Genomic DNA, 1,153,433 nt, shown 5'->3' on the forward strand with positions numbered 1-1,153,433 from the left:
CACTAGTGCTACATTCATTTCTGCAGTAACTTCTACAGCCGTTGTCCTCTAATTTTCCGTCACAATCCTCTTCAATGACCGTTTGTCACGATCACTCAACACACACTTTCGTCCACGCTGTGACTTGGCGGCACATGTTTCTCCGCTTTTCCTGTATGCGGTATACATCTTCGATACGATTCCTCTTGAAACACCAGACACATCGGCTACCGCGTTTACAAAAGTGGCCACCAGAAGAGCAGCAACAATTTGCCCACGCTGTAAGTCATTTAGCTCCAACATAAAGCACTCGAAACTACGATGGTCACTTCAAAAGAAATGCACACTATTTTTTTAAAAATCCATCTTTTATTCTACATGTTTGAAACTTTTACAGTGTGTAGATAAATCCTTAGGAACAATATTTTAATTTCTTCACATAATTGCCATCCCTCTCAACTGCCTTACGCCATCTTGGAAGCAGTGCCTCTATACCCGCACGGTAAAATTCTGGACCAACCTGTTGGAGCCACTGTTTGGCAGCGTGCACAAGGGAGTCATCATCTTCAAACCTTGTTCCACAAAGAGAGTCTCTCAGTTTCCCAAAGAGATGATAGTCACATGGAGCCAGGTCAGGACTGAAAGGCGGGTGTTTCAGTGCTGTCCATCCGAGTTTTGTGATCGCTTCCACGGTTTTTTGACTGACATGTGGCCGTGCATTGTCGTGCAACAGCAAAACATCCAGTTTTTGCCGATGTGGTCGAACACGACTCAGTAGAGCTTGAAGATTCTTCAGTGTCGTCACATATGCATCAGAATTAATGGTGGTTCTACTTGGCACGATGTCCACAAGCAAGAGTCCTTCGGGATCGAAAAACACCGTAGCCATAACTTTTCCAGCAGAAGGTGTGGTTTTGAATTTATTTTTCTTGGGTGAATTCTCATGATGCTACTCCATTAATTGCCTCTTCGTCTCTGGTGAAAAATGGTGGATCCATGTCTCATCATCTGTCGCACTTCTTCCAAGGAATTCATTTCCACCATTCTCGTACTGTTCCAAAAGTTCGCTGCATACCGTTTTTCTTGTTTCTTTGTGAGCCACTGTCAACATCCTCGGGAACCCACCTGGCACAAACCTTTTTTACCGCCAACACTTTCACTATTCTGCAAACACTTCCTTCCCATATCCCAACGTAGTGTGACAATTCGTTCACTGTGATTCGTCTGTCAGCAGTCACCAATTCGTTAGCTCTCTGGAGTGTGTGCAGTACGAGGCCTGCTTCTGCGAGGACGGTCCTCAATGTTGCCGTGCCCGCTTTCATCACGTAACCAGCTTGCCCACCGACTAACTGTACAGCGATCGACAGCAGAAACTCCATACACCTTTTTCAACCTTGTAGATGTTTCCCACTGTCTCGTTTGCACAGCACACGAATTCTATGATAACACGTTGCTTCTGACGAACGTCAAGTGTAGCAGCCATCTTGAAGACATGCTGTGACGGCGCCACTCACGGGAACAGGTTGAACTAAGTTTGAAAACAAGCGGGAAGGATGTATCTACACACTATAAAACTTTCACACATGTAGAATGAAAACTGTATTTTTGCAAAAATAGAGTGCATTTCTTTTGGATTGACCCTCGTACATACAACACTGTTCTAACCATGACTGACATTTGCGACGTATTGGAGATATTGAACGGGTACCGTTCGTGGTCGAGTACAACAGCAGTACCTGCAGGCTTAGCTAGTACCTGAATGTACCGGGTAATCAAAAAGTCAGTATAAATTTGAAAACTGAATAAATCACGGAATAATGTAGATAGAGTGGTACCAATTGACACACATGCTTGGAATGACATGGGGTTTTATGAGAACCAAAACAATACAAAAGTTCAAAAGATGTCCGACAGATGGCGCTTCATCTGATCAGAATGGCAATAATTAGCATAACAAAGTAAGACAAAGCAAAGAAGATGTTCTTTACAGGAAATGCTCAATATGTCCACCATCATTCCTCAACAATAGCTGTAGTCGAGGAATAATGTTGTGAACAGCACTGTAAAGCATGTCCGGAGTTATGGTGAGGCATTGGCGGCGGATGTTGTCTTTCAGTGTCCCTAGAGATGTCTGTCGATCACGATACACTTGCGACTTCAGGTAACCCCAGAGCCAATAATCGCACGGACTGAGGTCTGGGGACCTGGGAGGCCAAGCATGGCGAAAGTGGCGGCTGAGCACACGATCATCACCAAACGACACGCGCTAGAGATCTTTCACGCGTCTAGCAATATGGGGTGGAGCGCCATCCTGCAGAAACATCGTAGGTTCCAGCAGGTGTTTATGAGCCAGGCTGGGGATGATGCGATTCTGAAACATATAGGCGTACCTCTCACCTGTCACGGTAGCAGTTACAAAACCAGAATCACGCATTTCTTCGAAGAAAAAAGGCCCGATAACGGTAGATGTGGTAAATCCAACCAATACCGTGACTTTCTCGTCGTGCAATGGAGTTTCCACGAGAGTTCTAGGATTTTCGGTAGCCCAGATTCTGCAGTTGTGCTCGTTGAGAGACCCTCGGAGCGGGAAATGAGCTTCGTCGGTCCATAACACGTTACTCAACCAATCGTCATCTTCTGCCATCTTTTGAAACGCCCCACCGCAAAAACCATCCGCTTCACTAAATCGCCAGGTAACAGTTCATGACGCCGACGGATTTTGTACGGATAGCATCGGAGGGTACGCCTCAGTGCCAACCAAACAGTAGTGTATGGAATGTCGGTGCAACGTGCGACTGCACGAGCGATGACTTCCCCGTGCATAGACGACCCCGCTACAGTCTCCATTTCTTGCTGAACTGTCTCAGCAGCACTACGCCTTGTGCTCGGTCGGCCACTACGGGGTCTATCGTCTAAACAACACGTGGCTTCTAACTTTGAAATCATTCTCGCCACAGCTGCAATTGTCAACGGACCTTTACCTGTTCGAATCCCCTTCCTATGGCGATAGGATCGTAACGCTGAACTAGCACATTCCCCATTCTGATAATACAGCTTCACTAAAAGCGCCTTTTCAGGTAACAAATGGTTCAAATGGCTCTGAACACTATGGGACTTAACTTCTGAGGTCATCAGTCCCCTAGAACTTAGAACTACTTAAACCTAACTAACCTAAGGACATCACACACATCCATGCCCGAGGCAGGATTCGAACCTGCGACCGTAGCGGTCACGCGGTTCCAATCTGAAGCGCCTAGAACCGCACGGCCGGCCTTTCAGGTAACGTCAACATGCTGCGACTGCTGGCGCATCTACACTCCTGGAAATTGAAATAAGAACACCGTGAATTCATTGTCCCAGGAAGGGGAAACTTTATTGACACATTCCTGGGGTCAGATACATCACATGATCACACTGACAGAACCACAGGCACATAGACACAGGCAACAGAGCATGCACAATGTCGGCACTAGTACAGTGTATATCCACCTTTCGCAGCAATGCAGGCTGCTATTCTCCCATGGAGACGATCGTAGAGATGCTGGATGTAGTCCTGTGGAATGGCTTGCCATGCCATTTCCACCTGGCGCCTCAGTTGGACCAGCGTTCGTGCTGGACGTGCAGACCGCGTGAGACGACGCTTCATCCAGTCCCAAACATGCTCAATGGGGGACAGATCCGGAGATCTTGCTGGCCAGGGTAGTTGACTTACACCTTCTAGAGCACGTTGGGTGGCACGGGATACATGCGGACGTGCATTGTCCTGTTGGAACAGCAAATTCCCTTGCCGGTCTAGGAATGGTAGAACGATGGGTTCGGTGACGGTTTGGATGTATCGTGCACTATTCAGTGTCCCCTCGACGATCACCAGTGGTGTACGGCCAGTGTAGGAGATCGCTCCCCACACCATGATGCCGGGTGTTGGCCCTGTGTGCCTCGGTCGTATGCAGTCCTGATTGTGGCGCTCACCTGCACGGCGCCAAACACGCATACGACCATCATTGGCACCAAGGCAGAAGCGACTCTCATCGCTGATGACGACACGTCTCCATTCGTCCCTCCATTCACGCCTGTCGCGACACCACTGGAGGCGGGCTGCACGATGTTGGGGCGTGAGCAGAAGACGGCCTAACGGTGTGCGGGACTGTAGCCCAGCTTCATGGAGACGGTTGCGAATGGTCCTCGCCGATACCCCAGGAGCAACAGTGTCCCTAATTTGCTGGGAAGTGGCGGTGCGGTCCCCTACGGCACTGCGTAGGATCCTACGGTCTTGGCGTGCATCCGTGCGTCGCTGCGGTCCGGTCCCAGGTCGACGGGCACGTGCACCTTCCGCCGACCACCGGCGACAACATCGACGTACTGTGGAGACCTCACGCCCCACGTGTTGAGCAATTCGGCGGTACGTCCACCCGGCCTCCCGCATGCCCACTATACGCCCTCGCTCAAAGTCCGTCAACTGCACATACGGTTCACGTCCACGCTGTCGCGGCATGCTACCAGTGTTAAAGACTGCGATGGAGCTCCGTATGCCACGGCAAACTGGCTGACACTGACGGCGGCGGTGCACAAATGCTGCTTAGCTAGCGCCATTCGACGGCCAACACCGCGGTTCCTGGTGTGTCCGCTGTGCCGTGCGTGTGATCATTGCTTGTACAGCCCTCTCGCAGTATCCGGAGCAAGTATGGTGGGTCTGACACACCGGTGTCAATGTGTTCTTTTTTCCATTTCCAGGAGTGTATTTATCTGTTTCTCTCTCTCTTTCTTTTTTTTCCTTTATTGTAATTTTAATACTTGTTGCAACAGGTCGGCTGGCAGCAGCAGTCTACGCTGCTCTTCAGCCTTAGAGTAGACAATGAGAAAACATAAAGAATACACATAATTGACATAATGGCGGGTAAAAAAAAGTAGACGCAGAATACAAAAACACGGAGCCGTTCACACTCGACGAGAATCCACACTACAAACTGTTGACACGATGCACAAAACTGATGATTTCGATGGCACATGTGAACGATGGAGTGTGACAGCTAACACTGAACACTTAAACGCGATGGCACACACGAGAAACGGATGGCGATAATCGGCGCGCGAATGTCCACATAACGTGTGCGAGTCTGGGGACCTGCCAAGAGAGGAAGGGGGAGGGGGAAGGGGAGAGGGGAGAGCAAAGATGCCAATGGCAGAGGGGTGAGAGGAGGAATGGGGGTGGGGGAACCCTGGGGGAGGAGCGGGGAGAAAGGGAGGAGGGAGGGAAGGGGGAGAGAAGGGAGTGAGCGTGCCCAAAGGGAAAAACAGAGGAAGAGTGAAGGACGATCAAAGTTGGTAGGAGGGGTAGATGGAGGGGAGGAGGGCATCATCAGGGAGAGGGAGCTGGCGGAAGCCACCTTGGGAGAGGGTATGGAGAGTGGAGAGATGGAGAGCAGGTGAGACGTGGAAGTACAGTCGTTGCACCAGACGGGGGCGGGAGAGGATGGGAGAGACCAGCAGGAGAGGAGGATCGAGCTTACGGGAGGTGTAGAGGATCTGTATCCGTTCGATGAAAAGGAGGAGGTGGGGGAAGGGAATTAGATCGTACAGGATCCGCGTGGGGGAGGGGAGACGGATACGATAGGCGAGGCGAAGAAGATGGCGTTCTAGGATCTGAAGGGATTTGTAAAAGGTAGGGGGAGCGGAGATCCAGGCAGGGTGGGCGTAGCAAAGGATAGGGCGAATGAGGGATTTATGGAGGATGGTGGAGAGGTCCAGACCCCAAGTAAGGCCGGAAAGGAGCTTGAGGAGACAGAGACGGGAGCGTGCCTTGGCTTGGATAGTCCAGAGGTGAGGGGTCCAGGAGAGGCGACGGTCGAGGGTGACACCGAAGTACTTAAGGGCGGGGGTGAGGGTGATAGGACGGCCATAGATGGTGATGTAGAAATCGAGGAGACGGAAGGAAGGGGTGGTTTTGCCCACAATGATTGCCTGGGTTTTGGAAGGATCTGTTTCTCTCACTCATTACAGCTCCTTTTGTACACGACTGTCATGCGCAGTCACTGATGTTTTGCTGCCAGCGCCATTTGTCGGACATTTTGCGAACTTTGTTTCTTTTCGGTTCTAATAAAACCCCATGTCATTCCAAGCATGTGTGCCAAGTTTTACCACTCTATCTACATTATTCCGTGGTTTATTAAGTTTTCAAATTTATACTGGCTTTTTGATCACCCGGTATGTTTAACCACATTGTTCTCGCAGTGCTTCCGTAATTGTGTCCAGTGCTTGTATACTTTTCCACACACAAAGTGTTCGACGGTTTTCAAGGTTATTAACATTACAAGTCAGAGGACGGTTCCTCGGCGTGTCTCGGCATGCAGTGGCCGGCGTGTGCTGCACGGAGGCGCGACCGGAGCCTCCTTGGCCGCCGGTGTCGCGCGTGCGCGCTGAGCCACTGGCTGTGGCGGTCTGCGCGGCGTCCGCCCGTGGCGGCTGCAGGCGGCAGGCGTCGCTGCGACTCGCTGGCGTTCGGGTCGGCTCTCCTCCGTTCGGACTCTCGCAGTAGCGGCGGCGGACGGCGATCCGGCGAGCGACATCGCGCGCGCGGCGACGGCGGCGGACTGCCCAGGTGAGTACCGTACAGCCCCTGGACTGCTCCGCTACCTGCTTCACAGAAACACCTCGCGACTTGCTTGTGCTGCTATTTGCACTTGTGTCTTCCGTTGTACAGTTATCTATATCTCTGCGTAGTCTTATCGAGAGCGGATACGCCCCTTTTACACTACTCTGCACGGCACCAACGGTCTCCCATGTTACAACTGCTTTACGACTTACGTTCGCGTTGCGATTTTTTTGCTTGTTGTCACACACATAACAAATGATTGAATTGAATCTTTGCATTCAGCTTCATTTCCGTATGCTAGGCAGTTGTGCTGACCTATAGGGTCAGTTTTACTTTCGTTAACAGAAGTGCTGATCATCTTGTCTTGACTTTCTAAATCTCTGTTTGCGTTGTAATTTACGCAGAAATACACAGAAAATTGAAATTGTTTTAACAATTTACGTACTTAAGGCTTACTCCGTTATCAACAATATTTAAGTGCAGTGTTTTTCATTTTTCCAGTTTAGGTGCACAGTTTCACTTTATTAAGTGGACGTATGGTTTTCCATACATACTACGAATCAAATTAAGAAAGATACATATAGAGGCAACAAGAGGAAATTCAATTAGGCTATGGCTACGAAGCGTGCGTAAGTCTTTACAGTTTTCTTATAAATCATAATGACATAACGCTGTCTCATTTTCAGTCAAACGTGACTTTAATGAGCGGTATGTTTATTCTTATCTGCTCGACTGTAGTTTACTGTAGCAGGCATTTCCGTCCGTGTGCCAAACCTGTCTTATTTCTAACAGTGCTGTTCTCTTTCCGGATAAATCTGGTGTAAGGGAAATTCCTATGCTTTCTGCAACTTTTTCTTATCAATCATTTTTGTTCGTGTGCAATTAAACCATTGTTCCCGATCTACTTATAACCCAGCGGAGTTGTTTATAGAGATCAGTTCTAAGGCTTCTTACAAATCTTAAGCACTGTCTTTTGACTAAATAAAACTGAAAAATGTAGCAGTATATTTATCAATCTGTATCAGATTAGTTTGGTGATCATTAGTGATGCTTAGAAATTGGTAATCCATAATTGTTCGGTTGACCACCTCTTTCTAACCAATGGTCCAGAAAACAACTGACTCAGACATTCCAAAACAACATTAGCAGCGTTTGTTTTACAGTCGCTTTTCTGCGACATTCCTTGGACGCCATAAATTTTTCGAGTTACTATTGCAGGTTTATTGATAATGAAAAAGTGTAAGAGTTGAAGATTATAAAAATTCGGTATTATTCCTTAACTGTTTTTCTGGTGTTGGACTGTGAATCGTGAATGCCTGAAGAATGTACCAGACTGTATCTAACATGACAGCCATGTAATTTCAACCCCAATTATACAGGGTACTTCAAGAACAGTTGAAAATGTTTTCAGAAGGTGGTAATATAGTCTAAACCGAATAAAACATTTCTAACAGCATGTGCCCACTATTTAATGGTTACAGAGATACATATGTTACACTGTAATACAAACCAATACTCGCAAATGGTATTAAGCAAAGGCAAATGATTCAGTCCGAAGATGCTTTTCATAAATTAATAAAATATTTGATATCCCTCCTGAAACAGTTTCTGTGTATATGGACTAGCCGCAAGTGTTTTTCGGTATTGATTTACACTTGCGGTTTTTTTAGTGAAATAGCTATACTGCATCGTCTGTGTATTTCAAACGTATTACGAATGTAGATTATTATATACCGTATCGTAAGTTATGGATTGACAAATTAGGATCTTTGCCTTCTAGCAGTTGTAAGTATACTGTACAGCCACAAATGTTTCGCCGCACTGATTAACGTACATATATAGCAGAGAGTGAAGTGATGAAATTGTCTTTGAGTGAAAGGCCTCAGCTGATTTTGATACAAAATTACAGCGATGTTGATTTATATTCAAAACATGCAGTTATGAGTCACAATCTGACAGTTTCCCCTACGATATCTGCGGAGGATAGTTCGCAAACTGCAGAACTTTCGGTATCCTGGCATTTCAGTGATATTTCCATAACTTACAAAGATCAGGTGTTCCGAAGAACTGAATTTTCAATGACTCAGCAACTCTCGCCAACTAATTTACTTTGAGGATCTTGTCCCTCTCCTATAATGATATTCCATAAACTTAGTTGTAAGTTAGCTACTATACTGTAAAATATCTAGTGTACTTCATTACTGCCATACACGAATATGGAGTTCACAGATTTTAGTCACATACGGAACAGACATTCTCTGAATTACAAAATTTTTTTGTGCCACCTATAAAATTCAGTTCTTAACGCATGACACCTTTTGAAATTTACCAATTCACTTATTTCAAAAACGGTAATTTCTGAGTGTAGCCCCATACCCCACTCCTCAAGGGTGAGTTAATCGTTAAGGTTGCATGAGCGGGAAAGTTTGAAAACTGAAATTTCAGACGACTTTCTGTCCGATGAGTTGTATCTCATTGTTCTATGGCTTTCTTTGGTGATACCCAAGTGAATCGGTTTGGTATATGGAATCTTTTCTCGCATGTCATTTGTTGTGTTGCAACTACAGTTATGTATCACAAATAACAAGGGCATGCACAATATTTTATGGAAAATGTACTTGCTCTTGCGCTGTTCTAAATAAATTACTTGTCAGGAAAGACACTTATTTTCCTTTCGAGTTGTGAGAAATACCCGCAATATTGTTTTTGCTTTAATGAATTTCCGCTCCACTATTTCGAATGACAGTCCAAGCACTAGTGCCGCTCAATTTAATCAGAAAAAAATGAAATGTTTGTTTCGGACAACACGGCAATCACAGAAGCAGCTAAGTCTTGGACCAAAATAAGATACATTTACCGGACGGTCGATATTGAATGTCCTAATGTGGAAACCAAGAACGAAACAACATTTATTCAAACGCGATGTGACGCCGAATGTGAAAGAAAATGAGTTAGAAGAAATAAAAAGAGAGAAAGCAGTAATGTATATGTTATCTTTTGTAGTAATAAATGTATCGCTTTTTATTTCAGTCTGAAGTTCTGAGGAGTGCGTTGATTGTATGTCCACGGGCTCTAGACGTCTTTTTGTAGCTGATGTTTACATTTTGTGGCTACAGCGATATCTTGTTCTTGTTTATACAGTATTATAAAACGTGAAGTTTTTAATGAATACAATGATAACAGTATTTTTGGAAACATTACACGGGCTACGTCATCTCGATTTAAACAATCTTTTCTGCATTCTGCCTCAGAAATAAGTCGTCAGCATCTGAATCACACGTTGGTGACGTATGGTATTTCAAAGTATTAGTAATGAAAACTATACTCTCCTAATTTTGATCGAAGAAGGTATAGGACCATATGTAAATAATACATGCTTGCTACCATTAAAGGTTGTACTAAGTTAAATCGTTGCTGTAGATGGGTACATAGGGCAGCAACTAGTCTCAAATTGCTTGTTTTACACGATTTGTTATATTAACTGTGTACTTCTTATTCTGTGTGCGTTATATATGTATAACTACTCAAACCTAACTAACCTAAGGGCATCACACACATCCATGCCCGAGGCAGGATTCGAATCTGCGACCGTAGCAGTCGCCCTGTTCCGGACTGAAGCGCGTAGAACCGCTCGGCCACCGCGGCCGGCCGAATACGATATTAACATAGCAGTAGATAACAATTAGTCTATGATATTATGATAGACCAGATGATGTGCGAAACGCCGAAACGCTTAGTTCAATGGGAAAGTAAAAGATAAAAAGCATAAATAGTAAATTATATGTGGCCCTACATTTTGATCATGAGATAGCGTGGATCACAATAAAGGTCTTTCTCAATATGTAAAAATCAAAACAGGCTACGATTGCAAATATTTGTATTATTGAATAAAACAAATACGAGTACTTGCGATTTACATGTTGTCAAACTTTGGACCTCTGTTACCTTCAAAGTGACCATGCGAGTCTCTATGAAGATTTTTTTTTCTCTTCACCCATATTTTGTTCAAAGATATTTGCAAATAATTTTTGATATTAATCTTTAAAATATACGCTTAAATGCCTACAAAAATATTGGCTGAAGACACGTTTATTACGACCGTGTTATATAAAATAACATATATATGTTATTTCTACATAGACTGTTGATCTATGATGCAAACTGAAATAGATTCCCAGTAAGACTGAACCGTCACCAACAGGCGTTTGCCATTTTGCGCAAACTTTGTCACGTTTTCTTACTACCAGATATGCACAGGAGGATTCAGAGTTCTGTCAATCATAAAGCCTCAGGCTGCACGTACGCTACAGTCTGGAACCGCGCGACCGCTACGGTCGCAGGTTCGAATGCTACCTCGGGCATGGATGTGTGTGATGTCCTTAGGTTAGTTAGGTTTAAGTAGTTCTAGGAGACTGATGACCTCAGAAGTTAAATCCCACAGTGCTCAGAGCTGACCCCCCCCCACCCCCCACCTTTTTTTTTTCCTGACATAACAAAGACCGTGTCTCCATCCTCTGATAAACAGCTCACACAGTGTTCGACTTTCCGGCTCTAGGAAAGAGGTCAGTAACATTCCAGTTTGTACTACCGTATTGTGTAAAATACATACATACAGCAAACACAATACGGAAGGTGCTGTTCGCGTGCGTCTACCGCTTATGATTAGCTCATTGACTACAAATGTGAACTCCTTTACGGTCACTCCAAAGAATTACCGCGCCGAGTGTCGGCTTGGTTTGCACTGATAGTACATGTTTTCTCAGTGTCTTTTCCCTGACGGAAAATATGTCAATTAAAGAACCGTCAGAAGACGTCTATAGCATTAATGAATGCTTGTGAGAACAGTGATGAAGCATTTCAGGGTTTCAGGGGATACTCTCGCACGGCGTAATAAATGAAATTGTTTGATATATGACTCAGTCACACATTAATTACCGGCAACCTTTAAGCAACTCATTATGCTGAACAGCTGCACTGCTTCTCGAAGGGAAATTTATCTTCCGTCACTCATAAATACCGAGATTTGTTAATTTGTTTCCGTCCAGTTTTTAATTAAAATATAACTCAGTATTCAAAGAGAGCCTGCTTGTTCGCTGACAGTTCTTTTTCTCATAGGGCTATTAAACCTTAGGTGAAGCTCTGTTTCCTTTCGAAGAGATAAAGATGCAAACTTGTATTTACTATTCAGTGAAATACGAGGCTGTGATTTTGTGTTACGGAACGTGATTTCTTAGTTTCATACGATATCTACGTCATTTTCCAACAGTATTTTTATATAGAAATTCAAATCTGTGATTTACAGAATCCATGACATTGCCTGAACTCTCACAGAAGCAAGGCATTAATTTGAAGCAATGTGATGGCAATGCACACACTGAGCGGTCACTGCACCTACCAAGTACTGCGATGACAAGATTCATCATTATTCTTACAAGAATAAATTAAAAACATATATATCTGGTTAGTACACAGTGTAATATGGGGTTTCTATGACACATATTCACTGTAAAAAAGTGGGACATTTGATTTGATGGACTCTGAATTTCGAACACCGATCTTTCCAAATTTCAGAAATATTAAATGGGATTAGTCTTATATCAAGTAGCTACAAAATTATATACGTTCACACTTTGAATATTACATAAAATGAGTGGGTGCTTGCAATTAATTTACTTCACCTGAGAATTTTCATTTTTTTCGCACAAAATTTTTCGTCTTGACCCGCACTTTATTATTTCGAATTTTAGTGGCTCGTTTAGGCTAACTGCCACCAACGGATCTGTGTAAAAGAAAAAGTATAAACTTAGGATACGTATGTGAATGAATACAGGCGGCGACAGTCACGGGTAAGAAGATAAATTGTTTAACAGCAATCAGGTGACGCTCAGAGTGCAGCAACACGTAATAATGCATATGAAACCCACAATTTGAGATACGTCAGTCATGGACTGTGCGGCTGATCCCGGTGGAGGTTCGAGGCCTCCCTCGCGCATGGGTGTGTGTGTTTGTCCCTAGGATAATTTAGGTTAAGTAGTGTGTAAGCTTAGGGACTGATGACCTTAGCAGTTAAGTCCCATAAGATTTCACACACACACATCTTTTGAGATAGGTACATAACTTAAACAACAAAAAGTACCACTTTTAGTTGGACACCTAAGTTGTATGTGTAGCGCAACTTCCCAATAGCACAGGAAAGGTTCAGTTAAGGAAAGGACTAGACCACAATATTCAAACATGATTGACATTATTACAATATAACCATCAGAGCAAGTTTCATCCCTTGGTACTTATTAAAAAAAAGACACACAGAGCATAACATTTTAACACAAAGTTTCTCATAAAAACATTACTTTAATTAAACATAGAAATCTCTAAAATAAATTGAAGCTGACAAGTAAATGACTTAAGAGTTATCTTCTGCAATAGTTCAATACAGGATCACTAAACAACATTAGACAAACTCGTGGTTTTAAAATTAAACCACTATCACGCAACTACAAATGCATCAAGAGATAACGGTCATAACTGGAGGCGTATACTTGAAGCAGGATTACACAGCTTTCCTTTCATTGTACATGAACTGTCCGCAGCTCGTGGCCGTGCGGTAGCGTTCTCGCTTCCCGCGCCCGGGTTCCCGGGTTCGATTCCCGGCGGGGTCAAGGATTTTCTCTGCCTCGTGATGACTGGGTGTTGTGTGTTGTCCTTAGGTTAGTTAGGTTTAAGTAGTTCTAAGTTCTAGGGGACTGATGACCATAGATGTTAAGTCCCATAGTGCTCAGAGCCATTTGAACCATTTTATACATGAACTGCCGCTCTTCGTACGAGCCCTTTTACTCTCCAACAGTCAACAGGCCCAGCTCACCTGTATCCTCAGGCAGGTTGTTGTACACTCTGGAGAGAACACAAAGTAACAACACCAGCTTCTGAAATATACAGACAGATGGTGTTAATTCAACAAGCATCAAAAACATGTGCATATGTGCTTCAGGGAGTACAGGCCAGACCATAATGACAATTTAAACTATGGCCTGGAAAACTTCAAGCATCCAGTTGGTCCAGTAAATAAAAAAAAATAACCGCACTTGATAAACCATCTAAACACGGGAATTTCACTGCTAAGGAAATCGTTCAGGACTGGCAGTTGGGAATACCTATAGCACAGATTGAAGTAGCTGACGAGAATCTTGAATGAGGCAAGAAGAGGCAGCAATACATTAAATGACGTTGTTACCACAGTTCATGGGCCTAAATTTTGCACACACACAAAAAAAAAAAAAAAAAAAAAAAAAAAACTGGCTCCAATGCCGTCATGAGCAGAATCAAGGCTGCCCACTCAGAGTCTCGTCAACCAGTGAACGTCAGAATCACCAGGACCATCAGCCTCAGTTCTACGGGTTGCCAGCTTATATTGCCGCCTTGCGTGCTTCCAAACACAGTGCATGCGCGACTCACGCCTCCTAGCGGCTCCGTTTTCACTCTCGCTTTTCGTGCCTCGCCTCAGGCGCTAACGAAATAGGCAAACTTTACGCCAGACGAGATCGTTAACCGCTAGGTCGATGTGCACACATCAGTATGTATAAACTGAGATGTCTCTTTAGACATCATGTACCTCTATTAAGCATGGAATAGAATACTGAGATCATTTAGTATTGTCGACTGTCGAGATTCCTATAATGCCTCACACTGTTTTGTGGCGTTCAGTATTGAGATGACACCCAGTATGTGTAATGTATTCTAGACAACGCTCTCTTCTCACAAGTCTTTGGTCTTGCTACAAAATTTCATATTGTTACGTTGTCACATATACATAACGTGTCGTACATAGTGATTACACTGAACTTCAATGAAGTCCTCTGGACGACAGTAGACTGTAGGACAAGTCATCTCAAGTATTTGTTTTCTTGATGGTCTGAAGTTTCTTTAAAAGGTGTAAATACTTCCACGTAGCCTGTCATCTCGGCGCAAATGCACTGGTGCGGCAAAAGTCAAGGGAAACCTCCTAATATCGCGTCGTACCTCCTTTTGCCCAACGTAGTGGAGAAACTCGACGTGACATGGACACAAAAAGTCGTTGGAAGTCCCGTGCAGAAATACTGAGCCATAATACCTCTGTAGTCGTCCATAATTGTGGAAGTGTAGCCGACGGATAAAAGTTCGATGGGACTCGTTCCGGGCAATCTCGGTGGCCACGTCATTCACTCGATTTGCCCAGAACGTTCTTTAAACAAATTGCAACACTTTAGTCCCGTGATATGAGATCATTGTTTGGGAATATGAATACTATGAAAGGCTGCGAATGGTCTCCAAGAAGCCGAAATATTACCGTCACTAACCAATGATTGGTTCAGTTGGACCAGAAGATCCAATCCGTTTCAGGTAAACACAGCCCACACCTTTATGGACGCACCCACAAGCTTGAAAGGACAATCTGGGTCCATGGCTTCGCAGGGCCTGCGCCACACTCGAACCTTACCATCAGATCTTAGCAACTGAAGCCGGGACTCATCTGACAGGCCACGGTTTTCTTGTCGTGTAGGGTCCAACTGTTATGGTCACGAGCCCAGGAGTGCCGCTGCAGGCGATGCCGTGCTGTTAGCAAAGGAAGTCGCGTCGGGCGTCTGCTGCCATGGTCCATTAACGCCAAATTTCACCACGCTGCCGTAGTGGGTTCCTTTATCGTACTTTCTACGGTGATTCCTGCAGTTATTTCACGGACTGTTGCTTTTCTACTAGCGCTGACAACTCTATGCAAAGGCCGCTGCTCTTGAACTGAGGGCCGTCGCCCAGTGCGATGTCCATGGTGAGAGGTAATGCTCGAAATTTGGTATTCTCGAGACACTCTTGACACTGTGGGTCTCGGAATACTGAATTCCCTAACGATTTCAGAATGGAATATCCCAGGCATTTATCTCCAATTACCACTCCGCGTTCAAAGTCAGTTAAATACCCGAAATTAATGGAAAGACCTTATTGGTACCAGGAACTGCTCTCACTACTTGTTAAGTCTTCAAGTCTTAACATCCCGGATGGCCTTGTGTGTTAACGATCCGCTTACAGGACACAGGGATGCGAACCTGGCTCGCCTGGTGGTGTAACGACGAGGGTCGTTGAGTCGGCCAGTCTGGATTTGGCTTGGCTCTGAGCACTATGGGACTTAACGTCTTAGGTCATCAGTCCCCCAGAACTTAGAACTACTTAAACCTAACTAACCTAAGGACACCACACACATCCATGCCCGAGGCAGGATTTGAACCTGCGACCGTAGCAGTCCCGCGGTTCCGGACTGTAGCGCCTAGAACCGCACGGCCACCACGGCCGGCAGTCTGGATTTGGTTTCTAGCCTGTTTGACACATCCTATTAAATGAGTATCAGGCTGGTGCCCATGTTCCATCTCAGCTATACGCTAAGCAAACTTCTAGAACCCGTTCTCACGTTGGCACATAGGATAATGAGGGCAGACATATGGGGTAGACAGATTCCATCTGTGGATGGGGTGGGGATGAAGACGCTGATGACCTTAAATCTTTAGTCTCTTCAAACTGTTAATCATCATATTTATCTTAGTCCTCATTGTTGTGACCGGTTTGATGTGACCGGCCACAAATTCCTCTATTGTGCTATTCATCTCAGAGTAGCACTTGCAACTTACGTACTCAGTCTGCTGGATGTAGCCTAATCTCTGTCTTCCCCTACAGTTTCTATCCTTTTTAGCTCCCTCTGGTACCATGGAAGTTATTCCGTGATGTCGTAACAGATACCCTACCATTCCGTACCTTCTTCTTGTTTGTGTTTTCTATGCATTCCTTTCCTCGACGATTCTGAGGAGAACTTTCTTATTCTTTATCTTACCCGTCCACCTAAGTTTGAACATCATTGGCGTCTGTTTCGGTTTTCGCTGAGTCCACGTCTGACTGCCATACAATACTGTGTATTAATAGTACATTCTTAGAAACTTCTTCTTGAAATTAAGACCTATATTCGGTACTAGTAGACTTCTCTCAGCTAGGGATGCCCTTTTTGCCACTGCTAATCCGTTTTTTTTATGTCCTCCTTGCTCTGTTCGTCATGGATTATTTTGCTGCGCAGGTAGCAGAATTCCTTAACTTCATCTTCTTCGTGATCACTAACTATGATGTCAACTTTCTCACTGTTGTCATTTTTGCTACATCTTATTACTTACGTCTTTCTTCGATTGAGTCTCAGTCTATATTCTGTATTCAGTAGACTGTTCATTCCATTCAACAGCTCCTTTGATTCTTCTTAACTTTCACTGAGGATAGCAATACCACCAGGCGAGTTTTAACATTGATATACTTTCACCTTGAGTTTTAATCCCACTCTTGAAATTGTCTTTCTTCATTACTTCTTCGGCGTATAGATTGAAAACCATGGGCGCAAGACTACATCTCTGCCTTACACTCTTTTTAATCTGTGCACATCGTTCTTGGTCTCCCCCTCTTACTGTTCCCTCTTGTGCATGTTGTATATCTTCGTCATTCCCTACAGCTTACCCCTATTTTCCTGAGGATATATAACATCTTGCACAATTTGATAGTGTTCAACGCTTTTTCTGTGTCGAGAAATCCTACGACAGTGTCTTGATTTTTCGTCAGCCTTGCAGTAGCAGCAGATTAACACCTATAATGTACATGAATGAAAATCACCAACAGCAGCACTGAAACATTGTCAGTACAAATACCGAAGGCCTGACAATACTTCGAATCAACTCATTCCAAAACAATGTGCGAGCTCGGCTTCCTCAACTGTTTTGATCTTCAGTGAAACTATATCGCGGATGTCAGCGCTCTATCATGATTTTTTGGATCAAAGTTTCGGCAGCAGTGGCTGCTGGCTGTCAAATGATGAACACTTTAAAACAAGGTTTAGATAAACATCAGAAAGTTAGGGACTCTTATATTTTGGAGATCACTGCAAAATGAAGAGGTGAATTATTTCGCAGGAGACTTTTTTTATGAAGTGTCAATATGATGTCACTGTATTTTTTTATATCCTAGTATTTACGAATTTTATTTCAAGTCATCTTAAGTTGTACGCGTGAGCAATTTGCATAAAGAAGTTTTCGGTTTACTTGACCCGTCAGAGTCTAGCAAAATTCCAAGCTTCCGATGGTTGCCTCCATCATTGTTGTCAGGGGCTAACCTAACTGTCGTGAACTGGCGAGGCTTCCACTTTCGTAGGCATCTGATTGGCTGTATTACGTCGCGATGACAACGAGGAAAGGTGCCTAGTATGGACGCAGAGGACGCCACCTATGTACGCGCCATTTCTGTATTGTCATCATGAGGTATCCAGCCAATCAGATGTCGTTCAAATGGTTCAAATGGCTCTGAGCACTATGGGACTTAACATCTATGGTCATCAGTCCCCTAGAACTTAGAACTACTTAAACCTAACTAACCTAAGGACATCACACAACACCCAGCCATCACGAGGCAGAGAAAATCCCTGACCCCGCCGGGAATCGAACCCGGGAACCCGGGCGTGGGAAGTCAGATGCCGTCCTGCGGCTATAAAGTGGAAGCCTCACCAGTTCCGAAAGTGAGTTTTTAGCCAATGATGATGAGGATGGGGGCAATCATCGAAAACTTGGAAATTTATCCGAATTTGACGCGGCAAGTAAACGGAAAACTTTTTTTACAAGGACTCCGTCGCGAAAAGCTTCGTAGCTGTATGCGGTTTGCTCGTAAATCTCCTGGCGGCAAGCGCTCCCCACGTTCTGCAGGCAAGCAGCAATAGGATTCACTACAAGGTCACAGAAACTATACATCCATAACCTTAATTTAGCTAGCGTTGCAGTATAGTACACATCTTCATGTTATTATGTGCAGCGGATCACGACTTTCAGAGATGGTTCTACTTACTACAGAAAACATATATCAGAGATGACCTAATGATGGTTCGAATTGAGAATAGGCAGTACTAGTCGAAAGAGGGTGGAGTGGTACAGAAAATCTTTCATATCGAAATAAATGAATAAGCCTGAAATAAGCCGAACAATGAAAAAGGACAAGTAAAATTCATCATTTTCTGGGCTGTAGTGATAGAAAATGAATATACATTTCGTTGTGCCTCGTCTTGTGATGTTCGGCTAATAAAAGACGTTTACATCTACATCTACATCTACATACATACTCCGAAATCCATCATACGGTGTGTGGCGGAGGGTACCTCGTTCCACAACTAGCATCTTCTCTCACTGTTCCACTCCCAAACAGAATTAGGGAAAAATGACTGCCTACATGCCTCTGTACGAGCCCTAATCTCTCTCATCTTATCTTTGGATCTTTCCGCGAAATGTAAGTTGGCCGCAGTAAAATTGCACTGCAGTCAGCCTCAAATGCTTGTTCTCTAAATTTCCTCAGTAGCGATCCCGAAAAGAACGCCTCCTTTCCTCTAGAGACTCCCACCCGTGTTCCTGAAGCATTTCCGTAACACTCGCGTGATAATCAAACCTACCAGTAACAAATCTAGCAGCCCGCCTCTGAATTGCTTCTATGTCCTCCCTCAATCCGACGTGATAGGGATCCCAAACGCTCGAGCAGTACTCAAGAATAGGTCGTATTAGTGTTTTATAAGCGGTCTCCTTTACAGATGAACCCAATCTTCCCAAAATTCTACCAATGAACTGAAGACGACTATCCGCCTTCCCCACAACTGCCATTACATTCTTGTCCCACTTCATATCGCTCTGCAATGTTACGCCCAAATATTTAATCGACATGACTGTGTCAAGCGGCACTACTAATGGAGTATTCATACATTACAGGATTCTTTTTCCTATTCATCTGCATTAATTTACATTTATCTGCATTTAGAGTTAGCTGTCATCAGCTTTTGAGCCCTACTCATAACGCTACAATGAAAGCGTACAGAATAAACTGCCACGTAGCGTAGCACAGCGAGAAACTGGCAGGTAAGCAGGATTGCCTTAGGCTGCTTGGATTGTGCATAGCTTGGCTTGGAAGGGATTGAGGAAGCCGGCGCTTTCTGTTGATAACGTGCGGCAGCTTGCCTGTGCGGGTAACAGGTAAGCTTGGGTAAGTTAAAACGTACTGTGTACACCTCTGGAGGTTATTAGCTCCCGGGCAACGCCCGCCTCTGTGCCCGTGTCGTATGTGGAACACCCTGTAATTTGGCATAAAGCCCTTCCGGCAGCCAGCGCATTTATAAATGTAGCCCTTCCCGTCGGCGCCTTCGGGCACGCACAGTGCTGTCAGCGGGATTCAGTTAATTGCCTGACTACCCGCGTTATCTGCTGCGGGGTCGGAGTTTAATCGCACGTATGGCACGGCGAGGCCATGGCGGCCGGGGCGGCGCGCCCGCCGGCTAAAACCGTCCGCTTATCTGCGCGCTCGAGGCCGCAAACCGCTGCCGCCACGGCCCACGCAGCGTTCTGTCCACTCAGTCACAGGGCACTCGGCGCGTGCTGTGCTGTACTGGGCTCAGCTGTACTCTGCAGCCTTGTTTGCGTGTTGTCTGCCCGGCCCGCCGCTGACATGGAGCTCCAGCTGCGTTATCGCTTCTAACTCGATTATCTGATTCTTCTCCTCCTTCTTCTTCGTCTGCTATGCCTTCCTCTATTCCTCGTCGTCACTGTCTTCCCTTGCCGTCGCCCACGTGCTACACATTATTCGTTTAAAACTAGCTCGACGACTCTGCTTCGCCTCCGCCACTCCCCGCCGCTCGCCGCCTCACACACGCACAAAAAAAAGCTCAAGCTGGTCCCTGTCCTTGAGGCCCATTACTGGCTTAAATGATGTCGCTGGCGTGTTTCACTCAACGCAAATGTCGGGAACAGCATTTGTCAAAAAGTACGAAAAATACTATTGCCGCCACTGTTTTTTTGTGATTTTAGGCACTGTTGAACATTCTTTTACGTTATATTAGAATAAATAAGCCCTCTGTCACAAATATTAAGCCAAAATTGACCAGGTTTCGACGCTACTATGAGCGTCGTATTCAGAATTAAAGTAACTGTTCTAAAACATATTAGGTATATAATACGTTAATAAAATCAAAGTAAGTACTGACTGGAAAGAGATGCAGTACTTAAAAGTCACATTTAAAAAAATCTAAGCCGGAAAGGTGACGTCATGAATAGTTGTAAATAAGATGGCGAGCTGCTAAGGGCTGCTCGTACTTGAGTGAACAAGGGTTGCAATTATATACCTAATATGTTTTAGATCAGTTAGTTTAATTCTGAAGAGGACGCTCAAAGTAGCGTCGAAACCTGGTCAATTTTGACTTAATATTTGTGACCAAGGGCTTATTTGTTCTAGTAATTCTGACACGGACACTGAACCTCAGCAGCTATGTTCGAAGGTTTACGATTCTTTTACGTGTTACACGTTTTCAGTTCTTGCAGGAACCGTTTGATTACTCGAAGTCGACAGCGTCCGTATGACATTTAGTTTTTAAAATTTAACGATGACGGAACGGCTCACGCACCACACCCATCTTCAGTAGCTTACTAAAGAGGACGATTCAAATATACAAAGGCACATACCTACTTAACTGGGTCAAAAACCTCGTACGCTGTCGTGATATTGGATACTGTAAAGCCGGCCGGAGTGGCCGTGCGGTTCTAGGCGCTACAGTCTGGAACCGAGCGACCGCTACTGTCGCAGGTTCGAATCCTGCCTCGGGCATGGATGTGTGTGATGTCCTTAGGTTAGTTTGGTTTAATTAGCTCTAAGTTCTAGGCGACTGATGACCTCAGAAGTTAAGTTGCGTAGTGCTGAGAGCCATTTGAACCATTTTGACCCATACTTTAAATATAGGGTTTCGATGCGCTTCAAATATGTTGTGGAGGCACTTACCCTGAGTATCTGGCTATCCGGTTTTTTTAGCGACGGACCTTGGTTTTTGAGAGTCTTGGTTTTTGAGTTCAGTGCACGTCTTGTATACCCGTAACATTACATATATTCCCACCAAGTAAGCGTGGCGCAGCGGTAAAGGTACATGGCTACCTCGCTGGAGGTACCGTGTTCGAGTCCTGTTCGTGCACTTTTTTTTCAAAATCGACCGAATTTTTCAGTTTTATTTTAAAGAATATGAACAACCAGTGTAAGGTGTGCGAAATTCTGCAGATATATTCAGTAATTAATTATTTCTGTCATCCAATATTACAAAATCTTATATTTCGTCAGCCACATTGCTTGATGTGCCAGAACAATATTGTGGGTGATATGTATCGTAGAAACAACTGCAGCACAAATTTTCGCAGCACCACGCGCATTTTATGATTTGGTTCAAATGGGTCTGAGCACTATGGGACTTAACATCTGAGGTTATCAGTCCCCTAGAACGTAGAACTACTTAAACCAGCTAACCTTAGGACATCACATACATCCATGCCCGAGGCAGGATTCGAACCTGTGACCGTAGCAGTCGCGAGGTTCCAGACTGAAGCGCCTAGAACCGCACGGCCACCCCGGCGCATTTTATGAAAGCAACCGTCTTGCAGGTACACGGTTTCTTCATGAGCGATACCGGGAAACACAATTCATTTGCATTCAAAAAAATTTATGTTTCATCCGTTAATTTCGATGCGAACCTTGCGCGTCTAATCATGCTTTCAAAATTAGGTGCGCTGAATTGATGTAGGATTAGCGAATGTAATTTTATCGAATCTTCCCTAGAAGCGATATCTCTATTGCCTTTCATCAAGTCGGGAGCATTCTGAATCATTCTCGTGAAGATTTTCACCTGTCGGTAAAAATAAACATCGCAGGGCTGGCAAAGTTGAATCGGTTTGCCCTCTCCACGAATCGATAATGTACAAAAAAAATTTCTGCCTCACGTCACAAGAATTACAGAACGCAAAAATTCTTCGTACACTAGTTTCGTGAACTTCCCGGACTTCGTGCAGGACACGACAACATTTCTGTATTGCCCAGTTAATTTATCTACTCGTTTTTGAACGTTAGGACCAAATTTCCCGGACGGTCCTCGCACACATAAAAAAAAAATGGGAGCGGGATTCGAACACAGCACCTCCACCGCGGTAGCCGTGAACCTTAACCGCTGAGCTACGCTGACTTACTGGAACATACGTAATGTTACGGGTACACAAAGCGCAAATTGAACTTCAAAATCGATTTTCTCAAAAACCGAGGCCCATCGCTAAAAAACCGGATAGCCAGGTACTCAGGGTAATTGCATCTACAACATATTTGAAGCGCATCAAAATCTGTGATTTACAGTATGGAGGGTCCCCTTGTTAGAAGTAGAGACAGATTCACGTTTGATGCCTTTCCCGACAGTGACGGCATCTTCCAGAGGAATAGCAGTCCGTGTTACAGGGCTGGTATCATCCTATGATGGTTTGAGACGCATGATACTGAACTCGCTTTGACGTCTTGGCAACCAGCTTCGCATGATCTCCGGTGGAACATACGTGTGGAAATTTACCGAGAACTTTTCGGGCCCGTGCTATGCAGAATCGCTGCTCTAGTAGTCTGGTCCCTTCAATCCCACAAACCAACCAACAATAGATCTAGACCCTCATGTCATCCTTTAACTTTACCTGGTGAGGATTCCAAACAATCGAGCAGTACTCAAGAATGGGTTGCACATGTGTTACACGCAGGTCTATTTATAGATAAACCACACTTTCTTCTGCCGGTACTCGCCATTGAGGACAATGGGGAATGCTTTTTTAAAAAAATGGCTCTGAGCACTATGGTACTTAACATCTATGGACATCAGTCCCCTAGAACTTAGAACTACTTAAACCTAACTAACCTAAGGACGTCACACAACAACCAGTCATCACGGCTCCCTGCTTATTTGTGGAGAGAATCTTTTCGGTCTGAAAGAAATTTATTACATTCGAACTCACGAGTATGTCCAGGAATTCCGCAGAAAATCGATGTTAAGAATTTTGACCTGTAACTTTGCGGGTGCGCTCTTTTATCCTTCGTGTATGGAAGAGTCACTGGTTTTGTTCTAGTCGCTTGGGACTTCGCGTCTCAAAATTAAAAGGACTGGAGCAGCGAACTGTACAGTACAACCAAGGTTTACGAGTTGATCTTTATGCATTTTAATGAATTCGTAACTGTAAAGAGACATCCAAATTCAAGAACGTCACAGGGCCATGTAACTTGCAGAAGGAATGTTTGCTACTTGTTCACCGTGTATGAAATTTCTGCCCAATCAGATGGAGAGTTATTGAAAATATTACGTTTATAATACATTTCTTTGCAGCTAGAACAGTGAAGCACTGAAATCAAAAGCGCAGTAGTAACAACATGCCCAACTCTATGTCAATTACTTTCTGTTTATTTTCCAAGGCTACCAATAGCAGAAGATACGGAAAACTAACACAGGTCATCACAGTGGAGATCCATATACAGATACTCATCGAGGAACACGCTACGATGCTTGATTTTACTTTTTTGTGGCTCCTTGTCAGTATCGAGTGAGGTTGACCGGTTTCTAAAGAGACAAAGAACAATTCGTAGCTCTTCAGTTAAATGAAAATCATGAAGCGTGCGAAGGATGTTGAGGACGGCGTATATAAAATACACTCCTGGAAATGGAAAAAAGAACACATTGACACCGGTGTGTCAGACCGACCATACTTGCTCCGGACACTGCGAGAGGGTTGTACAAGCAATGATCACACGCACGGCACAGCGGACACACCAGGAACCGCGGTGTTGGCCGTCGAATGGCGCTAGCTGCGCAGCATTTGTGCATCGCCGCCGTCAGTGTCAGCCAGTTTGCCGTGGCATACGGAGCTCCATCGCAGTCTTTAACACTGGTAGCATGCCGCGACAGCGTGGACGTGAACCGTATGAGCAGTTGACGGACTTTGAGCGAGGGCGTATAGTGGGCATGCGGGAGGCCGGGTGGACGTACCGCCGAATTGCTCAACACGTGGGGCGTGAGGTCTCCACAGTACATCGACGTTGTCGCCAGTGGTCGGCGGAAGGTGCACGTGCCCGTCGACCTGGGACCGGACCGCAGCGACGCACGGATGCACGCCAAGACCGTAGGATCCTACGCAGTGCCGTAGGGGACCGCACCGCCACTTCCCAGCAAATTAGGGACAATGTTGCTCCTGGGGTATCGGCGAGGACCATTCGCAACCGTCTCCATGAAGCTGGGCTACGGTCCCGCACACCGTTAGGCCGTCTTCCGCTCATGCCCCAACATCGTGCAGCCCGCCTCCAGTGGTGTCGCGACAGGCGTGAATGGGGGGACGAATGGAGACGTGTCGTCTTCAGCGATGAGAGTCGCTTCTGCCTTGGTGCCAATGATGGTCGTATGCGTGTTTGGCGCCGTGCAGGTGAGCGCCACAATCAGGACTGCATACGACCGAGGCACACAGGGCCAACACCCGGCATCATGGTGTGGGGAGCGATCTCCTACACTGGGCGTACACCACTGGTGATCGTCGAGGGGACACTGAATAGTGCACGGTACATCCAAACCGTCATCGAACCCATCGTTCTACCATTCCTAGACCGGCAAGGGAACTTGCTGTTCCAACAGGACAATGCACGTCCGCATGTATCCCGTGCCACCCAACGTGCTCTAGAAGGTGTAAGTCAACTACCCTGGCCAGCAAGATCTCCGGATCTGTCCCCTATTGAGCATGTTTGGGACTGGATGAAGCGTCGTCTCACGCGGTCTGCACGTCCAGCACGAACGCTGGTCCAACTGAGGCGCCAGGTGGAAATGGCATGGCAAGCCGTTCCACAGGACTACATCCAGCATCTCTACGATCGTCTCCACGGGAGAATAGCAGCCTGCATTGCTGCGAAAGGTGGATATACACTGTACTAGTGCCAACATTGTGCATGCTCTGTTGCCTGTGTCTATGTGCCTGTGGTTCTGTCAGTGTGATCATGTGATGTATCTGACCCCAGGAATGTGTCAATAAAGTTTCCCCTTCCTGGGACAATGAATTCACGGTGTTCTTATTTCAATTTCCAGGAGTGTACGTTGTGAATGTGGACGCTGTTATTGCTCTGTGCAAGGACGCTGGGGAGAAGACGAAAGATATTTGCACCGACGTTGTCACGAAAACTCAACTGTAGCAGAGGACACTTTAGAAATCGGACACGGAATTGTACTCGAAAACAACTCTGGATGCACGATTGCTATGATAGTGCAATAAAAGAATTAATTGACGCAATAATATCGGGAAACAACTTTTCTAGCACTAGGCTGAGCGCCACTGAAAACTCGGGAGGTAAAGCGGCTATACACGAAATAATAGAGCACATTTACAACCTTCGGGTGCGAATTATTGACATCAAAACAAGAAAACGTCCTAGAAAGTGCATTTTACGAAGTTCTGAAGCATTTAAATCCTGTAAAATATCCGATATTTACACTTATTTCCATGCATGCCGTCGCGACTGCAACATTTGTGGGCAGATGAAAATCCTCATGGTATAATTCGAAGTAAATAGTAGAATCAGGATAAGATTTAAGTTGGCTGGAATAACTGGATCCGGTACGACAGCATTTCTGCCGGACGGTCTTAAAGAGCTAGCAGTTCCACAATTTTTTTTTTTTTTCGTCTTCGCACGGATTAGATGTGGCTCACCACGAACTCTGTTTCTGTGCCAACATTTACTTACGTTCTCAAACATTTGTTGGATTTACTACGTGGCGTATTGTAGCAAGTCTGTTAAGAGATAGCTCCGATATTACAACATGCACACCAATTATTAATGGTTTATTAAAATTTGAACATGGTAAATACTTTGCAAACAAGTAATGTCCACACAGACAACATATAACTGATGCTGTCACTGACACTTGAAACATTTAGCACTCCATTAAAGAATGACAGTTTCACTTCAGAGTACAAACCTTCCACTGATATAAAATTCAGAATAATTGTACTATTTGCACTCAAGCGGATCTGTACTGCGTCGATAAGGTCGTTTTAAGCGATGGTTACAACTGATCGCTGTTTGCATAGAGAGTGGGCTGAGCGGCACTGCACTCGGATATAAATAACTTCCTGGTTGCGGGGGCGTAAGGAAACACTAGGGTGCTTGTCTACGTTGACTTCTCCGATTCGTTGCTGCGTTTGGCAGTGGTGTCGTCTTGAGGTACCAAGTTTTGCATAATATCTCACTTTGCGAACGACATCACATTCTACAAACTTCTGACTTCACCTGAAGTTTTACCCTCAACAGCTCCCTCATGTACCTTAGAAGTTATTCCTCGACGTCTTAATTCACGCCCTGTCATCATGTCCTTTTTGTCGATGTCTTCCACACATCCCTCCCCTCGTCGTTTCTCCGTAAGCATTCCGATACCTTAGAAGCAAAATAACACGTGACGAACAAAGCAAATCGGACATAAAAGTTGTCCAGCACAGGAATAGGCATGATTCATTGCCAAAAGAGGTATTTAACATTGACCTTAATTTGAGAAAATATCTGGGAACATACGTTTCGAACATTGAATTGTGTGGAAGTAAATCACAGACTAAGGGAAAACTGGAAGAGAAAATCAAAGCGTATTACCACTATATATTACTGTTGTCCTTCCTTGAAAACGGTTGTGTATGGTTGATACCGCCACTTCTACGCTGTTCTTCAAAACAGAGAAGGAAAATAAACTCGTGCATTTCAGGTGCTGGTGTCTAACTACTCAGAAATATTCCAGACAATCGTTGTGAATATTCTAAGCAGCATATTGCTTAATTAATAAATAAATCTGTTCATTTCTTCATTATAAGACGGGTAAAATAAAACTCGCCTGTAAGATGTTAATAATAATAATGATAATAATAACAATAACGACGCGCCACGAAAGATTTATCTGAATGAGACGGAAATCGGTAGATGTGATGTACACGTACAAACAAACAAATGAATGGATTTCCAGAAAAATAGGATTATTTATTCAAGAGAAAGAGCTTCATAAACTGAGCGAGTGAACAATGCTTTGGTCCCCCTCTGGCCCTTGTGCAAACAGTTATTCGGCTTGGCACTGATTGATAGAGTTCATTGGATGTCCTCCTGAGGAACATTGTGCCAAATTCTGTCCAATTGGGGCATTGGATCGTCAACGTCCCGAGATGGTTGGAGGGCCATACCCGTAATGCTGCCGGCAGGAGTGGCCGAGCGGTTCTAGGCGCTACAGTCTGGAACCGCGCGACCGCTACGGTCGCAGGTTCGAATCCTGCCTCGGGCATGGATGTGTTTGATGTCCTTAGTTACGTTTAATTAGTTCTAAGTTCTAGAGAACTGATGACCTCAGAAGTTAAGTCCCATAGTGCTTAGAGCCATTTGAACCCATAATGCTACAAACTTTCTCAGCTGAAGAAAGAGCCGGCGCACTCGCTCGCCACGGTGGGATTTGGAAAGCACGAAGACAGGCAGTAGTAACTGTCGCCGTGTGCGGCGGGCATTATTTTGCTGAAATATAAGCTCAGAATGACTCTCCATGAAGGGAAGGAAACGGCGCGTAGAATATTGCCGAGGTACTGCAGCGGCGCGGTGCGTTGCTGCTGCGTATAAGTTTCACTCACCTTGTGGTGCATCTTTTCTCACATACACACCTCCTTGAAGTTACTGAAATGCAGTTCTCAGCTGAAAAAGCTATAGAAAAGAGAACCGATGTACACCTCGTAACCACAATTCGTACTAAAACTTGTTTTGTCGGTGGAAGGTCAGTAATAGTTAAATGAGAGTATTTATGTGCGTAAAATTTCATTCTATTACCGTAAGCTTGCATACACGAGTTACTACGAAGCCTTACTCTAACAAGGGAACCTCCCCATTGCACCCCCCTCAGATTTAGTTGTAAGTTGGCACAGTGGATAGGCCTTGAAAAACTGAACACAGATCAATCGAGAAAACAGGAAGAAGTTGTGTGGAACTATGAAAAAAAATTAGTAAAATATACAAACTGAGTAGTCCATGCGAAGATAAGCAACATCAAGGACACAGGGCGTCAGGGAGCGCCGTGGTCCCGTGGTTAGCGAGAGCTGCTGCGGAACGAGAGGTCCTAGGTTCAAGTCTTCCGTCGAGTGAAAAGTTTAATTTTTTATTTTCAGTTTATGTGAGAAACTCTTATGTTTTCATCACTTTTTTGGGAGTGATTATCACATCCACAAGAAAACCTAAATCGGGCAAGGTAGAAGAATCTTTTTACCCATTCGCTAAGTGTACAAGTTAGGTGGGTCGATAACATATTCCTGTCATGTGACGCACATGCCGTCACCAGTGTCGTGTAGATTATATCAGACGTGTTTTCCCGTGGAGGAAACGGTTGACCTATGACCTTGTGATCAAATGTTTTCGGTTCCCATTGGAGAGGTACGTCCTTTCGTCTACTAATGGCACGGTTTTGCGGTGCGGTCGCAAAACACAGACACTAAACTTATTGCAGTGAACAGAGACGTCAATGAACGAACGGACAGATCATAACTTTGCGAAAATAAAGAAAGTAAAATTTTCAGTCGAGGGAAGACTTGAACCAACGACCTCTCGTTCCGCTGCTACTCACGCTAACCACGGGACCATGGCGCTCCTGAGCATACGATCTCCTTGATCTTGTCTATCTTGCACATGGACTACTCAGTTTGTATATTTTACTAATTTTTTCACGGTTCCACACAACTTCTTCCTGTTTTCTCGATTGATCTGTGTTCAGTTTTTCAAGGCCCATCCACTGTCCCACCTTATAACTACATCTGAGGGGGGTGCGATGGGGAGGTTCCCTTGTAAGTACAAAGTCTGAAAAGTCCACATGCACACATCATTCATAACCATAACCCGTTCAGTTAATTATTAACTACCCTTCACAGAAAATTTACACACGGGCTGTTTCTTTTAAAATAGCTCACACGGATGTTGCTATAATCTCACGAAATAAAATGTTCACGCTCGCGAGTAACACACCACGCGGAATTTAGTTATTTAAAATATCACCAAGTTCTGAATTTCACACCATGTGTTAAATCGAACTCTCTTCCGCACTTTACGGCACTTCTCAAACATTTTGGTACCGAAATATCACAATATAAACATTTTCGTACCGAAATATCACAATATTAATAATTTTCATCAGAGCATCTATCAATCGGTCTGATAACTATGAGATCTAAGCTCTGACTCTGTTCTTTTCTCTGCACATAAGAAGTTTCTAGATCTCAGAGTACGCGTGAATATGTTGATTCTTTGATTGGCAGAGAAACATCACAGCCAATAGGAAAGCAGCGTCAAACCTTCTCACTTCCGTGAACGTATGGGGAACCAATCAAAATTTGTCAGTGTTGGTTCCAGCAGGTGGTCGGATGCCCTTACTGCCGCTCCACCCCTCCCCCCCTCCCGCCAGGATTGAATTAGTTTACCCCAGCTGTCTATTTTAGGCCATGGAATAGTGCGAACGTTTTCAAATGTCTAAGAATCGTGTAACTGAAATGGAACTTGGGGACCAGCCTGCTATTCACCCATCAGGATGTGGAATACCGCCTAAAAACCACATCCAGGCTGGCCAGGATGCTGGCCCTCGTCGTTAATCCGCCGGACGGATTCGATCCGGGGCCGGCGCGCCTACCAGAGTCCAGGAATCAGCGCATTACCGTTCTCGGCTAACCTGGCGGGTCAAAATTTGCCATGAATGGAAACAGTAAATTAGCATAACAAATCGTGATAACCCACAAATATAGAATTAGTAAATTAGCATAACAAATCGTGATAACCCACAAATATAGAATTACTTCCTCCTTAAGAAAATTAGTTTACTGAAACCATAATCTGATTTCCCAAGTACCATAAAGTGACGGAACAAATTCCTCACTACGAATGACCAATTATAGTACAAAAACTTATCGTAAAGCATTATTTCACATTCACACCTTCATTCACTCTCGTAACTAAGCACAATTATAGTTGTTGTTGTGGTCTTCAGTCCTGAGACTGGTTTGATGCAGCTCTCCATGCTACTCTATCCTGTGCAAGCTTCTTTATCTCCCAGTACCTACTGCAGCCTACATCTTTCTGAATCTGCTTAGTGTATTCATCTCTCGGTCTCCTTCTACGATTTTTACGCTCCACGCTGCCTCCAATATTAAATTGGTGATCCCTCGATGTCTCAGAACATGTCCTACCAACCGATCCCTTCTTCTAGTCAAGTTGTGCCACAAACTCCTCTTCTCCCCAATTCTGTTCAATACCTCCTCATTAGCTATGTGATCTACCCATCTTATCTTCAGCAATCTTCTGTAGCACCACATTTCGAAAGCTTCTATTCTCTTCTTGTCCAAACTATTTATCGTCCACGTTTCACTTCCATACATGGCTACACTCCATACAAATACTTTCAGAAACGACTTCCTAACACTTAAATCAATACTCGATGTTAACAAATTTCTCTTCTTCATAAACGCTTTCCTTGCCATTGCCAGTCTACATTTTATATCCTCTCTACTTCGACCATCATCAGTTATTTTGCTCCCCAAATAGTAAAACTCCTTTACTACTTTAAGTGTCTCATTTCCTAATCTAATTCCCTAACCATCACCCGATTTAATTCGACTACATTCCATTATCCTCATTTTGCTTTTGTTGATGTTCATCTTATACCCTCCTTTCAAGACACTGTCCATTCCGTTCAACTGCTCTTCCATGTCCTTCGCTGTTTCTGACAGAATTACAATGTCATCGGCGAACCTCAAAGTTTATATTTCTTCTCCATGGATTTTAATACCTACTCCGAACTTTTCTTTTGTTTCCTTTACTGCTTGCTCAATATACAGATTGAATAGCATCGGGGAGAGGCTACAACCCTGTCTCACTCCCTTCCCAACCACTGCTTCCCTTTCATGCCCCTCGACTCTTTATAACTGCCATCTGCTTTCTGTACAAATTGTAAATAGCCTTTCGCTCCTTGTATTTTACCCCTGCCACCTTCAGAATTTGAAGTATTCCAATCAACATTGTCAAAAGCTTTCTGTAAGTCTACAAATGCTAGAAACGTAGGTTTGTCTTTCCTTAATCTTTCTTCTAAGATAAGTCGTAGGGTCAAGTGGTAATTAATAAACTATTAGAAAATTAAACAAACAGAATTGAAAATAAAAGTGACAATATGTTGACTGCAGCTGAAACAGTGTCCTGTGTGATCTCCCAGATCACACAGAATTTACATACACTCGGGCATCTGACGCCACCTGTTCTGAGCGTGACTGGTGTGCACGACTGTTCGCTGCTATCTCAGTAGGCACAATGTAAGGAGCTACGCCTCAGTACCGCTGTACTGTAAAGGTGCCATGGATGACAGCCGAAGGGGTTCTGCACGAAATGAAATAGTATCCCGAACATCACTCCTGGTTGTCGGCCCCTATGGCTGGCAACAGTCAGATTGGTACCCTATCGCCGTCTGGGCTGACCCCCGAAACGTCTTCGGCCTGGAATCACACTAACTGGAATGTAACTGTCTTTGGTGATATATTCCGGTTTGAACCCCGAATGCAAGCCAAGACGTGTCTCTAGACGCCCCAGACAGCGGTAGGATACCAAACTGACTTTCGGTCGCCATACGGCCCGACAGCCAAGTGCGATGTTTTGGAATGTCAGCTCATTTCACAGCAGGATCCGGTTGCTCGTCATCCGCGGTACCCCTATAGCACAGCGGCACGTGAGCAATATTCTACACCCTGTTTTGTTGCCCTTCATGTAGACCATCCTGGGCTTACATTTCAAGAAAATTCCCTCCCGCACACTACCAGAGTTTCAACTGCTTTTCTTCGCGTGTTTCAACTGCTCTTCTTCGCACGGTTGTCAAACCCTACCTTGGCAAGCAAGGTCGCTGTACTCTCCCCAATTCCGAATGTTTGGAGTATTATGGGTAGAGGCCTCTAACCATCTTGCGATTTTGACGATCTAACGAGCCAATTGGACGGAATTTGGGCATACCACAAATCAGTCAATTAATGCCAAGATAAATAATTGCTTATATAAGGGACAGACGTGGACCAACGTATAACTGACTGATTCAGTTTGTGAAGTTCTTTCTGCGGAATAAGTCATGTACCGATTTCCGTCCCAATCGGATAATTGCTTCATGGTGGGTGGATTTTTTTGCCTTTTCTTTTAGAGTGTATTTCAGGCACCTTAATTCAGGCAACCCAATTTACATCATCCGAACCTGGGGCTTATGATGTAAGTTGGGTTGCCTATCTTCAGATGCATGAAATATTTTTCGGGTCAGTTGTAGTTCGAACACTATTTGGTACCAAAAACATTTACTTTCAAATAGGGTAGCAATGAGCAAAAGTTCTATGACCATTGATTATCGAAATCATTTCACTTTGTAAACGCCATTGAGATTATATTAGCCCTTAAATCACATACAAGTATCAACATGGCAGAAACACTCACCATTCTCAAGAGATGGGTACTAAAAGAAGGTGGTATTTTCATTTTTCTCTCTATTAATCTTAATTTTTCGCTACCAGTTTCAGCCTTCTAACCCATTCTCAAGTGATTTAGTGTCTCTGTACACAAAGGAATGTATTATATTTCTTCCACTAATAGAAATGTAATGATGTGGATGTAAACATATTTAAATGCGTTTACCTGCAATAGAGAAAAATTGCCTCACATATTGAAATGTCAGCATCTTTAAAGCTGTTATCTATTCATTTTGTTTCGTAACTGCTGTCTTTCATGTTTAAAAGCCTGCAAACTTGATGTTTACAAAAGTTTCGTATTGATTAAAGAGTAAAGCTAAACATGGAATAAATGGAATAATAATTTAGAATACTATGAGTGTATACATATGCGTGCTGTTGAGGTAATATAATACATTTTTTTGTATAGAACCAGAAAATCACGTGAGAATGGCCTAGAAGGCTCAAACTAGTTGTGAACAAAAAAAAATTAATACAGTAAAAATGAAAAATGCCACCTTCTTTGAAAGAATTCATTGCTGTGGTACCGTCTATGAAGACGAAGAATATGGTACTGTCTGTGAATCAGTTACAAATTCCGAATGGCGATTAAGACAATTACCGACCCCTCGACTTCAAGGATATCTCACACCCATTCGAGATGTGGCTTACCTCGTGATCAACTAATGGTGAACATCTATTTCCCAGCATCATACTTCATAAGCTGGATAAAATCTCAGTTGAAATTCAAACACAAATTTGCTCTTCTGTTATCTCTTGGAATACCGTACTCCGCCAACATGCAGCCAATTCCCAACTCAAACCTAAAATGACTTAAAAACCATTATAATACTCAGTACGAACTATAAAAAAGCAAAGGAGGTGCGTTACTTGCGCTTTTTACCAATGCTAAATTGTATTTTGTTGCCGTCCGAATACACGGCAACGATCAGCTTCGTTGAATTGGGCGTTGTTTAGCATCCATGGCGCGCACTTCATCATTTCTCAGTTGAGAAATGATGAAGTTGATCAAAAGATGAGAGTATACTCTCTCTTATACTTCTGTAACAACAAAAGAATTTTTTTCTTTACTTCACAGTATATTATTATAAAATTCGCAGTTTGCAACACTTAGGTAGAAAAATTTTCCAATAATATTTAGCTTGACGTTCATTTGTAGATGAGGTTGCGCGACAGTTGACTTAGGTGACGTTATAGAACTACTTTTCATTCTGGCGCGTCACACGCCCCGTTACCAGCTGGCTAAGTATTTGGTTCTACTTTCAGGGTTAGGGATTGAAAAGTATTCATCATCATCATCATAATGCGTTAACGGCCCTTAAAGGCCTACAGCAGACAGTAAAGGCAAAAAGCACGCTACAGAGGGAAAACACGAAACAGCGCATTATAAAAAAATAATGAACGAACACATCAAAACAAGCAAAGTATTAAAAGGGAGACAAACAGTGACCACAGAGAAGATATCTACTGAAGATGGTTGTCCATCGTTGGCGGTCTTAGCTTCATCTTCCACTTCTGTCGACTCCACTTGTTGAAGGTTTAACAGTACTTGTTCGTTGCATCGTAGTATATTCCTATTGTCGTCATTTCAATTAGGCTTTCTCAGGACAGTTTACGTCTAGTTAGAAAGGGTTCGATGAGGTCGGAAATGCGGCCACACATCAGTAGCCTCTTCTGTCGTAATATTCGGCTAATATGTGGCTTTCCAATCCGCTTCTTGCGTTCTTCGTTCCCATTTGCCTTCCTTGGTGTTGTAGATGGGGTCGAAACATCTTACAAAGTACCTTCCTTTCAAAAGCACAGATTGTTTCTTCAGTTGTTGGTGATGTTGCGCAGGTATCAAAACCATATAACTTTCCCGGCCATACTAGTGCCATGTACATCTGAAACTCATTCTTCTCTAACAGTAGACTTGAATAAATTTTTCAGACTAAAAACATGCGATTAGCACTTCTTTCTACACTTCACTTTAATTAGTCAGTATTGAGCCCATGTGCTTGAAGTTTTTAAATCGTTTATAAGTATCCCCGTCAAAAACAAATGAGGGGAGAAGAGTTGGACGGGGTGATACGGGGTGATATTTTGTTTTATTATCATTCACCATGAGACCATTTTCTTCGCATTGTGGAAAAATCGGGAAGTATTAGCGGATACTTGCTCCAGTGTGTCGCCAACAATCACACCATCAGAAAATGAAAATTATTAATAATAAAATTCTTCGTATGCGTGCTTGAAACGCTGCGTTTATTTTAATTTGTAGTATGGGATTGCATTATATTCAAGAAACATTTACTCAGACTGGTAATTGTGAGGCCTATTATTGTCCCTCAGATTCAAAAGAACACTTCGACAATGACGAAATGTTGACGAAAAAAAAAAAAGGGCGGAGATTGGTTAGGAACTGTTAAGCGTACGTACATTCGTTACATCAGTCCTTGTTCTTTATGCACAGATTTCACAGATACGCAGCACCGAATACTTAATGTTTCCCTAGAGTGCTCGTTGTGGCGGCCACTTTTTAAAATGTGTCGCGGCTTTTGTTTTTGCTCAGCCTGCAAACAATAGCGCAGCCACAATATTTTATCTTTATCAACATTCCTTTAATGCGACGAAATTTTCGTGTTTCCGTTTTGATGCAACAGAACGTCGTTGAAAACTAAATGCTCTATTTTACCGTAGCGATAAACGTGATCTAAGCGAGAAACTTCAGTCCGTGAATACGTCGGCGAATTAATGGCTTCCATTTGCATTTTATGCTTTTGTCCACGAACAGAAATTATGCTGTTCCCCTTCCCAAAGCGCTCTCATTTGCAGTCGTACAACGTCCATCCTGGCGTTTCTGTTGCCCGGCAATAGAGCGTCAAAGGTTAATATTGCACTTATAGCGTAGTACGATTGGCTATCCATGAACAGCAGCCGTAGTCTGATGAAGAATGGCGTCCTTAGTAAGCACTGTGTATGTCAGGTACTTAAATTGTAATACAAAGGCGGAGTCGCTGATACGACGTATTCATGCTACCATTCGCTGCATGACAGGTAGCGATGTTTCGTTATCTGTGTCGACCGGTGGCCGGACTAAATCAGTGACTTAGGAGAAATATGTTTACGGTACATGCACTAGATAAACGCCGATCGACGATCAGTGTGGAAAAATTGTTTAGAATATTATTACTTTCCAGTACTCTGCTGGTTATAATTTAAAGATATTAGGGGTATCTTACACGAAAGATATTAGATGTACCTAACACGAAATACATTCCTCTGGAATATTTGGTTTCTGTGACAGCGCGATTGCTCTCGGCTGTTCAGAAATGGATGTTATACGTATGAATATTTTTCGCACAGTCCGATTCCACTAGAAAACTAGTCACAAGAATTTTTTTAAATTCTGCTTTTCAATATACTAAGTGCCTATAACAGCTCCACCTATGAATTCGTATAACGCGAAAGAAAGGTAAATTCGTTTAACATTCTCATTTCCTGCTATATTATTTTCCACAATAGACAGGGTTATTAAGCAAATAACACGTTCCACTGATTCCGGAAATTACTCACTAACTCCTAAATAAGCTTTTGTTCATTTCAGTCAATTCCGATATCTCCTGCAAAATGAAATATTTCCAGTATATTTTTAATAGGTTCGGAAATTTTAATTATCCGAACATAACCCGTATTACACACGGAAATACGTAGTCTTTCGGCCATAATATCAATGCAGACAACTTCACATGTTTGGTGAAAGACTCTGGACACTTTTATCACATTTATAAGTGAGCAGAAAATGAAGTAGACTTTTATGAACTTGTATATAGGTTCATAATTTTCAGTATGGCATCTACATCTACACTCGGCAAGACGCTACGAGGTGCATACGAGAAGGTACCCCGTTATTAGGGTTTCTTCCAGTTCCATTCACGTATGAAACGCGGGAAGTATTATTGTTTAAGTAACTCCGTGCGTACAGTAATTAATCTTTCCCCACTATCACTACGGGAGCGGTAAACAGGGGGTTGTAGTATATTCCTACAGTCATCATTTCAAGCAAGTTTTTGAAACATTGTCGATACGTTTTCACAGGATAGTTTAAATCTATCTCCAAATGGTTCAAATGGCTCTAAGCACTATGGGACTTAACATCTGAGGTCATCAGTCTCCTAGACTTAGAACTACTTATACCTAACTAATCTAAGAACATCACACACATCCACGCCCAAGCAGGACTCGAACCTGCGACCGTTGCAGCAGCGCGGTTCCGGACTGAAGCGCCTAGAACCGCTCGGTCACATCGGCCGGCTATCTATCTTCAAGAGACTGCCACTTCACCTTCTTCAGCATCTCTCCGACGCTGTCCGGCGTGTTGAACAAATCTGTAACCGGTAGTGCTGCCCTTCTCTGTATTCTATATTGTCCATTTTATACTGTTACAGGAAACAGTAAGCATAGCTCATTACGATGAACACTGAATGCATTAGCATTAGCTACAGATGTTGCTCGAAACAGTTTCGTTTGCCGGAAATGGACGAATTTGAACGGTGAACCGTACGAGTGTGTTGCCAGTTCAAAAGCGGTGTGTGGTTGGTTCCTGGCTTATACTAATGGCTTGAACTAGGACTCAGAACAGAGGATCCCTCTAACTACGGAATGAATCATACTTTTCAGTTCACATCTTATTTAAATAACCTAGCTTACAAAGCGGGTGGAATGTGTTTCTTTGATCAACATCAATGGACAAAAAGAAATTCCTGTATTCCTTACGGTTTCTAAAGTTTTGTTCGTTGTGCCTGTCCGCCCAACATACCAAAATTGTGTGTTGACATGTCAAGTACTTTATCCGACGTTTTCCCGCAAAAGCTGTATAGAATCACGTTTTGAGAGCTTGGCAATACAATTCCTATTACTTCAGCATCGACTATCATTTTACAGTCGCTATTGGTGATGTATGTCATTAGGATCTGCATTAAATGTCGTCCGATTCATACATTCTACACACCAACGTGAATAGTCGTTTTGTTGCCGCTTCCCCTAATGATCTTAGAAAGTCTGATAGAAACTTTTCTATTCCTTCTGCCTTATTTGATATTAAGTCTTCCAAAGCTCTCTTAAATTCTCTTCTAAATCGACTCCTGTTTCTTCTTCTATTACTTTTGTCAAATCTTCCCCCTTATAGAGGCCTTCAATGTACTTTTCCACCTATCTGCAGCATGTAACCGTGGAATTGCCGTTGCACTCTTAACGTTACCACTTTGCTTTTAATTTCACCGAAAGTTTTTTTGACTATCCTATATGCTGAGTCAGTCCTTCCGACAATCATTTCGTTTTCGATTTCTTCACATTTTTCAGGCAGCCATTTCGTCTTACCTTCTCTGCACTTCCTGCTTATTTCATTCCTCAGCGACTTGCATTTTTGTATCCTGAATATCCCTGAACGTTTTTGTACTTGCTTCTTTCATCGATCAACCAAAGTACCGATGGTTTCTTCACCGTTACATTCATTGTACCTATGTTTTTCTTTCCAACTTCTGTGATTTCCTTTTTTAAAGACATCCTTTCCTCTTCAACTGCACTGCCTACTGGGCTATTTCTTATTAGTGTATCTATCGCCTTAGAGAATTTCAAACATATCTCGTCCTCCTTCAGTACTTCTTTATTCCACTTGTTTGCGTTTTGATTCTTCCTGACTAATCTCTTGAACTTAAGCCTACTCTTCATCGCTATTACGTTGTGATCTGAGTCCATATCTGGTCCTGGATATGCCTTACAGTCCAGTATCTGATTTCGGAATCTTTGCCTGACCATGATGTAATTTAACTGAAATGTTCTCGTAACACCTCCTCCTCGTGTGATTCTTGAACAGAGTGTTCGCTATTGCTAGCTGAAATTTATTACAGAACTCAATTAGCCTCTCCCCTATCTTATTCCTTGTACCAAGCCCACATTCTCCTGCGACTTTTCCGTCTACTCCGTCCCCTATAATTGAATTCCAATCCTCCATGTTTTTTAGATTTCATCTCCCTTTACGTGCTGAATTACCCACTCAATATCCTCATACACTTTCTCCATCTCTTGCCGGCGGAAGTGGCCGTGCGGTTCTAGGCGCTGCAGTCTGGAACCGCGAGACCGCTACGGTCGCAGGTTCGAATACTGCGTCGGGCATGGATGTGTGTGATGTCCTTAGGTTAGTTAGATTTAACTAGTTCTAAGTTCTAGGGGACTAATGACCTCAGAAGTTGAGTCCCATAGTGCTCAGAGCCATTTTTTTTTCTCCATCTCTTTATCTCCACTGGGGGCCGAAATGCACAATAACCCTGGGTTCGGTGTGGGGCGGCGGTGGGGTGCGTGGACTTCCGTAGCCTGTTGTGGGGTTGTGTTCCACTGAGGGCTACGGCATGGACGAAGTCTCTCCGTCGTTTCTAGGTCCCCAGTTCCGTACAACACAATACAAGCATGTGGCTATAATTTTTTGGCTGGCCAGTGTATACCTTTCTACAGAAGAACGTCGTCTTCATTGCTCATTAATTTAAAGCTTTCTTTGATTCTAAAGTCAGCGACTAATCTTTAAACACACTTACTCATTACTTAGCTCTTTTAAGATTTTAACTGGACCACTTGTAAGCATGTGTTTTGATCTGAATTTAGGTCACTGCGGGATACCTTGCATTACATTTCTCCTCTATTGACAGAAAGACCTAATTCCACACCAGCTGCACTGGTTTTACTAACTGATCGTAACATGCCTACCATCACAAAATATGACTGTGTCACAGTCAAACTAAAATGAATTTTGTGCCGTGCTTCCGCATCGCTCAGCGGTTGCACCAAGGATGGAGCAGTTTTCTCACCTTGCGTAAATGTTACGAGGGAGAACGGAGGAGTCCAGGAGGCCGCGCAGCGCCATCGGCGTCGACAGGCGAGCGGCACAAGACGCTGGAGACTGACACATTCCTCTCACAAAGAGCAGTACATTTCTGCTGGTCGTCTTTGCTGTACTCATATCTTCGACATATTTTGACACGCCATGATAAGGATGAATATGAATTTTCTTACTGCGGGTTTCACTTCATCTACATCTACACACAAAGGCCACAATCTACTTTACGGCGCATGTCGGAGGATATCCTGTACAGTAGTGGTCATTTCCTTTCCTGTTCCATTCGCAAATAGAGCAAGGTGAAAGAGCCAAAATTTCTCTTACCTTATTTTCATGATCCTTATATGAAATCTACCTTGCTGGCAGTGGAATATTTCTGCAATCAGCTTCAAATGCTGGTCTATCTCGAAAAGAATTTTAGCTTCCTTCAGGCATTCCGATTTGAGTTCCCGAAACGTCTCTATAATACTTGCTTGTTATTCGAACCTACCGGTAACAAATCTAGCAGCGAGTCTCTGAATGGCTTCGATGTGTTCCTTCAATCTCACCTGGTGGCGATCCCAAACACTTGAGCAATACGCAAGAACAGGCCACAAGTGTACCGTATACGGTCTTCTATACAGGTGCACCAAACTTTCCTGAGAATCTCAAAGTAAAAGGGGGTCGACCGCTCGGCTTCCCTGCTACAAATCTTATATGTCCGTTCCATTTAATATCGCTTTGCAGTCGTTGCCTAGATATCTAATAGACGCGACTGTGTCAAGTAGTACAGTACTAACACCGTATTCGAATACTGCGGCTTTGTTTTTCCAACTCATCTGCCTTAATGTCATTTTAAGGCATTTAGAGCTAACTGCTTCGCATCACACCAACTAGAAATTTCGCCTAACTAATCCTGTATCCTCCTGCAGTCATTCAAGAGGACATCTTTCCTTCCAGCTCAGCATTATCAGCAAACATCCACAGATTTCTGCCCACCCTATCCGCCAGATCATTTATGTGAATAGATAATATTCCCTCTTGGCTCTTGTAAATGTTGTCTATTACCCGTCTCTCCATATAGCTTATCCCTACCTTCCTCAGAATTTCAAACATCTTGCATTACTTCGCATCGTCGAACGCCTTATCCAGGTCGACAAATTCAATGAATTCGTCCTGTTTTGTTTTCAGTCTGATTTCCATCATCAGCCGCAACGTCTAAACTGCCTCTGTGGTGCCTTAACTTTCCTAAAGTCAAATTGATTGTCATCTAACAGACCTTCAATTTTCTTTTTCATTCTTCTGTATATTATTCTTGTCAGCTACTTGGATACATGAGCTGTTAAGCTGACTGCGCAATACTTCCGAGACATGTCGGTTCTTGTTACCTTCGCAGTGGTGTAGATGATGTTTTCCCGAATGTCTCACTATGTATCACCAGTCTCATACATTCTACACACCAACGTCAACAGTCGTTTTGTCAACAGTTTCGCCAATGATTTTAGGAATTACGATGAAATATTATCTATGCCTTTCGCCTTATTTAATCTTAAGCCGTCCAAAGCTTTTTAAATTCTTATTCTTATACTGGACTCCCTATCTCTTCCCTGCCGAATCCTGTTTCTTCTTCTATCACATCATCAGATAAGTCCTTCTCCTCACAGAGGCCTTCAGTGTACTCTCTGCATCAATGAGCTCTCTCCTCAGCATTTAACAGTCGAATTCGCATTGCACTCTTAAATTTTACGCCCTTGCTTTTAATTTCAGCATAGGTCGTTTTGACTTTTCTATAGCTGAGTCAGTCCATCCGACAACCATTTCGTTTTGGATTTCTTCACATTTTAATGGATCCATTTCGTCTTACCTCCCCTGCATTTAGTATTTATTTTACTGCAAATTGATTGTATTTCGGTTTTTCTGAATTTCCCTGAGCTTTTTTGTGCTTCCTCCTTTCGTCAATCAGTTGAAGTATTTTTTCTCTTACCCTTGGTTTCTTCGTAGTTACCTTCGTCGTACCTGTTTGTCTTTGCAGCTTCAGTGATTGCGTTTTTTACAGAAATCCATTGCTCTTCAATTAAACTGCCTGCTGAGCTATTCATTATCGCAGTAACTCTAGCCTCAGAGAACTTCAAGTGTAGCTCTTCATTCCTTAGTACTTCCGTATCCCTCTTCTTTGCACATTGGTTCTTCCAGACTAGTCTCTTAAACTTTCTAAATACCTGTCACTGTCGGCTGGCGAATATGTAGCCGACAGCCAACCCACGCAAATCCGTTCGCTGGGATGGAAACAAACGTACGGTTTGTGGCACAGCATGATTTCATATCCAGCACTCTATGGATCTGAAAATGGCACTTCAGTCCTGCGGAAACCAGTAATCCAGTGTACATACCTACGCCAAAGCAATACCAAACTTTATATCAGAAGATTTCTTTACATTATCCTAAACTTCAGCCTAGCCTTCATCCTTACTAAATTGTCATCTGAGTCTTTATCTGCATCTGTGTACGCCTTGCAATTTACTACCTAAGTTCGGAATCTCTGCCTGATAATGATGTAATCTTGCTTATTCCGGCCAGGGCGCCACGGTATGGAAAGTCTGAAACTGTCCAGTACTGACTTTCGTTGTGTTAGCCAGTAGCAACGGATGTATAGCATTGAGTGTACTTGTTGCTCAGTGTATACTTTGCTGTGCCTTTTGGCACCATATTGTATGAATAATTACGATTAATAGCAAGGTATGTGGGTTAAAAATGGACCTGTCACCCAGAAGCCGGTCACCACTACAGTTGAATTTAATATCAATGCAGTTAAGGCGGGCGGAATAAAAAATTATCGAATTTCCTCACGATGTAATGTGATTGGAATCTTCTCGCACCTCTCGACCTTTTCCAAGTATGCCTCGAAGCATTTTGACCCGGTATTTGAATAAAGTAGCAAAATTTGTAAAAAAATCAACATGTCAAATGAATTTAAGTTCTTTATCATTGAGGAATGGAGCAATGGGCATTGTTGATGGTGGGGTGCATTCTTCCTTCTGCATCTCGAAGGCATCTAAAAAGAATGCCATGACTTCGGAATAAAATTGGCTCCTGGATGTTTTTACATTTACAAGCCTTAGTAATTTAACATCACCATCACTTCTGTCGCGTCTGTATCTGACAGAAGCTGGAGCAGCAGAATCATAGTTCTGAGACAATGGTCACATCACACGTAATTTGCGGTTGTTCAAAAGGTCACTGTTAAATGATCCGCAAATAATATAAGGACGCGTTTTGCTGATAGCAGGATGAAAGCAAAGTCTGAATGCGAACTGCTTCGGCACTTTGCCATGATATGCTGAGCTCGCAGTTCCAGCTAATTTTCTCACAGAAAAACATAATTCATGTATAGCTTAATAATTGCGTGTATAACTGTTTGTTATAAATGACAACACGAATATTATCCGTTTTTAACATATTTAATTATAAATCAAATCTATGTCTACTAAAGAGACACTTAGACAAAATAATTTGTTCGACGGAGGCAAGAGAAGCAGACAAAATTCTGTTTACTATGAGCATTTTCGCATCTCGTTATTTTTTAAAAACATTCGAAAATACAATTCCTCCTATTCGTTTCAACCATAGGCGAACATCTGTTATACTGTTGATCTGCATTTGCAGTTTATACCCGTTTTATTATGTGTTTCATAGACAACTTGAAATACTTCTTTAATTAAACAGTTCATATTTGCGCAGGAAAACTACTCTGAAATAATTTATACATAAAAAGAGATGAAATTCTTTAAGTAATGCTTCAACATTCATTTCTTGTCAATATTGAACAGTGTATTCGCTATTAGTAACTGATATTTATTACAGAACTCAAATAGTCTTCCTCCTCTCTCGTTTCTATTACCAAGCCCTTCATCTTCCGTTGCCTTTTATCCTACTCTGTCCCCTACAACCGCATTCCTATACGTTTTGACTATTATATTTTCGTCTCACCTCACGTGTTGAATTTCCCGTTCAGTATCTTCATATACTCTATCTCTTAATCCTCTACTTGTGGCGTTGGCATTTACACCTGATGTACTGTCATCGGTGTTGGTTTGCTGTTTATTCTGATGAGGAAAATCTTATCATTAAACTGTTTCCAGTAACTCACTCTCTGCCCTACCTTCGAATTCACAACGAATCCTACTCCCGCTATACCGCTTTCTGCTGCTGTTGATCATTTCTGACAATAATCCATTGAGCTCTTTGCATTTCAGTTCACTGACCCCACTATACCTAGATTGAGCATCTGCATTTCTCTTTTACGATATTCTGACTATCCTATTACATTCAGACTTCTAACAGAACGTTACACTTTCATTGGTTATCCAATCTTCATCCCATGGTCACCTCTCCCTTGGCATTCTACTCCTGGAGATCCAAACGGGAGGAATAAAAGACCTGCCCAGAATTTTTTGCCAATGGAGAGATCATCACGACACTTCTCCAGTTCCTAGCTACATATCCTCTGGATACTCATTATATGTCTTTAATGCAGTGGTTTCCATTGCCTTATGCATCCTCATGCCGTTGATCATTGCTGATTATTCCGCCTTTTAGGGGCTGTTTCCCGTCCTAACGGCAAGAGAGTGCTCTGAATCTCCGCTCCTCCATCCACTTTGACACGGCCACCACTGATGATGACATTTATTCACAGATTAAGCAGTGGCGAGGTCCGAACCCGGGACCAAGAACGTTTAGATTTCTATTTAAAGACGATACCCTATTTTTTTTCTTCATTTTGTTCGTAATGTTCTTGTCGTTTGGTATGGGCAGACTCTCCTTGAACACTTTTCTAATCAGACGGAAATTTAAGCGTACCTACTTTGAGTCTTTCATCCCCGTCTTTATTCACCGACGTCTTCATTCGCTATGCTACTGAGAAGATGTGTATTTGTCGTCTTTCGTGTCAGCTATCATATGATGTTTTGAAGGCTTATATCACTACAGAAATGTGTGGGAAATCTTATGGGACTTAACTGCTATGGTCATCAGTCCCTAAGCTTACACACTACTTAACCTAAATCATCCTAAGGACAAACACACAGTCCCATGCCCGAAGGAGGACTCGAACCTCCGCCGGGACCAACCGCACAGTGTATATATCACTGATGAGTCATTAAGTGACGTGTTTGTAATAAATCTTCAACGTGCAGTTGCCTTGAAGCAGCATACTAGTAGACACTGAGGTCTATGAAACAACATACTACCATAATAAGCAAGTCGATATGGCATCTGCAAACTTGAAGAAGATAGGACTACGGAAGTCAATATGGCGTCTGCAAAGCTGTAGAAGATACGAGTACAGCAATGACTGCCAGCGAAAACATACTTGTCTTTGTGAGAGGCATGAACCAGGCGCCAACGTTTACTCGAGCGGCTGCAGCGACGGCGGACAATCTTGTGGGGAGCAGCGCAGCAGCCGAGACTTCGGCCTTGCAAGACGATAGGCCGGCTGGTGGCTGGCTGCAAACACATAGCCGCCCCCCCAATATAAGGGCGGGCTGGTCCGTGTTGTCCCGGTGGGCGGGAAATAACTTCCTGGAGCGCACGGACGTGACTGCGCCTTGTGCTGTTCGCCCCGAACCCAGAACTGCCCAGGGAAACTCTCATATTTCACAGCGCCAGTTATATGTTGTTTTGATAGTTGATCGTTATTTCTCTGAAACTTCCGCATATATTATTTTTAAGATTGTGCGTTACATTGCTATCCACTTACAGACAACAGCACAGACACAAGTGCTAACATAGTGCTAACTTCCACGTTTGGATGCATTTTGTATTATTGGAAAGTTTTGACAGATTAATCTTGGGACTGCTAAAATATTCTTTAGAAAACTACCAAATGCACTGAGTTACTACCTTCGCTGATTTGGTGTTCTCGTGTTTTAGTTTTTTGTTACGAACTACCTGCTTAATATTATTCCGCATATGTCTGCTATGAAAAATATTTCCAGTTTTTATAAGAGTTATTGTGACTTCTTTCCACTTGCAGTCGAAATTTCACCTGCTAACCATTTTTACGCCAGTTATCAGAAAACTATTGAAAGGGCCATAGTTTGGAGTGAAGGCTGTTGTGATTACTGTGCTCATTCTATTAATCTTTTTGAAATAGTTTTGCGTAATATTTGTGGCACTTATCCACAATAGGAAAAGTATGTCGTTACAGCGTGTCACTGCTACATTGTATTTGTGACGTTACAATCCCCGGTTACTTCCACTCCACAGTCCATGTTGCTGTTATATGATCGTACCAAGTGGAGTCTGTCAGGTAGGAATGGAAAAGTGTGACTTGAAGCGTGCCCGTTGAAAGACCAACGGCAGCTGGCGACTGGCAACGCGCTAACAGCGAATGTAAGAGATACTGGTCATCGGTGTTGTGTACACTGCCTTTTATTTATTTTGTGTGTAGCTGGATTAGTCATGAACCTTTCTGTCTGGCATGGTCCATAATCCACATCTACATCCATACTCCGCAAGCCACATGACGGTGTGTGGCGAAGGGTACCTTGAGTACCTATATCGGTTCTCCCTTCTATTCCAGTCTCGTACTGTTCGTGGAAAGAAAGATTGTCGGTATGCTTCTGTGTGACCTCTAATCTTTCTGATCTTATCCTCATGGTCTCTTCGCGAGATATACGTAGGAGGGAGCAATATACTGTTTGACTCCTCGGTGAAGGTATGTTCTCGAAACTTCAACAAATGTTCGTACCGAGCTACTGAGCGTCTCTCTTGCAGAGTCTTCCACTGGAGTTTATCTATGATCTCCGTAACGCTTTCGCGATTACTTATGATTCTGTAACGAAGCGCGCTGCTCTCCGTTGGATCTTCTCTATCTCTACAATCAATCCTATCTGGTACGGAACCACACTGGTGAGCAGTATTCAAGCAGTGGGCGAACAAGTGTACTGTAACCTACTTCTATTGTTTTCGGACTGCATTTCCTTAGGATTCTTCCAATGAATCTCAGTCTGGCATCTGCTTTACCGACGATTAATTTTATATTGTCATTCTATTTTAAATCACTCCTAATTAACCTATGTGTGTTGCGAGGGATAATGTTATGGAGTTAAACATAGCATTTCAGTGCTTAAACGTTTGGTCATTTTTTTCTTCTGAGTACTTCAGTTATGTCATGGATTGTTTTGAATGGATTTTGAAAAGGGATTTAATTCTACTGTTACTGAGACGGTTAGCATAGCAATCATGAAGTGTTTCGCAGAATTATTTTTGCAAATGATTAACATGGAACAAGTTTAACTTTTTAACATTACTGTGCTTATTTTTATTAATTTCTTTTGGAAGTGTGTTACTTAATATCTTTGGGTAACAGTACTATATTGTGTCACTACTAAAACATATTTGTTTCTTCACAACCTCCATTTATTTCCACTCCACAGCCTACGTCGTTACCAATCCCCACTGTTTCACTTTAAAAGAAACTGTTTAATCCGTACTGCTTACCATCAACTATGGACTCTTTACATGTATTTATTAACAGGGGAAGCATAATAATTCGAATTGCAAAAACGGAATGAAATAGTCTTGAAATATGGAGATACGTGTGTTAAACTACTCATGAAAGTAGGTTATTATTGAAACTTTGCATTTCTGTCCTGTATCAGACGGTCAACGAATCTGAAGACTGCACACGCACGAGTCGCTGAATCAAGAATGCCGTGCAACAGAAAACTGTGACTAGCAAATCCTCAAGAGCCATAAGTGAGGTATTATTTGACAAATAGTTAACGTTTGCTGGAAACGATGAACATCAACACACGCAGTGCTTGCAGAGTACGTTCTTCCTATGATTTAGTGATAAGTCGTGGCAAGAATGTGGATAAAGTTACCCCTGTTGCTTTTCATGTTGGACTACTGCAGAGCGCATCCAGCAAAGTTCTGATATTATCCTCGACAAATGGGGTGTGGAATGATTTAACTGCCGTGCCTGCCCTGGTATTTAAAAAAGATAGCAAAAAAACGTTGCGCCTAAGCAGATTTACCGAAAGTATAGTTACCCTGTGTTTTACTAACGTAACGATAAACTAAAATAGTTACCGATTTATAGACAAGCTATTGAGCGCCTTTGGATTTGTACCTGATGAGCCTTATTTTATTAGTATTACCAATTCATAATATAGATCTTTCCGAAACAGTCGCAAAGTTACCACACTGAAGTAAGTAAGTTAACCGAATATAAGTGCGGTCGTATCTCACAACTATCACACAATGACGGTACCTCAAGATGAAGATGTAGTGTCTACGAAACAGACTGCAAATAAAATCAAGTCTAATAATGAAAGTTAGTGGAAACTAAATAGTATGAACATGGTCTTTATTCTCCGCTGCCAGCCGGTGTGGCCGAGCGGTTCTAGGTGCCACAGTCTGGAACCGCGAGACCGCTACGGTCGCAGGTTCGAATCCTGCCTCGGGCATGGATGTGTGTGATGTCCTTAGGTTAGTTAGGTTTACGTAGTTCTAAGTTCTAGAGGACTGATGACCTCAGAAGTTAAGTCCCATATTGCTCAGAGCCATTTTATTCTCCGCTATAAAAATCAGTTGGCCGTCATTTGCAATTAATCAGTGTGTTTCCGAAAATCAGGTTACAATTATCACGTACGTATTCCGAAACCTAATCCTTCAAATCCTATGACGTACATAAATGCTGCTCTTACGAGTGTAAAAGATTAGGTCCAACCTGTGTTACCAGATCCTGTTAATTTGTATGAATATTTATCTAGTAATTTTTCTGTTACCAGTTACATTTTTCTTTAATGGTTGTATAGAAACAAATTACGTATCCCGTTCTTTTCCTCCTTCTACAATTTCTTTCGTCTATTGCTTCTTCCACTACAAGTTCAGACGTTCCAGCACGGTTTCTTTGATACCGGTGCTTAAGTGGCAGAATGACATCCTATGGTTTGTAACATATTGGTTGTCACTTGATAACATGCTGAAATTTACTGTGTACAGAAAGAACTATTTCGATATTGTCGTTAGTAGCCATCAGTAGCAAACAACTGCTCGACACGGTTTTCTTATTAGCGTAGTCTACGTGCATTCAGATGCACTGTTTCGCCCGCACACACACACACACACACACATTATATGTTGAACATCAAGGGGAACAAGTATGACACTGTAGTGCTGCTAATTAGAGATGTCTTACCGGATAAAGCAACAAAGATAACCTTTCTTCCATGTGGCAGTTTCTACATGATTGTGCTAATACCCTAATCAAAAGATACCCCACTATTTACTCTTACGTGACTACATAACGCCAACGACCACCTTAAGAACATTAAGTGCACTGCGCTTGCTTTTAAATCGTGTAACTAATGAACAGAAGACTACAGTCATTATCAATTGTTCAAACATGCACAGTCCAGAAACTCATAATGCTTGCGTAAAAGGTAGTGTCACTCACTGATGAAATTCTGTAGCTTTTTGATTTATTCTATCATCCCTAGTTAGCGTAACTTTCGAAGCCAACAAGTCGGAACTAAAGAGAGTTGGCGTGCAAGATCTCGAAATTTGAATGAATGAAGTTTTAACATTACTGTACGCTGCCTTTGGCCGGAATCTATCAGCAGGTATGCCTTACAATCACAAAAAATTGAAATGGTTCTGTATTGTATCGGTATACGACAAAGCAGTGAGATAATTGAAGTTTATGGTGACTCTTGACACGCCTCTTTATTTTTTATTGGCTTTTATCTCTGTGCCCTTACATGCATCTACATACAATTTTTAATATTTATAACGTAATTTTTACGATTACTTAGCTGGTTTAGGTACGTCGGATACAACGATTTAGCTTAATTGCATCGACAGACAGAACTAGTTGCAACGAACGTTCATAATGAGACAATATGTGGTATTTCGTTAGGTCAGTTAAAAAAAAAAGAAAGAAACCGTAATATAGGGTACACACTACAGAACTAGATAACCAACAGATTTGCATTACTTGCAGAAGTACTACCAATAAGCACTCTGTACAGGTCTGAGCTCAGTGAGTTGACTTTGACTATATTAACTGGTCTAAATTAAAAGACAAACTCAGACATACAAGTTTCTTCTACATTTTGACAGTGTTTCATATGATTACATGGATCTGCCTTACACTTTTAATTTTTCTGGGCACAGTAAGGGAAACAGTTCCTTCTTTACCCCATATCTTTTGTTGCAAGGACTGTCACCACAGATGTTGGAAGAGGACATTTGAACGCCAAACGCCGAGTTGTATTGCCGACCCTTTTCTTCGATTGTAGCATCCAAAGAACAAATAGTTCACATCCTCCGCGATTCACAACACTGTGACTCAGCAGCAAGATGCGGTGTCGATGCTGTCTGAAGCATCCATAATTGATGATCAGTCGTGCTATGAAACAAACGTTTGCCGTAACACCTCTTCGCGTCCTGCGTGAAGTAGCTGACCGCGTCGAAGGCTTCTATCCAGTCACTCGTTGACCAGTCTGCTAAGGCAATGAAAGACAATAAAAGAAAAGCTGAAGTTTAAAATTTCGCGTTTAAGGAACCATTCATGTAGGAAAATCGTACCACAGTCGCACAGTATCCCATATGGAGAACATAGTAATAGATATCCTTGTCTAGAGAAGAAACTGGAAGACGTGAAGACAAATATGTCGCCAAGTGCAGGTGGGATAGCAGGCCGGTTTTACAGAGAATACTTTGCAGCACTGGTCCCTTATTTAGCTTGCATTTATGGCGGATCCAAAGCGAAAGAAGCGCAGGTGATTCCTCTGTATAAGAAGGGGAAAAGAACAGACCCGCAAAATTACAGATCAGTATCCTTAATATCGAATTGCAGTAGAATATACACAGTTTTCCTTGAGACGGAAAAACGTCTGTTCACAAATCAGTATGGATTTAGAAAGCATAGCTGGTGCGAAACTCAGCTTGACATTCCCGCGCACTATATCCTGCGACAGTGGGTGAAGCCCAACAGGCAGATTGCATATTCCTATATTTTTGGAAAGCGTACGATACTGTGCTCCATTGCAGACTGTTAACGAAGGTAGCAACATACGGAATAGGCTTACAGATGTGTGAGTTGCTGGAAGACTTCTTATGTAACAGAACTCATTGTCAGTATATTGTCCTCGACGGTGAGTTTTGATCAGAGGCAAGGGTAGCGTCAGGAGCGCCCCAGGGAAGTGTGACAGGACCGCTATTATTCTGTGTATACGAAAATGATCTGATGGACAGGGTGAGCAACAATGAACGGCTGTTTGCTGATGACGTTCTGCCGTACGGGAACGTGTAGTCGTTGAATGACTGCAGGAGGATACAAGATTATTTCCACAAAAATTATAATTGGTGTTATGAATGGCAGCTGGCTTTATCTGTATAAAAATGTAAGTTAATGCAGCTGAGCAGAGAAAAAAATCCCGTAATGTTCAAATACGGTATTAGCTTCATAGAGTCACGTCGATTAAATATTTAAGGGTAACGATGGAAAGCGATATGATATGGGAGGTACATATAAGGACGGTTGTAGGACAGGATGCTGTTCGGCTTCTGTTTATTTGGAGAGTTTTAGGAAAGTGTAGTTAATATGTAAAAAAGACCGCCTATAGAACACTAGTGCGACCCATGTTGAGCTCTGGTTGAGTGTGTGGAACCCCAACAGGTTGGATTAAAGGAACACATCGAAGCAATTCAGTGGTTGAACACTAGCTTTGTTATCGGTAGGTTCGATCAACGGGCGAGACTTCGTGAACTCAAATTGGAATCCCTGGAGGGAATAAAATGGTCTTCTTGCGAAACACTATCGAGATAATCAAAATATCCACGGGTGTACTGCCGGTCTACAGTGTCCAACGGGTACAATATTTCGGCGATCATACATACCGCCATAATCAGGTGAACTGACGGACTGAGCTCCTGTGAACGTGCCGGCACGGAGATCCGTACGCTGTGGCTGCACAGAGGGAAGTGGGTTCGGTCGCGGCGGCGGCCGATTTAAATACCCTCCGGCCGCAGCGCATTCCCTCCGCTGTCCGCGACCCGCGCCACGGTCGCGCGGTGGAACAGATTGCGACGGCGTCTGAGATGACGTCGGTGTGATGGCTCTGTTCGCCGTGGTCGTCACAAATATACGTTTTCTCGATTCACTCTTGATTAACCAGATCGCTGGTTCCCAAGCCTTGCTAAGACTATAGCCACAGTCACGGTTTATAAGGTCGTCATTGGTGCGAATTTCGATGTCTTCTCTAACAACGCAGTCCCAGTATGTCGACGTCTGAACCAGAATCCTCGTGCGTTCATACTCCATAGCGTGATTTTTCGACAAACAATGTTCAGCGACCGCCGACTTGCTCGGATACATCAGTCGAGTGTGCCTCTGGTTTTCACGGCATCGATGCTCGACGGTACGCATCGTCTGACCAATATATGACTTGCCACATTGGCACGGAATCTGGTACACGCTGGCCTTCTTCAAACCGTGGTCATCTTTGGCGCTCCCCACCAATGCGCGAGTTTTATTCGGAGGACAAAACACAGTTACGACCCGGTGTTTCTTCAAAATGCGGGCGATTTTCCCCGAGAGTGCGCCTGTATATGGAATAAACGCAATGTCTACCTCCTCCCTCGTAATTTCGTCCATCTCCACAGATTGTGCTGCAGTGGTTGGGCGGAGAGCACGTTGAATCTGCCACTCTGAGTACCCATTTTTTCGAAATACAGTTCTCAGATGTTCCAGTTCCTGGGGTAGGCTCTCTGCATCAGAGATAGTGCGCGCCCTGTGTACTAGAGTTTTAAGTACCCCATTCCTCTGTGAAGGGTGGTGGCAGCTGTTCAAATCAAATGGTTCTGAGCACTATGGGACTCAACTGCTGTGGTCATAAGTCCCCTAGAACGTAGAACTACTTAAACCTAACTAACCTAAGGACATCACACACATCCATGCCCGAGGCAGGATTCGAACCTTCGAGGAGGAAGCCCTGTCGTCATCCGAATGGAAACCTACTTGGTTTATCCGTTACGTGGACGACACGTTCGTCATCCGGCCACATGGTATGGATAAACTCCTTGCCTTCCTTACACATCTAAACTCCATACATCCCAACATCAAATTCAAAAAATGGTTCAAATGGCTCTGAGCACTATGGGACTTAACTTCTGTGGTCATCAGTCCCCTAGAACTTAGAACTACTTAAACCTAACTAACCTAAGGACATCACACACATCCATGCACGAAGCAGGATTCGAACCTGCGACCGTAGCGGTCGTGCGGTTCCAGACTGTAGCGCCTTTAACCGCTCGGCCACTCCGGCCGGCGGTGGCAGCTGTCTGCGTGCAGCAAATACAGATCAGTGTGCATTGTCTTCCGATACACTCCATGACCTAGGGTGCCTAGGTCAGCACTTCTCTTGACCAAGACGTCAAGGAGAGGTAATTTACCCTCCGTTTCAGTCTCCATAGTGAATTTGATGCCGGCCGGTGTGGCCGTGCGGTTAAAGGCGCTTCAGTCTGGAACCGCGTGACCGCTACGGTCGCAGGTTCGAATCCTGCTTCGGGCATGGATGTGTGTGATGTCCTTAGGTTAGTTAGGTTTAAGTAGTTCTAAGTTCTAGGGGACTGATGACCACAGAAGTTAAGTCCCATAGTGCTCAGAGCCATTTGAACCATTTTTTGAATTTGATGTTGGGATGTATGGAGTTTAGATGTGTAAGGAAGGCAAGGAGTTTATCCATACCATGTGGCCGGATGACGAACGTGTCGTCCACGTAACGGATAAACCAAGTAGGTTTCCATTCGGAAGTTCTCCATGTACAAATTTGCTACCACCGGTGAGAGTGGGCTACCCATGGCGACTCCCTCCGTTTGTTCGTAGTATTCTCCATTAAAAAGAAAATACGTGGAAGCCAAGACATGCCCTAAAAACTCAGTGGTCTTCTCGTCAAACTCCTGACTAATCAATTCTAGTGACTCTCGCAGGGGTACCCTCGTAAACAAGGAAACGACGTCAAAACTCACCATGATATCTGACTCATCCAACCTGATGCTATCAAGGCGTTTAACAAAATCCACGGAATTACGGATGTGATGAGGGCATTTACCCACATAAGGACTTAATATTCCCGTCAGGTATTTCGCCAACAAATATGTAGGTGCCCTGATGTTGCTGACAATGGGGCGTAATGGTACCCCCTCTTTGTGAACCTTTGGGAGTCCATATAGTCTAGGCGGTACCGGACCTTGGGGTAACAATTTCTTGGCGTCACGATCCGGCAAATCTGCGTCCTTGAGAAGCGACCTCGTCTTTTTCTCCACCTTCTTTGTAGGGTCAACGCTGATCTTCCAGTAGGAATCGTCATTTAGCAGGGTCTGCATCTTATCAGTGTAGTCCTTATGGGAGACAACAACTGTAGCATTGCCTTTGTCAGCCGGTAACCGGTAAGACAACAATTTCAGAGCGCTCCCTCAGATCACGAATGACCGCTCTCTCGTTACTGGTCATATTTGACTTCATCGGCTTGGATTTCGTCAACGCACGACAAGTTTCACGACGTATTTCCTCGTCTGATTCAGGCGGAAGTCGAGCTACAACCTATTCAACAGCATTAACAATTCCTGCGACCGGAGTGAACTTGGGGGTGGGAGCGAAGTTCAGACGTTTCTGCAAAACCGAGATCGCATCATCACTCAGCACCATGCCACTCAAATTGATGACAGTCTTGCACGGAACCTGCAGAGATGTTTTGTCAAGGAGACGTGAGAACTTAGCTGTTTAACGTCCCGTTGCCTTCTTATGGGCCGAATCAGCTGCAACCCAGGTGACACCATCAATCCAATCCCAGGAAAAAGAAGTGAAATTACAAGCCAGTTGCAAATGAAATTTCAGTAATTCCTGTGAGATAAACTCAAGGCTCCGGCGGGTGAATTGCACTCTCTCACGTACCAATGCGAGGCTGGCTCGTTTCTTGATTCTCTTAGCTGTTGCAGAATCGATGTGATGCATAACCTTAGCAAACTTTGGAACAACATTCTCGGAACGACATCTCTTTAGAAAGGCAAGAGTACTTAGCAGACGAAAACTACGGTGGCGCAACTTTCCAAATTTCTTCATGCTGCGGTACATCTCCTCCCCGTAAAGGTGTATGATGTGATTCTTGAGTTTCTTCCGGTGTATTTGATAATCAAAATATCCACGGGTGTACTGCCGGTCTACAGTGTCCAACGGGCACAATATTTCGGCGTTCATACATGTCGCCATCATCAGGTGAACTGACGGACTGAGCTCCTGTGAACGTGCCTGCACATAGATCCGTACGCTATGGCTGCTCAGAGGGAACTGGGTTCGGTCGCGGCGGCGGCCGATTTAAATACCCTCCGCCCGCGGCGCTCTCCCTTTGCCGTCGCAATCTGTTCCACCGCGCGACCGTGGATCTCTTTCATTGTCATTCGCAGCACCCTTACAGTACAACGGTATGTCGACGATAATGTCCCGTTATGTTGCCCTTCATGGCAAGCCACCCGTAGCTTACATTTCAGCAAGATAATGCCCCTCCTCACACGGAGAGAGTTTGTACTGCTTGTCTTCGTGCTTGCCAAACCCTGCCTTGGCGACAAGGTCGCCGGATCTCTCCACAGTTAAGAACTTTTGGAGCTTTATGGGCAGGGCCCTCGAACCATCTTGAGATTTTGATGTTCTAACGCGCCTATTGGACAGAATTTAGCACGATATCGCTCAGGAGCACATTCAATAACTCTATCAATCAATGACAAGGTGAAAAACTGTTTGCATAAGGGCCAGAGGTGTACCAACCCGCTATTGAGTTGCTCAGTTTGTGAAACTGTTTATCCTGAATGAATCATTAAGTTTTTCTGAAATTGTAATGATTTGTTTGTTTTTACATTTGTATCACATTTACCGATATCCATTCCATTCGGATAATTCCCTCGTGGTGCGTCGTATATTTTTGTCTTAGAGTGTACTTTCAGACATGTGTTTTCATTTGCTCCCTATTTAATGCCAGTTATCGCCTGTTTTACACTGATCATTCTCTCACATCTATTTATTATATCTCGAATATGTGGAGCCCAGCTTCGTCTGTTGTCATTGTCGAGACACGTATATTTATCACCTTTGTCGTATGTAAATGATAAAGGCCGAGTATTATTTGTTGCGCCTCTTATTGTTGCGCCTTGTACAAACACATTTGCTCAGCGATATGTAGAAACTGTTTACTCCTAGCCAGTTGCTGATCTGTCCATCCTTCTTTTGCCTACGTCAAAGTCGTCACTGATTGCATAAATGCACATGTCTTGTGGGTCCATTGAGAATCTGCATGGCATTTAGAACTGTCCTCCTGAATTGATCCATTTCATGTTCGTATGACAATCGTGGGACCCCGCGAACAGTAATATGGCGGAACGATAAATCATCATCACAATAGTCCACGATCCTGCCGCTTTCGAATTCCAATTCCAGCACGTACTGGTAGACGATTACGAAGGATAATACGATCATTACGCAAATAAACAACAATCACCTACTTTTTATGACTGAAACACCTATTCTTTACATGCAGAAAGCAGATGGCGTAACAGCCTACATATTTACTATGATTTCACCGACATACTGATTATTCAAGTATTCTAGCTTGTAATAAACTTCGTGGCATTTGTTGCCATCCGCCTTCATGATGTCGCAAATTTAGTGCCCACATTGGATTTACATTCACTGGCAGTCATTAAAATTATATGTGAAATACACTGAAGAGCCAAAGAAATTCGTACACCTGCCTAATATCGTGTAGGGCCCCCGCGAGCACCCAGAAGTGCCGCAACACGACGTGCCATGGACTCGACTAAGGTCTGAAGTAGTGCTGCAGGGAATTGACACAGCGAATCCTGCAGGTCTGTCCATAATCCGTTAAGAGTACGAAGGGGTGGAGATCTCTTCTGAACAGAACGTTGCAAGGCATCCCAGATATGCTCAATAATGTTCAGGTCTAACGAGTTTGGTGGCCAGCGGAAGTGTTTAAATTCTGAAGAGTGTTCCGGGAGTCACTCTGTAGCAATTTTGGACGTATGGGGTATCGCATTGTCCTGCTGGAATTGTCCGTCGGAGTGCACAATGGACATGAATGGATGCAGGGGATCAGACAGCATGCTTGCGTTTGTGTCGCCTGTCAAAGTCGTATCTAGACGTATCAGGGGTCCCACATCAATCAAACTGCACACGCACCTCACAATTACAGAGCCTCCACCAGCTTGAACAGTCCCCTGCTGAAATGCAGGGTCAATGGATTCATGAAGTTGTCTCCATACCCATCCATGTCCATCCGCTCGATACAATTTGAAACGAGACTCGTCCGACCAGTCAACATGTTTCCAGCCATCAACAGTCCAGTGTCGGTACTGACGGGCCCAGGTGAGGCGTAAAGCTTTGTGTCGTGCAGTCACCAAGGGTACACGAGTGGGCCTTCGGCTCCGAAAGCCTATATCGATGATGTTTCGTTGAATGGTTCGCACGTTGACACTTGTTCATGTCTCAGCATTAAAATCTGCAGCAATTTTCGGGAGAGTTGCGCTTCTGTCACGATGGACGATTCTCTTCAGTCGTCATTGGCCCTCTTCTTGCAGGATCCTTTTCCGACTGCAGCGATGTCGGAGATCTATGTTTTACCGGATTCCTGATATTCACGGTACAGTCGCGAAATGGTCGTACTGGAAAATCCCCACTTCATCTCTACCTTGGGGATCCTATGTGCCATCGCTCGTGCGCCGACTGTAACACCACGTTCTAGCTCACTTAAATCTTGATAATCTGCCATTGTAGCAGCAGTAACCGATCTAAGAATTGCACCAGACTCTTGCTGTCTTATATAGGCGTTGCCGACTGCAGCGCCGCATTCTGCCCGTTGATATATCTCTGTATTTCAATACTTTTCCCTATACAAGTTTCTTTTGCCTTTCAGTGTACTATAGTAATAAAAATGAAAGTTTTCTTGCAGTCTGTACACAAATACGTGTTACTTCCGAAATTATACACTACCTTTTAAGTACCTTCGATAGAAAGGACAAGTAATCAATTTTATTACGGTCAATGTAAAACTTTGGAGTTCAGATATGCAACATAAGCTGTTGTTATTTAAACACTTTCAGTGCACAGAAAGAAACATTGTCAGACAAACGTGGTCAGGCATATATTAAGTTACATGTAATTCTGGTAAAACACAGAACTCGCTGCAACGGGAGATTGAAACAATCAGTCACTAGAAACGTAGGACGTCCTTATAGAATACCGTTGATCGTGTGGAACGTTTCTGAACATGGACTCGCAATGAACATTGACCTGCACTTGACACAACTGCGTGTGCTATCTACATTTCTGAAACACAAAACGTAATAAATACGTGCTGGGCAAGTGATAAGCTATCGGTTACGAGGCGCCGACACGCGGCGTATGTTGTCAGAGGTCGTCTCCCTGCGATTCAGCAACAAGACCTACAGAAAGTCAGCGGAAACGGCCGTGTGCAGTTTTGTCTAGTAATATGGTCGTAATGAGCGTAAGCAAGGCAATGTTGGTAAGCAGTCTCAAAGGTCACGACAATATCGCATCAGACTCGCTTGGTTCAAGCGAACGGAATTGGGGCTCCGCTTTTAAACCAGTCTCAAGGGAACCGGTATTTGCCTGATCACGTTGAGGGGAAGCGAATCAGAACCCAAAGATTATCAACAAAAGTTAGTTACACGACGTCAGTTCACTATCATTTTTAGAAAGGTTTGTCCAAGATACGAGGGTTGATTGAAAAGTAATGCCTCTACCTTCGTTAATTGGGTTTGGATGGGGATATTTTAGTAAATCAAACGCAGAAATAATCCTTGGAATGTGATCTTTAATTACCAATATTCACTTTTCCATATAATCACCAGCTAGTTGGATACATTTTTGCCAACGATGAACAAGTTCTCTGAAGCCGTCGCGGATGAAGTCGACACTCCGTTGCCGCAACCACAGTCTCACAGTCCTCTCAACGTCTTCATCAAAAGCATAATGTCGTCCCCGCAGATAGTCTTTCATTATCGGGAACAGATGGAATTCAGGCGGTGCTACATCTGGACTGTATGGAGGATGCTGTACGGTGGTGAGTTTCTGAAGTTCTGCTGTGTGACACATGAAGTGTATGGTTCGGCATTGTCATGCTGCAGGAAAACATTTCCCTTTTCCTTTCGGACCCTTGTTAGCAGTCGTTTCAGAGTTCGCAGCGTTGTGATGTAACGCTCTGAATTTATTGTTGTTCCACGATCAAGGAAATCAACATGGATAACACCATCTGTGTTCCAGAACACTGTGGCCATGATTTTTCCAGCTGAGGACTGCGTCTTGAATTTCTTTTTCTGGGGCAGTCTTTGTGTCGATATTCCGTAGGCTGTCGTTTCGTCTCCGGGTCGTAATGGTGTGCCCTCCTGTCACAGTTGAATGAAGAAAGGCGTCTCCTACATTCTCGTAACCCGAGAGGAGTGCCTGGCAAATTTCAAGTCTGTGAGCTTTCATTTCAGGAGTCAGCATCTGGAGTACCCATCGTGCACAGGTCTTCCGACAGCCAAGCAAAGCAATAATGTGACCCACACGTTCTTGTGAAATACCGAATGTGCTGGCAGTTTCTGTCCGAGTGATACGACGATCGGCCTGAATGAATCTGTCAACATTTTGCTTGTGAAACTCGGTGGTTGATGTCACAGGACGTCCAACTCTTTGCTTGTCACGCAGGTGAGATGTTCCCGCCTCAATATCTTTAAACTTATTAGCTCAACGACGCACAGTTCTCACATCAACACAATCACCATAAACTGCTTCCATTCTCTGATGAATCTCCTTTGGGCTGACACCTTCTGCTGTCAAGAATTCAATGACTGCACGTTGCTTAAATCGCATTGACCGACCGCCTGTGCAGGGTTCCACACTTTGCACTGTAAGAACACAACCGTTCAATGATAAGGCTTCCCGCCAACTGGAGCTGTAGAGAAGTGGCTACGGAACAAGAAAGTACCTGCCGCATACCAATGCTGCCAACTACTGAAGAGTTACGATGGTGTAGGCATTACTTTTCAGTCAGCCATCGTGTATTACGCTTTCGGCAGCGTTTGAGAACACGTATTGTAGAGGTGGATGAAGAGACATTGTTGCTATACTTACTAACAACAGTGACGTCATAAAAATTTGACAGAGATCTGAGAAAGATGTGGATGTATGTCTACACAACTTCACAAACGAACTTTAAACTGACAGTAGCAGCACATAGAAAATTATTCTTATTACTTTTTAAGCCATCATTCTTCCGACTACTTTGAACACGCCCGATAGGAATTCCTCTCTTGTGCCAAACTCTTCATTTCAGAGTAACTCTTGCACCCACTTCAGTTATTTATTGGATGTATTCCAATCTCTGTCATCCCCTACAGTTTGTATCCTCTTCAGTTATTTCAAGCACAATGGAACTCAATTTCTGATGTCTTAACATATGTGCTCCCATCTTATTTGCTCTTCTCGTCAATGATTTCCTTATATTGCTTTCTTCACCAGTTCTTCGCCGAACCTCCTCATTCCTAATCTTATCGGTCCACGTAATTTTTGACGTCCCCTTACAGCACCACGTCTCAGCCGTTTCAATCTCTTCTTTTCATTATAATGCAACACTGTGCTCCAAACGCAAATATTCAGAAATTCCTTCCTTGCATGAAGGCCAATTTTTTATGCAAATTCCCATGGTCAGCAATGTCATCATTAAGTGTGCTAGTCTACTGTTTACGTCCTTGCTTCGTCCCCCATGTGTTATTTTCTTCCAAGCTAGAAGAATTCTTTCACGTCTCCTACGTCGCGGTCATCAGATACGATGTTAACTTGCTGGTAATCTCAGTTCTGCCGTTGGTTATTGCTTTCATCTTCCTTCGTTTTATCTCCAACCTATTTTCTGTATTCACTGGACTGTTCACGCTGTCAGCCAATCTTATCACTGATAAACTTTCACCCTCAAATTTTAAACTCACTCCAGATATTTTCCTTTATTTCTGTCATTACTTCTTCGATTTACAGATTGTTCAGTAAGAGCTACGGTCTGCATCTCTGTCTTGTACCCTTTTCAATCCGAGCTCTATATTCTATGTCTATCATTCCTAGTGTTACCTCATTTGTTTCTTGTACATGATGAGTATTACCGTCATTCCTTATAGCTTACACCAATTTTTCTCAGAATAATGAACATCTTGCACCTGTGCGTTTTTTTTTTTTTTGGTCGTCAAATCCTATGACCTAGCCCTGATCTTACTTCTACTGCCAAGCACACTGTTGCTTCTGTTGCCCGTCTGGCGCCTTTACCTTTTCTAAACCAAGCTAATCGTCATCTAAAAGATGTCAGTAACATGGATGCATGAGCCAATAAGCTGGTTGTGCGATAGTTATCAACTTAACACAGCCTTACTATAGTCGGGATTGTGTGGATGATATTTTTCAGAAAGTCTGTCGGTATATCGGTCTCGTAAGTTCTACACTTCCTCTTACAGTTTAACAGCCGATTTTCCGAATGATTTTTAACAATTCCGAGGGAACTTTGTTCGTTATTGACTTGATTGATCGTAATCACACAAACACACACTCACACACCCATACACACTTTTTGAAGATAACTTTGTGGCGTTCTGCCTCTCTATAGGAGATTACAGAACTTTTGTTTGTTTTGCCTATCTGCTCACGCGCTCCAGATCCTGAGCACCTCAAAAATTATTAAAATATTTGGTTCAAGTGAAAATTCGAGCAATAGGGGCCCAGTATTCCAGTACCCTCAAGTGCACAATGGTTCATCAGATTGATGGCGCTAATAATGTTATGACTACGACGAAGTTACAGATCTTCCGTACACGAAATCTCAAGTTTCTCTTCTGTCAGAGATTCCATAAATTCCAGAAAATGCTCTCATCAGTTCTAGTAATTATTTATCTCACAAGGAAATAAAACTGCTCAATATTAAACTTAAATCGGGTAAGTACACATCAATGTTTCCATAAAACCTGTAGCTACCAATGAAAGCGAAGTCAGCTACTGTAGCACCTATCAAATATATTCTGAATTATTCATAATGCACATACTGTGGCGAATATTTCCCGTGTTTATCCATTAGTATCTCTAATAGTTCAGCATTAACATTATTGCTTTCAGCTTCCTTCGGTTTACCCTCAACCTATATTCTCTTTTCATTAGACTGTTCACGTTATCAACCAGTTTTATCACTGATAACCTTTCACCCTGGGTGAATGAAAATCATTACGCCAGTCAGTCAGTTACATAAACGCAAGACTGGCTTTTAATAATATTTTTATTTCTTGCTCACCATTATCGGCATCCCGAGGCCCCATGGCTGCCGGAGTTTTGTCGCCCAGTTGCCACTACGCACGCACTAGTGGTCGGATACTGTGTCTCCCCAAAAGATTCAGGGAACTACATACTGCAATATGTTTTCTACTACAGCATTTTTCACACAGTAGCGCTTGACAAATCTCCTGCTTCTGGCTTGCCTAACCGCTCAGCAGTATTGTTCAATACATTCGCTAAGTTTGAAATAGATCAGTCTTGGTTGCAAATTGTTTATATCTATTTACTGGCAATGCCCTTGTGGGGCATCTTCAGATTAACGTAAGAAGCTATGTAGTGAGCCAACATCCATCCTTTAGTTCCAGCATACGGCATTAAGGTAAAAATTATATGGAAACATCGTCCTGTCGTCTTAAGGCAAATAAATGCACAAAGGACGTAATTCGGGACCACTCGCGTTCCGGCGTACTCAGCGTAGAGCGCTGCGTACAGCGAAAGAAATGTAAATATAATGCGGTCGAGAACACGTGGTACGTCAGAGCTCCCAGCCGGCCACAAAGACATTCTCCTGTCTTAATTCTTTGTACAAGGGTTAAAATTACGTAATAACGCTCGTCATAGGCCAACCGTTACAACTATTCGCTCTGTCCTCAGCGTTTAACAATGGAATTTCCATTACACTCCCAATGTTGTCACTCTTGCTTTTAATTTCACCGAAAGTTGATTAGCTTTTTGTACGCTGACACAATCCTTCCAATGACAATTTCTTAATCGGTTTCACATTTTTCCACCGGCCGTTTCGTCTGGGCTTTCCTGCACTTCCTATTTATTTAAATCCTAAGCGATTTATATTGCTGCATTCTTGAATTTCCCTGAACATTTTCGTAGTACCATCTTTCGTTGATCAGTTGAAGTATTTTTTGTGTTACGAAAGATTTCCTCGAAGTAACCTTCCTTGTACCTATGATTGTCTGTCCGACTTCTGTGCTTGCTCTTTTTAGAGATGTCCATGCCCTTTTAACTGACTCCCAGTGCGGTGTTCATTAGCACAGTATCTTCAGCTTTAGAGAATTCTTCAGCATCTGACATAATTTCACATTGATTCTTCAGGATGATTCTCTTGAACATCAGTCTGCTCTTCGATATTAATAAACGGTGATCTGAGTCTATATCTGCTTCTGTGTACGTCTTACACCGCAAAATCGTATTTTGGAATGCCTTTCTGGTCATGACGTCATCCATCTGGAATCATCCTCCATCTCTGGGCCTTTTCCAGGTCTACTTCCTTCTCTTATGAGTTTTTGTAGATAAAGACAAAGAGGAGGATAAGTAAATATGTTATCGATGATACTAAACGTAGTTGATACATACAGATGAGAAATTTAGCAAAATGCAGTAAGCGAAGCGACGTAAAATAACTTTTTTTAAAAGCATCTTCCAGTAATGCGATATCAAAAACCCAACTATTATCTCATTACTATCCAGAACACACATCCGTTACTTCCCAAACACATGTTTCCCACTCACAGTGCTGTTACGAACGGAAGTTTAATCTTGATCAAAATCTGATAAATGCAGATTGTATCTAGACTTGGAATTTATGAAAAAGAATATGAACGATCTTCTATGTCCACTTCACGAACAGCAGGAACGCCGTTCCTACCGTGATGCGACGAATCTTCTTTGATAAACGAATCAACACGATTGTTATTTTTGTCCTTCCTTCTCATTCCAGTCCGTCGGGCTCGATTCCCGGCTGCGTCCGGAATTTTCTCCGCTCAGGGACTGAGTGTTTTGTTGTCTTCATCATCATTTCATCCCCATCCGGCGCGCAGGTCGCCCAATGTGGCGTCAAATGTAATAAGACCTGCACCAAGGCGGCCGGACCTGCCCCTTAAGGAGCCTCCCGGTCAATGCCGCCAAACGCTCATTTCCATTTTCCATTCCAGTCCGTAAAGAAACGGTCATTGTACCGTTTCTACAACTATCCCGATTCCCCTAGCTTAAAAAAGTGAGCTCAGCTTTGCTAACATAAAACCACAAACGAGGGCTTGTGGTCGAGCTGTTTCAAAGCAGGCAGCAGCGATTTTCAATCCACGTCTACAGTTATGATAAGATATAGTAACAGTTGTTGAATATGTAACACAAAAATAAGCTTAGCAGCTCTTTATATGCATTCGTCGACATTAAGTGAAAGATATTATGTCATTATGTGTAACATACGTTGCATAACGACCCGCGGTCACACGGAAATTCCTTCCACTTCCTACACGTGGTGAATTATGTCAAGAAGACAACGACAATGTCTGAGATTAAACATTTCGTCGACGCCAGAGTAGTTGGTTACTTAGAACTTCTGACTTCCTGCCACAGTGTGTACAGGCTGGGACTCGGTCCTGTATACTTGATTTCTTGGACTGGACAAATGAAGGCAACAAACAGAAAGTAGAAAAAGATAAATTTTCAATTTAAAAATAAATTGAAGCTAATAAGTACCTTAGCAATATTTGATCGTAGTACCCCTACATATGAGTGATACTGAAAGAAACACTCGCTTGACGCTAAAACTTGTGACACTACTATAAACAAACAACGCTTGAGTGATTGACAGAACTCCTTCGAAGTTTTATGTTGAATACGGTAGCCCATAATTATAAAGAAGGCCTAAGTATCTCTGAAGGAGCACTCCTGTTTATAAAAAGAGTAAGATAAAAAACTGCGTAGAATTACAGGCCAATATACTTTGCATCCGATTATTGCCTAATTCTAGAACATATGACAATCGCGAACAACATAATGTTGTTGGAAAAAAACTCTCTTACAACTAGCAACGTTTCAGGAAAATCCATTAGTGAGAAATACAGTTCGCATGATGGGTTCCTGATATTTTGTGAATGGTAGATGCTGGTGACCACGTTAATCCTGTTTTTCAGGTTTTCGGTAAGACATATATCACTGTACCATTTTGTTGAGTAATACTCAAGGCATAACCGTACCGAGCTACTAACAAAATATTACATCCGGAATATTTTCTTTATAGAACCCAGTACATACATAGATGGTGAGTATTTAACAGAACCGCTCATGTTCTCGACGTATACGAACGATTATACCGCAGGGTCAGTGCAAACCAAGCCAGTTCCATGTTCATCCATTAATGCGTCTTGGTTTCCTTAAGACCTGCTTCCATTATCAAAGGCAATGTCAGTACTGTCTTTCTTGCCAAGTTTTGTTTCCTGAAGTCACAACCTTCGTTAAACACTTTATTTGCAAGTTTAATTTCAAAAATGGTTGAAATAGCTCTAAGCACTATGGGACTTAACATCTTAGGTCATCAGTCCCCTAGACTTAGAACTACTTAAACCTAACTAACCTAAGTGCAACACACACATCCATGACCGAGGCAGGATTCGAACTTGCGACCGTAGCAGCAGCGCGGTTCCGCACTCAAGCGCCTAGAACCGCTCGGCTACAGCGGCCGGTGAGTTTAGTTTCCCGAAAATCTATTTAAATTCGTCACCTAATCAATTTTGACTTCTAAGCACTTCTCGTGACGTTGCAGTAGCTTCTTCAACCCCTCTGCATAGAAGTCCTACATCTGGGAACTGAACCAGCGGACAACCGCTATCTTGAGTTTCTGTCATCTTCAAGCCACTGTCCACCAAACGTGCACGACAATTTCTTGCGAGGTTGAATTTGGATGGCACCTGTCAGTTAGATGTCCGTTCCTAAGTGCACATGGACTGAAATTGTTGACTCACACACCATAAAATCGACAAAAGAATGAAGTCGCGGAAAACGGTAGCCATTATTTAACGACTAGAATAACAACATTCCCTCATTTTTTTTTTCGATTTTCGCAAAGCTGAATGCTGCCACTGCACGGAATGTTGCGCTGCAGTGGGTTATCCACATCTCATTGCTCGTTACAATGAGGGACAAACCATGACCAAGTGGCATTCTTTGCTCTTTGCGTATCACTTTTCAGTACCCATCTTGCAGACCATTCTCTATAAAGCAAGTCTTGGTTATCGTGTAAGTATTAGAGCGTCTCCTCCCCCCCCCTCCCCCCCCATGAACCATGGACCTTGCCATTGGTGGGGAGGCTTGCGTGTCTCAAGGACACAGATAGCCGTACCGTTGGTGCAACCACAATGGAGGGGTATCTGTTGAGAGGCCAGACAAACGTGTGGTTCCTGAAGTGGGGCAGCAGCCTTTTCAGTAGTTGCAGGGGCAACAGTCTGGATGATTGACTGATCTGGCCTTGTAACACTAACCAAAACGGTCTTGCTGTGCTGGTACTGTGAATGGCTGAAAGCAAGGGGAAACTACAGCCGTAATTTTTCCCGAGGGCATGCAGCTTTACTGTATGGTTAAATGATGATGGCGTCCTCTTGGGTAAAATATTCCGGAGGTAAAATAGTCCCCCATTCGGATCTTCGAGCGGGGAAAACTTAACGTCGTTATCAGGAGAAAGAAAACTGGCGTTCAATGGATCGAAGCGTGGAATGTCAGATCCCTTAATCGGGCAGGTAGGTTAGAAAATTTAAAAAGGGAAATGGATAGGTTAAAGTTAGATATAGTGGGAATTAGTTCGTTGGAGGAGGAACAAGACTTTTGGTCAGGTAAATACAGGGTTATAAATACAAAATCAAATAGGGGTAATGCAGGAGTAGGTGTAATAATGAATAAAAAAATAGGAGTGCGGGTAAGCTGCTACAAACAGCATAGTGAACGTATTATAGTGGCCAAGATAGACACGAAGCCCATGCCTACTACAGTAGTACAAGTTTATATGCCAACTAGCTCTGCAGATGATGAAGAAATTGATGAAATGTATGATGAGATAAACGAAATTATTCAGGTAGTGAAGGGAGACGAAAATTTAACAGTCATGGGTGACTGGAATTCGAGAGGAGGAAAAGGGAGAGAAGGAACATAGTGGGTGAATATGGATTAGGGGAGAGAAATGAAAGAGGAAGCCGTCTGGTAGAATTTTGCACAGAGCATAACTTAATCATAGCTACACTTGGTTCGAGAATCATAAAAGAAAGTTGTATACATGGAAGAATCCTGGAGATACTAGAAGGTATCAGATAGATCATATAATGGTAAGACAGAGGTTTAGGAACCAGGTTTTACATTGTAAGACATTTCCAGGGGCAGATGTGGACTCTGACCACAATCTATTGGTTATGAACTGTAGACTAAAACTGAAGAAACTGCCAAAAGGTGGGAATTTAAGGAGATGGGACTTAAATAAACTGACAGAACCAGAGGTTGTACAGAGTTTCAGGGAGAGCATAAGGGAAAAATTGAGAGGAATGGGGGAAAGAAATACAGTAGAAGAAGAATGGGTAGCTCTGAGGGATGAAGTAGTGAAGGCAGCAAGGATCAGGGCTAGTAGAAATCCTTGGGTAACAGAAGAAATATTGAATTTCATTGATGAAAGGAGAAAATATAAAAACGCAGTAAATGAAGTAGGCAAAAAGGAATACAGACGTCTCAAAAATGAGATCGACAGGAAGTGCAAAATGGCTAAGCAGGCATGGCTAGAGGACAAACGTAAGGATGTAGATGCTTATCTCACTAGGGGTAAGATAGATACTGCTTACAGGAAAATTAAAGAAACCTTTGGAGAAAAGAGAACCACTTATATGAATATCAAGAGCTCAGATGGAAACCCAGTTCTAAGCAAAGAAGGGAAAGCAGGAAGGTGGAGGGAGTATATAGAGGGTCTATACAGGGGCGATGTTCTTGAGGAAAATATTATGGAAATGGAAGAGGATGTAGATGAAGATGAAATGGGAAATATGATACTGCGTGAAGAGTATGACAGAGCACTGAAAGACCTAAGTGGAAACAAGGCCCTGGGAGTAGACAACATTCCATTAGAACTACTGACAGCTTTGGGAGAACCAGTCCTGACAAAACTCTACCGTCTGGTGAGCAGGATGTGTGAGACAGGCGAATTTCTCTCAGACTTCAAGAAGAATATAATAATTCCAATCCCAAAGAAAGCAGGTGTTGACAAATGTGAAAATTACCGAACTATCAGTTTAATAATACTAACGCGAATTCTTTACCGACAAATGGAAATACTGGTAGAAGACGACCTCGGGGAAGATCAGTTTGGATTCCGTAGAAATGTTATTTCGTGAGGCAATACTGACCCTACGACTTATCTTAGAAGAAAGATTAAGGAAAGGCAAACATACGTTTCTAGCATTTGTAGACTTAGGGAAAGCTTTTGACAATGTTGACTGGAATACTCTCTTTCAAATTCTGAAGGTGGCAGGGGTAAAATACAGGGAGCGAAAGGCTATTTACAATTTGTAAAGAAACCAGATGGCAGTTATAAGAGTCGAGGGACATGAAAGGGAAGCAGTGGTTGGGAAGGGAGTGAGACAGGGTTGTAGCCTCTCCCCGATGCTATTCAATCTGTATATTGAGCAAGCAGTAAAGGAAACAAAAGAAAAGTTCGGAGTAGGTATTAAAATCCATGGAGAAGAAATAAAAACTTTGAGGTTCGCCGATGACATTGTAATTCTGTCAGAAACAGCAAAGGACTTGGAAGAGCAGTTGAACGGAATGGACAGTGTCTTGAAAGGAGGGTATAAGATGAACATCAACAAAAGCAAAACGAGGATAATGGAATGTAGTCGTATTAAGTCGGGTGATGCTGAGGGAATTAGATTAGGAAATGAGACACTTAAAGTAGTAAAGGAGTTTTACTATTTGGAGAGCAAAATAACTGATGATGGTCGAAGTAGAGAGGATATAAAATGTAGACTGGCAATGGCAAGGAAAGCGTTTCTGAAGAAGAGAAATTTGTTAACATCGAGTATTGATTTAAGTGTTAGGAAGTCGTTTCTGAAAGTATTTGTATGGAGTGTAGCCATGTATGGAAGCGAAACGTGGACGATAAATAGTTTGGACAAGAAGAGAATAGAAGCTTTCGAAATGTGGTGCTACAGAAGAATGCTGAAGATTAGATGGGTAGATCACATAACTAATGAGGAGGTATTGAATAGAATTGGGGAGAAGAGGAGTTTGTTGCACAACTTGACTAGAAGAAGGGATTGGTTGGTAGGACATGTTCTGAGGCATCAAGGGATCACCAATTTAGTACTGGAGGGCAGCATGGAGGGTAAAAATCGTAGAGGGAGACCAAGAGATGAATACACTAAGCCGATTAAGAAGGATGTAGGCTGCAGTAAGTACTGGGAGATCAAGAAGCTTGCACAGGATAGATTAGCATGGAGAGCTGCATCAAACCAGTCTCAGGACTGAAGACCACAACAAGAACAACAACAGTGGAGCGTCCAAAATGAAATTGATGAGACAAAGCACGAGGGAAAAATCGATCAGATCCCAGTTCTAGTCCACTTTTCCCATCACAGTCAAATGACTTCTAAACCAAATCATTGAATATGTGGATTCGTAGACATCCCGTAAAGCACGCTGCATTCGCGTTACTTTGTTCTGAACTGTCAAAATGTACATGTTGACAAGCAGTCCTTGCTTTGCGAATATGCTTCTTACGATCTACTGGCCGAGACTTCCGTCGCTTCTTGAAATACCGATTGATGTGACTGCTATAGAAATGATATAACGGCGCACGCGATGGAAGTAAAAAAAAAAATATATATTACGGCTGACAATTATTACTGTAAGAATTTTCGCAGTGTCAGTGAGGCTAGTTAGCGCAAAATCATGTAAGTACAGTGTTTCCACTGAAATTGTCACTGACCTGTTCTTAGCGTGCGTGCGTGTGTTTGTGTGTGTGTGTGTGTGTGTGTGTGTGTGTGTGTGTGTGTGTATGTGTGTGACTCTCGTTTTGGACTGAATTAAAGGCAATAAAAACAGGACATTACACAGAAACAGTTTAGAAACAGCAGTTAGAGGTGATGTGTGACTTCCACGTATTCCAGCCAGTAATAAAATGAAAACGGACATACCATTAATAATGGAAATTTTACATGACGAATAAAATTTTGTGCACTGGTTATGCAATACGTTTATTAAAAAGCCACTACTGTTTTCGCAACAGTAGAGATGCATCTTCATGTGACCTGTACAAGAAATTAAAACTCTGCGGAACTACACCATGTTCTTATGTCACGTGGAATTCATGACCCGGATTTTAGGATAATTCAGCTTATAGCTGATTCGAATGGATACGACGCAGACTTTATCCATATTATTAATAGAAATGTGTTGCAGAACATAAATGTAGGACATAATAAGGTGGGCACCGATGCAGCATCAAGAACATCAATTACGCTTGATCCAACATGTAACAGGCCTTATCCTGGTGGTAAGTGTTATTGGATACCTTATTACGGCAGTGTTTCTAGTACGGTTGGAAAGCGCCTGATCTCTAAGAATTGACCGTACTTCCGGCCTGTTTCGTCCCAAAGAGCAGTGGCCTAAAATTCAGGGATAGAGAGAAGACAAAGCGGGAAAACTTTAATTGAGCAGGTGTGTTTCGGATCACGTGTGACGATTGTGGTTCCAGGTATACAGGTATAATGGGAAGGAGCTGCGAGATTAGTTTTAGAGAGCACAGAAACAACTCGGGCTCAAAGTCAGCTCTAAGCATCCACTTACATGAAACAGGCCATTCAGTTACTAACCTACACTCAAATTTGCAGGTGCTGGATTACGCAAATAAGATTATTGCGCTCAACACCTTAGAGGAAGTTGAAATTTGCTGCTCGCTTTAAAACTTACCCGGAATTACTCTTAATGCGCAGACGGAGATGCACCGCAAAAACCTACTATCCAACTTTTATTGTTTAGGTAGGTACTATTTAGCATAACCATAGACCTACCTGCTGAATACCTACGGGACGCTTTATTCCTTTTTGTGATTCATGTTTTCGTAAGACTTAGTTTTATGTAATTTAATTCTCAACTAACGTAGCTGGACATCTTTAAAAATTTTCTTTATGTGCCCTGCAATACTACTGGCACACTCTACATGTACTGATTCTAAAAACAGTGCAATGTAACGCTCAAAAAATTCATGTTATTTGATTTTTTTCAGGGCTATATTATCTTGTGTTTCAAACTTTTTAATCGTTTTAGCGACGTATTCTTAGAAAAGGAAAAGTCCTAACGACAATCTACCTCGTTATAGGACATAAGTTGGACGCTCTGTAAAACCAACCCTCGCCTTTCTTGTCACAGAGAGCATCATTTCATTTCGGTCCGAGATTCGTGCTGCCATCATCTCGCATACGTGGCTCGTACTACCGACCTACCAGTACAGTTTACACCAGCGCGATGTACACTTCTGCGCTGTCTGCTGCATGGTGAGACATTCGGGACTCTATTATACCTGTTTGACGAAGTTAAGACATGTACACTGATGTTTTCAGTTAGTTACCGTAATTATACAAGAGTCAGAAATTTGAATAGGTTTACCCAGTTTCCTATGACTTACAGGTGCGCTGCGGTTCCAGTCAGTTTAATTATGGAAAACCGCTTTTAGCGAGGTATCTCTTTCTATCTTCAACTACAGGGCTTCGCTCTAAGCAATCACTTTGCCGCCCCATGACTAGTAAAAAAGACTGTGAATACGAAGATCTCATTGATATATGGCGCTTTATGGTAGTACACATCTGTTTCCAAACCATTTTAATATCGTTTTATTTCTTGCACAAATCACCTGAAGATGCGTCTCAACTGTTGCGAAACTGGATGTGACATTTTACTAAAAGTGTTTTAAAAGCCTTTTATCCTCTATGTAGAATTGTGGTTGCAGTTTCCCGAACTCCAAAATAAAAAAAGTAAAAGTCTTATAATTATTTGTCACACACCTGACTGGGCCTGCTGTAACTTGGAGAGACAGTCAGTTGAGTACGCAGATAAGAACGAGGCAGTGGCTGCCCACAAGTGATCATCATGCCAGCGGCCACGTGGCCGGAGGAGAGCAACAGGTGGCGGACGTAACTCGTGCCGTCCTCGCCCGCCACCACAGCTTCAGCAAGTGGCCGTCGTCTGTGCTGGTAGCTACACGTTGAAAACTCGAAAGTGCCAACTACCTGATAAGTATTCCACGAAATACAGTAATAGCGTGTGCTAATGTTTCTCTTTGAGGACCTCCCAATTTAAAAAGCCTCGTGATGTTACTTCAAGTTACATATTTCTCGTTGAGACTTCCTTTCACCAAGAATCTGGCATGAGAATACCACAGCCACACAATGTAAACTGACTTGACAGATTTGTCTTAACTTCTGAACTTCTGAACTGAAGTACGGCGTAGGTTATGATGGTAAAGAAACAATCATTTACCACAAGGGTCACTCCAAAAGAAATGCAAACTATTTTTTTTAATCGATCTTTTATTCTACATGTTTGAAAGTTTTACAGTGTATAGATACATCATTTAGGAACAATATTTTCATTTCTCCACATAATTTCCATTCCTCTCAACTGCCTTACGCCATCTGGGAACCAGCACCTGTATACCCGCACGATAAAATTCTGGACCAACCTGTTGGAGCCACTGTTTGGCAGCGTGCACAACGGAGTCATCATCTTCAAACCTTGTTCCACGAAGAGGAAGGGTGTTTCAGTGTTGTCCATCCGAGTTTTGTGATCGCTTCCATGGTTTCTTGACTGACATGTGGCCGTGCATTGTCGTGCAACACCAAAACATTCTGCTTTTGCCGATGTGGTCGAAGACGACTCAGTTGAGCTTCAAGTTTCTTCAGTGTAGTCAGGTATGCATCAGAATTTATGGTGGTTCTACTTGGCATGATGTCCACAAGCAAGAGTCCTTCGGAATCGAAAAACACAGTAGCCATAACTTTTCCAGCAGAAGATGTGGTTATTTTTTTTCCTTGGGTGAATTTACATGATGCCACTCCATTGATTACCTCTTCGTCTCTGGTGAAAAATGATGGAGACTTGTTTCATCACCTGTCACAATTCTTCCAAGAAATTCATCTCCACAATTCTCGTACTGTTCCAAAAGTTCGCTACATACCGTGTTTCTTGTTTCTTTGTGAGCCACTGTCAATATCCTGGGAACCCACCTGGTACAAACCTTTTTTAACGCCAACCCTTTTACTATTCTGCAAACACTTCCTTCCCCTATCCCAACGTAACGTGACAATTCGTTCACTGGGACGCGTCTGTCAGCAGCCTCCAATTCGTTAACTCTCTGCACATTGTCTGGAGTGTGTGCAGAACGAGGCCTGCCGCTGCAAGGACAATCCTCAATATTGCCGTGCCAGCTTTCATCACGTAACCTGCCTGCCCACCGACTAACTGTACTGTGATCGACAGCAGCATCTCCATACACCTTTTTCAACTTCTTGTGGATGTTTCCCACTGTCTCGTTTTCACAGCTCAGGAATTCTATGACAGAACATTGCTTCTGACGAACGTCAAGTGTAGCAGCCATCTTGAAGACACGCTGTGACGGCGCTACCAACGGGAACAGGTTGAACTAAGTTTGAAAATAAGCGGGAAGTATGTATCTACACACTGTAAAACCTTCACACATGCAGAATGAAAACTGTATTTTTACAAAAATAGTATGCATTTCTTTCGGAGTGGCCCTCGTATATATCCAGGCACAGCTTTTGACTAATGTAATCTTAGTACATCAACGGAATTCGTCTTGCTGCAATGTTAAGGAATCAGTAGGGCGCCAAACTTATGAATACATTTTCGTTCCTGTTTTGACTGTTAGCAACGTTTCCAGACATTTCCTCGTCGTCCAGTTTTCTGGACTTTCGAATACTGTCATCCTCCCGACGACGAGTAAAATCCTTCGCCACAACAATCTTATTTTTATGAATTTTATTTCGCCCAGCCGCAAGACACAGTTCTGATTACCCATTTCGTTTGCCAGGCAGAGATCTTTCGATCCAAGAAAGACAGTATGTAAGAGATGCCAACTGCCTTAAAAACATACAATACATAAAATATAAAAGATGTTAGAACACAGTTACAGCAGTCAACACCTCTAAAGTACGTACGTTCTGTATCAGTATGGCAGCTGTACACGCCTCCGCACTACAATTAAAAGAGACAACCAAGTACCATTAGCGTGCACAAAGGTCAGTACAGTTTACATCTCACAAAAAGTTATATTTAATGGCAGAAGAACCGAATGGGCGAGAAGTACAGGAAATTACCAGCCACGGTCGCCGAAATGCGATGACGACGTGCTGTGACGGGCGACAGGGAACAACTGGTCCAATGGCCGCTCCTGCAATCGCACCGTAGAATGCACTGGTTCATGTGGCGCTCAGCAACGGCTTCCAGCATGGCTGAAGACGATGACGTGCCCCCATTCTGGGCGTTCTTTTTCCTTTTTTTTCCTACCTCCTGATGTTGCAGTGGGGGCTAGGAGGGAGGGATGTGGTGTATTGCCTGGGGCATGTCCACTCAAAAGTAACGTAACAGCAGGTGAGAGCAGTGTTTTACGTTCTCTTAGAGCTGGTCTGGAAATCGCAGTTTTACCTGCGGACAAGGGCAGTGCTACCGCTGTTTCGAACAAGCAGGATTACATTCAAAAGATGGGTTGTAGGAAAGTTCCCTGTCGCAGGAAACTATCAAGAGTCTTATAATCCTGTTCCCCCTAGGTTATGTGGCCTTCCGAAACTCCACAAGGAAGGGGTTCCCCTTCGGCCGATTGTGAGTAACATTGGTGCTCCTACATAACAAATAGCAAAACGCCTCGACACACTGTTGATACCACTAGTAGATCGGTGTGAGCATTACACTAAGAACACAGCGGATTTCTTACGTCGATCAGAGGAAATGCGTTTGAATGACCCTGATATTCTAGTAAGTTTTGATATGGTCTGTCCTTTCACACGAGTTTCTCTGTCTAACTACCGTTGAATGAAATTAGGTATGGAGTTGAATTAATAAACCTATTTTGACATGTGTTGACTTCCATTTACTTTTTGTTCAATGACCAGTACCTTGAGCAGACACATGGAGTTGCATTGAGAAGCCCGTTGTCATCTATTCTAGCCAATTTGTGTATGCAAAACTTGGAGGAATGGGCCTTGTAATCGGCGGCTTTGAAAGCCACACATTTTTTCAGAGGTGTTGGTCTCACGGCACTGAGAACTTGAACACCCTTTTAGAACACCTAAATTCAATCCACCTCAACATTTCTTTCACAATGGGGGTGGAAAAGCATGGTTGCCTTCACTTCCTTGATGTGTTAGTCTAGAGGAGTGTTGATGCTACGATGGGACATGCCATTTATAGGAGAGTTTGTCAGCTGAGTTAGCCCACCTTGAGATCACCTTTCGTCAGAACGGTTGTAATGAAAGAGAGATCAGACGTGCGCTGCGCTATCGACTGACTGTGCACTGGGTGAGTAATGGCGGTACCGAGGTGACAGCAAGGTCTATGGCATTTTTACCTTCCGCAGGAAGCATTTCCAACAGAACTGGTCTTATTTTGCGGAAATATTATGTGAAGCATGACTTTTGACTTCCATCTAACATCCGTAAAGGACGATCTTGGTTTGCATAAGGCCGATGTTTACAGTTTTTCTACAATTTTCCTTGCAGTTGTGGCATGCGATGTATTGATCGCAGTATCTGGACTGTGGAGGACGGGTGTACTGGACATCAGAGTCACACACGCTTACAACAGCCGAGTAAATGTTCTGTTGCAGATAATTCGCCTCGCCACCGGCCATCTATGGTATATCATCATACGGAGATTCTGGCATGTATTTCAACTATTGGGACAATGTTATTAAAGAAGTAATTAAATTAAAATAGCAAATAACCTTATGAATAGAAATGGATGTTTTTGCTTAAATTCTTCGCAGATTGCTGCTCTGTCTCCCTTGTCAAAAATCAGAGGGGCAGAGTTAATGTTAGTGTTGGTTATTAATTTTCTCTGTTGATAACTGCTGACGTAAGTCATCTCTGGTTGTGTGATGGCGCTAGTGTTTACCGTTTCCTGTGTGTGCGTTATCTTAACAGATTTTTTTATTTTTTTTTGCAAACCGACGTTTCAAATTCTCTAGCATATCATTTACTTGCGGCACTTTTGCCTTTAAAGTGACAGGGTGTGCACCTGTCGAAAGATGGGTGGTTGTAGACGCCATCACCCGGCTGTATTCCCATAAGTTATTTGAACATTATGTACACCGGGAGAAACTCAGATCTTACGAAGGTTTCAGCTACACTGGACATATCTTTCAGCGCGCTGCTGCAGCTGTAACAAGTCATAACTTCGGTTTCTGAAGGCGCTGCTTCGCGTCTTCTGGTTTGTGAGCGTATTGAACATGCCATAAGAGTAATATGTGGTATCAGCAGTGATCAACATTTTAACTTTATATAAATTGACATTTCTGCAGCTTCAGTCACCAACTGAATTTGTAACATACTGTGAACTATTACAGTTCAAAATCGGTTACACTGACTAGCCAAACCATTATAACCGCCTTCTAAATACCATGTTGGTCAACATTCAGAACGCAGTATTCTGCGTGACATGGATCCGACGGGTCATTGGTTAGTTTTCGGAGGTAGTGTTCCAGATATATGCAACTGCAGTCTTTCTCAGCGTGTTCCACTGATGAATTCTTCTCGGGTTATAAGCCGAGTAGTGGCGTCGTCTTGTCGCAACGATTCGATGAGTTTCGTACCCATCATCTTCTGGCGAGAAGATGATGGGTACGAAACTCATCGAAACATTGCGACAAAACGACGCACCATTCGGCTGATAACCCGAGAAGAATTCATCAGTGTTCCAGACGTTTTTCACCGGATTCAGATCTGAGAAATCAGTGTCCAAGACATCAAAGCGACTTCCCTGTCCTACTCCTCCAGCCACTGTAGTACAATTCTGGCTTTGTGATACGGACAAGCTGGACGGTGCCATCACCGTAGAGATGAAGGCATATAGATAGCCCGCAATAATGTTCACATTGTTCACAGCTGTCACGATACCTTCAGTTACCACCAAAGGTCCCTTGAAAGCTCAACAGCATAATGCTCCCCCATCCGGCTTCCGACCTGACGCTCTGCATATTTCGAGCAGCCGTACGTCTGGAGGGCTGAGTATCTGGTGGAACGAGAAACGTGATTCACCCGACAAGCGAGATGTTTCCATTGATCCGTGGTCCGGTTTCGTTGATCCCACGCCCACTGCAGTCACATTAGACGACGTCGTTGGGTCAACACGGGATCAAGTAGAAGTGTCGTCTACTGCGCAGCCTCATGTTCAACAACGAGCACTGAAGAGTGTCTGCAGGTAAATCTGTTGTCAGACATGACACAGATCGTCGCCCATCCTTCTATATAGAATGGGCAAACCTACGATCCCCACGATCCGTGATGAGACGTGGCCGTCCAACTCCTTGTCGCATACTCTTGGTTTGACTACCGTTCAACTTCTTTTCATGAATGATCATGACAACAGCACACCAACTGTCGACCAACTGATTCCGAGGTTGTGGTTACCATTCGATGGCCCACAAACATCTGGCCTTTCTCAAAGTCACTTATATTGACGGATTTCCCATTTTCAGCTGTCTCTAGAACGATCCCCCATTCGTCTCTCCTCGGCGTATATACTTTCCTCGTGCCGTCATGAGGCCACTGTGCCACCAGGTGGCATTCAGCTACATTTTGGGCAATGGTCACAATGTTTTGACTCATCAGTGGATAATGTTCGGAAATTCGATCCTTGACGGAAGTACACTCGAAAAAATTATCCGACTGGAACGGAAATCGGTAGATTTGATACACATGTATAAAAAAACAAATCACCACCACATCAGAAAAATTGTATTGTTAATTGCCGAGAAAGAGCATCACAAATTGAGCACATCAACAACGCATTGTCCATCTGTAGCCCATATGCAACCAGTTATTCAGCTTGGCAGTGTTTCCTAGAGTTCTTGGATGTCCACCTGACCGTTGTCGTACCAAATTCTATCTAATTGTCGCATTAGATCGTTAAAATCCCGACATGGTTCGAGGACTCTGCCGATAGCCTTCTCAAATGGAGAGACTACCCACGACCTTGCTAGCAAGTAGGGTTTGACAAGCACGAAGACAAGCAGTATAAACTCTCCCCGTGTGCGGGCGGGCATTATCTTGCTGAAATGTAAACCAAGGATGGCTTGCGATGAAGGGCAACTAAACAGCGGATAGAATATCGTCGACGTACTGTTCTGCTGTAAGGGTTCCGTGGATGAAAACCAAAGGGGTCCCGCTGTGATATGTAATGGCATCCCAACGATCATTACTGTTTGTCGGGCCGTATGACGAGCGAGAGGCAGACTGGTACCCCACCACTGTCCGGTGCGACCCCAGATACGTCCTCGCTCGTCACTGGGGCACGTATCGAAGCGGGACTCATCCCTGAAGATAATTATAGTCCATTCAGTGAGTTCCAGGTCCAATGTGCTCGACACCACCGCAAACAGAGGTCAATAATAGTCTGCGCAAGGAGCATCGTGAGCTTGGCTCCCTTCCTGAGAGGAGCCTTTTAATGACCATTGAGGTCAATGGAACACTGGTTGCACGTAGGATCGATGACAACGATGAATCCGTGGCTCTGAGCGCCTCTCTGACGACTGCTCGCTCCTCACGTCCTGTCGTCTCTCTACGTCGATCGCTTCCTTCTCCACGTTGTGTTCGGCCATGGTTAACCCGTTTTTGCAAGCATTGTCGAATAGTGACAGCACTCCTATGAGTACAACAACATGTCCTCTGTCAAACGCTGACATGAGCGTATAGGGTTCACGCTCCTGTCTGCGAGGCATTATTACTCTCCAACTGAGTACACAGAACGATATTCACGAAGACTTTATGCCCTTGTAATGACACATTTCCTTTTTACTATCCTTCGCAGCTGCACGGTGAAATCGCGCTGGAGTGTCAGACATTCGTCCATCGGCCGCCAAATTTTAGAATATTGCATTTTCCGCCGATACCTGCAGGAATATCAATATGTGACCAGTTTTCATATGTACTTCGTATTGCGTGTATTCTTCTTTTTCAAACATGACTTACGATAACAAGTGTCTATACCTATATCAACATTACATCTCTGCAATTCACACTTAAGTGCCTGGCAGAGGGTTTAATCAACCACTTTCAGATAGTTTCTTCAGCGTTCCAATATCAAAGAGCATGCGGGAAAAACGAAGTCTTACATCTTTCCGTGCGAGTTGTGATTTATTTCATTATGAAGATCTCCCTAAGTAGGTGGATGCCAGCAAAATATTTTCGCATTCGGAGGACAAAGCTGGTGATCGAAATTTCGTGAAAACATCTCACCATGACGAAACACGGCTTTGTTTTAACGACTGCCACCGCAATCCGTGATATACGGCGCTAATATAAAACGAACTGTCCTTCTTTGAACATTTTAGATGTCGTCCATAAATCCTGTCTGCTGAGCAGACATTCAGAAGAGAACGGACAGTTGTAGCATGGGCAGCCCTTTAAATAGACGTGCTACATCTTGCGAATAAAACTGAGTCTTCGGTTCGCTTCCTCACAAAATTATTAATGTGGTCGTTCAAATTTAGGTTGTTCACAATTGTAATCCCTAGATATTTAGTTAGATTGACAGCCTTTAGATTAGTGTGATTTACTGAGTAACCTAACTTAACGGTTTCCTTTTTATTATAATCCCCTAACACTTTTAATTATTTCGAATGAATCACCACTTTTTTCTCCATGCAGATATCATATCTAAATCATTTTACAATTGGTTTTGATCATTAAATGACTTTACTAGACGATAAACGAGAATATCATTTGCAAATAACCTAAGAAGGCTGCTCATATTGTCACAAAAACGTTTATATAAATTAGGAACGGCAGAGGGCCTAAAGTACTTCATTGGGGGACGCCAGATACCAGTTCTGTTTCACTCAATGATTTCCCGCCAACAGCTACGATCTGTGACCGTTCTCACAGGAAATAATGAATCTACCGCCCAACTGAGACGATACTCCATAGGCATGCAATTTGATTAGAAGTCTCTTGGGAGGAATGCTATCAGAAGCCTTCTGGCAATATAGAAATATGGAATAAATTTGAGATCCTCTGTCGATAGCACTCCGCGTAAATAAAGAGATAGCTGTGTTTTACGAGAACGAAATTTTCTGAATCTGTGCTATGTGTCAACAGATAGTTGTATTCCATGGAATTAATAATATTCGAACATAGTATATGTTCCAAAACACTACTGTAATTCGACATCAGCGACGTGGGTCTATAATTCAGAGGATTCCTCCTATTTTCTAAGGGCCTATGCGACAAGAAATCAAGGTGGTACAGTGGCGAAAGCATTGATGTACAGCCTGGGAGCGCCAGGATCAAATCTCTTGTGGTTTTGTGTGATTCCCCTAAACTGTTTAATGCGAATGCTTGGATCGTTCCTTTGTAAAGATCATTGCTACTCGATCCTATCCGTTTCGAACCAGGTCACATGCTCCGTCTGTAATGACACTGTTCTTGGCGAGAGACTGAGCCCTAATGTTTCTCCCTTCCGGAACAGACTACAACTTACGTTTAAATGCAGACTGAAAATAATTTTGCATAGAAACTTGTGACGAAGTTAGTGGCGTACGGACTCACAATCGTTAAAGTCTTACCACTGTTGGATAGGCTGATTTACGAGGGTTATTCCAAAAGTAAGGTCCGGTTATAAAAAAAAAATTAAAACTAAAATGTTTTTTCAAAACAATTGTTTTATTTACATTCCTTACATCTTTATCTATTTTTCTACATAACTTCCATACTTATTTAAACATTTGTCACATCGTTCAACAAGCTTTTGAATGCCCATGTTATAGAAATCGGCCGCCTGTGACGATAACCAGTCCTTAACTGCTTCTTTCACTTCATCATCTGTGTCGAAGCGCTTGCCGCCGAGAAACTCCTTTAAGTAACGGAACAGGTGGAAATCACTTGACGAAAGGTCCGGACTGTAAGGAGGATGGTCCATCTGTTCCCATCCAAATTTCTTGATCAGAGCTTGCGTTTCATTTGCAGTGTGGGGTCTGGCACTGTCATGCAACAACAAGATTCCAGACGACAAAAGACCACGTCGCTTATTCTGGATTGCACGTCGAAGTTTAGTCAGGGTAGCGCAGTAGGCGGCTTTATTAATCGTTGTTCCTCTCTCCATAAAGTCGACTAACAATACTCCACGTCTATCCCAGAACACAGTCGCCATAACCTTACGTGTTGAGATTGTCTGCTTTGCCTTGACCTTGACTGGCGATGACGTGTGACGCCATTGCATTGACTGACGTTTAGACTCTGGAGTGATGTGAGAAACCCATGTCTCATCCCCTGTGACAACATTGTTTAAAAGACTGTCACCTTCCTTGTGATATCGCTCCAAAAAATCAAGAGCAAAAGCCATTCTTTTCATTCGTTGGGGCTCAGTAAGCAGCCTGGGAACCCAACGGGCACACAATTTGTGAAACTTCAAATGTTCAGACACAATTCTGTACAAAGTTGTTCTACTCACATTCGGAAAATGCATGTCTACGTCTGTAATAGTGAATCGGCGATCTTCACGAATTTTTTTTTCAACCGCATTGACCAAATCGTCTGAAATCACTGATGGTCGGCCACACCGTGGTTCATCTTGCACATTATCCCGTCCTTCATTAAAAGCTCGCACCCACTTGCGCACTTTACTGTCGCTCATTATGTTAGGACCGTGCACTTCAGTAATCTGCCGATGGATTTCCGCCGCTGAATTGTTTCTTGCAGACAAAAACCGTATCACTGCCCTTACTTCACAATCGGCGGGCTGATCAATTGTCTTAAACATTGTAAAGTGACACTGTGAACTACACTCAGCAACAGTAACAAAGCGAATGGCGGCGTTTGACGCGCAAGGCTTGCCGGGAGTCGGCGCGCATGCGTGTTTTGTCATTTGCGCCAAATTTCAATAGTTACGGCGAATCGGACCTTACTTTTGGAATAACCCTCGTATAAACTGTCGATAGATGTTACGTTTACCAAATAATCACGTTAAAAACCTTTCACAGAATTGCTCCTCATCATTAGGGGCAAACGTATTACTGATTTTAATATGTTACTAATTAGTGTCGCTGATATGAAATGACAATGCTAAAGGTGCGATTTTGCATACAGCACACGAGAAGGGCACCGTTTTCCTATATAGAGTGCCCCAAAGCCGGCCGCTGTGGTCGAGCGGTTCTAGGCGCTTCAGTCCGGAACCGCGCTGCTGCTACGGTCGTAGGTTCAAATCCTGCCTCGGGCATGGCTGTGTGTGATGTCCTTAGGTTAGTTAGGTTTAACTAGTTCTAAGTGTAGGGGACTGATGACCTCGGATGTTAAGTCCGACAGTGCTCAGAGCCATTTAAACCATTCATTTGAAGTGAGCCAAAGTGCTCTGTCAACGTAGCCTGCGTGGAACGGAGATATGTCGTTACGAAAATTAGCAGCAATGTGTGTTTCTGCTCGGTCAAGCGCACCGCATACCTCGTGCGAGCCGTCCGCTACGTGTCCTTCACAACTTCACTCCACCGTGTTATCTGCCGACGTTGCCGCAGTGCAGTGGCACACACAAGCGTCACCGTGCTCGTCATTTGACGATATAGTCTGACAAAACTCTCCACCCACAATGTGCTATCTCTTTTCACAGATGAAGGACTGGTAACCATTTTATCTCTGATGATAAGCAGCCAACAAAGCAGAAGCCCAGTTACGTATACCTTTGCGTGGAGCCTCCCACCGGAGGTTCGAGTCCTCCCTCGGGCATGGGTGTGCGTGTTGTTATTAGCGTAAGTTAGCATAAGTTAGTTTAAGTAGTGTGTAAGTCTAGGGACTGATGACCTCAGAAGTTAGGTTCCTTAGGAATTCACGCACATTTAAACATACGTATACTCATGATGTCTGAACACAGCAGGACAGCAGAAAATACACCACCATTATTTCCCTTCCACTGGCCCCATTGAGACAGGAGTATTAGACTGCGCTCTCTGTAAATCTCTCCAAAATAGCCCACATTTAACCTTCATTGATCAATTGAACAGTTTTTACTGAAATCAGTTGGGACGAATTTACGTGCTATGAGACTGATATTCCAAATACTCCTCTGTGATAGAACCGCGCGGGATTAGCCGAGCGCCGGCCGAGGTGGCCGTGCGGTTCTCGGCGCTACAGTCTGGAACTGCGCGACTGCTACGGTCGCAGGTTCGAATCCTGCCTCGGGCATGGATGTGTGTGATGTCCTTAGGTTAGTTAGGTTTATGTAGTTCTAAGTTCTAGGGGACTGATGACCTCAGAAGTTAAGTCCCATAGTGCTCAGAGCCATTTGAACCATTTGATTAGCCGAGCGGTCTAAGGCGCTGCAGCCATGGACTGTGCGGCTGGTCCCGGCGGAGGTTCGAGTCCTCCCTCGGTTATGGGTGTGTGTGTTTATCCTTAGGATAATTAAGTGGTGTGTAAACTTAGGGACTGATGACCTTAGCAGCTAAGTCCCATAAGATTTCACACACATTTGAACACTCCTCTGTACTACTGACAAGGATGAGATTGAGTCAATAGTTAAATCACTGAAGACTAAGGGCTGTCATGGATATGGTCGAGTATCTAGAAGAATACTAAAGTATTATCCTGTACAAGTTAATCTGTAATTTTTCCTTTAGGAATAGTCAGTTTCCTGAACGATTAAAGTACTCAGTAATAAAGCCTCTTTACATGAATGGGAAAGGAATAATGTAGACAAATTTAGACGTATTTATATGCTATCAGTGTTTGCTGAAGTTACTGAAAAGCTGTGTATGTAAGGATAATTGAACATTTCATTTAACATAATCTGCTGTCAAATGTACAGTTTGGTTTTAGAAGTGGATCAATAACTGAAAATGCTATTTTTTTTCTCTATGAGGTACTGGATGGATTAAACAAAAGGTTTTGAACGTTAGGCATTTTTTATTTAACTAAGGCATATGATTGTGTTGATCAAAATGTTGCTCCAGAAGTTGGAGGAAGTTGGACCATTATGGGATACATGGAGTAATTCACACCTGGTTCACCTCTTGCTTTATGAATAGACACCAAAAGGTCATTCTGCACTGTACTGATAACGGCTATGATATGAGATCCCAGTGAGGCACAGTTAATGGGAGGTGACTCAGGGATCAATGCTGGGGCTGCTCCTGTTCCATATTTATATAAATGATATTCTTTCTAATATTACAGGTGATTCTAAAATACTTCTGTTTGCTGATAACGCTAGCTTGGTAATGAAGGATGTTATGTGCAATGCTGCACTGTTTCAAGTAGTTCAGTTCAAGGCATAAGTTCTTGGGTAGCAGAAAATAAACTAACGCTAAGCCACAGTAAGTTTCTAACACACAGTTCAACAAAACCTGACGATTTAATTACACAGGAAGAGCACATGATTAATGAGACTGAACAGCTCAAATTTCTGGGTCTTCAGATAGACAGTAAACTGTCGAGGAAAGCTCATGTTCATAATCTTGTTCAGAGACTTAATGCTGTCATTTTTACAATCAGAACAGTATCTGAGTATAGTTCGATACGAAAAGTAGTCAACTTTGCCTATTTTAATTCGCTGATGACATATGGTATTATACTTTAGGGTAACTCTTCCCATTCTCGAAGGTTATTTTGTGCTCAGAAATGGGTGGTTCATTGGCCTGACGTTCGCCTCTCAATGCGTATATTCTTTCATGTCGTTTCTTGTTAACAATATCAGCGGATTCCCAAGAATTAGCAGCTTTCAATCACTTAATACGAGGCAGATATCCAGCCTACATTTGAATTGCACTTCCTTAAATCTTGTGCAGAAAGGCGTGCAGTATTCTGCTGCATCCATTTGCAATAAACCACCACAAGACTTAAAAATCTTTGTAGTAATCCACGCGCTATCAGATGTAAACTGAAGATTTTCCTCGTGGGTCACTCCTTCTATCATGTCGAGCAGTTCCTTGAAAAATTAAGCTGATTCCTGTGTTACACTGTCGATTGCGTTTACATGAACTTATACACTGAAGCGCCGAAGAAACTGGTATGGGTATGCGTATTCAAATACTAAGATATGTAAATAGACGGAACACGGCGCTGCGATCGGCAACGCCTATATAAGACAAGTGTCTGGCGCTGTTGTTAGATCGGTTACTGCTGCTACAGCGGCAGATTATCAACATTTAAGTGAGTTTAACCTGGTGTTTTAGGCGGCGAATAAGCGATGAGACACAGCGTCTCCGAGGTAGCGATGAAGTGGAGTTTTTTCCGTAAGACAATTTCACGAGTGTACTATGAATATCAGGAATCCGGTAAAACATCAAATCTCCGATATCGCTGAGGCCGGAAAAAGATCCTGCAAGAACGGGACCAATGACGACTGAAGAGAATCGTTCACCGTGACGGAAGTTCAACCCTTCCGCAAATTGCTGCAGATTTCAATGCTGGACCAACAAAAAGTGTCAGCATGCGAACCATTCAACGAAACATCATCGATATGGGTTCCCGGAGCCGAAGGCCCACTCGTGTACCCTCGATGACTGCACGACACAAAGTTTTACGCCTCCTCTTCATCCGTTAACATCGACATTGGACTTTTGATGACTGGAAACATGTTGCCTGGTCGGACGAGTCTCATTTCAAATTGTACCGAGCGATGGACGCGTACGGGTATGGAGACAATCTCATGAATCCATTGACCCTGCATGTCAGCTGCGGACTCTTCAAGCTGGTGGAGGCTCTGTGATGGTGTGGGGCTTACGACTCTAACAGGTGGCACCTGTCTGATCAACTGCATTCTTCACCTAGCAGGTGAAAACAGTACAATAAAGGCCTCTATAAGAGGAAATATTTGTTTGATGTGATAGAAGAAACGGGAGTCGATTTAGAAGAGACAGGGGCTCCAGTATTAGAATCAGAAATTAAGAGAGGTTTGGAGGTCTTAAGACCAAATGAGGCAGAAGGAAGAAGTGGCAACAAACCACTATTCACGTTGGTGTGTAGAATGTATGAGTCTGGTGACATACCACCTGACTTTCGGAAAAATATCATCCACACAATTCCGAACATTGCAAGAGCTTACTAGTGCGAGAATTATCGCACAATCAGTTTAAAACCTCATGCATCCAAATTTCTGACAATAATAATGTACAAAAAGACTGGAAAAGAAAATTGAGGATGTGTGAGGTGACGATCAGTCTGGCTTTATGAAAGGTAAAGGCATCAGGGATGCAATTCTGACGGTAGCAAGACTAAAGCAAAATCAAGACTCTTTCGCCGGCCGCGGTGGCCGTGCGGTTCTAGGCGCTCCAGTCCGGAACCGCGCTGCTGCTACGGTCGCAGGTTCGAATCCTGCCTCGGGCATGGGTGTGTGTGATGTCCTTAGGTTAGTTAGGTTTAAGTAGTTCTAAGTTCTAGGGGACTAATGACCACAGCAGTTGAGTCCCATAGTGCTCAGAGCCATTTGAACCAAGACCCTTTCACAGGATTTGTCGACCTGGAAAAAGCGTTCGAGAATGCAAAATAATGGTGTTAGAAATTCATAGAAAATTTGGAATGAGCTATAGGGAGAGACAGGTAATATACAATATGTACAAGAGCCAAGAGGGGATAATAAGGGTGGATGACCAAGAACGAAGTGCTCGGATTAAACAGGAAGTGCTGGGGAGTGAGTACCAGGTCACCAGCATTGTGAAGCCTAATGCAGGATTGGCTCAGGTGACTGTTAACATAGGGGAGTTATGTAGGGATTTTACTAAAGAGGATCAGGTAGTGATTGTGGGTGGGGCTGGTAATAGTATTGATAGGGATGGGGAGTATGACATAGATGGTGACCTGGAAAAGATAGCCACTCAGACTGGCAACACGAATGTGCATTTCGTGGAACTGTTTCAGCGTCACGATCGGCCTCATCTTAATACAGCCGTCAGGCGTAATAACATGAGACTTGGGGGTGCGCTGATGACAGAAAGCATGGGTCACATTTCAGTGGTGTCGGTGGAGTCTATCAGCAGGACGGGTTTCACTAGCCATGGCCTGCATCTCAACAGGTATGGGAAGGGGAGGTTGGCAAAGCTTATAGGTGACAGCATAGGTGGGGCTGGTGGGATCACTCATGGGAAAATTCCTGCAGTAGTGGGTGTTAGAGCTGCACCTTTTTTAGATTGAAGTCAGCTGTTAGTTATTCCTGCTTCAGGGAAGTCTCTCTAACAAAGGAACCACTTTTGACAAAGCTTAGGTATCCGAGTAATGAGGGAATTAGTATATTTCATCAAAATATACAAGGTATTAGAGATAAAGTTAGTGAACTGCTTATAGATGTTGACTCTGAAATTATTGGTATATCTGAACACTTCTTAAATAAGGAGATAATTCAGAGGCTTCCTTTACAAAGGATACAGGTTGGCTGGCAGCTTTTCGAGGAGCTCTTTGCGGTGTGGGGGAGTAGCCATGTATGTGAAAAACGGCATCCCATTTGAGTCAATTGATGTTTCAAAGTACTGCACTGAAAAGGTGTTTGAATGTTGTGCAGGTGTGGTTAAATTTAATGGAGCTAAGCTTCTAACTGTTGTCATTTATAGATCCCCGGACTCCGATTTCACAACATTTTTGCGAAAGCTAGAGGAGGTTCTTGGTTCACTTTATAGGAAATACAACAAGTTAGTTATATATGGTGACTTCAATATTAATTGTATAAGTGATTGTGCAAGGAAGAGGATGCTGGTAGACCTCCTTAATTCATATAATCTTATGCAAACCGTATTCTTTCCAACGAGAGTGCAAGGGAACAGTAGAACAACCATAGACAACATTTTTGTTCATTCCTCATTACTAGAAGGGCATTCTGTTAGCAAAAAGGTGAATGGCCTTTCAGATCATGGTGCACAAATTTGAACTCTAAAAGATTTTTGTGCTGCAACACGTGTTAAATATAGTCATCAGCTGTTTAGGAAAGCTGATCCAGTTGCTGTAGAGACCTTTGTAAACATTATCATGGAACAAGAGTGGCAAGATGTTTATAGCGCTGATACAGTAGACGATAAATATAATGCTTTTCTCAAGACTTTTCTCGTGCTCTTTGAATGTTGCTTCCCGTTAGAACGTTCAAAACAGGGTACTGGCACAAACAGGCAGCCTGGACGGCTGATTAGAGGGATAAGAATATCTTGTAGAACAAAGTGGCAATTATATCAAAACGTTAGAAACAGTCAAAATCTAAATGCAGCAGCCGATTACAAACAGTATTGTAAGGTGCTTAAAAATGTTATTAGGAAGGCAAAAAGTATGTGGTATGCAGATAGAATAGCTAAGTCTCAGGATAAAATTAAAACCATATGGTCAGTCGTAAAGGAAGTGGCTGGTCTGCAGAGACAGGTCGAGGATATAGAATCAGTACTTAGTGGGAATGTCCGTGTTACTGATACGTCGCATATACACTCCTGGAAATGGAAAAAAGAACACATTGACACCGGTGTGTCAGACCCACCATACTTGCTCCGGACACTGCGAGAGGGCTGTACAAGCAATGATCACACGCACGGCACAGCGGACACACCAGGAACCGCGGTGTTGGCCGTCGAATGGCGCTAGCTGCGCAGCATTTGTGCACCGCCGCCGTCAGTGTCAGCCAGTTTGCCGTGGCATACGGAGCTCCATCGCAGTCTTTAACACTGGTAGCATGCCGTGACAGCGTGGACGTGAACCGTATGTGCAGTTGACGGACTTTGAGCGAGGGCGTATAGTGGGCATGCGGGAGGTCGGGTGGACGTACCGCCGAATTGCTCAACACGTGGGGCGTGAGGTCTCCACAGTACATCGATGTTGTCGCCAGTGGTCGGCGGAAGGTGCACGTGCCCGTCGACCTGGGACCGGACCGCAGCGACGCACGGATGCACGCCAAGACCGTAGGATCCTACGCAGTGCCGTAGGGGACCGCACCGCCACTTCCCAGCAAATTAGGGACACTGTTGCTCCTGGGGTATCGGCGAGGACCATTCGCAACCGTCTCCATGAAGCTGGGCTACGGTCCCGCACACTGTTAGGCCGTCTTCCGCTCATGCCCCAACATCGTGCAGCCCGCCTCCAGTGGTGTCGCGACAGGCGTGAATGGACGGACGAATGGAGACGTGTCGTCTTCAGCGATGAGAGTCGCTTCTGCCTTGGTGCCAATGATGGTCGTATGCGTGTTTGGCGCCGTGCAGGTAAGCGCCACAATCAGGACTGCATACGACCGAGGCACACAGGGCCAACACCCGGCATCATGGTGTGGGGAGCGATCTCCTACACTGGCCGTACACCACTGGTGATCGTCGAGGGGACACTGAATAGTGCACGGTACATCCAAACTGTCATCGAACCCATCGTTCTACCATTCCTAGACCGGCAAGGGAACTTGCTGTTCCAACAGGACAATGCACGTCCGCATGTATCCCGTGCCACCCAACGTGCTCTAGAAGGTGTAAGTCAACTACCCTGGCCAGCAAGATCTCCGGATCTGTCCCCCATTGAGCATGTTTGGGACTGGATGAAGCGTCGTCTCACGCGGTCTGCACGTCCAGCACGAACGCTGGTCCAACTGAGGCGCCAGGTGGAAATGGCATGGCAAGCCGTTTCACAGGACTACATCCAGCATCTCTACGATCGTCTCCATGGGAGAATAGCAGCCTGCATTGCTGCGAAAGGTGGATATACACTGTACTAGTGCCGACATTGTGCATGCTCTGTTGCCTGTGTCTATGTGCCTGTGGTTCTGTCAGTGTGATCATGTGATGTATCTGACCCCAGGAATGTGTCAATAAAGTTTCCCCTTCCTGGGACAATGAATTCACGGTGTTCTTATTTCAATTTCCAGGAGTGTATGTACAGTATTTAATAATCACTTTCTGAATACAGCAGGTGAACTAAATAGAAACCTAGTCCCAACAGGAAATCATATAGCGCTCTTAGAAAAAAGTGTTCCGAGACTGTTATCTGAAATGCTCCTCCATGATACTGACAAGAGGGAGACTGAGTTAATAATTAAATTACTAAAGACCAAGAACTCTCATGGATATGGCGGGGTATCTAGCAGAATACTGAAGTATTGTTCTGTGTATGTTATCCCAGTTCTCAGCCATATCTGTAACTTTTCCTTTAGGAGTGGTCGGTTTCCTGACCGATTAAAGTACTCGGTAGTGAAGCCACTTTATAAAAAGGGAGACATTGATAATGTTGACAATTTTAGACCTATTTCTATGCCATCGGTGTTTGCTAAAGTTATCGAGAAGGTTGTATATACAAGGTTACTGGAGCATTTAAATTCACATTATTTGCTGTCAAATGTTCAGTTTGGTTTTAGAAATGGGGTAACAACTGAAAATGCTATATTCTCTTTTCTCTGTGAGGTTTTGGACGGATTAAATAAAAGGTTGCGAACGCTCGGTGTTTTCTTTGATTTAACGAAGGTTTTTGACTGTGTTGACCACAAAATATTACTGTAGAAGTTGGACCATTACGGAGTAAGGGGAGTAGCTTACAATTGGTTCGCCTCTTACTTTAAGAACAGAAAGCAGAGGGTAATTCTCCGCAATATTGAGAGTGGTAGTGATGTTCTGTCCCAATGGGGCACTGTTAAGTGGGGCATTCCCCAAGGGTTGGTGCTGGGGCCACTGCTGTTTCTTATTTATATAAATGATATGCCTTCTAGTATTACTGGTGATTCAAAAATATTTCTGTTTGCTGATGACACCAGCTTGATAGTGAAGGAATTTGTGTGTAATATTGAAACAGTATCAAATAATGTAGTTCATGAAATAAGTTTGTGGCTTGTAGGAAATAATTTGATGCTAAATCACAGTAAGACTCAGTTTTTACAGTTTCTAACTCACAATTCAACAAGAACCGATATTTTGATCAGACAGAATGGGCGTATTATAAGCGAGATGGAACAGTTCAAGTCCCTAGGCGTTCGGATAGATAGTAAGCTGTTGTGGAAAGCCCATGTCCAGGATCTTGTTCAGAAACTAAATGCTGCTTTATTTACCATTAGAACAGTATCTGAAATAAGTGACACTTCAACACGAAAAGTAGTCTACTTCGCATATTTTCATACGCTAATGTCATATGGTATTATTTTTTGGGGTAATTCTTCTGATTCAAAAAAAGTACTTTGGGCTCAAAAACGGGCTGTTCGAGCTATAAGTGGTGTAAGTTCGAGAACCTCTTGTCGACCCCTATTCAGTAGTCTGGGAATTCTGACATTGCCCTCACAGTATATATTTTCTTAAATGTCGTTTGTTGTTAGTAATATTAGCCTATTCCCAAGAGTTAGCAGCTTTCACTCAGTTAATACTAGGCAGAAATCCAATCTGCATGTGGAATTCACTTCCTTGACTCTTGCGCAGAAAGGAGTGCAGTATTCTGCTGTATCCATTTTCAATGAGCTACTACAAGAACTCAAAAATCTTAGCAGTAGCCCAATCTCTTTTAAGTCTAAACTAAAGAGTTTCCTCATGGCTCACTCCTTCTATTCTGTCGAGGAGCTCCAGGAAGAGCTAAAAAATTAAGCAAATTCCAGTGTTACATTGTTGATTTTCTTTATTTAAACTTACGACTTGTCACCTGAATATGTTTTTTTATATTTCATTTTATCTGTGTCTAATATCGTGGTATAATTTCATGTATTGACTCGTTCCATGACCATGGAGATTTCTCCTTAATTTTGTCCCACGGAACAATAAATGAATAAATAAATAAATAAAATAGAACAGAGTGTAAAACAGGGTTGCAGTCTTTCGCCCCTACCGTTCCGGCTATACGTCGAAGAAACAATGATGGAAATGAAAGAAAGGTTCAGGTAGAATTACTCATAAAATTCAAGTGAAACGACATCAATGATACGAATCGCTGATGACATTTCCATCCTGAGTGAAAGTGAAGAAGAATTATATGATCTGCTCAGTGGAATGAACAATGCAGAATATTGATTGAGAGTAAAGCGAAGAAAAGCGAAAGTAATGAGAAGTAGCAGAACTGAGAACACCGAGAAACTTAACATCAGGATTCATGGTCAGCGAGTAAATGAGGTTAGGAATTCTGTAACCTAGGAAGCAAAATAATCAGTGACGGATGGAGTAATGAGCACATCAACAGCAGACTACCACTGGCAAAAAGGGCATTACCGACCAAGAGAAACATAGTCCTTACTTTGAAGGAAGAATTTCTGAGCATGTACGTTTGGAGCACAGCATTGTATGGTTGAGAAACATGGACCGTGGGAAAACCGGAAGAGAATCGAAGCATTTGAGATGTGGTGCTACAGACGAATGTTGAAAATTAGGTGGATTAATAAGGTAAGGAATGAGGAGGTTCTCCGCAGAATCGGAGAGGGAAGGAATGTATGGAAAACAATGACAAGGAGAAGAGACAGGATGGTAGGACATCAGGGAATGACTTCCATGGTACTAGAGCGAGCTGTAAAGGGTAAAAACTGTAGAGGAAGGCAGATATTGAAATACACCCAGCAAATAATTCAGGACGTTGGTTGCTAATGCTACACTGAGATGAAGAGGTTGGTACAGGAGAGGAATTCGTGGCGGGCCGCATCAAACCAGCCAGGAGACTGATGTCTGAAACAAGTGACGTCACAAGCCACTAGAATAAAAGGAGCAGCTTCAGCTTAAGACGGGGAGTGATAGCAGTTGTGGTGTGAGCCTTGGCACGATGTCGATGGCTGAAGATATCAGACGTTATGACAGCTGCGGATGGGTGCGATTTTTATTGTGGTGTAGTGTTGTTTCCGCCTAGTGGGAAACTGGAAAAACTGATGCAACGAGACATTCCAGTGCAGTGCACTCGTCTTATGATTGTTGCACTGAACATTAACAAACAAACAATACTCAAAATTTAACTTCGTTATTCAAAACATTAAGTCACTTCAAATAAAAACTTGATCCGTTGACCGGCTACCATTAACAAACAATGACTATAGGACATGTGGATTTTGGATTGTATGTATTTAGTGGGGGTGGTCTCGTATTAATGGCGTTTCAAATCGAGATAACTAGATTTCCAGGGCTCTGCTAATTTTCTTTCTCATTCTCCTCAAACCGAGCTTGATCTATATCTCTAATGAATTCGCCATCGATACGACATTAGACTCTAATATGCCTTTCTCCTTATATGTATGTATGTTCCACATATTCTCCTAAGCCTCTCGATCGATTTCAACCACACTTGGTACGTATACTGTGATACTTACTGCGTGGATAGAAATAGCGTGGGGGTAAGAACCGGAAACCTCCTAATGGAGTGATAGTGATAATGTGGAGAGAGAAGGGGAGAGAAGATAGGTAGATAGAGAGGGGAAGGAGGGCATGGACACAGTTAGGACCGAGCGAGGTGGCGCAGTGGTTAGCACACTGGTCTCGCATTCGGGAGGGCGCCTGTTCAAAACCGCGTCCGGCCATCCTGATTTAGGTTTTGGGATTTCCCTAAATTGCTTCAGACAAATGCGAGGATGGTTTCTCCGAAAGGGCACGGTCGACTTTCTTCACCATCCTTCCCTAATCCGATGGAACCGACGACCTCGCTGTTTGGTCCCTTCCCCCACATCAACCAACCAACCAACACAGTTTGGGGGAGGACAGAGAGAGAAGGAGTGGGAAATGGACAGAAAAGGGAAGAGAAATGAGAGATGAGTGGGTTTACTGAGAAAGGAATGAGAGGAAGAGAGCCAGGAGGAAAAAAAGGTGGAGAGAGGGGGGAGGAGAAGATGAACAGAGAGGGGAGGAGGAAACAGAGAAAGGAAAGAAGAGGAGGTGGACAGAGATAGAGGAGAAGTTGGATAGAGGAAGGAAAAACGAGGTGGATTTTGAGAGGGGGTAGGAGGAGATAAAGGAGTGGTGAGAAGAGGAGGAGAGAGAGAGGGAGCAGAAAGAAATGGACAGAGAGAGGGGGTAGAAGCAAATGGACATAGAAGGGGTGGAGGAGAGAGAGGGGGAGGAGAGCGGACAGTGAAAAGGGGGAAGAGGAGGTGACTAAAGAGAGGGGGGAGGAGGAGACAGACATATAAACAGGAGGAGATGGATGGTGAGTGTGGGGAGGAGGAGGTGAAGAGACTGGTGTCTCTCGAAAACTTTGACAGTGGGAGTGACTTGTCTGTAGGAGCTTTTAATAAAAAGGTGAGGGATCCAAAATGGAAGGACATATAACGATATGTGTCATTGATTATCGAGAACACACAGTAGAGAGCGTTTTCACTAATTATTTGTATAAAAATGCCTCTTACATAGTTTAGTAACAATGTAGATCTTGGATACGCAACCCCTTTTCTACAGTATACTATTATTTTATCTCATATCACATTTTACCAGTAATTTATCCATAAAACTGACCATGGCTGCGGGTTGAATACCTTACGAAGCAGCCACTTTCGTACAGCATGATTTAGAATCTGATATAGCGCGATTTATACTAAAACACGTTTCGGTTTTTCATCAGTGTTTCTGTCTTCATCAGTAAAACGGTTTTGTCGACTGCATTTTGAACAATGCGTCTGCCCATATGAAATAACAATTTCTTGAACTATCACGTTTCTCACCTTGCGTGTTGTAATGGTACTTGAATTACGTAACTATTACGGCACCTCACCTGAACCTCTCGATACCAGTAATATTCTACTGTGTTTCTGTAAAGTAGTTGACATATTTCTGAGACAACATTCAGATTTGATTTCATTAATGTAGAAGTACTTGATTCATCGATATGTTTATATTGCAATGATATTATTCTTTTGTGTATTCTTTCCTTTGTCACTATGACCTTTGACGTACTTGTAACTCTGATTTTTGGGCGCGTAAGCGATTATTGATTAGTTGTTAGAGAGTCGGACCTTGAGAATGTCAAGTCTTGGACGTCATGTTGGAAAGACGCATATTGTGATCAGCTTATAAAATGTGAACTTTAACAGTGACAGTGAGGAAGATGTTTTCAAGTATGTTTTGTATTGTGAAGTGATGTTTTGTGTGTTACGTGATATTACAATAAAAGCAATTAAAAGGAAGTGTAACTTGAATTCGGAGTGCTGATCATTTTTTTACAGCACCATTGTCCTGCAAAAGTGTAATCTTCAAGAATGGTTTGTGAAGCTCATCTACCAAACTTTTGAATATAGCAGAATAAAGCCTAGGCCTCTTTGCATCCGAGCTTGGAATCATCACCATCTAGATTTTCGGCGACTGAGCCATCATTTTACAACGAGACCAGCGTGGAAAACACGAAAAGATGAGTGCCTAGTTTATTCATTATTACATGAAATGACTTTATTAACTGTGGTCTAATGACACCTGCCACATAATAACTTAGTTGTTGCCCGAAAATGAAGCATTTAGCAGCGTGAGCAACACCACAATCGTTATTAAATTTTGACCTTTGTTGTGGTAGGGTTGTTAGAGTGTCTACAGATAGTCTACCGTTAACTGCATCTGTTTTTATTCTGAAAGTTGCAGCTCCTGGTTATGCATTGATATGCATGAAATGCATAATTTTAGCTTCATTGATGCAGCTCAACATTCTTAATATGGTCGACTCATGTGTTTGTTTTGGTCAGAAATTACACATACAGTCAACATACATTTTGCCTGTACATCCAGAAATCACTTCTGAAGACAGCTGTGTTTGTTGTCTTAATATTGCCGATGATAATATGTTGAAAGCCCTTATGGCATTCCACAAGGATACTAGTCTTAGGTCAACTTCGCGTCGAGTTGTCTGAAAAGGTTATCGAAAGATTGCGTGAGAGTTGTCATCTTCGAAAAAAGTTCGACACTACAAGGAACTGGCCCGTGGGAGATCTGAGTACTAAAGAGAGAGGATGAGGGAGAGGGAGAGAGAGAGGGAGAGGGAGAGAGAGAGAGAGAGAGAGAGAGAGTGAGTGGGAGAGAGAGTATGTATGTGAGAGAGAGTGTGTGTTGGATAGATAGAAAGTCGAAATAGTTAGAGAGATGGAAAAATGTGGAAAATGTAATGTGTGAGATGTAATGATCACGTTTAATTACTTTAGTAATAGTAACTAAACAATTTCCTATCAGTAATGTCGCTTATTGGAATGGTTTTATTTCAGTTTATATTTTACGAACGAACTCTTAATCTTTCTCTAGTCTTTTTATTTAGGCTTGATGTTGCATCTACTTACAAATATGAACTACCGATGATATTAATGTCAAAGTCGCTGCGACCTTTAAAGTTATCGGAACGCTATTGACGTTCACTGGGGCGCGCCACACATGCCCCTCGAGCCCCGTCGTATTCTCTGCAGCGTTTACAATGGCTGTGTGCGCTGCGGGTCGCGCCGCATGAGCTGATCACCAACGTCGAGAGGGAAATGTACACGGAGCGCGCGACTAGTTCGGGTGACGTCACAGGCGAATCGTGCGTGTGAACGACGTATGTGTGAAATGTCAGCATTTATACTTGGGCTGCGCACGGAGTAACACTGATGTGATGCCCTGCTTCTAGCACAGCTGCCACCAGTCCACCCCACCCCCCTCTCCGCTCTTTTCAATTTCCGTAAAACTACCTTTCGGCAATTTTTTTTCTACGCAGCTGTAGCAAATTTTTTTAGTAGTTTTAGTAAGAATGAATCAATATTGGACGATACATTTTCAATCAATTATGTTGATGAAAAATATTGCACACAAATTAAAGGTATCATCGTAGTAAATAATTATCAGCTTCATAAAAAAAAAATGTATCCAACTATAGGTTTTAGCATGATGCATAATAAAGAACAGATTTTATTTACTCCTCATGAGTTATTAATAGTAAACAAATTACAATCTGAAAATAAAAGAAAATAAGCTTTAATTAAGAGTTGAGAAAATATCTCTTTCCAGGAATTGAGTTTTAATTATAATATTACGATGGGCATTCAGTAAGTAATGCAACACTTTTTTCTGAAGGTAGGTTGCTTTTATTCGTGATTACAATACACCGTATTACTCCCAACTTTCTTGCCTATATAGCTCTCCTTTTCAACACAGTCTCCGTCCAATATGACGGCTTGTCGTCACCTTATTGGGAGGTTCTCTACCACCACTCTACTCGTCGATGTCGGAGCCAACGCCCTGCTGAATCAGCGACCTTCCCATCATCTAAGTACTGCTCCCCGCGGAGTGTATCTTTCGTTGGGTCAGACGTGACAAAAAATGAAAACCTAAATCTATCAGTGTGAGTTCTATTTTTTATTATGCATTTCTCCCTATGTAGGTGGCAATCTACAAAATATTTTGGCAGTCGTTTCAGTAAGTTCGTGGATGAAATTTAGTGAAGACATCTTGCCGCAACGGAAAATACCTTTGGTTTATTAACTGCCACCTACCATTGGTTTAATAACTGCCGCTTGAAATCGGGTGTCATGTCGGTGAATTCTTTCCCCTATTTGGGGGTAATGCTGCAGCGTCTCCGCCAGATGTGGAACGCAGCAATAGCCTCCATAGAGGACCACAAAACAGGCACTCTCACTGTCGATTTGGCAACACAAACACTACGGTCAGTCGCCTCCCAGATGGCGCATGTAAGAGGAACTAATTTAAGCTTCCACTGCAGGATATTCAAATAGTCCATTCATCCGCCAATAGTTACTCTTGAAACTGCAGAGAGCGCTGAAACCTGGAACCATTGGATCAATTTGCCAAACAGACCGCAGTTGCACATTAATACGGCCAACATGATATCTAAGCGACCGGTTATGGTCCTGTTCACTTGCTGACGTTCCAGTCACCAGACAGTTAACGCCAAATGTCGAAGATCAATCGTAATGTAAGTCAAAGTGTTTATCTATTGAGAGACAGAGCTTATAAACTCTCTAAACTGCAGTCCAAATGAATTTCAGTTAGATTAGTTAGTAATCATTTGCCGTGCTGTGTTAGATTAGGTTCATAATTCTAGAACAGTGCCACGTCTTCTCACACAGTACAGTATATTTTAATGTACAAAAGTCCGTTAACATTTGAATATTCAATAGTTCACGGTATAATACACACATCAAATAAAGGTTTTGTATCACCCTGGTTCCCAGAACTCTTGAAGGTAGACGTTGACTGTGGATATTGCATCACAGACACAGTCCCTTTGACTGTTCAGATATGTCACTAAACCCGTCCAAAGATGTAACAATCACGCATGAGTAGCACCTTTTAGACGGAGGGGGGTCCGACAGCCGATCAGTTCGTCACTCCAGGAAGGAGGTACACGGCTCGTGTTGTCTGTAGTTCAACCAGGCCTAGACGGTCAATAGCGCGGTTCGATGGAGTCCGCGTTGTTACTTTGTGCCAGGAAGGGCTCTCAACAAGGGAATTGTGTCTAGGCGTCTCTGAATGAACCAAAGTGATGTTGTTCGGACATGGAGAAGATACAGACACACAGGAACTGTCGATGACATGCCTAGCTCATTCCGCCCAAGGGCTGCTACTACAGTGGATGACCGCTAACTACGGGTTATGGCTCGGAGGAACCCTGACAGCAACGCCACCATGTTGAATAATGCTTTTCGTGCAGCCACAGGACGTCGTGTTACGACTCAAGCTGTGCGCAATACGCTGAATGATGCGCAACTTCACTCCCGACGTCCATGGCGAGGTCCATGTTTGCAACCACGAGACCATGCAGGACGGCACAGATGGGCCCAACAACATGCCGAATGGACCGCTCAGGATTGGCATCACGTTCTCTTCAGCGATGAGTGTTCCATATCCTTTTAACCAGACGATCGTCGGTGTTTGGAGGCAACCCGGTCAGGCTGAATGCCTTAGACACACTGTCCAGCGAGTGCAGCAAGGTGCAGGTTCCCTGTTGTTTTGGGGTGGCAATATGTGGGGCCGATGTACGCCGCTGGTGGTTATGCAAGGCGCCATAATGGCTGTACGATAAGTGAACGCCATCTTCCGACCGATAGTGCAACCATATAGGCACCATATTGGCGGAGCATTCGTCTTCAACGACAACAATTCGCGTCCCCTTCGTGCACACCTTGTGAATGACTTCCTTCAGGATAACGACGTCGCTCGACTAGAGTGGCCAGCTTGTTCTCCAGACATGAACCCTGTCCAACATGCCTGAGATAGAATGAAAAGGGCTGTTTATGGACGACATGACCCACCAACTACTTTGAGGGATCCACGCCGAATCGCTGTTGAGGAGTGGGGCAGTCTGGACTAACAGTTCGTTGATGAACTTATGGATAGCATGCCACGGCGAATACAGGCATGCATCAATGCAAGAGGAAGTGCTCTTGGATATTAGAGATACCAGTGTGTACAGCGGTCTGGACCATCACCTCTGAAGGTCTCGCTGTATGGTGGTACAATATGCAATGTGTGGTTTTCATGAGCAATACAAAGGCTAGAAATAATGTTTATGTTGATCTCTCTTCCCATTTCCGCCGGACGAAGTGGCCGAGCGGTTCGAGGCGCTACAGTCTGGGACCGCGCGACCGCTACTGTCGCATGTTCGAATCCTGCCTCGGGCATGGATGTGTGTGATGTCCTTAGGTTAGTTAGGTTTAAGTAGTTCTAAGTTCTAGGAGACTGATGATGTCAGCAGTTAAGTCCCATAGTGCTCAGAGCCATTTGAACCATCATCAGTCCCCTAGATTTAGAACTACTTAAACCTAACCAACCTATGGACACCACACACATCCATGCCCGAGGCGGGATTCAAACCTGCGACCGTAGCAGCAGCGCGGCTCCGGACTTGAGCGCCTAGAACCACTCGGCCACAGCGGCCGGCTCATCACTCTACATTAATTATTTTTTGTTGTTTAGATTTTTTACCATCGGTGTACAAACGTCTTAAGCTGGAACCATCACATGGAAAATGTTATGAGGATGGCCAACCAAAGACTCCGTTTTATAGGCAGAATCCTTAGAGGATGCAACAGATCTTCTAAAGACAGCGACTGCTCTATGTTTGTCCGCCCTCTTCTACGTACTACTGAGCATTTAGGGATGCCTATAAGATAGCACTGACGAGGTCATCGAAAAATTTCGGAGTTCGTTTTGTATTTGTTGTATTCATTACTATGTTACGTACCACAGATAAAGGTAGCATGAGGCGAACCCCCAGCTACAAAGTTCAGTGTCTATAGAAAAGTGACCTATTTGCACACTTACCACAGTCAGGTCACAGGGAAATATAGGTGAAACAGAATAACAGCTGCGCCACATGAGAAACAAGAATAATAATTCTAAGTTCTAGGGGACTGATGACCTCAAAAGTTAAGTCCCACAGTGCTCAGAGCCATTTGAACAATTTTTTTTTGTAATCAGGGTGCACGGGATAGCCACGAGAGTGCTGCAGCTGTCACAGGAAGTCGGACCACGGACCATGTCTCCAGGAGTAAGTTCAGTGTGTCTGGCATACAGACAGGTTGGTTGCAGGCCCCCATCTGTCCTCCTTCCGACCAACATACGGTCAACACTGGTGCCAGGGCAGAACCACCTCTTATCAAACACAACAGACCTTCACCTATAGGGCATCTTGTTCGGAGCTGTAGCACTGTGGGGCCAAGTGCTGCTAAAATTGTTGCTGTAGATGCAGAACGATGCACAAGAGCCATACGCCGGACACGATGTTCATCCCTCTCGGTAGTGCCATGTGGTCGTCCGGAGCCCGTTCTTCTTGCGACCGCTGCCAGCAGTCATGCAGAGTGGCTATTTTCCTGCTGAGTCTCTCTGCGACATCGCTGAAGGAACATCCTGCTTCTCGTTGGCTTATTACACGACCTCGTTCAAACTCAGTGAGGTGCTGATAATGACATCATCGACAACTTCAAGTCATTCTTGTCAAACATCAAACGACCAATTCCAATCTCAAAGGTAACTAACACTCACAACCGTTACAGCATGTATTTAAAGGAAACCAGATTGCATCCTCATAGTGGCGCTACTAGCGCCACACTTACGCCACTGGCGTGAAATTTGAGTAGACATCATCTTCCAGGTGTAGAAACACGCCAACGAACCTTTGTTTATTTCACACAATTTTATATTTCTTTTTTCCATCAGAGTATTTGTAATCAGTAGTTGTTTGGCTCATTTGACAAGCTTTAAATTTCTGTGATTTAACGTGTAACCGATTTTATCAGATCTCTTGCGGAGGACCTCACATTTTTTTTTTACTGTTAACGGTTAATTTTTCCTTCTTGCACCGTGCAGATATTTTGTCTAAATAATTTTGCTACTGTTTTTGTTCTTCTGATGACTTTACTGGACAGAAAGTGGTAGCATCATTCGCAAAAAATCTAAAAGGGATGCTCGGATTGTCTCTTGAATCGTTGTTATACAATGAAGCGCCAAAGAAGCTGGTATAGGCATGCGTATTGGAATACAGAGATATGTAAACAGGCAGAATACGGCGCAGCTGTCGGCAACGCCTATATAAGAGAACAAGTATTTGGCGCAGTTGTTAGATCGGTTACTGCTGCTACAATGTCAGGTCATAAAGATTAATGTGAATTTGAAGGTGGTGTTACAGTCGACGCACGGGCGATGGGACACAGCACTCCCCAGGAAGCGATGAAGTGGGGATTTTTCCGTACGACCATTTCACGAGTGTACCGTGAATATCAGGAATCCGGAAAAACAAGAAATCTCCGACATCACTGCGGCCGGACAGCGACCCTGCAAGAGTGGGACCAACGACATATGAAGAGGTTCGTTCAACGTGACATAAGTACAACCCTTCGCAAACTGCCACAGATTTAAATGCTGGGTCATCAACAAGTGTCAGCATGCGTACCATTCAACGAAACATCATCGATATGGGCTTTCGGAGCCGAAGGCCTACTCGTATACCCTTGAAGACTACACGACATAAAGCTTTACGGCTCGCCTTCGCCCGTCGACACTGACTTTGGACTGCTGATGACTGGAAACATGTTACGTAGTCGGAACAGACTCGTTTCAGATTTTATCGAGAAGATAGCCGTGTATGGGTATGGAGACACACTCATGAATCCATGGATCCCTCATGTCAGCACGGGACTGTTCAAGACAGTGGAGGCTCTGTAACGGTTGGGGTGTGTGCAGTGGGAGTGATATGGGACGTATAGATTCGATTCTGACAGGTGACACGTACGTAAGCATCCTGTCCACCTAAATCCACTCATGTCCATCGTGCATTCAGACGGACTTGTGCAATTCCAGCAGAACGATGCGACATCCCATACGTCCGGAATTGCTACAGAGTCGCTCCAGGAACATTTTTTCTGAAATTGAACACTTCCGCTGACCACAAAACTTTCCAGACATGAACATTATTGAGCATATCTGGGATACCTTAAAACGTGCTGTTCAGAGAGATCTCCACCCCCTCGTAATCTTACAGATTTAAGGATAGCCTTGCAGGATGCATGGTGTCAGTTCCCTCCAGCACTACTTCAGACATTAGTCGAGTCTATGCCACGTGGTTTTGCGGCACTTCTGCGTGGTCGCAGGCGCTTCATTGTCGATCAGGAACAGCAGAGAGCCTGTGTAATTTCTTTGGTGAACCTTAGATATTTCTATTTCTCTCGATGCTCGTCAGTGAACGCACGCGTGATACATAATGCGAATGTAGCGGCGGCTACTGTGCGCCACAGTGAAGACCTATTTACCTTAGAGGTGTTTACCGAGGTGGAGCATTTCCTCCTCCTCCGTTGCTTGCATCTGTGAGCGACTTTCCGCAGCCCCCAGCTCCTTTATACTGGAGATCCGAAGTGACTCCAATTTCCTCCCTCCCATCAGCCTCTGCTCGCCGCTGCCGTCTGGAAAGGGGCAGCGAACCGCAGCCACCTGGCGTCCATCAGGCGCCGCGACGCCGACTCAGCTCCCCTTACAGTAGGGTCGGCTGACAGTTGTTCGCTCCTGTCGCCGGTGACGGTCGCAGGAAGACCTGGCAAAGTACGCGTGTCGCTTTCTGCGGCGTCACTCACCGCCAGTCGGGGGCTGATGCCATAAACACGCCTACTTAATTAACATATCCATAGTAGGCTGTAATGCGGTATTTATGCAATCGTGCGATTAGCTAATTTTGACGACGCGTCATTGTCAAGCACGTTTGCAACATCTGTATTTCATGTCATTTTCAATTACGAATAAAAAGTAGCCATATTCCGTCATTTTACCAAACGATCCACACTACAGTGACACCTTTTAAGATCTTATTCTGCACTTACCAAAGCAAAGCATGTGGAGGCTGTGGATATCAACAAATACAAAATTTTAAACACGCCTACGTCACCATGTCCAAATAGCTGTAAATTAACTCCGAAATACTGCTTTAATTCTATGATGGAAAGTTAATGGACAGTCACTGTTCAAGGCTTCTTTTCTTCATTTTTTCCAGTGACAAGGCGACGTCTTTCCAATGACAGGCTGAGTATAGTGTGTGTAATACATAGCTCCACAGAGTATGTTGTGACTGTATAAGATCTACCAATGTTCATTTGAAATCTGTGAATGTACTGATTTTGTGAATGATGTGTTTTTTTTTTCATCAGTCTTCTGGCTTGTTCTGTGCAGACCGGCATGAATTCCTCTCCTGTGCCAACCTGGTCATATCAGGGTAGGACTTACAACATACGTCCTCACTTATTTGTTGGGTGAATTCTGTCTTCCTCTGCAGCCTCTAGTACCATGGCAGTTATCTTGTAACGTCGCAACAGATATACTATCATCCCGCCATTCTTGGCAGTGTTTTCCATACAATGCTTTCAAAATGGTTCAAATGGCTCTGAGCACTATGGGACTTAACTTCTGTGGTCGTCAGTCCCCTAGAACTTAGAACTACTTAAACCTAACTAACCTAAGGACATCACACACATCCATGCCCAAGGCAGGATTCGAACCTGCGACCGTAGCGGTCGGGCGTTTCCAGACTGTAGCGCCTAGAACCGCTCGGCCACTCCGGCCGGCTACAGTGCTTTCCTCACCGGTTCTGCAGAGAACCTCCTCTTTCTTTTTGTTATCAGTCCACCAGATTTTCAACATTCTTCTGTAGTACCAAATCTCAAATTGTTCAATTATCTTCTGGTTTTCCCACACTCCATGTTTCACTACCATACAATACTTTGCTTAATATGTGCATTAGTAGAAACTTCTTACTCAAATTAAGGTTTGTGTTTGTTTCTGATCGAGTTCACTTGGCAAGAAATGTCCTTTTTGCCGTTTATAGTTTACTTTTTCTGCCATTCTTGCTTCGTCTGTCATTGGTTATTTTGCTGCCTAGATAGTAGAATTGCTTAATGTCATCTACTCAGTGACCACCAATCCTGATTTTAAGTTCCTCGCTGTTCTCCTTTCTGCTGCTTTTCATTACTTCCGTCTTTCTTCGGTTTACTCTCAATCTATATTCCATACTCATAAGACTGTTCATTCCATTCGACAGATCGTGTAACGCTTCCATATTTTCACTCAAGATAGCGATGTCATGAGTGAACCGGATAACTGATGTCCTTTCACCTTAAATTTTAATACCACTCTTGAACCTCTATTTTGTTTCCGTCTAAGTTTTTTCGATGTATAGATAGAACATACCGTGTATTACCCGTCTTATCCTACACCTTACCCACATTTTTTCGCAGAATTTGGAACATCTAGCATCAATCCTTTTTCGGGTTGACATGTCCTATGAACGTGGATTGATTTTTCTTCAGTCTTGCTTCCATTATGGACCGCAACATCACAATTGCCTCTTTGGAGCCTTTACCATTCATGAAACCTAACTGAACGTCATTTAAAAGATTCTTGTCAGCAGCTTGGATGCATGAGCTGTTAAGCTGGTTGATTATGCGGTAATTCGCGTACGTGTCGGCTATTGCTATTTTCGCATTTGTGTGGATGATGATTTTCTGAAAGTCTGAAGGCTATCGCCAGTCTCATACATTTTTCACACACACGGAACAGTCATTTTGTTGCCACTAATGAATTTAGAAAATACTATGGAATGTTATCAGTCCATTCTTAATTCCATAAATAATGAACAAAGACTCTGAGGAATGTTTGTTCATTATTATTCAGAACAGAACCGACAACATGAGGCGAAAGCACTGAATTATCTCGTTGCATCACTGCTGCCACCAACATACTAGGAGGAAACAAAACAGCAATGTTTCGGAAATGAGCACATCGGTAGCTGCCAAAGCGTCTGATGGCTACAGCCGTCGGCATCACGTCGAGACTCTAATAGCAACTACTGCGGATCTCCGCCTTTAGCTGAGGCTGCTGCCTTTATTCTAGTGCTTTGTCACGTCATTTCTACGGCGTCAAATGAATCCTACGTCCGAACTTAGGAGTATGTTATGAATCAAATAAAGGCTCATGTGATTTTGTTCTATGCTGTTGGCCAGCCATTTAGTGAACAAAATTGATATTTGGAGGTTCCTCACTTATTATGGGTTTTGAACGAATGCACATAGTGTTTGTAATAAAGTTTGTTGAACTGGTATGTGAAAGGGGGCTGCAAGTGGCAAGAATGTGAGAAACAAGAATCATTAGAAAAATGCCGAAATAAAAATGGAACAGAATGTTATCGTGACGTAAATCAAACAGTTCCGTTAAGAAACTGAAAGGCAAGGTATTACGAGAGACAGATGCTTTTTCATGGATCTTTCAATCAATTAACAGTAATTAAAACATTGTATTTCTAGTAAAATTAGTTGCCGGAACAGAAATTTTTGACCTCGTGATTCGATTGAAATTCCTGAGTTGCTTCAAAAGGCTTTTCTAAAACAGTGTCAAGACTGAGATAAGGAGTGCTCCCCACATGAGGATTTGCTGGATTAGGTCATGGAATCTATACCCCACAAAACTTACACTAATGGCCATTAAAATTGCTACACCACGAAGATGACATGCTACAGACGCGAAATTTAACCGACAGGAAGGAGATGCTGCGATATGCAAATGATCAGCTTTTCACAACATTCACACATGGTTGGCGCCGGTGGCGACACCTACAACGTGCTGACATGAGGAAAGTTTCCAACCAATTTATCATACACAAATAGCAGTTGACCGGCGTTGCCTGGTGAAACGTTGTTGTGATGCCTCGTGTAAGGAGGAGAAATGCGTACCATCACGTTTCCGACTAGGATAAAGGTCGGATTGTAGCCTATCGCGATTGCGGTTTATAGTATCGCGACATTGCTACTCGCATTGGTCGAGATCAAATGACTGTTAGCAGAATATGGAACCAGTGGGTTCAGGAGGGTAATACGGAACCCCGTGCTGGATCCCAACGGCCTCGTATCACTAACAGTTGAGATGTCAGGCATATTATCCGCATGGCTGTAACGGATCGTGCAGCCACGTCTCGATCCCTGAGTCAACAGATGGGGACGTTTGCAAGACAACAGCCATCTGCACGAACAGTTCGACGACGTTTGCAGCAGCATGGACTATCAGCTCAGAGCCCATGGCTGCGGTTACCCTTGACGCTGCATCACAGACAGGAGCGCCTGCGATAGTGTACTCAACGACGAACCTGGGTGCACGAATGTCAAAACGTCATTTTTTCGGATGAATTCAGGTTCTGTTTACAGCACAATGATGGTCGCATCCGTGTTTGACGACATCACGGTGAACGCACATTGGAAGCGTCTATTCGTCAACGCCATACTGACGTATCATCCGGCGTGATGGTATGAGTGCCATTGGTTACACGTCTCGGTCACCTCTTGTTCACATTGACGGCACTTTGAACAGTGGACGTTACATTTCAGATGTGCTGCGACCCGTGGCTCTGCCCTTCATTCGATCCCTGCGAAATTCTACATTTCAGCAGGATAATGCACGACCGCATGTTGCATTTCCGGTACGGGCCTTTCTGGATACAGAAAATGTTCGACTGCTGCCCTGGCCAGCACATTTTCCATATGTCTCACCAACTGTAAACGTCTGGTCAATGGTGGCCGAGCAACTGGTTCGTCACGATACACCAGTCACTACTCTTGACGAACTGTGGTATCGTGTTGAAGCTGCATGGGTAGCTGTAGCTGGACACACCATCCAAGCTCTGTTTGACTCAATGCCCAGGCGTATCAAGGCTGCTATTAAGCCCAGAGGTTGTTGTTCTGGCTACTGATTTCTCAGGATCTATGCACCCAAATTGCGTGAAAATGTAATCACATGTCGGGTCTAGTATAATATATTTGTCCAATGAATACCCGTTTATCATCTGCAGTTCCTCTTGGTGTAGCAATTTTAATGGGCAGTAGTGTATTTCCTCACTGCGAATTACGAAGTGGCTGTTCCGACTTCCAAGACATGGTAATGATGCTTGGGATACTTCTTATAAGAGATAACAAGAACGAAGAAAGCAAGGGATGGATAAACTCAAGCAATTCTATGTAGTGGCCAAAAGAATTTGTTATATCAGAAACACCATTAATTAAGAGGGGCGTTCAATAAGTAATGCAACGCTTTTTCTTTCTCGGTCAGTTCGGTTGGATGGATGTTGAATTTGTTGTGGGGCATCGTGGAATATTCCCGCTTCAGCCCGTGTAGTTTCACGAAGTTCCGATACGTGGCTGCGCTGCACGTAGCTTTGAAAATGGCGTCTTTAATGGAGGTGCATTCCAAGCAGAGATCTTTCATTCAGTTTCGTTTGCCGGAATATCTGAGCATCGCAGATATTCATAGGCGCTCGCAGAATATCTACGGAGACGTAGGGAACATAAGCACGGTGATATTTTTACTAAAGTTCAGTCTTGATCACATGTTTTAATGATATAGATAACCGGTTTCGGTTCTTTCTACAAAACCATCATCAGACCCATGGCTCCCTTAGGATGGTAGGCGGAGCTCTCCTCGCTGCTACGCAGATTTGACTGCGTAGCAGGGAGGAGAGCTCCGCCTACCATCCTAAGGGAGCCATGGGTCTGATGATGGTTTTGTAGAAAGAACCGAAACCGGTTATCTATATCATTAAAACATGTGATCAAGACTGAACTTTAGTCAAAATATAACAATTAATTTATCACTGCTTTCCAAAAATCTTTACCAAAATTGTGATAAGCACGGTGAGTCGTTGAGCGAGGCGTCTGTCATCATCGCAACAAGGTATCGCAAATATTTCCGATCTCCCGCGTGCCAGCTGACCACACACAGATGGAACGTGTGGACACTCTCACTCGAGGTGATCTATGGATCACAGTCAGATATCTCGCCGCACAACTGGACGTCTCTGTTGGCAGTGCTGACACACTTGTCCACCTGTTAGGGTGCTCAAAGGTGTGTGGCTGCTGGGTTCCTAGACACCTAACGGAAGACCATTAAGAACAACGAATGAACATCTTTGAGGAGTTGCTTGCGTATTACGAGGCTAATCGTGACAGTTTTTTTGTGGAACATTGTCACAAGCTATGAAACTGGGTTCATCATTAAGAAAAGTAAATGAAACAGCAATCAATGGATTGGCACCATATCACCTCTCCTCCCGAAAAAAAAAAAATAGTTCAAAACCTCCTTCATGGAGCAACTACCACTTTTGAAGTGTACTGTGCTACCCTCGGAAAACTGAATAAACTTCGCGACAAAAATGCAAACTAAGTTCTCCCGCTTGACGAGATCGCAAGGCCTCCCACAAGGCTGCGTACCTGAGTGGAGCTCACAAAACTTCATTGTACTGTTCTTTCTCATCCTCCCTACAACCCGTATCTCGTAACATTTAAAAAATACTTGAGTTCATATAAATTGAAGGCGGAGAGGGAAAGAAAGGAAAGGAAAGAGAGGAGATCACCGCTGTCAGCCGTATCGGGACATTACGCGGAATCAGCGGTGACGATTAAAAATGTGTACCGGACCAGGATTCGAACCTGGGATCTCCTACTTACTAGGCAGGTGTGTTAATCACTGCGGAACACAGCAGATACTAATTGCATGGACTATCTCACTACGCTTCACGGCCGATTCGCACTCCCATCGAGCTCCATCTATCCGCAGTCCTTACCCACTTCCTCCATGTTTTCCACAGGTGGTCAGGGGTATTTCCCCATTTTCACGAAGAAGGTCTAGCCATTTCTCAGATGGATGTATGAATTATATGAATGCATGGTGTCTGTTCTTTCTGAGATGTCCGCGAAAAACGCACCTGGTCTTGCCTGTCAGGTCTCTTGCACAGTATGGAGGCAATTTAGCTTCCCACAGTCCACTTCTTTAGTAGAAGGGAATGTGGTCCAGAACACCCTTCACACGGCTAATAACATGGGTCTTAGGAAGCGGAAACAATTTCTCCAAATCCCTCCTTAAGTGTCATCTTGACGACATGAATAAGCTCGTTCCACCTACCCAGTGCTTAGAAATTACTTTACAATTAGCAGACCGAACCTAATTTCTCTGCGTGGCATTCAGCAATGGCAATCTTTCTTATATGGAATTAGCTATCTGGGAAACAGAATTATAAAAAATAGCCTGTGTGATGCGCTCTCCTTGGAGGACTGGACGATAGATCTGTCTGTGGACGGTATAAGGAACATGAAACTATCCTCAGTAACAATGGTCACGTAAGATTATTTCATAAGACAAGTATTTACCTTCTTGATATTTAGTATACCATACGCTGCTCGATGATTGACGTCGCAGAGATTAGATACGGTTTGACAGGAAAGCAAAGCATAAATATTTCTGAAGAGGACATTTGAAGGCTGACTATATGTTTAACATCGACTTACAATTCCTTCGAAACGGAGCTCTTCCGTAGCCAGACGACAACGATTGAGTATTTTCAGTATTATTCAGTATTATTCAGTATTTTCCCAGTATATCTTCAAATGTATTTGGGGAAGCCACTTTCCTCACGATCACCAGACGAACATAATTTCCCTTGGACCTCAATGAATACAAGTAGAGTACGGTAGTAACTGTGTTACATCCTTCACAATTCCCATCCCACTCTTTGCCTGGAATAATAATAATGTCGTGTGACGTCGGGTAGACCGTTCGCCTGGTGCAAGTCTTTCGATTTGACGCCATTTCGGCGACTTGCGCATCGATGGGGATGAAGTGATGATGAGTAGGACAACACAACACCCAGCCCCTGAGCGGAGAAAAATCTCCGACCCAGCCGGGAACCGAACCCGGGCCATTAGGATTGACAGTCCGTCGCGCTGACCACTCTTTTTTTTTTTTTTTTTTTTTTTTTAAAATCTCATTCTGTTCGATGTTGTTCGTTGCATCGGCTCGAGGCGGACGTCGTAAGACGTTCGTTTAAGTTCGTTGTTGATCAATTAACTCAGTTTTTTTATTACAGAGGGCAGCTAACCCTCTGACCGAACACGCTGAGCTACCGTGCCGGCTACCTGGAACACGGTAGGGGCTATGAAAATGAATGGCAGCGCTTTGGTTTGAAGTCTGCTCTTCTGAAATTCTAATCCAGCCTTTTTTATAGCTGCGTCAGCTCCCGTACTAAATTCTTACCTCTCAGGTATCACAGTCACGTGTAAGACATGGCAGTAATCATAAGAAGGATACATTTTCAGCGACCGCACATGACAGCGCGTTTTCCTGGGCCACCAGAACGTGGGAGACCGGCACTTGCGCTGGAGCCGCTTGGAGGGGTGGGGACAGCGGATCTGCGATAGCTCGGCAGGTGCGGCTCCACCGTTCAATTTGGCGACCCTTACAGGACGGCAGGGATAAGACCCCAGTAAAGAGTTCGCCAGCCCCCTGGCTGGGAACTGCAAGGGCACCGCTGATGCCCCGCTGGTGGCCATAGAAAAGACTTGTCACATTATGTCTGCATGCTGAAGAGCTCTTAAATACCATAGTACAGATGCTGAATAGTAAAAAAAAAAAAAAAAAAAAAATCGTATGTGAAAGAGAAGTGTCTCATCCTGCGCTAAAGTATATGGCAGTGAGATTCATATTTAAAAATGTTTACATCTACATCCAAACGATTAGTCTACGATTCAGAATTAAGTGCCTGGCAGAGGGTTCGTCAAATCACCTTCAAGCTGTTTATTTACCAATCCACTCTCGAACAGCGCGGAGTAAAAATAAACACTTAAACCCTTCCGTGTGAGCAATTATTTGTTTTGCTATGATGATCATTTCTTCCTATGTAGGTGGGCGCCAACAAAGTATTTTCACACACTATGCGGAAAGCAGGTGACTGAAATTTCGTGCAAAGATTTAATGATTGCCACCCGAATTTGCGTATCATATACATCGCACTCCCTCCCCTATTTCGCGCTAATACAAAACGAGGTGTCCTTCTTTGAACATTTTCGACATCCTGTGTGAATCCCATCTGATGGGGATCCCGCACTGCACAACAATATTCAAGTAGGTGGCGAACAAGCATAGTGTAAACACTCTGTTCAGTAAACGTGTCGCGTTTTCTAAGTGTGCTGCCAATAAATCGCAGTCTTTGGTATACTTTCCCCAAAACATAATTTATGTTTAATTGCGTATGCTTCCGCAGCCAGTCAGTAGACATAAATGATTTCTGGGTATGGTCACAATGTATAAAACTACTGCAGCTGGAGAAAATCCAACGTTTCGGCCACGGTTGCAGCGGCCTTCTTCTGGATCTATTGACCCGCTCCAACCGTGGCGGAAACGTTGGATTTTCTCCAGCAGCAGTAGTTCTATACATTATTACGCGGTACCCTACCCAGAAAACTTTTATGTCGAGCCGGCCGGGGTAGCCGAGCGGTTCTAGGCGCTACAGTCTGGAACTGTTAGACGCTACGGTCGCAGGTTCGAATCCTGCCTCGGGCTTCACAGTGCTCAGAGCCATTTGAATCATTTTTATGTCGATTATTTATGTTCTCATTCCAGTTTAAGTTATTCGTCATAATGAACACTAAGTATTTAATTGAATTTACACCCTTTGGATATGTGTAACCGAAATGTAGAGGATATCTTTCGTTATTCATGTGGATGGCTTCACACTTCTCATTATTTAGAGTCAATTGCCATTTATGCACCATACGGATATTTGTCTAAATCATTTTTTCAATTGATTTTGATAAGCTGACGACTCTACTAGCCGCTAAATGGCAGCTTGTTCTGGAAGCAGTCTAAGCGGGCTGATCAGATTAGGTCCTAAATCGTTTATACAGGGTGGTCCAGTGATAGTGACCGGGTCAAATATGTCACGAGATAAGCATCAAACAAAAAAACTACAAACAACGAAACTCATCTAGCTTGAAGGGGGAAACCAGATGGCGCTATTGTTGGCCCGTTAGATGGCGCTGCCATGGGTCAAACGGATATCATGTACGTTTTTAAAAAAATAGAAACCCCCATTTTTTATTACGTATTCGTGTAGTACGTAAAGAAATATTAATGTTTTAGCTGGACCACTTTTTTCGCTTTGTGATAGATGGCGCTGTAATAGTCACAAACGTATAAGAACGTGGTATCACGTAACATTCCGCCACTGGGCACGGTATTTGCTTCGTAATACATTACCCGTGTTAAAATGGACCGTTTACCAATTACGGAAAAGGTCGATATCGTGTTGACGTATGGCTATTGAAAATGCCCAACGAGCGTGTGCTATGTATGCTGCTCGGTATTCTGGACGATATCATCCAAGTGTCCGGACCGTTCACCGGATAGTTACGTTATGTAAGCAAACAGAGAGTGCTGAGCCACATGTGAAACGTCAGCCACGATCTGCAACAAATGATGATGCCCAAGTAGGTGTTTCAGCTGCTGTCGCGGCTAATCCGCGCATCAGTAGCTGACAAATTGCGCGAGAACCGAGAATCTCAAAAACGTCGGTGTTGAGAAAGCTACATCCACATCGATTGCACCCATACCATATTTCTATGCAGAAGGAATTGCATGGCGACGACTTTGAACGTCGTGTACAGTTCTGCCACTGGGCACAAGAGAAATTAAAGGACGATGACAGATTTTTTGCACGCGTTCTATTTAGCGACGAAGCGTCATTCACCAACAGCGGTAACGTAAACCGGCATAATATGCACTATTGGACAACGGAAAATTCACGATGGCTGCGACAAGTGGAACACCAGCGACCTCGGCGGGTTAATGTATGGTGCGGCATTATGGGAGGAAGGGTAATTGGTCCCCATTTTATCGATGGTAATCTAAAATCGACCAACATATTGTTCTTGTTTATGATTTATATTGGCCGCTTTTAGATGTTCTTGTACAATAATGCTGATGTTTAAGGCTTGTCTTTCGAAACACGTAAATTCTACTTCTTTTTACACGCTAAAAAGGTGGTCGAGGCGACATTTTAATACTAACTTAATACTCCACACGTGGTAAATTTTTTTGCGGTTTGTTGGACAGAACAAAGCAATTACTTGGCAACGGAACTTAGCTCCGAATAATTTTTTTAGCACACACACTTCTACAACTAGGCTATGAATTCGCCATTGGAAACAATCGACTATTGTTGTAGGAGGCATTATATAACGAATCTGACACTGAAATCCTTAAGAAAATTAAATACTAGGAAAAGTACTAAGCAGGTTTTCTTAATTTGGAGGTATTCAATCGAATTATTAATTGTATTTAGTTAACAAAAGCAGATTTGGAACACCTGGCAGATTCTTTGCCGGGCAGGGACACGAACTTCAAGCCTTCCTTTTCAAGAGCAGTGCATACACTCACTGAGCTCTCCATGGACGACTCATCATCTCTCCTAATAAACAAATTTCACAGAAGCTCTTCAGTATATCTTGCATACTCGGTACAATTGAAGTTCCGATGATGAGTCATGGGTAGTGCCGCGTAACTCATTCTGTAAGACCATTTCCTACGAAAGACGAGCTTCCAGGTTCGAGTCTAGATCGAGAAGTCAGTTTTAATCTTCGCGGAAATTTCAAAATGGCACGCACTCCAGTCAGAGTGTGAGATTTCTGGGACCTCTCCATGGTACACATATAGCTGGGCGAGCACACCTCTCCATGATACACGTATAGCTTGACGAGCACATGAGATACAGCCTCTGCACAGCTTGGATGACATTAAAAATGTTAGGTGCAGCTTGTACACCATCGTGACCGCCACCACCTCTACCGAAAGTGTAACCCCTCGACTGACTGCTTTGATAAATGAATTTAGGAAATAAATATGTCACTCTAATAGTTCCTCCTCATTCGTTTTAAGCTGAAAGCAACTTCCATGCCGCCAACATCTGCATTAGAATGAACGCAGCAGTGTTAATTTGTGCCAGGCTGAAACAGTGTGTTGGTCTACTGTTCGAATTCTGATTCTCCCCCGTTGTGGCTAATGTACTATCGTCTGCCGTGCTCACTTCACTTACTAATTTGTGGTATCATCTGATGAGTAAAAATTATGTTCAGGAACAAAAACTACTTTGTTTTATATTGTTCTCTAAAGTGTCCTTTCCACGGGGACTGTTAGTCCAAAAATATATCGAAATGATACCCTGAGATGTTTAAATGGCTAAGAGGCAATGTGGCAAACAAACGGTAGCTTTTTCAGACTCGCCGTCCTGATTATACTAAGTTTAATGTGTCACAAATGATAAATGATAGATAAACAACATCCTAAGTCAATGGCGGCGGGAATGTGACAAAGAACGCTCGGTTATCCAAAATAAGACATTTCAGCTCAAGTTGTTCGTAGGTGAGTAGATTGACTGGTGTTATTATCGATAGCTACCTGAAATTCTGATGGCAGGCAGAGTTTTAGTTATGTTGTACATTATGAGCTTAATTTACTTCATATCTGGTAAAGCTGTTCCGTCTAAAAAAACGCTTGTCATATTAGTTCATTCGCTTCATTACATCGTAAAAATTTAATGCAGTGTACCTTGTATTGCAAGGATGTCCTGTCATTCGCTGATGCTCTTCTGGCGTCTGTTGAAACTAAGTGCCAAAGATAGAAAATGTTTTCATTTTTTTCTGGCCCACCTTGAAGTGCAGTCTGTGTACAAGTAAGTGTACAGCTTTTAGAAATACAGCATTTCCTTCTTCATAATATCGAACAAGCTAATGCCTAATTACACGTTTATTGTGTGCCCTTTGCTTCATTTTACTTGGCATACATATCTGAATACCTCTCAACTCGGCGTCGTATCCCTCCTTCCTTAATTCGCATACCACCACTTCTACAATTTTTTCTGCTCAATATTTGCTTGGATGTTCCGTTGCATTATCCGAGAGCACTTTCACACCTTTTTCTGTTTCATGACTAGTAAATTTAACGACTTCAACAACAAGGCGTCGACCCTGCCTGAGACGACGTTTTCCGCTATCACTTCTGTGCCTATACTACGACGAAACAACACGGGCTTCTTTGAACAGAAATGGAGGTGTGCGCAGTCAGGTGACCAAGTTGGCGCGCATTATGAGAGCGCCTATGCTTCTTTTCGTCGAGTGACAAACAGGGCAGCAGATCGACCGTGCAATGAAACTCTGTTCAACGGGTTCATCAAAAGCCTTGTTGGTGTACTTTCGCGTCATCTCATAAAATATTTAAGATTTTAAGATACTAAAGTAACTGACGTGTTGTAGCGGCTTTCGTCAGGGTAGAAACGCCGAAAAATTTAGTATTTTTGAATATTAAATATTTCATACGATGGTGTGACAGTGCACCAAGAAGAATTTTAATGGTTTTGACGCCGGCCGGGGAGCTACCTATTTATACCTGTTCAGCTGTGCTTGAAGAAGAAATAAACACCAAAGAAGAAGAAATTTGTAGTCACAGGCAGTCTCTGGGAGTATAACATTTGATATATCACTTAACGGCCTGCCCAAACAGTAGTCATAATTATGGTTGATTAATCTATCTGGTTTTCTGGCGAGTACGTCAAAGAAAGTGGATAGGGTGTATAACCCTACCACTACTATTGTAATTTAGTATGCTTTTACTTAAATAACAGGAAATCCTGTCTCTATGTTACCTCGTACACCACTATTACTAAATTTAGTTTAGTTTCCAAATAAAGTACACTATGGGAGGACTGTTCTGTTAATAAGAAAAGCTAATCAATAGAGTTACCCTTTCTACAGGATTTGCCCATGTGTTGTGTCTAATGGAAATTCAATTCTTTTCCTAAGATCTTCCCCAGCTCATAGAATGAAACGCAGTATGAATAGTATTATATTGGAGCAAGGACAACTAAATTCCAAATTCATTTAATGGTTTAAAACATGTACTAACAATCGCCAGCCTATCGAGGCAATGAAACAGTGAAGTACTGGAAAAGCAGAAGTATGAATTTTGCCTACTTTCTTGCTGCTGTGTAAGTTGCTTCTGCAAATAAATATTACACCACTTAAACAATGTTGGACTACACCCTTATACATTACGTTTTCAAAAGATAGAAAGCCCAGTAGATAACTTCAAAGAGGCCAGAAAAATTTGGCCAGAGGGGACCTTCAGAAAAGCACTTTCCATAATCAACAAACTTAAATTCTAAAATACTTAGATACTAAAGCTTACAGTTTTTATGCTGAACATTTCGCTTCAAGAAAACCTCTTTCTTATTGGAATTTAATTTCAAAAGCTATTGTTCTTTTAACTAACTCTGTATAGTTATTTAACAGATTCCAGTGACTTGGCTTCACTCTGATTGAATTTTACGTAAGCAAACTTTTACTATGACACTTTGCAATAGTTAAGAAAACTTTCTCATTATTTACACAAAAACAATTTAAATGGTGCCTCCTTATATTAACTTGGCACTTCGTAAGTCAGTAAAACAGGATACTCGGATTAATCAAACACCAGGAAGGGACCCTATATAGGTGTACAATTAGGATGAAAAAACAGACTGAACCAGTTTCTTTAAAGTCGACAAATGATTATTAAAACACATTTTCAATTAATTGTTCACGCTGTACAAAAGTAAAATACAGAAACAAAATGTTATCTGGTGGCTTAGGCTTGGGTGTGGCGAATAATTATGACGACTACACTACCCGCAGCTGAAGTCGTTCAGTGTTACTTACAGAAGCCCAAAAACTCGCAGCTATGCCGTAAGCCGTTTTTATCAGTTTTTTATCCGTCTGTTTCTATGAAACAGGTTGGCATATCAAGCTGAAATTTATGGCTCATACTAACGCCTATGGTTCCTTGGCGGTGTAAAAAATTGAAGCTTTTAAGACAGTGCAATCAAATGATTGGGTCATTTATGTCACCTACTTTGACACTCGCAAACTCACTTATCAAAACCCGTAAGGTATTTGCCGTTGCCCTAGAGTCACAAAATTCGATAAGAAGCAAGGTTTACAGAACACGTAAAGTAAAAAATCGGAAGCATATTAAATTTTATTTATAAGACGTAAAATATCTTTTGTCATTTGAACATACATATGCATTCATGTTTCAGTAAGTGGATAAAAAACATTTTATTAAATCTTGTGTCTCTACATGTATAAACTGAGGTTTCCTGCTCGCTTCTTTTTGTGTGTGTGATAGTCTGAGGAACTATTGTAAAAATTTTAATACGGTCTTGAAATCTCCAGGGCCAATATCTTGCCAGTATCTGTACGGATTACAAGCAAAAGTCGCTGAGATTCTTGATTCTCGTGATGCAATATATATATAGAACACTCAATGCGCGAGTCCTACCCGCACTTGACTAATTTCTTAATTTACGTTCACAGTTTTATTTGTTGATTCAGTTTTTATTCAACACATACATCTGACGGTTTTGTCCTTTGTATGTACACCATATGATATCGACTCTATGCACTAGCGTCTTTGCGATCTCAGCCTCGCACTCTTTGTATGTTTGCATCTTTGTCATTTTATCACCATTGAGATCCATCCACAACGTTTCCTACAAGACAGTTTGACTTTGGTGTTTATAGTGAATGTTTTCACTGTAATTTTAGCAACTTTTCGCTTGAGTTCAAGTCGCTTATGGGACAGTGGGCAGATTTTTATCCCACATGTATTTGGTTTTCGTGCTGTTGGGATGTTGGGAACTATGTTCCAACAGATTACAAATTTACCTTGTTGAGTGGGCCCCAACATTTCACGTAAGTACCTTCGAATGTTCATTTTTAGTCATCTGAAAATTTTCTTGACCATAGTGTAATTTTATTTGATGACACTGCTTTCAGAAATATAAACAATAACCATGTGTCGAAATTGCAATTTTCGTAAATAATATTATTAACAGCGGAATGACTTCAGTCTAAATATCAGTTAAATTTTTTCTTCGTTTTAACTGACCACAGTCAAAATATTGTTCATGTTTCATAAAAACACTATGTCGCCCCCTTTTATTTATTTTTACTTCTTTCTACGGTTAAAAGTAACACTATTAGTGGTGATTCAAAGTCAATCAAGAGCGTTGGTGACGAACTCTACCAGCCAACCATATTTTTAAGAAGCTTTGTTTTGGTGCCATTATCGACTTCGGGTTAAAATGTACATCTTCAGATGACTAATTTTTTTAAATTACATGATGTGTTCGTCGGTAGCAATCCGTCCGCTTCTGCCCTGGATGTTTTAGTTTTTAGTGCCGCTTAATACGGTATGCTGTATGGATGGGAGAAACAAGGCATTGTGCCTGCATTTGATGAAGTGTAAAGCGAAAACATGACGTGCACATACATTTGTTGTAATTGGATGGCGTCCGTCATGCCTTGGTCTTTATCCCTTTTCAGCAAGATACTCAAAGGATTTAAGTGTGCAGGGCATAGACGTAGTAAACAACCACTGTGGCACACAAAATTTTCACTATACTCCTTATGTCAGGTGCAACCTCAGAATTGTTCTTTGTATATAATGTTTTCGGTTACAACACGAAGACTGTCCACTATACAAAGAGATCACTTATCTCCCAATAAAAGATATCAGCCACCTTATGTTACATGTGGAGCGTACAGCACGTCACTAACAGAAACAATGCTTTCTCTGCAAGAGTAAACTCATTATTTAAGAACTGCTAGTTATTTTAAAGAAGGTTTTTTAGTAACTGGCAGTGGAATTTTGACAAAGTATAACAGAGCCATTAAATTGTATATAGCATTACACGATTTTCAGAACTTACAAGTGAACTGATCATTATAATTAAAAAGGCGGGGGAGGAGAGGGAATGGAAACTTATTTGCTCACTACGAGAATTCAGATTTAAGTAACTTACTACCGACAAGTTACTTTCAGTATATATTTATGTCTGTACTATTGTAACATGTCATAGCAAAAAATATTTGTTATTAGGCTGCACTAAGAGGCTATGGCTACTGCGCTGGTTTTTATCTCTGTCCATTTTCTTCTGTGGTAGAAAATTCGATCAACAAGCTGTTTTCCTAGTGCAGTAAGTAGAGTTCTGAGTGTCGGGAGTCCATGTTGTGTTTAGTTTATGTGAAAAGCCAAGCAAAATCTGTGTACAACAAGTGTAAGTGTATATAACTCATTCACTTCATATCTTAAAAATGTAGGTAAATTAGCATGTTGTTTACTACCTACACAAGACATAAAGTATTTATGAATACTCGAATATTCTTGAGCAACACAGGAGGGACGTCTTTATGCTGATGAATATATTACCGTAACTGCCACTCTAATCGCCAATCTATTATTTGAAAATTATTTCTTTAATCGATTTACATCAAAATAATAAGAAAAATACCTACTTCCGAGCACAGTGGCAATATTTTTTGAGAATTTCCAAATTTTTATTTGATTCCTAAAGGGGTATTTGTGCCAATTGTATACATGCAGATTACATTGTCATGAAAAAAATGCTGCTGTCATAATCAAGACTCACCAGAAATCAAGAAAAACTCACGATAACCAAAATATGCCTCGATCTGCTTTCAAAACTCTCGTATTTGTGATAAGAAGAAGTCAGTGGTGCGGGAAAATGAACAGATATGCTCAACACAAAGCACACACGGGATCACTTAAGGTTAACTGACACACACACACACACACACACACACACACACACACACACACACACACGCACACACACACACATACATTCACACACGACGTCTTATGAAAGGTGTGAAAGTCTTACTTCTCTCCTATACACACAAAAGGCATGTTCAGGTGGGTTAAGGTATGTGCTACGTAAATGGAGATCAAGGCAGCTAAAGCGTTAAAAGAGGCATCTCAAGATGTGCATGAAAGCCAGAAACCGGCAATGGCATTAAAATAAAACTTTAATAATGGAATTTTTAGCTGGTTGCGTTCTTCATCAAGAATACTTAACGGCCACGGAGTCCAACAAGACCCGGCAAGTAAAACATGAAATTTAGTTTCTTCCTTCAAACCTTTTCATACCCCTCTAGTACGTCGTTCTGTTTGATAACAAAATTTGCATATATCCTATTCATCATAAAGCTGTTCTTATACGTAGTTCACTATAACGAATTTCTACACACAGGAATTAATGGCATTAAATGGTAGTGAGAAAGTTGAAAATTTGTGCCGGACCAGGATTCGAACTCGAGTCTACTACATACTAGGCAGATGAGCTGACCACTGCGCCTTCCGGCCAATGTGGTCACCGTAACTGACTATCCTAACACACCTCCCGTAAGCCCCAATTTCTCAGCTTATCCTCATTACTCGTGGCATTCCACCAGTTCCTGTAAGAGATCGAGGATGGTGTGCATCGGCACTGAAGTGATCAACTGGTCGTCCTCAACATAATTATATATGTGGTGCCTGCTAGAACAGACACAATTTTGATGCTGCACCCGCTATGGATCAATGCTCGCAGAAATTAAGGACATTAACTGCCAGTGGGCATTGACTTAAATCAATGGGGAAAGCTGAAAATTTATGCCGGACGGGGATTCGAACCCACGTCTCCTGCGTACAGTAATCTGAGAAATGCGGCGGGTAATGAGGATAATGGACAAGGGGCACTAAATCAGTAGTGTGTGGAGAAGTTGAGAATTTGGGTATGACGGGGTAATCCTTATAGTTGCAATGACGACTATATCAGGATGGCGAAGTGGTCAGCTCATCTGCCTAGTAAGCAGGAGACATTAGTTCAGATCCCAGTTCGGTACAAATTTTGAACTCTCCGCATTGATTTAATCAATGCACACTCGCGGCAAATGTAATTAATTACTTTATGTATTGATTCATAGTGGCTTTGGAATCAGTAAAGTGTCTATTCTTTCGGATATGTCTGAAAAAGTAGACACTACATATATAATGAATCTGGACATATTATTCCCCAGTCATTCAGCAGCAGAAGATAGAAATACAATCCGCACTGAAATAGTTTGAGACTTCAAATCTGTGAGCAGCAGTAGTCTTGGCCGGCCGACTGGAATGAAGCTCACATTATCCTGGAAAGCAACAAAGAATGCTGATGGAGATCAGGAAGAGGGGAGTGGTGGCATCCCTGTTGGACAATACTTGAGTAATACTTTCGTAAACTTTCGCGGCCGGATTTTGGTGCAGGACTTCAATACACAGCTGAACATTAAGAAACAGCGAAATTTTGCTTGTGCTTATACAACATAGTGTGAAGGATACAGAAGGTATACAGCAGAGCTTCTGGAAAGTCTCGAATGTAAGAGAGATCTACTGCCAGATCTGAAGCCTCGATGACGGGTCGCGAGTAGTGACTAGATAGTGGATAACAAACGTCGGAAGAGGAAAGTACACGTATAACGGATACACCAGTCGATTACTATAGAGTAATACAAACGAAAATAAACTAGCTTTTAAGTTTAGTTACGTGAGTAGGACTAAAAAATAATGTCTTCTTTAATGTTAACACTAATCGTTCATCATGTATCTTATATACCTGTGAACTTAGTTCCACATTTCGATAAAAGTATCCTTCAAATGATCTTTGTAATGTGTAACTAATTAACTTCCTAGCACTGTCGCTAACTGGATTGCCCCCCGAAATGCAAGGTTCCCGTGTTCGAGTCCCTGTTTGGCACAGTTTTAATGTACGGAAGTTGAACCGGCTGACGAAAGGGACGTCAAGCTACTTAAAGTGAGGAGTTTTCGCAATCTCATTTAATGGCAATACTCACAGAACGTCTCAGACCAAGTACTATGCAAGTGATGGTTCACATGAGAACGTCATCAACCAGTAGGCTCAACATGAAAAGGAGAAACAATTTCGTAGCTCGTTGCAGTGGACGACGTCATTTATGTATGAACTTCCAGGAAAGACGACAATCGATCGTGGTGAAAGAGTCGAGGGCACTATATGAAATTGGAGAGAAAGAGACAGTACTTGATCTCACAGAGAATGTAATTCCGCCAACGTAACACTGAAGGCTAGAGGTCTTAACCCATCGCACAGCTAGTACCAGCATAGCAAAGAACTGTTGGCTTTGAAACGTAAAAAAGGCGAAAAGCTGCTGTGAAATATTCAGGAGCTCCAAATACGTAGCGAGAATTGGAGATGCGGAATAGCTAAGGGGAAAAGGCGGGGAGGTGTCGCCAGGGTAGAGCGAGCCCGCAGGTGGTGGGTTGGGAGGGGCGGCTTGGAAACGGGCCAAAGTAAAGTCTGGGTGAGCTCAGGCTACAGCCTCACACAGCACATAGTTTGCGTGCTCTTTCACGAAGCCAGGGGAAGTAGTCATCAATATACTCGTACCATAGGGCTATCAACCGAAATATTTCTGGCTCGATTGTTAGCAGCTCGCGGTCTAGTCACAAGATCTAGGCGAATGATCCACTACATCAGATTCACTGTATTCTACATAATACTCAGGACATACAGCGCGTGAGTTTAGTGGAAGAACTGATACAACTGTGGTAGCGCGATCGAGATATGGATCCATCTAGCGCGGAAACCAGCACTCCTTGATCGGACAACCAGCACTGATATAACTAGAGAAATGCTTCAACAAGACAAACTCCCATTTCCACCAGAAAAAAAGTCACATGTGGGACTTGTGGATAATTGGACACACAGCATCGTACGTGGGCGTAATAGAAAACAGACAAGCGAATATCTGTAACTGCCTTGCTTAGGATCCTATATGAATTTTGGGAGATCGCACAGGATCAAATCTACAAGAAGGCTTTTGGGAACATGCTCAGAATACTATTATTAAATACTCCCCACACACCTTATAATCGTCGGTGCCACACATCGTAAGATGAAGTCCGCTTGCAATAGTTAGACCAACTGAATACGATAAAGTGACACACACGACAAACATTGAAAGATGTTTCAGCAAGACGGAAATACACTGTGACAAAAGTCCTGCGATAGATGTATGTACATATACAGATCGCGGTAGTACGCGTACACAAGATATAGAAGGCAGTGAATTCCTCTAGTGCATGTGACCCACACCAAACGCCGAAAAACCTGAACTGGCAGACCCTTTTTAAGCTATTGGGTTGGTGGATAAGTTCGTATCGTTTTTCAGTAAGTTTAATAAACACAATAGATACACATTCAGAGACTTTAGTCACCAATAATACAGTACATTCTACTTCAAACAGTCTGCCAATGCTTGGGTAACTTTTCGATCACGTGGTTTCGAAGAGAAGAACTCGTTGAGCCATGTTGGGAGCGCATTTTCATACGGAAAAGAAGTACTTTGAAGGTTATTTGATAGAGAGCGAATAAACTGAATTAGGCGGGTGCGGAATGACATCTCAATCCAACTCTTGTATAGTGTTTTTTGTCATATTATTTTTGTAAATAAAAACTGACTTTTGTCTCTTCCAGACGCATCTTTAGAGGCATCTTCAGACGAATCAAGAATGGTACAGTTCTGTTTTGATATGCGATTTTGTAGATCGTTTAGAAACTTGTGGTAAGGTTCTATGGGACCAAACTGCAAAGGTCATCGGTCCCTGGGCCTACACACTAGTTAATGTAACTTAAACTAACTTACACTAAGGGCAACACACACAGACACCCATGCACGATGGGAGGACTCGAACCTCCGGCTGGGGGACAGCACGAAACGTGACGAGGCGCCTCGGACCACGCGGCTACCCCGCGCTGCTTTTGTAGATTATAAAACAGTTCACCTTTTGCTTGGTTGATACAGTTCATCGCGTCATGTTTGGCATATATGGAGAACAATGTGAATTTGTGTTGTGAAGTGAAAACTGTAAAGTCGGTGTGATATAGAAGAAAATGGTTCAAATGGCTCTGAGCACTATGGGACTCAACTGCTGAGGTCATTAGTCCCCTAGAACTTAGAACTAGTTAAACCTAACTAACCTAAGGACATCACAAACATCCATGCCCGTGATATAGAAGAACGGGATAAAATATGTCCTACTGTTGCTATGACTTTCTTTTATTTTATCCCATTCTTCTATATCACACCTACATTACAGTTTCCACTTCAAAACACAAATTCACATTGTTATCATCTAAATTATAAATACGTCTCTTTCGGTCAGAGGCATGCCCCACTACTGCTTACATTCTGCGGTACTATTCCAAAGAGTTTACAAAGCAAAAGAGTTTACATACTTTCTTGACTGAAAAAGAATCTTTACTAAGTTATATCATTAATTTGTAAATGAACCCACAAATAAATTGAATAATTCGCATTAGGTTGTGCAATTAATAATATGAATTTTAAGTAAGCCAGAAATTTCGTAATTTCAATTTTAACTGTTAGTACATATCGATTTAACACATTAATTTCTATTTATACATTTTAACCTGAAATATAATACATCGTATACAAAATCATATGAAAATCATATAGTTAAACAGCTGAGATAACGTTCGCCTATATTAGTTACTTGATATCGATTATATCTATAAAAAAAGGTAATGTTAGAGGAGGGTGTGCCACTACACGTACCTGATGCGGGTGATAGTCAAGCAAACAGACTTGTTTTCTGTCGGTCTGCCAGAGTGCGGGCCGGCCGCTGTGACCGAACGGTTCTAGGCGCTTCAGTCCGGAACCGCGCTGCTGCTACGGTCGCAGGTTCGAATCCTGCCTCGGGCATGGATGTGCGTGATGTCCTTAGGTTAGTTAGGTTTAATTAGTTCTAAGTTCTAGGGGACTGATGACCTCAGATGTTAAGTCTCATAGTGCTCAGAGCCATTTGAACCATTTTGAATCAGAGTGCGGGCTTGTGTTGTCGTGGAGTAGCATCGAATCACGCATTCTTCCTGGTCGCTGCTCCTGTACTGTGTCTGCAAAACGTCTCAGCTGTTGGCAGTAAATTTCAGCAGTAATGGTTACAACTCGAGGAAACAATTCGCAGGACACCACTCCGTCTCTAAATCAAATGGCTATGAGCACTATGGGACTTAACATCTGTGGTCATCAGTCCCTAGAACTTAGAACTACTTAAACCTAACTAACCTAAAGACATCACACACATCCATGCCCGAGGCAGGATTCGAACCTGCGACCGTAGCGGTCACGCAGTTCCAAACTGAATCGCCTAGAATGGCACGGCCACACCGGCCAGCAGACTCCGTTTCTGTTCCACCACATTACCTCTTGTGGATGCGTGGAGGTCTTTGCAAGGGAGGTTGCTGCTTTGTTTGGGCGCTGCCATTGTCTTCTTTTCGATATGTTTGCGTAAAGACACCAGTTTTCGTCACCAATGACGATACAGGACAGTAATGGACGGCGATGTTCACGAGCCAATTGATGACGAGCAAGCACAAATGCACATACGACTAACCGCTGATTGTTGTGAATTCCTCCATCCGCTGATTTTTGTGATTTTGGCATAGAGAATGGCGTACTCATGCACCCAACTTTTGAACCTTCCTCATTGGATACAAATGTCGCACGATGATGAAATGGCCGTAGTTCATTACATTTGCCAGTTCTCCAGTACACGTACGTGGATAATTGTGGATTAATGTGTTTAAACGATCTTCATCCAACTCAGAAGGTCTTCCTGAATGTGCAGAATCGCTGATGTCAGAACGATCCACCTTAAAACGGGAAAACCACTTTCTTGTAGTGCTCTCTCCAGTGAAGTTATCCTTATACACGGCGCAAATGTTTCTGGCAGCCTCTGCTGCTGTCACCCATTTATTGTTTCAAACCTCTTTTGAATTCATACAGAAGAATAAGTGGGAAATGTTCCGATTTCTCCACTTGGTTCTCCATTTTCTAGCGTCGACGGTTCCATAGGCTATCTTCAAATGATAAAATGACAATAAGTAAACCCAAAAAGCAACAGTGGTAACTCCAAACAAAAAGAGACAATCTATAAACAAACTCATAGCGACCGGAATACCAACAAGCAAAACAAAAACGCTATGAACTTTGCCTCCAACCTAATATCTATGTAATCTCTACATATATTGTCCATAATGGATTTGCGGTAACACAGGGCTGCTGAAACAGATGTTACCATTTACATTGGATTGACTTTTATTGTACTTTATTAATTATTCTTATTTCATTATTATTTTAATTTATTTAATATGAAAACACACACTCTGTACACAAGTCCAAACGAAGCTATTGCTTCTTCGACCTGTACTCCTTGGTTCTCAATGTACGTGCAAAATCTTTTCACCATGCAGACCCTAGCTTGTTCACACATTTCCGTAAAAATAGAGAGGACAACATGTGTTATGAGTCCTCTAAGGTCATTAATGTCACAGTGTTTAGCGTAGGATTTGGACCTAGTGGGGTTCAGGCTGGGGATGGTGGATATTTGGGCTCGGTTTCACAACTAATTTACTAAACATCAAATTGTCTTGGCAACAGAACATCAACAATTGAAAAAGAAACAGGATTAAAATCAGCTTTACCTCAACACACAGAATTGGGCAGTAATAATAATTAGAGTACGTGGGCCCTGACACAGACAAGAAACGATATTACATTTAACTTTTCCAATTAACTATAGGACATTATGACAACCCTCAGACTTAATTAAGATCACGCATATTGCTCACAGCTATGCATTTGTCTACGGATACTCTCATCACTAACTAGTCACTAGGACTAGTTACTAACAAGTATCTACAGCACTATCCTAGAACTGGGAGCTAACGACTATCCACAGCACTGTCTACACATATATCTCAGTACAATCCACTCTACCATGAAACATAAAACTGTATCAGTCACAGAACAAAATAACAGGGAAAGCACACTATCACAGCGTGCTAAAAATAAGATCACTTTCTCTCCAACGAAATACAGAAATCAAGAAATCAAGGACGCTCATGGCGAGTAATTAACAAAATACAAGCGGCTGTCTCTTTTAGAGAACACATTCGCTTGCCGGATGTGCCATCACTCAACAACCACAACACGTCGCAGTATAACCAAGGACTCCCCCACGTAACGGAGCAACGAAAGGTACTTAGCGATTGGGAAAAAAGCATGTCATTTCCGTTTTCAAGGAGGATCGTACGACAGACGCGCTTAATTATAGGTCATACCGTTGAAGTCAGTCTGTTGTAGAATTATGGAACATATTTTGTGCTCAAGAATTATGATTCTTTTGGCGAACTAAAATCTCCTCTACAGAAATCAATATGGGTTCTAGGAACATTGATGTTGCGAAACTAAGCTATCTCTGGTCTTCCATGAGACTCATACCGCTGTAGACAACGAGTTCAGGTTGATACCGTGTCTCTTATTTTTAGGAAAGGATTTGACACGCTGCCGTTTAACGGAACAAAAAAAAAATAAATAAAATAAAATAAAATATAAATAAGTAAATAAATAAAGCAAGGTTACCGAATACCAGATCAGATTTGAAGCTGGATCCAAGACTTCCTTGCTTTGACACTCCAGAATCGAAATCAGTAAAGGAAACTTCCGGAGTGCGCCAAGGAAATGTGATAGAACCGTTACTGTTTACAGCGAATAAAAGTGATCTAGTAGGAAGCGCCAGATGCTTTTTAAGACTGATAGCGGGTGACGCTATTGTCTATAACAAAGTAACAACGCCAGAAGACAGTATCGGTTAGCAGATTCACCTGCAGAGGATTGATGAAATGTACAGGCTCTGGCAGTTGCACACATACCGTAGCATAGTAATTCGGAATAACACAAGCACTGCGGTAGTGACTTTCAAGTAGAACGTCTCCCCTGTGCGAGAGTATACATAATGAATGTACGAGTACAGGTTGTAGACAGACTGACGACATATGGAAGTTTAGGTCTGGCTGTGACTCGTGCAGGGATAGCCTAAGGGACTACCGGCATGGTAGCTCAGCGTGGCGGTCACCGAGCTGCCTGGTCTCTGTAATAATAATAATAAAAAAAAAACAACTGAGTGAAGGGATCAACAACGAACCTCAACGGATGTCGTGTGACGTCCGCTACGACCAAATACAACGAACAATAACGAACAAAATGCAAAAAAAAAGGGTACGACGATCCCTCGCGGTAAGCAGAATATCCGGGTTCGAGTCCCGATCTGGCACAAATTTTCACTGTCCTCATTCCTTTATATAGCTGATAGTTTTCCATAATCGCAACTGCGAATAGTTTTAATGTGTCTGTCCTTTCTAAGACGAAAGTAAGCTATTATGCTCGAACAGTCCACGGGTATACTCTCGGTTCATGGTGTCATCGTCAGGTGGCGACATGTCTGATCGCCGAAATATTTTGCCCGTTGGACACCATGAACCGAGAGTATACCCGTGGACTGTTCGAGCAACAAATACGCCGGGAGAAACTGAAGAATCACGAAGCTATTATGAATTCAAAGGGTTTCCTTACCAGTTTCCTACAGCATCTGTATGTCTGTACGGGGAATATATAGAAAGGTACGAAATGCTTGGCAGTTGCCACAAGAAACAGATTACAAAAAAATGGTTCAAATGGCTCTGAGCACTATGGGACTTAACATCTATGGTCATCAGTCCCCTAGAACTTAAAACTACTTAAACCTAACTAACCTAAGGACATCACACAACACCCAGTCATCACGAGGCAGAGAAAATCTCTGACCCCGCCGGGAATCGAATAGATTACAGTTTACCATATCGGTCAGTGTGAAATACTCATCTCTGACACTGGAGATGACGATAGTGAATGGGCAAACTTTCCAAGTACAGTATTGGCCTGCGAGCCGAGCAGAGGCGTGAGAGAAGGGAGGCGTAGCTGTGGTTACACAGTTTGTGGAGGCTCCTTTTCTTAAAAATGCCCCATGAATTTATTTAAGAAGCTAAGTTTTTCCTCCAAATCCGAGGGCATAATTCAGTAAAATTTAATTTATTACGGTCTTTCCAGGGTGAATCACCAGTATAATGAGCCTAAAATAAAGCCCCCTGTCAAATTGAAGTTACCAGTGCCAAAAATCATAACTGGGACTCTAGAAATTACATCTGGCAGGATTCAAATGTATCGCTGATACAGCCACCTTTCACAAAACCATAGTACATACCAATATTAAAACAATGAATATTTGTGTCAGTTTCTCTCAAAAATTCAAAATAGAAAAATACTGCACACTTCACAAAATTACAGAAAATAAAATGAGAATATTTTTCCTCCAGGTCGCAATGTACAGTTATATCAATGAAATAAAATCTCAATATATTCTGTAAACAATAATCCAGACACTGCGGGTCATAACATTAACTTCCTAATAGTCTTTGAAGTAAAGTAACTGCAATAGCACTGACGCAGCTATAAATCAGTCAGTGCAGAACGAATGGAGTGCAACTACTGCTACAGTTTCAAATAGTTTTTTTTTCTTCAGAGACAAAGGCTCCTCCTTTTAAACCATTGTTGTGTACCCCTGCCACGATCAGACGAGTTTCCCGGATTGGGAAGCCGGGTGGTGACTCGGATGTTCTTTAGAGATTGTCGTGAAACAATTTCTTCCCAAAATTACTAATAGAATGATTTCTTTCCACTGTTCGGTCGTGTCCCACCACTCAGTAACTGTTTAGAAAAACATCATTCTTTCATTGCATTGGAAATTAATATTTCGGAGGGGGAAAAATATCGTATGTAACAGGATCCTTTCAGCGAAATCAAAATGTGTCTAAAAAGAGCCGTGCATGGAGCGTTCAGCTCTTCCACTAAATCGCCAAACGAACCTCAAAATTACAGGTACTGAAATACGATACTGCGGGATAGAAAATCAACTGAAATCGCTCAACAGAGGAAAAAGAAGGAACTGTACTTGCTGTGATACCTATAAGATTCCAGATAGAGTATGCAAGGAAACTTGCTCGTCTTCTGTCATCAGTGTGCTGTAGCGATCAGAAATATTCGCGGGTCACTTTCGTTTTCAAGACTACACGCACGAAACTATTTCCTACATCTCTGAAGTCATTCTGTTTTAGAATTTAGGAACAGATCTTATGGTCCCGTATTATGAATTTACGGACTATGCAAATAGCGATCGAGTGAAACGCAGGTCGCTCTGATCGTCCACGACACGCAGGAGGCCGTTTTCCATGACTTCCGGTAGGCACTTATTGCTCTTCCACGCTGTCATCTTACGAACAAAATACAAGCACACAGGACATGAGATCAGTTTTGTGATTAGACTGAAGTGGTCTAGCAAACAGAACACAGTATATCATTCTTAGCAGAGAGAGATCTTCAGGAACATCGAGCATTCAAGTAACTATTGTAGGTCAATTGCTTTTCGCAACATTCATGTATAAACGGCGCAGCGAATAACGTCGGAACTTCATGAGGCTTCTTGCGGGTGATACTGTTATGTATAGAGTGATAATAACGCTAGAAACTGTAGCGAGATGAAAGACGACATGCAGAGAATGTTTGCTGCAGGGATTACCGGTTGACCATCGACATAAACAAATGTAACCTACTGCGCGTAAACAGACGAAAAACCCATTATTGTACGATTACACGATTGCAGAACAGTCACTGGAAGCAGTCACATCCATAAAGTGTATGGGAGCACGCGTGCGGAGCGATTTAAAGTGAAACAAACACATAAACCTGACATTAAGTAAGGCAGATACTAGACTCAGTTTTATTGGAAGAATCCTCAGGCGGTGTAGTCTGTGCGCGAAGCAAGTAGTTTACAACTCCCTTGCTCGACTGGTACTTGATTGTGCTCGTCAGACCGTTATCCGTAGCAGTTAAGAGTGAGAGAGGAAAGTGACAAGGTTCAAAGAAGGGAAGCGCATTTCTTCACAGACTCATGTAGTAAACGCGAAAGTGTCACAGAGATGTTCATCTTACTCCCAGCAGCAGACGCTACAAGAGAGGCGTTGTTCATCACGGCGTGGCTTACTTTTAAAATTCTGAGAGCGTACGTTCCTAGAAATGTCAAGCGACATACTTACTGCTTCCTCTCACATACTCGTATATGCCGCGGACAGGGCAGGAAGGCAATATCAGAGAGATTCGTGCTCACACGGAGGCTTACTAGAATCGTTCTTCCTGCAGTATATTAGAGACTATAATAGGAAATGGGGTAAGTAACAGAGGTGTAAAAAGCATCCTCCCCCACACTCCACGAGACAGGTAGCTGAGCATGGATTACGTTGTACAGATTGCGGAGTATAGATGTAGACTTATAGTAGAGACTAGTTTCAAAATATCGCGACTTATTTCCTTGTCTTTCTTCAATTTGAGCTTTCTTCCATTGATCTTACAGTCTTTACGATCTTAAACGTCAATATTTCTGATTTAAATGAATGTAAATATATGACTCTTGTTGTCGCAGGCATTTATGGTCGAAATGAGTCCATTCAGGCAAAGGAAAAAAAATCTGTAACTAAGATGACGCAGTTTGACAAAGTGTAAAATGGAAAATTGTAAGATGATGCGAGAGGAAAGGCTTTTTTTTCTCGACACTATAGCTACTCGCGGGCACTATCAATGTGCCTATATAGCTGACCCAAAGAAAAGAAATATCATAAATCATGTAGTAGCTCATCTCAGAACGAAAAGGGATACGAGATGGGTGAGAAGCGAATGCGATGAATTGTAAGGTTCGCCTCAGCGGCTCTCTGCCGGTCGCGGTGTGTGCGTGTGCTGGCACCAGCTGGCGCCGGAATTCGATCCGGAGCAGCTGTATGCCATGCCATCAAGGCATACATCACCGACCGCGAAACCACAACCGGATGTCGCATCCGTAGGGAGACGCCGGCACAACAGGTAATGTGTCGCGAGTGGGAACAGGTTTATACATCTGGGACTGCATTTGACGTGCCTAAGTGGCTATCAAAGGATTAAAAGAAACCGCTCCAGAACTACGGCCTATTGAGACTTCGATTTATCGTAGGGCGATACTTGCTATGTCGGCTACTGTGGGAGTCAGCACCGCCACAAAGAAAGAAGGAGAGAAGATGCGATGGGCGGTGGCAGAAATCTTAAATGATCTGTACATACACTTGCAGACTAATAGAATTCTTTATTTCTAAGAAGGAAAGAAACATAACTTCGTGTTAAGAAGTGGCTTGATGTGCTTCCTGTGGCTCCTACATGCAGTCACTTTCCCCAGTTGCTATTCGCAGAACGCAGGATAAGTATCGTCTTCCTATTAATACTGATGCTTTCGAATCGACCGAATTGGATCCGGATGGCGATTGGCGGCTGCTTAGGTCAGCGTTGACAGAGGGCGCTGAACTATGTCCTCCGGGAGGTGTGGCTCTGCCTGCTATTTCCAATGGCGCGCGGGTCAGTGCCTTCTTGATGCCGTTTTGCGGCGCTGCGCTCGTCGTTGAGCAGTTGAGGCTTTACGACTGCACAGTACTGCTGCTCCCGTTGATCTGGATCCCATTACTGTCACGTGAATATGAAATCGAATGTTTTTAGGAGCGCCGTACACAACGCCATGCAGTATCTCAAAGATCCCTCACGACCAGCGCCCGAGAAGACAGAGGACAGCTATATTATTCACTTCGCTGTGCAGGTCGAACAGCCGCGTAATGTCGTTTGCATCAGGAAATGGGATCCCATTCACAAGGACCAGTGCGAGAACGTCTGCAGCAGCACCACGGACTGTAAGCACGGTGATCATTGAAGCTTCAGTAGTGATGCTGCCAAGGGAACACTGGACACAGGAGTGGCCACACGTAGTTTTACCAGACAAGTCCCAGTTCGGAGTAGAGAATCACGGTGGACGTATCCGCGTGCTGTGTCTCCGAGGAGAACAAATGTTGCCAGACTGCATTCGTCATCGTCATGCAGGTCCAGCAGAAGGAGTGATGGTTTTGGGGTGCGCATAACCAGTGTTTGGCATATTATACGTTACATTTCTGGCATGTTAAGGTCATTGGCTGAGTTGTGTCTTCTATGTCTCCATGACGTCACATTTCAACGAGATAATGTGGGATCACATATATCCCCTGTTGTTCTGATTAAAGACGTGGGCAGCACGTTCTCCAGAACACTATCTCATTGGAAACGTCTAAGGTTTACGAAAGAGTCTGGCACGCCGACACTCGCTAGCTACTAGGACTGATTATCTCTGGCACAGAGTTGAAGCGCCATGCAATGACATACCTGAATCTGTCGTACTCGATACACTGCCAGGTTAGGGCTATTGGTCTCCCAGAGGAGGCACACATGTAAGTCTACATCTCATCATCTACATCTGCATGATTACTCTGCAATTCACAATTAAGTGGTGCAGAGTGTCCATCGAACCACCTCCGAGCTATTTCTCTACCGTTCCCCTACCGAACGGCGCTGGAGGAAAACGAACACTTAAACCTTTCCGTGTGAGCTCTGATGTCTCTTATTTTAATACGATCATCACCACCGGAGGAGAAAGCTGCAGCTTTTAATTTCACGAGAAGATCCTACTGCAACGAAAAATGCGTTTGTTTTAATGACTGCCACCCCAATTCATATATCGTGTCTGTGGCCCTCTCCCCCCCACCCCAACCCCCTATTTCGTGATAGTACAAAACGAGCTGCCCTTCTTTGAACTTTCCGGTGTCGTCCGTTAAACTTATGTGTTGAGGTTCTCATACTGCGCAGCAATTCTCTAGCAGAGCGCGGGCAAGCATGGTACAAGCAGTGTCTCTAGTAGACCATTTACACTTTCTAAATGTTCTGCGTACAAATTGCTTTCCCCTCAACATTATCTATGTCATTTTTCTAATTTATTATTCGTAACTGTAATCCCTAAGTATTTAGCTGAATTTGTAGGTTTACCTTTTGTGTGATTGATTACGTAACCGAAACTTAGCTTATTTCTCTTATTACTCATATGGATGAATTCACACATTTCATTATTTGGAGCCAATTGCCAATTTTTACACAGTACAGCTATCTTGCCTAAATCATTTTGCAGTTGATTTTGATTAGCTGATAATTTTACAGGACGGTGAATTACAGCACCATCTTCAAGCAATCATAGAGGGCTGATCAGATTGTCTCCTCTGCCATTTATGTAGATAAGGAACAGCAGAGAGCGTATAGCACTTCTTTGGGGAGCACCAGGTGTTACTTTCGTTTTAATAGTTGATTCTTTGTCAATTACTACGAAATGTGGCCTTTCTGATAAGAACTCACGGATCCAGTCGCACAACTTAGGCGATGCTCCTCAGCCACAAAATTTGATTAGAAGTTACTTGTAAGGAACGGCGTCAAAAGCGTTCTGGAAATCTAACAAATCTGACATCTCCCATCGACAGCACTAATTTTTTTGTGAGAATAAAGAGCTAGGTCTGTTTACGTTATTTCCTGAATCCGTATTGGCTATTTGTCAATAAATCGTTTTCTTCAAGGTTGTTCATAAATGTTTGAACACAGTATACGTTCCAAAATCCTTCTGGAAATCGACAATAGTGTATTAGGACTGTTATTCAGTGGAATATTCCTATTTGCTTTCTTGGATATTGGGGTGACTTGAGCAACTTTCCAGTCATTAGCTAAGGACCCTCCCGACGGACGAGGAACAGTATATGAGTGCCAAGTATGATACTGTGTCAGCGTACTGTGAAAGAAACCTGACTGGTGTACAGTATGAACAGGAGACCTTGCCTTTACTGATTTAAGCTGCTTCGCTACACAGAGGATATCTACGTCTAGGTTACTCATTTTGGCAGTTGTTCTAGATTCGAATTCTGGAATATTTACTTAGTCCTCTTTGGTGAAGGCGTTTCGGAAACCCGTGTCTAGTAACTCTGTTGTAGTGACACTGCCATCAGCGATATCACCATTGCTATCGCAATGTGAAGGTATTGACTGCGTCTTGCCGCTTGTGTACTGACCATATGACCAGAATCTCTTTGGGTTTTCTATCAGATTTCGTTGTGGAAGATATTAAAAGCATCTCACATTGAAGTTCACGCTAAATTTCGAGCTTCTGTGAAACTTCGCATATCTTGGGGATGTAGTGTTCTTTTAAATATGGCACACTTTTCTGTTGCTTGTGCAACAACGTTTTACCCGTTTTGTGTACCATGGTAGATCAATACCATTGCTTATTAACTTATTTGGTATATATTCCTCAACTGCAGTCAATACTATTTCTTTGAACTCGAAGCACATCTGGTCTCCGCTTACAAACTCAGATCTAAGGGAGTGGAGACTGTCTCTCTAAAATGAATTACAGATTTAATCATGTATTCTTCCTCGTGTGCTGTGTTCGAACGATATCTGTAATTTAGTTTCTTGCTATCCTTCCTGATGTTGCTATTTTAATGGACAGCAAAAAATACGTTTCTACATCTAGATACATATTCCGCAAGCCACTGTATGATGCACTGTAGATGGTACCTTATATCATCAGTAGTCATTTCCTTTTCTGTTTTACTCGCAACTACAAGTAGAGCAAGGGAAAATCGACTGCCTATATGTCTCCATATGAGCCCTAGTTTCCTTTATCGTATCTTCCTGATCTGTACACGAAACATAGGTTCGCGGCAGTAGAATCGTTCTGCAATCAGCTTCAGATACCGCTTCTCTAAATTTTTTCAGTAGTAAATTACGCTGTAGGAAATAATGCAACAAACTCTAATTATTTTAGAAATTATTTTACTCTACAAAATGTGTGGCTGGTTGCAGTATTTCCTGCAGTGTAGTTTACGAAGATAATTGCGGTGTTCTCTGACCACAGTGGATAAAATAATTTCTGAATGGTGTTTCGGCAAAAGATCGTCGTCTTTCCTTCAGGGATTCTCATTCGAGTTCACGAAGCATTTCCGTTATACTCACGTATTGATCGAACCTTGTAAGATATCTAGCAGCCCGCCTCTGAGTTTCATCGATGTCTTCCTTTAGGCCGACCTGGAGGGGATCTCAAACACTCGACCATTACTCATAAATAGGTTACACTAGCAAGATGTGGAGCCACAGTCGCACTTGAAAACGGTGAGAAAAGCGGTAAAGTATTTGATAAAGGTGATAAAAGGTGACAAATTATTTCAATAAACTCTTATGGCACTAGCTATTATTTATTTATTTTAAAGAAAGCTGATGAAAGTGAAAAAGGAATGGATATCGTTACGGCTGATAATGTGTATGAGATCGTTAAATACGCGTGAAGAGAAGAACATCTCAAAAACGTAGTGAACGAAGATAGAACAAATCTTCTTTGACGTATTGTCGTTTGACTGTCGACTGGGGATCGTTGGACAATGTTTGTTTAATGGTTCTTCTGGCGTTTCTCAACCCGAGTTTCTGGCATCGTCAAAGGTGACTGGGGCCTTACCTCCGCATTTTGGGTAAACCGACAACAATATTTTTTGAGGGACATCATCTTTACGCCAATGACTGTTATAAGTTTTTATTACACTACTGCACTTTCGGCCTGAAGCCATTATCAAGTGCTACTGAAAAATACAGAATGTTTATGAATATTATTTTACAGATTCACTATCTGTTTTTTTTAAAGAGGTGGAGCCCCTCAACACCCACACCGGCATGATGGCCAACACAAAAGGTCTACTGCCATCTCTCCATAAGGGTTAGTATTCACTAAAGTGAGGTGTCGCAGGATGTGGGTACTGCGATGTTTGCGTACGTCTGGTTAAGGTTAACCATTAATACGCGCTCATCAGGAGATAGATTGGGTCGAAGTCGAACGAAGGGTAGCGGTTTGAAGGGCAGAGGGAAAAAAGTGCCAAGGCAAGAGCCAAGGGTGGTAAGAGCAGTAGCGGATGTCTTGCTGCCTGCGATAGATCGTGCAAGGATAGGCCTTGTTAGTAGTGGGTATCATGCATGTCGATACCTTGACGTTGTGCGGTTGTGTTGCTCGGAGGCTGGCGCTGGGTGCTGGTGTAGAGTCCTCGTTTAGCGTCAGCAACCTGCAACAGTTTTTGTGTCCCATAGGTCATATACCGGTTGCACAGTGTAGGGTAATGTTGGCAGTTTGTTTGTGCGTCAGCGGGCGAGCTCGTCGGAGTCCCTGCTGTGGCCTGTTGGTCGGCTCTAATAGCAGCTGGTAATTACCAGTCAGTGTTGCTGATATGCAGGGGCTTGCCGACGTTTGTCGCTTGTTTGCGTATGTTAGTTTACCATAGGTGGCTATGCCCTAGCTAGCAGTGTCTTTGGCCACTTGTGCTTCCCCCTATGGTTGTGATCGTAGTTTTCCAGAGTGAGGATGAAAGGACTGTTCGAGTGTCTCGAGTTCCTGTATAGTCGTGTGGCGTGTTTTTTGAATACTTCCTTGAGGGTATCAAGGCGGTATTCATCTTGAAGATCCACGGTGCGTGTGTAGCGTGGAGCGTTGCTAATGATTCGTATCACTTTGTTCTGTATGATCTGCAGGCGGCGCAGTCATGTAGGAGCTGCATATCCCCAGACGGGAGCTGCGTACTTCATCAGAGGTCTAATCAGTGTCATGTATATGGACCTCGACACCCTCCTGTTCAGTGTGCTTTCCGTGTTGAGCATTGGGTAGAGCTGTTTAGGCCTCGCGTGCGCTCGGTTGGCAACGTACTCGATGTGGTCCCCCCATGTAAGTTTCCGGTCCAGCCAGACACCTAAGTATCTGACTTTCTCTCGGAAACGTATTGGGCGTGTATGTAGTGTTATCGGTCTACAGTGTTGATATTTGCGCAGTAGTTTCGGTCTACGTGTGAATAGAACTGCTTCGCACTTGTCGACGTTTACTTTGATACGCCATCGCTCCAACCAAGGCTCAGCTGTTCTGAGTGCTGTCTGTATTCGTGAATTGATGTTCGACGGTTTCCAGTCACTATGTGTCGTCACTATGTGTCTTTTTTTTTCCTTTATTGAGTTTCGATTCCCCCTGAAGGGGGCGGGCTGGCAACAGCTTATTACGCCGCTCTGCAGCCTACAGAATTTGTTTTAAAAAGCTGAAGACAATAAAAAAATAACAGTTGGCGATGAAAACGGTGACTTAAAGGTAAAATGGCAGAAAATTCTGGAACTTAAAACATAAAACACAGGGTTGATGATGCTAATAAAATACACAGGGAGCAGAAAAATAATAGACAGACAATTAAAAAACACGGCGACAGTCTGGTTTCTGCTCGCAAGAGATATAAAATGCATACCCAGCGACAGCATGATTTCGCAACACTGTGGAAAGACGCACAACACTGAACACTCACTTAAACACTGCACTAAAAAGTTGGCACAAATATGGCATGCCACAGCCGAGAGCAGGTGGGGGGAAACTGGACAGATGACGGGGAAAAAAAGGGGGGAAGGAGAGGAAAAGTGAAGGGGGGAGGGGGGAAAGGAGCCGATGGAAGATGAGGATCCATAAGAGGTGTGAGGGGTGCTAAGCAGGCGTGCCAGGGAGTGGGGAAGGCAGAGGAGGGGAATACAAAAGGACTTGGGGGGCGGGGGGGGGGGGGGAGAAAGGAGATAGGGAGAGGTTAGGTGGGGAGAAAACACAGGATGGAAGGGGGGAGGAAGAGGGAGCTCAGGGAAAGGGCGGAGGAAAGGAAGGGGGTGAGGATCAGAGTTGATAGGAGGGATAAATCGAGGGAGAGAGGGCATCATCCGGGAAGCGGAGGGGCAGATATCCCGGCAGGACTGGCATAACAGAGGATGGGACGGATTAAGGATTTGTAGGTGTGGAGGATGGTAGAGGGGTGCAACCCCCATGTCCGGCCAGAGAGGAGTTTGAGGAGTCGAAGGCGGTTGTGGGCTTTGGATTGGATGGAGCGGAGATGAGGGATCCAGGTGAGGTGACGGTCAATGGTGAGGCCAAGGTAGGTGAGGGTGGGGGTGAGGCGGACAGGACGGGCCCAGACAGTAAGGGAGAAATCCAGGAGTCGGAAGGAGCGAGTGGTACGACCTACGATGATTGCCTGGGCCTTTGAAGGATTGATTTTCAGGAGCCACTGGTTACACCATGCAGCAAAACGGTCAAGGGGATTCTGGAGAAGGTGTTGGGACCGTTGGAGGGTAGGAGCGAGGGCGAGGAATGCGGTGTCATCAGCATATTGAAAGAGGTGTAGTGGTGGTGGGGGGGGGGGGGTTTGGGGCATATCTGCCGTGTACAGGAGGTAGAGGGGAGGGGATCACTATGTGTCGTTGTCATTCCTGTTAAATACATTCGTGCCGTTGTTACACAGTGCGATCACACGCATACAAACATCGTAGAACACCATAATCTGTAAATGCACATGTTCATTAATCCATCACTAGTCACACATGCATTAGACCACAGCAGATTACAGATATTGTTTTACTATGTGTGGAGCGCCATTGCAGTCCAACGACTGTACTAGGAAGCAAAGTATATGCCCTCGTTGCACAATTCTGAAGTCTGCTATAAAATCTTACGTGACTTATTCTTAAACCATAGTAGGATTATACATCAAATTACATACATAAGGGTTACACTTCATTATACATAAAATCTTCCGTGATTTATTTTTAAAACATCCTGAATAAACGTGAGGATTATAAGTCGAATAACATAGTTAAGGGTTGAACATCGTTACGCAAAACTGTAGGTATTCTTTTGCCCACTTCTGCTGTAAAATTTGTATAGGACGAACGTAATATGAAAATACAACACAGTACGTCTTCACTATGCCAATCACATAAAACGCTCTACCGGCATCGAAGGGTAAAATAATAACTCGCAGTCAGGTGTACAATAACCAAGCCGACAGAGGCAGTGAGATTCACGCAGTACCTCATGTGCTACCAAATCAGTAGCACGCCCCCCATGGAACCACCTTCACTCAAATCCGACAAACCTGGCGTAACATTTTGTTAGCTTTACATGCATTTTCAGTACATAAATTGTTCATCGGCATAGCAACGACAGTAATATGAAACTACAGTATACTACGTTTCTCTATGTCAATTATATATTTTTGACAATTTACATCTAAGTATCCAATATAGTCAATAAATGTCAAGCGGATTTTCTCTATCGTAAAACGGGCAGTTTCTCCGACAGAGGTATACGTACGGGGATCGCCGCGTGAAATCTCACTGCACCAGAAACTGGGGCTAAAGCTTCAAGAGCGTGTTTTAAATAGATTGGCGAGGATGTCGTATATAACGCTACTACGTCCGTCTCGTTTCTCGTAAACGCCAGACAAAATAGCCCAGTCTGCTAATGTACAGGGAAGAGAGAGCTCTTCAGCCACTCGAGCGCACGGCCCAGATTGCGACCTGTGTTCACAGAGAACTCCAGCTGTGTGATGCAACACCGAAGAAACTGCCGAGCTGTGTAGATAAATTACCCAATAAAGAAGGGGTATTTTACGTCGCTTTACCAAATTTAGGAAGCGTACTCTTTTGAAGTAATCGAGATTCCAAAGTGACGACTGCTACTCGTCAGTGTCACTGAACTTGTAAGTTTCCGCTTTGAAGTTCAGCAGCTTGTGTGATATTAAGCTACTGTTTTCATAATTTAAATTATCAGTATTGTAGAACCCATGAAAACACAACACCACAAAACTGACTGACTCTCCTGTTCTAGAACACAGGCCACTATACGTAATTCAACTACTTGCTAGAGATAACAGGTAAAAAATACAAGCACAGTGATATTGCGCATCGGTGGTTGAGTCAACCGTTTTCAGTTGAAGGTTTGTATGAGTTACGTACTTCGCACAAGAAAGGTTATGTTGCCAGTTAACGTACTAAACCACGTTTCCTAAATACGTTTTTCATTTTGTTTCTGTACAAAAAGTTATTTCCTGTGGTCAAGATAAACGATAAATAGAATTCCCTGTGTGTAAGGTCATTAAAATTCATGATCATTCAGATCCAACTAGTAAATCAGCGAAACTGAGGCACGTAGTCAGTACTACTACTATTACTATTTATTATTAATATTACTATTGACTACATGATTACGTATTTCTGCTCTGTTCGTTAGATGTGATGATACCTTCAAGGTCAAAACCAGTCATGAATTTTAATAAAGTAATATGTGGCTGAAACATTGATTTGTGTAATTTATCGAAACTGTTGACACCGGCTGCACAAGAGCAGCTTCACATATTGTAAAAATGAAGTACTAACAAAATCTCTATTTGATTTTCAGAAAGACTTTTCAACAACAAATAGTATATATGCTTTCACTGATCAATTATTAAATGCTTTGAATAATCGAACATCTCCCACTGGGATATTTTGTGATCTCTCAAAGGTTTTTGTCTTTGCGAATCATGAAATTCTTCTAGATAAGCTTACGTATTGTGGTATGAGTGGGACAGTGCACAAATGGTTTAATTCATATTTAACTCTAAGAATGCATAAGATCGAAATTAACAATACAGATAGTTTGCAAAAATCAGCATAATCCTCTAACCGGGGAGGTATCAAAACACACACAACAAACGAGAATTAGCTGTGGAAATTGTAAATAATGTCTTTCAGAAAGTTGTCAAGCGGTTCTATGCAAATGGACTCAAACTAAACTTTGAGAAAACTCAATATATACATTTGTGTACAGTAAGACACCATTGATGAATATAGACTTTGAACAGAAGTCTGTTGCTAGGCAGAATAATCAAAATATCTGGGTGTGTGAACTGATGAAAAATTGAACTGGAAGCAACACATTGATGCTCTGCTGAATCATTTAGGTTCAGCTACTTATGCTATTAGTGTATTGCAAATTTTGGTGATAAACGTATCAGTAAATTAGCCTAATATGCCTATTTTCATTCACTGCTTTCATATGGCATCATATTTTGGGGCAATTCATCATTAAGAGGAAAGGTATTCATTACACAAGAGGGTGTAATCAGAATAATAACTGGAGCACATCCATGATCAACTTGAAGACATTTTTTTAAGGAAGTCGGGATATTCACAGTACCTCCGCAATACACCTATTAACTTATGAAGTTTGTTATTAGTGAACCATCCCAATTCAAAAATAATAGCAAAGTTTATAGCTACAGCACTAGAAGAAAGGATGATCTTCACTATTCTGGGTTTAATCTGACTTCGACACAGAAAGGGGTGAATTGTGCTGCCACAAAAATCTTTGGCCATTTGCCAAACAGCATTAAAAGTCTGACAGATCGACAACCTGCATTTAAAAACAAATTTAAAGAATTTCTGAATGACAAATATGAAGTAAGAACTATGAAAAAACGTTAAACTGACACATTCGACATCATTACGAAATGTCGTATTCATGACCTATGCCAAAAGTCTTAATGTAATGTAATGCCACTTTATGATTTTTCCAGGTTAGTATCGGACAACCTGCCTCTATTCGGTGGCACGCTACAGAAGAAAAGTGAGGTAATCAGATTCATGGTACACTTTATTTGCTGTTGTCAATGTTTACGGTGCATTCACCATTGTGTACTTCGTTTTGTCAGGCATGAAATTCTGGAAGGCATGACATCAGCAACTATATGGTTTACCAAAACATGCAATAAACACTTTATTTTTGTGGCCATTTTGTGTGTAGTTGCTTTACTATTCCCGAGGGTATATATGTTCAGCCGATACAACTACAGGAAAATGCGTGTTTTCCTCACAAGACACGTTTCGCTTTATTGAAGTAAAGCATCAACAATGGTCTGTAATTAAATATACCTACAACTTGACTTGTTTTTAAGATCGAAAACCAATTCTTTAACAATTTGTTGGTATTTATTTATGGCAATTTCTGCCTGTCTTTTCACCGACATCAAGAAATGCTGTCTGCTAGCATGTCATTGATTTCTTCTTCATTACACACTGATACTTGTAATCTAATTTTTCGCTGCTTTGCAGAACTATGCATTGTTTTACAATTTAAACAGCACACTTTTTCGTACACCACTGTTTAATGTTTATTTGTATACTTCTAATTGTAAGTGTGTATTGTGTTTTCTACTGTTGCCAATATTTTCTCTACTTTGCCTTTGAACTACACTTTCTTTCTTTTCCTCTGTTGTTAATTATACGTATGTTATTCTATTTAATTGCGTTGCAATGTATTTATAAACTGTGTGAGAGTAATAAAGGAACAGTGGTGGACTTTTTTTTTTGTGAATAAATGGTAGAGGGAGAAGCGAAGACGAGTGCACGTAAGTGGAGAGTAGCGTGGTGGAGAGTGAGGTGGAGGAAAATGTGAGTAGCAAGAAGTGAAATAAAATTGGGTGTGAGGTGCTGAGTGGAGGAGGGTGACAAATGGAAAAGACCTTTTCTTTTTCATGTATTTTCTTTAGTTATTTTTCAGTGTCTTGTTTCCAATATTTATTTGGTAATTGAGCAACATTAGAAGAATGAGTAATTTCCATACACACAAAGCGTTAGCACAGAATAAATAGTAGCTGAATGACCAAATAAATATTGGAAACCGTACACTATATAAAATAATTGAAGAAATCACATGAAAAAGGAAAGGGCCTTTTCTATCCTTCATCGTCTCCCAATCTACAGCGCCCTCCCACCTCAACTCCCCCCCCCCCTCCCCCAATTTCATTTCACGTTTTGTTGCTCACCTTTTCCTCCAACTCACTACTACCACTTATGTCCACTCATCTTTGCTTCCCCGTCTCACACCTATTCACCATACAGAAAAAAAAAGAAAGCTGCATCACTGTTCCTTAATTACTCTTACATAGTATGTAAATACACAGCAACATAATTAAATGGAATAACACACATATAATTAACTACAGAGGAAAAGGAAAAGAATGTAGATCAAAGATAAACAAGTGGCAATGCTGGAACCACTATATTTATTTTCTACAAAATACAATGGACACTTAGAAGCATACAAATAAATAATAAACAGTTATGAATGAAAATGTGTGCTGTGTAAAACGTAAAAAATGCATGGTTATATAAGGTATCGAAAAATTAGACTACAAGTATCAGCGTTTAATAAAGAAAGAAACCAAAGATGTGCTAGCAGACGGCATTTCCTGTTGTCGGCGAAAAACCAAGCAGAAATTACCATAAGTAAAGACCAAGCAATTTTTAATGAACTGTTTTTAGATGTTAAAAACAAATCGGATTGTAAATATATTTAATTACAGACCACTGGTGATACTTTACTTCAACAAAGTGCAACGCATCTGATGACAAAAACAGGCGGTTTCATGTAGTTGTAATGACGAAACAAAAATACCATCAGGAAAATGCAATAACTAACAGAGAACAGTCGAAGTTTCAGTATTAATTTTCTCTATGATTTGACAGCTAGTTTCGAACAAAGCTTATTATCAAATCATCCAATAAGCTAAGCAATAATGTACATTACGACAGGCAGCCAGTTTTGATTATGGCTCAAAATTATGAAGTGCAACGTATTATGTGAAACGTCTATGTCCGAACTTAATGCTGGAAACAACATGTTATGACTTACTCGTGTGACACTTATAAGCTGAAACTTGTAACTTGAAACTGCAATCTTTTCCTCAGGTTTACCAGTTAGTCATCCTATCACGAGAAACTATCAACGGCGACACCTATTGACTCAAACCAGCCTTCCAACCGTGAAGACTTTGGAATGTGAGATATACACCTACATGAAGACTCTATAGTTCATAATTAAGCGCCTGGCAGAAGGCTCACTGAATCCCCTTCAAGCTACTTCCCTAATCTTTCCATGCGAGTTCTGTTTTCTCATGTTATATTACGATGACGATTTATCAATATGTAGGTAGGCGCCTACAAAATATTTTCACATTCTGTGGAGAAAAATTGGTGATTGAAATTTCGTGAAAATATCCTGCAACAAAGAAAAACGTCTTTGTTTTAATGATTGCGGAATCCACACTGCTCAGCATACCAGAAGAGATCGAACAAGCATGGTGCAAGCAGTCTGTTTGGTAGTCCTGTTGTGTCTTCTAAACGCTCTGTCAATAAATCGCTGTCTTTGATTCACCTTCCTCATAACATAATCTACGTCATTGTTCCATTTCAGTTATTCGTAACTTTTATCTTTAAGAAGTTCAAGAATTCAACAACCTTTAGATCTGTATGATTTATCGTGTAACCGAAATATACCGCATACCTTTTAGTGTTCATGTGGATGACTTCACACTTTTCATTGTTTAGAGTCAATTGTCACATGCAGATATGGTGTCTAAGTCATTTTACGATTCTTTTTGATCTTCTGATAACTTTACTAGACGGTAACCGTATCGTCCACAATCAGTCGAGGAGGGCTTTTTCAGCTTGTCTCCTAAATCGTTTGTATCAGTTGGGAGCGCCGGATATCACTTATGTTTTACTCGATGACATTCCATGAGTTACTACGAAATGTGACTCTTCTGACAGGAAATCATGAAACCACTCCCGTAACTGAGGCGAAACTCCGCAAGCACGCAATTTCATTAGAAGATGCTAGTGAGGAACGACGTGAAAAGCCTTCTGGAAATCTAAAAGTATGGAATCAATTTGAGATCTCCTGCCGATGGCAACAATTATTTTGTGTGAATAACGAGTTAGCTGTGTTTCACAAGGACGATATTTTCTGAAGCAGTGCTATTTGTCAATAAATAGTTTTCTTCTAGGTAGTTCATAATGTTCGAACACAGTTAGTGTTGCAAAAGCCTACTAAAAATTGACTTTAGCGGTATGGGTCTATAATCCAGTGGATTACTCCTACTTCCTTTATTGAGCATCGGTGTGATCCTTGCTACCTTTCAATCCGTAGGTACGGATCTCTCGCCCAGCGAGCGACTGTACAGGGGAAAGGCAAAATAATGTGGACGCCTGTACTTACTTGGGAATTGTTTATTGATAATGGGTTGGAACTCCATTTGCCCGTAATACAACTGCGATGCTTCTTGGCATACTGGCATATAATGATTGTATAGACTCCGGTGGAATGTTACGCTGCTCTTAGATCAGAACCTCTTCTATCTCCTGTTGTGACGAGGGAGGCGGAAGTCCGCTCTGGACTCTGCACTCTAGTACCGCCCACAGCGGTTCGATTATGTTCAAGTCCGGAGACTGTGATGGCCAGGGAAGACGCTGCAGTTCAGCTGCATGCTCCTCAAACCACGACTGTACTGTCCTGGCTGTGTGAATGGGTGCATTATTGTCCTGAAATATGGCATCACTGTTGGGAACAACATTTGAATCAAAGGGTGCACCTGATCATATAAAATGTTCATATAATCGTTGGCTGTAACACGGCCTTTGAGAGTAATGATGGGACCAGCAGAATACCATGATATGGATGCCCACACCATCATATTTCCACCTCCGTGCTTAATCTTTGGAATATAGCAATCAAGACTGTAGGCTTCTTTTGGCATTCTCCAGACGTAAACCCGGCCCGATGTTGAAAATAACGAAAACGTTGACACGGCAGACAATGTGATGTGTTTCCACTGATCAGCCGTCCAGGTTTTATGCTCCTGACACCATGATTTATGCTTCCTTGCGTTGGTTTCGGTATAGCAGCTCGTCCACACCATGATGTCTTTCCATATTTTGTGCAGGCTGCCATGACTGTTGAAACAATCAATAAGTTGGCTGTCTTGGTTACTGATGCTCCAGCTAACCGGGCCACCACAATATGCCATCTTTGGAACTCTGTTAGGCCTTTCATTGCAAGTGACCGGAGCCTCTGAATGTAAATACGAAGTGTGCATTGCTCGTAACCAAGCTGCACTGATGCCTAGTCCGTACTGAACACGCACAGTCCAGCGCGACACGTGCCTTACCTGCGTTGTTGACCGTCAGACACATTCATCCCATTACTACCACTGTTCTCATTATTTTGCCTATCCCCTGTATATAATTTGCTAAGTAAGGAGCTGGAAGTATTTTATCAGCGTGGCTATAGATAACTGCTAAATATAGAACTATTGTACCCGCATTCATTGAAAGGAATCTAATTGGTACACAACCTGGATCGGAGGAGTTCGAGGATATGTTCTCTTAAGTTACTCATGTTGGCAGCTATTCTTGATAGGAATGCTTGAAAATAAGTTCGTCTTCTTTGGCGAAGACATTTGGGAACTGCTATTTAGTGACACTATCATCTATAACGTTACCATTTCTGTTGCGGAGTGGAGGTACTGATTGTGTTTTATTGCTAGTGTACTTTACATAAGACCAGAAACTCTTTGGATTTTCTGACAGATTTAGAGACAGAGTTTCGTTGTGGAAACTATTAGAAGCATCTCGCATTGAAGTCGGCGTTAAATATCAAGCTTCTGTAAAAATTCGCCAATCTTGGAGAAGGTGCATCTTTTAAATTAGACAGGCTTTTTCCGTTGCTTCTGCAACAGTCTTCCGACATGCTTTGTGTATCATAGGAGATTAGTTGCATCTTTTATTAATTTGTTTGGTGTTTATCTCTCAATTTCCATCGATACTATTTATTTGAATCTAAGCCACATCTGATCTACGCTTCCATTGTTATGAAGGAGTGCAGACTGTATTTTAGGAAGGCGTCAAACGAATTTTTATCTGCTTTTTTAAATATATTTCGTTAATCTAAGCTCTTAATGTCAAGTAACTGATTGTACCGCAGTTCTACGCAGAAGTGAATACATTTTCTGTTACCCTAAAACAGAAGAGCTACTCGTGATGATCCTGTAATACAAATGTTACCTTCACAAAGAAAGATGATTTTTTCTGCAACAGCATGAAATGTAGCTGTCTGCATTTGCACTCTGAAGAAATCACACTTCTCTGTGTAGACCTGTAATAAATCACGCTTCTGCGTAATGTTGGTGTGAATGAGAAACCTATTGCACTGTAATAATTGCACTGAAACTAAGAAAACATACGTGTTTAAATGGCTTCATTTAAGTCTTGCGTCTATTGTGGAGTGAGAACTATCCTTCACGTGCCTTAACCTGTCCGAAATCCGAACTGATCATCGTCTAACAGATTCTGAATTTTCTTTTGCAAACTTCTTGTCAGCAACTTGGATGCATGAGGTGTTAAGCTGATTATTTAATACTTGTCGCACTTATCTGCGCGTGTAAATTACCTGGGGCGTAAAAAGTACCGCAGCTCCGCCGGAAGGAAGTAAGAAGTTTCAACGAACACTGTTCCCACTATTGCAAGAATAACGTATCACATCTGTTCAGTGACACGAAACTAACGAGAACTGTTACCAAGAATGGGAGATTGAAGAATTATAAGAGGCAACACACGGAAGAAGTTATGATTATCCTTTTCGTGGTTGATGGGACACGTACGTCCAACTGAAGTGATACGCAGTTTTGTGCGTTGAGACTTCTGAATCCCGTATTGGTCTAATACTACCACCTAGCGAGAAGCCTTCGGCCCTGTAAGCAAGCTCTACGGGCCATGGGGTCAATAAATAAAAGACTGTGAGCGATAAAATGGGACGGGACGTATCTATAGAAGGCACAGTGCGTCTGTTTGATGAAAATCATCTGAATTCACCATGTTCTCCGTTCTAAGAGTGAATTAACTAAATGCGTTTTGAAATATCACTACACTCCTCTGCTGATCTGTGCATAATTTGTACTTAGTGGGACGTACAAACCCTGCCTATCTACATTGAATAGAGGTAGTACTGATCCCCTTGGTACACAAAACATGTCACAACACTATTACAGAAGCAACGAAAAAGCATGCCATATTTAAAAGTACGACGAATCCGCAAGATTCCTTCACGAAAGAAGACGAAGCAAGTATTCCAAAATTCGAATCAAGAATAACTGCCAACATGAGTAACTTAAGCAGCTTAAAACAGGTAAGAATGGCAAGGCTTCCGGTCCAGATTGTATACCAGTCAGGATCCTTTCAGAGTATGCTGATACATTAGGTCCATACTTGGCAATCGTATACAGACTTTCGTTTGTAAAAAGATCCGCATTCAAAGAATGGAAATTTAAGCAACTCACACCAATATCCAAGAAAGGAAATATGTGTTATGCACTGGATAATAGGTGCATATCATTAACGTAATATAGACTGTGTTCGAACATTATGAATTACATCGAAAAAAAACGATTCATTGACAAACAGCCAACACAGATTCAGAAAAACTCGTTCTTATGAAACACATGTAGCTCTTTGTTCTCACTAAGTAATTAGTGATATCGACGGGGGATGTCAAATTAATTCCATATTTTTAGATTTCCAGAAGGCATTTGACACCTTCCTCATAAGCGACCTCTAATTAAGTTGCTTGCTATGTCGTATCGTATCAGTTATGCGACTGCTGTCGTGGGTTCCTGTCAGAAAGGTCAAAGTTCTGAGTAACTGACGGAAAGTCGTCAAGTAAAACAGAAGTAATATCTGGTGTTCCCAAGGAAGTGATTTAATCCTTCTCCTGTTCCTGGTCTACATAAACTACACAGAAGACAATCTGTGCAGCTCTCTTAGATTGTTTGCAGATGATACTGCGCTTACCATTTTGTAAAGTTATCAGATGATCAAAAAGAATTGCAAAATGGTTTGGCAATATATCTGCATGGTGCAAAAACTGGCAATTGACACGAATTAATTAATAGTGTGAAGTCATTCATATGAATAGTAAAAGAAATCAGCTAAATTTCAGTTACACGATAAATCACACAAATCTAAAGGTTCGAAACTCAGCTAAATAATTATTGATTACAATTACGAATAACTTAAATTGGAACCATTACATATGAATGTTATGGGGAAAACAAACCAAACACTTAGAAAATGTGACAGGTCTACTAAAGAGACTGTTTACATTATCCTTGTCCGCCTCTTCTGGAGTATTGCTGAGTGGTGTGGCATCTGCATCAGATAGAACTGACTGAGGACAAATGGTTCAAATGGCTCTGAGCACTATGGGACTCAACTGCTGAGGTCACAAGTCCCCTAGAACTTAGAACTACTTAAACCTAACTAACCTAAGGACATCACACACATCCATGCCTGAGGCAGGATACGAACCTGGGACCGTAGCAGTCGCGCGGGTCCGGACTGAGCGCCTTAACCGCGAGACCACCGCGGCAGGCTGACTGAGGATATCGGAAAAGTTCAAAGAAGGGGAGCTCGTTTTGTATTATCGCGAAACGGGGGAGAGAATGCCACGCATGTGATGCACGAGCTGAGGTGGCAATCATCAAAACAAAGGCGTTTTTCGTTGTGACAGGACCGTCTCATGAAATGTCAATCGCCAAATTTCTGCTCAGAGTGTGTAAATGTTTTGTTGGCGCCCACCTACATAGGAAGAAATGATCATTATAATGAAATAAGAGAAATCAGAGCTGGCATGGAAATATTTGAGTGTTCGAAAGTGGAACGGTAGAAAAGTAGTTTAAAGTGGTTCGATTAACCTTTTGCCAGGCACTTAATTGTGAACTGCACATTAATCATATAGATGCAGATGCAGGTGTAGAAACATTTGTTATGTGATGAGCCGTGCTCTTCTTCCTCTGGCGCATCGCCAGAGGGCGTCACGGAGCTTAGCGTACGATCGCTGGCGGCTCTCGGAGAGAACGGACGTGCTAGCGTACGGGCAGTTGGTGACAGGTGGCCCGCGTGGACGGCGGAGTTCAGTGAGCGGGATTATATCGTACGGTGAGCTGTTTTGCGGTGGGAAACCACACCTCGTCGCGGTTTGTGTTGCGACTCATCCAGAATGGCGGTGTGGCGATGTGCCTGGAGGCATGATGTTCTGCCGTTTGTATTATCGAGTTCCCAGCTTCTTGTGGTAGAATTGCTCTCCCCTTATGCATTGTTCCCTCCCCCCTCCCACCCCCCCCCACCCCCTTGAAGAGGACATGGTAGTTTAAACTGTGGCAGTCGGTCTGTGAAACTGTGGCCGTTGGTATTCGATGCCGCCTCACGCAGACTACTGGTTGCTAGTATGTGCCGGTTGTTTGCTATTTAGTTTGCTGCCCGCACAGCTCCACAGGCGAGTTTGCCTCCTGGTAGAGCGACGCTCACTGTTCGACAGTTTGAATCTGCCTGTGGTAGCGTGCGTGTGTGTTCACTGTTAAATGGTAGATCGTCAACTTGATCTGCAAGTTTGCATCTTGCGGATTCATGTCGTGGCTTTTTTGTAGTGTTCCCCAAAGTTTCCTGTTTTTGTTAACGTGCTCCGTTGACTCACAATTTTTTTTAAGGGCAAGACACAAGAAGAGTCTTCCGACAGAGCGCCGTTGACTGCTCAATCAGTTGAAAATACTGTTATTACCAAATGTTTTACAGCCACTAGCAGTTGTACTCTGGGCTTCTGACTTGGTTGATTACATAGTTTTAGTTTTTTAAAATAGATATACATATGTTGCTGTTTAAGCCCCTTTTATGTATGTGTATGTTCGGTCGCAGCAAGTCTTGCGGCTGATAATTAGCGTTGTCAGCAATATAACATAGTTCTAGTTATATATATATATATATATTGCTGTTTAAACTACCTTATTTTTAATGTGTGTATATGCTGAGTCGCAGCAGGTCTGGCGACTAAATATTACTGTTGTCAGTAACAATTGCTACGTGTTGCTTTAACGATCATCTTTTTGTAGTCCCTTATCTATGTCTGTTAATATTTAGAAGGTAAAATAAATCTGGGCATTTAATAATCTTACCCGCAGCAGGTTTACTTGGTAGCTTACGGCCATCAGCTATAGTATTCTGGCCTTGTTGCTTGTCTGAATACATTTTTCTAGTTTTATGTACATACGTACTGATTAAATGCCCTGGTTGTTGGTTTGATTGTGTAGTGACCATATCCTTTTATATATATTCTTCCAATTTATAGTTTGGGAAGACAAGAAACGTCTGTAATTATGATCATTGCAGGGCCGACATTGGTTTCCGATGTTCCGCACCTAACCGCGAACCTGTACCCTGTACCTTGGGCGCGTATTTGGGTTGAAAGAGTTGCCAATTCTGAGGCGCGCCACTCGCTATCTCTGTCTGAGCCTGTATTGCTCGATCCCCCGGAACTTTCCCTTGCCCTCCCACTCCCACTTGAGTAGGACCATATCATGTGATATGTCATGATCATTTTGAAATTTCAAGTCAAAAACTTGTGTGCAATATTTCACAATTCTAACTCTCACGAGAATAAATGTGTTTTGGAACTGATTCGTTTACCGAATTAGTAGCCTGATATAATCAATCCACAAACAAAAATTTAATTTTGGAAATCCTACGTTCACATGAAAAGATGGTGATGGGACACATGTTCCTCACCTCACTGATTTGCAGAATAATTCAGCTTAATTTCTTTTTGTCATGAAGACAGATTATTGATCATAAAGGCATTGTAAGCACGACAAGGTTAGGTTAACATACAAAATGTGAAAATGCCGTTCAACTACTATACAAAACATTTTCCGCGGTGAACCATTCTGGTACAATCACACTTGCTGCAATGGAATTCATTGTGTGTGAGTTTTGCTCACACTGCGGGTTCTGAATGCGAACTTGTGTAACTTAAATTAATTAGATGGAGAACCAGCTACTATACGTGTAAATCTGTTTCATGTGACACCTGCAATGAGACACACTGTCGGATACCGCGTTTACGTATTAGCTTAAAACATCACCTGGAATGGAAGTTTAGACCGTCATTACCATTTACAGCATCATAGTTTTCTAATCCATATTCGAGCGTATGGCTGATCCAGAAAATCATGGAATGTACCGCACTGAGGCATCCTAATGGCCTTAAAACGGCCAACCGCATACCAGTGAAGTGTGTTGCTGCTACTGCGCTTGTCGACGGACCATGTGTTTTCTGTGGTTGTAGACTCAATTTTAGTATTGACATTAATGATACATTCGATCATGGTAATGGTTGGCTCACTGAAGCCAAGGAATAGAAAAGCAACTGGAATTACTCAATAGAGGAAAGTCCACTGGACCTGACGGGATACCAATTCGATTCTACACAGAGTACGCGAAAGAAATTGCCCCCCTTCTAACAGCCGTGTACCGCAAGTCTCTAGAGGAACGGAGGGTTCCAAATGATTGAAAAAGAGCACAGGTAGTCCCAGTCTTCAAGAAGGGTCGTCGAGCAGATGCGCAAAACTATAGACCTATATCTCTGACGTCGATCTGTTGTAGAATTTTAGAACATGTTTTTTGCTCGAGTATCATGTCGTTTTTGGAAAACCAGAATCTACTATGTAGGAATCAATATGGATTCCGGAAACAGCGATCGTGTGAGACCCAACTCGCTTTATTTGTTCATGAGACCCAGAAAATATTAGATACAGGCTCCCAGGTAGATGCTATTTTTCTTGACTTCCGGAAGGCGTTCGGTACAGTTCCTCACTGTCGCCTGATAAACAAAGTAAGAGCCTACGGAATACCAGACCAGCTGTGTGGCTGGATTGAAGAGTTTTTAGCAAACAGAACACAGCATGTTGTTATCAATGGAGAGACGTCTACAGACGTTAAAGTAACCTCTGGCGTGCCACAGGGGAGTGTTATGGGACCATTGCTTTTCACAATATATATAAATGATCTAGTAGATAGTGTCGGTAGTTCCATGCGGCTTTTCGCGGATGATGCTGTAGTATACAGAGAAGTTGCAGCATTAGAAAATAGTAGCGAAATGCAGGAAGATCTGCAGCGGATAGGCACTTGGTGCAGGGAGTGGCAACTGTCCCTTAACATAAGCAAATGTAATGTATTGCGAATACATAGAAAGAAGGATCCTTTATTGTATGATTGTATGATAGCGGAACAAACACTGGTAGCAGTTACTTCTGTAAAATATCTGGGAGTATGCGTGCGGAACGATTTGAAGTGGAATGATCATATAAAATTAATTGTTGGTAAGGCGGGTACCAGGTTGAGATTCATTGGGAGAGTGCTTAGAAAATGTAGTCCATCAACAAAGGAGGTGGCTTACAAAACACTCGTTCGACCTATACTTGAGTATTGCTCATCAGTGTAGGATCCGTACCAGATCGGTTTGACGGAGGAGATAGAGAATATCCAAAGAAGAGCGGCGCGTTTCGTCACAGGGTTATTTGGTAACCGTGATAGCATTACGGAGATGTTTAATAAACTCAAGTGGCAGACTCTGCAAGAGAGGCGCTCTGCATCGCGGTGTAACTTGCTCGCCAGGTTTCGAGAGGGTGCGTTTCTGGATGAGGTATCGAATATATTGCTTCCCCCTACTTATACCTCCCGAGGAGATCACGAATGTAAAATTAGAGATATTAGAGCGCGCACGGAGGCTTTCAGACAGTCGTTCTTCCCGCGAAGCATACGCGACTGGAACAGGAAAAGGAGGTAATGACAGTGTCACGAAAAGTGCCCTCCGCCACACACCGTTGGGTGGCTTGCGGAGTATAAATGTAGATGTAGATGTACATGGAGGTACCGGAGTTCCTAACGTACCTGGACTTGAAAGTTTCGTTGTTAGAGACATTATTGCCGACCGTACCTACCATATGGCAGAACTTGCAAATAAAGACTTTGGTAAATCTGCTTATATGTCGCCTTCTGCATTGTCTTTGTATACTAGTAATAAGAGAAAAATATCTGTAAATGAGTCTGTATTCATTTGGGTTAAAGGTAAAGGAGTATGTGAATATGTAAAGTTTGATGGTGACTGTACGTTGTATTTTCATAAATAAATTCATCTCTATCTAAACTGATCTGTAGCGTCAGCCATTAACAGGACACGGGTACATCACGAACCGGGTGGCTCAAGGATGCAACAGTTTTTGAATGTCTTTCGTTGCACATTGGCCGTATTTACTTCATGCGGTCTGTTTCCAAAACTATAAACGTGGTCGTAGTGGCTTACCTTCAGTGTTCTGGCGGCCACAGTCATTAAAGCGAATGATAGAACAAGAGAATCGCTACCTAGTTTGCGTTTTCTGTCAAAAAGCAGAAGAAATCTATTTAAGCTGTGAGGTGCAAAGTCTACCAAAACGAAAAAAAATTCCATGCTTCTGCTTGTAAGACTTTGGCCAAGGCACTTCGCAATAATCGTGAATAGATTCTCCAAGTGAATGGCTGTGTTCTATCATAACAATGAAGGCTTACTCGACCAGATGTCTTAGCTGTTGAGGAGTCTTCCGGGTTGTATGAGATTTCGTCCAGAGCTGCGCTGGACATCTTCGGAGATGGTCCTGGTGACACTGAGTCTTGGCAGCTGACGAGTCGGACGTTGGAGAGCAACATACGAGTAGATACTGCGTAAAATTTGAGTGATCGAGTTTACTTGTGATCAGCTTATCTCTGCATAGATTATCCTTACTGATCACGTGTAAGCTCGACCACACCTACTTTAGACAGTACTTATGTCGCTCTCCGGCTCGTCACTCGGAGAGACTCAGTATCATCAGGACCACCTCCGAAGATGTCCAGAGCAGCTCTGGACGAAACCTCAGGAATCGAAAAGTTTCTTGGACCACGGCCTTACAAACAAAAAGACTCACCAACTACAGTGTTCTAACAGAAGCGAGAAGAAACTTTTTGCCCAAGAGGTTCTGGTGCTAACTATTTTGTATTTTCCATCTGCCTGACACAATTATCAAGTTTGACTAATGGAATACAAAGAGTTGATTAAAAAAAGAATTTCGTGTGTGTGTGTGTGTGTGTGTGTGTGTGTGTGTAGTTCGAGGAGTTCGAGGCAGTCACAGAAATGCATCATCAGTATGTACCAGGCAGGTAACGTCCACCACTGCTCATTAAAATTACAGCACTAAGAAGTATAGCAAATGATAAAAGTTTCGTATTGTGAATACATACTAAATTTCTAAGTGCGCTGAGTATGGATAACAGACGCAGGCAACCAAATCAATGCCACTTCAGCTGCATGCCGGAGTTCGTGGCTAGTCAGGGATGGCGTGCCAGTCTCTCGAAACTCATGGCAAATTGTCATCTTAGAATGTACGAGATGTCATGAGAACGTGCTGCACAGCTCAAGAGTCGAACATTTTCTGTGTCGAGATACGTCGGCTCAGCACGGGTAACATGCGCACTTTCATTTTGGCATTAGAAGATAACGTCACGGAGAACTCGACGAGAGAGCACAGTCACCAGTCCTAGAACATCTGAAAGGTAACGTGTGTTGTCAAAACTACCAGCTATGCAAACGCGTGGTTATATTGTGTACTCAGTGACACTCCGTACTATTACCGCAGGTAGCTGGCCCGTTTGAGGAATTCAGCCTAGCAACATCCGTGCTCCTCGGAGACACACAAACGAATTCGTCTATCGCTCTATCGCGGTGTCGTATGCAGAATCGGGACACGCCCGAAAAAAAAGTGCCATGTTGTCGCTGGGCCCACAACATCGGTTCCCATCTTCCAGCTGCCATGTTGACAGTCCGAGCTGCCAAAATGCAATAACACTCTTCACTTCGAACATTTCATGCTGTAAAGAGGAGTATTTACTACCTCAAGGCGCGTGACTTGCCTCAGCGATCTTGTACGGCCGTGCGAACTGTGTTTCCTCTCTTGCACTGGGGTCCGATTAAAACCGACACTTGACGACTGCCGCTTGCCGCTACAGCGCTGCCACATCAGCTGCTGCTCAGTTCAAGGCGACACGCAAACACGACGGGTCACGTCACGCGTGCTGAAGCGCTGTTCGTGTGGTTACTACCCAACATTTTATTCAAAGAAAGTAATAATTTATAGATTATACATTAGTTGATTGTCATTACTAGATTCCCAAGGCGTGCGATGCTCTAAATTAAGTGCAAAATATCCTGTTCTGTACCTCAACACAATCCTACATTTGATTACCTTCCATTAGCAACGTGGGTGCACTCAAAGACTGGGTATTCAAGGAACCGTGACTGACCCACGAACAACAGGGAACTGACATGCATTGAGACTAGAAAATAGTGCATTGATAATGGCTAGGCACTAGCCGAAATATGGATTTTCCAAATAAAACCTGAAGAAAAAAAAGACGACTGATTGCTGAGCTCTATAATTTACAATCTTAGATTTTACGAGGGCATAGTAATCTGGCATTAAGTAACCAAAGATGAAATGCGACAGACGACGAATTTTACAGCCCTGAACTTCCCCTCGAGTGCTAACTTAACTACAGTCTCGTGAAGTGCAAAGTATCCGAGAAAATGACGGTCAGCAACCTGCGGCAGGAATATTAATGGTGCAAATGGCTCTGAGCACTATGGGACTTAGCTTCTGAGGTCATCAGTCCCCTAGAACTTAGAACGACTTAAACCCAACTAACCTAAGGAGATCACACACATCCATGCCCGAGGCATGATTCGAACCGGCGACCGTAGCGGTTGCGCGGTTCCAGACTGTAGCGCCTAGAACCGCTCGACCACTTCGGCCGGCAGAAATATAAATCACGTTTGGTTTGTTCACGACGATTAAAACTGTCCTCTAGGAGCAAACTCAAGACAGCGAAATGTACCATCTCGCTTGAAAGTATCCTAACATTGGCTACACGACTTGACACGATAGCAACGGATGAGCAGTCCTGGTTCGCACTCGGATACAAGTTACAGTCAATACAGGCTGATTCCAAACCGTAACAGAACGATAAGAAGAAAAAATAAGAGCAAATAAAAAAGTCAATACGACGATGAAAATGAAGCGACAAAGGATTAAGTTAAAAAACTATATTTAAGACAAGTAGCTGAAAATAATCAAAATCAGAATCATTTTGATGAAGGTTAAAAAACATTGACCATGAGTAGACTCGAACCCATCACAATATGCACGTCAGGATTGCACGTTAACAAAATATTCAAATGTGTGTAAAATCTTATGGGACTTAACTGCTAAGGGCATCAGTCCCTAAGCTTACACACTACGTAACCTAAATTATGGTAAGTACATACACACACACCCATGCCCGTGGGAGGATTCGAACCTCCACCTGGACCAGCCGCACAGTCCATGACTGCAGCGCCATTAGACTGCTCGACTAATCCCGCGCCGCAGACTATAGTCGCACAGGCCGTATTCATAAGACCAACGCTACCATTAGTAGCACGAAACGATAAACTGCCATTTCGATGGACCACATTTTTCTCGATGTCAAATTTCGACACGTGCTGGTAGACGTTCGTCCTCCTTGTAGTAGATATAATACGATCTTGTCACATGTGACAAACATTGAAATGCGATCTCTAAATGAGAAACGCACTGCTTTATTTCCACCCATTTTGTGTGACTGCGCTCAGATGCTTATTGTATGCAGTAAGGAGAGTTTGACGTTTGTTACGTGCCGTCTTTATGGAGCTAGAATTACTAGCAGTACATTTCCACTTAATATACGCTGCTTGAAGATCACGACGTTAAAAAGCTAGCGTACAAAAAGAACTACCAGCTATTGTTGTTCCCAAATATCAGGTGGGAATTGTAAAAGACAGGGAGGCGGGTAATGCCTATGGTTCACTATACACGATGATCAGCAACAGTCTGAAAAGCTTGTAAGGCAGGCTGTACTGAGAAATAATTTTTAAGAAAGACATTTCATATGTTGCGACGTTTCCGAGCTACACCCATGTTCATAAAAGACAGAAGATCTTGAACGACTAGTTATAGGACATTCATATTCACAGGACATGTACATTAGTATGTTCTGCTGAAGTAATTAGAATATTAACCATGCCGGCCAATGTGTTCAAAGTCAACATAGATATCGAGGCGCACCAGCACCTATTGGGAAAATGTGCCAGCAGCTCTCGTTGTCGCTATAAACCAAAAGTAACGGATCAGAGTGACTTGAGCAGACGTGCGGGATCCCTTGAAGACATATGCGTGAACCATACTAACAAAACAATAAGTTTGAAAGAGGACGCATTATTCGTATGAGAGCATGTGATGCATCCATCCAGCAAACTCTGGGGCGAAGTGCTTCGACAGCGCAACGGGTGTATGCAGAATGGTTCCCACCCAGACCAGCCCCCCCCCCCCCCCCCCCCGGAGGTGACGAGAGAATCGACACCTCATCCGAGTGGCATTGCAGGACAGATCTGCGTCCTCCTTGGCTCTGGAGTAACGGCTGAATAGTATAACACAGCGTGCACTATCAGTCTATGCCGTTTGTTATGGTATGGGTTACGTGCGCGTCGTCCCCTTCTCCGCCTACCTTTGACGAATGTGCAGAAACATGCTAGACCGTAACGGTGTATGGAACGATGTCACTAGGAACAGGAACGACATTAAATAGTGCTTTCGGACGATTCCAGGTTCTCTACATCTACATCTACATCCATACCCCGCAAGCCACCGGACGGTGTGTGGCGGAGGGTACGTTGAGTACCTCTATCGGTACTAATCTCTCTTTGAAAATGGTGGCCGCATTCTGGTTCGCCGCTTGCAAGGCGAGTGGCATCACAGTCACTACATTCACACAAGACATACAGCACCAACTTAAGGCCTTATGGTATGTGGTGCTATTGGGTGCAATCAAAAACCACCCTTGGGACGTGTCCAGGGCACTGTCACCAGTGTGACCTACGTGAATGACATCCTGCGACTTGTAACTGTACACTTTCTGCACAACACTCCGGACAACATTTTTCAGCGAGATAATGCACGAGCACATGTTACTGGACGAACACATGCCTTCTTAGTGTGACAGGATGTCAGCCTTTTACACTGGCCCGCCAGATCACCAGACTTGCAACCAAGCGAAAATTTGTGGGATATGGTGAAACGACGGGAGCAGCGCTGTGAACCAATGCCAACCACAACAGAGGAACTTCGGAACGAAGTGAACGCAGTATGAATGGCTATACCGCATGACGCCAATGGGGCATTATACGCATCGATGCCATCACGTATGGGACCACTTTTTCAAATGCTCATATGCCTTTTGCAGAAGTGATAAATTTAAGCTAGGCTAGCAAAATCTAGGTTTGTTTGGTCTGAGGAAATCAAGGGAAGAACCAGTTGGGCGAAAATGTCTCTGGCAGGTTGCTTAAATTTGCGTGTAAGACTACCTGACTGACTAACTCCAATGCTAAATAGCTCAGAAAAGGAGAAACATATAGAATTTTATTGATTAAGAATGATTTCTCAGCTCAGTCTCTCTTGCAACATTCCTACAAGCTTTTCAGACTGTTTCTGATCACCCTGTAGATTCTCAGTCACAAAATGTACTGTGACGTCAGGAGTGCGCACGTGTATCTAGGTGTAGATACCTATTGTACTTCCTGCTTGTTCGCTCAGTGGGTCAAGCATGCAGACGATTCGGTGTCTTTTGCGTCTTTGACGATCAAATTTGTTCCCAAGATCCATAATGTCGTTTCGTCTTCTTCGGCAAATGAGACTCGTAACTCCGTTGAACATTTCCACTGAGGCAAGCAAATCTCGACTGACAAAGCCGTAAAACGAGCGTGGGGGCGAAGGGAATTCCCAGAGCTGCCGCCTCCGACGAACTGTCGTAAAATAGGACGTCAGTCACCAGCATACTACGAGGGTTGTTCGGAAAGTAAGGAACGATCGGTCGCGAAATGGAAACCACAGTGAAAACCACAAACGTTTTATTTGCAAGAGTTAGCTACACTTTCCAGATACCTCTCTACATAGTCGCCACTCCGACTCAGACATTTGGCGGAACGTTATACGAAATTTCCAACACCATCGTCATAAAATGCAGCCGCCTGTGCTTTCCGATAATTCCCTACACTGGCCTATAGTGCGCAGCCTGCGCCCAAGTGTTGGACGAGCCAAGTAGGGCTGTGTTGTGGGTGATCCAACATTTCGCGTCGGAAAGGCTGTTGGAGCGTCTTCACTGCCCCTGCAGAGTGCGGCCGAGAATTGCTATAAAGAGGGAAGTGCCTAGCAGTTGTGTTAGGAGGGCTGCATTCATTAAGGCGAAGCCCCTCAGGAGGCCCTCCTACTTGGCGGGAGACATCATTGTTCTAGGCACCTTTACTCTCCCACAGTGCGCTCACAACTGAAAAGAGCGTCTTGATGCGATCGACGGGCATACTAGAGACACTGCCCAAAACGTCGCTGAAAAGCCTCGTCGGACATTCATGGTGATTTCCATTTTGCGACCGATCGTTCCTCATTTTCCGAATAGCCCTCGTATTTCCCTGTGCACTTGCTGATTCCATAACTTTTTTTATCCTGTGACAACTGTGTGGGATGTAGGAACTACAAGGTTATTCTCGTTGGTGTCCTAGATCTAAACTATGAGCGACTAATAATTACATTTGCAAAAAAGAATTATAATCCTTCAAAATTCAATGTTTGATAATATAGATTTTAAAGTATGACTGCTGTAACGAATCGCTAGATTTCGCTAAAATCAGAGACAAAATTTTGTGCTTAAAACTCAGTTTATGTCTACATAACTAATTAATGTAGCTGCTGATTTTTTGTTGTTTGTTTTTTAAAAAATGCAAGGACGAGTTGTCTTCTTTACCTTCCTGTCCTCGGCCATTGGATGATTAGAAGATATAATAAGTGTGCTCTTGGGAATTGTTTGCAAATGTTTGATTTGAATGTACTGTATACATAACCATATGATCCTCTAATCGACGTAGTTGTTTTTTTTTTCGTCTTTTTCAACGTAATACATTAGTAGGAAGTGGACGGTCTGTCGACGCAATGATGGCAGGTGACGTCATTGTATTCACATTACAATGTACATTATAATCGCCTGTAGTCTATGTTTTTAACGAAGTCCGATTATCGTTGCTATCTTTGTCAAGTTGTCTTTTTGCATTAACGATAACAAGTACATAACAGGCGTCACCATGATTCCTATTTTCCATATACGACCTCCAGATATAAAAAGATCTCAACATTCCGACGAGAAAAGGTTTGATGGCACCACAGATAAACTAGGGCCATGTTATTAAATTTCTTGTTCTTTTCTTGTCTAGTAAGTAAAGCAACACTCTCCTTCTCCATACCTTTTTTTTTTTACCAAATCTTAAGCGTTAAATTATGTTTACTGACGACTTGCTATAGCACAGGACGGAAGTGTGAATACATACACCTAATAATTTTAAACACATACACAAAACATGTGACACTGAGGCAACATATCCTCGGCACATGTCATTAGGTGTAGTCTACTGGGCAGTGGTGACGTGGTGACTGTCTGATAGTATATTTTTGACCAACTGTTTGCTGTCAAATAGCCGGCGGTGGAATGACGATGTCACCTGCGAATAGTGTGACGATCTCTGTTGATTTGTTCGTATGCCACTGCGGCAGTAGTTATCTTAAAGTGCCGATAAGCATAGATGGATGTTCTTGCCCGTATCTTTAACAGTATGGAAGTGTCCTTTTACAATTGCTATAGACTGAAATTAGCTGACAGCGATGTAATTAAGAGTGATTGTATAAGAACCAAGATGGAAAATGGAATTGCCCTTCAATAAATTTGTGATCGTAGCACCTGAGATGAATAAACTTATCAGTTATAATCTCATTACCAAAGAATGAATGTCCTAATAAATTTCAAAACTATCGGACAATTTGACTGAGAACGAAAATCACTAAACATAAAAGCAAATGTCCCGATCGGCTAACTGACTCATCATCGCCCAACCCAAGACGCGAAGGATAAAAACTTGAAATTTGGAGAGGATGTTGATCTTATACTGTAGGCACCGTCTGACAAGCGAATTTTAGAAATTCCACGCCTACGGTGTTTTGAAAATATTTAGTTGTGAAAGCATTTTAAAGATAGATCTATGAAAATTTGTATTTGGCTTCTCGGTTAGAAATAAAGAAATACGTGTTTTAGTTCTTTTGGAAATTCAGTCCCTAATGTGGTGAAACAGGCAATGAAAAGTTGCATGAAAATATTTCACTGCGAAAGCATTTTCATAAGCTACATCTAGGAAAGTTGGTATTTGACTTCACGATTAGAAATAAAAATTTTTGGGAAATTCAGCGTTTAAGGGATCGAAATACGATGTGACTGATTCAGTGGCTCATCATGACCTTCTACAAATGCTAAGGATAGAAAATTGAAATTTGAAGAGGGTTTTGTTCTTATTCTGTGGGCATCTTTTCTTCTTTTGCCTTGTTAGGACCATTCAGGATCACATGTGGCTTGTTTTCCACGTCTTCTTTCTTCCCAATACCTCTTCATTCTCTCGCTTCTTCTGCTTCTTTCTTCTTCTGTTACGACAAATTCGATTTTGGTGTCCAGCCACTCTGGCCATCCACCAACCCTTTATACTTCTCCCTGTCCTGTACTACTGCCTGCAGATTCCTTTTTTTTATTCCTACAGCCTTCCAGTCATCTCTGACTTACTTCACCCAGTTGTTTCCCGTATGACATGTTGCATTCCATATCTTCTTAGTCAACCTCTCCTCGTTCATCCTCATGGCGTGGCCAACAAATCGTAACCTCCTCTTCCGTATCTCGCTCTATATGTGTTCAATATTTTCGTACAGTTCCTGTCGTGTTCTGTGTCCAGACATCCCCATGTTTTTTGGTTCTCCATACGTCTCTCAGAATTTTCCGCTTCTCCTTCTTCAACTGTGTACAAGCTCTCTTGCTGAGGGTAGTCATTTCTGATGCATACAGAGCAGCATTTCTTACAGTTGCTGTGTAATGTCGCAATTTGACATTCCGTGACAGATTTTTCTTGTCGTATGTTGTTTTCACCACATACTGAAGCTTCTGCAAAAGCTGTGCCCTGTCTACTGCGCTACTGTTGCTCTGTATGACACTAGTTAGCTTCTTCCCCAAATAGCGAAAATCGTTGACTTTCTCAACCACTTGGCCATCTAGCTTCCAGTGTTCAATGTCTTGGTCTTCTTACATGCAATCTTCACTCCGACCTTTTTTGCTGTTTCTTTTAAGAACGGATCTTTCGTAATTTCTCTACTAAGGGGATGTAATAGGGGATGAAAGGATAGTTGTAAATATGTTGTTAAGGCAGTTTTGAACGCAAAACCACAAACACTGCTATTTGGTTTCCCAGTCAGAATGAAAGAAATAGGTGCCTGAGCATTTTTGGAAGTTCAGCCGCTACGGAGGTAATGTAATGGATGAAGGTATAATAGTGGGTGAACGTTTCTTTTCTTTTTTAAATAATTATCAAAGAATTGCTACAATATTTTTAAAGATACTTCTATCAAAACTGGTATTTGACTTCTCGGTGGGAAATAAAAAGAAATACGTCTTTCAGTCGTTTTGGAAATTCAAATCCTAGGGGTGTGAAACAGTAGATGAAAATTTTTATGAAAATATATCGTTATAGTAGAGGATTTTTAAAACAAAATGTGTAGAAATGGGTATTTCACTTCTTGGTTGGAAACAAAGAAACTTGTTAGCGGATGAAAATTTCTATGGAAATGTAACCAAAAGAACAGGATTAACCAAAACCTTCCACTCCAGCTGCCAGCAACTCATTTTTGGACAGGAGAACATTCGGAAAACCTTGTGCTTCTACTGACCTTATTGGCATGAATAGTTTAGAAGACATAGCAAGTTGTGAACAACATAAAAATTCCACTAAAGGAAAACGAAAAAAATTGTGCAGGCGAGTCTACGAGAACGAAGCAGTGGGTGTTGAGTTAGTAAAAGTAAGCACCGATGGGCCCAAAAATTATGAAGACCTTAATAGCGTGTTGGGACCATTTACAGAAGGCCGTACAGCAGAAACTCTTCGTGGCGTGGATTCGAAGGGTCCTTGTTAGCTTGCCGGAGGTACGTAGCACCAGATGTCTATTCCCAGGTCACACATTTCGGCAGGTGAACGTCCCCCTTAGCGTAACGCTGCTTCCGCCAACCTGTATGTTTAGAGCAGCCGTTCGACTTGGTGGAGGCACATCCGGAAACGACCATCCACCTGGTGTAACAAGAAATATGATTCGTGCAAGCAGGCTATACGTTTCCGCTGATCCACGATCGAATCTCGATGATCCCGTGTCCACTGCAATCACATCTGACGACGTCGCTGGGTCAACATGGGAACAAGTGGGGGTCGCCTGCTATAGAGCTTTATGTTTAGCAACGTGCGCTGAACCGTGTGCTCTGAAACATTTGTATCTGCCCCTGAATTCTACTTGTGAGAGCCGCGACAGATCGCCGCCTACAGATAATCATCTATCCTACTTTACTAGGCAGGGAATTAACCATTATTGAACGCAGAATGGTAATTAGAGCGAGACGCGTGTGACATTCCATCGGAAATAGTTAGGGAATTCAATATGCCGAAATCCACAGTGTCAAAAGTCTGCCGAGAATACCGAATTTCGGGCATTACCTCTCACCACGGACATCGCAGTGGCCGATGGCCTTCACATTACGACCGAGAGTAGTGGAACATACAACGAACGTATCCGTTAGTGCAGTCCGGCGAAATTCGGCGTTAAAGGGCTACGGCAGAAGACTACTGACGCGACTGCCTTTGCTAACTGCACGACATCGCCTGCAGCGTCTCTCTGGGGCTCGTCACCATATTGTTTAGAGCCTAAACGACTGCAAAACTGTGACTTGGTCTGAGGAGTCCCGATTTCAGTTGGTAAGAGATGATGATATTGTTCAAGTGTAATATAGACGCCGCGAAGCAAGGGACTCAACTTGTCAGCTAGGCACTGTGCAAGCTGGTGGTGGCTGCATAAAAGTGTGGTCTGTTTTTAGATGGAACGGACAGGGACCTCTAGTCGAACTAGAACCGATGATTGACTGGAAGTGGTTATGTTCGGCCGCTTGGAGACGATTTGCATCCATGTACCGCATGTTCCCAAACAAGGGGAACATTGGGCCACAATTGTTCGCTATTGTCTCAAAGAAAATTCTGGACAAGTCGAGGTCGCCCAAGATGAATCCCAGCGAACATCTATGGGACATAGTCAGGAGATCAGTTCGTGCACAAAATCCTGCACTGACAACGCTTTCGCAATTGTGGACGGTTATAGAAGCAGCATGGCTCAATATTTCTGCAGGAATTTCCAGCGACTTGTTGAGTCCATACCACGTCGAGCTGTTCCACTTCCCCAGGCGAAAGGAGAGGTCCGACAGGGTATAAGGGTATTTCATGAGTTTTGTCACTTCAGTGTATAGCATTTGTGATCTGGAGACAGTGTCTACGTTTTGTATTTTTTTTTTAAATCATTATTCTTCTTTTTTGATGCAGCCCGCGACGAAATCCTCTCTTTTGTCAAACTCTTTATCTCATAGTATTACCCTAGGTCCTCAGTTATTTGCTGGATGTATTAGAATCTCTGTGTTTCTCTACAGTTTTTCCCTCTATATCTCCATTTAGTACCATGGAGGTTATTCGCCGATGTCTTAACACATGCCCTATCATCTTGCTCCTACTTATTGGCACAGTTTTTCGTATGTACCTTTCTTCGCCGATTCTGCGGAGACCGTCCTCATTCCCGGTCAGCCCACCTACTTTCCAACATTCTTCTGTAGCATGGCATTTCAAATGCTTCGATTCTGCCAGGAATGCTCTCTTTGCCTGTGCTAGTCTGTTTTTATGTCCTCCTTGATTCTTCTGTCATGGGGTATTTTGCTTCCTAGGTAGCAGAATTTCTTAATTTCATTTACTTCTTGATTACCTATTTTGATTTTAGGTTTCTCGCTACCCTCATTTCCACTGCTCCTCATTACTTTGGTATTTACCGCTTTACTCTTAATCCATATTCTTTACTCAGATTTTTCATTGCATTCAACAGATCCTGTAATTATTCTTCACTTTCAGTGAGGATAGCAATGTCATCAGTGGATCTTAGCATTGATATGCTTTCACCCTCAATTTTAATCCCAGCCTTGAACTTTTCTTTCATTTGAGTCATGTCTGCCCCCGGTAGCTGAATGGTCAACGTGACGGATTGTCAATCCTCTGGGCCCAGGTTCGATTCCCGGATGGGTCGGGGAATTTTCTCCGCCCAGGGACTGGGCGTTGTGCTGTCCTCATCATTATCCTATCATCCTCATCGACTGCAGGGCGCCGAAGTGGCGTCAAATTGAAAGATCAGCACCCTACGAACAATCTGCCCAACGGGGAGCCTAGGCATACGAATAAATCAAATTTGCGTCATAGCTTCATCGATGTATAAATTGAACAGTAGGGGCGAAAGACTACATTCCTGTGTTACACCCTTTTGAATCCAAGCACTTCGTTGTTGGTCTTCCAGTCATGTTCTTGTACGTACTATTACCCCTCTTTCCCTGTAGCCTACTCCATTTTTTCTCAGAGTTTGGAACATCTTGCACCATTTTTCATTGTCAAACGCTCATTATAGGCCGACAAACGCTAATAGCCTGTCTTGTTTTTTCTTCAATGTTGCTTTCAGTATCAAATGCAACGTCAGAACTGCCTGAGTGTCTCCTTTACCTTTCCTAAACCCAAACTGATCGTCATCCAACAGATCCTCAATTTTCCTTTCCATGCCTGCTTGCTTACGGCGAGTTTATTATTCAAGAAATTAGGGACTGACCGTCAGGGATTTGTGTGTTCTCTTCAACTAGTCTGCCCATCGTATAACACGAAAATCCCTGTACAAAAGATCAGTATTGTGGCTATTAGTATGAAATAACTAGTCAGAATAGAACTAACCCAGATAATGGGCCTACTAAGCAAGTGCCTCTCCTTCAGTACCTAGAGTGTAACACAACTTTGTAAAGTAACGGGGTCGCGGGACGTGCTCCGGACACAGCCGGCCGGCTTTGGCGCCTCAGTGGCGGGAGCAGCTGGCGACCGGCGCCACAGTGACGCACTCCTACGCTGTTTTTCTCAAAACTACCGTTGATGAACGGGCCGGCAATTCCTCCCACCCGTTTCCCCTTCAAGTGTCAAATGAGGGAGATTTTTCAGCCATACAGCGCTGCTATGAAACCAGACCATGCCGCGAAATCGCGAGTTCGTAAACAACGAGTGAATACCACAATTAGTAAATTAGAAAAAGACAGATAAAGCCTATTAACAAAATGAGATGTATGTCCTGAGCAAAAATTGATAAAATATTACTACATTTTGCAATAAATGGAAGAGTCCTGGTTTGTGTTCGGAGATGTGGCAATCGTCGGAACAGTTAACCCAGGTCTATATCCAACAGCTGGAGGCAGCAATGACACATCGGTGACTCAGTTTGCCAGTTTCCTATTGGAAAGGAAAACAAAAACTAGACCGTGTTTGTAGCGCACAGTTTCTGTATGCTGGACGCAGCTGCTTCGTGTGTCTACAATGCAATTTTGTAAACGTCTCCATGGCAACGCCTCTTCATAGCTCTATAGTGGCTATTGTTTCCGCCTAAAGCCGTTTGCGCTTCCTGCTTGAAAGCTGTCAAAAGCGCTGTCAGCTGTCAGGGACCTGACTCGCCTGTAGGAGTGCCTTAGTAGTAAAGAATAAGTGTAATGAAACTTCAAGCATGAAGCGGAATTTTTCCACGCATCGCATTGTGTAAGTAAATTTAGCGGTCGATTTGAATATTGTCTACGAAATACGTTGCGAAGAGAATTGGTAGAAAAAAGTAATAAAGTTAAAAGTCATGCACAATGTGGTAGTCGTTCACGCGTCTCAGTATTTATGACGTCATATCTTCTGAATTATGAATGGTGGCATGACATAATTTTGTGGTTGAATTTAGCGGTGTGTATGGATACTGTCTGCGAAATTTATTGCGAATAGAGTTAGTAACATAGTAGTAACAAACTTGAACATCCTTCATGCTTCGGCAGTTATTCATGGATGTTATTTGTACGATTCCTTTCCAAGTAAGTGTTTAGTTCTAGGAATACCTTGTATAAATGTGAATGTCTTGACTAATTGTAACAGGAAACTTTCGTTGATATTACATTTTCTCAAAGTATTAAAAATGCTTCTTGTGCGTTGCTAAGGAATGTTTCAATATGCTTCACGGTACAGTCCTCGAAACAACGAGACGATAAAAGTACGGCTTCATTGTTGGATATTAAAGTCGGCTGAAGTTTCTTTTATTCTTCTCTAGGCGATTCTAAGTGATTTATTCAAAAGTTAATTTGTTCGTATTATATTCCACCATCGATAGTTGCCTTACAAGGGGCTCATAATTATTTGCCATCTAGCAAACTGAGCCGGCAGGTGTGACCGAGCGGTTCTAGGCGCTTCAGTCTGGAACCGCGCTACCGCTACGGTCGCAGATTCGAATTCTGCCTCGGGCCTGGATGTGTGTAATGTCCTTAGGTTAGTTAGGTTTAAGTAGTTCTAAGTTCTAGTGTACTGATGACCTCAGACGTTAAGTCCCATAGTGCTTAGAGCCATTTGAACCTCGAAAACTGTGGGGCAGTATGTGTGGGAAGTAGAGGAGCTCATGGAGGCTGTTACAACCACCTAAGATAAGCTGGTAAAACAGACGGCTTGGTATCGTAAAAACTGATTAAGTACCATGAAATGTGTGGAATAGTCCGAAGAACGCTATATAGCAGAATATGGAAAGAAAAAGAGTACAATTAAACTAAGTTTTGTCTCTGTCAGCTTCTTCACGGCTCACAGACATTGTTGATAAAAGCTATGCATACTAGTAAGGCATGGGGATCAGAAATGATATTTTCGAGATACATGGAACGCTGCACGAAACTGCACAGATTTAAAAATAACGATATGGTGAAAGATCTGAATGTCTCTAAAATAGAAGACAGAATGGGAGATAGAATCAAAGTAAATAATGTAACATAGTTTCACAGCTCAATACGATGCGACAAGGAAGCATACCAACAAAAATCATCTACAATGAGTGGTAAAATGAAATTAAATGAAAAAATGAAAAAAGAAGAAGCTCAGAGGCAGTGGAACACTTTATTACATCTACGAAGTAGAAGCACGAATAATAAACCTGAAAGGTCAAGAAAGATGAAGTTATGTACCAGATATAAATTGCCATTGTCGTGGAAAACTTTCCCCAGTGATAGACACGGATATGGAAATGAAGGAAACGATTGTGAAACTGTTCGTCTGGAGTTCAGAATTGTATTGAAAGTAAAAGGTAGACCTTAGGAAATCGGGAGAATAAGAAACCAGGAACATTAAAAAAAAGTGATGCTATCGTAGAATGTTAAAAGTGCATAGGGTACGAAGTAGAGAAGACGTAAAAGGAATAGGCGAGAAAAAGAGTCGAAGACCCCATTTCCCGAAGGAGGCACAGTTAACTGGAACCGCAACTGGAACAGCAGAGTGGGTAACATGTAGCTTCATACGAATACAAGAATATGCAAAGTAGTGAGTAGTACGTAGGGAGTTCAGAAACTAAGTTACGCCTGTCGTCCTACGCTAAGACCACTGCGCAGGAAGAGTGCTGCATTGTCAGAAGAGAGTACATTTTTCGGGTGTTCCGCAGACGCAGCTCCACTACGGTACCGATAAGAGTTGCATCACAACGTGGAAGTGAAATGTTACGGAAACGTTTTCCGGAGTTGAAGAACGCGGAGCAGCAAGATTCTTGTGCGCAAGAAGTCTAATTTGCAGACAGATCCACCTTGAAATTCTAACATATATACGCCAAATGCAGTGTCGCCTCTAGCCGTGGTGAAACGGTGCCGACAATTTGACGAAGAGCGCACCGGCGTGGGTGACACTGGACCGCCTTACAGTTGAGACAGATTTGCACCACTGCAATTTATATCTTTTCGGCAAGCTGCAAGAGGATTGAGGGAGGGAGGAGAAGTGATTTCTGGACAACGAGCACGTTCACACAGCGGTTCTCGAATAACTAGGTGACCGAGAAGCGGATTTCTATAGTCGGGGAACTGAACGACCGGCAGAGGCTTGGTGACTATGTAAATAAGATACAAGTGTCTACCAGGACTGCAGAGATGCAGCTACAAATAAAAAATTATCAGTTGAATATATAAAGCATGTAAACGCGGCTACCATCATATTAAGTACTTTATTCATAAATTTCCGCCCGCATCTCGTGGTCGTGCGGTAGCGTTCTCGCTTCCCACGCCCGGGTTCCCGGGTTCGATTCCCGGCGGGGTCAGGGATTTTCTCTGCCTCGTGATGGCTGGGTGTTGTGTGCTGTCCTTACGTTAGTTAGGTTTAAGTAGTTCTAAGTTCTAGGGGACTTATGACCACAGCAGTTGAGTCCCATAGTGCTCAGAGCCATTTGAACCATAAATTTCCTTGTTGATCACACATGGTTTACAATTCACATTTGCCGGTTTCAGCTTACTGCCATCATCAACCCATTAAAAGTATTCACATACAGTACAACTATTAACGTCAACCAATCTGTACACATAGGTAAGTGATTAGTAACTTTATTATAACATGTAACTTAATATTTTCAGATGGAACATTAAAACTTTATAACTACCCCTCTTAATTCTTACACTGAGAAGAAAAGGTGAACTTGGATGGTCTACTGCATTTATACAGGGTGATTCACAAAGATATGCCTATACTTAGTTATTCTGTAAGTAAACCTAAAGAAAAAACTTCATATAAACATAGGTCCGCCAATGTTTAGTTACGGCTAATAAAAGATTTTGCCTCAAATTTAGCAACTTCGCCAATATGAAGCCATCGGAAAACTGTACGAGGTTGAAGTAAAGCGTGATTTCCATTTATTTTCTTGGTATTGGTTTATGAGGACAAAGTCAATACACGTGAGGCGTTACTTGCCGCCGCGCGGAGTGACCGGGCAGTTTGAAGGGCAATGTCACGGATTGCGCGGCCCCTCCCGCCGGAGACTTTTCTCGGGCATGGGTATGTGTATTGTTCTTAGCGTAAGTCAGTTTAAATTAGGTTAAGTAGTGAGTAAGTCTAGGAACCGATGACCTAAGCAGTTTGCGCTCGCGCGTTACCTGCTGCCATTGTGAATGCAATAGATGAAATTAAGAACAACCAAGTGAAACTGAAACGAGCATCAAAACCTGTTCATACACGGGCAGCTAAATGCATTGAATTCTGTGGAGACATTTTTGAACATTTATTGTGAATGTATTGTGAAATGGTATGTACACTGCACAACTTCCTTAACACTGAGTTATGTTTCTTCCTGTTTAACATGAATTCACGTGTGCTATGGTATTAACAAAAGCAGATTATCTGACAAATTCATACATTTATTACGTTATTACCATCATGTTTCCAAAATTCAATTTTCTAAAACTTCTGTTAAAAACTTTGCGCAATCGTCTGGAATTTAAAAAACGAATTGGGCTAAGTAGCTAATAAATTAAATATTTTACGAAATTACTTCTTTGCTTCTCTGGATGTTCTGGAAAACTACTGCTGATACACGTCTGTGGACATGTTTGATTAGATTCACCAGGTCAATAACAACAAAATAAACGGAAATCGTGCTTTACTTTAATCTCGTACAGTTTTGCGATGGCTTCATATTAGCGAAGTTGATAAACTTGAGGCAAAATCTTTATTAGCCTTAACTCCGTAACTAAACATTTGCGGAGCTATGTTTATATGAACTTTTTTCTTTAGTTTCACTTGTAGAATAACATATTAAAATATTTGCATATCTTCGTGAATCACCCAATATTACCAGATGATGCAGGAAGGTGCGTTCAAGGTGTAGCACTCTTGGCGCGGCGTGTTTGATAGCATCGTCAGGTTGCGGGTGTTGTGTGAAGGTGGCACTGGGTCTGGGCCTCCAACCTTAGTGGCAGTCCGAAGGAGTGCTATTGCGCTGAGGAGCTAAGTGTTAGGTGACCGCCGACCAGTATCTGAGGCGCCTTACATCAGGCCTAGCAGTGGACAAATCCACACACAGAGGATTTTTCTCAAACTTTTTGCTAACATTTACATGGGTTTGTCCATAATACTGTTTACCGTCTTGCAAGCTTCATCCTACAAACATAATTATTTGCTAGCAGGTTTCGTTGCTGCTTTGTAACATCCTATTTTCCCACAATAAAAGTAAAAATTCGCCAAGAAACTGACCTCTAAAAGCATCCTGCATTTGGTGTTTCCACGGCTCTCGGCGGCCGCAATCGGGCCGTCGGCTCAGGGAATCGAAGCCCGACTTCAAATGGTTCAAATGGCTCTGAGCACTATGGGACTTAACATCTATGGTCATCAGTCCCCTAGAACTTAGAACTACTTAAACCTAACTAACCTAAGGACATCACACAACACCCAGCCATCACGAGGCAGAGAAAATCCCTCACCCCGCCGGGAATCGAACCAGGGAACCCGGGCGTGGGAAGCGAGAACGGAAGCCCGACTAACGGGCATAAATAACATAGACAATGAGCAGACAGACCATTCTATGACAACCACCTGATGATGGTGGAAAGGTTATTCGCCAGAATATCGTGGAACTTAACGATCACATCCGGCTGGACACCCGAGAGCCCTGGAAGCAACACATACGTCGGGAAAGCCTCCGATCACATACTCCTGCATATTTCTCTTTTTGTGTCATCAGCCTTCTGACTGGCCTAATGCGGCACGCAACGAATGCTTCTCCGGTTCCAAACTCTTCATTTCACAGTAGCACTTGCACAAAACTTCCCTCTTTAGTTGCTGAATGCATTGGTTGGCTCTAAGCACTATGGGACTTAACATCTGTGGTCATCAGCCCCCTAGAACTTAGGACTACTTAAACGTAACTAACGTAAGGACATCACACACATCCATGCCCGAGGCAGGATTCGAACCTGCGACCGTAGCAGTCGCGCGGTTCCGGACTGAGCGCCTAGAACCGATAGACCACCGCGGCCGGCTGCTGAATGTATTTCAATTTCTGTCTTCCTCTATAGATTTTACTCTCTACAGCTACATTTAGCGTCACGGAAGTTATTCCCCAATGTCTTAACACATGTTATGTCATTTTTCCCTTCTCCTCTTCAGTGTTTTCATACGTTTCTTACGTCACCGATTATGGAGAGAATCTCTTCATTCCTTATCAGTCCAACTAATTTTCAACATTCTTCATTCTGTTTCTTGATGAGTAAGTATGATGTTAAACTTCCGATATTTTTATTTCTTGTACTTCTTATTACTTTCGTATTCCTTTGGTTTACTCGCAGTCCATATTCTGTACTTGTTTGACTGTTCTTTCCATTCAACCACTCCGTCTACAGGCCACAAGTGGTCCATCGGGACCATCCGACCGCCGCGTCATCCGCAGTGGAGGAAGCGGATAGGAGGGGCGTTGTGTCAGCACACCGCATTCCCGGCCGTTGTGATGGTATTCTTGACCGAAGCCGCTACTAGTCGGTCGAGTAGCTCCTCAATTGGCATCAGGTGGCTGAATGCACCCCGAAAAATGGCAACAGCGCATGGCGGCCCGGATGGTCACCCATCCAAGTGTCGGCCACGCCCGACAGCGCGTAACTTCGGAGATCTCAAGGCAACCGGTGTATCCACTGCGGCAAGGCCGTTGCTTTCTTTCCATATTCATACAATGTAAGCTTTCACGGCCGGTATTGTCTTCACTTAAAACTTCCGGGCAGATAGGCTGTGGTCGAAGTATAAAACTCTCTCCTGACGTTTCGTCTCCGACTACGGGAGACATCCTCGGAGGTAAAACGGCGAACTGCGAAGAGAACTTGAGGAAGCGCTGATTATATAAGCAGCACAGAGGGCGCCACAGTCGACCACGTGGCGTCAGCTATGAGATTGTCTCTGGTGGACCAACACACGAGTTAGCTAGACACCTTGCCTCAATGCTGCAGCCTTATGTTGGTAGGACGGACAGTCATATTAAAAATTCAGCTCATTTTATTGACAAGTTAAAGGAAACGAGCGTGGGTCCGGATGATATCCTCGTCAGTTTCGACGTTGTGTCGTTATTTACCATGGTTCCAGTAAACGAAGCTATCTTATGCATAGCGGATGTTTTTCCTACCGATATTGTGGCATTATTCCGACACTGCCTCACCGCAACCTACTTTCAATACAATAATGACTTTTATGAACAGATTGACGGGCTGGCTATGGGCAGTCCTCTCAGTCCTGCTGTGGCTAATTTATTTATGGAGACTTTTGAACAACGGGCGTTGCAGACTGCCAGTGAGAGACCAGCCAGATGGTATCGCTATGTCGATGACACGTTAGTAGTATGGACACACGGAGCAGAGGAGTTGGATACCTTCCAGACACATTTAAATAGCATTAATCCGAAAATCCAATTCACTATGGAGACAGAAAGGAATGGGCAATTGAATTTCCTGGATGTGTCTGTGATTAAACGACGGGACGGAACGTTGGGCCATAAGGTGTATAGAAAGCCCACACATACTGATCGTTACCTACATAAAGATTCAAACCACCGCCCTAGACAAAAAAGAGGTGTAATGAAAACTTTGATAGACAGGGCGTACAAACTTTGTGAACCTGTTTATATAAAAGATGAGATTGAACATCTACGGTCAACTTTCGTGAAGAATGGCTATTCCAGCAAGGATATAGATCGAACACTTCGCTCTAGGCAGAGAATCAGGAGCAACGACGAACAACAGTCGCCCAAGGGCAAAGTTTTTCTTCCGTTCATTAGTAAAGTCACAGATCGCATTGGGAAAGTTTTAGGCAAGCATGGGGTGGAAACTACTTTCAGACCAACTAGGAAAATAAAAGAATTTTTAAGGTCGGCAAAAGATGCACGCCACCCTTTGGCAACACCGGGGGTATATAAAATTCCTTGTAGTTGTGGACAGGTTTACATCGGTACCTCAAAGAGAAGTGTGAACACCCGTATTGTTGAACATAAGAGGAATTGCCGCCTGGGTCACACGGATAAATCGGCCGTAGCGGAACTTGTTTGCCAGGAAGGTGGTCATGAAATAAAATCCAGCGAGACAAGCGTCACCTCAAAAACCTCGCATTATTATGCACGCTTGTATAGAGAGGCTATCGAGATTAATAAACATCGTAATAATTTTAACAGGAAAGACGAAGGTGTTAAACTGGATAAAATTTGGATGTCAGCGTTGCACCGCAAGCGTGACGATCGATTACTTTCAATCGAGAATGTTGGCATCACCAGAGACAATCTCATAGCCGCCACGTGATCGACTGTGGCGCCCTCTGTACTGCTTATATAATCAGCGCTTTCTCGAGTTCTCTTCGCAGTTTGCCGTTTTACCTCCGAGGATGTCTCCCGTAGTCGGAGACGAAACGTCAGGAGACAGTTTTATAATTCGACCACGGCCTATCAGCCCGGAAGTTTTAAGTGAAGACATCCTGTAATTCATATTCAATGAAGATATCAATTGCAACAGTGAATCGTATCACTGATATCTTTTCGCGCTGAACTTTAATTCATTTATTACTGTCATTGCTCCTTCGATGTATAATTTGATTAATAGGGACGAAAGAGTACATCTCTGTCTTACACCCATTTTAATCCAAGCACTTCGTTCTTGACCTCTCTTCGTTCTTGTAAATATAGCCAATTACCCATCTTTGCCTGTAGCTTAGTCCTATTTACCTCATAATTTTACACTGTCGAATGCTTCTTCAAGGTCGACAAATCCTATGTACGTGGCTTGATCTATTGTAAATCTTGCTTCTGTTATCAACAATCGGAATGTCCGAACTTCCTCTCTGGTACTTTAACCTTTCCGAATCCAAAGTGATAATTTTCTAACATAACATCATTCTCTATTATTCTGTATATTGTTTTTACATTCAACCTAGATGCATGAGCTGTCAAGCCCATTGTGCGATAGTTCTTGCACTTATCTCGTCTTGTTATCTTCCGAATTGCGTGGATGATATTTTTCCGAAAGTCAAATGGTATGTCTCCAAGCCCATGGATTCTACACCAACACGAAGAGTGAAGTGGTTGCCACTTCCTCCAAATGATTTTAGAAATTCAGAAGGAATTACACCTATCCATTCAGCACTTTTAAATGATGATAATTAATCCTCTGTCTCTTTAACTTCGACTCCAGTTTCTTCTTCTGTCACGTCACCAGACACTCCCTTCCCTTCATCAAGGCCTTCCGCCTGCGAATCTGAGTGTCAACATAAATTGCTGTTATGGGTAAAGTGGTCTCGAGTTCAATACCCAGAGCTATCAAGGATTTTTCTTTAGCGGAAGGACCAGTGTAGGGTGCATTCAGGCTCATAATGACAACTGGGAACCTACTTAAATGCTGTAGACAGACAAAATCGTCAGAATTTTCTGGTGTGCAGCTGGGTCCCGTCGACATTCTTTTACGTCCAGAGACCTTCGGCCATCTTCAAGTGAGTAGAAAACTACTGAATAACCCAGCTGCATTCACGGTATTTATGCCGAATCTCTCGCATGTGAAATGTGCTGTTGTCTATTGGCGCACACGTCAGGCGCTGAAACGCGCAGGATGGCCCAGTTGTGTCCGCTGCCGTCGGTGGTGGAAGTAAGAGAGGATTTAATCATTCAGTATCGAATGACCCCGTCAATTCCGCTGTTACTGAATAATTTTTATCCAGTTGAAAGCCATTGACACTATTTATAAGATTATCGGCAAGACGTATTTCCACAGATTCTTTGATTACTGAATTTCAAAATATGGAAACTGGAGCTAAAAAAGACGCTAGCTAGATCGTTTGGTCCAGATGGAATTCCAGTTCGACTTTACAGGGAGTACAGTGCGGCTTGGCCCCTTACTTAGCTTGCCTTTATCACAAATCTCTCACCCACTGCGAAGTCCCAAGCGACTGAAACAAAAGCCAAGGTACTCCTGTTTGAAATGAAGGTGAAATAACGGACCTGCACGTCTATTGTCCAATATTCTTAACATAGGGTTTATGCAGAGTTCTTGGCCACATTCTGTGTTCTAATGCAATAAATTTTCTTGAGATAGAAAAACTTGTCTCCAGAAATCAGCACGGATTTAGGAAGCATCTGTCTTGCTACCCACGTCTCACATGTTATCGTGCGAACCGCGGATGAGGGGCAACAGGCAGATCCCATGATCCTGGATTTCCGGAAAGCGTTTGGCTCGGTGCCCCAGTGGAGACTGTTGACGAAGGTCCGAGCATACTGATTGGGTTCCGAGATATGCGAAAGGCTCGAAGACTTTTGAAGTGATAGAGCCCACTACCCTGTCCTCGACGACGAGTGTTCATCAGAGATAAGGGTATCATCAGCAGTGCTCCAAGGAAATGGGATAGGACCATTCTTATTCACCATGTACATAAGTAATCTGACTGGCAGGTTGAGCAGCAATTAACAGCAGTCTTCTGATTACCCTGTAGCGTACGGGGTTATATCGTTGTTGAATGACTGTGGGAGTATACAAGATGACTCAGAATTTCTAGGTTGTGTGATGAATCGCAGCTTGGTCTAAATGTAGAAAAATGCTATCTGATGTGGAAAAACAAACCTCTCTCGTTAGAATACAACATTACAAGTGCGGCGCTTGACACAGGTACACCGATTAAACATCTAGGCGGATCAGAGCAGAGCAATATGAACTGAACGGGCATGTCTCATAGGTTGTAGGGAAAGCAAATTGTCGTCTTCATTTTACTGAGAGAATTTTAGGAAAGTATGTATGAAGGAGCCGGCATGTGGAACATCCACTCCTGAGTAATGCTTGTGTGTTTTGGATCCCACCATGTCACATTAAAGGAAAACTTCCAAACAATTCAGAGGCTTAGTCTCAGATCTGTTACCGGTAGGTTCGATCAGCATGCTTGTATTACGGAGTTGCTCGTGAACTCAAACAGGAATCACTGGAGAGAAGACGATTTTTTTTGGCGAACTAATATTGAGGAAATTTAGAGACCCGGCATTTGAGGCCGGCTGCAGACCGAGTCTACTGCCACGGAAGCACATTTCGCATTAAGGACCCCAATTTAAGATGACAGAATTAGGGCTCTTACAGACGCTTATAGACATTCGTTTTTCTCTCGCTCTACTTAAAGTGGAACAAGGAAAGATATGACTAGTACTGGTATCTGGTATCTGGCTTGCGGAATATGCGTGTGGACATAGAAGTACCACACAGCAGGATGTATCTTTTTGATGAAGAATTTGGAACAGTCACCCTGTATCATAACGTATTTGGTCACTTTCGTGTCCTGAGAGTGGGCCGAAAGTCATTGCTAAAGGCTATTGACTGCTCAGTGTATAATACATATAACTGCGTGACCAGAGTCAGTTGACGTGATAGTTTTTCTGGGTATGATACCGCATTACTGTAAATAACTGTTACTGATGAACCAGCGTTTCGGCAACGGTTACAGTGTCACTTAGTTTTAATCATGACTGCTCTACTGATCATGACATTACGTCATAATTTTAAAGTATGAGAGTGTCTCTGGACAGTAAAAAAGGACACCAGCAGACACACAAGATGGGACTGTAACCGTGGCCGAAACTACGGTTTCGTCAGTAGTGCTGTGTCATAGCCAAATAACTTTCATGTTACGTAATGTACACAGACAAAATGCAATCAACTGAAAATGTATAATAACGAAGTGTGTACAGACTCCCTCATATCAGGCGCTTATCCGTTCACTGTCTCACAGCACCACGCCGCAGTTCATTTGCAGCTTCCTTTGGACTTATTTCTGAAGACAGGTTTTAACCAGGATTCACTGCCCAGTAAACCTATTATTGCTTTTATGTTAATTCTCTGTTGCCAATGTTTCATGCGCAGCTGCAATTAATATTATGTAGCTTAGGTAATCTCTGTTATACTGCTGTATTGTTTTTTTTCCCATATGTACTACAACGATAGAATAACTTTCTTGACTGTAAACTTAGTGTTTTGTTGGCCTTGTAGTCCGGAAACTAGGTCGTACAAATATAAATATTCTTGGAAAAGAATTGGGATTTTTTTCTAGACCCACCTGTTGCTTGGTAGGAGACAGCAGGCTTTTTTAATTTGCTGTAGTGTATCCACATAGTATTAATGATAACGACGGTGCTCAGCTTTTAAAAGTTTCCTCAATATTTTCCAGTTGTTCAGGAACGTCCTTCATTTTTCCTATTTCTGTTATTGCACAGGAAAAGAATGTATTCAAATAAAGAACACGGTAATAGCTTTGATAGTGTTGATACCTCATTAATAGGTTATCCTCTGCATCAGATTATTCTCATTACCTAGACATGTTCCATGGTCGCCTTCATTATATTAGCGAAAGAGTGTTATGTGTGAGTCCATAGTTGATAAAGTATTTTTCTGGAAATAGCAGGTCAAAACTACGTTTCTCTTTTTGCGATTAGCTCCCAGAGAGGATAAGGAGCAAAAATGGTCATAAGGCCCAAAATGCGTACCAGGTATGGCATACTCACTAGAAAGTGGAGATGAAAGGTCTTTGACAGCGACCCAGTGTCTGTATTCTCCTGCGGGCTACGGAGAATCTCCATGACAGCGAAACTTCAGTAGCCACTCAGCCTCAATGGATGGGCCGGGTATATTGGCGGTCACCTCGTGGGACCAATCGTCCTTTCACAGAACTTCACAGGTCATGCATACCGGCACTTCCTGCGGTTGACCTTTGCTATCCTGCTGGAAGGCGTGCCTTTGATGGTACAAAGGGTAACGTGGCTACTACATGATTGTGCTCCAGGTCTCTTCCCTGTTGAACTCTACTAGAGACAATACATTCCCATCTTTCTCTTCTTGTGTCACATGTACCTTCAGTCATCGAAATCTACACAGAAAATGTTTTTTGTCTCCACCTCCAAGTGGGACGCATTGTCGGCCATATATCCACATGAACATTTTTGTTCCTTACCCTCTCAGGTTAAGGAAGGGCAAACCTACGTTTGTAGCATCTGTAGACTTTGAGAAAGCTTTTGATAAAGTTGACTGGAATCCTTTCTTGGAAATTCTGAAGATGGCAGAGGTAAAATATAGGGAGCGAATGGCTATTTACTACTTGTACAAAAGCCAGCTGGCACTTATTAGGGTGAGGGGGATGAAAGGGGAGCAGTGGTTGAGAATGGTGTCAGACAGGGTTGTAGTCTATCCCTGATGTTATTCAATCTGTACACTGAACAAGCAGTAAAGGAAACCAAAGAAAAATTTGGACTAAGAACTAAAGTTCAGGTAGAAGAAATAAAAACTCTGAGGTTTGTCGATGACATTGTAATTCTGTCGGAGACAGCAAATGAAGAGCGGTTAAACGGAATGGACAGTGTTTTTAGGAAAGGAGGATATAAGATGAAGATCAACAAAAGCAAGGCAAGGATAATGGAATGTAATCGAATGAAAATCAGGTGATGCTGAGGAAATTAGATTAGCAAATCAGACACTTAAAGTCGTAGATTTGTTTTTCAATTTGTGCAGCAACATAACCGATGGTGGCCGAACTAAAGACGACATAAAATGTAGAACGGCAATGGTAAGAAGAGGGTTTCTAAAGATGAGAAATTTGTGACCACCGAATATAGATTCAAGTTTTGGGAAGTCTTTCTTGTAGTTATTTGTCTGGAGTGTAGCCATGTATGGAAATGAAACATGGACGACGAACGTTTTAGACAATAAAATGATAGAAGTCTTTGAAATGTGGTGCTACAGAAGTATGCTGAAGATTAGTTGGGTAGATCACGTAATAATAAGGAGGTACTTACTAGAACTGATGAGAAAAGAAATTTGTGGCGCAAAATGACTAGAATAAGGAATTGGTGGATGGAACAGTTTTTAAAACACCAAGGGATCACGAATTTAGCACTGGAGGGAAGCGTGGTGGGTAAAAATCGTAGAGGGAGACCAAGAGATGAACACAGTAAGCAGATTCAGAAAGATGGGGGTTGCAGTAGTTGTCTGGAACTGAAGAGGCTTGAACAAGGTAGAGTAGCGTGGAGAGCTGCATCAAACCAATCTTTGGAGTGATAACCACAACAACAACAGCAACAACAACCACGCTCAGGGATTGTTTGCTGTTGTTAGTCCCCATTTAGGAAAATCACCCTGCAGAAGGCTCTGGGTTTGAAATTGTCTCCTCCACTCCTTAGAGAGTGAAAAGTGACAACGTCCCATTGTGTACTGCATACATTAATGGCTACAAAATGTAATTTACCAAAATTTGTATCTTTATGCTGACACACACTGTTTACGTATCATTTTTAAACATCCGTGTGTGACAACTGGGCGGCTATCTGAAATTATTCACAAAAAAAAGAAATGTAAACTTACAAAATAAAAAGACTAATAGCTTAGCTGCGAAACTGCTACTTCCGGAAGAAACCTATAAATGTATCGACTACCTTCTCTGTTCATTTGCAGTGAGTTTCAACGAATTCCAGATTTCTTATCCGTTTCACAGTATTTGTAGAAGAGAGGTTAATGTACATTCAGTGGGCATAATGAGATTGTCGGCTCTCGAGCCGTCCGCGGTACCAGTGGCTGACAGGTGTTGGTGGCTGCGCTTCCGCGGTCCGGAAGCCGCACAGGCGCGTCGACCGACTGGTATCGATTGTCGCGACGGCAGGCAGGGGCTTCCCGGTGCCGCGCTGGCTCGCTGCCCGCCGACCTGTCGCAACAGACGCCCCGCCAACACCCGACACCGGCCACCGAGCGCCCGTTCCGGGGGCTCTCTGCTCTCGCTGACGGCAAGGTGGCGCTGTCAGATCAGTAAATAGCCGGCAGCAGATGAACTGAAGTTCCATTATTACCTTGTACACCATCTGTCGTGGAAAGTATGACAGAAAAGCCTCTTTCGACGATTTACAGTCATTTACAGTAACGTACTAGAATTATGGGTTCGGAAAGATCCTCGGTAACGTATTAGAATTTCTGGATTCGAAAATAGCCACTCCATTTTTCGTTGTGCTAACGTTTGGATTCTCATCTACTTACAAGATAACACTACAGAATCCACACATATTTGAAACCTGGTAGTCAAGGAAGGCAGGATACGGTTACGATTGTGGACGGGGCCGTAATCACATACTATTGGTTCCCTTTTGCAATTACACACATTTATTTTAAGACAGTAATTCCAGACTCTGCAGTAAATCAAGATATCACACGTTATTAATGAAAGAATAATTAATAGTGCTTTCAGTGCGTTACAATTTACCAAATGGGCATAAAATACAGACACAGCAAATAATGTTTTAAAAACAAGCCAATGTGATCCCAATTAGAATTTTAAGGCAAGTAACCACAGTCACGGCTGAAGGCTTTTAACGTCAAGAACGGCAATTATAAAAAAATTAACAAACATACTGTAAAACAGCAATGAAATAGCAAAGGTTAATTTAAAAAGACAAGCAACTGATCACCAAACAGGTGAGTCAAAATGATGATAAACTTGCTGGCACAACCATTTGAAGATTTAAAAATACACCAATGTCGGAACCGGTGGTCTGCAGAATACTGTACTTAGAGCGCCCAGAACGAGAAAGGAATCACTACTACCAGAGCAGAAGAGTCGCCAACTAACCCACAATCAAGAAAGCTGTCAAAACTACACGCCTCACTGGACAGCAGCGGCAAGGGGAGGAAGCGTACACTGTTGCAACGCCAAGAATGGCAATTATATAAAAAAAACTTAGAAACATACAATAAAACAGCAAATACAATAATAGATCACAAGTGCCAGTCACAGACGGTGCACAAGGAATCGACCTCTGAGTAGATTCGGCAAAAAACACTTTCACGAGAGAAGAGATAGGCAACCAAGAGTTGAATTCACTTCACAAGATGGTAACTCAGACTAGTGGCAGTCTAACGAATGACTATGATAATCTTGCTGAGGCTACCTGACGTCCAATAAACCAAATGCAAAGATTTAAAAATACACCAATGTCGGAACCGGTGGTCTGCAGAATACTGTACTTAGAGCGCCCAGAACGAGAAAGGAATCACTACCACCAGAGCAGAAGAGTCGCCAACTAACCCACAATCAAGAAAGCTGTCAAAACTACACGCCTCACTGGACAGCAGAGGCAAGGGGAGGAAGCGTACACTGTTACATACAGTAACCCCCAGGGCATGTCACTGTGGTGTTAGCGGCCACAAGGCAGGAAAATACCGCTGGTTGAACTCAACCAATAGTAACAAACTGAACGCAATAAATAGTAATTAGAAGTCCAGGAAAGCTAATCAGATACGCCTTCCCCAAGCACTCCACTCTGTGATCTTCGCCTCAGCAACACTACAAGCAGCAACACGAACCCAAGTCACTGGAGAATCGCAAGATCTCGCAGTAGTAGAGGTTTCTCTACTTGAATCCAAATGCACTCAACCTAAAGCTTGCAGGATCCGGTTACGATGAGGTCGTGCACCCTCGAGACCACAGGCCTTCAATCCGGCAGTCCTTGCAAGCCACCAGCGGTCCCGGCGTGTTTACACAAGCGCGGACCTGGCTGCTCCTGAGTTCCAAACCGAACTGTACATTGACACGAAACAGAATAACAACGGCGTCGCCCCAAAGATAACGCCACAGTTGCTCCATATCGATAACCGCCGCTGCTGCCACTAGCGGACAGGCAACGCTTGCGAAACCAATTGGCGCAAGTCAACACGAGAAGAAGACAAACAACCGCAACCATGTCAGCTAAACGATACGGTCTGGCCTCTAACAGAGGACGGATAACTACAAACAGCAAAAACGAGAGCCACAGAACGGCTCAGTATTATAAAAATAGAGGTATGTGCGTGTGTGTGTGTATAAGAGCGTGTATGCAGGATCCACTGCTCTGCCTAAACCACTGGACCGATTCAACCATCTTGGTGCACATATCCCTTACAGTCAGGTAACAATCGCTGTTGGGTAAGAACGATCTACCTATAAAAAGGGTGGGCATGAGGCTGACAAAGAAGACGATCCCAAGACGCGTGAATTCCAAGATTTTATTTACCCATTATTTGAGAATGAGAGTACTTGGTGATTTGCAACAAACTTTATACGTAATCTCAAACCTTAACGGATTTTTCCCCACTGACAACCCCTACAAAATGATGCAAGGAGACAACTTAATCGTTTACTACTTTTTCGCTGCTCGTGCATTAAAAGTACCGCATGAGACATGGCGTTATAATTTATTACTTATTCAATATTAACTGTATCCGCTTCTCATTTTGCAGAGAGAATGCATGTATAGCACTGAATGTAACTGCAAAATTGTATTACAGTACAACATATAGTTCAAGAGATACGACGTCATAAAGAATGAGATGTTTGAAAAACTACCACATCATGCATTACATTTAAATTTATTACTTCTTTGTTACTGACTATTCACAATAAATTTCCCCATGCAGTATCCACATATGCCGCTGGCAGCACCTACAAAGTTACACTACTGGCCATTAAAATTACTACACCAACAACAAATGCAGATGATAAACGGGTATTCGTTGGACAAATATATTATACTAGAACTGACACGTGATTAAATTTTCACGCAATTTGGGAGCATAGATCCTGAGAAATCAGTACCCAAAACAACCACCTCTGGCCGTAATAACGGCCTTGATACGCCTGGGCATTGAGTCAAACAGAGATTGGAGGGCGTGTACATGTTCAGCCACCCATTCAGCTTCAACACGATACCACAGTTCATCAAGAGTAGTGACTGGCGTATTGTGACGAGCCAGTTGCTCGGCCACCATCGACCAGACGTTTTCAGTTGGTGAGAGATGTGGACAATGTGCTGGCCAGGGCAGCAGTCGAACATTTTCTGTATCCGGAAAGGCCCATCCAGGACCTTCAACATGCAGTCGTGCGTTATCCTGCTGAAATGTAGGGTTTTGCAGGGATCGAATGAAAGGCAGGGCTACGGGTCGTAACACATCTGAAATATAACGTCCACTGTTCAAAGTGCCGTCAATGGGAACAAGAGGTGACCGAAAAGTGTAACCAATGGCACCCCATACCATCACGCCGGGTGATTCGCCAGTATGGCGCTGACGATTACACGCTTCCAATGTGCGTTCACCGCAATGTCGCCAAACACGGATGCGACCATCATGATGCTGTAAACAGATCCTGGATTCATCCGAAGAAATGACGTTTTGTCATTCGTGCACCCAGGTTCGTCGTTGAGTACACCATCGCAGGCGCTCCTGTCTGTGATGCTGCGTCGAGGGTAACCGCTGCCATGGTCTCCGAGCTGATAGTCCATGCTGCTGCAAACGTCGTCGAACTGTTGGTGCAGATGGTTGTTGTCTTGCAAACGTTCCCATCTGTTGACTCAGGGATCGAGACGTGGCTGCACGGTCCGTTACAGCCATGCGGATAAGATGCCTGTCATCTCGACTGCTATTGATACTAGTCCATATTCTGCTAACAGTCACTGGATCTCGACCAACGCGAGCAGCAATGTCACGATACATTAAACCGGATTCGCGACAGGCTAAAATACGACCTTTATCAAAGTCGGAAACGTAATGGTACGCATTTCTCCTCCTTACACGAGGCATCACAACAACGCTTCACCAGACAACGCCGGTCAACGGCTGTTTATTTATGAGGAATCGGTTGGAAACTTTCCTCATGTCAGCACGTTGTAGGTGTCGCCACCGGCGCCAACTTTGTGTGAATGCTCTGAAAAGCTAATCATTTGCATATCACAGCATGTTCTTCTTGGCGGTTATATTTCGCGTCTGTAGCACGTCATCTTCGTGGTGTAGCAATTTTAATGGTCAGTAGTGTATATGTTTGTACGATACAGAGTTCAGGAGATATGACGTCATAAACAGCGTGAAAATATATCATGTCGTACATGACGTTTAAATTTACTTCTTCACTGCTACTCAATACATTCGCAACACATTTTGCATACAGTGTCCACATATGATACTCACTGTCCCTACAAAATAATGTCATTGTGCGACACATACTTCAGGAGATACGACCTCATAAATATTTAAAAAAAAAAGACCAGACTCTCCACGATACTGGCGTGGACGTACAGCTATAAAAAGGTATCTGGGAAACGTCAAGTTTCTTTGCTAGTTTTGAAAAAAAAATTACAGGTTTCTTGCCACTTCATACTTGTATGTCATTTCAAGCTTTTGACGACTTTATCTGTCATCATCGGCAGGAATTTTCTGTTGGCTGGATGGTGCTTTATGTCTTAGCCTATATGTGCGCACTGAGGACCTCCTTTTGCTCGGCGTAATGCAGCAACTCCACGTGGCGTGGACCCAACAAGTCATTGGACGTCCACTGCAGATGTGTTGTACCGAGCTGCCTCTATAGCCGTCCATAATTGCGACAGAGTTGCCGTTGCAGGATTTTGTGCACGAACTCACCTCTAGATTATGTCCTATAAATGTTCGATGGGATTCTTGTCGAATAATGTGGGCGGCCAAGTCATTCGCTCGAACTGTGCAGACTACTCTTCAAACCAGTCACGAACAACTGTGGTCCAGTGACGTGGTGTATTGTCATTCATACCAATTTCATCGTTGTTTGGAAACTGAACGTCCACGAATCGCTGCAAATAGTCTCCAAGCCGCCGAAGATCCAGAAGACTCACTCCATTCGAAGTAAACACGGCCTGCAAAATTGTGGAGCCACCACCATCTTGCACAGTGCATTGATGACAACCCCATCGCTTCGTGGGGTCTGCGCCACATTCGAGCCTACCATCAGTTCCTACCAATGAAAACGGGAATCATCTGATCAGGCCACGCTTTTCCAGTCGTATGGGATCCAACCGCTACGCTCGTAAGCCCCCGGAGATATCGTGTTGTTAGCGAAGACACTCGCGTCGGTCGTCTGCTGCCACAGCCAATTAACGCCACATTTCATCAGTGTCCTAATGGATGTATTAGTCGTACCTCCCACACTGATTTCTGCTGTTATTTCAAGCAGTGTAGCTTGTCCGTTAGCACTATCTACGCACACGCCACTGATCCCGGTCATTAAATGAAGGCCGTCGGCCACTTCGTTGTCGGTGATGAGACGCATTGCCCACAATGTGGTATTCTCAGTGCACTCTTGATAGCGTGGATCGCAGGATACTGAATTCCCTAACGATTTTCGAAATGAAGTGTCCATGCGTCTAGCTACAACTACTATTTCGCGTTCGAAGTCTGTGAACTCCCGTCGTGCGGGCATAACCATTTCGGAAACTTTTTCACATGATTCATTCGAGTACAAACGAAAGCTTTAGAGTAAAACATAAGTGATTTCTGGCATTCCCCAAGGTAGTGTTATAGGCTCTCTGCTGTTCCTTATTTATGTAAACGACTTAGGGGACAATCTGAACAGCTGTCATAGGTTGTTGGCAGATGATAATGTCATTTATCATCTAGTAAAGGCGTTAATAAAGAAGACAAAACAAATTGCAAAATGACTTATAAAAGATATCTGCATGGTGATAAAATTGTCATTTGAATCTAAATAAGCACAAGTGTGAGGTTACCCACATGAGTGCTAAAAGGAATCGCTGAAACTTCGGTTACACGATATATAAGTCAAATCCAAAGGCCGTAAATTCAACTAAATATCTAGGAGGTATAACTACGAACAACTTAAATTGGAAAGAACACGCAGCAAAATTTGTGGGAAAGGCAAACCAAAGGCTGCGTTTTATTGGCAAAATACTTAGAAAATATAACGGAGCTACTAAAGAGACTGCCTACACTACACTTGTCTGTTCTCTTTTGGTGTATTGCTGCGCGGTCTGTGATTCTTACCAGGAGTACATCAAGAAAGTTCAAAGAAGAGCAGCGCGTTTTGTATTATCGCGAATAGGGGAGAGAGTGTCACTGGCATAATACAGGATTTCGGGTGTACATCATTAAAACAAAGACGGTTTTCGTTGCGGCGGAATCTCCTCACGAAATTTCGATCGTCAGTTTTCTCCTCCGAATGCGAAAATAGTTTGTTGACACTGACCTGCATGGGAAGAAACGATTATCATAATAAAATAAGGGAAATCAGAGCTTTCACGGAAAGATATAAGTGTTTGTTTTTTCCGCGCGCTGTTCGAGATTGGAGTAATACAGAGTTATTGCGAAAACACTTAAGTCTGTTTTGCGGAGTATCCATGCAGATGTATGTTGTAAGCCTTATTTAGTTGCTCTAAGGAGACGTCACGAAGTGATGGAACTGCCACATGCTAGCAGAGATTATGTCGACGTCTGTGATGGAGTAACATCGACCGCAGCAGTGATATCGTTGAGTAATGGATTACTCAGCTTGTTTCCACATTGCCCTCCAGTAGTGGACGGCTGTTTGTGTGCACGAGTAAGGCTATGGCCGCTGTCCTGATCAAAGCTATTGCTGTTCAACCTGATCTCAAAGGCGACATTGATGATCGGATCTCAGTAGGTAGATGCATGCGATAAGATATTCGTTTCATCTAAAATATTCGTATTTCTAGTTTACGAGGCTATGCTCTGCAACAGAACAGTACAGGATGATGGCATTACCATCAAAGCGAATGGAAATTTGACAAACATCAAGCCGGAAGTGAAAAAGATTTTGAATAATCATTTTTTAAATGTTGTAGAGAAAATAGGATCTAAATGTTCATTAGAAGAAGCAAGGCAGTAAATGGAAGAGGCCTTAGCCATACCATTTGACACAATTGAAATTCCACCCACCTCTCCTTCTGAAATTTGGAAGATAATAAAGTCTATCAAGAATAAAAGCTCACATGGAATTGATGGCATTTCCAGCAGGATAATAAAACCTTGTTCCCTAGAGATAAGTGGGTTTCTTAGCCACATATGTAATAGCTCTCTGAAGCAGGGTATTTTCCCAGATAGACTGAAGTATGCCATTGTTAAACCACTGCATAAAAAAGGGGATACGTCTGATGTCAACAAATACCGCCCAATCTCTTTTCTGACTGCCTTATCCAAAATTCTTGAAAAAGTAATGCATTGTAGGTGTTATTCAATGATACCCATTATTTACAGGATTAACTATAAATAATACATGATTAAAAATCCAATTTACAATTATATTTATTGGAGTAAACTTAACATTCTTCAACTTCACACCTTTGTAAAAACAAAGTTTTAAGAAAATGTCAGTTTGGTTTCCAGAAAGGTTTTTCAACGGAAAAAAGTAAATGGAATGACACCGTTAATAAATATAGACTTCGATCAGAAATCGGTAGCTAAGGTAGAATATTCAAAATTTCTAGGTGTATGCATTGATGAGGGGTTAAACTGGAAAAAACACTCTGAAGATCTGCTGAAACGTTTTTCAGCTAATTATGCTATTAGGGTCATTGCAAATTTTGGCGATATATATCTCAGTAAATTAGCTTACCACGCCTATTTTCATTCTCTGCTTTCGGGTTGGGATAACTCATCATTGAGTAAAAGAGTGTTCATTGCACATAAGGGTGTAATCAGAATAATTGCTGGAGCTCATCCAAGATCATCCAGCAGACACCTGTTTAAAGAGCCAGGGATCTTCACTGTAGCCTCACAATATATACATTCACTTATGAAATTTGTTATTAACAATCAGAACGAATGCAAAAGTAATAGCAGTGTGCATGGCTACAACACTAGGAGAAAGGATGATCTTCACTACACAAGGTTAAATCTAACTTTTTCTCAGAAGGGGGAAAATTATGCTGCCACAAAAGTCTTTGGTCACTTACCTAATAGCAACAAAAGTCTGACAGATAGCCATATAGCATTTAAAAGGAAATTAAAAGAATTTCTTAATGGCAACTCCTTCTACTCATTAGATGAATTTTTGGATTTAGTAAGTGGGTAATTTCCCCAACACCCAAAAATTAAAAAAAATTGAAAATATTAAGTGTCATGTAATATTTTGTGTAATTTAATATCTTGTATAGACACCTTTTATTAACCTGAGACGTTCCACATCATTACGAAGTGTCGTATTCATGACCTGTGGAACAAGTACTGAACTAATCTAATCTAATCTCGAAATCGCAATATTTAATGTATCGTCAGCGGTTCGAGCAGCGTTCGGAAATCGTACTTGTGGACTGACCAGTATAACTGCTGACGCTTTCAAAACGAATTTTATAAATTTTATGAAAAACCGCTTGTAGTAATATATACCCTTGGTGTCTGTGGTCTGGAAAAGTATGAAATTCTGTATCGTTCTAATCGTCTACATCTCGCCAGACGGTGGTGATGAATTCTTCTAAGTTGACACCCCCCGCAGAGCGTATCTGGATCTAAATGCACTGTAGATAGCTTAAAGAAATTAAGAACGGTTCAAGACCAAACAGTAGCAAATAGACTGACGGAAATGGTTCAAATGGCTCTGAGCACTATGGGACTTAGCATCGGTGGTCATCAGTCCCCTAGTACTTAGAACTACTTAAACCTAACTAACCTAAGGACATCACACACATTCATACCCGAGGCAGAATTCGAACCTGCGACCGTAGCGGTCACACGGTTCCAAACTGAAGCGCTTAGAACCACACGGCCACACCGGCCGGCCTGACGGAAATCCCACGCTTCTACTCTCACAAGGGAAGTGCGTGATCACAAACGCTCAGAACCGAACGAAGATGTGCTTATGACGTACAGTAAATAGCTCATCCTAAAGGCAGTGGTATGCGCTGTTCTCACGCAACACTGCGCTTCTTTTGAAAGATGGCTTATTCAGGTCTAAGACAGTAGTCTTGGTAACGCAAAGAAATAAAATATCAAGATAATATCAGCAAAAACACATCGAAGACAAGAATGGATTGGTAACCTCTTGGTGTATACTTCTTTAGGCAATGAGAGCTACACATAAGAAGGATCGTAGACTTTGTGTCACTTCAGTTTGAAAAACCACAAGTTACCCGACCGTCATTTCATCAACAGACTTCACTCTGTGTTATACAATCAACTTCCTGCACAGAAGTAAAATACCAAGCACAACATGCTTGGGAAAAGACGGGTTAAAATGTAATTGTAGCGTTAGATATTAGAGTTCTTCAGTGCAGAAGTGCTGATGAAAGTGAAAAAGTAGCTTTATTCAGATGGCTTTGTAAGTAGGCTGTTTAGTTTTTTATGTTGGTAAAGCCACGTAGCGCTCTGTATGAAAATCACTGGCTGTGCTGTGTGCAGTCTGTGGCTGGTGGGAATTGTTGTTTACTATTGTAGTGTTGGGCAGCTGGATGTGAACAGCGCGTAGCGTTGCGCAGTTGGAGGTGAGCCGCCAGCAGTGGTGGGTGTGGGGAGAGAGATGGTGGAGTTTTGAGAGCGGATGATCTGGACGTGTGTCCACCAGAGACAGTAAACTTGTAAGACTGGATGCCATGGACTGATATGTATTATGACTTTTGAACACTATTAAGGTAAATACATTGTTTGTTGTCTATCAAAATCTTTCATTTGCCAACTATGCCTATCAGTAGTTAGTGCCTTCAGTAGTTAGAATCTTTTATTTAGATGGGCAGTATTGGCGCTCGCTGTATTGCAGTAGTTCTAATAACGAAGATTTTTGTGAGCTAAGTGATTCATGAAAGGTATAGGTTATTGTTAGGGCCATTCTTCTGTAGGAATTATTGAAAGTCAGATTGCGTTGCGTTGAAAATATTTGCTGTCAGTTTAGTGTTGATCAGAATAGGTAAAGAGCGAACTGAGTACGTTCAGTTCTGCTCAGCTGTTTGAAAATCAAATAATGTAAGAGATTTATCAGCACAGTAATTCATTGATTTTTCTAAGGGGACGTTTCAGCTTTAATCAGACGATTCTACTGTTCAACCAAAGCCGGCCACGGTGGTCGTGCGGTTTTAGGCGCTGCAGTCCGGAACCGCGGGACTGCTACGGTCGCAGGGTCGAATCGTGCCTCGGGCATGGATGTGTGTGATGTCATTAGGTTAGTTAGGTTTAAGTAGTTCTAAGTTCTAGGGGACTGATGACCTAAGATGTTAAGTCCCATAGTGCTCAGAGCCATTTGAACCATTTTTTGTTCAACCAAAGCTCATATCGAAAGGGCTTCGACTCGCTCAAAAAGAAATTACACATCTTGCTATTTAATCTTACAATGTGGCAGAGTCCACGTTAACTGTACACAAGCAACTTACTCCAACTTTTGTATGACGGCTGCGCTGCACGCAGCCCGATATTTGTATCGTGTGGTCCATGGTTGCGTAATGTAATATATCACGTTGTAATTTGAACGAGTGAATTTATTTTGTTGTATGGGGGTGTAACAAATTGTATTTCCCAAATTCTGAAGATAGTCGTCGAGTGGAACATATTAAAATAAAGAAAAGGTTACATACGACTAGTGTGGCTGTCTTTAATATTAATTTGTAACGCTAGCTGTTTCCTTGCTGACAATACTTGGGCTCGCTGACGTGTTTCTTGAAATCGTCAAAATTTCTCTTAGACCTTGAATAGGCGATCATTCAAATGTCTCTTGTGGTAAGATGTGCTGCTTTGCGTGCGAATGGCTCAAAGTGAAACACACTAAGATGTCTGGTTTTTCAGTAGTAAACGATAAGTATGTAATCGTTGGTTATAGTGAGTAAAAAATGTATTTCAGTGCAACTTCTATAGTCAAACAAAGAAGTGATTGAAGAGCTTCATTTAAATTCAATGTGTACCTTTTTTAAACGTATTTGTCGGCAACGATCACGTGGCATGGAACAAAAAACAATCCTATTACACCATCACACATATTTGACGGAAATCTTTACAAGAAGTGTGTCTAAAATTCTCGGAATAAAGAGCAACTTTTTGAAAACATGCATTCCAAGAAATCGGGAGCCGTCAGTTAACTCAGATGGCGTTGCGTCTCAGCTGGAGCCGCTAATTAAATAGACCAAATCACTTCATTGCTTGTAATGGAAATCTGACTCGACGAAATAATTATCATGATAAATTTGCGTATGAAATCAATTTACAGACCGAAAAGAACTTACGCAGTTTAATATTAAAGTCTTCGTGGCTATCATGAAATGGCTACCAAGCATAGATCTGACCTCAAATGAATCATGTTCTTATATTCTTATTCTGAGAGGCAAGCGTGCATCAAAGAGCTTCGATGTATTGGAAATAACAGCCTACCAGTTGCTCAAGTGGTTCAAATGGCTCTGAGTACTATGGGACTTAACATCTGAAGTCATCAGTCCCCAAACCAGTTGCAAAATAGCAAAATATGCGTTTATTAAACATTAACCTCGGTTTAAACAGTTTTAGAACTGTCTTCTACGGAAAGTACTATACATGGAATCACATATTACCTACATTCTAAGTGGGAGTAATTGGTTCTGTCTGTTCATGTTAATGTGTACACAAAGCTCTACCGAAGAGAGCTACTACTTTCAAGTCACGTGTTTTAAATTGTGATTAAGTGGATGATACCGACATGTACTAGACAGAGTCAACGACTCCTACATTGGATATAGATATTATGCTATTCTACGTAGAATACCTTCTGAGGAAGACACTTTTAAAACTGTCGAAACCATGGTCAAGGTCATAAACAATATTTTGTAAGTGGTTGGCTGTAATTTCCAATTCATCGAAACTATTTTTATTGTTCCCTAAATCTACTCCGAAATACCGAAGGTCGCGATGTGTAAAGCGTTTACCTCGCTACCACGTCCAGCAAGCAGCGGCAGACCGACAGCAGGTAGCGGTCAGTCTAGTCGGGGCTGCGTCCAGAAACGTCCACCTGTGTCCGTCTAAGGGTCTGTCTGTCTGCTGCCTCGGCCAAGACACCAGTGACGTCAGCTAATACCAGCTCAACCCGGATTGCCATAAATGTCTACCCCACGCATGTGTTCAGGCACAAGGCTCTTTGGTTGAGATAGCTGACGGTAGTAGTAAAGGCGGAAACATAACGAAAGAATATAAACTCTGTGAGATTCCGAGCGAACGTTCTAGGTCACGCACTTTCCCTGTCGGTACAAGAGTTTAGAAACGACATTTAGTTTCTCACGCTTCTCGCGACTGTTGATAAATTGTTATCTCTATCTCATTTCCATCTTTCTCGGCTATGCTTTTCCGTTCTCACTCCTTCTGATTTTACTACCCGCATATGCCAACCTGACCAGCCATATCTAGATCCGGGGAGTTGCAGTGGCGGCAGTAACTTAAGCGAGGCTATTCACAGTTGAGCTCAGATGTCTGAGTGCCAGGTGTGTTAGACTAAGTCAAGCTAATAATCTAAATCATGTCGACTTTGATACACGTGCAGATAACCGCCGGAGTTCGTGTATTATTTGATTTATTTGGCATGTTTCCCTCATTAGAGGCGAGTATTCGTTGCCCTAGTGGCGGCACACCAGATGTTTAAAGCACTGCTTGGCGCGGTCGTCGATACAAGCCAGTGTGGTTTGGATCTTCTTCTTTTGGCGACATCTGTGTTCATCACAGATGTGTTGACGATAGTGACAAGCAGTGGTTTAAACCTCTAACGTGTTTATGAAATGTATTTTACCACTACTGTTACTTTTTACAAATTTTAATTAACACGATGTATTTCGGTGGCGTGCTGCCATCAGCTGCATTGCAGTTACATGTAGAGGTTCTTTTGTTGGGTGTGCAGCGGAGATTGAGTATCTAAATTTAACCATGTACAGGGTGACTGATTTATTCCATTTTATGTAGTGAGCTTTACAGGCATTGGACAAAGATGGGAAAACGCAGTGCATGCTTGAACATAAATACGGATAGTAGCCAAGCTTTCAGGTTGCGCTGATGTATTTGACCACGAAAGGCACCTGTGCCATGTTGTTAATGCTTTGCAAATGTCAGTCATGGTCAGAACAGTTTTATGCGTAGTTGTGAGAGCATTATAGCCAATTAACGCAAAATCGAACTTGGAAAAATTGTTGATGCTCGTACGGTGGATACTTCCGTAACCATGATAGCCGAAGTGTTTGATGTTTCAGGAGGTTTCTAAAGTATACAGGAAAAGCGGAAAAACTGCATCCAATAAGTCACAACGTGGACGAGTAAACGTCTTGAGTGACGTGACGGAGGCTCATTGAAGAAGATTGTGACGAAAAATAAGCAAGTACATGAGGAAGAAGTCACGTGGCGAATGGAATTACAAAACCATTCATCAGTGATACAAATGTCTATAAAAGGAAACAATGGTGCTGAAGCCATAAAACGAGCAATGGGCGAGCAGTACCTGGATGAGTCTTGTTGCACACCGTTTCCAACTGCTGGCCGACTTTGTGTCAAAAAATGGCTCTGAGCACTATGAGACTTAACATCTTAGGTCATCGGTCCCCTAGAACTTAGAACTACTTAAACCTAACTAACCTAAGGACATCACACACATCCATGCCCGACGCAGGATTCGAGCCTGCGACCGTAGCAGTCCCGCGATTCCGGACTGCAGCGCCTAGAACCGGATATTGTGTCCCAAGAGTGAAATATGGGAGGGGAGACGGGGGAGGGGGGGGGGTTATGATGGTTTGGACTGCCATATTGTGGTATTCCTTCGACCCGCCAGGTTAACCGAGAGCGCCAATGGGCTGCTTTCTGGCCTCGTGTAGGCGCGCCGGCCCCGGTTCAAATCCGCCCGGAGAATTACCGAAGAGGGCTGGTGTGCCGCCCAGCCTGGATGTGGTTTTTAGGTGGTTTTCCACATCCCTCTAGTTGAATATCGGGCTGGTCCCCACGTCCCGCCTCAATCACACGACTCGCAGACATCTGAAAACGTTCACACTCTTCCATGGATTACACTAGACGCAGACAGCTGGCGTACACAAATTCTGTCCCAGAGGGTATGCGGTGGTGGTAGGAAGGGCATCTGCCCACCCCTTAACATTAACATTGCCCAATCTGTACTAACCATACTGACCTTACGAAACTGCGGAATAAGGCATGAGCAAAAGAAGGAGATTGTGGTATTCCTTGGGCTCCGTGGTTTTTGTGCAAGGTTGCGTTACTGCCAAGGAATATGTGAGCAATGTAGCTGATCAGACTCATCCTCTGGTTCAATGTTAGTTCCAAGGCGATAGGACCCCTGACCTCTGTTCACACAGTTAGCATCCTCCAATACTGGTTTTGTGAGCTCGAGGATGAATTGTAGCATCTCCCCTGCTCACAACAGTCACCAGATCACAGTATCATGCAGCTTTATGGCATACTTTAGAGAGAAGGACGCATGATCACTGCCCACCACCATCACTGTTACCTGACATCTCCACTGTTCTCCAGGAAGAATGGTATAAGATTCGCTTGAAAACCATTTATCCATTTCGAGATGACTGGAAGCCGTTTTGAAAGCCAACAGTTTTCGTATACTGTTCTGGGCACTGTAATGTGTTGTGTTTTTGGGAATTCCGTATTTCTTTTCAGCTCCCCACATGCTTAAATCATTCCATTCTTGTTTGTACTTATATTCTTGCTGAAAGTTATGTGTCTGGCGCACATGCCACAGTAACGAGCGTCACTCCGTGACTTGTCAATTTCAAATGTTTACATTCCGAACTGATAAGAAAAACTTATTACTTTTGCTGCGATAGCACAAACAACGTAAATACCATATTTTTATATAAGCTGATGTATGTCATCGCACATATTAAACAGTATGATTATTTGCTATTTCTCGGTAATTTAATGATGTTAAGATATAATTTTTCAGTTAATTCTTTAAATTCAAATGTTCCACATCGAAGAAAAAATCTTTGAAGAAATTTACACTATTACTTTCTAACTTATCATTTATCAACCTGTTATCAGTGTAATGTGCAGTGAATGAAAATTTCTAGTTCTTCGTACAAGTCCATTTAGTGTTACTTGCCCGTTTTATGTAATATACCAAGATCATGGAATGGGTTGCCAGTGTCCTGAATGTGCGTGGCTACTGCTGATTTAGTAAACTTGTTTGGGTGGTAGGCGTTAATGTGTTCGTTGTACTTTTTTTGGAAGTCTCTCCCAATTTGTCTTACAAAGAGGGTTTGCATGTCCTACTCACCATTTTGTTTATGGTTGTCACCACACCATTGATCTGAGGAAGCCTGCATCTGGTAAGTGGAACCGGTCAAATAAATCAGATAATACGCCACCTACATTAATTACAAGTCCACTGCAGGCGATGTCTGCGTTTGCTAAGACTTGAACGCACCACTACTTAAAATGTGAGAGCAGAACAGCAGTGGCCATTCGACATACAGAAAGACGTCCAAGAGCCAAGGTCTTCGCTCCTACGCCACTTGAATGTGTGGACTACAGATTCTTTTGAGCAGGCCTACGGCCGTATTTATCATATACGAGTGGTCCCAGCTTACGCGGTCTGCGGTTTGCGGGAGCGCCCCTGAGGCCCAGGGCGTTAGCCTCAGTTTTTTCCGTGTGGTCAGCTGCTATCGTGACCGCAAGAACGGCAGCTGACACCGTAGTGCTAAACGGGAAGCACCGACAGAATTAATTAGTCCGCTGTGCATAAAGGAAGCAAGTGAGTGGCTTTTGCTCTGGTACTCAGCACAATCCCTAGGTACACTACTGGCCATTAAAATTGCTACACCACGAAGATGACGTGCTACAGACGCCAAATTTAACCAATAGGAACACGATGCTGTGATATGCAAATGATTAGCTTTTCAGAGCATTCAGACAAGGTTGGCGCCGGTGGCGACACCTACAACGTGCTGACATGAGGAAAGTTTCCAACCGATTTCTCATACACAAACAGCAGTTTCTAACATTCTGCGTGGTGTCTGTTTGTGCTATATCGTGTCTCCCTACCACTTTCGCGCAACGACGCTCTGAGCGTGTTTTTTAGGGAATTGACTGGTTTGAACCTGGGACCTGATGCTGGTAAGGAGACGCCAGACCACACATGACATGTAGAATTCAGAAGAGTTCAGTGAGACTAACGATGATATAACCAAATACTTAATGATTTCAGCGTCAGCTCCACTGCACTCCCAGTAAAAGAATCTTAATACTAACTAAATTTAGTGGAAGGGGTTCAAGGCTTTCCTATATTTAGTTACGTGGTAAAATAACGTCGAAAAAGCAGTTAAGTTTACCATTGGAAATTTTATTCTACTCACAAAACATTGTTTATAAATTGCACTATTGATAAAAGGAAATGTTTTAATACAGGATGGTAAAAACCAACTGCGTTCAACAAAAATGTGAACGAATATTCTCTGAATGGGTTTCCAAGTTCTACAATGGATCGAAGGATGGCCTATGCCATATCACATCTATAATCCAGGCTTAAATTAAGCTTCACAAGAGAGAAAACTATCAAAATGGTCTACAGTGACCCTCAATTATCTTTAATTACTTATCTAACTTGTCGTAAATTACAGTGGCTGATGTGGCTTCTCAATAACTATATAACAGAAAAATCATCGCGTTTCAGATTTTTACATCAAGTGGCAAATGTGAACACCATGAGCTTTAATTGACGATCGACACTAGTATTACGCAAAAAGGGGGTGTAACAGATGAGACTTCTGCAGTTCTGAGTGAAGCCTTATGCACTCAAAAATGCAGCATCGCGTGCGTTCATTACCTTGCCGGTGTTCGTCAGGGGGCGGCGGGCAGCACAGCTCTGCTCACTTCACCGTCTCGGAAGCAACTCTCTCCTAACTTCTCCTTACTACAATTTACCGAAGTTGGTTTTAAAAAAACTATCTGGCTGTGTTTTCATCTGACCAATCAGGGTCTCAATGTTAACCTTAAGCTCCACCTACAAAAGTTCTGTCTATCCAATGAGAAACGTTTTACTTTTCGTGGTGGGCCAATGTTTTTAAGGGTTGCAACGTAACAGAGACGCGAAAAAGTCTCACGCAAAAACTTGGAGCCAGTGTGGTCCTTTTAGCGTTATCGTAAGATCTATACTGTTCTTCTGGAGGGCTCTTACTTTTAACATGGGCTGGGGGGTGGTTTCTGATGTAACAGAGACGCGAAAAAGCCTCACGCTAAAACTTGCGGGTGGTGTGGGCCTTTTTGTGTTATCGTAAGATCTATACTGTTCATCTGGAGGGCTCTAGCTTTTAACATGGGCTGGGGGGTGGTCCTAACGTAACAGAGACGCGAAAAAGTCTTACGCTAAAACTTGCGGGTGGTGTGTGGTCCTAGCGGTTAGCTGGCGACGTGGGTGTCCGTCCCTTATCGTAGGGCTTTCCAGCTTAACACTGTTCTGCTCTCGGCTTCTGTTCTCGTTTCTCCCCTCGGAACTGCGTCTGTCTCACGGTGGGAAGGTATGACATGCATTTAGGCATTCTTGTGTTAATCTGTGATATTCCATTTGCTCCCTCGTTACTCGTATTACTTTGGTTAATTTAATGTCACGATTTATTCGGAGCTATGTGACATACTACTGGATTTGCTTATCATGTCTGGGTTTTCATGGAAGGTGTTGGATTTGCCTGACGCCTTACAAGTTGACCGGCGTTGCCTGGTGAAACGTTGTTGTGATGCCTCGTGTAAGGAGAAGAAATGCGTACCATCACGGTTCCGACTTCGATAAAGATTGGATTGTAGACTGTCGCGATTGCGGTTTATCGTATGGCGATATTGCTGCTCGCATTGGTCGAGATCCAATGACTGTTAGCAGAATATGGAATCGGTGGGTTCAGGAGGGTAATACGGAACGCCGTGCTGGATCTCGACGGCCTCGTATCACTTTCAGTCAAGATGACAGTCATCTTATCCGCATGGCTGTAACGGATCGTGCAGCCCCGTCTCGATCCCTGAGTCAACAGATGGGGACGTTTGCAAGACAACAACCATCTGCACGAACAGTTCGACGACGTTTGCAGCAACATGGACTATCAGCTCGAAGACCATGGCTGCGGTTACCCTTGACGCTGCATCACAGACAGGAGCGCCTGTGATGGTGTACTCAACGACGAACGTGGGTACACGAATGGCAAAACGTCATGTTTTCGGATGTATCCAGGTTATGTTTACAGTATGATGATGGTCGCATCCGTGTTTGGCGACATCGCGGTGAACTCACATTGGAAGCGTGTAATCGTCAGCGCCATACTGGCGTATCACCCGGCATGATGGTGTGGGGTGCCATTGGTTACACGTCTCGGTCACCTCTTATTCGCATTGACGGCACTTTGAACAGTGGACGTTACATTTCAGATGTATTACGACCCGTGGCTCTACCCTTCATTCGATCACTGCGAAACCCTACATTTCAGCAGGGCAATGCACAACCGCATGTTGCAGGTCCTGTACGGGCCTTTCTGGATACAGAAAATGTTCGACTGCTGCCCTGGCCAGCACATTCTCCACATCTCTCACCAACTGAAAACGTCTGGTCGATGGTGGCCGAGCAACTGGCTCGTCACAATACGCCAGTCACTACTCTTCATGAACTGTGGTATTGTGTTGAAGCTGCATGGGCAGCTGTACCTGTATACGCCATCCAAGCTCTGTTTGACTCAATGCCCAGGCGTATCAAGGCCGTTATTACGGCCAGAGGTGGTTGTTATGGGTACTGATTTCTCAGGATCTATGCACCCAAATTGCGTGTAAATGTAATCACATGCCAGTTTTAGTATAATATATTTGTCCAATGAATACCCGTTTATCATCTGCATTTTCTCTTTGTGTTGCAATTTTAATGGCCAGTAGTGTACATTTAGTATTGCGCAGGCGTTGCTGACTGTACACATAAGGATACACATTCCTTCAGTTGGCTACCTAGGCGATTTACGCCGTCCTCTTTTTATAATTATTGTTCACAATCTCTGTCTTCTCCTACTGTTTAGTATTGCGCAGGCGTTGCTGACTGTACATATAAGGATACACATTCCTTCAGTCGGCTACCTAGGCGATTTACGCCGTCCTATTTTTATAATTATTGTTCACAATCTCTGTCTTCTCCTACTGTTTTTATACTCTACAGCTCCCTCTAATACGACGGCAGTTATTTCCTCATGTTGTAACACGTGCCCTACCATTCCGTCTCTTCTTCTTTCCATGTATTCCTTTCCTCCCACCTAGCGAGTTGGTGCAGTGGTTACCACAATGCGCTCGCATCCGGGAGGATGGCGGTTCTAATCTTCGATCCACCATCCTGATTTAGGTTTTCCGTGATTTTCCTAAATCGCTTCAGGCACAGGCCGCGTTGGTTCCTTTGGAAGGGCACGGCCGACTTCCTTTCCCGTTCTTTCCTGAACCGATGGTATCGATGACCTCGCTGTTTGGTCCCCTCCCTGGAAGTCAATCAACCAACCAACATTCCCTCGCCGATTCTTGGGAGAACCTCCTCATTCTAGGCCTTATCATTCCATCTAATTTAAGCATTCTTCGGTAGCACCACATCTCATCTGCTTCGATTGTCTTCTGTTCCAGGTTTCCCACAGTCCACGTTTCACTGTCATACAACGCTTTGCTGCAGGCGTACATTATCAGAAATTTCTTCTTCAGATTAACGCTTATGTTTGATAATAGTAGCCTCCTCTTGGCCAGAATGGCCATTTTGCCAGTGTAAGCCTGCTAATTGTGTCCCTCTTGCTCCGTCCGTTTGCTGCCAAGATGGCAGAACACCTTAACTTCGTCTGCTTCGTGATCCCCTACTCCAATGTTAAGTTTTTCGCTGTTCCCATTGTCTCTTCTGCATGATGAGCTGTCCTTCTGACAATAGTTTATTTTTGATTTCTTCACTTTTTTGATGCAGCCATTTCACCTTAGCTTCTCTGCACTTCCTATGTGTTTCATTCCTAAGTGACTTGTTCTGAGTTTTTGTACTCCTGTAATGCCCTGAACATTTTTGTACATTCGTCTTTAGTCGTTCAACTGAAATGTTACTTCTGTTAGGTCTAGTTCCTTCACAGTTACCTTCCATGTACCTACGCATTGCTTTCCAACTCCTGAAATGCCCTGAACATTTTTGTACATTCGTCTTTGGTCGTTCAACTGAAATGTTACTTCTGTTAGGTCTAGTTCCTTCACAGTTACCTTCCATGTACCTACGCATTGCTTTCCAACTTCTGTGACTGGCCTTGTTAAACATGTTCGTCCCTCTTCAGCTGCCTACTGAGCTATTCATTATCACAGTATCTATATCCTTGTAGTGATGCAAGTGCATCTCTTGATCCCTTATGTCTCCGTATTCCATTCCTTTGCCCAATGTTTCTTCCTGGCCAGTTTCTTAAGATGCAGCCTACTGTCCATAATTACAAAATTGTGATCTAAGTCTTTATCTACTCCTGCCTACATCTTACAATGCAGTGTCTCAATAAGGAATCTCTGCCTCACGACGACGTAATCGAACTAACGTCTAGCCTAGGAGACCACATCATCGCTTCTGCGGATAAAATCACCTCGTACTTCGCTCATGAGAGTGTATCTGCCTATGCATCGTGCCTACGCAAGGTTGCGGTTTAGCGTCCAATCGACTTCGAGATCATTTGAGACTGAGCACAAACTAGGAATGTTTTGAGGGTGTAGAAACAAATTGGCCGTGCCTATCAAAGGAACCATCCCACCATTTTCCTGGAGTGATTTTGGGAGATAGCGGTAGACCTAAATTGAGGGGTCAGACGGAGATTTGAACCGTCGTCTTCGCGAATGCGAGGTCAGTGTGTTAACTACTGAGTCACCTCCCTCGATATATGCACCGTGAAGAAAAACAACGTAACAATGAGATCAGATTAGCCTGAGGGACGCCGAATGCAGCATAATTTCCTAGAGAACCACGGGTGAGATATGCCCTGCTATGGAGGGTTCTGGCCATTAAACGACAGACAACCGGGACGAGCGCATTGTCTGGTAAGCAGAATCGTTTGAGTGTGTTCGCAGTGCGATATGTCCAACTGTACTGCTGCTTACTGATATGCTGTACTAAAAGTTTATTTATGTCCTCTGTGCATTAGGAAAAATTAAAACCTGTAGCCTTCAGATTTCATTATTAATAACATTGCAGCTTTCAGTACTATATGTCGACTATCCTACTACCGCACAGCTAATTATTTTTACAAATTAGTGGCATTGTTGTTGTTGTGGTCTTCAGTCCTGAGACTGGTTTGATGCAGCTCACCATGCTACTCTATCCTGTGCAAGCTTCTTCATCTTCCAGTTCTTACTGCAACTTACATCCTTCTGAATCTGCGTAGTGTATTCATCTCTTGGTCTCCCTCTACGGTTTTTACCCTCCACGCTGCCCTCCAATGCTAATTTGTGACCCCGTGATGCCTCAGAACATGTCCTACCAACCGTTCCCTTCTTCTTGCCAAGTTGTGTCACAAATTCCTATTCTCCCCAATTCTGTTCAATACCTCCTTATTAGTTATGTGATCTACCCATCTAATCTTCAGCATTTTTCTGTAGCACCACATTTCGAAAACTTCTATTCTCTTCTTTTCCAAACTATTTATCGTCCATGTTTCACTTCCATACATGGCTACACTCCGTACAAATGCTTTCAGAAACGACTTCCTGACGCTTAAATCTATACTCGATGTTAATAAATTTTTCTTCTTCACAAACGATTTCCTTGCCATTGCCAGTCTACATTTTATATCCTCTCTACTTCGACCATCATCAGTTATTTTGCTCCCCAAATAGCAAAACTCCTTTACTACTTTAAATGTGTCATTTCCTATCTAATTCCCTCAGCATCACTCGTCTTAATTCGACTACAGTCCATTATCCTCGTTTTGCTTTTTATATCCTCCTTTCAAGTCACTGTCCATTCCGTTCAACTGCTCTTCCAAGTCCTTTGCTGTCTCTGACCGAATTACAATGTCATCGTCCAACCTCAAAGTTTTTGTTTTCTCTCCATGGACTTTAATACCTACTCCAAACTTTTCTTTTGTTTCCTTTACTGCTTGCTCAATATACAGATTGAATTAGTGGCATTAGGATACTTTAAGCGTAGCAGATTTAATTTTGAAACATATCCAGTGAAAATCACAGAAGATATACGAAAAAAATGGCTCTGAGCACTATGGGACTTAACATCTGTAGTCATCAGTCCCCTAGAACTTAGAACTACTTAAACCTAACTAACCTGAGGACATCACACACATCCATGCCCGAGGCAGGATTCGAACCTGCGACCGTAGCGGTCGCTCGGCTCCAGACTGCGCGCCTAGACCCGCTAGACCACCGCGACCGGCAGAAAATATACGCCTAAGGTAAACAGCCCTGGGTATAAATGTAAAGTTTTCGTCTACAGTTAGTATGAAAATCTTCAGCTACTTTATTTAGTCACTGTCATCTTTAGCATAACATGAATTAGCAAAGTCAAGCTATAATTTTAAATAGTATGATAAGGATATAACAGTGATCTGTTGTTGATCAGCAATTAGTAGACACAGTCAAGACTGCAGTCACCGCTGTAATCACACGCAGTTGTTCACCACGCCGCCATCTCCAACCAAGTGGTGCTCATAATCCCAAGGTGGAAAACTAAGCTTGCCAAAAACGGTCATTGTAACGAATGAGATATTCTGCGACCTTGACTATTATTACTAATTGAAGGGCAACTTAGTTTAATTCACACACTTCCGCACGCTCGTCCATCATTCGCTGTCGTTTAATGACCATAGTTCCGCAGTGATGCATTTCGAAACAATGGAAACTTCTTGATTCTACGTCTCCTACACTCCCTGACATTGTGTTTCTTTTTCTCCAACCTGGATATTTTTGTGATGCTTAAAACCATACATTTATTTACTCGTCAGAATGGATTACAAGTGCTCCAGAAATGGCGTGCAAATGCACATACAGTAAAAAAATTTGTGTAGGCCGTATAAAGAGGGTATACGTGGTCCGTTTAGGAACAAAACCGATGGCAGGATGTGTCATCACTGTCGTGAAAGAGATGTCGGTTTTGGAGTTGGCGGTTTTGGAGGAGCAACGATCACCATCTGGATGTGCGGACACGGTCGGCGACATGACGGAGTAAATCCAGGGACCCGAAGCGGCAAGCGGTGGCGGAAAGGAGCGCGAAGCGCAAGAGAATGGTACACTGAAGCTCCATCGGAGCGATTCATGTGACGGCGGCTCTGGGCCCGGTGACATTGTGCAGGCCACTGTGTTGACCAGATCACGCTGTCAGTAAGAACTCCTGGAGGATAAGGTAACCACTCAGTCAAACCGAGCGAGGTGGCGCAGTGGTTAGCACACTGGACTCGCATTCGGAAGGACGACGGTTCAATCCCGCGTCCGGCCATCCTGATTTAGGTTTTCCGTGATTTCCCTAAATCGCACCAGGCAAATGCTGGGATGGTTCCTTTCAAAGGGCACGGCCGACTTCCTTCCCCGTCCTTCCCTAATCCACTGAGACCGATGACCTCGCTGTTTGGTCTCTTCCCCCTAAACAACCCAACCCGACCCCCCCCCCCCCCAACTCAGTCAAAGCTGATGAGGCCAGCGGCGTAGAGCGCTTCGACGGTTAACAGGGGAGCTGCGGTTATGTCCACCGGGTGATCAAAAAGCCAGTATACATTTGAAAACTGAATAAATCACGGAATAATGTAGATAGAGAGGTAAAAATTGACACACATGCTTGGAATGCCACGGGGTTCAATTAGAACCAAAAAAATAAAAAATTTCAAAAAAATTTACGACAGATGATGCTTCGTCTGATCACAATAGCAATAATTAGCATAACAAAGTAAGACAAAGCAAAGATGATGTACTTTGCAGGAAATGCTCAATATGTCCACCATCATTCCTCAACAGTAGCTGTAGTCGAGGAATAATGTTGTGAACAGCACTGTAAAGCATGTCCTGAGTTACGGTGAGGCATTGGCGTCGGATGTTGTCTTTCAGCATCCCTAGAGATGTCGGTCGATCACGATACACTTGCGACCTCAGGTAACCCCAAAGCCGATAAGCGCACGGACTGAGGTCTGGGGACCTGGGAGGCCAAGTATGACGAAAGTGGCGGCTGAGCACACGATCATTATCCAAACGACGTGCGCAAGTGATCTTTCGCCGGCCGAGGTGGCCGAGCGGTTCTAGGCGCTACAGTTTGGAACCGCGCGACCGCTACGGTCGGAGGTCGAATCCTACCTCGGGCCTGGATGTGTGTGACGTCCTTAGGTTAGTTAGGTTTAAGTAGTTCTAAGTTCTAGGGGACTGATGACCTCAGAAGTTAAGTCCCATAGTGCTCAGAGCCATTTGAACCAAGAGATCTTTCACGCATTTAACAATATGGGGTGGAGCGCCATCCTGCATAAACATCGTACGTTCCAGCAGGTGTTTATCAGCTAGGCTGGGGATGATGCGATTCTGTAACATATCGGTGTACCTGTCACCCGTCACGGTAGCAGTTACAAAACCAGAATCACGCACTTCCTCGAAGAAAAAAGGCCCAATAACGGTAGATGTGCTAAATCCAACCCATACCGTGACTTTCTCGTCGTGCAATGGAGTTTCCACGAGAGTTCTAGGATTTTCGGTAGCCCAAATTCTGCAGTTGTGGGCGTTGACAGACCCTCGGAGCGTGAAATGATCTCGTCGGTTCACAACACGTTACTCAACCAATCGTCATCTTCCGCCATCTTTTGAAACACCCACACAGCAAATGCCCCCCGCTTCACTAAATCGCCAGGTAACAGTTCGTGATGCCGATGGATTTTGTGCGGATAGCATCGGAGGGTACGCCTAAGTGCCAACCAAACAGTAGTGTATGGAATGCCGCTGCGACGTGCGACTGCACGAGCGCTGACTTCCCCGTGCATAGACGAACCCGCTGCCGTCTCCATTTCTTCCTGAACTGTCTCAGCAGCATTACGCCTTGTGCTGGGTCGGCCACTACGGGGTCTATCGTCCCAACAACCCGTGGGTTCGAACTTTGTAACCATTCTCGCCACAGCTGCATTTCTCAACGGACATTTACCTGTTCGAATCCCTTTCCTATGACGATAAGATCGTAACGCTGAACTAGCACATTCCCCATTCCGATAATACAGCTTCACTAAAAGCGCCTTTTCAGGTAACGTCAACACGCTGTGACTGCTGGCACATCTGATTCTCTCTCTCGTTACAGCTCCTTTTATACACGATTGTCATGCGCAGTCACTGACGTTTTGCTGTCCAGTGCCGTCTGTCGGACATTTTGTGAGCGTATTTTTTTATTTGTTCTAATAAAACTCTATGTCATTCCAAGCATGCGTGTCAATTTTTACCTCTCTATCTACATTATTCAGTGGTTTATTAAGTTTTCAAATTTATATTGACTTTTTGATCACCCGGTACATTCGTACAGTCAGCTTTGGGTAACTGAATAGCCAATTACTGTTCCACTGAAACTTCTATTCCGGTTCGCAACGGCTGTAAACACATCAGTGTGTTGGTTGTTTTTTTTTTTTTCCTCTGCGTCCAACAGCGTTGCTTCAAACATGCCACAAGCGTTACGGCCTATTGTTTTCTTCACAGCCATGACAGCACCACTAAGTGGACTATGCCTGTTAATACAGACTAACGCCCGCATCTCGTGGTCGTGCGGTAGCGTTCTCGCTTCCCACGCCCGGGTTCCCGGGTTCGATTCCCGGCGGGGTCAGGGATTTTTCTCTGCCTCGTGATGGCTGGGTGTTGTGTGCTGTCCTTAGGTTAGTTAGGTTTAAGTAGTTCTAAGTTCTAGGGGACTTATGACCACAGCAGTTGAGTCCCATAGTGCTCAGAGCCATTTGAACCAATACAGACTACCCATGTTGGGTGCAGGCATCTACACTACAATACCTGACTTTCTGCCCATGGTAAAATAAAAATTAGTGGCTAGCTCTTGCCACGTGTACTTTGAGATATTAACCAAACGAAAAATGTACGACTTGTATTAACTATAATTATTAGTCTGCAAATAACTGTATACTGATTTATTTATTTATTTACACGTCTGGTTCCGTAGGATCAAATTGAGGAGCAGCTCTTCAACGTCTTGGAACGTGGCAGTACATGAAGTGAAGCATAAAAGTAGTAAGAGATAAAATAAGGAACTCCTCGACAGGATAGAAGCAGTGATCCACGAGGAAAATCTTGAAAGCTCGTGGATTACTGCTAAGATTTTTGAATTCTTGTGGTTTCCTGTTGAAAATGGATGCAGCACTATGCTGCACACCTTTTTGCAGGAGTTAAGGAAGTACGATCCAAATGCAGGTCGGATTTCTGCCGAGTATTAACTGAGTGAAAGCTGCTTATACTTGGGAATAAGCTGATATTATCAGCAAGAAACGACAGTATAGAATATATATATTGAGAGACCTATGTCAAAATACTCAGACTCCTTAGTAGGGGTTGACAAGAGGTTCGTGAACTTGCACCACTTATTGCCCGAGCCAAAAATATCCTATTAGAATAGGAAGAGTTACCCCAAAATATAATACCATACCTCATAAGCGAATGAAAATAAGCAAAGTAGATTAATTTTCGTGTCGAACGATCACTTACTTCAGACACCATTCGAATAGAATAAATGGCAGTATTAAGTCTTTGAACAAGATCCTGAACGTGGGCTTTCCATGACAGTTTACTATCTCTGTGAACACCTAGACATTTGAACCGTTCAGTTTCATTAAACACATGCCCATTAAAGCGTCGGGTTTTGTTGAATTGTGTGCCAGAAACCGTAAAAACTGAGTCTTATTGAGATTTAGCGTTAGTTTATTTTCTGTTATCCATGAACTTATGTCGTGAACTGCAGGTTTTGAATCCGAGTCAGTTTTGCAAACAACATCCTTCACTACCAAGTTAGTGTCATCAGCAAATAGAAATATTTTAGTTACCCATAACACTAAGAGGGCATATCATTTATATAAATAAGGAACAGGATTGGCCCCAACACTGATACCTGAGGCAATTTCCCCCCCCCCCCCACCACCACCATTTGACCGTACCTTACTCGGACCCCACATCACAGCCATTCTCAACACTGTGAATAATGACCTATTGCTGTCTGTTGTTTAAGTAAAAGGTGAACCAGTTGTGAGCTATTCCCCATATTCCGTAATGGTCCAATTTCTGGAGCATTATTTTGTGATCAGCACAGTCAAATTCCTTAGTCAAATAAAAAAATTTGCCTGGCGTTCGAAAACTTTTGTTTCATCCACCCAGTACTCCAGAGAGAAAAGAGAATATAGCATTTGCAGTTGTTTAACGACTTCTAAAGCCGAACTGTACATTTGATAGCAAATTATGTGATGTGAAATGATTAATTATCCTTGCATACACAGCCTTTACAATAGCTTTAGAAAACACTGATGGCAAAGAAATAGGTCTAAAATTGTCTACATTATCCCTTTCTCCATTTTTATAAAACGGCTTTACTACTGAGTACTGAGGAAACAGACAATTTCTAAAGGAAAAATTACAGTTATGGCTAAGTACAGGGTTAACATGTGCAGCACAGCATTTTAATATTCTGCTACGCACTCCATCATATCCATGAGAGTTCTCAGTTTTCAGTGATTTACCTATTGACTCAATGTCCCCCTTGTCAGTATCACAGAGTAGCATTTCAGACATCAGTCTCGGGAAGGCATATGCCAAGAGAGTTTTATGATTCCCTGTAGAAACTAAATTTTTGTTTAATTCACCAGCAATGCTCAGAAAATGATTGATAAATACTGTACATATAATTCCCACTTTGTTCTACATGATATCCTTATCCCACTTGCCAGCCACCCAGACTGCCTTTTACTGTTAGTACCCTGTTTAGAATGTTCTAATGGAAAACAACTCTCAAAGAGCATGAGAGATGTGTTATGGGAAGCATTGTACTTGTCATCTATGTTATCGGCACTATAACCATCCTGCCACTCCTGTTTCTTGACGAGGTTTAAAAAACTCTCTACTGCCGTTGGATTAACGTTCCTACATAGTTTTTGATTATATGTGACATTTGTTTGTGTTCAAAAGTCTTTTAGTGTTAAAATTTGTGCATCATGGTCTGAAAGGCCATTCACCCTTTTACTAACAGAACTCCCATCTAGTAATGAAGAATGAATAAAAATATTGTGTAGGGCTCTGCTACTGTTCCGCCGCAACCTAGTTGGAAAAGACAGTCTGCATCAGATCGTATGAATTTAGGAGATCTACCAACGTCTTTTCTCTTGCACAATCATATACAAAATTAATATAACTAATTTCTGGTAGTTCCTATAAAGTGAATGAAATAGGCTCTCTAGCTTGAACAGGAACACTCTGAAGTCAGAGTTAAGGGGCCTATAAGCAAAAACAATTAGAAGTTTAGTTTCAATAAATTCAACTGCCTCTGCACAACATTCAAATATCTGTTCAGTGCAATGCCGTGGTACGTCTACGGGCAAGTGGAATACTATTTTTCGTGTACATGGCCATTCCCCGACTCCGCAATAAACTATCTGAAAAACAGCCTCTGAACTGTCAAATTATTTAAGTGGTACTCCGATATTCCAATAATGTCAGAGTCAATATCTATAAGCAGATCACTAACTTTGTCATGTTGTTCAGTATATTGTCTTCAGTCACCAATAGAAATATCTGCACTTATACCAGTTGCACCGTCTCCTGAGAAGCCTTCTATAGTCCGTAGTAGTATGTCACGATAACCACAAGTGAACTCTGCCAATAAAGAATAAAAATCATGAAATACCGTTTTGGAACGAGAAAAGTATACCTTTATGTGTTTTGAACGTGGAAATATTAGTAATAAATATATTTCTGTGTAAGAAATACTAAGAACAACGGACTGTGAGTATATCGTGTAATAGAATTTGTATATAATTATGAGATACATACTTGAATGATTAAAATTATCATTCTGGTGTCAGCTCTCGAACCTGTTAGACGCTTTTGTATGAGGCTGCTTCGGGGAACGCACGAGTTTGTTAATTGTACGTAAGTTTTTTCACAATATATGTATAAAAGGTTTTTGTCCTGTTAATCCCATTTCATATCTCTCCCTCCACGTGAATATAATTAAGTAGAAATAATTAATTATCGCTAGAATACTAGTTTTATCATTGGACATCTGCCATTCTTTTGTCGTAGTGGCGCATTGGCAGCCATTACGTGAAATATAATTAATCACACAATTTTCGGGCTTCACCTGCAAGATAACAAAACTAAAAAAAGAAAAAAAAATTAAAATGTTTGCTATCAGGAGAAGAAAATATTTCTTGCAGAAAGGTTTTCTTTAACTATGCACGACGAACCCAAAGATAATTAATTATATGAGGCTCAGGCTTGCTTATGAGTAAATCAGTGCTCGGTAAAAATCTTGTTTTCATTGCCGTAAATATTATTCAAATCATAATTAACGGTATAAAAGGTCAGTGGTTAACAAAGAATTTACATAATATTGAGAGTAATAGTGCAGCTACGTAACTGATCTTGTCGTGTCTCCCTCTACGACAGTATTTAATAATCGGGTATTAACTGCTACAGTTTTTAACAAACCACGTATATTTTTGAGCTAGACGTGTGTGTGTGGACAATATAAATAAGTTGCTACATTCCAACCTAGTACCTTTACTGAGAATTATTTGCCTACGTAGCAACGTTGATGATCGTTAGCTTGTATTTTGGCCGCTACTACGAGTGTGCGAAATATACACGAGCTCGCGACTTATAAATATTTTCATCCACGATTCCAAATGTAACAACCCGATACCTTTTATAAAGGAAGATAGATAGATAGATAGATAGTTAGATAGAGAGAGAGAGAGAGAGAGAGAGAGAGAGAGAGAGAGAGAGAGAGAGAAACGATATATTCTTAGAGCCTGTGTCTCGTGGTTTCTTGATATCCTGCCCACCGCTACCTCAGTGGAATATTGGAATATTTTGTCAAACCTCGATCGCCAAGAAAGTGCCAGACACATAAGGACTGACCAATTCTTTGAGGACAGCTACAGTAAAATTATTGTACAAAGTCATTTTCGTACATCAATCTATGTAATAGAATTGCGTTCGCCACATGTGTTTAATGCACTATGTGATCAAAAGTATCCGGACACCCCCAAACACATACGCTTTTGATATTAGGTGCATTGTGCTGCCACCTACAGCCAGGTACTCCATATTAGCACCCTCAGTAGTCATTAGGCATCGTGGTGAGAGAGCAGAATGGGGCGCTTCGCGTGACTCACGGAATTCGAACGTGGTCAGGTGAATGGTTGTCACTTGTGTTATACGTCTGTACGCGAGATTTACACACTCCTAAACATCCCTTACTCCACTGTTTCCGATGTGATAGTGAAGTGGAAACTTAAAGGGACACGTACAGCACAAAAGCGTAAAGGCCGACCTCGTCTGTTGACTGTCAGAGACCGCCGACAGTTGAAGAGGGTCGTAATGTGTAATAGGCAGACATCTATCCACACCATCACACAGGAATTCCAAACTGCATCAGGATCCACTGCAAGTACTATGACAGTTAGCCGGGAGTAGATAAAACTTGAATTTCATGGTCGAGCAGCTGCTCATAAGCCACACATCACACCAGTAAATTCCAAACGACGCCTCGCTTGGTGTAAGGAGTGTAAACATTGGTGGACAGAACAGTGGGAAAACGTTGTGTGAGGCGACGAATCACGGTACACAATATGGCAATCCGATGGCAGGGCGTGGGTGTGTCGAATGCCCGGTGAATGTCATCTGTCAGCGTGTGTAGTGCCTATTTGGAGGCGGTGGTGTTGTGGTGTGGTCGTGTTTTTCATGGAGGGCCCTTGAGGCCCTTGTTGTTTTGCGTGGTACTATCAGAGTCAGGTGAACACAGGGTTATAAATACGAAATCAAATATGGGTAACGCAGGAGTAGCTTTAATAGTGAATGGGAAAATAGGAATGCGGGTAAGCTACTACAAACAGCATAGTCAACGCATTGTTGTGGCCAAGATAGATACGAGGTCCACGCCTACCACTGTAGTAGAAGTTTATATGCCAACTACCTCCACAGATGACGAAGAGATGGATGAAATGTATGATGAGATGAAAGAAATTATTCAGATAGTGAAGGGAGACGAAAATTTAATAGTCATGGGCGACTGGAACTCGACAGTAGGAAGAGGAAGAGAAGGAAACGTAGTAGGTGAATATGGAATGGGAGCAAAGAATGAAAGAGGAAGCCACCTGGTAGAATTTTGCACAGAGCATAATTTAATCATAGCTAACACTTGGTTCAAGAACCAGAAAAGAAGGTTGTATACATGGAAGAAGCCTGGAGACACCATAAGGTGTCAGATAGATTATATCATGGTAAGACAGAGATTCAGGAACCAGGTTTTAAATTGTAAGACATTTCCAGGGGCAGATATGGACTCTGACCACAATCTATTGGTTATGAACTGTAGATTAAAACTGAAGAAACTGCAAAAAGGTGGGAATTTGAGGAAATGGGATCTAGATAAACTGAAAGAACCGGAGGTTGTAGAGAGCTTCATGGAGAGCATTAGGGAACGATTGACAAGAATGGGGGAAAGAAATATAGTAGAAGAAGAATGGGTACCTTTGAGAAATGAAATAGTGAAGCTAGCAGAGGATCAAGTAGGTAAAAATACGAGGGCTAATAGAAATCCTTGGGTAACAGAAGAGATATTGAATTTAATTGATGAAAGGAGAAAATATAAAAAAGCAGTAAATGAAGCAGGCAAAAAGAATACAAACGTCCCAAAAATGAGATCGACAGGAAGAGCAAAATGGCTAAGCAGGGATGGCTAGAGGACAAATGTAAGGATGGATACGCGCATATCACTAGGGGTAAGATGGGTGCTGCTTACAGGAAAATTAAATAGATCTTTGGAGAAAAAAGAACCACTTGCATGAGTATCAAGAGTTCAGATGGAAGTTCTAAGCAAAGAAGGGAAAGCAGAAAGGTGGAAGGAGTACATAGATGGTCTATACAAGGGCGATGTTCTTCAGGACAATATTATAGAAATGGAAGAGAATGTAGATGAAGATGAAATAGGAGATGTGATACTGCTTGAATAGTTTGACAGAGCACTGAAAGACCTAAGTCGAAACGAGGCCCCGGGAGTAGACAACATTCCATTAGAACTACTGACAGCCTTGGGAGAGCCTGCACTAACAAAACTTTACCATATAGTGTCACGATGTGTGAGACAGGCGAAATAACCTCAGACTTCAAGAAGAATATAATAATTCCAATCCCAAAGAAAGGAGGTGTTGACAGATGTGAAAATTACCGAACTACCAGTTTAGTGAGCTACGGCTGCAAAATACTAACACGAATTCTTTACAGACGAATGGAGAAACTGGTAGAAGCCGATCTCGGGGAAGATCAGCTTGGATTCCGTAGAAAAGTTGGAACACGTGAGGCAATACTGGCCCTACGACTTATATTAGAAAATAGATTAAGGAAAGGCAAACCTACGTTTCTAGCATTTGTAGACTTAGAGAAAGCTTTTGACAATGTTGACTGGAATACTCTCTTTCAAATTCTGAAGGTGGCAGGGGTAAAATACAGGGAGCGAAAGGCTATTTACAATTTGTATCGGAACCAGATGAGAGCTATAAGAGTCGAGGGGCATGAAAGGGAAGCAGTGGTTGGGAAGGGAGTGAGACAGGGTTGTAGCCTATCCCCAATGTTATTCAATCTGTATATTGAGCAAGCAATAAAGGAAACAAAAGAAAATTCAGAGTAGGAAATAAAATCCATGGAGAAGAAATAAAAACTTTGAGGTTCGCCGATGACATCGTAGAGGGAGACTAAGAGATGAATACACTAAACAGATTCAGAAGGATGTAGGTTGCAGTAGGTACTGGGAGATGAAGAAGCTTGCTCAAGATAGAGTAGGATGGAGAGCTGCATCAGTCTGTCAGAGACAGCAAAGGACCTGGAAGAGCAGCTGAATGGAATGGACAGTGTCTTGTAAGGAGGACATAAGATGAACATCAACAAAAGCAAAACGATGAAAATGGAATGTAGTCGAATTAAATCGGGTGATGGTGCGGGAATTGGATTAGGAAATGAGACGCTTAAGGTAGTAAAGGAGTTTTGCTATTTGGGGAGGAAAATAACTTATGATGGTTGAAGTAAAGAGGATATAAAATGTAGACTGGCAATGGCAAGGAAAACGTTTCTGAAGGAGAGAAATTTGTTAACTTCGAGTATAGATTTAAGTGTCAGGAAGTCGTTTCTGAAAATATTTGTATGGAGTGTAGCCATGTACGGAAGTGAAACATGGGCGATGAATAATTTAGACAAGAAGAGAATAGAAGTTTTCGAAATGCGGTGCTACGAAGAATGCTGAAGATTAGATTTATAGATCACATAACTAATGAGGTGGTATTGAATAGAATTGGAGAGAGGAGTAATTTGTGGTACAACTTGACTAGAAGAAGGGATCGGTTGGTAGACATGTTCTGAGGCATCAAGGGATCACCAATTTAGTATTGGAGGGCAGCGTGGAGTGTAAAAATCGTAGAGGGAGACTAAGAGATGAATACACTAAACAGATTCAGAAGGATGTAGGTTGCAGTAGGTACTGGGAGATGAAGAAGCTTGCTCAGGATAGAGTAGGATGGAGAGCTGCATCAGTCTCTGGACTGAAGACCTCAACAACAACAACATCAATGTCACAGCACAGGCCTACATTGATGTTTTAAGCACCTTCTGGCTTCCCACTTTCGAAGAGCAGTTGGGGGATGACGCTTGCCTCTTTCACCGCGATCGAGTACCTGTTCATAATGCCTGGCCTGTGGCAGAGTTGTTACACGACAATAACATCCCTAAAATGGACTGGCCTGCACAGAGTTCTGACCTGTATTCTATAGAACACCTTTGGGATGTTTTGGAGCGCCGACTTCGTGCCAGGCTTCACCGACTGATATTGATACCTCTCGTCAGTGCAGCACCCCATGAAGAATGGGCTGCCATTCCCCAAGCAACCTTCCAGCACCTGGTTGGACGTGTGCCTGCGAGAGTGGAAGCTGTCATCAAGGCTAAGGGTGGGGCCAACACCATATTGAATTCCAGCATTACCGATGGAGGGCGCCACGAGCTTGTAAGCCATTTTCAGCCAGGTGACCGGATACTTTCGCTCACATTGTGTAAGTTGAAACACACACTGAGTAGCCAAAGCGTTATGATCACTGCCCGCTGCTAGATGGAAAGCCAACCGGTGGGGTTGCGCGTATGCGGTTTGGTAAGGAAAGAACGTACGTGGAGCAGAGAGGAATCATTCTAACAACGATGCGGCCCGTAGTTGGGGAAATCCGCTGACGTAAGCGACTCTGACGAAGGGAAGATTCCTAAGATTCAGCCCCTAGAGGCGATCATCTCGGAAACAGTGGATCTGATGGGCTGTTCGCGAGCCATGTAAAGTAGTTGAAGGGGAGTGAAATCACGAGTAGGCATCAGTGTGCTAGACACCCACACCACATCACAGAATACGGTATGCGAAGGCATGCCTACTCTGTAAAGCACGATAGGTCGCGATCTGTGGCGGATCAGGCAACAGAGCAGAATGCTGGTACAGAGAAAAAAGTGTTTCAGAGCACACGGCTCAGCGCACATTGTTTAACAATGGGCTGTGCACCAGGCGATCGCTGCGTCTTACCAAGTTGATCCAACGACATCGTCTAATGCGACTGCAGTGGACACGGCATATCGAGGCTGGGCCTTTGATCAATGGGAACGTGTAAGCTACTCGGATGAATTACATGTTTTGTTGTGTCCGGATACGCCGTCATCCAGACGAACGGCTGCCCGAAACAAGCACCGTGACGCGGACGCTGGTCAGTGGGTCAGTATTAAGCTTACGTGGGACCTGTGGTAGTAATCGAAGGCACTAAGGCAGATGTAGAACACTTGAACGTAACTTAGGATCACTAGAATCTCTTCACAGTCGATGTCCTCATGGTCGCGACCCATGTCCATGTTAAAAGGCTATCATCGTGATGCAGTGGTTTGTGCAGAATGTTAGTTAACACACATTCAGTTATCCACCAACACAATGGAACACATCTAGAACGATATAAGCTGCCAACACGAGCTCTTAGTTGACTGGAACTGTGTACCTTGCACATCTGGTGCCACCTACCTCTGGTGAAGTACCAAGAACTTACCGAATCAGCCGGCCTGAGTGGCCGAGCGGTTCTAGGCGCTTCAATCTGGAACCGCGCGACCGCTACGGTCGCAGGTTCGAATCCAGCCTCGGGCATGGGTGTGTGTGATGCCCTTAGGTTAGTTAGGTTTAAGTAGTTCTAAGTTCTATGGGACTGATGATCTTAGATGGTAAGTCCCATAGTGCTCAGAGCCATTTGAACCATTTTTTTCACCGAATCCATGCCATACAGAATTATTGCTGTGCTCTGTGTCAAAAGTGGAGCTGCACGAAGATGATCGTTTTTATGTCCTAGGTGTTATATTGTGGGAGTCATGAGGTTGCGAAAGCGTACTAACCTCCAAATTTTTGAACGTAGTCCATTCATTGGTCAGTGTGACAGCGTACTCGTTCCACACGCACGTCTTTTCAGGTGTTTTTAATGATCATTTCGCAAGTCCTGAGATGACTCTGCAAGTTGCTGCTCCAGTTCCTCAACAGTATCCACAAGGGTGCTGTACATATCACTTTCGAGATTATCCCACACAGAACAGTTCAGACAATTCAGCTCGGGTGATCTTTGAAGCCAAGGTACACGCACTGCTTGACCCATTCGTCCTGAACCATAATGGTGTGTTAGATGTCAACTTATATCAGCTGCGGAATGTGCCGATGCCCCATCATTAATATATCATTTCTCTTATCAGGAATTGTGAAAGAAATTAGAGCCCAATGAAATTGAAATCTAATCCTAAAAGTTTACATTTGAACACATTTGTTCTAAGATATGGTGAACAAAATCTTCCGCGCTGGCTGTCAAAATACTTTTATTAAAATGTCACTACCCGTTTTGCATCAACAGAGATGCTTCTTCAAGTGATCTCTACAAGAAATTGAAACATTACGGAATTACAATGGCTTGAGAACAGTTGTTTTATACCACAAAGGGGCATACGTCAATAAGAGCTGTGTAATCACAGGTTTCTAAATAGTTAAGGTGCAGCAGAGTGATTACTTGGAGCCAAGTACCGTCGTTCACCGTCAATATAGATACAAATAGCACGCTAAAACCGGTAGTCCAAAATTAAACTGTCTGGAACCGCGGGGCACCTATGAGTGGTTGGAAGCCGGATAAACCTATCTAAATTTCTGTCTGCTGTATAATGATGCGAACTAACTAAAAACGCTACATAAACATGCCTTAACGTCCAGAGACAGGTACAAAGAGCTTCAACGTATCATACCGCAGAATGCATAGAAGTGTGTAAGGTGGTTGCGTAAACAGTGTTGTTGGGTGGGTATTACTAATGAGAGGTGGCTCTAGGGCGAGTATCGGACTACACTAATGCTAATTAGTCTAACTTACGTACTATTATGTGTTCTGTAGTCGTAAATAATTCGTATTTTTAAAGACATTCGTGGTTAAAAACGATTAAGACATTTAAAATGCAAGATAAAATAATCTTGAAAAGTCTAGCTAATATCATGTATTTCTTTAATGCTACATTGTTCTATTTTTACAACCGCCTGAAGATGCGAAACCGATAGTGACTTTTTTATGCACCGTGTGGAGTATTGGCTGCAGTTGCCCGAGTTTAAAATAATATGTATTAACTTTGTCATCACATAAAGTCACGAAGGAGGTGAGCGACCATGTTTTACCGGGTCATACGTTGCTATTATTTATGGTAGATTGTGAACGATAATTATTAATAATGAAACATGTATTTGAACTAAACGCGTTAGAACACACAAAAAATGAGTTATTCTCTTTTCGTCAAACAAAGGTATTTCATGTGCTAATGACTTTCAATACATTTTCACTTCAGAAATGATTTGGTGATGATTCTTCATAAGAATCATCGTTATACATATTATCGCTCAGTGTATATAGAACTGGAAGGATAATCAGAATTGGTCGTATTTTTTTGTTTTATTATCCGCAAAATCGATTTTCGGTCACTTAATGACCATCCACAGTGCTGTAATATACAATTAAAATTGGTAGGCACTGGTATCAACAAGCTTAGAGCGATCACATAAACTGCTAACTCCATGGAGTCGCCAATCAATCTCTCAATGTGTTTTTTTGTCGGTACGCCGTATCTCCCGTATTGCTTAATCAAAATTAACAACTGAGACATCATTCTCAAGATTTCGTTCAGCACTAATGACGAAAAATACACATATGTTTAAAGTTATCGTTTTCGTTCAACAACCTTATTTTCAAATTTTTTGATATAAACAATGTAGAAATTGCCATATATTGACGATATATTTAGCTAACATGCACGGCAGCTGGTACAGCGTTTAGGATCTTTACGCAAGTCTGTTAGGAGAGTTCGTTCATTCACATCGATATAGAGAATTTAGAAGGTGTCATCTGTCGACAGGTTAATTTTAGGACATGCACAACAGCAGTTGGAATTGTTTGCTTGTGCACAACAGCGGTTGGAATTGTTTACTTTTTTTTAAGCAAGCGTTGTATAGCGCGCGAATAAACTGAATTACATTAATGTTCATCATCATTGATTACATCAACGTTCATCATTCGACTTAAAAGTTTTTTGGATATGGTACCGCGTCATATTGTATAAAACTACTGCTCGTTTTCCAGCAGTACTTTTATACAATATGACGTGGTACCATACCCTGAAAACTTTTATGTCGACTGACTCTGGCCGCGGAAGCCTACGCAATTATAAAGTTCATCACTTTTGTAACTGAATTTGTCTTACTTTTAATTTGTCATTACTGTACAGCGATTGCAACGTTATCTTACACTTCTCCAAACCTCAATGCCATTAATTTTCATCACCAGTAAAGGTAAAAGAAACATTTACTGCCGGGAATATTATTTATATTTTACTTACAAACAACAAAAACAGGTAAATGATTCAAATGGCTCTGAGCACTATGGGACTTAACATCTGAGGTCATCAGTCCCCTAGAACTTAGAAGTACTTAAACCTAACTAACCCAAGGACATCACACACATCCATGTCCGAGGAGGGATTCGAACCTGCGACCACAGTCGCAGAGGAGAGGGACACGCCTACCTAGAGGGCGTTCCACACCGCTGGAGGATATCACAGACAGCAGAAGAAGAAATGACAAAGTAACGAACAAAGGCAGCTTCGTCTTTAACGAGATAGAGAAACTCAGCGCAGTCGCAGATAAGACAGATTCAGTGCTCAGTCTGCAACAATAAGTGCGAGGAAAAATCTTCGTGTCACCAACATACCTCCTTTACCGCCGGCCGGGGTGGCCGAGCGGTTCTAGGCGCTACAGTCTCGAACCGCGTGACCGCTACGCTCGCAGGTTCGAATCCTGCCTTGGGCATGGATGTGTGTGATGTCCTTAGGTTAGTGAGGTTTAAGTAGTTCTAAGTTCTAGGGGACTGATGACCTCAGAAGTTAAGTCCTATAGTCCTCAGAGCCGTTTGAACTATTTGAACCTCCTTTACCTCCATCAAAACGTCAGTGCAAGATGACATCTACATCTAAAGTTCCAAAAACATACTGTTCTTCTTGTAAAGTATAGAAGTTTTAAGAAATAAATTTGATCTGACAAAGACAATGTCCGCATTTTATATGTTTCACAATTAACCACATGGTGATACCGATATTTTACAATGAGACTAACATTTTTTACTACTACTCAAAATATAATGCGTTCCATTAATAAATGCTTGCAGTTACTTATTTCACCATTACGATATTGCCTATGGATGACTGCTCATTCAAGTAGGTCAACTAGTTTACAAGTAGAGTCCGTGGCCCCTTTGCGTATTTCATGGTGAGGTCCACGCTTTATCGTGACTTTCGTTGCTGAAGTGCGAGCTGCACACAGTTTTGTACCAGGCAGCGATGAAACCACCTGTGAACGCGGTGTAAGGCGACGACAGGCAGTCTACAGTGGGAACAGAGCGGATTCCGAGAGTACACAGTCTGAGTTCGGACCGTGCGCGCTGTTTGTCCGACGAATTTCCCGCCGTGTGCCATAGTGTGCGAGCACTGACGCATTCAAACGTGGGATGTTGGGCAGCCACAGAGCTGTGTCCGCGCAGCTGTGGGCGCGCAGTGTTCCACTGCTGGACAGCCACAGAGAGCGTAACGTACGTGAAAGTCCGTTATGTGCCCGTACAAGAGAAACAAGCTGTCCCCGGAGGAAGTGACCGAAATAGTGATACGAAGAAACTCACACAGGCATACGTTTCACTTCGTATGTTTCTCGAGATACGCGCTTCTAAATATTTCTAACCATTAAGAAGTAGTCTGGTTTCGTAATGCATTGCCATGTGTTTATTAATATTATTTTTCAGACTACAAACTGACAACATTTCATTACACATTCTAAAAGTACACAATAAATTTACTGTAGCTGACAGTTGGTAGTGATCGGCAATAAAATTGTAAAACGTGTTTCAAGCTGTACTTCCTCACACAGAGGAGGTATGCTGCCATTGGAGAACTCAGTCGCACACTTGTAACTCAATTTCGTTTCTATTACATAATTCAAAAAAGTTCATGATTTTGTTCATAGCTGTAGTTCTGCAGATGCAGAATATTTCAACAAAGATAAAATGTCAGTCGTCAGCTGCACAAGAACACATTTATTTGGTTCACTTTACCAGTTTCGACAAGTGAAATAGACTCAAATCATTGTTAAGCTAACGTCAAAATAAGAATCGGACGGTAGTGTCCTTTGTCACAGAGTCAGTAAAACAGAGTGACATCTATGAAAGCACGTGATACGTGCGAAGAGCGGCAAACACTTAAATCTCAAATTACTCATCGTACATAGCATGTGCGAGAAAAGTCAGCCACCAAAAGTTCGATGGCTGACTTTTCTCGCACATACTGTGTACAATGTGAAATTTGAAACTTAAGTGTGTGTCACTCATCGTACGCATCATCATATACTCACGCAGAGTACGCAGAGCGGATGTTACACTGGCCGCTGTAGTTGTCACATTCGTTTGCTGCAAGTGTTTCGGATGCTCTGACTGCCCCATCTCATTCCTGTCATCCCCGTACCTTCGTCAAAGTAAAACGCCTCCCCTCGACTATTTGCCCTCCAATAGAAGCGTTATCTGTGGCGAAATGAGTGCTTACAACTGATTTAGGAGCTGTTGTTTTCCGAAAACTATCTTGCGGGAGGGGGAGGGGCTGCAGCAGTGATTTATATGTGAAATAAGCGACAGTATGAGTCCCGTTTATGGAAGGCCAGAGAATACTACGCAGTCAGCAACAAGAACTTACACTGCGCCATGTAATATTACGTCCTGATCACAGTTTTCATTGTATAAACTTTAAAATTTTACTCGCTTAGTCTATCAAGGTATTTTTAGAATCTTTAATGTAATACTCCGACTCGATTGCAGTTTTCACTATATAAACTGAACAGTTTTACGCGTTTCGGCTATCAAGCTGTCTTTAGAAGCTATCACCTATGAAGACAAGTGTGAGAAGTAGTTGTCTTACAGTACAAAATATCTCATACCACATTAAGAGGACATCAATGAAGAGAACATCAATGCACAGCAACTCCACAAAGAGTGTACAAGAGTACCATGGACCAGTGTTACTACTTAATCACATAGGCTATCTTTAGTAAAACAAACTGACAGTTAGGTGCCGTTAGTGCAGAAACGCTATCGAACATAGAATCTAAAAGTTTCAGTATTGTGTATATAGTCATTTTCTACAGAAATAAATATGATCTTTAGACGAAATGAAAGTAAATATCTCCTACAGTGACAGCGGAGCTAAAAACACATGCCATAAAAATTAGAACAAGTAAGCTTTTCAGAAAAAATGAAAACGCATGTAAAAGCTAAAATGGCGTAAACAGGAATGTTGTAACATATATTTATGACCTTATTACTAAAACATTTAGAAAGAGCTTTAAAATTATAAAATTAATATGACAACCATATCAATGTCCAACGATCTATTTTAATTTTAATATTTTGAAGCCTTTGCATAGCACAATACTAACACCTCTTCCTCTTTCTGACCTCAACATCTTACTCATTACAGAGGGATGCTGACTCAGTTTTTCAGGATAGCAAATGAGAAGTTGCGGTATAGAAAATGGCCCAGATATCACCAGTGTGTGTGGGTGTTTGATTGTGTAGTGAGTGATGTGTTATGAAGCAATGTGTGTATAGCGTGTGCAGTGACTGATAATGAGATATGAGTGAACAGTGTGGCATTACATTATTTAATAAGTTATTTGTAAAAACAAGTATTGTATACCTGGAGTAAATCTAATGATTGTCTCTAACTAGAAGTCTGTAAAGGTATGTGTATACGAATTAGCTTATTTTAAATTGATCTAATCTTATAAATACTTTGACATGTCCTACATCCTTGTAAAAAGAGATCTACGGATGAATAAAGCTACTACTACTACTTTGCTTTAGGTTGTAATTAACAACCCATCAGTATGACTAAACAAATTAAATGAACAGTCACACACTGGGTACCACAGATGTAGACTACAAACAGTATGCAAATGGAATGGAATGCCTTCATTTTGGACTCCAAAATGTGGTAAACAAAATTATTAAAACAATGACAACATGTAACAATAAAATTTATTATATATATATACTATACGTAAATTATAACAGAAATTTATCAAAGCCAATTTCACGGGGTGTAAATATGATTCAGAAATAGGGGTAAGTGTGGGGGAGGAGTTAACCATCATATATCACCACATCATGGAATCAGTGGTGGATGAAGGCGCAGCAGCTAGCTTGGTGTTAGCACGACGTGCCGATCTGCAGACAGGCCGGCGTGGTGTCACGTGCCTGTTGATTACAAACTGTGGCTTTTACCTCTACAGTTACGTGTTCTGGTGGCCATACGGATGACACTCAGAGTCGCTTATGTCCTGTCCACTGATTGCTCATTAATCGCACCCCAGTTGGAACTGCCACCTGGCCGCAGCAGCCACTTGCTATGCCCGAGGCTCGTACAGTGTCTTCTGCCGGCTGTGTCCAAGTTATATTTCGAGATGTAGGTCACCTAGCAGGAACATAATTGACTGATCATGCATCCCAATATTGGACCAACAGAAAAACCATCCGACAGAGTATGGAAGGATACTATCCCAGAAAAAGCTAATAGATGGTGGGATGAATACTGGAATCAGATGCAAAGTCTGTAAACAGAATAGCCGGCCGGACTGGCCATGCGGTTCTAGGCACTACAGTCTGGAACCGAGCGACCGCTACGTTCGCAGATTCGAATCCTGCCTCGGGCATGGATGTGTGTGATGTCCTTAGGTTAGTTAGGTTTAATTAGTTTTAAGTTCTAGGCGACTGATGACCACAGAAGTGAAGTCGTATAGCGCTCAGAGCCATTTGTAAACATAATAGGAAACAAAACCTCCAGAATGCAAAGCCAAAAGTTTGTAATTTCTTGCGAATCACTTAGTGTACTACAAATGAAAATCTCCTAAAAAATAAGACTTGAAAGGTCCATGAATATCCCTGTTTAGGAATTTTGTTCTTCTTCCCCTACTCTGGTCCACATTCAATCTTGTCGCAGTGCCGTCTTGTTACTGGTGTGAATTTTCATTGTCCCCTAAAGAATTATCAACGCTGGGAAACTTCACCCTGTCAGTCTTAGTTACACGGCGACAACGTTTCTCATCTCGTTTTGAAACGTCGCTGGATGGTTGCCGGAGCAGAGAATGGGAAGGCGGCACACTTTCTTAAGCAGCCTCACGCCATCTTGAATCGTGACACCAGCCATTGCCTAGGAAAAGTTCGCTAGGGAAACGTTTACGAATGCGTCCAGGTGTCCTCAGCATTTATAAGCTGCCAAGTAGACTGAAGCTCAACAGCGCGTGTTTTTTTCCGACTCATCAGCCTTCTGGCTTGTCTGATGTGCGGCTTGCCATGAATTCTTCTCCTGTACCGATCTCTTCATCTCAGAGTAGTCTTGCTATCTACGTCCTCAATTATTTGCTGGATATATTCCAATTTCCATCTTCCTCTACAGTTTTTGCCCTCTACAGCTCCCGCTAGTACCATGGAAGTCATTCTCTGATGTCTTAACAGATGTACTAACGTCCTGTCCCTTCTCCTTATCAGTGTTTTCCACCTATTCCTTTCCTCTCCGATTCCGTACCTTATCAGTTCACCTAATTTACAACAATCGTCAGTAGCGCCACATCCCAAATTCTTCGACTCTCTTCTTTTCCGGCTTTCCCAGAGTCCATGTTTCACTCCATAGAATGCTGTGCACCAAAACCACATTCTCAGAAATTTCTCCCTCAAATTATGGCTTATGCTTGATACTAGCAGACGTCTCTTGTCCAGGAATGCCCATTCTGTCAGTGGTAGCCTGCTTTTGATGTCCTCCTTGATCCGTCCTTCATTGGTTATTTTGCTGCCTAGGTGGTAGAATTCCTTAACTTCATCTACTTCGTGACCATCAATCCTGATGTTATGTTTCTCGCTCTTATCATTTCTGCTACTTCTCATTAATTTAGTCTTTCTTCGATTTACTCTCCATCCATATTCTGTACTGATTGGACTCTTCGTTCCATTCAGGAGATCATGTAATTCTTCTGCACATTCACTCAGGGTAGCAATATCATCAGCGAAACGTATCATTCATATCCTTTCACTTTCAGTTTTTATGCCAATCCTGAACTTTCCTTTTACCTCCATAATTGCTTTCTAGATGTATAGGTTGAGCATTAGGGGCGAAACACTACATTCCAATCGTATATTAACCGTTTCTCCCTACAGCTTCTCCTATTTTTTTTTAGAATTTTGAACACATTGCACCATTTTACGTTGTGGAACTCTTTTTCGGCGTCGAAAATTACTGTGAACGTGTCTTGGTTTTTCTTTTGACTTGCTTCCATTGTCAACCGCAACGTCAGCATTGTTTCTCTAGTGCCTTCACCTTTCGTAAAGCCAAACTGATCGTCATATAACAGATCCTCAAAATTCTTCTTCATATTACTCTTGTAAGGAACTTTGATGCATGAGCAATTAAGCTGATTGTGCGATAATTCTCGCACTTGTCAGCTCTAGCAGTCTTCGGAAATGTGTGGATGATATTTTTCCGAAAGTCTGATAGTATGTCCCCTGATTCATACGTTCTACACACCAACTTGGATAATCGATTTGCTGTCACTTCACCCACTGACCTTATAAGTTCTGATGGAGTCTTATCTATCCCTTATGCCTTATTTGATCTTAAGTCCTTCAAAGGTCTCTTAAGTTCTGATTATTTGTATCCCGTATCGCTTGTAAATCGACTCCTCTTTCTTCTCCTTTCACATCAGACAAATATTCCCCCTCATGGAGGGCTTAAATGTACTCTTTCCACCCATCCCCTCTCTCCTCTGCATTTAACAGTAGAATTTCAGTTGCACTCCTACTGTTATCACCATTACTTCTAATTTCACCGAAGGTTGTTTTCACTTTCCTACATGTTGACTCAGCCGTTATGATAATCATTTGTGTTTCGATTTCTTCGTATTTTCCCTGAAGCCATTTGTCTTAACTTCCATGTAGTTCCTATTTATTTCATTCCTCAGCGAATTGTATATCTGCATTCCTGAATTTCAATGAACATTGTACTTTCTTCTTTCTTCGATCAACTGAAGTAATTTTTCTTTTTATCCGTGGTTTGTTCGTAGTTACTTTCTTTGTAGCTATATTTATCTTTTTCTGTGACTGCCCTTTTCAGAGATGTCCATTCCTGTTCAACTGTACTGCCTACTGAGCCATCCCTTATGGCTGTATATATAGCATTAGAGAACTTCAAGTATATGTCGTCATTTCTTCGTACTTCCGTATCCCACTTCTTTGGTTATTGATTATTCTTGACTAATCTCTTAAGCTTCAGCCTTCTCTCCATCACTCTTACATTGTGATCTGAGTCTATATTTGCTCCTGGATACGCCTTACAATCGAGTGTCTGATTTCGGGATCTGTGCCTGACCATGATGTAATCTAACTGAAATCTTCCCGTATCACCAGTCTTTCTCCAAGTATACCTTCTCCTCTTGTTATTCTTGATCTGAGTATATTCGCGATTACTAGCTGAAATTTATTACAAAACTCAATTAGTCTTTCTCCTCTCTCATTCCTTGTCCCAGACCCATATCCTTCTGTAACTGTTTCTTCTACTTAGCTGATTATTAGATTCTCATCTCCCATTACTTACTTTATTACCGTTTCAATATCATCTATACTTTCTTTGTCTCTTCATCTTCAGCTTGCGATGACGGCCTGTATACCTGAACTGTCATTGTCAGTGTCGGTTTGCTGTCGATTCTGATAAGAACAACCGTATCACTGAACTGTTCACAGAAATGCACTCTCTGCCCTACCTTCCTATTCATAACGAATCCTACAGCTGCTTATACCATTTTGTGCTGCTGTTGATATTATCATCTACTCATCTGACCAGAAATCCTTGTCTTCTTCCCATTTAACAGCTGATAGGAAAGCCACTAAGCCATTCCTCAAATGTGTGACGTCCTTGGGAACTTGGCGGTGTCCCACAGTTGTCAGCCAACCTTTAAACAGAACCCCATTTTCAGAAGGAAGCACAGCACTTGTAGACCGCACCTGTCCGTTTTCTGCCACTTTGGAGAAGGTCCTATGATAACAAGGCGTGTCTTAAATGGAACTGTGCTGTTCACGAAGTGTTACAGAAAAAAGTATTACTCTGGAAGGAAAGTGCAAGCCGTGGACAATACCAGCTCGATGGTGATAGAGCTGTTGTGTGGGCAAATGTATTACACTGCCGGAGCGCACAGAAACTCTTTTTCTGTACAAATAATGTTATTAGCAGTCAGTTGATGCCAAGACGAGGAGATGTTAGCACATGTTCGTCTTAACAGAGGTGCACGAGGTCCAGGAGACGTCCCTAATTTACATAAAACATTCAGGAGATAACCTGAGCAGCCCTCAGACTATTTGTAGATGATGCTGTTATCTACATAAACATGGATACAAATCACATTTAAGTTCCTGGCACAGGCTTCATCGAACCACCTTCACAATTATCGTCTAGTAAAGTCGGGAGAAGATTAAAGCCAACTGCAAAATCAATTATACAGGACATCTGTTGTGCGAATAATGGCAATTGACTCTAAATAATGAAAATTGTGACGTCACTGACATAAGTGTAAAAGTAATCGCTACATTTCGGTTATACAACAAAGCACACACACCTGAAGTCAGTGAATTCAACTAATTACTTAATTATTATCATTACAAACAACTTAAACTGGTACGATGACACAGATAATGTTGTGCATAAAGCTAACCAAAGACTGCGTTATAGGGGTAGAACTTTTAGAAGATGCAACAGGTTTTTTAAAGAGACTGCCTACACTACAGTTGTCCGTCCTCTCGTGGAGTACTGCTGCATGGTGTGGGCCCACATCAGATATGACTGACGGAAGATATTGAAAAAGTTCGGAGAAGGGCAGCTCGTTTCGAAACAGGGGAGAGAGTGTCTCGGATATGATTCGCGACCTGGTGTGGAAGGCGTTTTTCATTGCGAAAGGACCTTTCCAAGGAGTTTAAATCACCAACTTTCTATTTCGAATGCGAAAATGTTTTCTTGGTGCCCGTCTACATGGGGAAAAACTATCATCGTAATAAAATAAGAGAAATCACAGCTCGCACGGAAAGAATTAAGTGTTTGTTTTCCCCGCGAGCTGTTCGAGAGTGGAACGGTAGGAAATGGTCAAATGTGTGTGAATTCCTAAGGGATCAAACTGCTGAGACCATGGGTCCCTAGATTTACACGCTACTTAAACTAACTTATGCTAAGAACAACACATACACCCCTGCCCGATGGAGGGTTCGAATCTCCGGCGGGAGGGGTAGCGCAATTCGTGACTTTGCGCCTCGAACCACGCGGCCACTCTACCAGGCGGCCCTCTACCAGGTACTTAGCTGTTAATTTCAGAATAGTCATGAGATGTAGGTACTGTTCATTATCTTAACATATAGTAAATGCAATCTTTGAGAGTGTGGTGGTACTGCATTTTAAAAGGTAAAAAAGGCTGAACAATACACAAATATGAAAGGAGCAAACAGGAAAAAATTAACATTATTCTCAAAACTGTGACTACGTAACAGTTGGCATTAACTAAAAATTGCATTTACTGTATGTTCCCTCACACTCCTCCATTTTCCTGCATTTATTCATTTCTGTTTATCTTATTGGCATTGCTTAATTTCCTGATATATCCTGTAGTTACATTAATAATTATTTTCTCTTTTAGTTGGTTTGTTTATCATTCTCCATGTTTTATACCTCCTAAAGTAGCCTTGCCAAATACTAATTTTATTTTATTGTATTGGTTTTGTTTATTAATATAAACTGTTATGTAAGTTTGCTGTACCCGTTTTTTGTTAAACTTTCTTCCTGCTTATTCCCTTTTTATTTATTTCCTGTTCAACTTTTTACTTTTCACATTGCATTACCAACACAATGTCAAAGATGTTATCTACTGCACGTTTCTGCTAAAAAAATCTAGATGTGTAACTTCTCCTCCAATGTTGTTTGCTGACAATATTCAAAACCGGTTAACACAATCATAGTAATACTGTAGAACAAAAGTAAACTAGTGGTTTTCATTTATTATAATATTGTTTTATCAAGAATCGACGATAGATTCAGGTAACATGACATACGAGGTCTGTCTAAAAAGTATCCGACCTTTGGCCAGAAAAAATATTTCGAATACTTGACGGGGTTGGAACCCTAATCCGCTTCAAAGTAGGCCCCTTGTGCTCACACACACTCTGACCACCGATCCTTCCACTGCTGGAAAAACCTCTGGAAGTCTTCTCTTGGAATGGTATTCAGCACCAGCTGCACTTTCTTCGGCCTTGGAGACTCGGGATGCTTCCATTGCGACGACTGTCTTTTTGTCCCTGGGTCGTACCCGTACACCCATGACTCATCTCTAGTTATCGCGGTGTTCAGAAACATAGGATCAGTGTTGGTGGTATCCAGAAGGTCCTGTGCAATGTCAAAACGGAGCTCTTTTTGTTCCGGCGACAACAAGTTGGGCACGAATTTCGCAGCCACTCGGTGTATGTTTTTATCATAATGCAAAATTGCATGTGCAGAAGCTTTACTCACTCCAACCTCTTGGGCAATCTCCCGCACAGTCAAACGACCATCTGCCATCACCAAATTTTGCACACTCTCAACAAGAGCAGCACTCCGAGCAGTTTGGGGCCTGCCAGAGCGCTAGTCACTCTCCGCTGATGTGCGGCCATTTTTGAATCTTTTGAACCACTTCTTAATTTGTGTTACAACCATCACATCTTCTCCAAACACTTGCTGAGTCTTACGAATTGTTTCGCTTTGAGAATCACCAAGCTTTTGACAAAATTTGATGCAGTATCTTTGCTCAATATGTTCAGTCATCTTGAGAGAATCGGTAATCCGACGAACACATTGCGTAGCACCTCACTCAGCGACCGACAGGCAGAGACTGAAGCGCTGGAAGGCGGGGGCAAAATTCACGCATGTCGCATAAAAGTTTCTTCCTTTACTGTGTACAGTGGCACCGCGCTGTCGTCTCTATTTTATTCGCGAAAATCAAAGGTCGGATACTTTTTGGACAGATCTCGTATACATACATAAAAAAAAGTGTTGCATCACCAGAGTTCCCAGAACTCTTGAAGATAGACGTTGACTGTGGACATTGTATCACAGACACAGTCCCTTTGACTGTTCAGAGATGTCACTAAACCCGCCCAAAGATGTAAACAACCATTCATGAGCAGCGCCTATTAGACGGAGGGGGTCCGACAGCCGATCAGTTCCAGTCATTCCACAAGGAAGGAGGTACACGGCTCGTGTTGTCTGTAGTTCAGCCAGTCAGTACCGCGGTTCGATCGCGTCCGCATTGTTACTTTGTGCCAGAAAGGGCTCTCAACAAGGGAAGTGTCCAGACGCCTCGGAGTGAGCCAAAGCGATGAGGAGATACGGAGACAGACAGGAACTGTCGTTGAAATGCCTCGCTCAGACCGCCCAAGGGCTACTGCTACAGTGGATGACCGCTACCTACGGATTATGACTCGGAGGAACCCTGACAGCAACGCCATCATGTTGACTAATGCTTTGCGTGCAGCCACGGGGCGTCGTGTTACGACTCAAACTGTGCGCAATAGGCTGCATGATGAGCAAGTTCAATCCCGACGTCCATGGCGAGGTCCATCTTTGCAACCACGAGACGATGCAGCGCGTTACAGATGGGCTCAACAAGAAGCTGAATGGACCGATGAGTGTCGCATATGCCTTCAACCAGACAATCGTCGGAGACGTGTTTGGAGGCAACCCAGTCAGGCTGAACGCCTTAGAAACACTGTCCAGCGAGTGCAGCAAGGTGAAGGTTCCCTGCTGTTTCGAGATGGCATTATGTGGAGCCGACGTGCGCCGCTGGTGCTTGTGGAAGGCACCGTAACGGCTGTACCATACGTCAATGCCATCCTCCGACCGATAGTGCAAGCATATTGGCATAATATTGGCGAGGCATTCGTCTTCATAATGGAGGTCAATTCGCGCCCCCGTCGTGCACATCTTGTGAATGACTTCTTTCAGGATAACGATATCGCTCGGCTAGAGCGACCAGCATGTTCTCCTGACATGAACCCTATGGTACATCAAATGGTTCAAATGGCTATGAGCACTATGGGACTCAACTGCTGAGGTCATTAGTCCCCTAGAACTTAGAACTAGTTAAACCTAACTAACCTAAGGACATCACAAACATCCATGCCCGAGGCAGGATTCGAACCTGCGACCGTAGCGGTCTTGCGGTTCCAGACTGCAGCGCCTTTAACTGCACGGCCACTTCGGCCAGCCCCTATGGTACATGCCTGGGATAGATAGAAAAGGGCTGTTTATGGACGACGTGACCCACCAGCAGCTCTGAGGGATCTTCGCCGAATCGCCGTTGAGGAGTGGGACTATCTGGTCCAACAGTGCCTTGATGAACTTGTGGATAGCATGTCACGACGAATACAGGCATGCATGAATGCAAGAGGACGTGCTACTGGGTATTAGAGGTACCGGTGTGTACAGAAAGCTGGATCACCACCTCTGAATGTCTCGCTGTATGGTGGCTCAACATCCAATGTGTGGTTTTCATGAGCAATAAAAAGTGCAGAAATGATGTTTATGTTGATCTCTATTCCAGTTTTCTGTACACGTTCCGGAACTCCCGGAATCGAGGTGATGCAAATTTTTTTTTATTTATTTTTTTATGGGCGTATATGCCCAACCAACACGGGATTCCATTCCCAATAAAACAATGCGCAGGCGTATGGATGCGTGGCAAGCTAGATCAGCCGATCTGTCTGTCCTTGACTTCTGTTTCCGACGAACATTAAATGGTGTGATCTACACAGAACAAAGTGAAAACCGAGTGAGATGAAAAATCGCTTCAGGCATGCCCTCCCTGAACTTGATGGGTCATATGTTGTTATGTGTGTTGTAGCTAGCTGTTTTAGACTTACCTGCAGTAAGGCACTATTCGGTCAGATGGTGATTTATTTTTGTTTCCTCTTTTTCTGTTTCAATATTTTGCTTCTTTTTTACCCTAAGGATTTTTTGTCTGAAGGGAGTATAGGATAACTGTTTTTTTACTATAGGGACTGTCAGTGGATCAAGTGTCGACAACGAAAAAGCAGTAATAAAGCACAATAGTAAGTTCATTGTTGATTATATAATGCGGTTGGTAACAGAAAGTAGTGAAGTAATGTACTAACTATTGAGTTGCTTAGGAATTGCACTGCAAAATTACAATCTTGCGGCTCACTAATTGCAGTAATTAAGCTAAATTAAAGGCCTTTCGTTTGGTCTGTGCTACGTTTTCTTAATCGGAAACGTTAGTGATGTGGCATAGATATTGTCGTGTTAGGAACTTGAGCCGGCCGAAGTGGCAGTGCGGTTAAAGGCGCTGCAGTCTGGAACCGCAAGACCGCTACGGTCGCAGGTTCGAATCCTGCCTCGGGCATGGATGTTTGTGATGTCCTTAGGTTAGTTAGGTTTAACTAGTTCTAAGTTCTAGGGGACTAATGACCTCAGCAGTTGAGTCCCATAGTGCTCAGAGCCATTTGAACCATTTTTTGTTAGGAACTTGGAAACTGAAACATCTTACCGTTTCGTAAATTCGTCTTGAAAGTGACACGGTATTGGGCTGTTTAGTACTCTGGCTACGTGTATTGTTTTCTAGCAGCCTCCAGTGCAGTTGATAACCAGAAGAAACATCGGGAAATCGTTAACCTTATGTTCGCCTCGTCTTTCTTGCCCGACTCCCTTCTCGTCTTGTGTCTCCCTGACCCACGATATGTGCTACCACCATGCAACAGCACTGGCAGAGAACGTAATGTTTGCTGGCCCTGTTATCAAATATCGTTAAAACAAATACCGCATTAGACTAATTTAGGAGCGCTCTACGCAAATGGAACGTAAAGATTCATGCTAATAATAATTTTGTCTGTGACTGGAAAGAAACCGATGTTTCCGTTGACACCGGGCATAGCAGGAAAGCTGCAATGACCATGGGTGGCCAAGCGGTTCTAGGCGCTACAGTCTGGAACCGCGCGACCGCTACGGTAGCAGGTTCGAATCCTGCCTCGGGCATGGATGTGTGTGATGTCCTTAGGTTAGTTAGGTTTAAGTAGTTCTAAGTTCTAGGGGACTGATGACCACAGCAGTTAAGTCCCATAGTGCTCAGAGCCATTTGAACCATTTGCAATGAGCAATATTTGTTTAGGCTGACTCAGCTAGACATTCTAACAATGTAATTGCAAATATGTGCCGAAACAGCAGAGAAAAAGCGGCCGACGACTCTATGTGTGTTCGTGTGCGTGTGCGTGTGTGTGTGTGTGTGTGTGTGTGTGTGTGAGTGCGAACGCGCGCTCGCGCGTCTCTAGGCGATGAAATACGAATTAGAACATAATATTTTCCGTTTTTATGCACAATTTAAGATGTAAATTCATTGTATAACATGATAAAAGGAATAGGATAGATAATTATTTAATTAACAAAAGCAAGAACTGGTTAGCCATCGCTGTAGCGCCAGAACTGTCGCGTGTTCGCGGAACTTGGTATGACGTCAGAGTCTTGCTGAAGTGTTTCGTGAATTCCTATCGGTTCCCCCCAGGGACACACATGTTGACGCGGCTCCCGCCATCACGCACTCCATTAGCTGTTATCTCGCCGTAGGCACTACTCTACTGTGTTGACAGGCAGCCCGACGGAGCCTCGGGCTACAACGTCACAATTACCATTTCATCGGTGCACACCACATACTATACGCTACGCAGTGAACAGAGAGCCACAGCCGTTCATATTTACATTTTCGCTATTCCAACTGGTTTGCAGGATATAGCTTAACGGATTTCATAACAAATAGGCATAATACTGATGAATCTGCCTCCTCTGCCGGCCGGAGTGGCCGTGCGGTTCTAGGCTCTAAAGTCTGGAACCGAGCGACCGCTACGGTCTCAGGTTCGAATTCTGCCTCGGGCATGGATGTGTGTCATGTCCTTTGGTTAGTTAAGTTTAATTAGTTCTACGTTCTAGGCGACTGATGACCTCAGAAGTTAAGTCGCATAGTGCTCAGAGCCATTTGAACCATTTTTCTGCCTCCTCTCAAGGGATATAATGGAAAACGCACGCAGTAATCACCTTTACTTCATTTATAGCTTCGGTTTTCTGTCAATGAATGATTTCGATGTGCATGTGCAAACGTTCAGATACCATATTCGATACGTTTGCTATCGGTACCAATACCTAAAACTGTGTGGATATCTCGATAACATCGCAGGAACATTATCGACGCTGACAGTATCTCGAGATACTAACTGGTTACTAGTTTCCAACATTTCCGGGACGCAAATTTTTTTATTAAATAGACAAGGCAAAGTATGGAAATACACTATGTTTTCAAGAATCAATTAAAGTATAAAAATAGGAACTTAAGGAGTAAAGGACAGGTACTGCAACTAGAAAGAGAATAGAGGTCTTCACATAAACTTTATACTCCCAAGACACACCATTTTCAAAGTGGGTTGTTGCAGGCTACCTTTGAAGACAAAAGCATGAACATGTACATATACAATGAGCTTCCAGAATGAGATTTTTACTCTGCAGAGGAGTGTTCGCTGATATGAAACTTCCTGGCAGATTAAAACTGTGTGTCGGACCGAGACTCGGATTAGGGACCTTTTCCTTTCGCGGGCAAGTGCTCTACCTACTGAGCTACCCAAGCACGACTCACGCCCCGTCCTCACGGCTTTACTTCCGCCAGTACCTCGCCTCCTACGTTCCAAACTTTGCAGAAGCTCTCCTCCTTTTACAATGAGCTTCATTTGTAAGAATGCTCTATTTTTGAATACAAGGCAAAATGCGAGAATTACGCGACATTTGTATGAACCAAATCAAGTACTATCAACAGCAGAGCAAATTTTCCATGTTACTTAAAAGAAATTAAAAGTAATACTTCAAGGTTGAAAGAAATGCTCAGATTAGGAAGTGTATAAAACAACTATGTAGTCTTTCGCTCTTACTGTTCAATCTATAAATCGGAAAAACAGTGGTGGAATTAAAGGAATGTTAATGAGTGCGATTAAAGCTTAGCTTAAAGGACATCAACGACATGATTCTCTGATGACATTGCTATCTTCAAACGAAAGTGAAGACCAATTGTAGGACCGAAAATGGCAAGGGCAGTGTACTGAACACACGTTATTGATTAATGTGAAACGTCCCCTTTGAACAATTATACAAGACTGTGCTTAAACTTACACACAATATTTTTAGCGCAAGGCAATCTGACTTTCAAAAATTCCTACAAAAGAATGGCCCTGACTAACATTAACCTATACCTTTCACAAATCACTTACCTCACCAAAAATCTTCGTTACTCGAATTACTGCAATACAGCGAGCGCCACTACTGCCAGTTAAATAAGAGATTCAAACTACTGAAGGCACTAACTACTAATAGGAATAGTTAGCAAATGAAAGATTTTAATAGAGAACAAACAATGTATTTACCTTAATAGTCATAATATAGATAGCAGTTCATGACATCTAGTCTTACAAATTTCAAAACTCCGCCATCTCTCTCCCCACATCCACCACTGCTGGCGGCTCACCTCCAACTGCACAACGCTAAGCGCTGTTAACAGCCAACTGCCCAACACTACAATGACAGACAACAATGCAAACTAGCCACAGACTGCACACAGCACAGCCAGTGATTTTCATACAGAGCGCTACATAACGTTGCCAATAAGAAAACATAAACAGCCTACTTACATAGCCCCCATGCTCCCCACAAAAAATTTTACAAATTGTTTTGGGCAGTGGCCAATAATGATTTGATAAAATTTTTCATAATTACAATAACAAAGATTTCAAATGCACACACTTATTGATACAATGTTGGTCTAAAGCTAAAATTTTCTCACAGTCCATAAAGACAGTCCTGATCATTCTCACAGTAAAATTGCAGTGTTTTTCTGAAAGTCTGTGCAGTAAAAGAAAATGCACATGGGAGTAGTGGATTTCCACGCATTCTTGAAGAAGTAGTGTTGTCCTTCCAACGGAAAGACAGTGCTGACTCTCGACATGCAGACAAGTAATGGGCCACAACGGAGCAAACCCACAGCAGAGTCATTCGAAGTTATGAAGAATATTGGTAGGCAGGTCATTACAGAGTAGACCCACCGTAGTCCTGGTAGAGATTACGGTATTGGTGGGCCACCAGAGGTGCAGACCCACTGTAGTCCTTGTAGAGATGGCCAGCAGCCATCTGTTGTGACTGTGCAGTTGCACAATCACCATTGAAGAGTCTTGTGGATAATATAGCAAGTCCATAACCACCACTTGTGCACTCACAAAGTGTTTGGAATTGTCCTTAGAACCAGCAATGCTGTTAACCAGTCCCTTGCTGACTTATCAAACAATACAGATAACATTTGTAGTAAAACAGGCTTTACAAAAGAATAGAAATAAACATGTACATCAGTGTTACAGGAATTATGACATAAGTAAATATATAAAATAATGAGAATAGTTTTCGAAACATTAATTTCACACTTGAGCATTGAAACAGAACAGAATAAATAATGTCTAAACATCTTTACGGAGAAAGTAACATAGTATTTGAAAAATTCTACAACATAAATCTTATTAGCTAAACACTTAAAGACAGGAAAAAGACAAATACACAAGGGTACATAAACACATAGTGGAATAATACAAAAGGAAAGACAGGGTTCGTTTTCAATGTGACATTTGGTACTACAGTCCAACCCAAAACTTCGTTCTGTAGATCTTTCCCCTTATTTCAACACTTGTTTCCACCAAAAAAATCCTATCCAAGCATGCTTTCTGTATTCTGTTCACATCCTCTTTCAAAATCCGTTTTTGGCCAAACCATTTTCTTATAGCTTTTCAATGCATTTCTTCCAATTCATCACAACTCGTTCTCTTATATAGCCTACCCCATCTTAAGCTAACTTAAATCTCCTGAGCTCAGATGCTAAACTAAGGGACGAGGCAATGCAGCAGCACAAAACAATTAACACAAACAGCAATGACAAAAAAATGGAAATTGGCAAAGTAAGCTACAGTAAATCTAAATTACCAAGCAAATGCAACATTATAACTAATATGAGCCAATGTGCAGCAACAAGAAAAATAAATCAGTAGTAAAACTAGCTTAACAGAGTAATACAAAGTGAAATTTAGCAGCACTATGCCTGGCAAACAGCAGCAGCAAATGCAATAACTTATATCTAAACATGACAAAGCTCAAGCAGAAAAAATGTTACAGTAAAAATGGCCATATTTAATACCTATGTCACATCTTAACACTAGAGTGATGCATCACGATAACTTACTCTACCAAAAAAATTACCAAGTACTTGAAAATAAAATTATGTATGCAGTTACTGTTATTAATCCCTTCTTATTGTTCTTTCGATTCCAAGTGATCCTATTTCGATGAATATGGATCATAAAATTATTATTTAATAGATCTGTTGGCAGAAAGTGTTCACATTAGCAAATGCACTAAATTTTATTTTATAAAGCCAGTGCTGCAACACAGCTGGAAACCAGATATTAAACAAAATGAGCAATCTCTCAACTAGAAAGACAACAGATGTAAAATGTTTCTCATCATTTCATTAGTCATTTTAGTAAATATAAATTAAGAGCTCCACAGTGTAATCATATGTTTTCAAGTTTGAGTGTGTCGTATTTGCGATGCTTTCTACAAAGGAACGTCAATAGCGAGGATAATGGCCTCTATTTTTCTCCACCTAATGGCTTTCTTTTGTCAGACGACTATCTCTCAGTTGGGTGCCCAAAACGCATTACGTCAAGGTGACCTACCTTCCTTACCGAAATATTTACGACATCAGTTTCCACTACAGTGACAGTCTCATATAAAAATTTAACAGGTCGAGAATTTGCGTTTCAAATGTGTAGAAACAAAATCCTGTAAATATAACAGCGTCCAAAAAATTTTCGTCGGCATTGTGAATACATTCACGCATTTACACACATTTCATAACTCTTAAAGGATTCTTGGTTTCCATAATAAATATGTAGCATAATCAAATTCCTCATATAGCATCAGCTTATTGATGATAAACATACCTCAACAGCATAATACACATCGTCGTCTTAATAATAACATCATAGCACCTCAGTCAAATCTCAAAATCGTCATAGCTTTTTGCAATAATATCAAAACCTAAAAAAAATTCTCTGCTCATTTCAATAGTGTCATCTACCTCAAACGTACTTTAAAAATCATAATCCCATACCAAACACATCATTCAAAGCTCTCATAGTATCACAATGGTTCCGAAAAAATATGAGCAGTTCACAAAGTACAGACAAAATACAATTTCGTAAGTGTGAAGTTATCCAATGGTGTAATTACATAAACATCTGTCACTGATGTAGTAAAATAAATGTTTGTCTCTCTCAGTTAAATGATCAGATAGCTGTGTAATTTATGTGTTAGAGAAATATGGTACCGATGTGTAAAGTTGTATAAGCAAATACCATATTAGCTAGGGCTCATTGTTCTTGCCAAACACATGGTACACAAAGTAAGCATGTACCCCCCTGCGGATTAATGTAATTACACCCTCAGGTGTTACAGATTACAGCAATGGAATGAAATGTATCACGGAAAACTTTCTTTGCATCATTGTACTTCAAATATCTTTAAAAATAAATGTTTTAAGTACAAAATTAATCACTCAGATGCGTGTACTGTAGCGCTAAACAGTGCGTCTTGTTGTAAGATAATCTCTGTGGAAGTGTCGTAGTTATCGTCCTCCGAAAACTAAGTTCTGCAGAAGTCAATGTACTTACCTCATGATAAACAAAAGTGAAATGCTTTGCGTATAGATATCTTAGTTATTACGTTTATTGCCGTGATGAAGAAAGTACTGTGCTGTAACGTATTGTTGTGCTACAGAAAAGGCTGTCTCATTGTAGCTATACCACAAAAGTTACTACTAAAACATGTTTCACTTTCCAGAATAATTCAGAAAAACTGTGCAGATATAAAACAGATACAGCACAAAAGCAACATTGTAAATTGTCACTCATTAGTAGCGTCGTGATAAAATCGTGTAGCTGTCACATAAACTAACCACTGCGTCATCTGGTATCTCACAGAAGGTACTTTAAATCCAGAATGTATTTTCAAGTAAACCAAAATGTAGCATTAAAATCTCATTAGCAGTACCAGTATATGTTCTAAGTATGTAAGCCTGATAGTCGTTACGTAATCGTGCAACTAACAAGCAAGAATGTACAAATAACAACACTGTGTCGTTTGCTCACTATAACAATGCATTCGTAATTTCTGTTTAAAAATGTTCCCTAGGTTCTAGGCTGGATAGTTAACTTCAAAACATTGTTGCATGTTAACAGTTTCTCAGTGTGACAAATTATACTAGTAGCTTGAAGTGAAAAGTTTTATGGCAAAGACTAAGTTAAAAAGCAGATTATCTTTCAATAAACGGTTTTACATGTGAAATGTTGTGTAAACTTTTACTCTTCCTAGTACGCAGAGTTTCAACTTCAACGCAATTATCGTGCGGTATACGTCGGTAAAGAATACTGGAATTTTTCTCAAGGTTAGCGTCTATGTTATTTTTCTCTGAGCCTGCCGGCGCACGTTGCCTGCGGTGCGAGTCATTCTCTGTCTCTCTGTTGGCGCGTGTCGTTATTGGGATTAGGAGACCTAACTTCTACAAATTCCCCTTGTCGAGAGGGCCCTGCTCTGTTTGAATCCCGCCAGTTCTGATGAAATTTAGCTCTGTCGTTACGATTATATCGTCTGTCGTCATGTCGGTAGATTCCATAGTTTCTTTCCAGTCGGTCATGTGGAGGAGAATTTCTCCCAGAATCGTAACTGCGCGGTGGACCGTTGCGTCTGAAATTGTTCTGTCTCACTTGATAATAATTATGTTGGTTCTCATATTGTCTGTTTCTATGATTGTCTCTGTCACACTCATTACTACAGAAATGCGATCTTTCTCTGTAACTATTATTACTCTGCCAACGGTTGTCATACGGGTGGTGTCTGTTTTGGTCACGATTTACGTTGTAAGAATATCCTTGTCGTGTATTATGTCTGTCATTACGGAATTGTGACAGATGTGACCTGTAATTGTTGTGCTCCTGTTTTTGCGTTCCGCGATTGTCAGTGTCAATTTCCAGTTCTTGTAACAGTCCCTGAAAAGCTTCAATGTCGTCTTTGCAACGTCCTGCTAAAATAATATGTCGTAAATGTTCAGGAAATTTCATTAAGCGAATGCGGATGAGTTCTGTGGGGCTGTATGGGTTTGAAAGATACTGATTCTTATGCAACATGTCTTAAAAATATTTCACAAGACTGGAAAATTCAGATTGTTCGAAATGTTTCATCATTATGATGCTATGTTTTACTCGGTCTTGTGTAGCTTCAGACCAATATGCTGAGAGGAAGGCATGATAAAATTCTCCTCCACTGTGGCAATCGTGAATGACCGATCGCATTCTTACAGCTGGTTCATTCTCTAAATAGCCACACATAAATTCTAATCTTGCTCTAATGACCAGTTGGGGGGGGGGGGGGGGAAGCAATGAGAGAATTGATGGAGCCACGCTTGTGGATGAATGTCGTTGCCAGAATTCTTAAATGTTTTGAATTTACGTGTAGTAATGAACAGCTTATAGTCAAAATCATCGTGTCGGCGAGTAGCATATCGGTCATTGTTACGTCGTGTCGGCGGTTCCATCTCAAAATTCGGTGCACCTTGCCAATTTCTTTCATAATTTCCGAAATGCCCTGTGTTATTATTTTGTGGCTTTTCCATATTTCTAAGACCCTCTTCCCGCGTTGGAGCGCGAGTGTCCTCTGAAATATGTAATTTTTGTATTACTTGTGCCAACTAATCTTGTACTTCCCGGATTTCTCTTTTGTGTTGCGTATTAATTTGATTCTGATTTTGTTTGAATTTCTTAATTTGTTCATACTCTTCTGTGTCAGTGATGGCTACAGGTCTTGTGTCATTCAGATCATCATCTACCTTTGCAGATATGTTAGTGAACTGATCCGAAAGTTCGGCTACCTTCTCCGATAGTGTACTTATTTCCTCAGTGTGTCTTTCTGAACCAAACTTCAGACTGTCCATTTGTGTGGAAATCGTATCTACTGTGTTCTTTAAGTTTTCCTGAGTTTTTACAAGTTACGTAACCGAATCGGTAGATGCAACTGAGTCAATTTTAGCTTGCAAGGTCTCATGATTTTCATGAACAATAGTTTGCAGTTCTCTTATGGCTAATTCGTGATTCTGTAATGTATTTTCATGCCGCGAAAAAATAGGTTGGAAATGCTCACAAATTTGTGTTTTTACGTCATTACAGACTTTTTGACATTTCAATTCGATTTTATGTAACTCAGTAGTTAAATCTTCACGTGTTTGTTCAAGTGTGGTGTCTAACTTCCGAAGATTTTGTTCCATTATGTCTAACTTTTGAAGCTTTTGCTGTGTTTGTCTCTGATTTTGTTCCAAGGTGTCTAACTTTTGAAGATTTTGTTCCATTGTGTCTAACTTTTGAAGATTTTGTTCCATTGTGTCTAACGTTTGAAGCTTTTGCTGTGTTTATCTCTGATTTTGTTCCATTGTTTCTAACTTTTGAAGCTTTTGTCCCATTTGTTGCATTAATTGTAATAACAATGCACTGGTGTCTGAAACATGTTCCTCAGTGCTTTTCGGCAGTGAATTTGCACCGGCAACATTCACATTTTGACAAGCGGAAAATGTGTTTTGACTCATTTGAGAAAACGGTGAGGACGCAAAACCTGAATCTACAGTATTTGCGAGACTGTGTCCTGTCATTTCGGATTCCTGAGGCGAGCTGTTGCCGACCGATCGATCGATAATGCTTCCCTGTTCACTAATTGTTTCACTGCCTACACCATTATTTGACGCCCGCTCCATTTCCCTATGCACAGTTACCAAATTACTACTTTGAACATTAGTTAATTCATTACATGGTGGCGTTAACACACTGCTTTCGTCTTCACTGTCATTTCTCAGTTTACTTTGGAGCCTAGTATTACGTTTTTCACACGCCATTATTGGCACAATATTTCATACTACAACACATAAAAACACAATTTGAAGAGCAAAAATAAGAGAACACATTAACATAGCACTGAAAATAATATCTGGTTAATTGCATGCGCAGCTGCGAAATACTTGGTGCAAATTTACCTGCGTACTACACCTGTTTAATGTACAACAATGAAAGACTGCAACTACAAAGGAGATTCTCTCTACAATTACGCGCTAGCAATAAACAAAATCTACACTAATTACACACACTACAAGAAAAAATCACAAGATTCCAGTGAGGTATCCTCGGCTAAGGGTCGACATATGAAACGTCCCCTTAGAAAAATTAATGAACGACTGTGTTTAAGCTGACACACAATATTTTTAGCGCAACGCAATCTGACTTTCAAAAATCCCTACAAAAGAATGGCCCTGACTAACATTAACCTATACCTTTCACAAATCACTTAGCTCACCAAAGATCTTCGTTACTCGAACTACTGCAATACAGCGAGCGCCACTACTGCCAGTTAAATAAAAGATTCAAACTACTGAAGGCACTAACTACTAATAGGCATAGTTAGCAAATGAAAGATTTTAATAGAGAACAAACAATGTATTTACCTTAATAGTCATAATATATATAGCAGTTCACGACATCTAGTCTTACAAATTTCAAAACTCCGCCATCTCTCTCCCCACATCCACCACTGCTGGCGGCTCACCTCCAACTGCGCAACGCTATGCGCTGTTAACAGCCAACTGCCCAACACTACAATGGCAGACAACAATGCAAACTAGCCGCAGACTGCACACAGCACAGCCAGTGATTTTCATACAGAGCGCTACGTAACGTTGCCAATAAGAAAACATAAACAGCCTACTTACAAATGTACTGAGAGTAGGAAATGAGAAGTAGCGGAAATGAGATTGCGGCAAATGTAAAAGCAAAATTCGAGACCAGACAGTACGCGAAATGAAGGAATTCTGCTACGTTGTAAGCAAAAGGACATAGAAATGTAAGTAAAATGTGGACTATCACAGACGAAGAGGACATTTCTAGACAAAAGAAGCGTGCTGGTATCAAAAATACGTTTTACCAGAGGTTGAAAACGCCGCTACAGTTGTAAAGTTGTTTTATTATCACATGATCCGTTTCTTCAGGTGTCGTAAATTGGTGCTGTGACCTCCGAGTGCCGCGGTGGACGAGCGCAGAGCACACCGCGCCTCGTACACGTCCACCGCGGCGCTCGGAGATCACAGCACCAAGTTTACGACACCTGAAGATGGGCGTATAAGAGCCCGAAACCGGTCGTGTGATAATAGAAGCGGTATTTTCAACCTCTGGTATAACGCTCAGTTGCGGATTTTCTTTCGACAGGGTTGTTTGGAAACATACGTTTTAATATGAGGAAAATATTTCTGCGAATGTGCTTTTGGAACACAGCATTGCATGGAAGTAATGCATGTATAATGAGTCTAGTGTTTTTTAAAACCTTCCGAACCTAGGGTGAAAAGTATGCGTGGGTGACACAAATTTTTACTTCTGTTATGAATTTTTAAATCTATGGAATATCACCCACGCTATCAGCTCACTTTTTTATAATTTTATTATTTGAAGTAATTAGGTGATTGGGAAAACTAAATTCCAGGAAAGTAAAGTAAGTTTAAACTTTCACATTTATTTTAAAATTCATCAGTGTTCAATAAAAAGGATAACACATGCTAAGTATGTCTCAGATCTGGTGCCTTATTTACTATTCTAAATTAATTAAGAAAAGTGTTACTCAGAGGAGGTTCAGTTAACATAAAACGTGATTTTCTAAGAATAGAAAACAAAGAATAGGCAACAGGATGGGATACCGCATTCAAACAAGCACACGAAGATAATTCAAGGGTACACAAAAGAAGAAACTGAACCATCACCAATCCATTCTATTTAAGCAACGAAATTCCACTCCTGGCGTAGTCGCGTTCCCATTGAATAACCACAGACTGGTATTGGGGCTTTAGACAAAGATCACGTGTTTCGATATATCCACAATCTTACCAAAATTCTCTATAAAAATCTTTCTAGAAATTGTGAAATAGGAAAACTGCTCGCGATAGCGATTAATTAACCTTGAATACGCGAAGTATTATGCAAAAGAGTAACTGAGGGCTAGTTTTGTTACTACAGCACATGTTCAACGTGCACAAGTACATTTACAGAAAAAGTGTAATACCACAACGATTTTAATGACGAAATCAAATCCAAACACATTAGTTACAAAAGAAACTTCCGAACTGCGTTAATAACGGCATAATATTGACCTGATGGCTCAAACAATTTTACGAGCACGTGGTACTGCTACGACAAAGCACAAATTATTAATTTCAAGAATTTCAACGAGAGAAAACACTTATACCCACATTCACACTAAAGAGCGATGATTTTAATCATTATTATGCCTCATGACAACGTGCTTCCACTTCCCTTTGTTGGAGTGGAAACAAGGCAACTACCGCAATACACTCCGAAACCAACACTGAAACACATTAGTTACAAAAGAAACTTCCGAACTGCGTTAATAACGGCATAATATTGACCTGATGGCTCAAACAATTTTACGAGCACGTGGTACTGCTACGACAAAGCACAAATTATTAATTTCAAGAATTTCAACGAGAGAAAACACTTATACGCACATTCACACTAAAGAGCGATGATTTTAATCAGAATTACGCCTCATGACAACGTGCTTCCACTTCCCTTTGTTGGAGTGGAAACAAGGCAACTACCGCAATACACTCCGAAACCAACACTGAAATCGCACTGCATTCCGATTTAAAATAATATATAAAATATTTTCGATGTAGATCTGTAAGAAACGTAATTAATCTCAGAAGTTAAGTCCCATAGTGCTCAGAGCCAAACGTAATTAATATTTCAGCAGGCTGAAAGCTTAAGAATTTCATTGTCCTTCGGACTTACCAAACACTCACTTAGCCAGAGATGTTACCTCTTGAGAAACTGTGTGCAGACTGGCTAGCGCGGACCCTGTCCGAGGGTGCCCCACAGATATAATAGGAAGTGAAGAGAGAGGTAGCTTCCTTTACCAACCTACCAAGGAACGGACAGAACCACACTACCTCTATGCCCTAGAAATAGTATCTACCTACTCAGACGTTGGTCCTACTGTTCTCTAGCAGACAGAACACCTCTGCTACCACCTAGTACGCAAATACAAGTACGATCATTCACCAGAAGTGAAGGAGATGACAATATCTTAAGACATCCTACACAATACGTAAAGAAGGCGGATGTGGGTTTCATACAAAATTGTATGATACGAAACGCATATAAAAATGTGTTTGAAAGTGTTGTATACATATAAAAATATGTCTGAAAGTGTTGTATGGCAAGTTGTTCTTGTTTATGTGTGAATATGACATCTTCTCCCAGATAAATTTAGAAATACCACAGTAAATTTAGAAGTGGAAATGAATGACGTGGACAACAATAAATCGCGGAGACTTTTCACATGTACTATGGAAAAACCGGAAAACAAGAGAATCCAAGCGTCTGGTGTGTGGTGCTATAGAAGGACGCAGAAGTGCTACTCTGAAATGAAGAAGAGGATTACTTTTTAAACGATTGATGAAAGCTTAATTTTTTGCCATTCGATAATTCTGGTAGTTATATTTTTTATATGATACCATAGTACTATCGATTTCTTGGTATTAAAACTCATACTTTGAGTATCGAAAAAAGTATCTGTGATAAATGACTATCGCTAGTTGATTCAGTCTTCATTTTTACAAGCTTCACGGAAGAAAAACCATTACAGGGTGATTATTGGCGGCAGGTACAAGTAACAACCAGAGAAAACCGTATCTGTAGCTAATAATCTGTCACCAGGCACTGTCAAGCTGAAGAGCAACCCAGTCGTGTACGGGATCCATGAGCAGCAATCAACCGCAAAGTAATCAGGCCGATATGGTGGTAGCTAAAGTAAGAACTGTTGTATTTAGGCCATGCAGTCCTTGTTTCGGCCCATATGAGATGTTGTTATTGTTGCTAGATTAGTGTAAATCTGGAAATTTGTGGTAAACTCCTATGGGACCAAATTGCTGGGGTCATCGGTCCCCAGGCTTACACAGTACATAATCTAACTTAAACTAAATTACGCTAAGGACAATACATACACTCATGCCCGAGGGAGGACTCGAACATCCGACGGGGGGAGCAGCAGCAAACGTGGCAAGACGCCCAGGATTAGTGTATGGTATCAATTTGCTGCCTGTAAATTACTCTGTAGCAAGGATATTGGAAGTGTCTCGTCATTAGTACGTTAGAAGGTCTTGTTATTTTGGCTACAAATGTGAGTGGAAACAACAGCTGGAGCGTGTTGCGAACGACCGCTTCCCACGAAACCACACTTGTGTAGCAACATCTCAAATGCAGTTTCCATATTCCGCCGTTTGTTCATTGTTAAACAACTTCTGTCTATTTTAAACGTAACTCAGATGTCTGTTGATGGAGACATGTGGTTGGAGACATGTGGATGGAGACATGTGTAGAAGGAAGTTATATATTTTTAGAAGAACTGGTAGAGCCTTTCGAGAACATAGCTGTTTCATAAAGGGTCGCAGATTCGCAACTAATAAAACCATCGCAGCAAGTTCTCTTAGGAGAACAACCGCAATTTAAAGATATTAGAAATGTATCGTAATCTGTTTAAAAAGTAATGTTAACTGTTGGAAAATTATCACGAGCTGCTGAAAACGTACACTATCTAATCAGGACGCGTCTTTGTAATGCGGAATTGTTGATTGGATGTAACGAGAAGTGGATGAACTAGTATAAAAGGAGATTACTGTGTGAGTAAGGGGGTGGAAAAAGCACAATGAGTAGGTCAGGAGAGCTCAGTAATTTCGATAGTGGGCTAGTCGTTGGATACCACCTGAGTAACAGATCCATCAGAGACATTCCGACCGCTACAATTCTTCCCAAGTTGACTGCTTGGGATATGACTGTGATGTGGAAAACAAAGGAACAACAACCGATAAACCAAGACGAGGTAGATCTCGTGCACTGACGGACTCAGGCATTTGTGAGTTCTACCTGCAGTCCAGCTAGCACAATCGCTGTGCGTAGGTAGTTGAAATGAATGGGATAGTCGGCCGGTGTGGCCGAGCTGTTCTAGGCGCTTCAGTCTGAAACCGCGCAACCGCTACGGTCGCAGGTTCGAATCCTGTCTCGGGCATGGATGTTTGTGATGTCCTTAGGTTAGTTAGGTCTAAGTAGTTCTAAGTTCTAGGGGACTGATTACCTCAGATGTTAAGTCACATAGCGCTCAGAGCCATTTGAACCATTTGAATGGGATACAATAATCGAGCAGCTCCTCACTAGCCACACACTTCTATAGTCAATGATAAGGGACATTAGAGGTGGTGTAAAGAGCGACAGCACTGGACACTGGATAACGGGAAACGAATAATTTGGATCCTTTGGCAGTCCGATGAAAGAGTTTGCGGTTGGAGACTTCCTGGAGAAAGTCCATTGCCACAATGCGTAGAGCCAACACAGCGGAGCTGAGGGGGTGGCGTTTCAGTACAGGAGAGCTTTTCGTAGTTAGGGTGTGGTGTCCTTATAGAGCTAACGCAAACACTACATTCAGAAGCATATGGACACGTTGTATAGCATTACATACGGAATAGCGTAAAAGAATAATTCGGAGTCGACGATCATATCAACATGACAATGCAGCTTGTGATGAAACATCACCTGTGAGTCAATGGTCTATGGACGATGACATTCCTGAACTGTACTGGCCAACCCGAAATCAATGGATCACTTTCGGGATGAGTTAGAACATTGGCTTAGCTGGACCCCAGAGTCCAACATCAGCACTTTCGCTGGTTTCGGCTTCTGAAGAGGAATGTTTGTCACCCTTCCACGATGATTGAGCTACCTCACTGAAACATCCCTAGCGGGGTTCAAGCTATAAATAAAGGCTAAGGGTGGATATACCCCACATTAGTGTCCACTAATATGTGTCCAGGTACTTTTAATCAGGTAGCGTATTTGCAATCTGATCAATAAATGACAGCAGTGGGGGCTGCCTATCTCCCAGACAACAACCTATTCTCATTACAATATAAAAACTTTCGTTTCCGCGTTGCTGGTGAAGATTAGCGCCTACTACAGGCCTATCTTTCTAATGACCTTTTATATGCTGCTTACCTACACGTTCTTGCTTGAGTTGTAGGTTACGGAGCTCAATTTAAGGATACAGCCGTCGGTTGTACAAGGTGTCCCAGAAGGAGGGACATGACAGGAACACTCATTCGAAGCAAAAACGTCTAGTGAACTTGGCCTCTAAAATGCCTACCTGAAGAGCTGCGAACACCTGTTCAGCAGAAGAGATGTCTGTCACAGAAGTGAAGAGCAGTAAGTGCTGATAACTCTTAAGGTTCACGCATTAGAGCTCATGTTTACTGCACATTTTCCATTGTTTTGGTCGATATTAGTACCTCTCAAAGGCCGGCCGCGGTGGTCTAGCGGTTCTAGGCGCGCAGTCCGGAACCGCGCGACTGCTACGGTCGCAGATTCGAATCCTGCCTCGGGCATGGATGTGTGTGATGTCCTTAGGTTAGTTAGGTTTAAGTAGTTCTAAGTTCTAGGGGACTGATGACCACAGTAGTTAAGTCCCATAGTGCTCAGAGACATTTGAACCATTTGAACCAAGTACCTCTCAAAATATGGAAATCAAAACTCTTGGGGTAGTAGAGATTTGTTTCACAGTATCAAAATGAAAAAGTACTCTTGGCTCTTAAGGTGTACACTTTAGAGCCTACGTATATTTGACTTTATTGCTTCAAATGGCCTTTCGTGTCATATCGCTGAACGTTGACAATTCCTCATGGCACACCCTGTGTACACGGAAAGATGCAATTTCTATGTCGTTGTTTTTATGGTAACGTGTTGTGAACGGATGCCTGTGTGACAGTTTGATTTATCACTGAATAACAAGTTGTGATCGTCGGACACCTAGCGCTGCCAAAAAGCTTGTATGGGTATGAACGTCCCAAGGGAAGGGGTGGTTTCATTGACGCCTTTTATGCCACCCCTGAGGTATTTACATGTCAATTCAAAGCGGCGGTGTGTCTGGAATGTCTTCCTCGGCCACTCACAACAAACTCGCGCGATTTAAACGCTGGAAGTCGCTGTTCTGACCCTCATCGCAGAGGCGTCAAAAGATGGGGTGAATTGAGCAGAATTTTGGTGGAATTTGATTCCAGTGTGACATCATTAACCCACTTTACACGTCATATGACCTTCTGAGCTCTAATTTTTTTTCGGATGTATTCGCGCCTGGCTGTTTCAAGCATCTTTGAGCCCGAGGACGACGCCGCAGCAGAAGATATCGTCAAGTCTTTGCACCGTTACAGAGGCTTGTTTCATTTGAGTCATATCTCAAGCTTATGCGTCGCAATGGGAGAAAATTATCGGATTTCGAAAAACTGGTCCTTTAATTCTATTGCGCAGTATAGTTGAAAGTGACAGAACCGTTCCTGGAAAAGTGCCAAGTGTTGAGGGAAAAATGTTAAGTTTACTCCAATAAATATAATTGTAAATTGGATTTTTAATCATGTATTATTTATAGTTAATCCTGTAAATAATGGCTATGAGAGGAATAAAGAGAATGAGAAAGCTGAAACCAGTGATAATGAAAGACAATGACAACGAGGAAGAGAGAGAGAGATGTGACAGTGAGAAGGAATGAATTAGATAGTGACAGTAAGAAGACGACAATGACAGTGATAGATGACAGTAGTAGTAGCCGGCCGCGGTGGCCGAGCTGTTCTAGGCGCTTTAGTCCGGAACCGCGCGGATGCTACGGTCGCAGGTTAGAATCCTGCCTCGGGCATGGATGTGTGTGATGTCCTTAGGTTAGTTAGCTTTAAGTAGTTCTAAGTTCTAGGGGACTGCTCAGAGCCATTTGAGCCAGTAGTAGTAGGACAGAACAAAGGAGACTGAGACTGTGAGACAGGAGACAATGACAGAGAGACGCAAAGAGATAATGAAAATGAGGTGGGCTAAATGAGTTAGTGCGAATGAACAAGTAGGAGTGGATGCGTATGGACAATTTACAGCGATGGACTATTGCGTGTGTGAGCGAGTTAACAGTTAGGGGAGCTTGTGGGAGTGACAGGCGAGATTTTAGGAACAGCTCGAATATGTTCGCAAGCCAAAATTTTTGGGTAAATTTTCATAGGTGCTGAGGAAGGTAGAATGAGGCAGCTGGTATCCCACTTTTCAGCATATTCGTCTTTCTTGTTCTCCGATAGGAGCATTTTTCCTCTGGTATAATACTGCATGTTTGTCTGTTTATGAATTGTGTATGGAATGCAGTCATTCCGTCACCCACATTTCAAAATTTGGCGGAAAGTATTTCACCTAAGAAATGAAACGCATAGCCAAAGCACTAACTGTGAAATTTGACAGACACAGAATCAGTATATAATGAGGTTTCAGTCTACTAGTAGCATATCATTAAATCTTCCCCACACTCCTCTTTCTGCCGTCCTCCGCCATCTCTCTCTCTCTCTCTCTTTCTCGTTGATGTGAATGGAAATTATTTTCCAAGCAAAAACAGTGCGATATGAACTAATTTACAAATCAACTTAATGTCAACAAAAAACGAAGACATTAATAAGAATTATCCTTTTGATACATCGATATTTCTAAGCGATACAGTTAGAGAATGTCCATTGCCAGCATTTCGTAGACATTTATTTAAAGAATCATTTGTCAGTGTCAAATGTTCTCTAACCAGCATTATGCTCTAGCCGACGTGTAAGGTAATGACTTTTGTGAGCGTTAATACTAACCTCCTGAGAGGCCTATTCGCACTTCTCTAAGCGTGAACGACATAAGTCAGTGTCTGTTTGGAGGGTGGTTTCATCTGGACTAGGTCTTAGACACTTTGCAACCACAGCGCTACTGTATCCAAAATCTGTTGTTCAATGTATAGCTTAGCAGCTGTATTAAAAAAATTAAATAAAAATAAAACAAACAAATAAACTAAATAAATAAATAAAGTAACCGCAAATACCGATCTGACACTATACCGTAACTGTCTGGTAAGATATTTGTTAAAGCAAGATACACCAGCGAGCAACTGAAACATCAAAAAGCAAATGGGATGAGAAAATTCAAGATATCTCAGGGCAGCTGAAGCTGACCATACAGGCGGCTCACAGAGTACGAGAATAAAGACAGTCGAAAGAATGTCCAGATAGCGATAAACATCAACGTCGAGGGCATTTGTCTTTTTCACAATTACAAGAATAAATAAGCCACACGGCACTGAACTGACGAAATATTTGGCTACAAGCCCAGCACCAATACTCTGTGTGATGATGTCGCATTTCTTTTTGCCTCGTTTTTATAACCTCCAGTAACATTCATTAAGAAAAGGTAATGAAACTTTTAAGGTTTAAAGTTAGTAATTTCTTCCTTACAGTTACAGCATCAGTAATAAAATCTCAGTATTCCCTACGCTCTGCGTGGTTGTCATACTTAGGACACAAGGCGGTTGTATCTTGTTGGCTTCCACATTGGAACTTTACTGTCATTCTGGTAGTCCTGACCAGCCCAGCGTACATTGTGTCGCAATCTGGATTCAAATCCAGTATTTTCTACACAGGGATTATACCGATGGGGCTACTTTCACAGGCGGGAAAAAAGACTTTCATTTTCCCTGCCACTGATATTGTGATCTTCTTCCGCCAGTGAAGTCGTTGGCTTTCTTACGAGGTTTTACTCTTCCACCTCGTCTTCTTGAATGACGACTTGGAATCGACTATTGACGGTAACTGATTACTGCTATAATTTTGATACAAGTTCTTACTCGAACAGCAGATTTTTTGAAATATATAGCGCTTCGAGTTCTCCAATGCTAGCAGTGCCAACTCCAAGGTGACGCCGTATATCTGATGATAATTGGAGTTCCACAATTTTAATAGCCCTCATCTACACATCCTCTCAAAGCAACGCATAAAATTTGTACCTGCAACGAATGTAATGGCACTGTTTGAGTCAGTAGCTATATGCTCTTCTGTGTAACATGAAAAAATGAAGTAAACATTATGAAAATATCTTTTCTTACAGCCTATTGTCACAAGGAACTTCGATTTCGATCGATTACGTCACATCTCCATATAAATACGTGCAGAAGAACCAGTGAGTTATTTGCGAATACTACAGCACCAGAAGCTAACTTTTGTCAGTGAGATATGGCGAATGAAACTATTCGAAGAAGATTAGGAGGCGTTGGAGAACGACATCAATCAAGTACAAGAGTGATATACGACAGGAAGACAGATTTTTATGTATGCTTCTGTGGATCGTGATCTGAGTATAGCTTTTGAACTCGTAATAAGCTTTTATAATTACTGTTTCATTATAACATTTATTTTTCCTTGACGTTAATCACGTATCATTTTTCTCATCCGATAAATATTTCGATTCTGTGGATTCAGAAAAGTGTACTAGAATATAAAATCCAGATTAAAATTTTTTTACATCTTTCAGTAATTGTCAGGCTCATCAAGAAACAGTTTCTACGCAAAAAGAGACAAGAAGTTTTATTTAGATAGATAGTAATTTGTAGCATTTGGTGTACGTAACAAAAACAGAAGAACTGTTTCTGTTTTAGATGTTGTAGAAACAAAATAAGTTAAATGACGATCAATAATAAGGCGAATAATACCGTCTAGATCGCTCTATAAATTGTAATTACATTAATAGTAACACTGATGTTTGCTTTGTAAGTTATAAGTTTTTTGGTGAGCAAACGTTTCCAAAAATATTTTTATCTTCTTAATTTCTTGCCCGTTCCAGCTTGACGTTTTACAACCAATGCCTGTAACCGTTTGTGGTCTTTTAATCTTAACTGCTGGTATCTAATAATGGCAATAGCTGAAATGTCGTAATAAATATTGAAATTTGAGCGATGTACACGATTTCATTTACAAAACATTCCTAATGAGCGCGGACACATAACGGAAATTTATTTCCTTTATTAATTCGTCGATCCGTCATTTTAAAGTGGTATCGTTCTGACGCAGCGACATTTTACCTGAAGCAGTTAGCCGGTCGTAATTTTACAAAATACTAATTGAAATATTGTGGCGTATATAGGTAACATATTGTTATGATTATAACTGCTTCCCTATCCATTGTTCGCGAAAGAGCGTTTATACAGGATCATCCGTATTGTCACGTCGTATCCTCAATCAATTCAAAATCTGAAAGCAAGGTCGTCAGTGAACAATAACGCTTAGCATTAAAAACATTCGTTTTACGAACACCAACATACAGACTGAACATTTTGTACAAACAAGGACTATTCCAGAATATGCAAACATCATCAACATAAATATTTCGAGAATCTTTCTGAAATGATAAATTCTAAATAAAAGTAATTGATAATGGCCGGATTTTAGCTACCGGCACGCGGCGTGGGAGATAACGAAGCTAACAGCTAGGCCACATTGCATGAAACAAAGCTTTTTACAATATTTATGGCACCATGCTAGTACAACAGTCATGTACTGTCGCAAATACTACTACGTCGAGATACAGCGCTGGTTTTCTTTGTGACAATATGATGTACTTAGCAGGTTTTAACGTAGTAATGTTCTTTCGATGAAGCAATAGTTAGAGACAGGGCACGAGCTGATATTGGAGATGTTTGTGGAAGGTCAGTCACACCCTTTCAAAGGAATCATCCCAGTATTCACCTTAATCCTTTTAGAGAAATCATGGTTGACGATATGAGTGCGACAAAGTTGTTGTACCCTATCTGGTCTGAAAATACATATTTCCGCTCGTTTATCGTTGACTCATTTGGTATCTCTATCTGAAGTGCCAGTAACATGGCCAGGAAAGAAAAATATCTTCCATGGGTCTTGTCAGGATGGTTTTATTTTTTATTTTTTTAAAATTTAAATAGTACTCCTGCTTGAGGTTTGTTAGATAAGAAAACTGGATCCCGAACAACAAACAGATTAATAAATGGGGATTGGGCAAACTGTAGAATTTCCCAATATCTTGAAAATCAGACTGCGGTAAAGTTGTTTTTCTTTTTTTAATTTGACTGAGAAATTTTATCAGCATAGAGAACTTTTGAATGGCAGTTACCTTTCCGGTATGTTGGCTGATATTTTTCTACATGATCTGGAAACGAAGCTCTTCATGAATAACTCATGGCTGGCACGAAAGGCAGTTATGTGGACGACACATTTCTAGTAATCAAGGAAAGGGAATAGCAATTATCCACCTTTCATTCTATTTCCAACCAACAACATACTAACTTTAAATAAGTAGACGATTGAGAAAGAAAGTAATAATAAAGTAAATCGCAAACCCACACGCACAGATCCGATAGTCAGAAATTATTCTAACCATCCGGTGTAGCACAAAAATCCTTTCTTTCACGTGGTGGTTACGTGTCTTTGAAAGCTATTCTTTCAATTAGTCAGACGACTGCAGCCAATGTTTATAAGAGCAATCTGGTAATGAAGATTTTTTGGTAGCGTAAACGGACCAAAGTTCCGCGTAAGGAGGCAAAGTGTATGACGCTGCAGTACCGTAGCCTCCCAACGAGAAAATTCGTATTGGCGTTTCCGCAGTGGTTTCATATAGCATTTCAAACGGGTGATCTTTTGAAGTACAGGTTAAAGCATAGATTGGAAAAGAAGGTAAGGAAGAATAGTATGAAGAAATATGACTCGTCTGGCGTCTATAGATTGAAATGTGCTACCTACGATAAATTTTACGTGGTCAGATGGGTAAATGTTTCACAGCCAGGGTTAAGAAGTATGTCAGTTTTAGTAAAAGGACGACTTTTGGTCCATATTTGCGTTATGAGGTTGACACAATTGGTAGCATAGAGAAGATAAAGATATATCATGTTGCCCCTAAAGGCTTAAAGCCTGACATTTCAAAGGAACCTGTGATCTGTAACAGCAAGAGTAAGGACCTGAATAAGCTGCTTAATGATCGGCCGGATTTTCAATACCATCGTCATTTTGCTCTTACCAAAAAGAAGTCTTACCCGGCCAAACGTCTTTCGATCGTAGTATACAGTTTGGGCGACACGTCTCCTTTACGAAAGTGATAGTATATGTATTACTTAGGCTTTTTGGTGAATCACTGTTTGGGGAAAATACGGCAAACAAGTAAGGAGCTTCATCCATTATAGTTATACAAGTAAAAAAAAAATCGTTCGTTTTCATTAAACCTGTGTTGTGTGACCACTGCTACTTGATACCAGTATAAAAAAATCATAGTAACGCCGCATAACATCTGTGGAAGTTTTATTTGTTTAATTTTATTCCTGTTTCACATTTAGATCGAGGAGACATTTGAGGCATTATACACGGGTGATTCAATTGCCTCCAGAGATAGGTCTTATATAATCTGTAACGCTTTCAGATACCACTCGCAAGATTTTCTAATTCTCCCGCTCAAGACGTCCAAACTGATAGTACCATGGGAAAAATATGAACAGTACCTATTTTTAGGAAATTTTTTAACGTAGTTAATTTTTTTCACGCGAATACGTTTTCGCTAGAGGCCGTGATTTCCAAAGTACTCAAGAAAAACGTATAAAAGTGACCTTCAAACGAGGTTTTCTTGAATAATTTGAAAACCACGGCGTCCAGCGAGAAAATATTCCGATACAAAATTAAAGTAAATTAAACTTCCTACAAAAAGGTTGTGTTCAATTTTTATAGGACTAACTGTTTGTGTATAGCGAGCGAGAGAATAATATGAAAATGTAACTTGTGGTTTTTCAAGGCGTTGCAAGTTGCATAAAACCTATACGTAGGGACAGGTGAATCACTGTATAAGTAAAATCGACGGGCTATAGGTAATATTCCCTCATCAATGTAACTTTCTACGTATGAAAAAATATACGCCTTATGTTGATTAGGTGTCATGCCCCATTGCATCGTCTTTGGCAGTAAACTACAAATGACAACTGTGATTTGACCATGGCTTTAAATTGAATAATACGTTTCCCTTAGGAGTACCGTCTACGTTGTTATATGGCGTTCCAAAGGTGGGAATTTAAGGAAATGGGACCTGGATAAACTGACTAAACTAGAGGTTGTACAGAGTTTCAGGGAGAGCATAAGGGAACAATTGAAGGGATGGGGGAAAGAAATACAGTAGAAAAAGAATGGGTAGCTTTGAGGGATTAAATAGTGAAGGCAGCAGAGGAACAAATAAGTAAAAAGACGAGGGCTAGTAGAGACCCTTGGGTAACGGAAGAAATATTGAATTTAATTGATGAAAGGAGAAAATATAAAAATGCAGTAAATGAAGCAGGCAGAAAGGAATACAAACGCCTCGCAAATAATATCGACAAGAAGTGCAAAATGGCTAAGCAGGGATGGCTAGAGGACAAATGTAAGGATGTAGAGGCTTATCTCACTAGGGGTGAAATAGATACTGCCTACAGGAAAATTAAAGAGACCTTTGGAGAAAGGAGAACCACTTGCATGAATATCAAATGCTTTGATGGAAACCCAGTTCTAAGCAAAGAAGGGAAAGCAGAAAGGTGGAAGGAGTATATAGAGGGTCTATACAAGGGTGATGTACTCGAGAACAATATTATGGAAATGGAAGAGGATGTAGATGAAGATGAAATGGGAGATACGATACTGCTTGAAGAGTTTGACAGAGCACTGAAAGACCTGAGTCGAAACAAGGCCCCCGGAGTAGACAACATTCCATTAGAACTACTGACAGCCTTGGGAAAGCCAGTCCTAACAAAACTCTACCATCTGGTGAGCAAGATGTATGAGACAGGCGAAATACCCTCAGACTTCAAGAAGAATGCAATAATTCCAATCCCAAAGAAACCAGGTGTTGACAGATGTGAAAATTACCGAACTATCATTTTAATAAGTCACAGCTGCAAAATACTAACGCAAATTCTTTACAGACGAATGGAAAAACTGATAGAAGCTGACCTCGGGGAAGATCAGTTTGGATTCCGTAGAAATGTTGGAACATGTGAGGCAATACTGACCTTACGACGTATCTTAGAAAATAGATTAAGGAAAGGCAAACCTACGTTTCTAGCGTTTGTAGACTTAGAGAAAGCTTTTGACAATGTTGATTGGAATAATCTCTTTCAAATTCAGAAGGTGGCAGGGGTAAAATACAGGGAGCGAAAGGCTATTTACAATTTGTACAGAAAGCAGATGGCAGTTATAAGAGTCGAGGGGTATGAAAGGGAAGCAGTGGTTGGGGAGGGAGTGAGACAGGGTTGTAGCCTATCGTCGATGTTATTCAATCTGTATAATTAGCAAGCAATAAAGAAAACAAAAGAAAAGTTCGGAGCAGGTATTAAAATCCATGGAGAAGAAATAAAAACTTTAGGCTTCGCCGATGACATTGTAATTCTGTCAGAGAGAGCAAAGGACTTGGAAGAGCAGTTGAACGGAATGGACAGTGTCTTGAAAGGAGGATATAAGATGAACATCAACAAAAGCAAAACGAGGAAATGGAATGTAGTCGAGTTAACTCGGGTGACGATGAGGAAATTAGATTAGGGAATGAGACACTTAAAGTGGTAAAGGAGTTTTGCTATTTGGGGAGCAAAATAACTGATGATGGTCGAAGTAGAGAGGATATAAAATGTAGCCTGGCAATAGTAAGGAAAGAGTTTCTGAAGAAGAAAAATTTGTTAACATCGAGTATAGATTTAAATGTCAGGAAGTCGTTTCAAAAAGAATTTGTATGGAGTGTAGCCATGTATGGAAGTGAAACGTGGACGATAAATAGTTTTAGACAAGAAGAGAATAGAAGCTTTCGAAATGTGGTGCTACAGAAAAAATGCTGAAGATTAGATGGGTAGATCACATAACTAATGAGGAGGTTTTGAATAGAACTGGGGAGAAATGGAGCTTGTGGCACAACTTGACTAGAAGAAGCGATCGGTTGGTAGGACATGTTCTGAGACATCGAGGGATCACCAATTTAGTATTGGAGGGCAGCGTGGAGGGTAAAAATGGTAGAGGGAGACCAGGAGATGAATACACTAAGCAGATTCAGAAGGATGTAGGTTGCAGCTGGTACTGGGAGGTGAAGAAGCCTACACAGGATAGAGTAGCATGGAGAGCTGCATCAAACCAGTCTCAGGACTGAAGACCACAACAACAACAACAGTCATTTCTCATAACATTTTCGTAAAATTTTTGTTTTACTACATGACGCCTATTTAGATTTGTTTAAGTATTCTACTATGTGATTACAGTTGCGTTGTAGTATAGTGCTGTATATTTAAACTGCGTGATGAGAATTTTATATTTTATTAATACACTGCAATTAGTTGTAAGTTTTAAGAAATAATTCTGTTATTTGGTTAACAATATGTAGTAATAGCATTGGCAGTTGAAACACGGTGTCTTAGAGTTGGCGTAGGTTCTCTTGCTACTTCTGGCGGTCTCTTGATTATTCACTTTTAAGCTGTTACAGCAGTAGAGTTGGTGCCGTTTGGCAAGAACCACTGATAATAGGCTGAAAATTGGTTTTTCCCTATTGTGGCTATATTTCAAATGTACTGGCGATATTGCCTGTCAGTATGTACGACGAAGATACGCAGTTTCGTGTATAAAAGCAAGGACCACATCTTCTGTACGTGAAACTGTTCAGTGTAAAGAAAGTTAATAACTACTGGTGTAATATGTTTGTAGCGGATGGTTTGATAGTGGACGTCATGTCCGACAACAGTCACCTCAAATAAAGGATTCTTTCCCACTGCAACTTCGACAGAATTACAAATAATAGTTCTAATAAAAGTAAGTTGCTGACCCAATTGTCCGCCATCAAGCTGGAAGTTCACAGATCTTGAGAGTTCATTTCTACAGCTGTAGAGCTTACGTTGATATCAGATTGAGACAAGTAATTTAGTGTGGTATAAATCTTCGAGCTACGAACATAAAGAAATATGGTATGAAGCTACTCGAAGACATTTGTCCTCATTTCATGGAGGAAACTGCTGCGATTTACTGAACTGGAGTGTCAGCGTTTCCTGAGCACGAATCGTCCCCTGCCTTATCGCGGTAACACTTTCAACAGCAACAAGGTCGTATTACCCGGTGGACAAAAGGACTTCACAGGACAAAAGATGTAACATAAAGGTAAATAGGACTGTGTTTCGCGTTCGATTTCATACGCCGCAATCTTGATATCTATCTAAGTCAGCAAGACGAAGCGTGCGCAGTCAGCTTGCCTCTTCGTTTTATCGAATGGTACGTAGAAGCAGAAGACCATCGAAATGTGATACATTCTGATAATTTTATTTGGTTTTTGGAAAGTATAAACACATCTATCATCCAAAACGAGATTTCTGATACAAAAAATGCTATCCGTTATTTCGGCAAGACTGATATATGCCACTGTTGTCAATGTGGACTAGGAGAGGATGCAGAAGGAAATCGACCGTGCACTTTCAAAGGAACCATCCCGGAATTTGCCTGGAGTGATTTAGGGAAATCACAAAAAAAACCTAACTCAGGATAGCCGGACTCGGGTTTGAACCGTCGTCCTCCCGAATGTGAGTCCAGTGTGCTAACCACTGCGCCAGCTCACTCAGTTGACAGTAAGACTGAAATTATGTTACAGACGGTACAGGACTCGAAGAATAGTTTGAACGAATGGATAGTATATTGAAAAGAAGCTGTAAGATGGTCATTAATAAAACTGAAACAAACATAACGAAGTATAGCAAAATTAAATCACGCTGTGTCAAGGAAATTAGATGAGGAAAGGAAATACTGAAGGTAGTCGGTGAATACTGTTATTCGGAAGCAAAAGAAGTGACAGAGTCCGAAACAGAGACGATATAAAATGCAGACTGGTAATGGCAAGAAAATCATTTCTGAGAAACAGAAATTTTTTTACGTATGATATAAAATTTTAAACGTTAGGAACTCTTTTCTCAATATACTTGCTTGCAGTGAAGTCTTCTACGGAAGTGAAACATCGACAATAAACTGTTCAGACGAGAACACATTTTGAAATATGGCGCTACCGAAGAACGCTTAAGATTAGATGCGGATGAGTTAACTCTTGAGGAGCTGTTGTATTGAACGGGGGCGAAAAGAAATATATTGCATAATGCAATTTAAACGAGGGCTTGGTTGACAGAACCCATCTTGTGGTATCAAGGAGTCGTCATTTTGACAATAGTGGGAGATGCGGACGGTGAGATGGGGGCCATTGTTGAGGGAGTGGGAAAACAGGATACAGTTGACACGCGCAAACGTTTGTAGCTTGCAGTAACTATACGGAGATAAAGAGGCTTGCACAAGATAGACTAGAGTGGTAAGTTCCTTCAAACCAGTCTTCGGACTGACTACTCAGCAACAATATCCGGATGCATCGTGGGACTCTGAAATGTGCGTAATGAAACGTAAATTCGCTGGCAAAGAAGAGACGATTCATAATGATCGTCGTCAGACTGAAATTCAACCATTGCTGCTAGCAGCGACACGTCCATAGGCGTCAGACCACACGATCACAGCACTGCGACTGTGGGGGGACTCACAATATCAATGTAACGTTGTTTGGCTGTTCTTAGACGCAGAAAGAAATCAGACTGGCTAGTTACAGAGTTTCTCGAAATGAAAGAAGATTTCCCTAGAACGTGTGGCGTGTGTGTGTGTGTGTGTGTGTGTGTGTGTGTGTGTGTGTGTGTGTGTGCGTGTGCTGCGACTGTATATGTGTGTCCGTCTGTGTGTAGGTGTGTGTGTGTGTGGGGGGGGGGGGGGGTTATTTGGCTTTGTTAAGATAAGTCGCAGAGGCTTTTTGGTCACTTGCAAGATGGCAGAATAAATGGTCAGATTCGCACCTTACATGAGACCTTTACAAATCGCAATGTGAAGGTGAAGATGACACCTAACGTATATCGACGGTTATGAGAACATTTGCCTATCAATATGTAATGCAAATAAGGATTACAGTCAATCGACAGTAATTAACACACCATTCCTATTCAATGCATGTCTTTGAGCGGAAGGTAGAACAGGGAACACGACTCGAGTCGCTATCAGTTTTGAAAAGCCAGCTCCACAGCGACGTAGCGAAACCGCGTTGCGGGAGTTACGCCGGCGATCACTTAAAAAGAGGTGGCAGGAAAGAGGACAGCGACCCCGGGCCAGGTGATTCAAGCTGGCGGGCCGCCTGTAGCGAGGGCATTGGTACAAGATCAGAGAAGAAGTTTTAGAAAACTGCGTTTCGAAATTCCAACGGGATATGAACAAAAGCAAGTGACGGATTTTCGTCCAGTGAGTGCGACACACAGAAAGGTCAATGTACTTTAGGTATCTAGAACGGTCACAAAACGTCCGATTGGCAGAAACTCACTAGGAAGGAGAATACTACCGAAGTTCCGACACAGTTTGATAGAAGGGACGATGCGATTGGTAGAGGGTGTTTTATAAAAAATAAGAGGAATGCCTGTATTGGTCGAAAAAAGCTGTGACGTGAAAAAGGAACTCAAGTGGAGGTAGGCAGTTCTGCCATAAGTAGGACAAGAGAGAAATTTTGTGGGACTCTTCTCTGAACTGGCGTCAAGTGCAGAACGGAGTACTTAACGCTCCATACGACGCAGAGAAGAAATTGGTGTGGACACTGCACTCACTGCGGCTGCACTCCAGCTAAAATTAGCTGTAGCAACGTTTAGCTCCAGCTATGGAGAAACGAACCCGCCAAATTAGTTAACTGTTCTTGCGAGAACTGAGAGGGCACTATAATATGCACGCTGTTCCAACCATGAGCGTGTATATCGCCACATAATGAGACTATGGCTGAATACATTTTTTCTCGCATAACGAGAAACATAGGGAAAGTTTCTGCTGGAAAGTTCAGCAAAGACCAAATTAGTTTTGTAGGAATTTCAGTGGAAGAGAGCGTCCTTACAGACAGCAGCACGCCGCAGCTTAAGGTAAATACCGCGTGCAGAGGCGTAAACTTTGTTGGTTCACCAGCTTGCGTCCACTGTAAACTCGAGCTGCGTTGGGTAATCTTGCCCTCAAATTTGTCACTTGACTAACCATCCACTGTAGACTTGATTGTCATCCTAAATAGTACCAAACTTTGATCCCGCATTGCTCGATTTCTGTAATACTGACCAACATCATAACGTATGTGTAGGAGCAATTTTGTAACGAAACGTCCAATTAGACTTTCATATTATTGTGCTTAGGATTAACATAAAGAAACTTCAAATTAAACTTTCATAATATTGTGCTTAAGATTAATGTTCTTTCAGAGAGTTAGTATTTAACATTGTTGTGAATAAACTTATTTCACTTTTTGATGTTGTCAAGATGCGTTGTTATCCATTGCGCTGTTTTTATGTTAGCGAATTGAAAACTGTGTGAAAAGCTGTAATTTGGTGATAAATATTGCGACATTAAACTTGTCATTTCAAGATAAAAGAAAAAAAAACCAACCCCCCCCCCCCTCAAAAAAAAAACCAAACCCCCCATACCTTACACACTATACTTACTTATTAATTACCTTTAATGTCAATGAAATTTATATATTAAATTTCTTAGCAGTTCGTGGCAAGGCAGTCCTGTATTGGCGCACCCAGAAGCCAATAAAACAAAATTAAGAAATGATATGGAAATACGAAGTGGAAGACAACAATGTCGCTAAACTCGAAGTTATCTTTTTTTATATATAGCTGAAAACATTAACAAGTCTTTAGTTGTAGAAACATCCGGGTGTCATGAAAGATATTGCTAACTGTTAAGTTACTTAACGTTACTTTACCTGTTACATGATTAGTTCCATGAAGGTGAAGTAGTTTGAGGTGGTGCTGTCTTTCAAACTTCCGTATACAGTAGCTAGAAGAAATGTCTTGCACCTAGGACGTTTAAAAAAAAGTGACTGCTAATACATTTTATTATTAATTGCAAACGCCGTATGTACTTTATTTTATGTAGACGATTAGCATACAAAATGAAAAGAGGCACATTATCCACAGGTGGTGCGGATACTGGAAGTCCTGACAGGCGGGAAACGTTGACGCATCCACGGGAACATCTGGAACGTGACTGCGGTAAGTACACACGACATTAGCTTCTGCTTTTAGAATAGCGTTTATATTTCAGCACAAATGTCTTTTCGTTCAATGTTTTTCCTTCACCATGTAAACTGACAATGCATGTCTTTTCAGTTGAACGCCTCTGATAGAGTGATTCAGCAGTAATTGTTAAGAAACACCATCCTAGAACTGAACTACTTGAGCTATGATACATTTTTAACAGTGCTATGTAGTTTTCTTCAGAATATGAGATACACAATGCGACCAGTCACTGAACTTAAGTTGTTATTTACGACGCTTTGCTGCATCATGCACAGCGCAGTTACGTTGCTCCGAGGAAAACCAACGATGTAGAAATATCTAAAACGATGTAACTTTATAGCCGTAGTTGTCGAGTGTTTTTGATAGGTTAATAAAAAATAAATACGAGGGTTGGAACTTTAATAGTGCCAACTATTTATTTACAGCTCGTAGAAAATAGATACGTGTTTCAAAGTTTTACTGACCTTCAAAGTAGGCACCAGTATTGTAAATACGCCGTTGCCAGCGATGTGGAAGTCGTAGGATACTCTTAGCAGTGCCAGTTGTGTTGACATTTCGAGCGGAGCGGTCTATTGGCCGACGAATTTGTAGCAGTTCTGAAGCGAATGCCGTGAATGTTTCCTTCAGTTTAGAAATCAAGTTGAACTCACGAGGGCTTAAGTAAGGGAGTGCAGTAGATGGTATAGCACTTAGCAGCCCCATACATCAAGCAGATCAGAAACAGCATGCACTGTACGTGCTTGAGCATTGTGCTGAAAAATGATGGTCAGGTCCCGCAGAAAGTGTCATCACTTCTGTCTCTAAGCTCGTCGTAGATCGTGTTTCAAAAATGAACAGCATCGAGACAGACGTGATGACACTTTCTGCAGAACCAGAGAACCTGACCATCATTTTGCAGCACAATGCTGAAGCACGTACAGTGCATGCTGTTAACAGATTTTTTTGACTGATGGGGTAGCTAAGTGCTAAACCACCTACTGCACTCCCCCGACTTAATCCCTCGTGAGTCCAACTAGATTTCTATACTGAAGGAAACACTTCATGGCATTCGCTACAGAACTGCCACATTCGTCGGGCAATAGACCGCTCCGCTCGAACTGTCAACACAACTGGCACTGCTAAGAGTATCCTACGACTTCCACATCGCTGCCAAAGGGTTATACACAATGATGGAGACTACTTTGAAGGCCAATAAAACTCTGATACACGTATCTATTTTCTACGAGCTGTAAATAAATAGTTGCCACTATTGAAGTTCCAGCCCCCGTATTTTGGAACCGACTTGGCTCAGCTGTAGTACTGTGTATCTCTGTTACGTACCTTCCACGGAACCTCTGCATTTGGCTTCACACACATTCATTGTTTCCACACTTTGTAGTAGAAGTTACAAATATTTTGCGTCTCATGGCTATCAGACATGTTATAGTCTGTTTCGACGAATCAAAAGCTAGATGAGCCATTTCATGTATCAATGGGGACTACTGAAGGCTTTTACCACCTAATATTGTCTTCGTGAATGTCACTTAATTTTCATAATGTAACTGGCTGATGAAACAATTAGATAAGACTTTCTGTAAAGTAGATTTTAGTATTCTAAGCTGTTAACGAGGATTTTAAGACTGAAGGGGGTATAATTTTTGGTGCACAGAATAAATTTATCCTGAATATGTATCCCCAAATACTGAAATTCTGAAGGTAGATAAGTTTTGCTTACTGGAAGTAAAATAAGCAACGGTGACCGAAGCGCAGCAGATACAAAATAGAGTTTCTGAAAGAATTTTAAAGATGAGTTTCGGAAAACTTTGAGAAGTCTGTCCTGAAGATAATTTGTTGTATAGTTTTACTGGATAGCTTTATGGAATTGGGGAGAAAAGAAATTCGTCGCACGACTTGACTAAAACAAGGGTACGTTCTGACATATCCTGAGCCATTAAGGAATAATTAATTTGGTAATGGAGGGATGCGTGTGTGTGTTTGTGGGGGGAGGGGGGGGGGGGGGACCGAGAGTGGAAGCAAAGCTTGACTGCAGGAAGTGAGTTCAAATGCTTGTGGATTGCAGTAGTTAGTGCTTTGCAAAGCTGAGGAGGCTTGCACACGCTAGACTAGCGAAGGTATCAGTACCAAACAGTCTTTGAGCTGTAGACTAAACTAACAACAATAAACCTTTTTAACCGAACATTGAGGATTGTGCTAGAAATATGTTGGTTATATCTTGGGCTACAAAAAATGCAATTAGTCGTTTGAAGAATAATTCATCTTCCATGGAGATTGACGAAATTTTTCTAACTAAGTTCTGTCGATTAATTTTCCCCAAAATTAGGGAATTTTTTCATATTTATTGATTCTGGCACATATTTGTTATTGCGATTATACTTCTTCCAGTTACAAGTAAAATAAGTGTTCTCTCCAGATTTTCGGAAGACCTTTCTTATGGAAGTGAACTGATACAAAGATAAGACTTTCTGAAAGATATAACCGCCATTTGATTATACAATAGGCTTTATTTACAATCTAGATCTCGACTTTAGCTATTATCAAGTGTTAAAACTGCAACAGATTGAAGCACAATAAAAGTACAAATATCAGATTAAGTACCAAAAATATAGCAGAGCAGACAGTTAAATCAATGTATGGGCTGCATGATTTGTTCTCTTACTTACAAAATATAAATCATTAGACTTGAGTAGAACCCAAGTACATGGTCAAAACATGTATACCTCGGTTATATAAACCAACTTTGTTAAAAGTAAATGCGAGGACATTTGTGTAATATCTAATTTACTGGCATTTATCATGATTCACCTGACTCGCTTATTGCACAACTTCATCAAGTGAGTCATGTTAATTGCCAGTTAATTAGCATATTACACATATATTCTCGCATGTACTTTTGACAAAATTGTTTTATATAACCGAAGATACATGTTATGATGACGAATTGGGTTCTATTCAAGTAAGTAACAGATCAAATCATGTACTTCATGTATTGATTTAACTCTTTGCCCTGCTATTTTTCTGACACTTTTTCTTATACTTGTACTTTTAGTATGCCACAGTCTGTTGAAGTTGTTTTACTTGATGATAGCCTAAGGCCGAAATCTAGATTGTGAAATGAAATCTTTTGTACAGTCAAACGGCGGTTATAACTTTCAGAAAGTTTTATATGACTTTGACTCCATGCAAAAGTACAACCAACAAAAACTGATGTTCACGGGCTCTTGTACCGAGCCAAACCACCCAGAATCTTTGGATGCGACGCTTCACCCTTATTTCTGAGCTCTTCTTTTGGCAAAAGGCTACACACTGGCTAATGCTAATAATATTTATGTCTTTCACAAAGATATTATTGACGCTTCTTTATTTTGATTTATAAATAACAGTACTTGAGTTGTAATTGCTGCTGTCTACCAATGGTGTTTCAGGTTTCACCGTACATAGGTATTGCTTTTTATCTTTCGCCTTGACAGTACGCGAACCTGTCAAATCCACGAACCAACCCGGTAGGTTAGTTTCGACTCTAATAATTTTCTGTTGATGCCAACCGCAGCTGAAGTAATCTATGTTTCTGAAATATACCCACCTTCTGCTGTATATGAACTTTTACAAGAACACGACTGGTTTCGTTATGCTAAATCACATCTTCAACCGTACATACGTCAGCAAAAAATTTAAGCCTTGTTACGGTAAGGTTGAATCCCCGTCCTTCCCATATTACTCGCGTATGTACCTCTGAAGATGTGATTTGACGCCACGAAACGGATAGTGTTCCTGCAAAAGTTCATTTACAGCTGAAAGCCTTTTATTTCAGAAACAGAACCACCCATTAAAGGATGCACATTTTGTAATCGTCACATATAATCTAAATAAATTGTGTTCAGCCGGTATAGGACAGCTGACTAGAAATTTTACCATTGATATAAATACGTAGCCTTATGCTGCCGGTGTCAATCTCATTGGGAACATTCTGGCCATATTGCGGCGACAGCTTGTACAATACTAGAGTACTGATCTGCACCAATGTCTTTGCCCTGAGGAAGACCGCCGAAATTCAACCGAAACGTAGGTACATTTTAGTATTCCAGTATTTTATAACATGACGTGGAAATATGCTTTTAACGGAAATTTTATTTTTATTGGCTTGCTCTTAGTCTATGACGGCAATGCCAGCATTACCCTCTTACGTGAGGCTTACTCTACTGCAAACTGCAAGTCATTTTATTGCTTTTTGGCAGTGAAAATAGTTCACTACCCTTCAACACTTTGGTCACTGAAGATGGTGTTTAACGCAGGTGTTGGCAGTTTTCCTGCACCACTTTCCAATGGAATTCTAGCACGTTGGCGATAACCGAGGCCAGATTTCGGAGTCTGCACGTACTTTCCAACATTAGGTCACATAAGCAGGTTATAGTCGCAGTAAGACCATTACTAAGTCGAGTAAGTCGCAAGGAGATAGCAGCAGTTAGTAGTACTCCCATTAACACTGAGATAACACTACTTTATTAGCCTCTGGCTGCACAGCGCTTGAACACGGCGTGGTAGTGGAGCCGGAGTGAGATTAAACACGAAACGAGTTATTATCTACAAAGCTGTCCACTTGAGAGTACCGTGCTCAGTAAATAGTTATTGTGGAAAAGACTTCATTAAAAAGTGTTTTAGAAAACCACAGCATGTGTTTCTGAATACGCACATCGTATTAAAAAGGATATCCATTTTCAAGTGCCTCTCAATCGTTTTGTTTCCGTAACATGACTGTCTTTCAGTTTCTTCGGCAAAACTATTGAAATTAAGAGAGATTTGAACGTAGCTTCCTGCTGCTTTTTTTACTCATGTATCTTAAACAATTTGTTTGGAACTGTTATCTAGCCATTTGTGGCCAAACAGGAAAGACAGCTTTTAATATATGCTCATTTATTCTTCAAGGGCCCGCGTATACTTCCTTAACGTGATTCAGTTACTTCGGTTTATTAACGTCACTAGATAAAAAGAATGAGGTCATAGGGTGGTATCTACAACTGTTAAAAAAGGAAAGAGTATTACAGTTCAACGTCAGTCGTCATTTAAGTCTTTAGATATTGAGCACAAGCCAAAATAGAAGAGGCCTTTTAACTGGTGAAAGGTCTCTGTTGGATTCCTTTCATGTTAATTTCTTAAATCTGTTGTCATTTACGGCATAAATTCCTCTTCTAAGTTTACTGTGGCGTTTCTCACTATCTGGCAGGAGACTGAGTAGTGGAACGTGTTACTTTTACACATATACAAGAACGATCTGTCACACTACTACACTTTAGAACACAGTTTATATGTAATTCATGTCACACAGTCTCATACGGAACCTACATCCACTTTCTTTTGTATACTGTATATGATAAGATACTGTCATCCCCCTTCCCTTCTGTGTGAGAGGATGAATGAGCAAATGTATTTGTAGTTGCATGCTGGATGGTAGCAGACAAGCCTGTCTGCTAGAGAACAGTAGGTCCAAAGTCGGAACAGGTAGCTACGCTTTCTAAAAGCAGAGAGGTTTCTATGCTTAGTATGGTCCTGTCCGTCCCTTGTCATATTGGTATAGGAAGCTGCCTCTCTGGTCACTTCCGTTTTGTATACGGAAGCACCCTTGGTAGGAGCCCAGGTCAGTCTGTCCGCGGCGAGCGTCTGAAGTGGTAAGATCTCCGGCTAAGTGTGTGTCTGCTAAGTCCGTAGGACAATGGATTTCTTAAGTTCAGCCTAACTGAAAATTTAATCACCTTTATTTCAGGTTTAGCTATAAAATATCTAGTGTTATCTTAAATTGCAACGCAGTGTGATTCGAGCGTACAGTTCAGAATATTCCAGTAGTTGCTTTGTCACTACTTTGTGAGTAAAGTGGAACCACGTGTTGATCAGTAACTCTAACTAAGATCATCAATCTTAAATGGGAATGTGCATGAGATTATAAAGTCTCGTCTTGACAATATTTTTCAATATAGCAACTTTTCTTTATGTTCAACCCACGTGGGGTGTACTTTGTGAGACCAGTACCACGTGCTTTTACAATTGTTTGACCCGTCAGGTTAATAGTAAGACGATAGTAACCAGTTCGAGGTTTTTCTTTTGTAAATTGCGTTTCTATGTAATTTATTTTAATTATCAGAATTATTGTGGAGTTACACTCTTTGTGTAAACCAAGTTGACCACGTGAAGCATGTGGTGTCAGCATCAAAGTAGCCCTCAGCTATTCTTTTTGGGAACATTTCACAGAGAGTTAGTATGGATTTAGTATACCAGTGTGTGGTAATTTCACGACGGACAGGATAGTGCTACGAGTGTAACTTCTTTGGGTGAAAATTGAATTGGTTGGTTGCGGTTAATATCCTCTTGGATATGTTTCAACGTTCTTCGTGTGTTATTTTATGAATGCAGTGCTGTATGTAGTCTCCCAGTCTTGGCTCCCTATTTGATGTGTTCCATAAGATTACAAACTCACATTTTCACAGTCGTAAATAAGGCACCAGCTTAGTTATGACTCAAGTTTAAATTGCTGAAATTTCAATCATCAATGTTAAAATAAATTTCCAAATATAAACTGGTTTATTTCTGTATATATATATATATATATATATATATATATATATATATATATATATATATATATATATATATAACCAAGCTAAAAGTAGGCGGTCCAACAACTTAAGCAACATGGTCCAAGGGGATAATTCGATTTCGAATATTAACGCGTCGGGACAGTTCCGAAAATGCAATGGGGAATACTTCAGACGAAATGGAAAACAGGACGAACGGGTTCACAGCAGAGCCAGAAATTAATTTGCCTCCTACTAACCAAATTGATTTGGCAGAACTCATGAAAGCCTTATTGCAACAAAATAAAGAAAACGCAGAGAAATCAGATAAATCGTTCCAAGAACAAAAAGAATCATCTGAAAAATCGATCCGAGAGCTAGGCGAACAAATGACAGAGAAATCTGAAAAATCAATCCGTGAGCTAGGCAAACAAATGACGCAGAAATCTGAAAAATCGATCCGCGAGCTAGGCGAACAAATAGACAAAAAACTAATCCACCAGACAAATAAAGTCGACAAGTCGATGCAGAGAGTGTCCGATGATATCTCACAAAGAATAAACAATCTGGCAAGTGAAATAAAAAGTGATATTATGAAAGAATTAGGCCGTACATTTGAACAAATCGATGATCGTCTGCAAGCCTTAGAACAGGGCAAGCGGAGGCGCGATGCGGAATCGAAAGAGAGAGAGGAACAGCTACTTAGGAATTTCCAAGCGCTGAGAAAAGAATGCCAAAGCAAACACCAGCAGGTACTCTCCAGGGTCCAGGAGGCGGAAATGCATTGTCCCGCGTCCGTTAGCAACACAGTAGCAGACAATAGTCAAGCGATTCATGCACTCGAACAGCAAGTAGAACAATTGAACCAGACTGGGGCAGAGGACAACAGACAAATACATGATAAGATTGCGGCATTAGCGGACATCGTAGGCACGATGAAGGTGACGGAGAGCGATAACAATACTATACAGGTAGCGGTCGCAGAGACCAAAGAAGTGCGTTCGCTTCTTAGATTTCAGAAGGGACAGTTCAAAGTGAACAGGCGGCACAAAGCTGTAACAGGCGAATTACAAGAACGCGTGGCGCATCTGGAAAGCCGCATGGGGTGTGATTCCGAACTCGCCAATAGCACTAAAAATAGCTGTACGAACAGTGCAGAGAGGGACTCCGGCCAAGAGGGAGATTTTGACGACAGGGAAGAATGTATTTTGAGGGGCAGACATGAGAAAAATAGAAACATTCAAGGGCCTCGCCGGGAGGAAATGAGGGGATTTGATTTCAAACATTTCCTTACGGTGAGAAAGTTTGAGATATTTCGAAATTCGCAAAAAGGAATACATTCACGAGCATGGCTCGAGCAATTTGAGTTTTGTCTTCCCCCCGACTGGGCAAGTTCACATAAGATAGAATATATGTGTGGCTATTTGGAAGGCGAACCGGCGATTCGCATGAGGTCGGCAGCATGTCACTGCAACTCCATTTGGGAGTTTCGACAAGCCTTTCTGTCCGACTATTGGTCGGAAGCGGCACAAGATAGGGTCAAACATGGCATAATTATGCTGCCAAATTTGAACCAGTCTGGTTTCGGCAGCCCAGCACGCCCATTCGACCACATGCTGCAGGCAAATCAATTTTTATACGACCCATATGGGCCTGCAGAACTAATTAGGATATGCATCACCAAATTGCCGATGCACTTGCGCCAAGTCATTCTTGCGGGACGATGCAAAGAGGACGTGGAAACGTTTAAGACACTTCTCCAAGAGTTGGAATACAATACAGTAGAATGCCCGCCTAATCAGGCACAAAGTTATTACAGGGCACAGCAGCGCGATCACAGTCGTGGCCGTAGTACTAATCAACGGCGTGACTGGTCGTCGCGACGCGAACGGAACAATAATCGGGACAGGCCGTATAGAAACTGGGGTAACAGTCGCGAACACAGGTGGAACAACGGAAATGATCGAGGACGTGGGCAGGATCGTGAACGCTACAGGTACGTCAACCAGAATCGATACTACGATGAACACGGTGGGAATAGGATTGTAGGCGGAGCACCACATCATGTTGAAATTCGGCCGGCCAACCCTAGACATAATCCAGCAAATGGAAATGGACAAAACCGGCAATGACAAATGATCAGCGCAGAAGGCGCCCAATCGGAACAATTGAGCGACATGGGTATATAGAGAGGACAGTGAGGAGTAGAGAGGACGGTGAGGAGAAAGAACTGATTAGTTTAAATTTGTGACATATGCATTTTTAATAATATGTTGGTAAAAATAATTATAAAGATGTTTCTGTGTGATTGATTGAAGTGATGTTTGCGGTTTTTTTTCCTTGTGCAATTAGGATTTAGGTTGGTTCAAATGTGAAGATAAAAGGTTTCTTTGTGAACAAGTGAAATGCTGTTTATGGTTTTTTTGTGTCGCTCCTGAGAGAAGCAATATCTGTGTTGAATTAATGCAAAACTCAGGGGAGTATCCGATCTGTGGGTATTGTGGGTCTGGTAAACCTGGGTCCCCAGCTGTTAGTAGCCTTGTTTCCGATTTTCTGCTTTCAGTGCTACTATCTATCTATTACTATTCTATATCTGTCAGTATAAATGAGGATCTCTTACAATAGTATGCGTGCTGTATGACTATTTTAAGTTAAGAGAACTCTGAGAAAGGAATGAGTAAGTTTGGAATCTTGAAAACAGGATGCAATAATACGATTGTTTAACCAATGGGTTCCCAATATACGCTAATATGGTAATATTGTTGATATATGTCTTTTTTGTTCTTTATAGCTGAGTACATAAAGTGCTGCCTGTGGATTTCGTAAGTAGATTGATTCCCTTCAAGGTGAAAGAAGAGTTGTGGCTTGTGTAATTTACGTGGCCCTGAAATAGTATTATGGCAGTCAAATGACGAGCAGTTTTCCAGCAAATGGAGAATGGAACGGAAATATGGATCCTTTTTGTAGTCTTGACTGATGTTGAGCCAGAGCCTGAAAAATTATTCTGCGTTAATACTTGTCCTAGAAAAGCGACGTTTATTTGTTTTGCTGGTGCTGTGAGCATTACAGCTTACTGTTTTCACTGGTGCGGGATGCACTGCAGCCTATATGAGTTGAATTGAAGAAATGTCCCTCTTGAAGGCAGAGGAAGATTAAATAATTTTGATTATGGGACCGAAGGAAAGCTTGGTTTAAGGTAATAAGGATGAAGCAAACCATCTGTCATTTAAACTACAGGAGGATTCGGATCTTTTGTGTCTGTTGTAAGTTCAATATGTTAAGATGATACTGTTTTACAGAATAGAGGTGACCACAATTTTGCCATTCACGAGAAATGAATCCAGAATGATCACCACAGGCGAAATAACTGATTTGGAAGCGAAAGGTAACTTAAAGAAGGAACGAAATGGGTAAGAAAATGTAGTATAACCTGTATAATGAAAATATTTTTACCCTTCTCAGAGTCATCTGTGTGATTAATTCTTGCGATAACGTAATTTTAGATGAAATTTTCTTACTGTTTTATGTGTGAATATATGAGTATGATAAATGTATAATTGCGAGTCTCTTATCAGGTGTGTCAACTGGTATAAATGTTTTGGCGTGTAAATAACCATTATTCTTTTTACTGTGTATGTTTAAGGAAAGTAGCTTGTTGGATTAACTTGTAGTGGATAGAAGTAGAATTTTGGGTAATACATGTTTATGGGTAGTTAGTTTGTAGTATAGACAACAGGTGTGCATGTGTGTGTGTGTAAATAACATGTGAACCCTATGCTGTCCTGTTTTGGCGTGTAAATAACCATTATTCTTTTTACTGTGTATGTTTAAGGAAAGTAGCTTGTTGGATTAACTTGTAGTGGATAGAAGTAGAATTTTGGGTAATACATGTTTATGGGTAGTTAGTTTGTAGTATAGACAACAGGTGTGCATGTGTGTGTGTGTAAATAACATGTGAACCCTATGCTGTCCTGTCCTATACTTGCACAAGGCATAATCCTATTCATTTTAGTGAATTAATAAGTAGCATTTGATTTATTAAAACACAAGTGAACCACATTAGTGATGTGGATTTAGATATTATATTGTCAGGTCATTTAATTTTTATTTTATATACTGTCAAGTAATTTCACTATAATTTTTTATATTGTCATTTAACTTTTATTTTTATATTATCGATTCATCTAACTTTTTTATTAAAAAAAATTAAGTCTCACTTTTGTTCTAAAAGATTGTGAAAGGCAATACTAAGTGGTATTATGTATGACATTTTGTAATCACATAACTATGATGAATAATTTATGTGAATGCAGTTGAGAACTTGAAAGCGAACCGGCTAAACTCTTACGGGACAGCGGGAGCAGCGAGGAGGAGGACTAGTTGTAAACAGGCGGGTTTCCCAGCAGGACACACTGTCAACCGGGCCACTTCAGGAGTGCGGTCGACAACAATGGAAGGGTATGCGGCAAACACTTTCCCTTGCACCCGGAGCTAATGGCCGGCCGCACCAGAGCAACCCTTCGTGGATGCGATGACCTGAGATAGGGGAGCGGTCCACGCGTGGAAATCCATCTGCTGGCAACGCACCACACGCACATGACCGTGGCGAGACGGGCGCGGTGAAACGACAGAAGACAGGGGATAAAGGGGCGCGGAGCCTTTTGACAGGTACTGTCCAGAGAAAATGGCAGACTTCAACGACGCCTATCAACATTTCCTGATGGATGCCCACTGTCAAGCGACAGTAAACCATGGTTCGATGTTCTCTGGTCGCTGAGAGTGGCACAAAGAAGAGCCATTAAGTGTCATCCTTGCCCAGGAATATCAACCTGGCGTGTCAAACGAGGATACCGCACGAATTTGACAACACAAATATGGAACCAAATCGAGATGTATGTGACATGGGCCACCAAGAGAAACTTCGTGAGGGGGCAGAGACGACGGGATTGCACGCAACAGATGGACAAAAATCCTTACTGACAGCTGCGGCGACGAACTCCCCCCCCCCCCTCCACCCCTTACATTGTGCCTCGGAACAATGGAACTACTGAGTGTGTCAGTGAACAGTGATTATACGGTTCTTAGTTCAATGCATATAGGTGTGTTTCTGCCACAGAAACTTTGACTCGTGTGTTTTGCAGGGGTTCGATTTATTGGTGTTTATTAGACTGACTCTTGTATTTTGCAGGTGTTCTATTTATTGTTTTTTTTTTAGACTTTGACTCTTGTATTTTGCAAGTGTTTTATTTATTGGTGTTTTTTTTTTAGATGTTGACTATTGTAATTTCAGAGCTGTTTTATTGATCAATGTTTGTTCTTGTGTGATGTATTAGATTTGTGATATTTTGTTTCGTAAATTCATTCCTGTGGCATTGCTTCGTTTATCAGTCAGATAGCTATTCATTCTCATTGGACTGTGATCGATTAGCCTTTGCATGGGGCATATTTATAGTGAAAACCCCATAAGGGTTACAATCACATAATTATTGTAGTTTCAGTATAATGACACAGTGCTCATTGTTTGCTATGTAACTGAAATATAGTAGAGTGATTAAATTAGTGCCACACAGTTATTTTAATTCTACAAATTATTAGTTTTATAAGATATAGAATTTTTTTGTGATAACCACTTTGTAAAACATGTTTTTTTTCTCCTATCATTTTATTTGCTTTTGCGGATTGTGCAGTGTAATGTTCTGCTGTATAATACTGATGTTATTTTCATGTTTTTTTAATTGCTGTGGCACCTTTGCTATTTTCATAAAGTTTACTTGTTAATAAACAGTCATAAATTTTCCTGTGATCAGTTGGCTGTTGCAATGAGCAAATACTGGTGAACTCCATAAGGGTAACAACCAGAAATTGTTTTCATATTAATGACACAGGAACCACTGTTTTTACTTGCTGACCGAATTAGGTCTACACTATCTTTTAAATAGGTGTCACAGATTGTATTTTTCTCCTTGAAATTGGTAGATTCTAAAGATGTATTGAAATTATTGTGTTTTAGCAAGAAGCTGGTGACCTTTTGCCTTTTCTTTACATTTTTGGTTTAAGTTTGGTGTGAGAAGCCTGCTTGGGAATGTCCTAGCATGGCCAGAAAATTCCCTGCACAGTATTTTCCCAGAGCGTTGGGGTTATGAAAGGTCTCTGTTGGATTCCTTTCATGTTAATTTCTTAAATCTGTTGTCATTTACGGCATAGATTCCTCTTCTAAATTTACTGTGGCGTTTCTGACTATCTGGGAGGAGACTGAGTAGTGGAACGTGTTACTTTTACACATAAACAAGAACGATCTGTCACACTACTACACTTTAAAACACAGTTTATATGTAATTCATGTCACACAGTCTCATACGGAACCTACATCCACTTTCTTTTATATACTGTATATGATAAGATACTGTCATCCCCCTTCCCTTCTGTGTGAGAGGATGAATGAGCAAATGTATTTGTAGTTGCATGCTGGATGGTAGCAGACAAGCCTGTCTGCTAGAGAACAGTAGGACCAATGTAGGAACAGGTAGCTATGCTTCCTAAAAGCAGAGAGGTTTCTATGCTTAGTATGGTCCTGTCCGTCCCTTGTCATGTTGGTATGGGAAGCTGCCTCTCTGGTCACTTCCGTTTTGTATACAGAAGCACCCTTGGTAGGAGCCCATGTCAGTCTGTCCGCGGCGAGCGTCTGAAGTGGTAAGATCTCCGGCTAAGTACGTGTCTGCTAAGTCCGTAGTACAACGGATTTCTTAAGTTCAGCCTAACTGAAAATTTAATCACCTTTATTTCAGGTTTAGCTATAAAATATCTAGTGTTATCTTAAGTTGCAACGCAGTGTGATTCGAGTGTACAGTTCAGAATATTCCAGTAGTTGCTTTGTCACTACTTTGTGAGTAAAATGGAACCACGTGTTGATCAGTAACTCTAACTAAGATCATCAATCTTAAATGGGAATGTTCGTGAGATTATAAAGTCTCGACTTGACAATATTTTTCAATATAGCAACTTTTCTTTATGTTCAACCCAGGTGGGGTGTACCTTGTGAGACCAGTACCACGTGCTTTTACAATTGTTTGACCCATCAGGTTAATAGTAAGACGACAGTAACCAGTTCGAGGTTTTTCTTTTGTAAATTGCGTTTCTATGTAATTTATTTTAATTATCAGAATTATTGTGGAGTTACACTCTTTGTGTAAACCAAGTTGACCACGTGAAGCATGTGGTGTCAGCATCAAAGTAGCCCTCAGCTATTCTTTTTGGGAACATTTCACAGAGAGTTAGTATGGATTTAGTATACCAGTGTGTGGTAATTTCGTGACAGACAGGATTGTGCTACGAACGTAACTTCTTTGGGTGAAAATTGAATCAGTTGGTTGCGGTTAATTTCCTCTTGGATATGATTCAACGTTCTTCGTGTGTTATTTTATGAATGCAGTGTTGTATGTAGTCTCCCAATCTTGGCTCCCTATTTGATGTGTTCCATAAGATTACAAACTCACATTTTCACAGTCGTAAATAAGGCACCAGCTTAGTTATGACTCAAGTTTAATATGCTGAAATTTCAATGATCAATGTTAATATAAATTTCCAAATGTAAACGGATTTTTTCTTATATATATATATATATATATATATATATATATATATATAATCACCAGTTGTCGTATGACTATTAAAAGATTATAATTGATGTTAGTCTGGTTGGGAATTTGGTAAGCTAGACTGGATACCTGGTGGAACAGTTGCACAGTAATGCAAGGTTAACTTCCCCAGACAACGCACAGCTTTTAACCCGCTTTTATTGTCTATCAGCACCGCTTTCAGAACAAATTAAGCAACAACGTTACACTGGAATCACACCAGAATTCACTACTTGTGATTTAGAGGATATTTACTTCCCCGATTTTATATGCTTCTTCACTGCATTTTTAGACAATGTATCGTTTGTAATAGTCACCACCACTTTCCTGGTCGGTCAATATATCTTTCTCCATTAGGATTAAACATTTGTTCATTCTCTGCCAATGTTCATTTCGTCTTTATGTTTTCTTCTAAATTTAATCTGCCTGGACATGGTGGCAGAACAGTAATTGGACGTAGCTCTATATTTTTTCTACATCCTTTTGCGCGTGTCAGGCCTAATTTATGCATTTTTTTATGTCGTGATACCGCTTATTGCTATTCACACTCAAGATGATTAAATTCGTTTACCGGTAGAGTATACCATAATTTAAAAAAAATTCTAGTTTTAGGAGGAGTTTTGCATAAAATATTGTATTGTATTTAATGTAATGTTATAAAATAATATAATGTGTTAATATTTTCGTTCTATACTCAGCACATTTGGTATTCTAAAAGTATATATGAGGCTATTATATTCTACTGTCTGGAATACTGACACATTAAATTACTGTTGGAAGCCTTCGGAAAACTTGTTCCTTTGTTTTTACTAAATCATTTTTTCACATTTATGGTATATCGATATTACATTTGATTTACTCCATTTTTTTCTAATCATCTGCTTTCAATGCATATTTCAAACAGTCTATTATATAACGCACCAGACAAGTAAAGCGGCTGCTTTCTGATCTTTTGTGGCTTCCATTGGTGTAAACGTCTATTCTAGAACCCTTATATTTTCTATTAAAATTTCTTCGTTAGTCAAAATTCTTTCATCAAATCAAACTTTCAAGAAAATGACTCAGCATTCCTGTCTTTTGGCATTATAAAAATGAACACCACCCCATTCTTTGTAGTGTGTTACACATTAGCATCTGCACATTCATGAACGATAATTATCTGTTAAGTTGATAATACAGCACTTCATGGCTTATTGTTGGCCGATCCAGTTAAGTCTTTTTTCTGTATGTACGTTATGGTTGTTCGTGGTATTTTCACGTGGGTCTTTATAAATGTCATTTACTTTTTTATGATCACTTCTTCAACTTCTGGTGGCCAAATTTTTAAAACTCATTTTTAACATACTTATTTATCACCTATAATGTTTCCTTTAGTGGTTCCTTTCTAGCGCTTTCAGTACATTGTAACCTCCCCACCGAAATTTTAAAGACTTGATAAATAATAAATGGGAGCCAAGTGCAACCTCCCTGCAATGAAATCTATGGACAAAGACAATTAAATGTGAAAAATCGCAATCTGACTCAAGATGTAAGCTCCCACAAAAATAATAAAAGATTCAATGCTAATGAAACTTCAGTGACAATGAAAACTAAATTAGACCGAAATGTCGGTCTTTGCCCCTGTGCAAAAAATCAGAATTAATTTCTTACCTCATTGAAACTGCTAACAGACTGCCCACAGACTGCACTGGCCTACTGCTACCGACAGAGTACCCACAGACTACTGCTCGCAACACTCGCGTGGTCTAGCGCAGACTAGGAATGACAAATAGCTCTCTGGTCAGAGACTCTGCAATGCCTCGCCATCGCCGCCACACAACATACGTGTTTCATAACCCTCCAATGGGGGGGCAAAAATTTCGCAGCGATGGTGAGTCATTTGGACTTGCCAAGCGCGGCAAAATTTTTTCTGTAATTAATCAACTTCTACAATTTACAGAATATTTAGATGTAGTACATGAATTAAATGTTGTGCACATGCACCGAGTACAAAACATTTCAGACAAAGACAAAATGTGAGTACAAAACATAGTAGCAAATCAGAAAACTGTATATACAAATTATTTGACAGATAACAAAGTGCACACGCACTGAAAAAATTCTTTAGCATTTTCAGAACAAATAAACAGAATGGCAAAAAATCATGTTGACAAGTGACATGAGTGCACATGCACTGCAGTTGAGAACATATCAGCAAATGACGAAATGTATATACAATGAGTAACAAATGACATAAGTGTATACGCACTGAAGTAATGAACATATCAGGAAATCATAAAAGGTATACAGAACGAATACAAATCATATTGAAAAATGAGAAAAGTGCACAGGCACTGCAGTTCAGTAGAAAACATATTAACACATAACATAAGTGCACATGCACTGAAAAACTTTTGAACATTTTCATAACAAATAAACGCAAAGGAAAAAAAATCATTTTGTCAACTGACATGAGTGTACATGAAGTGAAGTTGAGAATATATCAGCAAATCACAAAATGTATTAATAAACGGCAAAAAAATACACACGCACTGTATATGACTTTTTCGTTTTACAAGAATTAGGGAAGGAATAGGAAGGATTGCATCATGGTTGTAGCACTTAGGTTGCACGAAGCTGCACTAAAAGTCCATATCTTTCCACAGAAGTGCAACACCAAGTGAGACAATTTGCAGTTCTTTTCCCAGAAGTATTTATCAGCGTATCCAAGACACTGAAATGTCGTAGTAATATTTCCTATTATCATTTAGGCAGTACATCAGGTACACCAAACAGTGGGACCATAATAACGTCTTCATCCCTCACGGTGGTGGACAGAATGTCGTGTCTACACCACGCTCTTACAAGGCACACCAACGTAGAATTAGTGCAAAAACCAAATATAGTGCTCCATGATCTTGAGGATGGACAGGACAAATAGATATTGCAGTAATTCAGGGTAGTTAGCTCATAAGGTGAAGGACATTAAGTCACATAATAGGCTTCATTGAGAATTACAGTAGTAGTTTGCGGCATTCATAGCCCAGTTATTGAACATTTCTGTACCAAGTATGTAGTATTACAGAATAATGTTCATAAAATTAAATTATTGGCATCACGGGTAATCGTATTACAATAAACAGCGGCAGTCTTTGGCCAGTTACAAAGCATATTTAGTATGACAGAATAATGTTCATCAGAAGTCTTCATTGAAAAAAAAGAGTCAATTATTGGCCTAGCATTAACATAATACATTGAGTTATACAAATTATTGGCACTCATTGGCCAGGTACCAAAACATGAAAAGTTATCATTGAAAACAGGAGCTAATTAATGGCATAATTAATAACATAATTCATTTAGTGACATTAATTATTGGCACTCAGTGGCCAGTTATAGAACATGAAAAATCATCTTGAAAACAGGAGCTAATTAATGGCATAATTAATAACATAATTCATTTAGTGAGATTAATTATTAGCACTCAGTGGCCAGCAAGTATTGAATCGTATAAAACATTGTTCATCATTCAGTATTATTCAGATCATTAAGAAGTCAATTTTAAAAATCAGTTAATTACAGTCATAGCATTAATAATCATGGGCATTATAAGTAGTCTGATTACAATAAACAGTGGCAGTTATTAGCCAGTTACAAAGCATTATTTTATATATTTTTTTTGTATCATTAAGAAGTCATTACTGAAGTGACATACTATTCAGAGCTGATCAGTATTATTCAGAATTCTCTTAAACTAGTAACATATTTGGGACTGGTAATACATTTTTTTGTTAGCAATGCATTGCTTAGGGTAATTATAGGGGAAAGCAAGAAGAAAAAAATTTGTTTCTGGTTTGTTGGTATAAATGAAGATGTGTAACGTCATATGTCATAAGTCAGCTGTGGCAAGATTATGAAACAAGTAGAGTATATGTAATCACATTCATAGATTTAATGAACAACTGTTTATAGCACAGTAATCTCATAAATAATGTCTCCTGCAAAAAATGTATAAAAACGGATTATTAAGCTGAAAAGAGAAATGCATTTTATGCTGAATAGTAGTGAACTTCGAATTAACAGGTAGTGAAATGTGTATAAAAAATGTGTTCCATAGCTGTCCTTTCCAAAACCTTCAGTCATTATACTATGCAATATAACACCTGCTGTCAAAACGAACTGCAACAAATACTTAAATAACTACATAGCATAAATATAACTTCAACATTATCCTCATCTGCAAAGAAAACTTCATTATCCATATCATCATAACTCCATTATCACCATCACCTGTAAAGAAAAACTTCATTATTCATAGTAGCATATTCTTCATCATTATTCATCAGCATTCATTATCATATGCAAAAAAAATTACTTCATTACTCATTACACAACTATTCCTTATCTCTAGCATATTTCATCACTTAAAACTAAGATGTGTAGTTCTGTCTGACAGCTTGCATCAATCACCTTGTATTCTGAAAGAAAAAATTAGTTAAGACTGCTATTCTACGATGTGTATAGTATATTCTTGTTAATGCTTGTTAATTCTGATCCATTTACTCTTCCTCACTAGGTTTGCATCTTCTTTCGATCACTTCGAAGGTGAAATTCCCATTCCTTTACGCATCATTTCTTTCTGAAATTGATGAACAAAGATTAATGTCTTGCATTTAAATCATATACCCACTAAATAATGACTGGTTTATGGTGACATAATTAAGCATACAGCATAAAATGACAGAAAACGTAATATGTCAAAGGCATAGACAGTGTTCAAAGGCAAAAATGTACAGAGAATATCACAATGCAGCAGCAAAAAGAAAAATGTAAAACAGTCACGATGTTGAGATATCATAGGGCAAAAAATGTCAAAGTCAACTGGTGTGTGTTATACCTTCACCATTTCATAATGCATACGAACAAAACATGAAATAATCGTATATATACAAGAAAGAAAAAATGTGATGTTCGTTGTGTTCAGCTTGTATGTAGTGTAGTTAATAGAGGCGATAATTAAAGCCTTTAATGGAGAAAAAATGTAATGAAATTAACATGTCATTAGATAACATTGCATAATTATTCATAAAATACGTAAGTGTCTCTGGAAAAAAAAAAAATGTGCACAGTCTGATATATAACAAGAAAAGCGACCTGCTAACCTTACCTTGCCGGGCACTTGCCAAGAAAAATACGATAATCATCAGTAGTTAACTATGTAATTATAATTGCATAAGTGCTCATAAGATGTGTAAATTCATCTGGAAAATATGCACGGTCTGATATGTAACGACAAGAAAAGCGACCTGCTAACCTTACCTTGCCGGGCACTTGCCAAGAAAAAGACGATAATCATCAGTAATTAGTCATGTGAATATAATTGCATAAGTGGTCATAAAGATTAGTAAATGGCATCATAGCATGTTACATCATAAAGTGGTTTCATTCAATAAACGGTTTAATGTTTGAGATATGGTGATTGCCTTTCGATTTTCTGGTTCTCAAAGTTTCGACGTGTACAACATTGGGGTGAGGGATGCTGCGAATCCGATATGGACCTGCGTATAGAAGTTCAAATTTACTGCACTTACCTTTTATTCTGCTGGATAAATAGTGTGTACGTACTAATATCTTCTGTCCAACGTGAAAGTCTCGGCGTGTACAAAACTGTTTTTGCTGTCTTCTCCGGCGCTCTGCGGCACGTTTGATGTTGTTCAGTGCAATGTTAATTATTTCATGGTGTCGTAGGCGACGACTTGTAGGGAAGTTTACTAATTCTGTGATTTTGTTTGGTGGTTCAACATTTTTCAGTATAACAGATGGAGATAGCATAGTGGATTCATTTGGAATCGAATTAATTACATCTTGGAATGAGAATATGTGTGTGTCCCAATCAATATGTCTTTTGTGGCAGTATATTCTACACAGCTTACCAATTTCTTTCATTAATCTTTCACAAGGGTTCGAAGAAGCATGATACTTAGATATATAGATCGGAGAAATGTTTCTAGCTCGTAACACACGTGTCCATGTAGCAGAACGAAATTGTGATCCATTGTCAGAAATTACTTTCAACACATGCCCTACATGAGATAGAAAATGTATAACAAATGCTTTCGAAACAGTTTTAGCTGTAGCTTTGCGTAACGGAGTGAAAGTAACAAATTTTGAAGTGAGTTCAACAGCGACAAAGATGTAGCAAAAGCCTCTATTAGTCCTCGGAATCGGACCAAAAATGTCTACAGCGGCCATGTGTCTTAATTTAACAGGTACAATGGGATATAAAGGAGGAATATGTGAAGTGGTGTCTGACTTAGCTTTCTGGCAAATTTTACATGATGCTAAAACTCGTCGTATACGTTTCTCCATGTTGGTAAAATAACAGTTCTGTCTCAGTATAAGAAAACATTTTCTTGCTCCGTAATGTGCGTAACTTAAATGAGTGTACCAGATTAATTTGTTAACCAGTTCGTCAGGAACGCATAATAACCAATTGTTGCTGTCTGGATGAGAGCGGCGAAACAGAATGTCATTGCGTACAATGTAGTGGTTCCTAATCGTAACATTATTCTTATCTTGCCAGAGGTGTTTAATTTCTTTCCACACGTTGTCTTTATTTTGCTCTTGTGCTATATCCTGTAATGACGACGAAATAAAATTTTCAAATGCAACTTGCTGAATGTAAATGACACTGAAATTTGCTTTGCAGAAGTTGGTTGCGATGTCATGCTGATTGTTGCTGAGAGAACGGGATAGTGCGTCTGCTATAACATTTTGTGTGCCGGGAATGTGAACTATTGTAAAATTAAATTCTTGTAAATAAAGTTTCCATCTGCTTAATCTGTCGTGAGTGAATTTAGCCGAAAGTAAAAATAGTATCGCTCTGTGGTCTGTGTAAACGGTGGTGTGTCTGCCATAAAGAAAGTGCTGAAATCTCGTAAAAGCTCAAACATCACATAATGTTTCAAGTTCTGTAACAGAATAATTTCGCTCAGCAGGTGACAGAATGCGGCTTGCAAATGCGATGTTTTTAATTACTGTTGAACCATCTTCTTCAATTTCCTGGAAAATGTGTACGCCTAAAGCGGTGTTGGAACTGTCGGTGGAAATGGAAAAATTTCTGGTAAGGTCTGGGTGCGATAAAAGTGGTGCATTCAACAGAGCATGTTTCAGGTTCATGAATTCAGAATGTGCTTGCTTATCCCAAGACCAAATACTGTTTTTGCCTGTCAATTGGCATAATCTAGGTGTGTCTAAAGCAGAGTGATGAATAAATTTACGAAAAAAGTTAATTAACCCCAAAAAACTGCGTAGTTGTTTCTTCGTCGTAGGAACAGTAATGTCACGTAGAGCTTGAAGTTTTTCCGGATCAGGTGCAATACCTTCTGCTGAAATTACGTGTCCAACAAATTTTATAGAAGTTTTGCCAAAGTGCGATTTACTGAGGTTAACGGTGAGTCCTTGTGCATGAAAAATTTGTAACAGTCGTTCTAAAATCATATTGTGTTCAGCCCAGTTAGCTTCTGCAATAAGAATATCGTCTACGTACGTCGTAATTCTGTCATTAAGTTCTGTCGGAAGTATTGTGTTCAAACCGCGAATAAAAGCTGCTGAAGAAATAGTTAAGCCGAATGGTAATTTGCAAAATTGATAACAGTCGCCAAAACAAAGAAAAGCTGTGTACTTTCTGCAATTCGGATGAAGCTGTATTTGCCAAAATCCCGATTTCAAATCTAGTGTAGAATAAATAGCCGTACCATGAAATTTCTGTAGAAGTTCCTCTAGTGTCTGTGGTCGATCTGTTTCATTAATAATAATGTCATTAATGTGACGTGAATCAAGTACAAGGCGAAGTGAGCCATCTTTTTCTTAACAATATGTAGCGGGTTTATGTACGGACTAACTGCCGGTTCTATAATTCCTTGGTCAAGCATATCCTGCAACTCTTTTTGAACTTGTTCTCTATGAATATATGGAATAGGATAATGCTTAGCTTTAAATGTGTCGTGCTGTTTGACTTGAAATTCATACATAAAGCCGGACATAGTACCAGGAACATTGTCAAAAACTGGAGCTTGCTGTAAAAGAATTTTGTGTAACTGCGTGCGTTCGTCGTCTGTATTTGCACTGCTCTCTTTAACTTTATCAGAAATCATTTGCATTACGTCGTAATCAGCTTCGTCTGGAGTATTATAGTTATGTACGTACGTATCCGTGAACAATGTGGGATTACAGTCTATGTTACGAGATACGGAAATGACCTCTGTGCGGTTAATTGTTTGCTCTTCCGCAGATAATCAGTGCTGAAATTCTAAAGCCAATTGTACATTTTCATCCTTTAACATTAAATAAGAATTTTGAAAATCAACCACTGCGTCCTGTTGTACGAGAAAATTAGTACCTAAAATAACGTCTGTTGTCAATAAAGGAACAATCCAAAAATTTGAGTGGAAAGTATGACCTCCAATACAAAATGATAAATGGGTCTGTAATTTAACGTCTACTCCTTTACTCGATACTGCTCCTTTTACTTTCGTCTTGCCTAAAGGTAATGTGGGATAAGTATTCTCTTTGTTGCACTCGTCGAAAGTTTCTTCATTTATTACTGACATAGGTGATCCGGAATCGATTACTGCTGAAAATTTCGATGAACCAATTTTAACTTCGATGACAGGATGTGAAATGATTTTTTGAACAAATGGTCTTTCCTGCAAAAGAGTGTCTCGGATGTCGTCAAAAGTAATAACATTTTCGTGAATAACATTCTGTGTGTCTAAAGTAGTGCATGTATTACTGGAAGATGCGGCTTGTACAGTATCTAGTCAGATTCTATCTGACGTGTAATTATTATCAGGAGGATGTTGTGGCATTTCTACTATTTGAACAGTTCTATTACTTCTTCCAGACGTATTACGTTCTGGATGGTACCTACTGTCGGGTTCATTCATGAGAATATGTTCTTGCGAATGATTTTGCTGTTGGTAAGACCGACTGTTATTATATGTATGCTGATAATTGTGCTCATCGTTTCTACGTCTGTCGTGATAGTCATTCCTATACGGTGCATTGCGATAGGAATTGAAATACTGTCTTCTCTGTACATAGTTGTTTCCTTGCTGCTATGCGTTACTATTTGTTGGATCTGGGACTATACGTGCACGCGGCGGAACATTAAAGCCTGGTTGACCTTGTGCATTACATTGTTGGTTAGGTATGCTAACCGGCTGGTTTTGATGTTGTTGTTGTGAAACACCTCTATTGTTACTAAAGTGTGGTTCCTGTTGCTGAAAATTTTCACGATATTGATAATTAGAATTTTGTCTGTTATTAAAGCTTTGGGAGTTGTCGTTCCTAAAGCGACTGTTACTTTTACTATTAAAATTACGTGACTGATTGTAATTACTGTAGGTTTGTTGGCCTTCGTTATTATATGAAAAATTTTTGTTTACAAAAGAATAATCAGATTGTTGTACTTCCAAGAGCTGTAACAGATCTCTGAATGCTGAAATATTTTCCTTTTGTTGACCCGTTAGAAGTGACACTCTTAATGACCGTGGTAATTTAGAAATGCATAATTGTATCAGTGCAGATTCACTATATGGTTCACTCAGGTATTGGTTTTGTTGCACCATGTGCTCAAAAAATTGCGTCACACTGGGAAAATTTGAGTTCTCGTAATTCGGCAGACTAATTAACTGATCTTTAATTCCGCGCTGTGTCGTTTTCGACCAATACGCAGACAGAAAAGCATTCTGAAATTCCTCTACTGAGTACCATTGCCTCGCGATCGGTCTCATACGAGTTGCTGGTTCGACTTCCAAAAAGCTGCAAATAAATTCAAGTTTATGCGTAACAGGCCAAGTCGGTGGAAAAGCAAAGCTAAATTGTTGAATCCAATCTAGTGGGTGAATCAGTGTTCTGTCATTCTTAAACACTTTAAATTTTATTACTGACAGAAAATGTTTGTAATCGAAATTATCGTCTCTGTGTGATGGAACAGGTTCAGGATTGTAAGAGAATTTGTTGAACTGTGGTTGTTCGGAATCAAAGTCCCGTACTCTCTGTAGATTACCCAAATTATACGCGCTGCGTGAATCTGACAAATGTTCGAAAAGTGGCGACTGCTGTGATGTGTTATTAACTGAAATATTTTTTATCTCTGCTACCTCTTGCTGTAAACTTGACAATTTTCTACGCAACGTGTTATTAGACGAATCGATCTCATTAATTGTCTGCTGTAAATTTTGAAATTCAGGTGTTTGGTTAAATGAAACCGGTGAAGTATCGTCTGATTTGTTATCATTATTAGTTTCAATAACGTCAATACGACTGGCCAGTTCATCACATTTTTCAGTCAGTATTTTTACCTGATCATCGGTTTTAGAATCAGACGTATTAATCTGTTTTTGCAACTTACGTGTAGTTTCGTTCAGTTTTTTAACATCAGCTTTGATGACATCGCAATCCTGTGTTAGTTGTAATTGTTCGAATCTGTCTGTCACTGTTTGAATATCTACTGCGTGTGTATCTGTTTTTGATTTAAGATCAGAAATTTCATCACGTAATTCCGCGTTCAACTGTTCGATAGTATTAATTTTGTCGGACACTGTAGTAATATTGTTGTCTACGTATGTTTTTGCTTTTGCAAACATTTTACGTTTGTCTTCCTGCCTCTGTGTAGTGATTGTTTCCATTACTTGACGTTTCACTTTATTTTGATCCTGAATAAATTTACGGAAACGCGTATCACTGTTTTGTATGTGAAGACTAAGACGTTCGTTAATTTGAGAGTTCTGTTGGTCGAATTTCGCGTCAATCTTTTCATCCATTGTGCGCGAAAGTTCTGCTGTCATTGCTTTAAACTCGTCGCGTAATTGTGTAGCCTTTTCAGAGCATTGTTTAGCGACTCCGCTAATTTCGTTTGTAAGTGTTTCTGTTGTAGCTGTTTGCATTTCCCTTAATTCTTGTGCAACAGATCTAATTTCTTCGCTACTTTTTCTTGAACAAGCCTCAATTTCCTCGCTTAACTGTTCCTTAGTGTCATGACACTGCGCGGCAACGGCTCTAATTTGTTCACTAAGCTGTCTGGAATTGTCGTCTAATTTTTCATTAAGCTGCCTGGAATTGTTGTCTAATTTTTCATTTAAGTGTTGTTTGAGTTTTTCGTTATCTTGTTTGACCTGTTCACTAAGTTTGTCTTGTTTTTCTTTCAATTGTTTGTTATCTTCACTCTGGTTGTTTTGTTTTTCAATAATTTGGTTAACTCGTTGCAGCAATAGTGCCATAATTTGATCCCAGCCAAATTTAGCATTTCTTTTCTCTGTGCTAATTAATGGTGGATCTGGAATTGTCTCGATTTGTGTGACCATTTGATCATTCTGTAATTTACAAAAAGTTTTATCAGTCGGATGTACACTGTCAGACACTATTTCGGAATTAAATAGATCCGTCGTACTTTCAGTACACTGTTCATTTTCACTAGAAAAATTTGTCTGTACATTATTTGAATTTTCTAAAACGGGTGTGTTAAGCTGGGCAGCGCTCATTACAATAGAGCTCCCCGCGTCATCAATTGTCGTCAAATTAACAGAAGAGACAATTGAGTTCGTTTGTTCATTATTAAGGTAAACGTCATCGTTATTGGTTGGAATGCACTGATTGTCAGTGAACGCAGGATTGTCATCATTACACTGCGTGTCACAAGTCCTATCGGTAAAGTTGTTTGAGTCGGTAATTTCATTCATAATACCTCGCGATACACTATTCACAGTCTTTCGCGGCATTTTTACAATAGTCACAATTATTCACAAAACAAATAAGCACAATGCAAAAACAACACACAAATACAACAGAGCAACGAATTGCCGTTGACCTGTAGAAAGAAAGTCACAAGATTAGTAAAAGCGTTGCGCCAAATCCTAATTACATCTCAGCAAATAAGAGCAGATATCTGACTGTTTTTCAAAAGATTCTCAACGAAATACGATCCTGGACTGGGTGTCGCCAAGTGTAACCTCCCCACCGAAATTTTAAAGACTTAATAAATAATAAATGGGAGCCAAGCGTAACCTCCCTGCAATGAAATCTACGGACAAAGACAATTAAATGTGAAAAATCGCAATCTGACTCAAGATGTAAGCTCCCACAAAAATAATAAAAGAGTCAATGCTAATGAAACTTCATTGACAATGAAAACTAAATTAGGCCGAAATGTCGGTCTTTGGCCCTGTGCAAAAAATCAGAATTAATTTCTTACCTCATTGAAACTGCATGTCAAATTTCTGCTCTTATTGTTGGCCACGGCTTGGAGGAAATGCATCGCAAGTAATATTTTTTTTTTTAATTTAACTGAAACTTTTCTTTAAAGGAAATGGAAGGAAATCGTTCGTTCAATTAAATAGTTCTTTTGTTAAAAAAATTGCTTTGAAATCAAAATTATTATTGGGGCAGTTGTTGAAAATTAATTACAATGAATAAACTTTACATTATCTGATGTGCGCAATGCAGCTTGGTTACCTTAATTAACAATATACCTCATTCAGCATCTTGACCAGAGACCCATGTCGACGCCTGCGACAGCGTCCCGCTCGCGACCGTACTCGACTACTAGTGCTAACAGACTGCCCACAGACTGCACTGGCCTACTGCTACCGACAGAGTACCCACAACACTCGCGCGGTCAAGCGCAGACTAGGAATGACAAATAGCTCTCTGGTCAGAGACTCTGCAATGCCTCGCCATCGCCGCCACACAACATACGTGTTTCAACATCACGAATGTTATGAGTCTATAACTTCTGTATTACCCTGTCAGGGTACTTTATCACTTCAATCTTACCATTTCTAAGACATTTGTGCCGGCCGAAGTGGCCGCGCGGTTCTGGCGCTGCAGTCTGGAACCGCGAGACCGCTACGGTCGCAGGTTCGAATCCTGCCTCGGGCATGGATGTGTGTGATGTCCTTAGGTTTGTTAGGTTTAACTAGTTCTAAGTTCTAGGGGACTAATGACCTCAGCAGTTGAGTCCCATAGTGCTCAGAGCCATTTGAACCATTTTTTTAAGACATTTGTAGAACGGAATCTCCTAGTTCCTAACCTAAATACACAGAGTAGTTAAAGCTGAATTCCGAATATGTATTTCCTAAAATAGCATACCTTCCCTTGCTTTTATCCGAGATATATAACATTAACCACATCAAATGTATTTACGCATGTGGCTATGCAATATGTGAATGAAATTCATACGCAGATTTGGTACTCTGATAACTTTATAAGTCAAGTTATACTGACATGTATTAAAAAAAAGAGAAGAACTGGTACTCATTCCGTTTGTGGAGATATAATAGGTTTTGTATGATGACTCGAATAAATTACGTCCAATACGGCTGGTAGTGATACGCATAGGACACATTAGAGAATATTGGAGCAATTGCGGACGACGTGCAGTGGCAAATGCCTCATTACAGGCAGTCAGTTGTAAGTAAAATGGTACATTTCAATAGATATCGAATTAATTATAATTTATTAATTAAAAAGTTGATGTACACTGGAATACTAAGCTTAACTTTCGCATGGTAACACTGTCAAGTAAAACAGTTCGATTACACTCGATAAAGCCTGGACCATACATTTTTGTGAAAGACAACGTACGATTACATGGAACAGCATAGGTGGAGCAGCACTTGGAACGAGACGATATTCGGCAAATGGACTGCGCTTTCACTTGACTAAACTCTCATAGAGCAAGAATGGGGTTCGTTGGGGAGAAGCACTGCAGCACATCCTCATGCATTAGCGACCTCCAGCAGTTGTCGACCGCGCTGGTTGAGGGATGGAAAGCCCTGTGACAGGAACTCCTTATCAACATTGTTGCCAGCATGGAGTTACATTTCATAGAATACATTGTGCTGATCACGCGCCTTCTTAAGAATCTTGTCTCGCCGTCTGTAATGACTAGACGAACGTCTTGAATCACCATGATTTCTCAGTAGTTATTGTTTTTGAGTGGATGTGTTATTTCTGTTCGTCGCATACCGTATTTCTTTCAGTTATCTACTGTTCTAAACTATAGTGGCTATTTTTCTATGTATTGTCCAAGTTTCATCGAAATATGTAACTCGGCAGTGAAATGTCGACAAAAGTAGCTTTCTTCCTTAAATTTTCGTCAGTATATTAATATTAACATACTCAAAAGTATCCGAACGATCTGAATAGGGTTTGGCCTGACTTGTATTCAGCTCACATAATCCAGCTTTCTTGAAGATACTCTAATCTAATTTCGGTTAAGTCGATTGACTGTACAAAATGGGTTTTACAGGACACCACTAGAGATCATTGCTCTGTAAGGGTATCAGTCTAGATGCAAATGCGCTAATGCAAGCATCAGGAAGACATTATTAGAGATGACACAGAGTTTAACGCTTGTGTACCCAAATTTATTATAATAAATAACATTTAAAGCAGCAAGTCTCGACTTGAAACTACATGGCTATAATTTTTTTCTTACTGGACTATGATACACTACTCCTATGTAGCAACTATTATCCCTGTTAACTAACAACACAAGCTTTTCAACATGGTTTCAGTCAGTGGTAACAAACTCTGCACATGTTTGAACTTGAAGTAACATGACGTGAGGTTCGGGCAAGACTGGGATTCGAACCCATCACATAATCGAACTGTAAATTAAGCACAGTCCAACATTAGACATCAGATCTTTTTCAGTTGTAGTGAGATGACTGAAACTGAAATAACGAGACGAAAATTTTTGCTCTACTGGGATTCAAACCCGGCACCTACTGATGTCATTTTCTAGGCACAAACAGACGTATAATATACTTCTGTTTCACCAGTGGTGAGATGTGCGCATGTCTGAACTGGGAATAACGTCACGAAAAGTTCTCTGCTGACTGAGAGTCGAGCACTGCATGAATCTTTGCTGTTGATAACACACAAACAGACGTTAAACAGTGAATTCATTACCACGAGTAGCTAGGAGTGACATATTAGAACCTGAAGTGACATTACGAAATTGTGTCTGACAGGGAGTTGAAAGACGCATCTATGTTATTGTTGAGATTGCACGAAGTGACATTAAAAAAATCATAATTCTTTGTCACGTATGGTTTGGTAGCTCAAGGTGCAGCTTTTAATGACATGATGAATATTTTTGTACTGGTTATAGAATGAAGGCTTCCACGACCGGATGACGTAGCTGCTGGTAAACCTTTTGAGATGTGAGGTCGTGGTCCAGCGCTGAAATAAAACATCGTAAGCGGGGCTTGGAGAAAAAGAGGTAAAGAGATTTTTGAAATCAAGGAACAGAAGACCGAAGGACAAGGATGAAACGCAACGACGGAGAAATATAGTGTCCCTCCCTTTTATTAAAAAAGCAACGGATCAGATCGATAAGATTTTACAGGAACATGACATCAGACTGGTCTTTAGACGAAAAAAGAAAATAAGTCAATTACTCCGATCTGTCAAGGATAAATGCCCTCCTCTGCCGACATGTGGTGTACACGAAATTGGGCGTGTACGTGTGGTAAAGTTTATATTGGAACTGCCAAGAAGAGCGTAATTACACGGCTAAAAGAGCACAAAAGTCTTTGCCGACTGGGAAAAATAGAGAAATCAGCTGTAGCGGAGCATGCTCTTCAGTCAGGAAACCACGAAATGAAGTTTTCTGAAACACAAATTTTATGTACAACGTTAAATTATTATCCACGACTATGTGGAGGAACCATTCAAATTGATAAGCATCAGGATAATTTTAATAGGAAAGAGGAGACAATGTAACTTAGCGACATGTGGACATTAGCTCTGCTGAACCGCTAGACAATTTTATCTTTGACAAGACGGCAATTGATAGTTAAGTTTTATCTTTGACAAGGATTATCTCTGCTCGTCACATGTTACTTTGACCAAGCCCCCTTTTCTACAGTATATATGACGCTCTCGGACGTCCGACCGGTCAGTCGGCAACTCAGCGAAGGAGCGCCTCTGAGGATGTCCAGCGCAGGCCTGGACGAAACGTCAGGAAAAGAAGAGTTTTCTTGGACCACGACCTCACATCCCGAAAGTTTTACCAACAGCTATTTTTGTACTGGCCCAGGATTCGAACCCAGACACGCGCCTTTCGAGGAGACCTTGAGGTACATGAGTCTTGGGGAAACAACGAAACGATGGAACTGTATCATCCTGATACACTTTGACTATGACCATGTTACCCTCCATATATTAAAACATTTCTGTAATATGATGTTGCCATTGTGAAATGTTCGAAAATAAATAATCTTATAAGATAGTATTGTATCATGCATTTCTCCATGTACGAGTATATGTACGCTATTAACAATTGCCTGTAAAAAAGAAGTTACTGTACAACGTCAGAACTTAAATTTTTCACGTTTAGATCTAGGAGGTAGTAAATATAGCCAGCGGGAAGACTGAAGAGATAGAAATGAAGATTTCTTTACGCACTTTCGGATTGGAAGCTTGTAGTTCGTTAAGAGAGGAGGTAGAAAAGCTGACTAATTGTCTAGGTCTCCAACAAGATCTGTACCAAGATCTTATATATCTTCCCATTATAATACAAATCAGCTTTGTTAACACTTAGATAGCGAACCATCATTCCTCCACTATGCTCTCGTTGCCTTGATGATTGATAACACAGGTAATTCACAATGAAACATGAAATTAGTAGAAGAATCTGAGAGGAGTAGCCTACGTTATCGAAAGATTTTGATAACTGCTATGTAAAACTTTTTTCTGTTGTTTTAGAATCATTCTGACAGATGTGGCCCCCCACGAGTTTCTCTCCTCTGTCAACCTATTCAGAATAGTAACTGCAACCTACGTTCTCAATTATTTGCTGGATGTATTCCAATCTCTGTCTTGCTCTATTGCTTTTACCTCCTATAGCTTCCTCCAGTAACATCGAAGTTATTCCACCATGTCATGAAAGATAACCTATCATCCTGTTTTTCTCGTCAGTGTTTCCAGCATATTCCTTTCCTCGTCATTTCTACGGGGAACCTCCACGTTGCTTACCGAATCCGAATCAGTCCACCTAATTTGCATCATTCATTTTTAACACCAAGTCTCAAATGCTTCGATTCTTTCCTGGTTTTTCCACAGTCGATATTTCACTAGCATAAAAATCTGTGCTCCAAACGTACTTTCTCAGAAATTTGTTCTTCAAATTACGACCTATTTTTGATGCTATTAGACTATTACACTATGCCATTTTCACCACTCCTCTTTGCTCCCTCCATATGGTATATTTTGCTGCATAACTAGCAGAATTCCTTAACTTCATGTACCTCATGACCCTCAGTCCCGATGTTAAGATTCTCGCTATTCTCATTTCTGCTACTTCTCATTACTGTCATCTTTGCTTAGTTTACCGTCAATCCATATTCTGTACTCATTAGACAGCTCATTCTATTCAGCAAATCATGTAACTCTTCCGCTCTTACACTGAGGATAGCAATGTCACCACCGTATCTTATCACTGATATTCTTTCACCTTGACTTTTAATCCCACACTTGAATATTTCTTTTATTTCTCTCACTGCTTCGTCAGTGTATAGATTGAACGGTAGGGACGAAAGACAACATCCCTACCTTACACCCTTTTTAATCTGAGAACTTCATTCTGGGGCTTTCACTACTATTATTCCCTCTTGGCTGTTGTACATGTTGTGTACGACCCGTATCTCTATAAAAGCTTACCCCTGTTTCCCTCAGTATTTCGAAAATCTTGCGCCATTTTACACTGTCAAATGGTTTCTCCAGATGGACAAAACCTGTAAACGTGTCCTGATTTTTCTTTAGCCTTGCTTCCACCATCAACTTCAACGTCAGGATTGCCTTTTTGGTGCCTTTAACTTTCCCAGAGCCAAACTGATCGTCATCTAACACACCTTCAGTTTCCTTTTTCCATTCTTCTGTATATTGTTGCCGTGGTGGCCAAGCGGTTAAACGCGCTACAGACTGGAACCGCGCGGCCGCTACGGTCCCAGGTTCGAATCCTGCCTCGGGCATGGATGTGTGTGATGTCCTTAGGTTAGTTAGGTTTAAGTAGTTCTAAGTTCTAGGGGACTGATGACCTTAGAAGTTCGGTCCCATAGTGCTCAGAGCCATTTGATTTTGTATATTGTTCTTGTCAATAGCATGAATGTAAGAGCTGTTAAGCCGATTCAGCAATAGTTCTAGCACTTGTCGGCTCTTTCAGTCTTCGTAATTGCGTGATGATGTTTTTCCAAAGTCTGGTGGTATTTGCCAGTCAACATTGTAATCACCAAAGTGATTAGTCATTTTGTTGGCACTTCCCCCAATGATTTAAAAATTTCGATGCAGTGTGTGCACCCCCTGAGGCTTCTTTGATCTAAGTCGTCCAAAGACATTTTAAGTTCTGATTCTAATACTCGAGCCCCTATCAAATTTCTGTCGTCTCCTTCATTTATGTGTACTTCATGTATAGGCATTCAGTGTTATCTGAGTGTCTGCACAAGAAGTGCATATGAGGCCTGAAGAAGGCATACTGAAATGCAGAAACTGGTTGTCAAAATAAAATAAAAATTCTCAAAACGTACGGCTTTTTGGCGATTTTCCTTGATGATTATTTAACCAGACGCTGATCTATGTCCAGAATGGATCAACACAGATTGCAGAGGAAGATTATAGGTGCCTTTAAGCTACATTTAAATCTGCAGCAATGCAATGAGAGACAATTACGGGGGTTTCAAAAATTGGTCCTTTATTTATACTGCACAGTCCACATCCCTATGTTACGTTACAGCAAAATCGGGGGAATGCCGGACATTTGCCACACCGGACATTTGCCACGCCGTACATTTGCCACACTTGCCCCTTCGCCAGGTAGCGATCCCTCAGGTAAGGGACACCCTACCTCGTACTTCTTCTGTCCGCTTTCAAACCACCGTCTCCACATCTTACTCGATACAACCAGTACGTAAGGGACCTTCTTCTTCGACATCTTGGCGAAATACAGAGCTTCTTTTCCGAAATCGAAATATTTATATCTTTTGGGAAACGAAAGCAATTCCGATCATTATGTCAGTATGTAATTAGTTCTGCCAAGTATAAATATAGATCCCTCTGTCTGTACGTTAAAGGAACGCTGTAAACAGAATGCGAATGTACGCTAATAATTTCTTTTTGATAGCTTCATTTGTGCCCACTTTAATTACTACAACTGCATGCCCAAAAGACAATAAGGAAAGAAGAAATGGGTATACGAATGTTTGAACAGAAGAACGACATACTCCATATTAATTTACTCTCTAAAATACGATATCCCTTGCGGCGAAACATTAGTTAATGAAGTGTAGCGGGACAACATTCAAAACATGACTGAAAGTACGTTCATAATCAGAGATAAGAACATCTATGATTGACATGTCATCTAATGTCGACGTACAATTTTAGAATGTTAGAAACAAGGAAATGAAGTAATACAGAATGCTATGCTTGTACCGTACGATGTTGTTCTACATTGTTTCGCTCTGGTATTTACAGGGTCACAGAGAAAGCATCCTATAATTTAGGTTAAGTAGTGCGTAAGCTTAGGGACTGATGACCTTAGCAGTTAAGTCCCATAAGATTTCACACACATTTGAAGAAAGCATACTAGGTTTTGGATGGAAAAGCCGTAATTGTAATGACCTCCACTACAACAGAAACATGAAGCACAACTTAAGTAAAAATAATGTAATGTGTGTTCCAGCTCGCAAATGACATTGAAGCAGGTAGTTCCTGTGACTTAGTATGGGCAGAGGTTATATTCGACAACGGAAATAAATTAATAATTGGCTCCTTTTACCGACCCCCGGTCTCAGATGAAACAGTTGCTAAACAGTTTAAAGAAAACATGGGCCTCATCACAAATAGGTAAGCTATTCATATAATTATAGTTGGCAGTGACTTCAATCTACCTTCCGTTTGTTGACAAAAATACACTTTCAGAGTCCTATTGTAGATAGAAAACGACTTCCGTAATTGTTCTAAATGCTTTTATAAAAATTATTTTGAACAATTAGTCACGAGGCCATTCAAATTTTAAATGGTTACGAAAACACACTCGACCTCTTAGCCACAAATAATCCTGAGCATCACGACGGGTACAGGAATTAGTGAACACACAGTCGTTGCGAGGCTCAATTCCGTAACAAAGAAATTCACCAAAACTAAACGCGAAATATATATATTTATAAAAGCAACTAAAAATTCGATTGACGTCTTTCTAAGAGACAGTCTCCAATCCTTCGAAACTATGTAAGTGAAAACCATATGTGGCTTAAGTTCAAAGAAATAGTATCAACAGCACTCGAGAGATTCATACCAAATAAATTAATATCAGACGGAACTGATCCCCCATGGTACACAAAACACGACAGAAAGCTGCTGCAATGAGCACCGAAAAAGGCAAGTATAATTTAGACGAGCGCAAAATCTCCAAGATTTGCGAAGTTTTGCTGAGGCTCGAAATTTGGTGCGGATTTCAATGCGAGATGCATTTAATAGTTTCCACAACGAAACTCTCTCTAGAAATGTGGCGAAAAATCCACAGAGATTCTGGTCCTATGTTAAGAAAACCAACGGAAGGGCTCAGTAAGTGCCTCTACTGCGGGTCTGGCGGAGATTGAGGAGGAGGAGGAGGAGCAGGAGGAGGGGGACACAAGGGACCCAACCGTTCGGAGCAGGTAAAATCGTGGCAAATGTCCGCCGTGGCAAATGTCCGGACACCAAATCGGGGAACGGTCTTCCAATTACTGTTGCAAATTTCCTATTTAACGACTTCCAGGACAAACAAAAATTTTTCAGTAATCTCTACGAATACTGAGCGAATTTAAAAATTTAAACGTTGTCATAATCTACTCATTAAGAGCTATAATCTAAGTTAAAGGTCTATCACAGTAAATCAAGTATTACAGTTAGAAACTGTGTATATGTCTAGAGGAAGCGTAATTCATGGTGCGCAAATTACTCATACTGTATTCATCTAGAGCACTAAGCGGCTTGTAACAGACTTTATACAGGATTTCAAATGTTTGAGAAACATTTTATAGCTGTCACTCGCCACAAAATGACGAATGTAAAAAAGTCTATGGCTCACAATATTTTCACTGTTGATGCTGTACAATTTCAGCATCAGGCGTGATGGTTTAATTTATTAGTTCTTTGCTACCGATGCTATTTGCAGTACATTTTGCTGACAGTATCCATATATACCACTGAATGTAGCTGCGAAATTATATCAATGTACGGCTAATAGTTCAGAAGATACATATTGAGATGTGCGAAAAATTAGTCTTTGCTAAAAACGGAGCGCAAATTGCCCAGATAATGCTCATGGAGCATTTGATGATGAGAGCTCTTACCGCCTTTAAACATAATTTCGAACCTTTACAATTTTTTTCTCGCTTACACACCAAACGTCAAATATTTGACACTTCAATTTACTTGTAAAGTAATTAGACATTTGAAGCTGTTTTAGATATTTGAGTACGATTCTTTAAAGAAGTGGAGGTTTGCTGGTGCAGCAGTAAGTGCCTACGTCAGAATCAATTTGGTATCAGTTTAGCAGCTCTTAGGAATTCGTTCGCGCTGATTCAATGGCGCAACAGCAGTGACATATAAAGGGCGACTTTTATTGGAAGGGATTCGGCGAGAGGCGGGAAGGGAGTGAGGCGGAAGATGATGATGTGACACACAGTGTCTGGGATTTCTATCGGTCCCTCTCCCCCGACACATGAAAGCCTCCACGGCAGTGGGGCGCGTGGCGCCCATGCCCCCCACACTCTGCCCCACTCGGTCTTCAGCCGGCCTCAGCCCCCGGCGACATCCGCCCCACAAGCCCTTTCTTTGTGAGGACTTTCCGGTCGCCCTTTCTCAAGCGCGTCTTCACTGTCCGGCCCGGGGCTCTCGCTTTCAGGACTTCCGCCGTTCTCTGAAGGAAACGGTGCAGGTCAGGCGGCCGCTGGTTCTCTGCGTCACTGCCGCAAGCGTTCTCTCTCTAAAGACCTGCTATGTAGCTGGAGTAGTCTTCAGCTATAAGTTTAAGACAGTGATCCACGTACCTCTATAGTGTAAGGAAAGTTCAGGTAATCTCCGACCAACTATCCAACTCTCTCCCTTTCTCCAACTGCACTCATTCTCTTTTTGTGTAACTTACAAAATTTTGAAAAACCTCTGCAAAATTCTACTTCTTCATGCAGTACAGAGGGTGGTTGTATGTTACAGGACGATTTCGTAAGGCTGTATTTTGGCCACCCAAGAACATCTTACCTATTTAAGCAGTGACTCAGTATCTGAAACTTTGTTGTATAAGTGTGTTAAACATCTGTCTCAACATGGGCTGCAGAACGCTGTACCTCTATGAAGCAAATAACCTAGTTCACAATCTTCCTCTCATTTTTGATGCAGCAAACTATATTTATTAAAAGACAGTATTATTATCCGCCTTGGCTGTACTGCGCTCATAGTCAATTTCTTCATACGGTCAGCTGCTTTCGTTGATGTGTAATTTTTCAAGCGCTTGCTCATATCCTCATAATTTCACAACGTTGCCCAGTGCTAATTGCACAACGTCGCCCAGTGTACACTATGTGATAAAAAGTATCCTGCCACGTATTAGGGACATTCACGTGGGCTCCGTCCACCCTTGGCCTTCATGACAGTCTGAAATGGGGACACTTTCATCGAGGTGCCTGAACTTGACGTCTGTGAAAAAATTCTTCCCAAAGAGTCAAAACCAAAAACGGTAGTGGTGTTGGACGCTGGAGGTCTGGAACGAAATCGACGCTCTAATTCATCTCACGCTATTCCGCTGGGTTCTGGTACAGACTCTGCAGAGGCCAATGCCCTTAAGGAATGAAACTTCCTGACAGATTAAAACTGTGTGCCGGACCGAGATTCGAACTCGGAACCTTTGCCTTTCGAGGGCAAGTGCTCTACCAACTGAGCTACCCATGGACGACTCACGCCCCGTCATCACAGCTTTACTTCTGCCAGTACCTCGTGTCCTACCTTCCAAACTTTACAGAAGCTCTCCTGCTAACCATGCAGAACTAGCACTCCTGAAAGAAAGGATATTTCGGAGATATGGCTTAGCCACAGACTGGAGGACGTTTCCAGAGTAAGATTTTCACTCTGCAGCGGAGTGCGCGCTGATATGAAACTTCCTGACAGATTAAAACTGTGTGTCGGACCAAGACTCGAACTCGGGACCTTTGCCTTTCGCGGGCAAGTGCTCTACCAACTGAGCTACCCAAGCACGACTCACGCCCTGTCCTCACAGCTTCACTTCTGCCAGTACCACGTCTGTAAAGTTTGGAAGGTAGGAGACGAGGTACTGGCAGCAGTGATGCTGTTATGACGGGGCGTGAGTCGTGCTTGGGTAACTCAGTTGGTAGAGCACTTGCTCGCGAAAGGCAAAGGTCCCGAATTCGAGTCTCGGTCCGGCACACAGTTTTAATCTGTCTGGAAATTTCATATCAGTGCACACTCCGCTGGAGAGTGAAAATCTCATTCTGTAAACGTCCACCAGTCTGTGGCTAAGCCATGTCTCCGCAATATCCTTTCTTTCAGAAATGCTAGTTCTGCAAGGTTCGCAGGAGAGTTTCTGTAAAGTTTGGAATGTAGGAGACGAGGTACTGGCAGAAGTGAAGCTGTGAGGACGGAAGGTTCTCTTTGGCGAAGATCGATCGCTCCCTGTGAACAACTGTGCGTAAGACGCCTTTGTGCTGGGAGATTTACTGACTACTTATATCTCGTTTCGGCTTCACCAGGACATCAAAAACGTGGAGGACGACAGTCTGTTCTATCTCCACGGTAAACTGCATGTTATGGTGTAGCGAGCTGTGATGAAGAAATTCACCTACGCTGTCCCATTCGTTTGGCCAAACGAGGAACGTGTCATCTATACAATGGTAGAAAGAGGTTTGTTTTAGTGGGCTTGGTCCAGGGCCTTCTCTTCGAAATCGTCCATGAACAAATTCGACACAATATGATAGAGGACAAGGCATGGCAACGCTGTCCGTCTGTTCATAATAATTTCCATCGAACAGTAAGTAAGTTGCAGTAAGCACAAACTCGAAGGGGTTCTCAGGTCTCAAATTTCTTATCAACTCCATGGGGGTCCTCTAGAGGTACTCTAGTGAAGAGTTACATTATATCAAAACCCATAAACAGGCCACTGTCATTGAAACGAAGGTATTGTAGATGTTGTACAAAATGAATGGAATTCCGGAGCTGACGTTGGAATTTCCCCACACATGGATTCAGGAAAGTATTCATGTGTTTTTCCAACCAATATGTGGCTGCTGCTATATTGATAACTATGGGACGCATTGTAATGCCCTCTTTGTGGACGTTTGGCCGCCCAACAGTCGTAGTGGAGCAACTGCTCTTGGTTGAAGTTTCATAACAGTTTACGCATCGAAGGACTGTGAAGAAGTTTCTCTGCAAGACAAGTTGTGCATCTCCCTCCATTCGGCGTGTTCAAAAACTTTCTGTTTATGTTCTGCCCAGAAGGGCAACACAGTAGTGCCCTCTTGGTTAGCGGGAAGGACCACCAATTCTGGTTCGTCACGTAACTCGGGGACTGCCGCTCTTTCTGTCGATGAAATGTTTTTCTTCGGTGATGCAGTCCTCATCAACGCATAGCGCATTTCATGGCATATTTCGTCAATCGTCGATCTTGGTAGTAATGTTGGAGTTGGGATAAATATTTAGCCATTTCCCGAGCACCGACATTGGTGCATCGTTGCTTGTTCTTCCCGTAGGGTTCAGAGCAGTTTGCTTAAGCGGTTCTTGTGTGATTTTCTAAAGTGCTGTTACACGTTCATACATCGACATCTGTATAGTTGTAGATTTTCCTCGTCCTCTGTCCGCTTTTGACAGCGACAACCCACTCCCAAGAGGTGGGAGGATTACTAAAGGTATCTTTCAAAGGACGTTCAATAGTTTACCGAGGTGACATCCAGGCAGTGGCGAGTATGGAGGATTCTGTCTCTTACCAGTGCCAAATTGAATCGGTTTTTGATGCGAATGGCCGCTACTGTTCTTGCGTGAGAAGATATCTTGACGAACAATGGTATCAAATTTTTATCTCGATATCTAAGAGGGATTGTGAGTGAGCAGACCGGCAGCTAGTTCTTGTTCCGCTCCTTGTCCAGCATCTTCACTTATTGAAACATTTCCTCCCCGTAACAGTATCTGACATCCGTTCTGATGTTTCCCCGGCTTATTCCAACTTATGGAGTTCTCAGGCGTCCGCTCGGATCACGCCATACGTTTACCATGATGTTGTTGTTGTTGTTGTGGTCTTCAGTCCTGAGACTGGTTTGATGCTGCTCTCCATGCTACTCTATCCTGTGCAAGCCTCTTCATCTCCCAGTACCTACTGCAGCCTACATCCTTCTGAATCTTCTTAGTGTATTCATCTCTTGGTCTCCGTCTACGATTTTTACCCTCCACACTGCCCTCCAATACTAAATTGGTGATCCCTTGATGCCTCAGAACATGTCCTACTAACCGATTCATTCTTCTACTCAAGTTGTGCCAGAAACTCCTCTTCTCCCCACTTCTATTCAATACCACCTCGCCGGTCGAAGTGGCCGTGCGGTTTAAGGCGCTGCAGTCTGGAACCGCTAGACCGCTACGGTCGCAGGTTCGAATCCTGGCTCGGGCATGGATGTTTGTGATGTCCTTAGGTTAGTTAGGTTTAAGTGGTTCTAAGTTCTAGGGGACTAATGACCACAGCAGTTGAGTCCCATAGTGCTCAGAGCCATTTGAACCATTTTTGAATACCACCTCATTAGTTATGTAACCCACCAATCTAATCTTCTGTAACACCCCATTTCGAAAGCTTCTATTATCTTCTTGTCTAAACTGTTTATGGTCCATGTTTCACTCCCATAAATGGCTACACTCCATACAAATACATTCAGAAACGACTTCCTGACACTTAAGTCTATACTCGACGTTAACAAATTTCTCTTCTTCAGAAACGCTTTCCTTGCGATTGCCAGTCTACATTTTACATGCTCTCTACTTCGACCATCATGAGTTATTTCGCTCCCCAAACAGCAAAACTCCTTTACCACTGTGTCTCATTTCCTAACCTAATTCCCTCAGCACCACTCGATTTAATTCGACTACATTCCATTATCCTCGTTTTGCTTTTGTTGATGTTCATCTTATATCCTCCTTTCAAGACGCTGTCCATTCAGTTCAACTTTACCATGATATTTCGGCAAAAAGACCCATTTACGTCCTCACTAGTGTCCATCTCGTTTGTCAGCAATATACTTTTCGTGGAAGCCAAGATCGCTTTATTTTAACACCTTTATTCCAGTTACTAGTTTCGAAAGAACCGTGCAGTCATCTTGAGACTGGCGTTATAGTTGGTGTTTACGTTCACACACATATGTCATCCTTACTTTGAGAACCAAGTCTAAATACATGCTCACCACTGCCTGGATAACGCCTCGAAAAAGTACTGGATGTCCTTTGAAAGGTAGATTTAGCGCTCTCTCACCTCACGGGAGTTGGTTAACGATGTCATATGGGCCCAGGCCGACAGAGCACTAAGAAAATCTACAGCTATACAGATGTCGATGACACACGTATGTGAACATATGAGGCAAGTGTAACGCCAGTCTGAAGATAACAGTACGATTCTGTCAAACCTAGTAACTGAAACAAAGGTCTTAAAATCAAGTGATTTGGGCTTTCACATTATATTTATGTAAACTGAGATCGTCCCAATAACATGTGCAAGTTTGTTTCAGTTCGCACTGGGATACAGGATTCTGAGAAAATTAAAACAGAATGAGCGATTTATTTGCCCCATCAGTGGTAGATTTTGACTAACACCTACATTTCTTTTGTTACCTTGTTTCACACTACTAGGTTCAGTAAAGACTGCTCTAGACCTTTACAAACCAGAGATTTATCAAATCTGCTGCCAATACGGCAAGGCACGCGTTGGGGAAACTGTTCGCACGGTAAAAGAGGAGTGCCGTAAACTCCGCAGTGATCCATGCCACACCATCAAATCAGCTGTGGTTGACCACAGTATAAAGACTGATCATGCTATGGACTACATAACCAACATACTAAAAAAGAAAAAGAAAGTAAAAGGAAAAGAAGATTGCCCTGATCTAGTTTCAAATTTCCTGATCATTTCCTTAATTCTGCAATATGAGTGTTAGAGAATGATGTATTTGTTATACAGCATAGAGCGCATGAAAATTACTTAAGCCGACAAAATTTGGGAGGTTGTACGGGACACCACAACAAATGTTTTTCTCTAATGTCATCTTTTCCTTTGAGGATGTCTTAAACTGAAAACAGGAGTTTTCTCTGGATGAAAATTAATTAAACCAACAAAATACTTAATGTTGCATGGGACATTGAAAACACTTTTTCTGATGTGTTTTCGTGTGAGGCACAATTGTAGAAGGACATAGGACATCACATCTTGCTCACGGTAGACAAAAAGTAAATTAAACAATTTTTTTTGTTTATTACCAAGAGACAACAACATTAACACAACACAATTACTTCAAACATACCTCAACTGACTTGAAAAGAAAGGTTACACCTTCGGGTCATGCCCTGTCTAACACGGTCAAAGACTGCAGTAGTGTCCTTAATTTCTCCCGCTGAAGCTACTATTATCCGGTCAACTGTATCCTCTTCTCATTCAACTGGCGTTTTGTAAATAAGGTTGGGCATTTCTCCCACACAAGAAAGTCCTGAGGGGTCAAATCAAGAGATCGAGTAGGCCTTGAAACAGGACCACATATGCCAATCCACTTTCCTGGGAACTATCGGTTCAAAAATAAATGCACCGGAAAACTGAAGTGTTCCGGCGCCCCATTATGCTGGAACCACAAGCGATGTCTTGTAGCGAGTGGCAAGTCATTCAGCAACGCTGGCAATGCTCTAGCGAGGAAATAGTAATAACGCCTGCCATTTATCTCCTAGGTAGGAGATATGGCTCATTTAAATAGTCACCAACAACACCTGCCCACACATTCACGATGAAACGCGATTGATGAGGACGAGTAAATGCGACATGTGTTTCAACGTCACTCAAAACATTCAAATTGTAGATGTTGATGGTCCCATCCTAAAATATCATTGTATTCACTAGAGGTGTATCTCTCCATTAGTAAATATGTAGTGTGCTTGTTCCAGACATACAACTAAACGTGAATGTGAAACAGTTATTACAATTGAAGAGCGAAGTATGCCCTTTACTGGCATGACACGAACCGTTGCAACAACAAATCAGCCCTTCTGAGAATAGAAATAATCAGTCGTCATCTGCACAAATTTTTATTAAGTTAATTAATAAAAATTATTTGCAGCTTGTTTCTATTCTCAAAACGTGGTTCACAGCTATTGATTTTATACCCGTGAATAAAGTTTTAAAAAAATCAATCATTACGGCTCAAGAGCGAATACGCCATATTTCAGGTCAAATAATGGTCACTGGAAATCATGACACTAGAGAAAAATATTTGTTTTGACGTTTCTTACAACCTCCCAGAGTTTATCGGCTTAAATAATTTTTACCCTGTATATCAACAATGTCCAAAACCATATATTAAGATATATTTACTAAAATGAGAAACTGAGAAAGTTTCTCAGTTACGAAATTTAGATTTTCGTTGGTTCTTCCGTCTTCTGGTATTGCGAGATCACGATCTGTTAAACGGAGACAGCAGTCCTCTCGGCTCCTCAATATTAGCTCTTGTTGAGACAATATGTTTCTTAAAGCTGCAGCTGTCATTAACGAGATGACTTGCTGAATTCTGTCGACTACTCGTCAAGGGAAAATAGATTATCAGTATCTTCGATGAACTAAAATATATTTTAGGCGCATTAGATTTCTTCTTCACTAATAGGATCGAAAAGATCGTATGCAGTTTGGTGTGTGCGGAGCAGGTGGACTCGAGGCGTTCTACCTGTAGTCGCGCTGCTGCACCTTGAGTAAGCAGCTGTCATGGCGTTCTCTGTATGCACCTGTAGGCACAGGGTACCGGGTGGACCGAGCGTCGAGCGTCGGACTACCGACTTTCTTCTTCTTCACACACTAAGCGGCGCGCAACTACTGTATGACGAATACTAAACAGTACCGCTGCGTCTAGTCCTGTTGTTTTCCAATCTTGTGTGAGCTGGGCTTTACGGGCTAGCATATCGGACCGCCAAGTCCTCGCTCGAGCACGGCAGGCACAAACGGTGCCACGTTTCCTGTTTGCCATTTAATTTCTAAGGTGTAGGAAGGTGATCTGACACCGTACCTTGTGGATGGGTACCCCCATAATTATTGCTGTGGCGTCTTATGTTAAATGAAAAGTGACATTATCATAGTTACGAACACAGCAATTCAATGTATAACATCTGCGGAATTTAAAACAGTTTTTGATTTCTACATCTACATCTACATGACTACTCTGCAATTCACATTTAAGTGCTTGGCAGAGGGTTCATCGAACCACAATCATACTATCTCTCTACCATTCCACTCCCGAACAGCGCGCGGGAAACACGAACACCTAAACATTTCTGTCCGAGCTCTGATTTCTCTTATTTTATTTTGATGATCATTCCTACCTATGTAGGTTGGGCTCAAAAAAATATTTTCGCATTCGAAAGAGAAATTTGGTGACTGAAATTTCGTAAATAGATCTCGCCGCGACGAAAAACGTCTTTGCTGTAATGACTTCCATCCCAATTCACGTATCATATCTGCCGCACTCTCTCCTCTATTACGTGATAATACAAAACGAGCTGCCCTTTTTTGCACCCTTTCGATGTCCTCCGTCAATCACACCTGGTAAGGATCCCACACCGCGCAGCAATATTCTAACAGAGGACGAACGAGTGTAGTGTAAGCTGTCTCTTTAGTGGACTTGTTGCATCTTCTAAGTGTCCTGCCAATGAAATGCAACCTTTGGCTCGCCTTCCCCACAATATTATCTATGTGGCCTTTCCAAGTGAAGGTGTTCGTAATTTTAACACCCAGGTACTTAGTTGAATTGACAGCCTTGAGAATTATACTGTTTATCGAGTAATCAAATTCCAACGGATTTCTTTTGGAACTCATGTGGATCACCTCACACTTTTCGTTATTGTGCTTCAACTGCCACCTGCCACACCATACAGCAATCTTTTCTAAATCGCTTTTCAACTGATACTGGTCTTCGGATGACCTTACTAGACGGTAAATTGCAGCAGCATCTGCGAACAACCTAAGAGAACTGCTCAGATTGTCACCCGGGTCATTTATATAGATCAGGAACAGCAGAGGTCCCAGGACGCTTCCCTGGGGAACACCTGATATCACTTCAGTTTTACTCGATGATTTGCCGTCTATTACTACGAACTGCGGCCTTCCTGACAGGAAATCACGAATCCAGTCGCACAACTGAGACGATACCCCATAGGCCCGCAGCTTTATTAGAAGTCGCTTGTGAGGAACGGTGTCAAAAGCTTTCCGGAAATATAGAAATACGGAATCAACTTGAGATCCCCTGTCGATAGCGGCCATTACTTCATGCGAATAAAGAGCTAGCTGCGTTGCACAAGAACGATGTTTTCTGAAACCATGCTGATTACGTATCAATAGATCGTTCCCTTCGAGGTGATTCATAATGTTTGAATACAGTATATGCTCCAAAACCCTACTGCAAACCGACGTCAACTGTTTCACTAAAATAGATAAAATGGATTGTTTCAAACTCTACATATCTCCTGTAAAGCTATGATACTTCAGAAGCAGTGTGTCCACTCAAGTCTTTCTAATAATCCATCGGATTTTATGGCTGCTACAGTATTCCCATTTTCTTAGTTAGGGCTGTATTAGCTGCAGGTTTCGCTTGAAGTCATCCAAGGAGGATTAATCAATAGTTTACCGATCGACGGAAAAGTTTTAGATAGATTAGCTGTTGCTCTCGATGAAAACTGTAATATTTGTCAGTCAAGTAAATGCTAAACAGCAGGTCTTGAGATTTTTGTTGGGTGTTTTAGAAAAGTTGCGATAGAAGAACATTTCCTGTATTATCCTTAGCCCTAGTAATACTGACGCAATTTTCATAACACGCATTACCAAGGGGTGGGAGGGGGCTGTACTTTATGCCCACCCTACAAAAAACTGAAAAAATATTATTCGTTTTGGATGTTGACGTAATCAAGAACATAATTTTCAAAGACCTACTCATGTTTAAGTAGGGTACAGAACCTGAAAATATCTTTCAGCACACTTTTAACGATATCAATAGACTTTCAATAACATGTACTATCAACAACGGCTGCCGTACTTTATCCCCACAGAAAAAAAATTTAAAAAATACAAATTTCGTTAATCGGTGCAGGCTTTCATTCATAACTTACTGATTAAACAGATACTGATGCGTAAGTGAGGTCCTGAACCTGAAAATATTGAATATGACATTCGTCAGGGAAGTGAGACTTAAATTTTTCGGTGAACTTCAACTGAAAAATTTTAAAAAATATGGTGCCTGCAAAGAATTAATCAAAAACAACAAATATTTTTCTAAATTCTAAAATATAAAGTAACTGACTAGATTATAATAATTTCAAAAGGTGGACATAAAGTACCCGTCCCTTCCTCGGCATTGCGAGGGTTAAAGCACTCAGTTGAATTATTAAAAGAACTGTGGCTGCAGAGGACGGAGACAGTTCTGTACATTCTTTACAAAACTCATCAAATTAGCTTTGGACCTAGTAATCTGCAAACAGGAAAGTGACTGCTGAGACCTCTATTAGCAATAATAACCCTTTTGTCACGAAGACTGTGTAAAACCAAGTTTTAAAGCGTATTTGTGAAATGATTTTCTGCATATGGGGTACCACAGCCGTATATTTGTTAAAAGACACTTTGAAGTTTTCCATCTCGGCTGTTTTGTAATCGGATAATTGCACAATACATCGACATCTATAGTACTTCAAAATAGCCTGCAAGGCCGACACTGGCTAACCGTGCAAGATGTAATAAAGTGAATATTTCTCAAAACCAGGCACTGCATAAAACTTCAAAATAGCCTTTTAATACTTTTGAAAGCTAACTATATGCGTCTTGCACAGTGTGCACTTCATTTTCGTACTACACGCTATCCTCTTAACGTAATTCATTATTAATTTTCCTCTCCAAAAACATTTAAAGTTTCAACTGAAACATTGTTGATCTTTACTTGTACAATCACATTAGAAATCTAAACTGCTACTGTACCAGACACGTAACATATCCATAAGAGCTCGGTATAACATCCGAGACTCTGGCCAAAACGAGTACATTTTAGTGTTTTGTCTGTTCCTGTAAACTAATAGTAAAATGCTTCATACCGTAGCGGTTGTTAACTATCTAACTTCTGTAAGACGAGACAGGAATACCTCACCCTAAGAGTAGACCAAGTTAACGACCTTAGGTTGTATGTGGCTGCCAGTAGACTGGTGACCTCTGTAATACATTAAAATATATAAATTAGTGCCTTGGTCACATCATATTTTATTAAAATACGAAGGCAGCACCTACGGACGGACGTGTCGCTGCTGTAGTCGTTGGAAATGATGATGGCCGCAAAGCGGAAGCCGTTCGTAAATCTTGAGAAACTAACGAGTGTACAAAACACTGATTTATAAAAAGTAAACCAAGTGTCACCACTAACCTTACAGATGTGATCCACAAAGACATTAATAGCTGGCTTTATTAAATGTTTGTTATAGTTTATTTTGTTAGTTTTGTTTATTAATATAAATTATTGTGTACTTTACTGTGTACTCTCTTTATATTTATTCATTTTTCAGCTTTTTACTTTTTACAATTCATTATCACCACATTGTCAAAGATGTTGCTTACAATTCATTATCACCACACAGTCAAAGACGTCATTTACTGTGCATTTGTGGTTCAGTCTAGACGTGTAACTTCTTTTCCAACGTCGTTTACAAACAACGTCACTTCTTTGGCGACAATTGTCAGTAAATGTCTAATGATGGCCTTGTAAGCTGAAAACTAACACAATAAATTATTACTGTAGAACAAAAGCTAACTAGCGCTTTTCATTTGTTATATTTATGACGTTAAAACAATGTATAAGCTTTGCAGCAAGCAGCAGTTAAAATAAGACCCATTAATTCTACAAGAATTTACAACCTAAACATGTAAATATGTTTTTACAATAATTCAGTAATTCAGAGATATGGACTACAAACAGGAATCGATAATTCTATTGATTATAACTGAATTCGCCCTATATTGATCCATCTTTTGAGCATTATTTATAAGAAAATTGAGACGATCAGTTGAATAATAAATAGTGTAACAACGAACAGAAATTCAGCTATTTAACTCTTGACAAGCTCCCCTCAAAAATCAGATGTAGCGATACACCATTTCGTAAGAGTAAGATCCTTCAGTTTAAGAACAGCAGTAAAATTTACCTCGGAATCTCATGGTGCTGCAGCAATGGCCTGTCGGAGGACTTTGGAAAATTTCAAAATTATATCTTGAATGATTGATGAATCTGGTCATGCTTGTAATACCTTTAGCGAAAACTGAGTTTCATCGGAGAGAATACTGAAACGAAGAAACCTACATGAGGTATCTTCTTTATTAATGACGATTTATGTAAATATGGAAACGGAAATTGGAATTTGTGTGATTGAACTTCAGAGCTCAGAGAAAGATAATTACTAAACGTATAAATTGGGCTGCGACAATTTCCCCACAAATTAATCGCCCTGAAGCGCGAAGCTGATCCCAGTTGATTGAGAGTGATTTGGTGATCGGATGTCGATTATCCGGTTAACTAGTTTACAGGAAGGTCTGTCCAATGACGCTGTTTCCGCTTCTGATAATTTCGTGTCTTGCAATATCTGATAATTCCGCCAATCTACTTCCATGAAATTGTGTTCTAATAACTGGATCAGTGACGGCGGCACGCCAGTATTCATTTGGACAGCGGGAGTCCACAAATAGGCACTGCGGTAGCACACAGTAGTTGTCACCAACCCTTTGTGGAAGATGTTTTGTTAAATGTGTTTTCTTTCTCTTATCAATAACAGTTTACAATATCATGGTGTTCAAATCGCAGAAAGGTTATTCAGTTTAAAAGTAAGTCACTTAGCATTACTTACATCAACGACAAATTTACTTAAATCATAAGATTCAAGTCTGTTATTTGGTCCTCAGGAACGATACATAACAAGGAAAATAAAGAATACGTTATGTGAAATAATGTTCTGTAATTACAGCAAACGTAACACTGCTGTGGTCTTATGAGTGACGTTGCCGGTAACTTCGTGGGAGAACACACTACGTTTTCATAAGTTTGTGTTACACTTTTGAGCCTAGTAACACATTCTTTCCATGGTCTGCCTGCTTGTCAAAATAACATAGAGGTACGGGTTAAAAGTTAACTGAAAATACTATACCTTGAAGAACGGAAATTAGTATACAGTAACATCATCACAAAGTCATCCTAGAAAATGTGGCACGACAGTAAAACCTAAGGTAGAGTGACGGACAGCAAACGGTAGGCTCAGTGCATAGGCTGGGATGTCCAGATGAAGCTCCAACGTATTAAGTAAGATAGTGTTTGCTTCGTCTGTTCCTCTAATAATACTAATGGTATCAGATGAGTGTTTGTAACGCATGACATACAGTGTACCTCCTTCGCAGTTGTGGTATGTTATATGTGGGAAACAGATGTCTTCTTACATGTAACTCCATATTAAACTATTGTGGTACGGGGATCAAGAGATTGGATTTTTGGATAAATCGAGGTGCTTGCCATACGTGTCATGAAATCCGAAAATCATGGTGCACTCTCTCTGGCGGAGGGTACATGAAGTACTAGATTTCTTTCCCACACCCTTTTCTGTTTGTGGACAGTTTGCCGCAAAAACTTGTCAGCATGCAACTGAATAACCTCAATTCCATTTTTATGAACAACTACCACAAAACTGTGAATCTCTTAATTTTGTCTGCAAAACTACATTGCTGGACAACGGCCGCACACAGAAGAAATGATCGAACTGTCAGTGTAACTTCATACACGTAAGCACCATTGGTGGGTATACAAATGACTGAGAGTTGCAATTCTCTGTGAGAAGCAGAACGGCTACCAGAGTGTATCAATGTTGCTCGCGTTTATGTTTAAAGTTGTCCCAGGACTGACAGGATGTATAATTGCCATTAATAGTGTCACATATTCAATGATCACTATGAAGGACACGGAAATGTCACGCATTCTTGTGACAATCTCAGAGATGCCTCGTTGTACATCCCTATTAGACTGTTTAAATGAGTCCTGGAAGATCTATATTTGTGGTTCACTCGGATGTGACAGAGACCCGACCGACCACGTCTGACTTCCACACATCATAACGTCTTCACATCTGCGACTGCCATCCGAGAACAAGTAATGGACTCCTTCCAACGTTTTGTGCCACCCTGCACAATTGGTTGGAGACCAGCAGCTGCCCGACTAGGGAATTAGCGTCCGATGCACAGAATGTCGTTAATCCCACCACAGAAACTGCTGCGTTAGGTTTGGTGTTATGGCCGGGGAATATGGGCTACTGATAAATGATATAGCTCTCAGAAATTAACTGCTGTACAGCTACACTATTAATGCCAAACAGCTGGGGACAGCTTGTGCTGTAAAATTTCTAGGCGTAACTATCGAGAGCGACCATAAGTGGAATGACCACATAAAATAGATGACGGGAAAAGCAGATACCAGACTCAGGAAATGTCACTCAAACTCATCCACGACAGAAATGGTTTACAAGGCACTTTTTCACCCGATTCTCGAGTATTGTTCATCTATCTGGGATCCCTGTCAGATAGGACTGATAGAGGAGATAGAAAAGATCCAACGAAGAGCGGCGCATTTCGTCACGGAATCGTTTAGCTGGCGAGAGAGCGTTACGGAGGTGCTAAGCAAACTCCACTGGCAGACGTCACAAGAGAGGCGTTGTGCATCACGGAGAGATTTACTACTGAAATTTCGGGACAGCACTTTTCAGGAGTCGAACAACATATTACTTACCCCCACATATGTCTCGCGTATTGACCACGAGGAGAAAATTCGAGAAATTAGAGCCAATACTGAGGCTTACCGACAATCATTCTGCCCACGCACTATTCGCAAGTGGAACAGGGTTGGAGCGATCAGATAGTGTACCGAAGGTACCCTCCGCCACACACCGTAGGTGTTTAGTATGATGTAGATAGATGTGTTTAGCGATAAACCGCAGTACTACCCCGGCTGACGATCGTCCGCAAATAGGACGACTACGTGAAGGGAGCTCCTAGTCACGTAATGTTTTGCAGATTCACAGCGATTCTATTTCTAGCACCATGGAAGGCCATGACTTCAGGTGACAGCTGGTTCTGACTGAGGGAACTCTGGCACGTCAAGGACATCTTCGTTTTTATATGTTACCTCTCATGCGACACTATCGTAACTCAACTCGCTCCTGGCACCAGCATCCTCACTGTGCCATGGATTTTTCCTTGGTGGGAGTAATAGAACGTGCACCACGCACCATCGTGATATCAACTGAGGGGATGCTTGAGTGACAGGTAGTAGAATCACGGTCTGGAAAGACGAAAACGGTTGGTAGAAGTTGGTGCTGGCCCCATTCCCCTCCATACCACTTCCGATTGATGGGAAACGACAGAGCATGACAAGGAGGCCGATCGGCTTCGCGTGGTCCACTGGGTCTGATCACGGGGTTCCTTTTTTCTTAGATATGTATTGATTTTACTCTTTTTAGGGTTTTGTACTTCAGCCTGTAAAAACGAAACCCTTATAGAATCATTTTGGTGTCCGACTTTCTGTTGTCTGTCTGTCCGACTGTTCACATCACGTTTTCTTAGGTACGTCTAGACGTATCAAGTTGAAGTGTAAGTCACACATTAAGGTCTACGGTCCCTTAGTGATGCAAAAAAATGAAGCTCCTAAATCAATGTCGTAAAAAGATAGGGCCATTTATGTCACATATTTTGATACTCGCAAAATCACTCATCTAAACCTACAAGGTACTTCCTGTTGACTTAGAATCATGAAATTTGGCAAGAAGCAAGTTTTCACACTGCAACAAATGGAAAAAATTGTGAATATATATTCACACGAAAAAGCAATGTGTGGTGTGCGTACTGTAAGACCTTCGGTACACACATCATCAGATTATTTGACTTGTCGTTCTATGCGAGTGTCAGCGATATGTCTCGTGGTCTTATCGTGGCGTGTTTATCTTCTGCCGTTAGGTCAGACGATAAAAATGCCACTTGCACGCTTAGAGTAGCGGATTGATGGTGACCAACTTTAAACAGAACTTGATTAATTTTCACACACATTTATTAAAATAATAAAACATAGACATTACGTAACTTGATTCTGGATGCTGTTCACAATTGACAATCTGAAGTTCCTTTGGTCTTGGTACGTTAATCTTATTCTCACATATCTCTGATACTTGACAAAGTGTCTATTCATTTATCTTCATGGCTATGTACAGGAATATGGTAATCTTATTAGGCGCAGACTGAAACTTGACTATAGACTGGTACAGACTAATGCACACTGGTACAGACTAGTGCAGATTGACTAACCGGAGGTCTGTACACTCGTTGTAGTACCTCGTGCGTTCAGGTATCACTGCGCGAGTGTGATCTGCGAGGAGAAAAGGTTCTACGTTAGCAGCAATCTCATTGGCTGCGTGACATATTAATACGTGGATCGGCGGAAGCAGAATTTGGTCCGTCTCTAGGACAGCGCCATCTCGTAGTGCGGAGACGGACGAGCGCTGCGCCTGCGCTGTTGTGCTTAGTGGAGCGCGCTCTATTGGAAAAGTTGTGTACGCGCTGACTACGCGGAACTGTGTACACAACACAATGTTTCTGCCATCTCTTATCAGACTGTCTGTTTGTCAGTCTGTCCATATGTCACGACCACTTTTTCGCACGAATGGGTAGACGTATCTATTTGAAACTTATGACGCATACTAAAGTTAATGGTTCTTGGTGGTATAACAAGCATTAGCTTCAAGTGAATCCAATAAAAAAATACGGTCATTTATGTCAGATATTCTGATATTCGCAAACTCACATTTCAAAACTTATAGGGCACTTCCCCTTACAAAGATTTTTGAAAGATTTCGCAGTGCTAGCAGAAAAAAATTCGGAAACTGATCAATTCTAACTACGTTGTGGTTGTTGTCTTCAGTCCGAAGACTGAGAAGAAGAGGCTTGCACAGGATAGACTGGCATGGAAAGCTGCATCAAACCAAAGTAGCTACTGCAACCTACATCCTTCTGAATCTGCTTACTGTATTCATCTCTTGGTCTCCCTCTACCATTTTTACCCCACACACTTTCCTCCAATACAAAATTCGTGATTCCTGACTGTTTCTGAATGTGTCCTATCAATTAGTCCTTTATTCCAGTCCTGTTGCGCCACAAATTCCTTTTCTCATCAATTCTGTTGAGTACCTACTCATTATTCACGTGGACTACCTATCTAAACTTCAGCATTCTTCTATAATGCCACATTTCGAAAGTTTCTTTTCTTTTCTTATGTAAACTATTTTTCGTCCATGTTTGACTTCCATACGTGGCTACACTCCAGACAAATACCTTCAGGAAAGACTTCCAAACACTTAAATCTATATTCGGTGGTAACAAATTTCTCTTCTACAGAAAAGCTTTTCGTGCCCTTGTGAGTCTATCTACTTCTTTAAGTGCCTTATTTCCTAATCTAATTCCCTCGGCATCACCTATGTTTAATTCGACTACATTCCATTACCCTCGCTTTGCTTTTGTTGATGTTCATCTTACATCCTGCTTTCAAGACACTGTCCATTCTGTTCGTCTGCCAAGTCCTTTGCTGTCTCTGAAAGAATTAAAATGTTATCGGCAAACCTGAACGTTTATGTTTCTTCTTCCTGGAAATCAATTCCTACTGCAGATTTTTCTTCTGTTTCCTTTACTGTTTTCTCAATGTACAGGTGGAATAACATCGAGAATAGGCTACAACCCTATCTAACTCACTTCTGAATAACTGCTTCCCTTTCATGCCCCTCGACTCTTATAAGTGCCGGCTGGTTTCTGTACGAATTGTAAATAGCCTTTCGCTCCTCTATTTTACCCCTGCCACCTTTAGAATTTGGAAGAGAGTACTCCAGTCAACATTGTCCAAAGATTTCTCTAAGTCTACAAATTCTATAAACATAGGTTTGCCTTTCCTTAGACTATCTTCTATGAGAAGTCGCAGGGTTAGTATTGCTTCGAGCATTCCTACAATTCTCCGAAATCCAAACTGATATTCCCCTAGATAGGCTTCTGCCAGTTTTCCATTCTTCTGAAAGGAATCCGTGTTAGTATTTTGCAACCGTGGCTTATTAAACTGATAGTTCGGTGATTTTTTACACTTGTCAGCCCCTGATTTCTTTTGAATTGGAATTATTACATTCTTCTTGAAGTCTGAGGGTACTTCGCCTGTATCATACATCTTGCTCACCAGATGGAAGAGTTTCGTCATATCTGGCTCTCCCAAGACTATCAGTAGTTCTAACGGAATGTTATCTGCTCCTGGGGCCTTGATTAGACTTAGGTCTTCCAGTGCTCTGTCAAATTGTTCATGCAATACCATATTTCCCATCCCATCTTCATCTAAGTTTTCTTCCATTTCAATAATATTGCCTTGAAGTACATCTCCCTTGTATAGACACTCTATACGCTCCTTCCCCCTTTCTGCTTTCCCTTCTTTGCTTAGAACTGGTTTTCGATATGAGCCCTTGATATTCATACAGGCGGTTCTCTTTCCTCCAAAGATGTCTTTCAATTTTCCAGTAGGCGCCATGAATATTTCTGTAGTAATGTATGCTTCTAAATATTTACATATGTCCTCTAGCCTTTCCTGCTAAGCCATTTTGCACTTCCTATCAATCTCATTTTTTAAATGTTTTTATTGCCTTTCGCCTGCTTAATTTATTGCATTTTTATATTTTCTTCTTTCATCGATAAAATTCATTGTCTCGTGTGCTACCCAAGGTTTCTACTAGCCCTCGTGTTTCCCCTGTAATTGTCAAACTTTCCCTGACGATTCCTCTGAAACTCTCTACAATTTCTGATTCTTTCAGTTAATCTTTTTGCAGTTTCTGCAGCTTTAATCTGCAGTTCATAATCAATAAATTCTGGTTCAGAGTCTACATCGTCCCATGAAAATGTTTTACAATTTAGAATCTGGTTCAGAAATCTATTTTACCATTATATAATCAAAATCTATTTTACCATTATATAATCAATCTGAAACCTTCCGGTGTCTCTAGATCCTTTCCACGTAAACAATCTTGTTCCATGATTTTTAAACCAAGTGTTAGCTATGATTATGCATTGTGCAAAATTGTACCAGATGACTTCCTATTTCATTTCATTCCCCCAGGCCATATTCACTAACTATTTTTCCTTCTCCTCCTTTTCCTACTATCGAAATCCAGTAGCCCATGACTATTGAATTTTCTTCTCAACTATTTGAATAATTTTTTATCTCATCACATATTTCTTCGAAGTTATTAAACCTGCTCCTGCATTACCCCTATTTGATTTTGTATTCATAACCCTGTATTCACCTGACCAGAAGTTTTGTTCCTCCTGCCACCGAACTTCACTAACTCCCACTTTATCTAACTTTAACCTATCCATTTCGCTTTTTAAATTTTCTAACTTACCTGCCCCATTTAAGGTATCTGTCATTCCACGCTCCAATCCGTAAAACACCAGTTTTATTTCTCCTGAAAAAGACTTCCTCGTGAGTAGCCCCTGCCCGGATATCCGAATGGGGGACTATTTTACCTTCGGAGTATTTTCCCAAGAGGTCGCCGTTATCATTTAACTATACAGTAGAGCTGCATGTCTTCGTGAAAAACAGCTGTAGTTTCTCCTTCCTTTCAGCCGTTCGCAGTACCAGCAATGCAAGGCCGTTTTGCTTGATATTACAGGACCAGATCAGTCAGTTATCCAGACTATTGCCCCTGCAACTACCGAAAAGGCTGCTGCCCCTCTTCAGGAACCACTTTGCCTGTCCTCCACAGATACCACTCTGTTGTCGTTGCACCTAGGGTACCGTTATCTGTATCAATGAGGCGTGTAACCCACCACACCAACGGCAAGGTCAATGGTCCAACGGGAAAGTTTGTAACTATATAACATGACAATAATTTGTTTGTAACTATATCATACGAAAACAATTTTTCCTGACAAAAAGGGTCTTAACAGACGGAGAGACAGACAGATAGATAAAAAATGGAAAAAAAATCACACGAAATTAATTTTTTTGTCACTTGTTATCTGACTGTCTGTCTCTACGTCCTGTTAAGACCCATTTTTATCAGCGAATGGTAGACGTTTGAAGTGGAAATTTACGTTAGATTCTGAGGTCTATACTGTTTTGGTAGCGTAAAAATGTTATGCATCTAAGTCAATGCAATCAAAATATACAGCCATTTATGTCATATTTCGATAATAGCAAACACGGTCGTAAACGTAGAGGGTACTTCCCCTTTATGTAGGATTATAAAATTAGGCAAGAGGAAAGGTTTTACAGTACAAGAAAACGAAAGAAAAGAATCAGAAAATGGTTGAAAAAATATTTCTTTTGTCATTTGTTATTTTGCATCAAACTTGAAATTAGAACGTTCTCGAAACTCTTGGAATCGATGTGACCGATATCTTTCCAGTATCAGTGTCGATAACAGGCAGAATCGTCGAGGCCCTCGATTCCTGGAACGAATGAAGTGTCGATCTAAGTCTGCACGGAAACCTCAGTGCGCGAGTCATACGCGCACCTAGCCAACTTTTTCATCACAGGTTGACTGAACTGTAATGTATTACAACGTCTTAAGATGCTGAATGTTTACTTTGTGTTCTTAAAATTCTTAAAATGCATTTTCTATGCTTTTGTTGCAGATTGAGTTTGGCAGACAAGTAGCAGCCCGTTGCATTCAGTGTCAGTCATTCTACTGAGCTGGTAAGTTTTCCAGGCAAGATTCAACGCACAAGTAATCTCTGCAGATTTTACTCTTAAAATTGCTATTTGTACTCCAAGCTCAATGGTATGATATGATTTTACGGTGCGTACACCCACAAATTAGTCATACATATTAAAAAGGTTCTTTAAATATTTTTTTGAAAAACTTCTGGAAACCGCATTAGCTTTTGACAGTTTTTTATTCTAATATTATACACGACCGGTTTCATGTTATTGCAGTCGCACCTTCGGGTAAAATAATCTGCAAAAACGTACAAAGTGGATTACAAGCAAATTAATAATACCAAAAATCTGAGGTACTTAAACCAGGAAAAGAGGGAGTAAAATACCTGCGTAGCTAATTTAACAATACGCCCTTGTAACAGTGCGGTAATTGGCTTGAACTGTGTTGGTATATCTGCCCTATAGAGATTCTCGCTAGTAACGTTTACAATAATTATGAGAGAAAGCATGAGAACAGGAAGAAGCATGCACTCGTATTCATAAACTTCGTATTTTTCTGAAACTGTTTTATTATTGTGCAGAGTGGACTAAAGCACTTCAGAAGAAAATGTGTCACCCTTGTAATATATGGGCTGAGTCGGTAGGAAAGGCACATGCTTTGACAGATTATAGTATTAGAAATCGTGAACGAGAAGCCTCGTATAGGAATATGTGCTATTGCGTATTGTTTCCGAGATAGAACAAATTTAATGTTCTTGGTATTTTTTTCTGTATTATTCATTTTCACTGCTTACAACGCACCACAGCAGCATAATTGAAGTTGAGACGAACAGTTAGATGCAGGACACTTGTGGTCTATCAAGTTGGGGAACTACCTCACAGTGGCCTGCAAAAATCGAAGCTATAGATTTTCAATATTCTCGCGCTCTCTGCGCGCAAACTGTTATCCTCGGCAAAAATTAAATACGACCTTTTTCTGTAGAACATTTAATGTAGTGTAATTTAGTGCTGCGACACATTTTAATTGGAGCCTGCGGTTTTTGAGTCATTCGAGAAAAACTTACAAAAGTGTTATTAAATGTGTTCCGTCTCGGAAACAATTCGGATTATCTCACATGTCCATATGAATGTTTTGTTCAAAATCACCAACACTGTCATTTTTCACAGCATGTACCGTTCCTCCTGACTCATCCTGTATGTTGCCTATACAGGGCTAGCTACTGAAAGAAAAACACGACTTGAGGAGTAGAGTGTCAGGAATATTTAATATAAGCAATTATATAATATCTGTGAAGTTTACATTTTACTTCTTTTCTTGTAGCTAGGTTTACGATGGCATTCTGTTGGCAATCTCTTCAGACCTTATCCCTGGGCTTTTCCACTTCAGATCAAAGGTGCTTATCAGGATCTGTGGGTAGAGCGTAGCCACAGTGGTTTGTTAAGAGTGTATTATTTCATACTATTCTCTGTCTGCCACCCAAATTTATTGAAGGTTTCGCTACATAATTTGTACAGTTTTGTAACACCGCAGTTAGCATTCACGTAGTTCAACTATTGTTTTGTTATAGATATCCATTGTGCTGGCCAGCTGACACGTGAGTGCGCTTATCTCTTGGCTTAGGAGCGCCCTTCAGCAGGTGGTATTCTACCTGTTTAGGCTTATTCCTAACTTCTTGATATATGACATTTTGTTTCTATCTACGAGGGTTGAATGAAAAGTAATGCCTCCAACTTCGTTAATTGGATTTGGATAGGAATATTTTAATAAATCAAAGGCAGAAATAATCTTTAGAATGTGATCTTTAATTACCAATATTCATCAAAACAGTACGCAAGTTTTGTGATGGTGGTAACTGGCATTCCTGTTGTTCGCGTTTCCTACGACTGTAAATATATACCAGAACTGCACTTTCATTTAGTTCACAAAGGAAGAGCGTAATGATTCAGTCGTTTGCACCACAGAAATGAAATAACTCTGATACCCGCGAGGGTAGCCGAGAGCGCTAGATGTGCTGCTCCATGGACTAGGGTAGGCGCACCGGCCCCGGATCGAATCCGTCCGGGGGATTAACGACGACGGTCGGTGTGCCGGCCAGCCTGGATGTGGTCTTTAGGCGGTGTCCCACATCCCGCTAGGTGAATGCCGGGCTGGTCCCCACGTTCCGCCTCAGTTCCATGGCTTGCAGACATGTGAACATGTGCGCACTTTTCCTTGGATTACAATAGTTGCAGACAGTTGGGATACACTAATTTCGTCCTGGGGCGTACAGGGTGGCGGCAGGAAGGGCATCCGGCCACCCCTTAAACTAACTTTGCCAAATCCGTTTAACCATGCCGATCCTGCGTGACTTGGGAACAGGCACAAGCGAGAGAGAGAGAGAGAGAGAGAGAGAGAGAGAGAGAGAAAGAGAAAATGAAATAACTCTGATGCTGATGTTCAAGGGTCGTATTTTCATATATTCAATTTTTTGATCTATGCATGACATGCAACTCTAGTTCGGACGTAATAGTAGCTACATGGTTTCGGCAGGCGTATCACATACAGAATGTTATATCACCTAAGAATTTTTGGAAGTTCATTTTTTGATAAGAGTGAAACATCAATCTGGACTGACCAGTCCCTCGTTTACTACAACAACCAAGTACGACAGTTTAAGCTACAATCCCTTCCTGGAATTGCATCGGTCTCGAATGCTAGTGTCACCTATTTTAATATACAACTAAATGTTCTCGATATTTTGCCAGACCAGTAGTCTGTTTAGACACCTACTATGTGATTTTATAGTAACAGGTAAAACGAAGCTTCTTAACGATTCCAGTCAGTGATGCAAGACAAAGCTATTCTCTACCGCGTGTGCTGCGCTAGAATTGCACCTGAACTCTGGGTGTCTTGTACCGTTTTACTTGCTGTTGTGATTCTGACAAGATGCAACACGAACCTGGTCACGTGGCACACGCTTCCGTATTAACTGTTTGTTAGTAGAGCCTAGTTCAACATACAACAATTCCCTATGAGTCCAGAAATACTGAGCTTCCCTCTAGGGAACAAGGAAGCTGAACGTTGTCATTAATGGGGTATTGCCAATTCTGAACTCTAGCAGAATCTTTACTAGTAAAACCACATAATTTATTAATTAGTGGACATGTTATAAATTCACGATAACGCACCACCGAGTTCACACTTGCTGATTATCACAGAGGAGGACAGAGAAGAGAAAAAGTTTCTGCAGAATACCAAATCGAGAAATTTGAACTGTTACGTATTTTATCATCAGAAATCCTAAGCATGTGAAATCAAAGTAATCAATTTTGCGTCATCTTTCATTTCAAATGCCGAAATTACTGCGGTTACTCGGATAAAATGCTACTGGATGAATGTCAGGAAATTAATGCAGAGGTCGGGGAAGAGAGGACAAACTGACTTTAAAGTTTACTGCCATTTTATCTTAAAGAGTGAATGTGTGTTCTTTTATAAGAACAGTCTGATCTTTGGGAAAAATGTACTTTTTTAAAGGTGCCTAGTGCCAGTAGGCTTTTATGAGAGGGTACTCTGAATGTTGTGCTGAGTGGGTTTCTGATAAGGAAAGGTATCAAAACTTAGCTACAGAACAGAACATCGTTGTGGAATTTTAATGAGTCTTCGTGTTGAATATAAAATTCTGTTATTTGTTAGATGCAAATCCGAAAAATGATAGATATTTCTTCCAGAGCCTAGAATACCGACAGACGTGCTCCAGACCCTCGGGGAGAGGATTCAAGTTCTGTTGACCCACGTTATTCAGCACATTGTACAAACAGCGAAATGAATATTAATCAGAGGGACACGAGACGCCACTGTAAACCGCCTGCAACCCTCGCGTCCCTAATGAATTCCCGGCAGCAAGTAGCTACCGCCACGCCTGGCTGCAGCTGCTGGTATTTGTGCGGGCGGGTACTGTCAACAAGTACTTGCCGCTGAGTCTCCTCGTCGTGTGCTAGCCCCACGCCTTCAACCACTGTCACAAGCAAGCGCAGAAACAGCACACACGCACGTGAACGCAGGAGCAAGCATGCACGCACACGCACGAACGCGCGCACACAATATATATATATATATGGGTGATCAAAAAGTCAGTATAAATTTGAAAACAGAATAAATCACGGAATAATGTAGATAGAGAAGTACAAATTGACACACATGCTTGGAATAACATGGGGTTTTATTAGAACCAAAAATATACAAACGTTCAAAAAAGTCCGACAGAGGGCGCTTCATCTGATCAGAATAGCAATAATTAGCATAACAAAGTAAGACAAAGCAAAGATGATGTTCTTTACAGGAAATGCTCAATATCTCCACTATCATTCCTCAACAATAGCTGTAGTCGAGGAATAATTTTGTGAACAACACTGTAGGGCATGTCCGGAGTTATGGTGAGGCATTGGCGTCGGATGTTGTCTTTCAGCATCCATAGAGATGTCGGTCGATCACGATACACTTGCGACTTCAGGTACCCACAAAGCCAATAATCGCACGGACTGAGGTCTGGGGACCTGGGAGGCCAAGCATGACGAAAGTGGCGGCTGAGCACTCGATGATCACCAAACGACGAGCGCAAGAGATCTTTCACGCGTCTAGCAATATGCGGTGGAGCGCCATCCTGCATAAACATCGTACGTTCCAGCAGGTGTTTATCAGCCAGGCTGGGGATGATGCGATTTTGTGACATATCGGCGTACCTCTCACTCATCACGGTAGCAGTTTTTCTGTCCAGCGCCATCTGTCGGACATCTTGTGAACTTGTTTCTTTTTTTTTTTTTGTTCTAATAAAACCCCATGTCATTCCAAGCATGTGTGTCAATTTTTACCTCTCTATCTACATTATTCCGTGGTTTACTAAGTTTTCAAATTTATACTGACTTTTTGATCACCCTATATATATGCCGGTAATATCGCGTGCACTTGGTATAAAAGGGCAGGGCACTGGCGGAGCTGACATTTGTACTCAGATGAAAAGGTTGCCGACGTGATTATGGCCGTACTACGGGAATTAACAGACTCTGAACGCGGAATGGCAATTGGAGCTAGATGCATGGGACATTCCATTTCAGATGACATAGGCCATCAAATATTCCGAGATTCACAGTGTCTGTGCCGAGAATAACAGATTTTAGGCATTACCTCTGACATCGGACAACGTAGTGGCCGACGGCCTTCACTTAATGATTGAAAACAGCTACGTCTGCGTAGAGTCTGTAACGCCGCCATCCTTTGGACGCAAAGATGAAAAATATAAATCTAGTCCTCACACCCCGATACAAGCCCCAAGCCCATGATCCCTCTATACTAATACCGCATGACTAGTAGCAAGTAGACTGAAAAGAAAGTAATATAAAAAGAAATAATAAAGAATCTTAATAGCAAAGTAATTTAATGTTTTGAAAAAGAACAAAAAAGAAATAGAATCCATTAGTTTCAAGACAGAATTATAGTAGATCGCAAAGTAGTAAACTTGTAGGTCACGGAGTATAACAAGTACTTCAAAGAATACTCCTTGTGAGTACTCTTTGACGACACTGCGAAATACAGAAGTTAAATTTGTACATTGTTAATGTGCTTCATGTGTCGTAACTGAACTTGTGCTCTCGTACTTAATATTGGTAGGCGATACGAGATGGTTTGCTACATTTTGAAGGTTTGTGATCTGCTAGAAATGATTAAAAACTGGAAGAGGTAAATCAGCAAGTTTGAAAATATCTCTGAAGTAATTCAAGCTGGGAAAATAACCGAATATATTGTCTTAACTTGATTATTATCAACGAAAGTCTGAACTTAGACCCAATGCGATGGACAATTAATACATAGTACAACTGGTAGGAAGCGATGGATGGTGTAAAGTGTGAGGAATAAACCTGAATTGCGTTAAAGTAAGTAGCGTGATACGGATCTTGCTGTAAACTCTTTGGCTGAATTTACGTAACTACTTCCACCCATCTGAAAGGAAGTTTACTTCTTTAAGACAATTATAGGATGTGCATAGACTAGAATAAACCAACATAAAGTGAATTTACAGTGTTCGACATTTCTCTCAACTCATTTAATATTACGTGCTCATGAAACATTTATCTGTGTTACAGCATAGATTATCAACAGAGCGCAGCATTCATAGATATTCTTCGGCGCTCTAAAAAGTTACCGTACTGACTCAGACTATTTAGCGCACGTGAATTGTAAACTTTCATAGACAAACTCTGGGTGCATATAGATTGTTATCATGATTAGGGCAATAATCTCAGTTTGTATGCATTTACGTGTAGCTAGGCTCGTACACGTTGGGGAGCAAATATTCATCTGAGTAAGCCGGTACAACTAACACGCACTCGGCGTAAATACAGTGCAGCAAGACAATTCCTTTTTGTGACTTTCCTCGCAAACATTCTACCGCGAGCTAGGTGAAGCCTGAGCATCATTCATTAACAGTCAATCAATATAAAAGGGGTAGTTACCAGTAGTCAATGTTAGGGGACGAGCAACACTTGAAACAACGGCAGAGAGCAATGTGGGATGTACGGTGAACGTATCTGTTAGGACAGTTCGGCGAAATTTGACGTTAATGTGTTTTGGATGCAGACGTTCGAGTGCCTTTGCTAGCACTGCGACCTGCGACATGGCCCTCAGCGCCTCCCCTAGGCTCCTGATCTTTTCGGTTCGACCCTAGACTGGAAAACCGTGGCCTTGTCAGTTTAGTCCCGATTTCAGTTGGTAAGAGCTGATGGTAGGGTTCGAGTGTGGCACAGACCACACGAAGCCATGGATCCAAGTTGTTAACAACGCACTGTGCAAGTTGGTAGTGGCATCATAATGGCGTGGGCAAGAATGGACTGGGTCCTCTGGCCAAAGTGAATCGATCATTGATTGGCAATGGTTATTTCCGGGTACTTGGAGACCATTTCCAGCCGTTCTTGGACTTCATGTTCCCAAACAAAGATGGAATTTTTATGGATCGCAATGCGCCATATCAGAACATTGTGGACAGTTCCAGCGAATAATTTGGCCACCCAGATCGCCCGACATGAATCCCATCGAATATCTACGGGACATAATCGAGAGATCATTTCCTGCATAAAATCCTGTATCGGCAACGCTTCCGCAATTATGGACGGATAAAGAGACGGCATTGCCCAGTATTTCTGCAGAAGGTTTCCAACGACTTATTGAGTCCATGTCACGTAGAGTTACTACACTACTCCGGCCAAAGGAGGTCCGACCCATATTGGGAGGTATCCCATGACGTTTGTCACCTCAGTGTATACGTAAACACGTGGTCACCTGAAGTAATGAAACGATTGGTGGTTTCTTCGGTTGTTCGTATAGAGCGCTCAGAAGAAGAATCACATCCACGGGACGCATAAGGAGACACACATACTCGTCGTCACCGACTTCGTTCAAATTTATGATACATCCATGACTTGGCCACAAATGAAAGTGACTGAAGTGGGAGCTCCAGGTGGCCAAGCGTTTGGAAAAATAGAGCATTTTTGGAGCGGGTAACACGAGGCTTCAGCCATTTATATTAGCGTAGCTTCCAGGCAGCGGAAAGGGTACGAAACTGCAATACGTGGGTCGTGGGGTCCATTCCCTAAGTGCAAAATAATTTTTATTTTCAGTGTTCACTTTACTCGAAGACTCGTCCTCCACTTTTTCATATTACTCCCGACCTTCGACTTCTTTGGATCAAAACAACTCAGAGTCGCACACAACACGTACTCCGAAAAAAACTGTCACCATTTTCTCGTGTACGAGGGTTATTCGGAAGGTAAGGAAGGATAGGTCGCGAAATGGAATCCTCAGCGAAAATTCGATGAAGTTTTGCACAGGTTTGTTGGACAGTGTCTCTAGTATGCCCGTCGATCGCGTTACGTATTCTTCTTAGTTCTGAGCTCACTTGCTCCCGCCAAGTACGAGGGCCTGGTGAGAAATTTCGCCTGAAGCTATGCAACCAACATTACATAATTTTCTTCTTCAAGACAATTCTCAGCCGCATTCTGCAGGGGCAATGAAATGTGGTAGGACTTACAAGTATGGCTACGTTTCGTCTATGGGGCGCCAACTTAGGTTCGTCGCAATGTACCCCATGTTCCACAAAAGTATTTAATATCAATGCAGACAGGTATTTCTATGCAAAAATCTTGTAGGCACTCACGTAGTTTTTTAAGTTTCACATATTCGATTTTATTTACAAAAGAACATGGAAAAATCGAAAGTAAATTAATTTCAGAGCTTGACTGAGTTTTCTATGATCTTGGAGCTGGTTGAAAACCACGGTTAATTGCGTGTGTTATCTTTACAAAACCGTTAAAGTTCCACAGTATCTCAGACTATAGACTACACAATGCCTACACGCTGAAATCTAAGTGCGGTTTGTATCACACGCAACCAGAAAAATATCAAGTCCATCAGATGCCGAAAAATTTCTATGTCTGAAAGTGGGAACTCCGAATAATTCACACATATGAAGTCAACTATCGAACTTGACAACCTCTGAAATTCTTAATTTTAACCTTTTATAAACATATGGCACATCAAAGCACACGGAAATGTTCCGAGAAGTATTATGCTGTTATCAGTTTTTTGTCTGTTATTGTTTATTTATAAATAATAATTTCTTTGGTTTTCGTCCGATTTCGAATTTATAAGAGTAAATGTTAACAAACAATTTTAAATTATAAATTGGCTCTGGGCACTATGGGATTTAACATCTGAGGTCATCAGTCCCCCGGAACTTAGAACTACTTTAACCTAACTAACCTAAGGACATCACACACATCCATAACCTGAGGCAGGATTCGAACCCGCGACCGTAGCAGTCTCGCGGTTCCAGACTGAAGCGCCTAGAACCACTCGGCCACACTGGCCGGCTATATTATTTATTGGATAATTTCCTACATAGCTACAGTTTACAGTACTACCGCTACTTTTAATATTTCTCGTTTACTTAGTATCAAACGCAGTGTTGAACTGCGCGAAATCCACTTTACGGCCTCTCATTTAAATATGCGAATAATTGCAGTAGATCTACTATCAAAGTCAAATACAATTCTACAAGATGTATCCGCAGACGCTTAGCTTGTTGATATCGCATAATGCGTTGCCGAGATACTCACATTTACAGTAAGGGATTATTTATCACATTAATTTTACAATAACTTATAAACTAATGCGGGTATCCCAGGTGCGTCTTCACAGGCGTATACGTCCGTCTTTACCATTTCAAATGAGCCTACTGACTCTTCAGTGACACATGTGATTCAATATTTATTAATTTTGGGGTGAGCTTTAATTTTGCACTGGATGCGAAGAACGGCCATGAGAAACGAGCAGCCATTGTGCTGCGCAACGGACGGGTTTTCCACGTCACGCAGTCATCGTAGCGGCCGATGGAAGTCCAGAGGCAACCCCATCCGTGGAACATAATGTGAAAGTGGCCCCCCACATGCCCCTGTCCAGCTGATTTCAGCTGTCAACACGAATATGACCCAATCTTAACTGCCGCCTGTGCACCTGTGGTCGCGTGTTTGTGACTGAATAAAGTGTGTCTTCCCTCTACAAAGGCTGTCGTGTTACAGGCTGCATCAATATAGCGCTTTCCTGCCGATGTCAAAAGGCCACCGACCTTACTAGACAGACTCAGCGCATATTTTACAAGTCTAACAACTCATAAGAAGTTCTGACTCAGTGATATTCGAAACCTTATCTTTAAAACGCTTACCTAAGACTCGGTCGTTTCCAGCAGCAAACCACCTCTCGTCTCCCACACGCACGCTCCAAGACTGCGCGGTTACATCGCTTCCTGACGGATTGCCGGAAGCAGGACAGAACACTCCGATGATGCTCCTTGCATACGAGGCCGCTCACTTGCTTCTCAAAGATCTCCACAAGCACACACTCCAAGAGCTGGTGGCTCCGCTGCATGCTGCCAACTCCGGCGCGAACCACCCTGCGCTGACACAATGGACGCTGCACCCTTCAATCATCTATGTTGGCAGCCATGGCCCCAGTGCTGCCTCCAAGTTCCACTGTCACGCACAAGACTCCTAGAAAACCTAGAAAACTACAATCGCACCAAAAAGTATTGGCACAGTTACATTTTAGTGGTTATATGTTAAACGAAACATATATTTCAGAACAGAACCTAGACACGTGCCACTTTACATTACATAGGTTACAAATATGTCCAAATCACCTGTTCCTAATGTAACATACAGTGTTATGAAAATAAACATCGCTCCTCCGCATCCAAAAAAGTGTTGGCACACGCGCATGAGTCGGACAGTGTGTTAATGTTCACCTTCTAATAGCTAGTGCGCATACCTTTAGCATCTATAACAGCGCGTAAACGCCTAGGAATGCTTTGTATTAATTTCTTGATATCAGGGGTAATTTTCGACCATTCCTCCAGGATCACTTCCTACAAGTAGTTTTTACTGGACGGGCGCTTTCTTCTGACTTGAGTGTCGAGATGAGCCCACAGGTTCTCAATGGGGTTCAAATCAGGGCTCTGAGATGGTGTTAGAACCCTTCTGGGGGCATTGTACAGTAACCACTCCCGGATTTTCATGGCGGTATGTTTTGGGTCGTTGTCTTGCTGGAAATGAAACACCCCAGTCAGGCCGAATGCCTGTGCACTAGCGAGTAAATTACCTCGCAGCACGTCGATGTATCCCATATGATGCATTGTACCGTGGATAACAGCTAGATTTCCAACGCCGGATGCCCTCATACAGCCCCAGAGTATGATACCGTCCCCACCGTGTTTGACTGTGGGATGCATGTGTTTGATGTCGAGGTGCGTATTCGGCCTGCGCCAAATTGTTTTTCTTGCATCAAATCCGAACACATTGAACTTCGATTCATCACTAAATATCACAGTGTTCCAAAACTCCATCGGCTTGCTGATGTAGTCCTTGGCAAACTGCAGGCGTTTCTGCCAGTTAATTTCCGATATGTATGGCTTTTACCTGTGAGAACGTATATGCATGTCAGCCTCATTCAACACATTTCGTATAGTTTGAACACTAACCGTCTTGGAGGACTTTGTCTGAACGACCTCAGCAATAGTTGCTGCAGTTGTAGTAGGTTCCTTCCGAGCAAGTGCGATGATACGGCGACGCTCTTGGGTTGTAAGCACTTTTGAACGTCCAGGCCAACACATTTTTACTGTTGTTCCAGTCTCTTTATATTTATGAATGATGGCTCGTACCGTGTTGTAGCTAACAGACACCTCTGCTCTGATTCGTCGATAGCTTCTGCCTTGTGAATGGAGTAATACCACTCTCTCACGCAACGTCACTGAATGTTCCTTTTTATTTGGCCCCACGGTGACCACTATCGCACATTACAGCACCATACTAGCGACTGGGCCGTCAACAACACGCAGTGTCTATTGCTTCAGCAGATGGCGTTCCGGTACCTGAAAACCCAACAATATATAGAGAAGCCATGCTCTGTGCCAATACTTTTTGTGTGCAGAGGAGATACATGTTTGCCTTAACACTGCATTTCTTTGTTATTGATAGGCAATGTGGGCAGAATTGTAATGTCTGGTATGTTAGGTAGCATGTACATGTGCTGTGTACAGGAAGGTGCGGCGTTTGCAATCAGCAACGATAAATACGCACGTATGCCAACACTTTTTGGTGCGATTATATGTTCCATTGTGGGGCACATCGTATGTGAAGGATTGGAACTCACTTCGTTCAACTTACACCGGAGCAGAAAACTAATTAAGTCAGTCTTCATGAACGTTCAGGAAAGACCACCACCTCCTGATATCAGTGGCCCAGTGTGTTTATGTTTATCTTCAACCTATTTAACGTGGTGCAGCAAGTGTAATGAACAGACGGATCGAGTGGCAGTGGGTTCTCCCCCCCCCCCCCCACCCACCCGCGCTCCCCGCTCCCCATCCCCGCACACACACACACACACACACACACACACACACATTCATGTGGTAGTGGACATCTTCTTTATTCAAGCATCTGAGCGAACTGCCTAAACTCCACACAATTTTAGCTATGCTGTGCGTAGGCGACACATTCGTGATTCCAACACACGGAGAGGAGAGTTGCATGAGCTCTATCAGCACATCAAAAGTCTGCACTAGAATAAGAATTCCATTCGCGAACATGAAGGTCCGGAGAACTCAAACATCAACTTCAACACAAGATCTAATGCAGACGCATCGACAACACCTGGTACTTACACACAGATTCCCATCACATCAGGAAACGAAGCATTTCATCTTACATAAGTTAGCCGCTCGAACGCCCTACATCAGTGAGACAAGAATAGAAAGCGCTGCACAATACATTCCCAGCCAACGTACACAATAATAATAATAAGGAGAAGTTTTATGTTGGATGAAAAGTGAAAACCGAAAAAAAAAGCTTCCTGTGCTGTACTTACCATATGCCGAGGGCGACAGTGATCGAGTGGGCAAGGCACATGAAATCAGTTCACAAGAGAAGTCTCAGGCTCCGTGATTTGGTAGGCCCTGCTGAGGACGCAGGTAACGCCCACACATGCCATCCGTCGCACGGGAGATGCAAGTACAGGTACGGGATCCAGTGTAACTGGAGTACCATTTACACTTGGGAAACACTGGAAGGTTTGTTAGCACCCGCATAGCAGAGCACGAGCACTGTATTCTGTTCGGACTGCGCAACGCATCAGCACCAGCGGATCACCATCGCGATCGTGGACAGACTACAAATTTGAACAAGCACGAGCACTGGCGAGACAACAGTGAATGCGACACGAAACTTAACAGAGGCATTCGAATTCCTGAAGCAGCCTGATATTGTCAATAGGGGAAGCTGCTATGGCTCTCATCGTACTGGCTGACAGCAGTCGCAGTACGACGGACAGCGTTCGCTCGTAACCGGATAAGCAAACCTGCGTATGAAACTTCTTGGCAGGTTAAATCAGTGTGCCGGACCGAGACTCGAAATTGGGACCTTTGCCTTTCGCGGGCAAGTGCTCTACCAACTGAGCCACCCTAGCATGCCCCACGACCCGTCCTCACAGCATCAGTTCTGCCAGTACCTCATCTCCTACCTTCCAAACTTCACAGAAACTCCTCTGCGAACCTAGCAGAACTAGTACTCCTGGAAGAAAGGATATTGCGGAGACATGGCCTGTGGGACGTTTCCAGAATGAAACTTTCACTCTGCAGCGGAGTGTGCGCTGACATGAAGCTTCCTGGCAGATTAAAACTGTGTCCAGGTTCGCAGAAGAGCTTCTGAGAAGTTTGGGAGGTAGGAGACGCGGTACTGTCAGATTGAGGCTGTGAGGACTGGTCGTGAGGCGTCCTTGGGTAGCTCAGTTAACGCCGGCACGGTAGCTCAACGTGTTCGGTCAGAGAGCTGGCTGGCCGCTGTAATAAAAAAAAGAAAAAGAGTATAGCGATCAGCAACGAACTCAAGAGATGTCATCTGAGGGAAATCCGCTACGACAAAAAAAAAAAAAAAAAAAGAAAAAAAAAAGAAAAAAAATGCTAGTAGAGCACTTGCCCGAGTAAGGTAAAGGTCCCGAATTCGAGTCTCGGCCCGGAACACAGTTTTAATCTTGCCAGAAAGTTTCATATCAGCTCACACTCTGCTGCAGAGTGAAAGTTTCATTCTTTAAACCTGCGGATGCACATCTGGCGTCCTGTTTATGATTCTAACAGCAGGAATACACGGCCCCCAGAGGTTTGTCACTGTGGTACTGGGCTGCCAATAGTCAGAAAACCATACAACCTAGAAATAGTATGCGATACATCCCGTCACTCTTTCTTTATACCTACCATTGTTATCTTAGGGCCACGATACCGCCAGGAAAGAGATATATTGGGGTATCCACAGCCCACTGTGAGGGCGGTCGCTGGAACTTGCCCCAAAAGTCGGTACAGTGTATTATTTTAATGATTTTCAAAGATGACGCACTAGTGCCCCAGAATGCTCTTAGTGAGAAAAATAGTAATCGGAGATTAAATTTGCCGCCCAGTGGGCGACTTTTCTCAGTTTGGGAACGGCTATACCTACGGGAGTTTCCGCCCAGGAATCGATCCTGCGGCGTGTATTGGCAGTCTTCAGTGAGTGAGACAACCTGAGAGGTCGAGAGCGAAGTTCTGTGTGTGGAAATTGCCATGCCAAGAAAATACGACTATTTATTCCAAGGACAGAAATTATTTTTAACTCCAGTACTGCATCAAAATAATACAATTTGCAAAAGCTTATTGCCACGAGGATTAACAATATATACAAGGAAGTAATAATGAGGCACATTAGCACTAACAGAAGTTATAATATTGATTTAATATCCCGGGTTCGATTCCCGGAGGGGTCAGGGATTTTCTCTGCCTCGTGATGACTGGGTGTTGTGTGATGTGCTTAGGTTAGTTAGGTTTAAGTAGTTCTAAGTTCTAGGGGACTGATGACCATAGATGTTAAGTCCCATAGTGCTCAGAGCCATTTCAGCCAATGATTTAATACTGACAACCAGGAGCTCAACTTTGTCACGAAAACTGGACACGCACTCGGTGTAACTTACTTGACAGTTTCGCGCAGCAAAAACTGTTGGTCCACAAATCCGTTTGCTGCCTGGTCATTGTGTAGGGAATACGTAACAACTATAAGACTCAATTATAGTTTCTAGATGTTACAATAGATGAGAAATGGTTTACGCTTGGGCATCGGAGGAAAGTATAGCGGACACCAGATATTTTAATGAATAGTAATGAATGGTGTAGGCCGAAGTTTGCTAAGGAAGTTCGTCGAATGTGCAGTGTGAAAGGCTCTGAACAATTTGCGACTCGGATTGCTGGAACTCATGACGAGAACAATGGCAGATTTTCGCAAAGAGGAGCGCTGAATAGGAGCAGACGTCCCATAAATATCTTTCCCCTTCACTTGGTGTGTACCTCGTTACGAACATAAGTTAAAAGATAGAACGCAGTAACTTTGCTCGACCACAAAAGTTAGGAAAGAGAAGTAATAACTTTTCACCGCTCAGAAATCCACTTTTTTGATCGATAACTTTATCTTCGATTGCAGACGCTATGAAAGTGCGTTTGTTTTTTCATACTATTCATTTCACTAATAAGCTCAGCGTCACAATATTGTACCGAAACCGATCACTGAAGAGCTCACTCTCCAATTTATTTTCATACCTTACTGTTATTTCGTTTACCTTTCCATGTACTTCGACATATTACATATTGTGTGCTGCAGTGCTGTAGTATTACAGTTAGGTTTCACGTATCAGTTTATGGCTTGATACCCTCTACTGCGTAGCACTACGCTGCTTCTCCAGTGCCTAATTGCATGTATGAGTTATCTGAGAAGTGTCCAGGGGGCTGCCCGCCTGCAAGTGCCTAGGTCTCAGTCAGAGGTCTCTAAGAAGGTACATTTTTAAAGTGTTCAACCAATGTGTGCAGGTGGTACCGAGGGAGTTGCAAAACCGGACTGGGGGAGGGTACCTCTTGGGACTCTATTCACACACCTGATACTATGCCCCCCCCCTCCCCCCACCACCACCACACCATAACCACCATCACACCACAAGAGGGCGTGAAACGGGAGGGCTGCTTCGAGATAACATTCGAATTTCAACGAGCGGGTTTGAACGGTCCCTAGAGGTTCCACCCCATATAACAGACCAAAAAATTCAGTCGTACTACACTCCAGAGAGTCAGATCACGCTCAGTGAGGTTGCATACCCATGACATACTTGGAGAAGATTTGAATCGTCCCTAATGTGTCAGCATTCTCAAAAATTGTCAGTGTTGCACATTGCACTGAAAACTGTAATTCTCGAAAGCGACATGTGTGTAACTGAACACCCCAATGGAAGGAATATTTTCAATGACGTCATTAATGCCACCTCTTGACTCCTTTTCGTGTCAATTCTGAGTGACGTTGTGGGTTTTCCTCAGCCATCTGTAAGAAAACCGCGTGACTCCAACGCTTGGCGTCACTCTGCTTACTTCCATCGCAGAGGCGTCGAGAGGAGGGATGAGATTTGGGTAAGGGAGATGCTTGTGACGGCCTTCTCATATGTGTGAAACGTTCACGATGACGCTGAGTAAAACTGTAGTGACCTTGGTGCCACCATCCCACCTTACATCTCACACGAACTTCTGAGCTAAGGCCTTTTTTTTCGCATCTGCTAACATCTTGCCTTTTGATGCTTCGCCGAACCCAAGACTGTTTTCGGAAGGCGCGATGATTTGCACCTTCATTACAGATGAAGGTTGTAGGTAACTTTGAGCCCATTTTCAATCTTCTGCGTTGCAGTCGGGTAAAATCGTACTGTTTAAAAAAGCTAGCTTTTCATTATTATGCGGAGTGTATGTACTTGGGAAATAAAAATCCTGACTTGCATTTTTTTTCGGTCATCAGTCTTCTGGCTGGTTTGGTGCAACCCGCCACTAATTTCTCTCCTGTGCCAACCTTTCCATATCAGAGCAGAAACCTACTTCCTGAATTATTTACTGGACGTATCTAAATTTCTGTCTTCCTCTACAGTTTTTACCTTCTACAGCTTTCTTCAGTGCCATGGAAGTTATTCAATCATGTCTTAACAGTTGTCTCAGTGTTTTTCGTACACTCCTTTCCTCACAGATACTGGGGAAAACCCCTTCATTCCTTATTAGTCCATTCTAATTCTCAAATGCTTCTCTTAACCTCTGTTCCGGTTTTCCCACAGTCCATGTCTCACTGACATACAATGCTGTGCTCCAAGTTACATTCTCAGAAATTTCTTCCTCAAATGAAAACCTCAGAAATTTCATCCCCAAATTAAGGCCTATGTTTGATACTAGTAGACTTCTCTTGGCCAGGAATGCACTTTTTACCAGTGATTGTCTGCTTTTTATGTCCTCCTTGTTCCATTTCTCAATGGTTATTTTGCTGGCTACGTAGCACAATTCCTTACCTTCGCCTCCTTCGTGATCACCAGTTATGATGTTAAGTTTCTTGCTGTTCTCATTATGACACTTCTCATTAATTTTGTCCTTCTTCTATTTACTCTCAAACCATATTCGGTACTCATCAGACTGTTCATTCCGTTCAATAGTACCTGTAATTCCTTTTCACTGTCCCGAGGATAGCACTGTAATCAGCGAATCTTGAACCTATCTGTTTTTCCGTCAATGATTCTTCGACGTTTAGGTTGAACAACAGGGGCGAAAGACTTCATCACTGCCTATCACCCTTCTTAATCAATGCACTTAGTTCTTGGTCTGGCAGTCTTATTGTTTCGTCTTGGTTCTGGTACATATTGTATGCTATCCGTTATCCCCTGTAGCTTACCTCTGTTTTTGGTTCAAATGGCTCTGAGCACTATGGGACTCAACTGCTGTGGTCATTAGTCCCCTAGAACTTAGAACTACTTAAACCTAACTAACCTAAGGACATCACACACACCCATCCCCGAGGCAGGATTCGAACCTGCGACCGTAGCAGCAGCGCGGCTCCGGACTGGAGCGCCTTGAACCGCACGGCCACCGCGTTACCTCTGTTTTTCTCATCTATCATCTATCATCTTGCACCATTTTACATCGAACATTTCTTTAGGTCGACAGATCCCACGAACGTTTCTTGATTTTTTTTTTTCAGTCTTGCGACCGTTATCAACCGGAACGTCAGAACTGCCTTAAACGACGGCAAACTGATGGTCACCTAACAGATCTTCAGTTTGCTTTTCTATTCTTCCGTGCCTTATTCTTGTCATCAACTTGGATGCATTGGCTATTACGCTGATTGTGTGATAATACTCGCACTTGTGGCCCCTTGAAACCTTGGGTATTGTGTGGATGATGTTTTTCCGAAAGTCTGGTGGTATATTGCCAGTCTCGTACATTCTACACACCAACATGAACAATCGATTTGTTGCCACTTCCTCCAATGATTTTAGAAATTTCTATGGAATTTTATCCATCCCTTCTGCCTTATTTGATTATAAGTCCTCCAAAGCTCTTCTAAATTCTAATCTTAATACTTGATCCACTTTTTCTTCCTAACGACTCTTTCTTCTTCTATCTAGTCATCAGATAAATCGTCCCCACACAGAGACCCTCAGTGTTCTCTTTCCATCCATCCGTTTCTCTCTTCTGCATTTAACAGTGGAAATACTGTTGCGCTCTTTTTAATGCTACCATCCTTGCTTTTCTATATGCTGAGTCAGTCTTTTGACTATAATCGCTTTTCCGATTTCTTCATATTTTTCATGTAACTGTTTCGCTTTAGCTTCCCCGCACTTCCTAAGTGACTTGTATTTCTGTATTCCTCAATATCTCTGAACATTTTTATGCTTCCTATTTCTTGTGTTAACTATGTTTCCTTCGCAGTTTCTTGTCTTGCGCATATACTGTTCCTCGCAACTTTTGTGATGGCCCTTTTTAGGGATGACCATTCCTCTTCTACTGTACTGCCTACTGAGCTGTTCATTATAGCAGCACCTACTGAGCTGTTCATTATAGCAGCATCTACAGCTTCAGAGAACTTCAAGAGTATTTCTCCATTCCTTAGTAACTCCGTATCAAATTTCGTTGCTCACTGATTCTTCCTGAGTAGTCTCTTAGACTTCAGCCTACTCTTCGTCATGACCAAATTGTGATCTGCGCCCTTATCCACCCCTGGGTACCCCTTACAGTGCAATATCTGATTTCGGAATCTCTGCCTGAACATGACGTAATCTAACTGAAATCTTCCTGTACCTCCCAGCCTTCCCCAAGTATGCCTTCTCCTCTTGTAATTCTGAAAAGAGAAGTCGCTATTACTATGTAGCTGAAATTTATTGCATGACTCAGTCTTTATCCTCTCTCATTCCTGTTACCAAGCCCATATTCTCCTGTAACCATTTCTTCTGCTTCTTCCCCTACAACTGCATTCCACTCCCCCATGACTCTTAGATTTTCGTCGTCCTTTACCTTCTGAACTACTTGTTCAATATCTTCATACTTTCCCTTACTCGTCATTTCCTGCTTGCGACGTTGGCATGTATACGTGAACTATAGTTGTCGGTGTTGGTTTACTACCGCTTTACGGTAACAGACTCTCTGTCCTATCTTCCTACAGTTAACTAATGCTACTTCCGTTATTCCACTTTCCGCTGCTGTTGATATTACCCTATATTCGTCTTCCCAGATGTCCTTATCTTCTTTCCATTTCGCTTCACTGGCCCCCACTACGCCAAGACTGAGTTTTAGCGTTTCCCATTTCAGACTTTCTAGCTTCCCTGCCATGTTCAGACCTCTGAAATTCCACATCTCCCCCCCCCCCCCCTCCCCCCCCCCGACGCGCAGAACATTATCCTTCCGCTGGTTACTCAATATTTTCCTTTGGTCACCTCCCAATTGTGCCCCGTTATGCCTTGTGCATTACAAAAATCAGAACGTCTAAGCATTTTGATAAAATCAACTTGGTTGGACCGTTGTAAAATGTACTGTGTGAATATGCATTTATATTACACTGTAGCGGAGAAGGTGGATGCCTGTCTCCACCCTCGGTTTCCTTTCCATGATTTATACTGTTCTACCATAGAAATTACATGAAAATGTTAACTACGTAGTAGTACAATCTATTAGAACCAGCAGTTTTTGAATGAATCTGTAGTAACAACTCAGGCTATCTGATACACGTATTGTTATAAACAAGTTGTGGACAGCACATTGTAAAATCTCCTATTTAAGAAAACTCCTGCCGGTATGTTTGAGCTTCTTTGCTATGTTCTATCGATTTCAGAGTTAAAGTCTGCCGCAAGGGAAATACAGAAGAGTGCCTAGCGGAGAGAGATATACGTCTCTATTGTGGCAGACGATACATCTTAGTGAACCGCGTAATAAGAATTCTTTGTGTTACGGTAGGAGGATGGGGTTGTGCTCGTCTGCCCCAGTGTTAGCTTTTGTTAGTCCAGCTCTTTGTCACTCAGGGGACGCAGTGGGGACAGGTGAAGGATATTCAGAGAAGCGGACAGGAATCTGCTGTGGGTGTTTGGACGTAAATTTTTACTTGGTTTAGTTTCTGCAGGTTTTCATAATTTCTGTGACACACAAATGTGAGTGAAACGAGTAGACACGGATCCAAGTTCCATGCTGTGGGTGGGTAGTAACAACTGCTTAATATCATTAAATCAACCCCCCTCCCCTTCCCACCATCCTGCCAAGTAGAAATTGGGCTCCTGGACTTCTAGCGTACCACAGACGCATACTGTTTTAAAAATAATAACAATAAAATATATGAAATATTTTAATGCAATAATAATAATTCTTTTACATTAGCGCAAAGCATACGTCGTCGCTCATCAATGAGCGCTGTATTGATCGAACATAGACGATAGGCGGCAGTCTGGCCTGTGGATTGTTATAGGAGCCATCAGACAGGCTGGAGAGGCTACTCGACCGTTGGAGGACGTGAGTCTGCTAGGGGAAGCCTCGCGTGGCCATCCTATTGGATATATCGACAGATTATCCATTATTTAATGCCATATACTGAATCCAGAAGAACAGCCAGAAAGGGTCCTCACTGTATGCTTTGGTTGGTCTTGTGCAGTCACCAAATCATTTTGTAATAAAAATTCCTTCCAAATCTGCCAGACAGGTATCCATTTTGATACGAAATCTGGCTAATTGATTCTAGCAAATCCCCGTTTATTGTTAGTAGCTGTTTTTCAAACTTGTTTGTTTCCTTACCCGTAACATCTAAGTTAAACCGTTCGCGCAACAGAGCACTCACTTGTCCTCGTTAAACCTGGACTTTCCGCTGCCAGCTAGTCACTTCCCACTGGCTTGTTGAGCATGCCCCTGTATCGCTTCCCCCCGCTGCTCATGTACCCTCTTGCACGCATGCATCCTCCGGCATCCCAGCTACGGGGCAGAGACATGCACAGGACATACAATTGACAACTGAGCGCCTACGTTGTCATATGCCGACATCACAATGAAGATAAAAAATTTTGCAGTTCAGAGAAATATATCATTTGAACAGCATGAGAGATTAAAAATTTGAAAAGTAAGTATATGTGCCACGATGTTAGTTTAAGAACTGTAATAGCAACAAACTCTCACAATTTTGACATCATAATTTACACATTTCCCTGGGAACAATGGCTGTGGTCACAGGGCTGCAGAATGTGGCTATGCGAGGGTGTTTCTTCGAGACTCTTACGCCCTCTTTGGGAAAGTCAGTCTTCTCTCTTTCTTAGTGGAGGCACTTTCCCCTTTTGTCTTGGCCTACTCAGATTCTGTTCACCTCCGTAGCTGAGTGGTCATCATAGATGGCTGCTTAGAGGAGGACCTGTGCTGCTAAGGATTTTTCCTTCGCGGGAAGACGGGTACGGGAAGAACGGAGCCTCTTGATGCCGATTGAGGAGCTACCTGAATGATAAGTACGGCTTGGCGATCTTGATAGTCGGCCGGTAGAGCGGAATGCTGACCACAAAACTCTCCATACGGCATCCGTATGACACAGCAATACAGAGGATGAAATGACCGCATGTCGACAACCTTTGGGCTTTCAGCGCCTGGACGAGCAACTCTTATTCAGTTGCTTGTCGTTTGCCATTGACACCTATGGTCTCACAAACAGTGTCGGCTTGTTGTCACATGTACCGCCAGTCTGTGAGTATGCGCTCTTTGCTGGCGGCAACGTTGTCGGTCAGGTCGCAGGCCTATCTGCGTGGACAGGTCCCCATGTAGGAACGAAAAAGTACTAATGCTTTGTTATAACTAAAACTACAAGCGCTCTACTACACTAGCCTGGCGGGCAAAACTTAAGGCCAAAACTAACTTTCGCGTGATTGTCCATTGCCAAGTAACGTAGTTTGATGGAACTTGGACCTGCCATAGAAAGAGCTACTGCTGTGTAGCAAAGAAAGTAACTGAAAGAAACACGAGATGGGGCCAACAGAAATGACACTTTTATTTGAAGACAGTAATTGTACTGATGTCATCACGATTTATGATGGTCCTCTGGATACTACAGAATGCGGGATATGGTTCTTAATAGGGAATGTGGATCAGCACGGATGGCAGTTTATGATCTTAATCCAACTCCTATGCTGGCCACAGGGTTGGTAAGGTATTCTTGCGGTAGGGCGTCCCATTCCTCCGTCTGCGCCGGCCGCGGTGGTCTAGCGGTTCTAGGCGCGCAGTCCGAAACCGCGCGACTGCTACGGTCGCAGGTTCGAATCCTGCCTCGGGCATGGATGTGTGTGATGTCCTTAGGTTAGTTAGGTTTAAGTAGTTCTAAGTTCTAGGGGTCTGATGACCTCAGATGTTAAGTCCCATAGTGCTCAGAGCCATTTATTTGAACCTCCGTCTGTGCAGTTGACAACAGTTAAATGTGGTTGCAGTTGCAGCCACTGTTGACGTGGGCCCCTGCTTGCCTGCTGCACAATGTAGCAGTTATGTGCTCCTGTAATTGACCATGGTCAAACACCTCCGCCGGCCGAAGTGGCCGTGCGGTTAAAGGCGCTGCAGTCTGGAACCGCAAGACCGCTACGGTCGCAGGTTCGAATCCTGCCTCGGGCATGGACGTTTGTGATGTCCTTAGGTTAGTTAGGTTTAACTAGTTCTAAGTTCTAGGGGACTAATGACCTCAGCAGTTGAGTCCCATAGTGCTCAGAGCCATTTGAACCATTTTTTTCAAACACCTCCTCCCCTTCGGACAACCGTCCGTCTCTGTGGTTCAGATCGCTCTTCGTGAAACAATGGTGTGCGTAATACCAGACTTCTGGGCTACACTCATCACACTTCGTCCATCAAGTTTCCCGATGATTCTTCTCTGTATGAAGGCATCCAAATATGTTGTCTCCGGCCTAGGTTGTAATGAAGAACACCGCTACGGTGCACAGTAACTGCTCGGTGATTGGCACACACTGTCTTTTCCCGTTCCTTCAGGTATCTCGTTTGGCGGGGCCAGCCAGACTTTCCGCTATAGTCACACTGACTTCACACCATATGAGGCCCAGCTTTCTGTGTACGACTGGAAGACTTCTGGTAACATGCTCCCACTCTGTCCTGGATACCCCGGCTGCCCTCCTTACTCCATCCGTCTCTACTGCATGCACCCTGCTTCTCTGCCGCTCTCCCGAGGTCCATCCTTCTGCTCCATATGATAGTTACCTCCCGCTTCTGTTTGCAGAATCCTCCTCATTGTTTCTTTTGATATTACGCGGTTCCACAGAACTCTATTTGACATTTTAATCGCTTCTATCGCCTGCTGGGTCTTGCCTTCTACATCTGCTTCACAGCTTCCCAAGGAATGGGCAATTGATCCTAAGTGCACTACCGGCCATTAAAATTGCTACACCAAGAAGAAATGCAGATGATACATGGGTATTCATTGGACAAATATATTATACTAGAACTGACATGTGATTACATTTTCACGCAATTCGGGTGCATAGATCCTGAGAAATCAGTACCCAGAACAACCACCTCTGGCCGTAATAACTCATATTCTGTGTTGCTCATATTTATTCTAAGCAATCGTTCTAATACTTCCATTAACTTGTTTATCATATGTTTGACATCCTCTCTACTTTGTGCTATCAGTACCTAATAAACATCGGTAAATAATAATGAATAGATAGTACCCTCCTGGAAAGGAACCCCCGTATCTCAGTATCACTAATTCCACCGTGCCAGTATATACTGCATGTATATTTTAAACAAGGTCGGCGACATACTGCAGCCCGGTCTAAGTCCTCTCGATGTCTGGTATGTCCCACTCAACTTCTTCCCTACTGGTGCATACAACTGGTGGTATATTCTTTGAATGTGGAATATCTTGTGTGCTTCTACGCCTATATACGCCATCGCTTCCCACAGTCCGGTGATGGGTATAGAATCATAGTTATTTCTAAATCCATAAATACTAGATGTGCTTCCTGACTCTTAGAAGCACCTCCTCACTTATTTGTCTAAAGCTAGAAACATGATCCACACAACATCGTCCAAATGTAAAACATGAAAACATGCCTGTTCCTCTGGCATATTTCCCTCTATCTCGTTCTCCAACTTGTTTTCAGTACAGCAATAAAACATCTGTTGATAGAAGTCATAACATAAATTTTTCTATAATTATTTGGATGCTTCTTTTTTTTTGGTAGACAGCAGTTATGTATGATATACACCACTCTCTTGGTATTTCCTCTCACTCCACAATCTCATTGAAACATTTACATGTAACTCTCACCAATTGAGGGGGCCCATATTTCCAGAATTCCATCACAACTCCTCCTGGTTCACTTGCCTTTCTATTCTTGCCTTTTTCAGCATTTCTTTTCCTCTTTCTCTGGTATGGATTTGTATTACCTAATGTACTGCTCTCTTTTTTGCTCTTTTTTTTTGTAGTAGAAGTTCTTCAAAATACTCTTTCCACTGTCGAGTAAATATAGGTGAGTGGGGGATTGCTAGTCTTTTTCATCTTCCTTATCATCCTCTATGCCTCTGCCGCTCTCCTGTATCCAAGTGAATGCTCTATTTCACCACATACTCTTTCCTATTCTTCTTCCTTACATTTTGTTGTTAATTTCTTAATCCTCTTTCTATATACTTTGTACATATTCTAGTCCTCTTCACTCCCTGAGCTTAACCATAGTTTCTTCTTTTCCTCAACCATCTCCAGCAACTCCGTTGTTATTTATTCACTTCTTGCTCTTCTCTCCCTTTCCCTCCTGAAGCCTCATCCGCTGCTTCCTTAACTGTTTCAGGACACCGTGCACCTCAGTAACACTCCAGTCCTCCACTGTATCCAATCTTAGGTTTAATCTTTGCTAATACAAACTTTACATACTACCTTCCTGTAGCAGATGTATCTATATTCTGGATCATCTATAGTTATGCTTCCAGCATTCTCATCTTTCTCCACTTGTTTCATCTTGGTCTTAATCGGAAACAAATTTTGAAGTAACTATAAAATGATCGGAGCTACACTCTAATCCTCTTCGTACCCTCAAATTTGCACCTTTATTACCTGCTGCCTCCTGACATTTACATAACCCCTGATGGGCTGGCACATCTGCACTTGTGTATTTCTTTGTTCTGGAATTGGTCGTTCATAACAGCACACTGCATAACCTTACATAAATTAACCAACCGCCTTCAATTATTGTTTTCTGCATCCTCTCCCCACTGTCCTACAACGTTATCATTTGATCTGTTTCCAATTCATCCATTTACGTCCTCCATTAATAAAAATACACGTCCATATGGACATTCATCAACCACTCCTTGTAAGACATCGAAGAAATCCCTCTTCTTTCCGTCAGGCGCATCTTCGTTAGGGCCATGCACCCCAGTTAATTCCAATTTTATTCCAGGAATTTTGATGCTACACTGATTATCCTTTCATTAACTTATTTCTTGATTCCATTTTCTTTTCATGAAAACTGCTACTCCTAATCTTACTCTTTCAGTTTTTCCACTCCACTACAGCAACTGAATATAATTTCCAATCACTTCTCATTCAGTTTCCTTCCATTTCGTTCGTTGTTCGTTTCGTTACCAGTATATCGATCTTCAGTACTTCTGTTTCTTTAATAATATTCTCGATTTTTCGTGCAAACCCATGTACAGTCCATGCTCCACAAATCAGGGTCCTTGTACTTAACCAAAGTCGATGCCTTTAAATCTGTGTGGCTGTTTTTTTTTGTTTTTTTTTTTTTTGGTAACCGTAGTAAACCCTGTTTCTACTGGGGTGGGATGCCAACCTACACCGATCACCAACCAGGAAGATCGGAATTTTTCCTCAAGGCTTACTCCCCTAGAGAGGCTGCCTTGACTATGGCTAAGAATCGACCCCTACCCAATGTTACCATTTCAAGAAAATAAAATTCAGAATTGGATAAAGGAAAAGATGGGACGTTGTGAGACACTCTTTCTCTGGATCTTCCGCAACAGACCTGTCTGGTATTGGTGACCATGCCAGTAGCTACATTACCGTCGCCAAGCCCTCTGCTTCATTGGAACACGAAAATCCTATCGCCCGCTCGGACAGTGCTACTTCAAGTCGGTCTCTCCTGGAGAAGGAGTTTACAATTAAACTTTCCAAGCTATTCTGAGGGAGTTTACAATTAAACTTTTCAAACTATTCTGATTTGTGATTAGAATATCTTGCAACAGACTAAAGCTCCCCTCCATAAGACATGGCATAATGACACTAACGTGCGCAAAACATGGCAAAGGATTTAGTGTCAGATAAATCCTAAGCTAAATATTGGAATTTTTCCGAAACTACTTATGAGCAGTTAACACAGTTTAGTTTGAAACAGTGAGGATAGCACTGACTGCTCGGTAATTAATAAGTTATTACAAGTGACAACATATCGTTAGTCAAAAAGTTTCGAGAATCAAATAATATCAAATAGAGAACAGTTAAGATGGTGGTTATAGTGCTTCCATTGCTCTACACTGCCTGGCTCCCCCCCCCCCCCCTCACCCCCCCTCCAATAGAGTACCACGCACATAACGATTACAACCATGTGAAACTGTCACAAATATCCTTCCCTTGGAATCTTGTTGAACTCGCGCTTCACATTCGCTTGAATATCGTTTATATCGTCAAAGCGTTGACCCTTGGTGCGAATTTCTGCACTTCGTCGTTTTGTGGTAGATTCTTATTGATAACAGTAAGTCTCGTTACCCACGTTTTTTTTTTCAGGAAAGATATACCCGAATTTTGAATTTCGATCACGGCAGACGTTCTCGCGTCGTTGTTTTTGTTCGAGAGTCAAGGTGTACAGCACAGAATTTGTACAAACTTTTCTCTTCTTCTAAACATTCTGGAGAACGTCCTGAACAATTGATTCAGATACAGTGCTCCATTGCGATTTGTGACACAACACGTTGACACACAACAGCCACAGGTACACTTATTAACAGCGTCTGCACGGAACTGACGCGCTGAGTACATATCTTTTGTTTACATTTGTTAATTCTAGCAGCCACCGGAGTTACTGTGGTGACGTCGCTCACACGCCAGGAATAAAATGAGTACCGGAACTACTCGTGCAATTGGTGTACATCGTTTAATGACTAGATTAAAATATAATTACCTCTTCCTAAGAAGATCCGGAAATAATTAAGAACAGCTTAGCCGTGCAACAATTCTGACTTCGAATGTACTCATGAAAAGAATTTCAACTGCAGTGCTATGAGATGTAGGCCCCATCTTTAGGTGTATTGGATAGTATAGCATCAACATGTGCTATTATGGAGGTTTCTTGCGTCTGGTGCTAACGAAAACAATATTATATACGAGTTTATATATACATTACTATAAAATAGTAATATTTTACGTTTTATTTCATACATGAGTATTAATATTAAAAAAAGAAACATGTTGATAATAAGAAACAAGAGAACAGTGTTGTTGTATGTGGTTCTCACATCATTGTTTGATTCGAACGCAAAAAATTATATAACTACCCATAACATACATCAATAGGAAGGTAGGCAGGGAGTGAGTTACTTGGAAGAATTGAGTGATACGGTTCCTATCACAAGAATCGACAGCAAGCCAACGCCAACAAAGTTAGTCCGGTGTACAGTCTGACTTCACAAACAGAAAATGAAGAGAAAGGAAAGTGAAGTGAACGGGCAATTCAGTGCGTAACGGAAGATCGTAATTTAACAGTAATGGGCATTGAAAGGGGGGGGGGGGGAGGAATAGAGTCCACTACCATAACCCTTAACATCGGTTAGCAATTCAATTCTTGAACATGTTGTAAGTTCGAATATAATAAATTTCTTTTAGATGGAGAAGCATCTGTCTACAAGTCAGCACTGATCTAGAAAGTATCTCTCGTGCGAAACACAGCTTGTCTTTTTTGCACATCATATCCTGCGATCCTTAGACGTAGGGCAACAGATTCCGTATTCCTAGATTTTCGGAAAGTGGTTGACAACGGTGTCCCATTGCTGACCGTTAAGGAACGTCCGAGCATGGGGAATAGCTTCTCAGACATGTGAGTGGCTCGGATAAGTTTTAAGTAACAGAATTAAGTACTTTGTCCTGGAAAACGAGTTTTCATCAGAAACAAAAATATCTTCAAAAGGGCCACAAGCACTCGAGGTAAGACTGATCTTGTTATCTATAAATGTAAATGATCTGAAGGATAAGACGAGCAGCAATCTGCGACTGTTTGCTGCTGATGCTCTAGTATACGGGAGAGTATTGTTGTTGAGTGACAGTAAAACGATGACAGGTAGAAATTCTAGTTGTATTGATGAGTGGCAGCTATTCTAAACTTAGAAAACTGCAAGTTAATGCAGATGACTAGGAAAATCTATCCAGTGATATTCGAATACAGTATCAGTAGTGCTTTGCTTGACACTGTCAATTAAATATCTAGGCTTAACGTCGAAAATCGTATGGAATGGAACGAGCACTTAAAGTCATTACAATGAAAGACATTACTGATAATTTTAGGAATGTGTATCTCATCTATAAAGGAGATCGTATATAGAATAATGTGATAAATTCTTGAGTACGGCTCGAGTGCTTGAGAACCTCACTAGTTTGTGTTAAAGGTAGGCATCAAAGCATTTCAGAGGTGCATTGCTAAATTTGTTGTCCTTCGGTTCAACGTACACGTGAGTATTACCGAAATGCTTACAATAGCGAACTCAAAATGGAATCCCTGGAAGGAAGACGACATTCCTTTCGCAAAAAACTGTTAAGAAAATCAGAGAACTGGTGTTTGCAGCTGACAGCAGAGAGATTTTACTTCCGCCACACTAACGCATTACCTACATATCGGTGCCTATATACCGTCTTCGGAGTCGCTTTAGTTGCATACACGCTGCAGCATTTCTTTCAAACTGAAACTTTTTTATCGTCTCTTATACCTTTCGCGCAGAAACCACGAAAGCGAAATAAGAGGAATTACGGTTCGTATGGAGGCGAGGTATACAGACATCGTTTTTCCCTCGATCCACTTGAGAGTGTAACAAGAAATTTAACGTATAGTAGTGGCACAAGGTACCCTCCGCCATGTCCCATACGGTGGCTGTGGAAGATATATATAGATGTAGATGTAAAAGGAGTAGTAATGGCTCAGACTAATTGAGTTCTAGAAAAATTCCGTTAGTAAAAACGTATACATTGTTGAAGAATTGATAGAGATGTATTTGTAAAAGGTGGAAGACTGCGAAGATTGTATTTGTATTACATCATCGTCACACAGATATTGGACTGTAAGACGTACCAGGAACAAATGAGATTACAGTTTCGTTGATTTGGTGGAAGAGACCAAACAGCGAGGTCATCGGTCTCGTCGTATTAGGGTAGGATGGGGACGGAAGTCGGCCGTGCCCTATCAAAGGAACCATCCAGGTATTTGACTGAACCGATTTAGGGGAATCACAGAAAATCTAAGTCAGGATGGCCGTACGCGGGATTGAACCGTCGTCTTCCCGAATGCGTGTCTAGTGTACTAACAACTGCGCCACCTTGATCGGTGAGAACGCAGTTTAACAGTGGTGTAGACTGAACTTTAAGAGAATCATTCGGAATAATTACTGTGGGATAAAATGGAATATTGAAATACTGCGGTTTAACGAGATGTGTTTGAAATTGTGTAAGGCTGTAGATACAGTGTTGATGAATCCCACAGCAGGTAGATAAATTAAAGAGGAAGCTTTTAGAAAGGGTCATCACAGAAGCTGAACAAATAAAGTGCAAGGAAGGCACCTGTGAAGAAACCTTAAGTAACGGATGTAATATTGCAACAGATCGACGACAGAATACAGTACACAAATGTTCAGGGGAAGACAAGAATGCAGCAAAAGCAATATGACTTAAAAAGATCAACAAGTGCAGAAAAGCCAGCATGATTTGGTTGCAGAAAAAATGTGAAGAAATCGGGGTGGAAATAATCGTCGGAAGGACAGCTGAGGAACGAACGGATCTGTGGAAAGAATACCCTGAAAGTCCTATCTAACGACGTGATAAAAAAGGAAATGGGAATCGATAAGGAAGATACAGCAGATACAATGTGAGTTTAACAGATGTTTGGAAAACTTACTCTCAAATATGGTGGAAGGGTTGGATAAAATTTCTTCTGAATTTCTAAAATCATTGTGGGGTGTAGCAATAGAAAGGCTACTGACGTTGATGTATAGAATATACGAGACAGGAGAAATATGTACAACAAGAAAAATAACGTTAATGCAGTCCCAAAGATAAATGAGAAAACTGTTGCGCTATCAATTTAACGTCTTATAAACCGCAGTAGCTGCTGAGAATAATATACGGAAGAAAGGAAAAGGAAATTGAAGAGCTGTTACAAGACGATCAGTTATGAAAGGTAAAGTCACCAGAGTGGCAGTTCTGACGTTGCAGTCGATAATGGAATCATGTTTTAAAATATCAAGAGACGTTCTTTGGAGTAATTGAGCTAGAGAAAGCCTTAGATAATGTGAAATCGATGTAGATGTTTGACACTCTGAGAGAAATAGTTGTAAGCTGTAAGGGAAGTACGAGAATGTACAATAAGTACAAGAACTTAGAGGGAACGGTAAGTTCGAAAGATCAAGAAGGATACGCTCTGACCAAAAAGGTAGTAAAATGGGATAGTCTTCCGCCCCTGTTGCTTAATGCACTGTGTATAAAGAAGCAGCAATGACGGAAATGAAACGACTGAAGAGCTGGATGAAAAATCATGGTGAATGGATGTCAGTGAAGGTGAAGAACAATTACAGGACCTACTGAATGGAATGAAAATTCGAACGTGTACAGAGCATGGACTTGGGATAAAATAATATAAGCTGAAAGTAATGAGAAATAGCAGAAATAAGATTAACGATAACTCAATGCCAAAATTAATGATTACTAGGAAGTTAATTAATTGTAATACCTTGGAAGCTATATAACACATGATGTCATAAAAAGAGGACTAAGAAAGAACACTAACAGCGGCAAAACAAGCATTTCCGGTCATAGAAGATTATTATCAAACATGGACCTTAATTTGAGGAAGAAATTTATGAAAATCTGCATTGGGAGCGTAGCATTGTATGGTAATGAAACACGGACTGTAAAGAAAGGAGAAAAGAACTGAAGCTATTGAAGGATGTAGGAATTTAGGTGGAATAATAAGGTAAGGAATGAGGAGGGTCCTTGCAAAGTAGGAGAAGGAAAACGGTGACAAGATGCCATGCCAGGTTAATAAAACGTGTGATAAGACATCAGGGGATAAGTTCCATTGTACTAGGAGGGGGCTGCCGAGGGTAGAAACTGAGGGAAAGAATTCTTGGTTGAAAAATTTCGTATTTATTACTAAAAAGTAAAGATTTGTTTCACTAATGTTAGTTTATTAGGAAGCGGTTTTCGACTTATTAGGCCATCATGAAGCGACAAGATACTTAGCCGAGAACCGCTACGTAAAAAGCATATAGTAGAAATTCTCTACATTTAGGTTTTCAGCTTAAACATTAGAAATTACGTTACTAAAGAATAAGTCTGTTTTGGTGATGATTTTTGTGAACTAACGCAAAGTGAATGATATACAAGTCCCTCTAATTGTTGAGTAAAACAATACAAAGATACGAGAGAATAATGCCGATGATGCGCTAAGTGATGTGGGGAATGAGACTGTTTCATGGCAGTGGTGGAACTACAACAAACAGCTTTCGTATCTGGAAGTATAATAACCTGCTTGGAATCTTAAGAAGAGCACGATGGGAAGCAGTAACTTACAATATCTAAAAACCAAATCGCCGTAATGAAAGTGAAAATAACAACGAGAGCTCATTTTAAAAGTGGAAAGATATGTTTCCTTCTATTGCTGCTAAAATCTTGAAAAATGGAAGAAGTAAAACTAGTCGAGACCATCGACTGTGTGTTAGAATTTTAAAAAAAAGGAGAATAACTGTGTAGTTCTTTTTGCACAATATTTATAAGGCAACTTGCGTTGGTCATGAAAGCCAAAGTTCTACCCGTAGCTCAAGCTTCTTTAATCTGTTTGGAAGGGAAAAAAAACAATGTTAACGATACATTCATTTTACAGTCTATCTACTATACTATGATTAATCCGTTCTCTTTCGTATCCTTTCATCCAGTGTTGTAAGTTGACATTTACGCTTCTGTGGGATTAGGGTAAGCAGGGGACAGGATCAAGCGGATTGGAGCATTAATTCAGGTTCTGAGTCTCGCGCCCTTCCGTCGGAGGCTCGCGTCCTCCTTCGGGCATGGGTGTGTTTGTTGTCCTTAGCATAAGTTGGTTTAAGTTAGATTAAGTAGTGCGTAAGCCGAGGGACCGATGGCCTCAGCAGTTTGGTCCCATAGTCGTTACAACACATATCCAGTCCTGAAGGTTCGATGTTCCTGTCTTAACTGGTGTCTATACTTTGTTATCCTTCCCGTCTTTTATTCTGTACCTAGAACGTATGAAATGAAGTTATTTCATCTGAATACTTAACTGGGTAAAGTAACATTATTGTTTTCGTTCTACTAGTACTACGATATATGCTCTATAAACCATCTTTTCCCCTACAGAAAACTTTAATTTGTCCAAATAGTCAGCCGATATCGTTTACCTGGGTACATAAATATGATATTTATTGTAGGAGTAGGAACTGCTTTCGTTTCTTCTATGAACGTATAATGTTGTGACCGCGGACGCTGCGGTAATCCTATGGCACACTTTATATACATAAAAATTTTAGTAGTTTTTATATAATTAGTTATTATGGCGGTTAGGCCTCACCAGAATTCTCAGTGTTATTTTTTCTGCTATTTCTCATTACTTTCGTCTTTCTACCATTTACCCTACATCCATTTTCTGTACTCATTAGACTGTTGATTTCATTCAACATACCTTGCAATTCTTCCTCACTTTCAAAATGGTTCAAATGGCTCTGAGCACTATGGGACTCAACTGCTGAGGTCATTAGTCCCCTAGAACTTAGAACTAGTTAAACCTAACTAACCTAAGGACATCACAAACATCCATGCCCGAGGCAGGATTCGAACCTGCGACCGTAGCGGTCTTGCGGTTCCAGACTGCAGCGCCATTAACCGCACGGCCACTTCGGCCGGCTCCTCACTTTCACTGAGGATACCAATGTCATCAGCGAATTTGGTCATTGATATCCCTTCACCTTGAATTTTAATCATACTCTTGAACCTTCCTTTCATTTCCGTCACAGCTTCTTCGATGTATAGATTGTAACAGTGGAAGTAAAAGAATCAGTCCCTGCCTTAAACCTTTCTTAAGGCGAGAGTTTCGGTTTTGATCTTTCAGTCTTATTGTAACCTCTTTATCCTTGTTCATATTGTATATTACCCTTTTTTCCCTATAGCTTGCACCCATTTTTCTCAAAAGTTCGAACAGCTTCCACATTTTGCCACTGTAGAACGCTTTTTCCAAGTCGATAAATCCTATGGACGTATCTTGATTTTTTTGTCAACCTTGTTTCCATTATCAACCACATCGTCAGAACAGCCTCTCTGGCGTCTTTACCTTTCCTGTAGGCAAATATATCGTCGACTAACAGCTCCTAAACTTTTTCCCTTCTTGTGTATATTATTTTCGTCAGCATCTTTGCGGTAACTCTCGCGCTTCGCGGCTCTTACTATTTTCGGAATTTTGTGGATGATATTTTTCCAAAAGTCTGGTGGTATATCGCCTATTCCATTACAGATAAATGTGAATAGTCGTTTTGTTTCCACTTCCCCCAATGATTTTAGAAATTTCGATGGAATTTTATCTGTCCTTTCTGCCTTATTTGATTTGAAGTCCTGCAAAGCTCTTTTAAATTCTGATTTTAGTATTGGACACCTATCTTTCCTCTTCGTCTCTGGAAGTCAACGTCCACAAAAAGATAATATTCTTCTAGTATGTTACTGTACGTTTCGCATGAATTACTTTGTGTTTTGTAGACTCTCGTGCCGTTAATTGCTGTTGTATAGCTAGAAACTGAGGATAACAGAATTTAGGGAACGGAATTAAATGGAGGAAACTGAAAAAAATGATTTGAGGATAAACTTAATAGAGAGGAAATTTGTGCAAAACAAAAATAGAGTAGCTAGTCACTAAACATCAGAATCGGATATTAATTTTCGTAAAAATGAAATCTCTTGCATTGGAAGCAAGATAAATCAGGACTATCTAAGCAGGAGAGATTTTGGTGTTAATAGATGAGGAAAACGTTCTTCAACATCTAATATTTTTATAGAATGTAGGAAAACGTTTTCAAGGCAGTACGTCTGGAATTTATAACTACAGCACAATAAACTAAATGACTTGAGAATTAGTTGTGTTGGTGGATTCTAAGAGTTAAACGAAGGCATACAGTCCATAATCAACTGGTACTAGGAGGCTCTGAGGCGAAAAAAAACTGAGAAGACTTACGAGGAGAATGGACAGATTATTGGGATATTAGAAGGTGACGACTGGTAATGGAAATGTTTAGGATAGCGTCAAATGACTTACCACCTGAAAGAAGAAATTATACTTCAGCTGTTTTCACTTCACTGCGATAAAAATAACGCAGGTTCCCGGATGCATGAATGATAGTGGTTTTTCCGTCGTAATTTCCGTGACTGTTTGTGTGGGTGAGCAAGGGTGTGAACGAATGATAAATGAACAAGTTGACAAACAGGAAAAGGATGGGAGTTCCGCCCAATAACACAATGCCAGATTTGTTTTGGAAAGGAAATTACATTTCTACTGCTACGTAGACGGCGAGGTTAGCTTTTGTGATCGTTATCTGGCTGCCAAAAACAGCAACTAACTTTCCTGTAATGAAACACTGTGTACGACCACAACGGCAGTGTGTACATCACATACGAGTAAGATGTGTTCGACTATTTTTCTGTGGTATTACGACTGTCTTTTATATCAGATTAAAAAAGATTTTATGCTACTCGTTAAGAATTCTCTGTAGTAATCACCACGTTTCTTTTAGAACTAATGTAGATGATTTATAATATCTACACTACTGGCCATTAAAACTGCTCTACCGAGAAGAAATACAGATGATAAACGGGTATTCATTGGAGAAATATATTATACTAGAACTGACATGTGATTTCATTTTAACGCAATTGGGGTGCATAGATCCTGAGAAATCAGTACCCAGAACAGCCACCTCTGGCCGTAATAACGGCCTTGATACGCCTGGGCATTGAGTCAAACAGAGCTTGGATGGCGTGTACAGGTACAGCTGCAAATGCAGCTTCAACACGATACCACATTTCATCAAGAGTTGCTCGGCCACCATTGACCAGACGTTTACAATTGGTCAGATATCTGGAGTATGTGTTGGCCAGGGCAGCAGTCGAACATTTTCTGTAACCAGAAAGGCCGTACAGGACCTTCAACATGCGGTCGTGCATTATCCTGCTGAAATGTAGGGTTTCGCAGGGATAGAATGAAGGGTAGAGCCACGGGTCGTAACACATCTGAAACGAAATTTCCACTGTTCAAAGTGCCGTCAACGCGAACGTGAGGTGACCGAGACGTTTTACCAATGACACCCCATATCATCACGACGGGTGATACGCCAGTATGGCGATGATGAATACACGCTTCCAATGTGCGTTCACCGCGATGTCGCTAAACACGGATGCGACCATCATGATGCTGTATACAGCACCTGGATTCATCCGAAAAAATAACGTTTTGCCATTCGTGCACCCAGTTTCATCGTTGAGTGCACCATCACTTGCGCTCCTGTCTGTGATGCAGCGTCAAGGGTAACCGCAGCCATGGTCTCCGAGCTGATAGTCCATGCTGCTGCAAACGTCGTCGAACTGTTCGTGCAGATGGTTGTTGTCTTGCAAACGTCCCTATCTGTTGACTCTGGGATCGAGACGTGGCTGCACGATGGGTTACAGCCATGCGGATAACATGCCTGTCATCTCGACTGCTCGTGATACGATGCCGTTGGGATCCAGCACGGCGTTCCGTATTACCCTCCTGAACTCACCGATTCCATATTCTGCTAACAGTCATTGGATCTCGATCAACGCGAGCAGCAATGTCGCGAATCGATGAACTGCAATCGCGATAGGCTACAATCCGACCTTTATCAAAGTCGGAAACGTGATGGTACGCATTTCTCCTCGTTACACGAGGCATCACAACAACGTTTCACCAGGCAACGCCGGTCAACTGTTGTTTGTGTATGAGAAATCGGTTGGAAACTTTCGTCATGTCAGCACGTTGTAGGTATCGCCACCGGTGCCAACCTTGTGTGAATGCTCTGAAAAGCTAATAATTTGCATATCACAGCATGTTCTTCCTGTAGGTTAAATTTCGCGTCTGTAGCACGTCATCTTCGTGGTGTAGCAATTTTAATGGCCAGTAGTGTACGAACTTCTCAACATACACATTCTTATACCGCATAACTTTGAACAATCCGATACCGTACCTATAATGCAAAAACAAAATATTTATTGCCTCTTCCAATTCATATTCTATTGTTTCAGATTTCCTTAAAGTATGGTAAGAAAAAATTATTATCTATTTGTTTGGAGCGCTGGGATCAGTAAAACCCTGAGGTAAGAAAATATCTCATAATATCGTGTCGGGCCTTTTTTTGCCCTGTGTAGTGCAGCAACTCGACGTGGCGTGGACTCGACAAGTTACTGAAGGTCATCTGCAGAAATATTGAGCCATGCAGTCTCTACAGCCATCCATAATTCCGGAAGTGTTACCGGAGCAGGATCTTTTGAATGAGCTGATCTATTGATTATGTCCCATGTATATTCGATGCGATTCACGTCGGGTGACGTGGGTGGCCAAATTGTTCCCTCGAATTGTCCAGAATATTCTTCAAACCAAACGGAACAACTGCGGTCCGGTGACTGCGGTCTGCAATGTCATCCATAAGACGTTAATGGTTATTTTGGAACATGAGGGTCATGAACGCCTGTAAACGGTCTACAAATAGCGAACATAACCATTTACAGTCAATGATCGATTCAAATGGACCAGAGGATCCAGTCCAATCCATGCAAACACAGTCCACATCACTATGGATGCATGCAGCCTTGTTTATGGGTTCTTGAATTTGTGGGATCTGCGCCACCTACCATCAGCTCTTACCAACTGAATTCGGGACTCATCTGGCTAGGCCCCACTTTTCTAGAGGCCAACCAATATGGTCACAAGCACAAGAGAGGCGCTGCAGCCGATGTCGTGCTGATAACAAATGCACTCCAATAGGCCGTCTGCTGGAGTAGCCCATTAACGCCACATTTCGTCGCACTGTCCTGACATATACGGTTGCCGCATGTCCTACATTGATTTCTACTGTTATTTCACATAGTTTTGCTTGTCTGGTAGCACTGACAACTCTACGTGAATGCCGCTGCCCTCGGTCGTTAAATCAGGGCCGAAGGCCACTGCATTGTCCGCGGTGAGAGGTGATGTCTGAAATTCGGTATTCTTGGCACGGTCTTCACACTGTGGATCTCGGAATACTGAATTCTCTAACGATTTGTGAACTAGAATGCTCCATGCGTCTAGCTGATACTACCATTCCGCGTTCCAGTTTTCAACTGGTAAGCCGGTTCACCCTTTATGATATAAAACACAATCTGTTAAAACATGGTATACACATATCTGTACACAACAGCCAGCGCTGCACACTGGTGGGTCCTCTCCCCGGAGGAGGAATCCATACGTGAATGCCTTATCCAGAGGTTATTTCACATTTCACTTCCCAGCCGCTAGGTGGAACGTCATGATCGTGTCTTTTGTTTCACCGCAGCTCCTCCTCCCAAGGAACATGGTCCTGTGCGCCAACAGCAACTTAACTGCATGAACAGGGACTCATATCGGGAATTTGTATCATCCAAACCGGCATACGTAGCTGCTTCAGTAGGATGAATTACGAAATGATCTCGTATCCAACAGAACGACTGCTCCTTGCCCTGCTTCTGCAAGTGGGTCATCTGAATGAATGAATGGCTCATCTCAATGAATTTTTCTGCTGAGTACTTGTGATGGAAACCCTAAAGTGCACTAAGGGAGTGGTTGCAGCGTCCTTGCAGCAAGGTCGCATACAACTCAGCATCACGCAGTATGAATATTTTATGTATGGGAATCTTGATAGCATATTCTGGAAATAACACAGCACAACTAAGGGATTTAGCCATCAAAGTAAACTGCAACACGGATAAAACTCTCTGGAGCAACTATTTGAAAGCATAGTACGAGGTGTAATTACTTTTTTGTACACAGATGAATCGAAAATAATTTTTGGCCTCCTTATTAATCATGGCGGCGAACGACTCTTACTTCGATTAAGCAAAGAAATGTGGTCCACATCAAGAGCCACTAGGTCCTCCTACAGGCAAATTCTGAATGGCGTCGTTGCTCGCCGCCTGCTATTGAATAGTTTGCTCCATTGGAGAGCAAGTAGTAATATGAAACGCTGGTGACTATGGAGTAGATACATATGTACAAACCGGATGATTATGATTACTACGCAGCTACCCACGGACGTCCAGTGTGGGCTGTAATTATCGTATACCAACGAAACCTAGTAGATGGTGTCGCAAGTTCCATGCGGCTTTTCGCGGATGATGCTGTAGTATACAGAGAAGTTGCAGCATTAGAAAATTGTAGCGAAATGCAGGAAGATCTGCAGCGGATAGGCACTTGGTGCAGGGAGTGGCAACTGACCCTTAACATAGACAAATGTAATGTATTGCGAATACATAGAAAGAAGGATCCTTTATTGTATGATTATATGATAGCGGAACAAACACTGGTAGCAGTTACTTCTGTAAAATATCTGGGAGTATGCGTGCGGAACGATTTGAAGTGGAATGATCGTATAGAATTAATTGTTGGTAAGGCGGGTACCAGGTTGAGATTCATTGGGAGAGTGCTTAGAAAATGTAGTCCATCAACAAAGGAGGTGGCTTACAAAACACTCGTTCGACCTATACTTGAGTATTGCTCATCAGTGTGGGATCCGTACCAGATCGGTCTGACGGAGGAGATAGAGAAGATCCAAAGAAGAGCGGCGCGTTTCGTCACAGGGTTATTTGGTAACCGTGATAGCGTTACGGAGATGTTTAATAAACTCAAGTGGCAGACTCTGCAAGAGAGGCGCTCTGCATCGCGGTGTAGCTTGCTCGCCAGGTTTCGAGAGGGTGCGTTTCTGGATGAGGTATCGAATATATTGCTTCCCCCAACTTATACCTCCAGAGGAGATCACGAATGTAAAATTAGAGAGATTAGAGCGCGCACGGAGGCTTTCAGACAGTCGTTCTTCCCGCGAACCATACGCGACTGGAACAGGAAAGGGAGGTATTGACAGTGGTACGTAAAGTGCCCTCCGCCACACACTGTTGGGTGGCTTACGGAGTATCAATGTAGATGTAGATGTAGATGTAGAAACTTGGTAGAAGTTTTACTCCATTAATATGGAACCGATTACCCTTGGGACACGGGGAGGAAATTGGCGCGGTACAGCATCTCGTCGACGTCGCTCATGCCCATATTGAACACACTGTGTAAGCGATGGTTAATGATAACATCAATATTACGCCTTTTTCAGGTGTTTGACCTTTTCCGTCGATCTTCTAATCTATTGCATATGGAAAAATTTCTGTACCGGAACGCCTTTCTTGCATTCGAAACGCCGATATGCACCTGGTGGCCAACATTGGAACTAATTTTTTTCAGCGTGGATCGGTTCCGCATTAGCGGATTAGAATATCTACAAAGTGTCGCCGCCATACGATAATTACAGACCGCACTGGGACTCAGTGACAAGTTGCACTACAATCACGTGTTGAATCAAGAGAATCTTCCTTCGTATGAAGAGTGGTGGCTCGCAAAACTCGGCGCAGTGGCTGGGAATGGAATTGGTCTTACATGCAGTCAAAATATTTGCTCCATGGTGAACAATACTGGAGATTTTTAAGATATGAAAGGCTTGATGGGCTGTAAATCGAACATTCATAGTCAAAATGGGTTCGCACAAAAGCCACATAAAACTTGAGGAGACATATTCGGTTTGCTCCCCATGACCCGTGGCTGAGGTATTTTAATATATTCAATATTCAATAAATTCGAAATGGCTCTAAGCGCTATGGGACTTAACATGTAAGGTCATCAGTCCGCTAGACTTAGAACTACTTAAACCTAAGTAACTTAAGGACATCAGACACATCCACGCCCGAGGTAGGATTCGGACCTGCGACCGTAGCAGCAGCGCGGTTCCGGACTGAAGCGCCTAGAAACGCTCGCCCATAGCGACCGGCTTCATTAAATTCTTCAGGTGTGGTAGTCATGTCAGCCTCTTATCAAATGTGAGACCCAGGAATCACACTGATTTCTTATAGTTGAGAACAGTCCCTTCACAACAGGAACGGGAATGTTAAAAGAGTAACGGAAGGATCAAAATTAACCCAAACATATTTATCTGAAGGAAATTTAGAACCTGTACTAGCTGCCCTCTCCTCTGACTGTTTGACCGTTAATTACAGCTGACGAGTGGTTTTTATAAGCTTGGAGGAGGCACAAAATTTAGCATATTCGTCCAAAAGCAATGAACATCAAACATAAGACTCAATTGTATACATAACACCGTTGACTGTTATAGCGAACAGGGGCATGCTTTAAACAGTGTCTCGAGTTACAAAATTGGCATGGTCGAACTGTTCGGACCGAGGATCACCGTATTAATATGGGTAGGTGTCCTCGGAAGCCCGATTTATGATTCTATCCATATTATGTTTCCAATTTGTGTTGTAAGCCCTCTCTGGATCGAAGAGTTTTTCTCGGCAGTGCTGCCTGCCGAGGAAAGATTATTGTACTCCCGCCTCCAGCAGGATGGGGATAGCGACGGTTGGATGACATCTAATAGACGCATACAACTACTGTAATAGGAAATTTGGAGGTAAAAATTTTACATACACAACAATTGTAATAAGAAATCGGAAGGAAAGCTTTTGCATATACAATAAATGTAATAAAAAATTTGAGGATGAAATTTTTTAAAAATATTCAGAACAACCCATTGGTATTGCAAGCGGTTCGCACCTGGCGGTAGAACTCGTGGCACTCCACAAGAACGCGCCTTAGTAGTCCAAATTACCTGGTTATAGAACATACACCAGACTATTATTACAAACACAATAAAATTAACACTTGAAAATGGTCCAGATGGCTCTGAGTACTGTGGGACGTAACATCTGAGGTCATCAGTCCCCTGGAACTTAGAACTACTTAAACCTAACTAACATAAGGACATCACACATATCCATGCCCAAGGCAGGATTCGAACCTGAGGCCGTAGCGGTCACGCGGTTCCAGACTGAAGCGCCTAGAACCACTCACCCACACCGGCCGGCTAACACGTGCAATATAGCGTGCCAAAGAATAGCTAAATTTTATTCTCTGAGGATTACATTTTGGGATTAGCTGAAGCGTTTCCTTCATTACTGGTAGGGTTGGTTGATATGGGGGAGAGAACCAAACAGCGAGGTCATAGATCCCATCCCAAGGATGGAGAAGGAAGTCGGCCGTCCCCTTTCAAAGAAACCAGCCCAGCATATACCTGAAGCGATTTAGGAAAATCAAGAAAAAACCTATATCAGGATGGCCGGACGCGAGTTTGAACCATCGTCCTCCCGAATGCGAGTCCAGTGCGATACCCCTCTCGGTCCCCTCTGTTTTGCAATATAAAAAAGGAGAACAAAAAAATATCCTGGTACCAGGTGATATAGCAGAAAGCTACATTAACTTAACATATCTTTTCTTCATTTATGCTGGCCGGGGTAGCCGAGCGGTTCTAGGCGCTACAGTCTGCAACCGCGCGACCGCTAAGGTCGCAGGTTCGAATCCTGCCTCGGTCATGGATGTGTGTCATGCCCTTAAGTTAGTTAGGTTTAAGTAGTTCTAAGTTCTAGGGGACTGATGACCTCAGAAGTTAAGTCCCATGGTCTTCAGAGTCATTTGAACCATTTGATTTTCTCCATTTACAAGAAGGAGAAAGTGTTTTTAATTGTAAGACGAACACTACTCGGCTTAAACAGATAGTTCCATTAATACTGAGAAGGCCCAGGCTGGGTCAACTCCTTAAGGCACGCCGCAGGCAGACAAATGGATGGTTAAAGTCACACCAAATTTTACCCTGTTCACAAAGCCAAAATTTACTGAATGTCATTGTACGCCCTTATCCACTTGTCTTGCCACCCGACAAACGCAATAAACAGCAATAATGTCATTAGAAGAATGTTTTACAGCCGGAGACTGAACCTTTTCAACAAATCAAATGATTTAAATAGCAAGATGATAATTAGCGAATATCAGCTTTTCTCAGTGGTCCGCCCAGTTAACGAGTATTACCCAGACTAGCGCACCTCGCAAGATATTCGGGTGGTATACCGTGTCGTAACTGCAGTTACAACAGCGCTTCTGCACTGCACTGCTAAGTGTAAGCAACAAATTCAGGCTCCTCACTGGGTAATAAAGGAGAAACGTGAACATGCAACTTGCTGTCCCTTGGCGGCACGTAGAGAAGAACTCCGGCACAGACGGCGGTTTTCAGCACTCTTCCCGCGATACCGCTTACTACGGCGACACACGGCCCACACGCCCGCCGTCGAAATCGCAGCCATCAAAGCCGCACCTATGGTGCTCCGCACCCCACACGAGTTATCCAGCTGGGCACCATCTGCTTCCTTGGAGGACTGTCTGAGAGAGAGAGAGAGCTCGCTGGAGACCTCTTAGAAGACGCCCGTGGACGCCCTCTAGGCAAACATAAGCGTGCACGAAAGCCTAGCGCGCTTGGTCGTTTAGCGACACAGCTCAGTCTTCTTTCCTGTGGAGGCTGTGTCCCCTGAGCACACTTTCCAAATACGTCTCCTGTAGATACAGGCACAGGAGTTTTCCTTCTGCTAACAATTTAAATTCCTACCCATACGTTCTGAATCTGTGAATGTTCGACTGCAGAACAGGAGCCATATATCATGGTGATCTTGTCTTCCCCTTCTCTCCTGCTTCTAGGCTACCCTACCTCTGGTGGGGGAGGACTGAGAGGACTTTACCCACTCAGAGATCGATGTGCTTGACAGTCGTCATCACCTGAACATTTTAATATGTTTTAGTTGCGTCGATTCCGCCTTCTTAACATCACCCTTGGCTTTCTCCTCCAAATTTGATTATACAAATTCAGGGTGAAATTTGCCTTAAAATGCAGGATCTACGCCATATGCTTAATTGTTGCTTATCAGTCGGATCGATTGGATGACAGCAGCAGTTTCATTCAACGTTTCGCTTCCGGTTGCGCATTAGTAACAGCATTTTCTTTATTAGAATCGATTGGCGATGCGTGTGTGGAAGCAGTTACTTTTCAATAGCTTTTACTTTTCTTTTTTATTTAGAATACCACAGACACAAATATATTGAAGGACGATTCCATTTTCCACCCTGGCTGTTGTTTACATCAAGATCAGCTGAATCCGTCTGTTAGCCATTTTCAAGATCCTGCTCCTGTATTTTTAAATGTTTTTAGGTGAGGTTAGTAGCCGACCTCGGGGAAGATCAGTTTGGATTTCGTAGAAATATTGGAGCAAACTGACCCTAAGACTTATCTTAGAACACAGATTAAGGAAAGGCAAAACTACGTTTCTAACATTTGTAGACTTAGAGAAAACTTTTGACAATTCTGAAGGTGGCAGGGGTAAAATACAGGGAGCGAAAGACTATTTACAATTTGTATAGAAACCAGATGGCAGTTATAAGAGTCAAGGGGCATGAAAGGGAAGCAGTGGTTGGGAAGGGAGTGAGACAGGGTTGTAGCCTATCAACGATTTTATTCAATCTGTATACTGAGCAAGCAGTAAAGGAAAAAAAAAGAAAAATTCGGAGTAGCAATTACAATCCATGGAGAAGAAATAAAAACTTTAAGGTTTGCCGATGACATTGTAATTCTGTCAGAGACAGCAAGGGACCTGGAAGAGCAGTTGAACGGAATGGACAGTGTCTTGAACGGAGGATATAATATGAACATCAGCAAAAGCAAAACGAAGATAATGGAATGTGGTGAATTAAATCAGGTGATGCTGAGGGAATTAGATTAGGACATGAGAAACTTAAAGAAGTTAATGAATATTGCTATTTGGGGAGCAAAATAACTGATGGTCGAAGTAGAGTGGATATAAAATGTAGAGTGGCAATAGGAAGGAAAGCGTTTCTGAAGAAGAGAAATTTGTTAGCATTGAGTATAGATTTAAGTGTCAGGATGTCGTTTCTGAAAGTATTTGTATGGAGTGTAGCCATTTATGGTGCTACAGAATAATGCTGAAGATTAGATGGGTAGATCACATAACTAATGAAGGGGTACTGAATAGAATTGGGGAGAAGAGAAATTTGTGGCACAACTTGCCTAGAAGAAGGGATAAGTTGGTAAGACATGTTCTGAGACATCAAGGGATCACGAATTTAGTACTGGAATGCAGCGTGGAGGGTAAAAATCGTAGAGGGAGACCAGGAGATGAATACGCCAGGCAGATTCTGAAGGATGTAGGTTGCAGTAGGTACTGGGAGATGAAGGAACTTGCATAGAGTAGAATGGAGAGCTGCATCAAACCAGTCTCTGGACTGAAGACGACAAGAAGAACAAGTGATGTCAGTGTTCTACACTCGCCGATGCTTTAAAATAACAACTGTCGTGTTGTCATACATACTTAAACTATGGCAGTAGTTATTTTAAAGTGGTGCAAATTGTTCTCCCCGTGCTTTTAAGAACAATTGAACATGCATTTGAAAATGGCTCAAAGGTGAAATCAGCTGACTGTGGTGTATGTAACAGCCAGGCTGCAAAGTGGACTTGTCCTTCGTTACTTTCTTTTTTTTTTCTTTTTTCGTTTCCTTGAATTCTGCAAGAAGCCACTTTATAAAGAAATTGTCAGGACATTAAAACTGTGTGGGCCACCAGGACTCGAACTTGGGACCTCTGCCTTTCGCTGGCAAGTGCTCTACGAATTGTCACCATTTCTGAACGACTTGTATTGTGAAGATAAAGACACGGTACAAACAGAGACATCGTAAGCATCAATGATGTGGAGATACAGCACAAGGCTATGGATGAGTTACTGGGCTTACTTGCCCACGACAAGAGGTCATGCATGCAGTGTCACCATTAGACATGTCTCAGAGGGAGAAATATTCGACAGAGTGGCAAGATGTCGGCTTCACCCCTGCGGCAGTCCCGGAAACCACGGATCACGTTTCATCGATCAAACCACGTTGTTCATTGCTGCAGGAATGATGCATGTCTGCGAATAGTTAAATTTTTATACAGTGAAGTCCGATCATAGTAACAAACGCATTATGAACCCGCTGCATTTCAACCTCTGGGAGATTAATTCTTTTAAAAGCAGATAATTATCGTCAAGTGCGGTAGCAGCTATGTCACGATGCATTGGCATATAGTACTTACGAAACTATTTTCTTGTCGATTTGTGTCTGCACTATGGAAGTGATGACAGAGATTCCAGTGACAATGGAATTTATTTTAGACTTGTTCTAATACCGTTTCTGGTTTTCAGGAGAACTTCTTTGGGAAAGTATAAGTTGCTGTCTACCAAATCTTATGTTTAGGTAGACTCGCCAGGTATTTTGTAGTGACTATTCGCGTCTACTTCAAGTGAGATTTCTTTCCTGTGTGACAGGGGATTTTATGCGAATACAGTCTGATGTTCTGAAGCTGTCTTGGCGCTACCGACACTGATAAACGCTTCTGTCAGCCATGGAAGAAAAATCGGCAATTCAGTAGTCTTTCCTTTGTAAAGCTGCATGTCGAAGAAATACAACCTAACACGTCAGTGCACTTTTGCTCAAAACGAGCAGCCAGTGCTTGACAAATGGGGTGTGACGGCAGCGTTGGTAGCCCGACGTTTATTGGCGAGTTCCTCTCTGAGCGCAGCACTTCCTACTCCAGTGCGTTCCTCCATCCATCTGCTGGCTTCGCCATCAGTTAGGAATTTCATATGTGTCTGCGTCTAAGTATTTCTTGCTCGGTGCTCTTACAGTCCCGCTCTGAATATCTTGCCGTAGAGATCAATTCTCTGTATACTTTAATGATTAATTAGTATTTACCGCAATCTGCAACATCTTTATTCCTTGAACGTATTGAAGTTTTCTTTCCAATTTCGCTTCAACGAGAAGTTCTCTGCACCTCAGAGTTGGCATCTAGAAGCCGTAATTTGCTGAAGGTATTTCCGTATGTGCTGTTACTGTAGTATTACTTCCGTGGCTTTGTTTCTACAAGTGGTCAGCTTGAGGTCTGAACACGCTTTTAGGGTTTCATTTGCCCTGGTTGGTAAGAGAAGTTGAGCTGTCAAGATTCGATTTCCAATTAGCTGCTTTCTAACTTAATTCTCAAGATATCAAATTATAAAAGGCACTTTCGAGTAAGAGTACTACCTGTCCAAATTTAAAATTAGGATTTGTCTGCGTTACAACTAGTTATTCGTCATGTACCATATACTTAATACTGAAAACTTTACTCGTTTTACAAAGAAAATTTTCGATGTTAGATCGTTCCATGTGATGAAAATAGTCTCATATATAACTTGTTTTTCTGGTCCCTTTAATCCCACAAACCAACCAACAGACTTGCTTTACTCTAATACTTTTCAAGAAGTGTTCATTACAGTTCTAATAGACAGAAATTAATATTGTCACACTCCGCCTACGAAAACGTGCAACAAATATATAGCCTTAAAATCCTATTACACATGGAGTATCTTCTATTCACTAACAGTATTTCGATTATGTCCTTTGAACTCTTCTCCGTAGTTACCAAGAATCTTTCACACTGCACCACGCCGACTTAGACATTTAATATTAGTTTACATTCATACTATTAAGCAATTTCGGTCTAGAGGCGATTTTCGAGTACCATTTGTTAGCTGCGTGGCCATTAAAAGTTCACTATGGTAAATGTCGCCGATCTGGTCTCTTGATCGCGTATTTCTGAAACTTCTTGATTTAATATTTTTTTACGTAAACTGCAATAACAGAGGAGGGGAAACTTCTACGTTATTTGATTCTGAAACTGCTGAGTGAAACTGAACGTACTGAGCCTACTTTCTCTTTACTTATTCTTATCATTTCAACACTGCCCCACAATATTCTAGTGCAACCTGATTTCAAATATTAAATACAAAAGAATGGCCCTGAATTAGAAGAAATCCTAACAATAACCCTCATATATCATAAGTCACTCACCTCACAGAAAATCTTCATGACACGAACTACAACGATACAAGCGCCAATACTGCCTGCTAGATAAGGGATTCTAGCTATTGAAGGCTCTAACTATTAGTAGGCATGTGGTTAGCAAAGGAAAGATTTTGTTGGAGAGCAAACAATGTATTTAGCAGATTTTACCTTAATCAAGTGACAACCAGTTCAAAAAAATTATATAAACTTCAGTAATAAATCTCCATGACGGATACACATTCAGACCGTCATCTCGCGCTAAAACTGCAAACCTCGAACACTCCTAATTAGTAGCATCTAATCTCCATCACTGCTGACTACTCACTCCCAACTTCCATCACTGCTGGCTGTTCACCTCCAGCTTCCATCACCGCTGGGTGTTAATCTCCAACTACTAGTCCGACCAACCACAGAGTCTCTTACAGAGTGCGCACAGTGCTGTCAGAGTTATTAATGCAGAGCACTACATAGAGCTGCCAACATACAAACACATAAACAGGCTACTTAAAGTCGTTTTGCGTGCTTCACACAGAGAGTGTACAAGGGACAATCTAAAAGTATTTGAAAACGGTCGAAGTCCAAACCTGTGCAATAGGACAAAAATAGCTTAAAAATTAACAGTTGGCATGGAGTCACCTAGGAAATATTATTTCATTTTTCTTACGCGGGTATCACAGATGGTATTCAGTCCATTACAGCTACGATTTTTTAAAATTGCGGATTGGCTAACAGTCTACTAACATATTTTTTCAAAAATTCAGACTTAGACACATCATATATAAAACAATGAGACAAACTTAACATTTAAATCATAAATCCTGTACATGCTCTACTGAAATTGATTTGCTTATTGGCACATCAACTGCATCTACGTCAATATTTGAGGTGCGTCAGTGATTAAATGATGAAATTATTTTGAAGGTAAAGTTTAGTAACATAGCAATCTGTGCAGCCGATATAGATTTGGTTCTGTGACGTACGTCCAATGACGGTTCTGAAGTTTCCCATTTCTAATGCGAAGAAACCATAACATTTTTCTCAAATCCCGAATAACTCTGGTTCTAGGTAGTAATAAAGCGACTACTATGTATCGTAAATTAAGAAAAAAACATGCGAAACTAATTTATAACAGGAGCAAATGAAAGTACAGAATGCTAGGGTATTTATGTGAACCTAGGTGTAAGCACATAGAGGAACCAGTGTAATCGCAGATGTACTCACTACGACAGTAACGAACTAAAGCTGTCTGATTCCGGCTTAGTAATGTGAAGTGATTATGCGCATCTCCTGTGATTTCATAACCACTGAAATCAATTCAGCATCCCAAGGGGCAGGTAATCGTATCATGAATCCCTGTTTGGAGACAATCACGAAGGCTGTTAACACAGCCAGTCATCTTGAACTGAATGTTGTGGCACACAGCGCGACTCCAATATGGACTATACGTGCAATTATTCACATTTTAAGGACACGAAAAGTGCCACAAGATTAATTATTAAAAAAACTTGCTTACAGAAGTATATTCAAATACTTAAACAAATATTCACGAGGGTACAATTTTGTTAGGTAAAATTCCACATATAAACTACGCAGCATTTTACACACAGTTCAATAGTCATCCAAGGTGTGTTATAAAAAAAAAAAAAAAAAATCTGACTAGCTTAGTGCCCGCTGCTTCGCTTGCGTAAACTGGATATTCCGCTGAGCTCTTTTTTCTTGTTCTTTAATCGAATTTGTTGTTTAGACATACTGCGACAACTTCTAAACTTTTCACGATGATTAAGGCCGTCGATATATGACCTTTTCCGAATGTATTTCTGACCACAAAGTGATTGTGGTAGCTGGAGTCTAAGGTTTTGTTAGTCATGCCTTCAGCGTATTTCCATAGATATTTACATCACCTGAAACGTATTTATTGATAGGTAACCGTGAAGTAAAATATCAGTTCTCGTAGATTTAGCTTTATAAAGTAACGAAATATTTTCTAAAACTTTTCCCTCTCCGGTTTTACATCCTGAACGGGTTAAATTTCAAAAAACACTGAAATACTAATTGTTTTATTTCTAACTGAGAAACCAAATACAAATTTTTCGTGAATGATTTATTGGGAAATATGCACCCGCTATTTCACCCTCATAGGAGCTAATTGTCCAAAAATACTGAGACATTGTTTTTATTTCTGACTGAGAAAGCAAATACCAGTTTTCGTAATTATAGCATCAAAATAGCTTTAATAGTGACTTGTTTTCAAAAGACCTTTCATCCCCTATTTCACCTTCTTAGCAAAGGAATTTCGAACAAACGCATATAAACCGATGCCTACAATATTAGATCAAGACCCTCTCCACCCTGTCTTAACAGGCCAGTCGATTGCAAGATCAAGACTACTTCCTCCCACTTTCTTCCTACAACAGTTGGCTTAACAGGCCTGTCTGTGGTAAGATCAAGAACAGTCTAACATAGTTCCTTCTCATAAAAGTTAACTTACCAGTCTGTTAGTGGCTAAGTCAAGAATACTCACACGTGGTTTCTCCTTACAATAAATAGAGTAATAGGCATTTCGGTGGTAAGACCAAGAATAGTAACATGCAGATTCTTCTCATAACTGCTGACCTAACTGGTGTGTTTGAGGCAAAATCAAGAATAGTCTAAGTTTCTGCTTCTAACAGATGACTTAACCAGCTGACGGTGGTGAGTTCAAGACTAGCCTCTAACATAGTTTCTCGTCGTGAAACTTATCCTCACAGATACAGTTTATAGTCCATAATCTGTTGCTTAGCCTGTAATGGAGTACGTCGTTTCCGCTGTAGTACAAGGTTAACAGTCTACAGAGAAGTATATGACAGGAAAAGAAATGGTGAGTGGCATTACCGTCTCGAAGGGCGGCGACGAGTGACCGTAAGGGATATTGGATGTAGATATCATAGTGTTCAGCCTGGGTTTGTGCTGGTATCCATACTCCACAGAAGTTCTCAGTGATCTCTACACGTGTGTATGCAGCGGTAACACAAATCATGTTGTTCGTAGTATGAATTCTCTTCGAGTCACTAATCAAGAAAAAAAATGGTATTTGGAAGGTATTCTTCAGGATGTCTGTAATATCAGCTGAATTTAGCTGAGCTGCATGTTAATTCCGGTCTATTTTAAGGAGACAGTATATTCAGAATGTATCTTTCACTCTGCAGCTGTGTTTACGGTAACTGAAATGTCCTGCCAGCTTAAAACTGCGTGGCAGTTTGGGACTCGAAACAGTAGCCTTACCTATTGTGAATAACAGTCTTACCATCTGAACTATTCAAGTACGTCTCGCGACCGATAAAGTCAGCTTTAGTTCTGACAGTTTATTTCTTCGCAAGTCCTTTAATTCTAAGAGTGATACTCCAGAAAAGTATGCAGTAAAATTGCGTTTTAAGTGAACGCCAATTGTAAGCGACGTCTCTGTAGCGCAGTCGGTAGCCATGTGGCCCAGTAAACACGATATTTCGCTATCGAGTCCCTACATGTCATATAGCTTTAATGTGCCACGAAATATCCAGGAACTCTACTCGTACATTGTTCATATGCCGAATGTGTAGGTTTTAGTACCTCTTTAAACCAAATGTGACCATGTTATTGAGATTCGTCCATACGAAAGGATATTTATTGAAGCTGAAGCGTTTACGAGGTAATCAGCAAAAACTGAATTCCAGTTATAATTTCATGTGAGCTTATCTAACGTGGGTACGTTGGAATACAATAATAAATATATTACGCACACTGAGTTCTTCTTACGGGGTAGCCTCAAATGAGTAAGCCCATTTCGTAAAATGAAGAAACCATATAGCCGTTCCTGAATAAATAATCCCTTATCGCACACACGACAGGTTTCGGAACACTTACATTTCGATCATCTGGTGGAAAAAACAAAATCATTTAACCATCTGTGTGATCCTCACCCCATTGTTGTCATGGAACAAGAGTTCCGCGCCAAAACGATAAATGGGGGGAGGGGGATAAATTCCACAAAAACCGTTCCCCCGTTCATCCCGACCTTGAACGCTAATTGTTACATGATAGCATTGTGGCGAAGATGACCTCAGGTAGAACCCATAACTCACGAGGTTTTGTCTCTCACATCGCGCGAAGATTTTCGAACTCCCGCCTCCAAGACCAGTTCTAGTGGAATGCTTCTCTAATCCTAGTAGCTTCTTCATGCCACCAACCCTATAATGTTTTCTTGTCGGTTGCATTATCATCATCTTTGTTTGTTGTTGACAAGTCTTGTGGTCTCCTAGACCGTGCCTCGTGAATTACTGTGGTTGGTAGGTTCCTATGGGACCAAATTGCTGAGATTACACACTAGGTATTTCTATGAAGTATTTAAAATTACAATAATTAGAGAAAAAAGAGTAAAAGAGCATGTGGGATAGTATTAGTTCGGAGTGCGAGAGGTTGTGGTATGTGACTGCAAGGAGAAATGAGCGCCTTAGCCACAATAAAACATAAGCAGCTGGATAATTTTAGGTTGAGAGTTGTTAGCTTGGATCCTTGGGAGATGAATTAATCGAAACTCAGTTATAATTAAAAATGGCCTCCGGGTGAAAGAACTGAAATGATACCCAGCTGCTTCGGAAGCCTCAGTTAATTTCACCATTCGGAAACTTTACGTTACACACGAGAGCTCTCGGTGATTTATATTTCCGTTTCACGGCACTCCAACGGAAAATCTGCCTTTCTCCCGGTCTTAGTGTAATTAACTTGCTGTCTCCTCGATAGATTCCTCGTTTCATGCCTTGCCGCTCATTATCTCTGCATCTCCCCTGACCCTTTGCTCTACCTTCTTCCCCCATCCTCTCACCCGCAGTCCCCCAGCCTGTGTTTTCACTTATCCCCTCCCTTCCAGTATCCACGCACACAGGAGACAAACTCCGGTGACCGATAGCGACAGGTGGAGACGGAGGTATGTGAGCCACAGGCAGGCAGACAGCGAGCGACTCTGCTGACGCGGTAGGGGGAGCGGGTGTAATCCGCTAAGAGCGTCGCAGCCCGGCTAGCGTGGGCCGAGTTCCGGCTGCCCGGCCGCGACGCCACGCCACGCCCCACAGCGGCCGGCGTCCGTCGGACGCGCCTCGTCGCCGGCGTCTCTTAAGCCGCGCCAGTTAGGAGCGGCGAGTCGTAAAATGCCCGTGAGCCTCGTGCGACGCGCCACACCCGTCGCCGTCAGCAAACTCCGCGGAGCGTCTTCTGAACTTCTCGACCATAAGAGCGCTGCCATCACTACTGCGAAATAAGATTTCTGCAAACTTTTTATGACTTTGACGGGCGAAAAAGGCAAGCACTTTGGCGTATACACTGCTGGCGATTATAACTGTGACAACATGTAAGCGGCCTGCAACAAACGTTAAATTAATACAAAGTTGAACGGAATAACGCCGTCTACATCGTACGCTGCCTGACAAAAAAAGTGAAGCATCCAGAAGTCGTGGTCAGATGTCAGAGAACCAGGTGGCGTTCAATAAATAACGCAAACTACTTTACTGGGCATTAAAATTGCTACACCAAGAAGAAATGCAGATGATAAACTGGTATTTATTGGACAAATATGTTATAGTAGAACTGACATGTGATTACATTTTCACGCAATTTGGGTGCATAGATCCCGAGAGATCAGTACCTAGAACAACCACCTGGGCATTGAGTCAAACAGAGCATGGATGGCGTGTGCAGGTACAGCTGCCCATGCAGCTTCAACACGATACCACAGTTCATCAAGAGTAGTGACTGGTGTATTGTGACGAGCCAGTTCCTCTGCTACCACTGATCAGACGTTTCCAATTGGTGAGAGATCTGGAGAATGTGCCGGCCAGGGCAGCAGTAGAACATTTTCGGTATCCAGAAAGGCCCGTACAGGACCTAAAATATGCGGTCGTGCATTATCCTACTGAAATGTAGGGTTTCGCAGGGATCGAATGAAGGGAAGAGCCACGGGTCGCAACACAACTGAAATGTTACGTTCACTGTTCAACGTGCCGTCAATGCGAACAAGAGGTGACCCAGACGTGTAACCAATGGCACCCCATACCATCACGCCGGGTGATACGCCAGTATGGCCATGACAAATACACGCTTCCAATGTGCGTTCACCGCGATGTCACCACACACGGATGCGACCATCATGATGCTGTAAAAAGAACCTGGATTCATCCGAAAAAATTAAGTTATGCCCAGGTTCGTCGTTGAGTACACCATCGCAGGCATTCCTGTCTGTGATGCAGCGTCAAGGGTAACCGCAGCCATGGTCTCCGAGCTGATAGTCCGTGCTCCTGCAAACGTCGTCAAACTCTTCGTGCAGATGGTTGTTGTCCTGCAAACGTCCCCATCTGTTGACTCAGGGATCGAGGCGTGGCTGCACGATCCGTTACAGCCATGCGGATAAGATGCCTGACATCTCAACTGCTAGAGATACGAGGCCGTTGGGATCCAGCACGGCGTTCCGTAATACCCTCCTGAACCCACGGATTCCATATTCTGCCAACAGTCATTGGATCTCGACCAACGCGAGCAGCAATGTCGCGATACGATAAACCGCATTCGCGATAGGCTATAATCCGAGCTTTATCAAAGTCGGAAACGTGATGGTACGCATTTCTCCTCCTTACACGAGGCATCACAACAACGTTTCACCAGGCGACGCCGGTCAACTGCTGTTTGTGTATGAGAAATCGGTTGGAAACTTTCCTCATGTCAGCACGTTGTAGGTGTCGCCACCGGCGCCAACCTTGTCTGAATGCTCTGAAAAGCTAATCATTTGCATATCACACTATCTTCTTCCTGTCGGTTAAATTTCGCTTCTGTAGCACGTCATCTTCGTCGTGTAGCAATTTTAACGGCCAATAGTGTGAAATGGTTTCTTCTCGAGCAATATCGGTTGAAAATATACAGAATTTGTTGTGGGACATAGTGGAATATTCATGCTTCAGGCCCTTTAGTTTCATGAAGTTCCGATGGGTAGCGGTGCTACCGCAGCCTTTAAAATGGTGCCTATAATGGAGGTGTGTTCGAATCTGAGGGCTGTCATTGAATTTCCTTTGGCGGCAAACCAGAGCATCTCAGAAATTCATAGGGGTCTGCTGAATGTCTACAAAGACGTGGGGTAACGAACAAAAAACTGCGAGTCGTTGCGTTAGGCGTCTGTCATCATGACACCAACGTCGCGCAGACAAGTCCGATCTTCCGTGTACAGGAGCGCCGCAAAGACAGCTGTCTCTCCTGCAATGATGGAACTTGCAGACACTTTCATTCCCAGTGATGGACGGATTACAATCAAAAACCTCGCTGCTCAACTGGAAATCTCTTTTGTAGTGCTGACACATATGTCCACCAGTTGGAGTACTTACAGCTGTATATCCGTTGGGCTCCTCGCCGCCTGACGAAAGACCATAAAGAGACTATCTGGAACATTACGAGGCTGAGCGTGACAAATTCTTTGTCAAACATTGCCACACGTGGTGAAACATCAGTTCAGCAACTCTAACTGAAAACAAAACGGCAATACACAGAGTCGCACCAAATCACCTATGGTGCGAAGAAAAAATTCCAAGCCGCACCTGCATTCTAGGACTCTGAAGGGATTGTTGTGTTCTCTCTCATGGTGCAACGATCAAGTCTGAAATTTTTTGTGCTACCATGAGAAAACTGAAGAAACGACTTCAATGTGCTCGTCGCTACAAAAATGGAAACGAACTTCTTCTTCTCCGTAACAAAGTAAGGCCTCACACAGTCTGCGTACAGGATAGGAGATCACAAGGCTTCATTGAACTGTTCTTCTTCATCGCCCCCGCAACCCGAATTTCGCAACCTCTAACTCCCATCTGTTTGGCCCAAAGGACGCACACCCGGAGAAGCAGTACGTGGATGATGAGGAGGTTACTGCTGGGGCAAGACGTTGGCTCCGACATCGAATAATACGGTGGTGCCATGTTAGCATACAGACCATCCGCTTGTTCCCGACATGAATACCGGACCATTCTGCTGCTTACTGTATGTCGCGTCAATTACACAGCCTCCAACTGTCAAGGAACATACGGTGCCTGGTCAGAGAAACTGTCACTCATCATCTCCATCTACCGTGGCAACGATGCATTCCCGGACACATGTAAATAGAACCGTTTTTCTGCCATTTCCAGTCAGGAATGCGTCCATGCAGTTTGTCTGGTATGCTAATGTCCAACCAATATATCCACCAACCGTGCGTACGCGTATGGAGAATTGAGGGGCGTTCAATAAATAATACAATACATTTTTGTGAAAACAGAGTGGTCTTATTCAGAATTCCAAACCACCATATTATTTCCCTCTCTTTCGGATACAAAACTCTATTTTTCAATACAAATTCCGCTCAATCCAAGGGGATTTTCTTTGAGTCATCGGTCTTCAGACTGGTTTGATGCGGCTCGCCACGAATTCCTCTCTTGTGCCATCCTCTTCATCTCAGAGTAGCATTGCAACCTACGTCCACAATTATTTGCTAGATGTATTCCAATCTCTGTCTTTCTCTGCAGTTTTTGCCCTCTATAGCTCCCTCAAGTACCATGGAAGTTATTCCCTGATGTTGTAACAGATGTCCTTTCATCCTGTCCTTTCTCCTTGTCAGTGTTTCCCACATACTCCTTTCCTCTCCCATTTTGTGTAGAACCTCCTCATTCCTTACCTTACGAGTCCACCTAATTTTCAGCACTCGTCTGTAGCAGCACATTTCAAATGCTTGATTCTCTTCTGTTCCGATTCTCCCACAGTCCATGTTTCACTACCAAACAATGCTATGCTCCAAACATCCATTCTCAGAAATTTCTTCCTCAAATTAAGGTCTGTGTTTGATGTTGGTAGCCTTCCCTTGGCCAGGAATGCCCTTTTTGCCAGTACTAGTCTGCTTTTGATGTCCTCCTTGCTCCGTCCGTCATTCGTTATTTTGCTGCATAGGAACTGGAATTCCTTAACTTCATCTACTTCGTGGCCATCAATCCTGATGTTGACTTTCACGCTCTTCTCATTCCTGCTACTCCTCATTACTTTTGTCTTTCTTCGATTTACTCTCAACCCATATTCTGTTATCATTAGACAATCCATTATATTCAGGAAATTGTGTAATTCTGGTTCACTTTCACTCAAAGTAGCAATGTCTTCAGCGAATAGTCTCCCTATAGCTTAATCCCATTTTTCTCAGAATTTCGAACATCTTGCACCATTTTACATTGTTCAAAGCCTTTTCCAGGTCAATCCTATGAACGTGTCTTGATTTTCCTTCAGTCTTGCTTCCATTATTAACCGCAACACCAGACTTACCTCTCTCGTACCGTTTCCTTTCCTAAAGCCAAACTGTTTGTCATATAGAGCATCCTCAATTTTCTTTTCCATTATTCTGTATATTATTCTTACAAGCAACTTGGATGCATGAGCTGTTAACCTAATTGAACGATAATTCTCGCCTTCAATGTACTCTTTCCACCTATCCGCTCTCTCCTCTGCATTTAACAATGGAATTCCGATTGAACTCTTAATGTTACCATCTTTTCTTATAATTTCACCGAAGGTTGCTCTGAATTCCTATGTGCTGAGCCAGTCCTTCCGACAGTCATTTCTTTTCAGATTTCTTCACATTTTTCATGCAGCCATTTGGTCTTACCTTCTCTATACATCCTGTTTATTTCGTTCTTCAAGGACTTGTATTTATGAATTCCTGATTTCCCGGCGCGTTTTTGTACTTTCTTCTTTTATGGGTCAACTGTTTATCCACGGTTTCTTCGCAATTACCTTCTTTGAACCTAAGTTTTTCTTTCCAACTTTTGTGATTGCCCTTTCTAGTGATGTCCATTCCTCTTCAACTGTACTGCCTACTGAGCTATTCCTTGTCGCTGAATCTGCAGCCTTACAGAACCTCAAATGTGTCTCGTCATTCCTTAGTACTTCCGTATCCCACTTCTCTGAGAATTGATTCTTCCTGACTAACCTCTTAATCTTCAGCCTGCTTTTCATTACTACTACATTATGATCTGAATCTATATCTGTTCCTGGGTATGCCTTACAGTGCAGTATCTGATGATAGTGTTTGGCTTATGGGGCCCTCAACTGCGCAGTTATCAGCGGCCATACAAATACTCAGTCCAATCTCGCCACTTTTATGAATGATGATGAGAACACAAACACCCAGTAGCCGGGCGCAGAAAATCCCCAACCAGTCCGGGAAACGAACCCGGGACCCCATGATCCAGAGCGGCAACGCTAGCCACTAGACCGCGAGCTGTGGACAAATCAATCCGGTATCTGACTTCAGAATCTCTGTCTCACCTGATGTAATGTAACTGCAATGTTCCCGTATTATCAGGTCTTTTCCAAGTATACCTCCTCCTCTTGTGATTCTTGAACAGAGTAGTCACTGTTACTAGCTGAAATTTGCTGCAGAACTGAATTAATCTTTTCCTCTCCCATTCCTTGTGTGAAGCCCATATTTTCGACTAACTTCTTATTCTGATCCTTCCCCTACAACTACATGACTATTGGATTTTCATCTCTTTATACATACTGTTGTACTCTTTAAATATCTTCATATTCCTTCTCTATCTCTTCCTCTTCCACTTGCAATGTCGCCATGTATAACTAAACTATTGTTTTCGGTGTTGGTTTGCTGCCGATTCCAATGAGAACAATCCTATCACTGAACTATTCACAGTAGTACAGTCTCTCCCCTACCTTCCTATTCATAATGAATCCTACTTCCGTTATACCATTTTCTGCTTCTGTTCATATTACCCTATATTCATTGGACCAGAAATCCATGTCTTCTTTCTATTTCACTTCACCGATCCCTACTATACGTAGACCGAGCCTTTGCATTACCCTTTTCAGATTTTTCTAGCTTCCCTATCACGTTCAAGCTTTTGACATTCCGCGCCCCGTCTCTTAGAACGTTATCCTTTCGTTGGTTATTCGGTTATCTTTCTCTTATAACCTCCCTCTTGTTAGTCCCCTCCTGGCGATGCGAATGAGGGGCTAATCCGGAATCTTTTGCAATGGAGAGCTCATCATGTCAATTTTTCAGTTATAGCCCACATGTCCTGTGGATACAAGTTATTTGTCCTTAAACCAGTGGTTTCCATTGCCTTCTGCATCCTCATGCCTTTGACGATTGCCGGTTCCTCCGTATTTAGTGGCAGTTTCTTACCACAAAGGCAAGGGAGTACCCTGAACCTCTGTCCACTCCTCCGCCCTCTTTGATAAGGCTGTTGGCAGAATGAGTGGAAATTTTTACGCCAGGAGTCTTTGGCCACCAATGCTGATTATTAATCAGAATTTATGCTGTTGGCGGTTTTCGAACCCGAGACCGAGGACGTTTCGATTATTAATCAGAGATGCTACCGCTAGACCACGAGTGCAACGGCCTTACGCAATCTCTTTGTAGACTGATTGCATTTCCTTAGTACTCTACCAGTAAACCGAAGTATGCTACCTGCTTTACCCACGACTGAGTATATGTGATCGTTCCATTTCATCTCTCTATGAAGTGTAACACCAAGATAATTCTATGATCTGACCGATTCCAGCTGCGACTCATGGGATGCCAAGGTTTTCCTTTTTGAAGTGCACAATTATACAGATCTGAACATTTAAAGAAGTTCATTTATGAAGAGCTGACTGAATATTTGTGCAGCTTCGTTATAGGTAACTGCATCGTTTGTGAAAAGTCTGCGGTATCTATTAATTTTTTTCACAGTGCCATTAATACCCACCATGAACAGCAAGGGTCCAAAAACACTTCCCTGTGGCGGAGCATAAGTTACTTCTACACCTATCGACGACTCCCCATCCAAGATAACTTGCCTATGTCTTGTATATGTCTTGCCTAGCTAAAAATCCTCAATCCTGTCACATATTTCGCTTGATACCTCGTGAAAACCTACTTTTGATAATAAGCATAGGTGTGGTACTGAGTCAAATGCTTTTCAGAAATCGAGAAATACTCCATCTACGGGACTGCCTACCACCATGGCTTTTAATATGTCATGTGAGAAAAGTGCGAGTTGGGTTTCGCATGAGTCCATGACTTTTGGCATGGAAGAGGTCAATCTGTTCGAGGTACCTCATTACGCTTGAGCTCAGAATACGTTCTGAGATTCGAAATCAAACGTATGTCAATGACATTGGACTTTAGTTTTGTGGACCATTCTGCTAGATTACTAGTAGACGTGTGTGACCAATGCTTTCTTCCAACCTCGAGGCACCATTTCTTCTTTAATTTACCATTGCTTGTAGTTAACAGGGGAGCTAATTCAAATTGAGCATCTGATAGGCAGTTCATCAGGCCCAGGGGTTTAATTCAATTTTAACCATTTCAACAGTTCCTCAGCATCACTGAAAATAATATCTGCTTCACTCATCTTTTCAGTGATACGAACATTAAATTGAGGCAATACTCATCGATTTTTCTTCGTGAAGGCATGTTTGACAACAGAGTTACTCATTTATGATTTTGCCTATCTACTCTCAGTTTGAGTTTCTGTCTCGTCCGTGAGTGATTGGATCTGTTTTTGGTCATTAATAAACACTTTAACCATACTAGATTTACGCTTTAGATTAGACCTTGTGTAGTTAAAGAAGGTTGTGGCACGTCTTGGGCTAAATGCTAGACTGTGGTCTGCCACCATTTTATCAAGCTCCAAAAGCGTCATTTCACTGAAATCGTTATCGAAAGTTCTTTCCCGTTCCACTCAAATAAGTACATAGTTTCATTAGGTAAAGAACAATGGTGGTGTCATAATTCGGTGGCTATAAACTTTAAAAATTGCTTCAATTCGTTAGAAAATTTGCTTAGAGAAAACAACAAATCGATATATTATTTGTTGTTAATATACTTGTTTTTGTTCTTTGCTAATATAATTGTTCAGGACTGGCTTAGTTGCCACACCACGTACATACTAGATAACTCTTAGCAGGAATTAGCTCATATTCCAGAGTAGATCATCCCGTGCAAACTCTTACACACGGCACCGTTTACTTGAACGTAAGATGGATTGGTAAGCACAGTTAAGTGGGACACGATCATGAATACCACTGTGAAGGTTTTCTTATAAGCAGAAATTCGGATTGTTACATGGATAAATACATCTTTTCAGAGTAACAATAAATAAATTGGTTATCCACAGTCAAGTCCGAATTCTCACTTGGCTTTAAAAAGTCTACGAGAGGAGACGCCGTGTACCGCCAGTGCTGTCTCTGTCCCTGGCAACGTGAGTGGAGTGGCATCGTGCGCTGTGGTCCTCATAAATGATGAAGTATTAATCCCGTGGTACAGCGTCGCGCTGCTCTGCCCCCATTGTCCCACCGCAGCTATACACAAGCCGACTGCTTGCACCTTACAGGCGACATGAATGTTTGAACTGCCCACAGTATTTCACTGTACAATTTCAGTTTAATTGATGTTTAATTTCACGCAACTGTTCACTCGGTTAGAAAGGAAAATGAACGAAATTACACCACCACAGTTATAATAAAAGTAGCGAGCATTAGAACCAAAGTCTGATCTTTCAAATCTGTGCAGTATTCCAAAGGTAGAATGTCAATCCCTCTGCTACTGTTATCTACATATATTTGCAAGTAGAGCAGCACATGACGAGCAAAACACCATGCTGATCTGAAAAATATTTACTTTTATAATAAATATGATGACTGTACAACCCAATGCTTCTTGCGACAACCGAAATAGGGGAAAACCATCATCAGATAACATTTCTTGCCTTAATTAGTTTTGCCATAACTGATTTTGAGGCTAAGAATCAGCCAAGCAGTTTTCCAGAAGTAAGGTGGCGCTGTGCTTAGCCCAGTGGATCTTCATTCGGTTGGGCGACGGTTCAAATCCCTGTACGATCATCCAGACTTAGGTTTCTCGTGACTTCCCTAAATTGCTTTAGACAAAAGCCAGAACGATTTCCAACAGGAGAGCACGGCCTGTTTCCTTCCCAGTCCTTAACCAAACTTAGCTTGTTCTCCGTCTATAATACTTCGGTGTCGACGGGACTAAATCACTATATTCCTTCCAAAAGTGGTACGTCGTGCGCTGGACAACGAAAACAGTGATATTATTATTGACCCTTTTGATTATAATATTCCCCTGAGGAAGCTAGAATCATTAAGAGTAACAGGATTAGGAACTGAATGGTTGAGATCGTATCTGGAAAACAGGCTACCTTGGGTAGACGTATATAGAGGCCTCATAATTACTTACTACCTCCGATGTACACTATTCCTATGTACACTTACTCTTCAATTATACTGCTATTTTTTTGGAACCAGGAGCCTAAATATTCAGAGTACAGAAAAGAGCCACACAAATGATAATCAGAAATGTAATAAGGCGCATTGTAAAATACTTTTAAGAAGTTGGAGATTTTAGCTGCACCTTACGTGCACTTCTACCAATGCATTATGAAAATTAAGGAAAGCATCAGTAATTACTAAACTAAAGGCTCTATTCACTATCAAGAAACAGTAGCCTAGCTTCACTTAGACGTACCAAGTAAAATTAAGTGGAAAAATAAAAGCAAAAACAATTATTGTTTTCCCGCCTAAAATGTTTACAGTTTAAGACCGTTTTCCTCCGAAAACTTTTCCGTTTTATTTATAAACCGTCTAAAATGGTCGTTCTGTAAATCTGACATACATTTTGCTATTTATAGTTTTATAGTCATCATTCTGCTTTTGTACATATTCTGAATTCGACAGCTTATTTCCTCGTTGTTAACGGAGACTGAAGTCAAAATAAAACTTGATAACACATTGTATCCTCGATTTTTCAGATTTTACCAACCTGCCTTTCCTTTCGCTGCATTTACGTGTTCTGCGCTGCACTTTCAAGTTCACAAATGTTAGCTTCACAGAAATATTAAGTAGTTTCACCTTTACCGCGCTCAGAACAATGATTTTGTGTGTTCATTTTTTCGTGCAGGTTGTGTGTGTCACTAATCTTGTGAATACACACTGTCTGTACATACAAACAAATAACTGAAAGGAATCGAACAATACAGTATATTGACCAAGGAAATAACGAGAGAGATCAACATGTTGAAAAATACAGTTAAAGCAAAGGTCTTAAGTAAATGATACCTATGCAGTTAAGGATTTATATACTTTTTTTTACTTTACTGTCTTGATTGCAATATTTATTGAACAAAATAGCGGTTTCAGATATGCAATAACCATTTTCAGAATCTTTAATAGAAGCAAGAAGAAAGCAGTACTGCCCACTACATTGAAACGTTAAAAAACAAAACAGAAATCATTAAACACACACGATATACTTCTCATTCTGCTCCGCTGCAACAAGTCACAGACGTGTAAAAGTAACACGAGTCAAAGTTGCCACGCACGCTTCAGTCAGTGTATATGGGATGCAAAAGCTAGCCTAGAGATCGTTGATGTACGCATAATGCTGTGGCAAGTGCAACAGGCGCCACCGGCTACCCGCACAACGTACATTGAGGCGGCTGTACTCCAGCCCGCGCGAAGCGTATATTCAAACCGGCCAGCTTAGTGGCTGCTCAACAGCGGCCGTGACAGCAGCAGCTCCAAGGCGCCTGCGCAGCTCTGTTCAGCGCGTCCAGGCTGAACATTTCCTACTTCCGCCGAAACTAAGTTGCGCCAATCAAACAGAAGTGTCACTCCGCGAGACGACTGTTTAGGCTCCCGCCGCGATGGGCGCCGGCAGTATCAGTGCAACGAGCCGCTTCGGGAAGCGCTCGCCTAGACGATGGGCTACCACATTAACTCCTCTATTTACTTTTTGAGTTGCAAGTAAAAGTGTTTAATGATATACCTGGTGAACGTTTCGTGGGATACAACTGACGTAAGGGACGTAACAGATAACGTACAGATTATTTTACAAAATAATTAAAAGAAGATTCATTTAGAGGTTCTAAAAATATTCTCAGTTGGATTTAAGTAAGCAAAAGGCTTTTATATTGTACAATACGAAAATCTGTTAGTTTTCTGGCAATTTATAGTTGATTAAAATTCAGCAAATTGTTCAAAAATAAAATTTTATTACACAAATTATTTTAAAATCGAATATTTTATGATGACTCAAAATTAATTTAACAAAAGAGAAAGGCGGAGCAAACTTCGAGGACCTGTGTAGTAGGCTGTTTCACATAGTCAAATGTACAGGGTGAAAATTATTGAATTGTATGAAAAAGAAACGTAAATTAGTTACGAACTACGGTGTGCATACACTTTATTCAACATGTAAACGTCACTACAGATTTTCGGATTAAGGTTATAACATGTTCGAGTTGCCTGCCATTATTGGCGATGGTGTTGCGCAGAGAATACCGAAATCCTGCGCGACTCGCTGAGTTCTCGGGACATCGGTGCTGTCGATGACCTCCTGAATGGCTGTTTTCAGCTCAGCAGCCCCACAAAAAGGAGTCACATGTGCTCAGATCCGGAGAATATGGCGCCAAATCCTGGCCCACTCCAATTGCCTCTGGGACCCTAGATCCAGAATGCGGTCACTAAAGTGCTCCTCCAGGACCTCAAGCATTCTCTTGCTTCGATGGGGTCGAGCTCCGTCTTGTATAAACCTCATCATGCCGAAATCAGTTCATTTTGGATAGTGGGGATGAAATCATCTTCCAAAACCTTCACGTACCGTTAGCTAGCCACCGTGCCATCAAAGAATATCCCACCGATTATTCAGTGACTGGACATTGCACACCACACAGTCACCTCCTGAGGATGAAGAGACTTCTCGATTGCGAAATGCGGATTCTCAGTCCCCCAAATGCGCAAAATTTGACATTTTCACGTGCAAACGGCCAACAACAACTAGGCGCGTGCGCTTACTAACTCCCATCATGCCTAGCCGCAAACCATCCAGTTTGAACGTCCTAGCGCAAACCGTTCAGAATTTACGACGATTTTATTTCATATACTTCAATAATTGTCACCCTGCACATCGTGGTTAGAACAATAAGCGATAAGTAAATGCCGGCCGAAGTGGCCGTGCGGTTAAAGGCGCTGCAGTCTGGAACCGCAAGACCGCTACGGTCGCAGGTTCGAATCCTGCCTCGGGCATGCATGTTTGTGATGTCCTTAGGTTAGTCAGGTTTAACTAGTTCTAAGTTCTAGGGGACTAATGACCTCAGCAGTTGAGTCCCATAGTGCTCAGAGCCATTTGAACCATTTGATAAGTAAATGGGAATGAAATCTGGCGTGAAGTGACGTAAAAAGTAATTACAGAAACATTTCAATAAAAATACGAGAGAGAGTATTTTGTAGTGGGAAGATGGTGGAATGTATCGGTCGTCGCTAGATGGCGCTGGCTAGTCGCAGTTCCATGTTACTTCGTCTCAGCTACAGTTTTTGTTGTGCTATTCAAGGCAGCGGACGTTTCTGCAGGGAGCAGCGCGCTGTCCCGTGCGCCGTGCGCCCACACACAGTTGCAGGTGACGGCGGCAATGTTGACCTCCGATAAATTCGAAGACACACGATAACATTTTACAGTAGGGACTCAAATGTAAAGAAATAAGTTCTTCAAAATATCGAAATAAAAAATAAATGTTTCCACTGAAATCACTTTGCTCGTTAAGGACACTATCAGGATGCTGTCTCTTCAAGTTGATGAAATATGCTAAGGTATCTACTTTTAGGAGCGATGTGAAAAAGTTTCAGATGATGTTCTCTGTCCGTTAATCTATGTTTGTGATTTTATAAGAGATCACCAAACTCTATTTTATTGGAGATGCATCAGTATTCCTTCATCCTTGTTTCGAAAGTACGTCTCGTCTACCCAATCCAAAAGCAACTGCACTTATCACATGTGATTTTATAAACGCCTGAATCACAAAATTTACAGAGCTTCTGGTCAATTTTATGGCGAAGATGCAATTTAAATTTCGTGTTAGAGGCCCTCTGTTGGGTATCAATTCCGAAAATAATTTTCGACCTTTAAGACACATTGCCCTAATTCCACTGCGAGAAATTCTGTTTTCTTGCTGTCGTTGTTCTGACGTCTGCTTGCATGTATTGTCATTTTCTTTTTGGTCTTGTAATGAATGTTCATTACGTCATTACTTTTATGAGAAGTATATCGTATTTACGTTATAAATTCTGTTTTGTTTCTTAAACTTTGAATATAGTAGACAGAAAGGCTTTCTTGTTACTTCTGTTGTACATCTTGACGATGGCTATTGCATACACGAAACCGAAAACCTTATTCAGAAAACACTGCGTTTAAGGAAATTAAATAAAAAATATATAAAGCATCTGATCGCTTTCCATAGGGCCATATTATGTCAAATTTTACTCAATAAAAATTGTTGAAATAGCCTAAGTAATGATTCGTATAAAAATCAAACGGTTGGTGAAAATCTAGAAAGCGTCTCTTTCATTACAGCATACTTGCAGAGAAAAATGCACGCTGCTACGAAATTTTATATTCGAGATATGTGATGGAAAATGCTAATGTTCCTCATTTCAAAGTTTCTTTTATTGCATACAGATACAGTCTGAACTTTTCAGGCAGATGAATGGCAAAGCATATACACTCCTGGAAATTGAAATAAGAACACCGTGAATTCATTGTCCCAGGAAGGGGAAACTTTATTGACACATTCCTGGGGTCAGATACATCACATGATCACACTGACAGAACCACAGGCACATAGACACAGGCAACAGAGCATGCACAATGTCGGCACTAGTACAGTGTATATCCACCTTTCGCAGCAATGCAGGCTGCTATTCTCCCATGGAGACGATCGTAGAGATGCTGGATGTAGTCCTGTGGAACGGCTTGCCATGCCATTTCCACCTGGCGCCTCAGTTGGACCAGCGTTCGTGCTAGACGTGCAGACCGCGTGAGACGACGCTTCATCCAGTCCCAAACATGCTCAATGGGGGACAGATCCGGAGATCTTGCTGGCCAGGGTAGTTGACTTACACCTTCTAGAGCACGTTGGGTGGCACGGGATACATGCGGACGTGCATTGTCCTGTTGGAACAGCAAGTTCCCTTGCCGGTCTAGGAATGGTAGAACGATGGGTTCGATGACGGTTTGGATGTACCGTGCACTATTCAGTGTCCCCTCGACGATCACCAGTGGTGTACAGCCAGTGTAGGAGATCGCTCCCCACACCATGATGCCGGGTGTTGGCCTTGTGTGCCTCGGTCGTATGCAGTCCTGATTGCGGCGCTCACCTGCACGGCGCCAAACACGCATACGACCATCATTGGCACCAAGGCAGAAGCGACTCTCATCGCTGAAGACGACACGTCTCCATTCGTCCCTCCATTCACGCCTGTCGCGACACCACTGGAGGCGGGCTGCACGATGTTGGGGCGTGAGCGGAAGACGGCCTAACGGTGTGCGGGACCGTAGCCCAGCTTCATGGAGACGGTTGCGAATGGTCCTCGCCGATACCCCAGGAGCAACAGTGTCCCCAATTTGCTGGGAAGTGGCGGTGCGGTCCCCTACGGCACTGCGTAGGATCCTACGGTCTTGGCGTGCATCCGTGCGTCGCTGCGGTCCGGTCCCAGGTCGACGGCCACGTGCACCTTCCGCCGACCACTGGCGACAACATCGATGTACTGTGGAGACCTCACGCCCCACGTGTTGAGCAATTCGGCGGTACGTCCACCCGGCCTCCCGCATGCCCACTATACGCCCTCGCTCAAAGTCCGTCAACTGCACATACGGTTCACGTCCACGCTGTCGCGGCATGCTACCAGTGTTAAAGACTGCGATGGAGCTCCGTATGCCATGGCAAACTGGCTGACACTGACGGCGGCGGTGCACAAATGCTGCGCAGCTAGCGCCATTCGACGGCCAACACCGCGGTTCCTGGTGTGTCCGCTGTGCCGTGCGTGTGATCATTGCTTGTACAGCCCTCTCGCAGTGTCCGGAGCAAGTATGGTGGGTCTGACACACCGGTGTCAATGTGTTCTTTTTTCCATTTCCAGGAGTGTAGAATGTAACAGAGAGTCAGGTATATCATCGTGGCCCTGGTGCCCGCTGAAAGGATGTGTGAGTTGTGCATGCACAACTCGTGATGAGATGCGAATTAATAAAGAAACATAAGTAATGGTGTTAACTTGACTCGTAAGTAATTACACACCTCCATGTTTATTAACTTTTAATTATACTTCATTGTTACATTAACCTAACATTCCTTACAGTGTTGCAAATGATAAATTGCTGAAGAAACATTAAGTAACTGATTTTCTTGGCACTGATACCGATAACGACACGCAGACTAATATTTATGCTGTAAAGAAGAACAAAGTGATCGCACTGAGCAACATGACTCCAGATTTCCAGAAGTAGAGTGGTTAACGCTTTATGATATTCGTTCTCTAAATTGGTTCATCCGTTCGACCTTGAAGCAATCAGAAGGTATAGTTAGGACTTAGTGAAGTTCACGGACATTTCCGTTAGGAGACCTTATGTGCCGAGATTTATTTATTAATTAGTTAATTACATCGATTTTACCACATCTGACAAATATGAAAAACATTGTCGTAAATAAAAGCTGAAGTTAAAATTACACTGTTTCGAGTGTTATTCAGCCACGAATCCAACGCTACTACCATTACTTCACTTCGATCTCTAGCTCTCTGTGCTTAGCTTTTACTAATGGGTGTAATGTATCTGTGTGTGGTCAATCACAGACAGTGAATTAGACAGTGATTGAGAATACATTGGCCACGTATCGGCTTTTCATTACAAAGTGTTGCAGTAGTGTTAATGTATGTGACTGTAATCAAATAATGATGATCTGTACCAATCTGCTAACATATTTTTCTAGTTTCCTCTTGTGAAGGTAAAATTCAACGAGAAATGGAACAAAATGCTTTAGGTCTTCATCAGCGGTGCTTAACCTGTTATAACTGCCTTATGAAATGAAGTGACCGTATGATTTTATTGACCGAAAAACCCAGTCTGGGGTTGTTTGCCCGCCTGGTGGATTTGAGACCACTTCGGTGACTTACGTGTATATGAAGATGAGGTGAAATGATTAGCACAACACAAATATCCAGCACCCGAGTGAAGAAACTGTCGGACGTGGCCGGGAATCGAAACCGAGCCCCGCGACCTACAGGTAGGGATTGTAATCTCTACACTACGGGCTCATTTAAGGAAGCGATTGTTTCCTTTTCATCACATTTAATGATTTTATCTGTGTAATAACTCAAGGTACTATTTCAGAAACTGGGGCGTACTGCTCATAAGCTGTGATCTTGTCAATTCATTGGTAGCATCAAACCTTACGAGTGAACAGTTTCTGAGTCCTCGCAATCATCACTGTGTGGGTTTTGTCGTCGGACGCTCGTCTTGAACGTGTCTGGCCTCGACTCCTCTAGCTTCTCTCCCCCGCCCCTCCCCTCTCACCCCAACCTCACTGTAGACTGACCTTCCTCTTCGATGCAGAAGTTTTGCGCGTGGGCAGTCGGCCACTGTGCATACACACAACGAAATTTAACGTTCCTTTTTGCTCTGAACGTTTCCCTGCTTTTTCGTTTCCCACACTGATATTTCCTTCAAAAAACTCTCGATATCATCTTAGCTATTGAACTGTGAGCTGGGATAATTTTAAGTTCAGCCCATTCCTTCTGAGGAAGCTCTTTTCATTTCGGAAACTCTGGGAACACATTGCCGAAATGCAACGTAGCTGCACGGAAGGCGCTTGTCACATTGCAGAACATTACATGCAAAGACTTATGATCCTGTGATTCAAAGATTTTTTTGCTTATTTTAGATTTTCAATTACTGTAAATTTACTTCATACAAAACACACGTTCTTTTTTATATGTCCATTGAATTTCTCTAACCAGTGAAACAATAACCTTAGATACAGTATTTACGTTAACTTAACATTATTTAACACTTAACAATTTGGTGAGCAAGCTCTATGTAACAGTATTCACTCACCAGTGTCCAATGCCAGTACCGCAGCAGTTTAAATTAGAGACAGTGCTGTAATGTTAATTAATTAGTTCCACAACACGAGATATCAGGTAGAAACGTTGACAGTTTCAGAGGCAATGTGAAAACAGATGAATGATAAAAGTAGTATTCCAAAATAAAGAAAAGACTTATCAAATTACATTTTTAGTATTTCTTTGATAAATAAATTCTTACGCCGTAGTCAAACCGATTATAAATGTTGAACATAAACAAGCTTTGCAATTTACTTTACTGTACATTATTTGAACTGAACGAGGGCAGTCAGTGTGGAAGCGATTTGAAGCAGTCATGAGTAATTTTGAAGTGTATGGAGCTTAACTGGTCGCTTTAAACCATTCTACCTCGTGGTTAGTGCCCCTTTCCTCGTACTTAGGCCTCGTTTGGTGTCCCTCGACTATTTAAACTTATTGTGTCGAGCCCGTACCCTCATACCCCCAGCAGCAACCACTTCGATAATATTAGATGCTCCTCCTAACGTTAACCGAGTACTACATTGTGGTAGTACCTGTTGTGTCGTACTTTTGGTACAGCTACAGAAGGAGAGTTTACTCGTCGCCTCCCTCATCAGTTTATAGCGCACTGAGGAAAACACTATGAGAGAAGAACTGGTACACTGAAAACCATCAGTGACAGGAACACACACATTTATTGAGGAACACTCAACTTTGTACAAATCGGCTCAGGTAGCATATGCTGAAGTTCAGCTAATATTTCAGAAGCTAGACTAGTTAGTAAACAGTTCTTACCCCACTAGAACGTTCACTGAAGATGGGCTGGTGTGGATATGATAGAAGCACACGATGCGGCGCGAAGTACACAAGTAGGCGGGAAATGATCGTTTGGCATTGCTGGCCGGGAGGCCCCATCCCGGGAAGTTCGGCCGCCGGGTTGCAAGTCTTATTTCGGGTGACGCCACATTGGGTGACTTAGGCTTCGGAGATGATGAAATGATGATGGGGTCAGGACAACACCCAGTCCATGACCGGAGAAAATCTCCAGCCCGGCCGAGAATCGAACACGGGCCCGCTGCATAGTAGACAAGCACGTTACTAAGCAGCTAAGCAGACGTACTACACAAGTAGTAGGCCGTCTTCACGGTAGTCGAGCTGAACTGGAACTGCCCGTTCTGCTCTGGCGTCGGCGCATAGCACTTCTCTGGTGACGCCACCGCTGCCAATTCTTGATGCGTCAATTGCCTGACTATACGCCGTCTCTGGAGTGGGTTGTCGACCTATCAACGCCTGCGGTTCAACCAAGTGGTGCGTGCTGGGCTTTCGACATCAAATTATGCAAGGCATCTCCTACCTGTTTGCAGTACCTAATACAACGCAAAAGCATCTTCACACTGTTACATCGAAAAACTAATAGTGCAACGGTGAATGAGCTCTTTCTTTCAGCGTCAAGTGTCCCACATGGTGCGCTTGCCCCTCTGTGTTGCGGATACTTCGTTGCCATTACCCAGGCCAAGGGAAAACTTTCTCACTCGTGGCTGGCTTCTTCTCATTTCTGTGAATGGTTTTAACTATGATTTTAGTATAACCACATACATTTGGCCCAGCTTCTAACATACATGTATTATAATATTTTGTATCACATAGATGCTGTGTTAGTTACAACTGTTAAAGCGTTGCTTTCCCGCAGAATGTTTTGGCCGTAAAGAAAGCAGTCTGACTGTTACGCTATGTCCTCTCTTTGCTTCCAAACTCATCACGATATAAGGTACTGTGGTGGGTGCTGCGTTTATCCAATCCGACTGTCAGTGAGATGTCATCGTAACTTTATTATTATACGGGGGTAACTCAATTATTATCCGCAAAGCAGTTATAAAACTTTATTGTAATAAAATAGGAAACTTAAAAGAATATCATTTTTCGACATTTGCGTTTCAATGCATTTGGTCCATCGTTGTACAAGGTTGTACAAGCTTGCTGATGCCCCGATAAAAGAAGGTTCACGGTTGAGCTGCAACCCAGGAATGCACCGCTTCCTTAACTGCTTCCTCCGAGGCAAATCTACGGCCCCTTAATGCCTGTTTGAGTGGACGAAACAAGTGATAGTCGGAAGGAGCAAGATCGGGACTATATGGAGGATGATCCAGTACTTCAGATTTGAGTTTCTGGAGCATTTCAGCAGTCTGGGCAGCAGTATGCGGACGGGCATTGTCGTGCAACAACGCAACACCTTTTGGCAGCAAACCTCGCTTCGAATTGCAGGCTTTAGCGTGGCAGTAAGCCTCTTACTGTAACATACACTATTTAATGTTGTGCCCCTTTCTCCATAATGTTCCAGTACTGAACCGTCCCAAAAAACCGTAAACATCAGTTTTCGTGCGGACGGTTGGGTCTTGAACTTTTTCTTGCACGGCGAATATGGATGTTTCCATTCCATACTCTGACGTTTGCTCTCAGGCTCGTAATGATGGATCCACGTTTCGTCACCAGTAATGATCCTGTCTAAGAAGTTGTCCCCTTCGTTACCATAGCGATCCAAATGTTTTTTGCAGATGTCCCAGCGCGTTTGTTTATGCAACTGTGTTAGTTGTTTTGGGACCCATCTTACACAAACTTTATGATACCCAAGTCGGTTGCGGATGATTTCGTAGGTAGAACCGTGACTAATTTGCAGACGATGTGCCACTTCGCCAATAGTTAGTCGTCTGTCTAAGAGAGTCATTTCACGTGAATGTTCAATGGTTTCTTCATTTGTGGCGGTAAACGGTCGTCCGGCTCCTTCATCGTGCGATACACTTGTGCGACCATTTCGCAATTTTTCAACCCATTCGTAGATACTCCATGTGGAAAATCACTGTTCCCGTACTGTACCGAAAGCTTTACGCCTTCCGACCAGAAAAAAACGGATCACTGAACGTTGCTTTTCTTTGGTGCAAATGGACAGCGGAGCAGTCATGATGAACAGCACGGCAGCGATAACGGAACTAACTTGGCAGCTTGAAAATTGCAAAGATATAAATACATATAAACAAAGCATGCGTCATCAACGTAAAACGACAGTACTATCAAAATAAACAAAACTATGACTAAATTGCGGATAATAATTGACTTACCCTCGTATTATTAGCAGAAGCTCCATAAACTTTGTAGAAGAACTGCGAAAGCAGTCCTGAAAACGGATTGTAACAGCGGGAGGATGAGTACAGCTGTTTATAGCATGTAGAAGTCAAGATGTGGTGGTATTTATTGAGGAGCACATGGTGGACGACCACTGCTGCTACTGCTTATTCTGACGATGATGGTGATGACGATAACTGTTAAAAGGTGGCGATGAATGTTCACGCAGCACCAAGGAGACATACACCGCAGACCATTATGATTGCAACACCAGAAAAGATAGCAAACAACGAAATTTTACTTATGGTACATGTGCAGTGTAGCAGGAATAATACACTGATTGACAACTGCTAAGGAACAGAGACATTGTTCGACAGGCATAATCAGAGGCAATGATGGACCGTATGAAACGGAGTACATACCTAATAAAGATGGAGTGATATATTTAAAACCAAAATCGGTACAAATTTCACTACATTGGAAAGCAGGATAACAGAAATTAGCAACTTTCATATTTAACACAGGTCATAGTTCCAACATAAAGGTCATATATCGACATCCTCGATATAAGACTCAAGACAGATTACAGTTCAGCATGTTTCGCGGGAAGGGGGTGTTTGTCGAGAAACATGTCCGTCAAGAGCATCCCAGGCATGCCCTATAGGGTTTAAATCCGGAGAGTATGTGGGCCACTCCATATGTTCAATATCTTCACTTCCAGTTTGTCTGACACATCAGCTGCCCTGTGTGGACGGTTATTGTCGTCCATGAACAGGAAGTCGGGACCTACCACGCCCCCAATGAGACGGACATGATCCAGAATAATCTCTCTGGAATACTGCTGTGCTGCAAAGGTACTTCGTCCGAAGATATATTGTGGTGTTCAGCCAATATGCGTAATGGCTTCCCACATCATAATGTCTAGGGTATGACGTTCATGAACATTGTGTGGTGCGTAACGTGTACCCCTCTGCACACTAAATGGTGGACAGAATCACTTGCTGCAGTGAGGCAGGATTCCTCGGAAAATATCAGTAGGGACCGCGGTGTCGACCCCAGCTAACTTCTGCCCTACACCAACGAACTCTTTCCCGACGATTACGTGGTTGAAGTGGGATGAACATTAAAATAATCCTGATTTAATCTCTGTGCAATGGTTCTGGCAGAGACACGTGTATCAGAAGCAGTTGCAAGGCATGCAGCAATCTGACTACGAGTGAAATGTCTTATTTAGAAAAGTATTACAAGTTCAGGATTACGATTAAAAGTAACTTAAGGGCGCTTTTGGCGCTAGTAATTTAGAAACAGAAGGATAATCTCTTTTTTTTTGAAAAAATACAGATTCAGCATTTCAAAAAACTGGAGGAGCTCTTTGACGTTAGGAACTTTTCAAACAGGAAGGTAATAATACTCAAAATTTTACAAGTTCAACATTTTAAAATCTGAAAGCCCTTTGGCATTAGCACTTTCTCAAACAGGAACGGTAACAAAATTTTTAAGATAAACATGTTCAGTATTTCACCAATCTGGAAAGTATCTTTGCCACAACCAGTTTTTCAAGCAGAAAAGGCAACACTATTTTAAAATTTACAGATCCCGGATTACAATAAAATGATTTGGAGCTCCCTTGTGGAACAAAAAGGTAACAACGATTTTAAAATTTACAGGTCCAGCAATCCACAGTCAAGGGATTGAAAAATCTGCAAGTCAAACCAAATTTTAAGGCAGCAATAATAAGACAAGGCCGGGCTGGCGCAGGCAAGGCTTGACTAGGGTGGCCTAGGATAGCGAACAAATTCATTTAAACGTAAGTCCGAATGCCATAAAGATCAATAACTTAACTTATAGAGAGATGCCGTAGCAAGCGAGAAGGCCCCACCGCTACGAACAACTCGGGAAGTCGAGGGAAACAAACAGGCATATAATTCATGCAAGACTGAGAATCGAAAATAAGTAGATTCTCAACACAAGAATACCAAATGCAAACCCCGCCCAAGACATCAACCGAAAATCTGAGTTACAATGACTAGATAATTAAAACAATGGTGATTAACCAGTTAATAGTTTAACAGTAATGACCAAACTTAGCATTTAATTTCATTAAGCAGCCAGCTGTTAAGAAGGCCCCTCCCCCCCTCCCTCCAAAAAAAAAATTACTTAAGTAAACTTAAGATGTAACAAAAAATGTTTGAGCGCTAAAACCTAAACACGAGGTCAAACCAGTAACAAAATGTACAATAGCAAACAATAAATTTCTTCTTTTAAGCGAAGTGCTGGATGTCATCAAGATCTTGCAACGTGAACATAGGAGACGAGCCAACATTCATTGGGCTGCTGACATTTGCTTACCACGACCATGCCCGATGTTGCAATTCATGCACATGTCGAAGAAAGAACTTGCCACCTTTAGCGTCAGGCTCGATATTCGACCTCAGTGGTCACTAGTCCATGTGATGCCCTAGAACAAATTACAACAAATTAATTTCTCAGCCAAGCGATAATGACGAAGATCACTGAAATGCTGAACAAATTGCAACAAAAAGAAAAACACAGTTTAGAGACACTCAAATGTATCATCCATAAGGGGAGTTTGCACGGAAGGGGGAGGGGGATTTTGTAGCTTGAGTATGGAGTGACGAAGAATAGTTGGCAAACCAGCCTAACGGAAGCAAGTTCAGCACTGGAGCACATGTGCCAAAACCCATAAACAGAGGCCCACGTCTGCAGACAATCACAAATCCAAATGGTCAATCGGGCGCAACATCGTAGAGCCCAGCACTCCACACGGCCCCGTACAAGTAGCCGCCCACTTGGACGACCAACCGCCGATCAGCCCCCGTAATCGGACGCTCACCGTTCGTCACATGCTTCTCTCTCTCATCGCTCCACCGTCCGTCAAAACCTGCCTCCAGCTCCCTCTAACCAAAAAGCTAGCTACAAGAAGAGGAACCGCCACCCGATGGCGTAACAGGAAAATGGGTTGCGACAGTAAGCAAAGATATAACAGTTCGGACAACGAGGCGACACGGGTCGAAGTCAACATTCGGACCAACTCGGCATCTAAGTACGTTAGGACAGCACGGCAACAAGCGATCTTGCCCAATGTTGCTGATAGTGTCGGACCTCAAGGAGAGGGCACAACCTCTGATCTTCACATGTCTGAAATGTAGTGGCTTCTGTTGAAATTACAGTCTATCTGCAGCAGAGGTAATCGTGTTGTGTAACCAGGGTCGCTTCATACCATCACAGCAGGTGGCACGCCCCGTAACGATGTCGAATGTCATCAGTCCACGCGCGTATTCCTCAGAGCCTCCTCAAAAGGATTAAGTTTATCGTACTGCTTCTCCGATCTTTGTCTTAGGAAAGCGTTGTTAACAATTCAATAGCAGCTAAATAAAGGATGTTTTTAAAAAAGGACACACGGTTTTAACGGCTTGTAGCTTTTATTGCACTCAACCAACTATTATAACAGAGGTGGAAAGTACCGCTGCAGTTCCAAGGCTCTTTTTATTTAAAGTACGACTGGTTTCGGACTCTTACATGCCCATTATCAGGTGTTATACTGAAAATAAACAAAATACAGGAGCTAATAATACTTTTTACACGCAGCAGTACACAAAAAAGCAAAATAAGTTCCATATAACATTTAAAAGCGGTGGTTCGAGGTGAGGTAAAATCTACGTCAATGGCAAAGTGACGCCAGACAATACTATGGACGACAGCCTGCATAAAGAAATATGCTATGAACACCAGAACACTTTCACTTTGTTCTGTGATCCCAACCAGGCAGGATTGTTTGCAACAGTTATAAGTACTACATCAAATGGAGGAATAGCTCAAACAGATTTGTTTGCATACCTGTGCTCAATGGGAAGAGTATAGAACGATAGAGATTCACTAATGAAGACGTATTGAACGCGTAGACCCAAGAAATCAGTTCACAAGGCTAGCCGAGTATTAGTACTTCTACTGAGGTCTGTGTGGAGACTTTTTAGCAGACGCATACAAAAAATGTTCAGATGTGTGTGAAATCTTATGGGACTTAACTGCTAAGGTCATCAGTCCCTAAGCGTACACACTACTTAACCTAAATTATCCTAAAGACAAACACACACACACACACACACACACACACACACACACACACACACACACACACACACCCATGGCCGAGGGAGGGCTCGAACCTCCGCCGGGACCAGCCGCACAGTCCATGACTGCAGCGCATTCGACCACTCGGCTAACCCCGCGCGGCAGACGCATACATCTACGTTGTTATCGTCTGAAATTGTAATAAGCTCTGAGACCTACAAACTACGGTTAATGTATCAACTTTGCAAACGACATGTTGCTGCTGATTTTCTGGATCGTGTCGTCTTCAGTGTTGAATCGACATTTCACCTAAGTTGAAATGTAAGCACACATAATGTGCGCAACTGCGGGTCAGAAAATTCACACGAGATGTTACAATTGCAACGAGGCTCCTCCAAATTGAACGTTTTTGCGCCACATCCCGGCGGGAAGTCTATGGGCCTAATTTTTTTAGTCTTGGTATATCCATAATTGAAACGGACGACTTGGGATGTCAGCTAGTATAATATATGTTAAAAAATGACGAAATTCCTCCAGCTGTATTAAAGTGTTGGTTTTATTGGCAAATAGCATCGATGTTGTTACAACAGGTAGTTAACTGCCTGCCTTCCGCATGGAACACGCCTATCTCACCACTGGCTACTAGTGTTAGACACATAAGGTTGCTGTCAACAAGTATGGGCCTGAAGATGATGTTGTAACAACATCGAACTAGTTGCCAATAAAACCAACACTTTAATACAGCTGGAGGAATTTCGTCACTTTTTAACATAACTTCTTTAGGGAAGCAACTGTAATGCCTTTCTTATGTTTGTGCGCTGGAAGTATGGCTTTTTTCTCAATTAGAGGAACCCCATCCACGGAAAGATGGTGTCCCGCCTCACTGGCTGAACTCAGTACGCAACTGGGTAAATGACGTTGTATCCGCCCGCTGGATCAGCCGCAAGGGGCGGGATGACAGAGCTTGCGTTGCATCACCTATGCCTTTACACGCCATCTGACGCCATGCGGCTTTAATATTTCGGGACTCGTAAAGGATCATGTATATGTACTGCCGTTCCAGCTGATATACCGGATCTTAAGAACAGTTTTGTTACAACTGTTACTCCAGACACACTGATCAAGGGCTGGGAAGATCTCGCCTATCGACTGGATGTGTGACGAATGGTGCTATCATTGAACACTTGTAAGAAAAGCCGTTTGAGTTGCTCTTTAATGTAATGCATTCTTTATAATTGTAGCGAACGGCCTTGCCGCTGTGGTAACACCGGTCCCCGTCAGATCGCCGAAGTTAAGCTCTGTCGGGCTGGGCTAGCACTTGGATGGGTGACCATTCGGTCTGCCGAGCGCTGTTGGCAAGCGGGGTGCACTCAAACCTTGTGAGGCAAACTGAGGAACTACTTGATTGAGAAGTAGCGGCTCCAGTCTCGGAAACTGACATACGGCCGGGAGAGAGGTGTGCTGCCCCTCGAAATTCGCATCCTATGACTCCTGTGGGTTCTCGAAGACACGAACAACGATCGGTACCGTTGGGCCTTCACGGCCTGTTCGGCAGGAGTTTATAATTGTAAGTTAAATATATAAATGCTTCAGAGCCTTAAAACCGGTATATTCATTTTGAAATACCCTGTATTCGTGACAAGCAAGTAGACAAATTTTATTGCTGCTCGCTTCACGCGCAGCAATTTAAGGTACCCTCATAATTGCGTGCCTAAGCACACTCTCGGAAATAGCGATATATTCCTAAAAAAACGGCAGAAAGTTAGTATCAATAGGAAATAAAAACGTCACTTCTGGTCGTTTCACTTACAGGAGTTTCATCTTTCGATTCTTTAACGCCGCGCGGGATTAGCCGAGCGGTCTCGGAGCGCTGCAGTCATGGACTGTGAGGCTGGTCCGGCGGAGGTTCGAGTCCTCCCTCGGGCATGGGTATTTGTGTTTGTCCTGAGGATCATTTAGGTTAAGTAGCGTGTAAGCTTAGGGACTGATGACCTTAGCAGTTACGTCCCATAAGATTTCACACACATTTGAACATTTTTGATTCTTTAATCACACCGAAGTCACAAAACAGAAGAGCGTAAAACACTTCTGTTACAAGAATAAGAAAGAACTAGAATCTGTCACAAATGCGAAGTTGGAGAACAAATATTACTATGTAGCAGGTTACAAACCTACTCCCCTCGACTCCATAACAGCACGTCTCAATGAGCACACACAGCTCTGAGCATTATTATTTATCTTAAGATCTCCTAAAGGCTTTTTATCGCAGACGTTTCGTAAACTGACTTTTAATTGTAACAGATAGTATCAAAAGTGATGTTTGCGATAAGCCTTCAAAGAGCCGTAGGTTTGAAATGGCATTCTGTCATAGCACACAAATTACAACGCAGAAACAACAAACTACGATGAAATCCAAAGTAGTGAGCGAGGGACGTCACGTGACCCGACACGAATACCGCTGTCAGCTTCCTCAGTCTAGTCACTCGTCGTCATGCCACTGCTGTAGCATCTATCAAGATGTATTAGAATTATATTAATACCTTCAGCTGTTGACGGGCGTTGTTATATATCAACGGGGACGGGTGAAAATTTGTGCCCCGACCGGGACTCGAACCCGGCATCTTCTGCTTACATGGGAGACGCTATGCATCTGAGCCACCGAGGGCACAGAGGATTGTGCGACGCGCACGCCTCCAGACAGACCCACATTCTCACCTTATATGTCCACACACCACATTCGTAGTGTCCCATCCCAACACACTCATTACTCGTGGAAGACAGTCTTCCCAAGTCCCGTAAGAATTCGGGGAATATGTGTGTATCCGCACAGAAGAAGGAGGTCATGGCCGGTATTGCCAGAACTATACAGGGTCTTACAAAAAGGTACGGCCAAACTTTCAGGAAACATTCCTCACACACAAATAAAGAAAAGATGTTATGTGGACATGTGTCCGGAAACGCTTAATTTCCATGTTAGAGCTCATTTTAGTTTCGTCAGTATGTACTGTACGTCCTCGATTCACCGCCAGTTGGCCCAATTGAAGGAAGGTAATGTTATGGGGGCATTTGAAAGCTCTTGTCTACGCAACCCCGGTACCATATGTAGAGACTCTTCGTGCTCGTATTGTGGACGGCTGTGATAGAATACTCCATTCTCCAGGGCTGCATCAGCGCATCAGGGATTCCATGCGACGGAGGGTGCATGTGCATGCATGTATCGTCGCTAACGGAGGACATTTTGAACATTTCCTGTAACAAAGTGTTTGAAGTCACACTGGTACGTTCTGTTGCTGTGTGTTTCCATTCCATGATTAATGTGATTTGAAGAGAAGTAATAAAATGAGTGATTTGAAGAGAAGCATTAAAATGAGCTCTAACATAGAAAGTAAGCGTTTCCGGATACATGTCCACATAACATATTTTCTTTCTTTGCGTGTGAGGAATGTTTCCTGAAAGTTTGGCCGCACCTTTTTGTAACACCCTGTATACTTACATGGATATGATGTGCGTTCTTTCGGACATGTCCGACTTTCACGACAGTCAGCGCGCCTTCTCTGTTGCCTCTCCACGGGAAGCCGCAATAACAGACGTCGTACTGACAGCGCACGATTATTGAAACGTCGACACCCTGTTCTTGCAGATATTTGCCCTGCCGCAACAAGCCGATTTACTGATGCAAAGCACATGACGTAGCTATACGATTCTGCACGTCCGATCGAACAGTATGTCTCTCCGGTCGGGTAGTAGTCAATGAGATATTACAACCCGTCTTCCCGAAGCCATTGATTTCATATTCGCATCACAGTCATGGGATTCCGAACAACGCGAGCAGCAATATCACGGAACGATAAGCCGAATCAGCAATAGGGGACGATTCCGCCTCTGTCGAATTCCAACACGTGCTACTAACTGTTTCTCGATCTTACAGGAGTAGTAACGCAATCACCTGATGAACGGATAACCCCCTATTGCAATGTCCGAATGGGAAATACACTGTGTAATGTTTGGCTACGTTCAGAACGTGAATATACACTCCTGGAAATAGAAATAAGAACACCGTGAATTCATTGTCCCAGGAAGGGGAAACTTTATTGACACATTCCTGGGGTCAGATACATCACATGATCACACTGACAGAACCACAGGCACATAGACACAGGCAACAGAGCTTGCACAATGTCGGCACTAGTACAGTGTATATCCACCTTTCGCAGCAATGCAGGCTGCTATTCTCCCATGGAGACGATCGTAGAGATGCTGGATGTAGTCCTGTGGAACGGCTTGCCATGCCATTTCCACCTGGCGCCTCAGTTGGACCAGCGTTCGTGCTGGACGTGCAGACCGCGTGAGACGACGCTTCATCCAGTCCCAAACATGTTCAATGGGGGACAGATCCGGAGATCTTGCTGCCCAGGGTAGTTGACATACACCTTCTAGAGCACGTTGGGTGGCACGGGATACATGCGGACGTGCATTGTCCTGTTGGAACAGCAAGTTCCCTTGCCGGTCTAGGAATGGTAGAACGATGGGTTCGATGACGGTTTGGATGTACCGTGCACTATTCAGTGTCCCCTCGACGATCACCAGTGGTGTACGGCCAGTGTAGGAGATCGCTCCCCACACCATGATGCCGGGTGTTGGCCCTGTGTGCCTCGGTCGTATGCAGTCCTGATTGTGGCGCTCACCTGCACGGCGCCAAACACGCATACGACCATCATTGGCACCAAGGCAGAAGCGACTCTCATCGCTGAAGACGACACGTCTCCATTCGTCCCTCCATTCACGCCTGTCGCGACACCACTGGAGGCGGGCTGCACGATGTTGGGGCGTGAGCGGAAGACGGCCTAACGGTGTGCGGGATCGTAGCCCAGCTTCATGGGGACGGTTGCGAATGGTCCTCGCCGATACCCCAGGAGCAACAGTGTCCCTAATTTGCTGGGAAGTGGCGGTGCGGTCCCCTACGGCACTGCGTAGGATCCTACGGTCTTGGCGTGCATCCGTGCGTCGCTGCGGTCCGGTCCCAGGTCGACGGGCACGTGCACCTTCCGCCGACCACTGGCGACAACATCGATGTACTGTGGAGACCTCACGCCCCACGTGTTGAGCAATTCGGTGGTACGTCCACCCGGCCTCCCGCATGCCCACTATACGCCCTCGCTCAAAGTCCGTCAACTGCACATAAGGTTCACGTCCACGCTGTCGCGGCATGCTACCAGTGTTAAAGACTGCGATGGAGCTCCGTATGCCACGGCAAACTGGCTGACACTGACGGCGGCGGTGCACAAATGCTGCGCAGCTAGCGCCATTCGACGGCCAACACCGCGGTTCCTGGTGTGTCCGCTGTGTCGTGCGTGTGATCATTGCTTGTACAGCCCTCACGCAGTGTCCGGAGCAAGTATGGTGGGTCTGACACACCGGTGTCAATGTGTTCTTTTTTCCATTTCCAGGAGTGTACTTCACCCCTATTCGACACGCCGTGCAAGCCGCTTCACAGAGCTGCAGTTTTAATGGCCAGTAGTGAAAACTGTGTCTTCCGCAATTTCACTTTATTCCGAGACGGACAGAATACTAAAGTTTTTCTTGCACGAGCTTACTTTCAACACGAATAAATTTGCTGGTCAGTAGAAGCCGCCAACAGCGATCTTCGAGTAAATAGCGTGCCGCCTTCTGTTCCAAATTACAAGGGATCGTAATCTGCGAAGGCCGTAGACATTTGTGGACACAGAAATCGATGACATGCCCTGTAGTGCACGCTCTCAGCGGGTAAGCGTGTCTAGAAATACACACTTCCATCTAACGTTTTAACAGCTTCGCTGTTATCTTATTCTACGACCAAGGACGGGGTCATAAACCAGCGTATCACCACAGCATCTAATGCAGATGAAAATAAAATTCACTCAATAGCCCAGACAGTTGATGTAAGTATTTTGCACACAAACTGTTCGCAGTTTATACCACAAACGTTCCCCCGAACGCTCATATTGAGTCGGGTGTGGGAATCTCTAATGGGGTGCAACATTGAAAATTCATTTTATGTAACATTTTATGTGGAATGCGCTGGGTATGTTGAAGAATATGATACATTTAGATCCGTAGGGAAGGGTGAGAGCCAAATTATTAACGTTTATTTGTGGTAGTACTACATGGTTTTCTTGTGGGTTTTCAGACAATTTCTTATTGTTCATCCTCGCGTTTCACTTGTGCACGGCTTCATCTGTAAAATAATCTTTACCCCATTGACGACAATAGCTTCATAGTAATACGGAGCATACAGAGGATGCAGCGGAGATCATCCAAACGCACACAGAAAACATTTTTACTCACTCTGATGTGATTTCTCGCATATTTCCCATAAATTCGAAACACTGAATTTATCGCGATTTTCTTAAGTCTATAAGGCGAGATGTTGTATGGTTCGTTTGATGAGACTAAGGAGGATGATCTCCTTCCCCGTGCTTTCACAAGCGTCAGGTGGTGCTACGTCTCTCGAGTCCTTGTTGTCGGAACGGTCATTACTAGCTTCCATTTTCTTCCAACGAATGCACAGTGATTAATGCAGCGAACATATCATGCTTGCATAAGTTTAGCGCTTAGTAGCTATTAATACACTCTTCTTCACTGTTCTTAAAATTACCACGTCCGCCTCTCCTACCGCACTCTACACTGTTGCTGTAATTACTATGCCCATAATAATACTAGTCAAGGTGCACATTTGGTATATTCACGCCAAACACTGGCTTTTCCTAAGTATTCACTACGTCTCTAACTCTAAGGCTATTTTATCTCCTACCTGCCACCCTTCTTTCGCCCAAGTGTCTAATAATATATTCTCAGTTTTAAAGTAGGATTGCAGTCAACAACCGTGACGTTCTTCTGAACTACTGTTAACAATAATACGAACAGCATGACAGATCAAAAAGACAACTTTTTTTCGTTACTTCATTTAGACAAGTTTGAAAATAGTTACACCAGTTGAAATTTGAAAATAATATTCACTTTGTGCTCTAAAATGTCCAGCTACTTTATCCAAGGGGAAAAAAGAAGAAAGAACACCAACATATTTTCTCATTTACACCTACTTAATGTTGTGCAGATTTTTCTGTTCTACATACCTTTTTCTTATTTCTACCAAGACTATTTGTGTCCTAGAAGCAACGCCATCCTCCTATTAATTCTTAGCATCTCGTTTACTAGACAGCTCACGCGTAATACATTTGTCATAATTCTGCAAAATTCTTGTTTATTGTGTATATTTTAATCTATAATTTGACAGACCTACACGGCATGTGTGCTCATCTTTGTGTTGTTGCATGTGTAATTAATGAGACCAATTTTAAATTCGTGAACCGAAAACTTTTTCAGTGGTTTAGGATATAAAATATGCCAGTTGTCCCAGTGTGCACGCCATAGTACTCATTTCTATGCGTATATTTTGTACATGATCTTATTTATTCATTACGAATTTTTGTCTTATAGTGATTTCTAATATACTACTCTCGCGGCAAAACAAAATTGTTTCAAATTATGACACAAAATACGTATCGTCACTGCTATAAATGTATTTACAATTTTTTTAGATATCATGTAGCTTGGCTAATATTTTCTAAGTCATTAGCAGCAGATGAAACACACATAATGGAAGACAGATTGTTTTCCTTTGTCCGAAGTAGTTCTATGACGACAGCCATTACTAGCCCCAACAACAAAAGTGGTAAGGAAGGGAGAAAAATTAAGGTGCAAAGTCCTGTCGTCGACAACGAGGTCACTGGAATGAGAGAAGATGGCTATTTTTTCTTTTTTTTTTTAAAAAAAAAAAGAAAGAAAAATGGAGGCTTACGACGAGAAAATCAAAGAAATTAAAATTTGTGCGTGAGCTTACCGACTGTCGTCCGCACCATTTGGGAATGGATAAAGACACTGGGGAAAAGGTATTGGTCCCAAATACACTCTTCACCACACACCCTGAGGCGACTTCGTAGATGAAGATATCGATGTAAAACGGGATATATTCAACTTCACTGTAATCTTTATGATCATTCACAATATCTCTCTGTCATATGGAGCTATACTTCAAATGCAGAGGCTGTTTTATCAGTTATGGACCAAAGTCTGGACTAGCATATTACCTTTGTTGACGAAACATTTCTTAAAACTACGAGTACTTCATTTTTTCTTTGACATGTGTATTGCGTTATTTACTCTGTACAGATACTAACATTTTTACTTCGTGTGTTGGTATGTTCTCCCACTTAGCTTTACCTACCATTAAAGTAAACCAGGTGCAAAACACACACGATGACCCACAGAGCATTTACGATCAAAATTATGTAGGATCCTACAATGAGTACTTTGACATAAGAAAATAATGATCAGTAACGAATATTCAATATTTTTTGGCTTAAGCATTTTCCACCTTCGGACGGCAAAATCGCAAAATTATCTAATAACATTAATTCAGAGTGACAACAATATCATGTTGGCATTACGAGGAAAGAGAAGGCACGCGATGACAAGACAAATGAGGTTCACGACCCGAAAAAAAAAGACACGTTGACAGCTATATCTTAAGTCGTCATAAAATAGCTTCTATGGAACTAGAGTTATCCGCAGAGGGCAAATACTTTAGAAGAAAGCAGGGACTGCAATACATCCAATAAATAATCAAGTAAGTAATGTGCTGGTATGAGATGAAGAGGCTTGCAATGAAAAGTGAGTCTTGGCGGTTTGCATCAAACTAGGCTAAAAACTGATGAAAAAGATCTTATTGATCATGTTACTCTTATACGAAAAAGATCTTATTGACAACGTTACACTTATACCGGTGTTATTTTCGTCCTTTGTTTCATCACTGTCCACTATCAGTGGTCGTAACACTTCATTCAGTGTTACATCAGCTGGACACATTTCTATACTTTGATAGGCCATTTCTAGTTGTGCTCTCTGTCTCACACTCACCATAAGTAGTAATAATTGCCTAACTATTTTGTTTCGATGAAGCCGTGTACATACTGATTCAATGGATCAGTTTCTCTCTTCAGAGACCTTAGCCTCTAACATTCAATATGTCGCTTCACAAGAAATTATTTTAAGTCATTTTTATCTTGACATAAATAAATGAATTTCCTTTCGAGTTCCCATTGCCAACAGCGAATGTCGTCTAGAACAATAAACTCTGTTGCTGCTTATGTTTCTTTTCGGATTTTCCAGGTACTAGCCTGTCTGTTAGCTGACTAATGGCGAATAAAAGTGGCAAATGTTATTCCATCATCAAAAAATGGGGTATTCGACACAGTGCTGCGTTATAGTGAATAGAGGCCGAATTTTGGCTAATTTTAGAAATTAATTCGTTTTTCATAGATTAATAATGAGCATTCCACAGTTACCAAAATAGAAATTTTGCCATAATGTACGCATGTACGTGCGTGGTTTACTACGAACACAGAAAGACGTTTAAAAACAGTAATACGCACAAAGAATTCTATTAACGTGCAGTATCAAAATTCGAAGGCAGCACATAACAAAACAGGTCGTTAAAGAATTTAAGGCACACCACTACCTGAAACATTCGTATACTCGTGTAAACAGCGGATAGTATTACAAAGCGTAATGTGAATCTCTCGAACGAGCTTGGGATTTCCGTATATGCAGACTAAACCAAATTCAGAGAGGCTTAAGAGTTATCTTTGAGTACGATTACCAACCATTTATTCTATTCCACATTAACTCTTTCCCACGATTTCTCCAATGTGGAACCAAATTCATGTTTCTTACATCATCTGTATCTTCCAGATATTTGTAAAAAGCTACGAAATGGTCCAAATGTCATTCTTCAAATGCAACAACATACTAATGCCACAGTCAAAGCTTTTCCATATAGATTATCCCCAGACTCACTTTCATTTGTGCCTACAACGTTGTGTCAGTGCTTTTATGTACGGCATCGTAGCTGAGGGGACAGCACGCCGGCTTGTCATTGCCGGGGGGCCCGGCTTAGATTCCCGGCTGAGTTGGAGATTTTCTCCGCTCAGGAACTGAATGTTTACGTCTTCTTCCTCATCATCATTTCATTCTGATCGTCGCACAAGTCTCCGAAGTGGCTTCACCTCAAAAGACTTGCTTTACGCGATCGGGTCTACCCGCCGGAAGGCCCCCGCCCCACGACATTTCATTTCAGTGCTTTTATAAAAACATAACTGGAAATGAATACCGCTGTCAATGCATGTTTGTTAATTCATACTTTAACTGTTTGAAACACACTTACAAAATATGGGTAGGATTTTACATATTTGATATTTTACTAGTTTTCAATATATATATATATATATATATATATATATATATATATATATATATATATATATGGTGGTCCATCGAGAGTGAACGGGCCAAATATCACACGAAATAAGCATCAAACGAAAAAACTACAAAGAACGAAACTCGTCTAGCTTGAAGGGAGAAACCAGATGGCGCTATAGTTGGCCCTCTAGATGGCGCTGCCATAGGTCAAACGGATATCAACTGCATTCTTTTAAACAGGAACCCCCATTTTTATTACATATTCGTGTAGTACGTAAAGAAATATGAATGTTTTAGTTGGAACACTTTTTTCGCTTTCTGATAGATGGCACTGTAATAGTCAGAAACATATGGCTCACTATTTTAAACGAACAGTGGGTAACAGGTAGGTTTTCTTAAATTAAAATACAGGACGTAGGTACGTTTGAACATTTTATTTCGGTTGTTCCAATGTGATACATGTACCTTTGTCAACTTATCATTTCTGAGAACGCATGCTGTTACAGCATGATTACCTGTAAATACCACATTAATGCAATAAAGGCTCAAAATGATGTTCTTCAACCTCAATACATATGCAATACGTGTAACGACATTCCTCTCAACAGCGAGTAGTTCGCCTTCCGTAATGTTCGCATATGCATTGACAATGCGCTGACGCATATTGTCAGGCGTTGTCGGTTGATCACGACAGCAAATATCCTTCAACTTTCCCACAGAAAGAAATCCTGGGACGTCAGATCCGGTAAATGCGCGGGCCATGAAACATGCTATTCAATACCGCTTCAACCGCACGCGAGCTATGTGCCTGACATCCATCGTGTTGGAAGGACATCGCCATTTTGTCATGCAGTGAAACATCTTATAGTAACAACGGTAGAACATTACGTAGGAAATCAGCATACACTGCACGATTTAGATTGCTATCGATAAAATGGGAGCCAATTATCCCTCCTCCCATAATGCCGCACCATACATTAACCCGCCAAGGTCACTGATGTTCCACTTGTCGCAGCCGTCGTGGATTTTCCGTTGCCCAATTGTGCATATTATGCCGGTTTACGTTACCGCTGTTAGTGAATGACGCTTCGTCGCTAAATAGAATGAAGTGTTGGCATAAGAGCCAACACTGTGTTGCTAGAGGAGGCCGAAATGCACGCTTATAAGCTCACGCAGGCTGACGTGAGGTCTGGAATATTGCAAGGAAATGAGAGCTTAGAAAAACGGACGCAGTTGCTGTAATACTTAACTTTAATCCATAATTGTAGAACATCTCTCTTGACGGTACATGTCATAACCACAATATAAAATAATATCCAATGCTATGGCTCCTTGCTAGGTCGTAGCAAATGACGTAGCTGAAGGCTATGCTAACTACTGTCTCGGCAAATGAGAGCGTAGTTGTCAGTGATCCATCTCTGGCAAAGTCGGCTGTACAACTGGGGCGAGTGCCAGGACGTCTCTCTAGACCTGCCGTGTGGTGGCGCTCGGTCTGCAATCACTGACAGTGGCGACACGCGGGTCCGACGTATGCTAACGGACCGCGGCCGATTTAAAGGCTACCACCTAGCAAGTGTGGTGTCTGGCGGTGACACCACATTCCTCCCCCGCAAATCGGCGAACGGTTGTGTTATAAGGCTTCCGCCCGCCGTGGGGAGGACCCCATGTTGACGTATGCGACGAGGTGGGGAGCCTAGCAACAGGCGAGGCTGTGCCACCCGCACCCGGCCATTCGGTCCGAGGGGAGCTAGGAAACGCCTGAAAACCTAGTCCAGGGTGCACGCCAACATGCGGTGTATGCGCCCTTAGAGAGACAGGAGGGGCAAAGGTTCGACCTCCATCGGGGCGGGCAGCCGACGGGCGAAGACGACACCTGGTCCGGAGCCGGCAAGAGTTCCAAGTCGGAGGACAGCTGGTCACGGGAAGCGATCGGCGGCGCGTGACCCAGGGAGGCGCTTGGCGGCTGCAGGGAAGCGTCCACTGCGGGCGGCACCGGCGGGAGAACAGGCGGCGGCGGCGGCGGCGCGTCGCCATGGGGCAAAATGGAAGGCAGCGTCGGTAACACCTGGGGATGAGGTGAGCCAGTAGATGGGTCCCGAGGGCGCTGACCGGACGGCACCGTCGCTGAAAGCAGACGGGGAGCGGCAGAACCCGTGCGACGACAGAGGCGCAGCTGATTGAGATGCCGACGCACCTCACCAGAGGCCCCCAAAACCAGAGACATAGCGCGGCCGAGGCAGCGAAGAATGCGCCCTGCGAGCCAACGCCGTGCACCGCGATAGTTGCGATAGTATACAACGTCACCTGGAGCAAAAACAGGCGGCTGCCACTGCACAGGAACTTGATGCGGCGGATGCAGCAAAGACATCAATGTTCGATGAGGACGACCATGGAGCAACTCAGCCGGCGAGCGACCATCTCGGGGCTGAGAGCGATACGTGGACAAAAAGAGCAATAACGCGTCCTCCCGAGAATGCGACTCATTCGACTTCAACATCTGCGACTTGAAAGTCCGGACCAATCGTTCAGCGGCACCGTTTGACTGCGGCGAAAACGGCGCGGATGTCAGATGTTGAATACCATTGGCCTTGCAGAATGACTGAAATTCTGCGGACATGAATTGTGGGCTATTGTCGGAAACAATAGTCTGTGGAAGACCCTCAATGCAAAAGATAGCGGATGACGCTTGGATGGTGGCAGATGACGTCGTGGAAGACATCCGGACAACAAAAGGAAAGAATCTACCACAACCAACCATCGAGCATTCCAGAATGGACCAGCAAAATCGATCTGCAAGCGTTGCCAAGGGGAAGTGGCTTTCGGCCATGCAAAGAATTTCCGCGGTGGTGCGGATTGTTGTTCGGCACACGCCATGCAAGAAGAGCACATATTCTTTATATTAAAGATTAATTTCTTTGATAAAAATTTCAAGTTAGGCTATTAGTGTTGATTGCTGTTAGCAGCTGTATATTAAAATATTTATACAAACTCTCAGCCATAAGTTGCAATTTGGTAAGTTTGACTAGTTTCAGATTAACCTGATTAGTTCAGCTTAAGAGGCATTTGTTGATGTGGCAATATTACTGATGACAGGTTTTGTATTAATGATTTAAAAAGAATCTAAAATGTTCGTTTATTGGCAACTCCTTTTCAATCACAATTTCATTAAGGCAACTCTCACATTTCAGCTTCTTAATCACTGCATGAGCACAGTAGCCTGCAATGAAAGTTAAAGACGTTGCAATATCTTTCACTGAAAGAACATCGTCTACAGTTACACTGACTTCTATGTCTAATGTGTCTGTTTCTTCAACTTCAGAAAACATAAAATTTTTTATGGCCCCTGCTGTGATATTGCCATAGGAAGGAGAACATAAAACTAAAGGCATTACACTTTGAATTCGAAGCTTCTTTTCTGCTTCATAGACTTGTGTCACTGAAACATTGTATTGGGAACCTGCAAGCTGTCTATACTTTCCAAAACGCCGCTCAAGCTGTCAGTAAATAGCTCATACCTAGCTCTTCAGTACAGTATCGAGCAATCTCTACAACGGCATATGTTGTATGCTGAATAGCAAAAAATGTTTCTTTTGTGAGAAACCCACTTGACAAACCCTTTGCTTTCCACACATCAAGCCAGTCTAGAAAATCTAGCAAAAATTACATAGAAACGCTATCAGTTGTCAACGGATCCATATAAGGATTCTGTTTGTGTTTCCCTTTAAACACTGATTTCACATTCATGACATCAAACCATTTTGTTATTATTCGAATGTATTTTGCTGTTGATGGTGCATGTCTCAAATCAAATTTATCACTAGCTACCTCAAGGCCCTCTGACACATGTCGATCGAATATCTGCAACACTAGTTTCATGCTCTGTTTTTCTAACGATGTAGGGCAAAGTGATTTGAGAGACAATGTGTGACAATATTTTACTAAAGAAATGGAATCTATGTCATAAATCTGTTTCAGTGTTTTAAAAGAAGCTACCGAAAACTTATTTTCTTCCACTTCTTTTCTAACTGGAAACTGAGGATATAACTTATTTTTACCATCATTTTTTTGGCTCAGCCACACATTTCTTATGCATTTAACAATGTGTATGGCATCAATTAAAAAGAAAAGTTGGCGATTAGGATCAAATGGATGTTTAAAAACTATATTAACAGCTTTATCCAGAGAAAACATGGACATGGTTTTACTGTTGATTTTGTTGTTGTCAGTTACCACACAAAAAACCCTATAGCCTATTAGCTCAAGGCCATTTTTTATGGCCAGTAGAACATCGTATAATGCATTAGATGAAATGGTTTTCACCGGTAAAATGTGAACAACATCCCTGTACAAAGACTTAACACTCTGCAACATAAATACAAACGCTGAATTTGCAGCACATTCCGAGTTATATGACATGCCCAAAACACTACCTCCTTTATATTCCAAATAAGAATTTAGATGAATTTCATCTACACTCAAAACAACATTGACATCATCGCTGTTCAAGTATTGAAATTTCTGTCTTGCATAGGACAGGAAATTACTTCCCCCAAGCCTTTCGTGAGATGGATTCACATTAAATTTGCTGCAGATCCTACGCAGAGTGCTTGGATGTGGCATTTTCATTAATGAGCTGCTATGTAAAAAATTGGAAGCATGAGATGAAATTGAAAATAGCAAACAACACAGTATCATAAATGTAGAACTAAACCTATGATTAAATTTCTTTACATTTATGAGACTAACTTGTTCATATATAAAGTCTACCATCTCCTTTTCACTCTCCTGTAAACTGTCTTTCAGCACTCCTAGACTGTCTTTCACTATCTCTACAATACTATCTATAGAAGTTTCTGAGTGCCCACAACCTGTGCCTGAAAACTCCTACAGTACACTGACAATTTCATGGATATTGGTTACAATTACAGGAAAAGATCTTTTTGCTATTGTCTTAATTTGTACATCTTTCTTAAACAATGAAACATTTAAATTACTATCTATAACGACAGAATGTGTGATTAATGGTGCTGGATTTCTTATTATCTTTAAAAAACAAACAAAATCACTGTGTTTTTCGATCACACTCCACTCGTTGGGCAAATCCACTTCCTTCATACGCAACATCAACTCTTCTAAAGAACTGAAGCTGAAATTGTTTTCATAGTCCTTCTGTGATGCTAAACAATATTGTAACGCTGCAGCTAACTGCTCATTTTCAAGCCTTTGCTTTTTCTCCTCTGGCCCTTCACGTCTACTTTCTTCCTTTGAAAGGTAGGAAGGACAGTTTGGGAGTAATGATGGAACTGCATCTGGTCTCAAACGTGGTTTAAGAAGGGGGGCTCTTAATAACTGACCAGTCCTTTCATCCACAATTTGTGTTTCCCAAATAACATCATCCTTGTGGAAGTGAACATGACATACCTGTAATTAAAAATGAATAAAAAATGAAAAAGGTGCTTACAACTGAGTGTGATGACAATATTAATAGTGTGAAAACAATTTATGAATATAAAGTTAGTTTCTAGTTCTAAAATACAAATAGACTCCCAACTAAAATGCAGAAGAATACTCAAGTGATAAATGTGGCCATGGCATAGTAACTCTATAAAACAGTAACACTACAATATCAAAACACATGCAGTTACATGTCATGGCAACAAGCTCTTAAAGAGATGGTGAAATGAAGAAAGTACTTGCCCCATCAATAATTACAAACACTGACTAATGTTTGTAGCATAATTCAATAACAGTGATAATTTTTTTATAATTTAGCCTTGAAGCTCATATATTCACAAGAGGGGTGGGATTTTTGCTTAATGTCTTGCTCTATTTTCCCCCCCCACCCACCCCCCCAACCCCACACACACACCTCAGACACAAGAAAGCATGATGACACTAAACTCACACAGGTGTAATCCATAGAAGCAACTGTGACACAGTAACAGAATAATACAAAGTAATTGTCACACTGTGTAACCTTTAGAACTATGAAATCTTAAAGGTAGTGCTTTTTATCAGATATACACTGTTTTGCTTTTGATATCAGTTCATAACTTACATAAAAACTGACAGTATGATGAACTAATACATTGCCACTTATGTGCTACCTATTAGGCTAAACATGAGCCACTGGCATGTATCTGAAATTCCAGACCCAAAAAGTAAGAATTTGTAAAATCCACAAGTATTTTTTATTTTTTACATGTTTTCACAGTTTCTCCCTTTGCATTTTGTGATGGCCTGTTAATCCATTCATTTACTCATTCATTTTTCCTGTCTATGGTTCACTGTTAAGTCTAAAGCCTACTATATTCCCTAATAGTAACATTCCTTGCAATGACTTCAAATTCCCACCAATAATTTATTAAAAACGAGCGACTGAGACACTGTTTTTACTTCATTTTCAATTTCTGGGTACACCACATTACTTGTTTTTGAGCAGGCAACTTCCTAAAGACTTTTACAGCAAAAAGAAACACTAAATACAGAAGCAGAATACATCGAAAGTCGTCTGTATCTTAAGTGCACGTACTTAATTATAAACTGACTTTTATTCCTAACAACAGGCAGCATAAACAGTATGTATAAAGATATACTGAGATATTTAACTACGTAAGTATGACTGTGCTTAGACTATACTGGTTGAACTTACATAATACAGAATTCATATAACCTATACCAGCTAAACTGTAGAATTGCCAGGGCAAGAAAACGAAACGCTATTTTCTTCGGCACTTATTCAGTTAAGATCTCATATATTAGTCAAAATGTCGCTGACCTTCCTTACTGCATAAGTGCCTATTCTTTGTTAGCACACTTAACCTCTTTTAAGAAATAAACAAATCAAATACTCACTCTTGAACTTGAAGAAGGGGTGAAGTTATCTCTGCGAATACTTGACAACCATTTCTTCCTCGTTGCTTCATCCTCTGGAAATTTAAACAGGGTTACTCTTGGTCCACCGTCGTAATTTCCTCTACAATTCGGCACACAACAACGATACGGCATTTTGCAGGCAACGAAATTTTCACAGGCAAGAAAAACAGATCACCAGTTTAGTGCACAGAAACTAAACAACCAAATCACGTACACTAACGCAGGAACACCATACACTATAATAGTAAACTGACGCGAAACTCGCCGAACGACTATTCACAAGCACTGTTCCGTGAAACTGTTGAGGAAGGGACTATGTGTGTAGCCATCTTGTGACGTCACGCACTACGTAGACAGGCTTTCTTTTACAGGGGGTGCTGGATGTATGCCTTGGGCATTGAGTACATGGCCCAGATAGGGTAAGTCCCGAGCAAAAAACACACATTTGTCCTTCCGCAAGCGAAGACCATTTTGTCGCAATACCTGAAATAATGTTCGGAGATTGGCTAAACGTTCTTCTTCTGTCTTTCCGGAGATCACAATATCGTCCAGATAGTTTGCTGCAGTAGGGACCGACGCACAAACAGTTTGCAGATACTGCTGAAACAATGCAGGGGCGGATGCACACCCGAATGGTAGTCTTTTGAATCTGTACAGACCCAGATGCGTGTTAACCACCAAGACGCGCTGGGATTCGTCGTCCACTGGTATTTGCAAGTACGCATCTGCTAGGTCCAACTTCGAAAAATATTTACCCGGGCACAGTTTGTCAAAAAGATCTTCCGGGCGTGGTAAAGGAAAAGTTGCAATCACTAGTTGTGGATTCACTGCAGCTTTGAAGTCCACACAAAGTCTCAGTTTTCCAGAAGTTTTTGGCCAAATTACTAAGGGTGATGTCCAGAGAGAAGCCTGCACACGTTCAATTACACCTTGTGATTCCAAATCGCGTAATGTTTTTGCGACCTCATCACGCAATGCGTGGGGAACAGTGCGCGCTCTGAAAAATTTCGGTTGCACGTTTACTTTCAGTTCCAAATGTGCTTTATAGTTCTTAGCGCAACCAAGGCCCGGTGCAAAAATGTCTGCAAACTCTTCACATAGACAAGAAACACTGTCTGAAGGCACAGTCTGGTTCACTGATAGGACCTGATTGACTATAGACAAGTTAAACAACTGAAATAAATCTAAACCAAACAAATGCACTGCAGAAGAAGAACGAAGGACGTAAAATGACACAAGTTTTGTGTGTCCCTTGTATGTTGCAAGAAGGCTGCACTGTCCTAACACAGGGATATTCTGACCGGAATAACTATTTAACTTAACATTTGCGGGACGCAACGGAGGTGTGCCCACTTGTTTGTACGTGTCTTTATTGATCAATGAAACTGCAGCTCCGGTATCGAGATGGAATGGTATCACGTTGTCATTTATGACCAAATCTACAAAAAGTTTATTGTCCTGCTGACGACAAGAGCGACTGTCTCGTGCAACGTGAACAGACACTGGTACAGAAGCACGTGCTACTTGACGGGATTTCCTGCGATGTCGACGCACACTATTTCTGGGACGAACATAGTCACTGTTAGAGAGATTTCAGTGATTCCTGAGCAAAGTCAAGTGTGTCTTGCCTATCCAATACGTCTATCACTTGTTGAAGTGAGGGATTGACTAGTTTCAAAATTTGCTCTCTTATACGAACATCGGAAACGTTCTGTGCAATTGCATCACGTACCATAGTATCTGAATAAGGGAGTCCACATTCACACTCAAAAGCACAATCCCTAGTAAGGCCTTGCAAAGTTGCAACCCACTCCCTATTAGTTAGGACCGGCCGTACGTTTTGTACGAAAGAACGTATACCTTTTTGCAACTACATTGACTGATTCTTTGAAATATGCATCTGATGCCGACAAAATTTCTTCGTAGGACAGAGTTGCTACGTCGCGTCGGGGAAACAATTTCATTATCACACGGTAGGCGGACACACCTACACATGCCAACAAAAAAAGGCTGCCGCTCGTTACCTTGAATTCTGTAGGCGGCGAGATGGAATCCAAATTGGCGTGACCACTCCGTCCAGCTTTCCAGTGCCGCATCAAAAGAACGAAAAGGTGGTGCAACCGCATGTTGTGGCTGCGGTAGCGGTGGAGCGGCGGCGGCCGCATCGTTTCGCATTGCACGTTGACCCTGGACAAGCTGTCCAAGGGCATCCAACAAGGCCTGCGTCTGCTGATTCTGCAAGCGATAAAATTCGGACAGTACATCTGGAGATTGTGGCGAAGCCATGACACAAGTAAAGTAAGGAAGTCTAAAGAAGAAGACCGTTATGATACTCGTCGCCATATGAAGTGTTATCATAAGAGCCAACACTGTGTTCCTAGAGGAGGCCGAAATGCACGCTTATAAGCTCACGCAGGCTGGCGTGAGGTCTGGAACATTACAAGGAAATGAGAACTTAGAAAAACGGACCCAGTTGCTGTAATACTTAACTTTAATCCATAATTGTAGAACATCTCTCTTGACGGTACATGTTATAACCACAATATAAAATAATATCCAATGCTATGGCGCCTTGCTAGGTCGTAGCAAATGACGTAGCTGAAGGCTATGCTAACTATCGTCTCGGCAAATGAGAGCGTAGTTGTCAGTGATCCATCTCTGGCAAAGTCGGCTGTACAACTGGGGCGACTGCCAGGACGTCTCTCTAGACCTGCCGTGTGGTGGCGCTCGGTCTGCAATCATTGACAGTGGCGACACGCGGGTCCGACGTATACTAACGGACCGCGGCCGATTTAAAGGCTACCACCTAGCAAGTGTGGTGTCTGGCGGTGACACCACATAGAACGCGTGCAAAAAATCTGTCATCGTCCCGAAATTTCTCTTGTGCCCAGTGGCCAAACTGTACACGACGTTCAAAGTCGTCGCCATGCAATTCCTGGTGCATAGAAATATGGTACGGGTGCACTCGATGTTGATGTAGCATTCTCAACACCGACGTTTTTGAGATTCCCGATTCTCGCGCAATTTGTCTGCTACTGATGTGCGGATTAGCCGTGACAGCTAAAACACCTACTTGGGAATCATTTGTTTCAGGTCGTGGTTGACGTTTCACACGTGGCTGAACACTTCCTGTTTCCTTAAATAACGCAAATATCCGGCGAACCGTCTGGGCACTTGGATGATGTCGTCCAGAATACCGAGCAGCATACATAGCACGCGCCCGTTGGGCATTTTGATCACAATAGCTATACATCAACACGATATCTACCTTTTCCGCAATTGGTAAACGGTCCATTTTAACACGGGTAATGTATCACGAAGCAAATACCGTCCGCACTGGCGAAATGTTACGTGATACCACATACTTATACATTTGTGACTATTACAGCGCCATCTATCACAAAGCCAAAAAAGTGCTCCAACCAAAACATTAGTATTTCTTTACGTACTACACGAATGTGTAATAAAAAATGGGAGTTCCTATTTTAAAAACCGCAGTTGATATCCGTTTGACCTATGGCAGCGCCGTCTAGCGGCGAACCATAGTGCTATCTGGTTTCCTCCTTCAAGCTAGACGAGTTTCGTTCTTTGTAGTTTTTTCGTTTGATGCTTATTTCGTGAGATATTTGGAACGGTTACTATCAATGGAACTCCCTGTATATATCCTACAGCTCCTGTTTCAACCACACAATGTACAAATATCAACTGCTGTCTGGAAAGATTCACTATGGGTATAAGAACCAATCATTTATGAAAGGGAGAAAAACAATGTAGCTCACAACGCGGAAATAGCCATAATTTAGTAGTCCATTATTTGAGACTGAGAGCACTTAGGGACTTTCGACGGACTTTATACATAATTTCAAATCTTTACGAAACTGTTTCTAGCTGACGACCCCCACACACAATGAAGGAAGGAATAATGTTTATCACTTACTACATTTCGCTGTTCATACAGTATAACTGCCACATGAAGCACGACGTTTTAATTTATTGCTTCTTTAGTAGCGACTGTATTCGTTTTCAAACAGTATTCAGATGTTCCACTGTTGGATCGAGAAAAATTATATCATTATACGACACACTGTTGAGGAGATATGACGTCATAAACACGGAAGAGAGAGAGAGAGAGAGAGAGAGAGAGAGAGAGAGAGAGAGAGAGAGAGAGAAATTGTCGCGTCATGCATAACGTTTAAAGTTATTACTTCTTTGCTACTAAAGCTATTAGCAACACAGTTCTCAGTCACTATCCGCGTAAGACACTGAATGTATCTATAAAATTAAATCATTATACGACACACTGTTGAGGAGAAATGACGTCATAAACAATGAGCTGCGTAAAAACGAAACAGCAATGGAAAATTCGCTAGAGATACAGGTGAAATACGAGGGATATTCGGAAAATAAGTTCCTATAGGTCAAGAAATGGAAACCACTGTGAAAATCTAATAGAGCTTTGGACATATGTGTTCGATAGTGTCTCTAGTGTGCCTGTCGGTTCCATCACTTCGCTCTTTTCAGATCTGGCTACATGGTGAGCACATACAGATGCGTAGAAAATAGTGTCTCCCGCCAAGTATGAGGTCCTGGTGAGAGATTTCGCCTGATGTTACGCAGCCCACATTACAGAACTGTCATACGGTTGCTACTTCGTGACAATTCTCGGTTGCAATCTTCAGTGGCAATGAAAATGCTCCTGCAGCGTTTTCGATGGGAAGTGTTTGATCACCCGAACTACAGCCGGTAATTGGCTCCCTCTGTGTTTCATCTCTGCTCACATTAACTACTGGCTATGACGACAACATTTTCGCTCAGACTACGAGCTATACATGAGCGTAGAGAATTGGCGGAAAGCACAGGTGGCTGCCTTCTATGACGAGAGTACTGGGAAGTTGGCTCAACGCTACGACAAATGTCTAAGTCGGAGTGGTGACTATGTAGAGCAGTGGCTGGAAGCTGTAGCTAACAGTTGCAGATAAAGTATTTCTGATTATCACACTGGATTCCATTTTGTGATCAATTGGAACTCACTTTCCGAATAGCCCTAGTATGTGTACAGATATGAGTGAAATAAAATCCGTATGTGTGAAATACATTTGAAATATGCGTATGCTGGCAAATCCAAGAGTAAAGAGTTCATACTTAACCTCTGCAACAATGCTAATCATACTTGGTACACATATTAGTTACAATCTGGGAAGAAATACTAAGGGCTGAGAACCACCAGCCTCCAATCGGACTGAGTATGACAGCACGGAGAGAGACGGGAGGACAAGGAGATAGACAGACAGCGAGAGGGAAGGAGCTCATAGGCACAGATAAGTAGAGAGGTAGAGGAGGAGATGGACAGAGAAATAATCGAACAGACGGGGGAGGGGGGTGATAGAGGGGATGGATAGCGAGAGGAGGCGTAGGAGATGGACAGAGGAAGAGGGGGAGAGGAGGCGGTGGACTGATAGTAGATTAGGATAAACGGGTACCAAGGCAACGCTGGGTCATCAGCTAGTCTACAGTAAAGTCTGAAAACAAAACGGCTGCTGTAATATCCTATCAGATCGTGATAAGATTTAAAATTGGAGCAAAGACTGGCAAATTACTTTGAATATTCATGAATAAAAGCTCGTGTACTCCACAAAACTCGGGCACAAAATACTTGTGACTGAAACACAGTGAGTCACAACTAGAATCATTCAACACAGAATCACCTGGGCGTGAATATAGTGATGTGAAATGGATAGATCACACAGCCTCAGCTGTAGGCAAAGCAGGTGCCGCACAGTGGTTCATTGGTAGAATAATGAGGAAGCGCAATAAAGTCCATAATCGAGATTGCTTACATAACTCCCAACCTAAAATATTGCTCGAATGTGTGAGTCCCATATCTAGTACGACGAACAGGGAATACTGAACTGATACAAAGAAGAGCAGTTGTATTCTCTCATGTTGTCTGACCCCTAGAAGGGCATCACCATACAATTTCGAAGTCAATAAGAGCCGAAAAAGTGCGAGAATTATCGCACAATCAGTTCAACAGTTCGTGCATCCAAGATGAGGACAGGAATAATATACAGAAGAACAGAGAATAAAACTGAGGACCTGTTTTGCTTTGGGGAAGGTAAAGGTATCAGAGATGATGTTATGACGTTGCAGTTGATAATGGAAGCAAGACTGAAGAAAAATCGAGACACATTCATAGGATTCGTCGACCTGGGAAAAGAGTTCGACAATGTAAAATGGTACGAGATGTTCGAAATTCTGAGAAAAATGGGCGTAAGCTATACGGAAAGGCAGGTAGTATACAATATGTGTAAGAACCAAGAGGGAACAATAAGAGTGCGAGAAGAACGAAGTGATTGGATTAAAAAAGGTGTAAGACAGGGATGTAGTCTTTCGCCACTACTGTTCAATCTATACATCGAAGAAGCAATGAAGGAAACAAAAGAAGGGTTCGTGAGTGGGATTAAAATTCAGAGAGTAAGGAAACCAGTGATAAGATTCGTTGATGACGTTACCACCCTCAGTGAAAGTGAAGAACGACTGCAAGGTGTGTTGAATGGAATGAACAGTCTAATCAGTACAGAAAATCGATTGAGATTAAATCAAAGGAAAATGAAAGAAATGAGAAGTAGCACAAATGAGAACAGTGAGAAGATTAAAACTATACTTGGGGATCACGAGGTAGACGAAATTGAAGAATTCTGCTGCCTAGGCAGCAAAATAACCTATTACGAACGGAGCAAAGAGGACGTAAAAAGTAGGATATCACTGGCGATATAGGCATTCTGCTAGTATCGCGAATGCCTTAGTCTGAAGACTTAATATCCGAGAATGTACATCTGTATTGTACTAAAACATAGACCTTGGGGAAATCAGAATGGAAGAGAATGGAAGCATCTGAGATGTGGTGCTACAGACGAATATTTAAAGTTAGGTGGTTTAATAAGGTAAGGAATGAGGAAGTTCAGCGCAGAATTGGAGAGGGAAGGAATGTGTGGTGAACAGTGACAAGAAGGGACAGGATGGAAGGATGTCCGTTAAGATATTAGGGATTAACTTCCATGGTACTAGAGCGACCTGTAGGGTAAAAACTCTAGAGGAAGACAGAGACTGGAATACGCCTAGCAAGTAATTGAGAACGTAAGGTGGAATTGCTACTCTGAAATGAAAAGATTGGCAAAGGAGAGGAATTCGTGGCGGTCCTCATCAAACCAGTAAATTGTATGGAGGTATATGTCCCTCTCTTGATAAAAGCAGTCGTTACGCAACAAGACGGGCACGAAGGTGTAGTAACACAAAGACGCAGCCACTTAATCACTGTGACGAAGACGCATGTGCGACAAAGAAATATCCTTGCCCAAGCATCCTTAAATTAACAGCAGTACATTTTCTGTCACGTGGGAAGGAAGGCAACCCGGAGACTCGAAAGTGCAGCGGAGCGAGTAATAAGAACGCACTCCAGTAACGGCACCGGCTGACGGGAAGGTCAAATGTTTGTGGAAGAAAGTAGGGTGCATTCGACGCAAGGTCAGAGTAGCAATGCAAAATAAAAATCTGCAGTTCACAGAGAAACGTGCTGCTGGTAGTGCAATGACATAACCATGCATTTTACAGATGACATTTATTGGTGATAATACGAATAAAAACAGGCAACCTATTGAATCAAACGTTTAGATATTCTGAACGTCAGGTCATCGCTAAGGTTCTAAGCTGACGGCGTGGCGATCCCAAACATGAGAAACTAACTGCACTCCTGCAGCTAATGGTAACCAAACTATTATCTCTTAAATCATCACGTTTGAATCATATTGAGAGGGGAGTAAGTCTACAGGGTGAAAAGTATTTAAACCGACAAACTCTGGGAGGTTGTAGGGGACATCAAAGAAATATTTTTCCCTAATGTCATTTTTTCCTATGAGGAGTATTTAAACCGGTAGAGGAAGATTTCTCTGGCGGCAAATTAATTAAATCAAGAAACACTTTTCCATGTTTGTGACCAAGAGACAGCATATTAACACAACCAAATTTCAATTAATTAGATTTTGAAAAAATGCCTCCATTGACACGTAAATAAAGGTTACACCGTCGGATCATGTTCTTTCTGACACGGGCAAAAACCCCAGGAGTATCCTGAATTGTTCCTGCAGCTGCTACTATCTGGGCAACCAGATACTATTCTGATGCAACAGGAGTTGCGTAAACAAGGTTGCGCATCTCTCCCCACACAAAAAAGTCCAGAGGGGACATATATTGGGATCGAGCAGGCCATGGTACAAGACCATCTCTGCCAATCCACGTTTCTGGTAACCGTCGGTCCAGGAATCGAAGCACATGACGACTGAAATGTTCCGCCGACCCGTCATGCGTTGTCTTATAGGGAGCGGGACATCTTCCAGCAATTCTGGTAATGCTCTGGTGAGAAAATTGTAATTGTGCCTGCCATTTAAAGGTCTAGGTATCAGATACGGCCAAATTAAAGAGTCCCCAACAACACCGACCAATACACTAGAGAAGAACCGCAGTTGATGAGTGCTAGTAATTGTGCATTTGGGTTATCCTCACTCCAAATATGCGAATTGTGCATGTTGAAGACTCCATTACGCCCGAACGTTGCTTCATCGGTGAACAACACAGAGGATGGAAATGAAGGATGCATTTCACACTGTTCCAGGTACCACTGCGGAAACTGTGCTCTGGGTGGATAATCAGCTGGTTAAAGGTTGTGGACACGCTGTAAGTGAAATCGACGTAACAATTGCTCTCGAAGGACTGTTCTTACATTCGTCTGATTCATCCCCATGTTACGTGCGATTACACGAGTGCTGATTGAAGGATCCCGCTCCACATGGTGCAAAACAGCTTCCTCAAATTGCAGCGTTCTTACCGTGCGACGGTTGTCCCTGTCCAGGTAATCTGCTAAATGACCCGGTCTCACGCAGACGTTGGTACACACCAGCAAAGATCGTATGCTGCGGGATACGGCGATTAGGATATTGTTGTTGATAAACCCGCTGTGCAGCTCGTCCGTTGTGGTGCGCTACGTAGTACCCACCAACCATATCAGTGGACTCACTCCAGGTGTATCGCTCCATTAGTAAACAGAGACAATGCACTACTACACTGGTGGACAGCAGTTGGCTACAACTGAAGAGCGTAATACGGCCCCTAAAAACTGAAGATCGTAATACGGTCTCTAACAACTGAAGAGAGTAATACGACCTCCACCGGCTTAAATAATCCTCATAGGAAAAAATGACATTAGGGAAAAATATTTGTTTTGATGTCCCCTACGACCTCCCAGAGTTTGTCGGTTTAAATACTTTTCATCCTGTAGACTCAATCATTATACTGGATCATGTTGAGAAATTAATTGTATGAAATGATGAGGGGTACTAAATATGATGAAGAAACAGCGCCAGAATTATCGGCCTTAATACATCAACAGTTTGAAAGATTGAGGGCAAAGAGACTATTTGTATCCTTTTTTTCTTTAGGGCCAGCAGCGAAATATATGTCTGATTGTTTGAGTACATACACCATAGAATACATAATAAATAATCTTTATTTACGACAGACTGTTTCGGCTTAATCGCCATTTTCAAGTACCTGCAATTGCAGTCTTGGTGAGAATAGGTATGGATGCCAATGTCATTCGTATTAAAGTAACTGACTTGTACTCACGTCCAGAGTGATGTGCGTCGTTAGTGGACTGTTTTGTAACTGTCACTGTTTTATTAAGATCTTAAATGGTGTCAAGAGATTGAAATTAAATGTTAGTGGCGACGTGTCAACTCTTTGGGTGAATCACATTTTAGCTACACTAGGTCGATGCTCGTCTCCACAAACGCTGTCATCGAGGTGACTGCAGTTTAAAACGTGCAGCGCGCTACAGAAGTAGACTGGTGGGAGTAGTATTTGCTATGGGAGACATTCTCTTGCGCTTGCATGGGACCTGTGGTAATAACCGAAGATACGTTGACAGCTGCGAACCTCCTGCATCTCTTCTTGCTTGATGTCTTTCCCGACGGCGATGTCATCTTTCAGTAGTATATCTGGATTAGAAAATGAGAAACTAAAAGTAGTTCACTAGTTTCACTATTTGGGCAGAAAAATAACTTGATTGCCGAAGTACGGAAAAAATAAAGAACAGGCTGGCAACACCAAGCAACGAATTTCTGAAAACAAGGAACTGTTAAAGTCGAACACAAATTGAAGAGTTAGAAAGTCGTTTTGAAGGTGTTTGACGAGTTTAGCATGTACGGAAGTGAAGGTGGATGATAAACAGTCCAGACAAGCAACTTCCGAAATATGGTTGTTTATGTATTTTTTTACTAATACGGCATTTATAAAGGCAAAAATCGTATTAAGCGCTCAACAGATTGTATTAACTGCAATATTTCATAGCAATGTGCAGAACTACAATATTTATTACACTTTTTTGTAATTCTATACTATATTCCAAATATTCCGGAGCCAATCTGTGGCTGATTCAGTGTCCTTCAGTTCACCCTCGTGTCCAAGCAGTTTACAGACAAGTAAATGATCCACTCATTCGATTTCATCGCTCTCAAATTCAGAACTGTCCGATAGACATCATTCGTACATCAGTTACTTACGTGTCCCAACACTCGTTCTGAGACGATTCAAAGTTTTCCACAATTTCATCGGGAGATTGAATCAATTTTTGGTTCTTGTGTCGACTTAAAGCACATAGTTCTTTCCAAGATGTCTGAGAGAAAGGCTTTCAGTCCTTCGCCGATTTTCCGTAATAGGTGCTAGGCCCTGGAGTATATGGAGGTTTAGTGTAGCAAGGATATTTCTGTATGCTAATGTAACTAACAGTTATTTCATGATTTCAGAGGGCTCTAAGCTACGCGGGGAACCAAGCACATGGGGTGACTTTGGGCGTTCCTGAGATTATCCGCTTCGTCTCCTTCAGCTGGACGTTCACGGTAGCTATGTGTTTTATTTCTCTTTCGACGGGTGAACCCTATTGAGCGAAGCTACAGAGAAGAGGTAGTTCTGAAGTCCTCTATGTGTTCGCTCCACAACCACACCTCATTCGAGCCAAGACACAAAGGAATTAAAGACATTAACTGCCAGTGAGCATTCATTTATATCACTGGAGTAACTTGAAAATCTGAGCCACACCGGGATTCGAACCTTGGTCTCCCGTTTACGAGGCAGTTGCGCTGACCACTGCGCGATCCGGACACAGAGGCCACAACTGCAAGGTCTGCCTTATCACGCCTCCCGTCAGATCCAAACTCTCAACTTGTACCACACGTTATTGATGTAGTGCCCTGCTCATCAGCTTCATTGCTCGCGGCATCTCGCCGATTCCCGTCAGAGTTCGAACTTGGTGTGTACCTGCACTCAAGAGATCGTTAGCCGATTTCGCCTTTATGTATATGTGATGTATGTATGAGGTTCCAGCCAGTTTAGACAGGATAGCATTGCGGGACTTTAGTTTCTGTTTCGTATCTCCTAGATGTCAGCTACAGTCTAACTCATAGCTCGGAATGTTCTATCGAAGAATGCTGAAGTGTAGATGCGTACATTGAACAACTAAACAGAAGTACTGAATCGAATCGGGGAAACAAAAGTTTCTGGCACAAGTAAAAGAAGGCAGCGCTTGACGGACACACAAAAAATTTTAAAAAATTCTCAGTTTGGTAACAACCCAGAATTTAGTTAAACACAAAATTCAAATGTCAATTTAAAGAGCGTTGTCTCGATTGTTTTAAAATACAAAAATCCCATGAATGAAATTGTCTCGATTTTCTGGTTAGAGGCCCCCTTGAAATCACACAGTTCTTTAAATTCAGAAGTACGCGAGCGATATTAAAAGACCTTAAGTGACACGTAAATAGTAGAATATTACAGTGAAGGTACACTTCCTGGAATTCAGAAAAAAGTACGCCGTTTAGACGGGATTTGGAGAGACATGACTGTAGTCGGTGAAGTACCAGTGCGACCTCTGAGTTCCAGGTAGCCTGCACTGAACTACTGTGCGTGGTTCAGATTACCGCTGCGCGACCTAATTGTTCTGCCAGCCGGCATGAGGGCCACCGCCTGTTGCCTGGCAGCTCTGACGGCGCAGACGTGGACGGCTGACAGTCGCCTGTACGTCACCTGGGGCACTCTGCGGATTGCTCCCCAGTTGTGCCGTCACACAATGCAGATGCCAGCTCATTCAAAGCCACCGTCCCCTTTTATACCGGCGGCTCCCTCCGCCGCCACCTCCACGCGACCTGACCCCAACGGCGAAACGTCACTTACTGCAGGGAGAGCACACAACGAGAACGATAATATTAAAGGCGGTGGTTCATAGGAACCTATGTGTCAGAGGACGTGCAGCGCTCGTTGGTGTAGATGAATTGCTTGTAATCACTGCGACTTGTTTTAATGATGTCTTCTTCAGCCACGATACGTCAATAGTATTTAGTTGATTGAGATTTCACCAAGTTTTAAGACTGATATAACGGAGAGTCCCACGTGACTGAAACTCAATCTTCCTTCCTCCTTCCTTCCTTCCTTCCTACGTGACTGGACGAAATGTACACAGTCAATGCACTGTTTAAGTATATGTACACGACATGTCGTGGAGAACCAGAGTTGGCATCAACGTTGAAATCGATTTCTTTTCCAGTTGTGAACATATTTTATGTCAGCGTGAGATGACTTTTTTAGAGACAGATCTACTCATCTTAAGTAAATGGCATAGTGTTCAAAAGCACCATTCGTATGGTACGATCCATAAAATTGTAGACAGTGGAACCGCCGTTAGGCTGTGATTATTGGGTTTTGGAGAGACTTGGATATAATTCCTCGGCGTCACTTAATAAATAAAAGACCTAAAACGTCCGTCTAAATCACAAAACACGTACCATATGGTGTATGAATATGAAAATACGTGCCGTCCGGAGTGGCCGAGCGGTTCTAGGAGCTACAGTGTGGAACCGCGCGACCGCTACTGTCGCAGGTTCGAATCCTGCCTCGGGCATGGATGTGTGTGATGTCCTTAGGTTAGTTAGGTTTAAGTAGTTCTAAGTTCTAGGGGACTGATGACCTCAGAAGTTAAGTCCCATAGTGCTCAGAGCCATTTGAAGCATTTGAAAATACATGGACAGTCCACAAGAAACGTCTTCTGCACAACCTCTTCAATATTTCTAACACATAATTTTATGTATTAGCAGTGCGGACTTAGTGTTGCCGTCCCCATTACTTACATTCCGCTTTACTTTACCAATTTTTCAAACATTTTTTTTATCTTCGTTGTGTATTTTAGTTCCAAAAAATGAAAAGTGAAATAGCATGTCGAATCGTACTATTAATTTTTTTATGTTTCAGTGTTACTGATGCACTGGTTTTAATACAAAACAAATATTACTATTAATTCAAGGTATTTCTACTGCTCAAAAAAGATATGATCATATCCGGGTGGACATGATACAATGATTACTCGCCCATCACCAAGAAAATGGACTGCTCTACTGGTTCGATAGCTGTAGCTTCTTGAGACTGTCACAATACACTCGGAGCACATTTTCCTTAAGAATGTGATCAAATCATCGATATAACATGTCAACGTGTCTGACAAATTCCTTGAGCCGCAAAAATTAAAAGAATTGTAGTCATATCTGTATATCGTTTATTATTATGGCAGATTTATACCCTGTGCGTCTCAAGTATATGTCATTGTGTGGAAAAAGCTTTAACCGCGGACCGTAAGTCTAGATATCCAGACTTCCAGAAAACATGTGCAACGACTGCAAAAATGGGCATTAATAATTAATTTCAGTAATGAGATCCGCCAAGTACCCGAACACATGTATATTCAGTAACCCCTCCCCACCAAATCAAAGGACTCAACATCGGCTCCGATAAGCAAGAAGGCATGTGCGTTGCTTCGGACGAAAAACTGAATCATACCTCGGCGTATTTGCCAGTAATCTCGTTTGAAGTAGCCTCAGCTACTGTTTAGAACCCCCTACTTCGGAGGATGCTGTCACTGACTCAGCAAAGGTGACTGGAACACCTAACAGAGGACAGAGACCCAAAACTCTGACGTTTTTCTTGTTATGGCACTACCTGAACACCGGAGAGGATGTCCTTTAACAAATGAGAACAAGAATTGTGAATCTTTCTTCCATCCCCACTCCACCTCTCAGCACTGGAGGATGACCAAGGTGATTAACACGGGACCATCACTGATCGATCTGAGCCTATGCTCGGTATCAGCCAGCCACGATGCAATGTTTATCTCCCTGGCCGAAACGCAGCTGCGCACAGGATGCACATTGATCTTGTTGGATCATTCATGATATTTGTGAGGCTACCTGTGGATGACAACAACGTCAGCGAGTGCTATGATATGGTTTTAGCTTCATCAAGGGCGCTCCCGACTTGACAGTTTCTGCACTGCTGTCTAATGCCGCAGTCAATTCTTTTTGTCATTGCCACATAACAGAGCCAATAACTGTCCCATTAGCAGGGAATGACGTAACGTCCAGCAGGTAAGCAGTTGTACAGCATGGTCAACGGTGATACAGGAGCGTCTATTGGTGCTTCAAATTATGTGTTTGTTCTTTCTCATCTTTTATAGTTCATAACAGCTTGTGAGGCTTAGCAGTCGAATGTTAAAATTTAGAATGATGGTCAACTATCGTGCTCTGGCTGTGCCAATAATTACCGAAAGAACAGAAAAACTTCACATATGCACCTTCTAAAGATATCGCTTGTGAAGTAGTTATGCGTGATAAAGTGCGATAATTCCGTTTCTAGCAAGCACTCAGTGGTAATTCGACACCTTTTTAACGACACTACGTGGCATCTGTAAAGTTGATTAAAAGTACATGTTTCAGCAGTGAAAGTTCAGCAATTTTTCTCAACTTGTTAGGTTTATATTTGTAATTTTTGGGGGCAGTAAATTGGGATAAATCCAAGCTGTAGATTTGAAAAAGGGGGCTAAAATAATGGCATCTGTAGCTTAGTGACAACTAACTGCCCTTCACATCTCCCACAGCAATGGTGAATATCGAGAGTCGAAGAGCAAGTAAAATAATTTTTGATTGGCATTCAACAATAGCACTGTGGAATCCATATTGTGGGTAAGTGTTAATACTCTACATAATAACTACTACCAAGCGGAAAGTAACAAGGTGCAAATAAACCAAAAGAGCTCAAAACTGCTCCAGAAGTTCATATTTTAAACACAGACACTGAAAAGAGTTGTGCATTATTTCAGTTACTATAGCTTTGGTGCTTCTTACAAGACTTTAACACTTTTATTTGATAACATTTGTACTTATTTATCCCACAGAGCATATTCTACGGTCAGAAGTAAAAACGTGGCGGCTGGACGCATGTGTGGCTCATTTGGTCTGAAATATAATCAGTGTGCTTCGAAATATCTTGCATTAATCCTCATTTAGCTTTGTGCAATCGTTGTTTAAGTGAGGTGCCTTTTACTATAGCTCTCATTATTGCCACGCGATTATGTTTCTTGATAGTGAGCGGTGTAATTGTTTTAGCAGTCCCATAAGAGTGAAATGGTGTCTTCAGCGTTCTGATGTATTCTTTATACATTATGCCAAAATGCCTAGTGCTCAATCCCAGTAATCGCTTCCAGTTCTCATAGCGCAATTGGCACCATACATCCTTTCTGCTATTTTGTGCGTGCTTCTGCACCAAATGGTTGGTTTTGTTAAGTACCTCGTACAGTCACCACATATCCTACTTTGTGTGTTGATTTCAAATGTCGAAGTGCATCGTGTTTACGATTTTAACTGTACTAGCTTCTGTCTGAAGTTTACTGATAACTTCAAGGCGTAATTGCTTTGCCAGTTAGCTTTGGAAGTGACAGAAGGTACCTTGTAATCCTGCTTCCTGCCTAATGTCGTGTAATTGTACGTCGGACTCTACATTGGTGTTCACGCAGAATTCAAAACAATTCTGCCAGTATCATCGCTACATGCTGTTAGCATAATTTTGTCAGCAGGTAGTGTTTTCTCAAGTTTTATTTCAAGAACTGTGTATTCTCATATAAACATACGCAATATTTACTCTCAGCAGCAAAAGTTAGTAGGAAATAGTAAATTTGTGGTAAGATTTTATGGCACGAAACTGGTTAGGTCATTGGTCCCTAAGCTTACACACTACTTACTCTAACTTTAACTAACTTACGCTATGGATAGCATATACGCCCGTGCTCGAGGGAGGACTCTAACCGCGCGGACCGTGACAAGACGCCCTTAGACTGCGCTAATCAAGGTAAGAAGGTATTTCCAAACATTGCAGGGAGTTATTCTTTCCATCCTTGTGGCAGTTATTGACACACTCTTCCGACAATGAAGACTTAATGACAGTTATTGAGTGAACCGTTGGAGCTCCGTTTGAATGTTTAAATTCCTTAAGAAGTTTTTTTTTCCTTATTATTTCCATAAGCGTGATACTGAAGGAGCGCTTCGGCTGTTTTCTTTATTACAGACAAGCTGTTCCCGGAATTCACGGATGTTTGTGAATCACTTGATTGATGTCATAGTCGTAACGGCTATGATTTCCTGAGTTTTGGTTCCGCTTTATCATGAAGGAGCGTATCGTTCACTCAAGCGATATAACGCGGAACGTTGTGATAACAGAAAGCACAATTTACTCTTTAAAAAGCACGTATCTTTAACCGTAAAAAAAGAATTTAATTCTCAGTTATTTCATTTATATCACATGGATCATCAGGTAAAATTTGGAATAAGTATATTTATCGTCCTCCAAAACAATGTTAACTTGCTTCCGCATCAGAGCTTACTTATGTACCCTTGTGCAATGGTGCTCGACTCAGACGTACGCCGGTTCGAGTCCAAGTGGTGGAAAATATCCGCAACGTGTATTTGACCGGCAAGTGGAAGAGGCAAGAAATTTCCAATCACCTGTCTTTGCCCCAAAGTTCTGGATCAGATTCCAGACCTTTCCGCTGTGTCTCATGAAGTGAGGACATCCGCCACTGTTGAAGGTTCTCAGTTCGTCTGAAGGAGACGTTAAGGATGGCGGCATCCTTTGTGCTATTCGAACGTAGTCGCCTGTGTGCCAGCTTCGGGTTTCACTCTCTCCTCTTCATCCATAAGAACACCAATACCAACACTACACTGTACAAGCATCACAATCATCCGCAGGACACCAATACACACATGACACATCATAGCAGGTCAGAGAAAGGGAATGGCAAACCACCTCCACTAGGACCTTGCCTAAAACGGTGATGCAGGACTCTTGCATCTGTTCCCCTATGCTCGTTCCCTGAGAATGAGATTACTTTGACTTGAAGCAGTCTTAGAGCATTTACATCGCTGGAGTCTAATTTATGGCTACAGACGTAACCTGTAGTTCTTACCGTCATAACCAACATGTAAGGTCTTTGGGTGGAGCACGTGGTCACTACACTCTTCTAGCTGGCATCGAACTTCGAGACGGAGTAGTTGGTCATTAAATTCAGGATAAAAATGCTGAAAGTGGCACTTTTGACGCATCCCGAACAATTAATAAACAGCTCCTTCAATACCTGCCTGCCCGCCTCAGTGAACAGACTGGCCAAAATCTTGCACGGTGGCTGAATGTTGCTGGCCATCTTGCATTAATTTATCAAATATTGTCTCGCTCATTAGGTGAAATCCCGATGGACGTAAGATGTAGTCACAAATACCTGTTGGTACTAGCTTTTTGGAAGAGTACGAATTGCTTTCTCATGTGGTCATTATCTTTCCCGTTATCTTTTCCCACTACAGAGGGTGATTCCGTGATGATATTAAGAACTTTGAAGGATGATGGAGAAGGTTAAATGCATCTATCTGAAGCGAGGGACCCTGGCCCGGAAATGAAAGAGTTGGAAGTTATAAGCGAAAATCATTCTAATACCTCCGGCAGTGGATCTCTTCTATTGCAAGCTTTTTGCTTTCCATACTTTGGAGGAGGTACTATGGACCTAAACAACAGAAAAACGACAGAATGAAGGCTTTCACGACAAGATGACATTGCTGATGGTGAATCGTTCGGAGTATGAGCTCGTGGTCCACGAAACTCTTCTGTTGCTAACGTTTCGTCCAGAACTGCTTTGGACACGTTCAGAGTGCTGAACGACTCAACGGATGAGCAACGCCTCTGAAAAAGTCAAGCGCAGTTCTGGACGAAACGTTAGCAACAGAAGAGTTTCGTGGGTCACGATCTTATACCCCGAAAGGCTCACCTGCAACAAGAAAAAAAGTCCACAAACATGACCTCTGAAGTTGATACCTTAAGAGCTATGGGAAGTTGTTCATCTTCTCTGCTGTGACACACATCTCCTCCACTTAACAAGTTTTCACAGCTCTTAAGTTTAGAGCACATGTTTACTAGAAAGTTTCTTCTTGTTTGGTCCATACTACCTGCTCCCAAAACAATGAAAGCAAAGAGCTTGCTGTAGAAGATGTCCACTGTCAGAGGTATCAGAACGATTTTCTCTTATAATTTTCGATCCGGACGTTTCCGAACCAGGGTCGCTTAAGTTTGATACATTTGCCTTTCTGCATTATCCCTGAAATTTTGTAACACGATCATGAAAACACTCTAAGTGTCTATGAACTTACGAAGGATCTACGCTTGTTGTGTGGACTTGCAGCTGAAACTGAAAATAAATATAACGTAAGGTGCACAAATAGGCATAAAGACCCCTTAACGTTCGACTGTAAGACAGGCGAGGAATCAGTGGATATAGTAACAGCCCTAAAAGGATCTGAATAACAATCTAGATTTATCTAAAGGTGAATGACCATGTAGAACAAGTTGTAAGGGAAGCAAATGGCAGGCAGGTCCTTCGGAAGAATTCGAAAGACGGTTCATTCTCTAGTGAAAGAGATAGCGCAAGAGACCTCAAATAGGCCGAATCTTGAATAAGTCATGTTAGAAAGGATTAATGGAGGGAAGAGAGAAGATCAAAATAAGAGTCGTGCATTTTGCACACTGTCAAAATACGTGAAGTATACATTCGGTAAGGAGTCTCACATACATTTCGTGGAAAACTAGAGAACAGACATTCATTTTTCCAGGGCAGCATATGTGATTTCCCAGTCCGTCACACAGCAAAATATTGCATGCGGAATATAGATGCAATTTATAAATTACAGAGTGCATCAATATGTCGTCCTTTCCTTATTTGAGGTTTTATTTGGCAACTCCAGATTTCGGCTAGTGCCTAACCATTATCAAAGCACTATTTTCTAGCCTCGATGCATGTCAGTTCCCTGTTGTTCTGGTGTCAGCCACAGTTCTTTGAATACTACAATAGTATTCAAAAAACTGTGACTATAGTGCACTGATAACGATTAGGCACTAGCCGAAATCTGGATTTGCCAGATAATACCTGCAAAAATGGACGACTGATTGCTGCGCGCTATAGTTTATAAATCACATCACAGTCGCTGAGTGCACCCAGTTTCCTAATAGCAGGTAACCTGATATCAGGGCCAGAGATTTAGGGAACCGTAGGACTGACCTATGGTGCGGGCCCGACCAGGAGTTTTGTGTTATCTTCCCACAAGGATGGCATTTTAGAGCAGTTATCGGAATGAAAGCCTATACTACAGCATCAAAGGTTTATTAGTCAGTGGTACAGAATGTTGCTGCACAGTTTGTCACTTAGTGAATTATTAATGAGATTAAGAGACAAAAAGATCTGAAACCATTAGGGTATTCGACACAATTTATGAACATCGCTATTGCAATGGACAGACAGCAAACGTAATAGGATCGAGTGCCTGTTGACCTGCATGCTGACAGCATAGCTTCAGAATGGCCACTTCTGCCTCACAACCGTCTGTTTGGCAGCTGTGAGATGAAATCTTCCAGTACTGCAGCGAGAGCATAGTCAAGAATCTTATTCACCAACATTCTTTATTAACCCCAGCACCACAAAGCTCGGATCTGTCACATGGATGCCTAAGGCAGGGCAAAAATTGCCCTCACTTTCTTTCTACTTTTTAACATTTTGTTTGTTTTGTTTTGATTATTTAATGAACTAGGAATTTCTTTACCATGTTGCAACACAGTTTCATTAGTTATCAGATACATTAAAACATATACAAATACAATAAATAAAGCACTGTATATGAGAAATATTATTATATGTTTATCATGAAACTAACACTTTCATATGCATCAGACGTATATTAAGAAATCATAAAAGAACGTACAAAGGCAAACCACAAATAAGAAAACAAAAAATGAAAGTCAGAAATTACAATTGAGTTTTTCCTTCCTACCCACTTTCACTTTCAATTTCACTACCTTTGCATATAGATTGTTTGTGCAGAATGAGTGGAACACACATACTTGGAACACCTGCAACAAACTATAGACACTTTTGTCATCTTGTCTTTTTCCTTTTTACAGGTTTTACTCTTCAAACAGATGTGACATCTTCCTCTTGAATAAAATTCAACAGATTGAACAGTTGCAGTAATGCTGGGCAGTGTTTTCCTTAGAACACTTTCCATTGCAGAGATGATAGGCTTTTGTAAATCAGCGATATTCTTTGCTCTCTCTTCCACAGATGGCCTAACGAGCCGTTGACCTAATTCTAGCAGATACAGCCTTCTTACATTATGCTTCTTCTTCTTCCAGTTTGGGTTGTTTATCATGAAAATTGTTCCGGCATAGAGACAATCAATATCTATCAAGGTGAAAAAGAGAGAGAATGGCAACCTTCTCATTTTATTGAATGATGTCGCGTCACTTGATCAATGCGGTCTATGCCCCCTTTGGTTTCATTGTAGTAGAGATTGATATCTGTCTTTTTTTCTCTGTCGACTCATCCACCTTGTTATCATTGTGCTGTGTGGAAAGAAGTAGGAGATTCTTAGTAGCCTTCAGTTTGGAGACGTATGAAACCAAAGTTAGTGGTGCGTTGCCTATTTTCGGATCTGTGAAGAAGAACTTAGAGGAATATAGCTCTTGACCTGCGTCTTCTTTAGTTGTTCTGTTATGTGTTTTCCTTTACTCTCCAATGTTACCACCAAAATTAACTTGTCGTCATTGTAAAGTTCCTCGGCTAGGTCTCTGGATGTATAATGACGGTCTGTTGTCATATTTCTTCCACTTCCTGCCAGCGGATTCACTAGGCATCTAACAACTGTCTTTGCACTCCGTTCCTCGGCAGGTCGTTCATCCTTCCCTACATAGACCTCCACTTTTAGAACACACCAGGTGTGGGCATCTGATAACATCCTAATCAATATGCCATACTTTCCAGGCTTTTCTTTCATAAAGACCTTAAAGGGACATCTTCCTAGAAACAGGGAGAGCATTTAATCGATCGTTAGATCTGCACTTGGTACGTAGTATTTCACAAACATTTCGTCAATTTTGTTGAAAACTTCATGAAGGGGGCCAAACCTATCCTGCTTTCGTCTTTCGGTTCTTGTTTCTTTATCATCATATCTAACCAGGGACAGAAGTTCTCCACATCGAATACGACTCATTGTAACTATGCAGTTATTCTTTCCAAGTACTTTCCCCCATAAGTCCTCAAGCGGCAGTCTAGTGTCATTATTTGTGACCATGAGTATCAAAATACCAATGAAGGCGTACATTTCGTCTATATTTGTAAGTATTAAGTTCTTATTACGAGCTTATTGGTTTGTATAGTCCACGATAATCTTCATTATTTCGTGAGTTATTAAATTTTTGGAAAATTCTGACATACTAGAGGTCAAGCCTTCATGAGTCAAACCTTCACGAAAATTCACTATATTTTGTACTGACCTGCATACTTTCCTTGGAGGCGCCGTAATATATTCCCTACTGCTTTTTGCTGTAACAATTATGCTGCTCATCAGGTGATGATTCCGTGAACTTGACTCATTTTCAATTGCTTTGTCACTATCGTATGTCACAACTGTATCAACTTCTTCTGGATCACTTTCATCACCTTCACTTGCTTCCTTTATTATAGCTGACACCTCTTCATCTGTGAGAAACCTCTGATACCGAAGAGACATTTTATTAGATCTGCGAGTAATGTACAACTGCTCGAACAACAAAGGAGATTTATTTAAAACCAACAGTGGCAACACAATACAGCGGTTCCAACAGTCAGAAACTGCATTTCTTTCTGCCATACTGAGAAATTTTTTAATGTGAAAAGTAATGTCACCGATGTCTAAGGGGGGGCGGGGGGGGGGGGAGGGGGGAGGGACTGCCCGCACTTAAATTAAATATAATAGTTAGATTTAAATAATTCACAAAAATTATAAAATCATGACAGCACATACTCTACATTTTTTTCTACAACTACCTACATTCTTGCTTCTTCACTCCAAAAATGAGTTATATTACACAAATAAAACAAAAAAACAAATGCTGCGGGCAATTAATCGTTGGTTCCAGATAGGATGTCGACGACTGCAGTCAGTAGTCAGCTATGGCTGACGGGCGGTGAGTAAGTATATCAGTATACCAATGCAGTGGAAAGTTGCTACAATACAAGAGCCGTCTTGATGACGAAAAATAGTGGTCTGTTTGGCAGCTGGCATTCTTTTGGGAGTACTCACTACACAGCAAGCAGACCAGAGTGGCTTACAGGGGCTTGAAGTTAAACCTAGCACCCATGGAGACTGCCTGAAGTGTCAGACGAAGGCATCCAATGGCTGGTCTCGTTTCGGCGGTAGCAGTTCGAAACAGAGAACCGTCAGTGCTAGCTGACAGCTCTTAGATCGGTGACTAGGTAGTAGGTGATTGACCACAAATTTGATTAATGCCTGGTACAGGCACTGTTAGGGTATTAGCGGAAGTCGGAAATGCTCCTAATGGCTGAGTGTGAATCATTTACATTTGCTCCATCCATGCATGACATGAGCCTGCTTCCAATCATGCAACAGGCTGCAAGAGCGCAGCGTTGCACTACAACAAGGAACAATCCAGTCCATCGCTACAGAATATTACATGATAGTCGACCGACTGCCGTATCATCCTCAGTCATTCTTATCGTATGCACCATGGAGGGGCATGGGATAAATACACTGCATTTCTGGCCGTTGTCGACCTTCCGCCATCTCTCAATCTGGGAGCTCCTCAGTTAGCATCACGAGGCTGAGTACACCATGTTGCACCATGTTCCAGTCCTCCCACCAAGGAAATATCCCTGGCAGTACCAGGAATCGAACCGGATCCCTCGCATGAGGATCTGTCTCGTGGGGAACAATTGAAAACCTACTTTGTGCAGTCAGATGGGAATCTGAACAGCAACCATACCAAATGAAAATCTAGTGTGATAATTAACGTGCTATGTGGCAGATGACCCCTGTAATAAAATTGGGGAAGAGGGGAGTCATTAAGACCTGCGTCTTAGAATCGAGGCAATTATGGAAGAAATGAAAATAAGCCATGGCACATCTTGCACATGAAAAGGGTCGCGTCCCACTGAGTTCCGCAACTATTGACACGCGTTCACCTGATCATCATGGACAAATTTCGAGGGTAACACTACTTCCCTGAGACAAAAGAGTAAAGGAAACAGTGGAAACATGTGGATTTACCACCATCACAAACTGGCCAACCATGATAGCGCAAGGTGATCCTGAGTGTTTCAATGGGACTGTCATGGTAACATATTATGTTCGTGAGAGCTAAACCGTCACAGGAACATAATACTGAAACCGCCAAATGAGGTTACGTGAGAATGTGAAGACGTAGCGTCGCGGCAAGTGGTCCAAGGGATTCCTTTTACGCCAAGACAATGCTCCATCTCACGCTACACAGATGCTCACGTTGCATCTTTGTGCATTAAAATTTTGGCTCATCCCTTAGTCTCCTGACATGGCACCCGGTGGCTTCTCTTGGCTTCTTTCTATTTTCTCGGACGAAGAAACGATTGCGTGGTAGGCAGGATGACGACCAACCCAGCCAGTGGTAACCACTGTCGTGTTCAAAATGTCTTGCAAGCTGTTCAGCAATCAAAAAGTAGACTTACACATTGTCCAGTCTCATTAATGCGACCATCTCACAAAATCCTGAATAACCACCTTTTGCAGCGCGGAAGTCTGTGAAAGGTGCAGGAAGAGAGTCAATAAGTTTCTGGAACGTACCGTCAATGATGTGGAGCCAGTGACGTGGCCGGCTGCGGTTGAGGATATATGGCGCTGAAAGGCCGATCGAGATGGTCCAACTGATTCTCGACAGGTTTTAAATCCGTCGAGTTTGGTGGCCATCTGTGTACGGTAAACATATCTTGGTGCTCGGAGAACCACGCACGTACACCGTGAGCTATACGACACATTGCACTGTGCCGCTGGTAATTTCCATTGTGCTGAGGAGGAACAAACTGCATTTGAAGGTCGACAGGGCCTCTTCAAGGATAGAGGCATATTGTGTCTTCAGGAATGATGAGATCAACCAGGGAACGCTACGAAAACATTCCCTAGAACATAACAATCCCTACTGTGATCTTGGTGTTTGCAATCAGACGTTTCAAGGCGTAAACGTCAATGGGCATCTGTCTATTCAGTGGAAGTCCAGTTGCGGTTTTGGTGTGCAGTCTTCGGCGTACATCGCCGATGAATGGCACTGATGCATTAACAAGGCGCCTGCTATGGAGGCCCGTACATAGAAACGTTCATTGAATGATCAAATGGCTCTGAGCACTATGGAGCTTAACATCTGAGGTCATCAGTCCCCTAGACTTAGAACTACTTAAACCTAACTAACCTAAGGACATCACACACATCCAGGCCCGAGGCAGGATTCGAAACTGCGACCGTAGCAGCAGCGCGGTTCCGGACCGAAGCGCCTATAACCGCTCGGCCACAACAACCGGTACTGAATGATCCTTAGGGGAACGCTGTTGATAGCCCTTGGTTCACCTTGGAAATCAGTTTCTCAACAGTTGCACATCTCCACAGCCATTGTTCACCCCTGTCATCTATAGCCGGCGGTACAACACAGTTTGCCTTTGCGCTGTTTTCTGATAGCACCATTTTGCCGTACACGGTATACTTAAACCACGTATGCAAACGAACAGTTTACAAACTTTGTCGTTTCAGAAATGCTTCACCCTTTCCAGTGACCATGCAAATTTGGACGTCAGATAAAACGCTCCGTTTCTCATCACGTTGCCAAGTGCACTGTTTTCCGCCCTCCCCGACACGCTTTATAAATCTTACACTTCCAGTGCTGCCACCTGCTACCTGCGAGTGGCTATTGTACGTTGACAGCTATCGTAGAAGATGGTCACATTAATGTGACTGGACCTTGTGCCATCAAGGCCTCCGCCAAGTCATTGAGAAAAATGTGTGACATTAAAAGAGGGATCTGTAAAACAGGAATAACATCCCATTTCATGGTCGCAACTCTTTTATTTTTTATTTTCATTTTTTTTTCTTACAAGTCATAATCAGAAGTGTATGGCTAGTCATCGTATACAACACTGAGGAAGGCCACGTCAGACGGTGAGCCTTAAACACAACAAGAAAAGGAACAATCACCTTGGGTTGTTGTGATGGTTGCAGCCTCCTTCCTGGGGGTGGACGGATGCTGACGAGTGCCTGCTGTGTCAGGCAGGGAGGCGGGCGGCAGCAAGGCCGCTGATTGGTGACGCGCGCCGCATGACAAACGCCAGACGGAGGCGGGACCGCCCACGCATGCCGCGCTGCTGCTTCCACCAGGCACTGAGAGAGATCGATGGGCGACCCAGAAATGCGCGCCGGTAACTGCGGTTCCGCCCAGTTTTCGCTTCCCTGGACACCGGCAGTACCGTAAACAGGGCGAATCACGCGAGCCGGTCCACTGCTTTGACAGAAACCGTGAGACTGTAAACAACGGGAATTGCGGGACCCGGTGAAAAGGGCGACAAGTATTATTGGGGAAATGCACGTTCTTTGATCTCAGCGGGAGACCAGTGTGGGACATTTATGGTCCCACAAGGAGATTTCGTTCAGAGGGGAATTTGACGGTCACGGCCAGCAATGCTTGTAAACCTGTTTGTTAATAATTACGGGAAGATACTGTTGATAAAGTAAAAAAAGAACTGGTACAGATATCCGATGTAGAATGATACGATACTTCGCGTCGGCTACCCAAGCCCCTTACTGCAGTGATCTAAAAAAAAAAAAAAAAAAAAAAAAAAAAAAAAAAAAAAAAAAAAAAAAAAAAAAAACCGGTTCAAATGGCTCTGAGCACTATGGGACTTAACAGCTGAAGTCATCAGTCCCCTAGAACTTAGAACTACTTAAACCTAACTTACCTAAGGACATCACACACATCCATGCCCGGGGCAGCATTCGAACCTGCGACCGTAGCGCTCGCGTGGTTCCAGACTGAAGCCGACACTCTGGCCGGCGCAATGATCTACATCTATAGGGTGATTCCACAATGATGTTACAAACTTTTAGAGATGGTATAAGAGTGAATGCAAAAATTCGAAGTGAGGGATTATGGTCTGGGAGCGACCGAGTGGAGAGGTACAATCGAAAATAGTTATGATTAGTCTGGCAGTGGACTTCTACGGAAAGTTCTTTGCTCTCCATATTTTTCGAGCTGATAGTATGTATGAAAACAAGAGAAAAATCATCAGTAAACATAGTCTCTAAAGTGCTTACCTTAAGGGAGGATGTATTAAAATTTGTGAAAAATGTTGAAATTCTTTTGACACCAGATAGTTCTGTAGCATGTTACAGATTTTGTCTCCAGTTTTCATAGTTTTAATTGTACAACAAAGCTATCCTGTTACAATTAACGCCTAGTGCCACACCCCTTTTCTACATGACTCTGTCCTTAATTTTGATATTTTAATATTTCCTGCCATCAGAGAACACTTCTGTAGAATACCGAAAACTTTGAGCTCATTTACGAAGAGATTAATTACGATTTATTAAAGAAGTGCACACATTGTGGAAAACAAAACAATGAGTTTAAAAAACCCGAAGGAATACCATCATACGATGCTTGTATGTTAATTCATCGCAATACTGGAAGAATCAGGACCCTTAAGAGACTAGAATTTGATGGCGACTGCTTCACTGAAAACTTACTGAAGAAGATTGATGCTCTGCATGTTGTTATTTCTGAAATGTAAGTGAAAGATATTGCCAAAAGGGCACGCCAGGACTATCAGAATAGAAGAAAAGACCAAATGTATGGCAATGGCCAACATCAAGGTACTTCTTTTTGGCATAAATGGTAATAAAATATTTTTTCTGCATTTCCTGCAGCTTCTATTTTTTTCATGCATAAAGAACATTTTCTGCAGACCCATTGCAGATAAAAAGGTGAAATTTGCTAGAGACTTGGTGCATACAACAATACATCATCTTGTGCTGCAAAAGTTTTTGAAGTGCACTACAGTCAAATTTATTTGTATTATTGTGAAACTAAAATTGCTTTGTATCATAAACATAAAATTTAAAAAAAATTACGAGAGTCCAAAGACTGATATTAAAAATCGGGTACACAGATTTATTTATCTAATTACTAAATGATACGTAAAGTAAACTTTGAAAAAGAGTTCCTCATGTGACATTACGGATCTAAAAGTTTACAGCAACGCCCTGATCAATTTATTTGACAGAAAAACAGAAAAAACTAGATTATAACCAATAGCATAATGACAAGGGGTGCAAAATTTAGATAAATTATCTCTCGAACAGCAAACCTTACGTGAGCTTATATGTACCCACGTAATATCTCATATGTCCCCTGTTAAGAGCTATAAGCAGCTGTTCTTAGCTACTTTGAAAGACATCTCTTCTGCTGAACAAGTGCTCGTAGCTCTTAGGGTGGGCGCTTTAGAGCACAAGTTTACTGGACTTTTTTACTTGCTTTGGTCCAAATTAACTCCTCCCAGAATATGGAAAACAAAGATATGTAGTGAAAGTGGTCCACCGATAGAGGTATCACAAAGTTTTTGGTTGTAACGTTCGACTGGATCGTTGCCGGAGCAGGACCCTTTACCTCAAGTCGTCACGTTCATCTTTCTTCATCAGACAGAACTGAGCACTGCATCGTGTGTGCAGTGAGAATTTACTGTTAAGAATACAGTTTCCACGAGCTAATCAGAAAATTAAATCTCACCAAGAGAAATTGAGTATTTCGGTAACTAGCTAGTTCCATCCACGCTCCGTAAATTACGTAGCAGAGACTTTATTCAGACAGATTACTAATCCTCTAGCGTCATACTGCCGATCCCACGCAATAATGGCAGGGTCTGCCGCCTACATTAATACGTTAGAAATTTGACGCTTTGCTGGCGAATCTGTGCTGGCTCGGTGTTTGCAAGACTGGCGTAAACATGATTGTATTTCACTGCGTGGACTCGGTATCCAATTGTTTTAATGTGAATGAAAGTTATATAGTACTTACATTTATGTTGAAATATTTCCTCGCTGTTTTTAGCCTATATTTTGCATTTTGGTTCCCATAAGTGTTTTTATATGTTTCGTCGTCGGCAATAGCTAATTTTCCTCTGCTTCACCAATCCAATGAACGAGCCACACTTACATATAACAACCGCCTTGCCCCAGTGGTAACACCAGGGCCCGTCAGATTACCGAAGTTAAGAGCTGTCGGGATTGGACAGCACTTGGATAGCTGACCGTCAGGTTTGTCGAATGCTACTGGCAAAATGGGTGCACTCGGCCTTTAAAGGCCAAATTGGGGAACTTCTTGACTGAGAAGTAGCGGCACCGGGCACTAAAGCTGATAACGGCAGGGAGAGCGGTGTGCTGACCACATGTCCCTTCTTATCCGCATCCAGTGACGCATATGGTCTGAGGATGACACTGCGATCTGTGGGTACCTTTGGGCCTTCAAGACCTCTTTGGATGGAATGGTATCTTTTCGTTCCATCATGCTTATTCAAGTTTCTGGTGATCTTCGATGAAGGTCACATGTTTACGACTTGATTGGTGAGATCAAGACGAGCATGGAGCAGACGTCCCAACTAGGTGAGCAAACGCTGAACACTACCCGCAGGATTCCGGAACAGATGCTAGTGGATTTGGGCTGCCTCTTTCGCCAGTTCCGCCGTACCGATGATCTTCACTCGGAGAACAGAACGGGAAAAAGATGTTCGGAAGAACGCAAGAGAGGACACAGTGAACGTATGAAGATAATTTGGGAAGAACGAAGAAAGAAGAAGAAATCATGACTACTCAAGTTCAATAGCTCTCTTAAAAGGAAATAATGGAAAATAATAATAATATTCCTCCTTTAAGGCACATTCATCTTTCTTCATCGCTCCAGAAAGTTTGTAACGTCATCACGAACATGTGCATCTATACTCCTCGAGTCATCTTACTGTGTGTAGTGGAGGGCACCTCTTGCACCAGTATCATTTTTCCACGTTTTCTATTACACTGCCGATTCCAACAATGCCTTGGACTATGGTCTAATACTCATGAAACAAATGTCACGAGAAATATATCCGAATGGTTTTTGGCAACAACTGTCACTGAACTTCCGTATGACCTCTAATTTCTCGGCTTTTTTCGTCGTTGTAATTTCGCGACACGTATGTGAGAGGAAGTACATTTACGTTCATGAAAAACAGAATACCTTGAACGACTAGAGACAGGACATTCATTTTCACAGAGCATTTACATTAGTATGTTCTGAAGAAATTATTAGAAATTTGAACCATGTCGGCCCTCGGGTTCAAGGTCAACATCGATATCGCAGCGCAATATCACCTACCGGTAGAATGTGCCTCCGGCTCTGGTTGCCGCTACAACCAGAAAGTAACGGATACGACGTGCAGAATGCCTCGCAGATGTATGAGCGGACCGTACCGTCAAATCAGAAAGCTTTATGGAGGACGCATTATTGGCATGAGAGATGGTGATGCGTCGATCTGGGAAACTGCTGCTGGTGTGGGACGAAGTGTTTCGGCTCTGCAACGAGTGTGTGCAGAATGGTTCACGGAAGGCCGTAGAACACGACGGGATGGGTCAAGTCTTACCACTCATCCCCCCCCCCCCCCAACCCACCCCCCGAGAAAATTGACAGCTCATCCAAACGGCTTCGCAGGTTAGATCTACGTCCTCCTCGGCTCTGGAGCAATAGTGGAATAGCGTGGCACATTGTGCACTGTTAGGGGTGACAGCACGTCGCCGTTTATTACGGCGTGGGTTACGTGCGTGTCGTCCACTTCTCCGCCTTTGACGAATGTGCAGAAACATTCTATACGGTCATGTTGTATGGAACGGCGTACTTGGGGACAGGAATGGCATCAGATAGTGTTTTCTGACGAATGCGGTTCTGTTTGTTTGAAAATGATGGCCGCATTTTGGTTCGTCACAGACAGGGGGAGCGGCATCATAGTGACTCATTTCTCACCATACATACAGCAACAACTCAAGGCCTTACGGAATGACGTGCTACTGCGTACAATCTAAAATCGCAGTTGGTGCGAGTTCACGGCACTGCGATCAGTGTGACCTACCTGAATGACATCCTGCTGCCCATAGCCATACTCTTTCTGCACAACACCCTAGACGCCATTTTTCAGCAAGATAATGCAAGACTACATGTTTTGCTGCACGAACACGTGACTCCTTGGTGTCATGGTATCACGGGATTTCAGCCTTTTTCCTGACACGCCAGATCACCAGACTTGTCGCCAGTCGAAAATGTGTGCGATTTGGTGAAACGACGGGTGCTGCGCTGTGACCCAGTGCCAAACATCACAGATGAGCTTAGGAACCAGGTGAATGCAACACTGACGGCTATACAACACGGCGCGATTCGCAGCTTATACGCGTCGATACCATCGCGCATAGAATAAGTTATCAGGGCCCATGACGGACCCTATACCCGTTAGGCCACAGAACACATGCTGAATCTAGGTAACTGAAATGCTAATAACTTCTGCAGAACATACTAACGTACAAGTCCTGTGAATATGAACATCCTGTATCCAGTCATTCAAGGTGTTCTGTTTTTGTTTTGTTTTTTTTGTTTTTTAACATGAATGTAATGTGTTTGTCAGACATACGCTCTCGGAATTTCGACACTAACCCTCTTCGTGCTACATAACGTCTGTCTTGAAGTGACTGCCTGGGGTATTGGTTGAATATCTCCGCAACGTTTTCGCGTTAAGTAGACGATCACTTGACAAATCGTGTCGCTCTTCGTTGGATCTTCTCTTTATCTTCTGTGAATCCTATTTGTAAACGATCTCAGACTGATAAACAACACTCAAGAATCGGTCGAACAAGTGTTTTGTAATCCGCTTCTTTTGTGGATGAGCCGGCCGGTGTGGCCGAGCGGTTCTAGGCGCTTCAGTCTGGAACCGCTCGACCGCTACGGTCGCGGGTTCTAATCCTGCCTCTGGCATGGATGTGTGTGATGTCCTTAGGTTGGTTAGGTTTAAGTAGTTCTAAGTTCTAGAGGACTGATGACCTTAGATGTTGAGTCCCATAGTGCTCCGAGCCATTTCAACCATTTTTTTGCGGATAAATTACGTTTCCGCGCGATCCTTCCACTGAATTACAAACTGGGATGTGCTTTTTCTATAATTTCTGCAATTAGATCAAAACGGACGGTTACTCTTAGGTAATTTATAGTTTTAATTCTTTCCAGTCAGATTTCACCGATAATATAATCTACATCTGCATCTACATCTACATAGACACTCCGCATGTCACCGTAATGTGCGTGGCGGAGAGTACGCTATACCATTGTCGTTTCCGCTCCTGTTCCACTCGCAAATAGACTCTCTGTGCGCCTCCGTATGAGCCCTAATTTCTCGTATCTTACTTTCGTGGCCCTTACGCTTTAAGTATGTTGGCGCCAGCAGAATTGTTCGGCTGTCAGCTTCAAATGCCTGTTCTCTCAATTTTCGCGATAGCGTTACCCGAAAACAACGCCACCTTCCCACCAGGGATTCCCATTTGAGTTCCAAAGCGTCTCCGTAACACTTACGTTTTGTTCGGAACAACTGAAACGAATCTTTTCGCTAGTTTACGTGCAATGCGTTACATTTATTTGCTTCAATTGTCACCAATAATGGATCCTCCTTTTTTTTTTAAAAGAGGTGGAGCCCCTCCACGCCCACACCGGCATGATGGCCAACACAAAAGGTCTACTGCCATCTCTGCATAAGGGTTAGTATTCACTAAAGTGAGGTGTCGCAGGATGTGGGTACTGCGATGTTTGCGTACGTCTGGTTAGGATTAACCATTAATACGCGCTCATCTGAAGATAGATTGGTCGAAATCTGACGAAGGGTAGCGGTTTGAAGGGCAGAGGAGAAAAAGTGCCAAAGCAAGAGCCAAGGGAAAAAAACCTCTACGAAAGTTAGGTCGGGCGGCAAGAGCAGTAGCGGTTGTCTTTCTGCCTGCGATAGGCTGTGCAAGGATAGGCTTTGTTAGTAGTGGGTATCATGCATGTCGATACCTTGACGTTGTGCGTTTGTGCTGCTCGGCGGCTGGCGCTGGGTGCTGGTACAGAGTCCTCGTTCAGCGTCCTGCAGCCTGCAACAGTTAGGTTTGTTATCGGTCTTGTGTCCCAGAGGTCATATACCGGTTGCACAGTGTAAGGTAATGTTGGCAGTTTGTTTGTGCGTCTGTGGGCGAGCTCGTCGGTGTCCCTGCTGTGGCCTGTTGGTCGGCTCTAATAGCAGCTGGTAGTTGCCAGTCAGTGTTGCTGATATGCAGGGGCTTACCGGCGTTTGTCGCTGTTTGCGTATGTTAGTTTACCATAGGTGGTTATGCCCTAGCTAGCAGTGTCTTTGGCCGCTTGTGTTTCCACCTGTGGTTGTGATCGTAGTTTCTCAGAGTGAGGATGAAAGGATTGTTCGAGTGTCTCGAGTTCCTGTATAGTCGTGTGGCGTGTTTCTTGAATACTTCCTTGAGGGTATCAAGGCGGTATTCATGGTGAAGATCCACGGTGCGTGTGTAGCGTGGAGCATTGCTGATGATTCGTAGCACCTTGTTCTGTATGATCTGCAGGCGGCGAAGTCGTGTGGGAGCTGCATATCCCCAGACGGGAGCTGCGTACGTCATCAGAGGTCTAATCAGTGTCATGTATAAGGACCTCGACACCCTCCTATTCAGTGTGCTTTCCCTGTTGAGCATTGGGTAGAGCTGTTTGAGCCTCGCGTGCGCTCGGTTGGCAACGTATTCGATGTGGTCCCCCCATGTAAGTTTCCGGTCCAGCCAGACACCAAGGTATCTGACTTTCTCTCGGAAACGTATTGGGCGTGTATGTAGTGTTATCGGTCTACAGTGTTGGTGTTTGCGCAATAGTTTCGGTCTGCGTGTGAACAGAACTGCTTCGCACTTGTCGACGTTTACTTTAATACGCCATCGCTCCAGCCAAGGCTCAGCTGTTCTGAGTGCTGTCTGTATTCGTGAGTTGATGTTCGACGGTTTCCAGTCTTGCGCGAGGATGGCTGTGTCATCCGCGTAGACAGCTAACGTCGTGTTTCGTGTCGTTGGGAAGTCATTAATGTACAGGTTGAACAAGATGGGCCCTAGGATGCTTCCTTGGGGTACTCCAGTTTGGATACCGTGTTGTGTTGATTGTTTATCCTGCACGTTAGTGTTGAAACATCTGTTCGTGAGACATGAGTGTATGAGACGTACGAGTCCGTCTGGGAAACCAGCTTCGCTTAGTTTGCGTATGAGTCCGTTGTGCCAGAGACGATCGAAAGCCTTTTCGATGTCTAGGAACACGGCCCCTGTGGCTTTGTTCATGTTGTAGCCGTGTGTTATATGTTCGACTACGCGGAGGAGTTGTTGTGTTGTCGAGTGGTGATTCCTAAAGCCGAATTGCTCCGGTCTTAGGGTGTCGTTGGCGATGCAATGCCTAGTGATACGTTTTAGTATTACCTTCTCAACAATCTTGCTCAGCGAGCACAGCATACTGATAGGTCGGTAATTTTGTGGGAGGGAGTGGTCTTTCCCTGGCTTCCTGAACATCGGGACCTTGGCCGCCTTCCAAAAGTCAGGGAAGTGTTGGTGTGTCAGGATGGCATTCGTTAAGTGTGTGAGGTATTCTACGGCTTTATCCGTGAACTCCTGGAGGACACGGTTTTGAATGCCATCAGGCCGAGGGGCTTTTCTAGCGTTGGTGTGCTTGATAGCCCATGTGACTTCATTTGTGCTAGTACGTCTTATTTCGTTGCGCGAGGGCTGGGCTACAAGTCGTATAACCTCCTGGTCCGTTTCAAGTGTGAATGCTGGGTCTGAAGGAACCAGATTCGGCATGAAAGACGCCGCAAGTGTTGTGGCCATAAGCTCTGCATTCTCCGTCGCGGAGTAGGCTGGGCCGTATGGTCCTTGTAACGTGGGAATGTAATGTTTCTCGCTGGTGAAGTGTCTGGCCAGCTGCCACACGCCAGGACGTGTGGTATCCAGCCCAGCGAGTTTCTGTCCCCATTGTTCGTTTCTGAATGTTTGAATTTTATTCCGTATTATGCCCTGGAGTCTGTTGACGTGCAGTTTATAGAACGGGCGCCTGGTACGCTGCCAGTATCTCTTGAGGCGGTTCCTCATTGAGATAAGGCCCAGGATTTCCTGGGGCAGGGCCGTCGAGTGTTGTCTTGGTGTTGTAAATGGAATGGCGTTAGTCATTGCGTCTTGGACGGCAGTTGTGAGAGCCTCCACAGCCTCATCGATTTGCTGTGTGTTGTTAATTTCGTGGGTGTCAGGAATGCGACTATCAAGCGTTTCCTTGAACAGTGTCCAATTTGCACGCTTGTAGTTAAGCATCCTGCGTGGTTCGATGTCCTGCAGTGTCTCTTCCATGTGCAGTATTACAGGCATGTGGTCTGAGTCCAGATCGTTTTCAACCGTTAGGTTGAGTGTGCATGTGATGCCCTTTATGAGGGCTATGTCTAACACGTCTGGCCTATGTCGGGCCTGTGTAGGCACGAACGTGGGAACGTCCGGTCCAAGTATAATGTAGTTTCGGCCTAGTGCGTGTTCGTACAGTTTCTTGCCGTTGGAGGTTCGTATTCGTGAGTTCCAATCAGGGTGTTTTGCGTTGAGGTCTCCAGCGGCTATTACCCGCGGTGCTATGTTGAGTACTGTGCTGATATCGCGTGTTACTGTGTTTTTAGGAGGATTGTGTAGCGATACCGGTGTGGTGTTGGCTCCGTTGAACTTGACCCTGACGGCCGTAGCCTCTAGTCTTTCAAGTGCTGGGAGCTCGATGTTCGTGTGGTCTATGTCTCTGTGTATGATGATTGCCGTGCCGCCTCCCCTCCTGCCATCCGCTCGGTCGGTACGATAGACGCAATAACCTGGGAAGTTTAGTTGTTTGGGAGGCGTAAGAAGTGGTTCGTTCACAAGAGCGATTCGGATACCCTTTCGCTCCATGAACGCGGCCATCTCGGCTTTTTTGCTTGCGATCCCGTTGGCATTCCAAAACAGGATCTGTGTGATTGTGTTTAAGTCTGCGTTTCGGGGCTGGTGTGGTGTATTATCCATGTAGTAGTGTAAAAAGCGGTGTGATAGTGGCTTGGAAGCTAGTCCAGTTGAGCGCACCCGACATGAACTGCATGAAGAGTTTTGAGACACATCCCATAATCTTCGTGACTATTTCGGTGGTCGTGCGTCCGGGGAATAATGTTTCCATTATTCTCTGGAATGTTGTCGTAATGTTGGTCATGTCGGCCTGCGAGTTATTGGTCGTGTTAGCGGCCGCTTGTTCCAGTGTTGGCGTTTGGTGAGGGCTGGCCTGCGAGTCGGTTGTTCGTGTGGCAGTTGTGGGCGCCTGTGTATTCTGTATGGTGAGTGGGTGTGTAATGTGGGTTGTTGAGTTGGTGTCCGGGATGTACTCGTGGGTGTTGGTGTTCTGTTGCCTGTGTACTTGTTGTGGTGTGGTCGTGTTCCTCGTGCTGCGGCTGTTTCTCCTTCTCCTCCTCCTCTGGCGCTGTGGTTGTCCCTTTGTAGGTGCGTTTTCTGGAGCCTGTGGTGGGCTGCAGTTCGCGATCTCAGGGGGTAGGGTGGTGTTGTTGCTTGTTTCGTGTGGTGTGCCCGGTGCGGGTGTGGTGTCAGGTGTTGTGCTTGTCTGTTGTGTGTCTGTTGCTGGGGGTGTTTGCTGAGCGTGTTCTGAGCTCTGGGGCTCCTCTGACCGTCCCGCGCTGCTGGGGCTGCCAGCGACCACCCCAGCGAAGGATATTCCACTTCTTACTGGGCGCGGAGGTGGTTTTGGAACTGTGATGGCGGTAGGTTTCGCATGTTTCGCGATTTTGTGCCTCAGAGCTGCTTTGCAAGCAATGCACCCTCTGTAGTTTGCCGGATGGGCAGCACCACAGTTGGCGCACTTGCGAGTTTCTGTATGGGGGAGTTTGCAGCGTTAGGTTGTGTGACCGCCAGCGCAAATGCGGCAGCGGGGTGCGAGACCGCATCTGATACCCGCGTGCGCATAGCGCTGGCAGTTGTGGCATTGTTGGGGGGTGCGCGGCGTGTTGTAAATTTCTACATTTACGACCATGTGAAGAAATAGCTTTAACTTCAGCAGGTCGCGGGATTTGGCCGTGTCGGCCAACTCCGCCATGTAGTTATGAGACGGTCTCGCTGTGCCGAACTCTGACATTCGGTTTACCCGAATGCACTCCCACCCGAGAGCAGAGAGTGCATTGTGTACTGTGTCGGTCGGGGTTCGTGAGTCTATCCCCTTTATCACGTACTGCTGTGTTTTTTCCAGGACTGTCCTGTATGTGAAGTGTTCTTCCTTCCTTTCTTTGAGAAAGTTCAGTAGATTTGTGTAGTCTGCCTTGTTCGCCACGTACAGTGCGGCGTGTTCCCCGGTGAGCTTAGAGTAGTATGTTGTGGGGCTGTGCTGATTGTTAAATTACTTGTTTAGGAGACTTAGGTCTCCGTAGTTGTGAGTGATGACCGGTGGGAAGCCAGTCGCGGTGTTGTTTGTGTTCTGCGTAGCTGCTTGTATATTTGTGGTTGCTGCAGTCGCAGGGTTGTTTGTGTTGGTCCCTGTGTTGTTATTGTTGTTTGTTCGCGATGTAGATGGTGTTGGCAGCAGCGCTCGGCCGTTGCCTCGTGCGTTTGTGGGCTCACTTGTTTGCGTATTGGCTGCTGTTTGCGCCTTGGGCCGACCTGCTGCCACGGCCCGTCTTCATCTGTGTTTGTTGTGTCCTCTGTCGGCTCTGGATCCGGTTCCGTCGGTGCCTGGGCCGCCAGAGGTGAAATAGGGGGCATGTCCTTCTGTTGTTCAGCAGGTGCCTGTGTGTGTGTGGTGTGGGTGTTTCTGTCTGCGTCTCCGGAGGTCTTTCTCCATTTGACTACAATCTTACTGCGTTTTAACCTCCTATACAGGGTGTCCCAAGAGGAATCGTCATTATTCAAGGATATGACAGGAAGAAAGGAACTTCGTGTGGACATATGCCCCCTTGCGAATTGTTTCTTAGGTAGAACACAGTTCATGAACGAGTACAAGTGCTTTCCGCTAGTGGCGGGCACCTAGCTGTCTTATTCATCATACTTTTCTGACGTTTTATTCCACCCCTGTCTACCTCGTTGCTTTCACCCTCTTTGCTTGACATGTCTTTTACCATTACACTAGCCCGCTGAACGCGCTGCAGTCCATGGTGTGTTGTGAGTGAAGTAGTGCGAGGGATTCAAAGCATGTCAGAGAGAAACATCGGTTATCTGTATTTGTACACGCAGTAGCTGAAATGCCACACATCTACACCAGTTCTGTGAACTCGTGGCTCAAGTGCTTCCTGCCAAGACTTGGTCGCAACTCGCAGCCAAGTGTTCGAAGAAAGCACTTGAGATTCGAATTCACATCATACGGAAACATATGGCCCCAGTATGTCAATACCGATTATTTTTTAGAGGTGCATATGGGGCCTGAAGATGGCGTAATGAGTTGCTGAAACTGGCAGCTAAAATAAAGGGAAATAACATCTTAATCGCACGGCCGTTTGGAAAATTTCACTGCCAAATTTTTGACCGTCGCTGTCCCATGTCTACAATGGATAAACGGAGACTGCTCGATAACGTGTTGACAGGTTCAGTCATTGTAGAAGAGCAAATGACGCTACACAATTACTTGAATTTTTTACAAAATTCGTTTGTTGAACACCCAGCATAACGAGCACCTCCACATTTTACCAGAGATGTGAGGGAACGTCTCAACCGCACTTACCGAGATCACCAGGCCTTACGACATTGTTTTGGTTTATGGCCTTAAATGAAGTCTGAGGTGTACAAATGGAAGGTGAATACACGAGACAAGCTACTTGGTCGCATCACGGAGTCTGCTGCCCTCATTAGGGAACGTGCAGAGGTACTCAGACAAGCAGCACAACTTGCTCTCCCAAGGGTGCACAGATCCACTATATTTGGCGATGGGATATTCAAACACCTACTGAATTTTCTAATTTTGAGAATACTGAAAGGGCGGTCTGTAATTGTTGAGTTGTATCTTATACGCCATTTATAGTGAATTCGCGCTGTTTACAATGTGTCAGCATATATAAACAGATATGCTATTGTGTACCGTGTTTCTATAAGTAACAATCATCTGTGAGCAATATGTATGTGGACATAGACTTTTGCAAAAGGCGTTTTGCTTTAAATATTTTAGCGATGACAGAACTTTTATAACTGCTGATTTTTATCCACTTGACATCTTGTGTATGAGGTTCAGCGTAAAATGATCATGTTTAACAACAAAAGATTTTAAGACATGAAAATGACAGCATAGTCTATTGAAACCGATTGTCTTAATTAAAGAAATATACGATATTCGACCTTGGCTATTCAGTGGATTCCTCGAACACTTATTGAGAACTGTACAACAGTTGTAATGTGATGTGTACGACAATGCTTGAAGGCGAACGCCCTAATAATACGTTTTTTTCAACTGATACTTTTCAAAATGCATGTTTAGTAAATGTTATTCATGTGTGCATCTGACAATGTACTGAAACATACGGAAAAAATGTCAATGTACGTATCTTACCATGGAAGCCACTCGGAGTAGGGCATATGTCCATATGAAGATTTTACTTCAAATGTTCGTTCCTGCAATATTCTTGAATATTGACCATTGCCCCTGAGGCACCCCGTAGACAAAATCATCTGCGAAAAGTCGCATATAGCTCCCGACGATATCCAATAGATCACTTATACATATTGTAAACAGTATTGGTCCTGCAACGCTTCCATGGAGTACTCAAGGAGTTTCCTACATATCTGTCGACTTCATTAGTTCAAGAATAACACATAGAATTCCAGCTGTTAGAAAGTCCAGTGACGAATCTAGTACGATATTCGGTAAACTTTTATTATTTTTAATTTGGGACTGTACTGAATGCCTTACAGAAATCAAAGAACACGGAATCAGCCCGGACCCCTTTCTTCCATGACACTCTGCGTATCATGAGCGAAAAGAGCGAGCATTGCTTCTCACGTTTCATATTTACGAGAGTCATGTTGACTATTATAGAGGAAACTTCATATGCATGAACGTAGACCATGTCCCGCAACCCTACAACAAATTGTGTCGGCGTTATAGACCTATAATTACTTCGACTACTCTTCAAACAAACGCGAACGACTTGTGACTTTTTCCAATCATTTGGCACCCTTAGTTGTTCCGGAGATTCTAAAATAAACTGCTGCTAGATTTATGGCAAGTTCTTCTCCGCCCGGCTAGCCGCGCGATCTAACGCGCTGCTTCCCGTGCAGAAAGGCGTGCCGGTCCCCGGCACGAATCCGCCCAGCGGATTAGTATCGAGGTCCGTTGTGCCGGCCAGCCTGTGGATGGTTTTTAAGGTGGTTTTCCACCTACCTCGGCGAATGTGGGCTGGTTCACTTTATTCCGACACAGTTACACTGTGTCGGCGATTGCTGCACAAACACCATTTCCACGTACGCGTACACCATAATTGCTCAACTGCGCAAACATTTGGAGTTACACTCGTCTTGGTTCGGTGTGGGGCGGCGGTGCAGTGGGTGGCCTGTTAAGGGGTTGTGAACAATTTTGGGCTCATTCCACATATGACACAACTTCATATGAAACACTACTTACTCTCATGTTAATCTCAGTCTGGGGTCACAGTAGCCATATATTTTCAGTAGGAGAGATAAAGTCGAATGACAACACACTGGGAGTAATGTGTATGAAATGATCTTGATCTATCATCCTGTTCAACAGCTGCAGTTTCATCATGCTGAATTCGTGTTAATATTTCCGTATAAAGAAATATTGCTTCAAGATGAAGAACCGAAAATCGATAGAAGTCGGGACTGGCAGAGGATTGTGACTATTGTTAAAATAAATGTAGAAACCCCTAATATCTTTATAAGCACGCATTTAAAATTACATTAACATATGAACCACCCAGTCATCATCATCAGTTATCTGCTATATTAGCAGGTCCTTTGCCTCTCCATTTTCTGCGATCCATTGCTTCCTTCTTAAGGCTGCTGTATGTTGTACCGTCCATCATGTCATCCAGTATCTGGAATCTCTTCCTTCCGCGCTTCCTTTTCCCTTCTACATAACCTTCTAAAACTGTTTTTATCAGTCCACCCAGTACACGGATGAATACAACTCCTGCGATGTCTAATTTTGCAGTCAACAGCTGAAGTCTCGCTTTAATCGAACGTACAATTATGAACTAATCGTCACATGTGTAACAGATACATCTGAAGACTCGCAAGCATTATCTCCACAAACAAATGTCAGAAAATGTGCAGTGCATGTGGTGTGGAACAAATTCAGCTAGAAAGTACACTGAGAGCATCACCTGAACTTTCACAGGGCATCTTCATTCACTGGTCGCTAATTTCAGTTCAGTACCATTATGCAGATCATTATGCCTACACAAACACAAAAAAAAACAAAGCTTAAATGCAAGAATACAGCAGCCAAACGCCGTCAACTGGTATTCTGAACAACATTGATCTTGAAGAGAGGGCGAGTACAAATCAAGACAACTCAAATCAGCGCTGTGAATCGAAAAATATCGAAGTTCAAATTGGACACATCTTTCGTATGGGGTATTGGTATACGAACTACCTCCAGCGATTATAAGAACATAGAGCTCTAATTCGTCGTCATACACGTCCATGAGGATGATAAACCGTGGCGACAGATAGAACTGAGCATTACATCGTGTGTGCAGTGAGAATTTACTGTTAAGAATACAGTTTGCACGAGCTAATCAGAAAATTAAATCTCACCAAGAGAAATTGAGTATCTCGGTAACTAGCTAGTTCCATCTATGCTCCATAAATTACGTAGCAGAGATTTGATTCAGACAGATTACTAATCTTCCAGCGTCATACTGCCGCTCCCACGCGATAATGGCAGTGTCTGTCGACTAAATTAATACGTTAGAAATTTCAGGCTTTGCTGGTGAATCTGTGCTGGCTCGGTGTTTGCAAGCGTGGTGAAAACGTGATTGTATTTCACTGCGTGGGCACGGTATCCAGCTGTTTTAATGTGAATAAAAGTTATATTGTAGTTGCATTTATGCTGAAATCTTTCCTCACTGTTTTTAGCCTATTTTTGCATTTTGTTTCCCACAGGTGTTTTTATATATTTTGTTGTCGGCAGTAGCTAATTTTCCTCTGCTTCACCAATCCAATGAAAGAGCCACACTTACGTATATCAACGGCCTTGCCCCAGTGGTAACACCAGTCCCTGTCAGATCGCCGAAGTTAAGCACTTTCCGGATTGGACAGCACTTGGATAGTTGACCGTCAGGTTTGTCGAATGCTGTAGGCGAACTGGGTGCACTTGGCCCTTAAATGCCAAATTGGGGAACTACTTGACTGAGAAGCAGCGGCACCGGTCACGAAAGCTGATAACGGCTGTGTCCTGACCACATGCACCTTCTTATCCGCATCCACATCCAGTGACGCCTATGGGCTGAGGATGACACTGAGATCTGTCGGTACCTTTGTGGCTTCAAGATTTAAGACGTCTTCGAATGGAGTGGTAATAGGGTGGAGAAAATTGTGTCACTAAATGTTAACCCTGGATAGCTGATGCCAGTAGGAATTACTGATGTTGTGTAGGTCGACATCTCACAATTTTTAAACAATTGAAACTTGGCGCCACGAGCTCCGATTGCCCACGGGATTGCCCTGTTGCCGGATGTTCTGGACAACGCATGACCGCGAATGCTTTGCCTGCCGGAGATCGCGATTTATCCAAGGCGACCCACATGCTCAGTATTAGCGCTCCAGCCTTCCACTATGGAGATCTGAGGGCGAATCCGCCGGGGTCCCGAACCATCCATTGTGGTTTCGCGACACATCCATTGCAGTACCGGGAACAAACCCATCAACAGCTCGTAGTTCGCGTACAGAAAGTCTTTTACAATTGTGTCAACCCTGAGAAGGTCCTTTTTCGTAGCTAGGACATTGTTTACTTGAAGCAGGTGCTCGAATTGGCGACCCTCTGACGTGACACAAGCTTGGTAACGTCGAACTGTGTTTTGTCAAACTCTTTCAATGATTCCTGGTATTGCTCTGATGTGATTGGCGTGAATTCCTCTTCGTTTCTAGGTGGTTGGCGTCCAGGTTGGTGGACTAGAACTTTGAAGAATCTCCACAGGAAACAATCCGATGGTATTAGGTCTGGTGATTGCGTGGCCCATGTCCTACGAGCCGATTACCCGGCCGTCGAAGAGTTCATTTAAATATCCATGCACAGCATGATTGTCATGTGCGGGCGCCCCATCATGCTGCAACCACACGCCTAACCGTATGGCACGAAAACATCTTCCAGCGAACCGGGTAGAGTTTCTGGCAAAAGTGAAGGTAATTTGCCCCGGTAAACCGAGGAGGTAGACGGACGAGCCTAATCAGATGGTCACCCACAATGCCTGCCCAAATGTTAAGCGAAAATCGTTCCTGGTGTCCGCGGACGTACATGACTTGAGGATTTCCCATTGCCCACTAATGAACGTTTCGAGTGTTGTAAAGGCCATTCCGATGGAAGGTCCACTCGTCGGTAAACAACGCAATGGCGGGAAAGTCGGGATCTCGTGCAACATGTCGCAGAAACCACTGGCAAAACCCTAGCCCGTGTTCATAGCCCGCCACAGGATTTAGGTCTTGGACAGGGTGGAAACTAAATGGATGCTGGCCGTAATCCCTCAAAACCTCCCAGACTAACCAATGAGTGAACAATCTCCTCAGATGCATCATCCCGTCATGTTCGAGGGCTTCCAGCACAACATGATATCCCGCTAACGAGCCTGTTTCACCAAGTCGCCGGTGAATTGCTGTAAACGCTTGTGTGTGTGTGGGTAAACTATACCGTTCCTCTTACAATCACCGAGCTTCATGCGCATTACCGTTGGCTAGTCCATAAACAAAAACCGTACCCCGTTGTTCTTGATACGAATACTGTGCCGCCATGCTTACTGTATGACTAAAGCGCAGGTGACGTGTGTGTGTGTGTGTGTGTGTGTGTGTGTGTGTGTGCGCTCCGAAGCGAAGCTTACCTGTGAATACCTCTGACGTGAGGTGGAGACAAACAGCAAGGCCTATTCGACACATGTGCATATCACGCAGGGGCAGTGACGGGGCGAGGAAAGTCTGTATGTGTGAACCGACAACCATAGCGCTGCCCGTCAACCGACGAACGGCAACAGGGCAATGCCACAGCAAATAGGAGCGCGTTTCGCAAAGTTTCTGTAGTTTAAAAATGGTGTGTTGTCGACCTCCACAACATCAGTAATTTTTGGTCGTGCGGTAGCATTCTCGCTTCCCACGCCCGGGTTCCCGGGTTCGATTCCCGGCGGGGTCAGGGATTTTCTCTGCCTCGTGATGACTGGGTGTTGTGTGCTGTCCTTAGGTTAGTTAGGTTTAAGTAGTTCTAAGTTCTAGGGGACTGATGACTATAGCTGTTAAGTCCCATAGTGCTCAGAGCCATTTGAACCATCAGTAATTTTGGTTCCTACTGGCATCAGCTAGCCAGGGTTACAATTTCGTGTCAATTTTTCTCCACACTGTATGTGCATGTGTTTCTTCAGTGTCTTCGTATCTTCATGTCTACGAGCGCGAATGTCAACAGCAATGGACAGAGAGGCTACTTCTGTAGGACAGGAAAGACATTCTGGTCGGATGGGGACTGTGCTGCGATATTCAAGGTGGTGAAGGCGACTACTTGCATTAAGCATGGAAACCGGGGTCGAGACCCTCGTCTTTGAATTTATTTCATCGTCCGCATCCAGCTGATGCCGCTGGTGTCTCTCAATCCATGTAAACTAACAAGGGAACCTCCCCATCGCACCACCCTCAGATTTAGTTATAAGTTGGCACAGTGGATAGGCCTTGAAAAACTGAACACAGATCAATCGAGAAAACAGGAAGAAGTTGTGTGGAACTATGAAAAAATAAGCAAAATATACAAACTGAGTAGTCCATGCGCACGATAGGCAACATCAAGGTTAACAGAGCTTAGGATCGCCGTGGTCCCGTGGTTAGCGTGAGCAGCTGCGGTACGAAAGATCATTGGTTCAAGTCTTCCCTCCAGCGAAAAGTTTAATTTTTTATTTTCGCAAAGTTATGATCTGTTCGTTCGTTCATTTACGTCTCTGTTCACTGTAATAAGTTTAGTGTATGTGTTTTGCGACCGCACCGGTAAACCGTGCGATTAGTAGATGAAAGGACGTGCCTCTCCTATGGGAACCGAAAACATTTGATTGCAAGGTCATAGGTCAACCGATTCCTCCACAGGAAAACGCGTCTGATATATTCTATACGACACTGGTGACGGCATTTGCATCACATGACAGGAATATGTTGTCGACCCATCTAACTTGTACCCTTGGCGTATGGGTAAAAAGATTCTTTTACCTTACCCGATTTCGGTTTTCTTGTGCATGTGATAATCACTCCCAAAAAAGTGATGAAAACATAAGAGTTTGTCACATAAACTGAAAATAAAAAATTAAACTTTTCACTCGAGGGAAGACTTGAACCAAAGACCTCTCGTCTGGCAGCTGCTCACGCTACCACGGCACCACGGCGCTCCTAAGTGCTGCTAAACTTGATGCTGCCTATCTTGCGCATGGACTACTCAGTTTGTATATATTGCTTATTTTTTCGTAGTTGCACATAACTTCTTCCTGTTTTCTCGATTGATCTGTGTTCAGTTTTTCAAGGCCTATCCACTGTGCCAACTTATAACTAAATCTGAGGGGGGGTGCGATGGGGAGGTTCCCTTGTGAGGTGACAAAAGTCATGGGACAGCGATATGCGAATATACACATCGTGGTAGTATTGCGTAGACAAGGTGTAAGAGGACAGTGTGGGGGTCGAGCTGCCTTTTGTACTCAAGTGATTTATGGGAAAATGTTTCCAACGTGATTATGACCACACGACGGGGGTTAACAGGCTTCGCTCGCGGAATGGTTGTTGGAGTTAGACGCATGGGACATTCCATTTTGAAAGTTGTTAGGGAATTCAATATTCCGAGATCCATACTGTCAAGAGTTTGCCTAGAATTCTGCACTTCAGGCATTAGCTCTCACCACAGCCGACGCAGCGGCTGACAGCTTTCATTTAATGGTCGGGAGCAGCGGTGTTTGATTTTTTAAAAAAATGGAGTTGCCCGCGTTAACAAACCAGCAACACTGCGTAAAATAATCGCGGAAATCAGTGTGGGACGTACGAGAAACATATCCGTTAGGACAGTGAGGCCAAATTTGGCGTTAATGGGTGGCGCCTCTCCTGGGCTTGTGACAATATCAGTTGGACTGTAGGCGACTGGAAAACCGTGCCATGGTCAGATGAGTTTTAATTTTAGTTGGTGAGAGCTTAGAGCAGGGTTCAATTGTGGCGCAGAAGCAACGATGCCATGGAGCAAAGTTATCAAGAAGGCACACCGCAGGCTAGTGGTGGCTGAATAATGGTGTGGGCTGTTTACATGGAATAGAACCGATTGTTGTCTGTAAATGGTTATGTTCAGCTACTTGGAGATCGCCAAGGATGGAATGTTTATGGATGACTAAGCGCCGTATCACACGATTGGTGTGAAGAAAGTTCTTAACATATCGACCGAATGGTTTGTCCACCCAGGTCTCCTCGACTTGAGTCCCCTCAAAAGTTTAGGGGACGTAAACTAGAGGCCAGTACGTCTAAAAAACTCTGCACCGGCAACACTTCCGCAATTATGGACGACTGAAGGCGCAGCACAACTCGGTATTTCGGCAGGGGGCTTCCAACGACTTTTTGAGTCCATGCCACGTCGTGTTGCTGCACTGCACCGGGTGAAGGGAAATCAGACACGATTTTAGGAGGTATCTCATGACTTCTATTACCTCAGTGTAATGTTGTATCTACTGAGAGAGGGACGAAAGCTGCGGGGTCCTGTTACCGATATGGCGATCATTTAGGAAACCGCTATTTTGGATCAACTCCTAATTCCCGATATTATTCAATCTGTATATTGAGCAATCAGTAAAGGAAGCAAAAGAAAAATTCGGAGTAGGAATTAAAATCCTTGGAGAAGAAATAAAAACTTTGAGGTTCGCCGATGACATCGTCATTCTGTCAGAGACAGCAAAGGACCTGAAAGAGCAGTTGAACGGAATGGACAGTGTCTTGAAAGGAGGGTATAAGATTAACAGCAACAAAAGCAAAAAGAGGATAATGGAATGTAGTGGAATTAAATAGGGTGATGCTGCAGGAATTGGAGTAGGAAATGAGTCACTTAAAGTACTAAATGAATTTTGCTATTTGAGGAGCAAAATAACTAATGATGGTCGAAGTAGAGAGAATATAAAATGTAGACTGGTAATGGCAAGGAAAACGTTTCTGAAGAAGAGAAATTTGTTAACATCGAGTACAGATTTAAGTGTCAGGAAGTCGTTTCTGAAGGTATTTGTATGGAGTGTAGCCAGGTATGGAAGTGCAACGTGGAAGATAAATAGTTTAGACAAGAAGAGAGTAGAAACTTTCGAAATGTGGTGCTACAGAAGAATGCTGAAGATTAGATGGGTAGATCACATAACTAATGAGGAGGTATTGAATAGGATTGGGGAGAAGAGGAGTTTGTGGCACAACTTGACTAGAAGAACGGATCGGTTGGTAGGGCATATTCTGAGACATAAAGGGACCACCAATTTGGTATTGGACGGCAGCGTGGAGGGTAAAAATCGTAGAGGAAGACCAAGAGATAAATACACTAAACAGATTAAGAAGGATGTAGGTTGCAGTAGGTACTGGGAGATGAAGAAGCTTGCACAGGATAGAGTTGCATCGAGAGCTGCATCAAACAGGTCTCTGGACTGAAGACCACAACAACAACAACAACGAGATTATGCGATATATAAAACAGCCACAGAATTACGTGAAAACACATTGGATCTTTTAATTGCAGTATAGCTTTATTTATTCACGAGTTTGAAATTCATTCCTTACAGGTAATGTTAAAGCTGGTGGCGTTAACTCAGGCTGAACGCACTGAGATGGGTAGACCACATAACTAATGTGGAGGTATTGAATAGAATTGGAGAGAAGAGGAGTTTGTGGCACAACTTGACTAGAATCCGAGGCAGGATTCAAACCTACGACCGTAGCAGCAGCACGATTTCGGACTGAAGCGCCTAGAACCGCTCAGCCACAGCGGCCGCAAATAATTGATACTGCATTTGAAAATTACGAGTTGCGCTCTAAATAGCGGTTGTTTTTCAGCATAAATGATACTCAAGGTAGACGGAAAACGTTGTTTCTCCTATGACGTACTATTTAAGAATGAATATAAATTGTGTGTAGCGGAGAAATAAATAAATGAGATTTCAGATGCTGCTCAAATATCAAAACTCACTAGGTGGATCCATCTACGGTAACTGGGGCGTTGAAAGTGACGGTTCTTTATCACATACGTGGTCATCGTTTTGTTGGATCCTACTTAATTCAGGATAAAATGAAAACAGCCCATTATCTGCAGTTGATAGACGAAGGTGCACTAACGTAGCTGCTGCTTGAAGACGTGATATTTTCAGCTTTCTTTCAGAAGAAGGGTGATCCACCTTATTACGAGCTAGCTGTTAGAGAGCAACTGAACATCCAATTTCCCACGGAAAGCAGTGTGTATCTGTGAAGGCAGATGAATATGCCGTAAAGATAGAAAACTTGCACACCTCAGGGACCAAACTGCAGATGCCTGTGGTTGCTTTTCAGGATGTGTGCTGGTCGTAGACCATGAGGAATGGGTGAAGTGGATGACAATACCGCTACTACGTACGGAACAACACGTCACGTTCGTCTCGTATCCTCTACCATCAGCATTCTTTTTATATTTTGTGCAATGAGACGTAACTTTAGGATGAGCGATTCTACAGCCAAACGAAAATCTTTTGTTTCCCTCGTGTAATTCAGTGTCTGTTTGATATCTCACTTGAGCCTCCTTCTATTTGCATTTGAAAATTACGAGTTGCATTCTAAATGGTGGTTTCCAGAACGTCTGGGATGTTGGTTTATTTATTTCACTGGTTATATGATGATAAATATACTAAAAAAATACATCAATACAGTATGCAGAATAAAAGAAGTTGAAATAGGATAAAATATAGTATATGCCAATAAAACAAAACAAAACATCGCAGCAGATGAGTCGCATATTTACTATCTTCATATTCCAGCGTCCAGATTGGTGACCCATCCGAAGGATGGCTGTGTGACGTTGAGGAAGACAGCCAGGATACCATGAGAGGCACTTAGTTCACAGACACCTAGATTCTTAGTCCCATTGTCGCAGCTGCGGTTGCGTAGCTTTCCCCACTTGTGGCAATTGTGTGAACATATTACGTGCCACACTCTGAATCTGTTTACGCTTTTCCATACCTGGCGTGAAAGTTCAAAGCCCCTAGGTTTTTCTACTGGGTTGATATGGTCACGGTTCTCGGGGAAGGCACTATCACCCTAGCTCTAGTTCCATTTAGTATTCCAACTGAATTTGGTAGTTACCAGCTCTAGGGCTATTCTCAAGGAGGAGTTTCAAGAGCGAAGTCCATATGTTTTCGGAACTGGGCACCTTCGTGGATAGAAAGTAGAGGATTACTCTCTACGTTCGCATATTACTTCATCAAAGTTTCCGGCTTCCCCAGGAAAGATCAGGCAGTATGGTTATGTGCAGGAAGTCAGTATAGTGGTGTAGTCTTTACACAGCAATAATCCTCATAGCAGCAGTTATCTGAGTGTCTATTTTCTTTACTTGCTTGTTGGTTAATCACACTAGTGCGCAGTACTCGGCGGTTGAGTACACTAAGGCGAGAACAGAGGTTTATAGTTTACTCGGCGATGCTCCCCAGTTAGTGATGCAAAACCTCCGAATAAGACTGTTGCATGAGCTTATTTTATGGGATATGTTGTCAAGATATTTGTTAGAGTAACCCTTAAGTACTTTGGATGTTGCTGATAGGAGAGTTCAGTGTTATTCATATGATAAGTTTGTAACACAGCATCACTAGTTTTGCCCTTTCTCCTATGTCACACCACTTCATTTTTAATTTCTGTTTACCGACTTGTATTTGTCTCAGATGGATGGTTCCACAGCTATGAACCACTGTTGTTTAATAGTAAACCTGATACAATGTAGCAGCAGTGTTCGGATGGAATCCGAATTCGGTTCTGGAAAACGCACTCTACGGAATTGATCCCATACTTAAATTACATTTATCGCTAGTCTCTCACCCAGTGCAAAGTCCCAAGCGACTAGAAGAAAGCGCGGGTGTCCTCTGTGTATACGAAGATAAAAGAAAGTACACGACAAATTAGACCAATATCATTAACATCGGTATGCTGCGGGATTGTTGAATATATTCTGAGTTAGAATATAATAAATTTTCTAGAGCACAAAAAACTTCTGTCTTGGAATCAGACTTCCGAAAAGCATTTGGCGTGCCCCGCTGCAGGCTATTAACGAAGATACGAGCAACGAAACAGGTTCCTAGATATGTGAGTGGTTCGTGCTTAAGATATAGAACCCAGTTCGTTGTTCTCGATGGCGAGAGTTCATCAGAGACAAGGTTATCATCAGGAGTGCTTCAGCAAAATGTGATAGCTCAGCTGTTACTTTCTGTATATTGTAACCTCCCCACAGAATTTATGGAATGAAAATTTGAAATGGAACCAAGTGTAACCTCCTCACACAAAAATTAATGAATGATAATTACCATAAACGCACACAATAATATTAATTAAATTATGAACCATGAACGAAATGTAATCTCCTAACAGAAATAATAGTATCTGGTAAAATTTATAAGGACAGCAGCGCTGACCTTCGGCCCTGTATTCTGAATAAAACAAAAGCAAAATTCTTACCTCAATAAAAACTGCAACTATATCTGCTCTTATTTGTCGACACAGCTTCGTGCAATGCTGGCGTATATATATATTTTTGATTCTTGGAAGGAATGCATAGGAAAAATTCTTTAAATTGAAATGAATACTTTTCTTTAAAAGAGTTACTTTACAAAAAAAAAATTATTATTGGGGCATTTTTTCTGAACAAATTAAATTACAATTAACATACATTATTAAATATGCGCAAGGCTGCTTCTTTACCTTCTACAACAATACTCATCCTCCAGAGTCCTGACCAGAGTCGCGACCAGAGCACACAGCCGACGCATGCCGACTCCCTACTACCGTATCCGACTACTGCTGCAGACTCGCGCAGACAAGCGCAGACTGACTTCTACTGTCGACTCGCGCAGACTAGCGACAAGCAACAACTAACAATAAACTACTCTCTGGTCAGAGATTCTGTCATGCCTCGCCCATCGCCGGCGAAGCATACACCTTACATAACCCTCCACTGGGGGGGGGCAAAAATTTGGCAGCGATGGTGAGTCAATTGGACTTGCCATGAGCAACAAATTTTTCTTAATTAACTTTACAATCACAGAATATGTACATATATATAGGTGCAGAACACGAAATAAAATATAGTGCACACGTACTGAGTACAGAACATATCAGGCAATGACAAAATGTATACACAATGAGTACAAAACATATTAACAAATGGCAAAAGTGCACACGCACTGTAGTACAGAATATATCAGCAAATCACAAAATGTATATACAATAAATACAAATCATGTTAACAACATGACGAAAGTGCACACGCACTGTAATACAGAACATATCTGGGAATCACAAAAAAATGTATACATAATGAGTACAAATGACAAAGTGCACACGCACTGCAAAACTCTCTAGCATTTTTTACAACAAATAAACCTAATTAGTACAAATCATATTGACAAATGACAAAAGTGTACACGCACTGAAGTAGTGAACATATCAGGAAATCACAAATGTGTAGGCAACGAGTACAAATCATATTGAGAAATGACAAAAGTGCCCACGCACTGTAGTTCAGAACATATCAGCAAATCACAAAATGTATAAGCAATGAATACAAATCATGTTAACAAAATGACGAAAGTGCACACGCACTGTAATACAGAACATATCTGGGAATTACAAAATGTATACATTAACAAATGGCATAGAGTGCACACGCACTGTAAAACTCTCTAGCATTTTTTACAACAAATAAACATATCAAGGAGTGAAATAAAGTGCACATGCACTATAGAAGTCTTTAGTATTTTTAGGACAACTGACCTTATTAACAAATGAAAGGAAGTCCGCACGCACAGTATATGTCTTTATCATTTTACGAGAATTAGGAAAGGTATGGGAAGGATTGTTTCGTGGTTTTAGCAATTTAGGTTGCACGCAGCTGCACTGAAAGTCCATATCTTTCTACAGAAGCACAACACCAAGTGAGACAATCTGAAGTTCTTTTCCTTGAAATACTAATCAGTGTAGCCAAGACACTGACATGTCGTAATAATATTCCATGCTATCATTTTGGTAGTACTCTAGGTACACCAAACAGTGGGACCATAATAACATCTCCATCGCTCAAGGTGGTGGATAGCATGTCGTGTCAACACCATGTTCTTGTAAAGTAGACCAACGTAGAATTAGTGCAAAATCCAAATATAGTGCTCCATGATCATGAGGATAGACAGGACAAATGGATATTGCAGTAATTTCTGGTAATTAGGTCAGAAGGTGAAGGACATTAAGTCACATAGTAGTCTTCATTGAGAATTACACTAGTCTAACAACTGATTTGAGTAATTGGTGACACTCATCGCCCAGTTACTGAACATTTCTGTACCATGTATGTAGTATTACAGAATAATGTTCATAAAATTAACTGAATATAGTAATTATTGGCACTCATTGCCCAGTTACAAACCATCAGAAGTCATCATTCGAAACAGAAGCTAATGAATGGCATAGTATTAACATAATACACTTAATTATAGTAATCATTGGCATCATAGGTAATCTTATTACAATAAACAGTGGCATTCATTGGCCAGTTACAAAGCATTTTTTTTTTTGTATTATTCAGAAGTCATTATTGAAGTGACATACTATTCAGAGCTGATCAGTATTATTCAGAACTCTCTTAAATTAGTAGCATTATTTGGGACTGGTAATTATTTCGTTTGCTTTTGAGTTATTGCTGCAAATGAAGATGTGTAACGTCATTCGTCATGAGTCAGCTGTAGCACGGTTATGAAACAAGTAGAGTATATGTGATCACATTCATAAACGACATAGGTTTAATAAACGACTATTTATACCACATTAATTTCATGAATAATTTCTCCTGCAAACTATACAAAATGGATTATGAAACAGAAAGAAGAAATGCATATTATGATGAAAAGTAGTGAACTTCGAATTAACAGGTAGTGAAATGTGTATAAAAAATATATATGTTCTCTAGCTGTCCTTTCCAAAACCTTCAGTCATCATACCATACGATAGACGACATACTGTCAAAACGAACTGCAACAAATACTTAAATAACTACATAGCATCTCTTAACTAACAACAAATATATAAACTTCATCGTTATTTTCTTCTGCAAAGAAAAACTTCATTATCCATATCACCATAACTCCATTATTATCATCACCTGTAAAGAAAAACTTCATTATCCATAGTAGCATATTCTTCATCATTATTCATCACCATTCATTATCATCTGCAAAAGGGTCACTTCATTATTCATTATACAACTATTCCTTATTCCTATCATATTTCATCACTAAAACTAAGATGTATAGTTCTGTCTGACAGCCTGCATCAATCGCCTCGTATTCTGAAAGAAAAAATTAGTTAAGACTGCTATTCTACGATGTGTATAGTACAGGGTGTTTCAAAAATGACCGGTATATTTGAAACGGCAATAAAAACTAAACGAGCAGCGATAGAAATACACCGTTTGTTGCAATATGCTTGGGACAACAGTACATTTTCAGGCGGACAAACTTTCGAAATTACAGTAGTTACAATTTTCAACAACAGATGGCGCTGCAAGTGATGTGAAAGATATAGAAGACAACGCAGTCTGTGGGTGCGCCATTCTGTACGTCGTCTTTCTGCTGTAAGCGTGTGCTGTTCACAACGTGCAAGTGTGCTGTAGACAACATGGTTTATTCCTTAGAACAGAGGATTTTTCTGGTGTTGGAATTCCACCCCCTAGAACACAGTGTTGTTGCAACAAGACGCAGATTTCAACGGAGGTTTAATGCAACAAGGACCGAAAAGCGATACAATAAAGGATCTGTTTGAAAAATTTCAACGGACTGGGAACGTGACGGATGAACGTGCTGGAAAGGTAGGGCAACCGCGTACGGCAACCACAGAAGGCAACGCGCAGCTAGTGCGTCAGGTGATCCAACAGCGGCCTCGGGTTTCCGTTCGCCGTGCTGCAGCTGCGGTCCAAATGACGCCAACGTCCACGTATCGTATCATGCGCCAGAGTTTACACCTCTATCCACACAAAATTCAAACGCGGCAACCCCTCAGCGCCGCTACCATTGCTGCACGAGAGACATTCGCTAACGATATAGTGCACAGGATTGATGACGGCGATATGCATGTGGGCAGCATTTGGTTTACTGACGAAGCTTATTTTTACCTGGACGGCTTCGTCAATAAACAGAACTGGCGCATATGGGGAACCGAAAAGCCCCATGTTGCAGTCCCATCGTCCCTGCATCCTCAAAAAGTACTGGTCTGGGCCGCCATTTCTTCCAAAGGAATCATTGGCCCATTTTTCAGATCCGAAACGATTACTGCATCACGCTATCTGGACATTCTTCGTGAATTTGTGGCGGTACAAACTGCCTTAGACGACACTGCGAACACCTCGTGGTTTATGCAAGATGGTGCCCGGCCACATCGCACGGCCGACGTCTTTAATTTCCTGAATGAATATTTCGATGATCGTGTGATTGCTTTGGGCTATCCGAAACATACAGGAGGCGGCGTGGATTGGCCTCCCTATTCGCCAGACATGAACCCCTGTGACTTCTTTCTGTGGGGACACTTGAAAGACCAGGTGTACCGCCAGAATCCAGAAACAATTGAACAGCTGAAGCAGTACATCTCATCTGCATGTGAAGCCATTCCGCCAGACACGTTGTCAAAGGTTTCGGGTAATTTCATTCAGAGACTACGCCATATTATTGCTACGCATGGTGGATATGTGAAAAATATAGTACTATAGAATTTCCCAGACCGCAGCGCCATCTGTTGTTGAAAATTGAAACTACTGTAATTTCGAAAGTTTGTCTGCCTGAAAATGTACTGTTGTCCCAAGCATATTGCAACAAACGGTCTATTTCTATCGCTGATCGTTTAGTTTTTATTGCCGTTTCAAATATACCGGTCATTTTTGAAACACCCTGTATATTTTTGTTAATGCTTGTTAATTCTGATCCATTTACTCTTCATCACGAGGTATTGCATCCTCTTTCCTTCATTCCGAAGGTGAAATTCCCATTTCTGTTTAATTTATTTCGTTTACACGTTATTTCTTTCTGAAAATGATAAACAAAGATTAATGTCTTGCATTTAATTCATATACCCATTAGATAAAAACTGGTTTATAGTAACATAATTGAGCATACAGCGTAGCATGACAGAAAACGTAATATGTCAAAAACGTCGACAGTGTTCAGAAGCAAAAATGTACACAGTGTATCACAATGTAGCAGCAAAAAAAAGTAAAGTAGTCACGATGTTTAGCTATCATAAGGCAAAATGTTAAAGTCAACTGGTGTTTGTTATATCTTAAATATTTCATAGTACATACAAACAAAACGGGAAAACAATCATACATACATAGAAATGGAAAATATGCACAGTGTAGGGTGTATAACGACAAGAAATGTGATCTTGTTTGTGTACAGCTTGTATGTTGTGTAGTTAATAGAGGCGAGAATTGAAGACTTTAATAGAGAGAAAATTTGATAAAATTAATATATCACTAGATAGAATTGCATAATTATTCGTAAGATACGTAATTTTATCTGGAAAATGTGCACTCTCTGATGTGTAACGAGAAGAAAGGCGACCTGCTAACCTTACCTTGCCGGGAACTTCCCAAAAAAAAAAAAAAAAAAAAAAAAAAAAAAAAAAAAAAAAAAAAAAAAAAAAAAACGCCAATCATCAGTAAATAGTCACCTAAATATAATTGCATAAATTGTCATAATAATGTGTAAGTTCATCTGGAAATATATGCACGGTCTGATGTGTAACGACAAAAAAAGCGACCTGCTAACCTTACCTTGCCGGGCACTTGCCAAGAAAAAATGCGATAATCATCAGTAAGTCTTCATGTGGATATAATAGCATAACCGGTCATAAAAAATTAGGAAATGGCATTACAGTGTGATAAATCATAAAGTATTTTCATTCAATAAAAGGTTTGATGTTGGATACGTGGTGGTTCCCTTTGGTTTTTCTGGTTCTCAAAGTTTCGACGTGTACTACATTGGGGTGAGGAATGCTGCGAATCCGATATGGACCTGCGTATAGAAGTTCAAATTTACTGCACCTACCTTTTACTCTATTGGTTAAATAGTGTGTACGTACTAATATCTTCTGTCCAATGTGAAAGTCACGGCGTGTACAAACCTGTTTTTGCTGTCTTCTCCGGCGCTCTGCGGCACGTTTGATGTTGTTCAGCGCAGTGTCAATTATTTCATGATGTCGTAGTCGACGAGATGTAGGAAAGGTTACTAATTCTTTAATTTTGTTAGGTGGTTCAACATTTTTCAGTATAACAGACGGAGATAGCATAGTAGATTCATTTGGTATGGAATTAATTACATCTTGGAATGAGAGTATGTGTGTGTCCCAATCAATATGTTTTTTATGGGAGTAAATTCTACATAGTTTACCAATTTCTTTCATTAATCGTTCACAAGGGTTCGAAGAAGCATGGTACCTGGATATATATATCGGAGAAATGTTTCTAGCTCGTAACATACGTGTCCATATAGCAGATCGAAACTGTGGTCCATTGTCGGAAATTATTTTCAACACATGCCCTACATGAAATAAAAAGTGTTTTACAAATGCTTTCGAAACAGTTTTAGCAGTAGCTTTGCGTAACGGAGTGAAGGTAACAAATTTTGAAGTGAGTTCAACAGCGACAAAGATGTAGCAAAAACCTCTATTAGTTCTGGGAATTGGACCAAAATTGTCTACATCGATCATATGTCTCAATTTAACAGGTACAATGGGATGTAATGGAGGAATATGTGAAGTCGTATCTGGTTTAGCTTTCTGGCAGATATTACATCACGCTAAAACTCGTCGAATTCGCTTCTCCATGTTGGTAAAATAACAGTTCTGTCTCAGTATAAGAAAACATTTTCTAGCTCCGTAATGTGCGTAATTTAAATGAGTATACCAGATTAATTTGTTAACAAGTTCGTCAGGAATGCATAATAACCAATTGTTGCTGTCAGGATGAGAGCGGCGAAACAGAATGTCATTGCGTACAGTGCAATGGTTTCTAATGGTAACATTATTCCTATCTTACCAAAGGTGTTTAATCTCTTTCCATACGTTGTCTTTACTCTGCTCTTGTGCTATGTCTTGTAATGACGACGAAATGAAATTTTCAAATGCAACTTGTTGAATGTACATGACGCTGAAATTTGCTTTGCAGAAGTTGGTTGCGATGTCTTGCTGATTGTTGCTGAGAGAACGGGATAGTTCGTCTGCTACAATATTTTGTGTGCCGGGAATGTGAACAATTGTAAAATTAAATTCTTGCAGATAAAGTTTCCATCTACTTAATCTGTCGCGTGTAAATATAGTCGAAAGTAAAAATTGTATCGCTCTGTGGTCTGTGTAAACGGTCGTACGTCTTCCATAAAGAAAATGCCGAAATCTCATAAAAGCCCATACAACACATAATGTTTCAAGTTCTGTAACAGAATAATTGCGTTCAGCAGCTGACAGAAGGCGACTCGCAAAGGCTATGTTTTTAATTACTGTAGAACCATCTTCTTCAATTTCCTGAAAAATATGTACGCCTAAAGCGGTGTTAGAACTGTCGGTGGCAGTAGAAAAATTTCTGGTAAGATCTGGGTGCGAAAAAGTGGTGCATTCAACAAAGCTTCTTTCAGGTTCACAAATTCAGAATGTGCTTGCCTATCCCAAGACCATATAGTGTTTTTACCTGTCAATTGACATAATCTAGGGGTGTCTAAAGCAGAGTAATGAATAAATTTACGAAAAAAGTTAATTAAACCCAAAAAACTGCGTAGTTGTTTCTTCGTCGTAGGAACAGTAATGTCACGTAAAGCTTGAAGTTTTTCCGGGTCAGGCGTAATGCCCTCTGCTGAAATTACATGTCCAAGAAATTTTATAGTAGTTTTGCCAAAGTGCGATTTACTGAGATTAACTGTGAGTCCTTGTGCACGAAAAGTTTGCAACAGTTGTTCAAGAATCAGATTGCGTTCAGACCAATTAGCTTCTGCAATAAGAATGTCGTCTACGTACGTTGTGATTCTGTCTTTAAGTTCTGTCGGAAGTATTGTACTCAAACCGCGAATAAAAGGTGCTGAAGAAATAGTTAAATCGATAGGTAATTTACAAAATTGATAACAGTCACCAAAACAGAGAAATGCTGTGTACTTTCCGCAGTTCGGATGGAGCTGAATTTGCCAAAATCCCGATTTCAAATCTAATAGAGAATAAATAGCAGTACCATGAAATTTTTGTAGAAGTTCTTCTAGTGTTTGAGGGCGATCTGTTTCATTAATAATAATGTCATTGATGTGGCGCGAATCAAGTACGAGGCGAAGTGAGCCATCCTTTTTCTTAACAATATGGAGCGGGTTTATGTACGGACTAACTGCCGGTTCAATAATTCCTTGGTCAAGCATAGCTTGCAATTCTTTCTTAACCTGTTCTCTATGAATATATGGAATGGGATAATGTTTGGCTTTAAATGTGTCGTGCTGTTTAACTTGAAATTCATACATAAAACCGGACATAGTACCAGGAACGTTGTCAAAAACTGGAGCTTGCTGTAAAAGAATTTTGCGTAGTTGCGTGCGTTCGTCGTCTGTATTTGCACTGCTCTGTTTAACTTTATCAGAAATTATCTGTATAACGTCATAGTCGGCTTCGTCTGGAGTATTATAGTTGTGTACGTACGTATCTGTGAACAATGTGGAATTACAGTCTATGTTACGTGATGCGGAAATGACCTCTGTACGATTAATTGTTTGTTCTTCTACAGATAAAGAATGCTGAAATTCTAAAGCTAGTTGTACATTTTCATCCTTCAGCATTAAATAGGAATTTTGAAAGTCAATAATGGCATCGTGTTGTACCAGAAAATTCGTACCTAAAATAATGTCTGTTGTCGACAAGGGAACAATCCAAAAATTTGAGTGAAACGTATGACCTGCAATACAAAATGATAAATGTGTCTGTAATTTTACGTCTATTCCTTTAATAGATACTGCTCCTTTTACTTTAGTTTTCCCTAATGGTAACGTAGGATAAGTATTCTCTTTGTTACACTCGTTGAAAGTTTCTTCATTTATAACTGACATAGGTGATCCAGAATCGATTACTGCTGAAAATTTCGATGATCCAATTTTAACTTCGATGACAGGGTGTGAAATGGTTTTTTTGAACAACTGGTCTTTCCTGCAAAAGTGTGTCTCGGATGTCGTCAAAAGTAATAACATTTTCATGAACATTCTGCGTGTCAAAAGTAGTGCTTGCGTTGCTGGAAGATGCGACCTGTCCTGTATCTAGTCAAATTCTATCTGACGTGTTATTATTTTCAGGAGGATGCTGTGGCATTTCGACTATTTGAACTGTTCTGTTATTTATTCCAGACGTATTACGTTCTGGATGATGCCTACTGTCTGGTTCATTCATAATGATAAGTTGTTGCGGATGTTCTTGCTGCTGATAAGATCGACTGTTATTAATTGTACGCTGAAAATTGTACTCATTATTTTTACGTCTGTCGTGATAATCATTTCTATACGGTGCATTTCGATACGAATTGAAATAGTGTGCTTTCTGTACATACTGATTCCCTTGTTTCTGTGCGTTACTATTTGTTGGGGAAGACACTATACGCGTATGCGGCGAAACATTAAAGCTAGGTTGACCTTGTACATTACATTGTTGGTTAGGTATGCTAACCGGTTGGTTTTGTTGCTGTTGTTGGGAAAAACCTCTATTGTTACGAAAGCGTGGTTCCTGTTGCTGATAATTTTGACGATACTGATAATTAAAATTTTGTCTGTTATTAAAGTTCTGGTAGTTTTCGTTCCTGAAGCGTCTATTGGCTTTGCTATTGAAATTGCGTGGCTGGTCGTAATTGCTGCATGTTTGTTGACCTTGGTTATCATATGAAAAATTTTTGTTTATAACGGAATAATTCGATTGCTGCACTTCTAAAAGCTGTAACAGATTTCTGAATGCCGAAATATTTTCTTTCTGTTGACCCGTTAATAGTGACACTCTTAATGATCGTGGCAATTTAGAAATACATAATTGAATAAGTGCAGATTCACTGTATGGTTCACTTAAGTACTGGTTTTGTTGGACCATGTGTTCAAAAAATTGTGTGACACTGGGAAAATTTGAGTTCTCATAATTCGGTAAACTAATTAGTTGATCTTTAATTCTGCGCTGTGTCGTCTTCGACCAATACGCTGACAGAAAGGCATTCTGAAATTCTTCTACCGAGTAGCATTGTCTTGCGATCGGTCTCATACGAGTTGCTGGTTCGCCTTCCAAAAAACTGCAAATAAATTCAAGTTTGTGCATTACAGGCCAAGTTGGTGGAAAAGCAAAGCTAAATTGTTATATCCAATCCAAGGGGTGGATCTGTGTTCTGTCATTTTTAAATACTTTAAATTTTCTCACGGACAAATATTGCTTATAATCAACGTTCTCGTCACTGAATGTGTGAACAGGTTCACGATTACATAAGAATCTGTTTGTCTGTATCTTTTCGGATTTTAAGTCGCGTAGCTTTTCGGATTTTAAGTCGCGTAGTCTCCGTAAATTACTTAAGTTACACTGGCTGTACAAGTGTGAGAAATGTTCGGAATGGCGCGTATGCTGTGCTGTGTTATTGAGTGAAACATTTTTCATTTCTGTTACTTTAATACTTTCGTCAATTTGCTTGTTCTGTTGTTCACATTTCTTATCGACTTCCGTATCCAGAGTGTGTGAAAGTTCTGGTGACTTTAAACTAAACTCGTCGCGTATCTGTGTTGCGTTTTCTGAACATTGTTCAGTGACTGCATTAATTTCATCTCTCAGTGATTCTGTTGTCGCTGCATCTGTATTACTTAATTCTTGTGTAACAGATCTAGTTTCTTCACTATTGTTCATAGCACAAGTCTTAGTATCCTCACGTAATTGTTCTTTAGTATCATGACGTTGCAGGGTAACAGCTGTAATCTGTTCACTAAGCTGTCTGTTCTGTTCGTTAAGGTTGTCGTGTTTTTCATTCGACAGTTTGAAACTTTCATTAATTAGTTCGATCGACCTGTCATATTTTTTCATTGAGTTGTTTGCACGATTCATTAAGTTGTTTGTAATGGTTATCTAGCATTTCATTCCGCTGTTTGAAATGGTTGTCTATTTTTTCATTAAGTTGTTTAAAAAATGCCATAACTTGATCCAACCCAATATTACCCACTCTATTCTCTGTGCTGTTTGATGGCGTACCTGCAACTGTCACATTTTGTGTGACCATTTGGTCATTCTGTAATTTCTGAAAGGGTTTGCCAATCGGATGTGCACTATTGGTCACTACACCGGAATTAAATAAATCTGTCGTACTCTGATTACACTGTTAATTTTCATTATAAAAATTAATCTGTTTGTCGCGTAAATCCTGCAAACTGGGTGTGTCAAGCTGGACAGCGCTCAATGCAACAGAATGTCCCGCGTCATCAATTGTCGTCAAATTAACAGAGGACACAATTGAATTCATTTTTTCATCATTAGGATCAAAATCATTACAAGTGGTCGATACGCACTGATTGTCTGTGAATGGAGGATTGTCATCATTACACTGCGTGTCGCAAGTACTATCGGTCAAATAATTTGAGTCGGCTATTTCACTCATTGTACATTGCGATGTACTGTTAACAGTTTTTCGTGGCATTTTTCACTAGTCAAAAAATCCAAAAGTATTCACAAATGAAACAAACACAATGCAAAAATGCAACAAACACAAATACAACAAAGAACAAAAAATATTGCCAATGATCTGTGGAAGAAAGAGTGACAAATTAGTAAAATGCGTTGCGCCAGATGCAAACTACATTTAAGTAAATAAGAGCAGGTATATGACTACTTCTCAGAAGATTCACAAAGAAATACGATCCTGGCCGGATGTCGCCAAGTGTAACCTCCCCACTGAAATTATGGAATGAAAATTTGAAATGGAACCAAGTGTAACCTCCTCACACAAAAATTAATGAATGATAATTGACCATAAACCCACACAATAATATTAATTAAATAATGAACCATGAACGAAATGTAACCTCCTAACAGAAATAATAATATCTGGTAAAATTTATAAGGACAGCAGCGCTGACCTTCGGCCCTGTATTCTGAATAAAACAAAAGCAAAATTCTTACCCCAATAAAAACTGCAACTATATCTGCTCTTATTTATCGACACAGCTTCGTGCAATGCTGGCGTATATATATATTTTTGATTCTTGGAAGGAATGCATAGGAAAAATTATTTAAATTGATATGAATGCTTTTTCTTCAAAAGAGTGGAAATATTTATTAAATTGAAATGAATACTTTTCTTTAAAAGAGTTACTTTACAAAAAAAATTATTATTGGGGCATTTTTTCTGAACAAATTAAATTACAATTAACATACATTATTAAATATGCGCAAGGCTGCTTCTTTACCTTCTACAACAATACTCATCCTCCAGAGTCCTGACCAGAGTCGCGACCAGAGCACACAGCCGACGCATGCCGACTCCCTACTACCGTATCCGACTACTGCTGCAGACTCGCGCAGACAAGCGCAGACTGACTTCTACTGTCGACTCGCGCAGACTAGCGACAAGCAACAACTAACAATAAACTACTCTCTGGTCAGAGATTCTGTCATGCCTCGCCCATCGCCAGCGAAGCATACGCCTTACAATATACAGGTAAATGATCTGGCGGACAGGGAGGGAAGCAATCTGCGATTGTTTGATGATGCTGTGGTGTACGGAAGGTGTCATCGTTGAGTGATTGTAGGAGGACCAAAGGTCACTTAGACAAAATTTCTGGTCGGCTGTTTCTAAATGAAGAAAAATGTAGCTTAATGCAGATGAGTGGGAAAAACAAACTCGTGATGTTCGAATATAGCATTAGTAGTGTCCCGCTTGATACTGTCAATGTGTTTAAATATCTGGTTTTAACACTGCAAAGCGATATGGAATGGTACGAGTATATGAGCATTGTGGCAGGAAAATCGAATGGTCGACTTCAGTTTATTGCAAAATTTTTAGGAAAGTATGTCTTAACTGTGAAGGAAACCACATGCAGTACACTGTTGCGACCTTTTCTTGAGTACTGTTCAAGTGTTTGAGATCCGCACTGTTCCTATTAAAGAAAGATATGGAAACAATTAAAGCGCGCTGCCAGATTTGTTACCGGCGGATTCGAAAAACCCGCAAATGTTTCGGATGCTGCGGTAACTCAAATCGGAATCCCTGGAGGGAAGGTGACGATCTTTTCGAGGAACACGACTGAGAAAAGTGGAAGCTGACTCCTCCACGATTCTACTGCCGCCAGCTAAGACTTGATAAATTTTTTAAAAAATATCTTGAATCCGACACATCGATATTTCAGAAATATCATTATCGGCTCAAGATACATCGCCGGAAAAAAAATATTAACGACCTGCCTATAAAAGTCGGCTGCGCATTGTAAATATGCTGCCGATTTTAGAACTGTATATTTATTAGATACGGTACTGCGTGAAGAATTTGACAGATCACTGAAAGACCTGAGTCGAAACAAGGCCCCGGGAGTAGACAACATCCCATTAGAACTACTGACGACCTTGGGAGAGCCAGTCCTGACAAAACTATCATCTGGTGAGAAAGATGTATGAGACTGGTGAAATACACTGAGACTTCAAGAAGAATATAATAATTCCAATCCAAAAGAAAGCAGGTGTTGACAGATGTGAAAATTATCGAACTATCGGTTTAATAAGACACAGCTCCAAATTACTAGCGCGAATTCTTTACAGACGAATGGAAAATCTGGTAGAAGCCGACCTCGGAGAAGATCAGTTTGGATTCCGTAGAAATGTTGGAACACGTGAGGCAATACTGACCTTACGACTTATTTTAGAAGAAAGAGTAAGGAAAGGCAAACCTACGTATCTAGCATTTGTAGACTTAGAGAAAGCTGTTGACAATGTTGACTGGAATACTCTCTTTCAAATTCTAAAAGGGGGTAAAATACAGGGACCGAAAGGCTATTTACAATTTGTACAGAAACCAAATGGCCGTTATAAGAGTCGAGGGGCATGAAAGGGAAGCAGCGGTTGGGAAGGGAATGAGACAGGGTTGTAGCCTCTCACCGATGTTATTCAAATCTGTATATTGAGCCAGCAGTAAAGGAAACAAAAGAAAAATTCGGAGTAGGTATTAAAATCCATGGAGAAGAAATAAAAACTTCAGGGTTCGCGATGACACTGTAATTCTGTCGGAGACAGCAAAGGAATTGGAAGAGCAGTTGTACGGAATGGACAGTGTCTTGATAGGAGGATGAACATCAACAAAAGCAAAACGAGGATAATGGAATGTAGTCGAATTAAGTCGGGTGATGCTGAGGGAATTAGATTAGGAAATGAGACACTTAAAGTAGTAAAGGAGGCTTGCAATTTGGGGAGCAAAATAACTGATGATGGTCGAAGTTGAGAGGATATCAAATGTAGATTGGCTATAGCAAGGAAAGCGTTTCTGAAGAAGAGAAATTTGTTAACATCGATTACAGATTTAAGTGTCACGAAGTCGTTTCTGAAAGTATTTGTATGGAGTGTATGGAAGTGATACATGGATGATAAATAGTGTGGACAAGAAGACAATAGAAGCTTTTGAAATGTGGTGCTACAGAAGAATGCTCAAGATTAGATGAGTAGATCACATAACTAATGTGAGGGTATTGAATAGAATTGGGAGAAGAGGAGTTTTTGGCACAACTTGACAAGAAGAAGGGACCGGTTGGTGGGATATATTTTGAGGAATCAAGGGATCACAAATTTGGCATTTGTGGGCAGCGTGGAGGGTAAAAATCGTAGAGGGAGACCAAGAGATGAATACACTAAGCAGATTCAGAGGGATTTAAGCTGCAGTACGTACTGGGAGATGAAGAAGCTTGCACAGGATAGAGTAGCATGAAGAGCTGCATCCGACCAGTCTCAGGACTGAAGACAACAACAACGTCCAGTACATCAACAAAATATCAGACTGTCTATCCCTCTTAAAGCAAGAATTGAAAGGAAAACGATGCACGTTCACGCTTTGCGATAATCACTTGCTAACAATGGTAGCTGCATGTAAGTGGTACTATAACAAGTGTCCCATGGGTCTGTAGATCTGTTTCGTCATTTGTTGCATAATTCCAGAACATTTTATGTCAACTTCTCCAAATTGTTCAAATGTGTGTGAATCCGTATGGGACCAAACTGCTAAGGTCTTCGGTCCCTAGACTTACACACTACTTAAACTAGCTTATGCTAAAAACAACACACACACCCATGCCCGAGGAAGGACTCGAATCTCGGGCGGGAGAGGCCGCGAGATCAGTGTCATGCCGCCTCTAACCACGCGGCCACTTGAAGCGGCTTTTTTTTCGTTTCTGACAACCCCAGAGTAGTGTGAAAATGGCGCGGTGAAGGAAAACCTTTCATTTTGTGTTAGGAGCGCCGAGCGCCGATTACGTCAGAATTTTGCCTCACATATCACCGCCCGTCATATAGACAAATCTTGTCATTTAGGTTTTTGTTCACCATTTTTAGCATCTTTTTTGAAGAATGCCGATATGAGGAAATAGCACGCTAGCTGTGTTAAAAATTGTTTTTAACGCAGCTGGTGTGCTACTTCTTCACATCGAAAATCTTGTTATTCCATTCACACCGCCAATACAATCGAACTTGTTCTTTTGTGACACTTACACTTGTTTCACGCAGTCAGAGAGAAAAATAGGACATGATGAAAGTTCAAAAGGTAGTAATATTATGTTCTAGTACAGTTTCAAAAGAACAGCTTCAAATATTTAACGAAAAAAATATGATATAAAATTAAAATATCGGCACCCGATATTACAATTCTGATATCGATATATCGGTATATCATGGATTAGATGTCGGCACCATATATCGATATTTTTGGAAAGATTTTCGTAAATCGATTTATCGGTATTTTATCAGGAGCCCTACCGCCAACATACATTTCGCGAAAGGTCCACGAAGATACGTTACGGGGAGCTAACGCTCGAATGTAAATATACAGGCTTATTTGCGACATGTTTATTTGCGACTGGAACAGAATAGGAAATGACTGGTAGTGGCATAGGGCACCCTCTGGCACCCACCGTACGGTGTCTTGCCGAATACGTATGTAGATGTACATGCAAATCAGTGCCCACGAAATATAAGGTTTCGCGTTTGATTTCCACTCTCCCTCACAATTTTTACTCGCCCAGGAAATTTTATAATAGGCTGACAGCCCTTGTGTCACGAAGGTTTGAATGGCTGGCGGCTCTATGGTGGAACGTACAAGGTACACACGATGCCAAACGGCCATAAGGAAATAAGTGCATTTAGTGTGAGACGTAATTGGTGTCTCAAGATCAGGTGTTTTGTGTGTGTGTGTGTGTGTGTGTGTGTGAATGCATGTGTTGTTGCATACGACAGTGTTTCCCCTTTCGTGCTGTTCGTTAATTAACTGAATTTAATTTGTAGAAAATAAATTAGAATTTCTGAAACCAGAGACTTTCACTTTCAAATGCTTCGTCGTCAATGATTTTTTCCATCTGCTCTCTCCTTTACTCATTACGACCTCTGGAGCGCGCGGTAACGTTAATATGACAAGCGGTCTCGTAAAGCTTCCAAGTCAATGGCTGAGAGGCAGTGCAGATGGTAAGACCCGGCCAACGCCTGGAGTTTCCGCGAGACGAGCTGCCAGATGGCAACCAGCCAGGTTTGCAGGTCGTCTGTCAGAAACCCGCTGGAGGGCGTATCACCCTATACATAATGAATGGCTTTGAGGCCGCTGCCACTAACGGACCGAAATTTCTGCAGCCGTTCTTAATAGTACAGTAGGCGATGAACAGTATATACCAGAACAAAAGCTTCCCATAGGCGGAGCTACTGCATAATAATGATAATTTGATGGAGAGACCGGATACTGCGTCGTATCGGAGAAGAAAATATATTGCTCAACTTAATTATTCACCATCTTACCGACCTGTGGTAAGCCTTGGGGTTCCTGTGACACGGGTGCTGCGCCACTTCAGGTGCTGCGGCACTGAATGCTGGAAAACATAACGATGCTCCCAAGTTACTGTGCCCACCTGCTCAATAGCGAGTAGGTCTACTGAAGCGATAAGGAGCTGGCAGGGTGAGTGGTAGCGCGCTGTGCCAATCAAAGCATAAAAGCTTTAACATATGGACCACATCATACCAGCTGATAATAATTAAATATTAGCTGATATCTAAAATTTTGATACCAGCTAATAAAGGCACATCGCCGAAACGAGTTCTTCGTGTAACTTGTAGCAAATAGTGCAGCGAAAAGCTTGTAGTTAAAATGACATAATAACTTAAAAAACAATATTAATGGAGTACGGCCAACTGTAGGTTTACAGTAAATGTTGCGCCTCAAAATTGCACATACTGGAATACAGGCGAACGCCACTAAGTATTATAAAACCAGCGTTAAATCAGGATTATTGTACAACGGCCGGATACAAGTTGGAGACTGAAAACCGCCTCAAGCCGGTAGTAGCAAAGGTTTATCTTGCTTTCTTTAACCAAAAGGAAACACCATCAACGGCCAAGTACAATTTGGCACAGAACAAGCGCCTTAGAGCAAAACTGGAGTAGCAAATATATGCCGCTAACGTGATCCTAGATATCTAAGTAAAATATCAATAACACAGATAAAACGCCTTCTGGCGAGAATCAGTATTTTTTTTAAATGGAGGAAATGCTTAATAATCATAATTACAAGAAAGAATAACGGTTAAAGCCGTTGATCGGCAAGAATTAGTAAATAAAAAGTCCTTAAATTAACTTTCGCCCACTGCGACAGCAGAGTGAGGCAGAACATTAGATAACATCAGAAAACGGTGGCAATGTCATAAAGGGTCGAGCTCACCGAAAATGTGGCCGTAGAATTCAAAAGTAGCAATGGAAGCACGTAAGATAATTAGCTGGCTAGCTGCTTTAATAAAAGGAGACACATATCTTCATTAGCCGCTGCGTTCAGAAATTAAATAGTACGTCAAGGTGGCTCATTCTTTTGAATTAGATTTGAACTGAGGGACTTGACAGAAACCAAGCAGCAGTATACAGGAAGACCCCCCCTTCCAGGTTTCTTTACCATGTATGTATTTTTACACTAACAATAATAATAGTAATGCTATGCTTTCGTGCAACATACTAAATTATATTAATGAAGTTCCTACTAACACGGACACACGGACACCGACGTCCCCTCCCTTCCTACCCCCGCCCCCTTTCCCCCCTATACACACACACGACAAAATCAGCTTGACAGCATAGACAAGCACGTTAAATGCAAACTGGCAAGGAAGTTTTCAAGCAGATCTCTTAATAGCACAGCTCACTAAAAGAATAGCAGCGTGATACGCGAAGCTTGCGTGAACACCAACGAGCTATGCCCCTTCAATAAGTACGGCCACCTCTCGCCTGATGCAGCTAACAAGAAAACTAAAGAAATAACAAATGCATGCAGCAATTCACGATGTGTGCTAGAAACGGCCATGACGTAATACAGGTTGCCCACCGCTGTGGCCGAGCGGATCTAGGCGCTTCAGTCCAGAACCGCGCTGCTAGTGCGGTTGCAAGAGCAGGGGGAGAAGGAGGAGCGCGGTTGCAGGTTCGCATCCTGCCTCGGGCATGGATGTGTGTGATGTCCTTAAGTTAGTTACGTTTAATTAGTTCTACGTTCTAGGCGACTGATGACCTCAGAAGTTAAGTCGCATAGTGCTCAGAGCCATTTGAACCATTTTGCAACGGATCGTGCAGCCACGTCTCGATCCCTGAGTCAACAGATGGAGACGTTTGCAAGACAACAACCATCTGCACGAACAGTTCGACGACGTTTGCAGCAGCATGGACTATCAGTTCGGAGACCATGGCTGCGGTTACCCTTGTCGCGGGATCACAGACAGGAGCGCCTGCGATGGTGCGCTCAACGGCGAACCTGGGTGCAGGAATGGCAAAACGTCATTTTTTCGGGTGAATCCAGCTTCTGTTTGCAGCATCATGATGGTCGCATCCGTGTTTGACGACATCGCGGTGAACGCACATTGGAAGCGTGTATTCGTCATCGCCATACTGGCGTATCACCCGTCGTGATGGTATGGGGTGCCATTGGTTACACGTCTCGGTCACCTCTTGTTCGCATTGACGGCACTTTGAACAGTGGACGTTACATTTCAGATGTGTTACGACCGTGGCTCTACCCTTCAATCGATCCCTGCGAAACCCTGCATTTGAGCAGGATAACGCACGACCGCATGATGCAGGTCCTGTACGGGCCTTTGTGGATACGGAAAATGTTCGACTGCTGCCCTGGCCAGCACATTCTCCAGATCTCTCACCAATTGAAAACGTCTGGTCGATGGTGGCCGAGCAACTGGCTCGTCACAATACGCCAGTCACTAATCTTGATGATCTGTGGTATCGTGTTGAAGCTGCATGGGCAGCTGTGCCTGTTCACGCCATCCAAGCTCTGTCTGACTCAATGCCCAGGCGTACCAAGGCCGTTGTTACGGCCAGAGGTGGTTGTTCTGGGTACTGACTTTTCAGGATCTATGCACCCAAATTGTGTGTAAATGTAATCACTTGTCAGTTCTAGTATAATACATTTGTCCTCTGAATACCCGTTTGCCGGCCTTTGTGGCCAAGCGGTTCTGGCGCTTCAGTCTGGAACCGCGCGACCGCTACGGTCGCAGGTTCGAATCCTGCCTCGGGCATGGATGTGTGTGATGTCCTTAGGTTAGTTAGGTTTAACTAGTTCTAAGTTCTAGGGGACTGATGACCTCAGATGTTAAGTCCCATAGTGCTCAGAGCCATTTTTTTCTTAATACCCGTTTATCATCTGCATTTCTTCTTGGTGTAAAAATTTCAATGGCCAGTAGTGTAGTTGGCCAAGACGTCAATGTAACTTCACTGTCATGTTCCTCAAAATACTGCAGTTACATCCTGCACCAGGATGCAATAGTTAAAACGCCGAAGCTCTTCGTAGTAAGAGACCAGCTATTTAATGATATGAAATAAATGACTATTCACTTACTAAATGGACTTGTACATTTCTCCTCTATCTAGTTTCTAGTATTAGAAGACGCTACCAATGCTACGAGCTACAGCCGGAACTTGTTGACTAAGCTGAGAGCAACATCGATGAGCTGTGCAATTAACCTTACGTACACTGAATCTTACCAACTGACGACCTGTGATTCGACGTAAATCATAATTAATGGATCTGGGGATGAGGAGTCCAAACTAACTATCGAAAACAATAAAAAACTTACACAACGGTGATCCACACTACTGTTCGCATTGTCCACTGCAAGATTAAATGCGGTCTAGTGGCGCTGCGAGCACGTGACACGGTAAGGAAAGTACACGGGTCTGCAGAGCTTAGGGGCGAAAGTGACTTGCGCATGGTGAGTGACTGCCAAGTAACACAATTCGAAGAAACTTGGACAATACATAGAAAGAACTTTTGCAATATAGTACAAAAGGTAAGTGACGGAAATGAAAATTGAGATCCCCTGCTATACCCGTGGGACAGAACAGATAGTTTAATTTGTGGAAAGGGGCCAAAATGAGTGACTGTCAGTTGCACTCTAACATACTACTTTATTCATTTGACAAACATTACAAGAGTAAAGAAAACATTAAAAACAGAGCAAACCAAACATTAAATTTAGAACTTAATTCCCGGCTACATGTGCCATTGAATCTCACTCCTCAAGGGCAAAACAACTTTAATTTAAAATCTGCTGATTGCCAATAACTTAAGACCCAAAAATAAGAATTTGAATTTTAAAAGACAGAAGGCCTTATCCTAAAATTCCTTTAAATCACGCTGAAGGGCCGGCCGGGGTGGCCAAGAGGTTCTAGGCGCTACAGTCTGGAACCGCGCGACCGCTACGGTCACAGGTTCGAATCCTGCCTCGCGCTTGGATGTGTGTGATGTCCTTAGGTTAGTTAGGTTTAAGTACTTCTACGTTCTAGGACACTGATGACCTCAGAAGTTAACTCCCATAGTGCTTAGAGCCATTTGAACCAGGCAGGCTGAAGACCCAAACAATTTCACGCCTTAAGGGCAAAACAACTTTAATTTAAAAGTGGCTAGAAGCCACACAAATAAAACAATAAGGACAAATAAGAAAAGGCAGCACGTCCAACGGCGCTCAGAAGTTTCCAAGGGTCCGCCTGGAACTCAAACACTAACGCTCGCTAAGGTGAGACAGGCAGTCGTCCCAACAATTCTCAATCCGACGGCAACCCAACCGACAGACACTCAACGGACCAAGCGACAGGATAACTTCCACTCCACCCGACCAGCACACAACAGGTAGTTCAATGGAACAACGCAGAAGGTATTGGCGCCTACAACGAATTACACATTCGGCTGTCAAACTACAGGCCGTGCTGGACAGCCACAACACGACGAGGAAAATACACTTCCTGAATTTACGTCAGCGGCCAGGGCAGGTAACCGGAACGTTAACAGCCACAAGGCAGAAGATTCCGCTGGTGCACTTCAATTAAAAAATAATCAAGTTAAACTTGAGGGCGGATAGAATTTCGTCAACTTGAAAACACACGGTGTTGCTGGCGTGAATGTCCCAACACCCACAACGAAATTCAAACGTAACAGTGTGAACAGTTGGGGCGGGTTGGTAGATTAAGTAAAGACTCAACTTTCGTGTCCAGGATCGGTGAGCCACGGTCCTCGTAGCAATGGGAACAGCTCCTCACACTCCAGCCGCGAGTGAAAGCCGCCAACGGCCCCGGCCAGACACGTGCTCCGGAGACTTCCTCGCTGCTCCACGCCAACCGACCAACTCCCAGCAGACGGCACAGCCGGAAACTATAAGCGCAAGGCCAAATATAGTACAAGGGTGCGAATACCGATACACGCTGCTGCTGCGACTCGCGGAGAGAGAGGATAACAGCATAATCGCGATAACTGCGGGGGCTAATCACAGACTGGGTGTTGTGTGATGTCCTTAGGTTAGTTAGGTTTAAGTAGTTCCAAGTTCCAGGGGACTGATGACCGTAGATGTTAAGTCCCATAGTGCTCAGAGCCATTTGAACTATTTGAACTAATCACAAAATAGCAACCAAGGTTTAATGCAAACCACAACGCGAGCCAGTCACGGCTCACGAATGACACGAACAGGTATTATACTTCTGTTGAAAGACAACAATGGCACTCAATACGTCACGTTTCATGACGGTTCCCTGGACTTACAAAAGGCTGGACCTGGTTCTTAAAAGGGAGTGTGATCATCACGCACTTCAGTGAATGTTCTGCAAAGTGCTGTCTTTCTGGCGACATTGTTCAAATGGTTCAAATGGCTCTGAGCACTATGGGACTTAACATCTATGGTCATCAGTCCCCTAGAACTTAGAACTACTTAAACCTAACTAACCTAAGGACATCACACAACACCCAGCCATCACGAGGCAGAGAAAATCGCTGACCCCGCTGGGAATCGAACCCGGGAACCCGGGCGTGGGAAGCGAGAACGCTACCGCACGACCACGAGATGCGGGCGGTGACATTGTTGTTTTGGAGCTATGGTAGGGCGATCCATTCCTGCACCAGTGCTGAGGAAATCTGCTGGACCGCTGTTGGTGCATGAGGATACTCAACGCATCGTACACGTACTCCACGGGAAGTCGTGGGAACGGGCAAGCCAATCCATACGTTGAGTATTCTCGCGTTCCAAGAGCTCCCCTACCTGCGCTATTCGATGCGATCGTGTGCTGTCATATATAAAAAATGAAGTCAGAGTGGGATGTATCCCTGAAAAGATGCACTTAGGGAAGAGGTACAGTGTCAATAATGTTGACCGTTGAGATGAGGAGATCAGTACGTCCTTGCAACATTCTGTCTCCCCACACCTAGCTCCTGGACCACCAGAACGATTATGTTTGACAGTATTTCTGGATGCATTAACGTGTACTCACCTCTCACCGCATGAGGGTACGTTATGGACTCAGGAACGTTGTCAGACACGATCATGTTGGTGGTCCAGGTGTTAGGGTGTGGGAGGAGAGGCATAATGTTTCGTTGGTGTACCGACCTCCATATCAATGAACATGTTAATCTCATCGTTCAACGTTATTGCGACACTGTACTCCTCCTACTTGAGTGTAGTTTCAGGGATACATTCAGCCCTAACCTCATTTTTATGGATAACAACGGGCGAGTGCAATGAACAGGGAGGGGGGGGGGGAGCACTTGGAACGATAGGATATTTAGTGAATAGACTGGCCGTTCTCCCGAGTTAAATCTCATCATGCTCTTGTGGGATGCATTGGAGACACGTATTGCAGCACCTCCACCAATGACCATTTAGCTTTTGTCAACCGCGCTACAACCTACCAAAAGAACTCCTTCCAAACCTTGTGATCAACATGGGACATGTTGCAGAGGCTGCTTTACCGTCTACGGTGATCATACATGCTATTAAAGACCATGTTCCGGCTTTTGTAATGGCCGGGAAACCATCATGAATAGCGGCGAATTCAGTGTAATGATTGTCTTTGAAAATAAGCTTATTTCTTCTCGTTGGATTGTGCATTTCTTTTAGTTACCTTCTGTACTATAATGTAGCAGTTTTTTCTACGTACGGTCACAGTTTCATGGAGTTATGGTAGTCTGAAGTGACACGTTATGTGAAAGTATGCCGGCCGATGTGGCGCTTCAGGTTCTAGGGGCTTCAGTTTGGAACCGCGAGACCGCTACGGTCGCAGGTTCGAATCCTGCCTCGGTCATGGATGTGTGTGATGTCCTTAGGTTAGTTAGTTTTAAGTAGTTCTGAGTTCTAGGGGACTGATGACCTCAGATGTTAAGTCCCATAGTGCTCAGAGCCATTTGAACCAAGCCATTTTGTGAAAGTACCTTCCTCGATACGTTTCACATGCCAGTGAGTACCTAAAGTATGACGGTAATGGAATGAGAGCACAGGGCAGATGAAGATACAAAAGAATGCGAGAATCCAAATGAAAACGAGTAATGGAAATAAGAGAGAATTTGTCATTTACTTCAGTACTGACAGGAAATATGATTATGCTGTTTATTTCACAGAGAAGTTGGTAAGAAAAGTGTAGGAAGTGCATCACCATATTTTTATTTACAGGCACCAGAAATTATCGTTACAACAAACTTTTAAGAGGTGAGCTGGTTGAGTGCAGAACCACAAAAAATAACCTCACATGTCTGTTATCAATTTGAGTTTTGCGTCACCAGTCGCAAACGACATCAGCAACAGATCTCCCAAACGTGTTCTGATACCACAATCGTAAGGAGAAAGGACACTAACGAATCAATCAGCTGATGTCTGTTTATTTAAAGTGTCCACCGGAAATCATTCTGAGATTCTAAGTACATGCGGGCAATTGATTATACACTGAAGAGCCAAAGAAACAGGTACACGTGTCTAATATCGTGCAAGGCCTACGGGAGCACGCAGAAGTGCCACAACACGACGTGGCACGGACTCGACTAACGTCTTAAGTAGTGCTGGAGGGAGCTGACACCATGAATCCTGCAGGGCTGTCCACAAATCCGTAAGAGTACGAGGCGGTGGAGATCTCTTCTGAACAGTACGCTTCAAGGAATCCCAGATATGCTCAACAATATTCATGTCTAGGGAGTCTGGTGACCAGTGGAAGTGTTTAAACTCAGAAGAGTGTTCCTGGACCCACTTTGTAGCAATTCTGGACGTCTGGAGCGTCGCATTGACCTGTTGGAATTGCCAAAGTCTATCGCAATGCAGAGTGCGCATGATGGATGCAGGTGATCACACAGAATGCTTACGTTCCTGTCTCCTGTCAGAGGCGTATCTGGACGTTTCACTCCAACTGCACACGCCCCACACCATTACAGAGCCTCCTCCAGCTTGAACAGTCGCCTGCTGACACGCAAGGTCTATGTATTCATGATGTTACTTCCATACCCGTATATGTCCATCCACTCGATGCAATTTGAAACACTTGTCCGACCAGGCAACGTGCTTCCACTCATCAACATTCCAGTGTTGGTGTTGACAGGCCCAGGCGAGGCGTAAAGCTTTGTGTCGTGCAGTTATCAAGGGTACACGAGTGGGCCTGCGGCTAAGACAGCCCATATCGATGATGTTTCGTTGAATGGTTCGCACACTGACTGTTGTTGATGGCCCAACATTTTAATCTGCAGCAATTTGCGGAAGGGTTGCACTTCTGTTACGTTGGACGATTCTCTTCAGTCGTTGTTGGTCCCATTCTTGGAGGATCTTCTTCTGGCCACAGTGATGTCGGCGATTTGATGTTTTACCGCGTTCCTGATATTCACGGTACACTCGTGAAATGGTTGTATGGGAAAATCCCCACTTCATCACTACCTCGGAGATACTGCGTCAATCGCTGCTGCGCCGACTATAACAACACATCCAAAGTCGCTTAAATCGTGATAACCTGCCATTGTAGCCGCAGTAACCGATCTAACAAATGCGACAGAAACTTGTTGTTTTATATAGGCGTTGCCGAAAGCAGCGCTGTATCCTGCCTGTTTACATATCTTTGTATTTAAATAGGCATGCCGAGTGCAGTTACTTTGGCGCTTCAGTGTAATAAGAGTGCACGGTGCTGTGAAATTTTCTGACAAAGTAAATCAAGTGCTACACTGAGATTTAGCAAGGGCCCAGTACCACATGGAAGCTGTGAGCGTGTGGGTGTTATTCTGTCATTCTGCGCAACGGATTAATCTGAGATGTACCCTTTACCCTGTGGCTCCTGCAAGATGCAATTTCCGCCCCCACACTACTACAGAAGTCAGACAGACGCTCCTAACGTTCTAAAGAGAAATGTCTGAAAAACTTTCAGCAATAAATATCTTCTGGTGTCGTCCGCTGTAAGGAAATGACACAAAAATTCACAAAATTTCTTACGTAACTAGTGGGATACATGAAACTAACGAAAATTATTATTTATTTTGCTAAAATACTGAGAAATCACAATGGCACTTTTAGTTATGAACTGAACAAGTTATTTCCGTGTTCTTTTCGGAATGTGAAGTTACCTCTTATGGATAGGATTCGCTAATGAAATTTCTATTCAAAGTTTAAGATTGTTATTGATTTGGCAGAATGGCTGAGAGCCGTGTCTACTCAACTTGAATAATTATCCATTAGAATGTTGCTAGGTATGGTCGAGGCTGTCGCGTATGAAATGCAGTGAAGTGTACTGTTGTGGAGGAAATATGGGGCTCGCAAGAGCTGTAGCGCACAATACTGTAAGCTGCGATGACTGCTGTCTGCGCCTCTTGCTGCTGACAAATAAGATAACTCTCGTTCTGTCTGGATTGACTTTCGCCAATCAAACTCTCCCTACGCCTTGATGAAGTCAAGGACTCCTATTCGCCCCTAGTCTAACTATTGGCGTGGTACACCGGTCAGATAACCAGTCCACCGTGATGCCACTCAAAAATTCGCTTGCAGGCATTTAACTATAACTCTGTCTGTTCACACCGCACAATAAGTGTGGTGGCCATCACAGTGAACAACGCTTAATCACAAAGACTCAATATAGAGTTGCACTCCAATTCGATCTCAACAGAGGTTCTCTCCCAGTGAAGTACTGAGGAGAGACTTGTTCCTCGCTCTTTGAGTACACGCATGAGCGCACATGCTCTCGTTACATGTTCTTGCACCGAGAGCGACAATGGAACGGCCCCTCTCCATGCCAGATGTGAGGGGGTATATCTTTTGGTCTCTTCCATTCCTCCTTCAGCCCAAGGCGTCAGGAATATCGTCTGCCAATCAGCATTGCTCTTCTAAAACGGGAGAATGACATTTCATTTAAGGTGACCAATCCGGAAATCTGTAGCATCGGCGTTTGGCGTTTGCTGTCTCACTGTGAAAACCTCTGAAACTGCGTGCTATGTTCATAAAGAATGCGTAGGCTGTGTGCTCCCACACAATGTAGCGGAATTTGCTTCTAAGCCGAACATGGTGTTGTTCTGCCTTTCACTCGGGCAAACTTTGTCATTTCTACGGGTGGTCGCCCGGTGACATAGATAGGTTAACTCGTTCTCTGAAGGACCAGCCCCAGGCATGCGGTTTGCCTCTCCTGAACTAAAAGCCCCTGCGACCGTCGTGTCTTGAATGTGTGTGTAGGCCAGCCTCGAGTATTTCAATCTCGGTGCGCACTTGCGATTTACTAGTTATTTGCATATTGTATACATGAATGCATACAACATTGACTATCTTATCGAGTTTGGTTTTGAATGAAGCGTCTTGATGTGTGGAATATGATTGTGAGGGCGGAATATGCAAGCAATGAAGGTCAGGAGACCACGACGTCTTACAAAGCCATAAGCAGCAACTGACCAGGCCTGACTGACAACCGGCCTTCATATAGTTCTGCCAGTTTTTATAATCTCCAAACTCAACTGAAGCTGTCATGCATACCAAGCATGACCAACACGAGCTTTTATAACCGTTAAACCAAGACAAGAAATGTTGTATGTTCTAAATGGTTGCTGTCATTGTTACGGTCTTCACTCCAAAGACTGCTCTGATGCAGGTCTCCATGCTACTCTATCCAGTGCAAGCGTCTACATTTCCAAGCAATTACTGCAACCTATATCCCTCTGAATCTGCTTACTATATTCATCTCTAGGTCCACCTCTAAGATCTTTACCCTCCACGCTTCTAAATTGGTGATCCCTTAATGCCTCAGAATGTGTCCTGTCAACCGATTCCTTCCTCTAGTCAGGTTGTACCACAAATTTCTCTTGTCGCCTGTTTTAGTCAGAACCTCCCCATTAGATATGTGATGTACCCATATAATCTTCAGCATTCTTCTGTAGCACCACATTTCAAAAGCTTCTATTCTCTTCTTGTCTAAACCGTTTATCACCCATGTTTCACTTCCATATAGGGCTGCAATCCATACAAATACTTTCAGAAAGGATTTCCTGGTACTTACGTCTATATTCGATATTAACAAATTTCTTTTCTTCAGAAACGCTTTTCTCACCATTGTCAATCTACTTTTTATATCCTCTCTACATCGACCATCATCTGTCATTTTGCTCCCCAAATACCGAAACGCGTATACTACTTTAAGTGTCCCATGTCCTAGTCTATTTCCCTCAGCATCACCTGATTTAATTCGACTACTATCAAAAAAAAATGGTTCAAATGGCTCTGAGCACTTTGGGACTTAACATCTTAGGTCATCAGTCCCCTAGAACTTAGAACTACTTAAACCTAACTAACCTAAGGACATCACACACATCCATGCCCGAAGCAGGATGCGAACCTGCGACCGTAGCAGTCGCGCGGTTCCAGACTGAAGCGCCTAGAACCGCTCGGCCACTATGGCCGGCCGACTGCTATCCTCGTTTTGCTTTTGCTGATGTTCAACCTCCTTTCAATAAACTACCCATTCTGTTCTACTTCTCTCCCAACTCCTTTGCTGTCTCTGACTGAATCAAAATATCATCGGCAAACCTAAAAGTTTTTATTTCCTCTCAGTGTACTTTAATTCATGTTCCAAATTTCTCTTTTGATATCCTTTACTGCTGGCTCATTGTACGGATTGAATAACGTTGGGGTTAGGCTACAACCCTGTCTCAACCCCTTCTCAACCACTCCTTCCCTTTCGTGTCCCTCGACTCTAATAAGTGACTACTGGCTTCTGTACAAACTGTAAACAGCCTTTCCTCCCTGTATTTTACCCGTGCCACCGTCAGAATTTGAAGGAGTGTATTCCAGCCAACAGTGTCCAAAGCCTTCACCAAGCGTGCAAATGCTATAAACGTAGGTTTGCGTTTCTTTAACCGATCTCCTACGAGCGGTCGTAGAGTCAGTATTGCTTCGCGCGTTTCTTCATTTCTCCGGAATCCAAACTGATCTTCCCCGACGTCGGCCGCCGCTAGTTTTCCCAATCTTCGGTAAAGGATTTGTGTTAGTATTTCCCAGCGGTGGCTTTTAAACAAATAGTTCAGTAACTTTCTCACCTCTCAACACCCTCTTTCTTTGGAATTATATTATTCTTAAAGTCTGATGGTATTCCACCTGTCTGAGACATCTCGCTCATCAGATGGAAGAGTTTTTTCATGGCTGGCTCTCCCAAGGCCATCAGTAGTTCTACTGGAATTTTGTCTACTCTTGGGGCCTTGTTTCGACTCAAGTCCTTCCATGCTGTGTGAAATTCTTCTCGCAGTGTCATATCGCCCTTGTCATCTTTATCTTCGCTCGACGAAAGATCCGTACCCAAAGACTGGAAAGTTGAACAGGTCACACCAATATTCAAGAAAGGTAGTAGGAGTAATCTGCTAAATTACAGGCTCATATCGTTATCGTCGATATGCAGCAGGATTTTAGAACATACATTGTGTTCGAAAATAATGAGTTACCTCGAAGGAAACGATCTATTGACACGCAGTCATCATGGGTTTAGAAAACATCGTTCCTGTGAAATACACCTAGCTCTTTATTCACATGAAGTGTTGAGTGCTACTGACAAGGGATTTCAGATCGATTCCGTATTTCTGGATTTCCGGAAGGCTTTGACCACACAAGCGGCTCGTAGTGAAATTGGGTGCTTATGGAATATCGTCTCAGTTATGTGACTGGATATATGATTTCCTGTCAGAGAGGTCACAGTTCGTAGTAATCGACGGAAAGTCACCGAGTAAAACAAAAGTGATTTCTGGCGTTCTCCAAGGTAGTGTTACAGGCCCTTTGCTGTACCTTGTCTATATAAACGATTTGGGAGACAATATGAGCAGCCGTTTTCGGTTGTTTGCAGATGAAACTGTCGTTTATCGACTAATAAAGTCATCAGAAGATAAAAACAAACTGCAAAACGATTTAGAAGAAATATCAGAATGGTGCGAAAAGTGGCAGTTGACCTTAAATAACGAAAAGTGTGAGGTCATCCACATGAATGATAAAAGGAACTCGTTAAATTTCGGTTACACGATAAATCAGTGTTGTCTAAAAGCCGTAAATTCAACTAAATACCTAGGTATTTCAATTACGAACAACTTACATTGGAAGGAACACATAGAAAATGTTGTGGGGAAGGCTAACCAAAGACTGCGTTTTATTGGCAGAACATTTAGAAAATGTAACAGACCTACTAAGGGGACTGCGTACGCAACGCTTATCCGTCCTGTTTTAGAATACTGCCGCGCGGTGTGGGATCCTTACCAGATGGGACTGACGGAGTATATCGAAAAAGTTCAAAGAAAGGCAGCACGTTTTGTATTATCGCGAAATATGGGACAGAGTGTCAAAGAATTGATGCAGGATTTGGGATGGACATCATCAAAAGAAAGGCGTTTTTCTCGTTGCGACGGAATCTTCTCACGAAACTCCAATCGCCAACTTTCATCTCCGAATGCGAAAATATTTTGTTGACACCGACTTACATGAGGAGGAACGATCACCAACATAAAATAAGGCAAATCAGAGCTCGTACAGGAGATATAGGTGTTCGTTCTTTCCACGCGCTATACGAGATTGGAATAATAGAGAATTGTGAAGGTTGTTCGATGAACCCTCTGCCAGGCACTTAAATGTGATTTGCAGAGTATCCATGTAGATGTAGATGTAGATGTACGTCCTCTTCTATTTTCATAATATTGCCTCAAGTACATCTTCCTTGAATAGGCCCTCCATATACTCCTTACACCTTTCTGCTTTCCCTTCTCTGGTTAGAACTGGTTTTCTACCTGATCTCTTAATTTCATACAGGTGGTTGTCTTTTCTCCAAAAGTCTCTTTAATTTTCCTGTAGGCAGTATCTATCTTAACCCTTCTACATCCTTACATTTGTCCTCTAGCCATTCCTGCTTAGCCATTTTGCTCTTCCTGTTGATCTCAATTATTAGACGTGTGTATTCCCTTTCGTCTGTTTCGTTTATTGCAATTTTATATTTTCTCCTTTCATCGATTAAATTCAATATATCTTGTGTTACCGTAGGATTTCTAGTAGCCTTCGTCTTTTTATCTACTTGATCCTTTGCTGCCTTCCCTATTTTATCACCCAAAGCTATGCATTCTTCTCCTACTGTATTCATCTTCCCTGTTCTTGTCAATAGTTCTAAATTGTAAACATAGCTATATGACGAGACAGCGACTACCTGCATGGAGGCCTAATTGTTACGTAGATCAGCAGTAACCTTCCTTGCGTTTCAATGTCAATGTATACAGAGTGTCCCAGAAATGTTGCGACAAACTGCAAGAGCTTGTAGACGATGTCTTGAGGAACAAATCGAGGATAGGAAACGGCGTCTGGAAACGTCATCCGCTGACGCTACAGAGCGTCGAAAATATAAGCGCACACGCCACTAGGCCATCACTTCGGCAGCAAAAGTGACTTTGTACACTGACGGACCATAGGCGAAACGTCTCGTAGTGTTGTTGGCTATTCAGTGATCGCGACTGATTGCCATGGACTCTCGTGGAATAAGTGAAGCTACTGCTGCAAAGAAAGGCCTTGTATCCTATGAATGCTATGTTCCGTTGCATCGGTGGATGACGGTTTCGGACATGGATCGCATCTGAAGTTTATTTGTCTCCTGAAACCCTCTAAAATCTCCAGAGTTTCTCAGTGTACGGGAGAAATATAAACTGCAGACGGAAACCCCTATGATCCGTCAGTGTTCAAAGTCAGGTTTCCTGCTGAAGGGGTGACGTAGTGGCAGGTGCTGACGCCTATAACTACGACGCTCGGTAGCGTCGTTGATTGGCGTTTCTGGACACCGGTTCCTATGCTGAATTTGTTCCTCAAGTCACCCTCTACAAACCATGTCGCAAAATTTCAGAGATACCCTGTATACGTCATGGTTGATGTCATATGTTCATAAATAGGGTGACTGAAAAAGAAATGGGAGGATGATTTCTACGCTGAAGTTCTGCACCACAGTTGGCATGAAACTCTGAAAATAAATTATGAAGGAGGAAGTGGCGGTAAAACTTCCTGCGTTTCACTGTCGTGGAACTACCGCTCAACATTTCAGCTTTCTTATTGAACACACCGTTCACTGTTGTTTGGAATTGTTAAACCGTGACCCTACAATCGAGTAAGCAATATTTGTCATAAAAATTTTGTTTTTATTCAGGTGACACAATATTTGGTTATTTGATTTCATTCTTTTTATTAAAGTATAGACTGCAATACTGTTACGACTCCACAGTTATGGACCCAAGGAAAGTTCTCATCCAATTTTCCGTCAGCTGCTCGTTCCTCTCCAAAGTGCCGGCCGCCATCCAGAGTCGTAAAATTTACTGTCGCAGCAACTGGATTGTGGCCTGCAAGCTAGTAACCCCCACTCTCCTGTCACCCCCGATCGTCTGCACGCCGCGTCCACGCTTGGAGCAGTGACGCAGGCCACGGAAATGTTGCAAACTAAAATATCAGATATTCTTTGTACTACTTCACGTCAAAGTGAGCTCTGAATCAAACGCTTTGGCTATCAGCGCTGAAAGACGACTCCCAAGCTCATAGGAGAAGCTAAGCCAAAATGATATATGAACAAGACAAAAAAATTCTTTTAACTTAACTACTGAGATATTAATGAAAGACTGTAGTAACAATTTAAAACAGTGACATAGTTAAGAAGCAAAAGATAACTGAAGCATTTAAGTCTGCTGTTTGAAATTGTAAAATTCTACTGTAGAAAATTTGCTGTGGGGGAGGTCAGTACTTTAGAAAGACGAAGGTTCAGACATCTTATATCAGGGACGTATTCTCAGCAGACAAATGAAATTCAGAGCCATTGTTACAGCGTTAAGAGCAGTAACAAAATCGTCCTTCCAGCGAGTTCTTGAATCTCCAGGAGTTGTTTTACAAGATGGGGTTAGTTTCTTCCTTTAAGTGGCACAGTAAACGGCAGCCATCTTTACTTCTGAGGCCATTACGCACCGAATCATTGCAGCACAGAAATTACGATCTGTATTCCGTGTGGAGTCTCGACACGGTACCTGGATGGTCAGTGGTGGAAGTTTCAGTTGGGACCGGAGGCAACGACCCTCCATCGCCGGGCTGCGCTATTACGTCCAACTAGCTATTATCACTGCCAGGTATCTCGCTCACACAGTGGCGACCTTCCTCCTCTTGCCCTCTTCCGCCTACTTCTGTCAAAAAGAGCCAGCTCCGTATCTCTGCCACAACTCCTCTGCCACCACTACTCTGCCACCAATCCACTGCCACCAATCATCTGCCACGAATCCTCTGCCACCAATCCTCTGCCATGAATCCTCTACCGCGAATCCTCTGCCACGAATCCTCTGCCACTAATCCTCTGCCACCAATCCTCTGCCACCAATCCTCTACCCCCACCATGATGGTGCTTCACTCTGATTGTTACGTTAATATTTAAGGTCCTTGCGTGGTTCAGAGTAGTGCAAAAATTTAATCGTTATTCTCATTACATGAAATAAATAAATACTGTATTGTTCATAAGGGACAGCCAAATGAAACCGAAAGAGATGGAAGAAAGTAAGTAAACTTTTTATTATTTCAAAAGTAATTGCCATTAGTGTTACTACATTTATCCCACTGTGAGACAAGACGGGTCATTGCCTGCAAGGAAAAAAAGTTTGTGGTTGCCTGCGAAACAACTATTATACCCAGCCGTGCACCTATTCGTCCAATGCAAATCGGTAGTCGCGAATGTTTTCCTTCAGGGCTCCCAAAATACGGACGTCACATGGGGAGAAAATGTTCAAATGTGTGTGAATTCCTAAGGAACGAAATTTCTGAGGTCATCGGTCCATAGACTTACACACTACTTAAACTAACTTTAACTTACACTAAGGACAACATAGACACCCATGCTCGAGGGAGGACTCGAAGCTCGGGCGGAGGGCCCGCGCGATTCGAGATATGGCGCTTTTAACCGCGCCGCCACATCGCGCAGCCACTTGAGGAGAAAATTTGTGGAAAGTTCCCATGGGACCAAACTGCTGAGGTCATCGGTCCCTAGGCTTGCACACTACTTAATCTAGCTTTAACTTACGCTAAGGACAACACACACACGTATGCACGAGGGATGGCTCGAATCTCCGACGGGAGGAGCCGCGCGAACCGTGGCAATGCGCCCAAGATCTCGCGGCTAACATGGGGAGAGATCGGGGATGTATGGAGAAACTTCTGCAACATAATCGAAACAACCTTGGCAGTTAGTGGACGGGCATCATCCAGGATCGTTCCTAAGCGTTTGGACTTGATGGCGCGCTTCAATTTCTGCAAAGTATCAACGTACAGCCGTGCATTAATTGTGGCACCCTGTACCAGAAAGTCAATGAAGAGTGACACCTTGCAGTCAAAGAAATAGGTCATAATGACTTTCTCGCAGCCTGTTGTTTCGAATACGCTGCAAGAGTCTCGCTGCTAAGCCCTTACGCCGGCCGGAGTGGCCGAGCGGTTCTAGGCGCGACAGTCTGGAACCGCGCGACCGCTACGGTCGCAGGTTCGAATCCTGCATCGTGCATGGATGTGTGTGATGTACTTAGGTTAGTTAGGTTTAAGTAGTTCTAAGTCCTAGGGGACTGATGGCCTCAGTAGTTGAGTCCCATAGTGCTCAGAGCCATTTGAGCCAAGCCCTTACACGTGCTCACACTCCCGATCTTTCCCCATGGGATGTCCACATTTTTGGAGTCCTGAAGCAAGACATTTACAGCCGCCGATTCCCTTCGGACGAAGAAGTGAACGCCTGGGTACAATCGTAGTTCGTAGGCAACCGCAAAACTTTTCCACGAAGATACTGACCGTTGTGTCTCTCACAGTGGGACAAATGTATTACCAGTTACGGTAATTACTTTTAAATAGTAAACAAAATGGTTCAAATGGCTTTGAGCACTATGGGACTCAACTGCTGTGGTCATTAGTCCCCTAGAACTTAGAACTAGTTAAACCTAACTAACCTAAGGACATCACACACATTCATGCCCAAGGCAGGATTCGAACCTGCGACCGTAGCAGTCACGCGGTTCCAGACTGAAGCGCCTAGAACTGCTCTAACCCAAATTACCCTAAGGACAAACATACACACCCATGCTCGAGGGAGGACTCGAACCACCGCCGGGATCAGCCGCACAGTCCATGACTGAAGCGCCCTAGACTGCTCGGCTAATCCCGCGCGGCTATATACACTCCTGGAAATGGAAAAAAGAACACATTGACACCGGTGTGTCAGACCCACCATACTTGCTCCGGACACTGCGAGAGGGCTGTACAAGCAATGATCACACGCACGGCACAGCGGACACACCAGGAACCGCGGTGTTGGCCGTCGAATGGCGCTAGCTGCGCAGCATTTGTGCACCGCCGCCGTCAGTGTCAGCCAGTTTGCCGTGGCATACGGAGCTCCGTCGCAGTCTTTAACACTGGTAGCATGCCGCGACAGCGTGGACGTGGACCGTATGTGCAGTTGACGGACTTTGAGCGAGAGCGTATAGTGGGCATGCGGGAGGCCGGGTGGACGTACCGCCAGATTGCTCAACACGTGGGGCGTGAGGTCTCCACAGTACATCGATGTTGTCGCCAGTGGTCGGCGGAAGGTGCACGTGCCCGTCGACCTGGGACCGGACCGCAGCGACGCACGGATGCACGCCAAGACCGTAGGATCCTACGCAGTGCCGTAGGGGACCGCACCGCCACTTCCCAGCAAATTAGGGACACTGTTGCTCCTGGGGTATCGGCGAGGACCATTCGCAACCGTCTCCATGAAGCTGGGCTACGGTCCCGCACACCGTTAGGCCGTCTTCCGCTCACGCCCGAACATCGTGCAGCCCGCCTCCAGTGGTGTCGCGACAGGCGTGAATGGAGGGACGAATGGAGACGTGTCGTCTTCAGCGATGAGAGTCGCTTCTGCCTTGGTGCCAATGATGGTCGTATGCGTGTTTGGCACCGTGCAGGTGAGCGCCACAATCAGGACTGAATACGACTGAGGCACACAGGGCCAACACCCGGCATCATGGTGTGGGGAGCGATCTCCTACACTGGCCGTACACCACTGGTGATCGTCGAGGGGACACTGAATAGTGCACGGTACATCCAAACCGTCATCGAACCCATCGTTCTACCATTCCTAGACCGGCAAGGGAACTTGCTGTTCCAACAGGACAATGCACGTCCGCATGTATCCCGTGCCACCCAACGTGCTCTAGAAGGTGTAAGTCAACTACCCTGGCCAGCAAGATCTCCGGATCTGTCCCCCATTGAGCATGTTTGGACTGGATGAAGCGTCGTCTCACGCGGTCTGCACGTCCAGCACGAACGCTGGTCCAACTGAGGCGCCAGGTGGAAATGGCATGGCAAGCCGTTCCACACGACTACATACAGCATCTCTACGATCGTCTCCATGGGAGAATAGCAGCCTGCATTGCTGCGAAAGGTGGATATACACTGTACTAGTGCCGACATTGTGCATGCTCTGTTGCCTGTGTCTATGTGCCTGTGGTTCTGTCAGTGTGATCATGTGATGTATCTGACCCCAGGAATGTGTCAATAAAGTTTCCCCTTCCTGGGACAATGAATTCACGGTGTTCTTATTTCAATTTCCAGGAGTGTATATATATATATATATATATAAAATCTGAATTTGCCTCTCAGGTCTTCACACTCACCCCAACATCTCTCTGTGTGCTGCGTAAAAGGCTCCATGGCATCCATATTTGTGACCTCCAACACTACTGGACAATACCTGGCAACTATTGAAAAAAGTTGTTTCAGGTGTAGCAGAACCACTGCAACCGTATTACTTGCTTTACATCCATGCGAATCAGACCGGTTTGTGTTGACGACGATGCTGAGTGGATCTCTGAACTATGACGTGTTGTTTTCAGGCCAGTATCTGAGGATGCTCTCATTTGTAGAGTGATCTATTAATAAAGCACATAACATGCAATCTATAGCGGTTTATCTGAACATTAATTACAGACGATTGCAGTGTTCTCTGCAGGGAAAGCTTTCGTTTGCTGTGGAACATCAGAGTTCGATGATCCCCATGCTGGAAGAAAACTTATGATAAAGTAGAATAATAATACCCGTAAAGACGTTAGGTTATATAATGTAGGCTTTCACGGCCAGCATTTACTTCAGCTAAAACTGACAACCTGTGACGCCATGGTCGATATATAAAATTATTTGCCGACGTATCGTCTCTGACTGCGGCAGACATTTTCGAAGGTAAAACGATAACTGCCGTTAAAACCTCCGAAAACATTTCCTTGGAGTTGGAGGTGAAACTTCAGGAAATAGGTTTATAAAACGACAACGGCCTCTCAGCGCAGAAGTTTTAACTGAAGTGAAAAAAGGTCTTAGGATTGACACACAACATGGTTTCGAGTGATCTTACATCGCTGCTGACAATGTAACGTATAATCGTAGTGTGCGTTTTCGAGGATCGCTCCCTTACTGAGGCGTAGCTAGTACAGCCGCTGCACCCCATGCTGCCACCGCAATACAATAGTATTGCAGTCTCCCCGCTGTGTCTGGGCGAGTGGGCCAGCCTGTTGACTTGCAGATAGCGTAGCCCTCCCATCGACAAGTCGCTTTCCGTCAGCACAAGGCCGCGTGCCGCCGTCTCCCTGCCGATAGCTTGGAAGAGGAATGATCCCCAGCCAAGGCACTGCTCGTAGCCACCTTCCGCACAATGGATAGCAGCTGCGTCTGTGGACACCGCGTAACGTCCCCATAGAAAATTTTATGAATTACTGTGCTGATAAACCTCTTACGTTACCTGATTTTCAAACAGCTGAGCAGAACTGAACGTACTCAGTCATTTATCTCTTTACTTATTCTGATCAACACTAAACTGTCACACAATATTTTTAGCGCAACGCAGTCTGACTATCAATAATCCCTACAAAAGAATGGCCCTGACTAACAATAACCTATACGTTTCATGAATCACTTACCTCACAAAATCTTCGTTACTCGAACTACTGCAATACAGCGAGCGCCAATACTGCAAGCAAAATAAAGGTTTCTAACTACTGAAGGCACTAACTACTGAAAGGCATAGTTAGCAAATGAAAGATTTTGATAGAGAGTAAACAATGTATTTACCTTAATAGTGTTCAAAAGTCATCATATATATACATCAGTTCATGATATCCAGTATTTAAAATTTACTCTTTCTGATGGACACACGTCCAGATCGCCTGCTTTCAAAATTCTGCCATCTCTCTCCCCACATCCACCACTGCTGGCGGCTCACCTGCAACTGCGCAACGCTACGCGCTGTTCACATCCAACTGCCCAACACTACAATAGCAAATATTCCAACAATGCAAACCAGCCACAGACTTCACACAGCACAGTCAGTGATTTTCATATATTGCGCTACTTGGCGTTACCAACATAAAAACCTAAACAGCCTCAGCCACAGACTTCACACAGCACAGTCAGTGATTTTCATATAGAGCGCTACGTGGCGTTACCAACATAAAAACCTAAACAGCCTACTTACATAGCCCCCATGCTCCCCACAAAAATTGTTCTCATAAAGACAGTCCTGATCATTCATCACAATAGTAATCACAGTTTTCTTTTTTTTTCTCAAAGTCTGAGCAGAAAAAGAAAATGCACACGGAAGTAGTGGGTTTCCATGCAGTCTTGAAGAAGTCACATACTGCAAACATCACAGCCAGTGATTTTCATACAGAGCGCTACGTGACGTTACCAACATAAAAACGTAAACAGCCTACTTACAACCGTAATTGTCTCATGGACACTTAAAAGGATACCTCCTCTGCAGCGAATGTTGCACACAGGACTGCCTGCGTTAGTGTACTTCACTTCTGTCACTTTCATCGTATTACGGACGTGTGACAATTTTCTTGATTTATGAAGTAACATGCGGCCTGGAAGATTCAATGAGAAAAGAAGTGGGACACTGAAGTTCAAAATGGTTCAAATGGCTCTGAGAACTATGGGACTTAACGTCTGAGGTCCTCAGTCCCCTAGACTTAGAACTACTTAAACCTAACTAACCTAAGGACATCACACACATCCATGCCCGAGGCTGAATTCGAACCTGCGACCGTAGCGGTCGCGCGGTTCCAGACTGTAGCGCCTAGAACCGCGTCACTGAAGTAGTCAGGAACAATGAGATACATTTGAAGTTGTCTGAGGCTATAGATACTGCACTAATTAAAAACCATAGTAGGCAGTTCACGTGAAGAGAAATGGGCATCTCTAAAAAGTTCACTCACGTAGGAAGGACTCACACAGACATAGATAGAATGAAGATAACTCCGAAGAAACCCTGGTTGACAGAAGAAATACTTGGAGTGATCGATGAAAGAAGAAAGTACAAAAATGATCAGGGAAGAGCAGGAATACACAAATATAAATCCATTAGGGAGGAAGTAAATGAAAACTGTATGAAAGCCAGGACGAAATGGCTGCAGGAAGATGTAAAGAAATTGAAAAAGAATTGGTTGTGCTGAGGATTGATCCAGCATATAATAAAGTCAAAACAAACTTCGGTGAGATTGAAAGCATGAGATGTAACATTAAAAGTGCAGTAGGAATTCCGCTGCTAAACGCAGAGGAGAGAGTTGATATGTGGGAAGATTACTTTGAAGACTTCTTTCAGGAAGACACGGAGGATCCAGTATTAGAGCAAAAATTTGAAAGGGTTCATGATGACTTGAAATAAGGCAGAAGGAATAGACAGCAATCCATCAGAATTTCTAAGATCATTGGCGGGGAAGTGGCAACTAAGGGACTATTCAAGTTGATGCATAGACTATTCGAGTGTGGAGACATACCATGAGACTTTGCGAAAAATATCAGCGACACAATCCCGAAGACAGCAGATAAGAGCAAGGAATACCGCAGAATCAGGGAGACAACCATACATTCAAGTGGCCGACAAGACTTATACACAGAAGAATGGAAAATGAAATTGAAGATCTGTTACAAGGCGATCTGTTTGGCCTTCGAAAAGACAAGAGTAGCAGAGAGACATTGTAACATTGCGGTGGATGATGGAAACAAGACACGTTCATAGCATTTTTAGACCTGGAAAAAGCGTTTGACAGTGGGAATTAATGCAACGTATTCGAAATTCTGAGAAAAATAGGAGAAGTTTTAGGGAAGTACGGAATACAGTATGTGCAAGAACGAAGACGGAACAGTAAGAATGGTAGACCAAGAACTACGTGCTTGGATTAGAAAGAGTCTAAGACAAGGTCGTAGTCCTCCACCTATATTGTTCAATCCGTATATCGAAAAAGCAATCACCACCACACCCTCTCTCCATCCATCTCGTTCTCCCTTTCTCTCTGTTCATCTTCTCCTCCCCTCTCCCTATTCATCTCCTCCCCTTTCTGTTCTATGTCCATCTCCTCCTCACCCCTCACTCTGCCCATCTTCTTCTCTCTCCATTGTCTATTTCCCCCCTCCCTATTCGTATCTGTCTCCTCCTCCTATATGTGCGTATTTCCTCTTTCCACTTGCTTTCTGACCACCTTCTCGTCCTCCATCCTCTCTCTGCATGTTAACCCTAATAAGAGGCTGGTGGTTCTTACTCTTAAAGTATTTCTTTCCAGTCTCTAAGCAATATGTGCACCAAATTTAATTGAAACGTTCCAGGGATTTCGGATGAGCTTTTTACCAGTGGCTTTGCTCGCATAAAACAATCAAGACCAATTGGTAGGTACCGAAAGGCTTAGAATGGCCGACATCATTCCAGAATATTCCACAACGTTCACGACTGTTCTGGAATAACGTACAATGTTCTGCGATGTTCCGGGATGTTACCTAACATTTTAGAATCTTCCAGACTATTCTCAAACATTCCAGAACATTCCGGATCATTGTGGAACATTCTAAAACATTTTGGGATATTGTGGAATGCTCTCGAATAGTTTCCAACGTTGTGGAGTGTTTTCGAGTACTATAGAATGTTTTGGAATGATTTGGAATATTTTAAAAATGTATAGTGGGTGGAACTTCCCAGCCCTTACATCTTTAAAAGCACAGTCTTCAGATAAAAATGGGAACATTCTTCATGGCTAGGGATAGAGGACTACCTTACCATATAGCTCCCTTGATCGTACTGGTACACGTTTTGTGAATTTTAGCTGCACGCAAAATGTACATTTACTTATATATATATATATTATTAATTAAGAATAGGCGCCGAACTGTATCGTGAATGGCATATTTGTCGGCGGGAAAGGGGGAGGGAGGCGTAGGTTCAAATGTTCAAATGTGTGTGAGATCTTATGGGACTTAACTGCTAAGGTCATCAGTCTATAAGCTTACACACTACTTAACCTAAATTATCCTAAGGACAAACACACACACACATGCATGAGGGAGGACTCGAACCTCCTCCGGGATCAGCGGAGGCGTAGGGATGCGGTCGTGTACCTCTCACGGAAGGACAGGTTTCACTTACTAAACTCTCTTCTCTGGGATGGGGGAACGTTTTCGCTTCACATACTCTGTTGCGAAGGGTGTATCATATGACATACTATTCGAAAGATCATCATCATTGTGGACCATATGATTCCGTAAATAAGATAATCGGTCTTTATTTCATATCTGATCAAAGAAATTGTGTAAAGTATGAATGAAACTGACAGGTCGTTATTTGTTTGCAGGTAGTAGGAGAGTCTCACTCTTAGTGGGTGCGGAGCACTCGCTAACAGAGTGAGCCTGGCGTCGCGAGAGGAACACATTCAAACCAGTGGTAAGTGAGAGAAGAGTATCGGCAGAGTACAAATGTGAGTCAGATGTGCCGATGATGAATTTATACTGTTTTTTTTCTAAATATTAGCTATAATGCTACAATGTATGAATAACTATCGAAGTTTCATATATCAACCAGCTAAAGAATCATAGTGAAATATTTAGTTGTGAAGCCCCGTCTGATTATAGTTGCAGATATGTGGCTGTCAGATAAATATTATAAACGTATTTTCCACTGCTTAAGATTGAAAGTAACTTGTCACAGCATGTAATTGTGCATTTCCATTTCCTTGTCATAGCGCATAGGTGAGGAGACGTTGATTACTGGTATTTTAACCACGACTGCTGGTCTGGCGCACTCCTTAGCTGGGACTGGTTCGATAACCTCTCAATACCATGTTTTATATCGACATCTTGTTTGAGGTCTTCTCTGATTACGAGTGGCAGAGGTCATGCTCGAAAACATTTTTGAGTTGTGTACATAGTAACGATAAGTAACGATAGCAGCATGACTTGTATATATTGGTTTTATTTATACACAACCGGTTTCTGTGTTGCTATAGGCCATCATCAGGCATTTCTGTGACTTTGAGTGATGTTGGATTACAATGGAAATCATCTCCAGACCTTTTATAGAAGGTTCATAAATCATCGGCGTCCGCAAAATTTTTTGACCTCTGCCGTGTGTCTGGGTGCAGCTGAAGGACAGCTTGCATGTGCTAAATGCCGCCGAAGAGCATATTTTACTAACAAACTGGTCTTCACAAAAGCATGAGTTACTTTTCATTCAGACAGCATACACAAAATTCTGGTTGGAGATACATGTCCTCTAGACCATATGCTACGGTTTGATGTTCACTCTTCCACGAATTTTGTTCTCATAGTATTACGATTAATTTTACTGTCTGTCTTTGTAATAAATCTTCCGTAGGGTAAATCTGAGCCGGTTAGTAGCTGCTGTAAATGGTTTTCAAATATATATAGCTGGTGCTCTGTGTGAGAATTCCATCTTCATTATAAGGCACTGAACCATGCAGTTAATTGCTCTTGTCTCAATTTTGTAATATTTAACTTCCTGGCAGATTAAAACTGTGTGCCCCATGGAGACTCGAACTCGGGACCTTTACCATTCGCGGGCAAGTGCTCTACCATCTGAGCTACCGAAGTACGACTCACGCTCGGTACTCACAGCCTTGCTTCTGCCAGTATCTCGTCTCCTACCTTCCAAAATTTACAGAAGCTCTCCTGCTTTGGAAGGTAGGAGACGAGATACTGGCAGAAGTAAAGCTGTGAGTACCGGGCGTGAGTCGTGCTTCGGTAGCTCAGATGGTAGAGCACTTGCCCGCGAAAGACAAAGGTCCCGAGTTCAAGTCTCTGTCGGGCACACAGTTTTAATCTGCCAGGAAGTTTCATATCAGCGCACACTCCGCTGCAGAGTGAAAATCTCATTCTGGTTTGTAATATTTAGTTTGCTCGGAGGTGCATGTCTACAATCCTTGCACACACTGAAATCTCACTTTCACACTATCGCAATACTCTTCCAGAGAAGCCAAGACAACGGCACTGTCTATTGATAAAGTGGAGATCTTCTGCGCCATTTTGTATATCCAGCAGCGTGCTATGGTACTGGGATCCGAATGTGTGCCAGAGCTGTAGACATGCACCTGTAGACAAACTAAATATTAATTACTTTATTTTTGAGGTGGCAATTAAAACTGTATGACTGCCCCTCATCAGCTCCCTTGACCCTCCACTATTGACGTTATGTACAACAGGTTTAAGGACGATGCGAATTATACGAAATTGCAGTGCCTATGTTATTGAGAAGTACGATTTAGCACTGCAGCGACTACAGACGTCAAGAAATACACAAAATGTGTTTGCAGTTGCGAATATGAATCCTTTTCGGCTGTATACTGGAATGACAACAATGGAAATTTATTCCAGATCGGGACTTGAACCAGGATATCACGCTTTACGGGAGCGGTCGCTTTAACCGCCTTAGCCATCCGATCACAAATATCGGCTGGACCCAAACTCCCATATGTCGTCGTCAATGTGACGCAACCTACACTCGTACGTTAAGCATAATGCCGTCCAAGAAGGAAAAATTTGTCGAGAGTCGAGGGCCTTTTATTGACGAACAAATACGAAATGACAATGCATGTGTTATTAAGAAGTACGATGCAGTATGGAAGTCTGGGTCTGGATGTCATTCGTGATCGTAAAATGCGAAATCTGGCGTCCAGTCTTGGTCCGGAACAAACATCGCTGTCATGATTCCAATATGCAGCCGAAAGTGGTTCTTATTGCAATTGCGAATTCATGTCCTGTATTTCTTGATGTCTGTAGTCACTGTAGTGACTGTTCCTACTCCAAACCATGTACGTCCGAAGGCACTACCGTTTCGCATTTATTCGGCAATACCAGGCCCCGACTCTCAATAAATATGTCCATCCTAGACCAGAAATAAGTGACGCACGAGAGCGGTTTGCGACACACAGACGACGACATATGGTAGTTTGTGTCCGGCCGTGATTTGTGATCGGGTTGCTAAATCGGTTAAGGTGATCCCTCGTGTAAACCGGTTCGAGTCACGGTACGGCACATATTTTCACTGTCATCATTTTAATATACAGGCGAAGGTGGTTCATATTCGCAATTCCCTGTATTAATAAAGATGCTTCAGCTGTAGCGAATAACGCAATATATACACTACTGGCCATTAAAATTGCTACACCACGAAAATGACGTGACACAGACGCGAAATTTAACCGACAGGAAGAAGATGCTGTGATATGCAAATGATTAGTTTTTCAGAGCATTCACACAAGGTTGGCGCCGGTGGCGACACCTACAACGTGCTAACATGAGGAAAGTTTCCAACTGATTTCTCATACACAAACAGCAGTTGACCGGCGTTGCCTGGTGAAACGTTGCTGTGATGCCTCGAGTAAGGCAGATACTTGTGTACCATCGCGATTGCGGTTTATCGTATGGCGACACTGCTGCTCGCGTTGGTCGAGATCCAATGAGTGTTAGCAGAATATTGAATCGGTTGGTTGAGGAGGGTAATACGGAACGCCGTGCTGGATCCCAACGGCCTCGTATCACTAGCAGTTGAGATGACAGGCATCTTATCTGCATGGCTGTAACGAATCGAGCAGTCACGTCTCGATCCCTGAGTCAAGAGATGGGGACGTTTTCAAAACGTCATTTTTTCGGATGAATCCAGGTTCTGTTTGCAGCATCATGACGGTCGCATCCGTGTTAGGCGACATCGCGGAGAACGCACATTGGAAGCGTGTATTCGTCATCGCCATACTGGCGTATCACCCGGCGTGATGGTATGGGGTGCCATTGGTTACACGTCCCGGTCACCTCTTGTTCACATTGACGGCACTTTGAACAGTGGACGTTACATTTCAGATGTGTTACGACCCGTGGCTCTACCCTTCATTCGATCCCTCCGAAACCCCACATTTCAGCAGGATAATGCACGACCGCATGTTGAAAGTCCTGTACGGGCCTTTCTGGATACAGAAAATGTTCGACTGCTGCCATGGCCAGCACATTCTCCAGATCTCTCACCAATTGAAAACGTCTGGTCGATGGTGGCCGAGCAACTGGCTCGTGACAATACGCCGGTCACTACTCGTGATGAACTGTGGTATCGTGTTGTAGCTGCATTGGCAGCTGTACCTGTACACGCCATCCAAGCTCTGTTTGACTCAATGCCCAGGTCTATCAAGGCCGTTATTACGACCAGAGGTGAATTTTATGGGTACTGATTTCTCAGGATCTATGCACCCAAATTGCGTGAAAATGTAGTCAGGTGTCAGTTCTAGTATAATATATTAGTCCACTGAATACCCGTTTATTATCTACATTTCTTCTTGGTGTAGCAATTTTAATGGCCAGTAGTGTACATAGTGGAGATGAATAAGAATATGATACACCACAAATGAAGCACATTACCATGCCTAATACAGCATAGGAGAACAGTGATCATTCAAAACAGCTTCCAGTCTTTCCGAAATGGAGAAATACAGATCCTGTACGGTTTACGAGGGTATCTTATACCATTCTTCCTACAAAATATTGGCGTTTTCAGGTAACGATGATCCAGGAGAACAGCTATCACGCACCCGTCTATCCAGATTCAGATAATACTGAGTTCTAGTGACCACAGCGACCAGGACAAAAGTGACAACCCTTCCTTGTGCTCACCAGTCCTGGACGATAAAAACTATGCGAAGAGGGGCTCGATGCTACTGCGACACACAGTCACCATTGGGCAACAAATATGTACCATGTAATGGATCCGATCAGCCAAAATGGACACATAGTCCTTGGCAGTAATGCGACGTTTCAGAGCCCCCTAGGAATACCCCACGATATGGCTGCCAAATCATCAATACCGTCACCCCCCCCCCCCTCCCCCCACGCCCTCCTCAAGTCTCACTCTCGGCAGAAGGCTGTCTGCATCGTAGGGTTGGAACGTTGAACGACAGACTCAAACTCAGCGAAAAGTTGGAAACAGTATGAAACGAGACTCATTGCTCCATTGTCCAAGTTTTATTGCTTCTGCACGACCTTTTCCTGTTACAGGCATTTGAAACACTGATGTGCGTATTTCGGGTATTTTAATCACTGGTGTGTGGTTTTGAAATTCCATCTCGCCCTGCAATCCTCAGCTTATGGAACTCACTGCGTGTTGTTTTGGTACTGAATGGTTTCTCGAATGCAACTGCGGTGATGTTCCTCCTGTCGTCATCTTACTCTTTCAGCATAATCCTCTGCAATGATCGTCTGCAAAGATCAATCGACACACACCTTCTTCTACATTATGCGTTAACGGATGACGTTTTTTCACTTTCCCAAAGCTCGGTATAAATCATCCATTCAGTGCCTCTTGAAATGCCAGTCACTTCGGCTACCTTGGTTAGGGAAACAGTCACCGTACGATCACCAACAATTTCCTCAAGTTCTAATCTACTTAGCTCTAACATAATGCAATCACCTTTACACAGAACTCTGTTCTGACCACGACCGACACTTCGTTCGTGGCCAAATACAGCAGTACCACCACCTGCTGGTCTGGCTAGCATAAGTTATACACGGTGTCCGAAAAGTCTTTCCCTGATTACATAACTTGATAACTCAGGCTAGAAGTAAGATACAAATATGAAACTGGTGTCTAATTGTTTACAAACTACCAAAGTTTTTTTCACGCATCAGTATACATCCACATGAGCACCCTTGGTAGCATGTAGCACATCTAGGCGATATTCAATTTCCGTCCACACATGGCTAGCATAAGTTATACAGCGTGTCCGAAAAGTCTTTCCCTGATTACATAAATTGATAACTCAGGCTAGAAGTAAGATACAAATATGAAACTGGTGTCTAATTGTTTACAAACTACCAAAGTTTTTTTCATGCATCAGTAAACTTCCACATGAGCACCCTTGGTAGCACGTAGCACATCTAGGCGATATTCAATTTCCGTCCACACATTAGCCAACATCACTGGAGGGATCGATTCAACGACTGTGGTTATCCGTTGCCGCAGGGTTTCGTGATCTGGTACACGTGTTCGGTAGACCTCGTCCTTGACATAACCCCATAAAAATAAGTCTAATGGTGTTATGTCAGGAGAGCGTGGAGGCGAAACTGTTGGCCCATCACGACCAATCCATGGCCCAGGAAAGGTCGTATCGAGATAGGCACGGACGTCCAAACCCCAATGAGGCGTTGCATCGTCTTGCTGAAAGAAGACATCGGGATGATACTGAAGCAGCTGAGGAACAGCATACTGTTACCATACGTCCAGATACACTGCAGATGTGATGGTACCCTCAGCGAAGAAGAATGGCCCTATAATTCGATCGTGCAATAGCTTCACCTTTGGACTGCCTCTGGTGCCCTCCATGACCTCGTGAGGGTGTTGTGAACCCCAAATGCGCACATTATGGCGATTCACTACTCCAGTGACAAAAAAGGTCGCTTCGTCGGAAAAGGCAATTCGTCTGAGATAACCATCATCGTCCTCAAAACGTGATAGCATTTCGACCGCAAAGTTATATCGACGTATACTGTCATTGGGCAACAAGGCCTGAACGATTTGCACTTTGAATGCACGAAACAATAAACGTTTGTGTAAAATGTCATGGAGAGAGCTTTTTTTCATCTGTAATTCGCGTGAGACCCTGCGCACCGATTTCTTCGGACTTCGCAGAGAAGACTGCCTTACTGCTTCCACCCTGTCTGCTGAGGTTCTTGGTCGACCAGACCTCGGAAGGTCAGCAACCGATCCTGTGTTCCTGAACTTCTCATACCAGGCTTTAATGCTCTTGACATCAGGTGAATTCCTTCCAAATGTTGTCTGGAAGTGTCTCTGCACTGTGGTTGGTGATCGTGTCTCATGGTACCACAGGACACACTGTGCCTTCTCCTGATTGGGTAACATGGCTTCTTGGGCATTGCACCTCATCCACTACTTACGTACTGCGAACCTAAAACAGAAAAAACTTTGATAGTTGTAAACAATCGACACAAGTTTCATATTTGTGTCTTAGTTCTAGCCTGAGTTATCAATTTATGTAATTAGGGAAAGTCTTTTCGGACACCCACTTATCGCGGTGTTTCAGCATCTATGTCCAAGTCACCATCCAGTTTTGCAGCGCATACCGTTGCGAACATGCAGGAACAGAGTCAGCCAGGTTCTGGAAACTGCGCTAGGTTTCTCGGTTCAGGGTCCATGGTGCGAATAGCCCGATCGAGGCTGTTCCATGTCTTGAACAGTTAGATCGAGGTGTTCCCGCAGAGTCTCGATCCGGTTTGAAATGGCGGGCTGGTGGCCGAGAGAGTACGGTAAACTGATGTTCTTCTAACCACGCACGTACACTGCGAGTTGTGTGTAACGCGTTCCTTTATTATGCCTGCAGTTGCCATCGTGCAGTGGAAAAACAAATTCCATGTAGGAGTTGACATCGTCATCAAGGAGAGCTCCCTACTTGTGTTGATCCATTGTGCTTTCCAGAATGACAACTAAGGGAATACCACGAATATATTCCCCAGATCGTAACACTGCCTCCTCCGGTTTGCAGGCTGTCGGCCATCTGTCTGACGCAGCACAAAATGTGATTCACCAGAAAAGGTCACCTAGCGCCACTCAGTCGACGTTCAGTCACGGTAATGACGTGTGAATTCCTGGCTTCGTCAGCGATGAACAGCTGTTAGCATTGGCACATGATGCTACACACGCAGCACCATTCGCTGAACAGTTACGAGTAGACACCGTTGGTGGCCCCTTTGTTCATTTGGGTGTTCAGCTGCTCAACTGTTGCACGTCTACTCGCCTCTACACATATCCACAGCTGTCGTCTAAGGTCAGTAAACAGATCGCTTGCGGACCCACGTTGTAGTCTTCATTAGACGTGCCATCGCCAACTTATAATGGAAGGAGCGTAGATTACAAATTGGTGATAAGACGTTTGGAGTGTGCCAGATGAGAAGACGCTCGTTATAAAATCCTGTTTAGTGCCTTTGTGTGCTCTCCTGCCGAGATAAATGCGGGAACGATCGCAGATCCAACACATTGTCAACCTGCAGTGAAAGGAAAACTAAGCGGAGGAGGAGGTGATAAATGAATAGAACACACGATATCTATTCTTAAGTGATGACACACAGTTCTCCCAGTGAAAGAATTCCAGCCACAATAGACAGGATGTGGTTTTTGTGTCTTATAGCAAAAATTGTGTCCGACATAAACGTATTCACAAGGAGAGTGAACAATAAATAATTTACCGAAAACCGCTACAGTAGTAAAAATAATTTATTTCTAAAAAGAAAAGTACAACCCTGTTTCGGGACACGTGTCCCATCTTGAGGTGTATCTGAAAAAATTATAAACCAATAATAATGCGTATCCAAATGGTTAAGATAATCAAAGCTAAACAGAGCCACCACCACCGGAGCGACAACAACAACGACGACGATGAAGAGAAAAGCAAGAGCAATGCTTTTCTTTTCAAGCTTTAAATAAACGGATGAACAAGGGGGAAAATGTACCGAAGTTAGACCCCAGAAAAACAGGCCAACGATGTTCAACACTAACACTGAACTGCTGGTAGATATAATTCAAGGAAACATCAGATAGAATTTTTTCAGCAAGCAAACATGTTAGTAAGAGTAATACAATATGTTGATTAAGTGGCGGAGATGTATTGAAAATTCCTTTTTCTGAAATGTCTTCGGTGGTACCCTGTATTTGTTAGCTTCTCGTACTGGGAACTGTATTCTCAAGAGAAGAGATAATATTAACCATTATGTCGTTCTAGAAAAAGTTGTTTGTTTATTTACATTTAATACTGAACAGAAACTAGTCTAAGAGTTAATTGTAGAAAGCCCGTGAAAATCCAACGCTTTCGCTGCTGACATTGAATAACAGCGTTCGGGGAGAGAAGAAGAAACATTGTTTCCACGAGCTACTGACAGTGGGGAGAAGGGGAGAGGAAGACTCATGGCGCCATCCTCTTGGCGCCTCCTATGTGGCCTTGATAGGAGAAAAAGAATTGTTTTGTCCCGTGTCTACCTTCACAGTCGAACAAAGAAACGAAGAGAATGAGAAACGTCGGCGGACTTACCTGATATTTCAATCGGAGAACGGCCTCCTACCACATTTCAACAAAATTTAATGCTGCGCAGCGCTTACATCTCTCAAGGATTTATCGTCTTATCCTGGATGCGCAAAGATTGTTGAAGTTTATCTGTCTGCCACTCCACGTACTCAAAAAGAGATTAGTGTTAAATTTGTACCCAACGGATTGTCAGCTGAATACTGAGTTTTAGATATCTGTTTCATTTAAAGAAATAAAGCTCCAATTCTAGTATATTATTAGCTTTTATCATGTTAATGTAATGTAAGGTCTAGCTTCATGACCAACGAGATTTGCTCCACGATTTGATCCTACGGAATCAGACGAATAAAATAAATATTAAACAAATAATACCCATTTCCAAATATTTCACTGCGTGGCTAATGTACTGTTCGCGACGGAAGTGAAAATTATTCAACATGACTCTTTGCTTCTATAAAATAAATCCATTGAATGAACTTGTGAATTCTTAATCATCAAGAAAATCTCGAAGAAGAGTCTGTATTTGTATTTCGTCTTGTAAGGTTATATTGTAAAGTAATTTCCTTTGAAACCGGCGTGACCAACTCAGCAAATAACACACTGAATTATGTCGTTCACGGTGAGTGCTACAGTATTCATATTTTACAACAATTTACTCCTGGAGAAATTGGAATGTGTGAGCATGCTGATTATGTCATCCAATACATTCATTAAAATTTTCAGTGCTATGCTAGATGGAGGTCTCTTCCAAATTTCTTAAAGTAACTCTCTTCATGATCCGTTTTTCCTGCCTGTTCCTAATGTTTTCTACCCCCTTCTCATTGCATTGTCTTTAGAATTTCTCTTTTTCGCGAAGAACTCGAGTAATATTGGGAGTTCCTCTCGCTATAGACAAACTTCTTTGAATTTCGTATTATATTTTTCATCCCTTTCATATTGTACTTTTTTCTTATTTTCATCTCGAGGTTTATCGTTATTCCTTTCCACTCGTTTTAGGGTAACTGTGAAATTTTGTATTTTCTAAGATTCAACTAGCACAGACTAATAGGGTTACCTACGGTGCACACATTACAGAAGCGTTGGCCCCTTCGAGTGACCAAATGCAAGAACAGCCAGGTGTGTTCGCAAGTGTTCGTGGTTCTTTGAGAGTAGGCGCTGATGCACATATGAGGGAATCAGAAGCAAAGTGACATAAGTGCAATTCAGGTATTTTTGAGATGAATGGCTTTGAAGTTCACCTGGTTATATGTAAATTTGTTTCGACGGCACAACCTTGTAACTTTACAGAGATATACTATAGAATATACGTGTTGTGCAGACAAAAGATGACACAAGTTCATACCACCATTCTGGGTAGACAAAGGGCCTAAAATTAATTATATTGTTTTGATACGGAAAAGATTTAGTGGGAATGTAATAAAGGTGCACGTGAACACATTAATAATTTTATTATGCAGTAACTATTACACTTTTGAACATTTTAAATAACATAGTGTAACATTTTAGTCGTAGTCACTGTCCAGAAAGTAACTAGCAACATCTGTTAAATCTTCCGTGTCTGTTGTTACTTCCCTAGGCCCATAAACACCTTCTTCTTCATCGTGACGACGTTCTGCCCCTCCTCGTCGTCCTCGAAATCCTGAGCTGCTTTTACTTGAAGATTGTTCCTTATACTTCAGATTATCAAAGAAAGCGTGGTGAATTGGGGGAATGAAGCGTTTCAGCTCTTGCAGGTTCTTCCACTTAGCAAATGTTATGGTTAACTGAGCACTGTGCAGTGTTTTCAGTGCAGACTGTGGGAGTCACCCACGAAGTGGTTTGGAGAAGTCACCTCCATAAAATTCAACATCCCCATTGAAAGGAAACTTGAAATGTATGATGAGTGGACATTCCTTTTTTATGTGAATCCATCTAATTGACCGCCAGGCAAATGCACTCCTTTCGGTATCTCCTCGAACGGATGACTTGGTCAAGAGTTTCTTATAAATGATAGCTACAAAATTTGCCTGATTCATTTTGGTAACTGCGAACTGTTTGCTGGACCTTTTAAAGACCTATACCCAAACCTGAGGCACGTACGCAAGAGTTTCATTCCTCTTGCGTTTCTCAATAAGACAAAATCTTTATGACACTCGTTGAACGTGTGCCCAGGTTTTAAGAATTTGTGATGGACTGTTTCAATATGTGTGTTAGATATGCATCCAGTATTTGACAGTATTTACATTGAAATTTTGTCCAGAACAACAATATGAGTAATCTATGATGTGCTTAACGTCACAATCCAAAGATTTTACAAATTTCAACACACAAGAACCGATTTCCTGAGAACCTCTACAAGCAGTGGTTTCATCCCACATATACATATTGGCCTTGAAAGATACTAAGTTGTGAATGCCAAGATTATAAGCCCACAACTGTCAAAGGTAGAACACTTTGTTAGTAGAAAGGCGTGGATATGGCAGGGTTTTATGTAAATCGAAACACATCACCACAACATTATTCTGGTTTGACTCTCTTTTCTTGTCGTACAAGTTCGGCCTTGCAGTGATGGAGCATCTGCTCTCGCTGCACTTCTTTTGCTTCATCACTATTAGGGTCAGAGCTGCGTAACAAATTGTTATATTTGTCACATTTATTGCATGTATCAGTACTAAGACGGTGAAAACCTGAATTAAAACTGCCATTGAAAACATGCCTGTATGTCCACTCCTTCACAGGGTCTTCGGTTCTTTCCACACACATATCTGTTCGAAGTTGGTACATCATTGAAATATTGAGGCTTTCAGGCAAGAATGTTTTTTTTTTTTTTTGGTTCTGAATCCTGCTGTAATGTGAGATGTATGTGGGAAATGACTGAATATGTTCTTCAACAACCTGTAGTTTGGAAGCAGGTATTTTGTTTGATGATGCACTTTGCCCCTTCTGGGCCTTCAGTGATACTGTGCTGGTGGATTTATTGGACACGACTCTACTGGAGTGAACATTGATGAATCAAATGTCTTTAGAAGAAACTCTTTACAAACGTGTACACCATTAAGTTTTATAACAGTAACAAGTTTCCTTGTTGTGCCATTTCCCCTTCTTCCCCTTGGTTCTTTCAGTTAAACATAGTGTCCAGGAAAAGCAGTTTGTAAATTCCATGATCCAAGTGCCCAATATACAGTAAATAGCTCTTCACGCTTTCACTTTACGTTGTATTCCTCTGTGTCCAACATAGGATTTCCCATCATTTCGCAGCCGTTTTGCGACCTCACGCCTATGGTTAGCTGGATTTTGTAATCACTTTCTTGCCCTTCTATTAGAATTCTCATCAGGTGGTGAAGTACCATTAGCAGAATGTGAGGTTTCTAGTGACACAGAAGTTTCTCCTGACAATATACTTCTACAATGCACAATATCTGAAGATAGAGAAGATGCCGTTTTTACTAATGATTCAGCATCACTATCACTACGATCGCAATCCGATGGCCTGAAGTCGCTATCATTGGCAGATAGATGAAAAGAATCGGAACTGGACTCATCTACAATAAAACAAACACCATGACGTCATTTTCATCTGGTATTTAATTACACAATAATTCATCTAATATGACAATTTAGCGTACATCACAAGCTGATAAAACTGTCACTACTTGCTAGTAAAAGTACTCTTTCTCGGTATAACTACACACTATTTTAGGTGAATAACGCTTTTCCTACATTGGATACGTAGATGTACACAGTACATTACGAAACATTAATCAAAATCGAATCATAACCTCACACATTACCACAAAAAACCCACTTGCATCGTTGTACCGATTTTCTTCCGCATTCACAATCTATTAGCCAAATAACCATATTCACAATCTATTAGCCAAATAAGTTCACTCTATAAGACACTAAATTCGTATAATTCAATCAACAATAACTCACCTTGGTTCATTATGGTGAATAAATGCACGAACAGGAACAACGAACGTAAACAATGCACTTGCCTTACTTTTTCTTGGAGCCAAAACCTCAGTGCCGAAGTAGTACATGTATTCGGACTCCAGAGTGAAACTCTGAACAGAGCGTCCATATATTACTTTTCCTCACAACAGAATTAGTGTTCTAGAACATATGTGCACTTATCTCATTTTCTTCAAAAATCTCAATTATAACACTTTGCTCCTGACCCCCTCATGTAAGAAAGAGTGGTAATCAGATTGACATATAGACTGACTGACCCAAAGCTCAACAAGCACTTGATTCCGGACGTATGGAACATATTTTGCCATTTTTGACGAGTACTACCACCATAAGAATTGTGGTCGCTTTTTAAACGATCAGTATATTAATTTCGTTTCTATGAGTAATCTATTGTGGTACGATGAAAAAATAATGGGAGAACGATCACAAAGGGTGAAATAACGATACGTAGAGCGACTGGGTGCAGTGGTAAGGCACTGGACGCCTATTCTGGAGAACAGTGATTCAAATCCCCATTTCCCTTTTTCGCTTGAGGAAAGTACTGGGATGCGTCCTTTGAAAACGACTCCTCCGATTACTTTCCCTAACCTTCTCTAATCTCAATCCCATCTCCAATGATGTTGTCGTTGACAAAAGTCTCTTATTTTACTTGTTTATTTAATGTTGGGTTGACCCCCGCAAGATTAGGGCCACAAAAACCCTCTCTCATACGTAACCACACATTCTTCATAGTTTAAACTATGTAAATACACTATGTGATCAAACGTATTCGGAGACACCAAAAAAATACGTTTTTCATGCCACTTACTGCGAGGTACTCCATATTAGCGACCTCAGTAGTCATCAGACATCGTGAGAGAGCAGAATGCGGCGCTCCGCGGAACTAGCGGACTTCGAACGTGGTCAGTTGATAGGGTGTCACTTGTGTCATAAGTCTGTACGCGAGATTTCCGCATTCCTAAACATCCCTAGATCCACTGTTTCCGATGTGATAGTGAAGTGGAAACGTGAAGGGACACGTACAGCACAAAAACGTACAGGACCGATCTCGTCTGTTGACTGACAGAGACCACCGACAGTTGAAGAGGGTCGTAATGTCTAATAGGCAGACATCTATCCAGACCATCACACAGGAATTACAAACTGCATCAGGATCCACTGAAATTACTATTACAGTTAGACGGGACGTGATAAAACTTGGATTTCATGGTCGAGCGGCTGCTCGTAAGCGACACTGCACGCTGGTAAATGCCAAACGACGCCTTGGTTGGTATAAGGAGCGTAAACATTGGACGATTGAAAAGTGGAAAAACGGTGTGTGGAGTGATGAATCACGGCACTCAATGCGGCGAGCCGGTGGCAGGGTGTGGGTATGGCGAATGCCCGGTGAACGTCATCTGCCAGCGTGTGTAGTGCCAACAGTAAAATTCGGAGGCGGTGGTGTTAAGGCGTTGTCGTGTTTTTCATGGAGGGGGCGTGTTGTTTTGCGTGGCGTTGTCACAGCACAGGCCTACAATGATGTTTTAAGTACCTTCTTGTTTTCTACTTTTGAAGAGCAATTCGGGTATGGCTATTACATCTTTCAACATGATCGGGCACCTGTTCATAATGAACGGCCTGTGACGGAGTGCTTACTAGACAATAACATCCCTGCAATGGACTGCCCTTGCGCAGATTCCTGTAGAACACCTTTGCGATGTTTTGGAACGCCGACTTCGTGAGAGGCAACTGACATCGATACCTCTCCCCGGTGCAGCACTTCGTGAAGAACGGGCTGCCACTCTCCAAGAAACCCTCCAACACCTGATAGAACGTATGCCTGCGTGAATAGAAGCTGTCACCAAGGCTACGGATGGGTCAACACCATATTTAATTCCAGCATTACCGATTGAGGGCCCAACGAACTTTTAAGTCATTTTAAGCCAGGTGTTCGGGTACTTTTGATCACATAGTCTATAGCGACACAGGTGTAAGATAAACGTAAGCAGTGAAGAGTGGTTGGGTGGGAGGGCAAGGAAGTGGTGTGACTGAGAAACGAAAAGGCACGGAAGCATAACTGGGAGAGGATGGAAGAACTTTCTGTGATGTTTGACAAAAAGCGAGTCATATGAGTTAGTTTCGTAGGGAAAAGTTGAGATGATAAAGCAAAATAATTCAGCCTTTTTGAAAAAGGACTTATAGAATGCTTTTGTTTTATGAATGGTTACAGGTAGGACAGTGGTTAAGTGGGACGTTGTGATGCGATCAAGCCGAGATGACATACTTAATATCTCATGCACACTAAGAAGCGTAAGGATAACGTTAGTTAGATAACATGTCCTACTATGACCATCATAACTGGGCATATGAGGTGGATGTTGCAGATGTAATGCACAAAAAAATTCATGGTTAATTTTAACCATGTAAAATTTATACTACTGTACATTTTTGGATTATTCTGGAAGAGTGTGGCTCTGGAAGAATGAATACATCTGTGGAAATATGTACCTAAATTTCTCGAGGGTATAGAAACAGATGAGAGCATTCCTCTATTTTTTATTTATTTGTTGTTTTTTTTCATTTTGCCGCAGACTATATATTTTAAGTCTCATGAGCACCAATATTTGGACTTTTCATTGAATTACGGTCGTTTATTTTGTTATTTAAATTGTAGCACTGGTTTCACTATGCAACAATGTCTAAGAGAAGTTTGTTGTTAGATGTAAAAGTCGTTGTAGATTTAAGAACATGTAGTGTAACTCTAAGAATGACAGGGCACAATTTTCCCTTGACTATTGTTTAAAATCATCCTGTGTTACATCACACATGTGCTGACAGTCAATATATGTTATGTATTCCCTCTTTACCACTATCTTCTTCGTTTATCAAAAATCCCTTTATGTTTTTTTGGGGGGGGGGGGGTGGAGGGGGTAGGCAGGGAAGTGATAGTATTAGTATTCTCGCTAGTTTGATGCGATCCACAACAATTTCCTCTCGCATGCTTATCTCTTCATCTCAGAGAGGCTCTTGCACACAATATCTTCAATTGAAAATATTTCCATCTCTTGTCTCCCTCCTTCCCGCCCCCTCCCGCCACTGATGGGTCTACAAATGCTATGGAAGGTATCTCCTGACTTCGGAACACATGTCTTATTGTTTTGTCCTGTGTTATTGTCAGTGTTTTTTCCGTGTTTCCCATGTTCCTCTCGTTGGTGATCCTGCAGTAGAGATCTGAAATGGAGCAAGTACGAATTCAGTGTTGAGGGCTGCATACATTGGAAATCAAGGCGCCATCAATGTTATTCTACCTTATTCTGGGAGTATAATAAGTCTGAGAACAATAGAATGTGATCGCTTCCTACTCGTCAATTCGTTCCCGCTTACTGAAGCATACTGTACTGTACGGCTAGTCGTGACTTAGTACGGGAGATGAATTTACGATCTTGCTGCTGTAGTGTAGCACTGATAGTGCGAAAATGATCGATTTCTGGGACGAGCTGGCCTGTAAGAAAGTTATGTTTTGTGAGATTATAGAAGGTGTAAGACGAAATTTATGTGACGCAGTTGTGGAGGGTCGGTTGCGGTAGGAGCATACCCCTAGGATGCACAACAAATTCTGATACTCAACAGAATGAGAAATTACCCAAATGATAATGGTCAACGGAAAACGTCATATTAAAACGAATATTAATAGGGTTGGTCGTCTTCTACTCTTATTTTCCTCTCTCAGTTCTTGTACATATTGACCGAGCGGGGTGGCGCAGTGGTTAGACACTGGACTCGCATTCGGGAGGACGACGGTTCAACCCCGCGTCCGGCCATCCTGATTTAGGTTTTCCGTGATTTCCCTAAATCACTCCAGGCAAATGCCGGGATGGTTCCTCTGAAAGGGCACGGCCGACTTCCTTCCCAATCCTTCCCTAATCCGATGAGACCGATGACCACGCTGTCTGGTCTCCTTCCCCAAACCAACCAACCAACTTGTATATATTGTATATTATCCGTCATTCAATATAGTTCACCCATATGTTTCGCACAGTTTCGAACATCTTGCGTCATATTATATTTTCTAACACTTTTTCAAGATCGACAAATCGTATGAAAGTGTCTTGACATTGTTTAGTGGCCCACCGTTGTGGCCGAGCGGTTCTGGTCGCTTCAGTCTGGAACCGCGCGACCGCTATGGTCGCAGGTTCGAATCCTGCTTCGGGCATGGATGTGTGTGATGTCCTTAGGTTAGTTAGGTTTAAGTAGTTCTAAGTTCCAGGGGACTGATGACCTCAGAAGGTAAGTCCCATAGTGCTCAAAGCCATTTGAACATTTTATTTTTCTTGTTAAACTGACTGTGCAGTAATTTTCGCACTTGTCAGCTTTTGCAGGCTTCTGAATTTTGTGGACGATTGTTTTTCCGAAAGTCAGATGGTATATCGCCGGACTGATGTACTCTACAAACCAACATGAATACTCTTTTTATTGCCACATCTCCCAATGATTCAAGAAATTCTGATGGAATGTTCTAGTCTTATTTGATCTTAAGTCTTCAAAAGCTCTTAGCAATTCTGATTCTATTACAAGATCCCCTATCTCTTCTGTAAGGGTTCCTGTTTCTTCTTCTGTCATGTAAGCAGACGGTTCGTCTCCCTGATGGGGGCTTCCAGTGCACTCTTTCCACCTATCCACTCTCTTCTGGGCACTGAACAGTGGAATTCCCATTGCACTCAGTTTTTTAATGAGTGTGTTAATGTCGAAGACATCAAATACATTGCAGAAGTTTTTTAGCCTATAACTTTCTTTTGTGCTAAGTACGTTGAGCACACTCATTATATACTTATAAACTGTAAGACTTTGCCAACACAAGAAGGAAAAGCACCTCACCAGCCTATGGATCAAGAACAGTCAGCAAAACAAAGAACATACGATGAACACTGGATATTAGCTGAGCGTCGTCTCCATCAGGGTGTGTCAAGAGTCGCGCCTTGCTGATTACGAACTGACCTACAAGAGGACACACATTGTAGTGTAGTGGGGCATCCCAGCTGATGACAGCAGCAGAGGGGGCAATCAGCTCGCCTGATGAATGCTGCAGCGCCATCAGGCCACCAGGTACTGTGCGTTCAGACACCACTCCGGCGGCACGGGATGGCCGCTTTATTGGGCGATCAGAATGGGGTCGCTCACACACTGCCCGGAAACCAATTACATGTAAAATTGAAGTTTCCCAGGCCGCAGGAGTAGTTCCCCAAGTCCAGAGCTGGAGCACAGCTACCTCGGGCTATGATTTGTGGCTAAATCCTCTCCATTGTTTTCATGATTGTGTGCACCAGATAAAGGATATCATATAAAGAAGTAAACCTTGAATCCTCTCTGACAGTATAGATAAGTTCACTTTTTCTGTGTGATGGACGTCGGATCTGGCCAAGGGTAATTTTATGATTTCGTTCTTATTTACTTTTCTACGCAGTGTTTTAACAACTGTTGCTCAATTGCCCTAGATCTGTCAGTTGATTCATGTAGCACTGAAGAAAGCATTTTGTAAGTAACGACATTGTTGTTTGTTGTTGTGGTTTTCAGTCCGAAGAAAGGTTTGAGACAGCTCTCCATGCTATTCTATCCTGTGCGAGCCTTTTCGTCTCCGAATAACTACTGCAACCTACATACCTGTTGTTTACTGTATTCATCTCTTTGTCTCCCCTATGATTTTTAACCCCACACGTCCCTCCAGTATTAACGTATTGGCCCTCTAATGTTTCAAAATGTGTCCAGTCAACCGATCTCATCTTTTGGTCAAGTTGTGCCACACATTTCTTGTCTCTCCCATTCTATTTAGCACCTCATTAATTACGTGACCTACCCATCCGATCTTCAAATTTCTTTTGTAGCACTACATTTCGAAAACATCGATTCTCTTTATGTTTGTGCTTCTGTATACAGCTACACCTCAAATACTTTCGGAAAAGACTTCCTGACACTTAAATCTGTATTACACATTAACAAATGGCTCTTCTGCAGCAATGTTTTTCTTGCTATTGCCAGTCTACATTTTATATACTCTTTGCTTCGGTCGTCATCAGTTATTTTGCTGTTTCAGATAGCAAAACGTCTACTTTAAGTGTCTCGTTTGCTTATCTAATTCCCTTTGCATCACCTAATTTAATTCCAGTACGTTCCATTATCTTCGTTTTGCTTTTTTTGATACCCATCTTATATCCTCCTTTCAGGATAGTGTCCATTCCGTTCAACTGCTCTTCCAAGTCCTTTGATGTCAATGACAGAATCACAATGTAATCGACAAACCTTAAAGATTATATTTCCTCTACTTGAACTTCAACTCCTGCTCCAAATTTCCCTTTTATATCCTTTACTGCTTGATCATTGTACAGACTGAATAACATTGGGGATAGTCTACCATCCTGTCTCAGTCCTTTCTTACCCACTCCTTCCCTTTCTCCCCCTCGACTCTTATAACTGACATCTGATTTCTTGGTTGAAACTGAGGGTAGAATAGATGTACTATGCCTGTCTGAACATCATATAGTCACAGGCTTGGAAATGGTAAATGTCGGTGGATATAAACTTTCAGAACATGTAAGTAGAGACACTATGGAGACAGGAGGAGTTGCCACATATGTTAAAATCAGTCATAGTGTGAAAAATATGGAAACTAAAACATTTTGCGTAGAGCAACACATAGAATTATGTGCACGTGAGCCTAAACTAAATAAAGACACTTTTATAATTGTAGCCATGTATAGGTCCCCATTGGGAAATTTTCAACTATTTTTGAAAAACTTGGATTCTTTGTTGTGCTACCTGTCAGACAAAGGAAAGCAAATTATTGTTTGAGGTGCTTTCAATATAGATTTCCTGAAAGAGTCAGATAGAAAGCTCGAACTTGAAGTACTACTTGGTTCTTCCACTTTGACATCAGTTATTGATTTTCCTACTTGGGTGGTACAGGAAAGCAGCACACTGATAGATAAAGTTTTCATAGACCAAGATCAATTCAATCAAATAAAAACATTTCCTGTTAAGAGTGGTCGGTCTGATCACATTGCACAGCTAGTTGCAGTATATGATATAGCTCCTTACAGTAATGCAAAACAGTCCTCTAAAATAGTGCATTCCATTTAACACTTCAAAATTTTAGGGAAAGCTTGCAACGGTTAGACTGAGATGAGGTGTACAGGGAACATGATGCTAATTTAAAATTTAACCTTTTTCATGATACCTTTGTGAGTATATTTGAAAATAGTTTCCCCAAGAAAACAGTGAAATATAATTGTAAGAAACCATGCAGAATACCGTGGCTTGCCAAAGGGATAAAAATGTCTTGTAAACAGAAAAGGGAAATGTATCTTATAGCTAGGAGGCGTAATGATCCCAAAACAATAAAACATTATAAAAACTACTGCAGTCTATTAAGAAAAGTTATTAAAAAGTCCAGAAGTATGTGCATTATTTCTGAGATTAGCACATCTGATAATAAAATTAAAACAATTTGGGATATTGTGAAAAGGGAAACACGGCAACTGAGGGCACATGAATACTGTATTTCTATAAGACACAATGAAAAGTATGTTAACAAGAAGTCAGAAGTACAAAACATTTTTAATAATCATTTTTTTAGTGTTGTAAAGAAAATAGGTTCCAGCTATTCATTAGAAAATGAAAGGCAGTATATGGAAGAGGCAGCACCTACGCAATTTGATAAAATTTAAATTCAACCCACTTCTCCTATTGAAATTAGGAAAATAATAAATTCACTCAAAAGTAAAAGCTCACGTGGAATTGATGGCATTTCCAACAGAGTACTAAAAGCTTGTTCCCAAAAAATAAGTAGGATTCTCACCCACATATGTAGTAGCTCACCGAAATAGTGAAGTTTTACAGATAGAATGAAATATGCTATTGTTAAACCAATGCATAAAAGAGGGGATAGATCTGATACTAACAACTACTGCCCAATCTCACTTCTGACAGCTTTAACCAAAATTCTTGAAAAAGTAATGTATTCAAGAGTAGCGTCACATATTTGTAAAAATGAAGTGCTAACAAAATGTAAATTTAGTTTACAGAAAGGCTTTTCAACAGAAAACGCTATATATGCTTTCACCGATCAAATATTAAATGCAATGAATAAGCGAATATCACCCATTGGAATATATTGTGATCTCTCAAAGACTTTTGATAGTGTTAATCATGAAATTCTTCTAGATAAGCTTAAGTATTGTGATATGAGTGGGACAGTGCACAAATGGTTTAATTAATACTTAACTGGAAGAATGCAGAAAGTTGAAATTAACAGTACAGATAGTCAACAAAAACCAGCAGAATCCTCTAACTGCGGAGGTATAAAAAATGGTGTCCCACAGGGTTCAGTCTTGGGTCCCTTATAGTTTTTAATATATATTAATGATTTGCCACTCTGTATTCATGAAGATGCAAAGTTAGTTCTTTTTGATGATTAAACAAGTTAGTAATCACACCCAAGAAGCAAGAATCAGCTGAGAAAATTGCAAATAATGTCTTTCAAAAAATTATTAAGTGGTTCTCTGCAGAAGGACACTCACAAAATTTTGAGAAAACACAGTTTATACAATTCTGTACAGTAAATAGCATAACACCAATGGTAAATATAGACTATGAACGGAAGTCTATTTCTAAGGTAGAATACTAAAAATTTATGAGTCTGTGTATTGATGAGATATTGAATCGGAAGAAACACATTGATGATCTGCTGAAAAGGTTAGGTTCAGCTACTTATGCTATTAGGGTTATTGCAAATTTTGGTGATAAACGTATCAGTAAATTAGACTACTATGCCTATTTTCATTCATTGCTTTCATATGGCATCATATCAACCCACATATCCCTGGTCTGTATAGGAACCACCCAAAGGTAGTGTGAGGCCGAGTTTTATTGAATTTTCACTATGTCAAGGCAACAATAGGCCCGAGTGTCACAAGTTTTGGATGCAGCTTAGAAGCTGTAGTGTGCAGCGTGCATCTCATTGTAGGTGGTGTGGATGGTAGACGGGCAGGGAGAGGATTGTATTGTTTTGCTAGTGATGCTATGTAGCAAGTGCAGCAGTTCGTTGCCAGCCATACATCCGTTTCTGTAATGGAAGTTGAAACGGCATTCTTTATAAACATCGACGTTAGAATCAGAGGGATAGACTGCTGTGAGTAATCCTCATACCCACCTCCTCTTCCGCTGACGAAGGATTAACGATTGTTACCTTAGATCTCCGCTTAAGGGTGAGGGGATGGGGGGTGGTGGGCTGCGACGGAGGAGTATCGGTTAACGGGCCGGAAAAATGTGGTTCCTCAAGAAGGGCAGCACCCTTTTCGGTAGTTGTAGGGGCAACAGTCTGGATGACTGACTGATCTCGCCTTTCAGCAACTTAAGCGGCCTTGATATGCTGGTACTTCGACCAGCTGAAAGCAATGGAAAACAGCAACCGTAATTTTGCAACTCTACTGTGTGGTTAAATGACGACGGTGTCCTCTTAGGAGGTAAAACAGTCCCCCTTTCGGATCTCCAGACAGGGACAACTCAGGAGGATTTCGTCAAGGGGAGGAACAAAACTGGGGCTCTACGCATCAGAGCGTGGAATGCCAGATCCCTTAATCGGGCAGGTAGGTTCGAAAATTTAAAATAGGGAAATGGATAGATAGAAGTAAGATACAACAGGAATTAGTGAAGTTCGGTGGAAGGAGGAAAAAAAGTTCTGGTCAGGTGAATGTAGGGTTATAAATACATAATCAAATAGAGGTAATACATGAGCAAATTTAATAACGGATAAGAAAATAGGAATGCCGGTAAGCTACTATGAACAACATAGTGAGAGCATTATTGTAGCCAAGAAAGACACAAATCCAACTCCTACCACATTAGTAAAAGTTCATATGCCAGTTAGCTCCGCAGAAGATGAAGAGATTGAAGAAATGTATGATAAGGTTAAAGAAAGTATTCAGATAGTTAAGTGAGACGAAAATTTAACTGTGGAATTCGATAGTAGGAAAATGAGGAGAAAGAATAATAGTAGGCGAATATGGACTGGAAAAGTGTATGAAAGAGGAAGCTGCCTGGTAGAATTTTGCACAGTGCATAATTAAATATCGCCAACATTTGGTTTAAGAATGGTGAAAGAAGGTTTTGTACGTGCAAGAGAACTGGAGACACTGAGATTTCGGAGCTAGAGTTTATATAGTAAGACATTTCCAGGGGCAGATGTGGACTCTGAACACAATTTATTGATTATGAACAGTAAATTAAAAATTAGAACTGAAGACATTGCAGAAAGGCAGGAAATTAAGGAGACGGTATATGGATAAGTTGAAGGTAACTTAGGTTGTTGTGAGTTTCAGAGGGAACGTTAGGGACCGTTTGACAAGAACAGGGGAAAGGAATACCACAGAAGACGAAAGGGAAGCTGTAAGAGATGAAGTAGTGAAGGCAGCGGAGGATCAAATAAGTAAAAGGACAAGGTCTAGTAGAAATCTTTGGATAACAAGAGACATTGAATTTAATTTATGAAAGAAGAAAATACAAAAATATAAAAAATAAAGCAGGCGAAAGGAAATCCGAGCGTTAAAAAAATGCGATTAACAAGAAGTGCAAAATGGCTAAATAGGTGTTTCTAAAGGATAAATTTAAGGACTTAGAAGCATATTTATCTAGAGAAAAGATAGATACCGCCTACAGGAAAGTTACACAGGTCTTTAGAGAAAAGAGAGATCGTTGTATGAATATCAAGAACTCAGATGGAAAACAGTTCTAAACAAAGAAGGAAATGTGTACAGAATATATAGAGGGTCTATACAAGGAAGATGAAGGCAGTATTATAGAAATGGAAGAAGATGTAGATGAAGTTTAGATGGGAGATATGATATTACGAGAAGAATTTGACAGAGAACTGAAAAACCTAAGTCGAAACAAAGCCCTGGGAGTAGACGACATTCCGTCAGAACTACCAATAATCTTGGTGAGCCATCCATAACAAAACTCTTCCATCTGATGTTCCAGGTTTCATAAGACAGGCTAAATACTTTCAGACTTCAAGAAGAATGGGATAATTGCAATTCCAAAGAAAGCAGGTGCTGACAGGTGTGAATATTACCGAACTATCAGTTTAATACGTCATTGTTGCAAAAATACGAACAACAATTATTTATAGAAGAATGCAAAAAGTGGTAGAATCCGACCTTCGGAAAGGTCGATTTGGATTACGGAGAAATATAGGAATACGTGAGGCAGTACTGACCCTACGACTTATATTAGATGACAATTTAAGGAAAGGCAAACGTAAGTTTATAGGATTTGTGCACTTGGAGAAAGCTTTCGACAGTGTTGGCTGCAATACTGTCTTTGAAATTTTGAGGGTAGCAAGGATGAAGTACAGGGATCGAAAGGATATTTACAACTTGTACAGCAGCCGGACGGCAGTTATAAGGATCGAGGGGCATGAAAGGGAACAGTGATTGAGAACGGAGGGAGACAGAGTTGTAGTCTACCCCCGATGTTATTCGGGCTATACTTTGAGCAAGCTGTAAAGGAAACCAAAGAAAAATTTGGAGTAGCAATTAAAGCCCAATAAGAAGAAATACGATCTGTTAGGTTTGCCGATGACAGTACAGTTCTGTCAGAGACAGCAAGGAACTTGGAAGAACACTTGAATGAAATGTACAGTGTCTTGAAAGGAGGATATAAGGTGAACATAAAAAAATGAGTGCAGTCGAATTAAATTAGGTGATAGCGAGGAAACTGGCTTAGGAAACGAGACACGGAAAGTAGTGGCTGATTTTTACTATTGCTCAGCAAAATAACTAAAGGCGTCGGAAGTAGAAAAGATATAAAACGTAGACTGGGAATCTACTTCTACATCCACGTCTATCTGGGTACTCTACAAATCACGCTTAATTGCCTGGCAGAGGTTTCATGGAACACCTTAGTAATACATGTACATATTTCTGTGCGAGCTCTGATTTACTTTATTTTATTATGATGATCGTTTCTCCCTACGTAGGTCGACCTCAACAAAATACTTTCGCATTCGAAGGAGAAAGTTGGTGATTCGAATTTCGTGAGAGGATCCCGCAGTAACGAGAAACGCCTTTGTTTTAATGATATCCACATCAAATACTCTATCATGTCCATGACGCTCTCTCCCCTATTTCTCGATAATACACAACGTGCTACCCTTCTTTGAACTTTCGCGACGTACTCCCTTAAATTTGTCTGGTAAGAATCCCACACTACGCAGCAGTACTCCAGAAGAGGACGTTCAAGCGTAGTGTAGGCAGTCTCTTTAGTAGATCTGTTGTATCTTCTAATTGTTCTGCCAGCAAAACGCACTGTTTGGTTCGCCTTCCTCACCACATTTTGTCTCATGCTATTTCCAGTTTAAGTGATTCGTATTCATAGTTCATATGTATGTATGTTGGTTTTACGGCCCTTAGATTTGATTCATTTACCTTGTAACAGGAGTTTAACGGATTCTTCTTAGTCCTCACGTGGATGGCCTCACATTTTTTTATTATATAGGGTGAATTGGCAATTTTCGCACCATACAGATATCTTTTCTAAATCTTTTTGCAGTTTGTTTTGATCTTCTGATGATTTTAATAGGCAACAAACGACAGCACCGTCTGTAATCTAAGACGGCTGCTTATATTGTCTCCTAAATCGTTAATGCACATAAGGAACAGCAGAGGACCAATAACACTACCTTGGGGAACACTATCAATCCCTTCTGTTTTACTCTATCACTTACCGTTAGGAAATCACGAATACAGTGGCATAACTGAGATGATACTCCATAAGCACGCAGTTTGATTAAAAACCGCTTGTAAGGTAAGGTCTCAAGAGCTTTCACGAAATGGCAAGAAGATAAGTTTGTTATCATCAAATGTAGACATAAGTGCTAGGAATTCCTTTCTGAAGGCATTTGTCTGGAGGTCATGTATGGGAATATTGTTGGGAGCTAGGGGGGGGGGGGGGGGAGGGGTAAAAATTGGAGAAGGAGACCGAGACAAAAAGAAAGTAAGCTGATTCAGAAGGATGTAGGTTGCAGTAATTATACGTAGATGAAGAGGCTTTCACAGGATAGAGTAGCATGGAGAGCTTTGCACTGAAGACCGCAACAACAACAACAACAAAACATAATAATGTTGTAAAATGTTAGAAGAAAATGACAAACAGTGTACGGTATTTAAATATATCAGTGTAAGAGACGGCGAACGAGCTTGTATCCTCTACGCCTTTATTAGTCATTTACGTATGAGAGAATGAGAAACCAAAATCATCTCACATTTTGCGACACAACGAAGAAAGATACAAACTTATTTCAGCATTATGTTGTTTCAGCACACGCTGGAACATAAAGAAAAAATGTCTACTCGTTTCATATTTTACTCACTTGTATTTTAACTCATGAACAGTTTGGAGCGTTGATCGTTCCGGTCAAACCTTTTACAACTGAGAAATATATTTCGCCATCAAACGCTGGTTGCTAAGGGTTACGTGGATTCAGAGTAGTCTGTGCCGTTTTAGATCTTGATAAGATCTAAATATTGCTTTAAATTGTCAGAAATCTACTACTGTGCACCCTAGAAAAAATAGAAATCTAGTATCCTATTGCTACAATATCAATGACTCACAGCTGAAATCACTGTTGTCGTACAAATATCTGTGTATAATAACTGGGATGTGATCATATAGGCTCAGTCGTGGGTAAAGCACATAACAGACCTGTATTTATTTGTAAGATATTGCTTAGAAACACACGTGCTGCTAATTTTAAAATGTGGTTCAAGTATGCGGCACCCGTACCAAAGGCGACTAACTGGACGTATTGAAGGGAAGGCTGCACGAATAGTCACTGGTTCAGACGACAAGTATCCCCCGAAACCCTACTTAACCCGGGGCCCAGTAACCCAGTCGTAGTTGCCGGCTGTCTATTTAACGCCTTCTAGAGATAGAAAAATTAGAATTTCGATATTTCATTTACAAATTTAAAATTCTGTCATATTCTGCTCTTTAATGAGAGACGTACACGAAAGCTACCAGAATTATGAAAAACCTTTTATTGGTTCTTCATTTACCACATGCAACTGAAACTTCATTTCCTGAATATTAAGTTCCAGTTCCACTCGTAAGTGTGATAAAAATAATAATCGGCAAAAACTTCCAAAGTGCCGCGCCCCTTTCTTGTTCTGTATTTCCTCATATTACACAGGTCTGCAACATCAAAATTATTTCAAATTTATTAGGTGATTTTATAGTGTTTTAAAAGCTGATTTCGGGAAAAAAAGTGAAAAAATTCCATCACGTAGAGTTATGTCACAAACTGTTTGTCTAGTTGTAGCTTTTTTCGCTATTTCAGCACTCTAGCGAGCTTGAATTTTGGTTTTTGGAACCTCAAAAAACTGTTAATTAGCCCTTTTTATACTAGATATAAGCAAAATAAAGAGTAGTTAGGAGAAACAAGCAGTATTTTCATGTCAGTGTCTGTCTGTCGTGCTGCCTCTTCCACCGTCATCATCAGGCAGTGAGCTTCTACTATTGTCTTTCAGTTCATAGTACCTCTTCACTCTGTGCTGTTCAGGTGTTGTTACTAGTGCTTTAAAGTAGTAATTGTTTGTTGTGAAGTTGTTTTCTGGACAATGGACAATGGCTACCAGAGAACGTATAAACTCGACAGATTGGTTCCGCTACATTTGTGGTAACTATACCGTTAAAAACCAACAATGAAACAATTCAGATTTTATTGAAAAAGTATATTTCGCCTATTTTGGTGAAAAGTTAGGTGATCAAGATACGCCTTGGGCCCCACCCAAAGTTTTTTGAAGAACTGAAGCAACGTAAAAAGCAGTCCTTACGTTTTGGAATATCAATGGTTTGGAGGGAGCCCAAACACCATAATGATGACTGCTATTTTCGTTCTTGCAACGTATGAGGTTTCAATTTGAAAAACCAAAAGGATATTTCTTACCCTAACATTCAATCAGCCATTCACCCTGTTCCTCATGGACCTGAAGTACCAATACCGTCTCCTTTAGATTCTTTGGATGATATAGATGACCACGAGCCATTGGCTCACCAAAGTGATAGTGAAGAAGACAGAGATTGCTACGATCCTGGCACAACCGAACCCATTCCATTCTCACAATCTGAACTGAACGATTTAGTTAGAGACCTAATCCTTTCTAAAGAATCTGCATAGGTTTTAGTATCTAGATTGAAAGATAAACATATGTTGGTTCCGGGTACGTTCTTTTCTTGGTATCGATCGAGGGAAACCCGACCGCGGTGGCCGAGCGGTTCTAAGCGCTTCAGTCAGGAAACGCGTGACTGCTACGGTCGTAGGTTCGAATCCTGCCTCGGGTATGGATGTGTATGATGTCCTTTGGTTAGTTAGGTTTAAGTAGTTCTAAGTTCTAGGGAACTGATGACCTCAGATGTTAAGTCCCATAGTGCTCATAGCCATCTTTGATCCAAGGAAAAGGACAAGAAGGTGACCTGGTGTTTTTCAGTGATGTTCCTGGACTTGTGGCACGTTTCAAAATAGAATAAGCTCCTGATGAGTGGAGACGTTTTATTGATTCTTCAAAAACAAGCCTTAAAGCAGTACTTCTACACAATGGTAATAAGTATTTTTCTATACCAGTTGGACACTCCGTTCACTTAAAAGAATGTTACGAAAACCTTGAACTGGTTTCAAGCAAACTCTGCTACTGAGACCACAAATGAACACTATGTGGTGATTTAAAAGTGATTTCAACGCCGCTTGGTCAACAATGTGGCTATAGAAAGTTCGCTTGCTTTCTCTGTGAATGGGACAGTAGAGACATAAAGCAAAACTACATAAAGAAAGCTTGGCTCTTGAGAAAACCCTTACAGGTAGGGGATAAAAAGGTCGAGAGGAAAAGCCTTGTGGATCCGAAGAAGGTGTTACTTCCACCACTTCACATTAAGTTGGGGCCGATGAAATAATTTGTTAAGGCATTGCCAAAAAAAAGGGGGAGCGTTTCAGATATCTTTGTGGACAGTTTATTGGTTTATCCGAGGCAAAGCTAAAGGAAGGAATCTTTGTCGGACGATATATTGGAATACTAATGACAGATCCCAACTTTTTGGACGAAATGGAAACAAAAGAAAAGACAGCATGGACATCTTTTAAATTTGTTGTTACCGTTTTCCTAAGAAACAAAAGAGATCCAAACTACAAGACAGTCGTCACAGACATGCTCGACAACTTTGAGAAGCTGGGCTGTAACATGAGTATTAAAGTTCATTTTCTCCACTCACATCTTGACTGCTTCCCTGCAAACCTTTGAGTTGTAAGTGAAGAGCAGGGCGAAAGATTAGACCGAGATATCAAAGAAATGGAAAGAAGATATCAAGGAAGATGGAACGTCAACATGCTGCTGGATGATAAAAAGAGATGATCCTCAACGAATCCACAGCCGGAAAAGCAATAAAAGAAGCTTCGACAGAAAGCGAAAGCGTTATTATAAGGAAGTATGACCTTAAAGGGAAATGGAACTGTACTGGAAATGTAGTTTAGAACATGATGTATAAATAAAATAAAATTTTATAACGTTGGAAAAAATGTGACAAATTACTTAAATTTTATTTTTTTACCCAAAAATACTATCTTTTTTGTGAGAAAAACTATCGTGATAGAAAAAATTGATTGCATTTTTGTGGTCAGAGCAGAAAAGTACATAAAAGTCAGTTATCTAATTTCAACGAACTTTCAAAAAATATTTTTTGCAGACCTGTGTTATCTATTAGTGCCGCGTTTTCTTCTAGTTTTGTGTAATCACCAAGAAGGCTATGAAGCTTCATTACTGCCATTGATTTTGTAATCTTTGGCTGGTTTATGGTATCTGTTTGCAAGAGGTTGAAAATGAGTAAAGCTTACGAAAAGTTTGAGTAGAACTATTATCACAATCTCGTGCATGCAACGTCCTAGTAAAGTGTAATTACTACACTTTAATAATCTTGACAGGCTACGAACTCCACAGAGGCTATGATTTTGATATAGCTTTCACACAGTTAGTATTGAAGGAAATCTATAACAGGAAAATTGCTGCAGCTGACATTATTGCTACTCAGTTCGGAAATCAGATTAACTAAAGAAGGCAAGGAAAGGAAAGACTGCTTGAGGATGAAGAGGAGTATGCATATGGTTTGCACTAGTTTACTCACAGACAAGCGCTGTGAAATATTTGGTTCGGATTTCCCCTAACTTACACTTTGGAAACTTCATGTACCTTTTCCTTACAAGCCACTAATGTGTAAGTATTTACATTCAACATGTATCCAGTCAATACCATAGTTAAATATTCTGTGCAAGGCATTTACGTAAGAGAAAAGCCCTCACAGAGATTTGGGCAGATGTAAAAATCCAACATAAGAAGATATTAGAACTTTGATACACAGATTGCTGAAAAAGGAAAGTTTGTACTCGTCTTCTTAAAAAATATTCAATAGTTTATAATTAAAAATGTATAACGCCAATAAGCATGAAAACTTGTGTGTGAATGGATATAACATTTCTTAACAACTGTGGCATATTTAGTGACATTATCTTCGGAACTCTGGACTTTTAAACTGTTTTTCAAAGAATTGCCGTTTTGCATACGCCCCCCCCCCCCCTTAAGAGGTACAATATTGTGTTAAAGTTTTAAGACTGTACGACAGGTATTACAATGAAAGACAGTGTATGTGACTTGAGACAGTGTTATTCATAACGCACAAATTGCTCAAATTAAATTCACCCTGTGTTTGGGAATAAAAGCACTGAGCGACTTCTAACAAACTTTTCACATAATTTCAAACCGTTACGAAATTTCTTCTCCCTAACACAACCCACAAAATGACGAAAGGTAAAAAAGTTATCACTTACTACATTTTTTCTGTCCTTGCAGTAAAACTTAAGCATCAGGAATGACGTTTTAATGTATCACTTTTTTACCGATTACACTATTCGCATCACTTTTTGCAGACGGTATCCACGTATAGCACCGAATATAAGTCCAAAATAATATCATTGTACGACTCATGGTTCAAGAGATATTATGTCAGAAGCATTGGGATGCGTGACAACGTAGCTTTCGCGTAAAACGGATTGAACGTTACTAGGGCTATACTCTTCCATTGTTTGATAATAAGAACACTTAGCGTCTTACAGCACACTGTAAACATAATTTCAAACTTTTACTAAACTTTTTCTCAATTACCGTGCCTAACGTCAAATGTTTAACACAGTAACTCATTTGCAGAGTACTCGGGCCTTTGAAGCTGCTAATAAATGCTAATTCGGTTCCTTAAAGAATCGAGGGTTTACCGGTCTCTCTAGAAACAGTGGACTCGAGGATTGCATTACGTAAACTTACGTATAACTCCCATAGCGAACAGAATATTAGTCTGATTACAGCACACACATAGACATGTAACCTTTCTTGACGCACTCTATGCTCTGCGCAAAGATTTGAAGAGTTTGGCTGTAGATACAGAAACTTGTGGGAGATCATAACTACCCTTTACAGTAGCCCATAACTGCGAGCTCTGCTGGTGCTGTAATCGTCCAGTTGAGACCTCATGGACCAATTCATAGCTTCAAACTGTTCCTTACGATCTTGTCTCTTCTGTATTTCAGCTGACTGTTGCTAGTGAGCAAACGGAAAGGAGGTGTATAGACCAAGTTGATGCTAATACTTGGATGTGTGGTTTGTCTTCTTTCATTCTAAATATTGGAAATAGTCGCTTTGGTGTAACATTTCTGAGATTGTTGAGTCACTTTCACGTCACAATCTTACGTTCTGAAAATAGCCAAAGACGCCTTGTGTTCTGTAAATTATGAAAGTCGGCTTCATGTAACGATTTACTCTTGAATGTGTTAAAGTCGCCAAGACGTGAAACTTTCATGTTCCGGAAATTTTTAAAGTCGTTGTAAGGCAATTTTAGGTAGCATCGTATCGAGGAAGCAGAGTGCAGAAATGGGAAGAACAAAGGACTAAGCAAGGGTTGCACGTTTCTTGCACTGATACCATGACGCGATCCGCAGATATAAAGGTGGTTTGTTTTAACTTCAGACAGCTAAATATCTCCAAAACGATGCATCGTACGAAAAAAATTTTTTTGGTGGGAAGTTAATATTAGTAAAGGGGATCTATGTCTGTGCTAGAGGTGGTCGTCTAACAACCCCACCTGCTTGGGTGGGGTCACCTTCGTGCTTTCGAATGGGAACCTCTGGCTTTTAGAATAAATTCAGATTCTACGCCAAAAAATAGGTTCGGTTTACTCTAACCATTGTTTTTCATTCGTGGTAGATGGCGCTGTAATCGATAAATATCAAGTGCACCCATTTTTGCAATTAAGAATCGACCCACGTGATTCCACATTTCATTTACGATGTAAATGCAAACCTACGTGTTCTAACGGTTGATATTAATGTTAGAAATTTACTTCAGCGCTGCAAATTTGATTGTAGAGTACGATACAGCTAACCGTTTCTGTGTCTAGTTAGAAACTACGTTGATCCTGATCCACGAACAACGACGTAGGTTTAATTGATTTCTGGTTCCACTAGGATGCTTGATATACGTGGGTCCGCTTGCCTCTCACCATTGTGGCGCCCAATTTCAGTGACTTCTCGTTCCTCTCACCACTGGAATGTTTGATTCCGGTGAGTATCTGTGACAAGTGCGCCTGTTACTATCACTTCACCGACATTTTACCTTAATAAAATGGTTGTGGTTTGTATTCCGCTGGCCGCCGCTCAGAGGCCAGCGCGAGAGTTAGGGTGGTCGGATGGAAACATAATCGTACATCAAAATCAGTCTCCATCATGATGGCCGGGATTCGAGGGCGGCCACCAAAATCAAGCATTATCATGGTTTCGGGACTCACCACAGTCTACCCCGCATGGAATAGAGAAATACATTGCCATAAAAGTAGCTTATTAGGGAGAAATTTCAATGACTGGCCATATTATTTGTACTGTACAATCACATTTGTAGCACTCAAGTAATGTTTGAACATCAATATCAACCATTAGAACACAAAGGTTAATATTTATATCGTACTTGGAATGTATAACCAAATGTGTCTGCTCTTAACTGCAAATACGGACACACTGGATAATTGTCGATTACAGTGCCATCTGCCACGAATGGGAAACTATGGTTTGAGTAAACCGTGCGTATTTTTTGGTATAGTATCAGAGTATACAGCAATAATTGGTGGTTTTCATTTGAAAATACGAAACTGAGCCCGTCCACGCAGAGAGGTGATTATAAGGTAAGCCTGTTGTAGCACAGATCGATGTACACTTTAATAATATTGACGAATCATCTAGAACATTTCTGTTGTACGATGCTTCGTGTTCGAGATATTTAGTTGTCCTAAGTTAAGAGAAACAGCCCGTATAACAGTCAATAAGAAATTTGTCATCCTTAACGTTCAGGGCATACAGCTGCAGTAGTACATTTGTAAGAGAGATCAAAAAAATGACCGATACAGTTATGAAGCAAACTTCTGACCGTTATTGGGTCATTACGATATTTTGCTCGTCGATGGCCATGTGACTCAAGATATGGATAACTGAAGCAGTTCACCTGGGATTCCCGTGGAAGTGCGCATCTACGTGTGCACGCATTAGAGATGAAGTTTAGTAAGTAATTTAATTTCATGTAAACTATGTTAACGCATATTTTGAAGACGATCGGTGATACACTTTTCTGCAATACATATTGTGACAGAGATATGTAGAACACCTTTATTTTTTCAGTGTTAATTAGAGCTGGTGACCATAGTCACTAGACGGCAAACCTTTGATTTGTTGGCAAAAAATAAATTTTTATAATAGCTATGAGTCACTAGATTCATGCAGCTGAATCCGCATGAGTTATACGCCCAAAAGTAGTATTAATAAGTAATGACAAATGGAAAATTATTGAGAGTAAATCACATGTCCACTATTACACTACTTAACAAATTTAAACCTTTTTACTGCATCTGGTTTGTAAATGGGTGGATTTACCTAATTTTGGGGTGCTAAATACACTGGTAAAATCAATTTTTCTCTATGACGTCACATTTCCTAGAGACACAGCAAAATAAAAAATGGTAATAGTGAAAACTGACACAATTAAGTCAAACAAAAACACACATTCAGAATGTTTGAAATCAATACTATTTTGTATGCATATATGGGCATGATGCCAATAAGAGGTCCAGATTAGTTCAGAAGATATTTTCACCTTTAATCATCTTTGGTTTTTGACAAATGTGACGACAGAGCTCATCTTTTGTTTGCCATTTCATAACTCTCCCTAACATGACCCCAGCAGAAGTCACCCATCATCGAAGGTTTCCAGTGGCCTTGGTAACGGTGTTCCATGTTAAGAATGGCTTGGTGAAAGCGTTCACCAAGCTCATCGCATACGGCTCCCAAATTTTCTGGGAAGAAATCAAGGTGAGGATGCAAAAAGTCAACTTTAAGCGATAGTCTACACCCCATGTTCTTATAATTGTTCAACAGATCATTCACAATGATAAAGTTTTTGTCTTTTCTGTTACCGAAGAAGCCTTTTACAATTGCTTTAAAAAAAAGACCGAGCAGCTAATTGGATATCTGTGAGTCTGGTATCAAAGGTTGGATCTGTCAGCAATTTTCTTATTTGTGGTCCAACAAATATACTCTCTTTCAGCTTTGCCTCACTTAATTTGGGAAACTTTTCTGTTAACTGATTGAAGGCTTCACCTTCTATAGTCACAGCTTTTACAAAGTTGTTGAAACCGCCAAAGGCAAAACGAGGCAATTCCTTGACTGTATAGTGGTTTTCTGTGTCACGGCTGTCCTAAGAGCACAAAAAGCAGCAGTATTTATTCAATCCAGCCTGTAAACCTGTAAGGAGTGCAAAAACTTTTAAATCATAGCAAATCAGCCATTCATGATCCTTATATTTGATTGAATCTAGCAGCAAATCCATAGTTTCATAAGTTTCTTTCATGTCTACTGCGTAAGTCAAAGGTACCGATGGAAATCCATCGCCATTATGCCGTAGTACTGCTTTCAAGCTGGTTTTACTTTTGTCAATAAACAGTCACCACTCCTGTGGATTATATTGTACGCCTAGCTGCTCATCAGACCATTGACATCTCTATATACACACTTTGAATTCTGTATATCGAAATATTGAGCGAAGAAAGCACCTCTTGATCTCAAACGGGAAATTTTTGTCCCTGGAAATAGAAGGTTCCGTTGTTGCAGTCTCGACCCGAAGAGTTCAGCTTGTTGTTTCGAAAGTTTTAGATCGCGAAGCAAATCGTTCAGTTCCTTTTGATTAAAGTGCTGAGGAGAAGTGTTATGATATTGAGGGCAGCACTCTTCTATATTTTAATGCTTTCTGATTCACCTGACATTGTGTCTGATTCCGTGGCTTTCAAGTTGCAGACAAGAACAGGCAACCCCCCATCATGGGGCACAGGCAAATGCACTGAAGATACATTTGGATACTTTATTTTATATCTAGTTTTGCTTGAATGTCCCGAAATATTTGTAAGACAGGAGTAACAGTCTGAATAATGGTCTTCAGGCTCACACCACACCATCGGAACAGTGAATGGCATGACTCGGCATTTTCTTTTCAACCACTCGGTTAAGGCTTTAGTGCAGGTTATGCAGGCGATATGAGGAGCAAAATTTTTATCTTGATCCCTAACAGGACAATCAAAATAAAATTTATATGCCTTCTTAACCAAATCAGTGATTGGTTTTCTTTGGGCTTTTGGAGTGAATTTCTCACACACATAACAAAAGCTGTCGGGGTGCTTCAGACAGCAACGAGAATAACTAGTTGTCATTTTTCTTAGCGTAAGTTTCAAGCACAAAAAGTTTGTACTATCTCTCACAAGACACACTCACTGAGGATCTCCCTCACACCACTAGATTACCACACCAACCATTTACTGGCAATTTGTAGATCTTCTAGCTCTCCTCTGTAAATCAAAAACAAACAATTAAACATCAAAGCAGAAAAACAGCAAAAAGGGAAATACTGAATACGAAAAACGAAAAACCTTTAAAAACTCGAATATGGTAATTGCTAGAACATTTTGAAAGGTATATTCGGATTATACACACCAAAATACATATTGTTGATGTATCACATCCCAGATGCAAAATGGCTGTTGACTACTGTTATTACGTTTCATCTAAGCTGAACGTTGAGTCAACTAATGTACACTCCTGGAAATAGAAAAAAGAACACATTGACACCGGTGTGTCAGACCCACCATACTTGCTCCGGACACTGCGAGAGGGCTGTACAAGCAATGATCAGACGCACGGCACAGCGTACACACCAGGAACCGCGGTGTTGGCCGTCGAATGGCGCTAGCTGCGCAGCATTTGTGCACCGCTGCCGTCAGTGTCAGCCAGTTTGCCGTGGCATACGGAGCTCCATCGCAGTCTTTAACACTGGTAGCATGCCGCGACAGCGTGGACGTGAACCGTATGTGCAGTTGACGGACTTTGAGCGAGGGCGTATAGTGGGCATGCGGGAGGCCGGGTGGACGTACCGCCGAATTGCTCAACACGTGGGGCGTGAGGTCTCCACAGTACACCGATGTTGTCGCCAGTGGTTGGCGGAAGGTGCACGTGCCCGTCGACCTGGGACCGGACCGCAGCGACGCACGGATGCACGCCAAGACCGTAGGATCCTACGCAGTGCCGTAGGGGACCGCACCGCCACTTCCCAGCAAATTAGGGACACTGTTGCTCCTGGGGTATCGGCGAGGACCATTCGCAACCGTCTCCATGAAGCTGGGCTACGGTCCCGCACACCGTTAGGCCGTCTTCCGCTCACGCCCCAACATTGTGCAGCCCGCCTCCAGTGGTCTCGCGACAGGCGTGAATGGAGGGACGAATGGAGACGTGTCGTCTTCAGCGATGAGAGTCGCTTCTGCCTTGGTGCCAATGATGGTCGTATGCGTGTTTGGCGCCGTGCAGGTGAGCGCCACAATCAGGACTGCATACGACCGAGGCACACAGGGCCAACACCCGGCATCATGGTGTGGGGAGCGATCTCCTACACTGGCCGTACATCACTGGTGATCGTCGAGGGGACACTGAATAGTGCACGGTACACCCAAACCGTCATCGAACCCATCGTTCTACCATTCCTAGACCGGCAAGGGAACTTGCTGTTCCAACAGGACAATGCACGTCCGCATGTATCCCGTGCCACCCAACGTGCTCTAGAAGGTGTAAGTCAACTACCCTGGCCAGCAAGATCTCCGGATCTGTCCCCCATTGAGCATGTTTGGGACTGGATGAAGCGTCGTCTCACGCGGTCTGCGCGTCCAGCACGAACGCTGGTCCAACTGAGGCGCCAGGTGGAAATGGCATGGCAAGCCGTTCCACAGGACTACATCCAGCATCTCTACGATCGTCTCCATGGGAGAATAGCAGCCTGCATTGCTGCGAAAGGTGGATATACACTGTGCTAGTGCCGACATTGTGCATGCTCTTTTGCCTGTGTCTATGTGCCTGTGGTTCTGTCAGTGTGATCATGTGATGTATCTGACCCCAGGAATATGTCAATAAAGTTTCCCCTTCCTGGGACAATGAATTCACGGTGTTCTTATTTCAATTTCCAGGAGTGTATTTTCACATTAGAGTGTCTCATTCAGAAGTTCGACTTCCCTGTAATCCATCAGTCACATATCTCTTGTAATGTAGACAGGTAAAAAGTTTATGATGGACTTGACAGGATGTCTATGTAAAACTCACTATTTTCCCAAGAATAAGTGGTAAAAAGGGGGAGGGGGTATAATCCATTTCTTGGCAGAGAGCCGAAGCATTTACGAACAGTATACGTCAATGATCGCTCGCTGATGCCTCCACAGAATGTTGGACGTGTACATGTAGATGTCAGTGCTGCGACCGTTTGCCGTTACAGCTACAGAACATCTACTGTCATTCTTCTCAGAAGCGAACATCATATACGTAGTATCTTGGTTGGTTGGTTGGCTGATATGGAGGAGGAGACCAAACAGCGAGGTGATCGGTCACATCGGACTAGGAAATTATTAAGAAGGAAGTCGGCCGTGCCTTTTCAAAGGAACCATCCCGTCATTTGTCTGGAGTGATTTAAGGAAATCACGGAAAACCTAAATTAGGCAGGCTGAACGCGGGTTTGAACCGTAGTCGACGGCCAGTGTGGCCGAGCGGTTCTAGGCGCTTCAGTCTGGAACCGCGCGACCGCTAGGGTCGCAAGTTCGAATCCTGCCTCGGGCATGGATGTGTGTGATGTCCTTAGGTTAGTTAGGTTTAAGTCGTTCTAAGTTCTAGGGGACTGATGACCTCAGATGTTAAGTCCCATAGTGCTCAGAGCCATTTGAACCATTTTGAACCGTAATCCTCCCGAATGCGAGTTCAGTGTGCTAACCACAGTACCACCTCGATCGGTTTTAGTGTGTGAAGATCAGTTTACCTGCTACCGAAAGACCAAACAACCCGGCAGCAACCAAATCATCTTATGGAAGGAATGCCTTTCAGCAAGATAATGTCCCTTGCCATACAGCTATAGCTATCTAGAAATACATCGAAGGAAACTATCAAAACTTGTAAATATCTGGTCAACGAAATTTATTCTAATCTTATCACAGTATACTTTGTGGGACCACCTCGAACGTCGTGTCCTGTCTGTAAATCGTCCGTCATGGACCCTTGAACGACTGTGGAAAGCACTCAGACATAATGGTTGCATCGGCGGCGTGAGCCTAGCGGTGCCTGAATTGCATGCAGCTTCTTTAGTTGTTGCGTGTGTGAATACACTACTGGCCATTTGTTACGCTGAGATTAATGGGTAAAATGTTTGCACCGGAAGACCATGGAAGCAGTGGCAGGGAGTGAAGGTAAAAATGAAAAATATTTAGAAAATCAACAGATCAACAAGACCATTAAGTCTCTCAGTAGCGTCTCTGGCCAACAAGTGACTACGACATCCTGTTGGTATACTCGACGTTTGGATGATGATAATTGATTTCATACATAAGTATCAATGTTGGCAGCTTGACGAAAATTCTTAAAGTCCTTGACTAAAACAAAATACTCAGTTATCAAGCTCCTGTAGTTCTCTTTCAACGCCGGCCGTTGTGGCCGAGCGGTTCTAGGCGCTTGAGTCTGGAACCGCCTGACCTCTGCGGTCGCAGTTTCGAATCCTGCCTCTGGCATGCGTGTGTGTGATGTCCTTTGGTTAGTTAGGTTTAAGTAGTTCTAAGTTCTAGGGGACTGATGACCTCACATGTTAAGTCCCATAGTGCTCAGAGCCATTTCAACCATTTCTTATTCAACGTGAATACAATTCTTCAGATTGTCAACATAGATCGAATATTTCAGTCATACCAAGTGCCGGAAAATGTATAAAATCTGTTTCACATATGTGAGACGGTCTAAAAATTGCTCGGCTACGTGAGACCTTTTAGAGACATAAAGAGGACGTCGAAGAGGAGATAGCAACCATTTAGGAAAATAGCTGCTGTTTTCGGAAAGGTCAGCATTAGCAAGATGAGACAGGAAGGGGACATCGAAGAGGAGATAGCGGCCATTTAGAAAAAGAGCTGCTGTTTACGGAAAGGTCAGTATTAGCCATGACGAGTCTATCTCTCAGAAACTGTACGCTTTTAAATGGCAGCCAACTTCCGTGTGTAGCATGGCAATTGTTAAGGTTTGGATTCTGCATGCAAACTAGATTCGAAAATGACGCTGCTATTTACACGATTGGCTTTTACGTCAGGTCTACAGAGCCAAGAACGAAAGGTTTAGGTGGCATCCTGAAGTTTACAGTATACATGAGGGCAGGGAGAAAATAGTTAAGTTGCCAGATTGTTTGTCACAGTACATGGAGGAAATATCGAAGTAGTTGTACAAGGTAGCTGTAAATGAAATGAGGGAGGAAGGGGTATATCGACAGATAGGAAGAGGTGTGAAGGATTTTCTTCCTTTATTGTTATTTAATTCTTAAAAGGCGTAGGAAGGGGTCTAAAAACAGAATATGACTGCTCTTCAGTACAACCCTTTTGTTTTAATCTCGTGCTCCTAATAATAAGCATTAAAATATGAATATAAAGCAAATAATTTTAAATACATGACATCTTGTCCATGACAGAGTTTGAAAAGTGCCTTATTGTGGCTCTGCATTTGGCCAGCTTGTCGAATCGTTCAATATCCAAATTTGTGAGGCATTTGGACTTGACAGTGGCTTGATGTTGGATTGGATGATGAACATATGGGCAGGCGTAGTCGTCAAGTCTCCGTTCACTACGTCAGACCACCGAAACGGAGGATTGCCGTTTTGTGTACCAAGCACACTGTAACCATTTCACATCTGTCCCTGCCGTCCCAGAACAAGTAATGTCCTCCCATCAACATTCAACGTCATCTCCCAATCTTGGTCGAAGACTGACAACAGCCGGTCTTGGGAATTAGCGTCACATGCGTAGGCTGCTGCTAATACCGCAACACATATAGGGTGTTACAAAAAGGTACAGCCAAACTTTCAGGAAACATTCCTCACACACAAAGAAAGAAAATATGTTATGTGGACATGTGTCCGGAAACGCTTACTTTCCATGTAAGAACTCATTATATTACTTCTCTTCAAATCACATTCATCATGGAATGGAAACACACAGCAACAGAACGTACCAGCGTGACTTCAAACACTTTGTTACAGGAAATGTTCAAAATGTCCTCCGTTAGCGAGGACACATGAATCCACCCGCCGTCGCATGGAATCCCTGATGCGCTGATGCAGCCCTGGGGAATGACGTATTGTATCACAGCCGTCCACAATACGAGCACGAAGAGTCTCTACATTTGGTACCGGGCTTTCAAATGCCCCCATAAATGAAAGTCAAGAGGGTTGAGGTCAGGAGAGCGTGCAGGCCATGGAATTGGTCCGCCTCTACCAATCCATCGGTCACCGAATCTGTTTTTGAGAAGCGTACGAACACTTCGACTGAAATGTACAGGAGCTCCACCGTGCATGAACCACATGTTGTGTCGTACTTGTAAAGGCACATGTTCTAGCAGCACAGGTAGAGTATCCCGTATGAAATCATGATAACGTGCTTCATTGAGCATAGGTGGAAGAACATGGGGCCCAATCAAGACATCACCAACAATGCCTGCCCAAACGTTCACAGAAAATCTGTGTTGATGACGTGATTGCATAACTGCGTGCGGATTCTCATCAGCCCACACATGTTGATCGTGAAAATTTACAATTTGATCACGTTGGAATGAAGCCTCATCCGTAAAGAGAACATTTGCACTGAAATGAGGGTTGACACATTGTTGGATGAACCATTCGCAGAAGTGTACCCGTGGAGGCCAATCAGCTGCTGATAGTGCCTGCACACCCTGTACATAGTACGGAAACAACTGGTTCTCCCGTAGCACTCTCCATACAGTGACGTGGTCAACGTTACCTTGTACAGCAGCAACTTCTCTGACGCTGACTGCACGAAGAATTGCCTCGTCCATTGCAGGTGTCCTCATCGTTCTAGGTCTTCCCCAGTCGCGAGTCATAGGCTGGAATGTTCCGTGCTCCCTAAGACGCCGATCAATTGCTTCGAACGTCTTCCTGTCGGGACACCTTCGTTCTGGAAATCTGTCTCGATACACACGTACCGCGCCACGGCTATTGCCCCGTGCTAATCCATACATCAAATGGGCATCTGCCAACTCCGCATTTGTAAACATTGCACTGACTGCAATGAACACTAACCTGTTGATGCTACGTACTGATGTGCTTGATGCTAGTACTGTAGAGCAATGAGTCGCATGTCAACACAAGCACCGAAGTCAACATTACCTTCCTTCAATTGGGCCAACTGGCGGTGAATCGAGGAAGTACAGTACATATTGACGAAACTAAAATGGGCTCTAACATGGAAATTAAGCGTTTCCGGACACATGTCCACATAACATCTTTTCTTTATTTGTGTGTGAGAAATTTTTCCTGAAAGTTTGGCCGTACCTTTTTGTAACACCCTGTATAGAGGTTATTTCAGCGTTGCCGTCGAAGGAAGCATGGACTGCTGATGAAAAGCATCGCAATATGTTCAGGGATGAAACGCTGCTCTGCACTACACCGGGTGTCCACCATTGGCGAGGGTGGCGGCGACTAGGAGAGGTTCAATTCTTCCAGTGTTTTGGAGAGGCACAGCGTTGTTATTCCTAGCGCCATGGTGCGGGGAAGCCATCAGTTATGTTTACATGCCAAGCATGGTAGTTATTGGGGGAGGTCTGATGGCACAACTGTACATCAGGAACATCCTACGACATCATATGTTACGTCTCATGGAACAATATCTTGGTGCCATTTTTCAACAGGACAATGATCGTCCACGTAAGCTACGTGTCTCTAGAACTGTCTGCATGACATTGAGATACTCCTGTGGCCATCAGGCTGCCCACACCTGTCCCCAATAAAACATGTGTGGGACCAGCTCGGATGTATGGATATCCGAGACAAACTTGCGTCAGGAGAAGATACACTGCCACTCTTCCCAGCCGAATCAGAGCAGGGGGATGCAACGTCATGCTCATAACTGGCCACATACTAGCAAGGTCTGTATAAATTTGATATGATTTGGTAGTTAGGTAACATCACATACGCTCTTAACCCTTGAAGTTCCATTTCATCTCCTTCTTCCATTATAGGTGCTTCACGTTTTTTGTCTGGCGGTGTATCGTGGGCAGTGGATTGGAGTACACATGATAAGGCGTGTACGAAAACTAAGTTTACACTAAAGAATGTAAACGCGAGTAGGGCAGAGTAAATTGGTAGAAAGGTAGTAAAAATAGTCTAGTATCCAAATTGATTTAGATGACTGCATGGGAGTTCTAGTCATTAATACATTGAATTTCAAACGTGAATTACAAAAAAACTGCATACTTTTTGAATTCTGTTACTGAACGAGAATGAGAGGAAAAAAAAAGAGACATTTCACAATGCCATTATTATGCCCTCTGATTACTATGAAAAAAAGAAAAACCGGTAGTTCATATTTTCCTAACAAAAACGTATCTTCTTTGCAAAGTTACATTTCAATATTTGACTTGCAAGGGAAGTACCGCCTTTAGTGGCCTTATTGTTAAACGCGATTCTTTCTATAAGAAAGCAATTTCCAAGCAGATACCTTATTGTAAATACGTCCATTGTTCTATAAAGCTCCATTCAGGCTGGAGATTTATTAGTGGGGGAAAGTTACTCATTTGTTTTAAGAAGGATATCTAACTCTGCAATAATTGCAATTATTACTTACACCCCCCGCAGGTAATTCTGAGCAGAGTTCTCCTTTGGTATACGTACAGAACGGCTGGACTTGCAACGTTGCTATCACATGGTACACATGGGTTATTTTACTTGTGCTGCGGACCGAGCGAGGTGGCGCAGGATTTAGCAAACTGGACTTGCATTCGGGAGGACGACGGTTCAAACTCGCATCCAGTCACCCTGATTTAGGTTTTCCGTGATTTCCCGAAACCAACAAATGCCGGGATGGTTCCTATGAAAGGGCACGGCCGATTTCCTTACCCATCCTCTTCTAATCCGATGGGACAGATGACTTCGCCGTTTGGTCTCTCCCCCCAAATCAACCAATCAGTGCAGGCCGGTGTGGCCGTGCGGTTGTAGGCGCTTCAGGTTCGAATCCTGCCTCGGGCATGGATGTGTGTGATGGCCTTAGGTTAGTTAGGTTTAAGTAGTTCTAAGTTCTAGGGGCTGATGACCACAGCAGTTAAGTCCCATAGTGCTCAGAGCCATTTGAACCATCAACCAATCAGTCAACTTGTTCTGAAGTCCCTTGCAGCAGTTCAAACGAAAAAGGATTCTGAACCAATGGTTTACATTAAGAAACATGTGCATTGGACCATACATTGTCAGTTTACCTACAGAAGTTCAGTTAATCGATACACGCAGCTGATGATTTTCTCTCCTTAAAACTATGGACTGTGGAATTAAACTATGAATTGGTGTGCTGTATAACAACTTTAGTCTCAGAACTCAATGAAATGATTCGTTATGCGATTGTGTATTATATCAGGGAATTACGTAAAACTCCGAATGGAAATCAGATAGTGGCTTGAGTTTTTTCCTTTTGTTGGTATCTACACCTATGCAGTATCCCTAATAGACAAACCTAATCAGTCATACAAAAAGTGGAGAGACAGGTCTTTGTGTAGTTAAACTCCCATCGAACAGACCATGGAGGCCCATAGGGTACTGACCGGCCGCCGTGTCATCCTCAGCGCACAGGCGTCACTGGATGCGGACATGGAGCGGCATTTGGTCAGCTTACCGCTCTCCTGGCTGTATGTCAGTTTCCGAGACCGCACCCGCTACTTCTCACTCAGGTAGAACCTCAATTTGCCTCACAAGGGCTGCGTGCACCCTGCTAGCCAAAAGCGCTCGACAGACCGGATGGTCCCCCATGCAAGTGCTAGCCCAGCTCGACAGCGCTTAACTTCGGTGATCTGACGTTTTCAATTGGTGAGAGATCTGGAGAACGTGCTGGCCAGGGCAGCAGTCACACATTTTCTGTATCCAGAAAGGCCCGTAGAGGACCTGCAACATGCGGTCGTGCATTATCCTGCTGAAATGTAGGGTTTCGCAGGGATCGAATGAAGGGTAGAGCCACGGGTCGAAGACATCTGAAACGTAACGTCCACGGTTCTAAATGCCGTCAATGCGAACAAGAGGTGACCGAGACGTGTAACCAATGGCACCCCATACCATCACACCGGGTGATACGTCAGTATGGCGATGACGAATACACGCTACCAATGTGCGTTCACCGCGATGTCGCCAAACACGGATGCGAGCATCATGATGCTGTAAACAGAACCTTGATTCATCCGAAAAAATGACGTTTTGCCATTCGTGCACACAGTTTCGTCGTTGAGTACACCATCGCAGGCACTCCTGTCTGTGATGCAGCGTCAAGGGTAACCGCAGCCATGGTCTCCGAGCTGACAGTCCATGCTGCTGCAAACGTCGCTGAACTGTTCGTCGAGATGGTTGTTATCTTGCAAACGTCCCCATCTATTGACTCAGGGATCGAGACGTCGCTGCACGATCCAGTTCAGCCGTACGGATAAGATGCCTGTCATCTAGACTGCTAGTGATACGAGGCCGTTGGGATCCAGCACGGCGTTCCGTATTACCCTCCTGAACCCACAGATTCCATATTCTGCTAACAGTCATTGGATCTCGACCAACGCGAGCAGCAATGTCGCGATACGATAAACCGCAATCGCGATAGGCTATAATCCGACCTTTATCAAAGTCGGAAAAGTGATGGTACGCATTTCTCCTCCTTACACGAGGCATCACAACAACCTTTCACCAGTCAACGCCGGTCAACTGCTGTTTGTGTATGAGAAATCGGTTGGAAACTTTCCTCATGTCAGCACGTTGTAGGTTTCGCCACCGGCGCTAACCTTGTGTGAATGCTCTGAAAAGCTAATCATTTGCATAGCACAGCATCTTCTTCCTGTCGGTTAAATTTCGCGTCTCCAGCACGTCATCTTCGTGGTGTAGCAATTTTAATGGCAAGTAGTGTATTTTCTCATCGCACCTATGAGGCGAGTGGGATGAAATAACAATAAAATAAGAAAAACTCCGTGATCTGATTTTGAGGAAATAAAGCCTGTACGTTGCCCAGAGTTATATACAACTTACGAGTGAGAACAGCAAATTCGTTTAGTAGTTTTGAAGGTTAGTGTGTTCAAAACAGATAGACACGACGGCTTTACTCTCGGTAGCTCGATCACTGGCGTAATTCGATCAAGTCACACATATCTAGAGCCACTTTTCTTGCTATGAACCAGAGCCAAACGACTATTGCATCGTAACACTGACTTGTGCTCCTGAACAACTGACAGATGCCATCTCATTCGTGCAACTTTCTTCTGAGTTGCTCGTTTCAGATGCCAGAAAACTGCGTGTATTTTCGAATACGTGTCGCATTTGGTTCCACATAGGAGGAGCTCTCTTTCGATAGATTATTATTAATAATGGCTCTGAGCACTATGGGTAGATTATTATTATCTGAGTTATGTATCACTTTTTCATAGTGAGAAAAACCAACGCAGCTAGAGATTACAGTTGTAACATCGGGAAAGCGGCATGCAACGAACGTCCAATTAGTACAATATATACTACGTCCTTGGATATACAAATCATTGGTATCTCAGCGCTAACGCACAAAGAATCAAGCAGTAAACGTCATCTACTTTCTGTGTATAAGAAAAGATTACGCAGCGGGATTCTCATTCAGAAATAACATAGGAATGTTGATTGTGTGTGAGTTAGCTGTGTTGCGCCTAGTGTAAGAACGAGAAACATCTACCAGCACATATTGGGATTCGCTAGCGGGAGGATCGTGGCCTGTCGAGAGAACTTTATCTATCCGAAATACATTTGCTCACTTTGGTCGGGATTGCATGAGGACAGACACACTGTCCATTTGCCGGCCAGCATAATGCCTTGAGTCAAGAATAGGGCTTGTTTATATCAAGATTGGTACGACAACATCCGAATTACCACGGACTGTCAGCACAGCGACAACTGTTTCGGCTTCCCTTGATGTGGCAGCGGAGACATGTGTGTCGAATCTGACGCGGGAGTGGGCCCACATCTTATTTACGGACAAATCCGTGTACGCAAATGGCATACTTGTGTGTGGAGGCTCATAGGAGAACGTTTCCGGAATTCGTTACGATCATAAGTTCCCGGAACATGGTGCGATTGTGTGGAGTGTCACTGAGTACGCAATGATTACCTCTGGTCTTAAGGCCAATAATACAAGGCCTCATGTTGCCCGTTCTGGCTTGACCTACCTCCATAGAGAATGTGTTCGACTATTGCACTGATCAACACAGTCTCCAGATCTCTCAGCGGTTGAAATAATTTTGCTTTGGATTACCGACTGGATGCCACTGAGGTTGATGGACTCCACTGTCTGTTCCACAGATAAAATTTTTGAGCCGTGAGGAACGACGATGGGGCGTAGCTTCAAATGGTTCAAATGGCTCTGAGGCTATGGGACTTAACTTCTAAGGTCATCAGTCTCCTAGAACTTAGAACTACTTAAACCTAACTAACCTAAGGACATCACATACATCCATGCCCGAGGCACGATTCGAACCTGCGACCGTAGCGGTCGCGCTGTTACAGACTGTAGCGCATGGAACCGCTCGGCTACCCCGGCCGGCTGAGGCGTAGCGCGCCAGCAGAGTATGAAACGGTTGCCTAGCGAGTATAAACATTCGAGGATGCCGGAACACATCCAAGCGAGAAGTACATTGCCACAGACTGTGCGAGAGAGAGCGTTAGGGACACGTGATCCAGCGCCATGACGTCACTGCAAAAGAGGAGTGACTAAGTTCAGTTAATGGAGCAGTGTGGAGTAGATGCACTTGGAGGCTATGCAGAAACGCCATTCAGGCTCCACACTTCGCATAAAAGAACACTTAGAAGCTCTTAAACTAAACATTACTCTAGCAGAGAACTCACAGTCTCTGACGTGCTCTGGAGCACGTTCTGTCAACTGTACTGGGGGAATCATATCCTCGACCACTGTATAACCCTGCCCTTAATTCCATCCAGTGCTCAGAATCTGGTCATTCCGTCTGCATCAATGATACCCGTGGAAGGTCAGATCCGTTAGTTGCAGGTTAACCTGGTGATATACGATGAAGTACTGCCAGCTGCTGCCAATTTGGAGTCTACTTTTACGATTTTATATAACATTTTCGGAGAACCGCGATCTTATTGTGATAAAATTATTTAAAAGCCGTCTTGATCGCAGGCGATATTAACTTCTGACCCAATTCGGCCTTCTAATTACGAGCCATCATCAGAGTTTGCACCATCTGGTTGACGGCGGTGTCGAAATCGGTCGGAATTTACCATCGCCGAAGATCAAGACTGCTTTCAAATAATTCTACTTCTATGGGTCTGCTGTGGTGGGCAGAACTTCAACTCTGCGAACTGGTATCCGCGCTAGTGACAATGGTGAATGACTGCAGACGAGGACGAGGCCGATCTTCTGTGGATGAAGAAATGATGTGTCTGCCTGCAAGCTGTTCGACATGGGAGCAAGGTGTCTAGTCTATCTCTCTCTCTCTCTCATGCACACACACACACACACACACACACACACACACACACACACACACACACACAGACGCACGCTTGTGCGCGGTCGCACGCTCGGTTTCGATCGACGACTCTCGCTGTCGTGAAACGCTCAATCCAATAAAAAAAAAAAATTTTGTTTGATACCAAATGTAGTCGTACTTTAATTAATAATCATTTTTGTGTACCGAGAAAAACACTTTTTGGAAGTCACACAGACTGCTGAATATGGATTTATCGGCAAAAAAGGAAAAACTTTTGCCCTGCACCTACAAAAGGAACTGGAAAGATGGGAAAAAGACAAATGCAAGCAACAAATTAACAGCAAGGAAAAAAATTCCTATAATGGAAGGAATAACAGGCATTGAATCTTGTTATTACCGCTAAAAGCGGATTATAAGCGTTAGGATAGCACTAGTATCAGGCTGTCATTTCCATTCTAGCTAAAAACAAATGTGGAAACAACTAATACTACTTCGCGTTAAGGGTAAATGAATAAACGATGTAAGTGAATAACAGAGGAAATACGGACAGCAACGTGCTAAGTTTCACGTTAGTTGAAGAAGACACAGTTGAAAAGTAAAGGGTAGATCAATGTTTAACATTTTGCCAACGTCGACGCTCGGTGTGAGCTCGATGGGATGAGGTAGGAAAGCGAGTGTCATCTACCTCAGGACATATTGAGAAATTCACGTCACAAACATGGAATGTAAATAAGATTCGAAGCCAGTGTTCCTCCTCATTGTCTCGAGAAGTGAGGGTATGTGACACTATTGAAAGGTGCCCCGTCAAACGAAAGGTTAGCTCGGCGGCACACTTATCTGACCACACAAACAATGGGAACAGCTTCAGGGATGTCAGAAGTATTTTCACCAGGTCGCGAGCCACGCTAGTAAATCAAGACAAAGCTATTCTTAACATGGAAAAATTCGGAAATACGTGTGCAAGGATTGTTCAACATCCGGGATCCACTGTTCTGGGATTAACACTGGGCCACGGCGGATGTGAATCGGCGGTTGATGACCACCACATGCTGGAGGGTACTGTGTAACAGAATCTGGAACTGTCGGATTATCTTCAGATTCTCTGATCATAAATAATCACGATGAGACGGTTACACACAATGCTGTTCATTTATTTATAATGACAGCTTAGCCGCATTCAACACTGATGTATGAAATTATTGAAAGTTTGTTAAACGTTTCGGACCCGGTGTTTCTATTACTCTACTGCAACGCCAACTCCTCTAAAAAGGCAAAAAGACGCATTCTTGAGTCAAAGGAACTGGTAAACAGGCAGACTTGTCCTCAAATCATTTATTTGCTACCTTAGCGCCCGTTGCTTTGCTCACGTAGACTGTGATGTGCACGAAGTTTTTTTCAGCGAGTCTGTATCTTTTTTTCCTCATTGCTGACTTGTAAAACTAAAAAGTGTAGAAGAGTTATTGACCCTTTAATAGCTACCAGTAGCAGCTTAATTAAAGTATTCCGGTGCGTCTAATTTAATGTCACATACTGAATTACAGAAAGAAAGAAAGAAATCGGTTAAGCTCTCACTTTTTTGCTATGTAATTCTAACAAAACAGATTTGTCGTAGTTAATATTAACTAGCTTCCTTGATTCAGTTATCAAATTGCAACACCTGAGTTTTGGACTCTAATTAATGCCATGGAAAGATGTACGTCTGCTTTCATAATGAAATATTTACATAAAACTTTTCATCCTCTATTTTACCCCCTTAGGAACTGAATTTTCAATAACACTGAACTATGTATTTCCTTTCCCGAGCGGGAAGGCATGCCGGCCCGCGTCTCGTGGTCGTGCGGTAGCGTTCTCGCTTCCCACGCCCGGGTTCCCGGGTTCGATTCCCGGCGGGGTCAGGGATTTTCTCTACCTCGTGATGGCTGGGTGTTGTGTGCTGTCCTTAGGTTAGTTAGGTTTAAGTAGTTCTAAGTTCTAGGGGACTGATGACCATAGATGTTAAGTCCCATAGTGCTCAGAGCCATTTGAACCATTTGAAGGCATGCCGGTCCCCGGCACGAATCCGCCCAGCGGATTAGTATGGAAGTCCGGTGTGCCGGCCAGCCTGTGGATGGTTTTATGGCGGTTTTCCATCTACCTCGGCGAATGTGGGCTGGTTCCCCTCATTCCGCCTCAGTTACACTGTGTGGGCGATTTTTGTGCAAACACCGTTTCCAAGTACGCGTACATCATAATTATTCTACCACGCAAACATTTGACATTTGGTGTTACTCTCGTCTGGTATGACACGTTCCTAGTGTGTGTGCGTGCGTGTGTGTGTGTGTGTGTGTGTGTGTGGGGGGGGGGTGGTGAGGGGGGTGGGGGGGGGGGGGACGGAGGGGGGCACTTGTGGCCGGACCTAATAATAACTCTGGGTTCGGTGTGGAGTGGCGGTGGGGTGGGTGGACTACTGTGACCTGTTGTGGTGTTGTAAACCACTGAGGGCTACGGCGGGACGAAGCCTCTCCATCGTTTCTAGGTCCCCGGTTTAATACAATACAACGTATTCCTTATTTGAAACCAAGAAATCAAATAGCAGTATTCATAGACGTACCTTTAAAAAGCCTTAGTAGTTCTTCAGCAATGATTTGTTTTAAAAACAAACTTTCACCCACTATTTCACCACTTTAGAGAGTAAATTTCCAAAATGTCTAAAACATTTTATTTATTTATTTATTTATTTATTTTTGACCGAGACACCATATACCAATTCTTGTAGTTCTAAGTTCAGAATTGTGTTAATAGCGACATACAACATTTTCAAGAAACCTTTCATCCCGTTAGGGGTGGAATTTCGAAAAATGCTTTCTTAAACGGTCCCTGCTGCAGAAGATCAACATCCTCTCCGGATTTCATGATTTTTTCCTTAGCGGTTCGGGCTGGGCGATGATCAGTTAGTGACTCAAGTCAGGACATTTGCTTTTATGGAGAATAGTCAGAAGGTGTATGAAAAGCTTGTAAGGGTGCTGCAGGAGAGCTTGCGCTGAGACCTAATTGTTAAGAAAGATATTCGATACGTTGCGCTGATTCCGCGTCATTTAGCACTGAAATTAGCCAATCAGGTTGTCACGCACGTATATTCAAGCGAAAGTGTTGCCAGACATGTTCTTCTTTCGTTAGATTTCTTGAAACTGAACGTAGCTTTTGCTCATCTGGCCTACATTTATCACTTCCGAAGAAGGCACGTGTCAACTAGTTATGAGCATTTGAGCAAGAGGTAACTCGTGGCCCCACAGAGGTCTGCGTATTACCGCATTTTAGCGCGTGCAAGTGTTTGAATTTGCGCGCGCTGCGGCATGATTGGCCAACTTCAACGCTAAATGACTCAGAACCGACGCAACGTACGGAATTTTATAAGAATTTTTTCTCAGCACAGCCTCCCGTGCAGCACCCTTAGAAACTTTTCAGACTTTTCCGGATCACCCAGAATACAGAGATTTGCGTATTCACCAAATGAATTTTCGATAAAAGATACGAGCTGTAGCGTGCCGATTTAGCAGACTGTTCTCACATCAGAATTTCACGTCATGACGAACGATTGCAGCTGTAAAATAATCTCTGGGTGTCCTGTTTCTATAATAAACGTTGAAAATCCATTTTATGTGATAACAAGAGTATAATCTACCGGCTGGTAGATGTTGCTGTAGCTACTGCGGCTCACTTCTTTATATTTCCCGTTCAATTTGCATAACATGGGCATTTGGCGTGCCCATAAAAGTTAGTTCGCAGCGAGCAGTCCTGTTATTCGTTTCACGTGCCAGTCACTAACCTATTTCATCGGTTCTGGTGTAGATAGAGAGGCAATCAGAGCCAGTAATCAGGCGTCTATCGTGGCACTAACCGTGGTCGCCTTAACGTAGGGGCGGTAGCAATTTGCCTGTTATCACAGCAACCGCGGGGAAAGTCGCATTCATCTCCCCACCGGGAAGAAGCCGCAGATCCCCAGTGCAAACCGCGCAATGGTATGGTGAAGCAAGGGTCCACAACCGTTTATAAGTATTTGAAAGTGTTAAATACCGTTTACAGCTCTCAAAATATTTTTTTCGTTGCTACTAATGGCAACGAATGTAAAGAGAGCCGTAAGCGGTATTTGTCAGGATCGAATAGTAAATAAAAATTGGCCATGTCTGACTAGGACTCGCGCACTGAGTGTTCTGTACAAACTTCATTATCTGTGTAGACAGTTCACTCATTCCGGAATTCGAAGATCTCGACGATTTTTGCCTGTTATCGACAATGATACTGGCAAGATATCGTTCTCAGGTATTCCAAGACTTTCGAGAATGTTTTAAGTTCTTGTTTGAAGTAGATTAACGAATGACAAAAAAAATATTTTTCTTCTGGTATAATTAATAGTTTTCCGAGTCTCTTCCTTTACTTATACAGTGAAAGCTTTCTTCTTGTCAAATTTTATGATTCTAGACCAGCGGAATGTACCTCACAGCCTTTGATGAGTGATATGTGACATAAATGGCCGTCTCTTTTGATTATATTGACTTGTAAGCTTACATTTATTAGCTGAGAAGTGACTACAGCCCTTAGTATGTGATTCAAATTTCACCTTTATACGTCTGCCCGTTCCTGAGAAAAAGGGTCTTAATAGACAGACTGACAGAAAGACAGACAGATAAAAAACGACAATTTTTTTCATGTGCTTTCTTTTTTAATTACAGATTAACAGTCTTCAGAGTTTTTCCTTTACCTGTACTGAGGAAAATCTTGCATCTTATCAAATTTCATGATTACAGATCAACGAGAAGTACCTCGAACTTTTCATTAGTGAGTTTGCGAGAATGGTAATATGTGATATAAATGGCCATATATTTTGATTTATTTTACTTAGAAGCTTCATGTTCTACGCTACTGGCCATTAAAATTGCTACACCAAGAAGCAATGCAGATGATAAACGGGTATTCATTGGACAAATGTTTATACTAGAACTGACATGTGATTACATTTTCACGCAATTTGGGTGCATAGATCCTGAGAAATCTGTACCCAGAACAACCACCTCTGGCCGTAATAACGGCCTTGATACGCCTGGGCATTGAATCAACCAGAGCTTGGATGGCGTGTACAGGTACAGCTGCCCATGCAGCTTCAACCCGATACCACAGTTTATCAGGAGTAGTGGCTGGCGTATTGTGACGAGCCAGTTGCTCGGCCACCATTGACCAGACGTTTTCAATTGGTGAGAGATCTGGAGAATGTGCTGGCCAGGGCAGCAGTCACACATTTTCTGTATCCAGAAAGGCCCGTACAGGACCTGCAACCTGCGGTCGTGCATTATCCTGCTGAAATGTAGGGTTTTGCAGGGATTGGATGCAGGGTAGAGCCACGTGTAGTAACACATCTGAAATGTAACATCCACTGTTCAAAGTGCCGTCAATGCGAACAAGAGGTGACCGAGACTTGTAACCAATGGCACCCCATACCATCACACCGGGTGATACGCCAGTATGGCGATGACGAATACACGCTTCCAATGTGCGTTCACCGCGATGTCACCAAACACAGATGCGACCATCATGATGCTGTAAACAGAACCTGTATTCATCCGAAAAAATGACGTTTTGCGATTCGTGCATCCGGGTTCGTCTTTGAGTACACCATCGCAGGCGCTCCAGTCTGTGATGCAGCGTTAAGGGTAACCGCAGCCATGGTCTCCGAGCTGATAGTCCATGCTGCTGCAAACGTCGTCGAACTGTTCGTGCAGATGGTTGTTGTCTTACAAACGTCCCCATCTGTTGACTCAGGTATCGGGACGTGGCTGCACGACCCGTTACAGCCATGCGGATAAGATGCCTGTCATTTCGACTGCTAGTGATACGAGGCCGTTGGGATCCAGTACGGTGTTCCGTATTACCTTGCTGAACCCACCGTTTCCATATTCTGCTAAGTCATCGGATCTCGACCAACGCGAGCAGCAATGTCGCGATACGATAAACCGCAATCGCGATAGGCTACAGTCCGACCTTTATCAATGTCGGAAACGTGATGGTACGCATTTCTCCTCCTTACACGAGGCATCACAACAACGTTTCACCAGGCAACGCCGGTCAACTGCTGTTTGTGTATGAGAAATCGGTTGGAAACTTTCGTCACGTCAGCACGTTGTAGGTGTCGCCACCGGCGCCAACCTTGTGTGAATGCTCTGAAAAGCTAGTCATTTGCATATCACAGCATCTTCTTCCTGTCGGTTAAATTTCGCGTCTGAAGCGCATCATCTTCGTGGTGTAGCAATTTTAATGACCAGTAGTGTAACATCGCTAAGGGAACGTAGACTTTAATATGCAACGTATATTTGAAGTTGATACGTCTAAACGTTGTTGAGGAAAAGAATTTTGATCAGTCGGACAGACAGACAGGCAGACAAATAACGCTGTGATCCTACAAGAGTTCCGTTTTTACAGTCGGAGGTATGCAACCATAAAAAGGTCAATGTTCTCATTTTCCTGTCGAAGGAACGAACAGCTGGCTGTGCAGTTCTCTGCTGCATTTTCGAATGGGCAGGAGCACCTACAGTACAAGTATTCGTCATCGCTGCCAATGTAAACGCATCGTGCATCAGCTATGATAATTTTAATCCATGCAGCACTCTTTTTAACTGATGCGCTCTAATGTGGTGAAATGTTTTTTGATCTAATGTTACCTTCCTCTTATTTATGAGTGGTCTAACGGACTTCCCTTTCTGTCTCATGATTTAATTTAGTTGCTTGTCTTTTCAGCCTCATAAATATTCTGTTACACAGTGTTAGTTTTGTATTTGACTGCGACTGCACTGTTTCTTTGTTATATGACTTTTTGTACCAATAAAGTACTATCAAAGAAATTAAGCATGCCATTTACTCTTTTCGACAGTTTTGGCTTTGGAGACCGTAGAAAAGTGAGAAAGTATATGTAACTTTGTAGGTAATGCTTTACCGAAACAGACAACATTAAATGTCGAATTAACAGAAAAACGGAGGAACTATACGAAATCCAACATTATTCAGGTTCAGCATGTAAGCGCTTAAAAGTTACAACACCAATATAGAGTGGTACAGAACTCCGTGACAAATATTTCACACAGGACGTTTGTGGTCCAGCACCTCGAAAAATATGTTGAATTCACACCACATTTTATAGATGGCTAAAAGCACAGTGCATCCACCTGAGATAGTAAGAAAGAGGAGGTGTTCAACGTATTAGTAGCATTCAAAACGGACTTCGTCGTTTGCGTTGCCACGTCGTTTTAATAGTGCAAACCATGCATAGGAAATGAGAGAGACGAATGCGCAATGTATGAACAATGCTAAGGTACTAAGACAGAACGAATATTATGAAAAGTGTGTCAATATATGTGTGTGTGTATATATATTGTGTGTGAGTGGAACAGGTATTGGAAAAGTGATGACAGGTTCCTTACATCTAAATGCTAACATCTCAGAAGAAAGTAGCACGAGCACAAGTCATTGTTGTGACACAGTAGGCGTTTGGCTGAGGTTAAAACCCAGAAAAACGTCTCCAGAGGTGTGTGACTTGATCGAATTATGTCAACACTCGAGCTGCCTATATTAACAAGAAAGCTGTAAACCCGTAGTGTCTATCTGATGGATGTACAAATTGTCATTGGTGAAAGATTTGGGACTTTCTCGTGTAAATGGTTGTCAACAACAAAGCAATTAATTATGCCAGTTATCTCAATATTCCACGTTGTTTTATTTCTCGCTATCATTACTTAGACCAAACGGATCTCTTGTTATTTTGCTGTTTCGTAATTTGTTGACACATCCTTCAAATTTTCCTGGAGTAGTTATCTAGAAGCAAATACCCTACAACAACAACTCCTTGCAGTACGCACACTTTTCCTCCCAGATGCGACCTTACGACAAACAGCCTCTAGCTGACCTACTGAGAGATTAGATCCTAATTACAGCGGCACCAATGACTCTTTGGAGAGAAACTGTTGTGTGTTGTCCAACTTCCTGTTGTCCTATACAAAGCTATAGTATGAAGACCTCTATGTTACTTGATGTGATCTGATGTGCTCGTCTTAAAGTAACTGCAACCATCTAATCAAGAACTGTGCCAGGAAAAAGCAGCTGCAGATTACAAGACCATCTTCTTTTTTCAAATTTCTGTCTGTTACCACATGTCGAGTACGATCTACAATCCAGACGGTATTGAATTAAAAACGTCCGCCTTCTTGCTAGAGCAAAGTTTTGTTCTATTCCTCAAACATATTTCACCGCCTGTCACCTGCAATATTGGATAGTTACGGGAACATTTGTATGGAATGCATGGCTAAACCACAAACTCGAAACTAACATCACACCCAGAACTATACAAAACATCTTTACAGAAAGTGAGTATGTAACAGAATAGGAAGAAAGTAAAGATACAGGACACTTCCATGCAGGACTGACAAGAGAACTGACAGCAGAAGAAATCAGATAGATTATTAGAAAGAACAGGAACGCCATCAATGGCAGAAAGATAATCACAGTGGACGAAGTAGCCAAAGACATATATAAGAAACTGGAAACACACAGTGCAGTGTTCACAAAAGCAGGAAAGGAGAGAATGTTGGTCTTCATGTATGAAAAGTGCTGTAGAGGATTATACTGAGAAAAAGGTGCCATTTCAGTTTGCTAAAGTTACGTTACTGAGATTATTGACTGAAGAGCACTCTTTATGGAGGAAGACCCTGATGCTGATTCCCAGTGCAGGAAAAGTTTTCATCAGATCGCTGCCTATTTTCAAGTAATTGGTGAAGACAGAGTCAAATGCTGTCTGATAGTAGGGTGATAATTTATAAGGGTCCGGGATCCAGGAAAAGGATCAACGCTTCCGGATTTATAGAGTAACATGAACCAACCATACCTACAAGTGCACCTAATGGAAGATCGATATAAGACATATGGAAAGAAGCAGAGCGTACTTGCACTATTAAAGTGTTAGCTCGTAGCAACTTCTGAAAGAAGTATCCGCATGTTTCATAACTGGGAATCACTATGATGTTCATGTTCGTTGTTGTTAATAATACGAAGACAAAAGAATGCATCAAATGGATCAATTTATAAAGGCATCTAACAGCAGTAATATTAGAAGAGGAAATAAGTTTCTTCTTGCTAACGATGTGGGATAAGTAAAAGAAACAACGCAGTATTAGTGATATCACATATTCATTGAGTGCAGTACCAACATGTTTACTAGAGGTCACATGGCAAGAAATGTGCAGGATCCCAGCACAAATATGAAATGTTTAAAACGGTTATGGCCGCCTCATATGCTGCATATGTAACAAATATTAGAATCTACGTGAAACTTTTTCACCTTCATTCGCTACTATGAGGAAGATGTGAGGCGTGCATTGCATGAGTAACATTACTTCTGGAAATCAGAAATGAAAGGGTGCAGCCCCAATCTTTAATAATAATCTAGATCTAATTATTATTGATGGAATAAATTCTGTTTCTCATCCTATGGGATATTTTATTTGAATCAGCAAAATTGAAAATAATAGTTCCATTAGACAGTAAGAAGAGAATAGGTCTATTGCAGTGCTATTTCCAAAGCGTTCACGGACAACGACTTTACTTAGATAAAAAAATGGTTCAAATGGCTCTGAGCACTATGCGACTTAACTTCTGAGGTCATCAGTCGCCTAGAACTTAGAACTAATTAAACCTAACTAACCTAAGGACATCACACACATCCATGCCCGAGGCAGGATTCGAACCTGCGACCGTAGCGGTCGCTCGGTTCCAGACTGTAGCGCCTAGAACCGCACGGTCACTCCGGCCGGCGATTTTAGTTAGAGCTGCGAAGCTCCCACAACTATATCCAGCTTACGTAACAGAGTTTTCGCAGCCTTTTGTAACGGAATACGCAGCAGATAATAATTTAAGCCTCTTGAAGCATAGAGAAAGTAGGTTTCAGATATCTGCTATCCTATATGTATTTATACAATTTTGGGTCTTTCTCATTAGACGACGCCTTTTTGGTGGCATAAAACAAAACAAAATTCATAAGGTAAATATAGATCATGTTCGCGAAAATTGCCCTTTCTTTTACTGATTTTTTTTTACTTTAATGGCACCCTTAGAGTTATTTAGTAAAAGAGAAATGTTGGCTGTTACAGAAATAAACAATGTTGCAGTCGAAAAGCCATAAACTAAATCGCATATGCTTAGACTGAATGAAGCTGAATTTTCAAGTGCACACATCCATTGTGATGCATTCCAGCTGAACACTCGACGTCATTATTTAATTCGGATCCATGACTGCTGCTCCTCTTGTCTTCCATTTTCTTAATTCCAGTACTCTATGCCTGAAAGATCCAAAGAAAAGAAACTAAGGGAACCCATATCAAGAAATAACTAATTAGAGCCCCAGCACTTGGACGTCATTAATTCGTTTTCTTTACGCCACTGAAATTACAAGTAAAATATCAATCAACAAGCACATCTCTGACAACCATCAATTCTTCAAAAAAATAGTCGGCCGGTTTCTTCTTCAGTTCTTGGGGCAAAAACTTGAAGCTATCTCTTTTTAACAAAATCGAACCGATCGATGCCTCCTTTCCTTGACTATTCCATCTGATTCCGTAGATATGCTTCCTTCCCAACAGGTCTTTTTTTTTGACTTGTCGCTTTTCGCACTCATGATTTCCACATACGTATCTGTTTGCACCTCAGCAGAATCTCCGCAAGACTGTAAACAGAAGAATGGGGAGAATAAGACGAACCGCGCATTTAAGAATGGAAGGCTTCACAAATGTTGGTGGTTCAGTTGCAGGTGGCGAGTGTTTCGAAAACACAGTCGGTAAATTTAACTATTGCAGGGTTGTGTTTCAGCACACACTCCCCGTCTTCCCACACCCAGCCACCATGGATAGCTGCAATGAACTCATCCGTGAAGCATTCCGTCACCTCATTTGGACTCAAGAGAGGCAGCCAAAGAATATTTCAAGTAAGAACTTACTGTCCTTTTCGACAGGCTTAGGTCCTGTACCCTCCGCCAACGAGACCGAGCAAGGTGAAAACGAGAGATCCTGATATGTAAATTTGGATAAAGGCTGTTCACTGCTTCATGAATGTCCTGCTCAAGCGGCCGCTGCTGAACTCTTCATTATCATCTTCTGTGGAAGAGTCGACTGCCTTCTTTGTGGTATAGATGGGTGATGTTAGCAAATGTAGGACATGTTGAAATAGAAATGTGAAACACCCACGTCAGTAGCTAGTACATAAAAGTGATTAAAACAGAGTGGATGAACAGAACGACGTGTTTCTCGAACGTGAGTAAATGACAGTCGCAGTTCTCAAGTTTCGACAGCGAGAGTCGAGAGGCGATTATCGGATCAGTCGATAAGTCGATAAGCCGATAAGCCGGCTCGGTACGCACTTCATGTGGCAACATAATGAGGTGGAACCTGGTCTACACAGTCCACGCAGCTCACATGCAACCTAAAGGTTTCCTCTCCAGGGATTCCACATGTCTCTGTATACATTAACGAAAATTTGTGAGACTGTGAATTCAAAACGAATTCGGTTTTACGGGATTTCTTATGCTACCTATTTATAACCGCTGAAAGAATTAGGAACATGTTGGGCTATAATTCATTCCTAAACATGTCCTTACTTTGTTTCATGGAGTGTATCCCAAGCTTAAACAAAGAAAATGCACGCTGATGTTTCTATTGAAAAACTGTATGCTTCTGCTAAGAGCTGTCAGCTTCCTTTATTCGGAAGATAGATTGTTACATGTTAGTAGCATATAGTTGGAGTCAACTAAATTAAAGATAGCACGTGTGTTTCGTGCGACTCCCAGGGTCAACACAAAATGTTGTTTTATTCCAATTACAAACAAAGTTTGTTAAGTGCAGAGTGTTCGAGCGATAGAGTGACCTCGCAATAGTGTATCTCGTTAGTTCGATAGTTAGTTTTTGTTGTAAGACTTTGTACAATTTACTTCCAAATGTTTTTCACATATATATATATATATATATATATATATATATATATATATATATATATATGTGTGTGTGTGTGTGTGTGTGTGTGTGTGTGAAGCGATCCGCTGGAAAAATAACTTTCGGCGCCGCCATTGTGGTTTATCGGCGCGCTACTTCCTGCCCGCGCCCATCTTATCAATGACGTACATCCGCTATGCAGGCAGCAGCACGCTCATTTGACTCGAGGCAGCCGCACGAAGCACACAACCATGCCGTACCGCAGGAGGAGATATACAAGAAGATCAAGAATGCCTATCTATAAGACTGTGGATACATTTTCTATGACGCCTAACAATGTGTCCCAAGAAGAGCTACTGACTGGACCAATTACTTTTGTTGGAGCCAAAATTAATTTTTCATGTACTACACACACACACACACACACACACACACACACACACACACACACACACACACATATATATATATATATATATATATATATATATATATATATATGTGTGTGTGTGTGTGTGTGTGTGTGTATGTGTGTGTGTGTAGTACATGAAAAAATTTTCATGTACTACACACACACACACACACACACACACACACACACACACACACACACATATATATATATATATATATATATATATGTGTGTGTGTGTGTGTGTGTGTGTGTGTGTGTGTGTGTGTGTGTGTGTGTGTGTGTAGTACATGAAAACTTAATTTTGGCTCCAACAAAAGTAATTGGTCCAGTCAGTAGCTCTTCTTGGGACACATTGTTAGGCATCGTAGAAAATGTATCCACAGTCTTGTAGATAGGCATTCTTGATCTTCTTGTATATCTCCTCCTGCGGTATGGCATGGCTGTGTGTTTCGTGCGGCTGCCTCGAGTCATATATATATATATATATATATATATATATATATATATGTGTGTGTGTGTGTGTGTGTGTCTGTGTGTTGTGTGTCTGTGTCGGTGGTGAATGAGATAAACTACTTATCAGTTGCGATTAGGCAATGACTTATGGTAGTTGACGGTGCATTCTACTCGATGTAATCTGTTTCATTTCACATTTAGCATAATTTGGAGTCGTGTCTGGTAAGTTATCTCCTGAAACTGTAATCAGACAACAAAGCCATTTCAACTGTACCCAGCATCTGAATCAATTTGGTTTCAGGCCCACATTTGTTTCACGGACCCTTTACGGCTTTGGAATTGCTGAATATTGTGATTTCGTTTGCATGAGTACGGTTTAATGCCAGGACGAAGAAAGATTACAATTTCAATGTCTAGTCGATGACGGCGTCATTAGCTTCGAGCACAAGATAAGATTCGGGCAACGTTGAGGAGGCAAACTCGCATTGCCCTTTCAAAGGAACCATCCTGAAATTTGAGATTTACGGAAACAACAGAAAACCTAAATCATGAAGTCCGTACATTCATCTTCTGGTGGATGTTAAGATAACAGCTGTTGCTGTACCTTATTTTGCAACAACGATAACATCACCAGTGGTACTTACGGCTTTTATTCATGCGCATCTGGTTCCGATGTTGCAGTACACCATCTTCAGGCTCCTCAGTGACGCTGGGTGGTCACGTTCAAATCGGGAATCATTACAAAACTTTCTGTTGTAGATCCAAGACATCGTCGTTCGCTAAACTGGAGCTCCATGTGTCTATGGCATGTACAGTGACAACTGATATTCTGGAACCATACTCACCATAGACATTAAGAAGCTTTTATTTAGCGGACGACGATGTTTCGGAACTTCTACAGAAGAAATACAAATGACTCTCGGTATCAACGTGACCACCCAGGATCATAGAGCGGCTTGAAGATGGTTGACTGTAACACCGAAACCAGACGCGTATGAATAATAGGAATAATACCACTGGTGGTGTTATCTTTGCTACATATATAAAGTATAAATAAAAAAAACATGTAAATGTTTGTTTGTACAAAATCGTAAATTTCCGAAAATTCTTCTCCGATTCCTATGAAATTTTGACACAGCCTTGCATTCGAATACGTGTATGTTTTTATATATCTATGGGACGGCCATATGATATACAGGGTGTACATAAAGTCCGGGAACACTTTCAATTATTTATTGCACAAGAACCAAACATTGTACAGATATCATACATATGTCATTTTGAAGAGAAACCCAGTAAGTGTTTTTTTCATGTATACCGCTACAGCGTAGTTTAGTAATTTGCCAGTAGTCAGTGCTAGTCGCAAACATGGCGAGTTCAGGTGCGAAGCGGACTGTTCCGTGAAATGGACTCCCCGATCAACAGATCTTACTCCGTGTGATTTTTTTCTGTATGGATACATTAAAGATGTGGTGTATATACTGCCGCTACCACGTGATGTGGCAGAGCCCCGGGAGAGAATACGGAAAGCGACTGCCACAGTCGACGATGCCGTGCTGGGATGGGTATGGCAACAATTGGTTCAAATGGTTCAAATGGCTCTGAGCACTATGGGTCTTAACATCTGAGGTCATCAGTCCCCTAGAACTCAGAACTACTTAAACCTAACTAACCTAAGGACATCACACGCATCCATCCCCGAGGCAGCATTCGTACCTGCGACCGTAGCGGTCTCGCGGTTCCAGACTGAAGCGCCTAAAACCACTCGGCCACACAGGCCGGCGGCAAGAATTCGATTAACGTATTGACGTCTGCCGGGTCACTCATGGTTCGCACATCGAATGTTTGAAAAAAAAAAAAAAACTTTTACAGTTTCTCTACAAACTACAATATGTATGACATCTGCATAATCTTTAGTTCTTGTGGAATAAATGATTGAAAGTGTTCGCGGACTTTATGTACTCCCTGTATACTGTATATCAGGTTGGTACATTCGTTTGTAGCGTTTTTCCAAAAGTTGAATAAACTCAATAGATACACACAACAGGCACTTTAGTCTAAACTAAAAACTAAACTCCTCCCGAACAGGCCATGAAGGCCCAACGGTACAGACTGGCCGCCATGTCATCCTCAGCCAATAGGCGTCACTGGATGCGATCGATGTTAGTTTACGAGACCGGAGCCGCTACGTCTCAATCAAGTAGCTTCTCAGTTTGCCTTACAAGAGCTTAGTGCACTCCGCTTGCCAAAAGCGCTAGGCAGACAGGCAGACCGGACCCATCCAAGTGCCAGCCCGACCCCACAGCGCTTAACTTCGATGATCTGAAGCGAACTGCGGCATTAATGATATATTCTCCTTCAATATTTACAAATGTCTGCCAACGCTGGGGTAAAACTTTTATTCCGCAATTCTAAAAATTACATGGTTTCCCAGATATGAGGCATCACTGTATGAAGAAGGCCAGTAAATTCTGTAATCTAAACTACTTACGTAGAGAGGACTCCGCGCACCATTAAGACGTACACCGAGGTTAGTTGTGTGGTAATTGTAAAGTGGCCTCAGCGTAAACTCAAATAATGACATGGATAATTTAGTAGCGGCCGTTTGTATAAGCAAGCAATAACGATGACTTGAATTGCACCTTACCGGTATGTTACTTTATGATCTACTATTGTATAAAGCACATACGGCTATAAAATGTTTTGATTCATGGTTTCCAAACTGTTTTCTTATATGTTTTAGCGCTGAAATCTCGACATATCTGCTATAAACTCATTATTAGTGAAAGACTCCTGTATATTTCTGAATTTTCGCCGAATATTCTCTAGAGAGTTCAGTATGGAGATCCGTTGCTGCGGATGGGAACTATAACAGCGCTCATGTCGTGTATTCAGTTTTTGTTTCCTGTAGAGAATACCCCATATATCTGTGACTCGGACTGGAATGAAACTTCTGTTTACCTTGACAACAGTTTGAACTTTCGACAGTGTAAACTAGGTTGCCCGCTTAACCAAGCGCGCATCGCCCTGCATGCAAATAGCCTGAATATTAATAGCGTGGTAAGAATGCAACGTTAGCAGAAAAATGTGTGTGTAGTACTCAGCTTGGAGTTATACAACGAGAAGGAGATATTTGTGTCGTTTTCCTTTTACGTGAATTCGACACTGCAAATTCAGTTTTGTGTCCTTCTCCAGTGCTGGATTTTTATATATTGATTTGTAGCTTCTGTCTAATATTGCTTATAGCCTGTGTTATCAGCGTTTCTACATCTATCTTTACCACATTACCACTGTAACTGTCAATATATATGCTAACATTTTTATCACAGTGTCCAGCTTCGCGTTATGTACAGAGGAACTTCATACTTTTCGTCAACTAAGGTTTGCCACGTCTTTGCATAATCGATGGCGCTTTACAGTAAGTCCCTCTTGACTTAGTTTTACCTCTGGTAGCCCAATGGAGATAATGTCGGATTCATTTATTGAACCTTTCTACTTTTACAGTACTTATGCATTTGGAACTCAATTCTTTTCATTAAAAAGTATCGAAGCTTACACAGTGGAACACTAATGCGATGTGCCAAAGATAAGAACAATTATTTGATCATCGTAATACATTTAATACAATGAATCACTTACGCAGTGTGCCAAGGATATGTACAGGGTGTCCCGAAACTATTCATTCAATTTAATTCAGGATGTAGAACACATCGTAACAAATATATTTACATAGATACATATCGTCCCTGAAGGCAATATCTGAGGCTAGGGATGATACACGCAGCGGTCACTTCTATGTTAGTGACAATTTGTGAACAGTGACCGAGAGATCCACTGAAATGGAAACACCGTAACACATCACAACGAGACAGCCACGCCAGAAGAACAAAGTGAGTGACCGTTACAAAACATTTTCGTGCAAACATCAGACCAGCTTCCAAAGTTTTCTCTTCTTCCACAGGATGACCACAGCATTTTCGAAAAGACTATGTAACATCAGTATGACCTTATTGTAAAGTTGTTTTTGTAATGCCATTTAGCCTGAAGATGAAGTTTAGCCCTCGAAACATGTCGCTAAATAAATAAGTAGTACAATAGTTGACAAAGTTTATGACTGGTAGCGGTAATTTAGAAACACCTTTAACGGATTTCTTTTAGCACTCATGTAGCTGACCTAACACTTTTCGTTATTTAGGGTCAACTGCCAATTTTCGCACCATTCGGATATCTTTTCTAAATCGTCTTGCAGTTTGTTCTGATCCTCTGATGACTTTATTAGTCGATAAACGACAGCGTCATCTGCAAACAAACTAAGACGGCTACTCAGATTGTCTCCCAAATCGTTTATATAAGTAAGGAACAGCAAAGGACCCATTACACTACCTTGGGGAGCGCCAGAAATCGCTTCTGTTTTACTCGATGACTTTCCGTCAATTACTACGAACTGTGACCTCTCTGACAGGAAGTCACAAATGCAGTTACCTAACTGAGACGATGTTCCATAAGTACGCAATTTCACTATAAGCTGCTTGTGTGGTACAGTGTCAAAAGCCTTCTGGAAATCCAGAAATACGGAATCGATCTGAAATCCCTTGTCAAAAACACTCAACACTTCATGCGAATAAAGTGCTAGTTGTGTTTCACAAGAACGATGTTTTCTAAACCCACGTTGACTGTGTCTCAATTGACCGTTTTCTTCGAGGTAATTCACAATGTTCGAACACAATATAATTATGTTCCCAAATTCTGCATATCGACGTTAATGATAAGGGCCTGCAATTAAGTGCATTACTCCTACTACCTTTCTTGAATATTGGTGTGACCTGTGCAGTCTACCAATCTTTGGGTACAGATCTATCGTCGTGCGAACGGTTGTATATGATTGTCAAGTATGGAGCTAATGCATCAGAATACTCCGAAAGGAACCTAACTGTTATACAGTCTGGACCAGAAGACTTGTTTTTATTAAGTGATTTAAGTTGCTTCACTACTCCGAGAATATTTACTTGTACGTTACTCATGTTGGCAGTTCTTCTTGATTCGAATTCTGGAATATTTAGTTCGCCTTCGTTTGTGAAGGCAATTCGGAAGGCTGTGTTTAGTAACTCTGCTTTGCCAGCACTGTCCTCGATAGTAACTCCATTGTTATCGCGCAGAGAAGGCATTCATTGCTTCTTGCCGCTAACATACTTCACATACGATCAGAATCTCTTTGGATTTTCTGCACAGGTTTCGAGACAAAGTTTCGTTGTGGAAACTGTTATAAGCATCTCGCATTGAAGTCCGGGCTAAATTTCGAGCTTCTGTAAAAGACCGCCAATTTTGGGGATTTTAATTCTATTCAAATTTGGCATGTTCGTTTCGTTGTTTCTGAAACAGTGTTCTGGCCGTTTTGTGTACCAAGAAGGATCAGCACCGACGTTTGTTAATTTATTTGTTATAAATCTCTCAATTGTCGCTAACACTATGTCTGTATTCAAGCCACAACTTGTCTACAGTTATATTATTATTTTGGAAGGAGTGGAGATTGTCTCTCAGGAAGGCGTCGAGTGAATTTTTATCTGGTTTTTTGAACAGGTATATTTTTCCTTTATTTTTGGAGGATTTGCAGGTTACAGTACTCAATCTTGCTACGACAACCCTGTGTTCACTAATCACAGTATCCGTTTTGATGCTCCTTATTAACTCAGGATTATTTGTTGCTAAGAGGTCAAGTGTGTTCTCACAACCGTTTACTATTCGCCTGGGCTGGTGAACTAACTACTCGAAATAATTTTCAGAGAATGCGTTTAGCACAATTTCCGATGATGTTTTATGCGTACCCTCAGAATTAAACATGTATTTTCGCCATTATATCGAGGGTAAAAAAACTATAATCGTATGAGTCGGTACGTTTTTGAAATCAAACTAAAGTTTTCTTTGAACCTTTCAACAACTGTACCATCTGAATTGGGAAATCGGTAAAAGGTTCCAATTATTATTTTATTCTGATCTCCAACAATAAATAACCTCTGCCCATACTAACTCAAATAAACATAATCTGCGACTGATTGTTGAACCCTTCACTATTTGATTCGTGGCATTCTTTGTGTGCTGCATTGTCTGCATCGCCTCCTAGTGCTCTTGACGAGAATCCGCTGTCCAACAGCTTATAGCTGCACACCTTCAGGTTATCCAACAAGTATACACATGACCTTGTGTTTCCTTCATTTAATTTTCGCCTAATAGAAAACTGTCTTCCAGGAGAAAGACGGAGAGGCAACTGGACGCACTTACTACGGCTATTACGTTTCACCGACCTTAGTGGCTCACTGGTAAGACGCTACACGAACCCCGTCCAACCATCAGTGCTTCGGTTTCCTATTTTTCCCTAAAAGCAACCGACGGAAGTCTTCATTAGGAAAGGAAGCGACCAATTTCTTTCCCAATCCTTTCCCAAATTGAGGTTGTCTTTCATCACTAATGACCCCGATCTCGAGAAGACGTTAAGCTGTAATTTCCTGTTATATCCTTCAACATTGAGACGTCTAAAGGAATATACGAAAAAGACGATGCCACATTTTAGTGATCTGATCAGAACGAAAAAAAAAGACAGTTGTCGGAAAATATACGACCCAGAAATTAAAAAAAAAACAACTTAGTTTAAATCGCAAATATATGAATAAAACGTTTATTTGGTAACCTGCTTTTGCTATAAGGCCAAAAACCTAACCACTTCAACAGTTATATGTCGTTGAAAGTACATGTCAAAATTCTTAGTAAACTAGAATTACCTTCTTTGATCTTAATTCTAAAATATTGCAACAACAAAGCATAAACCAGCGTTTTTGGAGTCATAATATGGGCTTTTTACTTTATAGCCCGTAAATCGGTCAATATGTGGCAGAAGTAGAGAACTGTGGCCTCTTTTCAATTTTGTCGACGGAAAACATGTTATCTTACTGATCGTAAAAACAATGTGCGGTGTAGGAGATGCACAAAATACTAAAATCTCGCAGAACAGACGCGGATTTAAACAGTCGTCCTCTGGACTGCTAGTCCAGTTTCTTACTTTTGCTATACATCTTCACCCCTATACGAATTCAGCGATGGCCAGCATAAGAAACATGACGATGAGGTCAATTTTCTGTAAACGGTTATGTGGAGATGAAACCAATGTTTTTAAGTTGCACTGTATCACCCAGATTACTCAGTAGTTGTGTAGATAGTGAGCAACACATCGGCTGCTGCAGCTCTCACATTCGCTCTGTTTACTAATTCCGAATGGAATTGTCTGGTAATGGAAGTATTACGACGCTGTCGAAAACAAGTGTCAGAAGTGATTTATTTATCGCCATGACACTTGTACAGAGACCCCAATTATTCAATCGGCTGGGGAATACTAGGGTCACTGATAACAAGTCTTTTTGTTGACCTGCACTATCGAAAGTTCCTTAATTTTGTACTTTGACGTACTATCGACTCACCACATTTCAGATAGGTCCACTTCCTTCTTTTTCGATGTTGCTTCTGCCCACGTTTCATTTCCTTACCGTATCGTCATCCAAATGTAGAATGTGAAAATGTTCTCCCTGAAGAGTAACATCAACAGATATCTGTTGCTAGTGAACACGTTCTTTGTCTGTGTGACAGTCCGTTGCTTTTGCATTTTGTCTATGAGACAAAACTTTTCTGCTGTGCCTTTAGTATTTCTGCCCACTACTTCTGATACGAGCATCATTTTCAAGCAGCCAGCTACAGTCACCATGCAGTTTATATAATTCCCTGTTTTACTGTTAGCTATCTAAACCAACACGACCACGCTGTGACTATGTAGACTTCTTGCTATTGCTGTTTGTGTTGTCTCACCCTCGTTTCTTTGGTGTTCATTGGACCTAATGCATGTTTATATAACGTATTAAATTTTCTCACCTGCCAGAATCCAGTATTTACTCACTTGGTTACCCTACGCAGCTTGTACTGGAAGCCAATGGGGCTAAAACGCAAACTGAAACAAAAAAATATGTTTTTGACCATAATAAATTTATTCTTAGATTAGGTTTCGCCTTCTTCAAATATATCTGGTTCTCTTGCTTTACTCAGACCTGTTATAGTGAAGTTAAAGCACATCACTGGATTTTTTATTATCTTTTTATTAAATAACAGGAAAACTGCTCTTCACGTCTGTAAATTGTTATTGTTTGAGGGGGAACTTACCCAAAAATAAATTAATTTGTTGACAAACACGGAAACGAAGGTGAGCTGCAACTTCAAGACAATTTTCGTCCAATCTTAAGCTACATTATTTCTCAAAAATCCTGTGCACCCTAGTTCGACATTCTGCTAAAGTCGTCGTCCGTGTCAGCCACAGGAGTAATGTTATATGTGTGCCTTAGTGTTATTATCTGCTCCACTAACACTCCTAATTTTTATCCTTCGTGTATCCGCACCACCTCTTTATTACTGTATGTAGTGCTGATCCACTAACACTCCTAATTTTTATTCTTCCTGTATCCGCGTCATTCTTCGTGTATCCACGTCATCTCTTTATTACTGTATGTGATTTACGCAGGGGCTGTGACAAACCTAGACTTACTAACTCAACATGCAGTAGGGTATTTCGAATTTGTACTTTACAATTGCCTGTTCGGTTTCGCAGGAGAAATACCGGGTTCACCTCACGATCCTGAAACCCTTCTGTCCCTCTAAGTAGCAAAATGTTTTATTCGGGATCAAAAATTGGATAATTTTGGGCTCCAGTACACTCAAAGATGTTTAATACAGTGGCCTTTTTTTTCTTTCCGCAAAGCCAGTAAGTTGTCGTACATTATCACTTGAATCTCATTTTGTGCATCAGCTTGCAACATGTTATTCATGATTTCTCAATGCTGTGCTTTTATCGGGACCCAACACTGAATACTGTTCCATTTCTTTCACTGCAGAAATGCAAAAGACACCTTTCGACACCTTGTAATATACTTTGATTTTGAATACATCCATTATCTGTTTATTACTGAGATTTATTGTCAATTTACAACTACGTGCTGGTAGAAGATTTCCAGAATACTGATCATTTAGGCCAATATGAGCACAATCACTTGTTATAGAATGCCTTTTCGCGTGCAGGGGAAATGCTGTCACTTGTCATAATTTTACTTCGTTTGAATGGCTGACATTGGCGAAAAAGAAGTTCCTGATCAAACAGTAGAGCGTACCTCTGACCGTAAGTGTGCGTCTTTTCTTTGAAAGCTGTATCACTTATTCCTGATGCATTGGTCTACGCATTCTCCAGGTTAGGATTCGTTCAAACTTTTCTTTATGGATGTTGAATTCGGACATCAATTAGTAGTTACGCATCTGAGTGTTTCAAAATATTTTATTGTAGATAACTGGTGTTCACTGACGATCTGATGCTACCTGTATATACAGATCGCAAAAATCATTGAGTCTTGGGCATGAGAAAGTTAAATGTAACTGATTCCTCATCTGACATTAGCTCTACTGGAATATTGCACCCAGCTTACGATTGTGCCCAACCCGATGACCTATAGCTCCCTGGCAATAGATCTTTGGCAAAAACACAAGAGGTCACTCATTGATAAATCTAGTACACCAGAACTAATACGACCAACAATCTGGGTAATTAAGTCTCTCACTATCATTTCAGTAAAGTAGTGAATTATGCTAACATTTAGTCAGACAATAATGTGATATTTTGCGAATGAGAAAGCGACTTTAACTATAGCGTTACGGTAATATTTGAAGTGAAGCAGGAATAAAGTAGAACTCTCATGTTAGGTGATATGTGATTCAGTTTAGCGACGACCCGTTTCCAAGCACACTGACCACTTAAACGAATGAGAATCCTAATTTGCAGAAGAAAGTAAAATTAGAAAAAATGTTAAGCTCATTCATGTAAAACCATTTACTTTCTTACAGATCTTTCAACATCTTTCTTAATTTGATAGTCTTCCTGCTGATTCGGTGCCATCTACAATTTTTCCTATCTTGCAACAGCTTATTTATCTCTACCTAATTCGTACATACTGCACATTAGTCCTTTTTTTATTCCTACAGTTCATCCCCTCTGTAGCTTCACCCACTGTAAATTATTTTTAGGGTTCACAGTAGACGGTTCGCAAATTTATTGTTGTTTCCTCACCTATTCTTTCTGACATACGGAAATAAACGACTGCTAACTTTTTGTTCTTCAGTGCATTAAAGAGTCATTCAGAATAAGATTAGCTTTTAATTACGTCTCTACTTTGGCACAAAGACTTGCCACTCGTTATTTTGTTGCTGTAAAAGTGAATTCTGTATTAATGTGTTTCTCAGGATGCAGATGTTACGTTTATGTATCCAGTTAGGTTTTTGGGGAATTCAATGGTGAATACTACTCTGAATAAACACCTTACTATGCCATCCTGACTTGGTATTCATATTGATATTTGATATTGACAGTGAGTTGATTAATTGAAACCGCAGGTTGATCTTCGCACACCATTACTGTACACGAACACATCAGGTTACCTTGACAGTGCAGTCGCCTATCTTTTGGGGATAGTAAAATACTTACAGATGCGAGACACATCCACCACAGAGGCTCGCTGACCGACTTCGTAAATACTCTTTTCTTTAGCTAAGAACCCGATGATCATCGGTTTTTGCATCTAAAATAAACGTATTTCTTTACCTCTGACGACAGTGCTGTAAATGCCCTACTCTGAGTGCACACATCAGAAACACATAAAGAATTAGACGTTAGACCTGTAACTTGTAATGTAGAGAATTGATTGTGTATCCTCACACCATTGAGAAGTTGTTCCTTGGATGAAACTGTTTCGGACAGAAATGCTTTACAACTCCGTAAAATCGTTTCTACAAGAGCAGACATGTTGTATTAGAACCTTACAACAACTGTTGAAAGTTAAAATTGTTCATATATCTCACTCGTAACTTCGAGATGTAATCAATGTTATACCATAAAGCACCCAACCTTCTGAAGATATTCATCATGTAAGAGGTATTAAGTAATTAAACATTTATTCTGCTCTTCTTTCGTTGTTCCTACAAACGGATGAGGTACTGGGAGTTTAACAAAAAAATAGGTGGCAGTACGTGAAGCGCATGTAGAACACTATGACAGTTTCGTCACAGAAGAAGGATTATTGCAATCTGTGACGGTGATATCATGCCACCAAAGAACTTTTGCAATAACGCGCTTGGACGTCAGGAGAGCTGTGCGCTTTTGGTGTCAGTTGCCTACTGGCGTTTCTCCCAGCCGCCGTACGGCAGATAATCAATTTCACTACGTCTGGCACAACTATAAACTTGATGGAAACGTTGTGCCGGCTACTTCAAGTAACGTCCAGCAGCAACATTAAATAGAAATAGTTTTTCTATTGGCAGTGTCCAGACCACTTCTATAATGAGGATAATTGTTTTACATTTGGAATTCCAAGCATAATTCCCTACAAAAGTCCTAACAAAACAGTTATCTGCGTCAGTCACTCCTTATTATACCACGAAGCGTTTAGAGAGTTTACACTATGTTACTTTTTTGCTATCTGGATCCAGTGAGTGGTTTGTTGTAGTCCATGTTGGTACAAAAACGTATGACAGGCGCTTGTTATTACGAAGTCAGGCTTTTGTGCACTGGAACACATAGTGAATAATTCTGTCACTGTTCAAATTTTATAATCTTTGTGCCACATTACGCTGAAGAGTGTCTGTTATACGTTTTTGTACAAAATGAAACCACAGCAAACAATTGGCTGCATCCAGCTAGCAAAAATGTAACATAATATTATTGCTCCGCATGGAGATGAGAGTGTAAATTCCCGAAACCCGTGGTGGAATGAAAAAAAAAGTGATTGGCGCAGATAATTGTTTTATTTGAACTTTTATTGTCATAAATAGTCACAGTTCCTTACAACAGTTCAACATGGACAACATAATTTCACAATCCTTTTAGCTGGAAGTTTTCGAAACCATATTGCTTCTACCTCCAGTTATGTTATCAACGCGCCGATAGTGATGCATGCTGCAATTAGATTCAAGACTGTAGATGATTGTGAATCAAAGAATAGTTTCTTCACTTGATGATTCGTTATTTAGCTACAGCAGTACAGGTGTATCTCTGGCATAAAAATTAAACGAGTGGCCATAGGTGTTACTACACGTTCTGAAAGCAGTTATCAAATGCTATGATGCCTTCGCAATCCATAAGGAATATTTCAATGCCTTTGGGGTACAACTACTTAGCTACTTTGTATAATAGTTACTATTTAACTTTATACCCAACTCTTTGGTTTAATCATCGCCTTCTGGAAAATGCATTGCACAGGAATGTACAGGGAAACTCAGGCGAAATGGCTGCAGTTTAACGTGTGAAGAAATCGAAAAAGAAATAGTCGTCTGAGGTACTGACGGAGCATATAGAAAAATCAAAACAACCTACGCTCAAATTGAAAGAAAAGGTGCCAACATTAAGAGTGTAAGAAGATGGAAAGAACACCCTCAAGAAAGAGAGAGAGAGGAACTTGATGGAAAAAGAAACAGATGCTGATTTGTAATACATAGGACATCCACTGTTCGGTCAGAGATTAAAAGAGGTGTGGAACATTTGCTATTTACCTCAGCTTTGCCAGTCCAGATAGCCCCTGCAGTCCCCTAACCCTGGACCGCTTCTGAATCATTGGTCTTCAGCGGCTACCCATGCCGTGTAGGGCCTGACCCGAAGGGCCCTATCACCCTGCAGTGTCTTTCATAGCAGCTCTCTGCTGGCAGAGAAGCCAGACACAACGCATGTGACTAAATGGCGCCTGCCGCACCTGGCATTTGCTTCAATGGCGACGTTCTCCCGGAAGCTATGCCAGCTTGGCAGTGTTGGCAGTCAAGACTATACAGCAGAGCTGCCATGCGCTCTCTGCCGCTCACCCATACGTAGTTTTCTTCTAATTCCACGTGTGTATTGTGGATAGTTTTGGCGCCGAATCTTTTATCTACAAGATTCAGGTGCAAAAATGGCTCTGAGCTCTATGGGACTTAACATCTGTGGTCATCAGCCCCTAGAACTTAGAACTCCTTAAACCTAACTAACCTAAGGACATCACACACATCCATGCCCGAGGCGGGATTCGAACCTGCGACCGTAGTAGTCGCGCGGTTCCGGACTGAGGCGCCTAGAACCGCTCGGCCGACGTGCCTGGTCAAGATTCAGGTAAGACCTTCAATTTGAGACACTTTATCTCAGTACTATTCAGACCGTAAACGAAAAAAGAGTGTTGGGAACAAATTCTGGAAATTTTCAAAAGAAAAGAATCTATTTTGGAAGATTTCATTTTAGTAAAGATAAATATTTTGCATCTTAAGAGGATCATGTAGAACAAAACACTCATCGAATCTGTTTCTCATTGGATGTGCACGCCGTCCTTTTCTGCCTGAAAGCCTGGCGCATACATTATTCGTTAAAGAAGAGGAGAAAATATCCTGGGGCTTCTTTTGGTCGTAAACTGCACCGCAGAAAGTATGCAAAGACAAGATGAAGTGCATCCATAAGGAAGAAAGTATGGTATATTCAATCAAATGCCGTTTCTCAACACATTTGTAGGCATACGAGAACAAGAAATAAATAGAAAATGCTTACAGAAATGAAGACACAATGGTATCTACATTATTCCATTATAAAAAAAAAGCAGCTAAAAAGGTGACTGTAACCAGTTACATAAGGCGCTTAATGCAAGCCGAAGACGACAAAGGCAAATAATTTTTTACTGTCTCTACTGAATCCACTTCAAAATACTTCTAAGGAAACGAAATGACCACTACAATTAGAATAATAAGCGTCATAGATGAAGTACAGTTCGAAGAATACGCCCTTTTACGTTACAACGCATTTCCAGGACAATGGCCAGTTGAAGAACGTGGAAATTACCCTCCTTCAATTCGTTCACAACCTGTTCCTGATTTTCCACCCCAATCGGAAGAAATTCAGAACGCAGACAAATCACATCACTATCAGGGACGTAGAAGTTTTCCCCAAAATCTAATCGCAGACCGAAATAGCGGAGCTACGTCTCTTGCTGCAATGAGTATGGCTTACGTGTTTAATACGTCAGATGCAGGAGAATCATTTTAAGAAATAAGACAAGCAAACAAATTAGGCAACTCTCCAATGCTTTGTCTCAATATTGAGTTTTAGCTTACTACATAGTGCTTTTTAAATAAAAACTAAAAAAAAAAATCACTTCGAAATTTTCGTTACAGTGACAAATAAAATCATAAAAATCAATGCAAACAACTATTAATTAGCCGTTGATTATACCTTAACGGCAGTAACATATTTTCTCCCGGCTACATAACTTTTCTTAAAACAGTGTTCCTTTCCTTCAGTTCATCTCACCTCAGACCTCCAACAATTCATCAAATGAAATCTGACACTCACCTGGGGAAAAATTTATTACTAATTTTTAAATCATTCTATATGAATGAAATAACCCTTTGATGTCGCAGTGAGCAATGTAGGAATGTACCCAGGATAGTTCTACATCTACATTCTCCTTTTATTTCGACATCGCATACAAAGCACAGCCACTAGCTCTTCTACGTCCACATCGATACCGAGCACAGAGAAGAAATTTCTGCTGGCATCTCGAGCTGGCAGACCAGAGCGCTGCCAGCAGACGCGCCTGGCGTCCCAGGGCGATAGGGTCCTAAGCCTGCTGCGAGATCAACGCTACTTCAGAGCTTTTTTACACGCTTCTCTCAGCCTCTCTGAATCTATAAGCTCCACCTGAGATGCCTGGAAACACTCAAAATATTGTCCTGACCTTCTCTTTGGTTTCTCGACGAAATCAGCGACGTGCAGAGGAGGAAGATGCAACTATGTTGTCCTCTTCAGAACGAACTTTGACAGATGTCATTGTTACGCAGTTTGCTACACAACAGTAATACAGAAACGCAGAAATGTTGTAAAAAGGTGATTTGATAACCCAGCATTATGTTGATACTTCATAATTATATGACTGACGCTACCTACAAATTTCTCGATAAGTGCTCAATGTACCACGCTGTTAGTTTACGGTATTCACTGTCAGCAATTCTCTTTGACATTGAACCAATGCCCCAGTTTGCAAATGAAGAGTACCACATGATGATGGAATGTGCATCAACTGTGTTCACGTTATCATTATGAGTTAAGCCAGCATGCAGTCCGAATCTATAAAGCAATGGATTTTCTCATACTTACCTTTTTCCTTCGACATAACAAATGGCAGTATGTGTTAGCTGGACCCTTTAAACTCTCTGGTACGAGATAATTCGAAACCCAAATTAGTCTACTGCTTTGTCAATGGACAGGATCAGGATCTAGGTTATGATTGTAAGACGCAAATCATGGATGTTGGAAAAAAAGAAGAAAGAATTTGTAATGAACAAGAGGGAATCATAAAGTGCACTCAGCTGTAACTGGCAGAACCAGACAGATGCTAAAGGTCGCATGGCAATCTGCTGACGTTAGAGGGCTAGAAAGGCGACAGGCGAACTCAGTAGCTGGTCGAGCATCTTAGGGCACTTGAATATTTGAGCGGATCGGGTCCATGTATCTGAGCGTAACTGGACATTCAACAGGCTAGATCTCGTCCTGATATCCTAAGTAAGTTCGGGTGGACTCCAACGAAATACCAGGAACATTTGTATATCTCCTTTTCTATATTTCACTGCTACTGCACGCCAAAATTCACAGATAAGCTGTTGGAATCACTTAGGGTGGCTCACACGTAAGTAGCTCAGGTAGCTTAAATGGGAATCCTTGGAAGAAAGTCGACGTAGTTCTCACAAAACCCACTACAGCGGATTCAGAGAACCTTAATTCGAAGAATACTTCTTGACTATTTCAGTACCACCATCGTATATCTCGCCTAGAGTTAACGGGGAAACAGGTGAGAGTGGTCTGGGCGCGCACAAACACCTGTAGACAGTCACATTTCCTCACGTAATGGAAATGCCGTGTGGCTCGGGCCTCCCGTCGGGTAGCCCGAACGCCTGGTGCAAGTCTTGAGAGTTGACGCCACTTCGGCGACTTGCGTGTCCATGGGGATGATATGATGATGATGAGGACAACACAACACCCAGTCCCTGAGCGGAGAAAATCTCCGGCCCAGCCGGGAATCGAATCCGGGCCGTGAGGTATGACATGCCGTCGCGCTGAGCACTCAGCTACCAGGGGCGGACTCCTCGCGTAATAATCGAACGGAATTGCATAGGAAGTCATTAACATTGGTACGTTTTCCTCCGAGCAGTGTAAAATGGCTTTCGGCCTAAACAGGGTGTTAACTCATCTGCGAGAAACCCCTTTAAATTGGACAGATGACTTAAAAATAAATATCGTCAATTCTTTATATTCTTAATTACATAGACTTTCTTGTTGTTACGTGTTTCCTTTGTTTGTGTCGTTAGAATTTATGTATAGGCTGGATAGAGGACTTAAAAAAAGCATAGTAGTTCATGTATACATATCGTAGTTTTTATTTGTTTTATTACAGACGTATTTTTCGTTGTTAGTTGTTTGCTTTTTTCCCGTCTTTGACATTTATTTACGGACTGGACGTCTGTTTTCAGTTTAACAGTAGAGCAGCATACAGTGCATTTTCAATGGAACATTTAAATGTTTTGCTGGAAGAGGTTCCACTTCAGCAACGTCAGATCATGGGCTTCATTAACGATGGGTCACCACCTGATTTTGCTCTGCAAGTAACAACTCTAAAAAATCAGCGTTTCCCAAGTGTGTAGGTCGTTGGGCAGCAATAGCTTGGCCTGCTCGTTCTCCCGATCTCAATACAGTGGATTTATTTTGGGGGGGAATTTGAAGGTCATAGTGTATTTAAGACCAACAGCGAATGTTAAAATTCTTTGTCAACGTGTTCGAGAAGGATTTCAGCAGATACAGCAGACATCTGCAATATAGGATGAAGTAGTGAGACAATTCACAATGCGGCGTTTCTAACCTTGTGTTACCGTCACGGTAGACATTTTGTGCATTTTATTTTATTTAGCCATCAGAAGACATCGTCTGAAAGGAAAAGATACCTGCAAGACCAATCTGGAAATTAGAAAAAAAGACAGAGACGAAGCAAACCATTAACAACGAAAATATGTGTTAAGTAAATAAATGTACCGTACCATATATCTATATGAAATTTTCCCTCTCTCCGGAGGTTTCCCACTTGTAAGGTAGCACCCTATATATGTTTAAGTTAATCCTTAAGTCAAATCACATATTACATTGTGAATAAATCTGAAATTTACGTATCCCACATTGCTCCTCATAATGGTGCATCCCTAAAATGTACTGCTGTAGTTTATTCTTAATGATCTCGATCTAGTTATACATCTGTACTCTACAAGCCATCTTACGTTCTGTGGCGGAGGACACTTCTGTTACGACCACCTCTCCCCCACCACATTTTCCTTTTGCTCTTCCACTCACCAGTCGCCAGTGGGGAAAAAAGTATTGTTGGGAAACCTCAGCGTGACATCTAATTTCTGTAATTTTGTAGTCGTGATCATGTCTAGAAACCAATGTGGGAGAGAGTAAAACGTGTCACAATTCTTCTTGGAAGATAAGGTCTCGAAGTTTCAACGGTGAACCTCTCCTTGACGCATAACACGTGTCTTGTACGGTATGCCACTGGAGTTTGTTGAGCATCTCCGTAACGGTCTTCCACCGCGTAAACGTTTCCATAACGAAATCCGCCGCCCTTCGTTAGATCTTCTCCATCTCTTCAATTAGTCTTACTTGGTAAGGGCCTCGAACTGATAAACAGTACTCAAGAACTGATCTGACGAGTATTTTGTGAGTCATTTGTTTCGTAAATGACTAAGATTTCCTTAAGATTCTCCCAGTGAACCTCAGTCTGGTATATTCGTATGCTTTTCCTTCTGTTTTATGACGCCATTTACTTTAGGTCGCTCCAGATGGTAGCTACCACACAGATATTTTGCGGTAGTTACTGTTTCCATTGCTTTGTTGCCTGTATAGTAATCGAACAGCGGTGGATTCCATCGCTTGACATCGGGCAATTCACTACTTTCATATACGATCACTGTCAGTCCCCAATCCCCACAACAGCAGTCAACCCTCTTCCTGCGTCTCAGTACATTATGCCATTGCAACATTCCTTTCGACAACGTCATCTTGCGCGAACGGCCTCACGGAGTCTCCAGTAGGTCATTAATACAAATAGCCTCATAACACTTACATGGTGTACTTCGGAAAAAAGTTAAACGTTTTTTTCTTTAAAGTAGAATCACTTTCTTCTGTATCTACATCTAAGTGATTACTTTGCAATTCATAATTAAGTGCCTCGTAGAGGGTTTATCAAACCACCTTTAAGCTATTTTCCCCGTTCCACACTCATACGGCGAGTGCTTAAATCTTCCTCTGCGAGCTCTGATTTCTTTTACTGAAACATAATGATCATTTCTCCCTATGTAGATGGGCGCAACAGAATATTTTTGCGATCGGAGCAGGAAGTTGGTGCCGGCCAGAATGGCCGAGCGGTTCTAGGCGCTACAGTCTGGACCCGCGCGACCACTACGGTCGCAGGTTCGAATCCTGCCTCGGGCATGGATGTATGTGATGTCCTTAGGTTAGTTAGGTTTAAGTAGTTCTAAGTTCTAGGGGACCGATGACCTCAGCAATTAAGTCCCATAGTGCTCAGAGCCAGAGCCCAGGAAGTTGGTGATTGAAATTTCAAGAGAAGATCCTGCCACAACGAAGAATGCCTTTGTCGTAATGACTGCCACCCCAGGTCGCATATCCCATGTTTCGCGATAGCACAAAACGACTTGCCCTTCTCTGAACTTTTTCTATGTCCTTCGTCAGCTCCGTCTGGTGCGCATCCCCCACCGCACGGCAGTACTCCAGGAGCGCGGAGAAGCATGATGTAAGCTGTCTCTTTAGTATACATGTTGCACTTTCTGACTTTTCTGCCAGTAAACGGCAGTCTTTGGATTGCTTTCCCTACGGTATGTAATCTTTCCAATTTCACTTACTTGTAATAGTAATCACTAAGTATTCAATTGAATTTAATACCATTAGAATTAACTGATTTGTTGTGAAACCCAAATTTAGCAGATTTGTTTTAGTACTCATATGGATAACTTCATAATTTTCATTATTTAATACCAACTGCCACTTTTAGCACCATAGAGATATCTCATCTAAATCATTTTGCAAATTCGTTCTGATCATCTGATGACTTGAGAAGACGGTAAATAACAGAATCATCTGCATACAGTCGAAGAGGAACAAACAGATAGTCTCCTAAGTCGGTAATGTAGATCAGCAAAAGTAGAGGGCCTATAGCACTGTCTTGGGGAACGCCAGTTATTACTTCTGTTTTACTGGATGGTTTTCCGTCAGTTACCAAGAACAATCGCGTCAGGAGTCGTCTGAAAAGACGACATGGTTACGCCTATTTGTCCACTGGCGTTGTAGAGGGCATCATCGTGCTGACAGACCGTGCGTCTACCTGTTTAGATGCAAATAGGATCATTTCCGGTCTCCAGGTATGTGACATGGCTGTAAGATCCTCCTCGACAGAATGAACAATATGTATGCATGACCAAAGGAGCTTTGCATCGTAATTGGGAATAAGGCAGGCACTTTAATACCCTGTTTATCCGCCGACTCTGGGCGAGCGACTTTCAAGTAAAATGTCTCACCAGTACATGATTATACATAACGGACATACGGGTACAGATTCTAGATGCATGGTTGACAGCGTATGGTAGTTTGGATCTACCAGAGAATCGTGCACGGATAGCCATCCGGCCGGAGTGGACGAGCGGTTCTAGGCGCTACAGTCTGGATCCGCGCGACCGCTACGGTCGCAGGTTCGAATCCTGCCTCAGGCATGGGTGTGTGTGTGATGTCCTTCGGTTAGTTAGGTTTAAGTAGCTCTAAGTTATAGGGGAATGATGACCTCAGAAGTTAAGTCTCATAGTGCTCAGAGCCATTTGAACGGATAGCAAAATGGTAAGGCGACAGCTCGCTATTACCGGAAAATCCCGGTTCGAGTCCCGGTCTGGCACAAATTTTCATTGTCATTCCATTCTACAGCTGATGGTTGTCCATATTCACAACTGCGAATACATTTAATGTAATTCATAACGGCTGTAGTCGGTGCAGTGCCTGTTCTTTGCATGTCCAAAGGTACTTCGCATCGCAATTCGGAACAATACAGGCACTGCAATATCGTATCGAATAATATACTGTCCTCTGGGCACTGGCTGCGTGGGGCAGCTGACATCCTGCATGGCACTGAGTGTGGCCCTGCCTGGACACATCGACTTCATATTTGCATTGACAGCCGTGTGATCCTAACAAACGCAAGCAGCAATAATGCGGGATGTAAGCTGTAGCTTTGACTGGTCACGACCAAGTTGCTGTCGAATTACGGCACATGTTGGTACCCTAGCAGTAATCTTACGCGGTTTCCAAAAGAGAAAACCACTGTACAATCTTTCCTTATACAGAGCGATCGGAAATTCCCGTTACGAACTTCTAGGAATTGTAAAGGGAAATAGGTACATAACGTATTGAATGGGAATCCATGTCCGGAAACGTACCGTTTCCTTTCTAAGACGCTTGAGTTCAGATCCACATATGCTGAGGGGAAGAGAAAAGTCTCAGAGTTGCTTGTCCTGATATGTAGTAGGGTAGACTGAATGATGGGTACTACATCAGACGGTCATATGAAGACTTAAACTATGGAATATTTAATTTACGAGACTCCAGTCGAGACAGAGGAAGATCTGCTGACATGGGTTCTGGCCGCTGCACTAGAAACTGAAGAGACACCAGATGGGATGGAGAGCGTGTAAGGGAACGTGCTTCGTAGGTACAATGTTTGTTACAACGTTGGTTGCTGCTGCATCGAGCCGCTGTTGTAATGCATCAGCACTGTTTCGTATGTACAGTATGCTGGGTTCTTTTTTGCTTGCAATAATTTAAACACGTGATGTTTCAGTGTTAATACAAACAAATGTACTTAAGTTATAAATGCTTCCTTTCGAATTGTTACCTTATAATTGTACTCGGTCACGCCTAATTCGATCCCTCAAGCAGAAGTAGATGAGCTAAACCTGAACCCGTCGTATAACGCAAACGGTACGTTTCCGGTCATGGGCTCTTATTCACTCCGTCCTACAAGTCCTAGAAGTTTGTAACGGGAATTTCCGAACAGGCTGTATATGAAACGTAGCCTCACTGTTACTGGTTACATTGAATTGCTAATCATTTGCATATCCAAGTATGTTGTACACTTCACGCTGATTCACGTGTGTTGTATGCTGCGTTCATGGTGTACCGAAACTGAGGTCACCGGTTTACATGATTAACAATGAACTGATTGTATTAATGTGGTAGCAGCAGACTTCTGCGGTCACGCATTCATAGTTTCATTCGTTCGTTCATTCATTCATCATGGTCCGCAGATCCCCTAAAGAAGGAGAAACTTCAGGGATGTCTAGTGAGACACAGAAATGATAATAACTTCAACTATATGAGATTGCAGGCTTTCTCGGCGAATCTCGATGACAAAATCTTCTCGGGTTGACAGCCGAGTCAGTGTGTTGTTCTCCAGCAACGTTTCAGCAAGTTTCGTACTTGCCATCTTTAGGCGAAGACTTCGCCTGAAGATAGCAAGTAAGCAACTTGCTGAAACGTTGCTAGAGAACAATACATTGGCTGTCAACCCGAGAAGATTTTATCAACTTAAACTATGTTAGTCTACAAGTAATCGAGTAAGTTAGTAAGGAGGATGCTATTTTGAAAAATATTCTGTTGCCTGCTCAGTTTCAGTGTGTAGCTGCTGTTTATCTACTATCAGTGGCAAAATATTTATTTGGTAACAAGGGAATTTTGCAAAGAATTATTTTCTTACAATGTAAATACGCGATCGTATGTATACTACCTTACTACCTGCCAAATATATTTATAATAGACACTAGTGTTCGTCAGCAGTAATTTTTAATGTCTGAATCTACATACTGACAATTTGCAGACGGATTGGATAATGAAATACGGTTTTCATTCACTTTTGCACCGGGTCCGGAGCCATACCAAGACCGCACTGTCTATCCCGGAGTCCCGCAGTACAGAGCGACTTATCGATTCTCGCCAAAAGCTGTGCTGGAGTCACGCGGGGAAGACACCTACCGGTCTGTCTTACCTTCGTGCGTCTCCTATCTGAATTACATTCGCTCACATGTCTCTAGATATGCGAATAGCATCTACGACGCCTCCGTATGACTATCTGATGTCGTGTTTTACTATAACGTTGGTTACTAACGAGGTCTTTGCGAAATATACGCTTCTAGCGAACATTTATGTCATCTATTCTATCCAAAGTCAAGTGGCTGATGTAGGCAACTAATTAATAATCGAATATGGTGGGAAAACGGGGAAAGAAGAGAACCGAAGCGTTTTAGATGCGGTATTAACGAACTACGCAGAAAATGTAATTGACTGATAGGATATGACGAGGTTTTCTTCAGAATTGTCGAAAAATATATGGAAACACTATCAAGAAGAAGGTTGTGTTATGACGTCAGGAAATAATTTTTCCGTAGTAACTGACGATGTCGTAGAGGGCCAAAATTACTGAGATAATAAGTCTGATATTGGAGTGAGGGTCCAAAAGTCACTGGTAAGATTGTCCCATTCAAGGATGAAACCTAAAGCGGGGTTTTCCTATGCGCCGAGTAGTACGTAATGCGCACGGAGTACTGTCTCAGCCGGCCGCGGTGGTCTAGCGGTTCTAGGCACGCAGTCTGGAACCGCGCGACTGCTACGGTCGCAGGCTCGAATCCTGCCTCGGGCATGGATGTGTGTGATGCCCTTAGGTTAGTTAGGTTTAATTAGTTCTAAGTTCTAGGGGACTGATGACCACAGTAGTTAAGTCCCATAGTGCTCAGAGCCAGTACTGTCTCACCTAGTCAACAGTGACAAAAGCGAAGGTTTTCTCCAACAAAGAGAAATGCGTAGTACTCCAACGGCTTACGTCAAGAATGACAGGCTAACTGGTTCTGGGCGAGAATAGTTCTGCCGAATGAGTGCCACTGACGGTTGAAGAGTACCCATGATCATTACCGAGCTGAGAAAAACAAGAGAGGCAGCAACTGGGACAGGATGAAATTTCTAGAATGTGTGGAAGATGAAAGGAAGAGTTTCTGAAATGTATACAGCACACTGAAAATATGGAAAATTGCTCTAACTTGTTGGTGGAACTAAATAATTTGCTCTGCTGCAACGATGACGACAACCTTCTAAAACCAGCTGAGTGTGAACCTCTTTCCCGCAAATCTCACCAAGTAGTCAAATCTCAACAAGCATGACCACGTCTTCTAGCCACATGTAAACGTCCACCGACGAAAAGTAGGAAGTAAAGTGAAGCCTTTTACGAATATTTAAATGAAACCAAAGGAGACGTACACCAATATAAAAAACTGTCTGGAAAAGCTTTCGAACTCACCTCGACCAGAGGGTGAAACATATAGGTTGTTCAAAAGAATGGCCACGATCGTGAAAAAATTTCTGCCGCATCCCACTACGCAGACAAAAACTGGGGTTTTCCGAATAGACACAGAGGTGGAAGTGTCTAAACAACGGCGTCAATGCAGTTCTAGCGCACTGAATTTGAGTTATTATGAAAGCTATTCTCCCTCGCAGCACTCGTCAGTAGGCTTCCCCAGGTCCACCACTGACACGCCAACAACACCTCACAGCGATGTTACTAAAAAGCAGACAATGTCACTCCAGCACACGGTGTTACTGATGAGAAGTACTAAGACAACGATACTGAACATCTTATTATACAAGGTGAACTTTAATAAATCCGACAAACTGCAGGGACGAATTCCTGGATGGACATGGAGGAATAAAGGTCATCTGAGCATGTGTCGGGAAATGCATCGTTGACACGGTAGGTCGTGCTGATGTATGACGGTTCCTCTGACCACATGCCGTGTGTTCCTCTTGTGTTACAGGACGCGTGACTGAATTTGAAAACTTTAAGTAGAAGAATAGTCCGGTGTTCACGTCGTGAACAAGCCGGGATGACATTTGCATACGGCCAAGCAGATGGCAACGGCTATACCAAAACAAGTACCCTCACAAACGCCAACCAAATCTCACAACATTTCATGATCTGTTTGGACATTTGTGTGACAATTGATCCTTTCAGACAAACGAAAGTGCTGGGAGGCGACAGACTGTGCGTACACTAGATTTGAAAGACCACGGTCTACGGAATATTGAGACGAACCCTAGTACAAGCTCCAGGCAAGTGGCCCACCAACTCGGTGTTAGCCAAAGTACGGTTATGTGTAACCTGCACAGCAACCGCTACTGTCCTTATCACCTGCTACGAGTGCAAGAGTTATCAGCAGCGGATTTCCATCTGCAGGAAGGATTTTGGCGATGGTTTTCGCACCAGTCCATCACAGTTATGGGATTTCTGTCATCAGTCCTCAAAAATGGCTCCGATCACTATGGGACTTAACATCTGAGGTCCTCAGCCCCTAGACTTAGAACTACTTAAACTTAACTAACCTAAGGACATCACACACATCCATGCCCGAGGCAGGATTCGAACCTGCGACCGTAGCAGCAGCGCGGTTCCGGGCTGAAGCGCCTAGAGCCGCTCGGTCACAGCGGCCGGCCATCAGTCCTCCCCCGACCAACCAGCCTTTACCGGAACTGGCATAGTCAGTCTGCGCAGTCGTCATCTGTGGGTTACAGACGCCAGACGTCTTCAGAGGACCTTTCATTCACGAGCGCCATCCATCGTGGAAAAGATGCTCCATTTATAGACAATAATCCGTCTCTGCAGTTTGACGATTTTTTATTAATCTTCATCCTGTGTACGAGTCTTACTGGAATATGAGAATATTGTTTTGTGGTTGCATAGCGATCAGGTTTTTGTTGTGTGTTATGGACCCGCAATACGTTTATTTTTCATTTCTAGCAAATAATAAAAAATTATTCATAACAGCTGTAAGTAAACTGATTTCCCACAGTGTACTTCGCAGGTAGCATGTGTGGGCTTAACAGTTAATGCTTTTGTAATTCTTTTTCTGAGAAAACACAAATGCACTTCGTACATTAGAACCATATGAGACGATCATATATACACTGTGCATCATACTGCCGCCGATTTACATGCGAAGTGTAGGTAACTGTTTGCCACCAGTGTACCTTCTACTCATAGAATCCAGCCCACGATGGTTGTCTGAATGCCTTTGTTCAATTTTCTTATGTTGCCACTAGTGTACTAGTACTGTTAACTCCAACAAGTGGAGAAAGTTAGTTATCCCGGCTACCCGCAATTTTCATTACTGGAGGAGACTCGAAACTCAATTATGTGCTACTTTTCAATAATATCATGTTTACGTGAACGGGACACTGTGATAGGGTTCTGCTCTGGTCTTGGTAAAAGGAAGCGGATTACCGTAAAGATATATTGCTATAGAAAGACATGCTGATGTTCGCATCTTGATAACGAACGAAGGCAGTCATGCTGATTAGGTTCCGCCCGATAGCTAAACAACGGTTGCTTCACATTTTCTTCTTATTTTACCTTTGGAAAAGTTATTTGGATTGAACAAGTCAAACTGGACGCACTGAGCATTCCTGTGATGAGTTAATATGGTCAGGTGTGTGAGGTGCGCCGTCAGCCCGCCTAACTAATTCCACTACGGATATCATATTGCCGTACGTCACCATGGTATGGCAACCCTTTCTCAATGATGAATCTATTTACATGAGAGATTGCTCAAAACTGGAGTTTTGAAAACATTTTAGGACGTTGCTTACAGTTTTAATCTGTAGTGTCACTTTTCTAGTATTGTTAGTTAGTGGTTTCAAAATATGTTGTGCTCAGAATGCTCAGCGTTGACATAACAATAAGAAACACCTCACTTCATTTATTTTTCATTGCAACGGAAGTCTCCGATCGTCTGTCAAATCAGTAATTATGACAGTTTTGTCAGTTGCTGTTTCACAAAAGACACTCATTTTTTATTACATGAGATTAAGTAACAGACTGTCACACAAATTGTTTCTCTGGTCGCCTATCCGTCGGAAATATGTCATTGTGCAGAATAACAAATGACTTATCGTAATCAATTACGTTTGCCGTAATAGGCAAGCATTAATGGGCGACATTGTATGAATATCCTTATTCTGAAAGTTATGCACTGAGGTGACAAGAGTCACGGGACAGCGATATGCACATACACAGATGGCAGTAGTATCGCGTACCTAACGTATAAAAGATCAGTGCATTGCCGGAGATGTCATTTGTACTCATGTGAAAAGGTTTCCGAAGTTATTATCACCACACGGTCCGCTCCGACGGTTGAGTGGTAGCCAGCACGGTACCTCAGCGTGTTCGCTCAGAGGGCTGGTTGGCGTCTGTAAAAAAAAATAAAAAAAATAAAATAAAACTGAGTGAAAGGATCAACAAGGAACTTGAACGGATGTCATGTGACGTCCGCAACGACCAAACACAACGATAAACAACGAACAAAATAAAAAAAAGTGGTCTGCGTGACGGATTGCCGTCCTTCGGGCCCGGGTTCGATTCCCGGATTCCCGGCTCGGTCGGAGATTTTCTCCTCTCAGGGACTGGCTGTTGTGTTGCCTTCATCATCATTTCATCCCCATCCGGCGTGCAGGTCGCCCAATGTGGCGTCGAATGTAATAAGACCTGCACCAAGGCTGCCGGACCGGCCCCGCAAGGGGCCTCCCGGCCAATGACGCCAGACGCTCATTTCCATTTATTTCCATCACCACATGACGGGATTTAACAGACTCTGAACGCGGACTGGTAGCTGGAGCTAGAAGCATGGGGAATTTCATTTCGGAAATTGGTAGGGAGTTCATTACTCCGAGATCCCCAGTGCCGAGGATGTGGTGAGGATTCCAAATTTCAGGCACTGCGTTTCACTACAGAGTACGCACTGGCCGACAGCCTTATGTTAACAACTGAAAGCAGCGACGTTTGTTTGATTTTTTCAGTGCTAAGAGACAAGCGACACTGCGCAAAACAACCGCATAAATCAATGTGGGCCGTAGGACGGACGTATCCGTTGAGACAGTGAGGCGAAATTTGGCGTTATTGGGCTACGGCAGCATATGCGTGTACCTTTGCAAAGAGCATGTCGTCGCCTGCAGCGCCTCTCCTAGGCTCCTGACCTCTCTGTTGAACCTTGGTCTGGTCCAATAAGTCTCGATTTCAGTTGATAAAAGCTGATGATAGGGTTCAGGTTTGCCGCAGACTCCATGAAGCCATGGACCCAAATTGTCAACAAGGCACTTTGTAAAACAGCTGCGGCTCCACGCTGATGGGGGCTGTGTTGACATGGAATGGAATGGGTCGACTGGTCCAACTAAACCGATCGCTAACTGGAAATAGCTATGTTCGGATGCCTGAAGATCATTTGAAGCCATTGAAACGTCTCTGTGGAGTCGTTTCATAAGACGCTTGTCTCACTGGGTTCTGTGCATCCTATTCTGTCCACCGCCTGATTGCAGTTTAATTTATTAACTCTCCCAGAGGGACTGAGCAGTCAAACTAAGGCTTATTAAATGATATTATGTTTGATATTTTTGTGTTACATAGGAAACCATGACCTGTATTTATTACGTTTTTCCCTTCACCCTACCCCATGTGTGCGTAAATGTGACTGAATGAGTGATTTTACGACTGGTTTCGGGTTTCTTTTTTGGGGGACGTCAGTTGGTTGTCGTGTGCTAGGAGCAGGTGATGTTTGCTTCTCGTCTGGAGGGTAGCACAGGATGACCAACTTAGGATCCCGGTACTTGGACAGAGAGGTTTACCCCTTTTAGTCTGAGGTTGGTTTGTCTGTTCGGTTGGTGGCAGAAGCTTCCCTCTGGTAGCTTCCCTCGTACCGGTGGTTAGGCGATGCTCGGTGGAGAAAGGACACTCTGCTGCTAGCGGTTGGTGAGTACAGTTCGTGGCTCTTAGAGAGGGTTTCCGCCTTGCCGAGTTAATTTTATTTCGTGACGGCAAAATCATTCTGCTATTGCAGCATTAAAATTTCTTACATTTGTGCCTGGTTTAATGTCTAATTTCTGAACAGTTAACTCGTAATCAAGTTTGCCACGTGCTGAAGTTCGGCCGTTCGTAAGCGGCAGGCGCGGATTCCGAGTCGTAAATCTACTAAACAAACCTTGCGAATCGGATAAACCTCTTTCCAAGCTAGTGCATGAGCATAATTGTCATGGGATCTCTCTGAACTGTTTTTGTCGTGGGTCTGTAGATGGAATTGAATTATTGTGTTCCACTTCCCTGTTGCGTGTTTTCCTTTCTTAATTGCGCTATTCTAAAATTTTTGGCGAATTATTTAGTTAAATTTTTCATTCAGGCACCAGTCATGTGTATTCATAGGATGTGCATGAAATACAGTAATGAAATAAATGTGCTACGTAAAAAATAAACTCTGCGTCCTTTATCTTTCTCATTGATCCCAGTTTTCAAATTAATTTTTCATACCTTGATTTTTTTAAGTTAATCAACTTGCTTGTGATGACCAAAAATGGGAGGAAAACTCAATTTAATTAAACAAGCTGATTGATATACGACATACAATGCTGTTCATCTTGTTAGTGTCTTAAAAATTGCAGTTTTATAATTAATTTTTAATTTAATTGAACTGATAATTTCCAGTTCGGTCTTTTCTTAATTGTTAGGAAGGGCTTGGGCTGGTGGCGACCCTGTAATTTTTAAATTTATAATTGTCCTTCTGAGGTGGCTTAACCAGAAATTGCGCACAAGGGTTACATCTGCATTATTCTTGATACGTAACGTATGTCGAGCCTTGGCTAGGATCCGTTTACATACTTTACACCATTCATGGACGTCAAGTTCCCAAACAACGATGGAGCTTCTATGGATGACCATGCGCCTCGTCACCATGCCATAATTGATTGTGATTCGTTTGAAGAACATTCTACACAATTCGAGGGCGTGATTGGCCAGATCGTCCGACATGAATCTCATTTAACATCAACACTACATAATCGAGAGGTCTGTTCGTGCACAAAATCTTGCACCGCAAAAGCTTTCTCAATTATGGGCGTCTATAATAACAGCGTGTCTCAATGCTTTTGTAGGGACTTACAACGAGCTGTTCATGCCACATGGAGTTGCTGCATTAAGCCGAGCAAAAGGAGGTCCAATGATATCAGGAGGTGTCCCCTGACTTCTGCCACTTCAGTATATAACGAATTCAACCAGAGCAACGTAAAAAAATGACCTCACACAGAATAACTCCTTGTATATGTGAGACATCGTCTATTTCATTTAGACATTTACCGTATCACGGAGAATGTCTACGAATATCTATCTCGTATTTTGCCACCGACAAAGACCAACTGCTAATGACAATCGAAAAGAATCGACGATTAATATTAACGTCACTTTATTGTAGAGATAAAAAAAACTGATCACAATCTCGGGTTCGACGAAGGTGGGAAAGGAAGTCCACCATAGCCATCGTGGCATTCGCTTTAATTCGTTCAGAGAAAACCGTTAAAAATCTGCACCAGGATGGTTGAACAGATTTTAACACAGGGCCGACCAAACAAGAATCCAAATTCATCGTTTTTGTGTATCTAACAATCAAATACAGATACTGAATTTTCTGTGCAGTTCCACACTGATTAACATCTTTTCAGAAATGACCCCCAGAGGGAGGAACACGTCAATGTGATCTATATCATTCCTAAATGTCACTATGTATCGTTGTACGTCAAACCACCAAAACACACTAGAAAAGACAAAACAATATCCATTAACTGTAATAAACTAAAGACATACCCTATGTAATTTATAAATTGACGCCAATTCTAATACCGCATATTCAACATTTCACTAACCGTCAAGGTGATCCAAGCAATTTCATTGTAAGCGTAAGTGAAGCTAAAATTTTAAGTGGTACGAATGCTAAAGGCACCCTGTTGACCTGTCGTCTTCTCCTGTTATCACTCACGTCAACGTGATTTTCAGAGCTACTGTCCCCATAGATATGTCAACGCCCGCGGGCTGCTTAATGCTTTGAAGTAGCTGACAATGTAGTTCAAATGGCTCTGAGCACTATGGGATTTAACATCTATGATCATCAGTCCCCTGGAACTTAGAACTACTTAAACCTGACTAACCTAAGGACATCACACAACACCCAGTCATCACGAGGCAGAGAAAATCCCTGACCCCGCGGGAATCGAACCCGGGAACGCGGCCGGCCGAGGTGGTCTCGCGGTTCTAGGCGCGCAGTCCGGAACCGTGCGACTGCTGCGGTCGCAGGTTCGAATCCTGCCTCGGGCATGGATGTGTGTGCTGTCCTTAGGTTAGTTAGGTTTAAGTAGTTCTAAGTTCTAGGGGACTGATGACCACAGCAGTTGAGTCCCATAGTGCTCAGAGCCATTTTGAACCGGGAACCCGGGCGCGGGAAGCGAGAACGCTACCGCACGACCACGAGCTGCGGACAACAATGTAGTATTTATAGTGAGTGTACCTGCAGTCTTTTAAAGGACAACTGCACACTAGAAGGCTGGTGGCGAAATTACCTAGGTTACCTGTCTCTCCTGGCTTCTTTTCACAGGATGCAAGTGAAATTTTAGGTTATTTTAATGTTCAGAAGTCCAGTTTATCACTTTCTTATACCGTTCCTGTTACGCTTTAATATTTCAAGTTGCGAAGGAATATTTAGCATTAGATTATCTAAAGTAATGAAACTTCGTCATTCATGAGACCTTTGAAATTAAACGAGTGGATGGAAGTCTCTTTCACAACAGTGCTCGTTAGATTCAGAAAATGAGAAATAAAATGCAATAAAAGTCAATAATTCTTGGAAGGTTAACTGTACGGCAATACTTACAGCCTTTTTCAACAGAACACACCTTGTGAATGAGCGTGAGTACCTCCTCCAGCGAATAATCTCCAGGTGTGGTAAATTCTTCATCTCTTCGGAAAGGTGCCATTTCAAAAACAATGAAATAAACATATCATTTAGCTAAGATGATAAATACTGTAGCCCGTTCGAAATACTTTCTTTGCCCTTTATATTGTATTAGTAAAATACCAGCAAAGGAAGGAGCATTAATGTCTGCAAAATTAAACTACTGAAATTGTTTTATGTGTGACAATGGAGCTCTGTGGCTGTACGTTAAATTTATAGTAGAAATAAAGCAACCAGCTACGGTGTTAATGAAATATTGCTCTCTGGAAGAGGTAATATAACGAGATGAAACTTTAAAACAACTAATGAGAAGCACTAAAGTTCGGGAAATGTGTTGCTGAAACTTTGGAAGACATTTCGTTTCAGAGCGATGGATATTCGTACAGCGCTTTACATGAAGCATGGTATGAAAGCTCCAAGACGTCTCATTCTTGGCTTTCTTACGTATCTGTCCTTGATGTCAGTATCTCAGACTAAACGAAGTTTGAAAACCACGCTCACGGAATTAGGAAGCTTTTAGCCACAGCATCGACTTGAAAACAAAATTTCGTTCAGAGCAGGGAAAAGTCTGCTATTCTTCTATGGTGTTTCAAATGTATGTGTCTCCTCTGTCTACGTCTTATTTTTATTTCTGCTTTTTGTAGGAACTGAGTCATGCGCAAAATGTTGTGTATGTCATTAATATCCAACAATTTGTATCACGAATTAGTGGCTATGTTTCATCGAAAAGGTATTTCCACACAGTTGTTCAGCTTCTTAGTGAGTCGTAACCAATTTATGAACACTGCTTTGCACACTGTCCAGAAGTTGTGTGTCTTCATTGACTGTTTATATGTAATTGTCATGCTGTTGTTACTGTCAGTAGTTTTTGTCTTGATGATCATTTGTCTACATCCTTTAACATATTTTAATAAATTACAGTAATATTAATAGAGCGAAAGGAGTTCAGTATCCACACCTTTTGTAAGAGTTACAAAAATTCCCATTTTCAGCTTACACGATATTTTAGTGTATTTAGTTATCCACAATTTTTTACTTATTTTGTTAATGGAATATCTTCAGAAATCTCTAACAAATTTGCTATGAAATAGACTACATTTCGAATTACTCGTATATTCTCATTTATTGTATAAATCAGCCTAAATCGTTTTATACGATTATTAAAATTCCATTGATAGGTTGATCCGTCGGTTTGTGGTAGAATATTTTATACATTACGAATGTAAACGCACACGACGTGGTATAGTGTTGTACAATATTTATTATTTATTTCACAAACCGGATGCTAGGTCGTTATCAGGTACAAAGATAAAAATGTATAGCAATAAAATTATTGCACCCTCAAAGATTTAAAACTAGTGCATCTACAGAGTATCTAGCTTTCCAAAGTTGTCAGTTGTTAATGTTTGATTTAGGTCTAAAACGAGACGAATTATTTCCGTGAAATATCTTTAAGTTCCATAATGGTACATCCCATTTTCACTGAAATAATTCGTCTCGTTTTAGTCCTAAATCAAACATTCGTTATCATCACTGGAAACTAAGATTCTCTGTAGAATGTAGATGCACTAGATTAAAATCCTTAATCTTTCGAGACTTACATTGCCGTTCATGTTCGTCTCTGTATCTGATAATAGCACAGCAACCGAAAACTGGCTTGCAGAAAAGAAATTAATAATTAGTAAATATTGTAGAATATCATACCATTGTCGTGTGTGTTTTCATTCATAACATCCTTAAAATATTTTGATCTGCTGCCAACGACAGGTACTACGGGGTGACATAGACATATCTCATCTTTTCCCTGTGATATTTTTGACTCAAAGGTTGATTAAAAAGACATCCTTCGTTAAATATTTGTATTTTTCAGGAATGCGATATAACATTTTTATTCGTTGAGTCAGAACTTATCCTCATTATTTTTATTTGTATATTTTGGACTAGTTTATTTTTCAGCGTAGCTACAAGGAAAATTTTTAAAACGAACGATCCACTCTGATACAGGCTGGTTTTCCCAAAAAATTTAAGTGGGTATTGGAGGTACTTCAATTGTACTTTATTAACCTCGTGGTGTGCTAATGGGGTACATAATAAAAAATTAAGTTAACTGAAGGGGATAGCCCTATTTCAAGGTATAAAATACAGGTGATTTTCGCGATTTTTTAAGCAGAATAAAAAGGAATGCTGAATCTGATGATATAGTTTAATTACTTACATTCTCCGCTTTAAGAAATCTTTATGTCCACATCGGACGCTCCCTGTAACCGCTGCACCAAGTGGAAGGACCCCTTGCAGTCTTAACGTTGGTCATCGGCGGGAATTTCCGAAGCTCATCTTTTGGATCTACTATAAAAATAATTTTATAGAAGTCATTTTCAGTATATTTCCTATCAGTATCCATAGGATAATTGAAAAATATTGGGGCCTAACAAAATGGTGACGTGTTGAAACAAATGACATTTTCTCCGCCCAAATATCTAGTCGAAAGCTTGCACTAAAGAAAGACTTTTGATGATATAGCAAAATAGTTACGTACCCTGACAGATAATTCAGTTTAGCATCAAATTCCGATCTCAATAGTACGTACTTTTTCAAGTCATGTTCCCCATGAAGCTGAAAAACACGGTTTCGAGAAAAACGCGTTTTAAAATTTTGGTTTAAATTTTGTGTAGTGAAGTTAAATCATCCCCGGACCTTACAGCAACCCTTCTAGTTACAGAAGAAGTTCCTCCTCCACCTTCTTCCAGGCTGTGGTAGTCCTACTGGCCTCTTTGGCAGTTTTTGTCATCCGCTGCTTTGCTCGTTCGACACAGTTTTCGTCAACTTTTGTGCAGATCTTGTAACAGGTTTTTCCGCTCTCAAGTTCGAACACGTACATAAAGCGTGTTAGATAGTCGTTGAAATTTCAAGTCGACTAATTTGTTTTCGTTGCGAATGGTTCGCGGAGACCCTAATTCGCAAATCGCTTTGTGAATCGATAACCGAGTTTCTCACAGACTTGGTACGAACATTACAAAGTACCACACATCCCAGAGACTAAACGACTTTATGTGGAGGACAACTACAGCTCAGAGACATTGTCATTATCAATAACGACACTCAACACTCAATAACCATTCAAATTATCATAAAATTAGAACACTGAAAAAGACAGGAGAGATGTGCTTCCAAAACACGCAAAGCTATATGAAGATGCTTTACAAAAATAAATAAATAAAACAATGCAACTACAGTTATCACGTCACTATAGACGCATCTTCGGGATTATAATATTTATATTTCCATAATATAGATGGACAAATATGGAGTCCCAGCGTTCGGGAAGTTATCCATTCTAATAGTCAAACCACATTGGTGGGTTGTCATAATAGAACAGAGCACTTCCAAAAGGTTGTTCTCAAAATATACAAAGCATGTCTGATGAATGAGCCGAGCCGGTAAACACCCCGTAGGATATAAGATCCAGTAGACTCCAGCTATGTAAAGCCAATGAGGCAAAACTTAAAATCCCGTGTAATGTGCGTACTACCACAGTATTGCTAACATATCGATATAGCGTAAGCAGCCTTGAAGGTTAGCAATAGAGCACGATGATACAGCTATGCGGCTTATGGAAACGCCGCATATTCTTGACTTTTTTTTTATAATCTTTAGGACAATTTAAATGGCTATTGAGTGTTGAGCGATGTTATTGTTGCTCACGATCCTACAGATCGATTATTTATTAAGCATAAAACTGAACGAATCAAACTTCCATTAGTCTCTTCACTACTGCTGTCAGGTACACTCATATCAAAGTTCAGTTCATTTTCTTCCTCTCCATAAGTAAACAGTGAACTGCGACAAAAACAACACTTTGGCACTTGGTTGTCAAGAATGGTAAAAGAGACGCCTTGAGGTTTTGAGCTTTGACTTTTTAATCTGGACTACGCCTTCGTAAGGTGGACTGAATGTAACCTCAGTTGGAATCTACAGATTGTTGGATGGAGCCACGAGATAAAAACAACAATACTGGCCATTAAAATTGCTACACCACGAAGATGACGTGCTACAGACGCGAAATTTAAGCGACAGGAAGCTTTTCAGAGCATTCACACAAGGTTGGCGCCGGTGACGACACCTACAACGTACTGACATGAGGAATGTTTCCATCCGATTTCTCATACACAAACAGCAGTTGACCCGCGCTCCTGGTGAAAGTTTTTGTGATGCCTCGTGTAAGGAGGAGAAATGCGTACCATCACGTTTCCGTCTTTGATAAAGGTCGGATTGTAGCCTATCGCGATTGCAATTTATCGTATCACGACATTGCTGCTCGCGGTGGTCGAGATCCAATGACTGTTAGCAGAATATGGAATCGGTGGGTTCAGGAGGGTAATACGGAACGCCGTGCTGGATCCCAACGGCCTCGTATCCCTATCAGTCGAGATGACAGGCATCTTATCCGCATGGCTGTAACGGATCGTGCAGCCACGCCTCGATCCCTGAGTCAACAGATGGGGACGTTTGCAAGACAACAACCATTTGCACGAACAGTTCGACGACGTTTGCAGCAGCATGGAGTATCAGCTCAGAGGCCATGGCGGCGGTTACCCGTGATGCTGCATTACGGACAGGGGCGCCTGTGATGGTGTACTCAACGACGAACCTGGGTGCACGAATGGAAAAATTTCACTTTTTCGGATGAGACCAGGTTCTGTTTATAGCATCATGATGGTCGCATTTTGGAAGCGTGTATTCGTCATCGCCATACTGACGTGTCGCGGGCGTGATGGTATGGGGTGCCATTGGTTACACGTCTCGGTCACCTCTTGTTCGCACTGACGGCACGTTGAACAGTGGACGTTACGTTACAGATGTGTTACGACTCGTGGTTCTACCCTTCATTCGATCCCTGCGAAACCCTACATTTCAGCAGGATAATGCGCGACTGCATGTCGCAGATCCAGTACGGGCCTTTCTGGATACAGAAAATGTTCGACTGCTGCCCTGGCCAGCACATTCTCCAGATCTCTCACCAATTGAAAACGTCTGGTCAATGGTGGCCGAGCAACTGGCTCGTCACAATACGTCGGTCACTACTCTTCATCAACTGTGGTATCGTGTTGAAGCTGCATGGGAAGCTGTACCTGTACACGCCATCCAAGATCTGTTTGACTCAATGCCTTGGCGTATCAAAGCCGTTATTACGGCCAGAGGTGGTTGTTCTGGGTACTGATTTCTGAGGATCTATGCACCCAAATTGCGTGAAAATGTAGTCACATGTCAGTTATAGTATACTATATTTGTCCATTGAATATACGTTTATCATCTGCATTTCTTCTTGGTGTAGTAATTTTTATGGCTAGTAGCGTAGAATCAAACATCGAAGTAACAGTCTCTGTGGAAGCTACCGAACATTTGGGAACGGACCTGGCCACTTGGATTGGCCTTGAAACACGCAACATCAACATCCGAACTCCATAAATAAGCGAGAGTAATGACTAGTGGTCCTTGGGCCACGTTTCGCGTGGCCTGTCGTGTCAGGGAGATTCCAGACGGAAGCCATCAACAGTGCGTCACCGTTGCGTTTCGCGGCAGCTGCGGTGACGTCAGGGATCGGCAGGGATTATCGGCCGCTGGCTGGCCTCGGCCGCAGCAAGTGAGCCGGGGCACGGGCAGCCGCCGCGCCGCCGCGCCGCCGCGCCGCCGCGCGTTGCGTCTGCACAGTGGCTTCCAGGCAGCCTCGCGGGACGCGCGCCGAATCTCGCGACGGGGCTCGGACGTTCAGCTGGACTGGGAATGAGGCTGCGGTAGAGGCGAGATTTCTCCACCTGTCGAGTGCACCCTGAGGTGAGCTAATAGTCGCTTCATCAGGCGCACCGACTTAGGCCACAGTGCCACTGTGTCCCGTTTTATATTCTACACTAAAGCAACTGGAAACTACCAGTGCGATATTTATCACATTTTGTTGAGGTGATTAAACTCTCATTCCATTCGGGAAATTAAGTCCATCATCAACTTCAGTAATAGGTGTCAGCCACACAGGCACCAATACACTTGTAGATTCTTTGTAATATGGAAGTCATGTCACTTTAAGGAACGTCTTACCACGCCTGTATGGAAGATGGTGTTGAAGTACTAGAAGGCCCAGAGATGTTGGACAGTGGTTCAAATGGCTCTGAGCACTATGGGACTTAACAACTGAAGTCATCAGTCCCCTAGAACTTAGAAGTTTTTAAACCTAACTAACCTAAGGACATCACACACATCCATGCCCGGGGAAGGAGTCGAACCTGCGACCGTGGCGGTCGCGCGGTTCCAGTCTGAAGAACCTAGAACCGCTCGGCCACACCGTCTGGCTGTTGGAGAGTGGACTGCACAAGTTATCTCTTCGTGCTAAGTCCCGATCCACGAACCTTACTTTACAGTGTTGCGTTTTGTTTGCAATTATGTAATACACTCTACGACAAAAAAAAGAAAAAAAGGAAAGCGGCGAATCACCAAGGTAGATGTGATGTAATTGTACAAACAAATAAACTTCGAACCTCACTGACTGGAGTAGAATCGTTTTTAGTGATGAGTCCCACAAGGAACTGAGCCCTGATGGCCAGCTAATACTTGTTCGTGTCTGGAGACACCCTGGACACCTTTGGGATGCTTACCTCATGTCGCCCGCCGTACGGCCATTTCATTTCACTGTAGGACCACTTTGGTTGTCTTCCGCGACACCTTACAGCACAGAAACACGTCGACAAAATGCTAAGCCCCGTTTTGTTGCCCTTCGCAGCAAGTAATCCTGGACTTACATTTCAGCAAGATAATGCCCACCCGCACACCGCGAGAGTTGCTGCTGCTTGTCTTCATGCTTGCCAAACCCTACCTTGGGCAGCAAGGTCGCCGGATCTCTTCCCGACTGAGAACGTTTGGAGCATTACCTGCTATATATTTTGTCAGTCTAACGCGCTAACCGGACGGTTACAATATGCCTCATGAGGACATGCAGAAACTCTGTCACTCACTGTCAAGTCGAGTAATCTGCTTTCATAAGGGCCAGAGGTGGACTAACGCTTTATTGACTCGCCCAGGCTCTTTCTCTTGAACAAATTACGCAGTTTTTCTAAACCTGTAACCATTCGTTTATCTGTACATATGCATCACATCTACCGATTCCTGTGCCATGTGGATAATTCTTTCGTGGTACGCCTTTTGTTTCTTAGAATGTATTATATCTTTATTCTTACTTTAAATAAAACTAATATTATTCTCCGTATTATAGACTGTTTACAGGCGTAAACGGAGGAGTCGGAAAGCAAATGAGATGAAAAAAAAACATGAAGGAAGGTGTGGAGTCAGACTTTTTTAAATGTCAGTCAGGAAAGCGAACTGGAAACAGTTCGAAGAACTTCCTCACATGATAGACTTAAGACTTGACGGGAGAACGAAGAGGTGGCGATGAAACTAGTTTCAAGAAAAAAGTTTGTTGCGAGAACATTCACAGATGAATTGAAAACAATATTGCACAATCACGTGAAAACTAGCCAGTTTATGTCTTCGGGTAAAGTTGTATTCTTAAATGCGCTCTACTGCTACGGTTTCATGAAAGGCGATGCAGACATTAGTGCAGCTGAGTCATGAGCCTGCAGCGAGCAGCAAGTTCCAGCGAGGAACAAGTAGACAGATTCTTTGTCTTACTAGGTTAGCTGTTGGACGTGTACAAGTTTATAACCATATACAAACTATTGACAACATTTTTGGAGCAAATGTGACTTTTATACAAGTCACAATGGAGTGTCAGGTACAACTCTCCAAAAATGTAAAGGATGAACGTATAGAAAAGGGGGGGGGGGGGCGCACGTGTTTTATAACTCTGACAAGTAACATGTGAAGAATACAACAACACAATCGAACGGTGTGCTCCGAAACACTTGGGCCTGCACCAGCTTTGTACTCTGACGTCAGATCTACCACAGACCGCTTGCTATCCTGGATAACACAGTGGGGGATCCTCCGACTTTTACGTTTGTGATGAGACTTAGACGCCCAGTACCACAAGGCCTGCCCGTTATTCCACCATTTTTAAACCACTTTCCATAGGTGCTCACGACAGCAGTACCCAAACAGCCGACCAAATTCGCAGTTTCAGAGATTCTCGTGTCCAGCCGTAGCGCACAGCAACGTGGCATTTGTCAAACACGATTATATCAGTGGATTTCTCCATTTGCGACTCGTATCTTCGATATAGTGACTGCCCATTCATTTCTCTTCCACTTACAATCTTTCCTTACTGCGTCACGTGCGCGCAACACCACCAAGTAGCGTTCAACCGCGCTGTGGGCAGTGGTCATCAGTCTACATGGAAGGTCAAGGTTGTACGGTGACTAATTTTTTAAATCTACACCGGCATGAATACTCTGCAAATCACATCTAAGTGCCTCGCCGAGGGTTCATCGAACCACCTGCACAATTCTCTATTATTCCAATCTCGTATAGGACGCTGAAAGAATGAACACCTGTATTTTTCCGTACGAGCTCTGATTTCCCTTATTTTATCTTGGTGATCGTTTCTCCCTATGTAGGTCGGTGTTGACAAAATATTTTCGCATTCGGAGGAAACAGTTGGTGATTGGAATTTCGTGAGAAGATTCCATCGCAACGAAAAACGCGTTTCTTTTAATGATGTCCATCCCAAATCCTGTATCATTTCTGTGTCACTCTCTCCCATTTTTTTTTTTTTTTTTTTTTTTTTTTTTTTTTTTTTTTTTTTTTTTGTCATCACTCTACTAAATGGTTTGATGCGGCCCGCCACGAATTCCTTTCCTGTGCTAACCTCTTCATCTCAGAGTAGCACTTGCAACCTACGTCCTCAATTATTTGCTTGACGTATTCCAATCTCTGTCTTCCTCTACAGTTTTTGCCGTCTACAGCTTCCTCTAATACCATGGAAGTCATTCCCTCATGTCTTAGCAGATGTCCTATCATCCTGTCCCTTCTCCTTATCAGTGTTTTCCACATATTCCTTTCCTCTCCGATTCTGCGTAGAACCTCCTCATTCCTTACCTTATCAGTCCACCTAATTTTCAACATTCGTCTATAGCACCACATCTCAAATGCTTCGATTCTCTCCTGTTCCGGTTTTCCCACAGTCCATGTTTCAATACCATACAATGCTGTACTCCAGACGTACATTCTCAGAAATTTCTTCCTCAAATTAAGGCCGGTATTTGATATTAGTAGACTTCTCTTGGCCAGAAATGCCTTTTTTGCCATAGCGAGTCTGCTTTTGATGTCCTCCTTGCTCCGTCCGTCATTGATTATTTTACTGCCTAGATAGCAGAATTCCTTAACTTCATTGACTTCGTGACCATCAATCCTGATGTTAAGTTTCTCGCTGTTCTCATTTCTACTACTTCTCATTACCTTAGTCTTTCTCCGATTTACTCTCAAACCATACTGTGTACTCATTAGACTGTTCATTCCGTTCAGCAGATCATTTAATTGTTCTTCACTTTCACTCAGGATGGCAATGTCATCAGCGAATCGTATCATTGATATCCTTTCACCTTGTATTTTAATTCCACTCCTGAGCCTTTCTTTTATTTCCATCATTGCTTCCTCGATGTACAGATTGAAGAGTAGGGGCGAAAGGCTACAGCCTTGTCTTACACCCTTCTTAATACGAGCACTTCGTTCTTGATCGTCCACTCTTATTATTCCCTCTTGGTTGTTGCACATATTGTATATGACCCGTCTCTCCCTATAGCTTACCCCTACTTTTTTCAGAATCTCGAACAGCTTGCACCATTTTATATTGTCGAACGCTTTTTCCAGGTCGACAAATCCTATGAAAGTGTCTTGATTTTTCTTTAGCCTTGCTTCCATTATTAGCCGTAACGTCAGAATTGCCTCTCTCGTCCCTTTACTTTTCCTAAAGCCAAACTGATCGTCACCTAGCGCAATCTCAATTTTCTTTTCCATTCTTCTGTACCGAGCGAGGTGGCGCAGTGGTTAGACACTGGACTCGCATTCGGGAGGACGACGGTTCAATCCCGCGTCCGGCCATCCTGATTTAGGTTTTCCGTGATTTCCCTAAATCGCTCCAGGCAAATGCCGGGATGGTTCCTTTCAAAGGGCACGGCCGACTTCCTTCCCCGTCCTTCCCTAATCCGATGAGACCGATGACCTCGCTGTCTGGTCTCCTTCCCCAAACAAACCAACCAACCAACCAACCATTCTTCTGTATATTATTCTTGTAAGCAGCTTCGACGCATGAGCTGTTAAGCTGATTGTGCGATAATTCTCGCACTTGTCAGCTCTTGCCGTCTTCGGAATTGTGTGGATGATGCTTTTCCGAAAGTCAGATGGTATGTCGCCAGACTCATATATTCTACACACCAACGTGAATAGTCGTTTTGTTGCCACTTCCCCCAATGATTTTAGAAATTCTGATGGAATGTTATCTATCCCTTCTGCCTTATTTGACCGTAACTCCTCCAAAGCACTTTTAAATTACGATTGTAATACTGGATCCCCTATCTCTTCTAAATCGACTCTTGTTTCTTCTTCTATCACATCAGATAAATCTTCACCCTCATAGAGGCTTTCAATGTATTCTTTCCACCTATCAGCTCTCTCCTCTGCATTTAACAGTGGAATTCCCGTTGCACTCTTAATGTTACCACCGTTGCTTTTAATGTCACCAAAGGTTGTTTTGACTTTCTTATATGCTGAGTCTGTCCTTCCGACAATCCTATCTTTTTCGATGTCTTCACATTTTTCCTGCAGCCATTTCGTCTTAGCTTCCCTGCACTTCCTATTTATTTCATTCCTCAGCGACTTGTATTTCTGTATTCCTGATTTTCCCGGAACATGTTTGTACTACCTCCTTTCATCAATCAACTGAAGTATATTTTCTGTTACCCATGGTTTCTTCGCAGCTACCATCTTTGTACCTATGTTTTCCTTCCCAACTTCTGTGATGGCCCTTTTTAGAGATGTCCATTCCTATTCAACTGTACTGCCTACTGCGCTATTCCTTATTGCTGTATCTATAGCGTTAGAGAACTTCAAACGTATCTCGTCATTCCTCAGTACTTCCGTATCCCACTTCTTTGCGTATTGATTCTTCCTGACTAATGTCTTGAACTTCAGCCTACTCTTCATCACTACTGTATTGTGATCTGAGTCTATATCTGCTCCTGGGTACGCCTTACAGTCCAGTATCTGATTTCGAAATCTCTGTCTGACCGTGATGTAATCTAACTGAAATCTTCCCGTATCTCCCGGCCTTTTCCAAGTATACCTCCTCCACTTGTGATTCTTGAACGGGGTATTCGCTATTACTAGCTGAAACTTGTTACAAAACTCAATCAGTCTTTCTCCTCTTTCATTCCTTGTCCCAAGCCCATATTCTCTTGTAACCTTTTCTTCTACTCCTTCCCCTACAACTGCATTCCAGTCCCCCTTTACATACTGCATTACCATTTCAATATCCTCATACACTTTCTCCATCTGTTCATCTTCAGCTTGCGACGTCGGCATGTATACCTGAACTATCGTTGTCGGTGTTGGTCTGCTGTCGATTCTGATTAGAACAACCCGTTCACTGAACTGTTCACAGTAACACACCCTCTGCCCTACCTTCCTATTCATAACGAATCCTACACCTGTTATACCATTTTCTGCTGCTGTTGATATTACCCGATACTCATCTGACCAGAAGTCCTTGTCTTCCTTCCACTTCACTTCACTGACCCCTACTATATCTAGGTTGAGCCTTTGCATTTCCCTTTTCAGATTTTCTAGTTTCCCTACCACGTTCAAGCTTCTGACATTCCACGCTCCGACTCGTAGAACGTTATCCTTTCGTTGATTATTCGATCTTTTTCTCATGGTAACCTCCCCCTTGGCAGTCCCCTCCTGGAGATCCGAATGGGGGACTACTCCGGAATCTTTTGCCAATGATGAGATCATCATGACACTTCTTCAATTACAGGCCACATGTCCTGTGGATACACGTTACGTGTCTTTAATGCAGTGGTTTCCATTGCCTTCTGCACCCTCATGTCGTTGATCATTGCTGATTCTTCCGCCTTTAGGGGAATTTCCCACCCCTAGGACAAGAGAGTGCCCTGAACCTCTATCCGCTCCTCCGCCCTCTTTGACAAGGCCGTCAAGGCCGTTGGCAGAATGAGGCTCACTTCTTATGCCGGAAGTCTTCGGCCGCCAATGCTGATTATTTATCAAAATTTAGGCATTGGCGGGGATCGAACCCGGGACCGAAGACTTTTTTTTTTTTTTTTTTATTATGAATCAAAGACGCTACCCCTAGACCATGGGTAATCCTCCTCTCTGCAATATTTCGCGATAATACAAAACGTGCCGCCTTTCTTTGAACTTTTTCGATGTACTCCGTCAGTCCTATCTGGTAAGGATCCCACATCACGCAGGAGTATTCTAAAAGAGGACGGACAAGCGTAGTGTAGGCAGTCTCCTTAGTACGTCTGTTAGATTTTTTATGTGTCCTGCCAAAAAAACGCAGTCTTTGGTTAGCCTTCCCCACAACATTTTATGTGTGTTTCTTCCAATTTAAGTTGTTCGTTATGATGCCTTTAGATGTGTACATCATCAAATTAATCAAGGTTAAGGAAAACACATCAAGTATCTCGTCCATTATACTACGCGAAACTCGTTTTTTTACTGAAAAATGGGCGCATACATCTTAAGTGACCTCATATCACACCAGTTACAATGCTGAGAAATCAAGATCCTCTCTGTGATCTCTTGGTACACCCGAAATAATTATATAAAGCTATCTAATCAAGAAAGAAGGAAAATATCAGATAATAAAATCGGGGGAGTTTACAGCCGCTCCGGTAAAACTTTGCCTTGGCAGAGGTATTCGTTCGTCACGGTATTACTGAAGGAGGTAGTTTCGGCGGGTCTGGAGCTAACTACTTGATCTGGCGAATTTACTGGATTCGCCGTCTTGGTTGCAAATTTTGGGCGATTCACAGCCCACGGTCTATGGTTCGTTTTTCGGTTTGATGCTCTGGACAATATTTTCTATTGCGGTGATATTAGCGTGTAAATGAAAACGTAGCAACATACCCCTTTAGTGGAAACAGTACCTGAGTATGACGAACAACAAGAATTGTGTTCTATGTAAAACAATTATGAGGTAACCTCGAGAATGAGGGAAGCAATTATCACTTCGGGGAAACCTCATGCAATACATTTCTCATGTGCCGTGTTCTGAACGTTAACCTGAGAACAGACCGAATTTTGATGTTCTCAAAGCGTTCACCAATAAATGAAGCCTGGCTGTGAATTCAAACAGTAACCCATAGCCAACAGACTTTAAAAGAAATACAAGTTCATACCTAAAATTAGAATTCCTTTTACTTGAATAGATGCCTATATAGCATTAGACCAACTCCTCTCCTCACCTACTACCCCTTCTTCAAGGCCGTCAAGTGATTCGATATAGAGCTGCCAGTGTCGGCCTTTAATTTAAAAAAATTAAAAAAAAAGTGAAACACTGTCTCGAAACCAGCCCGCCCGTATAGCTGTGCGTGTTCAATCGCCGTTTCCGCGCTGGGGAGATGTGGCGGTTCTGTATCGAATCCTTTCGACCAATCATCGACGAGGGTCGATGTACCGACCAGCCTGGACTTGGTTTTTAGGCGGTTTCTCATATCTCAGTAGGTGAATATCGGGTTGGTAGTCAAGTCACAGCTCAGTTACACGAGTCGTAAACATTTAGGTGAATAACACTACACACATTCAATACCGGGGGCCGTGGGGTGACGAAAAGATAGGATTCGGTCACACCTTAAATCAACCACGCCGAGCCAGCGCCGATGCAGGCCGAAGGCACAAGGAAATGAAGAAGGTAACTGCTTCAAATCTTATGCAAAAATGTCGGAATCCTTATTGGTATCAGAATTCTAGGCCTATAACGGAGTCTTCTCCCTCAGATATTGTGGATGTACAACGTATTAATGGATACATCAACCATAGTTTCTAATGTATTGTACATGGAAAAAGTTTGCTATTTGAACTCCGTTCACAGTATATTTGTGTGGGGGTATTGCACCACTAACTGTTTATCACACGATACGAAGTTCCTCAAATCGGAAACTATGTTTGAGGCATCTCCTCGTTTACGTTGTCTGCAGTTACTGGGAACAGACAAAGAACTCTGCAATGCAGAGAAAACCAGAAACTAATATTCCTTCATTTATTAATAAATTGTTTACGCGTTCCGGCATTAGCAACCCTCAGACTGCTCATGTTCGGTGAAAGTCAACCATGTACCTTTGTAATTCTCTGGTTTTTATCTGAAACAAGATTCTAATGATGGATTACGCCGAAAAGCATAAACAATGGATTTGTAAATGAAGGAATACTGGTTTCCGGTTTTCTCTGCATTGCAGTTCCTTCATCTGCGACAAATTCAGCCACCTGCAGACTGCATAAATTATTCACCATGGTAGCCTCCATTCTGAGTGCTTTCATAGCACACCATTGTTCCCTCGCCGTTAATAAATCGTTTGACATGTATGTGCGCCTGCGATGGTTTTCTGTTAAAATGAAATTTCGGGATGTTATTGCGACTGTGGAAATATAATTACATAAGTACAAGATTCCGGAACCTAGAAACAGAGCAAATATAATAAAATAAAATAAAACTGAAGCTCTGGAGTCTTTATCTTTTGATCGTCCATCGCAATGTGGGTTGTGATTTCTAGATTCTCATTTTTCCACTTAAATGTAACGCGACCTCATTAGTGAAAAATAAACATGAAAAGTAAAGACTTTGATCACCAGACACGGAATGAACTCACGAAACTCTATACGTTTTTGATTATCAGAATACTAAAGCGTTAGTAGCAATGGAATCCTGAACGATTTGAACACAAACGACGCTGAAAAACAAGCCAGAAATACTTATAAGTACTACTAACTCTAACATGGTACGGTGAGCAGACTATTGTGAAAGACACGCAAAACGGTACTGAATGCTCCCCACTTTCTGAACAGGCGCACTGGGTCGACTTGTGGAATTCCTTGCCTTCGAACTGCTGGTACCATCATCCAAGTTGGAGGTGCACTGCCGTAGATCCGATGAACATAATGCCGTATATTTGTAACTCAACTGCAGCTGTTGAAACGGAGATCACGAAGCGCCTTTTATCGCTTTATGATCACCATTTCGAGTCAACGCACTTTGGGTAATGGGCGTTCGAGCTTCATAGCTACACCAAAGAGATTCCTACCAACAACCATTTCAACCGGCGACGTGCAACTGGCCCCTACGTAATCTTTTAGTTTTCACTTTTAAGTTCATATTCACCCAACTTTCTGTCCGTTTTTGTCTTTGTTCGCCTCGGTCGCTCCCTTACACCTACTCCAAAAACAAAACTTCTTATAACGTAAAAATGTCAGTTACATGGCGAATAATACATAAAAAGTAAACATACAACGACGTAGAATAATACTAAAATAAATACATTTGCCCCTTAACTTAACAATCAGATTTCAAACAGTACGAAAGAACACCTTCACAAAGGGCCTCTCTCTCTCGCTCTCTTTCTCGCAAACACACACACTTACACACTCACTCGCGCGCTTACCACAAACCTAAACAAATCCTAGTATCCCGGCGGAGGTTCGAGTCCTCCCTAGGGCATGGGTGTGTGTGTGTTTGTCCTTAGGATAATTTAGGTTAAGTAGTGTGTAAGCTAAGGGACTGATGACCTTGGCAGTCCCATAAGATTTCACACACATATCCAAGTATCAGTAAATCTGGCTTCGGGAGTTATTTAATCTTCACAAAGCACGTTTTCAAGAAAACTCTCCGTCATAGGCCTTTACTGACACAGAGTACAGTACTATAAGCCCTGGATAGTGGTAACATCAATAAAAACGTTTACGATTAGTTGAGATGCCAAAACATTGTTAATTCCCGTGACTGAGACAAAGTGAATCAAACCTTCAGCAAAAGCCAAAATGTTAACAAGTTCTTTTGTGCTCCCAAAATCAGCGAGTCTGTGGTGAACTCTGTCGGACGGAGGAAGGTGGACTCCTGGATTCCTGTGCGACGCAGGAACAGCTGATTATTCCCGTCAGATTTTCGTTCTCTTAAGGCGGAGACTGCGATTCCGTGGGACCACCAAAGCTGTGTGTCAAGTGATGAGAATTATTGTCAATTGCATTTCCCTTTCGTTTGCGGAATTATTTTTGCGGTCCTGGTATTCGAACACGTGTGAACTGTGAATATCTGAGATAGGTGTGATAAGTAGCTGGAGGAATGTTTGGTGGAAGTAACGGTCACAAGATTTATTGAAGTGAAAGTAAAACCTATTACCTTTGTGGAAACAAATATTTAAATTTATTTGTCCATTTGAGCCATACACTCCAATGCTTGTTCAGAACAAACGTTTGTGAGATTTCGATGAAATTCACAGGAACCATTTGGTAGTGAAACGAAATAATGTATCCATACAGTGATAGCACCAGCGGCCTGAGTGCAGCCAGAATGATGTCGGCAAGAAGATGATGTGGACGCACTGTCAAACTATAGGCATTTCATCATCGTGGGCTTCGGTTCAATTGTGGCCCCTAACGAGATGTATGATTGTGTTTCTATTATACGCGAGATTCCTAGGTTTCTTGCAGTGCGTCTGCAAATAGTATTAATAGCAAATGGTAAAACTCCTTTAAATAGAGCTGAATGACGTCGTTGGTTCAAATGGCTCTGAGCTCTATGGGACTTAACGTCTGAGGTCATCAGCCCAGTAGAATTTATAACTACTTAAACCTAACCAACATAAGGACATAACACACATCCATGCCCGAGGCAGGATTCGAACCTGCACCCGTAGCAGTCGCGCGGTTCCGGACTGAAGCGCCTAGAACCGCTCGGCCACCACGGCCGGCGAAGGACCTTGTATTCCAAGAAAGATCTATAATAAGTAGCGTAAGAGCTATTTTGTTTTGTTTGTCGACTCTAATGCAGGTTGATGGCCCTTACGAAACCTGTAAAGTGCACTACTGTAAGATGGTTCTCCGCCTTTCAGGATGTAATTGTTTCGGCTAGTGTAAACGCATGGAGCAACAGCGGACTTTTTTAAAGAATAGCTTATATCGTGAATGAAATCAATGACGTCCAAAAAAATTATAGATTTCATGTCTTTTTGATGCCGTTGATTTTAAATCGCCTTGTAAGTTGATGAAAAAAATTGTGATGCTTGAGACGGTTTCTTGGCCTAAACTGGTAGTATAATGAAGACATTCACCCACTCTTGGCGGTAAAACGTAAACTTTTTGAAAGAAAAACAATTAAATAGACTCGCAGTTTCTCTGTTCGTAGCTGTAGATCCTGTATGAGGAGAACTGGTCTGAGGTAACGAAACTTTGCCCACAAAAAATACGTTCAGCTTCCTTGTTTACTTCTTTCTCATCAGTGAGTAGACCGCGCATCAAAGGAAGTGACGCACGTTATCACATAACAGATAAACAGCTGCGTGGGCCCACCATGTTGCTTAAGCAATTTTTGTGGAACTGTGACTTCTTATTTTCACCACAATGTCCGAGTTACATCAGTTTCAGTCATGCGAAGATCAAAACGTCAGTTAGTATTTTTCAATTGATTACCGCCTCTCACTATGCTGTCCACCTGATATTTATGACTCTTATAGCACCGTAGATTTCGGCGGCTCCTTGCAATTAATTTAGACACACAAAATAACTAATAGAGTTAACTCTTTGCCAAGGTATTTCATTCACACCATCATAGCTAACATGATGCCTGCACATATTTAACGCGTATGATCATTTAATGCTGAAACCTGTGAATCACTAGACCGTCTCTGATGACATCGTAATCTATCGGGTGTTGAATCTGGCCTATTACTATTTTTCTCCATCCAGAACTTGACAGCTCTTCCCGTGTCCATATACACTGAGATACCTCCCCATATTGTGTCGGACCTCCTTTTCGCCCGGCGTAGCGCATCAACTCGACGTGACATGGACTCGACAAGCTTTCGGAAGTCCTCTGCAAAAATACTGAGCCATTCTGTCCCTATACCTTCCCGTAATTTCGAAAGTGTTGCCGGTGCAGGATTTTGTGCATAAACTGGTCTCTCGATTATGTCCCATAAATGTTCCATGGGATACATATCGGGCGATCTGGGTGGCCAAATTATTCGTTCGTATGGACCAGAATGTTCTTGAAATTGCCCGGTGACATGGTGCACTGTCATCCACCAAAATTTCTATCGTTGTTTTGGAACTTGACACTCATGACCGATTGCAAGTCGTTTCCAAGTAGCAGTTGGACCAGCGGGCCCAGATCATTCCACGCAAGTACAGCACACACCATTATAATGCCACCAGGGGCCTGCATAGTGCCTTATTGACAACTTAGGTGCAGTGTTTCGTTTGATCTGCGCCACACACGTACACTACCATCAGCCCTTACCAACTGAAATCTGAACTCATCTGATCAGGCCACGGTTTTGCTGTCGTCTAGGGTCACGAGCATAGGAGAGGCACTGCAGGCGATGTCGTGCTGTTAGCTAAGGCCTTGGCGTCTGTCGCACGCTACCATAGCCAACTAACGCCAAATTTCGTTGTAGGTACACCACGATTTCTTGCCGTTATTTCACGCAGTTGTGTTTGTCTGTCAGCACTGACAACTCTACGCTAACGCAGCTCGTTAAGTGCTGGCTGTCAGCCACTGCGTTGTCAGAGGTGAGAGGTGACACCTGAAATTTGATATTCTCTACATACTCTTGACATTATGGATCTCTGGACGTCGAATTGCCTAGCGATTTCCGGAATGGAATGTCCAGTGCATGTAGCTCCAAGTTCCATTCCGCATTCAAAGTCTATTAATTCCCGTCGTGTGGCCAAAAACAGTTCGGAAATATATTCACATGAACCTCATGAGTACAAATGACAGCTCCGCGAATCCACTGCCCTTTCATATCTTTTGAATGCGACACTACCGCCATCTGCATATGTGCATATCACTGTAACATCACTTAGTGTATTTTGTTTCAATCTATCTCTCACTGGGTAAATAAAGAGAAGCCCCGTAACGCGTACTTAGAATAGTACCCGGAGAGTCTTGGCAACATATTCACTCTTTAAGTTTGGAGATCCACGTAGGGAGGAAAAGAGAAACTGCCCTTCATTATCAGACTATGTATGACTGGTAAGTATTTGAAGGTCAACACTGTCTGAGGAATAGGTAGAACCAAGTTTTATTTTATAGAACGCGTGTATGGCACCCACAATGAAAATACGTTGGACGAAATCTGTGGCATACTGATAAGGTGTGCGATATTTACCCATTGTATATATATATATATATATATATATATATATATATATATATATATATATATATATATATGGCGCTATGGTTGCCCCGCTAGATGGTGCTGCCATAGGTCAAACGGATATCAACTGCGTTTTTTAAGTAGGAACTCCCATTTTTTATTACATATTCGTGTAGTACGTAAAGAAATATGAATGTTTTAGTTGGACCACTTTTTTCGCTTTGTGATAGATGGCGCTGTAATAGTTACAAACATATGGCACACAATTTTAGACGAACAGTTGGTAACAGGTAGGTTTTTTAAATTAAAATACAGAACCTAGGTACGTTTGAACACTTTATTTCGGTTATTACAATTTGATACAAGTACTTCTGTGAAATTACCATTTCTGAGAACGCATGCTGTTACAGCGTGATTACCTGTAAATACCACATTAATGCAATAAATGCTCAAAATGATGTCCGTCAACCTCAATCCATTTGGCAATACGTGTAACGACATTCCTCTCAACAGCGAGTAGTTTGCCTTCTGTAATGTTCGCACATGCATGTTGTCAGGCGTTGTCGGTGGATCACGATAGCTAATATCTTTCAACTTTTCCCATAGCAAGAAATCCGGGGACGTCAGATCCGCTAAACGTGCGGGCCATGGTATGGTGCTTCGACGACCAATCCCCCTGTCATGAAATATGCTATTTAATACCGCTTCAACCGCACGCGAGCTATGTGCCGGACAACCATCATGTTGGAAGTACATCGCCATTCTGTCATGCAGTAAAACATCTTGTAGTAACATCGGTAGAACATTATGTAGAAATCAGCGTACGTTGCACCATTTAGATTGCCATCGACAAAATGGGAACCAATTATCCTTCCTCCCATAATGTCGCACCATACATTAACGCACCAAGGTCGCTGATGTTCCACTTGTCGCAGCCATCGTGGATTTTCTGTTACTCCATAGTGCATATTATGCCGGTTTACGTTACCGCTATTTGTGAATGACGCTTCGTCGCTAAATAGAACGCGTACAAAAAATCTGTCATCGGCCCGTAATTTCTCTTCTGACCAGTGGCAGAACTGTACACGACGTTCAAAGTCGCCGCCATGCAGTTCCTGGTGCTTAGGCATATGGTACGGGTGCAACTGATGTTGATGTACCATTCTCAACACCGACGTTTTTGAGATTCCCAATTCTCGCGCAATTTGTCTGCTACTGATGTGCGGATTAGACGCGACAGCAGCTAAAACACCTACTTGGGCATCATCATTTGTTGCATGGCGTGGTTGACATTTCAAATGTGGCTGAACACTTCCTGTTTCCTTAAATAATGTAACTATCCGGCGAACGGTCCGGACCTTGGATGATGTCGTCCAGGATACCGAGCAGTATACATAGCACACACCCGTTGGGCATTTTGATCACAATAGCCATACATCAACAAGATATCGACCTTTCCCGCAATTGGTAAACGGTCCATTTTAACACGGGTAACGTATCACGAACCAAATACCGTTCGCACTGGCGGAATGTTACGTGATACCACGTACTTACACGTTTGTGACTATTACAGCGCCATCTATCACAAAGCGAAAAAGTGGTCCAACTAAAACATTCATATTTCTTTACGTACTACACGAATATGTAATAAAAACTGGGGATTCCTATTTAAGAAAACGCAGCTGATATCCGTTTGACCTACGGCAGCGCCATCTAGGAGGCCAACCATAGCGCCATCTGGTTTCCCCCTTCAAGCTAGACGAGTTTCGTTCGTTCTTCGTAGTTTTTTCGTTTGATGCTTATTTCGTCAGATATTTGGCCCGGTCACTATCAATGGACCACCCTGTACATGTATCAGATACCTCGTTAGTATCGTGTTGCCTCTACCGTCCTTAAAATGTTCACGAGTACGTCTTCGTACACTGAAAGAGGAGCCACAAATAGAGCTGTCATACTAAAATGACTATTCCTTTATTGTTACGTTTCTGTTATTATCTCTTGTTAGTTACCTATCATATTCCGTTTCCAGTTTTGTCTACAACTTTTTTTATTCTGTTGTTTTTTTTCTATAAACAGAGCCATATTTTTCATTCAATTCGTGTAAATAACAATAAATAATTCATTCGCCAAAATCATTAATTCATGCTTTTGCTTTGCTTTCAGACTGTTGAATTCGTTTCTGCATGACTCGTCAAATGTAAGAAGTTTGCGTTGGACTGACACAGGCTACATTGTGGTAAGTACCGAAACTCTAGTGTCTGAGTACTAGTATTCCACCTTGCCTTACATTATTCGCGCTGCCAAGGAAATAAAAATTGAGCTGTCTGCCAAAGTTATTTTACGAATATTTCATCTGCAGAAAGAAGAAATTTTTCAGGAAGTCGAATTTAGGAAAGGGTCTCCGTGTTTCTTGTTTACCGCTAAGCTTCTAAGTCCCCAGCTCATGTTCCTGCGCCTGAGGCAAACAAGTGTTCCAGTTTCAGTGTCGATCCAAACCACACACATTTTTCTCAGTTATATAGAACAACTTATACTTATCTTAGAAGAAAGATTAATAAAAGGCAAACCTATGTTTCTAGCATTTGTAGACTGAGAGAAATCTTTTGACAATGTTAACTGGAATACTCTCTTTCAAATTCTGAAGGTGGCAGGGGTAAAATACAGGGAGCGAAAGGCTATTTACAATTTGTACAGAAACCAGATGGCAGTTATAAGAGTCGAGGGGCATGAAACGGAAGCAGTGGTTGGGAAAGGAGTGAGACAGGGTTGTAGCCTGTCCCCGATGTTATTCAATCTGTAAATTGAGCAAGCAGTAAAGGAAACAAAAGAAAGATTCGGAGTAGGTATTAAAATTCATGGAGAAGAAGTAAAAACTTTGAGGTTCGCCGATGACATTGTAATTCTGTCAGAGACAGCAAAGGACTTGGAAGAGCAGTTGAACGGAATGAACAGTGTCTTGAAAGGAGGATATAAGATGAACATCAACAAAAGCAAAACAAGGATAATGGAATGTAGTCAAATTAAATCTGGTGATGCTGAGGGAATTAGATTAGGAAATGAGACACTTAAAGTAGTAAAGGAGTTTTGCTATTTAGGGAGTAAAATAACTGATGATGGTCGAAGTACAGAGGATATAAAATGTAGACTGGCAATGGCAAGGAAATCGTTTCTGAAGAAGAGAAATTTGTTACCATCGAGTATAGATTTAAGTGTCAGGAAGTCATTTCTGAAAGTATTTGTATGGGGTGTAGCCATGTGTGGAAGTGAGACATGGACGATAACTAGTTTGGACAAGAAGAGAATAGAAGCTTTCGAAATGTGGTGCTACAGAAGAATGCTGAAGATAAGGTGGGTAGATCACGTAACTAATGAGGAGGTATCGAATAGGATTGAGGAGAAGAGAAGTTTGTGGCGCAACTTGACTAGAAGAAGGGATCGGTTGGTAGGACATGTTTTGAGGCATCAAGGGATCACAAATTTAGCATTGGAGGGCAGCGTGGAGGGTAAAAATAGTAGAGGGAGACCAAGAGATGAATACACTAAGCAGATTCAGAAGGATGTAGGTTGCAGTAGGTACTGGGAGATGAAGAAGCTTGCACAGGATAGAGTAGCATGGAGAGCTGCATCAAACCAGTCTCAGGACTGAAGACCACAACAACAACAACATATAGAACAACGAGGACTCTATCGACGGTATGCATAAAACCTACTTTCTATTCAAAATGCACCAAATCGTATCAAGTTCTCGATCTTCAGATGGCTGTCGCACCACTGTCAAGAATTTTTTTAATTTTATTTGTTCATTTTTTTTCAGACGAAGCAGCACATTCTGAACTTCGTTTCCGCACGATATTCAATCTCGGAATAGAGATAACTGGCGTTGGAAATCGTCTTAGCTCCATTTAATGGCTAGATTCAGTGGTTGTTTGGGTATACATTGAATTTTAAAAAGTAATTATTTACTATTTAACTAAACACCAATTCTGATATACACTGGTGAACTGGTATCCCTGCCTCATATCGTGCAGGGCCCCTTCGAGCACGCAGAAGTGCCGCAGCAAGACGTGACATGGACTGGAATAATGTCTGAAGTAGTGCTGGAGGGAACTGACACCATGAATCCTGCAGGGCTGTCCTTGAACCCGTAAGAGTACGAGGGGCTGGAGATATCTTCTGAAAAGCACATTGCAAGACATCATAGATATGCTCAATAATGCTCATGTCTCGCAATTTTGGTGGCCAACGGAAGTGTTTAAGCTCAGAAGAGTGTTCCGGGAGCCACTCTATGGGGATTCTGGATGTGTGGGGTATCGCACTGTCCAACTAGATTTACCCGCGTCCATCGGAATATACAATGGACATGAATGGATGAAGGCGATCAGACAGGATGCTTACGTACGTGTCACCTGTCAGAGTCGTATCTAGACGTATCAGGGGCAACCGCACACGCTCCACACCATTACAGAGTCTCCACTAGCTTGAACAGTCCCCTGATGACGTGCAGGGTCCATGGATTCATGAGGTTATCTCCATACCCGTACACGCCCATCCGCTAGACACAATTTGAAGACGAGTCCGACCAGACAACATGTTTCCAGTCATCAACAGACCATCGTCGTTGACGGCCACAGGGAGGCGTAATGCTTTGTGTCGTGCATTCATCAAGAGTACACGGGCGACACGGAAAACAGTGCAATCGTCGTGTTGCGGAAGGTGCCTTGAAGTCTGGGGAACGTTCTCTTGACGTTTCCTTTGTGATCTCATAATTCTGAAAGGTACAATGGACCACCACACGTGTGCATGCCGACCCCTACATGTAGTTTGTTTTTCTCAGCCAGGATGACTTCACCCAGCAGGCTAATGCAACGTGATACAAACCTCGCTGTTTACTACCGCGGTTCGAAGAGTACCGGATGAGTTTACCGTACGCCCTGCCCATTAGACTCCCAGGATTTAAATTCAACCGAGAGTCTGTGTACCCAAACCCCAGTGCCACGGACACTCAACCGAGAGACCTAGCGCAGCTGGCCACGGTGCTAAGCGTAGTCATGACTCCACATCCCTGTCGATACCTTGTAGAACCTCATTGACTCGCGGCGGTCTGCGCAACAGAAGGTGGTTATTCAGGCTTTTCACAGGTTCTCACCTTAATGTTACTTGACAGTGTTCATTTTAGTATTTACCAAAAATGTTTGATCTCTAACTTGATACACGAAAGAAATTGACACACCAACAGAAACCTTAACGTTATTCTTCATCTCATTGTGCTGTTCGACTTCTTTCTTCTCTCTTCAGTGTACAAGGATGGGACTAATAGAAGCAACTTGACATTCGCTTACAGAAAACATGAATCTGAGTGGTATGAGTAACCTTACCCCCACCATCACTATCCTGTACTTTATTACTGTGTCAACATTCCTCGTGACTTAGAGGTCTCTGAGTACTTTTCTGAGGGAAAAAATTAAACTGAGTCGCTGACGCCACTTCCATAAAACACGAGTTAACTATCGGTAACATCTGATTGGAAGAATTGTGTCTTTTGCGTTTATGACGTAGGCTACGCCTACCCCATTCCCCTCATTCTACACACACTGCAGTTTTTTGAATACAGCTGCGGTGTGCGTACTGCAAGAGAGGGAATAGGAGTGTCCTCAACACACGCACGTTGCACGATCGCGTTTACTGCGATTGCAGCGGTGGCCGAAATGCCAGCTGAGAACTTCCGCACCAAAGGCGGCCTCAGCTAGACTTTCAGAGAGTAGCTACCGCGCGGAATTTCCTACAATTTTAGCGTTTACACACGCCTGTGATCTAAGATTTAAAAAATAAAAGGCAAGCTATTCTTACCACCGCTCTGATTTACAAGTCTTACGGCCAGTCACATATGAAAATGCTAGATTCTTTCATTACTAAAGTATGCCTTCTCTTACTTCGAGGGGGGTTATCATATTAAACCTTCAATAAGCAACTATTGTAATTTTGTAACGATCCGCTTCGAACATGTGACGCATGAAATATTAGCTTTGGAGCATGATTGGTTCTATGCCTTTCAGGAGCTTCTGACTCTTAACCTCTACATCTCAGATCAGTAAAATCAGCTTTCACAATCCAGCGTCTTAACGCAGACAACTGAGGTAAACTGTTTTAAATTTAGAGCCATATACATCGCCATGTTTCTCAATAAGAATAATAAAATTGCTATTGTTGGGCATTTTCGATATTAATGTCCACAGTATATATTTAAATTTGAGCACAAATTGTCTCTACCTGTGACATCCAGGGGAGGCTTAAGTTACTCATTCTTTGTTCCTTGTGTACGATGTTGCAAAAAAAGTCAGGGCTATAGTCGTTCTTAAATGTAAGGACAATAAAACTGACACCATTACTTGCAGCAGACCATGAAAAAAGTATTCTTTGATTTTTGATTATACTATCATATTCACAGGGTAAAACTTCACACTGTTGTTGTTGTGGTCTTCAGTCCTGAGACTGGTTTGATGCAGCTCTCCATGCTACTCTATCCTGTGCAAGCTTTTTCATCTCCCAGTACCTACTGCAACCTACATCCTTCTGAATCTGCTTAGTGTATTCATCTCTTGGTCTCCCTCTACGATTTTTACCCTCCACGCTGCACTCCAATACTAAATTGGTGATCCCTTGATGCCTCAGAACATGTCCTACCAACCGATCCCTTCTTCTGGTCAAGTTGTGCCACAAACTTCTCTTCTCCCCAATCCTATTCAGTACTTCCTCATTAGTTATGTGATCTACCCATCTAATCTTCAGCATTCTTCTGTAGCACCACATTTCGAAAGCTTCTATTCTCTTCTTATCCAAACTATTTATCGTCCATGTTTCACTTCCATACATGGCTACACTCCATACAAATACTTTCAGAAACGACTTCCTGACACTTAAATCAATACTGGATGTTAACAAATTTCTCTTCTTCAGAAACGCTTTCCTTGCCATTGCCAGCCTACATTTTATATCCTCTCTACTTCGACCATCATCAGTTATTTTGCTCCCCAAATAGCAAAACTCCTTTACTACTTTAAGTGCCTCATTTCCTAATCTAATTCCCTCAGCATCACCCGACTTAATGAGACTACATTCCATTATCCTTGTTTTGCTTTTGTTGATGTTCATCTTATATCCTCCTTTCAAGACACTGTCCATTCCATTCAACTGCTCTTCCAAGTCCTTTGCTGTCTCTGACAGAATTACAATGTCATCGGCGAACCTCAAAGTTTTTATTTCTTCTCCATGAATTTTAATACCTACTCCGAATTTTTCTTTTGTTTCCTTTACTGCTTGCTCAATATACAGATTGAACAACATCGGGGAGAGGCTACAACCCTGTCTTACTCCCTTCCCAACCACTGCTTCCCTTTCATGTCCCTCGACTCTTATAACTGCCATCTGGTTTCTGTACAAATTGTAAATAGCCTTTCGCTCCCTGTATTTTACCCCTGCCACCTTTAGAATTTGAAAGAGAGTATTCCAGTCAACATTGTCAAAAGCTTTCTCTAAGTCTACAAATGCTAGAAACGTAGGTTTGCCTTTCCTTAATCTTTCTTCTAAGATAAGTCGTAAGGTCAGTATTGCCTCACGTGTTCCAGTGTTTCTACGGAATCCAAACTGATCTTCCCCGAGGTTGGCTTCTACTAGTTTTTCCATTCGTCTATAAAGAATTCGTGTTAGTATTTTGCAGCTGTGACTTATTAAACTGATAGTTCGGTAATTTTCACATCTGTCAACACCTGCTTTCTTTGGGATTGGAATTATTATATTCTTCTTGAAGTCTGAGGGTATTTCACCTGTCTCATACATCTTGCTCACCAGATGGTAGAGTTTTGTCAGGACTGGCTCTCCCACGGCCGTCAGTAGTTCCAATGGAATATTGTCTACTCCGGGGGCCTTGTTTCGACTCAGGTCTTTCAGTGCTCTGTCAAACTCTTCACGCAGTATCATATCTCCCATTTCATCTTCATCTACATCCTCTTCCATTTCCATAATATTGTCCTCAAGTTCATTGCCCTTGTATAGACCCTCTATATACTCCTTCCACCTTTCTGCTTTCCCTTCTTTGCTTAGAACTGGGTTTCCATCTGAGCTCTTGATATTCATACAAGTCGTTCTCTTATCTCCAAAGGTCTCTTTAATTTTCCTGTAGGCGGTATCTATCTTACCTCTAGTGACATAGGCCTCTACATCCTTACATTTGTCCTCTAGCCATCCCTGCTTAGCCATTTTGCACTTCCTGTCGATCTCGTTTTTGAGACGTTTGTATTCCTTTTTGCCTGTTTCACTTACTGCATTTTTATATTTTCTCCTTTCATCAATTAAATTCAATATTTCTTCTGTTACCCAAGGATTTCTACTAGCTCTCGTCTTTTTACCTACTTGGTCCTCTGCTGCCTTCACTACTTCATCCCTCAAAGCTACCCATTCTTCTTCTACTGTATTTATTTCCCCCATTCCTCTCAATTGCTCCCTTATGCTCTCCCTGAATCTCTGTACAACCTCTGGTTCTTTTAGTTTATCCAGGTCCCATCTCCTTAAATTCCCACCTTTTTGCAGTTTCTTCAGTTTTAATCTACAGGTCATAACCAATAGATTGTGGTCAGAGTCCACATCTGCCCCTGGAAATGTCTTACAATTTAAAACCTGGTTCCTAAATCTCTGTCTTACCATTATATAATCTATCTGATACCTTTTAGTATCTCCAGGGTTCTTCCATGTATACAACCTTCTTTCATGATTCTTAAACCAAGTGTTAGTTATGATTATGTTGTGCTCTGTGCAAAATTCTACCAGGCGGCTTCCTCTTTCATTTCTGTCCCCCAATCCGTATTCACCTACTATGTTTCCTTCTCTCCCTTTTCCTACACTCAAATTCCAGTCACCCATGACTATTAAATTTTCGTCTCCCTTCACAATCTGAATAATTTCTTTTATTTCATCATACATTTCTTCAATTTCACACTATCATTGAGAAAAGAGGGGTGTAGTATTGATCAACAGTTCTTGTGAGACAATTGTCAAAATGATATTTCTTTCGGAAGAGACTCTGCACGTTTAACACGAAACGTTACGCCAATTTTCCCCAGAAAATGACACCGTCACTCTTAGTCAATGAAAATATGGAAAGTAAACTAGTTTTTTCAGTTTTATAATGTGACTGACAGTAGTGACAGTGCTTGTTTCAAATATAGCTGAACTAAGGCACTTCATAAATTCTAGGGTACCGGTATACGTTTTATAACGTAAATTATGATCTACCTGTAGTCACAAAACCTTACTCAACATATCTTATATTTCATTTATGACTATAACATTTTTGTGGACTACAGAGTTGTAAGAGTAGTGATGAATTACAGGTCCTTAGTCTTGTTAAAGTTTAACGGAAATTCGTTTCCCAAGAGCTATCTGATGCTTTGGTATCCTTTCAATAAGAGAAAGGATGCTACATTTTATTTCTGTACTGGTATTATCTGCAAAAAAGAGCATAATTTGCATGTTTTGACAATAGAAGTGGATGATCAAGAAAGAACGTAGCGCCAAAATAGAATCCTTTGTATACAATATTAGAGAGCATACTACAGAGTCTGTTGCTGTATGACAAATAAAAACAGATACACACTGCTTTCTGTCACGCAGATAAGACATTAAAGTTCATACTTTTGCGCGAGGATATCACAATTCACACAGTCAAAAGTCACGTCGAAGTCAAACATTATTCCCAAATATAATTATTTATGGTTTATTGATTATAGATACCATGTGTCGATATACATGTAGGACATTTAATTGAAAGTTTCACTTGAAATACAAACCATTAACTACTGGTAATACATTTTTAATAAGTAACTACTGGAATACATTTTTAATAATTTTTTACAAATACTGTTGGACATGAGCTTGAAAATTCTTGAGAATGCTGGCCATAATTAGATAAGTTAGTAAATCTACGCTACTGTTTTATGACATTTTATGTGAAGTGGCTTTAGAATAGTAGATTTAAATATGTCTGCGAAAATACGGCTATTAAAGGTATCTTAATGTATTAAATAGCCTAATTATTTCATTGTAACTACACTGCGTGACCAAGAGGGCATGTGAGATTATTTCAGCGATCATAAAAACCAAATTTATAAACAATTTGGCAGTATAAGGTCACTTATCATTACGGCTTTGCATCCCTCTGGCACGGATGCACGCACCGATTTAGACGAAAAGCGTGTTAAAGCCGTTGCAGACTCTGGTCGTAGCTTGTAGAAGTACATTTCTCGCGGACGTGGGACAGCGTAGGACGACATAAATAAAGAAAATGAAATCACCACAGCCATATCATCAAAGAAATCTGTTTCAAACGACTAGTTTCGGCGTAACACTTACGCCATCTTCAGGTCCACTATAAAGCAAAAGAATACTTTTATTCCTTCGCCCATGTATCGTGGAACCCACATAATACTACTCGATGAAATTTCGGGATTGCAGCCAGATCTTATTGACTTCTTGCCACAATTTTTCGAATGGCAACCGTCCAACCGTCTTCAGGTGAGGGTCCACCACTGGAGACTGTAAGTTCCCGGCGTCGACTTCATAGCAAAAACGCATGCGTTTCAGTGCCAATTTTTGCTACTAAGTTGACTCTGGGAACTTGCAGTCTCCAGTGGCGGACACTCACCTGAAGATGGTTGGACGGTTGCCAGCCGAAATATAGTGGCAAGAAGTCAACGTGATCAGGGTGCAATCCCGAAAGCTCATCGCATATTCAGTATGCCGGGAAAACTTGAAGAATCAAGTACAATAGTAGTTGTCATGGATTTTACACATCAGGAATGTATGCTCTAAAAAGTGTTCGGATGAAAAAAAGTCGTAGAGTATGCACTTATGATGTATACAATGCAAGAACACAATCCACATTACATTACCAGATGCCAAGTTGGTTTTTTTGCAGATGATGCAAACACTGCAATAAATAGTAAATCAAATATAAATTTAGAAAGGGCAGCTAATCAAATTTTTACTGGCATTTATAAGTGGCTAATAGCCAACTCACTGTCATTAAACTTTGAAAAGAACCACTATATGCAGTTCAGAACTTCCAAGAGATTCCTTCTAGTGTGTGTATAGAATATGATGACATGGAAATAGGAGAAGTTGAGAGTGTAAAATTCTTGCGATTACAACTTGATAATAAATTCAGTTGGGAGCGACATACTAACGAACTGCTAAAGTGCCTAAACAAGTCTGTGTTTGCAATGCGAATGATGTCAGACATAGGAGATATAAGTATAAAAAGTCTGGCATATTTTGCTTATTTTCACTCCATTATGCCATATGGTATGATATTTTGCGGTAACACCACAAACCGAGAAAAAATTTTTAGAGTACAGAATTTTATAATAACAGTAATGTGTAGTGTAATCCAAGAACATCATGTCGAAACCTATTCAAAGAATTTGGGAATATTAACTACAGCTTGTCTGTATATTTATTCCTTAATGAAGTTTGTTGTAAATAATACATCTCTTTTTCCAACTAACTGCTTTGTACACAGTATCAATACTAGGAATAAGAACAATATACATAAAGATTTAAAATCACTTACTGTTGCCCAGAAAGGAGTCCAGTATTCAGCAACCTTATTTTCAATAAGTTACCAGCAAATATTAAGAGTTTAGTTTCAGACAAGGCACAGTTTAAACATAATTTAAGAGAATTTTTGGTGACCAACTCCTTCTATTCCATTCATGAATTTCTGAACAAGTGCTGTAGACCATTTTAATGAAAAGTTATTATACTTAAATTTTTGACAATACGTGGTTGTAACAGCTAAGTAATTGCCTACTGTGTGAGTGAGGGATGTATGGAAAGCAAATGTGAGTCATAAGTCTGTAAATAGCGGAAGTTTAATTTTAAATCTTGTACATAACTTGTCTGTTCTTAACTGAGGATAAATGAAATGAACAATTTAATTTTTGGCAATACTTGGTACTAATAGCCAAGTAACTAGCTACTGTGTGAATGATGGATTTAATGAAAGTAGATGTAAGTATTAAACCTGTAAATATTAGAAGTTCAGTTTTAATTCATGCACATTATTTTAATGTTTATTGACTGAGGATCATTAAAATTAATGAAACTCAAGTTTTGGATAAATGAAATGAACAATTTAATTTTTGGCAATACTTGGTACTAATAGCCAAGTAACTAGCTACTGTGTGAATGATGGATTTAATGAAAGTAGATGTAAGTATTAAACCTGTAAATATTAGAAGTTCAGTTTTAATTCATGCACATTATTTTAATGTTTATTGACTGAGGATCATTAAAATTAATGAAACTCAAGTTTTTCTAATTATATTTATGTCATGTGTTTACCTGACATGTTCCACACCCAGGAGGATCCCATCTTTTGTTGTTCTATGGAATGAATAATTAATCTAATCTAATGTCCATAACAAGAATTATGGCGTAAGCGTTGCGCCGAAACTTGTTGTTTGAAATAAATTTCTTTCATTAAACGGCTGTGGTGGTCTGTTTTCTTTATTTACTGTTGTAACTAGTCCTCGATGTATTGGATAGTCGAAAAGGGGCGGAGTTGACATCCGAGAGGTCCCAACATGCGTTTTATAGGCAACAGATTTGAGGATATCGGTGGCCACGGGAGTACATCACGCAGAAGTTTGCCAAAGACAAATGCCGTGTGAAGACGAGCGTTGTCCCGTTTAAAAATGTCAGAGGGGTATTGTCGCATAAGGGATAAGACACGAGGACACAGCAGGGTATGTATGAATCACGTATCGTCCTGCCATCAGAGTTCCTTCAATCATTATTATCTGGGACGTGAATTCATTCGCGTTTGCACCCATACCGTGACCCTAGGAATAAAATCACTGTATGTCCCCAAATCACTGGAAGAATGGGAGCTGACCACAGTTTGGCTCCGTACCCAACGACGTTCGTCATCTGGGATACCTCAGAAGCGCAGTTGATCACTGAACGCAGTTCGACGCTATTCATCAGCAGTCCTTGCTTCCCTGTCAAGACACTGCTCTAAACTCGGGACTCTTTGTTGTGGTTTTAATGGCAACTTTTAAGTTGGACAGAAAATCCCCCCACCGTGTACTGCTAGGTCCCGACCAATGGTGCGGAATAACAGAATATGTTGCATTTTCAATCTGCCAATCCAACATGATGAAGAGTCCAACCTGCTTAGTAACATCGCTTGACATCGTTTGGGTACAACACTTGGTGAAAAGTGAATAGCGGTATCATGGTTTTTGGGAAACCAGCACGATTGCCTAATTTGACCAGCAGACTACTTACTGTGGGGCTGCGTGTATTCATAAGTTGTGGACCTGTGTGTCTCAGCGAAATCTAACGATTCAGTGAATTTCCCAGGAAGCTCTACTGAATGCAAACGTCCTTTCTTAATAAATGCGCTTCCTGTATAAATATTTAAGCAAAGACTACTTCACTATGTTACTGTAACAGCATATCGTTAGGTATTATAGGTAGATATGCCGTTGCTATTTTGAAGTTTAGATGTTTTTTTAAAAAAAAAGTAAAATTTACAACTCCTCCTAATATAAGTCAGATTTTTCGCGTTCAGTTTGTCAGCTTTCAAACTTTGTGAATATAGCTTTCATGCATCCTTGTAATTTGTGATGCAGCTATGAAAATTTCCACATGTGCCAGTGTAACTAGCAAATCGCATACATTTGGAATAAACATATGTATTTGATCTCACAAGTTCAGTATAAAATAACTGAGCCGAACAGAAAAACGAGCTTTCCATTCGAGCAGACGTCAATAACGCAGCGTCAATTCATATTTCGCTTCTCTGGTATCAAACGAAATGAAAGATCTATTGAGCGTCACGAATTTGCAAATTGATGACAACGACATCGTGTTATGAGGCATTTTAACTGAGCTCGAAGCTGCATTCGATTTTCGTTCTCTATAACGCGATACATTACACAGATTTATTGCAATCAGTGCCGATGAATGTGTGAAGCGCCCATCATATGGAGAACATCAGACTTAATAGTGAGCTGTAAACTTGCGCACACTCTTTTAAACGAACGCCCAAATGCATGTATGTTATAACTGCATATACAGACTTTTATGGCCAGTGACTGATGCCACTACATTTGAAGACAATTAATGACGCTTCATGCAGGAGGCACTAGCTAACTGTAGAAATGTTACACATTATATTAGTTTCCTGAGAAGTAATTTTGACGTTACTGTGAATTTCATACAATTCCGGTCATCGGTCCAGTATTCGAGAGAAGTTAGTAACTGCTTGTTTCTGACAGCTGTAACCTGACACAAAGAAGCATTATTGTCAAATAGTCTATGTGTTCTTCGGCTCAATCGCAGAATGTGAAAGTTCCTTTTTTTAATGTCTGGTAATGTGGACGTAATTTGCCCTTAATTTCGTTAATATTAGAGGGGGTGCTGGAAAATAATGTCTCTGAATTATTTTTATTCTGTTCTCAAAGTCAGATGAGGTTTCATTAAATACGCCTATACCACAGTTCATGCAGGGTAGGGTGGTTGACCTGGGATATGGACCACTTTTAATATTTGGGAAGGCGAATTGCGATTTGTAAATAGCCACAGAAAGTTCCACAAAAAGACGGGTTAAAATATGTCGTTCTCAGACCTCTCTACAAAAAGGGGAAACCACAGGTGTCAATAATTACCGGCCAGTATCCTTGCTTACAGCATTTCAAAAATCTTTGATAAAGTAATGTACTCAAGAGTGGTTAGCCATCTCAACAGTAATGGGATACTTAGTAAATCACAGTTCGGATTTCAAAAATGCTGTTCCACAGAGACAGCAATATACAATTACTGTCCACGTAATACAGTCTTTAAATAGTAAAATATCACCGGTAGGAAAATTCTGTGACTTACCCAAAGCATTTTATTATGTGAACCATGATATTATGTTAGAGAAGTTACAATTCTATGGTATAAATGGAACAGCATATGAGTGGTTTCAGTCAGAACAGGAAGAAAAAAGTCTTTATATGCTTCAAGTGATTCAAAGGAGTTTGGCACTTCATCTAACTGGGGTGAAATTACATTAGGTGTTCCACAAGGTTCGATCATGGGTCCCCTCCTGTTCATCATATATGTGAATGACCTCCCTTCTTATGTGAAACAAGGTGCTGAACTGACACTGTTTGCTGATGATACAAGCATAATTATTAATCCAGTAAAAGAAAGTCCGATAGAAAATGATATAAATAAGGTCTTTGAAAAAGTTATTAGTTGGGTTTCTGCGAATGGGCTTGCTCTGAACTTTGAAAAAAAAGTGCATCCAATTTTCTGCTACAAAAAGTATAATTCCTCAATAAACATAACACATAAAAAGAAGTCAGTAGTCAGGGTAGAGCATACTAAGTTTTTGGGTGTACATATAGATGAGAATCTTAATTGGAAAAATCCTATTTTGGATCTCCTAAAGCGACTAGGTTCAGCAACTTTTGCAATCAGAATAATTGCCAATTTTGAGGATGTAGAAATTAGTAAGCTAACATACTTTCCATACTTCCACTCTCTGATGTCATTCAGAATAATATTCTGGGGCAACTCAACACTTTGGCAAAAGGTATTTACCGCTCAAAAGAAGGTAGTCAGAATAATGTGTGTGGTTCATAGTCGCACACCTTGTAGGCATCTGTTTAAAAGGTTAGGAATTCTTACAACTGCTTCACAGTACATTTACTCATTAATGAAATTTTTTCTCAACAGCATGGACCAGTTTAAAATCAACAGCGACACTCATGATTACAATACCAGAAAAAAGAAAGGCCTACACTATCCTTTACTTAACCTATCTTTGGCGCAGAAAGGGGCAAAATATGCTGCTATAAAACTTTTTGATAAATTACCAGATGAAATAAAATGTCTGACAGACAGCAGTAATAGTTTCAAACACAAAATGAAATTATACCTCCTGGACATCCACTTGTACACCATAGATGATTCCTAGCAAAGGGTATAAGTAAAACCTAACGAAACCATAGATGAATTCTTGAATATGAGTAAATAAATCTGGAGATATAGTATATGCATTTTGTGCCAGTTAAGGGAATGGGATAGATAATAGAAATATCCTTGCTATTGATCAATGGAACACGTAACTAACTAACTAACCACTTCCGATTCTGTTAAAAACCTGCATAACACCGACTTTTAAATCATTTTCTTGAAAGAAAAACTTTTCACTGTACCAATTCCTCTCCCTGAGAGTTGGGGTGGGGAGGGGAGGGTTTTTAGGGAGGGGGAGGGTGGCTTACCTTAGAATATGGGCGCCTGTAGGTATTAAATGTCATGCATATTGCTCGCTCGACTTTCCCGCATCAATGATACAAATTAAAGCCCTGTGCCGCTAGAATGCTCCTTATTGTGCTTGTAACGTAACTGTATCGGTACGTGAGAAATATCGTGCTGTAATCGAGTTTCTAACCGCAGAAGAATGAAAGCACGAATTCGGAGAGTTCATCCAGACATGGTGCACCCTGTCCTTCACCATGACAGTGCCAGGGCACACACGAACGCCGCGACAGCTGTAGCAGTCAGTGTCAGCAATCATCCTACACACAGTACCGACTTGTCCCCATCTGCTTTTCATGTGTTTCCGAAACTTAAAGAACAGCTTCGAGGACTTCACTTTGATAGTGACGAAGCGGCGCTTTTAGAGGTGAAGCTGTGGCTCCGTCAATGTCAAACATTCTACAGTGGAGATATCAACAAACTGGTCTCCCGCTGGGAGAAATGTGTTCACCACCAGCGTGGCTATGTTGTGAAATAGATATCCAGTATGAAGAATAAAGACGTAGAATGTTCGCTTTATTTTAAAAGCATTATGAGTTTTTACACAAAAAATTCGGAATCGTTAGGAACCCCCCTTGCTACACCTACAGTGCCTTCCGAGAGGCAAGTTACTCAACACAAATGAAGGTCCTAATCCAGTAACATTTTTCAGTTGATGTGGAAGATACTCTGGAAATCATTTTCATTCCGTCTTATTGCAGTCGATATACTTCCAATACGTTTTACAGAAGCAACCGTGCCAATGGGGTGCTGGCAAAGCTCACGAATTGTATCCTTCCCAGTTTCGATCACAGTACTCTGTATTTGAGCGGAGTGATATGTCTAAACCAGATACGCAGTTCGCAGCTGACATGGTAGCAAAGTAGCGAATACATGTTGGGCAAACATGATCCTTTCTTTTTAGGTTAGAGGAATTGCCTCTCTTCTCCCCTTGCTATCAGTGACGAATTGAAACATTCCCTTTGGAAAATTATGAATGACTGTGCTGGTAAACCTCTTACGTTATTTGATTTACAAACAGCTGAGCCAAATTCAACGTACTCAGACAGTTTTCTCTTTACTTATTCTGATAATCAGTAAACTGACACACAATATTTTAGCCCGACGCAACCTAACTTTCAATAATCCCTACAAAAAAATGGCCTTGACTAACATAAACCTTTACCTTTCATGAATCACTTACCTCACAAAAATCTTCGTTACTCGAACTATTGCAATACTGCGATCGCCAATACTGCCAGCTAATTAATAGATTCTAACTACTGAAGGCACTAACTACTGGTAGGCATGGTTAGCAAATGAAAGATTTTGACAGAGGACAAACAATGTATTTACCTTAATAGCGTTGAAAAGTCATGTAGAGAGGATATAAAATGTAGACTGGCAATGGCAAGGAAAGCGTTTTTGAAGAAGAGAAATTTGTTAATATCGAGTATAGATTTAAGTGTCAGGAAGGCGTTTCTGAAAGTATATGTATGGAGTGTAGCCATGTATGGAAGTGAAACATGGACAATAACTGGTTTGGACAAGAAGAGAATAGAAGCTTTCGAAATGTGGTGCTACAGAAGAATGCTGAAGATTAGATGGGTAGATCACATAACTAATGAATAGGATTGGGTAGAAGAGGAGTTTGTGGCACAAATTGACTAGAAGAAGGGATCGGTTGGTGGGACATGTTCTGAGGCATCAAGGGATCACCAATTTAGTATTGGAGGGCAGCGTGGAGGGTAAAAATCTCAGAGCGAGACCAAGAGATGAATACACTAAGCAGATTCAGAGGGATGTAGGCTGCAGTACGTACTGGGAGATGAAGAATCTTTCGCAGGATAGAGTGGCATGGAGAGCTGCATCAAACCAGTCTCAGGACTGAAGACCACAACAACAACATATAATTTTGTGACATCCAATGAAACAAATTTCCTTTTTCTGACGGACACACGTCCAGATCGTCCGCTCAAACCTCTGGTATCTCTCTCTCCGCATCCACCACTGCTGGCGGTTCACCTCCAACTGCACAACACTACGCGCTGTTCACATCCAACTGCTTTACACTATACAAGCAAATATTCCAACAATGACTCCAACCAACCACACACTGCACACAGCACAGTCAGTGAACCAACATAAAAACCTAAGTAGCCTACTTACAGAATTACTCTTCGAAATAGGAGATCAGCACTTTATTCTCAGAGTAGGTGCAAGCTCTCAGAATGAAAACGTTAACACGATATTAGTTAACTGCAACAGTATCCACTGTTAAGGTGTCAGCATTATTATCGCATATTAAAGTTAATAATACCGAAACAGGATAAGGAACAGAAAGTAGGTTGAAACCGAATATGAATAGCAACGGAATCCAAAGTACAGTTTGTAACATTTTTCGTAAGGATAGTTTAGACACCATTTTGGTGGTGGTATATTTATTTCAGTTAAAATATTCATGAATATCTAGTGGGGATATTGCAGATTACGAATGTTAAATAGCCTAGATGGAGTTAAGCATCAAAGGCGGATCAAAAATTGGAATCGGATGCTTTTATCGACTGTGTGAGTAGGGGCAGACCGCTTCAGGAAGAACTTGAATTTCCTGAGTAAAATCCAAGATGACGCTCTCGTAATGGAGGAAAACTTCAACTTGCTAGCTACGGAATGGAGAGTCATGCGATCAAAACTGTTGCCAGAGGCAGGGATTCTTACGACATTATTCTGAACGTCTTGATCGATAATCACACGAGCACACACAGAATTAACACGTGTGAGTAACGTCGTAGACCTCTGAACGATAAAATAGATCTGACGTTGTTGAATCAGTTAACTCAGAAGAGGGTATATCATAAAGCTGTTACAGCATCGGTGTCTACTGGTGTTACAAAGGCTGTTAAGAAAGGCAGGAAAATATTTGTGCCTAGTAAGACTGACAGGATAAATTGCAGCTTATCTGTGTAGTCGACATCTAACACTCAGTGCTAAGCTGTAAGATGTGCAGCACAAATTGGTAAAATTGAAAGCTTCGTTTATTATGCCTCAGACCAATAACATCCGAGCAAGGTTTTAAGGGACGACCGAGACTCAAGGCGTTATAGTAACTGTGTTGAAAAGTTGCTACCTATACAAATAGGGCTTCAGCACAGATTTAAGAAAAGTCAAAATGTAACTGACAAGCAACAGCTGAACGAAGACAAGATGAGCTTAACGAGAGCAACGAGAGAAACATTAAATGCCTTTTAAAGTAGAATTTTGGCAACGGATCTGATTAAAAGTCCTAAGCAGCTTTGGTCTCAGATGAAAACAGTAAGCAGATCAAAATCATCTACTCATTCACTTAGTGAATATACAGCCACCGAAACGAAAATTACAGAGAATGATGAAATAATGAAAGCGGGTGTTGCGGAACATTTCACAACGGGATATTGTAATACCGCCTCTCCTCTCAATCAATGCACGTATGCCGAAAAATGCCAGATATTGAGATACGTGATCGTGAAATAGAAACGTAACTACAATGACTTGGTAGTGAAAAGCTATCTGGAGCAGATGAGAAACCCTTAAGATGCTACAGAGATTACGTGAAAGAACTTGCTCCCCTTCCACCAGCTGTTTATGGTATGTCGCTGGCACAACGAAGTGTATCGAGCTACTGAAAAAAAAAAAAAAAAAAACAGCTCATTCTCGTTTTCAAGACAGGTCGCAGGTTGGACGCCCACAAAAATAGGTCTATAGCGCTGACGTCTGTTTTTTGTTGAATTATAAAATACCTTTTATGCTAGAGTGACATGGACTCGTGGGACAACGAAAATCAGCTCTGCACAAATCACCATGGATCCGCAAACAGAGATCTTGCGAAACAGCTCGCTGTGTTCTTCCAAGAGATCCACAGCATTGTAGACATTAAGGTTCAGCTTGATGCCAGGTTCTTTCATTTCAGGAAGGCATCTGACACAGTCACACACTGCCTTTTAGTTTAAAAAAATGATTACTATGAATTCTTTGGGGACATAGCTCGTCACTCTTAATGAAGCTAAACAGACAGATATGAAGATAATTTCAGGAGTACTCTAAAGAAGTATCGTAGGAACGTTACGCTTTACAACAAGTAATGTATGACTGATCTCCTGGATAACATCAGAAGCTCCATGAACCTGTTTTTAAATGATGCAGTTGTTTATAAGAAGAGAGCAACTTCACAAGAAGACCTGTAGACGGTTCATGGATCGAGCAGGTACTCTCAGTTGACGAGAAATTGTTCGAAACAGTAACTACCGTAAAATATCTAGCAGGAGCCATTTTATGATCATATAAAACGAAAAGTACGAAAAGCAGGCTCCAAATGGATTCGTAGTAACAAACTTGAGGAATTGTCATTCGTCCACAAACAGCAACCAAAAAGTTTCTATTCGAAGGCAATGCTGACCTCTTGGATACATGTTAGTTTGGGGCCCTTAGCAAGATGGACTGACACTCGTTTAGGTATATACACTCGTGGAAATGGAAAAAAGAACACATTGACACCGGTGTGTCAGACCCACCATACTTGCTCCGGACACTGCGAGAGGGCTGTACAAGCAATGATCACACGCACGGCACAGCGGACACACCAGGAACCGCGGTGTTGGCCGTCGAATGGCGCTAGCTGCGCAGCATTTGTGCACCGCCGCCGTCAGTGTCAGCCAGTTTGCCGTGGCATACGGAGCTCCATCGCAGTCTTTAATACTGGTAGCATGCCGCGACAGCGTGGACGTGAACCGTATGTGCAGTTGACGGACTTTGAGCGAGGGCGTATAGTGGGCATGCGGGAGGCCGGGTGGACGTACCGCCGAATTGCTCAACACGTGGGGCGTGAGGTCTCCACAGTACATCGATGTTGTCGCCAGTGGTCGGCGGAAGGTGCACGTGTCCGTCGACCTGGGACCGGACCGCAGCGACGCACGGATGCACGCCAAGACCGTAGGATCCCACGCAGTGCTGTAGGGGACCGCACCGCCACTTCCCAGCAAATTAGGGACACTGTTGCTCCTGGGGTATCGGCGAGGACCATTCGCAACCGTCTCCATGAAGCTGGGCTACGGTCCCGCACACCGTTAGGCCGTCTTCCGCTCACGCCCCAACATCGTGCAGCCCGCCTCCAGTGGTGTCGCGACAGGCGTGAATGGAGGGACGAATGGAGACGTGTCGTCTTCAGCGATGAGAGTCGCTTCTGCCTTGGTGCCAATGATGGTCGTATGCGTGTTTGGCGCCGTGCAGGTGAGCGCCACAATCAGGACTGCATACGACCGAGGCACACAGGGCCAACACCCGGCATCATGGTGTGGGGAGCGATCTCCTACACTGGCCGTACACCACTGGTGATCGTCGAGGGGACACTGAATAGTGCACGGTACATCCAAACCGTCATCGAACCCATCGTTCTACCATTCCTAGACCGGTCAGGGAACTTGCTGTTCCAACAGGACAATGCACGTCCGCATGTATCCCGTGCCACCCAACGTGCTCTAGAAGGTGTAAGTCAACTACCCTGGCCAGCAAGATCTCCGGATCTGTCCCCCATTGAGCATGTTTGGGACTGGATGAAGCGTCGTCTCACGCGGTCTGTATGTCCAGCACGAACGCTGGTCAAACTGAGGCGCCAGGTGGAAATGGCATGGCAAGCCGTTCCACAGGACTACATCCAGCATCTCTACGATCGTCTCCATGGGAGAATAGCAGCCTGCATTGCTGCGAAAGGTGGATATACACTGTACTAGTGCCGACATTGTGCATGCTCTGTTGCCTGTGTTTATGTGCCTGTGGTTCTGTCAGTGTGATCATGTGATGTATCTGACCCCAGGAATGTGTCAATAAAGTTTCCCCTTCCTGGGACAATGAATTCACGGTGTTCTTATTTCAATTTCCAGGAGTGTATTTTAATACTGACGGTGAACCTTGTTTGGCAAGTTTTTAGATAAGATGATGGTAGATGCTGAAGTGTCGTAATAAATATTGACATTTTATTTAGCGATCTAGGCGGTTTTGCCCGTATAATGTAAAAGATGATCGCAGTTTCCCTACCGGAAATTTGGTTTTCCAATAGTCTCGGTTCGTGGCAGCCATGGCCAAATTTAGCAACAAATGGAAGGAACACGTGGAATTCTTAGCTATAAGTCTATGGTATCGTCCAAAGATCGCCTTGCCTCAAGTCGGCAATGTGCATCGATACCACAGCATTAGCGATGTGTCGCTGCAATCCGCAAAGACGAATAGGAGAGGCTAGAGAAGACTCTCTCTCCCCCCCTCTCTCTCTCTCCCTCTGCACGACAGCGCCCTCGCACCGAGGTCAATATAGAGCCGAGCATGGAAGCACTTGCCACAGTTAGCGACCTCTGCTGAAGCAGTCAACATCATCAAGTAGCACTAGAGAGTTATTGAAGTCTCAGATGGAGCAGTCATTTTATAAATATTGAACATTGTGTTTCAAGAGAACAGGTTGAACAACAATGCATAAACTGATGCTTTAATAGTCAGTGACACCTGTAAATTATCAAACACTCCTGTGGCAAAGGACTGTATCACATTAAGTAAAGTTTTTTATCATTCATGTATTAAATTGAACTAATAATCCACTGATGATCCCTCTCCCAGGGCAATCAAGAACCCACAATTGTACGAGGGTCATTCAGTAAGTAATGCAAATCTTTTTTCTGAAAGCAGGTTGATTTTATTCAGGATTCCACATTATTCCCCACTCTTTAGGCTACAAAACCGTATTTTCCAAAATAATCTCCGTTCAATGCGACGGCTTTATGCCGCCTTACTGGGAGGGCCTGTAATCCCGCATGGTACCACTGTAAGGGTCGCTGTCGGAGCGAACGTCTTACTGCATCAATGCCCTCCCCTTCATCCACATACTGCTTCCCTCGGAGTGCATGCTTCATCAGGCCAAACAGATGGAAGTAGGAAAGCGCGAGATCCGCCAAGTAGGGTGATGGTGGATGAGGAAGAAAAATCCAATGGAGTTTTGTCAGTTCCGCTCGGGTGCGCAGACCTGTGTATGAGGCCTTGTGTTGTCATGAAGACATTCCGCAAGCGCCTATGAATATCTGTTATGTTCTAGTTGTCCACCAAAAGAAATTCGCTAACAGTTCTCTCCTTGCAACGCATGTTAAAGATGCCATATTGAAGGCGAGGTACTTCATGAAACTATAGGGGCTGAAGCCGAAATATTCCACGACGCTCCACAACAAATTTCACATTTTCTTCGGCCGAAACTTGCTTAGGAAAAAATAAGTTGCGTTACTTACTGAACGCCCCTCTTCAGTCTCGTCTGGTCATAACAAAGTCAAAATACGGCAAAATGGGATCTGTATGACGAAATAAAAGGTCCCCGTATATTAATCTTTGAGGGTGCAAATGGGGCAGTCTCTAATGCTGACGGTATTTCTTCTTTCTCATTAACGCTCTTTCACTCAAAGTGTCAATTATTCGCAGCTACTATAAAAAATTGTTGTCAGGAACAGGAAAAAATTGAAATGTAGAAGTCAGGAAAAGCATAAAGCGCGCAGTTAACCTCTGAGAAGCAACAAAATATCAATTATGAAACAAGAAAGCCACGGCGGAACAGCTGAAAACTGCACGTTAAACTAAGCAGAATAAATCGAGTCAGCTTATTGACATTCGTACATTGTCGTTCCAAAATGGGACTCCCTCTATCCCCTCCACCCGCACAATCTCGCTTCGTTGAAAGCATTTGAACTCTACATGTCAAAGTCGCCTTGAGCTGTGTGGTCTTAATTAAAAGGGAAAGTGAAATGGGAAGACATACATACTAGTCTGAAGGACATAGTTTCATGTGATTCGTGTTTCTTTCGATTCATGGTTACTACTGAAATTTGGGAGGCTTTGATTGACGTTAAATTTTTTCAATGTTAAATCTAAAATTTTCAACGGAATTGTTCTACTCAACGGTTTTGGCCCCTTCCTCCCATATCAACCAACTAACGTAGACTGCAGGACTCTAAGAGCACACCATGCTGATCACATTTTCATTGCTAATGCATATGTGTGTTCAGTCCACTACAGTTGGCAATATTAATTTCTACAAAACTGTGTTTGCTAAGGTATATACGAAAATTCATGTTGTGTGTTTTATGTTTAGTGTAACTTTATTGCAACATAAGCGATTATAAACTACCTTCATGGTTTCATTTGATTTCTCTGCTAGGAGATTCGGCGTTTTATCTGTGGGTACATTAATTCTACAACGACCTCAGAATATCTACTAAAGTCTCCTATTCACTGCCTGAATTTGTTGTATGACGATGTACTAAGGATTGTATTTTAAGTGCGGAGACAAATCAGGAAACTGACAGATGACATATACCGGCCGTTTGCACTAGTGGTGACCAGATAGCACTATCTACATCTACAATGAGAATGTTTAAAGGAGCTTCCTGTTATATGAACACAATGAGTGTAATGTGATAACTAAATTTTAACACTCCACAACACACTTAAAAAGTATGTTACCAGTCGTCTAACGTGTCATACTGACAAATTCATGTTGCCTTCTCATAGGAATTTCGTATTTAATAGGTATTTCACGGTTGACTGAGATATGTTATCAGTCAGAAAAAGAGCGAAGAGACAACAACAAAACCTGCTGCTTCTAGAGCCCAACGTCAGCTGCAGCGTTAACGCACCACACAGCAACAGGAGATTCCAATTTCATTCCCTGCTTGGAAAAAACCGCAAGTTCAATCAACTGTGTAGAAATCCGTGCGGCCGCGGGAGTAATCCGTGAAATGCGCCCCAGCTGACGGCAATAATTTTTATTCTCACGAGTTTTGTGATCGACTATCGGTCTGCTTAAATGAAACGACCGTTGCTCCTGAGGGGTATTCTGCTCCTTTTTAGGTTGACCTGGGATGGTCTTTGGTGTTACTGTTAAGGTTGGTAAAATGAGTAGGTATTGCTGAAAACTGCATTTCGTAGAATCAGCTTACCATCGTCGTCAATATACTACTCTTCACAATTATCCTTTAAGGATTTGCAAAACTTTACCGATGTTTAATCAATTTTGTACGAAATGCTACTGTCGTATTTGTATATTTGACTTGCGTATGTCGCAGTCCTCTTCCGTAGCTTGTGAGAACACGGCAAGTGCCAGACCCTATTTCTTAGAAACCACACTCAATGGAAGAGGGGTCAAAACAAGCGAACACGTATCCGTAGATACTCGACAGTTTCAGGCAAAACGATTGTCTAAGTTTTCAGTCGAAATTGTGGCAGAACATCGTACTTTTGTGCCCCTTGTTCGAATCCCGGTTAAGTTTTTTATTTACTTTATTACTATTTATGCACCCTCGCCCTTCGAGGGTTACTAAACGAATGATTCCTATCAAGTCATGTGACACAAGGTTGTTAAATTAATTGTAAAATTGCAATTGTGTTTCTCAATAAGCGTCACACATTTATTATATATGTGAATATGTGCGGCGCGGCACTTTTTACCGCCCTGCCAGTGTCCAGCAATGACCATTTGTCTAGCTAAAAGCTGTAGTAGAAAATACTAGACCACTACTGTCTATTGCAGGTCGCAACATACATAGAATTGTCCGGTAAACGGGATGTGGCTAGCTACTGAAATAAAAGTTTCACTTGGCAATGTAAATTTTCAGGTGTATTTTTATGATAAAGATCACAGTTAATACTGCCAAGTCCGTACTAAGTGGCAACACAATGTAAAGTTCACACGCACACCACAATTACACACGTAGCCAGTTTATGGTATTTACACCCGTTACCGAAGTTAATAGAGTTGACCAAATCGTTTACTTATGAAAATGCTCGCTCAAATTTTGTGCACCCTGCTCTACACGTAATACCTGTTCCAGTCTTAGATAGCACAATGCGCCACGCGGTTTTAACTAACAGTCAAAAGCAATAATTTTGATATTCTGTCCGAAATTCCACATGACTTCCACTATGCCGTTCACTTAAATACACTTTGTACTACTTCGCGAACTCGTAATTACCATTTTTCCGCGATTTTACAGACTTTCGTCGGAGCTGCTTTCAATGAGATGTTACAAGTTCGAACCCTCAGCCCCGACCCCCATAGATCACACCAAAGCCTTTGTTCCCAGCATAGATTGGCGCGAGCCTGCATTTTTCTGATTGGCTGATACCATAAACAGCAAATCAGGTTGCAATATTAATCCGCGATAACCCGCGCTTTACTTCAATGACCAATCATAGTAAAACATTTCTTTCTATAGCAATTGCTAAATAAATTAATTTAGAAAAGTATCAAATATAAAATTACTCCTTCTGAAATTACCGATTAATTTGTGTTCTACTCACGATTTATTAGTACCATAAACTGACTGCACATTTAATTATAGTAAATCCCCTGTATAGTTTAACAGGTACTTCGTGAATAAACAAAACAATTTTCATTTACTTCTGTTCTTCTTCACTCATACAACACTGACACTGTTAAGTACTACACATATAAAACAATTATAATTATGCAAATAGATCAAATATTGACATCTTGGGTTGTCGGGTGTTCTGCCGGATATCAGCTTCGTACTTGCACGATATTTCGGTCACGTAGCTCGTGACCTTCATCAGGTGCGACCTGAGACTCAGGTCGCACCTGATGAAGGTCACGAGCTACGTGACCGAAATATCGTGCAAGTACGACACTGATATCCGGCAGAACACCCGACAACCCAAGATGTCATTAGATCGCCGGGAAAGCCTGAAGAGTTACAGATCAAATATTAATCAGACATAACTTTACAACATTGTTTTGACTATGACTGCTAGCTCTGTCCGTCAACTGCTGACCTCTGCCACCTACTAGTACAGCTCTGTAACTCAGGTCCATGTCAGCTGGTGACATCTGTCGATGACTCATGTCTATAACGATATCGTTCTAACAAGTGACAGGAGCGATGCGAAGGCGCTATGCCTCACACCCCCTGTAATTATTAAAATTGTTGAAAACAACATTTTATAATTATACTAAATCGCGACTGTTTCCTTACTCTCAAAACAAATGTGAAATTTGAAAATTACTAATCTAAGAAACAGAATTCTTACTTCGGACTTGGCTAACTAGCCTAACTAAGTCTAATATTTTACAAAACTCTTTTTTAGTAATTTTTTACAAAACTTTACAACTGAACTAATTAATTTCTTCCTTCAAAACCAAACTTTCCACAAATTGTGACTATACAGAAAATAGTTCTTGTTCATTACAATTAAATTTTTCGCCTTTTACCTCCTCTTATTTACATGAACTCAATATTTCATTGAATCTCCACCCGCACGTTGATTGGTGTCCTGGTGTAATTTTGAAATCACTACTACCTCACACGTTGCACTGCACAAGTGTCCTCTACCTCACGATTTTTCTCTTAACATGTCACAACACCTTGGTTGGTAGGCGTCCATAACATTACACACTGGTCCACTCTCGGGCCAGTCCTTATTGTACAGTGGTTTTTACCTACAAAACATAGTTTCGTCTAAGACTACTAACATACATAACCGTATCAACATATAGTATAAAATTGTTCTCCCTATGCTATACTCGTTAATTAATTATATTTTAACTATTCAAAGCAAATTAACAGAACATTTAACTCTTAAACTGCAAGAAAATTTGCATTTTCTTTTAAAGTGTTTAACTACTTCAGCAAAATTATGCATTGCTATTGAAAGCATACACTAAAATCACTTAATTATGTTAAATTCTGATTATTCCCTACCCACTAAATCTTTTCTCAAAACTTGACAACTATGCCAAAGTCTTTATGACAGTTTTTACCAGGTTCCATAAATACACTTAACTTTATGATTTCTTCTTCAAAAATTTTTAAGAAGTCTTTTACAATAGCAAATAATACACAAAATTCAAAACTTGAGCATGACTTCAAAACCACATAAGGTATTAAATTCAAATTCATATAACTATTTACAAAATCCATTATATACGCCCATTCACTCTTACCTTCCACATCTGGTAGCATTAGTATTAGTAATATTTTGGTTGTCCTCTATATCGGTTTATTTTATTAGTCTCCTCCGGTAAATTTCATATTATTTTTGGGATAGATTCATTTTCCATTATGACCATGCAACTTCACGCAAATCATCTTACTCGCTTTCCATTAGTAGTCAAATGCTAACTAACACCCTCTTTTTTTTTTCAAACATCAACTTTTGTAACAACACTCCACAATTCCTTTATCATTTTCCAACAGGATAACATTCACTTTTACAACAAGTTATGCCCTTCCAGGTCTGTTCTCTTCCTACAATATCTAATCCGAATCTGCTCACCTTCCCTCTTTGTAAGTTTTCTTTTCTTAGAGAAAGGCACTATAATGTTTTCCCCACTCACTCCCAGGCTTATAATGTCATTTTCAAAGTCCAGCCTCCCCTTGTACTTCATTAAGAAATCAATTCCCACTAACATATCTATACTTAAGCCCTCAATAACTAGAAAGTTATGATACAACTGGTTACCATTTATACTGATAGGCAACATCACTTCATACTTTACGTGCTTCTTCACTTTTCCTGTGGCTACAATTATCTAGATTCCCATGACAGGCATAATTACTAGCTCTCTTTTATTAGGCAAAGCATCTAACCATTGCTGACTAACAGCACGCAAATCACTGCCACTATCAGCAAGGCACTGTACTTCTTCCCCTTACACTAATAGATTGATTACTGGTCGAACTTTCTTTTCTTCCTTAACAGTGACTCCATCCTCCTCAAGCAAGTCGTGTACAATTTTACGCCTTTCGAAACCTTCTTTGTGCCCAGAGATTATACAAATATCTACAGGATTGCTTTCACTACTCTCCCTTCCTACATTATTTAGACTATCCACTATGGATAGATTAAAACACTTCTGCAAATCTGCAGCTCCCTTTTCTACAGTAATCAGTTTCTCCAGTAATTCTTCTACCTCATCTTCTCCTTCTACATTATTTTTAGTCGGCTGACCCCCATTCTGGCCATCACCGGCATGAAATGCTTCCATAGCTTACTAGCATCAATAATTATTCTACCCACTTCTCATCTAGCTCCTGCAATCCCTGTATATTCGTATCTCCTCCTTCTCCCTGGCTACATTCCTCATTGCTCTACTGTACACTTCTCCCTCACTGCTCGATTTTACATCACTTTCAACGTCTTTTCCCACCAAACTACCTGCAGCACAGTGTTCCTTTTGCCTGCTCCCATCTACATAGCCACCTTGTAGCATTCCTATTCTATCATCCATCGCTTTACTACTTTCAAATTGATCATTATTGTCAATAATTGGGATTTCAGTTACTTTATTCTTATTGTATACAAAAGGTATGGCCAGCGGATTCAAATTATTGCTACCCGTTCTGCAAATGCCAGCCCCTTCACAGACGGGATCTAGTTTCCCGTGCCCTGTGATTCTGCTTCATTTCTGCCTCGCACCCCCACCTGATATCTCTCCTGAAAATCATTGTCATCATGAATTGGCGATCGCGATCTGTAAGTGTGCTCCTGATCATTATCAAGTGTCCTTGGAACTGGAGCATAGCGCCAACCCCTTCCCCTCCTTCCTCGGCTATTATGTGACACACCCATTCTGTTTACATTAACGGTACTTCCCTGGTTTTTCTGAAGTGGTAAGGTCTGGAACGGGGTGCACTGAGCCTCCTGAACGTCTTGGATGTGGTGTATGTGTGCACATTTAGGGCACGAATATTCCTTTAAAGCCTACTACCACCGTTTCCTTCTGCCTCACTTAATAAAAATGTTTTTAATCGTAATGTGTAAGTGCACTGCGTTTTTGTCTCTATCGGTTGTGCAGTTGCACTATACGTGGTATGTTGTATCTCTGAAATCTGATTTCGTAACCGATGATGTTAATGCAGTTTATTAAATAAAAATATTTTAAATAAAAAAAATTAATGGCTGGATCGCAGTGCCTACAGCTAATGATGGTTTTCAGTGGATGTTTACATTTTGAACGAATGAATGTGACTGTAGATTTGCAAACGGAAGTAGTTATTGTACTTAAATTATTTAATAATTTACCTTTTGTTATCCTGGCTCATTAATTTTCAGATTTGCGTGATTATAATATTTACAGTAATAATTTTCACCGTCGCGACGGCAGCACCTTTCTTAGCGCTAAATATCGGGACAGATTTTTTTTTAAATATATGACTGCATTATAATTTTAGTTACAAACCATAACGAATTTAAGTATTTCAGTGCGATAAGCACATTAATCTCGAGAAAAGGTTTCCTTAATGCAAGACATTCACTTAGTGTCGGAGGTGATCAGTGAAGAGTTTTGTCATACGGCCGTAGTGATCGCATTAAACTGTGGTCCTAAGAATTTACCTCGTATCCCTGTTCTAACGACACAAGTTTTGCCGTTTCCTCGCAAAGTCGTACTATTTGAGTGAAGGTAAATCCACTGCTGATTCTTATATAGAATACCATAAGAGATTTTATTATTTGGAAGCAATGGTTCCTTAAGGTAGTAGCTATCTTACTAGGTCATGCCGACGTGAGGGAAGGAAGCTTTGTCGAATAATGGAAACTATTATCGCGTTTTATGAGACTGTAACCGCCTCCGATGCGTTGGTGGCTAAATTATTACGATATCGTAGTGCCTGAAGTTTGCGAAAAGTTTTTCTTGCCTCTGTAAGCAGTCGTCTTTGCTGAGAGCTTCTCATTTCTTGACTATGGTCTTCAGACGTCCATAATTACCAACAGCTCATACTGACGCTATTATCTGTGTCTTCCTTCCTCACTATTTTTACGTGTATTTCGTTTCAGGATCCATTAAATATGGCCTACCGCTGCTACTCATTTGGTCGCGAAGCAACTTCGTTTCTTGAATTCATAACTTAATTTGCGGCCGATTGTGTAGTTTGTAATGCGCAGATACATCCACGTACCGATCTGCCATACTCTGCCATCACTTGGTGAGGTTTAAGAGACAGCTTTTACACTACATCACAACGACGTTTGTGACAGTTGACAGCTAAACACAACACTACGTTCTAACTACAGCTCACAAGTTTAAGTGCAAAATGACGTTGCTGACGGTCGCAGGGAAGACGACTGTCACACTCACACGACGGCATAACACAGTGATAGATTGCAACTTCTGGGCCGATTTCAGAAAACTGTTCAAACAGAATAATTGGAGAGGTAAAGAACACTTGCTGTGACGAAAGTACAGGTGGTAATGAACACACGCAACGAATGACTCCACAGACACTCTAGTGAGACAAAAGAGTGGTAGTGGTAGCAGATCACACGATAGTAACACAGGTGAGGATGGACCAATCTGGAATAAGTACTAAATTTAATGTAATAATATAGGGTAAGTCAAGAGTCCCCAAAATTTTTATCCCTTCGATCCCTTCATAGAATATTTGCCATGTTATCGACCCCAGATTAAGTATTTAACAAAAGGTTTAAATTATTTTTTTGTGTTTCTAATGTTAAGCAGTAAGAGGACGTGCATAACAACCCTATGAAATAATTAGGCTACATTGCGGCGGCGCGCTTGCGTTTCGTCCATTACCTGCACCTACCTGTAAACTCGTTGCAGCAGATCGCCGGTAGGAAAGTCGAGCCTGCATACAACGTAACTATTCCAAGAATCGGAGAAAGGTCTTAATTTTGAATATTATGTGGATATACTGGCAAAACTTCGGTATACTCTGAACCTTGATAATGTACACGTTCACATGCACAAACCCTTTCATAAACGTTTATGGTGACGTATTTCCCTAAATCTGAACAGCTAATAGGCACGAATTGTTCTTAAATGAAAATGCTTGTCATACTATTAACTTTATAGATGTCTAATGCACTCATGTTGTTAGTCACCGATCTGCTCACTATGCCACGCGGAATTACTGTCTTTTCTCATCCACAAAATTACCTGAAAAATTCGTACTTTCTGAAAAAACACACCAGAATACATGTGCCTTCACTTTAAAACACCTTAAAAAACCGGCAAATTAAAATTAGTTTCTATTGCGGCGGCGCTCATCTATAAACGAACGACAATGGACTATATGACAATCTGCATGTACACCTACAAGTCTGGAAATCAGAACTTCGTCTCCAATACTAAATTCATTCAATACAAATATAACCAATATAACCATTTCAGGCTTATTCTTAACGCTCACAATAACTGGTCGATCTTCGACAATACGCTTCAGAACAAAAGAATATTGACGCCACCTAGACCATTCAAATTCCTCAAACACAATTACTTTGTGAATACGACTATCATAGCCACCAAATCCGAATTCGGAACAAAATGGCAAATATACGTGCTGCTTTTTCGGCAACACCTTCTCCACTAAAGTTGACTTGCCAATATTTGTATCGCCAAATAAATATATTTGTTTCTTACGACCCTCCGTGGACCGAAAGGTCTTGTTATACCAGCGTACGACACGACCCGCCCAGCCATTATAATTCAAGTGACACTCACTCAAAGAATGGACTACAACACGATTAGCCTGAAATGAATCAAAATATTTTTCAATAAATCGAATACGACTCCAATTATTAACTAAAAATGGATCGGTGTAATCCAACCTAGACGTTCGCTCAGCCCATCTGCGTAAACGACCATTAAATGACAATGCCGAATCATTACATTGAATGGTTTAGCTCCGACTACTTTAGACTGCTGTAAGTATTATATATCTCCAAGAGAAAAGACGCGCTTAGAATACTCCGTTCTCATTGGTCAGTTTTCTTTATGGGAATAGAAGAACATTATTCTCCCGCGTCAGTCCGCGCTTTTCATTACCAACCAATCAAAAAATAATACACTTTCGAACTGTCCTTTTTTTCCGAAATAAATATTTATCATTCTGATATTTTCTTTATACTTTATGTTATTAACTATTTTCGTTTGCACTCGAATTAGTTTTCCTTTTACCATAAACTTACTTCACATATGATACAAAATTCCCCGTCGTCTGCATTCACACTCTCTTAAAACTTTCTTTCACTAATTCGTACAGCGTTCTTCAGTAGAACAGTAGTCTACATGTTTACTTTAGACCACATTCACACATCATTCACACTGCTAAAAACATAAATAAAAAAAAGCCTTCAAGAAATAACCGGAAAAATTCACAAAACCCTCTCTTGACTTGTTTCTTGAATGTCTCTGTGCACTACTGTCCTCCAGCAGATGAAAATTAGAGCTACGCACTCGACTAAACTCACTTCAGACTATCTGTCATTGTGCACGCGTGAGTCATTCTCCCGATACACAGGCTGTAGACAGGAACGATGTTAGAAGCCACGCCTCACCATGTCTTATAAAATCCACCAAATAACAATATCAGAAGAAGAAGGTAGTTTCCACTGTTAGCATAATACTAAAAACAATATCAAAATTATGGACAGATTGAAATTTGCCTGTAATTCTTACATCGTACGTGTCATAATATGTAAAAATACACAGTTGTCTTTGTAAACATAACATGAATTATACTGGATTTAAAAAAACTCTTACTGTCATTTAAACACTACTACCCAATACCTTAAAAATATGTTAACATAGCTTTTTATTAAAATGGTTGATATTAGGGGCATGAACGTGTCTGAAGAGAAGCAGCAAGATTATGGATATTCGGTTGATAATTCGTAAGTTTTAATTGCAAATTACCATGGTTTGCAAATTCAAGCTGTTCCTCTATTTTGTCACATTTGAGTTCGCGTGGTTAACACCAGCTTCAACCATATATTAAAATGAGAAAGCAAGTAAGAAATGTTCGACTTCCGTTCTGAGCTTGGGATATTTAGTGGCAATATGGTTATTGCTCTAAAACTCACTGAGGTTTTTATTTAGCTTCGAAATCTACATTTATGTCAATCAATCATTGATTATTATTACATCACATCGAGTAGCAATCTCTTCGGGAACAGGCATATTTCCAAAGTCTCCGAAACGTGCTTTAAAGTCTTCTCTTACTTTGTCAAGATGTTTAACATGTATCTCGAATACTGTTGGAAATCCTTTCCTTTTCTTTCAAGATTCGCAAAATCGGATCGTGCCAGTGAAGATTGAAATAGCCATAATGATTGTTCGAGCTTGAAAAACGGTATTGTTTTTTCGTTGCAAACGCCTCTGTACTTCTTTAAATATCGAATAAAGCTCCATGGTTTCTTGCACCGTTTTAACTCCCCACATAGTGATGGATACACATTCGTAGAAACGCTTCGGTTGACTCCTATAAGACAATAAGTTTCTTTAGACTGTCACCTCTTGATAACCACCTTACCTCAATGTGCAAAAATGTTCGTCCATAGCTTCCCAAACAGCCAGGAATTGAGAGGATGAGCTTTAATTTTATTTATTGACTTGATGCACACTTTTACACCATAATGAATTTCGCCACTCAGTTTTATGTACATGCTTTAGGAACCTACGCTTTCAGAAAGAAGATAAATTCTCTGTAACAGCCTCCCATAACAGCTACTGCAGTGGTATTCCCGATAGGAACATTGTGCTTGTTCATATAATCTTGCTAATATATTAACAAAAATGTTGTATCACCTTCTGAATCAGGTTCAAGAGATTTATAAAATAGAAACTCATCAACAGTGTCACTCTGGGATGTGTTACGTAACCTCAAATAAGCAATGAGAAGATTTGAAATTCCCGAAGTTGATTCGTCAATTTAAATAGCAAACTTACAATACTGGATCTCAGAGACCATTTCCTCAATACGTCGCTGCATAGTATTTTTAATGGTATGCATTTGAAGACTACTTAAAAGTATACCTTATCACATTTTCAATCGCGTGTTTTATAGATGGTATTATAATCTCATCACCAGTAGTATACGACATGCCTTTCTTTGTTATACTAAGAGCGATGCTGTAGGATGTCTTCAGTCCTCCTCCTCTATCAACACTAGCAGATGACTTAAAATATGTATTCAAATTTGGCTGAACTCTCTATTTCTCTTTTAGTGTTTTAAAATATTCAGAATCTTTGTTTCTCTTATCAGAATGGGTCCTTCGCAAGTGGCTTTTCGTTTTCACCGGCTTCATAACATCATCGCTGTAAGTTTTTTCACGTAATAAGCGCACAGGAGTTTCATTTCCAAACGATGGCACAAAATCATATTTCAGATACTCTAGTGAATATTGTCCCCATTTCTTGTCAGTATTGGTAGCCAACATAGTGGGTTTTAAAATAGGATATCTAATATTGGAAGTACAACACGTTTGCAGCACAACAAAACCGCAGCAGTAAGAGGCACAACTTACTCCCACACGAGCTACCTTGAACTGCCTGTTCTTTCTCAGAGAGCACTGTTGCCACATTTTGCTAACAGCTATATTTAGAATCGGAAGGACTTGTGATTATATATAATTTTTATGTTCAGGACCAAAATTTATCTATATTTAATCATTTCCATATATTACGACATATTTAGGGGAATATTCTGTTGCATTCTAAGAAAGTTTAATTAATCCTTTCTGGTATCAATCGATTCTCTTCCGACCGTCCGTATTAATCGATCACTCTAGAACTCTACCGATCCCTAGGGATCGATATCGACCACTCTGCCGTCCACTGGGCTAGGTGATACACTAGACCTGCTAGATACTAAAGCAGGTGTTTACAATGTTTCTATATGTGGAAGAATATTGAGCACTTTCTCATACAAGACACAACTGACCCACACTTACAAGATCATACTCATATGAACATGGTAGAAGTCTAAAAAGTCTAGACTAGTAAAGCTATAAACAGGCTCATAATTGAAAGTGGCTGTTTAATTTCTGCAAAGGAGACACTGGACAGTAACATTAGATTCTAAGACACATGTAAAAATAATAGATAGCACACATTGTCGTGTAGAGTAACTTACATGTGGGATCAAACAATGTGAGGGTGAGACATCAATGTATTGTTGAGGTGACGAGAAGTAGTAGATCGGGTGGTTGCTGTCCAGGAGCAAGAGCTTCAGTGTCTTTCTGAGATTCTCAGTTCTGGGCAGCATTGGTGATGGCATTCTATAAATCTAAAGTCTGTTTTACCTTCCTATTTTCCTACCTTCATAATTCAGAATTTGTCAATTTTGGCATTTGAGTTTCCTAATTAATTTTACAGTAGCATGGAGAGCTGCATCAAACCAGTCTCAGGACAACAACAAGTAAACAAAGTTGAAACTTGATTGAGACACTAAGAAACCAAACAAGCTTCGCTTTCTGTACATGTGCTATGTAATACAGTGAAAATAGACCCGATTTAGTCATTAGGCGGCAGGTCAAACGTAATTGACAACAGATAAAAATAAAAAGTCCCACCTACACATAGAAACTTAAACTATCCTTCATAAACCATCGAAAGCCGATTGAACAGCATTGTTTTTCTTCTTGATTCTTTTCCTTGCATTACTGTATGACATAGGCGCCATCATGTATCTTCTCCTCTAAAAAACAAGGTTTTCGAAAATCTGTGTAGGAGATCCATCGAACGAAGACGTAACAAAAACTCACTTTTTGACTGAATATGGATTTGAGTGCTGGATGATTTAACTATGTATACCGGGAAGAGAAGTGGAAAATCGTGCTACTGTTTCGTAAAACTGGCGTGAATACACAAGGTCAAATATCTTCATCATCGTCACTTTCCGCTCCTTCTTCTTCTTCCTCTTCATCTTCTTCTGCTTCTAAATGCCATTACCTGTCGTTTCAACTGTTCTCCCCTGGCACTTCCGATAGATCTTCTTTCTTGGCATCTCCTTTCACTTGTTTCTCAAATTTTCTCCTTCCATTATGTCAGAAAATTATTTTCCTTCTCTTATTTGGATCATTACCATGACGTTCTTCCGTTCTTTGCTCTCTTTCACAATTTCTCCATTGGTTCTTATTCCTGACCCCTGGTGCTGTCATCCTCCTCCATAGCCACGCTTCCTTCGCTTCTAAGCTCTGTGAGTTGTCAGTAGTACTCGGCTGCCAGAGCCATATGGGACCATGTGAACCTCTTGAAAAACTGCTGTTTGCTTTCCTATGCTATACGACTTTTTCACTAGCCGTCTTGTATCATTAAAAGGACGTTCAGTTGTAGCAACCCTTTTTGCCAATCTTCATGTTGTATTTGTTCGACAGTTAAGGTGCCATAATAACAAAATATGCGGACTTTTCAAACTTATTTCCTTAAATTTTTATTGTTTTATTAATGATTTGCTTACTGCACTTACATGACTGCACTACAATTCACATTTAAGGGCCTGACAGAGGGTTCATCAAACAAAATTCAAATTATTTCCATACTGTTCCTCTCTTGAACAGTGCGCGGGAAAACCGAACACCTAAATCTTTGCGTGGGAGCCCTGATTTCTCTTACTTTGTTACGATGATCATTTGTTCCTGTATAGGTGGATGTCAACAAAATACTTTTGTGTTCTGAGGAGGAAGCTGGAGACTGAAATTTAGTGAAAAGATCTCTCCGCAACGAAAAACGACTTTGTTTTTATGATAACGTATCTGTGACTCTCTGTTTTCAGTTTCGCGGTAATACAAAACGAACTGCCCTTCTTTGAACATTTTCGATGTCCTGTGTCAGTTCTCTTTCATAAGAAACCCTTATTGGGCAGCAATACTCCAGTAGAGGACGGACAAGAGTAGTGTAGGCAATCCCTTTAGTAGATTTTTTCATCTTCTAAGTGTTTTCTTCATCTACAGAACCAATTTAATAGTCTATCTGTTATTTCCAAATTATTTTAAGTTTATTAAATCATCAGGATAGGACACAGAACCATTTCATACTTTCCTCCTTTTCACTTAGAGCTCACGGTGACTAAAACTATAAGAAGCTCTTAAGAAATTTCCGTTGGTGAGATTGCTAATTTTGGTACAACGCCTAGAAATATGATAAAAATATATTTTGACGATAGCATCTGTGAATGTCCGCCCCCGGTAGCTGAGTGGTCAGCGCGACAGATTGTCAATCCTAAGGGCCCGGGTTCCATTCACGGCTGGGTCGGAGATTTTCTCCGCTCAGGACTGGGTGCTGTGTTGTTCTGATCATCATCATTTCATCCCCATCGACGCGCAAGTCGCCGAAGTGGCGTCAAATCGAAAGACTGGCAACAGGCGAGCGGTCTACCCGACGGGAGGCCCTCGCCACACGCCATTATTATTATTATTATTATTATTATTATTATCTGTGAATAACAGATGTAAGCAGACTACTTCTGCGAAATGGCTTTTCCGTAGCGTTCTCTCAAAACAAAATGAGATGGGACTGGTTGGTGATAAGTAATCTGCCACTAACTGGAAATTTCATCCTGTGAAGCAACATATTGGAAGCTAACATGTTTTGACTAATTTGACGCGGCCAGCAGATAAAAACTTTTGACCATAGCATCTGCAAACAACAGATTAAAAAAAATGGTTCAAATGGCTCTGAGCACTATGGGACTTAACTGCTGAGCTCATCAGTCCCCTAGAACTCAGAACTACTTAAACCTAACTAACCTAAGGACATCAAACACATCCGTGCCCGAGGCAGGATTAGAAACTGCGACCGTAGCGGTCGCGCGGTTCCAGACTGTAGCGCCTAGAACCGCTCGGCCAGCCCGGCCGGCAACAGATGCAATCAGACTGCTTCTTCAAACTGTTTTTTTTCCGTAGTGTTCTCTAAAAACGAAATGAGTAGGCGCTGTCTGACCATATGTAACCTGTGAATAACTTGAAATTTCATACTGTGAAGGAACAAATTGAAAACTAACATCTAATACGCAATGATTTTATTTCCTGTAAATAGCAATTATAGGTAATATCAACCCCCACCCCCCACTCTCTCTCTCTCTCTCTCTCTCTCTCTCTCTCTCTCTCTCTCTCTCTCTCTCTCTCTCTCTCTCTCTAACTCTCTCTCTCTCTGCCTCTGCCTCTGCCTCTGCCTCTGTCCCTCTCAATACTTCTTTTGTTCGTTACTAGTCATTATGTAATTAAGAAAAGTAATATTGCAGTTTGAAAGTTTCCCTGCAATTTATTGCATAACTTCGTATATCACAATTCATGTTACACACTTCTAGAGCCTGTAGAGGGTTCCTGGTAGATCAAGTTTCACATAGGATCCCGTGTCCGGAAATGTCATTCAACGACGCTACAGAGCGTCAAAATTATACGCCCTGGTGCCAGTAAATTTGCATACATGCTGTGCGATTCCGTGATGATGTCATAAATTTTCTAGGATGATGGTGAAAGATTAGAGGTAATGGTCCCTGATTCGGAAGCGAATGTCTGGAAAACTACAAGTGAGGATCATTCTGATACTTCCGACTGTTGAATACGTGTAGCGTATGCAACTTTCAGACGTGGTATTGTGGATCAAGACAAGAAAAAGTGTCTAGTAAACATGGTACATTCCGCCATATGTGAAAGTTGCCTACCATACACTCTTAGCAACAACGGTACCAGTAAATACATTCCACTGTCGGAGGTATCAGAAAGGCTGTCGCTTACAACTTCGGACTCGTTCCTTTCCGGTAGAGGGACCCCTATTTCAAATTGATTCACTTATCCTTCTCCATCATTCTTGTCACGGAATCTCCCTGTATATACAAGCATTTACTAGCGGCGGGGCCTATAACTTTGACATCCTGTAGCGTCGTTGGAAGACGTTTCCGAACATGGGTTCCTATGGAAACATGGAACTACTAAGTCCCCGCTACAACCTCTAGAAGTGTGTACATGAACTGTGGAGCAGCCTGAATATGTATTCACTCACTGTCTTTCACAATCATTTGCTAGTCATCTTCTAGAATAAATGCATGTTTCGTTCCTTCCCAACTGCCCAATACGTTTTCATTCCTACTGATTTTCTCCGTCTTTCTTAATCTTCTAAACTAGGTTTTCATGTCGTTTGTGTATGTTTGGTTTAAACCTGAGTTTTTTGTTTTTGTTTTACAGTTTCTTTGAAATTTCCTGCTTTGTTTTACAGATCGTCCTGTCTTATTTCTAGTCCTTCCGTATCCTCTCTGATTTCCTTGATCCATCCAACTTGTTGCTTCAGATTCCAGATACACTGTATAATTCTTCTTCGTAATTTTATCATCATAATATGGCCAGAGAAAGAAATCCTCTTCTTACGTATACTATCTGTAGTAGCCTGCAATTTCCTGTACACTTGCTCATTTGGCACTTTCCTCATTGTCTTCAATTTGATATTTTCTATTTATACGTGTTCTAGCTATTCTTCTTCCTATTTTTAGGACACTAACGATTCTCTCTGTGACTGCAAAAAGAGTTACTCTTTCATGTATTAACTCTGGCTGAATCCGCCTCACAGTGTTTTAAATTTATTTTGTTTTGATTGATAGAAATTGTTTATTGTACGCAAACCACGCAAGTTTTTGAGCAGTTATCGTTTAATCATTATATTTTAATGTTCCATATTACCCTGCCCTCGTGCAACATGGCATCGAAATGTATCTATTCTCTTATTTTTTGGTATTCTCTCAATCTATGATATACAGTTGAAAACGGTGGCAAAGGAGGAGCTTGGAGTGCTAATACGCAACCCAGAAAAAGATAAACTGATTTTATATTAAAAGTTGTGGAAACTATTAGTATGAAATTTTTTACATTTGAAGTTTGCAAAACTCAGATGAATGAAATTATTTATCACAATCGAAGAAACTCACCAATAAACATTTAATATTTCAAATTTGATCAATATTAATTTTATATGTCAAACTGAGGTTTCACATAGAGCTTGACCTCACTCAGATCGTTATTTCTCAATATAAATTCAATACAGCACAGTATTAATTCAGGTGCTACTAGAAAAGATACAAAAACATTTCAATTAATAAATTTTCCAGAATACTACGTGAGGCATCCATAAACATTTAGTTAACACATCAGTTAACATATGTAAGCACACAAAATCTCAACAGGCAACGAGAAAATGTGAAACAAACAAACATCGTCCGAACAGGTCTTTATGGCCCAACGGTACCGACGGGACGCCGTGTCATTCTCAGCTATTAGGCGTCACTGGATTCGGATACGGAGGGGTATGTGGTCAGCACACCGCTCTCCCGCCCATTGACTGTTCTCGTGAAGCAAAGTGAAATATAACCTGTACGTAAATCAGAGGAACCCCGTTTTAACTCTCATTAATAGAGTGCGGTTGTCTCATTACAGAGCTCGAGATTGGGAAGAAATAGCCAAACGTGGAATTAGATAGAATGCAAACCTCACCCAAGAGAAAATGTACCAACGTACTTAGCTTCAGGTTGTGATAACACAGGCAGGTTCTGTAAGCGAACAACAACGCCCACATGGCTTGAAGGTAAACAGTAGTACAATAGTACAACTGACTTATATTAAAACTGAGTCCAAAAGAAATTACACATAACCAGTTTAAATAGCATTCATAAATTGTCATCAGGTCTCGAACCCGGTAAACAGGAACTAGGCAACCCGCTCTGAATAACTGAAGCATAAATAACTTTTTGGAATGTCAGTTAGGCAAGATGGAACACGTCGACTCTTTAAATAAAGTAAAATCATGGTTAATGGATACCTAAAAAAATATAACACACAGTGTTTAGAGAAATGTACGCCTCAGTGGATAGTTCTGAATAACCGTTCGCATAGCCTACATTCTATACACTAAGGAGTTCGCCAGGTATGTCCAAATAGATCACCACTTCCAATTTACCAGTGGATTCTGTAGATCTACATAGCAGAAAAAGTTCAAAGGCCGTCTTCCACCAAATCTGAATAACTTGCAAGTTGATAGAATAGGAAAACACACCAAGCCATATTCAGTTTCGCCAAATGCTTGTACCATCCTCGTGCTACGTGATTGGCAGCACTTTATTGCGTGGTCATTAGAACACGAACATCGTGTAGGTGGTATGCAAAGGAGGCGATGGCTTAGCCCGACAGGCAGAGATTTGATACCACGCTTTCGAATTCGTATCAGAGCGTTGCGTGGGGAAACAGTTTTATGCCCTGTTATGTACTACACTGACGTGACAGAAGACTTGGGACACCTCCTAAAATCGTGTCTGACCTCCTTTTTCCCGGCGTAGTGCAGCAGTTCCTCCATGCCATGGACTCTACAAGTCGTTGGAAGTCCCCTGCAGAAATACTGACCCATATCGCCTCTATTAGCCGTCCATAAGTGCGAATGTGTCCGCCCCCGGTAGCTGAGTGGTCAGCGTGACAGACTGTCAATCCTAAGTGCCCAGGTTCGATTCCCGGCTGGGTCGGAGATTTTCTCCGCTCAGGGACTGGGTGTTGTGCTGTCGTAATCATCATTATTTCATCCCCATCGACGCGCAAGTCGCCGCAGTGGCGTCAAATCGAAAGACTTGCACCAGGCGAGCGGTCTACCCGACGGGAGGCCCTCGTCACACGCCATTATTATTACTGCGAAAGTGTTGCCGATGCAGGATGTTAGGCACTAACTGACCTCTCGATTATGACCCTTAAATGCTCGATGGGAACTCATGTTGGGCATGTCCGAATCATTTTCCCCATTTTTCCAGACGTTCTTAAAACCATTCGCGGACAATTGTAGCGGCTGAGTTACATTGTTGTTTAGGAACATGAAGTTCATGAATGGTTGCAAATGGTCTCTAAGTAGCCGAAAGTAACTTTTTCCAGTCCATGACAGTTTCAGTTGGACTCGAGGGCTCAGTCCATTCCATATAAACACAGCCCACTCTATTATAGAGCCACTACCAGTTTACACAGTCCCTTGTTAACAACTTGGGTCCATGGCTTCGTGGGGTCTGCGCTACACTCGAACCCTACCCTCAACTGTTACCAACAGAAATCGGTACTCATATGATCAGACGACAGTTTTCCAGTCGATTAGGGTCCAACCGATATGGTCACGAGCCCAGGAGAGCAGCTGCAGGCGATGTCAAGTTGTTAGCGAAGGCATCTTCGTCGGCCGCCTGCTTCTATTTCGCATTAAGACTAAATTTCGCCCCAGTGTCCAAACGGATACTGTCGTCGTACTTCCCACATTGATTCCTGTGACTATTTCACACAATGTTGCATTTGTGTCAGCACTGACGACTCTGCGCAAAAGCTGCTGCACTCGGTCGCAAAGTGAAGGCTCCAGGCCACTGCGATGTCCATGGTGAGAGGTAATGCCTGAAATTTTGTATTCTCGGCACGCACTTGACACTGTGGATCTCGGAATATTTAATACCATAACGATGTCCAAAGTGGAATGCGCCGTGCGTCTAGCTCCAACTACCGTTCCTCTTTCAAAATCTGCAACAATAATCACGACGGAAACTTCTTCACGTGAATAATCAGCGTACAATTGGCGGATCTGCCGATGCACCTTATACTTTGTGTACGTTATACTACCACCATCTCTAGACGTCAGCGTCAGTCTATGTAAACTACGAAATTTGAACAGTTTGAAATGAAAAATACGAGTACCTTCAGTACGAGTGTTCTGACAACCTGTGGTGTTGACCTCCTTATGTCATCCTTGATAAAAAAAAAGGTTTAAGCTAAGGATGGAGTCTGTTTTCATCTATTGTTCAACCATTACATGTTTAATGAAGGAAATTAATGGAAGTTTTGATTGCATAAAATTAAAGGTGAAAGGATATAAAAGGAAAATTTCGAATTTAGCCGATGGTTCTTCTAACCTTTATAAAAGGGAAGAAGAATTACAAGGGCCTGACGGCTGGAATGATTAGTCTGCCGACCACAAAGTACAAGCTGAGGACAAATGAAAGAGTCGTGAATGTGCTGAGAAGTAAAATCTAATCTTACCAGAATGACCACAAATCTCTTTGAATCTTTATGAGCACGTTTTCCTTTGCGACTACTGCATTGGAGTTAAAAGCATCTAAAGTTTTCTCCTGTTCTGCCATCTGTGTTCCCCTCCAGCCTCCAGGAAACACATTTTGCTGATGACTCATTCTCCGAATCTTCGAGGTTACTCTGCAATCAATCGAGTGACTGAGCACATTGCAGATGTCGAACTGTAATCTTAAATTTATAAACATATGGTGTCATATAACAAGAACTTGGGTCAAGCAGAATCACATCCTTGATAATGACGCCAAGATAGTTAATGATTATTCTAGAAGTGAGTGGATGAAGAAGCTGTTGTAGTAGACATCACACCTTTTGTCTCCCGAGAACTTACACTGCAAACGTATTAACAACTGCTTTATTACTACAGTTCTTTCTGAGTTTACATCTTGCAATGTGTACTTGGCCAAATGGAGGCCCTAGTCGTGCTACACAGTCGGGGGTTGGCCTCTGGCCGAGCCACGTTGAGTTCGCGCAGCCATCTGGAGTGCCCCCGGCGACACATCATTAAGGAATATTGCCACATGTGTTAATGGACAAGCGCCGAAGTTCAAGAGTTCCGTGCTCGTTTCTCATGAGGTAGGAGATTAAGTTAATCTGGCGTCTAGCAGTGTCGGTAGTTTTTTCATCTTGAAATGTCTCGCGCTTGATACTTCCCTGATCCATGTAAGTTCTTGTTTTCAAGCACCTGTGGAGGCTGGTAAGATTAGCGACAGTTGTAGAATTAGATTTAGGGATTATGCAACTGACGAAGAGAAGAGTGTTTGGTACCATGTTAACAAAATAACGCATGACGGACAAAGCCAAGAGAACATAAGAAGCAGGATAGCGTAGGCTCTCAGAATCTTCGCCACCAAAAATGCCTACTACTCTGAGGAGACAAAAATCATGGGCTAACGATACGCACATGTTCAGAATGTGATAGTGTCCCGTACACAAGGTATAAAATCGCCTGGATTCTTGGATCTGTCATTTTTACTCATGTGATAAGTTTTCCGATATGATTATGGCTGCATGACTGGAATTAAGAGACTCTGAACGCGGAATGGTAGTCGGAGCAAGACGCATGGAACATTCCATTTCCGAAATCGTTAGGGAATTCAGCCTACCGAGGTCCACAGTGCCAAGAGTGTGCCGAGGTCACCTAATTTCAGGCATTACCTGTCACCACGGGCAACGCAGTGGCCCATGGCCTTCACTTAACGACCGAGATCAGCAGCGTTAGTGTACAGTTTTCAGTGCTAACAAACAGCTGCGTGAAATACCAGCAGAAATCAATGTGGGAAGTACGACAAACGTATCCGTAAGGGCACTGTCGCGAAATATGGCGTTAATGGTTCAAATGGTTCGTATGACTCTGAGCACTATGGGTCTCAACTTCTAAGGTCATCAGTCCCCTAGAACTTAGAACTACTTAAACCTAACTAAACCTAAGGACATCACACACATCTCTCGGCCACCCAGACCGGCTATGGCGTTAATGGGCTATGGAACCAGACGAGCGACGAGAATGCCTTTGCTAACAGCGTGACATCGCCTTCAGCCTCTCCTCTGTTCGTGACCGTGTCGGTTGGTCCCTAGTTGAGCGGGCAGATGAATCCTGATATCTGTTGGTAACAGCTGATGGTAGTTTTTGACTGTGACGCAAGCGCCGCCGGCCGGGGTGGCCCAGCGGTTGTAGGCGCTACAGTCTGGAACTGCGCCACCGCTACGGTCGCAGGTTCGAATCCTGCCTCGGGCATGGGGGTGTGTGTTGTCCTTATGTTGGTTAGGTTTAAGTAGCTCTAAGTTCTAGGGGACTGATGACCTTATAAGTTAAGTCCCATAGTGCTCAGAGCCATTTAACGCAGGCGCCACGAAGCCATGGACCCAAATTTGGTTCAAATGGTTCAAATGGCTCTGAGCACTATGGTACTCAACATTTTAGGTCATAAGTCCCCTAGAACTTAGAACTACTTAAACCTAACTAACCTAAGGACACCACACACACCCATGCCCGAGGCAGGATTCGAACCTGCGACCGTAGCAGTCCCGCGGTTCCGGACTGCAGCGCCAGTACCGCTAGACCACCGCGGCCGGCACCCAAATTTGCAACAGCGCACTGTGCAAGCTGGTTGTGGCTCCATAATGTCGTGGTCTGTGTTTACATGCAATGGACTGAGCCCTCTAGTCAAACTGAAACGGTCATTGACTGGAAATGGTTATGTTAGGCTATTTGGAGACCATTGTCACTCATTAACAGACTTCATGTTCCCAAATAATGAGGAAATTTTTATGGATGTAATTGCGCCATGTCACCGGGCCACAATTCTTCAACATTGGTTTCCAGAAGATTCTGGACACCTCAGGCGAATGATCTGGCCATGCAGATCGTCCAACATGGCGCCCATCGAATGTTTATGGGATGTAACTGAGAGGGCAGTTCGTGCAATAGATCCTGCACCGCAATACTTAGGCAATTATGGACGGATGAAGAGGCAACGTGGCTCAATATTTCTGCGGGGGACTTCCAGTGACATGTTGAGTTCAAGCCAGGCCGAGTTCGCGCGCTTCGCCGGGCACAAGGAGATCGGATACAATATTAGGAGGTGTCCCACGAATTTGGTCTCTTGTGTGTGATGGCCATGCGAATAGTTCTTATAGTTGGAACTGGGCCATGCTTTTATCTACTGATAAGTTCAGTTGTTTTTATACTGGATCTGTAGACATTTTCACAATGCTTTTCCATTATGTTGGCTGTGTGCGTCTCCTTTCGTATGGTTACCGCCGCTGTGCACAACAGTTCCTTATGAAATCAAAGTTGACTACTTGGTTGGCAGGTCATATTCGGTATGTTTAGAACCTGGTCCTAAGTCTAAAATGGTGGAATATCCAAAATCATTGGTTTCCCGCGATTTGACAGTTCACTTTTGCTAAATGCAGAACTTAACTTTAAAATGACGGTAGCCGAATTTTCAAAAGTTTAAACAATTTTTACGCGCATCTGACATCATGCTTGCGTGTTAAAACATTAGCCTCTCTATGTTTAGAACCCAAGAAGTCACTTGCTATTTACGGTAGGATCACTTGCTGTTTACGGTACGATAGAAATCTGAGGTCACATATTTATTTACACAGCTTCCATACAGACAGAGCAGTCTGGGAGCAGCGCCTAACGGGGTTGGGGTCATTGAACCACAGGCCACTGACCCACCCTCCTGCCCTGCCGTCCTGGTCGAATTCCAGTCCATCAGCTGTAGCCCACAACAGGACCCGCTGTTTGACTGTCTGACGTGATATGCAACCGTGATTTGGTACATCACAACAGAGCACGCTGCTGACTTAAAACTAGCAGATAAATTTAAAAAACCCAACAAAATAGTTCAAATTTCTAACTCGAATATGTTAAATCTCATTTAGCTGCAGTCTCAGCCCACAGGACTAACAATAAAACTGTGGGGAAAGGTGGAAATGCAAGAACCACATTATTCTTAAGCCCAAATTGAAAAATTACAGGAGTTTAAAATGATTAAAGGTTCACACATACATTCTGCAGTGAAATACAAAATCGGCAGAGGCACATTTGTGCTCTTAGAGGACTTTCACTAAGAATTGTTCCTATTACTATAAAATTCCCCACAAAAAATAATGTTTGGGTTAGGTGACAGCTATTAAACAAGCTAGTTTAGACAATAGCCAGTCTCCACAGGTGCTTCAAAACAAGAACTTACAGAGAAGTATTAAGCACATTTGAGAACTAATCACATTTATACAAAGTTATATGATGAATCACTACCAACAGCAACATTGAAAATGTAAGTTACAAAAGAGAGTAACATATTACGAGAGTAGTGGCCGATAGCTTTCATGTGTGAGACATTTCCAGATGAAAAAACTACTGACACTGATAGACGCCAGACTAACTTATTCTCCTACTTGATGGGAAACGAGCGCGGAACTCTTGAACATCGGCTCTTGTCCATTAATACACGCTTTTATATTACTTACTGGTGTGTCGCCTGGCCCACTCCAGATGGCTGCGCAAACTCAACGTGCCTCTGCCAGAGGCCAGCCCCCAGCTGCTCAGCACGACTAGGGCCACCATTTGGCCAAGTACACACTGCACGGTGTAGACTCAGAAAGAACTGTAGTGATATAGAGGTTGTTAATGTGTTTGCAGTGAAAGTTCTCCAGAAAGACAAAAAGTGCGATTTGAAACAAATACTAACAAAGAGATAGAGAGGCTGGCCAGTACTTACCTCAGCTCAGTACAGCTGATAGATACACAAAACAGAACAGAAAATTTATGTATCCTAGCTTTCGGAACTTTGTTCCTTCGTCAGGAAGGAGAGAGGGGAAAAAGGGGGAAGAAGGGAAAGTGGATTCAGTTACTCACAACCAAAGTTATGAGGCAACAGGGGGAAGGTAAACAGGGAGGGTAGCAAAGATGGAGGCATGGGTGTCAGAGGAAAGCCAACGATATTCTACTGTAAGTACTGTGCCAGCTTCAAACCAAAGAGGACGCATGCAGAAGTAAAGAGGTATATAGTTTAAAGATAAAAACAACTTTGGAGGACGAAAAGATGCATGAATGGCTAAAGAGGAAAGAGAAAGAGGAGAAGACTGAAGAGTAAATGGGAGTGAGGTTGGTTAACGTAGGTTCAGTCCAGGGGGATGGCGGGTTGAAACGATGTGTTGCAGTGCATGTTCCCATCTCCGCAGTTCCGAGGGACTGGTGTTGGGTGGGAAGAGGCCAAATGGCACGTACGGTGTAGCAGGTTCCAAAGTCCCTAGAATTATGCTGGAGGGCATGCTCTGCTACTGGGTATTGGACATCTCCTAGACGGACAGTTCGTCTGTGCCCGTTCATGCGCTCATCCAGTATAGTTTTCATCGTACCAATGTAAAAGGCTGTCCAGTGCAGGCATGTCAGCTGATAAATGACATGTGTTGTCTCACATGTGGCCCTGCCTTGAATTGTGTATGTTTTACCACTAGTGGGGCTGGAGTGGGTGGTCGTGGGGGGATTCATGGGGCAGGTTTTGCAGCGGGGTCAGTTACAGGGGTAGGAACCGATGGGTAGAGAAGGTGGTCTGGGAATATTGTAGGGTTTGACAAGGATGTTACAGAGGTTAGGGGGGCGACGACAGGCAACTGTGGGTGGTGTGGGGAGAATATTGTCAAGGGATGATCTCATATCAGGGCTTGAGAAAGTCGTATCCCCGGCGGAGTCATTTGTTGATGTGTTCGAGGCCAGAATAGTATTGGGCGACAAGGGGGATGCTTCTGTGTGGTCTAGGGGTAGGAAGATTGTTGTTGGACATGGAGGAATGTATTGCTCGCGAGATCTGTTTGTCCTCCCCGTCCAACAACAATGTTCGTACCCGCAGATCACACAGAAGCATCCCCCTTGTTACCCAATTCTATCCTGGCATCGAATGCATCAACAAATTACTCCGCCAGGGATACGACTTTCCCAAGTCAAGCACTGAAATGAGATCATCCCTTGACAATATTCTCTCCACACTACCCATAGTTGCCTTTCGTCGCCCCCCTATACTCTGTAACATCCTTGTCAAACCCTACAATATTCCCAGACCACCTTCTCTACCCAGCGGTTCCTACCCCTGTAACTGACCCCGCTGCAAAACCTGCCCCATGCATCCCCCCACAACCACCTACTCCAGCCCTGCTACTGGTAAAACATACACAATTCAAGGAAGGGCCACATGTGAAACAACACATGTCATTTATCAGCTGACATACCTGCACAGCCTTTTACATTGATGTGACGTCAACTAAACTGGCTGAGCGCATGAACAGGCACAGACGAAATGTCCGCCTAGGAGATGTCCAATACCCAGTAGCAGAGCATGCCCTCCAGCATAATTCTAGGGACTTAGGAACTTGCTACACCGTACGTGCCATTTGGTTTCTCCCACCAAACACCAGTCCCTCGGAACTGCGGAGATGGGAACTTGTACTGCAACACTTCGTTTCATCCCGCCATCCCCCTGGACTGAACCTACGTTAACCAACCTCACTCCCATTTACTCTTCAGTCTTCTCCTGTTTCCCTTTCCTCTTTAACCGCTCGCGCATCTTTTCGTCCTACATAATTGTGTTTATCTTTGTACTATATACCTCTTTACTTTTGTATGCTTCCTCTTTGGTTTGAAGCTGGCACAGTACTTACAGTAGAATATCTTTGGCTTCCCTCTGACACCCATGCCTCCATCTTTGCTACCCTCCCTGTTTACCTTCCCCCTGTTGCTTCATAACCTGGGTTTTGAGTAACTGAATCCACTTTCCCTCCTTCCCCCTTTTTCGCCTCTCTCCTCCCTGACGAAGGAACAAAGTTCCGAAAGCTGGAATACGTAAATTTTCTGTTCTGTTTTGTGCATCTATCGGCTGTACTAAGCTGAGGTAAGTACTGGCCAGCTCCTCTGTCTATTTGTTAGTATTTGTTTCACATCTTTATATGAGATTTTCCATTAATCATTTAAAAAGTGTGATGTCTCATACAACAGCTTCTTCATCCACACAATTCTAGAATAATCATTAACTAGCGTGGCGTCATTATCAAGAATGTGATTCTGCTTGACCCAAGTTCTTGGTATATGACACAACATGTTTATAAATTTAAGATTACAGTTCGACAGCTGCTATGTGTTCAGTCACTCGATTGATTGCAGAGTAACCTCGAAGATTCGGAGAATGGGTCATCAGCAAAATGTATTTCGTGGAGGGGAACACAGATAGCAGAACACGAGGAAACTCTAGATGCTTTTAACTCCAGTACAGTAGTCGCAAAGGATAACGTGCTCATAAAGGTTCAAAGAGATTTGTGGTCATTCTGGTGCATGTGGTAAGGTAGTTTCAGTTTCATACCATAGATTAGAAATAGATTCCCAGCTAAGTGTAATGGTAGTATAATAGTGGCAATAATAGTAGTAATTGTAGATTCGTACCGTAAATGCATATAGATTCTGAATTAGCTGTACAAAACCGCTACACACATTGTTGATACTTCTGTAACTAACACAGATTTTTCATGTAGGTAGGCTCCAGTGTGATAGAAATTAGCCTTTACTCGTTTTAGATGGATGGTATAATTAGTAGAGCAAGCGAAGGGAGCAATGTAGCATTTGTTGATCAAACTTTACACTTCAATAATATCAAAACATTCTTGTTTGGCGAAGACAGGAGGAATCCCCAAGTATATAGTCATTCTCATCTTACTACATTTACGAGTCAAATAGGGCCGAAATCAATGAACTGTATATAAATTAGCGAATTTTTCATAGACTCTGCATAGCTTTGACTCCAAATTAACGAATTTCGTTGTGAGAAGTATGAATTATACATGGGATTCACTCAGTGTCTTCTTAAAGTCAACGAATTTTACGTTTAAATCATCGAATTCTGTGCTAAATCAGTGAGTTTTGTGTCATAATCAGTTCGTATAATAGATTCTTTTAAGAGTTTGCTACAGCTTATCGCAGTAGTTTACTCCCCACTGGTATTTTCGTCGATACGTAACTGCTGCACCTTACATCCCATGGCATTCGGCTAACATAGTGGTTACAGATATGTCTCACTGTATGCGTTAGACAGCCATTGCAGTGAACAGCCTCCAGCCAATGTAGCAGCATTTAGACCTTATACAACTGACCACCTGCTCGAAGTATGGCGTATTCATGTGGCGAATTATGTTGTATTTCCTGTATTATTCCAGTGGTATTTTGTAGGTTTACGTAGGGAACTCTCAAAACCAGTCATTACCAAGACGAATCTCATTGTTTGGCGTGATGAATGCGAGCTCATTGGGAGAAATATACGCAGAGCAATAGCATATGAGCTCTGAACTGAACAACATGCAGCGAATATTGTACTAGCGCCGTGAATTTTTTATTTATTTTTTATTTTTTGTAATTTTTTTTTTGTGGGGATGGGAAATTACCCACTTACTACATCCAAAAATTCATCTAATGAGTAGAAGGAGTTGCCATTAAGAAATTCTTTTAATTTCCTTTTAAATGCTATATGGCTATCAGTCTGCATTTTGATGCTATTAGGTAAGTCACCAGAGACTTTTGTGGCAGCATAATTTACCCCCTTCTGAGCCAAAGTTAGATTTAACCTTGAGTAGTGAAGATCATCCTTTCTCCTAGTGTTGTAGCCATGTACACTGCTATTACTTTTGAATTCGTTCGGATTGTTAATAACAAATTTCATAAGTGAATATATATATTGTGAGGCTACAGTGAAGATTTCTACCTCTTGAAATAAGTGTCTGCAGGATGATCTTGGATGAGCTCCAGCAATTATTCTGATTACACGCTTTTGTGCAATGAACACTGTTTTACTCAATGATGAGCTACCCCAGAATATGATGCCATACGAAAGCAGAAAATGAAAATAGGCGTGGTAAGTTAATTTACTGAGATGTATATCGCCAAAATTTGCAATGACCCTAATAGCATAAGTAGCTGAACTCAAACGTTTCAGCAGATCCTCTGTGTGTTTTTTCCAGTTCAACCCTTCATCAGTGCATACACCTAGAAATTTTGAATATTCTACCTTAGCTACCGATTTCTGATCGAAGTCTATATTTATTAATGGGGTATTCCATTTACTGTGTGGAACTGTATATACTGTGTGTTGTCAAAGTTTAATGAGAGCCCATTTGCAGAGAACCACTTAATGATTTTCTGAAAAACATTGTTTACAATTTCGCCAGTTAATTCTGGTCTATCGGGTGTGATAGCTATACTTGTATCATCGCCATAAAGTACCTGACATGAGAACAGCACAGCAGTGTTTCCGTTATCCACTGTATGGACCAACCTTTGAGCATCTTCTGGTAGCTTGCGTAGGGAGGCCACTTCCGTGGAGAACATAATATTCTTCTCAGGCGGAGCTCTCGTAAGTGGGCGTCATGTTTCACGCCTTATTTCTCCTGCTGCGTCACTAGGAAGCGGCTCAACAGGTCCTTCAGCAGCTCATGGAATTAGGTCAACGCGTAAGCACTAAGTTCAAGCCTTTCCCAAGCACCGACAGCGCTAATTGATCAACAGTTGTTTAAAATTAAGCATGGAGCGTCGAAAAGCATCTGCTTTCTGTGATTTTGCTGACAGATGGCCGAACTTCACTGATTGTCCTGATGGAGACTCCTTAAGGAGTATACAAATTGCTCAAACTTCACTGCAGCTCCACACTTGACAATAGGTGTTTCAGTTCTCCATGACGGAGAACAAAAAAATGTGTGTGAAATCTTATGGGACTTAACTGCTAAGGTCACCAATCCCTAAGCTTACACACTACACACTACTTAACCTAAATTATTCTAAGGACAAACACACACACCCATGCCCGAAGGAGGACTCGAACCTCCGCCGGGACCAGCCGCACGGTCCATGACTGCAGCGCCTTAGACCGCTCGGCTAATCCCGCGCGGCTTTGCGGAACCAGCTACGATGACTTACAGCGACGAGTTAACGTCTCAAGAGTGAAACGTGGCGGGGGTTCGGTGATTACACGGGCAGCCATTTCAAGTACTGACTGATCTGGTCCATCCCACGGTATAGTGTTTGTTCCTCAGTGGTGATGCTGAGTTCCGAGACGGCAGGGCCACTGTTCACGCAGCTAGCCTCGTGAACTCGAGGATGAGCTTTCGTATTTCGCATGGCTAGACTACCGGATCTGAATGTTATTGAGCCTTTGTGGTCTAATGTGGCGATACGAACGCGTGATCACTATGCACCTCCACTAGAGTTACCTGAAATGGCGTCTACTAGAGATTCCACTGAAAACCATACAGGACCTTTATTTATCCATTCTAAGAAGAGTGGAAGCTGTTTATAATGCCAACGGGTTTCTCACACCATATTAGGCATTCTAATGTGTTTGTCCACCCTCCTCGATAATGATATTCACTATTTGATAATAGGAACTCATGTTGTAGCCTATATGCAATATCAAACTAAATCTACTTGAGAGGGAGGTGACGACATTCAACATACCTTCAGCTTCTATCAGATCTCACCTTTATTTTTTATAAAGCAAGTATCGTACGTCTTTGGTCTCTAGACAATGTTTATTGAGCGACATCTCATTCAACTGTGAGTAGCTTTGAAGCTGTAGCTTAAGTGCAGAGAAGAAGTTTTGGAAATAAAAACCACACAGTGTTTGATCGTTAACCATTGTTGGAGTACTTAGCCAAGAATATGACGAAGTACATGTAGTAACTAAGACTAATTACGTAATCTGTTAACTACGTGCCTACCGTATTAACATAGTTGTTCTTGGGCGTACGGAAAATTCGTGACATCCGCGATGATTAATGGTCTTGAAAATCATCGCATTACGTTTTTATCTACTGTGATACTGCACAGTGTGCGCTGTCTTACCTAGAGTCATCCATCATTTCAAACGGAACCGAAATTCATCAGCTTGTGCAGAATGATTCGACAATTCATTAAAGATCTATGACTTTCCTAACCTTAAATTAGACAATGTAATGTCAGCTTCACTTTGTGTTATTTCTTGGGCATTTCTTTTTTATTCTACAGCACCTGATAAAATTCTAGTCTAATTAGGTTAGTTTGTTTCCCATTTCGCGCTATCACAGTTGGGCCATATCTGAAACAGAATAATTTTCAAACTTGAGAATTACTAAAATCATTTCTAAAAATCATTCTGGAATGGTTATTGACTAACGTAGTAACTGTGTGTTTTTTGAAGATTCTGACATTGTACAGTGAGAAATGGTAACTACACAAGAGTACTGGAAAAATAGTTGTCTTAGTTGAATGTGATCGTTAATTTTATGTAAGTGAATGGATAACAGAGATCAGTGTGACATCACATTAATCGACAGGCAACACAATTCACATGACAATGATGGCATCTAGTGTCTGAGGTTCTAGAGTAGCCTAACGACTATAGCCACAAAACTTGCTACTGTCCTACTTTTGCTGCTCGCTTAGTTTCTCACAGACGTATTTAAAGTGTCCATACAGAACATACTGCTACTCTCATGTGGAAGAACCCGGCGAAATGACTGGAGTAAAATAAAATGGGCATAACACTAAAAATTCTGTTTCACTAATGGGCAGCCGATCAATCTGTAGGCTATAGACTGTAACAGTATCGTTGCAGCACTGTGAGAGTGAATCCGGGGCGTTACTGAAATTAAATGCGGATGTAAAACTGATCCTAAGTGCTCTGCAGGATTTTATCATAAGTGATGACAGAAATATAATTTTAGACTGAACAATAATTCGATATAGCTGGAGATGGCAGTGACTACTGAAATTTCCTTAATGCTTCATTTTCCAGCATAATTATAGAGTGCCCAAATTTTGGCGTGATATGGTACACGGTCAGGGGCATGATTCTACTGCGCCGTAATACACGAATGAAACCATTTCCCAAAGCAAAGCAACAGCCAACACCGTGTATTATGGCGCACACAGTTCATATAACTTTTGGGCTTAAATTAACGGGAAACTTACAGTAACTCGCATGCTGACAAATGAGCAACAGAAAGCAACTGATCGTCCTCAATACACGATTACGAGCGCCATTTTTCTCAGGATTCCAGTATGTAAAGCTTTATCTTGACATAAAAATTACGCGAAAAAGAAAATGTAATGTGGATTCTACAAAAATGTCGTCTAAGGAATAACTCCATGGAAAATTTCTTGCAGATTTCCCTGCTAAGGACTGAAATATGAATGTGTTGTAGAGTATATAAATATTTTTGAAATGAGTTTGTTTTCTTTTATGTGATGTTATTATATGAAACTGTTAAATATTAAACATTTTTTTAAAAAAAGAAGCAAGATGCTTAATGTAATATTCTCGGTGACCAAGTGTTGCACTTCCTTTCTACAGCTTCATGCAAGAGGTAGTCACGTCATCCAGGACGACAACTACCGTGTTTTTAGGGCTCCACACATACCTTCTTGATTTGACGAACTCTTAGGCATAGTATCTCAGCTCGACTACTCCCCTAAATGACCCTTTCTTAATTGCGTAGAAAACGTCTGGGAGTGAAACAAAAAAAAAAAAACAATATTTTTCCGCATTTCTGGAACTTTAAGGGATATTATCATCAATGTGGCTTAAATTAGATGTGGTGTTCCTGAAGAAATTTGTGAAATCTCTTCTTCGTCGAACTGAAACCATTATTAAGGATGGAAACATAGTTTCCTACATATTTGCGAGATTTTTGTTCAGTGTTATCATGATGGTTATTATTAAAAGCGATTTGAATACCTTAATGCTAAATTTATTTGTGTTGATTTCTATGATGGGCATTTTTATTATTTTCTTATAGTGCAGCGTTTCCCTATTTATAGTGTAACATTCAAACAGCAGGAATTAGTAATTGTTACTCAAATGTCCTCTAAGTCACCGCAGAAAATTTACTGATTAATTTTATACGTAATTTCCGTTCATAAACTTTATGACTCCACAGAACAAAATGCAAAGTACATCAGTATAAAAAAGGTAAATGTGAGCCCAAGGCCGTGTTAGATGTGATAACTGCTAATGCCTGACGTCAGTGGCACCGGTCTGCTGGAGGTTTTTCAGTATTTAACAGCAATTTTTAATTTTTATGATTATCTTAACCGCACCTTGTGAAATTATCATACATTGTGCAACTGTTATCAGTTTGTGCTGAAACTATTTCTTATGAACTTTTGTAGGCGAATGTGAATGGTTTCTAAAAATGGAAGATTTTAGAAGGACCGTTCCTTTATATCAACAGTTTTCGCAGGGGACGCTGTGCGTAAATATATCGCTTCACTTTATATTGGCCGCTGGTGTCCTTGTCCTAGTTCGCTATCTAGAATCACGTGGGGCGTTTGTTAGGGCTGAATGGCCGCTTATTGCCTTTAATTTTGCACGGCTGCTGGCTGCTGCTCCAATTACTGCTCGTGCACTGACCTACAGCACGGAAATTTAATCCGAGTCACAGAAGTATTGGAAACCAGCGGTTCCAAGGCTATAATCCACACATGATCTACTGATCTGATACCTACATACACGCGCACTGGTCTCTAAATGTGTAGTGTACGTATATGGCGCATTCAGCGCGCTCAATAATAGTTTTTCATTTTATGTTAACGGTTTTTACTTTAGAACCGCGTGTAAGCAAGTGAATGAAGGCAATATTCGTATTTCTTTCTAGACGCGTTACTCCTTTGTTTATGAACGCGTCACCAGAGCATCTGTGTGCTGTATTGTTCTTCATATTCTCTTGCTGTTGAAGCTGTTGCTCTGCTTATATAGCACTAAAATCAGTTTTCAGGCCAGGACACAAACTTCACGCACGGTCTTCAGCCAGGGCAGACCAGCAGCATTAAAAATACTTTTTCTGTTTGAGGAATTTTAAATAAAAACCGGAAAAGTGCGAGTAAGAGTGGCGCTCTGAATGTTCCGTAGTTGCTTAATAATGTATATACACTCCTGGAAATGGAAAAAAGAACACATTGACACTGGTGTGTCAGACCCACCATACTTGCTCCGGACACTGCGAGAGGGCTGTACAAGCAATGATCACACGCACGGCACAGCGGACACACCAGGAACCGTGGTGTTGGCCGTCGAATGGCGCTAGCTGCGCAGCATTTGTAAACCGCCGCCGTCAGTGTCAGCCAGTTTGCCGTGGCATACGGAGCTCCATCGCAGTCTTTAACACTGGTAGCATGCCGCGACAGCGTGGACGTGAACCGTATGTGCAGTTGACGGACTTTGAGCGAGGGCGTATAGTGGGCATGCGGGAGGCCGGGTGGACGTACCGCCGAATTGCTCAACACGTGGGGCGTGAGGTCTCCACAGTACATCGATGTTGTCGCCAGTGGTCGGCGGAAGGTGCACGTGCCCGTCGACCAGGGACCGGACCGCAGCGACGCACGGATGCACGCCAAGACCGTAGGATCCTACGCAGTGCCGTAGGGGACCGCACCGCCACTTCCCAGCAAATTAGGGACACTGTTGCTCCTGGGGTATCGGCGAGGACCATTCGCAACCGTCTCCATGAAGCTGGGCTACGGTCCCGCACACCGTTAGGCCGTCTTCCGCTCACGCCCCAACATCGTGCAGCCCGCCTCCAGTGGTGTCGCGACAGGCGTGAATGGAGGGACGAATGGAGACGTGTCGTCTTCAGCGATGAGAGTCGCTTCTGCCTTGGTGCCAATGATGGTCGTATGCATGTTTGGCGCCGTGCAGGTGAGCGCCACAATCAGGACTGCATACGACCGAGGCACACAGGGCCAACACCCGGCATCATGGTGTGGGGAGCGATCTCCTACACTGGCCGTACACCACTGGTGATCTTCGAGGGGACACTGAATAGTGCACGGTACATCCAAACCGTCATCGAACCCATCGTTCTACCATTCCTAGACCGGCTAGGGAACTTGCTGTTCCAACAGGACAATGCACGTCCGCATGTATCCCGTGCCACCCAACGTGCTCTAGAAGGTGTAGGTCAACTACCCTGGCCAGCAAGATCTCCGGATCTGTCCCCCATTGAGCATGTTTGGGACTGGATGAAGCGTCGTCTCACGCGGTCTGCACGTCCAGCACGAACGCTGGTCCAACTGAGGCGCCAGGTGGAAATGGCATGGCAAGCCGTTCCACAGGACTACATCCAGCATCTCTACGATCGTCTCCATGGGAGAATAGCAGCCTGCATTGCTGCGAAAGGTGGATATACACTGTACTAGTGCCGACATTGTGCATGCTCTGTTGCCTGTGTCTATGTGCCTGTGGTTCTGTCAGTATGAACATGTGATGTATCTGACCCCAGGAATGTGTCAATAAAGTTTCCCCTTCCTGGGACAATGAATTCACGGTGTTCTTATTTCAATTTCTAGGAGTGTAGATAGGAATAATATTTCTTGTGGCTCAGTTTCCTAATGCAAGTGTTTCTCTTGGACGCCACTTCGTCGACTTGCGGGTCCCAAACCTACCCAGTTATCCAACAGGGGAGAGGGGACTTACAGTTTAACGTGAGATCCGAACAGCATGTTACTCCTGTCGACTCCTCACATCGTTGAGAGTCGAAGATTTTGTTGAAACGAAGAGTGAAAAATCCGTAGTCTAAGACAAATACCGTTACACCACTAAGACAGACAGGTATACAGATAATTTATCTATAAAATTTGATGAGTGGCTTGTGGGTATCAGTATATTTTCCATATATCGCCATATCTATAGATTGGATTGACTTAGATATTTTTTTTTTTTACACAGCAGAAGGCCAGTACTTCTTAGTATTTTACATAAATTTCAACTCGATACCTCTACCCGTTTTTGAGGAAAAAGGGCTCTTAACTATCGGACAGATAACATGACACAAATGACAAAAAATTATTTTTATGTGATACAATTGCAAATCAACAATTTTCGTTTTTTTTCCCTTACTTGTACCCTAAAAATTTGTTTCTTGCTAAAATTTACGCTTTTAGGTCAATGGGAAATACCTTATAGGTCTTGATGAGTTAGTTCGTATCGTGACATAAATGGCTATATCGTTTGATTGCATTGACTTCGGAGGTTAAATCTCTTACGTCGCCAAAGTACCCTCACGTGTTCCAGAGTAAAAAAAAGGTCTTAACAGACGACAAACAGACAGAAGGGCAAAAACTGGAAAAACATATTTTGTATGTGATACAATCAAAAATTGGCAATTTTCCGTTTGTTCGCTGATATTATTGGTAATGTCGAGAAGCGAACACCATACTTTACCTTACTCACGTACAGAATGCTGCAAATGATAGTGAATATATCGACACCATGTCGTTTCTAAGTTTTGTTTCATGTTTAATGTGCTTCACTTAAGTTAATACTTAACTTCCTAGCTTCAATATATATTTTTCTCTGAAGGAATTATTGAGTGAACTGTTATAACAAAAACGATGAGTCAGCCTAAATCAAAAGTATTCTAACCACATCTCAAATCCTTTCCTCCACGCTTGAGTCTCTTCCAGCCAAAGGAAGATTTCAAATTGCACCATTTGTTTCCACAAAGCAGTCTTTGAAGATCAACATATTATTTCGAATTGATTCCTCTTCAGTCATTGATTTCTTATGACAACTTCGTTGGCACCATTTACAACTTGAATAATCAGTTTGGCTTCGTGTGCTACTCCGTTTGTAAAACGTAAAATACCAGAAAGACGAATAATATAGAAACAAATGGCTTAAAGTGGAAATAAATAGGTAATCTTTGATCTTCTTTTCGGGAACTAGTAAACAAAGCAAGTGAACTGAGAATTTACAATGTTATAAAACGCAAGCAAGGTGAAACTTTTGTAGTAGCAAGAACTGAGAGCACGTACAAGAATTAACAGTATAGTAAAGTTTCTGTTGCTGTAACCACTGAGTATAGTTAGTTACAGAAAACGGGAAAAAGGCTCTGTAAATACGTAAACTGATCTTCTATACACTATGTTGACCACTATTGAACAGCTTATAGTTTAGCTTGTATTACGTAAGTTCCTGAAGCACCAAATATTTACCAAATGTTCAAGCAATTCCTGATCATTAGGTGGAGTTTTTGCTAGATCTAATTATGATACTCCTGACAGTGTTGACACTCTTGGAATATGAGGTAGAGACCTATTGTACATTCCTTGTGCTATTCATCGCTGGTCTTTCAGAAGATGCGTTATCTGATGTGTATGCGTGGTGCATAGTATTCATGGCACCTACTGGCACAACATAAGATAAGAGGGAGTCCGTGGTAGATGTTCCCTGTAAATTTATTCTGTTACCGCAGGAATGATTACCTCGTTGTCTCGTCTATAGAGAAAGAATTCATTACGATGCTCACGTGCGCACCGCAGTTTTCACCGACAAGGTCATTAGACCAACAACAGCAGACATACATGTTACTTGTTGTGGTTCAAAAATAGTTTAAATGGCTCTGAGTACTATGGGACTTAACTCCTGAGGTCATCACTCCCCTAGAACTTAGAACTACTTAAACCTAACTAACCTAAGGACATCACACACATCCATGCCCGAGGCAGGATTCGAACCCGCGACCGTAGCTGTAGCGCGGCCTACACAGGATTCCTGAATGGTGCAGGCTCTGGTAGTTGACTAAGAACGTAAATTATTTGTAACGCATTACCTGTACTTAGGAAAAGAAATACGCTACTGCACAACTACACTAGTGATGACAAACTGCTGCAAACAGAACCCTTCGTAAAATTTCCAGGAGTAGCTATCCAGACAGAAGTTAAGTGGAATGACCGCATAAGACCCTAGTAGCAAAAGCACACGCCAGACTGAGATTCATAGGAAAGATCTGCAGGAAATTTATTTATTCTACGAAAGAAATTGTTTAAAAAGCGCTTGACCGACCGATTCTTGAGTATTGTTCTTTAATCTGGGACTCTTACTAGCTAGGACTGACAGAAGAGATAGAGAAGATCCAACGAAGAGCGGTACGTCACGGGATCATCTGGTCGGCACTAGAGTGTTACGGAGATGCTCAACAAACTCCATTGTAGACGTTACAAGAGAGGCGTTGTGCGTCACTGAGAGGTGTGCTACTGAAATTTCCAGAGAGGACTTTCCGGGCGAATCGTACAACATGTAACTTAAAGTTTTTGTATGTCCATCCTTCTGATTGAAGGTTTGAGGGACTTCCGCCGCTCACTTATGTAATAGAATGGAACGCCACGCTGGCCGCGGTGGCCGAGTGGTTCTAGGCGCTTCAGTTCGGAACCTCGCGACTGCTACGGTCGCAGGTTCGAATCCTGCCTCGGGTATGCATGCGTGTGATGCCCTTAAGTTAGTGAGGTTTAAGTAGTTCTATGTTGTAGGCATTTGAAACATTTGGAACGCCTGCTGCCGTCCTTGCTGTGTTACTTATTATATAGCTGCCAGTTTCGATGATTCAGTACGCCACCTTCAGGCCTTAACTGACACTCAGGGGGTGAACCCATAGTATACGCGATGCCATCAGTGGATAATATCAATGAAGTGGTTTTCGTACATTTTAACAGCGATGTTGTGTCTGCAACTATCAACTACCGACTACCAACTGACTACACAGTTGGTAGTTGATGGTTCCAAACGCATCATCGCTGTTACAGTCTACGGAAATCAATTCATAGGTGTTGGCCACTGACGGCATCGTGTATCAGATGGGAGTTCACTCGCTCAGCTTCTCTTTAAGGCCTGCAGGTGCTGTACTGAATCATCGAAACTGGCAGCTACACAATAAATAAGGTCGAAAAGATGGCTGGAGGTGTTCCAGTTCATCACACATATCACTTCCTCCAACATACACCTCGCGAGATGACCAGGTTGAGAAAATTCTAGGAACTAGAGCTAATGCAGAAGCTTACCGACAGTAATTCTTCCCATGTGGAATATGCCGCTGGAACAGCCAACGAGAGATCTGTTTGTGGTACCGGAGGTAACCTTCTCCGCACACCGCCTTGTGGCTCGAGGAGTACTGATACAGATGTAGGCGTAGATACCCAGGAAGACGTCGACTGCAGTCTCGGGAAATGCAGCCGTTGCAGCGGCTGGGATAGCATTAGTGCCGCCAAAGCGTTGTCCTCTGAGGGTGGTCTGTCCTGTAGGTACAAACTCCTTGTGGACCACAGCCTTGGTGTCCGAAAAGAAAACTACCATTGTTTTGACTTTTGACTCATTCTAGCCTTACATGGAGGACAACGTTTAATGCTATTCGGTGTTTTGTAGCTTTACTCTCCGGACGTATCCAGATGTCCATGTTTCGTCCGCGTTAACTACTTTGTCTAAAAAGTCCGGCTCAGTTTCAACTCCTCCCTCAAATGCGTATGCGATTTTTCCCGATTGGTCTTATGCTCATCCATCAACGCTTTCGGGGCCAGCTTGGCGTTCGGTATTCGTATGCTGAGACGGTTATGACAGTGGTGCATATTGGCTATTTGAACGTTCTTCGTCTATGCAATGACCCTGACACTATACGGCAGTGAGATGACCTCTCGCGCACACGAGTCACACCTTTTCCAGTGCTATTCGTTGATGGGCATTCATAGCAGGGATTGTCGGTCAGCTCTCCCCGGCCGTCCTCGAACACCTTCAGAACCCTAGGTCGATTGATTCTTAATATTGCTCGTTAGACAGGAACGATTCACCAGGTTGGCTTAACAAAGGGAATGCAGAAGACAGAATGAGAGCAGAGCGTCCCGTCAGGACTTTGTGTAGCAAGGGCAGTAGTATCACATAGATGATCCTGAAACTACAGAGGCAGATATTACAAAAAATCCATTGTACGTGACGGAGCGATTTAGCGTTAAAATTTCAAGAATATACGTCCCAGGAAGGATCGGGTAACGTATTTTTTCCTTTCACGCACATCTCGCAAATGTAATCGAAGTAGATCATTTGTGGAGATAGACGCTGTCTAGCAATCAGTATGAACAGTTACATCGTTTTCAAAATGGTTCAAATGGCTCTGAGCACTATGGGATTTAACATCTGAGGTCATCAGTCCCCTAGAACTCAGAACTACTTAAACCTAACTAACCTAAGGACATCACACACATCCATGCCCGAGGCAGGATTCGAACCTGCGACCGGCCGGCTAAACCCCCTTAATAGTATGTGGTTAAGCCTCCACGGGAGGCACCCAGTCGATACTACAAATGGCGAATACTGTCCTGGGATACGTTATGCCACGCCTGCTCGACCTGTTCACGTAGTTCTGTAAGAGTTGTTGCTTGATGAATCACACAAGTCACTTCTCGTCCCCTTATATCCCACGCAAGTTGCTGCACGTCTTGTAGAGCACAATGAGTTTCACGTGCAGTGTGAGAACGAGCATTATCCTTTTGGAACAAAACATCACCAACCTGTTGCGAGAACAGCAGAAGAATGAATTTAACAACATTTTTAACGTACTGAGCGCTGATTAGCGTCCACCCCCCCCCCCCCCCTCCTCCAGAAACACCAAAGATGAACGAGAGTTTTAGTTTATCGCACCCTACATCATAATGCCTAGGGTGCGGTCAGTGTGTCTTAGACAGATGTACTCTACGAGACAATGCTCAACAGGTCTACTCCGAAAGTTCAAATGACTTTTGCTTCTGTGCAGGCAGAATCTGCTTTCATCGCTGAAAACCAAGAGATGCTCTGACGCCGCCAGTCGAGCCGTGCACGTCGATGCTGTGGCGTGGGTGGAAGACAGGCTAGAGGTGTGCGTACCTGTAGTCCCACCGTTAGAAATCGGATCGTAACAGTTAGTGTTTACACGTCTGGCCTCAAAAGCCCTCTTATGTGTGCTGTGGTAACTGTACGGTCTGCCATTGCTGTCCTTACAGTACAACTATTCCGGCAGACGTCTCTGCTGTGAGAATGTCCAAAACCTCGTATGCGGGTATGAGAATGTTCACGTGACCACTGACGCCAGCATCGCTGCACAACTGACGCTGCAGGTCCAATTTGTGTGCTTGTTCTCCTAAAGGACTATCCCGCCACTCTTAACACCACAACCTAGCCCTTTTCAGACTCGCTCAGTTGCCTGTAGGAAGCACGAGTGCTCCTCCAAGCCATGGTCGCCTTCCTTCTTCACACTTTTGCAGCACAATAAAGTTCTGGCTGCGAGTATTCTCTACTAAAGGGTAGGCACAGATGGCGCCTGATAGCTATGCCACTACGCTATCTGTTGACGGAGGACGTTAAAACCACTATCACTGCATCTACTATCCAGCAGGTGGCATATGTCGTCATCAGGTCAAAATCGACGTCGTCTTTTCACGTGTACTATTTTTTTCCGGAAGTGTAGCTTCCTACTTAATGATGGTCCTTATTGAGAAAAAAATCCCATAGCAAGAATTTCCCATTTGCAACTTAACCAGCAGCACACGAGTAATAATCGTCTCCACTTAATATAATTAAATTACTAAGCGCTTTCATACAGAAGTTCTCGCACTTCCACTCTCAGATACGTAAACTAAAGTCCATATACACTGTGGTGGCTGAAGTTATGGATTAACATTTTGCCCGGCATAGTGCAGCAACTCGATGTAACATGGACTGAACAGGTGACTGAAAGTCCCCTGCTGCCTCCACAGCTGTCCGTAATTACGAAAGTTTTGCCAGTGCAGGATTTTGTGTACGAATAGACCATTCGATTATCTAATATATAAGAAACTATCAGCCTCTATTTCGGTAATGAAACCAACCATTACCTAGGTTTCAGCCCAAATAACTGAGCCTTCTTCAGAAGATGTACCTAAATCTATAATTTGTCTAAGAAGGCATGGTCTAGAAATAAAACTAAAATGCGATACATTTTTAAAATGTGACTACGCTTATTCAGGCTATTTTAGTTTTATTTCTGGACCATGCCCTCTTAGACAAATTATAGATTTAGGTACATCTTATGAAGAAGGCCCAATTATTTGGGTTGAAACCTAGATAAAGGTTAGTTTCATTACCGCAATCAAGACTGATAGTTTCTTATACATCACATTATCACGATTGCTGACTGGGCTGAAATGTTGAAAGTACAAAAACATTCCATTATTTCCCATAAATTTTCCTTGGGATTTATTTTGGGCGATCTGGGTGTCCAAATCATTCTCTCGAACAGCCCAGAATGTTCTTCAAACCGATTGCGAACGATTGCAGCCCAATGACGTGGCACATTCTCATCCACAAAAATTCCATCTTTGTTTGGCAACATCATGTTAATGAATGGCTGCAAATAGTCTCCAGTAGCCGAACATACGCATTTACAGTCAATGGCCGTTTATTTGGACCAGAGGACCCAAGCCACAGCATTACGGAGCCACCACCAGCTTTCACAATGTTTCGTGACAACTTATGTCCATGGCTTCTTGGGATCTTCGCCGTCCTCTAACCCTACCATCAGATGTTACCGACTGAAATCGGCGCTCATCTGACCAGGCCACGATTTACCAGTTGCCTAGGGTCCAACTCAGAAGACCCGCTGCTTTCGATGTCGTGCTATTGGCAATGACACTCGCGTCGGTCGTCTGTTGCCATAGCCCATTAATGCGAAATATCGCAGTACTTTCCTAACGGATAGATTCGTCGCACGTCCCACATTGATTTCTGTGACTATTTCACCCAATGTTGCTAGTCTGTTAACACTGGCAACTCTACACAAACGCCGCCGCTGTTGGTAGTTTCATGTCGGCCATTGCGTTGTCCGTGGTGAGAGGTAATGCCTAAAATTTGGTATTCTATGGGATCATCGTGACACTTTGGGTCTCAAAATATTGAATTCCCTAACGATTTCCCATGCGTCAAGCTCCATTCCATCTACAATGTCTGTTAATTTCCGCCGCGCGGCAATAATAACTTTGGGAACCTTTTTACACGACCACCTGAGTACAAATGACAGTCCCACCAATGGGCTGCCCTTTTATACCTGTTGTACGTTATACTATCACCAACTGCGTATCTCTATCCCATGAATTCTGTCACCTCAGTTTACAAAGAAACACAGTCTCAAGCTCAGTCGAAGTCACAGTCGCAAACCTCTATTGAGAATCTATCAATCGACTGCAATCTCCATCACGAAGAAGTCTCCTGTGGTCGTAACCGGACATCGACTCTCACACAAAAAAACCAAAATCACCCTCTCTCACCGATAGTCGTAACGTAACACCCCTTCCAGTTCAGCAGCTTCCAAGAGCACATCTCCGACCACCACGTTCACCCACATCACTAAACCGTAGCCAGTGAGATCCCAAGTTTCTCCCTACCACATAATGCATTTCTTGCAACATTTGGACAGATCATGTGCATTTGAAGTGGAATGAAAATGAACTGGAAACGTAAATGTAAATAGAACACGACCACCATTCCTAGACTAATAATTCTACAATTAATTTCGTATGTTACATTGAACATTATTTGATACCGTGTTTACTGACACTAATCATATTTTCTTTTGAACATAGGTGTACGATTTACATAGGCAAGGATACGCCTTTATCACACTATGGGTCAAGTACTGTCGACAAGGTTAATGCGTTAATATGATATACTAATAACAACGTACTGCTTCATTTGTAAATGTGTGTATGGAGTATTTCCTGGTATGACACAATTAATATAGGCACATACGATCATGACATATTTAATAATGTAATTCGCCGTGTTACTCGTGCTAGTGGCTGTTGCGAAATGCCGTTATCCGATGTTATGTCTACCTCGTAAGACAGCTTCGTTATTTACAGTTATAAATATTTGTGGTGTAAAGTGTAATTACACTTCTAGTTACATTTGATTTTTATGTACATAGGACTTTATTTTTTGGATTTGCAAACAACCGTTCATCTTACTGCATCAATATTCTATGTCTCATTTTAAGTTATTAAAGTGTTCGTAGTTCCAAATAACACTTCGCTTCGACCATGTGCAGCTGTTAGCTGCCCTCTCGGCTTTTACCTATAAATGCCTACAACATTAATACCAGACATTCACTCCCGATAATCCCTCCTTTGTCCGTAGACGCTAATCATGCTTAACTCAACGGAACCCATTACCGTTTGCCCAGCCTCCGTTCAGATATACTCAGCACAACGTACAGTCTTATATAGTATTTCCGTGCTGGACGCATTTCCCGAAAGGGAACCATCTCTGGCGTTCTTCGACAGCTATAGCTAATGGTTATATTCCTCCCCAACCCCCGCCCGCCGCTCTGGCCTTTTGACAACGCTCGCTATGCACTGTCTGATTCTGTTCGCGGTTCTGGGCATTGCCGCAGCAGTGAATCATTACCTGATTTCTCCAGTTTTAACTTACACTGCTCCAAGTAACTCGCAACGGTAGCCTGGGGCTTCTTTTCCAGCCGTGTCACGTTACAACACGGAGTCTGTTCGAGAACTGCTGTATTAACGTCTTCATTTTTGGAAAATCTCTTTTCTCCTTGGATGTTCATTGAGATTGCCAGAAAGCTGGAGATCACTTGGTGCAAAGTCGATGGAGATCACTTGGTGCAAAGTCTGGACCTTTCAGTCAGCGTCACCCATGTCTGTGCGGCGTTTGGAAAATCATTGGCACCATTCCACTACGGCCCGACGTGGCCGACGGCTCAAATGCGCATGCTACCATACAGATTGACGTATTCCGTGATTTCACTAAATTGCTCCAGGCAAGTGGCGGGGTGGATACTTCGAAAGAGCACGGGAAACTTCCTATCTCTTCTTTGAACCTTCGCAAGATTCTGCTCCGTCTCTAATGACATCGATATAGACGTTAACCCTAATCTTCCCTCTTTCCTCCTTTGCAACACAGTCTTTGATCCATGTAACGCCGGAACTTCATGCTAAATCTGTGTACAATATAAATGAAAAGTCCACAAGAATCGTATTGTAGAGCGTACTTCAACTCGAGTACGTATCCGTTCGCTGCACCATTTTTTATCACTCACCGTGATGCACCTATTTATTCGTACCACAGCAGAACTTCCTGTGCAGGATACCCGGAACACGTAACTTAGTTTCTTCTGACAATGCAGATACATGCTGCAGAAATGGTCTATGAAATTTAGACAATGTGCCACTCTTGTTGCCTAAAGGCCTTAGTGTCTGACAACATGTGAAGTCTCTATGTAGCTAGCAATGCTTAATAAAGTAGTGTTTTAAAATAAAATTCTGATAGAAATGACTTCATCCTTCAACAATATGCAGAGATAATGGGATATCACACATCATGTGCACTGCTCGCGAATTGAACAATAAAAGGATGAAACCGAAAGGGTGTCTTAGCAGATTTTAGTTGTAATAGATGTAGGCTGTAATAAGTGTGTGTGAAACTTTCACAGTTGAATAAAGAAAAGTGTGGCATCTGAAATTTTCCGAGGTAGGAGGAAGAGCAGCATCGGTCGTAAATTTTTAACCTGTTTACTGCAGAGTGATTTCGGCTACTGTGTAGCTATCTTCAGTGCAGTTATTTCCAAGTCATGATGAGTCATCGTAAATAAAATAGCACATGGTACTGCATTGACATAACTGGTAATAGTTAAACTCATAAGTGCATAACAATTTCAACTGTTATCTGTAATGTCAATGTTGTATAAAGTGCGATTCTATTTACGACGGGTCATCATGACTTGGATACAACTGCACTAAAGAATACTACACAGTAGCTAAAATCGATCGGGAATAAATTGTTTAAAAATTTACGAGCGATACTGATCTTCATCCTAAATTGGATCTCGTTAAATCGGTCGTGGAGCACACTGTTCCCAGTGGAAACAAACCCGATTTAAAATTTTTCTGCACGAAGCCACAAATCATAATAAATTGACCACTTTCATCAAATGTGCAATCTTGCGAATGGACGTACTGTAACATTTCGTTAATTTTTTTCTGTTGCAGATGAAAATTCAGGCTGCCAGCCACCACCAAAACTTCCTCAATTTGTAAATCCAACGAGTGAGTACCGCGCTACAAGATAATGTTTGTCACTAAACGTGAAACTATCGTGCTTTTCTTCTTTTTGGGTTCTATAAGATATACGAACAGCTATTCTGAGCAATCTAGAATACTGCGACAGGGAGAATACATTCCGATAATTTTCAGAAACTGTCCTACTACGTTTAAATGGAGATTTTTATGTTGCTTCCAGATTTCTTTAACAACTGCACATGATCTAAGTTTATGCATATTTTTGAGCTGAAGAACATTGAGTAAAGACTCTTGATCTCAGTTGGCACATACTTAATAAGCCGCAGAATTTCCATAAAGATAATAAAGAACCGACCGAAATATCACTATATATGAATGCCACAGAATTTTCACGAAGCAGTGTGTCATTGGGGCACACTCACCCCGTGTGTTACAGTGTAGTACGTGCTACAGCAATTTGATTTATCTGTTTAGCAAGATAATCTGTGAATGTGGATAAAAGGAGTGTTTAATTTATGAGAAATCAGATCCGTAGTTATTCAAACAACGACTCTTTTTAAGGTCCAAACATATTTCCTCACATTCGCGCCATCATCAGCGAGTACTTTCATTCAGGCCTTATTATCGACAGTCTTAGGTCCTGTGGGACCTTCTGTGCATTTTCATATAACTGCACACAGCTATTTTCTTACCCACTTCCGAAGAGCCATCTGTTGCAGAATGTACGAGTACAAGCTTTTGCTGAACCACACTGGCAAGTTGACGGTAACAAATTAACATAACCTGGATGCCTCTGTTGCTGGTATGTAGTTGGTCACCAGAACACGTTTAACAAGCCATTCAAGATTCTATAGAAACTAGCATTCTAGAGTATAAGTCATGCATAAAGGTACCAACTGTAAATGGCACCCATCTATCGGGAACACGTTTTGACAGTAAAAAGAATAGTCGTTGCATTATTGTAGGATCTGAATTAACACAATTTAGTATAGCACGACAGCAGTTGCCGGAGCTTTTAAATCGAAATGACGACGAACCATTGTATCTTGTCGAAGCCGCACAGGAATAATTGCAAGATATTAAGCCCAAAGCTGATGCGATAGGCCTTTCGTAACAAAAATATTTATTCTGAAACTTTCTTTTTAACAACTATTTTATAACTTTTATGTCATTTGTAACAATAACCAAAACGGCCTTGCTGTGCTGGTACTGCGAACGGCTGAAAGCAAGGGGAAACTACAGCCGTAATTTTTCCCGAGGGCATGCAGCTTTACTGTATGGTTAAATGATGATGACGTCCTCTTGGGTAAAATATTCCGGAGGTAAAATAGTCCCCCATTCGGATCTCCGGGCGGGGACTACTCAAGAGGATGTCGTTATCAGGAGAAAGAAAACTGGTGTTCTACGGATCGGAGCGTGGAATGTCAGATCCCTTAATCGGGCAGGTAGGTTAGAAAATTTAAAAAGGGAAATGGATAGGTTGAAGTTAGATATAGTGGGAATTAGTGAAGTTCGGTGGCAGGAGGAACAAGACTTCTGGTCAGGTGACTACAGGGTTATAAACACAAAATCAAATAGGGGAAATGCAGGAGTAGGTTTAATAATGAATAGGAAAATAGGAATGCGGGTAAGCTACTACAATCAGCATAGTGAACGCATTATTGTGGCCAAGATAGATACGAAGCCCACACCTACTACAGTAGTACAAGTTTATATGCCAACTAGCTCTGCAGATGACGAAGAAATTGAAGAAATGTATGATGAAATAAAAGAAATTATTCAGATTGTGAAGGGAGACGAAAATTTAATAGTCATGGGTGACTGGAATTCGAGTGTAGGAAAAGGGAGAGAAGGAAACATAGTAGGTGAATATGGATTGGGGGACAGAAATGAAAGAGGAAGCCGCCTGGTAGAATTTTGCACAGAGCACAACATAATCATAACTAACACTTGGTTTAAGAATCATGAAAGAAGGTTGTATACATGGAAGAACCCTGGAGATACTAAAAGGTATCAGATAGATTATATAATGGTAAGACAGAGATTTAGGAACCAGGTTTTAAATTGTAAGACATTTCCAGGGGCAGATGTGGACTCTGACCACAATCTATTGGTTATGACCTGTAGATTAAAACTGAAGAAACTGCAAAAAGGTGGGAATTTAAGGAGATGGGACCTGGATAAACTAAAAGAACCAGAGGTTGTAAAGAGATTCAGGGAGAGCATAAGGGAGCAATTGACAGGAATGGGGGAAATAAATACAGTAGAAGAAGAATGGGTAGCTTTGAGGGATGAAGTAGTGAAGGCAGCAGAGGATCAAGTAGGTAAAAAGACGAGGGCTAGTAGAAATCCTTGGGTAACAGAAGAAATATTGAATTTAATTGATGACAGGAGAAAATATAAAAATGCAGTAAGTGAAACAGGCAAAAAGGAATACAAACGTCTCAAAAATGAGATCGACAGGAAGTGCAAAATGGCTAAGCAGGGATGGCTAGAGGACAAATGTAAGGATGTAGAGGCCTATCTCACTAGGGGTAAGATAGATACCGCCTACAGGAAAATTAAAGAGACCTTTGGAGATAAGAGAACGACTTGTATGAATATCAAGAGCTCAGATGGAAACCCAGTGCTAAGCAAAGAAGGGAAAGCAGAAAGGTGGAAGGAGTATATAGAGGGTCTATACAAGGGCGATGTACTTGAGGACAATATTATGGAAATGGAAGAGGATGTAGATGAAGATGAAATGGGAGATACGATACTGCGTGAAGAGTTTGACAGAGCACTGAAAGACCTGAGTCGAAACAAGGCCCCCGGAGTAGACAATATTCCATTGGAACTACTGACGGCCGTGGGAGAGCCAGTCCTGACAAAACTCTACCATCTGGTGAGCAAGATGTATGAAACAGGCGAAATACCCTCAGACTTCAAGAAGAATATAATAATTCCAATCCCAAAGAAAGCAGGTGTTGACAGATGTGAAAATTACCGAACTATCAGCTTAATAAGTCACAGCTGCAAAATACTAACACGAATTCTTTACAGACGAATGGAAAAACTAGTAGAAGCCAACCTCGGGGAAGATCAGTTTGGATTCCGTAGAAACACTGGAACACGTGAGGCAATACTGACCTTACGACTTATCTTAGAAGAAAGATTAAGGAAAGGCAAACCTACGTTTCTAGCATTTGTAGACTTAGAGAAAGCTCTTGACAATGTTGACTGGAATACTCTCTTTCAAATTCTAAAGGTGGCAGGGGTAAAATACAGGGAGCGAAAGGCTATTTACAATTTGTACAGAAACCAGATGGCAGTTATAAGAGTCGAGTGACATGAAAGGGAAGCAGTGGTTGGGAAGGGAGTAAGACAGGGTTGTAGCCTCTCCCCGATGTTGTTCAATCTGTATATTGAGCAAGCAGTAAAGGAAACAAAAGAAAAATTCGGAGTAGGTATTAAAGTCCATGGAGAAGAAATAAAAACTTTGAGGTTCGCCGATGACATTGTAATTCTGTCAGAGACAGCAAAGGACTTGGAAGAGCAGTTGAATGGAATGGACAGTGTCTTGAAAGGAGGATATAAGATGAACATCAACAAAAGCAAAACAAGGATAATGGAATGTAGTCTAATTAAGTCGGGTGATGCTGAGGGAATTAGATTAGGAAATGAGGCACTTAAAGTAGTAAAGGAGTTTTGCTATTTGGGGAGCAAAATAACTGATGATGGTCGAAGTAGAGAGGATATAAAATGTAGACTGGCAATGGCAAGGAAAGCGTTTCTGAAGAAGAGAAATTTGTTAACATCCAGTATTGATTTAAGTGTCAGGAAGTCATTTCTGAAAGTATTCGTATGGAGTGTAGCCATGTATGGAAGTGAAACATGGACGATAAACAGTTTAGACAAGAAGAGAATAGAAGCTTTCGAAATGTGGTGCTACAGAAGGATGCTGAAGATTAGATGGGTAGATCATGTAACTAATGAGGAAGTATTGAATAGGATTGGGGAGAAGAGAAGTTTGTGGCACAACTTGACCAGAAGAAGGGATCGGTTGGTAGGGCATGTTCTGAGGCATCAAGGGATCACCAATTTAGTATTGGAGGGCAGCGTGGAGGGTAAAAATCGTAGAGGGAGACCACGAGATGAATACACTAAGCAGATTCAGAAGGATGTAGGTTGCAGTAGGTACTGGGAGATGAAAAAGCTTGCACAGGATAGAGTAGCATGGAGAGCTGCATCAAACCAGTCTCAGGACTGAAGACCACAACAACAACAACATGTCATTTGTTCGAAAATATCACATAAAGATGTTGAGCATGTCAGCCGAATACAGTTTTATGAGATTTATAAATGTGGCAATCTTGAAACCTCTTCGGCAGCTAACACAAGATTTCACGTCTTTCTCTGCTGCGGAATACGCAACGCTACGTGCTAGAGTTCATGGTTCTACTTTCAAAGAAACGAAAAATCTTTGTTGCCTACAGCAGTAGGTCGGCAGCGAAGTTTCCAGTCGTTCATTCAAGAGAACTCTCGTAGAATGCCAAGCTGAGGATAGAATTCAAGGAGAGAGTCGTGGTGTATGTTTCAGGACAAAATTGGAGCAGCGCCCCCGTAACAAAGTCCCTCGTTACAGATGGAGTGCAGTCTTGAGAAATGCTGCGTGAATCTTAACATTTAAACCAGATGTCATCCTTTCATTACTCTGATCGTGGGAAGGCTATGTGAAGAGGAAAAGAGTGTATCTGGTTGGAACGACGATAATTGAACTGGGAGGTTTTAAAATATTTGTGATTAATACCTCGACGAATCTCACGATGACAGCTACAGATATTTTTGTCATATTTGTCCAGTACAAAATGGTATCACTGTTGTCAAGCAAGGTGAGACAGTGATTGAAACAATGAATCAGTGCAATACAGAAAGTAAGTTCAAGTCACCCCGCTTTCGCCGTTACCTTAAGAAAATTAAGGTCAGTATTATAGACGATTGTAAAAATTTTTTGTCAATTATTTCTTTACAGATGAATACCAGCAAAATGGGCATGATTTTTCCTTGTATTTTATCATATTATCCTAGCTACGAGACTCATGTAAAACTTCTTTGTGTACATATAAATGCCAGAAAGCTTGGAGTGCGTCAGTGTATTTTCCGACTGGGGAGAAATCGGATCATCGTTGGAATTCACGTCAATTCTCGCATATGTTACTATTACCGTTCAGGTACGACTATCTGTGATGACTGATGACGCTGCTACATATTACAAATGCATTTACAAAATAACAGTCGGCCACTATTCGAAGGTTATATATGTGAATACCTCTGTTACCTTCCAACTGCGACTGTCTATGATCAGATTCCACAAGTGTATTGAAAATATCTGGCTTGGAGAAAGAGAGAGAGAGATATCGTAACGAAGACCAGCCCGTGATTGATAATTTTCTTTTCTAAATTATTTATTCAGTGGCAGAATCACGCACAATTTTAACTAAAGTTAACAATTTCGCGTGGTGTTCGTCCATCGACTAATTTCTGTACAATCTTATTTACTATCTATTACTGCTGAAACCGGTAATTAATTTAAAAAATCAGTGTGTCGCGACTGGTATGACGAAAAATACTTTGCGCCACGCATCGTTGGATTACTTATATAGTAAAAATGTAATTGTACACATCATATTAGTACTGTACAGGATACAGTTCCTTAAATCAATAAGGAAAGTACATTAAGACAAAAATACGAGGATCCACGAAGGAGTTACTCTAATGGGACGGAAATCGATAGATGTGATGGCCATGTACAGACAAATAAGTGATTATTATTTCAGAAAAATTGGGTAATTTATTCAAGAGAGAGGGCTTCACAAACTGAATAGGTCAATAACGCAGTGGTTTACCTGTGGCCCTTATCCAAGCTGTTATTCACCTTGGCATTGATCGATACAGTTGTAGGATGTCCTACATCTACATCTACATCTACATTGATACTGCGCAAGCCACCAACGGTGTGTGGCGGAGGGCACTTTACGTGCCACTGTCATTACCTCCCTTTCCTGTTCCAGTCGCGTATGGTTCGCGGGAAGAACGACTGTCTGAAAGCCTCCGTGCGCGCTCTAATCTTTCTAATTTTACATTCGTGATCTCCTCGGGAGGTATAAGCAGGGGGAAGCAATATATTCGATACCTCATCCAGAAACGCACCCTCTCGAAACCTGGCGAGCAATCTACACCGCGATGCAGAGCGCCTCTCTTGCAGAGTCGGGGGAGTCATTCCAGATGTGGAAAGGGTGCTTCCGGATGCCATGAAGGGTACAGGGTGCACCCATCTGCAGGTGGTCGCTCATGTCGGCACCAATGATGTGTGTCGCTATGGATCGGAGGAAATCCTCTCTGGCTTCCGGCGGCTATCTGATTTGGTGAAGACTGCCAGTCTCGCTAGCGGGATGAAAGCAGAGCTCACCATCTGCAGCATCGTCGACAGGACTGACTGCGGACCTTTGGTACAGAGCCGAGCTGAGGGTCTGAATCAGAGGCTGAGACGGTTCTGCGACCGTGTGGGCTGCAGATTCCTCGACTTGCGCCATAGGGTGGTGGGGTTTCGGGTTCCGCTGGATAGATCAGGAGTCCACTACACGCAACAAGCGGCTACACGGGTAGCAGGGGTTGTGTGGCGTGGGCTGGGCGGTTTTTTAGGTTAGATGGCCTTGGGCAAGTACAGAAAGGGCAACAGCCTCAACGGGTGCGGGGCAAAGTCAGGACATGTGGGGACCAAGCAGCAATCGGTATTGTAATTGTCAACTGTCGAAGCTGCGTTGGTAAAGTACCGGAACTTCAAGCGCTGATAGAAAGCACCGAAGCTGAAATCGTTATAGGTACAGAAAGCTGGCTTAAGCCAGAGATAAATTCTGCCGAAATTTTTGCAAAGGTACAGACGGTGTTTAGAAAGGATAGATTGTATGCAACCGGTGGTGGAGTGTTCGTCGCTGTTAGTAGTAGTTTATCCTGTAGTGAAGTAGAAGTGGATAGTTCCTGTGAATTATTATGGGTGGAGGTTACACTAAACAACCGAACTAGGTTAATAATTGGCTCCTTTTACCGACCTCCCGACTCAGCAGCATTAGTGGCAGAATAACTGAGAGAAAATTTGGAATACATTTCACATAAATTTTCCCAGCATGTTATAGTCTTAGGTGGAGATTTCAATTTACCAGATATAGACTGGGACACTCAGATGTTTAGGACGGGTGGTAGGGACAGAGCATCGAGTGACATTAAACTGAGTGCACTATCCGAAAATTACCTCGAGCAATTAAACAGAGAACCGACTCGTGGAGATAACATCTTGGACCTACTGATAACAAACAGACGCGAACTTTTCGACTCTGTATGTACAGAACAGGGAATCAGTGATCATAAGGCCGTTGCAGCATCCCTGAATATGGAAGTTAATAGGAATATAAAAAAAGTGAGGAAGGTTTATCTGTTTAGCAAGAGTAATAGAAGGCAGATTTCAGACTACCTAACAGATCAAAACGAAAATTTCTGTTCCGACACTGACAATGTTGAGTGTTTATGGAAAAAGTTCAAGGCAATCGTAAAATGCGTTTTAGACAGGTACGTGCCGAGTAAAACTGTGAGGGACGGGAAAAACCCACCGTGGTACAACAACAATGTTAGGAAACTACTGCGAAAGCAAAGAGAGCTCCACTCCAAGTTTAAACGCAGCCAAAACCTCTCAGACAAACAGAAGCTAAACGATGTCAAAGTTAGCGTAAGGAGGGCTATGCGTGAAGCGTTCATTGAATTCGAAAGTAAAATTCTATGTACCGACTTGACAGAAAATCCTAGGAAGTTCTGGTCTTACGTTAAATCAGTAAGTGGCCCGAAACAGCATATCCAGACACTACGGGATGATGATGGCATTGAAACGGAGGATGACACGCGTAAAGCTGAAATACTAAACACCTTTTTCCAAAGCTGTTTCACAGAGGAAGACCGCACTGCAGTTCCTTATCTAAATCCTCGCACAAAGGAAAAAATGGCTGACATCGAAATAAGTGTCCAAGGAATAGAAAAGCAACTGGAATCACTCAATAGAGGAAAGTCCACTGGACCTGACGGGATACCAATTCGATTCTACACAGAGTACGCGAAAGAACTTGCCCCCCTTCTAACAGCCGTGTACCGCAAGTCTCTAGAGGAACGGAGAGTTCCAAATGATTGGAAAAGAGCACAGATAGTCCCAGTCTTCAAGAAGGGTCGTCGAGCAGATGCGCAAAACTATAGACCTATATCTCTTACGTCGATCTCATGTAGAATTTTAGAACATGTTTTTTGCTCGCGTATCATGTCATTTCTGGAAACCCAGAATCTACTATGTAGGAATCAACATGGATTCCGGAAACAGCGATCGTGTGAGACCCAACTCGCCTTCTTTGTTCGGAGTGCACATTGGTTTTCTTCCCCTCTCTTGCTGCCATTTCCCTAAGGGGCCCCATTACGCGCCTGACGTTGGAGCTCCCAACTACCAGTAAGCCCACCCTCTGCAACTGCCCGGATCTTGCAGACTGAGGGGCAACCTCTGGAACAGGACAAGCAACCGTGTCAGGCCGAAGATCAGTATCAGCCTGAGACAGAGCCTGAAACCGGTTCGTCAGACAAACTGGAGAGGCTTTCCGTTCAGCCCTCCGGAATGTCTTTCGCCCCCTGCCACACCTTGAAACGACCTCCCACTCTACCACAGGTGAGGGATCAGCCTCAATGCGGGCAGTATCCGGGCAACCACAGTCTTAGTCCGATCAGGGGATGCGTGGGACGAGCTGGCCGTCCCCGACAAACCCCCATCCGGACCCCCACAGTGATGCCCATTGGCAACAGCCTCAAGCTGTGTGACCGAAGCCAACACTGCCTGAAGCTGTGAGCGAAGGGATGCCAACTCAGCCTGCATCCGAACACAGCAGTTGCAGTCCCTATCCATGCTAAAAACTGTTTTGCAAAGAACGTCTGAACTAATCTACAGAGAGCGCAAACAAATCGACAAAATTTAAACGGTTATTAAAATACAAGATTGCCTAGTAAATGCAGTAATGCTGCTACTTGCGCACTGCTGACACTGCTCGGCGGCGGAAGGAGACTAAGCGAAATTACACTATTCAGGTACCAAAACGCGATGCTACACTCTCAGATACTATAATACGCCCGAAATTTATGAATCAAACAATGCAAGTACCAAAAACACGCAAAGAAATTTAGAATTAAACTATGTAACAAATGAGTGAGCTAGGAGTATACGACTTGCTGCTCAGCTGCTTATCCAACGGCGGCAGGGAGCACACTGACTGTGACCAACCGACACTGGCCGTTCAAAACAAAAACAGTAGACAAACGACTACGCGAATTTACACTATTCAGGTACTAAAACGCGATGCTACAACTCTCAAATACTATAATACGCCCGAAATTTATGAATTAAACAATGCAAGCACCAAAAACACGCAAAGAAATCAAGAATCAAACCATGCAACAAATGAGTGAGCCAGGAGTACACGACTTGCCGCTCAGCCGCCCATCCAACGGCGGCAGGGAGCACACTGAGGGATATCGTGCCACATTCTGTCCAAGTGGCGCATTAGATCATGAAAACCCTGCGCTAGTTGGAACGCCGTGCCCATAAAGCTCCAAATGTTCTCTGTTGGGGACAGATCTGGGAACGTCGCTGGCAAACTTGAAGACTAGCAGTAGAAATCATCGCAACGTGCAGAAGGGCTTTTACTTGCTGAAATCCAGGGTGGTAACAAAACATGGCGCACAAAATCCTCGATGCACCGCTGTGCTGTAAGGTTGACGCGGATGATAACCAAATGAGGTCTACTATGAAATTAAATGGTACCCCAGACAATCAGTCCTGGTTGTCGGGTCATATGGCGCGTGACAGTCATGTTGGTATCCCACCACTGTCCGTGATTTCGTCGGACACGTCTTCTCTCGTCATCTGGATTCCGTTCGAATCGGGTCTCATGAAGAAAGACAATTCTGTTCCAGTCATTGTTATTCCAATCCCCGGTGACCACCAAAGAAGAGTCCAGAGACGCCCCAGACAGCAATGGGATACCACCCAACGCCTGGGTGCCATTTAATTTTATAGACGGACCCCTTTGGTTGTCATCCGCGGCAACCTTACATCTCTGTGGTACGTTGACGATGTTCTGCGCCTCGTTTTGTTGCCCTTCGTGGCAAGTCATCCTGGGCTTACATTTCAGGAAGATAATGCCCCTTCCTACATGGCAAGAATTTCTACTGTTCGTCTTCGTGCTTGCTAAAACCTACCCTGGCCATTAAGTTTGCTGGATCTCTCCCCAATTGGCAACATTTGGAGTATTATAGTCAGGGCCCTCCAACCAGATTGGGATTTTGATAATCTATCGCACGAGTTGTACAGCATTTGGCACAATATCCATTAGGAGCAAAATCCAACAACTGCATCAATCAATGTCAAGCCGAATAACTGCTTGCATAAGGGTCTTGACTTGCTCAACTTGCGAATCATCTCTATGTTGAATAAATCATCGAATTTTTCTTGAAACTGTAGTCGTTTGGCTGTACAGAAACATCACATCTACTGAATTCCGTCCCATTCTGTTAGTTGCTTTGTAATGTGCCATATAACATTTTTTTGTCTATAGGGTATATGCCAATGTGAAGACTTCCGTTGGATGTGGGCATCAACGCCGTTGTGTCTACTACAAGATTTCTCATTTTCGCTTCACATTTACTTCCACAAAACTCAAGCACTACACTTATCACAGTTACGTACCAAAACAGGCAAAGCACTTGACACACGTGTTCCTCTCACGGTGTCATTGAGAAGGACATGCACCAAGACTTACAGATGACGAGAAGCCTAAAATAAAGAAAATGAAATCATGAATTGGTCAACACAAAAATTTGTTCGTTTAACCCATTTATAACTTCACATTCCCTTCTCTTATAAAAGCGATGGGTAACTGCGAGCCATGAATGTAATATGAGAACCTTTAACATCGCAGCGCGTCAGCAATCGTTGGTTAATATATTAAAAACTAAAAACCGGCCTCGATTGCGAAAAAAACACCTAGTGTTAAGTGTTAACCCAGGTTTCGGCGTAGATAATTACACCTTCTTCAGAACAACAATAAAACCCACAAGTGCCTAAGAAGACCTATGTCAATGATTAAAAGAACACCATAGCTATACATTTATAAATGAAAACGAAAAGGAAAACACAAACAGTACGTATATACAAAGTCAGAAATCACTACTTATCTTAATGGTGTACACCATTTCTTTTTCGTTTATAAATGTGTAGCTATGGTATTCTTTTAATCATTGACAAAGGTCTTCTTAGGCACTTGTGGGTTTTATTGTTGTTCTGAAGAAGGTGTAATTATCTACGCCGAAACCTGGGTTAACACTTAACACAAGACGTTTTTTCGGAATCGAGGCGGGTTTTTAGTTTTTAATGTAATGAATATGAGCCATTCGTAACATTATGGTACAGTTTTGGAGAGTAAAAACACTGGCATTAATTACAATCCAGTTTCCTCTCTGTGAACTTTAAACAAGTGAAAATTGCATTTATCTTTTGGTGCTGCCACCATTCGAATGTAGAGTGGCTCATGTCATAACTTAATGATACCACCATTGTTTTTTTACAGCAAGAGGCATAGGTATCAGTGACAACAGCTGTACTGCTGAAAAAGATATCCGCGAAGTACTTTTAACCTACTGAGTGTGAAGTGCAGATGGAGTAGACCAGTCGGTGCGCTGGGTATTAATGACGCAACATTAGTCGAACAAGAATTTAATCAATACAGTTTACAATCGGATATTCTGTTCTGTGTCAGCGCCAAGACTGGTGGCAGAGCTGCATCGCGATCTCGGAAGTTGCTGCTGCTGCCAGCTCTGGTGCGTGTCGCCCTCGGCGTGCGGCTTACGGAACTACAGTGTCGCGTGGGTGGCAGACCTCGGGTGCGAACGGCGTAGCCGGTCTGATAGGCGCGGCTGAGCAGGACGGAAAGTGTCAGTTACCAGAGCACTCTCGCTGACATCGAAGGCATTGTGTTCGGATAATCTCTTTGCTGTTCTCAGGAAGTAGAAATGGGCCATATCGTATTCCTTGCACCAAGGGAGGTTGGGGACGTGGATGAATGCCTACGAGTACCAGTCGTGTGGCACCAGTGGTTTGCACTTTTGCCAAATACCGCAACAGGTGTACAGCACATCAAGCACCATCAGCTCAGCAAGCCGCAGTTAGAATTCTTTTAATCCTCTCATTATTGCCTGTAAGGTGGGCACCTGATAGAATCAGAGTCTGGTCGGCCAGACAGGTAACAGCAGGTGGAAGTCGTCTTCATATACAGTAATAGCGCTTTACAGACTCGGCCTCGTAGGTTGTGTACTGTAACGTAACGACTGGACACAGAGGCTCGGATTTATTTCGAGGGTGAGTCAAATGAAAATCTTAAATTTGTAGTAACAAATCGAAATTTCGCGCCGTTACCCTGTAGGCTGGTAAGCGTGCTACAAACAGCGTGCAGAATGGCCTGTAGGTGGCATCACAGTGCAGATGCACGTATACCGTCGCAGCATCAGTATAAAGATGGACGCCCCACTTGCAACTGGTAACAGGGAAGAACAGTGTTCTGTTATTCGATTTTTTCGTAGTGAAGTTGTGAAACCTATTGACATTCATCGACGAATGAAGGTTCAGTACGGCGATGCATGTATGCCACAGCAGCAAGTCTAGGAATGGAGTAGGAAGTTCGTAAATGGTGTGACTTCAGTGGAAGATGCTAATCGTCCAAGTCAGGCACGAGTTGTGAGTCCACAGAACATTGCAGCAGTTGAAGCCATAGTGACACTGATGACATTGCAACATATTTACAGATTAGTCAAGGGTCAGCACACCACTTTGTGCATGATGTGCTCCGGCTTCACAAAGTGTCTGCAAGATGGATGCCACGGCGGCTGACTCCTGAAATGAGAGAACGACGTGTTGATGCTTTTAAGATCTTCTTCGGCGCTTTGAACGAGAAGGTGATGGCTTCGTTGCAAGAATCGTTGCTGGGGACGAAACCTGGGTTCACTTCCACCAACCGGAAACGAAGAGCGCCAGCAACCCAGACCTTGCCCAAAGCGATTTCCATATCTTTGGACCATTCAAAGACGCAATGGGAGGAAAGAAGGTCCGTCCTGATGAAGAGGTACGCCACGCGGTGCATGAGTCGTTGCGCGGACTACCAAAAGAATTTTTTTTCTGAAGGAACTTATGAACTTTGTAAGCTCTGGAGGACTTGCGTTGAGTGTGGGGAGATTATGTTTAAATGTGATACAGCTTTGTACAACTTCTGCACAATAAATAATATTTAAAAAAAATATTTTCTGATTTTCATGTAACTCACCCTCATACTATAGGTTTGAGGCGGTGGCGCGATGTCGGGTCAGTAATGAACGAATGTTGGCTACTTTTCTGGGCTCTGCAGCGGACTTCATCTCTCTCTATTTCGCATGAATGGCTTTCAGGGTACCAGGTTGTCACTTTTCCGCTGTATCAGCAGTGTGGCAGACTTTCTTATGAATCTTTTACCCCTTTTAAAAAAAAATGAGCTGTTACAATGACGTGATTGCTTCTACAGACGTAAGTCATCTTTCTGAGATTACACTTCAAGCTTCTAGCTTGCACGGGTTGAGGGAATCTCTTATGCGTTTTTCCGTGCAGTTGTCTGCAGTTTTGATGGTGACACGGGGCGTTGGCCTGCCTTGTCCGGGCTGGAAGGGAGTTGAGAGAAATTCTACGTTTGTCTTTAATACATTTCTGCTGTGTAGCACTACCGTTAACTCCGCCTCCACAGCTGAGTAGTCAGCGAATATGGCTGCCGTGTGGAGGACCCCGGTGCGGTACCCGACGACTCTTTCGTTGGTGCGAGGATTGGTATGGGCTGCACTTAGTCTTGTGATGACAGCTGAAGAGCTACTTGATCGAGTAGTAGCTTCTCCACGGTGTGGAAAGCCTGCAAAAGGGCCGGGAGAGCTGTGTGCTGACCACATGTCCCTCTGTAATGCATCCACATGACGGTGCAAGGCGGAGGATGACACGGCAACTGGTAGGCATCCCTTAGGCTTTCACGGCCTAGCGAGGAGCTCTGCTTAACGCTAATACTGATGATAACGTAACATCAAAAAGCTTACCAGTGATCACTGACCGTGTGTAAAGTTACTTACGAATTCAAGATGGTATAGAGAAAGTGGAGCTGGTGAGTGGGTGGAAGTGTAGACGATGAAGGCAAAAAAATGTAGTCGAAATTCCATGTTGTTGTACTCAGTCGTACTACTGGGTACTTGCAGGAAACAGACGACAGACAGCATGTATCGTACCCTGCACCCTTGCGCACCTGCAGCGATGTACCACTGTAGGTGCTGCTCTAAGAGGTTGTCTACTAGCGAGAGATCCTGGATACCAATGAATTACAAGTGAGTTAGGAGGATGCGACAGCATCCTGGCTTGGGTAGCTGGAGCGAGGCAGGAAGTGGGCCAACCAAGTCTGGATGACAAACATTCGACCGATAGTTTGAGCGCTGCGTGTGGCAGCATCGGATTCAGCTCGGATCATATGGCAGTAGCGTGACCCAATCCTCTCCCCCTTACCCCGATGGAGGCGAAGTGAAGGTGCCTTAACGGCTAGGCCGTCAGGCTGCGTCTTTGGTTCGCAGAGTTGGTGCACCACTTGTAGCTGCGTCTGAAAAGTTTCAGAGAAATTGCTGCAAAGTCTAATACTCGTCGATCGTCGATGCATATAGTCTAGTCGTGCCCATGACCAGCTCGGCTGATTCTGAGGTATACAAGGAGCGGCGCTTAAGTCTGGACAAATTTCGATATGAATTTCCCGGCATATCTAGATCCGCCGGGGTTTCGATTGGTATTTTTGGAAGCCATAGGCATCTAGGTAAAAATCAGAGCCTCAAAATGGCCGAGACGTTATGGACAAGTGCGGAGTACTGAAATTCTTCCATTCAGCTGTTTACGATTCGTGTCCAAGTATAATGCTTCGGAGAAGTCTGGGGAATTTTCCACTAACCCAGTGAGAAAACTTCAAAACTGCGGAAGTCATTGAAGAGGCTCATGCGCTGATTTAGGAAGACCCGGGGCAATCGCTGAGGAAATTGGCGGCAGTATTGAATTATAGCAAGCGAAAATTCGTCGGATACTAGAAGAAGACCTCATATGAGCCAGTTAGTGCAAAACTGGCTCCCAGGTAACGTTGAAATGTTTTGGTCAGAGGAGTTCTGGCCCCCGAATAGCCCAGATTTGAACCCTCTCGAGCAGGCCGCTGTGGCCGAGCGGTTCTAGGCGATTCAGTTACGTCCCACAGTGCTCAGAGTCATTTGAAATATTTTTTTGAACCCCCTCGACTGCTATGTTTGGAGCGTAGTCAAAAGAGTTACCAATAAGTGGATGCACCCTAACCACCGCTATCGAAGCACCATTCGCGAATATGAACAACGCTGTTTTAAAGAGTACGCACGATCGCTTCAAGACAAGATTGGAGCCGGTCATTTTATATGTAAAACGATTTCCATTTTCATTTGTATTTTGTTTTAATAAATTTGCTTTAAAAGGTTTTATTTGTCTGAAGCTAAGCGCCCCACTCTGTATACAGCTTGTTCATAATTTAAGTTTTAGTTGCAAGTCGCTGTAGAAAGGGAACCCCTGTTCAGAATGATGTCAAATACGAGCAGCGTATTATTGACAAGGGAGGTGTACTTGAGGGCAATATTATGGAAATGGAAGAGGGCGTAGATGCAAATGAGAAGGAAGACATGATATGCATCAAGAATTAGACAAAGCACTGAAAGATTTAAGTCGAATTGTGGTTCCGTGGGTAGACAACATGCCGTTAGAGCTACTGACAGCCTCGGAAGAGCCAGCCATGACAAAACTCTTACACCTGGTGAGAAGGATGTATGAGACAGTCTAAATACCCTCAGACTTCAACAAAAATATGGGAAAATTACCGACCAATCTGCGTAACAAGTGACAGCTGCAAAATAATACAACGAATCCTTTACTGACGAATGGAAAAACAGGTAGAAGCCGACCTCGGGGAAGATCATTTTGGATTCAGAAGAAACGTAGGAACACGTGAGGCAATACCGACCTTACGACTTCTCATACAAGATAGGTTAAGGAAAGGCAAACCTACGTTTATACCATTCGTAGACTTAGAGAACAATTTTTACAATGTTGACTGGAATACTCTCTTTCAAATTCTAAAGGTGACAGGTGTAAAATACAGGGAGCGAAAGGCTATTTTGACTGCGTGGCCCCTCCCGTCGGAGGTTCGAGTCCTCCCTCGGGCATGGGAGTGTGTTGTTCTTAGCGCAAGTTAGTTTAAGTAGATGTAAGTCTAGGGAACGATGACCTCAGCAGTTTCGTCCCTTAAAAATTCACACACATTTGAACATTTTTGAAAGGCTATTTACAATTGGTACAGATGCCAGATGGTAGTTATAAGAGTCGAGGTACAAAAGGGAAGCAGTGGTTGAGAAAGGAGTGAGGCAAAGTAGTAGCCTATCGCCTATGTTACTCAATCTGTATATTGAGCAAGCAGTAAGGGAAACAAAAGAAAAATCTGAAGCAGGATTAAAGTCTAGGGAGAAGAAATAAAAACTTTGAGGTTATCTGATGTCACTGTAATTCTGTCAGAGATAGCAAAGGATTTGGAAGAGCAGTTGAACGTTATGCACAGTAAGTTTAGGAGATGATATAAGATGAACATCAACAAAAGCAAAACGAAGATGTAGTCGAATTAAATAAGATGATGCTGAGGGCATTAGATCAGGAAATGAAAGACTTAAAGTAGTATATGAGTTTTGCTATTTGGGAATCAAAATAACTGATTATGGTCGAAGTAGGAAGGATATAAAATGTAGACTGGCAATGGCATGAAAAGCGTTTCTGAAGAAGAGAAATTTGTTACCATCAGTATAGAGAGTCAGGAAGTTCTTTCTGATAGTATTTGTATGGAGGGATGGAGGGTAGCAATGTATGGAAATGAAACATGGACGATAAACAGTTTAGACAAGAAGAGAATAGAAGCTTTTGAAATGTGGTGATTCATAAGAATGTGCAAGATTAGATGGATAGATCACGTGACTAATGAGGGGCTATTGAATAGAATTGAGAAAAAGAGATATTTCTGGCACAACCTGAGTAGAAGAAGGGATCGGTTGGTAGGACACATTCTGAGGCGTCAAGGTATCATTAATTTAGTACTGGAGAGAAACATGCGGGGGTAAAAATCGCGGACGGAGGATAAGGGTGTAGGTTGCAGTAGTTACCCTGAGATGAAGAGGCTTGCTCAGGATAGAGTAGCATGGAGAGCTGCATCAAAGCAGTCTTTGGGCTGAAGACCACAACAACGACAACAACATTATTGACACAGTATGAAGCGTCATGGGTCCAAGAAAAGTAAGGAGAAGTTTACCAATAGATGACGCTGTAAGCGTCTTAACGCGAATGAGGTAAGCTACAAACGACAGATGAATCCCAATACGAGGTCTGTGATTTAAGCGGCACCTTCCATCACATGTAGTGTCATTTGTGCTTAACAGCACAATTTCGGAAATGAATATTTGTGGCACTACTGTTAGCTAGGTAAGCCCAACCACCATGGGAAGGTCGTACCACATCGGATGAAAAACAACTATTTTTAATTGTCCTGAGGCCAAAAGCACATAAAAAGCAAACTGGAATAGTTATTTAATTGTCCTGGAGTAAAAAACTGCACAAAGAGCAAAATTACATCAATTTCAAACTGTCCTGAGGCTGGTGCAACGCACGTTCGATTGGTGTCCGTCTATTTCTGCAACAAGTTGAAACCGAGAAACAGTATGTTCCACAACAGATAGGTGTGTCTCAGGGGCTGCTTTCAGAAAGTCTTGCTCAATGCGTGCGTTCCTTTCAGCTACGTCCGTAATTTGTGCACTAAATTATCTTTCAGATAATAGTAGGTGAGCCGAGTGGCCTGGCTGTAGGGTAACGACGGCTGATAATTCTAGTATTTCCGGTATGCCTCTACAGGAGCCGTTTCACTGTCTGTGCAACATGCAGAGAAGCGCCATGTTGCATAAAGATGATTCTACCCTCACATCCACCCTGTCGAAAGGTTGGAATGACTTTGGAACGCAGAAGACTCTCACAGCGTTTACCAGTAACGGTACGCGTAACAGAACCCACAAGACTCAACTCTTCATGAAACGATAAACTATGCCGTCAACGAACACCACACAGCCACCTTTGCGGAACGAGGCGGTACGGCTTGGTGTGAGCAAGGATTTTCCACTTCCCAAATCTTCAGTTCTGCGTATTGGCATTTCGGTGTCCTTCCTCGCCTATATCTATGCTATGTTCGCTCTCTCACTTTTGCGAAGCACAAACACAGTCTTTACATCCTGTTTTGCACTGCTTTATTTCAGTTGTTTGAGGCTGAGTCGACTCTTTATTCGTGCTGAGACAACTAGATTGGAAATGCAAATTAGCGTAACGGTGGTTTCTGGACTACTCTTCATTTGAGATGCCAGTAAGCAATACCCATTATCAGCAATATTACACAAGCGGCTGATTCGGTAGCACCTAGAGTGAAATAGTTTGGTATGATATATTTCACATGGTTGAGCATGTGCTGCATCGTATGTATCTATTTTGTGCGGTCTTCATCCAGGAAGATTCGTAAACCACCTTAGGCTATAATATGACTGAAACAGCGAACTTTCTGTGATAGAAAATAACCCTTTTCTTAGTTGCCAGCTGGACCACACGAAACCAATCAAAGTACTCTGATAAACAAACTATGTGCTGTTAGTTGTCCGTGGAAAATGCAATGGAGTTATTCAGGTACACTGTGCACTGTTTCAGCCTTAGACTCCATAGTACTCCGTCTAATAGGCGATGGACTGATAATGATCAGATGCAACTGTAAACGCTAACTAGCTCGGTCCTCCAGTGCTACCTCTACCTGGTGATACCCACTTCGCATACCAATGGTTGTAAAATGACGCCATTATCCCAGATTTTCCAGGGTCTCTGTGATGTTAGGCATTGGGTAAGCATCTGTGACTGTTGATTTAACTATCTACAATCACAACAAAACCTACAAACTTTGAAGCCCTCCGAGGGCATTTCTTGATCTATAGTTACTGGTGCTCCCCGTGGACTATTACTTTCTTGTTTAATTGCATCACGGGCCTAATGATTAATAAATTCCTCCATTACCAGTTACAGATGACGTTTAAGTCGGTATGTTTTCCTGTATACAGCTCACTAATACCCAGTAGGAGTACTTTGCTGCAATAGTGACGTAGCTAGCAGTTGTCTTGGAGGATTAAGCAACTCCACTTGTCTTTAATAATCTCTCCATGTACACTCTGCCACGTCCTTCCAAAAGCGACAGCTTCCTCCTTAGTGTGGTTCGCTCATGAATCCCAGTAACATTTGTTTGGTGGATAAAAAACCTTTCTTGCTGCACTTTATTTTATTTCTCCCAGAAGCGTTTCACCTTCTCTTCACAAAACAAATATTTCCATGCGTGCTGCGGAGGATGGGCAAGCAAACAAACTCGTTGAGAATCCCAGTGTTGAATATTCTACACTGGAACCTCTGTTCAGTTCTAGGTGCTTCAGCCCGGAACCACGCTGCTGTTGCGGTCGCGGTTTCTAATCCTGCCTCGGGCATGAATGTGTGTGATGTCCTTAGATTAGTTAGGTTTAAGTAGTTCCAAGTCTAGGTGACTGGTGACCCCAGATTTTAAGTCCCAAAGTGCTTAGAGCCCTTTGAAATATTTTTGAAACCTCTGTTCAGCTCATCTTCCTCCAAAAATACTGAGTTAGCTGTCTGCAGACTAGGTGGTGGCTTGATCTTGACTTCTTCTGAACTAAAACTGTCCTTGCTTCTATTTGCTTCCCGTACATAAGACAAACAACGTCATATAAAACAATGTACCTGATCCAGTTCTTCACCATTTACCAAAGGCTCAAACACACAGAAAACAATTAGCCTACAGATCAGCACCTGCGTCCACCCACACCAGCTTCCCCGTACTTTTCGGTATTATATCCTGTGTTTTTGCCTGGACCAATTGAATACGCAGTTCGGATGACTGTTCCTTGCCTAGAGGTGTGCCACGTGGCAGTTTCCTTTTGCCCGTAAAACTGAGCTGGAACAATACACCATCCCGTTCTACTATGCGGCCCATCTAGATCGTTTTTGATGTATCGTTTAATCAGGAAATTTAGCAGACGTATGTCGGGTAGTAACCGCAAAACCTAGTGGGCGATTCCGCACAGGCTCGAAAGTCTTTTTCTCCCAACTCACAAACCAATCGTAGCAGAACTGACTAAGTAGACACTACACTCCATATACACTACTTATCATACATTACTTACCCTACAATGAAGTGCATACGTACGACCCAATATCCAGTAAAAACTTACACAAACTTCTTATTACATAGTTGGATAAATAAGCGTCCGCCACATAACGAATAGAGGTGTCCCGTTCTCACATTTATTGGGAACGTTACGCAGTGATAACATCGCACCGTTTCCCTTTTAACATAGGGGTACGAGCATTACCGTGAGTCCACGCTCCTTGCTTATGAGGAAACCTGAATGGATATTCCCGACTAGAGCGTCCAAACTGCTTACAACTTTGACATTGTGGTTTCTTATAATACCGCTGAATGTCACATCTATAACATAAAACCCCCACAATGAAGAATAATTTTGTTTCTCTTTGCTTGGTTGCCCTGTCTGGCTCAGCAAAACCTGCCGCAGCTGCCACTATTTTGTTCAAGTTTCTTGGTATCTCCATGTGAACCTTAAGCGACATATTCACTGGTAGGTACCACAAAAGTACATGAAGTATCCTTTCCTCTGCATTTTGCAAGAAGTCTTTATTGGCGCTGTCGCCATCAGTCAATGCTTACGTATCGATACTGATTATCTTGAAAACTAATTTCCCATGTTATTGAACTACCTCATTAACCTTTTCACTACAACATTAAAATGTATTTCTCTTTCTCTGAAGTTGTACTAATCTTGTCTGTAAGTACTGCAGGGACTGAGCATCCTGTAACTACCCGTACCGTACGACATTATGCCACAGCATCCACTGATAACCCTAACCGAGCCATACTTAACAACTTTTCGTCAATCCAGTTCTCTATCTGTGGCGGTATCCAAATTATTCCCCAGATCTACCGGGAAATGAGGCTACCAAAGAGGATACACTAACATCAAGGACATGTAGCGAAACGCTAGGAAATGACGTTTCCCTTCTTTCCTCGCTTAACTTCTCTAATCGTCCATACAATTCCACATCGTTACCTCATACCTTAGCTAGCTGATTCAGCAAATAAATAATCGCTACGTGCGCTGACACATTAACATTGGATTTAGGTGACGTGGAATTAGGGCAGCTTGATAGCGTAGTTCAAAAACAAGGGAAATTTTATGTTCAAATGGTTCAAATGGCTCTGAGCATATGGGACTTAACTTATAAGGTCATCAGTCCCCTAGAACTTAGAACCACTTAAACCTAACTAACCTAAGAACATCACACACATCCATGCCCGAAGCAGGATTAAAACCTGCGACCGTAGCGGTCGCGCGGCTCCAGAGTGTAGCGCCTAGAACCGCACGGCCACCCCGGCCGGCGGGAAATTTTAAGTAACATTGTAAATTTTATCAGGTTAATCAGCGTTAATAAGCATGAAGTGACTGATAACTGAGTAAAATCGCTACTAGCTATTAGTTACCTGCATGCAACTAACTACCCCGAATCACCAGGACACCAACTTCGAAGTATTATTCAACTACCCACTCTTATTTAGCATGAAAAGACTGATTTAATAACACGAAACACTACTGTAAACGTAAGATCGCTTGAGGCCAGAGTACCCTTGAATAGGACTTGCATAACACCAAATATCTTTTTGAAAGAGCAGGAATAATGAATACAAAACAAATCAACGTGACCCTACAGGGGAAATCGAACTACCGACGTAAGGCTTTACGATACACGATATTCGACCTTTAATAGTTATGACAACAGCTGTTTATGTGTAACAGACGACTGAGTAAAATCGCTACCAGCTGCTGCTTGCCGCCGGCCGGGGTGGTCGAGCGGTTCTAGGCGCTACAGTCCTGAACCGCGCGACCGCTACGCTTGCAGGTTCGAATCCTGCCTTGGGCACTGATGTGTGTGATGTCCTTAGTTTAGTTAGGTTTAGGTAGTTCTAAGTTCTAGAGAACTGATGAGCCATTTGAACCATTTTTTGCTGCTGGCCTGCCTGCTACTAGCTACCCGAAATCACCAAGACACCAACTAGCAATGTATTACTACACTACCAACGTTTATATCTAAGTGATCATTACGCCAGTTACATGTGTAAGGAATTGATTCATATAAGAAAATATAGCTGTTCACAAGAAACATGAATCAACCACAGATTCAATAACAAGATCGGTACTGAATCAACATAAAAACCACTGAGTATGGAGTAAATCCACGGCTGTACCAAGGTTTTAAATTGCTTCTAAGTTTTGCTCAATCACACCCACTGCACATACTGATATGAACCGGCTTGCTTTCTGGCACAGTATTCACCTCTGCACACCCTTCGTCCAATACAAAATATTCAGTTAGCACGCCCTCATGTGCAATAGCGGCAACAAGCCGTAACTGAACGTTCACAACTTCCGGCCGAAGTGAACTACAATCGACTTCACTTAATGCAGCGTTGGATGTAACACTCTCTACTTGAGCGCCCGCGATCGCGCGCGCGCACACACACACACGCACACACACACACACACACACACACACACACACAATAGGACCAGAATACCAACATTAACTTAAAACCACTCCACTGGTATTTTTCTCCCTGCGTTCTGTTAAAGCTGCTCCTCATCTTACTGTAATAGCATATCTGCATGTTTGCGACTGGAGAAAACTGCGACCACTCCAACAGGCTGGTGGTGTTGATACAATGCATATTTTGGCTTCCCACAGAAGTGCTCTCTTTGTTGTCTCTCAAGCAACTGCTGTCACTCTCCATCCAAAGGAAATGCGGGAAACCACCTTACGAGCCCATAAAACTTAAAGTCGGCCGCCCTCTGTCAGTCAACCATCTAACCCTCCAACAGCTCTTGTTTTGAGACCAAGTGTAGTGGTTTCAGGGAGAACGTAACGATCTATTACTTCTCTGATGTTTGTATGCAGATTGAAGCAATGTATGAATATTTTTGACTAGGACTGGATTCGAACTTGGGTCTCTTGCTCACTACCTCACTCTAGCACATCAGCTTTGAACAATTACAAGGACTACCATAGCACACCTCCATCCTCAATCCAAATTCGCGCTCACCAGCATTGCAGACGCTCTTTAGTTATACTGGAATAGCACTTCTGCATCGAACGGAATGGGGGATCCTACCTGAAACCCACGCGTAGGCGCTTTTAAACAAATGAAACTACGAGTATATGATTCCAGAGACTTTTTCGAGTCTCAAACGTCTGTGATGCATGTATGTGGTGTCTGTTCCGGCGATGAAGGCCATTCATCCCATCAATGCCAATGCACACAAAGCTTAAACTCTTATGGGAATCGGAAAGATTTCACCTGTAATGAGGCTAAAGAGCAGGAACACTACGTCAATAGCGTAAGGTATATGTTGACAAATTTGGTCTGATTAGAAGTGTGCTAGGGCAGTCCGCACAGTTGTAGTGATCACTGTGTGTGGATGGCACAGTGGTCAGCGCATTTGCCTCATAAGAAGCAGACCCGAGTTCGAGTCCCAATCTGGCACAAATTTTCAACTTCCCCCAACGATATAGATAAATGCCTGCCGCCAGCTGATGCCTTTAATTCCTTTGTGTCTTGATCTGTGATGCATAGATGTAGACGGAAGTGAGCAATGTAAATTTACACCAAGACCAGTATTTGAGCGAAGGTCTGCTGTGACTAGGCACATGCGTTAGCCACTACACCACCCTGGCACAGCAGCAATACAGTTGGACAGCCTCTGCAATGCTTTTCGATTTTAAGAGGAATACCATGTGGGCTGAGGCATGAAAGGGCATCTCAATTAAGGAGGGAGGCTTGCTAGGGTAGTCCATGCAGTTGTGCAAAGCTTTTGCGACAGGGTTAGCGCATCTGTCTAGCGCGCAGGAGATCAAGGTTCGAATCCTCGTCTTGTTAACAGATTTTCATTTGTGGCTTTCAGTCTGCGTACATACATCATATAGTTTCGATTGATTATTAGTTAGTTGTTGGAGAGTGTTGTAGGCGTAGATGATGAAGAAAACCAGATGTTGTCAAAGTTCTTTATTGTTAACCACATACACACTTAGAGGAGCATGCACGCAGTACCCAGATAACAGGTGACTGTTGCTGAACTCTGCATCCAGGCATGACTGTCTAGACGCATCACTGTGAGCGGCCTTGGCTACCAAAGCATTCCAAGCAGCCAGCTGTTGCTGGGTCATGGTGGCGTGACAGCATCCAAGCTCAGGTGACCGGAGATAGACAAGTCGGTGACCAGTGTAGCGGGAGATGGCAGTGACTTCTGGATGATGTATCCACCACTAGTGGTTGGGCCACTGCGTCTGGTGGTGTCCTCCAGTGGCACAGGCCTGGGTGGACCCCAGTTCATACCATGGAACATCAGGCAGCAGTAGTACCTTCAGCTAGCAGTCTCGTAGAAATGGTGCGAGAGTAAACGTGACTTGATGGATGAACCGTCAGGCAGTGGTTGTTGATTCAAAGTCTGGCTGCTTGAATAGTAGCTGCACCAGAAGAATGTTGGTAACCCTGCATGAAAGACCGAATCTGAGCAAGCACCTATGCATGGTCCATCCAGGCGGGTGACCTACGTGGCTGGCCCCAGGGCTTTGATAATGCAGAAGATATAGCTGCCACTTACTTGAGTGCCACTGAAACATGCTGAAGGATTGTCATTGCCTGGAGAAATGAATCGCTTTCGACGAAGCTGTCAGTATGGCAAAATGCTGCATCAATTGGCTGCAACCCATATGACGTTAGGCTCCTACTTTGGCCCATAGTGTTGCTGTTCAATTTTCTGAAATTATTTGTTATATTCATCTCTACCAAGATCGGCACAGTATCAATTTCATAGCTTAGCTGGCCATATCAAGATCATCAACGACACCGTTGTTGTTTCTGCTGTCACTATCGTCCAGAATGGAGCGTATGGGAAAATATTAGCAGGGCGATAAATGTTGATAAAACATACACAGTGTCTAGTTCGAATGATTCAGCATGTAATTAGTACTTCAGCATTAAATGTCAGGGCGACTCACCACTGAACATGATGACAAGTAGACCAACAGTAGATATCAACAGTTACGGTGCATGCAGTCGGTTTGCCAGTCGTAGCGGTCGGAGGTGAGGTGGGGTTGGGATGGGACAAGGGAAGGAGGAAGGGGCAGACGCTCTGGCCTGCAGACGGCAAAGCTCAGTTTAATTAACGGTCAATTACTGCGGCCCCGTTGTCGCGGGAATTGCTCCGAGGAGAGTAATTTGCCGGATGACACATAAATACTACATTTCATTCTAGCAGTCATTCTAGTAGGTGACAAACGGTTAAAGAGTTTTATTACTTCATAACCAATGCCAAGGTTGATTACTTCGCTGTCTTTTTCCCTTCAACCTCTGGAAAACTAAATATTTACCAAGAGATACCTTACTACTTTTTCAGTTGTAACAGTTTCCATTTTTAAACTTATATTTTCAGTATAAAAAATTGTTCAAATGGCTATGAGCACTATGGGACTTAACATCTGAGGTCATCAGTCCCCTAGAACGTAGAACTGCTTAAACCTAACTAACCTAATGACATCACACACATCCATGCCCGAGGCAGGATTCGAACCCACGACCTTAGCGGTCGCGCGGTTCCAGACTGAGCGCCTAGAACCTCTCGGCCTCCACAGCCGCCTTTTCAGTATCGATAGTTTACTTAAACTGTGCTGTTAATCATATAAGTGTAACACAGGGAAAGTGCAATAGAAGTATTGTCCAGCGCCGCTTCATGATCGTACCTTCATTAACTGCACCAAGTTCTTTGCTCGCTCTTCAATGCTGTGTCTCGCCATACTGACTGCCATCTCATGACGATAGTGTTCCTTTTTAAATCATTAGCCTTTCTATTATCCACAACCTAGTTAGGCGCTCTGATAATTTTTAAAACGAGACTTATGGTACACTCGGCTAACTCATTGAATGCTATTATAAAAGTTGTTCTCATCTCATATTTCTTCAGTTAAATATTCCCGGATTCTGAAACACTCCCTTTGTCTTCCTATGATTCTCCACATATAGCTTTTGTCACTGGCCTTTATGGTAATACTTCACATTCTAGTTTCTCTTTATCCTCTAATTTCCTAAGAGCTTTTGTACGGAAAATCGTATTGATAGTGATTTATTGGTATCTGTTTTTTTGGCATATTATGCCGTTTCGCTGACGCTTGGGCTCAGAAACATGTCTAGCAAGGAAAGAAAGACTAGTATGTTAATTTTGGCTGGATGATCCCGATGATCTGTTCAAACCCATTCGGAAAGGTTTATAATTCCTCCACGTATAGTAAACCATTTTCGCATGGTGTACGTGACTGAATTGTAAGTGAAGGGTGTAAGTGCAACGTGATGTCAAGTTGATAACAGAAGGAACAGAGTGAAAAAGGGCAGTGTCGGCACATGGCCTAGTTTACTGGAATGGTACGAAGAGGACCTCCGGTTTCAATGTCCCAATCTGACGACTTCACTAACGACTAGGTGACATGCCCTGATTTCATGAGATTGTATAGTTGGGGATGGGATTGGAACAAAATCTGATGGTGAGGAACTCTCATATTCAAAGGTTTTCGTCACCATGATTTGAATGTCTCCCTTCGTGATATCGCATTCTGGGAAACGTATGTCGAGTCATGGATATTGGAAACTGCGAAGACACGAAGTGAACACCAGTGCCATTGAGAAAAACTAAAGCAGTTGTTATAAGAAATACGGAGAATCAGCAGGAAAGTGTACCTATATGAAGATCGTTGTCAGCGTAACTATATTTTTCTTTCTCTGCAGAATGTCACTGAATGAAAAATATTTTAAGCCCAGTTGACCAAGAGGAGAAGAGTCTCTAAAGGTTTCGAGGCAACTTGATGAAATCGTCTAATCACTCAGGAATTACGAAAGACGTTGTCACGTGATTGGACTGGCATGGTTCGAAAGGACAGAGGTAGGGCATAGACTGGTTAGCGATTTCTGACTGTAATTGTATTTATTGAGACACCTAAATGTGAACGTTTCATGTGCCAGTGTTACGCATCTTCTGAGTAGATTGGACGGAGTTGGGAAGTAGGAGGCTTCTCGAGGAATCCTATCAACAAGTTGGAAAATGAGCGGAAAACGGTTCCGTTAACGAAATGGGGCGATATGTAGAAACACACAATGCTACCTTATGCCCTCGCGAAGACTTAAGTTTCATTTTAAAATATATCGAACTATTAGAGACTGATGGCTAACTCTAAGATACTTGAAAAGTGGGAATATAGGTTGGTTAATGACGAGATAAACGTGTTTATAGTCATCGTCTGTTGACTTATTGTACATGACCGGCAGCAGAATGACGTAGCCAACTTGTATACCGAACTAATTTTACGGAACTTAGGCTGATATCATGCAGTTGTTAAGAAGTTGTGTCTATTAACATGTAATCTGGAACAGCGAGATGCCACAGATCTCTCTAATGAGAGCGAATGTCACCTAACCTAAGCCAACATCTCTGTTCCTTCCTCCATTTCCACACTCTCGATTCTACCAGACCCCTGAGCTCTCTCTTGCCCCTTTCTAGTCGACATCTCACTTACTGAATAACTTTTGGATAGAACAGCACCCCAACCCCACATCTTCATTTTCATTTGCTACCATTGTGGCACATGCTGGGATCGACATACATGGACTCGTTCGGATCAGTGTCCGCATATTTACTTTACTCCATACTATTAACCACACCATCGCTACCTGTGTTTTTGTAAATGCCGTAATCAATTGCTGTTGGTTAGTTCATTTTTTTCAATCACGTACACTTTATTTGGAAACAACAAAAACTAAAAGGTGACAATAAACTAAGAAGTGTTCCATGGCTGAAGGTCTTAATGACAACAAATTCAAAACTATTTCTCGGCTGAAGGCCCCAGTAGTGATAATATAAAACTGTTTCACGGCTGAAGGCCTGAATAGCAATCTTAAGAACCAGTTAAACTATTTCAACCTGCAGTTATTACGATATTTTTAAAAGAACACTCATCAAAATGTCACTGCTAGAATACAATTGCCTAATTAAAATTTTAAGGCAAGTAACACCCACCGCTGAAAGCCTTAATGACAACAAATTCAACTGTTTCTCGGCTGAAGGCCCCAATAGTAATAATTTAAATACTGTTTCACGTCTGAAGGCATGAATAACAATCTCATAAGAACCAGTTCACTTCTTCCACTTGCAATTACAGTTATTAATTAAAAAAAATTATCAAATCTTATCTGACCAAACCAAGGAGAGAGGGGGGGGGGGGGGGGGGGCAGGTGCTGACGTTGCTCCAAGAATCAACCTGGGAAAATCCCTCAAAACTTCGCAAGCGATGAGACAGGCAGCCAAGAGTTGCATTCACTTCACGAGATGGCAACTCAGACTAGTGGCATTTGAAACGCATGACCAATAATCATTTGCGGAATGTACCTTACGTCCGATGACTAATGCAACGATGGAATAATACACCCAAGCAGGAACCGGCGATCAGCACTCCAGCGTTTAGAGCATCCGGAAGCAGAAAGGAACCACTACTACCAGAGTAGGAAAATAAAGAAAACACACCACCCGCCCCACAAATACAGGAAGCTGTCGAACTACACACCTTACCGGACAGCGGCGGCAAGGCGAGGAAAAGTACACTGCTGTAACATACCCCCAGGGCAGGTAACTGGGGCGTTAGCGGCCACTAGGCAAGAAAAATACCACTGGTTAAACTTCACAAATAACAGCATGTAGAATGCAACAGTTAATAATAATAAGTGGAGGAAGACTAAGTAGGTTCGCCTTCCCTAAACGCTCCTCTCGCTGCTCTTCGTCTCGGCGACACTGCGAGCAGCAACACGCAAGCAAATGGCGAGATCTCACAGTGGTGGAGGTTTCACTACTTGAATTAAGGTCCACTCAACTTAAGCTTCCTGGGTCTGGTTGACAACAAGGTTGTACCCTTCGCAACTCCAGCCCTTCCATCCGGCAATACATGCGTGCCGCCAGTAGTCCAGGCGCATTCCGGCGCTGTGCGGACCTGGCTGCACGTCCGTCCCCAAACGAACTGCCGACTCACACCACATGGAAACACCACAACGTCGCCCCAAAGATAGAATCACCGTTACGAGATATCGATAATCGCCGCTGCTGCCACTAGCGGACAGACAACGCTTGCAAACTGAGTGGCGCCAATGAACACAAGAAGACGGCGACGACCATAACTACACCAACTGAACGATGCCAACCTAGCAATAGCACCAATGCGAGCCGTTACACCATCGCTACCTGTGTTTTGTAAATAAAATACTTACAAAAAGTAATCAACGTTCATTATAATGCAACCTTATTTGTTATTAATTTTCCCTGCAAGAACTATGTACAGTACTTTTTAACATCATTCGAATGGGGAGGTTCTCAACGTCATAATACCTACACCACCAAAACGATCATTTTAGACAGTGTTCCTGGGTGCATTAAGTGTTCTCACCTCTCCTGATATGACGGTATGTCCGGCATTGTCAAACATGATCTTTTTGGTGGTCCAGATGTGGGAAGGCACAAAGTTGCATGGACGTACTGAGCTCCAAATCTTTCAACTTTGTGCACTCGCCAGTCGGCATTACTGTGACTCTGTTCTCCTTGCCCATGTGCGTCTTCCCGTTGATACACGAGTTCACTGGGCCGTCACTTCATTTTTGTGGATGACAAAGTGCGACAGTATCTGACAGTGCAGATGAATGAGCTCTTCCATCGAGATCATGTTCGGCGAATGGACAGGCCTGCCCATTCCTCAGATTTCAGTCCCACCGAGTATGTGTGGAATGGGTTGGGGAGATGTATTGCAACTCGTCCACGTGTACCAACGACAATTGAGCAGTTGCTAACCACGCTGTTGGGGGAGTGGAACACTCTACCACAGGAAATCCCTACCAACTTCGTGGTCCTCATGGGATCATGTTGCAGGGCATGCACTGCCCTGCGTGATGATCACACATTCTATTCAGATTACTGTTTCACTTTTCGCTATCTACAGGGTACCATCATGAATCGCTTTGATCTCGGTGTAATTACTGTCTTTGAATAAAAATGTCATTTATGTCCATATCATTCCATATTTCTTTCAGTTACCGTCTGTATGTACTGTACTGTAGCAGTTCCTTCTATATATGGTCCACATCAGTGTACATGATAGTTTCCTTGTAGTGCACGCTGTGCTCCACAGCTCCACATTTCTTACTCTTCAGCCGGCCGTTGTGGCCGAGCGGTTCTAGGCGCTTCAGTCTGGAACCGTGTGACCGCTACGGTCGCAGGTTCGAATCCTGCCTCGGGCATGGCCGTGTGTGATGTCCTTAGGTTCTCACTCCGTCTTCAGGCCACAAGTGGCCCATCGGGACCATCCGACCGCCGTGTCATCCTCAACTGAGGATGCGGATAGGAGGGACGTGTGGTCAGCACACCGCTCTCCCGGTCGTTATGATGGTTTTCTTTGACCGGAGCCGCTACTGTTCAGTCGAGTAGCTCCTCAATTGGCATCACGAGGCTCCGTGTGCCCCGAAAGATGTCCTTAGGTTAGTTAGGTTTAAGTAGTTCTAAGTTCTAGGGGACTGATGACCTCAGATGTTAAGTCCCATAGTGCTCAGAGCCATTTGAACCATTTTGAACCTTACTCTTTAACTAGATATCCAACAGCAGTAACTCATCATTCACTACGAACCGCTGGAGCAGCCAGAGGATGAAACACAGGGCCGGACAGGCAGTGGCAGGTATATAAACACCTCACTCCCCCATATCCACCAAGCCACCAGATGGCCAGGTCATCCTTGCACCTGATGACGAAAACAGATTCGATGTTGCTCTCTTTAGTCTCGCCCTACACACACGTATGATTTTGTTATAAAATGTACGAGTAAAAAGAGAAAATCCCAGTGGGAAACGCATAAGAGCACCCACTGTCAACATGTGTCTCGTGAATTTTAGTCATTGCTTGTGGTACCCTCTGCTGCTCAAGGACGTCCTCATAATTCGCAATGAAAGATCCAAATGGAGTTTATTATCATGGTGATAACATCAGTACAAAATTTTACAGCTGAAGTAGGCATTTTGGTAAATGAGTTAATGAAATATGTAAACGGAAATACTACATCGTTCAGTCAGACATGCGTAATACACATGTGCCTAATTCATCGAAATTTTTAAGGTACACGAATCGCGCGTAATCGAACTTCTCAGAGTTTTCGTAGTAGAGAAAGTATTTCTTTTTGATTCCGACAGTAGCAATTATAATCTAATTAATATCTGTGTTTGCGTTGAGAAATATGTAATATGGTACTAAAAAGAATGCCAAGTTGTTGGAAAGGCAATGTTTGAACGACTATGTTGCAACTAAAGAACAGCCGGTTTTGCCTCCATTTTTGACGGCAGAGCTGCACGCAACACGACCACTGCCTCGCGTATTCACAAAATATCGTCTGACGTGGTGCATGGTTTCTCACCGGTAGACTGAAGCCTTTTGTCGTCCAGGTGGGCACTGGCATTTAATCTGCACTTTATAACTGTTACTGTTTTGATGACTTTAAGCATATTTAATTACTTGCTGACCATGTGTAACCCAATAGTATATATTGTTAAGTTTCAGGCAGCTAATTTCATATTTGGCCTCTCTCCAACGCGTAATATGGATAACTCAGCTTGATTTGCAATAATCTCAGAACACAATTAAGGATGTTTCACTGAATAATCATATCGCTACCTACCTTGGAGTCTAATCATCATCACAGTAACGAATGCACTGTAGACAGGTGTAATCTTACTGTACGACTATCCCTCTGCAAAAGGTGCTACTTCTACGATGATTTACAGTCACCATCACAGAAAGAGCATTTAAACTTCATTCTTTCAGAAGCTTTTTTGCTATTACTGTTGTGAATTTACTTTGTAATAATTAATGTTAATGTTCTACATGCAAGCTGTGAACGTAGCTCAGTGGCTGCTATCTTTAAATTTTGCACTTGCGTATTAATGAAAATTAAATAACTTGAAAGTGTGTGAAATTAGTTTCAAGGTCAATGTCAGCAAATAAGTTAGCAATGTGAGCAGTGAATTTAAGACAAATACAAATAGATTTGAAGCTGTCTTTCCTAGCTCCATTATTAACCTTCGTTGCAGCTGTGATAATGTTCCATTGTCTTGATTTCGAAAATTTTGTACCACCCCTTGGCAGTATACATTTACATATTATCGACTTAAACAGTGAAAACGAAAAGGATTTGGTTTTCGATTTTCAGATAATGAATTAGAAGAGAATTTTTAAATAACCGTTTCCATCCCTGGCGTATGAAGTTTGGAATGTAATATTGAGTACAGTTGTACCCTCTTAGATTTAATAAATGTTCTCGCCATTTTTTGTGGCAGCTGTGGTGGTGCTGTAGGTGAAGATTGCCGAATGATCAGTGGCTAGGCTTTCCATGTCTCCATTGAGATGGAATTAATTTATTATCACCACGTTGATTGCGGTATCCATTATCCTTGATGTAGCGTGGTCTCCAACCTCCATCATAGGTTAACGATGGATAATCTTGCTTCCCAATGCCCGCAATTTTCGGAGACGACTTTACTAAACAAATTTCGCTGCCAATTCAACTTTCACTCGAATAAGCGCAGTTTTATCACTAAAAAAATAATTACACCGCCAGACCTGACACAGCTACGTCTGTAACGAGGGTATCTTGCCTGCGACCGTCCTCTTTTCATTATTTCCGCACAACTCTGCGACAAGATCCTCCACATATCCGCTGGTTGAAAACATATAGCGGATCCCTGACTTTATTACTATCTTTGTCAGACGTGGAATACATATCCTAAGAAGCTCTGAATATTACAGTCGCTATAACTATTGCAAACACTCATTAACATATTCTTTAAATGACACTTACCAATTCCTTTTCTTGTAATAGTTAGTCAGAGACATTAACACTGAATAATCGATATCACCAATATCGATTTCTTTTGTTACAGTCTAATGCAGAAAGCATGACAAATTTTAACCCAAATGTGGGCTGATATACTACAATTGTAATCACTGGTTACCGAGCATTTTTATAGATAACAATGTATCACGGAGCTGACTGGACAAGAGGGAACAGTATTTGTTTTCAAACTTCTCCTAAACAAAAGCTGAAGCGAAAGATTTAATGTTTTTTTTAATCCTTTGAAAATATGCTACCCGTGAGAGTGGACAATTCTGAGAAAATTCAATAAGGATCGTCAGTTTTCAAATTAGATCCAAAAAGGTGTTGCCTGGTGAAAACGTAATACAGAAATTAAGTGTCTCTTTGATCTGGAGATACAAGTGAATCATTGTAGGAACAGATGTATAGTTTCTGTCAATAGTTGAATATCAGTTTACGTAACACACCGCAGCTTATAGAGGACTGTAGCCAGTGATGTCGAACAGAGAACTAGGATTGGTAACGGACTGAAACACCATCAAATATCAAATCATTAATTTTCGTACAGGAAAGTTAATGCATATAATTTGTCTTCCTGAAATGTTTGTCAGTTTAAAATCTGGTTTCGAAATTACTGTCTTACCATTAAATAGTCCATCTGAAATGTCTCGCTGTCTTCAGGTCTCTTCCACGCACACATAATTTTTTATGTCTGTTAAACCAAGTTTATGTAACGATTAAAAAACGGTATGTGCAAAATCCCTTTCGTCACTTCCCCACCCACCCCGTCCCCCTCAACCCCCAGGTCAATGTTGTCCTATTATTGATCTTCTTTCCCTTTTCCTAAGACGGAAATCCACTCTAATCACAACTAATTATCGCCTCTCTTAACATTATGAATAATTTCTTTTATCTCGTCATACCCTCTTTTAATCTCTTCATCACTGTTGGAGTTGGTAGGGTTGTTCTACGATACTAGGTGCTGCTTTCGTGTCTATTTTGACAACTATAATGTGATCACTATGCTGTACAGTAGCTTACCTGCCTTCGTAATTCTCTGTTCATTATTTGGTTTACTCGCGCATTACCTCTGTGTGAAATTGTGTTTATAGCCCTGTGCTGAGCTGACCATAACTCGTGTCCTTTCTGCCACCACACTTCAGTAACTGCCATTATAACTTCACTTTTTATTTTTAAATGAACACACTGCCATTTGACTATATTGTTGTATATTTAATTTCGACTCAAGTTTCGGCCTTTTATAATATTTTCAAGTGATTGAGTTTATGTCATTAACATATATTGTAAGACATCAAGCTCAAAATTGGCCATAAATTAAATATATATAATTATAAGAAAATTGTATATATGACGTGTGTTCATTTATACATTGTTTTATGACTGTTGCTCAGCAACATAAAAAATCTAAAAAAAGGCTCGTGTCATTGGTAATGACGTTAATAAGCATTCATATTTATTTCAATTTTACTGATATTCTTAAATTTTCGCTTTAAAATAGGCAATATACTTATCTGCAATCATGTGCAACACCTTTTTTCTTAACTCTTTCCGTCAAGTTGTTCTAGTGTTACGACATAACTCTCACGTGAATCTTAGGATGCTAAGTGATTATCATTTTCCTGTTTTCAGATGTACTGTGCTTACAAGTTTCGGCAGAAGAGAGCACTGAGGTTCATTCTATGTTACTGTTTTCTGCTGAAATGCGGCACATTTAATGCTGTGTGATGTGACAGGTATTTCTGTTTCAGGATGTAATGGAAGAGCACAGGAGGACCTTGAAGAGGAAGGAGGATGAGTGCAGGAATTTCACAAATACGTTTGCATCTAACTCTCCAGGTAATGTTACATCAAATTATTGCTCTCACTATCACTTCCTCTGTTTCCTACTGAAAGGCCTTTTTTCTCTCAAAAGGTGTCAGTCACAGCTGATCGTTACGGAACGCATGAAACAGTATTAGTCTCATAAAGCCGAAAGAAAGGATCCACGAGCTATCTCCAAATTCGGCCTTCAACTTACTTGAGTAATTAAACAGGAGTTATCGTCAGGACGAATTTTCTTGCGACAAAATTCTTATATAATCTATTCTCAGGTTTGTTGCCGTGTCGAATTTGCGTGAAACATGAAACAAGCTTTCGAAGATCAACTGCGCTGTGTTCGCCAGAAGAAACAGTCAGGTGGTAGTGGAAAGCATAAGGATAGCCCACATTTTACCCACCAAGAGATGCGAGGGTCAGTACAGTCGAAACACCCGTCAAGAGATAATGCACCACATGATATTTTTAAAAAAATGAATATATAGTTTTTTTTGGTTCTCAGTGCCACATATTTTAGGGCTTGGTTAGTTTGACAACACATGAAAATCCTCAGGTCTGCCTATATACAAATTCTATATTAGCTATGTTTCCCTACAGCTCATACTGCCTTTTTCTGAGAATTTCTAATATCCTCCATTATTTCATTTTGTTAAATGCTTTTCCCAGGTCGGTAAATTCAAAATAAGGCTGTCTTCTTTTTCTAGAATTATGCTTCTGTTACCAAGCAAAGTTACAACTGTCTCTGTGGTGCATTTACCTTTTCATAAACATAAACTGATCGTCAGTTAACAGATCATCATTTTTTTCCCTTTCTTCTGCATATAAGTCTGTGGACCACTACGTTCCTCAGCTCTGAACTGACTGTGTGATAATTCTATCATTTGCTGTTGGTATCTCCGTACTATCTTGATTATATTTTTCCGAAAGCCTCATGGTATGTCTTCAATCTCATTGATTCCTAACATCAACTAGATTTGTCATTTCGTTTCAATTTTCACCAATGATATCAGAAATCCTGAAAGAATGTTACTCAAACTTTCTGACATTCTTGACCGGAAGTCTTCCAATTCCGCTTCAAGTTATGTCAGTAACTCTGGATCTTCTCTATCTTCCATCACAGCCAGAACATATTCTCATCCAGACACCAAGATTTAACGAAAGCCTTTCTCTTTTATACAGTCAGATTCCCTTTTCCTGTTACCCCACTCTCTAACACTATTCCACTTTTCAAATGTTTAGTTTCGTGTCTTCCTGCCAATCACCCATCCACATTCGACTCCAGAACAGCCTTGCATTTAATATCCACATAACCTTCCCCCGTTAGTAAATGTGTACCTATTCCACAAGTAACTGTCAAAATAAATAAACAATACGACGTATACACCACCCCTCCCCCATTTCCTCTTTCCGGCCTTCTTCCCAGTCTCCATGTGTCCGGCATATTAGTTCGGATTTGACAAATTATTCGTGGTAATGGGTGGCTGAAAGTCCTTTCTGATGTAACCACTCCCTTCTCCCCCCTCGCCGCTCTTATCCCTGGCACGGAACATCCACCGCATCTGTCTGCCTTTAGTATCATCTCATTTTGGAAGTGCGAGAATGTTTCCTTAATATTTATGAACGGAAGCAACACCCGAGTACCAGCCCAGTATTGACTCATGCGGATGTGGAAATCCGCCTAGAAACCATATCCAGTCTGACTGGCACACAGGTTCTCCTCGTTAATCCGCCAAGTGGATTCGATCCGGGGCCGACGCAGCTACCCGTATCCCAGAAGCGGCTATTTTCTCGCTTTCGGCTATCCGGGCAGGTCAGTATGCGTTCTTCCGCGTAGTTATAAAATCTATTTTCTAACATCTTCACCACAAAGGGAGAAACAGACCAACTATCATATTTTTAAAGTCGTAATTTAGTTGATACTGTATTTTACCTTTTAAAAATCTCAAAACGGATCACCAGTATCCTGCTAAAATTTTCCACAAGATTTCGGGATTGCAGCCGGATCTCATCGACTTCTTTCCACGATATTTCGGCTGACAACCTTACAGCCATCTTCAGGCGAGTGTTTGACACTGGAGATTGCTAGTGCAAGTCGCTCTATTTATACGTAAAAGTGCCGCAGGCGCGCATGCGCAAGTTACCGTAGCATGCGCGCCACCTGTCGATTCCAAGGCCTTCTACAATATTACTTCATCTATGGAGCGCAATTCGAATGCGTGAAAAAAGTAAAAAAAAGTAAAACGTGTCCAAAACAATAAAATTTCAATATTAAAATTACTTGTCGCTCGACGTGTCAGAAGCCACAAAAAGTTTTGTTTTGGTTGAAATTAAAGAAGTCAACGGGTCGCAGGCCTTATTCAATAAAAAGCCGCCATCACGATTAATGAGATTATCCGCTAAACGTATTTCCACGGATTCCTTCACAACTGAATCCCAGAAGGATCTCGATGGGGCCAAGATTTTCGTGGCCGAATAATCCATAGTATGTCCTGTGGAAATACAATGTTCGGCTATAGCCGACTTACTTGGCTGTAAAAGGCGAGTGTGGCGCTCATTTTCAACGCAGCGGTCGTGTACTGTGCGTGTGGTTTGACCAATATAGGCTTTCCCACACTCGCAAGGTATTTTATAAATTCCAGCCTTCCGTAATCCCAGGTCATCCTTGGCTGAGCCCAGAAGAGCACGAGTCTTTGTAGGTGGCCGGAAGATTGCTTTCACACGATGTTTCTTTAAAATTCTGCCTACTTTCGATGAAATGTTCCCGACATATGGGAGAAATGCTCTGGACTTAAACACCTCCTTATCCTCTTGATCTTGTTGGTGGTCACGTTTTTTCCTCCTTAAAGCAGTACTGACCTGATGTGCAGAATATCCATTACGTTGAAATACCGATTTCAAGTGCTCTAATTCGTCTGCAAGGCTGTCTTTATCAGACACGACATGTGCCCTATGCACCAACGTTCGAAGGACGCCCATAGTTTGTGACGGGTGATGACAGCTTGACGCCTGCAGGTACAGATCCGTATGCGTGGGTTTTCGATAGACCGAATGCCCCAATGACCCATCCACCCTGCGTTTAACCATGACGTCCAGAAATGGTAGGCAACCATCCTTTTCAACTTCCATCGTAAACTGAATGTTTGTGTGGATGGAATTGAGATGTTGTAAAAACCGTGAAAGCTCTTCTTCACCGTGAGGCCACACTACAAAGGTATCGTCCACGTACCGCCAGAAGACTGTTGGTTTCAACATCGCCGAATCGAGAGCCCTCTCCTCAAAGTCTTCCATATAAAAGTTTGCCACCAGAGGGGACAGAGGACTGCCCATGGCAACACCGTCAAGTTGCTCAAAATATTCATTATTAAATAGAAAGTAAGTAGAGGACAGGGCATGGTCCTCTACTTGTTTTCTATTTAATAATGAATATTTTGAGCAACTTGACGGTGTTGCCATGGGCAGTCCTCTGTCCCCTCTGGTGGCAAACGTTTATATGGAAGACTTTGAGGAGAGGGCTCTCGATTCGGCGATGTTGAAACCAACAGTCTTCTGGCGGTACGTGGACGATACCTTTGTAGTGTGGCCTCACGGTGAAGAAGAGCTTTCACGGTTTTTACAACATCTCAATTCCATCCACACAAACATTCAGTTTACGGTGGAAGTTGAAAAGGATGGTTGCCTACCATTTCTGGACGTCATGGTTAAACGCAGGGTGGATGGGTCATTGGGGCATTCGGTCTATCGAAAACCCATGCATACGGATCTGTACCTGCAGGCGTCAAGCTGTCATCACCCGTCACAAACTATGGGCGTCCTTCGAACGTTGGTGCATAGGGCACATGTGTCTGATAAAGACAGCCTTGCAGACGAATTAGAGCACTTGAAATCGGTATTTCAACGTAATGGATATTCTGCACATCAGGTCAGTACTGCTTTAAGGAGGAAAAAACGTGACCACCAACAAGATCAAGAGGATAAGGAGGTGTTTAAGTCCAGAGCATTTCTCCCATATGTCGGGAACATTTCATCGAAAGTAGGCAGAATTTTAAAGAAACATCGTGTGAAAGCAATCTTCCGGCCACCTACAAAGACTCGTGCTCTTCTGGGCTCAGCCAAGGATGACCTGGGATTACGGAAGGCTGGAATTTATAAAATACCTTGCGAGTGTGGGAAAGCCTACATTGGTCAAACCACACGCACAGTACACGACCGCTGCGTTGAAAATGAGCGCCACACTCGCCTTTTACAGCCAAGTAAGTCGGCTATAGCCGAACATTGTATTTCCACAGGACATACTATGGATTATTCGGCCACGAAAATCTTGGGCCCATCGAGATCCTTCTGGGATTCAGTTGTGAAGGAATCCGTGGAAATACGTTTAGCGGATAATCTCATTAATCGTGATGGAGGCTTTTTATTGAATAAGGCCTGGGACCCGTTGATTTCTTTAATTTCAACCAAAACAAAACTTTTTATGGCTTCTGACACGTCGAGCGACAAGTAATTTTAATATTGAAATTTTATTGTTTTGGACACGTCTGCGTGCATGTTTTACTTTTTTCACGCATTCGAATTGCGCTCCATAGATGCAGTAATATTGTAGAGGGCCTTGGAATCGACAGGTGGCGCGCATGCTACGGTAACTTGCGCATGCGCGCCTGCGGCACTTTTACGTATAAATAGAGCGACTTGCACTAGCAATCTCCAGTGTCAAACACTCGCCTGAAGATGGCTGTAAGGTTGTCAGCCGAAATATCGTGGAAAGAAGTCGATGAGATCCGGCTGCAATCCCGAAATCTTGTGGAAGTTTTTGGTATGTTTGAAATCTCAGTGATGGAAGAGACTGTGTTAAATCTAGTGCTGGCAGCTCAGCTCTAGGGGACAACCAACTTGGTACGACGTACGTGGGTGGATCATGACCGAAATGGAAGTCGCTGTAATTCATTTTATTCTTCGGCAAATGCAGTAACTCTGCTTTACAGAAAGATTAACCAAAACGAGATACATTTTTTCCTAAAAAGCCTAAGAATACTCATGTATGAATATACAGGGAGAGTCACCTAACATTACAGATGGATATATTTCGTAAACCAGATCAAATACTGACGAATCGATTCCACAGACCGAACGTGAGGAGAGGGGCCAGTGTAATTGGTTAATACAAACCATAAAAAAATGCACGGAAGTACGTTTTTTAACACAAACCTACGTTTTTTTTAAATGGAACCCCTGTTAGTTTTGTTAGCACATCTGAACATATAAACAAATACGTAATCAGTGCCGTTTGTTGTACTGTAAAATGTTAATTACATCCGGAGATATTGTAACCTAAAGTTGACGCTTGAGTACCACTCCTCCGCTGTTCGATCGTGTGTATCGGAGAGCACCGAATTACGAAGTGATCCAAAGGGAACGGTGATGGACCCTAGGTACAGAAGAGACTGGAACAGCACATTACGTCAACATGCTGACACCTCTTTATTGGTCTTTTTCACTGACGTACATGTACATTACCATGAGGGGTGAGGTACAAGTACACATGTGGTTTCCGTTTTCAATTACGGAGTGGAATAGAGTGGGTCCCAACATGTCAGGCCAATAGATGTTCAATGTGGTGGCCATCATTTGCTGCACACAATTGCAATCTCTGGCGTAATGATGTCGTACACGCCGCAGTACATCTGGTGTAATGTCGCCGCAGGCTGCCACAATACGTTGTTTCATATCCTCTGGGGTTGTAGGCACATCACGGTACACATTCTCCTTTAACGTACCCCACATAAAGAAGTCCAGTGGTGTAAGATCAGGAGAACGGACTGGCCAATTTATGCGTCCTCCACGTCCTATGAAACGCCCGTCGAACATCCTGTCAAGGGTCAGCCTAGTGTTAATTGCGGAATGTGCAGGTGCACCATCATGTTGATACCACATACGTCGACGCGTTTCCAGTGGGACGTTTTCGAGCAACGTTGGCAGATCATTCTGTAGAAATGCGATGTATGTTGCAGCTGTTTGGGCCCCTGCAATGAAGTGAGGACCAATGAGGTGGTCGCCAATGATTGCGCACCATACATTTACAGTCCACGGTCGCTGTCGCTCTACCTGTCTGAGCCAGCGAGGGTTGTCCACGGACCAATAATGCATGTTCCGTAGATTCACTGCCCCGTGGTTTGTGAAACCCGCTTCATCGGTAAACAGGTAGAACTGCAACGCATTCTCTGTTAATGCCCATTGACAGAAATGCACTCGATGATTAAAGTCATCACCATGTTATTGCTGATGTAGCGACACATGAAACGGGTGAAAGCGGTGACGATGCAGTATGCGCATGACACTACTTTGACTCAGTCCACCGGCTCTCACAATATCCCGTGTACGCATGTGTGGGTTCATGGCAACAGCAGCTAACACACCAACTGCACCCGCTTCTCCTGTGACGGGCCTGTTACGGACCCGTTTGCGTGCTACGACCGTACCTGTTGCATACAGTTGGCGGTAGATGTTTCGCAATGTGCGGCACGTTGGATGCTCTCTGTCCGGGTACCGTTCTGCATACACCCTGCAGGCTTCAGCTGCATTTCGTCGACACTCGCCATAGATGAGTATCATCTCCGCCTTTTCAGAGTTCGAATACACCATGGTCACAGTTCCTACAACACTACACTATCACAGACGTCTGGTAACACGGTGTACTACAGTTGGTCTGCGTGCGGAGACGAATGCAGAATATCAATAGCAGCAAGCTCTACATGCGGACACTGCGACAGCGAGACCAAACCACAACAGTGCACTACAGCCACACTCGTAAACACGGTCGTCATCGTAAACATGTCCCTGCAGATGCTGCTCGCCGACCGTGGCCCGTATTTGTTACAACACGCAACTGAACGTCGGAGGTTTCAAACGTCAACTTTAGGTTACAATATCTCCGGATGTAATTAACATTTTACAATGTAACAAACGGCACTGATTACGTATTTGTTTATATGTTCAGATGTGCTAACAAAACTAACGTGGTTCCATTTAAAAACACGTAGGTTTGTGTTAAAAAACATACTTCCGTGCATTTTTGTATGGTTTGTATTAAATAATTACACTAGCCCCTCTCCTCACGTTCGGTCTGTGGAATCGGTTCGTCAGTATTTGATGTGGTTTACGAAATATATCCAGCGGTAACGTTAGGTGACTCACCCTGTGTAAGAAGCACATACACGCCCCATTTGAGTACCTTATAGCGCCCGTGAATCCATAAGGCGAACATGACTGTAGCGTATGATGGACTTCAATTTTTCCGGTCTTGAACCCATCTAAAGAGATTTAGTGTTAGACTTCGCTGTCACAGTATTTAGTGGTTAGTTTGAAAGTCTTCCTATTTACGCACGTTATGTTCTTAGATAGCACGTACCCGTAAAGCCGTAGGCACGAAGAGGCTAGGTTCAAAACTTCTTACTCACCTATGAGATAGAAAGAAATACAGATCTCTATGCAGCGTTATCAACTTAAAATGTAAATAAATTACGTGAACTATTCTGGTGTACATTTTATGACTGCTTCTCGTTCTCGTTTCAGCAACGTGTAAGCCAACATGGGATCAAATTTTCTGCTGGCCAGAGACAGATCCTGGAGAGTACCAGATTGTGTCCTGCCCAGAATACTTTTTCGGCTTCGATCCCAAGGTATGCTTCTACCTTCAATCACCGTTACTGAAATTTTTCATTATTGTTCAGCTTTAATAACTGTGTCAATCAACTATCAAGGTCATGTTTATGTAACCACAGCTTTCTATCTTTTGCTGCCCGTTTAATTCATTCTTGACTGACATTTTGTTACTTTCCATATGTCATCTTCTATTTTCTTTCTTGGCTTCTCATAGATTTTATTTCACAAATTTTTGCTACATTTTTATTAATTGAAGTTATTCTTGCGTCTTCTTCTTCTACTAAGATTCTTAGTTGATTGATTTCTTTCACAACAATTTTAATGGATTTTCTTTCTATGCATTTGGTTCTCCGTAGCATTCTCCAACACTTTACGTTGTAAGTGCTTTCTTTGCTCAACAGTAACCAGCTTTCTCACCCATATAAAAGTATACCCCAAGCGCATATCTTAACAATTTCTTTTCTATTCTGGGCGCTTTGTTCACTAACAATCTTCTTTCATTGAAACAGCGGTTTGCTGTTGCAGTTATTTTTCTGACTTCCAAGCTGGCTCCTCTTATGTAACGAAAAGAGCTAAATGATAAGATTTTGTGTTTTCTATTTTATTTCTTTGAAATTTAATGCCGTGTGTCCTCGTCTGTTGTTTTCTCACCGTCAATTTTTTTATATATATATTTTTATTTTTTTGCTGTTCGTTTTAATCTCATACTTATTCAGAACTGTTGCACATTTCCGTTTTTTATTATGAAGCTTACGGAATATACATTAACAGTTTATTCTTAGTTTCATGGTTCACTTGAATTTTTAACTGAGTTGCAGTTATTTACATCTAATACTTAGTGTATGTTCTACAGTTTTAGCATACTTCCATTAATTTAAAGTTATTATTTACGTTTGCAGCGAAATGCATCCAAGCTTTGTTACGAGAATGGAACCTGGATGACGTGGACTAACTACACAGAGTGCTTTGATTCCCCATATGCCACAGTAACTGAACCATTTACGAGTGGTGTCAATGATTCTTCACTTGCGGTAAGACGTATTCCATTGTTTGTCATTTTGTGGGAGAAGTTTGCTTTTTGCATTATATATGACGACCACCTAAGAATTATATGGCTCTAAAATTAACTGATAAGACGAGTTCTGATATGCAGCCATTCATGTAACAGAAAAATACTGTAGTTCTATATTCTAGGCGTGGGATGATGTTACTTTTATAGAATTTGACTGTGAGACATTAAGCAATGAAACGTATATAACAGAAATAACCAAAAATTAACTGAAACGATTGTAAGGGTGGATGATGTTTGCGAGGTTCCCGCAATCAGCTAGAAACTTTCTCAACAAAGGCATAAAATGCAGACACTGTGATGTAAGGTGTAAGCAATAACACAGCCCTCTTTTAATTACAGCCTGTATGATGAAATCTGACTGTGTTCAACGCCAGCAGGAGGCTCTTTAATGAAAAAGAGGTATAGACTTTGTTGGTTCGCGTCTGTTATAGGCGATGTCACTGAACTTTTATGGACGTCCTGCGCCTGATACTACAGTTATTGTTATCGTCACATGTTTCATTTCTTTTACAAACTCTGGTTATGACTTTCTAAATTTATAGTTTATTTGAGTGATCTGTGTCCAATAGTCAAAACGCTAGAGAAATTCTTCTTGTCGTACACATAACCGTCAATAGCAGCGATCGCATTAATTACCGTTACTTGCAACTCTCTCCTATTAAATGTTAGTGAGGGCAAGATCTTTGACATAAGATCAAAGGGAGAAAACGCTTCGAGCAGAGTCATGTGACCACAGGCGACGCTGAATAAGAGCAGTCTTGATGACCAGCACTTCCAGTTCAACGCCGAGGCAGTTCGCCAAAGAGGTAATCACGAACGTCTGAAAAAAATTTGTTGTAATTTTACCAAAAGATATTGCTGCAGCATGTCCAGGTAAACGAAACCAGTTATATCTGCAAAGAAACATAGACCATAAACTTTTGACTAGGAGGTAGGTACGAGAGTTGCTAATTTTATGTGAATCACGAATGTGTTATGTAATTTCGTGTGTATCCAGAATGAGATTTTCACTCTGCAGCGGAATGTGCGCTAATATTAAACTTTCCTGGCAGATTAAAACTGTGTGCCAGACCGAGACTCGAACTCGGGACCTTTGTCTTTCGCGGGAAAGTTTTCTACCATCCGAGTTACCCAAGCACGACTCACGTCCCGTTTTCACAGCTTTACTTCCGCCAGTACCTCGTCTTCCACTTTCCAAACTTCACAGAAGCTCTCCTGCGAACCTTGCGCAACTAGCACTCCTGGAAGAAAAGATACTGCGGAGACATGGCTTAGCCACAGCCTGGAGGATGTTTCCAGAATGAGAATTCGCAGGTTCGCAGGAGAGCTTCTGTGAAATTTGAAAAGTGGAAGACAAGGTACTGGCGGAAGTAAAGCTGTGAGGACGGGTCCTGGGTCGTGTTTGGGTAGCTCAGATGGTAGAGCACTTGCTCGCGAAAGGCAAAAGTCCCGAGTTCGAGTCTCGGTCCGGCACACAGTTTTAATCTGCCAGGAAAGTTTCATGTCGTGTGGATGTTATATGCCCCAAACATGCAGATTATGACGGTACACCTTTCCAGACACATGAAACGTTGTCTCGTAACTGGAAACCAACACTTCTGATAAACCATGTACCTTCTGTATCTACGTCTATATCAGTACTCCGCAAGCCACATGACAGTGTGCGATGTAGGGTACTTCCGGTACTACTAACTGATCGCACCTTACCTGATGCACTCGCGAAAGGTGATGGGAAGATTGTCGCTATGTCTTTATATTAGCTCTAATATCTCCAATTTTCTCGTCGTAGTCATTTCTCGAGACGTATATGGAAGGAAATAATGTGTTTTCTGGCTCTTACCAGAAAATACTCTTTCGAAATTTCGATAATAAACCTCTCCGTGATCCACAACGCCTCTCTTGTAGCGCATGGCACTGGAGATTTTTGAGCATTGGAATAAACGATCCCGTGACGAAACGCGCCTCTCTTCGTTGGTCCTCCTGTATCTTGTCTATCATTCCTACCTCGTAAGGGTCACAGATTGAAGAATTAATACTTAAAAATTGTCGAACAAGCGTCTTGTAAGTCACTTCTTTCGTGGATGAATTACATTTCCTTAAGATTCATCCTGTGAATCTCAGCCTGGCATATGCTTTTCCTGCTATTTACTTTATTTCGTCATTCCACTAAAGATCGCTATACCGTAGATAGTTACTCCTAGATTTTTACGCTTGCTACTGTTTCCAGCAATTTGTCATCAGTATTGCCGTTGTACGGTAATGGACTTCTTTTCTCCTGTAAGCGCAATATATTACATTTATTTACATTCAGGGTCCACTGTCAGAGATTGCACCACACTTCAATCCTCTGTACGTCGTTCTGCAAATGGATACTGTCTTCTACGAACAGTCGTTAATAGCTCCCGACTCTTTCAGCTAGATGATTTATATACACTGTAAACGGTAACGGTACTATCACACTTCTTTGGGCTACTCCGGAAATCATCTTAACATCTGTCGATTTTATTCCATTAAATGCGACGCCGGCCGCGCTGCCAAGCGATTCTAGGCGCTTCAGTCCGGAACCGCGCGCCTGCTACGGTCGCACGTTCGAATCCTGCCTCGGGCATGGATGTGTGTGATGTTCTCAGGTTACTTAGGTTTAAGTAGTTCTAAGTTCTAGGGGACTGATGACCTCAGATGTTAAGTCCCATTGTACTCAGATCCATTTGAACCATTCAAAAGCGACGTGTTGAGTTCTGTCTGTTAGGAGGTCTAGAAATTAGTCCAAGGCCTGGTCCAATATTCGTTGCGCTCACATTTTTTTTCACTAGATGACACGTTCTTCCTTACGTCGAGGAACAGGGTGTCAACCTGAGAGCCATTGTCTACAGCGCCTGGGTCTCATGAAGTAACACAGCGAGCTGAGTTTCACAAGACCTCTGTTTGCGGAATCCAGATTGATTTTCATAGAGGACAATTTTTTCGTTCTTCAGAACCGATACGCTTAGTAAAACATGCTCCATAATCCTACAACAGATTGGCATCAACGATACAGGCATATATAACTATGTGCATCTGACCTACGACCTTCCTTGAAAACAGGAACGACCAGGGCTTTTGTGCAGTTCTGGGTACCGTTCGATACTCCAGCAGAGTGCCATAATCTGCTGCTGGAAGTGAAGCAAGTTCTTTTGCATAAACTTTGTAGAATCTCATAGGTGTTACATCTCGTCCTGGTGCCTTTCCACTAATAAGCGATTATAGTTGCTTCTCTATTACGCACTCGGTTATCTCTGCCATTTCGACGATCATACGCTGATCCGCTGCCAGTAATTGCAAATGTCAGAGCGAAGCTCTTGACATGGGTAAAAATGGTTCAAATGGCTCTGAGCACCATGGGACTTAACGTCGGCGGTCATCAGTCCCCTAGACTTAGAACTACTTAAACCTAACTAACCTGAGGACATCACACACATCCATGCCCGCTGCAGGGTAAGAACCTGCCACCGTAGCAGTCGCGCGGTTTCGGACTGAAGCGCCTAGAGCCGCTCGGCCACCGCTGCCGGCTGCATGGGTAGTCAGCCCGTGCAACAAGAGCAGGTGGTACAGCTTCACACGCAGAGGTTTGCGTAGGTTTCACTAGGCATTTGGCTATGTTATCCGCAGTTCTCTGCTCGCACGTGTCGTCAATTTCTTCTGGGTTCTGATGAATTACTCCCACAAACACTTCACCTTTTCTGCTGACGGTACCGGCTGAACTGACAGTCTCGCTGAATGTCTTGTAACACTCAAGGAATGATTTGTTTGTTGGAGAATTTATCTGATATTTGCTACTAAATGACAGCAGCACCGTGACAACTGACTCACGTTTAGCGAACTGAAGAACACAAAACACAGGCATCGCTCATTTCTACGCTGTGTACTGAAACGATTATCCCTAGTGGTGTGCGCTCTGCGACTAATCCTTACCGCCTATTACAAATCGAAACATCAAGCGGATCCTGTTTCTATTGATATGCTTCATTTTCCTGTATATCTTTTATATCCCATACCGTTGTCTTCTGAAACACTGCAGGTATTTGTGAGTAACCCTTTATAATCAAAAGTATTTCCTAATTTTAACAGCTAACACAAACGTGTCGTGCTGCGCCCCTAATAGCGCAAAGTAACTTCGCAAACAGTGCACGATGACAATAGTTCAGCTAGTTCAGCAAAATCTTATTTTTAGACAAATTATATAAATTAAGCATTGATACACATTTCCTATTGAATAGTATGCATACAAGTGATTATTTCGCTGAAAACTAATATATCTGTAAAGAATGGACGTTCATTGATAATGACAATAATTTCACATTTTCTTACTTCCAAGTTTTATGAGTCCTCATGGCACAATATTGCAACGCACTATCCATCTTCTGGCTATTATATGACTATTCGATTGCAGAGCACCCACTGGAAGCAGAAAAGTCCATAAATTATCTTCAAGTATGCGTACAGAGCTGTTTAAAGCAGAACGACCACATAAAACTAATCGCAGAAAAGGAAAATTGGAGATTGAGACTCATTGGAACAATCCTGAGGAAATTTATTCCATCAATAAAGGAAATAGCATTAAAAAAATCCTCGTTCCGCCAATACTGGAATATTACTCGTCACTTTGGCATCAACAACATATAGGTTTGATAGAGGGAATAGAGAAGATCCGAAGAAGAGCTGCGTTTTTCGTTACATGTCCATTTAATAAGCACTAAAGCATTACAGAGATAATCAACCAACTCCAAATATTGCAAGAGAGGCGTTGCGTACTACAGTCTGGTTTACTCTTCAAGTTCCTAGAGCATGCCTTCCTAGAAGAGTCAACAAATATACCGTTTCCTCCTACGTACACTATGTGATAAGGATGCGGACACCAGGCTGAAAATGACTTACAAGTTCGTGGCGCCTTACATCGGTAATGCTGGAATTCAATATGGTGTTGGCCCACCCTTAGCCTTGATGACAGCTTCCTCTTTCGCAGGCATATATTCAGTCAGATGTAGGAAGGTTTCTTGCGGAATGGCAGACCATTCTTCACGGAATGTTGCAGTTAGGAGAGATATCGATGTCGGTCGGTGAGACCTGGGACGAAGTCGGCGTTCCAAAACATCCCAAAAGTGTTCTATAGGATTCAGGTCAGGACACTGTGCAGGTCAGTCCATAACAGGTACATTATTGTGTAACCGCTCCGCCACAGGCCGTGCATTACGAGCAGGTGGTCGATCGTGTTGAAAGATACAATCGCCATCCCCGAATTTCACTTGGACAGTGGGAAGCAAGAAGTGTGCTGTGTTAGTGCCATGCAAAACAACACGGGGTGCAAGCACCCTCCATGAAAAACACGAACACACCATAACACCACCGCCTCCGAATTTTGCTTTTGGTACTTCACACGCTGGCAGATGACGTTCATCGGGCATTCTCCATCGGATCGCCACATTTGGCACTCCACACAGCGTTTTACCACCGTTCAATCGTCCAATGTTTACACTCCTTCACCAATCGAGGCGTCGTTGATATTTACTGGCATGATGTGTGGCTTATGAGCAGCCGCTCGACCATGAAATAAGTTTTCTCACCTCCCGCCTAATTGCCATAGTACTTGCAGTGGACCCTGATGCAGTTTGGAATTCCTGTGTGATGGGCTGCATATATGCCTGCCATTACCCATCACGACCCTCTTCAACTATCGGCGCTCTCTGTTAGTCAACAGACGAGGTCGGCCTGTACGCTTTTGTGCTGTACGTGCCTTTCACGTTTCCTCTTCACTATCATATCGGAAATAGAGGACCTAAGGATGTTTAGGAGTGTGGAAATGTTGCGTACAAACGTATGACACAAGTGACATCCAATCACCTGATCACGTTCGAAGTTGTGAGTTGTGCAGAGCGCCCCATTCTGCTCTCTCGTGATGTCTGATATGGAGTGCCTGGCGCTAGATGGCAGCACAATGCTCCTAATATGAAAAAAGATTTTTTGGGCGGGTGTCCGCATACTTTTGTTCACATAGTGTATATCTCACGGAAAGACCAAGAAGATAAAGTTATGTCGATTCAACCTACACGGACGGTTGACGGCACGCGCTTTTCCCGCGGACTATTTGAGGCTGAAATGGGAAAGGGGCAAGCGATAGTAATACACAAATTACCCTTCGCCTTATATTGCAAGTTCACACCACATACAGGACATTGACCGACATCTTTCTTTTTTGCTTTCGAAGTTCTTATTCCACACAGTGTGCTTTCTTATCAACAGGCATTATTTCCCAGGTGACCTACAAAAACACGAGCACTGTGGGTACTGCAACGTAGCCAGTTTTCGCACATTGACTTTGCTCAGGCAAAATACACTTTGACACTGCTTTAGCGTTTTAGGAGAAATATTTATTTAAGGTCCTCGTTCTTAATTTTCTGTACTTGAAATCTATTAGGAGATCCGTCAAGGTTAACCTGGCCGTTGATTGCTGCAGTCTGGGCGGGATAATATTCACTTTCAACATGGTCGGTAACAACAACATGAACTGCCTTTTGCATTACTGCTGAATTATGCTCGTTAAATCGTAAGATTTAATCCCACGTTCTGTGAACCTATTAACCGGATTACAGGCTGTAACTACTATGAACTGAACAATGCTCAATAGATGATAAGGTCATCAACCTGCACCAGTTCAAAGGTGCTTTTATCTGATTTAATAGGGTTAAAAAGAATGAGACATGATCAAACAGGGACTGTGAAACGCGTATTGTCAAAGGTACTCACGTATAACAAAATATAACGAAATTACTTACATGCTTTTCCACAAGTACTCACTGTGATTGTCTTGAAGATTGTTTTCTTCTAAGCGATGAAACCTTTTTAGAAACACTGTACGCTGACAGTCAACGGTGATTTTAAAAGCATTTCATTATGCAGAAGCTACACTGAGGCTGTGGACTGATAGTGAATAAAGCCTTGAGGATTATAACACGTCAAGCAATGTACACGACAATGAAGTAATGCATACTGAACTAGGGGCATTGGCTTTACTTGAGGAGCTAGTCGTAGAAGTATTCGTACCTTCATTCTGTCTAGAAGTATGAATTTGCTATTGATATCGTGTATTGCTTGTTTCCCATATTACTGTTTTTGTTCTTTCTACTGCTCTTTCAACAATAATTCCTCCTGTACTGCTCCAAAATGCAGGCACTCTATTTCGGTCTACTACTGAATTACGTAGTTCCTGTATTGGTGCATGTTCTGAATAATGTAATGAAGCTCAGTTCATTCAACATATTACTAGATATGAAATTTTAGTGACTACTGACAAACAATAGTATTGTGAGAAAAACGATAACCTTCGTTTTATTTACAGACGTTCCTCCCTGTTGTAACAGACGTTTCAAGAGCTGGGTATAGTATATCTCTGGTGTCACTTATCTTCGCATTCACCATTTTGGCTGCGATCAGGTATGTTACTGTATTTAAGTTGAAATAATTAAAACTACGTACTGCGGTAGGGCTAAGCGGGATTGGCTATGTATCATAATATATATTCGACACAACTGGTGTAATTCTATTTCCATGTGGAGGTTTATATAGTGAAGATAAATATGATTGTAATATACTTGCTTACACGGCAATCTTCAGTGGCAGATGTTGTAATAAATTACGACTTTTTTTTAGTTAAGCTCACTGCTATTAAAGAGTATTTTTGCACCAGACGCATTGCACCTTTATTTAAAAAGCATCTTCTGTGGTAGTTTTGGAAATATGGACACATGCCATGTCTGTACATTTTGGTCTTTATAGGTTAAAAGCATTACTTCCTTATGTACAATTTTCAAGCGACGTTTTTGCCCCCTGTTTCTACGAACTTCTTCTAACATCCACTTTTTCCTTCGTTTTTAGCGGAGGCTGTGGTACAAATAAACATGGTCTCAAATTCACTCTTGGCAATTTGTCGGCTGTTTTTAAATCACTTTTTCTTATGTTGCATTAGCGTTCTTTTTCCCTCACTTTACATCTTATTCTAAAACTTCACTTCAGTTCTATTTTCTTGTGAAGTTTTATAGTGTAATTTGAAATGGAAATAACGCCAACGGAGCGTAAGAGAAAGTAGTTTCAGGAAAGGTGAACATTTTCCAAAGGTGAATGTGAAGCCAAGTTTCTTTCGACCTCAATCTCCACTAACATCAAAGGCAACAGAAGAAGTTTGCAGAGTAAGTAGAACTGAGGCAAAAACACCGGAAGCAAACTGTAAGATAACTTAATGAAAACTGCTGTTTCTGACCTAAAAAGACCTTTAATGTACAGACATTATTTATCCGTATTTCTAGTATGACCACGGAGGACGCTACGCTGTTGTAAAAGAACTCTTTAACTGCAATGTACTTAAGATGGAACATTCAATAATAACTAAATATTATTGTGGTTATAAGAATGTTGTATCATGTCATCGGTTTGTTGTCTTTCATTGACAATGGGATTATTTCTATAATAAAGTGAAACTATCACTTAAATTGTAGTATTTTTATGTATTACTGAACGAAACACAGAGCTGGAAAGAAAACATTTTTAACTTGCTAATAATTCGCCATTAATTGATTTCTGTCTTTGTCCATTGCAGGTCGTTACGGTGCCCACGTAATATTTTACATATGCATCTATTTGCCTCATTTATTATGAGAGCATTTGTAACAATACTTAAAGATTCACTCTTCGTTCTTTCCGTTGGTCTCCCAAGTAATCTTGTGCAAAGAAGTGGCAAATATTACTTCAACGTACCTGCAGAGGTATGTATTATTGATTTGCAGCATCCTATAGTAATATATTGCCTTACAAGGGACAGTTTATTGCTCACATTTCACAGCCATTATTACCAATCTCAAGAGTGTTTTGAAATTTTAAGAGTATTAGTCTTAATTTCTGTAGTGTAATTTATTTTAACAACGATAGAAAATTCAGAATACGTTCCTAAAAGCTATAATATATGAAATGCTAATATAAGTTAAGGTATTGTGTGGAGCAAAAGTCACAATAAAATGTATTCAATATGTATTCATCTTCAATTTCCTCTTTAATGAAATTACTTTCTTCATTCCAGTGCCAGGTAAACTCAGTACGAAAGTTTACTATGCTTCTTCGCCTTATTACATGCTAATAAGTATGAGCTTTCGTCCCAGAAAATTCAGATACCTGAGAAACCCATACACTCTGACCTAAGCTAGAACTTCTAGAATTACCTTGAGCATATCAGATGCTATACGCCAGTGGTTCGTTGATATTTAAAAATGTAGACATTTATTCAAGCCTCAGTTTGATATGCAGCTTGAATTTATCCAATCCATTGAAAATACATGTTTACTAACTGTTTACCATTTCAGTTTAAAAGTCACATAGAAGAACTATAGAGACCAGTAGTTAAACGCAACTTATGTTTCTGAAGGAACGCGTAAAAATAAAATGATAATTCATGGATAGCGACAGAATGAAGGAAATATTGCGGTTTGTCTAAAATACGTGTGGAGAATTTGTTGAAATAGATCAGTAGTTCACAATGTAACATTAAAAATCTTTGTAATGATGTTAGCTGTCAAAAACGGATAATAGTTGATTACAGTGAGTGAATTAGTTTTATCGTGTTATCAAATAATATTGTCATTACCTCTGCAAATTGTAATTAGTGTTAGAGATTTCCTCTTGGGTTAGAACACCAGCATTAAAGGATTACTCCGTTATATTTAATATTTTTGTGGTGTTTTTTTTTAAAATTAATTTCATATCAAATTCATTCCAACTTAGGTAGATTAGGTTTATTTATGATTTCTCTAGAAAAGACATAAAAGAAGCTAGTTTACAGGTTATGTAAATGGTACCTATTGAAATAAGTGGACCCCAAATAAAAAATAAACTTAAATCGCTTAAAAATGGAAAGTCATCTGGACCATATCAAGTATTTATTATTATTATTTGTTAAAATATCAGTACTCTTGGCAGCAATAAAAAATTTCAATTTGTGTATTACTGGTTCCTAAGCAATTAGCACCTATGTACGACAGCATCGTTACAGACCTTGCTTGCTAATGAAGCCCAAGTACACGTCTGGCCATAACACGAACGATACTAAGTGTAGCTCAGATCGTGGTTACTAAGGAATCTGTGCCTAACTACACCGTTCGCTACACCATCGTTACTATGTGTAACAGGCTGATAGTGAAATGTAGGTGAAGGCGTGGCTTTTAACGTTTAAAACTATCATAAGACTAATGTCTCTCAGTTTCACTATAGTTCGATCACATCATAGGCGAAAAATCTTTGGAGACATATTCTAGAAGGATTGTGAGAAATTGTTTCCTTCTCTATGTGCATCACTTTACCTAACGAATGGAAAAAATACAGATTATGCTCATTGATTTTTTTTTCTTTGAGGCCGAACATCTCCCGTGCAAAAATCAGCATAGATTCTCAAACAGACATGGCGAAACGCAGCTTACGCTGCTCGTCCATGGAGTTCGGAGCGCCTAGAGTGGTAGACAAGTCGCCAGGCTCATGCCGCGTTCCTCAACTCTGGGAAGGCATTCCTAACTGTTCCACACTATGGTTTAGTGAACTAAATACGGATTTACTGTGTGTAGGATCATATTTAATTCATAACTTCCTTGCAGAACGAACTCAGCAGAGAGGTCGTACTGCGGTTTACGAACAATCATTCTTCTCAACCATCAGTCACGAGTGGAACAGGGAAAGGGTGAAAAGTTAGTTGTACCAGAAGCACCACATACCGGAAGGTCGAACTGAAGAGTAGAGATGTAGATCTACTTTTTCTTCTACACTTCATGGGTTAGGCGTTTCTGCTCGTTACAGCTTCATGGTTCTCTTCAGCGTGACCTGTGTCGTCGTCTGCCTCTTCTTCCTCTCACTATGAAATTCAACACAACCTTGGTTAATCTGGTATTTACCATTCATTGTAAATTGTCAGTCGAGTTCCAACTGTTTCTTAATATTTTGTTACGCACTGACCCTGAATTCAATTCTTTCCCAATATCTTAAATCCTTATCCTTTAGAATATATATTGGTATGTCGTTTAACACTCTATTGATTCAATTTTACTGAGATGCTACTGATTTCGCACTCAGGTTTCGTTCCCATACATCAGTGTGGGTAAAGCAATTATTTTCTGAAATTTCATTTTCGATTCTTTCCTGACTTTATTTTTAGAAGTTCTTTGAATTGATCCACACGCAGCTTCAAATTTACTAACATTTTTGCTCAACGTCGTTATGTTGCAACGAAGATATTTAAAATTCGATGATTGTTTTAATATATTGCTTCCCAGAAAAAATATTTGGTGTGACTAGATTCGTTCCCCTGAAAGATATGATCTTGTTTTATTAACTGGGATTTTAAAACAGAGATTTACATAGACTGTTTAAAAATACATTAACCCCGCTAACTGTGTCTCATTTATTTGAACAGAACATTGTTTGAACATGTTTTATAGTTGTAGATACGACTGTATACACAATTTCTGTGTGTGTCATCACTTGTTGGTCATTCACCGATTACTGACCAGAGAAATACAAAATTGGGTACATTAGTTTCTGATGCTCGTGCCACCTGTGAAAGAGACTAACACTTTATAACGAAAGTAAAATCATATTTGGTCTACATTAATCGGGTTACTATATTTTTAACTGAAATTCACCGATGGAGCGGGATAGGTGTTCAGATGTGTAGTTCCGATACAGACGTGGCATGTTGCTGACAAACCTACATAGATCTGAAAATGACAGAGGAAGACCAAAAGTAGTCTTATTGCAAAATGTGTGCAGCTAAGGCTGTGATACGAGCGACGTACAATTTTTCTTAAATTTCAGTACAGCTGTTAAATTCCCCTCACGACGAATATGTCAGCTACTGCAATGGAAAAAAGTTCTCCAGAAGAACGGATATCAGACTGAATAAAAGCTTTGCTTTACAATTTGCAAGAGAATATATATTAATGGCTAAATGGTCAAGAATTTAAGAGATGCAAATGATGTACCTCCCAGGTGCCCAAGAACTGTAAAAATGTTCCCAATATATATGGAACTCTGCGAGAATAACCATCTCAAGACAGGTGGATGAAGACCCAAAGCAAACTAGTATCAACCGAAATTAAGAAGTAGTGCATTGATACAGGCTCACTATAGTTCAGTTCTATGAAATCTGTAGAATTACGAAGCCTCTCGAAGGTGCACATAATTTTTGTAGTAATCCACTCTTCCTAAAATGTGAATTTCTGTGAACTACTAGAGGAGAAAACAAGGAAACAAATTAAAATTGGGTTTTCATATATATATCTAAATAGCCAAAGTACATCCAAATTCAATACCTAAAATATGTTATAAACATATGCTTTCTTAAAAAATATAAAATTTAAAATTTAGTTTAATTATATTTGCAAATGAAGTGGCATGAGTTTTGAAGTATAGTATATATCTATTTACAGAGCAGAAATGTTATCTATTGTTATCAACGTATATTACATGATTTTTGTTTCATTCCAGGGAAATATTTGGGACTGCAAGCTCGTTTTCAGCATTTGGCAATATTTTATAATGGCAAATTATAGCTGGATATTGATGGAAGCTCTCTATCTACATAATTTAATTTTCAATGCACTATTTTCTGACAGAAGTGGTATTGAACTCTACATCATTTTAGGTTGGGGTATGTACAGACATATGAACGTTACATACTATTGTAAAGAATAGAGACATATTAAATTTAAGATGCACCACAACAAAGCTCTAAAATCATTACATGAATTTGATACAATGCTAGGCCACTAACACAAATCTTCACAGAACTTATTAATTATCTGTGTGATTTTTCAGTGTTCTAATTGTAATTGCTGTGCCATTCTACCAAATTTTATTAAAGGACTTCAACATTGTGCAGTAGCTGAATCAGTTTTTTGTGAAATGATTATGATAGAAGACGATTATCTGTCAACGAACTGTTCTAAAAGCAATCCGCTTGTAATATGAATATTCGGTCATTGATCTTCCCTATAACTTTGTAATTAGAGGTAACGTGATAGATTTCCCTTGCATATGAAATTATGTAATAATCAGTGCAATAGTTATACAAATGTGAGTTGAGAATGAGCGACACGAATTTAAAGACGCTGAACCTCGACAGCTGAACTGGAATCTTCAGGGGCTATGCTTCATTTGTAACTAAAATTTTTTAGCTGGTAAAAAATGCCTGTGTCTATTTAGTTACAAGAACACAGGGAGTAATTCAAGGGTTGGTCAAAGTTCTACCATCCCGAAGTCCAAGATTATGGAATTAACTTCCCGTTCGTTTGCAGATACGGTTATGCAGTCCTGGAACACTCTGATATCCCTGTGCAACAGCATCCTAGCAAGCTGCTAGAGGATCCAAATAAAAGGGTGCAGCCTGTCTCCATTTAATAGTGCGGTCATTAATTCTAGACATCAGCGGAAATTTTGCAGCTATGTTCGTCTAAACTAGAGCCCCAAAGAAAAATAATTATTAACAGATGACACTCCACTTTGACACCTACCTGCGCCATTTTGGTGTACTCCATGAAGGAACGTGCCAGAGTATTACAGCGCCCGAATTTCAGTGTCTACCTTTACTGCAGAAATGCATCTGAACGTATACAGAAAACATATTGCGTGATTTTAGTTTTTCGTGGTGACGTTTAAAAAAATAAGTGAACGTCGTAGTTGCTGAAATTAAACGAGACTGAATTCAAAACAGATTAAGGAAAGAATACTGTGAAGTGAGTCAGTACAAAGATAAATGAAATCATGAGGACGAACCTATTTAGAACGAAAATATATGTGAGTGTTTTCAGAATTATGGGCTTTAGTCGTTGTAGATCCTTGAGTGTAACGACTGTAATGAATAATTTCATGGAACGATTGTTTTCATTCCACGAATAAGCTGAAGTGGATAGACCTACATTCTGTGATATACGTTAAGCAATGTGTGCACAACACATCTGAAATTCAAGAAAAAGGAAGATAGTGTTTAAAGTCCCGTCGACAACGAAGGTCGTAACAGACGGAGCGCAGGAAGGGATGGCGAAGGAAATCGGCCGCGCCCTTTCAAAACAACCATACCAACATTTGCCTTAGGCAATTCAGCGGAATCAAGGCAAACATAAATCAGCATATATTGTCAGAAAATGGTGCCACACAGCTCTTATATATTTGAAAAATGTCATACTACCGTCTTGAGCTTCTTGTAAAATATATTATCCACCGAACCAGATTAGTTGTCTGACTATCATCAGGTTCTATAAAGTATTCACAGCATCATGTTAGGTGAAATATAAAATCGTTATGTTCAGGTGATAAAAACATGAATAATACACCGTTACCATATGGTAATATAAATTCCTTCGTCAGTCTATAAATCAAGCACAACTTTTATAGATTGACGATGTAATTTATAATACGATATGATAACAATCTACTATTCATGAATATATCACAAGACGGTAACGATTTTATATTTCGCGTAACATTATGCTACGAATGCTTTTATGACGATGATGGTCAGACGTCTGACACTGGTTGTATCAATAAAGTGTTTGACCAGTAGCTCAATACGGTAATACGACATTTTTCAAATCATGCATCTCGATGGCCGGACGCGGCTTTGAACCGTCGTCCTCCCGAGTGCGAGTCCAATGTGCGAACCACTGCTCTTTCTTGTTCTGGTGGAAATCAATGAAACAGGTGACAGAAGACCACAACTGAACTGACTGTGCAAATCTGCCACGTATGTGTCTTCCTAAGAGACTACAAAGTACGTCATGTAAGTATTTCGGCGTTACCACGGTCCCAGTTTATCAGAATTCGTTTTCAATCTGCTACGGAGTACGCTCAGTATTGAAACTTCCTAGCAGAACCAGGAGTCGAAATATCCAGCATTGCCTCTAGCAGGTAACGTTCCTAGCTACTAAGCTATCCACGCACGTCTCGCAACCCGCCCCCAAAGGTTCGCTTCGAGCGTTAACTCTCTCCTAATTTCCAAAAGGGTTGCCACTTACCGAAAGGATAGTTCTCATTCCGCCATCTTTTAAGACGATGACGTCATGGACCATGGACGTAATCGTTCATTCTGCATTGGTTACACGCTGTTATAAAATTGATTTTTAAGGTATATAGTGGACTGGTACCCTAAACTCCACCATCATTTTAACCGACTGAGTTGGGCTGATTCACAGAAGCCATAGTGAGACCCGAACGAGATCGGTCGGTGGCCAAGGCAATGGACACAATTCGGGAATTCTTTGTTGGTCCATCACGAACAGGGGACATCGACTGGTTAAGTAATTGTCAATGTCAATGTATTTCACCAAGAGCCGTGTAACTTAAAATGTTATTGTATTTTATTTTCAAAGCTACCATCTTCAGGCGTTTGGAGAGATGCATATGGGGCTTGAAGATGGCATAGTGAAACGTTCAAACTCGTAGCCCTCAACACAAAATAAGATAACATCTTATGTAACGCGGCGACTGGTGAATTTTATTGAAATTGACAATCAATTCGGGAAGGGTGGGGACAGAATCCTAGTCCAACTAAACAGATATACACAGATGAGCCAAAACACTCTTCATATCATATTGTTCGACATATGAAAGGTAATACAACATCGATTCTGCGTGGGTTTGATTCTATAAGATCTTGGTAGGTTTCCGTGCTTATGTGGCGCCTGACTTTTACACACAGCTCACGTATCACGCGTTTCCCTTAAAGAGCCTGTGTTTTGTGGCCGTCAAACTGGCGCCCGGCCCTAGAAGTGTACCATCGATTTCAGATCAGCCGTATTTAGTGGCCAAGACATTTAACGTGAGTTCGCCATCGTGCTCCGAAAACCACTGTAGCACGAATCTGACCTCGCGAGACTGACAGTTATACTGCTGGAAAATGGCGACGACCTCGATGAAGACATGAAGCGTGAAGGAAAGCAGGTGATACGCAATAATCTTCACGTAGTCCACAGATGTCATGGTGCCTTCGATTACTACTATAGGTACCATGGAAAACGTAGGTGAATGTCCCCCACTGCATAGTACAACGTTATTCATAAATACCTGGTAAATCAGAAGAGTGTATAGAAACTTCAAAGACATACGAGGGGGGTTTAGTAAGTGATGCAACACATTTTTCTCATCGACCTCTTTCGTTTGAAGAATTGCGGAATTGGTTGTGGTATATGGTGGAATATTTCCACCTCAGCCCCCATAGTTTCACGAAATTCCGATAGATGGCGGTGCTATACGTAGCCATCAAAACACCGGTTCGGTGACTAGAGCACCTCTCCAAGTTCCTGTTCCAAATACGCAACGCACTGTACTGGCTTAGCGCTTCACTAAGGGGAAGCGTGGCAATATATGTAGACAAATCATCCGCTCATTATAGCAACAGGTAATAGTGCGTGCAGATAGGAAACTTAACAAACAGACTACCTTCCCGGTTAGCCGTTCGGTCTAACCCACGGCTTTCCGAATTGGTTCAAAATGGCTCTGAGCACTATGGGACTTCTGATGTCATCAGACCCCTAAAACTTAGAACTACTTAAACCTAACTAACCGAAGGACATCACACACATCCATGCCCGAGGCAGGATTCGAACTTGCGACCGTACCAGTCGCGCGGTTCCGGTCTGAAGCGCCTAGAACCGCTCGGCCACAGCGACCGGCTTTCCGGATTGGGAAGGAGCGCTTGGTCCCCGGCACTATCATCCCACAGACTTCTGTCGAGGTCCGGTGAACGGTGAGCCAGCCAGTCTGTGGATGGTTTTTAGGCGGTTTTCCATCTGCCTCGGCGAATGCAGGCTGGTTCCCCTTATTCCACACTGTGTCGGCTATTGCTGCGCAAACAAGTTCTTCTCGTACGCTTACACCTCCATTACTTAACCACGCAAACATGGGGGCTACACTCGTCTGGTGTGAGACCTTCCCTAGGGGGGGGGGTTCAGCGGGAGCCGAACCGCACAATAACCCTGAAATAGTGGTTCGGTGTGGGGAGGCGGAGGGGTGAAGTAGACTGCGGTAGTCGTCGTGGGGTTATGGACTACTGTGGCTGCGGCGGGGACGGAGCCTCTCCGTCGTTACTAGGCCCCCGGTTGACATAAAATACAATAAAATAACAAACAGATTTCGAAAGCGGGCTGCTGTCGTTACTCAAGCATGCACATCCCACTCGTGTGTTAACGTTTGCTGCGTCACTAATGGTACCCATATTAGTATCTGTAATGTAAGATAGAAACCTGTAGAGCTACTCTATTCACTGATACGTGTCTATTTTCTGTATATATTGTAGTTTTCGCGCAGCTGTCTTCTGGATCCCCAAGGTACTGGGTGGCTATAATTCAAGTGCAGCTACTCAGGGAGTTCCAGTGAGGGCTGTAATTATCGTCTGGCAACGCAACTTGGTTTATATGCCATTGCGTTAATGCGGAACCAATTCACGTTGTAAAGAATTAGTTCCCATTTTGACCGCCAGTTGCAATTCTAGCACTGTTAATGCAAGAAATATTTCCATATGTAATGCTTCTGGAACGTGTCATGAGCAGGAAAGGTTAAACAAACGATAAAGGCAAAATTTTGATTTTATTACCAACCGTTGCTAACTCAGCTTGTTCAACAGGAGCACCAGAGACATCGACGAGAAATTGCATTCGAAAAACGGCGTGATCAACAGTTGCTCATAGCATTTCCTGTTGAATCTGAGTAACGTCTTCCTATATACTCATCTAAAGATCAGGTAGAGACCGAACGAGTCCCTGATAAACGCATTGTTTTACATACCCCCCAAAGACAAACCTCACAATGGTTCAGATCAGGTGGTCTTCCAGACCATGCATCTGAAAAACTTCTGGAGATAACCCGGTCATGGAAGATTACAATATGGAGATGTTTCACCTGGTCGTGGAAAGCAGGAACCACGTGCTGTACAAGGAGACCTTAATAATGTACGCGCCTCAAGATACACGAGACAGGCCCTCTGCACCCTTGTGATGCAGGAATCACACGTTGTACAAGGAGGTCTCGATGAAGAACAGACTTCACTGTACACCTAGCAGACATTCTGGGTGTATTCTCTTCAAAGACAAACGGACCGAGAATAACTATGCTTGTGTATCCACACTACACAGTCACGACCACGGCGAGTGCAATGGCTCGTTGTGCACAACATACGGTTTAACAGTAGGCTAAATTCAGCAATTTCTGTGTTCACTGTACCCTGTAGCGGACACAGAACATTGCCCGGGAACATGTCATCAACTTCGATCCGCCCCAGAAATCGAAAACAAATTCAGAATGCTGCTGCGAATCATGAAGTCTGGATATTGTATGGATGTTGTTGTGATCTTCAGTCTAGAGACTGGTTTGATGCAGCCCTCCATGCTGCTCTATCCTGCACAAGCTTCTTCATCTCCAAGTAACTACTGCAAGCTACATCACTCTGAATCTGCTTAGTGCATTCATCTCTTGGTCTCTCTCTATGGTTTTTACCCTCCACACTATCCTCCAGTGCTTAATTTCTGATCCCTTGATGACTCAGAACTTGTCCTACCAACCGATCCCTTCTTCTAGTCAAGTTGTGCCACAAATTCCTCTTCTCCCCAATTCTATTCAGTACCTCTTCATTAGTTACGTGATCTACCCATCTAATCTTTAGCTTCTTCTGTAGCACCAAATTTCAAAAGCTTCTATTTTCTTGTTGTCTAAACAGTTTATCGACCATGTCTGATTTCCATACATGGCTACACTCCATACAAATATTTTCAGAAATGACTTTCTGACACTTAAATCTATATTCGATGTTAACAAATTTCTCTTCTTCAGAAACGCTTTTCTTGCCATTGCCAGTCTACACAATATATCCTCTCTACTTCGACTGTCATCAGTTATTTTGCTCCCTACATAGCATAACTCATCTATTATTTTAAGTGTCTCATTTCCTAATTTAATTCCCTCAGCATCACCCGATTTAATTCAACTGCATTCCATTATCTACGTTTGGCTTCTGTTGATGTTCATCTCATATCCTCCTTTCAAGACACTGTCAATTCCGTTCAAATGTTCTTACAGGTTCTTTGCTGCCTCTAACAGAATTACAATGTCGTCGGCAAACGGGTAAGTTTTTATTTCTTCTCCATGGATTTTAATACCTACTCCAAATTTTACTTTTGTTACCTTTACTGCTTGCTCAATATACCGATTGAATAACATCGGGGACAGGCTACAACCTTGTCTCGATCCTTTCCCAATCACTGTACCCCTTTCACGCCCGTCAACTCTTATAACGGCCTTCTGGTTTCTGTACTAATTGTAAAAAATAGCTTTTCGCTAACTGTATTTGACCCCTGCCAGATTGTATTTGCCCTTCAGAATTTGGAAGCGTGTATTCCAGTCAGCACTGTCAAAAGCCTGCTCTAAATCTACAAATGCTAAAAACGTAGGTTTGCCTTTCCTTAATCTATGTTGTAAGATACGTCGTAGGGTCAGTATTGCCTCACGTGTTCCAACATTTCTGCGGAATCCAAACTGACCCTCCCTGAGGTCGGCTTCTACCACTTTTTTCATTCAACTGTAAGCAATTCGAGTCAGTATTTTGCAGCCGTGCGTCATTAAACTGATAGTTCGATAATTTTCACACCTGCCAACACTTGCTTTCTTTGGGAATGGAATTGTTATATTATTCTTGAAGTCTGAGGTTATTTCGCCTGTCTCATAGATCTTGCTGACAATATTGCAGAGTTTTGTCGTGGCTGGCTCTCCCAAGGCTATCACTAGTTCTAACGGAATCTTGTCTACTCCCAGTGCCTCGTTTCGACTAAGGTCTTTCAGTGCTCTGTCAGATTCTTCACGCAGTATCATATCCCCCATTTGATCTTCGTCTACATCTTCCATTTGAATATCCTTCTTAAGTACATTGCCCTTGTATTGGCCCGTTATATACTAATTCCACCTTTCTGCTTAGAACTGGTTTTCCATCTGAGCTCTTGGTATTTACGCAAGTGGATCTCATTTCTCCAAAGATCTCTTTAATCTTCCTGTTGGCAGTATCTATCTTACCCCTAGTGATATATGCCTCTACATTCTTACATTTTTCCTGTAGCCTTCCCTGCATAGCTATTTTGCACTTGCTGTCCTTCTCATTTTTGTGACGTTTAAATTTCTTTTTGCGTACTTCATTTACTTCATTTTTATATTTGTTCCTTTCATCAGTTAAGTTCAGTGTCTCTTCTGTTATCCAAGGATTTGTAGCAGCCCTCTTCTACCAGCCCTTGATCCTCTGCTGCCCTTACTGTTTCATCCCTCAAAGGTACACATTCTTCTTCTACTGTATATTTCCCCCCGTTCTTGTCAGTCTTTCCCTAATGCTCTCTCTGATACTCTCTACAGCCTCTGGCTCTTTCAGTTTATCCAGGTCCCATCTCCTTAAATTCCCACCTTTTCGCAGTTTCTTCAGTTTTAATCTGTAGTTCATAACCAATAGTTTGTAGTCAGTGTACACATATGCCCCTGGAAATGTATTACAATTTAAAACTTGGTTCCTAAATCTCTATCTTACTATTATATAATCTATGTGAAACCTTCCAGTGTCTCCAGGCCTCTTCTACCTAGACATTTTTTTACATGATTCTTGAACCAAGTGTTAGCTATGATTAAGTTATGCTCTGTTCATAATTCTACCAGGCGGCTTCCTCTTTCATTTCCTACCCCCAATCCATAATCTTTCTCTTCCTTTTCCTACTATCGAATTCCAGTCCCCCATGACTACTAAATTTTCGTTCTTTATCTCATTATACATTTCTTCAACCTCTTCGCCGTCTGCGGCTCTAGTTGACATATAATGTTGTACTGCTGTGGTAGGTGTGGGCTTCGTGTCTATCTTGGCTACAATAACGTGTTCGTTGTAGCTTACCCGCTCTTCGTAGTAGCTTACCCGCGCTCCTATTTTACTTTTTTATTCGTTGCTAAACCTATTCCTGTATTACCCGTATTTGATTTTGTATGTAGAACTGTGTATTCACCTGACCAGAAGTATTGTTCCTCCTGCCACCAAACTTCACTAATTCCCATCATATCTAACTTTAATGTATCCATTTCCCGTATTAAATTTTCAAACCTACCCACCCGATTAAGGGATCTGACATTCCACGCTCCCATCCGTAGAACGCCAGTTTTCTTTCTCCTGATAACAACGTCCTCCTAAGTAGTCCACGCCCGGAGATCCGAATAGGGGACTATTTTACCTCCGGAATATTTAATCCAAGAGGACGCCATCGTCATTCAACCAGACTATAAAGCTGTATGCCCCCGGAAAGAGTTACGGCTGTAGTTTCCCCTTGCTTTCAACCGTTCGCAGTACCAGCAGAGCAAGGCCGTTTTGGTTAGTATTACAAGGCCAGATCGGTCAATCATAGACTGACAGGCTGCTGCCCTTCTTCAGGAATCACACGTTTGTCTGGCCTCTCAACAGATACCCCTCCGTTGTGGTTGCACCTACGGTACGGCTATCTGTATCGCTGAGGCACGCAAGCCTCCCCACCAGTGGTTAGGTCCATGGTTGATGGTTACCAGTGTAAAATATATTACAAAATTTTTCTGTACTTCTGATCATGGGTCGGAGAATTCTCGTGACACTCCACGAACACCGACAGTACCCCCGGCATGTGATGCATGGTCAGTTACAGAAGCAGCATCCTCGTCAATAGCTTCCTCTGGAATAGGACGCCAACCTCTTCCAGGTGCCATACAGAAGGTCATCTATTTATTAGAATTTCATGTCTCTCTTATCAATAGCCATGCTCTCGATTCACTTTGTGGCTTGTCAAATGACAGCGTGAATGTTATACGAGCATACAATATAAAGCGGAAGATTTGCACCTCTTGGCCAAAATTGGAACTAAATTTTTTCCAATGTAAATCGGTTTCACATTAATGAATTAGCATATCAACGAAGTTTCGCTTCCATACGATACGTGCAGCCCATACTGGACCTCTGTCAGTAATTTAAAGCCACACAGTACTTACGAATAGCCCTGTATTACCTCCAAATGCCTGGGTCAGTAGTGCGCCGGATTTTGCCAGCAGCCATTCGCCTGTCGTGAGATCTGCCGTACATCGTCGCCTGTTCCGCTTTAGTGGGAATGCCTCCGACATCCACGTCAACTGATAATGCGGGACGTCCAACACTTTGTCGCCTACTCGTGGTTTCACTGTAGATGCCCACTGCAGTAGCATGTGAATGGCTTCGCCGTTTCAAAGTACCGGGCCATTGCCTTTTGAGTCGCTAATATCAGTGGATTTCCCTCTTTGTGCTCCAAATCGCAGCTGGAACGATTCGTATATAAAAATGCTAGGAGCCATTCAGTCTCGCTTTGGACAATGGTCACAGTAGTTTTGACTCATCAGTGACTCCCTGAATCCATTGCAACGAATGGTTCTTTCAAAGAGGGTTTACAATTTCCTTCTGTGTGCAACATGATACGTCACTGAACGAGGTGGTGCAGAGGTAAGACACTGGACTAGCTTTCTGTGGTTTCGTTACATCGAGTAAGGCAAATGACGGAATGGTTCCTTTAAAACGAACGTGGTCGAATATTCCCAATCCGGGCACTACGCTACCTACAACGAGGTCGTCTTTGAAGGGGCTTTGAGCCCTAAACTTGCTTGCACCTTTCCTTCTAGTGCATAGCCATTGTTCATTAAATGTATTCGCAGATGTGAATATGAACCACCTCCAGAGGTATAATGGAATCATAACAATGAAAATTTATGGTGCACTGGAACTCGGACCGGATTTCCTACTTTACGCCAGCGGTCCCTTTAATAGCTTCGGCTATCCGAGTACGACTCACGGATGTGCCCAATCTTCCATACGTCGTCGTCCATGTGTCATACCTGCACTCGTACATCTCATTGATACTACTCCCATACAGAGGAGACATTTTATTTATAACTCGCAAGTCCGGTATTTGCCGGTAAACATGAAATTGCAGTGAGAGTGTTGTCAAGAAGTGCGGTATAGTGTCCCTTCGGACATAAGCTATATTGGGCGAAACAAATACGCCGTAACCAAAGGGTTCTTTCCGAAACAAACCATAAACTACCTTACACCATTCAGACCCGCCTGTTCCCAGAGTTGCTTGGATTTTGTTTCCGACCTTAACAGAAGCGAACCATTCAACAATAAACTCTTAGTTATGCGCACTGAATGCGCAACCAACTCTCCTCTCCTCGCCTGCCCCCACCTACATAGCTTTACTGCCCTTCTGTCATCTTTTGGCACAGGATCACAAGCGTTACTATACAAACGCGGGCGAATATAACGTGAAAAAATTGCGCTGAATGTGAAAATCTCTACTGAGGTTGGTAAAGATAAACAATAAGAGGCGAAGCTCGACCTCCACAGTAAAAGCTTCAGGGAATTAAATGAGTAATATTCTTGTCTCAGGAACGGGGCGTTCAGTATTGTTTCTGTAAGTGTCCCTCTACGTTGCAGAAATAGACTATAACCCCGGGTGGAAAGGGAAAAACAATGAACCTAAGTTGAACATGCCTTAGAGTAAAAAATACCTGAAAAAAATAACATCTCGTCGGCGGTATCTTGTGCTATTGCTTCATTGCCATGTCTGAAAACTTCAGAAAACAACGGAGCTCCCAAGTAACGCTACATAAAAAGTGCTTTTTCCATTTCCCACCTGCTCACAAATTGATTCACAAACTGAATTCCAACACGTGTCGCCTACCAGAAATCTGTCTACGGCTTCAAAAGATTCAGTTAACAGAAACAACAGATGCGATTATATCTCATTCCATAGATGCCTCAGATGTTTCATACTTGGCTGAAGAGATGAATTGAGTGTTTTCTCCAAGTGATAGTGCTAAACAGGTTGCATGGATGAAAGAATCCAGATTCTCAACTGTACATTGGAATAACGACTGTTAAATGCACAGGGAAAATGCTAAACGTGGAGACAGAAGTTTGCCAACACAGCAGTCTGATAACTGTTGTGTGATGTTCGCAACTTCAATTTTATCAGGCTTTAGAGCAATAATTTTGATTTTTTTTCGGTACATTGCCTATTACTATATGTCACTTTACAGCTGCTTTGCGGAGGTATGGAATGGGGTTAACAGAATGAAGTCGAGTTAAAATTAAAGCGATAACAACACTCGGTCACAAAAAAGAAGTCTTTTGACCTACGTTTCGACACTACTAAGTATGTCTTCATCAGAAGTAAAACTCTCGATCCGGCATGTCACCTATAAAATAAATATTAAGCGATAAAGCTTTAGTCACAATTTTAAAAAAAAAAGAATACATAGAACGCAAGCAACTGTGGGCTGCTCACATGTGTCGAGCTACAGGGAGCATTAGACTCACATGCCAGTTTGAGTGTTTTACGTCTGATGAAGGCTCTCTTAGCAGTGAGGAAACCTAGATCAAAAGACTTTTTAGCGACCGAGGGCAGTTATTGCTTTAATTTTACATTGTAAACGGTCGCTGACCACGCAGCCATGTTCAGAATTTTAAGAATGAAGTCGTTACTTTAAAAACCGGTATGTATTTCAGTATCTAACTAAATACAAACATTTCAGTGTTAGTCGTATTCGTTGCTATTTTCGCTATCACGCGGTTCCCGTATCTTCAACCGATTGTGAAATATCTGAGTTTTTCAACTTTAATGAAACGCTCTGCGTGTTAAGCTAAAATAGCATATCAATTTAACTCTAGCCCTAGGACTGTCCAGTGGTAGTAGAGTTCTTATACTGAGAAAATAGCTCAAGGACTCGTGAAAGATTTCTAAAATCTTAATTCACTGAAAAATTTACAAACACAGTATAGAGCCCTCAGAAAGCCACATGTTAAGTTCTGTTTTCCCTCCAGTTCTACAACATGAACTCATCATGGGGGTGAAGTTGATCCCTTTAAAATTCCACATTAAATTATTTAGACTCAATCACAGCTGTGCATGAACAACGAATCTCTTCAGCTGCAGCACTATGGGATGGGAGCAACACAGTAGCAGTCATGTCAAAGTAGCGAAGTGACTGCGTTCGAGCTACTACAATCTTTTCCTTATCAGATCGAAGGCCAGAACACTTACAATTACATTTTATCCTCACCCGTTCACTGTGCTCTCCGATTTCCCACCAGATTGATAAGAATAGAGCTATTCAGCGTTAATCTGCTAAAGCGATCATATTTTAAGTTCCTCTGCTCATAGGGAAGTCTTATTTAGGCTGCAACATTCTGAGAGTCGAGATGTTTCCCTTTGATAGTTTTAATTGTAGCATTGGTCTCCCTGTAATCAGTTGCCGTAGTCTGACAATGGTTTCGCCAACCATGAGTTGTCGCACAGCGTTGCGAAATGTAGCCTAGTATTTGTAACTTGCGACTGCAGTTTGCAGCAATCTAGTACTTTCTAGTTCTCTACGCCTCGTATTGGAGTCAGGACGGATGTACCACAAGGCTTTCCCGCTGCTAATGTCGCTCCTTTGTTATAGAGTACAGAATTTTTAGAAACTAAATCAATTACACAAACAGAATCTCTATTTTCAAGACGACTGTAATAGTAGCGTACCAACCAGAAGAAGTAATTATACAAGGAAAACTTGAAAACGGAGTATTCAACACACAAACAATACATAGAGTTTAAGAAGTGTTCAGAAGAATTATGTAAAAGCAATAAAAATATGGTACACTTCCAATAATGTTTTTTTATGTGTGTACTGCCTGAAATAAATGTCCCTAATCACATTTCATCATTATTCTGTTTCTAGGGCTGCCTATATTGTTTGTTGTACCATGGATTGTATGCCGCATATTTTTAGAAGATGACCTATGCTGGACTATGAATACAAATAAATATGTGTATGCAGTTATATTTGTTCCTGTCGCAGTTTCCAATTTAGTGAGTTTTCAGATGTACTCGACTCATAGCTTTATATAATGATAGTATTAACATCAATTATAACTTCGAGAAGATTTAGATTTTCACAAATAAAGCGTAGAATAACGTTAGAACCACACATTGTTTTTCGTTAGCATCAACATAACTTTGAGTAGAGCATTTAATTGAAACGTATTAAGGAGGTGTTATGTTGTATGATATATACACTGCCTGACAAGAAACAGTGAAGTCCACAGAATACAATAGTCTGATGTCGATGTAACTGTACACGTGCTCACCATTGGCGATTATGTAAGTGATTAGAGTTGCAATTTTCTGTAACAGGTAGAACGCCTGACAGCATTAGTAGTATATATACTAACCAGCCAGAACATTGTGACCACCTGTCTAGTAGCACGGATAACAGTGGCCATGCGTCGTGGTATAGAAGCAGTGAGATCTCGGTAGGTCGCTGGAGGATTTGGTACCACATCTGCACTAGTAAGTCGCCTGACTCCCTTAAATTCCGTGGCCAGGAGGGTGGGGTGGGGAGGGGGGGGGGGAGCTGGTGGCGATGGGGTCTGACGCTATCTGGAATCACACCCTGGATGTGTTCGATCGGTTTCAGATCTGGCGAGTTGGGAAACCAGCACTTCAATTGGAACTCACTACTGTCTTCCTCGAACCACTCCACCACACTCTTGGCCATGTGTCATGACGCATTATCTTGTTGAAAAATGTCGCTGTCGTTAGGAAGCATGATAGTCACAGAGGCATGTACGTGATCTGCAACCAGTATACGACGGTCCTTGAATGACTTGGTGCCTTGCACGAGCTGCAGCTAAATGTTTTCTAGAGCATAATGGAGCCACCGCCAGCAAGTCTCTGTCCGCAATACATGTGTCAAGGAGCTGATCCCCTGGAAGACGATGGATTCGCGCCCAACCATCGGCATGATGAAGATGGTATCGGGGTTCATTGGACCATGCAACGCTTTGGCACTGCGCCAACGTCCTGCACCGATGGTCATGTGCCAGTTTCAGTCATAGTTGCCGATGTAGTAGTGTTAACATTGGCAACATGTTCGGGTTGTCGGCTGCGGTGGCCCATCTTTAGCAGTGTTTAGTGCACTGTGTTTTCAGACGCACTTGTACTCTGCCCAGTTTTTAAGTCTGATGTTAGCTCCTCCACAGTTCGCCGCCTGTCCTGTTTTATCTGTCTGCCCAGCCTACGGTGTCTGACATCTGTAATGAGGAGTGGCCTCTCTACTTTACAACGTATGGACGTGGTTTCATTTTGGTTCCGCCACCTTTTGAAGGAACTCACCGTAGCACTCGTTGAACACCAAGAAAGTCATGCAGTTTCCAAAATGCTTGTTCCGAGCCTCCAGAATATCACAATCTGCCCTTGGTCTAATGCCGACAGATAGCATGCCGTCCCAATTCTACACACGGACAGAACACTCACTGATACTACGTGCACTATGAATGTGTCTGCCTAGCAGACTGGCAGACACTCGTCGCTAGGCTACTCTGCTATCGCCTGGGAAGATTCATGGTTGGTCAGTAAACGTAACGTTCTGACTGATCAGCATATAAGGGACATGAACAGCCCCACATGCTGGGTGATGACAGTGAAGGACACGGAGATGTCGTGTATTTGTGTTATCAGCACATGACTGAGTCAATTGTCCACATATGGCATGTGTCTGTATTAATCACCAGCATGATACTGCGTTACTCGCATGGCCAACAAGATTCCTGAACCTGTGCCCAATAGAAAATCAGGAACTAGCTCAGATGTCAACTACATCCAATCCAGTGTCCAGGATATCAAGAATCAGTTACAACAGTTGCGGGCCCACTTGCCTGAGGAGAGGATGCAACGGCATAAAGAAGCCATTTCCAACCAAATCATTGCATTCATCCAGGCCATAGGAATTGCACCGTCAAACTCTGTGTGAAACTGACTAGATTTGCAATCACTGTCATAACATCACTTATCCACTCAACCCGTGAAGTTTCGTTTCGTTTCCTCCTTCTCTTTGTGGGTGCTTCACTTATTTGTCAGGCAGTGTATTTTTAGTGTAATAAATTGGTTATTTAAAAACATCAACAGTTGTTCTATACCTCTTTCTCTGAGAAGTAGTAAAGCATAATTTCCAAAAAAAGGAAGGAAATACACTGTCTAATATCACATTACCATTAGACATGTTTTTGTGATTGAACACTACTGACGTTTTCTGAGAAACATAAACTTCACATTAATGTATCTTTGGCACGTCCACATGACACGACATCGTTAATTTGATCTCAGATATAATTTGCTGTAAATAAACATCAAATTTCAGTTTAACAATTAGAATGAAATTCAAATATGCTTAATACATAATTATCTTGGTTCATCATAAATGGAAAAGTTCTGACCAGTCAATTATTTGTTTTTTTCTGCAGATATGTTTCATATTATTTGTAAATCTGGTGCGTGTTATTTTCACAAAATTGCGTTCATCTGTAAGTGAAGAAACGAAAATCTACAGGTAAATATTAATGTCTTTCAAATAAATTACTTCCAATCAATAATATCATGGCAGATATTGATGTGACTCGTTTTGTTTTACTAGACGTCTGGCAAAGTCGACTCTCATACTTATCCCATTATTTGGTGTACACTATGTATTGTTTGTGGGTTTTCACTGGCCTTCAGAAACTGGAAGCACAGAGGAAATGACTGCCCTTTTCATAGATCAACTATTTACATCCTTCCAGGTACTGAGAGAAAATATTTCATCTTATAATCCTACAAAATATTCAAAATAAATGACAACAAAAGACTTAAAAACTTAAATTATGTCTTATGAAAACAATAAAGTAATTATTTAATTTTAGATTATATGATTTATGATCTTCTAATCATATGTTCCTATGGAACAAGCTTCTAAACACAGATATTTTTCTCTACTGTTAACCTTCTGATATCTACTGGAACTTATGAAAAATAGATTTCACGTGGAAATGGAGGGCAGGTTTGATGTTTCATATTAGAATACCGCTAACCAAGAACTGTTCTACTTTCAGGGTTTCTTCGTGGCGCTACTGTATTGCTTCATGAATGCAGAAGTGAGGACAGAGTTAAACAAGACCTGGTCTTGGTGGCCACGGAGAAGGAACAAGAGTACCAGCGACGGTATGGCCAATGGCACACTAGGCAGTAGCCGCTTCTTCTCCACTAGTCAGCACAGGCCATCCTGCTACTCGAGTACCTCTTGTACTTCCCTCAGCTTGGCCGTCAACTCTAGCTGGGCGACCAGTCGCGGACGGGAGCGTGTCCGTGGGCTGAGCCACGCGGGCCAACACGGCTCGGTGCATGGCTTCCTAGCAGAGTCCGCCAGCCCTTGTTTCGAACACGTGGCAGTCAGCTATCACCCCAGTGTACGTTCCGCTTGACCTGTGTACAAATTCTGCACGGTTTATCTAGTAGTGGCTAGAAATTTTGTAAATATTTAGTAGTTGCTACCTATCTGAGAATCGTAGGAAAAGTGTATTATAGCAATTTCTCAGAGCGAGATGTATTGTTAAATTACATTAAGCACGTGGATGCCCTTGTCCTGCTCCCACCCCCACCCTCTACACACGCACACACACACACACACACACACACACACACACATACACACACACGCAAGAACAAGCATTCGCACACTCAGTGGGCTACTAAATTAGGCACACAAGTCTAACAGGTAGTACCACGACTTACACACATATGGCCGCAGCAGCGCAGGGGACACTGAAAGATACGGAAGAGGGCTGGGGGGGGGGGGGGGGGGATTGCAGCAAATTTTAATCAGAAGTGCTCCAGATGTGCTCACTACCATTGAAGTCAGGTTGTTGTTCTTGTGGTCGTCAGTCCAAAGACTGGCTTGGTGCAGCAGTCCATCGTACTCTATCCTATGCAAGCTTCTTCATCTCCGAGTAATTACTGCAAACCACATCCTTCTGAATCTGCTTACTGTATTCATCTTTTCGTCTCCCTCTACAATTATCACCACACACTCTTCAGTCCAGTACTAAATTGGTGATCTCATGATGGCTCAGAATCTGTCCTACCAACAGTATCCTTCTTCTGCTCACATTGTAGCACAAATTTCTCTTCTCCCCAATCATTTTTAGTACCTCCTCATTAGTTATGTGATCTACCAATCTAATCTACAACATTCTTCTGCAGAATGACATTTCAAAAGCTTCTATTCTCTTCTTGTGTAAACTGTTTATCGTCCATGTTTCACTTCCATACATGGCTACATTCCATACAAATACTTTCAGTAAGGACTTCCTGACACTTAAATCTATACTCGATGTTAACATATTTCTCTTCTTCACAAACGCTTTTCTTGCCATTGCCAGTCTACGTTTTATATCCTCCTTACTGTGACCATCATCAGCTGTTTTGCTTCCCAAATAGCAACACTCATCTACAACTTTGTGTCTCATTTCCTAATCTAAGTCCCTCAGCATCAACTCACTTAATTCGACTACATTCCATTATCCTTTTTCTGCTTTTGTTGGCGTTCTTCTTATATCCTCTATTCAAGACACTGTCCATTCCGTTCAAGCGATTTTTCAAGTCCTTTGCTGTTGTTGTCAGAATTACAGTCATCGGAAAACCTCAAAGATTTCTTTCCTTCTACCTGGGCTTAAATTTTACTCCAAATTTTTCATTGGTTTCCTTACAACTCCCTCATTATACAGATTGAATGACGTGGGGATAGGCTACATCACTGTCTCACTCCCTTCTCAGCCAATGCTACCCTTTCATGCCCTTCGACTCTTATGACTGCCATCTGGTTTCCGTACAAATTTTGAATAGCCTTTCGCTCCCTGTATTTTACCCCTACCACCTTTAGGATCGAAAGAAAGTATTCCAGTCAACATGGTCAAAAGCTTCCTCTAAGTCTACAAATGACATAAGCGTAGGTTTGCCCCTTCTAACCTATCTTCTAAGATAAGTTGTATGGACAGTATTGCTTCGTATGTTCCTACATTTCTCCGGAATCCGAACTGGCCTACCCAAGGTCGGCTGCTACCAGTTTTCCAATCGTCTGTAAAGGATTCGTGTTAGTATTCTGCAACAATGACTTATTAAACTGGTAATTCGGTACTTTTCACATCTGTCAGCACCTGCTTCCTTTAGAATTTGTATTATCATGTTCTTCTTAACGTCCGAAGATATTTGGCCTTTTCATAAAGCTTGCTCACCAGATGTAGGAGTTTAGTCATGGCTGGCTATCGCAAGGCAATCAGGTGCTCTAACGCAATATTGTCTACTCCCGGAGCTTGTTTCGACTTCTGTCTTTGTGCTTTGTCAAATTCTTCGCGCAGTATCGTATCTCCTTTCTCATCTTCATCTATGTCCTCTTCAGTTTTCATAATATTGCCCTCAAGTTCATGTCCCTTGTATAGATCCTTTATATATCCTTCCACCTTTCTGTTTTCCCTTCTTTCCTAAGGACTGGTTTTCCATCTGAGCTCTTGATATCCATGCAGGTGATTTTTTTTTTCCCAAGGTCTCTTTAATTTTCCTACAGGCAGCATCAACGTTACCCCTAGAGGTATATGCTTCTACATCCTTACATTTTTGCTATAGCCATTCCTGCTTAGCACTTTGCACTTCCTGTCAATTTCTTTTTTTTTTAGACCTGCTTCATTTATTGCATTTTTATATTTTCTCCTTTGATTAGATAAAACTAATATGTCTTGTGTTATTCAAGGATCTCTGCTAGCCCTCGTCTTTTTAGCTACTTGCGCCTCTGCTGCCTTCATTATTTCATCTCTGGAAGCTACTTATTGATCTTCTACTTTATTTCTTTTTCCTGTTGTTGTCAATTGTTCCCTACCGCTCCTTCTGAAACTCTCTACAGCTTCTGGTTCTTTCAGTTTATTCAGGTCCCATCTCCTTAAAATCCTGGCTTTTTGCAGTTTCTTGAGTTCTAATCTGCAGTTCATAAGCAACAAATTGAGGTCAGTGTCCACATCTGCCCCTGGAAATATCTCACAATTTAAAACTTAGTTCCGAAATCTGTCTTACCATAAAACAATCAATCTGAAACCTTCCGGAGTCTCCAGGTCTCTCCTACTTATACAGTCCTCTTTCATGAGTCTTAAACCAAGTGTAACCTAGGATTAAATTATGCTCTATGGAAATTTCTACCAGGTGGTTTCCTCTTTCATTCGTTTTTGCCAGTCCATATGCACCTACTACTTTCCCTTCTCTACCTTCTTTACCTACTACAGAATTCCAGTCCCCCATGACTATTACATTATAGTCCATCTGAGTAATTTCTTTTATCTCATCATATATTTCCTCAATCTTCTCCTCATCCACGGGCCTAGATGGCATATTAACTTGTACCGGTGTGGTGGGTGTGGGCTTCGTGTTTATCTTGGCTACAATAATGCGATCACTACTCTACTTACGTGTTTACTCTGCTACTCACTATTCTGTTCATAATAGCTTACCCGCGTTTCAATTTTTATTCACTATTAAACCAACTCCTGCATTACCGCTATTCGATTATGTATTTATAAACCTGTATTCATCTGACCAGAACTGCTGTTCGTCCTGCGACCGAAATTCACTAATTCCCACTATTACAATGTCCATTACCCTTTTTAAAATTTTTAACCTACCTGCCAGATTAAAGAATTTGACCTTTCACGCTCCAATCCGTAGAACGTGAATTTTATTTCTCCTGATAACGATGTACTCATGAGTAGTCCCCATCCGAAGATCCGAATGAGGGACTATTTTACCTCCGGAATATTTTCCCCAGGAGGCTGCCATCATCATTTAACCATGCAGCAGAGCTACATGCCCTCGGCAAAAATTACGGCTGTAGTTTCTCCTTGCTTTCAGCCATTCGCAGTACCAGCACAGCAAGGCTGTTTTGGTTGATGTTACAACGTCAGATCAGTCAATCAACCAGACTGTTGCCCCTCCAGCTACTGAAAAGGCTGCTGCCCCTCTTCAGGAACCATATGTTTGTCTGACCTCTCAACAGATACCCCTCCATTGTGTTTGCACTTATGGTAGGCTGTCTGTATCGCCGAGGCCATGTGTTGACCATACATCTTCGATAGCGACAGTCTGAATAGAATGAATGAAACTATTGCTAATACATACAGATCTTGCAAATTGTGCACGAAGACATTACTATGTAATAGCCTCCTTATGTCATTTACCAATGTAGCTGTGTCTGTATTAGGTATAACATTTGATAAAACTGCCAAATCAGCCCCTTTTATTTTAAATTTGACTTAACACTTCACCAGAGAGTATGGTGAAACATAGTCAAGTAACATAAAATAAAACTTTGTATGCGTTACGTGCGTGGCGTTGGCCAGGAACACGAAACGTAGTTGTTTAAATAATACAACAAATTTGTTTCTTTCCATGAATTAGCACATGATCCATTACCACAGGTGTAACGTGTGGAATGGCGTTTGTTTGCAGGAATAGCTGTATACATCCACAAAGAACAGATTGTATTATTCGAATTGTATTAAGTTTTATGACCAATACTTAGTAAAAACCCACAAATCTCGTTACTAAGATCTAAAAACGCAAAATATAAGAAACAGTATATGCTTTTGGAAAACTAGAGAAGTATATAGATTCATTTTAGCTTTATTTTATCTGCAGCTTCCATCACTTGACAGAATATATCTTTGAAATAATTCAGTGAATTATAGTGCTGAGTAGCTTAAAGTGTATATTTGTTTTTTTCTTGCCTTCATTTCTCTGAAAACGAGAATTGACTAATCTGTGACTGTGTCGCTCTGGGTTGGATATTTCTGGTCCACTTTTGATTTAAAATGAAAATGATGCAGAACATTTACTTCCCCAACTCATTCTGTCTTACAAACAGTATAATTTAAATCTTTCAAACAATTTGTACGCCTAATTATGAAAACGTGCCTACATATTCGACGTACCAACCAAAACAACATTGGTAACATATTTTACTTTATTAGATCAACAGTATACAGTACAATAGAATATTTTCTTTTAATATTCACATTTGTGGCTAATACAAAATACGTAAATAACATAATATTCTGTGAAAATTTACGTGGTTACATAGTTTTTCACTGCATTACATCCCAGAAATATGCTGTCATCTGTGGACTACAATGGTACTTAGTTCTTTTCTTTTACACGGTAATTTTCAATTGCTCTCGCAGTTAGTGCCTCCAAAACTAGATAAATCAGTAAAAAGTTGCTTGATACTTTCAAAAAAAAAAAAAAAAAAAGAAAAAAAAAACCTTCACTGCTGCCAGTCTAACTAACTATATAAGCAACGACCGGATGTCGTTTAAGCAAAATCAAACTGAATAAACTGACAACAATTTATTTATTTTGGGTTTTTTTTCCTTCATTTCGAAACTGAGTGTTACTGTGAAAATATTAAAAACATCTCGCATTGAAGTCCGCGCTGTGTTTCGAGCTAGAGTAAAGCATCGCCAGTCTTGGAGCTTTTGAAGTTTTGCATTCTTTTAAATACAGCACGCTTTTTCATTGCTTGCACAACAGTGTTCTGACCTATTTTATGATCTATACAGGTCAGAACACTGTTGTGCAAGCAACGAAAAAGCGTGCTGTATTTAAAAGAATGCAAAACTTCAAAAGCTCCAAGACTGGCGATGCTTTACTCTAGCTCGAAACATAGCACGGACTTCAATGCGAGATGCCTTTAATATTTTCACAGTAACGCTCAGTTTCGAAATGAAGCAAAAAAACCCAAAAGATTCTGGTCGTACATAAAATACAGCAGCGTCAAGACAGTTAGAATCGTCACTGCGCAATAGCGTTGGTAATGTGACCGGTGATAGTGCTACCAAAGCAGAATTACTAAATACGACTATCCAAAATTTCTTCACCAAAATAGAGAAAGTAAACATTACAGAATTCGAACAAGAACAACTGCAAACATGATTAACTTAGAAGCAGATGCACTCAGTGTAGCGAAGAACCTTGAATTACTTAATAAAGGCAAGGCTGTCGACCCAGATTGTACACCTGTTTGATTCCTTTCAGAGTATGCTGACACAGTAGATTCATACGTAGCAATCAGGTACAACCGCCTGCTCGACGAAAGATCCGTAGCAAAAGACTGGAAAGTTGCACATATCGCACTCATACTCAAGAAAGAATGTAGGGGTAATCCGCTGAATTACAAATTATTGCTAACGACGATGCACAATAGGATTACCTCCAACAAAACGATTTATTGACAAATAGCCAGCACTGACTCAGAACATATCGTTCTTGTGGAACACAATTGGCTCTTTGTTCACACGAAGTAATGAGTGCTATTAACGGGGTATCTCAAATTTATTTCATACTTTTAGAGTTTGAGGCTTGTGACACCGTTCCCCAGAAGTGACTTCTAATCAAACTGCGTCCTACGGAGTATCGTCTCAATTGTGCGACTGGAGCTTTTATTTCCTACCAGAAAGCTCACAGTTCGTACTAAAAAGACGGAAAGTCATCCAGTAAAAGAGAAATGATATCTGGCGTTTCCCAAGGATGTGTTTTAGGCCCTTTGCTGTTTATGATCTCTAAAAACCGTTTAGGAGGGAATCTGAGCAGCCGCTTTAGACTGTTTGCAGATGATGCTTTCATTTAGCCTCTCGTAAAGTGATCAAATGATCAAACCGAATTGCATAATGAATTATAGAAGATAGCTGTTTGGTGAGAAAATGTAATTTGCGGGTACACGATAAATCCAACGAACCTAAAGGCTGTTAATTCAACCAAAGACTTAAAAATTTTAGTTACGAGTAACTGACAAAATGGCTCTGAGCACTATGGGACTTAACATCTGAGGTCATCAGTCCCCTAGAACTTAGAACTACTTAAACCTAACTAACCTAAAGACATCACACACATCCATGCCCGAGGCAGGATTCGAACCTGCGACCGTAGCAGAGTAACTGAAACTTGAACGATCACATAGATAACGCTACGAAGAGAGCTAACGAAAGACTGCAATTCCTTAGCAGAAATTTTACGTGCAACAGGTCTTCTAAAGTGACTGCCTACACTACGCTTGTCAGTCCTCTTTTGGAGTACTTCTGCGCGCTATGACATCCTTACCAAACAGGATCAACGGAGTACGTCGAGAAGGTTCAGTGAAGAGCAGTACGTTTTGTACTATCGAGAAATAGGGAGTGAGTGTCACGGACATGATACAGGATTTAGGATGGACATAATTATAAACTGACGATTTACTTTACGGTAGTATCCTCTGACTAAATTTCATTCACCAACTTTCTTCTCAAATGCGAAAACATTTTGTTGACGTCGACCTATATAGGGAGAAACGACCATCATAATAAAATAAGGAAAGTCCGGGCTCGCACGGAATTTTAAGTGTTCGTTTACCCACTAGCTTCTCGAGAGTGGAACGGTATAGAAATAGTTTGAAAGTGGTTCGATGAACCCTCTGCCAGGCGCTTAAGTGTGAATAGCAGAGTAAGTGTAACTCGGCTGAGCTAGGTTACGTAGTGTTCAAGGAAACAAACTTTACACATGTGAGAGTCGAGTCTCGTCATATTCATTGACGTGCGCCCCCGGTAGCTGAGTGGTCAGCGCGAGAGAATGTCAGTCCTAAGGGCCCGGGTCGGGGATTTTCTCCGCTCAGGGACTGGGTGTTGTGTTGCCCTAATCATCATCATTTCATCCCCATCGACGCACAAGTCGCCGAAGTGGCGCCAAATCGAAAGACTTGCACCCGGCAAACGGCCTACACGACATTTATTATTTTATATTCATTGACCACCATCAACTTCTTCAATTTCCACCCCCTGGTTGGGTCTACTCGGGACATTGAATACGCCATGCTTTCCTGTCCCACCACGTTGCTCTCTCCAGTCTGTCGCCGTCTTGTCCTCTCTTCTTCCCACGTTCATTCTCTCCTGCCTCCTAGTGTAATTTCATGAGGATTTACTGATACCTCGCCAACTGATATTCTTTTAATACATACTTGGATCCGGATTTGTCTTTTCTATGGTGTCTTGCATGTGCGACTCTTCCCCTGTTTCTCTCACCGTCTCATTACTTACCTTACCCATTCTACGCTGCTCAACAAAAGTTTGGAATACTGTCGTAAAATGTTGTATACCGTACTACAGGTTTCAATGATCCATGCATTTCAAGCATTATCCAGGTAGAGCCTACATACTGGACACTGTTCACTATTGAGATGCTTTGTGGCGCAACGGCACACGGCGAGCAGACCAGTATCAACAACAGCTTGATTCAGTTTGTGTTCAGCACTGCAATAACATGCCACGTAGAGGCATACAACACTTTGATAGAATCAGGATAGTAGTTTTACTTTCAACAGATCATACACAGCAAGGTGTCGCCGATCGGTTAGTCGTCACTCAGAGTGGTGTGTCTAAGGTGTGGAGAAAGTACAGAGAGAGAGGAAATGTGAACGATGGACCTCGCAAATGTCGTCCTCGTATGACAACACCAAAGTATGACCGTTTCCTCCTACTGTCGTATCGTAGGTGCCCAGCGCCAACTGCTACAATTATGGGAAATGGCCTACCCCGACCAACAGGGATTCGTATCTTCAGACCAAACAAACCATTAAAGTGGTCTTCATCCAGAAGGCCAATGAGAAATTTTGCACTTAACAAACGGAACCGACGCAATCTAAGGACCTGGGCTGTTGCACATCCAACACTGGACCATTTTAGAATGGAGTAATGTCATATTTGCTGACGAGACCAGGATTGGTTTGCGACCAGACACTAGATGTGTTAGGGTTTGGAGAAGCGCTAGAGGAGACCAGAAACGCCGATATGTGCAGGTAGTCCATCCATTTCCAGGAGGAAGTGTAATGTTCTGGGCGGCAATAATAATAAGAAGGCGGACCCCTCTAACTCCTATCTACGGCATTTGACTGGTCCCCGATACCTCCAAGAGGTCCTACAGATGGTTGTAAGGCCCTAAAGACGTCAGTCGGTGACAATGCAAGATCGCACAGTGCTCTAACAGTGTCTCGGTATCTTCGAAAATACAACGTCAACCGAATGATTTAACCAGAAAAGCTCCCAGGCTTGAACTTGAACGCCCTTGAACATGCATGGGACCTGCTGAATGTGGCCACTGCACAGCGTCCGAATCCACCTGACAGTCTTCAGGACCTCACTGAAGCTGCCATTGAGGAGTGGGACCTCATACCCAAAATAAACATGTTGGTCTCATCCAGAGCATGTCATGCAGAGTGGAAGAACTCATCCGTGTACGGGAAGGACACTCACTACTGAAGAGTGATAATCATCATCATGAGACAAACAGTTTCACTGTTTCTGTTTTTAAGATGTTCACTTAGAAGAAAACCTGCATTGTTTTGTAATAACTTTTTTAACTAATCAAAATCCTACATGTTGTCAGGTGAAATTATGTTTATTTTGTTAAGAAGGTATTGTACAAACCTCAATGGATGTACTATAAGAGGTCATTGTACTAAACACTATGATATTGAATACTTTTGTAGGGGTGTATAGTTGGCCCTATTCTGATTCCTTTAAATTTCGTCTCACTTACTAATATCCTGCTCACCTTCCTTATGTTTCCGATACATATGTCTTGTAGTATAAAAGGTCCAATGTAACTCTTACTTGCATTTGGTCGTACGTCCTTGCTCCAGCACTCTTCGGGAATCCATGTGCTTGCCTTCCCCTTTCACTAATATCTGTATCATACCTCAAACTACTACCAGTACGCTGCATCCGTTGCTCCTCTCATCTTATTCATAAGATAAAAGTCAACGAAATAAAGTCAAAACAACATTGTTCTTTCATTCACTATTCCGTCCGCCCGAGCGGAGTGAAACATTCGTTAGTTCACTAGACTCGCATTCGGGAGGACGTCGGTTGAAACCCCGGTTCGTCCATACAGAGGTATGTTTCCGTGATTTCCCTAAATTGCTCCAGGCAAATGCTGGAATGGTTCCTTTGAAAAGGCACGGCCGATTTCGTTCCCCATCCTTGACAGAATCCGAGCTTGTGCTTCGTCCCTAACGATCTCGATGCCGACGGGACGTTAAACCCAATCTTCCTTCTTTCTTCTTCCTATCGTCCGGAACTATATGTTGTTAGCATAGACAAGTCATCTGCCACTTTCTGGACAACATAAGGAAACACAAAAATGAGAGTGAATATTACTGCTCGCTCTCTGTGTGCAGACGTCTACCACAACAAGACTTTATTCTTGTTTTAAGCGGCCATTAACGATGTTCTTGCGCCCATGATAACCTCTGTACCCTCTGAGATGAGGTGAGTACAGGCACAGGTTTTCTAGATGTTATGATTAGTCAACGGTTGTCGATGACCATTTGAATTCTAGAGTGATACACCGGTAACTGACTGCTTGGTTGCTCATAGGAACTTCTTTGTAGTGACTTTCTCTGAATCAGTTTAACCACGTGCAGCCTTGACAGCGTGCCGCATCAGTAGCCAATGTCAGCACGATGTTAGGAATGGTGCGTCATGCGTCTTGCAGCCACACTCTAGCTGCACTGAAATGCGAGTATTGCCTATGCCGCACTCACCTGTTGGTCAGACAGCCAGTACAGCGTTTGACGACGCCCGTATCACGTTACGCTCCGAATATCATTCACTTTGGAGTCAGCAGTGATCTGTCTTCAAGACTGTCACTACTTCTGATACAATTATTACTCAGTAACACACACTAAACACACTAACACACACACACACACACACACACACACACACACACAAGCACACGCACGCACAGTGAATATAATCTACAGTATATACTCCTAGTAGTTTAATCCTAGAAGCATTTGCCAACTGTAATCTCTATTTTCCATAATTACCGTTTAACTGTAGTTATCTAATCCACAACATTAGAAGTAACTGTGAAAGTGGGTTAATGATATGTAGCAACACAAAAAGTTGGTGGAACTTCTAGTGAAACATTCAGGACACCTATATCTCTAATAAGATTATTGATTACAGTGTCTCAATGGAGGATAATGTTTCAGTTACCTCACAGAAAACTATTAGAGAACAATTAGACTTCGATGCATATGGTATCACAACGGCGTATAGAATATTTGCTAAATACTATTTCTCCGTGACGTAAGGTGTCTGAAAGCCAACCTTGGCGCTAGTAATCTTGATTAAAAACAGTCTCTGCACAGTGATGAAACTGACTGAATCGTCTTGAAGGAGCACGTTTCAACAACTTTCTTAACGCTTTCGTGACCGGTGTACTGTCCCACAGACTAATTTATTTCCCTCAGTTTACAAGAATATGAAAATCTCACATTTATTTCAATTGCTTGGAGCCAACAGACTCATTTTTGCACTTAAATGCTAGACATGTCGCTGAATTGTTTCAGTTGTGCATTTTGTGCCATGTGTTTTGGTGGTTTTCTGTAATATCTTTCCTGTTGGCAACAGATAATGTCAGTAAATGTACTTATTGTCTTTTTTACACTGTTTGCTTGGAATAAACAGATCAGTGGACATATTTATAGATAAAACTCTTTTAAAATTCGTGTAGTGGTTTTGCCTTATGGCCAGTTTGTGTAGACAGCTTCACTTGTGCCTCCTGTTCATATTTTTGCCTAAATTTTTACATTTATTTATTTTAATCGGTGCTGTAATCTTATTTTATTTCACTTGATTTGATATGAACGGAAAACTCTATAAATTAAGTTGGTTTTTTGTGACGAATGCCTTTCGTTTTCTCTTTATGTTTCACCCAGTTGAAGGCTGCCTTGCAAAAGCATGGTGAAAATAGAGTTGGTAACATTTTTGTCCATTATTACACTTCCATATGAGCGAACTGCTTGCTATTACAATGTCCAAAAGGAAATAAGGAAAACGATGCCTCCACTAGAGTGACCTACTGCCAATAGTATATCTTTCTCTCCGCTGGTCGAACGAGTCTGCAGCTCTCATTGCTGCTGTGTACTACAGGTGCAGGACGGGATATAGCTGAAATTGTATCAACACTATTTTTTCTTATGACAAATATTTCAGGTGGTGAACGGTCGTCAAAACTGTAACCCACCTATTACCTAGTCTTTTCTTTGAGTAGTGGGAGGTCCTATTGCTTACCTTCAGAAGAATATTTCAACCTACTGCGTTTGTGGTTGCCCAAGAGGGGAAACGATATTATATGGTTGACGTTGAATCCTGTTATTGCATCTCTATTCTGTCCGCTGTCCTCCCATTCTGAGACGGGGTCATCCTTGATGATTTGGGTGTAACGGCGAGACCCATGCCGAACTTAGATGGGAACTGCTGTCTAGGTTAATCAGATAATCACACATCCAATACAAGTTCAGTGTTGTAGTACCTGTCGATACGAAACCACGTCTTTCTCCGTTCGAAATCGAGTCACTATTATTGGCTTAGAAATGAAATCAATAGGATGTACTAGCAAGCTGAAGGGAAATGGCTGCAAGAAAACTGTGAAGCTATCGAAAAATTAATTGACGTTGGAAGACGTACAAGAGGGTTAAAGAAACAAATAATTTAAACACATTGTACACGGGACTCCACAGAAAAGAGAGTGGGTGGTTCCGAAAGAATACGCTGAGGACCGCTACGGAAAAGTCGACGTGTCGATGAAGATACAGGTACGAATCTGTAGGATTATGGGACTATTAGAGTTTGACAGAAACTAGACTGTGAAGCTATGTGACCAAAAACATTGGCTGCAGCATCGTACCAACTCTTCACTGATTGTTGGGAGACGGTCAGACAAACCTGTTCACTGATTTCGTGTCATGTGAATTAGACAGACATCTTCCGGAAAATCAGGCCCTCCTCATAAGGTACGCAATCTAACCACCTAATCTTCAGAATTATTCTGTCACAGTACATTTCAAAAACTTCTATTCTCTTCTTGTCTAAATGTTTCATGTTTCACTTTGTATATTCCATACAAACATTTTTAGAAAATATTTCCTTACACTTAAACCTACTTTTTATGTTAACAAATTCCTCTTCCTCAAAAACGCTTTTCTTGCATTGCTAATCTACATTTTATATCATCTCTACTTCGGCCATTATCAATTATTTTGCTATCCAAATTGAAAAACTCAGCTACTATTTTAAGTGTCTCCTTTCCTAATGAAATTCCCTCAGCATCACCTGATTTAATTCCAGTACAGTCCGTTATCCCTGTTTCGGTTTTATTGACTTCCATCGTATATCCTCCTTCCAAGATACTGTCCATTCCGTTTAACTACTCTTCCAAGTTCTTTCGGGTCCGAACAACAGGGGACTGACGTATTAGAACATGCATTGATACTATAAAACAGTGCATTGATAATGGCTAGGCAGTTGTTGAAATCTAGATTTACCGAATAAAACCTGCAATAAAAAGACGATTTATAGCTGTGCTATATCATTTGAAATTTGTGGTAGTACGAGGGGCGTTCAATAAGTAATGTAACACTTTTTTCTGCAAGTACGCTGCCTTTATTCAGGGTTCCAATAGCCCATATTATTCCCCACTCTATTGGATACAAAACCAGTTTTTCAACACGAAATGAAATGTCGTGTGGCTAGGGCTTCCCGTTGGGTAGACCGTTCGCCTTGTGCAAGTCTTTAGAGTTGACGCCACTTCGGTGACTTGTGTCGATGAAGATGAGATGATGCTGATTAGGACAACACAACACCCAGTCCCAGACCGGAGTAAATCTCCAACCCAGCCGGGAATCGAACCTGGACCCCTTGGCATGACATTCTGTCGCCGTCACGTGGACCACTGAACTACCGGGGCGGACAGTTTTTCAACATAATCCCCGTTCAATGCGACGATCCTACACCACCTTAGTGGTACCATTCTGCTGGTCGACGTGGAGCCAACGTTTTTTCCTACATAAATTCCTTTCCCACCATCCATTTTCTGTTACCTTCGGCTGCATCCTCCATTGGGACAAACGGATGGAACTTGGAAGGTGCGAGAGCCGGGCTGTAGGGTGGATGAGGAAGAACACTCCAATGAAGTTTTATGAGCTCCACCGGTTGCGCTGAGTTGTGAGAGGCCTTGTGCTGTCATGGAGACGGATTTGTTTGTTTGCATTTTTGTGGTGACGAACACGCTGAAGTCGTATCTTCAATTTCCTGAGGATAGCACAATACAGTTCACAGTTGACCGTTGCACCATGCGAGAGGACATCAAACAGAATAACCCATTCAAAGTCCCAGAAGACATCCATTGAGGGTGCGGCTTTGAACTTTTTCTACTTAGGAAATGCGGTGCGACGCCACTCCATGAATAGCCGTTTCGAAATGATGAGTCCGTGTTTCATAGCCTGTGACGATGTTTCACCAAAGATTGTCACCATCAGCCTTCACTGTTCTTTAAGTTCTTCTGTTAGGCAGTGAGGAATCAAACGGGCACAGGTCTTTGTGTATGCCATCTGGTGGACGATCGTGTCAGCACTACCAACAGAGACGTCCAGCAGCGAGTGGTTTCAAGGTGATCCATCGATCAGCCCGAATGAGACTGTCCATACATTCCAACTTTGAGAATCCCATCTGGTGGACGATCGTGTCAGCACTACCAACAGAGACGTCCAGCAGCGAGTGGTTTCAAGGTGATCCATCGATCAGCCCGAATGAGACTGTCCATACATTCCAACTTTGAGAATCCCATCTGGTGGACGATCGTGTCAGCACTACCAACAGAGACGTCCAGCAGCGGGTGGTTTCAAGGTGATCCATCGATCAGCCCGAATTAGACTGTCCACACATTCCAACGTCGCAAGAGTCACAGCTGTATGCTGCCAGCACGGGCAGGGGGCAGACAGGTTTGTGCGACCTTGTTGCGATACAACTGACGCCTTGCTCAACGACTCACCGTGATTTTTCTTCATTGCCAGATCTTAGTAGATGTTTTGCAAGCACCTGCGAATATCTGCGAGACTCTGGTTTTCTGCCAAAAGAAACTCAATGATAGCTTTCTGCTTGGAACGCCCCTCCGTCACAGGTGGCATTTTGAATACTACGTATAGCACCCCCATCATGGAAATTTCATGAAATTATAGGGACTTAAGCGGGAAGACAGACAGTGTCATCTGTCGAGTGGTGATTTTTGTCTCATTTCAAATTATTGTCGACTGTGTTGACTACCCAATGAAGTGTGTAACACGTATCTTGTGAGTGGTACATTTCAGGCCGGAGTTGGACCTGTTATGTTTTGATGCTGTTTAACGCACAACATGGAGAGAGAAGCGACTGAAAGAGCTGAAAGCAAATAAGTCCAGACGGAATCCAGATTCAACTCTCCGACAATGACCGCTTACTTGGCTTAAAATTATCGCGAATCACTGGTCCAGCACAAAGTGCCAAGCGAATGGAGAAAAGTGAAGTTGTCACCTGTGTATAGGGAAGCTAAAAGAACAGATCTGCATAATTACAGACCAATATTCTTAACATTGATTGGCTGTAGAATTCTTGAACAAATTCTGAGTTCGAATATATTTCCTTTAGACAGAAAAGATTCTGTCTACAAATAAGCACGGATTTAGAAATAATGTCTCGTGTGAAGCTCAGCTTACCCTTCTCTCACATGATAGCTTAAAAACCCTGGATGGAGGGTAACATGCAGATTCCATGTTCCTAGACTCCTGGAAAGCCTTTGACAAGGTGATCCACTGCAGACTGTAGACAAAGATCCGAGTATAAGAATTAGCTTCCCAGATACGTGAGTGGCTCGAAGGATTTTTAAGTAACAGAATATATTACATAGACCTCATTGTGCTCATCAGAAACAAGGGTGTCGTCAGGACTGCCTCTGGGAATAGGATTGCTCTTGTTCTGTATATAAGCAAACAATCTGGTGGACATGGTGAAGAGCAATTTATTGCCATTTGCTCAATTCGCTGTGGTGTACTGGAAGGTATCGTCGAGAGACCGTAAGAGGATACAAGGTAACTCAGACAGAAATTCTAGTTGGTGTGATGAATGGCACCTCTCTCTGAACGTAGGAAAATGTCAGTTAATGGAGATGAGTAGGGAAAACTAGCCTGTAACGTTGGAATACATCAGTAGTGTGCTGCTTGACATAATCACATCGATGAAATATCTATGCGTGAAGTTAATGAGCACGATAGGTTGGTAATAGGGAAGGCTAATGCTCGCCTTCGATTTGTTGGGAGGCTTTTGGGAAAATGTAGCTCATATGCAAGAGAGACGAAGCATAGAACGCTAGAGCGACCATTTCCTGAGTACTGCTCGAGTATCTGGGATGACCACCAGGTTGGATTAAAGGAAGACATCGAAGCAGTTCACAGGCATGCTGCTAGATTTTTTACCGATGGGTGTTATCGACTATTGCAGAGATGCTTCGTGATCTCAAATGGGAATACCCCGAGGGAAGACGATGTCCTCTCCGCGAGGCATTGCTTTGGAAAATTAGAGAAACTGTAGAACTATTCACGGTCAACAATGTTTCGCGAAAGGACCATGAACATAGTATTAGAGAAATTAGGGTTCTTACGGATACTCTATACACAGCCGTTTTTCCCTCTCTCTGTTTGCGAGTGGAACAGAAACGGGTACCCTCCACCACGCAGTGTATGTGTCCAGATGTACATGTAAATGACTTGGGCCCACTTGTTCAGGATGTCGTGAACGTTAACCAGATTCTTTATTTCAGCACTTTCTGTGATCTACGTGATGAGGATGCTGTAGACCCTCCCAAGTCCTTGTTTCACCACCACACAATGATACGCTACAAACGTGCATTCTCAAAAATTTCTTCGCAGATTAAGGCCGATGTTTGATACTAGTAGACTTCCCTTAGCCAGGAATGCCCTTTTTACCTGTTCTTGTCTGCTCTTTACGTCCTGTTTGCCCTGTCAAAGATGGCTTATTAGGCTGCCTAAGTAGCAGAATTGCTTAACTTCGTCTACTCTGCAGTCCCCAATTCTGACGTAAATTTCTCGCTGTTCTCATTTGTGTTATTTCTCACTACTTTCGTCTTTCTTCGATTAACTCTTAAACCTCTTTCTGTACTCATTAGGCTGTTGATTCCATTCAGCTCCTGTAATCCTTCATTTTCACTGAGGATAGCAATGTCATCAGCGAATCTTATCATTGATATCTTTCATCCTGATTTTATTTCCGTCTTCAACGTTTCTTTTATATCTGTCATTGCTTCGTCAGTGTACAGATTGGACAGTGACGACGAGTGACTACATCCCTGTCTTACACTCTCTTTAATGTGAGCACTTAGTTCTTCGTCATCCAATCTTATTATACCCCCTTGGTTCTTGTATATACAGTACATCACACATTTTTCCTTGTAGCAGAATTTCGAACATTTTGTACCAATTTTACATAGTCGAAAGCTTTTTCCAGATCGGCTAATCCTACGAACGTGTTCTGATCGTCTTACTTAGACGTACTAAATAGGAGATCGTCTGGTTTCATATGAACGAAACAAAAATCTAAGTAACACTTAGGGTATTATAAGAAAACATGGCACACGGTGGAGAACATTAAGTACCCAGGTGTCCCATCATCGTAATAAGCGAATCTGAAAGGAAGCATCACATCAGTTTAGGCAGGGACTTTCGCTTGCCTGAAAGAAGTGTAGCGCTTCTGCAATTTTGAACTAGTATCACAGAAGACTGTTAGGATAAGTTTACACAACCTGTGTGTGACATTCGCTGTGAAACGTTTGTAATTTCTCCATCGGAAATCTTACATGTGTCAAAATGCAAATTTAAGAGGTTATGGCTTGTACCGAGGTAAATACGCACGTTTCCTCATTATGTTCACCATTACCTTCCGCCATGTAGGGTACACTGTCTTGCAGCGTACATTATGTTACATGACATTATTTGTCTACTATTCACCTTCCCCATAGCTCATGTCCCTCTAGAATTTTCCCTCGTTTATTGCAGCAGTTAACGAGTGTTTTACGTAATAAGAAGAACAATAGTTATAGTCGGATTGAAATTACTTGATAGTTGACACTTCACGCGTTCGAATCAGTTTCTTCCAATTAGACCAACTCAAAGTCACGTACAAACCGTTCACCGTTGCCAAACTGGTACGACGCTTGGTCACCTCAGTTCCAATTCCTTGTTCGGCATTTTTGTTAAAGTGTTTAGACCCCGAATCATGGGTCTCTCACTTTCGTTTAGCTTTTCCTCACACATGATAACCACACCAAAGACAACACGCACACGCTCATACACACAACTACACTCACCCAATCCCACACCCACCCATACGCGTGCGCGCGCACACACACTCTCTCACTCACACACACACACACACACACACACACACACACACACACGCACAGAAGGAGGAATGCTAATGGAATATACACGTTTCGTACACAGCACTAACGCACCATTACTAGATTCTTCTGCACAAGAAGCCATTTAGCGTGACATGTACAGAGACTGGCTTACGTTAAATAAAGTTCCGCACGATATCGCTTGAGGCGAATTCTTGAAGGCTGCAATTCATCCTTGCAATTGGGTCACGAAAATCATAAATAAAACTATTTAATCCAACGTCGTGGCATAGTGGAATGGTTTGCGTGTGAACGTGACGTGTAGAAGGTCGTAGGCTCCAATCTCGTCAACTTTAGCGATGTTTAAAATTTCTAAATCTAATCAAAGGAATTTGGTTCGTATGTTTATTCACTTAATTATCGTAATTGTAACTTTTTATTTCTAATTATCTGCCGCGTTATTTTCATCATTGTATTCTCTCCTCGTCTGGAACCAAGTGTCAACAAGGACTGCTCATCGATACAGAACGCGGCAGCTCGTGTGGCCTGTGTTAGAATAACTTCAGATAAACAATGACAGCGGGAAATTGTAGTGTGCTTTTAGCGATGAAACTGAACTTTTTCAGTCTTGTGTTTGCTCGTGGAAGTTAACTTTAATCGCCGTGAACAAAGAAATCTTAATTTTATTTTTGCCACAGATTGTTGGCCGCCGTTTCCTTGGATACATTGCGTATTATGAGATTGTGGTTAGCTGAAGCCATGAGGGTTACAAAACGCGTCATCTGCGGCAGTTCCGTCTTTGGTCACTTAAAACCAGCTATCGACACACCACCTTGTATTTCCTACATACCACACGGCGGCCCCTTCCAACATTGCCCCTCGCTACACATTAACGGCATTTGTGAAGTGACCCGACCTGTATGTAAGTTACCTATAACAGAGCGGTATCCGAAAGCCGATGTGACAACATTGTAGCGACAAATATAAAGGAATTTTAATCAGACTATAGTAACTAACAATTAGTTATAGAGCATCACACCCATTTGAAATTGCAGATGTGGAGAATAGTCTATGAAACGTCTCTGATGCACTTGTCGGTTAAAATACTTTCATTCATTAAAGATTATTCATGAATAAAAATTTTGGTGTTGTGCAGGATGTTTCAGAACGACGTTTTAAAAATTTGCCGTCAGCTTCCTACGTCACAACAAGGAAAAATATTCAGTAAACGTGGGCTCTAAAACGCATATATTAATAGGTATGAGCACTTGTTCATTCTCGATACTACGAAACGTATCTCTTGTCCTGCAGGCTCTTTGCTTCCCATATTTTGAGAGGAATTGGTATGGGCCAGAACAGAGCAAAAATGTCCAGTAAACATCTCTAAAGTACCACGTGGTTATAATTAAACTTTCCCTATTCAACACATTATAACACGGAAATTAATTACCGTACGAGTACCAAACATGGTAGCATTAATGTCCAGAATATGGGGCGCATGATTTCCATGCGTCACAGCGCCACCGTCCAGTTACAAATAGGGACAACAGGTGCCGTATTCAGTCATCGTGATTCGTAGTCTCACATACTTGACCAGTCGCAATGCTCTTGTTGTCGTGTCAACATGAGCTTGGACAAAGGGAGCAGGGCATTATTGGTGAAGCACTATTATCAAAGTAACAGTAATGCTGCAGCTGCACTTCGAGAATAGGATTGCGGAAGCGTCATCTTTCTCCACCTGCTGTGCGGGACACGATGAAGAAGTTAGAATCAACTGGAGAAGTGGGCGTCTCTCCGGGAAGAGGCCGACGACCGGTTGCACCACAGGTGGTTGATGAAATCGCTGTCGTTATGGCAGACAACGCTGCGCGCCATTCCCGATCGTCAGGCAGTGCGCGCACGGGTCCCACGACAGTTGAACGTGCTGTGGTCCACTGTACGGAAGATGCTTCGATCCATTCTCAAATGGTATCCGTACAAGATCCATATCGTACAGCACGTTATACCACAGGACGCACAACGACATGTTGACTTCGCTCTCCACTTTCTCGCAAGGATTGAAATTGACGAGTGGTGTCCCTGGACCATCCCAAGGAGAGATGAAGCTCATTTTTCTCTGAAAGGTGATGGGAACACACAGAACTGCCAAGTGTGGGGATCTGCACCTCCAGTCACTGTGCATGAAGTTCCTTTCCTCTGTATGGTGAACGTGTCAACGTACGGTGTGGCTTTTTCTTTTTGAACACGTTGGCGATCAAGGAGCAAAGACGTGCAGTGTTACTGGCCAGCGTTACAGCAACACACTTCGCCCTCCCAACAGGGTAGAGATGCTTTGAGCTCAAAATTTTTCATGCGAGGTGGAGTCCCACAGCACATCGCTCGTGAAGTTCACCTGCTTCTCCGAAACCCGTTTCGAAACGATCGAATTATCAGCCGATCGTTTTCAGGTGCTTGGCCGGCATGTTCATCTGATCTTACTCCCTGTGATATCTGGTTGTGGACACCTCAAGGACAAGGTTTACCAGGAGGACATTCACACATGTTCTGATCTGAATCGCAGCATATCAAGAAAGGTAGCCAGCATGCATATGGCCAGGCTTCGTTCTGCTGTGCAGAATGCAGTCATGCACTTTCAAACTTTTTTGGACACTGATGGGCGCCATGTTGAGCCCCTCTTGTAGTAGTAATGGTGTGATGCAGCGTAGCAGCATATTAAAAGTGTTTCAGTTAAATTTATTCTGCGTTGTTTCTCTTTCACATGTCCTTGACATTAATGCTAGCAAGTTTGGTAGTCTTACGGTAATTAGTTTCCATGTTATAACTGTTAAATAGGTAAAGTTTAATTATATCCACTCGGTATTATGCACATGTTCAGTAGAAGAGGTGTGTTTGACAGTATCGAGGATGAACAAGTGCTGAGAACTCTTAAGGTATGCATTTTATAGTCCATGTTTACTGAACATTTTTACCTTGTTTTGATATAAGGAACCTGTCATCAAATTTTTAAAACGTCATTTTGAAACATCCCATTTTACTGTTCATGATTTTTTCAAATGTCTCACCACCTATAATTCACATAGATATTTTTAGACACAGACTGAATAAATGGTAATAATTGTTTTACTTAATTTTCAGTTGTCGGATGCAAAATCCCACTCGTGTCAAGACCACCGCCAGTTGAAGTCAGACTTCAGTGTAGCAGATGCTGCAATTGAAATGAAGACCATGAACTAAATAACGATACAGCGAAGGAAAGAAGTGTACTTGCATAAACCCTTTTGGAAGACAACACGTGAAAAATCTTACTTCGAGATTATTGTTCATCCAATGACAAAACAAGACTGATTCGCCGTCTTTGGTCAATGTGATATTAGTTCCTCTGAAAATTATTATTTTTTAATCAAGTAGGTTCTGTAGAATGATTTAAAGGTTTTTATAAGTGTTATAAATGCTGTTGATTTGAAAACGATAAGTACAAAACGTAAATTCGTGCTTAAGATTGCCTAAACGGGCTTAATCATGTAAGAATATGTGAATTGTGTCACTGATAGCATGTAATGTTTTACATGCCCGAACAGTACATTTCCATGATGATAAATTTTCCCCATCAAACTAAGTAAGAGATTAACTTTAATCTAAGTGTTCCTCATGATTTTATGAAGTTCTAGACGTCACAATCATTATGAATGAGTCGCTTTTGTTTGTGAGTATAAAAGAAGTCGGTTTAGTGATTAAGGCAGAATTATGTGTGAAACGCATTAAATGCAAAATTTTTAACAGTAGCATAGTGAACGGGAAATGTCAGCCAAATTGTAACTCTTTTCCTGTGCAGGAGTTCAGTGGATCGCCTATTTATCCTCAGAATCGTCATGAGATTACTATAGTTTATACTCTATGAGTAATAATTTGTCTTGGCTGCTGAACAGATTTTGTGCTTATAAAGGGTAACTCAACATGTCTCCTTTTAGATAATGGATTTCCCCATCTGTCTGCAAAATAAGAAGGCCTGAAACGAAACCAAACAATATCAAAAAAACATTCCAGTAATTTTCTGAGTAAGAGAGTAGTATCACTTTATTTCCATATTATAAAATTACCAAGAAATAATAGCACGTGCAGCATCTTGTAAGCAGGTTACTTTGCATACACTTCGTTGTTGCAAATTTTCATATGAACTGACGTAATGCTCCTGTGAAGTTCCCGACCTTTGTAGTTTACATAGTTTGAAATTACTGAAACAAAACTGTGAAATCTCTTTGTCGTCTACCCCGTAATGTAATTGACTCTCACACAGCTGTATCTGGATATATGGAAGGACATTAGATCCAAATAATATGTTATTTGTGTCAGTGGATCACCAATTCGTTTTGTGCGTTCGAAAGACTTGTTGTCATCGAAACGCCTTATTTTGCTACTTAAGATAATACTGAAAAATACAAGGGGGTAGGAACCTTGTAACCACCATTGCAGCACGCATAATGTACTCTGTTAAATGTTCAAAATGTTTTTATGTTAATAAAATGTTTGTATATATATTAATAAATTTGTTGTTTTTAACGAATGTAAGTTCTGCAGTTTTGTTTCTCCAGAGATACATTTTTTGTGAAATTACTTTTCAGGGAAATATTTTTCTGTTTTCTCTTGATTTTAAACACTTATTGCTTAGCGTCGAAACTAATCTTTGCTAAAATGTGACTCCACAGCATGGTTAAATTATACGAAGGAGATAATTTTCGTTTTCGGATTAACTCTTTTCAAAGACAATTTATCGACTTAGACGTAAATATCAGTCAGTACTAGAACACAGTACTTCAACCCAAAACGAGTAAAGGAGAACATAAGGCACGAATGCTGAACGATTTAAATTCCAGGAAACACCCTGTGCACTGTATGAATACGATTGGTGATTTGTTGACGTTTGAAGCATTCGACATGAATTGTATAGGTTGTTTTTGAGATCCAAGACTACGATCGAGTACTAACAGAATACGAGCACGATGACAACGTCTACGTTGAAATTGACTAATAGCAACATACATTGAAATAAATTATAACTATGACCAGAAATGACAAATACCAAATAATTTTTCTACAATTCGCATTTAAATGTCGGCATCATCACAGAACTTGACACTATGCGCTTACTACTCAAACCGGAATGTTAGAAATATGTTACTAGAGTGGAGAAAAGATGTGGCAGGAATCCCTTGTGCCACTGACCACGCTATTTCTGATTGCTGACATTACATAATAAACACAGTAGATAACCATACGGAGGAATAGTTGAACATGACTTGAAAGTGTGCTTTACCTTATTTAAGATTTATTGGTGTAAATCACATTGTAATCTGACCTTTGGATAGAGAACTATTAAAATTTATGTAGAGTGTTAGTGTTGGCATCCGCTGGGTCGCGCGACGGCGGTTGGTTGGTTGGTTGGTTGGGGGAAGGAGACCAGACAGCGAGGTCATCGGTCTCATCGGATTAAGGAAGGACGGGGAAGGAAGTCGGCCGTGCCCTTTGAAAGGAACCATCCCGGCATTTGCCTGGAGCGATTTAGGGAAATCACGGAAAACCTAAATCAGGATAGCCGGACGCGGGATTGAACCGTCGTCCTCCCGAATGCGAGTCCAGTGTCTAACCACTGCGCCACCTCGCTCGGTGCGACGGCGGAATGCAACCATTGTGTCACAGTGGGTAGCTGAGGGCCGGGGAACGTGCAAGTCATTCAGGTGACGGCTCGGAGCGTGGTGTCGGAAGTTTTGGTGTCTTGGCAGAAGTATAAGACGGGACAAAGCTGAAGGTGAGGCACAGTTTGCGGAAACAGACACAACAAGAAGTAATAGGACTTTTGCTCGAGCTTTGAAGCCAGTGAAAGGAGAGAGAGAGACCACCCAGAAAAATACGTTTTTCAGTAATTGCTGAACTCATAAAATTGTTTTAAGCAGGCGCACGAAATAGCTGACACAGAAGGAACTAGCGTTGTACTAGAGATTATCAAAAGTGTAAATATTACGACAGTGGCTTGCCTGATGTCACAGTCGACAGAAAAGTTGTAAATATTGCGCAGGCGGAATGCTTAGGGTGTTGATTGTGACAGGAGTTCTGTCTGATGGCAGTTCCACCACAGTGACGCAGTAATCTTTGTCACTGCTCTTTTAATGTTGATAAAGTCTGAATATTGTTAGTCGTATAGGCATTGACCTTTCGACAGTATGCTTTTGATTACTTACACGTTGATACTGTAAATCAACAAAGCTTATGTCTTCTCGTTTCTTCATCTGTGCCTCGGGCATGGATGTGTGTGATATCCTTAGGTTAGTTAAGTTTAATTAGTTCTAAGTTCTAGGCGACTGATGACCTCAGAAGTTAAGTGCCATGGTGCTCAGAACCATTTGAACCTCAGAAGTTAAGTATCATAGTTCTCAGAGCCATTTGAACCATTTGAACTTCATCTGTCAGCCTGCTAACGGTTAGTCAACACGGTGCTCACTACCTCGTTGTGAACTTTCTCAGCGTAGTATTAAATCGACGCTAATGACCTTCTGGTCGCAACTGTGGAGATAGGTTGTTTTACATCTTGTAGATTATTGTTTGACTTGCTGCCAAAAAGATTCATAACTATCCTGACGTTTTGTTTCCATGTCTCACTAGTCAGCATCAGTGATTGTACAAAGGAGTCACTATGTAACTGAAAGCAGAAGCAGCTTTAGCCAGTCAGAATCAACATATGGTGTCTGTGAATTCTAGAGTGTGTGGACCGTATCTTGCGTTTTTCTTGTGGTTCATATACACCAAACAGTCCAGACTAGCTATTTATTTACATGATTATATACCAACCTCGCCCGGAGTTGGATGGCTTAATCAGGTCAAACTAGTTATAATGCAGCATAAGAACAACTACATAAAAAATGAGGGCAGATTAGGTTAACGGGTTAAGGACATGCCGACCGACTTCAAGTAAACCGAGGGAAAAGCTTGGTCTGTGTTATCGCTCGGTTTCTGAGATGCAGTTCTGTATCTGTATAGCAGTAACTTTTAATAAAGTCAACAGGGAAGGGAAAGAATGTTACAAATTGGTATGTGGTGTTGCCAGGAAATGGAATTGAATGTTTCTGTGCAATGAATGAGTGTGATAAGATCATAGAGAGTTCTCCAAGAAGCAGGTTTCGTTTAGAAAGCATTACTGAAAGGGAACAGCTCGAGGTTTGTTTGCCCCTTAAAAGTCAGAAAGGGAGCCCAGCCCATGTACCTTAGCCCATGTGTTTTAGCTTTATGATCGTCTTCAAGTCAAAAACATGTTCACGTAGTCCTGACGCAGCCTGTGGCACATGCCCTGTCGACATTGGCTTGCATTTCTGAAAGAACGCAACGGGATGGCGACTCACCAAGGCAGCGATGGCGGTCTATGCGTGTGTGAGTGATGCGGGAAAGAATACAAGCTAAGCTCTCTAAATGTCTCCCAACTTTTGGAGACAATAATTTGTAAACCTTCAGCACAGAATATACCCCCTATGTCAAGGGGCGACTTCGAGGACATTCTTGATATGGACGACATGGACCTTCAGCACAGAATATACCCCCTATGTCAAGGGGCGACTTCGAGGACATTCTTGATATGGACGACATGGACCTTCAGCACAGAATATACCCTCTATGTCAAGGGGCGACTTCGAGGACATTCTTGATATGGGCGACATTAGGAGGGACCTGAGTAGTAGTGATGTTTTCAGACTGAACGTATACTCTATGCAAGTATCACATGGTTTGAGTAGCTCAGGTCCAAAGAGGACCACTTCTACTCGAACTGAGCTATTCAGTATCTGATGATCCTGATGGTGAGAATGTTCTTGATATGGACGGAAGTAGGAGCGAATTTAGTAGCACTGATGTTTTCACACTAGACATATACTCTATGCAAGTATAACATGGTTTCAGTAGCTCAGGTCCAAAGAGGACTACTACTACTCGAACTGAGCTATTCAGTATCTGATGATCCTGATGATACGTGAGGACAGAATCAATTGAGGAACAATTATCTCCAAATATGAAACCTGATGGGTAAAATGTGTTGATGTTGACTTCAATCGATGCATAAGTAACTTCAAATCCAAATTTCAAAAGGAACATGCTAATTTAAACTTCAGTGAAGAATACATAACTGATAATATACGAAGTCCTGTTCTGACAGAAATTTCGTAGTTGTATTCGGAAGTGCAAGAGGACTTTGAGAACCAGTTTGTGCAATACGGAGTTCAGCTGGATGAGCATCTTAATTCATAGTTTAAGACCATTACTTAAAAGGTAGACACAGTACTCTACATTGTGTGCACAAACTGTGAACAAAGTGCATGAGAGTCCGATCTACAGAATTCAGGAAAGTTGGAAGCCCATGAAGACGTCTGTCGCACTTTCACTGAGCAATTAGAGATAAAGAAATATATACACGACAAGGCTGTGTACATAGAGCTGACTAATGTAAGTAATACTATGATATACGATTAGCGTACTAGTATTAGTAATCATGTAACCACGATCACAAGCTGGAAGCTAAGAGGAAAGTGACTGAGTCGTTTCGAAAGGAGCAACTTGTATGTTATCATGCTGGGGTGAGAAACTGGTCGAAAGTGGCCTAGAAATGTTAAAGCTTTCTCATAATGTAGTACAACATTCGCCTGTAACCATAGCAGACGTCGCAAGTTTAATTATTTTGATCCGCAAAGTGATGTGTTCCCAAAACTGTTCATATGTAAATTTATGGACTTGTTGGCAGTATGTTTGTTGGCACAGGAAGAAATCTCTTTTGTAGTCGGAGATCTCAAAATGTACATTATTCTTAGGGAGAATGACGATGCAAATGCTTGTGCCAGTTTGAAAGAGTTTTCTCAAAATTTACTAAAGTGATATTGGTTTTCAGAGTTTGAAAGAGACTTGGTTGCAGATTTCTAATGAGGAAATAGTTTCCAGCCAGATTGTGCAACCATGAAAATATTCTGAAAGTACTAGGGGAAGCATATTGGCACAGGATTGTCTACAGAACTGTTTGCCACAGGCATTGCGTGGATGTTGCATTTCTACACTCATAGGGAGTTGATTCCAGTGGCGTAAGACAATTAGGAGAATTAAGTTCCTGGTCAAGAGAAATTCGCTCGTATCAAATATAGGCCTTAATTGTTGTTGTGGTCTTCATCCTCGGAGTGTAGCGGCAGTGGAGAGTCTGGTGCGTCGCATGGTACACCCCAGGTGTACATGCTTCACCCACTGTCCCTGCTGTCGAGACATCTTTGCGGGTACCGGGCGCGGTTGGGCCACCCTCTCCCCAAGGGGAGTGGCGGGTTCAGCGGCGTTCGCGGCGCACGAGGAGGGTAAATGTGGAGGCTGGCCGTGTGGCATCGCCCGTTCTGCGTGTGAGTGGACATGTGGCCGCTCCTTCAGCAAGGTCCGAGCAGGCACACGGGGGGGAGGGGTTTATTAGTTATTGGGAGCTCTAACGTTAGGCGGGTGATGGAGCCCCTTAGGGAAATAGCGGAAAGGTCGGGGAAGAAGGCCAGTGTTCACTCTGTCTGCTTGCCGGGGGGTCTCATCCGAGATGTGGAGGAGGCCCTGCCGGCGGCGATAGAGAGCACTGGGTGCAACCGACTGTAAATTGTTGCTCATGTCGGCACCAATGACTCCTGCCGTCTGGGTTCAGAGGTCAATCCTCAGTTCGTACGGGCGGTTGGCGGAATTGGTGAAGGCGGAAAGCCTCGCTCGCGGGGTGGAATCAGAACTAACTATTTGTAGTATCGTTCCCAGAACAGATCGCGGTCCTCTGCTCTGGAGCCGAGTGGAAGGCTTAAACCAGAGGCTCAGACGATACTGCGGAGATCTGGGGTGCAAATTTCTCGACCTCCGCTATCGGGTGGAGAAACGTAGGGTCTCCCTGAATAGGTCAGGCGTGCACTACACGCCGGAAGCGGCTACAAGGGTAGCGGTGTACATGTGGAGTGCACATGAAGGTTTTTTAGGTTAGAGAATTCCCTCCCTAGGCCCGACAAGACGCCTCCTGAGACGCGGCAAGGAGTAGGCAAAATACAACAGGAAATAACAATATTAATGTGCTAATAGTAAACTGCAGGAGCATCTATAGAAAGGTCCCAGAACTGCTCTCATTAATAAATGGTCACAACGCCCACAACAGAAAGTTGGCTGAAACCAGACGTAAACAGTAATGAAATCCTAAACTCAGATTGGAATTTATACCGCAGAGACAGGCTGGACAGCGAAGGGTGAGGCCTGTTTATAGCGATACGAAGTGCAATAGTATCGAAGGAAATTGACGGAGATCCGAAATGTGAAATAATTTGGGTTAAGGTCACGGTTAAAGCAGGCTGAGACATGGTAATTGGATGTCTCTGTAGGCCCTCTGGCTCAGCAGCTGTTGTGGCTGAGCACCTGAAGGATAATTTGGAAAATATGTCCAGTAGATTTCCCCACGATGTTATAGTTCTGGGTGAAGATTTTAATTTGCCGGATGTAGACTGGGAGACTCAAACGTTCATAACGGGTGGCAGGGACAAAGAATCCAGTGAAATTTTTTTAAGTGCTTTATCTGAAAACTACCTTGAGCAGTTAAACAGAGAACCGACTCGTGGCGATAACATCTCGTATTAGACCTTCTGGTGACAAACAGACCCGAACTATGTGAAACAGTTGACGCAGAACAGGGAATTAGCGATCATAAAGCGGTTACTGCATCGATGATTTCAGCCGCAAATAGAAATATTAAAAAAGGTAGGAAGATTTTTCTGTTTACCAAAAGTGACAAAAAGCAGATTACAGAGTACGTGACGGCTCAACACAAAAGTTTTGTCTCAGGTACAGACAGTGTTGAGGATCAGTGGAAAAAGTTCAAAAACATCATACAGTATGCGTTAGATGAGTATGCGCCCAGCAAGGTCGTAAGAGATAGAAAAGAGTCACCGTGGTACAACAACCGAGTTAGAAAACTGCTGCGGAAGCAAACATAAACATAGCCAAAGCCTTGCAGACAAACAAAAATTACGCGAAGCCAAATGTGGTGTGAGGAGGGCTATGCGAGAGGCGTTCAATGAATTCGAAAGTAAAGTTCTATGTACTGACTTGGCAGAAAATCCTAAGAAATTTTGGTCTTATGTCAAAGCGGTAGGTGGATCAAAACAAAATGTCCAGACATTCTGTGACCAAAATGGTACTGAAACAGAGGATGACAGACTAAAGGTCGAAATACTAAATGTGTTTTTCAAAGCTGTTTCACAGAAGAAGACTGCACTGTAGTTCCTTCTATAGATTGTCGCACAGATGACAAAATGGTAGTTATCGAAATAGACGACAGAGGGATAGAGAAACAATTAAAATCGCTAAAAAGATGAAAGGCCGCTGGACCTGATGGGATACCAGTTAGATTTTACACAGAGTACGCGAAGGAACTTGTCCCCCTTCTTGCAGCGGTGTACCGTAGGTCTCTAGAAGAGCGTAGCGTTCGAAAGGATTGGAAAAGGGCACAGGTCATCCCCGTTTTCAAGAAGGGACGTCGAACAGATGTGCAGAACTATAGACCTATATCTCTAACGTCGATCAGTTGTAGAATTTTGGAACACGTATAATGTTCGAGTATAATGACTTTTCTGGAGACTAGAAATCCACTCTGTAGGAATCAGCATGGGTTTCGAAAGAAACGGTCGTGTGAAACCCAGTTCGCGCTATTCGTCCACGAGACTCAGAGGGCCATAGACACGGGCTCCCAGGTAGATGCCATGTTTCTTGACTTCCACAAGGCGTTCGATATAGTTCCCCACAGTCGTTTGATGAACAAAGTAAGAGCATATGGACCATCAGACTAACTGTGTGATTGGATTGAAGAGTTCCTAGATAACACAACGCAGCATGTCATTCTCAGTGGAGAGAAGTCTTCCGAAGTAAGAGTGATTCCAGGTGTGCGGCAGGGGAGTGTCATGAGTCCGTTGCTATTCACAATATACATAAATGACCTTGTGGATGACATCGGAAGTTCACTGAGGCTTTTTACAGATGATGCTGTGATGTATCGAGAGGTTGTAACAATGGAAAATTGTACGGAAATGCAGGAGGATCTGCAGCGAATTGACGCATGGTGCAGGGAATGGCAATTGAATCTCAATGTAGACAAGTGTAATGCGCTCCGAATACATAGAAAGATAGATCCCTTATCATTTAGCTACAAAATAGCAGGTCAGCAACTGGAAGCAGTTAATTCCATAAATTATCTGGGAGTACGCATTAAGAGTGATTTAAAATGGATGATCATATAAAGTTGATCGTCAGTAAATCAGATGCCAGACTGAGATTCATTGAAAGAATCCTAAGGAAATGCAATCCGAAAACAAAGGAAGTAGGTTACAGTACGCCTGTTCGCCCACTGCTTGAATACTACTCGGCAGTGTGGGATCCGTACCAGGTGGGGTTGATAGAAGAGACAGAGAAGATCCAACGGAGAGCAGCGCGCTTCGTTACAGGATCATTTAGTAATCGCGATAGCGTTACGGAGATAATAGATAAACTCCAGTGGACGACTCTGCACGAGAGACGCTCAGTAGCTCGGTACTGGCTTTTGTTAAAGTTTCGAGAACATACGTTCACCGAAGAGTCAAGCAGTATATTGCTCCCTCCTATATATATCTCGCGAAGAGACCATGAGGATAAAATCAGAGAGATTGGAGCCCACACTGAAGCATACCGACAATCCTTCTTTCCACGAACAATACGAGACTGGAATAGAAGGGAGAACCGATAGAGGTACTCAGGGTACCCTCCACCACACACAGTCAGGTGGGTTGCAGAGTATGGATGTAGATGTAGATGTAGATCCCAGAGAGTGGTTTGATGCAGCTCTCCATGCTACTCTATCCTGTGCAAGGTTCTTCATTTCCCAGTACCTACTGCAACCTACATCCTTCTGAAGCTTCTTTCCACGAACAATACGAGACTGGAATAGATGGGAGAACCGATAGAGGTACTCAGGGTACCCTCCATCACACACCGTCAGGTGGGTTGCAGAGTATGGATGTAGATGTAGATGTAGATCCGAGAGAGTGGTTTGATGCAGCTCTCCATGCTACTCTATCCTGTGCAAGGTTCTTCATCTCCCAGTACCTACTGCAACCTACATCCTTCTGAAGCTGTTTAGTGTATTTATCTCTTGGTCTCCCTCTACGATTATTACCCTCCACGCTGCCTTGCAATACTAAATTGGTGATCTCTTGCTGCCTTAGAATATACCCTACCAACCGATCCCTTCTTCTAGTCAAGTTGTGCCACAAATTTCTCTTCTCTCCAATTAATTAGAGCAATGTACGTTTGGAGCACAGCATTGTAAGATAGTGAAACATGGACTGTGAGAAGAGTGGATAATAAGAGAATCTAAGCATTTGAGATGTGGTGCTACAGAAGAACGTTGAAAACTAAGTGGACGATAAGTTAAAGAATGAGGAGGATCTCCGCAGAATCGGCGAGGAAATTAATGTAAGGAAAACACTGACGAGAAGAAGGGACAGGATGATAGGACATGTGTTAAGACACATGGGAATGACTTCTATGCCACTAGAGGAAGCTGTAGAGGGTAAAAGCAATAGGGGAAGACAGAGACTGGTATACATTCAGCAAACAATTGAGGACTTAAAGGTGGATGTCTTACAATGCGTTACTGAATGGGAGGCACTATGAACGGGAGGGATATGCCAATTGTCAATTTCACTGGACCCATTACGTTAACCAGTGTCTCGGTTTGAGATTGACCAGAGAGTGGTAGGCCCTAGGTCTCAGCATTTAGAGGAAATTTTGCAATGAATAACACATGTTTCCGAGAAAACGCAGTGTGAAACGGTGACCCCACAGTTGACTTCGGTGGTGTGAGTCAGGTGCGCTCAAATGGTGCTCTAGCTGGCTCAGTAATCCAGACGATGGAGCGTTCTAGTGACCCTTCTTGGGGTGGAGACCTTGCTGAGTGGCTACGAGGGACATGAGCGGATAAGAACTTGAAAGCTGTGTTGCATGGCATGGTATAACCTACAATGTGCTACTTCGATGTACCTCTAAATTTTTGATGAGCTTTGAGCGGATAACCTGTACGACATTGCAAGGCCATGTAATAAAAGAAGAATCTAATGCTTTAGGATCAGAAGGTAGTGAAAATCTTTTAGTTTGCAAGTGTAGAAATTGTGGGCTCCTAAACAGAACTCAGTCCCTGAGGGTATTTTTGATCCGTCGTTACAACTACAAGGAAATGAGTGTTTTTCTCACAAGACGCGTTTCGATTTATTGAAGTAATACATTATCAGCAGTCTGTGATTAAAGATATTTACAATTTTATTGTCTTTAAGATCGAAATACAGTTCGTTAACAGTTTCTTGGTTTTCCGCCTGCATCAGGTAATGCCTTCTGCTATAAAGTCTTCCATTTCATTTTCATTAATCATATGGAATAGTTAATATTTGGTGTCACAATAAGAAAGAGAAGCTACAACATCCCCTACTGGTAAATGTACGTGGATGACAAAATACGCGTGATAATGAACCTATATATAAAGGACACCAAGTACACAAATACGTAAACTTCACGATAGAACAAGAACAAGAGAACACTCTTAACTTCCTAGATATAACTATCAGAAAGGACAATCACAAAAATACATTTGACATATACAGAAAACCCACAACAAGTGATACTATCTTAAGTGCAACTTCAAGCTGCCGGCAGAATCAGAAACAGGCCCCAATCAGATATATGTTAAAAAGACAGGACAGGATCCGCCTGAATACTTCTGATTACCAAAAAGAACTGACCGTTATAAAACAAATAGCATTAAAAATGGACACAAATAAACACTGTTAGACAAACATAACAGAAAAATAAAGACACAAATGAAGAAAAAAAGCTAATCAAACCACACCGACACATACGACATTCACTACCACAAAAAATGCCATACAGTAACCTTCAATAACAAATTCACTCATATAATAGGTAACGTATTCAAAAAACTAGACATGAACATTGCTTACAAAATAAACAACTCAATACAAAAGCACATGCCAAAACTGAAATCAAAATCAGACTGTTACCAAAAATCTGGTATCTATCAACTCAGTTGCAGAGACTGTGAAACAATGTACAGTGGGATGACTGGCAGGACATTTGACATTAAATATAACGAGCACATGAGATCACTGAAATACGGTACAAACGATTCAACATAAGCAGATCGTATAAAACAGGAATACACAGACCAAGCACTATTGTAAAAAGTATGAACTTCTTAAGAATCCGTAAAGATAGACACCTCCTCCCTCTCCAAGAAAATTTTCACGCACACAAACCATTAACACAAAGTAAACAGTTGCTCAATGACGAACTAAGTATTAGAAACCAGACACTACATAAAATAATTGAAGAAATCAAATGAAACAGAAAATGGCCTTTTCCATCCTTTACCCTCTCCCGCTAAACCCCTTGCCCCCTTCCAATCTTCATTTCACTTCTCAGGCATCACCTTTTGCTTTAAATCGCTGTCCTTCACTCTAATATGCACTTACGCCCACTCATCTTTAATTCTCCCTCCTCCACTTATTCACCAATAAAGAAAACTTACCAATTAAAAAGATGTTTACTGTGCTGTCAAACACCAGTGAAACTGAAAATGGTGTTTTGGACCAATATGACAGTTTGTATCTGCTGGATACTCAGCGCTTATTAAACAAGAAAAGTGGATTTACAGTAATTTGAACGAGCTTACCTCTCTATCGGTGGTTCCTGCGTTCTAATGGCTTTTCAATTTATGAATCGATAACAAAACAAACTGAACTGTAGGATATTTCTCGCTTTCGAGCGCTTCAGTGGCTTCTTTGAATGGATCCAAAAATGTCACGAGTTCTTTTCCAGTTTTGCTGTTGTAACGACTAAGTTTTTCATGGAAGCTCTTCTCCGCAAGTATCTCCATGATTTTGTCGTAGTGGCTAACTACAGACTGTAGTATTGTAAATAAGTCTCCGTCTCTTGCTTAAAGCTTGTCTGTAATGAGTTGTTTTACTCATAAAACAAACAGTGTCTTTGACAGCATAAACGTGAAATAAACCACTGCAGTTTCATTCTTCAAATAATCATCATCGAAAACGTTTTTTGGGGCTACATTCAAAAGACGTGCAATATATGAATAACGCGGAAAGGATCGCAGTGCTGTGTACATCTTAGCGTCTCGCTCGGTGAAAAATGATATCTTATGAAATCTAAAGTTAATCAGAGGACTAATGCCCTCATCGGAGCACTAGAAAGGGAAATATGCTCTTGTTTGAAAGGCTATGACTTAAAAACGGGTTAGCAGATAGTTTGTTTAAGTGAAATTGAAATAACGAAAAACTGATTTTATATCTCAGACCAAATTTTACCTCCACAGAAATTTTGCATGTGTTTCAGTACTACAACATTAGGTACACGGAACTCTTCTGATGATAATAGAGACGCTTTACAGTATATTTCTCTGTGCTACGTTTCCACCTCACACCCGATTTCGCATGTATGAATAGGATAATTTTGAATCTCTTTATCTCGGAAATGAATAAAGATTTCGAGAAACTATCGAGATCAGGATATTAGGAATATATCGTAAAAAAATGCATCGATTTGTTGAGCGTAGCTGACATAGAAACTTGGCTCGTTTTTGGTACTCAAAAACCACTGTTTATGGTGTGTTTCTCGACAATGAATAAAGATTTTGGAAAACGGGAAGACGGTACTTCTGTATAAATGCCTACAAAATATAAATTTAAAAATCTGAGCAATTTGCTGTAGTTACTTATTATTTAGATTTCGCGCCACGCCGGGTTTTAAGAGTGTGTTTTAAGCGTACATGTAAGGTAACATTCAATCTCTATATCACGGAAGTATCAGAAAAATTTTCAAAGCTGTTCGTGATCGCGATCTTAGAAATATGTCATAAAAATTTCAGCGTCTTAGAATCTTCGCCTCGGTTTTGGTATGAAGAATAGTAAAAACACCTTTCCGTTTGGAGAGGGGGGGGGGGAGAAGGTATCTAACGAACAGCCTATGGACTAGTGGGGCCTCAATAAACCCGTTAAAGCCAACTGTAGACCACATCAAAATCAGAAATAACCAACCGATTTGATCCTTTTGCATAAGCAAGAGGAAGTGTATGATATTAGTTCTTTGACCCTGTAGTGTAGGATAGTGACATTAAGGCGATCCTCCTCTTGGGGATACAAATGGTCCCTAGTCCGACGGCTATCCAGAGCACGTGGTCTTACCTTCCTATCGCCAATAGAACCCGAGGTATGAGGCCCGGAATAATTCTGTTTTTATATGCGTCGTCGGACATATTACGTAGGGCATGCTGTCGCATGCGTACAAATAATGTTTCCTCAGTATAATTCATAATAAATTCCCCAGATTTTTCCTTCTCTGATAAGTTAGTTGTTGAAAATACCGTATCTGTCCAATCTTGATCTAAGTGTACAGTAACTGAAAGGTAACACCTTTCCGATATGGACCGGTCCACAATACGCGTACATGCATATGCTTTCACAGCAACGGACTGGACAATGCTTGGCGTCACGCTCGCCCATAGGCCTATTTCATTCGCTTGTCTTTCAGTATTTCGTGTCACTGTCGTAGGATGTGGCAGAAAATTGGAGCATCCCCTTTTCGAATTACGAACAGACGTTTACAAACCCCTTAAATAAACAACGAAATTCTCTATCAGATATTAACGTAAGAGGACGAAGATCCCTAGCACAGATTGCTATGCACTTTTTGGTTACAGAGTCTCTCTGAAACTGGTAGTGCGTCAGGATTTCCACTTTGTCATGTCCTGAAGATATTAATCTCTTCATATTTGTTGTAATGGAGCCGTAAGACCGTAGACCAGAGTAGGTATCACAGTATACGTAGCCAACATGACTTCCATCCTTAACAGTTACTAATTAAAATCCATCCCAAACATTCCTACGAACACCTACTCTTGCCCTCAGAATATACTTTTTCTAATTAAGTTTCCCTCTCATACTCTCCTTCGTCTCACGTTCGCGTGACATGATCCAGGAGTGACTAACTCACACGGGAACGTTCCTAAGTGTAAATAAACAATACTAATGACACTTGGCAGAGGTGAAGAGGGAAAAATAATGTGATACTTATTTCTTTTTCGTGTATAGTTTCAGCTTAAGTGGTAAAACAAATCCCCAAAACTAATTTGGCACATTAGGTTTAGAAGGAATATCTAGAAACAATAAAAAATGTTTTGCATACAAAAGTTGTTTTTCAAATAAAAGTTGATGAATAATTAACGTTCTTGAAAATTGTATAATCAACTATGGGAGCAATTTAAAGTTTTGTCGAACATCCCACCACCATTAATTAATTTTGAAAAATGATGAAATTTGATGCAACACAAATTCGACAAATTTTCAAGCCACATACATCCATGTGTAATAAAGCTGGTTTCTGAAATGCCATTTTGGCAAAAAAAAAAAAAAAAAAAAAAAAAAAAAGCTATACACAGTGTGCTGTCGGAGTATTTTATCATTCATAGTTAAAATAGTTTGCACCCATGGTATAGGGGTAGCGTCATTGACTCACAATCAAAACGTCTTCGCTCCCGGGCTCGAATCCCACCGCTGCTTAAATCTTGATTACAATCAGCATTGGTGGCCGACGACTTCCAGCGTAAGAAGTCATCCCTCATGCCCTTGTCCCAGGGTTGGGAAAACTGCCCCTAAACGTGGAGAGATCTGCGATGATCAACGGCATGAGGATGCAGAAGACAATGAATACCACTGCATTTAAGACACGTAACGTGTATCCACAGGACGTGTGGCCTGTAACTGAAGAAGTGTCATTGTGCTCTCTCTATTGGCAAAGGATACCGGAATAGTCCCCAATGCGGATCCCCGTCAGGGGACTGCCAAGGGGGAGGTTACCATGAGAAAAAGTTAGAATAATCAACGGAAGGTTAACGTTCTACGAGTCGGAGCGTGGAATGTCAGAAGCTTGACCGTGGTAGGTAAACTAGTAAATTTGTAAAGGGAAATGAAGAAGCTCAGTTTAGATGTAGTAGGAGTCAGTGAAGTGAAGTGGGAAGAAGGCAAGAATCTCTGGTCAGATGAGTACAGGGTAATATCAACGGCAGCAGAAAATGGTATAACAGGAGTAGGATTCGTTATGAATAGGAAGTGCGTTACTGTGAACAGTTCAGTGACAGGGTTGCTCTTATCAGAATCGACAGAAAACCAAAACGATAGTTCAGGTGTACATGCCGACGTCGCAGGCTGAAAATGAAGAGATAAAGGAAGTGTCAGAGGACACTGAAAGGGTAATGCAGTATGTAAAAGGAGATGAAAATCTAATAGTCATGGGGGACTGGATTGCATTTATAGAGGAAAGAGTAGAAAAAAAGGATGCAGGAGAATATTGGCTTGGGAAAAGGAATGACAGAGGAGACAGATTAATTGAGTTCTATAATAAAATTCAGCTAGTAATAGCGAATACTCACTTCAGGACACACAAGCGGAGGAGGTATGCTTGGGAAAAGTCCTGGTCGCAAGGGAAGATTCCACTTAGACTACATCATGGTCAGACAAAGGTTTCGAAATCAGATACTGGATTGTAAGGCGTACCCAGGAGCGGACATAGACTCAGATCACAATGTAATCGTGATGAAGAGTAGGCTGAAATTTAAGACATTAGTCAAGAAGAATCAATACCCAGAGAAGTGGCCTACGGAAGTACTAAGGAATGACGAGATGCGGTTGAAGTTCTCTATGGCTATATATACAGCAGCAATAAATAGCTCAGTAGGCAGTAAAGCTGAAGAGAAATGGACGTCTTTAAAAAGGGACGTCACAGATGTTGGGAAAGAAAACATAGGTACAAAGAAGGTGACTGCGAAGAAACCATGGGTAACAGAATAAATACTTCAACTGATCGATGAAAGGAGAAAGTATAAAAATGTTTCGGGAAACTCAGGAACAGAGAAAACAAGCCACTGAAGAATGAAATAAATAGGAAGTTCAGGGAAGCTAAGACGAAATGGCTACAGGAAATATGTGAAGAAATCGAAAAGGAAATGATTGTCGGAAGGACAGACTCAGATTACAGGAAATTCAAAACCACCTTTGGCGACATTAAAAGAAAGGGTGATAACATTAAAACTGCAATGAGAGTTTCACTGTTAAATGCAGAGGAGAGAGCGGATAGGTGGAAGGAATACACTGAAAGCCTCTATGAGCGGAAAGATTTGTCTGAAGTGATAGAAGAAGAAACAGGAGTCGATTTAGAAGAGATAGGGGATTCAATATTAGAATCAGATTTTAAAAGAGCTTTGGAGGACTTAAGATAAAATAAGGCAAAAGGAGATAGATAACATTCTATTATAATTTCTGAAATTATTCGGGGAGTGGCAACAAAACGATTATTCATGTTGGTATGTAGAATGTATGAGGCTGGTGACATACCATCTGACTTTCGGAAAAGCACCATCCACAAAATTTCGAAGATGGCAAGAGCTGTCAAGTGCGAGAACTACCGCACAATCAGTTTAACAGTTGATGCATCAAAGTTGCTGACAAGAATAACATACAGAGAAATGGAAAAGAAAACTGAGGATAGATGATGATCAGTTTGGGTTTAAGAAAGGTGAAGGTACCAGAGAGGCGATTATGACGTTGCAGTTAATAATGGCAGCAAGACTAAAGAAAAATCAAGACACGTTCATACGATTTGTCGATCTGGAGAAAGCGTTTGGCAATGTAAAATGGAGCAAGATGTTCGAAATTCTGAGTAAACTAGGGGTAAGCCATAGGGAGAGATGGGTCATATATAACGTGTACAACAGCCAAGAGGGAACAATAAGAGTGGATGACCAAATACTAAGTGATCGTATTAGATAGGGTATAAGTCAAGGATGTAGCCTTTCTCCCCTACCGTTCAGTGTGTACGTCGAGGAAGCAATGATGGAAATAAAAGAAAGGTTCAGGAGCGGAATTAAAATTCAAGGTGAAAGGATATCATTGATGCGATTCGCGGATTACATTGCTATCCTGAGTGAAAGTGACGAAGAATTACATGATCTGCTGGACGGAATGAACTGTGTAATGAATACAGAGTATGGATTGAGAGTAACTCGAAGAATGACGAAGGTAATGAAAAGTAGTGGAAATGAGAACAGCGAGAAACTTAACACCAGGAGTGATGGTCGCGAAGTAGATGAAATTAAGGAATTCTGCTACCTAGGCAGTAAAATAACCAATGGCGGACGGAGCAAAGAGGACATCAAAAGCAGACTAGCATTGGCAGAAAGGGTGTTTCTGGCCAAGAGAAGTCCATTAATATCAAACATCGGCCTTAATTCGAGGAAAAAATTTCTGAAAATGTACGTCTGGAGTACAGCATTGTATGGTAGTGAAACATGGACTGTGAGGAAACCGGAACAGAAAAGAGCCAAAGCATTTGATATGTGGTGCTACAGACGAATGTTGAAAAGAAGGTGGAGTGGTAAGGTAAGGAATGAGGATGTTCTACGCAGAATCGGAGCGGAAAGGATTACGTGGAAAACACTGATAAGGAGAATGAACAGGATGATAGGAAATCTGTTAATACATGAGAGAATGACTTCCATGGTACCAGAGGAACCTACAGAGAGCAAAACCTGTAGAGGAAGACAGTTATTTGAATACATCCAGCAAATAATTGAGTACATATGTTGCAAGTGCTACTTTGAGATGAAGAGGTTAGCACAGGAGAGGAATTCGTGGCTGGCCGCATCAAACCACTCAGAAAACTGATGACAAAAAAAGCTCTTATTATTTATTTTACTTAGATTTGTTTTATTTTTTCATGTTTCGATTCTTCACAAGTGACTGAAGGTTGGTGATATCTTGTCTCAAGTGTAGATTCACATGATAATCATTCAACAGAACTAGATCTGAAAATCTCCTCACAAAGTTCTTCAAACATCGAAAGCCGTGTATATCCCAAGGCTGTACTTAAAACTATCGAGCCCTTTGGGGTCACCAGACGAACAAGTTTCTCGTCCTCGGGTAGAACGCTCAAAACAGCTTTTTCACACTGACCACCTGCCTTTTCGTGGTTTAAGAAAAAATTAATTGCGAGCTTGGACCGAGAATTCGAGAAACTCTTTTTGAAGCCCAAATGTTCTTGCGACAGCGTCGAAATCTGATTAACAAACGTGTGACCAGGCCAAAATTTTCTTTCCCATGAGGGAAAATATCTGTATGATTGTTAGTTTCTTGGAGTTACCCTCTGGTACCATGAAAGTTATTCCCCAGCGCCTTAACACACTTTCTGTCACTGTGTACCGTGTGCTTGCCGGTGGTTCCTGTACTGCGGATGACCACCCGTTTCTTATCAGCTCACCTAATGTTCAACATCCTTCTGTAGCCTAACATCTCAAGCGCTTCAACTCTCTTCTGTTCTTTTTTTCCCACTGTCCATGTTTCACTTTCACTCAATACTGTGCTTCAAACGTGCATCCTCATAAATTCCTGCGTTGAATTAAGGCCCGTATTTGATACTGGTATGTTTCTTTTTGCTATAAATCCCCTCTTACTCTTGCTACGCTACTTTTTATGTTCTCCCGTACCATTCGGGTGTCTGGGCAAGGAATTTTGAGGAGGACGTTGTCATATGAAGAAATAAAACATAATACATAGCGAGGAATGTCAGATCCCTTATTTCGGTAGGTATGTTAGCTAATTTAAAGAGAAAATTGGCTAAATTGAATTTAGATATAGTGTGAATTAGTGAAGTGCTTTAGCAGGAAGTACAGGACTGCTGGTGAGGTGAGCACAGGACCTGAAACAAAAACTCCATTAAGAGTAATGCAGTACTATATATAATAGGAAATGAGAAAATAACACTACTATAATCTAATACGAACAGCAAAGTGAACGCATTATCGTAATCATGATAAGCATGAAGCTATTATCTATCACAGCAGTAAAAGTTCCTATGCCGACTGTCAGCACGGATGATGAAGAGACTGATAGAACAACGAGATCAAAGAAATTATTCAGATAGTAATGGGAGACGAAAATTTAATTGTAAGAGGGAATTCAGTTCAGTGATAATGAAAGGAAAAGAAAGATAAATAGCAGGGGAACCTAATCTGAGGGAAAGAAATTAAAGAGAAAGCGGCCTTACTGAATTCTGAAGAGAGCATATTTTAATAACGATTAATATTGGCTTAAACATCATTAGAGAATGTTTGCCACAATATTTAGTTGGGAGTGGATGCTACTTGTGGTTGTGCGAAATGGGCTTATAAACAATTTTAGTTATACTAAACAATAAATTAAAACTCCAGACTGTTTAATACATCTACTCAAACTCTTGAAAATAATCTAAATCAAATGACACAATAATCCAAAACGACAATTCACCTGACACTTATATAATAACCTGCTTTCCAAAGAAGGCAATCAATAACATATGGTATAAATTATGATAAGCACAGAGCGTACAGGCAAAATAATATTAATTCTGACCGTCAATGATTTCTCAAATAAGCAGCACCGAAATAAAATAAAAACGTACCTCTGCCCTTAAATGACTTTAAGAAAGGGCACCAAAATAAAGTGTACAAACAGAACGACACACTATAATCTCCGTTACTGTCTAAAATCTGTTACTATCAACACATTCACCACTCCCAGACACCCACTGACAAGACTACAAAACCCACACGGAAGTATGAACTGCTGTAATATCCACAAAGAAAAATGCGAAACATACAAAAGTATAATAACTTCACACAAATACATAATTTTCTGTCAACGGCCAGGTATATTTTCAAATATACCAAGCAAATTTTGAGATGAAATCAAAAGCAATATTGTAGAATGGGAAGTGGACGTGGATGAAGATGAGATGGGACATATCATACTGCGAGGAGAATTTGACAAAGCTCTAATAGATCTAAGTTGACACAAGGCTCCGGTATTAGACGATATTCCGTCAGAGCTACTGACAGCCTTGAGAGAGCCAGCCCTAAGAAAACTCCTCCATCTGGTGTGCAAGATGTATGAGAAAGGTGAAATATCATCAGACCTCAAGAAGAAGGTAGTAATTCCAATTCCATAAGAATCATTTGCTGAAAGGTGTGAAAATTACCGAACGATCAGTTTGATAAGTAGTGGCTGCATAATACTAACACGAATTCTTTGCAGAAGAATGGGAAAATCGGTAGAAGACGACCTCGGGGAAGATGAGTTTGGATTTCTGGAGAAATGTGGAACTCTCAAGGCAATACTGGCCCTACGACTTATCTTAGAAGATAAGATAATGAACAGCAAACCTTCATTCACAGCAGTTGTAGACACAGAGGAAGCTTTTGACAACGTTGACTGGAAAACTCTCTTTGAAATTCTGAAGGTAGGAGGGGTAAAACACAGGGAGCGAGTGGCTATTTGAGAGTTGTACAGCAACCAGATGGCAGTTGTAAGAGTCGATTGGTATGAAAGGGAGGAATGAGTTGAAAAGAATTGTGTGGCATGATTGCAGCTTATCCCCGACGTAATTCAATAAGTACATTGAATAAGCAGGTAGGAAATGTAAAGAAATACTTGGAATACGAATTAAAGTTCAGGGAGATGAAATAAAAACGTCGAGGCTTGCCGATGATATTGTAATTCTGTCAGAGACAGCAAAGGACTTGGAAGAGCACTTGAACGGAATAGTCAGTATCTCGAAAGGAGGATGTAAGATGAACATCAACGAAAGCACAAGTGTAACAGAATGTAGTTGGCATAAATCAGATGATGCTAAGGGAATTAAATTAGAAACCGAGACACTTAGAGTAGTAAATGAGTTTTGATATTTGGGCAGCAAAATAACTGAAGATGGCTGAATTAGACGGGATGTAAAATATAAACTGACAAAGGCAAGAAGCACATTTATGAAGAAGAGAAACTTTTTAACTTAGAATACAGATTTAAGTGTTAGGAACTCTTTTCTTATGGTACGTATTTGGAGTGTAGCCGATCATGGATGTGAAACATGGATGATAAACAGTTTAGGTAAAAAGCGACTAGAAGCTTTCGAAATGTGGAGCTACAGAAGAATGCTGAAGATTAGATTAGTCTATCACGTAACTAATGAGGAAGAAGTGAATAGAGCTAGGCAGACAAGAACTTTATGACCCAATTTCACCAAAAGAAGAGATCGATTGATAGGACACATTCAGTTTTGGAGGGAAGTTGGGAGAGGAGGGAGGGGGATGGGTGGTAGAAATTGCAGAGGGAGACGAAGAGATGAATACAGTAAGCAGATTCAGAAGGATGAAAGGCGCAATAGCTGTTTGGAGATGAAGAGGCTCACACAGGGTAGAGTAGCATGGAGAGCTCCATCATTGTAGAACATTTGTACAACCATGAAACAGCAGATAAATGCAATTACAGCTAAAAATAATTGCAGCACTATCAAATTCCTCGTAGCCTCATGTGCATCTTTGCAATAAGAAATACACCAAGTCAGGATTAGTCGTGGCACACAAAGACACATCGCAGTCTGGCTGGTAAGAACTCTGACTACTACTACCAATGCTTGACAATAACAACTATGGCACTCAGAGAGCACTCGTCACATTTTGTTCTGCTCTGTCTCATGCACCTGAAACTCTCCACTGTTCTACTTCCCTGACTATTTGCTGCTGCCCTCTTATGGACACCAGCAGGAAGAAATCATCCGCTACTCTCAACTGATGATGCCTATGTTATAGCTGGCCACACATCGAGTCGACAGGTGCACTTCATGCTGCCGATTCCAAGCTTCTGCTCTTCGCAATCCATTTCCAGAGTTGGCTTTACTTGGTGCCCATGAACATACTCCCAGGTGGCTCTGCACTGAGCTGTATCCCATGGAAACTGCTTGGGACAGCCGTGCCGAAGTAAAACAAGTCTGACCAAAGCATCGCCATACAAAGCATTGACACCACCCCACCGCTTGTCAGCCATTGCCCGCAGCAGCGCTTGGTGTTGGCTCAAGTCGATGTCCCACTTTCATTCTGTCATGCTGACTCGCTCAGGCCCCGCTCATCATGGGCCAGACCGCTGATTTCAAACAACCTAGGCTGTCGGACCTATGCGTGGCTCCTGGTGATGGCTTGCAGAATTTTCAGCCACTTCCCACACTGTGATCGCGGCAACGGCCACTAGACGATGTGCTTGCTACCGCCCACCGCTATATCGCGCTGCCACAGCAAAGCTCGTTGAGGTCGTGTGTCTGATCTTTAGCCGCCAGACTCACCCTCTGACGAGACAAGAATGCCCAACACACGCTGGCGGGGCGGCGGGGTGGCGGGCCGGGGGGGGGGGGGGGGCGAGGGAGAGAAACGTACTGCGAAATTTCAACAGCACGGCACAATATCCTCTCCTCCCATCTCCCATGAGGGAGTGTCAACATCGATCAGACACTACAAATAAAACAATTGTTACCAAACATGGAAAGATCTAAGATGGTGCCTTCCCCTCTCAGACACCAATTTAAACAAAGGTACAGAGAACAGTCGTCTAACGTTGGAGCTTGGTCCTGGCACTTTTATTGTTGTCATCTAGGAAAACAACAGACCTACTGTAGATCAAAGATGGATTATCTCTGCTAAACAATGGCACAGGGGAACTCGTAAACGGTTTGTTGTCTGTAGAAGCACGCACTACTTTTTGTATCAACATGTCTTTGCCATGTCGTTAAGACATTTGTCGTGTTTCCACGTCACACAACTAAGCTATCTGCTTTTGCTTGTTTAAGGCCACCAGATAATAGAGACACTTTACGTTTCCAGTATCGAATCTACAGAGAATCTACGATTACTTATCACACCTAACAGTAGGTGTGATAACGTAGCAAACTGTCTACCGCATCCCTACATTAGCAGCCGCAACTCACAGCAACAACATGCACTACAGTGAGTGCAGTGCGTGTTTTTGTGTTTTTGTTTGACTGCAAGTGTCATGACGCCCAGTGCGTTTTGCCAGGTGCTCAATGATAGTTAATTACAGAATATACGTATAGCCACCTCGGCTACATAAAATTTTTGTCAAATTGACCATGATTTCGACAGGTCTAAGGCGGTCTTAATCAGAATAAAAATTACATAGGATTATATGTAATCATCTGATGAAGACCGCCTTAGTGCAGTCGAAACCATGGTCAATTTGACAACAATTTTACGCAGCCTAGGTGGCTATAAGTACATTCTGTAATTAAGTTAACACATGGTTGCTAGACTTCACCTAATAACAACGTTTAAAATTTATTGATAATTATAACTGCAGTACGCGGAAGATGAAGTCAAGCAGTTTCCTCAGAATTTGAGAACTATACCGCATATAAGTTTGTGTTTTTTGTAACGGGCAATGTATTTCGTTTTTAGTAAGGTCTATGGCTCACCCTATGGTTCAAATGGCTCTGAGCACTATGAGACTTAACTTATGAGGTCATCAGTCCCCTAGAACTTAGAACTACTTAAACCTAATTAACCTAAGGACATCACACACATCCATGCCCGAGGCAGGATTCTAACCTGCGACCGTAGCGTATGGCTCACTCTATTTATGTATGTACAGCTATAGCCATGAGTTGCTATGCACACGGAAGGTTACGTTACAACAAAAAGTGTTATATAAGAGGTACACTTATCGGTTCTCATTGTCATTCTGTTTTGTTCTATTGTCTTTTGTTGGGTTTTGCGTAGTTGTTAGAGTATCATCCATGTCGTTTCCAATAACGTTGTGAATTTTGGCAGACAAGCAGCCATTGTAGTTTCACCAGACAAAGTAAAACTGAAACGGTAAAGTTGTGCTATTCAGTAGTATGCAAAGGTCGAGCAGGAAAAGAAAGCTCACTGAAGCAGGTTTACCTCATCAGAAAATGTGCGACAGGAATTTGGCGATTGAAGAGTTAAAAACGCCCAGTATGTTTCTGCAGTGCTAATAAGTATTAAGTTTTTGAGGGAACGCGACAGATTAAAAAAGTGTAACACACGTGTGGAAGCACAAGGTACGGAGAAAGACGTAAGTCGTAAGTGGTGTGTAAAGTACTAACATTGTAGAAGTTAAAGAGGGTAATGTAGAATTATTAGGTCCAATATTTTGTGGTAGTGTGTGGTCTAAACTATCTGCAGTTTCGGACAAAGTGAGTGTGTGCTGTACAGAATTGAATGTGTGTCAGTGTGTGTGTAGCAAGATGAGTGTTATTTTAAAAACGGATTGAAAGCAGTCTTGACCGTTATAAACATTTATTTACGATGGTTACCGGTTACTGTCAGAATGTGACCATCCTCAGGACTTTCATGGTGAAATACGTAAACAGAATCGATTTAGAGGGATGTCTGATAATGATGAGGTCCCATACTCCGAGGAGCGTAGGGAACGATGCGGTAGACCCGCACCGCCGACTAGGCAAGGTCGTAGTGGAGGTGGTTTGCCATTACCTTCCTCCGACCGTAATGGGGATGAAGGATGATGATGATGATGAAGACAATACAACAACACCCAGTCATCTCGAGGCAGGGAAAATCGCTGACCTCGCCGGGAATCAAACACGGGACCCCGTGCGCGGCAAGCATGAACGCTACCGCAAGACCACAAGCTGCGGACTGCCCCATAATAGTAATAACAAATACATAATACACAACAGAAATGAAAAGAAGGAATTATAGTCATGATGGTATGTGGTGGAGGTGTACGAAGCAGACGCTAAGGCTCCACAAACGTCACCTGCTAAGGAGAGCAGCTTAGTTTTTACTTAAATACACGATGTTCCGTCCACTGAATAAGGAATTACGTCATTGATAGCCAATCAGACATACAAGACGTAAGACAGTCGTTACATTAAGGTGTATACAAAATAGTTACACGAAAGTAGCTGGCTCCGGGGATTTGTCGAAAGCTCGTAGATCGTATGTCAGCAGAGACAGTGCTTAAGCAACGCAAGTGGTTCCCTTGGAGACGGCGTTGTATCGATATGCACAATCCATAGAAGACGACTTCAGAGTTGTGTCAGCTAACTGATGTTAAATACGTTCTGGTGTAGTGGCAGACACCTAGAAAGACTTATAAATAAATATTGCATCGCGATCGAGACTATTTTTAATCTATTTTTAAATTGCTTTTAGCCAGATCGCTTTTTATACACGAGAAATGATCTCAAAAATTAATGGATGTTATTGTTTAGGTGCCGTAGATAAAGGTTATTATTTAGATCCTATGGAGCCTGGGCCAGTTATTCAGGTAAGTACACGTGTCACCGATTTTTGTGTCGAGTACAGTGCCATTGCAGAAGATAATTTTACTCTGGGTGCCGCGAAGAGTGCGCAGGAAGCTACTGATGAAGTTAGTTAAGTAGCAAATCTTATGGCTAATGGAGTAATAGAGACACATTTATTTCCGAAGGACAATGCTTGCTGGACATTTGTGAGGGGGACATTTCCGCAGAAAGGGGGAAGAAGAAAGAGAAGAAGAAGAAAAATGTTTGTAAGGCCAATGATCAGACAGGTAAGACTGAATCCTCTCCGAAATCTGTAACTGAGAATCGAGGGGTTCATGAAACTGATGACACTTGCAAAGTTACGGACTGAGGGTAAGGTAAACCGTCATGTAATTGATCTTCGACAGCACACAGTCAAACACGGTGAGACACTGTTTCAGACAAAGGAGACTGGTACAAATGGTACGTTCTACATCTACATCTACATCTACATGATTACTCTGCAAATTCACAATTCAGTGTCTCGCAGCGGGTTTACCGAACCACCGTCAGTCTATTTATCTACTGTTCTACTCTCGATCAGCATGTGGGAAAAACGGACACTTAAATCTTTCCTTGCAAGCTCTGCTTTTCTCTTATTTTATTATGATGACCATTTCTCCCTATGTAGGTGGGCGTCGGCAAAATATTTTCACATTCTGAAGAGAAAGTTTGTGATTGAAATTTCATGAGAAGATCCTGCCGCTTTAATGATTACCACCACAAATCTGGCATCATATTGCTGGCACCCTGGCTCTCTCACCCATATTTCGCGATAGCACAAAACGACTTGCTCTTCTTAGAAGTTTTTCGATGTCCTCCGTTAATCGTACACCGCACAGTAATGCTCGAGAAGAGGGCGGACAAGCGGAGTGTAAGCACTCTCTTTGGTAGACATGTTGCACTTTCTACATGCTCCGCCAGTAAATCGCAGTCTTTGGTTTGTTTTCCCCACAACCTTATATATAAGATCATTCCAGTTTAAGTTATTCGTTACTGTAATCCCTAAGTATTTAGTCGGATTTACAGCCTTTAAATTTGTTGTTTCACCCCATAACCGAAATTTATAGGATTCCTTTTAGTACTCATGTGGGCGAAGTAACACTTTTCACTATTTGGAGTCAATTTGCACTTTTCTCACCGTACGGATATCTTATCTAAATCATTTTGAAATTTGTTTTCTCATCTGATGACTTTATTAGACGATAAATGACAGCATCATCTGCGAACAATGTAAGATGGCTGCTGAGACAGTCTCATAAATCGTTTGCATAGATCAGGAACAGAAGAGGGCCTGTAACACTTCATTGGAGAACTCTAGATATTACTTCTTTTTACTCAATGATTTTCCGTCAGTTACCACGAACTGTGACCTAACTGATAGGAAATCACGAATCCAGTCGCACAATTAAGACGCAACTGCACAGAAATCGCTTGTGAGGAACGGTGTCAAAAGCCTTCAGGAAATCTAAAAGTATGGAATCAGTTTCAGATTCGCCTGTCGATAGCACTTGTTACTTAGTGAGGATAAAGAGCTAGTTGTGTTTTACAAGAAACATATTTTCTGAATCCGTGCTGAATGTTTGCCAATTAACCACTTTTTTCGAGGTATTTCATAATGTTTGACCACTGTAAATGTTTTGAGAAATTCTACTGCAAATCGACATTTGCGATATTGGTCTGCAATTCAGCGTATTACTCTTATTTCCTTTCTTAGGTAGTGGTGTGACTTGTACAAGTTTCCAGTTTTTAGGTACGGATCTTTTGATGACCGAGCGACTTTATATCACTGCTAAGTATGGAGCTGTTGTATCAGCATGCTCTGGTACGATACGTTGTGGGAAGGTCCTAACCCGTCCGCTGTGGTCGAGCGGTTCTAGGTGCTTCAGTCTGGAACCGCGCTGCTGCTGCGGTCGCAGGTTCGAATCCTGTCTCGGGCATGGATGTGTCTGATGTCCTTAGATTAGTTAGGTTTACGTAGCTCCACGTCTAGGGGACTGACGACCTCAGATGTTAAGTGCCATAGTGCTTAGAGTCATTTGAACCATTTTTGAAGGTCCTAATATCATGAAAGTAGATTGGTTGGTTTGGGGAAGGAGACCAGACACCGTGGTCATCGGTCTCATCGGATTAGGGAAGGACGGGGAAGGAAGTCGGCCGTGCCCTTTCAGAGGAACCATCCCGGCATTTGCCTGGAGTGATTTAGGGAAATCACGGAAAACCTAAATCAGGATGGCCGGACGCGGGATTGAACCGTCGTCCTTCCGAATGCGAGTCCAGTGTGTAACCACTGCGCCACCTCGCTCGGTATCATGAAAGTAGACTCAGCTAAAGTGTGAACATAATCGTTGTTATTCAATTCACACGATAAAGTGAAAAATGGCGGAGAAAAGTCGATTTTGATGAGAGAAGTACAAGAAAGCATGGCATTGCAAGACACAGTTCAGTCTGTAATTAGCATTAAACTTAAGGGAAAAATTGGTACTGCTGGTCAGTGTATTGTCGGCAGTAGTACCACAGGTAGTTTTTATATGAACATGACTTTAAGGATTTAGTTTTTTAGCTATTATAAGGGTAACTTTTGTCTCAATGATAAAGTTCCAGACGGCGCACTCAAGTAACAAGTGGAGAAACCACCAAATGAAAAAGAAGAAATGCCAAGCACGAGAAACAGCTGAGTAGGACTAATTGATGATAAGTAACTGTTGAGGAATTTGTCAAGAAGGGATATGTTGTACTATTTTGTAAGTGATGAGTTCATGGAATCATTTTGCTATCAAGAAAAACACCATTTACATTACCGAATTGCCAATGAGTTTTGTTGATTAAGCTGAATTACAGCAAGGGAAAAACTGAATGTATTGTACGTAAATGTCAACTTGTAAGATATGTGTTGAGACTTAAAGAGCTGCCGTGAACAGGGATCTGGTGTCCGGCATCTTCTGCAGAAGGGAGGCTTGTTGTGCCGCACCAGATTTTCTTGCCACGGCTGAATGAAACAAAGATTGTCATGGTTAATGCAAGAGCCTCGTGGAAGCGGGTCAGACAGCGACCGACTAGACGCCACTTGCTGCTACAACAGGCACATTCTCTGCAGCGTCGCACATTGAGTTCGAATCCCAAAAAAGTGGCCATAAAGAAAAAAGGAGGACATAGTTCAGAGGCGTCATTTGTTAGGTTGGCTAGAGTAACTGGGACTATCGAAACCCGGTCTTAGAAGCGGCCAGCTGTTTCTTCCGAAGGTTGAATTTCAGATCCAGCGCGGCATTCATTTGGTTTCATTGACGCCCTTTATGCCACCCCCTACGGCCTTTTCGTTTCGATCCTGAACGGCTGTGTGAAATATTTCCCTCGTCCGCCCCCAAGAAAACAGCGCAATTACAACGCAGCAAATCGCGGTTCTGACCTCCATCGCAGAGGCGTCAAAAGAAGGGTGAAATATGGATAGTGGGAGGTATGATGATCTTCTCACCGTGTGCTACGCCCACGGCGATGTTGGACAGAGTTTTAGAGACATTTGGTGACAAATTTACATTTTTTTCAAGCAATTATCAACAGCTTGTTGTTTGAAGCATCGCCGAGCCCGTGTGTGACCTGGCAGATTGTCTCAACTTTCAGCCAGATTTCAAGCTTCTACGTCGGAGTTTCTAAGCGGCGATACTTCAACGGTGTTGCGCAATGTAGGGTTCCTTTCCAGAGCATCCAGCTGACAGCGTAAGAAATTGTATAGGCGACAATTCATCATTGTCAACTTGACGCTCAACGGAACTATACGCGAATACATTGAAGGGTGACTGAGGTGAAACAATCCTGCGTCCCTAAATGTCAAATGTATCTGTGAACAGCCGGCGTAAGGAACAGAGTCTTACTAGCTTTCCAGGATTCCTCTGCGCCTCTGCAAAAGGTCAATTACTTGTCCGTACATTACACCGGATACCCCGAACATTTTTCCTTTGGTGGCTGTCTGCAACTATAAAATTTCGTGAAAAGTAGCAATAACATCGAAATGAGATTGCAGTGTCACATAAAACGTTGAATAAACTGCACCAGAAAAATCTTGTGTGAAAATGTAAGGCACCCGAAAAGAAACCATAAGGAATTTTACACAATAAATGGCGAGATTACCTCATTCTATTCCATTCCCCGCAAAACTTTCCCTGAAACCTGTTGAGGTTGGGGATGGGAATGACAGAATACGTCTACAGTCGGTGCCAAGTTGAAATTGAATTTCTTCATCAGCTGCAAAAGGAAAGATAAATCGTAAAACATCCGTCGACATTGGTTTCTCCAGAGTGTGGCGTAATGTGATTCAGTGTGGCGGTCGTATTTCCTGAGAGCACGCGGCGGAGAGCAGCGGCCGCTGATTCGTGGCGCGATATCGCTGGCTGATCGCATCAGCTGCGTTGATTTGATTCCAGTCCCGCAAGGTGCCCATCAGTTCCAGCGTTCTCGCAAGTCGGCTGTCGGAGGTCTCTTGTGATTGCAAGGCCGCTGCGGATCTGGGGCGCACGGGGGGAACGGCCGATTTCAAGCATGCTGCTGACCTCTTTACACAAAGCTCTAACGTGCTTCACCAAAAGTCCTCTAAACTTTGAATTATGCTAACAATAGAAGTAATCTTACTAGTAACTTTGTATACAGTTAATTTAAAAAGTCTTCAATCAGTTTCATGACGTTATAATATGCTTCCAGAGAAAAAAAATTAGTACACACTTTTAGAGGTTTCCAATTCACTCAATATTTATTGGTGTAACAGTGCATATGGAGCACATGAAATGATTACATTTACAGATCAATACAGAACCTGTTCTGAGGTACCAGGTACACTTGCTAAAACACCAATATTAGTAAGTGGTGTAGTCTCCACGTGGGCAACGCAGGCCCTGACTCTCTCATTCAGTGGTTCCTATGAATGGCGAATACTTGTAACACGCCCTGGAGCACGAATGGGGGTGGGGGACCCTTATAATGGTTGTCGATCCTTGACCGTGCGCCCTGTCCACACCACATACCTGGTAATCCCGCGGCGGTCGTACTGTTCTGCTCCACACTGCTGCTGGCTTGCCTGATATCTATCGGATTACGCAAGCGAGTCAGGGGAGCCACTCACCGTCAGAACACAACACTGTTCTGCGTCTGGTATGAACAACTATATTCTGAGACGATAAAAGAGAGTCGCAGATTGCACTGTTTACATTCTAATTCATAAGTGTTTATCCCCATTAATGGATGATTACCAGTCCACAAAATCTCTCAGACGAGCGTACGCGTAACCGACACGACGCGGGTGATTGTTGATGATGCGAAAGCCGAATTATCGCACGAAAGACCTTACACTCGTCACGAATACACAGATATCTGGTATCAGTCCTCCTTGACACTAGTAATAAATTCTGACACTGTTCACAAAGTTAAATTTACAGTTCACAGTTCTCAGTTGTCGAGCGTGAGCGTAACCGTCGCGGCGCGGTTGATTGTTGATGATGCGGAACGCGATGACCGAACGCACGTTCTCACGCTCGCACAAGACACTGGCACTTCATTGCACTCTTTTGTGGTAACTAATTTTTTCTGATTCACATTAATTCATTCTGGGAGACCGAACACGGCGCGGATGATTGATACTGTACGGTACGCCACGCAACGAGAGGATACATAAATACGTTATCAGCAGCACTGCTCATTTTTAAATTTCCTCTGAATCATTTACTTATTTTGTCACTTTACTGTAATAGCACTTGTAGAAACACTTCAACCTCCATGCTAACAATGCCTCTCACACGCAGAGCTACACACAGCACAACAGTTCCGTGTCCCGCGCTCGACTCTACAGACGCGGCTGTCCGCAAAGATACTCCGCAACCAAGCCAGCGATATGACAGTACCCTTACATACTGTCCTGGAATACGTTGTGACAAGCCTGCTCCACCTTTTCACATATTTCTGTAAAAGTTGTTTGCTGACAAGCCACATGGGTCACTTCTCACGCTATCCCTCACGTGCTCAACTGGACACGAGTCCGGAGATCGAGCTAACTAGAGAAGTTGTTGCATCTCCTGCAGAGCACGTTTAGTTTACGGGCAGTGTGTGGGAGAGCATTATCCTCTTGGAACATCACGTACCTCTTGCAAGAAAGCCAAAAGAACGGATCTAACAACATTCTGCATGCACCGAGCCATTAATTTGCTAGAGGAGCTTGAAATTTATAAATCAAAAAATAGAGAGCCAAATAAACTGCTTAACTGGCAAAACGATTTTGTGCCCAATGCCTACATTGCTTTATTTGACAATGTTTAACCGTAATCTCTTTTTTTTCTTTATTGATTTTTAATTCCCCCCCGAAAGGGGCGGGCTGGCAGCAGCTTAGTACGCTGCTCTAAGTCTACAGACATTTTAAAAACGGAAGAAGAAAAGAAACAAGAAAAACAGGCGATAAAACGGTGACTTAAAGTGTAAAATGGCGGAAAAATGCGGAAACTTAAAACAGAAAGCAAAATGGATTGGCAATGTCAATAAAATACACAGGAATCAGACAAGTAACATAGTAAACACACAATTAAAAAAAACACGGCGACAGTCTGGTTTCTGTTCGCAAGAGATAAAAAATCACACCCAGCGACAGTATGATGGCCGTTGACAACACTTCCCAAGAGACGCAACACGGAACACTCACTGTAAAACACTCACTGTAAAACACTGCACGAAAGTTGCGGCACAAAGATGACACTCCCGAGCCAAAGGCAGATGGGAGGGGGGGGACCTGGAGGAGGGGGAAAAACAAGGAGGGAGGAGAGGAAAAAACAGGGGGGGGGAACCAAGGAGGGAGAGGACTCATAAGGGGAGAGAGGGGCAGGGCAGACACGAGAGGGAATGAGAAGAGGCAGAGGAGGGAAATGCAAAAGGACTCGGGGAAGAGAAGGGGGCAGAGAGAGGAATGAGGTCATAGAGGATCTGCGTGGGGGACAGGAGGCGTATATGGAAGGCGAGGAGGAGTGCATGCCGCTCAAGGATCTGGAGGGACTTATAGAATTTGGCGGGACTGGCATAACAGATGATGGGACGGATTAAGGATTTGGTGTGGAGGATGGTAGAGGGGTGCAACCCCCATGTCCGGCCAGAGAGGAGTTTGAGGAGTCAGAGGCTGTAGTGGGCTTTGGATTGGATGGAGCGGAGGTGAGGGACCCAGGTGAGGTGACGGTCAATGGTGAGGCCAAGGTAGGTTAGGGTGGGGGTGAGGTGGACAGGATGGGCACAGACAGTAAGGGAGAAATCCCGGAGTCAGAAGGAGCGATTGGTATGACCTACGATGATTGCCTGGGTCTTGGAAGGATTCAGTTTCAGGAGCCACTGGTTACACCATGCAGCAAAAAGGTCAAGGTGATTCTGGAGAAGGCGTTGGAACCGTTGGAGGGTAGGAGCGAGGGCGAGGAATGCGGTATCATCAGCATATTGCAAGAGGTGTATTGGAGGGGGAGTTGGGTCATATCTGCCGTGTACTGGAGGTGGAGGAGAGGGGAGAATACAGAGCCCTGGGGCACACCTGCATAGGGGTAGAAGGTGTGGGAATTGGCATTATGGATGGTAACATAGGAGGGGCGGCGGGAGAGGAAGGAGGCCATCAGACAGATGTAGTTGATAGGAAGGGCGAAGGTTTGGTGTTTAAACAGGAGACCGGGATGCCAGACATGGTCGTCAGCCTATTCGAGGTCGAGGTAGACAAAAATGGTGGAGCGATGGAGTTAAGCTGGAGGGAGAGGAGATGAGTGAGGTGGAGGTTTTGGTCATCGGCAGAGAAGGAAGGTCGAAAGCCACATTGGGAATAGGGGAGGAGATGGTTTTGGCGGAGGTAGTGATGGATGCGCCAGGAAAGGATGGATTCCAAGAGCTTGCTGAAGACTGATGTGAGACAGATAGGACGATAGAAAGAGGTATCAGATGGAGGCTTGTTGGGTTTGGAGAACATCAGGATATGGGAGGTTTTCCACAGGTTGGGATAGAAGCCAGTGGTAAGAATGACATTGTAGAGGGTGGCAAGGACTGAAAGGAAGGAGGGAGGGTAGTGTTTGAGGTGGCAGTATGTAATGCAGTTATGGCCGGGAGCAGTGTGGCGTTTAGTGCAGAGTGTGAGGCTGATGTCCTGCATAGTGATGGGAGTGTTGAGTTCAGATGGTGGTGTGTGGCCCAAGTACTGGAAGCTAGGAGCAAGGGGAGGAACAGAGGTATTCGTATGGTCCATGACGTCAGGGAAGAGGGAATAATCAAAGTGGGGATCATCTGGGATGGAAATAACATCTGAGAGGTGAGAGGCAAAGTGGTTGGCCTTACTGAGGTTGTCAGGAAAGGGACGGTCATCAAGGAGGAGAGCGTACAGGGGGGTGGGGCGGTTCCCAGTAAGGCAGTGGAAAGCAGACCAATACTTAGAAGAGTTTATGGGGAGCGTGGTGTTGAGTTGTGTACATGTCTGGCGCCAGGCACGGCGTTTCTTTGCAGTAAGCAGGTTGCGGATGTGTCGTCGTAATTGCCGGTGGCGGGTAAGTGTATCCCAGTCACTAGTGCAGAGGAAAGAGCAGTAGAGGCGGCGGGACTCTCGAAGGAGAAGGACGGCCAGTGGAGGCAGGGCAGGGCGGTGAGGGTGGATGGCTTTGGTGGGGATATGGGTGGCGATGGCATCAGACAAGGTCTGGTGCAGGAAGGCAGCAGCGCGAGAGATGTCATCAGGAGATCGGAGGGTAAGGGCGTGGCCGTCGATCTGGGTGTGAATGGAGTCCCGGTAGGCATCCCAGTTGGCACGAGAGTAATCATGGACAAGTTTAGGAGGGACGTTGGGGTGAGGAGCGTTGCGGGGATGGCGACCATTAGAGATAGTGAGGAAAACAGGAGCATGGTCACTGCCAGTGAGATCAAGAACATCTGCGGTGATGCACCCAAGGAGGTTGGGAGAGGCAAGGATCACATCGGGAGTGGTGTTGGATTCGGGTCGGGTGTGTTGAGGCAGGGGAACCAGGTCTCCCTGGAGGGTGGTGAGAAACTGATGCCACTGCTGGAGGTCAGCAGGATCACGGCTATGGATATTGAGGTCGGCGGCAATCATGTAGGTGGAGAAGGTGCAGCCAATGTGGGCCAGGAAATCGTAAGGGATGGGGGTGTGAGGGTGGACATAAATTGTGGCACAGGTGATGGTAAGGGTGGGGAAAAAGAGGCTGAGGCTCAGATGCTCAGCAGGATTGTTAAGGAGAGGTTGGGGCCAGACAGGGAGGTGCTTGAGGTGGCCCATAGCAACTCCACCATGCACCAGTGGGTACGGGATATTGGTGTGGTGAAGGGTGTATGGAGCCATGGAGATGGAGATATGGGGCTGAAGGACGGTTTCATTCAAGATGAAGGCATCCACGTGGTGCTGACGGAGGGTGTGGAGGACGAGGAGTTTGTGGGTGGGCACGGAGCGAATGTTGAGGTACAGGATACGGTAGGGTTGTTGTACCATTGGAGGGGAGAGTTAGACGAGGGTGGTTGTGGGAGTATGTGGCATAGGTGGTAAGATGGAAGATGGAATGGGCAGCGAGGGCAATTTGGGAAAGGGTGTGGGAGTGCTGGAAGGGGTGGATGTTTTGGAGCACAATGGTAATGAAACGGATGATGTCCTCTGCAATAGGAAGAGGGCGGAGTGAGTTGTTGGGGTGGATGGGGTCATCAACAGGACGGATAGGGACGGTGAGCTCAGGGGTGACTAGAGGAGGTTTCCCTTTACACATCAAGGAGTAGGTGGGATGTGGTTCATTACAGGTGTTGCAGGAGGGGGGAGAGGTGAGGTTGGGGCAATTCTTGAGGAAGTGTGAAACTTTGCAGTGGGGACAAGTAGGGGGGTCCTTGCAGGCAGAGGTAACATGGTCATTGTATGTGAGGCAGTGTTGGCAGCGGTAGGATTGGACTGGGGAACGGGAGGGGTCCACCTTATGATGGTGATTGTAGATGAGGGCTCCCTCGGTGAGGAGGCGGTCAATGGAGGAGGATTCAGTGAATATCCGCATGAGGAAAGTCGGCCCGGCATCATTGAAGATGCGACGGGCTGAGCGGATTTCAATGTTGGGCTGGGAGTTGAGTTCCGCCAACACCTCAACCTCTGTGATCACGGATCTAAGCCTCGTGATCTCAGCGGTGATGGTTGGCGGACGTCGGGTAGGTTGAGGCTGATGGGGAGAGGACGGGCTGTGGTAGGGGGTGATTGTTGCATGTTGGCCAAATTGAATACATCGGATGCGGGAGTGGAGATCAGTGTGGAAGGAAGCATTGGGGGATTTAATGAGGACCGAGTCCTTGCAAGGAATCAGAAGGGAGATGGGGCATTGGGGTAGTATTTCCGGATGGCGAGGGTGAGGGAGTGGGCATCAAGGACTTGAGGGTCAGGATTGGAGAGGACAAAGGTATGGGTGGCTGGCATGGCAGGGGCTGCGGTCGGGGTCGCGTCCACAGGGGTGGGTGGGTCACGGGGATCGGGGGTTTTTTTGGAGGAGATTTCGGGGGAAGGGTCAACATTCAGGCACTTTGAAGGGTGGTCACGACAGGGTGGAGAGGGGGCTGGGGGATGGGTTGCAGGGGGAGATGGCGGGGGGCAGTACCACCCTGAGCAGCAGATGACGCAGAGGGAGGGGGCGTGGGTCCCACAGAGACCATGGAATGTCAAGTGGAAATCCGTGCTGGCTTGGAGCCTGTCGGAGGCGGTGCAGGGAGTGGCGGGAAGTCAGTAGCTGTCGATGGGGCGACAGTGATAGCGGAGGGGGAGTTGGGGGTAGTTACAGCCGAAAATGGCACAGGGGTGGGGTGGACAGGGAGAGAAGGAAGGATGGGAAGGGGGGTGGAGGATGAGATCCATGTGATGGTGGTTGGAGCAGTGGAGGGAGAGGTGAAAATGATAGTGGTGGTGGGTTGGAACATGGTGGCGGCGCGCGAGAAGGGCGGCGGCGGAGGCGGTGGCGGCGGCGGCGGCGGCGGCGGGGGCGAGGGCGGCAGGGGCGAGGGCGGCGGCGAGCACCGGCAGGCGGCGGCGACGGCGAGCAGACAACACGGCGAGGAAAGGGTAGCACTCTTTCACGTCGAAGATACAGCCTGAGAGTAGCCCAGGCAGTGCGAGTCCTCGATGAAGAAGTGAGGGAATCCGACCCTCGAATCCCCTAATCACTCCTTTTTTTTTTTTCTTTATTGTATTTCAATTCCCCATCGGGGCTGGCTGGCAGCAGCATATGCGCTGCTCTTCAGCCGAAAGACATAGAACAAAACAATAGAAGACATTTAAAAACAGCAAAGGAGAGAAGAAGGAGAACATAGATATAAAAAGGGAGAACATCATGGAAGGCAATAGACAAAGAAAAAAACGGGGTGACTGTAAAATGGAGATAAAAACTGTTTAAAAGTAGCACACACAAAAAGCCACACACTGCAACGATTGAAAGAACACAAGGCACAGTATGACTGGAGCATAAAGGTGTTGACGGATGGCATAGCACACAACGTAACACTGACGGCGAACCTCAAGGCAGTACACAATTAAAATCACACCTCTTGACGCACACGAGAAACAGCACTAAACACAACACTGATGTGGCACACTGATGATGATCAATACAGAGGATCTGCCAGGTTCAAGGAGATGAGGGAGACCTGAAGAAGGGAGGGAGGGGAAGAGATGGGGGAGGGGAATGGGGGCCACGCGGAAGAGGGCCAGGTAGGGAGGGATGAGGGAAGGAGAGAGGCAAGTATGGGGTGCAGGGTCTCAGGGGAGGGGGGGATGGAGGAAAATCCGCTCTGGGAGGAGGAGGAAAGAGGAGAAGGGGGCCCTGGGGAGGGGGGGGGGAACAAGGCCGGGTTATAGTTGGAAGGAAGGGTATATGTCACGGCGAAGTTTGTCATCCGGGAGGGGGAGGCGTTGGAAATTGCCTTGATGAAGGAGATGGAGGGTGTGGAGGTGGAGAGAGGGAGGGATACAGCGATAGAGGCGCGGCAACGGGCGGGGGTTGGAGAGGAAGGAGGAAACCAGAGGGTGGTGGGGATCAACCCTGCGAACAATGTAAAGGATGCGGAGATGTTGGAGGAACAAGAGGAGGTGGGGGAAGGGGATCAGTTCATACAGGAGCCGTGTGGTGGAAGGAAGGCGGATATGAAAGGCAAGGCGGAGCGCATGGCGTTCAAGGATTTGGAGGGCCTTGTAAAAGCAGTTGGGGCCGGAGATCCAGGCGATGCTGGCATAACAGAGGATAGGACGGATGAGGGATTTGTAGGTGTGGAGGATGGTAGAAGGATGCAATCCCCATGTCCGGCCGGACAGGAGTTTCAGCAGGCGGAGGCAGGAATGGGCTTTCTGCTGGATGGTCGGGAGATGAGGGGTCCAGGTGAGGTGTCGGTCAAGGGTGAGGCCAAGGTATTTCAGGGTGGGGGTGAGTTGGATAGGACGACCATGAAGGGTGAGGTAGAAATCATGGAGGCGAAAGGAGCGAGTGGTGCAGCCTATGATGATTGCCTGGGTTTTGGAGGGGTTGAGACGGAGGAGCCACTGGTTACACCAAGTGGTGAACTGGTGAAGGTGGGTTTGGAGGGTACGTTGAGACCGTTGAAGGGTGGGATAGAGAGCTAGGAAGGCAGTGTCATCAGCATATGGGAGAAGGTGGACTGGTGGGGGTGGCTTGGGCATATCAGCTGTATACAAGAGATAAAGGAGAGGGGAGAGGACAGAACCCTGTGGGACGCCAGCCGTGGGATAAAAGATACGGGAGTTGGTGTTGTGGAGGGTGACATAGGAAGGACGGTGCGAGAGGAAGGAAGCGACCAGACGGACAAAATTGATCGGCAGGGCGTAGGTTTGGAGTTTAAAGAGGAGACCGGGATGCCATACACGGTCATAGGCATTTTGGAGGTCAAGGGAAACAAAAATGGCGGAGCGACGGGAGTTGAGCTGGAGGGACAGAAAGTGAACAAGGTTCAGGAGTTGGTCGTCAGCAGAGAAGGAGGGTCAGAAGCCACACTGGGTAAGGGGGAGGAGGTGGTGTTGAGCAAGGTGCCGATGGATACGGTGGGAGAGGATGGATTCAAAGACCTTACTGAAGACGGAGGTGAGGCAGATGGGACGATAGGAAGAGGCGGCAGAAGGGGGTTTGTTGGGTTTGAGGAATAGGAGGACGCGGGAGGTCTTCCACAGGTCAGGGTAGAAGCCAGTAGAGAGGATGACATTATAGAGATGGGCGAGGACAGTTAGGAAGGAATAGGGGCTTTCTCGAAGGTGACGGTAGGTGACACAGTCGTGACCAGGGGCCGTGTTGCGTTTGGACTGGAGGAGAAGTTTAATGTCTTGTGCTGTGATGGGAGTGTTGACGTCGGACGGGGGCAACTGCCCCAAGTACTGGAGACTAGGAGCAAGTGGAGCGACTGAGGTATCAGCACGATCCATGACGGTGGGGAAAAGAGAATAATCAAAGTGGGGATCATCGGGGATGGAGAAGACCTCGGAAAGGTGGGAAGTGAAGTGGTTGGCCTTACTGAGGTTGTCTGGAAGGGGGCGATCGTTATGGAGAAGGGGGTAGTGGGGAGCGGAAAGGGAACCAGTAAGACGATGGTAGGCGGACCAGTACTTGGAGGAGTTGATAGGGAGGGTGGCATTGAGTCGTGTGCAGGTCTGGCGCCAGTCCCGGAGTTTCGTTGCTGTAATAAGGTTCCGTACGTGTCGCTGTATTTGCCAGTGGCGTTGGAGTGTATCCCTGTCACGAGTGTGGAGGAAGGAGCGATAGAGGCGGCGGGATTCATGGAGGAGGAGGACAGCCCGCGGAGGGAGAGTGGGACGGTGTGGGTGGATGGTTTTAGTAGGAACATGGGCCTCCACGGCGTCAGTAATTACCGTCTGAAGGAAGGACGAGGCGTGGATGATGTCATCAGAATGGCGATAGGTAATACGGTGGCTTTCGACCTGGGTGGAGATGGAGTCCCGGTAGGCATCCCAGTTGGCACGGCGATAGTCATGGACGACCTTGGGAGGGGGTGCAGGTTGCGGAGCAGGAGGGGGGCGGTTTGCAAACGTTATGGTGAGAAGGACAGGGAGGTGATCGCTACCTGTGGGGTTAAGGACGGCGACAGTGATACGCCCAAGGAGGTTGGCGGAGGCAATGACAACATCGGGGGTGGTGTTACTTTCGGGTCGGGTGTGATGGGGAATGGGAACAAGGTCACCCTGGATTGTGGAGAGGAACTGATGCCACCGCCGAAGGGCAGCAGGAGTGCGGCTATGGATGTTGAGGTCGGCGACAATCACATAGGTGGAGAAGGTGTGGTCAATGTGTGAGATGAAGTCATAAGGAAGAGGAGCAGTGGAGCGGACATAGATGGTGGCACAGGTAATGGTGAGGGAGGGGAAGAAGACGCTAAGGATAAGGTGTTCAGTGGGGTCATTGAGGAGAGGTTGTGGCAGGACGGGGATGCTTAAGGTGGCCAATCGCGACTCCACCCTGCGCACGAGGACCAGGAGCATCAGTGCGGTGGAGGATATAGGGGGAGGTGCAGATAGAATGGTGGGGCTGGAGAAAGGTTTCGTTCAAGAGGAAGGTGTCGACCTGGTGGTGGGTGAGGGTGTGCATGAGGAGGTATTTGTTGGAGCGGAAGGAGCGAATGTTCTGGAAGAGGATGCGAGACTCGTGCTGCGCCATGACGGGAAGGAGGGGGGGAAGAGAGGGAAGGGAAGAGACTTAAACTAGGGTGTCGAGGCGGGTGAAGGTGAAGTGGGCTTGGTTGTGGGAGTAAGTGGCGAAGGTGTTCAGGTGGAAAACAGAGCGAGCAGCAAGGGATATTTGTTGGAAGGTGTGCGGGCGCTGAAAAGGGTGAATGTTTTGGAGTACAATGGTAATGAACCGGATGATGTCCTTAGCCGTCAGGGGTGGATGGAGGGAATTGTTAGGATGGACAGGAGGATCGACGGAACGAACTGGGACTGTAAGTTCAGGGGTGGCTGGAGGGGGTTTAGCTTCACACTTGTGGGAGTATGTGGGATGGGGGCCATTGCAGGTATTACAGGAAGGAGGAGCAGCGAGGTTGGGGCAGTTCTTGAGAAAGTGAGAGGCCTTGCAATGGGGACAGGTGGGGGGTTTTTGCAGTTGGGAGTCAGGTGGTTATTGTACATCAGGCACCACTGGCAACGGTAGGATTGGGGAGGGGATTTGGAGGATTCAACAGGGTGGCGACGGTGGTATATCAGGGCACTCTAGGTGAGGAGATGGTCTATGGATGGGGCGGACTCTGAGAACACCTGCATTAGGTAGGTGGGACCAGAGGCATTGTGGATACGGCGGGCAGAGCGGATTTCCAAGTCTGGGTGGGAGTTCAGTTCTACCAACACTTCATCCTCTGTGATCACCGGGCTGAGCTTGGTGATCACAGCGGTGTAGGTGGGGGGGCGACGGGGAGGCTGGGGCTGACGAGGAGTGGAAGCAGAAAGGAAGGGTGTGAGAGAGGCGTGGGGGCCAAACATAACTCGTGGGAGTTTTCGCAGTAGGTCTGTGTGAAAGGATGGGGACGGGGACTTGATAAGGACAGAGTCCCTGCGGGGAATGAGTTGGGAGATGGGAGCACCAGGTAAGTACTTTCGTATTTCCTTGGTGAGGGTACGTGCGTCGAGGAACTTAGGATCGGGAGTTGACAGGACAAAGGTGTGGAGGGTGGGGGCCAAGGTAGGAGTGGCAGGAGGAGGGGTGGTGTCCAATGTGACGGCAGGGGGAGGGGGAGGTGGTGTTGATTTTTTTTGGGAAGTGGCGGGTGCAGAGTCGGTAAGGACGCGCTTTTGGGGTTTTTTGGAGACTGGAGGCTGGGAGGAGGGGAGAGGGACGGGGAGGAGAGGGAGGTGGCGGGTGGCAGATCCCTGTGGCGTAGTGGAGGCGATGGTGGCTCGACGCGACGTGATGCGTGCGGGAGATGCAGAAGACGAAGCAACGGGGTCGGTGAGAGAGGGGAAGCCAACCACCTGAGGGGCGGCAGCAGAGGCGGCAACAGAGGCGTACGTGAGGGCGGGGGTAGTAGTGGGAGCTGTTGAGGGTGTGGAGGCTGGAGGAAGGGTGTAGAGGTGGGGGTATAGAGCAGAGGAGGAGATAGGGGGGTGGGTAAGTGGGGGAAGGGAAGGGGAGGTGGAAGGAGGGAGGCCAGAGGCGGCACTCCAGGAAGTGACTGTGGGAGAGGGGGAGGGGGAGGTGTAGATGACGGTGGAGGTGGGAGTACTCATTGCAGACGAACGGCGACGGACAGACGGACGTGCAGCAGGCGGCGTCGGCGTCGGCGATGCGCAGCGGCGAACAGACGGACGTGCAGCAGGCGGCGTCGGCGTCGGCGATGGGCAGCGGCGAACAGACGGAAGAACAGCAGGCGGCGTCGGCGTCGGCGGCGAACAGACGGACGAACAGCTGGCGGCGGCGGCGGCGGCAGCCATTACGACGACGGCGATGGACAGCCAGCAGGCGGAAGGACGGACGGACGGACGGACGAACAGCGACAGCAGCTGGCAGACAGACAGACAGACAGACACACACAATCTTCGAAGACGGAGATTCGACCCTGAGAGTAGCCCAGGCTTTGCAATGTGACGCTTTCGAAGGAGGGGATCCAACCCTCTAGATGCCTAATCACTCCACGCCTCTGTTGTATATAGCGTGATCGCAAGTTCACCTAGTATTGAGTGTATCACATATTTACTTCGATTTCATACGTTTTACGCATGACTCTAGTAGCTTCTTGTTCCTCCTTTATTCATTTCATGGACTGCATTAATCAGATAATGTAGATCATCCACTGTCATGGAATTTTCTCATTCTCTGAATGCAACGGAGTACTGCAGGGTACGAGGGGCCCTCTGCCGTTCACGTTCCTCCAACCACTCCCCGCCTGTGCGGAATTCTGGGGTTAGCGCTAACAGAGGGCGCTGATTATGTGCAGAACCATATATCTTTTCATTTGCGGCTCCTTTAGCGATTTGATTTATGTTGTTTACTATTACCTGGTGCAATATCAACGGTGTTTAATATTTATGTAATTGTCTAGAATATTGGCACTAGAGCACATGTCAACCACTGTTTTTTCACTCTTCGTCTTTTTAACAATATTACTATTGTTGTGTTCTTCTTTCTATTGCTTTTTTACTGTAACACCTTTTATGCATTATAAGCTTATTAGAGACTTTAACTATTGTATCCCCCTTTTATTTTCGCTGTTTCAATTAATTATTGAAAACTAGTGTATGCTGACATTAGCAACATCTGGTCAACCTACTACACAAACATCTTGTGGCTACTGTACGGCAGCTTGTTTTAAACAGTAGTTTTACTGACAACATGACTCGTGCACGTGATGTGATTTATATGTATTTGACGATGCTGGTGCTGATTCCGCATTTAACATTTGACAATGCCACTATGGCTGCAGTGCATTAGGACTTTGTTTTTATGAGACAGGTATGGCTCTGCATATTTAAAGCGCACAAATGTAAATTCTGTCAGTAATACTTTTCAATATGCTCTATGTATCGTTCTTAAGCTGTATACAGTTTTCGAGTGTATTTATATTTCCCATTTATGCTGCAGATCTGATGATGGTCATTGAAGACCGAAACCGGTAATCTGTTAAACATAAAAGATTGTGACCATAGACGTAAATTAAAGGAAACTCATCACCGAGCCATATTTAGCTTCCCCTCCAAAATTTTCAAAGCAGAATGACATCTTATGACACCCCAGACCGTAAGGTCTGCGGTGCGGTCAGTGTGTATTGGACGAATGCACTCTATGAGGCAGCACTCACCACGTATACGTCGTACGCGCAAACGGCCATGACTTCCTGTAGGCAGAATGTACTTTCACCGTTGAAGACCACGGCGCGCCATTCCACCGCCCCAAGTGATGCTGTGACGGCACCAATCAAGCCGCCCACGTCCATCCTGTGGCGTGGGTGGCAGATGGGCTAGAGGTGAGCGTGCCCGTAATCCCACTGCCAATTACTAGCTTGCAGCACTTCGAGTTCACACGTTTTGTCTCACATACAGTCTTATGTGTGCCGTGCTAGCTGTACGACCTGCTACTGCTGGCCTTACAATACAACGATCCTGGGGGGCGTCTGTGCTGCGTCGACATCCAGAATATCGTTTATGGTTGTGATGGTGTTCACGTGACCACTGATACCAGCGTCGCTTCACAAATGGTACAGCACGTCCAACTTGTGGGGCAATTTTAAAGGACAATCCCACCACCCAGTTGGCTATAGCAAGCACGAGTGCGTCTCCGTGGCATAGATGCATGCTTGCTTCACTCTTTTGTAGCACACTGAGCCTTATGGCTGTGAGCATTCCCTATTAAAACCCGCCGGGGTGGCCGAGCGGTTCTAGGCGCTACAGTCTGGAACCGCGCGACCGCTACGGTAGCAGGTTCGAATCCTGCCTCGGGCATGGATGTGTGTGATGTCCTTAGGTTAGTTAGGTTCAAGTAGTTCTAAGTTTTAGGGGACTGATGACCTCAGATGTTAAGTCCCATAGTACTCAGAACCAATTCCCTATTAAAGCATAGACACAGACGGCATTATGGTAGCTATGCCACAATGCTTATCACTACATCTACTAACCCCCATGTGATCGTGCCGTCTTCGGATCAAAATCGACGGCGTCTTTCGAGGTGTACTAATTTTTTTCTGGCGGTGTATAACCAAAATTCAAATTATTGGGAGTTTAGCAGTCAACAGTATAGAAGTGTTTGTACTTGTTTGATTATCGAAAGTGAGCAGCATAATTACTAACAAAATTTTGGAGGTGTTTTGATGTAAGGAACACACGATCCATGCCATTCGTGGACCCAGGTTCGTCGTTGAGTACACCATCGTAGGTGCTCCTGTCTGTGATGTAGCGTCAAGAGTAGCCGCAGCCATGGTCTCGTGCAGATGGTTGTTGTCTTGCAAACCTCCCCATCTATTGACTCAGGGATCTCAGGGATCGAGACGTGGCTGCACGATCCGTTAAAGCCATGCGGATAAAATGCCTGTCATCTCGACTGCTGGTGATACGGGTCCGTTGGGATCCAGCACGGCGTTCCGTATTACCCTCCTGAACCCACCGATTCCATATTCTGCTAACAGTCATTGGATCTCGACCAATGAGAGCAGCAACGTCGCTATACGATAAAACGCAATCGCGTTAGGCTACAATTCGACCTCTATCAAAGTTGGAAGCATGATGGTACGCATTTCTCCTCCTTACACGAGGCATCACAACAACGTTTCACCAGGCAACGCCGGTCAACGGCTGTTTGTGTATGAGAAATCGTTTGGAAACTTTCCTCATGTCAGCACGTTGTAGGTGTCGCCACAGTCGCCAACCTTGTGTGAATGCTCTGAAAAGCTAATCATTTGCATATCACAACATCTTCTTCCTGTCGGTTAAATTTCACGTCTGTAGAACGTCATCTTCGTGTCGTAGCAATTTTAATGGCCAGTAGTGTATTTTCTTTGAATCCGCATGGGTATTAAAGCTTCCAGAGGGTCATAGTTGTTGAGAATAATTAAGTCTGATAAACTAGCAGAAGAGCTTCAAAAGGCCAAGGTCGCTAGTAAGGCACTTATTTTGGTAACTTGTTTCGGTAAGACTACGGTGCCATCACATCAGACTATTTGCATATGGTGCAGTCATTGATGATACATTAACGCCATCAGAACAACAAAACCGACTGGAAAAAGATTCAGACAATGCAGGTGTCGGTGCGAAAAGTGGTAACTGATCGTAAATAAAGAAAAGTGTGAGATCATACACATGAGTGGATACACGACAAATCACACAAATCTAATCTTTGACAGTTTAGCTAAATACCTAGGAATTTCAATTTCGACAACCCAAATTATCATGATAGCATAGAAAATTTTGTAGGGGAGGCAAGGCAAAGACCCCGTTTTGTTAGCAGAACTCTTAGAAGATGCAACATGTCTACTAAAGACGGAGCCCACACTACGCTTCTCGGACCTCGTGTTATCGGGAAATAGTGGAGAGAATGTGAGGGGTCTAATACGCGAGTTGGGGTGGCAATCATTGAAACAAATGCGTTTTTCGTTACTGCGAGCCTTCACGATATTTCAATCTCCAGCGTTCTCCTCAAAACGCAAAATATTTTGTTGATACCCATTTACACAGGAAGAAATTATCATTGTAATAGAATAAGGGAAATCAGAGCTCGCATGGACTAAAGTGTTCATTTTTCCCGCGCGTTTATCGAGGTTGGAACGGTAGAGGAATAGACTGGAAGTGGTTTGTTGGATCCTGTGCCAGGTAATAAAGTGTAAATTGCAGAGTAGTCATGTAGATGTACAAAGATATATACTCCTGGAAATTGAAATAAGAACACCGTGAATTCATTGTCCCAGGAAGGGGAAACTTTATTGACACATTCCTGGGGTCAGATACATCACATGATCACACTGACAGAACCACAGGCACATAGACACAGGCAACAGAGCATGCACAATGTCGGCACTAGTACAGTGTATATCCACCTTTCGCAGCAATGCAGGCTGCTATTCTCCCATGGAGACGATCGTAGAGATGCTGGATGTAGTCCTGTGGAACGGCTTGCCATGCCATTTCCACCTGGCGCCTCAGTTGGACCAGCGTTCGTGCTGGACGTGCAGACCGCGTGAGACGACACTTCATCTAGTCCCAAACATGCTCATTGGGGGACAGATCCGGAGATCTAGTTGGCCAGGGTAGTTGACTTACACCTTCTAGAGCACGTTGGGTGGCACGGGATACATGCGGACGTGCATTTTCCTGTTGGAACAGCAAGTTCCCTTGCCGGTCTAGGAATGGTAGAACGATGAGTTCGATGACGGTTTGGATGTACCGTGCACTATTCAGTGTCCCCTCGACGATCACCAGTGGTGTACGGCCAGTGTAGGAGATCGCTCCCCACACCATGATGCCGGGTGTTGGCCCTGTGTGCCTCGGTCGTATGCAGCCCTGATTGTGGCGCTCACCTGCACGGCGCCAAACACGCATACGACCATCATTGGCACCAAGGCAGAAGCGACTCTCATCGCTGAAGACGACACGTCTCCATTCGTCCCTCCATTCACGCCTGTCGCGACACCACTGGAGGCGGGCTGCACGATGTTGGGGCGTGAGCGGAAGACGGCCTAACGGTGTGCGGGACCGTAGCCCAGCTTCATGGACACGGTTGGGAATGGTCCTCGCCGATACCCCAGGAGCAACAGTGTCCCTAATTTGCTGGGAAGTGGCGGTGCGGTCCCTTACGGCACTGCGTAGGATCCTACGGTCTTGGCGTGCATCCGTGCGTCGCTGCGGTCCGGTCCCTGGTCGACGGGCACGTGCACCTTCCGGCGACCACTGGCGACAACATCGATGTACTGTGGAGACCTCACACCCCACGTGTTGAGCAATTCGGCGGTACGTCCACCCGGCCTCCCGCATGCCCACTATACGCCCTCGCTCAAAGTCCATCAACTGCACATACGGTTCACGTCCACGCTGTCGCGGCATGCTACCAGTGTTAAAGACTGCGATGGAGCTCCGTATGCCACGGCAAACTGGCTGACACTGACGGCGGCGGTGCACAAATGCTGCGCAGCTAGCGCCATTCGACGGCCAACACCGCGGTTCCTGGTGTGTCCGCTGTGCCGTGCGTGTGATCATTGCTTGTACAGCCCTCTCGCAGTGTCCGGAGCAAGTATGGTGGGTCTGACACACCGGTGTCAATGTGTTCTTTTTTCCATTTCCAGGAGTGTAGATGTAGGGGAAGAGTGAGACCAAAATTGAGGGTGAAAGGATATCAGTGGTAGGATTCTCTAACGACAAATCTACCCACGGCGAAAGCGAAGAAGGAGTGCTGGATCGATCCAACGGAATGAACAGTCTAATGAGGACAGAAACGGACTGAGAGTTAATCGGAAGAGGACAAAAGCAATGAGAAATAGCAGAAACGATAATAGCGAGAACTTAACACCAGAATTGGCAACCACGAAGTAGATGAAAGTAAGGATTTCTACTACCTTTGAATCTAAATAACCCAAGACCGACGCCGCAAGGTGAACGCAAAAGGTAGACTGGTCCAGGCAATGAGGATATTCTTGGGCAAGAGAATTCTACTTGTATCAAACAAAGGACTTAATTTGAGGAAGCGATACTCCGTTCGATAACCACAAAAGGAGGAGGTATATTTGGAAATGGCTTAGTGATACGGGAAGATTTCAATTAGATAACAACATGCTCTGACAGAGAGTGCGAACTCTGACACTGGATTGTAAGCCTTACCCAGGAGTAGATATAGACTCAGATCACAATGTCGTAGTGATGAAGAGTAGGCTGAAGCTTAAGAGACTAGTCAGGAAGAATCAATAATCAAAGAGGTGGGATACGGAATTACAAAGGAATGACGAGATACAATTGAAGTCCTCTAAGGATACATATGCAGCAATAAGGAATAGTCCAATAAGCAGTACAGTTGAAGATGAATAGAATTTTGTAAAAAGGACAAACGCAGACGTTGGAAAGGGAAAGGTAATCAGAAAGAAAGTATCTGCGAACGAACTATTGGTAACAAAAGAAGAAGAAAGTACAATAAATTTCTGGAAAATTGAAAGTGGAGATTTTATTTCTTAATGTTGAAGTTTGAATGTCTTTAAAAAAACTTTTCTTGATGTTTAAATTAATTTTTATATAAAAAAGTGGTCAGCGCGACAGAATGTCAATCCTAAGAGCCCGGGTTCGATTGCCGGCTGGGTCGGAGACTTCCTCCGCTCAGGGACTGGGTGTTGTTTTGTCCTCATCATCATCATCATTTCATCCCCATCGACGCGCAGGTCGCTGAAGTGGCGTCAACTCGAAAGACCTGCACCCGGCTAACGGTCTCCCCTACGGGAGGCCCTAGCCACACGATCCCAGTTGTGAAAAAATTGTTTCAGAGGAAAATGTAATTAAAATTTAATTGTGAATAGAATTCAAATTATGCTATTGTAAAGGAAAATAAATTGAAAATATGATTCTTTATTCTAAAAGAAGATAAAATCTCAACATTTCTTGCAAAAGAAGAAAAAAGAAATTAGAAAGTGTCACATTATCTTACCGTCTTATTGGAAAATTTTTTAAATGGGTAATGAGGGATTTAACGGACGCTGGCCCGGAGAGCAAAGTCAATTACATCATCAGGGGAGATGAAATGATCGTATGGCATTTATTGGCCGGGATATCCCCTTTGGGGTTCGGCCGCCATATTGCAAGTCTTTTTAATTGACGCCACTTCGGCGACTTGCTTGTGAAGGATAAGGAAAATGATAATGAAGGACACACAACACCCAGTCCCCTGCAGGGAATCGAACGGGGGCCGCCTTGAATGGTATACGGCAAGGCTACCGCTGCGCTACGGAGGCGGACATCAGGGAAGATGTCTTGTATCCACCAAAACGACACCTCAGAGTTAATAATATGGACAAGCTTCACGAGCATAGCAAGGGAAACATTACAAGGGAGGCAGGCAGTACCAGAGCACAACAAAAGGCTTACATAAAATGTTAGACGTTTCAAGTCATGTAAAAGGTACCAAAAAGGGACACATATAGTCGTGAAGAGCTTTCGCAGGTCCAGGACATGAATTTACAACAGACGCCTCCCTCCACTCAGTTTCTGGAAAACAGTGCAGAAGTAGACCCAGTGAGATGGAGAGGGCGTTCATCACTACGCCAAATCAGGGGACTGGTGGGGGCGAAAGAGAAATTGAGTAAAACTCGGATGCAGACACGCTGAGGAAATACTCATGGCAGTTACAGCAGACAGAAGTAGAAGATAGACAGGACGGCAAGTCGTAGTGGGAGAGATAACAGTATTGGCAGAAACAGCAGAAGTACTTACCCCGGAAGTGCAGAACAGTAGATTGAGTACTTGTTGAGTAGTGGAGGACTCATGCACGTCGTCTCGTGGGTGCAAACGCAATTAGAATACTGGTATGTCCTAGGTGCTAGTCATTCAAAATCCCTGTCTAAGGATGTGGCCTTTCATGGGCACCATTTAGAGCAAATGTATACGAGATTGAGTGTGTTCTCTGAATGAAGTCAGAAGGTGTAGAACGTTCAGTGTTCGTCATTTACTACTAATTCCAATACTTACCTATTGCAATAAGGTGATCTTAACAACGTAATCAGGCCAAGATTCCCTCTCACTTAGACCAGCCAACTATTTCCCTTTCTCCCCCTATCCTGTCTTCCATTCCCAAGCAATACTCACATTTCGGATGCGACAGTAGCTTGCAGTTGCTACTCTGAGATAAGAATGTTGGTAAAGAAGAGGAATTAGGAAGACTCAAAAAAAAAGGAAGAAACCTTGGTTGTAACAACGTAACACTCAGGGCTCTGAGCACTATGGGACTTAACATCTGTGGTCATCAGTCCCCTAGAACTTAGAACTACTTAAACCTAACTAACCTAAGGACATCACACACATCCATGCCCGAGGCAGGATTCGAACCTGCGACCGTAGCGGTCACGCAGTTCCAAACTGAAGCGCTTAGAACCGCACGGTCACACCGGCTGGCGTGACACTCAGATCTGTTAAACGTATCTGACGAAGTGCTATGCTTGTGCAATCTTCTTCTGATTAAAGTCAGGTGGTGAACATCAAAGATTCACACAACATTCTGGATTACAGTAAGGGTTTTGTGGCCTGTTACGAATTATGGACAATCGTTTTTTAACTCTAGAAAGTGTGGCAGTTCGCTAAAAGGCGAACTTAATAGGTAAGTGACTTTATACTGGCATCAAATTCTCGTGTGTAACATCCAAAGTTGTTGCAAGTGTCACAAATTTCGTTACACACTGTAGAGCACATATCCCAGGCATCATATGGGAGGTTAGTTATAGAACTGATGGTTGCTTCAGCTAACACATAAGGAGCAAGTACCACTTCAACTTACGTGCAAAAAGAGGCTAGTCACTAAATCAGCTGTCATGATAAAGATGAAGGCTAAGTTCGAAAACATGCGAATACCTATCGGAACGTAATTCCGTGAACTCTGTGTGTGGGTTGGTAGTTTGTCAGAGGTGGAAATAGAAAGTAAAGGAGAATCAAAATTCTCATCGTTAAACGGTATCGCTTATTCAGTTTGATGTAAATAGCTTGGTTATGCAGGAACTGAAGGCCCTACTGTGGAAAAAAACTATCTTTACGTGAATTTCTCTCCTTGCTCATGGATTACAGAGTAAAACACACAGAACGATGATCGTTGTGAGGAAAGGGAGAGACCTTTAGCTTTTTCCACCTACGCCTCACACTCATTGCCTATCACTTTAACTACAATGTTCGAATATGATATTGTTTGCCGGCCGCGGTGGTCTAGCGGTTCTAGGCGCGCAGTCTGGAACCGCGCGACTGCTACGGTCGCAGGTTCGATTCCTGCCTCGGGCATGGATGTGTGTGATGTCTTTGGGTTAGTTAGGTTTAAGTAGTTCTAAGTTCTAGGGGACTGATGACCACAGATGTTAAGTCCCATAGTGCTCAGAGCCATTTGAACCATTTTTTGATATTGTTTCACACATTTAGTGCCATTTTCTGTCACGGTTACCTAATAAATAAGGATTTTACTACGAAAAATAGTGTTAAAATGTTCTGAGTGTCTATAGAGACAATGTGAGTAAATAATATTGGCAAAAAACTAATAAAATTAGTACTGGCAGAACTTCTGTTACTGCTGCTGCTGTCATTAATAATAATAGTAATTATTATTATTATTATTATTATTATTATATTAATAGCAGGAATAAAAGACAGCCAATCAGCTGCAATAAATGGCGGTTAATAAATAAATTAGACCATAGTTTCGACGGATTTAAACTCGTCTTCTTCAGAAGGACAAATCTGCATACAGTGAAATAACTTATACTAAAAGCGGCATCGACCAATATTCCATGTCTAGCGGATGCTACTCACTAGAACAAGCGCAGGAACGTCACGCACAACATGATATATATCAACATAGGGCAAGTAGTACTTAGAAACTACACGTTAGCAGTTCATTCAATAAAAGCTGTCTCCATACGAAATGTCTCAGTAACGGTATGAATGTCATACCCTAAAATTAACGGCTTGTCACGTCAGTAAAACTGAACACTTAAGATAACAGACCATGTTAGTAACTACATTCCGACTGAGAGCTTCATAAGTGCAGAGATGAAGTTAAGGCTAGACATGAACCGAAAGTTCGGTCATAGTGCCACTTGTAATAATGCCAATGTCGCTGACAAAAGTGTGAACCATGAGTTTTACGATAGAGCGCTTAATAAAACAAACATTATGTTTAGGCAGGCTGAGAATACTTTGTTACGTAAAAGACTGGAGTACAACCTACCATCTCAGCCTTATAAGAAGCCCGTGATTAGTAAACTTATTGTAGGTTTTAAATTGGATTGGAATCTCTTAAGGTGGATAAGGTCGATAAAGTCAAAATTGCACATGAATTTAATAACATATTAGGTAAAGAACTGGTGCTGCAGTCTGATGTTTATGTACTGGCTTAAGCACAAGCACCGGAACGAAGAAAAGGAACGCAAGACCAGAGAAGGTGGTGAAACGACGTCGGCCAATAATGAGGAGAATAGGACCGCACTACGACAGGAGCTGCTGCCTCAAGCCGAAGAGAATATAAGCGCCCCTCCTGCCAGCCTCATCCACGCAGATCGGCTCAGTATACATACATTAGTGGAAAGTATTCGCGGGGTACTAGCCTGGCCTAGTACAGAGTGCGACGAGAACAGTTAGTAGTGAACCACAAACCATGTGATAGACATGCCTAAACATCGCATATAGCACAGGACTCTTATATATATTGCCTGTCGCCCATCGCTTGCGACACTTGTTCTGAATCCAAGGTATTGTCAATCTGCGTTATAGAAATAGAAGAGCTAATGTTATTTTCTTGAATTATTGTATAACATTCCGAGAAGGCAGCATCCCTTAGGCACACTATACGAGACGAGTGGGCAAGACCCAACAACTGGCGGCGAGAATCCGCCGAACACAGTGCCCGATCCCCACGAACTTTTCCTTCACGTTGTGCTCGCGCCTTAGTTCTCTTTTGTCTTTCCTTTGCAGGGGCGCTAAATTGCTTCAACAGTTTCTTGTCGTTTTTGCTAATCAGTGTGGGCGTTGCACAAACTTTCTTTGTACATATTTCTGTCCATTTGTTGCATTTGTGTCTTCCATCACGGCCACCCCACCCGTCCCGCCCCTTGCTCAGGCGCCACAGCTGCAAGCGTTAAATGCCACACAGATTATGCAGATGTTTCAGACGCAGCAAATATCTGCACTGCTCAACGAAGTGCAGCAGCTTCTGGCCAAAACTGTGCGCCCGGCAGAACAAGCACTGCCAACTACAGCTGCTATACCACCTTTTCGACAGTTTTGTGAGCAAGAGGAGGAATGGCTAGAGTGGTTATCACGTTTAGAGACACATTTACTAGTCCACAATGTTGCAGGTACTGTGAAACTTCCCTGTCTATTATACACGGTAGGAAGTGCAGTGTTCAAATTAATTCAAAAATTCTTTCCTAACGCCACTCCGAGTGAACTTAGTTACAACCAGGTTATTGCTTCGATAAGTAAGTATTATGAGCAACATGTGAATGTGGTAGCAACTAGGTATCAATTGTTTCATTGCAAAAATGGTCAAAACAAACTCATGCCGAGTGGGTAACAGATTTGCCGGGTATGACAAAGAAACGTAAATTCAGTTGTGCTTACCGTGATTTATATTCAGATGTTTTGTTCCGTGATGCGATCATGTACAATGTAACTGATGTCAAACTTAGAGAACAAATTTTGAAACAGTCCAATCCAGCATTTCACAGGTAGTACAAATACTAGATCAGGACCATTCCGTTGCCTTGTCGGCTCATACATTTGAGCAGCTAAGTATTTGTCGGCTTGAGTCCCATAGTTACGATCACCCCATTCAGCACCGGCGGCGATCGCTAGCCACACCGAGTAAACAATGTTCCACGCCACATAAGCAGTTCGCTAAACAGGAGGCTACACAGGCGAACAGAATTATGTCTTGCCGTAGGTATTATTCACGGCACAAACGCCATGGCTGCCCCTCTCAACATCCTCAGTGTAGGAAAGGGCATATGCAATCTGTATGTTTGCAATGGAACAAACATAAGACTTCAGTCCACCCACCAAGCTCTAGTCACAAGGCCCATGTCATTAATGCAGTATATTCCAAGACTGCAACTATCAAGTTTGCAGTTTCTTCAGTGATACGTAAGTCAAACAAACGTTTTGTTCATTTACTTATTTGTGGGGAATGTGGGAAATTTCAGTTGGACACTAGTGCCTCTGTCAAATTGCTAAATCGTCACACATATGAACTGTTAGGCTCCCAACGCCTGTCTAAAACTAGCACACAACTGATGGCTTGTAAAGGACAAGACATGCCCGTTTCCGGAGCATGTATCTTGCCTGCCTTGTGTTACTCGCATACGCGAACAGTGACTTTCACAGTGGCCGGCCGGAGTTGCCGAGCGGTTCTAGGCGCTACAGTCTGGAACCGCGCGACCACTACGGTCGCAGGTACGAATCCTGCCTCGGGCATGGATATGTGTGATGTCCTTAGATTAGTTAGGTTTAAGTAGTTCTAAGTTCTAGGAGACTGATGACTTCAGCAGTTAAGCCCCTTGTGCTCAGAGCCATTTGAACCTTTTTTTCTTTTTTTTTTTTTTAACTTTCACAGTGACTTTCACACGAGTGTGAAAACATAATTCGTCTTGATTAACTTGATTTGTTTGGCTTTAACATTCAGGACAGTCTGTAGTCAGTGTCTGCATTCAATGCAAAAGACAGTGTAGCTAGCTTGCTCATAGAATTCGCAGAACACTTTTCTGAAGGTTTAGGCAAAGCTAACAACTTTTTTGCACGTATTACTCTGAAAGACAATGCTCAGCCGAAATTTTTCTGGGCCAGAACTGTTCTCATTGCATTACAGGACAAAGTGGCTGCTGAACTTACAGAATTGCAAGATAGCGGAGATACTGCGCCAATACCAGCTAGTCATTAGGCAATTTCACTGGTTTTGCTCCCCAAACCTTCAGGTCGCATTCGCCTCAGTGTTGACTACAGTCAACCCACAATTTTTTTTTAAATTCTTTATTGACAAAACAATAATAATTATACATATGTGGCCCACCTCCTAACATGATTAGTGGGCCATTGAATGTTACATAAGACTAAGTTTTGTTTCTTTTTTTTTTTTTTTTTTTTGCTGCTTGGATTACAATTTTTTGTTAGTGAGCTACTATTTAAATTCCTAAGGTAGTGTTAGATTCCTACTACAACAATGGGCAGTTTAGTTTTAACCTACTTCAAACCTAGAAATGACTACTAACTGCAGCGTCACAGGTGTGCCAGTAAATACAAACCTACTTGAAGTGGCCAGGCTCCTCGAGCTAACCCCGGGGAGCATGCCCCCGGCACCGGGCCGGCCAAGGTTAGTAATCGCTGCAGTTTCCTATGTTAGTATTCTAAACTACGTCCTACTACTACTAGCTTAACCTACGTCATAGTTGGTACTTGTCGTGATCGGTGTGATTGACCCCACCCCCCTAATCCCATACAAGGCGGTTTCCAACTGATGGAAGTCGGCCATTCCACGCACAGGCGGTATGGGATTGGGATCAGGTCGTAATCGGTTGGTTAAAGAGTTCGGTGTCTATTCTTGATCCCTCAAGTATTCTATTAAGACCTTTCGCGATACCTCTTCTTGTCATAGGAGATTGTATGTCTCGTTGTTGGGAGGTCTGTCTCTGAGTGTTGTCGCCACGTCGTTGAAGAGAGGGCACTCGAAAACCACATGATCAGGAGTTCCCTCCGCCACGCCACAGTCACACTCGGGGGTTGCCCTTTTCCCAAACCGACATAAATATGTCGGATAGGGTCCATGACCAGTGAGAAAGTGGATGAGTCCTCGTGTAGGTTCAAAGTATTTCATGGTCCCGCGTTCTTTAACATCAGGTAAAATCTGGAATGTTCTTCTCCCCGTTTCATCTTCCTCCCAATTCCTCTGCCACAGTTCCTCCCCTCTGTTTCCTATTTCCCTCTTATCCTCTACTCTCACACCCATGATATCTGTTAATTTTTCCCCATTCCCTTTTTTAGCCCAATACCATGCCGCTTGTTCACGTATTTTGATATCTAATGGGCAGAGCCACATTATGACTAACAGAGCTCCCCCTGGTGATGTCCTGTAGGCCCCTACTGATCTTAGGATCATATTTCTTTGGACTCTTCTCACTATCATGGCGGGCACGACCCGCGTGAGCCTGTGCGCCCAGACTCCCGAGCCATAACCCACTACTGAGGTCAAGATGCTATTGTGATAGAGTTTGATGAGATGAGGGGGGAGATGAAATCGTTTATGTCCAATGGAAATAAGATTATTTAGTAACTGGAAGGCTCTCTGAGTTACGGCTTCTATGTGTTTTCCAAAGTTACATCTCTCGTCAATTATAACTCACAGGTATCGCGCCTCTCGTCGCCGAAGAACTGGTGAGCCATCAATTCTGACCGTGGGATTCCTGATAAGCTGACCTTTTAGCAGTAAATATGTGGATTTAGTAGGAGATATTTTCATCTTCGTGTTAAGGCATCATTGGTGCAGTTTTTCAATGGCCCTTTCGATCTTTGGCTTGATGTCCTCTCGGCTACGACCGCCAACCAGCAGGAGGAGGTCATCTGCGTAGGCTATCACCTCTAGCACTTCCTCACTTTGTTGCAGTTCGTCTAGTAATGGTTCCATGTGGATATCCCAGAACAGGGGCCCCAGAACAGAGCCTTGGGGACACCCCTTTGTGATTACTTTTCCAATTCTCCCGCTAGGGGATGATAGCCAAACCTCCCTGTCTTTACAATAGCTCCTCAGACACCCATAAAGCCACCCTGGACACTCCTTCTCCCGTAAGGAGGAGAAGAGCGAAGGCCACCACAGGTTGTCAAAGGCGCCACTGATATCCACCATGATGCCGACGACGTACTTATGCGGGGTCGAGCCACAGACCTCAGCCGCCAGAGCGATGGCATCAGATGCCGACCGCCCCGGCCTGAAGCCGAACTGCCTGCTGCTCATCCCCCACAGTACCCGGTGAGCCGTCAATCTGTCAGCCAGCAGTTTTTCTAGGAGCTTCCCGAATAGGTCCAATAGGCAGATTGGCCTGTAAGATTTAGCTTCGGTTGGATCTTTCTCCGGTCCTTTTTTAATTATTATCACGTTCGCAGTTTTCCACCTCTTGGGAAACCTTCTTTGTCTAAGACATTCGTTGAATAGGTGGGTCAACGGCGCGACTAACTGGGGTGCCAGAAATTGCACCACCTCAGCCACAATGCCGTCTGGTCCTGGAGCTTTCCCTCTTTTTAGGGATCTTATTTGTGCAGCCACCTCCTCTTCCGAGAATGGGTAGACTGCCGTGTTGTTGTCATAATCCACTAGATATGCGTCACGCAGTTGCTTCTGGATTTCAGTTTCTCCATCCGCATTGTCGTCAGGCAGCAGGAACTGGAGAAGGACCTCAGCAGTTTCCTGCCAAGACTCCGTCATCCCATCCCCCCGCCTGACTGTTGATAACTCCAGGGGAGAGCGGATTTTTTCCCTTACTAATCTACAAGGGAGACCCTACGGATCTAAGGCCAACTGGTTAAGCACATAGCTTTCCCAGCTACGCATTCTCACTTCGCGTAACTCCTTCTGGAATCTTTGCTTGGCCTCCCTGTATTGCAACTGCCATCTTTGTCTTTCCAGCCAGACGACACTGCGCTGGTAGTTTCTCCTTAGCCTTCTGACAGATTGACGTAAATACTCTAATTCGGGCGACCATGGTGACGGCGAGGTCGCCACGGCCTTCCTCCTGGTTGGTACAGCGGCCCTCACCGCTCTATCGACTGCACCCACCAGTTCCTCAGCTCTTTCATCTACGTCTAGGTCTTGATGTACGTCACCTTCTGGTAAGGCAGGAATGTCGCACTCCCTTGTTAAAAGTTCCCAATTTGCTTTGTTCTAATTAAATTGCACCTCCCACCCCATTGTCCAGCGGCACTCTCTTTCACTTAGAGTAAAGGTTATTAAGTTGTGGTCACTTGTGGTGGCATTGCTGACGACTATCCAATTCTTTATTAGGTTAGCTGCATTGTGTGATGTAAGGGTCACATCTATATTAATGCCTTGTCCTCCTCCTGCTGTGTATGTAGGAAGATTGCCCGGCCTGTTGGCCACCACGAGCTGCGAAGCCATAAGAAAATCTTCCACTTTATCACCGTTTGCGTCTCTGGTGCCGCTGTACCACAGGGGGGATTTTGCATTGATGTCAGCTGTTATGATTATCTTTCATCCCCACAACGCCGCGGTAACTCTAGCCAGATGTTCTAAGTGTTGTTCTATCTCATCTCCGTATTGAAAATACATATTTATGAGAATAATTACTCCCATCGGGGACTGAAGCTCCACGACGTTGCAGTGACGAGTTGTAAATTGTGAGAGCGTAGTTACCCTCAAGAGTTTGTTTGTTACTACTATTGCTGCTCTAGGGTCCTCACCTCTGCTGACAATTTGCCAAGTTGTGGCAGCAAAAGCTATTTTCCCAGCTTGGGAGTACGGCTCCTGTAGGCAGAGCACGTCCAGTCTCCTCTCCTCCACCTCTTTGCGGAGCTCCTGCATAACAAGTCGACTGTTGTGCGTATTTAACTGTCCAATTGTTATCTCAGTCGTCATGGAAAGTATGTGTGTATGTGGTCGTCCGGCCAGGTCTTATTCCAGTCGAAGCAATTCGTCCGTTTGCCAGTACGGCCTGTTCGTAAATGTTCTGAAGGTCAAACTTTTCAACCACGTCTCTCAAAAACTTAACTTTTTTCAGTAAGTCCCGCAGGGCTCCGAAATCAGTGGGGAGATTCACTGACTTGAGCTGTATTCTGTCTACAGCCTCCATTACTGAGAAGGTTACCTTTTTACCCTCTTCGTGTCCTACACGAACCACATGCCGTAAGGCAGTGGCCAGGGTGATCGGCTCTTCCAGCCTGGCCAGTTGCATCGTGTACTCGATGTTGGGGTACACCCTTACCGGGTCCACGGGTGGCAATCTGACCACTGGAGTGTTCTGCGTTGTGGACTTCAGGCTTGTACTTGTGACAGCACTATCTTGGATGGGTCGGTTTTCTTTGAGTTTTGTCTGGGATATTGCAGTCATAGGATGCCCTTGCCGCTTCAGATGGATTGTCGGCTTTGTTTCCCGGCGTTGAGGGGCGGGATCTGTGTTTAGTACGGGAAAATCTGTTTGTATGCTTATATCAATCATATAAGGCTCTGTTTGTATGGCCTTGTCTATTATTTCTGTCTTAGTGGCACCCGAAAGCGCCAACAGGAAGTTCTTCAACCTGGTTGCCCTCATAGCGTCTCGCCTCCTCTTGCTTGGGGATTTACGCTTTGGCATCCTGTTTGATGGGCTGTGATCAGCCATAATCAATTTTGGAGATTAATCGTTGTTCCAACATTCTGTATTTTGGGCAATTGCGTCCCGAGGCTCCGCATGACTTTTTCCCGCGGTTTTTGCAGGGAATGCAGACCACTCCTGCTTTGCAGTCTTTGCGGTTGTGTCCACTTGTGCCACACTTCGTGCAGGCCGACTCCCTGGTACAAAGCCTTAGGATGTGATCCAGGTCACCACAATTGTGGCAGCGAGGTACCACGATGTAGGCTCTGACGTTAACAGAATGAAATCCTACATATAGTCTGCCCATTGCTGTGATTTTCCTCCACATTGGTGCCGTGACCTCAGCAACGTGATGAACCACATCACGCCCCTGAGGCCCCGTCTTGAGTCTCAATTTGAAGCTCTTTCGAAATCCCTCCTCATTTACATCATCAAAATTTTGCTCTTTTATTGTGTTCGTTAGTTCGTCATCAGTCATAAAGGATTACTAAGGGATTTCTTTTCTTTGGTGGTTCACATTTGACCAGTGAGCTTAGTTTCTGATTGTTTAATATTTTATCTTTGTCTTCCTCTGAGGCTACTTCCACAATTACTGAATTTTTGCTGGGATTAATTCTCTTTATTTTAATTTTGTCTTTAGCTGGGTTTACAGTTTTTGTGAACAGCTCCTGGATTTTCTTTACACTGGTGTCTTGCCCAGGCAGTGTCCTGAGAAAGACCGCAGTGTCTGTTCTTTTGGCTGCTTTATCTGTGGTTTCCTTTGTTGTGTGTGGCTTAGTTGGCGCTTACGCAGTCACCGCCGCCCAGGTCTTGATCGATTGGTTTCTCAGTCTGCTGTTTTCTTTTTCTAATTCCTCCACTCTGCCTTCAAGTTTTGCATGGGCGATGGCCCATGCGATGAGTTCATTTTTTATAATCGTTAAAGCCGCTTGGATTATTTTGCCGTTTTTGACGTTCTGCTCTAGGAGCAGTGAAATTCTACCGTGTCTTTGTGTCACGGATTCACCTTCTGCCTGTCCCAGCTCGTCCTGGGGAGAGGGATCAGGCGCAATAGAAGCCCGTTTGGACGCACAAGAATCACTCGTTTCAGTTGCTGCCATGATGAGTAACGAGTGATAAGAGATGGGAACCCGTCTCTTGCCCCGGACCGGCTCCTCTGGCATGGGGGGGGGGGGGGGGGGGGGACATGAGGTAGCTCGCCCACCGGCCTTGCCCCAAGGCCAAGGGCACTCTTCGAACTGCAGGGTTCAGCGCTCCGTTGCCAGCGCACTGGTCCCCATCGGTGGCTCCGTCATCGTCGATTTCACTCGACGCTCCTCGGCAAGTGCACCCCGCACTCCGTAGAGGCGGATGCACCTCTCGCCCTTCGCCGCTTACTAGCCCGAGCTTCCACCTCTCGGCCAGGGACTCACTCCTACTCAGGTGGTGGGTCGGTCACCCAGTCGTTCAGCGGTCTGGACCCATCTAACCTAGCCCAGGCGGTGTCACCACCTCCTGGGTTTGGCAGAACACGACGCGGTTACCCAGGGCCGCGGCGAAGCACCCTTGCCGAATCGCGCCTCGATTCCACGCCGACGAACGAGGTCTCCGGCATGCAGAACACCTGATGGTTTGTGCCCTGCGAACAGAGAGGGACTGATGTTCGGTCCCTTGACACAACTCCCCCTGTGCCACGCACCCTTCGCTTTCGCATCGGGTTGGGTCGCAGCTCTCCCTTTTGTCGCAAGGCAGAATTCCGAGCTTAACGTCTGGCACCACGGGAAGGCGGAAAGAGCCACTTGGGAAGGAGAGGCTATAAGAGACGCGTCACTTCCCCGAGTGAGGACAGCCGCGGCACGCTCGACTGAAAACGATACGCCCCAGTGCGAGCTTCCGTGCCTTACGGCGCGCTGGCAACGGGCGGGCCCGCACCGAAACGCGCCGTCAAGTGGCTGACCCCACGCCAGACCAACCCACAACTTGTCATTGATACTTATCCATCCCCACGCCCAGAGGATCTTATGAACAAATTAGACGCTGGACGCTACTTTTCAAAAATTTATTTGCGCGACGTATATCTTCAAATACCACTCGATGAAGAATCTCCAAGTGTGTGTGTAGTAAATACTGGATTGGCTCTGAGCGCTATGGGACTTAACTTCTGAGGTCATCAGTCCCCTAGAACTTAGAACTACTTAAAACTAACTAACTTAAGGACACCATACAAATCCATGCCCGAGGCGGGATTCGAACCTGCGACCGTAGTGGTCTCGCGCTTCCAGACTGTAGTGCCTAGAACCACTCTGCCACCCCTGCCGGTTAGTAAACACTCACTTGCGCTTGTTTAAATATTTGCGTGTGCCTTTTGGCAGTGCTTCTGTACCCGCCATTTTCCAACGGTATTTCGAACAGCTGACTGCGCAAGTGCCAAACTGTTCAAACTGTTTGGACGATATTGTCATAACAAATCGTACACCTGAAGAACATACTGCAAATTTACGTGCTTTGTTTCGTGTGTTGTCTGAGGCAGGAATAAAGTGTGGACTGGACAGTGGGATCTTCTCAAACGTAAGTTGCACTATCTTGTTCATGTCATAAACAGTCAAGGGATACATCCTCTTCAGTCGCATTTGTTAGCCATACAAGACTTGCCACTTCCTCGCAATATCACCGAATTGCAGTCAGTCTTAGGGAAAATGTTGCATTAGGTTCATACCGAATGCTGCACAAATCGCAGCTCCACTGCATCACTTGCGTCGCAAGAACGTCCCCTTTGTTTGGACAGATGAGTGCCAAGATGCTTGGATGCATATCGATGCTTAGTTCACTTTGGTCCTGAAAAACCAGTTGTATTGCCAGTTGACGCTTCCTCTTACAGAATCGGAGAAGTGCTTTTGCACAGAATTGGTGATAAGGCCAGGCCTATTGCATCAAAAGTGTTGTCCAATGCTCAGTGTAACTATTGACAAATTGAGAAATAAGCATTGGCAATTGTGCATGGTGTCACCAAATTCCACCACTTTTTGTATGGCAGAAAATTCTACTTAGTAACGGATCAGAAGTATTTGCAGTTCTTATTTCATCCGACGATACCGTTTCCTGTACGAACTGCCCAAAAATTGCAATGATGGGCTTTGTTGTTGTCTCAACACCAGTACGAGATTGTGTATCGTCCGACAACTCAACATGGTAATTCGGACGCGCTTTCACGTCCTCTGATTGGCCCTGATTCAGATTTTGACGCTTCTGCTGCATCGTGTTGTCACATCGATGCTCAAGATTCTGAATCGCTTCACTCTTTTCCGCTGAACTATAGAAAATTGCACAGGCCATGGAAGCTGATTCATTTTTGAACATTTTTCTCAACTAAATTCACACATCCTGACCTCACTCATTCAATAGCATAAAGAATTCTGTAGTGCGCCAATACTTCGCACGTCGGCATAGCCTCGCTGTACGGAAAGGTGTGGCTCTTGTACAAAATGTCAGTGTCCAGTCACGTGTGTTGATCCCTAAAGCTTTGCAAAAGGAAGTGTTGCAGTTACTTCAGCAAGGACATTGGGGGAGTGTTCGTGCGAAACACTGTACATGGCAGAGTATGGACGCCTAAAGAGAAAAGATGACGTCACATTGTCACACAAGTGCAGAACATCAGTCTACTCCGCCGCAAAAATTCTCTGATTGGCCTAAGTCCCAATCGCCATGGCAACGTGTGCACATAGACTTTGCGGGACCTTATTGGAATACCCATTGGTTGATTGTGGTTGACTCGTATAGCAAGTTTTCTTTTGCTGTGCCAATGACCTCGACAGTGCCACATAGCACAATTCAGGCGTTGTTATCGATTTTTTGCCTCGAAGGTTTACCTGAAGTGATAGTCTCGGACAACGGACCTGAGTTCGCGTCAAATTAATTTGAAACATTATGTGAACGCAATGGCATACAGCATCCAACCAGTGCGCCATTCCATCCACAGTCAAACGGGGAAGTGGAACGTTCTGTCATAATTTTCAGTCAGCAAATGGACAAACTTCGCTCCGCACACACCAGGGATCAAGCATTGCAACTGTTTCTCGCTTCCTATCATTCGCATCCACGAGATGGACCATCGCCGGTGGAATTGCTTAACGTCCGCCGCCATCGGACACTGCCCCACCTGCTCCACCCTCCTCAGTATCAGGTGCCGAAGGAAGGCCGCAAGTATCGCCTCTCCCCGAATTATATTGCCTTTTACAGGGTTTTTAGCGGCAGCAGACGATGGGCGCGAGGTGAGATCGTCTGTCGACTTGGCGCTTGCATGTATTTTCTTTAAGGTCCGGATGGTTTTCAGCGCCATCATCAAAATCATCTTCGCCTCTGTCATGTCTCTCTTCCCCCGGATTCACGGGTACATAGTACAGTGCGGCCACAGCAGATGCCAGAAGGTGTCATCACGACACCGCGAGACGACCCTATGGAGACGGAGCGTTCGCCTCCTCTCGTCCTGGTGATGGAGCTGGATCTGCCCACACTGCAGCAGTCGCCGCCTTCTTTATCTGGTTCATGGCAGCAGGAGGTGGTCACATACCGTTCTGGTCGTTTACGGGGGGACGTTTCCACCAGAGTGCAGATCCAATGGCAGGATACTGCCAGAAGCTTGACGTCCCCTGCAGACACAGCATCCGGCCTGATTTTGCACCCACACTCCTGCCCCCCTCTCCACCGACATAGACGCGGTCCCCACACCACCACGGTCCGTCGCTTTGATGAGGGGGGAGGGGGGCAGGAATGTTTTGCCGTAATCACAAGCGCCGGAACGAAGACGAAGAACGCAAGAGCAGAGAAGGCGGTAAAACAACATCGGCCAATGGTGCGCGGAATAGAACCACACCGCGACAGGAGCGCCCTCAGGCCGAAGTATAAGCGCCGCTCCTGCCAACCTCTGGCGCTCAGATCGGCTCAGTATACGGACATTAGTGCAACGTATTTGCAGTGTATTAGCACGGCCTAGCAGAGAATAATACGAGAACTGTTAGTAGCATCCACAAAATGTGTGACAGACTTGCCTGAACATTGCATATAGCACAGGACTCTTATTTATACTGCCTGTCGCCCATCCCTTGCGAACCTTGATCTAAACCCGAAGTTAAGTATTGTAAACATGCTTTATAGAAATAAAACAACTAACGTTATTTGCTTGAATTGTTGTATAGCATTCTGAGAATACAGCATCCCTTAGGCACTCTATATGAGACGAGTGGGCAAGACCGAACAGTGTATGCTACTGAACAGGGATTAGTACGAAGTATTAATGGTAAGCTGAAAGAAAATGTACGTTTAATTTCGAAAAGTTGTAAAGGCAATACTGTTGTCATCGCTCATAAAAGGAAGTATACTTAATAAATTGTAAAGCTTTTTGAGGATAATGAGATCATTGAGAGTAGTGTAGATCCACTCACAGACCTGTGAAAAGAGATTCGGCAAGTTATATCGAGTACAGAGAGTTCGTTTACTAAGTTTCCGAAAAGTTGGCTTATAAAAAAGAATCCGAAGCCACCTGTGCTCAAATGTCAGTTCAGGCTCCATAAACACAGTCACCCGATTCATCCTGCGGTGAATGGAATAGGCGTCCTCATTGTAAAATCAAAGATTCGTTTGTTTTTGAACAAAACTCCTCTTTTAAAAATAGTAAGGATTTAATCGTCGAAATTCAAATGATACACTGCATAGCTGATACTAGGTTGCTCTCTTTTGATATTGTCAGTTTGTATAATAACGTTCCTGTAAATACAGCTAAAACTCTCGTTGAGAGGAACCAACAACAATATAAAAATGAGTGTATTACAGACTTCGAACTCATCAGACTGTTGAAAGTTGCCCTCAGATATCATTATTTTATTTTCAACGGTAAAATGTATATTAAAACTTATGGTTTGGCTTTGGGGGATCCACTTGCTAGTATTTTGGCTCATGTATTGATTAAAGCACTTGAACGAACATTCTTTAATTCCAGTTTGGAATTACATCAAAAAATTCATTTCTATGCGAGATATGTTGACAATATTATCATTGCTTTTGACAGTAATGATGTCGAGGTGCAGATGCTTTTCAATGCATTTCATAACTTCCATGAGAAAACCTGTTTCATCAAAGAACTTCAAAATTAAAAAGGAGAACTAAATTTTCTTGATTTAACAATTTCTGTAGCAAAAGAGTGCTTCAATTTCAGCATCTCCCGTAAGCAAACTTATTCAGACAATATTATCCTTGATAACTCAACGCATCCAAAAGCTCATAAACTAGCAGTTTTTCATTTCTTCATACACCGTCCTGTAACTACCCCTTTATAGCCTGCCAGTCAACTAAATGACTTAAGTCTCATCAAATCGATCACAGTCATTAACGAGTATAGCCAGGGCATTGTAGATCACATCTCCAGGAAGAAAACCTCTCAAAAGCTTTCGACAGTGTGCAACCACCGTTCCTCCCACAATAAGAAATTCTTACGCATTTCATCTTTAGGAAATGTTTCTTATAGTAATAAACGTCTTCTAATGAATAAATACAACTATAATGTCTCTTTCTCTACAGACAATAGTTTGCAGATAAGACTTCTGCACACTGTAAGAAATTCTGGTTACTTGTTTTCCAATTCCGGTATCTATAAATAAACCTGCAACAACTGCTCATGCTATTACATTGGTCAAACAGGTAGAGCTGTGAGGAAAAGATACAAAGAGCATCTGTTAGGAAGGAAAGGAGCTAACATACATAACTCTACGTTCGCTAAACTTCTACTGATTGCTAACCACACTCCTGAAAATCTGAAAGACAGTTATTCTCCACAGAGAAATCAAAGGGCGCAGGATGCACCTCTGGGAAAAATTAGAAATCTATAGACATCTTGAGCTCAAAGATGGCAATTCACTAGATGACCAGTTGCAGCATGCATGTAGGCAATTTAGTGATGGTTTAAAACCCACACCGTTTCCAAAAAAAATCTTCATACGACTGCCGGTAGCCTTTGCGAGTTGTTCATTTCCTCAAAATTCGGTTATTCAATTTTTGGGCATACAGTTTCGGTTGTCAGCTTATATTGTACTAGGAAACTGATGCTACCAATTTCTGTTACGTCTGCACTATTCAGAGATCTATGAATTATTGGCTCTTTATTCTCATTATGTTTAATCATGTGCTTACGGCCGGCCGGGGTGACCGAGCGGTTATAGGCGCTACTGTCTGGAACCGCGCGACCGCTACGGTCGCAGGTTCGACTTCTGCCTCGAGCATGGATGTGTGTGATGTCCTTAGGTCAGTTAGGTTTAAGTAGTTCTAAGTTCTAGGTGACTGATGACCTTCGAAGTTAAGTCCCACAGTGCTCACAGCCATTTGAACCATGTGCTTACGCACTGGCAGATTTACCTCCAATGCGATGATATTAATTTCATTGCTGTCATTATGCTTGTGATAACATACTTAGGCACATATATCACTATTGCGGTATGGTAATTTACTGACGCTGAATATATGCAAGTATATTTTGTGCATTTGTCATATTCAAACTGTTGTTATTCTATACTCGTTTATTTGCATAGCATATTTATGTTAGTAATTTGAACGTGCGTACGCTTATTGGCTGTGTTTATCGACGTTGAAAAGAGTGTACTGGTGCACTTGTATGTGGCACCAGAATAAGATAAGAATATTAATAAGTTAAACTGAAACTAGTGTACTGTAAACTATGAATGTCTCTGATAGACTCGATAATGCGGATCGCTGACTGTGCGCGACCGCAGTGCCAAAGATACTGCTTTGTTGGAGTAAGAGAGCGCTAAGAGCAAAATTGTAGGTAGGTGTCTGTGATGGGCAGACGATGAAGTACGCAGTCTTTGAGGTGTGCTGTGTGAAGCCACCAAGAGTTAGATTAATGTAGGTACGTCAGAATTGTTGAACATGGAAGCAGAAGTCTTCATGCAAATAAAGTAATGATGTTCAATAACTATGATTTCTGTTTTGCCAGCACGTTAGTATAGATGAGTTGGCCGATAATTTGTGATCGTTGAGTAACCCCAGATGTATGTAAACGGGTTTGATAAAAAGGCTAGTTAGATATTTAATTTTTTTGCAATGCTTTTAAGGTTTGTTAACAGAGCCGTGTGTAATTTGATGATTTGCAGTTATGTTGGATTAATGAAGTTAGATAATAATTTCTGTTTAAATCCCATTGTTTGTGAATCAATTGTGAGTAGTGTCACATAACTGTCAGATGTTTTTGAAAAGACAAACATAACTTGCAATATAATTTTGCTAAAAAAACTGAGTGTTGTTAGTTCACCATAATCAGTACCGCGTCCCAGTCCAGGTTATATATTTTTCAAACAAGTTGGATTTCCTTAAATGTTCTCGTTTATCAGCCAAATGAACTTCATGTGCATTTCAAGTATTATGGCCAGCATTGGACACTGCTGAGCCTCTAGTTAGCATATTTATATTTTTTTTATGAGAACCCAGAATATATCTCGTTCCACGGTTGCTGCTTTAGAGATAACTTGCTACACGCACAAGGACCAAAGTTATCAGTTTTGAACAGGGCCAGGTGATGCAGTGCTAAGGGGCTGAATGTATTTTGCAGTGACTGTATTTCTTTAATTTTTTATTTATTTATTTTTTTTTTTTTTTGGTGTTGTATTACCAAACAATTGGTGTAAAGTTTTGCTAACAGTAACACAGAGTAAGCACACCACTTGCACTTACAACACGCAACACGACAATTCGAGTTCAGTACTCATCCCACAGATCAGGCCTTCATTCAACGTAATCGTAATCTTTCTCTTTCTTTTTATTAAAGAACGTTACAATGAATGCTCCTCAGGAGTTGTTTTCCTGGTATCCACGCTCACTACTCGCCCTCAGTCGGCATGTAGCTACTAACATGGTCTGTTATTTTAGGTGTTCAGTTTTACCAACGTGACGAGCCCTTGATTCTAGGGGCCTTAATTTATAAATATGACATAAGTACCCTTACAAAGACATGTCATGTGGAGACAGCTTTTACTGAACGAATGACTAAAATGAAGTATGTGGTTACTACTTGCCATATGTTGACGTAGACGTATGGGATGTTGTTTTGGTATTCCTACACTTGTAGTAGTGAGTAGCTTCTGCTAGACACGTAATATTTGTCGATACCATTTTTATTATAAGTCATTGTATTGTATGTGTGTATGTTTAAATCCGTCGAAGCCGTGGTCAAGGTTATTTGATTACCGCCACTTATTGCAACTGTTTGACTGTTTTTTATTACTGTTGTTCCAGAACCGTTGCCGTAGTTCAACCGAGTTCAGTATTTTGAATAATAATAATAATAAAACAACAGTGATAGTGGCAGATATAAAAATAATCTCTAATACAGCTAGTTCTGGGAAAAATAAATTTGATAATTCTGCACCAGCTTAGGAAACCGAGAAATGAGGAAGAGCTGGTTGTTTAAACGGACGTACAGGGAAACGAGTGAGTACACGGACAATAGTAGCCGTCATTTTTGCTTCAGTAAATATGTCGTTAACTTTCTTGTGCAGCTGGAGATGTTATTCAGTTCTCTAGCCTTTTGCGAAGGCTATTCCAGAGTCGGGTTCTTGCTACTGAGAAGGTCTTCAGAAAGTGGCTGAAATAGGAGAGGGACAGACAGGATTTTCGTATAATGGGAATGGGCCTTCCTGCCATGTTGTTCAGACAAGAACGTTAAAGTCGAGGACAGATATGAGAGACCAACCAGGATAGCTGTACATACAATGGTGAAGTATAATTTAGAGCCGAACGTCACAGATATAACGAACGCAGGCATTATAACCAATTCCAGGCACCGTGGGTTTTTCGGAGATAAGCCTTCAGGATAAATTCCCTGTAATCAGTAATTGGAAGTCTAAGTGCTTGTACAAGTTCATTTTTCAAGTCAGCATGGAAGAGCCCTTCATATTTTTGTAACGAATGGAGAGATGCTGATGCCTTCTCGCGTGTTGCAGTTACATGCTCAGTCCAACTTATTCATATATTATTACGTCCAGACTCTTTGATGAGCGATGTAATATGATATCTGTCCTATTTAGGATTAACAATGGTAGGGATTTCTGATGAGCAATGAGCAAACAGTAACGCTTGGGTCTTGGAAGGGTTCAGCTTTAACCCTATATTCTGTGCCATTTTGAGAGTGCACACTGGTCGATATCGAGATTGCTTACAACTGTCTCCAGGTTTATTGGTTTTGCATTTAGATATAACTGGAGATCATCAGAATGCAGGTGGTATGTGTAGCAGGGCTTAAGAGGACACATGATGACATACAATTAAAAGAACTTTAGGACCTAATACCGAACCATGGTGGATGCCTCATACTATGTGGATTATTGTGAGTTTATGGTGCAAGACATGACGCATTGCTGGCGAGACATCAGGTGTTGGCGAAACCATTGCACGGCACTTGGCGATAAATTTAGGCTGCTAAAATTGGCAAGTAAAACGTCGAAGTGGACAGTATTAAAGGTTTCGGTGAAGTTTAAGAAGCACTGATATTCGCCACTTGTCACCAAGATTCAGGTCATCTGTTATCGTTATTAAGGCAAATGTTGTGCTGCGATGTTTACAGAAACCTAATTGGTATTCGTCTAGTACCGTGTCTGTAGCTAGGTAGTTTGTCAGCTGTTAGTAATCCCATAGTTTCCAGTAGATGCTGATGTTATATGCATGGTGGCTTTCGTGACGGTATTGCAAGTACAAGCTTTAGATAGAATTTTCGTGGCTACAGTCGTTTCCCCTTAATAATAATCAATGAGTCTGTTTCGTGAACAGAGATAGACACTGGAGCGCCATGAAATTGTTAAAGGCGTGCATATTCAAATACAGAGATATGTAAACAGCCAGAATACGGCGTTGCGGTCGGCAACGTCTATGTAAGACAGGGTTTGGCGCAGTTGTTAAATCGGCTACTGCTGCTACAATTGTTGGTTATCAAGATTTAAGTGAGTTTGAACGTGCTGTTACAGTCAGCGCATGAGATATGGGACCCAGCATCTCCGAGGTATCGATGAACTTGGGATTTTCCCTTACGATCATTTCACGAGTGTAACGTGAATATCAGGCATGTAGTAAAACATCAAATCTCCGACATTGCTGCGGCCGGAAAAAGATCCTGCAAGAATGGGACCAACGACGACTTCAGTGTGACAGAAGTGCAACCTTTCCGCAAACTGCTGTAGATTTCAATGCTGGGCCATCAACAAGTGTCAGCCCATATCAATGGTATTTCGTTGAATGTACCCTTGATGACTGCACGACACGAAGCTTTACTCTTCGTCTGGGCCCGTCAACACCGACATTGGACTGCTTATAACTGGAAACATGTTGCCTGGTCGGACGAGTCTCGTTTCAAGTTGTATCGAGCAATGGACATGTACGGGTATGGAGACAACCTCATGATTCCATGGACCCTCCATGTCAGCAGGGGAATATTCAAGCTGGTGGAGGCTATTTAATCGTGTGGGGCTTGTGCACTTTGAGTGAGGTGGGACCCCTGATACGTCTAGATACAATCGTGGTAGGTGACACATACGTAATCATCCTGACTCATCACCTGCATCCATTCATGTCCATTGTGCATTCCAGTGGGCTTCGGTAATTCCAGCAGGACAATGGGACACCCCACACGTCCAGAATTGTTGCAGAGTGGCTCCAGGAACACTTTTCTGAGATTAACCACTTCCGCTGCTCGCCATACTCCCTAGACATGAACATTGAGCATATCTGGAATACCTTGCAACGTGCTGTTCAGGAGAGGTCTCCACCGCCCTCGTACGTTTAGGGATTTGTGGACAGCCCTGCAGGATTCATGGTGTCCGTTCCCTCCAGCACAACTTCAGGCATTATTCGAGTCCATCCCACGTCATGTTGTGTCACTTCTGCGCGCTCGCGGAGGCCTTACACGATGTTAGGCAGGTGTTTCAGTTTCTTTGGCTCTTCACTGTATTTAGTGTTGTATCTGGTATAATGAATGCACTCCCGGTAGCTAGCAAATGTGACGTCAGGCAAGGGGTGCAGTGTCTGTTGCATAAGATCGTACCTATGAGTTCAATAACTGCATGTGGAACTTGCATTTCGATCAATTACCAACATTCTTCAAATGTTTCGAAGTTCGTATTTTTAAAACAGAGCATCATGCATTACCCCTTTCAACGCCAGCATCTCTTCTCGGAATCCGAAATAAGCGATAACAGACCACGAAAACGGCTGTTTTGTAGGCAAAATGTAAGGCGTACAGAAAGCTGGACAAAAATGTGATGTAAAATTGCAATCTATGCCAATTTTAGATACTAGAATCGAAAACTAGCTGCTAATATATCTACAGAAGTAGAAACAACCTCAGGAGTGTTCCGAAAAAGTAGTAGCAAGACATTTGTTGTTCTTGTTATACACTCCTGGAAATTGAAATAAGAACACCGTGAATTCATTGTCCCAGGAAGGGGAAACTTTATTGACACATTCCTGGGGTCAGATACATCACATGATCACACTGACAGAACCACAGGCACATAGACACAGGCAACAGAGCATACACAATGCCGGCACTAGTACAGTGTATATCCACCTTTCGCAGCAATGCAGGCTGCTATTCTCCCATGGAGACGATCGTAGAGATGCTGGATGTAGTCCTGTGGAACGGCTTGCCATGCCATTCCCACCTGGCGCCTCAGTTAGACCAGCGTTCGTGCTGGACGTGCAGACCGCGTGAGACGACGCTTCATCCAGTCCCAAACATGCTCAATGGGGGACAGACCCGGAGATCTTGTTGGCCAGGGTAGTTGACTTACACCTTCTAGAGCACGTTGGGTGGCACGGGATACATGCGGACGTGCATTGTCCTGTTGGAACAGCAAGTTCCCTTGCCGGTCTAGGAATGGTAGAACGATGGGTTCGATGACGGTTTGGATGTACCGTGCACTATTCAGTGTCCCCTCGACGATCACCAGTGGTGTACGACCAGTGTAGCAGATCGCTCCCCACACCATGGTGCCAGGTGTTGGCCCTTTGTGCCTCGGTCGTATGCAGTCCTGATTGTGGCGCTTACCTGCACGGCGCCAAACACGCATACGACCATCATTGGCACCAAGGCAGAAGCGACTCTCATCGCTGAAGACGACACGTCTCCATTCGTCCCTCCATTCACGCCTGTCGCGACACCGCTGGAGGCGGGCTGCACGATGTTGGGGCGTGAGCGGAAGACGGCCTAACGGTGTGCGGGACCGTAGCCCAGCTTCATGGAGACGGTTGCGAATGGTCCTCGCCGATACCCCAGGAGCAACAGTGTCCCTAATTTGCTGGGAAGTGGCGGTGCGGTCCCTTACGGAACTGCGTAGGATCCTACGGTCTTGGCGTGCATCCGTGCGTCGAGACCTCACGCCCCACGTGTTGAGAAATTCGGCGGTACGTCCACCCGGCCTCCCGCATGCCCACTATACGCCCTCGCTCAAAGTCCGTCAACTGCACATACGGTTCACGTCCACGCTGTCGCGGCATGCTACCAGTGTTAAAGACTGCGATGGAGCTCCGTATGCCACGGCAAACTGGCTGACACTGACGGCGGCGGTGCACAAATGCTGCGCAGCTAGCGCCATTCGACGGCCAACACCGCGGTTCCTGGTGTGTCCGCTGTGGCGTGCGTGTTATCATTGCTTGTACAGCCCTCCCGCAGTGTCCGGAGCAAGTATGGTGGGTCTGACACACCGGTGTCAATGTGTTCTTTTTTCCATTTCCAGGAGTGTATATTAAAGGCCTGTCAGACAGTATTAATACACTGCTATGCTAAACTTAAAGTCGCAAGTTGCTTTCGCACGATGTTTCCTTCACAGGCAACATACCTTGCGACACTTTTATTTAAAATGAATAAGTACATTTACGGCACAGCGATTTATGACAGTCTCCTGGATAGTACACAAGGCGGGACATGGTTCTGAACAGCGCTTGTGGTCAACACAGACGCCGATGTGCGCTCTGCGACGTGCTCCCATGTTGACTGCAAGTTTGATAAGGAGGTCCCATGGCAGTTCCTTCCATACCTCCACCACCGTGGTGGACAGCTGCTGGGTGGTTGCTGGTGCGTGCGTATGTGATCAAATACGTTCCCCCAAAGCACTCCACACCTGCTCTGTGGAATTTAAGTCGAGGAACGGAGAGGCCAGTACTTATACTGAAGATGCTCTAGCACCAAGAACTCCTCTACCTGTGCTGCTCCATGCAATCACTCTTCGTAATTCTCAAAATTGAGGTCAGAGCGTGAAGTCGAATGCATCCCTGTAAAAACTCACATGGGGAAGGAGTGCAGTGTAGTAATAACGTTGACCGGTGACTGTACCGTATTCAAAGACTTGGAGGTCAGAACGCCAATGCAAAATAATGCCTCCCGGCACCATAATACATGCACCATCAATGCGATCATATTCGACCATGTTTTCCGGTACATTACGTGTTCTCACATTTGGAACACGAGGTACATATTGTACTCAGGAACGTTGTCGAAAATGATCGTTTTCATGGTTCAGGTAATATAGTGTGGGGGGGCTTAAGGATGCATTGGCGTACTACCTCCATATCTTTAAACACTCATCGGTCAACGTTATTGTGATACTGTACTCTTTCCCCATGTGCACTTTCCAGTTGGAGAAGCTGTTGCAATGACAGGATATTCGTTGAGTGGATGGATTCGCCGCTCCACAGACTTAAATAGCATCGCTCACATGCGGGATGCGGCAGAGACGTATTCAGAACGTCCACATGTGACAACAAGCATTAAGTAGTTTTCAACCGCATTGGTGGGACAAGAACTTCTTACCAACCTTGTGGCCAACATGGACGCACGTTGCAGGGCAGGCATGGTCGTCCCTTGTGATTACACAGACTATTAAGAACCACGGTACGCATTTTACAGTGAACTATCATGGATCACGGTGATTTGTGTGTAATTTTTATCTTTCAATAAAACTGTCATTTCTGTTCCTCTCGATGCGTTTTCTTCCTGTTAGCTTCTGCACTATAGTGTAGAAGTTCTTTCTATGTACAGTCCGAATTTCATGCAGATATTTTACTTGGGAGCGACAGTGTCGTCCTAACCGCCGTCTGCTTCACATCTGTTGTGTTGCGAGCTACCTTAATTTAAGTATCAACTGTATTTTTCTTACTTGTCACTTATTCTTCCGTGTGTTTTTGCTTTTAGGATGCTTTATTTGTCGAGTGCTATTAATAGTGTTCCATAGATTTCGTGTTTGTTTTGAATACAGTCAGAGAGAGTCCCTTTAGTCAACCATAGTGCCAGTAGTGCTAGTGTTTGTTTTCAATACAGTCCAGAGACTGGTAGTGCTATTTTCTTTGTTTTCTACAAGAAGTGGCTAGCAATCACAGTTTAGTCAATAGTCAGCCGCCTTTAGTGAATTAGCAGTCTAGTTAAAAGTTGATTAACTCTCTTCAGTAAATTGATTCCTTAGGATGGATAGGATGTGTGACTGCTGTGTACGGACGCAGGAGGAGCTGGCCACTGTTCGCGAACAGCTGAACGTGTTGATGGCCGAGGTCAGCTGTCTTCAGGCTGCTGCCTCGGAGTGTAGCGGCAGTGGAGAGTCTGGTGCGACGCAAGGTACACCCCAGGTGTTACATGCTTCACCCACTGTCCCTGCTGTCGAGACAGCTTCGCGGGTACCGGGCGCGGTTGGGCCACCCTCTTCCCAAGGGGAGTGGCGGGTTCAGCGGCGTTCGCGGCCCACGAGGCGGAGGGTCAATGTGGAGGCTAGCCGTGTGGCATCGCCCGCTCTGCCTGTGAGTGGACATGTGGCTGCTCCTTCAGCAAGGTCCGAGCAGGCGCACGGGGGGAGGGGTTTATTAGTTATTGGGAGCTCCAACGTTAGGCGGGTGATGGAGCATAAGGGGAAGAAGGCCAGTGTTCACTCTGTCTGCTTGCTAGTGGGGTCTCATCCGAGATGTGGAGGAGGCCCTACCGGCGGCGATAGAGAGCACTGGGTGCACCCGACTGCAAATTGTTGCTCATGTCGGCACCAATGACTCCTGCCGTCTGGGTTCAGAGGTCATCCTCAGTTCGTACAGACGGTTGGCGGAATTGGCGAAGGCGAAAAGCCTCGCTCGCGGGGTGGAATCAGAGCTAACTATTTGTAGTATCGTACCCAGAACCGATCGCGGTCCTCTGGTTTGGAGCCGAGTGGAAGGCTTAAACCAGAGGTTCAGACGATTCTGCGGAGATCTGGGGTGCAAATTTCTCGACCTCCGCTATCGGGTGGAGAAATGTAGAGTCCCCCTGAATAGGTCAGGCGTGCACTACACGCCGGAAGCGGCTACAATGGTAGCGCAGTACGTGTGGAGTGCACATGGAGGTTTTTTAGGTTAGAGAATTCCCTCCCTAGGCCAGACAAGACGCCTCCTGAGACGCGGCAAGGTAGGAGTAGGCAAAATGCAACAGGGAATAACAATATCAATGTGCTAATAGTAAACTGATGGAGCGTCTATAGAAGGGACCCAGAACTGCTTTCATTAATAAACGGTCATAACGCCCATATAGTACTAGGGACAGAAAGTAGGCTGAAACCAGACGTAAACAGTAATGAAATCCTAAACTCAGATTGGAATGTATACCGTAGAGACAGGCTGGACAGTGAAGGGGGAGGCGTGTTTATAGCGATAAGATGTGCAATAGTATCGAAGGAAATTGGCGGAGATCCGAAATGTGAAATGATTTGGGTGAAGGTCACGGTTAAAGCAGGCTCAGACATGGTAATTGGATGTCTCTATAGGCCCCCTGGCTCATTAGCGGTTGTGGCTGAGCACCTGAAGGATAATTTGGAAAATATTTCCAGTAGATTTCCCCACGATGTTATAGTTCTGGGTGGAGATTTTAATTTGCCGGATATAGACTGGGAGACTCAAACGTTCATAACGGGTGGCAGGACAAAGAATCCAGTGAAATTTGTTTACGTGCTTTATCTGAAAACTACCTTGAGCAGTTAAACAGAGAACCGACTCGTGGCGATAACATATTGGACCTTCTGGTGACAAACAGACCCGCGTTATTTGAAACAGTTAATGCAGAACAGGGAATCAGCGATCATAAAGCGGTTACGGCATCGATGATTTCAGCCGTAAATAGAAATATTAAAAAAGGTAGGAAGATTTTTCTGTTTAGCAAAAGTGACAAAAAGCAGATTACAGAGTACCTGACGGATCATCAGAAAAGTTTTGTCTCAAGTACAGATAGTGTTGAGGATCAGTGGGCAAAGTTCAAAACCATCGTACAATATGCGTTAGATGAGTATGTGCCAAGCAAGATCGTAAGAGATGGAAAAGAGCCACCGTGGTACAACAACCGAGTTAGAAAACTGCTGCGGAAGCAAAGGGAACTTCACAGCAAACATGAACATAGTCTTCGAAAGTAAAGTTCTATGTACTGACTTGGCAGAAAATCCTAAGAAATTGTGGTCTTATGTCAAAGCGGTAGGTGGATCAAAACAAAATGCCCGACACTCTGTGACCAAAATGGTACTGAAACAGAGGATGACGGACTAAGGGACGAGATGCCAAATGCCTTTTTCCAAAGCTGTTTCACAGAGGAAGACTGCACTGTAGTTCCTTCTCTAGATTGTCGCTCAGATGACAAAATGGTAGATATCGAAATAGACGGCAGAGGGATAGAGAAACAATTAAAATCGCTCAAAAGAGAAAAGTCCGCTGGACCTGATGGGATACCAGTTAGATTTTACACAGAGTACGCGAAGGAACTTGCCGCCCTTCTTGCAGCGGTGTACCGTAGGTCTCTAGAAGAGCCTAGCGTTCCAAAGGATTGGAAAAGGTCACAGGTCATCCCCGTTTTCAAGAAGGGACGTCGAACAGATGTGCAGAACTATAGACCTATATCTCTAACGTCGATCAGTTGTAGAATTTTGGAACACGTATTATGTTCGAGTATAATGACTTTCCTGGAGACAAGAAATCTACTCTGTAGGAATCAGCATGGGTTTCGAAAAAGACGGTCGTGTGAAACCCAGCTCGCGCTATTCGTCCACGAGACTCAGAGGGCCATAGACACGGGTTCCCAGGTAGATGCCGTGTTTCTTGACTTCCACAAGGCGTTCGATACAGTTCCCCACAGTCGTTTAATGAACAAAGTAAGAGTATATGGACTATCAGACCAATTGTGTGATTGGATTGAGGAGTTCCTAGATAACAGAACGCAGCATGTCATTCTCAATGGAGGGAAGCCTTCCGAAGTAAGAGTGATTACAGGTGTGCCACAGAGGAGTTGTTGTTCACAATATACATAAATGACCTGGTGGATGACATCAGAAGTTCACTGAGGCTTTTGCAGATGATGCTGTGATGTATCGAGAGGTTGTAACAATGGAAAATTGTACTGAAATGCAGGAGGATCTGCAGTGAATTGACGCATGGTGCAGGGAATGGCAATTGAATCTCAATGTAGACAAGTGTAATGTGCTGCGAATACATAGAAAGATAGATCCCTTATCATTTAGCTACAAAATAGCAGGTCAGCAACTGGAAGCAGTTAATTCCATAAATTATCTGGGAGTACGCATTAGGAGTGACTTAAAATTGAATGATCATATAAAGTTGATCGTCGGTAAAGCAGATGCCAGACTGAGATTCATTGGAAGAATCCTAAGGAAATGCAATCCGAAAATAAAGGAAGTAGGTTACAGTACACTTGTTCGCCCACTGCTTGAATACTGCTCAGCGGTGTGGGATCCGTACCAGATAGGGTTGATAGAAGAGATAGAGAAGATCCAACGGAGAGCAGCGCGCTTTGTTACAGGATCATTTAGTAATCGCGAAAGCGTTACGGAGATGATAGATAAACTCCAGTGGAAGACTCTGCAGGAGAGACGCTCAGTAGCTCGGTATGGGCTTTTGTTAAAGTTTCGAGGACATACCTTCACCGAAGAGTCAAGCAGTATATTGCTCCCTCCTACGTATATCTCGCGAATAGACCATGAGGATAAAATCAGAGAGATTAGAGCCCACACAGAGGCATACAGACAATCCTTCTTTCCACGAACAATATGAGACTGGAATAGAAGGGAGAACTGGTAGAGGTACTCAGGGTACCCTCCGCCACACACCGTCAGGTGGCTTGCAGAGTATTGATGTAGATGTACATGCGATAGCTACTTTTGTCCTCAAGTTTTCCAGAGCAATGTAGTTACCTCTGACATTCTACAGATGATGCAGTTATCTGCACTCCGTAAAAGTTGCACAAATGAATCGATCTGAGCTGAAAAAGATTCAGACAGTTTTAACACTTATGTAGGAGGAGTAAATAACTGTATAGAGGTAACAAACCCAAGTTAATTTAGAATATTAATATTTCTGTGTGTAAAAGAATTTATTGTAATATAAATTTTCTTACTGAAAATAGAATTTGAAAGTTTAACCTGCATTCATTTCTGTTTCTTCTAAAACTGATTCCACAGTTACTAGTAAATTCGTGACCAGTATTAATTACTAAATTTAACGAGGTGTATTGATAACGTGTGTTCTGATATATATATTAGTGGGCAACAGTGATGTTAATAAGTACAAAACGTATTATTACTCTAAATATAATTTTAATTGATGACCAAATATACAAACACACATAAATTGTTAAGGATGGCTTATGCAGTTGTTGGTCATTTCGAAATGTTCTCACAAAATTCCGTAGCAACCTGGAGAACATATTTTAGTAACGTTTCAATAACCCGCACCTTTTTGAAGTTTACAGGAACTTTGTATTAGTATACACTTTCAGATGTCATGGAAAGATTTTGCAGTGACCTTGGCATTCCGAGGAAATCATCTGTATTTAACAAGAGAGTTGATGTAAACAGACGCTGTAGCCTCTCCAGACCTGTGGCGTTACTGGAACTGCTTGAATATTAGGGGGGGAAATACCAGGTCTGTAGCGAGTCCTCCACTTTCCCTGGTCATAAATGTCTTTGGAAAATAAGATGGCTACCTGAGAAGTGAAATTTTACAATCCTCAAACCAGTCACAAAGGGCAATCACAAGAAAACACAAACACAGGCTTGTATTTCACAAAGATTTATTGCACATATCCCCAAAAACAGTTTTACAAAATCTTTTACAAAACCGGCCTTCCAATAGGCGCCAATAACAAATATAATTAACACCTTTATACAGTCTTCACAAGAGTATATGGAATGAAACAAGTTAAGTAAAGATCCTTCCTTTTAACTAAATAACAAATAGCCCCAAATAAACATAGATGAAAAGCATAAATGCCCACAAATTTAACAGAAATTTATCGGTACTGAATCCCCATTGATAAAACAAGCAACAGTACAGAATATTAACAAATTTTAGGTAAAAGAGCAAATTCCCCAAAGAGAACCTTAGACCAATGAACAGATCACAGAACAACGCAATTCCACCAATTTTATAGTGACTTATTCCACTGAACTCAATCGTGAAATCCCTTTTAAGTGTAACTACATTTAAACGAAAAAGGCAGTTATCTTAGTTACAGTTCCACGCCACAGCTGACACACCCCAATGGATGATCCACACTAATACAAGAGTGACCAAACTATCATGAACAGGGGCGCACCTTGGCACAGCCTGAACACATTAACGAGAGGAATTCCCAGATAATTACAAGAGAGAATACTCAACTACTGTCAACTACTGGGGCGAACAGCGACTCAGTCAGGACACAGCCAAGTAGCGCCGAGCGTCACCAAAACTTAGCTGACGAGTTAACTACGTCCGAACATGCTTCAATCAGGGCGCCACCCCTGTATTGATCAATCGGGTAGTACACTGTAACATTAAAAAAAAAAAGACAGACAACCAAACAAAAACACACAACACAAACTCTCTTACCTCAGACTTATGCCCACCTCCCTCCATTAAATTTAACACCATTAACACATGCAGGACATCAAACACACAGCACGGAAATCACTTCTTACAGCTCATAATTCTTACAGCCAGACCACAATAACAAGCATAAAGTCTGGCGAATTTAACGTCCTGACGAACCAAGAGCATAAAAACCTGTAATACAAGACACCAAAGTGAAGGGCCTTTCGAACGGAGACCACAAAGTACATCATAAGATACTCAAGTAACTTTACAAGCACACTGCCTTAACACTAAACATGAGCTGCACACTACACCAGAATGACTCATGCAGCCTTCACACTATTCACGCTTGTGCTCCCGCCACTGAGCAGTGTTTTACGCTCTTAAGACCACAACTCAACATACAACGGAACCAAGAATGAGTTCCCTGTTCCGACCACTGCGGGGATAATCACATACAAATCACTATTGTCAGCTGCTAACACAAATGACGATCAGAATGATCACAAAACACAACTTCAAAGAATAACAGATGCCCGCAGCTAGTAGCAGCAAACAACGAGAATCCACATAGCAGGGAGATAAGGAAAGAATATGTATTTCAGTTCCTGAAAAAACTGAGTACATGTATCAACAAAGAACCTAAACAAGTGTCATCGGACGTCCGCCCCGAACAAGTTCAACGAAAAAAAAGGGGGGGGTAGTGTCTTTGATCCCTAATCAAAACGTCATCGGTCTGAGGTTTGAATCCCGCCGCTGCTTAAATTCTGATTAATAATCAGCATTGGCGGCCGATAACTTCCGGCATAAGAAGTCACCGCTCATTCTGCCAACGGCCTTGTCAAAGAGGACGGAGGAGCGGACAGAGGTTCAGAACACTCTTGTCCTAGGGATGGGAAACTGCCACTAAAAGCGAAAGAATCAGCAATGATCAACGGCATGAGGATGCAAAAGGCAATGGAAACCACTTCTTTAAAGACACGTAAAGTGTACCCATAGGACATATGGCCTATTGTTGAAGAAGTGTCATGATGATCTCACCATTGCAAATGATTCCGGCATAGTCCCGCATTCGGATTTCCGGAAGAGGACTGCCAATGGGGAGGTTACCATGAGAAAAAGATTGAATATTCAACGGAAGGATAACGTTCCACGAGTCGGAGCGTGGAATGTCAGAAGCTTGAACGTGGTAGGGAAACTAGAAAGAAGACAAGGATTTCTGGTCAGATGTTTACAGGGTAATATCAACAGCAGCAGAAAATGGTGTAACGGGAGTAGGATTCGTTATGAATAGGAAGGTAGGGCAGAGAGTGTGTTACTGTGAACAGTTCAGTGATAGGGTTGTTCTTATCAGAATCGACAGCAAACCAACACCGACAATGATAGTTCAGGTATACATGCCGACGTCGTAAGATGAAGATGGAGAGATAGAGAAAGTGTTTGAGGATATTGAAAGGACAATGCAGTATGTATGTAAAGGGATATGAAAATCTAATAGCCATGGGAGACTGGAATGCAGTTGTAGGGGAAGGAGCAGAAGAAAAGGTTGCAGGAGAATGTTGTCTTCGGACAACGAATGAGAGAGGAGAAAGACCAATTGAGTTCTGTAATAAATTTGAGGTAGTAATAGCGAATACTCTGTTCAAGAATCAAAAGAAGAGGAAGCAGAAATAGTCTCAGATCACAATATAGTTGTGATGAAGAGTTGGCTGAAGTTTAAGACATTAGTCAGGATGAATCAGTACGCAAAGAAGTGGGATACGGAAGTTCTAAGGAATGACGAGATACTGTTGAAGTTCTCTATGGTTATACATACGGCAATAAGGAACAGCTCAATAGGCAGTGCAGTTGAAGAGGAACAGGCATTTCTAAGAAGGGGCATCACAGAAGTTGGGAAGGAAAACATAGATATAAAGAACGTAACTGCGAAGAAACAATCAATAACAGAAGAAACACTTCAATTGATCGATGAAAGGCGGAAGTACAAAAATGTTCCAGGAAACACAGGAATAGAAAAATACAAGTCGCTGAGGGATGAAGTAAATACAATGTGCAGGGAAGCTGAGACGAAATGGTTGAAGGAAAAAGACATCGAAAAAGAAATGATTATCAGAAGGACAGACTCAGCATACAGAAAAATCAAAACAAAACAAGAGTGATAACATTAAAATTGCAACGGCAATTCCACTGTTAAATGCAGCGGAGAGACCGGATAGGAGAAAAGACTACATTGAAAGCCTCTATGATGGGGATGATTTGTCTGATGTGATACAAGGAGAAACAGGAGTCGGTTTAGAAGAGATAGGAGATCCAGTATTAGACTCAGAATTTAAAAGAGCTTTGGATAACTTCAGATCAAATAAGACAGAAGGGGTAGATAACATTCCATCAGAATTTCTAAAAACATTGGGGGAAGTGACAACAGAACAACTATTCACGTTGGTGTGAGTCTGGCGACACACCATCTTACTTTCTAAAAGGAATAACCCCCATAATTTCGAAGACGACAAGAGCTGACAATTGCGAGAATTATCGCACAATCAACTTAGCAAATCAAAATATCCACGGGTGTACTGCCGGTCTACAGTGTCCAAGTTGGACACTGTAGACCGGCAGTGCACCCGTGGATATTTTGATTATCAAATACGCCGGGAGAAACTCAAGAATCACAACTTAACAACTGTTGCTGTCAAGTTGCTGACAAGAAATACATACAGAGAAATGCAAGAGGATATTGATGATGTGTTAGATGATGATCAGTTTGGGTTTAGGAAAAGGTAGGTTCCAGCGAGGTAATTCTGACGTTGCGTTTAATAATGGAAGCAAGGCTAAAGAAAAATCAATGCACGTTCATAGAATTTGTCGACCTGGAAAAAGCGTTCTACAATGTAAAGTGGCGCAAGATGTTCGAAATTCTGAGAAAAGTGGGGGTAAAGTACAGGGAGAGGCGGGTCATATACAATATGTACAACAGCCAAGAGGGAATAATAAGAGTGGACGACCACCGAGCGAAGTGCTCGTATTACGACGAGGATGTAGCCTTTCGCCTCTACTGTTCAATCTGTACATCGAGAAAGCAATGATGGAAATAAAATAAAGGTTCAGGAGTGGAATTAAAATTCAAGGTGAAAGGATATCAATGATACGATTCGCTGATGATATTGCTATCCTGAGTGAATGTGAAGAAGAATTACACGATCTGCTCAACTGAATGGTCAGTCTACTGAGAACAGAGTGAAGATTGAAAGTAAATTGATGAAACGCGAAGGTAATGAGAAGTGGTAGAAATGAGAACAGCGAGAAGCTTATCATCAGAATTGATGGTCACGAAGTAAATGAAGTTAAGGAATTCTGCTACCTAGGCAGTAAAATAACCAATGACGGACGGTGGAAGGAGGACATCAAAAGCAGACTAGTAATGGCAAAAAGGGCAAGTCAACTAATACCAAATGTCGGCCTTAATTTGAGGAAGAGATTTTTGATAGTGTACGTCTGGTGTACATCATAATATGGTAGTGAAACATGGACTGTGGGAAAACCGGAACAGAAGAGTATCGAAGCATTTGAGATGTGGTGCTACAGAAAAATGTTGAAAATTAGGTGGACTCATAAGGTAAGGAATAATGATGTTCTGCGCAGAATCGGAGAGGAACGGAATATATGGAAAACACTGATAAGGAGAAGGGACACGATGATATGACATCTATTAACACATGAGGGAGTGACTACCATGTTAGTAGAGGGTGCAGTAGAGGACAAAAACTGTAGAGGAAGGCAGATATTGGAATATATTCAGCAAATTATTGAGGAATAAGTTGCAAGTCCTACTCTGAGATGAAGAGGTTGGCACAGGAGAGGAATTAGTGGCGGGCCGCATGAAACCAGTCAGAAGACTGATGACCAAAATAATCTTAGCATAATTCAATGTATCTTTAACCCATACGGACACAGACTCCGATTCATTTACTTTACGACGATTCCTCGTTCTAAGAACCAACGTCATTGTAGACATACACTCCTGGAAATTGAAATAAGAACACCGTGAATTCATTGTCCCAGGAAGGGGAAACTTTATTGACACATTCCTGGGGTCAGATACATCACATGATCACACTGACAGAACCACAGGCACATAGACACAGGCAACAGAGCATACACAATGCCGGCACTAGTACAGTGTATATCCACCTTTCGCAGCAATGCAGGCTGCTATTCTCCCATGGAGACGATCGTAGAGATGCTGGATGTAGTCCTGTGGAACGGCTTGCCGTGCCATTTCCACCTGGCGCCTCAGTTGGACCAGCGTTCGTGCTGGACGTGCAGACCGCGTGAGACGACGCTTCATCCAGTCCCAAACATGCTCAATGGGTGACAGATCCGGAGATCTTGCTGGCCAGGGTAGTTGACTTACACCTTCTAGAGCACGTTGGGTGGCACGGGATACATGCGGATGTGTATTGTCCTGTTGGAACAGCAAGTTCCCTTGCCGGTCTAGGAATGGTAGAACGATGGGTTCGATGACGGTTTGGATGTACCGTGCACTATTCAGTGTCCCCTCGACGATCACCAGTGGTGTACGGCCAGTGTAGGAGATCGCTCCCCACACCATGATGCCGGGTGTTGGCCCTGTGTGCCTCGGTCGTATGCAGTCCTGATTGTGGCGCTCACCTGCACGGCGCCAAACACGCATACGACCATCATTGGCACCAAGGCAGAAGCGACTCTCATCGCTGAAGACGACACGTCTCCATTCGTCCCTCCATTCACGCCTGTCGCGACACCACTGGAGGCGGGCTGCACGATGTTGGGGCGTAAGCGGAAGACGGCCGAACGGTGTGCGGGACCGTAGCCCAGCTTCATGGAGACGGTTGCGAATGGTCCTCGCCGATACCCCAGGAGCAACAGTGTCCCTAATTTGCTGGGAAGTGGCGGTGCGGTCCCCTACGGCACTGCGTAGGATCCTACGGTCTTGGCGTGCATCAGTGCGTCGCTGCGGTCCGGTCCCAGGTCGACGGGCACGTGCACCTTCCGCCGACCACTGGCGACAACATCGATGTACTGTGGAGACCTCACGCCCCACGTGTTGAGCAATTCGGCGGTACGTCCACCCGGCCTCCCGCATGCCCACTATACGCCCTCGCTCAAAGTCCGTCAACATCACATACGGTTCACGTCCACGCTGTCGCGGCATGCTACCAGTGTTAAAGACTGCGATGGAGCTCCGTATGCCACGGCAAACTGGCTGACACTGACGGCGGCGGTGCACAAATGCTGCGCAGCTAGCGCCATTCGACGGCCAACACCGCGGTTCCTGGTGTGTCCGCTGTGCCGTGCGTGTGATCATTGCTTGTACAGCCCTCTCGCAGTGTCCGGAGCAAGTATGGTGGGTCTGACACACCGGTGTCAATGTGTTCTTTTTTCCATTTCCAGGAGTGTATAATAAGATGTACCACGATCTATGTTATACACTTCACATATCTGAAATGTGCGATAATCAATAACTTCTCGCCGGCCAGATTGGCTGTGCGGTTCTAGGCGCTACAGTCTAGAGCCGGACGACCGTTACGGTTGCAGGTTCGAATCCTGCCTCGGGCATGGATGTGTGTGATGTCCTTAGGTTGGTTAGGTTTAAGTAGTTCTAAGTTCTAGGGGACTGATGACCTCAGAATATAAGTCGCATAGTGCTCAGATTCATTTGAACCATCTGAACCAATAACTTCTCGGCTGTTAATTGTCTCCAGCCCTAATACAGCCTCCACTTTACCAACACGTACTATGGCCACAGAAACCCAACCATTACCATGTGCACTAGCATCAGCATTAGTAAGTGTAAAATTGAGTATGCATCCACAAAACACTGAAGGGCCATGCAGAATAACTTGAACACCTACTTCACTCTTCGTAGTAATATATACATTATCAATAGCTTTATACATTGTAAGGCGCGAACGCCTTCTCCTCCTAAAATAACGCAGCATACAGTCTGTGTCTATGCTGCTGCACATGTGGCTGCTCGACGACTGAGCCGTCTCATCAGAAACATCACTTATACAGCTGCCAGTTATCGGCAGCCGCAACTTCCGGTTGACCCCTTCCGTAAAGCTGCCTATCACCTGTTGCGCAACGAGCGGAAGTAATTTTAGTGTTCCGGGACGCTTGTAAAACTAGAGCGTCGCGGAAACCTCAGCCGCCTAACAAGCGCGTAGTACACTAGTATATCGAAGATATACCGGGTGATAAAAAAGTCACTATACATTTGAAAACTGAATAAATCACGGAATAATGTAGATAGAGAGGTACAAATTGATACACATGATGGAATGACATGGGGTTTTATTAGAACCAAAAAAATACAAGAGTTCAAAAAATGTCCGACAGATGGTGCCTCATTCCTCAACAATAGCTGTAGTCGATGAATAATGTTGTGAACAGCAGTGTAAAGCATGTCCGGAGTTATGGTGAGGCATTGGCGTCGGATGTTGTCTTTCAGCATCCCTCGAGATGTCGGTCGATCACGATACACTTGCGTCTTCAGGTAACCCCAAAGCCAATAATCGCACGGACTGAGGTCTTTCACGCGTCTGGCAATACGGGGTGTTTATTTTGTTCTAATAAAACCTCATGTCATTCCAAGCATGTGTGTCAATTTTTACCTATCTATCTACATTATTCCGTGGTTTATTAAGTTTTCAAATTTATACTGACTTTTTCATCACCCGGTATATCACAGTAACTGGCATCAAATGAACATACTGATATATACATAATCAAAAATGGGAGTTGTCAATGTTTGTAGGTGAATCAGTGTATGGATGACTTGGGATGGGTCATTTACCATGACCTAATAGGTTTCTTTTTTGCTCCAGCATGAGGTAGTGCGATATACACACATGCTAGTGCATTGGAGGCCACCACCACCAGCCCGCCGCCGACACACTCCTCAAATCATAACATAGCGCCGCGAACAACAAACGCTCCTCCGTAACGGTGACTCCAAGTACTCCAACACAACGCATGCACGACCGCTAGGGCCCTGTAGCGGAAAAGCGAGAGAACTGTAGCCGGAATCACCGCGCTTAAATAGCGGCCAGAAGAGCAAATCCAAGAAGAAAACGCGCGTGCCAGAACGAACGGGATTACTGCCCGTACCAGACAAGAGAATCACTGGCGCCAACGACTCCCCCACGGTTCACATTCATTCATCAGAATTAATGACTGCATCTTGTTCTGCAAGATTAACGTCAATAATTTGACTGTTGTTTTTTATTAAGTCATCATTTTTGATGGTATAAACTCTATGACGATGTTTTATTTTCTTTTTTAACAGCTGAAAAATTCTACGAATGAACATTTTCAGGAAAAATATGGGGAATTGACTCACATCTCTCAGTTACAGTGAGTCCAATACACATTCTCACCATTGTTTGATTTCCGTTTTGTCCAGTACATCTATCTGAAAACAGTTTGAGGTCTTTGATGGCTTCTGGAACGTAGTTTTTAGTGCAGTGGTTTGGAAACGTGCACACGTTATTCATGTCTTTTCATCCATCACCCTCGCGATAAAGATAAACCACAGTTCTATAAACTTTTGATTGATAATATTGAACACTTTTATCCACAGTTGTCTTACATGTTTCTTACGCAGAAATATCTGGTAAGATCATTTTCTACACGTAGACAAAGGAAACGGCATCAATTCCTCCATTTTGAAGACGCCTAGACTTGGTCCTCTTTAGCGACTCCTAAAACTTTCGACACTTTCGAGTATTAACCTGCAAATGTGTTCAGGCTGCAAGTTTTGAAGCTTCACACAAATAGGGATTTTTTAATTTGGCTTTAAGTTTCTCACAAAAAAACATCTGTCAGTTGTCTGTTGAATTTGTAATCATAATTTTCCCGAAAATACTGCCTGTAGAAGTCGTGTTTTACAGCTTTTTGGCAACAGAGTTAAATACTGACGTCGGCACGGCCCGCCAACAACAATTAAATGAATATGAAACCACGTGGAATACTCTGAACGGGACTCAGCACTTACCAGCGCTGACAACATACACAGTGATATGGGGCGCCGATCTCGGTGGCCGTGCGGTTCTAGGCGCTCCAGTCCGGAGCCGCGCTGCTGCTACGGTCGCAGGTTCGAATCCTGCCTCGGGCATGGATGTGTGTGATGTCCTTAGGTTAGTTAGGTTTAAGTAGTTCTAAGTTCTAGGGGACTGATGACCACAGCAGTTGAGTCCCATAGTGCTCAGAGCCATTTGAACCATTTGATATGGGGCCGAAAAGTAATAAGGCCGTGGCTTAATGCTTCTCTGATCCGCACACATTACGTGCGGAAGCGGAAGGATGACTTGATGTTTTTCAGTCCAGTTCGATATGTCTTGTCCAAGTAGTTCACGATATCCAAAAAAAGAAACATTATCCATATTTGAACTTAACACACTTCACCTCTGATCGATTCAGATATCCATTCAGGTGCTGATAATATCTGAAAGTCAGTGTTTACTGCAAGCCTGTTATAACGTAAAACAAACGGAAAATAAATGAAACAAGTTGAAAAATGATGTCAGAAGCAGTCTTGAATTAAGAATAGTGCTGGTAAGGATTGTAAAGGCATATGGGAATTGAGGAGGCAGTACAGATACCAATTCTTATCAAAGAAGACTTTTGTGACGCCATTTTATGTTCATCCCTTATAGGTCACCTACTATACGAAACGTAGAACAGCAGAAGAATGACGAGTACAAGTGCAACTGAAAGCGTACTCCCATCCGAGTAATGGGCCTTATTAGCTTTTGTAATGCTATTTCTGCTTCAGAGGCATGTTTCCGACTGTCGCACTGCCGCAGAAGCGGTCAGGCGATATAGCCTTTGTGGGATCTGGAATTTCGCAGGTAGTGGACGGCGGACCGCTGTTCACTTTGAAAATGATTGATGGGGACTGCATTTAATCTTCCCTTAATGGAAGGCCTGCGAAAATTTACACGATACCCGTTTCACTCCGACAAATGTCAATCTACTTCAATTCATACCTTACAGGGTACATCGCTGACGCGTAAGCGCGCTTGCCGAGATGGGTTCAAGCGATAAACTGGTTGAAGTGTTACAATCTCTTGTGATTTACGACCCCATATTTCATCTTCACTACAGGCAGAGCAGACAAGCGTTGAAAAATTTGTAGACATTGTAACCTCACTCTTACTAATCGGCCTATCCTGCTTGCGATATAAAATATAACCGTGGATCGCATGTATGCCTAATGGATTTTTACTAATTGGATAAGGCTATCTTTCCCGAAGAGATAATACCGATAGTAGGAGGAAAGCGTTCAACAGACCCTTCTGATGGAAAAGTCTACTAAAAATAAAAAGCAATTAAACCGAACAGGATTATAATTTGGAAAAATGAAAGCTATTTTGTGCATTCACTCACGAACAACACTGGACAGAAAAGGGTTACCACTGATCATGAGTGGCCGAGCGGTTCTAGACGCTTCAGTCCGGCACCGCACAGCTGCTACGATCGCAGGTTCGAATCTTGTCTCGGGCATGGATGTGTGTGATGTCTTTAGGTTAGTTAGGTTTAAGTAGTTCTAAGTCTATGGGATTGATGACCTCAGCTGTCAAGTCTCATAGTGTGTAGAGCCATTTGAACCATTTTAACTGATCATGAATCCAAAAGTTACGCTAATGAATGAAAAAGGAAATAATTAATGGTAGGCAGCTCACTAGGGCAATTTACATCCAAAATCCTGTACAAAATGATGGGGAAAAAAAAACATGTATAATTATACACTGACGTGACAACTGAAGGTTGACACGTTTTTTGACACTAATTGTGAGAATGTAATGATAAAGAAAACTGTGAAGTCACTCTTACCTTATGTTTGTAATTAAATTTTGAAAAAAAACACTCGAGTAATGATTTGAAAATATGTAATTCAACGGTATATTAGTATAGAACTTTGTTACGTGAACAATGACTTTCAGTAACCTCAACGTATCTTCATCAAAGAAATTTAGAAAAAAAAGAAAGCACTTTTACGTTGCAGTTATTTATTTTGCAAATTATATTTCAAATTATTGTCTGAACAACTGAACCGTTTTACTGACTTGAACAGAAATAAATAATAGAATATGTACCAAACCAAACAGCCATGTGCTCCAAGCTATATGCAAAATAAATAAAACTTCTGCTCTCTAAATTTGTACACTTCTTTAGATTTGGATTTTTCCCAGTGATTGATTCTCAAACTTGAAAAATGAAATTGCTTTACTTTACTCATATAATGAAGCCTCTATTGTACAACAGTTAATTGAAAGTAGACTGAGGCAAAAATTTTTAAAAGTGAAATTATTCATTAAGAAACTGGCTGTAACTGTTCAATTTATTTCTTCTGAACTCGGTTACATATAACGAAAAAAAGTAACACGGATCCTGCTATAACTTCCACGATGAACATGTGGATAGTATCCATTCAATTATGTAATTATTTCTTAAAAAGATGATAATTATGTAAAACAGAGACAATATTTTCTCACATTCTTTGTTAATCTATGTCATTCTTTTCTTTTATTTTGTACCCTTTTGTCGTCTTCTTCTGATGTACATCGCCGACGCAAGACGCGAATCGATTTGAGGTCTGTTAAATGAAAAACATTTAATGTAAAATTATCGTACTTTTATGTTCATTTGCTGGTAAAACAAATAGAGCCAAATGCGTTAAAACTATTTATGATTAATTATTGAAAATTCACTTCCTCTTTTAATTATAATTTTGTATTAATTGTTTTATCATGGCCGCAAGAAGCGCAGCCATTGTTAGTTGCGATTATGTAGCAACTTCGTCTGTACTTCCAGTTGAAAATAGCATAGGTTTGTGTTAAACTAATTTTCAAAACAATTTAACATTTTTTTATTGGTGGCATCAGTTTAAGTGATTATTTATTGGGAAAAGGAAAATCTTAATTAAAAAAGAAATCTTCTATTTTTTGTTGGCCGCCATCTTAACTTTTATTACAGTGGCAAATTTAAATTACTTGAAGCTGCAAACTTTCAATATTCCGATGTGTAAGAAATAAACGTGCACCGGTGTTACTGAACTCTATTTATAAAAGAAAAAAGTAATCGAATCAGACTGCATTTTCTAAGAACAGTGCTGATAGTATTTATTGTTGAACAAGATTTCGTTGCTGATGTATGTGGCCAAAATTAAACTATCCACGAATCATGGAGAAAAATATTTTCTGGTAGTATACGTCAGTATTGTGTGCGGGTGGTATTCTGTGGTTCCTTTTCATGATCAATTTGCTAAGAATAATTAAATCCATCGAAGACAATAATTATAAAAGCTCTGATGTACGATCTGTAATTTTAGTCATATGAACACAGCTTACAGTCAACATTATTACACTACGTCAGGTGGAGTCCTTGTGCTATTTGAAAAAAATAATTATCCGGGGGAAGTTGTAGTTTGAATAATGCATTATACACGTGTATAATATTGTCAGTAAAATTTACAAAATCAAATCAATGCAACTGCTATAAAAAAAACTGAGTGAATTCAAACTGCAGAATACCGTAGGTATTCATTGCACTTGTCCATGTTGATGATACACAAAAACCGCCACACTGCTTGGTAACAATGTCTGAGGACAATGAGGACACAATCGCCCTGAGTTTAACTGATTATTATTTAAATAAATTTTATCAATCAAATCACATTCAGTTGTGCTGCTGGGTTAGCCAATAATACATTCTATCAATGAACAGTCTTACTTCATTGTTGTGCATATGATGAAACTTGGAGCTGACAACGAATCTGTGTTGTTGGAACTGCTGCTGTTGTTGAAGACAGCAGCATCTTGTGGAAGACAGCTAATTACAGGAACGGGAAATCGTAATTAACACATCCTCTTCCACCTGTCCACTCTCCTTACTCCTGCTGCTAGAGATCTGGCCGGCTCGCGTACATGATGTCGCCGAAATGGTACACTCTACTGCAAGAGCGTTAACACCACACTTCCGCACACTACAAGCTCTGGAACCCGTCTCCCCCTCTCCGCGCCCTCCGTGCAACAACTCCCTACCCAAAGATTTTACAATGCACAAGCACTGCCATTATCGTTGCTAGTCGATGTAAATAACAATTCCTTTCGCTTTTCCCAGAGCTTATAAGTTTTACACTAAGACACAGATAAGTACAATGAAATGTTGACAGACTTCTAACTAAATTTACACATACTGTGAAGCAATGACCTTACCTAATACAAGAAAGCATTTAAATTACAAACGTCTACATATAATTCAGCAACAAAATTTATATGTCGGTAGCAGGTGCCATGCATCCTGCATTTTTGGTGTTACAACGTTTTACAGAAACTGAGAATTCCTCTTTCTGAATGAAGGAACTGAACACCTCCCTTTTCAGAATTCTGAGCGAGGACACTGTATTCTGGTAACTCGAGGTTCTTCCATGAACCACCAATACGAGCTTGCGCTGCTGATCTAACTACGTCGCCGTCAACAGCGTTTTAAATCCTAATATTCTTTCCTTATAGATTTGAATGCGGAACTACAAGTTTCTTGACTAGGAGTACATGTTGCAAATGATGTGGTGGTCTGTAACAAATTTCAAATATGCAGTTATTCTGCACATATAAATGTTTCGTTTCAGATTTCGTAATACTGGCCTGGCAGACACAGAGACTCGCTAAAAGTGTCATGCTGCTTTACACATCTCTTTGTCAGCCATCAGGTAATTACGTTCAGATTTTTTATTTCGCTACCTTTGTCTAAAGATGCATAAAGTCCAACGGTAAGTTATCTTTACCGCATGTGCCTCGAAATAGGGGTAACTTCTCTGACGATTCTTGTAGTATTTCGAGTTTAGTTATTGTGAAGTGTTAATGGCGTCAACCTGTATGAAAAACGGCTTGCAGAGTGTTTCCTGCAATCCAGTATCAACGAGAGAGAATCTGTATTTATTCACAATACAAACGAAATTATACTCAGAAAGTAGTTTTATGTGCGCAATCGATGGAACACCATCTGTCTGATTTGATAATTAGTTCAGAGATATTTATGGGCCACCTGGTCCACTTGTTGCGGAAAGAATTCACTACTGTTCATGCTCTTCTCTCTTCGCTAGCAAATAATTTCTGTATACTGTAGAAGGCTGATGTTAGTTAGTTTAATGTTCCATTGATAATTTTGAACGAAAAATCGTAATGATGCGAAGCGTGTCATTTTATGTTCATATCGCAAATTTGTAAATATGGCTACACGCTGAAAATTTATTACATTACAATAATAAAAATTCTTTTATGAATAGAAAGAAGTGTCAACGAGAAGCATTTTCTGCTTCTTTTCAAATTTTACCTCGCTGTCTTTCTAACGTTCTACATCACTGAGTAACTGATCAAAAATTTTAATTGCAGAATTATGCGCCCCTTTCTGTGCTATTTTTTATGGTATTGTAGTTATGTACACTATCGTTCCTTTTGACCGTAGTGGATTGATTACAACAAACTTCCTGAGGGAATAAATATAATGTGAAGCAGTAGTCAGAATATCCAACTCCTTAAACGATATCTACAATAAGATCGTGGGTGAGCACAATATACTATCCTTACAGCTTTCTTAAATTCGAACCACACCTGAACATTATACCACGTGACAGTATGTTAACTTACTGATTTGATTCTCCTTAAGACTTGCTCTTATTGTTAGCGTAAATGGGGCTGAACTAAGTTATTTTACGAGTTCAAAAATGTGCTTTCCCAGCTTAAAATTTTCAACAGTACAGAGATTTTCAAAGATACATTCAAATGAAGGAATTTTATGAGAGTTACTTTTTCAGCATACTTCTGTGATTCTTCTCTTGAATTGTTTGTCCCTATATTTTCTACTATAATTAATATGTGATTATTAAGTATTTTTACTACCTTTGACTCATAATTTATAACCATTCCATTCTATTTAATAGTGATGATATCCTGATACAGAAGTCTCTGTTCACTTTGGAGATCACATGAAACACGATAGGAGAAGTTTGCGATTTGATTGACTTCACCAGCATACTAGAAACATAAAATTGAAACTGTCATGAACTATGTAAGTAGCTTATAACGTCTTCCAAGAAAGGCTGTCCACTATTTACTACACAATAAAACTTCATCTTATTTTGTCCGTAAGTAAATTATGAAACATCCGGAGGTCAAGCAGAAATAATCAAAGAGAGATCAAGTCGTAACTCATTTTAAACGTGTATTACCAGCTGATACAAATGTCATTTTAACTATCAAAGTCCAATGTCCAATATCATTGTAAATGTGATCTACCGATGAATAAAACAACTTCCCTTACTACACTACGTCTATAAGAATGTATTGTCCGCCAAAATATCTGCTGTCACGTCACGTGGATCAGTTGTCACGTCGAACCTAAAATACTTGTTACGTGTGAAAATTGCCGGTCTCCGTCCGTGCAGCTGTTATTTCGGTCGTAAGTATGCTGAGAATATCCAGGGGTATATATCTTCTGCTATCCCACCATGTAGAGTGCGTGGAAACACAAACGTTGAAGAAAGAGTGAAATTACTGATATTAGAGGAGGATAAAGATATCTCCATTGAGGAGGATCAATTGGAACAGTCTTCTGGGCTTAAGGTCCTCCCAGAGAATACGTTATCAACGGGAATAGCTTCAGATGAATGTCATTCACACTCATGACATATTAACTATAACTAATACTTCTGTTTACTAGATCAATGCAGAAAAAAGGGATCATAGATGAACTAGGCTCTACCCACGTAAAGCACCCACTGGAAACACTTAATATGTTACTCGACCATTTTACGTTTATGTGGGTTATGAATACGTACTGAGAAAATGAGAACAACCGTAAAATCCAGGCATTTTTCACTACTCTCCAAAAAATGGTGAAATTTCTGTGGTGGTTTTAGATATCTTATCAAGACTTCTCATAAGTTGTATGTGCATCCTGATATGTTAGTTACTTCTCCTATAGATCAACAGGGAGGAGTAGGTCAGCATAAAGTTAAGTGAAAACAACCAATGATGAAATTGAAAGCAAGGACAGTAGCATAAAGAGAGCAGGAATTCCACTGTTGAAAGCAGAGCAGAGAGTGGGCATGTTTAAAGACAACATTGAGGGCCTCTATGAGAGGGGGGGACCTATCCAGTGACGTAAAAGAGCAATAAACAGAAGTCGATGGCAAGGAGATAGGAGATCCAGTATTACAATCACAATTTAGAAGAGCTTTGTAAGACCTAAGGCAGAAGGAATGAATAACATTTCATCAGAATTCCTAAAGTCATTGGGGAAGTGAAAACAAAACGGTTATTCACGTAGGTGCATGAGACTGGCGACGTACCATCTGAAGTTCGGAGAAACATCATTCACACAATATGCAAGATTGTAAGAGACGATAAGTGCCAGAATTGCCTCACAGTTAATGTAACAGCTAATACATCCACGTTGCTGACTACAATAACGCAGAGATGGATGGAAAAGAAAACTGAGGCGCTGTTGGATGACGGTCAGTTTGAAACACCACAGTTTAATACTGTAAATTATTTGTATTGATTTATTATGAGTAATGTAAAGCATATATTCTTTATATGAAGGTAGTATCTGTTCCCTAAAGAACAGATACTATTAATGACCGTGCAGCTCTCTCACGGGGAACGTGCAAGGGATAAGTCCCTGCAGGCACACTATCCTCTGTGCCCTCAGTGGATCAGATGGATAGAGCATCTGCCATGTAAGCAGGAGATCCCGGGTTCGAGTCCTGGTCGAAGCACACATTTTCAACATGTCCCCAGTGATGTATATCAACGCCTGTTTGGAGCTAGGGTGTCGATTTAATTATCATTTCATATAGTCTTTAATATGTAATGTCTTTGTTCTACTTTAAAGAAATATAAAGGTTTTGTGGCATATTTACTCTTTATAAGTCAAGTTCTTTGTATTATTTGGAGGAGAGTAGCATTTAATTATGTTTATTTGTGTTGACTTCTTAATACGCTTAAATGATGAGATTTTTAAAAATATGTTTGTTGGTAACAACATTGTAACTGGTTCATACATAGGGACTTTGCATTATATAAAGAAAAACCTATTGTAGTTCCCCTCTGCAACGGAAGCGAGCTGGCGCACTAGGAAAAGGTGGATTTGGCGCTCGTCTGTCTGAGCGCCAAACGAAAGAGCATAGCAGGCAATCGAGAGCAAGTAACTTACGAGCAAACAACTCAGCTGCCGAGTGAGGCTTATAGTATTACAAGTGGAATGGACTGGCCTCGCATTTAATACGTGGCTGTAAAATGGCGCTCTCGATCTGGGAAAAGCTCTAAAATTATGATTAACAGCGCCCAGAAGAGGTAAATGGAAAGACCACCTAGCAGCCACATACTCGCCACCTCGATTACGCAACCACATCGTCACACTCACGGAAGGTCATAAATGTATCAATGTGTGAACAAGTAATGTTGTGTTTGGTTTTATAGAAATATAATCCTAATATTCAAAAATGTATTTGAACAAAGTGTCCATCCTATGCACTTTTTCAAGTAGGATCTTCTCTGTTAAGTAATGAAATCCGAGAATGTCCTTTTGCATAAAAAGCATTAAAAATTATATGGTGCATTTTTTTGATGTGTGGCAAAGTTTTATGCCAGTACACTTGATGTGCTGTGTTTTGGAACTAAACTAGAAAATTAACTTAAAAATCAGTTTAGGAAAGAGTATTACTTGGAAAAGAGAGTACAAATGTTTGCTGATTTAAAATTGTTTTCAAAACATACTTGTTTCATAAGTGGTACTATGAATATTTTGTCTAGAGGTTGTTTGAGGTAAAATTTTACTGAAAATTGTCTCTGTTTTATAGAGGTTATTGGCTGGGTAAAATTGTCTGTTAAAATAGTACAAACTTAATGATCTCAAACTGAAAGAGTAATCCAATCCTACCTTAATGATACATAAATTTGAAAGTGTATACAATTTTGTTGTTACAATGAAAGGGCTAGTTTGTGGGATCACATTTCTTTTCTATCATGACAAAAAGAATAAATCAGCTTAGTAGTTTTCTAGCTAATTATTCTTTAAGTAATCAATGAGAAACAAAGACAGAAGGTTGGTATACTGTGTGTCCTATTCGCTTGTGTATAGTGAATGTGTGTATTAATTGTACTTGACTTTTATTATGTACTATCAGGTCTTGTATGGTTAGTGAAGGGCAGGTTTAAGCAGTATTAGTTAAATACAAAAATTATGATCAAAGTAAAGAAGAGAAGGGCTCATTTGTAAATCTACTGACTACTTAACTACTAAAGTGACAACTACTGCTACCCGCTGTGTAATTTGTCCATTTGGGTGTGTACATTGCACTTGATAGAACAGTATTTAATGACAGTTCGCTTTGAAGTAGTAAAAACTGGTTCTTGACGAATAATTCTTTTACATTATTATGCCTAATTAGGCTGGCGACCGTATAACTATTTCATTTAACAGCAATCAGTTACTGTTACTTCTTGAAAAATTATTTGTTTCTGTCATCTACCTACAGCTATCTTACGAAATTAAGGTTCCATTCCAATTTTCCGTTAGGTAAACTCGGTCAAATTTCTAAATTTCTCTCAGAGAGTAACATTTACTCCAAGTTTAGGCCATATTTGGCAAATTTACTACCGCTATTGTGTTATACGTGGCTGCCTTGTGACAAAAATAAACCTTGTCGTCAACAGGTAATCTGCATGACATTATAACGAGCGGAGCAGTAGTGTTATAAATTCGGCTTCGGGAAAGGTAAATGCACAAGAGGAGCAGCCCCGACGTTGGGGTTGATAACGGGAGTAAGACTGAGTAAAAATGAAGATCGTTCATACGATTTGTCGCCCTGGGCAAAGCGTTCGACATTGTCAAATGGTGCAAGACGTTCGAATTTCTGAGAATTAGAGGGGTAAGCTATAGGGAAAGACGGATAATAGATAATACGTATAAGAGGAAAGAAAGTTGTGAGACAGGAATGTACTCTTTCGCACCTACTATTCGGTCTATATGTCGAAGAAGCAACGACGGATATAAAAGAAAGGTTCAAGAGTGTGGTTAAAATTCAAGGTGGAAGAATATCAGTGTTGAGATATCGTTGATAACATTACTGTCCTAAGCAAAAGTGAAGAAGAATTACAGGATCTGATGAACGTAATGACCAGTATAGCGAGTACACAACGAGGATTAACAGTAAATCGAAGAATGACTTAACATCAGAATGACTGATCAGGAAATTAACGAATTCTGCTATTGTGACGGATAGAGCAAGGAGAATATAAGAAGCAAAACAGTATTGGCCAAAAGGGCACTCTTTTCTAAGTACTAGTATCTAACGTAAGTCTTAATTTGAGGATGAAATTTCTGAGGGTCTACGTTTGGAACATCATTGGATGGCAGTGAGGGAGTTAGGCGTAAATATGGAAATAGGGCGAGAAATTTATGGTTGACAATAAATGCAGATGCCAGCCAATCACATAGTTTGCGCTGTTGCTTTTGACCACAGTGGCACCTGTGAAATGTTCTGAATACGGTGTAAGTGTCAGTAATGGTCAGCACAGTCTCCTACGTAGGTGTGATTGCATTACGTCGAAGCTAAGTGCTCGTGTGGTTAGTGATTCCATAACCAAGTTAGTGGAAGTGACTCGTTTTGCAAGAGGTGCGGTATCGAAGATTTAAATTTCATACAGGGATAGCTGAAGAACATCATCCGCTGAATCACGACGCGGAAGAAAGTGTGTCTTGACTGATTGTGACAAACACACGCTAGAGATTATTGTGACGAAAAACAAGAGGACGACTGCTTCAAAAGTCACTGCAGAACTGAATGTCACCCTCACGAATCCTTTTAGCACCAAAAAGAGCTCAATAATGAGGATATAGCAGGGCGAGCTGGAATTCGAAAACCACTCATCACTGACGCAATGCCCGTAAGAGGGAGGCATAAAACTTGAACTATGGAGCATTGATAGAAAGTCGTTTGCTCGGATGAGTCTTGTTACATAATGTTTCCAACTTCCGATCGAGTTTACGTCACAAAAGTGAAATAAGTTTGTGTTTCGGTGATGATTTTGGCCCAATGGTTACACTGCAGTGTCACACTACTGCCGAGGATCACGTGGCAATTTTTGGTGCTGAGGTCCGTCCCATGGTACAATGTTTGTTCCCTAATGGTGATGCTGTGTTTTAAGAAGGCAGGGTCCTGTTCACACTTCTCAAATCGTCCGCGACTGGCTTCGTGAGCACGAGAATAAATTGTGGCATCTCCCTGTCCCCCACAGGCGCCTGATGACAATAAAATTGAGCCTTTGTACTCCACTTTGGAAAGAAGGGTGTTTGATCTCTGCACACCTCCATCATCGTTACCTCAACTTGTCAATATTATGCAGGAAGAATGGAACACAGGACCTCAGTTTATGCATTCCAAGGCGACAGAATGCTGTTTTGAATATCAAGGCTTTTCCCCCACTGTATAATGCGTGGTAGGATATTCTGGTTTTGATGTTTTAATACTTTTATTCATCCTCTGTTACACAACTAAATGAAAAATAATGTTATATGCCTTCATGCTGGCTATTTACAGTTTTTATAAGGAATTAGTAAAATGAATATGGTGTTTACGTGCATTCACAGACTCTTACTCCCAGGAAGGATTTTCATGTGTCTAGACGTTAACATGCGCTAACACTAATAGCAATGTCACCATACAATGAGCTGACGGAAGTCATGAGATGGCGGTAGTACCCTATACACAAGGTATAATTGATCATTGAACTGGCTAAGCTGTCGTTTGTGCTCGCGTGATTCGTGTGAGCATGTTTCCGATGTGGTGCTGCCATACGACGGGAATCAACAGTCTTTGAACATGGAGTGGTAGTTGAAGCTAGATGCATAGGACATTCCATTTCGGAAACGGTCAACGAATTCAGTATTCCGAGATCTACAATGTCGACAGTTTGCCCAGAATACCAGATTTCAGGCATCACCTCTCACCACGGACAACTCAGTGGCCTATAGCCTGCACGTAACAACCGAGAGCAGAGACGTTTGCTAGAGTTTTCAGGGCTGACAGACAAGCAACACGGCGTGAAATAGCCTCAGAAATCAATGTGAGATGTACGACAAACGTATCCGTTAGGACAATGCAGCGAAATTTAACGGGCCAAGGCAGCAGACGATCGACGCCTCTGCTAACAGCACGTCATCATCTGCAGCGCCTCCCCTGGACTCGTGACCATATCGATTGGACCCTAGACGACTGGAAAACCGTGGCCTTGTCAGGTGAGTCCCGATTTCAGTTGGTAAGAGGACCATTCTGGGCAATTCGAGGTAATGATTTCAGCAGCCAGATCGCCTGATATGAATTACATCAAAAATTTATGGGACGTAATTGAGAGGTCAGTTCATGCACAAAATCCTACACCGGCAGCAGTTTCGATTTTATGGTCGGCTACAGAGGCAGCATAAATCGAGCAAGAGGAGGTCCGACACGATATTAGGTGATATACCATGAGTTCTGTGATCTCAATGTTCATTTTATAGCCGTCCGGGATGGCCGAGCGGTTCTAGGCGCTACAGTCTGGAACCGCTCGACCGCTACGGTCGCAGGTTCGAATCCTGCCTCGTGCATGGGTGCGTGTGATGTCCTTAGGTTAGTTAGGTTTAAGTACTTCTAAGTTCTAGGGGACTGGTGACCTCAGCTGTTAAGTCCCATGGTGCTCAGAGCCATTTTTCTTTCATTTTATACAAAACGCCCGATTCGGATATAATCCATACATAGTGATCTGTACAGGAAAATCAGTAAAGGCTTCCCGATACTCTCCTCCACCGTCCCTTAGGGCATTAGCGTAGTAGTGGAATGGAATTGCATTTAAATGCTTAGTACAATTGTGGTTTTTGATACCGACAGAAACACATCTCGCTTAGAAGCGAACCTCTGGTGTAGTTGTAGTGTTGGTGCGCTGTAGACTGTGTGACGCTCAGTCGTGCCTACTTGTTTCGTGATTCGTTTAGAGATGCTCTCTCAGCGTGCACTACTTATAGTGTAACGTACTATAGGAGGAGTGATTAACCGCTTGAGACTGTGGTCACTTACTCCCCAAAATCATTTTGATTCTGTAACTGATGAGCCAGCAGGCTTCCACCTCAAGTGACACAACATTTGAGTCCTTCATCCGCATTATGCTTCTCACCAGGCAAGGAGGCCACCACCTTAGAAGACTCTGTCAGCAGCACTCTTTTCCGAACACAATCGTAACTGATGTTGTAAGTAGGCTGTTTAGGTTTTTACATTTGTACCGCCACGTAGCGCTCTGTATGAAAATCACTGGCTGTGCTGTGTGCAGTCTGTGGCTGGGTGGCATTGTTGTAATATTCGCTATTGTAGTGTTGGGCTGTCGGCTGTTAAAAGCGCGTAGTGTTGCACAGTTGGAGGTGAGTCGCCAGCAGTGGTGGCTGTGGGAAAGTGAGATGGCGGATTTTTGAGAGCGGATGATCTGGACGTGTGTCCATCAGAAACAGTACATTTGTAAGAATGGATGTAATGAACAGCTATATATATTATGACTTTTGAACACTATTAAGGTAAATACATTGTTTGTTCTCTATCAGAATCTTTCATTTGCTAACTATGCCTATCAGTAGTTAGTGCCTTCAGTAGTTTGAATCTTTTACTTAGCTGGCAGGAGTGGCTCTCGATGTATTGCAGTAGTTCGAGTAACGAATATTTTTGTGAGGTAAGTGATTTGTGAAAGGTATAAGTTAATGTTAGTCAGGGCCATTCTTTTGTAGGGGTTATTGAAAGTCAGATAGCGTTGCGCTAAAAAAAATGTTGTGTGTCAGTTTAGTGTTGATCAGAATAGGTACAGAGCGAAATGTCTGAGTACGTTCAGTTTTGCTCAGCTGTTTGAAAATCAAATAATGTAAGAGATTTATCAGCACAGTAATTCAATAATTTTTCTGGGGGGACGTTTCAGTGTCACTGAGGCCACGACATGACAGACCGATTATTGGAGTTTATAAGCAGGCTTAACTTTTAGATCTCTCTCACGAGCTGAAGCTTTCTCTCATGACAATTCTCGCCTATTTTCTTAATTGGTCGGGACACGCTACTCAGACAAAAGCAGAGACGTTTTACTGCACAATCTGAGAATTTTATATCAAGAAAAATATCTTTGCGTGCAGCAATGGGAGGCACTATACTGATCATGGCAGATTTGCTTAACAAGCTCCAGCATTAATCATTTTACATTTCGTTATTTTCCTTTTTTTTTATTTCTGACTTTCAGTTCGTAGATCAAAGAGACATTTTCATATACACATGTTTATCTCTTACCGAAATTGTCACATACATGTGTTCTCCTCACAATTAGCTTAAATTAGTAGTCCGAGCATAACATCGCTGTGACTTTCCGAAGTGCATAGCCGGGAAGAAGCTGAAACTTCCGCTGGGATGTGAAAACTATGAACTCACACCCGGCTACCCTTCTTTACTGCTGGGAGATGTCATCTGTTATAGTCTCTCTGGTTCATCCACTGTTTTAACGTGTTCGTCGTTAAATATCTTTCGGTGGGCCTTGGGCACATTACACCTTGTGTGACCCTCTTCTAAGTACGGGAGATGGACAACATTATGAAAACCCAAAAAAGGAAAAGAGAACATACTTCACTTAATACGGCGTACGGCGTAGGAAAACCGCTGACTTACAAAACAGCGTCCATTTGTCAATGAATGCGTAAATTCAGATCCTATATGTTTTCGACGAAACCTTATACCACTATTTCTGTAAAAATTTGGCATGTCGATGTAACGATGATGGAGGTGGACCGTGGTCACACACCCTTCTCTCTAAATTAGACCACAGAGGCTCAGTATTATTGAGATGTGGTGATTGTGGTTTCCAGCGAGATGATACGACTCATTTTCGTACACACACAATCAGTGCTGGACCATGTGAGCTGTGGGAACAAGGACTCTCTCTCCTTGGGTAGTAAATATTGTACATTGGGATGGACCTTGTCACCTAAAATGAGAACATAATCCTTCGCAGTAATGCTGAATTGCAGAATAACGATGAGGCTCATGGAATACCACGATATGTCTGCCCAAATCATCACCGAAACCACGTCGTGTTTCACTCTTGTTACGTGAACTTTGGCAGAAGTTGGAAACAGAATTTAAAAAAAGACCTATAGTCGTTTTGTAGCTTTGGCACCACTTTTTACTATTATAGGCATTTGAATCACTGATGAGATGTTTTGGAACCGCAGTGCACTTTGAAATGCCCTGCTGCTGGAACTCCCTTCGTGAGTTTTTGGTGCTGACAGGATCCGCGAGTGCGACATTCAGAACTACAGTGGCTTTTGTGGTTGTCAGTCTCTTATTCTTCAACAAATGGTTCAAATGGCTCTGAGCACTATGCGACTTAACTTCTGAGGTCATCAGTCGCCTAGAACTTAGAACGCATCACACACATCCATGCCCCAGGCAGGATTCGAACCTGTGACCGTAGCGGTCGCTTGGCTCCACCCAACACGCACTTTTGTCCATGTTGTGACCTATCATATCGTTTTCCCGCTTTCCCCCTATGCAGTATCAATTTTCAATACGGTGCTTCTTGAGACAAACATTTCGGTTACCTTGGCTACTTAAGCACCCACCATACGAGCACCGAAAATTTCACTTATCTCCGTCTTAATGCACTCTCAGTGTAACAATGTAAGGCGTTGCCGTGAGGGTACAGGGAGGGTAGTTGACGTGTAGATGTATGTATCCTTTTTTTGCGAGAAAGCGACTTTGTGAAGTCATTGCTAGTTACGCATATAAAATTTTTTTTCGTTATTTTCTTTGGATTTCTATTCTTTTTCTTTTGTTCATACGGGCATTTCTAATTGTGGTTATGTAACATTAAACGTAAAGATGTAATTGTGATTATTTCGTTTGCCAATGGGTAAATATGTTTCTTGCTTTGTATCTGTGGTAAAGTTTCTAAAGTTCTCTTTTGGAATATTATTAACTGTGAAAAAAGGAGTCAATAACATTTATAAAGGTTTATGTAATTTACGATAACGATATAACATCTATAGACAGGGGACAGCGATAGTGATATGGAGAGTTGAATGGTTGTTACGTAGTAGAGGGGATGGTGGATGGCGTGTCTGTGAAGCGTGCACGGGAAAAATAGTACTGCGTTCCATGAAAAGCATACGTATTTGTATGGAGAGTGATACCGAACTATCAGATTGTTAATTCTCTTTACCACTGCGGTATGTAATGCCATCGCCAGCGAACTTTAAGAGCAAATAAACCGGACTGTGAAAGTGCCGCTAACTTGTTGTGGCCGACACGAACTGTGCCTTTATTCGAATGAACTTTTCTGGTATTGGTTTTGGGTGGTGGAACTGTTGTGTATCACATTCTATCAAGCCATGAAAGTGAAGACTAATTAACTGTGCAATATAAATGGCTTTCAGTGACGTTGTCGAAGTTTGAAATGCGAGAACAGAGTGGACGTTGTTTACGGTGTGCTTCACATACATGAACAATTCTATGAACTGTGTATTTGTGGTTAAGACTATATGAATGTGACGAACCGTGTAATTATGGACGATAGCATCACGGACAGTGCATAAAGTGTAAAAACGAGCGATGTCTACGTCATGTACTTTGAAAGAGAGGACATGTCAACAACGTTCGTATACTGGCGTCTTGTGGTTTGTTAATCACCACGGGGTTAATGATACAGCTGTGCCGGAACTTTATTTGCGTTTCGCCGGAGAAGATTAACCAGCGGAACCGTCTGTATCCTGCTCTCATCATCGTAACCCGCTGACATCGTGCTGCCTAACGCAACGCTTCGTATGCAACAAAAAGTTAAGAGATTTCGCTGAACGCTATCCCCTGACGTAGAAACTTTCTTTCTCTATTAAAAGTATAAGAATTACAGACTCTGTTTAATTAAATTCTTTGTTTAGTTTGTTTGCTTTCTGCTAACGAAAATAAAATTACAATCAGATAATTAAAAGTTGCCTGGTAGTCATTGTTGAGAAACACCAGTAAATATAAACTTCTTCCTCTCATTAGGACTAATTCTCCTTGCATGTCAAAATTATTGTAGTTATTTTATGTAGTTTTACGTATTGTTATGTGTTACTGTGAACAGTTCAGTGATCGGGTTGTTCTAATCAGAATCGACAGCAGACCAACACCGACAACGATAGTTCAGGTATACATGCCGACGTTGCATGGGGGCTCAATTAAATATTTGCAAATATTTTCAAGTCTTGTTGCTGACTGTCCGGTTACGCTGTCTCGTAACCGGTTGGCCCTGATTAGTATTAGTACGCAATCTGACTGCATAGAATAACAACAAAGAATGAAACGAAATTTCCGTTAACACAATTAATTAAGTAAGTCCCCAGCAACTATGAAACCTACGAAACATTAAAACACAAGTGTAACTGTTCACACATCAACGTACACATCTGGCACGGTTCTTCCTCAAAAAGACAAGATATTTTGAATACCATTTATACTGAATTAATTAAATAAAACTGAACTACTATACTTGCACATAAAAACCAGAATCACACTCTAATATATGAACACAAGCCAGATGCTTTGTTGACTGAACCTGTGACCAAGAGGCATTATTGTTTAAGACATTTGAAATAAAAATAAAAAAAATTATTACCTTCATATATATTGACGAAACATACACTCTGATCATTACAACATCCGCAATCGAACAGCATCGGCTGTCTAGCCCATCAGAACAACTGCATACAACATGCTCACAACTAGTCACGGCTACATCGGAACACCTACTGCACACTTCTCAATAAGCACTCTCCACGACGCCTTCACGACAAGCACTCTCCACTACGACTTCTCAGCAAGCACTGCCAGTGGAGGCGGCTGAATAATACTCTTTGGCGCAATCTCTGGCGCTGTGACTCAGTGTAGCCACTTTTCATATGCCCCTCCTCCACGGGGTAGAATTTGATGGTATTTTTGCCAGCATTGGTGGTGAAAATACCACCAAATTCGTCCAAAAAATACAAACAAAATTTAAAAAGTTATATTATTAAGTAAATATCACATAACTAAATAAATTTTGGCTTTGCACTGACCCTTCAATAACCTAATATATAAAATACAGTAAGGAATACAAATGCTTGCATATATAAGATTTTACATAATAGTTTACACAAGTATCATGTGGTTAAACAATTCAATCAATAGCGTCAGCAAAGACGAATAGGTGCAGGTAAGAGTCTCATAACATCTCATAAACAGTAAACACACAAAAAAATCAGTTTATACAAATATTCACATAAAATCCTTTCAATAGTTCAATAAACAAGTAGAACTCCTCAGAGTAGTTTACAGTTCCAACAGTAGCACCCTGCAATGATCAACAGGTGCAAATAGCAGTCTCATAACATTTCATCAGAGTATTTAAACAGCTTCAACAGTGGCACCCAAAAATGGCGAGCAGGCGCAGACACCAACATCTCAGTAGAAGCAGTCCATTAGTGGCACCCAGCAATGTTGAACAGGTGCAGACACCAACAAGTGACATCATTTCAGCAGAAGCAGTCCATCAGTGGCACCCAGTAATGTTGAGCAGGTGCAGACACCAACAAGTAACATCATTTCAGTAGAAGCAGTCCATCAGTGGCACCCAGTAATGTTGTGCAGGTGCAGACACCAACAAGTGACATCATTTCAGTAGAAGCAGTCCATCAGTGGCACCCAGCATTGTGGAACAGGTGCAGGCACCAACAAGTGACATCATATCAGTAGAAGCAGTCCATCAGTGGCACCCAGCAATGTTGAGCAGGTGCAGACACCAACAAGTGACATTATCTCAGTATAAGCAGTTCCAACAGTGGCACCCAGCAATGTTGGACAGGTGCAGGTAACAGTCCATAATATTCACTATCACTAATCAGACAGTTCATCAGAGTTCATCAGCAGAAATTAAACATTTCCAAGTGGCACCCAGCAATGTTGAATAGGTGCAAGCACGAAGAACAGTTTGAAGGCACACACAATTGCTTTCACAAAATTATTATCAATGCTCTTACACTAAACATACAAATTACAATAAACACACAAATGATATCAGATAATTGTCATATTAAATGTTACAAACACACAAATATCAGTAAACCTATAAAGAATGAAACGAAATTTCCGTTAACACATTTAATTAATTAAGTCCCCAGCAACTATGAAACCTACGAAACATCAAAACACAAGTGTAACTGTTCTGTGTGTCGAAGTGTGAATCAACGTACACATCTGGCACGGTTCTTCCTCAAAAAGACAAGATATTTTAAATACCATTTACACTGAATTAATTAAATAAAACTGAAATACTATACTTGCACATAATAACCAGAATTACACTCTAATACATGAACACAAGCCACATGCTTTGTTGACTGAACATGTGACCAAGAGGCATTATTGTTTAAGACATTTGAAATAAAAATAAAAAAATTTATTACCTTCATATATATTGACGAAACATACACTCTGATCATTACAACATCCGCAATCGAACAGCATCGGCTGTCTAGCCCATCAGAACAACTGCATACAACATGCTCACAACTAGTCACGGCTACATCGGAACACCTACTGCACACTTCTCAATAAGCACTCTCCACGACGCCTTCACGACAAGCACTCTCCACTACGACTTCTCAACAAGCACTGCCACTGGAGGCGGCTGAATAATACTCTTTGGCGCAACCTCTGGCGCTGTGACTCAGTGTAGCCACCTTTCGACGTCGCAAGCTGAAGAGTAAGAGATAGAGAAAGTGTATGAGGATATTGAAAGGGTAATACAGTATGTAAAGGGGGACGAAAATCTATTAAACATGGGCGACTGGAATGCAGTTGTAGGGGAAGGAGTAGAAGAAAAGGTTATAGGAGAATATGGGCTTGGGACAAGGAATGAAATAGGAGAAAGACTAATTGAGTTCTGTAACAAGTTTCAGCTAGTAATAGCGAATACCCTGTTCAAGAATCACAAGAGGAGGAGGTATACTTGGAAAAGGCCGGGAGATACGGGAAGATTTCAATTAGATTACATCATGGTGAGACAGAGATTCCGAAATCAGATACTGGATTGTAAGGCGTACCGAGGAGCAAATAGAGACTCAGATCACAATATGGTAGTGATGAAGAGTAGGCTGAAGTTCAAGACATTAGTCAGGAAGAATCAATACGCAAATAAGTGGGATACGGAAGTATTAAGGAATGACGAGATACGTTTGAAGTTCTCTAACGCTATAGATACAGCAATAAGGAATAGAGCAGTAGGCAGTACAGTTGAAGAGGAATGGACATCTCTAAAAAGGGCCATCACAGAAGTTGGGAAGGAAAACATAGGTACAAAGAAGGCAGCTGCGAAGAAACCGTGGATAATAGAAGAAATACTTCAGTTGACTGATGAAAGGAGAAAGTACAAACATGTTCCGGGAAAATCAGGAATACAGAAATACAAGTCGCTGAGGAATGAAATAAATAGTAAGTGCAGGGAAGCTAAGACGAAATGGCTGCAGGAAAAATGTGAAGACATCGAAAAAGATATGAATGTCGGAAGGACAGACTCAGCATACAGGAAAGTCAAAACACCCTTTGGTGACATTAAAAGCAACGGTGGCAACATTAAGAGTGCAACGGGAATTCCACTGTTAAATGCAGAGGAGAGAGCAGATACGTGGAAAGAATACATTGAAAGCCTCTATCAGGGTGAAGATTTGTCTGATGTGATAGACGAAGAAACAGGAGTCGATTTAGAAGAGATAGGGGATCCAGTATTGGAATCGGAATTTAAAAGAGCTTTAGAGGACTTACGGTCAAATAAGGCAGAAGGGGTAGATAACATTCCATCAGAATTTCTAAAATCATTGGGGGAAGTGGCAACAAAACGACTGTTCACGTTGGTGTGTAGAATATATGAGTCTGCCGATATACCATCTGACTTTCGGAAAAGCATCATCCACACAATTCCGAAGACGGCAAGAGCTGACAAGAGCGAGAATTATAGCACAATCAGCTTAACAGCTCATGCATCGAAGCTGCTTACAAGAATAGGATACAGAAAAATGGAAAAGAAAATTGAGAATGCGCTAGGTGACGATCAGTTTGGCTTTAGAAAAAGTAAAGGGACGAAAGAGGCAATTCTGACGTTACGGCTAATAATGGAAGCAACGCTAAAGAAAAATCAAGACACTTTCATAGGATTTGTCGACCTGGAAAAAGCGTTCGACAATATAAAATGATGCAAGCTGTTCGAGATTCTGAAAAAAGTAGGGGTAAGCTATAGGTTGAGACGGGTCATATACAATATGTACAACAACCAAGAGGGAATAATAAGAGTGGACGATCAATAACGAAGTGCTCGTATTAAGAAGGGTGTAAGAAAAGGCTGTAGCCTTTCGCCGCTACTCTTCAATCTGTACATCGAGGAAGCAATGATGAAAAGAAAAGAAAGGTTCAGGAGTGGAATTAAAATACAATGTGAAAGGATATCAATGATACGATTCGCTGATGACATTGCTATCCTGAGTGGAAGTGAAGAAGAATTAAATGATCTGCTGAACGGAATGAACAGTCTCATGAGTACACAGTATGGTTTGAGAGTAAATCGGAGAAAGACGAAGGTAATGAGAAGTAGTGGAAATGAGAACAGCGAGAAACTTAACATCAGGATTGATGGTCATGAAGTCAATGAAGTTAAGGAATTCTGCTACCTAGGCAGTAAAATAACCAATGACGGACGGAGCAAGGAGGACATCAACAGCAGACTCGCTATGGCCAAGAGAAGTCTACTAATATCAAATACCGGCCTTAATTTGAGGAAGATATTTCTGAGGATGTACGCCTGGAGTACAGCATTGTATGGTAGTGAAACATGGACTGTGGGAAAACCGGAACAGAAGAGAATCGAAGCATTTGAGATGTGGTGCTATAGACGAATGTTGAAAATTAGGTGGACTGATAAGGTAAGGAATGAGGAGTTTCTACGCAGAATCGGAGAGGAAAGGAATATGTGGAAAACACTGATAAGGAGAAGGGACAGGATGATAGGACATGAGGGAGTGACTTCAGTGGTACTAGAGGGAACTGTAGAGGGCAAAAACTGTAGAGGAAGACAGAGATTGGAATACTTCAAGCAAATAATTGAGGACGTAGGTTGCAAGTGCTACTCTGAGATGAAGAGGATAGCACAGGAAAGGAATTCGTGGCGGGCCGCATCAAACCAGTCAGTAGACTGATGACCAAAAAAAAAAAAAAAAAAAAAAGAGACTAGATATATGACAGTAACTAATAAGAGTATTTTCTCACGAAATACGGCTTCGCACGAAAATTACGGCGACTGCCATAATTGCTTGCATTCTGACCAATAATGTAAAAGCTGCTATTCCCGTATTGGTGCTATTCCTGACGTGAGCGGGAATTATAAATGTCAGCTGTCAAATCGCGTAGCGACTCTTTACCCAGTAATAAAAGTTTTTTTTATATTGTATTGCTACGAGTAGTAGTATTAAGAGACACTGGTTATACTCAAAAGTGGGTAGATGTATGGTGAAACCCCCGGCATTCATGCGATTGTTAACAGTATTGTGTGTGATTCACGAAATTTTGTCACTTTTCCTAATTCCTTTGAAGTTTCAGAGAGTATATACACAATTTTGTCGGTGCAGGTTAATTTCAGAGCAGTTTCTCGTGAATATTAGAGTTTTCAGTTCATCCCGGGTTCCCGGGTTCGATTCCCGGCGGGGTCAGGGATTTTCTCTGCCTCGTGATGGCTGGGTGTTGTGTGCTGTCCTTAGGTTAGTTAGGTTTAAGTAGTTCTAAGTTCTAGGGGACTTATGACCACAGCAGTTGAGTCCCATAGTGCTCAGAGCCATTTGAACCAGTTTTCAGTTCATAAACAAAGTGGGATCGTGACCAATTGAGAAGTATATTTTTACAAAGAGTGTGGTTTTCCAACTAGAGTTTTGGATGACTTCACAGTTCAGATTTTGATAATTATTTTTCCTGTGGGTTGAGGTCATCACAACTTGAAAGACAAATATCACTAAAATTGCAAATATTTGCACATGTACGGTCTACTAATTCATTAAGAAAGGGAATGGAAACATAATAGAAGGAAAAATTTTGATCCACATGTCAAACAGTGATTTAATGTTGTTTGCTGTATGTAGAGTCCGCCCCGATAGCTGAGTGGTCAGTCTGCCGCCGGCAGTGCTGCGAGGCGGTCACGTGCCAGAGCGGTGCGGGCGAGGCGCACATCGTGTGTTTGTGTTTACTATGGCCGCTTTAAGTGCCGTTTTCCTTCTAGACCACAATGGCGCACAACTACCGGAAGAAGACATTACGTTTCAACTTTTGTTCCTACTTCGCCCGACCCAAGGCCCTGGAGGTAGTACGATTTATCCGCGATGAAGTTAAAATACCACCAACGGATCTAATTAGTATCTACTTGTCCATAGTGAGCAGTACCGTCTACGTCAAAATGATTAACGATGCGGCGTGCTACAAGGTGCTTCATGAGGCAAGAGGCAAAACCGTCGATCACGCAGGTCTCGACACTCGAACGATAAGGATCTTCCAACTGCCGTTCGAACTACCTGCAGACGTCGTCAACGTGGCGCTCCGCCCTATGGCAACGATCTGGAGCATGTTGCCGAACGATGGGTACAATTTCAAACCTATCCCGTTTTAAATGGTGTTAGACAGGTCCGCATCGAGTTGCAAAAACACGTGCCTTCCTATCTACGTATCGGAGACTGCTGTGCCATTATAATGTACGACGGCCAACCTCAGACCTGTTACGGTTGCAGGAAAGAAGGTCATCTAAGGTCTGAATGCATTGAACGACGTGTCGCGCAGCTCCCGTTGTCTGAAGCGTCCTTTACACCCATGATGACCGCCCTACCGGTCACTTACGCAGCGGCTCTTGCCACGTCTATTGTTTCGTCCAGTCCGTCGCCCGGTCCTTCCGATCGCCACCTCCCACCGTCCCACTCACCTACGGACGGTGCAGACGTCCCACCTGACAACCTTGCCGCCGAACAGGTTCCCGCACCGGACGCTGAGGAGACCAGTACTTCTTCGCAACACCTGTTTGACCGTTTCTTAGTGACCACCGACGCCTTCGAATCAATTCGACGCTCCTCCTCGCCGTCGTCCGGCTTTGAGGAACATGTGCGCAAACAACGCTCGCCACGTAAGCGCAAACGTCGCCGCCGTTCACCCACGGGCTCTCAAAGCGTCGCCACCCGCGACGACGAAGACGACACCCCACCAGCCGACATTTCCAAGCAGAGGTAGTCGGACAGCTTTCACGATGTACAGGACGTTTCGCAGGACGGGATCACCACGGAGGTCGCCACGCATAATGAAACGATCGGTGCGCAGGTTGAGACACCTGTCTCCCCGCCGACAGCTCCAGATCTCTCTCACCACGACGTAGTTCCCATGGACATTGGACAGACCCACGGCACAGGAGCATGGGCCGACGACATTGAGGAAGGTACGCCCCCTCCTCCGGATGAATTGCCTCCGCCGGACGAGGCTGCCTGTTAACATCAAAAGCGAGGCGTTGCAGCAGATGGGACGGGACTTCCTGCCGGTGCCCTCCTCATACTTCCCTTGGTGATGGTAGATGCGCGACCACCACCACTGAAACAAACGTACCGGTTCGCCATACTGAACATCAACATGATCGTCACTACACCCAAGCTGCAGCTCCTATGTGACATGTGACATGCTGAAGGGCTCTGACGTCGACATCGCCCTTCTTCAGGAAGTACGCGTTGCCACACTACCACCGGTCTACGGCTACGACCCATACACGTCCACGTGTGATTAATTACGGCGCGGAGTGACTTTCCAAATACGCGAAGGAATCCCACTCAAGGACACGATAATCCTCCCCTGTGGGAGGGGCATGGCTGTTACCATCTATGACACGCTCGTCATCAATATATACGGTCCGTCTGGCTCCACGAACCGTCGGAAGCGGTCCACTGTTTTCCGACAGGACGTGGCTCCCCTGTTTTCTGGGCGCTATGATTGCCTTATCATGGGAGGCGATTTCAACTGCATCCTCCATCCGCATGACCAAATGCCTGGTTATTCGCCATGCCCGGCGCTGCTCACCTTAATCGAATATTTTCATCTAGTGGACGTTTGCGAGAAAATTCATGGCAATACCCCCGGTTTTACCCATGATACAGCACATTCTGCGAGAAGACTGGACCGGTTTAATGTCTCTGCCCACCTTGGCAACGAAGTCGCCCACGCTGAACGATGGCCCCTTGCATTTTCGGACCACTGCGCCGTCATTTGCTCGTTGACCTTGCCACTTTAGTCAGTGTGGCGCAGCAGAGGTTCCTGGAAGCTCAATACCTCCCTCCTTAATGATCCACACTGCCGACAATGTATTGCCACTACAAGGGCGTCTTGCGAAAGACGCCTCCCGCATTACACATCCACGTTCCATTGGTGGCTCAAATGTGCCAGACCTGCGATCAGAAAGGTCTTCATACAATGTGGCAAGGAAGCAGCAGCATGGCATCGAGACACCACAAATTTTCACTACGCTGTCCTCCGTGAGCTAGATGCGCTCCCTCCATCACCTGAAACCCATACGGAACGACAGCGTACTAAAGCTCGTCTCCACTCTCTCCAACGTGCACGACTGCATGGTTCGTGGTGCGTTCCCGACGACAAGACCTCCTCCACAACGAAACACCACCCACAATACATGCCTCATCGGACCATCGTCGTCGACGTCGACTTTTCGTTACCAACATCACATTCTCCGACGGTGTTCACCACACAACACAGGCGGCAGTGATGTCTGCCTTTGCTGAACATTATCGACAATTTTATGACCATGAACCGATGGCAACGCCAGTGCCTGATGATCTCCGTCCTTCCCCTGATCGGACCCTCACCGTAGCGGAGTCAACGTTCATGATGTCTGCAATCACCGAAGTAGAGGTGGTAGATGGGATCAGCAAGGGAGCTAAGAATAAATCACCAGGACCAGATGGTCTCCTCGTTGAATTTTACCGGGCGTTCACAACGTTAATGCTTCCTCGATGGACGGAAATGATTCAGGAACTCTTTACTCCGTCCATCCCAATTCCACCTGAATTCGTTACTGGCATTCTTCTACCTGTGCCTAAGCCGCAGGGAGGGTCTCATGTCTCTGCATATCGCCCCCTTACATTGATGAATGCAGACTATAAAATCTATTCACGCCTCTTAGCAGAGCGCATACGCACCGTCTTACTTACGGTCCTTTCACCGGAGCAGACTGAACGTGGTTGTGGAGCCACCTTACAAACAGCCTTAGGAGAATGCCGTGACCTCATCGCGCTGGCGGCGGTTTGTCGCTTCGCGCAGCACTGGTACCCATCGATTTCACGAGTGCCTTTGATCGCGCTCGACACCCGTTCCTCCTCACGGTGGCGACCGTATGGGGTTCCCATTACTTTGTGTCGATGCCATTCGCAGGTTACTCCTTCCCGCGGTCTCGATGGTACAGGTCAATGGGAGGCTTGTAGGACTGATTCCTATACGCAGCTCTGTGCATCAGGGATGCCCTATGTCTACTTTACTATATGCCATTGCACTTGAGTCCCTCATCACTGGTCTTACCTCTAGATTGCGGGGTCCTACTTTACGTGACTGCACCTTTCACTGCAGGGCTTATGCGGACGACCTCCTCTTTCTCACCTGCTCCTCCACGGAACTCATTGACGCCATCCAATGGATCCACCAGTATGGAAGTCTTTCCGGTAGCATTCTTAATGTCCTTAAATCGACTGCACATTGGGTGCGGCCTCCTGGCTATGGTGCCGACCCCACTCCCAGTCAGTACCACCCTTCGTTACTTGGGTATCGAATTTACGAGCTCCACACACCGAGCAGTGGCCCTCGCTTACCGGCGGGTTTTGCAGTCGATTCGGCGCTATGTCCGCGGTCAAGTGCACGGTAAATTAAACCAACTCCAACGTGTGTCCTATGTCAACATGTATGTCGCCCCTAAACTGGTGCCGGCCGCGGTGGCCGAGCGGTTCTAGGCGCTTCAGTCCGAAGCCGCGCGACTGCTACGGTCACAAGTTCGAATCCTGCCTCATGCATGGATGTGTGTGACGTCCTTAGGTTAGTTAGGTTTAAGTAGTTCTAAGTTCTAGGGGACTGATCACCTCTGATGTTGAGTCCCATAGTGCTCAGAGCCATTTGAACCTAAACTGGTACACGTCGCCCAGATCCCCCCTATGCCGTTACTCCTTGGCCGGCACATCCAATTAGCCTTTGGATATTTCGTGTTAGCAGGGGCACTTTTCAAAGTCCGCTACAGCACTCTAACACTGCCTCCTGTAAAAGGTGGCCTCGGACTCGTCAACGTGTGGGCACGATCCTCTGCACTCTTTGTCCACACTACGTTGCGGCACTGGCGGGTTCCGGTCCCGACCTTGACACGCAGTCTCTTAGATATCCCCCGACCAGCTTCTCTCGATCCACCGATCAATGTGCCACCTATTTCTCCATTATTGTACCACGTCGCCAATTGTTTCATAGAACTCAGCTACGTTCGGGCCTATCTTCTAGTCACCCGTCCTCCCTGTACAAAAGAATATTATCGTTTGTGTATGCTGTCCAACCCTTGCGATCCCGTGGTGCTACAGCACCCTGACATTAACTAGCGAACGGTTTGGGGGTGTGTGAATGCACCCTTTTTACCGTCGTCTGTGTCTGCACTCTGGTATGTTTTAGTCTATGGCAAATTCCTGACTAATAGTCGACGTTATCGCATAGGACTGGCCACCTTCTCACTCTGCTCTGACTGTCAGCTCGAAGACACCGACGAGCACTGTATTACGTGCCCCCTCAAAAGAAACGTATGGCTCCTCATCCAACGAATCGTGGGCTTTTACCTCCGTGACGCGCCGACGACGGCAACCCCAGATTTGTTGTTGTTGCCCCAGACATTTCCCTACCCTCTTGCTAAGCACCATACACTGACCTGGTTTCGAGGACAGGCTTTAGAATATCTGTTTCAGAGTGGTCCGTATACAGTCCTTGACTTCAGGTATAAAGTTGTGACCGTGCATAGCACCCTCACTCGAAAACCATCCTACCGCCAAAGTTTGCCGGTTATCTCCGCAGCGTCTACTTTGACCTCCCTCAAAGTTGGGGTGTGCCATGCCTACCCGTCACATGATGCAATACCCTTATTCACGTTCTCATGCATCGACCAAAAATTAAAAAAAGGAGGAAAACAGAATATGTTATAATTTGTTGGATGTAATGTTATTCTAATATTTTTGTTTAACTAACAATCATTTGTGTACGTTTAAATGGTACATTGAAGAACTGTTGCATTGTGTATATATGTATATATGTACTGTTAGTTTGTTCAAATAAAAAAAAAGTGGTCAACGTGGCGCTCTGTTACGCCAAGGGGCCAGGGTTCGATTCCCGGCTGGGTCGGAGATTTTTTCCGCTCAGGGACTGGGTGTTGTGTTGTCCTCATTATCATTTCATCATCACCAGCGGAAGGCAACGGGAAACCACCACTGGAATCACTTCCCTAGACGCTCATGCGGTGGACCTCTCTAACGAGGCTTCCCCCATGACAAGACCTGCCGTTCAGCAGAACACAAAGTAAGTTTCTGGATGTACAGTATCAACAGAGTTTGTTTAACATTTACCTGCTCACAGCACAGCATAAAACGATGAATCATTAGAGGACCTCTAATAATCTGTTGCTGCGCCAGTTGGATGACCGAGGTTTTGTCGTTTATTTCCCCTCACAGAAAAGTCGAAAGGAAAATTACCATGTAAGACCACAGACAGCCAGACGATAGAGAATGAGAGAGAGGGAGAGGGACAGGGAGAGAGAGAGAGAGAGAGACAGAGACAGAGAGAGAGAGCTTGTTTGTGAGACACAAAGTACGGCGCCAACTTGGCGAAGGAATCCGGTATGCTCTTAGAAAATCCCCAAAGGCCGGAGCTTCAAAGAGACGCTCTCCTTCCACGATCCGAGTCCAGAAGTGCCCGTGAGCTCATGTAGGGAAAACTGTTTGTTACGCTACGCCTTCTCCGCCGTACAGTATGTTCCAATTGTTAGTGGACACACAGTATGCTTAACTGTAGTCTGGAGTCGCGTCAAAGCGTCGCCAAAAGATTGCTCTTTCACCTATATAGAATGACTTAACTGGCGGCTGTTGTCACGGAGGTTTTCCCATGAGCAGCCGTTAGCGGATGATGCATTCCTCTCACAAAGCAGAGTATATTTCTTCGCTGATGCTCTTTGCTGTACTCGTATCTTTCACGCCGTACTGCGTACAAAGAGTAGAAATATCTACTCAGTGATTGCGTTTTGTGTACAGTTTTGATGGAAGCTTTAATATGAGTTGAAATTCTCAATGCTAAAATTAAATGTTTTCTTTGTAGAACTAGCGCGAAGCAAATAACAAGCAGTGGTTAAGTAACGTAGATAGCAGAAGTGAGATCCAGATACCTCACAGAATGGATTTTGATAACTGAAATCGGAATTGATTGTGTATTTGCCAAGTTTAAGTATTCCATGTGCTACCATGTTACTTTAGTTGTAGATTAGGTCATTTGGTTTGCTTGGGAAAGTACCTTGAGGGGCAGGAACAAGTGGCAAAGAAGTGCAGGGAAACAGAACATGGACATCGTAAGGAAACTATTTTTCTGGTAGTAGTCTCCAGGCGAGGACCCTAAAGGGTTCACAGAACAAGAAAACAAATATTTCTGAAGCATGCAAAATTTAAATGGAGCCACTAGGGTAGTAACTACTTGAATAACTACTGTGTGGATACTTTAACGAAATGTTTACTTCACAACATAAACATTTTTGAAACTAATAATTACACATGAATGTATCCTCAGTGTACGTGCGATTCAGTTTACATGTGGCCACTAATCATTGGCTGAAGCTACTCACTATTAGAAAATGTGTAGTAATTATTACAAGAACGGCAATAGTGGAAATAGGATAGGGGTGGGGGGAAGGGTAGTTAAGTAATATTTTACGTATAATTAGAGTAATATCATAGATCAGATTGTAAGCAAATGTAAGGTGATTCTGGAATACTAGAAGCACAAATTACGTTACGGACAAAATAAAGTAGAAAATGGGCCTATAACCTAATTACAATATTAAAAACATTTCTGCCTGTCTCTAGCAGAAATAACTAAAATGGCTCTGAGCACTATGGGACTAAACATCTGTGGTCATCAGTCCCCTAGAACTTAGAACCACTTAAACCTAACTAACCTAAGGACATCACACACATCCATGCCCGAGGCAGGATTCGAACCTGCGACCGTAGCGATCACGCGGTTCCAGACTGAAGCGCCTAGAACCGCACGGCCACACCAGCCGGCAGAGAAATAATTAAACTTTATCAAATTATTAGTACGTCAACAGCTCACTGCAGTACGCTATTAAAATTGTTTCCGTTTCTCGAAAGTGCATTATGGTACCATCATAGCATTGCAAGTACTCTGAGAAAATGTATAATGAGAAGTGACAAAAGAAACAGGAGATGCAGACTGGGGAAGTTGTAAACGATTTCTGTATACACATGAGATTAAAAACTCTTAAGATTTCAAAAAGGCAGCGTCAGCCATGGGAACAAGAAGTACTATAAGCCTTACTAAGGTATAAAATATTAAGAGTACCGTCATGTGTGTGTAGAGCAGTTACATTTCTCAAATCAAAAAGTGATCTTTTGCTACATCAGTGTGTGTATGACAGTAAAACATTATGTAAGAACACTAACCTAGGTGGGAAATGGCTTCAAATCAGACAGAAGGCCTCATTCAGAAGTAGATTAAAGCAGTGGGGCCATCTATCTTTTTAGTTTACCTATACAGATTGCTTAGGAATCTGGGGTACACAAATTCGAATAGGCTGAGATGCGTAGGCTATAATGAAAAATTTTAAAATACGGTTGGTGCTACCTTGGAAATCGCGACATATTCTATAATGAACTGTTACTTGTGACAAGGAAAAACTTAAATTTGTTGGTGCTCGTTTCAGGCGCAGTCATTTGTTACATAAATAATAAGGTCCTAAAATCTGTTAGAAACACAAGGATTTAAAAAAAATAATAATTTCCTGTAGTGAATATGAACCTATTTCGCACTTCCCTCTACCTCATTAACTTAACCATAACACCACGGTGTAATCATGCACATCGGAATGTTATTATTGTTCATATCGCTTCTCCTGAGGGCTTTCATCGTCACTGCCTCATTAACTGACATTTAATATACTAAGGTAACGTGTTTGAAATAAATCTTCAATGCGCTGTTGCCCTCAAACAGCTCACTAGGTAACTAGTAGACGTTGGGGCTTTTGAAGTGAACGTCAGTACGGCGTTTCCAAAGTTGTCGATGAGATGACTAGCAAAACTGATCAGGCGAAAGATACTACACTTTTTATGGGCAATGGATCAGGTCCCAACGTCAAATTGTCCCATGGAGCGTCGCATCCAGTACCGTTTGTAGAGTGTTCGGTGGGGGCGGAAACGTGTCTCCTGTGACAGATGCACCCCTCCGTCGCAAGGAACTCAATACAGTCAGAGCTCACCCCGGGACTGAGGCTAAACGCCAACATTTACAGAGTATATAAACTGTAAATCGAACAACGAAATGAACAAGAACTCCTCATAATCCGCCTAAGGAAGCCAAACAACATATAAAATCAGAGACTAGAGAAGGAGAATCTCATGTATTGATCTTCCACAACAAATCTGATGATTACAATGTTCTCGGACAGTTATTGTGATCAACCAAATCGCGTAAACAGAGACTGCATTGCAACGACTCATCTGGCAATTTAATAGATACCTTACGACACCTACACAGAACACTTTTCTGACCACGGCTGACACTTGGAATGTATTGAGGACAATGTACGGGTGCCGTTCACAGCCAAATGCAACAACAAAATCTGCAGGCTTGGCTAGTATCTCCATTTGTGTTCAAGTATGTAATTTGAAAACAACGAAGTCGTGTGTTTGATGTCCTATTATAATAGCTTAGCTGCACTCACGAGGAATTCCTCCAGTACCTTCGAACATGTATATCCAACATTGTAAATAATACGAACAAAACGGGTGACTGAAGCTTTCGCTACAGCGCAGGATTATTCAGACGATTCAGCCTTATTGCTTTTATAATTGATTCGTTTTTCCAAACAGAGTTCTTGGCCGCTCAGCTATTTTTACTAATAACATACTTTTAACATGTTCCTTTTTATTTTAGTGTGTACAGTATTCACCCCGTAATACGAAGGACGTTCAGTAAGCAAGGCAACATAGTTTTTCTCTGAAAGGAGGTTGATTTTATTCATGATTCCAATACACCATTATATTCCCTTCTCTTTTGACTGCAAGACTTTGCTTTTCAGCATAATATCCCTCCAATGCGATGGCCTTGTGCCACCTTATTGGGAGAGCCTAAAGCGGGTACAAGCTTTGAGAACCACAACTGGTGGACGAAAGTGCCAGCTCTACCAACAGCGATGTCCAGTTGAGCAGCGAGGTGTGTATTGTGATGCGTCGATCACTTGCAATGAGAGTGCCCGCACGGTCGAACACTGCAGGAGTTGTCTGCGCCCGGCCGGTACGCAGGAGATCGTACAGGTTTGCGCGGTCTTGTTTCGGTAATGACAGGCGTCTCGCACAACGAATCACCATGCTTTTGTTCTCGGCCAAGTCTCCGTATACCTGCAAGCGCCTATGACTATGCTCTCGTTTTCTGCCAAAAGAAACTCAAAATCAGCTCTCTGCTTGGAACGCACCTCCACTTCGGACGTCGTTTCGAAGGCGACGTATAGCGCTGCAACCTATCGGAATTTCACGAAACTGTAGGGGTCGAAGTAGGAATATTTCACTGCGTCCCTCAACAAATTCCACATTTTTTAAACCGATACTGGCCGGGAAAAGAAATTGTTGAACAACTTACCGAACGTCCCTTGTATGACTCCATGTTCAGACATCCATATTATCGACCAGTGCGAGTCATGGCTGGTACCATCAGGTATATGAAAGGTAGAAAAGGAACTCTGAATATTTAGGCATAAATGAAATTTTTGTACAGATATTTGACCTTGTACAAAAAGTTTTCTGTGGAGAGCGTAAATGCACTTGCATATTGCATAACTTATTACTGGACAGAGAGGTCTGAAATTGATACATTATACACAACTGAATCTGAACAAAAGAAGGAAGCTAAACAAGTACGTCAAGGTAGATCATGCCGATAATCTATTCGCATATCTACGTCCTGACCCTGCAGATCACAATGACGTGCGTGACAGAGGATACTTAACATTGTATGAAGTGTTAAGGTTTCTTCTTCTCAAGTCATTGTATACAAAGGGCAGTATGATTGCTTGAACTACTCTGTTCGCACTACGATTAGTTTAATCCTGTTTTCGCGATAGTTACGTGAGCAATCGGTAAGGTTGGTTCAAATGGCTCTGAGCACTATGGGACTTAACATCTGAGGTCGTCACTCCCCTAGAACTTAGAACCACTTAAACCTAACTAACCTAAGGACATCACGCATATCCATGCCCGAGGCAGGATTCGAACCTGCGACCGGAGGCCAATCGGTAAGGACTCAATAATTTCTACTCATAGTACTAGTTCTCTAGTTCTTGAATCTATGTAAGCGAGATAACTTCGTCTGTCTTCAGGAGTCTGGTAATTCAGGTATTTCATTATTTCTGTGACGCTATTTCGTGAAAAAGCCTGCAACGCTTGGGTCGCCCTTCTTTTATACGTTCAGCACCTCCCTTAAGATTCAAGTATGACCATATCAACCTTATTAGACGGTCATGTTCAAATCTAAACGTAGAACTGTAGTTTTGCCGTCAACTAAAGTGACACACGGCCTCAACGGGAGTAAGATATTAATGCTGTAAACTGATGTGAAGATGACTGGTTGATAAGGCTAGACCGGGTCGTGTAAGATACTGGATCGTAAGGCGTATCCAGGAGCAAATACAGACTCAGATCACAATGCAGTAGTGCTGAAGAGTAGGATGAAGTGTTAGGGAATAGTCAGGAAGAATCAATACGCAAAGAATTGGGATACGTAAGTATTCAGTAATGACGATTTTTCACCACAAGAGGCGGAAGGAAAGCCTCCAAAAATAAGTGAAATCAGATCTGAAGCAACTTGAAATTCCAGTAGAATTCATACAAGTCCAATTTTCGGCAAGTCATTCTGCAAGGGGTTTTCCCAGTGTCACTGCAGTAAATAGAGCGTTGGAGTCAGCAGACCGAGGTGGACGGACGAGAGGAAGCTGCATCACAACCGGAAAATGAAAGCTTTCTGGGCTAAGAAGAGAAAGAAGACTCGCGTAAAGAGTCCAAACAAGCTCCGTGCCCTTAAGTAGGACCAGACGAAAGAAAGAAGATGAAATACCTAATCAATCTGCAACCACTAGTGCTCTGAAAATGTATTTTACTTTCTTATCTGTACTGTGCCACTGTAATTAGAAGCTTTGGAAGAGTGAAGATATTTTATGCTCACACAAATTCGGATATGCTTTTCTCGTTAGTATGAATGAACGACTTTTTTTGGTTACGATAATATTTCTTTTTTTACCGTAGATTCTGGACCAGGCGGCCACTGAACTCCAATGCAGCTTCATAGATTGCGACTTGGCGGCTTCTGTGAGCGCGCGCGTGACCCAGCTGGCGCCACTTGTGCGAGCGTTCCATCGAGTCTCGCCCTCGTCGTATCATCTTTGCTGGGTTATGTGTTCCCTCTTGGGAGCCATGTGGTGGTGAGTGGCATGTCGGACACGGAGCCGGACGGGTGTGCACGGGTACTCAGCGTCCTGACAGTTGCAGCAAGCTAACTCCGTTGGCCGTTGGGCTATGAGGACCCGCGTTTCCCTGCAGCGTTGACCGTTGGTACGGATAAGTTTAGCGGGCAAGGAGTGGCTCTCGTCATGTGCAACCTGATTACTACGTATTCCGGTACCAACCTGGAGTCCCGAAGCTGCTGGCCTCCTCAGAATTTGTTTGAAATTAACTATGAAGACAGTTTAGTAAGTACTGTACTTACAGATTGTTAATTCTCCCCGATGTGAACCGGCCAGGAATCCAGTTTCTTTATGCCCTTAGGTGACCCCTTTTGGCCTGTGTGTCTCAAACTGGAGTTTTCTGTATGCACCAAGCTAGTATTCTGCAATGGTAATCTTGAAATCATGGTTTGTTTTTATTGAACATTTGATACTACTGATAGTAAGTATTGTATATTGTAGATCTCATTGCCCTTCCTGGGCCGAGTTATTGGATTTGACGTGTAACTTAAGTTGTGTAGCTCAGGCTAAAGGTACCCACGTGTGGGTCATGTGTGTGTGCGTGCTTGTATCTGCATACTCTCTAACTCCGTGTTGAGGAGCCCTTCGGGTTATAGGTGCACAGTTTAACCGGCCATCTCCATTTGTGTCACCTGTTGGGATTTTTTGTGATCTATCAAAGGCATTTGATTGTGTAAATCATGGAATACTTGTACATAAGCTCAAGTACTGTGCTATGAATAGGACAGTGCTCCAATGGTTTAAATCATACCTAACTGGAAGAGTGCAGAAAGTTGAAATAAGCAGTTTACATAATATGCAAAAAACTGGTGATATCTCAAACTGGGGAACAATCAAGAATTGGGTGGCGCAAGGTTCGGTCTTGGGTCCTCTGCTGTTGTTAATACGAGGGCAGTTCAATAAGTAATGCAACACATTTTTTTTCTCGGCCAATTTTGGTTGAAAAAACCGGAAATTTCTTGTGGAATATTTTCAAACATTCCCGCTTCGTCTCGTATAGTTTCATTGACTTCCGACAGGTGGCAGCGCTGTACGGAGCTGTTAAAATGGCGTCTGTAACGGATGTGCGTTGCAAACAAAGGGCAGTGATCGAGTTTCTTTTGGCGGAAAACCAGGGCATCTCAGATATTCATAGGCGCTTGCAGAATATCTACGGTGATCTGGCAGTGGACAAAAGCACGGTGAGTCGTTTGGCAAAGCGTGTGTCATCATCGCCGCAAGGTCAAGCAAGACTGTCTGATCTCCCGCGTGCGGGCCGGCCGTGCACAGCTGTGACTCCTGCAATGGCGGAGCGTGCGAACACACTCGTTCGAGATGATCGACGGATCACCATCAAACAACTCAGTGCTCAACTTGACATCTCTGTTGGCAGTGCTGTCACAATTGTTCACCAGTTGGGATATTCAAAGATTTGTTTCCGCTGGGTCCCTCGTTGTCTAACCTAACACCATAAAGAGCAAAGGAGAACCATCTGTGCGGAATTGCTTGCTCGTCATGTGGCTGAGGGTGACAATTTCTTGTCAAAGATTGTTACAGGCGATGAAACATGGGTTCATCACTTCTAACCTGAAACAAAATGGCAATCAATGGAGTGGCGCCACACCCACTCCCCTACCAAGAAAAAGTTTAAAGCCATACCCTCAGCCGGTAAAGTCATGGTTACAGTCTTCTGGGACGCTGAAGGGGTTATTCTGTTCGATGTCCTTCCCCATGGTCAAACGATCAACTCTGAAGTGTATTGTGCTACTCTTCAGAAATTGAAGAAACGACTTCAGCGTGTTCGTAGGCACAAAAATCTGAACGAACTTCTGCTTCTTCATGACAACGCAAGACCTCACACAAGTCTTCGCACCCGAGAGGAGCTCACAAAACTTCAGTGGACTGTTCTTCCTCCTGCACCCTACAGCCCCGATCTCGCACCGTCGGATTTCCATATGTTTCGCCCAATGAAGGACGCAATCCGTGGGAGGCACGACGCGGATGATGAAGAAGTTATTGATGCAGTACGACGTTGGCTCCGACATCGACCAGTGGAATGGTACCGTGCAGGCACACAGGCCCTCATTTCAAGGAGGCGTAAGGCCATAGCATTGAATGGAGATTACGTTGAAAAATAGTGTTGTGTAGCTAAGAGATTGGGGAATAACCTGGTGTATTTCAATGCTGAATAAAACAACCCCTGTTTCAGAAAAAAAATGTGTTGCATTACTTATTGAACTGCCCTCGTATATATTATTGACTTGCCATTCTATATTCACGAAGTTGCAAAGCTGGTACATTTTGCCGATGATACAAGTATAGCTATCACACCCAACAGACAAGAATTAACTGGTGAAATTGTAAACGATGTTTTACGGAAAATCATTAAGTGGTTCTCTGCAAATGGGCTCTCATTGAACTTTGACAAAACACAGTATATACCGTTCCACACAGTAAATGGAATGACACCATTGATAAATATAGTCTTCGATCAGAAATCGGTAACTAAGGTAGAATATTCAAAATTTCTTGGTGTATGCATTGATATAAGGGTTGAACTGGAAAAAAACGCGCTGAGGATCTGCTGAAACGTTTGAGCTCAGCTACTTATGCTATTAGGGTCATTGCAACTTTTGGCGATATTCATCTGAGCAAATTCGCTTATCATGCCTATTTTCATTCTTTGCTTTCCTATGGCATCATATTCTGGGGTAACTCATCATTGAGTAAAAGAGTGTTTATTGCACAAAAGCGAGTTAACAATAATTGCTGCAGCTCAACCAAGATCATCCTGCAGACACTTATTTAAAGAGATAGAGATCTTCGCTGTAGCCTCACAATATATATATATATATATATATATATATATATATATATATATATATATATATATATATATATGTATATATATATATATATTCACTTATGAAATTTGTTATTAACAATTCGAACGAATTCAAAAGTAATAGCAGTGTACATGGCTACAACACTAGGAGAAAGGATGACCTTCACTACTCACGGTTAAATCTAACTTTGGCTCAGAAGAGGGTAAATTATGCTCCCACGAAAGACTTTGGTCACTTACCTAATAGCATCAAATGTCTGACAGATAGCCATATAGCATTTAAAAGGAAATTAAAAGAATTTCTTAATGGCAACTCCTTCTACTCATTAGATAAATTTTTGGATATAATAAGTGGGTAATTTCCCCAATCCCCACAAGAAAATTAAAAATATTAAGTGTCATGTAATATTTTGTGTAATGCAATATCTTGTATAGACACCTTTTATTAACCTGACACGTTCCACATCATTACGAAGTGTCGTATTCATGATCTATGGAACAAGTAATAATCTAATATAATCTAATCTCATTTGGTGCGTATCCCAATTACAGTGTCTATTAGGGCCTAAGAGGCTTCAGTAAAGATATACCTAGACTTATTTAGTGTTGTGATTATTCTTTTAAATGACCATGTACATTATATCTTATTATTGCGTGGAAGGTTAACTTGCAATGTTTATGAGGGGGCCGCTCCTATATTGAAGTTGCAATAGTTGGTTTCCTTGAAAAAATCTTTAATTGCGCGTTTAAGTATTGCAGTGTGTGTTAATTTGTATCAAACTTGTTTGCTGTTTATTATTTGGTCTATGTTGTCAGCCTTGCTATCGGTACCGGTTGACGCGTTGCTGTTCTGCTGGTCCGGGTCAGGAACGCGTTTTCCTCTTGCTTCGGCGGCTTTCCCGTCATCGCACGACGCGAGTGTAGGCAGGTCACACGTGACTCTGCGGATCTCCCATTCCGACCCCAAGTTGGGTAATTTGTTGTTATTCTTTTGGTGTCGTGCCACGGTAGATGTTCCTGTGATAATAATGTCCTTGCGAGGGTGTGATGAAAGTCTTTGGGCAAACTGGGCACTGAGATCCTTGATTTCTTTCAAAAATTAACGGTTTAATTGTCATTGTCATTTTAATTGTGTTTAGGGGCGCGGTAGTTTATTTAAGTACTTAATATGATTTATGTGGAACAGGCTTGGGACCAATCAGTGTGTAAGTAGGCTGTTTATTTGTTTGTATGTTCGTAGCGCTATGTAGCGCTCTGTATTAAATCTCTAAGAGACTCTACGGCTAGCCGGACTTGCAGTTGCAGGTGGACAGCCAGCAGAAATCGAAGTTGGGAGTGAGTAGTCAGCAGCGATGGGGGTTAGAGGTTAATAAATAGCAGTGTTGGAGGTTTGCAGTATTAGCGCGAGCGGACGATCTGGACGTGTCCGACTAAGAGATTGAATATTATTATGATTATATAATTTTTGGAACTCGATATCATACACGATTATATAATTTTTGGACTGGTTTTCACATTATTAAGGTAAAAAAAAATATATTGTTTGCTTTGCAACAAAATCTTTCCTTTGCTAACCATATGACTATTGGTAGTTAGAGCCTACAGCAGTTAGAATCTTTATTTAGCTGGCTGTATTGCCGCTTGCTGTATTGCGGTAGTTCGGGTAATGAAGATTTTTGTGAGGTAAGCGACTTATTTAATGTGTAGGTTATCATTAGGATTTCCTCTAGTTCAATCAGATTGCTTTGCGCTAGAATATTGTGGGTTAGTGCTGAAATGATAAAGAATAGCAAAGAGACAGTACATTCTATTTCACTCAGCAATATAAGCAGAAAATTTTTTATTAAGAAGTTTCAAGTGCAGTACTACTGTTGCTTCGGTCTTACATGTGGGTAGCCTTTCGGCAGCTTGGCCGTACCCTAGCAGAATAGCCAGTGGATATGTATGAATTTTAACGTCTTTTGTTCAATGTTTGTTGAACTTATATTAAAGTCCTTGTGTGGGATTGGACAACAGTTGTGATTTAGTTGCGGTGACAGAGTGCCATCGCAAGTTTATTTAATTAATTAACTGTTTGTAATCGGGCCGCTATTGTGATGCACAGTTGACATTTTGATTACTGTTTGTAGTTTCATGTATAGTGTAAATCTTGTTATACATTTTGAATTTAATTTAATAATCTTAAATATTTGAATGTATTTCGCAAGAACCATGGTAACTGTCAGTTGGCTCGTGACAAAATTGTTATTAAATGAAAGTATTTGTTTGGGAATGATAAATTGCACATCAATCTGGGCCACCTTTTCACTTGTTTTCCTTGAATTAATCCCAATCCACGTTCTTGGTTTCAGTGCCTGTCAAACTGTGGAATCGGTTGTTGTATCGAGCTACTTCTTTCAAGCCACTCTCTTCCTTTTCTGCTACACTGCACGATGGATTACATGAGACGACAGAAAGCAGTTCAAACAAAAAGTGTGCAGCCATCGCCCGTATAGAAGAAATTTAACACTTGTTAGATGTGGCAGAGAGGAGAACAGCTTACCGTAGCTGTTATGAGCATAGGAGGGGACACACGGAAGCGCGGAATGGGAGGCAGAAATAGAAATTCCTACGAAACAGGGCCGTCGCCGTGAAGTACTATTGGCCAGAATGGTACCACCTTACTTCAACTAGAGAAACTGTTAGCCATAGGCAAGGAGGAGACATTCTGCAACGTCAGGGAGGGAGGTATATTCGCGAGCGTCGGAGCCACTGTAGCAGTTGCAGTATTGGATTCGGCCTGACACTAACCGTGTCAGTCATTAACTCTTATCAAAACATCTACAACAATTAGGGAGGGTTTGGTACGTGACGTTGAGTTACTTAATCACACATTTATTCTAATAAATGTGTAGAGAAGTTCTAGGAGAGTTGCATTGCTGATAACACAAATAAATGATGCAAATGCTTCTAATACGTGCAAGAAATGCTCAACGTAACCACTACTGCGTCTCTAGGAAATCTGCGGAACAGGTAGCCGTAAATCTGTACCTGTCACAGTAGAGTTGTGCTACGTTTCTTTTCACGTGTTTTTGTAAGTGCTAAAGCTTTATCCTCAAGGGAAACAGAGTTGCAACACGGCCAAATAAATGGGAGGGTTACGTCTTCTTTTTGCAGCGTTTGAGTTAAACTGGCGAAAGGCTACAGAATGAACTTTTATGACACCAAGAATTTTGCTGTCTCGGAATAATTGGTTTGGCTTCGTATTTTCGCTACCATAGCCATTTGGAGTGCCTTCAAGTGCGCCAATTTTATTTGCAGTGAGCAGTCAGACTTAAAGGATTTAGTGACAAGCTGGCTCCAAGCAATTACTACAATTCGAAGATACCTCGGGGAGGTGGCCACAATGGCGACTAAACAGACAACGCCCAAGCCAGTTGTTTCCGTTCATACAACAAACCCTACTCACACTTCCACTGGGAAAGCTGTAAATAATATACTAATGACATTAGTGATATCAAAGAATATAACATGACTCAATGCTCGAACGAAAATCAATAAATATTCGCATTTATAGAAACTTACTTGTTACATATATCTTAACAGATCAGGGTCAGAAGGAGGAAAGGCTACGCAGGAGATGACAAAAGAAATATGTCATACAAAGTACGGATATTACTTTACAATGACAACTTAGTTACTAAACTGATTAAACATTCTCAACTTGTGTTTCATATATGTAAGTCTTTCTAACACATAGCACGCTTCTCAGAAACGCTATTATATTTACTCGTAAAAATGGTGTTTCTAAAACGAAAAAAAGACAAAAAACAGCAGTACGTCGTTATAGATGGCACTAGGAAATGTAACGATACACAGTAATGACAAGCAATTTACACCGAAATTATGGGTAATATACTGGAGGAGAATGCAGAAAGTGTAAGTATGACTACCTGCTAATAACTCACCAAAATGGACAACGTTCCAATACTGTGATATTCCATCAAAGTGATTCGGTGTGTTTGGGAACCCATTGTGCCTCAATAGCTAACTTTGATAGGAAGTTCACAAAACGTATTGTGTCTCAAGCGACTGATATTTACTTACTGCTTTAAGATTGAATCTTTTGTGTAATTATATCGTAAGCGTAATTCATATGCAAAATTCATCCTTTTATACCATTACTATGAATGTGAACGTTAGATTTTTATTCAGCTATTTGAAATTTCATCCTTGCATGCATTTAAAAAAAGTCGACTCTATCAGCAAATTTAAGAGTTTTTTGCATCGCAAAAGAAAGAGTCCTCTATATGCCAAGATAATTAGGTTCTCAAAGAAAGTTCAAAATTCGAAACATGGAAGGAAATAAAATGTTTGCGAAAACACTGTTGGACTGCAACAAATATCACCATTAATAACTGCCAAGTTAATTCTCTTCGAAATGGAGAAACAAGAAATAAACATAAAAAGTTATACAATTGTGAGTCTTTTTTAAAACGTGACGACATGATATAATTCATTGACGTATTCTATACTAATTCATATGATCACAGTATAGAACTTGAACTGGTATATGTCATGATGCTGTTAGTGAAGATAGAAATCAACTGAGGTAGCCTGTGTGAAAGTTGCAATTACTAAGCTATCTAGACGTAATCAATTATTAACTGTAAAACAGTGATTTGATCTACTAGAGTTTGTTTCCAGACAAAACCACAATGTAAATAGATTCATTTAATTATGTTCATTTCTTTTAATATTTAAGGTTTACTAGCATAACTCCAGGGTCAGCGTAGGACTAAATAAATGTGGGAAACCTCCGAAAAGAACCCTTAAATTTGCTGGGAGAGTTGACTTTTGTCAGCGTATGAACCAAGACCGTTCATCTTCCTACAGAAATGTCACAATACCTTGCAGACATTCCTACTGGTTTTGATTATAAGTAACTATAATTTCACGTTGTGCTGTGTTGCACCCCACACAGTTTGAGAAAGTCCAAATTCCTGGAAAATACATCTTACTGAACTTGATCCTTCTCTTCTCCTATGGTGAATCTACATCCACACATGAACACACTTGCAGTGTGGCGTGACGGTGTTCTTCTCAGAGTCTACTACAACAGCAGGGCTGCGTAAAACATAATGTAGATTCAGTGAGCCGTCACGTGCCTTCTTCGTCTACAGGGTTGCGATGAAGACAAAGGGTTTGCGCAACGGCTCACCGTCCTTTTGTTCACTACCAGCTCCCTGAAGACATTGTTCAAGCGCCTATGAATATCTGCGATGTTCTAGTTTTCCGCCAAGAGAAACTTAATGACAGCTCTCTGCTTGGAACGCACCTCCGTCACAGACACCACTTTGAAGGCTACCTACAGCGCCGACACCTGTCGTTACTATAGGGGCCGAAGCTGGAATATGCCAGATGTTACACAGTACATTCCGCATCTTTCCAACTGAAATTGGGGAGAAAAGTTAAAATCCTCCGGGTTGTGAACCGTGTCGACCCCTCTGCCGAGATTGTCTTTTGGATCTTGTGGTGTCCACTATACACTGAGCACTGTCTAAGACCAGTGTCGCCTTCTTTTAAAAATGGGAATTTTCCCGCTCTTGTGTTAGAGAAGCGGGATTATTGGGTCAAAATCTTGCGGCTGCCACTCGTGGACAATCGTCATTGTATAGTAAGAGATGTGTTCCCGCGCTAATGCCGAAGAACGGGGTTACTGACTAAAAGTCTTGTGGCTAACATTGGTGGGCCAAAGTCATTGGTAAAAAAGGGAGTTTTCCTTCACTTATGTTGAAGACGAGTTTTATTAGTTAAAACTGCTCCTTCTGGTTGGTACTGATGGGGCAACTTGATTGTCCCGAAGAGAAACGGGCAGAGCAAGAAAGGGGTAATGTACATCCTAAATATTACTGTCCGCAACGGTGGCTTCCGGAACGTAGTTTGTATTGCTTGCACGCCGTGGCCACGTATTCACTTCCTTGATGTGCTGCATTACTTGTTGAACGCCCTTTGTATGTCATGCTGATCAGAAAACTGTAATTCTACTTCGTTAAAATATGGACTTTCGTCCATATTTTACGACAGCCAAATTGTGCGTCCATGGGTACGCCAATGACAGTATGGCTAGATCGAACACCGTCGTCATATTGAAAAGTTACTTTTACATCAGCGGGCTAGATGGTCGAGCCGTAAAGCGCATGCATGGAGACCGGAATGTCGCGGGATTGAATCACGGTTGGGTAAGGGACTTTACTGCCTTTGTCTTAACCTAGCGTTCTCCTTTCAATAATACGAGGAGTCGCTAGGAACGACACGTGGCTCGTATTCCACTTTAAACTGTAGGTCCCTTTTCCCCGGTTGAAAGATCTATAACACTGGTCAACACTCATTTTCTTGCCAAGGATATTTGAGTGGCTTTAGGGTGGGTTAGTGGTGCTGAAAACGAATATAGCAACCATTTATGCAGTTTGGCTCTAGTTTTTGAGATAATGCATGATTTATTCAAAAAATTAGAAAAAATTGCTAATACTGAACTCGAGCGCTACAAATTACAATGAAAAAAGAAAATAATCTTTATAAATAGCTTCTATGAAAACCTGATAGGCATTTGTCCACGTATAAAACATAATTGAAAAGTTTCTCTATATCATTTTCCGTCCATGACGAACCGCTTCCTGCACGCTTTCCTTTTATAGGTCTCTTCAGAACAGTCACGTTGCAGATTCCAGCAATAATCTGCCATCATATGCCTGTCCCATCTTCCTTTATATCTTTCCTCTATTCCTTTCATATCTTGATGGAACCGCTCTCCTTGTTCCTCACTGAAATCACCTAGATTACGAGGAAATCGATCCAAGTGGCTGTGAAGGAAGTGCAATTTTATGCTCATGTTAGCTCCTAAGTTTTGAAAGTTAGTGAGCATGTTTTTGACCAGTTCCTCGTAATTGGGAGGTTTATGATTGCCCAAAAAACATTTTACAACAGCGACAAAACTGTTCCAGGCCGATGCTTCAGTGACAGTCATGACACTTGTAAAATTGGTATCGTTGATGAGCCTGCGAATTTGAGGACCATCAAATATTCCTGCCTTAAGTTTTTCACTACTGAGTCCAGGGAACGTATTGCAGATGTATGTGAAGCAATTACCATTTCTGTCTAAAGCTTTGGTGAATTGCTTCATTAATCCTAACTTAATATGTAATGGTGGAAGAACAATCTTGTCCCTACTAACCAGAGGTTCATTAACGATGTTTGCTTCACCAACAGCCATATGTTCCCTTGGACGCCATGTTTTCTGCTTCCAATGTTCGTGCTTTGCCCTACTATCCCACATGCAGATAAAACATGGGTGCTTTGTGTATCCACTTTGTTGTCCAAGCAAGAAGTTCACCATTTTCAAATCAACACAAATCAACCACTGGTGCTGCATATACTAAATTTTCTGCAGAACCATCTTGATGTTAGCATATGCTTCACAAAGTTTTGTTGAGTGGGCAATTGGAATAGATGCGTAACGATTGCCATTGTGTAGGAGAACACATTTTAAACTTCTAGTGGAACTGTCTATGAAGAGACGCCAGTCCTCTGGTCTATATTCCGGCAGCCCCAATTCAAGTAAAAGTACAGGTATATTGCTGCAATACAATATAACCTCTTCTTGGTTGAAGTATGGAAGAAGGTTTTCTTCTCTCGTCCGGTAAGCTGTTATTTTAACACTTGGATGAAGACAGTTCTTTTCCTTAAGCCTGGATGCTAAGAGTTCTGATGCTTGCTTTGAAAGATTGAGTTCTCCTATCAAGTCACTGAGCTCCTTCTAGTTGAACTGCTGGGGTTGTGTCTCACGTCCTTCGTATTCCGAACCACTACTTGTACATTCCTCGCCGTGCACATCGTCATCTGATGATGTTAGCGTGGGTAATGTTGTGAAGGTTGGTACAGGAACATCGTTGCTGTGCACCACCGGTCTTCTTGCTGACTCCAAATCGGGATATTCCCACTTTCGTTTTTTGAACCTATTAAAACCTTTCACATTAACAATGCAAAAATAGCAATCATCTGTATGGTTCTTCTGCTCTCGCCATACCATAGGCACTCCGAAGTTTAAGCTTTTCCTTTTTCGTTTTGTCCACTGCCGTAAGCACTCCACACAGCATTTACAAACTTTATGGGGTGCCCACGCCTTGTCTTGATCTCCAAGTTTAATTCCGAAATATGCCAGATACGCTTCCTTCACAAAAGGAGTGATATTCTTCCTGTTCTTTTGAAGAACGTATTCACCACAAATGTAGCAGAACTCATCTGGATGGTTCACGCAAAGACGGCGTGAAGAACTCATGTTTTCCTAAAACAAAATTGCACAAATACTACATATTATGCAGAACTTTCTTGTATTTGCATGTCAATCACATCCAACAAACATCATTAATTGTTTTGTGTGAAATGAATACTCACCTCTTATTTGCTACGTCACGATGAAAAGGTTCTATCTCCTTGAAGCTGCACTGCACATGTGTGTGACTTTCGACCATCGCCATTTTGCGGGGATTACCTCGGCCAACAAATGAATGTCGAGTACCGCCGAATTCAAATCTGCACAACCCTCAATATCTTCAACACACGCACCGCACAACAGGACTGAACACATGCTGACAGTGTGATGTTTGCATGATGTAATCCTCAACCACACAGATGCACTCCCTGAGCACAATTGTTTAATAAAGATAGTACAATATCACTAATTAAAAAACAGGTAGCAAATACATTACACCATATACGGACCCTGCAGTCGATATTATCCACATGAAACTCTCATTTCCACAAATAACCTATATCTCAAAAACCAGAGCCAATTTGGAAAAAGTACAAATATACTCGGAATGAGTATCATAACAATATCCCATTTTCGTTCAAACTTCCCTAGCAACGAAAAAAAAATTTTATTTTGTAGAGCTGTGTAATAGGCCATTGAGACCCTCAAAATTATTATATTTCTATATTACCGGTATGGATTATTAATCTTATTCTACAACAGGATACCTTCATTAATTGCGATAATCGTAGGATTATCGAATAATGGGAAATCTCGATATTGTGTGATGCTCACAGCTGAGGCGACGTCTTCTTGTATTTGCGTGAGACCTACCCTGCTGCGAACCCAGACCGCACGTCTGTTGTGCGCAATTTTTGTGCTTCTCGTCTCAGCGAGGAGGTGGCCGCCTCCCTAATTGAATTAATGGCAACTCGAATGCCTCCTGTTGCGCTCATCAGTGATACTGGTGTTTTGCCGCTCCGCGGGACGCCGCTAATATTAGATTGTTTCGGTCGGCATTGTCACTTGACGACACACAGCCGCTTCTTACCAAATAGCCTCATCTAATTAGCCTCATATTTTTTCACTTTTGGCCGGCGTCCTTTGAGGGACATCAAGACTAATCACGATCTCGCACGCGTCACATCCTGTTACCATGAAATACGACCCCTAACACCATTTAGTTCTTCCTCAAGAAATAAATAAAAGTGCAGTGGACTATTTCGTGTTCCTAATACTTATTTATTTCAGTAGAAGGCTACTAAGTCTAAAAGTTAGCCATGGCTATTGCTTAGCTTTTTTACATAGCGAACCTTACGAAGGACGTTTGATTAGGGTTTAACGTCCGACCGACTACGACGTCATTTGAGACGAAATAGTATTCAGGATTGTGGTTAGATGGGTAAGGAAACGGTCCTTGACCTTTCGAAGGAATCATCTAGACATTTACCATGCCGATCTTGTGTACACTACCACGGCAGTATTTTGAGCCACCTCTCTCGTTAGGAATCTGCCTTACCTTCGAGGGTTTAATTCTCTGAGATTAACCACGTATGAGTAACGCAAACTGTAGTACGCAACTTGTGACGTGTTTCTAAAGAAAATTTTCCACCAGAGTCCTAGAACTTACTGTTGAGAACATATATAAAACCTTTCTTGGCTGTTTCTTCTGACACCAGTTAAGCAGTGAGTAATCTCGTCTCGGGTTAGTCTCGTCCTAGGTTTCGTTACCGATAGTATTATTCGTACGTAAGCAGCGATAAACTTTGGTTCGCTCTGTGTAAGTTAAATTGGCAGATATTTACTTCGTGTGCATTCCCACCATCAGGCCGATATATTCAAATAGTTCAAATATCTCTGAGCACTATGGGACTTAACAGCTGAGGTCATCAGTCCCCTAGAACTTAGAACTACTTGAAACTAACTAACCTAAGGACATCACACACATCCATGCCCGAGGTAGGATTCGAGCTTGCGACCGTAGCGGTCGCGCGGTTTCAGACTGCAGTTCCTAGAACCTTCGGCCACTCAGGCCGGCGGCCGATTTATTCGATGCTATGAAAGTAACATAATACCGACACATCAAAGCTACGAAGAGCTTTGCACGGGGGGTTGGACTAGTTGATCGAAATATGTTGGACTACGAGAAACCTGATAATTCCATGCTGAGAAGAAAATTGGTGGACGTGCGAGGCTCAAATAGTTCAAATGGCTCTAAGTACTATGGGACATTACATCTGAGGTCATCAGTCCCCTGGACTTAGAACTACTTAAACCTAACTAACCTAAGGACACCACACACATCAATGCCCGAGGCAGGATTCGAACCTGTGACTGTAGCAGCCGCATAGTTCGGATCTGAAGCGCCTAGAACTGCTCGGCCACATCGGCCGGCGACGTGCGAGGCACAGACGCAACATATGCGGTCCACTCACATTAATGTGAGCACCACCTGCTTTCGACGTCAACGTGCAGTAACCACTGGCAGGCCGCAGATGGCATATCTAGCAGTGGAGGGTATACAAATCGAGAGGAAAACAGTGCAATCGTTAACGAAATGCGGGAACGTAGCAAATTTACCTGACATCCAACACGGTGTGATGATTGACTTTCGGGCCAATAAACAGCTAAGTTCGTTAGTTGTTCATGTGCCGCCGTGGTTAAAGTATACGACGCATGGCAAAAAGGTGCTATCCAAAACCGACGCCGAGGTAACTCTGGTGCACTGCGGGGCGCAGATGACATGGGAGAACGACGGATGGGGAGATGTGCACAAAAGAATATGTATGTAACTGTTGAGCAACCTACCGCCCAGTTGAACTAAGGGGCTACCGACAGTGTCTGCTCAATGATCGTTCAGTGAACGTTCCTGTGTATGGCCTCCGCTGCAGGCGCTTGGTTCATGTGTGTGTGTGTGTGTGTGTGTGTGTGTGTGTGTGTGTGTGTGTGGTTTGAGGTTTTCGGGCGTTAAACAGCGTGGTCATCAGCGCCCAAATTCATAGAAACAGTAACACATGCAGTGAAGGGACGAAGACGGACAGCGAACAAGGAGAACAGCTAAAAGACACAGACCTGACGCAGTTCCAAATCCTCACATACAGAGGCAAAACAAGAGGAGAAGAAATGCACTAAAAAGGGAAAGTAAACACAAGGAAAAGAGAACAGAAATCGAAGTGAAACAAGTAGGTAATCGTGACTGGCGGACCTCCTACCTAAAACCTGGGTGAACCAGTCACCCAGCAGCACATTAAAATCCTCTCCCTAAAATCCGAGGCAACAAACTGGACAGGACACAAAACCGTAAGATCTTAACCACATTAGTTGCGTCGTCTTGCAAAATAGAGGGCAAATCCGGTGGCAAGGAAACCGCCGCCCTCTGGTCAGAGAATAAAAGACAGTCAAGTTAAATGTGGCGGACACTAATCTGGACGCAACAAGCACTGCAGATGGGGGGGGGGTCCTCCCGCCGGAGTAAAAAGCCATGCGTTAACGGACTGTGCCAGATGCGGAGGCGAGTGAGGAGAACCTCATCCCGCCTGCATGACTGGTAGGACGTACGCCATGGCCGCGTGGTGGCCTTCACCAGACCCAGCTTATTTTCACCTACTGCCAGCCACTCCTCTTATCATTGACGCATAACACGAAAATGCAAAAGGGAGGTAACAGCATGGAGGGGGACGGCACATTCAACAACGTGAGGGAGAGAACATGCATCTTTGCAGCCACATCCGCCAGTTCGTTTCCCCTAATACCCACGTGCCCCGGCACGCAGCAGAAAGAATCCTCCTTCCCCTGCCGTTGCAGGTGGAGTAGGGCATCATGGATGTTCTGGACTACCGTATCCGCTGGGTACAAGTGTTGCATGGTCTGAAGGGCACTCAGGGAGTCAGAAAAGATGAGAAACTTGAGACTGGGAACACACCACATCTGCTCAAATGCCGGCAAGATCGCAAACAATTCGGCATCAAAGAGGGTAAACGCCGCAGGAAGCCGTAACTTGACGACTAGATCAGGGAAAACAACAGCACAAACAACAGAGTCCCCCCGTTTAGAGCCATCCGTAAATACTGGTACATGGTCGGAATGCTGGTTTAAAATATCGTAAAATAAGGAGGTAAAAACAAGCGCACGAGTGCAGCTCCTCCGGTACTCTGACAAGTCTAAAAGGACGCTGGGCCTCTGGAGCAACCAGGGAGGCAGGCGGGTAAAACCCTCGAGTTGGGGTGCCACACGCTCCACACCAAGGGACTCAAGCAAATGCTTGGCACGAATCCCAAATGGTCTCGTTGCCCTGGGACGACTGGAAAAGAGACGTTCCATAGGCAGTCGGGCAACGGTAGGGTACGCAGGGGAGGTAGGACAGGCAAGGAATTGGCACACTCGTCGCCGGATGGCTAGCGGCGGTTCCCCTGCCTCAGCACACAGGCTGGGGATGGGACTGGTAAGGAAGGCACCAGTGGCCAGCCTGATACCCTCATGGTGTACTGCGTCAAGAATCTTCAGATACAAAGGCCTCGCTGACCCATACACGGTGCATCCATAGTCAAGACGCGACCGGACGAAAGCCCTATAAAACTGCAGCAGACGCGTCCGATCTGCTCCCCAGGACCGATGGCTCAGACACTTCAAAATATTCAGTGCCTTCAGGGCCCGCACCTTGAGGTGCGGCAACCACGACAATTTGGAATCAAAAGTAAGGCTGAGGAACCTCACAGTGTCTCTAAAAGGAAGAATGGTGTCCCTCAGACGCAATTCAGGGGAGGTAAAAGGACGTCGAGAACGATTAAAATGAACACACACACATTTGTCTGCAGAAAAGGTAAAACCCGTCTTCGTAGTCCATGCCTCTAATCGCTTTATCGTAAGCTGCAGCTGCCGACTAGCAGTGACAAGATCGGAGGAAGAACAGAAAACAGCAAAATCGTCCCCAAACAAGGAGCACTGGGCAGCACTCCGGATAGTGGACGTGATATTGTTAAAGGCGACGGCAAAGAGGGTGACACTTAAAACGCTTCCCTGAGGAACACCATTCTCCTGCATGTACAAACCAGATATCGAAAGAGGCGGCGGGAAAGAAAGGACCGAATGAAGATGGGGAGATGGCCACGAAAGCCCCACTGATGGAGTTGATTGAGGATAAGGCGGCGCCAAGTAGTGTCATACGCCTTATTAATGTCAAAGAATACAGCTAGACAATGCTGGTTACGTAGGAAGGCCTGCTGGATGGCCGCCTAAACCAGCGTCAAGTTGTCTATAGTTGAACGACATCTCCGAAAGACACACTGAGAGTGGCTAAGGAGCTGCCTGGTCTCGAGCAGCCAAACCAGGCGACGGTTGACCATGCATTCCAATGTCTTCCCGACAGAGCTCGTCAAAGCAATAGTCCGACAACTACTGGGATGCATTCGGTACTTCCCCGGTTTGAGGAGGGGAATCAAAATCTCCTCCCTCCACGAGTCAGGGAACGTGCCGGATGACCATAGCATACTAAAACAATTCAGGAGAACTTCTGTACCGGATTTGATCATGACCGGGCGCAATATCATGAGCCACAGACAGCGCGGAATCCAGTTCCCACATTGTGAAGGGGCAGTTGTAGGGTTCAGAATTTGGAGACTGGAAGTCCAAGTGACCCCTCTCGATAGCAGTGCGGTAGCGGCAGAAATCTGGCAGTAGATTCCGAAAAATGCATGGCCAGTGTCTGGGCAATGTCTCTCGGCGTCGTGAGGAGACATCCCTGATGCAGCAATGCCGTGACAGGTAGTTGGCTGCGTTTCCCGGAAATCCTCCTGATGGCTTCCCATACTTTCGTAGAACTAGTGGAGCGGGAGATGGAGTTCAAGAACGATTGCCATGACCGTCGTTTGCTCTCTTTAATCACTCGCCGCGCCTTGGCCCTTGCCACCCGAAAGGCCGCAAGATTGTCAGCTGAGGGACGGCTCTTGAAGCGGCGCAGAGCTGCACGGCGGGCTCGGATGGCTGAGCGGCACTCAGTGGTCCACTAAGGGGAAGGACGCATCTTGGGATGACCTGAGGACCGTGGGATCGACAATTCAGCACCATGGGAGATCACAGCTGTAATATGGTCGACCATTCGTGGACGCTGGCACGGTGTTCCAAAACAGCCAGATGGCTGAAAAAGTGTCCAGTCAGCTCTGCAGAGGTGCCACCTGGGCAGTACTGGTAATGCCACAGCCTCATCCAGGAAGCGAATCCAAAGGGGGAAGTGGTCACTAGAATGGAGGTCAGCAGCAACCTCCCACAGAGCAGAATCCGCAAGTGCTGGAGAGCAAAAGGAAAGTTCAATAGCTGACGACGACCCAGAAGTAGTACAGAAATGAGTGGGAGCACCAGAGTTGATGATGCACAGCTCTTCAGTCGTTATGAGGCTTCCCAGAACGCGACCCCTAGGGCAAGTAGTCGTAGAGCCCCATAAGACATTATGAGCATGGAAGGCCCACAGAGGGAGAAATGGGCGGGAGAGTTGGCTAATAAGGTCTGTGAGAGCCTCAGAGTCTATTGCATCCTGAGGCGGTAAGTAAACAGAACAAATTGTGAGCCTCCGCCCCACAAGAAGGTCAACTGCAACTGCTTGCAAGTCCGTAACGAGAGGGAGCACAGATGAGGGGTGCATGTCCCGGACAAAAACCGCAACACCACCCTTTTCCCTTTCCCCCATCAGATCATCTTTTCGAAACACGGTATAGCCCCGTAAAGAAGGAGCATCAGTGGCCCGAAAATGTGTCTCTGGGAGACATAAGCACAAGGTCGACATCAATGTCCATCAGCTCCGATGGCGACCCAAGCGAGATGTCAGACAGTACGATGGCCTCGTCATCGGACCAACCCTGACTAGTCTCCTCAGGTGGCAAAATCTTCACCTTCGGCGTCTTTGTCTTGGGGGGCTTAGAATGCAGAAACTTGTCAACAGTTCGAGCTTTACTCGTCTGGGAAGAAGGCGCCATATGGGGAGGGGCAGGAAGTACCCCAATGTCAGCAACCACAGCCTTGTCCGACGTTGTGGGGAGAGCTGCAGGTTGCAAAACAATCGCAGCAGCACAAGTGCACTGGCAAACGCTGGTATTAATGCTGACACTAGCAACCTCCGTTTGTGTAGCAACAGTGGCCAACTGTACCGGTTTCTGCAGAGGTGAAGCGAAAGATGTGGTAAACGCAGGAGGCTGCATGGCCTTAAAGAACTTCTTGGCCTCACCAAAGGGGATGAGCTTAGATGTTTTGATCTCCTGTATCTTCCATTCCTCGAGATAGATGGGATAGACCGGGCTCCAGACAGGGTGACTCCCAGAGCAATTCACACACTTCACAGGCGATGAACAATCGGCTCCTTCATGGGCAGGCTGACCACATTTACCACAAGTGGCTATCCAATTGCACCCCAATGTAGTATGCCCAAAGCGCTGACATTTAAAACAGCTCATTGGGTTGGGGGAATATGGCCATATTGTCAAACGTAAGAAACTCGCTTTAACATGCTCTGGGAGTCTCGGGCAATTGAACGTGAGAATAAAGGAGTCGGATTTGACTAGGTCCCCATCGAATCGTTTCATAATATGCTGCACGTCAACAATACCTTCGTCAGCCCACTGATATTTCAACTCGTCTTTGGGGATATCCACCAAGTCCCTACATGTCACAACACCCTTAATATAGTTCAAAGTGGATTGGAGCTCGGTCTCGATAGCGTACTCTCCAAGACAGGTTGCTTTCTGAAGAGAAGCAACTTGACGGGATCCAGAAGTCTCAACTAACAGAGTCCCATTGCGCAGTCGCTTCACTGATTTCAGTGTTCCTGCAATTCCCTCAAGACCTTTGTGGATGTAAAAGGGAGAAACCCTCTCAAAGCTACCCTCCTTCCGTTTGACAATCAAAAACATATTCTGGTTATCAGCATGTGCTCTTTTACGACAGTCTGATATATCTCTAGTAACACCAGAGCGCTGGAGGACTCGCAGCACGAAGTCGCTCTTTCGATGGGGTGTGTTTGCCTACCAGTGGCCCACCCAATCCACTTGTAGGGGGAAATGTAGAGGTCTAAGGGTCCATTGCGGTCCCACGACCAGCTAGGGAACTAAAGGTCCGCTCAGACAGAGCCCCGCGAGCCTGAGTAAGCCTTACACAACTTGGGTACGGCAGGTGCTCCAGAGTTTGCCCGCTTGTGACTGTTCCACTCCAACAGCCATGCATCTTATAGGCGCGCAGCACACCGTAAGACTGAGGGGTTTTTATAGAGGTTGGCCTTCCCCCCAATCCAGGCGGTCAAGCCAAGATTACCATTCCCTGCAGCACACAACATTCCACCGCCGCGCCATTCGGTGGTCGCTGAAGCATGTCCGGGGCTTATGGTGACAGGAGACTGGCGGCGCTGACCAGCCCCAGCTCAGGACCTCGGGGTCGCCAAGCCCGTACTCAGCAAATGAATGCTGAGCACCTGGCGGCGCTTGGTTCATGCTCCCGTTCTGTCTGCTCTTCATCGGCGGCGAAGGCTGGAATTGGGACGTCAGTGCCGCAACTGGACGTGCACTGAGTGGTTACAGGTGACTTTTTCAGATGAGTTACAATTTATACTCCATCAGACAAATGGCTGTTGTGGTGTGTGGCGTCAAAGTCTGAAAGCAACCACGGGGAGCATTATGGTCTGTGGAACGTTCTCGTGGCATTCCGACGATTATCTCGTCGTCCTGGAAGTCCTAGTAGATCGTACGCATCTATCCGTGGTGGGGACCATATCCACCCCCTATATACAGTTTTCTTTCCTCAGAATGATGGCATCTACCAGCAGGACAATGCGACGTGACATACAGCTCGCGGTGCACGTGCTTGGTTAAAAGAGCACCAGGATGAGCTTACTGCACTACCCATGCCGGCATACTACTCGGATTAAAATCCAATATACACTACTGTCCATTAAAATTGCTACACCACGAAGATAACGTGCTACAGACGCGAAATTTAACCGACAGGAAGAAGATGCTGTGATATGCAAATGATTAGCTTTTCAGAGCATTCACACAACGTCGGCATCGGTGGCGACACCTAAAACGTTCTGACATGAGGAGAGTTTCCAACCGGCAATTGACCGGCGTTGCTTGGTGAAACGTTGTTCTGATGCCTCGGGTAAGGAGGAGAAATGCGTACCATCACGTTTCCGACTTTGATAAAGGTCGGATTGTAGACTATCGCGTTTGCAGTTTATCGTATCGGCACATCGCCGCTCGCGTTGGTCGAGATCCAATGACTGTTAGCAGAATATGGAATCGATGGGTTCAGTTGGGTAATACGGAAAGCCCTCCTGGATCCCAACGGCCTCGTATCACTAGCAGTCGAGATGACAGGCTAATTATCCGCATGGCTGTACCGGATCGTGCAGCCACGTCTCGATCGCTGAGTCAACAGATGTGGACGTTTGCAAGACAACAACCATCTGCACGAACAGTTCGACGACGTTTGCAGCAGCATGGACTATCAGCTCGGAGGCCATGGCTGCGGTTACCCTTGACGCTGCATCACAGACAGGAGCGCCTGCGATGGTGTACTCAACCACGAACCTGGGTGCACGAATGGCAAAACGTCATGAATCGGATGAATCTAGGTTATGATTAGAGCATCATGATGGTCGCATCCGTGTTTGGCGACATCGCGGTGAACGCACATTGGAAGCGTGTATTCGTTATCGCCATACTGGCGTATCGCCCAGCGTGATGGTATGGGGTGCCATTGGTTACACGTCTCGGTCACCTGTTGTTCGCAATGGCGGGACTTTGAACAGTGGACGTTACTTTTCAGATGTGTTACGACCCGTGGCTCTACCCTACATTCGATCCCTGCGATACCATCCATTTCAGCAGGATAATGCACGGCCGCATGTTGCAGGTCCTGTACGGGTCTTTCTGGATACAGAAAATGTTCGACTGCTGCTCTGGCCAGCACATTCTCCAGATCTCTCACCAACTGAAAACCTCTGGTCAATGGTGGCCAGAGGTGGTTGTTCTGGGTGCTGATTTCTCAGAATTCATACACCCAAATTGAGTGAAAATGTAATCACATCTTAGTTCTAATATAATGTATCTGTCCAATGAATATGCGCTTACTATGTGCATTTATTCTTGGTGTAGCAATTTTAATGGCCAGTAGTGTACAATCTCTGTGATCACCGAGGGCGGGCTGTTCGTGCCATAGACCCTCAATCGCAAAACCTAGCACAGTTGGACACTGAGCCGTGTGTGTCTCGCGCTCTTGCCGTTCAAAACTTGACGTCTTGTATAGTGGTAGTGGCTTTCGATTCCTTCTTCTGTTAGTGGCGCTACAGAGTTTGCTAGTATTGTTTGTCCATGAGTGGCACCAGCAGCGGTTATCGATAGCCAGTACTGTGGTTCTATCTTTGGTGCCTCGGCTAGTATTACCAGGTCGTCGTGTGTGGAGCAGTTGGGGCTTCGGACGGAGGAGCGAGGAGGTCCCTAGCGTGAGGACAGGTCGGGGCCGCTGGCGGTGTGCAGGCATTGTCAGATCGTGGGGCTGTAGCCGACGACCGAACCCAGGACGTTTGAAGTTGAGTGAACCTTATCCAGTAGTGAAACCTCCAATGTTTGAGATCTCGTTGTTGTTTGGATGTTGCTGCTCCCAGGGTCGGTGAGACTAACTGCAACAAGTGGAGTCAGATTGTCGGAAATTATTAGCCCCCTTCTACTAATTGATTTTAATTTGGATTTAGTGTTATTATTGCTGAAGTGCAACCAGTGGTATTTTACGACCTAGTGGCCGCTAACGCCCCAGTTACCTGTCCTGGAGGTTAGCGTATTTTGTGGCAGCGTACTTTCCTCGTTTTGCTGATGCTGTCTGGCATGGCGTGTAATTTGACAGCTTGCTTGATTGGTTTATGGATAATTGTTTTCCTTGTCTACCTGGGTTATAGTGGTTCCTTCTGCCTTTTGGTGTTTCAGACACCGGAATCTGTGGACGCAGTGCTGTCTGTCACTTCGCTATCGCCTGAATTATTCCGTCGTTGGACTGGTTATCTGGCGTTAAGTGAATTTGCTACGAAGGTTGATCGACGTTTAAACCGTTTCCTTCAGCTGACCAATAATTTGCAATTCCTTCTTAATAAGGCCTTCAGCCGTTACTATAGCTCGTTGCAGTTTTTGATTGTTTAAGAAGAAAATATCTTAGTATTGGTTAATGTGTAATTGCCTTCCTCACTTGTCATTCAGACCTGCAGCTGTTAAGTATTCTGAAGTTTTGCCTGGCCATAAGCCGACAAAGAAAAATCCTTCTTATTAAGGCCTTCAGTTATCATTGTAGTAAAATCTTCTAAAATGGTTGTTGAAAGTTAGTTTCTTAAATACAAAGTGTATGTGTTTACTGAAGCCAATTGTATCTGATTATAGCCACTACCTCAATCGTTTTCTTACCGTGCCTCTCCCGGACTACTGGATAACAGACACGATACTTGAGTCGGAATGGTTCCACATTCCTATGAGATGAAAAACCTAGCACATCCCTGTCAAACGAAAATCCTAGCGCAGTTAGACACGAATCTTGAGTCGGCATGGGTCCACATCCCTGTCGGTATCTCCGAGAACGTTACTCTCTTCCTGCACCTCCCACTGCGGTCTGCGCTGCGAAAGGTGACTACTCAGGATTTTGAAGTGCGGTCACATTAGTGAAACTGGACCGTGTAGAGATACACATGTTGAACACAGTTCTTATTAATCCAGTCTCCTGATAACATCAATAACAATAGATCAATGGCTCTTACATTGACAACAATAATACGCGTGCCAATCACAGGGTGCAGACGTTGCATCTAGTGGACACGTCCTCAATTTGGATTTGAGATCGTATAGCAACTGGGCTGCGAAAGGTGACTATTCAGGCTTTTGACGTGTGGTCACATTAGTGAGACTGGACAGTGTAGAGGTACACATGTTGAACATAGTTCTTACTAATCCAGTCTCCTGATAACATCAATAACAATAGATCAGTGGCTGTAGTGAAGTAGAAGTGGATAGTTCCTGTGAATTACTATGGGTGGAGGTTACACTCAACAACCGAGCTAGGTTAATAGTTGGCTCCTTTTACCGACCTCCCGACTCAGCAGCATTAGTGGCAGAACAACTGAGAGACAATTTGGAGTACATTTCACATAAATTTTCTCAGCATGTTATAGTCTTAGGTGGAGATTTCAATTTACCAGATATAGACTGGGACAATCAGATGTTTAGGACGGGTGGTAGGGACAGAGCATCGAGTGAAATTATACTGAGTGCACTATCCGAAAATTACCTCGAGCAATTAAACAGAGAACCGACTCGTGGAGATAACATCTTGAACCTACTGATAACAAACAGACCCGAACCTTTCGACTCTGTAAGTGCAGAACAGGGAACCAGTGATCATAAGGCCGTTGCAGCATCCCTGAATATGGAAGTTAATAGGAATATAAAAAAGGGAGGAAGGTTTATCTGTTTAGCAAGAGTAATAGAAGGCAGATTTCAGACTACCTAACAGATCGAAACGAAAATTTCTGTTCCGACACTGACAATGTTGAGTGTTTATGGAAAAAGTTCAAGGCAATCGTAAAATGCGCTTTAGACAGGTACGTGCCGAGTAAAACTGTGAGGGACGGGAAAAACCCACCGTGGTTCAACAACAAAAAAATGGCTCTGAGCACTATGGGACTTAACTTCTGTGGTCATCAGTCCCCTAGAACTTAGAACTACTTAAACCTAACTAACCTAAGGACATCACACACATCCATGCCCGAGGCAGGATTCGAACCTGCGACCGTAGCAGTCGCGCGGTGGTTCAACAACAAAGTTAGGAAACTACTGCGAAAGCAAAGAGAGCCTCACTCCAGGTTTAAACGCAGCCAAAACCTCTCAGACAAACAGAAGCTAAACGATATAAAAGTTAGCGTAAGGAGGGCTATGCGTGAAGCGTTCAGTGAATTATAAAGTAAAATTCTATGTACCGACATGACAGAAAATTCTAGGAAGTTCTGGTCTTACGTTAAATCAGTAAGTGGCTCGAAACAGCATATCCAGCTCAGACACTCTGGGATGATGATGGCATTGAAACAGAGGATGACACGCGTAAAGCTGAAATACTAAACACCTTTTCCCAAAACTGTTTCACAGAGGAAGACCACACTGCAGTTCCTTCTCTGAATCCTCGCACAAACGAAAAAATGGCTGACATCGGAATAAGTGTCCAAGGAATAGAAAAGCAACTGGAATCACTCAACAGAGGAAAGTCCACTGGACCTGATGGGATACCAATTCGATTGTACATAGATTACGCGAAAGAACTTGCCCCCCTTCTAACAGCCGTGTACCGCAACAATCTAGACGAACGGAAGGCTCCAAATGATTGGAAAAGAGCACAGGTAGTCCCAGTCTTCAAGAAGGGTCGTCGAGCAGATGCGCAAAACTATAGACCTATATCTCTGACGTCGATCTGTTGTAGAATTTTAGAACATGTTCTTTGCTCGCATATCATGTCGTTTTTGGAAACCCAGAATCTACTCTGTAGGAATCAACATGGATTCCGGAAACAGCGATCGTGTGAGACCCAACTCCCTTATTTGTTCATAAGACCCAGAAAATATTAGACACAGGCTCCCAGGTAGATGCTATTTTCCTTGACTTCCGGAAGGCGTTCGATACAGTTCCGCACTGTCGCCTGATAAACAAAGTAAGAGCCTACGGAATATCAGACCAGCTGTGTGGCTGGATTGAAGAGTTTTTAGCAAACAGAACACAGCATGTTGTTATCAATGGAGAGACGTCTACAGACGTTAAAGTAACCTCTGGCGTGCCACAGGGGAGTGTTATGGGACCATTGCTTTTCACAATATATGTAAATGAGCTAGTAGATAGTGTCGGAAGTTCCATGCGGCTTTTCGCGGATCATGCTGTAGTATACAGAGAAGTTGCACCATTAGAAAATTGTAGCGAAATGAGGAAGATCTGCAGCGGATAGGCACTTGGTGCAGGGAATGGCAACTGACACTTAACATAGACAAATGTAATGTATTTTCGAATACATAGAAAGAAGGATCCTTTATTGTATGATTATATGATAGTGGAACAAACACTGGTAGCAGTTACTTCTGTAAAATATCAGGGAGTATGCGTGCGGAACGATTTGAAGTGGAATGATCATATAAAATTAATTATTGGTAACGCGGGTACCAGGTTGAGATTCATTGGGAGAGTCCTTAGAAAATGTAGTCCATCAACAAAGGAGGTGGCTTACAAAACACTCGTTCGGCCTATACTTGAGTATTGCTCATCAGTGTAGGATCCGTACCAGATCGGGTTGACGGAGGAGGTAGAGAAGATCCAAAGAAGAGCGGCACGTTTCGTCACAGGGTTATTTGGTAACCGTGATAGCATTACGGAGATGTTTAGCAAACTCAAGTGGCAGACTCTGCGAGAGAGGCGCTCTGCATCGCGGTGTAGCTTGCTCGCCAGGTTTCGAGAGGGTGCGTTTCTGGATGAGGTACCGAATATATTGCTTCCCCCTACTTATACCTCCCGAGGAGACCACGAATGTTAAATTAGAGAGATACGAGCGCGCACGGAGGCTTTCAGACAGTCGTTCTTCCCGCGAACCGTACGCGACTGGAACAGAAAAGGGAGGTAATGACAGTGGCACGTAAAGTGCCCTCCGCCACACACTGTTGGGTGGCTTGCGGAGTATAAATGTATATGTAGATGTACACAACAATAACACGGGTGCCATCCACAGGGTGCAGACGTTGCATCCAGTGGATATCGTCTACAATTTGGATATGAGATCGTATAGCAACTGGAAGACTTTCTTGTTTCAATATCTGATTTTACGTAATTCCTGATTACAACAAATGATCTAGCTACGTAACGGATGACTAAACAGGTGGGCACTGATGTGTCCAACATATCGGTCTCAATTTACTATGAATTTAGGTTGATTCTGAATATGTTCCGAGTGACTCAGTGGAGTCGTCTACTAAATACTCTTAAAGTTGTTCTTTTTGTTTCACAGCCCTCTGGCTGTTTTGATGCGGCCCCCCACAAGTTCCTCTATTTGTATCAACCTCTTCATCCCAGAGTGGCAATTACACTCATCGTCCTATGTTATTTGTTAGATATATTCCGGTCTCTGTCCTTTGCTACAGTTTTAGCGTTCTACAGTTCCCTTTAGTGCCACGGCAGTTATTCCCTGATGTCTCAACACGTTTCATAGCGTCCTGATGGTGTTTTTTTTTTTCAAGTTTTCCCATTTTTCTCTCCTCACCGATTCTGCAGTTAACCACCTCATTTCTTATAAGTCCACATAATTTTAGCGTCCTTAACCACACCGCTTCTCAAACGTTTCGATTCTGTTACTTTAGCATTCCCTCGCAGAACAGGATTCAAATGTACCATCACTTAAAACTGATGCAACGGCTCGTAATAAGATGCAGTATTTCTAACTCCTAGAAAGCCAAGAGCCCTTGACTCAACACTTACACGAGGAGCGTTCAATAAGTAATGCAACACATTTTGTTCTCATTCTGTTTCGGTTCAAAATACGCGGAATTTGTTGTGGGACATCTCCATCTACGTGATTACTCTGCCATTAACAAAAAAGTTACTGGCAGAGGGTTCAATGAACCACCTCCAAACTGTCTCTCTATCGTTCAACTCTCGAACGGCACTTAAATTTTTCTGTGCGAGCCCTGATTTCTCTTATTTAATCGTGATGATGATTTCTCCCTGTTTAGATGGGTGGTAACAAAATGTTTTCGCAATCGGAGGAGAAAACTGGTGATTGAAATTCCATGCGAAGATCCCGTTGCAAAGAAAAATGCTTACGTTTTAATGATTGCCACTCCAATTCACGTATCACGTCTGTGGAACTATCTCCCCTATTTCACGATAATACAAAACGAGCTGCCTTTCTTTGTACTGTATTTGGTCGTTCCAATTTAGGTTATTTGTAATTGTAATCCCTAAGTACTTAGTTGAATTTACAGCCTTCAGATTTGTGTGACTTATCGCGTAATCGAAATTTAGCCGATTTCTTGTAGTAATCATATGAATAAATTCACACATTTCTTTGTTCAGGGTCAACTGCCACTTTTCGCACCTATTGATATCATGTGTAAATCATTTTGCAATTCATTTTGGTCATCTGATGACTTTACTAGACAGTAAATGACAGCATCATCTGCAAAAAATCAAAGATGGCTACTCAGATTCTCTCCTATGTCGTTAATATAGATTAGGAACAGTACAGGGCCTACAACACTTTCTTGCGGAACGCCAGATATTACTTCTGTTTTACTCGATGACTTTCCGTCTATTACTACGAACTGTGATCTTCAGTCTTCCCGACTGAGGCGATGTTCCATAGGCATTCGGTTTGGTTAGAAGAGGCTTCTGAGGAACGGTGTCGAAAGCCTTCCAGAAATCTAAAAATATGGATTCAATTGGACATCCCCTCTCGATAGCACTTATTACTTCATGAGTATAATGAGCTATTCGTGCTTCGAAAGAACGATTTTTTCTGACTCCATGCTGACTATGTGTCAATAAACCGTTTTCTTCGAGGTACTTCATAATCTTCGAATACGGTATATGTTCCAAATCGACGTCAGTGATATGGGGCTTTAATTTAGCGGATTACTCCAACTTCCCTTTTTGGGTATTGGTGTGACTTGAGCAGTTTTCCAGTCGTCAGGTACGGGTCTTTCTGTGGGTGAGCGGCTGTATATACACACATCAAAAAAGAAAAATTTGCGTCACCTTGGTTCCGAGAGTCTCAGAACCTGTACAGAAAATTTTAATAGAGATCAACATAAACGTCATTTCCGCCCTTTTCACTGCTCATGAAAACCACACATTGCATGCTGTACTACCTTACAGAGACACCATCAGAGGTGGTGGTCCACATTGTTGTTCACACCGGTGCTCTAATACCCAGTAGAACGTCATCTTGCATTGATGCATGCTTGTTTTCGTCGTGGCATACTATCCACAAGTTCATCAAGGCGCCGTTGGTCCACATTGTCCTACTCGTAAACGGCACTTCGGCGCAGATCCCTCACAGTGGTTGGTGGGTCACATCGACCATAAACAGCCATCTATCCCAGGCGTTTTCGATAGGCTTGATGTCTGGAGAACTTGCTGGTTACTCTAGTCGAGCGATGTCGTTATCCTGAAGGAAGTCATTCACACGATGTGCACGTTGGGACCCAAACTGTCTAAGAAGACAAATGCCTCGTAAATATACTGCCGATATGGTTGCTTTATCGGTCGGAAGATAGCATTCACGTACGGCGTCTTCCATGACCACCAGCGGCCTACGTCGGCCCCACATAATGTGACCCCAAAACGTCATGGAACCTCTACCTTGCAGCACTCGCTGGACAGTGTGTCTAAGACGTTCAACCTGACCGGGTTGCCTCCAAACACGTTTCCGACGATTGTCTGGATGACAACATATGCGACAATCATCGGCGAAGAGAATGTGGTGCCAATCCTGATTATTCATGTTATCGGGTCCCTCTTTACCGCGCTGCATGATGTCGTGGTTGCAAAGATGGACTTCGACAAGGACGTCGAGAGTGAAGTTGCGCATCATGCAACCTATTGCGCACAGTTTGAGTCGTAACAAGGACGTCCTGTGGCTGCACGAAAAGCGTTATTCAACATGGTGGTGGCGCTGTCAGGATTCCTCCGAGCTATAATCTATAGGTAGCGCTCATCCATTGCAGTAGTAGCCCTTGGGCGGCCTGATCGAGGCATGTCATCGACAGACAGTTCATGTCTCTTTATATGTCCTCCATGTCCGAGCAACATCGGTTTGTTTCAGTCCGAGGCGGCTGGACACTTCCCTTGTTGAGAGCCCTTCCTGGCACAATGTAACAATGTGGATGCGATTGACCTCCAGTACTGAACATCTAGGCATGGTTGAACTACTGACAATACGAGCAGTGTACCTCCTTCCTGGTGGAATGACTGGGACTGATCGGCTGTCGGACCCCCTCCGTCTAATAGGCGCCGCTCATGCATGATTTTTAGGCCTATATCTTTGGGCGGGTTTAGTGATATCTCTGAATAGTAAAAGGGACAGTGTCTGTGATGCAATACAAGTTAATGACTATCTTCAGGAGTTCTGGGAACCGGGGTGCTGCAAGACTTTTCTTGATGTGTGTAATTGCTAAATATGGAGCTATTCTATCAGCATATAGTGAGAGAAACCTGACTGGTATACAATCTGGACCGGAGTCCTTGCCTTTATTAAGTGATTTAAGCTGCTTTGTTTCTCATCTTGGCAGTTGTTCTTGATTGGATTTCAGGAACATTTACTTCATCTTCTTTGGTGAAGGAGTTTCGGCAAACCGCTTTAATAACTCTGCTTTAGTGACACTGTCATCAGTGACTTCACCGTTGTTATAGCGCAGTGACGTCGTGGAATATTCCCTCTTTAGCCCGTATAGTTTCATGAAGTTCCGATAGGTGGCGGTGTTATGCGTATCCTTCGAAATGGCGTCCGTAACGGAAATGCGTTTGAAGCACAAGGCTACCATTGCGTTTCCTTTGGCGAAAAACCAGAGGAACACAGATATCCATGGGCGCTTGCAGAATGTTTACGGAGAGCTGACAGTGAAGAAAAGCACGGTGGGTCGTTGAAATAGTCGTCTGTCATTATCGCCATTAGGTCATACAAACTTGTCCGATGTCCTAAAAATGCCGGCGGCCGCACTCAGCTTTGACAAATGACTCGCTACGTAATTGGACGTCTCTGGCGGTGGTGCTGACACACTCCTTCACCGGCTGGAGTTCTCAATGGCGTGTTTGGGTGACTGAGAATCCACATTTCGCGATCGAGAAACTTTCTTCACTCTCATCGGGTAACTGTGTGGTGTGAAATGTCCAGTCACGGATTAATCGGTGAGATATTCCTTGATGGCTAGTGACTACCGAACGGTACGTGAAGGTTTTGGACGATGATTTTCTCCCCATTGTCCAAAGTTGCCCTGCTTTCGACAAGATGTGATTCTTGTAAGGCAGGGCTCGACCCCATCCTAGCAGAACAGTGTCTGATGTCCTGGAGGAGCAGTTTGGGGGCTGCATTCTGTGCTTTGGGATATCCAGAGGCCAATAGCATCGGCCTCGATAGGCCATCATATTCTCCGGATCTGAACACAAGCGATTCCTTTTTGTGGGGCGACATCAAAGATAAGGTGTACAGCAATAATCCCAAAATCGTTGCTGAATTGAAAGCATCCATTCAGGAGGTCATCGGCAGCATAGATGTTCCGACACTTCAGCGGATCATGCAGAACTTCACTATTCGTCTGCATCACATCATCGCCAATGATGGCAGACACATCGAAATTACCATAACCTAAACCTATATCTACGTTGACGTTTACATGTTGAATAAAGTGTGCGCACACCGTAGTTTGTAACTAATTTACGTCTATTTTCATATAGTTCAATAATTGTCACTCTGAAATGTGTAATGCATTTATTTAATTAATAATCGTTTCACGCTAAATAAAACAGAAATCTGTAAAATGATAGCTCAACATTAAAAAATTTTTGAATACTGAAAATGATGATTATTTGTAACTAGCTGTACATGGGCTCAGTCTGCTTAAATGCAAAAGAAACAAAAGAGAAAACTGACGTTTCAAATATATATAAGAACTGGACATAGTCATAATTTCCTTCTCTCTCCTGTCTCTGCCCATCTCCCCTCCTCCTTTCTTTGTTCATCTCCTCCGCCCTAACCCTCTCTCTGTTCATCACCGTCTTCCCCTACCTTTCTCCGTCTTCATCTCCTCCTCTCTCTGTCAATCTCTTCCTCCCCCTATATCTCCTCCTCTCTCATCCATTACCTCTTCCCCTCTTTCTATATTTTCTTCTCCTCCCTTCTCTCTCCATCTTCTCCTGCCCCCTCTCTAGCATCTCATTCTTGTTGGTTTCTATGTCCATTTCTTCCCTCCCCTCAGGCCATTCTTTCCCCCCTCCCTCCCTCTCTCTCTCTCTCTCTCTCTCTCTCTCTCTCTCTCTCTCTCTCTCTCTCTCTCTCCCTCTCTCTCTCTCTCTCTCTGACCTTAATCTTTGTTTACTGTTTTTTTTCAAATTCAGGTTCCGCAATAGTATTGTAATCATAAACGAATAAGCCATAAACACAACTTTCCTTTTTGATCATGTATAGTCTATACATATCTAAAGATTTATTAGAGTGTTATTTATAAATACGAAGTAATTGGGATAGGTACATTTTGAAAATTTTTGGTGACAATGTTATCTGTATAAAGAACTAGGTACCTAAAAATAAGCCAGGGTCAGAATTCAATTTAGTCTCAAAATTTCAAGGCAATTGATCAAGAACTTTCGGAGATTAATGATTTTGAACAAACCAACTTTAACATTTATATAAAATTTCAACTTTCATGACATATATACCAGATGGTGTTCCAGTAGGTATTTGAAAACACATGAGTATTAAAATCCAACATTGCACCAATATTTCAAAGTAATACATGAAAAACATTCAAAGATTGGAGATTCTGAAGAACCAAACATTGACTTTACTCTTATTTTGAAAATGTGGATGTTCCTACTAGCAAATATCTGAAAGTTCTTGTTGTATTGCTTTGAAATATTGGCACAACGTTTCACTGTTGTATGTGTGTGTTATTATTTACCTATTTTTTAAATAAACATAATAAATAAATTTATATAAATTTAACAACAGCGAAATGCAGTTATAAAAAAGTTATCTCGAAAAGTTACATATACATATATTGTACATCATATATTAAAGAATTAGGTAAGTAACAACTCACTCATGTTAAAATTCAACCTTGTGTCAAAGTTTCAAAGCAATTGTTCAAGAACTTTTGGAGATTAACGATTTTGAACAAACCCACTTTTATATTTTTACAATGTTTCCCATTTTTTTATGTATATACCAGATAGTTTTCCAGCAGATATACAAAAACATGTGAGTATTTGAATGCAATATTTTGTCAAAGTTTCAAACCAATTCGTGAAGAATTTTCACAGCTTTAAAATTTGAAAAAAGGAACATCTGTGTTTGTACTTATACATAAACTGTAAATTGTCCTAATTGCAAATCTTCAAAAATGCTTTGTCTGCCTACTTTGAACTTTTGACACAACATTGCATTGGAATACATGTATGTTTTTGTATCACTATTTATTTAATATATGTTATTTTATAAATTTAGTAAAAGGGAAGCATTGTTAAAAAATCTCAGAAAGATATATACAAACCCCAGTCTACAAATATAACAGTGTAAGTGTTCGCTTGTTCAAAATTGAGTGTCTCCAAAAGATCATGACCCATTGCTTTGAAATTCGGACGCAATGTTGCATTCTAATACATGCAAGTTATATACTCTCCACATTCTGACAGTTATATGCCTCTATAGCTCAAAGGTGGCTGAAAAAAAAAAAATTGTACATTTTCAAAGAATGAGATTTCTTAAAGAAGAACATAGTGATGTTCAATTAATTGTCTCTTTTATAATTTCAGTTCCATCCTCCTACAGCATAGTATTATATAACTCACAGAACATATGTTTTGTATTATTTTTTCACAATTTTATCGATAATTTCAGATCATTTTCGGATTTTTTTAGGTATTTTAGACCACAGAAATCAACGCCTTTCGGTTACAGGTTGTTTTTCATGTTTATAAACTAAATGAATTATTACTAAGGACAAAAGCCAGCACTGCTCTCCCCTCCCACTCCCCCTCCCCCTTCCACCACCTCTCTCCTGCAGGTGCCCAGCTTCACATGATAGTGATAAACTATTTATCTGATGCCACATTATATCTAAATGGCAACTGTGGACTACTCCTTGTTCAGAAAAACATACAAAAGTCACTTATGAATAATAGTACGTTGTAGAGGCTAGCAGTGGAATGATGAATTCGACAATTGTTCTTCTTGAAATGGCTTTTATACTCTCACAGTTAATTCATCGCTTATTTTTCCGCCGTTACTAGTTTGAGACTCGCAGCCCCATATCCTAGCTCTCATTCTCGTTACAATCAACAAATCTGTCATACAGCAACTTGGTATCAGTGGTTGTCTTTCCTCAAGTTAACGTAAAATTGTAGAAGATCGTCTTTACATTCAGCTGTATTGGACCACACCATTATGTATTACGAAAGACACGGTAGTAAACGTTTCACAGGTGCAACGAGATACGAGCTTCATTGAAAGGAGACGTTTTCAGATTAAATAATAACAAAACCTGTAAGCATTACGACGACCTTATAGTATAAAGATGTAATTTTTCCCGGTTCTCCAGTGATTCATTTGCTTCTACGTCTACGCGTATTTACTGTTGATTTGAACGACGCAGTTATTAGTCGTCTGTAATGGTAGAAGCCCTTGAAAGGCCGGAGGTGGTGTTAACGAGAAAACTGCCACAGCCCAACACCCACTGTGCGTTTTCAGCCTCGCAGGACGCTGCTGCGACGCAAAACGACGCCATTGTTGTTGTTGTTGTTATTGTCGTCGTCGTTCTGAATGAGGGTGAGAACAAAGGGCAGGCGACGCGGCATCCGGTTAGCAGCAGGCAGGCTACGCATCGTCGTCTTAATGGGTTTGGCCTCGGTACCACCCACACCTCCAGTTACAGTCCGAGCGGAAAACATTCGGACCTTTAGAGACTTAAGCTAGAAGACTGTTCTGGACTGCATAAAGGCAGAAACGTGCTTCATATTCTATAGTTCTTACTTGAAAATAAAATGAAATAAAAATCTAATAGAATAGAAGACAAAAGCAAAATCTGTGTGAATAACAATGTAAATATTCGTTTCCTCGAATGTTCTGAATGTTCTTGACCGATTGCTTTGAAATTTAGAAGCAACATTGCATTGTAATGTAGTGCACATTCAATTTGTTTCAGCACATGTTGGAAGAATTTCTATAAGGTGTTCCTCACTTTCGACAGTCTCTGTATGCTAACAGAAACATCGCTAGAAAGTATCATATTTTTGTTTCAGAACTCATAGCTGGTAAATGTTAGAAACACTTAGCCGTGAGAGAATGACGACAGGTAGATGAATCATAAGTTTATTTCAGTTATGTACGAGTACACTCTTGAGCAACAGTATTACGTTTTGTAGTGGTTAATAAAAAAAGAAAAAAAGAGAAGAAAAGAAAAAGAAAAGGTTGAAAATGGTGGGAAGAAATGGTGAGTAAAAAGGGGGTTTTAAAATCGTAAATGTCCTTGAAAAAGGGAAAGAATGAAAAGCAAATCAGACTTCGTGTTACAGAAAAGCCATCGGACTTCGTGATTCGGAAAAGCTATTGTTGGGATGGTCCTTGTGGCGTTTTTGAGCAAAAGTTAAACCAATTTCCACTACAAAAATTATTGAAGAAGAACAGAGAATAACAAAATGTAACTGACAGGGGGAAATGGCGTAGCTTAGAGTTAATTCTATACCATGTTATCATGTCTTCTTGTTTCGTGCGGCGTTCAGGTCTTCAAAAATCTCCTACTTCATTTCTGCGTGAAAAGTCTGCTCCGAAATCTTGCAGTAAGTTTCATTGTCCAGGAATTTCTAATGTACACAAAACCGTCTTGATATTAAATGCAATTTATTTTATGTTGCTTCCCTCCTCCAAATTTCATAACAACTTCCTCAATATGCCTACACATTAAAATCAGATCAAGACTAGCTATTAAGTTTTTTACGTCAGCATCGGATCACGTCTGCATTAAGCTTCCGCTCTCGAGAGACAATAAATAAACTGATAGAAAAACAAAAAAGAGTTTCAATTTTAGTATTTTCTCTGCCGTCGAGCGGTCATACCGCTGCGACGGTATAATTTTCATCTGAGGGAACGAGCGTAGCGCGGCGAAATTCAAAGTCCCGCTACAGTTTCTCCTAGAGGTATAAGCATTGTTCTTTCTTGCCAACGTTGAAAAAATGAATAGTTGTGTCATAAATGAACGTTAAATACAAAAACTTAAAAATGAGGTAAAATGTTAAGAATTTTTGAACAATTAAAGAAATTCGGGAAGATATACAACGAAAAATGCTGAGTTAAATTTACGTTTTCATAGTCGGAATATCCGCGATTTTGCTGCTTGTGAACAATACGGGCCTCGTAACGAAGGAAGATCACATGTCAAAACTCCACACATTATCAGTAAGCTACGATATAACGAAATGAAGCTCCCGATCGACTGAGTGAGGAAATTAGTACTAAGGAAATTAATACTACTGCAAGTAGATCTGAACCTACATTTAATACATATTCCACTACCATATGGTGTGTGGAGGAGGATACCTTTTACCACTACTACTCATTCCCTTTCCTGTTCCACTCGTAAATGGAGCGAGGGAAACACAACCTGGATATCTCCCTACAAGTCCTAATTTCTTTTGTCTTGTCTTTACATGAAATGTACGTCGGCGGCTGTAGATTCCGTACTGGTCAAATGAAAAGGCCGGTTCTTTAAATCTTCTTAATAGTGTTTCGCTAAAGGAACGTCGTCTTCCCTCCAGGGATTTCCATTTCAGGTCACAAAGCATCAATGTAATACTTAAGTGTTTATCGAACCTACCGGCAACAAATCTAGCAGCACGTCTCTAAATTTCTCGATATCTTCCTTTAATTCGGCCTGGTGTGGATCACAGACACTTGAACTCTATTCAGGAATGGATCAAACTAACGTTCTATGATCGGTGTCCTTTGTAGACGAGTTACACTTTCCTATCTTACATTCGCCTTCCCTACTTCCGACCTCACGTGCTAATTCTATTTCACATCGCTTTAAAATTGCTACATTTTGATAATTAATCGACATGACTGCGTAAGCAGCACGCCATTACTACTGTATTCGAACATCTACATCTACGTCTACATATATACTCCGCTAGCCACCAAGCGGTGTGTTGCGGAGGGCACAGTTCGAGCCAAAGTCATATTCCCCCCACCCTGTTCCACTAGCGGATCGCGCGAAGGAAAATAACCACTGTCTGAACGCCTCAGTACGAGTAATTTCCCTTATCTTTGAATGGTAATCATTGCGCGATTTGAAAGTTGGTGGTATATATGCTCTACATGCTCGGCGAAGATCGGATTTCGGAATTTAGCGAGCAGCCCCTTCCTTTTAGTGCGTCGTCTATCTGCACGTGTGCCGCACTTCGAACTTTCAATGAGATTTGTAACGCTCTCGCGATGGCTAAATGTACCATTCACAAATCTTGCCGCTGTTCTTTGGACCTTCTCAATGTCTTGAATCAAATCCAACTGGTAAGGGTCCCATACAGAGGAACAGTACTCCAAGACTGGTCGAACTAACGTACTGTAAGCAATATCCTTTGTTAAAGGACCGCATCGCTTCAGGATTCTACCAATAAACCGAAATCTAGAGTTCGCCTTGCCCGTTACTTGTGTAATCTGATCATTCCATTTGAGATCATTTCGATTAGTAACACCCAGATACTTGACGGATGTTACCGCTTCCAAAGACTAGGTATTTGTTTTGTACTCGTACATTAATGGGGATTTTCGCCTTGTTATACGCAGTAGGTTACGCTCACTAATATTGAGACATAACTACCAGTCATTACACCACGTATTTATTTTCTGCAAATCCTAATTGATTTGTTCACAACTTTCGTGTGATACTACTTTCCTGTAGACTACAGCATCATCGGCAAACAGTCTAATGACACTGTCCGTACCATCGGCGTAAAAAGCAGCGGACCTATTACGCCGCCATGGGGCAAACCTGAAGTTACGGTTGGTTCTGTTGAAGTCACCCCATTCAGGACGATATACTGTCCTCTGTCTGTTAGAAAACATTATATCCAACCGCATATGTCATTGGACAGACCGTAAGCGCGCAGTTTTTGGAGCAAGCGACAGTGCGGAACTGAGACGAACTCCATTCGAAAGTTGAGAAATATCGCATCAATCTGGGAGCCGGTATCTAGAGGCCGTTGTATATCATGCATAAAGAGGGCCAGCTGTGTCTCGCATGACCGCTGTTTCCTAAAACCGTGCTGGTTTCTGCAAATGAAATTCTTAGAGTCTAGAAAGTTCATTATGTCTGAATAAAAATATGTTCCATGATTCTACAACAAATCGACGTCAGTGAAATTGGCCGGTAATTATGTGCATCTGATTTTCTACCCTTTTTATATCTTTTTATGACCTGTGCCTTCTTCCAACCCTATGGAACTTTCCGCTGTTCCAATGATCTCTTATAGCGACACTGCAGATTGTTTTTCCTAATCATCTGCATCAAATAAAATTTTCTTATATTTAGAACAACCAGCTATTCAGCACACAACACAGAGATTTTGTCTAAGTCATCGTGTATCGGCTTACAGTCACTTAAGATTCACACATTCCGGTGCAATACAACTTCATCAACATAGAGTCCCAGGCTGCTGCCCACACTACCTGTCAGATCATTTACACACTGATGAACGAAAGAAACGGGTACACTCGCCTAATATCGTGTAGGGGCCCCGTGAGCAAGCAGAACTGCGACAACACGACGTGGCATTGGCTCGACTAATGTCTGAAGTAGTGCTGGAAGGAATTTACACCTTGAATCCTGCAGGGCTGTCCATAAACTCGTAAGATCACTTCTGAAGAGCACGTTGCAAGGCATCCCAGATATGCTAAACAATGTTCATGTCTGGGGAGTTTGGTGACCGGCGGAAGTGTTTAAACTTAGAAGAGTGTTACTGGAGCCACTCTATAGCAATTACGGTCGTGTAGGGTGTCGCATTGTCGTGCTGGAACTGTCCAAGTCCGTCAAAATGCACAATGGACATGAATGGATGCAGGTGATCAGACGGGATATTTACATACGTGTCACCTGTCGGAGTCGTATCTGGACGCATCAGGAGTCCCGTATCACTCCAAATGCTCACGCACCACACCATTACAGAGCCTCCACCAACTTCAACAGTCTCCCGCTGACATGCAGGGTCCATGGATATATGAGGTTCTCTCCATACCCGTACACATCCATTACCTCGATGGAATTTGACACGAGGCTCGTACGACCAGGTAACATGTTTCCAGTCACAAACAGTCCAATGTTGTTGTTCACGGGTGCAGGCGAGGCGTAAAGGACTCTTCTGAGTTTAAACACTTCCGCTGGCCACCAAACTCCAAGGACAGGAAGATTATTGAGCATATCTGGGTACACGAGTGGGCCTTCGGTACAAAAGCCGATATCTATGACGTTTTGTTGAATGGTTTGCACGCTGACACTTGATGATGGCCCAGCACTGAAATATGCAAGAATTTTCAAAAGGGTTACCCTTCTGTCACGTTGAACGATTCTCTTCAGTCGTCGTTGGACCCGTTCTTGCAGGATCTGTTTCCCGGCGTAGTGATGTTGGAGCTTTAATGTTTTACCAGATTACTAATATTCAAGTTACACTCATAAAATGGCCGTACGGGAAAATCTTCACTTCAGTGCTACCTCGTAGATGCTATGTCCCTTCGCTCGTTCAAACTCGCTTAAATGTTGATAATTGCCATTGTAGCAGCAGTAACGGATCTAACTGCGCCAGACGCGCTTGTTGTCATATAGCCCTTGCAGAGCGCAGCGCTATGTTCTGTCTGTTTACGTATCTCTGAATTTTAATGCGCATGCCTATACCACTTTCTTTGGCGCTTCAGTGTATATGTGGAGAAAGAGAGAGGTCCAATAAATGTTTCAATGTTTCCTGGGACGCTCCTGACGGAACCTTTGTCACCGTCGAAGTATTTGAGGCACTCACATGAAACTTCTGCATGCTCGGACCTTTGTTCAATTTGCAACAGGGCACAGTGTGAAGCGTATTCCGGAGATCTAGGCATACGAAAGCATCTCTTTACCCTTACATGCTTCGCCGGATATGGTGTGAGAAAGGGGCAAGCTGAGTTTAAAGGTCTTTCAGTTGCTTCTCAATGCCTGGGTTGCCCATTTCTATGTCCACAATACAGGAGTCTGTGCGACTACCAAATAATGGCTTTCCTTTTGCTGTCTTGGTTTGTCACAACAGATGAACAAAAGCCTTCGACCTGATAGTTATTTTTACACAGGACCAGAATTTTCTGGAGTTCTCGGCAAGATCTTTTGCTAACGAGGTACTGCAACGGCTGTGACGACACAGGTATCATCACAACACTAAACAATATCTATAGTAACAGAATTACTAAATTGCGATCAGGTAAAGTGTTTGGCCTTATACATTATAACTTTAAAAAGTAACAGTTGGCACCGTTGAGGCAGTGGTCTTCTGGCACTGAAACAGGCGTTGTATGAGACACGCATAATGTAGACGCTCTTGAAAACTAGCGGTTGCGATAACTCAATCTAGTCGTAATAACAGGTGGACGACAAATCGCCGTAACGTTCTGCTACCTCGTGGTGGAAATTTCAAACAACCTAAGTGACACATTTACTAAACTATATTAAGAAATAATTAAATATATTACGTTTTGTATATTTTGTTAAAAAGCTTAGAGAGTTAAACCAACTATAAAATCATGTATTGTGTGTTACACATAGTCATGGCTGTAGAAATACATAGCAAATTAATCCGAGCGGCGGTATCTCGCTCTATTGGAAAGGGGCGGCTCTCGATCAAAGTTTGTCTAAGTAGGCAGTAGTAGTGTGAGCACATTGCACCTGTATAGTGCTTGCGTGGTGAAAATACAGCACTGGTAAAATTAGCCTCGATTTACTGCTGAATGATGCTACCATGTTCTGAAAAATGCAGCTAAGCTGTGAGTCAGAGATTTGCTCTCACTTATTGTGGAGTATTGTGGATCGTGGGGCTCTGCAAACTGCAGCAGATATATTGTTGGCCACAAGTACAGCTGAAGATTCTGCAGCAATCAGAACCACAAATAGTAAACCGCCATTACACATTTCTGTAGCATTTGTTAAAGAGGCTTCGACATAGCTCGTCACCACGTGAAATGCAACAGCTCTGTTTGGTCTGTGTTACGACATGTAACAGTCTTATTTTGTCTGTACTACAACGTAAAGTGGACTTTGAGTAGGGAAGTCCTATTCGCAAAACGTGTAAAAACCATTGCATAATTGGAACTGCAAGCTGAGTAATAATATATTGCTTGTTCATAACGCAAATGCTTATCTCGTGTATTTATTTGTGTGTTTGAAAATCAACATCCTCATAGTTTCAATATTTCAGATTAAAGGCTTTTATAATTTTAAAAGCTAGTGTTTATTTGAATACTTACACTGAGCTTTCATGTATAAATTATAAACCAGCCACATTTTGTGTTGGATGCTGTGTATCGCCGTTACTTTTGAGAAGAATACACCACAAAGTAGAGTGAAACTTCTGCTTCTTTTCTTCAGAGTACGGTGGTAGCTACTGTACTTTGTAAATCGAAACAAGTGGCAAGTGTTAATTAAAATGAGGTGTTGATAGTATTTGACCAATTACAGAATTTCTGATTACATATTGCTGAGTGGCTGAAACTTTTTCCTACCTTGTCTGAAATATTTTTTTATAATATTAACGTTAAATATTTTATCACAGCAGGAGGAGGAGGATATTGTTGTTTCACGTCCCGTCGACAACGAGGTCAGTAGGGACGGAGCACAAGCTCGGATTAGGGAAGGATGGGAAAGGAAGTCGGCCGTGCCCTTTCAGAGGAACCATCCCAGCATTTGCCTGGAGTGATCTAGGGAAATCACGGAAAACCTAAATCAGGATGGCCGGACGCGGGATTGAACCGTCGTCCTCCCGAATGCGAGTCCAGTGTGCTAACCACTGCGCCACCTCGCTCGGTTTTATCACAGCAGCTAAGTATCTTCAGTGATTATCAGGTTACTCATTAAAAGTTTATTATGTTAATTTTGATAAAAATGATTGCTATTTAATTACACATGTGCGAATGGAGACATATTAATATTAGTTATTCCTGCCAATTTAAGTAGTAAATGTTAAACTAACGCCGGCCGCTGTGGCCCAGCGGTTCTAGGTACTTCAGTCCGGAACCGCTGGGCTGCTACGGTCGCAGGTTCGAATCCTGGCTTGGGCATGGATGTGTGTGATATCCTTAGGTTAGGTTTAAGTGGTTCTATGTTCTAGGAAACTGATGACCTCAGATTTTAAGTGCCATAGTTCTCAGAGCCATTTCTTTGTTGAACTAAATCCTGTATGATCGTCACCTCAAAAGCAGTCAACAATAAAATTACTAGGTTTCCTCTACGATCATGTGCTGTTAATGTGGTGTCACCGCCAGACACCACACTTGCTAGGTGATAGCTTTAAATCGGCCGCGGTCCATTAGTACATGTCGGACCCGCGTGTCGCCACTGTCAGGGATCGCAGACCGAGCGCCACCACAAGGCAGGTCTCGAGAGACTGACTAGCACTCGCCCCAGTTGTACGGACGACGTAGCTAGCGATGCACACTGACGAAACCTCGCTCATTTGCAGAGCAGATAGTTAGAATAGCCTTCAGCTAAGTCAATGGCTACGACCTAGCAAGGCGCCATTAGTAACATTGCATGTATCTACAGAGTCTCACTTGTATCGTCAAGAGCGATGTACCACAAGTATGGATTAAAGTTAAGTATTCCAGAAGCTACGTACTTTTCTTTTTAGCATTCAGTACGTATCCTGTTTCAGACCTCACGCCCATCTGCGTGAGCTTAGCGCGTGCCTTTCGGCTACTTCCGTGGCGTGGCTGTCTTGCTACGCCACAACAGTTAACATCTGTTCGCTATCAGTTAAAAAAGTTCGTGTGGTAGACTGCAAACGCTCATAGACGAAAGAAGTGATTAGCTATCACATGGCTAATCATCAACTGCAAGCAACTGACTCCCGTAATTTAACATTTCCATTGCCATACGCGGTTAATAAAGCAATTGTTACATCCTAATTAGGATAAAATAAATTAAACAGAACGGGAACATCGCACGGTTACTTTTCAAGTGTGAGGTCAGTGGGCATCGAGGTTGGACAGGGGCTGCAGTGTAGTTAGAAGTGTCAGAGGCCGGGTACCGAGGGCTGGTGTGTTGGCTGGCTCTGAGCACTATGGGACTCAACATCTTAGGTCATAAGTCCCCTAGAACTTAGAACTACTTAAACCTAACTAACCTAAGGGCATCCCACACACCCATGCCCGAGGCAGGATTCGAACCTGCGACCGTAGCAGTCCCGCGGTTCCGGACTGCAGCGCCAGAACCGCACGGCCACCGCGGCCACCGGCTGGTGTGTAATTAGTCCTACAACCAAAGGTATCTGTAATAACTGACTCTATTACTACAGTCAATATTATATAAATGCGTGTTGTATGATCTTCCGGACATGTGTGAAAGAACAGACACCTCACATTATGTACACTACTGGCCATTAAAATTGCTACACCACGAAGATGACGTGAAATTTAGCCGACAGGAAGAAGATGCTGTGATATGCAGATGATTAGCTTTTCAGAGCATTCACACAAGGTTAGCGCCGGTGGCGACATTTACAACCTGCTGACATGAGGAAAGTTTCCAACACATTTCTCATACACAAACAGCAGCTGACCGGCGTTGCCTGGTGAAACGTTGTTGTGATGCCTCGTGTAAGGAGGAGAAATGCGTACCATCACGTTTCCGACTTTGTTAAAGGTCGGATTGTAGCCTATCGCTATTGCGGTTTATAGTATCGGAACATTGCTGCTCGCATTGGTCGAGATCCAATGACTGTTAGCATGTTATGGAATTGGTGGGTTCAGGAGGGTAATACGGAACGCTGTGCTGGATCCCAACGGCCTCTTACCACTAGCAGTCAAGATGACAGGCATCTTAGCCGCATGACTGTAACGGATCGTGCAGCCACGTCTCGATCCCTGAATCAATATATGGGGACGTTTGCAAGACAACAACCATTTGCACGAACATTTCGAAGTCGTTTCCAGCAGCATGGACTATCAGCTCGGAGACCATGCCTGCGGTTACCCTTGACGCAACATCACAGACAGGAGCGCCTGCGATGGTGTACTCAACGACGAACCTGGGTGCACGAATGGCAAAACGTCATTTTTTCGGATGAATCCAGGTTCTGTTTACAGTATCATGATGGTCGCATCCGTGTTTGGTGACATCGCGGTGAACGCACATTGGAAGCGTGTATTCGTCATCGCCATACTGGCGCATCACCTGGCGTGATGGTATGGTGTGGCATTGGTTACACGTCTCGATCACCTCTTGTAAGCATTGACGTCACTTTGCACAGTGGATGTTACATTTCAGATGTGTTACGACCTGTGGCTCTACCCTTCATTCGATCCCTGCAAAACCCTACATTTCAGCAGGATAATGCACGACCGCATGTTGCAGGTCCTGTACGGGCCTTTCTGGATACAGAAAATGTTCGACTGCTGCCCTGGCCAGCACATTCTCGAGATCTCTCCCCAATTGAAAACGTCTGGTCAATGGTGGCAGAGCAACAGGCTCGTCACAATACGCCAGTCACTACTCGCGATGAACTGTGGTATCGTGTTGAAGCTGCATGGACAGCTGTACCTGTACACGCCATCCAAGCTCTGTTTGACTCAATGCCCAGGCGTATCAAGGTCGTTATTATGGCCAGAGTTCGTTGTTCTGGCTACTGATTTCTCAGGATCTATGCACCCAAATTTCGTGACAATGCAATCACATGTCAGTTCTAGTATAATATATTTGTCCAATGAATACCCGTTTATCATCTGCATTTCTTCTTGGTGTAGCAACTTTCATGGCCAGTAGTGTAAATTGAAGGAGGAGTGGATAGAAAGGAAAGGAATTACTGCAGTTTGCTGCATCAGGGCTTTTGCATCAACAGCGGCGAAAAGTGAAAATACGAGCCAAACTGGGATTCGAGGCCAGGTGCTCCTGCTTAGTAGCAGTTGCGTTAACGACTGCGCCACCCGGGCACAGTGTATATCGCAGCTACGTGGACTGTCCCGGGACGCCTTTTGGCCGACCCACATTCCCATCCATCGCCACGTGTCCATGACCCTGTCCCTGTCCTCCATGCTCGCTACTTAGAGAATCCTGCAGGTGGTTCGACGTAATTGTGCATATGCACTAAATGTGCTGGATCTGTTGCCCACCGAGGTGAATCAATTACATGAATCCGTGGCGTCTATCCTTTTGGACACAAATGTGAAAATTATAACAAATGCCGGTAGGTCGCTAATAACCTTCAAAACATGTTACTTGAACTTCCTTATTACATTACATGTTTTGGCCACAGCCCATCATCAGAGATTTCTGTTAAAATATACTTTATAAAACAATCACAAGCAAATAGTACTACAGATCAAATCGTGATACACATTGCAAAGCAGGTAGAACATAACAAGTAACGAAGCTGATCCAATAATTTTAAATACAATCAATGTAGCATGTAAAAACGGAATTTTAAGCTATTAGTGCCAAATGAACATGAGCAACGTCACTATAGTTGAGTGAAATTCTGTCTTCAAAATTTAAGATTCACTGTTGCACACGCCAGACGACATGTTGACCAGTGGCACTGCGTAAACCCACAGACGAAATATCTTATTTTTGTTTGGATTCATTCGGCCATGTCTGAAAGAACAGACATCACGCATTTCATGTAACTGATTCGCCCCAATGGGCAATGGATCCATCACGCATAGTGTAGATGCACAATTATGTCCGACCACCTGCGGCAATCTCTAAGTAGCGAGCATGAAGGACACGAACAGGGAATGCGGGTAGGCGACGCTTGGTGGGAATGTAGGTCGTCCAAGGGGCGTGCCGAAATAGTCCGCACAGTCGCGATAAACAATGTGTCCAGGGGGCGTAGTGGCTAACTCAACTGTGTTCCAAGCAGGAGATCGGGCTCGAATCCTAGTCCGGCACACATATACACTCGTCGCCGCTGATGCCGCAAAGGTCCTGATGCTACTGATCTTAACAATACCTCCTCTTTCTTTTCTCCCTTCCTTGCTTCTGTTCACATACAATGAATATTTTGTATGTCCATCCTGTTAGCAGGAGCTCTCTGGGACGACGGCCGTTTACTATCGTGACAAATAAGAACATCTACAGCCGTCTTTAAGATTTTATTTTATTTTGTCGCTACCAGTTTCAGCGCTTCAGTGCGTCATCGTAAGGCTGTTTTTGATGCAGTACGGGCTGATATGATTTCCATGCACAACACATCTGTTGCCAGAATTACTGGATACGCAGATAATGTGTCAGCACTCCAACCATCAACTACCAACTCTGTGTGGAAAGGACTCGATGGTTTTTTAGGTTAGAGGGTCTCAGGGAACCACGGAAGGGACGTCCGCCTAAAAGTGGGCGGGTAAAACACAGTAAGGTAGTTGTAGAAAAGATTGGTATTGTAGTTGTGAATTGTCGTAGCTGTGTTGGGAAAGAACCAGAGCTCCAAGCCCTAATATAAATCACTGAAGCTCAAATAGTTGTGCGTACAGAGAACTGGCTAATGCCGGAAATAAGTTCAGCCGCTTTTTTTTCAAAAGATCTAACAGTGTTCAGAAAGGATAGATTAAACACAGTTGGTGCTGGAGTATTTATTGCTGTCAGAGGTAGTTTGCCTTGTCGCGAAATTGAAGCAGATAGTTCATGTGAAATAGTTTGGGTGGAGGTTATGCCTGACAATCGGATTAAACTATTAATTGGATCGTTTTACCGACCCCCCGTCAACTCAGAAGACGTACTTGTTGACAGTTCAAAGAAAACTTGGGTCTCATTTCAAATAAGTACCCCACTCATACAATTATAGTCGGTGGTGACTTCAATCTACCCTCGATATGCTAGAAACATTATACGTTTAAAGCTGGCGGCAAGCATAAAACATGATCCGAAATCGTTTTGAATGCTTTCTCAGAAAATTATTTAGAACAATTAGTTCATGAGCCCATTCGAAACGTAAATGGTTCCGAAAGCATGCTTGACCTTTTAGCAACAGATAATCCTGGACAAACAGTGAGTGTTGTGACGAATACAGGGATTAGCGACCACAAGGCAGTTGCTGCTAGGCTGCTAGGCTGAATACCTTAACACATACATCCATCAAAAAGAAACGCAAAGTATATCTATTTAAAAAAGCTGATAAAAATGCTCTTAACGCCTTTTTAAGACACAGTCTTCACTCCTTCCGATCTGAACACGTAAGTGTAGAAAAGATGTGGAAAGTTTTCAAAGAGAAAGTATCAACAACAACTGAGAGATATATACCATATGGTACACAAAACGGGTCAGTTCGTTGTTGCAGAAGCAACGAAAAAAGCATGCAAAATTTAAAAGAACGCAAAATCCCCAAGATTGGCAAAGTTTTACAGAAGTTCGAAATACAGAGCGTACTTCAACGCGAGATGCTTCTAATAATTTCCACAACGAAATTCTGTCTTGAAATCTGGCAGAGAAACCAACGAGATTCTGGTCATACATAAAGCACACCAGCGGCAAGACGCAATCAATACCATCACTGGCTAAAACAACGGTGAAGTCACTGATGACAGTGCCACTAAAGCAGAGCTATTAAACACGGTTTTCCGAAACTGCTTCACCAAAGAAGACGAAGTAAATATTCCTAAATTCCAGTCAAGAACAACTGCCAAGATGAGAAACATAGAAGTAGATATCCTCGGTGTAACAAATCAGCTTAAATCACTTAATAAAGGCAAGGCCTTCTGTCCAGATTGTATGCCAGTCGGGTTCCCCTCAGAGTATGCTGATAAAATAGCTCTACATTTAGCAATTACATACAACCACTCGCTCACAGAAAGATCCGTACCTAAAAACTGAAAATTGCTCAAGTCACAACAGTACCCAAAAAGGGAAATATGAGTAATTCGCTGAATTAAAGGCCCATATCACTAACGTCGATTTGCGGTAGGATTTTAGAACATATACTGTATTCGAACATTATGAAGTACCTCGAAGAAAACGATTTTATTGACATGTAGTCAGCACGGATTCAGAAAATATCGTTCTTCTGAAACACAACTAGCTCTTTTACTCATGAAGTAATAAATGCTATCGACAGGGGATGTCAAATTGATTCCACATTTTTAGATTTCCAAAAGGCTTTCGACACCGTTCCTCACAAGCGTCTTCTAACCAAACTGCGTGCCTACGGAGTATCGCCTCAGTTGTGTGACTGGATTCGTGATTTCCGGTCAGAAAGGTCACAGTTCGTAGTAACAGACGGAAAGTCATCGAGTAAAACAGAAGTAATATGCGGCGATCCCCAAGGAAGTGTTATAGGCCCTCTATTACTCCTAATCTATTTTAACGACATAGGAGGCAATCTGAGTAGCCATCTTACAATGTTTGCAGATGATGCTGTCATTTACCGTCAAGTAAAGTCATCAGATGACCAAAACGAAGTGCAAAATGATTTAGATAAGATATTTGTATGGTGTGAAAAGTGGCAAAAGACCCTGAATAAGGAAAAGTGTGAAGTTATTCACATGAGTACTAAAAGAAATCAGCTAAATTTCGATTACGCGATAAGTCACACAAATCTGAAGTCTGTTAATTTAACTAAATACTTAGGGATTACAATTACAAATAACCTAAATTGGAACGATCATATAGATAATAGTGTGGGTAGAGCAAACCAAAGACTGCCATTCATTCGCAGAACACTTAGAAGGTGCAACAGGTCTACCAAAGAGAGTGCTTACACTACGCTTGTCCGGCCTAATCTGGAGTACTGCTGTGTGGTGTGGGATCCGCATCAAGTGGGACTGACGAATGACATCGAAAAAGTAAAAAGAAGGGCAGCTCGTTTTGTATTATTGCGAAATAGGGGAGATAGTGTCACAGACATGATACGTGAATTGGAGTGGCAATCATTAAAACAAAGGCGTTTTTTGTTGCGACGGGATCTTCTCATGAAATTTCAATCACCAGTTTTCTCCTCCGATTGTGAAAACATTCTGTTGGCACCCACCTACATAGGGGGAAATGATAATCACGATAAAATAAGAGAAATCAGGGCTCTCACGGCAAAATTTAAGTGCTCGTTTTTCCCGCGTGCAGTTCGAGAGTGGAATGGTAGAGAGACAGCATGAAGGTAGTTGATTGTACCCCCTGCCAGGCACTTTATTGTGAATAGCAGAGTAATCACGTAGATGTAGATGTTGCACGTTATTACTCCGTATTTTAGAGTTTGCAGAACGACGTTCTGGGCGCTGTCACCGTTTGCGCGTCTTGTTATGGCTGTTCTCGCTGTGTGTCAATTAGTTACGATTGTTGCCCCGCTTTTGCAATATTGGCACTCTTCAAGTGCTCTAGGTTATGACTTTGACACTCGGTCTGAGTTGTAGTTGGCTCTATCACCAACTGTGTGAAACATTAGCTTCGAAAATTTACGTCTGGGAATTGGGTTGCTGTGCAACACTATACATGAATGGTGGTGTAAGTCATTGTATGCTCCACATATCGAACTTTTTATTGATGCACGAATTTCTGTTATTGTTTGCCTGTCGACTTTTGCGTTGTTTTCTGAATCGAGAACCCGACAGTCTCTGTTTCCTCAAATTTTTACGAATTTTGTTACTAAACTATGGCGGATCTGTCCCGTCCTTAATACCCGTACCCTACACATACTTCTCCTATTAAAGATATCCACAGTGAGAGTTGCGTCTCAGAAACGTTGCCTTCGTATTAAACGAAAAAGCCACTAACCAAGTTCCCACCTCACTAGGTCCGGACGTCGTCATAAATCTCAAATGGACTTTGGTGTAAGAAAACAGCTGGATAACAACACATACTTGACAAAAGCTTACTCCTTCGAAATTTATATAATGGGTAACAACTGTCAGGCGCTAATTTGACATGAGAAACTATGTTATACTTCTTTTCATTTGCTGAAGGGGTATTCATTTGTACTAGGTGGCAGCTGATCGGTACTGCCGCAAATTTAGGAAGTCGTCATTCTAATCACTGACAATCTGTGCGATATAACGGTGAGTGGCACTCGACGAGTGGTTGTTGTACAACATCTATTCTATAATTAATTTCTTAAGTCAAGTGAACATGGAAAAGGGTTGTTTTCGCAAGTAACTGTGATTCAGCCTACGTACAAATTATAAAATACGGGCGACTTGCCGGCCGGTGTGGCCGTGCGGTTCTAAGCGCTTCAGTGTGGAACCGCGTGACCGCTACGGTCGCAGGTTCGAATCCTGCCTCGGGCATGGATGTGTGTGATGTCCTTAGGTTAGTTAGGTTTAAGTAGTTCTAAGTTCTAGGGGACTGATGACCTCAGATGTTGAGTCCCATAGTGCTCAGAGCCATTTGAACCATTTGAACTGGCGACTTTTGCGCCACCTCTCATCCCGGTGCCCCAAGCTGCCGCCTGCGTCCCTTGACCCTTAAACTGACCCTGTTCGTTATTAAGAAGAGCCCTGAGCCCTTTAAGTAATCTTTGAATGTGTGGTGCTCATTAATTACGGAGAACGCTTACCTACTTTTTTAAACGGATGTATTTTGGTAATCGGTTTCATCCTCTTGGGCAATTTATTATATAGTTCTATTCCCTGATACAAAATGCTACTCTTGACTTTTTTCGTTGGTAAATTTGAGTCCAAATTTGGCCGTTTTCCACGACTGTATATCGAATTATTAGTGAAATATGTAGCAACGTTTTCCTAATCTGCAGAACCGATTGGTAGATGTACTCACTTCGTGCAGCAAGGCAGCTCATTTCTTTAAACAGTTATTTATAGTGAGTCCAACTACTACTTCTGGTTATTATTCTTACAGGATTCTGCTGTTATTTAAAAACTGTGTCAATGTTTTGTGTCTTCGATCACCAGAAAAGAAACACGTAGTTAAGAACTGAGTGTATGTATGAACGGTATGTCACCATAAGACAGTGACTGTTGGAAACTGGTGATACAAGCCTGTGAGCGAGACATACTTTTTGCCAGCATCTTCCTGTGTTAATTATATGTCAACTGGTTATTGGTATTCATCCCCAAAAACTTTGTGTTACACAATCAATTAAAGCATGATTTATGCCTAGTGCAATAGAATTGGGTTCCCTTTTTATGCTGCAGCTCATACTGTCTGTTTCCTTTCTGTTGCTATTACTTATTGATCAGTCGTAAGCATCCTAGAGAGTTCCGTTTGTTTTCTCTGATTTGCAGAGGAGGACTGACACGTCACAATTTTCATGCTCGTAGCTAGTCTTTTGTGAGATGGCAATTAAATTGCACGACTCCTGGCTCTACCGATAGATATTAGCACACCCGCAGCAGTGCAGTGCCCAAAACAAAAAACTGGGGTATTCTCTGAGTACAGGACTAATGGATCACATGTAGCGTCACTGGTGTCAAAAATTATGTCGGATAAATCTGTTGTGGACGTCTCTATTGGAATTTTCACATAAGCTCATTTGTAGTTAACGCAAGCTACGATTTAATTGAAGGCGCTTGGAAAACTTCTGTCTTCTGAAATCGCATTAGATACATTTATGTGGGCCATAATTACATATGTGGACGGATTAGTAGTTCATGACACTATTTTTCGCGAATCGCTTCGTTACCTGTTACGGTACAGTGCGCTGCTACAGTAGATTAACGGTTCGCAGCACCGTGGCCAGGGGTGTACAGCCATTGCCAGAAGCACTCTGGCATTTGGGAGTTAGCCAGTAGAGTCAACTCGAAGCCAGTACAGGTGGCGGTGCACAATGGCAGATGCGTCTTCGTATTCGCGCCAGGACCACGTGGCGCGCATGCTAAGCTTGCTTACGTCCTGGTGTAGTTTCAACTGCCGGCATCGCAAGGTGCTCGACATTTGGAACACAGCCAACATGTCTGTCTAATTCCGAGGTGTATAGCCGTCAAGCAGGAAGTCGTGGAGCGAACCAGCGAGGCTGCCTGGCGGACCTGCAGTTGCGGTTGCTGGTGGCTGGCTGTGATCGCGGGGCATCGTCCTGGTCTGGACTGGAGCAGACGCCGTTCCCGGATCCAGGGAGCGCAGCACTGTCAGGAGTCTAGTGTTGTTTGTGATGTAAAAAGAGACAGCCAGCGTTGCAACTGAAATGGGTGTTTATTGGTCGGTGACCGATTTCAGTCTACGCCCATTGTCAAACTAACCAATATTTGCCAATTAAAATGTCCGTTCAAAATAGCAATGAATATAGTGGGTACATATGTGTATGGTCCTAACTAATGTACCCAGTTCATTCACTGCTATTTTGGACGGACATTTTGCTTGGAAGACATTGGTTGGTTTGAGAGTGGTCGGAGTTCAAATGGCTCTGAGCACTATGGGACTTAACTTCTGAGTTCATCAGTCCCCTAGAACTCAGAACTACTTAAACCTAACTAACCTAAAGACGTCACACACCCATGCCCGAGGCAGGATTCGAACCTGCGACCGTAGCGGTCGCGAGGTTCCAGACTGTAGCGCCTAGAACCGCTCGGCCCCTCCGGAAGGCAGTGGTCGGAGTCTGACACTTGTCACCGACAAAATAAAAATCCGTTTTAGGTGCAAACCTGGCTGCATTTCCTTTTTTTTTTTTTTTTTTTTTTTTTTTTGCTGTCCCTCTGTATCTACCAGGCTGGATTTATGACAGTGTTGCTTGTTCTGGAGTGCATTCGACTACGGCTGTTGAATACATTGTGCTGGTTGTGACTGGAGCAGTCTCCTAGAGCAGACGAGTGTAGCTGGTTTGGTAGAATTAATTGCCAAGAGACCAAAATTTTCAACTATGGCGAGGCTGCTGAAAGACCAAGTGAATTAAAATGAAAAGATTTTAATTTATTGTATTATCTTCAGTAAAATTTTAAAATTCCATTGTTTCTAGCGTTCACTGTTTGTTGTTCTCATTTATTGTTATAGATATGAGTAGTACCTGTTTCGTCGGACATGTTGAACAGATCAGATAAGATTCACGATAAAGTAATTGGCACATATTCATTAATAATCGGGGTGAAAGGAATGGAAAGAAAATGGGATGGAAAGTGATTGGAAGGCACTGCGGCAACGCAAAGGCGGGATCTGGAAATTCGTGCCGGGCCGGGCCTCGAACCCGAATGCCTGTGGCGTTTCCTACAGCTGCTTTATGATTTATAGTTAGTTTTTTTCTTTAGCATTAGTGAAGTCGTCGGATTTTGGTTGGATATTGTGGGGTAAAACTATTATGTATTAATTATTGTGTTTGCCTTGTATAGTTCTTCCAGTATTTGAGGTATAATACTTCTTGCTCCAATTCATTGTAAGTTGATGAAATTCAAAAAAAGGCATTTCATTTTACTATGTGTTCTATTCTATTAGATGTATGACATATTTTGATCAATTGTGTGCTGAGAAACTTAGAAACTGAGAAACTCGATGTGCTCGGAATTGATTAATAAACATATTTCAATAGTGCTAAGGAATTGTGCCGAGAGAACCCCTTAGCCACATTCCCCCGATCGCTTCCTTCGCCGCACGTGGGGGTTACATTATGTGGGACTAAAAGGAGACATAGAGCATACGCAAATAAGGAAAGTGTTATCTGTCACCGAACTGTTTGAAATGTGAGAGTTAAGTAAAGTGTTCAAAATCCTCAAGTGGCAGATATTTTACTTATGAAGCTGCGTGTCTCGCGATATCCTCTAGGAAACAATATCTGACTTACACGGCAAAAAGTACTGACGATGTTGAGCGTCTGAAGTGTCGGTCCTAAAGAGCTGGTACAAATAAAATCAGTAAAATTTGTCGGATAGGGATATAGAACTAATTATCACTTTAAAAAGTACTTAATTAATTATGTATGCTTTCTACATATACGTGCTTGCAGCCACGCTACGCACTGTGGAACTGGCGCCAAAGTCTGCCTGGGTCAACCAAATCTGTGACCATTCGTGCTGCAGTTCTTTGTATAGATTCTATATCCCCTGTTAAGCAAGATATACACGTCAGAGATTTTCTTTCTCAGAGTCAGCTTGTCGGCAGTGTCTGAGAGTGGTGCGAGATGTAAGTTGCACTCTACGAGTTTGTATGTCCGTTGTAGACAGGCAACCTCCATCGCTCGAGAACTGCTCGCCATAGCTCACAGGAAAAATCTATACCGGCTTTACTGGCGTTGTCGTGAGAGCTCAGAGCGTTCGGAGAGTGCTGAGTGGCTATATTACGTCGCAGACTTCTACTGTATTTCACAGAATATCCGCTACTTCCACTAGGTAGTATATTTGCCGTACTCATGCACACATTAAATAAAAGTACCCACGAAGCCGCGTGTTTCGAGACGTGGCACGTCTCTGAGAGAAGAAATGGACCATTTTATCTAATAACCGAACAGCAGGTCTACTTAGCGTATTTGGACAGTTCTAGACAAACGCATAGCAGAACCTGTGGTCCAGGGCTCGCGTCTTTGAGTAGTAATCAAAAATGCCATCGGACCCGGGTTCGAAACGGCTTACATTTTGTTTAATAGTCAGCATCGGCAGCTGAAGACTTCCAGCACAAGAAGTCACCCCCACTCTGCCAATGACCTCGTGAAAGAGGCGGAGGAGCGTACTGAGGTTCAGGGCACTCTCTTGTCCGTGTGGTGGGAAGCTGCCCCCAAAGGCGGAAAAATCAGTAATGATCAACGGCATGAGGATGCATAAGGCAATGGAAACCACTGCATTAAAGACACACAACGTGTAGGTTGAAGTTTAAGAGATTAGTTGTTGTTGTTGTTGTGGTCTTCAGTCCTGAGACTGGTTTGATGCAGCTCTCCATGCTACTCTATCCTGTGCAAGCTTTTTCATCTCCCAGTACCTACTGCAACCTACATCCTTCTGAATCTGCTTAGTGTATTCATCTCTTGGTCTCCCTCTACGATTTTTACCCTCCACGCTGCCCTCCAATACTAAATTGGTGATCCCTTGATGCCTCAGAACATGTCCTACCAACCGATCCCTTCTTCTGGTCAAGTTGTGCCACAAACTTCTCTTCTCCCCAATCCTATTCAATACTTCCTCATTAGTTATGTGATCTACCCATTTAATCTTCAGCATTCTTCTGTAGCACCACATTTCGAAAGCTTCTATTCTCTTCTTGTCCAAACTATTTATCGTCCATGTTTCACTTCCATACATGGCTACACTCCATACGAATTCTTTCAGAAATGACTTCCTGACACTTAAATCTATACTGGATGTTAACAAATTTCTCTTCTTCAGAAACGCTTTCCTTGCCATTGCCAGCCTACATTTTATATCCTCTCTACTTCGACCATCATCAGTTATTTTGCTCCCCAAATAGCAAAACTCCTTTACTACTTTAAGTGTCTCATTTCCTAATCTAATTCCCTCAGCATCACCCGACTTAATTAGACTACATTCCATTATCCTTGTTTTGCTTTTGTTGATGTTCATCTTATATCCTCCTTTCAAGACACTGTCCATTATATTCAACTGCTCTTCCAAGTCCTTTGCTGTCTCTGACAGAATTACAATGTCATCGGCGATCCTCAAAGTTTTTATTTCTTCTCCATGAATTTTAATACCTACTCCGAATTTTTCTTTTGTTTCCTTTACTGCTTGCTCAATATACAGATTGAACAACATCGGGGAGAGGGTACAACCCTGTCTTACTCCCTTCCCAACCACTGCTTCCCTTTCATGTCCCTCGACTCTTATAACTGCCATCTGGTTTCTGTACAAATTGTAAATAGCCTTTCGCTCCCTGTATTTTACCCCTGCCACCTTTAGAATTTGAAAGAGAGTATTCCAGTCAACATTGTCAAAAGCTTTCTCTAAGTCTACAAATGCTAGAAACGTAGGTTTGCCTTTCCTTAATCTTTCTTCTAAGATAAGTCGTAAGGTCAGTATTGCCTCACGTGTTCCAGTGTTTCTACGGAATCCAAACTGATCTTCCCCGAGGTTGGCTTCTACTAGTTTTTCCATTCGTCTGTAAAGAATTCGTGTTAGTATTTTGCAGCTGTGACTTATTAAGCTGATACTTCGGTAATTTTCACATCTGTCAACACCTGCTTTCTTTGGGATTGGAATTATTATATTCTTCTTGAAGTCTGAGGGTATTTCGCCTGTTTCATACATCTTGCTCACCAGATGGTAGAGTTTTGTCAGGACTGGCTCTCCCACAGCCGTCAGTAGTTCCAATGGAATATTGTCTACTCCGGGGGCCTTGTTTCGACTCAGGTCTTTCAGTGCTCTGTCAAACTCTTCACGCAGTATCATATCTCCCATTTCATCTTCATCTACATCCTCTTCCATTTCCATAATATTGTCCTCAAGTACATCGCCCTTGTATAGACCCTCTATATACTCCTTCCACCTTTCTGCTTTCCCTTCTTTGCTTAGAACTGGGTTTCCATCTGAGCTCTTGATATTCATACAAGTCGTTCTCTTATCTCCAAAGGTCTCTTTAATTTTCCTGTAGCGGTATCTATCTTACCCCTAGTGAGATAGGCCTCTACATCCTTACATTTGTCCTCTAGCCATCCCTGCTTAGCCATTTTGCACTTCCTGTCGATCTCATTTTTGAGACGTTTGTATTCCTTTTTGCCTGTTTCACTTACTGCATTTTTATATTTTCTCCTTTCATCAATTAAATTCAATATTTCTTCTGTTACCCAAGGATTTCTACTAGCCCTTGTCTTTTTACCTACTTGATCCTCTGCTGCCTTCACTACTTCATCCCTCAAAGCTACCCATTCTTCTTCTACTGTATTTATTTCCCCCATTCCTGTCAATTGCTCCCTTATGCTCTCCCTGAATCTCTGTACAACCTTTGGTTCTTTTAGTTTATCCAGGTGCCATCTCCTTAAATTCCCACCTTTTTGCAGTTTCTTCAGTTTTAATCTACAGGTCATAACCAATAGATTGTGGTCAGAGTCCACATCTGCCCCTGGAAATGTCTTACAATTTAAAACCTGGTACCTAAATCTCTGTCTTACCATTATATAATCTATCTGATACCTTTTAGTATCTCCAGGGTTCTTCCATGTATACAACCTTCTTTCATGATTCTTAAACCAAATGTTAGTTATGATTATGTTGTGCTCTGTGCAAAATTCGACCAGGCGGCTTCCTCTTTCATTTCTGTCCCCCAATCCATATTCACTTACTATGTTTCCTTCTCTCCCTTTTCCTACACTCGAATTCCAGTCACCCATGACTATTAAATTTTCGTCTCCCTTCACAATCTGAATAATTTCTTTTATTTCATCATACATTTCTTCAATTTCTTCGTCATCTGCAGAGCTAGTTGGCATATAAACTTGTACTACTGTAGTAGGCGTGGGCTTCGTATCTATCTTGGCCACAATAATGCGTTCACTATGCTGTTTGTAGTAGCTTACCCGCGTTCCTATTTTCCTATTCATTATTAAACCTACTCCTGCATTACCCCTATTTGATTTTGTGTTTATAACCCTGTAGTCACCTGACCAGAAGTCTTGTTCCTCCTGCCACCGAACTTCACTAATTCCCACTATATCTAACTTCAACCTATCCATTTCCCTTTTTAATTTTTCTAACCTCCCTGCCCGATTAATGGATCTGACATTCCACGCTCCGATCCATAGAACGCCAGTTTTCTTTCTCCTGATAACGACATCCTCTTGAGTAGTCCCCGCCCGGAGATCCGAATGGGGGACTATTTTACCTCCGGAATATTTTACCCAAGAGGACGCCATCATCATGTAATCATACAGTAAAGCTGCATGCCCTCGGGAAAAATTACGGCTGTAGTTTCCCCTTGCTTTCAGCCGTTCGCAGTACCAGCACAGCAAGGCCGTTTTGGTTATTGTTACAAGGCCAGATCAGTCAATCATCCAGACTGTTGCCCTTGCAACTACTGAAAAGGCTGCTGCCCCTCTTCAGGAACCACACGTTTGTCTGGCCTCTCAACAGATACCCCTCCGTTGTGGTTGCACCTACGGTACGGCTATCTGTATCGCTGAGATTAGTTAGGAAGCACCAATGCGCAAACAAACAGGATAAGGAAGTACTAAGGGTCCGCATCTCGTGGTCGTGCGGTAGCGTTCTCGCTTCCCACGCCCGGGTTCCCGGGTTCAATTCCCGGCGGGGTCAGGGATTTTCTCTGCCTCGTGATGGCTGGGTGTCGTGTGCTGTCCTTAGGTTAGTTAGGTTTAAGTAGTTCTAAGTTCTAGGGGACTCATGACCATAGATGTTAAGTCCCATAGTGCTCAGAGCCATTTGAACCATTTTTTTTTGAAGTACTAAGGAATGACGAGATACGCTTGAATTTCTCTAAGGCTACAGATACAGCAATAAAAAATAGCTCAGTAGGCAGTACAGTGGAAAAAGAATGGACATCTCTAGAAAGAGCAATCAAAGAAGTTGGAAAGAAAAACATAGGTACGACGAAGGTAACTGTGAATAAAGCAACGGTAACGAAAGAAATACTTCAGTTGATCGGTGAAAGAAGGAAGTACAAAAATGTTCACGGAAATTCAGAAATACAGAAAAACAAGTCGGTGAGGAATGGAATAAAAACAGGAAGTTCAGGGAAGCTAAGAAGAAATGGTTGCATAAAAAATGTGTAGAAATCTAAAAAGAGATAACTGTCGGAAGGACTGATTCCGCATATAGGAAAGTGAAGCTAAAACAAATGCTGTAACATTAAGAACGCAACGGGAATTCAACTGTTAAATGCAGAGGAGAGAGCGCATAGGTCGAAAGAGGACATTGAAGGCCTTTATGAGGGAGAAGATTTGTCTGATGTGGTCCAAGAAGAAACAAGAATCGATTTAGAAGAGATAAGGAATCCAGTATTACATTCAGAATTTATGAGCGCTTTGGAGGAATTAAGATCAAATACACTACTGACCATAAAATTGCTATACCAAGAAGAAATGTAGATGATAAATGGGTATTCATTGGACAAATATATTATACTGGAACTGACATGTGATTACATTTTCACGCAATTCGGAGCATAGATCCTGAGAAATCAATACCCATTACAACCACTTCTGGCCATAATAACGGCCTTCATACGCCTGGGTATTGAGTCAAACAGAGCTTGGATGGAGTGTACAGGTACAGCTGCCCATGCAGCTTCAACACGATACCACGGTTCATCAAGAGTAGTGACTGGCGTATTGTGACGAGCCAGTTGCTCGGCCACCATTGACCAGACGTTTCCAATTGGTGAGAGATCTCGAGAATGTGCTGGCCAGGACAGCAGTCGAACATTTTCTGTATCCAGAAAGGCCCGTACTGGACCTGCAACATGCGGTCGTGCATTATCCTGCTGAAATGTAGGGTTTCACAGGGATCGAATGAAGGGTAGAGCCACGGGTCGTAACACATCTGAAATTTAACGTCCACTGTTCAAAGTGCCGTCAATGCGAACAATAGGTGACCGAGACGTGTAACCAATGGCACCCCATACCATCACGCCGGGTGATACGCCAGTGTGGCGATGACGAATACACGCTTCCAATGTGCCGTGTGTTTGCCGCGATGTCGCCAAATACGGATGCGACCATCATGATGCTGTAAACAGAACCTGGATTCATCCGAAAAAATGACGTTTTGCTATTTGTGCTCCCAGTTTCGTCGTTGTGTACACCATCGAATGCGCTAATGTCTGTGATGCAGCGTCAAGGGTAACCACAGCCATGGTCTCCGAGCTGATAGTCCATGCTGCTGCAAACGTCGTCGAATTGGTCGTGCAGTTGGTTGTTGTATTGCAAATGTCCCCATCTGTTGACTCAGGGATCGAGACGTGGCTGCGCTATCCGTTACAGCCATGCCGATAAGACGCCTGTCATCTCGACTGCTAGTGATACGAGGCCGTTGGGATCGAGCACGGCGTTCCGTATTACCCTCCTGAACCCACCGATTCCATATTCTGCTAACAGTCATTGGATCTCGACCAACGCGAGCAGCAATGTCGCGATACGATACACCGCAATCGCGATAGGCTAGAATCCGACCTTTATCAAAGTCGGAAACGTGATGGTACGCATTTCTCCTCCCTACATGAGGCATTACAACAACGTTTCACCAGGCAACGCCGGTCAACTGCTGTTTGTGTATGAGAAATGTGTTGGAAACTTTCCTCATGTCAGCACGTTGTAGGTGTCGCCACCGGCGCCAACGTTGTGTGAATGCTCTGAAAAGCCAATCATTTGATAACACAGTATCTTCTTCCTGTCGGTTAAATTTCGCGTCTGTAGCAATTTCGCGTCTGTAGCACGTCATGTTCGTGGTGTAGAAATTTTAGTGGCGAGTAGTGTAAGTCAGAAGGGATAGATAACATTCCATGAAATTTCTAAAAAAATATTTCTGGAAGTGGTAACAAAACGACTACTTACTTTGAGTGTAGAATTTATCTGGCAACATACTATCTGACTTGCTTTCTTTGTTTTCCTTTCTTTTTTTGCCGAAGACAGCAATAACTGACAAGAGTGTGAATTATCGTATAAGCAGTTTAATAATTCATGCGTCCAAGTTGCTGACAAGAACAATATACAGAAGTATGGGGAAGAAAATTGAGGATGTGTTAGATGATCAGGTTGGCTTTAGAAAAGATAAAGACACCAGAGTAGTGATTCGGATGTTGCAGTTGTTAACCAAGCGAGACTAAAGAAAAATCAAGACACATTCATTGGGTTTGTTGACCTGGAAAGAGCATTAGACGGTATAAAATGGTGGTAGATGCTCGAAATTCTGCGAAGAAAATGTATGATAGGCGGGTAATATACAATATGTACAAGAAGGTAAGTTATAGGAAGAGACGGTTAATATACAATATGTAAAAGAGCCAAGAGGGAATAATAAGACTGGACGACCAAGAACAAAGTGCTCAGATTAATAAGGATGTATGACAGAGATGTAGTCTTTCATCCCTGCTATTCAATCTGTACATCGAAGAAGCAATGATGGAAATAAAAGAAAGGTTCAGGAGTGGAATTATAATTCAAGGTAAAAGGATATCAGAGATACGATTCTCTGATGACATCGCTATCCTGAATGATAGTGACGAAGAATTAGATGATCTGCAGGAGGGAATAAAGTCTAATGAGTACAGAATGTGGACTGAGAGTAAATCGAAGAAAGACGAAAGTAATGAGAAGCTGTAGAAATGAGAACAGCGAGAAACTTAACATCAGGACTGATGATCATATAGTAGATGACGTTAAGGAATTCTACTACCTAGGCAGCAAGATATCCAATGCCGATTAGAGCAAAGAGGGCATCAAAAGCAGACTAACACTGGCATAAAGGGTTTCCCTGGACAAGAGAAGTCTCTAGTATCAGATATAGGCCTTAATATGAAGAAGAAATTACTGAGGATGTACGTTTCGAGCACAGAATTGCCTGTCAGTGGAACATGGACTGTGGAAAAACCGCATCAGGAGAGAATCGAAAGATTTGAGATGTGGTGCTACAGACGGATATTGAAGATGAGGCCCACTGATAAGGTAAGGGATGAGGAGACTGCACGGAATCGTCGAGGAAAGGGATATGTGGAAATTGCTGACAAGGAGAAGGGACAGGATGGTAGTGTAGGGAAGCAGCCTACTCACGCCGTAGTAATTTCACATCAGTCTTCCCATTGTGTGCCAGCCAGTCCGCTGTAACTAGCTCTGACGTCATAAAGGTTGCGCAATACTTTTAAAAATCAAGTAAATAACCTAAAATGTTTCTAGCATGTCAGGAGTAATTCTAAATCAACATGTGTTGAATGTCAGTTCAATAACTTTAACCATTTTCGAAATTTGGACGTTTTTCTGTAAAAATCATTGGCGCAACAGAAAAGAGCCAGAGATTTAAAAATTTATACTTAGAAGAAACAGTACTTTGGATCTCACAAATTAAGATTTTAGTTGAAATTCGTAATTTTCTGGTTTTTGTCTTAAATCTTAAGGAAGCAAGATAGATTAAGTAGGCTAATAAATAAGGCTAGGATGTTTATATTTAAGTAGAATGGAGATCCGCTATAATCATAAAGATGTGAGAAGTTTCATTTAAATAACTATAAAACTATAGCGATAGCGTATCTCAAAAGGGCAAGTTCAGAGCTCGTCTACTGCGTGCAGTGTAAATAAATTAATTCTCTCGCCCAAAATATTTAACTTAGCCACGTCAAACTTTTATCATGATTACTTACCTGTGTGCTGAATGCACATTTAAATTAAGAGCTTCATCGGCCATCAGTAAAAGAAGCTATGATTTATTCGGTAACTTAATGTGGTGCATTACTAGCCCAGCGGCTAGTCGGGAGAACCGATTTGATCAGGCATTCCCTTAGCCATCCGCACCGCGGCTTTATATATAAAGAACGCTGCGCGAGGAAGCAAGGCCCCAGTTCTCTCCAGACGCTGAATAGCACGCCACCTGTGTCGGGAGTCGCGTCGCGTCGCGTCGGTATCATTGCTACAAACAGCCTCGGATGCCGTATTAAGTTACTCGGGGTACGCGTAACCATGAAATCATTTTCGAGTGAAGTGTTAATTCTGGGATGACTTTAATTATCGATCTTCAGTTTGCGTATTGTCGTATTTTCACGTGCCGGCGCGGGACAAACATTCTACCATTATTTAGCGTGGCGTTTGATGAACCTAATCATCAAATTATGGCGAGCATTCATTTAAACATTTAATTTGGACATTTATAGTTGCATCAGCGCATTAGACTCTGAACTGCTCTGTTAGTTAGATTGTGTGGATTCTTTTGTTTTCATCTGTGACTTTCAGAATACAGAACGTTTTTTCACGACCGTTTTTGATTATAAATCCCAGACAATCTCCTAATTCATCAGAGCTATAAGCTGTAACTATAAGTGTATTCTCAGATGAAGTGAGCACTAGGAATTCTAATTACAGGCTTCACGTTTTGCTAATCACTTTCTGGTTGCCAATATTGTAGTTAGGGAGCCAGTGTTGAGAACGGCGAAAGACAGCATAAATAACATTCTAAATAATAGGAACATTATATAACAATTAATTCCACCCGCCGCCCCTCATATGGTTAATCGGCCGGGAAATGTTTCAACATTCAAACATTTATACAACAGTAAATTTTCCAACCAGCCGCCCCACATATGGTGAATCGGCCGGGAAATGTTTCAACATTCAAACATTTATGCAACAGAAAATTTTCCAACCAGCCGCCCCACAGTAGGACATCTGTTAAGACATCAGGGAATGATTTAGATGGTACTAGAGGGAGCTGTAGAGGGCAAAAAGTGTAGAGGAAGGCAGAGATTCGAATACGTCCAGCAAATAATTGAGGACGTTGATTGAAAGTGCTAGTCTGAGATGAAGATGTTGGCACACGGAGGAATTCGTGGGGGGCCGCTACAAACCATGCAGTAGACTAATGACTCAAAAGAAAAAAAAAGACAAAAACAATGCCACGCCTCATAACACATAAAAGCGTCATAGCTGTGCTATATAGAGTCGACAAAGGAAAATAATAGAAGAAATCATTGAAGAGTTCGATTCCACGTTAGTACGAAAATGTTTATGAAACCCGCTGCGCCCCATCAACACCGATGATCAATCGCTGTATGAACATGTACCTGCATTCACAGAGCAGCTGAGACTGTTGTTGCGATGAATATGCACTGTGAGTGAATGTCAGCTGTGTGTCGCAAAAAAAAAGTAATGAAGAAAGCTCCCAAGAAGTAGACTCAGGACGAAATTTTGCGTTTAATTAGTTTGTACGAGGATAGGCGTTTGTCACGTAACGTACATTTACTGGGCTGCTTGAACTGAGACACACCTCCACGGAAGAAATTTACCAGAATATCCACAATTCAAGGAGTCACGCAGAGAAGTTTTGTAACATATATAATTTCACATAAAGAAAGAAAATTATCGTTGAAAATAATCGTTTTGGAATTCGGAAAACTGCCATTTAACTTCAGGTAAAGTAGCTGTATCCACAATTTTATATGACGAGTTATTTATTGATTGTATTATTATCTTTGGTGTTGATGAACGGACTTTCACAATTTACGAATGGTTCCTTAAGGCAATACAAGCAAAAACGTATCTCCGGAAATGCTTCATTTATCATGTATCCACCCTTAGTGGGTTCTGAACTTCTTTGGGTATCAAGATGTAACTGCTGTCGTGTTACTTCGTTGTAGTTACTTTAACAAATATTAAAGAGAATAGGCGTAGCTGATGCTAGAAACATTACAGTCTGTCTTCGACAGTAATGAATTTACGCATAATAGTATCTAAACTGGTAACTACGGGTCAAATTATAAAGATTATTTTTTCCTTCACATGACAGTCATTCTCGTGAAATTTTGATACTGTTGTGGATTTTCCATCACAACCTCTCCAATGAGGTTCTTGCATGTTCGAAACTCATCCCGCCGTCTAATCGTATCTAACACGAATACGCTCGTTTTCGTTCTTTCTTTGCCATTATTAAAAGTCACGCTGTAGCCCAACGCTCTTCCATTGCATCCTCTTCCTTCACGCACAGAACTACGACAGAAAAGTCTCACGGAGAGTGATCTCTCAGATATCATACTCTCATCCCACTGTGCGTAAACGCTTCCAACATCTGCTCTCGCAAGACTCACATACACTTGTAGAAAGTATTCGCATGGAAATATCAGACAGTGGCGATCAGCGAAATTTCGCGTCTAGTGTAAAGAGATCTGCGAGAACGAAACTTTCTGAGAGCTAAAAAACGCTCACGTGTGATCCACCCCTCGTTTGTGTCCTGTTCGGAACGAGTCCATCACATAGTAATACTCTAGGATGGTTCGCACGAGGCTTTTGTAAATTGTCTTTGTAGACTGATTGCATCTCCCTAGAATTCTACGAGTGTACCAAAACCTGACACGCGCTTTACATAAGAATCAGTCTTCTGTAGAGACTTTAGAAAGTAAGCTACACACCTCACCCCACGCTAAGACCATTGTGCAACAAGAGAGGCGCAATGTCAGAAGAAAGTACATGTTCCAGGTTTCCTGCAGCCACGTTTCTGCTGCGGGCCGGGTAACAGGTGCTTCACAGTGTCCGAGTGAAACGGAGCGGCGCGCAATACAAACCTTCCCTCAACGTTTCCAATGGGAGGGATGGAAGAATCCACCTTACAGTCTAGATGCTGCACCATGCCACCCTTTCGGCAAGCTGGAAGAACATCTGGGTGGAGAAAGTGATTTTCCAACGGCAAAGACGTCCCCAAAGCGGTTCTCTGATGACTCCATGACCGAGTAACGCAATTCTACCGCTGACGAATAAAATGTTGAAAAACAGTGTCGTATATTTATGTCACATTGAAGTGTAGAATAGCGTTCACCAAAGGTTGCTTGGCCTGTCATTGTAACCCCCCTCCCTCTCCCACTCTTGGAATCTGGAATCAGACTTTGTATTTCGATACTGAGAGGAGGCTCAGTTCTCTGGAGTATAGTAAAACTTCAGTGTCACATCTGAAATTAAGTTCTTATGGAATGACATCTCTCCAGTCTCAACAGATTTACATAAAAAAATGAGAAATACTTTTTTACTGCTATCTTCCCTCTTCCCTGAAAAGACTTCTGCGTACCCCGATACCAGCATTATTATGCCTGCATTATTAATATGAAACTACTGCTTGAAGTACCCTCTTAGTAATATGAAAGTAACGGTGAGATGTAGTGTAATCGTTCTCGCAGATACATTTGTGGATGTTGCCTTAGTTATACCACCCAATAATGATGTATATATTATTAATTATGGTGTCGATTCCAAACTAGTGAGCATCTGGTCCTGTATTTCGGCACTCAATGGCATAATTTTATGTGGTATTGCCCTCTTGTCTCAAAGTATTCAGTGCTACAGCTTCATGTGTTTAACGGGTCTCAAAGTATTCAGTGCTACAGCTTCATGTGTTTAACGGTCAATTTCGTTCCACGTATTTATTGGCACGAAGTGATATATTTTTGGAAGGGGTATGCACATGAAGTTTGAAACCGGTATTACCTCGGCGTATCAAGAAACGCCCAAAGGACTGAGCGAAAAGACTGGACCTTAGGGCAGGGGAGCATTCACCCTTTATTGATCACAACCTTCATTAAAGTTGAAGTGAGAGAACATTTGTACATGAAGCCCACCAGCTGGCTTTCAGTACCAAAGAAAATATAACAACTTTTCAAATGAGAGAGAGAATACATTTTTATAAAAAACAGAATACACTGAATGCCTAAAGGGCTATGGTAAGTTGACTTACAGACATTTTTAAAACCTTGCCGAAATACATTCCTTAAAAAAAGGGTAACTTTACACATGAACTATAAATAACTGTATTTTGTATTAACAAATAGTGAAGAAATAACATTCATAATAATAAACTCACAGTCAGAGAACTTTTTACATGAAGTCTATCAGTTGGCTTTAGCTACTAACGAATGTACGAAGGTTGGAACTTAAATAGTGGTAACTATTTATTCACAACCCATGCAAAAGAGTTACATGTTTGCACTTGTTATTATCCTTCAAAGTAGTCACCAGCGTTGTGTAGAACCCGTTGCCAGCGATGTGAAGGTGTAATAGACCGTTAGCAGAGCCTGTTCTGTTGATGGTGAGAATGAAGCGGTCTAAAGTTATGGTGATTCTCGTGTACGACTGTGATGGTGTTATCGTAACGCATTACGTTCCCCCACGTGAGACTGTCAAAGCACACTACTACTGTTCGTTTTTGGAGCATCACCTGCGACCAGCTTTGCGAAAGAAGCGGCGACACTTTCTGCGCAACCCACCCATCAGTTTGCACGACAACGCGCGGGGGCTTACAGTGCAAGTTGTGGCTGCTCTGTTCGGTTGACGGGACTGGGAAGTACTGTATCATCCACCATACTCCCCGGACTTAAGCCCTTGTGACTTTGATTTGATCTCGAAGATAAGGAACCACTTCGTGGCATTCGCTTCAGAACCGTTCCAGAGATTCGACAGGCAGCAGACCGTTCTATTCTCACCATCAACAGAACAGGCTCTGCTAAGGGTATACGACGCCTTCCACATCGCAGGCAACGGGTTCTACACAACGCTGGTGACTACTTTGAAGGACAGTAACAGGTGCAAACATTTAAGTCTTTTGTATCGGTTGTGAATAAATAGTTGGCACTGTTTAAGTTCCAACCTTCGTGTAACAACTTTTCAATTGAGAAATGTAATATCTTGTTATAGAAAATAGACAACGCTGCACGCCCAAAGGGCTATCGCATGTTCACTTAAAGGCAGTTTTAAAACCTTGCCCAAGTATATCCATTTAAAAGAAAAAATAACCTTACATACGGTATCCCAACTAGACAGACAATAATGTACATCTGACACTTCTCTTATAAAAAGTTCCCAGCTCACTGCATCTGCCAAGTGCGGACATAAACGTCCTGCGGAGGGGCCAACACGGGCGAAACTTGGTTCTGCTGCTCGGGCCCGATTTACCGGCGCGACCGAGGGCGCGAAGTACTGTAGGTGCGTCCGACTCCACTTCCCGAGTTTCGCTCCCCCCAAACGGTCCATTCAGAGGGCTGTTTTTGGGTGCACCTGGGTCTTAACGGAAAGTTCAATTCCGTCATATTCAAGAACAAGCGAAAGCCGGCAGCGGTGGCCGAGCTGTTCTAGGCGCTTCAGTCCGGAACCGCGCGATTGCTACGGTCGCAGGTTCGAATCCTGCCTCTGGCATGGATTTGTGTGATGTCCTTAGGTTAGTTAGGTTTAAGTAGTTCTAAGTTCTAGGGGACTGATGACCTCAAATGATAATTCCCAGAGTGCTCAGAGCCATTTGAACCATTTTTGAACAAGCGAAAACCCGAAGGGGTAGCCCAGGCCTACCAACTAGACACAGATATAGAATAAATTGTCAACAATTATAGTCCATCAAATCGCGTGTGCTGACCAGCTACAACAAGCTACAACCATATGTCTCAAACAGTGCTATGTTAATAAAACCAAAAGCAATAATTTAAAACAACTTTAAACAAAATAGCATAGCAGCAGCGTCGCAAGAGTTAAAACAAATTGCGACTGCTACATTTAGCTAATAAATAACAACTAAACAAACTCATGGTTAAGATATTTTAAGTAACCGATTGGGTTCACTTCCACACGTGATGCTTCCAAATAAAAAAACACCAAATGATATTTTATCCTTACGATAACCTTCGCACAAATGGCTCACGGAGTTAGCGTACTTTGGTACATCATACAGTTCAAGAACCACCAGATTGTCTTGAACAAACTAAACACTCAGTTTTAAAATTTTGTACACAATAAGCCCCACGGCTTGGATGGTAAGCCAGAATTACGACACTGCTAGATACCAACCAACAAGACTTCCGTCAAAACTGTGCAACAAATTGCGTGGAGTTCGACCACAACATGGATTACTAACAAATTTTCATAACTGAACACTCGCTAGTAGTTTATGTCAGGTGAGGTATGCTTGCAATACGGAAGGCAGAAAGTGCATGGCCAGTTAAGGACGTAAATATTAAGTCAGCGAAATAAATGTTCGCCGGCCGCTGTGGCCCAGCAGTTCTCGGCGTTTCACTCCAGAACCGCGCTGCTGCTACGGTCGCTGGTTCGAATGCTGCCTCGAGCATGGATGTGTGTGATGTCCTTACATCTACATTTACATCTACATTTATACTCCGCAAGCCACCCAACGGTGTGTGGCGGAGGGCACTTTCCATGCCACTATCATTACCTCCCTTTCCTGTTCCAGTCGCGTATGGTTCGCGGGAAGAACGACTGTCTGAAAGCCTCCGTGCGCGCTTTAATCTCTCTAATTTTACATTCGTGATCTCCTCGGGAGGTATAAGTAGGGGGAAGCAATATATTCGATACCCCATCCAGAAACGCACCCTCTCGAAACCTGGCGAGCAAGCTACACCGCGATGCAGAGCGCCTCTCTTGCAGAGTCTGCCACTTGAGTTTATTAAACATCTCCGTAACGCTATCACGGTTACCAAATAACCCTGTGACGAAACGCGCCGCTCTTCTTTGGATCGTCTCTATCTCCTTCGTCAGACCGAACTGGTACGGATCCCACACTGATGAGCAATACTCAAGTATAGGTCGAACGAGTGTTTTGTAAGCCACCTCCTTTGTTGATGGACTACATTTTCTAAGCACTCGCCCAATGAATCTCAACCTGGTACCCGCCTTACTAACAATTAATTTTATATGATCATTCCACTTCAAATCGTTCCGCACGCATACTCCCAGATATTTTACAGAAGTAACTGCTACCAGTGTTTGTTCCACTATCATATAATCATACAATAAAGGATCCTTCTTTCTATGTATTCGCAATACATTACATTTGTCTATGTTAAGGGTCAGTTGCCACTCCCTGCACCAAGTGCCTATCCGCTGCAGATCTTCCTGCATTTCGCTACAATTTTCTAATGCTGCAACTTCTCTGTATACTACAGCATCATCCGCGAAAAGCCGCATGGAACTTCCGACACTATCTACTAGGTCATTTATATATATTGTGAAAAGCAATGGTCCCATAACACTCCCCTGTGGCACGCCAGAGGTTACTTTAACGCCTGTAGACGTCTCTCCATTGATAACAACATGCTGTGTTCTGTTTGCTAAAAACTATTCAATCCAGCCACACAGCTGGTCTGATATTCCGTAGGCTCTTACTTTGTTTATCAGGCGACAGTGCGGAACTGTATCGAACGCCTTCCGGAAGTCAAGAAAAATAGCATCTACCTGGGAGCCTGTATCTAATATTTTCTGGGTCTCATGAACAAATAAAGCGAGTTGGGTCTCACACGATCGCTGTTTCCGGAATCCATGTTGATTCCTACATAGGAGATTCTGGGTTTCCAAAAACGACATGATACTCGAGCAAAAAACATGTTCTAAAATTCTACAACAGATCGACGTCAGAGATATAGGTCTATAGTTTTGCGCATCTGCTCGACGACCCTTCTTGAAGATTGGGACTATCTGTGCTCTTTTCCAATCATTTGGAACCCTCCGTTCCTCCTGAGGCTTGCGGTACACGGCTGTTAGAAGGGGGGCTAGTTCTTTCACGTACTCTGTGTAGAATCGAATTGGTATCCCGTCAGGTCCAGTGGACTTTCCTCTGTTGAGTGATTCCAGCTGCTTTTCTATTCCTTGGACACTTATTTCGATGTCAGCCATTTTTTCATTTGTGCGAGGATTAAGAGAAGGAATTGCAGTGCGGTCTTCCTCTGTGAAGCAGCTTTGGAAAAAGGTGTTTAGTATTTCAGCTTTACGCGTGTCATCCTCTGTTTCAATGCCATCATCGTCCTGGAGTGTCTGGATATGCTGTTTCGAGCCACTTACTGATTTAACGTAAGACAAGAACTTGGTTAGGTTTAAGTAGTTCTAAGTCTAGGGGACTGATGACCTCAGATTTTAGTCCCATAGTGCTTTGAGCCATTTGAACCATTTGAACCAAATAAATGTCCAACAGTGTCAGAGAAGTAGGTAGCCACTACAAGCTCCCATTAAAATGTAATCGGTTAGCGGCCACCAATTGCTTGGCTGCGCACACCATCTCAAGACACAGCAGTTACAACTGTCGCGTGTACAACCCTTTTCAAAATACCTTTTCACCGACTGGGTTACCTCCCTTCCTCGGGCAATCGCGCCGTCTTCTCTCCACCTCCCAACAACAACTCACTCCCGCTCGCCCCTAGATCCGCTCACCGCGGCGCCACCTTTCGACCGACTCACCAGCGCCGAAAGGTTACCATCTCTGAACAAAAATCGATAGCTGCAAAGCCGGCATGGCTCAAATTTGATGAGTAACATTTCATTGGGTATTATAAGGTTTTTTTTTTTTCATGGCAACAGGGCTGGTTACAAAATATTCTTCCACATAAACAACGTTCATTTGTTGCACAGTTCGCCCCCCCCCCCCCCCCGTCTCCCAATCGCCCTCCGTCCCCTCCCCCCACACCAGCACGACAAGGTTTCTTTCCTCGCACTTCTACTCATTTTATTCACGTCACTGACACAGCAATCTCCGTCTGGAGCTGTTTGGTAACGTTCACGCTTTTAAAGAGTTGAAACTGGTTTCTGTTACTGGTGATAGTTCAAATTAATGCTGGCGTCCCCTTCACAGACTGACTCCGATGAAAATATTTGCTCTAAGATGTGAGATACAAAATGCTCATTTATATTTTATTTATCTACAAACATTATAACAAAAATTTTGTTGTTATGTATACAGGTCGGACCTCAGTTGATAAAAACAACCGTCGTGTGATAAATCATACGATAATGAAAGAAAAAAAGACATGTTTGCGAGACAGACGAGAAGGTGTTTTCACGATCCTCCACCGACTTGTGCTTGAAGTCTGTTCTCGTTAGTACAACTGTATTCCAAATGTAAACACTTCGATTACGTTCTATCTTATCGGACTCATACACTGAGGTGACAAAAGCCATGTGATTCCTCCTAATATTATGTCGAACCTCCTTTTGCCCGGAATACTGCAGCAACGCGACGTAGCATGGATTCAACAAGTCGCTGGGATTACCCTGCAGAAATATTGAGCCATGCTGCCTCCATAGCCGCGCATAATTGCGAAAATGTTGCCGATGCACGAACTGACTTTTCGATTATGTCCCATCACTGTTCGATTAGTTCATGTTAGGCGGTCTGGGTGGCCAGATCATTCGCCCGAACTGTCCAGAACTTTCTTCAAATCACTAATGAATAAGTGTTGTCCACTCACATGGAGCACTGTCATCCAAAATTCCATCATTTTTTAGGTACGTGACGTCCATAAATGGGTAAAATTCGTGTCCAAGTCGCCGAACATAACGATTTCAAGTCAATAGCTAGTTCAGTCGGACCAAAGACTCAGTCCATTCCATGTAAACCCAGCCCACACCATTATGGAGCCAGCAACAGTTTGCTAAGTGTCTTGTTGACACTTGGGTCCTTGGCTTCGGGGAGCTGCGTCACGCTCGAACCCTACTGTCAACCTTACATCGGGACCCATCTGACCAGGCCGCAATTATCCAGTCGTGTAGAGTCCAACCGATATGGTCGCAGGTCGAAGAGAGGAGCTGCAGGCGATGTCGTGCTGTTACCAAAGGCACTCTCTTCGATTGTCTGCTGCCATAGCTTATTAACGCGAAATTTCGCTGCACTTTCCTAACGGATACGTTTGTCGTATATTCCACATTGATTTCTGTGGTTATTTCACACAGTGTTTCTCGGAGCTGACAACTTTACGCTGCTGCTCTCGGTTGTGCATGCCATCAGCCACTGCGTTGTCTGTGGTGAGTGGTAATTCCTGAAATTTTTTATTCTCGGCATACTTTTGACATTGTGAATCTCTGAATACTGAATTACTGACAACTTCCGAAATGGAATGTCACGTACGTGTAGGTCCAACTACCATTTCACGTTCCATGTCTGTTAATGCCCGTCGCGCGGCCATAGTCCACGTCTGAAACCTTTTCTCCTGAGTCACCTGAGTACAAAGGGCAATCACGACAAGGCGCAGCACTTTTACACCCTGTGTTGCGGTACTGCCGACCTCTGTATATTTTCTTGTCTCGCTATTCAAAGACTTTTGTCATCTCGTTATGTTCAACACACCGCCTACCTCATCTTGCGCAACGTTGGGGAAAATATTATGTGTGATGGGCACAGGCTCATTTTGGTGCTGGAAGAAGACCCTTATCGCACCAACGTGATTCAGGGTGGACAGGAAGGACACAAAAAGAACCCCGACATCCAAAGACAAGTGACCTTAACCCTCTGGATTGTTGTGTCTGAGCCATACAGCATTCATTTTGCTGCGACTGATGGACTGGAGTGGCGAACTGTAGGGCTGATGATCTGGAACGGCGGGTTGTACTGTCTTGTCAACGTCTACGACATTAGTCTGGAGCGCTTCATAAAATTCGTACTCGCTAGTAAATATGGGGTCTAAAATGTATACCGTAAGAGTTATGCGCACTTGTTCCGTAGAAGAGGTCTGTTTAGCTCTTAAGGTGTGCTTTTTAGAGCCCATGTCTACAATGTAAGTAGGCTGTTTATGTGTTTGTATGTTGGCAGCGCTATGTAGCCCTCTGCATTAATAACTCTGACAGCGCTGTGTAAGAGACTCTGTGGCTGGTCGGACAAGCAGTTGGAGGTGAACAGGCAGCTGTGATGGAAGTTGGGAGTGAGTAGTCAGCAGTGATGGACGTTAGAGGTTAATAATTAGCAGTGTTGATGGTTTGCAGTATTAGCGCAAGCGGACGGTCTGAACGTGTATCCGTAATGGAGGTTTATTACTGATAATTATATAACTTTTTAAAAACTGTTTGTCACTTGATTAAGGTAAAATATGCTAAATACATTGTTTACTCTGCAACAAAATCTTCCCTTTGCTGACTACATGCCTATTAGTAGTTAGAACCTTCAGTAGTTAGAATCTTTTATTTAACTGGCCTTATGGGTGTTTACTGAATTGTTGTAGTTGGTGTAATGAAGATTTTCCGTGAGGTAAGTGACTTATGAAATGTATACGTTATTGTTAGGATTTCTTCTGATTCAGGGCCATTATTTTGTATTAATAACTTGAAGTAAGGTTAGCCTTTTTTGGAGCAGTCAGATTGCGTTGCGCTAGAATATTGTGGGTCAATGCTGAAATGATAAAATAGCAAAGAGACAGTATAGTCAGTTTCACTTAGCAGTTTAAGTAGAAACTTAATAATGAAGTTTCATCATCTCAGTTATTTCAGCTTAAGTAAGTAAAAAATCTAATTAAGAAATTTCACCTAACATAAGTGCAACTATTGTCCGTCCCACTAGCTAGGTGGTCAGTGCGTATGACAGCCATGCAGTGGGACGAGTAGGAGATTTTCTCCGTTCAGGAACTGGGTGTTGTGTTGTCATCATCATTCCATCGTCATTGACACGAAAGTCGGCTAATATGGCGTCAACTGAAAAGACTTCTAACTTGGCGGCCGAATTTCCCCAGGTCTGGACTCCAGGCTATCAGTGCCATATTTCAAAAGAATTAAAAGACAATCCTAGGTTGCACAGTGCTCTTTATTGTCCTAAAAACTACGCGTTTCACCTGGTAGGGGATCATAAGGTTATCTGAAAGTACAATGGAAAATTGACATAATAAATAACTGGCGTGGTCTTGTCCTAAGCTACTATACGCAAAAGTGGCAACCAGAAACGTTAATATGTAAGACGTAAAGGATAGTAAAGCACGTAATACCTACTACAATTCCTGCCAAAAAGCATTCGTCGAATACGTACACATAAAATATCCTGTAAACGAACGTGAGAAACACCGTACGAGTTGGTGTAAAACCACCAAGAATAAACCTACAGAAATATACTTAAAAAATGTAGCCGCCAGTTTAGCTCAGGCAAAGTGGGTCACCAGTCATAGCAGCAAAGAGTAAGACCACGCTCATAAACTGTAAATAGACAGACCCCGGAGAAAAGAGCCAGTTGCCGTTCCGCACTCACATAATGCACAAGCGATTGACGGGGCTATAAAGATTAAGAGCACTTGGTGGCGCCAAATGCAGGTACCATGCCATCAATGAAAAATCGTTACAGTAGAGAGAACGAAATAGGCACAGGCGAGATACAAACACTTAAATAAGAAATAAATTGTAGAAGTAATATTACACAATCTTGTTCAATACAAGAGGCATGTGTTTCAACTATGCGAACGTGGTACAGGGTACGGGGCGTAGATCCGGACAAATTTCAGTTTGAATTTCTCGCCGTATCGTAGTTCCGCCGGATGTCTGACGTTCTTGAAAGCCAAAGGAATCTAGTAAACAGATAACTGAGATGTTACAGAAAACTGCGCGACACAATTGGGTGTTCGCCCAATGAAACAGTTCGATTCTTCGGGTACCCAAGATCACCTATTTACAATATTGTGGCAAAATATAATGCTTCGGGGAAGTCTAGGGAAGGTTGCACTAAACCGGCGACGAAACTTCATTCGCGGTAACGCGTGGCACGAACTGCGGCAGTCACTGAAAAGGCTGAGACGCTGATTTCGGTGGACCCGGGGCAACAGGTGAGGAAATTGGCGTCAGTATTGAATGTCAGCGAGATAACAATGCGACGAATGGTAGAGGATGACCTCATGCGAGCTATTCCGTCCAAAACAGGCTTTCCGATAACGTTGACTTTTTTGGTCAAACTAGTTCTGTCCCTGAATAGCCCGGATTGGAAATCGCTCAACTGCTGTATTTACAGCATAATCTAAAGGGTTACGAATAAGTAGAGGCATCCTAATGTCGCAACTGTATGGACCGCTATGGAAGCAGCACTGTTATAAGGAGCGTGTGTGATTGCTTCAGGACGAGATTGGAGGCGGCCATTGCGGCTGAAGGAGGTGACATCAAGTAATGTTACTCCTGAAAGATACTACTAGTTACATGTAAAAAGATTGTCATTTTCTTTGGTATTTTGTTTTAATAAACTTCCTTTCTTAAAAGAAAATTACAAGCGCCGCACCCTTTATTATTCAATAGGAAAGCTTTAGAAACGGGAGAAGAAATGCGTCAGAAATGTGTAATACAATAAACAGAGTCGGGAAGTTGACAAACAATAAGAAGATAAAGTAAAAAGAATTATACAACAACCTACCAGAAACCGTCCTAATTAAAAATTATGGAAAACTAAATGTTTACTACACTTTTTCCCATCTTTTGTTCCTTGCTACCACTTGAAACGTCCCCTTAGAAAAATTAATGAATTACTGTGCTGATAAACCTCTTACATTATTTGATTTTCAAACAGCTGAGCAGAACTGAAAGTACTCAGACATTTCGCTCTTTCCCTATTCTGATCAACACTAAACTGACACACAATATTTTTAGCGCAATGCAATCTGACTTTTAATAATCCCTACAAAAGAATGGCCCTGACTAACAATTACCTATACCTTTCACAAAATCACTTACCTCACAAAAATTTTCGTTACTCAAACTACTGCAATACAGCGAGCGCCAACATTGCCAGCTAAATAAAAGATTCAAACTACTGAAGGCACTAACTACTGATAGGCATAGTTTGCAAATGAAAGATTTTGATAGAGAAAATACAATGTATTTACCTTAATATTGTTCAAAAGTCATATTATATATATCAGTTCATGACATCTAGTCTTACAAATTTACTGTCTCTGTGCAGAACATCCGCTCTCAAAACTCCGCCATCTCACTCCCCACATCCACCACTGCTGGCGACTCACCTCCAACTGCGCAACGCTACGCGCTGTTAACAGCCAACTGCCCAACGCTACAATGGCGAGTATTACAACAATGCCAACCAGCCACAGACTGCACACAGCACAGCCAGTGATTTTCATACAGAGCGCTACGTGGCGTTACCAACATAAAAACCTAAACAGCACTTCTAAAGGTTGTCTACCCTATAACCAACAACAGTACCGGTAAGTGCATTCCACTGTCACAGGTATCAGAACCATTTTCCCCTATAACTTTCGACTCGGTTGTTTCCGGATCAGGAGACCTTGATACATTTACCCTTCTCCATCATCTCTGAAAATTTTTAACGTCATTAGGGAATCACTCCATACATTTTCTATGCAAGGCAAAAATACACATCGTGGTCCATATTCAAAGACAGCATTGCAGTTTTTGTTGGTTGTGTTTTATGACTTGTTTAACAAAGAAGAAGAAATGTCTACCATCATCTTTTGAACTTCGACCCCGCGGGTCTTATGGTAAGGTCTTATGGGACCAAACTGCTGAGGTCATCGGCCCTAAGATTACACACTACTTAATATAATGTAAACTAACTTACGCTAACGACAGCAAACACACCCATGCCCGGGGGAGGACTCGAACCTCCGACGGCGGTAGCCGCGCGGACTATGACAAGGCGCCTTAGACTATGTCGTTTATCGAGACTACGATTTACTGTTCATTGATATGTTCCTCACCTTGGAGGGATGCCACAGATGTTACGCGCACTTGTAATCGATGGTACTCAACGCTGGCCTGAATCTCAACGCCCCAGCCGAATTCTACGTGAGGGAACAGACATACTGTCAGCTCGGCCGTGCAGCGTCATACATCTACGTAACTTATCATTGAGTCAGGAGCTGGGATTGTTTGCAGCAATACAATTACAGTACTGGCCATTAAAATTGCTACACCACGAAGATGACGTGCTACAGACACGAGATTTAACCGATAGGAAGAAGATGCTGTGATAAGCAAATGATTAGCTTTTCAGAGCATTCACACAAGGTTGGCGCCGGTGGCGACACCTACAACGTGCTGACATGAGGAAAGTTTCCAACCGATTTCTCATACACAAACAGCAGTTGACCGGCGTTGCCTGGTGAAACGTTGATGTGATGCCTCGTGTAAGGAGGAGGAATGCTTACCATCACGTTTCCGACTTTGATAACTATCGTGATTGGGGTTTATTGTATCGCGACACTGCTGCTCGCGTTGGTCGAGATCCAATGACTGTTAGCAGAATATGGAATCGGTGGGTTCAGGAGGGTAATACGGAACGCCGTTCTGGATTCCAGCGGCCTCGTATCACTAGAAGTCGAGATTACAGGCATATTATTCGCATGGCTGTAACTGATCGTGCAGCCACGTCTCGATCCCTGAGTCAACAGATGGGGACGTTTCCATTATCGATAAACCTCACTCAATATTCGTGTCAATTCATTATTTGTACGATGAAGCTTCTAAGACCAATAAAAATTACTTCAGAGTGCTAACATGCGGTATAATAGGTACAAAAGCAAAGAATAATTTTTGGAAACAAACCCTGAAGTGTGACCGAACCATTTCTATGTGGTATGTCTGCTACCAGAATTACCAGAATTGTTGTAGCGGACGCATAAAATAACGTGCCCGTACCTGCACTGTCAGCGTGGTAGGGGAAGGTATAAAGAAAAAGAGGCCACTGAATCTGATGTGGTACCCATCAACTTCTATAGTTAAACTGACCACTTCTGGCGCTGCAGCACTGTAGGGGAGGTGTACTTCAGCAGCAGAAGCTTACTCACAAATGGAAATTACGCATAACTTGTAGGCTACAGTAACAGAGTCTGCTAATGACTGTATTAGTAAATTACGACTGTATGATTAATAATTCGACAAATATAAGCGTTCGAAGTTAGTCGTCTTTCACTAGAGAACCGGAAAAAGAAAATCACATAAACAATCAACCAAACCAGAACTAATCTGACCGGTGATAACTCGAAGGAAAGCTCATAAAACAAAAAGGGGGTAAAAAATGTTACAAAGTTGAGTTTACATACTGACAATATAAAGTAAAGAATATTTGTCAGTCCGCTGAGAACATGTTCAATATTACCTGAACAATAAGTTTCTTCTCTTTCTTCTGCATCTTTCCTGAAATAGTGAGGCTTTCCTCGACATAATTTTAATGGCGTATCAAATGATCACACATGTCTGATTATGAAGAACTTTCCCTGATCTTACAGTGCACGAAGACTATGCAGTAGACAGATAGCCACTTTAACTAAGTGTGAATGTCGGCAGTCATCTGAGACGGCAACCATTATGGAATAAAATGCGTTTCTGCACGTTGGTCAAGTTACTTTCAGCGAACTCTATATGGGAGAACATAGCGAACTAAGAGATAGGTACTGCGAGACTTGAAAGTGTAAGGTCGCACCTAGGTAGTTGATCCGGTAAGAACACTGCACGCAAATATCAAGGTTTCAAATTGGAGTCCTGGTCCCAGTTCATATTGATAATAAGTCAGATTGTTTAGGAGCGTACGTACTTATAATCAAACATTATGTTTAATACACTCAGGAGCATTGAAAATTTCGCACCAAGAGAGGAGCATGGGTTCAAAATGAAATTTATTAGGAATAATGATACAGATATGAGATCCACTGTACCCTAATACCAAGACATGCAAACTAAAAGAGAGAACGTAAGTAGACAAGAACAATGCAACGTCAATAATGTGTTCCACCACCTTTTGCTGCAGTAGACATGCTGCAACATTGTTTGGCGTCAAGTTGATTAGACGTCTCTGGTTGAATCCTATCCATGATGCTAATCTCTAGAGTACATCGCACCACGGCACGTTGTGTACCTTCCGTTTACGAGCGCTTGCCTTAGGCTTGGAGATAGTTCCCAGGCCATAGGTTGTAACTCGTAGTAATCACATATTATATGCCTTACCCTTCAAGTTATTTAGAACATCCTTGTTGGTCAGGATAAATCTCGGTTTCTGGAAAGCAGCCCTGATCAGTCTCACTCTGCGAGGAATTTCTGCGTCTGGATTCTTTCCACCCTTGTTTAATATTGTTGCCAACGTAAATGTACTTATTAGCATCTTCTTTTTCTGAGTCCTCAGTCTTCTGACTGGTTTCATGCAACCTGCCACGAATTCCTCTCACGTGCCAACCTCTTCAACTGAAAGTAGCACTTGCAATCTGCGTCCTCAATTATTGGCTGGACGTATTCCAATTTTTGTCTTCCTCTATGGTTTCTGCTTTCTACAGCTCGCTCTAGTACCCTGGAAGTCATTCCCTGATGTCTCAACAGATGTCATATCAACCCATCCCTTCCCCCCTATCATTGTTTCCCACATGTTCCTTTCCTCTCCGATTCTACTCAGAGCTTCCTCATTCCTTACCTTATCAAAGAAATGGCTCTGAGAACTATGGGCCTTAACATCTGAGGTCATCAGTCCCATAGAACTTAGAACTACTTAAACCTAACTAACCTGAGGACAGCACACACTTCCATGCCCGAGGCAGAATTCGAACCTGCGACCGTAAGGTAGCGCGGTTCCAGACTGAAGTGCCTAGAACCGCTCGGCCACACAGGCCGGCCCTTACCTTATCAGTCCACCAAATTTTCAACAATCGTCTGTAGCCCCACATCTCAAATGATTCGATTCTATTCTGTTCCGAGACTCCTACAACCCATGTTTCACTACCGTTCATTACTGTGCTGTAAACGTACATTCTCAGAAATTTCATCCTCAAATTAAGGCCTGTTTTTGATACCAGTAGACTTCTCTTGGTCATGAATGCTCATTTTCACGCCCGGGTTCCCGAGTCCGATTCCCGGCGGGGTCAGGCATTTTCTCTGCCTCGTGATGACTGGGTGTTGTGTGATGTCCTTAGGTTGTTGTTGTTGTGGTCTTCAGTCCTGAGACTGGTTTGATGCAGCTTTCCATGCTACTCTATCCTGTGCAAGCTTTTTCATCTCCCAGTACCTACTGCAACCTACATCCTTCTGAATCTGCTTAGCGTATTCATCTCTTGGTCTCCCTCTACGATTTTTACCCTCCACGTGCCCTCCAATACTAAATTGGTGATCCCTTGATGCCTCAGAACATGTCCTACCAACCGATCCCTTCTTCTGGTCAAGTTGTGCCACAAACTTCTCTTCTCCCCAAACCTATTCAATACTTCCTCATTAGTTATGTGATCTACCCATCTAATCTTCAGCATTCTTCTGTAGCACCACATTTCGAAAGCTTCTATTCTCTTCTTGTCCAAACTATTTATCGTCCATGTTTCACTTCCATACATGGCTACACTCCATACGAATTCTTTCAGAAATGACTTCCTGACACTTAAATCTATACTGGATGTTAACAAATTTCTCTTCTTCAGAAACGCTTTCCTTGCCATTGCCAGCCTACATTTTATATCCTCTCTACTTCGACCATCATCAGTTATTTTGCTCCCCAAATAGCAAAACTCCTTTACTACTTTAAGTGCCTCATTTCCTAATCTAATTCCCTCAGCATCACCCGACTTAATTAGACTACATTCCATTATCCTTGTTTTGCTTTTGTTGATGTTCATCTTATATCCTCCTTTCAAGACACTGTCCATTCCATTCAACTGCTTTTGCAAGTCCTTTGCTGTCTCTGACAGAATTACAATGTCATCGGCGAACCTCAAAGTTTTTATTTCTTCTCCATGAATTTTAATACCTACTCCGAATTTTTCTTTTGTTTCCTTTACTGCTTGCTCAATATACAGATTGAACAACATCGGGGAGAGGCTACAACCCTGTCTTACTCCCTTCCCAACCACTGCTTCCCTTTCATGTCCCTCGACTCTTATAACTGCCATCTGGTTTCTGTACAAATTGTAAATAGCCTTTCGCTCCCTGTATTTTACCCCTGCCACCTTTAGAATTTGAAAGAGAGTATTCCAGTCAACATTGTCAAAAGCTTTCTCTAAGTCTACAAATGCTAGAAACGTAGGTTTGCCTTTCCTTAATCTTTCTTCTAAGATAAGTCGTAAGGTCAGGATTGCCTCACGTGTTCCAGTGTTTCTACGGAATCCAAACTGATCTTCCCCGAGGTTGGCTTCTACTAGTTTTTCCATTCGTCTGTAAAGAATTCGTGTTAGTATTTTGCAGCTGTGACTTATTAAGCTGATAGTTCGGTAATTTTCACATCTGTCAACACCTGCTTTCTTTGGGATTGGAATTATTATATTCTTCTTGAAGTCTGAGGGTATTTCGCCTGTTTCATACATCTTGCTCACCAGATGGTAGAGTTTTGTCAGGACTGGCTCTCCCACGGCCGTCAGTAGTTCCAATGGAATATTGTCTACTCCGGGGGCCTTGTTTCGACTCAGGTCTTTCAGTGCTCTGTCAAACTCTTCACGCAGTATCATATCTCCCATTTCATCTTCATCTACATCCTCTTCCATTTCCATAATATTGTCCTCAAGTACATCGCCCTTGTATAGACCCTCTATATACTCCTTCCACCTTTCTGCTTTCCCTTCTTTGCTTAGAACTGGGTTTCCATTTGCGCTCTTGATATTCATACAAGTCGTTCTCTTATCTCAAAAGGTCTCTTTAATTTTCCTGTAGGCGGTATCTATCTTACCCCTAGTGAGATAGGCCTCTACATCCTTACATTTGTCCTCTAGCCATCCCTGCTTAGCCATTTTGCACTTCCTGTCGATCTCATTTTTGAGACGTTTGTATTCCTTTTTGCCTGTTTCACTTACTGCATTTTTATATTTTCTCCTTTCATCAATTAAATTCAATATTTCTTCTGTTACCCAAGGATTTCTACTAGCCCTCGTCTTTTTACCTACTTGATCCTCTGCTGCCTTCACTACTTCATCCCTCAAAGCTACCCATTCTTCTTCTACTGTATTTATTTCCCCCATTCCTGTCAATTACTCCCTTATGCTCTCCCTGAATCTCTGTACAACCTCTGGTTCTTTTAGTTTATCCAGGTCCCAACTCCTTAAATTCCCACCTTTTTGCAGTTTCTTCAGTTTAGGTTAGTTAGGTTTAAGTAGGTCTAAGTTAAGTCCCATAGTGCTCAAAGCCATTTTGAATACTCAGTTTGCCAGTGCTAGTCTGTTTCTCATATCCTCCTGGATCCGTCCGTTATTGGTTATTTTGCTGTCTAGGTAGTAGAAATCCTTATCTTTACCTACTTCATGACTATCAATCTTGATGACAAGTTTCTCGCTGTTGTCATTTCCATTACTTCTTATTACTTTCGCCCGTCTTCGATTTAGTCTCACTCCATATTCCGTACTCATTAGAGATTCCCTTGAGCAGATCACGTAATTATTCTTCACTTTCAATGAGAATAGCAATTTCATCAGCGAATCTCATCATTGATATCCTTACAATTTCAGTTTTAATTCCAGTCCTGAACCTTTCTTTTATTTCCATCATTGCTTCTTCGATGTTACAGATTGAACAGTAGGGGCGAAAGTTTACATCCCTGTCTTACACGCTTTGTAATCCGAGCACTTCGTTCTTGGTTGTCCACTCTTATTATGCCCTCTTGACTCTTGTACATATTGTATATTACCCATCTCTCCCTAAAGCTTACCCCTATTTCTCACAGCATTTCGAACATCTTGCAACATTGTATACTGTCAACTGCTTTTTTCGGGCCGATAAATACTATGAACGTGCCCTGACTTTTATTTAGACTTGCTTCCATTGTTAACGGCAACGTCAGAATTGCCACTCTGGTACCTTCACCTGACCTCCACCCAAACTGATCATCATCTAACACAATCTCAATTTTCATTTCCATTTTTCTGTATGTTATTCTTGTCAGCAACTTGGAAGCATGAGCTGTTAAGCTGATTGTTGAATACCTCTCGCACTTGTCAGCTCGTACAGTCTTCGGAGTTGTGTGGATGATAGTTTTCCGAAAATCAGATGTTATGTCACGAGACTCACACTTTCTACACACTAACGTGAATAGTCGTTTTGTTGCCAATTCCTGCAATGGAATTCTCATGGAATATTTTCTATCCCTTCTGCCTGATTTGATCTTATGACTCCCAAAAGCTCTTTTAAATACTGATTCTAATAATGGATCCAGTATCTCTTCGAAATCGACTCCTATTTCTTCTTCTACCACATCAGACAATTCTTCTTCCTCATAGAGGCATTCAGTTTACTCTTTCCCCCTATCCTTTCTCTTCTCTGTATTTAACAGAGGGGTCGATGCGTCGATTATTTTAGAGGAAATACGACGCGGCTAAGCAACTTAGAAGATTTTAGCTTTAGCAATATATGCTGCCCTATTGTTCTTAGGTAGCGTTTGCTGTCAGCTCACTAGGCTATAATTTTAAAATAACCTACACCCCTCACGGCCAAGCGACCGCATGGTGAAGTGATGCCGGGGCTGGACTTCAGTTAAGTAGTTTTAATTCGACATGGTACTACGGTACTATAGGTTTTAATTTTTATTGTTGACTATGCCTTACTCTGGCAAGTCATAGTAATTTTATGCTTCTGAAGAAGGCTTGATTATTATAGCCGAAACCAGGGTAAAGACCAGAGAATTTGCCAACCGAGGCAGTATATTAGTCTATCACAGTTGCTGACGGGTCTGCAATATGCTAAAAATTCTAAGATTACCTCGTGAAAAAGCTGAATAACCAACGGAAAGATAACTTTCTACGAGTCGGGGCGTCAGACGCTTGAACATGGTAGGGAAACTAGAAAATCTGAAAAGAAAAATGCAATTGTTCAATCTAGATATAGTAGGGGTCAGTGAAGTGAAGTGGGAAGAAGACAAGAAGTTCTGGTCAGATGAATACAGGGTAATATCAGCAGCAGCAGGAAATGGTATAAAGGGAGTAGGATTCGTTGTGAATAAGAAGGTAGGGCAGTGAGTGTGTCTCTGTGAACAGTTCACTGACAGGATCGTTCTAATCAGAATCGACAGCAAACCAACACATACAACGATAGTTCAGGTGTACATGCCGACGTCGCAAGCTGAAGATGAAGGGAGAGAAAAAGCGTATGAGGAAATTAAAAGGGTATTACAGTATGTAAAGGGGAATGAAAAGCTAATAGTCAATGGGACTTGAATGCAGTTGTAAGGGAAGGAGCAGAAGAAGAAGTTACAGGAGACTATGGGATTGGAATAAGGAATGAGAAGGGAGAAAGAATAATTGAGTTTTGTAACAAATTTCAGCTAGTAATAGCGAATACTCTGTTCAAGAATCACAAGAGGGGGGCGGTATACTTGGAAAAGGCCGGGTGATACGAGAAGATTTCAGTCAGGTTACATCATGAAACTTCCGGGGAGATTAAAACTGTGTGCCTAGCCGAGACTCGAACACGAGACCTTTGCCTTTCGCGGGCACGACTCACGCCCGGTCCTCGTGCTTCGGTAGCTCAGATGGTAGAGCACTTGCCCGCGAAAGGCAAAGGTCCCGAGTTCGAGTCTCGGTCTGGCACACAGTTTTAATCTGCCAGGAAGTTTCATATCAGCGCACGCTCCGCTGCAGAGTGAAAACCTCATTCAGGTTACATCATGGTCAGACAGAGATTTCGAAATCATATACTGGATTGCAAGGCGTACCCAGCGGCAGATGTTGTCTCAGATCACAATATAGCAGTGATGATGAGCAGGCTGAAGTTTAAGACATTAGTCAGGAAGAATCAGTACGCAAAGAAGTGGGATACGGAAGTACTAAGGAATGACAAGCTACGCTTCAAGTTCTCTAAGGCTATAGATAAGCAGCAAGGAATAGCTCAGTAGGCAGTACAGTTTAAGAGGAATGGACATCTCTAAAAGAAGGCCATGACAGAAGTTCGGAAGGAAAGCACAGGTACAAAGAAGGTAACTGCGAAGAAACCATGGGTAACAGAAGATCCATGAAAGAACGAAGTACAAAAACGATAGACAACATTCCATCAGAATTTCTAAAATAATTGGGGGAAGTGTCAACAAAATGACTTCACGTTGGTGTGTAGAGTGTATGAGTCTGGCGAATACCATCTGACTTTCAGAAAAGCAATACCCACACAGTTCCGAAGACGACAAGAGCTGAAAAGTGCGAGAATTGTCGGACAATAAGCTTAACAGTTCATGTATCCAAGTTGCTTGCAAGAATAATATACAGAATAATGGAAAAGAATATTGAGGACGCGCTAGATGACGATGAGTTTCGATTTAGGATAGGTAAAGGTCGAGATAGGAAATTCTCACGTTGAGATTAGCAATGAAAGCAAGAAAAAAGAAAAATCAAGACACGGTCATAGGATTTGTCGACCTGAAAAAAAGTGTTCGACAATGTACATTAGTGCAAGATGTTGGAAATTCTGAAAAAAGTAGGGGTGAGCTATAGGGAGAACGGGCCATATACAATATGTACAACAGCCAAGAGGGTGTATGAAAGTGGACGACCAAGAACGAAGTGCTCGTATTAAAAACGTGTAAGACAAGGATGTAGCCTTTCACCTCTACTGTTCAATCTGTACAGCGAGGAAGCAATGATAGAAATAAATGACTGGTTCAGGATTGGATTTAAAATTCAAAGTGAAAGAATATCAATGATACGACTCACTTACGACATTGCTACTCTGAGTGAAAGTAAAGAAGAATGACATGATCTGCTGAACGGAATGAACAGTCTAATAAGTATAGAGTATGGATTGAGAGTAAATCGAAGAAAGGCGAAGGTAATGAGAAGTAGTAGAAATGAGATCAGCGTGAATAGTAACATCAGGATTGACGGTCACGAAGCAGATGAAGCTAAGGAATTCTGCTGCATAGGCAGTAAGATAACCAACGACGGACGGAGCAAGGAGGACATCAAAAGCAGATAAGCAATAGTAAAAAGGGCATTCGTAGCCAACACAAGTTTACTAATATCAAATACCGGCCTTAATTTGAAGAAGAAATTTCTTAGAATGTACGTCTGGAGTACAGCATTGTAAGGTACTGAACCGTGGACTGTGGGATAGCCGGAACAGAATCGAACCATTTGATATGTGATGCTAGAGACGAACTGTGAAAATTAGGTGGACTGATAAGGTAAGGAATGAGGAGGTTCTATGCAGAATCGGAGAGGAAAGAAGTATGTGCAAAACACTGCTAAGGAGAACGCCAGGATGATAGGACATCTGTTAAGACATGAGGGAAGGACTTCCGTAGTACTAGTGGGAGCTGTAGAGTGCAAAAACTGTATAGGAAGACCGAGATCGGAATACATCCTGCAAATAATTGAGGACGTAGGTTGCTAGTGCTACTCTGAGATGAAGAGGTTAGCACAATGCAGTCAGGGACTGATGACAAAAAAGGCCATTTTTTTTTATTTACTCTTCTCGAATTATGCCTCCTCCCAGACTCCTTGAGGCATTCTAGCTAGTTAGGATTCTCAACTGACATATGAAATAAGGCTTTCATCATCATAATCATCATGTCCGCCCCTGGTAGCCGATTGGTCAACATAATGTTAATCCTAATGGCCCGGGTTCGATTCCCGGCTGGGTCGGAGATTTTCTCCGCTCAGGGACTGGGTGTTGTGTTGTCCTACTCATCATAATTTCATCCCCATCGACGCGCAAGTCGCCGAAGTGGCGTCAAATCGAAAGACTTGAACCAGGCGAACGGTCTACCTCACAGGAGGCCCTAGTCACACGACATTCATTCATCATCATCATCATCATCATCATCATCAACATCAGCTACTTAGGATTAGGTGTATAGTCATCTATTCCGGTCTCTGTCGCTCATTCATCTCTTATGAGGTTTACCTACCTTTTCGAGTCGGCCGATAATTCATGATATTCTTTGGCAACCTCTCTTCTATCATTCTATCAACATAATCCTTCCATTTCATTCTCTTCTCTTCTGTCTCGTCATACTACATTATTAATTTTATCCATTTTTATAGCCCCTGACGTATCTCATGAACTTAATCTCTGCTATCTGTATACGTGATATCTCTTTGTTAGTCTCCAAGACTCGGGACCATATACAACAAAGGGTACAGCCGTAAGCTTGTAGAAATTCGCTTGCGTTTCCTTTCTTGTTATCCTCCCCAAAATCTTCCAGTTCTTCCGCAGACAGCTTCATATTTATTAAGCCTCTTCCCAAAAAAGATCGTCCTAGATAACTGACGTGGGATACTTGCCCTAAAATTTTCTCATTAATTGGTTTTTTTTCCCGATCTGACTGGATTCTTCCCTTTGAAAGTCGTTATCTTTGTCTCATTTTCAGATATAGTTTATCTGAAGCACATTCGTTTCGTCTCAATCTATATGCTGTTCTTTGTAAATTATCTTCCATTTACTGTAGAATTATCTGGTTGATCATCAGAATATAACGAAGTATTTATTGATTTTACTTGATCCTATTTTAACTCCTAATTGCATTTCATCATTCCGCTTCATGACTTGATTTAGTTAAATTTCATCCGACATTTTCGAACCTGAACTTGTAAGCATTTTCCTATTCACACTTATATTCTTTATGGTATTAATGAGGTGACTAGGAAAACTGATTTCTATTATTTTTCACCAGAGGGGTCTATTTACCGTATTAAAGACTTTCTCGTAATCAATAAATGCTTAATGAGATTGTAAGCCAGACTCCTTACCTGTTTCAATAAGGCGTCTTTTCATAAATATACTGTAGTTAAACGAACTTCTCTTTCCTGATGTCTAGCGGTTCCTCTGGGGTAATTGTATCAGTGATAGTTTGTAATTTTTGATTAAGAATATTACCTTACATTTTATTTTCGTATTTATGCTTTCATTGCCCTAACTATAAATCCAAATTTATAAAGCTTACTAAAGGACATAATTATATTTTTCCAGTCACATACTGACATCCTCTTGTAACAACACAACTCTGTGGATGATCAAAAATTTTCTGCGTGTTTTGGGAAGTTTGCTTTATTAATTCTGCTAAATATTATTCATGCAAATTTGTTGCCAAGTTACAAACGCTATTTGTTATTTAAGAAAGAGAATACGGGTGAAATGTTAACATTTTGTAAGTAGGCACGCTCGCTTAGTCAGGCAAAAGCTATTGTCAAAGACTGTAATAAATTGTAAATGCATTATTGCTGGGCATGCGAATGCGCCAAAAAAGTAGCAGTTTGGAGTCGCGAGGAGACGATTGGTGTCGTTGGTTGTGCATATTCGCCGGTGTGGCTATGCAGAAGTGCGGAGACAAAAAGTCTGTTTCCGAAGTGCGGAGCAGTGAAAACTGTAATGGTTGGTTTGGGGGATGTTTAATATGGGCAAGCTATGGAATTTATTGGGCACAGTACAAATGCAGAAAGATTAATTCACATACCATCAAGAATACTGTGGGCCCTTGTTATTGTCTATGGTATGGCAAGAAGATCAACCTGTGCCCTGTTTACCGCTAAATGAAGCCACTTGAGAAACCAACGACATCATGAAGTGAAGTAAGATCTAAACTTTTTATAACTAGAAGTGTAATAGACTGACCACCGTAGTTGGAATTTTATTCCTTAAATAAAATTATTTTCGTGCACATTGTCAGGTTAATAATTTACCTAAGTCATTATCCAAATAATACAAAAAAAAAAAAATGGTTCAAATGGCTCTGAACACTATGGGACTTAACTTCTAAGGTCATCAGTCCCCTAGAACTTAGAACTAATTAAACCTAACTACCCTAAGGACATCACACACATCCATGCCCGAGGCAGGATTCGAACCTGCGACCGGAGCGGTCGCGCGGTTCCAGACTGTAGCACCTAGAACCGCTCGTCCACCCTGGCCGGCCAAATAATATCCATCCTATACGTTTGTATGAACCGAGATAATCAGAAAATGAACTGAAAATGAAGTAAACATTAATTTAGTAGATTATCAAAACATATTTTTTCCGACTTTTAAAAAACTATGTAATAATGAAATCTTTCGTTGTAGTATGAATAATATCAGAAATAGAATGATGCAAAATCCAGTATTAATTTATTTTCTGAAAATAGAGTAACGTCCATAAGAAATTGGTAGTAAAACTTCGCGTAACTTGGACACTGAAATTCATCGTCAAAGCACAGTTCAAATGTGTCGCTTGTGGCATAATTTGTAACTTTTATTACAAAGAAATGTCAAAGTAACTGCTAAATTCCAACAATCTTTCTACTTCCTACAATTATGACGGTCAGTATTACGGTTAGTAACGTAACAAAAAGTTTCTGTCCACGGCCAGTAAACAATCTTACTTTAATCGATCTTTGAAAATTAATATGATATGTGGTGTGTTTGCTATTTGATTATTATCTGACAACTGTGACCTGTGAGGTGTGAAATATTGAATGAGTGTCTCTACGTCATGACGCCAATAACTGTTCTTTCGTAAGATTGCTAACGAGTTTAAAATTCAGTTTTAATTTAATTATTCTTGTTCCACTGAGGAACTGGTGAGCGTTGATTATGTCTCGTAACACACTTTGAAAACCTTTCTTCCAAATTTTCAACTAACTACTGTTAATGAAAAACTAGTTTACATAATTAAAAATATATAAAGTTAACCGAACTTTGTTTCTAATCGTCATTGCTGAAATGCCAAGCAGTGGCGGTTTGGTTATAACTTCATCTGCTTTTCTTGGTTTTGCATTATTCTTCGGAGTAGATGCCTTTTCCCGTAGATTAGAGACTTCAGGTGCACGGTCATATATAGAAACGCCTAATTACCGGAGATGTAGGTGGGTTATACTGTGTTAGATGAACAGGTTCAGAAAAAGGCTATCTACCATCGTCAGTGTTAAACATAAATAAGACTTGATATTCATGCTGCCGGAGATCACCAGAAAGTGCAGTGCTCACTCAAACTGGCGCATGTACACAGTAACCTCATTCCACAGAATTCTAGACGTGAATTCTCGAGAATCCTTCTGCTCCCAGTATGCCGCTCCATCTGCTCTGCGGAGTAATAATCCGCATGAAATCACATCGAGAAATTCGCCGCTGTGTCTCATCTCGATATTTCATTCCCTGATTTCCCACGTAATTCCGCTTAGTAAAACAAAACCTTCCCAGATGCTTGTTCATCTTACAGCACAGAAAACGCAATGATAGGATAAAGATAGAAATAATACCTTCACGGCGCCATAACCTTATTAGAGCGTCACATAAATGCAAAATGATAGTTGAAAGAATAAGCGAACACGAAAATGAGAATCAGTTCACTTCACTCGACAGAAGAAAGGCCACCGAATTTGAATCTTCTCTACCGAAATTGACCCCTTCCAGCGACAATCTATCGTAGCTCGCACGAACAACGAAGTGTTTTACATTATTGCACAAAGATGGCAGTTCTTCCCGAGACGTCTCCACATGCTTCCATTAGGAAGTTCAAGGAGGGCCTGGGCAAATGGGGATTAAAGTCATTCGTTAATGCACATTCGAACTACGATTTGTTAAACTTACAAAATTTCACATAATTAATAAAATCAGCAAACTTAAATACGATGTCCCCAAGAATCAAAGGTTGTAGTAGCCAATTAGATATGATGAAATTAAGCAAATATACTTTACACCAGTGAGCATTTGAGAGTAAAGTTACATAATCTGAATGGTGTAAGCTATCAAATAAAACCTAACAACACTTAAAACCTTTCGGTAGTGTGATAAATAATTTGCGTAAACTCACAACAACACTCAACTGAACGTTAACTGGACACATCCAGTGACATTTACATCAATTTCAAGAATTTTTAAGCAAATATATGTAAAACAACTGCAACAAGAAATTTGAAGGGGAAGCTTTTACAAAATATCAGGTTACCTTCGACTGTCCGCCCACGGTAGCTGAGACTGAGCGGTTTAAAAAGAAAAATAAAAAATAAAAATTAAAAATTAAAAAATGGGTCAACGCGACAGAATGTCAATCCTGAGGGCCCGGGTTCGGTTCCAGGCAGGGTCGGACATTTTCTCCGCTCAGAGACTGGGTGTTGTGTAGTCCTAATCATCGTCATTTCATCCCCATCGACGCGCAAGTCGCCGAAGTGGAGTCAGATCGAAAGACTTGCACCCGGCGAACGGCCTACCCGACGGGAGGCCCTAGTCACACGACATTTACATTTTACCTTCCATGAGGAACGTGGGCGCACTCAACGACTGTGATAAGACTTCCAAATGATGAGTACAGTAATCATTCGTCCTTTTCTAGCAGGTTTCATTCGGCAAATCTAGGTATCGGATAGTGGCAAGCCACTATCAATGCACCATTTCAAAGTATCAATGCATGTTATAGTAGGTCAGTCCCCTGTTGTTCTGGCTTCTGTCACAGGTCGTTCAAGGCTACTCTGAGCAATCGCCTGGCTTGCAAGCGTTTCGAACCAGCGGCAGAACCCGTGACACTTCACAAGAACACGGCCATGTACCCCAAATGAACAGCTTCTAAAACATACACAAGGCTATTATTACGAACACAATAAATTAACACACGCAATATAGCATGGCAACAAATAGTTGAATCTAACACTATGCGGATTAGATTTAGGGATCAGCTGCTCACCCTTCCTTCAATACCGCTCTGTTTTCCAATAGAAGAAATGACAAGGAAAGAATTCCTGGTACCAGGTGATATAAAAGAGAACTATAGTAAGTTAACACAATTTTGCTGAATTTGAAAGAAGCAGAAAATTTCTGGTTGCAAATCTGCAATTGCGGGATTAATAAAATAGCTTAGCGAGCCCTGGCTGCGCCAACACCACAAGGAGAAAGCACCCGCATATAACAGATGGAACGTTGAGAGTCACACGAAAATTTTGCACCGTCCACAACGGCAAAATTACTGAATATAAGGTCGTATGTCCTTATTCACTTCTCTCGCCAAAGGAACGATGCAATAAACAGCAAGCTAGTTATTAGGAGGAAATCTTACCAAAGGAGGCTGAACCGTGTCCAAGAAATCAAATGATTTAAATAGCAAGATGATAATTAGCCGGTATTGGAGTCTCTCAGAGGGCCGTCCTATTAACGACCATTAGTTCAGTTGGTGCACTTCGGAAGACATGCGGCTGGCATGACATACCGTATTCGCAGTTAGAACAGCGCTGCCGCATTGCTGAATGTAAGCAACGACTTCAGAAGCTCCGCACCAGGTAATAAAGAAGATACGTCAACATGCAGCACGTTATCCCGTGTCGGTACGTAGAGTGGAGCTCTGGCACAGACGGCGATTTGCTGCACAGTGCTTAGGCCTCTGTGGAGAAGGCCCCTCTTCCCGTTGTACCACCAGCTACGGCGAAACACCGTCCGCGCGTCCGTCGTCGAAAGCACATCCACCAACCTCAGACTCCCAGATGCTCCGCACGGTCCACAAGCTTACCTGCTAGGCCCTACCTGGCTCCTCGACGAACTGTCCGCGCGGGAACTAGCTCGCCAGAGACCTCTTACAAGGGAACCTCCCCATCGCACCCCCCTCAGATTTAGTTATATGTTGGCACAGTGGATAGGCCTTGAAAAACTGAACACAGATCAATTGAGAAAACAGGAAGAAGTTGTGTGGAACTGTGAAAAAATAAGCAAAATATACAAACTGAGTAGTTCATGGGAAGATAGGCAACATCAAGGACACTGGGATCGCAGGAGCGCCGTGGTCTCGTGCTAACGTGAGCAGCTGCGGAACGAAAAGTCCTTGGTTCAAATCTTCCATCGAGAGAAAACTTTAATTTTTTATTTTCAGTTTATGTGACAAACTCTTGTGTTTTCATCACTTTTTTGGGAGTGATTATCACATCCACAAGAAAACCTAAATCGGGCAAGGTAGAAGAATCTTTTTACCCATTCGCAAAGTATACAAGTTAGGTGGGTCGACAACATATTCCTGTCATGTGACACACATGCCGTCACCATTGTCGTACAGAATATATCAGATGTGTTTTCCTGTGGAGGAATCGTTTGACCTATGACCTTGCGATCAAATGTTTTCGGTTCCGATTGGAGAGGCACGTCCTTTCGTCTACTAATCGCACGGTCGCAAAACACAGACACTAAACATATTACAGTGAACAGGGACGTCAATGAACGAACGGACAGATAATAACTATGCAAAAATAAAGAAAGTAAAATTTTCACTCGTGGGAAGACTTGAACCAAGAACCTCTCCTTCTGCAGCTGCTCACGCTACCACGGGACCACGGCGCTCCTGAGCTCACGTTCTCCTTGTTATTGCCTATATGGCACATGGACTACTCAGTTTGTATATTTGCTTATTTTTTCACAGTTCCACACAACTTCTTCCTGTTTTCTCAATTGATCTGTGTTCAGTTTATCAAGGCCTATCCACTGTGCCAACTTATAACTAAATCTGAGGGGGGGGGGGGGGGTGCGATGGGGAGGTTCCCTTGTTAGAAGCCTTCCGTGGACACCACCTAGCCAAAGACAAGCACGTATGAAATGTGTTGCGTTAGGTCGATTCGCGACAGTCCTCACTTCCAACCTATGAAAAGGACTATGATAAGGCTTGCGGTCATGTCGTTTATTGCTCGTCATCTTGTCTTTGTGGTTCTGTCGCCTCGTTTTTTCTTTTAATTCGATTTCCTGGCGTCACTAGGTTGCTAGTTTTCTGGCCCGAGAGTGGCAGCAGCAGCGCTTATCGATAAGTGCACTGTCGCACAATTTCTGGAGCGACCGCTAGTATTTCCGGGTCGTCTTCTGTGAGAGTTCAGTCCGGAGGCAGCAGCAGTGAAGTCGGGGAGGGAGTGTCAGTGAGGTGCGGACAGCCAGTGCTCGCCGGCTGCTGGCGAAACACACACACTATCCGACGGAAGGAGATTGAATTGGGACGTCCGTTGGTTGGTCGTTCGGTTGGTCGTCTTATCGGGCGACGTGTATTCGGTCTTTTGACCGTTTCTGGGCCTCGTCACTTGGTCATCTTGCCGGACGTGGGTCGGTTCCTCCCTTGTGCAGCGATGTCGTAGCCAGTGGGCAATAGTTACCTCTGCATGGATGAGTCCGAGCCAGAGTGCCCTGGCTGCCATGTCTCCAAGTTCTGAACGGACATGGAGTTGAGTCGGGTTGGAGCTGCAGTCAGATTCGGACAGCCAGGAGTCGCCCGACCGTCGCCGACACGTAACTTGAGTGGGAACGAACGGGGTTGGTCGTTCGGTCGGTCGCCTCATCGGACGACTTGTATTTGGTCGCCGATCGCTTGTGGAAACTCTCTGTGTGTCGAATTGATTCGACCTTGTTGCTCCACAGTGATTGCTTTTACGATTTTTCGAGTTCTTGTGCAAGTGTGTTTACGTCGAACTGTGTGTAGCTTCTGTGATTTCCACTGAGCACATGACAGCTGTCTGCGTACTGGAATAGGCAGTTGGTCGGTTGCGACAGAGGGAATTGATTAGATTGTTGGTTGGTTCTTCAGCCGATTGTTTAGTTTTCCTCCTCAGGCCGACTCTTGAAACACTTCTGAGCACAACTTTGTTGTTAGTGATAGTCGTTTTATGTGGTCGCAGGTACTGTGCCATGCCTTCAGCCGTTTATTAATATTGTCTGTTTATGTTTAGTATATGGCCTTCAGCCGATCTTCACGACAACTATTTTAAGATTAGGCTTTCAGCCGTCTTTTATTTAAAATTCTTGTTGCGCTGTTTTTAGGCCTTCAGCCGCGTTTGCTTCAGAATCTGTGACTTGAATTAAATCTTTAATTAACTTGAATTTTTGAAACAGCCTTCAGCAGCCGTGTTCTGTAAATGTTTATCTTAAGGTGCTCTTTAATTATTCTTGAGTAATTGTTTGGGCCTTCTGCCGACAAGATAATTCAAGTTTCCTTAAGATGATTTTTCTGTTGTACTGTGTAAAGGCTTATCTTTAAAGCCTCTCTTTATTATGTAAAACACTTTTTAATGGCCTTTCAGCCAAAGAATTAATTTGAATTTTCCTTAATATGGCCTTAGCCGAAATTTGTAAATGCTTGGCTTTTAAAGAATTTCCTTAGCTGATCTGAATTATTTCTGCCTTTAGCCGAGAAGATATTGCAATTTTACTTATGTAAGGCCTTCAGCCGTTACTCTAAATCCTGCTGTTTTAAAAGGAATCATTTAAACTTATTCTGCAGAACTTACTTGGACCCACAGCCATGAATTAATCCTTGATGTCTTAAAGAGAAAACTGAGCATTGGATTGAGGAATAAAGTTGTGTGTGTTCTTGAATAACTAAACAGTAATTGACCTTGGCCCCTTTCCACAGCCTGATCCGCTCTGTCCTGCGAAATCAGGACTTCAAGGACCATAGGAGAAATGCGAATAAACACAAATCCATATCGCAATGTGTTGTAAATTTGGGGAAATATTTTATGCTCGCTTGCGTTGACTGTTGAGACAGAACAACTCGTATACAAGATTCAGTATGATTTCGATAATAACCGAGTAAGACAGCGCAGTGGTTAGTACGTTGGACTCGTTTTTTGGAGGACGTAAAAGTTGCAAAACTTATTTTGATATCGAAGCACGTAAATCTCAGGGCAGGGCAATTTAATTTTAACTGGAAATACGTGAAGCGCGCGCTACACGGTGCGAAATTCACACCAGCCAGTGCATTGAACAATTCGCCTACGAGAAAGCAATCGGTTTTCAATGATATTTACATATGCTATCCAACTGCAAAACAAAACCATACAGACTAAAATGTTGGCCCTGAATATTGATTATCTTTGTCTTTAGCATTGCAAACAAGCGCTGTAACAGAACTGTTATTCTAATCACGCGGCAAATGAACATAAAATTTAATGCAAGTGACTTTCTCATAAGACTGATATATTTTCGTCAGTCTCAAGGTTGCGGGTTGTGAAAGGGCCAAGTCCATAGAGGATTCTCAGCATCGAAGTTTATTTACCACAACGTAACAGCATAACAGCAATGCGCACTGATATCGGCACAGACATTCTCCCTACAGTAATCGGTTCTGAGCCGGTAAACTTTATTTACATAAAATGTAACAAAGTGAGCAACTGAAGCAGACAGTATATTGCATTTATAGATTGGAGACATACAGTAGTTATAAACGTAAGTTCTTCCGAAAAAACAGAATGTTTGTCTATGAGTGCCTCAATATGAAACAAAATCAATTCTAGGCACTTCTAGAGAAATTATATCTCAACTAAATGTAAACTTCAGATTCAAACATCGTAATTCCATAAAACAAATTAAATACTACAAGGATACAACCAATACCTTGTCCAGCGGACTTTAAGCAAGACAGTTTTACAACATTTAAACAAACTTGTTTTAGAGAAAAATAGAAATATACAAAATTCTTCAAACAGTAAATTTGGTTTGTCTATTCTCCAGCCTGATGGGCCCGGTAGTTCAGTACCCTCTATTTCCTCTTACTTAAAGTAGCATAATTTACAACTAAAGTGTAGGACCCACTGACTGCGCCCGACAGCGGCAGCACCTAAGGTAATCCCGAGCGATACAGACAAACAAGTTACATTCTACAATATGTAGAAAAACTAATGAATTTGTAGCCAAGTGTTGTGATTACACTGAAGCCGTGAGCCTTTTACGTAGCACTAAATTAAAGTAACAAACACTGAATTAATCGATCAGAGCCCGCATCTCGAGGTCGTGCGGTAGCGTTCTCACTTCCCACGCCCGGGTTCCCGGGTTCGATTCCCGGCGGGGTCAGGGATTTTCTCTGCCTCGTGCTGGCTGGGTGTTGTGTGCTGTCCTTAGGTTAGTTAGGTTTAAGTAGTTCTGAGTTCTAGGGGACTGATAACCATAGATGTTAAGTCCCATAGTGCTCAGAGCCATTTTTTAATCGATCAGAGGAATGAATAGTTCGGTAAAGCTGTGGCTCATAAATACCAAGATTCAAATAAGTATCACTAGTTTCTCTTCATATAACCACAGTGTACACTGACAACATATTAGTATTTAATTACACAATATAAGTTATAGAAGTAAAATGATAATTAAATGTACACCCTAGCTGCAAACAGGCGTTGATGTACTTCATTGAGGACATGTTTAAAATGTGTGCCCCGACCAGCACTCGAACCCGGGATCTCCTGCTTACATGGCAAACGCTCTATCCATCTTTTTTTTTCATTTTGTTCATTGTTGATCGTTGTGTTCGGTCGTTGCGGACGTCACATGACATCCGTTGAAGTTCGTTTGCTGATCGTTCCACACAGTCTTTTATTACAGAGGCCTAGCAGCTCTCTGACCGAACACTCTGAGCTACCGTGCCGGCAAAAACTCATTATTGGAGGAGAGTGCGCCTGCATGGACTTATCCCTTGCACGCTCACCGTGAGACCCACATTCCCGGTCGGGGCACACATTTTCAACATGTCCCAAATGAAGTACATCAACGCCTGTTTGCAGCTAGGGTGTCCATTTAATTATCATTTCATTTCTAGCAAAGCTGCATGGTCATCCATGGTAACTGTTCTTTCGGGAACAGATACTACCGTCATATAAAGTTATAGAAGCACGGGACGATTAGAAGGCTTAACAACCGAACACCAGTAACGTTCAGCAGAAAAATTGGAAAATTTCCGTGTTTATAATGGCACAATCTAAACTGAATGTAGTTTAAGAATCACTAACGAAATACCAGGTATATCTCGTTTATTCATTGGCTTCACATTAAAAGATTTTATATGGTACGTGCCTGGCACAACCACAGAAACATGAACACACTGATTTAAATACGAATATCATTATGGAAGGGGCAGAACTCGGTCGCTGGTGAGCCAGAAATTAAAGCAGTGCAATCACAACATGGAACGGTTTCCACCAGAAAAATAGCCGCCATCAACTTCTGATTTCGGAGCAGAGAAAATTGCTCACCAGCAGAAAGAATGCCGTCAATAATAGCAGCATGAGGGTTGAAGATACTGCGTGATGCCACAGGACAGGACACAGGCACACCCAGGCCTTAATCGCCGACGGACAGCAGCGGCTTCCACTGCGCACGCCGCTAACCGCAGTTCCGCTACGACAATGAGGCCTCGCCGAGCCGATCCAGTCAGCCGTGTCGCTCCACCCCTCGCTGCTCCAGGCGTGACTGCCCGCCGCCGTCACCGCAGTCGTATCACACTCGGTACACGAGAGTACTGTCCTCTGCCGGACGAGCTCGTAACTCCCTCCAACCTCGCTGGAGACCACCCTGTTTGAATCGTTGCGCGCGCGTCTAAATAGGCCATCGTGACCAACTGCACCACGGCAAGGTACGAGCACGAGAAAGAGCCGACACACTAATCGTTTCAGAGATATGTTACGGTTCAAAAACTGCTTGACAACTCACAAGAGAGCACTTTACTGAGATCCTCTACTGGTATTAAGCCTTTATATTGTCACAAATACATTCCGACAGTCACTGTAACTTACAGTGGACATGAATTTTGATAATTCAATTTGTTGGCCTTCCTGTGCGTACGGAACGCTCGTCTGTTCTGCAACCTGCTGCTATTAGGAATAGTGATCTCACTGTCGGAAAACAGATTTCATTTTTCGTACTTGCAATGTGGAATGCAACACGGTATCTTACCAATTTTCACAAAATGCTTCTGCTGCACACAAAGCGTCATATACTATGCGAGTATACAAACACATTCGTAAGGCAACGAATGAAAAATGAGGAACTAAACTTAACGTCTGACAAGTGAGAATAAAGACTCCAGATTAAATTATGCTCCACGAGACCGTGGCAACAGCACACATTTCCATGACGTTCACACACCTAGACACGTGAAGAAAATATTTCCTAACAACTCTACTGTCAAAAATTACTTTCCATAACACTTATGTTGCACTATACAATTTTTACTACAAACTTCAGCCATACGAAACGTCCTAACAATAAGAAACTACACAATTACAAATATATAAAAAAACTGGGTTACCTTAATACTTGAGCTTGTAATTCTTCCATTAATATATGTCCAACATCTTCAATATTTCTCGAAAACATATTATCAAAAATGGAAAACGGCCTTGCCGCAGTGCATACACCGCTTCCCGAGAGATCACTAAAGTTAAGCGCTGTCGGGCGTGGTCGTCACTTGGATGGGTGACCATCCAGGACGCCATGCGTTGCCACCATTTTTCCGGGTGCACGCAGCCTCGTAATGCCAATTGAGGAGCTACTCGACCGAATAGTAGCGGCTTCGGTCAATAATACCATCATCACGACCGGGAGAGCGGTGTCCTGACCCCATGCCCCCTCTAACCCTACCCTCCACTGAGGATGACACGGCGGTCGGATGGTCCTGACGGGTGTTTTTTTTTTATATTATTAGAAATTCCATTTTAGATAATGATGCCTCCACTACACGACAGACCAGCTTTCATCCTTTTCAGACCGAGTATATTCTCAGACTGTCTAATCACCAACATTTGTGGTCTCAAGAACAGACTCACAAAGAATGTGGTTATATCGATGCTACAGAAGTTGAGCACATTTATCAAATTCGCAACTTCAATCACAATTATGGCGAAAACTTCTCGACAATCGACATGGCAAATCGGTCAATTCAGGTTTTCGGTTATTATCCTAAATCGATTAAGGAGATTACTGGGATGATTCCTTTGACAGAGCACGACCGATTTCCATTGCTGTTCTTCCTTATTCTGTTCTTTGCCCTTTCTCTCTCTTTCAACCTCGTTGTCGACGGGACGTTAAACACTTAACTTCGTCCTTTCTTTTTATTTTGATTTAGATTAAAATACTTTTTTAAAAAATTATGAAAGAAACTATTGAAATTAAAATCTAAAATAAAATCATTCTCAAGAGGCTTGTAACTTTCTAGGGAATTAAACTAATTCGAGGGTCTATTTTAAAATACCAATATGTCTTTGTTCTGTTACGCATGAAGTACATTTATTTCGAAGTCTCTGTGTTTTTATGGAAAAAAATGAATTCCCATGCTTCTTTACAGAGCGTAAGCGAACGATGCGGGAGACCCGCACCGCTTTACTAGGCATGGTTCTAGTGGAAGTAGTTTGCCATTGCCTTCCTCCGACCGTGATGGGGATGAATGATGATGATGAAGACGACACAACAACACCCAGTTATCTCGAGGCAGGAAAAATCCCTGAACCCGCCGGGAATCGAACCCGGGACCCCGTGCTCGGGAAGCGAGAACGCTACGGCGAGACCACGAGCAGCGCACTGCGTTTTTATATGAAGACGAAAAAACGCGACACCAAAAAAAAATTAATTTAAAGTAATGAAATTTCAGGAACACATTTGTGTAGGTAACATATTTAAGTGATTAACGTTGTAAGATGACAGGTTTACGTAATCGCGAGATAAGCCATTGTACATGTGAAACGCTGATACATTAATAACTGGTGTAACCGCCAGAATGTTGAGTGCAAGCATGCAAACGTGCATGCATTGTGTTGTACAGGAGCCAGATGTCAGTTTGTGGGATGCAGTTGCATGCCTGTTGCAGTTGGTCTGTCAATACAGGGACGGTTAGTGCTGTTTGTGGGTGACGCTGGAGTGTCGTCCGATATGCTGTATGAACTCGATTGGTGACAGATCTGGTAATCGAGAAGGCTAAGGCAACATGTCGACACTGTGTATAGGATACTTGTGGTCGAGCGTTACACTGTTGGAAAACACCCCTTGGAAGGTCGAATTAACAGACTGAAGTACAAATTTGCAGTCAGAACGCGTGGGATAACCATGGGAGTGCTTCTGTTGTCATATGAAATCGCAACTCAGACGGTTACTCTAAGTGTAGGTCCAGTGTGTCTAGCGTACCCTCTGAAGAACTCTCGCTTGACACAACTAAAGTCGCACATAGCGGCTATTTGCTGTCAGTGTATTGCACGCTAGAGGGCGTCTGGCTCGGCAATGTCTTGAAGTAACCAGTTTGTATCAGATCGTTGTGGCACTGTGGTGTCAGCTGCTGCTCAGATCGCTGTTGCAGGTGCAGTACGATGCGCTAATGCCATGCGCTGAACACATTGGTTTTCCCTCTCGGTAGCGCCACGTGGCCATCGTGCGGTTTCTAACCTGTAGTTGGTGCCAGAGAGCTCTTTCCTTTCAACAATTTCACTATTCTACACCATGATTTCCATTCTTTTTTTTTTTTTGTCATTAGTCTTCTGACTGGTTCGATACCCCCCGCCACGAATTCCTCTCCTGTGTTAACCTCTTCATGTCACAGTAGCACATGCAACTTCGGTCCTCAATTATTTGCTGGATACATTCCAATCTCTATCTTCTTCTACAGTTTTGGCCCTCTACAGTTCTCTCTAGTACCATGGAAGTCATTCCTTCATCTCTTAACAGATGTCCTATCACCATGTGTTTTCCACATATTCCTTTCCTCTCCTATTCTGCTCCCATTCTCCTCATTCCTCACCTTATCAGTCCACCTAATTTTCAACATTCGTCTGCAGCACCACATCTTAAATGCGTCGATACTCTACTGTTCCGGTTTTCCAAGAGTCCATGTTTCACTATCATACAATGCTGTACTCCACACGTACATTCTCAGAAATTTCTTCTTCAAATTAAGGCCAATATTTGATAATAGTAGACTTCTCTTGGCTTACTATTGCTAGTCTGCTTTTGATGTCCTCCTTGCTCCGTCCGTCATTGGTAATTTTACTGCTTAGGTAGGAGAATTCCTCAACTTCATTTACTTCGTGACTATCAATCGTGATGTTAAGTTTCTCGCTGTTCTCATTTCTAATACTTCTCATTACCTTCGTCTTTCTTCGACTTACCCTCAGTCCATGCTCTGTACTAATTAGACTGTTCATTCCGTTCAGCAGATCACGTAATTCTTCTTCATTTTCACTGACAATAGCAATGTCATCAGTCAATCGTATCACTGATATCGTTTAATTTTGAATTTTAATTCAACTCCTGAACCTTCCTTTTATATCCATCATTGCTTCCTCGATGTACAGATTGAACAGTAGTGGCTAAAGGCTTCATCCTTGCCTTACACACATTTTAGTATGAGCACTTAGTTCTTGGTCATCCACTCTTATTCTTCCCTCTTGGCTGTTGTTCATATTGTAAGTAACCAATCTCTCCCTATATCTTACCCCTAATTTTTTCAGAATTTGGAACATCTTGCACCATTTTACATTATCGACACTTTTTCCAGGTGGACAAATCCTATGTACGTGTCTTGATTTTTCTTTCGTCTTGCTTACATTATTAACCGCAACGTCAGATTTGCCTCTCTCCTGCCTTTACCTTTCCTAAAGAGAAACTGATCGTCATCTAGCGCATCCTCAATTTTCCTTTCAATTCTTCTGTGTATTATTCTTGTCAGCAAATCGGATGCATGAGCTGTTAAGCTGACAATGCAGTAACGCTCGCACTTGTCAGCTCTTGCTGTCTTCGGAATTGTGTCGATGATGCTTTTCCAAAAGTCAGATGGAATGTCGCCAGACTCATACATTCTATACACCAACGTGAATAGTTGTTTTGTTGCCACTTCCCCCAATGATGTTAGAAATTCTGATGAAATGTTATCTATCCCTACTGCATTATTTGATCTTAAATCCTCCAAAGCTCTTTTAAATTATGATTCTAATACTGGATCCCCTAGCTCATCTAAATCAACTCCTGTTTATTCTTCTATCACATCAAACAAATCTTCTCGCTTATAGAGGCTTTCGATGTATTCTTTCCACCTATCCGCTCACCCCTCTGCATTTAACAGTGGAATTCCCGTTGAAATCTTATCACCCTTGCTTTTAATGTCACCGAAGATTGTTTTGACTTTTCTGTATGCTGAGCCTGTCCTTCCGACAATCATTTCCTATTCGATGTTTTCACATTTTACCTGCAGCCGTTTCGTCTCATCTTCCCTGCACTTCCTATTTGTTTTATTCCCCAGGAGCTTGTATTTATCTATTCCTGAGTTTTACGGAACATTTTTGTACTTCGTCCTTTCATGGATCAATTGAAATATTTCTTCTGCTACCCATGCTTTCTTCGCAGTTACCTTCTTCGTACGTATGTTTTCCTTCTCTACTTCTGTGATCGTCCTTCAACTGAACTATTCCTTATTGCTGTATCTATAGCCTTAGAGAACTTCTAGCTTATCTCGTCATTCCTTAGTACTTCCGTATCCCACTTCTCTGCGTATTGATTCTTCCTGACTAATGTCTTAAACTTCAGGGTACTCTTCATCACTACTATGTTGTAGTCTGAATCTTTATCTGCTCCTGGGTACGCCTTACAATCTAGTATCTGATTTCGGAATTTCTGTCTGACCATGATGTAATCCAACTGAAATCTTTCCGTATCACCTGGCCTTTTCCAAATATACCTCCTCCTCTTGTGATTCCTGAACAGAGTATTCGCTATTACTAGCTGAAATTTATTACGGAACTCAATTCATCTTTCTCCTCTGTAACTGCTTGTCCCTAGCCCATATTCTCCTGTAACTTTTTCTTCTACTCCTTCCTCGAAAACTGCAATCCAGTCCCATTGACTACTAGATTTTCATCTCCCCTTACATACTGTATTACCCTTTCATTATCCTCATACACTTTCTCTATCTCTTCATCTTCAGCTTGTGACGTCGGCATGTATACCTGAACTATCGTTGTTGGTGTTGGTGTACTCTCGATTCTGAAAAGGTTAACCCTATCACTTAACTGTTTACAGTAGCACACTCTCTGCCCCCTACCTTTCTGTTCATAAGGAATCCTACTCCCGTTATACCATTTTCTGCTGCTGTTTATATTACCCTATACTCATCTGACCAGAAATCCTTGTCTTCTTTCCACTTCACTTCACAGACTCCTACTATATCTAAATTGAGCCTCTGCATTTCCCTTTTCAGACTTTCTACTTTCCCTACCACGTTCAAGCTTCGGACATTCGACGTCCCGACTCGTAGAATGTTATTATTTCGTCGATTAGATGATCTTTTTCTCTTGGTAGCCTCCCGCGCTTGGCAGTCCCCTCCCGGAGATCCGGAAGGGGGACTATTCCGGAATCTTTTGTTAAAGGAGACATTATCATGACACTTCTTCAATTACAGGCCACATGTTCTGTGGACACACTTTATGTGTCTATCATGCAATGGTTTCCATTTCCTTCTGTATCCTCATGCCGTTGATCATTGCTGATACTTCCGTCTTTAGTGGCAGTTTCCCACCCCTAGGACAAGAGAGTACGCTGAAGCTCTGTTCACTCCTTCGCCCTCTTTGACAAGGCCGTTGGCTGAATGAGGATGACTTCTTATGCCGCATGTCTTTGGCCGCCAATGCTGATTATTAATCAACATTTAAGCAGCGGCGGGATTCGGACCTGGGACCGATGATGTTTAGGCTGTGAATCAAAGATGCTACCCCTAGACCATTGGTCCAAATTGGCATTATTATATTCTAAATGGAAAATCGCTAGCTTCTTCTCGTAATAATTCTTCATTTACTTAGGGTCATTCCTTCCGATTTTCAGACGTAAAATGTCAGTCCATTGACGGGTGATTCATGTGAAAAGATTTCCGACGTTATTATGGCCGCATGAACGGAATTAACAGACTTTGAACGCGCACTGGTAGCTGGAGCTAGAGCACGGTACATTCCAATTCGGAAATCGTTAGGGAATTCGATATTCGCGATACACAGTGTCAGGAGTGTGCCGGGAATACCACATTTCAGCGATTACCTCTCACCACGGACAATGCAGTGGCCGACGGCCTTTACTTAACGACCGAAAGCACTGGCATTTGCTTAGAGTTGGCAGTGCTAACAGACAAGCAACATTGCACAAAATAGCCACAGAAATCAGTGTTGTGGGGCGTACGACGAACGGTTCGGTTAGGACAGTGAGGCGAAATTTGGGCTATGGTAGCAGACGACCGTCACGAGTGCTTTGGCTATCACGGCAACATCGCCTTCAGCCCCTCTCCATTGCTCGTGACCATATTGGTTGGACCCTACACCACTGGAAAACCGTGGCCTGGTCAGATGAGTCCCGATTTCAGCTGCTGAGGGCTAACGCTATACTTCGAGTGTGGCGCAGACCCCACGGAGCCATAAACTCAAGTTCTCAACAAGGCACTGTGTAAATTGGTGGTGGCTCCATAATCGTGTGCAATTCAAGACAAGTTAGCAATCATGGACAGACCTACAAATTCGAATTGAGCGGCATCGCATGCAGATTAATATTTCAAAACTAAATTTAGAATTTAATTCAATAATAAAAATTTTAGGTGTCACAAGCATATAAGACACAACGCTCCCCCCCTCCCGAAAAGGGAACATTAAGCAAAGCACAATTTTTTTTTAATTTAATCGAAATTTTGTGTAGAAAATCTTTCAGGCAACAGTTTATTTTATCAAACCGCTGGCCCGATGGGCCCATTATGAACTAAATTCCCGAACTCTTAACTTTAAAACACTATGACTTACAAACTACAATTTGAAGAGAAAGCGCTCTCGCAACAGCAAGCAAATACATTGACTGTAGCGGATGGCGACATCGCCGGTGGCAGCACCGGACAGGAACAAACAAAATAAGTCCCATTCTACAACACATGAAAAAATAATAAATCTACGGCCAAGTGTGACGGTACTTACCAAGCCATCAAGCTTTATGAACCATCAATATGACACTAAAATTTCCATTTAAGCAACCAGTGAAAGCCAGAAAAAATTATTGTTGAAATAAATCTCAAAATTGGCCGCTGTTGTGGTTCAAATGACTAACGTAACTGCATTCTGTGATTAAGCTGGCATACAAGAAAGCGAAAATAATGAAGCAACTATTCCGCCTCTCTTAGGTAATCACAACTAAATGTTCGCCCCTGGTAGCTGAGTGGTCAGCGAAAGGAATGTCATACCTAACGGCCCGGGTTCGATTCCCTGTTGGGGCTGAGATTTTCTCCGCTCAGGGACTGGATGTTGTGTTGTCCTTATCATTATCATTTCATCCCCATCGACATCCAAGTCGCCGAAGCGGCATCATCTCGAAAGACTTGCAGCAGGCGAACGGTCTAGCCGACGGGAGGCCCTAACCACACGGCATTTACATTTTTTATCACAGCCAGATGAGGCAGCGGATCAGTGCTTAATCACGTAAGAACAACTCACGGAAGCACTAGGCTATTAAGAAACAGGCTACTCTAAGTAACACCAGTTTGCTTTACGTCACACTCCTAAATTAAAGGCGGTTTAAGTACGAACACCAGAATTACCGGTAGTTAGAACTCATACTGGTTTCACACAAGAAGACTTTAAATAGTACATCCCTCTGACAAACACTGACAAACCAATTCGAGGGCGCAACTGTTAAGACTGGCCTCATCAACAAGTGCAACTAACCGGTCCAAGCATGTGCAGTACTTTAGAAGGTAAGACAGTGTCATCACAGTAAGGTACGGTTTTTGATAAGAAACGGGCCGACAACAACTTAATAGTTCAGTGCACTGTACTTACAGCAGCAAACAGCTCGCCCGTAAGTAAGAGTGTAAGCGGCAGGGACAAAAGCGAAGGCTGGAAGCACCATGCGATGCCACAGGCCATAACACAGCCGCGCCCAGGTAGAAGCGCCCACAGACAGCATTAGCCTCCACTGCGCACGCAGCCCCAGTTCCGGTACGCTAAAGAGGCCTCGGCCCACGCAATCCCGCTAAGCTGTGCCGCCGCTCTGCATTGCACCAAGCCAACACCGACCCCGCACTACTCCAGCGCTGTCCGCCAGCCCCTGCCACAATAGCCTCACCATTACCGGCACACCGGCGAACAGCCGTCTCCTGGTCGTCTCCGTAACTCTCTATTCAGCCTCGCTGAAGTCCGACCGACGTCATGACAGCCCTGGTCCGCTTCATTAGAGCTTCATGCAACCAATCACGCCACAAAAAAGGCATTCCAAATGGAAGAGCCGACAGTAGTCAGCGTCAAAGATAAATAAAATGCTCTACAGATCAAATCCCCGCACCCCCCTACCCCACCCCTTAAAGTGGAATGGGCGCGTCCGGCAGGTAACAAGAATTTCCCAATAATTTCCTTTCCCTAAAGACTTGGGGATGCTGTCCACGGGTCCCCCCCCCTTTAATATGGTACCGAAGATCTTCACCCCATTTTAACATCCCTCAACGTAACTTTAACCAATGAAAGCCTCTCATTTACTATATAAGGATCGACGAAGCTGGGAAAGAATTTCTCGGTGATGCCTTGTCTGTTTTGGCTTTGCCCCCAAAACGTTTTCAGGGAAACTTCAGCCCCTAAAATTACTGCAATTAATAACAGCACAACTATAAAATTGTCTTGAAAGAATGACAATTGTTCCACTAATGGTGAAGCTTGCAACGGCACTTTCGCTTTCTCGTCAATACGGTACCAGAACGTTTAAGATCTACCACTGTAAAGACGGAAGATTCGTGATTCGGAATGTCAGAACTGTGTAGAAAGTAGCGGCAGGAACACCACCACAAAATTACGCAACACTAACGCTCCAAACCATCGACACTCGGAGAGAGATTTTAACCGTGTTCAACCTAATGGTAAAGTATCGAATTATTTTTCTCCGAATCATACAGTTTGTGGAAAAAGCAGTGAGAATAATTACTTTTGGAAACCTTTTATCAGACAATGCCTGTTATAACAATAAACTTTTTCGCTTAATAAGACGGCAGCACAGTATCTACACAAAAAGATGAAGTCAATTTTCGACACTGACTAAATAGCTACTTTCACTTACTACGTAATTTAAACACAACCACTTAACTTCCATTTACTCCGGTCACTTGGCAGTAAGTGCTACTAATCCCACTTTCTGTTACTTATGGAATTTATCACTATACTTCAGTAATTATTTAAAGAAGACGCACGTATGTTTCAACAAGGATACAAAAAAATATTAAACTTATAGCTATCATTCATATGACCAAAACTATTATTTAACACGACTAAATTTCATTTCGTTAGGACTGTTATTTGGTGATGTTTTACTAACACCAATATTTGACTGGCTTTCTTTGACATGGAGAAGCAACACGAACTATTACTGTTAAGATTGTTGCAATTAAACGATTATGTTACTTTACTTTCAGAAATGCTATTGAAAACTTATCCTCATGGTCACGCAAAGCGGTGGCCCTTAAACTGATACGTGCAAACTTTAGTATTTAATAATGATTTTCAGAATTTACTACCAAAACAATACTATTGCCAGTAATTTACTATTATTCAAGCTTCAATAAACATCAGGATACTCGGAATAAATTCGTTTAGGTAAGGACCCTACTGAGGTAAATGACATAGCAAAAATCACGGTTAAACACAAAGGTACATTTAACACTTATATTCCACTGATTGAAGATGGATGGTTCATACTGTGATACACTTCTAAATAAAGTACTTTGCCTGTTACTGATGTCGAAGGTGTCGTCAGGCGGTGCTGCTTAGTAGTATTGCGCAGGTACGGCTCTTGATGTACGTAGCTCTGTCTTCCTCTTGGTGGCGACGATAAAATTGCAAATTTCTGAGCTATTAATTCATTGTCGTACTGCGCCCATCTTGTAGAAAAGTCCGAGGCCAAAACTCAGTCTTGCAGGTAAATTCGTGGCCTCTAGTCCTTGACCAACGTAATGCGTGTTCACCACTTGCAGGGCAGCTACCGACTGTCTGCGCCACTTGCGCGCCAATTCTCACTCGCGCGCCCCACCACCTTTTCCATTCCACCACAGAACGGAGTTCCGTTCTACCTATGATCCCTACACCTTTTCAGTTTACACTGCTCCTTACAAAAACTCTAAATATGAACCAAGTACAATTGCATGACAGCATATAAATACAAAATTGACATAATTAATTACAGTTGTTCTTGAAATATTACGTAATTATTTACAAAATATGTTTTAATACATTTATACCATCTACGTCAGAGAGGTTTTTTAAACAGATAAACTACACTTAACAAAAGCTTACTCTCGTTATAGTATTTGCTTAAATTTTCAAAATTATTACGGAACAAAAGTTTTTAAAATATACAGATTAATGGCAGTATTATATTTACAGTAGCATTACAAGCTCCGTCTTGTGATGAATTTGGTCACGTTTCCATTAATTATTTCTAATAAAAGGCCAAACTTTTGCTTAAGCGACATATCCGGCTTTATCCCGACGATGTACCAGTCTAATGTTATTTCTGGCGGGTTCCCACTTTCTCTTGATCTCACTCTAGGAGCAGACTGTTGAGCGGCCATAAATTGGCCAGTGGAAAATTTAATGAAAAAGAGAGCATTAACCTGACAGATGTGACCTTAAGGGCTACTTGATGGACAGTACTGAAGGCAAAGGACAGCCAATTCAGCAACAGGTCTCATCACCTTTGGTATACTGAGTGGTAAGCAGTCAGGACTAACTTCGAGTTAGAGTTTATTATTTCAGCAAAAGATTACTGCAGATAGTAAGGTGTGAAAAAAATGTGTGTGAAATCTTACGGGACTTAACTGCTAAGGCCATGAGTCCCTAAGCTTACACACTACTTAACCTTAATTATCCTAAGGACAAACACACACACCCATGTCCGAGGGAGGACTCGAACCTCCGCCTGGTCAGCCGCCCAAGTAAGGCATAGTTACACGCACTACGTCTAGATCGAAACAGACTCGCTTGAATTCTTTAGACGTGAAGGCCGATTAATTAGTACTAACTAATGGTTTTTGAGATCCAAAACTGGTCAAAATTGTCTCAAGATGTTGAATTCTAACACCGAAGATGGTGTCACTGCTAGGGATCAACCAGACAAACCTAGTGGAGTCGTCGACCACGACCAAAGCAAAACGGTTTCTCCTTTAGTATGGGGCGAGAGCCATATTAATCAATATAGAGTTTGTCCATTTCTTAGAACTCGCAGGTTGATCGCAGAAAACCCCTCCAATGGTCCATATTGGGTTTAGCCAACTTGCATTGTTTGCGCCATCTGACCAATCTCTGAACATTTCGACCCAGACATCTCCAGGTGAACCTCTTCCTCACTATAAGCCGCATTTTATGGAACTCCAAATGAGCTACAACAAAAGACTGTTGGAAATATCTATAAAAACAAGTAATAAGGCTCTGGGGTATACATAACTTGAATGCCTCTCACATCCTGGACGGGAAACATAAGAAACCCTTTTCCAGGGAATATCCCAGAACAGTCCCACCAGCGCACTGCTATTCAGTGTCTCGTCGCTGTTCCGTTTTAAGATCGGCAAACAGGGACGGATTCTCAGTCAGGACTCCCATGTTGTATAAAAGCTGTGCGTTAGCCTCGGGCTTCTCACCAACATCGTCTACTTTAAACATCCGGCTCAATACATCGGCAGTTTGCTTTTTTAACCCTTTAGTATGGCAAACATCGAACTGATACCTGGAGTCTTTACTCTCCTCTGCTCGTCGGTTTCCAAGCGAAACCGACGTCTTTCCCAAATAAAACTTATATTTCTCTACCCCTAATATCATGGCCAGAGCTTCCAATTGGTACTCTGAGTATTAGAGTTCAGCTGGTGACAACGTCAGTGAGGCTTACTCGAGAGGCCTCTCCGTATCCTGCTCTTGTAACAGCACAGCCGCGATCCCGACATTGGAAGCGTCGGTTTAAGGGTTAAATGAGCAACTAAAATCATTGCTCCGTAATACCGATGCCTTGCTTACAGCCAGTTTTAATGCCTCAAAGGTAGCTTGTTGAGATTCACTCCGTACAAATTTTTCACTCATCCTACGTAATTGGTTAACAAGAGCTGCTATCTGTGCGAAATCTGGTATTAACTTTAGGAAGAAATTCGCCCTACCTATAGATGACCAGAAACGAATGAAAGGTTTGGGTGCCTGGGTCCGACCGACGTCAATGAAGACCTCTTTTTGAGACACGATATTTCCCAAAAAGGACATTTCGTCTTGGGCCAAGGTTGCTTCGGTGGGATTAACAGTCAGACCCGCTTCCGTCAGGCGCCTAAACGCTTGGTGGGTGTGTTCGAGATGCTCCGAAAGACTGGTTCGGTACACGACTACATCGTCCAAGAAATTGTAAACAAACTTGAAGTCCCAGGAGGGAATACAATAGGTGCAACAAGACTGCCATGCCTGTCGCCAGCCCAAAAGGGACCCTATTAATGTTAAAAAGGTTCTAGTCGGTAAGGAACATCGTTATAGGCCTAGACTCTTCAGTGCAGAAACAACTGATGAGTGCGAAGTTTTAAGACAGTACATTCTTGCCCTTGAGGTATGAAACTGTCCGTAAAGACGGAAGAATCAGCAATGATGAACGGCATGAGTACAGAACACAATGGAAGCCACTGAATTAAAGACACACAATGTGTATTCACAGGTCATGTTGCCGGTTACTGAAAAAGTGTCATGATGATATGTCCAACGGCAAAAGAGTCAGGAATAGTTCCCCCTTCGGATATCTGGGAGGGGACTGCGAAGGGGGAGGTGACCATGAGAAAAGACTGAATAATCAACGAAAGATAACCTTCCACTGGTCGGGATGTATAATTTCAGAAGTTTGAACCTGCTAGTGAAGCTAGAAATTCTGAAAAGGGAAATGCTGGACATCAGTCTAGATATAGTTATTAATACTGAATCATCTGTTGAAGAATCAGAAGAGGAGGAAGCATGCTTGGAAAATGTCGGAAGATACGGAAAGATTTTCGTTAGATTACATCATAGTCAGGCACAGAATCCGAAATCGGATACTGGATTATGGGGAGTACCCATGACCAGATACAGTCTCAGATCAAAATTTATCAGTGATTAAGAGTAGGCTGAAGTTGGGGAGACTGGTCAGGAAGTATCAGTGTGCAAAGAAGTAGGATACGAAAGTTCTAAGGAATAAATAGATACACTGGAAGCTCCCTGAGGCTATTGGTGCAAAAAGCAACAGCTCAATAGGCTGTTCAGTTGCCCACGAATGGACATCTCTAAAAAGGAATTGCGGACGTTGGAAAGAAAAATGTAGGTACAAAGGCGGTAACTGCGAAGAAATCATAAGTAGCAAAAACATATTTCAGTTGATCGATGAAAAAAAGAAGTAAAAAAATGTTCAGGGAAATTGAAGAATACGGAAATGCAAGTCACTTTGGAATTAAATAAGTAGGAAGCGCAGGCGAGCTAAGGCTGCTTGAAAAATGAGAAAAACCGAAAAAGAAATAACTGTCGGAAGGACTGACTCAGCAATCAAAAAGACAAAATAAACATTGGTTGAAACTTCCCCTTTTTAACAATTACACATGACTGTCCTTAAACTGACACACAATATTTTGTTAGCGCAACGCAATCTGACTTTCAATAATCCCTACAAAAGAATGGGCCCTGACTAACAGTAAACTATACCTTTCACAAATCACTTACCTCACAAAAATCTTCGCTACTCAAGCTACTGCAATACAGCGAGCGCCACTACTGCCAGCTAAATAAAAGATTCAAACTACTGAAGGCACTAACTACTGATAGGGATAGTTAGCAAATGAAAGATATTAATAGAGAACAAACAATGTATTTACCTTTATATCATCATATATAAATATAGCAGTTCATGACAAATTTCAAAACTCCGCCATCTCTCTCCCCACATCCACCACTGCTGGCGGCTCACCTCCAACTGCGCAACGCTACGCGCTGTTCATATCCAGCTGCCGCTGCCCAACACTACAATGGCAGACAACAATGCAAACTAGACACAGACTGCGCACAGCACAGCCAGTGATTTTCATACAGAGGTGGCGTTACCAATAAAAAAACCTAAACAGCCTACTTACATAGAGAAAACATAAACAGCCTACTTACATGGTGAAATTACAAGAAAGGGGGTAACACTAAGACTGCAATGGAAATTCCGCATTTTACATTGAAGGCCTCTATCACGGGAAGGACTTTTTTGATGACGTGATAGAAGAAGAAACAGAAGTCGATATAGAAGAAATCCAGTATTAGAACCACAATTTAAAAGTGCTTTGGAAGACTTAAGATCGAATAACGCAGAAGGTATGTATAACATTCCATCGGAATTTTTAACACCATTGTGTAAATAGGCAACACAACGACTAGTCACGTTGGATGCGTAGAATGTATGACTCTGACTTTCGAAAAAACATCATCCACACAAATAAGAAGATTTAAAGGGCCGAAAAGTGATTGAATTATCGCATAATCTTCTTAACAGTTCATGAATCCAACTTTTTGCAAAGAGTTATATACAGAAGAATGGCAAAGAAAGTTGTGGATAACTTAGATGACGATCAGTTTGGCTTAAGGAAAGATAAAGGCACCAGAGAGGCAATTCTGACGTTCCGCATGATAATGGAAGCATTACTAAAGAAGAATCAAGATACGTTCATTGGATTTGTCGACCTGGAAAAAGCGTTCGACAATTTAAAATGGTGCGAGGTGTTCGAAATTCTGAGAGAAATAGGAGTAAGCTGTAGGGAGAGACGGGTAATATACAAAAGAAGGGTTCGAGAGTGGACTTAAAATTCAAGGTGAAGACCTATCAATAATAAGATTCGCTGCTATCCTGAGTGAAAGTGAAGAGGAATTACAGGATCTGCCGAATGGAATGAGCATTCTAATGTTACAGAATATGGACTGAGAGTAAATCACAGAGAGATGAAACTAATAAGTAGTAGCAGATGCGAGAACAGCGAAAAACTTAACATCAGGACTGGTAATGACGAAGCAGTTGAAGTTAAGGATTTGTGTTACGTAGGAAACAAACTAACCCTTCACGGACGATGGAAGTAGGACATAAAAAGCAGACTAGCACTGGAAAGAGGGCATTCCTGGTGAAGAGGAATTTGCTAGTATCAAACATAGACCTTAATTTGAGGAAGATATTTCTGATATGTACGCTTGGAGCATAGCATTGTATGGTAGTAATAATTAGACTGTGGGTGGTGGTGGTGGTGGGTAGCGTTTAACGTCCCGTCGACAACGAGATCATTAGAGACGGAGCGCAAGCTCGGTTTAGGGAAGGATTGGGAAGGAAATCGGCCGTGCCCTTTCAAAGGAACCATCCCGGCATTTGCCTGAAATGATTTAGGGAAATCACGGAAAACCTAAATCAGAATGGCCGGAGACGGGATTGAACCGTCGTCCTCCCGAATGCGAGTTAGACTGTGGGAAAACGGGAGCAGAAGAGAATTGAAGAATTTCTGACGTGGTGCTACATACGAATGTTGAACATTAGGTGGACTGATAAGGTAAGAAATGAGGAGGTTCTACGAACAATGGGAAAGGTGAGGAATATATGGAAAACACTAACAAGTAGAAGGGACAGGATGGCAGGACTTCTAATTAAAACATAGGAACTTCTATGGAGCGGTAAATGTAAGAAATACAAAGCATGTGAGGGAAATCACGTGCCATTTCTGCTACTCCTACGATGCACAAAAAAGTATCACTGCCACACGGTCGCCAACTTCCTTCTCCGCTCCCCTCCCCTCGCCTTAACAAAGCGGAGCTTCTGGGATGTCTTGAAAGTTGAACATGACCCGCCTACCATTTCCAGTGTGAGTCGGGTGTCGCAGGGGCGGCGAAGTATGATTCTGTTGTTCTGGACTGGCTGTGGTTTGATATGTCGGCCAAGTATTGTTGGAGGTGAAATCCACACCGGTTTGACACGTTCAATTGATACTTTCAGTGGCGCGCCATTATACAATATGTCCGTGGTATGACTGCTTCTTGTCAACACCGGCGAACAGTCAGTGTGTGGTGACTGTAATGGCTACCTGACAGTTCGTAAGGAGCATCACATACGACCAGCAAAAAGGTGCGTTCAGAAAGTAATGCAACACAGTTTTTTTCTTGTCCTATTTCGGTTGAAAAACTGCGGAATTTTTTGTGGGACATCGAGGAATATTCCTGCTTCAGCCCCTGCAGTTACTTGAAATTCCGATAAGTGGCTGCACAACTGGACGTCTCGTTGGTAGAGCTGATACACTCGTCCACCAGTTGGGGTACTAAATGGTATTTAACCATTTGTTTGCCCTCCGCCTCATAGAAGACGACAAAGAGCAATGAAGGAGCTCATGTGTGGAACTGCGGAATTGCTTGCGCACTACGATGCTGATCTTGACGCCGGCCGGAGTGGCAGAGCTGTTCTAGGCGCTACAGTCAAGTACCGCGCGACCGCTGCGGTCGCAGGTTCGAATCCTGCCTCGGGCATGGATGTGTGAGATGTCCTTAGGTTAGATAGGCTTAAGTAATTCTAAGTTATATGGGACTGATGACCTCAGAAGTTAAGTCCCATAGTGCTCAGAGCCATTTCAACCATTTGCTGATCGTGACAATTTTTTGTCGGTCATAATTACAGACGACGAAACGTGGAGTCATCACTTTGAAACGGCTGTCAATGGAGTGGCGTCACACCGCATTTTCTACGAAGATAAAGCTCAAAGCCTCTCCCTCAACCGTAAAGTAATGGCTACGGTCTTCTGTTTGATGTCCTTCCTCATGGTGCAACGATCAACTCGGAACTGTATTGTACTAAGATCAGGAAACTGAAGAAACGACTTCCGTGTGTCCTCCTTCTCCGTGACAACGCAAGGCCTCACACAAGCTTGTGCACCCGAGAGGAGCTAACCGTTCTTCATTGGGATGTTCTTCCTCATTCACTCCAAAGGCCAGATGTCGCACCTTTCAACTTCCATCTGTTTCGTCCAATGAGGATGTACTCCGTGAGAAGCAGTACCTTCGTCATGGGAGCTTGCCTATGCAACAAAACGTCGGCTCTGATGTTGATCAGGAGAATGATACCATGCGGGCACACAGGCCCTTCCAGTGAGGTGCCGTAAGGCCATCACCCTGAATGGAGATTACATTGAGAAATAAGGTTTTGTAGCTGATAGAGTGGGAAATAATATGGTGTACGGGAATTCTGAATAAAGCTTGCCGTTAGAAAAAACAGTGTTGCATTACTTATTGAACGCACCGCGTTAGTCTTGGTTACAAATACCTGATGACTGCCATGACGAGAGGAGCTTGTATAGCATTTATTGCTGCTGGCTCAAAGTATTCCAACTGAATTAATAGCGGCACACTATAAACCACCTTTGCCACATGTGCACCAGTGTCTGGTTTGCATGTGATCTCAAGGCCTAATAGAATGAAGCGGTGTGCCACCGTCCACTTTTCTTTGTGGCACATTAGCGACGCCTTTAAGATTCTGTGCCAAGCTTACCCATACTATTACTAGCAGCGAGATAGCGGGTTGTATCGTCATGTTGAAAAATGCACAGTTTGGCCAGTTCCCGGAACAGCGTGGATCCGATCTGCAGGCCCTGATCGATTGTAACGCAGAGAACGCACCCTAAACATGCAATATGTGTACACACAAACGTTTTCACCGTAGTTTCAGCCGATATGCCCACCTTGTACATCTGTGTGCTGCTGTAAGTCAATAATTGTATCCCTCCACTGGCGGAAGAGAAACAACCAGGTCGACATGAACATTGGCGAATGTAGTTAGTGCACATTTAAAGATGTCAATGTCGGCGTGCACCTGACGGCCCACTTTACTTTGTTGTCATGGAACGCATGAGAGTGACTACATGTATGCGTCTTTCTTCATAGAAGGCCACACAAAGGAGTCCGTAAGTAGTCTGATTGTAGTGTTGGCCCCCAGGTGAGATAAGCCATGGACACAGTTAAACGCTGTCTTTCGGACCTTTATCTAAAGGTATGGTCGTGGTCAGGACCGGGAAACTTTAGACCGAAATTTCAGCTTGAAGACAGAAATATATTTGATGTTTACCCCTGCAGGCGTCTAACAGCTGTCGTAACTGCACGTCTTCGGCTGCTCTGCAGCACGTTCTTTATAGCCTACAATCTCCACCACCCCAGAAGCACAAGAAAAGCAATCAGCCACTATTTTTTCGGCGAATGTTCGTCGTATACTGACTTATGAGCACAATATGTTGAATCTGTGTAAGTGAACACTTATCGCTTACTTTCTTCAATGCAGTTATAATGGGTTTACGACCTGTACAAATGGTTTCTGGTCGAACTTCCATTTGACGTGGCAAACACATGACAGCTTCGTATAATGGCAATAGTTCGCTGTCAAATACACTGCATTTCTGTTAGGATGGTAGCAAGTCTTTAGGAAAAAATTCAGTGGTTTCCGGTGTTGATCTAATTTTTGGTGGAGCACTGCACTAATTGCCAGCTGACTCGCATCAACGACCATAGTCAGGTGGACGTCATGGAGTGCTTTGTCGATCCTTGGTGTCCACTTAACAGATTAGTGACCTGTGGCGTCGTGGCGTGTCAGTGTATTCGTGAGTGGTTTCTGTACAGCTGATGTGGCTGGGAAATGACGTCGGTAAAAATTAAATTTACCATTCCCAGGAATTTATGATAATCTGCTGGTTTGGGCAGATATTGTAAGGTTTAACTTTTGGTGCCAATAGGCATATGGCGTCAGCTGAAACTGTATGTCCTAGGAGGGTAACTTGTGTCTTCCAATCACGCAGTTTTTTTTATGTAATACTACTGCATCGTCAAACTGCCATTGTTATACCTTACAGAGATGTTCACTCACTTGAGAGATAGGAGAGAACACCAAAATGACGTCCAAATATGTGAAAAAAGATTTAAGATCTTTGAGTACCTTATCGATCAAACATTGCCACATCTGGACGGCGTTTTTTTAGCTCAAAAGGCATGAACGAAAGTTCAGCACATCAAATGACGTGATCACCACAGCCTTTTGGATGATCCTAGTCGCTACTGGTATCTGGTTGTATGCGTTTTTATAGTCAAGGACGCTACAAAACCTTAGCGCTAGCCAGCATGCACCTGTTGTCCTTTACGATGGTACCAGATACCTATCCGGGATTTTTCTAGTACATAAACCTGGTAAGCATTACATAGCCTCCACGAGCCATGTTTCTTCCGGACCATGTTTAGGGGCGAAGGCCATGAGCTGTCGGCAATAGCTCGAAAATGTAACATTTCCTCTAAAATCGTCTTCATCTCTGTCAACCGGTCCAGTTGATTCAAGACATGGACGATCGAGATTAATCTAGAGGGCATCGCTGATCATGAGTGACAATGCTAGTAAGTGACAGAACAGAGACAGAAGTTAGGTAATTTGAATTCATTGCGTGGATACAGCCCAGTCCAGTTGAGTCGGGAGATGGACAATAGAGATTGATACAGAGGGCATCGCTGACTATGAGTAAAAATTTTGGCGCGTGACGTGAACAGCGCCCGAAGTTTGGGTATTGGGATAGATTATGGCTGGCCTGTGTGGCCGAGCGGTTCTAGGCGCTTCAGTCTGGAACCGCGCGACCGCTACGGTCGCAGGTTGGAAACCTGCCTCGGGCATGGATGTGTGTGATGTCTTTAGGTTAGTTGGGTTTAAGTAGTTCTAAGTTCTAGGGGACTGATGACCTCAGAAGTTAAGTCCCATAGTGCTCAGAGCCATTTCAACCATTTGATAGATTATGTGGACAGTGGAGACTGGTCCAGAGAACAATGCTGGCCGTGACGACAATTGCATTTGCTCGTTTTCGGTGGTGTGAACTCCTTTTGCTTTTCCCTTACAACTTCCGAATTAGCCGTTTCCGGAACAATTTCCATTAATTCAAAGTGTTACATTTACCCTCAACTATCACCCTAAAAAGTTTGTAATACGAGGGTGAGTCAAATGAAAACCTTAAATATTTTTTAAAATATTATTTATTTTCGAGAAGTGGTATAAAGCTGTACCACTTTTCAACATAATCTCCCCCACATTCAATCCAAGTCCTCCATCGCTTACAAAGTGCATAAATTCCTCTAGAAAATAATTCTTTTGGTAACCCGCGCAACCACTCATGCACCGCGTGGCGTACCTCCCCATCTTCATTCTTCATGCTGCAGTGTCATTCAGTGTCACTAGGCGGTTTTCCTTCACTATGGTTTCAGCTGCTGCAATGTTTTGTGGAGTCACAACTCGTTGTGCCTGACCTGGACGAGGAGCATCTTCCACTTAAGTCACACCATTTGCGAACTTCCTACTCCATTCGTAGACTTGCTGCTGTGGCAAACATGCATCACCGTACTGAACCTTCATTCGTTGATGAATTTCAACACGTTTCACACCTTCACTACGCAAAAACCGAATAACAGAACGCTGCTCTTCCCTGGTGCAAGTCACAAGTGGGGCAGCCATCTCTATACTGATACTGCGACGGTATGTGTGCATCTGCACTATGCTGCCGCCTACAGGCCATTTGCACGCTGTTTGTAGCACGCTTACCAACTTACCGGATAACGGCGCGAAATTTCGATTTGCTATTACAAATTTAAGGTTTTCATTTGACTTACCCTCGTATCATCGCGGAAACACCCGGTAGGTTCGAACACATCAGCGACTACAAAAGACCACGTGACCTGTCTGGTGAAAACATCGTCGACTGTGCACACTTTGTATGCGTAGTTGTTGATCGTGGAGTCATTAACTGCTTGCAGCCGTGGCTATCTGTTCTGCTTGTTATGAGGTGCATGGCTGACATATAGCGCGCTGATATCTGAGCCAGTGTTGTTCCGGTGTGCTTGCTTGGTACATACCGTCCTTTTAATGTGATAAAACATCAGTACGGGGTGGTTCCTGACGACAGCAGATCGATACCGCACTGTTATTGTGGATGCTCTGGTCATCTCAGTAAATGCACAGTGACATATATTTTGCAGCGTACCTGCCGAAACATTTCCTATACCAATACAGTGGGTGAGAGCCTTCCCGCTGTCGTCTTGTTTCATACGGCGGTGGCGTCGGCTTCAACAAATCCTGATTTTAATTGTTGGCGTCTTTTCCTCATTCCTGCGTGCGTCACTAGGTTGGCAGCGTTGTCATTGTCGCTCTTGAATATCGACTTTGGCCGGAAACGCTTTATGGTCGTCGTGGCGTGTTGGCCGGGCAGTCGGAAGTTGTAGCCTCAGGTGATTTCGGCTCTCAGTGGTGGGTTTCATCTGGCACGTCTGTCGATGCCATGGCAGTTATTGTTGAACCCTCGAGTACTTTCTCTGCCAATGCTGTACGTTCTTGTATCTGTAGTTGTTGTCCTTTACAGACTTCATGCCCGAATGTATCGGTATTGTAAGTTCCAAAACCTTTGTGCCATTCAGAAATTTAATAACTTCATAAATGACTTCGTGGAATAGCTCACCGTCGCCACTCGTTTTCCCCGTGCGTATTTGGCTGCTTGCCGCCTACTCCGTTTTCCGAAAGATACGAAAGTTTTTAGTCGGGTCACCAATTATGTGGCCTTGTAATTTATCCTCATAAATATCGCACCTCTTTCTGGGACGTACAGAAGGTACTTTCATTTCCGAAGGTAGAAGATACAATGACTTTAGGTAACACCAATCTTAAACGTTTAAAGCATCGGAACTGCTATAATCCTGCAAAGATAACAACACAAAACATGCCAGAGAGTTCACGTGTACCGCCTGCTACTCTTACGATGTACAAGTACCCAAAACTGTATCACAGGCACAAAGTCGTGAGCAATAAATATGGAAAGATAGACCACCTAAAAGGCTTCCAAGATTTGAAAATATTTTTAAATTTAAACGAATTCAAGAAAGTATATTTTCAGATCCTAATTACATTAAAGTTTAAGAGAAGAAATTTAATGGAAATCTGGAGTTGAAGACTGCCTCAACGGTTACTTCTGATAAGATATTTGGGGAAGATAACAACACAATACCTGTCAGAGTTGACATGTACCATCTATTTCTTTTACGATGCACAAGTACACAAAAACGTGTCACTGTCACAGGCTAAATAATTGATCAAGAACAAGTACCCCACATCTTCTTGAAAACTGCCGAAATACCTGGATGCTAATAATGACGTACAGAGAAAATACACATTTATAATGGTATATGTCCAAATAGGTAGCAACAAGAAATATTAGCACACGGCCACCTAACAGCAGGGCGTACCACAGCAGTGTCTTTTGGAATTAAAGTGCCATTGTTAAAGACAACTCTAAGTCTTTTTTGGTAGAATGTAATATGAGCATAGAAAACACAATGTTGCCAAAGTTGCCCGTATACGTGAATTGATACAGATTCATATCTGAATAGGACTTCATGTCAGAACTAACTTAGAAATCTGAACTCGTCACAGAAACTGAGAAAATGCACCACTGACAAAGTACATGTAAATGTCTACTGCAATGAATAACATTTAACTAGATTACAGCAACAAATTTATGGCTAATCATACCATAGATCTTGTGGGAACAATATTAAGCTTCCGTACAGTACTCTCTTACAGCTATTTAGAAGCGACCACTGGCTTCTGCTAGATTGTTTAACACTTTGACCACCTTTCTGTAATGTATCTATAGGAAGATTAACGATTGTAAGCTTTTAAGAGATCGTTGAAGAAGTATCGCAAGAGAAACTAGGCCAGTAATAATGTGCTAAGCACAGCTACATCTGGAGTAGTGTATATCCTCCTTCCTTGGCTTTCTGTACTGTTTATCTTGTACACCTGGTTTGCTGTTCTCTCTTAACTATAATCACAATCCAAAAGGAAACTTCGTTTGAACTGAAGCAACTGCCAAGAAAGTAATTATCTTAAACTTTTTTGCACTACTATGTGCAGTTGCATATACAAACTTTGCAAACATAAACCACACTAACTGCAGGAGAAATCCACGTTACTTCTCTAAAAGGGAAATATTTATCGCCTTAATCTTTCACTGTCATTCTTTGATACACGATATCCGAACCAAAATTAGTTCTTTAAAGATACCACATACGATGGTTGTAGCTCGTTTCCAACATTGTGTAAAGTGACATACGATGAATAAATGGAAAATATCCCTTCTGAGTAACAGATTATTGAAAGATTTCTCGATCAAATTTAGAAAAGTTCCGAAAGTCATTTGGTTCTCCTGTAAGTTCTCTTACCGTCAGGCGCTCGTGTGCAGAAAGCCTTCGAAGTCACTTTTTTCGCCCATCACCGCTTCATTTTGTTTTTCTTTTTGCTGCATCAAACGACTGAAATCGCAATTTATGCGACTTCTACGTCCTCGAGGGCCCACATACGAAGCCAGAGTTTTACCGGACACTTCCAGGGCATAAATATTGCGCAATAATATTGTTAAATTCATGGACTCGCACTTTAAGGGAATATATTAACACAATATTATTGCGCAACAAATACTGAGCATGTGAAGACGCGTTTACACATTAACTTTTCACTATCGCACTTTCTGATACCGTAGAGAATGTTCTGTTATTTATGTTCCAACTAAACAAGAAAGGTTCTCTTCTTGTTTACAGAAGCAGTGCTGTTTACTCGCTTGCAGCTAACAGTCGGTCGCTGTTTACTTGTTAGTTTGTTCACCATCATGTCACACAATTACTGTTGTTTATGCTCAGAAATGCAAAAATGGGATCATTTACGGGGTATGAGAGAGGCACCGAAAACCAGCTTAAAGGGAATAAACAGTAAACACAAACAAATATTAATATGATAGTGCGTTAAACGTGTGGTGCATTCAGAAGGTAAAATGAATGGTAGGAAGACTACAGTTTAATATCTGGTCGATGACGTCATCATTATAGATGGACCACTCATTCAGATTTGGGGAGAAAGTGGAAGAAAATGGGCCATGTCTTTTTTATGTGAACAATCCCAGCATTTGGCTTCCATTGGCGAATTCTTGAAAAGTAAACCGCAAACAGCTGTTTTAGTACTATCGGTTTGACAACGTTGGAGCTGCATCTTCAGGTACATCTAAATAAAAATAATAGCACAAGAGGGAAATGAACATTATTATTATTATCATCTCTAAAAAATGGCGATAATATGGGGAGAAGAAAATATAACGTGATATGCCATATCTAACTGACAAAAGCAAATTTAAGTATAGTCGTCAACGTACTCATTTTCAGATCATTTACAGAAAAATATTGAGTGCATTGGACGTCCCATCCTTCCCAGTGATATTACAATAAAGTCGTTGAAATAGTGATGAAAGTCGAAATTTAAAGCAGATGGAACGAAAAAGACGCCCGTAAGAGAAGGTCAGCTCTATGTTTAGAATTTTCAACCACCGGAACTAACATCCTCTGGTACTGGTAACGCTAATTATTGTGAGCGACTGCAGCGTTCGCAGACCAAGTGAGAGGACGTAGGTGGAGTTTGAGACTATTGTTAGGACCTTTACACTCCTTATTCAAATACGTTCATTAGCAATCTCGAACTCAAAACGTACTCAATCAAGATAGTGGCTGCATGCGTGATTCTTTCTGCAATTCTTTCTTTCCTCTTTGTTTAACAGTCAGTGTGCGATTTCCGCGAACTTCATTGTTCCCTCCAGTGCTGTTTGACTTCTTTTAACATATTTGATATGCACTACTGGCGTAATGTTGCCTGGGACTGGAAGGACCGGGCCAAATAAGGGTTGAACATCACTAGTATGAAAATTTTTACTAACGCTTGCCACCTAAACTATTTCATTAATTAGGCTAACAGACTTTGACGAAACTATTAATTTAAATAAAATTACTTAAAAACAATTACTGATAATCGATCAATAATTTAACACCTATTTCTTTGAGATCAAGTAATAAAAGGTGATAGTGTTAATTCAAATACATGCTCTTAACTCCCCAAAAGCCATTCGTGGGAAAATGAATCATGATAATTTTAAATCACAATGAATGGTATTCTCTTTCCAAAAATATACAAATCTTGTGTGCCACAGGTTACTATTGTTCAAATGTTTACAGCACATTTTTTTAAGAGAAGCAAAATAATATTTCAGTAACTGAAGTTTAATAACACTCTCTTCAACGGTTCTGAGGAAACGTTCTACATATAGACAGTACGCTGACATTTCTTGATTGTGTATGACTAAAATACAACAAATAATTGCAGTTCACCTCAAAAGGCGTTCATTAAAAGGAACAAAATCAATTAACGCTCCTTGATATGAAACCACCATAAGTCGGGAAATGTGGTTCGCACGAACAGACCCGAAATTACTTAGGGCAGGCCCGATACGTTGCTCACCACACTCATTTTCTAACCAATCTGTGGGAATACGACCCAAGGCACATATAATGATAGCTCGATGAACAAAGAAGTAAATTTTACGTAAAACGAGTAAAAACAATAGTCATCAGATTATGCGCTAGCATTGTTAACAAAACAATTGTGAAAAGCTGCTAAAAGATAATAAGGTAACCGGCCAAGGCAACCACCCCTCACTTACATCTGACAGTGAAGAAGTTCAGCGGTCAGCCGACATTCAGCTTCAAATTACGCCAGGAGGCGGAAAAGGGAAAGACTTAACAATCGCACCGGACCGAAAATATAAGTGGAAGGAAGATATAAATGGTTGTCAGGTAAACCTCACCTAGCCGACCGTTGTGGCCGAGCGGTTCTAGGCGCTTCATTCTGGAACCGCACTGCTACTACGGTCGCAGGCTCGAACCCTGCCTCGGGCATGGATGTGTGTGATATCCTTAGGTTAGTTAGGTTTAAGTAGTTCTAAGTCTAGGGGGCTGATGACCTCAGATGTTAGGTACCACAGTGCTTAGAGCCATTTTTTTGAAACCTCACCTACGTAAGCATAAGCTTGGCTGGAAAGCATAATCCGATAAAATACATGCAACAAGATTTGCCCCGGTAAAAAAAAAAAGGTGCATAAGCTTGCGGGCTACAAATAACTAAAGAAAGTGACCTGGTGACTTAGTCCACAATGTACAGGACGAAAAATACTTTAAACGTCCTAAATAATGACGCATTAAACATTAAAGCTCTTCACAAATTTCCAATAATTTAAAACACATCATCAAATAAAAACTCTGTGACAATTACCAAAAGGAAGCTATTATGTTTTGATACGAGCGACATGCTCCTCAAATCGCCTGGCCACACACAGGAAAAGAGAACAACAACAACAGAAAACTGAATCGAATGCGATATAGAAGCAGCAGAGCACAAACAAGCATAGGTAGCGGACCAGTCACAACTATCATGCTCACAGCGAAGAGCAAAATCAGGCTTTACGAATGCAAGGCGGTCTCGGCACTGTAGCAACGAACTAAAAGCAGCTCGCCGAACATAAAAAGCCACTGTGCAATGACAAACAGTGGAAAACTTGGAGCCGCCAAGAGATGTGTGTATGACGACAACCCACCCCTCACCTACAGAGCTGGTCGGCCAAAGGAATAATGCGTCCACTGCCGTTACCGGAAGACCCTCAGCCAGACCAACTTGGAAGTCAAACGGGAAGTAGAACAAACAGCCGACCCATTGCCTCGAAGCCCTGCGCTGTCCGTGATGCTTCACGCACTGCTTCCCCCGGAAAACCGGTCTCAACAGCACTCGCGGCAAACATGCCACACACCCTTGGGTTACGGGAAAGTGGCAGGGGCTATCGATCGCGCAGCGGTTCAGTGTTCGGTTGGTCTTCATCGCCCAACCTTTGCTGCAGTGGTGTTACATTAACTCCGTTGTAAACGTGTCTAGATACTCAATGAAGGTAATGATTTCACGTCTTTTTGTACTTGTGTTTAACTTGAAGTCCAAGCAAACTGTAATACACAAGGTTCTATAGTGACCATTGTTTCATTCAGCAGTTTGATGAAACTTCCTATATTATCATTATGTGAGTTACCGTACCTTTGTTCATGCATGCTAGGACCAATGCTGTTTAATAAATTATATTCATTAAATTATCCATTACGTGAGCCCTATGATTAAATTCACTTGATTCTATGAGAAACGAGCTGGTTGACGGTAAGTGCAACTGGTACGAAACTGAAGAAAACTTCACAAGTCTAGATCGCTTATTCTGTGACCGGTTCCGACAGAGCTACGTTCTCATCATTGGATCTCATACTTTTTAATTTTTAAAACATAAAGCATAAGATACGATGATGACAGCATAGCTCTTTCGAAATCGGTCATCCAATAAAATGCTTCTTTAGCTATCTTGGCTTGTGAAGTTTTCTTCAGTCAGCATAAATTGCAGATCGTCCCCTTATACTGATCAAGTCAAAAGTATACAATTAGTATAGCCCTTTCTTATTTCCACAGGGAAATTATGTCGATGGCTCAACAGTCACATTACAACACAATCAAAAGTCATAAAATATTTAAAACGGCAGTTACTTCTGATTAGTTGGTATTAGTATGTTACTTGTCAAGATAAATATAGCTTGGTCACTCGACAGATATTTTCGTTTACACAACACGATCGTCATCGGATATCTTACAATACTACCGGAATCGCCAGGATAGAGACACATAGTGACGCTGGTGCTAACCGATGTATCGTTTATATATTTCCATTACCACAGTTGTCTTCATTGCTAGAGAACGTATCCAACCAATCCAACGTACCGAGTGCTGGTAAATCTGTTTTACGACTGGCCTGATGCGACCTGTCATGTGTTCCTCTCCTGGGCCACCCTTTTCATCCTCGGGTTACACTTATGGCTCACTTCCTCAATTGTTTGTGGAATTTATTTCAGTCTCTGTCTTCCTCCTCAGTGTTCATCCATCAAGACATGTTCAATCATTCTGTCCATCAGCGTTTTACACATTCTTTTCTCCTCATCTATTCTGCAGCGGACTCGCTGATTCCTCACGTTATCAGCCCATTAAGTTTTCAATACCGTTTGCAGTATCACAACTAAAATTAATGAGTTCTGTTCTTCACCGTCCAGGACTCACTTCCGTACAAAACTGTGTTCCATGGGCGTGATTTGAGAGGGGCCAATGTTTGATACAAGAATACTTCTTTTGCAAGGAAGGCCCTCTTTGCCTGTGATAGCCCGCTTCTTATATCATTCTTGCTTCGTCCGTCATGCGTAATTTTGCTTCCAAGGTACCGGAATTCCTTCGTCTACCTCGTGGTCAACAATTTTGATAAATTTATCGCCAACCTCATTTCTGCAACTGCTCATTACATTGATCTTTTACTCTCAACCCATATTTTGTGCTTATTATATTATTAATATAGTTCAGCAGGTCCTCTAATTCCCTCTCACCTACAGTGAAGCTCTGTCAAACTCAAATACTGCAACATTGAAACTACAGCCTGCAAGGTGTCATGATTTTCGTGTACAGTGATCTGCAGTTCTTTTAGTGTTGCTTCATGATTCTGTAATGTGTCTTCATGTCGCAAAAAATAGGCTGAAAATGCTCACAAATTTATGTTTTTAGATCTTCAGAAATTTTTTGATTATTCGATTCGATTTTGTGTTACTCAGCGGTTAAATCTTCACGTGTTTGTTCAAGTATTTGTCTAATTTCGTTAATTGTGTCTAACTATTGAAGTTGTTGCTGTGTTTGATCAAATTTTTGAATTAATTACAATAACAATGCGTTAGTGACTGAAACATGTTCATTTGTGTTTTTCGTCAGTGTGTTTGTACTCGTATTTTGAAAAGCAGAGAGTGTGTTTGAGTTAATTGAGAATACTGTATTGATGCAAAACCTGAATCTACAGTATTTGCAAGATTTTGTTCTGTTATTTCACATTCTCGAGGCGAACTGTTACCGACCGATTGATCGAATTAAGTTCTATGTTCACTGATTTTTCCAATTTCAGCCCCGTTATTTACTGTCTGGTCCATGTTCCTATTCACTATTACCAAATTAGTGTCTTGAACTTTTCTCATTTCGTTACTAGTTGGTGCTAACAAGCAACGCTCGTCGTCACTGTCATTTCTCAATTTGCTTTGAAGACTAGTGTTGCGCTTTTCACTCGCCATAATTATCATATTATTTTACAAAATAGCACAAAAACACAAACAACAATTTGAAAAGCAAAAATTAAGAACAAACCCTGAAGTAGCACTGTAAATAATAAATATATAATTAGTTGCAAAGGCGAGTGCGAATCCACATGAACGCCACAATTACTTTGCTCATTATAATACAGTACAACAATAACAAACTACAACTACAAAGGGAATTCCATACATACAGTTACCTGCTAGCAGTGAACAATAACTAATTTCTAATCATGCCCTAATTACTCAAACTACAGGGGAATTAAAAGATTCCAGTGAAGTTTCCTCGGCTAAGGGTCGACAGGTGAAACTAAGCCTTTAATTATTTTTATCAATTAAACACTGACCTACAGAATTTTCCTTGACAAAGACAAATCAAACATATCGTGTTCATTTATTACTCACAATATACAAGCCCAACGCAATCTGACTGCTATACAGTGACAACATGATTTCCAATAATTAACACAAAAGAATGGCCTTGTATTGCAAGAAATCCTAACAATAGCCCACACTTTTTCGTAAGTCACTTACTTGACAGAAAATCATCATAACACAAACTGCATCAATTACAGCAAGTAGCAACTACAGCCAGCTAAATAAAAAGATTCTAACTACTGTAGACTCTAACTACTAGGAGGCATTTGGTTAACAAAAGAAAGATTTGTCGAAGAGCAAGCAATGTATTTAGAAAATTTTAACTTATTCATGTGACATTGAGTTCCAAAAACTATATAGCTGTCAATAATTGCACAGCCCAAACATTACCAGCAACATCCATCACCCTACATTTCCTGGCGTCTCACTTTACAATGCATGTCCTACCAACACAGAGTCTCCACTAAGAAAAACATGTCCATACACATCTCTATCCATTCGCTAACTGCTAGTCCGTCCAACCGCAGAATCTCTTGCCGAGGGCACAGAGCGCTGTCAGTGATATTAACACAGTCTATAGCGCTGCCAACATACAAACAGGCTACTTAACAACCTGTATGTATTCCATATTTACTTTCATTTCTTCTCGTATCTTTACAGCTAACAGTTCTTTCCACTTTTTCGACATACACGCTCTCTCTTCTCCATTCATCAGTGGACTTCCTGTTACACCGTTAATTTTGACGCAATTGCTAATCGTTTTGACAACGTTTATAATGGCATTTCTGTAATCTGAATCTGTTCTTTCAAGGAAAGTTTCTTTTTAGATATCCTAATAATACTGTCCTGCACCATTTCGGTTTAACTTCAGAGGTGTTCCTATAGATTTCATTTCCAATTGAATTACATTGATGTATTCCTATCAAAACACGCTGCATCATTCCTCAGCACTTCTATAGGTATTTCTTTGCACATTGATTCTCGTGAACGATTATCTTCAGCAAGACTAAATAGTGAGATTAGTTTATTTCTCTTCCTGTGCATGCCTTACGATCCAGAATCTGACTGACGAATCTTTGTTTCACCGTCAGGTAAGACAGCTGGTAGGTACCTTCGGGTGTCCCAGAAACTATCCATCTGTATTTCCTTCAACTGCGATTCTTGAATAGCGTATTCGCTGTCACTATCTACAGTTAGTTGCAGAACTCATTTAGTCTCTCTCCCGTCTCATTCGTACTGACAAGCTCAAATTTTCTCATAAACCTTTCTTCTGTTCCTTCCCTTTCAACCACGATCCAGTTCCACACGATTATTAAATTATCATCTTCCTTTACGCACTGATTTACTTTTTCAGAGTACTCATATTCCTTATCTACCTCTTCCTTTTCTGCTCGTGACGCTGGCATGCATATCTCAAGTATTGTTCTTGGTGTTTTTATCGATTCTGACAATGATCCAATAACTGAATAGTTCACAGTAACGCCATCTCTACCTCGTTTTCCTACCCATAACCAAGACTGGTCCCATTGTAGAATTATCTGCCTCTGTTGATAATGCAGTACTTTCATTTCACTTGGTTACTCAATCTTTTTCTTATGCTTACCTCTCTATTGGCAGTCCCCTCCCGGAGATCCGAAATGTGGTATCGACGGTTTGTTCGTCGATCGCACTCCCGTATTCAATGAGAAAACATTTAAATCGGAAGTTGCGAGTCGTTGCTATAGAGCGCTCGCCATACGGCACTAAATGACGCTACACCTGTCACCAGTACACGCCGAGTTCGCATCTCCTCACTGCCTGCCACTGTAACTGGTCCAGGAGTCTTGTTGAGCCACAGGACTCAAAGTTCCGCCTCAGATTGTCCTCAAATCATCTTTAGACAAGGTCCATTCACATTAATGTGGCAACCGCCTACGTTCGACGTCAAAGTGCTATAATAAGTCACAGACGGCAGGTGGCGTCCCCAGGGATGGGGGGGGGGGGGGGGGGGGGAGGGGTGTGTCGTGGGTTCGTGAAAAGAGCGTAGTAGTTGTGGTAATGCGGAAACGGACCACTTTTTCTGACGTCCAAAAGGCATTATCTTTGGTTTTCGGACCAAGGCTGGAGGCATTTCAGAAACGGCTAAGTCTGTAAGTCTGTAAACTGATAGCGTGCCGCCGTGATTAAAGTGCATCGTGCATAGCAAAGTGGCGTCAACGGCAGCCAAGTCAACTACGGTGCAGCACGGGCCATAGGGATGAACAACTGCTGCGGATACGTCTGCGGCAAATAGATGAGGAACTGTTGAGCAAATGACCGCCCAGATGAACCAAGGGGCAATGAAGAGACTCCTCAACGACCGTTCATGGAACGTTGCAACGTATGAGCCTCACCAGCAGGCCCCTGGTTCATGCACTGATGCTGACTGCTATTCATCGGCGACCAAAGCTATCATTTACACGCCAATAGCGCAGCTGCCTTAGTGAAAGTGAAGAAGAATTGCAGGATCAGTTGAAAAGAAAGAACAATGTAATGAGCGCGGAATACGGATTGAGAGTAAATCGAACAAAGATAGAACTAATGAGAAGCAGCAGAAACGAGAGAAGCGAGAAACTTAACATCAGGATTGGTAATCACAAAGCAGATGACGGTCGGAGGAAGGAGAACATAAAAAGCAGATTAGCAATGGCAGAAAAGGCGTTCCTGGTCAAGTGAAGTCTACTTGTATCAAATATAGGCCTTAAATTGAGGAATATGTATCTGAGATGTACGTTTGGAGCTCAGCATCGTATGGCAGTAAAACATGGACTGTTAAAAAGTCGGAATAGGAGAGAATCGAAGAATTACAGGTGCTATCCTACGGAACAATGTTCAAACTAAGTGAACTGATAATCTAAGGAATGAGGACGTCTTCTGGAGAAACAGCGAGGAAAAGATTTTATGGAAAACACTTACAAGAAGAAAGGAAAGGATGGTAGGACCCCTGTTAAGACCTCAGCGAATAACTTCTGTGGTTCTAGAGGGAGTTGTACAGGGTAAAAACTGTAGAGAAAGGCAGAGATTGGAATACATCCAGCAAATGACTGAGGACGTAAGTTACAGATGAAGCTTTCAGATGAAGAGGTCGGCACAGGAAAGGAATTTGTGGCGGGTCACGTCAGACCAGTCAGATGACTGATGACGTAAAAAGAACCGCGACTCGACGCCACCAGGGTGGCGACAGGTGGCCTTTCCGTATGACACACGTCGATGGCGTGTACGGCGTGATACATCTGAAAGCAAACACCCTCCAGCAATAGGCGGAACGATCCAGGACGAAGGAGCGGCGTTCTGATCAGGAGAAAGTTTTCTTGGCATTTCCTGGGTGATCTCGACATTCTAGAAGACACAACAGGTCAGCACAAGCTGGCCACCAATACACGCAGCTTGTTTTTCCTCGGTGTCTACCAGCAGGGCATGGCAAAGCGTCCCACACCTCGCAGTGTACGAAAATGGTTCAAATGGCTCTGAGCACTATGCGACTCAACTTATGAGGTCATCAGTCGCCTAGAACTTAGAACTAATTAAACCTAACTAACCTAAGGACATCACACACAGCCTTGCCCGAGGCAGGATTCGAACCTGCGACCGTAACGGTCACGCGGTTCCAGACTGAAGCGCCTTTAACCGCACGGCCACACCGCCCGCCCGCAGTGTACGAGCATAGTTCCAAGAACAACTTGATGAGTTCGTCTTACTCATTTGGCCATTTGTCTCTCCAGATTAAAAACCAGTCGAGAATCTGTGGGACCACCTCGGTCGGCCCGTTTGCGTCACGGGTACTCAAGCGAGCGCAATTGGCCATGGCATGGCGTCACTCTTCGACCACTCCGACCATATGGATGACAGTGCAGTGAGATGTTAAGAAAGTAACACGAAGGCAGTAATACGTAACGAGGCTAGCACGACGCTAATGCTATTACCACTGGTGAATACTGAAAACCAGTATTAATGAAATGGAGCAGGCCGCTGTGGCGAGCGGTTCTAGGTGCTTCAGTCCGGAACCGCGTGGCTGCTCCCGTCGCAGGTTCAAATCCTGCCTCGGGCATGGATGTTGTGGCGTGCTCAGTATTCGTGGCTTGATTATGTGTTGTGCTATTTCAGCAAGATCACCAATAAAACCAGGTACCTATTATCAACGTAACAAGTCGTTTGATCTCAGCATTGCTTTTCCCGGCTAATAATCGTCACTTTGGTAAAGAAATCTCCACCTGAGATATTTGTAGCGATGTTGTCTGTAAAGTAGTGTAAATGGCACTAAATTGCAGATCGTTTATCAAATTTAATACTACTGTTACATGAGGTGGAAGCACTTCTCTTTAGCAAAATGAGCAGTTTGTTACAGAATACTCCACGCGCACAACACTGACGTATTTTTCCTATTAAAATATTTCATGAGAGTAGCGCGAAATAATCAGGCTTCATACATCAGCAGATAATAATTTATATAATGTAATGTGCTATCTGCACTATATTTAATGATTCAATCTAAGGTGAATTTGTCTTTTCATAGTAGGTTCTGGGCCACCGGTCCACAATTATTATAGTAATTATTTACAACAAACAACATTTGTGTCTGATAAAATTTCTATTAAAACTGCCGCTGCAATATTTTACTAAGACGGCGCTTGACATGAGATAATCAGGTATCGATTGTCGCTTCAGATCCTATTTTACCGCAAACAAATAATATATATTAAATCATTCTGCCTTAGCCTCATTATTCACTAACAATTGCAAATATTCTCAATGAAAATTGCTAATTACTTTTCTAGCATTTATTAATAAACTGCGCTGTAAATCATTAACGCTAATGGCTGCGCTCCTTAGTAGGTGAGCGGAAAAATTAACACTTATATAGGATGAGAATTACAATGGATTAAACTTTGAAATAAATAAAAATCATTTCACATCCAAAGTAACTATTTTGCAAATATTAATTAACAACACATTACAGTTTATTACAGACCTTAGTGTTACATCAATTGCGTCCAGTCAGTTCAATGGTACGAAGAAGAAGAGTCGTTGATATACAATTATCACAGACAACAAAGATGATTTGCATTGTCTATTTTCCATGAACATTGCCTGAGATACTATTGACACAGAAAATTAAATTATTACACAAATAATAATTATTAATTATTATTTTTAGTGTCGATGAAATCCTTTTGAGTGATAGCACGATTGTGTTCGATCAAATTCCACACACATTTCTGTTGTGAATATTATTCTGAGCAAAGTATAGTTGTGGATATTTAAATGTGTGTGATGTCCTTACGCTTGTTAAGTTGAAGTAGTTTTAAGTCTAGGGGACTGATGACCTCAGATGTTAAGTCCTATGGTGCTTGGAGCCATCTGAACCATTTTTAATGGAATAGAGAAAGATACAGTAAAGAAACTACAGGAGGCAGGGTTGTGAAGTCACTAATATCCTCCGATAGCTTCCCTGGTGATCATGCAGAGTTCTTGGTGATGCTGGAGGTATCAATAGATTATATTCGTGGCCTCGACATTAGTTTGTAGTCTGAGGTCTAGTATATTGTACATAAATATTATTGCAAATAAGTAAGTTTATGTTTTAATTCTTCTATAGTATTTAATGTGGTCTACAATGCTCATCAACCTTTTTCCACCGATGGACGAAACAGAGGGCTAATCGGGAATCTTCCACTCAAGAAGTCATTATGCCACTTTTTAATTTTACAGGCCATATGACATATGGATGCATATTATGTGTCTTTAAAGCAATAATTTAGAAGCCACTCTGCATCCTCTTACTGCCGATCATTGCTCATTCTTCCAGCTGTAAGGGAAGTTTCCAACCCCAAGGGCAAGTGGGTGGCCTGAAACTCTGTCCGGATTCTATAAGTCAAATATTCATCGGGTTCATCCCATACCTGCGAAGATAAAATGGCTCTGAGCACTATGGGACATAACAGCTGAGGTCATCAGACCCCTAGAACTTAGAACTACTTAAACCAAACTAACCTAAGGACATCACACACATCCATGCCCGAGGCAGGATTCGAACCAGCGACCGTAGCGGTCGCGCGGTTCCAGACTGAAGCGCCTAGAACCGCTCGGCCACAACGGCCGGCCCTGCTAAGATACTCTGTGACATTGTACTTTGGCTTATGACTGACGACGTGAAACAGTGTCGAACGTTGTTAATAAATATAGGAAACTGGAACTTAGTGGTCCACCTGCATACACACGTTTAAGAGGTTTTCCCTGATCCTGTGCTCAATATTTGACTCAATCTTGTTTTTCTCGTGGACATGATAACGTCTGAGCTTAATACGAGGGAGTGCCGAAAAATAACATCTCGGAATACTTAATGTGAAAACTGTTAAAGCTTTTTAACCAAAACAAACTTTATCAACATTCTACATCTCTTATTCGTCATATCCACGTATCTGAAGCTCTTTGCCGGTACAGAGCTCCGAACTGTAGTGTGTAACGTAGCGGTGTGTAACGTAAACACGTCGTTGTGTGAGAAACAGCGTGCTGAATCGAGTTTAGAATTCGAAGAGTTAGTCCACACATAGAACAACGTCTCATTCAGCGTGATAATGCAGATCACACACGAGCACTGCGACACCTGCAACAATCCGACTTCTACGTGTTAGCGTCAACGATCATTGTCTATACAGTCCCCTCTAACACCATCGAATTTTTATGTTTCTAAAAGCTACAGAACACTTACTGGGACTTAAATTTGATAGTGCGGAAGCAGTGCAAACAGAGGGACGGTTCTAACTCCGTCAAAAAAGTCGAACACTGCTGACTCAAAATGGTTCAAATAGCTCTGAGCATTATGAGACTTAACATCGGAGGTCATCAGTCCCCTAGAACTTAGAACTACTTAAACCTAACTAACCTAAGGACATCACACACATCCATGCCCGAGGCAAGATTCGAACCTGCGACCATACGGTTGCGCGGTTCCAGACTGAAGCGCCTAGAACCGCTCTGCTGACTAGCCTGGATGAATAGAGCTCACATAAAATTTGTTGATGCACAGCTCAGCCTTAACATGCGCCTTGTAAACGGCACGATCAGGCCCGCCCCTGTTTTCTGCCTACTTAGGCACGTGCAACCTCCATCTCTGCAGTGGGAGTACAAAAAAATACAGGGAAACTTCTAAACTCCCTTTTCACGCAGACATTCCAAGCATCAGCATATGTAGGCTTTGCTCTTGTCACTCACCTCTGGAAACCGCAAGGATGTTTGTGGTAAACGGTTTTAATACTGATGGCTGCTGGAGAAATACATAGCAGATTGAAACTACGGCGGTAAAAGTTAAGATGCCATGCAAATCGACCAAGTCATCTGGCTTTGAATTGCCGTGCGAGACCTGGTATTTCCCTGGCGATACAACAGAGTTCCTAGTGATGACGGAGGGAACAGTAGACTGTATTCGTGGCCTGTATATTAGTTTGTAGTTTGAAGTAATTGTAATATTATTTGTCTGTGACGTACCCACCCGCTAAATAAATAACATAATACAGTGACTGTATCAACAAACTGGTCTCTCGTTGGGAGACATTTGTTCACCGCCAGGAAGGCTATGTTGAGAAATATATATGTAGACATGAAGAATAGAGGTGTTCGTTTTATTTAAGAAGCTTTAGGAGTTTTCACATAAAGAATCCGGAGGCATTACGTTTCTGCACGCCCTCTAGGATCACGTAACTCTCAGACGTGCTGCAACGTTTTTCGTTACCTAATAATTTTTAAGTACTCATTTCCGATACATGCAGCTCAGCTTCTGTCTGAGGGAGAGAACTGACGCTAATACTGTCGGTTTTTCTTTCTTCATTTTTTTTACTTTTTCCAGTTATGCTTAAATCTAAAACTAATGAGTATATTAGAGATAATTACTTAGTTCAATGGTATAAATACCGTGAGGTCCAATCCCCTCTTCTGAGTGCAGAGGCTCCGAACGTGTAGCACAGGACGTTGTGAAAGGGAACGCCGGTCTGTTGGAATATTATTTTGGGATCCGTTTCAAATGGCCGGGCAGCGTCGCGCATTAATTCTGCGGCTTCGGGACCAGGCGGGAGAGTCGAACGACGATCGTGGCATCTGCTGAGCTCTGAGGGAATATAAATAGCGGATTAGACCCTATTTAAGAACCACAACTCTGTGGAAGCGTTGTAGAGTGACAAAAGCGGAGCACTGTGTTGTGGTTTGCCGCTCTCGTAGGAGTAATACCCACGTATGCACTAGGAGTAATACCCACGTATGCACTCAACAGCCAGTGAGGCACTACGACGAAGGTCTTCCTGGTGGGAGAAAAAAGAAGGAGCCGCAATCGAACGTACTTGAAGTGCTAGAAATTGCTTTTCCTTTCTACGCGTAATATCTTTTAGTAAATTGCCGTGTTTCATAACTAAAAATTCGAGTGTGCAGAATCTGGTCTCACAGCTCTTGTTTAAACACTTGATGATGTCCTTTGTTTGACATTTATTCTATGTTACATTGTTCCGTCTATCGTTGCATCTCGTTAGTAATTTTAATCAGTCCTATCGAATCACGTGAGTCTTCTAATCAGGTTGCCAGACAAAATTATTGCGATTAAAGAATTTGTTTCTATCTGAAATTCAGCATCATTATGTTTTCTATATCAAATGACAACATGTGGACAGTTAAAGTTGTCTGTGGATAGTAAGGACAGAGGAAAACTGTCATATTAAATTAAATACCGGCATATTGGGACAATAGAGCGTACACAAAGATCCGGCAAACATAGCTGAGCCTACAGGTTTAATGACACTGTTAATAAGAGTTAAATTGTGCAAAAAGTTGATTTACAATGAATCTATCATTACTTTAAATTCTGAACAGCAATATGACCTCAAATACTAATAGCAAATGTGCAAATGTGAAGCCTGTTATCATTCCAAACGCCATTTCAGTAACAATAACAACTTCATTAATGTTAAGAGGGATAGTCCTAGAGGTTTTAATTTTCACCTCCGAAAAATGAAGTTACATAATTAATTTTTGTTTGTCTGCCGGTATGTGTCTGCTGTTATATTATACACTGAGCTCCCGACTTTAAAGTACCATAGCCTGCCACTAGTGAAGCATATTGACAATGTAGAAATGCGTTGCGCTATTTTTTTTTCTTTTTGCTCTCTTAGTGGCGTCCTACGGTATCGTGTCACGAGGATTTCAATGCGCAAGCGGATTGCAGACATGTGTCAGCAATCAAATTAATTACGTAGCTTATTTTTTTGGAGTGATAATTAAAATGTCATGACTGACCCACGTTAAGTGACGTACAGCATATTGCAAACTGCGTGAAGAACTCGTGTGTTAGTTCTTCATGCAATACACAGAACGTTGCACGTAACTAAGCGTTAATTAAGTTGCTAAGGTATGAAATTTTAATAGCTGTGCTCGTGCCGTCTGCGTGGACATATTGAAGATTTTTGAGTGATAAAGGTTTATTGCAATCGACAGGCTCACTCTCAGGCTAAGAGTCTCGTTCGCAGCTGTGGGAGAAGTAAGGTTTCGACCAAACGTAATACTACTGCCCCTGTGCAGAGTATCTACATCTGCCACTGACACGCCCCTCACATTCGAGTGTCTAAGTCCTTCACTGGACATTTGTTGCTTTCTTTTGGCAGTGGTAGACAGTGTCTTTTAGAGGGGGTAGTACTTAAGGTTCTTTGGATTTTCGACACATAACAGCTTTTGGAGATAAGACACATGACAGCTGTTCAAAATTGGTAGCTCACTAGTTCCGCACAGAATTCACAATGGCGTGATTTTCTAACTCGTGTCACCGTTATTACATAACCTACCTCACCTACGAGAGCGGGCAGATAAAACAGAAAAATCAATAAAAACGTATGTTTAGAGAAGAAGCATACAGGGGCAATCAAAAAAAAAAAAAAAAAAGAACGAGACAGATGGAAAAGAGGTAAATAAAGTTTTTATTGTTTCAAAAGTTGTCAATACCTTAATCCTACTAGGAGACAAGACGGTCAACGCCTTCATGGAAAACTGTTTGCGATAGCCTCCAGAATCATGACTGTACCCAGATCTGCACCTCGTCGTCCGAAAAAAATTTGACGGCCACGAATGTCTTATTTCATGGCTCCAAAAATATGTAAATCGCATGGGGAGAGATCGGAAACGCATGGAGGATTTGCACGGGCCTCCTAGCTAAACTTTTGCAGCGTAGTCGATAGTCATGCGGGAAAGCCATCAAGATCTATTTCTTTGACTCACGAGGGCCCGCTGCGCATTGGCTTTCTGGAACACGGCGCCACAGCTAAGACACGTAAGTGGACACATTGCTACAACTGAAGCATGCCATCAAGTCCGAACGCCGAGGAATGTTGGCGGACGGCATAACTCTGTTGCAGGATAATATCCTCCCACATTATGACAAAGTTATTTCGAATACGCTTTAGGCGTTTCGCTTGGAAGTCCTAACGCATCATCCGTACACTTCCTGCTACTCCCCATACGATTTCCATATTTTTGCCTCACTGTTGTAGTTGAGACCCTAGCCTGTACGGGATGCAGACAGTTTTGCATGAGTTTTTACGTCGTGATAATGCACTCATATATTTTTTATATGTCGGTTGTTTACTGACGTCGCCACGCTTCACTTACGAATCTGCTGCTCAATGTTAAATCATCTAACAGCTTATTTTAACAGTTTTCTGACTTATTTTCACTGCAAAAAAGGTTCTCCGTATATATAAACAGCATATCTTAAGAATAGCGCTACGATCTTGCAGCGTGTGGATGAGTAACGGTTATAGTTTCTTTCAACTATATTCACGATACTGGCAGGGTAGTCGTTTGTTCCACAATGGCACATCTTAAATCTATTGAACTGGTACTGGTTTAACCACACTGAAGAATAACTTCGAGTTTTTTAATTCAGTTATCTCTTTAAGAATATCATCTCCATTTTTCGTGATATGAATGAAAATTTTCGTCTTCCATGATGTCCTGTCAGCTTTTTATTCCATTTTGTACAAAATTTCCAAGTTTTCGTCGATTTTCAGTAGGTGGTCTATGTCATGACGTGTGTAGCTACTGCTGATTTGTTACATGTCTCTAGTCTACAGCAGTTTATAAGTTCTGCAAATCGAGTTCTACTTGTTTGGCCTGTATGTATAACGTTTGTAGCATTGGCTGCAAGTAATTCTGTAAATACCAGATGCATCAATAGCCGTATCTGTCAGTTTTATATTGTGAATATGCCTGCCAATTTAGGTTGTTGGTGGTGCTGAAGCTGATGTTTACATCTGCCTTTTTGATCACCCTAGCTATTTTATTAGAAGTTGTACCAGTATATGACATTTTACACACTTCACTGCTGGAGGTTCTGTATTTCTTATCGTAGTTCTGAATGCTCTTGACATCCTCGTGGACGCCAGTTATTACGCCGAGTGTATTCACAGAATTAGAAATTTCAGGCATATTTCTTGACAGCAAATCTGATTAATGCAAAAGACATAAATTAGTCACCCCATGAGATATTAATCTAATGCCGTGTAGACAGCTTCAACCTTGAAAGTGACCTCAGTTAGGCGATATTTATTCTGTTATGCTGTACCCAGCTGAAGTTGATCACTGGTGGTTTTATCCTGTAGTCAAATTGGAACATTAATGACTCAAAGTAGGAGAATGATACATATTACAAAACCTTGTCAATATTTTTTTCTGTCATCAGTCTTCTGACTGGTTTGATACGGCCTGCCACGAATTCCTCTCCTGTGCTAACCGCTTCATCTCAGAGTAGCACTTGCAACCTATGTCCTCAATTATTTGCTGGACGTATTCCAATGTCGGCGCACCGTCGCAATTGCCACAGGCAAACACGGCACTTTAAACCTGTTAATAGCGTAATTATCTTAGTAACAGATTTAGTAATTAGCATAGAAATAAGATTAGCATAAATCATCTTACTTAAAGGTAAGCAAAGAATTGGAGACTGAGGATCAGTGGCTTGACGACTAATTCCAAGGCTTTCATCCTCAATTCCCCGGCGTGGAGGGACTATAAACTTCCTCCTTTCATATCTTCTTTCCTCTTCTTCATTCTAAACTATATTTTTGTATTTCTTTTTCAAAATTTAAACTTCATTTTAATTTTTGTTCAACGGTTTGGGAAACCTGCCATAAAGAAAAGAAAAGAAAGATAAATAGCAAACAAAGATAACCAAGTAAAAGAAAACAAATTAAAAGAGACAAAAACAAAACACGTTCAACCATAACCCACCTCCACGTGGCGGGACACGGGCAACGGTGCGATCGGATGTGGGAACTGGTGTGGAGGTTCAGCCATATCAGCGCCCATATACCGATCGCAACGGTTAAGTGGTTAATAAAGACGCACCTTAAGCAATTAGGTGGTGGGTCGTAAAATCAAGGCGGCAAGTGAAAAAAAAATCTGTCTTCCTCTACAGTTTTTGCCCTCTACAGCACCCTCTAGTGCCATGGCAGTCATTCCCTCAAGTCTTAACAGACGCCGCATCGTCCTGTTCCTTTTCCTTATCAGTGTTTTCCACATATTCTACTTTCCACATATTCCTTTCCTTTCCGATTCTGCGCGGAACCGCCCTATTCCTTACCTTATCAGTCCAACATTCATCTGTAGCACAACGTCTCAAATGCTTCGATTCTCTTCTGTTCCTGTTTTCCCACAGTCAATGTTCCACTACCATGCAATGTTGTACTCCAGACGTACAGTCTCAGAAATTTCTTTCTCAGACTAAGGCCGTTATTTTATATTAGTAGACTTCTCTTGGCCAGGAATGCCTTTTTCGCCTACGCTAGTCTGCTTTTGATGTCCTCCTTCCTCCGTTCGTCATTGGTCATTTTGCTTCGTAGGAAGCAGAATTCCTTCACTTTATCTACTACGTGACCATCAAACCTGATGTTAGGTTTCTCGCTGTTCTAATTTCTGTTGCCGGCCGCGGTGGTCTAGCGGTTCTAGGCGCGCAGTCCGGAACCGCGCGACTGCTACGGTCGCAGGTTCGAATCCTGCCTCGGGCATGGATGTGTGTGATGTCCTTAGGTTAGTTAGGTTTAAGTAGTTCTAAGTTCTAGGGGACTGATGACCACAGTAGTTAAGTCCCATAGTGCTCAGAGCCATTTGAACCATAATTTCTGGTACCTCTCATTACCTTCGTCTTTCTTCGATTTACTCTTAGTCCATACTGTGTACTCATTAGACTGTTCATTCCGTTCAGCAGCTCATGTAATTCTTCTTCACTTTCACTCAGGATGGCAATGTCATCAGCGCATCGATTCTTTGATATTCTTTCACCTTGAATTTTAATTCCACTCCTGAACCTTTCTCTTATTTCCATCATTGATTCTCTGATGTACAGATTGATGAGTAGGGGCGACAGGCTACCTCCTTGCCATACACACTTTTTAATACGAGCACTTTGTTCTTGGTCATCCACTGTTATTATTCCCTCTTGGCTGTTGTAAGTATTGTATATATCCTGTCTCTCCCTACAGCTGAGCCTTACTTTTTCAGAAATTTGAACAGCTTACACCATTTTACATCGTCGAAACGCTTTTTCCAGGTCGACAAATCCTATGAACGTGTCTTGGTTTTTCTTTAGTCTTGCTTCCGTTATTAACCGCAAAGTCAGATTTGCCTCTCTCGTGCGTTTACCTTTCCTAAAGCCAAAATATCGTCATCTAGCGCATCCTCAATTTTCTTTACCATCCTTCTGCATATTATTCTTGCAAGCAACTTGGATGAAAGAACTGGTAAGCTGATGGTGCGATAATTCTTGCACTTGTCAGCTCTTGCCGTCTTCGTAATTCTTTGGATGATGCTTTTCCGAAACTCAGATGGTATGTCGCCAGACTCACATCAACGTGAATAGTCGTTTTGTTGCCACTTCCCCCAATGATTTTAGAAATTCTGATGGAATATCTATCCCTTCTGCCTTATTTGATCTGAAGTCCTACAAAGCTCTGCTAATACTGGATCCCCTATCTCCTCTAGATCGCCTGTTTGTTCGTCTATCGCATCAGACAAATCTTCCCCCTCATAGAGGCTTTCAATGTATTCTTTCCACCTATCCGCTCTCTCCTCTGCATTTAGCAGTGGATTTCCCATTGCATTCTTAATGTTATCACCCTTACCTTTAATGTCACTGAAGGTTGTTTTGACTTTCCTGTATGCTGAGTCTGTCCTTCCGACAACCGTTTCTTTTTTGATTTCTTCATATTTTTCCTGCATCCTATTTATTTCAGTCCTCAGTGACTTGTATTTCTATATTCCTGAGTTTTCCTACATCTTTGTACTTCCTCCTTTCATGGATCAATTGAAATATTTCTTCTGTTACCCCTGGTTTCTTCGCAGTTACCTTCTTTGTACCTATGTTTTTCTTCCCAACTTCAGTGATGTTTTTTTTTTTTTAGAGATGTCCATTGCTCTTCAACTGTACTGCCTACTGAGCTACTCTTTATTGCTGTATCTATAGTCTAAGAGATCTGCAAGCGTATCTCGTCATTCCTTAGTACTTCTGTATCACACTTCTGTGCGTATTGATTCTTCCTGACTAATGTCTTAAACTTCAACCTACTCCTCATCACTACTGTATTGTGATCTCAGTCTATGTCTGCTCCTGGGTACGTCTCGCAATCCAGTATCTGATTTCGGAATTTCTGTCTGATCATGATGTAATCTAACTGAAATCTTCCCGTATCACCTGGCCTTTTCCAAGTATACCTCCTCCTTTTGTGATTCTTGAACAGAGTATTTTCTTTTAGTACCTGAAACATGTTGCAGATCTCAATTAGTCCTTCTCCTCTCTCATTCCTTGTCCCAAGCTCATATTCTCCTCTAGCCTTTTCTTCTACTCATTCCCCTGCAACAATCTCGCCTGAGATACTGTATTACCCTTTCAATATCGTCATACACTTTCTCTCTCTCTCTCTTATCTTCCGTTTGCGACGTCGGTATGTGTACCTGAACTACCGTTGTCCGTGTTGTCGGTGTACGAGCTATCTAACCCAAAAGATAATGGCTCTGAGCACTATGCGACTTAACTTCTGAGGTCATCAGTCCCCTAGAACTTAGAACTACTTAAACCTAACCAACCTAAGGACATCACACACATCCCTGCCCGAGGCAGGATTCGAACCTGCGACCGTAGCGGTCGCTCGGCTCCAGAGTGTAGCACCTAGAACCACACGGCCACACCGGCCGGCCCCCAAAAGATAAGGACGCAAAAATTTTTATATCGCTCTCTTGTTCAGTTATAAGAAACCAACGTAAGTACATCTTTGTCGACACCGTCGGTAGCGAGCCCCTTGAATTTGCGCTTATTGGCTGATTTGAAAGCTAATTAACTCGGGAACGGCGCAACGTATAGAATTTTTTTCTTAACATTTTTTTCTCTGCTCAATTTACCGTGCAGCTCTGTTACGAGCTTTCCAGAGTGTTTCTGGCCACCCTGTATATTCGTCGCCGTGACCTCTATCTGTGAGTTAAACAGCAAGCGGAGGTGTAAATTGCTGTTTCGCTGCTCTGTATTACAGAAAGGTGTGAAGGCATTGCTAATTACGCATATAAATTTTTTTTCGTGATTTTCTTTGGATTTCTATTCTTTTTCTTTTGTTCATATTGGAATTTCTAATTGCGATTATGTAACATTCTACTGTGGTATTTAAATGTAAAGATGTAATTGTGATTATTTCGTTTGCCAATGGATAAATATGTTTCTTGCTTTGTACCTGTGGTAAACTTTCTAAAGTTCTCTTTTGGAATATTATTAATTGTGAAAAATGCAGTAAATAACATTTACAAAGGTTTATGTAATTTACGATAACAATATAACATCTATAGACAGGGGACAGCGATAGTGGTATCGAGAGTTGAAAGGTTGTTGCTTAGTAGAGGAGATGGTGTATGGCGTTGTCGAAGTTTGAAATGCGAGAACAGAGTGGACATTGTTTACGGTGTGCTTCACATACATGAACAATTCTATGAACTGTGTATTCGTGGCTAAGACTATATGAATGTGACGAACCATGTAATTATGGACGATAGCGTCACGGACAGTGCATAAAGTGTAAAAATGAGCGATGTCTACGTCATGTACCTTGAAAGAGAGGACATGCCAACAACGTTCGTATACTGGCGTCTTGTGGTTTGTTAATCACTACGGGGTTAATGATACAGCTGTGCCGGAACTTTATTTGCGTTTCGCCGGAGAAGATTAACCAGCGGAACTGTCTGTATCCTGCTCTCATCATCGTAACTCGCCGACATCGTGCTGCCTAACGCAACGCTTCGTATGCAACAAAAAGTTAAGGGATTTCGCTGAACGCTATCCCCTGACCTAGAAACTTCCTTTCTCTATTAAAAGTATAAGAATGACAGACTCTGTTTAATTAAATTCTTTGTTTAGTTTGTTTGCTTTTTGCTAACGAAAATGAAATTACAGTCAGTGAATTAAAAGTTGCCTGGTAGTCATTGTTGAAACACCAGTAAATATAAATTTCTTCCTCTCATTAGGACTAATTCTCCTTGCATGTCAAAATTATTGTAGTTATTTTATGTAGTTTTATGTATTGTTAAGAGGCTAGATATATGACAGTAACTAATAAGAGTATTTTGTTGCGAAATATGGCTTCGCGCGAAAATTACGGCGACTGCCATAATTGCTTGCGTTCTGACCAATAATGTAGAAGCTGCTATTCCCGTATTGGTACCTTTCCTGACGTGAGCGGGAATTATAAGTGTCAGCTGTCAAATCACGTAGTGACGCTTTACCCAGTAATAAAAGTTTTTTGATATTGTATTGCTACGAGTAGTCGTATTAAGAGACAAAAAAATGGCTCTGAGCACTATGGGACTCAACTGCTGAGGTCATTAGTCCCCTAGAACTTAGAACTAGTTAAACCTAACTAACCTAAGGACATCACAAACATCCATGCCCGAGGCAGGATTCGAACCTGCGACCGTAGCGGTCTTGCGGTTCCAGACTGCAGCGCCTTTAACCGCACGGCCACTTCGGCCGGCTGTTAAGAGACACTGGTTATACTCAAAAGTGGGTAGATGTATGGTAAAACCCCCCAGTGTTTATGCGATTGTTAACAGTATTGTGTGTGATTCACGAAATTTTGTCACTTTTTCTAATTCCTTTGAATTCAGGGAATATGTACACAATTTTGTCGGTTCAGGTTAATTTCAGAGCAGTTTCTCGTGAATATTAGAGTTTTCAGTTCATAAACAAAGTGGGATCGTGACCAATTGAGAAATATAACAAAGAGTGTGGTTTTCCAACTAGGATTTTGGATCACTTCACAGTTCAGATTTTGATAATTATTTTTCCTGTCGGTTGAGGTCATGACATATGGCGCCGTGTTGTGACAGGACAGTGTTTTAGTAATACTGTCTTTTCGAACCTGTCAATCTTAGGATCGATGTTTGAATTTGGAAGAGTGAAAATTGTATTGTTTTGTTTTGTGTGGGTTACCTCTTGTAGACAAAATGACAATCAAAGAAGATGAGCGTGTAGCTAGTTTCAAGGTGTGGGAAAGTGAGCAAGAAAAAAATAAAGAAGAAGAGTTTATTATGGAAAAGGTAGATAAAGGATTAGACATTAAAGTGGAACCAGGTGTCGGAAGAGAAGCAGATGACAAGGGAGGGGTGGAAAGTATGTTAGCATTGCTGTTGACGAAACTGGAAGGAATGAAAACAGAAGTGAGTGGAAAGCTAGAAGCTGTCAGCAAATCACAGGAAAAAAATTGGTGAAGAAATAAAAAAGCTAGACGAAAAGTTTGAAAAACGTCTGAGGGGATTTAAACAGGAAATGGAAGATGGGTTGGAAAAGATAATCTTGGGCTTTAAGTCAGAGGTTGATAAAGATTTTGAGAAGTTTAAAGATGACGTTAAAGAGACTTTTAAAGAGACAGAGTTTGAGTTAAATAAGAAGCAAGAGAAGTTTGTAAACATCATAAATGAAAGAGTAGAATGCTTGGATAAAAACATTAAAACCCAAGCTACTGAATGTACGAAGGGGAAGGATGAAATTAAAGATTATTGCAAAGGTATGTTCATGAATATAGACAAGAGACTAAGGCAGAAGTGGAAGATATTAGAGAGACCACTGCTAAGATCGAGAGTAGGGTAGGGAGTTTAGAAAAGACAGTACAAGGTAAGCAGTTTACTGCATCACCAGTATTAGTGCAGATAAGGGATGGTAGTAGTTTCAATAATATAGTTTTGATCCTAGTGGAGATGTACATCCCGTGTCTTTTGTGAATAGTTTGAGAAGTCAGTTTACTACAGATTGGACAGAAAAGGACAAACTAAGGAGGGCAAGTGATAGTTTAAAAGGGGAAGGTTTAGATTGGGGAGCTGATGCACCAGAAAAGTATGAAACATTTGAGGATTTTGTGTCAGCGTTTTTGAAAGAATACTGGTCGAAAGAAAAACAAAGTGATGTCATAGAAGCTTTTAAGAAGGCCCCATGGTATGATAGGAGTAGTAGGGAGAATATGAGAGAATATTGTGAGAAATGGATAAGTAAACTAAAACATTTGGGCAGCCCATGGAGTGACAAGGATACTATAGAAGTATTGATAGGGAAGTTGCCTCCTAATAGAAGATGTGGGTTGATAGGAAATTTTTGTACTATCAAAGACTTTCTGAACAGAGTGAGGGATGTGGATAGGTGGCATGTGGGCTGTTCATTTAATGAAAATAGACATGTGGATGGTCATTGTGATAATCAGGAGAGAGTAGGGAGAATGAACCAAGCAAATGTTAGAGGTAGGGGAAGAGGCCGAGGAGCTTTTACAGGAAATAGCCAAGGTTATCAGAAAGTAGGGGAATCATGAGAGGGAAACGGGACCTCGCTACAGTGAAGGCCCATGCTGGGGCGGGTCAAAGGTTAGGGCCTATTGAATTTTCAAATCACCATGGTAATGTAAGGGATACAGTGATGGGTAATAGTATTAGTAATGATTATGGTGATAGGGTGTGTAGTCATCATGGTCTGGTGATGGAAGAAATTGGACCTGGAGTTAATGGTAAAGGTGGTAAGGAATTAGGGGACTCATGTATGGAGAGATTTTCCCAGATGTATGAGGGAGTCAAAGAATATGAAAGGCTGCAAAAGGGAGTGATAAATGAAAAGAAATTATTTCAAAATGCAAGTGGTAATAATGAAAGGGAGAGTATGAGTAATGGTTGCAGTATGGGAGGAGAGAAAGAAAGTAGTGAAAGGGGTGCTTTCCATGCATGTGATGATTTAAGGAAAGATGCTAAGCCAAGAGAAAGGTAAATTTCTGAGGTCAATGGAGGGTTGATGATTACACATGCCTTGAACCATAAAGAGAAAGTAAGTAATGAAGAAGATGTCAATGTTTTTATTATTCACAGAGATGTAGGAATAGCAGCTGATGATGAGGAGGAAGTAGTTATCTGTGCTCTTCAGAAATGTTTAGAAGGAAAGGAAAGTTCCAAGTTGAATTGTGATGACTGGGCTCATAATGAAATTGAGCAGGATTTGTTATGTGAAGAAAGTAGTGATGATGGTGATATGATTAAGCAACCTTTTGTGAGAATTGGAATGTATGGTAGGGAAGAAAAAGCTCTTTTGGATACAGGTAGTGAAATTAGTGCTATTGCTGAAAGTTTATTTAATTACATAAAGGAGCATAATTAAGTGATGAATGTACCAGTAGTAGGTTTGAAGATAGCGGGTGCTACAGGGAAATTAAGCAAGGTAATTAAACACCAAATAATTTTGGAATTTGAGATTGGGGGCATAGGTTTAGTGCATAATTTTTTGTAGTACCTGCGTTAACAGTGAATATTATATTGGGCATGGATTGGTTGACAGAGTGCAAGGCAGAGATAAATTGTGGAGAGAGTTTTGTCAATTTTGAGGGTAATGGGTCAAGGATCAGTGTGAAGTTTGATGGATTGGTGTTAGATAAGGACCGATTGTTAGGGTATTTAAAAGTGAAAGTGATGCCTGTAGTAACTAATTTGGGTGATGATAAGCTGAACTTGGAGCGTAGGAGTGAGGAGGATACAAAAAATGGACTTATGGACGAATTGAAGAACTAAATGTCTAAAGTTGAAGGGTTAAATGAATGCCAGAAAGAAGCACTGAGAGAAGTTTTGTGGATGAATAGGGAAGTTTTTTCTGACAGGCCAGGAAGAGTAAAGAATTATGAATGTAAGCTGGATATCAAACCACATGAACCTTTTTCGAAAAAACCTTATTCCATACCATTTGCACAGAGGGAGGTGGTAAATAAAGAAATTGAGAGGATGTTGAATTGTGGTGTTATAGAGCGAGGGAAGAGTGAATATAATTCACCTCTGGTCATTGTGGGCAAGAAAGATGGTACTGTGAGACTAGTTATTGATGCCAGGATGTTAAACGAAGTGGTAAGGAGAGAAACTGATAGGCCAGAGAGTATGGAGGGGATATTACAGAGGTATCACAAAGTAAACTATCTTAGTAGTCTCGATCTGACCTGCAGATACTGGCAGGTGCCACTTGCTAAGAAATACAGGAAGTATACAGCATTTTCGGTAAACGGGAAGTGTTATCAATACACTGTTGTCCCATTCGAGCTGAATAATAGTGTGTCTGTTTTTATACGAGCCCTTGATCAAGTATTAGGACCAGAGCTGAGTTCAAAACTGACAATATATGTGGATGACCTATTAGTTGTCACTGAGTTACGGGAAAACCATTGTTGTTTATTAAATGAGTTGTTTCATGCCTTAAGGAAAGGGGGCATGACCCTAAGACTCAAAAAGTGTGAATTTGTTCGCAAAGAGATAAAGTTTTTGGGTAGGATTTTGTCAGCTACTGGTATTAAGATGGACCAAGACAAAATGAAAGCAATCAAAGAGTGTCCAACCCCAAGAAATAGAAAAGAGTTGAAATCATTTTTTGGTATGTGTAATTTTTACCGGAATTTTGTGCCAGGGTAAGTTTTTAATGTCCCATGTCCGAACAAATTATGGAGTCCTAAAGTGAACTATGTTTTGACAGAAGAGTGTCAGAAAGCCTTTAATGAACTTAACGAAGCTTTGAAAGTGGAAAAGATTTTATACCAGCTGGATCTTAGTAAACCATTCTGTTTGGAGACTGATTCGAGTGGGTACGGTATTGGAGTGGAATTGTTTCAAAATTTTGGGGATGAGGAAAATGAAGATCATAGGACCATAGCCTTTGCAAGTAGGTCATTGACCAGCTATGAGAGAAATTACACTGTGACTGAGTGTGAAGCTTTGGCAATAGTTTGGGGATTTCAAAAGTTCAGAGATTACCTATGGGGGAATGAAACTACGATATATACTGATCACAGAGCCCTTATATTTTTCAAAAAGTTTCGGCTGGTACATAGACGGTTAACAAGATGGACTTTGTGCTTACAACAGTTTCCTTTTGAGATAAAGTATATTAAAGGTACACAGAACAAAGTAGCAGATGCTTTATCCAGGTTACCATTGAGTGAAGGTAATGATACAGGGTATGCTGTTGATGAAGAGCATGTAAAGTTGTTTTATAAAAAAGGTGTTCAAGGAGAGAAGAAAATTGAAGGTATTTGCAAAAACTTGAGAAGGTATCAGAATCAGGATGAAGTGTGGAAAATGGTGAAGCGTGAACTGGAAAGGAAAGATAGTAACAATAAGTTGCCAAAGTATTACAAAATTAATGAGGGAGTGTTGTTTAGACGAACCGATGAAAATTCAGAAGATTGGAAAGTATGTTGGCCCCTTGGATATATAGATGAGATAATAGACTATATTCATTTGAGTTTTGGACATGTTGGTGCTAAGAAGTGTATACAGAAATTGAGGGATTGTGTATCTTTTGACAACATGGTAAAGAGAGTGAATAACCGTATTAAGACATGTGACAAATGTCAAAGAGCCAAAGTTACTAACCGAACATGTAGGCTCCCTATGCAAAATATTAAACCAAGTGATGTAATGGAACTGTTATCGGTGGATCTTTATGGTAAGTTACCAAAAACCATGGGAGGTTTTGCATACATAGTTTTGCATAGTTTTGGAGGTGTTTTCTAAATTTATAAAACTTTATCTGCTACGTAGAGCTACTGGAAAAGCCGTTTTGAGTAAACTGGAAGGTGATTATTTTGTGAAGTTTGGGAAGCCTAAGGCCATATTATCCGACAATGGGTCACAGTTTGCATGTAAGAAATGGAAAGAAGGCCTTACCAGTCAAAGAGTTACAGTAATTTACACATCAACGTATCATCTGCAAGGGAATCCAGCAGAACGTTATACGAGGGAGACTGGCAGATTCTGCCATACTTATTGTAGCAATAACGACAGTGCATGGGGATACATAATAGGAGACATTGAGGATGTAATGAATACTGTTGTTCATGAGGTAATGGGGTTTACTCCTCAGGAGATTATGAAAGGTGAGAGACAAAAAAGTCTGGTGGAGGAAAATTTATCTTTCCCTGCCAAGGAGGAATTGAGTTGGGGTGAAAAGAAGAAAAGGATAAGAGAACTGGTAGAGAAGAAACTGTTGGAAAGAAGAAAAAGAAGACATGATGATAAAGTGAAGGGTATTGATATAAGGATAGGAGATTTGGTTTTCGTCAAATATGAGAAGTCAAAAGAGACAAATAGCGAGATTTCTAAATTTTTTGATGTATACAAAGGACCATTTGAGGTGGCTGATATAACTCACCCGAATGCATTCTATCTGATTTATCCCAAGTCCAAGAAGAAATTTGCCCTTAAGAATTTGGTTGATTTAAAACCATATAAGGCAAGAACAACACACTAATACATTTGCCCACTTGCAGTATTCAGAGGAAATACATTTCAGTGTAAACAGTGTAAAGATTTGATTATGAACTGTAAATAAGAAGTGGTTTAAGAATAATTTCTTGTATACCATTATATAAATTTCTTTTTAAAACCAGATAGTTTTTTTTTATATATATTTGATGATATGAAGAGTCAAGTAGTTATCAGATTCAAGCAATAAAATGTGAGTTGTTATAGTAGACTGTGTCTTTGCTTACAAATTATTCCAAAGACACTCCAGTGTGTGTGATGATAAGTAGTATATACAACTGTCAAGAATCTAGCAAGATTTGTCTGCATTGTATAGGTTTACTGAAATTATTTGTTCATCCTAGAATTCTGTTTGAGCTGTAACTAACACCTGTCTTAGTTTTCGTCTTTACTATATGAAATATTCATTTGTTAATTTGATTTGCTTGCTTTATGTCAGCATTCTCAAAGAATTGTGTAAAATGCTGTTTCATTGTTGTTAAGTTTATTTGTACTGTTATATGATGTATCCAATTATTCATGTCAAATAGTCTGAATAGAAGTTTGAATACTTTAGGGCAGTATATATACCCATGACATGACCTAGCTTTATGATGTTGGTTGTCTCACATGAGTCAATGACATTTTATCTTGAGAGGTTCCTGGAAACATCTCATGATAAAATGGGGGGCATATGTGAAGGCATTGCTAATTACGCATATAAAATTTTTTTCGTGATTTTCTTTGGATTTCTATTCTTTTTCTTTTGTTCATATGGGCATTTCTAATTGCGATTATGTAACATTCTACTGTGGTTTTTAAATGTAAAGATGTAATTGTGATTATTTCGTTTGCCAATGGATAAATATGTTTCTTGCTTTGTACCTGTGGTAAACTTTCTAAAGTTCTCTTTTGGAATATTATTAATTGTGAAAAATGCAGTAAACAACATTTATAAAGGTTTATGTAATTTACGATAACGATATAACATCTATAGACAGGGGACAGCGATAGTGATATCGAGAGTTGAAAGATTGTTGCGTAGTAGAGGGGATGGAGGATGGCGTGTCTGTGAAGCGTGCGCGGGAAAAATAGTACAGTGTTCCATGAAAAGCATACATAATTGTATGGACAATGATACCGAACTATCAGATTGTTAATTCTCTTTACCACTGCGGTATGTAATGCCATCACCAGCGAACTTTAAGAGCAAATAAACCGGACTGTGAAAGTGCCGCTAACATTACCTTGTTGTGGCCGACACGAACTGTGCCTTTATTCGAATGAACTTTGCTGGTATTGGTTTTGGTTGGTGGAACTCTTGTATATCACATCGCAGTTTGAAATGCGAGAACAGAGTGGGCATTGTTTACGGTGTGCTTCACATACATGAACAATCCCGGTTTCGAGTCCCAGTCGGGGCACACATTTTCACCTGTCCCCGTTGATATGTATCAACGCCCGTCAGCAGCTGAAGGTAATAATATATAATTCTAATTTCGTTCCGTATGGGCTGCAGGTCATCAATGGTGTCTGTTCTTTCGGACATGTCTGAAAGAAGACACCATATCCATATAAGTATACAAAAGCTTTCCGTCGCTTAATTTTTTCTCCAACATTCTAGTTTACTTCGGTACCGGTTGTCAAGTCCAGACTGTACTTGAGATTACTCAGAATTTTATCTCTGCTGTTGAGAATATGCTATTTCAGCTTCTTGCATTCTGAGATAAATTATGGATAGCTGATTCCAGACGTAGGACACCTGTTGTGTTCTTCGCGTAGGACTGAACAATAAAAGGATGAGACGAAAAGAATACTCAATGAATATAAACTAGTATAATTTATTAGAAATGATGTACTACTTACCCAGCAACCACGACTATCCGTCTGAGGCTTGAGTTAACTAACACTATCTCTTAACTGTGGAAATCTTTTAAGAATTTAAATAACTTCCCTCGAGCGGAAAGATGAAGCAGTTCTTCCTCGTTTTATTAAACAAAAATTGCTTCAAATTTTCGATACTCTTCACGTCCGCCTTATAGGTGCGAATAAATTTAATTTCTGGCGGCAGAAAAAATTGGAAAAAGGGTTTTCAATTGACGGCATGAGATGATGCAGCAAACTATCATCGGGAATGAAGGCTGTAAAATCGACAGAAAGTCTCATATCTCCGCCCTGTACTAAATACGTTTCAGCGCGTTAATACACTCGTAATGAAATTCCACTATTCCAATAACAAATATGTATGGAAGAAAATGCTTCAAAACAGAGAAAAAATGCAATTAATTTCGCCTTGTTCTACGTATAAGAAAGTCATTTAAAGGATTATTACTGGCCATTGTACTGGTACGTAAGAAATGCTCTGACAAAAACATTCGCGTGACCGCTGTAATCGCCAACAAAAGATTTATTTTACTATGACGGAAGGCGTTAACAAATGAGGGAAACCTCATTCAATTTTTTTTGTCAATCATTAGAGGGACTCTGTCTTTAGTTCTCGAGCGGAGAAGACACATTTTTCTGAGATGTGTGTGGTAGCCGTTTGTGTTGTCTGAAAATAATTATTATTTGTGCAAAACCACAAATGTTTCTTTCCTTCCGGACATCATCTCAATGTCAGCGGCCTGCGTCGGAAGAAGAAGCCCGATTAAGAACTGTTACACACACGGTCAAGAGATAAATACTCAAGGAGGAAGAAGATGAATATAGCCAAGGACATGAGATGTAAGTTCATGACACCACTAGCTCACAATTTACGGGATTAGTGAATTAAGAGAAAGGACAATTTATTCCCTGCAAAAAAAACCATAAAAAACCAAATATGTCATTAGTATACAATCAATTTGCTTGATTATTTGCACATCATGCTTTCATTTTTGTATAATTACTTATCAGCATAGATTTTACAAGTAAATTAGTGGACATTTGCTTCAAGAAACGATTTCTGCATTAAAAGATTATAACACTCTCAATCGCATATGTTACAAACTAAATGTGATCATTTTCAGTCTTCGAATGCACTACTGTAACTGTTACAGTTACTTAATTTGTGTAACCAAGATCAAACACAAAACTAATTTGTAAGAGTACTACGAAAGGCAAAATGTTGTCATCTCACAAATTCTGTTTGACTGTGGTACGTGACTGAAGAAAAGTGATTTTATTACAAAATAATTAACAAATGAGCTAAGGCGGTTTAGGCTACATCTCAGCGATCGTATTGTTTCAGTCGGTCGCACGCACACACACACACACACACACACACACACACACAGACACACACACAAGCACGCATGCACGCAAACAAACACACACACATATGTGTTAAAAAAACGTATGATAACAACTACATCTACGTGTATGTCTACGTGACTACTATGCAATACACACTGAAGTGCCTTACACAGGGAACAAGAACCATTATGTCAGAATGTGAGCAAAATAATGGAAAATGTCATTTTTTAATTTGTGTGGGATCCTTAATATTTCAGATACAATTTTTACCCTGTAATTTCATTTGCCATTCAAATTCATTTTCAAATCTCTCAGTGTCCGTTGTATATATTAGTTGCGATATCAAGAATTTGAGAGTTATATGAATGACACAGTCTCAACTTGCAGTTTCAAATATGCAATTTTTCACTGTATCAGTCCACAATGAATGGAGGCAATACACTATTTTATTCCAGAGGTTCCTTCTGTACCGTTAGCAGGTGAATGTCTTATCTGGACGGTCCATTTTACGTAATGACATAAAATTCGCGTCGTTACCTTATACACCTTATAGAGTTTATTGGCACTTTTGGTTTTACGGCGCCGTAAAATGTTTCACCGTCCCTTATCAGAATCCAGAGAATTTTAGTCTTTGGTGAAAGTCGGTACATAAAACATATTTTTCAGTGCTTTACAAACGATAACACAGACAATTTGGGCCGATATATGAAAACAGCTGACTTTAGCTGCACTGATCAGGAGCGTAGATGTAAGCAATAAAACAGAAATCCTCGAGTAGGGGGCGGCTGTAACGGTAGTGGCACCTCTGTCGTATGACAAGAGATCTGTTTCATTATTAAAAAAAGTAAAAAATAGAAATATGAGTTTCTCTTATCTACACAGCGGCATTCTCCAAATCTATTGGAACAGAGAAACCCCATTTCGAGAGTTAAATCGATTTCATGGTGACGAACTTGGACGATATGCAGCTGAACCGTAGTTTGTAAATGTCAGTGTTTGGTCGTCATTCGCGACAATGTTTGTCAGGGGAGTAGCCCCGTACGACAGTGAAACATGGACGATAAACGGATGAGAGGAAGGGCCTGGTAATTGATTTAGCACTAAATGTGGAGGGAGAGGACGAATGAGATGGTGAAGCGAGAATGATACGGAAAAAACACTAGCAATCTATTAGAGGCCGGAGGATTTTCACTCTCCGTAGAGCTGCTAAATGTATGGTTGAAGGTTGTTCATATTACATAGGCTGGACGGAAACGGCAAAGTACGACGGCCAGTAACGTCTTTCACAAGTCGCCCGACACAAGGAGGCTGGCTGCCTAACAGAGTATAGCGCGACTCAAACCTGCTTGCAGTTCGAATGTTCAATGCGTGCAAAATTGCGAATCACAATTAACCATTTTTCGTAGTTAAAACGGCCGTCAGAGAACTAGTCTGGGCATTCGAGGAAACACCTACATTTTGCCCCGGGACAAAAGAACGTTTATAAAGTACCATACTCCGTCAGTACGTGACGGACCGAGTTATGAAGCAGACGAGTGTTAGTAGCACACATGAGTAACATACGTTTTTGGTGAGATGTGACTATAAACGATTCTATTAACTGTGGGTGAACTTATGCATGCCTGTATCTAGTGTAGTGAGGCCTCCCAAGATTATACTCGTAGATTTGTGATCTTATTCCCTATGAATATTACATGTTTAGCTTACACAACTACTCGATCACTACGATTCGCATAATCAACTATCTATTACATGCATGGATATGATTTTTAATTGTAACTGCGATCTCAACCTTGTTCACGTTAATTGACAGTACTTTCAAAGTTTGGTTCCGACCCGCTAGTGTCCTCGTGCGGTAGTGTGTTTGGTTTTGCAGGTTATTCGCCGAACCGTTGAGGAAAACAGTGGTCAAATGGAGATGCTGAATTTGTGTGGTAATGAGTGAGGTGGCGCGGCTGGAGTCAGAATCTACTCAAGTACAAATAAAAACACGGATCAGTAGCCGCTAGATACGCTGCACAGTCCGTACGTGAAGACCAGTTTTTGAAATTTGATGCTACGGACGAATATCGAAGATCAGATGAGTGGACAGAATGACATGAGTAAGTACTTAATCGAGTTAAGAAAAAACGAACAGTCACTGTTTACGCAACAACCTGACTAAAGGATGGGATCGGTTGATAGTAATCATCTTGAGGTAGAGAGGAATCGTGAATTTGGTAGTGGAGCGAAGTGTGGGTGGTAAAACATTTAGACGAAGACCAAGGCTGGAACGCAGTAAACAGGTTTAAATTTATATAAGTTGCGGTAGTTCTGCAGAGATGAATAGGACTGCATAGGAAATATTATTGTGGAGATCTGTATCATACCAGTCTTCAGGCTGAAGACTGCAGCAACAGCAACAGTGCTGGAAAGTTCTGTGACTACAAAATCAACTGTGGACCACGTTGGAGAATTGTTGCTACAGCTAAGACGTATCCAATAGTCTGAGTTTCTTGGATGCTGGCGCACAACTGTAATATGCTGTTACTGTAACATGATATCGTAAGGCTTCACACATTCCCTTTGACAATGCAAAAAATTAACAATGTTCATCTCATATACATTATAATGTTGCAGAGAGTGTGTGTTAGTATGTTTCTTACTACTTCACACTGAAAGGACTGGACGGATCTGGATGATATTTGGAACGGAGATAGCCATGTAGATACCTATCAAATAACGTGATGGCGCTGGGGAAAAAAGTAGTTTAGAAAAAAACGCGCCAATACCTGCACTTTATTTATCCAGTATATGAGCGTTCAGCACTTAGTGACTTGCAACAAACTTCACACTTCATTTGAAACCTTAGGTAAATTTTTATCTCTGACAACCACCACAAAATGATGAAAGGAAAACAGGTTGTAGGTTACTATATTTTTGCTGTTCGTGCAGCATTACCAACTCATGAAGGATGACGTTATAATTTATTACTTCTTTACTACTAAGTCTATTCGTTGAACATTCCACGGCTACTATCCACATAAGCCGCTGAATGTATATAAAATTATATATTTGTTTTACATCACACAGTACAGCAGATATAACATCGTAAACAGTGAGCGTGAAAAACTTCCGCGTTATCCATGACGTTTTAATTAGTTACTTTTTTACTACTAACTCTGTTTTCATCACAGTTATCTGACAGTATCAACATATACCACTGGATGTTCCAGCAAAATTGTATCAGTGTACGACACATAATTCAGGAGATACAACCTGGTAAACATAGAGCTGCATGAAAATGAAACTGCGGAGATAAATTCGCTAGAGATGCAGGTGAAATATGTGTACAAATAAATAAATGTGAAGTAAGTTATATAAATGTGACATATATTTGACATGTGCATACGCAGGTAAACCCAAGGGTAAAAATCTCAACCCAAAAACCGTGGAACGATTACAACCAAATCTGGTATATATTTCAGTTACGATCTGGAAAGAAATACTGTGGGGGAAAGAAAGGCGGGAGAAATGTAGAGACAGGGAGGGGGAAGGACGACATGAAGACGGAAAGGGAGGATGATGGAATTCGACAGAGACAGGAGGAGGAGGGTTTGGGCAGAGAGAGCGAGAGGAATAAATGGACAGAGGAAAGGAAGAGAAGGAGATGGACAGGAAGGGGGAAGGCGGAGAAGGACAGAAAGAGGAGGGAAGAGGAGATAAACAGCGAGGTGGGAGAGAGGTGGATACGGAGATGGGGGAGAATTAGCTGGACAGAGGAAGGAGGAGGAGATGGGTTGAGAGAAGGGGAAGAAGACATCCACTGGGAGTGGGGTTGGAGGAGATGGGTAGAGACAGGTGGCGAAAGAGATGGATAGACAAGGGACGAAGAAAGAGGTGGACAAAGAAAGGAGGAAAGAGGAGACGGACTAATAGTAAATTAGTGGAAATAAACACCCACGCCTTATTTATAAATGAAAATTTAGCCGCAGTAACACTATGGGATGTAGTTACTTATCTATTATGTCCTGAATGTTTGCCTGATACGGGCAAGAAAGCACTGAGTGGCAAGAAGCTGCAGGCTCATTATAAACAGTATGAAGGCGTACAGTGAGTTTGGAGAATATTTTACAAATTGAATACATTAGGTAAGATTACGTGCCCTTTCATCGATCACTTCGGTGATTATGTTGGAAAGTGATAAGATGTTACTATTGCTACACCACTTAATCCATGTACAACCGAAATACCCAGTCAAACCTCAGTTTGTGATTCGCTCGCGTTTAGAAAACTATCGCACTCTTTCGCATGAATAATACTACACGCAGTCAGCTGGGATAAGCACATTTCACCCCATGAGGTATAACGGTAGCGACGGGCAGGGCATCAGCCACCTCTGAAACCAACCACGCCAAATCTGTGATTAATCACGCCGACCCTGCAGAGAATAGGGACAAAGGCGCAAGAAAATGAAGAAGATACTATTGTATTTCTGAATTATTACCTTAAGCTCTTTATTTGTAAGTTTTAATCATTAAGCAAATAGTCAGCTAGACATTACAGAATCGTCGTGAAAATCAATTTCAGCTTACAGTTGCTCAGAAACGCCCGAATGAGTTTTGAACACGTTTAGCTCCGTCGGTCTGCTTCTGCTTTTACAACGAACACATCGAAAATAGGTCGTGGCTATCAAACGCACTGAAAGACCGACGTGAAGTGGCGACTCTCACCACAGTGACATCAACCGCACAGCTGCTGGCATCGTCCGGTGCTCCGCGTACTGGCCAAGTAGAGGGGAACAGATGGAGACACACTGCTGGTCGTGCCCCTCCGTGCAGTGGAGTGTGTTCGCAACCAGACAGTTCTTCGCTGTCTAACTTTAACGGTATAATGACACCACTGCTTCTGTGTGATAAGTTTGAAGTTGAGGGTAATGTACCCGCCAGCTTCCACGTTTGCTCCATATGCTAAAGGCAATTAGCATGTGCTCAACAACTGAATAACAGCAGAACTGCTGTTGTAGAAAAATACGTCAGCCAACTACACAAGTGACGAAACACTTTCATCTATAATAATTACGCAAACGGATGACATCCTCTAACTAATCATATAACTTAAATAGTTCGTGCTATTCGTAGGAAGGGAAACACATAAGAAGAGAAAAAATGGTGGTAAACAGTTGAATTGTAGAACAGGTAAATTTGTTTAAATGTGTCAGGACGGCGCTATCAATATAAAATACGACTTCAGATGTTGTTCAAAATATACAGTAATATAATGGCTTACAGGAGGTATCTTGGTAGAAATGTAAAGAAAAAGATAACACTACGATTATACAATGTGCTGGCTAAGCCTGTTCTTATGTGTGATAATGAAAACTGCATCAAAAGGAAGGGAGATGAACGAAATATTGAAGCTGCTAAGGTGAGGTTCCTTAGTCACTTGCCCCCCGAACTGATGCTAAGAGAGACAGTGCGGAATGAGACACAGGACATAAAATTAACGTAAAAACAACAATAACAGAAGAGATTAAACACTAGAAAAAATGGTATGGCCACATCAAAAGGACATCACATGAGCGCCTGCCGTGGCAAACATTACATTTCGCCCAACTGGATGGCTGAGGGAAAGATGGGGACAACAGTTCTGAACGGGCAAACGACAACTCCTTGAAATGGAAAAAGAAGAAGAAGAAGAAGAGGACAGGGAAGTTGAAGAGAAATAGGAGGAAGATTCGTTCGTAGTTCTTCAAGTTCTCAAGTGTGAATTACACATTTTCGCTCACACAAGAAATTCTACATTCTACCTTGGCTACCTACTTGAGTCCAACCATGGATACTGTCACATTCTACTTTTATTTTGTCGTCTGTTGAGTTCCTGAGGTTCTTTTGAATCTTCATCCGTTTCATCAAAGCACAACTATGGATGAATTGCTTCCTGCCAGAGCAATTAACCCTAGCAAAGTCAAAGCGTTTTCCATAATGCTCATTACATTAAAAACGTTTAAAAAATTCGTTATTTATTGTTGGTGTATATTAACAACATACGCTTTAAAGAGATGCTGACGTGTATGTAGGATCAAGAACGTGAAAATATCTTTTAGCACTTTCTTTGTAATACCAACACGTTTTTGATAACGCATACGTTGGGACTTTATGACCACCGCAAAAATTTAATAAATTCGAACTTCGTTGCATTTTGTTGGCTTTTACTCAAACACACATTTTAAAGAGATATTGACGTGTGACTAAAGTCATGAACCTTAAAATGAAGTGTGGAATATGGCATTCATTGTGACATCTACTACATAGACATTAATTTTTTTCCGTTAAGTTGGGAAATTTAAAACATCTGTGGAATCTGGTAGATGAATTCACCACAAAAAATTAAATATTATTTCAAAATTTTAAAGTGTTAAATACATATTAAATTACAATATTTTCAACAGATGCCTCCCCCCAATTAGTATGGCGTGGGTTAATATAAATTTGTTGACTCTCAATTAATGAGAGACAGCAAGTACATAAAGATGAACTCAGATGATTGTGAAACTGATCGCAGTATAATTTGAACACTGGAATAAATAACATACCTGAGAAAGGAATGCATTTGTCATGTCAAAGAAATTGCCAGCTCGTAACGAAGTTTAAATTCCGAAATCGAATCAATAATACAATTTCAAACATTTGAGTGGGGACTTAAAGGCCACCCCATTAGAAACAAACTGGCCTGTTATTCAGCTTCCCTGTCTTATATATGGTTCAGGAATACAGAGAAATACATGAAGGCACACTGGGCGGTTTTCTCAAGAACATCCGGCATACGAGCCACTATGGAATTAGCTACGAACAAATGTCAGACACCAAAATGGGAGACAGCGTGAGAACGCCACAAATATTCCTGTTACCCCTCGCTGGGTACCATACTGAAACTTTTCGAAGTGAAATCAAGTACTTTGGCATCAAGACTGACAGGTTGTAGTTACCCAGCATTGGGTGACAATGCAAATTGCTCTTACTAATTACAAGACGATAAGTGAAATCATTCAGTGCGGTTACGGACAGAGAGGTGGGACGAAAAACAAAATTGGGAGCATTTTGGTTCATTCAAAGTTCATTCCGATCACTTTGGATCATTTGAAGTTGTTCTAACTTTTTTTTAATCATTCAGGGCTCACACTGAGGGATTCTAATTCGGAATTGATCCGAAGAGCATTCTGGGGGTTTGTTCCGAGCCCATTTTTGAGTCATACTTCAGGTCTTTTCAGAAGGTTTTCATGATTGATCCTGATTCACACGTTGTTTCTCATAGATTAGTGCTCTGTACCTTCCGGGGCCATGTCAGCCTACTTTCTTCTCGGTTTTCTAACTCAACCTGATCCTCACACTCCTTCTGATGTACGCAGTCGCTTTGTGACAACCTCATTTTCTGTGGCGGTTGGTCTTTCTTGTTGTCCAATGCTTGAATTTCCAAGCATGCAACTGTGTTCCCCTTGTCTGGTCTCAGCTTCAAACCGTATCATGAAAACAGACTCTGTGCTCTAACTGCCGGAGACAACAGACTCTGTATGCATACTGGGAACTAGCAAGTGGCTCCTGTGGCGATTGGCGAGTGCAGTAGAACTCTGTCAGCTGCTGGGTGCTCTTTTTGCCTGGAGCAAGGTTAGGTGCAAAGGGCGGGAGAAGAAATGAGTTAAGGTACTCTGAGAGTCATCTCCAAATAACGGTACATGAACATAAAAGTAGTCAGCTGTCACCATGCAACATGACGAGATATTACACAGGAGAGTAACAAATTGAGGACGGATCCCGTGTTTACTATTGTTTCGCGCTCCATCTGTTAGAGACTGATCTCGATATAGACCCTGTTCCCTATACGCTGTGTATCGATGCCATCTGTTGTGATATATTTTATCTACTTCTTCTGTTTAAAGGTTTACACCAGTAGGCAAAGTGTCTTAGTCACCTTCGCGTAGTTTTCACTTATTTAATTTTTTTATTGTGTTTTGCTATTTCAGGATTTTCGTCCTGAAGTTCCCCCTGATTTTAGAGATGGCCATGTTCAAAACACAAAAGGATATGAACGAATCGGGAATTGGATGTTTTTGAAGATGATTATTCCGGTGTTCCTCCTGCGAATGAAGATCTGGATGACAATGTGAGTGAATGTTTTTATGCTTCTGAGGTCTATCCCAGTGACAGTGACATCATTAGACATGGAATAAAGCGAAAGACAGCAGGGTTTCCAAGTTATTCGAACAACAACGTTGAAGGTGCTTTTGTTGCTTTGAATGACAAGTTTTTTTTGTAGTATTAACATGCGCGAATCACCGACGCCATCACATAAGCTAATGTGGTTATTAAATCATGTTTATGGCCAGTCGAATCAGCCCTATGATTTGTGGACATTCAAAATTCATTTAGACTGTGTACTTGCTTTATAAATTTAAATTTTTTTTCCTTTGAATACCTTTTGCATGTCATTTCGATATTCCTTTTACTGCATTTTGGTGCCCAGAGAGGTGCCATGCCACTTTTACTTCGATTTTACTACACTTCTGGGGCCAGTTTGGGAGAATTTCATTGTAATTTATTTTCTGTCTACTCAAATTTTGGCGTCCTGTGTAAGACCATACCATTCGCAACTTATCTTGCATTTCCTTTTAGTTTTCCATTCATTACATTTTTGGGATCCAGAATGGTGCCCAGTTATATTGCATCGTCAGTTCATAGTCATTGTGTGAAATTAAAAACTGTCAGACGCAGCTCATGTTAACTTCCGATAGCTGCATAGCAACTGCTAACATTTGTGTCCGCTATTTCAGGCGTGCGGATGGTGTGCGTGTTTGTGTGTGTGTTGTAGTGTTGTGTGTGTTGAGCGGGGAGATGGACACAGCCGCACATGAAAGCACTGAGTGTGCTGCGAATGAGTTGTTTGCAGTAAATGTAGATGAAGTTACTATAATTGCTGCTGCAGCCACAGCATCCCATGCATTTTTTGATGCAATGTTGTACTTACGTTAGAATGTGTAGTTCGTTGCCCTCTTAGTTGTTACCAGCACTCAAATCCTCTTTTTTTGCTTCAGTCAGTTTATTTTTGGGGCAATTTTGTTTAATGTTTATGGTTAACTTTCATCTAAGATCAGGAAAGTTGGTAAACATGAAGCTACCAGCTAAAATGAAGAACGAGAGTGAATGGTGAGGCACAAGGATATTCTGTGTAGTGTAGATCGTCAGGGTCCTCTGGGTAATACACTCGCATTATCAGTAATCGCCACAGATCAGATAGCCGAACCAAAACTAGGAAATTCTATCACTGGAACTCACCTGAACTGAAACAAGGCATTGCTACCACCGTCACGCAGTTGTCTGAGCCAAAACAGGGGAATGCGACCGTTACTCGCTCAGATAAATCAGGAGACCCAGAGAAATTTACAAGGGCAGAATCTTTAACACAGCAATGAAAGGATTGATGATCAAGTTACAGAAACTGGGAGAGAGTTGAAAATCAGAGGGCTGTTTATCGATGTATTAGGGTCGCTGAATGACATCGAAGAGCAGATAGAACAGCACTAGGACATCAGTCGGCATATTTGGTCAGAAATCGACCTTGTCTTAAGGTCACTTCAGGTGTCAGGTTACATTTCAGGCACATTGGACTGTTATCTCCAAGATTGCCCCCTCCCTCCATCCCCTGGAGGATCGCAACCCCGCTCACACATACAAGCCAATAACATGGCACAGAAACGATGGGAAACTCTTCCCCTGCCAGAGATGAATAACAATTCAATTGCCCCTCTCCATGTTATTGCTAGAGCAATTTTGGAGGCCTCATCATTAGATGTTTTTTATCATTGTGAGAGAATCACCATGAAGCACTAGCACATACCTACGCCAAATAAAAAAGTATAACGAGACGCGTAAGCAGAATTAAAATTCTAATTTGATTTGCTGCATTTTTACCGATTCTCCAAGTAATATTTCTAAAACATACAAGTAGGATGGTAAAGAATTATTGCAGCGCCTTATTTGATAAAGTAAGCTGCTATCCTAAGTTAAACAATTTACACAGTACAGTATTTAACAAAAAATACGGTCTTGCTGATATTTCTCATATTTAATAGATAACATAGTGTAATGTAAACAGTTTATTTAATGGATTATTAACAACAAATACGTGATTTCTGTGCCTCTAAATTTTAAAGAAGTATCACAACACGATATTTAAACAAGTAACCTCTTATTACATAACAAATTTACGTCACCCCTACATTAATAGTGTGTGTGTGTTGCCCTAGTGTCTGTGATGACATGGACACATTGTTCTCTTGGCAAGTATTCAGTTACACAACTTTCCTGAAAGCACTACAAATCATTACCAGCACACAGAATTCCAAAACACGTACGTAAATATGAGATACTTGAGTGTTCTACAATTCCCCCGCTGCATCCTTTAACATCAAATACCTACTACCTAGTTACAAAGTCTACGTTATTCCTCCAGTAATAGTGTCGTAGCGGCCCCTTATCAGTTAGATGGCCCGCACAACAGACAAGCAAGATGGGCTACCGACCTCCATTCAAGTTCTCGCCAGTGGATGTTAACTAACATTAACAGACTTTCCGCATAAACTCGGCACTACTTCGTGAATAGCTTTTTGACAGAGCTCCACCAGTTGGAACTAATGTGACTCCGCCGAATCGGTGTTATCGGTGTTATAAGCTCACCAGTAGAGTCAGACCGACAGTGTGTACCTACAGCGAGGACAGCTCCGGCCAATACCTACGCCTGCTCTAGCCCAGTAGACACACGCCAAAGTCTTCTGCAGAAAGTTGTATCCTTTTGGGCGTAGAACGACTTTGTAATTGTGTAGCATAATATTTTGGTTATTCTTTCTATTTATTGTCATGTAACTTTTATCTGCCTTTTGCCATAACAGAAATTGTTGGGTTTCTTGTTTTTCTTGCGTTTGGAAATTAGTGCATGCCAAGAAGACGTTTTAGTTAAATAAAGTGTGTTCAAACGTGATCGTTAGTTCTTTTCTACCAACCGCAGGACACTACAAATAGTGTGTGACGTCACTAGTAAATAAATGACTACAGAAAAATCTGAGTATGTCTAGACACAACACACCGCTAAACGTACACAAACATCTACCGACACGAGTATTAAGAATGATGTTATACTTTTGAGTCAAAGGTCTTCTAAATGGCTCTGAGCACAACGGGACTTAACATCTGAGGTCATCAGTCCCTACAACTTAGAACTACCTAAACCTAACTAACCTAAGGACATCACACACATCCATGCCCGAGGCAGGGTTCGGACTGAAGCGCCTCGAACCACTCGGCCACCATGGCTGGCATGAGTCTTCTAACTGGGCTGATGTGGTTCCCCACGAATTGCTCTGCTGTGCCAATCTTGTCATCTCAGAATAGCAGTTGCAACCCATGTCCTCAATTCTTTGTTGGATTTATTCTGGTCTAGGGGTAGCATCTTTGATTCATAATCAAAACGTCTTCGGTCCCGGGTTCGATCCCCGCCACAGCCTAAATTTTGTTAAATAATCAACATTGGCGGCCGAAGACTTCCGGCATAAGAAGTCAGCCTCATTCTGCCAACGGCCTTGTCAAAGAGAGCGGAGGAGCGGATAGAGGTTCAGGGCACTCTCTTGTCCTAGGGGTTGGAAGTTGCCCCTAAAGGCGGAAGAATCAGCAATGATCAATGACATGAGGATGCAGAAGGCAATGGAAACCACTGCATTAGACACGTAACTTGTATCCACAGGACATGTGGCCTGTAATTGAAGTGTCATGATGATCTCTCCACTGGCAAAAGATTCCGGAATAGTCCCCCATTCGGATCTCCGGGAGGGGACTGCCAAGAGGGAGGTTACCATGAGAAAAAGATTGAATAATCAACGAAAGGATAACGTTCTACGAGTCGGGGAGTGGAATGTCAGAAGCTTGAACGTGGTAGGGAAACTAGAAAATCTGAAAAGGGAAATGCAAAGGCTCAATCTAGATATAGTAGGGGTCAGTGAAGTGAAGTGGAAGGAATACAAGGATTTCTGGTCAGAAGAGTATCGGGTAATATCAACAGCAGCAGAAAATGGTATAACAGGTGTAGGATTCGTTATGAATAGGAAGGTAGGGCAGAGGATGTGTTACTGTGAACAGTTCAGTGACCGGGTTGTTCTAATCAGAATCAACAGCAGACCAACAGCGACAACGATAGTTCAGGTATACATGCCGACGTCGCAAGCTGAAGATGAACAGATAGTGAAAGTGTATGAGGATATTGAAAGGGTAATGCAGTACGTAAAGGGGGACGAAAATGTAATAGTCATGGGCGACTGGAATGCAGTTGTAGGGGAAGGAGTAGAAGAAAAGGTTACAGGAGGATATGGGCTTGGGACAAGGAATGAAAGAGGAGAAAGACTAATTGAGTTCTGTAACAAGTTTCATCTAGTAACAGCGAATACCCTGTTCAAGAATCACAACAGGAGGAGGTATACTTGGAAAAGGCCGGGAGATACGGGAAGATTTCAATTAGATTACATCATGGTCAGACAGAGATTCCGAAATCAGATACTAGATTGTAAGGCGTACCCAGGAGCAGATATAGACTCAGATCACAGTATAGTAGTGATGAAGAGTAGGCTGAAGTTCAAGACATTAGTCAGGAAGAATCAATACGCAAAGAAGTGGGATACGGAAGTACTAAGAAATGACGAAATAAGTTTGAAGTTCTCTAACGCTATAGATATATCAATAAGGAATAGCGCAGTAGACAGTACAGTTGAAGAGGAATGGACATCTCTAAAAAGGGCCATCACAGAAGTTGGGAAGGAAAACATAGGTACAAAGAAGGTAGCTGCGAATAAACCATGGGTAACAGAAGAAATACTTCAGTTGATTGTTGAAAGGAGAAAGTACAAACATGTTCCGGGAAAATCAGGAATACAGAAATACAAGTCGCTGAGGAATGAAATAAATAGGAAGTGCAGGGAAGCTAAGACAAAATGGCTGCAGGAAAAATGTGATGACATCGAAAAAGATATGAGTGTCGGAAGGACAGACTCAGCATACAGGAAACTCAAAACAACCTTTTGTGACATTAAAAGCAACTGTGGTAACATTAAGAGTGCAACGGGAATTCCACTGTTAAATGCAGAGGAGAGAGCAGATAGGTGGAAAGAATACATTGAAAGCCTCTATGAGGGTGAAGATTTGTCTGATGTGATAGAAGAAGAAACAGGAGTCGATTTAGAAGAGATAGGGGATCCAGTATTAGAATCGGAATTTAAAAGAGGTTTGGAGGACTTACAGTCAAATAAGGCAGAAGGGATAGATAACATTCCATCAGAATTTCTAAAATCATCGGGGGAAGTGGCAACAAAACGACTATTCACGTTGGTGTGTAGGATATATGAGTCTGGCGATATACCATCTGACTTTCGGGAAAGCATCATCCACAAAATTCCGAAGACGGCAAGAGCTGACAAGTGCGAGAATTATCGTACAATCAGCTTAACAGCTCATGCATCGAAGCTGCTTACAAGAATAATATACAGAAGAATGGAAAAGAATGCCGTAATGCTTATGCATGATGCTGCCAAGAGGAGAAGATTGCGTCTGTTCAGGATGAAATGTCAAACATAGTCGTTTTGCTAGGTACGCTAGACGTCTGTTCCGACCGAAAGACGTTTGGATTTGCTTTAATCTTATTGCTACGTTGCGAAGTATGGTTTTCGAGTCCATGCATGATAAAATTGTCCATCTGAAATCCTTATTTTTTGCAGGTTTCTTTTCGTGGGAATGAGTGAAATTATTCCAGGACTTCTTTCAGTGTACAGCACAGTTCTCCCTTGATAGTTCCGTAAACTCTTGCTTAATGATAAACGAGAAAGTTCATAGGAGATAGTATCTACTCCAGGACCCCTGTGGTTTAGCATGATTATTATTATGTCTTCTTCGTGTATTGATTCCGACAAAATAGTAATTCTTTCCTGTGATAGAGTGTCGTACTTTCTTTTAACAGCTGTACTCTGTTTTTCTTTGTACCATCTGATACTCACACTCTATAGTCTCTCAGCACAATTTCTTATCCCCCATCCCAGATAAGATATTATTACCTATACTACTCTGTTGTTAATAAGAAAAGCATCACAAGCAGACAACTGTCCATAAACGTTCTATTCCTTCATTATAGTGCTAAAAATGTGTTAGACTAGATATATTGACTGAACCAAAACAACATCTGAAGATGATTTATAAAGGCCGAAACCAGATGTGATCGCACCATTAAAAATTAAGTCAAAAACATAAAAATCTAATAAATTACAAAGAGTCAGTCACCGTCATCGCAAACAGGAAGTCGTTTCTTCGAAAAATACCTACATCTGTAAGCGACATAACTTAGCCACTCATTGACCACTCACAAAGTTTGATGTGTTCCATGAACACACTTGTTAGAGAGAGAGAGAGAGAGAGAGAATTTTCAGCTTCCTTTGTTGCACCTGACAAAACCAGTGGTCCAGATAACTACAAACGCCAGCCACCTTTATGATTATTGATGGAGCACAGAATGTAAGCAGTCTTAAAAATGATGAAAGAATTTTTTATTACACATCTCTCCAAATTCCAAGAACATTTCTATAATGAGACGATATTAACATTCCGCATACGAGCAAACGTCACCTGTACAATGGCAATATTTTTTATTTAACTTGATGGTCCCTTGTGGAAATCTGAAACTCTGTGTCACACTCCGTCAATGCAGATGTCCCATTTTATATAAAAAATTTCTCTAAATTGTTGTTCAGTAGCATAATTCTTTATGCCTGATGCTACTAAGAAGAGAAGACTCCGTCTCTTAAGGGTTCCGGTGCTCTCTATGATTGTTTTGCTGGTTACATCACACGTCTGTTCCAACTTGAGGATGTCTGGACTTGTATTAAGTTTGAAGCTGTGAAACGAGATATGATTTCAAGCCTATATCTCACATCATTTCTGACGAAAATCCTTTGTCCACTGTATTTTTTTCTGGGAATGACAGCGATTATTTCAAGTTCTTCTTTCAGGATATAAGAGTCCACAGAATTGTTGTCCCTCGCTACTTTCGTGAACTTGGTGATTGAAGAGAAAGTTTTATAAAATTCGTAGGGAATAACATCCACCCCTTGGGCCCTGTGTTTTGGCGTGGTTTTTACTTGCGGCTACTTCGGATATTGGTTCTGAAAATGCATTAATACTTTGTGTGATATTCATATGCACACTCTTGTAACAGCCATGCTGGTTTTTTTTTCTTATCATCTTTTTACTGTAGCAGAAGGATAGCACGAGAAACTTGGAAACAAGAAAGGGTACGCATCAAAACAGTTCAACCGTTGTTACAAACTGCCTGCCTGACGCGAACATGTAAGAGTATCTATTGAAATACCACTAACCTACGGTAATGGCATAAGCCACGGTAATACATATGATTACACATTTGGACCAATCTAAAACTCGAATTATTTATCACATGCATAACAAATTTATGGAAATGAATGCAACTTTCGAATGCCAGTTTTCAGCAAGACAATGCACTATCACACGTTGCTGCGCGAACACGTGCATTCTTAGTGTCTTGGTGTGACAGCATGTTAGCCGCCTGCTCTGGCCCTCCAGATCACCCGACTTGTCACGAGTCGAATGTGTGGAATATGGTGAATCTAGGGGTGCCCTGCTCTGGCCCAGTGTCAGCCACCACAGATGTAATTTGGAACCAGGTGAATGCAGGATGGATGGCTACACCACAGGACGCCATTCTCGCCTTATACACGTCGATGCCACCACGCACGGAACAAGTTATCAGGACCAATAGCGGGCACTGCGCCCACTAGGCAGTAGGACACATGCTAAGCTGAGGTGATTGAAATGCCAATCATTTCTGCTGAACGTACTAATGTACATTTCCTGTGAAAATGAACGTCTTATCTGTAGTCGCTCAAGGTGTTCCGTTTTTTTTTCTGAACACCAGTGTATATTGCCATGTGATGCGTAAGATAATAGCAATCCACGCACAATGATCTTGCAAGCAACCATTTGCAGTTTTCAAGGACGAGCCAAAACCAGTACCCAGTCGACGGAAGTGCGATTTTCTTTTAAAATACTTTAAGAAGAGTAAGAATATGAAGCTCAATTTGCACGTCAGAATATAAACTTACGCTACACTAACATACCTGCAGAAAGTTGGGTACAGACATATATACGAGGTGCGGCTAGAGAAAAACCGGACTGATGCTGGAAAAAACATTTATTTACAATTACTTACAATTTCATGTTATCTCCTTCAATGTACTCTCCTCCTCGGTCTCTACACCGCTCCATACGAATTTTCCACTGTTCATAGCAATGCTGCAGATCATTTTCGGTAAGTGCATACATTACTTCCGTCGCTTTTTCTTTTACTGCTTCAACAGTCTCAAATCTAGTTCCTTTCAAAGCTGACTTGACTTTAGCGAAAAGAAAAAAGTCACAGGGGGCCAAATCAGGTGATTAGGGTGGATGATCTAAGATGGGAATGTTGTGTTTTGCCAAAAACGTCTTCACTGACAACGCACTGTGAGCTGGGGCATTGTCTTGGTGAAGGATCCATGACTTTTTTCTCCACAAATCGTTCCGTTTTCTCCGTACTCGCTCACGTAGGGTAGCCAGGACGCTAATGTAGTAATGCTGATTCACTGTTTGTCCCTCTGGTACCCAATCAATGTGCACAATCCCTTTGGTGTCAAAAAAAAAAACAATCATCATTGCCTTGAATTTCGATTTTGACATTCGTGCTTTTTTTTGTCGTGGAGAACCAGGAGTTTTCCAATGCATCGATTGGCGTTTAGTTTCGGGATCGTAAGTAAAAAACCACGATTCATCGCAAGTAATAACATTTTGTAAGAAGGTGGGATCACTTTCAACGTTTTCCAGGATGTCAGAACAAATCATTCTTCGGCGTTCCTTCTGTTCAATTGTGAGACACTTTGGAACCATTTTTGAACACACTTTGTTCATGTTGAAACTTTCATCAAGAATCTGCCTAACACTTTCCTTGTCAACTCCTGTTAACTCAGACACTGCTCTGATTGTTAAACGGCGATCTTGTCGAACAAGTTTACCGATTTTTTCAATGTTTGCATCAGTTTTTGCTGACAATGGTCTGCCAGTGCGAGTGTCATCACTGGTGTCTTCGCGGCCATCTTTAAATCGTTTAAACCAGTCAAACACTTGTGTTCGCGATAAACAATCATCGCCGTACACTTCTTGTAACATTACAAACGTTTCACTTGCAGATTTTCCTAGTTTGAAACAAAATTTGATGTTAACACGCTGTTCTTTCTGTACACTCAACATTTTCCGACGCACAGACAAAACGTCAATTACTTAAAACAGACGCCACGGGCAGACTGAGTGCAGGAGGCAGATGAAACTCTAGCAGTAGGCGGAGCGAGAGTCACGTGACAGGCCACGCGACTTTCAGCCTTATTGCATTCGTTTTATTGTTTCACCAGTACTAGTCCGGTTTTTTCTAGCCACACCTCGTATATTTTTTCTTTTTCTTGTTGACGTTCGGGTTCTTTGCGCAGTTTGTTCAGCTGAAACAATAACACGTACTGAAGATAAAGGAGGCCACAAATAATGGGTAATGCGCACGTCGCATGGGATGATTTCAAGTGGCGCAGTTTAATAGGAGGCATCGATAGTATGCACATTTATTGTTACTGCGGAAATCAAACCCACAGAGACAGAACTGCCGATACTAGTTCAGAAACTGCTTGGTCATTGGGACTGCGCACCATTACGTGACACTGCATCAGAAGAGAGGGACTCTAAGATGTAAATCGACCATTACCACGCAGTGAACTGATTGCAGACCCAGGAAAAACTTCACGCGAAGAACGCAGGTCCCTGTAGATGGCAATCAGAAACGCCAGGGGTAAAGAGATGAAGAGTAGAACTGGAGAACCAGGGCACACTCTCAAGTGAAGAGCAGTCCTCTGTTAATGAGTTCTCTTATCCCGAGTGGTGAAATTCGCACAGAATGAGGGGAGAAGTGTCGGGCTGCAAGACAAACATGCAGAAGTCTGTGTCTTCCAGTAGGAAGCAGGTGATTAGTGAAAGTGTGGTAAGGTGCAAGATCCGAGCCACCAGCTGCAGTTCCATGTGCTAGATTAAACTTGCACACTAGTACATGGCTGTTCAGGAGGCGGCTAGGCGAGCACGAGAACTCACGACTGCTCGCTGCCAGGTAGTGACCTATCGCGGTAAAATGCGCCGGTCAGGCATCACTATCTAACGCAGAGGAAGTGCAAGCTGAGCGCTGTTCTCAGAGGAACAACGATGTGTTACATTCGCCGTAGCTTTAGACACTAGCGTATATGCTCGTACGTAATAGTGCACATCAGTCCACACGATGTCAGTGTGGGATGGCTACCTATAGATATAACCTATAGACGTACAGTGTGACAGGCAGTTGCATGATAAATTTTATAATAAAATAAGTCTTGCAGACCCCTGTAAAGATTTTCCTCATCATAAATTTTCACGTCTTAGCAAGTTTGTAGCTGCATACTTGTGCGAGCAACAGTTTTCCGCAGTGAAGAGTAATCTACCCACATAAGTTCTTCAGAGCCTGGAACTTGAAGGTTATCTTCGAATTAGCAGTGCTCGGAAAGTGGTACAGACAGTGATGCCCTAGTGAAATGCAAAATAAGTATAATTCATTGACATTCAGTGTTTTCGTTTAAAATATGAATAAACAGTAGGGAAACACAAGTTATGTCAATTTAGACTGGGAGCTAATACGACATTCATCTTAAGGGTGCACCAGACCTAAGGGTTGGGTTGGGTTGTTTGGGGAAGGAGACCAGACAGCGAGGTCATCGGTCTCATCGGATTAGGGAAGGACGGGGAAGGAAGTCGGTCGTGCCCTTTGAAAGGAACCATCCCGGCATTTGCATGGAGCGATTTAGGGAAATCACGGAAAACCTAAATCAGGATGGCCGGACGCGGGATTGAACCGTTGTCCTCCCGAATGCGAGTCCAGTGTCTAACCACTGCGCCACCTCCCTCGGTCCAGTCGTAAGGAATATCACGTTTCGTACATAGCTGCTCCATGTTCCTCGCCTCATCAATTAAAGGAAATGTAAGTTTCATTCCATTGTTGTTTCTCATCAATGCAACAGTCGTCGGAAATCAGGTTTCCACGAAAGGCATTAGATAACAACAGCGAAGCAATACATCTCTACTAACACTAGCGGTTGTATAATAGAATCATTGACAATAGTTTCTCGTGCCGAGCAGCCATGTTCAGTTTCCTCTTCCCCCGCCCTCCTCTCTCCGCCCTCCCCAACCATTACACCCTGTGAGCTGGCCAGCTGCTTGCACGTGCAGATTGGTGAGCAGGCCTGCAGTAGCAGTTGATAACAAGGCCTTTTGGTCCTCAGTTTTGTTGGAACTGATACAGAAACAAATAAATAGCACCATCCGGTTGCGGAATAATTAGCGTCGCTGCCTTCACGACTTAGGGACTCAGATTCGACTCCCGGTACTTCCTTGGATTTTTGTGTGGTATGGAAGTCTGTAAAGGTGTCCACATAGTCCCGTGAGGGCAAATGGAAAGCTACATGAATAAAGAAGGCAAGGCCTCCAGTCCTGAATCTATATTAGTCACATTCTTCTCAGGGTATGCTGATAGAATAGCTCCATATTTAGCAATCATATACAAGCGATCTGGTTGAAAGATCCGCATCTAAAGACTGGAAAGCTTCACAAGTCATACTAACATCCAAGAAAGGAAACAGGTGTAATTTTCTGACTCACAGAGCTCCATCACTAATGTCGATTTGCATGTACTGAGTTCGAACACCATGAGTTATCTCGAAGGAAATGATTTATTGACAAGCAGGCAGCACGGATTCAGAAATTATCGTTCTCTTGAAACTCAACTAGCTCTTCATCCTCAAGACGTAAAGAGTGTTATTGGCAGGGGATGTCAATGTGATGTTATGTTTTAAATTTCCAGAACGCTTTTGACACCATACCTCACAGGAGACTACTAATTAAATTTTGTGCCTTTGGACTATCGTATGAGTAGTTGTGACTGGATTCGTGATGTACTGTCAGGAAGCTTACATTCCATAGAAACTGAAGGAAAGTCATCAAGTAAAAGAGAAGTAATATATGACATTTCTCAAGGTAGTGTTATAAACTTTCTGCTGTTCCTGATCTACATAAACGACATAGGAAATAATGTGAGTAGACCTTTTAGATTGTTTACAGATGATGCTGTCTTTTACATCTTGTAAAGCTATCAGATGATCAAAACAAATTGCAAAACGATTTAGACAAGATATCTGTATGGTGTGAAAAGTGGCAACTGACGAAATAATGGAAAGTCAGAGGTCATCCTTATGAATACCAAAAGAAATCTGCTAATTTTCGGTAACGCGACAAGTCGTACAAAACTAAATACTGTAAATTCAACTAAATACTTAGGGATTACAATTACGAATAACTGAAGTTGGAAGGATTTTATTCATAATGTCGGTAAAGCAATCCAAAAACTATGATTTATTGGCAGAACACGCCGAAAATGGAACAGGTCTCCTAAACCGACTACCTATACTACATTTGTACTTCCTTTTCTAGAGTATTGCTTGCGGTGCGAGATCGACAGAGGTCACTGAAAACGTTGGAAGAATGGCAGCTTGCTTTGTTCTATGACGAAATAGAGGTGAGAGCGCCATGAATATGATACATCATTTGGGGTGGCAATTATTAAAGCAAAGGCATTTTTACTCCAATAATTATAAGAAGGCCCGCATCTCGTGGTCGTGCGGTAGCGTTCCCGCTTCCCACGCCCGGGTTCCCGGGTTCGATTCCCGGCGGGGTCAGAGATTTTCTCTGCCTCGTGATGGCTGGGTGTTGTGTGCTGTCCTTAGGTTAGTTAGGTTTAAGTAGTTCTAAGTTCTAGGGGACTGATGACCATAGCTGTTAAGTCCCATAGTGCTCAGAGCCAATTATAAGAAAATCGCGGCTGTATTTGAATCCACGTCGTTTATTCTTTTTAAGACATGCTACCAGTTGTCGTTTGACCGTACTGGGGTTGTTATTAACACAGAAGATACGGAATCCACTTAATTTTAGCCCGCTGCATACGATTCTGTTCATTGCACGTGCAAATGCTTGTGAATGGCAGGTTACGCTTAGGGCCTTAAGATGACTTCATTTGGTGTAGAAACTGGTAGCATGTGTTAAACTACGTGGATTCAAATACAGTCGCTAGTTTCATTATCAACTTAAGATGACTTCATTTGGTGTAGAAACTGGTAGCATGTGTTAAACTACGTGGATTCAAATACAGTCGCTAGTTTCATTATCAACATTCAAGTACGTACAAGGGAACCTCCCCATCGCACCCCTCTCAGATGTAGTTATAAGTTGGCACAGTGGATAGGCCTTGAAAAACTGAACACAGATCAATCGAGAAAACAGGAAGAAGTTGACTGGAAATATGAAAAAAATAAGCAAAATACACAAACTGAGTGGTCTATGCATATGATATGCAACATCTTGGAGAATATAACCTCATGAGCGCCGTGGTCCCGTGGTTAGCGTGAGCACCTGCAGTGCAAGAAGTCCTTGGATCAAGTCTTCCCTCGAGTGAAAATTTTAATTTTTTATTTTCAGACAATTATTATCTGTCCGTTCGTTCATTGACGTCTCTGTTCACTGTAATAAGTTTAGTGCCTGTGTTTTGCGACCGCACTGCTAAACCGTGCGATTAGTAGACGAAAGGACGTGCCTATCCACTGGGAACCGAAAAAGTTTGATCGCAAGGTCATAGGTCAACCGATTCCTCCACAGGAAAACACGTCTGATATATTCTATACGACACTGGTAACGGCATATGTTGTCGACCCGCCTAACTTGTACACTTGGCGAATGGGTAAAAAGATTCTTCTACCTTGCACGATTTAGGTTTTCTTGTGGATGTGATAATCACTCCCAAAAAAGTGATCGCATCGGACGGACGGACGGACAGATAATAATTGTCTGAAAATAAAAAATCAAAATTTTCAGTCGAGGGAAGACTTCAACCAAGGACCTCTGGTACTGCAGCTGCTCACGCTAACCGCGGGACCACGGCGCTCGTGCGCTCAAGTTGTCCTTGATGTGGCATATGATATGCATAGACTACTCAGTTTGTATACTTTGCTTATTTCTTTCATACTTCCACACAACTTCTTCCTGGTTTCTCGATTGATCTGTGTTCAGTTTTTCAAGGCCTATCCACTGTGCCAAATTAAAACTAAGTTTGAGGGGGGTGCGATGGGGAGGTTCCCTTGTTAGAGTCAGGCTGCAGTCCAACTTTCCTTGATGGATTACTAGAGAAAAAGTTTTTCGTTGTGGTAAGATCTTTTCATGAAATTCAAATCACCAACTTCTTAATCAGAGAGTGAAAATATTTTGTTGCTCCCCACCTACACAGGGTGAAATGACCATTATAATAAAATGATAGAAATCAGACCTCACACAGAAAGATTTAAATGTTCGTTTTCTCCAGTGCGCTGTACGAGAGTAGAACGGTAGAGAAATGGCAGAGTAATCATGTAAATGTAGATGCAGATAAAAGAGCCATCTACTTGCTATAACGGCTGCTGGGACTGGCAGCATGCTCATCACATCTCCCACGCCCACAAATCTGTCCTCGTACTGCCATGTTGGCAGCAGTCGGTCAGTAGCTACAGGCCTATAGCCTAAACCGCAAGTGGTATGAGATAGTTATAAATTGTGTTCATACCATCGGCGGTGAATGCCGTTTTGCTTACGTCTGTTCGATGCTCCACGTGTCTGCACTCATCTGTTACGAGATATCTGCGAAATACGAATATTCTATGCAAGATGGCTGCGTAACATTTTTTTAGCAAATTACGCCAGGCCTCTTCAGTGGAGAGGCAACTCCTAAGCTCCGAGTGTTGCTCGCTTTAGCGGGAGTGCCGGCAGCTGCCGGCTCTTTCGACACGTCAGCCGAACGTCAAAGCGGCGGGCGGCGCCGCCGTAATCGCGTGATCAGCAGCGGAACGCCGGCGCATTAGCTGCCGCTGACAGCCAGCCGGGCGCCGTTAAAGCGACGATTACAGCGCCTGCCGAAAATCCATGCGGATTACTATGTGCTGTGCTACGCAGCGCCGGCCATATTTCAGTCGTTTTAACAAACTGTCAGTTGATATTTCCTCTTTAACAATTCATTTTTTTATTGCACTATAAATCCCTTGCTCTTTCCCCTCATCGCCCTGTGTTATTTGTCCTCTATCATCCACGCTCTCTTTCTCTGCATCTAGCTCTCTCTCTTCCTCAGCAAACGCACGATTTAAAGGTATTAAATAGATGTTACACACTCTAGGGGCTGTAGCAGGAACTTCGTAGATCAAGTTTTACATAGGAACCCATGTTCGGAAACGTCATTCAACAAAGCTACAGAGCGTCAAAGGTATTGGCGCCGGTGCTTGTAAATGTATGTACGAGGGTTGCCCAAAAAAGAATGCACCGCATTTTTTTTCCTGCCTAAAACAGTGCTACGTATGCGAAATGTCATGTATGTATTATTTTAAGACTCTTGAGTGAGCCCGCAAAGTTTCCGTCACCTCCGGCAGATAGCGTAGCTGCAGGACACTTTCAAAATGGTATCTATAAGTGTTGTACGTTACAAGCAACGTACCGTCACTGATTTTCTCACTGCAGAGAAAAAGACTGCGGGGAATATTCTCATACGTTTGTGCAAAATCTATAGAGCAATTGCTGTCGACAGAAGTAGAGTTATTTGATGGGCAAGGATTGTGAGGTGAGAGGATACCAATGATAAGATTGCTATCCTCAGTGAAAGTGAAACAGAATTACAGTATCTGTTGAACGGAATTTACAGTGTAATGCAGGTGTGTGCAACCTTTTAGCTTAACTGGGCCATACTGAAGAAGACGAGTATGTTTTGACCGCACGAATTATACTCAACACCAACGATAACCACTGAGAGAAAATTAAAAAAACAAGCAAAGAAAAGGTGATTGACAAACGAGAGAACGGCACCGTGGACCAATGAGGCAGTTGAATCCTGTTGAGGGAGTTACATATTAAGAATGTTAAGTTAATCTTTTTTTTGTCATCAGTCTTCTAACTGGTTTGATGCGGCCCGACACGAATTCCTCTTCATCTCACAGTAACACTTGCAACCTACGTCCTCCATTACTTGCTAGATGAATTGCAATCTCCGTCATCCTCTAGAGTTTTTGCCCTCTACAGCTCCCTCTAGTACCACGGAAGCCATTCCCTCATGTCTTAACAGATGTCCTATCATCCTGTCCCCTCTCCTTATCAGTGTTTTCAACATGTTCATTTCCTCTCCAATTCTGCGCAGATCCTCCTCATTCCTTACCTTATCAGTCCACCTAATTTTCAACATTCGTCTGTAGCACCACATCTCAAATGCTTCGATTGTCTTCTGTTCCGGTTTTCCCACGGTCCATGTTTCACTGCCATACAATGCTGTACTCCAGACGTACGCTCTCAGAAATTTCTTCCTCAAATTAAGGCCGATATTTGATATTAGCAGACTTCTCTTGGCCAGGAATGCCATTTTAACCATTAATGTCCTCCTTGCTCCGTCCGTCATTGGTTATTTTACTGACTAGGTAGTAGGATTCCTTAACTTTGCGTGCTTCGTGACCATCAGTCCGGATTTTAAGTTTCTCCCTCTTCTCATTTGTTGCTACTCTTCAGTACTTTCGTCTTTCTTCTGTTTACTCTCAGTCCATATTGTGTACAATCAATGCCGCGGATCATGTAATTCTTCTTTACTTTCACTCCGGATAGCAAAGTCATCAGCGAATCGTATCATTGATATCCATTCGCCTTCAATTTTAATTCCACTCTCGAAACTTTGTTTTATTTCCATCATTGCTTCTTCTATGTAAAGATTGAACAGTAGGGGCGAAAGGCTGCATCCCTGTCTTACAACATTTTTAATCCGATCCCATCGATGATGGTAGTCCATTCTTATTATTCGCTCTTGGCTCTTGTATGTGCTGAATTACCCGTCTCTGCCTACAGCTTACCCCTATTTTCTCAGAATTTCGAACATCTTGAACCATTTTACATTGTCGAACACTTTCCTATGAATGTATCTCGATTTTTCTTAAGTCTTGCTTCCATTATCAACCGCAACGTCAAAATTGCCTGTTCGGTGCATTCACCTACTGAACGTTATCTACCACATCCTCAAATTTTTTACCAACCTTCTGTATATTATTTTTCTCAGCAACTTGGATGCATGAAATTTGAAGCTGATGGTGTGATAATCCTCGGACTTGTCAGCTGTTGCAATCTTCAGAATTGTGTGGATGATATTTTTCCGAATGTCAGATAGTTTGTTGTCACATTCATACATTTTACACATCCAGCGTAAATAGCCGTTTTGCTGCCACTTCCCTGACAGATTTTAGAAATTCTGATGGAATGTTATCTATCCCTTCTGCCTTATTTGTTCTTAAGTCCTCCAAAACTCTCTTAAATTCTGGTTCTAATACTGTATCGCTTATCTCTTCTAAATCGACTCTTGTTTCTTCTTCTATCACATCAGACATATATTTCGCCTCATAGAGGTCTGCAGTGTAGTCTTTCCACCTATCCGTTGTCCGCCCCCGATAGCGTGACAGAATGTCAATCTTAAGGGCCCGGGTTCGATTCCCAGCTGGGTCGGAGAATTTCTTCGGTCAGGGACTAGGTGTTGTGTTGTCCTCATCATCATCATTTCATCCCAATCGACGCACAAGTTGCCGAAGTGGCGTCAAATCGAAAGACCTGCACCCGGCGAACGGTCTACCCGACTGGAGGCCCTAGTCACACGACAATTAAATTACCTATCCGTTCTTTCCTCTGCATTTATCAATTAAATTTCCGTTGCACTATTAATGCTGCCGCACTTGCTTTTAATTTCACCGTAGGTTGCTTTGATTTTCCCATATGCCGAGTCAGTCCTTCCGACAGGAATTTCTTTTTCGATTTTTTCATGTTTTACATGGGACCTTTTTCTCTTAGCTTCCTGCAATTCCTACTTATTACATTCCTCAGCAACTTGTATTTTTGTATTCCTGAAGTGCCGCGAACATATCCTTTCGTCGAACAGCTGAAGTATTTCCTTTGTTATCCGTAGTTTCTTTACAGTTATCTCCTATGTACCTACGTTTACCTTTCCAGCTACAGTGATTTCTCTTTTTAGAGGTACCCATTCCTCTTTTACGGTACTGCCTACGAGCTGTGCCTCATTGCTCTCAGTGCTATATCTGTAGCATTAGAGATCTTCAAGCGTATCTCGACATTCCTTAGTACTTCCGTATCCCACTTGTTTGTGTAGTGATTATTTATGACTATGTCTTAAACTTCAGCCTCCTCTTCATCACTACTACATCGTTATCTGAGTCTATATCTGTTAATTGGTACGCCTTAAAATCCAGAATCTGATTTCGGAATCTCAGGCTGCCCATGAAGTAATCTAATTGTAATCTTACAGTAGCGCCCGGCCTTTTCCAAGCAAACCTCCATATCTTGTGATTCTTGAACAGAGTATTGGCTATTAGTAGCTGATATCTATTGCAGAACTCAGCTAGTGTTTTTCCTCTTACATTCCTTTTCTCAACCCAATATTCTCCTGTAACCTTTTCTTCTACACCTTCCCCGACAACTGCACTCCAGCCCTCCATGACTATTAGGTTTTCATCTCCCTCCACGTACTAAGCAGTATTCTCATACACTTTCTCTATCTCTTCATCTCCAGCTTCCGACGTCGGCATGTGTACCTGAACTATAGTTGTCGGTGCTGGTTTGCTGTCAATTCTGATGTCTCTAAACTGTTCTCAGTAACACATTCTCTGTCCTACCCTCCGAATCGTAACGAATTCTAGTTTCGTTCTACCATTTCCTACAGCTGATGATGTTACGCTCTACTTATCTGATCAGAAAACTTTGTCGTCTTTCCATTTCACTTCACTGATTCCTACTACATTTAGATTCAGCCTTCGCTTTTTCCTTTTCAGATCTTCTAGCTTCCCTATCATGGTCAAGCTTCTGAAATTTCATGCCCCGATTCGTAGATTGTTAACCTTTCGTTTGTTGTTCAATCTTTTTCTCATGGTTACTTCCTCCTTGGCAGTCCCCTCCCGGAGATCCGAATAGGTGGCCCAGTCCGGAACGTTTTGCTAATGGAGAGATCATCATAACCCTTTTTCAGTCACAGGGCACATGTCGATACACGTTATATATCCTTAATGCAATGGTTTCTGTTGCCTTCTGCATCCTCATGCCGTTGATCGTTGCCTATTCTTCCCCGCTACAGGACAGTGCCCTTAATCTCTGCCCGCTCCTCCGCCCTCTGTGACAAGGCCCCTGGCAGAATGAGAGTGACGTCTTATGTCGGTAGTCTTTGAAATAATTATTAATCGAAATTTAAGCGGTAGTAGGCTTAGAGTGCAGGGCCAATGAAGTTTTGATTTCTTATCGAAGATGCTAACCCTAGACCACGGTCGAAAGTTGCGAGCGAAAATCATTCAGATACTTCTGAATGCGGTTTACATGTACCCGTACTGTTATTGCTAAGGTTGTCGGGTATGGATCTTTCAGAGGTGGTAGTAGGGGCCAATACAAGAGAAAATGTCCCATAAACATGGACTTTCAAATGCATACCTGTGGAGCTATGAACACTTATTCATCTTCTCTGTTGCGAAACGTATCTCCTCCACTAAACAAGATCTGATAGTTTACAAGGTAAGCATTTTAAGAGCCCTTGCTTACTGGACATTTTTTCTTCTTTTCATTCGTACTACCACCTCTGAAAGTTGCCCGCTCTACATCTTAGCAGCAGCAGGACCGGTTCATATATTCCGCTATAAGAGATATCAGAACGGTTTTCTCTTATAACTATGAACTCGTTCGTTTCTGGTACAGGGACCCATATTTCAAATCGATATCTTGATCCTTCTCCATCATCGTGGAAAGTTTGTATCATCATCCTGGTATCACCTTGTATATACATACAGTTACATGTGCCGGTGCCACGCGGTTTGGAGATTCGAGTCCTCCTGGGGCATGGGTGTGTGTGAGTTGTCCTTAGCGTAGGTTAGTTCAAGTTAGATTAAGTAGTGTGACCTCAGCAATTTGGTACTACAGTAACTTATCACCACTCCATGTGTTCTTGCCTACAACTTTGAGGCTCTGTAGCGTCGTTGGGTTACGTTTCTGGATATGCTCTAGAAGCGTGTAAAATGAGTTAGAATCTTCCTGTGCATCTGATGGAAGTCTTGCTTGTGAGCGAGGTCAAGGATTGCGTTTGGTGGTCAGGTCAATATCCTTGATTAAATTTATCGGCGTGATACCATACCGTGATTTTGCCGGTGATCACACTACGGATGGGACCTTTAGCTGCTACAGGGGAATAAGCTACAACGACTACGCTATCGTTACACCACTGTCTCTGACACTGAAACGGGGAAGTTTGTTTACTGTGCTTGCTTTTACTGTATTCTAGTACGCTGTCATATTTCGGGGTACACTGTGTATTAACTGAGAATACTGTTAGGCCAGAAATAAAAAATGTTGAAATGTGTGTGAAATCTTATGGGACTCAACTGCTAAGGTCATCAGTCCCTAAGCTTACACACTACTTAATCTAAATTATCCTAAGGATAAACATATACACCCATGCCCGAGGGAAGACTCGAATCTCCGCCGGGACTAGTCGCACAGTCTATGACTGCAGCGCCTCAGACCACTAGGCTAATTCCGCGCGACAGGCCAGAAATAGAGAGTCTTACTGTTCTGAAGTGTCTGTTCGCGAACTTCTGGTAGGTAGCTGTTTAGGTGTCTCGGAATTGCAACTCTATCATCCCTTTACCTATATTACATCATGGAGTTTCTTGTTGACAATACTGACTCATTCACAAGAAACTACAACATTCTGTTAGTTAACCGAAGAAGTGTGCACCAGGGGCAGTCTTACCCTGAAATTTCTTGTACGTTACTGTGCATGCGCCACTGCACATACACAGTTCAGTACCACCAATGTAAATTCAGCATTGATATAGACCTAGTAGATAATGGAGATACGATGTTTTGAGACACAATTATTTAATTTGGTTGAACTATTGTTTGAAGGTTCACTCTGGCTCTGGAGTACACACGGAGTAACTGTTCTGTCACTGACTATGAAGTACATTTATATGAATATGAGACGTAGAAACTACAGTTTACTAAAGGAAGAAGGTAAAGGGGAAGCATTGTTGGCAGAACTCAATCGTGAAAGTGACGCAAGTGACTTATTTGATGAAAGTGGTTTTGAAGGTAATGCTCCTGCAGCAGTTATAGACAATGTCGAAACTGATCAGTATGATGAATCTCCGGCGATGAAGAAAATACGCTTTTCCACGGTGAGAATGGTGATTGTTGGAACACGGTTGTCACTAATAGACGAGGCCAGCCAGTTGCTGCCATATTCCAAGTATTAAAAGTGAATAAATGGATTTATGAATATTTAAAGATACCTCAAAATATTTGTGTGGCATGAGTCTTTCATTAAATGAATAACATCTTCACTTAACTGAAATGCAAATAAAGTATTTACATTCGTATCGTTTTTGGGTGTTATCATTGAGAACCTTCCATGACAGTTTTTACTTAGTCTCGAATTTTGGATACAATAATACTGCTTGTGATTGAAAAAGTACATGAGAGAGGTGGAAGAATATGCGTTTAGTATATGAAAGCTGAATTTCATTCTAAAATCTATATTCAGGAATTTTCTCCGGCAAATAACTGAGGGTCATTGTGAGCCTCGTGTACAGCTCATGAAAAAATTTTAGAGATGTATACTACTAGGGTTAAACGATGGGTTACGAAAGATATTTAACGATATACATTTCCTTAAACATTATACAGAAAGGTGCGTGTTATTCACTAGGTTTTATTTTGAACTGACTTTGAACAGAAATGAAAAACTTGATAAATAAATAAAATGGAATGTCGTCACTTCAAAGTCTATGAGTGATTATGCTTATTGGCCGAAATCGCATTATTTTCTGAACTGGTTCAACGACGAGAGCTGGTAAGCCGGCCAACCTGTCTGTATTTTCCCACATCCCATGAGCTAAATACCGGCCTGTACCCACGTCCTGTAGGAGGATGACTATAAATAGGAATCGGTTGAACAACATTTCCTTGGCGTTCTTCCCATTAATGCCACCGGGCGAAGTGGTGCAGTGGATCATCACTGAACTCGTATTCATCTACGGTCATCAGTGTCCTATTCCACGGTTTGTCTTTCACTTCCCTCACAGTTTTTCTCGACACTTACTGATCAAATAGTGTTGTAAGGTGCTTTCTTATTCTATTCGTTTGTAATCAACATCCTCGTCTTTACAGCTATCCGATATTGTGAACGCACTTACTCTTCAATTTTTTCTGCCCTCTTGCTAAAAGAAATATTTTACTTCTTTTTTTAGTTTTCCTTGTATAACATGTGATAGCTATGGTTACTGGTTGTCTTCTCATTTGAATCGTTCGCATACATTAACGAAGTATTCGGGCAAAATGTTACGAAAAGTCTCACACGAATCCTTCCGTCTGACAACATATTTAATTGGCATGACTTCCCCTTCTATAACTACGAAGTTGAAGGACTGTAAGAAAATGGTATCACTCCGTCTGATGTATCTTTTATGTCAATCTTCACGCAGATTATTTGCATTCGAAATTTGTTGAAACATCAATTAATCAGTTCTCCGAGACAAAAATATTTCCTCACAAGTATTGTCCCCCCCTTCATACAAACATGGTGATTTCGTGAGAATGCTACAAACTTCCAAGGGTAGCGAAGAAGGGTAAATGGATAAATCTGAAGTAAAGCTCCCCAGTCGTGAAACGATCGAGTCGAAAGTTATAAGTGAAAATCACTCACGGACTTCGAACGTGGTCACGTGATTGGGTTTCACTTGTGTTATACGTCTGTACGCGAGATTTCCACAATCTTAAACATCCCTAGGTCCATTGTTTCCAATGTGATAGTGAAGTGGAAACGTGAAGGGACACTTATAGCACAGAATCGTAGAGGCATCCCACGTCTGTTAAATGTAAATGCCGTGTGGCTAGGGCTTCCCGTCTGGTAGACTGTTCGCCTGGTGCAGGTATTTCGAGTTGACACCACTTCGACGACTTGCGTGTGGATGGGGATGAAATGATGAAGATAAGGATGAATCCGGGCCGGTAGGTATGACATTCGGTCGCGCTGACCACTCAGCAACCAGGGGCGGACACTATGTCTGTTGACTGATGGAGACAGCCGACAGTTGAACAGGGTCGTAATGTGTAATATGCAGACATCTATAAAGACCATCACACAGGAATTCAAAACTGCATGAGGATAAACTGCAAGTACTATGACAGCTGGGCGGGAGGTGAGAAACCTTGGATTTCATGGTCGAGCGGCTGTTCATAAGCCACACATCACGTTGGTAAATGCGAAACGACTCTCCGCTTGGACGACTGAACAGTGGAAAAACGTTGTGTGGAGTGACGAATCACGGTACGCAATGTGTGATCCGATGGCAGCGTGTGGGTATGGCGAATACCCGGTGAACGTCATCTGCCAGAGTGTATAGTGCCAACAGTAAAATTCGGTGGCGGTGGTGTTACGGTGTGGTCGTGTTTTTGATGGAGGGTGTTTGCACCCCTTGTTGTTTTGCGTGACACTATCACAGCACAGGCTTACACTGATGTTTTAAGGACCTCCTAGCTTCCAATTATCGAAGAGCAACTCGGGGATGGCGATTGCATCTTTCAACACGATCGGGCACCTGTTCATAATGCACGGCCTGTACAGGAGTGGTTACACTACAATAACATCCTTGTAATGGGCGGGCCTGCACAGAGTCCTGACCTGAATCCTATAGAACACCATTGGGATGTTTTGGAAAGCCGACTTCGTGCCAGGCCTCGCCAACCAACATCAACACCTCTCCTCAGTGCAGCGCTCCGTGATGAACGGACTGCCATTACCGAAGATACCTTCCAGCACCTGATTGAATATATGGCTGCGAGAGGGGAAGCTGTCACCAAGGCTAAGGGTGGGCCAACACCATACTGAATTACAGCATTAACGATGGAGGGCGCCACGAACTTGTAAGTCATTGTCAGCCATTTTCCGGATGCTTTTGATGACATAGTCTTTTTCACTGACAGAGGCATCAGAATCATTTTCGCTTGTACGTTTTGAGTCGTTTGATTCCGCACCACCGACCGTTACCTGAAATTAATAGGTTTACTCTACTCCGCCATCCATGATAGTCTGCAACATCATCATAATATCACACTTTATGTTCTAATATGAACCATTTACGATTTAATTGCTAATAACTTCTGGTTCTGCCGACTTCCTGTTCATTACGGTTCGTGGACACGTATACCTTTAATAAGAAAGTCTAGTTTTATCAGCATGAATGACCCCACAGCTTACTAGCATCTACTACGTATACATTTTCTCCCTCCAGTCTGCAAAGATGAAGTTTCTGTAAGAGTGATATGGCTTATCTCTCTCAGATTATGACAGGTAATTCAATATTAGCACCATGGAGGAGTTCCTCCTACATAAAATGTCTTCGTGTGTATGTTACTTGTTCTGTACTCCAGGGTAGCCAAACGTGCTGAACGAATTAGTTGTCACTTACTCTGGGTAGCACACGCTTGAGCAATTTATGGGCCCTAGAATTCTCCAGCCAGTAGTGATGCGCCAGAAATTCGCGTCCGAGATCGCTGCCGAATTTTCAGAGTCTTAGGTTTAGGTTTCTTTAGAGTGACCTAAACCAGAGAGTGCGTTGGGTTCTAAGTACGATACAACAAACAGTAAACAGGTGTAAAAACCTGCGTGCGACACTCACGAAGGAACTGCCCAACATAGGCGGAAATTAGCTTTACTTTTTTTAAAGTGAGAAAGTTCCGCTGCAGGCTCCGCAGCTGAATGATCTTGAATACGATGATGACTCTTTCTAGCAGCTACTACCTGTACCTCTTCGTTTGAGCATACCGACTTCGAAATACACAGGCTGCAACAAGACGAAACAGACGGTCAAAGGTTGTAGTGAGTGACTTGTGGAACGAATAGATGATGGGGTATCTATGTGTGGAATGGTAGTCCAACAACACAACCTGGACGTGGTGTTAAAATGTCAACGCCTGCTGCTAGACAACCCCTTCGGCAACGAACGTGTATTTGTACTCTGAGGAACCAAAATAGGCACTTTTCACAGTGGACTTGGCAGTATCCAAAGCGTCACAGGGCGTTGAAAGCATGCACGTGTAACAAGACTATGACAATTGTAAAAGCTCATGTTTGCTGCCGAACAGCGGCAGGCGATACATATGCGATGACACCAACGCCTTGGACGACGTTTCAGTACACATGTTCCTGCCCTCAGTACGTCTGAACTATCCCTAACACTTTGTGTTGTTTTGACCCGTTGTGTTTGTTTCAATACTTGTTGCATCGAAGTATCGTATGTGTACCATAGTCGCAATAGATCTATTTTGAGAGTTATCACTATTCTTCTACTAAATGACAAATATGAAGTTGTTTTGCAAACATGTTAACACAGCTCTTCATAAAAGCTTTTGTTTAGTTCAATAGCAAAAATAAATGCCCATTAATTTAACAAGCCCAACTTTGAGTTAGATGAATTAGAGAACAGAAAGTAATTCAAAATGTCGGTGCAATTATTAAACAATGGAAAATGTATCTAGCTGTATAACCAATCAGTCATGTTTCAAATAAGTAAATGAATTATACTCCTGGTTCACTGTTGCTGGCGTAACCGGTCGACTGGCGCCCTCTAATGGTAATATCAAATGGGTAGTTTAACGAATAATGGATTCCAGAATGAGATTTTCACTCTGCAGTGGAGTGTGCGCTGATATGAAACTTCCTGGCAGATCAAAACTGTGTGCCGGACCGAGACTCGAACTCGGGAACTTTGCGTTTCGCGGGCAAGTGCTCTACCAACTGAGCTACAGAAGCACGACTTACGCCCCCTCCTCACAGCTTTACTTCTGCCAGTAACTCGTCTCCTACCTTACAAACTTTACAGAAGCTCTCCTGCCTCGTTCGTCCTTCGTCGCTTTACCCGCAGTCCATACTCTATACTCATCGGACTATTCGCTCCATTCAACACGTTCTTTAATTCCTGTTCACTTTCACTGAGGCTAGTAATGACATCAGGGACTTTTATGTCTTAAATCCTTTCAAATCTTCCTGTTGAATAATAATTTTATTTCCGACGTTTCTCCGATGTATAGACTGGCGGATAAGAGCGAAAAAATAGATCGCTGTTTGAGATGGTTTTTAATCCTAGCATTTCATTCTTGGTGTTCCATCCTCATTGTTCATTCTTAGTCCTTGTACACATTGTATATTATCCGACTTTCTCTATAAATTGTTTCTATTCTTCTCAGTATATCGAATTTCTTCCATATTTTGACACAGTAGAATACATTTAATCTGTCCAAATTCTTGATTTTTTTTTAAGTCTTGCTTCGATTATCATGTGGTACATCAGAAGTGCCTTTCTGGTGCCTTTACCTTTCCGGAAACTAAATTGATGGTTATCTAATAACTCCTCGAATTTCTTTTTCACTGTTTTATATATTGTCCTTGTCATTAACTTCTGCACATGAACTGTTGAGCTGATAGTTCACACACTCACCTTCCCTTGCTATCTTTGGAAATGCGTGGATGATATTGTTCCAGAAGACTGATGGCATGTCGCCTGTCTCATACACTCTACAAACAAACTTGGATAGATACATGTTAAAGATGTTAAGGAAATGATTTTATTTTAGGTAGCATTTACAGATAAAAATATATTATTTTTACTGTGAAAGTCTAATGTTTTATTTAAACTACAACAAATATAAGGCAGTGGGGGTGATGATCAAGCAGCGACACGGGCACGCCAGGATTTAAAGGCTCGACCCCGGGGTCGCTACCCAGCCGGACGGCATTTATTGACTCTGAGTGTCCGCGGCTGAGTGCAAGCACAAACTAAATGCCCTGTTGGACCGCACCTGAAACTACGCCACGATTCCCCTTTAGAAGACTCAGCTTATGTTGGTAATCCGGAGCTACCCTCGATGACACCAACGGGCTGAATTTTAACTTCACGGTGTATATCGCCCGAGAGCGGCAACGCGGATATCGCTACAAAGGCCACACGAAGTTCATCACAAGTGGAGGGACGACCACGAAAAACAAAATGTGACTTATCAGCCGCTCTCATTCCCCTCAGGACAATTGAAACTAACTCCTGTTCTGGAAATTCGACTAACAAGGCCTAACACGCCGTCTAAACTCTTTCCACCAACTGATGCAACTTCTCATTATCTTGCTGCATCTGCCACATATAGCGACACTCGGGCTGTTTACTAACTCCCGTGCTCTATCTTTCGCTGATCACAAGCTCCCTCAACTGCTGCAATGTAAACCCTTCTGTAACGGCCCTGGATACCAGAGTCCTCAATTCGCCTCTAGTTAAAGGGTACAATAGAGACAAAATTACTTGATGCGAAACACCAAACGCATCAGCGTGTAGCTCAAATCGAACCAACAGCCATAACAGCATTTCAGTTTGCTCGAGTCGGTCTATAGCTACTTCTGTGACGTCTCGAAAGAGATACACCAGGGGATTAGGCAATTTAGCAAACTCCCCGGCTAACCCCTCGGAGCACATAAGGGCGTTGTTTCCGGGCTCGCTAGCGCACCGCCAGGAAGATAGAAAATCCTACTACCTCGTCCTCTATCCTTCAAGCTCTAAACATGTGGCCTTAAACTCAAATTTATTAACAAAGATCCCCAATTCAGCAGTTGATTCCTTATCACGATCCTCTAACTTTAATACCCTTAAATCAGATATCCGGTTGGTTAGATGTATCAACTGCGTCTGCACCCTGTCTAACTGACTGCCACTAGGTTGAGTGCGCTCTAAAAAGCCGATGTTGTCCTCAAGACTCCTAACAGCGTTAAACAAAAATTCAATGGCTACCTTTGTCTCACACACAACATCCGGCGTGAAATCAACCAGCGAAGAACAGTAGCACACAAGCGCGCTGCTAAATCCAGAACACTACCCTCAATAGGCTGGCATCTTATCGACAGCACATAAGTGGGCTGGTCCTTTTTCAATAGGCCAATCCCGGGGCACGGCCTGACCACCATTACAGAGTTGATCACCTAAAACAGAACACAAAGCGATAGGTTGAAATCGTACAACTCTAACAGACTTCAACAAATCAAACCGACAGTAACTGAAATGGCGATATTACAATCGTAACCACGCTCTGCTACCAGTTGTGACCTGGTAGTCAAGGGAAGGCAGGATTCGGATACGATTGCGGACGGGGCCGTGATCAGTTACTATTGGTTGCCTTTTACAATTACACACAATTTATTTTAAACTAGTACTTTCAGACTCAACACTAAATGAAAATACCACACGTTATTAATAAAGGGATAAACAACTTTGAAATTAATAGTGTTTTCAGTGAGCTACAATTTAGAAAATCACCATTAAATACAGATACAACAGATAATGTTTTAAAATCAAGCCACTGCGATCTGGGCAGAAGGCCTTACACGCCAGGAATGGCAATACATTAAGAATTGCTTAAAACTCGCTGCAACTTACAAATTACAGGTATTGAAATGTTAAAGGCAAGCCGCCACAAACACAACAGAAGGCATCAGACGCCCGGAATGGCAGTAAATAAGTATTTAAGGCTTACTGCTAAAATACAAATACCAAATTAAAATTTTAAGGTAAGTGACCACAATCAAGGCTGAAGTCCTTACACGCCAAGAAGGGCAAAAAATTACAATTTTTTTTAGGAATTCGCCGCAATTTACAACCTACAGGTATTCAAATATTAAACGTAAGGCACCACAAACACAGCAGATGGCATCAGACGCCCGAAATGGCAGTAAATAAGGATTTAAGGCTTACTGCTAAAATACAAGTACCAAATTAGAATTTTAAGGCAGAATACCACAATCGCGGCTGAAGGCCATACACGCCTGGAACGGCAATAATATAAAAAGTTTAGAAACCTGCTGTAAAATAGCAAATACAATAGCAAAGGTTCATTAAACAAAAAGAAGCAACTGATCACCAAACGGGTGAAATAAGATGATGGTAAACTTCGTAACACAGGTGGCCTCAGACGGTGCTCCAGGACCTCTGAGAAGATCCGGCAACAAACACTTTCGCGAGCAATGAGATAGGCAGCCTAGAGTTGCATTCACCTCACTAGATAGTAACTCAGACTAGTAGCAGTCTAACGACTAATCTTGCTGGAGATATCTGACGGCCGATAAACCAAATGTAACGATGGAACAGTATGCCAAAGCCGGAACCGGCGGTCCGCACTACATCCCCAGAATACTGTGTTTAGAGCGCCCAGAACGAGAAAGGAATCACTACGACCAGAGTAGAAGAATCACCTTCCAGCCGCTGGTTGAACTTAACGAATTGTAACAAACTGAACGCAATAAATAAGAACTCGACGAAGGCTAATCAGATCCGCCTTCCTCAAGCACTCCACTCGCTGCTGTTCGCCTCGGCGACACTACGAGCAGCAACACGAATCCAAGTCATTGGAGAATCGCGAGATATCACAGTGGTGGAGGTCTCTCTACTTGGATTGAAATGCATTCAACTTAAAGCTTGCTGGATCCGGTTTACAACGAGGTCGTGCACCCTCGTGACCACAACCCTTCCATCCGGCAGTCCATGTGTGCTGCCACTGGTCCCGGCGGGTTCTCGCACTCCAACTGAAATGGCCTACTCACATGACCAGGAAAAACAACGACGTCGCCACAAAGATAAAGATAGGGCAACAGTTACTACATATCGATAACTGCCGCTGCTGCCACTAGCGGCCAGGTGCCAGTCAATACGAGAAGAAGACAACCACAACCATGCCAACTAAACAATACCGTCTGGCCTCCAACACAGGGTGGAAACCTATAAACCACACCAACGCGAGCCGCAGCACGGCTAAATTTTATCAGTGGTACACTCATAAAGAGTAAACGTCACCAAACTGCCCTCTTGAAACATCCTGCTTCGCTTTGGATGGCGCCTCTACAAGATCGGATGCCTCTGAGAAACGAAAACATCATCTGTTTTCTGTGTCGCAGCAGGAAGAACTTGACCGTTGCCTTCCTCAGCAGTTGGCATGGGACATTTTATTTGAGGTTAGAAGTTTCCTGAGTGCTCCTCTCTCCAAATGTTCTTGTTCAGAATTCAGCGCTAGCACTTTCGGAACACATCAGCGGTTTTAGGCATTCGGCTCCAGGTATTTGCTGCCTAGATTCCCTTTAAAGGTTTGCTGCGCATTATCTTGGACAGACACATGCAATGGCACTTACCAGAATGTGCCGTTGTTTTAACGTGTCATAAGTGAGAAGGGCATTGTATCAGCCTGTTATAGATGTTGAAAGCAACTTTCGACGTCGCCATGTAGTAAGAAGACATTGAAACCTTCTGCCTTATATTTCCTCGATGAGACTCTGAAAGCGATGTATGTCATTCATGTCTACGACCTTTCCTAAACAGTATTTGCAGTGTAGAGGTTAAATTTCGATTGTTGAATAACGGTACATTGTCAAGCACTCTGTAACCACTATCTGTTAACAGTGCCTGTTTCCATTCAGTGTTTTCCTTAGGGTTGTTTGCAGTAGAAACTTGCTGTACTGTACTTCTGTATAGGCTGGAACTCTTTTATTTTAAGGAGCTCTGGAAAGCCCTCCCTTTCCAATGATAAGATAGCCCTCATGAATTAAATATTTTCTCACAAAGTATTTGACCTAGGAAGATGAAAGATTTATAGGTTATTTATTAGAGTATTGTCTAAAGCTTACCACTGGAATTTCCAAAAATTTGAATTCAGTTTTTAGAGATTAATTTTTTTTATTGCTATGAAAATTCACAACATTTTTGTGCCACATTTTGTTTACAAATTCAACAATATTCAGGTTTTTTTTGAAAAAAGGCAATGTTAAGTTGCGCTGAGAGGACTGTGTAACATTTCCTGAAAATCTGAATTAAATTGGTTTGGTAGATCCTAAGAAAACACGTAATTTGTAAGAAAAAATAAAACTTTTGTGAATCGAGCGACAAAGCTTGGATTACCTTTTTAGTGCATTCCAGGTCCATGAGATGGATTATCTTCATCTTCTGCAAACTCCTCCTCCAGCTTCCTCTTTATCCTCTTCCTGTTTTCTCTGGCTTGCATTTCTAGCCTATTTACAGCCCTGTCAGCAGCCATGAGATGTTCCTTGTCCAAAGCAAGCATCGTTCGTACCATGCTGAACCCTATCTTCAGTCCCCTATTTCGAAACACTTAGCACCTTACAACGTTGTTATCACTGAAAGTACCAATACCATCATACACACCAAAGTGAAGTGTTTCTGTTCCAACAACACAGTCTTCGGAATTATTGACCAAATACCACAATTTAAAATTCCATTGGGGTTTTGAGGTTTTCCATGAACAGTTCAGGAGCTACTAAGTCACTGCAAATAGGTTCTATTATTTCCATTACCGCGCCAGGCAGACTATGTTTGTAAAAGTACACTTCACCAGTTGTTGTAGTTTCACCAACTATTTTCTCCTTTGGGATACAAATAATGATTGGGATTTTCATCGGTTCAAAAAGTATGAAAGGTGGTCGTGTATGAACACTTACCACACTTCAGTACCATTTCACTGGCAAGTCCTACGTGATTTTCTATAGAGAGTTCCAGACCGACTTCACTGAATACGTCTTACACAGTTTGCAAAAATTCCGTTGCGAACTGACGTATCAAATATTTCATTCACATCCGATTTGCTCATAGTACATTATTTCTTTTCACTAACTGAACTAAGCTTTCTATGCCAAGTGCTTTCTTTCTCACTTTCATTACAATGGCAAGTGTACCAGTAGGGTTAGGTTCACACACTTGGTTATCACCTTTATTGTTTAGGGTAATAACACCTACCCTTGGCTTTCCAAAATTTCTCCTTTTGCTAAAAGCGTTCAGAGGATTTCTAATCATCCTTGAATAAAACAGAGACTTCAATGAACAGAATTCACTACGAATATTTTGAGGATTACAAAAGAGTAAATAAACATGAAACATACAACAATCGAGAGAACGATATATATTGAACTATCACAGTTTACCCACAACACTTATTTAGTAACACTTATTTTCCATCACGTCACTAAAATGTACATGATGAGCTGTAGATTCATGAGCACATTTGACAACAGTGTAAGAGCGCCACAGTACTTCACTCACATGCAGAACACATTTCCAAAACATTTTAAAAATCGTTGAGGTCTTCTGAACTGAATAAATTATATATCAATGGAAAGTGGAAAGTATGTAGATTTTTAAAATGCAAAAAAGTAAAATTGAAACATTTTATGATTTAGAACATTTTCCTTAACATTAACATTTTCCTTAACATTAACATTTTCCAGTCAGTGTTGTAACCTTGTTAATCTCCTAAATTTCTTAATTAATTAATTTAGAACTCCTGCATACACGGGCGAGCTCGGTTTCATACGTGGTAAAGACTGAGAGTGGAGACACTGTCCATAAGTTACTCAAACGCATTGGCTTTCTATGCAGTCCAGTTACAGCCTATTTCTTCTTCTTCCTTGCCTCTTTCCGTTCTCTGCGGGACCACATTGTTATATGAGCTATGAGCTGAAGCAGTGTTACTGACAGCTGGTGGCAGTAGCCCTTCGTGAGGCCAACACCCCCCCCCCCCCCCCCGCCAACCCGCCATCCGGGCGTAATATGCGTGTCCCATCTGTCTGAGGTTAGAGTGAATCTCATGTGCAGGCATGTGAACGTTTTCTACAAGTTAGCGCAGCGTGTATCTGGCGCGAGACGTGGGTACCAGCTCGGTATTTAGCGAGCAGGCCGTGCGAAATCGCCTAAAAACCTCATCCAGGCTGGCCGGCCAACCGGAATTGGTTATAAATCTGCGAGATGAACTCAACCTGGGACACGCACACTCCCCGATTGTTGAAAGCTGTCCGTTCGGGTAGTCGTGTTGCACTGCACAGCGTCTCAAAGACCACAGTGTGTATGTGCCATAGGTTCACTTCAGCCAAGAAAAATACATTAAACAATTCCAATTTCCGTGTAGTATGTGTAGTGTCTGGAACCGCTAGAGCAGTAGTACGCGTTTCGCGTGGGAACTGTGGAGTGAGACTGGCTTCTCCTGCAAAGGATTCATCGACTGCCACCTGCGACAAAAGCTGGGAACGCATGAGGAGATTGGCAAAACCCTGCAGGTGTGGCGCCGCTATTCAATTACACATTCCAGCGGAGCTCCCAGCGCTGTGCACGAGGAAGGTCTGTAGGGTGTCTGAGCGCTCAGGCAGCGCTCTGAAATATGGAGCAGTAAATCTCTTGAATCAGGGTTACCATTGCGAACGGCTGAGGCGATAAATCCTTGCCGCGGAGAAAGCGCAGGGTTTCGTATCTTGAGCAGATCTCTCATGTTACTGTGGAAAGGTATTAGCTGAGACAGAGTAGTTGATCGTAGTTTTTGATATAAGAAAAACTTCGGGTTGAGAAACGACATAAGGTTTATTCTCAGAATTTCTGTTCTGTTTGAAACAACGGTCGGCGAGGATAAGTAAGATGTTTATATTTTTAGGCAGCAAGGCAACAAAGCATTGAACGTCTTTATGAGCTGCCCAATTCTAAAAGGAACTAAATTTGGCAGTTCGGAGATATTTTTACCCTGGCTGGAAACGGTGAAACCTAAAAACTCTAACGGAGGAGAGACAGAGATGTTGTTGTTGTGGTCTTCAGTCCTGAGACTGGTTTGATGCAGCTCTCCATGCTACTCTATCCTGTGCAAGCTTCTTCATCTTCCAGTACGTACTGCAGTCTACATCCTTCTGAATCTGCTTAGTGTATTCATCTCTTGGTCTCCCTCTATGATTTTTACCCTCCACGCTGCCCTCCAATACTAAATTGGTGATCCCTTGATGCCTTAGAACATGTCCTACCAACCTATCCCTCTTCTAGTCAAGTTGTGCCACAAACTCCTCTTCTCCCCAATCCTATTCAGAACCTCCTCATTAGTTATGTGACCTACCCATCTAATCTTCAGCATTCTTCTGTAGCACCACATATCGAAAGCTTCTACTCTCTTCTTGTCCAAACTATTTATCGTCGAAGTTTCACTTCCATACATGGCTACACTCCATACAAATACTTTCAGAAACGCCTTCCTGACACTTTATCTTTACTCGATGTTAACAGATTTCTCTTCTTCAGAAACGCTTTCCTTGCCATTGCCAGTCTACATTTTATATCTTCTCTACTTCGACCATCATCAGTTATTTTGCTCCCCAAATAGCAGACCTCCTTTACTACTTTAAGTGTCTCATTTCCTGATGTAATTCCCTCGGCATCACCCGACTTAATTCGACTACATTCCATTATCCTCGTTTTGCTTTTGGTGATGTTCATCTTATATCCTCCTTTCAAGACACTGTCCATTCCGTTCAACTGCTCTTACAAGTCCTTTGCTGTCTCTGACAGAATTACAATGTCATCGGCGAACCTCAAAGTTTTTACTTCTTCTTCATGGATTTTAATACCTACTCCGAATTTTTTTTTTTCCTTTACTGCTTGCTCAATATACAGATTGAATAACATCGGGTAGCGGCTAAAACCCTGTCTCACTCCCTTCCCAACCACAGCTTCCCTTTCATGCCCCTCGACTCTTATAACTGCCATCTGGTTTCTGTACAAATTGTAAATAGCCTTTCGCTCTTTTTCTCTGACAGAGATATGGGGAAGAAGGTTTAAATTTTGATGTTCGTTTCAGTTAATACTGGCCAAAAAAAATTTCTTATAAAATGCAGCTCAAATCGATCATGCACTGAAAGTTAACTCGGCAAAAGGGAAGTCTAAGCTATCCAACACATGAAGTTTTCGCATTCCCTTGAAGTAGCTACAAAACGTCTGCAAGCGCCACTTACTGGTACTTTCCGCCCCCTCTACCAAGACTAACCGACCACTCAAAATGATTTTTTCGTAGATGTCATATATGTATCTACCGGAATACGAGACTGTTTTACGTAATTACTCCATTCTTTTGTGTTTCATGAACGGCTTGCTACTATTAAACTACCCATCTCCGTAGCCGAAGTAGGTAACACATGCCTCTGCGCTGGTGCTCAATTCGGAGGTAAGCCAGATTGAATTCTGGTGGTGGAAATACCAGAATTGATTTGAATTTCCCGATGGTAGTGTCAAGTGACTCCGGTGGGCCATGTAGATAGTGCGGTGGTCACTGCCCTGTGCGAGATGGAAGGTAACGTTCATTTGCAGAGGAGTCTTGGGTCCTGATTTGAAAAGCACAGAACTGCCAGGCTGCGACTGAAGCTGGGCGAGGGGAAGGGGGCTTCAGACCCGGTTTACTTGGTGGTCAACTTGTAAGTAGTGAATGCGATCGGACTGTACCACGACAGTGCCAGGTGATGATACCAGCTGTGTTGTTGTTGGGGTCTTCTGTCTGAAGACTGGTTTGATGCTAGCCCATGTCGCGCAAGCCTGTCATCTCTGATAGTTTACCGCAACCTACTTCCATCAGAACTACCTTACTGTATTCATAAATAGGTATTCCTTTACGATCTGTATTTCCACCGCCCACCCGCCCCTCCCCATTTCCCTCCATTACGAAAGTGACAATTCCTTGATGTCCCAAGATGTGTATCATTAACTAATCGCATCATTTAGTCAAATTTTGCCATAAATGTTGATTTTCTCCATTCGTTGCATAATATTGCCATTAGTTATTCCATCAGCAAACCGACTCCTCAGAATTCTTCTATATCAGCACATTTCAAAAGGCCTTCTGCATTCTTGGCTTAACTTCTTGTGGTCCACGTTTCACTCTACTCCACACGAAAACCTCCAGAAAACACTTCCTAATACTCAAATTTTATTAGATGTTGGCATAACCTCCTTTTCCTGGTGTACTTTTCTTGATAACCCTTTCTCACTCCCTTCTCGATCACAGTTTTCCTTTCATTTACTTTGACGTAACTACAGTCTAGTTCCCATACAACCTGTATAACCGTTCGCAACCTGATTTCATGCCTGTTATTCTCAGAATTGGGAGTGTGTGTTCCAGTCAACATTGCCAAAAACTTTCGATAAATGCGCACTTGCTGCGAAGGAGGCTTACCTGTCTTCAATCTATCTTATAAAGTAAGTCGTGGGGTCGGTATGGCTCCTACTCCCAGAAATGGATTTCACTTCTTGTGTACAGTATTCATGTCAATATTTTGTAACAATAATTTATTAAATTGATGATTCTGTAGTGTTCACATCTGTCGTCAGCACCTGACTTCCTCGGTACTGAAATTATTACATTATTGTTCAGGCTGACGGTGTTTCGTTTGTCGCATATGTCTTGCACACCAAATATTATTAGTTTTGTCACGGCTGGCTCTCCCAACGGTTTGAGTAATCCTGATGAAAACCCCTCCATTGCAATGGTCTTGTCTCTACTTACGTGCTTACTCAAAATGTTCTCAAAGTGTCCTGTCTCCCATATCATTTTGACAGGCTCCGTCTTCTCTTTTTATATATTACTTCCGCCCTTCAGCTTTCTTTTCTTAGTACTTGCTTTCCATCAAGGCTGTTGATAAACACTCAGGTACATGTCTTTCCTTCAAAGCTATCTAATTCTCGTATAGGCGGTATCTATCTTTCCCCTAATTATGCATGCTTATACAGTGTTAAAGTTGTCTTTTCCCATTTAGCACTTTCTGTCAGTCTCATTTTTGTAGACGTCTACACTTCCTTTAGCCTGTTTCATTTTCTGTATTTTTATATTTTATTATTTCATCAAATTCTTGTGTTCTCCAAGGCCAGCCGCGTGCTGTGTCTTATTGTAGGCAACAGGACACAGCAAGGAATGTTGGAAACGAGCCGGCCGCGGTGGTCGAGTGGTTCTAGGCGCTCAGTCCGGAAACGCGCGACTGCTACGGTCGCAGGTTCGAATCCTGCCTCGAGAATGCATGTGTGTGGTGTCCTTAGGTTAGTTAGATTTAAGTAGTTCTAAGTTCTAGGGGACTGATGACCACAGATGTTAAGTCCCATAGTGCTCAGAGCCATTTGCACCATTTTTGTTGGAAACGATGTTCCAACCTTCTAAGCTCTTATGTTTTAGTTCACCAGAAGATGTGGCTTTTTGTGGTATGAAACCGGTAGTCATCTGAAAGTGAAGTACCAGATACAGCAGAAGCGATTTATTAATACACAAAATCATGTTTTGCGGATAAATGCACTTCACTCTATGGAATAATAAATACCAGCGGTACATTTCTGCTATTAACGAAAGTGGTTGTTTAATGTAAACTGTGTTCGGATGTATTCTCTTTCCGAGCTTGTGGATATCATACTGACTGTTTGAGGTTTCGTTTCGAACTTGTGTGGGTCGATCTGAATAAGAAAATTTGTTCAGAGATGGTAGGCGCCACCTTCGGTTTGGTAGCGGCTGTTATTGACCAAACTGGCCAGATACCGGGGGTCGTGATTATGAACTTCTTACCACCGTGGATGTTGGACGGTAATATTACAGGAAGTGGTACCTTGACCCAAGTTTTACCCTCGTGCTTACTGTGTTTAACTGATTCAATATGCTGATCTTCTGTGGCGGCCATGGAAAGAGAGTGATGTAAAATTTTTATGTATTGTATTTTAAGAAGTATATTGTAGTGATTAGCAGTTCGATTTCATAAGTTATTTTATATCGCTGTGGTTTTTAAATGTAAGTGGAGCTCCTTATGATATTAACCTAATATAGTGTAATTTTAAGCTTTTTTATTGGTATACTTGTTAAATATTGGGCCTTGATCTGAGAGATTTTTGTTTTAAGACATATTTTACTACACAAAATAAGTACGTTGCAGAGTATTGTTTGCGAATTTGTTAATGTGTTCTGAAGAGGTAACTTACAGAACCGACTACGTTAAGATATCCATATTTGGGACGCTGCTGGAAGGACGTTAATAGCTGCAGGTGAGAATTACTTCGATAGGAACTGTTACCTTCTGCCTTGGACAATGCTAATTGTCCGACTGAATGTACTATTTTATTTATGTGCATTCTTTTGCGCTAGTCCGTGTCATATAAGTTTTATTTCTCAACAGTTTAAACAAACAAATTTTATGTGATTAATTAATGAATATTTTGAGTTCTCATTATGCTCTTTAATAACACAGACCTAGCCCCAATACATCCTATAGCCCACCTCTAAAACAGAGGTATTTCGTGTGTCTCGTTCGTAGTTCCTCGCATATCGCCTGCACTCCCTTTGCGTCAGTTAAGTGTCAGGTTATTGTTCGAAGAGGACTTGATATCGTATCAGTCTGTAAGGCGTATTGGGAATATGATCATTGTATCTCCAGCCGCGAGTGGAAGCCGCGTGGTCTTGGGCGCCTTGCACGGTTCACGCGGCTGCCCACGATGGAGGTCCGAGTCCTCCCTCGGGCATGGGTGTGTGTGTTGTTCATAACGTAAGTTAGTTTAAGTCAGATTAAGTAGTGTGTAAGCCTAGCGACCGATGTCCCATAGGAACTTACCACAAATTTCCAATTTTTTTCATATCTCCAGCCCCAACGGCTCACTGGCACCAACAGCAAATGCTTCAACAGCACCCGAGAAAAAGTTCTGACAAGGACACCTCTTCACTTTGATTAAGATAATTTTGTGATTAACATATCAGCAATTGATGCGGTAGGGACTATACGCCAGCTAATTTCACTTCTCCGTCGTTTAACACGTATTGCCTGTTTCGTACCTATATACAAGGCCTCGTCAGGTGTGGCTGCCTACCGCCAAAGCAATCTATCAAGCAAAGTGGTTTTATTAGAACTACATCATATGCATCATACTATCCATTCGATACAACAAGAAAGGGAGATGTCTAAATACACTATGTGATCAAAGTATCCGAACACCTGGCTGTAAAAATTAGTTACAAGTTCGCGGCGCCCACCATCGGTAATGCTGGAATTCAATATGGTGTTGGCCAAACCTTAGCCTTGATGACAGCTTCCACTCTCGCAGGCATACGTTCTATCAGGTGCTGGAAGGTTTCTTGGGGAGTGGCAGCCCATTCTTCACGGAGAGCTGCATTGAGTAGACGTATCGATGGCGGTCGTTGCGGCCTGGCACGAAGTCGACGTTCCAAAATATCCCAAAGATATTCTATAGGATTCAGGTCAGGACTCTGTGCATGCCAGTCCATTACAGGGATGTTATTGTCGTGTGACCACTCAGCCACAGGCTGTGCATTATCAACAGGTGCCCGGTCGTACTGAAAGATGCAGTCGCCATCCCCGAATTGCTCTTCAACAGTGGGAAGCAAGAAGGTGTTTAAAACTTCAATGTAGGCCTGTGCTGTGATAGTATCACGCAAAACATCAAGAGGTACAAGCCCCCTCCACGAAAAACATGACCACTGCATAACACCACCACCTCCGAATTTTACTGTTGACACTACACACGCTGGCAGATGACATTCACCGGACATTCGCTATGCCCACACCCTACCATCGGATCGCCTCGTTGTGTACTGTGATTCGTCACTCCACACAATTTTTTTCCACTGTTCAATCGTCCAATGTTAACGCTCCTTACGCCGAGCGAGGCATCGTTTGGCATTTACCGGTGTGATGTGTGGCTTATGAGCAGCCTCTCGACCATAAAATCCAAGTTTTCTCACCTCCCGACTAACTGTCATAGTACTTGCAGTGGATCTTGATGTAGATTGGAATTCCTGTTTGATGGTCTGGATAGATGTCTGCCCATTGTACATTACGACCCTCTTGATCTGTTGGCGGTGTCTGTCAGTCAACAGACGAGGTCAGCCTGTACGCTTTTGTTCTGTACGTGTCCCTTCGCGGTTCCACTTCACTATCACATCGGGAACAGTGGACCTAGGGATGTTTAGGAGTGTGGAAATCTCTCCTAGAAACGTATGACACAAGTGACACGCCATCACTTGGCCACGTTCGAAGTCCGTGTGTTGCACGGAGCACCCCATTGTGCTCTCTCACGGTGTCTAATGACTACTGAATGCGCTGATATGGAGTACCTGGCAGTAGGTGGCAGCACAGTTCACTTAATGTGAAAAACGTTTTTTTTGGGGGGGTGTCCGGATACTTTTCGTCACATAATGTAACTCGGGTGACACTGCGAAGACAGATACAAGCAACAAGAAGATGTAATTCTGAAGGTAGCAGCTTAATCTTGAATGTCTTTAACAGTAAAATTATCACACACAGAATTTAATGTTATTAAAACCTATAATAAATATCATATACAAGAACACAGGGAATTAGCAGAGCAATTAAAAGTCAGTTATTACCCAAGAGTTCAAGTCAACATCCCACTGAACCATTGGATCGATGCAACCTACAGAAGAAGCCTCTCCAGCTTAGCAAGGAAAACATTTAGCCATGGTGATATACCAAGTCATATACATTGTCGTCGCATACGCAGCTCTAAGCGTGCAATTTAAACAATTCCCGATCCTATTTGCTTCCCGTCTTAAAAATTCAATAAGAGGCAATGGAGAATCTACAAAAAAATCTAGCTGTCCCTTGGTCCAGTATACTAATGGTATCAGCAGCTATGAACTCGAGCTAATATATCACAAAAAACTATCCCCCAGAACTAGTGAATATTCATACAAAATACCTGAAGATTTGCATAGCAAATACTGCAAAATAGTGAGTGAGGACACTGTAAAAACTATTATGGCTATAACTATTCGCTTAGAAACGTTAAACTTTTAACTAAATGCTCACTGCTACGTTCTATTTAATACTTTACTAAACACTGTTTTGAATACTTAACCGAATTTCACTTTATTTTCATAGCAGACAGAATCAGAAAACCACTTGAAGTTCCTAGGCTTTCTGCAACTTTAATTAAAACCTTTAGAGTAAAAGAAATTCTTAAAGAGTGTTTTGAAAATAATTCCATACACTACAATTACTCCTTTTAACCTCAAAGTTACGAGATTATTTGCGCTTTAAAACTGAACTATACTGTTTTTATTTATTATGAAGGGGAATGGAAGGCCCCCGTTATCGCAGTCCGTCCTCCTTTTACCTAGCCGTACCCCCTGTCTTGAGTGTTGGCATATTAATGTGGAACAGGAAATGCTAGTGCTACAGCATGACCACATGCCCTGCCTTCTTCCCCAGGATGACGTTAATTTACCCCGTGTGTCTGTGTCTAATGTTATCACATGGGAAGGTGTGCTATCGTGTTCGAAAGGTTTGTGTATCATGTAATTGAGGCGGTATATTGGATCAGCATGTAACTGAAATAATAGAACGTGGCACACAGCAGAAAAATGAAGACACATTCATAGGATGTGTTGACCTTGAAAATGCGTTAGACAAGTAAAATGGAGTAAGTTATTCGAAATTCTGAGAAAAATAGTGGTAAGGTATAGGGACGAACAGTATAATACCATGTGAACAAAAATCAGTAAACAACAACAGGAAAGATAGACCAAGAACGAAGAGCTCAAATTAAAGAAGGGTGTAAGACAGGGTTGTTGCCTTTCGCCCCTGCTGTGTGATCTATACATCGAAGATACCGCGATTGAAATAAAAGAATGGCTCAAGAGCTGGATTAAAATTCAAGGTGAGAGAATACCAATGATAATATTGCTATCCTCAGTGAAAGTGAAAAAGAATTACCGTACCTGTTGAACGGAATTTACAGCGTAATGCAGGTGTGTGCAACCTTGTAGCTTCACTGGGCCTTAATGTAAGAAGACGAGTATGTTTTGGCCGCACATAATATACCCAACACCAACAATAACGGCTGAGGGAAAATTTTAAAAAAGGAAAGGAAAGCTGATGGACCAACGAGAGAACAGCACCGTGGACAAATGAGGCAGTATAAACCTCTTGAGAGAGTTACATAATAAAAATGTTGAGTTTACCTTTTTTTGTCATCAGTCTTCTGACTGGTTTGATGCGGCTCGACACGAATTTCTCTCCTGTGCTAACCTCTTCATCTCAGAGTAGCACTTGAAACCTACGTCCTCTATTATTTGCTGGATGTATTCCAATCTCTTTATTCCTCTACAGATTTTGCCCTCTACAGCTCCCTCTAGTGCCATGGAAGTCATTCCCTCATGTCTTAACAGATGTCCTATCATCCTGTCCCTTCTCCTTATCAGTGTTGTCCACACGTTCCTTTCCTCTCCGATTCTGTGCAGAACCTCCTCATTCCTTACTTTATCAGTCCACCTAATTTTCAACATTCGTATGTAGCACCACATCTCAAATGCTTCGATCCTCTTCTGTCCTGTTTTTCCAAAATTCCACGTTTCACTGCCATACAATACTGTACTCCGGACGCACATTATCAGAAATTTCTTCCTCAAATGAAGGCCGATATTTGATATTAGTAGACTTCTCTTGGCCATGAATGGCCTTTTAGCCATTGCTAGTCTTCTTTTGATGTATTCCTTGCTCCGTCCGTCATTCGTTATTTTACTGCCAAGGTAGCAGAATTCCTTAATTTCATCTACTTCGTGACCCTCAATCCTGATGTTAAGTTTCACGCTGTTCTCATTTCTACTACTTCTCATTATCTTCGACTTTCTTCAATTTACTCTCAATTAATATTCTGTACTCATTAGACTATTCATTCCATTCAGCAGATCATGTAATTCTTCTTCATTTTCACTCAATATAGCAATGTCATCAGCGAATCGTGTCATTTATATCCTTTCACCAGAAATTTTAATTCCACTCCTCAACCTTTGTTTTATTTCCATCATTGCTTCCTCGATGTTCAGATTGAGCAGTAGGGGCGAAAGGTTACATCTTTGTCTTACTGCCATTTTAATAGGAACACTTCGTTCTTGGTCGTCCACTCTTATTGTTCCCTCTTGGCTGTTGTACATAATGTATATGACTCGTCTCCCCCTACAGCTTACCCCTACTTTTTTCAGAATTTCGAACATCTTGCGCCATTTTACATTGTCCAACGCTTTTTCCAATTCGACAAATCCTAGGAACATGTCTTTATTTTTCTTCAGTCTTTCTTTCATTATTAACCGCAACGTGAATACTGCCTCTCTCGTGCATTTACCATTCCTAAAAGTCAAACTGATCATCATCTAGCGCTTCCTTAACTTTCTTTTCCATTCTTCTCTATCTTATTCTTGTAAGCAACTTGGACACATGAGCCGTTAAGCTGATCGTGCGATAATTCTCACACTTGTTAGCTCTTGCCGTCTTCGGAATTGTGTGGATAAATGCTTTTCCGAAAGTCAGATGGTATGTCGGCAGACTCATACTTTCTACACACCAAGATGAATAGTCGTTTTGTTGCCACTTCCCCCAACGATTTTAGAAATTCTGATCTATCCCTTGTGCCTCATTCGATCTTAAGTTTGGTTCAAATGGCTCTGAGCACTGTGGGACTTAACATCTGAGGTCATCAGTTGCCTAGAACTTAGAACTACTTAAAACTAACTAACCTAAGGACATCACACACATCAATACCCGAGGCAGGATTCGAATCTGCGACCGTAGCGGTCTCGCGGTTCCAGTCTGAAGCTCGGCCACATCGGCCGGCCGATCTTAAATCCTCCAAAGCTCTTTTAAGTTCTGATTCTAATATTACATCCCTATCTCTTCTAAATAGAATCCTGTTTCTTCTTCTATCAAATAAGACAAATCTTCCCCCTCATAGAGACTTTCAACGTGTTCTTTCTACCTATACGCTCTCTCCTCTGCATTTGACAGTGGAATTCCCGTTGCACTCTGTCATCACTCTTGATTTTAATGTTACCGAAGGTTGATTCGACTTTCCTGTATGCTGAGTCTGTCCTTCCGGACATACATTTCTTTTTCGATGTCTTTACGTTTTTCCTGCAGCCATTCCTATTTATTTCATTCCTCCGTGACTTGTACCATAACTTTTCATAAATAATGCGTTATGCATTCCTTTTATTGCGCATGTCACACACTGACTTCTTGGGTCTCTTTGATACTGGACTTGGGCCGCATGAGACCCGCAGGCCGTGGGCTGGACACCTCTGATCTAATGAGTAGAGAATACGAATCAAGAATAAATCGAAGAAAGACGAAAGTAAAGAGAAGTAGCAGAAATAAGAACAGCGAGATAGTTAACATCAGGATTGTTAAACACGTATTATTTGAAGTTAACGAATTGTGATACCTTGGTAGCAAAATAACCCAAAACGAACGGAGCAAGGAGGACATAAAAAGCAGGCTAGCAGTGGAAGAATAGGCTTTCCTGGCTAGGAGAAGCCTGCTGACATCAAACACTGATCTTAAACCTAGCAATTCTTAGGGCGGAGTGGGTAGGGAATAATTTGTGCCCACATTTAGAAACTACCGCAATCTGGTCTGGTATTTCATAATTCAAATTTTTCAAAATAGTATCTCGTGTTTTTGATGATTTCTTACGTCGTATTCCGTAACTGTTTTAATCTTTCAGTAAAACTTAAACCAAAAAATTAAGTCTTAGTAGCGAATACTACTTTTCGCAACTAACGTCATACTCTTATTTTCACGTTGAGGACCCTTCCTACACATCTGTGTAACTTTAAAAAGTATGTCGTTAATGAAAATGAACGACAGTTAACAAAATTTATGTTTTTTTAATGTTTTTGTAGTCTTCGTAAAGTATCAAATTGGTTCAAACGGCTCTGAGCACTATGCGAATTAACTTCTGAGGTCATCAGTCGCCTAGAACTTAGACCTAAGTAAACCTAACTAACCTAAGGACATCACAAACATCCACGCCCGAGGCAGGATTAGAACCTGCGACCGGAGTGGTCGCTCGGCTCCAGACTGTAGCGCCTAGAACCGCAAGGCCACTCCGGCCGGCCCGTAAAGTATCCCTCCACTCAATGTAACCATTACGGAAAATGCACTGCGCTTGTTAAGGATGTGCTAAAAGATATTTTCAGGTTCTGTACCCCACGTATATATCTTTCTCTACTCAAAAAGTATGTTGTTAATAATAGTTAAAAATGTTTAACGATTTTTTAGTGTTGTACACAAAGTACTTCTCCTACAACCTACCTGGTATCACAGGTTACGGTAAATACGTAGGCACTGCTAGTATTAAGTTAAGGAGGAAACTTCTGAGAATGTACGTTTAAAGAAAGCACTGTCTGGTAGTGAAAAATGAATTGTAGGTAATCGGAACAGAAGAGAGTCGAAGCATTTGAGATGTGGTGGTACAGAAGAATGTTAAAAATTAGATGGACTGATAAGGTAAGGAATGAGAAGATTCTCCGCGGAATCGACGAGGATGGGATACATGGAAAACACTGATAAGAAAGAAGAGAGAGAATGATAGAACGTGAGTAAAGACAAAGGGAATAACGTCCTTGTTACTAGAGGGAGCTGTAGAGGGTACAAACTGCAGAAGAAGATAAAGATTGAAATACATTCAGTAAACAATTGAGAGCGTAGGTCGGAGTTGATGCTCTGAGACCAAAAGTTTAATACAGAAGAGGAATCAGTGACGCGCCGCATCAAACTAGCCACGAGACTGAAGACTCAATGTAAACGAAGAAATAAATAAAAAAGGAAAAAGTCAGTTCAAACGCATTCATTTAGGTGTCACAGTATTTTATGCCGCATCAAAAACAAAGAAAAAGTATGACATGTTGTGCTCATGCACAATCATATTGTAGACTTCTATTTAAGGAATTCCCCCATGAAGTTTGTTGTAAATAATCCACTATAATTCTAAAGGAACGACGACGTACATGTTTACAATACGAAAAGGAAACATTACGTTCATTACTCCACATTAGGACAAAAAGTCAATATTTTACCCAGCGATATAAAATGCCTGACATACATCTAAGTAAAATTTGAAAACAAACTGAAAAAGGTTATCCCTGGCAGTTCCTTCTGTTCCGTAGAAGAATTTCTGTAGTTGCGATGAGTAAAGGTGGCGGTTGGGAATTACTAAGTCACATAAGCATATTTAATAGTAATAATTAAAAAGCAAAAATCTTTTATGTTCTGCATGTAGCCATATTTACAAATAATTTTGTGATATGAATGTAAAATTATTCACATCATATCATTACGATTTATTGTGTAAATGATCAGTGGAGCATGAAGCTAACTAACTAACTAAATAGCTAGCTAACTAATTAAAATCTGAACAGTCGTTTTAATCAGTATAGTCGTTTTATTCATATTGTTGTATCTGAACTTAAGCACGGCACTAATGGTGGTTGTTGGGATGTTTAAGGGGGACTAAACAGCGAAGGTCATCAGTCCCCCATTCCAAAAACAGGCAAGCCGAAAATCGGCGAAGCAGGTAAAAACCAAAGGGGGGAGGAGACGCCCCCCAGGCGCTAAAAGAACACAATTGCAGCAACAAACACTGCAGAGAAGAAGAGTACAGAGGAACACCAGACAAAAAGGAACAGAAGAAAATAAGATGACCGGAGACTGGTTGACTGACCACAAGAACAAAGAAAAGGGAAAGAGTCAACCAAAACAGCAACAAACATTGAGAGACGCGAGGACAAAAGACACAAAAAGGGAAAGGTGCAGGACCTCCCTAAATAGAATCATAAAAAGGACTGCCACAGATAAAATTTAAAACGTTGTCAGCCATGGAGGCATCGTCACATAAAACCAGAGGCAAAGTGCCCGGGAGATTAAAAGACTGCCGGAGGGTGCGCAGTCGGGGACACTCCAGCAAAATGTGGGCGACCATCAGCTGGAACCCACACCGACACAGGGGGGGATCCTCCTGACGCAAAAGATGACCGTGCGTCACGAAGGTATGGCCTATGCGCAGCTGACACAGGATGACAGAGTCCCTGCGACAAGCCCGCAGGGTGGAGCGCCACACATCGGTCGTCTCCTTGACAGCCCGCAGTTTATTCAGGGATGGCATGCCACGCCACTCAGCAGTCCCCATCCCAAGCACCTTACAGCGCAACACCAGCTGCTGATCGCGAGCCGGGAGGCCGATTTCCAAAGCTGGGGCGTCGATCGCCCCTTTGGCCAGCCTGTCGACACGTTCGTTCCTCGGATTCCAACGTGACCTGGCGTCCAAACAAAGACCACCGAACGACCAGAGCGGGTAATGGCGAAAACAGACTCCTGAATAGAGGACACCAGAGGAGAAGAGGTATAGCAGCGGTCGATGGCCTGGAGGCTGCTCAGGGAGTCACTGAAGATGACGATGGACGTACCTGAGCTGGAACACATATGCTCAAGAGCGCGCAATATGGCCACCAGCTCTGCAGTAAAAATACTGCAGCCAGCCGGCAAGGAGCGCCGTTCAACATGGGCAGCGTGAGCAAAAGCGTAGGCAGTGCGACCATCAACCAGGGAACCATCAGTGTAGACAGTCTCACAGCCTGGAAAGGAGGCGAGGAGCGCAAGAAAACGGCGACGGAGGGCCACAGGCGGAACCGAGTCCTTGGGTCCCTGTGCCAAGTCCAGATGGTCGGACGGCCGGGGCAAACACCAGGGAGGCGTAGGTGCACGGACCTGGAAGGGAGGCAGAAGAGGGAATGACCCCAGTTTCGACAGCAGGGACTGGACGCGGATAGCTATGGAAAGCCCAGACCTCGGTCGCCGTTCAGGCAGATGGAGGACCGTGGCAGGGAAAAGCAGGCGACGATTGGGATGGCCTCGCGAGCAATGCACGTGGACAGCATAGTCGGCGAGCAGTCGATGGCGGCGAATCCGCAGCGGGGGAACCCCGGCGTCCTCGGGGCTTGTACGAAAAGCGCCAGTTGCAAGCCGAACCCCACAGTGGTGTATGGGGTCTAACAACTTCAACACTGAGGGTGATGCAGACCCATAGGCCAAGCTCCCATAATCAAGCCTGGACTGCACAAGGGCTCTGTATAATCGCAACAGTGTGCAGCGATCCGCACCCCAAGAGGTGTGGCTCAGGCAGCGGAGGGCGTTGAGGTGCCGCCAGCACTTTTGCTTCAGCTGAGTAATATGAGGAACCCATGTGAGCCGGGCATCAAAGACGAGTCCTAAGAAGCGGCAAGTGAACACCACGTCAAGCAGGTGGCCGTCGAGGTAAAGTTCAGGATGAGGGAGGACCGTCCGACGCCTGCAGAAGTGCATAACTCGAGTCTTGTCTGCAGAGAACTGAAAACCATGAGTCAGAGCCCATGATGCTGCCTTGCGAACGGCTACTTGCAGCCTGCGTTCGGCGACTCCCGTAGTCGTGGAGCTAAATGAGATGCAGAAGTCGTCGGCATACAAAGAAGGAGACACTGACGACCCCACGGCTGCAGCCAGACCATTAATGGCTACTAGAAATAAGGAGGCGCTCAACACCGAGCCCTGCGGGACCCCATTTTCCTGTATATAAGATGAACTAGAGGTGGCACCCACTTACACCCGGAAAGAGCGGCGCAATAAAAAGGTTTGAAGAAAAGCCGGGAGCTGACCACGAAGACCCCCCTCATGCAACGTAGCAAGGATGTGATGCCTCCATGTGGTGTTATACGCCTTCTGCAGATCAAAAAATACAGCGACGAGATGCTGACGTCGGGCAAAGGCCGTACGGATAGCAGATTCCAGCCGCACCAAATTGTCCGCAGCAGACCGGCCCCGACGGAAGCCACCCTGCGATGGAGCGAGGAGACTGCACGACTCAAGGACCCAACACAAACGCCGCCCCACCATACGTTCGAGCAATTTGCACAAAACGTTGGTGAGGGTAATGGGACGATAGCTGTCCACCGCCAGTGGGTCCGCACCGGGCTTCAAGATGGGGACAATAAGACCCTCTCGCCATTGCGATGGGAACACACCCTCTCTCTAAATGCGGTTAAAGATAGTGAGGATGTGTCTCTGGCAGTCCCAGGAGAGATGCTTCAGCATCTGTGCGTGGATGCAGTCTGGTCCTGGTGCCGTATCAGGGCAGTCGGCGAGGGCAGCGAGGAATTCCCTTTTGCTGAAAGGAGCATTGTATTTTTCAGAACGACGCGTGTGGAATGATAACGGCGTCTGCTCGGCTCGCTCCTTTAGAGAGCGAAAGGCAGGGGGATATGTGGCAGTCGTAGAGCTCTGAGCAAAGTGCACAGCAAGGTGTTCAGCAATGGCGGCAGCGTCCGTGCAGACAGCACCGTCCAAGGAGATCCCAGGGACACCCATAGGGGTCTGGTATCCATAAATCCGCCGGATCCGGGACCACACGAGCGAGGGGGAGACACGGGAGCCCAAGGATGAGACATACCTCTCCCAGCACTCCTGCTTACACCGTGCGATAAGGCAACGGGCCAAGGCACAGAGCCTCTTAAAGGCGATGAGGGTCTCTAGAGACGGGTGCCGCCTATGACGCTGGAGGGCCCGCCTACGGTCGCGAATAGCCTCAGCAATCTCCGGCGACCACCAGGGGACAGCCATCCTCCGAGGGAGTCCAGAAGAGCGAGGGATGGCAGCCTCGGCCGCCGAAATGATTGACGTGGTTAAGACACAGACCACCTCGTCAGTGTCACCCTATTGGGGAGACTCAATGGTTGCAGCGGAAGTAAAAGCCGGCCAGTCAGCACTGTGGAGAGCCCAGTGGGGCAGGCGCCCAGAAGAATGACACTGGGGCAGTGACAAATAGATGGGGAAATGGTCACTACCACACAGGTCAGGATGCACCCTCCAGTGGAGGGATGGGACAAGTCCAAGTCTACAAAGAGAGAGATCGATGGCCGAGAACGAGCCATGGGCCACGTGTGGGAGCACCGGTGTTCAAGAGGCTAAGGTCGAGCTGAGCCAACACATGCTCCACGGCACGACCACGGTCATCGGAGACAGTCCCACCCCATAGAGGGTTGTGGGCATTGAAATCACCCAGAAGCAGCAATGGTGGCGGGAGCTGAGCCATCATTGCAGCCAAGACATGTCGGGGGAGCTCCCCATCCGGAGGAATGTAAACAGAGCAAACAGTAATAGCTGGTGAGAGCTCAACCCTGACAGCGACTGCCTCTAAAGGCGTCAGAAGATGTACTGGCGAGCTACAGACAGAGTGGTGAACAAAGAGGCAAACTCCACCTGATGCTCGTTGACAGGCAGCACGGTTCTTATAGTATCCCTGATAACCACGAAGGGCAGGGGTCCGCATTGCTGGAAACCAAGTTTCCTGCAGAGCAATGCAGAGCACAGGGGAAGCACTCAGAAGCATCCGGAGCTCAGGCAGGTGGCGGAAATAACCGCCGCAATTCCACCGGAGAATGGAAGCAGTAAGGGACTGGGAGGGCGTGAAGGCGACTAAGAGGCAGACGGCGCCTCAGAGCCAACTGCTGCCACTGGGGGAGAGTCAGCTGAGTCCATAGGAAAGGCCCCCAAGGGTTCCGTGAGGGCAAGATCCGCGGCAGAGGCGAGGATCTCCACCTCATCCCCGGAGCCAGGACTATGTGCAGCAGGCGGCACTGAAACCGCCGGAACGTCCTTCTTCTTGGACACATTCCGTTCCTTCTTCTCGCGTCTGCCAGACCCGAACTTTTCGACTCTGTATGTACAGAACAGGGAATCAGTGATCATAAGGCCGTTGCAGCATCCCTGAATACGGAAGTTAATAGGAATATAAAAAAAGGGAGGAAGGTTTATCTGTTTAGCAAGAGTAATAGAAGGCAGATTTCAGACTACCTAACAGATCAAAACGAAAATTTCTGTTCCGACACTGACAATGTTGAGTGTTTATGGCAAAAGTTCAAGGCAATCGTAAAATGCGTTTTAGACAGGTACGTGCCGAGTAAAACTGTGAGGGACTGGAAAAACCCACCGTGGTACAACAACAAAGTTAGGAAACTACTGCGAAAGCAAAGAGAGCTCCACTCCAAGTTTAAACGCAGCCAAAACTCTCAGACAAACAGAAGCTAAGCGATGTCAAAGTTAGCGTAAGGAGGGCTATGCGTGAAGCGTTCATTGAATTCGAAAGTAAAATTCTATGTACCGACTTGACAGAAAATCCTAGGAAGTTCTGGTCTTACGTTAAATCAGTAAGTGGCTCGAAACAGCATATCCAGACACTACGGGATGATGATGGCATTGAAACAGAGGATGACACGCGTAAAGCTGAAATACTAAACACCTTTTTCCAAAGCTGTTTCACAGAGGAAGACCGCACTGCAGTTCCTTCTCTAAATCCTCGCACAAATGGAAAAATGGCTGACATCGAAATAAGTGTCCAAGGAATAGAAAAGCAACTGGAATCACTCAATAGAGGAAAGTCCACTGGACCTGACGGGATACCAATTCGATTCTACACAGAGTACGCGAAAGAACTTGCCCCCCTTCTAACAGCCGTGTACCGCAAGTCTCTAGAGGAACGGAGGGTTCCAAATGATTGGAAAAGAGCACAGATAGTCCCAGTCTTCAAGAAGGGTCGTCGAGCAGATGCGCAAAACTATAGACCTATATCTCTTACGTCGATCTCTTGTAGAATTTTAGAACATGTTTTTTGCTCGCGTATCATGTCATTTCTGGAAACCCAGAATCTACTATGTAGGAATCAACATGGATTCCGGAAACAGCGATCGTGTGAGACCCAACTCGCCTTATTTGTTCATGAGACCCTGAAAATATTAGATACAGGCTCCCAGGTAGATGCTATTTTTCTTGACTTCCGGAAGGCGTTCGATACAGTTCCGCACTGTCGCCTGATAAACAAAGTAAGAGCCTACGGAATATCAGACCAGCTGTGTGGCTGGATTGAAGAGTTTTTAGCAAACAGAACACAGCATGTTTTTATCAATGGAGAGACGTCTACAGACGTTAAAGTAACCTCTGGCGTGCACAGGGGAGTGTTATTGGACCATTGCTTTTCACAATATATATAAATGACTTAGTAGATAGTGTCGGAAGTTCCATGCGGCTTTTCGCGGATGATGCTGTAGTATACAGAGAAGTTGCTGCATTAGAAAATTTTAGCGAAATACAGGAAGATCTGCAGCGGATAGGCACTTGGTGCAGGGAGTGGCAACTGACCCTTAACATAGACAAATGTAATGTATTGCGAATACATAGAAAGAAGGATCCTTTATTGTATGATTATATGATAGCGGAACAAACACTGGTAGCAGTTACTTCTGTAAAATATCTGGGAGTATGCGTACGGAACGATTTGAAGTGGAATGATCATATAAAATTAATTGTTGGTAAGGCGGGTACCAGGTTGAGATTCATTGGGAGAGTGCTTAGAAAATGTAGTCCATCAACAAAGGAGGTGGCTTACAAAACACTCGTTCGACCTATACTTGAGTATTGCTCATCAGTGTGGGATCCGTACCAGGTCGGGTTGACAGAGGAGATAGAAAAGATCCAAAGAAGAGCGGCGCGTTTCGTCACCGGGTTATTTGGTAACCGTGATAGCGTTACGGAGATGTTTAATAAACTCAAGTGGCAGACTCTGCAAGAGAGGCGCTCTGCATCGAGGTGTAGCTTGCTCGCCAGGTTTCGAGAGGGTGCGTTTCTGGATGAGGTATCGAATATATTGCTTCCCCCTACTTATACCTCCCGAGGAGATCACGAATGTAAAATTAGAGAGATTAGAGCGCGCACGGAGGCTTTCAGACAGTCGTTCTTCCCGCGAACCATACGCGACTGGAACAGGAAAGGGAGGTAATGACAGTGGCACGTAAAGTGCCCTCCGCCACACACCGTTGGGTGGCTTGCGGAGTATCGATGTAGATGTAGATGTAGATGTAGGGTGAGAGGGCTGGGAGAGCTTCTCTGAAGGAGCGTCGTCGGAGGCTGACGACGACGCAGAACCCTACGATCAGCAGGTGGCGGAACCATCAGCCACTGGCTGACATCCGGCTGGGTAGGAGAAGAAACGGAGGAAGGGAGAGCCCCGAGGGACCCCTTCCGCGAGAGAGGAACCGGCAGAGGTAACGCCGGTGGAGAAGGAGGGGGAGGGATCGAGCCCCCCGGTTTTTGAGCAGATGTCACTCCCGAAGTAAGTGTGGGGGGAGCGACAGAAGAGGGTTTGCCCCCAACGGCTAAGGGGGCAACAGAGGAAGGCGTGCCCCCAGACATGAGGGGGGCAGACAGAGAGGCACGGCCCCGAGGGCCCACTGAAGGCACAGAGGAGGCGACAACCGTCGCTCACGAGGGCGACGATGACGTGGCTGCAGCATAAGATGTTCAAAGGGAAGCAGGATACAACCTTTCAAATTTCAGTTTTGCCTCTCGATAAGTAAGCCGATCCAAGGTCTTAAATTCCATTATCTTCCGCTCCTTATGAAGAACGGGGCAATCCGGCGAGCGTGGAGAGTGGTTCTCCCCACAGTTGACACATACAGGCGGAGGCGCACATGGAGAATCGGGATGAGAGGGGCATCCGCAATCTCGACATGTGGCGCTGGATGGGGAATGGGAGGACATGTGCCCAAACTTCCAGCACTGGAAGCACTGCATCGGGGGAGGGACATAGGGCTTGACGTCACAACGGTAAACCATTACCTTGACCTTCTCGGGCAAGACATCACCCTCGAAGGCCAAGATAAAGGCACCGTTGGCCACCCTGTTAGTCTTGGGTCCTCGATGTACACGACGGACAAAATGCACTCCACGTCGTTCTAAGTCGGCTCTCAGCTCGTCATCGGATTGTAACAAGAGGTCACGATGGTAAATAATCCCCTGGACCATATTTAAGTTACTGTTGGGAGTGACGGTAACACGGACGTCACCCAGCTTATCACACAAGAGCAACGCTCGTGACTGTGCTGGGGAAGACGTCTTGAGGAGGATGGACCCATTCCTCATTTTAGACAACCCCGCCACTTCCCCAAACTTATCCTCCAGGTGTTCCACAAAAAACAGAGGCTTCGTCGTAAGAAAGGAGTCACCATCAGTCCTGCTGCAGACAAGGTATTGTGGTACATAAGGCTCCCGCTTGGCACTAGATCTACGTCCCTCCCATGGCGCAGCCAACGAGGGGAACGACTGAGGGTCATATTGCGCAGCATCAAAGTCTACTCTGCCTCGCTTAGAGACGCTGGTGGCCGTGCGACCACCAGCTTGGTGTGATTTATGGCGCTTCATTGCGCCACATCCGCCCAGATGCCACCTACTCCGAACGAGGGCTCTCCCCAAGGGCGCCACCCAGCCAAAGCAACGGGTACCTGGCCGATATCCCATTGCCCGGAGTCCCCGTGCCCCAGACAAGATGGGCACATACTCCTTGGCATGCATGGGGAGCAAACAGCTCTGGCATCTGCAGTGCGATCCCTGCGTGGTCAGGGGGCTACCACCAAGAGGGTACATGACGACCCCACCACAACGGACTGGCTACCGTGCTGGATTTTAGGTGTTGAAAGGGTCCACAGTTGTCGTGGGCGCTAAGAAGGGGATTGTGCACAAGACGAGGAGGAGGCAACCCAGAAGACGTTGGGTGTAAATCCCGCCACACGACAATAAGGAACATGCAAGATGGTGGTGCATGATGGACCAATAGAAAAACACCACGTAAGGCGTCCTTCCCCAAATGGCAGGCACTAACAACGGAAATTTGGACAAAAAATAGGAGGTCAAACCCAAGAGGGGACCATCACAGAAGGCCGAAACGTTTGAGACTCCTTTTAGTCGCCTCTTATGACAGGCAGGAATACCGCGGGCCTATTCTTACCCCCGAACCCGCAGGGGAACACGGCACTAATGAGGATGATAATGACAGTAGATTCATAGAAAATAATAAATAATGCGACGTAGAACACATGTAATGAGCAGGGAAATTTTACATGTGCACGATCTTTTTCAATGTGTCTACTGCAAAACAAACTTGGCTTACCTTCCTAAAGGATTCTCGCTCATCGTCATAATTTCGCATCATAGCACGCATACCAAAGCATTTCAGCGAGTATTGTTGCAGACATCTGATAGAGTAAGATTGGTTAAATTTGTATGCAATCTTCTCCAGAAAACATCTCTCCTTCTGTCCGATGATGTACTGGAAATTTTGTAGTCGGTCTATAAGGTTCTTCACTTGACTGTAAAAATAAAAATCACAAGGCTGCTACAGCGGTGAACAATTTGGACGAATTAGTTTACTACTGCACTTTGGAGACCGTATCCGTTCCGAAAAATTTCGTCGTAGGAACCTATGTTTGGTCACCTTCCCTTTATTCAAGGTGCAAAATAAACGGTTCTCCCATCAAGCATGGGTGTCGCAAAAACAGGCCCATTGTTTAGTTGGAACGTAGTTGCAGGATCACGCTTATACGAGAAATTACGTCCAAAATGTGAGACAAGAATCCAATTTTACAGGGTAAAGATTATGAAAATAATAAATGATCGGTTAGATACTGATTACTTTGCACAGTCATAATAAATCTGCTGTCATATTGTCAGAATTTCGCAGGAGTGGGAAAAAGTAACGGCAGTGAGATCTGGTCCAGAGGGCTCGTACTTGTGTAACACCTACTCGCTCGGCTATGGACTAGTTGAATACAAGCCTAAATTTATCAGACTTGATTTTTGTGAAAACGGTTTTAAGTTTCGTCTTGCTGTTTATGTATGTTGAAGGTTTAGTCGTTCCCTAGCATACCCTGTTAGTATTAATCACAACTGTGACGAGAAGTTCGTATCGTGCCCTTGTAAATTTAATAGTGCTATTCAGCAACCTGTATGAGTTGGAGAGCGATGGGATTTGTAGTAGCTACTACCAGGGCTCAGTCAAGGGCGATATAGTAGTATAGAAGCTATTGGACACGGGAATCGAGTCGGTCGTTGCAGCTGTGGGAGCAAACTCCTGTGGATAACAGCTGAATGAGGTGCCCCACCCAGCAGCTCCAGACGTAATCACCTACGAATTCGTGCTGCTGTTATCGCAACAACGGAAAAGCCATGCAGGCAATATTGTCAAGCAGAAAAGGCTTCTGTGCGCTAAAGATTGATCACGTTAAGGGCTTCCGTCAACCCTCACTAGATATTAAATAAGTATTCTGGCGAAATCACACTAAAAGTAATAAATAATATATAGACAGAAGCAATTTAGATTGTTAGAACTTAGGTATTCTATATCAAATTGTAGTAAAGTGCATAACGTCAGAGTAGTGCTTTCTTATAAGAAACTTTTAAAATAATTGATAGATACGGCCGTATATGTTTTCGAGAAACAGTTGCTTTTGAATCAACATGAACTTGAAATCAAAAGTATATTACACTACTGGCCATTAAAATTGCTACACCAAGAACAAATGCAGATGATAAACGGGTATTCATTGGACAAATATATTATACTAGAACTGACATGTAATTAAATCTTCACGCAATTTGGGTGCATAGATCCTGAGAAATCAGTACCCAGAACAACCATCTCTGGCCGTAATATCGGCCTTGATACGTCTGGGCATTGAGTCAAATAAAGCTTGGATGGCGTGTACAGGTACAGCTACCAATGCAGCTTCAACACGATACCACAGTTCATCAAGAGTAGTGACTGGCGTATTGGGACGAGCCAGTTCCTCGGCCACCATGACCAGACGTTTTCAATTGGTGAGAGATCTGGAGAATGCGTTGGCCAGGGCAGCAGTCGAACATTTTCTGTATCCAGAAACGTCCGTACCGGACCTGCAACTTGCGGTCATGCACTATCCTGCTCAAATGTAGAGTTTCGCAGCGATCGAATGAAGGGTAGAGCCATGGGTCGTAACACATCTGAAATGTGACGTTCATTGTTCAAAGTGCCGTCAATGAGAACAAGAGGTGACCGAGACGTGTAACCAATGGCACTCCATACCATCACGCCGGTTGATACGCCAGTAGGACGATGACGAATACACTCTTCCAATAAGCGTTCACCGCGATGACGCCAACCATGGATGCGACCATCATGATGCTGTAACCAGAACCTGGATTCATCCGAAAAAATGACGTTGTGCCATTCGTGCACCCACGTTCGTCGTTGAGTACACCATCGCAGGCGCTCCTGTCTGTGATGTAGCGTCAAGGATAACCGCATCCACGGTCTCCGAGCTGATAGTCCATGCTGCTGCAAACGTCGTCGAAATGTTCGTGCAGATAGTTGTTGTCTTGCAAACGTCCACATTTGTTGACTCAGGGTTCGAGACGTGGCTGCACGATCCGTTACAGCCATGCGGATAAGATGCCTGTCATCTCGACTGCTAGTGATACGAGGTCGTTGGGATCCAGCACAGCGTTCCGTTATACCTTCCTGAACCCACCGATTTCATATTCTGCTAACAGTCATTGGGTCTCGACCAACGCAAGCAGCAATGTCGCGATACCGTAAACCACAATCGCGATAGGCTACAATCCGACCTTTATCAAAGTCGGAAACGTGATGGTACGCATTTCCCCTCCTTACACGAGGCATCACAACAACGTTTCACCAGGCAACGCCAGTCAACTGCTGTTTGTGTATGTGAAATCGGTTGGAAACTCTCCTCTTGTCAGCACGTTGTAGGTGTTGCCACCGGCGCCAACCTGGTGTGAATGCTCTGAAAAGCTAATCATTTGCATATCAACGCATCTTCTTCCGTCGGTTAAATTTCATGTCTGTAGCACGTCATCTTCGTGGTGTAGCAATTTTAATAGCCAGTAGTGTACTATTAGAAAAACTTTTGGTTCTGTAAAACCTAAGTACTTCTTCTGTTCAGAGAGTAGACTTAATACATTTTCAGAAAAGAATTTTACGAACAATTGCATATTTACGCGTTGATGAATCGTCCACTAATTGGTTGAAAACGAGGTATGGGGTAAACTTACCTAACTCCGTGACATATTATGTGTCGCGATATCAGACACTTTCTTTGTCCTTAAGTAATGTAGGCCTTCTGCACACAGTTACAACCGTCCTCAACATATGGCGGGAATGCCTCAATACGGCGTGAATGAACGCTGTGTGCTGAATATGTAGTTTATTGTTTTTGATGTGGAGAGAAATACGTAGTTTGCTTCTCTGATTCTTTAATACAAGTTCATTGCCCTACGTCAACTAAATAATTAGTCAGATACTTATATGCAGTTGTATTACCAGTAGAACATACTTATAATCATAGCATCAACGTTGGGTTTAAATTCCAGATTACTGAAACTTTCGCTTAGGAAAACGACAACAACTCTAAAAGTTTTGTGTCCATTTCAGAAACAATGGCTCCATTTTTAAAGAAAAGGATTAAGCGAACAAGAGAAAACGATCCTATTCAACTAGTCACTTTCATAGTGCACTTCAGAAGGTTTCTGGAGAAAAGTGGTCGATATACGAAGCTGCTAAACATTTCTCCATTCCGTGGGATACTTTGAAAGACTAAGTATATCACAATGATGGTGACAAAGAGAATGTGACCACTGACAAAATGGGTCGACCGTTTTCCCTTACAAGTGAACTGGAAGTTAAGCAAGTTAATTTCGTAATATAAAGGCAGGAAACTGGGTTCGGGGTGAACTTTAACCGGCTGATCCTCTCACCTTTTGCAGCAAACATACATCAAAGAATAAAAGAAAAGATTATATCTGCATCACTTGTAAAAAGAGCTACAGCCTGGAAAAGAATAAAGATCGCTTGGATTCAGTGTTGTTTCTGTCTGCGATGTAACCACGAAAACTGTCAATCCATCAATTCACCGTATGGTATGGTATTTGTGTGTAATACTTGTGCAAATGTTTGTGATAGTGACACTGATACTGAAAATGAATGAAAAGTGCCTTAAGAGAAGTTTAACAATGCAAAAGGAAATTATATACGGGGTTAAGCACATTATTACGAAGAATATAGTCTCACAGAACCAAATATGCTGAAAGAAAATTAGGTAGCATGCCCAGTTTGTTTACTACTTTTTATAACCTCAACACTTTTTCATTTGTTAACTAATCTTTAATATGGGGTAGTAAAGGAATGTACTGATCTCTTGCTCGTAAAATACACACTTTTTGGATTAATATTTGTTTTCAGTTCTCATTTGCCGTTCTTAATATCACGAAGTTAGGTACGTTTGCCCTATGTCGTGCTGACTCGCATGTGCGCCGTAAATCCAGGCATTCAGAGAGTATATACGAGGCTGCATAGCTGAAACAGGAGCCATTTATTGCAGACAATAAACGGCGTGGTACAAGGGTTGAGAGCAGATAGTGCTTTTAATACCGGTTGCACCACGAAGTGGACACACCGCTGCTACACTCCCTGCTGCAGAATTTGAGTTCTGTTGAGAGGGTGAATTGCACACATAGTTTTTTCATGACAAGTTTTGCTTTTATTGTTTTGATGGTAGTTTTACATTCCCGGCTGAAAATTTGTATCCGTCGTGTACTATTCAGAACTTGTACCATCAGATATCCATAATAATCCTCTGATTTGATATGAAATAGGTCGTAGTCAGTCATATAGCTATGAGTTGTTACAGATTTAATACACTCTTCTCGTGGCTGCATGTATGCATTGTAATGAAGATATATTACGTTTCATTTCCATTAAAGCTTGCTCGTTAATAAGCAACATTCCCTCTACCTAAAACAGTTCTTCAAATAACCTTAGACAAATTTGTGGTGAGGATTCATCAGCTGTCTTTTTATACGTCAATATGTCACCTGTTTACTAAAGCATAAATAGCATCAAATCACGCAAAACAAAGCTTAACTACCATATGTCTCATAGATATTTCTGTTTTAGCTAATCATAGTAAAGCTTTCATAAACAAGAGATTTACCATAATAATCTTCAAATAGAAGTAATATTTCACATCTTACGCTATGGAATGAGAAAGGAAGCCGAGTTGTCAAGCTATAAATGAATCTAGAATTAAGAAAAAGAAAACACTATGATAAATACCACTATCCAAGACCACTAAGTGGGAAATTGCTTAACATCTTCGTCCGCCGGAATCAACAACAAAGACCTTAATTAACCATCTGAAAGCCGTGAACTGTAAACCGCTCTCTCATTTCCCCCTTGTGTATCAAATTCAGTGAATTAGTAAACTGCAGTGTAGCTACAACAGCACCTCACGGGCTGTATCTCTTGTCCAGAATGCCGTTCGCCATATGTAGGTTACCGCTGGGTATAAGTAAATTGCTTGTCACATGGCAAAACATCCTATCCTGCAACACTTACCTCGTTTCCAATGACAGAAATAAAACTTTTCATCTGTATTACACAAATTATTTTAATTTCTACCTGTGAATTATCACCCATGATCTATGAGTACGTCTACATCTACGCCTGCACATACTGTAAACCACTGTGAAGTGCGCTGTAGACCTTACTTAGCAATCCACGACAACATTACTCTTCCAGTTACTTGTGGAGCGCGGAAAAGGTCTCTGTCTGCGCTGCCATTATTTTGATCTTATCTTCGTGGTCCTTAGGGGAAGTAATGGTTTGGAAACGTGTCTGGAGAACCATTCAGTGTTGATTCCCTAAATTTTGTTACTAGGCTTTCACGCAATAACTATAATCAACTTCAGGCATCTGACAGTTCAGGTTTTTCAGCAACACTATTTCGTAAGTCCATCCTGTGAACATTCACGCTGTCCTTTGACTGTGTTCAATTATTCCGGTTAGTCCTGTTTGATATGGGTTTCTAACATATCAACAACATTTTAAAACTGGACACCTAAGTGTTTTTAAGCACTCGTATTTGATGACAGACTATTTTCCTAGTAACCTGCCGAATAACCGATGTGTGTATTCACCTCCTTTACATACGACTGAACGCATGTGAACTCTCCATTTCATAGCCCTACAAAGTGTTACACCCAGATATTTATATGAACTGATAGAGTCCAATTGTGACTCATTGATATTGTAGTCACAGGCTGCTAATATTCTGCGTTTCGTGAAATCTTAAGAAGTCGAAAAAATGCGCGGCTTTAAGTGGAGAAATGTTTTCGGAAGCGCAGATCGGCTTCAACAAATTTCATTCAACTTTGTTTTGGAAGTCTGCGGAGCTATTCCTGTGACTCTTTGAGACGAATGTCTTAGAAATATGTTTTACTGCTTCTGCTATTAGCACCGGTTACGTGAAACGTAGCTTCCTCTGTTTGAGCAAGAGTTGATGCCGTGCAACCTGACCAGGAAAAGCCCGCTACAGAATTCCACATCATCGTCTAGAGAACAATCCAAGGGCTTACGGACTATCAGAAATTGTGTACGAATGGTTTGAAAATGTCCTGGCTAACAAATCCCAGTACGTTGTTCTTAGCAGACATAGTACTGATGGAATCTATCGTTCTTAGTACATTAAGGTCGAACGAGAAGGTGACAATTGTTCGAGCTATATACAAAAGATGAGAGAGACGTCTTCAGAAGCATGAGGCAGATCATAGACGACCCAGTTGTATTTGGGGAGTTCTTCTGTTAGATTATTTGATGAGAAATATGATAACATGAAAATACTTGGCGGCAAACCTGACATGCGACTTACGACATAAATAAATGTAGCGCAATTCGCATAAATAAATAAAAAGACGATTTCCTTCGACACCACGGTAGGCGAAAAATCGTGGAAATAAGTCACACACCTTAATCATCCACTAGCTACTGTCCGGAGCGATTTAAAATCGGATGCTAGCACATGCGGCAATGACGGATTGATCGGAAAAACGGCAAGGAAAGTCCACAAAGAAGGTGGCACACATATCTTGTGTACAGTGCGTAGTCTGGGCGAAGAACTTACTAATTGTACTAACAGAAGAGATCTACGGGTAGCTTCACGATTAGTTACAGATTTATTTGCGTGAGTACGCCAATGAAGTTCCCTTGAAACCGCAGACGCTATAAGAAAGGCGTCTTACGTTGTAGAGAAAATTAACCCCAAAATTCGGAGTGCTCTGGTCCTCTAGGAGGCAAGGAATATTACTACCTCCAAGATATACCTTGCCTAATGCCTAAAAGAGGTAATACGGAGAAAATTTGACGTTTACCGATGAGAACGCGTACATTTCCCCATTTCCCAAATGGGGAGAACAGAATTTGGTTCCCTCTGTATCCACCACACCCTGCACAGTGACCCACTGAGCATAGGTATGGATGTGTTTTCGAAGGACGTATCGACACCTCAACCGCATCTGGGTATTGAAATAATTCAGTGGCGAAATTTAAAAACTCGTGCCGGACAGGAACTCGACCCAGATTTTCCGCTCTACGCGAGCGATCGCCTTAACTGCAATTTTTCCTCTTTTTTTTTACATTGGTGCAGCACAGTTCATTAACGGGAATTACAAAAAGTTAATAAAATTTCCACAATGTTTAAAAAATTACAGGTTACATACGACTGGTACCACTGAATTTAATTACAATTCGGTTAATAGCGTTTCCTTTTAATCAGAGTACTAACATGCAATATTTGCATCGGCTAGTCGAGCGCCCTTTCGGTCCGACCCACGTTCTTAGCTTAACACACACTATGGAGTACCGTCCCTTTTCATATATCTCATTTACTTGCAGCCTTTTCTGCATTGACGCAAGGAGCTCCAACCCTGTTGTGAATCGGCAGTCAAGGGGACAGTTATACTACACAGAATGTATCTGAAAGGGATGTAGAAAATGAGAGAGCTGATAGGGTACGTCATAACAAGCATATTTCACGTAGCAACCCATGTTCGAATCCCTTAATGTACCTCGCTAAGCGTCGTTGAAGAGCGTTGCGCGCCGCCAGGAGGGTAGGCACACAGCATGCCGTCAGAGCCGTGATGGTAGCGGGTCTGCAGGGTGAAGTCTTACAAACTTAATTTAAAAACATTGGCAAGAAGTGCTCGAAATTACGCCCTCCTGCTTGAATGCACGCCGCGCAACAACCCTGAAGTGACTGTCTCACTCTTTGAAACACTCCTGGCAAGGTGGAAATTTCATAGGAGGCTACCATAATGCTTGCTGTTAGCTATTGATCAGTCTCAATAGGTGTTTCGTAGACAACAGACTTCAAGTGGCCCCAGAAGAAAAAAATCAATTTGCATCAAGTTAAGTGAACGTGCATGCCATGCCACCGGCCCGCCGCGCCCTATCCACTTATGAAAGGTGCATTCGCACTGCGTGTACTGAAACGCAGTGCTTAAAGCAGGCCAACTTGGGTTTCCGCTCGCCTGACAAGCTACACGGGTCCCGTTCAGCCTGATGCATCTGACAACAGGTTGTGTTATCAACCCAATGTGGCTAGCCAGTTACACGTTTGCGTAGAAATCTGCAGTGCAGCTAATTTATCATAACGATGGGAGCAGCAAAATAAACAAATCAAACTTAAAGGAGATTGCGGAGAAATTAAGAACTAGCGGATATATACGGGTCATGAAACGTTACGCGAGCCTGGCAGGGGAAGAGTTGCCATGTATTCATGACACAGCTTCAAGTAAATCTATAGGTGTGTCGCAATGAAAATTGTGAAAAAAAAATTACTAAACATTCATACGGTAACCTCGAGTATTTTACAAGTTTGTAAATTTGGCCAGCAATTACCTTACTCCATAAATATTTTGAAAGAGGACAAAGACTTCGTGGAAATGTGTGTTAAGGACTTCTAAATTTATGGCAAACATCGATTGAAATAGGAAATAAATATGACACAGTGAATATTAAAACCTCACTCTGGTGGTATGCAACGTATCAAAACGAAGTTTAGTATGAGAGAAAAGCTTATAGTTTCAGATATTTACTTATTAGATTAACGTAATATAATAAACTTCGCGTTGGCTAGAATGCATATGGGGAATTTAGAATGAACTATTTTGGCCAGTTAGAACGAATTCAGTGGACCCGAGTACACATCCTGGAAGAAGTAATTAAAATCGGTATAAACTGGGTCATATATAGCTGGAATACACTTAGCTTAAAGGAAAACCTTACTGCAGTGTAATAGATGTCTTACGGTAGTTAGGAGCAAAGCATTTCCACCGTCAGAGATTGTTCTCCTTCCTACAGAGAACGCATATTAGTTGTAACGAATCGACAGTAGCCAGTACGAAACGAAAGACGGTGAAGTTGAAGAGAAAACTATTCATATCGAAATAAATACATATGTCCGACAGATGCCGGAAAGGTAAAGAACAGCCAGATTTTTTGGCCTACAGTGACCCAACACCAATATATACTTGAGCCTGGTCTGTGGTATTCGGATAAAAGAAGACTCCTCATCAATTTCCGAACCGTGCTCATAACACTACACTGAAAGCCTACTGAATAAAGTGCTACGTAGCATAGCACAGCGGGAAGACGGGCGGTCAAGCAAGACTCCTGCAGCCTGCTTTGTTTGGGTATAACCTGGGTTGGCCGGGAGTAGAGCAGCCTGCCCGATCTGCTGCTGACGTGCGGCAGCTTGCCTGCCCAGCTAACAGGAAAGCAAGGGCAGGTGAAAGGCTGGATGCCTACACTCCTTGCAGGTGCACCATCGTGCTGGCATCACAGTCACTGTCGCACCTTGAGTATAACATGTTCCAAGGACTCTGGTAGAGTTTATCGTAAAAAGCTTAAGTATCTGATTGCATTCAGTCCCCGGGTGAACATATGGAACCGATCCGCTGATCACCTGCCAAGCCGGAGCAGATGTTCACACTCACAGCCAAACGATCATGATGACTACGAACACAGGCGGCGTGCGGATTTACTCGTGCCCACACATGTTTATTACGGCTGTTCAACAAACCTTCTCGTGTAAAGGATGCCTCATCAGTAAAAATTTCACGGCTCGTGAAGTCCAGTTGAATGGCACACCTTTACAAAAACCACAGGCAGAATTCTTTTTCGATGTGGAAAATCGTCTGGGTTAAGGGCGTGAACCTTCTTACGGTGATAGGTGTGCAGATCATCTTCATGCCACCACGCCAAATTATGAAATGGCTTACACTCATTTCCCTTGCAACACGCCGCGAGCTTATTGAGAGTGTGTTTTCCAGCAGTGCTAACACCTTGTCTTCAAGCTCTGGTGTACGCATTGTGTGTTGCCGACCGCGTCCGTCAGGCCTTCGCACCTGTAAAACAAAATGAACACACAGGTTTCGAAGTAGGCCTTAAATGCGGCCCGACACGAATTCCTCTCCTGTGCCAGCCTCTTCGTCTCAGAGTATCACTTGTAACCTACTTACCCTATTATTTGCTGGATTTGTCCAATCTCCGTCTTCATCTACAGTTTTTGCCTTCTACAGCTCCTCTAGAACCATGGAAGTCGTATCCTGATGTCTTAACAGAAGTCCTATCCCCTGTCCCATCTTCTTGTTAGTGTTTTCCACATATCCCCTTCCTCTCTGATTCTGCGCAGAACCTCCTCATTTCTTACCTTAACAGCCCAACCAATTTTCAACATTCGTCTGTAGCACCACATCTGAGATGCTGCTATTCTCTTCTGTCCCGGTTTTCCCACAGTCCTTGTTTTACTACCATACAACGCTGTGCTCCAAAAAACATTCTCAGAAATTTATACCACAAATTAAGGCATATGTTAGATATTAGTAGACTTCTCTTGACCAGGATGAACTCTCTAGCCAGTACTAGTTTGCTTTTATGTCCTCCTTGCTCCATCCGTCATTCGTTATTTTGCTACTTACATAGCAGCAGAATTCCTTAACTTCGTCTACCTCGTGAAGATAAATGCTGATGTTCATTTTCTCGCTTTTCTCGTTTCTGGTACTTCTCATTACTTTCTTCTTATTTCGATTTACTCTCTTTCCATATTCTACACTGATTACACTATTGATTCCAGTCAGCAGATCTTGTAATTCTTCTTCATTCCTATTCAGGGTAGCAATGTCATCAACGAATCGTATCATTGACGTCCTTTCACCATGAATTTTAATCCCACAACGGAACGTTGCTTTTATTTCCATCATTACTTCTTCGATATACAGATGGAACAGTAGGGGTGAAAGACTACACCTCTGTCTAACACCCTTCTTATTCCGAGCCCTTCGTTCTTGGTCGTCCACTAGAATTATTCCTTCTCGGATCTTGTATATATTTTAGATTACCTGTCTCTCCCTAGAGTTTATCCCTGTTTTTCTCAGAATTCCGAACATCTTTTCACAATCTCGAACGCTTTTTCAAGATCGAAAATCCTATGGATGCGTTTTAATTTTTCTTCAGTCTTGTTTCCATTATCAACCTTAACGTCAGAATTGCCTCTCTGGTGCCTTTACCTTTCCTAAAGCGAAACTGATCGTCATCTAACTCATCCTCAACTTTCTTTTCCGTTCTTCTGTATATTATTCTTCTTAGCAACTTGGACGCATGAGGTGTTAAGCTGATTTTCTAATAATTCTCGCACTTGTGAACTCTTTCAGTCTTCGGAACTGAGTGGAGGATATTTATTCGAAAGCCAGATCATATTCCACACACCAAGGTGAATAGTCGTTTTGTTGCCACTTTCCCCAACGATTTTAGAAATTCTGATGGAATGTTATCTATCCCTTCTGCCTTATTTGATCTTACGCACTACAAAGCTCTTTTAATACTGGATCCCCCATATCTTCTAAATCGAATCCTCTTTCTTCTGCTATCACATCAGACAAATTTTCATCCTCAGAGAGGCCTTCAATGTACTCTTTCCACCTATCCTCTCGCTCCTCTGAATTTAACAGTGGAATTGCCCTTGCTTTTAATTTCATGGAAGGTCGTTTTGACTTTCCTAAATGCCGAGTGATTCCTTCTGACAATCATTTACTTTTCGACTTCTTCACATTTTTCATACAGCCATTTCGTCTTAGCTTCCCTCCACCTCCTATTTATTTCATTCATCAGCGACTTGTATTTCTGTGTTCCCGAATTTTCCAGAACATATTTGTACTTCCTTCTTTCATTGATCAGCTGAAGTATTCCTTCTGTTACGCATGGTTTCCTCTCAGTAAATTCTTTGTACCTATGTTTTTCTTTTCAAGTTCTGTGATTGCTCTTTTCAAAGTTGTCCATTTCTCTTCTTCTGTACTGCCTACTGAACTATTCCTTATTGTTGTATCAACAGCCTTAGAGAACATCAAGCATATCTCGTCATTCCTTAGTGCTTCTGTATCCCACGTCTTTGCGTGTTGTTTCTTTCTGACTCATCTCTTAAACCTCAACCTAATCTTCAGGACTATTACATTGTGATCTGAGTCCACATCTGACCCTCGGTACTTCTTACAATCCAGTATTCGATTTCGGAATCTCTGTCTGACCATGCGTTCCAGCTCCCCATGGTTATTAGGTTTTCATCTGCCTTTACATACTGTATTACCCTTTCAATATCTTCACATACTGTCTCTATCTCTTCATCTTAAGCTTGTGACGTCGGTATGTATACCTGAACAGTCGCTGTCGGTGTTGGTTTACTGTCGATTCTGATAAGAACAACGCTATCACCGAACTTATCACTGTAACACACTCTCTGTCCTACCTCCCTATTCGTAACGAATCCACTCCTGTTATACCATTTTCTGCTGCTGTTGACATTACCTTATACTCGTTTGACCAGAAACCTTTGTCTTCTTTCCGTTTCACTTCACTCACCAATACTATATGTAGACTGAGCCTTTGCATTTCCCTTATCAGATTTTAAAGCTTCCCTACCACGTTCATGCTCCTGACATTCCACGCCCGGACTGGTAGAATGTAAGCCTTTGGCTAATTATCCGATCTTTTTCTCATGGTGACTTCCACCTTTGTAGTCCCCACCCGGAGATCCGAACTGGGGACTCTCCCGGAATCTCTTGCCAGTGGAGAGATCATCATGACACTTTTCAGTTACAGGCCACATGTCCTGTGGATATACGTTATGTGTCTTTAATGCAGTGGTTTCCATTGCCTTCTGCATCCTCATACTGTTGATTATTGTTGGTTCTTCCGAATTTAGGGGCACTTCTCCACTCCAAGGACGAGAGAGTGCTCTGAACCTCTCTACGCTCCTCCGCTCTCTTTGACTACGCCGTTGGCAGAATGGGATGGCTTGTTATGCCGGAAGCTTTCGGCCGCCAATGAAGATTATTAATCGAAATTTAATTCGTGGCGGACTTCTAACGCAGGATCGAGAACATTTTGATTACCAATCAAAAACGTGACCCCTAAACCACAATACCTCCACGTGACTGTAACTGTACGTGGATCTGACACACGACGATTCGGAAACCGCAGAACGTGCAAACGTTGAGCAGTGTTAGCATTTCCATCCGCCAGCCCATAAGCACAGTGCATGTCTGCACTTTCCTCCCAAGAATAAATCCCCATTTCCTGTCCACTCCTCACAGTGGCAAACAAAAGTGAGTCCCAGTTTGATGGGGAACTGACGAAGGGCGAGCCAGATGCTGCCCTATATGCAACACATCTCAAATAGGTATTTGCACAGCAAAAAGTAACGCAAGGCGAAAAACCCGTAGCGTTGTCCCTTCCAGAATATACGCAGCTGTGTCGCCTGTAAGGTTTGCAAATAAACGTCATAAAACTTCAACCCGACGTCTCATTTACCTTGACGTCACGAATACGAGGGCTGTTCCGAAAGTACTTTCCGATCGGTCGAGAAACGGAAGCCACAGTTAAAACCAAAAATGTTTTATTTACAAGAATTAGTTGAGCCAATTTTCTACATCGTTATTACACCGACTTAGACGCCTGCCGTAGCGTTGTACGATCTTTCCTATACCTCTGTCCAGAGGAAGGGGATTATTTGTAAAGGTTTGGATGTTTTGAAAGGGTTGAAGTAACGTTTCATTGTGGGTGAAGTTGTGAACATTGTGCGGGGACAGAGTACGCATTAAAAGGGGCTCGATCATTGGTAGCGAGCGGATGGTGTGGCACGAGGTGGTATATTGCTGATCCACGATGATGAGAGGCTAGGAAGTGGGTTGTGAGGGTAAGATATAGAAATAGCTTAAGCGAAGGGGTTGAGATGGATAAATATGTAGTGGGTAATGTTACAGTTAACTAGTTTCATGGGTGAGCACAGTAGGTCCCTTTACAGTGTGGCCTGGTGGGTAGATTTTCGCAGTCTGTTGTGAAGTGGTCATTGTAAAGAAGGTGTTTCTGGAAACGATAGTATTGGGTTAGGCATTTGGAGGGTTTGACTTTGTAGTGGAGATTGTAAATTAGGACTCCCTTTGTAGTATGGTGATCGGTGGTGGGAGCAGACTTCGAGAAAATGGACGTGAGGCAAGTGGACCCTGAGTCGTGAGGGCCATGCGGAAGTTTATGGCAGAATATGACTTCATTTCAGAGACCACTTCCTCTGCCCTGATGTCAGGGCAAACCTCCATTATGATGGCAATGTGGCAGGGGCTTAGCAAGGGTGCTGGGATCGTCTTGGATTGGGATGTAGCGTCCAGGGGCCAGGAAGGTGCAATATATGATTTTGAGGAGCAAGTCTGTGCGAAACGATTTGTGGATGTGATAAGGACAGAGTCTCTGCAGGATATGATTTGGGCAGTGGGAATTTGTTAAATTTACTTTTTGGTTTCAAGAGCAAGTTATTTGGCGTCAGGTGACTTTCGGGGCAAGATAAAGGTGTAAACAGCCAGACAAGATGGCGAAGAGGAGGAGGAGTGTCCACATTTTCATGAGAACAGGATTTGTTTCGGATTTTTCCGGAACAATTCTGGTTGTGGAGTGTGTGTTAGAATGCTGCTGTGATTCCTTTAAGGCAGTGGGATGGGATTGGGGTTGAGGAATTGGAGACGGCAGAACATCTCATGGAACATGTCCATCCGGTTGGTTTGAGATGGTGTGGCCGCTTATTGACTGGGTAACTGGTACTGTGGTTTCTGGCATTGCCACAGAAGCATGACGAGTTGTTATCATTGCTAGTGGTTGAATGGAGAATGTGGTCATTGCTGGATAAGTTGGAAGTGGGAGATAGTAAAATGATTGAGATAGTAGGAGTGTCCATAGTAGGACAACAGGATAGGGTACAGTTAACAGATGACAATTATCAGCAACAAAGTATCGCTGAGATGATGGCGGACGACAGCAGTGACGATTGGGGTGATGTCGTGATGGTGACAGCAGGTGAAATTTGCGACGGCTGCGAGAGAGACACAGTCGGCAAGGCGAGGACACACACACACACACACACACACACACACACACACACACACAAACACACGCGCACAAGCGCGCACGCACGCACGCACGCACGCAGGATACTCTAAGATACAAACAATCTGGCTGGCCGGAGTGGCCGGGCGGCTCTGGGTGCTACAGTCTGGAACCGCGTGACCGCTACGGTCGCAGGTTCGAATCCTGCCTCGGGCATGGATGTGTGTGATGTCCTTAGATTAGTTAGGTTTAAGTAGTTCTAAGACGGCAAGAGCTGACAAGTGCGAGAATTATCGCACAATCAGCTTAACAGCTCATGCATCGAAGCTGCTTACAAGAATAATATACAGAAGAATGGAAAAGAAAATTGAGAATGCGCTAGATGACGATCAGTTTGGCTTTAGGAAAAGTAAAGGGACGAGAGAGGCAATTCTGACGTTACGGCTAATAATGGAAGCAAGGCTAAAGAGAAAGACACTTTAATAGGATTTGTCGACCTGGAAAAAGCGTTCGACAATATAAAATGATGCAAGCTGTTCGAGATTCTGGAAAAAGTAGGGGTAAGCTAAAGGGAGAGACGTGTCATATACAATATGTACAACAACCAAGAGGGAATAATAAGAGTGGACGATCAAGAACGTAGTGCTCGTATTAAGAAGGGTGTAAGACAAGGCTGTAGCCTTTCGCCCCTACTCTTCAATCTGTACATCGAGGAAGCAATGATGGAAATAAAAGAAAGATTCAGGAGTGGAATTAAAATACAAGGTGAAAGGATATCAATGTTACGATTCGCTGATGACATTGCTATCCTGAGTGAAAGTGAAGAAGAATTAAATGATCTGCTGAATGCAATGAACAGTCTAATGAGTACACAGTATGGTTTGAGAGTAAATCGGAGAAAGACTAAGGTAATGAGAAGTAGTATAAATGAGAACAGCGAGAAACTTAACATCAGGATTGATGGTCACGACGTCAATGAAGTTAAGGAATTCTGCTACCTAGGCAGTAAAATAACCAATGACGGACGGAGCAAGGAGGACATCAAAAGCAGACTCGCTATGGCAAGAGAGGCATTTCTGGCCAAGAGAAGTCTAGTAATATCAAATACCGGCTTTAATTTGAGGAAGAAATTTCTGAGGATGTACGTCCGGAGTACAGCATTGTATGGTAGTCAAACATGGACTGTGGAAAAACCGGAACAGAAGAGAATCGAAGCATTTGAGATGTGGTGCTATAGACGAATGTTGAAAATTAGGTGGACTGATAAGGTAAGGAATGAGGAGGTTCTACGCAGAATCGGAGAGGAAAGGAATATGTGGAAAACACTGATAAGGAGAAGGGACAGGATGAATGGCTATCTTCTCTACATACAGGGTGGTTCATTGATCGTTACCGGGCCAAATATCTCACGAAATAAGCGTCAAACGAAAAAACTACAAAGAACGAAACTTGTCTGGCTTGAAGGGGCAAACCAGATGGCGCTATGGTTGGCCCGCTAGATGACGCTGCCATAGGTCAAACGGGCATCAACTACGTTTTTTTTTAAATAGGAACCCCCATTTTATTACATATTCGTGTAGTACGTAAAGAAATATGAATGTTTTAGTTGGACCATTTTTTCGCTTTGCGATAGATGGCGCTGTAATAGTCACAAACGTATGGCTCACAATTATAGACGAACAACTGGTGGCAGGTAGGTTTTTCAAATTATAATGCAGAACGTAGGTACGTTTGAACATCTTATTTCGGTTATTCCAGTGTGATACATGTACCTTTGTGAACTTGTAATTTCTGAGAATGCATGCTGTTACAGCGTGATTACCTGTAAATATCACATTAATGCAATAATAGCTCAAAATTATGTCCGTCAACCTCAATGCATTTGGGAATACGTGTAACGACATTCCTCTCAACAGCGAGTAGTTCGCCTTCCGTAATGTTCGCAAATGGGTTGACAATGCGATGACGCATGTTGTCAGGAGTTGTCGGTGGATCACGATAGCAAATATCCTTCAACTTTCCCCACAGAAAGAAATCCGGGGACGTCATATCCGGCGAACGTGCGGGCCAAGGTGTGGTGCTTCGACGACCAATCCACCTGTCATGAAATATGATACTCATTACCGGTTAAACCGCACGCGAGCTATGTGCCGGACATCCATCATGTTGGACGTACATCGCCATTCTGTCATGCAGTGAAACATCTTGTAGTAACATCGGTAGAACATTACGTATGAAATCAGCATACATTGCACCATTTAGATTGCCATCGATAAAATGGGGGCTAATTATCCTTCCTCCCATAATGCCGCACCATACATTAACCCGCCAAGGTCGCTGATGTTCCACTTGTCGCAACCATCGTGGATTTTCCGTTGCCCAGTAGTGCATATTATGCCGGTTTACGTTACCGCTGTTGGTGAATGACGCTTCGTCGCTAAATAGAACGCGTGCAAAAAATCTGTCATCGTCCCGTAATTTCTCTTGTGCCCAGTGGCAGAACTGAACACGACGTTCAAAGTCGTCGCTATTCAATTCCTGGTGCATAGAAATGTGGTACGGGTGCAATCGATGTTGATGTAGCATTCTCAACACCGACGTTTTCGAGATTCCCGATTCACGCGCACTTTGTCGGCTACTGATGTGCGGATTATCCACGACAGCAGCTAAAAAACGGACTTGGGCATCATCATTTGTTGCAGGTCGTGGTTGACTTTTCACATGTGGCTGAATACTTCATGTTTCCTTAAATAACGTAACTATCATGCGGACGCTCCGGACTCTTGGATGATTTCGTCCAGGATATCGAGCAGCATACATAGCACACGCCCGTTGGGCGTTTTGATTACAGTAGCCATACATCAACACCATATCGACCTATTATGCAATTGGTAAACGCTCAATTTTAAGATGGGTAATGTATCACGAAGCAAGTACCGTCCGCACTGATGGAATGTTACGTGATACCACGTACTTATATGTTTGTGACTACCACAAAGCGAAAAAAGTGGTCCACCTAAAAGATTCATATTTCTTAACGTACCACACGAATATGTAATATAAAATTGAGGTTCCTATTAAAAAAAAAAAAAAGTTGATATCCGTTTAACCTATGGCAGCGCCATCTAACGGGCCAACCATAGTGCCATCTGGTTTCTCCCTTCACGCTAGTTTCGTTCTTTGTAGTTTTTTCGTTTGATGCTTATTTCGTGAGATATTTGGCCCGGTCACTATCAATGAACCACCCTGTTTATAAACTGGAACCTCCTTCTCAATTCTGTCCTGATTTTCAGACTAATATCACGAATTATTGCAGGGATTTTGATACGATTTTAATTAATAGGTAGACCGATTTACAAAGAAGGTTTGTGTAAATAATTACAAATATTTCGCGCAAACTGGCTGAAATATGATGAATTAATGTCAACGGCTGCAGTTAAAACGCTGTCATTGCCATCTAGCAGTGAATGGCAAGTCTCACAATGTGGAGATTAATCTCAGAAACTAGTGTAGAGATTTTCATACGATTTTCACCAACAGATACATTGCTTCATGGTGCGCCAGACAGCGTGGTACCTTGCAGTTACCACCACTACAAGGACATACCATGCCAAAGGCAAATTTAGTGTGTGTCACATAAAAATCGTGCCAGCGGAGAACTTCCCTGGCGGTCGCAGCTTGAATCGTTTAACTTATGGGAAAGTAATGTTATTCATTTCTTGACTTTGTTCTTTGTACTATGATGATAATCTACACAGTGGTCCATAAAATATAATTTCGCTTTGCGACACAAGTCGTCCGACCATAGGTGTGTGTATTGTGTATTGAACACGGGACCTAGAAACGATGGAGAGGCTTCGTCCCGCCGTAGCCCACAGTGGTCCACAATCCGACAACAGGCCACAGAAGTCCACCCACCCACCCCACCGCCGCCCAACACCAAACCCAGAGTTGTTGTGCAGTTTGGCCCCCAATGGACATCCCCCCCCCTCCCCTCCCCCCCCCCCCCCTCCCAGGAACGTCTCATCCCAGACGAGTGTAACCTCAAATGCTTGCGTGATAGAGTAATTATCGTGTACGCGTACGTGGAGACAGTGTTTGCGCAGCAATCGGCGTCATAATGTAACTGATGCGGAATAGGGGGAACCATCCCGCATTGACCGAGGCATATGGAAAACCGCTTTATAAACCATCCTCAGGCTGGCCGGCACACCGGACCACGGCACAAACCGGCTGGACGGATTCGTGCCGGGGACCGACACGCCATCTCGCTCAGGAAGCAACGCGTTAGAGCGCGCGGCTAGCTAGCTGGGCGGGACCGACCATAGGTACATAGCGCTACCTAAGCAAACCTATTGGAGATCACTAGTAATTTAATAATTTTAGCACCCAGTCATAACAGTATACGTTATCATACATAGACTATGGTTATATATTTCCTTATACAAAGTATCTAATATAAGTTTTTTTTTCATATCGTGTACCACATCCAATACATTTAATGAAAGACCATTCCATATTTGGCTATATCGTTGGAAATAAATGGCTGTTAATGTAAAATATATAGTCAAGACGGAAACAGAATTTTCTCTTAATCACACGTACGTTTTTCTCACAGCGATCGTCTTTAATAAAGTGCAAATAGAAATGATATATGTCTCCTATGGTCAAAATAAATAATAGCGTAATCATGAATAAGTTAAGCATAATAACCTTGAGAATTATGTCTGCGAATTTCTCAATGAGCAAACACATTCATTTTTCACACAATTCTCCTATATACAGGACGAACGAGAACTCCACCGACGAAAATTGCAAGGTTGATCATTGATGATTTCTGAGTATTTACGTATAAGGCCCCATTGGTCTCTCTCTGATGGCTCCTTGCAGCTTAATAACGTAATTGTGATTTACTCGGTTTGCAACCTCCGCAGCAGTGAAATTTCTATTGTGAAATAATCGAAATATACAGCACAAAAGACCTATGTACTGCGCCAAAATTACTGTGACGTAATTGCCGTTGCGATGGGAACATTCCAGCGTAGCGTCTTAGTGCCGCTCTTACATTGTATTCTAGCCGAGCGGTCTAGGGAGCTGCAGTCATGGACTGTGCGGCTGGTCCCGGCGGGAGGTTCGAGTCCTCCCTCATGTGTGTGTGTGTGTGTGTGTGTGTGTGTGTGTGTGTGTGTGTGTGCGTGTGTGTGTTTGTCCTTAGGATAATTTAGGTTACGTAGTGTGTAAGTTTAGGGATTGATAACCTTAGCAGTTAAGTCACATAAGTTTTCACACACACGTACATTGTATTCACTAACATCACAAATGAGGGGCATACTGGCCGATTCTTCCTCAGTAAACGTGATAGTACTGCATATCAGTATTAACGTATAATAAACACTAGCGGAAAAGCAAACCCCAGACACACCCGAGCAGTACTGATTGCTAGTTTCAGGACGACGAGTAAAGTGGACGTTACTGTTACTACCAGCAAGTAGTTTGAGCAGCTGGAACAAGTTTGTTCCCAAGAAACCTGCATATGCATACACCGTCTACATTTACCCTGTATTACACTATTTTCTGTACAATACAGATACGAAGTTAACTAGGGCTAGAAAAAAAAACGAAATCCAATAACTCTGTAACGACCTGCCAGATACCGTGTGGCCTAATAGGAAATACTCAAATGGTATCCCTGAACAACCCCCGAAAGTTTACCTGTGGCGTTCTGATTCATCTTGTTTATTCGGATACTTTTGCATCGCCTCAGTATTGTTCCTCCTGTATCATTCCAACGGTAATGGTGGTTCCAATGATAATGGTTATTGGACAAAGAAATTAACAAACCTGCAATTGCAGTCATTCCAAACCTACAGGAATGGAAGCATTTGCCCAACACTGACATTTCGCAGAAAACTAAAGTGAAATCTGTTGAGAATGGCGCAGCTGCACCGAAATTGATTTGTATATAAATGAAAAAGAGAAAGTGTGCTTTTTTAAATGCAGAATTCTTAAAAATATTTTTAGTTATTGAGGAATAATTTCGCAATAAAATACTTGTCGGCAGTTTGAAGGCCACACCTGTACGCTTCACCAATAGCAGCCTGTGTTAACCTCACTTTAGATACGGTGTTGCTTGCTGTATTCCACCTCGCGTATAATACGAAGCCGCATTAATTTATTCCTCTGACAATTAAACGTTTTTCGCTGTGACTGCGACAGACTAAATACGTGGTAAGCGCTACGACTTGTGGCCGGTAATCAAGTAATGGGGGAGTGGGTTAACGCGGTTGGGATTGAATCGCAGCCGGGTTTGCCGGGCGGCCACACAGACTCCTCGCTCCGGCTCGCTGTCCAATTACCGCCCGCGCAGACCGACACGCTCTGTTTGTCCTCCTGAATAGTCCGCCACGCGGCTCAACGCCGCCAGAGGGCGTGAATGGCGGCGTGCTTCTGCGCGGCGTATCGCGCTGCCACAGGGATCCGCAGCGCGTAACACAGCCTTGAGAGACGAAAAATACCTGACGGGCATCAAAACGTACCGCACCAACCTAAGCGGCATCATACCGGCATTCCTTATCTCAGATACATTTGATGTTATTATTTTATTTTCAGAAGATATTCCCGTTTCCAAGTAGAGCACATAATTAAAGACCTATATCGCTTGGGAGGCCTTGGGAGAGCCAGTCCTGACAAAACTCTACCATCTGATGAGCAAGATGTATGAGACGGGCGAAATACCGTCAGACTTCAAGAAGAATATAATAATTCCAATCCCAAAGAAAGCAGGTGTTGACAGATGTGGAAATTACCGAACTATCAGTTTAATAAGTCACAGCTGCAAAATACTAACGAGAATTCTTTACAGACGAATGGAAAAACTGGTAGAAGCCAACCTTGGGGAAGATCACTTTGGATTCCGTAGAAATGATGGAACACGTGAGGCAATACTGACCCTACGACTAATCTTAGAAAATAGATTAAGGAAAGGCAAACCTACGTTTCTAGCATTTGTAGACTTAGAGAAAGCCTTTGACAATGTTGACTGGGATACTCTCTTTCAAATTCTAGTAAAATACAGGGAACGAAAGGCTATTTACAATTTGTACAGAAACCAGATGGGAGTTACAAGAGTCGAGGGGCATGAAAGGGATGCAGTGGCTGGGAAGGGAGTAAGACAGGGTTGTAGCCTATCCCCGATGTTATTCAAATCTGTATATTGAGCAAGCAGTAAAGGAAACAAAAGAAAAATTCCGAGTAGGTATTAAAATTCATGGAGAAGAAATAAGAACTTGGAGGTTCGCCGATGACATTGTAATTCTGTCAGAGACAGCAATGGACCTGGAAGAGCAGCTGAACGGAATGAACAGTGTCTTGAAAGGAGGGTATAAGATGAACATCAACAAAAGCAAAACGAGGATAATGGAATGTAGTCGAATTAAGTCGGGTGATTCTGAGGCAATTAGATTAGGAAATGAGACAATTAAAGTAGTAAAGGAGTTTTGTTATTTGGGGAGCAAAATAACAGATGATGGTCGAAGTTGAGAAGATATAAAATGTAGATTGGCTATGACCAGGAAAGCGTTTCTGAAGAGGAGAAATTTGCTAACATCGAGTATAGATTTAAATATCAGGAAGTCGTTTCTGGAAGTATTGGTATGGAGTGTAGCCATGTATGTAAGTGAAACATTGATGATAAATAGTTTGGACAAGAAGAGAATAGAAGCTTTCGAAATGTGGTGTTACAGAAGAATGCTGAAGATTAAATGGGTAGATCACATGAGGAGGTACTGAATAGAATTGGGGAGATGAGGAGTTTGTGTCACAACTTGATATGAAGAATTGATCGGTTGGTAGGACATGTTCTGCGGCATCAAGGGATCACAAATTTAGCATTGGAGGGCAGCGTGGAGGGTAAAAATTGTAGAGGGAGACCAAGAGATAAATACACTAAGCAGATTCAGAACGATGTAGGTTGCAGTAAGTACTGGGAGATGAAGAAGCTTGCACAGGATAGAGTAGCATGGAGAGCTGCATCAAACCAGTCTCAGGACTGAAGACCTCAACAACGACAACATGGCTTACGTCAATCAGTTACAGAATTTTGGATCATATTTTATGCTCAGGTAATGTGATGTTATTGGAGATCGAAAATCTTCTCGATAAGAATCAACACAGATTCTGCAAACAGAGAGCTTGCAAAACTCAGCTCTCTCTGTTACTCCATGAAATCCAGAACACCATAGACGTTGGCGCCAACTTGATGCCGTTGTCCTTTACTTCAGGAATACGTTTGATAACTGTCATTTTGTGAGGAAAATACAATTCAATCGAGTATCAGTGCAGATCTGTGACTGGATTCAGAACTTCCTTGCAGATAGACGTCCACACGGCCCTCTTAACTGAACAAATTATGCAGATGTAAAGGTAACTTCAAGAGTTAGCCGTGGTAAAATTTGCTGCTTTGAGGAGCGCGCCGCAGCGCGTAGTGTGAAGCGGACGTCCTTCGTTTCTGGCGGTGGCGCCGCTGTGGCAGTCGCAGCTTTAGTGTATCCCTCTGGTGGGAAAGGGGGAAGGTTGCCTGTTTACGTGCATTTAAGGGCCGCTATGAGCTCGCGCGTCAGTCGGTGGGTCAGCCGGCTCAGTGTGGGGCAGTCAGTGTATGTCTGTCGTCCGGAGTGGTAGTATGTGTTAGGCCGCCACTCTGCTCAAGTTTGTTCAGGCAATGGGAATTGGCGGTTGGATCGATCGGTTGGTCGGTGGTGCACTGAGACACCAGATGACATGTCCGCCTTTAGCGTCCAGCATGTGAGGTCGCCACGTCAGTCCATTGGGCCGCGCCGTATAGCGAGGGGTAGTGGCTTCGCGGCCGACACGAGAGCAACAGGAGTCAACCCACGACATCGGTCTGGCCGGGGTGAGCTGCGACGCCGTGAGACGGGAGATTGGTGCGCCTTCCTGCGTCCGTTGAAGCCGCTGGCAGCGGACGGTTCAGAAGAGCGTTTTGGGGGTGCTGCGCCAGGTCTTCGCCAGACATCGCAGTTTATTAGCAGTTAAGTGATTCGTGATATGTTGTTTCATTTACTTGTTAAATTCTACTAGTTTACTTGGTCAGTCTCTCGTCTCCAGCTTCCTCGTCTGTCTCCCGTTCGTATTGGTTAGGTAGTTAGTGTTTGTCTGTCTGTCTGTCGGTCTGCCGTACGTTAATAGCTGCCTCTGTCATGTTTGTCGGATTCGGTGTTAACGAATTTACTGTTTGAAGTGTAACGGCCGAATTCCTGAAATATTTTTTTATCTTGCCTATCATCTTGAGAGGTGGCATATGTGTAACGTAGAGCATGTTTGTATATTTTATGTAAGACTGCATTTCATGGGTTTTTTATTTAAATGGTCATTTTAGTATATAAAGTTGCCACCCTTCCACCGCAAGAGTTTTTTTTTCTAATCAAGTTGCACCTTCTGCGGCAAGTTAATTTTTCGTATGTTAGTGTTTTGCACAATTTCCATTCCTCCTAGTTTATGTGCTTGTGTGAGTTGTTAAAATTTTTAGTTTAAAGTAACCTGGTGTGTTGCAGATTTGCACCTGTGTAGTCTTTCAGAGGTTGTTGTGAGCGTTCGTGACTACGGCCGTGTCAAAAGGGAGCGGCAAGGTTCCCAGCCCGTAAGCTCGTACTGTCAAAGTTTGTTCTTTCTGCCTCTTAATAAATTGTAACTTGATATTTGGAGGGTGTTTTCTGATTATAATTTTAAATCTGTAGGGTTCTGTAGGCTCCCTGAAGACAGCTACGTCCCTATGGGAACAATCCCAACACAAAACCAGGCAGGTCTCAACACACAGAGATGGTCGCCCCGTCACGCGACGTAACTAGCGCGCGCTGAAAACGCAGCCAGGGCAGTGTAAAGTTACTGACAACCTCACAAACACCCTGGGTTACAGGAAAACATCAACTGGTGGCAACCGGAAAATGTTAAAGGGCAAACGATTCGGCACTACGCATTACATGTGTTTGGCAATGTGAAATGAAAGAACTGACCACCTAAAAAAGCCAGCTAAATCAAGTATTTATAGACATTGCAATAATAATAGCGATTAAGAAGATACTGAAAGGAACAAAAGATATGACAGAGTACTGAACAGCTCACAGTTGCGTCCCACAAAGAAAACGTATTTTCAGAAGATATCCCTGTTTCCAAGAAGAGCACATAATTATAGGCCTGTATCGCTTACGTCAATCAGTTACAGAATTTTGGATCATATTTTATTCTTAGGTAATGTGATGCTTGAAAAGCAATTTTAGTCACTGATAACAGGACAGGAAAAATTCCGACTACAGTTTCACAAATGAAAGAATAATAGAAGATAATGGCTATCAGATTTCTAATTCCAAGAGGTCATCTAGCAGTTAAGGTGATTACGTCCAGAGGAGGGAATAAAGGACGATGTTCACGTTTGTATGCTGATCTTCAGAAAAAAGTGAAAAAAAACAACAGGCCTGAACATGTTGTCAACTTTGGTCATTTTAATGTTGGAAATCTGCCTATACCACGAATAATAGGACTACTCGGATAAAAGACTCTTAATATGGTAACAATGGACAGGAACCTCGCCAATTTCCCTACTTCACTAATCTGAAAATTGCAATCACATTTTACAGAAAGATACACATTCAGCCGGCCGCTGTGGCCGATCGGTTTTAGGCGGTTCAGTCCGGAACCGCGCTGCTGCTACTGTCGCAGATTAGTGTCCTGCCTCGGGCATGAATGTATGTGATGTCCTTAGGTTAAGGTAGTTCTAAGTCCGCAGCTCGTGGTCGTGCGGTAGCGTTCTCGCTTCCCATGCCCGGGTTCCCGGGTTCGATTCCCGGCGGGGTCAGGGATTTTCTATGCCTCGTGATGACTTTGTGTTGTGTGACGTCCTTAGGTTAGTTAGGTTTAAGTAGATCTAAGTTCTAGGGGACTGACGACCATAGATGTTAAGTCCCATAGTGCTCAGAGCCATTTTAACCATTTGTATGTCCAGGGGACAGCTAACCTTAGATATTAAGTTCCATAGTGCTTAGAGCCATTTTTGAAAGACATTCAGATGTTTACATGGAGTGAATGAAGATTTAGGTCTTTGATTGATTATATACTGTTCTTTGTTGTTATTGTGGCCTTCAGTTCAAAAACTGGTTTGATGCAGCTCTCCAAGCTAATTTTTGTGAAAGGAACTTCATCTCCGAGCAACTACTGCAGTCGACATCCTTCTGCATCTGATTACCTTATTCATTTCTCGGACTCCCTCTACGAGTTTTACCTTCCACGCTTCCCTGTTGTTGTTGTTGGGGTCTTCAGTCCTGAGACTGGTTTGATGCAGCTCTCCATGCTACTCTATCCTGTGCAAGCTTTTTCATCTTCCAGTACCTACTGCAACCTACATCCTTCTGAATCTGCTTAGTGTATTCATCTCTTGGTCTCCCTCTACGATTTTTACCCTCCACGCTGCCCTCCAATACTAAATTGGTCATCCCTTGATGCCTCAGAACATGTCCTACCAACCGATTCCTTCTTCTGGTCAAGTTGTGCCACAAACTTCTCTCCTCCCCAATCCTATTCAATACCTCCTCATTAGTTATGTGATCTACCCATCTAATCTTCAGCATTCTTCTGTACTTCCATACATGGCTACACTCCATACGAATACTTTCAGAAATGACTTCCTGACACTTAAAACAATACTGGATGTTAACAAATTTCTCTTCTTCAGAAACGCTTTCCTTGCCATTGCCAGCCTACATTTTATATCCTCTCTACTTCGACCATCATCAGTTATTTTGCTCCCCAAATAGCAAAACTCCTTTACTACTTTAAGTGCCTCATTTCCTAATCTAATTCCCTCAGCATCACCCGGCTTAATTAGACTACATTCCATTATCCTTGTTTTGCTTTTGTTGATGTTCATCTTATATCCTCCTTTCAAGACACTGTCCATTCCATTCAACTGCTCTTCCAAGTCCTTTGCTGTCTCTGACAGAACTACAATGTCATCGGCGAACCTCAAAGTTTTTATTTCTTCTCCATGAATTTTAATACCTACCCCGAATTTTTCTTTTGTTTCCTTTACTGCTTGCTCAATATACAGATTGAACAACATCGGGGAGAGGTTACAACCCTGTCTTACTCCCTTCCCAACCACTGCTTCCCTTTCATGTCCCTCGGCTCTTATAACTGCCATCTGGTTTCTGTACAAATTGTAAATAGCCTTTCGCTCCCTGTATTTTACCCCTGCCACCTTTAGAATTTGAAAGAGAGTATTCCAGTCAACATTGTCAAAAGCTTTCTCTAAGTCTACAAATGCTAGAAACGTAGGTTTTCCTTTCCTTAATCTTTCTTCTAAGATAAGTCGTAAGATCAGTATTGCCTCACGTGTTCCAGTGTTTCTATGGAATCCAAACTGATCTTCCCCGAGGTTGGCTTCTACTAGTTTTTCCATTCGTCTGTAAAGAATTCGTGTTAGTATTTTGCAGCTGTGACTTATTAAGCTGATAGTTCGGTAATTTTCACATCTGTCAACACCTGCTTTCTTTGGGATTGGAATTATTATATTCTTCTTGAAGTCTGAGGGTATTTCACCTGTTTCGTACATCTTGCTCACCAGATGGTAGAGTTTTGTCAGGACTGGCTCTCCCACGGCCGTCAGTAGTTCCAATGGAATATTGTCTACTCCGGGGGCCTTGATTCGACTCAGGTCTTTCAGTGCTCTGTCAAACTCTTCACGCAGTATCGTATCTCCCATTTCATCTTCATCTACATCCTCTTCCATTTCCATAATATTGTCCTCAAGTACATCGCCCTTGTATAGACCCTCTATATACTCCTTCCACCTTTCTGCTTTCCCTTCTTTGCTTAGAACTGGGTTTCCATCTGAGCTCTTGATATTCGTACAAGTCGTTCTGTTATCTCCAAAGGTCTCTTTAATTTTCCTGTAGGCGGTATCTATCTTACCCCTAGTGAGATAGGCCTCTACGTCCTTACATTTGTCCTCTAGCCATCCCTGCTTAGCCATTTTGCACTTCCTGTCGATATCATTTTTGAGACGTTTGTATTCCTTTTTGCCTGTTTCACTTACTGCATTTTTATATTTTCTCCTTTCATCAATTAAATTCAATATTTCTTCTGTTACCCAAGGATTTCTACTAGCCCTCGTCTTTTTACCTACTTGATCCTCTGCTGCCTTCACTACTTCATCCCTCAAAGCTACCCATTCTTCTTCTACTGTATTTATTTCCCCCATCCCTCTCCCTGAATCTCTGTACAACCTCTGGTTCTTTTAGTTTATCCAGGTCCCATCTCCTTAAATTACCACCTTTTTGCAGTTTCTTCAGTTTTAATCTACAGGTCATAACCAATAGATTGTGGTCAGAGTCCACATCTGCCCCTGGAAATGTCTTACAATTTAAAACCTGGTTCCTAAATCTCTGTCTCACCATTATATAATCTATCTGATACCTTTTAGTATCTCCAGGGTTCTTCCTTGTATACAACCTTCTTTCATGATTCTTAAACCAAGTGTTAGTTATGATTATGTTGTGCTCTGTGCAAAATTCTACCAGGCGGCTTCCTCTTTCATTTCTGTCCCCCAATCCATATTCACCTACTATGTTTCCTTCTCTCCCTTTTCCTACACTCGAATTCCACTCACCCATGACTATTAAATTTTCGTCTCCCTTCACAATCTGAATAATTTCTTTTATTTCATCATACATTTCTTCAATTTCTTCGTCATCTGCAGAGCTAGTTGGCATATAAACTTGTACTACTGTAGTAGGTGTGGGCTTCGTGTCTATCTTGGCCACAATAATGCGTTCACTATGCTGTTTGTAGTAGCTTACCCGCATTCCTATTTTCCTATTCATTATTAAACCTACTCCTGCATTACCCCTATTTGATTTTGAGTTTATAACCCTGTAGTCACCTGACCAGAAGTCTTGTTCCTCCTGCCACCGAACTTCACTAATTCCCACTATATCTAACTTCAATCTATCCATTTCCCTTTTTAAATTTTCTAACCTACCTGCCCGATTAAGGGATCTGACATTCCACGCTCCGATCCGTAGAACGCCAGTTTTCTTTCTCCTGATAACGACATCCTCTTGAGTAGTCCCCGCCCGGAGATCCGAATGGGGGACTATTTTACCTCCGGAATATTTTACCCAAGAGGACGCCATCATCATGTAATCATACAGTAAAGCTGCATGCCCTCGGTAAAAATTACGGCTGTAGTTTCCCCTTGCTTTCAGCCGTTCGCAGTACCAGCACAGCAAGGCCGTTTTGGTTATTGTTACAAGGCCAGATCAGTCAATCATCCAGACTGTTGCCCTTGCAACTACTGAAAAGGCTGCTGCCCCTCTTCAGGAACCACACGTTTGTCTGGCCTCTCAACAGATACCCCTCCGTTGTGGTTGCACCTACGGTACGGCTATCTGTATCGCTGAGGCACGCAAGCCTCCCCACCAACGGCAAGGTCCATGGTTCATGGGGGGACGCTTCCCTATAATTCTAAATTCTTGATTCCTCTATGCTTCAGAATGCGTCCTACCAACCGAACCCTTTTTCTAATGAAGTTGTGCCACAAATTCGTCTTCGCCTCAATTCAATTCAATACCTCCTCGTTAGTTACACGAACTACTCATATAATCTTCAGCATTCTTCTGTTGCACCACAAATCAAAAGCTTCTACTCTCTTCTTGTCTTAACACTTTAATGTCCATGTTCATTTCCATGCATGGCTACACTCCATACAAATACATTCAGAAAAGACTTCCTGATACTTAAACCTATACTCGATGTTAACAAATTTCTCTCTTCAGAAACTGATTGTTTGCCATCGCCTGTCTGTATTTTATATCCTCTCTACTTCGATCGCCGTCAGTTATTTTGTTACACAAAACGCAAGACTCATCTACTACTTTAAGTGTCTCTTCGAATACACTCGATTATCCAAGTTTTGGTTTTTTTATGTTCATCTTATATTCTCCTTTCAAGACACTGTCCATTCCGCTCAACTGCACTTCCAAGTCCCATGCTGACTCTGATAGAATTACAATTGTCATCGGTAAACCTCACAGTTTTTATTTCTTCTCCGTGGATTTTAATTTCTACTCCAAGTTTTTCTTTTATTTCCTTTACTGTTTGCTCAATTAAAGGTTGAATAACATCGGGAAAAGGCTACAAACCTGTCCCACTCCCTTCTCAACCACTTCTTCCCTTTCGTGTACCTCGGGTCTTATGACTGTTATCGGGTTTCTGTACTAATTGTAAATGGTCTTCCATTTCCTGTATTTTACCCCTTCCACCTTCAGAATGTGAAACAGTATGTTCCAGTCAACATTGTCAAAAGCTTTATCTAAGTCTACAAATGCTGGAAACGTGGGTTTGTCTCTCCTTAAAGTATCTTATCCAAGTTTAAGGTAGTCAGTATTGCCTCAGGTGCTCCTACATTTCTGCGGAATCAAAACTGATCTTCTCCGAGGTCGGCTTCTATCAGTTTTTCCATTCGCCTGTAAATAATTCGTGTTAGTATATTGCAACTGTGACTTATTAAACTGATAGTTTGCTAATTTTCGAACCAGTCAACACCTGCTTTCATTGGAAATGGAATTATTATATTATTCTGAGGGTATTTCGCCTGTCTCATATATCTTGCTCACCAGATGGAACAGTTTTGTTACGACTGTCTATCCCAAGGTTATCAGTAGTTCTAATGTCTAATGGAATGTTGTGTACCACTGGGGCCTTTCCTCCATTAAAGTCTTTCAGCGCTCTGTCAAATTCTTCACGCAGTATCATATCTCCCTTCTCATCTTCATATACATCCTCTTAAATTTCTATAATATTGCCCTCAAGCACATCGTCCTTGTACAGACCCCTTATATACTCCTTCCACCTTCCACCTTCGCGTTTTCCCTTCTTTGCTAAGGACTGGTTTTCGATCTGAGCTTACGATATTCTTACAGGTGGTTTTTTTCAAAGGTCTCTTTAATTTTCCTGTAGGCGGCATCTATATTACCCCTAGTGACTTATGCTTTTACATCCTTACATTTTCCCTCTAGCCATTACTACTCGGCCATTTTGCACTTCCTGTCGACTTCCTTTTTGAAACATTTGTATTCATTTTTAGCTACTTCGTTTATTGAATTTTTATATTTTCTCCTTTCATCAATTAAATTCAATATCTCTTGTGTACTAGACCTCATATAGTTACCTACTTGATCTTCTGCTGGCTTCTCTCTATTCAACCTCTGGTTCTTTCAGTTTATCCAGGTCCTATCTCCTTAAATTGCTACCTCCTTGTAGTTTCTTCAGTTATAATCTATGGTTCATAACCAATAAATTGGGATCCGAATCCACATCTGCCCCTGAATATCTCTTAAAATTTAAAACCTGGTTCCTATACCTCTGTCTTGCCATTATATAAACTATGAGAAACCTCCAGGCCACTTCCAAGTACTCAACCTTCTCTCACTATTCTTAAACCAAGTTATAGCTATAATTAACTTAAGCTCTGTGCAAAATTCTACTAGGCGACTTCCTCTTTCATTCCTTACCTCCAGTCCATATCGACCTACTACATTTCCTTCTCTTCCTTTTCGTACTGTCGAATTCCAGTCCCCCATGACTATTGAATTTTCTTCTCCCTTGACTATTTGAATAATTTCTTTTATCGCATCATACATTTCTTTAAGTCCTTCATCATCTGCTGAGCTTGTTGGCATATAAACCTGTACATGTGTGGCAGGCTTCGGATGTGTGTGTCTATCTTGGCTACAATAATGCGCTCATTACGCTGTTCATGATAGCTTATGCACGTGCCTATTTTTTAATTCATTATTAAACATACTCCTGCAAAAACCATATTTCGTTTGTATTTATAACCCTGTATTCAGCCGACCGCAAGGCTTGTTGCACCTGCCACCGAAATTCCCTAATTCCCACTACATCTAACTTCAACCTGTCATTTCCCTTTTTAAATTTTCTAGTCTACCTGCCCGATTAAGGGATCTGACATTCCACGGTCCGATCCGTAGATCGCCAGTTATGTTTCTCGTGATAAAAACGTCTTCCTGACTAGTCCCCTCCCGGAATTCCGAATGGGGCACTGGTTTGCCTCCGGAATATTTTACCCAAGAGGT

At 42.4% G+C, this 1,153,433-nt stretch overlaps 1 protein-coding gene and 1 non-coding gene across 7 annotated transcripts; one reads left to right on the forward strand and one right to left on the reverse strand.

Moving 5' to 3' along the window:
• Window positions 1–6,441: 6,441 nt before the first annotated feature.
• Window positions 6,442–782,490, forward strand: LOC126414581 (parathyroid hormone/parathyroid hormone-related peptide receptor-like). Of its 6 annotated transcripts, none has more exons than XM_050083357.1 (17): window positions 6,442–6,574; window positions 264,597–264,671; window positions 320,912–320,972; window positions 506,008–506,096; window positions 619,282–619,354; window positions 686,720–686,776; window positions 721,863–721,950; window positions 729,496–729,602; window positions 730,485–730,616; window positions 738,030–738,124; window positions 739,284–739,449; window positions 743,207–743,369; window positions 756,494–756,624; window positions 759,057–759,142; window positions 759,227–759,371; window positions 759,681–760,034; window positions 781,060–782,490. In XM_050083357.1, the coding sequence occupies exons 7-17, from the start codon at window positions 721,869–721,871 to the stop codon at window positions 781,156–781,158; spliced, it is 1,560 nt and encodes a 519-aa protein (XP_049939314.1). In that variant the 5' UTR covers window positions 6,442–6,574; window positions 264,597–264,671; window positions 320,912–320,972; window positions 506,008–506,096; window positions 619,282–619,354; window positions 686,720–686,776; window positions 721,863–721,868; the 3' UTR covers window positions 781,159–782,490. The 6 variants fall into 6 exon arrangements, with proteins under 6 accessions (XP_049939314.1, XP_049939320.1, XP_049939318.1 ...); XM_050083363.1 differs by having other exon boundaries at window positions 759,681–759,789; XM_050083361.1 differs by lacking the exon at window positions 686,720–686,776.
• On the reverse strand, window positions 301,795–301,871 carry Trnas-cga (transfer RNA serine (anticodon CGA)). Its single transcript has one exon. It is a non-coding gene; the product is annotated as a tRNA-Ser (tRNA).
• Window positions 782,491–1,153,433: the final 370,943 nt, after the last annotated feature.

The sequence above is a fragment of the Schistocerca serialis genome, chromosome 1 (genome assembly GCF_023864345.2).
Source record: "Schistocerca serialis cubense isolate TAMUIC-IGC-003099 chromosome 1, iqSchSeri2.2, whole genome shotgun sequence".
NCBI lineage: Eukaryota > Metazoa > Arthropoda > Insecta > Orthoptera > Acrididae > Schistocerca > Schistocerca serialis.

Bases quoted from the DNA above. Each gene is read 5' to 3' on its own strand.
- LOC126414581 (XM_050083357.1), top strand. From the start codon at position 721,869: ATGGAAGAGCACAGGAGGACCTTGAAGAGGAAGGAGGATGAGTGCAGG. The intron at 738,125-739,283 runs GTATGTTACTGT...TGTCCATTGCAG, and splicing joins ACCATTTTGGCTGCGATCAG to GTCGTTACGGTGCCCACGTA. The intron at 759,143-759,226 runs GTAAATATTAAT...TTGTTTTACTAG, and splicing joins GAAGAAACGAAAATCTACAG to ACGTCTGGCAAAGTCGACTC.